Source organism: Crocodylus siamensis, chromosome 5 (assembly GCF_052110815.1).
Source record: "Crocodylus siamensis isolate JL-2025a chromosome 5, ASM5211081v1, whole genome shotgun sequence".
In the NCBI taxonomy this organism is placed as follows: domain Eukaryota; kingdom Metazoa; phylum Chordata; order Crocodylia; family Crocodylidae; genus Crocodylus; species Crocodylus siamensis.
The window spans coordinates 83,199,180-84,352,612 of record NC_143399.1 but is presented as its reverse complement, the minus strand read 5'-3'; the positions used below and the strand labels follow the sequence as shown (position 1 = coordinate 84,352,612).

General features: G+C 43.2%; 3 protein-coding genes, 1 long non-coding RNA gene and 2 pseudogenes across 20 annotated transcripts in view; 3 read left to right on the top strand and 3 right to left on the bottom strand.

Annotated features, from left to right (window-relative positions):
• Positions 1-75,550: 75,550 nt before the first annotated feature.
• LOC149864374 (uncharacterized) lies at positions 75,551-169,125 on the bottom strand. The gene is made up of 3 exons (XR_016442570.1): positions 168,873-169,125; positions 79,844-79,987; positions 75,551-77,154 (listed from the first exon to the last, which is right to left on the bottom strand). It is a non-coding gene; the product is annotated as an uncharacterized LOC149864374 (long non-coding RNA).
• Positions 128,364-128,482, bottom strand: LOC149864375 (5S ribosomal RNA; annotated as a pseudogene).
• A 15,916-nt stretch (positions 169,126-185,041) lies between the features above and the next one.
• Positions 185,042-186,202, top strand: LOC149864373 (uncharacterized; annotated as a pseudogene).
• A 69,534-nt stretch (positions 186,203-255,736) lies between these two features.
• Positions 255,737-898,288, top strand: FHOD3 (formin homology 2 domain containing 3). 11 transcript variants are annotated; one of them, XM_090049602.1, is made up of 28 exons: positions 255,742-256,273; positions 309,198-309,304; positions 353,078-353,142; positions 577,732-577,799; positions 595,896-596,001; positions 658,003-658,097; positions 704,534-704,645; positions 710,205-710,299; positions 721,090-721,233; positions 723,367-723,605; positions 743,622-743,723; positions 747,274-747,648; positions 756,885-757,010; positions 775,150-775,284; positions 778,915-778,965; positions 785,299-785,513; positions 792,864-793,181; positions 797,549-798,444; positions 812,085-812,243; positions 820,464-820,646; positions 826,134-826,253; positions 828,203-828,364; positions 855,433-855,623; positions 857,720-857,912; positions 866,107-866,130; positions 869,423-869,594; positions 873,176-873,337; positions 892,143-898,288. In XM_090049602.1, exons 1-28 carry the CDS (start codon positions 256,109-256,111, stop codon positions 892,223-892,225), a joined length of 4,863 nt encoding a protein of 1,620 aa, XP_089905728.1. In that variant the 5' UTR covers positions 255,742-256,108; the 3' UTR covers positions 892,226-898,288. The 11 variants fall into 11 exon arrangements, with proteins under 11 accessions (XP_089905734.1, XP_089905731.1, XP_089905728.1 ...); XM_090049608.1 differs by lacking the exon at positions 792,864-793,181 and having other exon boundaries at positions 255,737-256,273; XM_090049605.1 differs by lacking the exon at positions 826,134-826,253 and having other exon boundaries at positions 255,737-256,273.
• A 181,935-nt stretch (positions 898,289-1,080,223) lies between these two features.
• RPRD1A (regulation of nuclear pre-mRNA domain containing 1A) lies at positions 1,080,224-1,147,440 on the top strand. Of its 6 annotated transcripts, none has more exons than XR_016442663.1 (8): positions 1,080,224-1,080,439; positions 1,096,312-1,096,441; positions 1,097,222-1,097,328; positions 1,097,421-1,097,515; positions 1,100,842-1,100,968; positions 1,101,068-1,101,243; positions 1,131,722-1,132,597; positions 1,134,640-1,138,282. XR_016442663.1 is itself a non-coding variant. In XM_090049593.1 (8 exons), exons 1-7 carry the CDS (start codon positions 1,080,289-1,080,291, stop codon positions 1,142,477-1,142,479), a joined length of 936 nt encoding a protein of 311 aa, XP_089905719.1. In that variant the 5' UTR covers positions 1,080,224-1,080,288; the 3' UTR covers positions 1,142,480-1,142,528; positions 1,143,138-1,147,440. The 6 variants fall into 6 exon arrangements, 5 of the variants coding, with proteins under 5 accessions (XP_089905719.1, XP_089905720.1, XP_089905721.1 ...); XM_090049593.1 differs by lacking the exons at positions 1,131,722-1,132,597; positions 1,134,640-1,138,282 and adding exons at positions 1,142,330-1,142,528; positions 1,143,138-1,147,440; XM_090049594.1 differs by lacking the exon at positions 1,134,640-1,138,282 and having other exon boundaries at positions 1,131,722-1,134,630.
• Positions 1,147,441-1,148,119: 679 nt separating this feature from the next.
• Positions 1,148,120-1,153,433, bottom strand: part of RMP24 (ribonuclease MRP subunit p24) — an 8,587-nt gene continuing 3,273 nt past the window's right edge. Inside the window, exons 4-5 of one of the 2 annotated variants that reach the window (XM_090049599.1) lie at positions 1,150,560-1,150,765; positions 1,148,120-1,148,520 (exon numbers count right to left, since the gene is read on the bottom strand). In XM_090049599.1, the coding sequence (XP_089905725.1) occupies positions 1,148,367-1,148,520; positions 1,150,560-1,150,765 (360 nt within the window). In that variant the 3' untranslated portion in view covers positions 1,148,120-1,148,366. Of the gene's footprint in view, positions 1,148,521-1,150,444; positions 1,150,766-1,153,433 lie in introns of both variants that reach the window. The other variant, XM_090049600.1, reaches the window with a different exon arrangement.

Genomic DNA, 1,153,433 nt, shown 5'->3' with positions numbered 1-1,153,433 from the left:
TCAAACTGGATATATAAATTCAGGCACCCAAATCAATGTTTAGACACCCTAATAGGAAACCCTTTTATTTTCAGTTATTGAGCACTGCTAGCTTCCACTGAGGTCCACAGAAACTGCAGACATTGAGTATCTTTAAAAATCAGACAATTTAAGACCATTATTTTAGGTGGCAACATTTGAAAAACCTGACTGAGATTGTTTTCTCCCTATTTATTCTCAGGGATACAAAAAATAAAAATAACAGACTATTATTGTTGCCTTAACTGTGCTGATGTATTTTTTCATGTAATGTTGCATTTTTACCCAAAAAGTTAGTACTTGGGAAAATAAGTTAAAGGGACAGTGAAACCAGCATTGCTGGCCTACCCTATGTGGCAGAGGAGACATCTGCCTCATCAGCAGCACTCCCTTGCTACATAGATGAAAGTCTCCCAGTAAATAGGGAAACAATCAAGTCTAGAGAGATGACTGAAGAGGCCAATCCAAGATCTGCATGTTTAACATCAGCTATGGTGTACCATTCCAGAAGGACAGAGTGAATCCTGGTGATATCAAGTCACAGATCTTTCTTTTTGTCTTTCTCATCTATTCGCCACCATTTTGAGGTGAGCGTGCTCAAAATGGATGATGCCTTATTGTACCTCATGGTGCCACTTGGGATGATTCAGTGCTTGAGTCTCCCAGGTACTGATGTTAATATCCCATTTCTTCAGATTGCCTTTCAGCATGTCCTTGAATCTGTTCTTTGCCCCGCCCTCCTTTAGAGTGATGACCATTGATGACTTGAGGGTGTAGGACCTGCTTCAGGAGCTGGTTGTCAGGATTCCTTATGGAATGCCCTGTCCAGCAGAGCCGGTGCCATAGAAATATGACTTAGATGCTGGCGGTAGTTGCTGGAGCCAGAACACTGGCATTAGTTCTTCTGTCCTAATTGATACGCAGGGTTTCCTGAAGATATTGCTGATGGTAACACTGCAAGGCTTTTAAACATTTCTGATATGTTGTCCACATCTCACAGCCATACACTAGGCTAGGAATAACAACAGCCCAGTAGATGAGAAGTTTGATTTGGTTGCTGATGTCATCATCAAAGACATTATTTCAGAAATGTGCAAAGGGAGCACTGAAAGATTTTTTCCCAGAGTTCAAGATCATGATCTGTGTTTACTTTTGGGAAAGGTGACAATGCAGGTAAGGGAAGTGATCAACATTCTCCAAAGACTGCTTTATAATTATAATATGGGGGGGATAGATGGAAAACTTAGTGTGATTTAAGTATCTTGTTTTTTGTGAAATTGACAGCGAGTCCAAGCATTTCATACACTTCACAGAAGCAGGCAAAAGTGACCTCGAACTCTTCAGTTGATTGGGTATACACAACACAGTCTTAGTGTACTCCAGTAATCAGTAACAGAGGTGTTGAGTGTGTTGGATTTAGATGATACTACTGAGATTCCTGTCCATGTTGGATTCACAGAAGTTTAGGGCTGGAAGGAGCCTTGTGAGATTGTCAGGTCCAGCTCTCCTGCTCTGGGCAGGAAAAAGACTGCTGAGGTCAAAAACGCCCAACAAGGTGTGCATCCAGTCACCCTTTGAAGATCTCCATAGTAGGCACCACACCTGAGTTGTCAGGCGTAGAATTTAAACTCATGCCTTCATCAGAAACCAAAACAGCCACAACCAGGAAGAGACCACTCAGCCATCCTGACAGAATTGTGTCTGACCATTCAGCCATCCTGACAGAATTGTATGCACTAGATTGGAAACAAAGAAACAATTTAACACTTTGGAGTAGGGGCAGAAAACCTCTGGCTGCATGGTCTTTGCCCCAGTAAAAGGCCTCATTGAAGCAGAGCTGTCTGTTTGCTGCTTGGAACATCAGGTTGGACCTGTGATCCCCTATGTGATATAAAGTCCCTATCTCTGGAAGTGAGCTCCTTGGGCATTTATACACATACTTTCTCATTTTGCAATGTGCCAGAGATCTGCCATTTAATTGAAACTGCTCCACACACGAGCTGACGTGCACCGAGCTGCACCATATGAAGTTGTAGGAGTGTTGAAATGCGCATCAGCACACAGAAAATGGTGGCGGTGCACTTTCGAACTAAAGCACCTCCAATGTGTTTTACTTCACAAGCACACCACTGTCATTTTCTCAGCAATGACGTGCATTTCACCGCTTACACAACTGCAAACATTGCAGCACTGGGAACTTTTCAAAGCACCCGGCACTGTGGTGCTTGCATGTGTAAAAATGCCCCTTGAATCAGGACCACAGAGAACCGCGGGAGAGTGAGGGAGCAAAAGGCCAGGGTCTCAGAGTGGGAAGGAGTCAAATGCTCTAGAAGCCATCTGGGCTGTTTTCAAGGGGAACTCTCAGAGATCAGGCAAGCTCACACTGTCCTAAGCAAGCAACTTTAGTGGGGAGGGAGGAGGACTCTGTGACATGATTTCATTAGTAGAAGTAGCGACAGTGTACCTAAATGTAGACATAAGCGTGCAGAAGTACTCCAAGCCTTTTTTTGTTCTTTTATGTTAGGGTTGATTAAGTATCAGAAAGTAATGGTTTTATACACCAATCATAGGCATACAGAACAAGTTTGTAAAGTGAGAAGCAACAGAGCCAAAAAAACCCCAAAACAATAAAAACAAACAAAAAAAACCCTTCCATTGTGTAACAGGTGAAATTAGCTCTAGTGCCACAGTTGCAGTCACAGGGCAGCAGTGTCATACATAATTCATATAGGATTATTTTATTGCAAACTTTTGCTAGCATAGCCATCTCAGTCTGGGGCTTGATTTTTTTCTCACCATTGTCCAACAAAGTTATGCTGACAAAAGCCATAGAGCAGGGGCAGGAAAAATACTGCCCATGGGCTGGATCCAGCATGCAGGCACCCACCAATTAATTGTACCCCACCCAGCCCATTTGCCTCACTCCCATCCACGTGCATCGAAAGGCCCAGCTAGCTCTCAGCTTCCAGGCAGTTAACCCTCTCACAGCCACTAAGAAATTGGTAGCAGCTTTTGGGATTCTCAGCTAATAAATACTGCAAATTCCTTAGCAGATGTAAAAAAGTTAACACTGGACTTCATCCTTTCTGCTTGTTGGGCCTACAGAAGACGGAGCCATTCTGGCAGCCATTAGAGAGCAGCATCTCCATGCTTCTATTCCAGCAAAGAAAAATCACCTTAAAACATACCGCTTAAGATGTACTCCAATTTTGGAGGCCTGATTTTTGGATGGAAAGGTACATAAACTATGAAAGCTTCTGATAATTGCTATATACTTAGAACAAATTTTCCTGCCACCTACAGGTTCAAGGTATAAACTGCTATTCATCTAGACAGGGGTGGATGGGATAAATCCTTGTACTTTAGGGCAATCTCGGTTAATTTGGTAGGGCTTTTGACTAAGGATCAAGCAACAGTAGCCAAAAAGCAGAACCACATATAAAAGAAGATGCCCTTTCAAACAAGAATCCAAAAAGAGGACTGAGCATTAGGCGGAAGGAGAGTCTGAGCAGAGGCTGAAAAGAAGGAACTTTAAAAAAACCTAGGGCACCTACACCCGTGCCTGACACCTGCTCTGATGAGTGCTAATTAGTATGCATCAGAACAGAATCTATTCATCAAGTCTGCTGAAACAAGCTAATTAACACACTCCAGCAGCCTTGGCATCACATGTATTCAGTGTCCCTGCACTTCAAAATAGTGGTGGGGGTGCTTTATAAATTCATAGATTGTGAAGCTGGAAGGGACCTCAGGGGATCTTCAGGTCCAGCCCCCTGCACCAGGCAGGAAAGACAACTGCAGTCAGGTGAGCCCAGCAAGATGACCATCCAGTCTTCTCTTGAAGATTTCCAGGGTAGGCAATTGCACCACCTCTAGAGGGAACCTATTCCACACTCTGGACACCCTGATTGTGAAGAAGTTATTCCTAATGTTAAGCCTGAAATGGTCTTCAAGGACTTTGGGAATAACCAGGAGTAATGGCCACAAAGGCACCCTGGTGAACAATTGTTCACCAAGCCCTTTATGTATGCCACTGATGTAGCAGTAAGCCACTATCAAGTCCCCTCTCAGCCTTCTCTTTTTCAGGCTGAAGAGTCCTAGGACCCTCAGCCTTTCCTCACATGGCTTGGCATGCAAGTCTCTGATCATACAGGTGGCTCTTCTCTGTACTCTCTCAAGCTTTACCACATCCTTGTTGAAGAGTGGTGCCCAGTACTGGATGCAGTACTCCAGCTGTGGTCTCACCAGTGCTGAACAGAGAGGAAAAATCACTCCCCTGGTTTTGCTGGAGATGCATCGATTGATGCATGACAGGGTATTATTTGCCCTGTTGGCTACAATGTCATACTGCCAGCTCATATTCATTCTGTGATCTATTATTACCCCCAGGTCTCTTTCATTTGTGGTGCTGGTCAGCTTGACATTGCCAACTCTGTAGATGTGTAGGGGAGGAAGTTGTCCCCAGATGGAGCACTTTACATTTCTTGACATTGAACTTCATCCAATTCTGTTCCACCCAACTTGCTAGGCTATCTAGGTCCACCTGTATCTGCAGCCTATCTTCAAGCCATAACCTGGTGTCATCCACAAACTTGCCCTGTGAGCTCTTCACCCCCCACATCCAAATCATTAATAAAGATGTTGAAAAGCACTGGACCAAGCACTGAGCCTTGAGGGACATCACTGGCCACTTCTTGTCAAGACAACACAGATGTGTTCATTAGAACTCTCTGGGTCCTACCCCACAAACAGCTCTCTACCCACCTAACTGTCTCACGGCTGAGTCCATAGTCCTCCAGTTTACTCACGAGAACATTGTGGGATACCAGATCAAAGGCCTTTTGGAAGTCAAGGTATACAATGTCAACCTCCTCTCCCTTATCCAGGTGATGAGTTACCTGATCATAAAAGGAGATAAGGTTAGTAAGATAAGACCTGCCCATGATGAAGTCATGCTGGCTGTCATTCAGAATCCTACCATTGAAGCCTATCACATATAGACTCCTTGATGAATTTTTCCAGGACCTTTCCCGGGATAGAAGTTAGGCTGATTGGCCTATAGTTACCTGGGTCCCTCCTCCTCCCTTTCTTGAAGATGGGCACAACATTGGTCCTCTTCAAGTCCTCAAGAACCTCTTCAGAGCACCACAAGTTTTGGAAAAGTTTTGCCAGTGGTCCTGCAATGACTTCAGCCAGCACCTTCAGCACTCTTAGATGAAGTTCATCTGGTTCTCCTGATTTAAACATGTCTAATTCTTTCATATGATCACATACCACTTCTACAGTAATACTAGAAAGGCAGTCATTCCTACCCTGCTCATTCTGTACACTATCCAACATGATTTTCCCCTTGGCCCAGTGAAAGACCAAAGCAAAGTAGTCATTCAGGAGTTCAATTTTCTCCTGAGTGCCAGTAATCAGCTGTCCTGAGTTGATGAGCAGTGGCCCCACACACCCATTTGTTTTCATTCTGTTCCCTATGTACCCAAAGAAGCACTTCTTGTTGTCCTCAATTCCTGTTGCTAATTTTAGTTTAGTTGCCGGAACTAGCCTTAGCTCTTCAAGTCTGTTCCCTATAAGTGCAGACCATTGTTGTATAGTCCTCCTTGGGGCATGCCCCAAGTGTCCATTGTTTGTATGCCTCTTTATCTTGGGTTAAGAATTAGGTAGGGCCTAATTCTTACTTAGGATCATGATATCCCTTGTTTAGCCAGGAGGGCTTCCAAGCCCTCTTGTTACCTTTCCTCCTCATGGGAATGGACTTCCTTTGTGCTTTGAGGATTGTGTTTTAAAGGAACAACCACTCTGCATGCACCCCTTTCACCTTAAGCCTCTGGTCCCACAGCCCTTTCCCTACTAGTGTCCCGAGTTGGTTGAAATTTGCATCTCTGAAGTCCAAAACTTCAGTCCTGCTATCTAATTTGCCTGCCTTGCAACAGACAGTGAACATGATGGTTTCATGGTTGCAATCACCCAGGCTACTTTCTATTTTTAAGTTATTCACAAGGTCATCTCCCTTGGCCAGGGCCAAGTCTAGAAGAGCATTACCTTTGGATGGTTCATGCACCTCCTGCATCAGGAAAAGCTTTTCAATGCAGGTCAGGAAGGAATGCAACTGATCTGACTTCGCTGAGTGTTCCTCCCAAGAGATACCTGGATAATTGAAGTCGCCCACGATAGTCATGTCATGTGCTCATTTGTATTCTAAATCAAGTTCCTCCCCCCCTAGTTTGGTGCTCTGTAGTATATAACTACAGTTAGGTTCCTCTTGCCATGCACCTGTCCCCCCCCCGCCCCAGTTTTACCCAGAGGGTTTCAAGCCATCCTTCTTTGGAGCCAATGTCAGCCTCCAAGAAGGTGTACTCCTCCTTCACGTAGAGATCTACACCTCCACCTTTCTTCCCTACTCAGTCCCTTCTATGCAGGGTGTAGCCCTCCATGGCTACACTCCAATCATGTGAGGAGTCTCACCAGGTCCCTATACTCCCTACAAGATCATAATGCCCACTGGAGAGCAGGAGGGCTAACTCCTCCTGCTTGTTCCCCATGCTCCTGGCATTAGTGTACTAGCACCCGAGTCCTCTTTCTGAGGACCTCAACTTCCTATCATGCTGAAGGAGAACTACTCCCTCAGTTCCTACAAGAGTGGCTTTCCTAGTGTCCCTATCTATGGAACCTTCTTGTGTGCATGCTTGAATTAGTGTATCCCCATCCCCAGCAATCTTACTTTAAAACCCTGTCCAGAAGATTGGCCATTCTGGCCAAGAACAGAGATATACCTTCCCATGTGAGGTGGATGCCATCCCTTCCCAGGGGTCCTCTCTCCCCCAAGTGCATGCTGTGGTCAAGGAATCTGAAGTCCTCTTGGTAGCACCACCATCAGAGTCATCAGTTTACTTCCTCGATGCATCCTTCCCTCCTAGGACCGTGGCCTGCAACAGGGAGCACAAAAGAAAAAACTACCTGGGCTTCTGACCCCTTGAGCCCAGCCTCCAGAGCCCTGTAGTCACTCCTAAACCAGTCTGGATTACTCCTGGCCATGTCATTTGTTCCCACATGGATGAGGAGCTCATCGAACAAACTTTAGTTAAAACACTACCACCACCATTTTGAAGCTTAGGATGCTGGACACGTGAGATGCTGCCAGTGTTTTAATTAGAACAGCCCATGAGTGTTGCTCTAATCAAAGTGCTCCTCACCCCAGAGCATGTATAAAGATGCCCCTAATGTCCCAAGAACAAAAAACAACTAAAATTTAGTGGACTAGAGTGTCTGGGAAACCCTCCTAAGGAACTGACCAGACAAACTATTTTGAGTTAAGTCAAAAGACAGACAAACAAAAGGAGAGCCATGCTTGAAACACTGCTTGGAAAGTCAGAAGGCATGGTAAGGTATGGGCATCAACATGCTGGGATGAAACATACTAATTCTGCTTGCTCAGTATGATTGCTGTTTAGTGTCCCTCCTCAAAACATGTTTCTTATTCACAGAATATTACATTCCTGACCCTCAATGGTCCAAAAATAAAATCTCCTAATGTATGTGTTACTTCTGTTTGAACCCCTACAAGCCAATATACCCTCCATGCAAAACTATGCTTTCTTCTGAAACAGACAGTTCTTGAAAAATCTAGGCCAAAATATTACATAATAAATATGATAACACAGCCAAACTTCCCTGAAAAACAAAGAAAGTTTTCCTTCTCATAGCTAATTAATAGAAGTGTGCTACGTATTATACATTCCTGACCACTGAAAAATATAGATGCTCCCTTGGGAATTAGAAGAGCATTGAAACACCATTAGAGAACTCAGTGTGGAATTCAAGCTGATATTTTTCATCCGTGTCCTGCAAGGACATTTTACTTTTCAGTGGTCAGTAACGTGTCCAGTATGTATTGTAGAGACAGAAGGGAAAGGTACAAGTTGAGCCTTTATCCCGAGTAGTCTTTCCAATAAAATATTCATTGCTTTCCTAGCAGAATTTCCCAAGCCAATACAATTTATTTATATGGTCCTATTACAAAAATAATTATTTCATGAAAACTTATGGGCTTTCTTATTTGGAACAATATATTTTCTGTTGCTTTTAAGGTCTCACTTGTGGCAAAAAAAACCTTTCAAGTGAGAGGTTTCCATGTGAGGTTTCCATTTATGGCAGCTGTGCAATATATGCAAACAAAGTTGTGATTTATCCACAGTTTGAAAAGATCACAGCAGCGGATTTTACTTCAACAGTTGGCAGGGAGAGAGGGAGATGAGCCACCAAAAATCTGCACCACTAGAATAATTTCAGAAACTTAAAAGAAGTCTGCTTCATATCAACATTACACTGAGTGCCAAACATTCTGCAATTCTACAGTTTGCCATATCCAAAGGAAGAACTCATAGTAATTGTGGAGCCCAAAGACACATTAAACCATTAAACAAAAGTAAACAAGATGTCAAAATAAGAGACAGAGAAAATAAAAGACAGAGGGAAATGTTAAAAAGATATAAATAAAAGCATAAGAGAAACAGAGTGCACATTTCATTTCTGGCACTTATGAGCCCTAAGGTATTTCATTCACTAGGCGCTGCTTCCAGATGACTGATGCTCTCTTCAGGATTTTTATTCCTGTTGTGATGTAACCCCTTAGATATTAACACTCAGACTGTATGAAAGGAACAGGAGAAAAAGTTCTTACTGAGGTTGTGAGCAGGATGGCAGCATCTGTAAACTTAAGCAGGAACTACATCAAAAAACCATGCAGGTTCCTTTGCATCAACATGAAGAGATAGTGAATATCATAACTATAGTTTATTTTCCTGGATTATTTCTTTCAACAGATAGTATAATGGGGAAATCTGCCCTGAAAGAGGAGATCAGATTCCATCTGATGAGATTAGAATAATTGAGTGAAGCACAAGGGCACAAGGACACTTGGTTGAATTTGGTATTGATTTGTTAAAATATGAATTTGAGCATGTTCAAAGTAAGATTTGCCTTTTTCCATTTCACTACTGCTAGGTTGTCTCTAGATGGTATCGTCTATTGCAGGTTTTTAAACAAAGTTTCATCCAGTTTGCCAGATTTAATGCTCATATTCACCTTGTTATTTCCTAAAGTATACCATGTCTGTGGCTATAAGTCATTGCCACATCAATACATACTCCCTACAGGAAGAATCAGGAGTTTCAAGAATCTTCTTTTTTCTCTTTCCCCTGCTCTCTTCCCCCTCCCCTCCCCTGCTTTACCTTTTGTCTTTCTTATCCCTACCTATTTTACATTTTCACTGACATCCTACTACACTTTTAGCTTCTCTTATTCCTTGGAGTCTCAGACTAGCAGAGACTCCCTATGCCTGATGAAGGGTGACTGCACCCAAAAGGTTGCTAAAAACTTTTTTACAACTACTCAGTTCGTCTAATAAAAGAAATCTCATCTAACCAAAGAACTTTTCCTGCCTTTGTCCTTAGACAAACACAGCTACAACCAAACTTCAAGAACCATATAGAGCAGACAGGATTTGAAGAGAATGTTTGCACCTTTCTGGTTGGACATATACCTTGAATGTAGTTAGGGTCGCTGAAATATTGCTAAGGTATATGTGGCAAAGTGGGGCTCCCCGGCTAGCCACAGTGCTAGGTTCCCCACTTGCCTTTGGGCATGCCCCCCCAACCTGACTCACCTGCCATGCCTTGTTCTTAATTAATGAGGATGTTAATTAGGTGGAAGGCTGCCCATGTTATGCCCTGATGCCAAGGGGCACTATCTGCAGCTCTGTACCTCCCCTACACCACAGCCCATGGCATCCAGATGTTACTGTGCTCCCAGCCTACCACCGAAGCTAGACTAGGCCACACTGTCAGGCCTCAGTCACACACAAATTCATACCGCCTGCCTCTCACTCAGACCTCACACACTCCATCCTCTCTCACAGAGTCCCTTTCATCCATCAGCAACTCATTCTGCCTTGCTCCTTCTTGGAGCGGGCCCCTTAGGCCATAGGTTTGGCTAGTCCATCCCTTGGGTGACAGATGTACCACCTTTTGGGCCTCTCCCATGATCCGCCACAGTACCCTTAACCACAAAAGGAATGGCATCTTTTTTTGTTTGTTTGTTTTTTTGTTTTTTTGTTTTTTTGGGGGGGGGGGGTTAGGGAATCTCACTGTAGGGCTAGCTGTCAGCACAAAAGAAGGCAGCTACATCTAATTGGCTCAAAAAGATGCAGCGTTCAAGTGAATGTCATGGGAAATTACAAATTGGTGCGCTGGCTGGGAAACAGGGGAAAGGTATGACCGTGGAGGCCAACATAGAAATAGAAGTGAATCTGGCATCTCAAGTTGACCTATTAGGCCAGACACTATGTGCTGTCAACAAAGTGTTAAAAGTACAACAGCAGCAGCAACAAGAATGGATGAGACAAAATTGGGCATCTTTTTGGATGCACAAAATGATGAAAGAAGATGACACAGAGGCTTCAAGAGAATGGCAATACAATGGGGCTAGATAGAATTCTGTCGGCTAGTCAGCTGGGATCCCTGTTAGTGAGGAAAGTGCAAGCCACATACTGTGCCCTTCCTAGGGACAACACCTACAATTACAACAAATTGAAAGCCACCATATTGCACCATTTAGAAGTAACATTGAAGCATTACCGATGATTGTTCAGGGCCAGAAAAGGTCCTAAGTCACTAATTCTCAACCACGGTTAACAAGCCAGGCCCAGGCTTGTCCCTCCCTGGAGAATCCTCCACCCCTATATAAGGAAGTAAGCACTGTGCTATATAAATTCGTTTTTTAATTGGGTGCCATTCAAGTCACAAAAGTTATGGAGGGGTGCCTCGAGTCCAGTGAGGAGTTGCTTGAATCCAAAAAAGTCAGCCTTTCCCGTCCTAAGTGTTACATGCTTCTGCCAGTAGATAGACCTCTTGTGTTTGTCTCCTGTTGCTCCCTGCTGTTATGCTTGAAGTGAATTCTGTTAGCCTTTTGTTTCTAGAATAAAGCTCCCTGTCTGATTTTGGACAAATGATCCCATGTAATACACGAAACTGCTCATTAGGACAGCATTTCAGTGAGCAGGATGCTGCAGTGCTTCATCCTGAACTGTACATGCCAAATGCTGCAAGAAAGAAGGAGACCTACACCACCTGGGGAGCCCAGATCAGGGAGTGCCATCCCATGGAGTTCCCTGCAGCTGGGGTTTGGGGTTCATGGTGCTGGGGCTACATGCAAGAGATCAATTTGGCCAGGATATTTTCTTGGGATTCCTATACTGACTGACTCATCTTATACCTGGAAGCCAATCAGATCACTAAAACTAAGCAGAAATGTATCATGCTATTGACTGTCATGACCTCAGAAGCTTTTGACGTTCTTCACTCACCTGTGTTCCCAGCCAAACCCTACTATGAAACAAGATCACTTTGCATGAACTACATCTGAAACAATAAGATGGTTCTGTTTCAACCAGTGCAATCAGCTGCACTACAACACAGACTGTTTGTGAAGGAAAATTTAGCTATAACTAAAGAAACAGAACTTGCTCACAAGACTACAGCCCTCAATTCAAATAAGATCAAGCCATGGTCTGTGAAAATGATATCAACTGTGATTCACTAACTGCCATCCAAAGTGAATTCACCATTACAGTGCAAAAAATAAATAAATTCTTCATCCCAGGGAAACTGCTATAGCTGTGGTGGGAGCTGCAGATGTGATGCATGCTATTTCCATGATATTGAATGCTATCATTGGAAGTGGAAGGGTCACATCAAACAAAAAGTTCAAGCCATCTGAAAAGAAGTCAAACAAACAGGGTATGCTTCTAGCTGTCACAAATACTGTTGCTGATCTAAACTGAATTTCAGCCTGTGAAATGCTCACCAATTTCTACAGTCAGATAGGTCAGTTGTATGGAAACACTGCCCCTGCAGATGAAAACCCAGAGTACAAGGTGTCACATAGACAGGCTCAGGATCTGAGGTAAAAAGAGACATACAAATTGCTATCACCTCAAATCGTCCTCCTATTTTTTTCATGAGAAGCAATACTTGTTGACTACAGTTGCCTTAAAGGGATAATGGTATATCAATTCCCGCTATGGGAAGGATTGAGGGGTCTTCTATCTCATAACTGCCAAAGGACAGTGAGCCAGCATGGTAGGCGCAGAACTGTCTGGGCCACTGGGCATTAAATTAACAGGAGTACACAGCATTGCAACAGACAGCCTTCAAGATGTCCTGAAGGAATTCAGCTGCAATTCAGCAGAGTTCTGAAGAAGGGCTAGTTGTGTACAAAGACAGATGGTTCATTACATTGGATCTAATGATGGCACTGATTTGACCAAAGCCGTGCTGTGTTGCATTCTCCCTCAGTCCAAAGACTGATGCAAAGGTTTATTGCCTTGTGGAACAAGGTGTTCTTGAAACCACAAGGTAAGTGTCATACAAGGCCAAGATACTTCACAGAAGACAAGGTAGACTTGTATCTTATAGACTAAATAAATCAGCAATGTATAGCATAAGCAGAAGGCTTACTTCATCAAAAGGCTGGCAGTCCCTTTACAGCATCTGATGAAGTAAACATCTTTTTGAAAGTACTAAAAGACAGTGCAGTAACAGCCTGTAATGTGATGTGCCAGCCATGCAGTTATTTTTGGCCTCTACTTCACTGTAGTAATGCACAATAATGAGGGAGTATGTTGCTATAGCAATGTAGCAACAGCATCCCAGTTTTTGCCAACAGATGCTATGGAGCCATAGAAACACCCAGTATTATGTATATGCTTTGCATTCTTGCCATTAAGTGGGGATATTCTGTATTGTGTTTAATCTCCAGTTACCACCTGCTATTTTGCCTGAAACCTTTCAGTTAAGCTTTTGCACAATAAAGATGGTTGCTGTTGCCCGCATCCAATCTCACTGGGACAAATGAACCCCTACAGTACATAGAATTTTTAATGAGGCTAAACTGCATTGCAAGTTGGGACTATTTTATACACAATATTTTGAGCTGAAGCAGTGCTTGTAGTTATGTTGAAGGGCTTTAGTCTAGTTTATATATTTAAATGCCACTGAGCATCCACATAAGATGGTGATTTTTCTGTACAGTATCTAAACATAGTTACCCATACCCCTGCCAATACAGGATTTTATAGAAGTAGTTAACTGTGTTAGTCTGAAGTCAGAGGCATATGCTTTTGTAAAATTATTTTTATTACTTCATCAGATAGCATCTTAAGAAAGCTTATGCTTCTCTGAATTAGTCAATGAGGTGCCACTCTGACCTGCCTTCAGTCAATGTAGGATTTGTAATTTACAAGATACAATACAGACAACTGTCTTACATTGTATGGTGCCTATACACTTCTGTCCATAAACTCTCATGAACTGCTTCACCCCATGAAATGTCCCTTTGGATGCCTGCTAGCAGCAGAACCTGATTGACAGCAGCTTGCCAACAAATATTCAAATGAATGGTGAAGGTCCTGTAGTGTGCAAACTATGATTAACACTGCAAGAACTTTTATCACCATCTTGATGATAGTTTGTAATTATTATTCCTTGCTGTGTGCATTTATAGTCATCATCAAAGAGTTAAAACCTGCAATTGCTTTGGCCCAACCAAAATAGGATTCAGTAAGGGGCAAACTGTGTTAACAACAATGATTTATAAATCTGCAAAAAGAACTGTGCCTTAAAAGATTAGTGGTGTTAAATACCATGACTAATTTCACAGCTGATGTATGCAAGTGCATTGGAAAAGATTTAACCTGCCCCTCCCTGGTTTCTCAAAATAAGATGCATTAGATGTGCAGCATGTTTAAACAGAAATAAAAAATAACACTCTATAAAATGTTGTTTTGTACCATGCTGATTAAAGAAAATTATAACTAGCTGTTGAGTAACAAGGTGTCATTAGACTCATTATTAACATTGTGTGGCTTGTTTTATTCACTAAGAAATATATGTAAAACCTTCCTATGAAAGCTAAAGCCTACTGAATGCTCTACTATTCTGCAGATGAGCTATCTGTAATAAACATGTTGCTTCTGAAATTCTGGCTATTTAAAGAATAAAACATTATGAGCAAAAACAGTGCAACCCTCAGTGGGGTAATGTCTCAGGATAAGTGGTATGGAAATAGTCATAGTCATTTCCAAGCCTGCATTAGTACAGCACACTATGTCTGCAGATGTAGTGGAATGGGATGGAATGGATGTCTGGAAGCAGTACCAGAGTAGTTAAGTTTGTAAAACTAGCTGAGGAGTGATAGCCAAGCCATAGTAGCAATGAGTCCCCTAGAACAAGTATTTTAATTTAAATCTGCTCAACCACAGAGAAAGTTTAGAATTTAAGAATTAAGGCAGACATGTTTATTTACCAAGAATACAAATTTAAAATGTGAGAGCTTGAAATAATGCATACATACAAGAGAACCAGAGTTCAGCAATGTCAAAGATTTTATTACATTGAAAGTTCCCACCAGGGCTCCCATTATGGGAGACCCTGTGACCTCCCTTCATGACCCTGTAGTAGGGTCTTGTTACACATAAATCTTGGGTAGATCCTGGAGCTCTTAAGACCTGAATTATCTACACATTAACACCCTTAAGTGTCTTAAAGCACTCGTTATGCAGCTCAAAGTGACAGCATTCCATGGTAGAATCATCTCTGGTCCACACTACTCAGCTCCTGTTCCACTGAAGTGTGGCCACTCCTCACAGATATGCTGCTCAAGTTGAAGTCCTCCAGTACCCCATTTTACCTCTCAGCTCCGTGTTCTTGAGGAACCCTGACACAGGATGCAGCCTGTCTGACTCGCAAAGAATTCCCTGCCCCTCCTCTACCTAAACAAAACTGATTAAGATGCAGTGGGAGACGCACCTAAAACCCTCCAGATAAGGGTGACAAGAGTGAAACAACTGCCCTAGGTCTCATTTGCATCCGAGATGGAACCAGATGACAACTCATTGACATGAGAGATGGAGAACAGAAGGCCCAAAGCAGAGACTGCAGTAAATTCTGGGATCAGAGAAGCAGGGGAGCACTGCAAGATGGGGAATCTGTGCTCCAAATGCTAATCAACCCACATTTACACACACCCAGCTCAGCATTTATCAGACCAGTTTTAATCTGGATTTACAAAGGACTTTCCCCCCACACGCACACGCACACCTTTAAGTTTAATAGGCATCTCGGGCCATACATTCCCAGATCCCACTATGGGAGGCCTATTTAAACTTGATTGACTGAAACTCAGTTGCCGGGTTAGGGAATGCTGAGGCAAAGAGCCTGAGTCAGAGGGGGTATGGGCAACATTTGAACAATGGTAAAGGGTTCATCACAGTGTCCAGCCTGTTGGAGCCCTGACCACAAGTGATGTCATACTTTTCCTGGGACAACTGGTGGAAGTTCTCCCCACAGAAGGTTATAAGCACTCCAATAATTGCCTTAAGTCTGTTAAAAGGCTATAGTAAGATCTGGAAAAGTCATGCTAAGCTGAGGCTTGTTCACAGGTAAAAATCCAAAACCCTGATGATGCAAGCTATCTATTGTTTCTGAAGAAACCATGAGGTATCTCATCAGTATATCTGCTATCCATAGGCATTCCAAGCTGGCTTCTAAGTGTCTGGTTACTCCTTAACCCTATGTTTTCCTAAAAATCAGTCAGTTTCTTGAGATGTTCCAAACCAGAGAACCCCCCGGTCAAGAGAAAAGACAATGATTTATATTATTGAGAATGCTTGAAAGAAGCTGAACTGAGGGTATAAAAATCTGTAAAAAGCAGCAGTGTGTGTGCTTCAAGAGAAATCTCTCACACACCACCTGCTGTTGTTCTTGGGACGCTGGAAGAACAGATCGTCTCCCCTCAAGGACCATGCTGAGAACTTTACCGGAGGATACCTAGGATCGAGCTGTCAGCTTTGCAACCCCTTGGACTGGTGAGATCCCAGCACTCTCTCTCTCTCTCTTCTCTCTCTCGAGGCATAAATTTCTGAACCTGAACTGTATTAGTTAAACTTAAGCTAAGTTTCCCCAAATACTTAGTGAAACCAGGGTAGTATTGTAATTGTTTGTGTTTGTTTTTCCTTTGCATGTCTATTATTATTAGTACCATTATATATTTCATATACTTAGCAATAAATAACTTTTATAGTCAAACTGGTAGTAACTGAGTGTATTTTCCTTCTCTACTCCTTCCCTACTTGCTCTGCAGCAATGCTTCTTTTTCCTAAGCTAAAGATCCCTGTGAAGCCCAAAAATACTGTGGGGTCTGCTCATCAAGAGGGTAAAGATTGGGATGTGCTGAGTTTGAAACACATAAGGGGATCAGCTTGTACAGGCTGATTGACCCAGTTTGGCTCAGACGTGCCCTAATGAACTGAATGCTGGCTCATGAGGGTGTCATCTGGACACCCAGCCAGATTCAGAGGTATTCTGTTTACCTGTGTGCTTGTGTCTGACTGCAGTTATTGTTGCTCTGATGAACTGATTCTTGGCATATGAGGGTGTCAGCCTGTCCATGCTGATCAACCCGGCCAGGTCAGGCGTGTTATGTTAATCTGGGTGTGTTTGTGTGTATGATTGATTTGGGGACTGGAGGAACCCAGCCCCACTGAAACTGAGTCCTGCAGGATAGCTCCACTGGGGGTGAGGACTTGCAGAAGGGAGAGATACAGCTCCGTATAGAAACACAAGTAACACAAGCAGAACATTAATAGAATTACCAAGATCCTAGAAACGTGTCCCTAATAAATGAGCACACCCCAAAGTAATGGGCAAATTTGGTAACACCCAAGATGAGATGGCCCCTCCTCTACCCTCCTATTCTTTGGGCTCTCACACCCCAGCTGCTTAGTGGAGTGGCCAGGGACTAGAGCCACAAATTTTCTATTTCACTCAGCCTCCAGCCCCCCAGTCCAGGAATGACAACCTTTCCCATCAGCATAGAGCCTGTCTGGGCACATGGCCACTGTTGGGCCCTGTGCGCCCTCTTTCCCCACCCTGCCACCAAACTCTGGGGAGCAGAGGAGAGCACGTCCAGCCTCAAGGACACCCCAGACTTTGGCCAGGCTCTGGCAAGCGCCAAGCTCCAACCCTGTGGCTCCAGGGGCCCTGCTTCATGTACCTGATCCACATAACACCCAGCAAAAGCTGACAGCAGCTGCTGTGGTGTGTAGGACGGCATGTGGCTGGGAAAGACACTACTTCAGAGTTGGGTGGCAGTGAGTAGATTCAGGCTGCAGACACACATCTCTACCACTGCCCACGTGGACACAGGAGCTGGCTGCAGGTAGACTCTGCTCCCAGATGTAGATTGAAGCCAACATGCAGGGGAGCTGGCTGCACCCGCTGCTGCCATGGCCACAGGCCCCAGCCCTGTGCCCTCTGCCGTCACCACCACCAGCTATGTGGCTACTGCCTGGGCCTTCCACTTGCTCCGTGCACTGCTGGGCTGTCCCCACCAGACCTGGGAGCACCAGGGAGAGGTGGATGCAAGGCAGAGATGAGTTAGAACAGTCTGAGGGATGTGTCTGGCTAGGAGATGTGCCCAGAGGTGTGACAGTGAGCTTGAAGCATATAGGCACTGGAAGCTGGGAGCTCAACAACCTCCCTGCGGAGCCCAACATGAGGGACCCTGCCACCTCACTCCCCTCCCCACAGTCTAGAATACTGCTGCTGTGGCAGGCAACAGACAGGCAAAACATAGAGAATCACAGAGAAGTAAGGCTGGGAGGGACCTCTCTATGCACCAGGCTTGTGGTGGCAATTCAGAGCTGCACAAGTGGGGACAATCAGAGAAGTTTTCTGGACTGCTAGGTGTGACTGCTCCAAACTCCCAATTATCATTAAGCCAATCAACATTTGTGTGGCTCAAAGTACTATGTGTAACAAGGCCCCTAGTCCAAAGTGGTGTAAAGTTCCTCTTTATTGTGGATAAATGGCAAAGAGGCAGAGAACAGCTTTTGCAACATTGCTGCTACTTTTCACATGCTTTTGGAAGGAAAGCAGGTAATCAATGGCAAAAAATCCAGATGAACTAAGAAGGTAGATTGAGCAGTCTGTGGCAGGTACAGGTTTAGTTAGTTAATCCTCACACCAACTTCTCTGAACTCTGGACCAGACAGTAAAATAGTATACATCTCCTGATCAGCTATGAGCTGTCCTTGTGAACATGTCTGCTTAAAGGCTGGTTAGTCAATACACAGGGCTCCACCAGACTAACTTACTCAATTGACTTATACCTGTCCCTATACTTAAAACAATGCAATTTTCACAGTGCAGTTAATTTTTGTCTTTTTTTTTTTTTTAAAGCACCAGTTCTCAGTCATTCTAGACTTCCTGAGTGCAGGGAGAGACTTGAACAAGCTAACTAGGGGTTCAGAAACCAGGAAAGAGAGGTTCTAGGTCCCACAATATTTAGAGGCCCATCACTTTTTTTTTTTTTTTTTTTTTTTTTTTTTTTTTTTATGTTCAGCATTTACAATACCAGTTCAGCAATACCAAAGGTTAAGTTTATTCCTGTAATTTACCAATTCCTTGCCAGCTTCAGGAGAAATGGCAGGAACAACATAAGCTTCTCTACATGACCTTTTACCTCACAAAAGCTTTCAATGATCAGCTGAGAAGTGCTGTGGAGGATCCTTCTGAAGTATGGATACCCACTAAAATATGTCACCATTCTCTGCCTGCTCCATGATAGTACATATGCAAGCAGTGATTCTCAGCAATGGATCTATCACAGATCCCTTTAAGGTTAAAGCAGGAGTTAAGCATCATCGCTCCAATACTCTTCTCAATATTTCTTGCCACGATGCTACATCTGACCACCAACAAGCTTCTAGCTGCAGGGGACCAAAACTGCAGAATGGATGGTACGTTGTTTAACCTCAGCTGGCTCCAGACCAAAACAAAAACCACCCCAACTTCAATCATTGAGCTCCAGTACACTGATGATGCTGCAGTGTGTGCTCACTTGGAAGCAGACCTTCAGGCAATTGTTGATGTCTTTACCAAGACATACAAGAAAATGGGACTGATGCTTAACATTCTGAAGACCAAGGTTCCTCCGTCAACAAATTCCTAATAAATAGTCTCTGGCTCTGATCATCCAGACCCATGGTAAGACTCTGGAGAACACTGAGTATTTTCCATACCTCAGAAGCTCTCTCTTGCAGAAGGCTGACATCAGCAAAAAAATCCAACACTGTCTGAAATGTGCAAGTGCAGCATTTGGATGCTTGAAGAAACTGGTGTTCAGAGAGCGTGACATCATCTCTGAAACCAGGTTTATGGTTTATCAAGCAGTCATGATCTCCACTTTGCTGTATGGAGCTGAGATACGGATAATATACATGAGACAGCTACAGTTGTTGGCGAAATACCATTAATGCTGCCTGTGGAAGATCTTCTGAATCCAGTAGAAAGAAAAACTCACCAACATTAGCATCCTCCTGCAAGCAAACACCGTAAGTATTGAGGCGATGATCATCCAACATCAACTTCGCTGAGCTGGCCACGCCATCCAGATGTCCAACTCCAGACTCCCAAAGCAAGTTTTATTCTCCCAGCTCAGCCAAGCTGTACACTTAAGAGAAGGGCAAAGAAAGCGTTTCAGAGACATCCTCAAGGCCAACTTAAAAAATGTAAAATCTGCTGTCTCCCAAGACCACTGCAAATGAAGGAAGAGTCTGCTGCAGGGTTCTCAGTATTTTGAAACCTCACTACAACAACAGGAGATGGAAAAGCAAGGAGTGGCAGAAACAACATGTTGTAGACCAAATCAAGAATCCAGTGCCATCCACCCCACACAGAAACACATGTCCAAGCTGCAGTAATGTCTGTCAATCGCAGATAGGCCTCATCAGCCATCTTCAGACATACAGATAGGACAATCATGGAAAACAATCATCCTCAACTGTGAGTGACTGCCAAAGAAGAAGAAAGAAGCCTTCAGATTCACAGAAAATCTGTGGACACACAACATATTTATACTAATATGATCAACTTTTACAGCACTCTAATCATGGCATGGAAACATGATGTGCAGCCCTATACCACTGTTAATCACTCTACTTTCTGGTGTAGTTATTCTTTTTGGAAAGTCATGGGTAACAATGCACCAGCACAAACACTGCATCAATGTAGTCAGTTTCTTTAGCTATTTGTTCAATGCAAACAGGATACTAACCTGTTTCCCTCCCCTTAGCAGTGAAGCATACCTACTGAAAGCAGATACCTTGGAAGAGATGGTCATCTGTCCACTCTGCACATGAGTGGAATTCATATCAATGTATAAATTAAAGTAAAAAAAAACCAACCCAAAACCAGTGTACCTGTATTGTATATCCACACAAACTACTTCTGAATGCCAAGATAATCACGTTACATAGTTCAAGCTATTCTCTAAGTATTATATCCATTCACTTAAGCAGATACCATGAACTGTTCATTTTCTTCAGTAGTTCTATTCAAACATCTTCAAATGAATTCACTTAACGTTCTTGTAAATATTTTTCAGTGCATATTTTATTTTCCTAACTAGGCCTTTTGAAATATATTTATGTATTATCTCTCCAGTACAGTTAGAAAAATGCAGCTAACAAACAATCTGCCTGAAGCTAAGTCATGTCAGAAAACTTTTTTCTTAACTTTCTAATTACCCAAGATTAAGGTCAAACTACATTTCTAACCAAGTTTCCATCAGCATAATCAACAAATATTTTGATGTACTCTGAAAGGAGAGTCCATGAAACAGCAGTACGTTATTTGTTCTTTGCTGCCAAATGCTAAAATGTGCAGTATGAATTCTGCTCTCACCATTTGGGAAAGGCTCAGCTAAGATGTCTCCTCTCACTTGGAAGTAGCTGTTCTTCTTGTTATCAAAATCCTTCCCACCAGCCTGACATCTGGAAAACTCAGCAATTGTAATTTCCACTCAGGTTTTGTATTCCTACCTGGGATATTGATCTCCCAACAACAGAAGGGTGAGTGCACTAAGAACACAAGAGCAATGAGTTATTGATTCCACATGGTAGTTCTAGCAATTTGAGAAATAACACTAAATTTGGAAGGGCTGGGATGGAGGGCACAGACCCTTAGCATTTAGGATTTAAAATGTACTGACTGAAAAAGTCAGTATTCTTTTTTTCCCTTAGATATCCATTTCAGTAGAGACTGAGCTGGCTGTACACCTATGTATTCTGACACCAACTGGTGTTCAAATTTTCACTGCCTAACATTCTATTCAGTGACAGCAAAGCTTGCCAAGCACAAAGGCACCTGCGTGCACAACAGGCTAGAGACAGACATTACATATAAACTGGTTTAAGTGATGAGAAACTGGTTTAAACCTGTAACAAAGCATAACTTCAGTGCACATAAACCAGTTTCAAAATGGCTAAAACTGGTTTACGATAAACCTGGCTGAATGTAGCATCAGACTTAACTGATTTGGATCAAACCAGTATATGCAGTGTCTGTCCCAGACCCCTTAGTAGTTTAATTTAACCAGAGTCCCCCAGCATCCCCAGATGCTTTGTAGCTCTGGGCTGGGCTGGGCTGTCTGCTCCAGAAAACAAAGCTGCGCCCCCTCGCTCCCTAACTAAAGCTCTGACGGACATTACAGGCACAGCAGGGCTTGCCTGGCTTCCCCCTGCCCCAGCCCCCTTCACTTCTCACTGCTTAACCAAGGATCCCTCCCTCTCATGTCCTACAGCATGGACCCCAACCCCACAGACCCTAGGCACCCATAGCTAATGCTGAGAGGTGTCTGTGTTTCTCTCCAATTTCACCAGGACAGGCAAATACAACAGTGTCCACTTAGGGCTTTTTGGAGCTAATCAGTGGGTCAGCTGGTAATGTCTCTCCTTCCTTCCTTGGAAAAAGCTGTTTAAGAAGAGCTTGAACTAATGAGAGAGACTTTTGGTTTGTTTATGGGCTGATAAACACTGTGTTATCAGCTCCCTGCCTTCTCCCTCACCTGTAAGGTTTGCAGACAGTATGAAGAAGCAGGGAGAGGGAGATTGAAAAGCTCAGTATCCCCTGTTTCAAAAATCTAATTTTTACTACTGTAGCAACATGCCAGAAGGGCATCCCATGAGGCTTATGTTACAGTTTGACCTCTACATTCAAAGGAGGATTGTTTAATTCCCTGCCTATGACAGGGATCGCCCTTTTAGATGCTGCAAAATATCCCTGGCTCAGAGATATAACAACAAAGGTCTGCACCTTTAAGCAGCAGCAGTGGGGGTAGGGCCTGGACAGGCAGTGGCAATAGCTCCTGTTCATTCACCACTTCTGAGTGCATGCCTGCGGCTGATGCCCTGGTCACACACTCCTCATTATGTTACTGCCCTGACTCAAAACAACGCTTTTGAAAAAGGCAATTGTTTTTGCTTTATGAACAGACTGAACAGCTTGACAAGCATAGTGCAATAGATTGGGGAAGACTCAGCACAGTCCCTTTGTGAGGACTTCAAGAAGCAAAGCAATGTGAAGCTGAGACACACCAGGTACATCTAGATGAGATGCTTTAGTGTGGAGCTGACTAATTAGCTTCAAAGTAAAGTGTCACCTTCTACACATGTAGTGCTATTAAGCCAGAGTAAACTAATTAACTGCTCCAGCACAAGTACTATTTATGGTGGACATACTACTGCCCAACACAAGTATAATCCTATGGTGGTGTTATTTAATGTGTTGCAACACATGTGTAGATGGAGACCAGGGCTGGTTGGTGCACCAGAGTACTATAATGTACATCTGTTCCACTTCTGGCTCCACTGCCAAGAGCGCAGGGGAGGAGTGGGCGGCTCCCTGCATGCTCCCCGGTGAACCTGGAAGTGGACTGGTAGTGCTTCTGGTCCACTTGCAGGTCTGCTGCTGATCACAAAGGGGAACCCCCACACACTCCCATGGGAGCAGACAGCACAGCCCAACCCAGGGCTGGACAGCATACTGGGGTGCTGGGGCACCGTGATTTGACCTGAACCAGGAAGGGGTCTGGGACAAAAGTTTCATAAACTGGATTGACTCAAATAAGTTAAGTTTGATACTACAGTCAACCAGGTTTATCTTAAACCAGTTTCAGCCATTTTTAAACTGGTTTATATGCACTGAACTTCTGTTCCATTACAGGTTAAAACCAGTTTCTGATCATGTAAACCAATTTGCGTGTAACTTCTATCCCTAGCCTGTAGCAAATCCCCCAGTTTTTCTTTTTTAGTATCATTCATATATATATATATATGCATTCCCTTCCCTTCCCCAATTATTTCTGGCTTTTCTTTCTCTCCCTCTCTATTCCCTATAGACAAGCAAAAGCGAGCTCAGACTTAGGATAAGCTTTAACATTTTTATTTTGGTAGCAAGTTTTTAGTTTTGGATATCCACCTGTATTATTATTAGGTTTGTACTGATTCTTACTGTTGTATATTGTATTATTATCATTTTTGTATTGATTTTTATTGTTTCATATGGATATTGTATGGTTTAGGCCTGTGTTTGTAAGTGAACTAAAGTCATGTCAAATTTCTATTTTCTATGACAAGTCTCTATCTTGTGTTCTCTGCCCCGGCATCCCCTGTGTCGCAACTCTTTGAGTCACATATCTCTCCCATGTAAATTGGTTCCCGGAAGAATGAGTGTGATTGGGAATGATTGAAATACAATGGTAGCAGGCCTCTACTGAACGGCTGTAATGACTGGGCCATCACCTGGCCTTGATTCATCCAGGAACCACAGGCCACACCCAGGAACAGAGACAAGAACACAGCATTTGAAAGACAAAAGACCTTGCAGAACCAGCAACTCTACCATTGTACCCCACCATTACAGACACTCAAAACTGTACATCCCTGCATGGAGCACACATGCTCAGTATGCCAGGGGCTGACCCTTTCCTGGGCATGCCTCGTGTCACTAGGGTCACACAAGATCTGCCCCTATAAAAAGGGGCAGTGAAGACAGACCCAGTGGGATGCCCTCTCCATTTGGACCAGCACCATGCCATACCACCTATCCACCCAGAGGCCCTGCCAGCAACCCCCCTCTGGACAACACCTACTGGACAAGGACCCCTTTCCAGCCTGGATACGTAGCTATCACCCCCACCCCCTCTTCAACCAAGGACTTGGACTCTGCTTCTCTTCCCTACCGTGACTCCAACCCTTCCACTGAGTCTCTTTCTCCTACTGCCATTGTACGTGCATGTGTGTGTGCACGTGTGCATGTGAGAACCAATAACTTAATGGGGCTGTGTAGTCTGTTGTCTGTTTAATAAAACTGTTATTTGGACCCCTAAGTTGGGTTTTACTTTACTCTGGTTCGGCCCTGCTCCAATGTCTGCCCCTCGCCCCTCTAACTTCTGTCTCATTTCTCCCTCTCCTGATTCTGGCTCACTGTCACCTCCAACACCTGTCCTGTGCTCCTCTCTGCATCCAAACCCTGTTTCTTTGACACTGTCTTATCCACACTGCCTTTTCCTTTTTCTCTGAGCAACCAGGTTTCTGCCTCAGTTTCTTTCCTGGCCGTCTCCTCCTTGCTACCACTTATCTGCCCCCCCTCCATATCTCAGCTGTCTGCCTCAGTTTCCAGCCCCAGACTACCTTAAGTAAACCCATGCCTCAGTTCTTCAGCCATCTTCCCTGTAGTCCACGGGTTCTAATCCTGGTTCTGGCAACTTTTACTCCCTACACTTTAACTCTCACTCTCTCTCTCACCTGAACCTTCCCCCAGGTACCCCAAATACACATACACACTGTACCATCCAAGTTAGGAACTTAACTGTGTGTACGTGTAGGTGGGTTGTATGTGTGTGAACTGGTGAGTGTGTGTGTATATATATTGGTGATAGGTATGCATGTGCCTAGGCTGGTTTGGATGTGTATGTGCCTGAGCTGGTAGTGTGTATGTGTGTGTGTATATGCACCGAATTGATTTGTGTGTTTGTATATGTGCAATTGTGTCATACCCTCCTGTCTAACAGCACAATATTGAGATCCTGAGAGATGGCCTGATCCCACAAGGCTACAAGCCTATATCAGTATAATTGCATCCTGACTACTGGACTGGACTGGTAAAACTACATCTGAAGTCCTGTAAGAAACATAGCTGTACTGATACCAAAATTGTACACTTATGCTACACCATAGTATCTGCAAAGGTACCCATGACATTCACTTATAATATAGAAACATTTGCAGTAACACAAGCTGTTGAGTCAGAAATTTAATTCTTTAAATCATGACTGATTCATAAAAAAGGTTCACTCCATTCACTCCCAATATTTCTTTTCTTTACATGGAAAAACTGCAGAATTTATGCCTCAATAATCACCTCTGTCATCAAACATAAATCCTTCTGTTATGCACTGGAGTTAGATTTTCCAAAAAAAGGTTGTCAAAAGTGACATTTCCAGGCTAAACCTTCAAAAGTTGTATTATGGAAGTTACAGCACCAAGATTTTCTATTTTTGAAGCATTTAATGAAAGTAACATATAGATGAAATCTGATAGTCAACACAGGCAAATATTAAACAACATTAAAAAGACACCCCATGGTTTACAGACTTATGTCTCACTATGGTCTGAGAATAATGTAAAGCTGGCCAACTGTCTCTTAACTGTACCAGGGAAAAACTGACACTCAGTTCAGCCATCCTCTCTTCTCTGGAAAAAAGGAATGCATAGCAGTACAAGAAAGCTTGATCCTAAACCTGTCCTCTCCCTGTATTTATATACTCCAATAAGATTTGGAAGTGGTGAAGCTGGGACAAGTCTTTCTATCTTTATAAACAAATGAAGCACATCAGGTTTGCAAAGGTTCAGGTGGTGCCAATTGTGTTATCAGAACCCCATGGTAATCATGGCATAAGAAGCGGGGTGCAGGGGGTAAGGAAGGGACAGGAGATGGAAGTCTGCATCCATGCATGTGTTTATACATTTTATTCTTCCCTGAATAAGATTTATTCTTCTCTTTATGAATTACTCAGTAGCTTGCCATGTGAAGACAGCGGTTTACAACTTTCGTTTTGCAGACTCTGCTATAGAAATCCCTGCTACAAGCCAGTCCTGTGAAAGCAAACAGAGCATTTTCTAGTATACGGTAGGTCCCAAAAGGGATTTAAAGCAAGTATGTACTTGGTACTTGTGAGATCATGCAGCAGTTTTAATGACTTGACCACAGTGTTTGGCATGCTTGCTTTCTTAATTTATTCGTATTGTAATCTAGTACACTCTCCTAGATGCAACAGAAAATTTGCCTGAATAGAGGCAAAATGGAACTCAGAGAGGACTCTCAGATTTGGCTTTATACCTAAACAGTATCCATGTTACAAACACAATGGCATTAACATTCCACATTATTACTGCCCCATATATTCATAGTCAGCACAATTTGCCATATGTTGTCCATGGACTTCTTCATAGGCAACAACACTGCATGAATGTGAGAACTTTATAATGTTACCTGCTAATGGTTCCATTGTTTATATTACCAGCATAACTTCAATTATAGCCTCGACACATTCCTTAGTGGGTGAAGTGATAATTAGGTGAAGACAATTTGAGCTCTAAAAAAAGGTTTTTATGTTTTGCTTTTGTGTGCTGACAAGAAAATAGAAAGTTATTTCTGCTGTATTTCAGTCTCATCTTATCTTCTGTAACCCTGTGAATGAAAACACCAGGTATGAAATCAGATTACCCCCACAGGCGTTGCACAGCTAGCATAAATCCCTTAAGAAATACCAACCTTTTCAATCTTGCATAAAACTCAAGTTATTTAAAATATTTTGCAGCTCCACAGCAATTGAGAAAGCTGACCTAAATTATGCAATGGAATCAGAAGATGAACAAACTAAAGAGATACACTTATTAGTATGGCAATTACCTCTATAATCTACATGCTATATATACAAGGTGAAGTAGTAGTCCCAAGGGAAAGCTAATTCAGTTAACAAAGGTGCATATCAATTCTAAATAGCATAAATGCATTACATCTAAATTGCAGTTAACCTCCATAAATACCTTCATAGAAACGCATTCAAATTTATGAGTAAATATATGTAGCCATAGTTAGACATGCTACTCTTCATGTAAAAATAGCTGTTAGGAGACAAGCTAATTAACAGACATTTATCAAGGAAGACTGATGACATTGTCATACACCTGTCCCCATTTACACACCTTTGCTTTCAGTCTGTGGGGGCTGAGAACATATTAGACTTTCTCCATTATTGTAAGGAAGGAGTTACAGGTAGTGATAGGTTTAGGGCAGCCAATTCATTTTTTTCTTCCCTAAAGCCATAATTTTCAAGTAGACGCGCTTTAATGCATGTGTTCTACTTCTATTTATGGCTTCTATACAAGCAACATAACAAGCTATGTCAATAAAGTTAGAGCTCCAGACTTTTAGTGGTTTGTCACTTAGACATACAACAGCTCAAAATCTCTTAAAGTCAGCCCACATGTATTTAGGCCCTTCAATATGAGAATCAGATACCTGACTTAAGTGTCATTCCTATAATTTGTAGTTGGAGGGCAACATTTTCAAAAGCACTGGAGTAACATAAGAACCTAAAGCTTGTATCATTAAGGTTAGAGCGTCCAAGTCCCTGATACTTTTGAAAGTTGGACATAAAGACTTTTGAACATTTTTACCTGAAACATGTATTTATTTTTTTTTACATGCTTTGGATTTTAAAAGTGTATGAGCACTTACATATTTAATACTGGATATATATTAACATATAGCTAAGAAAAGATACAATTTAAAATACAGTGCTATTGGTTCAAAGAGCACTACTTTAAAAGATTTGGATATTTCTTTAAATAAATTGAAAATCCGGTAGTAGATATAACATAAAATATAGATCAGTCCCTTTAATTTAGAAGGTGACCAAGCCATTTGTCGAGTCACATGTCCAATTACAATCCCAATGACGTTTAGTCATAAACAAGATTGTTTTTTCTCCCCCTCTCCCCAGTTGATTGAAAAACTCCAGCCATTTCCTTTCTAAGCCAGACTCTTGTGAATTACTACCTGCAAAAGTTGGACTACATAAAATGTGGGGTTAAAGATTAAAAGCTATTATAAAATTACCATAGGGTAAAAAGTGGTTGTCCACTTGTGTGATATAGCTCACAAATGCTCCAGGTTTACATTGGTTTCCAGATGGAGTTTCAGGTGCTAGTTTTAATTAATAAAGTCTTAAAAGCTCTAGGAGCTACTTTCCTAAGAGACTGGATTGAGCCCTATATGATACTGCAACAACTGCCATCAGCAGAGGGTGATAAACAAATTTAGCCTTCAAAAAGTAGGAGGTTTTTGGCAAGGTTTGTTTATGAAGGACCTTTAATTTTGGACTTCAGACTGAAGCCTAAAAAGGTAAACCCTCGTCGCTAGCATGGTTTGTGCAGGTTCTAGGGAATGTAGGACACGTATGAGGGACATAGTATCAATCAGAATTTTCAAAGGTGGGAGGAGACGCTGTTGTACACACAGGGCATACAACGTGAAATGAAAACTAGCAGAAGTCTTATCAGGGGATAAGGCACAATGCTGCATTTATTGAAGACAAAAACAAAGAGACAAAATTAACAGGTGTTCTTTCATTCATTCATCCATACACACCCATTCACCCTCACTTACATATACATCCAATCAATCATTTCATACACATAAAGACAAACACATACATAGTCCTGCAAGTATTAAGATGTTACTAGTCCTTAAGTCGCTCAAGTTAGTCTGGTGGCCAGCCAAGCTAACTACAAGATCAGAGCTGGGTTCCATTGGATACATCCAATGCTCCTTCTCTTCTTGCAAGACAGACCCAAAGCCTTCTTTTTCTTCTCCATCTTTATAATGATTGTTCTCTATACAAGTCTATGGGTCTTACTGGGTCACGTCCCCTTGACGATGAAATGATCCTCCTCTTCTTTTGAGAAGTTATGACTGACAAACTCTTCTGGCTTTGTGGTCTGCAATTTCAGAAACTCTTCAGCTACTAGAACAAAACTTGATCTTGTATTTTGTCATTCTTAACTGCCGATTTTGGACGTTGTTGTAACCTTTGGCTGTTAAATCACAGAAGGCTATTTCTATCCTTGTAGTCTGAGGTGCAAGACAGCCTGTCTCAACATATGCATTTCCACACATACTGTTCATTCTTTCATAACCTCTTTTCAAACATTCCAGACATACCACAAGCCTTCCATACACACCACTTCTTTTATACTATATTTAACTTACAAAAATCACAAAACAAATTGACTGTTACATTTATTGTAAGAAATGTAAAAATCAAAATGGAGTCTCAACTAAGGCTAAGTTTTACAATTATTTGAGCAAACTAAAATGGCTATTGATTATGAAATAATAATTGACATAGCAATAAAGCTATTAAAAATGCAATATCAAGAGTATATGAAGGCAAATTAGCTTTAGCTCATGGAATTAATGGAATGGAGTATTCCATTCTCCTGAAATCCACTGTATTTTGCCCTGTGGTTAATAGACGTACAATTTTTAATAATGATCTGTTTTACCATGGTCAAAATTCTCCAAGTGGTTTAACTGTAGGGCAACTACATGGGACAATATGAAATCTGGAATACTGCCTGTGCCTATGCCCCCCCCACCCTGGAGCATGTGTAAAGATGCCCATAGTCACTGTTCTGCCTTATTAATAACATATTTGCTTACATATAATATGCACTAGAATATAATATGCACTTTGTTTTGAAAGGCAGAATGAAGGAAAAAAAGACCTTCCTCTGTAGTAAGTAACTGAGTAGCAGCAGCTAGGAAGCAAAGCCCTGTTCTGCACATCCTTCTGCTCTCTTAGAGTCATGTGAAGATTTTACTTTCACTTTTGCCCATACCTGCCCTTACCATATTTCTTGCACTTTATGTACAATACAATTTCCAGCAGCTGTTTTGTGGGAAGGGGTAGAAGTGCTTGTTGTGTGCAAGAAAATATGGTACAGGGCTACAGGTGATCTGCATCTGACATAGCTTTCTCCTGGAAAAATTGTCATTGTGTAGTTCAGACTCTGTGAAAGAGCTGGTATAGATTAATAAGGTCAATGTAGCTACCCACCTGGCATATATAGGGTACAAGTAACATTTCTCAACTAGCCTGATAGGCAGGCAAGTAAATACTAATTTCCCCATTTTCTGAAGTAAGAAAAATCATTTTGCTGTTTTGGAAAAAAGTATCCCCTATGACTTAACAGAGGAGTAAGAAGGGAGAACAGAGTACCAGCACACAACAGTGCTTTCCTCAGTGCCTGGGCTGCTGTACATCCTTCAGGGGGAAGTACCCTACAGTAAACAAAAAAGTCCAAGCATGACAAGAACTGGATGGCATACTTTCAAATTAAAACTGGTCGAATAGTAAAAGTGAAAATTTTAAAGCCAAAATCATGAAGAAAAGCACCATAGCTGGTTTGCTACATATATGGGCATTTATAGATGCGCTTCGAGAGTATGGGGGAGTGGGGGAAGGCACTCTAATTAAAGTGCCCAGAGAGTCACTTGTACCAGCATCCCCGCACTGAAAAATGGTGGCAGGGGCACTTCAACTAAAGCTCATCAAATGAGCATTAAAGTGCTCCAACTGCCATTTTTCAGCATGGGGATGCTAATGCACATGACATTGGAGTCTGCTGGAGCACAGTAATTACCACGGTAATTAATTGAGTCTGCTCTAACACACTGTAATTACAATGCATCTGAGCAGTCTCCTTGCACAAGTATATACACCCTAAATGTACATATTTGCATAAAATATCTATGCATGGAAATGGGCAACACCTGAAAAGATTCAGCACTCCTTTTTGATTCACCCCCAAATTAATCTAATGCATGTTCTTCTTTCAATGTTTCAGACACCTTGCCAGAGTGCACAACCACTACAGTGACAGCAGATCCTGTGCTACACAAAAACAGTAAGAAAGTAAGCAAGTAGGCACAGGTTCAACATTACATATTGCAACTATTGGCAGAATTATTACAGATAGCAAGCACACTCACTAATCAGAACTACTACATTCACTACCTTCTAGTCAAAAGGAAGAGAAATTCAAACCAAATAATTTAGATTCTTTGCATCTGTATGTGTGTGCATGCATGCATGTGCTGGGGCATACATCTTAAACAGCAGCATTCTTATGGACAAAAGAAACCACCATTCACTAACAGACCAATCAGACAACTTGAAAAGAGAAACAAGAAAGAGGAAACTCTGAGAGAGATCTATTACACAGTCTGGATCCTAAGATTCAGCAGATATTACAAAGCCCATGAAGAGGAGAGACATTTGAGAGCAGAATTTGCCAACCCTAGAAAAAAGGTTGGAAGCCTGACAGATATATTCACAAAACTTCAGAGGAGTACATGAGTATTCTTGTCTGCACAGTGGACTGTTGGTTTACTGTATACTATCAATGGATAAATGTTTCTCTCGTTTTTAAAGTGTTATCTTACTGTTTTGTTTACAACATAATCTTTTGATTTGTTTTAAAGTGTACATCATTATCAAGTATATTCAATACCTTTTTTTTTTTAGTTATTGTTATGTCTTAAGTTTTCATATACTGTAGGTTTTATGGGGTTTTCTTAACTAAAAATGTTATAGTGGGAAACAGGAATTACATGCTTGAAAAACATAACACAAGAATGTTCTGATCTTTTCTATATTTTGGCTGCTTTTAAATCAACTGAAGTGGACTCATTTTAAAAGGCTCCTTTTACAAGTGAAAATTTGCCTTTGGAAAGGGTCCCCAAAATTTCAGCTAGCCACAGAGGGCATGTTTATACATAAAAGCACCCAATGCTGCATCGCTTCCAATTGTATGTGGCAAAATGCACGTCAGTGCTGAGAAAATGGCAGTGGTGCACTTTTGAACTAAAACACATAAGGCATTTTTACACATGTAAGCGCTGCAGTACCAGGCACTTTGTAAACTGCCTGGCACTGCATCGCTTGCAGTTGTATAAGGGGAAGAATGCATGTTAGCCCTGAGAAAATAAAAGTAGCATGCTTTTGAACTAACACACATAGAAGTTGTTTTAGCTCAAAAGCGCACCACTGCCATTTTCTGCATGCTGATGCACATTTCACTGCTTATACAACTGAATGCAGTGCAGCACAGTTCACATCAGCTCGGATGTGGAGCAGTCTTGATTAATTGAGTCTGCTCCGAAGCAGCGGATCTCTGGTGCATTGCAGAGGTATGTGCCTAAATGCCCAGAAACTTTTAGCAAGCAGCCTTGCAAATTTCTGAACTATATAAATGAGATTTAATGATGAAAAATATATATTATTTAATATATTAGCCTCCTTTTAAGTCTTTGCAGCATTACAGCCTCTTATGAAAAAGGAATTTAGCAGGTACAAAAAGCATTCCTATAAAATACTCTTTGGTAAAGACAGGTTTCTGGCCAGTTCCTGAATTGTCCTTTGGTTCTCTGCCTGTCCCTTGCTAACATTTAGCATAAAGAGTGTATTTCTGTACACCAACTATTCACAGCTGTACATGGGTCCTGGAAGTCACAGGCCTCCTCCAAATTACACCAGATACCAATGAACTACCTCAAGAACAAATCAAAGCACAAAGTAACTTAAGACAATGTACTTTTCCTGCAGTAGTTGGAAGAATGCAACGGTTCAGAGATAGTGTAGCATTGGTAGTACACTGACCTGGAAGTGAAAAAAAAAAAAAAAAACAGAACCAGACACTGTTCAACCTGTAAAGGCACTTATAAAGCTTTAAGTCATTTAAATTGTTAAACATATTTCTAATCCACCCAACACAGCACCTACAAAACCTCTAAAACACCTGATTTTCTCTCACATCTCCATCTTAGCCTGAAAAGACCCCTATGTCGCTGAGCTGGGCTACTGAGCGTATTTCTGAAAGGATGTAGAATAGTCATCTAGGCATCTAATTCTGCCTAACTTATATTGGTGTTCACATCTGTCAGAAAAAATAAATGTACTCCCTGAAGTTTCTGAATACGTAATCAGAAAAATGAGGAGAAGGAAGAGGAGAAAGTGGTGGTGGCTGCTGCCACCTTGTTCCCAATAGTCTAGAAATAGAAGACTGGAATTTCAGGCTCCCAGTCTCAGGGACCCTACATGTCTGACCACCCAGGACAATGCCCTCAACCTTTCCTGTTACAGCTGAATCAATGGGCAGGGAAGAGTTAGATTAACGTTTGCCACCACCACAGCCCCCAAAACTGGCCCAAGAAACAGGGGGAAACCCTTAGGTTGTTTTTTATATACTGATCAAGTTACCTTCTAAGGATAAACTAAGATTAAAAATAGTGACTGAATGCTATAGAAAAATTCTGTATTATCCTAATATATAGACGATTTTACAGGTGGGCAGACTATAAAAGTGCATGACTGTCAAATATTTACAAGCTGAGATATTTCATAACTACCATTTTGAATTGTTTTCCTTGACACAGTGATTTCAAAGGCCTCTTCATGAAAAAGGTCTCAAGAATTCAAAGAGGAGGAAGATAATAAGGTTCAATAGAAATTCTAAAGACCCTGAAGTATTTTCATGCTATTGAATACATTGGATCAGCTTAAAATTTCTTCAGAAAATATTGCATACATCATTAAAAATAATATGACTTCTCTATAAAAGCTACTTATGGACTGTTGCAATTTCTGTCAAAGTTACTACATACATTCTTATTTGTAGACCATATAAATATAGAACATCATAATACTGAAGGAAAAAAACAAACAAAGAAACACTTCTACTATCTTTCATATACTTAGTACCTCAACCAAGTCCCTTCTGACTTTTCCAAGCAAAATCCTTCAGCATTTTTCCTTGCATGGAAATTCTGCTATGTATAATCAACTTCCCTTCTGTCTCCTTTTTTCCCCTAGAATCTTTCAAATCAGGGTTATATATTCAAGGTTAAATAAAATCCACATTTGACGAAATGCACCAACTGACATTAAGATATGTGGTATTACTTATTATCCTTATTTTAAATGCATCTGATAATTTTATTTAATATCCTTCTACAGCTATGACTCTTAACTTTTTCAACAACTTCAGGGCCTGCTTAGCAGTTTTGGGGAGCACTTGGGTGGAGAAGGGAGGGTTCTTGACCAATGACTTGCATTTACCCATGTTATTTTGCCAACACTGCTCTTATAATCAGTCAGGCCAGCCACAGAACCCATCTCAGATCTTAAGCATCAGACTATCCCCATTTAGCTTTGATTTTTCCCTCAAAGTTATCATAGTTCTTGTAAACCCAAGATACAGACAGTCTCTTGGAAAACATGGATCAACCTCAAATCCCAAAGAAATTCCATAGAATCATAGAAAATTAGGGCTGGAAGGGAACTCAGGAGGTCATCTAATCCAATCCCTTGCTCAAAGCAGGACCATCCATAATAACTGGAATTATGGACCCCCATCAACCATTTTATTCACCTTCTCAGATCAGGACCATATTGCCTCAGATCTTTACAGAAGTTTCTTGTTTAGCAGCAATACTAGTGAACATTGTCTATAGCATTGATTCTCTAGGTCTGCTGAGTTTTGAAATAATTCCAATAAACTCCAATATCCATCAGAGACCCAACATATTAAGCTAATTGTGCACAGTGTGGGCATACTGAAAGGCTGTGATTAAAAGCAATGCAGCCATTTATTGTACAGCTTTTGTCTCTTTACAAAGTACACTGTTTGAGATATGAATGTTTTCAGAAATCCCCAGGGTTGGTAATTTTGCAGTCTTTGCAAAGTAACTTACAAAAAACAGATACCCCATATTAAAAAGCAGTAACAAACCTAACAGAAAGCAGTATTGATTTCCTAGATCAATACCCACGCTACAGTAAATGCTTTTACAGTTTAAGAATACAACAAATTTTTAGTTCTTGCATGAGCAGGCTTCAAATGTCAGTTGAATTCATTGCTTCAGAATCACTGGAAACTTACAGTGCATTTTCTGTTTTATTATCCAAACAAATCTGAAGCACCATCATGGCACTTTTTTTACAGCCAGAATCTGTCGAGGGAAAAACATCAACTCACTTTCTGATATTACAAAGTAACATAGGACAATGTTTACATTTTGTTTTCTACTTAAAAATTTGAACTATGTTGCTGTAGCTGTAGTGTTCCTGGAAAAAAAGACTGCATAGCCCTTCACTAATATGAACTGAACAAAAAGTTTGCTTTCCAACAATAGGAATGATTGGAATCCTGCACACCTTAAAAGGCAATAGATGTCTTGGAAATGGAATAACTAGACATCAAGCTCTCCAATAATCATGTGTTTATCATAATCAGAGCCCATAAGAGAAAGATAAATTTTACTTCCCTTTTTGGAATATTATTGTTCTTGGAAGTGAGCTCCTGTTGCTCTGTGATTATTACAAATGGGTTATTCCTTCTCATTTCAGAAGCATGAAGGCTCCTTTTAAAAGAAAGGAAGGAACAGCCAACCACTCCAGCTTTACAGTATTATGAAAGATGTTTAGATAATGTTATCATTTATTATAATTCTCCAAGGAAACTCCCCATCTCCCCCAATATAAGAATAAATGTTAAAACACCAAGAAAACTAAACTAAGGGGAATAACAGGTGAAACATGTTTCCCTACCTCTTCAGTCTCCGCCCCACAATATACACACAACCCTTATACCCTTCTGCAAGTGTGAAGTGCCTTAATGGAGGAAAACCAAGCCAGAGTGCACAATCTTTATTCCAGAAGTGATATCAGACTAGGACATCATCTCTATTAAAAAGAGTGAGGTAAAGGAGTACACACTGAAAACCCAATAACCATACAGCAAAATTTATTGAATGAAGTGTTATGGCTAGGAACAGACATTACACATAAACCAGTTTAAGTGATCATAAACTGGTTTAAACCTGTAACAGAAAAGACATTCAGTACACATAAATCAGTGTCAAAATGGCTGAAACCAGTTTGAGAGAAGCCTGGTTGAATGTAATATCAGACTTAACTGATTTGTCTCAAACCAGTTTATGCAATGTCTGTCCCAGACCCCTTGCTGGTTTAACGTAAACCAGAGTCCCCCAGTTTCCCGGCATGCTCTCTGGAATGGACTCTCTGCTCCAGCCCAGCAGGTCTGGCCCCGCCCCTCTGCTCCCCGGCCAGAGCAGGGACAGGGTGTGGCCAGAGAGGGGATTTACTCCCTCCGTCCCTGTCCCACCTGAAGTAACAGCCAAGCAGAATGAACAAGACCCTTCTGCCACAGCTTATGAAAAATAATTCCACTACACCACAGAATTCAAAATAAAATGGAGGGTTAGGCTAGGCCACCCTTGAGAGAGCCTACAGGATAGAGATTAAACAACAGCAGCAAGCTGGTAGTAGCAGCCAAGCCACTTTTCCCACCATCAGAGAAAAACAATTAAAAGAGTTGTAAAAGAGTGGGAAGCTGTTTGACTTGGGAGCTGAAATAGATTGTCTGACTACTTGGCTTGTGATAAAAATATGCATCCTTGTGGTGTTGGGTATATACATCCTGCTGGTGACGGGGTACAAGTTTAGCCTACAAATGATATCAAAGGCTAGCTAGCGCACTTCCTTTAAGAAATGGGATAATAATACTTGAGCACTGTCATAATCTAAATAGCTTCATTAGGTCTGTGGAAAGAGTGAGTCAGAGGGGAAAAAGTAACACAGTAGTCTCTAGGGCTAGATACAGGCAGCCAAAAAGCCTGAGGCTGAATAAATTCAATCTTTGCAGATTAGTCTAAAATGAACAGATTAAATTGAAACAGAAATGAACAGACATTTACCTTTGATTCAGGAAACGCAGCCATATGCTTGCAGTGGCTCAGGCCAGAACCCAGGGAGGGAGGCACTAGAGCAGGGCTGTCTGGCCGTGTGTTCGCTTCCTCTTCCTGCTGCCCGTGTGGTCTCTGGGATTTGCAATCCAGAATTACAAAAACAGGGCTGCTCATCACTTCCTCTTACTGCTTCCAGATGCATGTAGGATTTGTAGTGCACAGCTGTAGCTAGCAGTAAGTTTGAGCCAGGGAAGGAGTGTTTAGCCTCCCTCCCTGGCCCCAGACCCCACTGGGGTTTGCTGGGGGGGGCAGTCCCCCACTGCAGACTGGGCTGCATCTTCAGCCAGGTTTGCCTTCCACCTCTTTGTCAGCCATCCCTCACTACTCCAGATAGAAAACAGAGGAGCAGCGCCAGCACAGCTCTCTGGAGCAGACAGCCCAGCCCAGCCCAGGGCTGCACAGCATGCTGGGATGCTGGAGGACTGTGCTTTAACTTGAACCACAAAGGAGTCTGGGACAGAAGTTTTATAAACCAGTTTGACCCAAATCAGTTAAGTCTGATACTACTATCAACCGTCAACATTTATCTTAAACCAGTTTCAGCCATTTTGAAGCTGGTTTATGTGCATTGAGTTTCTGTTCTGTTACAGGTTTAAACCAGTTTCTGATCACTTAAGTCAGTTTATGTGTAACTTCTGTCCCTAGCCTAGAAGATATCCGTGGACACCTTATGTCACCCCAGTGTCTGAAAAGTTAAATTAAGATAAATTAAAAACCACAATAGCTAGGTATATTTGGCAGTCATTCCCAAAGTATCCGATTGTGCTACTGAATTTTGCCCCAAGCAGCTTAAAAACTGACTTTGTGGGTGAAGGTCCAGAGAGGAGGGGAAGAGCAGAAAGGACAGAAGCACTGCACACCTGATGAGTAAGAGCCTCTTTCATTTTAGCTGGACTTGCTACAATTTTTAAGGGAGGTTATTTTTTAGTTTCCTGTAGCCTCCTGTTCACAGACATCCTCTCTCTGCCAGGGTCCACTGAGAAAATAGAGAAGAAATCAGATAATAGAATGGAAAAAGCAACTACCTGGAGCTAGAGCAAGAAGAAGCCTAGTAGACTCCCCTGCCTCTTTGAGCAGAGGCAAAACACTGGAGAGTTAGGCAATCAGTTCTCTGAAAAGCCTGATTTGCTCTCACCATATCATGAAGCAAGAGAGATTGAAACACGTGCACAAGCTCACTCTCTCTCTCTCCCCTCTTCCCTCTCCATGCTTGGAAAATGAAGAAGAATAACCCAAATGCAACTATCACAGCATATCAGATGCCCATGAGGTCAGACATGATCATTTCTAATTTTTTTAAAAATGTGGACATGTAAAATTGTTTGTTCCATTACTACAAGAAACGTGTTTCTTTAAGGCCAATTTTAAGATAATAAAAATATTTTTCCTGCCCTATAGACTTTAAGGAAGGTATGCAGAGGAGCATCCTTGGACCTGTGCATTCTTGTAAAGTTTCATGTTCTGATTACTTACTAACTATGGTTCTTTCTCAAGTAAACTGACAGATGTCAGAATTCAAAGGCAGGAAAAGAAACTGTTTAATATTGCAAGCATTTAAAAAAGAGTTGCAATACAGCTACTGTGTTTCACAGTGTGCTACCTCCATCTTGTGATGAACTTGGAGGTTGCCTAAAAATCTGTCAATGCCAAGTGGTAATGATTTATACAGATGTTATATAACAGTACACAGATTGCTGCAGTGTAGTTTTTAAAGCTTGGGTTTGGGTTACTGATGAAAAGCTACAAGGACTGGTATTATATCAAGATATAAAAGTACTTCATTTTGTCATGTCCAAACCCAGAATCCTGTGAAAAGTAGAGTTTCTTTTAGCTTGCAGTTTAATTAAACTCAGCTTCAAGGCACAGTGGAGGGTGAAGCTTTCCCATGTATTTGCATTAAGATAATAGAGTAGGTGTGGTCAGCCTACAGCATACATGCCAGAAATGGCACAGGCAGCCTCTGTGTGGTGCATGGCAGGAAGATCAGAGAGGGAGTTGGGAATACAGCAATAGATAAAGCAAGATGCAGAAAGCAGATCAACAGTTCAGGCAGAGAAAGGTGATTGGAGTGGCACTTCAGGGGGATGCAGGACTTACCTTGTGGCCTACCAGCTGAGAAAGAAGTTTGTCCCCCACTGATACAGACAGAGTATCTGTGATGTCTGCCTTTCCCCAGTACAGAAAAAGCAATGTGGCACAAGGGAGTAACAGGGTCCCTGAAACCCTTTTGCTCCAGGATGGAGGGTTGGCCACAAACTGGTCTCATGTGCATTGCAACCTGAGAAAAAAAAATCCTGTCTAACTTAATTGCAGCTTTGCCTGACCAGAATGGTTCAAATTGGCCACTATCTATATTACAATAGACACATCCCCACCAAAATGCAGACAACTTTGGGATATAAAGACAAATATTAGGATGTGCACTGTATAACCAAGAAGGGAAGGCGGTGGTATAAGTAAAAGGTTAAAGAAGGGTTTTGGATGACCTGGATGACTTGAGCACATCAGTCAGCTTAAAACATTTCAGCCTGGGTGCCTGAAGTGAAAGAACATACAATGTACAGTTGCCAGATAAAAATGGACTGATTTGCCAAGGTGCTATTTGGGGAAGTATAGATACAGGTGTCAAATGCAAGGCACTCAGATTGAGAACACTGACTTCAATTCTCTTCAAGCTGTTCACTGGGGGAGGAGGGAGAAACCTCCTCTCTAGGATGTTTTGAGGCTTATTACTTTAATATTCATAAAGCTCGATGAGACACTGAAATACAAGTTTCTATATAAATTAAAAGGATTGGTATTAGTTACTGCATTTTAACTGCTGTATTTAAATGGGTACCAAAATCATCTGATTTTCAGTAAAAAAAAATTCTCAGGTTTTGTGAGCATAAGGAAAAATGAAGCTCTGATAGTTCACTGTGGTATGCTATTCCAAGCCAAGAGTCCTGCATTCTATTGTTGCGCTGAAATGCAATATGCTGCTTTAAGATTGTATGACTGCTATGCCCCCAGGGCCTCCATGAAATTGAAATATGTCTGACATGTCATGATGTTATCCCAATAAATAAAACAAACAGGAGCACTGGAAGAGAGATTCAGTCATATTGCATTCCAGGGAAGTCAGATTCAAGTGCTTTTTCCCATATACAGAATTGTGAGGTTCAGAATAGGACGTGTGTTTATATAGCAGTGTTGACTACACAGCCCCACTATAAATGTGTTTCTCTACATTTTAAAGTCATTTCTTGCATAAAATAAGTCATTTTCTTCTCATGTTAACACTCTCCTTTGATGAATCAGAGTGTTTTGAAAAGTTCTACGTTAGTATAAATTTAGTACATAGCCTCCATCACAGAGAACAATGCCTTTCCTTTGCAACAGCAAAAGCTTCAAAGACATGTTTACATCCTTTGCACATTTTCAGATATAATCATGAACCATTATTTATGATGAAGCAAAATCATCCTAGGACATTTAAAGTTTAAATTCTGATTTTATAGCTATAATAAAATACCATCTGCCTATTCAGACTAGTGAGACTACTAAAGAATGAAGGGGAATATTTTCACATCCAGAGTCACAGAAACATACAGATAAAGGTATGCTTTAATAATATAGAGCAGATTTGGGTTCAGCCCCACAAATACTGACTACTGTGTCCTTTGTTTGCTAACAGGGTTATTCCTAGTAGTGTTTCAATTACAAAAGAATTGTATTCACAAGTTTCCTGTTCTGTAGTCTTTATGCAAGTCAGACTCCAGCATGTGAAACTTTAGAATTGCATATTCACTGTTTATCCTTCAAGGAAAATAAGAAACCCAAGAAATTTTCCTCCAGGTGAGCACACAGTTACGAACTCCTCTTTCTCCTTTACTTATCTGCTAGATTCAATCCAAATGAAGGGAAAGGCAATGAATGCTCTCCTGCAAACTTACATTTTAGCATATTTCTTCAGACCAGCGCTTCCTGCAAATCAGTTAGTACAAGTAGTACGAGTCCAAGCTATCCAAAAGCAGACTGAAATTGGGTAGTGTCTACCAGATTATTTGGCATTATCATGATGTGAAGGAATATCTAGCATGGACAAATTTAAGACACAAACCAAGTCACTTGATCTGTAAGATGTCTGCATGTTATCTACAAATCTGAGGTGAGTGTGTCCCATCAGAATTTTTCTAGATTATCAGGTAAATGAAAACTCTGAAGGACATATACCATCAGCTTCAAAGAGCCTGCCTTTACATACCTCAGGTCAAAATAGCATCTAAAGTTTTAATCTTTGCCAGCAGTTTGAATTAAAGCTTATAAAAAGCCTAAGATTGAACTCAAGATGTTATCCAAGATTAAAAATTAAATTGCATAATTTGTGCTTCTGTTTTCACTCAAGTTAAGACTCTTTTTTGTAGCACAAATACTACATAGCTAAGATTAGCCAGGTGAACCTTTTAGAAAAAGAATAATTTCAGGAAAAATCCAAGTGCTGTTATTCACATACAAGTCACCCCTGGAGGAAAAAAAAGTTTGTGTGTATGGGGGAGGGAGAGGAGGAGGGCTGTAATACTCTTTAGAGTGAAACTATGTGACAGTTTCTAAGCTCTCATTATCCATCCACCAGACTATTTAGACACTTCCATGTATATGTTTCTAAGGTGGCAATACCTATTCTCACATGCATGGCTTGTGTTTTTATTACCCTGGGTCTCTCACTGCATGTCCATATCACAGAATCATAGAAAGAAGGACTGGAAGGGACCTGTAAGATCATTAAGTCCAGTTGCCTGCCATGGGCAAGAGGTAATTGGGCTTGGACAAGCTCAACAAGGTATTTGTCCAGCCTCCTCTTAAAGACTGCCCAACATGGCAACTGCACTACCTTTACTAGAAGTGTGTTCCAGATTCTAGTTACCTGTACAGAAAAGAAGATTTTCCTTATGTGTAACTGAAACTTTTCCTCGACTAGCTTGTGTCCATTGGTCCACGTCTTCGGGCGGAGGGAAGAGGAGGGTTCTGAAAAGTTGTTCACCTAGGTCCTGGTGTTCTCCCTAGACATATTTCTAGGCGGGTATCACATCGCCTTTCAGCCTTCTTTTGCTCAGGCTGAACAGTCTAAGATCCAAAGTCTCTTTTCATAGGGCCTGTCCCCCAGGCCCTTGACCATGCACGTAGCCCTTCTCTACACCATTTTGAGCTTGTCCACATCCTTCTTGAAGTGTGGTGCCCAGAACTGGATGCAGTACTCTAGCTGTGGCCTCACAAATGCCAAATAGAGGGAGAGGAGCACCTCTCTGGACCTGTTGGCAACAAATCTGCTTATGCACACCACAGTTCTATTTGCTCTGTTGCTGACTTGGTCACACTGGTGGCTCATATTCATCTTCTGGTCAATTGTCACCCCTAGGTCCCTTTCAGATGAAGTGCCAGCTAGTGGACCACCACCCATCATATAGATATGGTGAGAGTTCTTTCTACCCAGATGAAGGACCCAGCATTTGTCCCTGTTGAACCTCATCCGGTTTTGTTCAGCCTGTAGGACCAGCCTGTCAAGGTCATCCTGAATCCTTGACCTGTCCTCTGATGAGACTGCTTGTCCCCACAATTTGGTATCATCCACAAACCTAATCATCGCTCTTTTCACTCCTCGTCCAAGTCATTAATAAAGATATTAAAAAGCACAGGCCCTAGCACTGATCCCTGGGGTACACCACTGGACATGACCCTCCAGGATGAGGCCACCCCATCAATCAAGACTCGTTGGGATCAGCTTCTGAGCCAGTTACCAACCCACCTCACTGTAGCCTGGTCTAGGCCAGAACTCTCCAACTTAAGTGAGAGGATTTCATGGGAAACAGTATCAAAGGCCTTGATGAAATCTAGGCAGATGATGTCCACCTCCTGTCCCATGTCCATTTAGTTAGTTACCTGGTCATAAAAGGACACCAGGTTTGTTATGCATGATCTCCCCTCTACAAAGCCATGCTTGATGCTTCTCATTACCCAACCAGATGTGAGCTTGTGGGTGATGTCCTCCTTGGCAATCTTTTCAAAGACCTTGCCCACGACCCAGGTCAGATTGACCAGTCTGTAGTCAGCAGGATCATCCCTCTTTCCCTTCTTAAAGATGGGTATCACATTCGCCTTCTTCCAGTCATTAGGGACAACTCCTGAGTTCCATGATTCCTCGAACAGCCTCACCAGAGGCACCACTATGAGCTTGGCCAGCTCTTTCAGCACTCTCAAGTGAAGGTTGTCTGGCTCAGCTGACTTGAAAGCGTCCAACTGATCTAAGAGTATCTTCATCTGTTCTGGACCGACTTTATGAGGATCACTGTCATTGCAGTATTCTCTGCACCCCTGGTCTGACAACTGGTTCTCGCCTGATTTCAGGAATACCTAATGCAAAGTAATTGTTGAGGAGCTCTGCCTTTTCATGGGGGTCAACTATGGGTTTCCCCTCCGTGTTCTGTAGGGATGCCACAGTGGAGCTTGATTTTTTCTTGCTCCCTATGAGGGATTTTCTTGCTCCCTTGTTCCTATAGAAGGATTTTTTGTTGTCTTTAATTTTGGTTGCCAGCTTGACTTCCATGGATGCTTTGGCTTTCCTTGTCTCATGTCTGCAGATCCTGGCTGCATGAGCATACTTTTCCTACCTTTCAATCGTATTTCCTACCTTTCATTCATAATATCATCTTGGGAGACACTTTTTGTACATATGCATCTGTATGCTACTTTGTTGGTCATAAAACAGTTTGGAAGCCTTAAACAGAATTCTAGATTCAGCTACAGCTCCCAGGAAGTGACACTGTCATCTGCCAGATACTTTATCGCTCTGACAGCAGAACTCTGCAGACCAACTGGCAGTTGTTCAAAAAACACCAGTTGTCCACAGACTACCATTTGAAAACCACTGGTGTAGATACATATCAACAGAGAACATAACAATAATTCTGCCTTTGCTATCACAAAACATATCTGAAAAACTGTGACTTTGATGTTGAGACTCTTTATCCCAAAATAAACAAACAAACAAATGCAAACTCCCTCTACATCCCTTGGACACAATAAAGATATGGTCATTTGTGCATGGCAAATTAGAGCTTTAGTCTGAAGTAAAATCATGGTGTCAACATTTGGTTTGTGTTCCTCAGCTATTATATTAGTTTAAGCAGTGCAATGAAAAGAGATTTCACCTGCTTAGACATTTAGGATATTGTATGAAGATTCATAACTAGAAATAATTTGAAATAAGTACAACACTTAGAATAATCTGTTTTACTATGCTGGAAGGCAATAGCTAAATGAAGATGATACATTATAGGCCAGAACTTCAACCACTGTGAATTTGATTAAGTTAACTGAGCCATTAATTAGATGGGGTGTTGGAATTAAACGTAGTAAGTGAAATCTTGTCTCTACTAGAGTAAGGGGAATTTCAACATGGATTTCAGCTTCACCACAATTTCTCTCTGTTACTTTAGGGCCATTGAAAATGTAAGAATAGGAACAGCATTCTCTTGAAGACACCATGATGTACAGTGAGCGGTAACATCACGAAAGACAGACACTTCATTTAAAAGCATGCTCAAGGAACTTCAGAGTACTAAGTATGCTAAAACATGTATATGTAGATTGAGCAAGTACTTACTGTTAGACAGAAACTCAGATTTAGGAACAGATGCTATAAGAAAGTACTGTGACTGCACTTTGTTTGAACAATTCAAAATGCATCTTTTTCCTTACTACAGGATAGCTGGAATTGGATTGATAATATTCTCATGACATAGAATATACCAGGAATACTGCCATAAAAACAAACAAAACAACAACAATGCAATTGAATTTGATAAGTGAAAAAGGAGCCTACAATAAAGAAATACACAGGAATCTTCATGCTCCAATTGCCCGCAAAATTTTAGAAAGGAAAAACGTTTTTTTTTCCCCCACCCTGGTTTAGACAAACTCCAGGAAGCCTGTGTGCATGAACTCCTTCCCAAAGCTGAGATTTCCACCCTACTAATGCTATTTCCCCTAAAGTTGTTCGTATTTTGTAATTTTTAAACAAAATTATGACAGTGTTGTTCCTGACCAGAAAAAAGAAATATGACTAAGCCATATATATTCAAGGAGGAAAACGTGTCATCTTCACTTTTTTGAAATTTTCAGTAGCCCTCAGTACTCTTCCTTTCAATAGCAGAGCATTAGTATACATTTTCAGGTAACACATCCCTTGCCAACAGGTTTGCCTAGGGTTTCTGTAAGAAGACACTGTCATTTTATTTCTGCTGTAACCTTTCAAAATGTAATAGCATAAAAGCCAACATGAAACAGCCAAATGACTTAATCAAAAGAGAACAAAGATCAAAGTCTGTTCATAGCTAAATAGACAATATGACACTCATTCTTAAAAGAAACAAGTTAATGGAATATTAGCTATAACCTTGTGTAATGCATTAGCGTCAACTCATCTCCTTTCAGAGAAAGAAATGGAACCTCGGATACAATCCAGAATTTTCTTTGCTGAATGTTATACTTCATAGAAGAAGTGCTTGTTTAAAGTATGGATACAGATAGTAAAAATATTGCTTTAGTGTCTGGACTGTAAAATACCTGCTAAAGAGAAAAAAAATCAGAATAACAAGAACTTCAGCGACAATCACTTAGAACTCTAAAAATTTTAGTGATGTGCCCAGGCTTCAGATTTATGATGTGTATATGGGTTCTCTCATTATTTGAGTGGGAGTGGGTTTCACTTAGTTTTTCCAGCTGTGTTTCAATAACTATCCTCCACTAAGTTCCCATTTTAGCAATGCACTTACATACATATTTAATTTTAAGCATGAGAGGGATAGAAGTCTTTTGTTCATTCAAGAAACTTTATATGCACCATCAGTATAAGCCCTCCCCACAACAACTAAGTAAATACTGCACGCATTCTTCACAGAAATCCACAGGAATTTTAACAAAATTTGCTTTTAATATGTTCCTACCCTTCCTGCATCTGCCTTCCACAAACTTTCTTTGAAATAGCAAGCTCTGACTGAATATTGCAGAAGATACTTTATGTAGAAAGCAAATTTCAAAACCACAAACTTAAAGTAGTGACCTGAGAAACTAGATTCTAAGAATAACAGACTGTAAGGGACCAGAAACAGGCCCTGTGATCTAGGTGTCCAAAACAAGTGAAATAAATGTATATTCTAATATTATAAAAGCCTTAGTCTGTCTGTCCGTAATGCTCGAGTTGCACTTTGATTGGTTGTCAGAAACAACCCGAGTGTTCCAACACCATCCTGGGCAGGAGGCAGCAGCAGTAACACAGTGGAGTGCTGCCATGACAGTGGAGATGTAGCAACCAGAGCTGGGGGACAAGGCCAGTGGTGCTTGCCTCCCCCTCCCCCTGGGCCTGCTCCCTGCAGGCAGTGGCGACAGAGCAGCTGGAGTTGGGAGGGAGGTGTGAGGCCAGTGCTGCTCCTGTTGGCAACACCTACCCCAAATCTGCTCACTACAGGCAGCAGTGATGGAGCAGCCAGAGTGGGGGAAGGTGGGGGCAAGGCAAGCAGCACTGGCCTCTCCCCCCACCACCCAGCCTTGCTCCCTGCAGGTGGCAACAAGGGTTGCCAGCCAAGGGAGACAAAGGGAATGGCAGGGCAAGGTTCCCCCTGCACCTGCTCCTGGCAGATGGCAGTGGTGCAGGGTGATGGCTGGTGGCACACCATCCCTGCCCCACCCCCGCCGCCCTGTCATTCCTGATAGGCAATTGGCTAGTATTTATATATCAAAAATGCAAGACAATATTTGCAGCAAACAGCCTACAAACATTTGTCCAAACATTTGTTCAAAGAAGCCAGAGTTTGCAAAGTGTGTTCTATTAATGGATAATTTTCAGGAGGAAAAAAGGGTCAAATTCAGTCTTATTCAAATCCTGTACAGATGCTCCACTAGGATACTAGTGTCAATTGGGGGTAGGAGGACAACAACAAATAGCCCTGTATCTAAGAAAGATTGTTAGTATTTTATCAACAAGTTCAAAACCCGAACATTTTTTTCAGCCTGAATGGGCCTTGAGCAGACAAGTAAAAAGACTGGGGAGTGTCTGAAAAGTACATTTGTAGAGGCTATATTACAAAAGAGCTATATATCTCCCTACCCTGACACCACTGAGAAGAGCATGTATGAACAGAGGTGTAACTAGGTGTTTTGGCATCCTGGGCAAGAGATGTACATAGGACAGAATCAGCACAGCTGCAGCTATTTTTGTACTCCCTGCCAGGGTTGGTGCCCCCATTGCCCTCTCTTCATTACATTATTGATTGAATATAAATATGCCACAATGTACATGAGTATGTAGCCTGGTAAAACCAGTGCACTCATATGGAAGAAGGGAGACCAGGGCTCTGATCCCTGTCCAGGGAATGTTTTCTTTATTTGTTCTAGGTGACCATTAAACGCAAAACACAGGAACGGTCCTGAAGTAGAAATCAAAACCCAAGTGTCCCTCCTCCCACACATGAACCCTAACCTCCAGACTAGAAGGTCAGGCTTATTTTTGTATTCTGTGACCCATTTAATCTTGAATTCTTTCCTCCATGTTGACATGGCTTCTATGGGAGGGGTGAAGAGTGCTCCACCCCGAATTGTCTACAACCTCTGGGTGGAGGCATGCATGGTGGTAATACAAGTTTGGATTTCAGAGGATGGGATTGAACTTCCCACTTATTAGCCAAGTGCTCCAAGTACCTGGCTGTTATATAAAAGGTTGTCGTTCCTCTAGTCATCTTTTTTTTAAAAGCTCTTCCTATTTTTATGATTAACCTAATTCAGTAAACACATAATAGATGGGTCTCCAATTCTTAAAGAGATCATCCCAGAACCACCCATCCTAGCCTTCAAACAGGCACTAAACTTCACTAACCTCATCACCAGAAGCAAACTTCTTACATCCCAAAACACAATGAATGGATCCAGATTATGCCATGACAAGAAATGTAAAACCTGCCAACACATCTCCACCACCCCCGCAATTACTACACCCCACAACAGAACCATCATCATTCCTAGAACTTACAGCTGCACCTCCAGAAATGTAATCTTTCTCATCCAATGCACCGAATGCCCTGATGGAAAATATATAGAAAAGACCAAACAACAACTGCGCAGCAGAATGAATGCATACAGGAAATCTATTAAAGACAAGAATACCCAGTTACCTGTGGGTGTACATTTCTCACAAGAAAACCACTCTCTCTCTCCAATCTCTCAGTTCTAATCCTCAAAGGGAATTTACAAAACACTTTTCACAGACAAACCTATGAACTTCACTTCATCAACTTCCTGGATACAAAAAATCATGGACTAAATATAGACATTGGATTTATTACACATTATAACTGCCTAACATCCAACTCCCCAGGTACCTCTCCACTATTTACCAGTTAAATTCATTCCCTTTCCCCTCCCCTCCATCTCCCCCCACTGGGATGGCCCTGCCTACACCCCTGTAACATAGTTGGAATGTAAAAACTTAATGTGACTTTTAACTGTAATAATTGCTACAGCTCTGACTTCAACTGTCTCTGCAAATGTAAGTATTCCTAAATGAAAGTGGATGGATTACAAATGATTTTGTTTTGGTGCAAAAAAGGTTTCTCATTTTTGGTTGTAATCATGACCTGAATAAAGCTACAGCAATATAAGAGCTCTTCAAAGACATGGGAGCCAAAGTTATTTGCAAGCCACAGCACTTACAGTGGTTTGATCTTACAATTCATATTTTTATGTGAGATGGGAGATGTGCTTCTACAGTGTCATTTTTATGATATCCAAATAAATATAACATTTCCCTCCACTAAGTTCCTCATTAGAAATGAAACTAAATATCAAGGGGATTTTTTCCCTCCTGGAGTAAACAGCATTTCCTGGCTGCCTGAATAGCAAAATCTTCAGCAAAATCTTTGTTTGCAATTATACTCAAAGGAGTATTTTGGCACATCCCTCTTTTTCTGTAGCCTATAAAACTCAGACCTGAAAACATCTAATAAATTATCTGCAGCACTGCACCTGAGATGTGCTCAGGATTTTTTTTCCCCAGCCACAGCAGGAAATATCATGTATGGAGGCACTTAAGTGCTGAAGAATTCATCAACTATGCAACATTAATGAACCATCAAAATCAAAAATCATTTTTCTGCTCCCCAACAGCATTTAACTAGAGCTGGCTTATGCCAGTAGGGTTTTATATTTGCTTTTCTGAAAAAATATAAAACCTTAACAAGTAAGAAAAACACACTGACATTTTTTACTGAAGTATATACAGTTGGCTATGAACGCTAGAAAAACCCTGTACAGCAAAAAGAATGGTGGATAGCAACCTTGATTCGAGCTTTTTGGTTAGCTAGGGAAACATGTCTTCAGAAGCAGAAAGAACATCTGTCCTAAACTGTGTTATCATTGACAAGAGGAAAATTAAGTTTTTACTTTATGTGAAATTCTAATAGAGACTTGGCACCTAGAGTGTTTACCATGACATAGCTAATTAAAGCCAATGTCAGGTAGGGATGCAGTTGACTTTGGCTATGTATATCAATATAAAAACCTGCTTTAAATCTGTCACCTTTCCCAAGATTTTACATCACATACTTACACATTTTTGCTGTGAAAACCTAGCCAAAGAATTGACCATTAACAAATCAAAACTTGATGTTGAGATAAAATGTCTAAGGAAACTGACATCAAAGATACTTTTGGAATGTTGGTTCTGGGAAAAAGGAGGAGAAGAAATTGCCCACAGATGATTAGAAAACCATAGTCGTCACTTGGTACTGTTAGGAGAACACGCGCTACGGCATGTGAGGAAAATGTGATTTTATGCAGAGGGATACCAGAGAGTCAGTGCCAAATAGTTTTTCTAATGATTTTTTTAAATGTAATTTTATAATTTGTTGTGGGGGTGGGAAGAGTGGGTCTTTGCTCCTATTTGTACTTCTCCTTTTTTATAAGTAAGTCAACCAGCTTTCGGTGCTTTTTATTTTTCTCTTCAATGTCTTTGATTCAGGCTGGAGAAAAAGGAGATGTATTATTCCAGCCCAAGAATTGCAAAAATTATATTAGATTTTGACTGGAACCCAAGCAAACCTGGTCCGTACTGTATTCTTTTTGCTCCTACACACACACACACACACACACACACACACACACACACACACACACACACACGTTTGGTGTGATGAAGTGAGAGTGAAGAAGGAAAAATGAGATTCTAGAAAGCTGTAATAGTGAAGGACTTTGGAGCAGAACATCTATAATTTGGAGATATGTTGCCTTGAATGAGGAACAGGGTTTGCAAATCCTTGTAAAATGAGAATGCTCAAATAATCACCTTTAATGTTATATATCTGACTCATTCATCATCACAGTAACTGTTAGATCTTTCTCTGTGAATATTTTTCAATATTTTCTTCTCTTTGGTATGAATAGTTAATGCAACACAGCTAGGAAAATCCCTTCTCAGGATTACAATTAGATTTGGTGTAGATAAGCCTATTTCTTTACATCACTTTTATTTAACAGTTTCAGGAACTGCAGCAAGACTTATTTTTCTCTTTTAACAACCAGAATTAGACTGCTATATTATTTTAAGCTTTGCAAATACAAGAGAGGTAATTATAAAAAGACAGCTTATAAATGTTGGAATTGCATATGTCTCTGGTAAAGATAACGTAGAAATAACCTCAGCATAGATACATCTGATATATTTACGTATTCAGGAATATCTTCCAAGGAACTTATCATGACATAGGAGTGCCACACCAAAGGAGATAGCCACGTTTCTGTCCAATATCTTAAAGTATTTCCTCTGTAAAATTGTTTTTTTCAGGACTCCTTCTCTGAAGTCATTTTTCTCACAGTCATTCTTGCTAATTATTTCAAGTGTTCCAACCATGCCAGTGTGAATGTAGCATTTTGGAGGTGCATTGTTTAAGTTACCCACACAGCATCTTCTCTGAATCCTTTTCACTTATATTTTCAGGACATGCCTAAATACCTAATCTTAAAATGAAAGGCACTTCTTTCTTTCCCCATAGTCTGTCTAGAGGGTTTGGGATTGGGAGTACATATCTCTTATAGAAATAGATGTGGCCTACCCTAGAGACCCTATTTGATATTCAGCTTCAGCAGATTCATCCCCTCTGTACTCAAATGATAGTCACAGAAGACAGATGTACACATTCACAGGACCCAATCTATGATCACACAGCTTACTTTAAGCCACATGATTGTAGATCAGGTCCCCATTTGTGCACATGATTGCTGGTGCTGGAAGCCACACTAGGAACACTTTGATCTCATTCAATCAAAGTGGGGGAGTTGCAGACAGTATCAGGGCAGCCAGCAGGTCCATGAGGGGTTGACAAATCAAGGTGGCTAGTGATCTACAGGATCATGGTGGTTAGCAAGTCTGTGATTCAGGGTGTTGGTGGATCTGCAAGGGGGACTATCTATCCAGGAGTGGGGAAACAGAGGAGTAAGATAGTGGCTAGGGATGGAATTTACACAGAAACTGGTTTAAGTGATGTGTGCTATCAGCAGAAACCTGAAATCATCTCCAATTCAATGGTTAGTGCTAGCTCCTAATATTGCTCCTCCCGACATTCACCACAACGAAGCAACATACAGAGAGGCAGTCTGTATGAATGGCAACCCAGACCTCCATATCGATAGAGATTTAAAGAACGACCCAACTAACTGTTTGGTCTCCCAGAAACCTTTGCGGATATGCGTATAAGCCCTTGTAGAACACAAGCATCTTGGAGGAAAATGTGAAATTAAGCCACCATTCAAAATAAACATCTAATTATTGACTCAACAATAAAGCCTCCTGGTTTTGACTTTCTACAAAAAACATGGAAGGCTCTAAATCAGATATGAACCAGACATGGCCACTGCAGTCACCTGATGCACAAAAGGTGTATTAGGAGTTCTGCAAAACAGGACTATGGCAAACCTGATCAAACTATGGACCACGTAACAACATTCTGCCTTCTCTACAGATTTGACAGTGACTTTGCAAAGATGCATTCCCTTTCCTCAAGTGCATTAGACTGGTTAACCTACCTTAAACTGGACTTATAATTGTTTCTCCAAGCCAGCCATATGAAAGAAGAAGTGGTGATCGGAAACTGGTTTAAACCTCTAACAAAACAGAAGTTCAGTGCACATAAACCACTTTCAAAATGGTCAAAACCAGTTTAAGATAAACTTGGTTGGATGTAGCATCAGACGTACCTAATTAAGGTCAAATGAGTTTATGGAAATTCTGTCCTGGATTCATTCCTGATTCAGATTAACTCACAGCCCCCCAGCATCCCATGATGTTTTGCAGCCCTGGGCTACACTGTCTACTTCAGTGTAGCAGGGACTGCCTCACCCCTCTACTCCTTATCCTGCTTCCTGCCTGTGTCTGTCAGTTCATAGGGACAGGGGATGAGGGGACAGGGGAACAGGCCCCCTAGACCCCACTAGCCAGAGTCTACACAGCACGTGGGGGGGATCCCCTGTGGTATGGGCTTTTTTACCCTTGGCAGCCCCCCCCAGTCGTCCTCCCAGTCAGATGCCTACCCATGGAGCCCAGCATGGGGGCACCAGGGAGCCCCTGACTTGCAGCCCCTGCCTTGCTCCTCTACAGCCAGTTTTGATTCAGCTGCTATGAGTCTGAGGCAAAACTAATTTCAAGGGAGCAGAAGAATTTACCTCTGCTCCCTGAGGCTGCCCAGAGCTATCCCTGAGACTTGCAGGGCTAAGGTTTTCCCAGTCCTGGGGTTGCACTCTGAATGTGTACACGTTTAGTGAGCTAAGTGCACACATTCCCAGAACACAATATATGATCATGCAACTTACTTTAAGCTGAATGATTATAGATTAGGTTCTGCTTGGGTCCATGTTCACCAGTGCTAGGAGCCACACAACTAATTAAGTCAAGAGGGGCAGCTAGCAGGTCCACAAAGGTTGAGGTTAGCAAGATCAGTGGGGCTGGTGACTCTGTGGGAGGTCATCTGTCCAGTGGTAGGGAGAGCTGAAGGTTAAAAATAGCCAGTCAGGGTGGTGGGGTAGGAAAAGGGCAGTCCCAGGGGTAGGGTGAGCAGCTGGACTTTCCCAGCTTTGGGGCTGTGCTCCAAATGTGTATATGTTTGGTAAGTCAGGCTAACCCATGCCTGATCTAACTTGATACACCTCTCAGGTGAACTGAGTTAGATCAGGCAGGCATTTTTTGCCCTTTCTAACCTTTCCAATCCTATGTAGTTTGGCACTTAGATTCACCTAACTCAATTTAGGTCAATCTAAGTGTAACATCTGCAAATACCCTGAGAAAGCAAGACAGCAGTGTCAAGAGCTGAGGCTAGGAAAGTTTAAGTCCTTGTGAAGGTGGGTCAGAAAAGACCAAAAAAACATGAAACAGAAATCCAGGTTTCTGGAATACAAGAACAAGGTTTTATAGTAATATAAACTATTCACCAAAGGAAGAGATTCCTTGTCTGCCTGCAGAAAAACCTTCCCATGTTCCCACTGAGCCAGAAAAATGCACCCATGAAGATCACAGAAAGGTCAGGCTCCAAAAGAAAGTAAAACCCCAGAGCCAACATAAATTGCCAGCTGCAAGAAAAAACCAGGAAAAAATCCAGAGAAAGGCATAAATTAGAATCAAGAGTCTGAGTCTTGATTCCCATGGATTCATATGCAAACATCTTTCAGAAGGCTGATGTGATGATAGACAATTATTGTGGTTGTTATTTCATGCAAATGAAGGCAAGGTGACCAATTAATAAACTATTTGACATCTGCAGTATAAGTGTGGATGGTGTCTCCTTTTCATAGTCCCTCTGGACAGATGAGGAGGTGAACCAGTCAGACAAGCTTTCCTGGCTTTTTCCAGACACATCTGTAATACTTCATCTGGGGGGATGAGGAAGAGGGCGTGAGAAGGGATGTGAAATGCAATATTTTTGTTACCTTGTTAATTCTTCATAGTAGAGGTATTGACTGGCAAACCTAATAACTGGCATACAGGAAACATGATACCTTACACTTAGGACCCTATCTTGAAATCTTTATGTACTCAAGGTTCTTCTTAAAAATCAATGCTGGTTTTAAATGTATGGTGAAAAATAAGGCTGTGCCTTTAATAATAAATATGCTTATACAATAATAAATATTCAATATACAATAACATGCTTTTAAAATGGAGGTGGAGGCAGAAATGGCATGCTATAAAACAGGAAGCTGAAGTGAGACATGAAATGTCTATGATTCTACAGTTCTTAGAAACATTGTTTCTATTTCAAAAATATGAGATGGAATGATTTGTGATCCACAAACTAAACAGGTTCTTGATATTCAAAATTAAACACATATATAAACTGTTCCTTACTGAGAATTAACATTTAAAGCACCATAATATTCACAAAACAGGATAGGCTGCTTTCAAAGTTAGCAGGTTTTGCCTCAGCACTCTTTTCCTTATTAAGCTGCTAGTCTTTTACCATTGTTTCAAATTTTGCAGACTAGTCAGAATTACAAGAGCACATAGATAGCTCTCTAGGAAGAATAAATCTTCATTACATACTTAGTTTTAATAAATATCTATCATCAGGGGAAAAACTCTTAATAGAAGGACATTACAGACTAATCAAGGTGTCCTTGGTTGACTTCCACAGTGGTATTTCATGTAATGAGGACTGTGATAAAGTTTGCGTTCCAAAACATTTTATGTCATTTTAACCTTGCCACTCACTAAGGTTAGTGTTAATCACTCCGGTCCAAAGCCATTAACTTTGAAAAGCTGAGACCTAAACAAGTGCACTTTTGAACTGAGCAAACACCAAGAGTCAACAAGAAGGCACTTTAGCAGAATTCATTAGGGTAATACTGTACAACACTGGCCTCTCAAGATAATGATGCCCTTATAAGGACTTTCACTCTAAAAAGTTTTTCTGCTCTATGAAGCATCCTATTACATAATATGCTGAACATCCATTAAGCCCTTGTAGAACACAAGCAGCTTGGAGGAAAATGTGAAGATGTGAAAAGAAAGAATTTCAAATCTCAGAAGAAAACTTAAATTTTGTAAAGATCCCCGAATGAAATGACTCACAGAATGTGTAAGGACATAAAAATCACAGAGCCGGCTTTTTTATATATTGTGTACATTTTGCAATAAAATGTTTGAGAGCTATTTCTTCTTAATTATTTGCCAAGCCAAAGACACACACCATACTCTACAGATTAAATTAAAGAAAGAGTAGTATTTTGAGATGGGAGCACCAGTCCCACTCCATCCCCTGTTGTTCCATAATAAAAATTACCTAAGTATAGGGAGTATTGAAGTGATGTAGCTGTGATGGTCCAGGCAATATGTGAGAAGAATTGCATTGCATTCAGAATTGAATTGCATTGCATTCAAAAGCTTGTCTACCCAGGCAGCAGGTCCAATAAAAGGTATTACCCACAAGAATCCTTGCTTCTAGCTCTTACAGACTATTTCTCATCATCTTCAATAGATCCCAAAGCACTTGATGAAGGAGATGAATGATACCATGAATGGGAACACTGACATAGAGGAGAAGGAATGGCTTGCCCAAAGCCACACAGCAGCAGGCCCAGAAATGGATCCCAGGCCTATGCCCCCATCTAGTAGTTATCTCACCAGGCCACATTACCTCCCACAAGAACATGTAAAACAGGGATGTCAAAAATAGGGCCCATGAGCTGCATCCAGCCCAAAAAGCCTGCAGCACTGTCTGTGAGTTGTGGACCAGAACACTGCATACACCACCTGCTGGCCTTGGCCCTCACACTGCAAGAGGCATGCAGAGCCCATATGATAGGGGCCACACACAGACTGGCTGGGGCTGGTGCGTGTTGCATGCGGGACCAGTATGGGACATGTGCTGCATGTGCTGAACTGACTGTGCACACTGGATCCAGGGCCAACCTGGACCAGGCCCACAGGATGGTCCCATGTGCTGGAGCCAGCACACAGAGCTAGTCTGGTACAGGCTTCACATGCAGCATACAACCCAGATTGGCCCTGCATGCTGTATGGGGCATGCATGCCAAAGTGGCCCTATGTGCCACAGGCGAGGCCAGGGCTGGTGCATGCTGCATGAGGCGGGCAGGGCTGGAGCTGGTATGCAAACTCCAATCAGTGCATAAGCTGGTTCAGGGTGCACACTGCACATAACACCCACACCAGACCTGTGCACTGGAACTAGTGCATGGAGCCAGTCTGTGGGCCCAATTTGACCTGTGCTACCACATGGCCACCTGCCAAGAACTACTTACAAGCACTGGTGTAGGGAAAAGACTGTTGAGGACAGGCTGAAAGCTTGCGGCAGAGTTTTCAGGCAGGCTTAGACCAGCCCAAAATGAGGAAGGGGCAAGCTGGCTTAGTAACTCACCCTGCATACATAATTAGATGTAGTTATATAAGAGGGCTAGCTAATGTCTCTGTGCCAAACTGTGCCCCAGAGCATTCCCAAAATGGAAACATTTACTTAGGGGAAACATGCTTTCCTAGGATGGGAACAAAGTGATGTTATTTCCTAGCAGGAGAGAGAGACACCAAACAAAATAAATATACTGTGGAAGAAATTAAACTTTGCGTTGTGTTTGGTATTAGAATTTACAGACTTAGTCTGAGTTTATTGGCGACTATACCATACGATCATAGGGAGGAGATCTAACAAAACTCCTCCCCTCTACAAGTTAACATACCTTTTTATACCTAACACTGTTTAAACAAAGCATTCTTGATAAGAAAGTCAGGGTAAATCATAACAGTTGCTTGCTCAGCAGCACGTTTTGTTTTGAAAACTGTTATCACCGTTTTTGTTTTTAGGAAGGGAAGAACATTTGTTCCAAAAGAACTGTACATGGAGTCATAATAAGCAGAAGAGTTTTTCTTATCTTAAAACATTTTAAAATACGAAGCAACACCATTTTTTTCTTCACTCTTTTTCCTTAGTTAAGTTAGAGGCCTGGAGTGATCTATAGTCAGATAGAGGCCTGGATAAATTTACAGTCAAGTTAGAGGGGCCTGGATAAATCTACTTCAACATTCCCTACCTTTTTTTTTGGTATGGAAGGCCCAACATACTAGATATTTATAGCCATTAATTTTTTGACTTTTAACTTTTTTTCTTCTTTACTGTTAGCTATTTCAACATACATGTTATACACTTCTTTTTTTGCTAAAGGTTGACAAGCTATCTTGCATTTGCTTAGCAGCACAATTTAAGCAGCAACATATGAGCATAAGCACTAGGCATATTCCAATAAAAATAACAAACAATATTAACAATCCATGAACAATAGTTGAAGAAAAACATTTTGATGCACCTGACAGGGAGGGAGTGGGTTTTTTTAACCTGTTTTGAAGCATAGTCTGATTTATAAAGTTTTTTTTAGCTGCTGAGTCTTTAAGTTCATATAAGATGATCCAACTGGAAAAACTGAGAATTACCCAAGTCACAACTAACCAACCCTACTTTGGGAACCAGGAACTAGGTAGAGGCCTTTTTCCTGTCCCGAAGGGCATAGTGGTGTCATTGGGGCACATCCTCTTCACTCTGCAGTGGCAAATTTTTTTCACCAGTAGGCACTCAGCTTACTACTGGTCTTCTGCTCTCCTGCTGGCAGGCGCTAGGCTTACTACCAGTCTGTGGAGGCTGATTACAAAATTGAAATGGAGGAGACTCTGGGTGTAACAGGGCTGATTTTTTTTACTGTGTGAAGCGTGAATTCATGTGGGGAGTCCTTAACACTTTATTGCAGTGTTGGTGGTCAAGAGTACCTGGAACGGGCCTTTTCAGCGAGGTTTCAGTGATGATTTTTGTTGATGGACTCTTATATGGACCCACTTTTCAGGCAGGATAGAATGACATGGCTTATTAGGTTCTTTGGGGAGAGCTGCGTGTACCTGTGAATGAAATTTTTAACACACTTTATTAGTGCTTTACAATAGTCCAGAATAGTATCATTAAGTAAATGTACATCACGAAGGTGGGAGGCAGGTAGTGGGGCGGGGAGCCTCATGGGTCTTCCCATTAGGATTTTATGTGGACTAAGCCAAGTCTTTTGGTTGGTGTCACGGCATGGGGTCCTAGAAGCAGCCGTGATCTCTCCTGGCGCCCCCTACCATGCCAAGCTGGTGATCAAGCACCCTCGTTCTCGCCCACCATGTCTTTGATGATCAAAAGTATTATAAGGGAGGCTGCCGTTTTGTCCCCTTGGACACAGTGTTCTTATTTATCCTGGCCCCTGCTCTGTATACCTTGATCTTTCTTGCACTCAGCATTATGGGCTATGTGTGGCTGCTAGCACCTCTTATACCACGCCCCAAACCTCTCAGATGTACCGGACGTTGTTGAGTCAGTTTCTATAGCCTGCGCCCTTGCGGACGTCCTCCAGGGCTAGCCTCTGTACGCTCACCCTCTCTGGGGCTCACCTCTGTATGCTCGCCCTCTCCGGGGTTTCTCTCTGAGCTCACACCCTCTCCGGGGCTTCTATTCAAGCACGCCCTCACTGGGCTTCTATTCTTGTGCACCCCCTGGGCTATTCACCTATGCACCCTCACGGGCACTCCCTAGCTTCTCCCGTGGCTGCTGCCCACCCTGGGCCTTTTCCCTGCGGTCTGTGGATGATTGCCCTCCCTGGGGCTTTTCCTGCACAACACTGCCCCACTGGGCCTTGCTCACGCTCACGCCCGCACTGGGGCCTGTCTCCACGATCACGCCGCCCGCGCTGGGGCCTTGCCACGTGGCTTCTGCAATTGAGGCTCAGGTAGCCGTAGCTGTGCCTGGCCTCCAGACCCCCTTTTCAGGTCCTATGCCCTACAGGGTCTTCTCACAATTGGGCTCACATGGCCTCAGCCTTACCTGGCCCTCAATCCACTGAACCCCCTTCTCAGGGTTAGGGTCAGTGCACCCCCTAACTACTGTGCCCTCTCTGGCACCAGACTGCTGTGGTCTCTCTGGCACCAGGAACCCCCACGCTACTGAGGCACTCCTCTGCGGCCTCCTCCAACCCCTTATAGCCTCACCCGGTCCTCCGGTGCTCGCCTCCTGGCTCAAACGCGACCCCAAACCATCTGGTAGCTTATCCTCTCAAATCCCTACCAGGGTTTCCTCCACCCGGTCTCCTCACATGGGAGCTGATTCAGGCCCTCTGCTTCTATAGGCTGCAATGCTTCAACAGCACTCCTTCACCCTTTAATGTTAACCAGGGAACTACCTGCTTTCACAGAGCTCCTACTCTCTTGGCTGCCAGAGGAGAACTGACTCTGGGCTCAGCCTGGCTGGTTTATATATGCCAGGCCCTGCCCCTGCCTGGTCAGCTGACCCCTGTGGTTGCCCCAGCAAGCAACACCTGTCCTTCTATAGGAGCAGGCACTTCAGTGCTCTGTGACAGTTGGCAGTAAATTTTATACTCATTAGGGCTATGGGAAGTGCATCTGGCCATTTTAGGTGAGTTTAAGCACAAATTTTGGCTAGTTTATTTTTCAGAATGCCATTTTGGCGTTCTACTTGGCCTGAGGCCTGTGGACGGTATAGGCAATGAAAGTTTTGTTGAATTTGCAGGACTTTGCAGACCTTTTTCATTATTTGCCCAGTAAAATGAGTTTCTCTATCGGAGTTTAAGGATAAAGGAATACCAAACCTTGGAATAAAATCTTTGAGCAATCTTTTGCTTACAGTGGTGGTGTCGGCCTTTGCACGTGGGTAGGCTCCTACCCATCCAGAGAACAGACCCACAATAACAAGATTGTATTCATAAGAGCAACATTTTTGCATTTGAATAAAATCTATTTGTAAATTCACAAACAGTCCCCAAGGTGGGGGATGCGCTGCCTGTTTTGTCTTTACAGATTTTCCCACATTATGGGCTTGACAAATTGGGCAGGCATAACAGTACTGCTGAGCTACAGATGGAAAGGTTGAAGCAAACCAATTAAGCTTAACAGCTTCTATTATTCCTTCTTTGCTTACATGTGCCATGCTATGGTGGAGGCAAACGAGGTGGGGAAAGGTGACCATTGGGGCAACCAGGTGGCTGTCCAGGGAGCGCCACAAATGGTCAGGGTGTAACAAACACCCAGCCAGTCTCCATGAACATTTTTTCTGCTTTTGGAGCCTGATCTTAGAGGAGGGCAACGTCGTGAGGACTTGCCAATGGAGACTGGGCAGTTGGAATGGACAAAAACACAGGTGTGGCCTGAGGAATGGAAATAGCTGCAGCTTTGGCAGCAGAGTCTGCCAGAGAATTTCCACATATAACATCATCATAAGGTTTCTGGTGGGCTTGACATTTAATAATAGCAATAGCAGAAGGCAATTGTAATGCATTTAGCAAGGCTTTTACATATGGACCATTACTGATTTTGATACCTCGCGACATGAGGAAGTCTTTTTGCTTTCAAAGTTGGCCATAATTATGTACAATACCAAAAGCATAGCGAGAATTAGTAAAAATATTAACAGAGGCACCAGAGGCTAAGGTACAAGCCCTCGTGACAGCCACAAGCTCAGCAACTTGAGCTGAATGCACATCAGGCAGGGGATGGCTTTCTATGAAATTATATTGGGAACATACTGCATATTCTGCAGCAAGGGAACCTTTTGGGCTTTTGTGATATGATCCATTAACATAGAATACTAGCTCTGGGTTTTGCAAGGGGGTATCTTTTAGATCATTGCGGGTGGTTGTTAAGTGAGCAGTGACAGTAATGCAATTATGAGGTTTACCATCTGAAGGGGTAGGTAACAAAGAAGCGGGATTTAAAACAGGACATCTAGTTAGCATGACATTTTCAGCAGAGAGGAGCAAGATTTTGTATTTAGTCAATTTAGCATTTCAAAGGTGTTGGGTTTTAGTCTTTTACAAAAGGGCTGCCACAGCGTGTGGGAGAGCAACAGTGAGAGGACAGCCTAAACTAGGGTACAGGAAAGTTTAACAGCGATAGCCGCTGCTGCTACAGCATGAAGACAGGGAGGAAAACCAGCGGCAACTGAGTCAAGAGCAGAACTATAATAAGCAATGGGATGATGCTCATTTCCATGACTTCATGTGAGCACAGCAAGTGAAAATCCATTTCTTTCATGACAAAAATGGGAAAAGAGCTTAGTGTAATCAGGAAGGCCTAAGGCACAAGCTTGTGATAAAGCTTGTTTAATAGAAACAAAAGTGGCTTTAGCCTCTGAGGTCCAGGGCAAAGGTTTAGGGTTATTAATACGAGTCAGGTTTTGTAGTTGCTTGACTATAGGAACATAGCCCAGTATCTACTGATGGCAGTAGCCAGCCAAACCTAGAAAGGTACACATTTGGGACACAGGGATTGGCTTAGGGACTTTAAGAATGGCTTCTATTCTGGAGAAAGAAAGCAGTTGCTTTCCAGCAGAAATATCATGACCCAAATGGTGGACACGGGGAAGACAAAGTTGTAGCTTTTTTTAGATGTTGTCACAGAGCACCCGAGTGCTCTGCGCCTAAAAGCAGAATTGGCTCAGAGAGACCCCTAGTGGTGAGAAGGGGGAGGCCCAACTGTCAGTCACCAAGGGCAGCCCAAGTGCTGGTTGCTAGGGCAACAAAGGGAACCAGCTGACAGGAAGGGGCAGGGCTTGGCCCTTCTTAAACCCAGGCATGGGGCCAGGAGGGCAGTTCCCCTCTGGCAGCCAAGGAGGGGGGAGCTCCACCAGGGCAGTGAGAAAGGAGAGGAGCGACTGCATGAACATCCCTGGGTTGCTGCCGTAAGGAGGAGTATTTTTCCCAGTAGGGCTAGAACGTCGGGTTTGACCAGACGGTTTATTTTTATGTTATAGCCTAGGGGCTTTGTCGGTTTTTTGTGTTTACCGTTTTGACCAGAGGACTGGATGAGGCTATAAGGGGTTGGAGGAGGCCTCATAGGAGCTCCACAGTAGCATGGGGGCCCTGGTGTCAGAAAGGGCGCAGTGGTTTGGGGTGGGGTGCATTGACCCCAGCCCCAGAGAGAGAGAGGGGGCAGTGAGGAGCCCCCAGAGCGAGAAGGGGCAGTGAGAAGCCCCAGAGCAAGAGAGGGGGCAGTGATGAGCCCCTAGGGTGAGAAGGGGTGGCGAGAAGCCCCAGAGCAAGAGAGGGGACAGTATGAACCTCCAGAGTGAGAAGGGGGCAGTGAGGAACCCCCAGAGTGAGAAGGGGTGGCGAGAAGCCCCAGAGTGAGAGAGGGGCAGTGAGGAACCTCCAGAACGAGAAGGGAGCGGTGAATAACCCTGGAGTGTGGGGCGGCAGTGAGGGGCCCTGGAAGGAAAGGAGAAAGCCAAAGCATAACAGGGTCTAGGCCAAACCACATCAGTTCCATCTGAGAGGCTTGGGCTGTGGCATAGGGGAGGAAAGGAGCTGCAGGTAGCGCCCCCTGGCACCGGGGCGCATAAAATGATTATACCAATCAATTAATTAATTAAGACCAAGATGTGGCAGACAAGTAAGCAGGCGGTTGACCCGTTACAGGAGGGCAGAGTCACTCTTGAAAGGCTCCGATAATGATACTTCTGTCACAATGGTGCATTGGCCGGGAACCTTTTATACGGCAGCATGCATCATAAGATGTTGGTTTTCCTGTGTAAAGAAGAGAGCCCATGGGCCCATGCGGAAAAAGGAACAAGCAGTGGACCAGTTACATCTTCCGAGCCATGAAGGATGCGCTGTGCCTACAACCGCTTTTGTATACTCCAGACTTTAATAAACCTTTCTTGGTGCAGACCGATGCATCAGAAGTGGCTATTGGATCTGTGTTGGTGCAGCAAGAAGGGGAAGAAGAGCATCCTATAGCCTACATAAGTAGAAAATTACACCCACCAGAGCAAAGTTATGCCACGGCAGAGAAAGAATGTCTAGCAATACAGTGGGCCATTGAAACCCTGTGATATTATTTTCTGGGGCGGCGCTTCACCTTGGTCACCGACCATGTGCCCCTGCGATGGCTGCAGACCATGAAGACGGATAACGCAAGGCTGATGAGATGGGCCCTTAGTCTGCAGCCGTATTGTTTCAAGGTAAAACATTGTCCCAGAGCCCAAAACATGAACGCCGATTTTCTCTCGAGACGATACGAGGAAAAAAGGGGACTGTGGGGGCAGGAGGATATCGGATGAAGAAGAAAAATAGCGGGGTGACAGGGAGGTGGAGCCCCGACAACTACAGTGATGCACCCATTGCATCCATCAGAGAGGTACCCCGTGACCAGAACCGTCCGCCCGAACATGGAGGATGTAGAAAACAGTCCTAAAGGCACCCTACCAAGGTCAGCTAGTGTGGGGGTAACTCCCAACAAATCCCACACGGTGCACCTTGAGTAAAAGGCGAGTAGGAGGCACCTGAAAACCTCCGCCTCTTGAGCCTGAATTACCAGGTGCCAGGGAAAAGGCTGAGAGGAGAGCCCCGGACAGATGGAGTACCAGATGTGGATGAAGACGCGGCTCGGTGAATTGGGACTTAAAAAAAAGGGAGGAAGGTGTGTTGCAGAGCACCCAAGTGCTCTGCACCTAAAAGCAGAATTGGCTCAGAGAAACCCCTAGTGGTGAGAAGGGGTAGGCCCAACTGTCAGTCACCAGGGCAGCCCAGATGCTGGTTGCTAGGGCAACCAAGGGAACCAGCTGACAGGAAGGGGCAGGGCTTGGCCCTTCTTAAACCCAGGCAGGGGGCCAGGAGGGCAGTTCCCCTCTGGCAGCCAAGGAGGGGGGAGCTCCACCAGGGCAGTGAGAAAGGAGAGGAGCGACTGCATGAACATCCCTGGGTTGCTGCCATATGGAGGAGTATTTTTCCCAGTAGGGCTAGAACATCGGGTTGGACCAGATGGTTTATTTTTATGTTATAGCCTAGGGGCTTTGTCGGTTTTTTGTGTTTACCATTTTGATCAGAGGACCGGGTGAAGCTCTAAGGGGTCAGAGAAGGCCTCATCGGAGCTCCACAGTAGGATGGGAGCCCTGGCGTCAGAAAGGGTGCAGTGGTTTGGGGTGGGGTGCATTGACCCCAGCTCCAGAGCAAGAAGGGGATGGTGAGGAACCCCCAGAGTGAGAAGGGTTGGTGAGAAGCCCCAGAGCAAGAGAGGGGGCAGTGATGAACCCCGCAGGGTGAGAAGGGGTGGCGAGAAGCCCCAGAGCGAGAGAAGAGACAGCGTGAACCCCCAGAGTGAGACGGGGGTGGTGAAGAAGCCCCAGAGTGAGAAGGGGCAGCGAGAAGCCCCAGAGTGAGAGAGGGGCAGTGAGGAACCTCCAGAATGAGAAGGGGGCAGTGAGTAACCCTGGAGTGTGGGGCAGTAGTGAGGGTCCCCAGAAAGAAAGGAGAAGGCCAAAGCATAACAGAGGTTAGGCCCAACCACATCAGTTCCATCTGAGAGGCTTGGGCTGCGGTGTAGGGGAGGAAAGGAGCCACAGCTAGCGCCCCCTGGCACCGGGGCACATAAAATGGGCAGCCTCCTGCTGACTACACCAATCAATTAATTAATTAAGACCAAGGCATGGCAGGCGATTAAACAGGTGGTTGGCCCATTACAGGAGGGCAAAGTCACTCTCGAAAGGCTCCAATAATGATACTGCTGTTACAGATGTCTTATGGTCTTTTAGGGCAAGAGAGGTAAGGAAAGCTGTTAAGGAATCAGCTTTACAGGCTTCAAGAGAGGTAGATGCTAAAAGCAAATTATCTACATACTGCACAAGCACAGAACCCCCCTTAAATACCATGTCATCTAAATCAGTCTTTAGTGTTTGAGAAAATAGAGAAGGGAATATTCCATCTTTAGCTTTTGGGCATAAAGGGTATTGAGCAACCTTAGATAAAGGCTTAGCTGAGTTTAATTGGATTCTTATAGGCTGGGCAGTATGGATTTGCCCTACTTCATTAGCGTGCTGAGACCAGAGAGATGGAGGGACAGCCTGTATGATTTTTTTCTTGCAACACAGAAAGATCAGAAAACTTCAGTGCAGGGGGGAGAGTTATCTAAAACAGCGAGCACTGCCAGCTCACTAATACAGGGAACTTCTAGATAAAGCCCGTTAGGAGAACAGTAAATAGTACGGCCAAGTTTACAAAGCAAATATTTTCCTAACAAATTAAAAGGAGAACAGGGACTTAGTAGAAAGGCATGTTGATTTGAAATAGGACCTAGAGAAACCTGTAGGGGTTGGGACACAGCAAGAGGAACTATTTGATTTGAAATTCCTACAGCATTTATAACATCAGAGGATAGGGGAGTTGTAGAAAATTTTTCAGCTTGGAGAGTAGAACGGCTTGCACCTGTGTCTACTAAACATGTTGTAGACATGCCATTTATTACGCAGGAAATGAAGGGGTCTTTTTGTTTAAGCAACAGAAGTGGGGCTGTGATAACATTACTATTTCTTAAGCTGTCCTAACAGGAGGCTCTTTGATTCGGGACAGAGAATTAAGTGGGAGGAGGTGGTGGCAGGTTAACTGTTATCTCCAGCTAGCCAGGCCGATGAGGACAGTGCACCTTCCAGTGTCCTGGTTGAACATAATAGTGACAACTGTCACTAATTTGGGACTGAAACCCTCCTTGTCCCATCCCATGACCACATCCCCTGCCTCTAAATTGTCCCCAAAGGAACCCTCTGCCCCTACTAAAAGTCTGCAATTGTAATGACATTAACTTAGTTTTTGTGATTTTTTTTTTCTTGACAGATTGTACAATCATTTGCAATGGTGACCAGTTCTGCCAGTGTTTTAGTTTGCCAGCCTACAGCAACTGTGCGCAGTTGTTCCTGGACTTTAGGAAGGAGTCTTTGAACAAAAGCAGCAACAACTGCTTCTGGGGCAGTTTCAGCTGCCTTTTCAATACCTGAATGTCTTTCAAATACTAGTTTTAAGCGATCCATGTAATCCGCTGGGGATTCTTCTTTATTTTGCTTGCAATTATTTATTTTTGCCCAGTCAGTTTTTCTAGGGCAAATCTTAAGTATGGCTTTAAGAAGATGTTCTTGGGCACTCACTAAGCGACCATCTCCTCCTGGATCTTGAGCAGGCCATTTAGCATGAACTGTGATGTAGATTTCCCATTTGGACCCTGCCCTGGGAGTTGATGTAAGGGCATTTGAAGAGCCTTTTTAGGTTTTGAAGAAGGGACTGGACCATACTGGGTGCCAGACCTTAAATAAGAGGAGGTCGAGGCTTCAGGAATCAGCTACCTGGATTCTAGTGGGCATGCTCAGGGGGGTGGAGATGATTGTTGGGTGATAGGTTCCTGGGGTGAGCTTTTTCTACTGGAAGAGTCTATTTGGTCACTCTAGATTTCTTTGGATTTAGATTGTGCCTGGGACTAATGAAATCAATTATGTCTTCTACAGATTCATTCTTAGTCAATTGTGGATAAAGTGGTGTTGGTGCTGATGGTACTGTTGTTATTGATGGGGGATTTCCTGTCGGTGCACTTTTTCTGTTTTAATTCTTTTATCTGATATTTCAGTTTGTCTTGGGAATCTTTAAGGCTTTGAACTTGAGATTTTTGGCATCGTTTGGAAGCTTCCTTATACCAATCAAAAATTGAATCCCACTGAGTCTGTGGTGTTTTACTGCCTTTTGACTGAAGGGCTCCACAGAGATGAATGATTTTACTTAAATCAAATGTTCCCTCCAGGGGAAACTGCAAACTAGAGTCATTTTTGGTATACCTATTCCATTTGTTTCAAAACTTACAACTTTTATGGCCATAGTGTGTGTACATATACAATGCTGGAGTTCCTTTTGGCAGAGCCGGTACATCTTTAGATCCTCCACTCCCCATTCCTTTAACTCAATTCACACAGGTCTTTCACACAGGAATGGCTTATTGAGGTGTCCGGTCAGGTTGTGAGATTTGCTAGTGGCACAGAGATGCTGTGGCTAATGTCCAAAGACAAGACTCCACTGCAATAACAGCATACAATGTAGTTACTCATGGTTAGACACGGCTCATTTTTGAGGGTGGGAAAAGGGTAAGCCTGTCCACTGGGTCACAGGGTTCCAGTTGGGCCCCTTTGCATTCAAAACTGCCCTTCCAGATAGCCTTGGGGCAGCTGAACCCAACCTTAGTCTCAGACCTGGTTAGTGGCTTATATTTCTTAATTTATACTCTCAATTCACACAAGGGAATTTTTGCATTGAGGCATGAGGTTCAAGAGCATTTCTCTAGTCCCAGCCTTGGTAAACACTTATCGTGGAAAACACTTACACTCTAAGAGTTTCCACCTTGCACCCTTGCTTTTGAAGAGCACACAGAACAAGTCCAATGTCCTCGGGGCAGCTGCACAAGGTTTCCACTCCTGGCCTTAGAAAGACCTCATAGTTCTTTACAGAACTTAACTCAATTCACACAGGGAAATACATTTACTGACAACAGCAACACAGTCTTTAACCTTAACTCTTTCTACTCACAGTTACTACTTACAGAGTGGGTCTGAAAATTCTGACAGCAAAAAGGTTGGATAGAGTAAGCCTTAAGCAGCAAATCAGGAAGACACAGAGACAGCCTCTCACTAGAGATTTCAAAAGGTTTCTTACCTTGATTTGGCGCCAGGGCTTCAGTGAAGAGATGCCTGAGTCCCCACTGATCACTTCGGCCATCTCTATCCGAGTCACGGCACCATAATTGTGGAAGAAATCAAACTTCGCATTGTGTTTGGTAGTAGAGTTCACAGACTCGGTCTGAGTTTATTCGCGACTATACCATACGATCGTAGGGAGGCGATCTAACAGAACTCCTCCCCTCTACAAGTTAACATACCTTTTTATACCTAAAATTGTTTAAATAAAGCATTCTTGAAAAGAAAGTCAGGGTAAATCATAACAGTTCATAGATTTCATAGATTTCATAGACATTAGGGCTGGAAGGGACCTCGGGAGATCATTGAGTCCAGCCCCCTGCCCAAAGGGCAGGAAGTCAGCTGGCGTCATAGGATCCCAGCAAGATAAGCATCCAATTTACTCTTGAAGGTGTTCAATGTAGGTGCTTGAACCACCTCCAATGGCAGACTGTTCCAGACCTTGGGGCCTCGGACAGTAAAGAAATTCTTCCTTATGTCCAGCCTGAAACGGTCTTGCAGGAGTTTGTGACCATTCGACCTCGTCATCCCTTGGGGCACTCTGGTGAACAAACGTTCCCCCAGATCCTGGTGGTCACCCCTGATAAACTTATAGGTGGCCATCAGATCACCCCTGAGCCTGCACTTTTCCAGGCTAAAGAGTCCCATGGCTCTCAGCCTGTCATCGTAAGATCTGTTTTCCTGACCTCTGATCATGCGCGTGGCTCTCCTCTGGACTCTCTCAAGCTTCTCCACATCCTTTTTGAATTGTGGAGCCCAAAACTGGACGCAGTACTCCAGCTGCGGCCTCACCAAGGCCGAGTACAAGGGGAGAATGGCGTCCTGAGATTTGCTCGAGAAGCATCTATGGATGCAAGCCAGCGTTTTGGTCACTTTACTAGCTGCAGCATCACATTGCAGGCTCATGTTCATCTTGTGGTCAATGATGACCCCCAAGTCTCTTTCTTCTGTAGTGCTATCCAACGTAGCACTGCCGAGCCTATAAGGAAGCTGCAGGTTTTTCCTCCCAAGGTGGAGAACCTTCCATTTTTCGGTGTTAAACACCATCAGGTTCTTGTCCGCCCATTTGCTGAGCTTGTCCAGGTCAGCTTGGATCACTCGCCTATCTTCTGGCGTGGATGCTTTGCCCCAAAGTTTGGTGTCATCAGCGAACTTGGTCAGTCCACTCCTGACTCCAATGTCCACATCATTAATGAAGATGTTGAACAGGATGGATCCCAGAACAGAGCCTTGAGGGACCCCACTGGTCACAGGGCACCACGATGAGTGACTGCCATCAATTGCAACACTCTGGGTCCGACCACGGAGCCAGTTTCCCAGCCAGCGAATCATGGTGGAGCCAAGGCCACAACTGGGCAGTTTGGCCAAGAGGTGATCGTGGGATACCAAATCAAAGGCTTTTTTGAAGTCAAGATATATGACATCAATCCTTCTCCCTTGTCCAGGTGATAGGTCACCTGGTCATAGAAGGAAATGAGATTGGTCAAACAAGACCTACCCACAACAAACCCATGCTGGCTATCCCTTAGAATGTTAGCCTGGGCCAGTCCATCAAGGATGGCCTCCTTAATAAACTTTTCTAAGATCTTCCCCAGGATAGAAGTCAGGCTAATGGGCCTGTATTTAGCCGGATCCACTCTCCTCCCTTTCTTGAAGATCGGCACCACATTGGCCTTCTTCCAGTCTTCAGGCACTACAACAGAGCGCCAGAAGTTTTCAAAGATCTGTGCCAGGGGCTGGGCTATGACGCTCGCCAGCTCCTTGAGTACCCTGGGGTGCAGATTGTCAGGGCCGGCTGACTTGAAGGTATCCAGCTTCTCAAGGTGTTCCTTCACGAGGTCAGCATTTATGGAGAGTAGGGGATCCCCATCACCCAGATCTCCCTGTCCCATAGCAGGCGTGGGCATCCCGTGTGACTGATGAAAGACTGACACAAAGTACCTATTTAATAGGTTGGCTTTTTCCTGGGTGTCAGTTGTCAGTTGCCCCATCTGGTTTAGCAGGGGTCCAACATTGCCCTTGCTTTTCCTCCAGCTGCCCACATATCTGAAAAAGGACTTTGTGTTGTTCTTGATGCTTGAAGCTAGTTGGAGTTCAGTTGCAGCCTTGGCTTTCCTGGTTTGCTCCCTGCAGGACCGGACCAGCGCAGAATAATCCTCCTTGGAGGTGAATCCCGTCCTCCATCCTTTGTAGGCTTTCCTTTTTAGCCGCAGGAGGTCCACTAGGTCCCTAGAGAGCCAGGAGAGCTGCTGTGCCTTCTTGCTGCCTTTCCTCCGCGTTGGAATAGATTTAGCTTGTGCCTTGAGGATTGCTTCCTTGAGAAGCAACCACTCTTCTTGAACTCCCATCTCCCTGGGGTCATGGTCCCTGAGGGCCTGGCCGACAAGCCTCTTGAGCTTGTCAGACTTGGCTTTTCTGAAGTCAGCAACTTCTGTGTTGCTGACTGACTTGCCAGCTTTATGGTGGATGATGAAGGTGATCAGCTCGTGGTCGCTGTCACCCAGCTTCCCATCGATCACTAGGTCACCGATTAGGTCGTGCCCTGTAGCCAGTACCAGGTCGAGCAGCGCTTTGCCTCTTGTTGGCCCATAGACTTCTTGAGTCAGGTAGAGGTCATCCATGCATGAGAGAAAGCTTTGCGACCGCTCAGATTTTGCTGAGTGATCTTCCCAGGAGATGTCCGGGTAATTGAAGTCACCCATGACAACCAAGGTCCCGGAGCAAGCGGCCTCAGTCAGTTCCCGGGTGAACTCCTGGTCAAGCTCAGGACTTTGAGTGGGAGGTCTGTAGTAGACTCCCACTGTTGTGTCCCCTGTGCCATTTTTCCAACGAATTTTTACCCAGAGGGTCTCTAGCTGTCCATGCTGGTCGCCAACATCAGCTTGCAGGGACATGTAGCTTTCCTTCACATAGAGAGCTACACCCCTACCCTTTTTGTTCAACACGATCCCTCCTGTACAGGGTATAGCCCTCTATACCTGTGGTCCAGTCATGGGTGGAGTCCCACCAGGTCTCTGTTATCCCAATGACGTCATAATTCTTTGCACTGAGCAGGAGGACAAGCTCTTCCTGCTTGTTACCCAGGCTCCTGGCATTAGTGTACAGGCAGGCAAGTGTGCCCTTAGGGGCTCTTGCCTTGCCCACAGATTGTGCCAGGGCTGGGGCAGGGGTGGGCTGCCTTAAGTGCCTTGGTCTGCTGGCTTTGCAAGGGTCGCTCAGCGGGCCAGCAGTGGCAGTCATCCCCCCATCCCCCAGAGGGCTTAGTTTAAAGCCTGGTGGAGCAGGTCAGCCAGCCTGGCTGAGAAGAGCCTCCTCCCCAGGGGAGAGAGGTGGAGGCCATCTCTTCCCAGCAGCTCGCTGCCTGTCTCATCAAAGAGCGGGCTGTGGTCATGGAAGCCAAAGCCTTCCCGATGACACCAGCTCCGCAGTCTTTGTTTCACTGCGTGGATCCTCCTCTCCCTCCTCAGCTCATAGCCCAAGACTGGGAGGATCGAAGAAAACACCACCTGAGCTCCCAGACCCCTAAGCCCCGCTCCCAACTCCCTGTAGCACCTCATGACCTGGCTGGGGGTGCTCCGAGCCGTGTCATTGGTGCCCACGTGAATAAGGAGCATGGGGTAGTGGTCTGTGGGCCAGAGGAGCTGCGGGATCCTCTCCGCAATGTCTCGGATGCGGGCCCCCGGGAAGCAGCAGACTTCCCGGGCTAAGGGGTCGAGGCGACAGATTGCTCCTTCAGTGCCCCGCAGGATGGAGTCTCCCACAACAAACACCTTTTGCTTCGATTTGGGGAGAGCAGGGCCAGTAGCTGTGGTTGAGCCTGGGTTGCCTGCGGGAGCTGGCAATTGAGCAGGCTCTGCTGGGGCTGCAAGAGGTGTGAATCTGTTGCTAAGCTCTGGCAAGGGAGGGGCCTTGGTGCGGCGGGCCTTCGGGCCCTTGACCACCTTGGTCCATGCCCCTGACTGGGCAAAGCGGGAGGTCCCAGAGTCCTCCTTAATCATGGAGGGAGACGGTGCTCTCCCCTGTGGCTTCCAGGGAAGAAGGGCCTGGCAGTAGGAGTCTATCTCCTGCTTGGAGTCCCTGATGGCACGCAGTCTCTGGACTGTGGCCTGGAGCTCCTCCAGCTGGCTTGCCAGAGACCCCAGTAGGGAGCAGACCCCGCAAGGGGAGGTGGCCATGCTCCCGGGCCCCAGAGCCTGAAAAAGGGACAGGCAGCCCCCGCAGCCAAGAGCCAGGGGCTCCATCTGTGTGGAGCCCGGAACCATGGGCTCCGTCTGGGTGGCCGTCTCTGAGGTGCCTGATGGGGGGACCGCAGAGCCCGAGGGGACCCTCAGGGTGCGGCGCGTGCCCATCCGTGTCATGCCTCTGGTAGGCTGGCTACAGCTGGGGCTGACTACTCTGGGGGGTCACAGGCAGGGTCTCGTGCCCTCCCACACCCTGCCCTGTGCGAACTCCACACAGTTACTTGCTCAGTAGCATGTTTTGTTTTGAAAACTGTTATCACCATTTTTGTTTTTAGGAAAGGAAGAACATTTCTTCCAAAAGAACTGTACATGGAGTCATAATAAGCAGAAGAGTTTTTCTTATCTTAAAACAATTTAAAATACGAAGCAATGCCATTTTTTTTCTTCACTCTTTTTCCCTTGTTAAGTTAGAGGCTTGGAGTGATCTACAGTTGGATAGAGGCCTGGATAAATTTATAGTCAAGTTATAGGGGCCTAGATAAATCTACTTCAACAATACTGATTGTCCACATCCACACATGAAGGCATGTGCAGTTCTTAGTACCAGAAACCACACGTGTTGCATCTTAAACTGTGCACGGCACTGCTAATTTGCAGAGCAGAGGCAAAATTTGCTACCAGGATTTCCTAGTAGCAAAAAAACCCTGGAGGAAGAAAGCAGAGCAAAGAATGCCAGAATAGCATGGCCAAGACAACATGAAGCCCCCACACTGAGAGACACTGCACTCTAGCCAGTGGGGATGGCGGGAGTCCAGTGTGCCTAAAGATGGGAGAGCAGGCAGCCCGGGGATGTCTTGATCCCCTGTCTCTGCATGCCTCAAGGCTCCACTGCAAAGTCCCCTGTGCTGAGGCATGTGGAGACAGGGAAACAGACAGCATCCCGTCTTCATAGGCCATGGAGGCTCTGCGCTGAGGCACACTGCACCCCAGCCAGCTCTGTGTGTCCATGTGCCACTCCCTGGCTGACTGGGGTAGAGGATGCCTCGTAGTGGGGGCAGTCCAGTTCCCTACCCCACAGCACATGGAGCCCAGTCAAAGCAGCACCCTGGGAGCCTGGAGGAGCTGAGCACAGGGGCTAAGTACAGACAGTTAATTCAGGCTGAATCAATTCAGGCTCTGCAAGTCAGTCTAAGCTGCTGAGGTTGAACTGACAAGCAAGCAAATGGAAATTCACTTTTGCCTCAGGAAATGCAAGTACATGCCTTCAGTGGCTCAAGCCAGAAGCTGCAGGGTGCTAGAGCACACCTCCCAACCTGCCATCTCCAAGGCTTTTCCCCGCTCCCTGTTTCAGCAAAGGGGGATGGCCAGGCCCCAACCCAGAGTAAGCTGGAGGGTCTGGCTGGTGGGGAGCAGGGTAAGGAGACTGTGCCTGCCAGGATGAGGAGGTGGGTGAGGAAAAAGGCAATGGCACTGAATTTATAAAAATTTGAACAAGAATAGTCTCTCTCAGAAGCAAGCATGTTTTGGAACAGAAGGGAACAACCCTGTGGAGTCCTGCTGGCTGTGATCATGGACTACAAATCCCAGAGGCACCTGGAAGCAGAAAGAGGAAGTAATGAGCAACTCTGCAGTGTCCTGCTGCTGTGAACCTAGACTGCAAATCCCAGAAACCTCATAAACAGTATGAAGAGGAAGTAAACACAACGCCTATGCTGGGGGACTGTGATTTAACTTGAACCAGGAAGGGGTCTGGGACAGAAGTTTCATAAACCGTTTGACCCATAGCAGTTAAGTCTAATACTACATTCAACCAGGCTTATCTTAAACCAGTTTAAGTCATTTTGAGACTGGTTTATGTACACTGAGCTTCTGTTCTGTTACAGGTTTAAACCAGTTTCTGAAGACTTAAACCAGTTTGTGTGTAACTTCTGTCCCTAGCTGGGCAGTTTGCCCACAGCAGAAAAATGTAGTGGAAAATTTGTGCTGCTACTATTTGTACCACTGCAAATGCATGCCCCTGCTCACCTAGACATGGGCATTGGTGTCTCTGATCAGTGCAAATGCACTGAAGTGCCTCCATATTGAGATCCATTTTCCATGCCATGAAAAAAAATTGCCAACTATTAAAATAAGAGTCTCGCAAGTCAACCAGTAACTTCACAAAAGTATCAAGCCCACATGAGAGAGTCCCCACAACTCATGTAGGCAACAGATCACCTACAAAATTAAGAGGCCACTAAGGAAACTTCCGAACACAATGTGTCAGATTCCATACCACCTATTAAAAAGTCTCAAAGTCTAAGTGCAATTCTGTTCTATGCTGCTCAAATCCAGGGAAAACAGTTACTACATCTGCCTTTGTTGCCCTGTGGGGTCAGGCCAACTCTCAGGATCTCAATGTTGCATTGTTAGACAGGAGGGTGTAACATAATTGCACATATACAAATACACAAACCAATCAGGTGCGCACACACACATATTACCAGCTCAGGCACATACACATCCAAACCAGCCTAGGCACATGCATACCTATTACCAATTCAAGCACATACACTATACACCCCAGAAGTTAGACACAGATCACTAATGCACACAATGCCATGCACACACACACACACACACACCACTCACACTAGCAACTCAGATACACATACGTTCAAAATAACCAGTTTAGGTTTATGCACACCTATCACCAGTTTAAGCCCATACATGCTACACACACCAAATTTAGACAGAATCAGTTACCAGTTACCAACATCTGCACATTCAATACACGTATGTGGATTACTAATTCATATACCACACACACACACACACACAATGATATCTGTGTATGTATTTATATGTGCATTCACTAATTTACACACATACCACCCACCTACACATACACACAAATGAGTACCTAAGTTGGGTATTGTGATATGTATGTATGTATGTATGTGCTTGGTATACTTGGGATACCTGGGGAAAGGTTAAGGTAAGAAAGTAGAAGTGTAGGGAGTTAAAGTTACCAGGACCGTGATTAGAACCAGTAGACTACAGGGGCCTGGGCTGAAGAACTGAAGCTCGGGGGTAACTTTAGGTTAATTGATCTTAATTGATTAAAAGACAATGCCCAAAGCCTGCAGAACAGGGAAGCATGCCGGCACAGAGTCTGGGACTGGAGCCAGAGCTATGGGGGAGCTGAAAAGGTAGATGGAGAGGCGGGGAAATGGGACTAAGGGAAAGTGTGAATGTTAAAGAGGGGCTCTGGATGTAGGGAGCCAAAGGATGGCTCCAAGGCAGCTAGAGAAGTTGCAGGGAGTGGCAGTAGGTGCTGGGAGCTGGAGAAAGGCTCCAGCTGCTGGAGAAACTACAGGACAGCCACAAGGAGCTGGGAAGCTGTGGGGTGGGGATGACTACAGAAGGTGCCTGGGAAGCCTGAAAACAGCAGAAAATCAAAGGAAAAGCAGCAGGCAGCAGGAAAGCAGAGAAAGGCAGCAGAAAGTCACAGGGAAAAGGCAGTAGGTGCTGGAAGAAAACTGCAGGAAAGCTAAGAGGAGCTGGGAAGCTGCAATGGGGTGGAGGAGGATTACAGAATGTGCGGGAGAAGCCTGAAAACAGAGACATGGACAGCAGAAAATCACAGGAAAAGGAGCTGGTGGCAGGGAAGCAGGAAAGCAGAGAAACGTAGCAGAAAGTCACAGGGAAAAGGCCGTAGGAGGAGGGGAGGCTGAGAGGTGGCAGAAAATGGGAGATGGAATTGGGAGGAGATCAGGAAACTAGCAGAGAGGATGGGGGACTAGAACTGAGAGAGAGAGAGAGAATGAGGCTGGAATTTAAGATAGGGAAGGGACTGGGATTCAGTAAAACGTGACCCAACTTGGGGTTGCAAATGACGGTGGTTTTATTGAACAGGGGAGATGGTGACACAATGTCAAACTGGTTCCCTTGCACCCACCCACACACACGCACACACGCACGCACACAATGGCAGTAGGAGTTAGAAAGGCTTGGTGCAGGGACCCTGATTCAGGCTGGAAAGGGGTCCTTGTCCAGTAGATGTTGTCCAGAGGGGGGTCGCTGGCAGGGCCTCTGGGTGGATAGGTGGTGTGGCATGGTGCTGGTCCAAATGGATAGGGTGTCCCACTAGGTCTGTCTTCACTGACCCTTTTTTATAGGGTCAGACCTTGTGTGACCCTGGTGACAGGAGGCATGCCCAGGCAAGAGTCAGCCCCTGGAGTACTGAGCAAGTGTGCTCCATGCAGGATGTGCAGTTTCAAGTGTCTGTAATGGTGAGAGTTGCTGGTTCTGCAGGGTCTTTTGTCTTTCAAATGCTGGCCTTGTCTCTGTTCCTGGGTGAGGTCTGTGGTTCCTGGATGAATCAATGCAAGGTGATGGCCCAGTCATTACAGGTCATTCAGTATAGGCCTGCTACCATTGTATTTCAGTAATTCCCAATCACACTCATTCATCTGGGATCCAATTTACATGGGAGGGGTACAATGAATCATACTGTTGCAACATGGGATGCCCAGGCAGAGGACAGAAGATGGAGGCTTAACATATAAAATGGAAACTTGACATGACTTTGGTTCACTTATAAACACAGGCCTAAACCATACAATATCCATATGAAACAATAAAAATCAATACAAAAATTATAATAATACAATATACAACAGTAAAATTAATACAAACCTAATAATAGTACAATATGAAACAGTGGATATCCAAAACTAAAAACTTGCTAGCAAAATAAAAATGTTTAAAGCTTATCCTACATCTTAGCTTACTTATACTTATCTCTGGGTATAGAGAGGAAGAGAAAAAGTCAGAAAGGGTTGGGGAAGGGGAGTCAATGCAATAAAAAAAAAAAGCAAGAGAGAAACTGGGGGTTTTGCTACACCTTCATAATACACTTTCACCTTAGCTTTTAGGTTACTGTTCTCATCATAATAGTATTTATTTTCTCCTTCCTAAGTATCCTCCCAACCAGTGCTATCTTTTTATCCATTGCTACATTCTCAATTTTTTCTTCTTTCCGCATATTAAAATCAAAGTACGTGCAGTACCTGAGTCATCCCCACCACCTCCATTTCTCAACTTGAAGCTCTTTCTGACAGTCATACATTTCAATCCCAGATGTGGAGATGGAATCCATTCATCAAGAGCAATCCTTTTCCTACAAATGTCTTCCAATGATCAAGTAGTCCCAAACTGTTTATCTTCATTTTCTTGTCACACTTTTGTCTCCTTTGTAGAGACCCAATGAATTCCACTGAAATCACCTAAATCTTCATTTCTTTAAGCAACTTCTACAGCTTGGCAAAGTCCTCCTTGATCCATTGCAGCTGGTCTGGTGGTGCCAATAAGTCTCAGTGAAAGATCATAGAAAAAATGAACTGGAAGGGACCTCAGAATGTGATCTTGACATTCATACTTGGTGAAGGTGGGAACATCTCTGTCTAAACCATTGCAGATAAATGTTTATCCAACCTGCATTTAAAAGATTGCATTACCCCTCCATAATCTGGTCAGTGCTTAACAACCCTCAGAATTGAGTTTTTCCTAATTTCATAGACATTTGGGCAGGAAGGGACCCTGGAGGATCATCGAGTCCAGCCCCCTGCCCCAGGGGCAGGAAGTCAGCAGGGATCATAGGATCCCAGCAAGATAAGGATCCAAATGTGTCTTGAAGGCATTCAAAGTGGGTGGTTGAATCGCCTCTGGTGGCAGTCTATTCCAAACCATGGGGGCTTGGACAGTGAAGAAGTTCTTTCTTATGTCCAGCCTGAATCAGTCACAGTGGAGTCTGCGACTGTTTGATCTTGTCATCCCATGAGGGGCTCTGGTGAACAGATGTTCCCCCAGATCCTGATGAGCACCCCTGATAAACTTATAGGTGGCCACCAGTTCACCCCTGAGCCTGCGCTTTTCCAGGCTGAAGAGCCTCATGGCCCTCAGCGTCTCATCATAAGGTCTGTTTTCCTGACCTCTGATCATGCATGTGGCTCTCCTCTGCACCCTCTCAAGCTTCTCCACATCCTTTTTGAATTTGGAGCCCAAAACTGGACACAGTACTCCAGCTGCAGTCTCACCAAGGCCAAGTACAGTGGGAGAATGACATCCCGGGATCTGCTTGAGAAGCATCTATAGATGTAAGCTAGCATTTTGCTCACTTTACTAGCTGCGGCATCACACTGAAGGCTCATTTTCATCTTGTGGTCAACCATGACACCCAAGTCCCTTTCATCTGTAGTGCTAACCAGCATAATACTAATGAACCTATAAGCATGCTGCAGGTTTTTCCTCCCAAGGTGGAGAACCTTGCATTTTTCAGTGTTGAACACCATCACATTCTCATCTGTCCATTCATTACTCTGTCCAGATCTGCCTGGATCACCCTCCTATCCTCAGGTGTGGATGCTTTACCCCAGAGTTTGGTGTCATTTACAAACTTGGCCAGTCCGCTTCTGACACCAGTGTCCACATCACTGATGAAAATGTTAAACAGTATAGGCCCTAGGACAGAACCTTGTGGGACCCTGCTGGTCACAGCACACCAAGATGAGGGACAGGATAGGAAAGAGAGGTGGGGGTGTGGCACTCTATATTAAGGAGGAATACACATCCTCATCAATTAGCAACGAGTCAGGGGAGGGGCACTCTGAAGTGCTTTGGGTTAGAGTACACGGTAGTCGAGGGGAAAGAGACTTAACGGTGGGACTCTACTACAGACCTCCCAACCAGGGAGAAGAGCTTGACCAGGAAATCTTGGGTCAGCTCACAGAGGTCGTGAAGGCTAAGGATGTGGTAGTCATGGGGGACCTGAACTTCCCAGACATCTGCTGGAGAGAACAGTCACCCAGGTCTGAACGCTCACGTAGGTTCTTGGCCAGAGTGCAGGACCTCCATCTAACCCAGGAGGTGCACAGCCCCACCAGGGGAGACGCCTTGTTGGACCTAGTGCTGGCCACGGGTGATGACCTGGTGAGGGGGCTGCAGGTGCTCGACCACCTGGGCGACAGCGATCATCACCTGCTGGAATTCACCATCCAGCGCAAGGTGGCAAAGGCATGCAGTAAGGCAGCGGCCCTAGATTTTAGGGGGGCAAACGTCAACGAGATAAGGAGGATAGTTGGAGAAGCGCTGAGGTCCCGGGGGGGTGGGGAGCCAGGTGTCTAAGGAGAGTGGTCGCTTCTTAAGGAGAGAAACCTCCAAGCCCAAAGGAAGGTAATCCCAATGAGGATCAAAGGGAGCAGGAGAGCACACAAGCCTCCATGGCTCACCAAAAGCATCCGGGAATGTCTCCTTGCTAAAAAGGAAACTTACACCCAATGGAAAGAAGGGGTCATCACCAGGGAGGACTATTCTGTCGCCCAGGTGGTCAGGCACTCGCAGCCCCCTCACCAGGTCGTCACCCGTGGCCAGCACTAGGTCCAACAAGGCATCCCCCTGGTGGGGTTGTGCACCTCCTGGGTTAGATGGAGGTCCTGCACTCTGGCCAAGAACCTACGTGAGCGTTCAGACCTGGGTGACTGCTCTTCCCAGCAGATGTCCAGGAAGTTCAGGTCCCCCATGACTACTACATCCCTAGCCTTCACTACCTCTGTGAGCTGACCCAAGAATTCCTGGTCAAGCTCTTCTCCCTGGTTGGGAGGTCTGTAGTAGACTCCCACTGTTAAGTCCCTTTCCCCTCGACTGCCGTGTACTCTAACCCAAAGCACTTCAGAGTGCCCCTCCCCTGGCTCCTTGCTTATTAATGAGGATGTGTATTCCTCCTTAATATAGAGCGCCACGCCCCCACCCCTCTTTCCTATCCTGTCCCTCCTGTACAGCCTATAGCCCTTGACATTTCATAGATTTCATAGATTTCATAGACATTAGGGCTGGAAGGGACCTCGGGAGATCATCGAGTCCAGCCCCCTTCCCAAAGGGCAGGAAGTCAGCTGGGGTCATAGGATCCCAGCAAGATAAGCATCCAATTTACTGCCCAATCATGCATTTCATCCCACCACGTTTCCGTAATCCCCACTATGTCTGGGCTGGTGTCAGCCAGCAGGAGGGTGAGTTCCTCCTGCTTATTGCCCATACTACGAGCATTTGTATAGAGGCATTTGAGGCCTCCTGTGGGTGTGTGTGCTGACCCCCTAGTCCCAGTATTACCCTGGCCCCTCTCTCTTACCTGTTTGATTGCTTCTCTCATCGGTCTGGGCTGGGCTGTAGTTGTGGGTGCTGTTTGGTCTGGCAGTCTGATATATCCTCCACCCTCATCTTCCCCTTCCCCCGACGAGCCTAGTTTAAAGCCCGCCGGAGGAGGTCCGCCAACCTAGAAGAGAACACACGCTTACCTTTAGGGGAAAGGTGGAGCCCATTGATTTTTACCTCTTGGGATAGTTCAACAGTTGAATGTGGAAGAGGTCACATGGCGTGACAGCTTCCATTGAGTGATATTACCTGCTGCTTGATGAAAGTAACATCTGCCAGGGGCCTATCAAATCACCCCCAGCTTTTCTCTTCTCCCAGCTAAAGAATCCTAGTTATTCTCTTCCAACTTCTCAGAAATGGCTCTCCCCTATTCCCATCACAATCTTTTTTAGTCGCAGAGCTATTTCTTGCATCCTTGTTCCTGACAGAGAGCACTCTAGAACTACTCTGGTGACAGAAAGTATTGATTTTTCTTTGGAAGAGACACCAATAGTGTTCTCTCTTCCTGGTGAAAACATGAAAGCTCCCTGAAGTATTATTTCATATTTTTTCTTTAATTCCAATATTTAAATTTGAAAATACATTTGTAACTTGGAATATTACAGGTGAACTTCTGTATAAAATAAAAATTCAGAACAATGTGTTTATCACCGAAAGAAAGCCATAAGCAAGATTAATGGGTTAGAGTTCTCTGCACATTAAGAGTATGAAGCATTGTGCTTGAAATGTTTCTTTTTTAGTAAGTGCATTGAATCACTGCATTACATCATGCCACTAGATATAGGATTAGAGAACAGTACAGATTCAGTATTCTAGGCTGCCCACTGTGTTTGCTCTATACCTACAATGAACAAGTATCTACAAGAAATATAAATAGATCAGTGTTTAGTATCACCAACACAGTGGGTATCTACACAAGATGCTTAATGCTCCTTGGATTAATTCTACTGAGCATTAGCGCAGCTGGCAAAAACCATGCTAATGCACAGTAGATTTAGTCCAATGAGCATTAAGGGACATACAAAATGCCAGGGACTGCAAACAGGGGAAGCAGTTTGCAGTCAGTTTGCAGGCCTGTTCATAGGTAATAGCATAGCCACACAATCGCTCCTGGCCATGGAGGTGACTCACCATACCCACAGGTGTCACGATATCACTGAGACCTCCACCTAGACAGAGCCCATGGCCCCAGACTGTGAGGGCTGCCTGGCATGGCTGCTGGCAACTGGGCATGGGGACACCCCCACTTGTGGGGTGTGCTCCCTGGTGGAGTCTCTGGAGGGCCGGGTGTGGGAGCTCAAGGAAGAGATATGTCAGCTGCACACCATCAGGGCCACAAAGACTTCATCAATGACCCTTCTCCTGAAGAAAGAAAAAGAGAAAGAAATGGGGATGGTAGCCAACATGATAGCTAACCAGGAAGACCCACCTGGAGCAACCTGGAAGACAGTCACCTCACGCTCCAGGAAATGCAGGGCCAGAGCTGCTCCTCCCTTGGTTCTGCACAACAAGTACACTCCCCTCCCCACACATGAGGAGGCTCCAATGGTAACACCAGAAGAGAAGGAAGGTAATCAACTTGCTGCCACCCCTAAGAGCTATACATAAGATCTAACAATATATGAGGTATTTTATTTTCATTTGGGGATTGGAAGCACTAGGGGGACCCTGACTGTCCCTAAAGCACAGAAGAGCTATTAACAATAAAATTCCTGCCATGAAAATTCACAGAAAAAATTGCATTCAGCTACCCAAAGAGGGGATGGAGTTCTTCCCTATCACAACTGTAGGGCAGGGTGAACGTGCCCCGCAGTCCAAGTCTCCCCCTGGCAGGAAGTATCTCTTTAGTGTCCTTCAGTCTTCATTCCACAACTTTGAGGGCTAAGGTTTATTGAAAGTAATCTACACAGGTCTCAAACTTTGATCTGGATCTTGGTGTCTACTATTTCCCAGGTTCTGATCAGCTTCTTCTTTGCCAGGTGCATGGTATGTGGTTTTCTTCTCTCTCCATGAAGAATTTAATCAGTAAAACATGCTATACGTGGACAGTTTTCAACGTAATAAATTATCATTTAGGTTACATGACATCTAGACAGTATCTTCACCAGATTTTCTTTGAAAGGTCTACATCTGAACTGGCACTCTTAGTAGTGGCACAGACACCAGCAAATTTCTAAACTTCCTGAGAGTCCTCTTGAATTCTCACATAACTAAATTGCCTTTTCTTCCCTAACAAGCTATTTCAGGTCAAAATATACTTTAGTCATATTACAGATGGAATAAGAAAATTATTTACAGTTAAAATGTTTCCCTAACATGAAACCAATAAAATCAGCTTTGTTTGGTATTCCCTACACTACATAGCAACCCACCCTTCTTAGGAAAGTTATTGGTGTAAGAGGCTATTTATATTAGCTGTACAAATAAGCAAAGTTCTTACACACAGAGTCTGATACCAGTTACACTTTATCTTTTTTTCCCCTCACATTATCTCACTAAACTTGAATCAAACTTTCCCATTCACTTAGCATTTCAGCTTCTTCTCACAAAAAGGAAGCAGGAGGTAGGGTAGAGGGGAAGAGGGCAACTTTTTGAAGATTTGCCTCAGGCAAGTTTCATAGTCTGCAAATCTCCCCCACTTAATGAGTTTGAATCTAGGGAACAATAACACATTGCAGCTGCATTTAAAAGGCTGTTTAGTATTATTTGCATAATTACAGTAGCAGAGCTAAGGTGGTTTCCAGCATGGAGGACTAGCTCTCTCACCATGCTTCTTTCTATCAGTCTTCATAATCTATATCCTTTGAAGACCAGCTCTATCCATCATTCTCGCTGCAGCCCAGAGATGCTGTGAAAGGGATACTTCTGTGAGGCTGCTGAAAGCATAATGATGACACATTCATTCTCTTCTACACATTTGTTCTGTTTTTGAGCAGTTTTCAATAATTTTCTTTTCTGGTAGGCAGCAGCTACACATTCTACACTGTCAGAATGCACCTAAAAACTATTCTGAGGGTGCTCATCCTTAAATTGGATTTACTTTTGTAAGCTTGATTTACTTTACTTTTGCTGCAGAATGTAACTATTGCCTACTAAAGGTTCACACCCCCCACACAGCCCCTTATTTGCAAGCACCTTTGAGCGATTCATGAAACACTAAACTCATTTTGTACAAGAAGGACTTACTCTCTTAAATTAGCCTTGCTTGGAAGCAGTAAACTAATCCTAGGTCTGTTTGTAGGGGAAGAGATTGCAATGGGGGAAGGAGGAGGGTGGGGGGAGGAATTTCATTACTTCACTAGGGTCAAGTGATGATTAACCTCTCTTGAACTAATTTGTGCTCCCATGCAGCCATCCTCTCATATTCTGCTGTTAGAAGAAACTGGCATGTTGAGAAACCAGAAGATACACTAATGCATCATTTAAGGAAGATTAAGGATTATTTTAATTAATACCTTCTTCATCCATCCTTTTAGCTGTTTTTCTTGCTATGCTTTGCTCTTCCTGTCCCTTGGTACAGAAGTCATGACAACTAAAGGTATGGCTGCATTGTAGCCAAAAGCTATGACTGAAGCTCTTTTAGAAAAACCTGATCTCACTTTAAACTAGCTCATTTGGTAATGATAGCAGGATAGATGCAACAGCTCAGGTTAGCCACCTGATTAAATATTTATTCGTGGTCCAAGCTGGGTTTTGATGTCTGAACCAAACCCCATGCTTCTGTGACCACACTATTATTGTATTCATGCCAGATAGGTTAAACTGAACAGAAGCATGTTGCATCTTTGGATTGCAGGGCAAGCGTCCCATCGGGCTCCCAAAGGTTCAAACTCAGTAACCAGGCCTTGTAGGAAGGGCATGAAGAGTCTTTGGGACCTAGGTATGGCCTTCCTAGGCTGGCAATAGAGTCCTTTAGCCTGCATCCCATTTTCCAGATGGAGAACACAGTCTCAGAGACACATGACAGTGGATGCATCTACACAGGATGCTTTACTGCACATTAGACTAATCTAATCTGCGCAGTAAAGTGTCACTGGCTACACATCCACAGCAATTACTGCACAGCAGATTAGTCTAATGTGCTGTTTTCTAGTACCTGTAGCTACAGGTACTAGAAATTGGTACATTAGTTTAAAAAGTGCTCCCAGTCACTGGAGGCAGCAGGGGGCTACAGAGGGCAGGGAGAGCTACCCTGCCTTGGCAGAACACTGCCTCCCAGCCATGTGGAGATAAGGAACAACCCCCATGCTCCCTGGCTATATGGGGACAGAGTAGGGCAGGAGCAGACCTAAAGTGAACTCTGTAAGGAGCAAATTTGCTCCTGATGGGCAAATGCATTTTTTGCCCCGTGGGGTCAGGTCAACTCTCAGGATCTCAATATTGTGCTGTTAGACAGGAGGCTGTGACACAACTGCACATATACAAACACACAAATCAATTAGGTGCATACCCACACACACACTACCAGCTCAGGCACATACACATCCAAACCAGCCTAGGCACATGCATACCTATCACCAATTCAAGCACATACACTATACACCCCAGAAGTTAGACACAGATCACCAATTCATATATCATGCACACAATGACATATATATATCTATATAGATAAATATATATGCGCACACACACACATTCACCAGTTTATACACATACAACCTACCTACACATACACACAGGTAAGTTCCTAACTTGGATGGTACAGTGTGTATGTGTGTGCTTGGGGTACCTAGGATACTTGGGGGAAGGTTCAGGTGAGAGAGAGAGAGAGTTAGTGTGGGGAGTGAAAGTTGCCAGAAACGGCATTAGAACCGGTGGACTACAGAGAAGCTGGCTGAGGAACTGAGGCTTGGGTTTACTTAAGGTAGACTGGGGCTGGAAACTGAGGAAGACAGCTGAGATATTGGGGCAGAGGGGGTAAGTGATGGCAAGGAGGAGACAGCCAGAAAAAATCTGAGGCAGAAACCTGGTTGCTCAGGGGAAAAGGAAAAGGCAGTGTAGATAAGACAGTGGCAAAGAAACAAGGGGTTTGGAGGCAGAGAGGAGCTCAGGACAGGTGTTGGAGGTGGCAGTGAGCCAGAAGCAGGAGCGGGAGAAATAAGACAGAAGTTAGAGGGATGAGGAGCAGACATTGGAGCAGGGCCAAACCAGAGTAAAGCAAAACCCAACTTAGGGGTCCAAATAACAGTTTTATTAAACAGACAACACACTACATAGCCCCATGAAGTTATTGGTTCACACACACAAGCACTCACAATGGCAGCAGGAGAAAGAGACTCAGTGGAAGGGCTGGAGTCCAGGTAGGGGAAAGAAGCAGGTCTAGGTCCTTGGTTGAAGAGGGGGCGGGGAGGTGATGGCTACCTATCCAGGCTGGAAAGGGGTCCTTGTCCAGTAGGTGTTGTCCGGGGGGGGCACGCCAGCAGGGCCTCTAGGTGGATAGTTGATGTAGCATGGTGCTGGTCCAGATGGAGAGGGCGTCCCAAGGAGTCAGTCTTCACTACCCCTTTTATGGGGCAGACTACTTCTGATCTCCTATGGGGAGGGCCTGACCAGGCAAGGTCAGTCCTGTCTCAGAGGGCTCCAGGTGTTCTTACTGAGCATGTGCAGCCTGGCACAATGGTGGGTTGCCTCATCTTTTGTTTCTTGAATGCTGAGGGTGGTTCCAAGGGCTGGGTCATTGGTCCAGGTACTGGTGTTGATAGTTCGGTCATTCAGAGGGAGCTATTTTTAGACCTACTGCCATGATCTCTCAAGCACCCTCATTCATCCCCATACATTCAGGAACCAAGTTGCATAGGAGGGGTAGGTGTGAGTCATGGGTTGCACAACTGCTCCTGGGGACAGGATGGAGATTTGACAAACAAAATGGAAACTTGACATGACTTATGCTAACTTACATATGTAGGGCTAAATCATATAGTACCAGTAAAACAGCAATAAAGAACAGTTAAAAAAAAAAAAAATCAATATAAACGTAATAATTATACAATATAAAGAAGGAGAAAAAACAAAACAAGTACAACCTGCTACCAAAATAAAATTCTGAAGGTTATCCTATGTCTTAGCTCATTTATACTTATCTATAGGGAATAGAGAGGGAAAGAAAAAGATAGAAATGGTTGGGGAATGGGAGGGAATGCATTTTAAAAGAAAAAAGAAAAAGAAAAACTGGGGGTTTTGCTATAGCATGTGGGGGAGCAGTTTAATGCACCTGAATTTTCTGTGTAGAAAGTTCAGGTTCATTAACTGCATATGTAGATGCACCCAGTGAGTTTTCCTAAGGCTTCTACACAAGCAAGATGCCTCACTCCAATTGCCAACCAGGGGGTGCGGGCAGGAGGGTCCTCCCAACAGCCAATCGCTGACCAGTGGCAAAACCAGAACTGCACTTCCAGTTTTGTGGCTGGCATTTCCAGGTGGTTCATGGTCGATCTCAGGGGGTGCACATAAACCCACATCCACACCCTATGCATTGCCAATGGTCTCAAGGTCCCTAGGAAGTCTGTGTCAGGGCAGGAACTGAACCAGTAAGTCCCAAATTATCATTGAACCATACTTCTTCCTTGAAAGGACAAAAGTATCTTAATTTGTCAACTGTAGCATGTTTGATAGGAACACCTATATGCTGGAGCATGTCTAAAGTGGAAGGCAATAATATATTTTTACACTGCACATCCTTACGTTACTTCCACCTACACAAAAATGCACTACCATGTCTGGCTGGACTAACAGAGATTAATTTAGTTCCCATCCAAGTCAAGGCAAAGCCCTTCACTGATGCAAACTAGAAGTGAATTTGACTCCTAATGAACAGGGAAGAACAAATGAACACAAATAATTGAGCAACCCATCAATCAAAATGTGCATGGATATATGCATGTATGGTATTCAAGCAATTTGTAACAGCTCAGAAAAATTTAAATCAGCATGCACAAGCACTCTAACTTAGGTCTTTTAAAGCATTTCTAAGAAGCAAATGGATGCTACTGAAATTGTGCTTGCCACTGAAAGCTAGATAGAAACTCAATCTCTCCTCTTTTAGCTGCCTGTTCTCTAAACAGTGCTTTCCTGACATAGGACATGTGTAGACAAAACAATATTTCCCATTTATGTCGACACAACCGCACTTGTGTTTGCATGACCCTGGATTTCCCACTGCTCTAGATTCCATTTAGCACCTTAAACTTACACTACTCAGAGATGTGTTAATGTACAGAGCTATCCAGTTACGCTGCTCCAACTGTGGATTTGTTTGTGCAAACAGCCAGAAACTCCAAAGACTTCTAATTAACCCCCTTCACCATGAGGGGCCACTGTGCTCCAGCCTTTAGCCATAGGTGCCACTATGTGCTCTTTTTTGCCCTCCTTCACTCCTCCCTCCTTTCTCACATCACACAGTTCAGGTGAGGATGGCTCTGGTCAGACCAATTATTATTTTAAAATGGGGGAGACAAATAATCCCTTCATTTTCTACCCTCTCAATTCTTCTGCACTCCCTCCCACCACCTATAGTGTATGTCCTCCCTCCCTCCTGTCCTTCTGCCCCCACCCATGTACCCTCTACCTGCAACCTCCACATCCCACACTGTGTGCTGCCACTGCAGTGGACATAGCTCCCATCGACATCTGCAGCATCACCGTAATGGTAAGGTTTTTGCAAGTAGTTTGGAACTTTGTTGGAATGAGTGATTACATGACTTCCTTCAATATTGCAAACCTTCTGAACCATCACATTCTATTTCAGAACCACAACCAAAGGGCAGGGGCAGGATGCAGCCTACCAGACCTGATACCCAGGATATCCAGCATCCCAGGTGATATTTAGTTAATATGTCCCACCAACCTTGTGTATGGGGGGTGGGGCAGATAGGGGACAAAGGCTGTTTTTTTAAACTGTGTGCCAAACCCCCCTCCTCTTCCACTTCTTCCTTTTTCCCCCTTCTGGCAAAAAATGTTCATGGGCAGAACTCACCAGAGGCAGCAACAAGCCCACAGCCCAGTGATGAGGAGAGCAGAGTGAAGGTAGTGTAGAGAAGTAGAGTGGTTGAGCTGGCAACTTGTGAGGTATGCTAGCTGCTTAAGGAGGTCACTGCAAACAAAATTATCTGCCTGGCAAATCCACAGCAAGTCACTGATGGCTTTAAAGAGAAGGGATTGCCGAACTGCGTGGGGGCTTTAGATAGCACTCATATCCCAATGCTGTGCCCTGTGGGGAGGGGGAGGGCTTTCACAAACAGGAAAGGATATGCCTCCATGATCCTGCAAGCTATGGTGGACCACCAGGGCTAGTTCACAAACATTTATAATGGGTGGGCCAGCAGCGCGCATGATGTGCGTGTATTCAGAAACTCCCCTCTGCCTGAGCTCATGAAGAAGCGACACCACACACCCGGTATGGAGGAAACAGTGATCCGCAGTGTTGACATTCCCCTGGTTATATTAGTGGATGCTGCCTACTCCCTAAAGCCCTGGCTCATGAAGCCTTATGGAGGGAACATCACTGACCTGCAAAACCTGGTTTTTAACTAATGTCTGAGCAGTTGCAGGATAGCCATGGAATGTGTGTTTGGCTGACTGAAAGAACGATGGAGGGCACTTATGTGCTGGCTTGAGACGGAGCAAGAAAATACCACGGCCTTTGTAGTGGTAGCCTGCATGCTGCACAATATCAGTGAGAGCCACAGAGAGGTTTTCAAGGAGTCATGGGAAGAAGCAGCATGCCAGGTAGTGGCCAGACAACATAAACTTGTCCAGGCAGCTGCAGCAGCACAGGGACCGAGGATCTATCCTCAGGGAGAGGCTGGGCAGGTGGCCCTTGTGCAAGACTGTCTGGCAGGATATATTGCTGACAACACCACCTAGGAGTGTTTTGTTCTTTCTTTCGGTTATGTTAAAATAAATCCATTTACACTTTAAATCTGAGGTATGCAGTCCCACTAAGGGAAAGGCCTTACTTGACTTGGTGCTGGCCTGAGGGGAGGACTTGGTGGGGGATCTACAGGTACAAGGTAACCTAGGGGATAGTGACCACCAGTTGATAGGATTCAGTATCCAGTGATGGTGGGAAAGACAACTAGTAGGGCAGCAGTGCTATACATACAGAGGGCCAACTTCAACGAGCTCAGGAGATTGGTTAGGGTGGGACTGAGGGGTAATCACAACTGTGAGATGGGAGCCCAAGAAGGGTGGGAGTTCCTCAAGCAACTGATCCTACAGGCACAGTGGGACACAATTCCCAGTACATGTAAAGGGAGGCAAAAGAGCCAAAAAGCCTCCTTGGCTGAGCAGAGAAATGCAGGAGTGCCTCCAGGGAAAAAAAGCAGCCTACAGGCTATGGAAGCAGGGGACAGCCACCAAGGAGGAGTATATCTGCTTGACCCATGCTTGCAGGGAAGCAGTGAGGAAGGCCAAAGCAGATACAGAACTCAAGTTGGCAGCAAAGATTAAGGACAACAAGAAGTCCTTCTTTAAATATATAGGGAGCAGGAAAAAGGCGCAGGGTAACATAGGGCCACTACAGAATGGACAAGGGTAACTCATAACTGATAGGATGGAAAAAAACCAGAGCTCTTTAATAATTTATTTTCTTCTGTTTTCCTGGACATGGATACAAATATACCTCCCAGTGAGTCTTTACTCTGGAGAGAAAGTAATACCAATCCACCAATGGTTAGCACCGATCTAGTGAAGGGGCACTTGGCAGGGCTGGATGTATTCAAGGTTGGCGGGCCCCGACTATCTTCACCCAAGGATACTAAAGGAATTGGCCAATGACATAGTAGAACCACTGGCACAACTGTTTGAGTGCTCATGACACTTGGGACAGGTCCTAGAGGACTGGAAAAGGGACAACATGGTCCCTAGATTCAAGAAGGGGAGGAAGGAGGACCTAGGTAATTATAGGCCAGTTAGCCTCACCTCGATTCATGGCAAAACCTTAGGAAAAAAAATCATAAAGGATAACACTTGCAGGGGGCCAGTGGGTAACACAATGTTAAGGGGCAACCAGCATGGGTTTATAGCAGGCAGATCCTGCCCAACTAACCTGATCTCTTTTTATGACCAGGTCACAAAGTGCTTAGATGGAGGAGTGGAAGTAGATATTATTTACCTGGATTTTAAAAAGGCTTTTGACAGAGTGTCACATCCAATTCTTATGAGCAAACTGAGTAGCTGTGATGTGGATTTTTTCACAGTAAGGTGGGTGAAAAACTGGCTTGTGGGACAAACCCAGAGAGTGGTGGGATAGGTCGGTATCTTCCTGGAGGGATGTGGGCAATAGTGTCCCCCAAGGCTCTGTCCTTGCACCAGTACTGTTTAATATCATCATCAATCTGGATGAAGGGGTTGAAAGTACCTTGTCCAAATTCGCAGATGACACTAAACTATGGGGTATAGTAAATACACTGGAGGGCAGGGAGCAAATCCAGGCAGATCTGGACAGACAGGGGAAGTGGGAGGATCAGAATAGGATGCAATTTAACAAGGACAAATCTGGTGAGAAAGAATCTCCAACACACCTATAGACTGGGGGGTACCATTCCAAGTACCACAACAGTGGAAAGAGATCTCAGAGTCCTGGTTGACACAAAAAGGAACATGAGTTGCCAGTGTGACGAGGTAGCAAGCAAGGCTAGACACACTTTTTTGCATCAGCAGGTGCCTCATGAGCAGGTCTAGGGAAGTGATAATTCCCCTCTATGTGGCATTAGTGAGGCTGCAGAGGGAGTACTGCCTCCAGTTTTGGGCGCCACACTTCAGGAGGGACGTGAACAACCTTGAGAGGGTTTGGAGGAGGGCTACTCATATGATTGAGGTCCTGCAGGTAAGACCCAATGAAGACAGACTGAGGGACCTGAATCTCTTCAGCCTCCGCAAGAGAAGACTGGTAGGCAATCTTGTGGCTGTCTACAAACTCATCAGGGGGGCCAGCAGGGAATAAGGGACACTGTTTACCAGGGTGCCCCTTGGGGTTACTGGAAATAATGGCCACAAGCTGAAGAACACATTTAAATTGGACATAAGGAAGAAATTCATTATGATAGGGAATGCCAAATGGGCTTCCAAGGGAGGTGGTGCTTTCCCATATTTTGGTGTTGTTCAAGAGGAGGTTAGACAAGCATCTGGCTGGGGTTACTTAACCCCAGCACTCTTTCCTGCCTAAAGCAGGGGGGTGGACCCGATGATCTACGAGGTCCCTTCTGATTCTAGAAATCTATGGAATTTATTAAATCTACGTCTGTTTACGCAGATGTGCGGTGTTGCAGATTGGGGGCAGAAGGGAGGACAGTCAGGGGAAAGGGGAGGGAATCTGGGCTAGGTGTTTGCTGCTTCCAGACTGTGAGTAGTTTGGGGGAGCGGAACATTATACACTGTCACCCACATGTGAATGAGCCTCCCCACCCATGGGTGAGAAGGTTAACTATAATAGCTCTTAGCAGGCTAGGTGGGTACAGTACCAAGCTGAACAACAACCCACATTTTCAAAAACATTCATAAAACAATTCACAATACACCTCCAAAAGCCATATGTGACACTACACAAAAAGACTGACGGTGTACCTGGGCAGGGAATGGCAGGGTTCCAATGGGAGCCCCCATTAGAAACTGTATAAAGATCAATGGGTTTAGGAATGCTGGGAAATGTAGTCCAAAAGACAGGGGGGGAAAAAGCCAGAAGAATTTCAAAGCAATTCAGGCCACAATTGGACTACTGCATCCAGTTCTGGGCACCGCACTTTAAGAAAGATGTGGCCAGCCTTGAGAGGGTTCAGAGGAGGGCCACCCGCTTGGTTGGAGGGCAACAGGGCAGGCCCTATGAGGAGAAGCTGAGGGACCTGAACCTGTTCAGCCGCAGCAAGCGGAGGCTGAGGAGGGACCTGGTGGCTGCCTACAAACTCGTTAGGGGAGATCAGCAGCAAACAGGAAGGGCCCTATTCCCCTCAGCAGCACCTGGGGTGATGACGAACAATGGCCAGAAGCTGCTGGAGAATAGGTTCAGGTTAGAGATTAGGAGGCACTATGTCACTGTTAGGGTGGCTAGGATCTGGAACCAACTTCCTAGGGAAGTGGTCCTCGCTCCTACCTTGGGTAAATTCAAAAAGAGGTTGGACAAACACCTGTCTGGGGTCATGTGATCCTAGTGTGTGCTCTGGCCAGTGGTGAGGGGTTAGACTAGATGATCTATTCAGGTCCCTTCTGACCTCAAGCTACTACGGAGTAATACATACAGGCTGGTCTACTACACCGTTGTTAGAGGATGTATCAAATACTCCTGTGCAGGCAAGTTTGTCCTTCTACAAAATCTGTGTAACACCACTGAAGATAACTGGATGCACCCCTACAACATCATGAACTCTTATATGGGACTATGAAACTATGAAATGTAAAGGGTGTCTTGTCAAAATGGCAAGGGGGCATAGTACTAATTTATGTGATTATTATATACAAGCAACCAAAGTCTATAAGACTTGACAACAATGATTATTTGGATTTAAAATAATAAGTGTGACATCCAAATTCTATATTCTCAGACTATAGTTCTTCGGGGTAGGGACTTCCTCTGTTCTGTGTTTGCACAGGGCCTAACCCTCTAAGGTCATGGTCCATGATGAAGGCTCCTAGAAACTACAGGAATATAAGACAACAAATCCAAGGAAATCCCAGTAGCACTCAAGCAATCCTTTTGGCAAGAATAAAACAGACATCCACTGGGGCCCTTTCCCACCATTTCATTACTGTAGGTAAAACAAGATAAAAGCCAACCCTGAGCACAGCAACCTTTTCTGAGACATTTTGCTGAACTCTGTCTCTCTCAATAACTACTTGAAGCCAAGTGGCAACTTCCTAAAAAATGCAAAAGTTGCAGCACACAAATCACCAAAATGTTGGCAAACAATGCTAAGTTAATAGAGTTTCATTGGTTGAAGACAATGGCAGGGGGATGCATTGTTTAGCCACTGATACCTTTCAGTCAGAGATTAATGATGAGGCAGAGTAAGAGATCCAGTTTAATATTCAGGGCCTTGGGGAAGTTTTCAGGGACAGATTTAGTTTTCTTTTTACTTGAAAATTGAACACATTCACTCCAGAGCCAGTCTGATACAATGAACATGGAACCCTGGAATACCATTTTCACAGTTTTCATAGTAAATCCTTACTTAACACCAGCTTGCCATACATAGGCACAAATCCAACAGCTCTCCTCCCAACATCAGCAGGCACAGAGCAAGTGGGTGGTTGCAAAATGTTGCTTCAGAGATCAAAATGTGTCATTTTAGTCTTAAACAACATATGTTTGAGGGCTGAGAGTGTCAAACTTAACCTTAAACTCTTCAGAGTACATGTAAGCAATAGGGATGTGAAAAGTTAAACTTTTAAATGTTTAAACAATAAATATATTTATATTGTAATACATTACCAGTTAATGTTTAGCGTGAAGTGCAGTATGGCAGAGAAGGGAAAGAGTGAGGTGCCTCAGGAACATGAAGGCAGCAGGACAAGGAGAAGCGAGGAGGAGTGGGAAGGAATAGCATCCATAATGTGGGCTCTGTTGTCTGGCAGGGCTTGCCACCACCTCTTCCCCTACCCTGTCAAAGGCCCTGGGAAGTGGCTCCCAGCAGCAGCCATGTCCAAGCTGCCGCATTATCAGTTAACCATTTAAACAATATAATTAGAGGAGGTAAAACAGATTGTTTTTTAAACAATATTTACATCCCTAGTAAATGACTGCCTGCCAGATCCAAAGCCTACTGAAGTCACTTAAGAAACTTCCACTGATTTCATTTGACTTTGAATCAGAAGCTACATATAAGCAAACATGCCTGGTTTTGGGTTCAATAAACTTCTTGGTGATAGAAAATACCAATTTCCATTTATACACCCAGAATCAGTTGATGCTGACAAGAATGCATAGCTCATCCAGTTTGTTTCAAATGTTACTGATGGGAAATGAAAATATTTCAGAAGGCTCTTTTTTCCTCGTTTAATGTGCATATTGTCATGACACTTCCTACCACTATACCATAATACAGAAACTAAACAATTGTGACAAAAGATCAAGCAGAGTGCGTGCTTTCCTTTGCATTTTATATTTGCATGCATGATGAAACAGCCATTTTCACATCAGAAAGTCCTAAATAAAATTATTGACTATAACCCAGAAAGGGAATTGGACAATTTTAAAACCTAAAATCTTATTTCAAAAAATGTATATTCTTAGCCCTTTGCAGGTTTGTTCTAGCCATAAGTAGTTTAGACTGAAAAAAGAAAGGGTGGAAAGAGAATGAGGACAGGGTGAACAGGGAGAGGGAAAGGAGCCTCAAAATTAATTTTATATACTGAAATAAACTGTCCACTCATCTTTCAAAGTAGTTAATTATTGACGGTGGCATCGGTTACTAGTTGCATTCTACTGAAAAGTTATGAAACCTCAATAGATCAGACAAGTGATTATTAATTAATGTTTCAAATGAAATACCACTTTAATCTTCCGTTGTAAAGTTTTCTGCTGAAGAAGAATGCAATGGAGATCAGTATAATTATCCCTGCTATCCAGAATAGAAATGTGAGATATGGAGATGTGAAGGGACTTGTCAAAGGCCATTCAACAGGTCAGTGGAAGAAGGGAAATAGAAGAGATCAGTCTTGAGCCAGTCAACTAGGTCGTTTACACAGTAGCTCACACTGCCTCCCTGAAAATTACTAGAAGAATGCTGAAAATCCCATAGTCCAGTAAGGTTACTGGTGACCTACAGAAAAGCAGATACATCATGAAAGCTGCACTGAAGGATTAAAAATACTCTTTCCTACCAGCTTCCTTATTAAGTATCATTCCTGATTAGCATCTATACCTAGTCAGAACCAGCACATTGCAAAATTACCATTAGAAAACCTGCTAGTCCTAAAGAAAAGCCACATTATCTTTGGTTTATATTAACAAAATAGTAAATCAACAGTTACACATTAATTGTACTGCCCCATTAATTGCCTAAATTACACAATAATGACTTGACTCAATAATGAGATTGTTGTGCTATGAAGTGTGTAATAAATTGTTTAAAAAGGAGAACAGAATAAAGAGATTAAAACGTATGCAAAATATCTAAGGTGTCTGAAGGGAGTTCTTCATGATAGATATATGGTTGCCATTAAGGTGCAATTCATCATTTAGTTTAATTATCCCTAGTAATAATTTGGGGGAAAGCGTAGGCTTCCTCAGGAAAGAACAACTTGCATCTTCTTGAGAGCAAAGTTAGAATCCTGGATAGAAGTGAGTCCTCTCTATACAGCGTTAGTAGAGACAAAAGAAGATGATTATAGTCTTCTCCCCACTGGCTCCCTGCTCTCCAACAGATTTTCAGCTTGCTCTACTTCAAGCCTGAAGCTGAGCTTAGAGATCAAAGATGGTTCATAGCTAGCCATTACCAAACCCTCTTTCTGCATTGCACCAGTACTCAGAGTGATTGACAGGAAATTCTAACGTCTCACAGTAGGAGTGAAACAACCTAATATCTGTTATGTGATAGCTTTCCAGAGTCCCACAGGATTGCTTGCCATTTGCAAGATGTTTTCCTAGGCTAGACTCCCTTGGTTGCTTCACCAGAGAGAAACATCAGGGCTACAAACAGTACAAAAGTTAAAAATGAGATGGAATGTGTTTTCCCCAGAAGACTCCCTTGTACTTTTGCCTGTGTGTTTGTTTCTAAGTTAGCTACCTATTTGATTTTTAAACTACATAAATGGAGATAATATACCTGTTATGTTTTTCTTCAACAATACCTATTATTATATATGCCGACAGAACAATCTTAGTTTTATCATGTGTTGAATGCTTTTACTTACTATTACAGTACCTTCAGAAGAAACTAAGAATGTTCCCCACCTTGAAAAAATTAGGCTTCTTAGTTGATCCTGCTCCATTCTCCATGCATCTCATGCTCTGTGCAGGCAGTAGGGGTATACAAAACGGGCCCTATTCAATTTGGATTCAGCCTGAATCAGGGACAGTTATTCAATTAATTGATTGAGATCACTGTCCCCGATTCGATTCGACTGAATCTGGGTCTGAAGATTCGATGCTGATTCAGAGAATCAGCTATTTGGACATGGCACAGATGCAGCTTTAATTTTTTTTTCTACATACTTTGAGGTACTGGGCACAGCTCATGAACACTGCAATGCTGGGGCAGATGGAGCATCCCACAGGAGCACAGCAGGGACCCCCACATGCTCAGTTGGCTATGGGAGGACCCAGGTGCCCCCCCAGACCCAGAAGGCACCAGTCACTGAGCTAGGAAGGTGCAGAGGGGCCCCCTGCGCGCTCCCCGGCAGACCCAGAAGTGGACCGGAAGTACTTCTGGTCCACTTCTGGGTCTGTTGCCGAGCACACTAGGGAGCCCCCCACACTCCTGTGGGATGCTCCATGTACCCCAGCATCGCAGCATTCATGAGCTGTCTGGTACCTTGAGGTATGTAGAAAAAACCATTTAAAGCTGTGTCTATACCTGAATCACTGAATCTTTCCGAACCTCTCCGAATCAATTCGGAAGGTTCCAATTCAATTCAGATAAATTAAAGGGTCTCTTGATTCAATTTGGATTTGGAGATTCGGCCACTGAATCAGGGCAAATCTCTGCCAAATCAAATCAGGAACCAAAGCTTTGCACAGCCCCAGCAAACAGCTCATCTGCCATCCCTACAGAGTTAGAAACCACACTACATTACTAGGGACACAAAGGTCAAGGGTGCAATTGTTCCACCCACAAAAAGATTTTCTAGTCCACAAATGAACAAGAAAGTCCTCATGTTGTTTTTCAGTGCTTCTTCTGGCTAAATGCAGAAGGAGGAAAAGCATAGGCTGGAGATGGGAAAAAAAAGAAAGAGAGAGAGACATGTTGAGGAGGGCAGGGTGGAAGGATCTGTCTCACTATCACTAATAAAGCATACAAATCAAAAGTAAAGTGTACCCACGGACAGACACAACAGTTCATTCAGAGGAAGACATTTAAATCTTGTTATGCCTGTTCTGCAGACAGATGCTTATAAAACTTCCCTTTTTTAAAAAACTCTAAGCTGGACAAACTCTAAGCAGCAATTTGAGGAGCACAATCTCAGTCAGAGCAAGAACTGAGCCCCAAATTCTGTTTTTTCAGAGGAAAACAAAATTTCAAATGCAGGCCTATCTGACTCAAAAAAAAGAAGGGGAAAAAAAACAAACACTTACCCATTCACTAAGCAGTGTCTACTGTGTGCATTAAATGAAGCAGCAGTCCATGGAAAAAATATCATTAATGTGTGATCATGTGAATAAAAGTATGTATTATACTACATATGCCCAAAGAGGCTAAATTAAGACTACACAGACAATATTAATTTTCACTTTTCTTAACTTTGGAGTCCTTGCTGTGAGAATAAAACATTGTCTCGATTCTTTTTTAATGTATTATATATAGTCCAGTTCACTATGTTGCTATTCAGTTTCCATAGCACTGAAATCAATTGAGTTATACTGGTACATAATTAAAGGAACAGTGGAGAATTGCCTCAGAACCATCCTTCATATTAATTATCTCAAAGTGCAACATTTAGCATTGCCAGGAAGAATATAGGAAAAGGAATCTTAAGCCTGTCCTTTGTAAGATGATATGCTCTTCTGTTATGCCTCATGCCATTTTCTAGTTTAAGGAAACCTGAGATCTTTGTGTTCCAGTTGGCAAGGTTTCCTAGCTACTTGTATTTTCTAAGATCAAAGAGTGTGACCACTGTTGTTCAGGGAGCCCTCTTAGGCAGGTTGGTTAGCCATGAATAGTTCACTACAGCCTCATTTCACATCAACTGGATCATTCTGTACATCAACTTTAATAATCCCTGGAAGCCATTTTTCCTAATGTCAATTAGTCATAACCCTTTCTCTCCCTCCCTACAGTCTGATTTTTTCCTGGCATGTATTTGGGTCCAAAAACTCCACAGCCCTTGGGTTGCCTTTAGATTATTATTTTTTAATAATTATACACTTACTACTTTTTCCAAATCACACAAAAAATAGTGGAAGAAGAAAAAAAACAAACAAACAATACAGGAACAAAGATGGGAAGAATCAAGATCCATTTGCAAGTTCCTACAAGACTCTGTATTTTGCCTTTGTGCTTTTAGTACATCTTTGCTCCTATGGGATTGGTCTGATTGTAGCAACTACCAAAAAGTAAACAGTGAGCCTCTGAATCATGTTCTCTGTTGCCCTCCGAAACATGTTTCACCCTGCTTCTAGGCCCATAAGCCCAAGAGTAGGAGAGAACATTCCATCATGCCCATCCTATTTCATGATCATCACACCAACCACATTGGTAAAGAAGAAATATCCCTTAGATTGCCCATCAGTACTAAGCAACTAACACACAAGTGATTTCACTATGTTCTTTCAATATTTCCTTTTCTGTTGATAATCAGAGATGCTTTCTTTTCAGCAGAAGAGGGAGTTTCCCCAATATCTGAAAAGGAAATGGCATCATTCAAAAGGACTTCATACAAATTCACAATTCACAAATTGCCAGTATATTAAAAACAAAAAGTTTAACATTAAATATGAATAGGAGTAGATATATCAAAGACCAAGAAGAGGAAAGGTTAAGGACTTGTCGGGTCCTTTCTTTGTGTAGTGATAAAAATTATACTTTAAAGACACTCCCTTTAAAAGATTCCAAAAAAAAAATAAAAAAAATCAGGAATTGGGAGATGGTCCCTCAGGGTAGCTAGAAACTGACAAAGGGGTCTGCAGAAGTTGCCTACTGCTCTACAAATAAAGTTAATTGTTGAGTTCTGCTCAATGACATCTGCCCGTTACTGAACCAGGGATCACTACACCCTACTAAATGTGAAACAGCTACATTAGATTTAATGTTTTAAAATCTAACTCTAATAACCCTTGTGTTATTCCTCTCAGCAAAACTGAGCACCACTATTCTTTTTGCCCTGTGTACAGTTACTTCTCCGTCTTAAATTCCACAAGGCCTAAAATAGATCTTTTCACTATATTTCTTGCGTTAATAACAACAGATTATCTCACCCAAATAAAAAGTACTAACAGTAATGTCTGAAATCCTGCAACATTAACTGTACAGTATACTTATAGTAAAACATAATTGGAGTATCTCATCTATTGTGATTTAGTAAATTGATTATTGTAATTGGTAATCTCTGTGGGCATGTCTACACATGCACCTAACTGCACAGTTGTTACTGTACAGTCATTTAGTATTTGCTAAGGGACTGTGCAGTATCCGTTGTTACTGTGCTGTTCCAGTAGTACATGGGTCATTTTCAACCCTAGCTTGCGCTAGCAACAAGCTACTACACAACAAGCACTAGCAACAAGCCACTGCATTTGGCATCACAGTTCACGTCTACCGACACTACGCTGCAATTGCTCATCACCATGTCTCACGTAGATGTGCCCATTATTATTAGCAATAGGTTTGCTCAAAGAAGTCATCCCATACAGCACCCTCTACTGGGTCATAAATAATTTCAACCACTCCAACTTTGGTTTCTGGGCAGAATGCAATGGCTTGGTATCTTGATGACTGTTCTCTGACCCAGTTACACATCTGCCCCTGTAAGAGGGTGGTCTGTGCCCTTTAGAAGGGTCAGCCAGCTGTGTGAAGGACTTTCAGCTGTGGGGCAGTCTCCTAATGAGTGTGTGTTCACTCTAAAAAGCTTCCAGAAAAGAAACCAGAGAGGAGAAAATGTTGCAAGCTATAAGGGAGCAGCTTGCTGCAAGGAGAAGCCAAGTTTCTGTACTGATGAGAAGCCACAGTGAAAAATGGTTCTTCTCCTAGTGTCCAGAAAAAAACCAAAGGATTTTGGTTTGTTTTGCTAGAGACAGAGACTTGTGTTGCAGAGAAAAAAGCTACCTTAAGGACTAATGATGTAGTTACCTCTCCTCCAAAAGGCAGCAGGATAAACAACCCACTTAAAAGTCCCACTGTTTCCAGGGTAACAAGGTCTACTAGCATTCACTAAAGTAAAATGAATGTAGTTCATGCAAATTATTCTGCTTGCTTCTATGCTTGTCCTAAGTCTCATCATTTCATCAGTTCTGCCCTCTTCTTTCAGAGCGCTAAGCTCCAGGATTGACACCCTAGAATCACTCCACAGGTCACTAACTCCTTTCACATAGTTTGCCTCTACCTAGCTTCCATCTGGCTCTCCTACAAAGATAATATTCCAAACCACCCTTTCTTACAAATTCAGATAGCTGTTTTTGTAGGCAAGGCAAATGCTGCTCAGATTCTGGTTTAAGCCCTTCATCGATAACATGGGATCTGTACGCTCCATCCCATGATCTCTTTGAGAAGTACAACCTGGACCAGAATCGTAGTAAAGCAGAATTATATCTGTACTTCTTGCTTTTATGTGCACATTATAATTTATATGGGTACATATCATTCCAGTTTGGAGGAATAAAATACAGTTACGTTAAATCATCTCTTTCTATTTACTGAATTAAACTTGTCTTTAAGATGGCCTAAAGGGGAGGTCACTACCAACCTACAGCCTGCAAAGGTTGGATCCAGCCTTTGAATCTGGCCAATAGTGGAATTCCCCACTCCCTGCAGTGAACTGGGGACTCATGGGGGTAGCACCCAAGTAGCTCTAGTCCTCTCATCAACCTCATGACCCTCCCCATTGGAGACAGTGTTACTGCAGGGGAGGTACCAGCATGACCAGCAAGGGCATTAATGCAGCCACCCCCACACTTCAGTCACTATCTATCTTGCCAAAGTTACCATTACCAATTGTTTCTGCTGACAGGACTTCGTGGTACTCAGCAATAGGGGTGAGCAGCAGCAGCCACAGTAAAGTGGCACCAGAGGGTCCCTACACACACGGGCTGCTGGTCATGCTGAGATCTCTCCCCAGAGCAGCAGAGTTTCTCTTGAGGTTGGAAAGGGGAAGGACAGACAGAGCTCATGAGGCTGACAAAGGGACTCAGGCTACGCCTCTGTCAGTGTACCAATGGAAAAGATAGGGGGGAGGGTGGGAAGGTGGGAACTGGTGGTGTTAAAAAGTGGATGAACCTTAACCTAAATAAAATGTAACTTCTACCACACAAATCTCTTTGATGGGAAGCTAGGACTAGAAGTTACCTTCAGTGTCATCTAGTCCAGTCCCCCATCACCATAAGCCTTTTCACAATCAAGGACCATTTTAAAAGCAGTTAGGTGTTTTCCCCTACTGCAGCCTACAGCTTGAACCTGGTGCATCATAGAAAAAGCATCCAAGGCATCTTACTATGTCTCTGGAAACACATGTGCAAACCTACCCTTGGACTCAGAGTATAAACAGATATATTCTTTGAGGAAGTCCTAATTGACTGGAGTCAAAACGCAAGGCAAAAAAAGAATGACTCAATCCTTTACACAGAGCCCTTTAAAGCTGCATTCTTTTCAGTAGTCAGGGACTGATCTTGGAATGACTGGCAATTAACATGAATGAGCCACTATCAACTAACAGATGTACACTGTTGTCCTAAGAAAAGAGTGTTAGCACATTTTCTCTTGAATACTTCACAGGTCCTTGAAGTAGAACAATAAACCAATATGTCTGTAGGATCCCAAAATAAAAGGCTTTCTCCTGGGAGAGATGCAATGTTTCTTCATATTCATATGACTGTAATTGGCTACCTGGTCATTCAGATGCAGGACTCAAAGGCAACTGGATATGATGCCATATTGTTCATTTGTGTGCCATTTGTTAAAGAAGCACTCATATTTCCACTGCACTGGCCCAATGGGCCATTCAGATCAGGTAGACCACCTCCGATTGGAAGATTGATTCAGAAACTCATACTGTAACAATTCTAAGGCTGACAAATTTTGCAGTAGTCAGTCTCTCTCTCTCTCATAAATTTATATTCATATCCAAATCTGACCCCAGAGATCTATAGCAGACTGCCCTGTACCATCAATCCTCTGGATTATGGTATATGCGTAATAGATCTAGTCAGGTGCCTGATGAATCTGCCTGTACATAGTCTTGCAACTGTCATACTAAAACCTTCAATGCATACACCTATGCAAGAGGGTAGAGGAGTGGTAGCTCTCCAAGACCTACTGTCTCCCCCTTTAGACCACTGAGACAGAATCCAAAAGGCAGACCAAGTCCAGATGTTCAGTGCCTCAATGGTTGTAGCTTCTGCCAGAGAACAACAGATAAGAACTGCTACTGACTGCCTAATGCCTCAGAGAGGGAGGGTGATGTCCCTTAGCCTTTCTCCAACCAAGGAGTACCACAAAGCAGTGGGGGCTAAGGTTTTGAGGTGCCTTATACTCATCTCACTCTGGAGCTTGCAACAGTGTGGTATTTCATAGGAGCTATCCCACCATGAGTAACCCCAACACGTTGCCACCAGGATCTCTAGTCAAATGCAGTTTACAGTTCTATCCAGGACCTGGCTATATGAGCTGGGCAGGTGAAGCCTCATTCCCAGTAGTGTATTGGGGTGAGAGGACGGGGAATGATGCTCAGCCCCCTCAGAGGCTTTCCAGTGACCAGCTGGAAGTGGGGGCAGCGGGGGGGGAAGAATAGGATACCAAAAGTGGTCCCTGGAAGGTACATATTGCTGCCTCTCCCTCCCTATGCCTGTGCTGTTACAGTAGCAGCTACAGTCATAGCACCTGCCACCCAAGTGAGGAGAAACAGGGCAGGTAATACTCTTCTTCCCCATCCCCTGCTCTCCCGTGGTCAGCATAAATTCACGCATTCTCCCACAACTCTGCCCTGGCTCACTATGGCTCTGCAGTCAGCATACCTGTTCCAGGCTATTTGTCATCCCCATAAGAGAAAGTTTCACATCCTACATCAGAATCTTAAGATCCTCCGTTTTGTTTACTAAGCTCCTGGAATTTGTATAAAATATTTCAGTGATTATCATACCTTTTTCAGATTACTAGTCCTTCCACTAACTGTGCCACCTAACTGACTGCCTCTCTCATCAACATTAGCAGTTTCTTTCCGATATCTGTGAATCCTTCTGCCTTTTGTCCTGGTTCCTCCTTAAACTCTGCTCCCCATCTGCCTCCATCTGTTTCCTGTTCTTTCCCTGTGAAAAAAGCAGCTTTTTTCCTATTCTGTGCTACTGTATCTTCTGCTTCTCCTCCTCAGTGTCCAGTGCAAACCTAATGCTCACTTTTTCCTCCATTAATTGGTCTCTTCCTATGCCTTGCCCTCAAGGTCATATGTTGCCTTCCACAGGTCACGCTTTTCTTCTAGAAGTCTGTCTTCAGATTTATCTTCAGCAGATGTCTCCAAATTCTCAATTGAATATAAAGCCTCATCTCTCCTGTCTTGTATCACATCCTCAGAATCCCTCTGAATTCTAGCACTGCCTTCTCCTGCATCTCCAGCTTTGGATCTTTCTCTTCCATGAGTTCCCAGGCAACACTGTACACATATATAATAACTGCAAGCGGGAACCCACTCAAGGTTAACATCTATACCCTAACATATACATTCAGTCATCTTTGTTATCTGTGCTACTCTTCACATCTCCTCCCTTGTCTTAGAGTTTCCATGATCATCTTCCTTCTCCTTGCCAAAAAGCCTAAAGAATATACTAGGCTTCTCCTGGCCACAGGCTGCTTGAATTTTAAAGCTTTTTAAAGCCTAGTGGTGAGATTCAAGTGCATGCACTAATGGGGTTTAACTGTGACTAGAGGCTAGGCCCTGAGCAATAAAGCCTCCATTACACTTACAGTACTACAAGCACACTCCCATACAGATGCCACAAACCATGCAATGCAAGCAAACTGACCGGTAGATACACACACAAGTTCACCAACTGCCAAAGACAGTTTTTCCTTTGCTGGCGACAAGTCCCATACAATTTTTCTTGTCTGCTTCCGTTTGTTGGCCTTGACTCTTGTGACCATTCAGCTTACATCATCTCTTTATAGACCTCATGAAAAGAAGATGAAGCCTACAGAGTCCATAGTGTATATATAGTAGCCTGCTATATGATCAGTGTAAAGTAATATGATGGGCCAGGTTTCCTCATCGTTACCAGCCATATGCCAGTGTAACTTTGTTGAAGTCAGTGAAATAAAACATCTTTTCAAACAAGACAAAACCAATGTAAATCAAAGACTGTTTTCCAAACAAATCCACCATCTATTATTTATGAAGTCCCCAGGAAGATATCAAGACAGACACACAAGTACTTGAAAGAAAGAGCAAAATGGAACTAGAACAAATAAAGATCTTATGCCAGAAACAGGCAATACTCAGAAATGGGCAAATCCTTAGAGTTTGGAAGTGGCCTAAAAACACTTTCATATGAAGAAAAAAATTCCAAACACCAGAAATCAATATAATGAGAAAGAGAGAGACACAAAGAAAGACAGTCCTGATACAGGCAATTATAAACGGATGATAAAGGAACGGAGATCAGGATTTCACATAAGCTGCTCTATAGAAACAAGGGAACAATCAATGAAATTCAAAGTCTGTAACTTCAAAACCAGTAAAAGTTACAATTCCCATACAATCCACAGTTAAACTGGAGTACTCATTCCTACAAAATATCACTGAGGTAAGAACACTTAGCAAGATTTTAAAAGACATTGCAAATTTTTAAGACTATCCAGAACTGTAGCATAAAACAAGTTTAGGAAGGGCTACAGTCCTTCAAGCTTGTGGCACATCCACAGGAAATAGAGACTGCCAAGTCTCCTTCCAGGACCAAGAGGAGCCAATTGGGACTAAGTAAGTAGCTACCCTTAAGTTTTTAAAGATATGTGGAAAAGATTTGTGCACATATTTGTACAAGCACATACATCGGCACTAAAGCATTAACCAGCCACATGCTCATGTCAAAGTGTATTGAACTACAAATGTTTACCTTGTTTGCATCCACCTGATGTTTTGCAGGTATAAAAATGTGCCAGTACAAAACAGAGACATCATTCTTGGATTACATCTTAGATTGTCTGCTTCTGTATGTTAATTAATACAAAGCAGCATTAAAGGGAAAAAAGAACCAAGTTCAATTAACCTATAAAGACCACTTGAGTTAAACCAGAGAAGAATCCAGCCCACATGGTATAGCAGAGAAAGTCAATATCAGAAGTTAGCAAACCTGCTGTAAAACACACAGGCACAACAGTACCCCATATCTTGCTCCTTCATGAAATTCTGCAGTCTTCTTGTAACCGCTGTTTGCAGTAGCTCTGCAGCATTGTATGTACCGTTGTCCAAAAGTCTGTACCAACCACTTCCAGCAGAGGCAAATGACAGGCTAGTGTTTCTCTTACAAATATGATGAAAAGGGAGGGGGAAAAGGCCAATCTATATATTTCCTTTTCTCTTTGTAATCATCAGTCTTTAAATTAAAACCCAGAAGCAAACTACATGGGAACATTGTTGCAGCTCAGTGGAAAACAATAGCTCAAAGGAGTGTTTGTAGAGTCAGGTATTCACTTGCACAGTCAGCTATGAAGCCACCACAGTAGCAGGCTTGCTTCTACCATCTACATTCACAGTGATTTCTTCCTTTGAATTGTGCAGAGATGTAATCCCTCCAGCTCAGCCCTAGTAGTTAGGCCCACATTTCCAACAGTGCAAAATCAAAAACCTCCAAGGTGAAACTTGTGAGGATGTGGCTCAACAATGACTGTGGCAGAAACCCTGCAATCATAGTGCACTGCAGCAACATTTGCTAACTGTAAAGATGTTCCAGTAGGCAGACAAAAAATGGAATATCTTACAAAACACAGGCCATTATGTGAGGGACTATTTTTTGCAGTATATTCTAGCATGGTACTTTCATAACTGGAAAGAGCATTTTTCTTTTTTGACACACTCTACAGGCGCCATTAGCAGTTAACTTGCATTAAAGAAGTTCATTTTAATATTATTTACAAAATAACATACAACTAAAATACTATAGCCAGGAAGTAGTAGGGTGATAACCTTTTCAAGTAAAGGCAGGATACATGCCTGCCTCCCCTGACCCCCTGCAGCAGCACCAAGCAGAGCCTGCGGGGGATGGGGAAGGATTCAAGCTAGCTGCTGTGGACTCAGGAAAGGATTCAGGCTAGCTGCTGTGGACTCAGGGCTTGAGGAGGATGCAAGCTAGCGGCTGCCCTGCTGCCTTCCCCCTGAGAACCCCACACTGGCCATGCTGCCGCCACCCCAGGTGCTGCCAAGCAGGCAGGGGGCATCTCACCACGGCAGCATGGTCAGCGCAAGGCTCCTGGCAGCAGCAGTGGCAGCAGCACCAAGTTTCTCCACCCTTCTGCTTCGGGTCCTGACTACTGAGTCATGGAGACCCTGTGAGGAAGGCAGCAGGATGGGGAGCCCTTAGCCCACAGCAGGCAGCCTGAATCCTACCTCACCTCTTACACAAATCTGGCAGGGGCATGTGCCCTCACTATTGCTCCCTCCCTGGGAGTGCACACAGAGAAGGGAAGCCAGCCCTCTTCCCCCCTCCCCACCCCTGCTTTCCTCCAGACAAGTTGCCCATGCTCTGTCCTGCTCCCAGACTGGGCCACAGCGCCACAACTTGGCCCCTTGTACTGCCCTGGCTGGGCAGCACCTCCAGCCCCAGCCCCTGCCTGACTCCCATAGGGACCTTAATCTGTCCCTTTACCTCCCCCATAGAATTAGCTGGAGGGAGCTACTCTCCACTGCTGTGTGGGGCTGTATTCCCAGCCATATGTATGTGTACACATGCACAGATGAACAAGCACCCCTTGCATCCTGCTTCCTCCAGCCCCAAGCAGCCCCTTACAAGCTGGAACTCTGCCAGCCTACAAAGGGAAAAACCACATTGCCCTGTATTTTTCTGGGGCAAACAGAAAACCCAGGCCCCTGCAGAATACTGGCAATCCAGAACAAATGGTGTCTTGAAGTTATTCAGCCCAGGACTGGGATTTATTGTTCACATTTTAGGACTGTCCTTCCCAATTGGTACCCAAGGGCCTTCTCAGGGCATTTATGCCAAATGCTATATAACCATCTACACTAGCCCCTGTTCCAGAGAGGTTCCACTCTAACTCAGAGTTGATGATCTGACTTTCTGAAGACATTCAGAACCAGAACATTGAACACAGCTTAAGGTCCCCTTTGAACCCCTTACTGTCAGCTGCAAGGATTGCTTCTCAGATATTTCCAAGAATCTGAAATGCAAATCTGGATGCTGTAATTTGCTAAAATGCAAACAAAATATTGATTAAAAATACCCTGCAGATTAAGAGAATATTCCAACAACAGTAACATTTCCCAGAGGTCTAGAAATGCCAAGATCCATTCCCACTTCCAACACTCCCTAAGGGGTATGCTGAAACACAGCATGTATCTGAAGTACTGTAAAGTGCAACTTGGCTAAGGTGCCTTCAGTGCATGCACCTTAATGCAACATAGACAACTGAAACCAGGATGAGGAAGATTCAAAAGTAAACTAGGGTATTCTGGAATTCAGTGGGTGCCTGTACATGTGTGGGATGCCTGTTCTGATGGGCTCCAATAATAGTGCTCAATTAATTGAGTCTGCTAGAACATTCTAATTAGAAAGCTCCAGCAGCCTCACCATCATGTGTATTCAGTGTCCCAGCATTACAAATGGCAGCAGGTGTGCTTTAAATATAGCTCATCAAATGAGCTATAGTTAAAGTCACCCCACTGCCATTTTGAAGCACAGGACACTGAATACACAAGACACTCCAGAGAACTCCTCCAATAACCCCCAACTACCCCAGAGCACATGTACAGACACCCGATGGACATCTTTACATGTGGTCTGCAGTGGAGGAGGTGCTGTAAATTAGAGCGGCTCTAAGCAGCATTCAATGAGCTTTAGTCAAAGTGCCCCCACTGCCATTTTAAAGCAAAAGGGATGCTGAATACATGATGAGGAGGCTGCTGGAGTATGCTAATTAGCATGCTCCAGCGGACTCAATTAATAGAGCCTGCCCTGATGCATGCTAATTAGCATGTGTTACAGCAGATGTCTGGCATGTATGTAAGTGCCCAATGAGACTAAATATATTGTTTTTAAAATATGCCAGATTGCTCCGTGATTTACAGGCTTCAATCTCCAATTTTAACATAACTTCCTTTGAAAGCCAACAGAATTAAGTATGCAGCCTGCATACTGGCATAAATATTCAGGAAGTACTGCATGTGTTAAATCAGATCAGTCAAAGTTCAGCCTAATAGACCACATTAGTCTTGATAAGAAAGAGTCCAGTTCTGTTCCTACCAAGTCAATGGGAGTTTTGCCATTGCTTTTAGTAAAGGAAGGAAGGGCGTGAAATTGTGAAGACTTAGTTTTCCTTCCTATAATCTTAAACGGCCATTGTTGAATTAAAAATAGCATTTACAGTTATTAAACAATTGCTCTAAATAGTTAAAAGTGACAGTTTTTTTAGGTTTTTCTTTAATATTATGTGGAGGGCTTGCCGGGCTTTGCTCAGCTTTCTGGACTTAGCAGACCACAAATGCAATTGCTGGGGAAAAACCCAACAATCACAGGACAGGCAGGGGAGGAGCCAGGAGGAAAGTTTGCTCCTCCTCTACAGGAGTGGACTTAATTGGGAACTACAGTTTCAGACCCCCCTAACTGGCTCATTTTCAAGCTGGGGTTGGAGTCCCAGAGGGGGATATAAGTAGATGCATGCCAAGCACATGGTGCAGTTGGCGAGGGACAAAGAAGAAGGAAGATGTCCCGGGCCAGGAAGAGCTGGCAGAGCTGCCCAGCAGGCATATCTGGCATCCCAGAAGAGCCCAAAAGATTCCACTGCTGGACAGAAGCTGTGGGCATCACTGTACAAAAGGGTCCGCAAGGGACCGGGATCCTGGGAGCTGCAGCAAGGCGGCTCGGGTCTCCCACCCTGGCACAAGGCCAGTCTGCCGTGCATTCATAGCTACACAGAGGGTCTACAAGCAACTGGGATCCTGGGAGCCACAGTGGGGTGGCTCAGGTCTCCAACTGCAGCATAAGGCTGGGCACATGAGCCAGCACTACTGCAAGATGAGTCATTGTGGGGCATAAGGCCCTGGAGAAGGAGTGGCTGGGTGCTCTGGGACCCATTCTCTGAAGTGGGTCTGCAAGGGCCCCAGGAATGAGCATGGGGAGCTGAATTCAGAGAAGCATGGCCCTGGGTATACATGAGGGGCCCAGGCCTTCAATTCCCCCCAAGAAGGATAGAGCCACTGGGATGCATGAGCAAGTCACACTTCTCCCCTGAGGCCTGGACTCCCTCCCTTGGAGAAACATTAGCCAGGCCAGGGAGCTTATGAACACTGCCCCACCCAGCTCCTTGGGACACATGGGTCAGTTGGGCAATGGGTCTCCCACCAGGGAGTGACACTTGGTTAAGGTAGCCTCAATAAAAGATGCAGGAGATCCCCAAGAGATCCCCTAGAAGAGGGAAACTACTAGAGAACTCTTGCATCTCATATTTTGGGGTGTTTGATTGATACATGCTGTACATTTTTTAAGTGTTTATTAACTGTTAACTGTATGCCTTGTATTTTAGAGTGTCATTTATTGTTGTACTCACTTGTTCCTATCGTAACTGTGTATATAGTTATATGTGTTTATAACTGGTAAATAGTCACTTGAGTTCACTACCTTTTCATATAAAGCTATATTAAATGTGTACCTGGTTAAGACATCGCTTTCTGTCCCTCATCTCTTGAGACATGATAGGTGGGAGGGAACTGCGAGTGACTGCAGTTTCCACCCCAGCACATGTGCCCTGCTGGCTTTCCCCTTCTATTGGTGGGGGGGGGGGGGACACTCATTTTTGGGACATTTGGGTTACACTAATTTATTTTGTTTATACTACATTGGACAACTGAAATAGAATGCTCTCTGCTGCCAGGTTTGCTTTCTGCTGCTGCTTTACAAGCAATGAGATTTTTTATATTCATCTTACAAATGTCTAGGACCTTCTAGCACAATGCCTTTTACTTCAATGAGAAGTGTCTCAGATGCTTCCCTACTCTACTAGGCACTATAAAGTAGTAGTTTGCTATAGGACATTTTCATTTTTAATAATTATTTGTATTACTTTAGTACCCACACACCAAGATCAATGCTTCTTTGTCTAATGTTATATACAAATAAAAGCTAAAAAAAAAAATCAAAATAAAAAAAAATATGAGCAAGACAGACAGTGAAAAGTATTCTCATTTTACAGAGGAACTGACACACAGATGTAATAATTCTGTGCCCCAAGTCAGTCCCAAGTTAGCCAGCAAATATATGACAGAGCCAGGAATAAAAGCTCATACATGTGTGGCTGTGCTAAGACCATTCCTTAGCTGTAAAGAAAAGAAAAACATATATTTCTATTATAGTTTTGTTTTTGTTTTTTAATTTACATGCAAATGGTAGAAAGTATATGAAAGAAATGGCTTTGTCTCAGGGCACTGAAGTGCCTGCTCCTAAAGAAGGACAGGTGTGGGTTGCCGGGGCAACCACAGGGGTCAGCTGACTGGAATGGGGCAGGGCCTGGCCTATATAAACAGCTTAGGCTGAGGCCAAGCAGGCAGTTCCTCTTTGGCAGCTGAGGAAAAGAGAGCTCTTCTGAGGTCCCTTCCAGCCCTAATGTCTATGAAATCTGCTGGGATTAGGCAGAGATGAGAAGCCTGAGGACCTGAGCAGATTATGGGTGAGGATACCAGGCAGAGGAGCCCTGGCAGGGATGGAAATAATGGATGAGCCAGGAGGCTAGAGTTTGTGTTACAGCTGATTGGCTTATGGTTTTGGTTATTGTTACACCGGAGGACCAGGTGAAGCTGTAGGGGTTGGAGGAGGCCTCATGGGAGCTCCCCAGTAGTGGGGGGTTCCTGGCACTGGAAAGGATGCTGTGTTTTGGGGTGTCCTGACCCCAGCCCCAGTGTGGGCAGCATTGGGAGGAGCCCAGTGTGGGTGCAGGTGAGAAGCCCCAGTGGGGCATAGGACCCAAGAAAGGGGTCTGGGGGCCAGGCACAGCTATGGCCACTTGAGCAAGGCCCCCAGAGAGGGCGCGAGCGTGAGCAAGGCCCCCAGAGAGGGCGCGAGCGTGAGCAAGGCCCCCAGAGAGGGCCGCTAAGAGAAGACAAAAGACTTAACAATGTCCAGTACACTTGAGAGGCTTGGGGCATGGTATAAACAGTGGTAGGAGCCACACACAGCCCATAGGGCTGGGTGCACTAGATCACCCTACATGGGACAAAGGGCTGGGCTAAATAAGAGCACTATGTCCAAGGGGACAAGTAAAGGCAGCCTCCCTTAGAATACTTTCACCATCAAAGACATGGCGGGTGAGAACGAGGGTGCTTGACGGACAACTTGGCATGGTAGGGTGCGCCAGGAGAGATCACGGCCGCTCCTGGGCCCCTGCCCTGTGACAGGCTTATTTGCCAAAAATATAATTTATTGACACTCGAAACTATTCTGTTACTTCTAGCTTTACAAATATTTGAAATATATACGTTTGTTAGAATAGAGTGGGGGGGGGGAAAAAAAGAGACAGAATCAGCATGATCCATGCACTCAATAGTCCCCTTCGCCAAGACAAATCACCCACATTTTAAGAAAACATGATAAAGTACCTCTTCTGCTTAGATAGAATGTGAACCAACTTGTGCCATGTTCTCCATTTCTGTGACACAAATATTTCCTAAAATCTAACACCGATAATATTAAGTGATCAAGATGTTTTGCTATTATTGTATTATTCTTTAACTGTGGCCAGATCATTCTCTAAGCACAAGAAGACCTCTCAAAAGAACTGGTACTAGGTACAAGGAATCACAGATATTCTGCTTGAAAGAAGTACGTTTGAAATAAACAAAATGAGTTCTATAGAGAAAATGCTTTTCAAACAAGAGGAGCTGCACAAAAATGATAAATTATAGAATAAGGAAGACCACAAGAACCAGGTAGAAGAAATCCAAAGGACCTAGAAGAATCTAAGGATAATGCAACTGAGATGCTGATTAAAATATATATATATATGCTCTCTCTCACTGAGATCAGGGGCTATATCAGAGAACTGATGCCAATAGCAACTTGAACTTAGGCTAGGTACAGCCGTTATACTGATTGCACATTAAGTGTGCAGAAAGCACTCTTTAGATGGAACTGAACAGATGTTTACATAGAGCATTTTAAAAATGGTGGATCCCAGTCTAATTTAACCCTGGATGGATGCGATATCAGAGTAAAGCACTTTAGAGTGCTTTATTGAACTTCTATATACTACATCCCCCCAATCCCAGGGAGTCCTTGCAGGGCAGTGTGCTTGCCCTGGCCATGATCATCTGCTGTGGGCAAGCACCAGCTCATCTTGGCCCCTGGGCTATCACAGAGAGGGGACAGAAAAGTCTCTGTCTCCTCCCTGCATGGCCAGGCAGGGGCAGGGAATGGATCCCCACTGCCACATACCCCTGCCTTCTTTGCCGTCTTGGATCTTGTGGAGGTGGGAGGGGCAAGGCTGGGTCCACGCAGCAAGGGAGCTTTGTTCCCCTGACCTGCTTCAGCCTCCTGACAGCTGCAGCTTGGACCCATGGATGGCTTTTCACTGCATTGGGAACAAGGGGAAGGCAGGTGGTGGAATGGATCCCCTCTGCCATGTGAACCTGGCCCAGACCCAAGCCAGGAAGCTGGGGGCGGGACACAGCAAGGGGACTCCATTACCTCATTGCCCCTAGTTCTCAGTGCAGCAAAAAGCCGCACATAGCTTCAATCTGCAACCATCAGGAAGCTGGGGCAGGTGGGGGGGGGCAATGGAGCTCTGCCTCCTATATGCACCCCTTCCCATCTTGGTGGCTCAGGTCCTTGGGTACTGGGTGAGGTAAGCATGGCAGGGGACTCCACTCCCCACTTCCTCATCCACCACTAGTTCTTTGCATGGCAAAAAAACCATGCTGCAGTCATCAGGAATCTGGTGGGGGCGAGGAATGGATCCCCTTCTGTGCAGCTCTCCCCAGCTTGCTGGCTCAGCCCCTGCTCCATTCACCCACCCCAGCCTCTTGATGGTTGCAGCTCAGAGCCACAAGCCATCTTTTGCTGCACTGGAAATTAGAGGCAGGTGGGTGGGGGAATGGAGCCTTCCTACCATGCACCAGGGGTTGCGAGGGGCAGGCACTTTAATTAGAGCAGTTCTTGAGCTGCTCTAATTAAAAGCACCTGCAGTGTCTCGTGTATTAGTGTACCCACACTTCAAAAGGTGGCAGGGGCATTTTAACTAAAGCTTATTGAATGAGCTTTAATTGAAGTGTCCCCCTACCATTCTGAAGCAGAGACTGATACACAAGATACAGAGGCTGGCTGGAGCACAGTAATTAATCATGTTCCAACAGACTCAAGTAGTTAAGTGCTCTACCACATTGTATCTACAGTGTATCAGAGCAGCCTCCGGGCACATCTACAGGCACCTTTAGATTGGTCTAAAAATGGCCGACTACCTCAGAAGTACGGTTAACTTAGCCAGCTGACCTGATCTAAATTAATCCTATTTCTGAGGTAGTTGGCCATTTTAAAGTCAATCTAAGGGCCTTATTGCACATTGCACTGTGAACAGCACAAGTGTTGATCAACTTAGTGCTAGCTTGCATTCATACCTTCAACTTAAACATCGTATCTGTGGAGAGTGGCCACACCTTAATAGAACAGGCGTTGGGTTATGCAGATCAAGAAGTAATCCTGCCCTGGAAAAGTACAACTTTGAGCTGCATAATGGGTGCTTTGAGCCACTTTAAAGTGTTAATGTGCAAACAATCTAGGGGTTGAGAGCTCCAGGAGCTTCCCAAAATGAACATGCAACAAGGCCCTAACTGTCCTGAACTTCTATACATTCACCCTTAGATCTACCTAACTACCAATAGTCTGCACCAGGGCAAACATAGATCAGGTGACTATTATTAATGTGATCTAACCTCCCTGAATGTCTTTATGCACCCACATATGCACACAAGCAAACAGCACACACATTATTTTTACACACATTTTCTTCTTTCAGGATTTATTAAGAAATAATAACTGGGATTCTGTAAACTATTGTCTTATCCAGGGGAGAATGTCATATCCAGGCTGGGGACTGAGAAAAATGGTTTCCCACAAAAACCCTCTGGCATAAACCTTAAAGTGTTGACTGACTCTGGAGGAAACCATCTCCAATCCTAGGCAGTCAGAAAGAGGATTAATAAAATTAAGTACCTGAGGGAACCACTTTTACACATGAAAAAAATGTATGCATTATAAATACCAGTGTCCAAAATTTTCAGAAGTGATTAGAGATTTTTAATATCTGGGTTTTAAACTGAGGGACTCAAACTCAGACATTTTGGAGAGCTCTGATTATCAGAATATGCTAAACACACAATCCTCAGGAAATCAGGCCTCTTTCAAGGACTCTCTAGCTTCATACTCAAAAAAAATTAAACAACCAAAAATGATTGCTTACTTTTGAAAGATATGGCCATACACTCACATATTTTTAAAAGGTACAGGTATACCTGTGGAGCACTAGCAAATATTAATGATACCAACAAAGGGAAGAATATACAGGAGTGCCTGGTGGTAAGAAACTTAGGTGAAAACTCCCAAACTTTGTAACTTATTCTCTATGGAAGTCTGTCAGTGATTTTCAGCAATGTTTTTATCCCTCTGCTGAGTAATCAGATACTGGGGGGACAGATACTGTTGAAAGAGTCATAAATCTCTTTAAAATCTAAAACACAGCTTTTTGTTAAACTTCCAGGCCAACAGCAAATAGTAACAGAACTATATTTTTTCATTAAACAGAACTATATTTTTCTTACATGCATTATAAGCAAGGATTCTAGTATTTTGTTTACTGCAGAAAAATGTGGTGAAATGCAGATTCTCATTTTAAGGAGAAAAATGAGAATTTTCTCTTAAGGAGAAAACTACAGAATTTCTCTTTTAAAGAAGAAAAAAAAAAAAGACATGAAGTGTTGGGTTTCCCTTTGCAGGCTGGCAGAGTTCCAGCCTACAATGGGCTGGAGGGAGCAGGAAGAGAGGGATCAGGCAGGGATGTGCATGTTCATGTGCACAAATGCTCCCTGCAGGTAAATCTGGGGGTGGGGGAGGGATTGAGGCCCCCAAAGTGAGGGAGGTAGGGAGTTGGGCAGGACTGGGAGCACTGCCCAGCTGAGGTGGTATGGGGCCTGTGGCTTCAGGCCCAGGCTTCGAGTGGAAATATATGGCCACAGTGGGAACTGGGATGGAGCTGCAGGCAGCTTGTCCAAGGAGGTGGCAGGGGTCTGGCCACCATTGCATACACTCCTGAGGGGTGGGGACATTGGGGACATGTACTCCCCAGATTTGTGTATGGGGCAGGGTGGATGCAGGGTGTCCACTGTGAGTTTGGGGCACCCTACCCTGCTGCCCCACCCAGTGAGACCCAGTGTGGCAGGGCGAAGCAGAATAGGGAGGCTTTGTGCCACTACTGGGAGCCCTGCACTGCCATGGCAAAGCACCACCTGCCCACCCAGCAGCATCAAGTATTGTGATGTGGAGTTGTGCCCCCTGCTGCTGCTGGGTGAGCAGGGAGTGCCTCACAATAGTGGCATGGGGCTCCCAGCAGTGGCACCAAGCCTCCTTGCCCCACTCTTCCTTGCTGCACCAGGTTACACCTTCCCCTGGAGGCCCCCAGGGGAAAGGCATCAGGCCAGGGAGCCCTGAGCCCACAGTGGTCAGCGCACACCTGACCTTCTCTATGGGTTCCACTCTGGCTGTGCTGCCCATGGGGGTGGGGGAGCTTGGCTCCATGCTCTGCTCTGGCCACAGCAGCCACTGCTTCCTACAGGTGGCAGCTGGGGCTCGGGTGCACACTGGGGAAAGGGCATGGGATGTGGACCTGGGTCCTTGGCCTTGTAGCCCTGGAAGCTGGGGGGCCCTCTGGTGGGGGGTGCAGGAGGCTGTGGGTGAGGAGTGAGGGGCAATGGCATGGGTAGGGCACTGGCATATCCAGGCTGCTCAGTGCCATAAAGCACTTGGGAAATGAGGGGGTGGAAACAGTCACAGCTGGACCCACATCCTGGAGCACATGTAGACAAAATAGGGACCCTAAATTGAAGTGGTGGGTTTTAAAAAATACTGATCCAATTTAGGACTTCATTAAACCCCCATGTCATGCACACACCCTGCTGACTTACCTGTCTCTGGCAGAGAGAGGAGGGTGAGCTGCTGGCAGGCAGAGCAGTCCCTGTGCTGTGGGGGAGGCTGGTACTTCTCTCCAAGGCAGCAGCAGACCCCCCCCCCCAAGTGGCACCCAGCTCAGGTGATTCTGAGAGGCACTGCAGCATCGGTGAAGCACAGGACCCCCAGAAAGCTCAAGCAGGCAGGCAGGCTCCAAGGGGAGATCAGGCTCACTGCTTTTCATGGGCAGAGTCTATTCTCCTGGGTTGCTGCTCAGCTTCCTGCAGAGCTGTAGAGCTGCACAGAGCCCAGTGCTTCACTCTGCAGCTCTAGGGGCAGCAAACTAAAACTTCTCAAAGGACTTTTAGTTTGCTGTGGCCCAAGTCATTTAAGGCACATTACCTTGCCAAATTTCTTACAGCAGCTGGAATTAATGCGCAATACGCTGCCAAGAAGTGCAAAAACTGATACCATTAAAGTGGTGTGTCACAGGGCGGGGGCCCAGGAACAGCCATGATCTCTCCTGGCGCCCCCTACCGTTGGCGAACTAGCACCCTCATTCTTGCCCGCCGCGTCTTTGATGGTTCAAGTATTCTAAGGGAGGCTGCCTTTATCTGTCCCCTTAGACACAGTGCTCTTACTTTTCCTGGTCCCTGTTCTATACAAATAGATTTTGGTGCACCCAGCCCTAGGAGCTATGCGTGGCTCCTACCACCCCTAATACCATGCCCCAAGCCTCTCAGATGTCCCGGACGTTGTTGAGTCTATTCTTGCCACGTTCGCCCTCTCCAGGGCTTCTATTCATGCGCCCACACCCATGCCCATGCCTGCACTGGGGCCTTGCTTGCGTTCACACAATTGGGGCTTAGGTGGCCGTAGCCATGCCTGGCTCCCAGACCCCCTTCTCGGGTCCTACACCCCACTGGGGCTTCCCACTATCAGGCTCAGGTGGCCTTGGCCTTATTTGGCCCCCAGATCCCTTCTCCAGGTCTTGCACCCCACTGGGGCTTCCCACAATTGGGCTCAGGTGGCCTCGGCCTTACCGGGCCCACAGTCCACCAACTCCCCCCCCCCCCCGGGTTCAGGTCGGTGCCCCTTTTACTACGGTGTCCTCTCTAGCACCAGACTGCTGTGCCCTCTCTGGCACCAGGAACCCCCATGCTACTGGGGAGTTCCTATGAGGCCTCCTCCAACCCCTTATAGCCTCACCCGGTCCTCCGGCATAACAACAAACAAAATCATCAGCCAATCAGCCCTAACTCAAACCCAAGCCTCCTGGCTAAAACTCTAATCCTAAACCCTCTGGCTAATCATCATTTCCATCCCTGCCAGGGGCTCCTCTGCCTGGTTTTCTCACCTATCATCTGCTCATGTCATCAGGCTTCTCAATTCTGCCTACTCCCAGCAGAGCGAGCGAGCAAGCTCACTCTCTTCCTCAGCTGCCTGCTTGGCCTCAGCCTAAGCTGTTTATATAGGTCAGGCCCTTCCCCCTTCCAGTCAGCTGACCTCTGTGGTTGTCCCAGCAACCCACACCTGTCTTTCTTTAGGAGCAGGCACTTCAGTGCCCTGCAACATGGTGCAAAAGCATTTATCCCTCTTGAAAGTGTTGTATACGCATGCCCCTCGTTTTGTCTACACACGGCCCTGGTAACCTAAGGGGGCAGGGGAAGCTCTGATTTTTCCATAGTAAAAAAACCACAAATCAAATGACAAAATTTATAGGTATTTAGAATTTATTGTAGTGATTAAGGCACTGGCTGTTCCACTGATACGTGTGTGTGTGTGTGTGTGTGTGTGTGTGTGTGTGTGTGTGTATCGATATATTATAAAAGCCTTTGTCTGTATGTCTGTCCAAAATGCTTTATTAGCACTCTGACTAGCTGACTAAAACAACTGATCAGAGTGTCCCAAGAGTGTTCAGACAGCAGATGGCATGGCGGAGTGCCACCATGATGGCAGGGACACAGGGAATGGAGCAGGGAGGAGTGGGGGAGCAGGCCCGTTCCCCCCTCCCCCAACTGAACAAGAAGCAAGTGTGGGGCTGAATTAATAAGTTCATTATGAAGCCAGGCAAAGAGCTCATTCAATAGTATCCTATTCCAAGTCAATGCTTCTTGGCCCCTGGCATTGCCCTGTTTTGTTAACTCTGAAATCAAAGCATGTATATATCTTGATGGGAAGTTAGTGTTAGAAATGGAATATTGTTAGAAATGGAGTATTGTTAGAAATCACTTGGAAACTACACACACCATGGAGACCACAGAGTTCAGTACAAGTGGAATGCATGAATAGGACCTTAAAGACTCTACTCACCAAAATCTGTATTGAAACACGCCTTCCTTAAGTGGCCTCAAGCATTGCCGCTAGCTCTTACTTGCATTCGAAACACTCCCCAACGGGGCATTAAATTAACCCCATATGAAATTATGATTGGCAAGCCCCCTCGAGTCTTACCCCCTGGGATGCAAGAAAATGTAACTTTTGAATTAGGTAATAGCGAGCTTCATCTGTACGTTATTGCTTTGCAGTCTGTCTTGTCTTCTCTTCACAGGTATGCAGCCTCCTTTCAGCGTCTGCCTTTAGACATACCAGTACATGACTTCTGCCTGGGAGACTGGGTCTTGGTGCAGCGGTGGAAAAAGGAACCTTTGACTGAGAGGTGGAGTGGCCCTTTCCAGGTACTTCTAACAACCCACACCGCTGTAAAGATTGCTGGCCATGACCGTTGGATACACCATACCCGTGTGAAACGACATCCATGAGCGTCAGAGGACACTAACCCCCAGGACGAACTCACTCCGGAAGCTGAGTCGTCCTCGGAACAAGAAGCCAGCAAGTGGAGCTGTGAACCTACTGGTGATCTCCAAGTGCGCCTGAGACGGCTTAATCAAAGTTCAGAAAATTAGACAAGAAAGTAAAAAGAAAAAGTTTAGGCTGTATTTGATCTCAAGAAAGGGAGAATATGGTGGGACTCTTAATATGCCTTGTTGTTATCTGTGTAGTAAGAGAAGCAGGACTGAGCAGCCCTAGCCGCCAGCCTATATCCCTGCTTCCCCCAATTGCTCCCCCAGGGACAAATTTGTATGTTGACATGATGGAAAAAATTGCAGGTACCTTCAATCTCACCAACTGCTTGGCCTGTGGGGGACTCCGAGAGGCCAGAGAACAGTGGCCTTGGAGGGCTTTTCCTTTGGCCCCAAAATGGTTAGTAAGTGATAAGGCGGATGTTAAGAGTACTGGTCAAGAATGGGATGAGAACCACAGCTGGGATCTTTCCCAAGTGGCATTAGGAGAGTACTGTCACTAGATTGATAACCACCACAGTTGAAGGGATGCAAGTTGCAGCAGTCTCCCTCAAAGCGCAGACTGTAGGAAAAGTCATGGTACTCAGAAAAATTCCTTGTAATTATCTTGATCTGCCTAAATGAAAATGGGGAGCAGAAAGCATCTTGAGGGGGGAATATTGTTAGAAATGGAGTATTGTTAGAAATGCACAGCTTGCATCTTGCACCCGATAAGAAAGAAACACTGCCAAGGACTTTTTTCCTTTCCCAGCCTTGCCACAGCTTTTCTTAAGCTAAATCGCAGACTCTCCCCCAGTTTCTCCCTAGCCTTTCTCATACAGATTACAGAAGCCGGAATGCAACTGACTGTGTCCTTGAAAAGGGGGAGGGGGTTGAACTCTTGGTGACCTATAGTAGTTTCTGAGCATGCTTAATTAGCTGATGCATATTTACCTCTCCGCCCTGCATACTTAAGTAGTTAATTATACTATACATGCGATGTATGTAGTGATGTAACCACATGTATGCTTGTATGAAACGGAAGTGAGCTGTAAGAGTTCCTGTTTCTGCACACGTGCCCAGCAGGAAAAAGATAAATACAGCCTGCAAAATTCCTTTGTTGGTTCAGAGTAATCTGAGTTCTTGACTCTGCTCTGACCCTATTTGCAAATACACCTTTTGTGCCATCTAATGAGTGTGTGTCTGTGATTTTTGTGGCCTCCAGAGAAACGAACCGCTTTATGCATCATTAGTACCCAGATTGGGAACACCTAATTGAGCTAATTAAAGAAACTTCAGATGTTATGTAAGTATGTATTTTCACCATGGGGCCCACACCCTTATTTAGACAAATGATCCTAAGCCTCCTCCAAGGAGCACCAAATGGTTCAGACTCACAGGGCAAACAAATGGGCAATGCCTCCAGTAGGGCAGGGGATGCTTATAAGGAATCTGGGCTGACTGCTTGGTCAAAGCTGTCTACCACGTATAAGGTCAAAATCGTGCAAAAATTACAAATCGCTATAGGCAGCAGTTCCCAATCAGGATAAAGATAATAGCTGACAGCAAAGGGGAACAGATGCAGGCCACTCAAAGGTCACAAAAGTTGCTGCCATTTCAAAGTTGGGAGCAAACAAAACTAAAAAAGGAGCATGGCAATTGGGTCTCTTCTCAGTTAAATGCAAATGTACTCCTGAGGGCCTGATAAAATTTCTTCCTTTACCGACTGTAGAAGAGGCAAGTGGGGAGAAGCTACAATGTAAACTGAGCAGTCTAGTGGGGAGTGTCCTCAGTGTCCCCACCTACTATTATGGAACCTGTATGTTTAGCTACAATCAGAAAAAAAATATGAGAATTCCAGGGCTGCTGGATCCAAATTCACAGATGCTAAAATAACTAAATCATATGAGGAAAATAAATAGACCAGAACCTCCAGGACGGTTGGGATGCACATAGGATTGAAAGGGACCATCTGAGTCAAAGTTGAGTCCCCTGCTGTCATACAAGCATATTCCTAAAAGTTAATAAACTCCATATTGATATCAAGTTAGATAGTAACTCAAATTAGTATCTGCCACATTTTTTCAAAGACAAAAGGAGCGGTTTTACATCAACAGAGAATATATATTGCACAGACTCAAAAAAAAAAAGTGAAAGCCAAAAGGCCTACAGTATTGAAAACATGGGCATTATGACCAGTTATACTGCTGACTTGTGCCTAACAGTATAGTAGTTTATTTATATAAGAAAGAACCCACAACAGGTACTCAGATCACCAAAGGAACATACACCTGATAGCAATATTGTTTTATTTATATTTTACATGAACAAATGCAGCTGTAGTCCTACCAACTGAAGTTTTTCCTTCTTTAAAAGTTATCAAAATTCAGCAATGTACTCACCTAGAAATGTATACCAGCACTACCTGATTGATGGTTTTGCTTAAGTTCCAATAAAAAAGCTCAATGCACAAGTAAGGCTCAACAACTGGCCTTTCATGTAATTTGTTTTGTTAAATTGATATGATCTAAATAGACTCAAAAATATATTGACTAAAATTAAAAGGAAAAAAATGGCATATGCTCATAGAAATATCTTGTTTTTATTAGGCAAAGGCTTTATTTGTTAGTGGAGAAAATTCCCTTTGTTGTTGAACTGCTACAGTAAGAAGCAGATGGCTGTCTAAATCCCAGAATTCCCAGCAGGAGATGTGAACAGATGTCTGTAACCAGGAATAGAATAACCCTTTCTGTAAGACTGTATGCTGGGAACTGAGCAGTTTATGAGATTTATAAAAATCTGTTTGCTTCCAGAAGCCACTGAGCCACTTTGTGTCTCTCCCTCTCCCCTCCCCCAACTCCCCCATCCCTTCTTCCTCCTTTTTAAAAGATTGCACATCTGCAACATGGATGATGCTTCTATCAACCAGAGGGGCAGATCTCATGAGCATAGGAACAGTTCTTGTAATCTGCTTGATGAGACCGCATGCCTGTCTTGACCAACAAGCATTCCTATCTGACAATTTATCTTCTCAATTTGCAGATGTCATCAGTACCCAATGTGTAATTTACATGAGAGCTGTGGATCACAACATGAGCTATAAAACACTGCTAAAGGCCTAACCAAACTGAAGAGGAGGGCTTTTTGGATGGTCAGCTGAGGTTTTGTTAACACAGCTCACATTCCATCTCATCTTTCAGAAGCTGGCTTTCCTTTGTTTTCCAGAACCATGTGCATATGATACACCAAAAGAGAAGAGTGCTGACACTTAATGACATTTTGCCTCTCATAATACATAAAACTTAATGTAAGTGCATGCAGTGAAAGATCTACAACTGCCATAGGCACTGTTAAGTGTCATGGATCTATAACAAAAGTTCATAGTATTGGAAATGAAAAAATCAGACATCTGCTATGACAGTCCTTGGAGACTACAGAATGTGAAAGCAGCTAAGCTGTGGTTCTTGGGTCCATAAGGATACATCTTTGATTTTCTCCTACAGCTGACTTTGAGACCTCTTGAAATGAAAGTTGGTATGTCTGAGCTTACTCACAAAAGTGCTGATGAATAAACCCATTTATTGCTTTATGAACAAGGAGATGTGTACTACAATACAACCTAGCTACACATCTACTGTCCCACAACTGTGCTCTAGAGAAGCTTCATAGTCTAACTCTGTTCCTGTTTTTGAATAGGACTTGCATGTAATAAAGACCCACAAAAAGGTATCACGCACTACACACAAAAAGTAAACCATATTGCAGAAAAATATTTAAGAAATTTACGTTACAAGAGACTCTTCACTGTCATTAGGCCCCAGATTTGACCTACATCGGTTTATCAAGGAAAAGAGAGTCACTCTTTTAATACATTTTTTTCAGACACAATGTTTTCTGACCTTAAATAAAATGTTACCCATTTAGCACAAAAACAATATTAAGGTAGTGTGTGTGTGTGTGTGTGTGTGTGTGTTGGGGTGGTGAAAAGGAGCTAAGTAGGGAAACAATGCTGCATGTTTCCAGAAGGTATGCTATAAATAATTATTCCAGTAGTTACAATAGTTTCTTTAAAACAATGCCAAGGAACAGACTGGAAAAGGCAACATGAAGAAGAAACTAATAAGAAAAAAAGCATGTTTTAAAGTAATATTTTGTACTGTTATTGCCTAGAAACAATTATGACAAATGCAAAAATGTGTGTTATTGTTATGGTGTTCCAACTAAAGACATTAAAATACTTTAAAAATCTGATATTCTGAAGGAAAACACAATTGTAATTTGCAAAGACTCATGCATATATTCAGCAGAATGTCAGATATTTACAATTAATATCAATGCTCATGGTTAATAGAAAGTAAAAATTGTGAATCATACAGAACAAAGTCCCCTTGTTTACTATTTTTTCTGATAGAAATGGAGACAATTGATTATCCTTGAGAAGGCTTTGCACATAAAACCAGCAGAAGTCCATGGTTCAATTCAGTGCAATTTACTGCCTGTGCCTTCTGTCATTAATGCACCCAAAATGGGATGAGGGTACTTTCAGAAGACCAAGGAGAACAACACACCACCACATAGGGCACAGAACAAACAGGGCATGATTGACACTGTTCCCACCACTGCCATAGAACCGGTGTATGACCAATTAAAGAAATTAGATTTATATAAATCAGCAGGACCAGATGAACTCCACCCAAGAGTGCTGCAAGTGCTGACCAAAGTAATTGCAGAACCCCTGACAAAGGTCTTTCAAAAATCATGGGCCTCTGGAGAAATCCTAGAGGACTAGAAGAGGGCCAATGTTGTGCCCATCTTCAAGAAGGGGAAGTGTGAGGACCTGGGAAACTACAGACCAATTAGCTTAACTTCTATTCCAGGGAAAATCATAGAAATGTTTATCAAAGAGGCTATATGTGACAAACTTGCAGATACTGTATGACAGCCAGCATGGCTTTGTCATGGGCAGATCTTGTCTGACCAACTTCATTTGTTTCTATGATCTGGTGGCTCGTCACATGGATGAGAGAAAAGCAGTTGACATCATATACCTCAACTTCCAGAAAGCCTTTGACTTGGTATCCCACAAGGTACTGAAAAACTGGAAGATATCGGGCTCAACTGTGGGATTGTCAAGTGGATGCGAAACTGGTTAGGGGGTAGGGTGCAGAGAGTCTAAATAAATGGATTTGTGTCATCCTGGTGAAATGTGGGCAGTGGCATACCCCAGCGGTTGGTACTTGACCCAGTGCTGTTCAACATCTTTATCAGTGACCTTGATGACAGGGTAAAAAGCCCATTGGCAAAGTGTGCGGACAACACCAAGATATGGGGTCGCACGGACACAACCCAGATGAGGTTCAATGTAGAGAAACACAAAATGCTGCATTTGGGAAGGAAGAAGCCCCAGCACACCTACAGGCTGGACAACACTAACCCAACCAGCACTAAAAATGAAAGGGATCTTGGGGTAACAATAGACCCCAGCATGAATCTGAGTCAGTAATGTGACGCAGTAACCGCTAGGGCCAATAAAACTCTGGCATGCATCAATCAATGCATCTCCAGTAAAACCAAAGAAATGATTCTCTCACTTTACTCAACATTGGTGTGGCTACAGCTGGAGTATTGTGTCCAGTTCTGGGTGCCTCACTTCAACAAGGACATGCTAAAGCTTGCAAGGGTCCAGAGAAGGGACACCTGTATGAATCAGAGACTTGCATAGCAAGCCAAATGAAGAGAGGCTGAGGGATCTCAATCTTTTCAGCCTAAAGAAAAGGCTGAGAGGGAACCTGATTACAGCTTACCACTATATCAGAGGCATACATCAAGGGCTTAATGAACAACAGTTCACCGGGGCACCCTGGGGGAAAATTAGAAACAACAGCCACAAAATCCTAGAAGATAGTTTTAGACTGAACATTAGGAAAAACTTCTTCACATCTAGGGTGTCCAGACTATGGAACAAGCTCTCCCCAGAGGTGGTGCAATCACATACCCTAGAGGTCTTCAAGAGAAGACTGGACGGTGATTCTATGATTCTACTAAAGTGTAAATTACATACTGGAAAATAAGTTATTTACATTTTGATCAGGTGTACTACAGAGGGGCATTTAAATGTACCTGGCTCAGCTGCACTGGTTAGTTATGATCAGTTTACCATACAGGGTCATCTGTTCCACAGGTTTTACTTTTTTTTCTTTTAATCATGCCTTATTTCAGATTGGACCCAATTTTGCTTTGGTAAAGATGCACTCTTTCTTTCCACAGGAGCAGGAATTCTCGCCCTCAACCTTTCTACCCCCTTTGAAATGCCTTCTAGCAGGAAAGCAAACATTGAAATCATTACTAAAATCAACAGTGCCTTGCAACTCCATCCAAAGTTCTCAAAACATTTCACAAAAATCGATCACTTTTGCCCTAACATTACCTCCTGTATGAGTTATACAAGTTGGTACTGAACTATGGACAATAAGATGAATATGAGCCAGCAGTGTGCCTTTGTTGTCAAGAAGGCTAACGGCATACTGAGCTGCATTAGTAGGAGTGTTGTCAGCAGATCAAGGAAAGTGATTCTTCCCCTCAGCATTGCTGAGGATACAACTGGAGTACTGTATCTAATTTTGGGTTCCCCACTATAGAAAGGATGTAGGTAAATTGGAAAGAGTCCAGCAGAAGGCAATGAAAATGGTGAGGGGGCTGGGGAACATAACTTCTGAGGAGAAGCTGAGGGAATTGGGCTTATTTAGTCTGGAGGAAAAATAAAAAACTGACAGGGGATTTAATACCAACCTTCAGTTACCTGAAGGGTAGTTCCAAAGAGGATGGAGCTAGACTGGGCCAGGCAAAATGCAGCCTGCAGACCAGATGCAGCCCACCAGACCATTCTATCTGGCCCGCGGGGCCCCTCAAAATTTAGAAAATTAATATTTATCTGCCCCGGCTGCCTGTCATGCAGCCCTCGTTGGCTTGCCAAAACTCAGTAAGCGGACCTCCACCCTAAATAATTGTCTTCCCTTGAGCTCAACTGTTCTCAGTGGTGGCAGATGACAGAACAAGGAGTAATGATCTCAAGTTGCAGCAAGGGAAGTTCAGGTTAGATATTAGGAAAAACTTTCACTGGGAGGATAGTAAAACACTGGACCAGGTTACCCAGAGAGGTTGTGGAATCTCCATCCTTGGAAGTTTTTAAGACCCAGATAGACAAAGGGTTGGCTAGGATGATCTGGTTGGGGATGGTACTGCTTTGAACAAGGTGTTAGACTAGAAGACCTCCTGAGGCCCCTTCCAACCATAATTTTCTATGATTCTATGATCACTCTCTCCACCATTCAAGCAAGCCATTCTGTAAGAAGATCCAACATTATGTGACACACCCAAATTTAAAATAATCCTTTTAGTGATAAAAGTTAGAATTTAGAGGTGTCCCCTAATTTAGAAGAATAGGAAATTGGGAGATAGCCCCTTAGTTAATTAACTGGGCAGTCTGAAGAACTGCAGAAGCTTGTGTACTGCTCCCAATAAAACTTGTTGTTTATTTCTTTTCATTCATGTCTAGCTGTCTTCATTGAACCCAGCGGTCACCACAATCCTGACCTCATGTGCTACATTATCTCATTTCATCTAAGGCAAAATATTTGCTTACCAACAACAACAAACTCTATTCAGGAAAACCCAGGCTTGCTAATAATGAGAATGATCCAGTCATCTTCAAACATCATGCCATTGTTAAATAAACATGCTAGTTTGTAATGGCTGTCATATTTCTTTGTCACAGAGCTTAACGGCCCCTCTACAGGTCACCTCAAGTCTTACAGATGCATTAACATTCTTCCTGTTGACTCTGTTCCAATCCCTACTGTGACATCAGCTGCAATGTGAGCTCTGCAGCTGAAGATGCGGCAGCCACACAGGTGGGGAGGCTTGCAGCAGGGACAGCATTCTCTCTGCTGCAAGCTGTGACCAGCACAAGCCTTGCAGCTGTGGGGCTGGCAGCAAGTGGTGCAGCCCTGTAGCTGTGAACCCCTCAGTTAATGGGGCTCCCAGCCACAGAGGAGCACCTTGGTCACATGTTCAATTAATGGCATGATCAGAACAAGCTACAAAGTTATTACACATTTTTTGTGGAATGACTTTGTAACTTATTGCTTGTTTTATCATTCCATTAATTGGTTGAATGTGTAAGCTGGGTCAAAAACTTAAGGCATAATTACCTAATTAACCATGCCTTAAATGTAATGTGTAGAGGGAGCCTAAGGCTACAAACAGATGCTTCATTTCTCCTGGGAGAAACCATTTTATCCTGGGATAAAGTGCAACTGTTCAGATAAACCCTAAAGGATTCAAAGGATAAGAAGAGCTAAAAGTTTGTCCCAGGACATCAAGAAGGGCATCTCAATGATTATCCTGTGACTGCATCATTAAAATTAATGGCAGAAAAGCAGCAGTCCATATGGCTGCTCACTTTAACCTCATTGGAAGAGTGACATGTGTATGTGGCAATCCCAGGACTTTTCTGCTCCCAGACAAATGCAATGCCTCATCCTAGCCTAAGTGACCAAAATACCCAATTTCAAGCATCACTTAGAAGAAAAGAATTGTCCTCAGCTTTTGGAACCATTCCAAAATTTGTTACTATGGATAGTGGCTCTCATAATGTGAACTAACTGGTATAAACTAATAATCTTTGGGGTCATTGCAAAGTTCATCAATTCTATGGCATTTGACATTTGAGGGACCAGGGACTTTGCTGTCAAAGTAAAAACTGTTTGAATGGGAAAATGATTTGTGGTAGATTAGCTTAAATAGCTATATTGTTAATTTTTTTTACATTATGTTTGACTGCCTTGAACAAATAAATAATCAATCCTTTCATCTCTTCCACAACACTGAAATAAAATTTACATAACATCAGGCTAACTACATTGTCAGTCCTGGCCAGGATCTTCAAACTTTGGTTAAATATCTGGATTAAAAGGGCCTGGCCTTCAGGAGGTATGGAGCACCCAGAGTGACCTAACTTTCAACAGAGTGTCCGGCCTTCTACCTCTGAAAATTAAGCTTTTTATGTTTAAATTACTCAGTACAGAAGTAGATATGTAACTTTAAGACAATCACATTTGAAAATGTTGGCTTGTGTCCTTAGAACTATACTGCATTATTCACTACCCTACAAAGTTCAGAACAAGAGTAAGTATAGCCTCTCACATTCAAGATTAAATTCAAGATACAGTTTGAATTCATTTTGGCTACAATATCGCAAGATCAGCTTAGCTTACAATATGTCATGAACCTGAACTCTCAACAGTTCTTACTGCATAAACACCATCTTGAAATGAGTTCAAGTTATATCCAGAAAAACATACCTATTTTGGTTTTGGACATGATTATAACTTAAAAACATATAGCCAGTTTCAGATTCAGGAGTGTATATCTCACATTTTGAAGCACCAGTTATCAGTTCTGTGAGCCTATCCGTGTGGGGCTGGAGCCCACTTCTGGGGCTCGGGCAAGCGCAGGGCCAGCCCCCAGCCCGCTCGGGCATGAAAGGGGCAGATGGCCTATGGCACCCGGGATTCCCAGGCAGTCTCCCATCCAGGCACTAGCCAGGTCCAGGACTGCTTAGCTTCCAAGATCGGACGGGATCGGGTGCAATCAGTCCAGTCTGGCCATAGGCAGATGGGGAAGGGAAGGCGGGGGGGCAGGAGGCTTGCCAGGGCAATGTCAACCCATTGCATTCCTATGGGGATTTTCAGGCACAATGTCAACCCTATGTATTCCTATGGGAACCAGTTACCAGTTCAAGGCCATTCCAGATAACAGAGAGGGAGTCTTTTGTATGACTTTTTCCTTCAAGTTGTTAGTATTTGTAGAAAGAAGTTTTAGTTGTGCTAGAAGGTCTAATTAAAAGTCTAGAATCAGAGAAGTTGGAAGGCCTTATGAAATGTGATTTTGCATGCACTTTATTAACCATTTACTTTCATATCTGCTTATTACATGCACAATGGGGATAGCAATTGCTTTCTTCATCAAACTATTTCCACTAAAAAACATCTTTCCATTGTTCTAAATTCTGCTTTTTGGACAACCACTTCTTCACAATGGTGTGATGAGCAATTCTTTCTGTTGTAGGTGAGAAAAATGAGGTTTAGGTTTTTTACTCCAAGGCTTCTTGTTATACAAGAATGTATATGTCAGCTTATATCAGCAACCTGGATATTCCCTTGCATCTTACCCACACTGGCAGACCTTGCCATAGGATGTCTACTGCAGAGCCACGAGTCTCAGAGGTTTGCATTGCTTTTAGAAAACTGGGCCAGTGACACAGAGTGCTTAATTTCTAGAAGTACTGTAATTTTTTGATGCCTGTCTTCCTGTGCTGTTAGTTGTTTTGCCATCTGCTGCTCTGCATGGAAATGTTCACTTTGCTGATTATCTTGTAAAGATTTGTCAAGCTGCCTGCAATTCTTTGGATATGACTAGAACGCAAAATAAAAAACTGTCAAAAGAACATTTAACATATTCCATAAACATAGTACACAGTTATTTTTCAAAAGTTTCTCATGTTTTTAAATATGGCTGTATTGGCATATGCATGACAGGGAAGTGTTCCATCAAGCTATGGATTTAGAGGCTGTGTTCAGCAGTTATGATGGGGCCTTGTTACACATTACTCCTTGGGCTGCTCAAATGTTGATCAGTGTTAGTGCTAGCTTGCGTTTGGAGCAGTCACCTTACAACTGAAACCCTTCCCGGACTGTCCCCACCACCTGCACAGCTGTGACTTCCCACCAGAGGGCTGGTGAGCAGGGGCCTGACCAGCAGCTTGTGAGTTGCCAACACAGGGCTGGTGAGCCAAGACAGGCTTCTATCCCAGCTCTGGACAGGGGGTGGAGGATCAGAGAGAGGGTGGAGAGAACATGAAACTGGGAAGCAGAGAGTTAATAGGATGGGGTGAAAAATTAAAATTGGAGGGAGAAAGTAATGGGGATGGGGAAGGGTGGAAAAATGAAGTCAGCCACTGAAGGATAAAATAAGAAGTAAAAAAATTAAAAAGAAATAAATTAAAGGTTTCATGTTTTAATAAATTGGGATTGGGGTGTGGGAGGTACTGGTTGGGCTTCCCAGGGTGGCTGGGAGGTGGGAGGGGTGATGGAAGGTGCTCTGGGGGGGATACTACCCTTGCCAGTAAGTCTCAGCTTATGGCAACCCAATTCCCTACCTTCCCCACCACCCTTCCCAGACCCAACTCTTGGACGTGCCCATATCCTGCCTAACTGCCATGTGCTCTCCAGGCTGTTTATATGGGGTTGTAGAGGTTTTCTTGGGTTACAACCTCCCCTGTACCTCTTCCAAGCTACACCCGACATTTATGTCATCAGTTGAAATCACAGTCTTATTTTTGGGTTAAAAAATTTTCTTTATTATTCATTTCTCCAGTTTTTGGGATTTTTTTACAGCTACAATCAACCCACAGTTTGACAAATCATTGGTACTCCACACCGGTTTAGGTAAGTCTTAACTTTAACTGTGAAAAGGTTCAGCTAGATTCAACTCTCTAGGAGTGTATAGTTTAGGATAATCATAACTTAAAAGTACAAACAAAGAAACAAGGAATTCTTACTTTGTCCCATCTCTAATTTTTTTTATGTCGTCCTGTTTCCTGGCTTGTTCTTGCCTCCACAGAGCTCTCAAGACACTCTTGTCTGTTTAAGGGTTTGAGCAAGTAGCTGTCGCTCAGCCTCTCTCACCCCGCAACCTCCCTGGAGCCCAATTAGCTCTACTCAAAGTTCAACCCAAAAAACAAAAATGCAACAGAACCAGCTTTCATTGTAACCAGAGTAACAGCCACTTTTATCACCATGCAGCTGTCTCTGCCGTAACGTCCCCATCTCTCGGGTACTGCCTGTAAAAGAATTTTCATTGCTGGTGACTCCTGGCTTAATAGGATCTAGTCAAGCTCTCCTTTCCACTCAGACCTGGTCCTAGGGGTCCTTTTTTCTCTCTACTGCCTTCCCGGGCTTTTTTTTTTCCTGCTGTTTGCTCCCTCGGCAGCCTTCCCTGCCCCTCCCCTCCCCTCCTAGGGCTATTCTACCTTGATGGAGCAGCAGCTCTGGAAGCATAATTTTTCCACTCTCGTCTCTTCTTCCTTCTGTTCTGTCTCATTCCCTGCAATTAGTAGTTGATTTGCAGCCCGTTTCTCTTCACAGCATAGAAAGTTTGTCCACACAGAGCAAGACGGTGGGGGAGGGGAACATATTATCCTAGGATGCTGGAGGACTGCAACTTGGGCAGCTCATCTGTGGGGGGTGGCCACATATTAAATAGAGTACAAGCTGGGTAACACAGATCAGATATAAGCCTGCCCTAGAGTGGAATAACTTTAAGCCACCTAAAGTGTACTTAAAACTAGTTTTAGGTGTTAAGACATAGACAATCCTGAGGTTAAGAGCTCCAGGAGCTACTTAAAATTATTGTATAACAAGGCCCATGGTTACACAAGGATGTTACTCTAAATCAATGCATATATTGATTTTTTTATGGTCTTTATTCCAAGGATCCCCACACCCCAGAAACCCATTAATGGTTCCAACTGTGACCCCTAAACAGAGTGTCTGGCCTTCTATAACTTTGCTGTTTTAAGCCAAGACACATCATCACAGCAACCTCACAAGCCTGGTGTTAAGCATAAGGAGAACTTCCTTGGTTTTAAGTGCTAATCCTGAGGACTGATGTGCATGTCAAAATACACAGGAACACACAAACACAGGATTAAGAGAGATCTCCTAGCTCAGTGGCTCCATGGTAGGCCCTGTGTCATATAATCCTTTTCATAAGCATATCAAGCACCATCTTTAAAAGTAGATTTTTTTTACTCTTACTGCTTGGATTGGAAGGCTAGTCCAGAATACTACTGTGCCAATAGTTAGCAGCAGTCAGATAATTTCAATTCTAAATTTATTCATAACCATTTTTTACATATTTGTTCTTATGCCAGCATTGTCTTTTAACAAACTGTTTCTTTTCCTCTTTGGTAGGTACCTCCTTCCCCTACCCCCTAGTATATTTAGACAGGCACATTCCCTTTCAACCTTTGTTTTGCTAGGCAAAATGAGCCAAGCTCTTCTTTTCTTTTCTCATAATATAGGCTCTCCATTCCCTTGATCATCCTAGTAGGCACCTGTTCCAGCTTGACTTCATCTTTCTTAAACATGGGTGATCAGGACTACTCACAGTATTCCAGATAAGGGCTCACCAGTGCTTGGCACTAGTTGTTTCCCTGTCTCTACTAGAAATACCTCTCTTGACACATTCTTGGATCGATCTGCCTTTTTCCACAGCTGCATCACATTGTTGGCTGATAAGCATCCTATGAACAAGTAGCACATTGAGTCATTTCCAACTGATAAGCTCCCAGTTTACTACAGAAGTTTTTATTATTTATCCTCAGGCTCATGACCTTGCACTTACCATTATTGAATTTTACCCCATTTCTTTGCTCCTGAAGGTCACATAGTTCTTACTCTAGTCTTCTCTGTGTCGATGCTTCCTTGCCTTGTGAAATAAAGTTTCATCAACACTTGTGCTGATGTCATGAATTAAAATACTAAACCTGCTTGATCCAAAGGCAGACTTGTCAAGGAACTCTACAAGCAACCTCATTTCAACTTGATACTTCCTTTCCCCACACTATGCATTGCTGTCACCCCTTTAAAAAGCCCCATACTCTTCTTACAATTTTTTCCCGTCTTTTCAAGCTTCATTAATCATTTATCATGTAGCAATATCTAAAATGTTTTACAGAAGTAAAGATAGACAAAGTTTACTATATTTTCTTTGTCAAGAAAAAAAAAAATCAGATTAGCCAGGCTACCTTTCATAAAACAATGTTATATTTTACCCCATTTACTTCCATGACCTTAATTATTATTGTTCTAGTGTTTCACACTATTGAGATCAGACAACAAGGCCTTCAGTTAGCCAAAACAACTTTTTAAATATAAGTGTTGTGTTTGCTACTCTCCTATTATATTCACCAGTCACCCCCAATACCTTTATTAACAATCCTTGCTACCAGCCGAGCAATTGCAGGTACCAGTTCCTGCTGATCTCTGGAGTGGAATTTATCCAATGCTCAAATTTAAATGGCTTACTCTCTCTATTTTGCTTCCAGCTCACTTGCTATAGTTTCCATACCTTCATTCCTATTCGCTAGGCAGGCGGTGACTCCAGAGGCTGGCCAGAGCATTGTGGCTGGCGCTGCACCCGCTCCCAGAGCAGGGGAGAGCAGCATCCTGCACTGGGCTGGGAAGATCAGTCCCCAGCTGCTCAAAATCAAAAGATTAGAGGGGTGTCTCTCTCACTCGAAGAGAGAAGGACACCAGACAATGGGAGCTCAGCCCTCTGGCACCAGGGGCTGGGGCTCCAGTTGCCTTAACATCCAGGCAATTGACCAGTGCTGAAGCTGATGCCTTACCCCTTAGAAAAGGGGATTATAGGGACCGGCAGAACAACAAAACCAACATCCAAGCAGTTGGCGAGTGGATGGCATGTAGGGAAGGCAGAGCCCCAAGGAACATCACAGCACAAACATGAGTACCCGCATCACTGGGTCACCCGAGAAGAGGAACACCACTGAACCCCTCCTTTTATCTATTAACCACAAGTCATGGCAGACGACTTGAGGGGATTCTCCAGTAAAGGGGGATGGTGCGTTACTCACCATACCCCCTATAGACACCACAGCAGCTGAAAAAGCCTTTTGCTATACGTTTTTTACTACCCTTTCTTAGACGATTCTCAATTAGCAGATTTTGTCATCGCTGTCTTGGTGGTTGATTTCTCTGCTTTCCACCAATCAAACTGGGATGCACAGTGTTTTCACAGATATATTCCAAGCCATTTGCAAATGGCATTGTGTTTCTCTAAAAGACAATTATGCTATCTGCTTGCAACCATGCATTTAATACACGGTTTTGGAAATGTACCAGAAAGGTGCATTTGTTTCATAGATTTCATAGACATTTGGGCTGGAAGGGACCCCAGAAGATCATCGAGTCCAGCCCCCTGCCCCAGGGGCAGGAAGTTAGCAAGGATCACAGGATCCGAGCAAGATAAGCATCCAAATGTGTCTTGAAGGCGTTCAAAGCGGGTGCTTGAACCGCCTCTGGTGGCAGTCTATTCCGGACCTTGGGGGCTCAGACAGTAAAGAAGTTTTTCCTTATATCCAGCCTGAATCAGTTGCGGCGGAGTTTGTGACTGTTCGATCTTGTCATCCCTTGGGGTGCTCTGGTGAAGACGTTTCCCCAGAATCTGATGAGAGCCCCTGATAAACTTACAGGTGGCCATCAGATCACCCCGGGGCCTGTGTTCTTCCAGGCTAAAGAGTCCCATGGCTCTCAGCCTCTCATCATACGGTCTGTTTTCCTGACCTCTGATCATGCACGTGGCTCTCCTCTGCACTCTCTCAAGCTTCTCCACTTCCTTCTTGTTCTTAGCCTTCTAAAAAGATTTTTTTGACATTTTTAAGGTTGAAACATGTTATTAAGCCAATGCTTTTTAAACAGCTTCCTCAACCCACCCTCACTGTTTTCAGACATGTTAGATTCTATCTTTCCTTCTTTTCAAGAAGGTGATTCAAGTCTGAAGAAAGAGGACACAATACTTCATTTACCATATAAACCCCCAGGAAAGGTTTTTCTAATCTTCCCATTTCAGGAGAGTAAGATTCTAGGGAGAAAAAACTGACCCAAACCTTGCCATTCCCTAGGGATGTGCAAATACTAGATGTGCACCTTTGGAGCTAAAAGACCAGGTTTCAAGGCCTGTCTGTCTGTGCTTTTTCTCCAGTTTTGCCTAATGTTTTTTATGTTGTTGCTGGAAGGATCCCTTCAGTAGATTATTCATTTATGGTTCTCATTGCTAGGTTATAATCTCACACACACTCAGCGCTGGGTCTGAAAAAGCACCTGGTTTCAACTAATGTTAAATATGAATTGTCTCTCTGCAAGCTGCGATAAACCCATAACATTGAGCTATCTAGTCCCATTCTGGTATGAATAACTGACCTGAGCATTTTTGAGATCTGAGCTATCACTCCTCCCTGTATATACAAGTTAAGACTAACTGGAATTTTTTTGCTGGCAGCTCTTGGGGTAAAACTCTTTTGGGCCAATTCTAAGGGATAGTACCAATTCTAAGGGATACATAAAAGTAAGAATTACTTACAGTTGGTATTTGGTCACTCATTGAATTTGCATTTGTGCAAAAGAGAAATTTTAACTATCAAAGGCATAAGTATTTAAATTAGAAGTCAGAAAGAAAGGGAAGTACAGATCAATGAAGATGAGGCCAAGCAAACAGATATCCATACCCTTTCTTGTACAACAAATGCCCAAAGGTGGCATACTTTGTGCTGCTCTTTAGCGGCAGGTATCTGTTTATGCTGTGAGTGCAGGCAGCCCAAAACCACCGGCACTCTCCAGCTGCTTTGAACAGGGGCTCTGGGGGCTTGAGGGATCCAACCCTGCACACTGAAGGAATTTCCACACAGATCAGGCCCCTCAAGCCCGTGCCTGGGGAGTTTCCCACTTGTAGAAATGCACCCTCCTACAATCTCTATGGGAAATTTCTGTAAGCAGGGAAACCCTAACTTCCCCACTTAAGAGAGATGCCCAGAGATACTCAGGGGCCCATCTTTAAACAAGGAGGCCAGGCAGATACACCCAGAGCTTTAGGGCTTGGAGGGACTTGATCCTGTGTGGCAACTCCTGAGGTGCGCAGGACTGGGCCCCTCAATTCCCAAGAGAACACATCGCCTATTGTTCATCAATCATCATTCAACATTATAGGTAGGACAGTGGGTGAAGCAGACCGACTGTGCCAGGACTCATCCCAACATGGCTGATCTGCTTCATTTGGTGACAGTTATTTCTAGCTTGAGGTAAACCTTTCAGAATAGACCTGTAAATTTGGGGATCTATATGAATTTGTCATTAAAAAAAAAAAAAAAATCACAGTGTGGTATTGTGCAAGATGCATTATCTGCAAAGGTTATTGAGGAACCTCTTGAATGTGTTGTGGACATATGTCAAGGATAAAAAGTGACAGTAAGAGAAATAAAAGCACGGGATAAAGCAGAAAACATGGTGAACACATGGGTGAACCAGTAAACATGACTGAAAAGAGTTTTGCTGCCAATAAAAACTTGCAGCCAAAAAAAAGAGCGGAGTCAGTGACAGGATGTTTTAGAACACTGTTGTAGCCACGATGTAACAAATTGTGCTGCAAATTAAAAAGGGTGCTGCAGAGGTGCAAAATGCATTTTGCCAAAATGTGCAGCTTGGCGGGGGGGGCAAAGCAAACAGCATATAAGCTTAGAGAAACAGATGAGCGGGGTGGGGGGCAAAGCAAACATATTCTAACCTTAGAGAAACAGATGAGCAGTAACAAGTTCTGTAGCCTAGTGCATTGAAACACAAGCCTTCTAAAGACAAGTAAAAAAAGTTCTGATCACAAAAACAGAAGGTTGTAAAATAGAGAGGCACAAGCCAGTATGATACCTGTAAAGTTATACACACACACACATTATATTTATATTAGAGGATTATGCACTTTACAACTCTAGTAGGTTAACGAAGCTAAGGGGAAAAATGCTGGTATGCTGTAAATGTACAGTAGACCATGTACATCAGAATAATAAAGCATTGCTAGAATTTGATTTGTAGTGAACACTCCAATTTCCATCTGTGACACATTTAAATTTATTGGAGGTTTCATCAGTGTAAGAAAAGAAACAGAGGACAACTTAGACCTATTCTAGAATATCATGATATATATGAAGGCTTAAGTCTCTTGCCAGGTGAACATACACCTTATGGCTAGATTCCCAAGCACCTATAATATTTTCACTTCGTAAAAATTCCATGGCATTATGAGATAAAGAAAGAGAGATAAATGAATCATTTGAAAGAGTTTGCAAGTTGTAACAGAAATGTAAGAACCTACAGACTGGGTTAATCAATAGTATAGTCACTGTAGAAATTTACCAAAAGACCTGCAACTAAACACAAACAAAAAGTGGCTCTGACAGACATTAAATGTTTAGCACATTACCTGTCTAAAGGAGGTCAAAAACCTTCTAACTCTGTAGCCCGACATTAATTTTTCAGCAGGAATTCAGCAAAATGTATATTGAAGACATAAACCAAAGTCCTATGAATAAAAAGCTTAGTTTCAGCAGGTCTCTGCTTAGCTCTGTTGAGTGACTTATTTAGCTCTGAGTAATAAAGCCATAAGTGGTGAACACATGGCTTAGTGGAGTGTGCTTATGCACAGAATGGGGGTATTTTTCAATACCAGAAGTTTGGGGAATGTAAGGGTATTAACCATTGCAAAGTTCTAATTCTATTTCAATCACACTTCCATAGCAGGAGGTAGTTATGATGTAACTGCTAATAAACAAATGGTGTTACAAGTAGATGATCTATAAGGTGTGTACTCTGTAAATTAGGAAAGCGAAGAAATGCAAAAATTAATGATGTTTTGTAGTGTAAAGGCTATAGCTAGGGTATCCTGAGAAGCCAAGTATAGATAAGAGCTCAGGAAACATTTGATATCCTGACCACGCACCTATCTCAGAAGATTTCCAGAAGATGCAGGAGTAGATAATAAAGGAGGCATTGCTCATTATTGCCTTGCTGCCCTTTAGATTGCAATTTGTTGTTCTAATATTTATGCTGGTATTTCCAATAAAGGTCTGCATTCCAGGAGTCCTCAAGGGCTACCTTTGTTTGCAGCTATAAACATAATATTTTTGTAGCAACTGGAGCCTAACCTACTGAAATGCAAGAATCTTGGGTTTAATTCTACATCAGGCTACAACTCAAAAATTGCTGCAGTAACTGAAATGTCCACACAAAACTGTAAGATTCTCAAATTGCAGTCATTCCTCCAAATGGTCACTTACCTGCGTGAATTTATTCTTTTTTGTGTCTGGTCAACAACAGCTCCTTTAAGGGTCAACAGTTTTTTTCCAAGTATAGACTGGTATAGAATCATCGACAATCACAGGATTGAAAAGGACCTTAAAGGTTACTTGGTTCAAGCCCTTGTTTGAATGGGGGAACACTATTTCTAAATCATTCCCACCCAAAGCTTATCTGGCCTTCTCTTATAAATCTCCAATGAAGATTTCACAGCTTTTCTGGGCAGCCCAATCCACTGCCTCTAACATCAAATTTTTCCTTACTGTTCTCAATCTAAATAAAATAATCTAATTTAAATATACTTTGCTGCAGCTTAAAGCCATTTTTTTCCACATCTTACCCTCTGCACCATGGTAAACCAACTGCTTTCCCTCTCCTTTATGGAAGCTCTTCAGGTATTTGAAGGCTGCCTAATTGCCGTTTCTCCAAGCTAGATATATTGGTTACCATCCAGAGGAGTATGCACATGCGTTTCCCTGGGGACAAACAGCAATGAGTCATAGTTGTGCTGCTGCTACTTGTCCCTGGGGAATGCTTGTGCATGTGTGCTCTGGCATACAGCAAGTTACCCTGGGTGAGGCAGGGGAAGTTGGAGCCAACCGCCTTCAGCAGCAGCAATCCAGCACATGGAGTATGGCTCCCACCAATCAGGCTCTGTTTTTGGGTAGCGTGTGCTGCCCCCACATGTGCTGCCCCATCTTTTTCAGGTGTGTGTGTGTGGGGGGGGAGTTTACACCCAGATTTCCCTGTGTCAAAGAAACCCCACTGTGCTGCAAAGTAGCAATGTGGTGAATGCCTATATGTGTGGTATGTGGGGTTTGCAGCACCACAGATGGGTCTGCAGCACTGCATACTGCACATGTGTGCTCATCTGTATGAGCCTATCTAGTTCTCTCAGCCTTTCCTGGCACAGCTTGCCTTTCAGCCTCTTTATCATTTTTGTCACTCAACTCTGAACCCTCTCAAATTCTCCACATCCTTCTTCAAATACAGAGCACAGAAAGGTACAATGTACTCCAGATAAGGCCAGAGAGTGGCACTTTCACTGTCACTTCCAATGTCTTGCATGTAATACTCTTGTTGATTCAGTCCAAATTTATGATAGCTTTTTTTTAGTAACTGAATCATATTTCTGACCAATGTCAAGTGTGGGATAAACCTAAACTCCAAGATCCTTCTCAGCAGTGCTGCCACCCAATTAGTTCTCTCATTTTCTATATTTGTGCTTTTTGATTATTCTTCCCTAGGTGCAATACCTTGCATTTGTCTGCACTGAACTTCATCCTGTTGTCTCGAAACCAGCTTTCCAATCTATCCCAAAGACTTTCTAAATATTATTGCCATTGGCTCTGGTATCATTTCTGCCAGTTCCTTCAGCAGCCTGGGAGAACTGCTTACAGGGTAATTACCGTGTCAGTGGATTAGGAGCCATAGCACATAAAAGGGTTCCAGTTGTTTATACCTCTAATGCTCTGATGACACAACAGAACAATGTCCAAGCAGAAAGAAACAAATGCTAGCATAATCAGTGTTGAATTTACCCCATTTCATCATTAAACGTTAGTAAGCAGAGAGCAGTTGCTTTGAGATAAGCAGCCCAGATATCTGGTTGCCTTCAGGCTTTTCTCTGTGCTAGTGATTTGGGGTAGCTTATTGGTGCTAGAGTGTTTGCTTAGTGCCTGGTGTGGGCGGGTGGGAGTCTTGTTCTTTTTCCCTCCCCATCTCTTTTCTTTTCTTAAGCCTTCTGGAGTGACTGGGTGACAGGGCTTGCTGTGAATGGGGTTGGTTTAGTTAATTGAGGGGTGGAGTTAGCCTAGGCAGACTTATAAAAAGACAGCCACCAGAGAACTGTGGAAGCAGAAGGCAGCAAACAGAGAGGGAGTTTGCCTGAGGAAGAAGCCAGAGAGAAGGACACTGTGCAAGTGTATGAACTTGCCCTGGTGTAGGTGTCTGGTGTGCAGGTTTTTGTGGTGTGTCTTTACTTCTCCTCCCTCCCTCTCTTTTTTTCCCTTATAGTATAGGTGTTCTCCAGGGAGCAAAAGAAGCACAAATGGAGTGTGAGGCAGGTGTTGTTGTTATTAACATGGGATATGCTATCTTCACTGGCTTCTCAGAGGGTCACAAACACTTCATCTGCACCAAGCATAAACCAGTGCCTGCCCTGGAGGAGAAGATTCACAGATTGAAACGCTGCATTGCATCAGGAACCAAAAAGATTACTTGGATGAGAGTTGCAAAAGGCTGGTACCGGAGAGGCCAAAGGGTAATGAGAAGTGGCAGCGTGTGACTACTGGAAGATAAAGGGCCCCCAGGACTGAAGAGCAGTAGATTGAAGTCAACTACCACTTTCAAGCATTCTGAGGTAGATGAGGAAAAGGCAGAGGAAAAGACATCTGCAGGCATAAGGCAGAGGAAGCAGGACCACTGCACCAAGAAGGAAGAAAAAAGTATTGGAGGCTGGTGACACCCGTCTGTGGGCAACACCCACCAATTTGTCATCCAGATTTGGGAGGTGTGCTATCTACCTGGAGCCACTAACAATATGCCTATGAGTCCTTCAGCCACTGCACCATCCTGCACCATCAAGGACTTTTTCCCGTAGTCACAGCAGGAGTTATGGCTCAAAGCAGAGGACTGCAAGCTAGATGTGGTCTGTAGAACTACATCATGTGGCCTGCATAGATTGTAGCGGGACCAGGGCAAGCATGTGCTAGGGCTCTTCACCAAATCCAAAGCAAGCATCCCCATCAGCAATGTGTGTCAGTAGCAGGGGGACCAGCAATGGCTGTGTGAGTTTCTGCTACTACCACATCCAAATCCAACCTGTGAGAAACCCTGTAGCTCAGATCAGGGGAAGGACAGGAAAGGGGGAGGCAAGGAGGGTGCCGCCGAGCTTGAAGCCTCTGGCTTAAAAAGAATTCTTGATCCCAGACAGGAGGCTCTTCAAGTAATACAACAGACATGACCTCTCCCTCCTTCACCTCTGATTGTCAATATCCATTAACTAGATATTCTCCCTTGATGAGGAATAAACACCATGACTATTTTAAAATGCAAAATATTATATTCAGTATTTTGTAATAGGCATGCATGGTATCTTGAAGCAAGCATGCTCTTATATAATTTTATGCACTCCCGGTCTGAGTAACATGCAAGCGTTCAAAGAAACTGAATTAAGACAAAAGCACTTGTCATGTTCAAAATGTTTACATTTTCTTTCCATTAAGTAGTAATAGTAGGGACATAGCATTTAACATGTGTAACAACTGTCCGGCTGTGGAAACAGGAGGCCGGGCAGGGAAGCAATGCTACAGCCTTTGCAGAAAAGGCAGGAAGGGGCTTGCATGCAGGAGATCTGACAAGATGCAAGCCTAAAAAGTATGCATGCAGCTGATTGGATTGCCAGCACAAAGGAGGGGTCTGGTTGGCTGCATCCAGGATATAAATACAGCAGACAGCAGGAAAGAGAGGAGGGAGAGAATTGGGGCAGTCTTCTCCACCCCAGGGTGGGACTGAAAGCCTGCTCTGGAGAGCCAACACACCAGGAAAGATGGACAGCCTGTAGTGCTCATTAAGGAGCTGAGTCCCTTATCTTGGAGAGGAGCTATGCAAACTCAGGACTCAGGTGCCCTGGGAAAGGGGAGGTGGGAGTCTGTGTTTGCGGCTGGGTTGGAGCCATGGGACAGTTTAGGCTGCCGGAGCAGAGGACCTGCCAGTAAAGGGAGGCAGTCTCTATTAAGCAGCCCTAATTTCACAAGGAAAGGGAGCATGGAGAGGCATTCAACTTCATAGTGTTTGTAAGAAGTTTGTTTATAGGGAAGGAATTACCCCGCTGCCATCGCGACAGAGGTTTCTGTTTGAAAGAAACACTGGGACTGTGCACCCTACTCTATGAGATGCCTTAGGAGCCACGCACTGCCATCTGATGACCACTCATAGCAACAGCAGTGTTTCCATTTATTTTTATTAGGAGTGAACTGAATTCCTAGTGAAACTGAGGTTTAGAGTCTATAATCGGTGAATGGACAGATATTGATAGGGCTGTTGTATGTGGGATAGCTTGTTGGATGGACTATTCACTAATGTTGGATTTATAAATAATATATTGGTTATGGGTTTTAATGGGGGTTGTTGAACCTATGTATGTTGAACCTATATTGAACCTATGTATGTTGAACCTATATATGTATATGTATGTATTATATTTGTTATTAATGTTTTCTCTTCTTTTCTGTAAATAGTTATAGCTAAAATAAAGAACCCTATTTGTTACTTGGGCTGGAGTGGAATCTTGGGAAGATAAGAGTGAGAAGCACACCTTTCTTTTTGGTGAGACACCTCAGCCAGCCAAGCTGCCTGAAGGATAGCCCAAAACTACTGACACCCTGAGGATCTTTAATCTGGTATAGCACCTGGCCCTGGTGCTGGGGGAGGGTTCTGCATATTAGACCTGGCAAGACAACCTCAATACCAAACACTCACAGAACTATTCCTGATCATTGGGGATCCTGGTTTTCTCTGATTTAAAAATATCCCCAAGTTTCAGATTAAAAGAAGTAACCCAAAATCCATATTTTCCCATAATTAAAATGAAACACCACTATATATTAGTGGCATTTTATTCTAATCACAGAAAAATGTGGATTTTGGATTACTTTTCTTATTTCAAAAATTGGGGATTTTTTACATCAGAGAAAACCAGGATCCCTGCTGATCATGACCTGCTTATACATATTCTCCATCCAGAAAGATATTAAACGTCATCATAAATGATTTCTTGGGAATTATTATTTAATCTCCAAAAAGTGTTAACACTTATTCTGCAGACACTTCTGTATATAACTTTACTCAGGTGAATAGCCCCACGTACTACTACTGTTTAATAGGACTGCTAACCTGAGCATGCAAAAATGCTTGTACATTTTCAAGATTTGACAGCTAATGCCACCTCTTGCTGAATTTAACCAAAGCAGAAAACAATAAAGTTCACTGGAGGCTTACAGTTAATCCACATGAAGTATGTTTCTGTTTAGGTTTTAGCTTCAAACAGACACTGAGTACAAGTCTTAGCTACATTTCCTCCCATATAGGGTGCGTCTACAGATGCGCCCCACTAACTTTAACAAGTACTAGATGACTGCACAGTACCTGCTGGTACTGCGCAGTCCCAGCAGCGCATGGGTCATTTCCAACCCTACCGCACAGTAGCGGTGGCATCATGGTTAGTGCACACCAACAGAACATTCTCATCTCATGTAGACGTGCACACAGTTTCACAAGCAATAAAGTCACACTAAGCCACACAAGGTATCCCTGGTTTTCCCCAGAGCACTCTGCCGGACTTCTAGGCCAGATACAGACATTGCACTTTTACCCGTGTAAGGGATCAGAAACTGATCTATACCAGTAACAGATGTCCAGCTCACAAAACTGGCTTTGATATGGCAGAACACGGTCTAAGATTTGCCCCGTCACCAAAGGGCAAATGTGTGTTCTGTTCGCTACCAATCTAAACTATGCTACTTAGAGAAAGCTGTATAAAACTTAGGTCAGTTCCACCTCAGGCTTTTTGAATGTCTGTATGTAGCCCTAATGAACACAGTCCCTGTGTGAGTGAGTCACCCCCTCCCTTTAAAGTGTTGGGATTAAATAGCTCAGCTATATCTACTTATTTTCCAGTACACTGAACCTTGGCTGGGAATTATTACTGAAACTACAAGCTATTACCTGATATTGCAGGCTCCCCTAAGGAAATAACTAGAGTCAGCTGTAGACTCCAAAAAGTCAAACTATTCACTTTTATAAATGTAATGCAAGCCCATAAAATCAGCTCTTCAAGCAGCTGTGTATGAATGGACTCCTGTTTGCCTCAAGCCCACAGACTTAAGTTGGGTTGCTGGTAGGCTTTAGGGTCTGCCCTTGTAGAGCTGTGTAAAGAAATCATAGACTTTGTTAGAAAAAATAAATTCAATAAATAATAAAAACTTGAGCAGTTCTAGATGTGTGAGGTTTTCTAGATCTATTCTAAGCTACATAGGGAACAACTGATGAACAATTCTAAAAAAATCACAAGATCTGGTTCTCATGGAGGGCTTTCACTATCAGGACATCAGCTGCAGGAGACACACAGCAGTACACAAGCAGTCCAGCAAATTCTTGGAGTGTATTAGGTATAACTTTTTAATATGGATGGTAAATAAGCCAACTATGGAGGAAGCTTGTCCTGAACTGCTGCTTGCACATAGAGAGGAACTGGTTGGGAATGTGAACATGGAAAGTGATTTGGGTGACAGTGACCATGAAATGATAGAGTTCAAGATCCTAAGAAGAGGAAGGAAGGAGAGCAGCAAAATAAGGACAGTAGACTGTGGAAAAGCAGACTTTAACAAACTCAGGGAACTAGTGGACAGAATCGCTTGAGAAGGAAGTTTGATGGGGGAAAATGAGTCCAGGAGAGCTGGCTGTATTTTAAGGAGACCCTCTTAAGGGCACAGGAAAGCCATCCCAATGCAACAGAAGAATGGCAAGTTCAAGGAGACCAGCCTGGCTAGACGGCACTCTCTCAAAATGAGAAAAATAAAGGTGACAGAGTCTATGGAAGAGGGATTGGGGGAGTGGATGTGATGTACCTTGACTCTAGCAAGGCTTTTCACATGGTCTTGCACTACATTTCTCATTAAGAAGCTAAGGAAACACAGGCTATGTGAAACGATTGTAAGGTGGATAGACAACTCATTGGGTCACCATGCTCAACAAGTAATCTCAATGTCTAGTTGGAAGCAGGTATCGAGTGGGGTTTCCTGGGATCTTGTCCTGGGTTCAGTGTTGTTCAACATCTACAGTAATGTTTTCAGCAACGGGACTGAGTGCACATTTAGCAGATTTGCAGACGATACCAAGCTAAGTCGAATGGCAGACATTCTGGAAAGCAGGGCTAGGATCTAGAATGACTTGATCAACTGGAAAAAATGGTCTACAAACAGCCAGATGAAATTCAACTAGTACAAGCGCCAAGTCCTGCCCTTGGGGCAAAATAATTGCATGCATAAATACAGACTGGGCAATGACTAGTTAGACTGCAGTACTACAGAGAAGGACCTGGGGGTTATAGTAGACTATAAGCTGAATATGAGCCAACAGTGAGCTCTTGTTGCCAAAACAGACCAACGGGGTATGGGGTTGTATTAACAGGAGTGTCATTTGCACATCAAGGGAAGTGATTCTCCCACTCTGTTCAGCCCTAGTGAGGCCTCACCTGGAATACTGTGACCAGTTTTGGGCACCACACTTCAAGAAGGATGAGGACAGCTTGGAGAGATTTAACTGCAGAGTGGCAAAAGTGATCAGGGGCCTGGGAAGCAAGACTTAGGGGGAAGGAATGCAAGATCTAGGTTTAGTTAGTGTGGTGAAGAGAAGAGTGAAGCAGAATTTGACAACAGTCTTCAAATACTTGAAGGGAGATTACAAAGAGAATGGAGATGTCTTTTCTGTGTGGTCATCAGGAACAGGACTAAGAACAACAGCTTCAAGCTCCAGCAAGGGAAATTTAGGCTGCTGATTAGAAGGAACTTTCTGACTGTGAAGGTGGCGGAGCACAGGCTACCTTGAAAGTTGTGGAATCTCCACCCTTGTAAGCTTTCAAGAGCAGGTTGGACAAACACTTGACTGGGGTGCTTTATTTGGAGATGATCCTGCTTTGAGCAGGGGGCTGCACTAGATGATCTCATGATGTCCCTTCCAACCCTACTTTCCTATGATGATCCTATGAATGTACGTCCAATTAGTATTCCATTCTGTCCATCTATATGTTTCCAACAGAAGGAACAACAGGCTTAGTTTTTAAAAAGAATGAAGTATCAACATGTTTGTGGAGAGGAAAATATGTAGGTTATTATTTTTAAAAATTAGAAGAAGGCCTTTTTTGAATAGCTGCTCAATAGGAGATTCCAGTGGTTGAATTGTGAAGAAGCTTCAAAATAATTTACAAGAGTAATTTCCTTGGAACTTTATGGTACATTGCTATTTGTGGTTTACAATATGCAATATTCATTTCATGTTTGGACCTCCCTGTGTTTTGCTCTAAATAACGAGCATCATAATTGGAGGGAAAGCAGATAAGCTCAGTAATGACTTCCTCCCATGTTTCATGAATACAACCAGGCTATTGCTGGCTGCAGCTCAGCGCAGTTAGTATACTGACGGGGATTTAGGAAGCATAGAACAAAGAATAAGGTCATGAACTGGACATGTTTTGGCCTGACCAGTTTTTCCTTTTAGGTCCCTATAGCAAGTTGATGCACTGTTGACCCATTCTCTTTGGCAGCAATGTCCTGGGTCAGGACAATCAAACCCTCTCTTTCATTTTTATTTTCTCCCTTTGGATGACAGCTGTTATGAAAGGATCACCCTCTTGACCTCACCCATCATCTTTCACTGTGGCTCTTCATCCCCGTATCTGCTAATTGAAGCAACAGTGACACAAGAGCACTACTCTCCGTAGTTTAGTCCCTAATCGTCTGAAGTCTCCATCCCAGCGAGGAATTTATGTATACTGATAATTATGACTGACATTGCCTATTAAGGTGGGATATAAAAATCTCATCACAGTGTAGGCTTTATAGCCTTTTTTTAAATGGTCTTGCAACCTCTCTGCATCCGGCTTAATGTTTTTTTTACACAAATAGCTTGACCTTTAGAGAGAAAAAAATGAAGATGTTCTGAGCTTTAAATGATTCCCATTTGTAACTCTGTGAATGGCACATTTGGTCCAATTTCCCATCTCTGGCATTTCTAAGCTGTTATGCTACAAACAGTCAGTGGGCTATAAACTTTCCCCCAGAGGGGAAGAATGAAATCAAGTCAGAACCCCAGCCAGCAAGTCAGCTTTGCAGCATTATCAGAAACCTGGATTCTCAGATTGCATAAGAATTGCCTGAACCCCATGCAAGTCCACTGGCATGGGGTTAGCACAGTGGACCCAGTTCTCCACTGCTTTGCATAGTCTGTTGACATGGAAGCAAAGCAAGTTTAGACTACATAGGAATGCTATGACAAATTGAGATTCTATGACCCCAAACTTAGTGGTGTGCTAATGGAAATAAGCATACCAGATGCAAGAGGTTGGCGGGGAGGGAAGGGCAGGGGGAGGAGTGAGAGGCACAAAGGCAAAAAAAGATCCTCCAAGTAGCATTCCTTTCTGTTGGTTTTTTTTTATTCAAATAAAAATAAAATAAAAATAAAAAAATCAGCATTTGGTGTTTGCTGCATTAAAAAAAAACCACAGAAAAAAGTGAGGATGTTCCCTGAAAAGCTGTTTAAAGAGATGTCATTCTTCAAGAATGGTGGCCAATGAAGTCTTGAGACTAACGTTCAGAAAGGCATACGTTTTAAGGGGTGACAGCCTACTTCACAGCAACTGAGGAAGTAGGCTGTCACCTATAAAAGGTTGTCTTTTGAATAAGTTACTTTCTACAGTGCCACCCTGCCCTGCATTCTGCCTGACTTAAGGCTAACATGGCTCACTCTACTGATATAAATAAGAAAATAAAAGTTTCCTACTCCCTCTGCCCCTAATGTGGGTAGAGGTTGTAAGAGGCAGATATGATACTTTACTAGAGATGTGGAGGCATTGTAAATCCATTCTCTCCTTTTCCTTAAAAGTCTCTTCAAATGGCAGATGCCAAATGCTGAATTACGTTCAGACTGGTATGCAACTCTGTGTTCCCCACTTAACTGCTTGTGCCCTGGCCAGGAAGGCCCCTCACAATCACAGGACACACTATTTACCATGGTTTTTTGCACAACATATATGTTTTCCCCCCAAACCAGCTGGGGAGAAATTGGTATATACATTATATGCAAGAAGTAAGGATCCCCAAGGATCCAGAAATTTGGTGACAGGAAGCAGTGACAATGTGAACTGTCACAGCTTCACAAGTGACTCTGGAAGCCATGGCAATGCTGTCACTGTTCCCCCACCACTGCATCCCCAGATCCCTGGAAAGCTCCCCCACCAGAGGATATTGCCCCATGCAATGGATCAGGCCCCACATCCAGCCTGAGACCCAGTGGTGGCAATAAGCTCAGCTCCCTAGCTGCTGCTACCTTGTACTATGGGTGGGTGAGAACTTTTTCTCTTTCCATGGTGCCTTTCAAGAACACAGTGCATATTATATGCAGAGGCATGCTAGATTTGAAAAACTGTGGTATTTATATTTAAGATGAGGATCCAGAAGGGTACCCTCCTTCACTCTTTTCCAAGTCCTCCACTCCATTCATCTGGCATAACCAGCTGTCCCCCAGGTATGGGAGGCTGCTGGCTGAGAGAAAACTTCTGTGCTCTGGAATTCCTCTGCTTCAGGAATAAAGGACCCTTGGAGTCAGATCCACTGCTGAAGCACCTCAAGGCTCCATAAAGATTTCTACCATGAACTGAAGTACCAATAGCTTGTGGCCAGACCAGCAATTAGAGAGCCATATGCAGTTTATACCAGTAGTGCATACAGCCATTGTGCAATTAGAGAGCCATATGCAGTTTATACCAGTAGTGCATGGGGCATTAGTATTTCATAACCAGCACCCACAGCAAACACTGCAAGCAAGCATGAGGTATGGAGGAAAGAGAAATATATATACACACTATTACATCACATAAAATAATAATTTTATAGACACTCAGTTATGAGCGTGTGCATGCATGTCTCAGTTGTATTGTAGGAGATGCGCTGTGTTGTGTTATAATTATTATATACTATGTACTGTATTATGAGATGCAGACTGTTCTGTTAAATATTAGAATACAATAACAATGGTAAGTGTATAAATGTACATTTATAATATGCACATTTTCAGAGCATCCAATGTTTGTCTATATATAAGATACATATTAATTAGAGACAAAAAGGCTGGGTGCTCCAGAAGCAAGCACCACTACTACTAAAGAAGGTGCACAAAGAAGTAGCCACAGTCAAATGTTATTGCTGTTGCATAAAGGTTATTATGATGCCTAATAATGAAGAAATCATTCCTCTAGTAACAGTTGAAAAACCATTACACAACTTGTACCCTTGACTCTGCACAATGCATGCTCAGCAAATCAGCTCAAATCTAGGTATTATAATCAGCTGTGGTCAATCACATCATTCCTTGGCCAACACAAATATGGCTATGACATACGATCTGGAAAATACACCTTGGACACGTGGTCCTGTGACAGAGCAGCTGATATGTGTGCTTGAAAAGGACAATCAAGTTTGTAAGTTCAGAGTCACTACATACTATTATAATTCACAACCTGGGTGTTCCCTGAATCCCTATGGCACTGGAACACCACTCAACTGCTACTGCTCCATAAAACCAGCACCACAGAAAAGGTAAGCTGACAAGTACCCAGGGTGTAAGGACATACTCTTGTCACAGTATTTGCACAGCAACTTTCAAAATGCTTTTCTGCACCCTCAAAACACTCTGAGATCAATTTAACCTAGCACTATTCACTGCCACAATCTAGCCTTGTTGGTACTAACCTTGCCCAGAGACGCAAGCTGTCTCCTGTTATTTTATTGCTCCTGTGGAAATTTCCAGCATTTTCTGCTTCCTCCTTTTCAAGCAGATTTTGTTGCCAGGGTAGAAGTTAACCAACACATATTTAAAGGCAGAATAATGACTAGGCATTCATGAATTCATTCTAATAAAGCATCGACCTGAAACAGCTAACGTCAGAAAAACATTTATGTTAATTTTTAAGGGTAAAAATCCCACATTTTGCGCACACATTAACATCTGTGTTGTTTCAGCTGAAACCAAAAAGAGTGGCTATTTAAATCCTTTGATTGACATGAGAAAGCAACACTTAAATTTTAAAAAAAATGCTATTAGGACCAGTGAAACCACTCATCCAGCTGCTGGGGAAGATATGTGAGAAGGGGGGAAATGGACAAAAAATAGTTTGAAATACAGAGCACCATTTGACAGAATAGTATAAAATGAATACCCGGTCTTCTCTTTATAGCTCATTTCAGCACTATGTAAGTAATTCTTAATGATAAGAATTAGCCATCATTTTCTTCTTATTTTATCCCTAACTTCTTCTGAAACTGCATAATTCTAATATAATAAAAGCCTAAGTCTGTCTGTCTGTCCATAACACTTTATTTGCACTCTGACTGGCTCATGGAAGCAGCCAATCAGAGTGCTCCAAGCATGGGGGAGTGCTGCCATGATTCCAAAGCCATGCCAAGGACCAGACAGGGGGTGGGAGAGCCAAGGCCAGCAGAGGCAGAACAGTGGCATTAGGTGGCAGCACTCCATCCCAGCCTCTCCCTCCCCCACCATTCTTGATGGGCAATTGACTAGTTTTAGATAAATACCCAGAATCTTTGGTTCTTCTATGAACTGAAACAGTTGTGCTTTCCCCAATACAGGTGAAGCTAAAAAAATTATAAAAGTATATTCTTTTTAAATAGTATGTTCAAATAACCTTTGCACTCACAAGGGTGAAACTGAGAGTTTGAATGCAATAAAACATTACTAGAAGGCTGTATATTTCGAGGGGAAGTAGTAAAGAGACATAAAAGTGGGACACGGGATTAAATCAAATTCCACTCGAGTAAACAGAGTAATTCCATTAAAATCAGTGGTTTTACACTAGTATGAATCTGGTGAGTGAATAGAATTAGCCGCATCACCCCAACCACAAGCGAAAAAGCTAACCACTGTTAAAAAAAGGAAAGCGTGTGGATAAATAGCTGGAATCACATTTTTTAAAAATTAACTGAATTTTTTGAGAAAACAAAGTGCCATTGTTTTGCTTCTATATCTGAAGACAAATAATACTAAAGTAATTACATGGTAACTCCGATGAGCTGGAGGTAATGAATTAAGCAATTCTGCCTCAAGCATCCGAGGGCAAGAAGTGTTTCTAGGAGGCAATGCTTTGTAGTATCTTTTCTTGTCTCATCTCAGGTGACTTCTCTAAAACGTATGGAAAAGGTTTTTGCTTTTCAGTTGATCCCATTAGACTTTATAGCTTCCAATTGGTATCAATTGCTTCTATAAAAGTAGCAGATGAATACCCTACACACACAAAAACACAGCCCTTTGGAAAATATGCCATTCAGCACATTGCTGGCCTAGGTTTATGGGCATGAAGTCAAAAAATTCTACTTTACAAAAGCAGTGTATGTTCAAAACTTACTTCTATAGGGACTGTGCTAGGAAGCCAGCTTTGTTTTATGCTGGCATCAAGAGCCTTGTATAAAAGAATAAGCTTATAATTGAGATGCACTGGGAACATTATCTACAGCAGGTGGCAAAAAGACACTTTTCTTCCAGATGACACAAGATGCTAATTACCTTCAGATTAAAAGTTGAAAACACAGATTTGCATTTACTGTTGTATATTGAAAAGCATTTCTTTTTATCACTAGTTCTCCAGCCAGTGGCTACAGGGCTGAGCATACCATTGCCATATACTGCAGTGTTTGCATTAATAGTAATGGGGTGGAATGTAGCAGTATTACCAGAGCTCAGCCACCACCTGTCCTGGGCCCACGTGGCTTGTGCAATGGAGGAGAGGGCTTGCAGGGTCGGAAGGAAGGGAAATCACAGAGTAGGGAGGGAATGCCCAGAGGAGACCCATGCTGCTTAGAGGGACTGCAAGGGAGCCTCCCCCATACAGCCTATCCCCCCTGCCATATATGCCTCCCCCCTGCCCATCACCATCACCACCACCACTTACCTCCAGGTCTGGCCCCAGTCTGACCCTGATCCAGAGCTGCTGATTTTTCCTGGTTGGGCTGGGCTGGGCTGGGCTGGGCTGGAGCCAGAGCCAGAGGTAGACAATAAGCAGAAGGTAAGCACAGGTGGCAGAGGGCAGCATCTAGGGAGGGCAAAAACTGGGGGTCTGGCCCCTCATCCCCTGCCTGTTTTTACTCCATGGGGGAGGGTGGGAGAGTTAAGATGGCCCTCCAATAATTAGATTCCATACATGGAAAATTATAACAAATTGATACATTTCCATGTATAGAGTCTAATTATTGTGGGGGAAGGGTCAACTTACATTCAATCATTTTGGATTCTGGTAAGTATGATAAAATTGGCCCCAAGGAACAGGGGTTTAATTCCAGCCAAGGCTTTCCTTTCCCTTGCACAGAAGCAATATAGGTGAAGAGCTGTCTGAGAGAACACAAGAAAAATGCCTTCAAACCCACAGAGAAGCCCCACTGTGAAGCATTATGGAAGTATCAAGAGCTGTGTTTACGGAAAGGGAATTAGTCATTTAACAGAATAAAATCACTAGTTTTGAGAACTTTACCAGTCTGGTAGATATTGAACTTAAGATCTATTTGCTATTATTTAAAGGACAGCTACATTTCTGAGAAACAGCTTTAATGTATGCCTTAGAAATAATAGAGTAGAATAGAATAGAAAAGAATAGAATAGAATAACCTTGCAAATCTTCTTAGACTGATTTTGTTCAAGAAGGAAGTACTTGGAATTTGAAAAATTGCTTCTTTTGTAGCTGCATGCATGCAAAAGAAGTTACTAGATGTGGACTTTTTAACTATACCCACTAGACAATGAATGTGTCATCGTCCTATCATTTTGTCACCCGCCAAAAAGGGGACTGGGGGACATAGACAGACAAATGTTAACCCCAAAATCAACAGAAACTGTTGAAAGGTTGGAAAATAAATGCAATAGAGTGAACTGTTCTAAAGCATTTCCTGAAAGTACCTTCTGTGTGCCAAGTTCACTTAGCCAAAAACTTTTGGGAAGTTACTCTTAGTTGTTGCTCCTCAGCTCTGGAAATCCCACCCGCTTGAGGCTTCCAGAGCCCAAAACTGACTGTCTTTTCAAAGCAGTATAAAACTTGATTTTTATTTGGGTGGATGGTTATCAGGTGGGGTAAGTTGCAGGTATTCTTTGGGGTACCATTTTATAGTAAGCCACTTTGAAGAGAGTGACAAAAAATAAACAAACAAGATAAAGTAAATATTAAGCAAAAAGCAAAATTTGTTCACAGGTAGCATATGTTGATAGTCAATCAGAAAGATGTTGATGAATTTGACAGGGGTGCCACACTCCTGCAGCCCCATGGGCTGAATAAATGGTATAGAGCTAATCTGTGGGCCAGAACAGGCCCATGAACCCCCTTCCACATCTTGTTTCCCAGCATACCTGATCCAGCAGCCATTCTAGTCAATCTGGGACCTGGGCTGCATGCAGCACAAATCCTGGAGCATCTGGAATCGGTACTATGTGCAGTGTAATCAAGCTGAAGCAGAGACTATACTTTGTGGCAGCCACCCCAGCAGACTTGGAACTGCGCTACATGGCACTGGCTCCAGCTCATCCAGGACTTGCATTGCACACATGCCCATGAACACCACATGGGTCCCAGACTGGCTGGAACAGGCACTGTATGTGGAACAGTCTCAGAACAGGCATTGCATGCAGTTCAGTCTGCACTGCATGTAGTGCCTATTCTGGCCACTTCAGGATCCATGCTGAATGGTTGCAGCAGCCACTGGTTTATACTGGGGGAGTCTTTGGTCCCAATCCTGCCCATGGACTACTCCATGCCATGGGTGCATGCTGTGCTCTATGTGGTCTTATCAGACTCAGGGACAGCACCAGGGGGACAGATTGCAGGGTTGTTCAGACTGGACCTGGCCCATAGGATGAATTTGACACCCCATATTTAAGAGAATCAGTACTTAACAGGGTGGAGGGGAAAGAACAGGAATAGAGCGCAAGACCTTTTATTTATTTTTTTAATCTTTATTTTTAAAATATTTAAATAAAAAAAGGTGGAAAACATGTGGCACTCCTGGGGGACAAGAAAGAAACACTTCTTGGTAATGCAAACCCACATATCACTAAAGATGAAAACCCCCTTACCCCAGCAAACTTCATGGGATTTCACTTTTCAGATTAGCTGTCTGTCTTCCACCTTGCACTATTTCCCCTTGGCGACTCAGCATGACACAAACTGGTCCACATTTTGTTGCAAGGTGAAATGTCCAAGCAGAAACATAATGTGCACCCAGACCAAGAAACAGAAAATTTGAAGGGTATCAGAGCCAGCCCCTGCAGGTCACCATTTTGGCCTGGTTCAGCAGGAAATTAGCCAGGCAGATCACACTCCCATTAATACAGAAGCAAGAAAATGTCTTTTGTGACAGAGTAAGTCCTTCTGAACCCATGAAGTGTCCATGAAGTATTACTTCCCAGGAGATGGTCAGCAGACACTTCCGGGTGGCAGAACAGAAGCAGGCCAGCCACTGTTATCTGTTACTTTAACTAGTTGTAAGCAATTTCTGTACATGTAAAAAGTTGTTCCACATTAAAAAGCCTCCAGGTATTACAGTACTAATCACTACACTACAGAAACTTCAAAAATAGCTTAAATAAGAATAAAAAGGTTTTTGTCCAGATGCAAGATAATGCAAATTTATCCTTTGTTTGTTTGTTCTAGGTTTGAGATCATTCATTTAACTTTTAACAATGGTTTTACCATTTTTCCTCCTTATTTATCCCTTCACTTCTTGATGTATAGAGAACAAGACATCATCCCGGTAAAATTTTCAGAAGCACCCAGGTGATTTGGGGTCAACCAAGTGACATGGTTAATCTACACTTAAAACTTCTACCACCCTAAGTAGGTCAGTACAGAGTGTAATTAACATTTTTCCCCTGACATAGTGATGCCTATAAAAGCCTTTGCGTAGACTCATTCACACAGTTCTGACAGTGCCTTCAACTTGTTTCATTGCCCATTTGTAATAAGCTGTCCAAATGCAAGCACTTTGTATAATGACATCCACAGTGTGAACGAGGGAAGTGACTATAATGGTACAGGTAAAGTACCAAAATATTTTAAGAATAAACAAGCTCTTAAGCTTTAGCCAAACATACTAGCAATGTGAAAAAAGTGAAAGTTTACCAAAGTTAGCAACTATTCAAAGGAACTGTCACCATTAATTTAGTTAGTTTTTAAAGACAGTAAGAATTATATAGAGGTTTACATTTAAAGAATATATGTAGACATTAAAGTACAAGATAAAGCAAGACCAAAACCTCTCTAAAATCTCAGTGCAACCTTAGGAGGCCCTAAAAGCTTTTTGACTAAAGTCACCCTTTGTCTCAGCAAGGAAAGCACAGACAGGTATTTGTGTTTCATATAGAGCTTTTCTATTGTTTTGATTCTGCTCCAGGACATGTTTGGCCAACATAGCAAATATACTTTCAAACAATATAAAAAAAGGAACAGTGGAATAATACCTAAAAGAATGCTGAAGGATGGGAACAGGAAGGGTTGAATGGAATACGGTTACATTGATTTGAAAACAGAGGAGAGGTTAGCGAAAGAAGAGATTTCTTAAATTTAATGCTAGATCCACAGATGACTTGGGAGGATTTTGCACGTAGATTTTCAAAGACCCATGTCTTCCACACACACCCATCCCACCCATCTTTTTCTCATTTCTGGCCTAGATTTCCAGCCTGATAAGAATTTTAAATAATGCAAGAGAAAGTTTATTTTTGATGTGGGCATTCAGTCAAATCCACAGATAGTAGTTTTGCCCTACTGGCTTCCTTCTCAGCCAAGCACATATATGTAAGACTACCATCTCTCTTCTGTTGAGTATGGTCACTGTTGCATCAAATGTCATCATAATGATTATGAAATCCTCCTATACACCAATATCTATGTTTCAGGCCTTGACTTGAATAATGAGCTCAGGCGCTAGACAACTGTTCATGAGAGAAAGGAATCTGCCTAGTCAGGGCATGTAGCAATTAATGAGCCACTGAACAGAGGTTCTTTTACGCTGAGATACCTGCATGTACCCCAATTCCTGTATACTGGTGCTGCACAGAGACATCATTGAGGTAGGGGGCTTGAGCTTCCTGCCACACAGAACAGAATCGGGGCAGGATGCTGCTGTGAGAGGCATTACTACCAGGGTTCAAATTATAGGAGAGCTTGGGGGGGAGGGGAGGAAGAATGGGGTGTTAAGCCCCCCATAAGAGACAATAGCCCCCTGTAAGTTTGAAAAGCATAACCTGGGGAATCTCCAATTTTATTATGACATAGCAATGGGTAGCCTCCCCCTTTTTTTTTTTTTGCAGACCGTCCCCTTTCCCCTCCCCACCCTAAAAGTCAAAGTGTGATTTGAACCCTGGACACTACAAAGAACCAGGTTAGCCCTTCCCAGGTGCCACAAACACTGCAGTTTTATATACAGAGTGAGGAACCAAAGCTCTGTATCACTGCAGCTGCAGGGTCAAAGAAGGATTAGCCTGGCTCTTGACACCCCTTTCCCACTAACACCTTGTCCCCCCTTTGCTCCATGCAGCCAGAGCCTCAAGTCCCTCTGGCTCCATTATGGTCCTTCCCTTTACCGAACACCCCAGGCTCATACCCCACAGCAGTTTTCTGTGCTACTTGTGGCATGGGTTGGCCATTCCTGCACTAGGACTATACAAAAAAAGTCTTCCCAGCAAAACAGAGGTAGCACATGATTTCCCACCCGGCATATAACCATATTCAGACTGGATTACCACAGGGCAACATCTTGAATCAATCAGTCACAGAACAATCAGGCCTATTTCCAATCTGTACATTATGGAGGTGGAGGGCATGGAAGGAGTGTACCAAATGGCCAAATAATATCCAGCTATTCCCCACAGGTGGTTGTTCAAATAGTTCATCCAAGATCCAATCATCCCAGTGTGAGCACAGCAACCCAACCTGCACAAATAGTTAACTTAAAAGCCTTAGTTATTTTAGCTCCATTGCTCCTGAGCACACACAGACATTATTCATGGCAAAATGCCACTTAATGATTATCTTCAGAAAGATATCTGAAGTGACAGCTCCACACAATTGCCACTGAAAGCTCCCAGGGCAACTTGCCCGCTCTGCACATGAACTATATGTAGCAAACTCTTAATTTCAAGCCTGATGCTTGGTGCATGTCTGCACTAAATGTAGCACATAGTTGGTTTAGTCAAACTTGTCATCTCCTAGAAGTATCCTATGAAAAACTTTTTTTGATTAAGACTGGGGACAGTTCACAAATATTACAAACCAAAGTCACAGAAATACCAACTTTGCACTGAAAAATGAAAGTAGAACAACTGGGAAAAAATACAGATTTGAAACCACCACCACAATGCCTCCTGGATATTGTAGTCTGGCTTATTCATGCTAGTTTTCCTTCTCAGAATACAGGAGATGTCCCCACCAGATCATTTCTTCTTAGCAGTTAATTCCAAGGGTCAAATTAAAGTGACAATACAATAGAGATGTGTTGCTGGTAGGTGTTGTGAGGCTTAAGTCCTTTCTTGCCTGACACTACCTCCTTGCGACATCAGGGTGATATCTGAAGAATGGTATTACCCGCGTGTCCCTTAAGTTGTTTTGTTCTCCTGCCATGTCTTGATGTCCTTCTTGGGAGACGGTACCTGCAGGATCCTCATGAGATCTCACTCCGTTGACTTCTTTGTAGGGCTCCAACCTTCTCCTTTACCCCACCCTTACCACATCCAGGGCCTGACCAGGCGCCATTGTCTTAAGGCTCTCTTTTTGCAGGTGATCTCTTCTCACCTATGCCTCCCACTGCCCAGGAAGAGACACGCTCTCCAGTCATCAGCTATTCCTCAGCCATTAACTGTTTCAGTGCAACATCCTGCAGTGACTAATCTCATTGCAGCATAGCAACAAAAGAGTTCTTTAAATACTAACTTGGGAGAATCAACATAATATTCCAATATTCCCCCTCCGGCAGGATATGCTCATAGATAATGAATTCTTATCCAGCCCAAACTCTAGGACTAGCCTACATATTGCTATCCCCTTTTATTCCAATATGGTCCTCACTCAGGTCCCTTCCCTTCATGGCTGCCGCCAACCCTGGCCTCAATGTTATCTAGGACTTCATGCCCCATCTTGACTACAGGCCTTGATGCTTCACAGGGATTAATCCCTGCTAGCTGACTTGCTTCCCAGCCCTGGACTGCTGCAGAACTGTGGGGTTTCTCCCTGCCAGGGTTCATGTTGCCTCCTGACTCCCATCCCCACTCTTCCCCAAGGGGTGTCTCAGTCCCAATGCTGCCAGTCCTAGCTGAGGTCTGGGTTCCTCCACAGCACCAAATTGGGCTTCTCCATTCTCTGGCTCTCATCGCTCTTTGCTGGTGTGCACAGTGGGCTCAGTTTTACTGGAAAGCCATGGATGACCTCCCAGCCCCACCAGCGGGTCTTCTCTCTGCCATTTGCAGCCTTGTCTGGCTGCATGCCAACTCCTGGCTCTCACCCCACTCTTCCAATGTGAATTTCCAGCCCCGCCCCTCTAGCAAGCCACCCTGAGTCTCCACTCCCCTGTTCATCTCTCTCCGCAGCATTCTCTCACCTCTTCTCAGCTCTTCCTCTCCCAATGCAGTATTGCTCTTCCCATTGCCTGCTGCTTTCTTGGACTTTACCCCCTTCCCTCAATTTGCAGGCTCAGGCAGCTACAGAACTGCTGTCCCAGAACCCATCCTGCCCATGCTGTTTCACCTGTTGGGGGAGGGGAAGTAGGGGAATAACCCAGTTTCTGGTCTCCTCCCCTTCACAGGATGGTTTGTAGGTAAATTGATACATTTAATAGTACCAGTCCCTAGAATCAAACAACATTTATCCAATGCTGAACTCAGATGTGGAACTCTAAAACTGTTGACAACATTTGGTAACCTATTGTTACAAAATAGCCTCTGTGCCAGAAGACTGGTGGGCTGACAACCCATCCTCAACAGAAGCTCCAGTGATGATCTGGGACTTACAGACCAGTGAGTCTCAACATCTCTCTCCAGCAAAATAACAGAATCTATAATAAAGGTAAAAGTAGGAGTCACATGGATATGATATGTTGGGGAAGAGTCAGTATGAGTTTTGAAAACTGACATCTTGTCTCAGTCTCCTAGTATTCTTTGAAAGTGTTAACTAATATATTGACAAGGGGATCCAGTTGAAAAAGTAGATTTGGATTTTCAAAGTTTTTGACATGGTCCCTCACCAAAGGCTCTTAAAAAACAAACTGATTTGTCCATGGATTGAAAGATGGTTAAAAAGATAGGAAACAGTAGGGTTAAAAGGTCATTAGTAAGGTTCCCAGGGGATCTGTACTTGGCCCAGCTTAGTCCAATATTTTCATAAATTACCTGGAAAATAAAATGCATAGTGAAATTGCAAAGTATGCCATCACTACTCAGTTACTGGTATTCTTGGTAGCCCCAAGGTAATAGTGAAGGGCTGAAGAAACAGCTCCCAGAACTGAGTGGGCCATAAAATGGCCAATGAACTTCAACACTGGTAAGTGCAAAGTATAATGAGGAAAATAACCTCAACTATATAAACACATAATGCTGGGCTGTAAACTAGTACTTGTTAACTTGACATGCACCAAATCAATGCTTGGGATCTCAATATCACACTGTTAGGCAGGACAGCATGACAAAATTATACACACACGCACACACTGTACATACAAAACTATGGGTCCATACACATACACACACTCGCACTTTGGTGGTGGCTGTGTGTTGACACTATGGGGCTCTTGAAGACTAGGGGGCACTTGGGGCCCCGGGTGGAAGAGGGAAAGTCCAAGAGGCAGTAAAAGCTGGGGAACCAGAGCTGGGAGAGGGGAGGTCAGAGGTGACAGGGAAAAAATGGAGGGGTTAGAAGCAGTGGAGAGCCAGAATGGGGCCAGAGGCAGCAGGGAGAAAGAAGCAGCAGGGAGACAGAGATGGGACGGAAGTCGGAGAGGGACCAGGGATGGGGCCAGAAGCAGCAGGGAGGGCTGGGACAGAGCCAGAGGTGGCAGGGAGAAGGAAGTGGCAGAGCGCACTGGGATGGAGGTCAGAGAAGGAGCCAGGAAGTGGCAAGAGGTGGCAGTGAAAAAGAAATAGCGGAGAGATGGAGACAGGATGGAGCCAGAGATGGCAGGGAGAAGGAAGCGGCAGAAAGAGATGGATCCAAGAGGCAGGGGGTTAGAGGCATCAGAGAAGGAGCCAGGACGGAGCCAGAAGTGGTAGAGAAATGGGTCAGAGAGGCAAGGGTTAGGAGGCAGTAGAGAGGGAGCTGGGATGGGGCCAGAGGTGGAAGGGAGGACCGGGATGGAGCCAGAGATGGCAGGGAGAAGGAAGCGACAGAGAGTGACAGGTCAGAGAGGCAGGGGTTTGGAGGTGGCAGCAAGGAAGCCAAGACAGGGCCAGAGGTAACGGGGAAAAAGCAGCAGCAGAGAAACAGCCAAGAGGCAGAAGCCAGGGAAAAAAGCTGGCCCAGGTACAGTGGAGGAGAGCCAGAAGACTGCAGGGGTGAGAAAAAGAGAGAGAGAGAGAGCTGAGAGGAGGTAAGTTGGAGGTAGGAGAGGAGCCTGGAGGCAGGTTAGGAGTTAAAAGGGAGCTGGGAGGCAGAAGGCAGAGCATCTGGGGCTAGGTGGCAGAGAGAGAAAGTAGAGAGAGACAGGACGAAGGTCAGAATGACAGGGGGCTGGAGATTGGAGAAAAGCTGGGACCGCAGTAAGACAAAACCAACTCAGGGTTCCAAAATAATGGTTTTATTAGATAGGCAATGCAATGCACACACCACAAAGTTACTGGTTCCCACACACATACACACACTCTCTCCCAGGCACTCATACAATGGTAGCAGGAGAGGAAAAGCTTAATGGAAGGATTGAGGTCAAGGTGTATAGAGACATAACTCAGGTCCCTTGCTTGGGGGAAAAAGGTGGGTGATAGCTACCTATCTGGGCTGAGATTTGATCCTCAATAGCCAGTTGAGGTCTTCTCCAGCAAGGTGTTGTCTAGAGGGGGTTGCCAGCAGGGCCTCTAGGTGCATAGGTGACATGATGTATTGCTGGTCCAGATGGAGAGGGTGTCCCAAGGAGGTCACGCTCTACCACCCTTTTTATAGGGGTGGGCTACCCGGGACTCCATTGGGGAGGACGTGCCCAGGCAAGGGCCAGTCTTGATCAGATAAGGTCGTGCAGTTCCAGGTGTCCTTATTGTCCGGTGGGATACAATGATGGAGTTGCTGGTTTCTATTCTTTTCTTTTTTTTCCCCCCATGTTGCTGGTTTCTTGGAGGGTCTTTAATCATTCAAATATTGGGTTTTGTCTCTAGTCCTGGGAATAGGTCTGTAGTTTCAGGGAAAGTCAATGAAAGATGGTAGTAGGGTAGTTACGTTGATGGTCTGATCATTCAGCAGAAGCTATTTTTAGGCCTGGTACCTTTATGTCTCAAGCATTCTTATTCACTTTCATTCATCCAGGAACCAACTTACATGGGAGGGTAAGTAATTGTGTTACAACTGTAACTCATACAATAGGGTATGCCCAGGCAGGGGACACAAAATGGACACTTGGCATTACTTTAGCTAACTTGCAGAAACAGGCCTAAATCATACAATATCAATATAAAACATTAAAAATCAATACAAACATAAGAAGAATACAATATAAAACAGTAACAATCAATACAAAAATAACAGAACACTATTTACAATATAAAGACGGGCTTCTTACAATAATGGAATACAAGAACTTAGCTCATCTATGACTACTTCTAACAGGGGTGGGCAAAATGTGGCCCACCAGGCCATTCTATCCAGCCCACAGGGCCCCTAAAAAAATTTAGAAAGTTAATATACATCTACCCCTGGCTGCTTGTCATGTGGCCCTCAACGGCTTGCCAAAACTCAGTAAGCGACCCCATGCCCAAAATAATTGCCTGCCCCCAATTTATAAGGAATAGAGGGCAGAGAGAAAAAGTCAGAAACAGTTGGGGAAGGGGAGGAAATGTATTTTTAAATAAAAGAAAAACTCAGAGAAAAGTTATGACTCAGAGAAGAGACCATGGAGTCTTTGTAAATACAGGCAGTCCTTGGACTTAAGACGCGGTTTTCAGGAACCAATTATGTCCTAAGTCAAAACATTGCAACTCAGAACCAATTTTCTCATAAGAAACATGTTATAAATGGGGATTGGTTCCTGACCCAAGGCCCGATACCTTATTTTCACCATAAATACCCCAGAGTTTTGTACTTAATCAATTATAGATGAATAACATTGCTACATTAATGTATTTATGTTGTAAATAGCAATCATATTGATTTGGAAGGACATCTTTGAGGTGACTTTGCTGGACTTTTTGAAGGGTTCTTGGCTGGAGTCTTCTCAGGAGTCTTGACTGAAGGTCTTTCTGGAGTCTTGGCTCCTTTCTTAAAGAAAGTGTCCAAGGAAGTTTGGACAGTTGTTCTCCAAGGAGATGGATGACACAGCAAACTTGTTCGTTGGTGTGGCTTCACATCGGATCAAGCGCTGTAAAGTTGAAACTGATGCCATAAAGTTGAAACGGTGTCAATTTATAAACATTGTAACTGTGAAATGTTGTAACTCGAAATGTTGCAAGTCGAGGACTGCCTGTATTTCTCTAAAAACATTGTTTCAGTGTGCAGTGGTGACTAAAAACCTCAGTAAAATGTTGGGCATCATTACAAAGGGAACTGAAAACATAGGCACTTCACCAGAGAGATGGAGTGCACTTTAAAAGAGCTACCTAGTTACCACGTGACAAATTACTGCAATACAAAAAGAAAATCCCCACAAATTGCACGCCATTAGTTATGACACACCATCCTTCCATGGAACCTCTTTGGAAAATCCTCAAACAACTGCAACCCATACTAGAAGAAAACTCAGTTCTTAAAGAGATCTTCCCAGAACCACCCATCCTAACAAGCACCAAACCTCACCAACCTCATCACCAGAAGCAAGCTTCCTGGCTAGGGACAGACATTACACAAACGAGTTTAAGTGATGAGAAACTGGTTCAAACCTGTAACAGAACAGACATTCAGTGCACATAAACCAGTTTCAAAATGGTCAAAACCAGTTTGAAATAAACCTGGTTAAATGTAGTGTAACCTGGGCAGTACTCTAAGGAGGTACCCCCTCTCCAGTTGAAGGGATCAAAGCAGGTGCACAAACACTGTGGGAGGTGTAAGGACCCTCCTCCCCCTATAGAGCAGAGCCAGACCACCAATGGGGACTTAACCATATACCTTTTAATACTGAGAACATAACAGGCATAAAATCAGAGGGTATAGTGGACACTACAATGCTCCAAGGGGGCAGGATTCAACAAAGGTTAGACACTTACAATCATTGACAAAAAACAGGGTTAACAAAATATAAAACACAAACAGCAGAACAAACAATATGGGTTGGTGAAATATAAAAAAGCACAAAATGCAAAATGTCAAATGACAAGGAAATATAGGGCCTTGGTACCTGGAGGGGGAGAAAGGGGGGAAAACACAATGGCCCTTTCCACTGGCATGGCTCCTGAGGAATAGGGGGCAGGGATGGGGGTTAATTCCCCCCTCTACCCCCACTCCCCCCAGGGGATTGCAGCAGGGTCTTCCCACCCCAACTTCCACCCTCACTCACTCCCTGCTTGGGACAAGCGGGGTAATAACCCCTGGCCCCCCAACCAAGGGCCCCTGCCAGCCATCAGCTGGCCATGCCTGGCCCCACTGCTGCAGCAATAAGGGGACATAGCTCTTGATGGAGGCAGCAACCCCTGTCAGTGTCAGGGAGTACAAGTGCCACTGCAGGGTAAGCAGAGCTGCCACAGACTGTGCATGGCAGCATCAGAGCTCCAAGGGGGCCAGAGCCTCCTGTAGTGCTGCTGCCACAGTCCACAGCATCTTCTCAGCCCACAGTGCACCCGCCCACTGCTCATGCTCAGGGAAACTAAGACAGGGACTGCCCCTGTCACGGTCTGTCCCCACTCACCATTCCAGCAGCCAAGTGGGGGCAAGGCCAGATGCTGGCCAGCAGGACCCCTTAGGCAGAGGCAGGGAGCTGGGTTATTCCCTCCTCTGCCTCCAGGGCACCGAAGCAGGGTCTTCCCACCCCAGCCACCACCGTTTGCTCTGTGCACAGGGCAAGCAGCAGAATAAGTCCCCTTCTGCCCCGCTCTGCCAGATGCCCCAAGTGCAGGGCACCTTAGATGGGGAGCAGGGATAGGGGTTATTCCCCCTCCCTCCAGTGTCTGGCAGAGGGGACAGCAGGAGGCTTATTCTGCTGCTTGCCCCAGAGAGTGAGTAGCGGTGGTTGGGGTTGGCAGACCACCCACCAGATCCAGCTCAGGGCTCTGTCAGTAGGATAGGGAGGGGGGAATTGAGCCCCTTTCAGGTGAGTTCAGTCCAGGTTAATGCCTGAATTGGTCAAGTCCCACCCCCCCGGCACAGCTTCCCTGCACCCAAACATGTGCTCTAGTGTCCCTGGGCTCCTGCCCTGAGCAACTCCAGGCATGTACCTGCATTTCCTCAGTCCACAAGGAATGTTTGTGCTGTTGCAAAAAAATTGGTTCAACCTAGGCAGGCTATACTAACTTGCAAAGATTGAATCAATTCAGGCTCCAGCTTTTTGAATGTCCGTCCCTAACTCCTATGGCCCAAAACACACAAATGGACCCAGACCATACTGGGACAAGAAACGTAAAACCTGCTAATGTATCTCCACCACACCAACTATAGCTACACCCCATAACAGAACCATTACCATTCCTGGATCTTACAGCCTATGAACTTCACTTCATAAAATTTACTGGATACAAAAAATCATGAACTAAACAGAGACATTGGATTTATGGCACATTAGAACCTGCCTGTCATCCAATAACCACAGGTAACCGCTCTACATTACCAGCTACATTCTACTACAAGGCCAACTTTCCCCTGTCCTGGTCCCCGTTTCCCCCATCCCTGTCTCTCGCGTATTTTCTCCCACGGCCTCAGAGCCTCATTGCCACATATTTGCATTTTTACAGACATGCATTTTGCATACTGGCTTCTATTCCATCCAGGAGAACACAAAACAGCAGACTCTCCCTATGCCTGAAAAGGGGTGTTTGTGCCTGAGAGCTTGCATAGAACAAGTTTTCCAACTATTTAGTTGGTCTAATAAAAGATATCACATTTACCCAAAGAACTTTGTCTGTCATGCCACTGTATTAAGTCATGAGGCAAATATTATATATGTAATTTTGTTCCCCCTCCACATCTCAAAAATGGTGTAGTGAAATACAGAAAGAACACAGAAGAGCAACAAAAATGATCAGAAGCATAGAGCAGCTGCCCCACCAGGAATGACTGAAAAAGCTAAGGCTCTTCAGTTTGGCAAGGAGAAGGCTGAGGGAGGGCTATGATAAGAGCCTAGAAAATAATGAAGGGTATGGATAAAAAGGAATAGAAAACTGCTATTTACCAAGTCTCAGAATAGAAAATTAGGAAGTACACATGGAAATCATGAGATATAATGTTATATATCTATCTATATTATTAATTATAGTAATCAAAAATATAATACACACAATGCATAACATGCATACATTATATATAATTATTTTCACATATATAATATATACATTATAATTATGTTGTATATAATTATTAAATACATAACCTAATACTTATATTTACATATCATTTATTATAGTTATTACTGTGATAATTATTATATATTATATAGTATATATACTATTATATATTATTTAATTATTATATGATTATATAATTATTATATATACTATTTTTTTTTCAAACGGTGCATAAACCTGCAGGACTCATTGCCACAGGAAATTATATGAGTGTGAGAAAGAGAAGGAGCCACCATGCTCCAAAGCACCCAGGCTAAACAAAGGCTCAGCGACCCCAGGTCCACAGTCCCAAGGAGCCCGGCAGAAATCTCCCTTACCCAGGGGTTTCTGGAGGGGAGGGGCAGAGAACTCCCACGTGGGTATAAAGAGCCTGGGACAGGAAAGAAGGGGGAGCATAGAACCAGAAGGAGGAGGAGGAGTGAGCCGACACATGCTGCATGGAACTCTGAAAGCAATGTGGAGAGCTGGTAGGAGACTCTTGCAGAGAGTAAGCCCCACAGAGGGGACTTATAGCCAAGACTACTGACCCAGTGGGGCACAGAACTGTTTGTTTACACGCTGGGAGCTGGTGGAGCCTGGCAGAGTTTTGTACTGTAATATCCTTAATAGAGGGGCACCATAGATTTGGCGGTATTGTAAAACATATAAAAGTGGCACAAGCCAAAAAAACAGTATCACAGATGGACCTAATGCACTAAAAGGAATCATGACAACCTCAACAAGTGCTAAAAACAGCAGGAACAATAACCCAGGCCAAGAGTGCCTGTTTTGTTTTCTTGTTTTCCTGTCTTTTGTTTTTTTGGGGTTTTTTTGATTGGAACCAAGATCACATTGCAAGATCAACTGACTGGTCAGAAGGCAAGGGTGTAGGGGTGGCAGAACCCTCAGGAACATAGGACCTTCGCAGGACAATGGTGAGACTACTAATGGGACTACACGTACAGGTAATGAACCAGCTCCTTTAACTTCAAGTCATGGCAGGCGAAACATGGGCATGTAAATCACCAACTAGAAACGGTATCACCCTAGTCAATTGGGAGGCGGTGTCCTACAGGCCTGCAAGTGACTGAAGTACCTGACACTGAGCAAGTAACATAACCAAGTTTAAAAAGGGATTACACCAGTCCATTGACAGCTATTTAACAAAGCAGACAGGAATGCATTCTGTGAAATCTCCAAAGCAATGATGGTTGGTATCAGGGAGGGTACAACAAGGAATGCATTACTATAGACATGCCCAGTTCACAAAGTCTCCCATTAAAGCATCTATGACTTGCCAGTGTTGGAGATGCTGGGTCAGGTTAGTGGTCTATCCAACCCACTATGGCTCTGGTGATCTTCTATTCCATGGACCTGGCTTGCCCAATAGACTACACCTCCCAGAATGCATCATGTTTAGAGACAACTCATTGTGATCACTCAAAAATAAAGATTTAGTACTTTAACAGTCAGGAAAGGCGGTCATTACATAAACCAGCGCTGTCCAACTTTTGTTGTGTGCAGCCCCAGGCTACTCTGATTGCAGGCTCCAAGCCAAACCCTATACGGGTTCCTTGCCACAGACTTCACAGACTCCATGGGCCTCTCCCCAACCTGTGTGTGTAGCCCCTCTGCCATGCAAGCAGCCACTACTATGGGCAACTAGTGCTGCCTTAGTCAGGAGGGGCACCCCCCCACAACCAATCTCACCGATGAGGGTCCCCCACAGCAAAACTTACCAAACAACAAGTAGCTGCACTGTTGCTGAATGCAGCTGTGGCCTACATCCAGCACTTACACTCCCTGGCTGGTGTCCACAGAGGGGGCACTGGTGCTCCCACCTGCCCCCCCTACCCATCACTTCAGTAGGGGGCACAGCCTGACAGGGAGTGCACCGGCACTCTCAGGGGGTGCACGTGCACCCCTGTGCACCCCCTACATGTCACCACTGGCCACTGCTAAAACCACCACATGGGGAAGCCCCGCCTCCTGGGGCACTACCACCCCACCACCATGCAGCCACCCACAGCACAATCCCCCCTACCCAACTTACTGCCACATGAGTAATCTCCCATTTCTGCCATGTGCGTAACAAGAGCCCCCTTCAGCAGAGTCACATGGGCAGAAAACTTGCTGGGCTTCCCAATATGCTCTTCTGCCCCCGAGACCCTGGCTGATGCTGTTGCTGCAGCAGTTAAAGCAATGGGTGGAATAGCAGCCCACAGCCTGCATGTTTACTCCTTCTGGGCCGGATGCAGCCCACAAACCATCGGTGAGATAGCCCTGACACAAACAGCCCTCAGAGCAGGAACTTGAACTTACCCCTTTTCCCTCCGAGAGGCCAGAGCTTAGCCTAACCATATCTAGCAGGCTAGAGGTAATCTCTCTCCCCTCTTCCTCTCCCCCTGCCCCAGATAGCTCTAACCACCAGGCTGAAAGATGTAAATTTGATTCCCGTTAGAAATAATGGAATTAAATCCAGGTCTCTCCCACCCTGGGTGAGTCCTTAGTCAATGATATTAGAAGTCAGAAGGTCACCACTATCTACAATACAGAGCATAACCTTTTTGGGATATGCCAAACATCCCAACACAATCAGATTCTTCACCTAACATTAGGAACACTCAGGTATGTGTCCTTGGCAAACCTGAGGCAGGACTTGCTCAAAACTGTCCAGACTGACATGCTGCTAGGCATGGGTCACTGATGCCTCCTGGGTCTGGGGGTGCACCTGCAGGTGCCACCGGCAGCCCTGGGTCCCTATACACATTGCCTATGCTTCTACAGCCCTGGGTCCCCATACACATTGCCTATGCTTCTAGGAATGTTTGGAGGCAAAACCATGAGGCACCCAAGGCATTTTAATTGTCCAAAACAGAAGTGCCTTCTGGGCTAGGCAGCAACTGAACAGGGGATTTTGAGGACCTGAGACTAATGTCCAATTTGTTTGCTAGGTCAAGCCCGTTTTCTTGGGGAAAAACATTTAGATTTACAAGTCCTTCACAAAATTGCATATTTTCTGAATTGTGCTTAATTGAGGCCAAAGGCTATTCTGAGGGCATGCTATTTCCCTGCATGTAGTAATGCCAGCATTACATTCAATGATACAGAATACAACCCTGTTTTTGGTCTAGTTACACAAAAAGATTTACCTGGTAATGACTTAGGAGTGCCACTTTTGCTCAGGTCAGGTCATGTTACCTACATTTACCCGAGATCAGGGTGTCCTTGGATTGTGTCAAAAACAAGTCAGGACCAAGATTAGGAACCAAAAAGCAAGCCAAATGTAATGAGAACAACTCAGGGACCAGCCAAAAGGTATGGAAATCTGATAGAAGCAACAGTTACAAGCTTCAAAGTTGGCCATGCTAAATGCTATTGCCCAGTGTTCCCAGTTACCTGGGTTGCTGTTTTCAGTACTCATTCCTAAAAGCCATTTTTTTATCCAGTTAGTATTCCATTAGCCCCTGGTAATGCAGACTCCAGCATAGGGGTTCTGACTCTCCAGAAACACAAAGCAAGAGGCTAACCCTGCCCTACAGATTTTACTTACTAAACAAACCAGACAAAAGGCAGCAGGGGACATTCAATTAATCTCCTTACCTGCATTCTGTAGGAACAGAGAGACCTTCTGTGTCCTTGGACAAGTCACCTCAGAAGTCCAGTCTATAAAATAACTAGGAGTTATCCTAGGCCCTCATCCTGAGCTTTTAACTGCTTTACCTTAAAACTTACTAGCCTCTAAAAGAGCTAAAGCTGCAACAGATCAGAAGGAAATGGTTACACCTGATGCCTCTTTCCCACTGTCATCTTGTCCCCACTTTGGCTCCATTATGGTCCTTCCCTTTACCGAACACCCCAGGCTCATACCCCACAGCAGTTTTCTGTGCTACTTGTGGCATGGGTTGGCCGTTCCTGCACTAGGACTATACAAAAAAGTCTTCTCAGCAAAACAGAGGTAGCACATGATTTCCCATCGGGCATATAACCATATTTAAACTGGATTACTACAGGGCAACATCTTGAATCAGTCAGTCACAGAACAGCCAAGCCTATTTCCAATCCAGACATTGTGGAGGGCATGGAAGGAATGCCTGTATTCTTCACTTTGCTTATTGTGTATATTTGGCCAAAAATTTGTCTTGCTCTTTCTGTATCTAGTCAGTTTTGTCTTTTATTTATGTAGCTGCTTCACATTGTAACAAGGAAGACACTTACAAAATGAAAGAGAAGAACAGGTTAACTCATTTCTTAATCAATTGAATAGGCTGCGTGTAGACTGGGCCCTTTACATTTTCTGGTTTTGCTTAGAGACCGTCCAGGTCTAAAAATCCTTTCCCTCTTTGTTTATCATTCCCTTTCTTATGAAAGGTAGGATATAAATGAAGACAATCAAGGTCAGCTCTAAATGTAAAAACTCCCTACAAATCCATAGGATGAGGAGGAAAAAAAGGAGAGAAATTAACCTCAAATGAAAGCTGGTAATAGCCTTGCCTTCTGACTGCAAAATAGGGTTTTCTTATCCTTACCACTCCTTCAGAAAAGGAATTCCCAGACAGAAAGAAAAAAACATGAAATGGAGTTTCTTAGGAAACAGTGCCATCTACAGCTGTTCAAAGACTGCTTTTCCTATTCAACTGGTTGTTTTCATTTCTTGGCACATCAAGAAAATGGTTGTTAAAAAGCAGAGTGATTTTTCATGTTAAAAAAAAGGGGGGGGGGAACCCCACATGACCACACATACACAAGTTATTGTGAATGTACCCTGCTGTAACTGTTTAGTGAAATACAAATGAAATACTAGTTAAATACAAATCCTGATTCAAAATATAATTTTTACCTGGTCCCTTTTCATTACTACAGACCACACAAAGACTCCAGATTTGATTTGACTTCACAACTGGAACACGTTTTCATTTTGGGAAATGTAGCAAGTTTTAGCATTCCCTCAACCTAGAGCTGGCAAATAAACCAAAATATTCATTGGATAAATTAACCATTTTTACTTTTTTTCCCTTGGGGGGCAAGGGGAAAGGGAGGAGGAAGAAAGTAGATAGGGGAACACTGCTTTCTTTGTGGTTGTAAAATTCATATTTAGACCAGGAATAAATAATGTGTAAAATAATGTAATATCCTGTAGTAGGATGCCATCACAAGACACAGCTCTTATAACACAGGATGACCTTGCTTTCATCAACTTCTCAGTTCTCTCCTAAAAACATAAATCCCAGAGCATCCCCCTTCCTGTGGTTTAAGTTTACTTACAAAGTTCAGAAGAGCCCCAAGTCCTTATTTTCACCCATACATAGAATTTTCTCTAGACTTCCTGGGGGAAACTCCTGGAGCTAGCCAGCAGCTAGAACTTAATTATTCTGATCAAGAATTAGTTCTCTGAATCATACTTCATACCCATGTTTCACTTTGCCTGCTGGTCTTTCAAAGGTAATCTTCTGTAAATGAGATCTTCCCATGGAGAAGGGAGGGGTCTAAAATCAAGTTCCTCTGTTCCTTAAAGATTGTAGCCTACTCCATTACACAAATAAATACATTTGCACTAAGGTGACTCTTAATATATCTACAGATATCCATATTAAGTAAAAGCTTCACGAATACCTAAGTCAGGGGTGTCAAACTCATCTGGCACAAAGTTGGTCACTGTATTGGATTAGGCCCATGGACAGCCCTGCCCCCACCCCACCCCTAGCCCCACCCCCACCATGCTTGATCCAGTGCACATGGCACTGCACCTCAGGACACCAGCCCCAGCTCCACCTTCTGGCCCCTATGCATGGGGCCAGCTCAGCACAGCATGTGGGTCAACAGCACAGCACCAGGACTACATTATGCGTCTCTACAAGCAGGATGTGACCCCTGGACCATGTTTAACAACCCCTTACCCAAGTGAATTGGGAGCCTAAGCCTTATGAACTCCAGTGCAGAGTATTTGTGGCACTAAAACTAAGTATATATTTAAGTACTTGCAAAAGCAAAGCCTATGTACCTACATCAAATCTGGAAATGAGACTGAGGTATGTCTAAGCTGAAGTGGGACTTACAGGTATATATACACAAATTTTGGGCATGTACATTATTTACCAGTAGCAAGGTCACAAGTTAATAAGAACTGTTCTTACCATATCTATAGTATACCAGTCAGATGACAAGTAATTTGGCAGAAACTGCAACAAGAATGTTTCCTCCATGGGTTCCACAGCAGGAAACTAAATGACTTGCTCAAGGTCATGCAGGCAGAGACTTGAACCCAAGTCATCCAGGTTCCAGTCCAGCACCTTTAACACAGGCCATTTTCCTTCTTAATTAGGTCCTTATTATAGAAATGTCAGACATTGCTCATGCAAACAAAAGCTTCTGCTTGTTTTCATTCCAACACAGCTCGTTTTTAAAACTCAGGATACCTAGAAGTGTTTGCAGATCAGATGCTCAGACTATATTATTAGCTCCTATTCCTCCTTTACTGTTTGTGTTCCTCTAAGTATTAATCCATTAAGATGTTGTACAAACAAATACACATACGTATATACGCATACACATGCACATGCACAGTGGAGAATTTGGAGGGGGGAAAAAAATAAAACCCAACAACACCTTTTTTCTAGTTTTCAAATAAGTAAAAATAGCTTAAAGTCTGCGAACTCATCTCAGCTATAGCTAGAACCAAGTGGTAGTTCCCATTAATGAGATGAAATTTTCCTTCTCGGAGGCATAAAGCATACTTGGCCCTACAAGGACTTGAAGTATTGTCTTTTAAACTTGTGAAACTTTAAATTTGGAAAATAAGTCTGTCTGATCCAAGACCAAACCTTCATATTTCGAAGCCTCTGGGAGGTATATTTGGAGTTTTAAGAAATTTGAATAATTTGGAAAAAAACAAAGAAAATATTTGTGACTTATCCATACCTTTTGGGATTCAGTAAAGCTAAGCAGAGAGAACCTACAACTTGGAAGTCTTAGAGATACAGTTTCAAAGAAAGTAGTCTTGAGTACACTAGACTAGACCTAGCATAAATGGCTTGGGATGAGTAAATAAGCAAGATATGAATATTGTTGCATTGTTTGGTGGGGATTATGTGCTATAGTGATAAACAAGTAGCCATAAACATTAATAATAGGCAAGTCTGGGGTATGTTAGGAAAAATTTTAGGAATTGAAAAAGGTTAAATTCACAAAAACTAATTACATGGGTGCCATAGTAACCCAGAGCAAATTGAGAGACACGTGCTCGTGTATCAAATGGAAGAATCCCTAATCCTACCTGTTCTGACTAGTTAAACAGTTTCAGAGTTCTTTGTGAAAATTGTGGGTAGTGCTACATACTTGCTTAGTTAGTCCTTAGTTTCTTGTCTCTTCCATCGTTTTTTTTTTAATTTTATTGGCTTTAGTCATAAATTTGTGTGTATGATGTAGTTGTATGATGCAGTTGCCTACTGCTGGTTCTTCCTTATCTATGTAAATCAACCCTAGGCTATAGCTGAAAGTCAGGGGGAACTTAGACAAGCTCCTCATTTATCCATTAGATTGAATGAAAAATTAAGTAGTAGGTAACTCAAGCCACTCTGAGGTCAGGAAGGTTAGATGAAGTTCATAAGATGAACATGTGGATAAAAAACAGGTGAGGAGGTAATAGGTGGTGGATCCATTTATTTACCAGACAGCTTTGCCATTTATTACATTACCTTTTCGTGTTGAGATAATCAGGACAGCTTATACAGTTACATACCATTATTGCATAGATTTGAGTTTCTCAGCACAAAGAATTTGTTCCCTGCTCAAGAGGTCAGGGAATCTCTTGGCAAGAAGGATCATTTGAGCTGGGCCTGACTTTTAGGTACTGAAGTGGGTGTGGTCTGCTGCCTACAGCTTCAGGGAATTAGATGCCCTAAATGCCTCACTCAGCCCAGCTGGGACCAGGGCAAAGCTCTGGGTTTGCTGCAGGAGGCATTTGTTCAGAGGATGACTTGTCCTGATCTCCCGATTGGGACTGGCTGGGCCCAGCATTCCAATCTGGCCTCATTACAGCTTGTCCCTTGAAACAAAGTGTTTTATTATTTGAAACAGCTACCTTAATTCTTTCTATGACCATCATGGTTTGAGCTTTTTAACATCATGCATTGTCATTAATAGTTCTTTTAAACATAAGCACTATAAAGTAGTGGAAAGTAAGTCACAGAGTATCATACCTGAAATGGATCTGCACATATGCTTAAAGTTGTGTTTGGGTGCAGACGGACATAACACTTGAACTGTTCATGAACATCACTTACGAGAAACCAATTCACGATTGTCTTGAGTCAGAGGTTTCCACATGTACACCCAAGGTTCCCAAACAGAATGGGCACCTTTAGGCACTGCAGTGCTGTTGAACTACCACCAGGTGTGCATAGGGCAAGGGCTGCCTGAACCTTTGCTTCTGGGTTCTCAGCAGCTGGGTGCTCCAAAGCTGCCAGAGTTCTTGTAACTTTTAAAGAACACTTTCTCCCAAACTACTCAGTTTACTTCAGTTCCTAGAAGTTGACCAGGGTTTGGTGCCTTGTAGGCTGAGGGTGGATTGGGGCTCTGTTGGTGATTGGGGAGGGGCAAGTGCCAACCAGTGGTCGGCAACCACCCACAGATGCCACAGGCAGTGGCAGCAGTGGTCAGCAGCTATCATGGACCTCCCCCTAGTGGGGGGAAGGCGGGGAAGAAGCCTGCATTGCCTTTGTGCAGGGGATATATTGCCATGCTCAGGTGTGTGCACTCACATACACCCCCTACACCTCACCAATAATGCAGACCCTGTATGCACTGCCCCTGGCTTGGTCTCAGAGAGCAGGGCTGTACCTGTGCCCCTGCACAGGAGCCATGGGTGGTCCCCGCTGCAGACATCCCTTTCCAAGCTCCAGGGGTCTCAGTGCAGCAGGCAGTGGCTCCTCCCCTGCAGTCCCATCAAGAGAGCTGATTCCTACCCTAGCACAGCAGGTAGCAGTTTCCCCTGCCCAGCTCAGCCTCATAGCCCCCAGCAAATGCAGCCCCTTCCAGGGCCCTGCCTGCCCCAGGGCTTCTGGTGGCTGGAGTAGTCTCCTGCCCCCTCTAGCCCAGGGCTCCCTCCAGCATCTGAGCCTACCCCTCCCTGCTACCTTCTCACTCACAGAGAAACCAGGCCAATCACCAGCAGTTTCCCCCTAGCCCTGCATCCCCTTCTCCTGCTGTGCTCCCACAGGGCCTGAAGCAGGGTCTCCTCGCAAACAGCTCTTGTGCCTGCCCTGACAGGACTCCAAGGGGAAGAAGAGGGAGAAAGGATGCACTGTTACTCTCCAGTGCAGTCTCTTGCTGCTACTTCTGCAAAGCTCTGCTACAACCCTTTCCCTAAACCCAACCTATCTCTCCCAGCAGGGAAAACTGCTCCCCCCCCACTTTAAACAAGCCCCTTCAGCCAATCCCAGGCCAGGGCTCTTCCCCTAACTTCCACATTCAAACCCTGCTAGGGTTATATCACTCCTCCCACTTTCAAGATGGCTACCTCCAGAGCAGCTTCACTTGCACTCAGGGCAGATGGTGTCCCCACTGGGACAAACTCTCTTTTCACACTGTCCCTCTGCTGGGCAGCCATTCCTATGCCTTCAGGTAAATACAATTTTAATGCCATTACACGCAGGTATGTACTGTTGCATTTTGTGCAATTTTGCAAATATTGTTTTACAGAATTTGTTTTACAAACACCATTTCTGCACTGAAAATATGGAAAAATACTAATTTAATCCACAGCAAATTCATATTTGCTTAAGAATGAGTAAAATTTCTGAGGAAATTGAGTCAAAAATACAAAAAAGCTTAGTTAATTGATACCACTTGAGGATTTGCTCCTATACTTTTCAAAGTGGTCCTCACAAGAAAGTGATTGAAAATGAATGAATGGTAAGATTCTTCCCTTAGGCTAAAAGCCAGGAGCCACAATTCTGTACCTTTAGGTAATTGGGTGCAGCACCATGTTTTCAGTATTGCTTTTTAGCTGACTAGAAAGGGTAGTCAGAATGTCTACTGAATGTGTAAAGCGAATGTCAGGATTTAAAAGAAAAGGAGTCTGGTGAATTAACAGGGATATTAATAAATCAACTGCAGTGGAAGCTAAGGATGTGGATTGAGATGGATGGCAAAGTGAACAAATTTAGAAACTATAAGGTTTATTAATTCCACTACATGACAAAAATGTATTGAACTTAATTTCTATTATCCTTTGTTTTCTGTTACCATTTAGCTTTTCTTACAGAAGTAGATTTTCCCACCAGAAGGACTCACACTACCCACTTACTTGTCTGCCTCTTTCTTTATCAAGCTGAGCTTGCTGGATTTTGTGCCACAGCATTTATACATCCTACGTTCCTTTGACATGCTAACACTTCAAATATATGACCAGACTCAGAGGCTAGGAGTGGGAAGGATCATTTTAAAATGTCCTTTCATTTCCCCTTGAATAATACAACAAAATGTATTCAGGGAAGTGAGACAAGGCCAAGCAGAATATGTCTATCTAATGGTTGAGTGACAATAGACATTTCAAAATCAGGGCAAAAGGAGCCTTCTTGAACTTAGCAGCTCCAGTTTGTTCTTATAAAATAAAATTCATTTTGAGTCCTTTGGTATTATACTCTCCCTTGAGAAATTTGTCCTACTGACTCCAGCAGCAAATGAATGGTTTTGCTGAAAAGAAGTGAAATAATACATGCATTTATCCCTACAATACCACCTGCTTTCTTTCCTTTGTCCTTGAACAAAGACAAGATACCTGGAAAATTTTAAATGATCTACTCAGGTTGGCAGTAAATATAAAGAAATTGCTTAGAGCAATTTTTAAAGGCCTCATCATAATAATGCAACTTGAACTATTGAAGTTATGTACATTGGCTCCCTCTCTTGCACACAAAGCAATACTGCACATCCTTGCCTAGCTTCAAGAGTCACTCATAGAACAACAGTTGCTCTGTTTATCCACATCATTGATTTTGTATGGGAAGCTGCTGCAGAAGTTTCCTTACTTCACCTTAACAATATGTCTAAATCCTAACTTGAAATACAGAGTCCCATTCTACCTCCACTCCGCTGAAACTCATTTTGCAGTATCTTGGATATGGGCACATGTACACTGAGCATCACAATGAAACCAAAGTTTTTTCTCACTGGTTGTCAAATAGTAATGCTTATTTCAAATCTAACTCAGGCTGCATTTTGAACGGTGAATTTAGTGGATAGCCTAGAAATAAAAAGGTCATGTCTCATTCTAATCTCTTGAGCCACTCACTGTCACAGATGATATATTTAAGAAAACTATTCATTGTATTATACCTCAAAGTGTTTCTTTTTTAAAAAGAACACAACATTCATTTAGGTTTCCTGTACCTGGCCCCCTTTAAATGTCATTGTTTGGGTCCTTTACTAGAAGATTTCCTAATGTAAAATGTAAATACTAGAAATGAAAACTTTGGATACATACTTGGTTCTGGACTTCTCTCAGTTTCAAGAATGTGCAGATACCATTTGTTCTGATCTAGTAAGATGTTTCTACTTCAAAGTTCAGATCCAGTTAAACTCATTAAAATTTGTGAGGTACACAGTTACAATCTGCTGAGCCATCTAGAAATGCTCGAAGACGATGATGATGATAATACTACTACTAATAATAATCCAGTTACAAATTTCACCAAGACTTGGGGATCCAGTGTTCAGGCCCTAATTATATTCTAATTTTCTTTTAAATATGTAATAGTTAAGTTTATAATTATATTTTAGGTTTATGAATTATTTAATTCTATATATTCCTGAAAAATATTTGAAGCACAAAATATTATTCTTTCTTAAATACGTACTATCATTTTTACTTGATTTATTTTGACTGGTGTCTGGTTTCTTAATTATGTCTAGGAACACCATAATAGCAAGCTACTTAGAGCACTTTACTGCACAGTAGACTAATTTACTCCACAGTGAAGTGTCACCATCTGCATGTGTGTGACAATTGTGCCAGTGTAGACTAATTTACAGCGCCATGAGATAGTCCAGCCAGACACAGTGTGGCAGGGACACTGCCATGAAGAGAAACTTACCAGGAGAAGGAGAGGTGCAGAGTTGGTGGGACACCACTGGATACTGGAAGCACAGCCAGAGGAGCACCCCACAATCATATCTAGTTCATTTAATATTTATCCACACACACGATACTTATTCTACATTTGCTGTAGAAGGCGTGCCTTGCATATACTATATTTTCTTCCCTACCCTGTATCTGTGTTGTTTAACAGACTATAAGCATTTTGTGTTGGGTCCATTTGCTACTTTGTGCTTGTACAATATTTACTGCAAAGAGACCCCTTTCCCAATTAATCTTTTTTTTTTTTTAATTATGGTTGAGTCTACAGATTATTAGTCACATTAATAGTTAGCATAAGGAAATAGGGTCTGTTTAACGCTGTCATTCCAGACATGACTCCAGTGGTTTATAAAAGTGTGGCTAATTTAGAATTAGCTGTGTTCACATCATGCCTCTTTTCAATAGACTATTATTGCATAGCAAGTAACTGAGGGTGAAGCAAACTGAAACAAGTTCTGACATGTGCGGTACTAGACTGTTACTAGAGGAAAGTAACTGGAGTGCTGCAGGACTTGCTAGGGAAAGGTGCAACCATGGATCTTGACAATGACTTAAACAATTTATCTGTACCCCAAGACTGAATTACTAATCACTGTTCAGTCTTGCTTTATCCATTAAACTATTGTATTTACTGCAGGCTTTGAAGAAAGTGACAGGAACTCGGAAATTAATTCTAGGAACAATGTCATCATAATCAAAGGTAGAGTCCTAAAAAATCTTCCACTAAAATAAGTTGTATCTAAGCAAGCTTGCAAGTCGGGTATGAAATTTATCATTTACCTAGCAATATCATTTTGTTGATACAAAGATGATACATACAGATAAGAGAGAGATGATGCTAACAGGTGGTAGAAAACATTATCAGCAAGTAGCAGAAGATTGTCTCATGACAGAAGACTGGCTTCCCTCCTCCTGTCAATCAAGTAACTTAATAGAGCAACATCAACAACTGTTTACTTGAAAACTTAGATAAGAAGGTGTTTTGAGGCACTTTCATTCAGTTTAGTGACAGGAAATGAGCAGGGCAACCATCACCATCTGACCTGCTAGTTCTTCACAGACCATCAGCAAACACTCTGTGAATCATGGAAGCGCTATTTCACAATCACACACCTCAGGACAGGGGTAGGCGATTATTTGGCCCCACAAGCTGCACAGGGAGTTTTGCTGAGCTGTTGCAGGTCTGATCAACACTCTCTCCCAGAACAACAGCTCACCAAAAATCCCTATGTGGGATGGGGCCACGAGAGGGAAGGAAGCAGGAGGGGGAGGCGAGTCTGGGATCATGGGGCGGGGTTGCCTGGGGCAGAGCCGCAATATGCTCCCTGTACCTCCCTGCCTGCAGAAGTGGGGCTCTGCCCTGGCCCTGCACTGTCACCACTGTGCAATGCTGGGATCTCTAGGGAGACTGGCCAGGAGCTGCGTGGGCAGGGTGCGTGGCCAGGCAGATGGGATGGGGCTGTAGGCAGGCAAGGAGTTGTGTCCGGGGCTCGCTCTGGGATGTTGGGACAGTGACAGTGCAAGGCCAGGGCCGCAGCCAAAGCCAAGGCCAGGGCCAGTCCAAGATCTGGTCCCTACATGCCCCTGCCCATGGAACCTGTGCCTGTTGCAGGGGCATGTGGGCAGCAGGTTGCAGCTCTGCCCCAGCCCTGGCCCTGCGCTGTCACTGCCTCAAGATCTAATGGTCTCCTTGGTCCCACCAACCGTCTCGCTCCCAAATGCTGTAGCCGTGAGCTCTGCTCACCCAGGTCAGAAGCCACTGGAAATCTGTCATCAAATTTACCTTTAGTAAATTTACCTTTAGTAATCTAAAATGAACATCATGGGCAGGCTTTGAAGCAAGTGACAGGAGCTCAAAAATGAATTCTAGAAACAATGTCATCATGATTTCTTCCCTAAAATACAAAATTCATGAAAAGAATAAATATTGGGCAATGTGCCAGTGATGTACCTACATCATACACCATAATGCTAAACTTATACTAAGGAAATTAATCTCTCTATAACTAAAGAACTGTAACAACAGATATTTCTATTAGAAAAATGAAATAGGACTGTGCATTTATTCCAAAGAAAATAGCTTTAAAGAGTAATGTCAGATTACATTTTTCAGTTTACATCCAGAATGGCAAATACAGAGACAAGTGAACACTGTCATTTGTTTTTTCCTTTATTACCAGTACTGCATGTGATGGATGTTACTAAGGTTAGAAGCTGACAAATTGCATGTAGTACTGCTGCCTCTGCTGCAGGTCCCAGCTGGCTATTAAGTGAGCTACATATGACTTAGTGCCATCTTGTGACCGCTGCAGTTATCTAACAGGAAGCAAGATGGGGAGAGGCTCAAAGATAGTCCAAGTTTTGATTAAGGTACTGATTACAGTTTATTTTGCTGTGTGGTTTATGCAGTTGTTGATCAAAAGCATTTCACAAAGGCCACTACTCCTTGAACATACAACACTCAAGATGCTATCTTACCCATGACCAACCATTAGTCTTAATATTGAAATTTTACAATCTTTGCACTCTCTTATGCCTGAGGAAGCTTGCAAATAAAGAATTTTTTGCAATTATCTCATTGGTCTAATAAAAGATATCATGCCCCCCCGCAAGAGTTCTGATTACTTTTGCCTGCAGACCAACACAGCTACAACCGGTATCCTCGAGTCTTAATACTGAACAAATTTATCTCATTCTGGAGCATGAATGCCATGTGCCCCTGGAGGTGGTTGCGGGGGCGGAACGGCGAGCTCTCACAGGCAGGTGGCAGGAGCATAGTGGCAGCAAACGGGGAGCTACTCAAGGCAGCCACAGAGCCACAGCACTGTCAGCAGGGGGTGGGGGGGATGACCGCAGACCAGCAGTTGGCGACCACCCACAGACATTGCCAGCAGTGAGGGAGGAGGTGGCAAGCGTCAACCACTCGCAGGCACCACCAGCAGTGCCAGCAGTACCTTTTCGCAGGGGGTGCACCACCACACTCAGGGGGTGCATGTGCATTCGCATGCATCCCCTATGTGTCACCAATGGTCTGGAGGTAGCTATTCAAGAGACTTCCACTCCCTTGATATTCCTGCAAAATGTCACTAGATACAAAGCTATTATACCTCTTATAACATTCAAATTCCAAAGACCCAGTAATGTTAAAAAAACTCTAGCATTTGTTCAGTTACAGAATATAATTAATGTGAAGGTACTGACCCTGTTCTAGCAACTAGCTTATCATTTACATTTAAATTTTAGTTTTAGAGGGTTATGGGTCAGACAAATAAAAAATTGTAAATTAATTGTTTACGTCAGTGACAGTGGACCTGCCTTCTCCCATATGAGGAACAGATTTAAGAAGACAAAACAGGAAAGTTAAACAAGAAAAGAAGAATGTGAATTTTTTAAAAATAAGCTTTAAAAAAGTAAAGTATGGATAAAAGAACATTTAGTGCATACCTGGTAGTTTATGACTTGGTAAGGTTCAGCTAATAAACATACCTAAGAAAGATATAACATGAATATAATATTCAATAATATTTAATGTATGGTATACACATTATATTAATAAGTAAACTAAGCTACTAGTATTCTGTAATCACACTTATTTTGCCCAATGGCTTGCATACATTTTCTACAGACTTGTATACTGAGTTCAGTAAATCCAAAAGCTCAATTATTATTGATCAGTAATATGGTATAAGTAATATCTCATTGACATGCTGGAACTTCAGATCCTAAGGGTATATATCTAAGTTGATATTTTAATTCTTAACTTGAGTTAATTCATTACTGCCTAACTTGAATTCATGAACACAATTATAGATACAAATCTAGATACTTAATAAACATTTTTTCCTGGAACCAAACGTTTAGCTGTTACCCTAGGGTTCAGACTGTCTTAGAATAAAAGCTTTGTGGCATGTCTAGACTGGCATTTGCAGTTGAGGTTGTTAACTTGAGTTAACTGGTAATCATTTAACTTGAGGAAAGACAGGCCCACAAGCTCTGTTCTGAGCATATTCATAGTAGTCCTGCAGCAACATCATTAGAATGCTATAGGCTGATTGTGTGGTCCACATCCCTTCCTTTTAAATAAATTATATATTAACATGTGTTCACTGCAAGGAGTCAATAACAGTTCTACATTTGCCTTTAGTGAAATGTGTTTTCTAGGGTGTGTGCAGGCATTCATGACACCAAGTCTCCGTTCGCTTACTTTAAGGCATAGGAATGTAGACTGGGAGTGACCTAGACAGCCATTTGCTGGTGCCAGGAGTAGCATAGGGAATCCAGTGTAAGTAACTCATTGTGGTGGGAGGGGTGGGCAGGATCAGAGAGGGAAGGAGGTCAAGCAGATCCATGGAGGAGGTTGGCAGGATGGAGGGGCTGGGATTGGAGTGGGTGGGGAGGGCTGGAAGGTCTGCTGGGAAATGGGGGGTAGGGGGTGAGTCTGCAGAGAGATTAAAATAATCTGCTCAGGGTCAGGGGGCAGAAAGAGCACAACCCCAGGGCCAGAATGAGCATCTATATTTTCCCAGCACCCGGACTGCATTCTAACATTCAAAAGATTGGGTTAACCCATTCCCAAGGCCTGCCATTTTTGCCTAATTTAATCCCCCAGAACACATGCCATAGATGGGCATTTGATCCATCTAACCCTAATTAGCTTGATGTAATGCTTGGACTTACCCCCAGTAACTATTTCTGCCATTATAATGCTGCCAAATTTAGCACCACTAAGTTATTACGTTTATTTATGTATTTGACATGTGGCTCCCCTCTGCAAAAAACTATCAGAGCAGTTTTAACAGTTCACATCTGCTTCCATTCCAGGTGCCATGCTGCCTGCATTTCTTGCTCTACTCTAACCCACCTTTGTCCCCAGGTTTCCCTGCTTATCTCACTTGCAACATCTTAACCTTATTCAGTATGGAATGCCCTGTACAGAAGGAGAATCTAATTAACAGGAGATGTGGTTTTACTGGACCTCCTGGTATGTTGCATTTTTAGTTGGGACTTTCTTCTGCCTGGTAAATCCTCTGTTTTTCCTTCTGCAGGCCAGTTCCTCCCTACTTAAGTCTTCAGAGTCCTTCCAAACAGCCCCAGCACCAAACTGGCTCTCTTTGCAGCTTATTAGGCCTCCCTTAATTTTCCCCAGCCTTGCCCCAGTTAGTTCCCTTATGACTCTTCTTCTTCTACTCCAGGCAGAGGTCTTTCCTTTTCCTCAGTCACAGTCTTTCTATCCCCCTAGCTTAGGGGTGGGCAAAATATGGCCTGGGGGCCACATCCAGCCCACAAAGTTTTTCTATCCAGCCCATGGGGCCCCTAAAAAATGTAGAAAATTAATATTTCTCTGCCCTTGTTCCTGTCAAAAATGACAGGAACCAAGGGCAGTAGGACCCAGGGGAAGCCCGGCGGGCTCCAACAGTGGGGGACACTGCCTCATAAATGTAACTGATTTAATATATACTGCTTTATATTCTCTTTCAGTGCTTTCATTCTTTTAGAGTTCCCTATGAATCTTTCGTGTAAATCTTCGACTCTTCTTGAGTGTTGCATGACAAAAACAGTTGCTATGATTCACTCTAGAGGTGGTTACATTTCAGCAGCAAAGAAAATTATCCCAGTAAATTTTCTATATAATTGTTTATCTTTACAAAGTTGGTTGTAATCTCAAAGCATAAGTTGTTTTATCTATATAAATACTGTATTTACTCAACTAGAATGCAGTCCTGATTATAAGATGACCCCACAATAATTAGAGTCTATACATAGAAAAATTATTAATGTGTTATCATTTTCCAGGTATAGAATCTAATTATTGGAGGTTTGCCTTGAATTTGTCCCCCTTCGCACTGCTACATCAGGGCAAATAAACCAAGAGTCAGGGGGTGGGGGGCGGTAGGTAGCCCCTTTGCTCTCTGGTTCTCACACAACTATTTCCCCTAGAAGCCCCTTCTCAACCCTCCTTACTGTCAGACATTACTTTTCCTGAACAAATGGAAGTGAGAAGCAAATCTGAAAACAATAACCTTGAAATTAAACATGACTGTACTAATTTGCATATAGTACCTATATACTTGTTCATCCAGAATTGGTGCATGTTACCTTTTTTGATACTGCTTCAAGTTTTAGCACAGGTGCTCCATAAACACACTTTTGAGCAGCACTTTGGCACCTATTTATATGGAGTACAAACTATACATATTAGTTCAATTGGCAAACCATTTGTGCCTCTGCTGCTCCAATACACTGCATAGCATGCTGGAGCAATCAAAAGTGTGGCAGAGCTTGCAGCTGCCTGCTGCTGAGCCTGCCAGCCACCTAGGGCCCACACAGAAACCCAGGGCCAGCTGGGTTGTCATACAGGTTGGCATGTGGGGCAGCCACAGCACTGAGCCAGAGGGTGAGCCACCCAGGCCTCAGCTGCAGGAAGCATGGAGAGGCAAGAGGACCCAGAGTCCGCTGCAGGGACCATGACTGACCACAGTGAGGCAGGTAGGGAGACCCAGATACAGGAGTCTGCCCACGCCAGGCACCAGTGACCCTGCTGGCAGCCCAAGAAGGTGACTGACCCCCTCTGGCCATTTGGGTCCAGGAGGACACATTGCAATAGTTCACCCAGGGATGGCACAATGAGCACATCTACCAGGAGAATGCTACCCACATGGCCAAGCAGGAGCACAATAAAACATGACAGCAGTGTCATACCAAATCAATTTCATGCCATGTATGATGCCAACCTGTGCTCAGCGGTGGGACAATCCACTATGCCCCACTATGAGGAGCTGGCCCACATTCTTGGCCTGAAAGCCACAGCCCCCTCCCCCCAACTACTCCTTCAACACCAGGGAAGGAGTGGAGCCTTTGGCATCCAGCCTGCTGACCTGGCCAGAGTCCCCAAAGGCAAGGTCCTCCTCCAGACCTGCAGCAGCAGCACCACTGCCCAGCTATGCTGGGAGCAACAGAAAGGATAGACACACACCACAGGCAAGACCCACAAGACTGGAGAAGCAGGTCCCCTGGCTCCTGCATGACAGGAATGAGAGTGGGAAGGATCTTGGGGGGCAGGCTGGGGTGTTACACAGGTCAGCAAAGGCCATATCCTGGTGGCCTTGGCACCAGGCCTCACCCCATCAGAGGTCATGTCTGGCTCCAGCTCATCCTGCCCACCAATCAAAGGCCCAGGAATTGCATTCTCCCAGCCAAGGCAGCCACCTGTCACTGAGGCCTGGTAAGTGCCACACAGGGCATGGGGAACTGAGACCCTCTCCCCACTCACCCCTTTCCCTCCCTTCACCCCTGGACTGCTCCTCCTTATACCCTGCATGCACCCTAAACCCATCTCTGCCACCTCCCTCTCCTGACCCCCACACCTCTGCTATGCAGGGGTCCCCTTCCCAACATGGACAGAACAGCCTCCCTCCCTTGCCAGCACTCCCAGCTTGATGGAGCTAGTTCTAACTATGAGGGCAGCTGTGAGGTGGTGGTATTGCCAGCACCATGTCCCTGTTGGGCCACAGCTCTGCATCCTCTGGAGCTGGTGGCTCAGGGCCTGAGTTGTGGGATACCACATCTATCCTGGTAGGCTAGGCTGGCTGTGATGCTTGTCCCTGGGAGGATTCCTCCAGGCAGGGCTCCACAGATGCCACAGGTAAGGGGGGGGCCTTGGCCAACAGGCCACCTGAACACACAGTGGGAGGGGACAGGCAGACCCCAGGATGCCTGTGGTCCTTGTCATGGTGCCAGTCCCACATTGCTCTGGCTTGGGGGACATCTGTCTGGCTCCACAACTGGGACCCTCACCGAGGCCTGTTCTCATCCCGTGCCATGTTGCTGTAGCTGAAGATGACCCTCCACTTGCTCCCTCTATAGACAGCCCACCTGGCAGGGGAGAAGCCATCATCCAGCACCTGGGAGCCACCCACTTACTCTCATGCACTCTGGGGGCCAACCAGATGCGGTGCCTTCACTGGGTGTGATATGCATAGGAGGACCACATCTGGAAGGAGCAGCTTCAGCTGGAGTGGGCACACCACCAGGAGGCCCAGGCCTTCTGCCAGCAGGTCCTGAGCAAACTCCACCACTTCCACCATGACCAGGCCCTTGCTCAGGAGGAGGCGCAGGCTGGGAGTGTGGCCGTGCAGCAGCTAACAGCAGCAATCAAGAAAAAGCAGCAGCTGGACTGAGACAGCTAGCTGGAGCTGGGGCACCTGTAGGCTTTCATTGACACTGCTGTCCAGTAGGAGCACAGGGTCTCGCAGCAGCTCCTGGCCACCATCCCCAGCCTGTCCATTTCTGGTACTGTGCCCCAGCCCATGCCGGCCCCAGAACAAGCACCTGCCCCCCCTTCCCCCGCCAGCCTGTGTCCCCACTACCAGAGGCAGAGCCTATCTGGGAGCATTTTATCTGGTTGCTAGCTCAGTTGGAACCCCAGCAGGACCCATGGGCTCACCGCAGCTGTCAAGAGGCACCACTCCTTCCTCCCTGCTTCCCAGGTCTATCTGCAGCAGTTACCCCTGAGGAGGAGTGTCTACGCTCCTCCCCAGAGCAGCCAGAGCCCTGGCCATGTTGGCCTGGTCCCCACACACAGGGTGTTTGCACACAGAGTCGGGGCCAAGGGGCAACCCCTTATTCCCTCCCCCCTTTGCCTCCTCACCTGGTGTTACCCCTGCCCCTAAGGACTCACTCTCTTCCCCCTGGTGCTCATTTATATAGTTTTTGTGTTTTTCTGGTGTTGAAAGGGTTTGTGGATGGGAAGAACTGGGTGAATGGTGGTGGCATGGTGGAGCATGTGGGGTACTGAGGGAATCTTGTGTTGTTGGGGAAGTTTTGGAGAAAGGAATGGGGAATAAAACTGCTTTTGTTTTTGCTGGAGCCACACTGCCTATGTTGTTGTGGTCCTGATCATAGGCGACTGGTGCCTCCCAAGTATGGGAAGGGTACCCACAGGCATCGCTGTCAGCATGGGTGGCAGGGCCAGATTTGGCGAGCTCCTGCAGGCGCCGCTGTTGCTGGCAGTGGCAGCAGCCCTGTCATGGGGGGAATCTACCCCATGTCCCCCATATGCATTGCCTCCAGTCCTGGTAGTGGGCGGGGATGAAGACCTCTGGCCGGGTAGCCTTGCACAGGTGAGTGAGAAGGCCAGTGCCCTACTCAGGGGACTAGACTGTGATGGCCTCATGCACTCTGGCACCTGTGTACCATTGTTGGAAGGCATGGTTCTCAACTGCAACACTGCTCCTGGCTGGCTGGCTGGCTCTGCTGTGACTGTCACTGGATGCACTGTGGTACACAGCAAGCCTCCTTCATCCACTGGCCCTCAAAGACCTCTACTGGAAACTCACACACAATATGCAGGACACACAGTGTGGTGATGATGGGTATGTGCTGCAGTGCTGCCTCCAGGTGGGTGACAAGGCTCAGCCAGCATCCCTTCAGCCAGCCAAATGCCCATTCAACAGTGCAGCGGCAGCAAGCAAGAGTTCCATTGTAGTGCTGCTGCTGAGCATCCAAGGGCCCTGGGAAGAGGTACATCAGCCAGGGGAGGAATGAGTATGCAGCATATGCCACAATCACTGATGGGATGCCAACATGTCCTGGATCCCTGGGACAAAGGTCCATGCCTCTATCAGTTGGGAGTGGAGAGTGGTGCTGATGTGCAGCCATGGCCCACTGGCAGCTGGCCCAGAGTTTCAGGCAGTTTGGTTGGAGTGCCCATACTACAGCCCAGGTGACCGTGTTGTCCCTATCTGGGTCTTGCAGGCACACAGCCATGGGGTGAAGGTCTGAGGGGGCAGATGCTGTCACATGTGGCAAAGGTCTCAGCCAGGTACCAGTCCCCACTGTCAGACTGTTGCAGTGGGTACAGGATGCAGGGGGCCATTCTACATCAGGGCTACTGCTGCAGTGCAGCTGACACAGAGGGCTAGTGTCCCCAGACACCAATTGGCTAGGACTGAGAAGCTTCTGAGGGCAAGTAGCCCTGAGATAGTAACCAGGGCACTTTTTTATACTGCTGGGGGAAAACAGGTGTGGGCCTCAGCCTCCAGCTCTTCCTGGCTAAAGACCCAGAAGGAGCTGGGCAAAGACAGTTTGTCCAAAGCAACATAATTTGTCCCTCAGCAAAGTGCACCTTCAGGCTCATGCACCCAGGCACAAATCACCAGCATAAATTTGCAAGCATACACCCCTGCATGTGTAGACACGCCCACTGTGTTGACTAGGAATTTAGCCTATTCTCCTGGGAGGCACGAGTTCTGCCATTGAGTTGGTTAAAGAGTAAGGAAGTGTTTGTAGTTAGGTGAATTTATGACTACACTGTCACTCTTTCATCCTTTCTCCCTATGATTTTTATATGATTTTTTTATATGAGTTAAGCCCTCTGAATGCCTGCCTAATTGGACATTTAGATCAGTCTAACTCTGGTTAGGTCAGTCTAAATGTCATGCCTGTACATACCCATAGACAATTCAGGAAAATGTCTGAGTTCACTTTACATTGGATTGGAGAGACTTACACTGCTATAAAGCTATGCAACATGCATCCATTTCATTACCTACTCCAAGAAGGAGGGAGACCAAATCCTATGTACAACCTATAATCTTGTGACATATGAAAAAATATTAGTGTCTCAGGGCTTGTATATATCCATACAGATAGAAGTGATTGTGTCCACACTAAGCAGGGGATAATTAAAGCAATATTGAAAGGTTTTTTGTAGCAGTATGGCTCTTGAAATATAAGAATGGAAATAATTATACAGGTATAAGTCACTTTGGGTTAGACTGATCTAAATGTCCAATTAGACAGGCATTTATATGGCTTAAATCATATTTAAAGAATGGCACCCCGATCTAAGTTAGTTCACCCTAAGAAGTGAAATAACTTAGATTGCGATTGGGCTAACCTGAACTAGGAAAGAGCTTTAGATAAAGCATCCACGCTGCAATTTTGAAGTGCAGGGACAATGATACACAAGACATGGGAAGCTACTGGAGCACTGTGATTGCCATGATAATTACATGATAATTGACTCAATTAATCAAGTCTTCTCAAATGTACTAGAATATCGGAGGAGAAAATGGTTGTCTTGTGAGAAGTGTGCACTCACAGGTAATTGGATATTTTTGTCTTTGATAGATTTTCAGTGTGCATTCAGTCTGGTACACAGGTGTTGTTTGCCTTCTCCAAAAGTTTCTTGTCCCAGCATGGGCCTGGGGCAAATCAGCCTGTGTGGAGCCCTGTTCCTGGATGCACCAGATTCGGCAGTGGTGGTGACAGGGTGCCGACTGGCTGGACGTGAAGCTGGTGGCAGCACAGAGTCACCACAGCCTCTCCACCCAGCTCTGTGGGGACCCCCAAAGCACGGGGCACTGGGTGGTCAACCCAATTCACTCTCCCTCCCCTCCCCACCCCCGGGGACAGCCCTGCATGTAGACATACCCACAGGCAAGAATGCCAGAACAGGCACCAGGGAAGTCACATGGGCAGGAGCTACTCAAAGACTGAAGGGAGTTTGTTGCACAGCAGGGGCCAGGTGCTACAAGAGCACTTTAAAGCAGACCTAGTACCAATCAGTAGGCTAAGGCTAAGCTGGCCCAGTTTAGGGAATTGTGAGTTGCTTGTGGCAGAGCACTTGGGGTGCCTGCCACTTTGAGAGGTCAAGCCCCCTGTGAAGGCACTGGCAGGTCTGAACCAGGGCTAAATGGGAGTCATCTGACCCCAGAAGCTGGCACGTGAGGCTAGGCCTCATAGAGGGAGTCACCTGACTCACAATGAGGGTTGGGCTTAGAGTAGCTATAAGCCCACGCCCTGAGAGAATCCCAGCAGCATGGGTGACTAGTGCCTCCTGTTTCTGGCAGGGGCATAATTTGTGGGTGGGCCCAGGGGCAGGCCAAAAACCTCATATCCACTCCTATACTTGTGTGACAATAAATTAAGTAACAGCAACATATCCAAGCATTCACATAAGTCCTCCTATCTTCATGGGGCAAGATTTCTGTATTGGGCAGGTGAACGCAGGTACAAAATGGCTGCCACTGTGCCTGAAAGCATAACTCTGAGGGAGCTTTTGGGCCATGTGGAGCGGTGGGGAGGCACCAGCCTGCATGACCCAAAAGCTCTCTTAAGGGCCAGAAGGGCCCTGCCCCACATGCCACAGCTTAGTCCCCGCCCTTCAACATGCTGCCAGCCCATATGGCAAAGAAACTGCTTCAGGGCCAGGTGGGAGTGGGGAGCACAGCATACCACTCCCCCCTCTGCTCCCTGGGCCACCCCACTGCCCCTCATAAGAGCCCCAGGCTGACCTTTCTCCCAGCAGCAGGAACAGTATCTCTGCTGGAGGATTGAAGCATTCTCTTTACTGATAAGGAGGGGGAGAGAGGGGCTGCATGGGGGAGGGAGGCAGGGCAGCGCTCTGGTTGGCCAAAGTGTTCTCTGATGCTCTGGCCTCCAGAGCACTGTCAGGGAGGACAGGGCTGGGTAGAGAAGCATGTATGATTGGGCCAGCGGAGATCTGCTCCATGCCTGTCCCTGTCCTGAGAGGTGTTGAGTTGGGATGCATCAACAGGCCCGCAGCACTTTTAGGGCCAATCTTGGGAGCGGGGGCAGGTGCCCCCCCCATGCCTGCCCTACCAGTCACCTGTGCCCAGCAGTAAGATCTGGAGCCTGCTGAGAAAACACCACCTTAGCGGAAGGACTGCATCTCTGGAATACCAGCAAAGAGAGGATAGCTGAAGCTATATGGAGGTTTGGGTAGGAACTAAGGGGCTGGAGGAGGTTCCTAGGGACTCAGGCTAGAGTCTGGGTGAGCCTAGAGCAAGAAGCTCAGTACATAAGACCTGTGGGATCCAGGTGAATCCCAGGGAGTGGGGCTTAATGCAAGATACCTGTAAAGGGGCCTGAGAGAGCGGACCTAGGAGTGAGCCCACGCTCATAGGCTGGAAAACTGACCTCAATAGACTCTCACTGGCCTGTTAACAGGGTCAGGGCCCAAAGAGGGGCCAAAGGCTCCAAACAGCCACAGTGGGAAACTGCCAGAGCCAGAAAGGGACCCAGAGTTTTCAAGTGGCCCAAGGTGGAACCAGGGCCTAGGAGCAAGAGGAAGAAGTCAGAGAAACTGAGGCCCAGATAGAGGATGGTTGGAACAGGGCCACTGGATGCAGGGGAGGGTCTGAGATAGTACTGAGACCACAGGGCCCAGGTGTAGGGCATTCAAGGCCAGAGGAAGCCTGGAGGAAAGAGTGGCCTGAACACAGAAGGGGGTTGAATGAGATCCAGTGACACCAGGGATTGAGAAAGAGAGAGCGAGAGCTGGGGCCAAAGGCACCTGGAGGCCAAGGAGCCTGTAGGCCTGGGAAAGTCAGGGTTGGTAGAAAGGGACAGCATATCCCTGGGGACAGATGTCAGGGCCTAAGCTAGTATAACCAAAAATTGTACCCTACTGGTTTTGGGGTCACTGTGGTTGGACTGCTTGTGGTGGAGCAGCCCCTAGAAAGTGCCAGTAGGGCCAACCCCAGGGAAGGATGAGTCTGGAGTGCCCAAAAACCTAGCCTCTTCTGCCTTGAGGGTTACCCTTTGGTGGGGAAAAGCTAGGAGAGCTGACCCCAAAATAAAAGCAAATGAAGAACCAAATGAGTCCAAAGGCCTCTGGCAGGGACCAAGAAAGAGTAGGACAAGATTGGTTCTGAGGCCCAGATGGGGCTAAGGATGAATGACACCACAAGGGCCCCAAGGCCCAGGCAGGAGCTGAGACAGAGTGACACTAGGGGCATCCCAGGCCCTGAGAGAAACTGAGAGTGGGACCAGGTGGGTCCAGTGACTCAGAATAGGGCCATGAAGAGTGGGAGTGGAAGGGTCTGCAGGCCCAGATAGGGGCCAGGAAGGGGCCATGGGCCCAGAGAGGGGGTGGGAAAAGAAGGGTCAAGGAGGAGACCAAAGGTGTCTGGCAGCCCAGAGATGGGCTGGGTGAGAGACCAAAGGGCCTGGTCACCCAGGGAGGGGATGGACAAGAGACCAAGGGGTCTGAAGGGCCAGAGAGGGACTGGATGAGAGACTCAGAGGTCTGGCAACCTGGAATGGGGCTGTGTGAAGCCAAGGGGTCTGAGGGCCCAGAAAAGAGCTGTGAAAGTGAGAAGAAAGAACATCAATGAGGATTTTGCTTTAAATTATGCTTTGTCGTATGCCTTGTCATACATCACATCACAGTGCCATTGGAAGCAACTCAGTGAGGTGGGTGAGATGGAGCGGTGGTGTGCCTTCTGCCTATGGTAGCCTTGGATTCCTCTGTTGGGGACCCTTTGCTGCCCTGAAATCCCTCCTTTTGTATCCTTTTTCTCCTCTGATGATTCTTCATTCCTGGGCATCGTCGATTGGTTTCATTGTGGTTATCATACTGTCCATGTTCTGTCTTCCTATTTTGGTCTGCTCACCAAAACCAGAAATCCCAAGGGCTCTGCAGTTGGGCACTGTGACTTGGTGAAAATACTGCAGAGTCCCTTATCTCTGGGCACACTATTCATGTTATGGAACAGTGTGGTACATATCTTAAATTTCCCAGCTTGTGTGTCTGCTGAGCCTTGAAGGAAGCTTTGTCACAAGCAGGCTTTTAGAAATCAATTAAACCTTGCCATCCCCCTGGACCATTGTTCTAATGCAATATCTACTTTACCTACAAGCCAATTCCCAAAGCAAACATATAAATATCATTTTCTAGTGATCAGAGCTTTGCAACTGAATAGGCACACATGACACAATTATCAGCATATTGACCATGAGTAATCATAGATTTGAAACATAGCCAGTTGATATTAAAGAGACTTCTGTCCATGCAATACTGGATTCTGACTCAGCACTGAGATATGGAATATCATATCAGAAAGGTTATGCAGGCTTATTCAGACAAGAGCCATTAACTAACTCCAAAACAAAAGGTAAGTGCTGTCAAATGCTAAGCTTTTAAATGTGGCCAGCACTTGGATCTAAAACTACTTCTCTTGTTAGGTGTACAAGAAGATAACACTGATGGGCTTGCTCCTGTAAAAATGTAGAAAAAGCATTACAATGATTTTGCTATGAAAGAATGTTTCTTCCCATTCTGCATCCCTGGGGTGGCACTCAGGGACACTGCTTATTCCATAGCTGGGGGAGGAGGGAGGAGAGGCAGGGAAGGCAAGAGGATCCTGGGGGAGGCCTAACTAGTGAAGGCAAACACAGTTCCTGACAGGCTGAGGCAGGGGATGCATCCCCATGCAATAGAGCTGGCTTTGGAGGGATGCATCCCATGCATTGGAGCTGCCTGGAGGAGGCACAGGCTGGAGTGGGGGGTGCCCCCTACTTTCTCCTGCATCTAGAGGCTCCCTGACCCATGTGCAGCATCACAGCAGGCAACGCCTGTGGGACACATGGCTGAGGGGGGAAACAGGGTATACCCTAGCCTGCACCCCCCAGAAGTCTCCATCACATATGGGTGCATCCCCCCTAAGGTGGCTCTGTTGCAAGAGGTGCATCCCACGGCCCTGCAGAAAATTCAAATGCATTAATTGCACATGTAAATGTGTCTTCTGTGTTACAAAAATGAAGCAGTCATAAAGGTCTTCTGTACAGCATACAGGATTGTGACCATCTTCTGAGACAATCATGGAAAGTTAGGGTTGGAAGGGACCTCAGGAGGTTATCTAGTCCAGCCCCTTCTTCAAAGCAAAATAGTTGGGGATCTGCCATCCCCAACTAGATCATCCCAGCCAAAGGTTTGTCTATCCAAGTTTTGAAAACCTCCAAGGATGGAGCTTCCACAACCTCTCAGGATAACCTGTTCCAGTGTTTTACTACCCTCCTATTGAAAAAATTCATCCTGATATCTACCCTAAACTTCCCTTGCTGCAACTTGAGACCATTGCTCCTTGTTGTCATCAGCAACCACTGAGAACAGTCTAGCTCCATTGTCTTTTGAACCCCCCTCTCAGTCTCCTCTTCTCTAGACTAAATAAGCCCAGTTCCCTCAGTCTTTCTTTATAAGCTATGTTCCCCAGCCCCTTCACCATTTTTGTCACTCTCCACTGGACTCTCTCCAATATCTCTACATCCTTTCTGTAGTGGGGTTCCCAAAACTGGACACAGTACTTCAAATGTGGCCTCACCAATGCTGAATAGAGGGAAATAATAACTTCCCTTGACCTACTGGCAACACATCAACAAATGTAGCCCAGTATGCTGTTAGCCTTCTTGGCAACTAAGGTACAATGATGGCCCATGTTCAACTTATTGTCCACTGTAACCCTCAGGTCCCTTTCTGCAGAGTTGCTGCCCAGCTAGGCAGTCCCTAGCCTATACTGATGTATGGGATTGTTCTGTCCTAAGTGCAGAACTTTGCACTTGTCCTTGTTGAACCTCATGAGATTTCTTTTGGATCAATTCTCCAGCACTGAATCAATGAACACCTCATGGCAGAGGATGCTTCAGAGCCTTGCCACATCCTCCTGTAGTTCTCTTGCCTTTTCCCTGAGAGATACCACCAGGAGGCACCGCTCACATCGCAGGCACTCCCTGACCTGGCCATCACTGGAAGGAACCTGCAAGCCACAGTCTCCACAGCACCAAACCTGGACCTGGGTGGAAGCCTGACGGTGAGCAGTCCTGCCTAGACAGAAACCTCACAGATGCAAACAGAGGCAGTGGCTCTGGGATTGTGACATCCTTGCAGACATTTGTAGACAGTTAGCAGGCAAGCTTTTCTGCTTGGCATGAGGAAGCAGGAAAAAAAGGAATCCTTTAGGACCGATAAGCAGGCCTGTTTCCAGGTGAGTTTGCTAGGGAATGTCTGCTTGGAAGAAGAGCAGTAGGAGAGAGACCTGAGGAATGATCCATAGATGTAGGGTCGGAGGGACCCTGAGCAGATCATCAAGTCCGACCCCCTGCCCTGGGCAGGAATGAATACTGGGCTCATATAACCCCAGTTAGGCAGTTATCAAGCCTCCTTTTAAAGACCCCTAAGGTAGGAGCCAGCACCACTTCCCTTGGAAACTGGTTCCAGATCCTGGCCACCCTGACTGTGAAGCAGTGCTTCCTGAACCTACTCTCAATGAACTTGTGGCCATTATTCCTTATTACTTCAGGAGGCGCTCAGGGGAACAGGGTCTCACCCATTCCCCTCTGGTCCCCCCAGTAAGTTTATAGATGACCACTAGATCCCCTCTCAGCCTTCTCTTGTGAAGTCTGAACAGGTTCAGGTCCCTTAGCCTCTCCTCGTAGGGGCTGCCTTGCTGCCCCCTGATCATGAGAGTGGCCCTCCTCTGAACCCTCTCGATACCGGCCTCATCCCTCCTGAAGTGCAGTGCCCAGAACTGGATGCAGTACTCCAACTGTGGCCTGACCAGCATTGCATAGAGGGGGAAGATCACCTCCTTGGACCTGTTCATGATGTTTATTTTAGAATCGATAATGACTCCAGGATCTCTTTCTGCCACTGTGCTTTTGAGAAGGGAGTTCCCCAGCCTATAGGTATACTGCTGGTTCTTCCTGCCCAAGTGCAGTACTCTGCACTTGTTAGTATTGAATCCCATCCTATTCACATTCGCCCACCCCTGTAACCTGTCCAGGTCCAGTTGTATCCTGTCCCTCCCTTCTAGCATGCCCGCCTCACCCCAAATCTTGGTGTTGTCAGCAAATTTGAACACGGTGTTTTTCATCCCCTCGTGCAAATTGCTGATAAAGAAATTGAACAGTACAGGTGCAAGGACTGAGCCCTGGGGGATTCTACTGACCACGTCCCTCCAGGTCGAATGTGTGTTCTTTCTTAATTGTAAAGGACCTTAGGATAGATTGCTTGCTATGTAAGCAATGGTGTTAACTACGGGTAAATTTGGATAGATAGACTGTTTATTGAATACAATGGATGTCCCAAATTGAGCATAGCAAAACTTTGAGTCTTTAGGCATAGTTTTAAATGCAGTCAACCATAAAAGAGGTTTATTTCTTCTGCCTGGTTTGTAATTTAGAAACTGCTGATTTTAAACAGGCTTTTTTGGGTTGTTTTTTTTTTTACTTTTTAGAAACAGCAGATGGAGCTAGCATATGATAAAGGAATAATTTGGAAATCAGGAAACATACAGTACTCTGGCTCAGAAAATTAATTACTGTATATGCTGTCTAGCTTTTACATCATTAAATGACATTATACACGTAATTAAAATGAGTAATGTGGTTTGATATAATAAAGAGACTAGTGAAGTTACCAAGTTTGTACAAATTCTGATTCCCCTCCCTCCACTTTGGAATATAGTTTGCTCCCAGAAAATCCCCTGAGAAATGTGACTTCAATTAAATTAAGATTGCTCCTCAAGAAAATGTAATAAATATATTTCCTGTTCCGGAACTATAAAACTGTTTTAGGTCTTTCAATTGTACCTAGAAATAATATGATTAGACTGGGGAACCCTAATCCTATTCTTACTGCTAAAACTCAGACAAACTAACCAATTGCACTTGTATCTGAGCATAGAAATGACACTCCCAATATAAAAGCTCCATGTATGAAGAAGAGACTTTTTATAAAATGATAAACCTCTGTATTAAGTGCTGTACATGAAACCATCAAGGGGCCACAAAAAGGAAAAGTGTGTCCTTACTCACTTGTGCCAGCATATTTGTATTAGTGGTCAGCCTTGTAATTTTACGGTTATGTTAATATTTGGTTTATAGTGCATGACATTTTCTCTCTCTCCTGGGTGATTTTTGCATACTCACACATTTTACTATTTCTTTATAATGGAACACACAAGTTAACCGTGAGACAGATAGACGATTAAGGGCACAGACAGAAGTGACATTTGTTGCATGATCAGCCCCTTGAAAGAGTTCTACAGTTATCCCTTAGCAGAAGTGAATGGCTGCAGAGTGCTTTAAAAGTGCCCAATTGTGCGACAAATTAATCCTCATGGAACAAAGGATCAGATGAAGGTGCTCCAAAGTGGAGCACCTTCATTAACTTTTATCTGTCCCTACATGCAATCGGGGCTCGGCTGATGCAGCCCAGACCCACCCCCAGTGCTGCTTACAGGATGGGAGCGGGGAGAAGGGAGAGGAGGGATCTCTGAACTGGGATTTACCTAGCTGGCACTGGAGGAAGGGCAAGTGGATTGGAGACATCCTGCAGACAGCACTGGAGCTGGGAGTGGTGGACAGGGCTAAGGGAAAGAGACTGCATACGTGCAGCTCCTCCTGAATTAGCTTTGAAGTGGAACTTAAGTTCTCCTCCCCACCATGACCCAACAGCAAAGATCTGTTGGGTTGGGGGGCTGCTGTAACTTATGGCATTTTCTGTGCCAAAGAAGGAAATTGCCTGTCAGTACAGTAACATCTAACTCCATATACATCTGTGACCACTACTGCCAAAAGAGAAAATGCATCTCCAGTCAGTAGAATAGCTGCAATATCCACCATCACTCGTTGATGATGCCTAAAGTGCAACTAGTACATGCCAGCTGTAACCAATAACAAAGCCACAAGTGTCAGCACTTGCAGTGTTCTATGACATTGCAGTCAGACGATCCCCCTTCTGCTCCTGAGCTCTTTCTCGGTGTTCCCTAGTCTAGATCTGTGACAGCCTAGCCTAGTTTAATTGCTTCGTGAGCCACACCATGCCTGCCTGGGGCTTTAATTGGCAGCTGTAACCCAGTTAAGAGCTCCAGATGGCCACTGTTTGGTCCTTCAGGTTGGTTGCTGGGAGAGCAGCTTCTCCATTTAATTCCAGCTGTGGCAACAGACTTTAGGCCAGCCAACATTTCTGACTAAGGCCTGCTTTGGTAAGCTTCTGCTCCTGTGTTTTCTGGTTTTCCTGACCCCTTTTTGGCTCTCTTCTCAGACTCCAGCAAACAGATCTTCTCTAGGATCTAGTAAATTGAGCTCCTAGACCCTGACCCTTGCCTTGTTTTGGACTCTGCTTCTGGATTTTCCTTTGGATCTGATAACTTGGTATTAGTCTCCTGAACCTTGACCTGGCCTGTGTTTTGAACTGCACCCCAAGGTTTCCCCCTTGGATCTAGTAACTTGGTTTTCAAACCCTGGCTCAGCCTATATTTTATGCTATGCCCATGGCCCCTGCCTTCCTCAGTAGCCTAAATTTTAGGCTAAACCACCTATAGCCTACTCTCTTACAGGATTTGAAGTGGGTTCCTGATTTCTTTTTTCCTAGTGTGGAGGCTGTAAAGCAGAAAACATTTGGCATGGAGCAGGAGATGAGCCTGGTCACTGGTCTTACATAGGCGTTGTCCTCCACTTCACTGAGCCCTAAGCCAGAAGGAATTCAGTCAGGCCTCTACTAGAGTTAGGCACTAAACAAACAGACCTGCCCCTCATTCCTGAGTTGTAATGGCCATTTAACTGAGGTATAGTAGTGCTCTTCTGGCTGTCTGTTGGATAGTTTAACATTAGTTTGTACAGTAGGGAAGGAGCTATCAGCAAGAAATATCTCTGTTGTACCATCTCAGACCAGCAAGCAGATGGCAGCATTTTGATAGCTGACTTAAAATCAATAAAAACTGTTTCTTTTCAGCAAGAGGGAGGAAAATTCTCATTGCATCTTTCTGAAATATCATCATCACCACAGTTCTTCTGTAGGGTTCCCCGAGAGATAGTGAGATTGCCCCTAAAGAATAGAAGTGTTTGGCTACTTTGTTTTATTTCCTCATTTTAAGTTTGGAAAGAAGAAACGATCACCAGCTGCAAAAGGGATGGTAGAGTTACTTGAACTGGCAGTTTCATTTCTATACACAAATATTCAGAGAAGTTTTTATGAATCCTACCGTACAAACTTTTGTGGCCTTAGTTAAACTATACTGAGAGTGTAAATCACAAGGTGTTACTTCTATAATGTAGAAACAAAACAACTGCTGCAAGTCCCTTGGCTGGTATAAGTCAGCATAGGTGACAGCAACAGACTTCCTATCATATTCACCTGTCACATAGACCAATACTATTGTACCTATTGGGTGTCATGGATAGGAGTCAGACTAGGAGGAAGAGAGAAGATGGGGAGGATCAGGGTTCAGGAGCTGAGCATCAACAATACTGGAAGTCCAGAAGCTGAGGGTTACGGTATCTGGTGTCCATCCAAATGTGAGTGTCATGCAGGTCTGTAGTGCAGGCCAGACTGAAAGTCAGGAGCCAGAAAGCTCAGAACATGATAAAGTAAGCAGGAACAAAGTACTGGAGGAAGCAAAACAGGAACAAAGCACCAGGGTCAACAGCTAGAGTGAGGCATGACAAGAGGATCCCTGGCAGGGCTACAAACACTGTTGCTAGATCAAAGCCCTCAGGGAGTTTTTATAGTCCTCTCAGCAAGGGCTTGTGGCTTCTATTGGTTCCTTTGGGTCACATAATCCACCCCACTGGGAACCTCAATGGAGAGCCCAAGCTGGACTGGCTTTAGCACGTAGCCAGCTGCTTAGCGGCACTGCAACCCAGGCCTTCCTACAAGCCTGGAAGACCTGAGTTTGAACCCCAAGGTCTGGACACTAGGTAAACAGACTCCTAAATACAATTCAATTCCACCCTGTTCCAAGTCCTGAAATCCCTATCTACTTTTGTAACCCATTATCATTTTACTCATAAAACTAAGTCACAAAAAAGCAAGGCAGAGGAAAACCCACACACCTGCTGCATTAATTGGTTCTTAGGGATTCAAGTCGGATAGAATAGGACCATACATAGGTGCTTAAGTCCACTTATGCTTTACTAGGGGCCCCATTGTGTTCACATTTACTTTGTCCAAAGGAAACGAGAGCTCAAGCAACAAACTTTGATGCCAAAAAATAGTCCAGTATAAGTACATAGTCAACAATGCAGGACAGAGTGAAGGAAAAGTGCATACGGGCCCAAAGAGAGTATGATTCCACTCCCATCTGAGATTTCAGCCATGCTCAGCCATTTACCAAAAGGCCAAAACTCAGAATGGCCTCTAGGAGTTCAAGACGTTTTTACTGCTCCCACTGGCAGGGGTATCACTGGATTTTCTTTTTGCTGAAGTATGCAAGCATTTATAGTAGAATTTATGTGCATGCTGATTTACACAAGAGAGGCAATGCAAGCAGTTTCTGTCAGATTATCCAGAAAATTTCAAGTATACAACATGTACCCACTGTATATTGGACAAAATTCAGTGTGCATCTGCTATATTTACATACTGCATGGTAAATTAAAAGCATCAGCCCAGAGAATAGACTTTGGTATTAATAGGACAGCAAAATGAGGTCTCTGCATCAAAAAACAAATGAGTTAAGATGCATTGGAATGTGGTGGAGACAAATACCAAAAATACTGGCATTACATAAATCATGCTTGTTCCCATGTTTGTAATATTATGGCCACTTTTAATAACCCCTGTCCTAAAAATTAATATAATACAACCAGAAGAATGTGATAAATGGGCAAAAATATGAAAAAACTTCTATGTTTATGTTACAGAGAAGACAGACAAACAGGAACATGATAACAGTATTCAAAATAAATACTCTAGAGATAAGGAATTATAGAGTATTTGTAAATTTCTCATAATACATTTAGTAAAAGAAAAGGAAAAACGGGACATTCCAAAGTGATAAGAGGAATTTCTTTTTTGTACACAATGTGTAACTAGCCTATGTGACTCCATGCTATGAGACCTAAGTTTTCATGCTTCTGGCCTTAAGTAGCTTGGAACATAAATATGACTTTTTTCTTTTGGGCAGGTTACCCCATAACTGCTCGCCGCCTCATATTTTTTCATTTCCAGTGAAGCAAGTGCAAGTGGTACTGGCCATTAACAAAATGAGAATAGTGCAGAAGATGTTCCACTGGCTAAGTCAACCTGAAAGAAAATGTGATGCCCCCTGCTGGCCATGTAATTCCTGCCCAGGGCTCTAACTTTAGGAGCCCTCACCTCCTTTACTCAGCTGCCACACCTTTGATGTTATTGTTTGGAAAGGAAGAAGGCTGCCTAAGCAGTTTAGAGTGAACCTGCCATTCTTCCAGTGTCAGGCTTTGGCCTTCTTGGCCTCCGCCCATTTTTTCCAATTGCTGACCCCTCTAGCTCTAGTCCACTGAGCAAACCAAGCTTTGGGGTTTCCAGCTTCTTGTCTGCCTTCCAAGGCATTACCTCTGCCTTCTCTTGGGCTGCTGAGCCTCCCTGGACTTTCTCCATCTCTCTGGTCCTAGGGCTATCTGTTCCAAGACCTTTGTCTATGGCCTCTCTCAGGCTGCTGAACCTCCTTATGAAGCAAAACCACCAGTTTTTCTTCTTTTTTTTTTTTATTGCATTCGCTCCCCTTCCCCAACCATTTCTGACTTTTTCTTTCCCTCTCTATTCCCTATAGATAAATATAAGTAAGCTAAGATGTAGGATAAGCTTTAAACATTTTTATTTTGGTAGCAAGTTTTTGGTTTTGGATATCCACTGTTTTATATTGTATTATTATTAGGTTTGTATTGATTTTTACTGTAGTGTATTATATTATTTTCATTTTTGTATGATTTTTATTGTTTCATATGGATATTGTTTGGTTTAGGCCTGTGTTTGTAAGTGAATCAAAGTCATGTCAAGTTTCCATTTTATATGTCAAGTCTCCATCTTGTGTCCTCTGCCCAGGCATCCCCTGTGTGTTGCAACTGTATGAGTCACATATCCCTCCCATGTAAATTGGTTCCCAGATGAATGAGTGTGATTGGGAATGATTGAAATACAATGGTAGCAGGCCTCTACTGAATGGCCTGTAAGGACTGGGCAATCACCTTGCCTTGATTCATCCAGGAACCACAGACCTCACCCAGGAACAGAGACACGGCCAGCATTCGAAATACAAAAGACCCTGCAGAACCAGGAACTCTCACCATTACAGACACCCAAAACTATACATCCCTGTGTGGAGCACACATGTTCAGTACACCAGGGGCTGACTCTTGCCTGGGCATACCTCCTGTCCCTAGGGTCAAACAAGGTCTGCCCCTATAAAAAGGGGCAGTGAAGATAGACCTAGTGGGACATTCTCTCCATCTGGACCAGCACCATGCCACAACATCTATCGACCCAGAGGCCTTGCCAGTGACCCCCTCTGGACAACATCTACTGGACAAGGCCCCCTTTCCAGCCTGGATAGGTAGATATTACCTGCATACCTCCTCCTACAATTTGGACTCTCTCTCTCTTTCTGTCTCTCTCTCTCTCCTCCTGGACTTCAGTGGACTTCATCCCCTGCACCAAGCCTTTCTAACCCCTGCTGCCATTGTGTGTGTGGGTGGGTGGGTACAAGGGAACCAATAAGACATTGTGTCACCATCTCCCCTGTTTAATAAAATCATTGTCATTTGCAGCCCTGAGTTGGGTCATGTTTTACTGAATCCCAGTCCCTTCCCTATCTTAAATTCCAGGCTTGTTCTCTCTCTCTTTCTCAGCTCCATCCCCCCTCCCGCTGGTTTCCCAATCTCCTCCCAAATCCATCTCCCCTTTTTGCCACCTCTCAGCCTCTCCTTGCTTTCATGCTGTCCCTGCTGCCTTTCATCCTCCTGTGCCATATACTGCCTTTTCCCTGTGACTTTCTGCTGCCTTTTTCTGCTTTCCCACTGCCCTGCAACTTTTCCACCCCTCCTGCCACTTTTCATATGACTTTCTGCTGTTTTCAGGCTTCCCCAGCACCTTCTGTAGTCATTCCCACCCCCCTGCAGCTTCCCAGCTCCTTGTAGGTGTCCTGCAGTTTTCTCCAGCACCTGGAGCCTTTCTCCAGCTCCCGGCACCTACTGCCACTCCCTGAAACTTCTCTAGGTGCCCCGGAGCCATTCTCTGGCTCCCCACATCCAGAGGCCCTCTTTAATACCCACACTTCCCCTTACTCCCATTTTTCCCTCTCCCTACCTACCTTTTCAGCTCCCCCATAGCTCTGACTCCAGTCCCAGGCTCTGTGCCAGCATTATTTCCCTGTTCTGCAGGCTTTGTGTGTTGTATTTTAATCAATTAAGATCAATTAACCTAAAGTTACCCCCGAGCCTCAGTTCTTCAGCCCAGGCCCCTGTAGTCTACCAGTTCTAATCCTGGTCCTGGTAACTTTAACTCCCTACACTTCTACTTTCTTACCTTAACCTTTCCCCAGGTATCCCAAGTACACCAAGCACATACATACATACACATCACAACACCCAACTTATGAACTCACCTGTGTGTATGTGTAGGTGGGTGGTATGTGTATAAATTAGTGAATACACATATATCTACATATATAGCTATCATTGTGGGGGGGTATATAAATTAGTAATCCATGTATGTGTATTGGATGTACAGGTGTTGCTAACTGGTAACTGATTCTGTCTAAATTTGGTGTGTGTAGCATGTATGGGCTTAAACTGGTGATAGGTTTGCATGAACTTAGACTAGTTATTTTGAACGTGTGTATATCTGAGTTGCTAGTGTGAGTGGTGTGTGTGTGTGTGTGTGTGTGTGTGTGTGTGTGTTTATATATATATTATAGGTATATCTATATATAGATATATATAGATATAGATATATATAGAGAGAGATGGCATTGTGTGCATGATATACATACGAATTAGTGATCTGTGTCTAACTTCTGGGGTTTATAGTGTATGTGCTTGAATTGGTAATAGGTATGCATGTGCCTAGGCTAGTTTGAATGTGTATGTGCCTGAGCTGGTAGTATGTGTGTGTATGCACCTAATTGATTTGTGTGTTTGTATATGTGCAATTGTACACCACATCCTCCTGTCTAACAGCACAATATTGAGATCCTGAGCATTGGCCTGACCCCTCAGGGCAACACCTAGGCTCTCTGGGGTTGCCCCTCATGGGTAGGGCCCCCGAGAAAATCATGAATTGCTTGTCAGAAATTCACGGCACATGCATGGGAAAAGTATACTTTTCATGGAACTACGGTTGATCTTGGCAAATGGGTTCCAGTAGTTCTGTGAATATTCTGTGAAAAATTATACTTTACCTGTGCACATACAGCAGGCAGGCATGCATGATAGGCAGAGGAAGGCTGGGGCTAATGGGGCTTAGCCCCCACCAAAGGATGTGGAGAAGCTCAAGAGAGTCCAGAGGAGGGCCACACGCATGATGAGAGACCTGGAGACCAAGAAGCAGGAGGAGAGGCTGAGGGACTTGGGATTGTTCAGCCTGGAGAAGAGAAGACTCAGGGGGAACTTGGTTGCAGCCTGTAGTATATCTCAGGTGTGCATCAGGGTTTGGGGAACATCTCTTCACCAGGCCCCCCCCAGGGGAGGACAAGAAATAAAGGGTACAAGTCAAATGAAAATCACTTCAGGCTAGACATAAGCAAAAACTTCTTTACAAGCCAAGTGCCAAGGGTTTGGAGCAGGCTCCCCCAGAGGTGGTATAGTCCACCCTGGCAATCTTAGAAAATGCCTTGATGCCCACCGTGCTGGGATCATTCGATCCCAGCAGCCTTTCCTGCTGATGTGCGGGGGGATGGACCTGGTGATTAATAAGGTCCCTTCCAGCCCCTAACAACTGTGAAACTATAATTATGAAACACCAGGCAGCACAGAGGATCACAGAGCAGCCCAGGTGTGGGTCCTGGGCAGCTGAATCAGGGGAGGGGGGAGGGACACACACAGACACAAAGCTGCAGGCATGTGGGAAGCAGGGTGTGTGGAGCACTTCCCACCATAGCAGATAAGTTGGGGAAGGGGAAGGGGTGTGGAGGGGGTGACAAATCAAGACTCCCACAGTGAGGGTGGGAGTCTAGCAAAGGCAGGGGCAGGGCAGGAGAGGGGCAGTCCACCCCCCACCCCTGGATATGCTGCCCAGGCTCTGAGCATCCCGTGATCCATCCCAGAGCCCCATTAACCCCAGCCCCTGCCCCACTCCCTCCCTCACTATGAGGGCCTCAAACTGCCCCTCCATGCCCTTCCCCTTCCCTGCTTTACCTGCTGTGGTGGGCAGTGATCTGCACACTGTCTGGCTTCAATCCCCAGCCAACTGCAGGCTCTGTCTGTCTGTGCACACCCTTCCCCCACCCCAGCTGCAGCTGCCTGGAGCCCTTGCGTGGGATGCTCTGCAGCCCTCTGCACTGCCCTGCAATTGCAGGGGTTAAGCCCCATTAGCCCTGGCCTTCCATCACCTATACTCACAACCCTTTAAAAAATTGTGGCCTTGGGTCCACCACGATCTATTGGCTGGGAAACTGGCTCCATGGTCAGACCCAGAGGGTTGTAATTGATGGAAGTCACTCATCATGGTGTCCTGTGACCAGTTGGGTCCCCCAAGGCTCTGTCCTTGACCCATATTGTTCAACATCTTCATTAAGGATGTAGACATTGGAGTCAGAAGTGGACTGGCCAAGTTCACCGATGACACCAAATTTTGGGACAAAGCATCCACACCAGAAGACAGGCAGGTGATCCAGGCTGACCTGGACAGGCTCAGCAAATGGGCAGACAAAAACATGATGGTATTTAACACCAAAAAATGCAAGGTTCTCCACCTTGGGAAGAAAAACCTGCAACATCCTTATAGGCTCGGCAGTGCTACACGTGCTAGCACTACAGAAGAAAGAGACTTGGGGGTTGTCATTGACCACAAGATGAACATGAGCCTGCAATGAGATGCTGCGGCTAGTAAAGTGACCAAAACGCTGGCTTGCATCCATAGATGCTTCTCAAGCAAATCCCAGGACATCATTCTCCCCTCATACTCGACCTTGGCGAGGCCGCAGCTGGAGTACTGCGTCCAGTTTTGGGCTCCACAATTCAAAAAGGATGTGGAGAAGCTTGAGAGAGTCCAGAGAAGAGCCACATGCATAATCAGTGGTCAGGAAAGCAGACCTTATGATGACAGGCTGAGCCATGGGGCTCTTTAGCCTGGAAAAGTGCAGGCTCAGGGGTGATCTGATGGCCACCTATAAGTTTATCAGGGGTGACCACCCGGATATGGGGGAACATTTGTTCACCACAGCACCCCAAGGGATCACTAGGTCAAATGGTCATAAACTACTACAAGACCATTTCAGGCTGGACATAAGGAAGAATTTCTTTACTGTCCGAGCCCCCCAAGGTTTAGAACAGCCTGCCATCGGAGGTGGTTCAAGCAGCTACACTGAACACCTTCAAGAGCAAAATGGATGCTTATCTTGCTGGGATCCTGTGACCCCTGCTGACTTCCTGCTCTTTGGGCAGGGGGCTAGACTCAATGATCTTCCCTTCCAGCCCTAATATCTATGAAATCTATGAAATAGTGCAGTGTGTGGTGAATTTTGCAGTTTCCATGCAGTCCATGAAATCACAATTTTCTCAGGGCCCTACTCATGGGCTCTATGTGATCGGCCCTCTGTGTGTGCTCAGTGCACCCTTCACAAGCACTAAAAGATTGCCCCTCTCAGGCACTATGGGATTGCTGCTCCCCCGCTGCAGGCACAATGTGCCCACCAAACCACTTCTCATGGTCCCCCCAGACCACTGGGTTTTTCACTCAGTATCTAATACATGCTGGTTTCACCCAAGCACCAGACCAAACTGTTGCCGGCACAAGGTGCCCGAGGGAGGCAACAATTGGGTTCGTTGCCCGGTGTGCGTCGCGCCAAATAAACACACTGGGGGAGAAGCAGACAGAGTTTATTTGAGCTCAAGTAAAAGGCACAGGGAGACTGTATTGTCTCAAATCCTGCACACCTAACCCTGCAACAGCGAGATCTTTATACCCCGGTCAGTTTCATTGTCAGTGATTTTCCAGCAGCTGGCCCCCCTCTTTCTCCCCTTTCCCTCCTCCTCTCTCTCTCTGAGTGGTGCCCTTGCATTCGACAGATAACAGTTTTAGCTCGCCTGCTTTCCAGAAGGACAGGAGATTGCAGGCGCCAAAGAAAGGGTTACAAAGGTTGGGCAAGGGGGGGCTTTGGCTCGTCTGAGCCTGGAGCAGAAGGACTTCCTCGACACTCGTGGTCTTCCATCCCTCTGAGTTACCCAGGGTTATGCCCAGTGACACCAACAAAACTGAAACCAAAACACAAACACAAGCCCTTCTGGCTATAGCCAAAACTGCTACCCAAACCTGGGTCCTCTTGATCAGTTACTAACTTTCAGCTTCCCTCTCTGTCTCTGGGCATAGCACACTCACAGGCTGCTTCTAAGTCAAAGACGCCTCTAGAGAGTGTGGACAGGATCTTTTGATAGTCGGGCTTACGCGGATCACGCTTTCTTTAAAGGTCAGGCTTAATTTTATTAATAAGGGTTAAACAAAACAAAATCAACTATGCTGGGTGCACCAGTGAGCACCCACTCACACTGGTGTTGTATCTCCGGGAAGGGTCGCCGGGATCAGGCGGGTCTGGTGTCCTTCCCTCCGGCTGGCCAGGCCGAAGGTCACTCCGTGTCGATTCAATCCGTAGGGTACGTTCCGTCGGGCACGCAAAGACCCCAAAGTTCACAGCACGATGATTTTTATACTCTCTGTGATGCAGGGTGGTCTAATTACATGTGGCGCTTTCTCATTGGCCCAGGGCGGTGACCGTCACATTATTGACAAGCCCTGGACTTCCCCCTGAGAGACCCCGTGCGGAAAATTCCAGCCGCATGCTGCTTCCACGCTGCAGCCCCAGAGTCTCCCATCCACCCAGCACTTGTTACATAAACACCAAACACATACGAACATGGCCACCTATAGCACTTAGCAAGTGCAAAATAATTACAACATGCCCCCCTGGCCATGTGAGCCAAGTGGCTTACAACAAATTGGTAAACGAACCACTACAATAATAAGATAACAAAAGGAACGTCAAACAGCTGTGAACATTGGAGTTGCTTCCGTTACTTAACACACTCTAAACTTTAGAGGGAAAATGGGGCAACGGCCCAAACACTCAAAGCGCAGTTGAACAGGAACCTTAACATGTCTAGTTCAGTTCAAGGTAAGTATTACCATTAAATTTAACTAGTTAAACAGAAATGGAACTAGCTCTATAATGCGCTTCGCCTCATTTCTTGGCGGTTAACATTTGTCTGGGGAAAGTGCTTGTGATGTGCAATAAGCATGACAGATGTAACCTGACGTCAGATACAATGGGCAACTAGGCCAATACAACAAGACCCAACTAAAATCACAGTCAAGATTGTAAACAGGGAGGTTAACGAATTTACTAACCACGGCGAAAGCCGAAGGTTAAATAGTGATTCGAATGTGCTTGTTAACCAATTAAAAGGGGTCTGAACGATCGTGCGTGTGTCTTCTGCTACCTTGCGGATTTGGTTGATAGCTTTGGAGAGGGGTTCTGAGGCATTATAAATGATGAGACAGCAAGTCTCATGTGGTGCAGTGAGGTTCAACGTCGCGCAGAACCCACCCTCTTTAGCTAACATAAAATCCAATACAAGACGATTTTGGAACGCCATTTTAGAGGTATCCTGCAACTGGCGATTAAACACTTCTAAAGCATCTGCTGTACCGTTGGCGAGTCTTGCTAACAATTCTAAAGTCTGTAACTGCTGAATAGCTAAAGCAGAAGCAGAAGCACCAGTGGCTAACATACCACATAAAGTCCATCCGGTAGCAAACTTCCTACGCTCAGTGTGGGTCATATTGGACCAGAATTTTGGTTCTCCCATGACACCTGTGATTTGGTCAGTGGAAACTACGTTGCGGCGTTCCCGAGCGTTATTTGGGAGCGTAAGCTGGGCGGTCCAATGAGTGACATTGGAAAACTGATAAGGGCATAGGGTAACCTGTACCAAGATACAACAAACGTTCAAGTGATATGGAAAATGACTATATAAAATGGCCTGGGTTGAATTTTCATCCTGTTGGCAATAAAACATGGTGTCATGGGGAGCTGGAATTAGCCCCACTAGTGGGGGGGGGTTTTGTGTTGTAAAGGGCTAATAATGACTTGAGATCCGGGCTAAAGTGGTTGGTAAAGGTCTTAAATGCCTTACAGTGAGCAGATAAACCAAAATTACTCCCTATTGTCATAAAAGCTTTTGTAGAAAACAAACGGAATGCCGTAATATCTTCAAAAGCCCTCCTGGACATGGACGTTTTGAAGGTACACGGAATAGTGTGACACCCCGGCCAAAAACACTGGGTGTCAAGGGTAGAAAGTTTAACCTTTACTGTTTGTAAAACGGCTTGAGGAAGTGACGGGATAGAAAGAGTGACATTATTGGGGTCGGGCACGATGGAGTGCGGTGCTCCCCAGGGTGGCCCATGGGTAAGATTAAAGCAACCCTGTGGCACATCTTGGACCATGCAATTAATCGGGTGGGTACCATTCCACTTCCATGCATAAGTAAGGGTTTTAACGGAACAAGTCGTTCTACATGCTAAATAGTGGATAGTTTCGTTACCGGAAGAATTACGTATAAAACTCAAAAATAATTCCGTGTAATTAACAGGGATAACAGCTATACGAAAAGGGCTATCTGCAGCTGAAGTGGGTGCGTGGGCACAAACCGAGCCTGAGGTGTGTCCAGTAAGTAACATCCACTCCCGTGAGGTGTGGAGGAATAAGTTATCTGCAACGGGTAATGGGGATAAATCTAAACTCCGCTTCGTGCGTTTTGTAAAGGAAAGCATTACAATGACATTAGTTAACAGCAAGAAATAGATCAAAAACAGTAACCATAGCTTCTGACGTCGACATGGGGTTACACTCGGTCCCGATGTGGGGGCAGTTGCTCCCGATCCCCTTGGTCTCCCCACAAGTCTCACCCATAGCCCCACAAATGACAGGGGCAGTGCCCGTGGGTCTCGCGGTGGCAGCATGATGGATGGGCAGATGAGAGGTTTGGTATTGGCCTCCTCGTCCTGCCGACGGGCGGACATCGCGAGGGGTTACCTGACTTAGAAAACAAACAGTTGTTAGCTTAACAAAACACTGTGAGGCTTTAGCCAGTTGAAATGTACTAACACGATCACGGTCTCTGGTGGTTCGCTCGGTGATAATGTTGCCGTCGTTGTCCTGGCGGGTTTTCACAATCTCAATAGGATGAACCTGAAGAGGAGGGGTTGGCATGGAGTTGGGCGCTGACAAAGGAGGCGCTGGAGGAGGAGGCTCTGGAGGAGGACGAGTCTTGCCCCGCCCTTCAAGGAGTGGTGGATATAGCGGCGTCACCGGTGGAGGTGGTGCCTTGTCTCCCAAATATGGTGGTGGGGCAGAAGGTGGAGCAGGGGGCGGGGGCTCTGGCTTGTCTCCGCCGCTCGGCCGTTGTTGAAGGGCGCCATCTTTGCTGGCGCGGCTCATGGTAACGACCGCCACTTCATAATCATTCAAACGGTTAAGGGTGGATACGAGGGTTTCAAAACAAGCACGCAAGCATGCGACTTTCTTTCCCTTCTTTTTCCCTTCTTTTAACACCCCGAGATCTTCAGCTAGGGCGTGCAGCCGCCGGTGACTGATGCCGCCGGGGATCATGGACGGAGAGGGGGGAGCGATTCCTTGCAAGCACCCCTTGTCACCTGCAAGCACCGCGATCGCCTCCACACAACTGCCCCACTCTTGGGAGGGGGTGGCATCCCATTCGGGAGGGGGGAACTCGCTGGCTGCGGCGACCTGCTCCCCTTGGGCCGACGGGATAGAGAAAGTGACTGTGGGATCTCTTAATATGCAGCCGAGAGCGCGGCCTGTAAGACGGGCTTCCCAAGGTCTCCTGGGGTCTTCCCCAAGCCACACACAAAATACTTGGGTCCCGTCATTATCAGTGTGGCTGGGAGCCTGATGAAATTGCAGATGGCGCCAAAGTTCATCAGCGTCCACAAGCTGCCTGCAGCCGGATGCCCAAGGACATGCCTGACAGCGGGACTGATCATCCCTGTCATGATCTGCAGCCTGTTCGTGACGCCATGTGGACAGGATCTTTTATAATGGCCGGACTTACGCAGATCACACTCGATTTACAGGGTCAGGCTTAATTTATTAATAAGGGTTAAACAAAACAAAATCAACTATGCTGGGTGCACCAGTGAGCACCCACTCACACTGGTGTTGTATCTCTGGGAAGAGTCGCCGGGATCAGGCGGGTCTGGCGTCCTTCCCTCCGGCTGGCCAGGCCGAAGGTCGCTCCGTGTCGATGCAATCCATAGGGTACGTTCCGTCGGGTGCGCAAAGACCCCAAAGTTCACAGCACGATGATTTTTATACTCTCTGTGATGCAGGGTGGTCTAATTACATGTGGCGCTTTCTCATTGGCCCAGGGCGGTGACCATCACATTATTGACAAGCCCTGGACTTCCCCCTGAGAGACCCCGTGCGGAAAATTCCAGCCGCATGCTGCTTCCACGCTGCAGCCCCAGAGTCTCCCATCCACCCAGCACTTGTTACACAAACACCAAACACATGCGAACATGGCCACCTATAGCACTTAGCAAGTGCAAAATAATTACAACAGAGAGCTCTTCCCTGCTCAGTATCCAAGGCCAGGCCGCCTGCCCTGGCTCTGGTCCTTCCTTATCTCTCTCCCAGGGCCCGAGCCCTTCCAGTTAGGTGACTCCCCTGGGTTGCCTGCAGGTGCCTGCTCATTAATCTCCTTTGCTAGTCTCTGTAGCAACCCAGTTCCAGCTACAACCTGCTTGTCCTGCAGTGCTCTGCCTGGGCTGCTTCCCTCCTAAAGTGACAAGCCTAAAGATTAGGCTGCTTCCCTCCTAAAGCCTCAGGCTCTCTGTCACATACTGAATTACCTAGAGTTATTTAACAATTTTATAATAGCTAGACACTCCTTTAAAATTAAAATTAGTTGTTCTTCATTTTAGTCTGGAATAAGCAACATGTTAGAATTGCCCATGATAGCTTTGAGAAAACACATTAAGTACTTTGCAGCAATTGGCAGCCAGTTAACTCACGCTACATACATCTACTGATAAAGACAAGAACAAAAAAGAGATAGAAACTTATTCAGTTCTAACAAAATAAGGTTATTAAAGTAAGTGCTCGGTCCTGGTTCTTCCACTCCCTCCAACAAGTATTTCCCAGTTTTAAAATGTTTACTTTAACTTGCATATTTTCAAGCCCAATTTCTGCATGGATATAATGCATAATACAAAATGGAAATCAATTATTACATTTTAAGCTGTTTATCTTCCTTGAAGTTCAGTTTAAAACATGGTACTAAGGAAAGTTTATGTATTATTATGGTTGTCAAGGAAATAATGTTATGTGATAGCAAGGTTTATTAATGCAGTAAATTAGTTTTGAAGATAAAATATGAATTACAGAGAATTTCAGATACTTAAATTTCAAGCCAACTGGCTAATTATTACAAAAGAAGTCTATTTTGCTTATCGTAAAATTCACTTTAAAAGCAAAGTTTGGCATTAAACAATTCCAGAACTTCTTAAATATACAGCATAGAAGCAAATTTATTAAAGTCCTCCTTGCTTTGTACAATTTGGCTTCTTTTTCTTCTCCTGTTTGAACAGATAAAATCAAAAGGAAACTTCCGTTAAAGCATTTTTCATGCTGTTTTATTTGTATTTTTTTCACCATGCTTTGTTGTTCAATATTTAATGATAGCAACTGTCTGCATAAAATAGTGTGAATAATTAGTCCTTTGATTTAGAAAAAAATATCTTAAATGAAGTTAAAACAGTGGAAGGCTAAACAGTCTTTCAAAAAATAGTTAAGGAAGCATCAGTTACAAGCTCGTAACTGGTGGGGAATTAAGCAACCAGTAGGGTTTTGTTGCGGGTAGGACATACCTAACAAATCTGATGTCCTTTTATGACCAGTTAACTAACCAGATGGACAAGGAACATGAGGTTGACATCATTTTTTTTTTACTTAGACTTCAGAAAAGCCTTTCATTCTGTTTCCTATCAGTTTTTCTCCATTAAACTGGAGGGTACTAGCCTACACCAGTCTCCAGTGAGGTCGATAGACAACTGTCTCAGGGGCCGATCCCAGAAAGTTGCGATTGATGAGATGGCCTCATCCTGTAGGGCTGTCTGCAGTGGTGTCCCCCAGGGATCAGTGCTTGGGCCTGTGCTCTTTAACATCTTTCTTAATGACTTGGATGAGTGGGTGGAAAGCGCAATGACTAAGTTTGAGGATGACACCAAGCTGTAGGGAAATGCGGGCACATCTGATAATTGGGTAAGGATCTAGGATGACCTTGATAGACTGCTCCTATAGGCTGAATAGAATCAGATGAGGCCCAATAGGGAAAAGTGCCAGATCCTTCATCTGGGTAGGAGGAACCTTCGCCATAACTATACAATGGGTGTTGGTCCACTGGCTGGCATTGCATCTGAACGGGATCTGGGTGTAACAATCAACCAGAAGATGAATATGAGCCAACAGTGCGATGAAGTCTCCAGCAAGGGAAACAGAACTCTGGTGTGCATCAGCCGATGTGTTGCGAATAGATCCAGAGAGGTGTTCCTCCCCCTCTATTTAGTGTTGGTGAGGCCACAGCTGGAGTACTTGTCCAGTTCTGGGCACCACACTTCAGAAAGGATGCAGATAAGCTCAAGAGGGTAAAGAGAATGGCCACCCATATGATTAGGGGCCTAGAGGACAGGCCCTACGAGGAGATACTCCAGGAACTGGGTCTGTTCAGTCTGTGTAAGAAAAGGCTGAGAAGTGACTTGATTGCTGCCTGCAAGTATGTCAGGGATGAACACCAAGATCTAGGGGAGCAACTCTTCACGAAGGCACCCCTTGGGAGGATGAGGACCAATGGGCACAAGTTAATTGAGGAAAAAATTAGGCTGGGCATAAGGAAAAACTTCTTTTCCATAGGGGTAACTAGAATCTGGAACACTCCCAACAGAAGTGGTAGTCGCCAGCCTTGGAGGTTTCATATTCATAGACACTAGGGCTGGAAGGGACCTTGGAAGATCATTGAGTCCAGCCCCCTACCCCAGGGGAAGGAAGTCAGCAGGGATCATAGGACACCAACAAAATAAACATCCAAATATCTCTTGAAGGCATTCAAAGTAGGTGCTAGAACCACCTCCAGCGACAGTCTATTCCAAACCTTGAGGGCTCAGACAGTAAAGAAGTTCTTCCGTATGTCCAGCCTGAAATGGTCATGGAGGAATTTGTGACCATTCGACCTTGTCATCCCTTGGGGCGTTATGATGAACAGACATTCCCCCAGATCCTGGTGAGCACCCCAATAAACTTATAGGTGGCCACCAGATCACCCCTGAGCCTGGGTTTTTCCAGGCAGAAGTGTCCCATGGCTCTCAGCCTCTCATCATAAGGTCTGTTTTACTGTCCTCTGATCATGCACGTGGCTCTCCTCTGCACTCTCTCGAGATTCTCCACATCCTTTTTGAATTATGGAGACCAAAATTGGACGCAGTACTCCAGCTGCAGCCTCATTAAGTACAATGACAGAATGACATCCTGGGATTTCCTTGAGAAGCACGTATGGATGCAAGCCAGTGTTTTCCTCACTTTACTAGCTGCAGCATCGCTTGCAGGCTCATGTTCATCTTGTGGTCAATCATGACCCCCAAGTCCCTTGCATCCATAGTGCTAACCAATGTAGCACTGCTAAGCCTATAAGCATGTTGCAGGTTTTTCCTCCCAAGGTGGAGAACCTTGCATTTTTCAGTGTTAACCACCATCAAGTTCTTGTCCGCCCATTTCCTGAACCTCTCAAGGTCTGCCTGGATCACCCTTCTGTCCTCAGGTGTGGATGCTTTACCCCAGAGTTCGGTGTCATTGGCAAACTCATCCAGTCCACTTCTGACACCAGTGTCTACATCATTAATGAAGATGTTAAATAGTATAGGCTCAAGGACAGAGCCTTGAGGGACCCCATTGGTCACAGTGCACCACAATGAATGACTTCCATCAACCACCACCCTCTGGGTCCTACCACAGAGCCAATTCCCCAGCCAGCGGATCATGGTGGGGTCAAGGCCACAGGTAGCCAGTTTTGCCAAGAGGTGATCATGGGATACCAGATTGAAGGCTTTTTTTAAGTCAAGATATATGACATCAATCTCTTCCCCCTTGTCCAGGTGATAGGTCACCTGGTCATAAAAGGAAGACTGGTCAAGAAGAAGCTACCCGCAACAAACCCATGCTGGCTATCCTTCAGGATGTTGCCATCAGCCAGTCTGTTAAGGATGGCCTCTTTGATAATATTTTCCAAGACCTTACCCAGGATAAAGGTCAGGCTGATGGGCCTGTAGTTTGCTGGATCCCCTTTCCTCACTTTCTTGAAGATCGGCACCACATTGGCCTTCTTCTAATTTTTGGGCACTTCACCAGAGCACCAGGAGTTCTCAAAGATCTATGCCAGGGGCTGGGCTATGATGTTTGCCAGCTCCTTGAGTACCCTTGCATGTAAACTGCCAGAGCCAGCTGACTTGAAGGTATCCAGCCTCTCAAGGTGTTCCTTTATGAGGTCAGCATTGATGGAGGGGAAGGAATCTCCCTCACCAAGGCCTCCCTGTCCCATAGTGGGCAGGGGCATCCCACAGGACAGGTGAAAAACTGATGCAAAGTACCCATTTAGCAAGTTTTCTTTTTCCTGGGTAACAGTTGTCAGTTGTCCCATGTGGTTTAGCAGGGGTGCAACATTGCCCTTCCTTTTCCTCTGGCTCCCCACATATCTAAACAAGGACTTTTTATTGTCCTTGATATTTGTAGCTAGCTAGAGTTCCGTTGCAGCCTTGGCTTTCCTGGTTTGCTCTCTGCAAGTCCGGACCAGTGCAGAGTATTCCTCCTTGGTGGTGGATCCAGTTCTCTGTCCTTTGTAGGTCTTTCTTTTAAGACACAGGAGGTCCGCTAGTTCCCCGGAGAGCCAAGGGGGCTGCTGTGCCCTTTTACTGCCTTTCCTCTGAGACAGGATGGACTTTCGCTCATGAATCCAGGATGTCTCCCTTGAGGAGCAACCACTCATCCTAGACTCCCATCCCCTTTGGGTTGTGGCCTTTTAGGGCCTCACTGACAAGCCTCCTTAGCTTGTTGAAGTCAGCTTTCCTGAAGTCAAGGACTTCTGTATTACTGACTGACTTGCCAGCTTTACAGCAGATTGTGAAGGTGATCAGCTCATGGTCACTGTCAGCCAGCTTCCCTTTAATCATTAGGTCACTGATTAGCAGGGATCCTGGTTTTCTCCGATAAAAGAGAAATCCCCAATTTTTGGATCTAAAAAATAATACAAAATCCACATTTTTCTGGGATAAAAATGAATGCCACCAATATACAGATATATATATATTGAAGTTTTGTTTTAATCACAGAAAAATATAGATTTTGGGTTACTTTTTTTAATCTGAAAATTGAAGATTTTTTTTATCAGAGAAAATCAGGATCCCTGCTGATTAGGCCATCCCCAGTTGCCAGTACCAGGTTGAGCAGCGCTTTACCTCTCATTGGCCCATAGACTTCTTGTGTCAGATAGAGCTTGTCCATGCACAAGAAAAAGCTTTACAACCACTGGGATTTGACCAAGAGCTCTTCCCATGAGATTTCTGGGTAGCTGAGGTCTCCTATGACAGCCATGCACTGGGAGCATGCAGCCTCAGCAAACTCCTGGTCAAGGTCTGGATCCTGGGTAGGGCATCTATAGTAGACTCCCACCATAGTGTCCCCTGTGCCATGTTCCCCACGGATTTTAACCCAAAAGGTCTCAAATTGTACACCCTGGGTGCCAGTGTTGGCTTGCAGGGATGTGTAGCTTTCCTCGACATAGAGAGCTATACCTCTGCCCCTTTGGTCAAGAACAGGCTGGACAAGCACCTTGTTCAGCTTGTTTGAGCCCAATAAGCTCCTGCCCATGGCAGGGGACTTGATGATCTTACAGGTCCCTTCCAGTCCATTGATTCTATGTTTCTGTAAGTTCTCTTGAAAAATATTATTTAGTTGCGTAATATAGTGAGTTTTGATAATGCTCTGTCCACCTCAGAATACATACATCACAATTAGCACTCTCTTCCCATTATCTAGGAAAGACTGAAAATGGCTGAGTTCCCATAGTGATGACTCATGTTAAGAAGCTTTAATTACCTTTTACAAACAGTCTGTACTGTATGTACTGTTGTATGTTATGTAATATCAAGCTGTCGTGAGCAAAATGCAGATGTCAACATAAAAGTGCATCATTTCCTCACTTCACAAAATCAGCCATATACATGGGAGGACTGGAGAAGTCTTGCCACATAGCGTTTCATAGTTTTGAAAAAGAATTTGTTATGTTATACGCCCCACTAAGCCTGAAGTTTTATGCTCTGCTCTTAAGGCTACATATTCAACCTTGATTCTGCTTTCAGCCAACTGTTGGTACTGATCTTGAGTACAAGTATATGTATGTTACAGCTATGGTGCCTGTGAAGCTCTCACTGCTGAGTACAGCCCCACACACCAAGTTCCATTCACATACACCGAACACAGGAAATGCAACAGTGAAAATGCTCCAAAGACCCTCCCTTCCCCACCCCCTCCCCCCATCTGGCTTGCTCAAGAGTGGTGGCATTGCTACATTTCCACTTTTGTGGAAGTGAGTAGGGGCAGGTAAGCAGAGCTGAACTTGTTGATTATAGCTTCAAGAACACTGGGAACAGCATAGACATAACATAAGACATTTGAGTCATCACAGGACTTGACAGAAATCAGATAATTAGTCCTTCATAATTGTCACATTGCTCCTAAAAATAGCTAATACCTGATGTTGCAATTGAACGTAAAACACCCACAAACCACATGCATGACCTCCTACAATGATGTATAGTGTAGGGTGCAGAATAGGGAGGGAAAGGAGGATACATTCCTTTCTTTCAGCTGTAATAAATTGAAAGTGCAGCTCTGCTTATTTTGAGTTTCTACATATATTGTTTCTTCATGATCTTTTGATCAAACACTCTTGGTTTATAACTAAAGGGCTTTTTTAATGGCCAGCTCTACAGAGTCAAACTTTGTTCTAAGGATTCATCGTACATATCATTGAATAATAAACAATTCTTCGGGCTAAAATGGGGCCTGATTGATGCCTAGAGAACCCTTTTGTCTCAGAATGATGCTCTCCAAGTTACTAATTGGAGCTGAATAAAAACCAATTTGTCTTGATTCTGCAGCGTTAAATGCATTAGAAGTTTTAAGCATCCAGAATGGCTTTTAATATCATATTCCTTCAAATAGAGTGACACCTCAAAAATAAACAAAAAACAAATAAAAAAACCAAATATTTCTTCAAAAACTGGTCTGCAACATTAATTCAGTAAAAAAAAATGGGGCAAAGCTCTTATATACACTCAGAGCCATAGCCAGGCTTCTGTCCCATGCAAGTCATATGCAGAGTACTGCCCTATGTGCTAACATATAATTACTTCCATTTAATTTGGTGCCCTCTGTGTTAAGGCTTTTGGTGCCAGTGCCTGTCTGGCACTACCCTTGCTACAGTACTGTATGCCTTACAGAGGTTTTTACTTTATGAAAGTGTCTTTACTTGAGGTTTTGTTTTCTTAAGCTGAGTATCAGAAAATATAGGCATGTCTTGAATTTAAGGCCACTTTATATTTGAAAGAATATGGTATAAATATGTGCTTCTGCCTGATAGCGATTGTTTTCAAAGTAAAACCTCACTCTAAAACATAACAAATAAAATTTACATGTTACTTTTGTGTTCCAGAAGAAAAGCTCTAGGAAGAACATTATATTCTATTTACAGCTTTATAAGCTTAGTATCAGAGGTAGCAGCTGATACTACTATGAAGGTATTTAAGTAAAGGGATTTCCGCTATTTAGTGTCCTTATGGAACCTGAGGGAGAAAATTCTTGCTGTACAAAACATTCTAGACTGCAAAATATGCTATCAGTCACAAAATCAGCATTCAAATCATAGAAAGTTAGAGCTGGAAGGGACCTCAAAAGGTCATCTAGCCCAACCCCCTGCTCAAAGCAGGATCATCCCCAATTAGATCATGCCAGCCGAGCTTTGGTCTATCTGGGTCTTCAAAATCTCCAAGGATAGAGAGTCCACAACTTCTCTGGGTAACCTGTTCTGGTGTTTTACTACCCTTCTAGTGATAAAATTCTTCCTAATATCTAACCTAAACTTCTCTTGCTGTAACTTGAGACTGTTGCTCCTTGTTCTGTCATCTGACGCCATTATCATCTTTTCAACCCCGGTTCAGGTACTTGAAGGCTGTTATTCAATCACCTCCTAATCCTCTCTTCTCCCAGTTCCTTCAGTGTCTCCTCAGAAGTCATGTGCCCCAGTCTACTCACCACTTTTGTTTCCATCCTCTGGACTCTCTCCAGTTTGTCCACATCCTTTCTGTAGTGGGGGGCCCAAAAATGGACACTGTACTCCAGATGTGGCCTCACCAGTGCTGAAAAGAGGGGAATGATCACTTCCCTTGCCGTCCTGGCAACACTACTACCGATGCAGCCCATTATACCATTAGCCTTCTTGGCAACAAGAGCACACTGTTGGCTCATATTCAGCTTATTAACCCCCAGGTCCTTTTCTACAGACCTGATGTCCAGGGACTCAGTCCCCAGGCTGTAGTGCTACATGGGATAGTTCTGTCCTAAGTGCAGGACTTTTCACTTGTCCTTATTGAACCTCATGAGATTTCTTTTGGCCCAATTCTCCAATTTGGCTATGTCACTCTGAATCCTAGCCCTACTCTCCAGCATATCTACTACGCCCTTCCCCCCAGCTTCATGTCATCTGTAGACTCGCTGAGGGAGCATTCTATGATATCTTCCAGGTCGTTGATGAAGACATTGAACAAAACTGGTCTCAGAACTAACCCCTGGGGAACTCCAATTGGGACTGGCTGCCAACTAGATATCAAGCCACTGATTACTATACTGTGAGCCCGATGCTCCAGCCAGTTTTCTATCGACCTTACAGTCCATTCATCCTACCCATACTTCCTTAGCTTGCCTGCAAAAATATTGTGGAAGACCATATCAAAAGCTTTGCTAAAAATCAAGGTATATCACATCCAGTGGTCTCCCTGCATGCACAGAGTCAGTCATCTCATCGGAGAAAGCAATCACGTTGGTCAGGCATGGCTTGCTCCTGGTGAATCCATGCTGACTATTTCTAATCACCTTCTTCTCCTAGTGCTTAGCACTGGATTCCTTGAGGATCTGCCCCATGATTTTTCCAGGGACAGAGGTGAGGCTAACTGATCTGTAGTTCCTTGGATCCTACTTTTTCCATTTCTTAAATATGGTCATTATGTTGCCCTTTTCCAGTCATCTGTGACCTCTTCCAATAGCCATGAGTTTTCAAAGATGCTGGCCACTGGGTCTGCAATCACATCAGCCAACTCCCTCAGGTGCATCTTATCTGGCCCCATGGACTTGTATGTATCCAGCTTTTCTAAATAGTCCCTATCCTGTTCTTTCACCATAGTTAGCTGCTCACCTCCTTCCCAAACTCTTGCCAGGTGCAGTAGTCTGGGAGCTGGCCTCGCCTGTGAAGACTGAGGTAAAAAAGGCATTGAGCCTTTTCTGCATCCTCTGTCACTAGGTTGCCTCCCACATTCAGTAATGGACCCACCCTTTCCCTGATCTTCCTCATATGTTACTGACATACTTGTAGAAACCCTTCTTGTTACCCTTCATATTCCTTGCTAGCTGCAACTCCAAGTGTGCTTTTCCTGATTTCACCTCTGCATGCCTGAGCAATACTTTTATATTCCTCCCTAGGTTTTTTTCAAGTTTCCAAGTTTCCACTTCTTTATAAGCTACCTTTTTTGTGTTTTAGTTTACTGAAGAGTTCCCTGCTAAGCCATGCTGGTCTTCTGCAATACTTGCTAGTCTTCCTATGCATTAAAATGGTTTGTTCCTGCAGGCAGCTCTCCTGGACTCCTCTCCCCATCAGACAGTCTTCCCAGGGGATCCTGACCATGAGTTCCCCGAGTGAGTTGAAGTCTGCTTTTCTGAAGGCCAGGGTCCTTACTCTGCTGCTCTTCATCCTTCCTTTCCTCAGGATCTAGAACTCAATCATCTTGTGATCGCTGCTGCCCAAGTTGCTATCTACTAGTACATTCCCCACCAATTCTTCCCTGTTTGGGAGCAGTGGTGTGACCAAGTCATCTTCAACTCCCTTCTCTTTAAAGATGTCTCAGTGGTAATACATAGTCAAGTCTTCACAACACAGTCACTGTCTGCCCATCAGAAGGTTAGGGCATCCCGGTCCACGCTATCTTGCCCGCTACATCTTTGGTATAATACAAATTAGGGCGGTGATGATTCATCTCAGGATTATCCCATCTTCTTAAGAGGGGAGGACTACTGTCTATGCCCGATTTGGGCCTCCACCCCACTGGGGCTCTTCCCAGTTGGGGTTTCCAACTGGGGCCTGTCCCAGTAATGCCCATGCTGGGCTGGGGTTGGGACCCCCCACTGCTTAGACCCACCTTCCTGGGCCCGCGCCCTACTGGGCTTCTGCCTCTACTGGACTCTTCCCAAAGTCGCCCTAATGGGCTGGGGTCAGGACAACCCCACAACGCGGCACCCTCCGTGGTGCCAGGAACTCCCCCACCTTACTGGGGAGATCCCTTGAGGCCTCCTCCACCCCTACAGACTCGCCCAGTCCTCCAGTGTAATAATCACAACACCCCAAACAGAAACACAAGGCCCCTAGGCCATAATACGAATCTTTAAGACAACCTGGTTATCCTTCTCTCATCCCTGTCAAGGTCCTCTCCACCCTGCATCCGCATGCTGCTGCACAACACCGCCCTGCTCACTCTAGCAGAGCTCTCGCTTCTTGAGCTGCCAGAGGGGAACTACCTCTGGCCTCAGCCTTCCCTGCTTATGAAGGCCAAGCCTCACATCCCTGGCGGTCAGCTAATCCAATTAGTTCCCATGTCAACTGCCACCTGCTGCCCTAATGAATGGCAGCTGAATCCATTTCCTATTATCAGTAGCAGGCACCCTAGTGCCCTGCTACAGGCACCTTCTTGGTTGGCGCCTTCCTCCCCAGTGACATCAGGGTGGGACCACACCCTAGGGCCACCTAGATGGTTCTGAGGCACTGCCGCTACTCTTCTGCCATGACTTTCATGTTGATGGATGGGGAGGCAGTTCTTGTTGGTGGGCCCAGGGGGGTCATTGACCCGGATCTTTCTTTGTGCAGCTCCAAACCTCCCCTTTACCCCACCCTTACCACATCCATGGCCTGGAGGGTCCAGACTCCTTGGACCTTTTCCCCAGGGTGATCCCTTTTCATCCCTCCCTCCCCCCTCACCCCCCCCCCCCGAGGCCTGCCCTGAGCGGGGTAGGGTGTCCGGTCCTCAAAATCTCCATGGGGCTGGTCCTTAATTTTCAGGCCAGCCCACAGACCAACTAAACATGCCCCAGTCAAGGGTAACAATAATTTCACAAGGCCCTTCACTCCCTGTGAAGGCACCAGTTGTCTGTCATCAAAATATAGGGGACTCTGGTTTCCCAGACCCTTCTGCTTCCCTGAGGAGTAGGGAAGACTCAACGTAGAATTCCTCTGCTTACTCTCTTCAAAAGGGGTAGGGGGGGAGCTACTAACTTTGGGAGCTAATCACTCCTGCACCCACCACTGCGTGGTAGTCATGCCTTCCCTGCCATGTGCTAGACCAGCTGCCTCTTGGCTCTCTTTCCTTGTTCAGTTGCCTGCCAAGCATCACTCACTGCCCTTCCCCACTAGGGTTCCTGGCTGCTCCTGCAGGGCTTGACCTTCTCCCACGACAGTGGGGACCACCTCCATCTCCCTACCATGCCTACTGTGCCTCCATTCCCACACCCTGTTTTCTGAGGAAGAATGGGAACACCTCTCTTGTTGCCCCCTCCTACTTGCCCTTCCTCCAGGTCACCCACTTTGTCTCTTTCCTCAGTGCTTTGGTCTCCATCCCCTGGTGAACCTAGTTTAAAGCCACTAACTAGGTTCCCCCTGGTGAACCTAGTTTAAAGCCCTCCTCACTAGATTAGCAAGCCTGTCTGTGAAGATGCTCTCCCCTTTCTTTGTCAAGTGGATCCCAGCAATCCTTTTTCTTGGAAGAACACGCCATGGTCAAAGAAGCCAAAGCCTTGAGGGCAACCACCACCTATGCAGCCAGATGTTGATCTGCAAGATACACCTGCTCCTGCCCAAGCTCTTTCCCATTATCGAAAGGATCAACAAGTACACAACCTGAACCCCAGACCCCCTCACCCTAAGCCCTAAGCCCTGTAGTCACTTTTGATATGCTCCAGCTCACCTTTTACCTAAGGAAGCAACCTATGAGATTTCACAGGAGCTACCTCACCACAGGTAGTCCCCTCACTTTTAGCTAACCTCAGTACTGTGTTATTCAAGGCCTTGTCCCGGACCAGTCAAGATGTTGTCTCAAAATCTACAGGTGTCCTGGTTCAAAACCTGGTAATCCCATTATCTCACAGATCTTTTCTTGGCCTTTCCCCTTGAATCTGGACCACTGAGACTCTTTTAAGAGTTTGGTCTCCTGATCTCTCTCACTCCCTTGTCCTTGTTCCAGGGTTTCCCTTCCCCCTATAGGACTTCTTCCAGATTCCCTCTTGGATTTGGCCAGTACTTCCACTCTGTCAGCAGAGACTTTCTCTTTCTCCCCAATCCAATTGTATCAGGTAGTTGTATATCCCTGCTTTCCTGGATGCTCACCTGTGACTTCTTGCCTGCCTATGCCCTTCTACAAGATCAACAACTTTCCCCCAAGTAGTGTAGCTTTTGCATCAATCAGTGCTACTCACTGTACTTATGGGGAGAAGCAAGCAGCATTCTTTTTCAAGTGACATTTTGCAGCCACTAGTTACGCATTACCATGAACCTCGTCACCATTCTCTCAGACTTTTGGTTTCCCAATTCCTAACCTTCCTAGGGTGTTGAGTGTCAAGAAACTGTCTACTTGCTGCCCAGACAAGCCTCATCGGGCCCTTATACCTTCAGTGGGACTGGCCAAACCATGGGAGTACATATAAACACTAGTCCTTGCAGCACTTTGTAGACTTTCATCAAGCTAGCCTTCCCTTTGTCTTTCCCCAGTGTTCCTGATTCCTGGTCTCTTCCATGATCCTTGGTTCCCTGTTTTCCCTGGTTGTATCTGCCTGAACCATTTCCCAGCCTGCTTCCTCGGTCTTCTTTCTGCCTGCTTCCTCTGCCTTGAACCTTCATCTCTAGACTAATTTGTGACCCCTCAGCTTTGGACTCCCAGCTTGGGACCCTTCATCTTTGGACTCCTGCTTTGTTATCATGTATAGCACTGTGCTTCCAACCCCTCTCCAGCCCGCTTTTCCAGGTTGCATTCATGACACTGAGTATCCTGGATAAAGTGGCCAGACTACATCCATCATACACAGGGGTGCAGAAGGCTGACAGCTTCACAGGTGTGTTTTACACTGGGAGTGTTTAGGCTTGAAGTGTTTTCTACCACATAAATGATCCAGAAGATTGGAACATGCATACTACCATATTAAGAGTTACAGGGCCAGTAGTGTTACTTTGGTTTGTTAACAAGGAAGCTTTCCATTTCCTACTGTAAGATGTTGTTTTCAGATGCCTAAAAGTTGTACAACTTTAACCATTTGGCATAAATGGTTCAAAGGAAAAATGTTAACTGAGGCAAGAAGTCTAAAGAGACAGGAGCTGGACAAGGATGTTGCACTGGGTTAGATGGACAGCAAATTTGGACTGCTTGGGCAAGAAGACTGACTAAGTACCACGTAATAGTAACTATTATTGTTTCATAGTTTCATAGTTTCACAGTTTCTAGGGTTGGAAGGGACCTGAGCAGATCATCTAGTCCAACCCCCTGCCATGGCAGGAAAGAGTACTGGGGTCAAACAACCCCAGCAAGGTGTTCATCTAGCCTCCTCTTAAAGACCCCCAGGGTAGGAGCCAGCACCACTTCTCTTGGAAGTTGGTTCCAGATCCTAGCCACCCTTACCATGACGTAGCGCCTCCTGATATCTAGCCTAAATCTACCCTCTGCCAGCTTGTGACCGTTATTCCTGGTCACTCCTGGCAGTGCTCAGGGGAACAGGGATTCCCCCAGTACTTACTGGTGCCACCTGACTAGTTTGTAACAGGCCACTAGATCCCCCCTCAGCCTTCTCTTTGGAGGCTGAACAGGTTCAAGTCCCATAGCCTCTCCTCATAAGGCCTTCCCTGCTTCCCCCCCTGATCATGCGAGTGGCCCTCCTCTGGACCCTCTCCATGCCGTCTACATCCCTCTTGAAGTGCGGCGCCCAGAACTGGATGCAGTACTCCAGCTGCGGCCTGACCAGTGCCGCATAGAGGGGGAGGATCACCTCCTTGAACCTGCTTGAGATGCATCTGTGGATGCATGACAAGGTACGTTTAGCCTTCCTGACTGCCTCCCCACACTGCCGGCCCATGTTCATCTTGGAGTCAATAATGACTCTAAGATCCTTTTCCGCCTCTGTACTGACAAGAATAGAGTTCCCCAGCCTGTAAGTATGGTGCCAATTGTTCTTCCCCAGGAGCATCACTTTGCACTTGTTGGTGTTGAATCCCATCCTAGTCTCATCCGCCCACCCCTGTAACCTGTCTAGGTCCGATTGTAGCCTATTCCTCCCTTCTAGCATGCCCACATCCCCCCACATCTTAGCGTCATCAGAAAATTTGAACAGGGTGCTTTTTACCTCCTCGTCCAAGTCACTGATGAAGATGTTGAACAGTGCGGGCCCGAGGACCAAGCCCTGCGGAACCCCACTGCCCACAACCCTCCAGGTCGAAAATGACCCATCCAGTAACACTCTCTGGGTGCGGCCCTCCAGCCAGTTGGCAACCCAATTGACTTTGTGGGTGTCGACAACACAGTCCCCCAGTTTCTTAATGAGAACAGGGTGAGAGACAGTGTCAAAGGCCTCCCGAAAGTCCAGGAAGACTATGTCCACTGCTACCCCTACAATGATTTGGTGATCTGATCATAGAAGGCGACCAGGTTGGTCTGTCAGGACCTGCCACTAATGAACCCATGTTGGTTGCCCCTAAGCATCATCTGCCCTGCTGGCCCCTCGTGGATATGCACCAGAATAATTTTCTCAAAAAGCTTGCCTAGGATTGAGGTAAGACTAACTGCCCTATAGTTTCCCAGGTCCTCCTTCTTCCCCTTTTTGAAGATGGGAACCATGTTGGCCCTCTTCCAGTCCTCTGACACCACACCAGAGCACCATGAGTGCTCGTAAAGCGATGTCAGGGGTCCTGAAATGACCTTAGCCAACTCTAGGTTGGAGATCATCCAGACCAGCTGACTTGAATACAACCAGTCCCTCCAGAAATTCCCTAACTACTTCCTCACTAACCCTTGGCCTAGGTGTGCTTCCCCTGGGGCCCAGTGGCGGGGTGACTGTTCCGGTCCCTGCTTAGGAAAATGGAGGCAAAGAAATCGTTAAATAAGTTGGCTTTGTCGTCTGTTGTGACAACCAAATTTCCTAACGTGTCATGCAGGAGCCCCACGTTACCTGGAACCTTCTTTTTGCCCCCTATGTATTTAAAAAAGGACTTCTTATTGTCCTTAATCAGGGAAGCTAGTCCTAATTCCATCTCTGCCTTGGCCTTCCTGACTGCCCCCCTACATCCCCTAGCAACTGCAGTATAGTCATCCCTCCTGGTGGCCCCTCCTTTCCATTGGGTGTACGCCTCCTTTTTAGCTAGGGAGACATTCCCAGATGCTTTTGGTGAACCATGGGGGCTTGTGTGTCCTCCTGCTCCCTTTGATCTGTGTTGGGATTACCTTCCTTTGGGCTTGGAGGATTGCCTCCTTAAGGAGCGACCACTCTCCTTGGACATCTGGCTCCCCTCCCCTCTGGGACCTCAGTGCTTCCCCAACTATCCTCCTTAGCTCGTTGAAGTTTTTCCTCCTAAAGTCTAGGGCTGCTGCCTTACTGCATGCCTTTGCAACCTTCCGCTGGATGGTAAATTCCAGCAGGTGATGATTGCTGTCGCCCAGGTGGTCAAGCACCCACAGCCCCCTCACCAGGTTATCACCCGTGGCCAGCACTAGGTCCAACAAGGCATCCCCCCTGGTGGGACTGTGCACCTCCTGGGTTAGATGGAGGTCCTGCATTCTGGCTAAGAATCTACGTGAGCAGTCAGATCTGGCTGACTGCTCTTCCCAGCAGATGTCCGGGAAGTTCACGTCCCCCATGACGACCATATCCTGACTTCACTACCTCCATGAGCTGACCTAAGAATTCCTGGTCGAGCTCTTGCCCTTGGTTGGGAGGTCTGTAGTAGACCCCCACTGTTAAGTCTCTTTCCCCTCAACTGCCTTGTATTCTAACCCAAAACTCTTCAGAGTGCCCTTCCTCTGATTCTTTGTTAATTGATGAGGATGGGTATTCCTCCTTAATGTAGACTGCCATGCCCCCAGCTTTCCTTCCTATCCTGTCCCTCCTGTACACCCTATAGCCCTTGACATTCACTGCCCAGTCATGTGTTGAGTCCCACCACATTTCAGTGATCCCCACTATGTCCAGGTTGGTGTCAGCTAGCAGGAGGGTGAGTTCCTCCTGCTTGTTTCCCATACTATGAGCATTTATGTAGAGGCATTTGAGGCCTCCTGTGGATGTGTGTACTGGCCCCCTACTTTCAGCATTACTCTGGCCTCTGTCGCTTACTTGTGAGTATGTTTCGCTTGTCGGTCTAGGCTGGGCTGTACTTGTGGATGTTGCTTGGTCTGGCAGTCCGATGATTCCTCCACCCTCATCTTCCCCTTCCCCCAGCAAGTCTAGTTTAAAGCCCGCAGGAGGAGGTCTGCCAACGTAGAAGAAAACACACGCTTACCTTTAAGGGAAAGGTGGAGGCCATCCCATCCGACCATGTCTCTTGTCATGATGTGTGATAATCTAAAGCTACCCTTGTTAAATTTGAGGTTGAACCTATACCACCCAGTCCTCTACTTGATCGCCTTCGTACTCTTCTGCCACACCTTTGATGTTAAGAAAAAATAACAGAAGAGAAAGTAAATATTGGAAGGTGTGATCTTTCCCACTCTGAACCAGGCAGTGACTTCCAATCTCTTCACAGGGCTCTTCCACCCCCACACCCTGCCCATACCACACAGATGCTTATTGGTGAAATACTTAACAGCCTTCCCCCTTGTGAGGGATGGGGTGGACTACCTGGGTTGGTCCCCCGTATCCCCTAGATGGCCCCTGGAGAAGAGGGAGGAATCTGCCGTCCGTACCGCGCTTCTGCCGATCTCTCCTGCCACGACTTGATGGAATTTGGGGGGGTTCACCCGTCTGGGGAAGCGGGCCATCCAGACGCGGTTCCTCGGCTCTAAAGTCCAGGGATCCTGAGGGCTCCTCCTCCCCCACACCCTCACCCGGTCCTCCGGGAATTAGCCGCCCTCTGGGGGGGCTTCCTACAGGGTGCTAGCCCCTGTGGTAGGTAACAGTGCCAAAAGGAACAAAGTAATGTAATGTCAACCCAAACATATGCACCCGCTTCTCTGGGGCGGAGGGTATCTCACTCCCACAATGGCCTTCGGCCCCAGTCAGGCGAGGACCTTTGGCCCCCTAGTCTGTCCACCTGTCCCGCAGTGGGGTTTCGTCCTCCCCCTGCAGGACCCTATAAGAGTCCTTACAGTACCCAGTTTGGGATGGGTGCCGCTGCCTTCTGCGGCCCTGGGGTCGGTGTACCCCTACCGCCTGACGCTCGCGCCCCGTGGGCGCGTTGGGGCTTACCTCCACCCCCGTGGGTCCTGCCAAGTGGCCAGACAGCTTGCAGCTGCCTGAGGAGGGTCTTTCCGTTGGTGCTTCTCTTACCAGGACCCTCCGACTCCGCTGCCGTTGGCTCCGCCGCCTCCGGCTCCGCTGCCGCTGGCTCTGCTGCCACTGGCTCTGCTGCAACCGGCGCCACTGCCACCGGTGCCATTGCTGTTGGCACCGGCCCCGTTGCCGTCAGCCCCGCTGCTGCCAGCTCCGCCACTGCCGGCTCCGCCGCTGCCAGCTCTGCTGCCAACGCCTCCGCCGCTGCCGGTGCCACTGCTGTCAGCGCTGGCTCCACTGCCATCGGCTCCGCCGCCTCCGGTTCCGCTGCCGCCGGCTCCGCCGCCACCGGCTCCGCTGCCACCGGTGTTGGCTCCCGCCGGAGCCTCTCCCTTCTCCTGTCTGGGGTTGGGGGGCTCCTTTTATCCCTCCGGGCCAGTCCCGACCCGGATCTGTCCGGGTTCCGGAAAGAGGAAGGCTCCCGAGCCCACTTCCAGGTTCGCACCCGGAAGTTAGGCTGGACTCCTCCGTTTTCTGCCGGGCCCTGGCCCCCCGGGTCCTTGACCCCTTCACACCCCTCCTTACCCCAGTGTGCCTATATACCTTCCAAAAGGGATTTCCAGTTTGACCAGTTTCCAGTTTGACCATTTGACTGGTCATAGAGACATTAATTGCAGATCTGGTTTGAGTAAAATATCACAATCTCCCATACTCATGCCCCTATGCCTGGTAAGTCAGTATTTAGCTTTCGAGCTTAACAGTCCAATCCCTGCATAGGATCTTTGCCACATCTCCTTCCTGCAGCCATTACCCAGCTAAGAGTCTTTGTTTATTAATCCACTACTAATAATGTCTATTTCTATCCAAGACAGTGGGAAGCGTTGCCAATTTTAAAAGAGTCCCTCGGCTCAGTTCCCTGTCTGCTCAACATTGATAGAAATTGCCCACACCAAATTATCTCTACTAGGGCTTATATGATTCTCCTCCCTTGAGGTAATTAACTGGCAGCTGCCACACTCACTGGGATGTCACATTCCCTCCATGTTCAGTGCTTCTGTGCTGAATCTTCTCTCAAGGTAAGTTTCTCCTCTCTTCCTTTTCCATTTAGGTCCAGCTAATTCCCAGCCTAGGAACACAAGCCTGAGCTCCTGTGTATGTCCATTTTTCAGGGCAACTGACCCTTTAGATTCTCTTGGGTTTTAACTTCCAGTTCTCCAGCTGGCACCAATAGGGACAGGCTCCATCCCTATGCAGGCTTCTGCCACTGTTGACTTGACAAGCAAGACCAATGCTCAGGATCAGCAATATCAGGTTTATTATAAGATATAACTATGCAAACATAAAACAAATACAAAAAACTAAAACAGGTACAAGAATCTGTTGGTCCATACACACACACTGACACACACACACACACACACACACACACACACACACACACGGGTAATTGAGAAACTGAAATTAGTGGTGTGCAGTCCTAGGGGAAGAAGGGGAGAGAGATATGAAGGCACAGACTTCTGCAGAACACAGCTGTCTGTCAGGGGAGGAGACAGACAGACAGACAGACAGACTTCTGCAACACACAGCTGTAGTGCCCATTGGGAATTAGGGGGAGAGAGAGGCACAGACTTTTGTAGCACAAAGCTGTCTATCAGGGGAGACAGACAGACAGACAGACAGACTTCTGCAGCACACAGGTGTAGTACCTGTTGGGAGTGAGGGCGAGAGAGAGAGACACAGACTTCTGCAACACACAGCTTGTGCGTCAGGGGAAAGAGGGAGACAGGCTGAAGGGAGAGGCTGGGAAGCATGGAGATGATATTTACCTATCCAGGCACCATGGGTTGATGATTGATGGCCAGTCGATGTTGTCCTGAGGCTGGAGTCCAGAAGGGGGTCCTCTGGTGGATGGTTGGTGCAGGTTACATGTTGGGGTGCTGGTCTGCATAGGTGAGGCATACACCAGGGTCTTTTTATCAGGCAATTCCCTTGTGATCCCTGTGGGTTCGAAGCCCAGATGGAAGAGGGGCTAACAGCTGTCATTTTCTCATTGATGAGAGTCCCACCTGGTGGGATGTGCAGTTTCAAAGTGTCCTTTCTTCTGTTTTGGATGGGGGGCTTCTTCACGGAATTCACAATGAGGGTGGTGCTGGGTTACTGGAAGTCCATACTGTTCCTAATTGCTTCCTGGAATCTTATTTCCCATTGAATGCAGGGCTGTTCTTGTGTATCGTTGTGTTGATGGATCCGTCGTTTCCACCTTTGTCACTATCATACACACACACTCACAGTTTCCATTCACTCGGGGACCAACTTTTCATATAGGCACAACTGACATTACAATGGGGTTATAACATGTCTTGACGAGCAAGGGAAGAAGAAGGTTACAACATAACAAAATGGAATCTTGACATTACAAAATGGGGCTTGACGTTACTTTGATTAACTATGAAAGCAGCCCTGATGTATAGAAACCCAGTGTAAAAATAGCACAAAATAGCAAAAATTTGAATATAAAACAATACAAGATAGCAAAATTAGTGCTACCTAACCTAAAAGAGGCATATATATATATATATATATATATATATATATATATATATATAGTAACCCATTGCAATGCACAGACTCATTTCCTTAGCTTAACTCACAAAGGATTTATCCTAGACTTTATTTCATAAAGGAAGGCGGGGGGGTGGGGAGTGGTGGAGAGGGGGAAGGAAAAGATAGAAATGGATAAATGGATGGGGGAAGGGAAGGAAGTGTGGGGTCTTTCTGCTACACCACAAACGTCTGGCATCACTTAAATGACAATTGGCTAGATCATCTGCACTACTTTTGTTTAATGTCTCAACCTGGCACAGGTATTTTCCCGCTCCTCAACAACAGCCCATACAAGCTCTTTATAGTACAGCAGGGCTTAACAGGCAACCTATGTTGTTATGTATTATGTTCGAAGATCTTCCCTCAAGAAAGGGAGGAAAGGATCTGGCTAACTATAGGCCCATTAGCCTGACTTCTATCCTGGGGAAGATCTTAGAAAAGTTTATTAAAGAGGCCATCCTTAATGGACTGGCTGAGGCCAACATCCTAAGGGATAGCCAGCATGGGTTTGTTGTGGGTAGGTCTTGCTTGACCAATGTCATTTCCTTCTACAACTAGGTGACATATCACCTGGATAAGGGAGATGAGATTGATGTCATATATCTTGACTTCAAAAAAGCCTTTGATCTGGTATCTCATGATCACCCCTTGGCAAAACTAGCCAACTGTGGCCTTGGGTCCACCATGATCCACTGGCTGGGAAACTGGCTCCGTGGTTGGACCCAGAGGGTAGTAATTGATGGAAGTCACTCATCATGGTGTCCTGTGACCAGTGGAGTCCCTCAAGGCTCTGTCCTTGACCCATATTGTTCAACATCTTCATTAATGATGGGGACACTGGAGTCAGAAGCGGACTGGCCAAGTTCACCGATGACACCAAACTTTGGGGTAAAGCATTCACGCCAGGTGAAAGGTGAGTGATCCAGGCTGATCAGGACAGGCTCAGCGAATTGGTGGACGAGAACCTGATGGTGTTTAACAACAAAAAATGCAAGGTTCTCCACCTTGGGAAGAAAAACCTGCAGCATCCTTATAGGCTTGGCAGTATTACGCTAGCTAGCACTACGGAAGAAAGAGACTTGGGGGTCATCATTGACCACAAGATGAACATGAACCTTCAGTGCGATGCTGCAGCTACTGAAGCAACAAAAATGCTGGCTTGCATCCATAGATGCTTCTCAAGCAAATCCCAGGACATCATTCTCCCCTTGTACTCGACCTTGGTGAGGCTGCAGCTGGAGTACTGCGTCCAGTTTTGGGCCCCACAATTCAAAAATGATGTGGAGAAGCTTGAGAGAATCGAAACAAGATCCACGCACATGATCAGAGGTCAGGAAAGCAGACCTTCGAATGACAGGCTGAGAGCTACGAGGCTCTTTAGCCTGGAAACGTGCAGACTCAGGGGTGATCTGGTGGCCACCTATAAATTTATCAGGTGTGACCACCAGGATCTGGGGGAACGTTTGTTCACCAGAGTGCCCCAAGGGATGATGAGGTCGAACAGTCATAAACTACTACAAGACCATTTCAGGCTGGACATAAGGAAGAATTTCTTTACTGTCCGAGCCCCCAAGGTCTGGAACAGTTTGCCATCGGAGGTGGTTCAAGCACCTACTCTGAACACCTTCAAGAGAAAATTGGATGCTTATCTTGCTGGGATCCTACGACCCCTGCTGACTTCCTGCCCTTTGGGTGGGGGGCTGGACTCGATGATCTTCTGAGGTCCCTTCCAGCCCTAATGTCTATAAAATCTATATGTGTTATGTATGTCTGCCAGTAGGTGGTGCCATTCTCTGTTGCTGTTTTGCTTGGAAGCCTTCATTAAAGCCTTCTACTCATACAATAAAAATTGGCTTCCCCTGTTCCTCCCTGTCTGATCTCACTGGCACAAACCAACCCTTTTACTACACTAAATTGATGACAAAGACATGTTCCCTGTGAGCAGAAAATGCTGCCAGTTCTTTGTTCTGAACTACAACAGCATGAAACTGCGTGAGACCAGCTGGCGGCTACAGGAATGGTGCTTCAAGACGGGCTTTGGCTTCCTCAGCCATGACGGGCACGTCATGATGAGAGACATGCTTGGATGGGATGGGCTCCACTTTTCCCCTAAATGTAAGCATGTGTTCTCTTCTAGGGTGGCAGACCTCCTCTGGTGGGCTTTAAACTAGGCTCGTCAGGGGAAGGGGAAGATGAGGGCGGAGGAGACATCAGACTGCCAAACCAAACAACACCCACAACTATAGCCCAGCCCAGACCAACGAGCGAAACGAGTGAAAAGGTAAGCAATGGAGGCCAGAGCAGTACACATATCCACAGGAGGCCTCAAATGCCTCTACACAAATGCTCATAGCATGGGAAACAAGCAGGAGGAACTCACCCTCCTGATGGCTGACACCAACCTGGACATAGTGGGGATCACGGAAACGTGATGGGACTCTAAGCATGACTGGGCAGTAAATGTCAAGGGCTACAGGTTGTACAGGAGGGACAGGAAAGGAAGGAGAGCTGGGGGTGTGGCACTCTATATCAAGGAGGAATACCCATCCTTGTCAATTAGCAAGGAGTCAGAGGAGGGGCACTCTGAGGTGCTTTGTGTTAGACTACAAGGCAGTCGAGGGGAGAGAGACTTAACGGTGAGGGTCTACTACAGACCTCCCAACCAGGGGGAAGAGCTTGACCAGGAATTCTTAGGTCAGCTCACAGAGGTAGTGAAGGCTAAAGATGTGGTAGTCATGGGGGACGTGAACTTCCCAGATATCTGCTGGGAGGAGCAGTCAGCCAGGTCGAACCGCTTATGTAGGTTCTTAGACAGAGTGCAGGACCTCCATCTAACCCAGGAGGTGCACAGTCCCACCAGGGGGGATGCCTTGTTGGACCTAGTGCTGGCCACGGGTGATGACCTGGTGAGGGGGCTGTGGGTGCTCGACCACCTGGGCGACAGCAGTCATCACCTGCTGGAATTTACCATCCAGCGGAAGGTTGCAAAGGCATGCAGTAAGGCAGCAGCCCTAGACTTTAGGAGGAAAAACTTCAACGAGCTAAGGAAGATAGTTGGGGATGCGCTGAGGTCCCAGAGGGGAGGGGAGCCAGATGTCCAAGGAGAGTGGCTGCTCCTTAAGGAGGCAATCCTCCAAGCCCAAAGGAAGGTAATCCCAATGAGGATCAAAGGGAGCAGGAGAGCACACAAGCCTCCATGGCTCACTAAAAGCATCTGGGAATGTCTCCTTGCTAAAAAGGAGGTGTATACCCAATGGAAAGCAGGGGTCATTACCAGGGATGACTATTCTGCAGTCGCTCAGGGTTGTAGGGGGGCAGTTAGGAAGGCCAAGGCAAAGATGGAATTAGGACTAGCTTCTCAGATTAAGGACAATAAGAAGTCCTTTTTTAAATACATAGGGGGCAAAAAGAAGGTTCCGGGTAACGTGGGGCCCTTGCAGGACGCGTTGGGAAATTTGGTCATCACACCAGACAACAAAGCTAACATGTTTAACGATTTCTTTGCCTCTGTCTTCCTAAGTAAGGACCAGAACAGCCACCTCCCTGCTGGGCCCCCCTCGGGCCCCAGGGGAGGCACACCTGGGCCAAAGGTTAGCATGGAACTAGTTAGGGAGCTTCTGGAGGGGTTGGACGTGTTCAGGTCAGCCGGCCCAGACAATCTCCACCCTAGAGTCCTAAAGGAATTGGCCGAGGTCATTGCAGGACCGCTGGCACAGCTTTATGAGCACTCATGGTGCTCTGGTGTGGTCCCAGAAGACTGGAAGAGGGCCAACGTGGTTCCCATCTTCAAAAAGGGCAGGAAGGAGGACCCAGAAAACTATAGGCCAGTTAGTCTTACCTCGATCCTAGGCAAGCTGTTTGAGAAAATTATGCTGGCACACATCCATGAGGGGCCAGTGGGGGACTTCATGCTTAGGAGCAACAAACACGGGTTCATCAGTGGCAGGTCCTGTCAGACCAACGTGGTGGCTTTCTATGATCAGATTACCAGATCGTTAGATGCAGGGATAGCAGTGGACATAATCTTCCTGGACTTCCGGAAGGCATTCAACACCGTCTCTCACCCCATTCTCATTAAGAAACTGGGGGACTGTGGTGTCGATGCCCACACAGTCAATTGGGTTGCCAACTGGCTGGAGGGCTGCACCCAGAGGGTGGTAGTGGATGGGTCCTTCTCAACCTGGAAGGACGTGGGCAGTGGGGTTCCGCAGGGCTCGGTCCTTGGGCCCGCACTGTTCAACATCTTCATCAGTGATTTGGATGAGGGGGTAAAAAGCACCCTGTTCAAATTTGCTGATGACACTAAGATGTGGGGGGATGTTGGCACACCAGAAGGAAGCATTAGGCTTCAATCAGACCTAGACAGGCTACAAGGGTGGGTGGATGTGAATAGGATGGGATTCAACACAGACAAGTGCGAGGTGATGCACCTGGGGAGGAACAACTGGCACCATACCTACAGGTTGGGGAACTCCCCTCTTGTCAGCACGGAAGCGGAAAAGGCTCTTGGAGTCATCATTGACTCCAAGATGAACATGGGCCGGCAGTGTGGGGATGCAGTCAGGAAGGCCAGCCGCACCTTGTCATGCATCCACAGATGCATCTCGAGCAGGCCCAAAGAGGTGATCCTCCCCCTCTATGCGGCACTGGTCAGGACGCAGCTGAAGTACTGCGTCCAGTTCTGGGCACTGCACTTCAAGAGGGATGTGGACAGCATCGAGAGGGTCCAGAGGAGGGCCACTTGCATCATCAGGGGACAGCAGTGCAGGCCCTATGAGGAGAGGCTACGGGACCTGAACCTGTTCAGCCTCCAAAAGAGAAGGCTGAGGGGGGTCTAGTGGCCTGTTATAAATTAGTCAGGGGGGATCAGCAGGCATTGGGGAAATCACTATTCCCCCGTGCACTGCCAGGAGTGACCAGGAATAACCGTCACAAGCTGGCAGAGGGCAGGTTTAGGTTAGATATCAGGAAGCACTACTTCACAGTCAGGGCAGCTAGGGTCTGGAACCAACTTCCAAGAGAAGTGGTGCTGGCTCCTACACTGGGGGTTTTTAGGAAGAGGTTGGATGAACATCTTGCTGGGGTCGTTTGACCTCAGTATTATTTCCTGCCATGGCGGGGGGTCGGACTAGGTGATCTACTCAGGTCCCTTCCGACTCTAGAAACTATGAAACTATTAAACAAGTGCCAAGTGTTGCAAGGGAGCTGAGGAACCTGTGCTAACTGGGAAAGCCAGGGGTTCCCTCCTGTTCATGGAGTGTTCCATGCATCCATATGGAATACCTGCACTACAATGATGATGCTGCAAGGTGTTCCATGTTTTACAGAGGTAAATTCAGAATACCAGTTTGGCTTAATTTCTGCAAGGTTTATGAATTGCTATGGCCTCAAAACCATTTGTCTATTGTCCCATGTGGAACAAGACCTACTGATTACAATAAACAAACAGAAGGAAAATGTTATGTCAACTGCCATCACAGAAAAACTTGAAGGGCCTTCCTTATTATTGCCGAAGACAGCAAGCCATCTTGCTAGATGGAGAATGCTTCAAGGTATGGAGCATCAAGTTAAGACCACAGAGTGTTTCAACACCAGAATTCAAGGAATCCTACACAATTTCAGATAAGTTGCTAAGGACAGGCTAGGTGTAAAGACCCACCTGTTTCATTTATGCTGGAGCTGACCATGGCACCAATTTGAAGAAAACATCAGTGTATTACATTTGCCCATCATCCAAAAACTGATGCAGAAATTAATCAGGTTGTAGAACAAGGTATAGAAGCAGTAGTAAATCTGTCATCATCTGCTCTCATTACAGAAGCTGAATATGTGCTGACTATGTATATGTTGTGTTTTGAGTGTCTGTATGTTCTGCACTCTAACAGCAGAGGGCACTGCACAAACTGCATTATCTTTTGTTGCCATGTGCTGTTCAAGGAGTTTTTAGTTGTTATTAATAAAAGATGGTTCCCCTGTTCTTCTTTGCATCATCTCTGCAGGACAAGAAATCCATATATATACAACCCCATAACAAGTCATACCATGAGACACTTGAATTGCTAAAAACAAAATTACTTTGCACCAACCCCATCCAAAATCATTCACCTGTTCCATTTCAACCGCTGAAATTAATTACCAAAGGAATTGCTACATGCATGGCAGACTTGTGTTGATTGTCTGAGAAATGTAATTTTAGCAACAGTCTTGAGTCTCTTCTTAGCAAATTGTCTTCTGTCTAGGGCTAGAGATAACACCTACAACACAGCCTTCTTGCAAAGCATAAATTAACATTTGCCATGGCTGAAGAAGAAGCCCTTGCATATGACATTGCTTCACTCCTTTCAAGGGAAATCCAAGTGTCCTCACCAAAACTGACATCAGCTGAGACATATAAAGTGCATTCAATGGAGAAATCTCCAAGGAAGCCACTGTCCATTCACAAGAATACAACTCCTTCCCAAGGAAGCTGCTATAGCTGTGGGGGAATTATAGATGCGCTATGTGCCAGTTCAACTGCCACCAATGCCAGCACAAGAGTCACACTGAACATGTGTGTCATCAGAAGTCCAAGACATCTGGGAAGAAAGGGAATGCACCTCCAGTTACCACCAATACTATTGCTGATTTGAATGAAATTTCAGCATGTGAATTGTTCCTGATGCCTACACCACTGCATTTGTTAGAACACCATAGAAGAAGACCTATATAATAGTGTTTCTCCAAGGTGCTCCCTGTGCCATGGAGGTTGATTCAGGATCCAAGTTTACCATAATTTCAGAAGAACATTCAGTTCACTATGGCCTAGAAATCATCCACCTATTATTGTGCAATGCAAAGCTAAGTTTGTAGATTATAACAAACAAACAATAGGCTTGAAGGGTGAATGTTACATTGAAGTCCATTATGGGCATGACCAAGATGTCCTCTGCCTAATAAATGCCAAGGGTCAGAAAGCAAACTTACTAGGAGGAAAATGGTTCAAGCCAATGAGTATCAAATTAACAGGAGTGCACAGCGTCATGAGAGACACCTTATAAAATGTCCTAAGGAAATTCAGTGAGTTCTTTGATGAACAGGTTGGTCCCCATAATGGTCAGCCTGTGTTGTTTTACACTGGGTCCAACTGTGTCTCCAATTCGAATGAAGTCTCATCATGTTGCCTTCATCCTTTATTCAAAAATTGATGCAGAGATTGATGGTCTTGGGGAACAAGGTGCCCTAGAAGGAAATGTAAATCCAACATGGGCCACTCCAATCGTATTCATCAAGAAGCCAAAGGAAGATATTTGATTATGTGTTGACTACAAGTGTACCATTAATAAAGCATTACAGAAATACCTATACCAGATTTTAGCTGCAAACCAGCTCCTTGCCCCTCTTGCTGAAGGGAAGGTTTTTGCTAAAGTATACTTGGCCCAACTGTGGTGGCTTGCTGGCAGCAGCCTGTCTTACCAGCTCAGAAAGGCTGGGAGCGATTGGTGGGGTGTTTCCACCAATCAGGCATGGCAGGGCAGAGGCTTGCCCTGCCCCTACCCAGGGGTGAGGCAAAGAACCAGACTTCAGATGGGACTAATCCCCCTCTCTTTTGATTGGTCCATTTCCAATCTGGGGCAGAGCCCCAGAAGAGAGTAAAAGGGCAGCATTCCTGGCACGCAGGGGGCTGCATTAAGGGACAGAGAAGAGGGCTGAGAAAAGCTGGCAGAGCTAGCCAGTGGAGTGGAGCTGTTGCCCCAGAAGGGCCCTCAGCCTCCTCTTCAGGTAGGGAGCAGCGAAGAGACCACATCCCCCAGCCCCAGTGTGAGGGAGCGTGGCAAGCCATGCACAGCTGATGCATGAAGGGTCCAAGAGGGACCGAGTCTCTGGAAGCTGCATGAGGTGGCTTGGGTCTCCAACCCCTGGCATGAGTCCAGGCAGTCAGTGCACAGCCAGTGCTTGGAGGGTCAAGAAGGACCAAGACCCTGGGAGCTGCAAGAGGTGGCTCAGGTCTCCAACCCCTGGCACATGGCCAGGCATTTGGTGCACAGCTGGTGCACGGAAGGTCTGGGAGCAGACCAGGATCCATGAGCTGCTCCAGGCAGCTTGGGTCTCTAATCCCCAGCATGAGGCCAGGAACACAGTGCACAGGTGGTACATGGAGAGCCCAGGAGCAGACTGAGACCCCGGCACTGCACAAGGTTGCTTGTGTCTCCAACCCCTGACACAAGGCTGGACACATGCCATAGAAGTGCCGTCGGTGCACAGGATGGTGTACTGGGCCTAGAGAGAGCCCAGGATGGAGAGACCATGAGCAGCTGGGGACTTCCCTGCTAAGAGAGGCAATGCCTGGCCTGTGGAAATGAGCGTGGCTTCATCAGGCCTGGAGAGTTGTGAGTTGCCTTGGGAAGGGGGATTGCCAAAGGGGAGATGGGATTTCCCCCCATCAGTTGGGACTAGTATCCTGAGGGAAGTCCCTGGAGGGAAAGGGCTCCCAGGAGTCTTGAGTGTTCCCCTGCGTGGACTATTCAAGCTGGGTAGCAGGGAGCCTGGAGGGCCCTGGGGATCTTCTGCTTTTCTTTATCTTTGGGTCATTGCCACTACCCCAAGACAACAAGAGCTGTTTTTTTCTTCCTTTCAGAGATCTAGCTTTTTCATCTGATGTTTCTGTGCCTCATATTTTGTGAGCCCTGCACCTCATATTTTCTGAACTTGCATCTCATGCTTTGTAGACTAGTATTTCACTAGACTATAAGGTTGCATGACATTTATGGAGATCCTTTGTTTTCCAGATCCCTCACCTGCATTTGCATTGAGTTGTATCTATGATCTGGCTCTACTGGGGAGAGGGAAACTGTGTGCAGCCAGGAGTTTCACCTCACAGCGCACCTGCCCTGTCTCTTCAATTGGAGAGGGGAGTATATAATTGGGCACTACCCGGGCTACACAAGCTTATCAGCAAACCTCTGTGGATGATCAAACCTCTGATGCGCAGACAATCTGAGTGAAGCACCTACCATTTGAAGTAAGCATTGAACCAGGAATTTTCCAAAAGGTTATGGATGAGTTACTTGCAGGTCATAAGGGAGTCATGCCATATTTTGATAATGTCTTTACTGAAGCAGGGTCCGTGCCAGAATTAGTTGTCCAACTGTGATAAGTGTTAAGCTACATCTACAATCTTGACTTGAAAGTCAAGAAAAGAGAAGTGATTTGGGGGTCATCAGCATAGAGTTCCTGGGGTTCTAAGTTGATGCCATTGGAATTCATACAATGAATGAAAAGGTAGAAGGTATGCATAAGGCCTCGGCACCTAGGAATAAGCAGGAACTGCAAGCATTCCTGGGTCACTTAATTTCTACCATTCATTCCTAAAAGACAAGGCTACAGTTGCTGATCCTTTGCATTAACTATTGGATAAGGATGCACCTGAATATGGACTAAGCTGTACAACAAAGTATAAAAGCTTGTAAAGACACTTCAGTCTGTAGTCCACCTGAGAGGCTCCCAGGGCTACTGGCACCCTGAGGACCCAAAATTTGGCACCTCACCCAGCCTTAGCATGCTGGCATGGTTTACAAAAGCTTTCAATGATTTGAAGTGATTGTTGTCGTTTGACAACATGGTAGTTCATTATGACATGGAGAAGCCACTTCGGCTTACTTGTGTTGCTTCACTATATGGAATGTGGGCTGTCCTCAGTTACCTTGTTTCTCAAAGTGGCTGAAAGTTTTTTCCATTGCATCAAAGACTTCATGCACTGTAATTTGAGTTTCATGGCAGCTGTTTGCAACTCACGGTCTTCCAGATACCATTGTGCCCAACAATGCTGCACAATTCACTTCTGAAGAATTTAAGAAGTTTATAGGGAGTAATCTTATCCATCACACCACAGTCACACTAGTCCATCTGTCATCAAATGGCCACACCAAGAGGATGGTCCAAACTAATAAGATATATTGAAGTGAATCATTGAAGTTTATTGGAAGCAACAATTAGCTAATTTCTTACTAAAGTGACACAGAACTCCATGCACTGTTACAGGTCACAGTCCTGCAGAACTATTAATGAACTGCCAACTGAAAACTTGTTTGGATTGACTCTACCCAGATATGGTATCTGAATGCCAAAGAAAACAGGAAGTCCAGTTCTCCAAGAAACAGGATGTTTCACATGTAAAAACCTTTGTATCAGATGAACTTGTGTACATCCAAAATTATACAACTGGGCAGTAGTGGAGAGAGGCAGTATCGTATAAGATCCAGACTCCATTCAGAAAGATACTTTGCAGGCACATTGACCAGATGCAAAGTTGAGCCTTGGACAATGTGAGCTCTGCAACACCTAATGGCACCAGTTTTGATGGTTCCCGAAGTTGCTGCAGCTACTCTAGAAGAGCCAAAGGAGCCTACTTTTGTTACCAGGGAAAAGTCTGTTACCTATGAAGTAACAGATGCAAGAGATGAGTCTATGTTATCTAGGTAGGAGATGTGTTGTATATGGAGTGTCTACGTGTATGTTCTGCACTCTTTCAACAGAGGGCACTGCATGAACTGCATTATCTTGTGTTCCTGTTTCACCCAACTAGTAGAAAAGTAGAAGTAACTTTTCTACTAGTTACTGGAGTTCCAATACCCAAGAACAAACAAGAAATTCAAGCATTCCTGAGATTGCTTAATTTCCAGCATTCCTTTTTTAAAAGCTAAAACCACATGCTTTCAATTAAGGCACCTTGTCACACTCCACGTGACAAAGGTGTTACATAGAAATTGACTAAATGTCATGACAAAGCTTTCAAAGATGTGAAGTGATTTTTGCCATCTGGCAGCATGCCAGTTCATCATGACATGAAGAAACCACTTCTACTTACCTGTGATGCTTCACCACATGGCATTGGGGCTCTCCTGAGTCATCTTCAGAACAATGAACATGAAACTCCAATGACCTACTGCTACTGCTGAACTCTTTAGTGTGACTGAGAGGATGTATGCCTGAATCAACAAGGATGTTCTTGTGGTTGTTTCTGGGGTAAAGAAAGTCCGTGATTGTGTACATGGCTGTAAATTCACAGTTGTGACAGACCACATGACACTACTGGCTGTGTTCCCCAAGAATAGACCCATACCCAAAATCATTTCACCACACATGTTCTGTGGGTCCTCACTCCTCACCACATATGATGGTGATATTGAACACCACCCTGGAAAGCTGATAGCTAATCTGGATGCACTGAGCTGACTAATGTTAATCTTTCTTGAATCCACTGTTCCTCCAGTAGCTGATGTTCTAATGCTAGAATTAACATCTGATCCTGCTCTTGAAGCAGAGGACATTGCTCACATGATTAGTGTTGGCTCTATTGTTGAACTGGGCATGGAAGGGGTGGCTTAAGGCAAAGCTAGAAAATGAATTCAGGCCACCCTCTACGTGCCAAGATATAATTTCTGCTTATAAGTGATGTCTCCAATGGGATAACAGTGGTTATCCACAGCAAAGGGGAGTATCTCCATAAGTTCTTGATGCTTTCCATGTTGGACCTCCATGAATCATTTGCTTGAAAGCACTTGCCATAAGCTATTTTTGTTGGCCAAATGTGAGTGCTGACATTGAGCAAACCATAAAGGAATGCAAGCTGCTTGCTATGTGCTACCAAAGGCTCCATTTGACTTGTGAGAGGTGACTAAAGATACCATGTTCACATCTGCATATAGATTTTTTACTGGCCCATTCCAAGGCTAGATATTTTTCATTATTGTTGATTGCTTTTGAAAGTAGTTGGAAGTTGTTTCTTTTGTTTCAATGATGCCATGCACCTTAATATATGCGTTATGAAAACTGTTTGTTCCATATGGTCTTCTAGATATTCATAGACTTTCATAGATATTAGGACTGGAAGGGACCTTGGTAGATCACCGAGTCCAGCCCCCCACATAAGAAATTCTTCCTTATGTCCAGCCTGAAACGGTGTTGCAGTAGTTTATGACCATTCGACCTCGTCATCCTTTGAGGCGCTCTGGTGAACAGATGTTCCCCCAGATACTGGTGGTTACCCCTGATAAACTTATAGGTGGCCATCAGATCACCCCTGAGTCTGTGCTTTTCCAGGCTAAAGAGCCCCATAGCTCTCAGCCTGTCATCATAAGGTCTGTTTTCCTGACCTCTGATCATGTGCATGGCTCTTCTTTGGACTCTCTCAAGCTTCTCCACATCCTTTTTGAATTGTGGGGCCCAAAACTGAATGCAGTACTCCAGCTGTGGCCTCACCAAGGCCAAGTACAAGGATGACATCCCGGGATTTGCTTGAGAAGCATCTATAGATGCAAGCCAGCATTTTGGTCGCTTTACCAGCCACAGCATTGCATTGAAGGCTCATGTTCATCCTGTGGTCAATGAGGACCCCCATTATTATGCCTACAAGGCCATGATTCCAGATGGCAAGACACTTCTAAGACATGTTGATTTGAGATGAAGTGTAATCTACTTATTAAGGAGACATACCTCTTATAGGACCGGTTGTTACAAGCCATCAGTTATTTTACCAGACCCTTCAAAACTTCCAGCTGCAGAAACAACTCACAAAGAGCCAATTCCAACTCTTGAAGTGCATAGCCCAAGTACTTAAGGCTACCTTATTTGGGTGTTGCGGGGAGGTGTCAGGTCTCCCAGCTTCTGGCTTCCCAGTACTTGGATTATGTGCACTTCTTCTGATCCAAGTTGCTCCCCCAGACCCTGGGCGACTCTTAGACCACCCCCACTCTCAACATGACAGAGGGGTGTTATATACTGAATATTTTGTATATACATACTGCCATTAGGTAGTACTAGTCTGCATGGTGTTTACCTGCTGCTTTGCTTGAAACTTTCAGTGAAACCTTTTGTTAATATATTAGAAATGATTGCCCTGTTGCTCCCTGTCTGATCTTACTAGGTCAAACAAGTCCCTTCAGTATACTATATCAGTGAATCTCAACTAGGATACCTAGAGATGCTTTCAAGGATGCTGTGGGGTGCCACACTGTGGTAGCACTGTTAGGTTTGCAAACCTGATTCACAAGATAAACCCAAAGATTTCAAATAGGAATCAATAATGTCAAAAACAGTCTGACCTCCTGTGGTCTTTCTGAGTTCTTTGCATCAGAAGAAAATGCTTAATTTTTTAAGAAAATGAGTGAAAGCTAAGAGCTAGCATCTTATGAGGGGTGCCTTGAATCTGAAAAGGTTGACGCTGCTGTGCTAAGAGAAATAGGGAGTGGGCAGAGCCAAATGGCTGAGGGAGAAACATTTAGGTTGTACAAGGAGCTGAAGCATGGTATTAGAATCAGCTGGGTAAGGTGACTAAATCTAAGGAACAGAGATTTAGATTGGGTGATCAAGGATAATGGGACCAGAAGGAGCCTAGTGCATGGAAAATACAGGACTGAAACAGAGTGGAGATGACACAGATAAGAAACCAAGGTTCAGAGAAACCTGCAGTAAAAATCTATGGAGTTTGGAACAGAACTCAAGGCTGAACTGAAGTCTCAGCATTTCTCTGCTGTCAGCTAATGCCTGTGAAACCCAGTGATAAAATGTGAGTCTCATTCCATTCCAGCCTTCACTCACAGACTTACCTTTGCTAGGAATGACTCCATTAGTTAAAATAAGAAAGGCCCCTGCTTTCAATTAAGGCACCTAAAGCTTTCCCACCTATTGATGAATGATGCCATATGCTAGAATTTCTGATTTTTCCAGTTTGCTTTACTGGTCCACAGAAACCTAGGAAAAGGCACAAAGAACTATGTTAAAGAGATGATATAGATATGTTTTATGAAACTATCTTTAACTACATGATCACATACTAATTTTTGTCTGCAAAATCCCTGCTCCTTTCAGCACACAATATGATCGAGTATGAATCAACGTTGTGCAGTCTTCTTCTCATGTCCTTGTCATAAACTAGATGTTTTTTCCAGAACTGTGCACAAACAGTGGCTCTTTCCATTGCTGCAGTGAGGTCCTTCTTCATATAGGTTTCATCAAGGTGCTGGCAAATGAGCATGTGCTCCAATGTCTGTACTACATGCATATATATTCATGTAATTAGAGTAGCCCCATTTGATCACATTTGCTTTTGATCTTCCAGTTTGCATGCAGTGAAGGAGGTAGTTGTCTGTAGGATCCTTACTATGTCCTCTAACTTCTGAAACAAGTAAATGAATCAGGGAACTGCAAGAACACAAAAGAGTCTCTCATGGTTAAGGTTGTTGAATGCTGCCCTAGAGAATTAAGATTATACCTCTGCCTCCCCCACAGCATTCCTGTGGGATGCTAAGCAAGTTGCATACAGCAGAGTTTTCAGAGGTTTACATTGTGTATTCTTCTCTTTCTGGGTGCCCAGATTAAGTCCCGTTGTGTGATTTGCAGAATTGCTAAGTGCTTCCAAATGCAATCTGAAGTCAATGATAGCTGTGCTTTGATCAGATAAGATGTTATCTAGTACTTAGACATTGAAAACCTTGGTCCTAAGCATCTCAGAATTAATGAGTGCTTTAACTTTGCTTCAGCACTGCACGGGATAATACCACTTCTTCAGTGGTTTTCTGTAGCTAAATTAATTAATGTTTGTTAAGCACTTGGATGCTATAAAGTTGAATACCATAGAAAATTCCTAAAAGAAATTAATCATGCCTTCAAAGTAGGGCTTAACTGGTGTGCAACAGATAAAACTGGGGGCCTTGAACAATGAGAATAAAACAAAATTGTGAATAGGTGCTTGCTTATTGAGTATTGTCTATTCTGCCAAGTGAATAAGGAAGGAGTTCTGAGAAAAATGTTGTAAGAAATCATGTAAATAACTGTATCATAATGCATGACAGAAGGAAACCTTGATTCTGGTATTTAATTACTTTTAGAAGCTTGACTTCTGCAATGTTCTTTACATTTAGTTATTACACTGCAGTATTAAGACTTTATCTCTAGGAAAGACAGGGCTAGCATAAAAAGTAAAAGTGCTCATGCTAACGAAAGGTTGTTGACTACATGTAGCAAATCTGTTTTTCAGCTGTTATTCAGGCAGCCGTGTTTTCTGTAATTGGTCACTCTCTGAAAAGAACGTGCAAGGAAGAAAGGAAACTGTAGGGGTTTTTTTCTTGGGTGGTAGGGGAGGGGGGACAGGAGGAAAGGTGGTTTCCAACAGCTTATTTCCTCAGGGAATGCATCTACAGATTAAATTAATGTGGCTGAATAAACTCCGGAACAGTTGCACACAGGACCCTAGCACTTTTTGCTGGGACAGAGCAGCCCCAGCAGGCATGGGTCCTGGGGGTCAGCCTGTCAGCTCAGGGCTGCTCCAACCCATCTCAATATCACGGCAAGGGGCTGGCTGGAGCACAAGGGTAATACAGTATGGGGCTAGCTGGGAGGCAGCCCTGCACTGTAGAACCCTCATGCCCCAGCCAGCCCCAGTCAGCATCTACACATGACTTGCAGGAGATTAAATAATTCTGCCATAAGATAGTACTTGAATAAAGCAGTACTAACCTACAGCAGAATTAATTAGTCTACTTCAGCCTAATTGCACCACACATGTAGCTGGAGATAATTAGGCAACTCCTCAGTAAGTGTCTCGTATAGATGCAGTCAGGTAGTATGATTTTTGTTTCAAGGAACAAATACAAAGTCTCTCTCCTCACAAGTCTGTAGATTCTTCAGGATCCATGGAGAACTCTAGCAATGTATTGGTATCCAGTTCAAATTTTGATGGTGAATTTGGCATCACTGTTATGTGAAGAACTAGATTAGGACTACAAAATAGCAAACATAATAAACTGACTGATCTGCATAATAAACTGACTGATCACTGAATTGAATCAGGAGCAGAGGTAAAAAGGGCTTTAACTGGACCACTGGCAATCCCCTGAGTCATTTAATATCCTTGCAGGAAGATGGTCATTATTTGGTTAAAGATAAAGTTATGACAGTCAGAAGGGAAGACCTATTCTAATTCTTCCATGCATTTCTGTGAGCAAGTCCAAGTAATACCCACCTCATTCACTACCAAGATCATTGACTCTCACCGAATTTAGGCCCTCAACTGTTCCTTAGTTGGTTGTACATAAAATGGGAATAATCATGCTATACTAATTGATGTTTGCAAGGTGTTAGAGATGACTAAATGGAAAAAGCTAAATGAGTGCAAAATATTATTCTTGACTTTTTGACTGAATGGATTTCATTGATAATTCAGACTTTGAAAAATTGAGTGTTTTATTTATTTGTGCATTGCACATGAATAATAATGATAAATCATTTTCATCACTTTACTTAAAAAAGACTCAGGGCATTTGTACATGTGATGATGTTACCATATATGTGACAAAAATTTCCGTTTGTGTAGCTTAATGGCATCATTCTTTATACATACACAAGTTTTGGGGGTCTTAATTGAGTTTACATTATCACAAACTAAACCACATCCTGATGTAATTCAGTTTGCAATGTTGCAACTTGAAACATTGCAGCCATTAATCTGGCCCTGGCCACAGCCATTAATCTGGCCCTGGCCACAGAAGCAAGCTGACATAAGGTTCCAACAAAAAAAGAATTGTGCCCCTCACTTCTTCTGCCTTCAGCAGGCACCTGTGGCCTCCATGACACCTGGGGCTACCAGGAATGGGCTAGCTTCACCCTGGGGCAGTGTGGGGTGGTGGCAGGAGGGCAGTTGGGTGTGCTGGCAGCCAGAGAAGGCAGTGGGGATGATACACAGGGTATTGAAAGCTTGGGTGGGCTCAAGGAAGAGTTTGATCAGACACCTTCAAGCTGGGGCAGCACCCGGCCTGCTAGCAGCCAGGTGCCACTACTGTGGAGAGAAGGACCGGGGCCACCTGTAGCTCAGAGATTGCTTGGCCCACCTGCAACTTACCCCCCAGCCAGGGGAGAGGTGGGCAGGCTCTGCCAGAAAAAAAAAAGGATTGGGTCCCTCACCAGCCTTCAGCATGTACCTGGGGCTGTCAAGATAATGATGTGTATAGGTGACCCTCACCATTCGTGGGGGATACGTTCTTGAGATCCCTGCAAATAGTGAAATCCACAAATATGGCACTACATTCATAAAGTTCATGAAAGCAGTTCCCCCAGTGGTTGGGGGCACGGGGCATGGCTGCACTGGCGATGGCAGGAGCCCAGCAGTGGCAGCAGGAGCCCGGCAGCAGCAAGTGCGGAGCTCCCAAGAAGCTCCTGTAAGTGTATTTAAGATGCGGGTTCAGCATTTGCAAATATTTGAAACCACGAACGCTGAAGTCATGAATTGTGAGTTTTCTGTATACAGTGACAGAAAAATAAAACCCACCGTTTCAATAAAAACTCACCGTTTCAATTTAGGGGACATAACATATAACCCTGAAGGACTAAACCCCTCTCATGTACAAGCACCCTTGAGTTTTATTTACAGACTAGCAAATTGCCTGTCAAGAATGATGGCAGAGGGCAGGTGGGGACAGAGCACCACCACGCACCATCCTGCACTGCCACCACCTCCCAGGAGCAGGGAGGGGAGAAGCTTGACTTCCCTCTGCCTGAGGTGGCAGCAGTGGCGGCTCCCTCCACCCCACCCTCCTACCCACCTCCGCCTCCTCCCGTGGAGCAGTGAGACTTCCTTCCACCTGAGGAGGCAGTGCTAGCTCTTCCCTCCGTGCCACCCACCTGCCAGGACTTGCTCCCACGGTACAGTGGGGCTTCCCTCCACCTGAGGTGGCGGCGGCTCCCATTCTCCCCACCCACCCACATGCCTCTGCCAACTCCCATGGAGCAGCGGGGCTTCTCTCTGCCTGAGGTGGCAGCGGGAGTGGTAGCTCCCTCCCCCCCATCCACCCACCTGCCTCCGCCTCCTCCCACAGAGCAGCAGGACCTCCCTTCACCTGCAGCACCCTCCCTCCCTGCCCGACCGCCTGCCTCTGTCTCCTCCCAAGGAGCAGAGGTGCTTTCCTCCTCCTGAGGTGGCAGTGGTGGAGGTGGCTCCCTCCCTCCTGCCTGCCTCCCCCTTCTCCCGCAGAGCAGCAGAGGGACTTCCCTCCAGCTGAGGAAGCAGCGGTGGTGGCAGCTCCCTCCCCCCAGTTCACCCGCCATCACCTCTGCCTCCTCCCTCAGAGCAGCAAGACTTCCTCTGCCTGAGGCAGCGCAGTGGCTCCCTGTCCCCGCACCTGCCCGCCTGCCTGCCCACCTCCGCCTCTTCCTGTGGAGTGGTGGGGCTTCACTCCATCTGAGGAGGGGGTGGTAGTGGCGGCAGCTCCCTCCCCCTCTGCCTGCCCACCTACCTCTGCCTCCTTCTGTGGAGCAGTGGAGCTTCTCTCCACCTGAGGTGGTGGCAGCAGCTCCTCCCTCCCCCTGCCCACCCTCCTTCGCCTCTGCCTTCTCCCATGGACCAGTGGGGCTCCTGCTTCCCTGCCTGAAGCAGTGGTGGCTCCCACCCTGACTGAGGAGTCAGAGCCCCTTAGCCAATCACTGCTGGCCCTCTGGGTGGCACACGCGTAGTTGCCCAAAAACTTTATGGACAGACACACAGACAGACAAAGACTTATACTTTTCTCCTTACTATTATAATGTATAGACTAACTCCTTTATATTGCTTTATTTTCAGTGGTTGCTAAACCCATTTTCTTAACAATATTAATGTTAAGTGAATAAATCAGAGAAGTCCTGGGTCACTTTTGTTTTCTTATAGCTAAAATTTGTTTCAAATTGGAAAATGAAATTTTGGATAGCAGTTTGTCTTTAATTTGTCCAATTATTTTGGTATGAATAAAGATGGAGATAAAGACGTTAAAAATTGGCCACTTCACGTGCTTAAACTACTTCAGGAAAACTGGTATTTGACTGATGATGCATTCTAGATATGGATAGATGTGATATACTGGAAAAACTAGTATTTCTATGGAGATGGTCCAATTGCTAAGATACCTAATATCATTTTTATAAAATGCTTAAATACATATTTATGTGGCGTCCGGGTGGTCCTTTGGTTAGAGAATATGCTTTTAATAACTTTCCATCAAACATATATTTTTAATAAAAAAGAGGAAATTAAAGACAAAAAACTCTGTTATTTTAACATTCAGGTTTCAACAATAATGAAAATCAAAGTTAAGCTTGACACACCATCCTAACTTGCCCAATAATGCATTTTTCCCCCAGATGTCCACAATGGGATGAGCCTTAAATAGAAATTCTTAAGTTTCATGACTAAAATATGTGGGATTTTTGTTGCTTTTATTTTTTTTAATAAGAGCTTGGAAGCTTGAAATTGAGAACTGGAATTTTTCTTGATCATGTGAAACGTTTTTTTTTGGCAAGGGGGAAGACTGGGTATTGATTTCATTAGGCTTTCTTAAAAAAAACAGTATCCAGTTTCTCTCTCATTAGATGTGTAGTGCAATCTTAGAATGGTTGGGACAAGAAGGAGTGAGGCAACTTCATTTCTGATTGTGAAGTGGCTTGTGAGGAGTTTTCTACTTGTGTTTCTTGTTGTATAGAATGCAAAACATTATGTTCCACAGTTGCATGTCCTCACTTGAAAAAAACTATTTTAAGAGCTTTGTTCTGTCATATGTCCCAGTCTTCCCTGCAATACCAGGAAGTTTTGTTAGAGTTAGTAGCACATAACACATCATCTCCTTGTCACTGTGACTGCAGTACGTGGGTAGATTTCTTAATGTCAGGTTATGGAGTTACCAAGTGTTGTATTTACCCCTATAATTATATTTTCACATATTAGGAATGGGATGGCAGATATTAACTTTTAGACATAAAACATTGGGTTCTGTATCCTGTTTAATGTAAGGCTCGGCCAATGAGGTGTCTATGACCCTGTGACAAGATACGTAATGTAGTTTGTGAATTTTATTTAATATTGATAGCCTTAATAATCACTTATTAAAAATGAACGTTTGGATTCTGAATATAAAGGGATATTGTCAAGGGAAGGGTTGATTCTGCACATTTTTACTCAAGTGAATAATAATACAATTGATTTAAATGAACGTAGGTAATTGAGTAATAATAAGATGAAGGGCTCAGTTTCACAAAACCTAACCTGGAAATAAAACAAAATAATGAACTAATCCATAGTTTTCAGGATAGATGTTTTCACAATAACAAAAAGTCCATTCACATTATTAAATTACCTGCTTGGCAGTGACTTGCTTATTTTTCACCATATGTGGTGACAGAAATGCACAATGTAAATAAGAGTATAAACAGGAGAAAACAATAAACTGAATTCTGATCATTCTTTTATTGTCAGTGGACTAATTTATCAAACAAAAACAGGTAAAGAAATATGTTCATTTATATCACACAAATTGTGTGTTGACTTTGCTCCTTCTAGAAGAGGGAGTCATGTGGTTTAAGTTTTCAAGCCTAGACTATGTTTAGTTACAGTCTTACATAACTTAACATCATTTAATATTATATTAATAGTTACACAATTTAACTATTAATATGATATTAAATAATCACGTTGTTATGTTAAATAATCATGTTAAGTTACAGGTCAATATTAATAATCATGCTATAATCATATTATATTAATAGTTAAAAAATACAAACAGGATTTGTTTCTATGTAACCACTAACCTGCCAGATTTGAAATAAAAAAATGCAGCAAGTAACATGAAAGTTAGAGTGAAACTGACTAGAACTTGAAGATAAAGTAACTGTCTCTCTTTTCCTTACTGCAGCCAAGTAAGATGCAAGAAATGGACAAAAAGATCCATACAAATGGTGAAATGTTACACTGATCTTTAGAATTTTTCTGACTTGAATAATGTTTTAATCAGATGCTATGTCCCTCAGTGTGTACACATGAGTAAACATGAACTGGTCACGACAATTTATCCACACGAGTCATTGAAAACAAAGTTCTTTTTCTGCCTCAGGATTTCCAGGTATCCCTCATGACAGCATTTACGTAAGGATAGCATGGTATTTAGCTGCCATCCTCTCCTGTGAACATCTTTTTTTAAGCTCAAAACTACTTGCAGCATTACATCACAATGCTTCTCTTCGACTCCCTGAAAAAGGGTAGAAGATTTCAGATGCAGTCATGAAAAAGAGGAGCATGTCTAGGAAGCTGCCTGTGTTGTCAGAAAGACCTTGGAACAGCATGAAAGAGTGGCCAATAACCATGCAACAGGATGTGCCATTTCCTGCTAACGCTACCTCTCCTGGTCATAAGAATGAAGTTTTGCACAAATCTACCCTGACAGGTATGCCAGTGTGTTTTCTTTAGAAAAGGAAAGTATAGGCCTCAACTATTATTATGAAAAAAGTAAGGTGATATGTGAAAGAGCCCTATTGATTTTATTTTTTTTTCTTGGTGATCAAACTGCATTTCTTTATGTTGTTTTCCATTTCTGTGGAGAGAGGTAGTGTTAATCAGAAGCTAGGCAGAAGGCAGGGAAGTGTGGTACTTTATAGATCAGTGATTTTCAACCTCTTCTGTATCAGGACCCATTTGTAAATGTCAGTGGCCAATCACAACCCAGTGCCCTTCACTTCTGACCTGCTGCCCCCTGACCCCAGGCCCCAGCCCCCACTGTGTGGGGCAGACAGTGGGTGTGTGGGGCTGAAGGGTCCCAAGCAGCCCTGTGCAGGCTGGAACTCTGCCAGCCTGCAAGGGAAAATCCACAGTTTTCCACATTTTTCTCCTTTAAAGGAGAATCCATTTTTAAAGTTTGTTCATGACCCTTTCATATATTCTTGTGACCCAGTTTTGGGTTGCGACCCACTAGTTGAGAAATACTGTTATAGACTAAATGATTCAGAGAGGCATGAGTTTCCTAAGCTATAGCCTACTTTGTCAGATGCTATGAATGGACTCCATCTGACAAAGTGGGTTGCAACCTGCAAAATACCAGACCTCTGTGAATGAGTTCGTTTGAGGCTCTCTAATTTGACACATGTGGTGACTGCACACACCACAGGTAGCACGCTGAGGGAGCAGCCCCCTCAGGATGCTCTCCCACCACCTTGTGGGCTCTGCCTGCAGCATCCCCCTGCCCTCTGTTAAGGGCCGGCCTGTCCTGTCCTTGCAGCCACAGGGGGTCCCACAGCCAAGGGGCTGTGCCCTACTCACCCCTCACCACCTGTGCTATGTTTAAAGGGCTCAATGCAGGCAGGGAACCCAGGCATCCCCAGCATGTGCTGCCTCCACCCTGTGCCCCCCGCAGTGCAGCCCACATGCTTGCAGCCCAGCCTCATCTATTTTATTTCAGTGAGTTTATACTGCAATTAACCGCAATTTTAACTTTTTGATGGATCAGGGGCTCCCAAAACCATATCTTGCAGGAGGCCCAAAAATTGTGGGCCAACCCTGCCTCTGCTGAGCAGGCTGCATTGTTGGCACTTGATACCCTTTTCTTCTCTCTTTGTGGGCTGCACTGCCAGCACATTTCTCCCCCAACACCCATGGGTGCTTGCCACTTTAAGGGCTGGAGCAGGCAGCATCCAGGTGTTTGATTGCGGAGGCAGCCATTTGGAGAACCAAGATATATATAGGGTGAAGCAGCAGTGTGCTGCTGGCCACCTCAGCTGGCTGAGTTGAGGTTCACAACATCCTGGAGGTAAGGACAGGAGCTAGGGGGATGGATTGGAGGCTCCTGGCCCTGGGCAAGACCTAAAACTGAACCCTGCTAGGAAAGAGGCCTGGTGGGACTGCCAGTGGCACGGCAGCCCTGCTTAAATACCAGGACCATTCACCTCCCTGGTGAAAGGTGGGTCAGGGTACCTCAATAACCCCTAGCCCCCACACCAACATGGGTACAAGAGGGCCTGGTGTGACTATGACCACATGAGCCCCCACAGAGGAATGAGACCCTATAGGCCCCAGGGAGGGGATAGATGTATAGCCCCAGAGAGGGGGTGGTAGTGAGGGCCCTGATGTGGGTTGAGTAGGGCTGAGGGTCAATCTGAAGGGCAGCACATAGGCCAACCACTGGAAGAATAAGTTGCTGGATATGAGAAGCCCGGTGAGGGGCTACGGTGGAGTTAGCCGTCTGTGTGGTGAATCGGCTGGCCACTACCCAGGCGAAGGTTGCAGGAGAGGCCCAACAGACTGCATGTCACCACCTGAGGTGTGATCCAGATAAAGCCCTGAGGCCTACGGGAGCCACTCCAAGAAGGAGCCGGATGGAACAAGTTCTCGATGCGAGAAAAAGAGACCCTGTGAGAGGGGGTGGAGTGCAAGAGGCCCCAGTAAGGGGGGGCAGTATGCGTGCATGTATGAATGAGGCCTGATGAAGGACTAAGTTGGTCTGGCATTAGGCCAGGAGCATAATGTCATCCTGGATACCATCTGCAAGGCATGGGCTGCAACGTAAGGGAGGTTCGGAGCTGCGGATAGCACTCTCTGGCATTGGGGCATGTAATGGGTAGTCTCCCGCATTTACCATCAGTTATGGGAACAGCAAAGTCATGGCAAGCGAGACTGGGTGGACTGCCCCATAGACAGGTGGGTGAGCCGACTTCAGGCTGGGTCCCGAGCTTGCCTCTTGTTACAACCTGTCTTGTTACAATCTGCAGCATGCAGACCCCATCCACAGAGACTGCATAAGTGGCACACAGACCCCTGGGCCCTCCTGTGTTGCAGGGCAATAGAAGAGGAAGCTGTTGGGGCTCATATGTTGCATGTTAACTGCTTGTGGGCTGTTCCCGGCCTGCAGATGACACATTGGCCCCTTGCAGGCTGCCAGTCAGACAGCCGTGAGTGCCACACTTCTCTGCCTTCTGCCTGTTTCTTTGGAGCAGGTGTTATTTAAGCTAACTTTGCTATTAATAAATACTTGGCTAAAGATTTTATCAGAGAGCCCTAGTCAGCTAAAGCAGCAGGACATTGCTCGGTGGGAATGTGGGTGTTGGGGCTTGTTTTGCAGTAACAGGGCCTATGGCTGGCCTGCTGTGCCCAGGCTGGTGACTGCCTTGTTCTTATACCAGGACATGAGGGGATCAGGGTAAGGCCTTTTGATATGCCATAGGGAAAGTGTGGGCCTAGACCCACCAAGTAAACACTGTTAAGTCCTGCTTGGTGATGGGGGGTCACTAAGGGCATATCACTGATTACTTGGGACAAATACAATCAAAACAGGGTTGGGAGTGAGGCTTATATGTTTACGAGGACTGCACTGAGGGGGGACACTGAGCAGAGCACTCCAGACAGTGCCCACTATCTCTCAAATGAGTCCAAGGAGCCACAGGACACTGCACAGTGAAACTATCCAGAGATGTGAATGGAGGAGGGACAGGAAAGCAGCCCCACAGTCAGCAGGGGTCTTCCTGGCTAGAGCCTCCTTCCTGGTCAGGTAAATTACAAGCTTAGCTTGGGCCAGGAGGAGAGGCTGACCAGGCCTGTTTGTCACCTTAAAGGCCATGGGCTTAGGCCCACCAAGTAACTTATTGGCTTTCTTCAGGTGTGGAGGCTACAGGAAAGGTGACAAGTGATTACTTGGGACAAGTAATAATGAAAACACGGACAGAAGTGGCGCTCAGAAGCTCATGACAAGAGTGTCACAGGGGGACACTGAGCAGAGCACGCCGGACAGCGCCCACTGGCCCTTGAACGAGACCAAGGAACCAACAGATATTGTCCAGTGATGCTCTGCTCCAAAAGCAGCCCTGCAGTCCCTGATGACTAATTAGGCAGGTCCCCGTCATGGTCAGATACTTCGCCAGGGCCAGGAGGAGGTTGACCAGGATGTCCTGGGACATGGTGAGGCGGAAGGTCAGGATCCCTTCGAGTGCCCTGAGGTGTCCTGCCTCCTTTTCCCTGAGGGATGCGGTTGCTCTCGCTTTGGGCTTCCTGCTCTCGAACTAAGTGGCAGCAGCATTGCTCTTTTGGATCGCGGGGTGTGTGTGTATTTGTTAATTTTTGGAGGGAAAGGAGGAATTGTTTCTCTCTCCTCCCTCTGTGGGGGGAGGAGGATCTTCGCCTCCCCCTCCAGTGGGGGGAGTGGTGTCTCCCGGGGAGACTTTAGCTTTGTCTTCTTCCCAGGGAGGGAGGGAGATGGGTGGGTGTGCGTGTGTGTATAGGTAGGTGGGTAGTGTGTGTGTGTGTGTGAGATTCCGCCTCCCGCTCGTGGGCTGGGCATCCTATGCGGCGCGCGCCCGCCGGGGGGCGCCGGCCGCCGTGCTGCAGGCCCGGGCTGTCCGCAGGCCGGAGGGGGCCGCCGCCGCCGCCGGAGCCGGAGCGGGCTGAGCATGGGGGCAGCGGTGCGGCGCTCCGCTCCTCCTCGCGCGGCCTGAGGGGCGGCCGCTGCCGGGTGGGGAAGGCGGCGATGCTCTGCCCGCCCGCCTAGGGCTGGGCGCATCTCGCTGCAGCGGCCGCCGGGGCTGCGCTCCCTTGCTCTCCGCCCGCAGAGCAGCGCGGGGGGCCGCCGACCTGCTGCTCCGGCTGCTGCTGCTCCTCCGTCCGCAGCTGGGCTGCCTGGGGGCCGCCCCCGCCAGCCGCCCGCAGCCGGCGTCTCGTGCATGGCCGCAGCATGGCCACGTTGCTCTGCCGGGTGCAGTTCCTGGACGACACCGACCCCTTCACCAGCACCAGCTTCCCCGAGCCCACTCGCCCGCCGCTGTACGCCTTCCGCGAGGACCTGCCGCTCAGCACCCAGCTGCCCGCCGTGCACCGCCTGCTGCGAGCCCCGCACAAGGTGGGCTGCGGCCGGGGGGACCCTCTGCCGGGGTGGCAGGGCTGGCTCGAGGGTTGTATGTTGTGTGGGAAGGGGCAGGCACGGACATCCATCTCCCCCTGCCTTCTGGAGCAAGGGCTGCTCTTAAAAGCTCAGCCCTGCTGTTTGAGGGTAGAAACTTGGGAGGGGGGCTCCCCAGGAGACATGATGGCATAGCAGGGTTCAGGCGCCCCCGTCTTTACAGCCATTCCCTGCCCCCCCCCCCCGGGTTGCTGAACTCTAGCAAAGGGACAGCTCTGCTGCTGTTGCTACTGCTTGTGAGGGAGGGATGGGGTGCATCCATACCTCAGAGGGGCACAGACTGCCAGGGAGAGGGGTTGGCTGTGGACCATGCAGGAAGAGCTTTGGTAATTGGAAACTTAAAAGATGTAGAAAGAGAAAAATACCAAGCATCTTTCTCCCTCTCTAGTGCATCATTGATGTGCAGAGTAGGGCTGTAAATTGGTAATCACATCTTCCGGCAGGTTTTGCCTTGTGCTGGATTTAGAAAGCATCCCACTTGAGCAGGAGATAACCCAAACCAATGCGCTGCAGCTATCCCGGATGTCTAGGAAGGACACTTGAGAGTAACCATCCTAAACATTCCTTTGTGATTATAGAATTGTAGAAAATGGGGGTTGGAAGGGACCTTGGGAGGTCATCTAGTCCAAACGCCTGCTCAAAGCAGGACCATCCTCAACTAGATCACCTCAGCCAAAGCTTTGTCTAGCCAGCTCTTAAAAATCTCCATCCTTGGAAGCTTATGTGTTGAAATATAGACAGATTTTTCTGGGGTGCAACTGGGATCTAGGAACCTGACCCCTGTGGAAACTCCGTGGGGTTAGATGCCAACCTATCCTTTGAAAATCCCTCGGAACATGAAAGGCCATGTATGCCCAGCCGTTTTTCATTAGTTTTATTCTGCATGGTCTACATAAGGTCACCTCTAAACCTTTCTCAAGAACAGAAGATGTTTGAGAGCCAATGGACTTTGATAGCAGCGTTGTTCTCCCATGAGATTGTGTCAGAGTTTACTCTTAATAAGTAATCCCTTGAGAGAATAAGAGGTCTGTGTAGATTATTGCAGTTCAGTGTGGGTCTCCTGAATAGTGCATGCTTGCGTCTCTGTAGGTCAGTGTGTCTATGAAAGTATGTTAGTGGCTTTATGAATAATTGATTCATGTTACTTTACTCTCATATGTCAGGTTTTACTTGCCAATAACACTGTTAAGGCACAGTCATGTTCGATGCATTTAGTTGTAACCATTGCATTTCTGAAGCATTTAAAGCAGACTAGAAACAAATTTGACACGTTGCCCCCCTCCCTTTCTGGCAACCTCTTCATACTATCATGGTATATAGAAAAAGCATTTATTATTTAGGAAGGTTGGTTAAACTGGGAAGAGCATGTTCATGCAGAGCAGGGTTTTAAGCTATTACTGCTGGAAGGTTTTATGAGCTAAACACAGCAAGGGCTTTGGTAAAAATAGCAGTAAGTCTGCTGTCCTTGAAACAATTGACACTCATTATTCACCGTTGAGAAGAGCTAAGGTATGTTATCAACACAGAGCTTTGTAAAACCTTGCATATTCTTACACATTCATTTTAATGCATTTGCTGATTAATGTAGCCCCCTGCACTTTACATGTGCATTCAGATACGGGTTTCTTTTTAATTGTAAATTTTTCGAAACGATATCACTGTTTGGTATGAGAATAGTTCTCTTTATTCTTTATTGCCTTATTCTCTAACAATGCCTCTGGTTTGTGTATTAACTCAGCAAAGTGGATGGGGGGGTAAGAAAAACAATATAAATGTTTTTCTGAAGAAAACAAAGTAGGAAAAGACCATTTAAGCTACTCTGGCATTGTGTGGGAGGGGGGTGTTCTCTTATCCTCCATTTGTCTCCTAGCATGCACTCAGGAGTTTGTTGGATGATGGCAAAGGCTATGTATGCTCTTAGCTTTAAGGGTGCCCACAGATCAATACAACAACAAAAAAGGAATTCAAAGAGAATCCTTTCAGCACAGGTTTTACATTTGCAGAACATTTTCTTATGTAACAGTTGTCAAGGTTACAGCAACTAGAGTTCTGCATAATGCACAAAATCAAAGGGACTCAGTGTAGTGGTGTTCAAACTTCCTAAAGTCATGGAACCCTTTCATATCCCTTCTGTAGCAGAACATCTCTGCTTGGCTCTGTGGGCCGTGTGAACTGACATGGGCCAGGTGGCCCAGCCCAGCAGTAGCAGTGTGTTGCTTCCTGGTGTACTCCACCATTACCCCCAGTCGCTGCAGAACACCTGATGACCTATTGTGGAACCCCAGGGTTCAACAGAACACAGTTTGAAAAGTTAGCATTGCGTCAAACTTTTTCACAGCATAGGAAGCACATTCTGATACCTTACTCTTGTTGAATACTTTATTTTTCAAGCAATCACATTGCTTTCTGTGGGGCTATTTGTAGAGTAAGGATCTATTCAATGGGAGTAAGATCAGAGTTAGGTCAGTAACATGGGGTGCCTGTACACATGCAGAAAAGCTGCTCCGATGCACTGTAATTTCAGTGTGTTGGAGCAGACTCGATTTAAGCAAGTCTGCTGGCGCATGGTAATTACAGCAGACTCCAGTGTCACATACATCAGCGTCCCTGTGCTGATGAATAGCGGCTGGGGTGTTTTAAAGCTTGTTTCATGAGCTTGAGTTAAAACACCCCTGCTGCCACTTTTGAGCATGGGGATGCTGATACATGTGATGTTCTGGGCACTTCAATTAGGGCAGTTCTTGGAGCCTTTCTAATTGAAGTGTCATGGTTTCATAATTTCATAGTTGGTAGGGTCCAGCCTGAATCTATTCTCCGTCAACTTATGGCCATTATTCCTCATTAGTCCCAGTAGTGCTCCTGTCCCCCCGCCCCAAGCATGTGTATAAATTCCTATGATTACTGGGTTATGTAATTGACTTGACTGTGGCATTGCTTTATGACTTACACAAGATGGCCTAATTTTCAGAAGTGACCGGTAACTTAGGGTGGCTTCATTTTTTGTTTCTTTCTTTGGGAAGCCGGACTTGCGATTCCTTGGATGTGATGCTAGATGTCCCATACTTCTCTAATGACCAGGGACTCCAATCAGACATGTGCTTGCTCAGCACTTCTGAGAATCAGGCCCAGGTTGCTCCATACTTGTTTTACATTTTGTAAAACCCTTAAAATCAGTAGCCACTTCTGAACATTTTTGACTTTCATCCCTGTCTCATATTTTACCCCCTCTTTTTCTAACATGTAAACTATCTCACTGAGGCTTCATAAGAATTTGGAAAAATTAGAAGTTAAGGAGAAAAGCAGTTTGAGAAGTTGAAAACAGAAGTAAAGTTTATCTCAAAGAAGTTTGTTAATGTTTGTAAAACAGATGTGGTGATTTTGGACACAAGATGTTATAAAAGTCCATGGGTGGTAAAGGAAAACACACATTAAAATTCAGCTCCTGTCCCAGAGATTTATAGTGTCAGGACTTCAGCCTGTGAACATTTATGCAGCTGCTATTTTAATTATGTGAGTAGGTCTCATGGACTAAGCAAGGCTAATTACATGCACAGACATACTTGTGTCTTTCCAAAATTATCCAAAGAGTAAAAGTCAGATTAATCTTGTAGTAAAGAGTTGAAAGAGTATCAGGAAATGTAACTGTAAAATATCAGAATCAGGTCCATCCTGCAATTTAGTTATTTCTTCCAGCATGTTTACTACCTCTTCAATTTTGGTGTCAGCAGCATTTAATCATGGTTCAGTGTATTTCTATATACATTTTGGAACCCTGTTGAGCAGTCCTCTCAAAGTTCATGAGCTCATCCTTGTTCACCAAGTAAATAATGTTGAAATATATCATTAAGCTTGCGGCAAAGGCTCAGCTTTAAAAAATGCACAAAATCATGCCATGGAGCCAGCAAGAACCGAAACTTTTCAAAGGGTAGGTGCTACAAGCAGGGCACATGCAAGTAGGCCTTTACCTTTATATCTCATTCTGTGCATCCCTTAGCCCCCCTCTACATGTTGCATCTGTTGTGCAATTACCTGATTAATTGCACAATTAATTTGCACCTGTAGCAAGTATAAATTAATTATGGTGCCTTAAAGGGGCAACCAGCTATAAAGTTACTGCAGGAAAATGTGTAATAACTTTATAGATGGTCTATCCAGTTAATTTGCATGTGTAGTCTGTGCTCCCTGGCTGGGAGACAGCTGCTACTGTGATCTTGCTTGCTAGTGCAGGAGGAGCTTGGGATGGCGCATGCATGGCAGGAGGCCTGATTGGTCCAGTAGGGCAAATAATAATCTGGCATGCGTCAACTGATGCAACTCCAGCAAAACGAAGGAGGTGATTCTTCCACTATACTCAGCACTGGTGAGACTATAGCTGGTGTACTGGGCACCACACTTTAACAAGGACATGGACAAGCTTGAGAGAGTCCAAAAATGGGCCACCCATATGATCAATCTTACACGGCAAGCCATTCAAGGAAAGGCTGAGCGATCTGGGACTCTTCACCCTGAGGAAAAGAAGGCTGAGAGGGGACCTGGTAGCAGTTTACCAGTACACTACGGAAGTACAGCAAGAGCTTGGTGAACAACTGTTCACCAAGGCATCTGAGGGGAAAACCAGGAGTAATTGCCACAAACTCCTGGAAGACTGATTCAGGCTCAACATTAGGAAAAAATTCCTCAGTCAGGATGTACAGATTGTGGAATAAGCTCCCTCTAAGGTGGTGCAATCTCCTATCCTAGAGGAGACTAGATGGTCACCTTGCTGGGGTCACCTGACCCCCCAGTTGTCTTTCGTACTTGGTGCAGGGGGTCAGAGCCAATCTTCCAAGGTCCCTTCTGGCCTTATAATCCATGAATTGTATGGATCATGCATTAGATCCCATGGCATCTTTACCTGCACATGTAGAGGGGGGCTTATAAGTGCATGAAACATTCTCAAATAGTCATTTACTGAATTTTATTACCAATGTTTCTATTTTGTAGTACAACTTTGAATTTAAAATGAATCCATTTGAAAACAAATATGGATTAAGTAGTTTCTGATCCTTTCCCACTTCCTAAATCTCTTTGCCAATTTTTGTGGTTTCAGAATTAAGAGTTATGAACTTCTTAATGAAAAGGTTTTTGCAGTCTCTCCCATTTTCCTGTAAGAGTTGCTCTGTAACAGGCAGGTACTAGATAGCTTGTCTGTTTAGCTGGTCAGATAGTCCTTCTATTTCTGATTAACGCTTCTTGAAATGTTTTCTGTTTTCTTAAAGGGCATTGTTTTTAAAATATTTATAAAATGTTTATAAAAACAAAATTCTGGACCTGGGTTCCACCCTGGTAAAAGAAAAGCAATTCCCCTTACTGGAGAATTTTAGAAGGGCTTAACCAGAATAGGAAATGTGAATTTTAAAAGGAAATTGCATATTTATATGTGAAATTAATATTCATGGTAGTGATTCAGGTATAATCCAGAATATGCCCTAACCTTGATTGGCAACATTTACCTGCATGCTTATCACTTTTATTTGACAATTTTGGCACATTTTATTTGTCTGCTTTTACTTCCGCCTATCAAACCGGTATCTCAACACACTCCATTTAAGCGTGTAGCAGTAGAGATGTCATATAGATTACATGCAGCCTCTACACTGCTCCAATTTTGGAGTCATAACTTTGCTTGGGGTAGGGTTGTTTGTGTGTTTTCAGTGACATAGATTTTGGAAAAAAATTGTTGTTTTTGTGGAAAGACTTTCTCAAACACATATATTGTGTAGTTTGTCTCAAGGACTGGAATCACTTTAATCTCTCCTTGAATGTTTCACTGCTAGATCTCTTTGACTGAAAGGCCTTTTTTTCTGTTCTCCCTCGATCTGTTTTGGGTTGTGTCATCTGTGTAGTCCCAGAGAAATGCAGCTGTCAGAGTGGTTCACAGTTTGAAATTTGATCTTCATGTAGTGGGGGCTACTTCAAATTAATTAACAGCCAGTTAATTAATTTTAAACTTAATGTTCTACCTATTTCAGTATTCTAACAATGAAGGTACAAAATATTTCATATGATAAATCTGAAGGATAAAGGTTTGTAGTCCAAGTAATTTTTTTTATTTAATCGGATTATAGCTGTGACTACAGTTATCGGTCATGTAAATGTCTGAGCCTTTTCTGAAACATTCTGAACTGTTGGTCCTGATGCTCGTCAGTGAGTTGCACAGGCTAATTATGAGTAATTGTTTTGTTTCATCAGTTATAACTTTGTAATCTTTTAATTTGAATGGGTCCCCCCTTGTCCTCTAAAAGGACTGGAGCTCCTGATTGGCTTTCTTCATATAACTTCTTATTTTATGTACCTTTCTATAAATTGCACATTTCCTTATGCTTCTGAATCCAACACTTACAGAGGAGTGGAAGGAATCTCATTGACTACAGGATGGTTGAATTAACTGTTATCGAGAGAAGCTTCCAGTAATAGTATTATGCAGTTGCATTGTAATAGATGTTGGCAACAACTTTCTCTTAACCATTAATCAAAAAGTAGTTTTTATTGACTTGTGATTCAATAGTGCAGGATTTGGTAATAGATTGATATTATTAAAATTACCTCTTTTTTTTTTTTTAACCTACAGATGCTACAGTTTGACTCTAAACCTCAATAACATTCTGGTTGATCTAAATTGTGGAAATAAAAACAGGAACTCTGAGCCAGATTCACAAAGGGACTTAGATGTCCAGTTTCTAAAGAACACGTCACCAGCCTGAGTTGGGCAACTAAATTTCCTATAAAATGCATGGGGAGAATTAGGCAAACAGGCATGGAGTTTTCCCTGTGCTCACTCGGGATTCTTAAGCCACACAGTAGAAAATGCTGAAGAGAGGGGGCATGTCTGATATTGCCTCTGAGACATCTAACTCCTTGTCTTGGTTAAGTGCCTTTGTAAGACTGGGATTCACAGCCTCAACTCTTCTCTTGGACTTATACCCAAAAGGATTATTTAGGTGTGTGGATAACTCTTCCACTTCTAGGAAATGGCTGTTGTAGAGAAGAGGTGATGGTGGTGGTGCTAGGGATCGATAAACTAGGTTTATGATCATGGCACTCCCCAGGAAGTGGAAGTCTTGTGTTCCAGCATTTTCATCTTAAAGAAGTTTAAATTGCGTATCTTTCATCTCAAGGAGGGTGCCCTAACTATCCGTCTTGAGGCACTCTGCACATAAGAGGCACTCTGCACCCCTTCTGTTCAAGGTATGCCCCTGCATAGAAAAGAACTCAAGATATTTAGGCACAGAGAGAGAGAAAGGTAAGACAAGGAAGAGAAACACCTCAGTTTTGGTCTCTTTAGTGACCAATATTTAGAGGCCCAGGGACTCCTAAGGCAAATCTGCACGTTGCCCTACAGCATCATAGTGATGCACTACATTGCTGTATGGCATGCTATGTATCTACTTGTGATCGTCAGCTGTGTTGCCATAGTGGTGTGCTCACCAGATATAGCATGCCAATACCTTGACGTGGTAACAAAATTTAACTGTGTGCTGCGCACAAGGCACAGTAACCACCTATACTGAACCATGCTTTAGTACTTCCAAAATGAAGTATTGAAGCATGGCAGCATGCAGATACACCCCTAGGTTCCTAAGGATTAGGTAGAAGTTTTGTGGATTGATTAATTGGGATGCCTAAACTTTGCTTAAGACTCCTAAGTGGTGGTGGTGATTGTTTTTGTTTTGAGGGTTTGTTTTTTTTGATCTAGCCTTTAGTATTTTTACTCTAAATACCTCTGTATGTAACCTTAATGGATTTTTACATTGCTTTCACCCTCTGATCTGTTAAAAGAAGATGGATTCACTTCATAGCCCTCTTTCATATTTCCTTGACCCTTGGGAAAATTTGTATTTGGATCTAAATTTTGAGTTAGGCCCACCATTAATAGTGTTCCTTGAATCTAACTTGGTTCTGTGGAGTGGTTGGTTTTGAATTGCTTTAAGTCACTGGATACTCTAACTTGCTGACCTCAAGTCATTCAGGAGGGTGGATATATATACACAGCCAGTGTCAGATGGCATACTTTTTTTAGTGGTCTCCCTTACTTATGTGATTACAACATATCACATTTTACCTTTTATTCTTTGTATTTACGATTTATTTTATGTTTCTACAACTTTATTGATTATTATACTGTATGTGTGAAGCTACAGCTTTCTCTTTCAATCAGTTGCTGTCCCTAAATTTAAAAATACGATAGTGATTTGTTTTCTAATAAGGAAAACCCCAGGTGGAGGGGAGGGGGAGCAGGAGGGGCTCAAAGATAAGCTCACTCTCTTTCTTGAGTCAATGTTTAAATTTGTTCTGGGACCTATATCAGTAAGGTAGCACCAGTGTCATTCAAAGAAACTGCTAATTAGGACAAGGACATAAATCAGGTGCTAAACAAAGGGACTACTACATCAGAAAGTACACTCCAACTACTGTACAGATATAAGTACAGCCTCCTCTTTTGGCAGAGGTAAATACTTCTTTCTCTTTGGGCAGTAACTGATTCTTGAGTGCAGTGTGGTGTAGATTTGTAGTGGCTGTACACGCAGGCTACTTACTTCGCCTCTTCTCTAGCACTGAGTTCACTCTGTAAGTTATTTATGTCCCTAGTGCAGCAGCAGCACACGCTCTGTCTTCTGTAGATACAAATCCATTCTATAACATGGAACAACCCTGGTAGTAGGGCTAGCCAGTTGCAACCTGACAGTAGGCCTGGATTTTGCAGCATGATCGCATGTGGGAAAAGAGAAGGGTCACCTTGCAGTATATTGAAGATGGATGCAAAACAAAGGCATATGACACACTGGAAAAAACAGTATATACAGCAACCCATGGGAGAAAGAAAACTATAACGGGTGCAAGTAGCTATTGTAGTACTAAACTAACAGCAATAAAACTGTGCTACTAAAATCTGAGCTGGGCAGATATATTCTCCTGGTTGTTTTTTGTTTTTGTTTTTTAATCCTCTAAAGAGAGAGAGCAGAGCTCATACCTTTTGATGGAGTAACGAGTAACAACTTCCAAACCGATAGCTTCTACTCATAGCGTTGCCACTGCGCTGCTCACTCTTTCAGGGAAGAGAAGATTCTGGTCTCTTTCCCAGTAGCTCCATCCTTCTGGGATGTCTTAAGGAGTGGAAGAGAAGAAATAATCCCTGCTGGTAAAGAGTTTTATCCTGCAGCCAGGGAGAAGGGAATAAATGTGCTGGCAGAACAAACCTGTGTCTTACACTAACTTTCTTTAAGCATCCTCTGTATAGGAAGCTTACCTACATTCTTGTCTGCTTTGTCCTCTACTGAATAAACTGTACCCTCCCCATTCTTCTGGGGCAGCAAGTAGGCTTGCTGCACTACTGGAGCAGCTTGGTACACTGACCTTGTAGGACTCTGCCTCTGCGCAGACTAGGCTGCAGTCTGCACAAAATTTTCCCTCAGCCCACATACATTATGAAACCTCTGCTTAAAGAATCTATGTATTGGGACTGGAAAGAGTGTATTCTTTTGATCCTGCTACTTCTGGATGAGGAGCAAGCAGGACATGGAATCTTTAAAGATACAAGTTTTGGTTTGGTCATTGGGACTCTGTAATAGTCTCCCAAAAAGGAAAGTGAGGCACGGAGTAGCCTATCAAATGCAGAAAATCATTTAGAAGGGAAAGTGGTTACTTTCTTCAGAGGCATCCTTGATAAGGGTAGGGGCAGGACCTACTGAGGGATATGCATCTGGTTTGGGGCTAATGAGGTGCTGGAATCTATATTGCTCTCCTCTATGCAAGAAACTTTCTCCTTCTAAGAGCTTTGGGCTGGGAAGGTAACTAGGCAGAAGTTTTCAAGGTGTTTTGGGTTTCACAAAATAATTCCAGAGGCTAATGGGCTCCAAACTCCAAGAAGTTCACCCATCCCTTACTACAAATAACATGTTATTACTTTTTGCAGTGGCCCTGTTTGTTTGGATTTTGAAGAAAAGCTATTTACATTAAATTGAAGAGCGATATTATGATTTATCAGTTGTCTGTGTCTTTGTGCCACAACCTTTTTTACATATTTAGTAGCTGTGCACACTAAGCTGAAATTGAAAATGCAGTCAGTGGAGTTAGTTGGTCTGGGCTTACCTTGGCACAAACGAGAGCAGAACCTGGCCCTGGATCCAGATTAAAAAATGAGTCACAGCAAGGATCAGCATGAAATGTGCTTTCCAGAAAGTAAATGAAGAGGTCATAAGAGGGACAACTGTCTAAGGGTATTAATTTTAAGGCAGCTGATTAGGTCTTGCAGTACGAGAGTGGCCTTCTAGGTCCCAGCAAGATGGATAAGAAATGGGGAGTGAATTCTGGGACTTCCAGAATGGCTCCCCCAATTGGGAAAGTTGACATCTTTTAAAGTCTGAATCTTCTTGTGCTTTCCTGCCTTATCCCAGCAGATTTGCATTTCACTTGTCTGCCTAATGGATATGTAGGCTATTAATAGGCCTTCTGGCCTTATTTATTAATTTTATTTTTATTTTATACATTTTATATGCTTCCCTTCCCAGCAGAGGCTCAGAGCAGGTTATTTTATAAGAAGACAGGATAACTTGTAAAACAGGAGATGGAAAAAGAGAACAAAACACCTTAACAGGGGAAGAAGGAGCATCAACATGAAGCAGAAACTTCCTGTTGCAGGGCACTAAGGTGTGTCTGCTCCTTTAAGGGCAGAAACTGCCTAGAGAAAGCACCCTAGGAGCCAGGCAGAACCCCCACAGGTGCAGGTTGCTGTGGTAGCAGGCTAATGAGGGAATTAGCCTGGCTGTACCTGGTCAGGTGACCAGAAGGATGCAGGGCCCTGGGCACATATAAGCCCCAGGGCTGAGGCCAGCAGGAGTTAGTTCTCTGGCAGCTGCCAGGGGAAGGATCTCTTGCAGAGAAGAACTGGCGAGATGCTGTGGCTGCCTGATATGCTGCTTACAAGACTAATGGGGCTCCAGGAGCTCCTCAGATACCCTGGGCTGGAAGACACTTAATGCCTGGGGAGAAGTTTGCATCTTTAAAAGAGACAGAGTGCACCCTGTGCTGTTTGTATTATGTTATAGCCCAAGGGCACATATTTTGGTGGTGGTTGTTGGTTTGGTTTGTTGTACTCCAGTGGACCCTGGCCTGAGGCATTGCAGCACACTACCGTGTAGAGCCCCAGTGCTGAAGAGGGCACTGCTACAGGGGGTGCAGAGATCTCAGCGGCAGAGGAAGCAGCTACAAGGGCCCAGGGCCTAGTGACAACAGGAGGCCAAGCTAGATGGAGGCCTCATAAAAAGGGACCATGTTTAATTACCATTTATGGGGCATGGTAAAGGGGAGGTTTTGGAACCATGTCTCTAGCTCATAAGGTTTGGAGTGTCCTGTGAGTCATCTACCAAGAGCAGGGCCTATCAAGGGGTCCAATAACCTGCAGGGTTTAGGGACAGTCCATCAGGACCATGGTGGAGCTGTAACTTGAGGGCATCCTCCCTATTTCTTACTTTTACCAGGAAGACATGGCAAATGAGATTAGAAGGAGCCTGTGGGGTAGGGCCGGCACAGTCACGGAGCCCGAGGGACATCACGGCCCTGGGGACCCCGCATCGTGGCATTCCCTAACCAGTATCCCAGCCTAGTGTTATTTTTTAAATACTTGCCCAAATAGGAAGTCTTATTGTGCTTCTGTAAGATGTTTGAGCTTGGACTCTGGACTTCAGGGCAGTTCCAGAGCTGTGGAGTGACAACTGAGAATGACCTTCCACGTGCTCAGGGGCAACCAGCATGGGTTCATTAGAGGCAGGTCCTGTCAGACCAACCTGATTGCCTTCTATGATCAGGTCACAAAATCCTTGGATGCAGGTGTTGTTGTGGATGTAGTCTTTCTGGACTGCAGGAAGGCCTTTGACACTGTCTCCTACCCCATTCTCATTAAAAAGCTAGGCGACTGTGGCATTGATGCCTACACAGTCAGATGGGTCACAAATTGGCTGAGGGGCTGCACCCAGAGAGTGGTGGTGGACAGGTCATATTTGACCTGGAGGCATGTGGGCAGTGGAGCCCTCCAGGGCTCGGTCCTTGGGCCCACACTGTTCAATTTCTTTATTAGTGACTTGGACAAGGGGGTGAAAAGCATCCTGTTCAAATTTGCTGATGACACCAAGATTTGGGGTGAGGCGGGCATGCTAAAAGGGAGGGACAGGGTACAGCTAGACCTGGACAGGTTACAGGGGTGGGCAAATGAGAATAGGATGGGATTCAATACTGACAAGTGCAGGGTACTGCACTTGGGCAGTAAAAACCAGCAGCATACCTATAGGCTAGGGAACTCCCTTCTTGAAAGTACAGTGGTGGAAAGAGATCTTGGAGTCATTATCAATTCCAAGATGAACATGGGCCGCCAATGTGAGGACGCGGTCAGGAAGGCTAACCACACCTTGTCATGTATCCACAGATGCATCACAAGCAGGGCTAAGGAGGTGATCCTTCCCCCTATGTGACACTGGTCAGGCCACAGTTGGAGTAGTGTGTCCAGTTCTGGGCGCCACACTTTAGGAAGGATGTGGCCAGCATCAAGAGGGTCCAGAGGAGGGTCACTTGCATAATGCAGGGACAGTAGGGTGGAGAGGCTAAGGGACTTCAATCTGTTCAGCCTTCACAAGAGAAGGCTGAGAGGGGACCTGGGGGCTGTCTATAAACTTACCAGGGGGGGACCAATGAGGAATGGAAGAGACCCTGTTCCCTGAGCACCTCCTGGAGTAACAAGGAATAATGGCCATAAGCTGTTTGGGAGTAGGTTCAGGCTGGACATTAAAAGGCACTACTTCACAGTTGGGGTGGCTAGGATCTGGAACCAGCTTCCAAAGGATGTGGTGCTGGCTCCTACCTTGGGGGTCTTTAAGACTAGGCTGGATAGTTACCTAGCTGAGGTCATATGAGCCCAGTATTCTCTCCTGCCCAGGGCAGGGGGTCAGACTTGAAGATCTACTTAGGTCCCTTCCAACCCTACATCTATGAATCTATGTTTTTGCCTAGTGAACCTGATGCATTGATGGTATTTGCAGCAGATTGCCCATGGCTGAATTTAGGAACCACAATGGGGTGTATGGGAAAAGGAGGTCCCTTAGATCGATCTGTCTGTCATTTAGAAGTCTAAACCAACAGCTTGAATTGTACTCAGAAAGCTATTGGGAGCCAGTACAGACTCTGGAGTGATTGGTTATGTGTTCTTTGTGACCCATCCCTGTCAGAAGGTGAGTTGCTGTGTTCTGTATAAGCTGCAGCTTCCAGACAGGCTTCAAGGGCAGCTCTGCATAGAGCACATTACATCAGCTTAGCCCTGAGGTGAGAAAGACATACATGGTGGTAGTCAGATCTAAATCTGAAAGAAAGGGTTGCAGCCTTATCACCAGAGGCAGCTGGTGAAAGGCACTTTTAGCCACTGCAGCCACTGAAGATCCAGGTGCAGCAAAGGATCTAGGAGCACCCTAATGCTGTGAACCTAGTAGCAAGGGAAGGCAACAACCCCATCAATAATGGGTGTTGACCAAGGCCACGAGTGTAATCTGTTATTTCCAGGATTAAAACCAGACTGGCAAGAGCCTAGGAATCTGATGGCATCCAGATGGCTTGGAGTTGATGGGTGACCACTTATTCAATGATTTTCCCTAGAAAGGGGAGGTTGAAGACAGGCAAATCATGCTGGGGAATAAGCATCAAGCGATGGTTTCTTGTACAGGGGCTGGACTGTTGTGGAGTTAGGGACATCTGGCACCATGGTCTTCTGAAGGGAGGCATTGACAACCCCTGCCAGCAGCGGCCCCAGTCTCTCTCAGCTGGTTTTACAAGTCAGGGTGGGCATGAATCCACTTTACAGCTCATCACCCTCATTCTTCCACACACTTTCTGCACCAGTGCGTGACAGAAATTTAAAACTTTTCAATGTAAGTGAAGCAAGACCAAACTTCCCCAACTCCTAACTCTTGACTCTGCAGCAGAAGTGGTGGTCCCCAAGCCACACTTTCAATTTTTTTCTGAACTTGTCCATTTTAGTTTCTTAAAATCTACACTTTCTTTGATGCAGGAAGTTTGATTATCCCTCTCTGTTTCCATCTTGGTATATAAGCTTGAGTAAAGTATCAGGAATAAATTTTCAGTAATTTCCCTTAATATGCAATGTTGTTTTGTCATCTTCTTAGTTTGGCCATTACTTTAACCCTTAATAAATTTTTAGAGTCCTTGAAGAACTTGGCTTTAAGAAGGATGAAAAAGATAGATATATATATATTTAAATAACAGTAAATATTCAAATAGTAGGTACCATGCATGCCACTTATATGTGGCCCTTCAGCTCCTATTGCTATAAATTTGCAACACTATGGAACTAAGGTGGTTATAAAGAAAAAGGATCTGATCCTTGAAGTTATAATTTCTCTCATATACATCTTCTTTCATCCAGACTCCTCTGCAAGTACTTTCTGAATATTATTGAGGGCTCAACTGTAATGTTACAGTCTGCCTTTAGTAACAGATTTTCTCCAGGAGCAAACCAGAGAATCAACTGGGAATTGGAGCATTACTGTTAGGCCTCTTCCATATGTGCAGGAAAAGGTATGATGGGATCCAACATGTGATCCATACATTTGTGCCTCCTGCCATGCCACACACGGTCCCAGTGTGCCTTGTTGCTGGCACGTGGAGAGCCCAACCGTCACTTCCTCCTGCATTGGCAAGAAGGAGATTCCTGTGACTGGGAGCCCTGCCTCTGCTGATGGGGCTCTTGGCTGTGGGGACCACGTGCAGCTGGGGCTGAAAGTCCTGCACCTGACGGGACTCTTGTTTCTGTCTGTGCCACATATCAGATGTAGGACTCTGGGCCCTGTGGTGCATGTGGTGCAGTCAGGACCAAGAGTCCTATCAGCTGCAGGACTGAGCCCCAGCAGCTGTGGAGCACTGCTGCAGTCTTTTAGTCCTGAGGGTATGTGGGGTGCCTCACACCTTGGAGGTCACGGCAGCTGCTGTCTCCCAGTCACAGGGGTGTTTGGAGTACCCTGTGATGGGGAGATTACAATAGCTGGGAGATCACAGCAGCTGCGGACTGTCTACAATGCAAATTAAGCCTGGGTAGAAACCAGCTATAAAGTTATTACACAGGTTTGAGCAATAACTTTATAGCTGGTTTGACCTTCTTAAGGACCCATAGTTAACTTGCACATGTAGCCAGTCTAAATGTATTGTGCAGTTAACAAGGTAATGGCATAATAGATACAGTGTGTAGAGGGGGGCCTTTAATGTCTGCTTTCCCTTTGATTTGGAGAGGGGTACGTTTCCTCAAGCCTTTTACTGGAGCCGCTTTCTCCAGCTCTGTGCCTAGCTAATGAATAGTGATGCATTTGAATTGTAAATTGTTTTCTTTTCCATCCCGTCCTATCCCAGAACAAGGTGATAAGAGATAGCCAGCACAGATGCATCAATAGTAGGTTATACTTAAGCAACGCCGTGTCCTTCTATGACAAGGTGATGGCCTTTGTGAATGACTAGGGTATGGATGTGATGCACCTGCACTTTGGTAAAGCTTGTGATACCATCTCATTCTGATATTTTCATAGGTAAGGTTAGGAAATCTAGGTTAGATGAAGTTATATGAGGTAGTCATTTATTTTGTTGTATTATTGTAGATAAGAGTAGTTGTCAATGACTCTCATATTTTTCTGTAATTCCATGATCCTCTCCTACTTGCTTGCAAGGAGGAACCTCAGGAGAACAGGTTCTTCCTTCTACTTTATCATCAGTCAAAATCTGTCCAGGGCTGATCAAGAGAACTCTGGATGCCTTTTTCCTGGCAAACTCCTACACAGCCAAAAGACTGATTTCATTGTGCAGTAGAATGGCAAGCAGCCACATGACATGGGGCTAGCTGCTGTGCAGTTATGAGCAGGTATACTTGATTGGTAACTCTGCAGTGTAACTGTTGCAGGCACGTGGTCTATAGTGATCCAGGGATAGCAAAGCCCTTCCAACTTTAATTCTGACCACTCTGGGTAATATTTAGCACATTGTTATCACTCGAGCATAAAGAGGTAACAGTTTAAGCATAACAACTGGTGTGCACTCCTGATTGGTAGCTCCCTTTCCCCTTTATGAAGCAGTTAAAATTACCTCTGTCCCTATCCAGTAATTGTATTTTAAAGTACTTTGTTGACTTCTAAGGACTTTTAGGGACGTTTTTTTTCCCCCAGGCTGTTGCAAATAGATACATTTCTTCCTCAAAAAAGGAGAAAGCATTCTTTACATAGGTTTGAGAGAATGAAAGAAACTGTAGTGAAGAAGTAACATGTCATTGATTGGAGTGCAGTTGTTCATTTTATGCACCCCTCTACCCACCAGTAATCTGCTTGAACCTCTGTGCAGCATTTGTACAAAGGTCCAGACAAACAATAAAAAGCCTCTCATGATGCATTTGAAACTACGTGGAGAAACTCTGGTCAGCAGCCTGTAATTACATATGCTGGAAGATAGCAATGTCAACTTGCCTTGGCCACTTTTAAAATGTACCATGAGATTTTTAGTAACCATTTATTTGAAAAACAGCACCACAATAGTTCCTAATGCTGCCCTAAGATATTAGTTTATGACTTACTGGGTGGAAAGAGTGCCACCTACTGAATCACGATCATATCCTGCCACACCTGATTGTATTATACTGACATGAACCTTGTTCCTGTGTTACAATTATTAATAAACATGGGTAGGAATGCTATTGAATATTCTTAGTGGAGGAATAGGTGTGGACAAAAGTAGCAGTAAGTTCTTTAAAGGGTGCTCAGCTACTCAAAAACATCTGCAAATATCTGGCTCGAGATCTTATTAAAGTGAGGATGAATGAGACTTAAAGTTCAACTTTGTTCATGTCATCACCATAACGCATTTTATAGAGTCAAAAATACATTTTAGTTTCCAGTTGTAGCTATCAAAAATGATAGAATTGAAAAGTGCTTTTAGAACTGCTTTGGTCTACATCCTCAACTTACTTGACTGTTGTACCAGCCACTGACCCTCAGACTGTGCTTAGTGGGGTATTTATTTCAATTACAAAGTCTTGAGCAACAGCTGATTTTGATCCTCAGTGTCTGGTTGTCATTGCTAAACCGGGGCAATGCCATAATACTAAAGTAAATCACTTGGTCACATCAGTCACCATCATGTCACATATGACTGAGATCGGCAAAGAGTAGATGGCTGAACAAGTAATTTGATCTGTTCATGGTCAGACTTTTTGAAGTATTTTCTGCACTATCTTAAGGTTGAGCAACTGAATGTTATTTGTTTTGCAAGATGTTGCAATTAAGTTTTTTGCCTCTCAAAGGAAAAGACACACACGTGCACTTCCAAAAATAAATGGGATACACATCTGATACTCAACAGGGAGATGGGCTGGGATTTAATAAAGAGGTCCAAGGACAAAAAGTACAGATTATGTACTGCCTTATAGATAGCATGATTTACATATAACAGTTGTATTGTTTTTACTACCTTTTGTGTACAACTATACCATCTCTTGAATGCACATGATTAGTGTCTGTATAGAATGTGCTTATAGTCATGTTATATATTTTTGCATGGGAAAAGGGAAGAAATTAAACTTGCATAGCTGCTGCTACTTTTGAGTTGTTTCAGTATAACTACATTGGTTTAAAAAAACCCAAACCAAAAAAAAAAAAATCACATCCCTAACTGACATACTTATACCTGCATGTAGACCAGGCTTTAAAATTTGAGATCCCCCTTCTCAAGGGTGTGAAGCCATTAGCTACAGCTTGGTGTCACATGTTGATTGCTGGAGACTGAGGTTTTAAAATGCTGCCCTTAGGAATGGCATTAGGAAGAAAATTGGAGCTTGACTGTAAGTCAGTTTTTAAACTGATGACTAGTCCCATTGCTATGGTGGGAGCGGGGCGGGGTTGGGACTCCAGCTTGTTCAAGGAGTTGCACTGCTGTGAGCCAAGTGAGCACTGACCAATGACTGCCTTCCCTGGTGCATCTATCTGTTCAGCAGTTCCCTGGTGGGGAAAGAAGGATCAGTGTCTCTGGTTGGGGAAGGATCTAAGAGAATGTGGCTTTTTCTTCCTGCACAGGCACCCAGGGGATGGAAAGAAGCAGCTGAGAATTATCAGCCAGTTCCAGCCTCTGAAACCCTGTCTTATCCTGGTGCAGATAACAGTAGCTTGAGTTCCTAGCTAACTGGCATCAACTGGCATAGGTCATCCAAGGAATATATGCCAGCTGAGGATACCTGGAACAGCAGTGAATTCCCCTCCTGGGGTGCTTTTCTGCATTAGTCATTGTGGGAAGCGACATAGGAGCTGACTTCAGTGGTAGTTCACCAACTGGGGGCTTCCTGATGCTAGTGGAATGCTCAGCAGCTGCTTTCCATTCCCTTTGTGCCACAAAGGGAGCAGGACATGGGAGAGAATGTGCTCCAAAGCACTGATTATGGCCACATGACCTTCTAGAATACGTTCCACTGCTGAGCTAAAAAAGCCTGGGCACCACTCGTGTAAAGAGCCTTTTAAGACTAAGAAATTGTTGACATGTCATGCCAAGTTAAAAATTAAAGTAGCCTTAAATATACATCCTTGGTCTATTATCATACTGCAACTGGTGCTCTTGTACCGTGACCTCTGGCTCCATGCAGAAAGGGAGTCTCTTCTCCCTTGCACTTGCAGAAGTGAGAAGGAGCAGGGTAGGCAAAATTCAGTCCTCCGCCCCTTCAATATGAACTCTTGGGACCTACAGAACTTCTAGTTTCCCTCTGACAAACTTTCTTCCTCTCTGTCATGTTCCCTTGAGGGTTTCTTACTGGAGGGTATAATCAAGTCCTTTTTATGGAAGAAGAAAAGATCTGGTAATTATTGTTTTATTGGAAAATTGAAATGTTTTTCAAACTGCATTTTGTGTATTAGAAATAAATGGCAGTGTGGGTAAATATTGAAGGAAACATGCTCACAAAAGAGAGAGAGGGCAAATTAAACTGGTCTTTGTGTTTTACTGCCTCTACTTATGTTATTTCCTTGCTTACATCACATTCACATTCCTGTTCCCCATCAAGTGCAGTATATCATGCTACCAATTAAAGAAGCAGAATCAAATTTCTCTTACAAATGAAAGACCCATAGCTCTCCAGTGACCACAGTTGAGATATGTGGCCTTTATTCTCAAGAGAAAAGCAGGTCATGAGTGAAAGAAAGATGGTGTTACATTTCAACCAGCTATATTTGGGTTAACTTGCTTAAATAATCCAAATGCTACATCAGTCATAACAATACAGTCCATACAGGAGGGAAGGGCCATTTTATTTTATTTTAATTAAAATGTCATTTTTGTTTATAGTACTCAATTTTTTTTTATTATAATATCCAGTTTTGTATTTGTATTAGTATGTTTTTGCACCTTGGGAAAAGTACCCACAACAGCTTACCAAAACTCCCTTAATGGCCTTCTGGCCCAAATAATTGCCAGCCCCTGGCGTACTAGCTGGATTAACCTGACACTCCTAGAGGTAGTCCTTATGGGCAGATTTGTAGTCTGCTGCTGCAGCAGTGTTAAGACATTTATTTTGTTATTGTCTTACGCTGTACCTCTTTGCTGTATAAAAGGAGGATTTCAGCTGACAAGGCTGCCTGTGTGACACCTCTCACAAGCACTAAAGCCACATAGGGAGGAGTAGAAGCAAAACTGCTTTAACATTTTGTTCACCAAGGGTGAGATATGAGGGTTGCACACACTCTTTATTAATAAGTTCATCTGCCAAGAGATGGCTTTTGAAGTGTTTTTCTTCACCATGTGTGCATTGTAAGACAGAAGGATATAATCACATTTTCTCAACATGTTTTAACATGTAATTGCATTGGCTTATATACAACATCTTGGCTGTCTCATCACTTTAATCCTAGCTGTTGTAAGTGTGCTGACTGAATAACAGGATAAAAATAGCCTTCACTCAGACATGTTATGTGGTATCAGTTGCTTGGGAAGATTGTTGGTAATGACATAATTAAAAGTTGACAACGTTAGTAGACAGGATGCCCTTCTGTGACGTTATGCATGTAGAAATAAACGTTATCAGGATTACACTTCAAATCTGTGGCCATCTTTATTCAATTCTTTACTAGTTCTGGTAGTGTAGTAGACAAGTATTCCATGTCTTAAAACAATTCTTTGCCTTAATGTTGCTTCTGGGTGAAAAACTCTGCAGGCCATTGTCAATAATTCCTGAGAATTAAAGGTAATTATTGCTTCATGTTACCTGAGTGACAAAACATAGGGTAAAAATGTTTAATTTAATATAAATAAAGTAGTAAATTTGCTTCCTTCGCATTGTTTTAGTTTACTATTTAGGTTTACTATTCTTGCAAATAAGGTCAAAGTATAGCAGCTCTTCTGTCCTTGCAAAATGCAGCTGAGTACTTGTCAGCTGGCAGTATCCTTAGAAGTCTCAAAGGAGGGAGTAATGTTAATATAAGATGACTTAAAGCCATGGTATCTGTTCTTCATCCAACAAATAAAATCCCTTGAAATGGAAACAGTAGTCTAAATCTCTAATTTGTACTGTGATAAATATGTGCTTAATAGTCTCTTAACTATATTTTCTTTTCATTTAAACCTTTGAGAAAAGCTTTTCTACAGTGACTGATGCTGAAAGAAGTGGCACAACATGTGAACTATCATCTAGTTAGGATTTGTCTTTGCTAGATTTCAAGGAATGGAAAGTGAATTCCAAAGGATAATTAATGTAAAAAGATCACTGTTTGAGGCAGCAGGTATATCTTATGTAAATTTAAAGCAAAATGATAACTACTTAGGCTTTCCCTCATTACTTTTTTATAACCACTTCTTCCAAATGACCCAAGTCAGTATTGAAATTTACCCCCTTGACAAATCATGTAAGATTAACATTGGAATCAAAGTTGTTCCTGCGTGTTATGTTTTAACAGACTGTGAGTTTAACTCTTTCTCTCCTTAAAAAAATAGTAACTAATTGAAACCTGCCTTTCTCTGAGGTAATTAGTAATGGAGCAGTATTTAGTTTGTGTTTCTGGTGCAGCTAAGATTCCTGAATAGAACTGAGGGTCAGCTGGACTTGGGGTGAAATGTAGGGGAGGAACAAAGGGGAATGGCCTATAACATTTTATTGGCATGGAAAATGGGAATATAGTCATAAGCTGATTGTTAGCCAAGTTCAGCAGCACTGAAGCCTGCAGTTTATCAGCCCTGACTTCATGAATAGGTGTCAATGGGAATTTACATCAAGACATTCAGTTCATGGGGGAATCTGTTCTGGCAAGCAAAAACCTTACTATATTTGCAAATATCTCTTCTAAATATTACTGTGATTTGTCTTGAGAGATTTTAATTGGCTGTTGGGGAAATGTGCATCTTTGCCAGCTCACTTGCACTCAGTACAGCTAATAACAGCCAAACAGTATAACCTTGTGCTCTTGTTATCAGAATATTTGTTTTAACCTGGCGCACACTCTGCAGTGGGACTAAAGCACTCTGGATTAGATTGTGTGGCCATTACTCATACTGTCAAATCATTACTCACTCAAGTAGCACTCCCACAGATGCTGGTGTGAGAAAGGGCTCTGCAAGCTGGCCCTTGGTTTGCAACTTCAGTGTAAAACCATGTATTTATTCAAGCAACAATTAAACTAATTACTTAGTTTATTTTTTGTTTGTTTGTTTAGGAGAGCATAGGGGAATAGAAATCTCCAGCCACTGGGTGTTTACTCAACACATCAAGGAGCCCAGGCAGCAATTGAGGGCTTGGTTTTGGTAGCAGAACAGTGTTCATGTCAGTTTGATTTTCATCTGTTTTTTATATTGTAACATACAGTAGAGCAGAAGAATCCAGCTCAAGTTACAAGTGAAGCTAGTTAGTTGGGCAGCTGATGTCAGTCTCCTCCAGGAAATAGATGGATTTTGCCATTAATGATACCTATGTGAACAGTTATTGCTGACCCATGAACTCACAGTGATGGATACTGGTTGCAGTGGGACATAAATCTCTGGTAAACAATGCCAGTCACTCTGTGGTCACAGTAGGTAATTGCGTAGGAAAATTAGCCTGGAAAGATGTTACTTTTGCAAGCAAGAAAACACTCTTGAGCCAGGGAGAAGGATCAGGTTAACATCTGGAAATAGTAGGGCTCTACAATTCTTTGTTCACGTGTGCTATCTGTAGAAGCATGACTGGACAGCTCTTCAGCATTGCCAGCCCTGGGCTAGTGAAACAGCAGATATTTTGCTAAAGAGCTTAGTAAAATGTAATATTAATTGCTGGCTTTAGGCATTGTGTTCTATGCTTAATGCTAAAGAACAGTTAATGCAGGGACAGATGTCCTTGCCAGGGAGCACATAGTGCTAGTTGTGGAAGTGGGGTAGGTGGATTGTGAAACCTCTCCCCTGATTGTGGTGGACTAGTGTCTACAGAGGGCCACAATTGTAGTTTGCCAAAACTGAACCTCTGTAGTCTTTTTGCACTTTTTGCAGCTTGGTGATGTGTATACACTATTGCAGGAAACACAAGTAGACAAGGCCTGACTTGCTCCAAGTTATACGGGTAAATTGGAGAGAGCAGAATTAATCTTCCGTCTCCCAGTTCATTTGCATTAACCACCAGACAGTAGTTTATCCAGTAGTAGTTTATTTTGATGGGGATATCAGAAGTTTTGGGAGGTGAGTAGTGGAAAGTTGAGGCTTTTAGTCCTTTAGGAGGAGTTTGGAGTTCTGGGATAAGTGATGCATAAATGGATCTTTCTTCTATAGCAAAATATATTTCACCTTTAAATAACAGCCTTGCTTACTGTCATAAGGTCTGAGTAAACATTGCATTTTACTTTACACTACTTGTGCTGGCATCTGAGAGCGTTCTAGAAGCAAATTAAACTGTATACTCCCGTTTGTAATACGCGGTGTAATAAACTCTAATCATCTTCAGTCCTTTCCCAGGGGTAAAAATAGTTTTGTAGTTGGTCTTTTGATTGGTTCATTTTACATATTTGTTTGGAACTACAGCCTGCGTAAATACTGGCCAGCCTGAAGAAGCATACTTTGAAACTGACCTGGCAAGTTGTGAGACGTCAGTAAAACAATGTTATTTTTAACATGTATCGTATTGAAATCCTAAACTAATAAAAAGTCATGTTTTTAACTTGTTTACATTGTCTAGCTAACATGTTGCAAGTGGATCTGGGTAAAATGTTTTTCAATGAATTGCATATTTGTCAAAAATTGTGGTGTTGGTTGTCTCAAGACTAGTCAATTAATTCAGTTTGATATCAACAAATAGATTTTGTAGGAATGCACCCCCCCAACATTATTTAGGTTAAGATTCATAAAACTGCTATTGGTGGTTCATTTTAAGTGATCACTTTGCAGTTAGAGAACTTACTTCAGCTGTGGTAGATGCAAGTTAATTTTCATTCTGTGCTTAAGAAGAGTACTGTAAACATCAAACTATAAGATATTCTTACTTGATGGCACAGGTGAGGCTGGTGGGTGCCTCAGTCCATTTTTTTTTAATGCTATTCTGGCCTTTTATATGAGAAAATATTCAATGGAGCATGGACTGCAACCTTGGCATCCTACCTCTAAGATGAAATTTTAATCACATGCCAAGAAAATCATTCTTATTTAATATTTAATTACTTTTTACAAAAAGGAGCCATTCAAACTGGAACTCTAAACTTGTATTTACATCCTTAAATGTAAGTTTTTCACAAATAGCTTACATACACATCTTATTAATGACAACTAGTTTGTAGTCTGAGGGTGCATATATTGGCTGAAGCATTTTTAGTTTTCTGTTTTGGGAATTAGAAGGTGACAGTGGGAAGCCCAGTGTGTCAGTGGCATTGTCTGGGAAGCTGGATTTGAGGTGTCTGAACAAGGATGGATCCTTTCAATTAGTCTGAATTTGAGCTTGCAGGAAAATTGAGGATTCAAGAGCCAATAGAACGAGTCTCTGTCCCCATCTGAAATAGGTTCAAGGCCAGCCTTGATGGCTTTAAGTTCTGAGATTTCAGAACTATGGGAGGAGAATCTGGGAGAAGAGTATGGTCTCCTTGGACTTTAAGGTGCCACAGTGTACTACTGTTGCCTCAATGAAAGTGTATTTCATTGTTTTTCTGAGCAAAATGTAGAGATCCACAAGATCTGTCAAAACTAGTGAGTCAAAAACAGACAACATGAGTTGTTGGACCTGAGAAGGCCCAAAACCAAATGAGAAAACAGACTTCAGAGAGCAAAGGAATCTTTGTTCCACTCTGTGACAACCAGAAAATTAATACTGTGCCAAGTGAGTGAACATTGAATGAACATAAAACGGAAGAAGCATGTAGCTTGATATATGAGCTAATGTTTACATTTGTTTCAGAGTGCAAACTCTTAATTTTGAGACTGCATATTTGATGTCTGTTTAAATGCTTGTTAGTAGCAGTCACAACGAAGATAAAAGAGGGCACCGCTGAAATATTACAGTAGAGAATATATCTTTAATTTTTTCATAGGTAGAAGTTATTCACATTTGCTTTCCTTGCAACTACTGTTGAATTCCTGATGATGATGGCAAAGGCTGAAATTGTTTGTTGTTTGAAAATATGCCTTTTTGAAAAAATTATGGAAAATATTTTCTATTTTTTCATGCTTGCTAGAGATGAATGAGGAATATTGATAATAAATAAACTAGTTGAAAGGAGTGACTTGAACTGTAGATGTTGGGTTCTAGTTCCCAACTGGGGCAGTGGCTTTTCTTTAATTAAGTGATGCTGTCGTATGTTTGGCATTGATGTTTAGGTACAGATTTTTTTTTTTTTGCTTTTTAATTCTTGATGTGTTGTGAGTGCTTTATCAGTACCTACAGAAATACAAACAGAATTGCAGATTGTGAGAACATGTTTGCTGATGGTAGTTCTTTCAATTGCATTTGATGGTCGTTTCAGCTGTTATTCAATTATTCTTACACAGACTGGTAGTAATACCCACCACCAATATTATGGATGCATACTAGAAGGTGCAAATGTTATCTACAGGAGAAAGCAGTGGAGATAAGATTTATAGCAGCTCAACACCATCTTTGGCAGTTTAGATAGCAGCTAAAGATTACTTTTGGCAGTGTTTATAACACTTAAATGACCAAAAGAAGCTATAGTAGCAAAGGAAACTTTTTTGGTGGTATAATCGTGCCTACATTTATAACACTCTGTCAACACAATTTTTGTTTGTGTAATTATGTTGAGTTAGAGGTATCTGACATTACTCTGCCAACAAAATGTTTAAGAGACCAGCATCACACAAAAGTCTGTAGATATTGTAGCTTGTGCTGGGTTTCTTTGTTCTGTTTTGTTGTCTGCTGCTTGTTATTTGTGGTGTGCAATTGATCTGGCTGCCAAAGAAACTTCCTGACTAATTTTAATAACTTAATGTTTGTTTTCCATTGCTCTGCTCTATCTGAAAACTGTTATACTTTCAACACTTACTAGAAAGTACATCTTTACTTCGTACTGAAACAGTTGTTTTGCAAGGAGCCATAATTTAGTGTTGGGCTGTACTGCTGCCAGCCAATAACCACTAAAGGCTTTAAACTGGGCTTGTTGTATATTTCATATTGTTCTAGGCTTTTCAGGCAACAGACCTGCTGTTCCCTGTGAGATGTCAGAAGTTACTAGAGGTTATGTGGCTGAGCGAAGCTAAGGCTTTCAAGAGTAACTCAGCAAAATGTTTTTGTAAACCAGACATATTCCCAACACAGGTTTGAACACATCCAGTAATGAATATAGATTCCTTCCGCTCATCAGCCTTTTCGTGTTTCAACATCTTCTCTTGTTTTCATAGTGAAAGCATAGATCAGTTTCCAGTCCTCAGAGCCTTTTCTTGCCTTGTTTAGCTGGTGAGGCTATACCTTCAGAACTGGAAATAACTTAATTATTTTAAGATCCTAGTTTGGATGATAGAGACCTTTGAGACATGATGTGAATGAACTGGGAAAGGAACCTCTGGGGGCAAGGGCTCTGAATTGTACAGGATTCTATTAACTTTTTAAAAAAATCTGTGGCAAAGCCCTGGTATTTGGAGACTCGCATGCAAGCCCCTGTCTGAGCTTCTGAACTTTATATGTTTTGGAAGCCTTTTTATATGTAATTGCAAAACTGTCAAGCTGTTATTGGACAAATTACACTACCTTTTATCAGAGGCCTGAGGCAGGGTATTGTGATACCTGAAAGCTTGCCAGTGGCAATATCAGCCATATAGTTGATCTAATAAAAGACAGCACTCACAGTAACTGTTGCCTCTTGCACTACCTTTTAGAGAAAGCATCTCATTAAATTCAGTAATTAAGCTTGATTATGGCTTTCTTCATTTTATGGTTCTGCTCCCTTCAGTTGTGGGTTTACACAGGAGTTTGATACACGGATATGTCTAAACAACTGGGCCTTGCTCCTGAATTAGTATCACAGATGTTAATAGGACTTCAAAGAGTAAGATGCTGTCCAGTAAGTGAAATCCTACCTCCACTGAGGTCAATGTCAAAATTTTCACTGACTCCACTCCAGTCTAGACTTCATTCTTTATAAATGAGAGTGGCATAATCTGGCCTATAAGTGTGTAATGTTATCCACTAGCTTTTGTATCTGCTGTATTGCTCTGTAATTCTTATGGAGCACATGAAGGTTTTAACTGAAGCTAAAAGAAAAGGTGGGTATTATGTGAAGGTGGGCATTATGTGGGCAACAGATATGGTATAATCTCCCAGCTAGTTTCTGGGGCAGCAGTTGTTTTTGTTTCCCTATAGTAGCTAAGCATCAGAGTAAAGGAAATCAAAGACTACTACAGCTAACAGAGAGCCTCAAGTTAATGTTAAGAAATACTGATTACATGCAAGCAGGAGAAGATTTATTTTTAGAAGCTATTCCTATTGTATTATTCTCAGGTGCATTAGGCATAGCTGCTTTTTTGTATGCAGCAGTAATTTCCACCCCACTCCCCTGCAAGTGTTAACAGTAAATATAAAACTTAATTAAAAATAGAGAAAGCATTGATCAGGCATCTACACTTTTTACTTTTTGTACTTTAATAATGCCTGGGGAAAGAAGTAAAAATATGGATTAGCAACCAATAATTTAGGAGGGCATTTGGGACAAAGAGACTGTATTGATTTTGTTTGTTTGTTTGGCTTTTGCACATATAAATCCAATTACATGCTAATTGACTTTTTAAAACTACAAACAGCACTCATTCTTTAATAATATACCATTAATGACAGTAAATGTAATAGCAGAACAAAAACCAAAAGCCATCAAAACACAACTCCGCCTTCCTAAAATTAGCTCATAGATGTTAATTGTTTTAATGTTACAAGCATTGAGCATTATATGCCGCTCATATATACATGTAGCAGCATATAATACATATATGGGGTGTGTATATATGTGAAAGATATGCCACGTTGCCAGAGAGGTAGGCACTCAACTCCTATGAAAGATGCTAAGATTTTGCAGCGCATATATATCTCCACGCACACGTGTATATGTTTATGTGCATGTTCTGTCTTCCCCCTCCCCTTCTCTCTCCCCCTGATATCTATATATCTGTATATCTATAAATAAGACTATAGAAGGTGTTTTTTTAATGCAGTGTTCAGGCCAAATCCAGTAAAATTAATAATAGTAGTAGTAGTTAAAACTTTCCGTAGAGAATAAGATTAGGTATAATAGATGACCACATAGTACTGCCTGAAAGTGTGGGAGCTAATAGGACAGAGAACAAACTTTTGAAACAAGCAGAATAGAATGCTACAAGCAAATCATCCTGTGTTAGATTATTAGGGGCCCCATTATTCTTTCTGAGACATCTAAGCAATTTCTGTTTCAAACCAGATTGTTTGTGTAGGTCTAAGGATAGTATTGGGCTGTTGAGTTATTTTTTTTCTCCTTCTCAGTCAGAAGTGTTCAGTTTATCTTGTCACATTCCTCTTGCCCTCCCTCAGCTATCCTTCCAGTTTGAGAAACATAAATGCAGAAACCTGGCTAGCCCTGCAGACATGCGTGCAAACTTATAATATCTTTCATAGGAGTTGAGTGCTTTCATCTCTAGCAGGGCCACCCTGATTGGAACATAAATGTGCTAAATAAATTTGTGGACTCTTGTCAAGTCTTAAAGCGAGCCAATAGACTTCATTTCCATTTAAAAACAATTGGTATTGATTTCACTGTCCAGTGTTGCCCCGTTAGTTTTCTTACTGGTATCTGAAGAGTTTTCTTTCAAAGTAGGGACTTGTGGGTTTTGCTTGTATTAAAATACCGGTCCTTGTTTCTAGCTATTGCATTCATTGCACATATGGTATCATATAATTCTGAATAAAATGTCCCTACCTTCCATACTTTAACTAGTAATGTCCTTAAAAAATGCATTGATGACTAACAGAGGCAGTTATTACCTTCTCTGTTCAGTGATCACAAATCTAGCTCAAGCAGTTTATGCCCATAAACCATATTACACTTATAGGACTTTATATGCAATATACCAAAAGGATAAAGTGAAGTGTTTGTTGTGATTATGAAAGAGATGTAAACTGGGAGTAAAGTATATGAAAAGACATCTGGTAGGTCAATGACTGTCTTGGTGAAAGCATTCGCATCAAAACAGCTGGAACTGTTTATTCCTCTGTTTAATACCAAATAATCTTAAACTGTTTGATGCATGCATTCAAACATATTTAAAAGCTAAAGGGGTGTTAGCTGTGGTAATGTTAGTAATGCCAGTGAAGAGTGCAGGTGAGAGTATTTAAATGTTTGTACTAAAAGGAAAAAAGAAAAGACTTTGTGAAGCCCCTGCCAGCACCTATATTCAGTGTATGCAACGTTCTAAGGGACATTCTAAGTGATTTCTCATTTGAATTGTAGCCATCTGCAGTGCAATATTTTTTTTTCTATATTTTTGTTTAGGAAAATGACTTCCCACAAAGTCCATCCCCTCACAACTTGTGCCTTTTAAGTGCATGATTAGCAGTGGTCCTGGTTTTCTCTGAATTTAAAAAAATCCCCAATGTTTGGTTTAAAGAAAAGTAACCCCAAATGCACATTTTTTTGTGATTTAAATGAAATGTCACTAATACATATATAATGGTGTTTCATTTAATCATAGAAAAATTTGAATTTGGGGTTCCTTTTTTAACCAAAAACAGGATTTTTTAAAATTGGAGAGAACTAGGATCACCGATGATTAGAAGGGTACATCCTGTTATCCTGTTCCCTTTTATGTGTTTATAGGTTGCTTCCTGAGTTGGCCATTCATGTTGATCAGGTCAGATCTTCCTTGTCTGGCTGGGGCAAACCACCTTTTTTTTAATTTATTTACTAAACCAGAAAAAGGCTTTCCAGCCCCCAGAAAATGTCCCACTGTTTGAATTATCCCAGATTCCCAAAACACTTTTCACACTTGTTAATTTTGGCTGCTATTTAAGCTCTCACTGTTTTTCTGCTTTTTGTTATTGGAACTACAAGCTTGACTAAAGCAGTGAGAGGCATCCCAAGTGCTTGTCTCCATGGTTACAGAAGTGCTTCCTTATGCCCACAGTTGGCATGGTTATAATGTATCACGCAAATGCAACAGGCAAGTCCCTGGGGAGAACTGGAAAACTTTCTTGTTAGTGATGTTCTTTTGAGTGCAACCCCAATATTCGTCCTTCTTTCTTTTAAAAATAAAGAGACTTTTTTTTATCAACAAGAGGGTCAGAGCTCTGTGAACAAAAGGAAAGCTTTGGGACTTACTGTAGATTCAAAAGTCCTGATTCTTATTTCATTTGAACTCCACTGAAAATAGTTGATGTTATCCCAGTGGATTCAATGAAGTTCTGCCAGTAAAGGGATGGTGTCAGAAAAAAAAACAGGCACAGATAGATAGGTGCTTGGCAGGCAGATTTGTTTACTGTTTCTAAATATTTACCCTGAATCTATCATTTTGTTTAACATTGTATATCTATATTTGTATATGCACAAACAGATAGAAATGTCTGGCTAGACTTCTAAAATTTTTTCTAAATTAATTATTATTCAGAATATATTGTAAAACTGGGTTTTCAGTTTTTGGTATAGTTATAATTATATCCAGAAATTCTTATCAGATGTAGCACTAGAGTAGGCTCCTTTCCCACTTTGATGTGTTGTTATTTTCAACCCTGTCCCTTAATACTGTGATGTAACTTGGTAAAGTAAGAATGGGAAGTGATGGGTAAAGGTAGCCATATATCTAGCTATCTCTTTCCTGTTTCCCACTTACAAAACATAGAATACTTTGTATTGTATTAGTGTGTAAAAACTTGCATGATGTAAAAACTTGCATGATGGGTCTGACCAGTGGCCCATATACCCCAATATACTGTCTCCCACATTGGCAAGTAGGGGATAATTTACATCAGAAGTGTCAAATGTAAAGCCAACAGGCAATATCTGGTCTGAGAAACCATATTGTCTGGCTTATTGGGCTCCCAGAGGGTCTGGAAATTTTGAAATTGGGCCCACGACCAAAATCTGAGGTACAGAGCCTGGCTGGGGCCTCGTATCACAGGTGGAAGCTGCCACTACAACTCACCATGCTGCTGCATAGAGATCTGTCTCTGAGGAGCAGGCGAGTTTGACACCTCTCCTTTACAGGAAGAGGTTAAGAAAAAAGTGTGCATGTAGACTGATGCATTCCCCATCAGACCTTCTTAGTATCTCTTCAGGGATACTCGGAGCCTATTTTACATCCCTGATTCTTGTGTCTAATAGCCCCTAATTACCTAGCTTCTATTAATTGGTCTAAGACCTTTTTGAGTTGTGTTATGCTGTTGGCTTCGCCAGCATCCTGTGGCAATGAGTTCCATGTCTCAATTATGCATTGTGTCAATGTATAATTCCTTTTATTTGTTTAAATCAGTCTCCTGGTAACTTCATCATGCCTCTTAGTTCTTGTACAATGAGACAGTAAATAACATTTCTTTCTTCATTTTTTCCATGTTCTTCATGGTTTTATAGACCTTTATCATATCCTTCCTCAGTCACCTTGTTCCAGTTATGTTTTAAAGATATTTTTATTTAAACATACACTGCTATAAAAATATGATTAGGTGGTCTTCAGATTTGCTTTGTAAGATTATAAACCTATTTAATGTAAAGGATGGGTGCCCTTGTTTTATAAGCATAAAATGCATCAGAACATATTTATTTCCAATTTACTAATGAAAGGAAGCAGACGTTATTTCGTTTCTAGGTTTTTATCTTTAAGAATACAGTATGTACCTAGTGGACTACTTTTAAAGGTAGATGAAATTATAAGATACTGGTCTAGGACACTGGCCAACTGGGTTCTGTTCCTGGATGTGCCCAAGGCATGCTGTATGTCTGTAGGTAGGTAATTTTGGCCTTCATCTTGAACTCAGTGAGATTACCCCTAGCTTAAGTTAGTAGTCGCACTGCAAAAATTAACTCCAGGCTTGAATAACTTGCTGCTTTGGCATCAGAATTATCTGTGCAAGACCAAGCCCTTCATTTTTCGGTGTCTTTGTTCCCTGCCTTTATACTGTAAGATGAAGTGATCTTTGTAATACTAACAGTCCATCCCCATTACAAATATGACCATGTTCTTGCAGACACTCCATAACGCTCTCATCTGGCTCAGTTTTAAGTCCACTTGAATGATGTTTTTACAGCAGCATATCTTAAATCATGGCCATATATCAACTACGTCTGAAGGTTTCCAGGTACTGCACTGCATAACTGTGTTATTTCTGTACCTTCTGGGAATATCTGAGAAATTATTCCATATGGCCCCTGCAGAAGGATGTGTACATGGAGCAAAACCATCTAGAACAGGATTTCCCAAAGTTTTTATGCCGCAACCCAGCAAACCACGGCCCAGCAGTCACAGCCAACCACGGCTGGTTTGTGGGGGGAAGGCGAGCGGTGGGCCAAATCCTGTGCTGCCATGGGCCTTGCAGAAGGAGCTGTGGCCTCTCTGCCTGGCTCTGGGGGGGCTGCAGTTTGCCAGTCCGTGACCACTTTGATCCAGCAGCCAACCGTGCTGCAGCCTAATACTGGGCTGTGGCCTAGGGATTGAGAACCCCTTCTCTAGAATGCCTTGCTGCACGACAGTTGGGAAGGAGGGAGACCCAGCTATACCTTTAACAGGAACAGTTAAAGGTTCTCATCTAGCACAAAAATATTCTAGCAGGCAGGCTGAGGACTACATGCAAACTCTGCTGGCAATGCGAGTACATAATGTCACAGTTAGTAATTGCCCATTGGCTACATGGCATGGGAACAAACAATGGAAGAAGGGCAGGCACTGTTTCTGACTGGTGACAGACTTGTTTAAAATACTGTGTAGCAGGTGTTTAGTTCCCAGTTATAGTGATACAAATGCAGTGTCCGTGCTCCAAGCTCTGCATTCTGTATGGCTTCAGCACTTGAATGTCTGTACATGCAGTTGTGAGTGCAGGTATACCTTGGAGATATCACGGGTTCGGTTCCAGACCACCGCAATAAAGCGAATATCGCAATAAAGGGAGTCGCACGAATTTTTTGGTTTCCCAGTGCATATAAAAGTTATGTTTACACTATACTGTAGTCTGTTAAGTGTGCAATAGCATTATGTCTAAAAAAACAATGTACATACCTTAATTAAAAAATACTTTATTGCTAAAAAATGCTAACCATCATCTGAGCCTTCAGCGAGTTGTAATCTTTTTGCTGATGGAGGGTCTTGCCTTGATATTGATGGCTGCTGACTGATCAGAGTGGTGGTTGCTGAAGGCTGGGGTGGCTGTGGCAATTTCTTGAAATAAGACAACAATGAAGTTTGCCGCATCGATTGACTCTTCCTTTCACGAAAGATTTCTCTGTAGCATGCAGTGCTGTTTGATAGCATTTTACCCACGGTAGAACTTCTTTCAAAATTGGAGTCAATCCTCTCAAACCCTGCCACTGCTTCATCAACTAAGTTTATGTAATATTCTAAATCCTTTGTTGTCATTTCAACAATGTTCACAGCATCTTCACCAGGAGTAGATTCCATCTCAAGAAACCACTTTCTTTGCTCATCCATAAGAAGCAACTCCTCATCCATTAAAGTTTTATCATGAGATTGCAGCAATTCAGTCACATCTTCAGGCTCCATTTCTAATTCTAGGTCTCTTGCTATTTCCACCACATCTGCAGTTACTTCCTCCACTGAAGTCTTGAACCCCTCAAAGTCATCCATGAGGGTTGGAATCAACTTCTTCCAAACTCCTGTTAATGTTGATATTTTGACCTCCTCCCATGAATCACGAATGTTCTTAATGGCATCTAGAATGGTGAATCCTTTCCAGAAGGTTTTCAATTTACTTTGCCCAGATCCATCAGAGGAATCACTATCTATGGCAGCTATAGCCTTACGAAATGTATTTCTTAAATAATAAGACTTGAAAGTCGAAATTACTCCTTGATCCATGGGCTGCAGAATGGATGTTGTGTTAGCAGGCATGAAAACAACATTAATCTCGTTGTACATCTCCATCAGAGCTCTTGGGTGACCAGGTGCATTGTCAGTGAGCGGTAATATTTCGAAAGGAATCTTTTTTTCTGAGCAGTAGGTCTCAACAGTGGGCTTAAAATATTCAGTAAACCATGTTGTAAACAGATGTGCTGTCATCCAGGCTTTGTTGTTCCATTTATAGAGCACAGGCAGAGTAGATTTAGCATAATTCTTAAGGGCCCTAGGATTTTTGGAATGGTAAATGAGCAACTTAAAGTCACCAGCTGCATTAGCCCCTAACAAGAGAGTCAGCCTGTCCTTTGAAGCCAGGCATTGACTTCTCCTCTCTAGCTATGAAAGTCCTAGATGGCATCTTCTTCCAATATAAGGCTGTTTCATCTACATTGAAAATCTGTTGTTTAGTGTAGCCACCTTCATCAATTATCTTAGCTAGATCTTCTGGATAACTTGCTGCAGCTTCTACATCAGCACTTGCTGCTTCACCTTGCACTTTTATGTTATGGAGACGGCTTTCCTTAAACCTCATGAACCAACCTCTGCTAGCTTCAAACTTTTCTTCTGCAACTTCCTCACCTCTCTCAGCCTTCATAGAATTGAAGAGAGTTAGGGCCTTGCTCTGGATTAGGTTTTGGCTTAAGGGAATGTTGTGGCTGGTTTGATCTTCTATCCAGACCACTAAAACTTTCTCCATATCAGCAATAAGGCTGTTTCGCTTTCTTATCATTCGTGTGTTCACTGGAGTAGCACTTTTAATTTCCTTCAAGAACTTTTCCTTTGCATTCACAACTTGGCTGTTTGGCGCAAGAGGCCTAACTTTCGGCCTATGTCGGCTTTTGACATGCCTTCCTCACTAAGCTTAATCATTTCTAGCTTTTGATTTTAAGTGAGAGATGTGCGACTCTTCCTTTCACTTGAACACTTAGAGGCCATTGTAGGGTTATTAATTGGCCTAATTTCAATATTGTTGTGTCTCAGGGAATAGAGAGGCATGAGGAGAGGGAGAGAGACGGGGGAACGGCCAGTTGGTGGAGCAGTCAGAACACATACAACATTTATCGATTAAGTTCGCTGTCTTATATGGGTGCAGTTTGTGGCTCCCCAAAACAATTACAATAGTAACATCAAAGATCACAGATCACCATAACAAATATAATAATAATGAAAAAGTTTGAAATATCGTGAGAATTACCAAAATGTGACACAGAGACACGAAGTGAGCAAATGCTGTTGGAAAAATGGCGCCAATAGACTTGCTCGACGCAGGGTTGCCACAAACCTTCAATTTGTAAAAAAACCCGCAATATCTGTGAAGCGCAATAAAGCGAAGCGCAATAAAATGAGGTATGCCTGTCTGTTTCTCTACCTGGAGAACAGACCTGCAAGAATTCTCTTACATGATTTGAATGTATGTACATGTGTGCACATAGTCACACTCATTCAAAGGGCTTGGTGTTTGAGGACTGCCCTTAACTATGTTACTCCAAGGTGGGGAGAGTTTCTGATGCACTAACTTGAGCTCCAGGCTAGACGTGGAAACAGAATTCCCTGGGTACCCAGTATACAGAAGCTGTTATCAGATGCCCCAGAAAAAGCTATAATAAATCCCACAGTGGGCAGTTATGAATAAGAGAAGTACTTGGTTGATGTCCTAAGCATGAGTGTTTATGTTCAGTGTTTATGTTCTTTTTTTAATTTAAAAATAAAAACTGCTGAATAGGATGATGCATTTCTCATTATCCATATAAATGCCTATTTTTTTTTTCTTGTTCCTTCCAAGCTTTTGATCTTAACAGTGAACTTTACATGTTAATTTATACACTGTGTGAAAATAATTCCTGGTTTCATATTTGCTTCTTTTCAATTTTATTTAATGTTTTCTTGTTTTATGTTATAACAGAGACCAAACAGAACATGAATTACCTTCCCTATAGCATTTAGTTTTTAAAATGCCATCAGTCTAGCCCTCTTATTCATCTGGTTCCTAAACTATCATAGGCTTTTTATTCTCTCTTATGGCCTCATCTGCTCTCTGCTGAAATTAATTATAGCCTGTCTACTTCAGAGGGGAAGGGCTCATGTCCAAGATATGGACTTTTTTCATGTCTCCAGCTATATTTTGTCCAATTACTGGAGTTGCTTAGGATAAAACATAATTGCTCATATAAATACTATTCTAATATTTATCCCTTCTTTTAGGTATTGTAGTTGCATGATGTAGCTCATAATCAACTCGGCAAAGAACAACAGAGTAGACTTGGAGTATAGATGAGGCCGTGAGGACACAGAGGTTCTCTCTGCTATTCTAGTGCAGATACCTTTTTTAAAGATGCACATGGCCTTACTCACTATTTTATCTGAGGTAGCTGTAAATTAGTGGTATGTTGTCTGGCTCTTTAGAATTCTTTTTAAAAAATGTTTGTGGCAGTACATCAGAAATTGACCATAAAATAAATTCAGACACCATAACTTATACATTTTCTGAATATCTTTTGTACTTTTAACTGCTCAAATGGAGTGACAGCTTGAAGGTGTTGCCTGTTAAGGGAAATATGAGACTGAGGAATATGCGCGGAGAAGGAAAGGTTGCAAATTATCAATTTGTTCCACATCACTTCAGAAAACATTTCTAAATGAAAACACCTTATGGTTACCATAAATTGAAAAATAAACTAGGAAGAACCTCCACTTGGAATAATATTTCCAAACCTAATGTAATTTTCATTTTCCTGAGTTTTGTATGAGCTTTAAAACACAATTATATGTTCTATGCCAGTGATTTTCCTGCATTAAAAAACTAAGAAGTTGAGAACAGAAGATTCCTCAGCTGATAAACTCCACTGAACCTAATCCTTCCTTCCCATCTGCTTTCTTTGGCCTGTCTCCTTAGAGAACACAGCTTCTACTGCCTTAGATACCTTCACAGTAATTCCTACAAATGGTAATGAGAGCATGTCAGCTGTAGGCATTCTTTGTGCATCAGCCAGGACGCTAGATATAACTTCAGATAAAGGTTTCAGTTTTTATAGCCATCTTCCTATCTGATCAACTCAAAGATGTATGTGTGTCTAAGTCCAATTTTTAGTAAAGAAAAACTAGATGGATGTGAGAAATGTACATGTTATAGTGAGCAAGTAGAAAAAAATGTGCAAGCAGGTACTACTTGCCTTCTCATCCTTTTAAAGTGCTGAAAATGTATGCAGTGATTAGTATTAGGAGACTGGAGAACACATCTGTTTCACCTGGTAGGGTGTTTGAATTTTGACCTGCATGATTTGAGCTGCCTGGACTTAGTCTGAGGGGTTGCAATAAAACCCTCAAATCAAAACTATTAGGTTTTTTTTCTGTCCCATGTTAAAACCATGAGGGACTCCACCCCACCAACAGTTAGTGGTGACCCAGTGAAGGGGCATTTGCAGGGGCTGGAGGTTTTTAAGTCAGCAGGCCCTAATGATCTTTATCCAAGAGTGCTAAAGGAATTGGCCAATGTCATAGAACCACTAGTGCAGTTGTTTGAGTACTCATAGTGCTCAGGACGGGTCCCAGAGGACTGGAAAAGGACTAGTGTGGTCCCTGTTGTCAAGAAGGGAAGAAAGGATGATCTGGGTAACTATAGGTTGGTTTGCCTCACCTCTATCCTTGGGAAAACTTTTGAAAAAATCATTAAGGATCACATTTGTGGGAATCCTGTAGGAAAAATAACGCTGAAGGGCAACCAGCATGGCTTCATAGCAGGTACATCCTGCCTAACTAGCCTTGGGTTTTTTTTAACAACCAGGTCACAAAATGCTTAGATTCAGGAGTTGAGGTAGATGACACCTACTTGGATTTTAAAAATGCCTTTGATACAGTGTAACATCCTATTCTTACAAATAAATTAAGTGGTTGTGACTTAGATTATTACACGGTCAGGTGGGTGGAGAATTGGCTTACGGGATGCACTGAGACAGTGGTGGTGGATGGTGGTTTTTGACCTGGAAAAATGTGGGCAATAGAGTTCCCCAAGGTTCAGTCCTTAGACCACTGCTGTTCAATATCTTCATCAGTGACTTGGATGCGGGTGTGGAAAAACACTCTGTCTAAATTCGCAGATGATGCCAAATTATGGGGCAAAGTAAGCACACTGGAGGGCAGGGAGTGGATTCAGGTGGATTTGGACTGAGTGGATTAGGAAAGTGGGCAGAACAAAATAGGATGCAGTCTAACAAAGATAAATGTGAAGTGCTGCATCTAGGGAGAAAGAATCATCAACACACCTACAGCCTGGGAGGTGACTTTCTAAGCAGCACTGAAGAAGAAAGGGATCTCATCATCATAGTCAACTTCAAAATGAACATGAGTCATCGGTGTAACAAAGTAATAAGTAACACCAACCCCACACTTTTCATGATTAGAAGGTACATTACGAACAGATCTAAGGAGGTGATAATTCACCTCTATGCGACATTGGTAAGACTGCAGCTGGAGTACTGTGTCCAGGTCTGGGCACTGCACTTCAAAAGGGATGTGGATAATCTTGAGAGGGTCCAGAGGAGGGCTACTGGAATGGTTAGGGGCCTGCAGGTAAAATCCTACAAGGAGAGATTGAGGGACCTGAATCTCTTCAGCCTTGGCACAAGAAGACTGAGGGGATCTTGTGGCCCTCGACAAATTCATCGGGTAGGGGGTGTGAGCAGCAAGGAATAGGGGATACTCTGTTTAGCTGGGTGCTTCTTGGGGTTACTAGAAACAACAGCCATAAACTGATGGAGAACAGATTTAGATTACACATTAGGAAAACTTTCTTTATGGTGGAGGTTGCCAAAATCTGGAATGGGCTTCCAAGGGAGGTGGTGCTCTCCCTTACCTTGGGGGTCTTTAAGAGGAAATTAGGCAAGCACCTAACTGGGGTTATCTGTCCCCAGCACTCTTTCCTGCCCAGGGCAGGGGGTCAGACTCGATGATCTACTGAGGTCCCTTCCAGCCCTAAAAATTGATGAAAACTATATGAAACAAGCCATTTTGCATAGTTTTGTTGCAAAATTCAAATTGTCCCGTAAAAGCCCCGGATCACGTAAGCTTTTTAGATTACTTATATTCTGTCTCATTTCCATTCTTCAGAATATACTCATAGTCATAAATGCTTTTGTGAATGCTACTGAAAATCCTGAGAAAAATACTCCTATAGATAAATCCTAAACTGCAGTTGGTAGCACATTTGATCTGTGGAAGAAACTTTTAGACAAACATACTGAAGTGTTGCAGAAAGTGGTGATTTGGGCATTTTATCAGAAAGGGGTCCTTCACACAGTGGTCTAGGAAACTGCAGTCCTGGACAATCATTAAGCTACTCCATTGAGTCTAAGAATTATAGCAGACACATTTTGCATATCCTTAATTGTTATTTAATATCTGGAGATTTTGGAGATTCCTGAAATAGCAAGATTCAACAAAGAATAGCAAGGTTTGACAATTTTTTATTTCAATGACAGTAAATTAATTGCATATTTTTACTGGCATTGTATTGTGCCAATGATACTTGTGGAATTAACATCATATTAGTGTTATGATTTATACTGTCATGGTGATTCATTTTATAGTGTCTAGGACCTAGGGTTGTTGTCTGAGATTGGAGTTTGGGATCTACTGGGCATGTAGAGCTGTGTTCAGAATGCAGCCCCCTTCTCATGATAGCAGCATGTTCACTTAATTTAACTACTTATGTTCCAGTCCCTTAGACCCAGTCCTTCATATAGTTTAGTTTATACTTAACTTTACATTACTTCTGTAATTCCAGAGACATCAGTGGAACTGTTCACAATGTATAAAGTTAGCCTATAAGCAAGCTGAAGGCTTTGATCCTACAAAGTATTTAAAGCACTTTGAGAATAACAGCAGCTATATACATGCTAACCATTTGCAATAAAATCCGTTAGCATTAGGTGCTAATAATATTTACTCGTAAAATATTTAGTAGCCAGCTGCTGATGTGTAGTTAAAGTATGAAAGAAGCTATTGTGCCTGCTCTGTTGTTATTTTTCATAATTTCTTGGCCCAGCCACTCAGATTCCTCCCATTCTTGGAGTGTAGGATCCTTTTTTCTCTAAATGTAGACTCTGATTGTACATTGAGGATTGTGAGGATGGAGGGCTGTATTCAGTGGTGCTGTGTGGGCACAGGTACTCATTCATTTGGAGCCCATTTCTGGATCCAGGCCATCATTTTGAACCTTGTAGTAACATTCTTTCTTAAATGTGCTTTAAAAACAAAACCAAAAAGCTCTAAAGATTCCAAGTTAAAAGTGCATATTTAAAAAGAAAAAAAAGTGATTTTTGAAATATATTCTTGTTCAAAGAAAATAAGTTAAAATCAAACACCTTAACTTCTCAGTTGCTTAGTCAGTGGCATGCTGTGTTATGCTGTGGAAATGGGGTTGCTGTCAGGCCCACAAATTACAGAGATTCTTAAGGAATGCAGAATCTTTGGCAGTAGTATTTGATCTGAGTGCATATTTTCTTCTAGCTGGCATATTTACAACAGTAATAATAATCTCTTGCGTGTGTGAAAAGCCAAGTCGCAAACAACTGTAGAACACCTGAAGAATTATAAAAATGTTTCACAAAGCTTATTTATAAACACAGTATTTTCTGAACACAGCACAGAATAACTTGTCAGTAGTGTGTTCTATCCCTTTCATGATGACCATGTTGACCTTAGGAGTTCATGATGGCTACCTGATATAGAAAGTAACTTGCACTATGGGTCACCTGTTTTCAGTTTGCAGAATGCTTGTATACATGTGAACTCAAAGTTGTTGGATTTTACTGTGTTGTCCCTCCAATTTCTCCTCAAATAATGGATTTAGTGTAAAAAAAAATTAAAAAAAATAAAGAGAAAAGGTGGCTTTTTACAGAACCCAGTAACAGGATTGTCATTCCACAGCAGAGAACAGCTGAAGCAGAAAGAGGCATGTTTAGAAACTTTGTAGTGGGAGTGTGCAAATGTGACAGGCTTGTAACGTATATAATGAAACAAGGCTTTTGACTTTTATAGGAAGACCCAGTAATAAAGCAATTTAGCTTAGCCTGTGTTAGTCAACTGCTTTCCCTGCTGTGAAAACCACTCTTTAGATGAATAAAATGTGCATCATAATTAATGTCAGTAATTACCACCAAATCATGGTTTAAATTAGGGATGAGCAGAGACATTAGAATAAGATAGGGCTTGCTTGGACCTTTGCCAAAAACTAGAATTTAGTATGAGCTAAACATTTTCAGAAGCTGGGAAGTATCAGGTAACTTCAAAAAAAATCCTATCTTCCCAGCTGCTTCAACATTTTTGTTCTTTTCAGGTTCCTCTGAGAGTGGAAATTAAAAAGTACAGCAAGCGTCATTGCCCTAACAGTTGTTCTAGGAAGAAATGTTAGAACTGGAATGAGAGACTTGATTGTGCTATTTTCACCTCTGTTTTGCAGATGTCAAATAATTTTATAAACAAATTTATCCCTGTCATAATTTTCTAAACACTAGTAGACTAACACGTAATTTGAACTTGAATTCTGGGCCTTCTGTGATTATCTGAACTGAATCTTTGGTTGTTGTTCAACACTAGCCGAGATGGAAGGTAGAAGGTTGAAAAGGATCGGAAATGGTTCTATCCGTCTGTTCTTCCACTGGCCATCAGCTTGCATTTGACTTTGGAGTGTGAAGGATAGTCATTGGAGATGCAAAGAATCTAAAATAGGCCTCCAGTGAAAAATCATTGCTTAGATTGTTTATTGCACTATACCACCTCCAGTTTTTTCCGTGGGTGAAGAATAAAAAAAAAAAAGAGGGGTAGCAGAGGAAAAAACGAGTGAGTGCAAGAGGCTTTTGTAATACTTTAGGGCTCTAGTCTACTAAAAACAAATAAAGAGGAACCTCCTGGAATATAGCCCCTTGCCTTTTGCCAAGCCATTTGTACCCTTGGAAGAGAAGCCATAACAAACCAAGGAAAGTCCACTTCAGACCTGGGCTTTATAACCTCGCAAAACCTTCTGGAGGAAAAAGAAAACAGCCTCCTAAAGTTTCTGTTGGCACTGTTGTAAGTGTGTTGGCATGGCAATAAGCATGTTGCTTTTATGTTGATTTACTTACCCTTTAGGCTTTTGGAGTAAGGAGATTGGTGTGTCTGCCTGTGGGGGAGGGGCAGGGCGTGCTCCCCAGTGTTTGGCTTGCAAACATGTGGCTAACATGTGTTGGAAAGGCAAGTGCTCTGACCTGCACCCAGCACTTCTTTCCTGGCTATTGCTCTTGGACAGTAAGGAGCTAAAAAGAGTAATAGCAAAAAACAACTGAGCTAAGACTTAAGTTTTATACAAAGCAGGCAAAAAGTTCACATTGTGAGGGTAGTGGGCATTTAATTGTCTCCAGGTAGTTTTCCTGCTTTCTTTCCTATTATAAATTTTACCCTCTTGCTCCTTGTTTCTTTCAGTTCTGCTTTTAGAAAGAGCTGCAAATTTAAGGAAACTCAAAGCTTTCATGTTGCTTAGCAACGCGACGTTCACAGCGAGGAGAAATGGGGCATAGCTCGCCTGTTTTTTTGTTTTTGTTTTTGTTTTTAAAACTGATAGAGAAATCCTTGCTGCCTTTGTGCTGATGTAAAACCCTGTTGATGGGTCCTGTTGAGCTCAACATCATTGCAGGAAGAATCATTTTAGCACTACAAGTTGGAAAACCACCAAAAACTCATTATGATTGCAAACGGCTGCAAAGGAAACTCAGATGTTGGGATTCTATCCCACTTCCTTTGTTTCTTTGTAATCAGTTAAGAAGACTCAGAAGGATTTGTTTTTGTGTTTTATTATCTGCCCCATTTTTTTCATTCAAAATTCAAGTCTGGTCTATATGCTGGTAGCTGGAGAACTAGGGAAGAGATGGCATCAAGAGACATCATGATTCCTGAGCAGCTTGGCTCAAACATGGCAGATTGTTCCTTTAGTTTACATTTGAGCCAAAGCTATCTTTGCCTTTCCAGGGCAACCATGGGTTGAGTAACAAAGATGTTAAAAAGCATTCAAAATTATATTTTAGAACAGTGGGGGCCAACCATTATGGCAGGCATGCCATAAATTAGCCCTGCACCCTCCCCAAGTGCCACTCCAATCCCTTTCCCCTGCTTGATGTGCTGCCCTGCTTTCTTTTTCCAGCTCTGTGCTCCCTATCTGATTTGCTGATTTGTTTTCTGCTCCTTGCCCTATCTGCCATTGTGCATCCTGTCCCTTCCCAGATCTGTTGTGTGCCTATGCCACAGGTTGACCACTCCTGTTTTAAAAATACTGCTACTTTTATTTTAACTGACTAGATTAAGTTCTGTTAGTTCCCATGATCTTCTTCTTCTTCTGTTTGTTCAAATGTGAAAAATCCTAATGTAATTTATGGAGATAACCATGCTGGATTTTTAAATGCTTTTCTTACTCTTTCTTTTTTCTTTCTTTGTCTGAAGTGATAATTGTTAGGCCTGTGCAAAGTGGCTAATATTCACTTCAGATTCGGACAGTTTTGGGGGACGGTGATTCCATTTTGTGATTTGAATCACTGTCCTGAATCCATTTGGCTGCTGCCAAATCAGCTGAATCTCCAAATCAAATAGGCCCCATCCCCCACCCACTCTGCTAGCCCCATCAATGGCTGCCCCATGAGGGCCCAACTTCCCAACTCTTCACAAAAAAACCACCAAAAAAAACCCCACATACTCAGCATCTCCTGCCCGGGGGGGGGGGAGACACAGGGTTGGTGATCCTCACTGACCCCCACTGCCTCTTGTGCTGCATGGGGGGGCTCTGCCACAAGCCCCCAGAAGCCCCAACAGCTGCTGTTACAGGCAGTGAGTGCAGGGCTTTTTTTTTTAAGAGCCAGGATGCTGGGTTGGGGCAGGGCAGCCATTATGGGGCTGGGAGAGCAATTGGGGTATGCTCAGGGGGGCTGGAGGAGCAGGAAGGGGTGGGGCCTGGCAGGGGTCCCCCCTGATCCCCTCCCTGCCCCCTACTTAATCCAGCTTCCTGTGGCAACGAGTGGGGGCTGCCTGAATCGCCAAATATTTCTCCAAATCTTTTTCCAAATTTGGAGGCTTCAAATCGATTCGGACCTTTTTATTGGTCTCCCGATTTGATTTGGATTTGAAGAGTCGGCCACTGAATTGGGCCAAATCTCCTTCAAATCAAGTCAGCACTGGAAGCTTCACACAGCCTTAATAATTATGTGAGGAATATCATGTTTGGAGAGAGTTTAGATGAAGTCCTGTCATTTCTGGTAGTGTTCTATGGACCTAAAGCCCGGGTGTCAAAGATGAGACTGAATCCAGCCCAAAGTGTCCCTTCACCTGACCCTGGGGATCCTAAAAGGGCAGGGAAGTGGGAGGTGGGGTGAGTAAGGGCAAGGGACACTGCACTTTTTGTGGGTATGGAGCCTCATTGGGGATGTGCATTGGCGACAAGGGGGCATAGAGAAAGCATTGTTGTTTTAACTTCTGTTTCACCACTAAGCCTGCTGATGCAAGATCTGGATCTAGCCCAAGGCTCCTTGTGGTCTGGATCCAGCTCGTGAGGAGCTTTGCAATCCATGTCTGGCCCAGGTGGCTGCTTGAGGTAATTATCCCTGACCTAATGCAGTGTTAGTGGAATGACTGGTTTTCTTATATTTGGATTATGAATTTTTTTTTATGGTAAGATCCACAGTTCTAACAGATCCAACTTTCGATCAATATAATTATTATACTCTTAATTCTTGAACAGCATCTGTTGACTGTGGAGACACTATTTGCGTGTCATTGGTCATTACCGTGTGATGACAGTTCTGGAGTCATGATCCAGTGATCACATTCTTGGTCAAGTATGATGCATTGTTCTGTATCCAACTTGTAGAGCAAAGGTAACTCTGTCACAAGACCCAATACTGTCAATATTTGGTACTTAATTAGTATGCTTATTGAGTGGAGACTTGTAGTTGGAAAGTAAATGATTAAGTAGGCGAGGAGTCTCTGGTTAGAGTAGATGGCAAGGCATAAATAAAGGTCTAAATAAAGAATGTCAGTTGCTAGAGCTCTCCCTTTGGCAATTTTCACAACTGATTTAAATAACTTTAAAAAAAGATATTTGTGGAGACCAGAAACTAGTGATTTTTGGGTGAGAGAAAGAGGAGGAGGAGGGACACAGATTGGGAGTTGGGGTGGGATGAACCTGGAATTGAATGGTCAAGGAGGCTAGAACTGAAATGAAAGCCCTGAGGAATGAGGGCTGGGACTAGGAACAGAAGCCAAGGTGGAGAAGAGACAGAATTGGGAGAAGAACTTGGAAGAGGGTCCAGGCAGAAGAAGTGATGTATGCACCAATAGGAAAAGAATCAGTACACAGTAGAGCACGCTCTTCTCCAGAGTATGTATTGGAAATCAGAAATCCTGAGTCCCACCATTCCCGTGTGTCGCAGGGCACTAAGGTGCCTGCTCCTATTAGAGGATAGGTTGCCTGGGAAGGGACCAGGCAGTTTAGTTCCCTGCCAGCAGCTGAAGGGGAAGGAGCCTTCAGGAAGGAAGGGCTCAGAGATGCAACAGCCATTGGATACGCTACCCTTAGGGCTAATGGGGTACCAGGAGCCAATAAGGTACCCTTGCCTACAGGCACCCAGTATTAGAGAAGGAGTTTTACTCTTTTAAAGGGGCAGAGCATGCTTTGCACTTTGTTACGTTATAGCCCAGGGGCTTGTGTTTGATTGCTGTTGCTTGTTTGCTGTCTGATAACACCGGTGGTTTGGGTGAGACTATTTGGGGAAGAAGGAGGACTCATTGGGGGCCCACTGCAGCGTGGGGACCCAGGCGCCAGAGAGGGCGCAGCATTTGGGGGGCACAGAGCCCAGCATCAAGGGGCACAGAGACAAGGGCTGCGGAGATCCTGGTGCTGAGGGGCACAGACAAAGATAGAGGGTACCTGTAGGGCAAGACTGGCACAGTTACGGAGCCTAGGGGTAACATGGCCACTCCTAGGGACCCCACCCTGCTACACTGTGATAAAAGCAAGTACCTATGGAACCTGCGGGGAAAGTGTCTCATCCATCTCTAGTGCTAGTCCACACAGAGGATAACAATCTGATACTGCTGTGTGTTACTCTGTATGATGGCTCTCAAGATTATGACCTTGCTGATGACCCTTACGCATGTGAATATCAATATAATGTCATTATTGAATTTCTGTTGGTTCAGATTTCCTGTTATCACAAACCAAGAAGCTTACCCACAAAAAATGTTTAAAGAATAATATTTAGGCTGCAATGTCAAACACTCAGAATTTAGGTTATTCCAAAAATTAGTGTTCTTGTGCAATTTTAATTTGTCCTGCTTGTGTATATGCATTAAGATCCTGTCATTAGGTATATATTGTTTACCCCATTGAGTATACAGGGTCAATCTGCTCTGAAGATATCAAGAATGAGCAATGATGGAGACCCTTGTCCACAGGACCCCTGCCTCAAGTTGCAGGTGTTGGAAACTGTAGCCAATGAAGAGGGGATTTCAGGAAAGGAAAAGACCTGTTCAGGGTGTCTGAATGATGGGAACTGGGTTCTAATTGTGGGCCTGCCACATAGTTGGTATGTGATGTTTGTAAGCCTCAGAGATCATCCTTTAGGTGGTCACTAATTATGGGATACTTCTGAGCCTGGGGTGTGATTTTTGAATTGCTGAACTATCACAGCAACCATTCAAATCAGTGCAAGCTGTATTTTGAATAGAATATTATAATGATAAGATCTCTTAAAACTGAGGTCTTAAGTGTCTCAAATTGGTCAGCCAACAACAGTGGATCATTTTTACCTTAATCATCTTTCACTTTAGCTCACTCTCTGTAAAATACCCTCCCTCCCTCACAACCAGATACAGGCAAGGACTGCCTGTATTGACTTGCAATGTTTTGAGTTAAAGCGTTTCACACTTACAATGTTTATAAATTCACACTGTGCGTGACTGACTGGTGCCTCCTGAATCTGGGGGGGGGGCACCCGCAGAAGCCACTGACCTTGTCGGGGGGGCACCAGCCCTACCAACAGCATCAGTGTTGGCCATCAGGGGGCACCAGCCCCATCAGGGGGGCACATGCAGCTCCATGCACCTCCTACCAGTCGCCTGTGACACCCTTTTCAACTTTCTGACATCAGTTTCAACTTTACAATGCTTGATCCAACACCGTGCCACTCCAGTGAACAAGTTCGCTGTTGCCCATCTCTCTGGAGAACACCTGTCCAAACTTCCTTGGACACTTTCTTTAAGAAAGCCTGCAAGACTCCAGAGAAACCTGCGGCAAAGACTCTCCTGAGAAGACTCCAGCCAAGAGCCCTTCAAAAAAGTTGGGCAAAGTCACCTCAAAGAACTCCTTCCAAATCAATATGATTACTATTTACAGTATCAATACATCAGTGTAGCTATATGACTCATCTATAATTGATTGAGTACAAAATTCTGGGTTATTTTTGGTGAAAATAGGGTATCAGGCTTTGGTTCAGGAATCAATCTCCCATTTGTAACATTTTCCTATGGGAAAATCGGTTCCAAGTTAGTGTTTTGACTGAAGATGTGGTTTTCAGGAACCAGTTATGTTGTAAGTCTGAACACCCCAGTAGATAAATGAATTAATATTTCTGCTAACATCATAGTAATGGGTGTCATAGGAAAAGCTCACAAGGAGATGTATTATCTTTTGCAAAAGGGAGATGAAATAGAACATACTGTTATTATGCCTCCCTCTTCTTTAGCCTATATAATCCTTTATTTTGTACTTTTATATAGGTTTACCCCTCATGTAGATGAAAGAGTAGGGGAAATATCAGTGTGGATTTCAAAAATACAGATCCACTGTAGATTTATTATTTTCAATCATAAGTTGTATGATAAAAGATGAGAATATTTTCCAAATATACATAGTTTTCAAAGATTTTAAGAAAACATGGTAATATATTGCAAGATGGTCTTTGGGTTGCAATGAAAGAATTTGAAATCCATAATAAAATTATTCAGATGGCACAATTTTTGTGTTTCTAAAGTAGAGTATGAATAAAAAGTAAAATGTGCCCTATTTGACATCGGTATGCAATTAGCAGAGGGAGATATGACATCTCCAGTACTCTTTCATATGGCTAAGGAAAACATGATATTAATGTGAAAGTCTCAGAATATGGTGAATTGAAATAGCCTGCACCAACTCTTAAGGTATCCTAAGTGAAACAGAAGATATGACACACAGTTTGGTTATGAATTTTGAGTGCATGCCAAGAAAAATGGGGAGTCTGATGTGAGAAAGTCTTGAAAAATCATACCTAGCAGTTGGTGATATCAGCAGATTCAGAAGTGTGAAAATGTGGAACCATTAATTGCTTATAACACTTTGGTGGCAGGAAATTAAGGCTTAGTTAGAGCAGGCATGCCTACTCTTTGTCTGCAGAAAGGTTTTTGTGCCAAAGAACTACTGAGATTTGTTTCAGATGCATATGACTATTATAATAGATATTAACCTAAGGATTAATCTCATTTTTGGGTCAGTAAGAGAGAATGAGACGGGTTCTGTTCCACCTGTTGCATGACTAAGTGGACTTGCCTAAATGCAATTCTATTTCACCCTGTTCAGGTCCCTGAAAAACAATGCATCCATTAATGCATCTACTTTCACTTGGTAACACACTGTCATCTTACCTTGTAAGATTAAGTCATAAAAAGTCCATGAAGAGAAGGACCAATGTTTGCCCGAACCTCTTCTCAGGACCTATCTACGTGTTACACTTAAGACATGATTAAGCAGTTAATCATGGTTTAAGTTGTCACTCGGGCACACGTTCAATCAATTAATGGCATGATAAGCCATAAAGTTATTTCACAAAATATGTATAATAACTTTGGCTTGTTCCTGTTATTCCATTAATTGAATGTATGGCCAGGGGCACCGTGGCTGGAAGCCCACATAAGTTGTGGTCTCCCAGCCACAGGGATGCCTGGAGCACCCCTGTGGCTGGGAACTCGTGTCAACTGTGGGCTCTCAGCTGTGGGGACCCCTTGTGATTCTAGGCTCCCTCTGCATCAGCAATAAAGTATGATGGGATCTGGTTCATTACATGTGGATGGCAGGAGGCGTGATTGTGCAGATCATGCATCAAATCCCATCACACCTTACCTTAATGCTAGAGGAGACCTTAGGGACTTGACTAGGCATAGATGCCTGGAATGGATAGTGGCCATATGAAGAAGATCTAGTTAGAAGATCTCTAAAGAGAAGTCTCCTGGAAGACTATCTTTATGGGATTCAATTGAGCAAGATTTATGGACTCTTGACGTGAATTATCAGCAATAGGAATACTATGTCTTTGATAAAATGGTGTAGAAGCAAATTGTGAAGGTGTACACAGTCAGCAATAGTATTTGTCAGAGCCATATTCAAAGAGTCTGCCATGAGCCTGTTGTAATAGGGAGCCAGCGATTCCAGAGGAAGTAGGCTTTTAGAACGACCCCTGTGTGGGTTAACAGACAGTTAGGACAAAGACTACAGGCTGTAGATTAGGCAGCCTTGGGAGCGGGGCAACCCATCGACTCAAAAGGCAAACAACTGAGGCTGGGAAATAATAGCTGGAGCTAGATAAGAGCATGTGCTGAGGCAGGAGAGCAGAGAGGAATTAGAGATTGGCAAGAAGATCAGCAGCTCACTGGGGAATCCCAGCAGTGTAGCTGGACTCTTGGAAGCAGGGCAGTGAGGCTAGGGATGGACAGAGCCTGAATTGATTTAATTTTTGCAGGTTAGTCTAACTTGGCTAGGCTGAACCAGTTTGTACTGGTGCCAGCACCAGTTTGTGCTGCACCTCACTGACATCCCCTCTGGACTGAGGAAATGCAGGCACGTGCCTGCAGTGGCTCAGACTAGAAGCTGGGGAGTGCTAGAGCAGTCCTCACTCCTTTCCATAGTGCTGAGCTGGGGGAGAGGGTGTGGCCAGGCCCTGGCAGGACATTTTGATTAGGGAGGGGTGTCCCCCCCACTTATTGATAACAGAGCATAGCTTTGTTACCAATGTACATCATCCCATCAGAAAACAAAAGCCTCTCATTAGTTCCAACTCTTCTTAAATTACTTTTCCCAAGGAAGGAATGGAGGGACATTACTGGATACCTGTTGATCAGCTCCAAAAAGCCCTAAGTAGACAGACACTGTCCTGTCTGTCTACATAGACACCTCTCAGCATTAGCTAGCATACCACATACTGGGGGGGGGGGCAGGGAAATCCCTGCTTGAGCAGGGATGGCGATGTGGCACAGGTGAAGCCAGGGAGATGCTCAGATGCTGCTGTGCCTACTCTCTCTGCTGGCACTCCAGCTAAGGAGCAGAGGGGTGGGGCCGCCCTGTTTCTGGTGCAGAAAGCCCCACCTAGAGTTGCAAAGCATCTGGGATGCTGGGGGACCCTGGATTAAGTTAAACCAGGAAAGGGTCTGGGACAGAAGTTCCAGAAATCGGTTTGACCCAAATCAGTTCAGTCTGATACTACATTCAACCAGGTTTATCTCGAACCAGTTTCAGTCATTTTCAGACTGGTTTATGTGCACTGAATGTCTGTTCTGTTACAGGCTGAAACCAGTTTCTGATCACTTTAAATTGGTTTACGTGTAATGTCTGTCCCTAGGCTGAGGGATCCCAGAGTGGGGCTGCCCAGAAGAAGGTTAATTTACTCCAATGGGGGAACATAGCTGGGTTAAAGTGAAAGCATGGTTTCTTTCAGTTGTGTGATTGCCCGAGCCAGACTGCTTACGTTGAAGTGACAGAGTACTTATTTTTGTCATATAGCATTCAAGAGCTGAGGGCGGGTGTATGTTTAGGTTGAGGCATGAGTCTGATTAGTTGCTTTTGTGATTGGTGGTTTGGGTTTTGGACTATCAGGGAGGGGGAAGTCCCAGTAGAGCCCTGGAAGGGGCAGAGTGCAGGCCCAGAGCAGGGCAGAGAGCCAGAGAAAATGAGAAAAGGGCTGGAGCTTCTCGGCCTCTTGAAGGCTCAGACCGAGCGAAAACATTTATTCTTTTAGGTTTATCATGGTAGACTGGGGCTAGAAGGCCCTGCTAGAGAAGAGGGGCAGAGGCCAGGGGGCTAAGGCCCCAACAATAGCATATAGAGGCCTGAGGAAGCCTGATATTGGACTAGTGTTAGGTGCCCACTGAAACAATTAAATGGTAACACCTGTGAGACATGGGCATAGCTACAGGGGAGGTTGGAGGCTGTGAATGAAACATTAAGGCACAGGAGTCTTGAAAGTCCCTGGACACTGCCTGTAAGGCACTTAAGACTGGGTCTAGCCAAGAGAGAGGGGTATAGAGGTGGAATAAGTGGTTCTCCGGGATCCTGGGCAGCCTCTTGGCAATTATTTTCTCTCAAGAAACATTGAAAGCATGGCAGGTAAAGGAAAGATGAGAGCCCAGGAACTGGTTAGATGGGACTAGTCCAAAGGTCACCAGGGAGCTCTGCTATGCATCGTGACCGCAGCCTGCTAAAGCTGTGTACTGAGGAGAGAGGAGAAAAACAAAATCTGCAGTGAGCACCTCCCAATTTGTGGGGTTAAAAATTACATGTGGGGTAATTTCTGTCCCCATATTTTGGCCTATGAAAAAGGTTGTTTGCGAAAGGAGGAGGGGTCACCTTCATGAGGAAGATCTATCTAATTTTTTTCATAAGGTAGTCTATCGCTGTATTATTTGAGCAGCTGGCCTATTACAGAGGAATTATTTCCCCTCATCTCCCCACTCCCCCCGTCTTTAAAAAGATCCAGCTTTTTTTGGTAAAATGCATTAGAGTTAACATATTGATCCAAAGATGATCCCTACTACCACAGTCTCAATTCTTAGATACTTTGTACAATGCTTTAGGACACGAAAGAATAATACTACATTCAACTGAAACTATGGAGATGAAATAAGAATAGGCAGAATGTACCATTTTCCTTTATCTTGCACATCAGGCATTTCCTGTTTTCATCATAGCCTTTTATAGACTAAAGTCATCAGATGTTAGTAAAGCAAAGTTCCTTTTCCCTAATTATGCAATATAATTGGAAATTGTGGGCCAGTCTCCATAGTGACAAGAGAACATTTATCTAATTAGCAGTTTGCCTTTTGGTATTGCTTTGAATAAATTAGCATTTAATTTGATATGTTGGACTAGTGGGAAAAAGTTTCCCAGAGTAGTGCTTAGCCTCATGTCTCTTTTTTTCTCTGAAGAACATAATTTCAAATTTATATAGGTTGATATTCCTTCTTAGTCGTAAAGATTCAAGCTTTAATGTTATAGCACATACAGCTTGTTGTACTTAATGTAGCTTTTTTATCCCTAAGAATTGGGAATAAAAAAGTGCTAATGTGCATCTTTCCATTTAAATGTCTTCTCCCCAGAAGAAAGGAGAGAAAGGACTTTGGTTCGTGAAAAACTTGGTTTTTTCCCCTCAAAGAAAAATGAACAGGAATTAACTTTTCTTCCAATCCATTTATATGTTAGTTCAGTTGAACAGTTTACAATTTCAATTACTTTGAAAAAATCAAAAGTTACTTAATGTAAGTTGATGAAGTTGCAACATCGCTTTTGTTTCTTGATTCAGATGGTTACCCTAACCTAAGTTGAAAACATGGGTCTCTGAGGGCTTTAGTTGCAAGTATGAGAGTCTATGACAGTGAAGGTGTAAATAGACTCAACATTTCTCCTGAAAGAAAACCTTTTGTCCTGAATCCTACTGAAGTACCAGTCCATTGTCCTGCCTATCTAGTATACTTGTAAAGTATACAAGATAAAATGTGCTAACAGTTTTTTTGGGATAATGCTGCATATGTCTAAGTTAATCACAGCTCATTCAAGTTAATCACCAGTCATTCCAGGGTCAGGCTGTGGGCTTTCCCTAGCCACCGACTGGCTAAGGATTAGCAGTGCATCTTGGAAGAGCTCCACATGTAAAGGGCTCTGCTGCTTCTCTTTTGGCCAAGCTTTTGAGCCATAGGTGTTCCATGGTAAGGTGGAAAATGTCATCTCTTAAGTGACTCCTGCAGGAAATTATGTATTGATATTGGTCTTCAAGTCAGAGTGACTCTTTATTCTGCTTTGTTGAAAGGATAGTGGGTGTACTGTGAAGCCCGGTGTTTGATGGAGAAGTTAAAAATAAGTGATTAACTAAGACCATGTTTCTTCCTCTTCTGGTTTAAAAACATGGGAAATAATGTGAAGGAAAGGCAGCATCTTGGAGCTTATGATCACAAAGAATGTCATGTTTTGAATTTTGTTTTACAGCTTGATGACTGCACTCTTCAATTGTCCCATAATGGTACCTATCTGGATTTAGAATCCACTTTAACAGAACAAAGGGATGAATTGGAAGGCTTCCAAGAAGATGCTGGGTAAGTAAAATATTTTCAAATTTCAGTAGGCAAGCACACTTATCACATAATATTGAGATGATAGAGATGTGGATACGTAGTCTAGTGCTCTGAGACAAGATCTGAAATGCAGAAAAGACTAAAAGCTGTCTTTCCCCTTTATTTATTTATAAAGTACTCAAAAGCATCTGCCTCCAAATCCCTTTCCAAGGTTAATAAGTTTGTTTGTTCTCTATCATTGGTAACATTTGTATCTTTAGAAAGTGCTTAGGTGTTTGAAATGTTTCAGGAGTAATATTTAAAAAAAAAAAAAGGCATTTCTGTACTTTGTTGGAACTCTATGGTGGGGTCATGGAATGTGTAATTCAGCATTATCGGTACTCCCTTTGGGAGACAACCTTGGTTACAACATTGTCTACCATCATAACTGCTATATACCTATTACCAATTCTTTACAGTTTGAGAACACAGAATCTTAGCTATAATCAGCTATAGTAATGCATCAATAAATACATAAAGTTTGGTATCAAATTGATTGTCACTGGGCCTTTGGGTAATTGTTTAACATAGCTTTCATTAGGGCTTTTTTCTCCCCAGTATTATAATGAACAATCCATGCCAAATATTTTCTTTCTGTACTGCATTTGTGCATCCCTGTTAACTTATTGGATTGGATGTTTGCCACGAAAGGCAGTTTTTTATCTTAATGTGGTACTGTCGATGATAGATGTTACCTTTTTTGCCTACTATTTGTTACTCAGATAAATGAACTGACTACAAACTGGTCTAACCTTTCTTGACCATACAAAAAACAGCAAAGGTTAGTTGAAGACTGGAGGTCTTCAATAAACATGGAAGCATTCTAATCAGTATAATGTGGGATATTTGATGATCTCGTAAGCTGTGAAATTGCGACCGTATGGGAGTAACAGAAAGAACATTTAGACAGACATGGAAGTGCATATAAAAACGGATATAAAAAAGGAATTGGCCGAGGTCATTGCAGGACCCCTGGCACAGCTTTACGAGCACTCGTGGTGCTCTGGTGTGGTGTCAGAGGACTGGAAGAGGGCCAGCGTGGTTCCCATCTTCAAAAAGAGGAAGAAGGAGGACCCAGGAAACTATAGGCCAGTTAGTCTTACCTCGATCCTAGGCAAGCTGTTTGAGAAAATTATTCTGGCACACATCCACGAGGGGCCAGCAGGGGACTGCATGCTTAGGGGCAACCGACACGGGTTCATCAGTGGCAGGTCCTGTCAGACCAACCGGGTGGCCTTTTACGATCAGATCACCAAATCATTAGATGCAGAGGTAGCAGTGGACATAGTCTTCCTGGACTTCCAGAAGGCTTTTGACACTGTCTCTCACCCCGTTCTCATTAAGAAACTGGGGGACTGTGGTGTTGACACCCACACAGTCAAATGGGTCGCCAACTGACTGGAGGGCCGCACCCAGAGGGTGGTAGTGAATGGGTCCTTCTCAACCTGGAAGGACGTGGGCAGTGGGGTTCCGCAGGGCTCGGTTGTTGGGCCCGCACCGTTCAACATCTTCATCAGTGACTTGGACGAGGGGGTAAAAAGCACCCTGTTCAAATTTGCTGATGACACTAAGATGTGGGGGGATGTGGGCACACTGAAAGGATGCAATAGGCTATAATCGGACCTAGACAGGTTACAAGGGTGGGCGAAAGAGAATAGGATGGGATTCAACACAGACAAGTGCAAAGTGATGCATCTGGGGAGGAACAACCGTCACCCTACCTACAGGCTGGGGAACTCCCCTGTTGTCAGCACAGAGGCGGAAAAGGATGTTGGAGTCATCATTGACTCCAAGATAAACGTGGGCCGGCAGTGTGGGGATGCAGTCAGGAAGGCCAACCACACCTTGTCATGCATCCACAGACGCATCTCGAGCAGGTCTAAAGAGGTGATCCTCCCCCTCTGTGTGGCATTGGTCAGGCTGCAGCTGGAGTACTGCGTCCAGTTCTGGGCACCCCACTTCAAGAGGGATGTGGATAGCATGGAGAGGGTCCAGAGGAGGGCCACTCACATGATCAGGGGACAGCAGGGCAGGCCCTACGAGGAGAGGCTACGGGACCTGAACCTGTTCAGCCTCCAGAAGAGAAGGCTGAAGGGGGATCTCGTGGCCTGTTATAAACTAGTCAGGGGGGATCAGCAGGCATTGGGGGAGTCCCTGTTCCTGCGAGGACCACCAGGAGTGACCAGGAATAACGGTCACAAGCTGGCAGAGGGTAGATTTAGGCTAGACATCAGGAGGCGCTACTTCACGGTCAGGGTGGCTAGGATCTGGAACCAACATTCAAGAGAAGTGGTGCAGGCTCCTACCCTGGGGGTTTTTAAGAGGAGGTTAGATGAACACCTTGTTGAGGTCGTTTGACCCCAGTACTCTTTCCTGCCATGGCGGGGTGTTGGACTAGATGATGTACTCAGGTCCCTTCCAGCCCTAGAAACTATGAAACTATGATATGTATTAAAAATGCCAGGCCATTTTTGAAAGATAAATAATTATTAGAAATGAAACAAATTCAGTCATATAGCCATATCTTTAAACAAACAGGTTCCCTTTATCATTTTGAGAAAGTAGTCTTATTTTACTTTGATACAGTGTCCTACTATACAAAATGTTCTGTTCTTTTCTACTCTGAATTTCTGTTTCTGTGAAAAAATCAAAAGTCACTTAGTTGATGAAGTTGCCAGCATCACCCATATCTTTTGTTGCCAGCATCACCCATATCTTTTGTTTCTTGATTAATTAAAATAAGTAATGTACTTTTGGATGGTATGCCCACTCAACAGTTTTAGAGAAATGTCTGTCTCTGTGCAAATGACCAGTAACAATTTAATTTGAAACTAATTTGGTCTCATTAAGCAGTTCCTTTGGCACTGTTCAAATAATAATGTAAGACAAATCTGAATGATAAATGTGTCCTACTGAAATATAGTGAGCACTAAAAATCATATTGAATTTCTTGTGTGACTGAAAGATATGAGAAAATTAATTTGCTGTTCAAAATCAGGCAAATTTCTTTCTTAGCCTCGTTGTACTTTATCCTGCGATGATAACTGCCTAAATGAAAGGGTTGTAGTTCTACTGCATGTTGGAATTTAATTAAAAAACTCAACCCCGCCCTCTTCCTGTTTAAGGAAGAGCATGACATTTTCAGGGTCTCGCTGTAATTGTCATACATTTGTGTGAGTTGTGAGGTCAAATTTTCCCAGCTTTCTGTCCTTAATGTTGACTTCTGTTTTGCACACTTTTAACTCCATTGCTGTTGTTATCTGGCACCAATTTTAGCAGGTTGGCAGTTACAAGGCCTCATAATTGCCTTTTATGCCAAATTTGGGATTGAAAAATAACCTCTTTTTCATTTTGCTTCTCACTCCTTTTGGGCCAATTAAAACAATGCAATAAATTCCTACTGCATTATGATTTTATTTCTCACAGAAGTGTCTGTATTGGGGGAAACATTCTGAAAAAGAAGTCCACTAAAGACATATGTCTACTATGAACTAGAAATGTAGTTGTATTGCAGTAGCTTGTGTTACATAGCTAAATTGTCTATCAATTGCTAGGCACTAGAAAGCATCCACTTAACATTCTATTCTCTGTGTGCTGTACTCCACAACTTCTGATAGGCATTGGCCTTTTATTACTACTTTCCTTGCTTAGAAAAAGAGAGAAAACGCATCTCCCTCAAAGGAGTATAGAGACTAAATGAATTTGTCTGTGTAAAGCATATTCATGTCCTTGGACAGAAGGCACCATCTGCATACAAAGTATTATTTGTTAGCATTTTAAAGTAAACATTATGGGAATATCCTGCATTTCAGTGAGACTGTGAAAGTGATTCATTTTTTAGGCTATGTTACAGTGGACCAAATGTACAGTTGGTTTCAGTGAAGCTATGCTAATTTACACCACCTGAAGCTTGTTTCATAGACTTCAAAGATCATACTCCAGATCTACAGTGGTGTAAACAGGAATAGAATTTGACTGACTGGGACTATGCAAGTGATTTTCAGCTCATGTCAGCTCCTGTGAGTGAGTTCATCAGGGAGACTGTGATGTGAGAGACAGTTATATCACAGGAGTCTGACTTTGCCCCAAAGGCAGAATTCTGTTTCACCTAAAGTTCAGCTTGCAACTGATTCTGAGTTATCCAACTAATGTGTAGGCGCAATTCTGTTACTACTTGTGGGCACCTACATGCCACCATCACAGGAATTGGGAGATATCATCTGTGAATCTCTAAGGGTGATCCTGTGGAATCAGTTAAAGACCTATTTGTATACTTTTACTTGGGACTGAATTCAAAGTTCTATCTTCTAGGGTGAATTATAGTAATTTACTAGTGCAGTTGAGTTCTTCACATTTTTCTAATGATATTTACTCTAATATACATTTTTTTTCTCAATTTCTGTGCAGTTGTAGTCACCTCCATTTTCTATATTAGTCACCTCCATTTTCTATATTAGTCACCTCTATTTTCTATATTATTCTTTGCTATTGAATTACTTACTTGTCAGGTCCTGGCATGTGATTGTATTTTAATGTTATACTACTAAATCAGATCAGACCCCAAATAACATTCCTTGTTTGTTCAATATTCTCCTGCAGTTGTGGGTTACACATTAGGTGTTTGTGAAAGAAAGTGAGAAGTATGAATATGTATTTTCGGTGGAAAGCACTCATTGCTTGTGGAAAAGCACACTCCTCTTGTTCTTGCATTGTCAGCTTTTGTGGTCAGCATGGATCCTGATCAGGTATGGAGTTAGCCCTTTGTTATTATGGGTGGGGGGACTGGTTACAGTTGAATTTGGTACTTGAAGCAGACCCCTACTTGTTTGTGAGTTACTGTCATCGTTAAATATGTGCTTGTGTGGAGAAAAGAATGGAAAGTCGTTCAAGCACAACTGCATGGTCCATCAGAGAAAATCATCACTCTGAAACATGGTAACATAGCAAAAATGGCACAATGCCTTAGGATAGGAGTCGGCAACCTACGTCCAACCTGCAGAGGCATTTGTTCCAGCTGGTGGAAATGGGGTTTCAGTGGCATACGATAGCATTCACTTCCATGGGGAGAAGTGGTAATGAGTAGGTACTTTCCCAAGCACAAAGCCATTAAACAGTATCCTAGCCTAATTTTTTTTTCTTTAAATGCCTGTCCAAATAGGAAGGTTTTGCAGTGCTTCCAAAAGATGTTCAGGCTCTGGCAGATCTTAAGAGGAGGAGAGCTCCAGAGTTAGAGATTGACAATTGAGAAAAACCTCCCAAGTGTTCTTGCCAAGTGGACTCGGTGCTTCGGTAACACTTGCAAGAGGTTGTCTTTGGCTGTTCCAAGGGGTGAAAGGCAGAAGGAGGTCTCTTAGATAGAAAGGGCCCAGGCTGTTTAGAGGTTTATAGGTGAAAACCAGCACCTTGAATTGTTCCCAGAAAAGCTATTGGGAGTGAAGACCCTGGAGCAGTGGAGTTATATGCTCCTGGCAGCCCATCCCTGTCAGAAGGTGAGCTGCTGCATTCTGCATGATCTACAGCTTCTGCACACTCTTCAAAGGCAGCCCCATATAGACCATGCTGCAGTAGTTTAGCCTTGAGGCGACAAAGGCATAGATGATGGTGGCCAGGTCTAAATCTGAAAGTAAGGGTCTCAGCCTTGTCTGTCACCAGAGGGAGTTGGGGAAAGGCACTCTTAGCCACTGCTGCCACCTGATGATCCAGGTGCGGCAAGGGATCCAAGAGCACCCTAAGGCTGTGAATCTGAGTAATAAGGAAGATAAAATCCCATAAATAATAAGTGTTCTAATCCCCCTTTTCCAGGTCACACAGTCTGCACACCACCATCACTTCTCTTTTGTTTGGATTCAGGTTCAGCATAGGCGACTGGTAGGGGGTGCACGTGTTCCCCCTGACGGGGCCGGTCCCCCTCCCAACAGGGAACACTGATGCTATCGGTAGGGCTGGTGCCCTCTGACTTAGTTCACCTTCAAACAGTCCCCAACTGTAGCCAGGTACTTGGAAAGGACTGAGACTGTGGTGACAGGTCAGATGAGGAAGAGCGGTAGAGCTAGGTATTATCATAGTGATGGCAGCTCACTCCATATTTCCACAGTCTCACCCAGTAGTCTCATATACACTTTGAGCAAGTGGGGTGACAGGTGAGAGCCCTGGAGGACCCCACAGAAAAAGTCACAAGGGAAAGATAAGCACTTGCCAGTCTCCACCCTCTGGAACTTCCTTGCTAGAAAAGAGCAGAACCCGTAGTCCTTTAATTACCTACCAGGTCACATTAATTGTTAAAACAGTCCTCTAAATACCAACCAGGTTATGTAAACACTTCTTCACAGCATCTCACAGTCAACTGTATCAAAGGCTACTGAAAGATGTAGTAAACTCAGTAGGACACAGTTTCTCATGTCAGCCTTGAGGCAAAGATCATTGACCATGGTCATGATTGCAGGCTGTGTCCAGGATGGAAGTGAGACTGACAAGGGTCCAGGAATCCAGTGGCATCCAGATATGCCTGGAGCTGTTGGGCAATCTAAGTGCTATGCGGCAGGCTGGTTAATACATGAGCTAAATCCCCTAGTCTCTCCTCGGTCTTGAGCACAATGTAGATGCACCCCATGTTGGGCAGGTTTGGCAATGGTTAACTTCTGTAACTTTTTCTCAAAGGCCATAGCCACTGTGCCCTCATGAGCTCCAGTCCTAGGCTGATGCAACACCAAGTATCCATCTGGAACCACCTGGGAAAACACCATCCTGGAGGCCTTATTCAGCGAGTTCTCAGTGATGCATGCAAGGTTGACAACTGCATCCTGAATAATATTGAAGATGACTGCAGTTTTACTAGTCACCAGTCTAGTATTAGTAGTAGTAGTGATAGCTTAGGGTTTCCACTGACTGCAACTCCTAATGAGACAGAGGATGGGAAAGAGAGCAACAGGGACCAAGTTGCCATCTTTTGTGCCTCTCAGAGTATTTTTTTTCCCTTCTGCCTTTCATGTGGTCCCAGTAGGTACAGTTGCCATCCCACCGGTTCCTTCCCAGACCTCACTACTTTCCTGTAACTCAGGGATGTCAAACATACCAACAGGCCGTGGGAAGTCGGGGGGCATGACTGTGGGAATGGCCTGCTGCAGAATCCAGGACCCTTGGGTCCCAGTGTTCATGGCAATCAGCAGCAGGAGGTGAATGAAGCTTGATGTAGCCTTTGGCCACTTCACCTGTTGCCATTGCTGTGTCTCTGTCTCCCCAGCACAGGGCATGTGGCATCAACAGGTCATGCTCTGCTGCCGGTGCCACTGTATGCTCCAGGTTGGAGCTGGTGCTGTTGTCACTGCTGCCACTACTGCATGCTTTGCTGTTGTTGCTGCCACCATTGTGTACTCCAGATTGAAGCCCTGGTTGCAGTGCTGCTGTTTCCTTGTGCCCTAGGCTGGATCTGGCTGTCAAGGAGCCCTACAGTCTAGATCCAGGCCAGGGCACAAGCTGAGTTGGACACCCTTGTGCTAACTTAGTGTGGATTCTACCAGGCTGATAATACATGATTGCTTTGCTGTAAAGAGCTGACAGTTTGACCAATTGACTTCCTGTTGCCTCTGAGGCTTTTAATATGTTGGTTGAATTCCACTTTGGAATCCAAGTCCCATCCTTTTGAAGCACAGTCATATATGTAATCAGGTTTCTTGGAAACTGCACCTTAAACTTGAAAAAGCAAAACTTGAGACACTTGCCAGCAGCAGAAGCCTCCTGTCATCTGGCTCCCAGATCTGGGGGCCCACAACCCTGGGAGGGCTGTGGGGCTGTGCTGGACTCCTCCCAGGGGTGTGGGCCCCTGGATCTGCACCGGATGACAGGAGGCTGCTGCCGTGACCTGGGACAGGCACTGGGCGCAGCCCTCACCCAGCACTGGGGAAGACGTGCTGCTGCTGGCCCCAGGCAGCAGCAGCAGCCTCCTGTTATGTGGTCCAGTGGTAGGAGACAGGAGAGCCAGTGCTGCGCTCCGAGCAGCTCCACAGCCCCACAGAGCTCAGCCAGTTGGTGGGAGGCAGAGCACAGCCCAGGCTCTCTGCCTCCTGTCACCAGGCTGAGCTTCATGCGGCTGATGGAGCTGCTCGGAGTGCAGCCCTGGCTCTCCGTGCCTCCCACTGCCAGCCTGGCGCCGGGCTGAGCTCCATGGGGCTGCAAAGCCACTTCGAGCACAACCCTGGCTCTCCCCTGCCTCCCACCGCTGGGGTGCTTTGAAACTTGAAACATTTTGAGTGCCCTCATTTTGTTTCAAAGCTTTTTGTTACATTTCGATTTTGCTGCTTTTAGTTCTAAATGCGTCAAAACAGCTTCGAAACACTCTGCAAAATTTTGCACAGCCGTACCATCTACCACCCTGATTTTTTGTTTGTTTGTTTGTTTTGCTTCGTTTAGGAACTGGGTGTACAGGACATTCTTGATGTGAGCCTCTGAGCTATGACCTCCTTACTGATTATGAACCAGGCTGCTTATCTTCCAAGCTTTGTGCAAAACCACAAAGCAGCTTTTTTCACCACAGTCAAACTTCCACGAAAAACAAACAAACAAAAATCTTAGAGCTGATGAGAGTGATGACTAGAGGGGATTATAAAGGTGAGAAAGTAAAGTCTAGTTTTGCAGTTCAGTTTTATGGATTTCTTACTTTGCTTTACTTCAGTTCAGCACATGGCACTGATTTGGGCTTTCGAAAAAAATTATGTGGGGGTACAGAAAATGGAAAGGCTTATTACTTTTTCCTGAGGAAAAAAATGGTAATGAACTTATATTTAATTTGCTAGTGAACTGTGAAGATTTTAATCCATAGTCAACAGTATTTTTTAAATAAATCGTGAAAATGCATACTTAGTGTTTGATAATAAACCACTTGAATGCACTGAACATAGTAAAAGTCTTTCCTGGGTAAGTGCCATCAATTGCTGCACAATCTAACTTTAATTTAAAGGAATGATTGTCTTGGGCTGTGAAGAAACCTGTGAACCTGTGCAGTATTGTCTTTCAGATTCTGCAAATTTTGCTGCTGCTGTAGCTGCTGGTCAGTCTTTTTTGCATAAGGGTAAATTAAACTGGAATTAGGCATTTTTCAATGCGTTTCTTCTTGAAATAGTTGTAGTGTAGAACTAGGCACTGGGTCCACCTACTGAAGCAAAGGATCCAAAAGTGGACACTTGTTTAATATATTGTAACCTAAAGACCCGGGTTGTGTCCAGACAGGTGAGCACGTGCTGCAGGTCCAAGGGGGCAGATGCTGTCACAGGTGGCAGCAGGTCACAGGCAAGCAGCAGTCCTCACTGCCAGACTGCTACAGTGGGTAGAGGGTGCAGGGGCTACTCAGGGTTAGGGTTGCTTCAGCAGTCCAGCTGGGACAAGGGGCTAGCATCCCCAGATTTCAACTGGCTGGGTCTCAGAAGCTCCTGAGGGGAAGTAGCTCTGAGCTGCCTGCAAGGGCAGCTTTTTATATTTCTGGGACCAGCACAGGTGTCAAATGATTTATTGATATATTTACAATTTTAAAGGAAGGTGAAGCCTATGAGTGCCTCTGTCATCATAATAAAATAAATTCTAAATATCTATACACTTTGGTGTTTGATTTTTTTTTTTTTTAAATCAGAAAAATCAGAGCTGACTCCGCCCCCATTGTTCACCAGGATGTGGGGCACTGAGCAGCATTGGGATGCCAGTGCCCCTCACTCCTGATCTGCAACCCCTGCCTGCCCCCACTAATTCCCTTCTGTCACCAGCTCTGTTCCAGCACCAGGACATGAGTCCAGCTGCAGCTGTCCCACCCCCACCCGCTGCTTTGTGGCTCTGAGCAGTGCCAGCCTTTGTTGTGCCCAGGCCCCAGCGATCCCTGTGCTGTTGCTGGGAAGCCCTCGACTGGGCTGGGCAAGCCCCTTCCTTTCCAAGCTGGCCTCCCCCTGCACAGGCTGCTCTAGGGGATGGGGAGGAGGCTTTAAGCCCAGTTCTGGTGGCCTCTTCTATCTGGAATGCTCCCCTATCCCTGACCCCCATCTGTCTCTTCCTCACATACACCCCTGCTGCCACATCCACCTGTTCCCCCAGCCCATCACACCTCAAGTGATTCCTGGGACTGGGGCCACATGTCTCAGTTCTGGTGCAGGCATGGGGCAGGGCTGCAGTGTGGTAGTTGCCCCTGCAGCTGTGGCTCTTGCCAGCAGGTCTAATTCTGACTGGAGGCTTGGTGCACTGGATGTGAGATTTGGGGGCGAGGTGTGCCTGGGGTTTGTGGGGGAAGGCAATTTGGGGCTTTTGTGGGTAGGTATGGGGGTGGGTGTGGGATTTGTCTGGGTGAAGTTTGTAGGGGCTTGTGTAGGGGTGTGGGGGCTTGTGGGTGTGGAGTATATAGGTGGAGTGGGGGGTTGTAGGTGGACTGTAGGAGGGTTTCTTGGTGTGGGGGGACTGGGTGTCATGGGACTGTGTGAGAGGGCTGCGGGTGCCCTCACGAGCTCCACCTGTGTGGGAGTCTTGAGTGACAGCAGGAACCGCCTGGATTCTGCTTAAAGCTATGCATCAATGGCCCAGGCTCAGGTTTTGGGTGGCACCACACACTGCTGGGGGGCTCTGCTAGCAGCGGGCCACAGATGCCCCAATGGGCCGTTGCTGGCTGCTGCTGGAGCAGGGCAAGGGCTGTGCACTGTGCCTACCCCTCCCACACAGTTCTCCTTCCCACCCCCACGTCCCTGCTTACGTGGGACAAAGCCTGAATCCAGGCCACTGCTGTCAGTCTCGCACTGCTTCTATTTTCTCCAGCATGCTGAGGCAGTGTGTTGGAGCAACAGGGGCACATGGCAGCCATAGAGATGCTCTGGCTTGGTGCTAGAGCATCTCTTTGGAGAACCTAGGCTTTGTTTGCTTCAGGACATTTTTGAGGAGTGCGCCCTGCACCACTTCCAGTGTGTCTTTTTTTTTTTTTTGATACTGAGATTTCCTGTTATCAAACTTAGAGTCCATGCTGCAAATATGCAGTATGGGAAACACTTTTTTGTTCATGGCATTGAACAAACTGCTTTGAGATGCTGCAACAGGCATATGCTCGCTTGTGTGGATGTGGCCATGTAGCCCAGCTGCACGAGGAGTCTGGCTCAGCTAGAGAGAGTGGTTGTAGTGGACAGGTTGTCTTTGCCTGAACCTGCTCCTGGGCTGGTAGGGAACACTCGGGGGACTGGATATTGAGGTAGAATGTTCCTGCTGCTGTTCATGACTGAGCGTGGCTTTGCACAATGCCCATTTGGAGAGGGCAGAAGCAGCTGTAGAGGTCTCTCTGCCCCCTGGACAACTATCGACAGTCACCATGGGCGGGGGGGGCATGTCACTGAGCATGGACAAGAATGGATGGAAGAATTTGTTTTTGCTTTGGGGACTTAAAGTTCCCAGCTGCTGCTTCTGCACTGTGGTTGACCGAAAAGGAGATGGGCCTGTGCTACTGTGCTTCTGCCTCTGTCTCTTTCCCTACCCCCTATCCCTGCATCTGTTTCTTTACGTGTGTGTGTGAATCATATGTATGAACAAGAGGAGATGCAAGGTGATATTGAGAGTGAAAAACTAAAGAGACAGAAAACAAAGGAGGAAAAGATTCAACATAATCTGTTTTAGAGAAGAAAAAAGAAAAAGCCTGGCACTGCAGATAGGGTAGGTTTAGCCATTCAAACAAAGGCCAGAGAAACACAATATGTTACATTTCTGAAAATGTTTTGAGACCGCTATATGTTAGAGGTAAATAATTAGTGCCCCTCTTATTTCATCACACCTCAAGGAATATGGCTTTGAGGAGAACAAATTTGATGACTCACCTATTCTTTCGCTTGGCTGATAGGTTTAGTCTTTGACCTTTTGAGTGTCAAATACACTTTCTCAAGAGTACTTGTGTGCACACATCTTTTTTTCCATTTCTAAAAGGGGATATTTATGGTCCATGTCTAGCCCGTTCCTCTTGCAAGGATATGCATGACAGATAATGATATTTATCCTTTGGTTTGCAAGGAGTCTAAAGGAGTTTATGTATTTAAATTACCATATTGTGCTCCAAGTTCTTTTTCTGGACATGTCTCAACAAACTCTAATGATAGCATGCAAGGTACATGCTACACCACAGAATACAAAAGTTTCTTCCAATAGTAGTATAAAGATAGTGAAGCATCCCTCAAAGAACAGATTTTTAAAAATTTAATTGAAACCAAAATTGAATTTAGGCATTTGATAAATCAAGGGTCAAAATTTTTGTATCATACTGAATTCTTGCGACCAAATTGTACTCTCAGTTGAAATACATTCAAGCTGAAAATATATGGAGCTCAGCTTCTTTATTTTAATCAGTGTGAACCTGATCCAAAGTCTCTGATAAGGTAAGGGAATCTTGTAGGAGCTGTTGATATCCTTCGATTGCTTTTGGTCCATGATTGCATCCAGATTTTCTTTGTGATTGCTTTAGTCAAAATGAAAACATGAACTTCTTTTCTACTTTCATGCATTGATGCATGCATCTTTTTAGGCTTATTAGATGGGTATTTTATTTTTCCCCTTAGCATTCAGTGTTGGCCATTTTTGGAAGCAGCATTTCAAATTAGGGGGACTGTTGGTCTGATGCTATGTACTCTAGATCAGGTATACTTGTATTATTTCAGTGATTGAAACATCTCTGGGAATTGCTCTCCAGTTTTGATTGTAAAGGTATTTTCTGTCCATCTAAGCATGCGCAAATTTTGCAGGCAATTTATGAGTGATTTTTTGTTCAGTGTAGCAGCAGCAAGAGTAAAATGAAAGGTCAGTGGTGCATGTTTGCAAGGGCAGGAGATGATTACAGATTATTTTAATTTACTAACCTTCTAGATGGTATATTCTTTCACACTAGCCCTCTGATCTCACTTAAAATTATTTTTCTAAACAACTTCAAGATTGGCAGAAGCAGTGGATCGGGGTGGGCAAAACACTGCCTGTGGGCTAGATTTGTCCCATCAGGCCATTCTATCCAGCCTGCAGGCACCCTAAAAAATTCAGAAAATTAATATTTATTTGCCCCTGGTTCCTATCAAAGATAACAGGAGACAGAGGCAGTAGCACCTAGGGGAAGCCCTGGTAGTCTCCTGCCACAGCAGGGCCTCCCTGGCCCTGTCCCCTTCCCCACCTCCAGCTGGAAGCCTCTACCTAACAGTGGCTTCTGACCTGGGTCTGTGCAGCTGTTTGTGGCTGCGCCAGCGCAGGCAATTCAGGTAAGAAGGGGGCGGGAGGGAAGCAGGGGAGGACCACAGGGCTCACCCCAGTTTTCTGGGCTGGGCCAGCTTCTGCTGAGCCCCATGGTTTGACCATGCAGCCAGGAGCCAACGGGATGGCAGGAAAGCAACGGCGGGGGCAGGGAGGAGTGGAAGCAAGCAGGAGTGTAGGGCCCTGGGGCCAGCACCAGCAGGGCCTGGAGCAAGGCAGTAGGAGCGTGGGGTATGGGCTGGCAGGGGTCTCTGGAGCCAGGCTGGACTGTACCAGCAGGGAGAGCAGGGAGCTGACCTGGCTCCATAGAGCCTCTGTCAGCCAGGACCCTATGCTCCTGCTGCCCTCCTCTGGGCCCCGCTGGTGCTGGCTTCAGGACACAGGCTCAGGCCCTGTGCTCTTGCCCAGCTGCTACTGGCTCCTGGAAGCAGCTGTAGGACAGGGCACTGGCCACTGGGGGCGGGGGGCCGCTTTTTCCTCATGATGAGCACCAGCTCGTTCCCCGCAGGCAAGTGCAGGGTCAGGGCTGTGCACTGCTCCCTGCTTGTACCGCAGGGCTGGGGCAGGGTCACTGGGACTGAATGGGCATGTGGGAGCCAAAGGCAGCCAGGCAGGAGCAGTGGGGTCCAGTGCTGGTGGGGCCCAGAGCAGGGCAGCTGTAGCGTGGGGTCCCAGTTAGCAGGGGCTCTATGGAGTTGGGCCAGCTCCCCCTTTTTCCTGCTGGTGCAACCCAGCCTGGTTCCACAGATCCCTGCCAGTGCACAACCCCACGCTCCTACCACCCCACTCTGGGCCCTGCCAGTGCTGTCTCTGGGACATTGATGCAGGCCCCATGCTCCCATTTGTTTCCATTTTCCCCTCCTCCCCCCGCCACTTTCCCAACTTTCCTGCCTGCCCACTCCGTACTACATGGATCCCACACACAAACACACACACCTCCCTATGTGCAATCACTTCTGCATGTATACCACAAACACAAATCAGGACAAAAATATATTTTTAAATTAAATTAAAATATATTATTATGGGAGTTTGATTTTTAGTATGTAATTTGTTCCCCTCCCTCCCCCCTAAGATGGCAGATCCTTTTCCTAAAAGGAGTGCTTCCAGAGGCATGGGGAGGGGCTTCCAGTGGCAAAGGTCAAATGTTAGACGCAGGACTTCCAGTCCCAAGATGGTGACCAGGGGGTGGAGCACCTGTCGGCGGGTGGGGGCTGCCCATGTGGCCCTCGACAGCTTGCCAAAACTCATTAAGTGGCCCTCCACCCAAAATAATTCCCTGTCCTTGCATAAGGTGAACCATGTTTGGTGCTTCTCACTTGCAACATACTTTCTGAGCATTCACACTGCTTCTGAACTGTCTCTGAACCATTTAGAACATCCTTGTTGAGCACATTATTTAATGATGCTTTTATTTCAGTATCTGAGGGGAGAAAACTGAGCCAAGTATCCCATAGTTTCTTAGCAATGGAATAGAGAGCCAAGAGGACATGCACCAGAAACACATGGGGCAATTTATTTTGTGAAGTCTGACAACACAAATTTCTGGCCACACAAGTTATCTAAGATTTTTTGCCAGTTCAGTGGCTTCCATGTTGAACAAAAGGCATATTTACTGCCTCTTGCCAAATCAGCCTTGTGATCAGATACCTCAGTGTTGTGGCTGGAAGAGAGCATTAGCACCGAGGCATTCAAGTTAAGGATGTCACACGTACGTTTCCTTTATCTGTAGATGATAGATCAGTTGGTTTTATTGAGGTTGGTTGCTATATTTGTGATTATGAAGGGATCCTAAACCACTTTCTCCTTAATGAGAGTCCTGAGATGCCTTTAGAAACACTTCTTATTTTTTGGGTTTGCTGTGTACGGCAGGGTAGGCACGTCATTTCCCGCTGGACAGCTGTGGGGTATACTTGTAGGTATCACTATGGTGGATGTGTCAATGCCTTTAGAATAATGGTGTTGCCATCTCTTGTAATTTTTTTTTTGTCAGTGACAGGACTTGGCCAATGTGGAGATGTGAAAATGTCCCGTATGCCTCAGTTAATTTTAACCTTTTATTGGTTAACTACCTTATTACCAGAGATCCTGGTTTTCTTTGCTTAAAAAAGGCAACTTCTCTGTTAAAAAAAGTCCAAAAAATCTCTGATTAAAAATCCTAAAAATACACACACATGCACTCATGTATGTATGTGCGCACACACACACACACACACACACACACTATAATTATCAGTTAAACATGATGTTTTATTGATATATTTAGAATTTTAAAGCAATTTGGAAGCCTACCAGTGCCTCAGTCATTATAATAAAGTATAAATATCTATATATTTTGGTATTTGATTTTGTTTTTATATCATAGAAAATCAGAGTTCTCCCTGCCCCCTTCACTCACTGTGTACTGCTGGAGGCTGGGGGAAGCAGGACACAGGGATTGCCACATGCATGGGAGGCGGGAGAGCCAGTAGGACTGGGGGAGACAGGGGGCTGTGTATTGCAAGTGAGAGGCACCAGCAGCGTTGGGGGGGTGGGCGGCTGTGGCTTGGGAGTAATGGGCAGGATCATGGCACTAAAATATCGGTGCTCATCAGAGCCACAAAGCAGTGGGGAGGGGGGCAACCATAGTTGGACCCAAATCCTGGTGAGTGAAGGGGACAGGGAGAACTCTGATTTTTCTATGATAGAAAAAACTGACAACTGACGCCCAGGAAAAAGCCAACCTATTAAATAGGTACTTTGCGTCAGTCTTTCATCAGTCCCATGGGATGCCCATGCCTGCTATGGGACAGGGAGATCGGGGTGATGGGGATCCCCTACCCTCCATAAATGCTGACCTCGTGAAGGAACATCTTGAGAAGCTGGAAACCTTCAAGTCAGCCGGCCCTGACAATCTGCACCCCAGGGTACTCAAGGAGCTGGCAAGCGTCATAGCCCAGCCCCTGGCACGGATCTTTGAAAACTCCTGGCGCTCTGGTGTAGTGCCAGAAGACTGGAAGAAGGCCAATGTGGTGCCGATCTTCAAGAAAGGGAGGAGAGTGGATCCGGCTAACTACAGGCCCATTAGCCTGATTTCTATCCTGGGGAAGATCTTAGAAAAGTTTATTAAGGAGGCCATCCTTGATCGACTGGCCCAGGCTAACATCCTAAGGGATAGTCAGCATGGGTTTGTTGCGGGTAGGTCTTGTTTGACCAATCTCATTTCCTTCTATGACCAGGTGACCTATCACCTGGACCAGGGAGAAGAGATTGATGTCATATATCTTGACTTCAGAAAAGCTTTCAATCTGGTATCCCATGATCACCTCTTGGCCAAACTGGCCAGTTGTGGCCTTGGCTCCACCACGATCCACTGGCTGGGAAATTGGCTCCGTGGTCAGACCCAGAGGGTTGTAATTGATGGCAGTCACTCATCGTGGTGCCCTGTGACCAGTGGGGTCCCTCAAGGCTCTCTCCTTGGACCCATACTGTTTTAACATCTTCATTAATGATGTGGACATTGGAGTCAGGAGTGGACTGGCCAAGTTCGCCGATGACACCAAACTTTGGGGCAAAGCATCCACACCAGAAGATAGGCGGGTGATCCAGGCTGACCTGGACAAACTCAGCAAATGGGCAGACGAGAACCTGATGGTGTTTAACACCGAAAAATACAAGGTTCTCCACCTTGGGAGGAAAAACCTGCAGCATCCTTATAGGCTCGGCAGTATTACGTTGGACAGCACTACAGAAGAAAGAGACTTGGGGGTCATCATTGACCACAAGATGAACATGAGCCTGCAATGCGATGCTGCAGCTAATAAAGCGACCTAAACACTGGCTTGCTTCCATAGATGCTTCTCGAGCAAATCCCGAGACGTCATTCTCCCCTTGTACTCAGCCTTGGTGAGGCCGCAGCTGGAGTACTGCGTCCAAGTTTTGGGCTCCACAATTCAAAAAGGATGTGGAGAAGCTTGAGAGAGTCCAGAGGAGAGCCACGTGCATGATCAGAGGTCAGGAAAACAGATCTTACGATGATAGGCTGAGAGACATGGGACTCTTTAGCCTGGAAAAGCGTAGGCTCAGGCGTGATCTGATGGCCACTTATAAATTTATCAGGGGTGACCACCAGGATCTGGGGGAACGTTTGTTCACCAGAGCGCCCCAAGGGATGACGAGGTCGAACGGTCACAAACTCCTGCAAGACCGTTTCAGGCTGGACATAAGGAAGAATTTCTTTACTGTCCGAGCCCCCAAGGTCTGGAACAGTCTGCCATTGGAGGTGGTTCAAACACCTACATTGAACACCTTGAAGAGTAAATTGGATGCTTATCTTGCTGGGATCCTATGACCCCAGCTGACTTCCTGCCCTTTGGGCAGGGGGCTGGACTCATTGATCTCCCGAGGTCCCTTCCGGCCCTGATATCTATGAAACAAAATCAAATGCCAAAATATACAGGTATTTAGAATTTATTTGATTAGAATGACTGAGTTACATATAGTTATCAGTTGAACATGATGTTTTATTGATATATTTACATTTTTAAAGCAGTTTGGAAGCCTACCAGTGCCTTAGTTATTATAATAAAATGGGACTCTGCCAGCCTGCAAGAGGAACCTGCAGTTTCCCTTATTTTTCTCCTTTAAAGAAGAAAATCCTTATTTTTCCATGGTGAATGGAAAACCTGGATCCCTGCTTATTACCCCTAGGGTAGGACTAGCTATTCTTTCCTCCTCTTTTTCTTGTGAACAGCAGAGACAAGTTTGTGCTTCTCTCCTCATGTAGACATCTGCTGAAAAGTCTAGCTTGAAAGGCGGGGGGGTACCCAGCTGCAGGTGCCCCTCCCTCCTGTTCTGGGAGTAGGGATGTAGACCCCCTGGAAGAGCAGAGGTGAGGCTGAGGGGGAAGAAGTGCTGGGCTCAGACAGGAGAGTTGTTTGGGAGCTAGGAATCACAGGGCAGTTGTGTAGGCCTGGGGTCTGCACAGCACTTGTGTGCAGAGCAGGGCTGACGTAGAGGCTGGGAGATGGGTGTGATCAAGAAGCTGGTAGTAGGGTTGTGCAAAGTGGGCCCTACTGGATTCGGATTTGGCCCGAATTGGGAACAGTGATTTGATTAGTTGATTCAGATCACTGTTCCTGATTCGATTCAGCTGAATCCGAATCTGAAAATTCGATGTTGATTCAGAGAATTAGGAATTCAGACATAGACACAGCTTTAAAAGTTATTTTTACATGCCTTGAGGTAGCAGGGATGGCTCGTGATTGTTGCAATGCTCTCACAGGAGCATGTCACAGGAGTGTGGGGGAGCCCTGCACGTGCTTGGTGGTGAACCTGGCAGTGAACCAGAAGTACTTCTAGTCCACTTCTGGGTCTGCTGGGGACCATGCTGGGGGGCCCTCTGCACCTCACTGGCTGGCAATGAGCTGTGGGGGGACCCTGGGTGTCCCCCCCCAGACCCAGGAGGCACCAGTCGCTGAGCTGGGAAGGTGTGTGGGGGGGCCAGTATGCTCCTTGGTGGACCCGGAAGTGGACTGGAAATGCTTCTGGTCCACTTCCGTGTCTGCTGCCGAGTGCACTAGGGAGCCCCCCATGCTCCATGCACCCCAGCATTGCAGCATTCACGAGCCCCCGCTACCTAGAGGTATGTAGAAAAAACATTTAAAGCTGTCTTGATGTCTGAATCTCCAAATCTTTTCCAAATTGATTTTGGAGGGTTCTGATTTGATTTGGAGAGATTAAAGGGTCATCTGATTTGATTTGGATTTGGAGATTTAGCCACTGAATTGGACCAAATCTCTGCCAAATTGAATCGGGGACCAAAGCTTCATACAGCCCTAACTGGTAGGGATTGAACTGCTGAAGAGGGGTAGACAGATAGGGGAGAGGGGGAGAACTCTGAAATGCTAAAGGGACAAAACACCCTTTCACAACACATTGGAGAATATGGGCAGCACTAGCTGTCCCCTACTAACATGGGAATGAGCAGGAGAGGGAGAGAAACCCAATGTGTACTTCCACCTTTATAAAACTCATGCTTTTTGATCTCATAAGGTAGGCAACACTGTACTAACTGGTTTTTCCTGTCATAAAAAATATAGTACAAAATCTCATTAATCTGGTCAGAAAAACTAACATGTTGAACAGCTTTCTTTCTTTTTTTTCATTGCTACTTTTCCTGTTTAATGATTGCCAATAGCAGATTAGTTTCCCCTCTTAACTGTACTTTCCACTAATGTCTGTCAAATAATTGGCTTTTATTCAGTATGTTTTGCATTGCAAAAGAGTCTGAAAAAATATGACTGTACTTAGGAATTTCTCTCCCAGCATATTACACAGTGTAAAACATCGCCAACCCAGAAATGTGAGACTAACGCTATCAGTTTTCTCTGATTTTTTTTTTTTGAGTGAAGTCTAATTTGGCATTCTGATTTATGTGAGAAAATAGTTTAAAGGCCCTCTATTTAAGGGTGGAGAGTAAAAAATAATTTATATGTTTTTAAAAGGAACTGGATTCTCTGCCAGATACCTTACTTTAAGTTTGATAAAATGCTACCAATAGAGAAAGGAATAATGGCTGTGTTCCTACCATATCCTCCTTCCCTGTTGAAGAAACTTTTAATTTTGTATGTTTGAGTAAACAGCTCCTGATCACTAGAAGCATGTTTCTAAATCCAATTTATGAAAACAGATCTGTTCCTTTTTGCATGGAAAAAATAATCTGCTGGGCTTCAGACAGGGCCATCTAGAATGTTTGGGAAGATCCTGTGTGATGTCAGGGTAAGCTTGGATTGTGTTATGATGTATAAATATCAATTCAATTTCAAGAATCCAGGCTTCGTACCCAGGCTGATGACTACATACAAGTTGCACTAGTGTAACTCTGGGTATAGACAGATGCTCACTTGGAGCAGTTTCAAGGGGAGAGGGGAGAGTTGCTGCTCTGTACCATACAGATGTTATATTTTAGCTGCTACATGTGCATGAGCCTTTAGGAATGCAAGTGAGCTAAAAGGGTGTTTATACATTCTGGCAGGTGGCAGGGGAAGGGTGCTTTAATTAGAGCGGCTCTCCGGAGCTTTGGATGTATCGGTGTGCCTGTGTTGAAAAATGGCAGCGGGGGTGCATTAACTGAAGTATTCACTCTAGCTGCTGGCCAGAGCATCTCCTCTCCTCTACTTGTCCCCTGGCTCCTCCAGCACGGCAGAAGCCAGGAGGAGCATTTTCCTGAAGTGGAGCATTTTGCCCTGCATGAAAACATGTGCAGGGGTATTCACAGCAGCAAAAAGCAGTGGCACAGCTGGCATTTTTTTTTGCTGTGGCAAATGCGTGCCCCTGCTGTGGGGATGCACCCAGCATAGCAAAAGTAGAGGCATCTTTAAAGATGATGATGGAAGAAAACTCCCTACAAAAAACTCAAGAAGCAAAAGAGCACACAGCAAAAACCTAGCGTCTCCCCAAAAGGATATTGACAGGTGCGTGGGACAGTTTTTATAGGACATGGCAATTTTGTTTAATTTAAATTTATAGCATTTTTGCTAGAGGTACAATAGGACAGAACTAGGTGTTCTGGTTTAGGCTAGTTAAACTGATAATGTTTTTTGTAAGAAAGTAATTGGTTAATTAAACCAATAAGATCCTGTATAAAATACACTGTCTGAAACGTTGGGGAATTTCTAATTTTCAACTTATTGCCTATAATATTGTCTGCATAATTGAAAATTACAAAGCTGGATGTTTCCCTTATGTTTTACAGTAAGATTTCTAGTAGGTAGGAAAAATCTATGAATTATTTTTTTCATCCTAGTCAACTCAGTGTTCTGGTCATTCAGTGGTGAAAATGCTGCAGCACCAAGAGGCCTAGGTTAAAATGTTAAGCATGGAACCTTTGTTTTCATAGTCAGCAGCTGAGGCTACTTTTGAAAGTGTCCCTTTGTCACTGCTTGGTGACTCCAGTGAAAGGTAAGCACTTTACCTGACATTGCTGCAGTTGTAACTATTGAGTCAAGGACATGCATTGTGTAGTGTGCAGAACTAGGCAGTTTTCTTTCCCCATGAATTTTGTACCTGGAGAGATGGAAGTATGATGTTGTTAAATGGTGCTCTGGGTATAGCTGAAGATACTAGGGTAGAAGTTTACTTATTTTACTCTTCTAGTTTTTCCTGGGTAACATGGTACCCAATGTGACCTGCAGGCAGAAGTAATTTTCTGGGAATCAAGCAATTGGTTCAGGGCACCAGGAGAAACTTCAAGGAACTTCATAATGGAAATCTGCATGTACTGTAAACTCTGTAATGTTGACTACTGGATAATGCCTAAGCCATATGATCAGTACTTGTATAGGCTGTAGGTAGCCATACTTCATCATGGCTGTTGACTGTAATCAGAAAAGTATAATGCCTGAGATTAGGAAACTTTAAATTAAAACATTTGATTATATATGCTGAAGAAGAACATCAAATTTGTCTAACCCTGTAATAAGTGATGAAGCAAGCTTTTCATTTCCTTTATTTTCTTAAGGGCAAAATAGGTTACTCAAAATAAGACCTTTAAAACTCAAGGAGTTTAAACACCTTTTAAACTCAAGGCCTCAAAGTTGTCTTATACACAATTCTCAAAATTTTCTGTTTTCTAAACTGCCAAAACCTAGGTTTTTATTTTACATGTTAAAATTATGATTATTATTACTTTTAATTAACAGTTGCATGATATGGCAGCAAAACCTTTTTTCAGGAAACAAGAGCTTTCTCTTGCCTTTGCTTATGAAAAGTACAACTTTTGAAAACCAATCACTGAGTGACTGTGAAGGCAATCGCCAACCCTTAAAAATATTCTAGAGGCCTTGAGAAGGCCATTATTTAATGTGGGGAAACTGTGCTATGAACAATATAGGAATAGACAGCATGGTGATTCAGAAAGCAGGGGGATGGGGTTAATTTTATCCCAAATTTCTGTGGATCGTGAAAGAAGTTATAAAGATTGATCAGTTACTGCATGTAAAGAACTTGTGACATTATTCAAAATGCATGGCAAAAAAGTGACTTAATATCTTTTGGCAAAAAATCACCAGTTTGTGGTGAAACTTGAGAGAGACTCTTCCTTGAACTCCTTTATTTAATATTCACCAGAAGTACTTCCTTTATTCTTTCCTTTGCAATATATCATTTATACCTACAGTCTGCTGATTCTCCCTGAGTTATTTACTGCTTCTCTTCCTAACTATCCTGTTACTTTATTCATGTTCCACACATTTCCAGGGAAGTCATCTTTTTTTTTCTCTCCTGCTCTTGCCTGATGGTTACTGATCTAGCAGATGTGTTTGATCTAACAATGTTATGTTAAATGACTGCTGGATGAGATTGAGATTTAGATGCATTTAAATTTTTTTTATAGTAGGCTTTTTTATAGATGGAGTTTAGGTAAGGAATGAAAGCCTCATTAAAATCATTAAAAAAATGAGGGTATGTTTTTGGTACAGGCTAGGAGCTGAAGACAGAAAGGGTAGTTGATGCTGAATAGCATCAGCTTGTAACATATTGTGTCTTGGAGGTGAATCTTGGCATTTCATAAACTTTTCAAGGTCCTTTGTTTTGTTACTGAACAAAAATGCAAGGAACAAGAAAGAGACAGCTGGATTGAGAGAGAAGCTGTAAAGAGCTTCAAAAAGGTTACTTGTTTTGATAAGACTTTCCAGGATGTTTCAGAAAGATATTTAATTCTCCCTCCACCCCCTCCTAAAGGCCTGGCTTTCATATAACAATTTTCTATTAAACATCAGAAGTATTATCACATCTCTTGGATCCAGAATTGAGCAGAGAAATGTTATCATGAAACTTCAGTCAAACCCATGCTTTAACAGCTTCAAAATCAAAGGCTAGGATTATGCTGCCTGATTAATGGCAGGTTAAGGTATGCTTTCTTTTTCTCCTGTGTGCTGGCTTTCAGTTCTCTTGGAGGAAAACTTGATAGCCTTAAGCACTTGAACTCTGGCAGAAATTCCTATACCTTTTAGATCAACCCAGAATCATTAGTTTTCTCTTGGAGTACCCAAGAGCATGGAGATAATCTGATCCTGAGTGGCTTCATTTTTAGAATGCAGTATTTTCACTTTAGAAAGTGAAGTGCAGTTGAGGAGTGAAGAAAGACTTCTGGATGTAAAGACTGTGATTTTCTAATTAACCCATACATGCTGCTCCAGAAATTAAATGACATGAAAGAATGTAGTATAAAGCAAGCATCCTTCTTTCAGTGCACTTTTACAGCTGTAAAGTTGGGGTGTGTGTGGGGGGGAAATGTTTCAAATAGTATCTTGTAGTTCATGTTTCTTGCAGAGTGAAATGCTCCCCCTGGGAGCCTGGGTTTCCTTCTGCAGCCTGGGGTTCACCAGTAAATGCTGTTTCATTAAGCTCTTTTCATTCAAAACAATAAACATTGTCACAAGAGACGGGCAATGTATACTAAGAAACCTGAGCACTCTGAAAGGCTCCCATAACAATGTGAAGCACACGTTCTGCATGTGTACTCTGAAAGCTTTTTCCTGAGTGTAGAGTCTGTTTTAGATAGGTTTCCATAGCACTTAGATTGTCACACCAGATAATGGTGAATGTTGAATTGTGTCGTGAGATGTGTTGTCAGACTAAATTGACTATGCATACTGGCCTGCAGTAAAAATGTTTTCTCTGCATACCATATAAGCTATTTAATTTTTAAAAGCTCTCTTTCTAACTGCCCCCTCCTTTGAAGTCTTGGCTGTGGCCAGTTTATCCCGAAGGACAGCTTGATTCAGAATCCCATCATGTTTCCTTTAGCAGTGGCTGTGAAGTATGATGGCAATACTTGATTTTCCCAGTGAAAGTTTAGTCAAACTAAGCTGATACCTGGCCAATCTGATACCATTCCCTGGTTCATAGCCACCCTGGCTAGGGACAGAAGTTGCACTGGTTTAAGTGCCCAGAAACTGGTTTAAACTTCCAAAGCTCAGTGCATATAAAGTAGTTTCAAAATGGCTGAAATTGGTTTAAGATAAACCTGGTTGAATGTAGTATGAGACTTAACTGATTTGTGTCAAATCAGTTTATGAAACTTTCTGGTTCAAGTTAAATTACAGTCCCTCAGCCTCCCAGCATGCTTTGCAGCCCTGAGCTGGGCTGGGCAGTGCTGTGCTGCCTGCACCACGGAGTAGGTCTGGCACACTCCTCTACTCCCTAGCTGGAGCAGTGAGGCCTGTCTGACGAGGAGGTGGGGGGCAAGTCCATGTGGGGATGCAGCCCAGCCTACGGGGGGGGGGAGGCAACTCCCCCCCCCAAAAAAACCCTGGCTGAGACTTGGGGTTAGGGAGGGCGGTTAAACACCCATTCCCCTGCTCAAACTTACTGCTGGCTGCAACTGTGGACTACAAATCCAAGAGGCACCTGGAAGCAAGAAGAAGAAGTGATGAGCAACCCTGCAGAGTCCTGCTGCTGTAATTTTGGACAGCAAATTCCAGAGACCTTTTTGGCAGCAGGAAGAGGAAGTGAACGCACAGCCAGAGAGCTGTGCTCTAGTGCCCCTCCCCCGCCCCGCCCCCCAGCTTCTGGCCTGAGTGAGTGCAGGCATGGAGCTGCATTTCCTGAATCAAAGGTAAATGTCTATTCAATTCTGTTTCAATTTAATCTGTGCATTTTAGACTAACCTGTAAAGGCTGAATCAGTTCAGCCTCGGGCTTTTTGACTGACTGTACTTAGCACCTGAGAGCATAGATTTAATAGATTTCATAGACGTTAGGGCTGGAAGGGACCTTGTGAGATCAAAGAGTCCAGCCCCCTGCCCAAAGGAATGGCCCTGAATCACTAGAACAGTGGGGGCCAATCTTTTTTAGCAGAAGTGACACAAAGTAGCCCAGCTTCCCTCTGGATACTACTGTGATTCCTTTCCAATGCTCAATCTGCTGCCTTGGTTTTCGCTCCCTGCCCTGTGCTCCCTTCCCAATTTGCTGATCTGCTTTCTGCTTCTTCTCTTGTGGTCACTGTTGATCTGCTGCTTGGATTTTTGCTTCCTGCCCTATCTGCTGCTGTGTTGCCTGCCCCCTCCCTGATCTACTGTGTGGTACTGTCACAGAGCACTCAGGTGCCCTGTGCCTGAGAGCAGAAACAGCTCGGGAGAGACCCCTAGGGGCAAGAAGAGGAAGGCCCAACTGCCAGTTACCAGGGCAGCCAGAGTCATAGGTACTGGTTGCTAGGACAACAGCTAGGGAGCCAGCTGACAGGAAGGGGCAGAGCCTGGCCCATATAAGCCCAGGCATGTGGCCAGGAGGGCAGTTCCTCTCTGGCGGCCAAGGGAGGAGGAGTTCAGCTAGTACAGAAAGAGGGGAGAGCCCTGACTGCATGAGCAGCCCCTGATTGCTGCTATGGGTTGAAGTATTTGGTAGGGATTGAATGTTGGTAGGGATTGAATGTTGTTTGGCCGGACGGTTTAGCTTTTTATGTTATAGCCCAGGGTTTTTGTGTTTTTGTGTTTGCTGCTTTAACCGGAGGACTGGGTAAGGCTATTGGGGGTTAGAGGAGGCCTCATAGGGGCTCCACAATAGTGTAGGGACCCTGGTGCCAGAGAAGGTGCAGCATTTGGGGTGCATTGACCCCAGCCCCAAAGCAAAGGGGGGGGCAGTGAGAAACCCCAGAGCAAAGTGGGGGGCAGTGGGAAGCCCCTGAGAGAAGGCAAGGAGAGGGCCAGATCATAGCAGGGCCCAGGTCGAAACCATGTCAGAACCATCTGCAAGGCTTGGGCTGCAGTGTAGGGGAGGAAAAGGAACTGCAGATAGCGTCCCCTGGCACCAGAGTGCGTAAAGTGGGCAGCCTCCCGCTAATTACATCAATCAATTAAGATCAAGGCATGGCAAGCGAGTAAGCAGGCGGTTGGCCCATAACAGGAGGGCAGAGTCACCAATAGAAAGGCTTCAGTAACAATACTCCTGTCACAGCTACACACACAGGTTTCCCATACATCTTATGGCATATGCACTGTTGTTGGCCACCACTGGATTAGTCAATCCCAAGCCTAACCAAAACAATAACAGCAGTGACAGAGACTGAACAGAGGGGGGAAAAGCAGTGACAGAGATGGTGATAATGACTTAAACTAACAAAAGGCAGAAGTATTGAAGGAGGCTTGCCAATTGTTAAACCTTACCATCTTGGTTGACTTGTAGAGAAATTTGGACTATTATAAACCCTGATTTAACACCAGCAATAATCTTTGGTTTTGTCTAACACCTCACATGTAACAGGCACCCTACATATATTGGCTAATTGTTCTTCACAATACCTCTGCAAGGACAGTGATTGAGGATTTAGCCTCATTTTATAGACAGGGAAAAAAAAAGGGGGAGGTATCTGTGATTTGCACCTGGCACAACCAAGATTAGATTGCCCAGGGCCCCCTAACTTAATGCTTCAGGTATATTTGCTGCTTTTTTAGTATAAATCAATTTGTGTGATCTATTTTTCTTTATAAATCCAGGCAATTTTACAAGAGTCTGTTGGAACCCTGAGGAGCCACTTCCACCTTTGAAAACCCCTCCTTTCTCAAATCCCTGCATCATCATCCTTCCTTGGCAATGGGAGAGCTACACAGTTCCTTCTAGAGCCAGTTGAAGTTGTTTCATGGTTAGCAAACTATGTTGCTCTTAATTTATATACAGCATGCCTTAGCAGGAACAGGGACCATGCTCATTAGTGATCTTAAGCCCCTGCTTTCTAGGGAAGTGGAAAACTGTAAGTCATTAGGATGCCACTGCTGAGTATCACTGTGAAGTTGTGCTTGGCATGATTTTATAAGTGCATTACTTTTAAATATTGAAAAGGAAAAGGAAAGAATGGACACCAAGATATTCCAGTGACCTAATTACAGTAAAAGAGCTATTAACATATAAAAGCCTTGTTTGGGGGTTTTCCTTTTAAGAGTGCAGTTTTATGAATGTATGCAGGGTTGCTAATTGTCCATAAATTTATGGGCAGTCTGTCGGGGGGGAAAAAAGGGGGAGGAGGGTGGGGCAAAAAATGCCTGTCTGTGAAGTGCATAAAAAACTTCTGGAGCCATCCAGAAAAACTAAGCAACATTGAAATTGATGGACAGATGGAGCAGAGCACTGCAATGCCACGTATTATCTGAGTCATGCATGGGCGACTGGTGCCGCTTTAGTCAAGGGGGGCATGTGCTCCCCCAGTGAGCAGTCAATGGCTAATCTCACTGATGGGGGTAGGGGAATCCCCCCACGGCCAGTCCCACTGACCAGGGAGGCCCTGATCATGCTGACTGGGGGGAGGGGGGTCTCTTGCAGCCAATCTTGCCAACCCAGGGGGTGGGTGTCCTCCCGCAGCCAATTGTGAGATGGCCAATCGTTGCGGCCAATCACTGTGGCCACTTCAGGGAGTGCCACAGCACTCCACTCCCCAGCTGGTGCTTGCAGGGAGGGCACCGGCACTTCCGCCTGCGCATTGCCTAAGTGGTGAGCACAGCCAGTAAGGTGGTGCACCAGTGCTCTCGGGGTGCACATGCACCCCCGTGCACTCCCTACACATTGTCACTGAGTTGAAGTACAACAACCTACAGAGAGAGCTTGTCAGTGTTTCGTGTCTCATTGGAGCCTGTGTGGCTCCCTCCCCCCTGCACAGTTGGCCTTCCATAACCTCCTACCACAGGGGCGGGCAATTATTTTTGGATGGAGAGCCGCTTAAGTTTTGGTGAGCTGTTGAGAGCTGTAAGGGTAGGCCTGCCCCTTGACGGGTGCCCCGTCCCTTGGTTACGTTCTTGGGACTGGAAGTCTCACTTCTAACCCCTGACCTTTGCCAACGGAAATACTTTTGGGAGGGAGGGTGCTGCTATTTTGAAACCAAAAAAACCCCAAACAAATCATATACTGAAAAATAAAACATCCACTACAACTTGTTTTAATTTTATTTAAAAATATTTTTGTCCTGATTTGTGTGCTTGCACAGTGTATCTAGAGGCAATTGCATAATATCTCAAGATACAGTCCTACTCTTATATATTGTGTGTGGGCAGTAAGGTGGGTAATGTGGAGGGGTGTGGTTGAGGAGTGGGTGTATGTGTGGGGTAGGGTATGGGTGTGGAGGGGTGTGGGGTATGTGGTTGGGCTGGGGCCTGTGGAAAGGTGTGGAGTTATGGTGGGTAGGGTGGGAGAGAGAGAGAGAGAGATGGAGCTGGATTGCCGGCTCCATTACGTATGGATCTCGTGCTGTATGGACAATCCTCATGCAATGCAGCCACGTGGATGCTGTGGCTAGGCTCTACGCTCTTGCCTACCACTGCCACCACTCCCACACTGCTTCCCTGCTTTCCCTCCCACATGCCTGCTCACTATTGCTGCCGCCACTTCCCAGCTGCTGCTGCCCCTGCCCCTGCCCACCACCACTTCCTGCCATTCTACCGCTTGCCACTCCCCATGCCCGTCGTTGCTTTCCACTGCTCCACCCACCTGCCAGCAGTTCCCGCCTCTCTCCCTGCCTGCTGCTGCCGCTTCCAGATTGCCTGCCACCCACTATGGCTCCAGTCTTGCCCCAGCCAGCACTAGGCGGTTCCCGGCTTGCATGGGCTGATTGCAGAGGTTTCCCCCCTCCCTCCGTCCAATCTTATCTGACTTTCCACTTGGGCAAAGGGAAGGTGGGGAACAGCCAAAGGGTCACCAGGCTACAAGCTGCAGAGGCTTCCGGTTGGGGGCTGGGTGTGTGTGGGGCCTGGGGTTGGGGCAAAGCTGGGTGGGCCTTGATGCTCAGCCACTGGTTCCTGCCACTGGCTCTCTCTGGGTCCTGCTGCCACCGGCGCCTTGTCATCTTTGACAAGCAGGCACGTGCAGATAATTAATTTTCTCTGCCAGATGAATGACCTGGTAGCGTGCAGTGGCAGGCAGCAGTGCGGCGCCAGCACCACCCTTCCTCCTGCCCGCAATTGACCAGCTGCCAGGGAACCCTTTCTGCTTGTCAGCTGGTTGCTGGGGGCCCCCCTCCTGCTTTTCCCAGGGGTACGGTCCAGGAGGGGTACCCACAAGGAGGGGTATACTCATTAAAAAAGGTTGAAAACCCCTGCCTTATGTTATGAATACAAGTCAGGTGGTGTTGTCATTCATAGTGACCTTTTCATGATCTGCCTACCTGTCGTGGAGAATTTTTGGGGAGGCAGTTGAATAAAAGTATTCCGCTTGTCATGTAGAAGTAGGGCTGGAAGGGACCTCAAGAGGGCATCTAGTCCAACGTCCTGCCTGAGGCAGGATCATCTCTTCAAACCTTCCCATACAAACCATAATCTAAACTCTACATAAGGCTGCCATCAATCCTGACACAACAGAAACCTAACACTCTAGCCTGCCACATTTAAAGCAGGGGAACCACATCAACCAACTTCTTCTATAAAATGTTGTCAATACACGCTCAACAGGTCCAGAGTAGAGGGCCATGCCCCTCCCTACAGAAGAAAAGCAAAACCCCTCATAGTCCATACCAGTCCAACCATGTGGTAAACTTCCTTCCTAACCCCAAATATGACAGTCAGTCTGACCCTAAGCAGAAGGGCAAGAACTTCTAGCCAGGAACCTCTTGCTTTGGTCCCAGGGGAGCATTGTCTGGTAAAGGACTTTACTTCTTGAATATTTGACTGGAACTTTACAGCTTTCCTTGGATTAGATTGGTGTTTTGCTTTCTTTTATCACCTTTGTTGCCAAATTGTTGGGTTATTTATTTGCGTTAGTTGCTGTGCATTCACAGCTAAGCCGGTAGAGAGGACACGAGATGTTTTATTTTTGCTGACAAGGGACTCAGTTTTCTAAAATTTGAGATATGCTTTTGGAAATGTAAATGACAGTCTTCTAATATTGTTGCAGTGGTGACTTTCCTCACTGTGGGTTGGTAATAACAAGAAATGTTCTTCATCACTATTTGTAGTGTGTCTGGCAAATGCCCAATGCTGCAGTAAATCAATAAATGAGATTAGTGGTCCATCAGTCCACCTCTATTATCAAAGAATTGCATAGAAGTAGACAGAGAGAGCAGGACAGAGGGTGGCTTTGCTGGAACTGACACCAAGTACAGAATTTTTTTTTTTTTTTGAAGAAGCCCACTCATTCCTGCCTATTCTTGGCTGCTAAAAAGCTAGTGGTTACCCTCCCTTTGTAAAGGACTCTAGCGCGGTCATGTGCTCTGTTCAGTTCACCCAAGTGACAGTCTGACAGCTTAACGGTTGCCTGGAGCTTTCTGTGTAGCAGGAATGAAGGTAACTGGAGTCTTGTTAATTTGCTGCTGTTGCTGCTGCTTTGGAAAGCTGAGGGAAATAGCAGTGGAGCTAGAGTTTCTCTGCATACTCAGAAAGAACTCAGCGCCTGCCTACATCTGGATTCCTCCCACATTTGGAAAGTCAGCTAGGCAACATTAAGAGCTAGCAATGCCACTTCTGATTAAATATGAAAAGTTAAATGCTGCAGAAATCAGCATTATCAAAAACCTATTCTTATTAGAGAAAAATGCATACTTACCCCACATATGAATGGGTTTTTAATTTCCAGTTTAGCAGGTTTTCATTCCCGTTAGTTTTAATGAGAACTGTGCTACCAAAGTCCATTTAATGGTTTGAAAAGTTAGCCCTGGTTAATTTTATTATTGTTATAATAATATTTAATATTACTACTGTAATAAATTCTATACAATTTGAATCAGTTTTATACTGGTAGAGTGTAAAGGCTGTACAGGATGAAGTCCCTATGAGTTAGGTGCTGTACAAACACAATAAAAAGATGGTCTCTGTCCTGAACAGCTAACAGGCTATTTAAAAGACAGGTGGGCATAGCAAATAAGAAGAAGGGTGAGAGAGTGAAGAAAAAGGAATACACTATTTTACACAACACGTGCATAATATGAAAGGTGTAACTTTTTTTGTGTTGTAAATCAGTGGCAGATATTTCTGGATAAAGGTGTTGTCTATGCCAGTAAAGTTAAAATATCTCCTTGCCTCACTGACGGCAAATGTTATCATTGTTAATAATGTATCTGTTATTGATTGGCCCAGTTGTGAACAGCTGGCAAAGGACTAGGGGTGCATTGATTTTTTTTCGGCTGAAACCAGTAGCTGATTTTAAATAAGCCATATCGGCCAATGTCAGTCCAATTCCCATATGCAGCTCCACAGCATGGTGATCGGTGTCAGGCTGGTAAGTCTGTGGGGGAAGAAGTGAGGGGGGAGGAAAGGGCATGGGGGATGCAGATTGAGGCCTTGCGGTGAGGGAGGGAGTGGGGCTGGTTCCAGGGCAGGGGCTGGGGCAGGCGTTGCCCAGCTGGGTGGGGCAGGGCACGGGACAGAGCTGCAGCTTATCAATGGGATGTGGTGGGGGGGTGGCTCCCACTGCTGTGCACACCTTGGGAGGGCATGGGGGGGTGTATGCCCCTGCATCTGTGTGCAGAGTGAGAGTGGGGTGCGCCAGGCTCTTCCTGGTTGAGGGGGCTGGGCTGGGGCTGCACTTGGGGCAAGCAACATGACGGTGGTGCTGGGAGTGGGGACTGCGGTGAATTTTGGGGTGGCTGCAGCCCCCCAAGCCACCTCCCAATGCTGTTGTCACATGCCCCAAGTGCAGCCTGGCCCAGCTCCCACTGGGAAGAGCCCGGTGCTGCCCCAGCCCTAGCCTGCAACGGTAGTCCACCCCTCCCCATGCACAGATCAGGAGCACATGCCCCCAAGTCCTCCTGAGGTGTGCATAGCAGCGGGAGCCACTGCCTCCTGCCCCTTGCGCTCCGCAGATGAGCTGTGGCTTTATCCTGTGCCCCATCCCACCCCAGCTGTGCAGCACCTGCCCCAGCTCCAGCCCCACTCCATCCCCCACCACAGGGCCTTGATCTGCGCCCCCCCACAACTTTTCCATCCCCTCCTTGCCCTTCCCTCAAAACAAACTTACCAGTCAGACCCAGCTGCTCTCCATGCTGCCAGGCTATGCTCCTGGCTGGCTGTAGCTATGTCCATGCATGAGGCATTTATCAGCCACATTATTGGCTACATCAGACAAAAAAAGCTGATGGCCCATACTCTCAATTTTCCTCATTGTAGGTGCCAATCCAATATGGGACCAAGTATTGGTGCACCTCTACAAAGGACAAATACATTCTGCATGAACATGCACAAAATTATATGTTAAGCCAAATGGTAAAGGTGGTGGTATTTATGTGATTCTTCATGCATGGAAGCAGCCCAGAGGGAAGGGTTATTTAAAATTTCAACTTTAAACCATGACAGTGAAATCACAGTCTTTTAGTTTGGGGCAGTGACCCTTAAATTCTGCCAGTGTAGAGCTATTCATCAGCATGCAGGGTGGGAGGTTTTATGTAACTGATCCATCTCGAACTGAAACAAAGCACATGTATTTATAAATCATGTTATGTTTAAAAAAAAAAAAAGATGCAACAGTCATACTGGTCAGAGGTGAAAAATGACTGAGCATTACACATCTTGTGCCTTTTGCTTTAAAAGAAAAAAACTATTATTTTGGTCTTTCAACAAGGAGGGGGTATAAAGAAAATATGTTTTTAATTTGAGGTTTGTTCCCTCCTTCCACCCCAAGATGTACTTTTGAAAACCAGTCAAGCCAGTAATACAAAGCTAGTTCTTTTCTGTTACACAGATTACTAGCTAGAAACAACTGGGCAGATCTCCAGTTCCTTGGTACTTTCAGAACAGCATTAAAATTAGAATTAACCTCTAAAAACGGCCCGTGATATTCAGGCCCCAGTTCAGGAAGTTACTGAAGCACATGCCTTGCTGAATTGGGACTCTTACCACAGCTTGGTGGCTTCCATAATTCCGTGAATAGAGAATTTACCACATAATCTACCTCTTGCCAAAGCGTTGTGCTCCAGTGATTCAGTTATTTTATTAAATGTTTCTAATCCTCATGGACATGAAGATAATTTTAAAAATATGATCTGAATATAAATCAGTGCAGTAATTTTCTCCTTTCAGACAGCAAACAGCTAGACACAGTCTGGACATTCTTATTCATCACAACAACATGTTTGAAGCGTAAGCATGGCAGTTTCGTTGTCAATATTTTACTGGGCACATTCAGCTAATGCACTTTTTCTGCCATCCTACTCTTTTTTTTTTTCCCTAACTCTTTCTATCACTCTTTACTCATGTGCTACAAGTTCTCTGTTTCCTGAATTCAGCTGCCAGAACCTCCAGCTTCTCTTCCAAACTCTGTGATGCAGCTGTGTTGTCAACAGCACATTTTTTGATGTCTGAAATTATAGGGACAGTATGTGGCAGTACTTGCTAGACTCCTGTTGTTTCATACACAATTAATTAAAAGTCTTGTTTCAGTTCAAGTAGCTGCAGGATATGCCGGTTACAGCATCAGGGTGCTGCGTCCTTATAGAACCTGGCAACAACATTTAGGTCGAACTGATTGTAGTGCATGAGGCCTTGCTCCTAATACCAGCAGATGCTCTTCTTAGTGGGTGTGTCTATACATGCAGTTAATGCAGCACAATAAACTCTGGCACAGTTCACTTCAGGGTAAACTGCTCCTGGGTGCAGTATTTACATGTGCTCCCAGGACAGCAGCAATTTGAGCTGTGGTGGAGCAGGCCTCCGGCAGTTTATGCTCCTGGTCAGCATCTGCACATGAGTCTCAGTACATAAAGTACTCCTCCATAAGTTCGTACTGTCCCCAACAGTACTGTCTTATGGCGGAGTTTATTATTTACTGCAGCTTTAATACCAGGCTTTACTGTGGAGCTAATTAGTCTACTCCACAGTAAAGTGAACATGTAGGTGCACTTTTGGCTATATTTGCTTTGTTCTCTGAAACTTCACATACTCGAGAAAAAGCAGAGGCACAGAGTTATTTCACAGCTTTTTTAGATAATAGAACATGTCACTACTTGTAGACTGGAGGTCAAATGTACTCTAAGCCATCTGCTCTGAACTCTTCCCCTCCTTTACCCTCACCCATACTGTTCGGCACTCGTTTTATCCAACCCCAGAGAGCCAGATGAAACATCATTTCAGGCCCTTTGGGATCCAAAGCAAGGTCCTTTAATGTCAGAGGTCTAATGCTGGGCCCATTGAGCTATCGCAGCCTTTTAATTTCCTTTGTTTTGCCTCAGCATAAATTTCAGAAGCCCAGCACCCAGACTTTTGAACTCTGATCCTCCTGATGGTTGCAAACCCTCTGAGACTAGTAAAAGCAGAAAAGGGAGGAATAAGAAACTGGTTTTGAGGCGCATGTACCAGAGCAGCCCTCTGTGGTGGGTGACAATGGCTTGCCCAGAGCTTGGGCCAGCTGCAGCAGGCAGCCGGGAGTCTGCAAGCAGCTATGTCAGGGCCTGTGGAGCCCAAGCTTAGCTCGTTGTTGGCAGTGGGTGCACGTGCACCTTGGGATGGATGGCAGGGAAGTGGCTGGAGCTCTGCTGCCACAACAAGGATTGGGCCACTTGTGGATCTCCCACCATCCGTGAATAGCACGCCAGTATCTTACAAACTGAGAAAAAACTCCTGTAACCTCCATCTGCTGGAAAATATTGTCGACCCCTGCCCTAGAATCTCTTTTGTTGTCTAATTCTTCTTGTGACCTATCTGTTTCTAGAGATCTGCTAGAAGAGATTACAGCAGGTCATGCTAAATTGCCAGAAAGCCAGTGCATGATGGTACTGCCCTATGAAATAAATGATGAAGGGCTGATAAAATAAATGCCTTTCTCTCTGTGGCTGAATATATGAACTGGGTGAAAGTTCATATGGCCTTTTAGAATGAAATAAAATGCATGTCTGCATTTTGGCTGGAATGGGGTTGTAAACCTGTTTAACCATTGTGTATTATTGTATTGGAAATGGGATGTATGAATTAATGCCAATAAGACTAAAATCCAAATACACTTACATACTTTCCCCTGATCTTTCTCCTGAGAATCATGTTCTAGGCTCACTGAAATCAGTTGAAGTTGTTGCCCATGAGCACAGCTCAGTAAAAAAATTTCCAGAAAACCCACATCTCTGCTTGATAAACACTGAGTTAAAGGTGATAAACATTCCCTGCTGGACAGCTTGGTGGGGGTGAGGAATAATCAGAGCATCCATCCGGGGCCTGGCCACCCCACTCAGCTCTGCCCAGTGAACGGGAAGGGAGGGCTGCTTTAGTGCCCACCGTCTTCTAGCCTGAGCCACTGCAGGCATGTCTGTCTGGGTTACAAACTAATTTAGCCTGCAAAGATCAAATCAATTCAGGCTTAGGTTTTTTGAATGTCGGTCCCTAGCCTGTATGCTTAGGATGAGCAAAGTCATCACAAGTGTTAGAATTGGCCTCTGACTCCAGCAGGCACCATCATGTGTACTCCTTGATCAGGATTTTGCACTGAGCCCACCTAGATGGTATCAAACTCTTGTTTTATTCTTTCTGCCTGTGCTCTGATTAGCTCAGTTCTCACATTCTGAATAATTATGATTCTGCACCCGTAATGGAAGCTTATTCTGTAGCTCATGGCAAAATAACTATATGCTCAATAACTGTCAACTTCAAGAATCATTATAGCAAGAAATTCTCAACAGCAAAGTTTTAATACAGTAGCAGGCAGTGCAGAAGCGGAAGCACTTACTCCATCTCATTTTCTTGCCAATATTCCTAACGCAAAGTACCATGATAGATGCTTAATTGGTGAAGAGGACAATGGGCATCTTGTAATCTCTCATCAGTCATGACAATCATAATATATTTCTGGGCTACAGGTGAACCATTCAAGCAGTACATGTTTGCTGAGGATGTTTTAAAGAAAGTAGCACCACTGAACTGGTGTAAGTCACTAATAAAGCACCTGGAACCAGAGTTTGTTGAAGTGCTAAACCAGTTTTTAACAGCAGTGGCCTTTTCTGCAGACCTGTACAGTCTAGGTGAAAAGAAGAAAGAAAGAAAGAAAGACTGTCTTATTTTAAAGAGAATTAGCCATGTAGGAACTTAAGCTGAAATACTTTTCACTTAGACATAATAGACCGTTTTTCCCCAGGGGTGACCTGAAATAATTGGTTTAATTCACTAACTGCATTTCATACTTCTAATATTATAACAGTTAATATTAGTGATTTATAAATTAGTTGTGAAGGTGCATCATGATTTGATTAAAAAAAACAACCTGTATCCAGAACATTAAAGTTGTGCTTAATAAGCTTGAGGTGCTGGTTCTGTGTGTTTAATTAAATTCAAGTTGCCTTCTTATTGCAGCTTGATACAAGCAAAAAGTTAATCATCAAATGAATAAGAAATATATATTTCACTATTTTATAACATACTAAGATGTAGGATTTCTAACAATCCAAATGTTAAGCTACATATTTAATACATATACACATGCAATCACGCTTTCCCCCCACGTGTGTGTGTGTGTATACACACATATATACGTGTGCATACACAAGACACACGCATATATAGTACAAGACACACACATGCATATATTAATGTGTGCGTATAGTTTATGTTCCTAGGAAACACATTTACCAAATCTGCTGCAAAAACTATTTGGCTGTAAATTTAAATGTTTTAATTGTTATATCAACCAATGAATATAGTGGAAAATAGAACTGGATTGGTAATTTTAAGGCACCACTGGAAGACATTAAAAAATATAATGATGAAAGTAGTATAAGAACTTTTAGAAAACATAGTAACATTTTAAGTGGGAAAGGCCATTCAGAATTCTGTGTGCACACACTGGGCTTATTAGATCCAAGGAAGATAGTATCTGAAAGTATACAAATTCTCCAAACTGAATTAAGACCTGCTTTTTAGAATGAACGTTTAATTAGAAAAACATCTTGATATATCAACCATAGTTCAGGATTCTAAAATATTTACTGTGGGCTTTCTCAGAAGACCTTGCTTTTTACTGGGAATGAATGCCTAATAAAATTCAAGCTTTGAAAATTCTAAACACCCAGTTAAAGTCTTAAGACTTCATTTCATATGTAAACATTCAAATATAATTCATCGAAGAGGTGGAGGGGACTTTATTCATTCTTCTGTGATTTGGCTCAAACTGGTTTATGCAATGTCTGTCCCAGACCCCTTCCTGGTTTAAGATAAACCAGACTCCCCCAGTAGCCCAGCATGCTCACTGAGCTGGGAGGGGCTGGCCCCTCCCCCCTCTATTTTCTACCCTGAGCTGGGGTGGGGCATGGCCAGAGTTAGCCTGGTATAGTCTCTGAGGCAAAAGGGCAGAAGGGGGGCATTAATTCCTTCCTCCGTCCCCTCGGACCACAACTGAGGTTTGATAGCCTGGTTGCACCTTTATGGTTTGCCTACAGCCAGGCAAGAAGGGAGTTAATTCCTCCCTCTGTGCCCCCCCCAGCCCCACCCCCACCTCCAGGGTGTGGCCTGTCTCCCTGGCTTGCTGGCAGTCAGGCAGTGAGAGGGTTAATTCCACAGTGGGTCCAGGGAGGGGAGGGGGGCGAGGGACACTGGCAAGGGCTGCTTTGCCCTACCCAGACCCTGGTTGCAGTCCCTGCTGGTGAGACAGGAAAGGGAAGGGAGAATAACGCCCCCTCACTGCTTGCACTCCTGAGGCACCCTGTCCCATAGGTGGATAAACCAAAATAAATAAATAAATAAATAAAGTCTTTTTTGCAAAAATCTAGCTGGTCTAATAAAAGACATCACCTCTACCCCAAGCCATGATTCCTTTTGGCTATAAGGAAATTCCTCTTAGCTGTAAGGAGACACTCTGCCCTCAGGAGTACGTAAGATTCATGCAAAGCATTCTCGTCTTCCTGCTTTACATTTTAAGTTAGACCAAGTTGTGTATGCCGTGTTTTACTGAGCTGTATTTTAGCCTAGACAAAGATTTTTGATAGTTCCCTGATGTATGCTTGAGGCTGCAGCTTCCTGTGTTCAATACATGCTTGTTTCAGAGAAAGGACTTTTTCCCCACCTCAACTCCTGCCCCCTGCTAGTCCCCAGTGGTGCCTGGCCATGCTCCCTCTATTCCAGAAGGGAGGTGTGAGAGCCTTGGAGGGCATCTCTCTTCCCTGCCCCTTGGCAGTGGCTGGCAGACATGCTCTAGCACCTGCCGTGGCTCAAGCCAGAAACTGGGGGGCACGTGCCAAACATCTAGCCACTTGCAAACTGATTTAATGGTGAGAAAAGCACAAACATTATATTTGGATAAGGAACCACATCGCCTGATGGGATTTCATTTTCCATGTGTGTAAGTTGTTTTTTCTGGATGAAGTCTCTTCATTTCACAGGCAGGTGCTAGTTTATGTTAGGGAGAAAACATACATTTTAAATGATTCCTTTTTAATTGCGGTAAGTTCAAGATTTTATGGTATTATACTAAGGGCACCAGAGAACACACATTCCCACAACACCAACACAGGAAAAAGGCCTGTAGTAACTTTAAGTGACCAGAGTACCCCTGTGGTACTGGACAGTTCCAGGGCCTGTCTGTTCCTCACTTACACAGATGTCTCAATTATATCACACTCTGGGAGCTGGACTAGTAGCTGGAGCACTGCCTTGAATCTGTAGGACTGGATGCAATGGCATTCTGCTATCATGGCTTCCCACACTTAGGAAGACCAGGGCTTGCAAGGGGATCCTTGGATGATGGCCTTAGGGCTGTCTACATTTGTTAGGAAATCCACCCTAAGCTTTTAGGGCCCTTTTTACTTAGCATAAAGGGGTTGAAACTGATTGGAATCTTATCCCTGGTCTATTTTGCACTGTTTGGCTCAGGATTCACCTTAACCCTGCAACCTCTTCCCCTTTTATCCCAGATTGTGTTAATTTTGTGACCTGTCACTTGCCCATTGGTCATTCATTACATACCCCATCTTCTAATTTCATTTGTCTTTTGCCACTAGCAGTGTAAAAATTATACCAGAGGATGGGATGCCATTACCATGCTGAAACATGTTCTCTGAAGGTTATGTTTTATATAGGTGTGGTTTTTTTTGTTTTGTTTTTTTTACAGTTTAGTACCTCTGAGGCAAATAGTTTGTGTCTGCATTAGACTTTCCTAGCAAAGTTGCCTATTGTCCAAATAACTGATTATAATGTTGCTTTTGTTATTACACTAGTCTTATAAACACCCTTGATCGAGGCAGATCATCCTTTCATGCTAAGACCCAGATCCAGCAAAAAGCTGAAGTGCATATAGGTCTAAGAATGCTGATAGGGCTAGACCCATCGAAGTCCATTACATTATTCATGTACCTAATGTTATGGACATGCTGACAATTGTACATACTTAAATGTACCTTTTCTTTTGATGACAAGGTGTTTAGGATCTAACAGCCCTGAACTGATACTGTTCTATTCACTATTATAGGAAAGGGTTAACAGTTCTGTTGAATACTTATAGTGTTATTTTTCTCTTCCTCAGACCCATGCCTTGCACTGAAAGGGTAATAATACTGTTCATACAAGGTTTGCCCATAAGTCTCAAACCTGAAGAATTTTTCAGTATCTTTTTCCCTCCTATGGATTCCAGTCGGTGTTGGCTGTGAACTGAAGGACTCAGGAGGTCAAAAAGTCTTTAATTATGCAGTTGGTCACGGAACAGTGTAGGAAGATCATCCATTATATTTCTTGGCTTCAGATCATGAATACATATTGGATACAATGCTGCTTTTGTTATTACACTAGTAGCACGTGTCAATTAAAAATCAACACCTCAATTATGTTGTTCCTAAAAAAGGATCATACTATTTAATTTGAATTGACCCCAATGTGTAAATGAGGGTTAAATGAAACCCCTTTCATGTGTAATTATGACATATTCAGTATGCACTAGGGTTAATGGAGTAAAGTTTCTCATTGGTGCACATTTGAAAGAAAACATTTATGGGAAAAGGAGTTTGGTTTGCTTGTAGTTTTCTGCTTACCTTTTACTGTTTTTGTAATATACATATACCAAAATATATTTGTTTGTCCTGGATAAAGCCCTTATTTCACCTTCTGCTGGGCATTGCAATATAGTCACTGTCCAATGTTTATGCAGTTGCTTTTCTGGGGACGTGGTTGATATTTCAGAACTGAGTTTAATTTTTCCACTGCAAGATCCTAGTAGAAGTAAAAAAAGGTTATGGAGAAATATTCTTTATTTGAATTTGATCATTAATTAGCAAAAGGGTTAAGGAATACTGTCGCACAGAGCAGGCAAATGGATATAATTATATATTAGACAATTCTGACATTGTGTTAAATTTTTCTTACTGAGATAAAATCAGTTAGATTTTCTCCATGCCACAGCATTATCTTATAACTCTGCTATCATTATTTTCATGAGTACATCTTGAAATTCTTCAGCAAGGTAAATGTCATCAATGAACTGTGGTATTTACTTTGTTGTATTTCAGAAGAATGAAGACACAATACAGTTCATCAGATCATGATCCATTGACTGAATTATCTAATTAGCACCAGCTACTTGTTGTAAATGGGGTTATAACTTGAAGTGTAAGTCTTTTAAAAAATGACTTCGGGCATTCTCTCTTTTTTTTGTCTCAGTGACAAACACTCCCCTATTCCTCCCTTCTCCACTTCCCCCCACCCCCCCGCCCCACCAAAAAAAAAAATGATGGCATTGTAATCCTATAACCAGATCTGAAAATCAGGCAGCATTCTATCTGCCTCATGCATTAACACCTTAATAAAGATTCTGTAAGTTATCTTTGCAAACCAAACTAGACTCCATTCATTCTTATGTCACTGACTTTGTGGATGTAGTGCTGCACGTTTACATTCACGTTCATCATTAAATACGTCTCTTTAATAAGATCCCTTTGTTGCATCCTCCCTTTCCTTTAATACCATTATGCTCATATTTGTTAAATAGTTGATCCTCCTAGGTAGGTAGGAAAGATGTTGAATAAGTACAGTCTGAGGAGAGCGGAATTGACTGGGAATTGATATCAAGCGATTAATCAGAACTGAGAGGAAAATGATCAGCTGGTATGCGAGTGGACTGTTTGTGCGTAGGCAAAAAGTGCCTTTCTTATTTCTAATTATGATGTCCACTATTAGTGGAATGAAGAATGGAATTATTGTTTCCTGTTGAAACAGCAGAAAGCAAATAGCTTTATCTGTGCTGCTGTCACCAATGTGGCTGGCAGCAGTTAAATTAACCTGACGACCCATTTCTTCTCACTGCCATTGTATGGCTTGCAGGATAAGGCAACCAGGATAGCCTATGCATTCCTTTCCATAGCAATTTACTTTTTTTTTTTTTTTGATCTTTCTCTTATGCGTTAATAATCTCTATTTAAATAGAACATTTTATTTTAAAAATTATTGTCAGCTTTATGGCCACTGGTTGCCACATTTCAACCTCTATATATTGTTTGGGATTGTGTGTTCTGGCAGTGAAAGATACTAAATTTTAGAGTGGACCTTTTTTTAAACAGTATATTTCCTAGAAAGAAAAGATACCACTTACAGTATAATAATGTTCGTAAACCACTTAAATGTTTATCTGAATTTACTGTTTGTTTGTTTTTACTGCCCTTTCTGTTTTAGATTCTTACCTACCACCCATTACATTTTCTGAGTGGCTTGCAATCTTTATCCTCACGAGACCAGGTGGTATGGACAGAGAACATGCTTTTATGCCCTTCAGATGGAAAATCTGAGACACGGCAATATTGATCTCATGTCCTCAAAGATATTTAGACTTAAGTACCTTTGTCGATCTGACAGTAGGTGACGTGTCCAAGGTAACACAGGACATCTCTGATAGGGAGGAAGCAAAATTAGGTCCTTCTAGTCCCAAGCAAGCACCCTAAACACTGAACCATCTTAGTATCTTTTTTTTGAGGGTTAGTTCTCTCCCACTCCTCTCACCCCTGTTTTGTCAGTGATAGCAATGCAAAAAATGGAGCTTAGAAGGTGAGTTTTTAAATTTCTAAGATCCATAATCCAAGTATATGCTATAAGAAGAGCATAGCACAGTGATATGAATAAAACATGCCAATAAATGTTACTAATTTAACCATTTATTTGCCACCTTTAATTTCCAACTGTGCTGAAGAATTTTGCAAATTAGATATTCTGTGAGAGTTATTTTGCCTCTGTGGTAGAAAGGGATGGCTGTACATAATTTACAGGAGACAAAGTGCTGAAGGTTATTGTGTTCACTGGGAACTGCAGGAGAAATTTAGGTAGGCAGATAGTACTGAAATTGGAACGTCTCCAGAAAAAATGGGCTTAAATTTTTGCTATACAGAATAGATGTGGGTGAATAGTATGTGAATAGCTTGGCATTTCAAAAGACCTGCAGAGCAAAAGCAGTCTTAGACAAGTTTTTCTACATTGTAAAATTTCATTGTATGCCACTGTAAAATGTGCATATGATGGGCAATGGAATATAAAGGTTTGATTTAAATCTATGAGAAATCCTATTACAATAGTGGCAGTGTACCTTAGCTATGAGTATATAAACAACTCCATTCTAACCCGTCTTCTCAGTCACCTGTATATTTCTGACTTTTCCTAGGCCTAATGATTTCAGGTCTGTGTCTGTCTATCTCTCTCTATATATGCATATATAGCCTGTTAAATATATGTATATATATTTACCAGGCAATACTGTGATTCTTTTCTTCGATACAGGCTACCACCATACCTTGTACCAGTTTTTTTTTTTTTAATCACAGTTCTTTCAGAAAAAAGGAACTTCTGCTTATTTTTATAACAAGGAAGGAATTACTCTCTTAGAAAGTTTGCCAGGAAAAATATTATATATATAATATGTATATGCATGTATACATGCACACACGTGTGTGTGTGTGTGTGTTTTTCCTGGCAGACTTTCTAGGAGAGCGATTTCTTCCTTGTTATTAAAAATAAACAAAACTTGCTCTTTTTCTGAAATAACTGTGGATAAAAAAGGGTGATATAAGGTATGGTAGTAGCCTGTGTCAAAGAGAAGAATCACAGTATTCCCTAGTGAAACATGGTTTTGATCCGGATAAAGTCACAATCCATTGCAAATTGCCCTGTGTTTATATGTAGGCAACTAGAGATAGAAATAGCTCCCTGAGGTCTAGATCCCATTCTTTCTCTTAGATGTCTGAGTGGCACTTTTAGGTACCTATGTCACTAACCACAACCCTGTTCCATTCTGCTCAATAATCACAAAAGGACTAAGACATCCAGACACATTATGGTTCTTCATTTTGACGTGGAATAATACCTAGATGAAATGGGCTTTAGCTTGTGGGGAAAAAAGATGCATTGTATTGATATGGGAATAGTAACTGGCCGTATAATTAAGTACTTATCAAAATGGGTATGAGAAAGCATGTGGACAGAATTAAGATAATTTAACGTTATCTTTTCCTGAAATGCTTAACAATGAAAGGAATAGTTATGAAATATTGTTATGAAGGTTGAAACACTTTACTGCTTGTAATCTCACATCATTAATGTGAGATTCTTGCATAATCATGTTAAATGACCTTGAGCGTTAAGGGTCTACTCTTCACTGTTTTGAATGCTTGGCATGAATATTTTCCATTTTTTTTTTTCCCTAGGAGGGGTAAGAAGCACAGTATAATTCTGAGAACCCAGCTCTCCGTGAGAGTCCATGCCTGCATTGGTAAGTGACGTTCCACACACTTACCAGGATGGATGACCAATAAAAGAGAGAGTAGTCTAGGAAATGAGTTTTACCAGAATATTAATTAAGCTTGTTTTGTTGAAAGGTGGGATAAAGGATCATATCATTGTCACCTGTCTTCATGAATTCGGTAGAATCTTGCAAATTAAACAAAATTTGGCCTTTTTTAGGGATGGGAAAGTGACAAATGTTGGTATTTTCTTCTTTTTCTGTTATGTCAATTTTCATAATTTATTTATTAAGAAACATAATGAAGCTTTTGGTATGTGTCACTGTAAGCTGGGAGTGATGTTAATTATGTGGTGTGAAGACACTTAAAGCAAATGATGTATGCTGAGTCGAGACAGACCAGAGAAATTGCTAGTGACAGCAATTCCTGTGTTTTAATAGCACATAATATTTAATGCTCAGAATCTTGCAAATCTTGGTCATGCACATTGTCATTATTATGTCATTGATTTGAAAGAAATTCTGATTAGAATATTGCTTCTGTGAGAAAAGCTAAACGGAACTAATATTAAAATGTAGTTCAGGTGTACCTAAGCGATCTCATGGTGCCAGAATTGCATAAGGGGTGGTTCCTTTGCCATTGCATGTGTGGCAGAGTAGGTGCATAGCAGTGAAGATTTCTATCCAGCTCACTGTATAGCAACTCACTTAGGATCATAGAAATGTAGGTCTGGAAGGAACCTTACAAGGCCATCTAGTCTAGCCCTCTGCTCAAGGCAACCCCTACCAAGTGTGTATCCAACCTGCTTTTGAAGGAGATTCCACAATTTCTGTACATATCCTGTTCCAATACTTGACCACCCTCATAGTCCAAAAGTTCCTTCTAATTTTGAATGTCAGTTTCCCCTGCTGCAGTTGGAGGTCATTGCTCCTAATCCTGTCCCCAGTGGCCAAAGAGAAAAGCCCCATCTCCATTCTCCCTGTAATTTTTTTCAGGTATTTGAAGACTGTTATGAAATCCCTCCTCAGTCTTCTCTTCTCCAGACTATATGACTCTAGTTCTATCAGCCTTTCCTCATAAGTATTACTTCCCAGGCCCTGAAAGTATGTTTGTTGCCCTGTGCTAGACTTGCTTCAATCTGTCCACATCCTTCTTGAAGTCTGAGGCCCAAACTAAACACAGTACTCCAAGTGAGGCCTCACCAGTGCTGAATAGAGCAGAATAATTGTTTCTTTTGATTTGCAAGTGACACTCCTGTTAATAGAACCTAATATGCTGTTGGCTTTTTATCACTAACTGCACACTATTGGCTTATACTCATCTTATGGCTTATTGTACTCCCAAGTTACAAACCCGAGTGGTAGAAGCTACTACAAATGGCTGGAATGTCCTGGTGGTGTCATGTGCAAAGACAGTAAAGATGGTGTGAGCCCATAAAAAGAATATACTCCCTAGCTATTTTTTTTCTCCTTTAGTTTATCTCTTCAGTATTGGGTAATTTTGGCACTTTAATGTTTGTGCTAGGGTTGATTTGGGGGACAGCAGAACTAGGGACATGTGTGGTTTAAAGGTCCTCCTTTTTAAAGGTGAATGCTGAGTACAGATTCATTTTCTTTTTGAGATTTTTAATGTCAGAGTTCATGAAGTCAGATTTTGAATACTGCTAAACTTTTTTCTTAATCTCAGGTCACATTTTGAAATAGCTTTTCTGAGAATCTGAACAGCGCATAAACAACCTACAGAATTCCTTAAATGCCTCCTCTTGAGATCTGTCTCGAGGCTGCATGATGCAGAAACAGATTCCCCTAGACTAGTTGACTGAAGAACTACAGTAGACCATTATTAAGCTTATGTGCTTTGCCATTAGAGAAGAAGTAAGGATGCCAAGTCTAGGATGATTGTATAAATATGAATTAAATTAAAAACACTTTGGAGACAGGCTTGTTCTGGTTAGGTATGGGAATTTTTTCAACAGAGCAGACCATTTGCACAAGAGAATATTTCATATGTTTCTTGGAGTCGCATTTTAAAAATATTTTTCATGTAAGGGTTTTAATTTGGCTGGAAAGCACTGGTTTAGGAATTAAAGCATCAGGTTCTGGGCTAGCTTATGCAATTACCTCATTTGCATCTGCTTGCATTTACAGTTGATTGACATATACAAATGCCCCTTGTTTGTGTGCATTTAATTATGTACTTGTTAACTGTTTCTATTTGAAAATGTGTCCTAAAGCAGTGGTCGTAATGTTCATTTATAAATCATGAATTTAATTTTAAACAAAAATGGATCCAGGTTGCAAAATTTAGATCCAGATTTCCAACTTCTATGTTTGGAGGTGTTTGAGTATGCATTTTTGGATTAGTTTGTAATAGGCATGAGAGCCAACTGCAACATTTCAATCAGATTTCAGATCCAACCCCCTGTAAAAGTTTGGATTTTTTAGATCTCAGATGTTGATTCAGTCTGTGTCTGATTGTATTGTTGATTTAATAAACTTTTTTGAGACAATGGTGGGAATTTGAAGGCTTTGAGTGTAAGGATCACTCAGGAATGATGTGCGTCAGTGTACAGATGTCACTGAAGTGAAGGGGTGTTTCACTGTCCATGGTTATTATTTTTCATCTTGTGTATACATCCACATCATCTTCATGTTATGCCTTGTTTCAAAATATAAGCATTAGGTTTTACGGTTGAAAGATGTATTACTTTTTCAGGGTAGAGGCCAGGGACTAAGCAAACTGAGATGGTGTTTCATAGAATAAGAAACTTCTTTCCTCAGCTATTTTCTTTGGGTCCCACCCACCTATGTGCTATAATTACAATTGTCTTTCCTCACAATATGCTTGGGAAAGTTTGCGGTTAGAATGCAACTGGCTGTTCAAAGTCAACACTAGCACGCTATGGATGTTTATCAGAGAGCATTGTGTACTCTTTAACACTGTTGCCACATAGCTGTGATCAAGATTCCACATCTAGTCATCATTTCCGTTAAAGGTGACAGCAAAGAAATTGCTTTCTTCATAGAAGATACCCCGTGCATAAATTGGGCCAACATTTTTCCTCTCTGTGAAGCTGTTATTTTTCTTTTCCATTTTTGGACATAGATGGTCAAAATGTCTAAATATATATATATTATTATGTCTAAATATATATTTCCTGTATTAGGTGATTGTAGTCTCTTAGGAATTCATTGGGCTTTATTGTGAAAGGACTTAGTGGCTGCAAGCTAATCTATTGTGAGTTTTACAGAGACACATTCTAGGCGTGTCTGCACATACATTGATGTGCTTTTCCTAATTCACATTACATTTAGTACTTCTAGTATGAGGTACTAAATAAATGTGTATTAGGCTGTAGCACAAGCCTAATGTTTTTAGGTGATGCTTATGTGCAGTAGCTTATTCTGCTGTGCATTAACATATTATCTTGGTTTTTTACGTGTCCTCTATGTCCCAACTAGTCACTAAAGCAACTATTTAAAAGGGAGGTAGAAAGAGGTTATGTATGGTGGAATGCTTTTTATTATTTTAATCACTGAAATTGTCAGCAAATATAAGATACCAGGTATGTAATTTCAACATCCTGTCCTCCTCTTTTCTAATTTAACACCTAATTATTTTTCTTTGATTTTGGGGTCTTATTACATTGTATATCAAGCTCAAATTAAGGGCTTGCTGGAAGAAAGAACAAATAACTTTTTGCCACTACAACTCTTCTGTTGTTTGTCATGTTTTATATAACTCTGGTTCAGGTCTGTCAAAACAATGTTTAAGCAAGCTAAAAAGTTTCTAGGCAAGTTGTGATCTTTCCAATAAGTTTTTCTATCTAAAGACCTTTTTATTTAAAACATTTTTTGTTAAAAAAGCATAATTACAATCAGAATTGTGGACTCAGTCTTTCAGCCATCAAAGTTGATGTCAAGATTAGCATTGACATGAGTGGTGCAGGATCAGTCCTTAATGTACCTAGTTTTAGAGCCATTTTTCCTACAAAATCGGTCAAATTTTAGAGCTGGGTTTATGTAATGACATTTACAGTGAGTTATGGCTCTCTAGGCTAAATCTTACTGATTTGTACCTTAATAGAATTTTATTGTGGGCATGCATATGTTTAAATTTTAGGAGGATTATTTGAGGCCTTTATACATTCCTCTGTAAATAAGGATATGACTTTAAAGAGGAAACATAAACACTGTTAGGAATCCTGTTAAGAAGATTAAGTTCCCAATATTTCTTGGACTAAATTGTAGGCCAGTTTACTTTCCCTAGCAACACCGCTGACCTTAGTGTCGGTGAGATATTAATCAAGTACTCACTGACCAAAATAGGGGAAGAGTTCTATTTTCCTTGAAAGTTTTCTGTAATGATAATGGCAAGGCAATTAGTATGTTATGTCTTCTGCTGATTTCATTATAGTAATGATCTCACTATTACTTTGCGATTCCCACATTTGTTTGTTGTACATATTAATTATTTCACAATGTATACTGAGATGTTAAGCTATTTGGTGCATTTTCATTATATGAGCATATTTTAATATAGTACCTAGCATGATTGTGTGCCAGGCTTTGACTACAGCCTCTAGATGCTAACACGCATACTATAATCATGAAGTAATAGGTTTATGCCCATTTAGATATCTGAATGTGTGTATCAACTTATGATGTTCAATCAAGCTGTGGTAGTTTTGAAGGACCACAAATCTGTGACTGAAGCAGTGCTAATTCACTAAAGATATTTTAAAGCAATGCTCCAGTTACAGGTTGATATTGTATACCTAGACTTCCAAAAGGCCTTTGATCTGATAACTCAAGATGTTCTCACGAGAAAATTGGAGGATTGTGTGCTTAACTCTGAGACAGTCAGGTAGCTGAGAGACTGGCTGTGCAGGATGGGACCCGGAGAGTCATAGTGAATTGATCTGTGTCATCCTGGCAAGAAGTGGGCAGCAGTGTCTCACAGGGGTCTGTCTGTGCTTGGTCTGATAATTTTCAACATCCTTATTAACGATTTGGATGTGGTGGTGAAGAGCTCACTGGCCAAGTTCATGGACGACACCAAGTTATGGGGAAGCATGGTCACACTTGAAGATAGGCTACAGATACAGGCGGACCTAGACAGGCTAGCAAGTTGGGTGGACCGGAATCTGATGAAGTTCAACATCAAGAAATGTAAAGTGCTCCACCTTGGGATGAGCAACCCCAACACACCTATAGGCTGGGAGAGGACCTGGTAGTAGCTTACTGCTACACTAGGGGAGTACATCAAGGGATCGGTGAGCCAGGGCACCCAAAGGGAAAACCAGGAGTAATGGTTCCTCACAGTCAGGGTGCCCAGACTGTGGAATAAGCTCCCTCTGGAGTTGATGTAACCACTTATCCTGGAAATCTTCAAGAGAAGACTAGACAGTCACTTTGCTGGGGTCACCTGACCCCCAGTTATCTTTCATGCTTGGTGCAGGGGGCTGGACGCAAGAATCTTCCTAGGTCCCCTCTGGCCTTAAGATCTATGTATGTATGAAAATGTGAAAAAGCTTAAAATTAATGCAGATTCTTTTGTACAAATATAGAGTTCCTTTCTTCTTTTGAAATAATCACTTTCAATTATATTAAAGTATTGCTTTTCTTTGCTTATGGAATAAATATAATCATTCTTTATGTTTATTTGGAACTTTATAAACATTATAATTTAATGTCAGAGCACCCCTTTAGGTCAGGGAATATGTTGTAGCAGGAGTAGCAGAAAGTCCATGACAATTTCCATTTTGTAAATCATTCAGTTTTCTGAAAATTCAGTTGTCCAGACTTTTGCCACCACTGTGCCATATAAGCCATTTACTTCCAATCACCCCCTTACTCCTAAAACCACATTCAAATTTTCTATGCGGCTTATTCTTACTCATGGTTTATCCTCCTCTAGATAGGTCCGTAAATCCCTCTATGACACACATCTGTATCATGATGCCTGTGGGGAAACGCTAAATGATTAGAGGTTTATGGAGGGTACTGAGCTATAGCATTGCTAATTATTTTTGTGAAAATGGTTCAGAACCTTGGAGAATTGTCCCTGAAATTCCGAGGCCATAAGGCCTTCCCAGTTCTGCTCAAGTATTAGGATAAAACTGAGCCCCAGGTCCATAATGATATTTGGTACCATCTAACAAAGAAATTACTGTAGATAAACAATAGTGAAAAAGTTGTTACATGAAATTAACACAAGTATATAAAAGTATGAAAATGTAGTGTGAGAGCATGTAATATAAAAATGGATCTCCCACAGGGATGAATTAAGGTCCTGCATGAAATTATACTGTTAGTATTTCTTTTCTTCTGCATGGTTATCCTTGCTGGCTTAAAATTCTCTAACTGTTGGTGTGTTTGGCATTTATCAGTTTACACTGCACTGACAGTTGATCTAAAGTAGCAGTTGCAGACTCAATGAAGCACTTCCTGCTGATGTTCAGAAACTGTTCTCTAAATTGTTTCTTAGTTTAGTAAATGATATTCAGAGAAACTACAACTTGTATTAATTGTAATAGAACCTCCCAAATATGCAGAAAAGCATGAATGTCATAATAAGCCTCTTATTTAGGTCTGTAAATTGTGACTTACTGACCCAATGAAGGTCTCAAAGCAAAGAGGTTCTTTGGGTTCTTTGAGGGACATTTTACAGATTTCTGTTCAGTGTTAGACGTATCTAATAGAAAACATTTTGAGTTTGAAAGGCAGAACATGTGGAGAGCATTAGCAGCTCAGTAAAACGTGCAACCAATTCGGATTTAATTTAAAGGGAACAAAAGAGGTGCCTTGAGAATTTGTCGGAAGTGCTGTGGTTTAAGTTCATATGCTGATGGTAACAGAACAGCAAGAGAGGTGAGCTGAGAATGCTTTATTAAATACCTTCTCAACCTAGTGGGAAGGGAAAAGATGACAAATTCCAGTCTTAATTTGTTGCAATCATGATGCAGAGGGGCATTGCCCATTATTGCTTTGCAGTCATGATATACGCCATGGTTCCTGCCATATCTTAGCAAAAGGCATGGTTTAAATGAAGATAATAAACTACATGTTTATTAGATGTAAACTGAGATCATACAGAAGGAAAGATGAGAGAGGAATGCCAGGGTCTGAGGAGCTCTTCAGCCATTTCTTTTAAATCGCGTAATTTGAGTACTAGTTAGCACAGCACACGCAGTATCTTGGGGCTGTTTCCAGATGTGATTGGAGATATCTGATTCAGCTCCTTTTTAATTTGTGCAAAACATGAAATGGTTACAAAGAGCTACAAGAAAAATACCTTTTTGAGCTTTTCAGGATTGTTTAAATTTACTTTACCCAGGCTGTGAAACACAGATGCTCCAAATCCAGTGGTTTCTAGATTAGATTCTGCAGAATATAAATCAGTGTAAGTGACTAATGATTTTACTTTAAAACAATATCTCCTTTTCTTTCTGCTGTTTGATTTTTCCAGTTCAGTTGGACGAGAGATCCTTGGTGCAAATTTGCAGGCAACCTACTTATCTGGATTAACCACAGCGCTTTCTCATAATCTGTTGTTACTCACCAAAGGAACAATGCAGTATGGAGTACCATTTTTGACCGACTCCACCTCTCCCCAGAACCTCTGTTGAGAATAATCCTTCTGATTTAAAATTCTCAAGATTTTTCTCAAGGCAGATTTATATTAGTTTAGGGAGACTCTTCAAAAAAAAATGGTGAAATCTCCAGTAGTTACCTTGGGAAATACAATAAAAATCATAATCTTTGTAATGCCCCAAGATTTCAACAGCAGTAAAGTAATAAGAAGTCATGAATCAGAGAAATCAAAGCCTTGATTAGCAGTGGCCTGTGCTATATATATCCTGTTTCAAGAGGTCTTGTTCCAGTTTTGAGAGGACATCTGTAGAGAGTACTGGGCTGAAACTTTGAGCATTTGAAAGTTTACCCTAGTTCTCTTGTGAAAATACAACAGAAGTCAACAGGAATCCTCTGAATCAGGTTATCAGTATTCTGACTCTTTTTGGTTTTATCTTTTTGCTAATTCTGGATTTCTAGACTGATTTCTTTTTCTCTTGTTACAATTTATAATTGTGGGTTAAAAAAAAAAAAAGGCTCCTTCAACAATTTTAGCAAATGTGATTGAACTCTAAACAAAGTTTATAGCTGTGTTTATAGCCAGTTTTCTTTTGCTGTCCTGACAAAATTAAATGTTAAAGTAGAGAAATGGGTATTACAACGCTGGATTTTCCCTAGTGTTAAACCTGTTCTAGCTATTTTTTCATGTTGTGTAAGACACTAATATGGAATTTAAAAAAAAAAAAAAGATTCCCACTAAAGATTGGTTGGTATTATTTTTGTGGTGTGTGTAATTACACATTAGCCTCTTTGGAGCTTAAAATACAAAACAAAACACACAAAGAAGTGTTAATGTTACACTTTTATACTACCTTCCATCTTGTTTTTTCAAACTTTAATGAATGAAATTTCATATCAGCCTTGAGAGGGCAGGTAAATATTAATTCAGAATGTTTTGTGCTTTCAGTAATTGTGATGTCACATCTGAACAACTGGCATCCCAATTCTGATGTCATTTTAAACTTCGCAATCTGCAAGCTGGATGACAATTATTTTAAAACTGAGTAGTCATATATATACTGCTTATAACAGGTAAGCGAGTGTCTGCTCCTGTAAATATTTACTAATGAGCTATAGTGTTTACCCCTGTGGATAGATTATATCCCTCTTCGTATAAAAACAATGTATTATTCCTATTAACTGTATAAATATTCAAAAACAAATATTAGTTTTTAATTACCTGTTTAAAAAGTATTTACTTATAACTAAAACCAGGGTAGAAACTGTCATTTTGTAAGTGTTGTCTTTTCCTAGGATGAGCTATCATTAATGGCCCTAAAGTCTTACTGTCGTGGAGATTGATGGAGTCCTTTCCTTGGCTTTTACAGGCTTATGTCTGATTATTAAGTTAGAATGCACTTTGAATGTGCAGCATATTAGTTTGTGGTCTGAGAGGAGTTGTGACTCAAGCAAGCTGAGTGGTCAGATTTTCAGCTGTTGGAAAGCAGGAGAGCTCCACTGACTACAAAGGAGTAGACTAATGTAGGCCAGTCAAAGAATGTAGGCCACTGCTACATTCTTGAAGTTCATGGCACTGGTTCACAGCCTTTTATGTATCACAGCCCCTTTGGTCATCCATAATATTAAGCTGGCAGAGATGGTTCCAGGAAGGTGCACCACTCTTCCACGGCTGCTGATGTTCCCAGCTGACCTGGGCTCAGGGGAGGTCCTAAAACTGCTCCTATCTCAAGGAGAACCAGGTTTGGCAGGAGACTGATGTGCAGTGGATGGTTTCTTTTTCCTGCACTTGCTGCCTCCTGCTCCCCTATGTTCTCCACTGGCCAGGAGTAAACACTGGAAATAGGAACCCATCCCACACTGTTGCTGCTGTTTGTCCCCAGCTAATGCAGGCAAGGGGTAGGAGGGTCCCAGAGCTGTTCCTTCCCCACTCCAGCTGTGGACTACAGGAAACAGGTGAGCAAGGTGTCAGGCTTGGCCAGGGCTATGGCATCAGTGGCACACAGGTTCTTTCTTTTAGCATCTGCTCTTGGTCAGCAGGAGACACTTGGGTGGGGATGCCAGCTAGGGGGAGCAGGTGCTAGAAAAAAGAACCAATTTGCTGTCAGTGCCATCCCTGGCTGAGCCTGGCTCACTGCACAGTTGCTTCCTACAGGTCCTGACTGGAGCAGAACTGGATCAGCTTTTGGGTTTGCCTCCATGTCCGGCCCAGCTCAGGGCAACAGTAATGTCTTCTCCCTTTCTGGCTCCCCTGTGTCCACCAACCCAGGGGTTCTAGCTACACCTTGCCTCCATTCCCCCCATGGTCTGAGGGGAGCTGTGCTGCACACACCTTCAATACATCTGGGATCTGCCCATGCAAACTGGGAATTGACTTGAGGTGCCTCAGCAGTATGGGTAGGGAAACAGCAGAACCCCTTTGTTGGATGGCGGGGGGCTGTAATCTCTGTGATTTAAAAACCAGGCTGTACAGAGGTTTGATGCATGTATCCAAATTGATTTGTGCCCTGCAGACTATCTGTGATGACACTGCATTTCATTTCTCATAAAACTACATTTATTTTTTTATAATAAATGAGATGTAAGCTCTTCAGAAACTGGTAGGCGACTGCAGAAGTGTCGGTGGATAATAATGACCTCTATAAAAACCATTACAGTACTTGGCCATGCAGTAAATATGACTAAGTAGCTCCATTTTAGTTCATATTTACACTTTGAGAAATTTACAAAAAGGCATCATAGATTTAATTAAATATATAAATTCTTGCACTCTAAAAAAAAAAAAAAAAAAAAAAAATAAAAATTACAACTTTTCATAACCTTCTCTTTTTGCCAATAACTGAACTATACTTCATATAAATTCCTTTTTAATTCTTTCCACTTACAAAGCGGAGTTTCTGTTGCCAAAAGAAAAGTCAATTTGTGGCTTCTGGGATTAGATGAAGACCAACAAACTCATTTTACTTTACAGTTAACCAGAACTCTACCAAGTCCTAGATGGTAAATGAAAAGGTTATAATTATTTTAAATACCCTCAAATGAATTAGCATTATGTTTAGAATACAGCTGAGTGTCCAGTCTCTTGCCTGGGTCTGAACAAGTTCCAGATGCAGAATACATACTACAATGAATGTATATGATTCGGATTTGTTTACTGAAACCTTACAGCCAGGACTATTTTAAACTCTGCTCTGCCCAACTTGTTAGGTTAAATCAGCAAAACAATGATAAGCACCTAGGAGATGCTGTGAAACAGACACTGTGAAAGAGGTTGGTGTGTCATTGGTGTTCAATACCTTGTCACTTACATCCTTTGTTACATAAGGAAAATCGAGGCACATTCGTGTAATTTCTCAGTCTGAGCTATGGCAAGCAGAATTGGCAAGAAATGAAACAACAGCTGCTCACCAGAATGAACGCACACCAAAAATCTATCCAAGACAAGAATACCCAATTACCTGTAGGGGCACATTTCTCACAAGAAAACCACTTTCTCCCCAGTCTCACAGTTCTAATCCTCAAAAGGAATTTACAAAATACCTTTCACAGACAAGCCTTTGAACTTCACTTCATCAATCTACTGGATACAAAAAATCATGGACTAAATATAGACATTGGATTTATGACACATTAGAACCTGCCTAACATCTGACTCCCCAGGTAAACCCTCCACTTTTTACCAGCTACTCTTATTCCCTTCCCCACCACCCTTCTGTGTCTCATCCTTTGACTACAGCTACATTCATTCCCCCTTGCCACCCCCACCTACCTGTCTCTCACCTACTGACCACCTCAATTTACATTTTAACTGACTGCATTTCTTGCATACATACTGGCCTCTGGCTGCTTTATGACTGCATCCAGGAAGAGCACAGACCACCTGCAGATCCTTCCTCAGCCTGATGAAGGGTGTTTGTGCCTGAAAGCTTGCTAAGAAGAATTTTCCAATTATTTGAATTGGTCTAATAAAAGATATTGGATTTACCCACAGAATCTTCTCTGGCTAAATACAGTGGTATTTGTTTTTTTCTACACTTCTCTTGCAGTTGCTTGACTGAAAATATCATATAGTGGTGGAGCACCTTGAGTGAAAACTGCACTGACTTTCAGGGTAGGTTCCTTCACTAAGAGTGTGGCCTAGGAAGCATGATATGAGTTAGTTTTTTTCATGGTGTTCAACAGGGAAATACCACTGTAGTTGTCAGAGTCTCTTTTGTACAACTTCTTCATTGAATTGTCTGCATTTTTCTATGTCTTTAGGTTAGCTGATGTTTATCTGAGGACAATTGGAAGTTTTCTACAGTGGATATTTTTGACATTTGATTCTGACTCTGCAGCAGACTGTGTCAGTGTCACAGTCAGCGCTGTAGTAAGATCTCATATGAAGGATTTCTTTCAGGTGGTTATGCCTGGTCAGTACTAGATCTAATTGGTGTCAGTGCCCTGATCTTGGAAGTTTCCGCAATGTCTTGTGTCTTGTGATTTTCTCAGTGAAGTAGGTGTTGGTAACAGATTTTGATCTGCACAAAGTTCTAACACTCACTGGGCACTTTCATTCATATTAGCAATTCCACGTTGGCTCAGGATACCAGGTCAGTTCTTAAAACTACATCCAGCTCTTGCATTGAAGTTGCCAGATAGTATAATGGTCTAATTTCTCCTTTCCTTAAGTTGTTGGTAAAAAAAATATTCTTGTCTTTGTCACTAGCTTGAAGGGTAGGTCCTAAACGAAGTCACGCTAAACAGCATGATGAAGCCGTTCTGTGTATGAACACTGAGCATGATGAGTTGAATAGTTACAACAGTGTGGCTTTCAGAGAAAGAAATAGTAAGCTGTTTCTAATAGCAAAGCCTAGTCCCTGCTCTCTTCTGTCTCCTGCTGGCTTCCCTGTGCCAGAATATTGTGTTATCATTCTCGTGGATACAGCCTGTATCTGAGAGCTGAGTTTCTGATAATGCAGCAATGTCGATTCTGAGTCAATCAATTCATAGTGGTGTTGTTTCTGTAAGTTTGGTAAATGCAATACTAGAAAAACATGTCAGGGAAATTTGAATTCCAGTTTCTTTTATGTTTGTTACATTTTTCAAAGGAATTATGGTCTTTAAAACCCAAATACCCCAAAATTCAGCTGTCTGAAAACATTTTGTCTTTATTTTCCAGTCTAGTATTTCTACTTGTGTTGGTGTATGATTGACTCTTGCTACTGCTTTGGAGTTGTGAGTTTGAGTCTTGTTTTGGATGCATGCTTAGGGTTGTACCCAGTCAATCCAGATACCAGTGGTAAACTAGGATAGGGTGTGAGAGGTGGCCAAACATGATTGCTAGCTACGTCTCTCCTTTGGATGTCATTGGCTGTAGAAACTGGTGTGCCTTAACCACACTGGCCCGATGGGCTTTTAGGTTACAGTGAACTTTTGACTTTACTACTTCTATATATGGCATTATACTAGCATTAGATTACACACTGCTAAAATGTTCATCGCCGGTGTGATCACAGGCATTGGTAGTCCCTTTTTCTTCTTTCCATCCTCTCTCATGTCTGGCATTTGTAGTTGTGGAACACATGACATGCTAACAATAGTATCACTCAAGTCTTTGTACTTTGATGTAAGTTGCACTCCGTGTGGAATGGAGAGAGGACCAGCTTATCCACAGTAACGATTGCAGTAGTCATTACTACAATGTCTTGCCTTGCCATTATGTGCCTGGGGAGCTGGTAATAGGCTGTTTGAATTGAGCAACCCTAGGATGTGTACAGACACACAAGACCTAAACCAGGTTAATTCGTACTAGTGTAGTTTTCCCCATGGTTTTTTGCATGGGTAATTCTACAGCAGATTCAAGTTACAGTGGTATAAGCATTTGTCCATTTCTTTCTTTTCATTGCTATAAGCAGGATAAACAAATGTGACCATGTTGTGTGTCCAGGCCCACAGTCTCACACATATATGGACTGTGTGTGTATGTAGGTGGGTGTATGATCAAAGAAGTGCACAAAAAGACAAATTAGCCATATTTAGAAATGATGGTGTCATATTATAAGAGAGATTTAGCATTTAAATAATTAAATTTAGTCCAGGGGAAACTTGCACTGTAGAACAATTCTCCCCCCAAGTCAAACAAACAAAAACTAATGGCAATCTCAACAGTGGCAAGGCGGAATAACTTCTCAGATGTACAGAATATATGTAATCACATCAACCCATCTGACTGTTAAGAGAGTACCTGGGAGTGCCCATTCAAGTTTTGCACTAGAGCGTGAGTTTGATGAAGCTGAAACATGTATTGCTGGATGCATCTGTTGGAAGTTCAAGTGGAAGATGTATCGAATATTGGAATGTGTTATCAGTGATGTTCTAAGCAGCACAAGGGATAAGGGAAACTTCCCTTCACTTAATATTTCCCTGCTTTTGAGATTTTTAGTTGGTATTTGACTATACCATTTTTTGTGCATTTAGACATTGGTTTAGATACTGTTGTTAAAACTAAGACTGTCCCTTTTACCTTTAAACTTAATAAATCTAATAAAAAAAATTAGTAGCTGATAAAACACCTCTTAAAACTAAACTCAAGCAGAAGCTACTGAGATAAGCTGTGGATTAGTGGTGTGATCCCTTGTGTGCAAAGGAAGCTGGAACTTATAAACCACATCAGTTTATGTAGTGTTTCTTAAGACTTTAGGTTTAATGTGGTACATGTAAAAGCCCTTATCCAAGTTACTTTAAGACACTAAATATTGTCACTGGCGTTGACTGTTAGAACCTGTAGATACATTTTTGCTTGCAAACTATGCTTCCCACTCATTCCCACCCTACTCTGTTGACAAGAAGTATGGTATACTTCAACAGTAAAAGTGCATTGTAATTTTGTCTGGTCTAAAACAGGCATATCAAATTAAGTTGATGATACATTGGGAAGGAAAGGGTACATACTGGATAATTTCCTTGTTCCTTCCTAAATTTAGGCTCATTGTAAAGCCTGCTTAGCATCAAGAACTGTTTTTGTGAAACTTGGTCAGTTCAGAGCATAGAAGGCTTCTGGTCTGGTCAGGTGCAGGAGAAATCTGAAAGGTCAGTCTCATTGCTGCCCTGTGCCTAGGTTTATCTCAGTCCTTCTGTGACAAGCAGAGCTTATTTTACCAGGGTATGAGGGACAGTTGAGCTGTTTAAGAAGATGAGGATGATGATGATCCCAGTAAGATGACAGCCAGCTGTCATTGCTTTTCCACATCTCTTTTTCTCTCTTGTGACTTATAATGTGGTAGCTGTATCAGATATACAGAGAAGGTCTTGTAACTCTTCCTTGGGTGTTGGGCTAATGCGCATGATGCAGAATTCAAGAAACACAACAAACTAAAGTAAATATGGTCAAATATATGCCTGAAGAGAGCTGCTCCAAAATGCCTTGATTAAAACACTTAATAGAAGGATTTGTTTCAGAGACTGTTCACTGGAATGTTTATTAATTTCCAGATTATTAAAACTCTTTTAGAGCTCACGAGTACCTCTTCACTTCCTCCTCCAAGGGGCAGGTACATTTTCAGTCCCTTCATCCCTGAGTCCTTTGTATCGTAGCCATCTCTGGAATAGAGTCATAGATTGTAAGGGCTGGAAGGGACCTTGCAAGATCATCGTGTCCCGCCCCCTGCACTAAACAGGAAAGACAACTGGGGTCAGTTAGCCCCAGGGAGGTGACCGTCCTTTCTTTTGAAGATTTCCAGGGTAGGTGATTGCACTAACTCTGGAGGGAGCCTGTTCCATGGTATGGACACCCTAACTGTGAAGAAGTTTTTCCTAGTGTTAAGCCTAAAATGGTCTTCCAGGAGTCTGTGGCCATTACTCCTGGTTTTCCCCAAGGGTGCCCTGGTGAACAGTTGCCAAGCCCCTGATGTATTTCCCTGAGGTAGTGGTAAGCTGCTACTAAGTCCCCTCTCAGCCTTTCTTCGTATGGCTTGTCATACAAGTCTCTGATCATACGTGTGGCTCTCTCTGGACTCTCTCAAGCTTTACCATGTCCTTGTTGAAGTGTGGCGCCCAGAACTGGACACAGTACTTTAGCTGCAGTCTCAGCAATGCTGAGTAAAGTGGAAGAATAACTTCCTTGGTTTTGCTTGAGATGCATTGATTAATGCATGCCAGAGTAGTATTTGCCCTGCTGGCTACAGCGTTCCACTGCAACTCATATCCATACTGCTGTCTATTATTACCCCTAGGTCCCTTTCAGTCATGGTGCTGGTCAGTTTGGCACTGCCGAGCCTGTAGGTATGTTGGGGATTGTTCGTCCCCAGCACTTTACATTTCTAAATGTTGAACTTCATCTAGTTCCGATCTGCCCAACTTGCTAGCCTGTCTAGGTCTGCCTATATCTGCAGCCTATCTTCAAGAGTGACCATGCTTCCCTATAACTTGGTGTCATCCGTGAACTTGGCCAGTGAACTCTTCACCCCCATATACAAATCATTGATAAAGACGTTGAAAAGAACTGGACCAAGCACTGACCCCTAAGGGACGCCACTGGCCGCTTATCATCAGGATGAGATGGATCTGTTCATTAGAACTCTCTGGGCCCTACCTTGTAGTCAACTTCCTACCTACCTGACTGTCGAGCAGTTAAGTCCACAGTCTTCAAATTTTCTCGTGAGAACATCATGGGATACCAGATCAAAGGCCTTTTGGAAGTCAAGGTATACAATGTCAACCTCCTCTCCCTTATCCAGGTGGTGAGTTACTTGACCATAAAAGGGGATGAGGTTGGTAAGATGCGTACTGCCTGCAACGAAGCCATGCTGGCTGTCATTCAGAATCCTACCTTCTGCAAGTGTATTACACGTAGACTCCTTAATGAATTTTTCCAGGATTTTCTCTGAGATAGAAGTTAGGCTAATTGGCCTATAGTTACCCGGGTCCTCTCTCCTCCCCTTCTTGAAGGTGGGCATGCCATTGGCTCTCTTCTAGTCCTCAGGCACCTTTCTGGAGTGCCACGAGTTTTAGAAGAGTTTTGCCAGGGGTTCTGTGATGACTACAGCCAGCTCTTTCAGCATCCTCTGATGAAGTTCACCTGGTCCTGCTGACTTATATATGTCTAATTTTTTTAATTGATCATGCACCAGTTCAACGTCAATAGTAGGAAGGTGGTCATTTCCACCATGCCCATTCTCTGCCCTGTCTGGCATGATTTTTCCCTTGGCCTGGTGGAATACCGAAGCAAAGTAGTCATTCAGGAGTTTGCAGTTTCCCCCCTGCAGTTTGACCCAGAGGGTTTCAAGGTGTTGTTCTTTGGAGCCAATGTTCCTGGTTAGCTAAGAATGAGGAAGGAAAAAGTGCCGGGGCCACTACTGAATTATTTAGTAAAGGTGACCACGTCTAGATGGCAGCACACTTGATTCTGCTGAGAGCTGTGATTTGAAAACCTTTCCTCAAACATACCCATGTTGGAACATCCCACACCTCATGCCATGAAGCAAACTGAGGAGCTTATTCAGTGATTTGTAACTTGTTGGAGTCGAGGCACCCCTCATTAGAAGCGAGATACCCCTCCATAACTTTGCAAAGTGAGTGGCACCCAATTAAAAAAAACTAGGTTATATATTACAATGCTTACCTCCTTGCAGAGGGGCTGGGCAGTACTGGTGGAGGGTTGTTCAGGCAGGTATGAGCCTGAGCCTTGCTTATCTGCTTATATCTTTATAGCTCACACCTTGTGGCACTCTTGAAAGGATCTGGCAGCACCCCAGTGATCAGAGAATCACTGATCTATTCACTGTACCTTCCAGAATTCCCCTTAGAGTGGTGCATTGCCAGGTGCCATCTGCATGAGTCTGTGCCTTTCCATTTTGCCCTGTGTTGCTATTATTACATTTGTCATATGACTGTTTTATTACTTGATTTTCATGTACCCAATCCACAGCTGCTTAATCTCAATATTTATTTGGTCAATAGTAGAAGAGACTTTAGTGGGAATTTTCTGTGGTAAGAACTATAGGATTTAATCCTGTGTTTTTATGTAAGGACTGCTATCTCCATCAGAGTTGGCATGTCCTTTTGAGCAGCTGTTAGTACCTTGTGGTGCAAGGCATTATAACAAACAGGCACGAGGAGTAATAATCATGGAGCCTGACCTCCCCTTAAGCCTCAGGAGAGTACGTAAACAATCTAAACACAAAAGACATACAAGCAATTTTTGTAGGAATGTCCCGCCTAAGCCTCTTCCTGGGGAATGAACAAACTGGAAAAATGCATAGTACGTACAAGAATGTAGTTGTCTAATTACATTTGTTTTAATGTCTGGGATTTGTTGTTTGCTGTACAGAATACAAAAAAGGAAAAATATTTAGGTTTTGTAACTCCTTAATTTTTTGCAGTCTAATAGGGAAAAACAGGGGGGGAAAAAGGGGACGACTCAGTGGTAGTTTGGGGTGGGAGATCATGACCTTTTCTCATGTGAGCATAAAGTTTAAAGCAGTGGTCCTGATTCTTTTTTCTCATAGGCTGTTTATTACTGGGGTAACTCCACCGTCTTCACCTTGGTCTTTTTTGATTGACCCCAGTATCTTGCTGAGCAGAACTGAGTCCCTGGGCCTCGGTGATACTGCCCATGTGAGGAAAGATTGCAGAATGTGTGTCCTAAATTATAGCATTCTAATTAGTGTCTTTTACTTTCACCTTTATCTTTGTGTACCTGTGATCCAGGATGCCAGTTTGTGTTGGCAGCAGGTTTACAGAAGGAATCCCATTCTTTGCCAGGCTCTGAGAGTGGTTATTCTGCAACAAACCTGGTTTGGGAATTTTTTTTCTTCCAGTGATATTTATATAGGGAGGGTTAGTTTCTGTAATGATGAGATTGCTACATTAAACAGTGATTCCAAAAAGGCCTACATATTGTAACTCATTTCACTTAAAAGAAAATACAGCATGAAATAAAGGTCTTTTACCTGTCCTTTTGTTTCCCTCTCAAGTTTTCTGTGCCTGATACCCATGCTGTGTTACATCTATCATGGACAGATGGGACTAGTAGGATCCTAGATGACAGGTGTGTGGTCCAAAAGGTTTTTGCAATCCCAGACTTCCCCGATGAAATTATTATCTTTTTGAGAACATTACCCAAGTTAACAAAGCCATCACAATAGACTCTCAGTGTATTGCATTACTCTTTTACCAACATTTTCAACTGGGAGAATTCCTGAATGTGATACTGCCACTTTAAGAGTCAAAGGCATTTGCCTGTAGTGGAGTTAGGGAACTTTTAAGTTTTTCTGCTTAGAAAGCCTTGTTTCTCTTGGTTTTGTTGCTAACTTATTCTCTATTCAGGGTCAAATCACCATCACGAATCTTCTCAGTTTGGAAATATGCTGTTCTTTATGGCAGCCATCTTGTTCAAGTTATCTGAAGTAATGTTTATATGGTAGAAACCAGAAAATGGGCAGAAAATTACCAGTCTGAATGCTTGTTTCACTTTTGGTCTATTTAATAAGAAATATGTCTGTATGTATTTCTGACCTGGCACCTTACAGTATCATGGAATCATAGAAAATTAGGATTGAGAGGGACCTCAGGAGGTCATCTAGTTCAGCCCTAATATCTTATAGTTTCTAGGGTTGGAAGGGACCTGAGCAGATCATTGAGTCTGAGCCCCTGCCATGGCAGGAAAGAGTACTGGGGTTAAATGACCCCAGCAAGGTGTACATCTAGCCTCCTCTTAAAGACCCCCAGGGTAGGAGCCAGCACCACTTCTCTTGGAAGTTGGTTCCAGATCCTAGCTGCCCTGACAGTGAAGTAGCGCCTCCTGATGTCTAGTCTGAATTTACCTTCTGCCAGCTTGTGACCGTTATTCCTGGTCACTCCTGGTCGTGCACGGGGGAATCTTATGTGAGGAAGTGTTCACTTCATTATTTTCTTAGAGGGTGTATTGCTCGTATAAAACACGGCAGCTTCTTAGAGGTTTGGCATGTTAACTGATTAAGTTGCTGTGGTATAACTAACAGGTTATAGCTTGTATGGTGTAACTGCACTATGGTAACTTACCAACAGGGATCCTGGTTTTTGCTAATAAAAAAATAAAAATCCCCAATTTTCAGGTTAAAAAAGGTAACCCAGATTCCACATTTTTCCATGATCAAAATAAAATATCATTATATAGCTAGCTGAATAGAAAGGAAAGATCTATCTATAGTGTGTTTCATTTTAATAACAGAAAAATAAGGATTTGGGGTTACTTTTTTTAACCCAAAAATTGGGGATTTTTTTTTTATCAGAGAAAACCAGGATACCTGCTTACCAACATTGTTCTACCAGTGTATGCAGGCTGGGTCTATCCATTCAGTATTGTGGTAATGAGTTACTTATGGACTGTATCTCAAAGCTATGTATTTCTGTCCTTCATTCAGTGTAGAGGGAAATGTAACATATGTCTGAAAAGGTTGTTCTCCAATATACCATTCCACATTATGGTCTAGTGACCATCAGCTCCTTTCTTCCAGATACCTACCACTCTTGGCATCAATTAAGAAAGGTGAGTGGCGAGCCAAAGCCGAGGAGGAGTCAGAATTAGGGAACAGCTATTCTGCATAACGTGTTCCCCTTTCATACCAGTGCACAAAATGTCAATGTCATGAATAGCTTTGGAAACTAATGCTGAGTGGAACATAATTTGTTTTACTTGTTCATTCAATGATCTCCTTATTGAATGGAGTTGAGGAATCTTTTCTTTCTTGAGCAAGTCTTGCTGCAGGTGTGAATTGTGTAGCCAGTGGGAGGTATGCTGTTGGTCTAAGTTGTTCTAACAATTCAGAATGATAACACTTCACACCCTGTTTGCACTGCTGTAAACGAATAAACAAAACAGTAGTACAGGGGTGTTAAACGTGTTGTCCACAGGATGGAACTGCCCATGGAGCCATATGCTCCAACTTGTGAGTCTCTGGGTTGATCTTGCACTCTTTGCTGTAGGCATGAGCCATACTGCTGCACACAGCACAGTGGGTAGATGCAGGACATGTGCTGCATACGGTATCCACACCAGACCAACTCTGCACACTGGTTCTGGGGCTGGTCTGGACTGCACTGTTGTGGAGCCACTGCACACAGCCAGTGTGGTGGGGTGCTGCTTGCAGCCTTGCGTGTTCTATGCTGACTCCCTGTGCTGCGTGCAGCACTTGTTGCATGCGGTGCACATGCTGGACCAATGCCGCAGAGCCTGCCTGCTACACAGGTTCAGTCCTGATCTGGTCCACAGACCGGCTGAGTGATTTTCATCTGGCATGTGGAGCTGGTTGAGTTTGACACCTCTACAAGGCACAACTGGAGGGGACAGTGATGAATGGGCTACTGAAATGGTCTTTCAGGTTTTTAGCTTTGCCTTCAAGGTAAGTGAATTATAGTGGCAGAACAATAGCTTCCCAGTATATTATCCATATATTTCTTGCTGATGTGTACAATCCTTCTGCATATTATTTTGGTACATGATGTACTTTTCTTTCAGTTTCTTTTTTTGTTCTACTTCACTTCCATTGTATTAAGTCCAGCCTGAGTATTTATTATAAGAGAAAACTTGTTCTGTCTAGGAGGGAATACAATTTTGTGGTTTGGACTAAAACACCATTCTGTTCCTGTTTCTTTCATTGGCTTGTTAAGTGACCTTGAGCAGTCACTTAAGGCCAGGTTTTAAAATTGTATGCAGGCATAATTGTGCATTTACTCTTATGTGCACGGAATAATTGACATACATGCACTAACTGAGCTTTTTTGTACGTAGGCAGTTAGGTGCCTGAGATGAAAAGGTAGGTTTTATTTCATTTTATCTGCCTAAATATATGTAGTATGTAACTGAAGTTTTTGTGGCGGATGCCTTGGCGGCATTTATGTATCATTTCAGATTCTGTATATATCTTTTGAAAAAAATTTTCCCCAGAGATCTGTCTTAGTCCAGTAGCCTAGCAATAAGGCCATTTGCCTAGGGAGCAGGAGAGTCAGATTATAGTCCTCCCTAGGGTTTGAACTGGCATCTCCTGCTTCTTAAACACCATCCCATTGCTTAAGCACTATCTAGACTTCCCTCTAATGCTTCTCCTGAAGCTGGCCCTCTGGACAGCTAGGAAGAAGCAAGTAAGCTAGCATATGTGTGGCTCATTAAGATGGCTGTTGCCCTGGATGGGAAAGAGCCCTACGTTCTAGCTTGAATCCTGGTTCCCAGTGCAGTAGAAACGTCCCCACTGCTCCCTATCCATCTTATGTATTGACTGTTAAGTGCAAGGGGCCGATTTCAAAGAGTGCTGGAGAAGTGCTTGGGTAATGCCTTTAGGCTGTTTGTTAAAGCATTTTTTCTGGGAAGCAAGATACACAGGTTTAAGCTACCACTAGGGTGGGCCTACTGCTTGAGCAAGTGCCTAGCTACCAGGCTATTAGTCTAAAAGATAGGAGGTTATTCTTCTCCAGTGCTCATGGCCTGCTGATATTTTTTTTTTTAGTAAAATTTCAGGACTAACCTGGCCTTATGTGCATACCTTGGCGATTCTAGCTGAGTGGGCAACTGCTTGGTCTGAGTTTAGAACTGGGAGCCTGCTCAGGGTCATATGCACACTTGCATGTAGAGAGCTGAATCCTAGAACACGTGTAAATGCCCCAAACTGCAATTAGTTATATGGTTGTATGTGTGCCTTTTAAGTGTATAAGCTGTAGAAGGGTTTAGCTTGTTATGCCTACTCCAGTGTAATTGTATTATACAAAAGTAGTGGATCATGCAAACCTATACTAAGGTAACTGCTGTCTGGCGGAGAATAACCCTTCAAAGAATTATGAATAACATTCTGTTGGTGTAAGTTACACTGATTTAGATTTTGTCTGTCTGAATCCAACTTGGGTTAGCTGTTTGCTAAAGGCAAGCGACTTATTACCTCCTTCCCCACTGTGTAGTGCTGAGGTGGTGTAACAGCTGTCTGCTGTGATCTAACCTGATTACAGGTATGAGTACTTTTATCCATGTCCCAACTAGTTTTTGTGGGGGTATAATGCTTGTCTCCTGGGGAGACCCCCAGAGACCCAGGTAAGGCTTCTGGGGTCAGCACAGCTAGCTGGCCTTATCATGCCCTACCCCACTCAGGTCAGTTTACCACATGTCAGAGTGTGCATGCCGGGGATTGGAAATGCACTGTGTCATTCTGATGTGCATATGAAACACCATGAGATTGTTGTAAAAAAACATGCATTAGGAGAATAAAAATGTTAGTCACTGTTTATTAGCTTTTCTTTTTTTTGCCTTGCTTTTTCAAACTTTGCATTAACTGCTTCTCTTTTTGCTTAATTAGCATTATAGTCCCCTGGTTCATGTCACATTCATAAGACCAGGAAAACAAGAATCATTGAAGAAGATATAGAAAGTTGCTCATTCCCACAATCTCATAGTGTCCCATACCCACCTCTTTGAAGCCAGGAGGTGCATATGAGTGCCATGAGTACTATTTATATAAGCATCAACTCTTCAAAGGCAGGGTACTTGCCAGGCACTATTTATTTATGAGTCCATCAAGCAGTGTCTACTAATGCTTGCTGCTGACACTGTTGATGAGAAGGTGGGACATTGCTCCTAGCAGTCAGACCATGAAGCTCTTGGGAATGTGGTTCATGGCAGGCAAGTTAGCTGGCTTACGCCCTTCCTTAGTGTAAGGGGGCCACGCATAAAAATAAAAGGTAGAAAAATTAAATGTAGATTTGTATCCATTCACCAGTAATAAGGCAAAGAAAAACCATTAAAAGGTACTCCAATTTCTTGGAGGCTGAAACCACTTCCTAATCCCTAATAGCCATATAAAAAAAATGTTAGTTTGGTTTATTTGGCAGTGTGGGTTTGTGGATGTGGAAAAATAAACAGTTAATAATTTGATAGGAAATAACTCCATTTTAGTGCCTTGAGCAAGTACGTTGTCAGAAAGTGTGGCTAAGTTGCCTTGTGATTGTGCTGTAATGAAATACAGAAGAGTGAACACATATGGCCAGCAGGTGTACAGCAATTAAGTAGAGTTTACGTTATCTTTCATGATCAAAAGAAAAGAGCAAGGTGATTGCTTGATTTTTGTTTTTTTTTTTGGAGGTTCCCCCCCCCCTTTAAATAGTGCTTAAAAATTTCCTAGGATATGAATAATGAATGAATAGTACCATCTGCCTTTCAAAGAGTAGGCATGTATGGAAATCTATGTTGAGATGTCAGGAAAATTAGCTAAATTTTGAACTTAATGTGCATTAATCTAAGCCAGGTGTAACTTCATTGATTCCAATAGATTTGCTTCAGACTTATGATGAAATAGATACTGAGATACGAATCTGGCCTTCATTGTCTAATGACTTCTTTGAAATAAATGTAAATATTTAACTATTTCAAAGAAAGCATGTTTGTTTTGGGGTTTTTTTTGCTCCTTCAGATATTGTACTACCCTGAACTAATATTGTTGCATTCATCGTAGAAGTGTAGGCTTGTCAGAATTTGGATGTTGTTAATCATCAACCCTCTGTTTTCCATTCTTATTCAAATGTAGCCATTACCTGTGTCTGGTCATTCATTTTGCTTGATAGTTTTTAGATTTGCTAGATTTGTAGTAAATGGCTGAGGGAAAACAGTCTAGTCTGTAATTTGAACCTCATATCCTCTTCCAATAATGTGACCTTTTTGGTGAAACGTAAGAGTCTTTATTGTTCTTAATATAGCTGACTAAAGAGAAACCACAAGAATAATTTTAAAATTGTGTCATTAATACAACAACGATTAGTAAACTTCCATGAATAAGTATAGTAGAAAAGTTTCAAGAGGAGGAAGTAAGAATGCCCTCAGCCCATTGCACCCTCCAGCTTTGAGACACTGTCCAGGGTGGCGGAAAACGTGAGTTTGAATCTGCTCAGGCAAAAGAGAGAATTAGATCTCTTAACCATGGGGAACTGCTTTGAGTGTTGAACTCTTTTATAAAAAGGCCTCCCTGCCTGTGCTTTTTCTGCTGGCCAGAAGAAGCCTGTGAGAAGCCTGATATGGAGCTTCTAGACTGAGTTTTTCATCAGTGTCAAGACTGAAGTGCTTCTGGGCATGCTTAGAAGCAGAAATTGAGGCATCTGAGGAACTTACAAGTTGACTTTAGGAGCTTTCTGGCTTAGGCAGCAGTTGATTACAACTGTTGAGAATCATAGTTTTGTACTAAGGTACCTTAAGTGGGGATTAGGGAGAACCAAGATGCCTAAGTCTTTCTATTTAGGCCCAGATGACTTTCCTAGCACCATACAAACGGTCTGTAGCAGAGTTGAAGGACCCAGGAGTTGCCCTGTACATAGTTAAGGAACTACATTAAAATCTCCCACTCTTTCTACACTCTTACTTCTTGGATGCTATCCACAGATTTTCCCAGGTTTTGATTTCCAAAGTTCATGTTAATTTCTGTTGGAGTTGTGGCTGAGGATCCTCAGACTTTCCCACATGTTCATATTTGAAAGGTAAATATTTCTGTTCAGTGATTTATTTTGACCTCAGTCAAAATGAATCCCTGCTTGTGCCATAGGTGCACGTGTCAAGATTCTTTCTAACCGTGATAAGTCTACCTGTTATGCTTTGTGCAATTTTTACCTCATTATTCCCTGGACTCTCTGAAACAAAAAGAGTTTGTTTCTGTATGAAAAGCTTGCACTAATGTACGTGTGTGTGTAAATTTGTTCTGTGGTCAATTTGCCATGGAAGCCAGCAATCCCCTGCCCCCCCCCCACACTAAATTTGCTTTATTGTTCAGAATTAGGAAGCTAAACCATATGTATAGGTATAGGCAAATAGACAGTGGGGTATAAAGATGGTCTAAATTAATCCAGAAACTTGTTTTTATATGTTCATCAGAACTGTAGTTGAAATGTGCTATAAATAAAATGTGCTTTTGGGAAAGTGATATTATATGGTACTGTTCTTTATTAAAGTCAGACAGTGCGTATATTACATCATCACTAGTAAAATAAGAACAACAACAACTGTTATTGTTTCCCCATTAAGTCTTTACCTGATAAACACCATGATAGAAAAAACCCCTATTATAGGAGTAAGGAAATATTTGCACATTTCCAAAGGGAGAACCTTATGGGGACACCCAAGTGTAGATAATATAATTCCTCCTGTACATTAGCTGGGTAATTCAGAGTTGATTACAAGCTATACTTTGGTCATACACTACGATTCTGCCCTTTGTGTATATCACTTTTTGCTTTATACCGTTCACAGTTGATTGCAGAAACTGGTATGTTGAATTTTGTTTAATATGTTAGCTATCTTTTCTAGGTTTGGATTGAAAGTAGTGACAAACGTATATATTGTGTTTGAAAAAAAAGAATCTACTAAACAGTAGTGTATTCATAATATAACAGGCAAGAGCTGAGGGATAATTGGACCAGCTGGTCAAAATTCAGACCACATACTTATTCACCAAATTTCTTAATGGGGGTCCTTCAAAATTTGTTTCAAGTTGGATATCTATTCATCATATAGTTGAGTTTTTTTTAAAGGCCTCATATGTAGTAGATGCTACTTGAATGTTGGTCCTTTAAAATATATCCAGGACTTTCTGAGAAAAAACATAACAAAATGGCTTGCTTAGCCTGAGAGAGTTTCTTGATGAGTCTGTGTCATTTATCTTTGACAGGATTATGATAGAAGGGTTTGCAACCAAGCCATACTGTATCAAAGACCCTGCGAGTTTCTGAAGAGACAGCTATAAAGGCAGTTAAATTCAGCAAAGACCCTCAGTGTTTGTTACAGTAGAATGTTTGGCATGGAGTGTGAAACGTGAGGATTTGGGAATATATTTCAGGGTCCAAGCTACTATACTGGGTTGGGACACTATTTAGGCTGGTGGGCTGCTTAACAAGTTTTGGTGAGCTGTCGAGGGTTGCACTCAAAAAATGTTTCAGTAAATCTAATTTTAACAAATTATAGATTAAAAAAACAAATATATTAAAAATCAAGCATCTACTGTAGTGTATTTTAATGTTTTTTCAAAAAATAATTTTTGTCCTGATTTATGTTTTTTGAGTAGTGTATATAGAGGTAATTGCATAATAGCTCAAAATGAAGTCTTACTCTTTTTATATTTTGGGAAGAGTGTGTGGGATATGTATGGGGGGATGTCCACTTGTGTGTAGGGGGCTGTCCATGCGCTAGGTCCTGGCTGGGGTGGGGAGTGCAGGGGGCAGATGCAGCTGAGCTTGCCTGGGCAGTGCAGTACAAGTGCAGGTGTAGGTGTGGTCTGCTCTATGCCACAGCCGCCCCCATGGGGCTCTGCATGGGTCCAAGCCCCATCTGTTCTCACCTGGGGCAGCCTGCACTGCGCTCCCCTCCGTGCCTGCTGATGGCCTCAGCCCTGGCCCCATCTAGCACCCGTAGCTTCCTGGCAGAACTGCCTTCCACCCACTTGGCCACCTATAGGTGGCTACTCATTGTGCTGGGTGGTGGAGTGGGTGGAAGGTGGCCTGGAGTTGGAGCTCTGTGCACTAGGGCAGGAGTCTCCCAGCTGTAGCTTCCCTCTGCCTGGCTGGTCATGTAGTGCCCAGCATACATTCCCACAGCCACCACCACTTCCCTGTGCTATCTGCTGCCTGGAGTGGGCAGCAGGGGTAGAAGGAGCCACTGGAGGTGTGGGGTGGGGGTGGAGAAGCAGCCCTGCCAGGAAGCTATGTGTACTGGTCAGGGCTAGTGCAGTGCTATTAGTGGATGCAGTCTGAAGTGCAGTGCACAGTGCCCCAGGTGGGGCTTAGCCCCATGCAGAGTGCCATGGGGGTAGCTGTGAGCCAGATACGATCAATTGGCAAATTAGATCTCGCCCTGCAAGCTGTATTTTGCCCACCCCTATACTAGGCTAACAAAAAGAAAAAACTAAGAACTCTGCAAAGATGATACATTTTGCATTTTAACGGAAGGAGCATTACTCATAATCCTGAAGGGAATTCCTGCTGTCTGAGAAACACACATGCAGATGTGAATACACATTGGAGGGGTCTTGATGTCTGTCACATCTTCATTTAAGTTGTACATCTTTTCTGTGTTGGATTCAGAAAGGTTTGACTATATAACCAGGGAGATAGGTTAATGTCTTCTTAGCCATGATGGGCATGACTAAAAACAGACCGATGATTCATTGGATTAAATGAACTTGATACACTAATTCATTATAAACTCAGTATTCAAAGAAGTAGGCCTGCTGAATAAAGGTAGAAAGACTCATGCACCCCTCATTGAGTTGCTCCGATAATTGTTAAAAGTGGGCTGAACATTAATCTACTCAGTAAAACAAGCATATATTATCAAACGATACTTCTGAATGATAGCCAGCATGGCTTTGTCACAGGTAGGTCTTGTTTTTACCAATCTTATCTCTTTCTACGACCAGGTCTCTTGCCACCTGGGCATGGGAGATGAGGTAGACGTTATATACCTAGACTTCCAAAAGGCTTTTGGTCCCATGATATCCTTGTGGGAAAACTGGAAGATTGTGGGCTCAGCTGCTTGATGGTTCAGTGAGTGGGGAACTGGCTACAGGGTAGTACCCAGAGAGTTCTCATGAACGGATCTGTGTTGTCTTGGTGAGAAGTGGCCAGTGGTGTCCCTCAGGGGTCCGTGCTTACACTAGTGCTTTTCAACATCTTTATCAATAATTTGGATGAGGGAGTGAAAAGCTTGCTGGCCAAGTTCACGGATGATACCAAGTTATGGGGCAGTGTGGTCATGTCAGAAGCTAGGTTGCAGATGAAGGCAGACCTGGACAGGCTTGGGAGTTGGGCAGACTAGAACCAGATGAAGTTTAACACTCCCAAGTGTAAGGTGCTTCATCTGGGGGCAAACAACCTTCAACATACATACAGGCTCGGTGGTGACAGCTTGACTTGCACCACAGCCAAAAGGGACCTAGGGGTAAGGATTGACCATTGCATGAATATGAGCTGTCAGTGCAAGGCAGTGGTCAGCAGGGCAAATAACACACTGGCATGCATCAACCGATGCATCTCGTGTAAACTAAGGAAGTGATACTCCTGCTGTAATCAGCACTGGTGAGACCGCAGTTGGAGTACTGCGTCCAGTTCTGCGTCCACTTCAATAAGGACGTGGAAAAACTTCAGAGGGTCCAGAGAAGAGCCACCCATATGATCAGGGACATGCAAGGCAAGCCCTACAAGGAAAGGCTGAGGGACCTGAGCCTCTTCAGCCTAAAAAAGAGAAGGTTGAAAGGGGACTTGATAGCATTTTACTGCTATGGCAGAGGAGTGCATCAGGAGCTCGGTGAATAATTGTTCATTAGGGCATCCCCGGGGAAGGCCAGGACCAATGGATACAAATTCCTGGAAGGCTGATTCAGGCTTAATACCAGCAAAAACTCTTTCACAGTCAAGGTGTCCAGAATATGGAACAAACTCCCTCCAGAGATGGTGCAGTCACTGACCCTGGATGTTTACAAGAGGAGACTGGGCAGTCACCTCGCTGGGGTCACTTGACCCCAGCTGTCTTGCTGCCTAAAGTGGGGGGTGGGGACTGGAACTGATGATCTGTGAGGTCCCTTCCAGTCCGTAACAATCTATAAATCTATGAAAACCACATTAATAAAGATACAGTCAGTAGTGGATTGCTGCAGCAGTTTAAAGGAAAGCGTGGAAGAGTAAAATAAAGTATCATTTGCTGCAGAGATATATTTGAACTTGTCTTTAAACTCAGGTTGAAGGCTGGCTGCCCCTGTCATCTTAGCTGTAACCTTGTACCTGATTGTTCAGTCTGGACTTACATGAGTCACACCCTGGATTTTCTTGGCTACCAAATCAGGCTTTAACCATGAGAGCCTGATGAACCTTCTAGTCTCAGGAGGACCACAGTTAACTTTATGTTATGGCTATTTTCTGACTATTTATTTATTATACACTGTAAGTTAGGGACTTTCTAGGCACTCATGAATGATAGTCTCTGCTCCAAAGAGCTCTCAGTGTAAGGAGAGAAAAGTAGACAAAAGTTGGAGAGAGGAATTACAATAGCCAAGTGTATATATACAGAATAACACACAGAGTGTGTTGAAAGAATATTAAGGTTGGAAAATCAAACCTCAAATGTTCGGAAATTTCAGAATTAAGATTGTGTAGGCAACCCCTTTCACATGCATTATGATAGCCTATAATTAAATGGTTGCATGTGCTTTTTATACATTGTTTTGCATAATTCCCTGATTAAAAAAAATAAAGGCAAAAAAAAATTGGCAGAAATTCTATAGTGTACAACCACATTGACCCACAACATGAATCATCCTCTGGGTAAGAACTAGTTACCAATCTACAGCACAGACTTCTGCTACTTGAACTAAGAGTAACGTAGCAGTAACAAGTTGTGTTCCTCTCCATGGATGCACACTTTTTTTGTGGAGTTACACAGCTATTTGCCAGCAGCAAAGGAATGTTGAAATAAAGTAAGAGTTCATTTCAGGTAGTGGAGTGGACTTTGCCGTAGCACTTTCAGACCTTTTCACACAGATGGAAGCATTAGGGAAATTTGCCTGCATGCTTTTGTTTCAAGGGCTAAAGCATGGTTAAATCAAGTTGTTTTCCTCAAATAAACAACAGAAGGCAAAAAGAATACATCACCAGGCTGTTAGATTTCAAGTCCCTGTTCTAAAATGTTGAGTTACTAGAACTTGCTAAATTAGTGATAGGAATGGTTTTTTCCTACCCTTAATCTCCGAAACAGCTAAACCAGTGTGCTTAAATTGTCCCTTAACTAAAAAGAGAGGAAAGGAAAAAGCAGGCAAAGCAAAGCAAAAATTGAAAAACAATGTGAGGTGGGCATCCAACTCCTCTAATATATAATCCAAATTCTTAAAGTTTAGCAAAGTTCTAGACATGTAAAAAGAAAGGTTTTGTCATGGAAAGTGTTAGCTGAACAATAGGTAATGCTACAAGATCCTCGTGTAGCACCAGTAGCTGACTGACTGATTCACTTTTGGATCAGAAAAGAATCCTTCAATTTGCCAGTAGTGTAGATTATAAGTTAATCACCCCATCTGTGTTTCTTCATTCAGCATATAGATGTGTCCAAATATAACCAATTTAATTTTCCATTTTTCATTTGCCTTCCATGATTTTTAAGAATAGCTGCTTTGCCAACCAGAGGAATGATTTCTACTCATAGCCGATTTACTTAAATAGGAAAATTGGTATTACCTAGGGCACCTGTTTTGATGTGAAATTCTAAACCTACCTACAAGGCAAAATTAGATTGCTCAAAGAGCAGCGGTGAGCAGTTATTTCAGCTGGAGGGCCACTTAATGAGTTTTGGCGAGCTGTTGAGAGCTGCACGTTCATTTACACTCGCTCTCATACACTCTGTCTGGCTCTCACACACAGACACACACACTCTGACACACCTCTCACACATGCTTACTTACCCACTCTGACAAAGGTGCACACACATGCATGCATGGATGTATGCACGCTCCCTGCAGTGAGGTTGAGGCTAGTGTCAGAGCAGGAGCAGGAATGTGAGTCCGCCCAGGGCTGTAGCATTTTATCTCTGCTTCCTCCTCTGTTCCTCCCCACACTGCCAAGCTTGGCTGATCTGGTAGCCAGGACAGGAATGGGGCTGAGTCATCCTGTACCCGAAGTGAGGCTGTGGTGTTCATGGCTACACGGAGCTGGGCCCTTGCCTCTTGGCAGGCCAGATATGGCTGATGGTTATATTTTGCTCACCCCTGCCCTAAAATAAGGCCAGGACCAATAACATTTCAAGTACATATGTTGTGGTATCATGGAATTGTCAGGACTTCTAGCAGGCATTTTATTGCAGGAGTTCCATTCTGTTAAATGGGATATGTGCCTACTCCAAAAACCTGATTTAGAATTGCATGGCATCATTGTATTTCTTAAAGCGCCTTTCCAGTTTACCTGGGATGAATAGATTTCTGCATTTTTTCCCACAGTATTTCAGACTTGAGTCAAAATCCAGATAATTATTTAAGAGTTTTTTCTTCTTTGATGAATACCTCAGATTAAATATTCTAGAGATCAATAATAAACTCCTTCATTTTGTTATGTTGTTAATGACAAGCATACATTTTCAATATTAATATTAATGATCATTTATGCATTTCTAAAGCACCATACTTAATGAATCAGAACTGTTATGGGAGGGGTAGCCAAAAATGATGAATATTTTACTGCGGTCAAATGGTTGCAAGGATTAGTGACACTCTGTAACTTTAATTCAGCTTTTTACCCTTGCACTCTGCCTGAATCTTGACAAAATCAAATTCCACAGCTGAGGCCTTTCCCCACTACAAATGCCCTTCTACAAGCTTCTTCATGTTCAAACCTGGACTCAGTCATAATGTTCCTTTTAGAATACAGCCAGAGAGAATGATGGCCTTTTCTCAGTGCTTACCTCTAGCCCAATGTAGAATTTAAAGGTAGGGGTGATGACTTTGAAATGCTGCTACAATCATATGGGCATCTAGCATATATTGCAGTTATAAGTGTAGATTTGTGCTGTTTAACAGATGAGCTGTTATATGTTGAACCATCTGTGTGCTTTCTGAGACCAGCCAAAGTAGACTTTGTGCTGTAATCTGTAAGTGTGCACTGTGGTAATTGGATCTCTGTCTGAGAGTATAGTCCTGTGGGATCAGGCCAACTCTCAGGATCTCAATATTGTGCTGTTAGATGGGAGGGTGTGACACAATTGCACATATACAAACACACAAATCAATTAGGTGCATACACACACACACTACCAGCTCAGGCACATACACATTCAAACCAGCCTAGACACATGCATGCCTATCACCAATTCAAACACATGCACTATACACTCCAGAAGTTGGACACAGTTCACTAATTCATCTATCATGCACACAATGCCACATATATATATATACACATACACACACACACTCACCAGTTCACACACATACAACCCACCTACACATACACCCAGGTAGGCTCCTAACTTGGATGGTACAGCGTGTATGTGTGTGCTTGGGGTACCTGGGATACTTGGGGGAAGGTTAAGGTGAGAGAGGGAGTTAAAGTGTAGGGAGTGAAAGTTGCCAGAAACAAGATTAGAACCAGTGGACTAGAGAGAAGCTGGCTGAGGAACTGAGGCTTGGGTAGACTGGGGCTGGAAACTGAGGCAGACAGCTGAGATATTGGGAGGGAGAGCAGATAAGTGGTGGCAAGAAGGAGACAGCCAGGAAAAATCTGAGGCCAAAACCTGGATGCTCAGGAGAAAAGGAAAAGGCAGTGTGGATAAGACAGTGGCAAAGAAATAGGGGGTTTGGAGGCAGAGAGGAGCTCAGGACAGGTGTTGGAGGTGGCAGTGAGCCAGAAGCAGGAGCGGGAAAAATAAGACAGAAGTTAGAGGGGCGAGGAGTAGACATTGGAGCAGGGCCAAACCATAATAAAGCAAAACCCAACTTAGGGGTCCAAATAACAGTTTTATTAAACAAACAACACACTACACAGCCCCATATTGGTTGACACGCACATGCACACACACAATGGCAGCATGAGAAAGAGACTCAGTGGAAGGGTTGGAGTCCAGGTAGGGAAGAGAAGCAGAGTCCAAGTCCTTGGTTGAAGAGGGGGTAGCGGGTGTGTGTGTGTGGGGGTGATAGCTACGTATCCAGGCTGGAAAGGGGTCCTTGTCCAGTAGATGTTGTCCAGAGGGGGGTCACTGGCAGGGCCTCTGGGTGGATGGGTGGTATGGCATGGTGCTGGTCCAGATGGAGAGGGCATCCCACTGGGTCTGTCTTCACTACCCTTTTTTATAGGAGCAGACCTTGTGTGACCCTAGTGACAGGAGGCATGCCCAGGCAAGGGTCAGCCCCTGGCGTACTGAGCATGTGTGCTCCATGCAGGGATGTGCAGTTTCGGGTGTCTGTTATGGTGGGATACAATGGTAGAGTTGCTGGTTCTGCAGGGCCTTTTGTCTTTCAAAAGCTGGGTTCTTGTCTCTGTTCCTGCGTAAGGTCTGTGGTTCCTGGATGAATCAATGTGAGGTGATGGCCCAGTCATTACAGGCCATTCAGTAGAGGCCTGCTACCATTCATTGTATGTCAGTCATTCCCAATCATTCTCATTCATCCAGGAACCAATTTACATGGGAGAGTTACATGACTCATACAGTCATGGCAGAAGACACAAGACGGAGACTTGACATACACAATGGAAACTTGGCATGACTTTGGTTCACTTACAAACACAGGCCTAAACCATACAATATCCATATGAAACAATAAAAATCAATACAAAAATGATAATAATACAATATACAACAGTAAGAATCAATACAAACCTAATAATAATACAATTTAAAACAGTGGATATCCAAAACCAAAAACTTGCTACCAAAATAAAAATATTAAAGTTTATCCTAAGTCTGAGCTCGCTTATGCTTGTTTATAGGGAATAGAGAGGGAGAGAAAAAAAAGCCAGAAATAACTGGGGAAGGGAATGCATATCTATCATATATATGTGTGTGTGTATTAAAAAAGAAAAACGGGGTTTTGCTACAAGAGTAAGGGAGATTCTGTACCCTCCTGCTCAGCTGGGGACACTGCAGGTCTTTGCTGCTATCCTGATATCAATGGCTAGTCAAAAACCAGTGAAGAGTTTGGGGTTATCTTGATAGTCTGAGGAAAGACTCTAAGGTTGAAGTTAAGTTTTTTTTTATGTGCCTCCTACTATAAGGATTTTGTGAATGTGTATTAACCTCCCCCCAATAGGAAATACCCCTCTGAGCTTAAACAGTGCCTGAGTACTTACTTAAAAGAGTAAGTATTCTTTAAACAAGAACCACATAGTGCATCTAAATAAGCTTCTTTAATGTATCTGTATACAAGAAAACTGCTTCTCAGATTCCTGTGATTAAATTTAGAACAAATCGGAAATAGTAGGTGCAGCCTTTTCTTTCCTCACCTTAATTGTAGTTGATCATTAGTCAGTAGCCTTTTTTCCCACATGATCCCCAAAGAAAAGAATCCTATAAATCCCCACTGGTTTTTGTTTTTAGCTGTACTACATCACTGTTCAGAAATTGACCCTCAAACATAGCATTTGAAACCATCTGGCCATTCTTTCATACAAAAACATTTTTAAGAAACTCAACAGTGTGGCCAAGACTGTCATTTGACATGAAAGATTAAAAGGAAAGCAAGGAATATTATGCTGTTTCATTCAATAACCTGAAAGGCATTTATTACATGTGTAAAGCAGTCAGCAGATATTTGAATAGAATGAACGGTATTGTAACCTTCCAAAGTTTCTCTTTTAGCCACCATAGCTAAAACGTATATTCATAGATCATTTCAAGCATGCACAAAAGTAAAATACAGAGGGTTTTTTTCTGTATACAGGCAGCCCTTGGGCTTGTGACACAACTGGTTCCTGAAAACCGCATCTTATGTCAAAACCTTGTAACAAGGAACCAATTTTCTCGTAAGAAACAAACAATGTTATAAATGGGGGGTTTGTTCCTGATCCAAGGCCTGAAACCCTATTTTCATCAGAAATGGCCCAGAATTTTGTACTCGATCAATTATATATGAGTAATATAGCTACATTAATGTATTTATATTTTAAATAGCAATCATATTGATTTGGAAGGACTTCTTTGAGGTGACTTTGCTGGACTTTTTGAAAGGCTCTTGGTTGGACTTTTTGAAGGGTTCTTGGCTGGAGTCTTCTCAGGAGTCCTGGCTACAGGTTTTTCTGGAGTCTTGTCTGCTCTCTTAAAGAAAGCATCCAAGGAAGTTTGGACAGATGTTCTCCAGGGAGATGAGAGACGCAGCAAACTTTTTTGCTGGCATAGCGTCGCATCAGATCAAGCGTTATGCAGTCAAAACTGATATCATAAAGTTGAAACGGTGTCAATTTATAAATGTAAGTGTGAAACATAACTTGAAATGTAAGTTGAGGACTGCCTGTATTTAAGAAAAGCCCCAGGTACTTGTTATGTAAACCTTGGAATTAATGTTATTGGTCATCCCATATGAATATGATTTGCACAGCTAAGAAATATTTGCTTTGCAGTGTCACAAGTTAGAAAATGCTGTATGTATCCTGAATGGTACTTGAGTCCTTTCATGTGATCAGAAATCTATTCCTCATGTATTTTTTATTCCTTTAAGATTGTATGTTATTAGATTGGCACAATATCAGTCCTTAGGCAAAGGGGGGAGTGCTAATGAACATTTTTTAAAAGGCATTAGTATTTTAAAATTGCTGCGTTGGGATTTGCATGAAGGCTGCTTATTTCACTTCTGACTGACAACTGAAAACACCCAGTTAAGAGCTGAAGCCAACATTGCCAAGTGGAACCATTCATTTCTATATTGCGTTTCAGGTTATGAAAGAAATCACAATAAAAGCAGATGAGTTGATCTTGCATACAGCAAAGTACCTGTTTAATGTAATTGAAACAGCTTGGCTGGTTTAATGTGTTTTGAGGACTTGAAACTGGTTGAAGTTAAATACATGAACAATTTAGATTTATGCAGTGCTGTTAAATTCAAAGATTCCCACAGCACTTAGTGGCTGTTTGTTGGACAGCCTTCATAAACTACAGCCACCTCTGGCAGAAATGGGTGGCTGCCATCTGCACATGGGGGCTAAGTACAGACAGTCAAAAAGCCCGAGGCTGAATCTATTCAGTCTTTGCAGGTTAGTCTAAGATGCACAGATTAAATTGAAACAGAAGTGAACAGACATTTACCTTTGGTTCTGGAAATGCAGCCACATGCCTGCTGTGGTTCAGGCCAGAAGTGGGGGTGTGCTAGAGCATGGCTCCCTGGCTGTGTGTTCACTTCCTATTCCTGCTGACCCCGAGGAGTTCTCTAGGATTTATAGTCCAGAATTACAACTGCAGCATCCAGCAATAAGTTTGAGTGCAGGACGGGGTGTTTAGCCCCCTACCCACCCAGACCCGGACTGGACCCCAGCCAGGGTTTGCCTGGGGAGGGGCAGTCTCTCCCCTGTAGACTGGGCTGCATCCCCAGCTGAGCTTGCCCCCTCATCCCCTTGTCAGTCAGCCCTCACTGCTCCAGCTAGGGAGCAGGGGGGTTGGGGCCAGCCCTGTTCTCTGGAGCAGACAGCCCAGCGCAGCCTAGGGCTGCAAAGCATTCTGGGATGCTGAGGGACCATGATTTAACTTGAACCAGGAAGGGAATAAGACAGAAGTTTCATAAACTGGTTTGACCCAAATCAGTTAAGTCTGATGCTACACTCAACCAGCATCTTAAACCAGTTTCAGCAATTCTGAAACTGGTTTGTGTGCACTGAGCCTCTGTTCTATTACAGGTTTAAATCAGTTTCTAATCACTTAGGGCATTTTTACATATACAGTGCTGCAGTGCCAGGTGCTTTGAAAAATGCCCGGTGCTGTGATGCTTGCAGTTGTATAAGCGGTGAATGAGCATCAGCACGAAGAACATGGTGGTGGTGCACCTTTGAACTAAAACACATCAGAGGTGCTTTAGTTCAAAAGTGCACCACTGCCATTTTCTCTGTCCTGGCACGCATTTCATCACTTATACAACTGGAAGTGGCACAGCATGGTATGTGTCAGCTCCTGCGCAGAGCAGACTTAATTAGTCGAGTCTGCTCCAAAGTGGCAGATCCCCATCATGTCCAAGAACTAAAAGATGTGTGTATAAATGCCCTTAAACCTGTTTACGTGTAACTTCTGTCTCCAGCTGGGATGCCTGTCCAACAGGAAGGAGAGGGGAAGTTTTGTCTCAGGACACTGGGATTTCTCTTCATTCTTATGGATTTTGCCTAGAAACCTTTGTGTCACCACAAATCTAACCTGGGTTTTAAGTTCTTGCCCAATACCATCACAACCTTTTCCACAAGATTAAATTCAGTTTGCCTGCTTCAGAAGGATCTAAGATAAAGTAGCATCCATAATGTCTTGCCTGCTATACAGCATACTTTCTAATATTTTGTGGTTAATTTACTTGGTAGATTAAAGGATAGGCATTTTACATATATTTGAATCTTTAATGTATTTCATATGTGTATATCTGTAGCAATAAATATGTGGCAATTGTAATTGATAACATTTCAGTAATTATTGAGATAATTGCTAATTCCTTTTACAATGTCATAAAGCTTCTATATATTCATAGAATAACAGCACTGCCAGTATTCTAGGCAGGTCATTTTTCCCTGGGTATGGCAGTGAGGTTAATTATGACTTGGAGTTAATGGGGTAGTTTCTGCCCTCCTTTTATCAATTCATGAGTAATCTGCTAAATTACAGTCCCTGAATCAGAGGTGGACTAAATCACAGTCCTTCCCCAGTTTGTGCTCAGGTACAGAGGTGAAGTAGGTTAGCAATAGTAGTGGATGTGGTACTAGCAAATGACCTTTAGAATTTTAAAATCTGACTGATATTAGTAAACATTGAGGCAAGCAGTTTCCTGGTCCATTCCATTTGGGAATGCCATTTCCTTGGAATGCAGATAAATAAAGCACTACCATTTTTTTAGCCTTTATGTTCTGGAAAGAGGCATGTGGGAGGATAGGACTTGCTGGTACAGTAATGACCTGTTATTATTTGCTGGAGCCATATCCATAGTATCATTTACTGAACATTTATACCATCTGTCTAGTAACAAAAAAGCTCCTTTACTTTTCTGGATTAATCCCCATCTCAGTCCTCTGGCAAATGGAGCACCCTTTAATGGCAGACCATTATTTCCAGTGTTGTGGGAGCAGGTCCGGCTTTCTGGTTAGACAACATGATTCAAAATGTGAATGTAGGAAATGACTTGCTGTACATAAGAATACGCTTTTCGTTCATGGCTAACGTGACATGATGAAGGATCCAGAGTACATGTCAGTGCACAAACCCTCCTCAAACCCTTCTCAAGTGAATAACGTAGGCCAGCAAGCATTATAGGATCAAACAGGATTTAAATCAATTGCACACAATCTATTGTATTAGATTGTAGATGAAAACACTGGTCTAATTTGTGGTGTAATGTATGATAGCATTAAGCACTCTGCTGCAGCTGCCTTCAATTTTAGAAGTGATTAAGAGCAGTAATGTTAACTAGCTGCTTTTAGCAACAGTGAAACAGTTTATTCAAGGAATGTGTTCTCTTCAATGAATTAGCTTGTCATCTGGTTAATTTTGGCTTTGCCATGAAAGATTCTTGTTTAAGCATGGAATTAAAGTCACCACCTGTTTTAGTTTATTTCATCATGTCTGTTGCTATTCCATTCAACCCTTGATTGCAAAACCTTTTTTTTTGGTCCATATTCTCTACATTCTAAGTCACATGAAATTAACTGTGCCTCATACTTTTTCAAAAAAAGTTTACATTTACTCAATGTCCACTCTGCAAGAAATAATGATAAATGCCATTTCTAGGCCAGGAATTTAGAAATGTGTTCCCATGGTTTTCTTTCACATGCATACATTTCCCATATCTTACCCTATTGATTTGATCTTGTACCTCAAGACGAAACTCTCAGTGGAAAAGGGAAACTATCACTATGTCCTTTACACTATCAACACCATTATTGGAAGATTACAAATATTGTCGGGGGGGAAATATTTTCTTTTATTTTTGTATCAGAAAATAGGACCTCATACATGCTAATAATGGTCAATTGAATTGAAGAATAATGCATGTGCTATAAAAATTAGATGGAATTTTGCTATTTTATACATCAGTCAAATATTGCAAATCATCTTCATTGTTGTCACAGTCCAAAAAAAAAAAAAATGAAACAAGTGCTTAGCTTTGAGTTACATGTGCGTAATTCCATTGACTTTAATGGGGCTAATGCATGCACTCAAATGTGCATGAGTATATCCCTGGATCAGGACCTAAGAAAAGTATGATGATAAAGTGGACTATATTGGGTATTATATATTAAATGCAGTTAATGCCTTCCAGGAGATATGCACATTTTTGTAACCTGTCCATTTGCAACATAATACTAGCACATTTTCTTGCATACTTCATGCTTCCCCCTTTCGCCCTCCTCCCCCAACACAAACCTCATTTTTGGAAGGCAGAGTATAAGGGAAAAAACATTTTTCCATAGTCATGGCCAATTATGTGACATACGGTAAGTCCTCTTGGGAACACAGAGCATCTAGAAAGTATGCCAGGTGCCTCACCTAGAGTGTCTCCTAAGACAGTGGTCTCCAAAGTGGGGTGCGCAAGACAATCCATTGAGGTGCGGGAAGAAAATATTGCAACTTCCATTTATATGTATATTTATATAAATATACATATATTGGGGGTGCGTGCTCAAATTTTTTTTACTGATAGGGGTGCACTATCAAAAAAGTTTGGAGACCACTGTCCTAGGATACTACACTTCCTCAACACACTGTTTCCAGGAGGACTTACTTTATCTACTCTTACTCTATAGGCTCTAAACCTTTGCAAGTACTTAGCAAGACCTCGTACTTCAAAGTAGTTCTTTATAGAAGTCTCTGTAAATATGTATATGGCCTCTAAATATCTCCATGGTTCCTTCTTTTCCAACAATGAAAACAGCTTCCTTGTTTAAAACATGAACCCTAATTTTTAGGGGGTGTGATTGGGGGGGGGTATGTGAGAAAATATGGTATTAAAGTTGTCAACTTCCCCTGATATATGGATTGCAGTAGAATCAGATCATTGTGTTCTATAGTTAGATGCAGAGGGAAGAAATGGAAAATAACACAATATAATACATGTACAAGGCTCTGCAGAATTCTACTTTGTGTGGTGTTCAGTATTAAAAACAAGATATTTGTGGGTTTACTACATTAAGAACTTAATGTAACTGAAAATTGACAGGGTTACTGTATGATCAAGTTTTTTTGCTAAGACAAAACTTTCTAGATAGTTCCCAACATATTTTGTTTGCTGCTGCTGACTGTGATGCTAGTATTTTAAATATATTTCAATGTGTAATTTTTAGGTTGTCTTAGTTTGCATTGGATTATATCTAACATACACAATCACAAATTGTATTAAAGTAAAATCAAAGTTATGGCTAAGCTGACCAAGCCCAGTGAGTGAGGAGGCTTTAGTACTAAATGACTGCACTGTACCAGCGGTACATGCGTCATTTCTGACCCTACTGTCATTGTTAGTGCCCGTTGACGCTACGGCAAAGTAGCATTTCATGTAGATGTGCCCACTCTATGGTTAAACTCCTACCAGAAACATCTTGCGCTCATAAACGGAAACCGCTTATGAAGTTGGTTAAATGCAGCCAACACTGAGTGTGACTGTAAAACGCATGGCCCGCACTGGGCAAACATATTGATGGGACCTTTTTTTTGGGTGGCATACTATGTGTAAACCTTAGGCTGGGAAGCCTTGGAATTCAGATGTCCCCTAGTCTTCCTTGATCTTAGCCAGAATGCCAAGTAGTTGCTAGGAGAAAAGCTCAAAAGCAGTCTCCCAGTATCTCAGAACTGATGGAAACCTATCACAAGGGTAAGTTAATGCATCCTAGCTGAATAAGACTTGTATTAGTGCCCATTGTCTGCAGTCGCCCTCAGCACTGACTTTTTTTTTTCAAGTCACGGTGAACAGCTACATTGAATACATATCAACTTCCTCTTCACTTCTATAGCTGAGGTGCATCTTTCTTTCCCACTTCCAATGATTCCTGTTTATTCATATGCTTAAGTGTCTGGCAACCATCACCAAAAGGTGTTCCAAAAAGTTCATTCAGAATCCCTCTGTCACCCGCTCAGCCTGTCACATATGATTATAGTTTCATAGTTTGTAGGGTCGGAAGGGACCTGAGCAGATCATCTAGTCCGACCCCCTGCCATGGCAGGAAAGAGTACTGGGGTCAAACGACCCCAGCAAGATGTTCATCTAACCTCCTCTTAAACACCCCCAGGGTAGGAGCCTGCACCACTTCTCTTGGAAGCTGGTTCCAGACCCTAGCCTCCCTGACTGTGAAGTAGCGCCTCCTGATATCTAACCTAAACCTACCCTCTGCCAGCTTGTGACTGTTATTCCTGGTCACTCCTGGCGGTGCTCGGGGAAACAGTGACTTCCCCAATGCCTGCTGATCCCTGCCATGTATGATTAATGTGGCCCCACCATGTATGAGGTGGCCAGACCAGATTGCCCTGCACCTTACCTGCATATAAATTTTTGGCGGATCCCAGGACTTTTGACAAGAACACCAGGTTCCAATCATAGCAGGGAGGGGAGTGTGATTGACATCAGCTGAATAATTGACCCCTACTTCACAGAATTTTAACAAATGAGAGTGACTTAGCTGTGAATGAGTTAATCAAATTACACTGCAGCAGATTGTTGGGAGTTGCTTGGCAGTAGAAGCAGAAACAAAGGAGAAAATCTTGTTTTGGTAATTTACTTGGTACACTTAGATTTTGAAAGCAAATAAATGTACTGCTTCCTGTGGCCAGAAGGAAATGTGCTTTCTCATTGGAGCAGGTGCTTATGGCCCCTCTAGACATGCAGGTAAAGGTACAATGGAATTTTATGTACAATCCACACAATTGCACTTCTTGCCATATTACACATGCATGGAAGGAGGCATGGTTGTGGCATCACAAATTAGATCCCATCACACCTTATTGCCTGTGCAGGAGAAGCCTAGGAACATGATCCTGGGCTCCCCAACTTCAAGCATCCTGGTGGCTGGGAGATGGCAGCTGGAAGATGCATCAGCTGTGATCTCCCAGCTGCCAGGCCATATTGTATTCTAAGCTAATGAAAGTTTCTTGAAAGATCAGGCTGACATTCAAAACCCTATAAATATTGTTCAGAAAAAATGTTTAGTTTAGTGTAGAGGTGCACTGATATGTAAGTCCCATATCAGATTGGCACAGGTATAAGGAAAATTGACTGCATCAGCAATTGCCTTCTTTTGGCTGATGTGGCTGATAATGCCACTGATAAATGCCTTGTGCATGTGTGCAACTGCAGTTCAGCATGCAGGCAGCCAGGAGCACAGCCTGGCAGTGTGGAGAGCAGCCAGGTCCGGCTGGTAAGTCTGTGGTGAGGGAAGGGGTGAGGGGAGGGCAGATGGAGGCCCCCATGGAGAGGGAAGGAGTGGGGCTGGGGCTGGGGCAGGGGCAGGAGATGGAACCGTGAGTGGCTCATCCAGGGGGAATGTGGGGTGAGGCAGGTCCTGCTGCTACATGCACCCTGGGAGGGCATGGGGGGCGTTTGCCTCTAGATCTACATGTGGGGCAGGGCACATTGAATCCTGGTAGTGCTGGGCTCTTTCCAGCTGGGAGGCTGGGCTGGGACTGCACTCAGGGCAGGTAGCGGTGCTGGGAGGGGAGGTTGAGGGGAGCTACAGCTAATTTGGGGGGGGCTTCAGCCCCCCCATGGCACCCTCCCAGCACTGTTTCCCCCTGGCCTGAGCGCAGCTCTGGCCTAACACCCTGCCAGGAAGAGCCCAGAGCTGCCTTAGCCTGCACTAGCAACCTGCACGCAGATCCAGGGGCACCCCCCAATGCCCTCCCGGGGTGTGCGCAGCAGCAGGAGCCACCCACCCAGGCCCCCCTGGATAAGCCACTCACAGCTCTGTCTCCTGCTCTGCCCCAGCTGTGCAGCACCTGCCCCTGCCCCACTCCCTCATCGCAGGGGCTTCCATCTGCCCCCCACATGCTCCTTCCCTTCCCCCACAACAGACTTACTAGCTGGATGCTGCTCTCCATGCTGCCTGGCTATCCATCCAATTAGTATAGGCCAACATGGCTCGTTAAAAATTGGCCATGGGTATTGGCCCCAAAATTCTCTATCAGTGCATGTCTAGTTTAGTGCGTATTTGTGAATGCCAATGGCAGGAGGGAGGGGGAAGTAGAGGTGGGGGAATAATTTTTAGCCATTTTTTTCAGCAGTAGTTCCTTTCCGGGGAAAGTCATCTGACAAAAAATATCTACTTACAGCAGAATGAATGGTGGCTTTTGACACTTGTCCATGGGTAAGGCGGAAGATACCTGAAGTCCTAGTTCTATTGAAGTAAATCGCAAAACTCCCACTGAATTCACTAAGTCCAGGATTTTACCTCAAGGTCTTCTAATGTCCATGGAGAGATGGCTCATGTAGACCAGAAAGAAAATGTTACATGTAACAAATGAAAATTCATTCAAGAAATACTACTGAAACAACCCTTCAGCACTCTCATGCCTATTTGAAAAGAGAGGCACCAGAAGCTCAACTGGAATGTATGTCTTTATATTCCTCTCATAATACAAGGTAAAGAATCTCTAATGGATGTGACAGCCCTCATGACTTACAGCCAAGTTATGGAAGAAAGCATTTATACAGTACTGCATTTTTAGTTCTTGGAAGGACTTTGTTAGTTCAGATATTACTATTATGTTTCTTCATTTAATCTGTAATTTAAAAAAAAATCGCTTGAGTTCTTTGGAAGGCTTTTTACAGAGAGATTGAAACGTTTGGGATCTAAACCTTTGATGTCTATTTGTCCTTGTCAAGTTTTCTTGTCAGTCAGTGCAGGAGGAGGTATGGCCCATTAACCCTGGCTGCTTCTGCTTCTCTGATTTATCAAACTTTATAAGTAATGTTTTCTTTTCTAATTCTGCCACCTGGAAGATGAGCAGAAGCAGAGGAAGGTGCAAGATAGTAAGCGATATATCAGAATAAGTCACTTGTTTTGCATTGGAAATGGCCCAGCAGCACTCCCTGGCTTACAGGGAAACTGTCATTCTTGGATTTCACACTGGCTCATGTAGTGTCCTTGAACAGTTGACCTTTAGGTTTCTCTGTCTATACATCTTGTCCACATATGAGCCCAAGTTCTAATGAAGAGCTTGACAGTTGAACGCTTCTACGTGGAAAAGTATAACCTACAACTGTCCATTTGATTTCACGCTTTGTTTCACTTACTTTAGCATGTCATTGAGTAAATCTGAGTTTTAACTACCGGGTAAATTGAGACATTTGTGACCTTCAATTTCTACCCTTAGAAAACAAATTGTAATTTAAAGAATAATAGAAATGAAGTCTACAAACGTTTTGGCCTTTTCTTTCTGTTTGGAAGGTCTCTTCTTCTTTTCTTTTCTTTTGTGCATGCAGGGTACTTTGTCCTTTTCCTCTTTACTAAAAAAACCCTCAGAACTGAAAAAAAAGAACAGGTAGCCTAGGGAAGAGATATAATGCATCTGAGAAGAGGTTGATTATGTTGCTATGTGCATAGCATTTTGCAAGACACTATCCCCCTCTTCTTCCTAAAGAATTTCTTGAGTTTCTTTTACCATTGAAACTTGGCTTGACTGTTACTGGTAATTGGCAGTTATATTTCTAGTAAAGGAAAATAATGAATAATAAGTAATTCATTATAATTACAGAGAAAAAATGTTTTGGAAATTAAAAAAAAATCTAGCACCATTTATGAAGCTCTGTACTTGGCAGCCTGGAACTGTAGACTGGATCTAATTACTTAAATTAAATTTCTAATAAGAATGATCAATCAGGCATTTGTGTTGCATATCTACAGAAAATATCTTGGATATGTACTTTGTTTGGTTGTCTGGATTCTCCAGGGCTGCATATCTTATTTTTTCTTCTTTCTATAGCTGTTTCCACTTTAGCTACTTAGAGCTTCTTGGCTTCTCGCTTTGTTTCCAAGGTGATTTCTCAATTTTTTTCCCCATGTACTCAGTTACTCTTTATTTTCTTTAACTTGCAGAGATTACCTTTATCTAGTTTGTTAACAATGTATTACCCTCACCTAATAGACTCACCTGCTTTTTCTTATTATTTGGCAGTGATACTACTTTCAATATTTAACCATATGACGGAAATCCTAATTCCATTACTGATTACATGCTATTTTCCTGCTTTTTTGCCCTTTCTTGTAGTATGTTCAATCATTCAACATATTTGCTAGTTTTATTAATTAACCAGTCTCTCTCTTTTAATTTAAGATAGAAGTTGTACATGCTCAGGAATGAAACTGAGGAGATTTGATTCAGTTATGAAGAATGTCAAGCTCAGTCTGTCACAGGTGGGTAGGGACCTACTGAATTCATGGTAGAAGTGGGCTGTGTGGCAGCTCCTTTAATTGTGCAGGTTTCCCCACTTGTGCCCCTGTCTTGCTGAGGGGCCACAGTGGCTCTGCTGCTTGCTGCTGACCAGCCAGGAGGCAAAAACAGTGCTATAATTAAAACTGCCATTTTCACCTCCCTGCTGATCAGGAGTAAGTGGCAGGGACTCTCTGCCAATCAGTTGTGGGGAAGGCATGAGGGAACCTGCAAATTAAAGGAGCTGCTGCACAGCTCCATGAATTCAGTAGGTCCATACAGATGGGCAATGCTGATAAGGATTCGGATGGCTAGTAATAGCTGTGGCATTCACAAAATAGGATACTTTCTGTGTCTCAACAAATTGATTATTGTAGTGAAACTATTTTATCACACATTTAATATAAGTACTATGATGTTAAGTACCTAGAAAACAGATGTAATCATCAATGATAATAAGTAATGATTTGTAATTACCTATAATAATAATAACAACAATAGTAATAATAACAACCAGGGATCTGGGTTTTCCGTTTGCCACAGAAAAACATGGTAAAACCCATGATAGTCTCATTTTAAGGAGAAAAAACGGAATTTTCTCATTTTGAGGACAAAAACCTGGATTTTCTCCTTTAAAGGAGAAAAACACAGGAAATTCTGGATTTCCCCATGTAGGCTAGCAGAGTTACAGCCTCAGAGGGGCTGCGAGGAGGAAGGTGGTCAGGCAGGAGCACTGTGTACATATGTGACTGTACACACATGCACATGGCAGCTAGGCAACCTGGAGAGCAACTTCCCTGGAGGTAAGTCTAGCAGGGTGGGGGATTGAGGCTCCTGGAGGGATGAGGGTTGAGGGAGTTGGGCAGGGCTGGAGCTGGGGTTACTGCTCCACTTAGGCAGTGCATGGAGCTTTGTGCCCCTTTACGTTGATATTCACTATGTCATATCAAAGACTCTTGTCTTGGTGGTGGGAATGAACGCTATTGGTCCAAGCCTTCTCTTTTTTTATATTGCTGTATGGGAATGGACAGGTATCACAGTGTCATCTTGGTACAGTAATGGGCATAAAAGGAGTCACAGTCTGGCTGGAGGGAGCATTATAAAATGGATATATAGTGCATAGTGTAACATAAGTATCTGGAAAGGTGCTGTTTTTCTTAATTACCATATTGAAATCCAAAAACAAGTTTTTATTTCCCTGTTCAATATAGGGAAAAGAAACTCAATCCAAAAATGAGGCTATCATAGTACTTCATCTTGGAACTGTGGGGGACAGCTGTGCAGAGAGCACAACATGGGCAGGAGCAGCAGCACGCAGGTTCCTCTTTATTGTCTGCTGCCTGTGAAGGAGTAAGACAGGTTTGAGGTGGGATGGGAAGGGGAGCCAGTCAGGGAGTATAGGGTCGGACTCCCACCTGCTGCAGGCAAAGGTGGGGAGCTCCTGTCTTGGGCTAGAAGTAGCCAGCTGTGCAAGTACCCAGCTCAGCTGGGGACAGCAGCGACAGTTCACAGGTTCTTCTTTCCCGCCTCTGTTCCGTGCCAGTCAGGAAGATGAGGGAGGGCAGCTAGACAAGAATCAGACATCAGAAGGAGCAACCTGTACATATGCTGTTCAGCCCAGCTGGGTTGCTCACACAGCTGCTCCTTGCAGCATAAGGCCAGAAGCATGTCAGGACCACCTCCTGTTCCAGGATGAGCCAGAGACGGCTCACATAATTATAAGTGAATTTACTTCATATGATATTCCCTCCATATATAGACCTCTAAGTCATTTTCAAATGTGTGGAGCAGGTACATTGCCTGTTGACTTTTCTGATGTTTGTAGCTGTTCTGAAAATCAGACCATTTGTAGATATAGATCTAAGATCCTGTGGTCTCAAAATATAAAAGTGTTGGCTTCAAACTGTCCTGCTAATTTGGAGAATGTTTGTTATCAGAGGGAACACTGGATTGTAAAATCTGCCTAGGAGGTAGAAAGTATAGGTTCGATTGGTAAATGTGATGTGACACTCCAGCTTTACAAGGGGCCCATACCACCTAATCTCTAGGAGTTGCTCTAGCATATGACTGGAGTGACACAGTGCTGAATCAAGTCGTGTAATTAAAAAGTGACATTTAGTGTCACTCTTGAGCCCCAGCTAAGAGGGATATATCAGTCTTCTTTTGGGTATTTTCTTATACTTTATGTAGTTCATTTCATGAGGATTTTGTAGTTTTTTTGGACTTTTTACAAGAATGACATACATTTTGATTTTACAAAACATGTTCAAGGAAAAGCAATGACTATAGCCTTTCCCTCCCTTTCTCTAGCACTCCCACCAGCATTTTATTTTTTCTAAAGTCTTTCAAATAATCCCCCAGCCCATTTTGTGTAGAGATCTCCACATCCTAAAGAGATTAGAGATGTTTTCTGGGAGTAAAATTCCACTGCCAGGCCAGTGAGCCAAGCCTTTTTATTTTCCATCCTTGAGGTGTGATTGAAAGATCTTTGATGTCATTTACATGTAAAACAAGGGCTCAGAGTTCTGAAGCCATAGTGTGAAAGGCCTTTGCCACCACTGTCATAGGGGGTTGTGGGAAAGCAGCAATAGTGGCTGTGTCTTTGTGCTGCTCCCTTTGTTAATCCAAGAGTCACATCAGTGGTGACCTAACTGTACTAGAAATGAAAAGATATCAACTCAAGAACAATTGCATTGAGATAAGTGTGTAGACCTTCTTTTTCTTTCTTTTTTTTTCACTGAAGTTAAACTGTCAGTCAAAGCGAAAGGTAATATAAAACTAGTTGAAATAAGTTGTATTACTAAATGCTTATCTGCATTTGGTTGTAGGCCAGGATTTAAATTTGGCATCACTTCAGAAATGTATTTAAAAATTGCTTAACAGTATTTTTTTAAATGTTGTAGGGGAAAAGTTTATTTATAATTAAATTTTGCTATGAAAATACAATGAAGCATGTGCATAGTTTCAGAAGATTATGATTTTTTTTGAGTCTCAATTTTTTTTGAAAAAGTGCCACTGATCTTCTTCACCCTAACTGTTGGATATTTGACTAGCAAATCTACCTGTAAACATTTACAATGAAGGTGTTTTTAAGATTTGCCCAATAAAGCGCTGATTTCTATGTCAGAAATTAAATGTGCGTGATTTATACTTGTTTCTCTGGGAAGCTGCCTTGCCTGTCATTGACTTATTTCCAGTGAAGATGAAGACATCTGAGTTGACTACAGTTTACAGCAGGAGCTGTTCCTCTTTGATGCTTCCCAGGTCTAAACATTCTGCCATATATTTTTAATTCGGGCTTAAGATACTTTACCTGGCATGCTAAGATGAGCTTTTTAAAATTCACTTTTGTGTTACTGGCATTTAAATCAATTCACTTGCACTGTCAAGGTTGTATTGATCAAGGTGCAGTAGGACCAGGATTGTTTTAAACTCTTGTCTAGGGTCCAGAATAACTCAGTTACATTTAGTATGTAAGTGTAATGCGGAAAAACAAGTGTGACAGATTTACCTGGTGGAGCGCCAGTGTGTCCTGGGGCTCGATAATTCTCACTTCTGATTGGTGGGGCCAATCCACCAATCAGAAACAAGCTGGGGAAAGCAAATGCCACCCTTTTTTCCATGGAGGTGGGGAGAGGAGGTTCCCAACCTGGTTGTGAACTGCAGCACAGCAGGTCCGCTGGACATCAGGGATGGAGTCCCTGAAGTCTATAAAAGAAGAGCTACTTGGCACGCTGGGGAAATGTGATGAAGGACTCTGGAAAAGCAGAGCCGAGAAAAACTGGGAAGAGCTGCCCCAGTGGGGAATAGTCCTAGGCTCCTGAAGGCACCGCTGGAGCTTTGGCCCTGGGAGCAGGGAGAGCCTGCTGGGGCTCCACTTGGTGCACAGAGTGATGCATGGGGCCATCCAGCCCTCCAGAGTCACCCATGGCGGCTTGGGTAGGTCAATCTCAGCGTGTGGCCGAGAACACCAGTGCACGCAGCAGCGCACGATGTCCCAAACCCTGTGAGAGGTGCCAGGCTGCTTGGGTTTGCAACCCCTTCCCCGGTGTGAAATGGGCACCTGAGAGGCAGCGGCAGGATGCGGCAGGAGTATAGGGGTCTGGGTTTCAGGACCCACACAAGACGGCCTGAGCGCCAACAGAAGGCAGAAGGCAAAAGCTGGGCCATAGGAACTTCAAAAGGCGGTCTAAGCCCTGACGGAGGACAAAAAGCAGGGTCCAAGGCAGCACAACAAGGCACCTGCAACTTCGGGAGACCCCTCCCCACCAGATCTGTAGATTCGTGAGTACCTGGGGAACAAGTCCCTTTCCCCCAGCTGCAGGAAGAGGGTAGGTGCCAGGTTCTTCATCCTAAGGGAATGCTGAAGGGTTCCTGCCAATAGAGTGTGTGGGGAAAAGGGATGGAAGACTTGTGCCTCCCATGTGGTAAACAGTTATATTTTATTCTCTCTCTCTCACACGCATGCACGCGTGTGCGTTGTTGTATTGTCTGGCTTTTGCCTTCTGTTGGGGCTCAGGCTGTCTTGTGTGGGTCCTGAAACCTGTACCCTTATATCATGCTGTTATGATGTTAATGTGATTTGGGTTGTATTATCCAGTTGATGTGTAAATTTATTTGTACATGTCTGTTTGATTGTCTAAGTATATTTATCTGTGGCTGTTGTGTATATTTATTCATTTATGACCTCTACAGATTTGTAAATATTCTTATTGAATTTTATATTAATAGTTATTCTTTTATTTAAGGATTTGGGTAAACAATAATGAATTTGTATACAGTTAAGTGTTTTGTCTTGGCCTGGCTCTAGAGAGAAAAGAGAATTGCTCTCCAATGGCATACCCCTCTCACAGCACTCGCCTGACCACCTGATTCCTTCCAGCTATGGACAGGGCACACCCCTGGGTGTACCTGGGCTACACAAGATATCACTTCCTGTCTTTCTCTCTCTCTAATTTATGCAGCAAACCAACCCCCATGTACTCTACAATTTCTACAAAGCAGCTTCTCATGTTGAAGATGGTGTATGCTATACTATTTTCCATTCTGAAAATTGTTATTTAGCAGGAATAATTTTAGGTGAGTTACTATAAGCTCAAAAAAGAACCTTTTTGAGATTAATTAAATTGGTACGCTAAAGCATCTCCAAAGTAATGAGGATTACCCTCCATTAACTCAGAATTGTATTAAATATCTTAGAACAGTTATATCTTATCCCAAACTGTCTAAACTGTATGTAAATAAATCCCAGAGGTTTTAGTTCTGCTTTCTACCCCACTATATTCTTTATTCCTGTGTCAGTTCAGATTTTATTTTGTATTCATTGTTCTTATGGAACTGTCTGGTCATATCTAATAAAGAATGCAATGGCCTCTGCATTCAAGGTCAAAACCATGTCACTCATAAGTGACACATTGTTATAGTTATAGCCACAGTAAGATTTCCTAGTATTGTATTTTTGGGTTAGCCATTACTTGGACTTTAAAAGGTTCTGTTACTAAATAGGGAATATAAAGAGAGGATAGCTCTGATACTGGCTCTTTCCCAATGAAAATCAAGGTGATAAAATATTATTTGTGATTACAGTCCCTGATGATGGTGTGTTTAATGTGTTTTTGCACAAACATTTCACTTATATTTATGTATTAATTAAAAGGTCTTATTTGCAGTTTTGCATAAAAAGGTTGCTACTTCATAGAGCAAATCCTAGTCTTGTCTTGACATCTGGCCTTGGAGTTAAGTTGAATTTGTCCCTTGCCATTTTAACGAGAATCTTTTCACACTGTAGATAAAATAGTCCTTTTCAAGACTCTTCCAGAAATCAAGGGCAATTTAAATCAATTCTTAACACTGTGTGTGGATTTTATTAAGAAATTCATTTCTAAAGAATTGCTTCTGCTTATATGATACCAAACACTGAAAATACTTCTCAAGAAGATAGAGAGGAAAGTAACAGCAATTACTTGTTTACGTTTTTAAATATTATCCTCTTTATGTATCAAGAGATCACCCTTTTACAGATTAATTTTGATTTTAGGGACAGCAAATGTTTTAGCCATTAATACATGTTAAAAAGTGCTTAGGTTAATCTTTAAGGGGTTGTGGATAGTTAAACAGAGAGCAAGGATTTGTAGGAGAGGAAAAGAAAAAGCTTCTATCAATCTCATACAAATATTGTAAAAATGCCATCTTTGTCTTTCTGCCTATAGAAGTTTCTGTCTATTTATATGGAATTAAAAAAACAAGAGAGAAGCATGATTTAGACTGGGTCTATAGTTACATTTTAGGGTTTCTCATTACACAGATCATTGACATTCCCCTCTCATCGCAGCTTCCCAATGGTTTATATAGCTACACTTTTTTTAAATGAGGGAAAATATTATCCAATTGTTTTTGCATTCTTCACATTTAGTCCAAGACTTGATTTAATTTACTTCATTAGGCCTGTGATGAGGCCCTATAATTGTAATTTTAAGAATGATTGATAGAGTTGAAACAGAGTTTTTGCATATGAGGGGTTAAATTTTTAAGCTACAATGGTAAGATTGGCAAGGAGACCTCAGTATCATAGAAGAAAACCACATCATGGTTTTCTACTATGATGTTGGCTGAAATTCACTTACGTGCAGAGGGCTCCCATAAGGCTCATGTACCACTCCAGGCCTATAGAAGCCCTAGCATTCATGTTATGATTGTAGCATATTAGCAGGCCATAGATCTGTGAAAGCTCTCTACACAGGGACCAGCTTCAGTTATCAGATGAATTTAGAAGTGGGATACCCTGAAGCATGAAGTGCAGATCCTGCTTTAACGCTGGTATAAAACGAGACCAACTCATTTGAAGCTCATGAAGTTGCATGCATGTAACACTGAGAACAGGACTGAGCCTGGAGTACTGAAGCTTTTCTGATGTAGTTGGAAGGAGGTTAGTTTCAATATTGTCAATGTCAGTGGTGCTATAATCATGAGTCAAAGCCTCCAAATCAAGAAGGTGGCTTGAAAATTATTTTTGACTTGGAGAGAAAATGACCTTCATATTTGCTTTTTGGTTTCTAAGCTTTCTGGAATACAAGCTTTTCTCTGCATCTCTCAGACTGAGAATATATGTGCATTTTTTTTTTTTAATGAAAACTGGGATCCATATATGTGATTTGGGGAGCTGGGTCTTTTAAGAAGAACACTAAATACTATGGTGCTCTCTCAAACCTTGGCAACATGAGACTTACAATTTTAATACTTAAGTCTAACATTAAATTGTAATTACAGACACCTACAGCTTCACTCCTGGCTTTGATAATTCTGTATGCTCTGTTTCAGCTAATCTGCTTTTTCATCATCCACATCTACTTGGGCTGATTTTAAGACACATGTCACAGGGGAAAGGTGTTTGTTTGAATAAGGCTTGCTCAAGAGAGAACCATGGCCTATATTCCAGGTTAGGCTTAAAGTGTTTGTTGGATGATCTTGAAATGCTGTTGAACCAAAAAAAGAAGCACATGTCTTCCTGTTGTTCCTAAGTTTGCATTCTTGTTAATGTTAAGAAGCTCCCGGTGTATTACTGTCACAGAATTTCTCAGAAAAGCAGTAGTGGAAATACCCTGAATGCTGCCATATACTGAGTATTTTAAGGAGAATCCATCCATTTGGCAATTTCACAATCTCATGCGAAGGGAAATTCCATGCCCCATTTATCCAAAGATTAAGGGCAAGCCCAAACATTAGTCACTATAGTTAGTGACCTCAGCTTGTATATACATATCTGAGTTAACTAAGCTTTTTAGCTCAGGTACTGGTTTCAGTGTAGTCATGATAGCAGAGAGCTCAGTATGACCCAGATACCCAACAGTTTACTTTAGGTTTCTGTAGGGGGGTTGCAGCATGCATTGAGCTCTGCATGGCTGCAGCCGTATTGCTACCAATATCCAAGTTAGCTAGTTTTAAAATACCATGATTTTGTTTATGTGAGCTGTAGTTAGATATACTTTCTGATTGCTCCAGTTTCACTATGGAGATGCCAGACAATCCAAAGTACTTCTTGCTCTCTTACTTGCTCTGTGAAGTTTTGAGAGGAAGACACATGAAGCAGAAGTTGAGTATTTCAAGTTACTGAATGATAGAATAAATGAATAGGAGGAAAAAAGAGGTAGTCCAAATACTGGTATATTAGACATCTCTGAATTTCTGATTAACATCTTTTTCATGAGAATACATGAAAGAGTAAAGAGAAAAATGTTAGAAATCCCTCAGCATGTCTGAAAGATATCAGCAAGTAGCTCCAAGAGGGCCTAAACCTCTTTAAGAAACTATTGTTAAAACTTTTTGTAGGAACAGAGTTGGCTAAGGTTTCATGATTATTTAATTTAATTTAAATTTAGCTTCTAACAAAAGAAGATACATTTAAAACAAACATTAGCCCATTAAGTGAGAGTCTGGCTGCATTTGTAAGAACTAAAGCATATTGAAAATGTTATGATAACAATGATTGACTATATAAGAGCACATTCCCCAAGTATTGTCTGTCAGAACAATAAAAGAAGGAAATGACAGAGCTAGTGAAAACAGGCTCTCTTCTCTGCCTTCAAATGTTTAAAATCTAACAACTTTAAAGAAAAGTGCATTGCTGACCACAGCTATTGATCCGATGTATGGAAGCAGAAGAAGTTTCCCAGGTAGCAAGTATCCAAACTGTGCAGAGCATTGTAGTCCAGTAGCAACACCTTGTATTACTTGGAGAAGCAGGCTTAAAAGTTATTGCTGATGTGTCTCCCTTGTATATCAAACAGATTTTGTCTTTAATATGCACATAATTCAACTTCTCTGGTTTGTTTTGTACCAGGTTTAACAGGAGCCCAAATAGGGTGCTCAAAGCACATGCAGACACTTCCCAAGTGACCTAGGTGTCCAAAATTCTGTGAATCAGATAGTTTCAAATGACCTTTGTGGAAGCTCTGGGCCCTGGTATTTGATATCTGGTTTTGGATTTCGGTGTCTAACTTTAGGGTCGTGTTTTTTCAAGACAGAGTTATACCTAACAATAAAACCGTGTGTACCATTTAGAATTCTGTGAGGTTGTGCAATAATATTAATTCTTTCTTGATTGGTGTGAAGGTGAAGTGTCTCTTCACAAATGAGTATTGTATAGTCTGCATTGCTGTCTAAATTGCTTGATTTTATTGGAGTGCTGTACTTTAAGTTGAGGCCATTAGATAATTACCCTAAGAGCTTGCTTCCACGTTCTCCATTTAATTTTAGCAGCCTGCTTGCATGTTCAGTTATGCCAGGCATGATACTGAAGAGTGGGTATTATCTTTGGAAATTGTTGACATGACAAAAACATACGGGGTGGGGGTTGTTCTGTAGGCTGATGCTGTCAACAGTTGAAGTCAACCTTAGAAAAAATGTTCCATCTGTTCCTTGAGTAATTATTTCATTGATAAGTCTTCTGTAGTTATGATAGATTTGGAAAGCAAAACAGGCAAATGATTCCATTATTTCTTTTCTTGTTTCCATCTATCATAATATTCAACTATAACCAGAATTTATGGGGAGTCAAGTTACAGTAGTTTGTAAGTTACAGTCCTGGAATGTGACATGCTACTAATAATTTCTTAATCCCTTCCTCAGTTTGACTGTACAGAGATTCCTTGAATTGCAGGAAAGTGAAAACTGGACAAAAAATTCTCTGCCTGAAGAAAGGTATGAAAGGTCAAAAAGATTGATAGCTTGATATTTAAGCAAAAATGCTAAAAAAAAGATTTGTGGCAAGCAACAGTAAAATAACCCTAACAACAGATTTAAATCTGCACAAGGATGCTAGAAGCAGAACAATTTTAAGGAGAGAGGACCCATCTTTCAAAAGGACAATAGTACTGACAATAAAAAGCCACCATGAATTATTCTGACAGGATCTATGATTTCATTGAAATAAGTGTGTTTTTTTCCATTGTAAAACTGATGTTAGTTACATCAGAAATTGGACTGATTTGGTTAAGTAGTAATGGGTTTTATTTCACAATCTAAAGGGTACTATACTGCTTTGGTAGTTTTTAGGTCCTTTCAAAGCTCCTTTATTTAAGTTATTTAAATAGAATATGCATGCAGTAAGAAGTCTTTTATTTTATTTTTTAGCAGGCAAGTTGGAGCTTAGAAGGATTAAATACACAGTTCAGTGTGGTGCTGAAAGAAGAAACCTCTGTTAGAAATACAACACCAAATGGGATTTAGAAATACCTTTCTTGCCAAAAACTGGATTGAATTTCATTTTATTCTTCTCCTATTTCAGAGGAAAGGATTTCTTCTTACACCTTTGGGAATGGTCACACTTTGAAGTTCAACAGACACTCCTTAAACAAGACCTCTCCTTGGGTATATCACTCTGTAGAACTTGCACGTAGTGAAGCCAGTTTAGTAAAAATCTGGATGCCGTTCATAGTGTTGTATTTCTGCAGGAAGTCCAGAGACAGGGCTCCAGTGGAGACACAAGACTGGTGATTAGGTCTTAAATAGGTGTTTGCTTTTTTTGAAGCAAAAATCTCCTAGGCCAAGTACAGACAGTTAGAAAGCCTGAGGCTGAATTGATTCGATTTAGGCAGCTTCCGCTAAGCTGTGTAGGTTGAAGCGATAACCAGTTGAACTGACATTCAGTTTTCAGTTGGGAAAGGCAGGAGGAGGCCTGCACTGGCCCAGGCCAGTAGGCGGGGGGGCACTAGAGCACATCTCCCAGTCTACTGACCATTGCCAGCCCAGCCAAGTGTCCTTGAACCCCTGCTGTCACCCTGCGGGAGGTTAAGATGCTCCCATCCAGGTGCCGCGCTGCCTGTAGGCTGGCCCAGATTGGCCCCATGGCCCCAGGCCCAGCCTCAGCCTCAGCCCCACGTGAGACAGGCAGATGGTGGGGCCATACCCCCACCCTTGCTGCTGTAGCAGTAAGGGGGGCATTACCTTGACAGAGACTGCTCTGCCTGTCCAGGCAGACCCCAGCTGCAGTCCCTGGGGGGAGAGGGATGGGAGGGGGAATAAACCCCTGCCCTGCTCCCTTAGCCTTGGGGGGGCCATGCTGGGCTGGCATTTGGCCACACCCCTGCCCCTGCTCTGGGTAGAAAGAAGAGGGGCAGGCCCAGGGCCAGCCTTGCTGTTTGCAGCTAACAGCGAAGCATACTGGAATGCTGGGGGATTCTGGTTTAACTTAAACCAGGAAGGGGTCTTGGACAGAAGTCCCATAAACTGGTTTGACCCAAATCAGTTATGTATGATAGTACATTCAACCAGGCTTATCTTAAACCAGCTTGGGCCATTTTATGTGCACTGAACTTATGTTCTTTTATAGGTTTAAACCAGTTTCTGATCACTTAAACTGGTTTATGAGTAACTTCTGTCCCTAGCCACAGAGTTTCTGGCATAACACTACTTTAGTACTGATATGCATTTTTCCATTAGCCCCAGTACTTATATTTCTTTTGTAAATAAGGAGTCACTCCTTCATTCAGAGGTAAATTCTTGTGAAAGGTCTCTCACAATAAGCTACTGAGCTAGTATATATATTTTCTAAAATGTATTCAGAGTGCCTATTAGAGTATAATTTAACTGGTGGAACCAAGGTCCTTATACAGACATTCATTTTCTCCTGGCAGAGTCACTGCTCTCCCAGCAGAAACTACAGGTGTACAGATGTTCAAGTTTTTTCTTGCAGAGTAAAAATGGTTTCATCAGGAGAAGAATAATCTGGGAACAATCAGGGTTAAATTACTCCTAGGAGAGTTTCTCCTGGGATAGCACATGTCTGCACATGCTGTAAGGTGAATATTGTATTGCAATTTCTCTTTGAATTGTGAAACTTTTTTTTTCTGGCCCAGTACCATGGTTAGTACACTTCATATGTCTGTTTTTGTTTTCCTACCATTTCCCCTATTGTTCATCATCTCTAGTTAAAATAGAACTTGGAATTTTGCATTTGAAAATGCAAATTGGTTTTCTAAACATGGGTTTGAAAAGGCTCTGCAGGAAGAAGAGTGTAGAACTACTAAGGTGAGGTTTGGTTGCTGCCAGCTGACTTTGTTAATCCATGAATCAACCTGAAGGGCTGCATCTTCTTTTTCTGTCTCAACATTTACACGAGTTAGCTCTGGTGACAGCCATTGGGCTGATTTTGTACTTGGTTTTGGGTAAATTTGGGGATATGTGACTTCTTTTAGTTTTGCTTTGCAAATAGCAGTTCCTATTAAGCAGTGGGTTTTGCTTTTGGTTCAGAATTAAAGATGTGTACTCTGAAAAATAGTGACTGAAGGGATTCCAAGCAATCTATTCTATAGTTTAATGGTTCTCAGGGGAGCTGCACTTCCAAGGTGCTCCTATTGTAGCATTCTGTTATTGTGAATTTTATAACCCACATATATATGGCTCCTGCCAGCATGATTCTTAGGATCTGAAATCTTAACTTGATGAAGGAAAAGCCTTTTTAAGTAAAGTTTAAAAAGCTCCATACATCCATTTTCTGGAGAAAGGAATGAAGTCAGTCAGTCATTCAGAGGAGCCAACCCTTGCATTTTTATTGCATTGTAATACAAAAGAAGTGTTTTTCTGTGTGTTGCTCATCGTTGTTTTGAAACAAAATGTTACAGTACACTAGTTTAAAGTATGTAGTAGTGGCTTTAACAGTTAAGCATAAAATGAAATTTTAAACAGATTTTTTTTTTGGTTTAGCAAGTGGTTTGTTTGAAATAGCTAATTTCGCATCCTTTTATCTGCATAAAGCATTTTAGCAGCATCAACCTTAAATAAGAACAGGATGAAGGGTTTTTTAAAAAAGGAAGTAATTGACACCTTGGAATTTTTTTAGACTACGATTAATATATACCAGTGCTGCTTACAAAATGGTAAGACTTTCCATTAAAGCAGCATAAGATTCCTGTCTCTCTTATTCTGTACATCCTCACTTGCATTTTATTTTTAATGAGTCTGAGAGAAAAAGCTCATGTTTACCACTTTCTTGGAGAAGGAGGGACTTTTTTTTCACTGGCTTCTATTTTGGTGCCAGTGACAAAATGCCCTATGGCAGCCTCTTGCTTCACTTTCCAGTGTTTGGATTGGTCTGAATGGATAACATTCATATTTTGAAATGTAAATAAAGGGGAATCAGGGGACAGTGGTAAAAAGTTGGGAACTTATTAGGAATGGATAAGAGATTTATTTTTATGTATTATATACACTATTACAATCTTTTTTTTTATCTGTAAGCAGCGTGCACTAATATGGTCCCATACATGGGATACAAGTGTGCCTCTGTGTGCAGTGTCAGAAGGTGGCCTGGCTAACCCTGGTAAAACTGCCTCCCCTAGACACTCTGCAGGCTTCCACGTTTGTTTTGCTTTCAAACAACCTTGCATCTGATTAGATTTTAGTACTACCTCGTTCCTTCATTTTCCTGGCACACATTAAGCGCGCAGGCTCCCTTGCGTGCATTCTGGGTTTCAGTTTACTTCCATAGGTACATGGGACAGTGGAAGCATATGATGCTCACATTTTGCAAAGATTTCCAACACCTCTTTACTTTTGGTAGCCCAGGAAATAAGACAAGGCATATAACACTTGTATGGTCTTTCCTGCTCACTGCCATGAAGTATTCTTTGGGTGCTGTCAGAGTCACCTAAGAAGGTGATACTTGGTCTCCATCAGTCCTCATACACATTGGTTGTTTCCTGGAATATGGAGTCTCTCTTCTCTTTCACTCTGTGTCCTGTCCAAGCACTGCTGACAGACTCTCTTTAACCCTCCAGCCCTCAGTTCTAAAGCTCACAAAGGTTACAACCAGTCAGCCTTATCAGTTAATACGTCCTTCACCAGCTGATATATTTTTGAGTTGCCTTCACTCTGGATTTTAGCCTTGAAATACTGGATTTCCTGGGTGTGAGATGTACCATTTTTATGGAAAATAATTAGGGATTAATGATGCCTCATCATTAGCCATGTGCCAGGGAGATAAAATTTCCCTCACCACTTACTGTAGGGTTCCCCCCCCCTTTTTGAGACAAGAGACAGCAGAGAAGGAAAACGCAATCAAACTGGAGTTTGCAGTGCGGCATAGATAGGGAGTCCCCTGTATCAAACAGAATTCATAAGCTGTATTGAGATTGCACAAATCGTCCTAGTCAGTGATTCCATCACAACTCAAAAAGAGTTTTGTTTTGTCCTACTCTTGTTACTGTTATATTGCCTTTACTGCTTATGGGCCTGATCACACAGAAATATTTGTAAGTCTCTATTAACATGGTGGGCATGTTTGTATGGCTTCCTGCCCAATGCCAGGTCTGCCACTTACAAAATAAACTCCACCAGCTTGCTATTGCTGGGAACCCTAGAGACCATCAACTTGGCAGAGTAGATTCTTCAGGAACATCATTGAACAGCTTGGAAAAGATCTGAATAAAGCTACCCCCAAGGCCTCTATGACTAATCACTGTCACTGTTATGGCCAGCAGCAGCAGCAACAGGGATTATTTTCTGTGTTAGACCTTGTAGACATGCCACAAGAGTCTGAATGCGCACAAAGTGACAGTGATTGGACATGATGTATTATTAACACAGGCTCCTCCTTAGAGGTTTTGATTCAATTGATGTGTGCAGACGAGCATGGACGTGCAGGTATGTGGCTCCGCAGACCTGTCTAATTTGTAGCTTGGGGGTGGGGAAGGGGGAAAACTGGGGTAACCCCCCCCAACTAAAAAAGTGGGGTGGTGCATGTTGCAGCAGTGTGCACCATGCAAAACTGAAGCCTGGCTGGCCGGAGGCACAGCCTGGCTGCTAGCCACGTTCCTTGCTGCAGGATTGCCACAGCTACAGTTCCTTGAGGCCCCCAGGACACAGCACAATTGCTGGCCGCAGCCTCCCTTACCCCACCCGGGGCAATGTGCCATGTGCCAGAGCACGCCTGACATGGGTGGGTATTTCCCAGGGGATATGCATGTTCTCACTCTTGGGGATGAGCCCCTAGCATCACTGTAGATTATGTGCTTTTCCTGTGAAATGTATTTTTTGATGACATTATTCATATTTTACAAGGACTAACTCTAAGAAATGATCGGTACCTTATACAAAACTTATATATATATATCATATGCTAGCTAGCAAAGCATGTTAATTGGTTCTGTTTGCAATATATTTGTACAAATAAACTCAGATAGAAGGAGAGGAGTTTTCTGTAGGTATATCTGCATGTGTTTGTGCAAATGAGTCATAAATAGAAATATAGTTCTGCAGTTCCAAAGAGGGCAAAACCCACAAGGTCTCTATGTAGGTCTAAGTATGAGTTACTTGTGACAAGAATAGGACAATATCAAAGAAGGAATTTAGATTCTGAGAGAAACGTTTGAGGATGGGGCAGAGTAGGGTTGGTAAGGTGTTCTCTGCTGCTGTGGAGTTAATGCTACCTACTGCATAGTACAATATTGCAACTCCTCTTCATTTATGACACTGAAAATTATACGGGAAACAATGTTAATATTTACTGGTACTTTCTTTTTAACTGTTTCCAGAAGTTTCCTATTATGCTTCTTTATATATAGTTATATGGAGTATACCTCTAAGATTTGGCATGGGAAGCCATAGCCTGGCCCCTCAGACAGTTCAGTAAAACAGTTTAGAACTAGTGTAATACCATAGCTGAGCTGCTAGGGTCATACTTAATCCTCAGAGCGTGGATCAGTTACCAGGATTTTGTATTAAGTAGGGGAAGCAGCTTTTCTTCCTCCTTGCCGTTCGACACAAACATTTGTTACACACTAAACTGTAACTTATTTTGATAATTTAAAAAACCCAATACCTGTCTTTGAGGTAATATGATTCAGATTTCCTATGCACGGCTTGTGTCTGTTCTTGGTGTTCAGTGGATAAATTTGTGTAGTGTTGACACAATTAAACTGCAAGTAATAAACATCTCATGTCTTTGTTCTCTTATAAGACTGCAAGCAATTTTTCCCATTGCCAGGGGTGAGCAAAATATAGCCTGCCAAGGGATTTTATCCAGCCACAACTGAGCTGTCCCTCAGCCCCAGCTGGCTCAGATGCAAGGGGCAGCCTGAGCTGTGGTACATGCACCGCTGCTCCTGGGCATGCAGTGGGGCTGGGGCAGTCTGGCGGTCAGACTTCATGTTCCAGTGACAGTGGCTCCTTCCACCTGCCACTGCTAGTGTTGTCACTGCCAGACCTGGTCCTGCTATACAGGCACCTCAGTCCATAGTTTTATATTTGGTAGGGTCAGAAGGGACCCGAGCAGATCATCAAGTCCGACCCCTTGCCATGGCAGGAAAGAGTACTGGGGTCAAACGACCCCAGCAAGGTGTTCATCCAGCCTCCTCTTAAAGACCGCCAGGGTAGGAGCCAGCACCACTTTGCTTGGAAGTTGGTTCCAGATCCTAGCCACCCTGACTGTATTGAAGTAGTGCCTTTGGATGTCTAGTCTAAACCTACTCTCTAACAACTTGTGGCCATTATTCCTTGTCACTTCTGGTAGTGCTCGGGGTAACAGGGACTCCCCCAATGCCTGACGGTCCCCTAGTTTGTAAATGACCACTAGATCCACCCTCAGCCTTCTCTTGTGAAGGCTGAACAGGTTCAGGTCCTGTAGCCTCTCCTCGTAGGGCCTGCCCTGCTGCCCCCGATCATGCAAGTAGCCCTTCGCTGGACCCTCTCCATGTTGTCCACATCCCTCCTGAAGTGCAGCACCCAGAACTGGACGCAGTACTCCAATTGCGACCTGACCAGTGTCACATAGAGGAGTAGGATCACCTCCTTGGACCTGCTTGAGATGCATCTGTGGATGCATGACAAGGTGCAGTTGGCCTTCCTGACCCCCACACTGTCAACCCATGTTCATTTTGGCATCAATAATGACTTCAAGGTCCTTTTCTGCCTCTACACTGATAAGAAAGGAGTTCCCTAGCCTGTAGGTATGCTGCTCTAGTTCTTCCTCCCCAAGGTGTGGATCACCTTGCACTTGTCGGTGTTGAATCCCATCCTGTTCTCATCCGCACATCCCTGTAACCTGTCTAGGTCCGATTGCAGCCTATTCCTCCCTTCTAGTGTGCCCACATTCCCCCACACCTTAGTGTCATCTGCGAATTTGAATGGTGCTTTTTACCCCCTCATCCAAGTTGCTGATGAAGATGTTGAACAGTGTGGGCCCGAGGACCGAGCCCTGGGGGACCCCACTGCCCACATCCCTCCAGGTCAAGAATGACCCATCCACTACCACTCTCTGGGTGTGGCCCTCCAGCCAGTTAGTAACTGTGTAGGCGTCGACACCACAGTCCCCTAGTTTTTTAGTGAAAATGGGGTCCATCTGCCCTACACCCACCACTGGGTGTGCTGCACAGAGCAGGTGAGTGGGGAGTGGCGTCTGGGAGTAGGACAGCTAGGGTTGGGATTTTGGGGCGATAACAGCATGAGGGCCTGGCTTGGCTCTGCCCTGTGCTCGAGCCCCATGTGTCACTGCCCCAAAATCCTGTCCCTGCCCATTCAACTCCCTGCCCACCACCGGCTCCATCCCATCCACCTGGCTGAGCACTCCCTGTGCTTGGGTCCCGGATCAGTCAACATGGAGATCCCAGGGCTGGGATTCCTGGGTGGTGATAGTGTGTGGCTGGGCCCCCCGGGCAGAACCACTTGGGAAGTTTTGGTGAGCTGTTGCAGGGGCAGGGTGCTGACCTGGCGCAGTGAAGTGGGGGGGGGGGGGCGGGGGCAGGGGCAGGGGGAGCGCAATGCTGACCCAGCCCACAACAGTGCATCAAAACTCCCTAAGTGGCCTTTCAGTTAAGTAATTTTGTAACCCTGCATTACATTGTCTCTACAAACATAATTATTTGTTAGTGTAAGTTTTTTGTATTTATGTAACTTGGCTTTTCTTTATTCTTCTTTTCTTGGTACCAGTCATATGTCAATATCTTTATTTTACACATACTTTTTTACCAATGCCAATTTTGTACTACTTTTTCTCTTGCATTAAATTACCGTACGTATTAAGAAGTGGTCTGAATATAGAAAAGTGGGTAATAAGTAGGCTCATGTATAAATGCTGGGAGCTTATTCCTTTTTGTTCAGGAGGAAAAATAGAAATGGAATAAGTGATGAACAAATACTCAAGAAGGGAGTGTTGAATGAATAAGGTTTAATTTGGAAATGACAAGTTAATGATATTTCAGAAAAAAAACAAATTATTTGTATTGGCTTCTGCAATAGATATGGACTAGGGCTTGAGTCAAAACCTATTGCTATTAGCTGTGGATAGTTTCAAAACCTGTTAATATCAGCTGAACAACTTCCATAAATAAGCTATGGATCAGGCACTAGTAAGTTCTTGAAATATGTCTGAGCGCGGTTTTTATTTCCTTTCTTGAATCGAGTATGGAGCTGAGAAAGTAAAAAAAAAAATAAAAAAATGAGGCATTAATTTAATCTGTGATGAAATTCCAGTGGAGTTGTTGTGAAGATGAGTTTGTTTATATCAACATTTAGCTAACTATACTTATTATTTATTAAAGATAAGAGTCCTAGTCCATGGTAAGGACATCCACATAATCTGGGGAAAAAAGAGTGGGGGCGGGAAAGGGAGAGGGTGGAGAGAGAGAGATGACTTGCGTTTTATTGGTGGCTAGTTTTCATTCTTGTGAACTGCAGGCATGAACTATGAACTGAATATGAAGATGTTTAAAAAATTCAAAGTAAACTTGCTGTTTTTATTTGTAAATAACATGGATGTAAGTTAGATACATAATCAAGCCTCCACTGCTGGATGTAATTTTATCCAGCTGGCCAATGGACTTTGCTCTGATCACTTGCATCTGTCATGGTAGCATTTTGAAAGGGGAGTTGGAATGATTCATATGCCATAGTCAGCTTTGCATTTCCATGAGAAATTTTCAGTTTTTTGCTTTGTTCAACACTATTGCTCTGTATCCTCTAATGAAATGTTCTGTGACTGGTAAATGTTACTTTTCAGTGACACTGACTGATAAAGTAACCACTGACGTAAAAAGCTGGCTACTCTACTCCTACTATTAGGACAACAGCAGATCTTCAGCATGCCTCATCACTTTTTTTAAAGAATCATTGAACCTCCACAAATGCCTTTCAAGTTGGTCTGAAGTGCAGGTGCTCAGCACATTTAAAAACCTTCCTTTTATTGTGGTACTTATGTGGGGATTTAAGCAGCTAACATTAGGCATCTGCTTTTTTTGCCTCTTCATTGTTCCCACAATACCAGCAACTCTTAAATACATTTCATCTTTTTTGCCTAAGGGACAGGTCACTTCATTAAAGTCCATTTGTAAGATGTGGGGAGAGGAGAGGTAGTGAAATCCCAAACCTTCCCAGACGTTGGAAGTCAATCAGTAGGTCTTGGCATCTTTATGACAAAAGCATATGGTACAGAGAGTGATTTCTTCATATAAGAGCACTAGATATTGTAGGTAAGGTTGTAGATTCCTGTACCAGCTGCTGCCGATCAAAAGCCCTTTTCAGTCACCAGAAACAAACTTATGTTTTAATTGTCCATATTGCAGCACAAGAAAGAGGCAATATGAAAAACAAGGATGAGAAACAGAGGTCATCAAAAATGTCTGTCTCTGTTTTTATGAAGGACATGCATGCCAGACGCATACAAAGCACTGGTTGTTTTATAAAATAAAGCCCCAGCTAAATTTGGAACGGTGATATTAAAAGGTTAGAACAGAAGTAGCAAGTCCATTTGTGAAGCCATCCTATAGAAAAAATACATCTGCATTAGTTCTGAATTATCCATATGATAAACTATATCATCGTGATTGAACCTTTAAAAGTTTGGTGAATGAGTTAAGTTCAAAAGCTTATTTGAAGTATATCAGAGGTATTCAAGCATCTTCAATATTTTTATCAGAAAGCTTACAAGACCTTGTTATAAGATTTCATGTGTCTTAAAGCTGTTTGTTTTTCAGTGTGTTGGCATTCCCATACAGAACTGGGAAATGCAAAAGTAAATAAAAAAGAATAATGAGAAATGAGAGCAAGTTAAATAGTCCTGATTGTCCGAAAAAGTCTGGACTCTGTTTTCAGGTTGAGAGGGGGAACCTTGCAGTGAGAGGTTATATCTTCCTCATTCTGAGGGTCATCATTGATTCCTTTTATCAAAAAGGCAGAAAGAGAAATGAAGGGAGTTGAAGAGCAGCTGGCTATATTGTATGAGTTTCAAAGAAAGTAAAGACTGGCTGAATCAATGTGGGTGTTCCTAGAACTCTCTGATGCTCAGTTATTGGATACAAAATACATGGGTTGACAGTGGTTGAGAATAGCATGCCCTGTGCTAATCACTACAGCTGGACTATGAGGTAGAAGAGCTGGAGCTTCAGCTGTATAATGATAATAGAATAGCAAAAAGTGTCCCAAATACAAATAATCTCTTTTAGGGGGTTACCCTTTCCAGAAAAGGAGCAGATATTTTTGGAAGAAAAGGATTCAGCCTTTGAATGAACAAGTCAATTTTTTAATAAAACATGGCTAGGAACTGTTGAATATGGATATTTTCATCAGTTTACCAAATGTACTGATAAGGGAGGCCTGCAAAGAATGTTTAAAAGTTGAGCTTGACCCTTGTGTTATGCTTTGTGTAAGCTATTGGGAGCCTGAACATATTTTAAAAAGTATTTCCTTCAGTTTTATTACTGAAGTAGTTGAAAAAACAAATTATCTTGGCTCCCTTGGGGGTTACTATCTCCATTATAGTCTGTGCATTGTGCTTGTGCATTATCTTAACTGAAGAAGAGATGAGGGTGCTGAATTTTGAGCAAAAATGTATTTTGTCTAAAATGTTCATTATACGTTAGAGTTAGTGTTAAGAAGGAATAGATTTTTGACCAGCTAGTTAAAATAATTATTTGTTCAAATCACACATGGTGCATTGTATGCAAGACCTGCATTTCTGCTGAAAAAGAGAGTAGTAAAAACCTATCCCCATCTCTTACATTATTTTGGGGGCAGTGCTTTGTCAGGATTTTCACACTCTATCTATCTATAATTCAAAAGAAATAAAGAAGACAGAGGCACACTTTTCCCACATTGTTAGTCACATTTATCAAGCTAATTTTTCTTTCAAAGGAGGAGACATTTAATTTTAGATTAATGAGAGAGAGTTTGGGCAGCCTGGTCATACAAAACACATAGTCTGAGTTACAGTGGCTTGGAAGATGTTCCTCCAGTTCTTCCTACAGTGCCAGAAACTGGGTGGCTGAATAACTGCTTAGTTAGCTGGCTGGCACCATTCTATCAACAATGGCCTGATGTGAAAAAAAAATACCCGGTGTTAAATGGTCAGTCAGTTGTCCACTGGTTATTTTAAATTATAGTCTTTATTCTTGTATTGGAAAATGTTAGTTCTGCTTTTTATTAAAAAAAACACACAAAAAAAAAACCACCCCAAAAAACAAAACAAAAACCCTGAACAAATCCCCAATAAGATAAAAAATAAACAAGGGTTGAATGTTATGTTTTAAAGCAAACTTGTTAAAACAGAAAATTTATGAACATGCCATATCTCAGGGATTTGATACATAATGAATGACTTACATCTTGTTTAGTTTTTTCTTATGCAGTGCATTCATTTACTCTGTTGTAAGGAACAATTGACCAATATTGTTAGAAAGGGTGAGCATACCATGTTTGAAACAATAATCACAGCAAGGACATTATGAAGAGCTAAGACAGAGCAGAGAGGGGAGGATTCAGAAAGAGAATTCAGGACATATTGTTCCTCCACAGGGAGGATGTTGGATAGACCTATGAACATCTATACTTTTAGGAAGGATAGTATATATTAAAATGCCATTAACACTGCAACTGTTATTACAACAGGAGACCCAGTTTATTGATGCAGTTAAAATCCGCTGTCCAAGTCGGTAGTGTTCCTTTGGTAAGTAAAACTGAATGTATCCAAAATGAACCTTTGGTTTATTTTTTATGACACATTTACGAGCATAAAAAGTAAAGTTTCTGGATAAACATGCTACATTTCAGGTGCGTATGAAGGACTATATTTTATATCGAAAAAAGAGATGTATATGAGGGAAGTTGTGCCCAATTTACACACGTCACTGTGTAACTAGATAATGCAGTAGTTAGTGATCTTCTTCTGTGAATTCAGTGGTTGTCAGTTCACTGTTGGCATTTCAGTACTCAGTGCCGATGCTGCATGGAAATGACCTTTTTTTCTTCCACTCTTGCTCTATGGGGTATATTCTCAAGTGGGAAGGACAGTGCCATAGTTGCACTTGTTGCTAAATATCTGTTCTAAAAATGGCTAAGCAGCTAGACACTAGCAACTATTCAGTTCATCTTTGTGCTCATGTGAGTGTGTGGAAATGTTTCCATAAATGATCTCATCATCTTTGAAAGAACATCAGCATGTTCTGGGTTGCGTTGGCTTAGAAATGTATTTCAAGGTTTGCTTTTTGGGAATTGGCTTATATATGCAGTAGGAGGGTTTAAGATGGACAGCAGGGGTTAATTGATTTTTAAGAAGCCTGGGTATCACACACACAGAGTTCCATATAGCCTTCAAAGCAGACAGTCTGTCTAACACAATAAGGCCAACAAGGACACACAGCCTGGGAAAGAGGGAGATATGTATTACATTGCCCATAACATAAGATAAAATGACACCAGGTAACAAGGCTCTAGAGCAGGGAGCCTTAATCCCAGTTTTGGGGGAACACACCAAATTAGGAGAAGGCCTGGAAACACCACATTAATAGGTGTGCATGTGATGGACTTAAAATATGTTGACGTGGATGTGTGACCACAAAGAGACAACCAACCAGAGATAGCCATGGATCAAGAGTCATAGTCATTAGGAGGGAAGGCGAATACAAAAGCAGAGACTTGAGAGTAACAAAGGGTCCCTCCTGGTCCTTCCCTTTGTCTTATCCCTCCCCATCCTACCCAAGTCCCTCCCTCCTCTCCATCTTCTTTCCTGAGAGGATCCCTGTTCCTGTCCCCATCCCCTGGGATAGGTCCCCGAGGCCACCATGGACAAAGGGCACACAACTATCCTCTCATCCACCCCACTGGAGGGGGGGAGTGGGCCTCGGCATCCCAACTTCAGGCTGATGACATCTGACCCCTAGAAAGAGCCTGAGTAGAGACCTGCATCCTGGCCAGGTGTACTTTGCCCCCTCCCCCCCCGGAACAAGGTCTCTGGGTCCTAAAACCAGAACCAACAGGTTGGACACGGTGCTTTGGAGGAGAACTTCCCAGCTACAACCGGTCATGTATTTCAGCATGAAAAATGTCCACACCCAGTCACTTTCATGCTTTACAATTTTTTCTGAACTCCAAGGAACACTATATGCATGATCCAAAAGGAAAATATCCCCTTTTACCTTAGGTGAATGTCACAGGACACTACAGTGCCTGCTCCTTTAAGAGCAGAAACTGCCTAGGGAGAGGGCCCTAGAAGCCAGGGAGAAATGCCACAGGTGTAGGTTGCTATGGCAGCAGGCTAATGAGGAAATTAGCCTGCACCTGCAACTGGTCAGCTGACCAGAAGAAGACAGGGCTCTGGGCATAGATAAACCCCAGGGCTGAGGCCAGCAGGAGCTAGTTCTCTGGCACCCAAGGGAATGAGCCTCCAGAGAAGAATGGCTCAGAGACACTGTGGCCACCTGATATGCTGCCTGTAGGAGTAATGGAGCTCTAGGAAGTCACCAGGTACCCTGGGCTGCAAGGCTCTTAATGCTGGGGGGGGTTGACTCTTTTAAAGGGACAGAGCGCACCCTAAACTGGTTGTATTATGTTACAGCCCAGGGGCTCATATTTTGTTGTTTATAAACCGGTGTTGTTTATAAACCGGTGGACTGGACTAAAGCTGTTGGGGAGGAGGAGACCTCACTGAGGGCACACTACAGCGGGGAGACCCCAGTGCCAGGAGGCCGAGCACCAGTGTGGGCACAGTGACAGGGCCGCGGAGAGCCCAGTGACGAAGCAGAGGCTGAGGTATAGCAAGGCCTCAGAGGGACAACATTTAAATACCATCTGCGAAGCTTGGGATGTGGTAAAGGGGCGGTTTTAGAGCCATGCATCTAGCCCGTAAGGCTGAAGATGTCCTGTGAGGCATCCATGTTGAGTGGGACCCAAAAGGGGTCCAAGAACCCACAGGGCTCAGTGGGGTCCATCGGGACCATGTCCAAACACAAACTCAAGAGCAGCCTCCCTATTTATTATAATTACCAGCAAGACATGGCAGGAAAGGAAAAGTGTGCCCATTGGGTGAGATTGGCATGGTCACGGAGCCCTAGGGGCATCATGGCCATCCCTGGGGACCCCAACACTGTGACAGTGAAGAAGATGACCTAAGACCTACGTGAAGAAGACCTAACTATTCGTTCTCATTGCATTCTGGAATGTTATTTGGAATATATGAGTGTAATTCACTATAACACTTGTCCCTTGTCCTTTAATTTATGCCCCTTCCTCTAACACAAATGTGCTGGTTGGGAATATGATTTTTGATCTATATAAAACGTGGTGTTCTCAGTGTAAAGACAGCAGGTGGATAACATTTTTGCCTATCTCACTGAGATTACCTTAAGAAGTAGTTGGTTTTTTTTGGCATGGTGCCTCTTCTGAATGGAGATTTATTTAACTTAAACGTGTTACAGTCTTCTCTTGGCTTGGTTGCGTTCTCAGGAGAAACTACACATTTTTTCTTTCCCTGACCACATTTCCTCTTTTCTGCTCACTTTAATGAACATGAGCAGAGTTCATTTTGGTAAGCCATGTAGTGGTTCCCTAGCTGCTGCTACAGTTAACAGTTGTTAATTTGCAGGAATAAATATATGCACATGTCCGTGTGCACACACGCGCGTACACACACACACACACACACACACACACACATTCATATTTAGACATGTTTGCTTTTGATTCAGCCCTCATCTTTCAAGCACTGACACTGTAGCTTGCATGGGTTACAATATTCAGTTACATGGAAATAGTAATGTTTCAGACGATCAATTTTTTTTATTTAACTTTAGCTGCCCTCTAAAAATGCTGCCTTTATTACTGTGAATTATATAGCATTTTATATGTCTTTATTGTTTGCTTAGTATTTTATAATTTTCCATAGCTTTTCTTCTTTTTTATTTTATTAAAAAAGGAAAATCAAAACCAAAATATTTAAAATCTAACATTCCTAGAAAAGGCACCCTGAATTGAGTTTGAAATTATATTGAAGAACCACTGTAATATGTTTGGAGCCAGGTGCTCATGCTCACTTACATTACACATTATTCCAAAGATGGCTCCTTTGAATCCTCTCAATGGGAACATATATTGAATAAGTTGCCACTTAGCATGTTGGGATCTGGCATTTAGACATATGCTACATAGTACGGGCTCTGTTTTTTCTTACTTTAACTAATGTTTGCCGCAGTGATTCTCAGAGAAAATGTTAATAGCCCCTGCATTGTATTTAAATTCTCCCCATCCAAGGGAAAAATATCCCTACCCTGTTGGCAAGGAATTAGAAAACAAGCAATGTTTATGTATAACCTTCAGTTCCTTGTGCCTTGCCATTGCATGCAAAACTGAGGGAGAGCAAGTTTCAAAGAAACCTCAGGCCTGGAAAGCTATGCTGTCATTGTGTTGGTGTTACTAGTGCAATAAACAAGGGAAAGAAGAGAACAGCATGTTAATTTATAACAGAAACTCCAATGGAAAATAATAAAAGGATTGCTTTTGTGAGGAATGACATTTTATTTTTGAGGTTTCAAAAGCATATTCAAGCAGTTTTAAAAAATGCAACTGTAAATAGTACCCAATTCCTTTCTTCAGTGGAACGTAACCATTCAGGACAATTTAAGGCCTCTGATTTTGAAAACTACCCTGTATAGGTTGCCCAAAACTGACTGCAGGGTAAGAGACTAAGAGTTTCAGTTGGGTATGAGACTATGTAAACTGCAACAAAAATTATGGTGGATCCAGACACACAACACATTTATTGTAAAATAATCTGGTTTTACTGCGTAGTAAACATGTAGTGGATACATGGCACACAGTCTTATACCAGTGGAAGTCACTCCACTCCCCCTGTAATTATCCACTGGTATAATTTAAAATATACACAGGATGTATGTCTGCCAATCTCTCAGTTTCACCTCAGGGTAACTGTTTTCTTAATGCAAAGTGACTGCTCCAGGGCTAGTTTCCTGTGGTGTGGCAGTGGGTCTCATCACCAAGAAGCCCAAGGACCTTCTGACAACCCAGGCCCACTGATGCACTCTAGACCCAAAAGTTCACCAGTATGGCTGCTCTGGGCTTGTCCTCAGTGGCTGCTCAGGCACACCAGAAACTGAGGCCTCGAGCAGGTACAGAAGGACAAGCCAAGAACACTCTCACTGTTATGCTGGGCTTAGGGACAGACATTCAAAAGGTTGAACTTGAATTGATTCAGTCTTTACAGGTTAGTCTAACTTGCAGAGCTTGAACTGATTTGCAAGTGAATAGACATTCACTTTTGAATCAAGAAATGGAGGCACATGGCTACAGTGGCTCAGGACAGAAACCGAGGGGCACTAGAGCAGCCCTCCCTTCCCTTCCTCAGCACTGAGCTGAGGTGGGGGCATGGCCAGGCGCCAGCAGAATGCTTTGATTAGGGAGGGGTTTGTGACCCCTGATTAGGGAGGGGTTTGAATAACCACCCTTCGCTCTATGGGTAGGTATCAAACACCTCCCGGGATCGTGTCTGTGCCGGAGTAGCTCTCTTCTTCCCGTGTCACCGACCCCGTTCTCACCTGCCACGACTTGCTGTTCTTCATTAGGAGGGGTCAGTTGATGGGATACCCGGTGGCCTAGGATTCACCTGATGGTCACTCACGGGGCTCTTACACCCTGGCCTCACGCCACCTTCGATGCGTCACCCATCCGTTGGTCCTGCTCCCCACTGTGGGGTAACACCTCCTGGCTAGCCTTTAAGGGACCGCAGCCGCTAGCCCCTGTGACCGCTGTAAGGGCCTTCCTAACTGCCCTCCTCACCTTCACCCCTTCTTTCAGGGGGAAATCATACAAAAAAAAGTAAATTTACAAAGGCTTCTCTTCAGCCTTGGCCCCCAGGGTACACGCTCCTTTCTCTCTACCCCTTTGTCTGGGGTGCCTAAATAAAGCAAATAAATACAGAGCTCCAGTTCACTCCCTACACTCTTACTTGCCTACCCCGAACACTTCCTGGGGTTCCTTCTTGTCCACCCTGGACCAGTCACCTCCAGCACTCTTCTCTTCTGCCCGTCACTCCATCTGGGACTGGCGGCGATGCCCGCCCTGACTGTACCCCCTCAAGGCTCTCCCAGGGTCTTCCCTCCCTGGTGTGGCTTTCTCTGTGCCCTGTCATCCCAGCACCCCACCTGTGGGTTGTGTTGCTCCTGGATGCCACTCCAGCCACTTCAGGTATTGTGTCTGCAGCTCCCACGTTGTCTGGCGTGGGCACCTGTCAGGATGTTTTGTCTCACACTGCCCGCGTCCCTGCTGGCTTTCCTAGCTCCATGGGTCCTGTGGCAAAGATTCCTTATGTTGGCAGCGGCAGCTGCAGCTCCTTGCTCGTGCTGTCTGCCCCCTCTGTGGCAGCGGCCGCCGTTCTTATTTCTGCTGGCCGGTGTCCGACACTGACATCATCAGCCGGCTGTAATTGAACAAAAAGGCGGCTAATGAGCCGTGCAGGTTCCTCCTTCTGCCCCGTGCATGTCCCGTCCCAAGCTGCTGGTGAGTGCCGTGTGTTATTTTGACTCCTGGGACAGGGTTTAAACCCCAACCCTGCCTGAACAGTCCCTAGCAGGGGTGTGCCTGGAGGGGGAGGGGGAAGCAGCCCTCACCAGGTTTTTCCTTGGTCACTGCTCAAGGGTAGTGTTTCCAGACCCTGGCCCCTGGCTAGTACTATGAGGCAAGGTGGGGGGAAGGGGTGTGGTGGTGAGGGAGGGAGGACTGGAGCTGAAAACACAATGTTTATCAGCCCATCAAGAAAATGAAAGCCTCTCTCATTAGTTCAAGCTCTTCTTAAACAGCTTTTTCCAAAGAAAAGCAAGCTGGGCTGTCTGCTTCAGAGAGCAGGGCTGGCCTGACCGCTCTTCTACCTAGTCAGAGCTCCAGCTGGCTGAAAAGCAGGGTGGGAGACTTCAGGCACAGCAGCGTCCTCCTGGCTCCTCCCCGTCACTGCTCAAGCAGGAATCTGCCCCTGCCTCCTTCCCTTCTCCCACAGCACAAACCCCAACTGCACAGACTCTGTTGATTAGCTCCAAAAAGCCCTAAGCATCCACTATTCTGTCTGCCTTTGTCCCAGTAAAATTGGAGATACACACGCACATGCATGCATACACACACCTCTCAGAATTATCTAGCATGGGGATGGCGTGACCATGATCAGATGCTGGCTAGGGTCTGTGCAGCTGGGGTTTGTGCTGTGGGAAAAGAGGAGGGAGGGAGGGGTGGATCCCTATTTGCTTTATTTAGCAGTGAGTGGGGGAGAGGGAGCCAGGCAGATGCTGCAGTCCCCTGCCAACCTTCTCAGCCAGCTGGAGCTCTGGCTAGGGAGGAGAGGGGTCAGGCTAGCCCTGCTCTCTGAAGCAGATAGCTGAGTCCAGGGCTGAAAAGCGTTCTGGGATGCTGGGGGATTCTGATTTAACTTAAACCAGCAACGGGTCTGGGACAGAAGTGCATACATACACTGGTTTGACCCAAATCAGTGAAGTCTGGTGCTACATTCAACCAGGTTTATCTTAAACCAGTTTCAGCCATTTTCAAACTAGTTTATGTGCACTGAACTTCTGTTCAGTTACAGGTCTAAACCACTTCCTGATCACTTAAACTGGTCTTTGTGTAACTTCTGTCCCTAGCCTTTCTGGCCAGGCACTTTAAAAGCACCTGCTGTGCCAGTTTGGGAGGGTTAGTGGGGTCTCTACTTAGTATAAAATCTGGGGTAAATTACTCTGTAGTAGTTGAGTCATGGTTGGTAGGTGTTTTTATAAATGAATCCTGTAGTAACAACTCAGGACTTCTTTGTTTTTGTCTTTATGGCATGAATGAAGACTATTAGATGGCTTTAATTTGTCACTTCTGGGATTATTTATTCTAACACACACTGTCCCTGAAGCCAGTTGAGGTCCTGAGTCGATTCTGGTAACTTCAAGAGACCTGAATTGAAAATCTTTCCTTTTTGACACAGTTATGTTCTCTAAAAATAGGCAAAGAGTTTGCGTCCATTGTGTGCGGATTGAAAACAAAATGTGCAAGTTCTTGCAAAATAGAATGGCTTTTCTCTATACAGTTCTAATTCTAATATTATCTGAATATGCATTTTGGTTCATCTCCTTTGTATAAAAGCAAAATGGAATAATTAATGGCATGTAGTCTGATTTTTGTTTGTACTCATGCTATATAAATAGGGCCCTGAGAATATTGTGGATTTCTTGTTGAAAATTTGTGGTACGTGCATGGGTAAAATATCCTTTGTCATGGAATATTCCTGGAACTACTGCTGATCTTCGGAGTCATGGTAATTCTGTGAATATACCATGAAAAATTATATGTTACCTGTCCACGTGCGGCAGGCAGGCACACAGTGGAAGGTCAGGGCTAATGAGGTTTAGTCCCCTCAAAAGCGGGGTAGGGCATACAGCTGCAGGGCAGCCTGAGTGTGGGCTCTGGGCAGCTGCAGTGAGGGGGAAGGGGCTTGTATAGACATAGACACAGAGCCTGCATGCAGCCAGGATTGCAGCCAAACGGCTTATGGAACACTGCCCACCACATCAGGTAAGTTGGGGAAGGGGAAGGAGTGTGAAAGTGGGCAGAGCAAGGCTCCCACAGTGAAGGAGAGAGTGGGGCAGGGGCAGGGCTAGGGAAGTGGTGGGTCATGGGATGCTTGGAGCCTGGGCAGCATGTCCATGGTCACGGGGTGGTTCCTGCTGCTGCACACACCCCAAGGGTGTGCAGAGCAGAGGCGGACTGGGCTGTGCGCCCCATTGCTGCTGCTGCCACCCCAGGAGGTGGCTGCTGTGTGTGAAGCCATGTGCCTTCTGATGCCAGCTCCTTGGGCAGCAGCGCTCAGAAACTAGACTGCAGCAGTAGCCCACCTCCATCCCATGCACAGAACTGGGGACATGTGCTCCCTGGGCATCTCCTTAGGTATACACAGTGGCAGGAGCTCCCTTTCACCCCTGGATTAGCCACTTGGGCTCCAAGCATCCCATGACCTACCCCAGGGCTCCACTCACCCCTGTCCCTGCCCCATTTCCTCCCTTGCTTTGAGGGCCTTGATCTGCACCCCCCCTTCCCCTTCCCTGATTTACCTGCTACGATGGGCAGTGCTCCACATGCCATCTGGCTGCAATCCCAACTGTGTGTAGACTCTGTGTGTGTCTGTGAGCACCCTTCTCCCGCCACTGCAGCCCCCCAGAGCCCATGCCTAGGCTGCCCTGCGGCCCTCTGCACTGCCCTGTTTTTGAGGGAGCTAAGCCCTGTTAGCCCCAACCTTCTGCCACCTATGTGTGGCAACCCTTAAAAATTGTGGTGCGGAGTGAATTTTGTGGTTTCTGTGCAGTCTGCAAAATTGTGATTTTCTCAGGGCCCTGTGTGTGTGTGTCTATCTGCCATGCTAATTATTAATTCACAAGAATTGTGAACATGGCAAAAATCTGTATATTAGGAAATCTCAACAACAGTATTTATCCTACTAGAGGTTTCCCTATCTTTATGCTGTACATGTGTTCCTAGAAAATGGCGCATAACTCGAATTCACATAAAGGGAACCCACTTTACAATGTAACAAATTGGGATGTGTTTCAAGACCTTGATACTGACCCCCAGACCAATTTCTGTCGCTTATACAAGACAATTTTGGTACTCACCAACAGCAGACAGTGCACACAAGCACAGGGTATTATCATAATGGGGATGGCAACTACAGAAACACATGTCATAGACATCAGGTGAGGAGCACAGATCCACACAGGAGATTGTATTTTGGTGTGCATCACTGACACAATGCACTGCACAAAGCAGTTGACTGAGGGCTTCCACCACACTGACCACATAAGAATAAATTTACCTCGCATATAATGAATTTTTGGTATAAAAAGGGTCATCACATAAGAGCGAATTCGCACATACGGAACCCACATAAAGCAAGGGAAACCTGTACTTAGGGTAATTAAGATCCATGTTTATCAAAGACACATTTGCAACTTGGTCTGGGATACTGAAGTATGAGTTAAACCTTTGCAATTTTGCAAATAAAATGCCAGTTATGGCAATTTTTGCATATACCCCCCTCCTTCCCCTTCCCCTCAGATATATAACATTGGAATTTATTATATTAAAAAAGAGAGAGGTCACATACTCAAATGTTACTAAGTTCTGTATCTCACTCTTAGGTCACCCGACGTACGTTCATTTAATGTAGTACTGAAGATCTAAAAGGAAGGACTTCTGATTTGCAATTTCCAGTGTGCTATTGTGTTTCCAAGTCAGACAATTAATAATAGATGGAAAAAGAAGCCAAAATAATGAACACCAGAAAAGTCCTAAAGATTTGGCCAAAGGCATTGGACTTAGCTTTGTATTGTCAATTTTGATTTTTGTATTAGCAATTTCACACTCTACTCCCATCCACCATCATGTATAATGAACAGCCTTCTGTGTAATTCCTTGGCTTGTGACAGTGCATCTTCTAGATCCACCTGTGCTTGTGCATCTGCTAAGATATGTTGAACAGCACAAGAAATGAGGAGTTAAAATTGTAAAATTTTAATTTGCTAAGTCTGATCCTATTTTTTTTCCCAAAGAAGTTAAGTTGGAGTATGCATGTATGGATCAATTTCCTGGATGGACTGCTAATTTAGAGCTCTGTTATTTTACATTGTGAGAAATATGGAATGCTAAATTTTAACTATATAAAGTATTGTAAAAGGTTTAACAAGCATAGAATGTGGAATTAATATGTTTTACTTTATAGCTTTAAACATTTCAGATACTTAGGGGCATTGTGTGCATTTCTCTCTTGAATCTTTACCTTATTTTTACATACATATTTTGGAGAAGAGATTATACTTGGGTTTTGTCCTTCTTTGAATGAGAGGTTTTTGGTACATGCTTGCAAAGAAAATGGACTCACTATATAATACAGACAGTAATAACACTTGTTACAATTTTCCTCTAAACATTTTTAAATACTTTTTTTAGTTACTTATAATCATTACATAATGTATGAGGATATGTGCAAGCCAGTTATATTGGAATCCAGTACTAGTTGTAGATTTAAATAAAATGTCCCTTCTTTGTTTTATAGTGCGATTAAAATGTAAACATTGTTATTGATCTTTGGAAAAAAGACAATTATCTTACTTGTGCTTATTTATATGTTACTAGAGGTTGCTACATGCAAATTTAAATATAAAAAATGAAACTCCAAAACAGCTAATTCTGGAGCAAAATTAAATTATGAAAAAAGTATGTGAAATTGTTTTAAGAATAAATATGTTTAATATTTTTGTTCTATATTTCTTCAGGAAGTGATGTTGTGAAATACAAAGGCACATCTGGATGACTTTTTGTTTCCTTTTCCAGTAAAATGTTCACATTTAGTTCTTATGAATGGGACTGCCTGGTGAAAAACTGGGGTGGGGGTGGGGGTAGAGACAGGTAATTATTTGAAGTTGATCCTCAGTTTACCCCTTAAACTAGAAATAATCTTTGAAGCCTCCTGGTCTTTGTACAATTCATGGTTTGTGGCTTTCAGCCAACTCTATGACTCTATCCAGAACATGCAAATTTTTATTTAAGATTGCCAGAAACTGTATGCTAAAATGTATGTTTGAGTCCAGCATAGAAGGATATATTTCATTAAGGGAAAATAAAGGAATTTACATATAGTTTGCAGAAAATGTAAACCAACATTTTTCAGAAACCAACATTTTTCAGAAAGTATGCCTACATGTATTAAATTGCAACTCAATATGGTACTAACTATGCGTTACTGAACAATGACTTTGAGGGATGTTGGGGTCTCATAAACAGTATGCAGTTATTGAGAATAGTATTTGCTTTTCTGTACACTGGGAAGAAAGTTGCCTGAGAGTTTAAAGCTTATGGCTTTACCTACGTGGGTACATTTTTTTTTTACCTTGATGAAAGTTGCACTGGTTTAACTTAAGTTGGATTTTAAAATGATTTACTTAAACTGATGCCTTTACCTATGTGAACACTTGGTTTTGGTCAAGGGAACTTGTATCAAGTTTAGTATAAGTGAGTTCCCAATTTAGCGTAAGCTACATTGAAAGAAACCATACTTACACCAAACTAAGTGTGCTGAAACAGTCGTTAATGTTTACTTAAATTAGGGCTTCTCTTTCTGTAGACAAGTCTTTGTTGAGGTGGACTGAAACACAGAGGTGTTAGTACTACAGTGTAGGAGCTGTGTGTAGTAATATTGGGTCCCTAAAAATATGCTAGTAGCATTCCACTTACCTTTCTGTTCTCATTATCTAGGATAGCCAGTGTGTCTCCTAAAGTAATATTGAAAAAAAGCATAAAATGTAATGGTAATTTAGACTAAGAATTTATTATACTCTCTTACTGCCTTCCTGGCCCAGGTATTTGATGCAAAAGCAGTGAACCTTCTAATTATATGATTACTTTGCATTACAGCTGCTATATGCCTCTTTAACCCAAATTACTGGGGTAGGACAGCAAAGGGATCTGAAAAGCCAACAACTATCAATACAAGGCTGCAAAGAAAGATACTACTCATTCCTCAAAATAAAAAAGACAGAAACGCCCCCCGAAACTTATAACCATGACTGCCCTGGACCATGGCTGCAGTCTTTTCAGAGTTGTGTTGTATGTGTGTTTGACACAAAGAAATATATTTTTTTCCTAGTGGCTTTGAGAGTTGATAAGATTCCCTACTGAAAATAATGGTAATAGGTCCCCTGGATAATAGAGATGTCAGGTGTGGTATTAAAATATTCTAGGAAGCCTACAAGCTTAAACTGATGCTCATTTGAAAAAGCACCTGTGTACTATTGTGTGGTGGATGATGATTTTCATCCCTGAAGACTGAGTTTAGCTTTTTATCCACAGATCAGGCACATAATGCTCCATTGTGGCCCACTCTGCCAAGACAGAGTATTCTGTCTTTAAGAGGTCACCTTTACAGGATGAAGAACCTACCCTTTGGTTAATTTCTTGGCATCCTCACTGGATCTCCCAACCATGGGAGCTGCTGTGTGGGGTTTGTGATACTGCATCTGATGTAAACTGGTCTGACAATAGTATGTGCACAGGCTGCAATATATGGGAGTAAGACATGTCCTAAAATCCTCTGTAATGTTACGTCTTTTTGCCATTCTGTCTGGTCTTGGATGACAGGATTTTTCTATAATAAGCAGCTTGCACTATAAAATGAGTCTGCTCAGTCATCATGTGCCTCTACTTTAACCCAAGATCCCAGAAGATTGGAGAGACCAACAACTCCTGCCCAAGCTGCTAAATAGTTATGAGAAAACATGTTTTGTTTGTTGCTTTCCTCGGTGAATTTAAAACAATGACCTGAGAGTAGCTCAAGTCTTTTGGGTTATACAGAAGTTTCAGTTGCAAATATTATGCCTTACATTCAGAAACTAAAACAAAATGTACAAAATCCCTTGTACCACATGGATTGGGTTGCTTGTGATCCAGTGTTAAGCCAGTTTAACAAGTCTTTTGATTCCAAACCATTGCTGCTTTGAATGACATGACATGACATTGGTCATTGCATTTACTTAGGGAAGGGAACCAGGTGTATGCAGACTAACTGCATAAAGCCAACTCAAATTTCTAGAAAGAAGTAAATTCCTTGTGTTCGGAGAACTATTATCTTCCCCTGTGCAAGTGATACACTGTAAGGCAATGGAATTTAACATGAATAAAAATGGCAGGGTGACGATGAAAATGTAGAAATAGCTCTAAGGAGGGGTACATACATTGCTAAATGAATTTTGCATAAATCAAACAGTGGTTCAGTACCTCTAATGCCATCATATCAGTGATGAAGCAGCAGCAACAGTGTGGTATTTTCTTAATACAGAAGAAGAGAAGATTGAGTCCATGAGTATAAGAAACAAGTACACAAGCACAAGAAGCATTAATGCATTCATCAATCACAGCAATTTTAGTAAAATTGGGTTAAAATATAATGTATTCATCAATTTGTCAGTATAGTTTAATGGGTAAAGTCAATGGATGGCTATCTCAGTTCTAGTCATCTTGTCACAAACAACAAACTAGTGCTCCATGACCTACCATTTGTAAATCACTTTTCTAGGATATATGCACTTAAGAAGTGAGAATCTAAGGTACACCATATCAAAAAGCAGTACTTATTTTCTTTTCTTCCCATGGTTAGCAGTTTTATGTAATCAGATAAGTAGGTTTCTGGTATAAGGCTGAACTGGATTTTTCCTAGTTTCATCCATTTTCTCCTTCATCAAGTTAGTGGGCAATATAATTGATTCAAAGGACATGGCTTTTAAAATGACTAATAATCATAAGGGCTTTAAAAACAAGTCCCCAATATGTGAAACCTTAAATGTCTGGTTTTCAGAATCAAAGAAAATCAGATCCCCTTATAGGTGTGTGTGTCAGTGGGTGGGTAGTATGGACACCCAAAATCTGAGGTTTCATTGCTACATTTATTGGGCAATAATTCTCTTCCTTATGGATCTGTTTATTCAAGCCATAAGTAAAATTCCACCCATTTTGCACACATGAAATTAACTGTTGCACTGCTTTTTCTTCCCTTCCCCACTCCTTTTTTATATTTAAGGAAATATCTCAGACACTTTTAGTTAATGTGGGGCAGACCTTGCATATTAGGAGCAAAGGAATGTAGAACTATGAGGGACCTTACAAGGTCATCTAGATCATATGAACACTAGGTCTGGGTCAAGAGCACTTTTTTCCAAGTTTAGTGTAAATTCCTAATTTAACATAAGCTACGCTAAAAGAAACCATACTTAAACCAAATTAAATGTGCTGAAACAGAGGTTAATGTCTACTTAAATTAGGGGCACTCCCTAGTCCACTCCCTTGCTCCGGATAGGAGCATCCCTGACTAAAACATTCCAGCCAAGTGTCTGTCCAACCTCCTCTTGAAACCTTTCAAGGATGGAGATTCCACAGCTTCTCTAGGTAGCCTGTTCCACTGCTAGACCACCCTTGCTCCTAGTCCTGTTCCCTACAGTCTAACTGTAAAGTCCATTTCCATCCTCTCTGTAATTGCCCTTCAACTATTTGAAGACTTTGTTATCATATCTCTCCTGAAACAAAAATATACTGTTGGCTCCTATTCAGTTTATGGTCTACTAGAACCCCTAGGTCTTCTTCTGTGATACTTCAGCCTAGCAATTGTTTTCCCGTCTGTTTGTGCATATAATTATTCTGTCCCAAATGCAAATAATTGTGTGCATTTCTATTTGTTGAATATCATCTGAGTAATTGTGACCCATTTCTCCAGCTTACTCATGTCATTCTTAGCCCTACCCTCTGAGTATCTCCAGCTCCACCCAACTTGTTGTCATCCACAAATTTGCTAAGCATGTCCTCAATCCCATCATCCGAATCATTAATGAAGATAAACAATACTGAACCCAGGATAGACCCTGGGGAACCCTACTAGATACCTCCTCCCAACTAGTTATTAAGCCATTGATGATTACTCACTGAGCTCAATGATCCAACCAGTTATTTAGCCCCTTAAATTACTTTAGTCTCTGTTTCCTTAGCTTCTTAATGACAGTGTTATGAAAAAGTGTCAAAAGCTTTGTTAAAGTCAAGGTATAGCACATCCACTGCTCTCCCCTCATCTATAGAGCCTGTCAACATCACAACAGGAAATCAGTTTGGTCAGGCATGACTTGACCTTGGTGAATCCATGTTGGCAGTTCCTGAGATCATTGTCCCCCTCTAGGTGCTTCATAAGGGATTCCTTGAGGACCTACTCCACAATCTTTCCAAGTATCAAATTCAGGTTGACTAATTTGTAGTTTTCCAGATCCTCCTCCTTGCCTTTTTTAAAGTTGGGCACTGTATTTGCTCTTTTCTAATCATCCAGGGCCTCACCTCGCTTCCATGAGTTCTGAAAGAGCCAATGACACTGAAATTACCTGAGCCAATTCCGTCATTCCCGCAGCACCATCTATGCAGCCACATACTGATCTCCAAGATGTGTCTACTCCTACCTGGGCTTTTACCCTTGACTGAAAATCATGTGGTTTTTGCCAGCTGCTGACTGTCAAGAAAACCTTGCATAATCCTATTAAGATAATAGGTGAAGCTGCTGTTCTGAATGAGCCAGAATTACTTTTTTCCTCATATTGCTACTATTGTCTGCGATGAAGAAGCCACATGTAAAATGCTGTGGGGTGATCCAAATATTAACCAGATGTTGCAGCTGGTTTTGAATAGTCTTAGCCCATGTGTGTTTGCAGGAACTGCACAACTTGGAAGTCAGCCCCATTTCATAGCATACTCTTCTGCTGCTGTCTTTGCTTAAGAACAGAAGAATGCTGATGCCATGTTCAGGAGCTCTGTCTCTTTTGCTACTTGCACATTTCTGCTGAAAGGTCCAGTGTTTCCTTCCACTTCAAATTTCTGCTTTACTTTAATGAATAAGCTATCATAAATCATAATAGTGAAAGATTGTCATCGTGGGGAGGAAAAGCAGTGTTCAAAATGTCCTTACTGAACAGTCAATCTTACTCTGTAGAGTATGGCTGTAGATCAAAGACTATTGTTTCTGCTGTTCTCCTGTTTAAAAATACTTAAGTGCATGATTTCCCCTTGAATTTCAGAGGAATTTATGAAATGCGTTCTGAAAAATCTTGAATAGATGCAGTTATCTTTTATTAGATCTTGGGGCACCCCTGGATGGCTGTTGAGGGCCACTGAGAAAGTTATCTCAAAGAAAAACTGGTGATATTAATGATTCCAATGTAGTGGCATAATACAAATGTGTTAGATACTGTTGAACTGTAACGTATCCCCTTGCATCCCTCTTATTACCCAACTTTTCCAAAATCCAGTGTTCTGTAAGATGGTGAAGTACAGCATGAGTTCAAAGGTGTTTGAAGAACTGATATTTATTTCAAGAGTTCACTCTGGGATCACTTCTGGTGAATGTTTGGGAGAATTTTTTTTGGTAATATTTACGGGAATAAAATGAATTTGTTCCAGCTGTGTTGGTGCTCTTTTTGGATAGATCTGGTGGACATGTTAGCTGGTAGGGAAGTTTGAAGTGGTGCCTTTTAAGCAAAACTTTGAGAATGTTAGTTAAAGGATAAATTTGTATTCATTGAAAACATGTAATTCTGTGTATTATGCCTATCCAGCCAGAGAACTGGTCACAGCCGCATCTGACTTATCGGTTTTGAACAACATAGGGATTTGAAAAAATAACCCTTCAATAATAATATCACAATTAGTAGGATACACAGTGGCCGCGTCTGTGTAAGTGGCAGACTGCAGGTATTTAAGTATGCAAGTACTAAATGACTGTGCAGTAACCAGCATTACTGTGCAGTAGCGTCCCCACACAGTTTTCTTCATATGTTACTGCCCTATAGCGTCTCATGTAGACTTACCCGGGTATTACTTATGAGGAAAAAAATATTTATAGGCAGAAGAACAGGAGGAGGTAGTGTCTTCTGAATTTTTCTTTCTGAAATGCTAAACTTTGGTTGAAGTAATGAAACAGTGAAAGATGGAGATCTGGTGTTACAGCAAAATCAAATAAGAATGATTAATTAAATGTTTCATAGACTTATTATCAAAGTAAAGTGAAAAATGTACTGTAGTGCTACATGATGATTATGGGCATTGCACTGATAATATTAATCTGCCATTTAATGGGATTCTATAAGTTTCAGTGGGAATTTCGCCTGTGCAAATGGTGTAAGGACTAGTCATCATATACCTTTTGAAGCACTATTGAAACAAAGGGAAGGCAGATTTTGGTTCAAGGACATTAGGGAGAAAAATCCTACTTTTCTCTAGGCATACTTTAAGTGTTTTGTTCTGTTTATCTGTTGCAATTGAGGGAAATTGCTACAAGGCTTATCTTGGATTTAGCTAACTGTGATATTATTGTGTTGAGTGCTGCAATCATTTACTGTACAAGAACAGTAATAATAGTATAAGCACTTTTTTTTTACCAGTATAAATGTATCCATTGTTGGACTGATAGAATTTAAAGGAATATTTTGTGTAGAAAAACCTTTAGAAAAGGACCCGTGAGAACCTCCCACGAGAGCAGACAAAGCCTGTATTAGAATAGGACTTGAGTAGTATCTCTCAACTGCAACTGATGCAACTGATTGCACTGTATGTGCAGCTCAGTGTGTCTGTCCTTATAAAATCTGAATTCCATGGTTCAAGGAATTATTTAGACACTACCTCACTACCTCCTCAAACTCATTAAAAATTGCATTAAAAATATTTGCAATTGATCTGAGAAACTGCAGTTGAAACAGGTCTTAGAATATTACTTTGAAGACCATTTGACTTCTCTGCATGGTAGAAAGGTGGGAGAACACATTACATTATATTATCTCTTTAAGAATATTTTTTCATGTCAGAATTACACATTTGTTTTCATGCTGTTTTATATCACTGAAGCTATTTCAAGATTTTCTCACATGAGCTGCCAAAGATTAGTCATTAGTCCAGTGATGTCAGGGCAGCCCTTTTGCTCCCAAGGGCTACAGCTTCCATTCCCATTATATTGTGGTGGTTGTTTGGGTCAGTGCGTTTGTTGTGGCTATCTGGAGATGCTTTCCCAGATTTTGGCTGCTGTTTGTAGGAATATGATATAAAAAGATCCTCAGAGTTCCTGTTGTTGCAAGATAGCAGAAACATCTGCTGAAGGGATGAGGATAATGCTAACCAAGCACATTAAGCAGGGAGCTCACAGTTCCTTCTCCTTCTTTCTCACTTGTACCTTGCAAACTGGCTGCAGTGAAGGGGCTCATATGACAGCAGCGGTGTTCCAGAGGGATATAGATCTCCAGCCATGGACCCAAGCAGAAAATGCTCAAACAAAAAATATTAAAATAGGCATTTGAAATATTTTTGGTGGATAAATTGACTTCTGCTGACCCGTTTTCAATTTTTAAGTAGGAAAAGTATGTGCTCCACTCCAAAGATGAAATACTTGTGCAAGCTGCTATCTTCCAGTGTGATCTGAAAGCAAGAGATTTCAAGACTGAGGGGTGAAAAATCTGAAAGTGAAATCTACTTCAAGCATCCTGATGGTAAATTGAGTGTTGATTTAATTTAAGAAAAGGGAGAAAGAATAAAGACAACAAGTGGGAGTTTCAGAAAACGAAGAAAAAGTAACCAACCCCCGTAGAGTCTGGATTGCACCCTGTAACCAGTACCAGTGGAAACTTTCTTTTTTGTTGCAGTTGGGTCTCTGCAGAGGATTCTTTCCTGACTGGCTCCAGGGATAGGATGGGGATGCAACTTCTGTACATGGTGTGTGCAGAAGGCTTAGTAATCCTTATCAGGGCTTGTGGCAGAGGTGATATCTTTTCTTAGACCAACAAGATTTTTGCAAAAAAAATTCTTTAATTGCAAGCTTTCAGGCACAAACACCCTTCATCAGGTGTCAGAGAAAAGATTGTAAAAGTTCTCCTGGGTAGAAATAAAATTTCTAATTTCACAGGATTTTTCAGAGGAGTCAGTAGATGGAATACTTCTCTGAGCAGGCAGTTCTTTGCATGTAAGGAGTCTCTCAGCTCTCTTGTGAGGCTGTGTGATGGTGCAAATTATAAAGATTTCATTTAAAAAATTGGCTGCAATTCAATATCTTCCATGTGTCAGGTATCCAGGTTGTAGCCATATTGGTTTAGAAGAAAGCTTATTGAATTTTAGCTGATTTTTAAAAATAAAATCTTCATAATTTCCCAAGGAGGAAGCAACTTTGACCACCTGAAACCTGAGATACTGCTCCTGCCTTTGTTCAAGGTAAGCTGCATCATCACAGAGCCTCACAAGAGAGCTGAGAGACTCCTTACCAGCTAAAAACTGCCTGCCCAGAGTAGTATTCCATCTACTGACTCCTCTGTGAAAGCCTATGAAATATGAACTTTCATTTCTACCCAAGATTGCACAAATCTTGTTGGTCTAATAAAAGATATCATCTCTACCATGAGCCCTAATTGCTTTTTCCTTTAGATCAATATGGCTACAACCTGGATACCTAGTAATCCGTATGGAAGTCAGATCCTGATTAAATTAATGATTATTTACTATTCTTTATTATTGCCAGAAGGCAGGGATTATTTGGGTTGGGGTTTTGTTTTGCTTCATGACAAATATAGAAGGATAGGGATTTTTTTCTTCATGAGAAATGTAGAAAGATCCCAATCTTCTAAGTGCAGAGCCAGAACTGCATATAAGAACAAAACAAATATATGTAAGATTAGAAATACTGTAAACAAATACTGGATGCTCTTATTGAGGAGATGAAAAAATTAAGTGAAAGTTTTACATTCCCAGCATCCAACTTAAAGGTCAAATTTTTGGCCTTCCAAGCGTCACCACTTCCTTTCAGCTTGCTGATTTGGTAAGTGTTTATTTTTCAGGACCAAAAGCTGAAAATCTGGGAAAAGCCACAGCAGAAACCTAACAGTTGATTTGCATCCTAAGATTGAAGTTGTCCACATTTAACTATGCCTCAGACTCCACTCCACAGAAGCAGTGCGTCTTTAAAGAAAGAGATCCACTGGCCTGTACCTTGGCCAAGCCATCTTAACTGCATGCATGTTTTTAGAAGGCCTTTGTAAAGCTAAGGTCCATACTACAGCAAGGATTATCTAGCCTCCCTCGTTCTTGCCTTTCTCCATTCAGTCATTCAAGAGAACCTACCCTATTTCTATTTTATACCGCCCATAAAGAAAAGGGAAGAATACTTTTATAAATATGCCTTACTAATTACTTTAATACTGTAAAATATGCTGTGCTTCACTATGAACTCAGCTTTGGTTTCTTGGAAAGTCACTGAAGGTGTACTATCAGCTAAGGAAGTGGTTATGTTCTAACTACTTGCATGATGAATCAAGAGATTATGTTGTCTTTGTACAAACTGCTCCACAACACACCGTCCTGAACCTGTCCTCCCCACCCCTCCTTTGAAATGGTAGTTATTGTAGCTATAGATTTAACTATAGATATAACTGTATGAATGGGAAAACTTTTTGGACGATCAGTGTTTTAGGCTTACAATTTGAAAAATGAAACAAAATTGGAAATTGCGGTCCAATTGTCTTATTCTAGAAGTGACGCACATTTTGATTTATTGCAGGCATGATGCCTTTTCTAAGAAATAATTTTGGGGCATAAATTAAGGATCAGTTGATGGCTTGCGGTTTGTTTTTTTTTGGTCTTTCGGATCAGACTCAAAACTGGTTTAAAGTCTGCCTTTTCATGCGAGTTTTAGCATGATACAATCTCATTTTTCTAGTAAACTTTCTTCTTGGGGCAGTGAGTTCTGTTGTTCATGCTCCTTAAGGAGAAACGGTTTGTTACAGATGAAGAAAATTTCAGGGACAGTATATGTAGAACAGCCTTCCTAATTGTCTGCTGGAAACCTGCTGTAGCTGGAATAAAGGCTTAGAGTGAGACTTTTTTGGCCAGGGCAGTTTCTTTTTGACCATTTTGGCAGCAGTTTTCCTATACAGTCTCTCCACTCCTTTTCCCCATTCAGTTTTTTTTAAGTGTCAGGTTTTCTGATTATTGTCTCCACCTATGGTTTCATTTTTGTGTTGGAACTTTCAGTTGTCTTAGATACCTTAGTTAGTGTGAACATTTAGAACACTTAAACAGATGTATTTTGCTATGGTGTTCATATATTATAGTAATAATAGAACAAACAATGGTCTGTGGCAAAAAACAATATCATCAACAAAAATAATTTACCCTCACCCATTAAACCATATACTTTAGAACCTTTAACTAACATTCTGTTTATGGCCAGGTACTGGAGAGTATGGAAGATTAATGGATACAATTTATTGTTCCCTTGCTTAACTTTATATAACCCTTGGTACCCCTATATTTCTACCTGGTTGGCCCACTTATTGTGTTCCAATATATTCATTGCCTTTTCTTCCCAGATGTTGCACTATGGGAAGCTTCTGCATATGCCTATGTGGGAGAGTGGTCAATTCTCATGATTTCATTTCAAGTCACATCATGGGCAGTTGTTGCCTCCTAATCCCGGGGGGCACCGGTGACTGATCGCTGACCGGGGTGGGGGGTGTCCCCCAGCAGCCAATTGCCGGTGCTTCTCTCAGTACCTCCACATTCTTTGGGGGGAGGTTGTTGCTGCCCTCCACTCCTCAGCCAGCGAGGTCCAATCTCAGGGTGGGGCCCTCTATGTGTTGCCTATGAGTTGCGTGATATTTGAGGGTTATTCCTAAAGACCCAGCTCCTGGAGTCAAGTGATTAAACAAAAATTTTGCCTTTTTCAGAAAAGGTAGTGTCTAGCCCTCTTTTTTATTTTTAAAAATCAGGAAATGTGAATTAGTTGAACTCTAGAGTCTCATGGCAAATATTAAGAAACCAAATGTATTATTTAAATGAATATGGTAATTTTTGTACAATATAATTTGGAGCCCAAGCTTAATTTTTGTTTTTTTTTTATCATTTAGGGTTGCCCTTTGGCCTTATCCATGAAAATAAATAAGCTGACTCAAAATTTGTTGCAGTGTGATGATTAGATACCCAGCTGACTTGCTGGATTTTAAGATGATTTTTGCACTTTCTACCTCCTCCCTGAGTTATTCAGTAATGCATCTCCCAGAGCCTTATAAATAAAGGAAACGATTACCATGTTGTAGGATACAAACTGAAAACTTACATACAAACTCTAGATAGCTCAGAAATGCTAAGTTGTAAAATAATGTTGCTAGAGTGCCTACTGTCCTTGAATCTATTTTTTATTTACATTTTGCAGCATTTTGGCATTGCGGCAATGGGACAATACATATGTTCCAAATGATTTCTACTCTACCTCCCGGGATGCAAGCAGCATCAGGAGCTGCCTCTCCTCCTCCCCTCCCTCCCCCCCAAGCTGCAGCTATGGACCTGCCCTGCCTGTGCAGCCCCTGCCCCCTCCCTCACCACGGGGGGCATTGATCTGCCCCCCCATACACACCCCTTCCCTCCCTTCTCCCATTCCACCACACTGGACTTACAAGCTGGAGACAGCTGTATCGGAAATAGCATTAGTATTGGTCGATATGCCTCCTTCAATATCAGCTGTCTGTATTGGCCCCAAAAATCTCTATTGGTGCACCCCAACTTCTCTGAGTGGGAAACTGCACTTAATGCTTTCTTGGTTTTATTTCTCTGAGACTGTCATGTGTTTAGTGGTCAGGTCTCTAAAACCCCATAGAGCATTAGTACTCTGACATGTGGAACAGATTTTAGCTATGCCTCAGAGGACGTCTCAGCTTTTGACACAGATATCCTTAGTCACCAGAACACCAGGTGGTGGACAAATATAGAGAGTACTAGATCACTTCAGTGTAATGCCAGGCTTTTTCATTTTCTCATTTCAGCAGTTTTTCTTTGGTATCAGTGTTCAAATAGACAAACAAACAAACAAAAAAAACCCATGAGCCAAGTCATGTATAATAAGCAGGTTAAATTGAAACCTGGCTCGTGCTTATCAATGTACTTTATAGTGAGCAACACTTTGGTTCAGTAACCAGGATTTTCTGTTAACAAAGCCTTCAGGGTCTCATCGGGCAACATCAGAGCGTACAACTTTCATCTACTCTGTCCTTACTTCTCCTACTGTGAGAGAGGATGACAGCTCATTTTGCCTGCCTCATGAACAAATACAAAAGCTGGCTTTTTTCACAGCTAGATGTGCGCTCTTTTATGGAGAGACACTGATTAATTCCAGCTGCTTTGTTTGAAACTAGGGATAGGTGCAAAGCAAAATGCTGGATCTGAGCTGCACTGAACTTAACTGGGGAATGGCAAATGGTACTTGAACCCAGGTCTGAATTTTGCAGCTTCCCTATATCTTTTTAACGGACCAATCCAAACTCAGCATTTAAACCCATGAGTTTAGAGATGTGGGCAATCCAGAAATGAGTTTTGTCTGTGGCTGAAGCCTTTATCTAATGTATACTAGTGTCTGTATACAGTCTGGGGTGTATATCTAATTTGCATAGCATGAGTTGACTGTTGTAACTTCTTTCATGACCATTCTGTTTGCTACTGGGTTGGAAAAGAGAACTGATATATATCAGTCAAAGTTCCAGGCACCAGATGAGTGCTGAACATGCCGTTAAGATTATACTGTCGATACAAGAGTTGCATTGTAGATCAGAGTGGAGAGCTCTCCCCCCACCCCCAATTCCATCCAAAATACACCGGGGCAGGGAGAAAGGCCTTGTATGTGTTGCATTGATGTATCTAAATACAGCAGTGGGAGAGATTAAAAAGAGCCATTATGGAAAGGGCAGCTCTCCAGACAAACCTGAATAGGTTTATATATCCTCTCCCAAAAGGAAGGAGAAAATGGCTTTAAAGAGTTACTAAAATAGGTTCTGTGAACCCAATACTATTCAAAGGGGGTAGGGGTGGAGGGAAGAGGATTAAATGTTCAATAAACATTTAGATAACGTAAAGCATATCTGCAAATCTAACCTGAAACTGAATGGGGTGTGTGGACTTTACTGTGTTTTTTCACATAATCTGTATTCCAGATACTTTGCACTAAATAAATATATTACTTTGAGCGTGAAATTCTTTCTCTCAGCTTTGCTGACAGGTAGTTGTTGATGCTTGTATGGCATGCTGCCAACCAGCCCACATACCTTAGATGGAAAGTTCCAAATCCATGCCTTGTTTAATTTACACCATGGATTCATTTGGCCCAAAGAATTTGACTCAGTGCAATAAGATCCTGTTGCTCCTAAACTAAAACATACAATATAGTGGTTGCCCTCTTTGCTGTTACTCTGCGTTCTACATTTTTTGTGTATTCAGATATAACTTTTTTATACTTTTAATAGTTGAAATGATCCCGTTTCAAAAAAAAAATTTCATATTAATGTCTGAATCAAGTTAATGGAAGGGACTGAGGTGGTCCATTCATTTGCATGTTAGGTTACTCATTCCGAATTGTTTCCTCCAGAGAACTATTTACTTCTCCTCAAAGATAAATCCATGGTAGGAATTGATAAATCAAAATCAGTTAACATTTACCTTCACCTTTAAAAGTGATACAACTTTGGCTAATTCTGTAGGTCCAGTCATCTCCCTTTGAGATGAAATTCAGCACTGAAAAAAGTAGAAGTGAATAAACACATTTCTGTAATGTTAACATTGATGTGTAATATATTTTAGATTCGACAAACCAATATTTCTCTCCACAATTATACTTATTTTCTTTGGTGATCTCTTTTCTCCCGTTTCCGTTTTGCAGTGATGATAGTGCAGGCTTCACAGAAAAGCTATGTATTTTTTAAAGAAACGTGTTTTGCAATATAGTAATTACAGCTGGCGTGGAAGGCTCATAGAATTATTGGTTTTATGGACAGCCTGGTTGGTTTGATGTTCCTCATTCTTTTTCTTTTTTTTTCCAGTGAGGGCCCTGATTACTCTTTATTTTTGCCCATGATGTTTTAGTCTAATCTGTAATTTCAGTCCTCTGGATAGTGGGCCAGCTGGATTCATCTTTTAAAGCAATTTGGTCTCTTCTCTTTCTAAACTAATTTTCTGTTTCCCCTGTGTATCTTTGTTGTTGAAGCTAGTGGGACTGCCCACTCCATTTCCCCACCAAATCACTGAAACGTTATGATTTTGAAATAACTAATTTAAATTCATTGTAACTCTTTATATTCTTTGAGATGCTCCAGACACACTCCTCATTGATATACTCTATATCTGTACAGAGTCTTCAATTGTAGTGTGCCAGGATTTATAAAGGAGTATCTCATTGGACAGCCTAACACACATAACTAACTTATGTTTTTCTACGCGTCTTTTCATCTGTAGCCCTTTCTACTGTGCTTCATTAAGTTTTACCTTGGCTGTCTAGAGCTTGTATATCAGGTTATGTGCTGACTTCACTCTTAGTATTTCCACCAACATCAGTGAGAGCTTTACCACAGAGACCAGTATGTGGCTTGCTGGATGGTACAGAGTAATGTGGGAGAGCTCTAGAAAGACAGGAGGGGAGCATACATACCACAGTGAAGAGTTCTGTATAAAGGGCCTTAAATAAGTAATCCCTCTATAAAAATGACTAAGAAAGGAAAAGAGATTTAAGTATTTTAAGAGTTTCACCTCAGAAGGAAAAACATGGTTCTGATGAATCCACTGAAGTGGGCAGCTGAAGAAACCAGAGAAAGCTGAAAGAGGTTCTCCCCATTGCATTATTGGCCAGCATTAAGGACAGTTAATTCCAAGGAGAGTCCCATTTGCCCTTATTTGGTCAGCAGGTATGTTGTTTTAACTCATAGTCTTTTGGGGATGAAAAATCAGAGCATCTGTGGTCAGTTGTAAAGCAGGACTTTGTCCCTTACAGCTAGAGGCATTTAGAGCCTTGCAAACTTCATCCTAAAGAACAAGGAGATAGGTAAGTGACTGTATCTAACGGAGGGAAAGGCAGCCAAGAAAAAGGCCAAGGGAATAGAAGAAAGCATGTCCAATAGTTAGGGAACCTGCAGAACTAGGATTCATGTCTTTATTCTGCCATCAGCTTCCTGTTTTGACCTAGGGCTCATCACTGAGCATCTCTGTAATTCATTTCCTGTCTGTAGAATGGTAAAAGTAGTGCATCCATACCTCTAGGATGTGTTCTGAAGCGAATCCCTCAAAAATTTTCCAATGCTCAGGTGCCTTAGCAAGACACAAAACAAGAAGGAATTTTCTCCGATCTGAATAGGAAAATGAAGATTGGTTTGAGCTGGATTTACCCGAAAGGATTTCTGCTTCACAATTGGGACTCTTAGGCCACTAATTTGATATTAGTAATGGAAACAAAAGGGAAAACCACATCAACTAAACAAATCCCAAGAAACAGAGGAGATGAGTGAATAAAAGCAGAATTGGGAAAGAATACAAAGAAAGAAAAAAGGCAAGACAGAGCAGTTATGTTAGTGAAATGCCACGTATTAACATGTCAATGGCTGGTCTTTTTCTTTTCAGTAAAATCAAATCTGTTGGTGAAATGAAAACTTCAGTCAAGAATAACCAGACAATAATAGCTATCATCTTCTGTTTTGTGAGACATATATGAAGTACAATAAAGAGGTGGGGGGAGAGGGAAGAGGAGGAGTCTTTTTTAATTAACGTTTAGTTGAAATAATGTGTTTCTGTAAATAGTCTTCCTGGGAGGGGAATGAGATGCATATTGCAGTAAATACATCTGGAATTGTCACATTAACACAAGAGCAAATTTATTCAGAGGTGGCATGGTCATAAAATCATATATGCAAATAGGAACTTGGTCTGATCCTGCAGACTAATTCAGGAGACACTGGGCATGTCTACATGAGGTGCTACTGTGCAGTGGATACTGCACATTTATTTAGTACTTAATTATACAAGTAGTAAATAAATCTGCAGTAACCAGAGTTAGTGCACAGCCATGCTAGTGAATGCCTTTTTAATGACACTACTGTACAGTAGTGCATTAGCATTGTTTGTGCTGTGATGCACTACTGTGCAGTATTATTTGGCTAGTGTGCAGTTAGCATTTTGCGTAGATGCTACTGTAACTGTAAACATGGCACTAAAACTAACCCTAGCTTGGACCCAATAAATGGCAGTTCTTATGTCCTTAAAAGAAGTATATGTATATACTAATCTTATACTAAGATAAGTATATCTTAGGGGTGTACCAGTAAAGATTCTTTTGGCCAATACTGATGGCTGATTATTAACCAGCAATAGCCAACATACAGCCTAGTAGCATGGAGAGCAGCAATTGGCCAGTAAGTCTGTGGGGGAGGGGGAGGGGGAAGGGGCATGGGCATGGGTGGGGGAGATCAAGGCCCCCACAGTGAGGGAGAGAATGGGGCAGGCACTACCCAGCTTGGGTGGGGTGGGATGTGGGATGGAACTGCAGGTGACTCATCGGGGGGGGGGGAAGAGGTGGGGAAGGGGGCATTTCCCTGCCAATGCACACACTGCTGGGGGAAGATGCTAGCACAGCACCTGGCCCTGAGCCCATAGCGGGCAGCCTGCCTTCACCCTGCACACAAATCGGGGTGGGGGAGGGGCAGGCACATGCCCCTCATGCCTTTCTTGATGGTGCATGCAGCGGCAAGGAGCTGACCCCTCACCCCGAGCCTCCTGGGTGAGCTGCCTGTGTCTCCGTCCTCTGCCCTGCCCTGCCCCAGCTGGGCAATGCCTGCTCCTGCCCCAACCCCACTCCCTCTCTCACTGCTGGGGGCCTTGTTCTGCCCTCCCCCCATGCCCCTTCCTCTCCCTACCCCCCAAACCTATTGGCTGGATGCTGCTCTCCAAGCTGCTGGGCTGCATTCCTGACTGCAGTGAATGCTGTGGCTGCACTCATGCACATGGCATTTTTTGGTAGTATTATTGGTTACACCTATGCTACCACCTTGGTGCCAAAAAAAGCCAATTGCCAGTAATGTCAATTTTCTTTTTATAAGTGCCAATATGATATGGACCGATGTATCAGTGCACCTCTAGTATATCTACACGTGTGATTTGCTGCAGAATTGACTAAATAGTTCCACAGTAAAGCATCACTGTCTATACGTATGCTAGCATTAGGGCTCAGTAAATTAACTAACTCTGCTGTAAGATAATTCTATTGGGGATAGTACTGTCTAATAATGGAGTCATTTACTGTGCAGAAAGCACATGCCCAGTAGGTAGTGACTGGGACTGCAGCAGTTTGAGCTAGGGCGGAGCAGCCCTGGGCTGCCAGAAGGCTTGGGGGGTGGGGGGGTCAGCCACATGGCTCCACACTTTGAGCACTCTCATGCCCGAGCCAGGCCCTCTGCTTCCTGATGCCGCCACCAGGCCTGGGGTTGACCCCCTGCTGAGCCTACTGCCTGTCCGGGAATGCTGTGCCCCGGCTCAAATTGCTATGGTTTTGGGTACATGTGAAGCAGCTGACCCTGGTACGAACTGCACTGGAGTTTATTGAGGTGCACTAATTGTAAGTGTAGATGTGTCCTGTATCTTTTAAAGGAGGCCCTGAGAGAGATCATAACTTCCCTAATGCTTGGAGCATTTGGAAGGATGGGAGAATGAATAGAAGAAAATAAAAATAAGTATTTTGCTTCAGGGTCTTTGTTTATATCTAGAAGTGAAGATTTCTCAATTAAAATAACCCAGTATTCCAGTGGCAGTTTAATGTGGTGCAACAGGAAATAACATTTTGAGTTCTGAGCTGTTTCTATCATCTTGTGAGAAGAAAATGTTAGGATCCCTCTGAAGGCAGAAAGCTCAGCTCCTGACAGTTCTCCCCATTGCATTATTGGCCAGCATTAAGGACAGTTAATTCCAAGGAGAGTCCCATTTGCCCTTATTTGGTCAGCAGGTATGTTGTTTTAACTCATAGTCTTTTGGGGATGAAAAATCAGAGCATCTGTGGTCAGTTGTAAAGCAGGACTTTGTCCCTTACAGCTAGAGGCATTTAGAGCCTTGCAAACTTCATCCCTTTGGAGTAGTCCCAGCTATTAGTCCCTACTGCCTAGTCAGTCCAAAGTTGCTGCCAGTCAAAATAGTTCTGGCAAAGAGTCAATGAACACTGTGTTTTATTTCCTTCATGCTTGGCCATTCTTTAATAAAGTCACTATGTTAGCGGGGGTAGAAGGAATGCCATTCTTCACCACAATAATCTAAATGGAGGCTACGTTCAAAGTTTCCATCAAGCTTTTCCTAAAATAAGGAAGGTAATTGTCTCGGCAAATGTCAATATGAAATGAAACTTTGAACTGTTGAATAAATAAAGGCACCAGGCATGTGCTCTGGGAAGTTTTGTAGAAACCACTGTGAAGTAATCAAAATTGCTATGTCTTCAGGAAATTTGCATTTAACTTTTTTCCCCAGGCAAATTATGCAAATAATCAGGGTATGCTAAGAAACAGAAAGTGGAGGATGTAATGAACTAACTAAATTAATGCATACACACATATATGCATACATGAAAATATAAATAAATATTTTTAAAACTGGAGGGGAGTAACATAACCCCTGATCATAACATGGTATTGTACTTTAGGTTGCTTCATAATTTTCTCACCAGCTCTTAAAGACCTGCTGCAAAATAAATTGAAAATTGGGATTATTTGCTGTTTAATCGCATCTTATTCTGGCCTTACACTTCACCATGTACAGGTGAGTAACCAAAAGAAAATTCCTCCATTAACAAACTAGTTCTCTCCTAGATCTGCTGCTAAATGAGTGATCTAATATGGTCAATATAATGGTTAATGACAGGAAACGTGTAAAGTGAAACAGGCTTAGTTTAAAACAACCAAAGGCCTTACATAATCATTCTTCAGGTTACAAATGTGTTTCATAATTTGAAATGTTATGATAAATTGTGTATTGCAAGCAGAAATCTTTTGCCACACACAGCTCAGTTTTTGCATTATTCCATTAATGTACTCTTGTCTATTGTTTTTTAGTTTTACCTTATATGACAAACCAAAGTATGCTACAATATGACATGCAAATAACCAGGTGACATTTAATTGAATAGATTATTTGAATTTAATTGAATAGTACTATAGGAAAGTATGCAAATAACCAGTAAATGTGCATAAAGTGGAATTCTGCTGTATTCGTATACTGTATTTACTTAATTCTAAGATGACCCCATTTCACCCCATTTAACATGGGGGGACCCATTGTCTTAGAATTGAGTATGAGAGTTGGGGGGAGGAGGGTAGCAGCTGCTGTGACTCAGCTTCCAGCCCTTACTTGGGGTCTGGTAATAACTGCAGTTGCTGCCGGACCCCTCCATCTGCCGCCTCTGCAGTCTGCCATTTCCCCCTTACAGCCTCTTCCCCACATCTCTCCCCCTGTCTGTCTCAGCTTCCTCACCAGCCCCTCTCCCTCACCCCTATCCTTGCTCTGTGCTGGCAGCTGTTGTCCTCACTGCAGTCTGGGGCACTGAGCACAGACCTAGCCCAGCCCCGTAGCAGCAGTGCACAGCTCCCACAGGATCTATGGGGGCTAGGCTGGAGCTCTTCTCATTCTCATTAGAATGGGGGTGGAGTCTGCTGATCTGAAGCAAGGATAAGTGGGGTAGGGAGAAGAGGGAGGTGGTAGCAGAGGCTTGGGTGGGGGTGGCCCAAGGCTTCAGGGGCAGAGATGGCAGGGGACCAGGCATAAGCAGAGAGCAAGCTACTTCATCACCCTGTAACACCTGTCTCCCCACTGCCTGCTCCAGCTGCAATGGTGAGGAGGGGGGTGAATTAAAGATAACCCTCTAATAATTAGATTCTATACATGGACCATTATAACGTATATAAATTTTCCAGGTATAAAATCTACTTATTAGGAGATTGCCTTAGATTCAAGCCAACATGGTAAATATGACTGTATAAAATTAAGTAAGTGGTTAATCTCCATTTTGTGATGATACACCATCTATGTAGAAAATATTTTTATGCACACTTTTTGGACAAATCAATGAGACTCCTGCTCCGTAGCTAGCACTATACGTCTCTACAGATGGCCTTCCTGGTCACAAGCTCTTTGTTTCATTTTTTCTTGTGTGTCTGTGTATGCATATTGTGACTAGGGTTCATAAACAGCATCTACAATATCATTAAGTACATATTATATCACATAAGTCTCTGGCAAATGAGGAAAACAATTTTATCACTTTACATAAATCAAGAGGGAAATAAAGGACAGAGTTTTGCATAGCTAATGTACAAATTGCCAACTATTGCAAGCCAAAGCCTTAGACTTTTGGAAACCATAATTTATGTGACTTTAATTTATACTCCTCTGATATTTTTTCATTTGGCATCCACTATTTGCAAAAGTACTGTCTGGATTCTAACTAGAGAATAAGTTATTACAGACTCAATATGTGCATCAGGGATATGTCTATATCTGTCTCATCTATGATGGAAATCAATAATGTCATTTTTTTTTTGCTTAGTGCTTAAAGCTAGATATCTGAATAAGGGTGTGCGAAAGGGGGCCTGAAATTGAAGTGGAGGGTTTTAAAAAACACTGCTTCAATTTAGGGCCCTTTAAACCCCTGTGTTGTGCACATACCCGCATACACTTACCTGCCTTTCTGCCAGTGGGGAGGGGAGGGTGAGATGCCAACAGGCAGAGCAGTCCCTGGGCTGTGGGGGAGCTGGTGTTTCCTTGTGTGGCAGCGGTGGCCCCCATCCCCGGGCAGCACCTGGCTCGAGCAATCCTGGGGGGCACCACAGCTGCAGAGGGAAGCAACAGACCTCTGCACAGCTCAGGCAAGCAGTCAGGCTCTGAGGGAGAGGGGGTAGATCAGGCTCACTGCTTTTCTTGCGTGGAGCCTGCCTTCCCGGGTTGCTGCCAGGTTGACTGCTGGCCTTCCTGAAGAGCCCCTGAGCTGCACGGAGCCCAGTGCTTCACTCTGCAGAGGCAGCAAACTGAAACTCCTTGGCATAATGCACTGTAAAGGATCAAGTATATTTGTACAGTCTCTTTTCTGAGCCAGAAACATATATGCAATGCAAGTATGTGTATGACCCAAAGCAGTGAGAGGAGAAACGTAAATAAGAAGCTGTTGAAGATGTTTCTTCTACCCTGATCTATGAGAGTTTTCTTCAAAATTAATTGGAAGACTTTTGATGCATATATGTATTCTCTGTCTCGATTCTATCTCTGTCAATAGCCTGCTTGGATTTCAAGATGTAATGCAGTGTAATCAGTAACCCAGTGACTCTCAAAACATTGTTCCAATTTAGTATTTGTCATGGGATGCTTTGTGTTTTCTTTTCAAAGTCCTTTTGCGTTCAAATAAGTAACTTTGGTTCTTTTGGTGCACCACATGTTCCAGGGAAAGCTACCGACAAACAACTGCACTGTATATTTTTCTTTAGCCTCCTTAATTATATACATTGCTGTGAGAGTGCCATAATTTGCTATCACACTGAGTGAGGGCTATCTTCCCCCCCAGAAAAAACATTCACAAAATGGAGTTTTACAGTGACACGTTGTACACTGGGAAAAATGAAGATGCACAAGAAAGAAGATCTAAGCTAGGATATACTGAAGTAAGAGATCTGAAACTATACCAGATCTCTTGCTGTATAGTATGTAAAAAGGGGAAGGCAAGACATAGGCCTGTTGACAGAGCAAGAGCACAACTACTTTTTACTCTCTAGCTGTAAATAGCCTCAAAATATGTAGAAGATCAGGTGGACCACCAGGCTTTTTTTTTTTTAGGTCTCTCCTTTGTTCATGTGGTCTTTTAAGTAGACCTATAGACCTCAGATTGTACCTAGGTATTTAGATAAGGTGGCCACACATCCCATTTTTTCTAGGACAGTCTCATTTTAAACATGTGTCCTGATGTCCAGTCAGTTTCTTCAAGTGTATGCTTATAAAAGCATTCATTTGAAGAAATTGGTGAGATGCCTGGAATGGATGTCTTGCTCTCCCACCCCCCACCCAGCCACCAGTATACTTCACTCCCCTCTGCTTCTAGCACACTTCTCTTTGTCCCTACCTACCTGATCAACCAATTCACTCTGCTGAGCCCAGAGTTTGGAAACAGGTGAGTATCTTAGAGAGAGATGGAAAAGGGGGGCCTTCCTATTTTTAGATTCAAGAAATATGATCACACTATATTTATTTATATTTAGATCAAAGAAATAACCCCAAATTGTCGCATCTTCTCTCCAAAACATCCCCAAAAACTCTTTTATAAAAAAAAAAAAACTCTCTCTCATATCTCTTCCTCAATCACGTCAAGTTCTTGACTACTTTGGAAAGTTAACAACAATAATCTGACTGTTAAAATTATATGGTAGTATAAAAATATGAAAGAGGATTTATGATAAATATAAATTTTGTATCTGTCTTTGTGTAATTGTTTGTGATCCAGCTAGACCAAACCAAATCTTTCTCATATTTATGTGCTAACTCTTAAGACTTTTCCCTTCTATAGTAAAACCAATAAGTTGGATGAACAAACAGAATTGTTTCCTTAAGAGTGTTCTATCTGCATTTAAATCAGTGTAAGTTATGTGAAGGGTGCTTTAATGGGGTGACAATTTGAGCAAAGTAGGCCAAAATAGAACAGGTTATGCAGAGTTAAGTGCATTTATGACAACTTAGGAATTCCAACTTAGTATATTGGTTCAGATTGTGACTTTTCTCAGATGAAAGGTATTACGTAAGAGCAAAATATTAATATTAGAAATAAAAGTTGTCTACAAACGAATTAATTAAAAACATGAAACAATGTAATAGACACATTTTTCAGGAGTTTGGTAGTAATCGTTTTCTCAAGTCATGTGAAGGCTGGTGGCTAACTCGTTTGTTTTACAGATATACAGTTAGGTTTTTATTATTATTATTGGCACAATATTTACTAGCAAGTGATTTCAGTTATGTTTCCCATCAGTCACAAATAATACAACTCTAAATCTGTTTCACTCTTCCTTTTCCCCTTAATTTTATGTTTAAATTTTGCCTCTGGTATTTAACAAATTCATATTATGTTCATAGCTTCTATCTGACTGAAGGTTTCTTTAGAGCTCGGTCTGCAGAAGAACAAACATGACAACACAATATGGGTGGGTTCAGGATTTGAATGGATGAAGTGACTGGTGCCTCAGGGGTATAGCCCCCCCGAGCCATCACCTCCCCCTCTGGAGTGGGCAGACCATGCTGTGAGCGCAGCAGCTGCAGACTTTCAGTCATTGAATCAGATAAGCATCCCTACCCCCACTCTCTTAACACCATGCCCCTTCCCCTTCATGATCAGTGACACCTCCCCTCCCATTTGCCCCCTCATCTACCCACCACTGCTGCTGTCCTCAGCTGACCCAGGAGCACAGTGGGCTCCAGAGCTGCTCCTGCCACATTCCAGCTGGGTTGGGCAGGGGGCTGGGCTCAAATGGGGACAGCAGAATGACATTGGCAGCAGACAGGCTTCTCTTCCCTGAGTTTGCTTCTGAGCTGGAGGGAAACACCTGGGGGGACAAGTTCCAGAGGAGGAACCCACTTGCTGCTCCTACCACCCCCATCACTGTCCCAGCTGAATCTGGCACAGCCTGATTGAAGTGGGGGCAGGAGTACTTCTTGATTGACTTCAGAGCTGCACTTCCTTCTCCTTCTCCTCCCCATCCCCACATTAGCCAGAAACAGTGACAACTGTTGACAGTGGAGGAGACATGCCTCTGAGCATGGAGGAAAAGAGAGGGGCATGGGATTTAAAAGAGAGGTGTAACTGTATCATTGTACCCTCTCTGGATCCTCTCCAGGGACACAGCTGTTTTTTTGGTAGCCAGTGGGACATTTAAAGAGAACCCAAACACCTAGGATGCTTCTCTGTAGACCTTTGTGAACCCAATACCTAGGGATTAAGAATACTAAATACATATTGGAAAATGATGCCACACAACATACAGTGAAAGTCACATTTTGCTACTTTTGCTATTGTTGGACAATTCTATATAGGTGAATTAAATCTTTCTTTTTTCAGATACTGACTGATGTAATCATGCAGTCTTTGTTCATAAGCAATTTGTGCCTTTTTTTCTATGCAGAGCTTTTATGTATTGATTTACTTAGTTGATACTACCTGCCTTCTGGCTTGTGCTATTCAGTTTAATCCCTCATCTTTATTCCATTTTGCCAGTCACTACAGCATAATTACTGGCAAATGTATTAACGCATTTGTGTAAACAGAGGTGTTAAAAGCTGGCATTAAGTAGGATGAATGGATTAAGACCTTTAAAGCCAGATTCAGATCTATTTTCTGTGAGCATATATGAGGAATAATAATTCCAATCATGTGAAAAATTTACTCCAGGTGTACAATGGTGTGAACATGATTGGAATCTGAGTCTTATTTTGTTGGTCTGTAACTATTTCCTAGGGTTTACGCAAAGTTAGGCTAATAACTATCTCATTAGAATTTTGCTTAGATTGTATTTGTATAAACTGTAAAAAAACCCAGAAAAATAAGTTCATCTCTAATACTTAACTGATAACCAGGGTCTGGTTCTGGATTTATAATGTACCAAGTCCGTGAAAGCCAGGGTGAAATCATGGCTGCATTCAAGGCAATGGCAAAATGCCCACTCATTTCATGATGGCTTGGATTATACCTTCTATTCCAGGAGTTGTTCCCTGTGGACAGGTGAAAATAAGATCTTTATTCTTGATAAACAGAGTGCTGTGACTTTATATGTACCACTTCTGTGCCTGGCAAACATTGCTACTCAGCATCGCTACTCATTCTTTTGTATCTAAGAGGCATAATACACTGTTCTGTCCTACACTGAGAGAAGCACTTTATGCTGTAGACAATTCCCTGGTGTCTTAGCAACTAAAAATATGCTGAAAAGTACTTAGCATAATGTGTGGAAATAATACTTTTGTCAGAAACAGCCAAAATTCACTTGGCACTTCTTGCTTTTCCATTTTTATTCCCACTCTGTTCTCCCTCCCACTCTCCTCTGTTGTCCTCTATGGAGGAAGCATGTTCCTAAAACTGGAGGAAAAGATGCTGCAGTGTTGCAGAAAGCTTCAAATCTCGGTACTAGTGATATTGGAAGACTGAAACATTCTCCCATTCCTCCCTCACTTCCTGACCGCCTCAATTTACATTTTAACTGACTGGCTTTCTTGCATAGGTACTGGCCTGTGGCTGCTTTACTACTCCATCCAGGAAGAGCCCAGACCATCTGCAGATGCTTCCTCAGCCTGACAAAGGGTATTTGTACCCAAAAGCTTGCAAAGAAGAAAATTTCCAACTATTTCAGTTGGTCTAATAAAAGATATCTGATTTAGCTAAAAAACCTTGTCTGCCTATGTCCTTAGAACAACATGGCTACAACCTACACCTCAGAAAAGGGGCTGGATATTTATATGGTTACCAGGAATAGGCAGAGCTATATTAATTAATAGTAGCAGGTTTTGGAGTGGATATGAAACCACATACACAATGGTTTAAATTTCTGACTCATCAAGCCCAGCATGACACCTGTATGGGAGGCAGGTTTTGCCACACCTGTTCTTGGCAAAGTTCTCATATCTTCCCCTGGAGGTATTGGTGATGGCCATTATAAGAGGCAGGCCTGTTAGTTACAGGACATAGGACTAGATGGTCTTCAAGGCTGATCCAATATAGCAAACCAAACAGGAGCTGGTAAATGTTGCCTGCTGTTGTCAACGCTCAATTTTATTGACAATCTTTTAATATATGGGGTTAAAACCCCAGCTTCTGGAGAGCTTTCATTTTTTAAAAAAAGAGCTGCACTTAAATACATGCTGTACTGTCTTCTAAAGACTGAAAGACTCAAAGTAAATAAAAACATATTATTTTTAAAGTCTCATAACTTTTAGGATAATATCTTGACATTTGGAGATCTGAATCATAAATTTTGAATGACTGGCACTGACACTATTGAGTGACTGGCTTCAAAGATGGTGGTTACCTTCTCCATTGACTTTAATTTAAATATTTGTCCTGGACTCTTCTGTTCATCTCACTCATATCAGAATTTAAACTATGACAAAAAAGATGGAATTTAAAAAGGATGATTATTGCAATACATTCTGGTATGGCATTTCCAAATAATTGCAGTGCCAGGTATAGACAGGCGGTATGAATATGTGATGAATCCTGCGCTTTTCAAGTGCTGTGAGATGTTTAGTAGGAGATTGGGGGGCAGGGGGCCCTGAGGCCATTCCTGCCTAAGAAGTGGTCTGCATTTGTTGCCTTGGAGGAAGGTGATAGAAAGGGAACAAAGATACCAGGTGCTGGTCACATCCAAATCTGTTACTATAGTTTCAGCATAAGTTGTTTATTTCCAAAAGAAGCGTAATTTTTCCAGTTGAGAGGTGGCTAAAAGTTCGTGAGAAGAACTGATGTAGCATGATTCTTACCACTTAAGGTTTGCCATGGGATTTTAGTTATGTCAAGCCAAAACCTCAACCTGATTTGGCTTTGCTTCCCATCTGGAGATTAGATCTAATCTTGATCTAATCACTAGCTTGTCACACCAGTATCTTTTGTTTTATTTCCAAATATGAGCTACAGTCAAGTTCTTGCTAACTTACCTTGATCACTAGATCTTTCTTTGCTCCTAAGAGTATTTGCAAAGTAGGTAGAAAGTAATTTCAGTTTTTGAAGGCAGTTCATGAAAATTGCCCTCTGTGCAGGGTGTTTCAGTAATTGGGAAACCGTATTGTGTTGACTGGCTAACTTTAGTTACTTGATATAAGGAATTGTGACAGTGGAGATACTGCTGCTTCCGTTTCCCTTTTTGGAAGATATTTAAATAACAAAATATTATTTAAATGGTAAGTGTTTTTTTTCTGTTGAAAAATAAAGCAGGCTGAAGTGAAATCTAAAATAAATGCAACAAATGTTAAGGCCTAGACTTATTATAATGTCTTGAAATATTGAAATGAAATATTCTGAATTGTTGACCAGGAACAGATGTGCAGGGGTACATGCTTGCAGCGGCAAAAATAGTAGTGGCACAAATTTTTGCCGGTACTTTTTGCCATAGCACTTGACCCTGTACTTGCACTTTGTTGAGGGTCAAATTGTCCTGCTTCTGGGAAACTGCCCTTACCCACCTCCTCCTGGCTCCCAGACTGCAAGAGGAGCTGAGGCACAACTGAAGAAGTAGAGATGCTCTGGCCGGCAGCCAGAGCATTTCCCTACAGAACTAACCATCCCTGTTTGCTGGTGTACGCTTCTGTTGTGTGTACCATGCTGCATTTTTTCCTAGTGCTTTTTTTAGCTACTGGGATTTCCTGGTAGCAAATTTTCACCCCGTGCTACAAATTTGCAGCATGGGGCACATTTTAATGTTCCTTGCGTGCTGTTAGTGGCACTGCAGGCAGGTTCATGGTGCCACAAACTGTACACCCCATCTCATCTGGACACAGCCCTTGAGTCTTTCCAAAAACATTGAGTTACAAACTGAGTGGTTTTTTTGTATAAAGGAAAAAGCAGGTGATAGCATCTAACCTGTGAGGCCAAGCTTTCATAATAGGACTTCTGGGTGAGAAAAACTGTGTGATCTCAGGCTTTTGGACCTAGTACCTGACCAGAGGAGAGATACTATCATGTATCTCAGAAGGATTACATTTCAGATAGTATCCTAATAGAGCTCTTTTGAGACCAATCCAAAGCAAAAAGTTTATCATCTAATAAGTAATATATCATTTACCATTTTAGCATGCTAAAAATAACAGCTGTATAAACCAATGAGAAGGTGACATTAGAAAATAACTGGAGTATGCATTGAAAACTTGATTAAAATATGTTATTTTAATTGAGGCTTTCTATTCGGGGATCAAAATCAATTCACTTAGTTATAAACTACTGCAAGACCATTTCAGGCTGGTCATAAGAATTTCTTTACTGTCCGAGCCCCCAAGGTCTGGAACATCCTGCCATTGGAGGTGGTTCAAGCACCTACATTGAACACCTTCAGGAGCAAATTGGATGCTTATCTTGCTGGGATCCTATGACGCCAGCTGACTTCCTGCCCTTTGGGCGGGGGCTGGACTTGATGATCTTTGAGTGGGTAGTAGGGTGCCACAGGGCTCAGTCCTTGGACCGATACTCTTCAATGTCTTCATCAATGACTTGGACAAGGGAGTGAAGTGTACGCTGTACAAGTATGCAGATGATACAAAACTGTGGGGAGAGGTGGATGCACCTGAGGGCAGGGAACAACTACAGGCAGACCTGGACAGGTTGGACAAATGGGCAGAAAACAATAGAATGCAATTTAACAAGGAGAAATGCAAAGTGATGCACCTAGGGAGGAAGAATGTCCAGCACACCTACTGCCTAGGAAATGACCTGCTCGGTAGCACGGAATCGGAAAGGGATCTCGGAGTCCTAGTGGACTCCAAGATGAACATGAGTCGTCATTGTTATGAAGTCATCAGAAGAGCTAACTGCACTTTACCGTGCATCAGCAGATGCATGACAAACAGAACCAAGGAGGTGATACTTCCCCTCTATCAGGTGCTGGTCAGACCACAGTTGGAATACTGCATCCAGTTCTGGGTGCCACACTTTAACAGGGATGTGGATAACCTGAGAGGGTCCAGAGAATGGCCACTCGTATGGTTAAGGGCTTGCAGGGCAAACCCTATGAGGAGAGACTAGGGCACCTGGACCTCTTTAGCCTCCACAACAGAAGGTTGGGAGGCGACCTTGTGGCTGCCTATAAATTCATCATGGGGGCGCAGACGGGAATTAGTGAGGCTCTACTCATCAAGGCGCCCCTGGGGGTCACAAGAAATAATGGCCATAAACTAGCACAGAGTAGATTTAGACTGGAGATTAGGAGGAACTTCTTCACAGTTAGAGTGGCCCAGGTCTGGAATGGGTGGCCAAGGGAAGTGGTGCTCTCCCCTACCCTGGGGGTCTTCAAGAGGAGGTTGGATGGGCATCTGGCTGGGGTCGTCTGAACCCAGCACTCTTTCCTGTCTATGCAGGGGATTGGACTCGATCTATTGAGGTCCCTTCTGACCCTAACATCTATGAATCTATGAATCGTCTGAGGTCCCTTCTAGCCCTAACATCTATGAAATCTATGAAAGCACTCTAGCAAATAATTAACAATGGATAAACTGTTTTTTGTTGGTGTTGCCTAAAACAGTATGAAATAGCAAATGGTAAAGTTTTAATCAAAAGCTTTGACCAAACCTAATGTTGCAAATCTGCTGTTCGTGGGGGTATGCCAGCAGCTCGGGCCAGGCAGTGGAGCACTGCTGCTGGTGGGGGAGGGAATGCTGGTGCCCTGCCAGGTACTGGTGTGCTGCTGCTTTGGCGGGGGGAGGTGGCCACCAAGGGAGGAAACCTTGGTGCCCTTTACCTGCAGCAGCCCCAGCCAGACTGCTGTGCACTGCTGCCTGCCTGGAGATGCTGTGGGTTGGGGTGGAGGAGAAGAGACCCTGGAGCCCTTCCTCTGCAGCCTGCCCTCTCCACCCCCCAGCCAAGAAGTAGCATACTGCAGCCCAGCCAGTGGCTGCCAGGAAAGGAACCTTGGATTCCTTGTCCCACAGCTGCCACCCTCCCCACCAGGCTGCAGCGCACTGCAGGGCTGGGGTGTGGACAGAAACCACACTTCCCCACTGCCTTGCTGCATGCAGGGTTGGGATCAGAGGTTAAAATACATCCAGGGTTAACCTAGAGTGGGATCTGTCATTTTAAAGTTCTTTATATGCCATGAACATCTGTTCTGTTGCAGTTGTAAAGCACTTTCTCTGTGCTTAAAGCAAATTAAGTGTAACATCCCACCCCATGGGATAAAAGCTGCTAGGACTTCTGTACAAATATTGAGCTTATAAGAAATCCAGGTAAGCAATATGAGAAGACTGCAGATTTAGAGGGTACTGCAAAGCTAGGAACCTTGAGGAGTTTGGAATGGGCCCATGGGCAGATCAAGATTTCAGCAAAGGGATGCAGCCATGCCCCCTTCAGCAATGTGGTTCATGTGCATTAAAAAGAGGTTGCTGTGCATGCATCACTGAGCCAAAGAGCCACACACCTCTCACCAGGATCCTGGATGCCAATGAGCTTCCTGAGCTCACCAGCATATCAGTGCAGCTCCTGCTTGGAGCTCTGATGTGTCTTGAGCTTCATGATCCCACCAGCTGGTCACTGCAGGGTCTGCCAGGAATTTCTGCTTTCAAGCATCTCAGGAGCCCAGGGAGCATCTCTGGAGTGCTGCTACTGCTCACATCTATCCCTGTCTTCCCACCTCCCACTGAATTCAGTGGCAGGGAAAAGAGGAGAGTTTGCAAACGGTGGTGCCCAGCCCCTGCTTTCATATAGCTCCCTACCTCACAGGCTGATTCTCGTAACTGCTGCTTTCCTCCTTTTCCCAAGGATTTAGGAGGGGCAATGCAGGCAGCAGTGCTTTCCCACTGGGCTGCAAAGCTCTATGAAAGCAGGGACTCTGGACAGACTCTGCACTGACCAGCCATTAAGCTCAGAAGTAACAAAACACACAGAGCTCTGCCACTGACATGTTGGTGAGCTCAGAGAGCTAAATATGCCTATGGCACAGTCAAAGAAAGGGCAGGAGGGGCATTGTAATGCCCTACCCTCCCTAGATCCACTCTTGCATGGGCCAAGAGACAGAAGGCTGAAGGAAACACTAGAAATCTGTGATGTCAGGGAAGCACGAGAAAGTTCTCAGATTTTGTAAATCAATCTGATCCCGGGCAAAATCTAAGATTTTTGGTTAAAGGCCGAATCTGAAGATAAAGACCTGAACACAGGCTGGATGGCAGCTGCTATTTTCTTCTGCTTATGTACAGATGACATATTTCAGCCATTTTATTAATGATTTCCATGTTTAATCCCCAGGAATGAATTATATAAGTTTCTTAAATTATTATCAAATACTGTAAAGAACTAATAAACTCACAATATGCAACATACAGGCACAACAGGCATAAATATAATGTATGTTGTTACTGAGGGACATATGAAAAGCCAGCTCCAAGTTTTCAGATATGCTACCATTAGCAAAAGTAATACTTTTATCCATAATAGATACATCTACAAAAATTAAGTTTTTCTGTTTGGTTACGTCTATACAATTTCATTGACATCTGCGGCTTTAATGAGATCACAGGTTCATAGGAAATCAGGACTGGAAAGGTCCTCATGAGATCATCTAGTCCAGCCATCTGCTCAGGACAGGATCAACCCTGGCTAAACCATCCCGATCAAGTGTCTGTCTAACTGCTCTTGAAAATTTTCAGGAACTGTTATTCCACAGCTTCTCTACATAGCTTGTTTTAGTGTTAACCATCTGTGTAATCAGAAAGTTCTTTCTAATCTACAACCTAAATTTCCCCTGCTGCAATTTGAGAACATTCTTCCTAGTCCTGTTCTTTCATCCTTTTTATATTGCTCTCCAGGTATTTAAAGTCTGTTATCAAATCTCCAGTTCCATTCTCCAGACTGAAAAGTATTAGCTCTTCCATCCTTTCCTAGTAAGTCATGTTTCTCAGGCCTCTGATAATTTTTGCCACTTTCCACTGACATTTTTCCATTTTGTCCACATCTTTCATGGAGTGTGAGGCCCTGAACTGGACACAGTACTACTCCAGGGAAGGCCTCACCTATACCAAATAGAGTGGAAGAATCACTTCACTTGATTTTATAAGAGACACTCCTGTTAATACAACCCAGTATGCTGTTGGCTTGTTTTGCAACAAAAGCACACAGCTGGCTCATATTCAGCTTATTATTAGGAAAGTTAAAAAGCAATTGCCTGCAACTGGCAAAACATAAGCATAAAGCCCAGAGAAGATTTTTTTATTACGGTGTTTGGATAGTTGGAAGCATGCTAGTTCTTTATGTCTTATGAGGTTGTTGGATGCAGAGGCTCTAAAATTGAAACTGGAAGCATTTGAGACTTGCCAATATACTCTAAATTGTAAGATCAATTTTGTGCTATAGTCTCTCCAGCTAGGATTCCTAGGAAACTCAAGCTGGAGGCTATTTTTTATTTATTCATGTAATCAGAACAACAAACAATGTGCTTTCCCAGTGTTTTCAACAATGCTGTACTTAATGTAAAATTGAATTCTTATCTATAATTGCTTTAATCCACATTCCTGAGTTTTGTCTGCCCACTTACTGTGTCTGCAGTAACACACACAGATTTACTGAGGAACATACCTGTATTGGCTAGTTTTTCTCCAGTTTTTTGCTGTTGCTTTTTAGTGATTTTATGTTTAGACTTCACTTTTATTCATTTCAGCACAGAACCTCTGAAGTTCCGTAGAAAATAATGTTAACCTTGAGATGTGCAAAACTAATCTTTTAAAGGACATACTGTTAACCTATTTAAAATCCTGCCTTAAAACTCAGATTAGCTAGAGAACAACCTCTGAAAATAGCACACTTATTATTTAAAATTGTGTAATTAAGAAACAAGCAAAACAAAATATGACCATCTATATTTGATTGCCCATCACTAGTTAACTGACATACCCTAGTGCTAAATAATTTTGACAACAGGAGAATACTGAAATACAAGCAATAAAACAAACAAATATATACATATGCTGATGCACACTCCCTCTGTCACAACATATAAACAAACTGTTAAGCTCTGCTAGATATACAAACATTAAATTATGGATAAAATTCATCATTGGTGTTAATACATAGCACCATCAAAGAATTTGTTTCAGTAATTAGTAAGAGACAAAATTGTCAGGGAAATAATTTGGGAAAAAAAAGGGTGTGTAGAGAGTGTTCTGTACACATTTTACAACTCTGTAGTTTAGAGTACTTTTTATAGCACTATAAAGTTACAGCGCTCTTAAGCATGACAGAAATGCAGTGTTAGCTCTCAGCCTCCTTACACTTTCCATGCTAGGTGGGGTGGGGAGGGGAGGGGAGGGCTCCACAGCCTCCTGGGACTTTACCACTGGTAAGAAATTTGACCAGCGTACAGAAGGTATTTAAAGCGTTGTAGGTTGCTAAAGTGCTGTAAAATACAGTGCTTCAAATTTAATACCTCCCTTAGCAAGGATTAATTTAAAGTGCTGTATCTATTTCAAAGTGGTGTAAAGCCATGCACTTCATTACATCATGGCAATAAAGTGAAAAACAACTGGTGGAAAAACAACTTCATAAATAGCAGAAAGTTGAAATAAATATATCACTAAAGATAATCCTCTGGTTTTCAGTACATAGTAATGTTAGGCAGACCTTGCATTTATAGCAACCTGGGCAGACCAGATCAATTCCATTAATCACATATTATCCATTTAAATTCCTCCTAAAAAATCTATTCATATATAGTTGTTATTTTCTATAGTACCTTGCTACTGATTTCTAATGTAGAGTGACATAAGTCTCCAGTGGCAACTGAAAAGTTTTAATACTGAATGCGTGGTGTTACAAGTTCATTTGAGGGTGAAGTTACCTGTTACACTTAGATCATACTAAGTCTATGGAATATTAAGCGGTGTGTGGGGGAGCACAGTTGGGGTGCTTAGCTCTTCGTGTGGGCTTCAGCAGGCTGGATAAGTGCCTGCAAGCAGGGCCGCCAGGAGACACCCCTGAATAGACATTTTAAGGGGAACGGGTGTGGTGGAACACCAGTGGGGGGGCTCGCCACTTAAGAGCTGTTGCAGGCTGTGAGGGAGCCTGCTTTGTGAGCAGCAGGGAAAGCCTCCCCCAGGAACCATTTTAAGGAGGAATTTTAAGGAGGTGTCCACTACTTTAAGGAGGAGAGCAGGCAGCAGACAGGTGCAGGCCATCCCTGGTGAGGTGGCCAATTTAAGATCCTGGCTTTCAGGGCTGGGGCAGCCGTTTGCTGCCAGCAGCTGAGGGAGCAACAGCACACAACTGCACTGCTGCTATGGGAATGGCAGGGGGCCCCTGGTCCTGAGCATGACCGGAAACTGGACCCTGCCGGGGAAGGGTGGTATGGCAGGACTGTCCATGGTGGGACTGTCCCCAAGAAATGTCAGGCCAGTTACCTTCTTGGTGAAAGGCGGGTAGGGGTGGCTGAACTCCCAGCTCCCACCGTTTGGTGTGTTAACAACATCGGAGGGGAGTAGGGCCGGGCACCCCCAGGAAGGGGCGCCTGAGCCCAGACTGGGTAGTGAGGCCAGGCACACCCATGGATGGCACCTCAGTCTGTAGGGCTGTAAGACCCCAGGGAGCAGGGGGGCCAGCTACACCCATGAGAGTGGTACCTGAGCCTGTAGGGGTTTAAGACTCTGGAGAGTAGTGGGGCCAGGCACACCCATGAGAGGCACCTGAGCGTGTGGGGGCTGCAAGACCCTGGAGCCCCAGAGAAGGGGGTGGATCTGTGGAGCCCCAGTAAGAGGGGGAGAATGTGCTGAGACCCAGTGAGGGGGGTGAGTGTGTTGAGCCCCCAGGGAGGGGGCCAGGGAGTTCAGGCCCTGTGAGGAAGGGGCAGAGAGGCCCACATAAGCCTTCAGGTGCCGGAAGTGTCTGAGTGAAATGGCATAGGGAGAGCCAATTAGGAGACCAGCAAGCTGGGCTACCCAGTAAGGGGCCAGGGGCGGAGTTAACCTTGTGTTTGAGTAATTGCCCAGCCACCGTGCAGATGAAGGTCATGGGAGAGGCCCAAAAGGCTGCGTCAGGGCTGGCTAAGGAGTACAGAGACAAGCCTGATGGCATATGTGGTCGCTTAAGAGAGCAGGGCAGAGTGAATGTGGCCCAGTAAGGAGCATGAGTGATAGAGGCCTGGTGAGAGTAGGCAGAGTGGTAGAGGCCCCAGTGACAGGGGCGCAGTATGTGTGAGGCCCTGAACAGGGTAGTGTGAGAGAGGCCTAACACTGTGCTGAGTTGGGCCCAGCCTCAGGCTGGAGTGTATCACAGCTCACAAAAACATCTGTGAGGCATGGGACACGATAAGGGAAGGTCAGAGCCATGTGTATACTTCCTGTGAGCAGCAGGGCTCTTGAAGGGCAGCCTCCCACATAATTAACATTCTAATTATTTTACAAGGCCTGGTAGGTGAGTAAGGCAGGCAGTTTGTCCAAAGACAGGTGGGTGCGCCAGCACTGTGACCAGGCCTGAGAGTTTGCCCCCTGTCACACGATGTTAAAGCTAGAATGTAACATGTAACTTTGCCCTGAGTTTCAGTTAATTGACATACGGATTTTGTTTTAGTAACTGTTATAGGTCAGAGAATGCTGCAATGTATCATCCTATTTGGCAGACATACTGTAATGAAAAATCTTGTAGACAGTAACAAATTCTATAAATTATAGTCCACTACAGTTTTGTTCAGAAAGAAAACAATAGCTTTTTCTATTGAAATTACAGAGGTGGTGTTTTGAGTACTCATCTGAAGTACCATATATACAGTATAAACTCATAAATCTGGATATAAAAAAATCTCCCCACCATTCTGGGACTGCTTGCTGCTCCCCCCCCAGCCTCCCAGACACAGAGGTGGAAGCTTGCATGCAGCAGCTCCTGCCACTATTCACCACCCCGCATTGCCGCTCCATGTGTGGCTGCTGCTCCGGGACTGGCTTCCGCTACCCCTCCTCCCTCACTCTATGACTGGCCTCCGCACAAGCTTGAAAAATCTAGCATTTTCAAATTTCAGGCAAGTGCTCGGTCCAGAGTATCCTTGATTTATGAGGTTATAGTATATACTCAAAATATCTCCTGGATGGATTTTTTATCTGATATTAGCTCCAATCCAAGAACCAAAAGCAAATATTCATTTTTTTAATTTTTTTTTAAAATTTATTTATTTTTTTTACTCATGCTTACTTTTGGGCTCTTTACACTTGTTAAAGAAATAACACTGCCCAATACTTAGAATATAGGTGAACTGTAATTACACCTGTATCATTGACTTCCAATATGCACTTGACTTCCTAAACCATTCTGCCTATATTCCCTATTTGTAAAATGAAAAGAGTGATTCTTGACTATGTGACCAGTGCTTGATTCTTGGATTATATATATTATATAAATCCGAAACATTGTTTTCCTTTTAAAAAAAGGGTAGGCATGCATGTGTAGGTAGCAGGACTTTTAAGTTTATTCCATTGTCTTGGGGACCACAGAGCTTCATTGTTGTTGCCACAATTTTCTCTTATGCTAAGCAAAAAGATCTATAGCTACAAAAGGATTTGCTGAGTAAGACACTTGGGCTTCTTTATTGTTTAGTAATATGATCCTGTATTTTCAGAGTTACAGGAGCAATTGCAAAACCAGCTCCTAGGATAATTGACTGACAAACTGAGTTAAGTCCTGCCTGAAGTCTCCCCAGGGCAGTGAACTTAGCTTCTTGTTGGAACTGGGGCTGAGTAGCAACCATCACGGTGATGGGAAAGCTGGATTAAGAGTTTGTCCATGTCTTCAATGTCTGCAATGGAAGACAGATGAGGAGAAGGAGAAAGGAGATCCTCTGAGGAAGACACCAAACCAGACATTCTGACTGATCAGAATGAGAAAGGCAGAAATAACAGAAGTGAATTGTATAAAATTAGCCAAGTGCCTGTATGTTGATGTCTTTCAGTTACTGATCCACTTGACTATCATGATTAGTTACACCAATAGATAAAGCAGTCAGACAGGAAATCTCTTTGCTTAAGAACTCTGAAAACTGCCAGGCTCTGCACCTTGGGAGGAAAAACTTGCAGCATCCTTATAGGCTTGGCAGTGCTATGCTGGCTAGCACTACAGATGAAAGGGAAGTGGGGGGTCATGACTGACCACAAGATGAACATTGAGCCTTCAATGTGATGCTGCGGCTAGTAAAGCAAGCAAAATGCTGGCTTGCCTCCATAGATGCTTCTCAAGCAAATCCCAGGATGTCATTCTCCTGTTGTACTCAGCCTTGGTGAGGCCACAGCTGGACTACTGCATCCAGTTTTGGGCTCCACAATTCAAAAATGATGTGGAGAAGCTTGAGAGGGTGCAGAGAAGAGGTCAGGAAAACAGACCTTATGACGACAGGCTGAGAACTATGGGACTCTTCAGCCTGGAAAAGCACAGGTTCAGGGGCAATCTGATGGCCACCTATAAGTTTATAAGGGGTATCCACCAGGATCTGGGGGAATGTTTGTTCACCAGACTGCCCCAAGGGACAAAAAGTTCTAATGGTTATAAACTTCTGCAAGACCATTTCAGACTGCACATATGGAAGAATTTCTTTACTGTCCGAGCCCCCAAGGTTTGGAATAGACTGCCGCTGGAGGTGGTTCAGGCACCTACTTTGAACGCCTTCAAGAGAAAATTGGATGTTTATCTTGCTGGGATCCTGTGACCCCAGCTGAATTCCTGCCCCTAGGGCAGGGGGCTGGACTCGATGATCTTCCGTGGTCCCTTCCAGCCCTAATGTCTATGAAATCTATGAAACTCAGCATTTCTGTGTTTGAAATGAAATGGCAAGTCTGAGTGGAAATTTCCTAAAGATAAAAATATAGTTACATCTCAGGGAAGTATTAGATCAACATATTGACATACAAATACTGTGAACTGTTGTAGTCATGTGTTTGTTACCCAGGGCAAATGAAAATCCAAGCATGTGACAGGTTAGTTCCAGCATTAGAATTGATCACAGGGTTAGAAAAGAAGGGTACCAATACAGTTAGTTACAGTTAGTTAGCCCTCCATTTCTCCCCCCCAGGACAGGGGGAGGCTCTGTTCCATGCTAGGAGAAACTCTTCCCTCTCTTCCTCCCCACAGTGGGGCAGCGGGAGCATGGAGCTCTGCTGGGCAGGGTGTGGGAGTGGGGGGAGTAGGGATCCTGATGCTCTTCCCCCATGGCAACAACAGCAGATGAGGAGGGTCAGGGTGTACATGTCTGGTGCAAGTGCGGCTCCAGCCAGTGTTGTGTGGGGGAGTGAGTGGAGCCTGCCTTATCCCCGGGAACAAGTGATCAGAAACTAATTTCACCTGTAACAGAACAGACATTCAGTGTACATAAACCAGTTTGAAAATGGCCAAAACCGGTTTGACATAAACCTGGTTGAATATAGTATCAGACTTAACTGATTTAGCCGGCACTGGTTTATGCAATGTCTGTCCCAGACCCCTTGCTTGTTTAAAATGCATCAGATATCCCCAGCATCCCAGCATGGTCTCTGGGCTGGGGCAGGGCTCTTTGTTCCAGCTGCAGGGCTGACTCCACCCCTCTGCTCTCTAGCCAGACCAGGGACTGGCCCTAGCAGAGACACCAGCTGGCATGGCCCCATTAAGGCAAAGTGGGCAGGGGGTAGTTAATTCTTCCCTCCTTCCCCTCTTCCCCCACCACAGCTGAGGTCAGTCTGCTCCTCTTCAGTTCTGTGGTTCTTCCTTCTTTAAGTAGTTGTGTTTTATAGCACAACTGAGAGTCAATGTGGGTGGTGTGTTGGGGTGCCACACAATGTTAACATTGTTAGGTATACAGACTTAATTCATAGGATAAACCGAGATTTTAAATAAGAACCAATAGTGTTAAAAACATTCTGACCTGGTATAATCTTTTTGAGTTAATTGCAACAGAAAAATTGCTCTATCATTTTTCTCTTCTCAAAATACAGGTAAAAACTAAGCTGGCATTTTCCAAAGGGTGCCTTGAGTCTAAAAAGTTGAAAACCACTGCATATAACATAAACTTCTTATTTAAAAGGCAAGGTTATTGCCTTGTTGCTGAATCCCTAACCTGAAGATCTGTGGACTGTTTTTTATCTGGACCATACACTTTGACTGGTTGGGCATGGGTGGTCCTACCCAAAGTTAACATTCACACTGTTTGTCAAAGCCCTCCAGGTCACTAGAACACACCAGTTCTCCTACCAAGCTACACTCCGCAACAATTTGCCATATAGATTTAATGGCCTTTTTCAGGTCTCTAATTCTTTAGCCTGACCACATTGCATCCCTAGGAGGTTTGGAAAAACCTATAACAAAGAGTGAGGTATTTTTCCCTTTGGGTCTAATCCAGCATACACTGACTTTTATGGAAGGACCTGCATTGATTTCAGTTGGAACTGAATTAGACCCATAGGGCAGACCGGGACAGTTTGCTTCCCAAATTAAACTAACTACAGCTGGTAATTTTTAATTGTATCATCAGCTTTATAAAGGAGAAATCAAAGAGAGAAATAAAATTGGTTAATTGTTAGTCACAGTGTAGGAGTCTCAGAAGATCCAGCTGAGGAACTAGATAAAATTACATGAAGAATGTGCACCAGATTACAGTAGAAATTTTGTTTCTATAAATCTTGTTTCTTGTAATCCTGTGGCTGTTTTCTTTTGGATACCTGGCTGATTTATTTATTTACCTTAAACGATTAAGGAAATATTTTTGTAAAACGAAAAAAAGGAAAATGGAAATTGAGCAAAACTCTGTGTTTCTAAACAAAAGTCTCCCAGAGCCTTTCTTTGCACTCCAGTATAAATTTATTAACAGGCCAAATGTTTAGTTACCAAATGGGAAGAGCACCATCATAAACTTTCATAAATATATAGATTTAGAAAGGAACTTTTATGTTTTCTGACTTTGTGTTTTGGTTAGCATCCTGATCAAAACCCAGTGGAACCATAGATCTATTAGTGATTGACTCATTTTATCTCAAGAAAGATCAAAGTCAGCTTGGGACTATACATATGAAATATACTTTGGACTATACATGTGAAACCAAATAATTAGTTGTGATAGAGATAATATATCTGTACTTGGTCACTGATAGTGGTAATTTTTCATGTCAGAACACAGATAAGAGTGTTTTCACAATTGATAAATAAGGGGTTTGAATTACAACTGTGCTTTATAGCAATGGAAAATATGGGAATTGTACCAGTCATGTTTAATATAATGAATGTATTTAATATAGAGCTCCAGCTAGCACTCTGATTACAAATGGTATGCAGCTTTGCAATGGAAAAAAATCATTCTCTGAACCCACAGCTAAAGGTCCTCCTCATTGACATAAAGTATTTCAATATTAAATCACGCTAAGTCCTTCTTCTTGGTCCCCGACATGTCAGTGGCTTATCTGAACTCCTCAGTCCCCTGCCCTGGTCAATTCCTTGCTGACCTCCAATATGAAACAGAGGTACTTAAAGGAGATTGACTAACCAAAACATTCTAATTGCACTATATAGACCTATGGTCCAACATCCAATGGAATGCAGTGTTGCAGTACAGCAGAATGTGTTTTGCAGAATTAGAGGGAGTTAGAGAAAGGAGTGGAAAATGATTAAGGGAACTCTCTCAGATGGAGAGATTGGCAAGGCTGCATTATTTACCTTTGAAACAAGGCAAATATATAGGGGACATGATAGAAATACATAAGGTGATGAAAGATTCAGAGCTAATAGAACATGGATTTTTTTCCTTATAACACAAGAATGGATTTGATTAAAAGGTGTCAAAGTTAAATCTGATGGATGGAAATACTAGTTCACAAAACACATCATTAGAGTATGGAACTCAATGCCATTGAACACAAGAACTCAGGAGGATTCAAAAGGGAACTGAACTTTTAGATGCATAGCATGAGTATTTGGATAGATCACAATTAATACTAAGAACAAAATTCAGAAAGGATAGTAAACCAGAATCTTAAGACAGTCTCTTATAATCTGGGATGAGGATGAGAAGTAATGTGAAATCATATTGTTCCACATTTGCCTATTGAAAGATTGTTACACCTTTGTCTGGATTGAATACATCACTTCCAACATCCTTTTATTCTTGTATTGCCTTCCATTAGGAAGTAATTATTATATAATCAGACAATGATGGGTGAAGCCAAGTATAAAATATTTATATATATATTTCTAGTGCAGACAGATTGGGAAGCCTAATATGGTAGATATGATATTAAAAAAATCAAGGCATTAACATGATAGAACAATAGCTTGCTACTGGGCAAATTTTAAGATGCATGGTAATTCATGTCTTTGCACTGTCTATTACAAAAGTTCTGGGGGGCACCAGGGAGTTAGTTAAATTGAGGGAGGGAAGAGAGCACTGTGAAGCTGCAGGTTTTAGCCAGGCAAGGATACTGATGTCAAAATTGGCACTGAATCCATAACAGCTTTTTGTTTTGTTTTGATTTGTTTTGGTGAATGTGGCTCAATCCAAAAATACAACTGTACGCAGTTGAAAGCATGCCTGTGTTTGATGGAAAGCAGAGCATCTTACAAGAGACTGTATCCGATTTACAAGCTGGAATGAAGAAAGCAACATGGAAGGGAATACAAGTAGATAGGGTAGTCCTAACTTATTCCTGCCACACATTGAAGACAAGCCTCCGGTTAATTAAAGCAGTTAACAAGGATTTTGGAACCAGCAGGTTTATGTTCAGTTCAGTAAGAAAAAAAACAACCCAAAACTGTGTTATTAAACAAGGATATGAGCTACACAGATGTTTGTAGCTCCTTCGTGATAACCTTGCTCACAATGAGCACATCTACACATGTAATTAATTCAAAGAAATAAACTCCAGTGCGTATTGCTCCTGAGTGTACCACTTCAACATGTGCTTGGGACTGCAGCACACTCCGCCAGGTTGGAGCTGCCTGGGCTGGCAAGGAGCCTGAGGGGTCAGCCTGCCATCCCAGGGCTACTCTGACCCGGCGCAGTGTCCTATGGAGAGGCTGGCTGGGGCATGTGGGTGCTGCAGTGTGGGTCTAGCTGGCAGGCAGCCCCTGCACTGAAGCACTCTCATGCCCCAGCCAGCTGTGTTGGCGTGTACATGTGCAGTGTTGTGGAGTAAAAAACTCTGCAGCAGGTTAGCATTTGTATTTATAAGTACTACCTTGTTGCAGAGTTTATTAGTTTACTTCGACCTAATAGCCCTACACATATAGATGAGACATTTACCTCAGAGCTAATTGGTCTACTCCATAGTAAATTTCTCATGTAGACGAGCCAAATGAATAGCACTGTACTCCACAAAACTCCACTGAACTCACTTGGTCTGCTTAAGTTGTATGTATATCACAGAAACCAGTGTTTGGCCTGTGATTGGAATAGGGGCTGGTGGCTACCCTAATCCTTTCTCCTCCATTAAGAAAATTTATGAGCTGTATGAGGAAAACTGGTGCATTTTGTTCATCCTCAAGTATAGGCAGACTACAATCATGTTTTAGGGCTGTGAAATAAGATCAGTTTTTGCAAATCTCATCCTGATAAAATGAGAATAATGAATTACAGCTTTTTGACTCATCATGTTTCACTTGTCGCTATTGATATGTGACAAGGCAACAATAATCTTGTGACTCATCTCTCAACCAGCAGCAAGAAAACTAAAGAAAATCAAAGGCTGCAAGGAAAGCACTGAAAAAGATAGTTCAGGTCAAGTTTAGCATACAAATCCAGCCAAGGATTAAGTTAAAATATTATCATTCAGCTACAGAGACTGGATGTTGAGCAGCAGTTTTGGCCATACAGACCACACAATGAACTCATCAATTTTTAGACCTACCAGCTTGAGTGAGGGGGGGAGAAACAACCCCTTGTTAAGACAAATTCTTTGAAGAACAGTTGATATTCTTCAGGTGGCACTATTGGTTTGGAGGATTTTTCACAGTTCTGCATGAATAAACAATCTTGATAAAGAAAAGTATAACAAAGCCAAGGTGATGCTGTAATATAGGAAGCCACACTTCTGAATCCTACTTAGGGGAGAAATTGGCCAGGGTCCGTTTTAAAATTCCTTAAACCAAATTTATCCATGCTGCAATTCCTTTGAAGTTAGTGAGATTACACACCGAAATAATTTGGCCCTTTGGCTCTGGGATTTCTCTGTGCTTTGGAAGAGCTCTAAATAAAGGCCTTGCTTGCTGTTTTATAAGTGTATCATTCCAGGATGTTTTATTTCAGTGAAATTCCCAAGATGATAGTATTGGAAAGAAGGAATTCTTATTTTCTCCTTTTTCTTCTCATTAGTTTCTTACCTTCTCTCTATACAGATATTAAATAATGATTTGTTAAACTGTTACATATTGTCAGCTTAATTTGTGAATTTTTAAAGTATGCATGGAGAGAACTATATTCGGTAACTTGCAGAGAGTCTATAAAACATCAAAACTATATGTGGCCTTGCTATAGGATAGCATCGAAGTTAAAATTAAGCCTGTGTTTTTGCAAGTACATATTGTGGACATACTCAAAGCCTTGCAGTGGTGTGTTATAGAGGAAAACTGGGTGAATAATATATATTTTTCTGTACAGAAGCTAACCCAGATCTTTCACCATGAGGAGAAAACTCAAACTGGTAAGCTACAGCTGTTCTGGGACAATCATCCTGTGAAGTGGTACCACGCTGAATAAAAGAATTAAAAATGTATTGGGCGCAAGAGTGGGAATATGGTTCTATAGTCTGTTGGTCAGGGTACTCTGAAACTCATCCAGACTTTACATTTTATATTAAACAGTCATTGAATAAAACAGAGTCTTTGGAGCAGGGTGCAGAATCTAGGACTCTCCTCTTTCACATAAGTGCGGTTACCACGAAGCTACACTGTCATGCTCCTTCTCTTTGGCCCACTGAATACAGAATTCTTTAATTCCCTAGTATTGCTTCAGCAGGAGGGCTGAGAGTGTGTCCACTCCAGAACAGCTGGTAGCCTGGTGCTTAGGCTCCAGAGACATCTGGATTTGAAACTCCTCAAGCTGAGAGGAATATCAGGGTTGCTCCAGCCACTGAAATACTGGACAGAATGCAGCGATTCCCAATGCCTCCTCCTTTGGCTCTCCTTTTGAATTTAATTAGCTGGGGTTGTGGTGTTTTGTGTGAAGCCAGCTTCTGTTGGTGTATTTAGATATGATCTGAGTGCACTGACCAGATGGGTGCCTGAGGGGAGATAAGCAACATACCACTGTGTGAGGATCCCAAATGGGCTGAGATGTAAAAAGTGGGTGACATCCCCATCCTGGAGCACTTGTATAAATGCCCCTAAATTGTGTCCTTTTGGCTTTTGGGGTGTGGTATCAGAACAATTAAGGCATCTTGCTATAGCTCAAGAAATATAATAAATTCCAATGTTATATATCGGGGGGGGGGGTTGAGAGGAGGAAAGATGGGAGTATATGTAAATACTCCTATAACTGGCATTTTATTTGCAAAATTGCAAAGGTTTAACACATACTTTAATATCCCAAACCAACTTGCAAATGTGTCTTGATAGACATAGATCTTAATTACCTTAAGTACAGGTTTCCCTTGCTTTATGCAGGTTCTGTATATGTGAATTCGCTTTTATGTGACGACTCTTATTACCAAAAATTCATTATATGCGAAGTAAATTCACTCTTATGCAATCAGTGTGATGGAAGCCCACATTCAGCTGCTTTGTGAGGTGCATTGTGGGAGTGACGCACACCAAAATATAGTCTCTTGTGTGGATCTGTGCGCCTTGCTCATTGTCTACAACACATGTTTTTGTAGCTGCCATCCCCACTACGGTAACATTCACCACCACCCTGTGCTTGTGTGTACTGTCTGCTGTTGGCGAGTACCAAAATTGTCTTGTAAAAGTGATAGAAATGGGTCTGAGGGTCAGTACAGTCGAGGCCTTGGAATGTATCCCTATTCGTTACATTATAAAGTGGGTTCCCTTTATGTGAATTGGAGTTATGTGCCGTTTTCCAGGAATGCATATACAGCATAAAGTGAGGGAAATCTGTATTTGAGCCTAGCTTTGGAATACTGCCAAACTTCAGCCCAGGTCAACCCAGCTGGAAGTGGTATTTGGTCATTCAGGCTAGAGAGCCAAAGGTGGTCGAATGTGATGGAAGTTGCATCACTCCCTTTTGCTGGTTACAGAAATTGGGTGTGCCTCAACTGCATTAACCCAGGGATGTTAGGCTTAGGTGAAGCTTCCTCCACCTTTTGGCCTTGCTGTAATGCATAGTTCCTTTGACATCAGTGACTCTTCTCAGTATTGGAGTAGGAGCCAACAGATGTTGTTTTGTTTACTGAATTGAGCCTCAGTGCCTCATTAATTCATGTAAGCACAGCACTTGGGTCTAATATAATTCTTGGTCACAGATATGTGAAATATCTTTCATTAGCATATGCAGTGCATTTGCACACTTCAGGGTTTTTTATACATGTGCAGCACTAAGTTGAAACAAACTGATGTGAACTGGAAAAAATATTGGTACCGTTGAATTTCCATTATCAATTACTACTGAAATTCTCTAACTAAAGTTCTACATACACAAAATTATTGAATAGCAGCAGATCTTGGTTTCCTTCTAAATGTTATTTACAAGCCAAAAATAATGGGGCAGGGAAGGATAAAAAGGATTTCTCAGGTAGTGTTACAGTTTCATTTTTCACTATTGCAAGTATGATTTTTCATGAAACCAAGCAATTCATTGATAATAATTGGTACACCTTTCTGGAAGGAATAAAAACCCTCAACTATCAAGTCTAAAGGACTGATTGCCCCAGATGCACCTCACTTGTCAAGTTATGACCTGATTGAGGCTTTCCAGAACCGGAGCCTAACTCCCTCCTTTCCCTATCCCACCAGTCCTTTAGTACCGGTATTCAGATGATTAAAATTAACTGTGTGTTTACAGAATTGGGATCCCACTAACTTGTTGGTAGTCACAATGCAGTAATTTCATCCCTTGGGCTAGGGACAGAAGTTAGACATAAACCGATTTAAGGGATCAGAAACTGGTTTAAACCTGTAACAGGACAGAAGCTCAGTGCACTTAAACTGCTTTCAAAATGGCTGAAACTGTTTTAAGATAAATCTGGTTGGATATAGTATCAGGCTTAACTGATTTAGGTTAAATCAGTTTATGGAACTTCTGTTCCAGAACCTCTGCCAATTCAAGTTAACTCACAGTCTGCCAGGATCCCAAGATGCTTTGCAGCTGTGGGCTATGCTGTCTGCTTCAGCAGAGCAGGGTCTGCCTTGCCCCTCTTCTCCCTAGCCAGAGCACTGTCACTGCTCAGGCTGGCCGAGAGAGGGCTGGAGGGGAACTCCCCCCCATGCTCACACTGGACTCCATAGCCAGGTACTACCTGCCAGGGTGGGGAGGCAGTCCACAGCAGTGGCTTTCTTCCCTCCCCCTACCTGCTTGTAGCCAGGAGCTGGGTGAGTCCCCTAGTCATGCTCCATCTTCAGCCCCTATCAGGCTGAGGAGGGGGTATGGGGAGAAACCCACCTGGCACTTGATGTCAAGCTCAGGTCTCTCCAGTGTGGGAAGAAGAGTGGAGGAAGCTGGGGACTTCCCCAGCTGGGGATCTGGTGCCACATTGGTTGAGGATTTCATCCTGTGCCCCCTCCTCAGCTTGCTAGGAGCTGAGGAGGGGGCATGGTTAGGACTCGCCCTGCTCCCAGCTCTGGGCAGGAAGGGAGGCGAGAGGGAGAAGCACTCTGCTGGGGGCTTCTCCTCTTTTCCCTTTTCCCTCTCCCACGCTGGGGTGACCCTGAGGCTGAGGAGGGGACATGGCTTGGGGAATTGCCGGATTCCCAGCCCTGTGCAGTGGCTGGGAGGCATGCTCTAGTGCCCCAGCTACTGATATGGGCCACTGCAAGGATCTGGCTGCCTTTCCAGTTTGAAAAGTGAACCTGAGTTCACTTGCTTATCCGTTTGATCTATGCAGTTTAGAGAACCCTGCAAAGATTGAATCAATTCAAGTTTGGGCTTTTTGACTGTCTGTACTTAGCCTTGAGGAACAGGAATTACTAACTACCCTGCAAGTTAGAGTTTGTAGTTTATGTAAAGGAAGAATATTTTAAAGCAGGGTAGATTCATACTGAAGTATTATTTTTCAAAGTAATCTTTATGGTACTTTAGTTGCTTTGATCAGCGGACAGTTTGCTGGATTGCAAGCGTGCTTGTTTTGCCAGGTTTCTCAAGGAGCCTGTATTTCTTCAGTTGTGGGAATGGGCTTTTTCTTTGTGACTCACATTGCATTAGGTCCTTCACAGCATTAAGAGCTTAAGGCAAAAGAATAATTGTGAAGGTATACATGAAATGGGTAGGCACTCTCAGTCAACTTAGAAAGTAGTTTTCCCATGAAATGTAAAAAGGGTGAGGAGAGAGGAAAGATAAAGCAGAAATTTAAAATGATAGCATAGTCCCAGTACATAGGCCTAAATACTGAAGATACCATCTGGATTTTGAAAGGGAAAAAAGTGCTTTCCAGGCACATATTTAGATGGTGTAAATTTAATTTCAGTTTACGGTCTTTGCCAAGCTGGGTCTGCTCTTCTATCTGCTTTTCCCATGCCCCTTCCCCACTTTTTAACATGGCATTCAAAATATGTTATTAAAGTAAAACTGATGAAAAGTTAATGGTTAAGACTTATTCGATCAAAGCTTCTCATCTGTAATATAAGCTTAAAGAGTTTTGCATCTCATCTGTCCAGAAACTGCATACTGAATCTTCATGTGTTTGCTCTGTTTTAAAAACATTGTTTTCTTCTTATTTTTATGCAGCTCAAGATCCTGTCTTATTCATTTGAATTCCTTCTGTACCTTTTCATATTTACATTGTAGTCCCTTTTTTAGTTAATTTGCAGAAAAAGAAAGATCCAGGGATATAGTGAATGGGAGCCATTACTATTGTACTACTTGATTTACCACTCCTGAAGTATTTTAGATAGCTGACTTTTAAAAAACCTTTCAATGCAAAACATTGTTGAGTAAAAATGAAGCACAACTGTGGGATTTCTGCACAATTCAAAATAGGGCAAATAATATAAAGGAAATTATTCTGGCAGTTTATGAATTAAGCCATATATAGAAAAATGAGTTATGATATGATAGGGAAACCAGAACTGGTGTTTTTCTATTCCAAATATAGTCTGACCAATCTATTATACAGTGATGGAATAACTTCCTTTAGTGCATTATGTCCAATATTCTTACAGTGTAGTTTGGGCCCCCATAATTACTTCCTTTCTTTCCTCTATACAGTTTTATTGCAGTAATGATACAAATAAATGCATACAGCTAACACATTTCTTTGTTGCTAGAGAAAAAATATTTTGCGTAAGTTATCACATGTAGCATGGAATGCAAGTTGATAGTTCAGCTTTTCTTATAACAGGTAAGCTAATAACAAGAAAGAAGAAAGATAAAGATAAGACAAACCAGACATATACATGGGAGAGAAGAAACAAAGGGATTAAAGTACCCAGAAATAATACAATATCAAAACTCAAGCATATTCTATGTACTTTTGTGTGGGGTTGTTGTTGTCATTATTTTTAACAATTATTTAAATCCTGTTTTTACAGTCTTACACAGATGTTTAGCCTTATGCACATGATGGGACTAATCTCAGGCATACATTCATGTATGGTAATCATTGCAGAATTAGGGGTTCAAAGTAATAAGGCATAGACTCTGTAGCCTGAGAGGAGACCCATTGATATCATATTTATCCAGCTTATCCCTGGTGCTGCAGCTTTCCCCAATCCAGTGGAAAAGGGACACCCTCAATTCAAAGTCTAATCTAGAAATAATAAGAATGAATCCTTGCCTCCCTTTAATCATTATAATATTAGGATTATTGCAGACTAAATGAGTTCCCGCCTCTTGCCAATTAGGGAGGGTTTAGAGCCAGGCTTTCCTAGCTGAAAAAATGTTGTACTTCTCCCCACCCAGACCTCACAACGGTCACTTAATAGTTAATAAAATGTGTCTGGCTTCCTCCACATGGTGTTGGTTTTAGCTGTTATGCTTCTGAAGGATGAGGAGTTGAATTATCCCTAGGGGGTGTTGGTCAGCTATGCTGTGAGAGGTCTGCTGGTTAAAGTTTGTTTTGCTTATCTGGGCCTTTTCAGTGTTTGTCAGACCCCCTGCTGAGTGAGAGGTGTTTATATGAGTGCTCCCTTATGGCTCAAGTCTCCTGGGACTGGCTTGCTCTGGTCAGTGGACAGTGACACAAAGTGTAACTCTTAGGCTGCTGGTGGCTTTTAATTAATTTAGGGGCCTCAGGGCTGGGTCCTTCAGCTGTAGGTAGATTTTCAGCAGAGGTTGACCTTTGGGGATGCACGGATGACTAACTGACTTTTGATACTGATTGGAAGAAGTGGACCCTTTTCTAACAAATGAAAAGATTTTTCCTAGGGCTCTGAGAATCTGTGTCTTAGGCTTCAAGCTTAGTGATCACACAGAGTCAGCATTTGCAGGTGGTCCATTCTTTTTCTTGCTTGGACTGCCTAGGATGCTGTGTTTGTTCTGCTTTTACTTTCCTTTGACTTCCTTTACCATGAGGTAAAGGCATTTTTAAATGCAAAATGCAAGGCGATGTTAGTCAAGGGGAAGAGTAATCTCGATTCTTGGAAAAGCATTAATAACACTCTGGTATTGGACCTCAAGGAAACACCAGTAATCTGTAATCTCTCAAATCTGAGGAGGTGGAGAAGGGCAAATACAATGCGCTTTGTTTAAGTGAGTAGTCTGGGGACTGAAAAAGTTTGTGCACTTAGTGGTTAGGGACAAAAATTACTCAAACTAGTATAAGTGATTGGAAGCGAGTTCAAATCTGTAACACAACAGAAATTCAGTGCGCATAAACTGCTTTCAAAATTGCTGAAACTGGTTTAAGATAAACCTGGTTGGATGTAATATCAAACTTAACTGATTTAGGTTCAATTGATCCAGATCCCTTCCAGATTCAAGTTAACTCACAAGCCCCCGGTGTCCCAGGATGCTTTGCAGGTTGGGTGAGCTACCCTTGGCCCAAGCTGCCTGCTCCAGCTGAGCAGGGAGGTATGCTCTAGTGTTCCCTGGATTCTGGCCTGTGCCAGTGCAGTCGTGTAGCTGTATTTCCACAATCAAAAGCAAATGCCTGATGACTTGCTTATTGGTTCAATCTATGCAGCTTAGACTCATTTACAAGAATTGACTCGATTCAGCCTTGGGTTTCTTGACCATCTGTACTTAGTCTGTGTGAACAAGGCTCGATAGTTAGAGAAACTGTTGAGCTAAGCTTTCTGTACCTCTTTTTCAGGCTCTTTCACATTGTCTCCTAGAGTACCCTATGTCTAATAGCAGCCTTGAAATTGAGAGAGGCTAGTTAATTCAGGACTGCATTAGAATTGATGGTGCTAGTTTAGTTTTGTAAATGACATTTATATTTATAAGTTTGATTGTGTAGCCACAGATAACTAGTGTAGGGTGCAGATAACCAATGTTATAATACGAGCAATGGGGAAAAAATTGTGATGCTGGGGTGGATGGAGTGTCCGACGGGAGCGTAGGGGGCTCCCCAGTATGCTCAGTAGTAGACCTGGAAGTGGACCAGAAGCATTTCTGGGTTTGCCACCAAGTGTGCAGGGGCCCCCTCTGCACTCCTCTGGGACGCTCCGTCCACCGCAGCATCGCAGCGTTCACGAGCCATGCCTGGTACCTTGAGAAAAACCATTTAAAGCTGTGTTTATGGCTGAATCAATATCAAATATTCAGATTCAGATTTGACTGAATCAAATCAGGGACAGTGATCTGAATCCACTAAATGAATCACTGTCCCTGATTTGAGCTGAATCTGAATCGAATACTGCCCGTTACACATACCCCTAATAAGCAGCCTATTTAGACCCAAATTTGGATGTATGTGTGAAAGTGGCAAATTTTAAAAAGAGAAATCACTACCTTCCTGGCGCCCTTGTGCAGTATGATTCTGTTCCACTTAACTGTTGGGTTCAAACTTACTCAGCTCCTGTTGAGACACCAAACCGGGTGGAGTGGTTGTCAAAAGAGATGAGGTTTTTTGAAAACTAATTCCAATTGGATGCTGAACACACAAAAATGTGGCCCACAGTGACTAAACTAGGAATTATATGCATTGTGCCTCTTTGGGTCAGACCTGAGTTCTGAGCTCTTTGTTTTCCCTTAAGGGCTGGTATCATCACTGACACAAACTATGCAGAGAGCTGAATTCCTAACATTACATGAGGCATTCGTGACCTCACTAAGGGCTTCAGGATAAATATGAAGTGCTGACCTCAAGTCTTGGCAGGTAAAAAATCCCTGAGCTCATCATTACAAATGCCTTAATTATATTAGTTACTAATATAATTACATTAGTAATACCATCCCTTTTTGCATTCAGTTAATAATAGAATCTGAAGTACTTCTATCTGAAAAATCATGGCTACAACATTACTCGAAAGCTACTTTAAAATGATGTATTCACCTTCAAAATGTGACAGAATGAGAATTTTCCTTCATATTTCTGCAAGACTGTCAGTGAAAAGACAGAGAAATCTAGTTGATTTCTCAGTCTTCAAGGTTATTTATATTTTAAAAAATTGGTTTCCATGCCTCAGTGAACTTTGGATACATAAATAAGCATGCAGAAATGAATGGATCGCTAGAGCAGCATAATGTAAGAGTGCAACCTTTGCTCTCTTCTCAGACCCAAAGGCATAGGAATAAAGCTTAGAGGGAATTAATGGGAGGGATCTTACTAAATCAAGCCCAGGAGTGGGGGCCTGGGACCTATCACATCTGGGCTGTACTGCCAGCTCAGCTTCTAAACTGATCTTGTGAAAAACAGTTTCCCTTTGTGTGTCTCTATTTTGTCATCTTTAAAATGGGAACAGTGAAACTGGCCTTCCTTGCAGAGAGCTTTGATATCTACTGATGGGAAATGTGAAATCAGAATTGGATATTATTTTACTACTTGCTGAGTGAATTAGAATTTGGGCTTCTAAAGAGAATAGTCAGGACTATACAGATGAGTTTACTAATGGTTTACAGAAGCAATCAGTTTGTTAGCTCTATGTTAAAGGGCTCTTCTGTGTCTAGGGTTGCAGAGAGAAATTACACTTGTCACAGGATCAGCTCCTTGAAAGCTCTCTAGCCTTTCTCTAACAGAAGAGCATGGCTGCAGAGCCCTTAGATCATGTGACAAATTAACCCTCATTATATGAGGGTTCAAATGAAGGAACTCCAAAGCCAAGCACCTTCATTAACTTCTTTCTGCTTGGGCAGCTCAACCCAGCCCCACAACATGCTGCGCCCTCCTTCCCCCGCAATGCTGTCTGCACAATGGGGGGCGGGGGGAGCGAGGGGGAGGGGAAGGAAAGGGAGGAAGCTTGGGCTGGGGTTTATCCAGCCTGTGCTGGAGTAGGAGTAGATTGGAGCCCTCCTGAGGCAGGGGGGCTCCAATCCACCTATCCCCTTCCAGTGCAGGCAGAGCATGCCACTGCCCAAGCTCCATCCCTCCCTTCTTCCCCCTTCACATCATGTAGGTGGTACTGGAAGTGGGATGGAGGGGATGGGGCTAAAGGAGAGAAAATGCTGGTCTGTAGTTCCTTGGCTGGATCACCTCCAAATTGGAACTTAATCCCCCATTCTCCTGACCCAACAGAAAATGTCTGTTGGTCTGGGGGTTAGGGGAAGGTCTAACTCATGGTGCTTTCTGTGAAGTGCCATGAGTTAGGCCGGGGCATGCCTGTCAGTGCCTTAGGTGCCAGCTGTCTCTTGTAATACAATATCAGGATAAATTAAAATTAGATTTCTTCAGATATACTTATTTAATCCAATACAAGCAGTATCTTGATCTTGCTAGCTTGGTATGAAACATTATTTAGTTAGTAAGATCCTTCTCTAAAAGATCTTCATGTCTGATATGATTAAAAAATATTTGGGGCTGTTTCTCTGTTTCTGTCATGTTCCCATATATAGATTGTTAGCATCTATATGCTAGGTGGAAATCTCAGAGTATATTTTGGAAATAACCAAAAAAGGAATGGCTGCTTATCTTTTTGGAACTGATTTGCTGTTCTGTAGCTTTGTTCATATTTTTGGAGAAGCCATTAATCTTCTGATTGCATATTTTTTATTTTGTATATGTGCATAATGGTTTACTATGGGCCCAGTTCATCCTTCAGCTGCCAGCATTCAATTCTTGTTGATTTTGTTGTATATTATGTAAGTGAGAAAAGGGGCATTGAACCATAGAGTGACTTTTATTTATTTATATGATCTTCCTCCTCATTTGTATTGTGTTTTATTGTATATCCACCTTCTTCAGTTTCCTACATCAGTTATTACTGATGTGCTGGTCCCTAATAATTTAAACTGCAAGATGCATGGGGCCAGAGAGGATGCACAAACAAATGGGAATATAGCTCTGTTACAGAAGTGTTGCGTAAACTGCCCACACTATCCTTGGAGCAGGGACCCACGCATATCTTCTCTTCCCTCTTCCTCCTCTCCAACATCTTTTGAGTGCTCTCAACTCTCAAAAGAGTTATGTATGAATGCTGTCTTCCTCTAATCTGGTAGTTAGGGCACTGTCTTGGGAGAGTTACCAGTTTCAGCCCCATACCATACTCTCCTCAAGCAGAAGATTTCATCACTAAGGCTAGGGACAGAAGTTACACACAAGCCAGTTTAAGCAATCAAAGACTGGTTTAAACCTATAACAAAACAGAAGCTCAGTGGACATAAACCAGTTTCAAAATGGCTGAAACTGGTTTACTATAAACCTAGCTGTATGTAGTTGTAACAGGGTGAAAGACAACCCTGTACTAGAGGGGGTAAACCCAGGGGTGGGGCAGAGAGTGAGGTCAGGACAGGGGCGAGATTAATTAAAAAATGAGTCGCTGCTGATCTGCACACTGAGGAAGAGTTAAATGGCAAGCGGCAAGCTGGAAGGATAAAAGCAGAGGCATGTGAAGGGGATGTTGCCCTCAGGGCATTTGGAGACTGAACACGCATGGTGACTGGAAACCTCACTCCAACAACTGATTACATGGGTGAGGAAACCCATGGCAAGGGATCAGGAGAAGAAAAGGTGAGGAGAAAAAGTTACTTACCTTCAGGTTCCAATGAAAGCGGGATCGTGGTAAGTGGATGGATGCCTGCTACATCTGAAAGATAAAGGAAGTGGAGGGGAGGTCAGATCAGAGGGGAAAATGCCTCTGCTTTGCTATTAAGCAAAGCAAGAGACAAGGAGGGGGTGGAGTAAAGTGTAGGAGCGTCACAAACTGTGGTGATTATAAACACTCGTGGGGAGCACAATAAAACAAAATGTCATGTATCTTATGACTCACATGATTAACTACACTATCTCTTGGGGATAATTAATTTTCTTATTCTCCCAACATCTTAAGGTGTGGCAAGAGAGTCCCTGTGAGAAAGTATTCGGTATTCACCCTTACACCAGCCATAGTAGTATCAGAATTAACTGATTTGGGTCAAACCAGTTTATGAAATTTCTATCCCAGACCCCTTCCTGGTTCAAGTTAAATCACAGTCCCCTAGCATCCCAGCATGCTTTCCAGCCCTGGACTGGGATGTGCTGTCTGCTGGGGCAGTGAGAGCTGGCTGATGAGAGGGTAGGGGTGGCAAGCCTGGATGGGGATGCAGCCCAGTCTGTGGGGGTGTGGGGGGCTGCCCCCACAGGCAAACCCTGGCTGGGGTCTGGGGCCAGGGAGGGGGTTTAAACCCCCCTTCCCCTGCTCAAACTTACTGTTGGCTGTGACTGGACTACAAAACACAGAGGCACCTGGAAGCAGGAGGAGGAAGTCTAAAATGCATAAATCAAATTTAAACAGAAGTGAACAGCCATTTACCTTGGATTCAGGAAATGCAGCCACATGCCTGCAGTGGGTCAGGCCAGAAGCCAGGGGGCACCCTGCAGAGTAACCCTGCAGAGTCCTTCTGCTGTAATTCTGTACTGCAAATCCCAGAGAGTTCAGGGGCAGCAGGAAAAGAAAGTGACCACACAGACAGAGAACCATGCTCTAGTGCCCCCTGGCTTCTGGCCTGAGCCACTGAAGGCATGTGGCTGCATTTCCTGAATCCAAGGTAAATGTCTGTTCACTTCTGTTTAAATTTGATCTATGGATTTTAGACTAACTTGCAAAGACTGAATCGATTCAGCCTTGGGCTTTTTGACTGTCTACACTTAGCCTAGGATTCTATATGGAGGTGGGCAGTGGCAAACCACCACCAGCTGTGTTTCTGAATGAAATGGATCTGTGTCTGCTATGTTTTGGACAGATTGGTTCTGTCAGTGTATTTTGGTGTGTTCTGAGCACAGCCACAAAATCAGCCCTTTTAGAGGACTCACACCAGGGCATCTCATTTATGGAACTGGAATGCAGTTGAGTGCCAAACTGTTCAGCTTTGTGCAGGAGCAGCACTCTAAAGTACCTTTAGAAGCTGACTGGTGAAAACCTTTATATGAGCACCCAAGTACACCTGTGCATTTGACGTTAAAGTTTCTGTGCTTGAATCAGAACTTCCTAGACCTTAAGTGCTGGAGACTTCAAGTGAGAAAGGAACAGTAGAAAAAACCCTGATCATACCCTGTTCACTCTCCTTTTCTGTATCCACTGTGTGCAATTGTGTGATACAGGATGCTGGGAAATGGACCTATGGTCTGGCCCAATAAATGCCAGTTCTTATATTCTTTCTCTGCTTTAAAAAATTGGAGGGGAAAACAGCTCTTCCTATATTCCACCCTGTACCTGGTTTATATTTTTACACTGTGAACTTCATGATTAAGTGGCAGTTTTGGGGGATCAGAGTATGTATCTGAACAATGCTGCAACCCCAAAGACACTACAGGAATAGTTAATATATATTAACGATAGACTCACTTCTCACCCCCATTGTATTATGTGGCAGACTGCTCCAAGCCACTTCACCCTTTCAGTAACAGAATGAGTTGGCTGAGTAGTGTACTGTTGTGCCCCTCCCACACTTTGTCTGTGTAGTATGGGTGGAGTTTTGCCCTATATGTACATGGTCTTAGTATACAGGTTCATTGAAACAAGGTCATAGATCATGATGAATAAACAGGTAAGTTGGAATGAGCGGGGGGAAGTACCCCAGCTTGGGAACCTACAACAGATATTCTCATCTATACTTTCAGTTCCCTCTGAAATAAAATACACAGAATGTAATATACAGAATGCAATACAATATACAAAACAGCTTCAGTGACTGAAGTAGATTGTTTTTAACACTATGGATTTCTATTTGAAATCTCTGGGTTTATTTTTTGAATCATGTTAACGTGTTAACAGTGCTAACATCGTGTGCTACCCTTGAAAGGATCAGAAAGCACCTCAAGGTTGAGAATCACTGAGTTAACCAACCCAGAGGCAAAACTGGACACTTGAATGCCCTGGGGAGCAGAGGTACACAGGGAAATGTCAGTGACTGTGCTACCCGCTACAGCAGGACTGGTTGGGTCTGCCACACAGCTGCTGCTATTTTCGTACCCCCACAAGGTCAGCAGTCAGGGCTGATGTCTCTGGACACCCCTTGTTCTTGACACCACTTCACTACTGCAAACACACTGTGTGCTCACCACAATATGGAATTCTCTCTGCCTCATCTCTTGGATACATTTCTCCTGGCCAGTTATTTCCACATTTCCAGGGACAGTCTATCGAATGGCAATGTGTGTGGGAGCTGACAGACTTTCACAGTGCAGCTTAAGGATTGAGAAGCTATGGAAGCCATTGTTCATCTGAGGTGTGGGACAGCATTAGAACCCAGAATCCCAATAGGCCTGAGCTGTGAGGTGGTGGAGGTTGCTAAGCTCTGGTGACCCTGCCTGGAATTATTGCTAAGATATCCTGTAGGATGTGTCGTCATGTTCATATGCTTTCCTTTTGTTTTTGCTTTGATCTTGTCTCTGCGGAGAGTTATGTTGCTTACAAGGAAAGACCCATCTTGAGCTAAGAAGGATGAAAAGCAGATCAGCTCTCTTCACACATCTGGCTGCAGAGCCTTTGGCCCTTGTAACTAAAACTCTGAAGTTCAGAGTCCCTAAAGGCTTTCAGTGGTGCTAAAACCTTGTGTGCTTTACAAGAGGTATCTCAGGCGCACACACCCCCCTTCAGGAAATATTCCCTCTTAAAGTTTGCACAAAGATGCAGAACTTGACATGTCAGACCTAATTAGCTGGATCCAGTCCATTGGTCTGCATGCCAGTTTGTCTTATTAGGTGTTTGTGCATTTAAGAAAATTCCTTCCTTTTACTAACCTTGTCTAAATGTTCAGGCAGGACAAGCAGTAAATTAGACCAAGGAGCCATTATTGACTAGTGAGATAAGGGTTAGATTTCCTGTACTTGAGAATGTGTAAAGTATGATTCAGCCAGAGATGTGAAAGCCTCCCACTGATGTAAAATGTAGCTTCTGCTAACAGCAACAGAACAATCAGGGGGAGATGCAATTAAAAATGGGTAGGTTTGGGTTTATAAAGGTTTCCTTCTATTGAACTGAAGTAAATTGGGATTGGAACAGATCTCTGTGCTTGGAAAGTGGCAGTTTAGAGATTGGAAATTGCTAGTTATGTTAATCAGAGCAGAAATAAGAGAAAGTACTGTTTCTAGGAATTTACCTAGTAGTCACTGGTAGGCTGGTGTTATCCTCTGGAGATGAGCTGTGAGTTGCCATTATGTTGGACTATATTATCCAGTATTCCTGCTCTCTATGAAAATATCACCCCCACAGTGTCGGTTTGTGGTCTTTGGACTTGTCTGGATTGTACTGTGAAAACTGTAGAGTTCCATTCTCCCAGAATTGCCTGAATGTACCTTGTGTTCAGGTAAACACTTGAACAATTAAAATAAACGGCATCAGCATTTCTCCTCCCTGCCCTATCATGTACATATCAATGGTTGGAGATACCAGTTGGTGTAGAATTTATTTTTACATTTATTCATCATGATCTTTGATGTTGTTTCAGTGAACCTGTACAGTTTACTTCTCCTTGAACCCATATACATATAGGCCAAAAACCCATGGTTACTACATAGGCCGTGGTACACTAACTGACAAGACTCATTCTGGTACCCCTCTCTTTCCTCACCCAGGGCAGGAATACAGCCCAGGTGTCCTAGCTTCTAGACACCCCCTTACTCACCAGCCATCTAGTGGCAAATCAGAGCTGTGTAAGCAAGACAAAAGTATTAACCCTTAATGTACACTGTCTCACAGCACGTTCTAACTGTTACATCTAACATTTTGTATGGTCTAAGTGTAACATGTAACTTCTATCTAAATCAGGGATGTCAAAATTAAGGTCTGGATCAGGCTGGGCAGAACTTCCACTGCTCCTCTGCTGCCAAGTAGTCCAGCTGGCTAACCCAGACTGTGAGGCTCTTCATAGGCTGGATAAGCCCCACCTCCAAAGCTGGGGTGAACAGCATCATCATTAAGCCCTGTAGGCACCTGAACTTCTGAGCTTAACATTGACTTCACTTGCCCTGCCACCTCCCAAAGGAGTCTGCAATAGGACACCATAACCCAGAATTAGATGGTACACTATGTGATGGTGGTGTTAACCCCTGGGGATGCCTAAATCACTGTGTCAGCTCAGGAAGCCATGGGAATTAATACTGCCATGCTCACCCAGCCCCCTTCAGGATTCTTGTAGACATGATGATATGCTTCATGCCTGTGGATTGTATGTGTGTTGTTTAACCCCTGCTCCAAGTCAGTGGTGCCTAACCTTTTCACCTTGCAGGTCAGATGAGAAATGCCAGATGTATTTGCAGGCCAAATCTGACCAGCGGGCATGATCCAGCACGCAGGAGCAACACAACAGGGGCCTGATCCTGCCATGGTGGGGTGTGCAGCCTGACCTGATCTGGTTGCCTAGGGGGGCAGGTGGGCCAGTTGTGATCTGGACACAGGAGGTGAGGAGCAGCCCAACCCTGATTCACGGGGAGAGGAGGTGAAGCCACCCTGATCTGGATGTGTTGGCAGCAGTGGGGAGCAGCACTGCCCTGATCCAGACACAAGGTAGAGGATGGAAGAGAGAACAGCCTGGCCTAATCTGAATGGGCAGGGGGTAGGCCAAGCCCTCATCCCACTGCATAGCAGTGGCCTGTGTGAGGCTGGATCTGCAAGGGCAGATCTTCCACTGCTCCTCTGCTGTCGAATTTCCTCTCTTGGGATCCCCACTGACTGGATGGCATAGTGCTAGGGACTGGTTTTGTTTGGCATCTGGGTTGGGGGTTGAGCACCCCTACTCTAAGTGAATATCAAGTTAAGTAAGTCCTGAGGCCTCTGTAACCGTTGGGGCACCTTGGATGCTATAATAACTCTCTTTTACTCCACGTGAGATTAGTTGAGTTGCTTTGCATCATTGGTGTTTCTTCGGGTAGAATGACTTGGTGGAGCCCATGTCCTCTTCAGGTATGGATGACCATTGGCTCAGAGGGAGCTCATCCATCTTTGACAGGTCTTGCTTTTAGTCCTTCTGTGTGTCTGCATACACTCCTCACCCAGGCAAACTCAGGTGGAGGCACTAGTTTACTTGCTATCAACCCAATCATGGAACACGCTGAACGGGTTTACATGGTACCAGATAGCTGAACTGGTTTACATGGTACCAGAGAGAGGCCAGGCCCGACAATCTAGAGTGAATATAATGATGTGCATATTTGTCATATTTGAAGTTGAGTTAGGTTCTGTGTTTTTATAGAACTGTAAGTGAAAGAAGTTTTCCAAGGTTTGTTACTATTTTTGTAGTATACCTGTAGTATACAGTAAATACTGAACAACAACAAAAAAACACATATATCTGATGTTTTATTAGAAAGAGCTGATTTTATTATTGGTCCTTAATGATTAAAGTTTCAGTTTATGTAGAGGCTGATTCTGACAGATGCACTGAGTTGTAGATACCAAGCATTCAATGGACCTGATATTAGAATCTAGCCCAGGGTTTGAAAAAATATGGCCCATGGGCCATATCTGGCCTGCCAGTTAATACTGTCCAGAATGCTAGCTGCTACCGAGAGCCTGAGGAGGGAGGGCTGCACCACACACCACTTCACCACAGCCAAGGCTGGGCCAGGCTAGGCCATGTAGCACTCAGACTCCTCTGCTCCCCTGCATCTGTTCTCCCACGGCTTCCTGTTGGTACTGCATAGTCTTGGCACCGTGGGTGCTGGCAGCTGGGTCCACACAGGACAGGGCATAATACAGCAGGCCGAGTAGCAGTCCTGCTTGCCCCCCTTCCCCCCCCCCCCGCCCGCCATCATAAGCCACTGCCACTCAGCTGGCAGGCTGGATAGAATGAATTGGCATCATCCTGCCCTCTTGTCCTCCTTTGCCCCCAGCCCTCAACAGCTCACTAAAACTTCTTGAATGGCCCTCCAGTCCAAATAATTGCCCATCTGTGATTTAGCCAGACATTTTAAAATAGAGCTTTAATGCAACTTTTCAGTTTCTCCTATGTTTGTTGTTAATAACATACTACAGTGGCGGAGGAGGGTGTTCCTCTCCTGTGCCAGGCATCACAACCTTCTAGTGAATAGAGCATCACACTCAACACTTTGTGGGGTAGATATTGTGACAAGTTACCATACTGAAATCTAGAAGTTAATCATGTTGCCCTCTCTAGTGTTTGTAGCCTGCAGTGGTTATAAGCCCTTGCTACTATTACTCAGTGTGAATATTACACTTTTTATTTTAGCCTGTATTTTTAGGTCTCTGTAATAAATTGGTCAAGTCTACGTAGTGATATTAGTAGGCTGTGTTTGCAAGGTGCTAATAGGGGGAACAATAGTATATTTCAAAGGCTAGTGACTTAATATGAGTCACTTGTGATTTTTGGAAAAAAGGTATCCCAAAAGGTTATCTGTCACTTGAAAAAATGTTTTGAATGCTTTAGAACCATGTTTAAAAAACATCTGAAAATAAATCTGGGGTTCTTGTAGACTTGATCTGTATAGCTCTGCTTTCAAGCTCTGTGTCTGTGATTCACCCTGAGACCATTTTGCAAAGTTGCTCTTTCTTTCCAATCAGTTCTGGTAACTTGTCTCCCATTTTTTTACAAATGTTGGCTGGATTAGTTGTTCAGCTTTTTTAATGAAAGCAAGATGGGACGCAAATATCACCCAGCTATGTGAGATACTGTATTTACTTCAATAGAGGAGGGTTTTCCCCCAAATTGGTCTGTTAGAAAAAAGCCCCTTGTCTTATATTTGCATGCAGGGAATCCTCCTTAAATGCACTGTCTGTCAATACATTGCTGTAAAAAGCAGCATATACTCAGTGGTGAAGTTGATTAAATGCAGCCAACACTGAATACTACTAAAAATCACATGATCCATGGGATGCATCCCTACGAGTGCACATGTGTGATTTTCAGCACCTCACAGCAGTTTGAGTTGCCCCTAACTGCCCATGGCGCATGTGCAAGCATTTAGCACAGCGGGGGTTTTTGACACAGGGAGATCCTGGTGTAAAAAAAACAAACAAACCAGCCACTGAAAAAAGTGTGGTGCATGCGGCAGTGGTGTGAGCTGTCAGACAGGGAGTCTGGGAATCCAGAGCTACTTTCTGGCTTCCAGGCAGGCTCTGAGCAGCTGTCTTGGCACTGTTGCTGCCTTGGGGGGCCCACAGGACCTCAGGTAAAGCTACTGGCGCTGGCACAGGTGCTGGCCTCGGCCTCCTCCTCCATGCCTGGATCACTTTACCACTATTTGTCCCATGGAAAAAGTGCATTCCTGCTTGTGTGTATTTGCAGAGAGGCATCCATGTTGGGCAAATAAACAAGCTGATGGGAATCTTTTTTTTTTTGTCTGTGTGGCCCTTAAAAAAAAAAAGGGGCAGTTGTTCCTCTAGGAGGCTACAAGTACTGGGCCTGGAGGTATTGCAATATCAGGCAAATATTCAGAGGCTGGAGCCAGCTCTGACACCCTCTGCTGGTGCCAGAAATGCTGAGGGGAATGTACCACAAGGATAGCTTAGTGCAGTCATCTGACTAAGATATATGGTAGTGCCCATTGACCGCAGTCCCCATTAGTGCCAACTCTTTTCAAGTCATGGTGAGCCACTGCACTGAATATATTTCTACTTCCTCTTCACTCCCATAGCTGATCTGTGCCTCTCTTTCCCATTTCCAATGATTCCTGTTTATTTACTGGCCTTAAATGTCTGGCAAATATTATGAACTGGGGCCCCAAACAGTTCACCCAGTTCACCTCTGTCACCCAGTTCACCTGTCACTCCTTCTCTCAGCTTATCACATATCATTAGTGTAGCCCTGTACTTCATGAAGTAGAGCCAGATAAGCTTGCTCTGTACCTCAATTTATATAAATTTTGGAGGATTCCAGGACACGTGACAAGAACACTTGGTTCCAGTCATGAGTGGGGGGTGCTAATTAGTATATGAATCTTTTATATAGGGTATCTGGAGTACACACACATGCTGAGGAGTACTGAGCTGTGGGGTCACACTGGGTTAAAAATATGTTGGCTCTGTTTGGGCCCAGCCCAATGGAATATTTGGTAAATCATAAGCCTCTTGGTTCTAGACTAATATCATGCATAGTTTGTACTATATTTAAGTAGATACAAACAAATGTGCTGCTTAAAAGTGTTTATGGAGTACCTGGGCTAAAACTTGCAGCAGTTTCAAAAAATGTAAAATGTACCAGTTCTAAATGAATTAAATTTTATGGGTACCATTTGCAAATTACTACAGGTATGTGTATTTCAAGGCCACTGTTTTCAAATTTGTGTCTTATTTTTATGGGCTCAGGAGAATATGGTCTAACTATAAGAGGTGGGGATGTAGCTGTAGGGGAAAGAAGTTGGGGAGCGGTAGAGGGCAAAGGGACTACATTATGCTCCATATTTACCTTCCTTGTTGTAACTGTGGGAGGGGAACAAATGCAAGGCATACCTCCAATGATTAGATTCTGTATCTGATAAATACAGTATTAGATATTTGCTTTGGCACAGTATTGCATCTTAGTTCAGGAACTAAAAGCTTAAATAAATTATGTACACAGGAGCTTAACAAGATTCTATGTGCCTGCTGGTTTGTAAAGCTGGGCTTAAAAATAGTTTGCTTTGTCATCTGGTAGCACCTGTGGACTAGTCTGGTTTTTGTCTGCTGAGCAGTGGAGAGTTGCTGAGTGAGAAATGTGCTAGCTCCTAAACTGGTTGGATTGCTGTTTTACATGCTTTATGTTGTAAAGGTATGTGCATTTGGCTCTGGAGTTCCAAGCTGGTACTTTGAGTTTTTTCAGGTATCAGTATGATAAATGATTTCCAGGTTGCTTGCTGGACAGAATGGCACCCAGTGTAAAAGTGGTAAGAAGGGAAAAAAATGAATATCTTAATACTAGAGGTGCCAATATAAAGAAAATTGACTATATCAGAAATCAGCACGATGGCCAATAAATTGGCCGATAAATGCCCGTGCATGCACACAGTCGCAGCGCTGCATGCAGGCAGTGAGGTGCACAGCCCGACAGCTTGGAGAGCTGTGTGCACTTGGTAAGTGTGTTGTGGTGGAAGGGGAGGGGGCAGGGAAAGGAAAGGGCGGGCAGATCAATGCCCCCTGCAATGAGGGAGGGAGTGGGGCTAGGGTAGGCACTGGAACCACCCCAAATTTCACCATAACCCCCCTCCCAGCACTGCCAGTGCCTGACCCAAGCGCAATGTGCCCAGCCCCTCCTCCTCCAGGAAGAGCCTGGTGTGGCCCCTGGCTGCAACCCGCAGCTGCAGCCCACCTTGCACAGATCTGGACACACACACACCCCTCCATGCCCTCCCAGGGTGTGCGCAGCGGTGGGAGCTGCTCCCCCTCCCCACGCACTCTGGACGAGCCACGGCTCCATCCTGCACTCTGCCCCACCCCGGCAGGGCAATGCCTACCCCAGTTCCTGCCCCACTCCCTTCTTCACTGTGGGGGGCGTTGATCTGCCCCCCCCACACACCTTCCCTCCCCACTCCCCATCTTACACTTACCAGCTGGACCAAACTGCATTGGAAATCGGATTGGTATTGGCTGATATGCCTTCTTAAAAATCAGCTATCGGTTTCGGCCCCCAAAATCTCTTATTAGTGCACCCCTACTCAGTACAAATTTAATGGGGAAAATTAAGTTCTTGCTGTAAGGATGCAAGTTCTTACTGTGGGCTCTCTTTGCTTATGACATATTTGCTGACTTACCTTGGCATTAGGAAATTTTGCAATTAGTCACCATTGTTTTGTTTGAAACAATGTTAATGTACACATTTGGACAGCTTCATTCATAAATTTTAGCTTGCAGTTCAGTATATCGGTACCTAACTAGCTGCATCACATGAGAAATATGTTGAGAGTTGTCTGTCTGTCTTTGTTTCTCTTCCCCCATGCCCCGGGTTTTTTTTTTTTTTTTTACTTACTTCCTTATTATCTAATAGGAAAGGTGCAGCCTTTTCTGCTCTTCCAAAAATTGAATTTTTTTAGATCTAGGTTCTTTTTCACCTATTATGTGTTTAAACGAGTTCCTGTTCTGCCCTGCTAGGGTCTGAAAAAGCATTAATGCAAAGATGATGGGTTCTCCCCACTTTCACCATTTTTAATAAGTTAATCTTAAAGCTAAGATGAAGATATATTGTACTAGTAAATGTTTTCAAGAGTTATCTAGGACTCAGACAGGGTAAAATAAGGTCACATATAGACACGTAAATGGCACAGAGCATAATAGTACCAGATCCTGTTTGTTCTACCTTGATGTACACAAACGACCAGTACTTTGGTTTTATGTGTTTTTTGAAGAGCAGTAAGGAGTTAGAACCAGACTGTGGTATTACTTCAGTTCTGTCCCATTCATTAAAATAGTGGTTCTTGTCTAAATGTGTCTTAGATTTCCCCCATGTAACACCAGCCCAGTCAGTCTAAAACAGATGATCTATAAGGTTCACAACACAAGGTTTTATAGGTTGCAAGGGCTTGGTGGGGTAGAATATAAGCCAAACAAAAATATAAAGAGTCTGTTGTGTTCTAAGTGCACATATATGGCTTTTTCTAGGACTGTTTTGCCTCAAGGCTGTTTGGATAAATCCAGAATGCCACAGATTAAATTGTGCCTTGTGGGAAATAGTGGCTAAGCCTCTGGGAATGTAATTTTATGGCACCTGCTACCATTTTTCAGGTTGCAGTTATGTTGCAAAAGTGGTCCAGGTGCCTTTCTCTTTACTGATGAAGGCTTGCCTACAGACTGCTTTACATGGGTGTGTGCGCACAACCCCTGGTCTACCAGCAGTGATATTTTTGTCTTCCCAGGCTGTGACTTTTTTCTTTGTGCAAAGCATTGCTGGAAACTTCACACTAGATAAATGGAGTGTAATAGAAAAAGGAAGCTGGATGCTTTCCAGGATGAATAGTATTGGAAGTGCTGAATTTCTGACTTAAATGATACTGAGAGTGTGCTTTGTAAAAAGAAGTTTTTGGTTGAAATATTTATGTATTGCCATTACAGTGCCTACAGTAAACGGGAAAGTCCTTTATTTGCTTGTGGGGAAAAATTAGTGGGTGTTCTAGTATGGAGGAATTTTTTCAGTTGTCACCTTGATAGCGATGTAGCCTTAGGGTAATGAGTTAACAGAGGTTATTTGGAGAATGGAAAACAGTGGAAAAAAATATCAGTAAAGGAAGTTTTATTGATCAACTTCATACTGTTGAGTGATGAGATGGGGGAAATGAGATGGCAGTGCAGGGGGGAGACCCAGATTCCAGAACTCTATTCATTTCATTTGTATCACCAAAACTAATTCCTGTGTACAAGTCAGCAGACACTATAGGGTGCAGGGGCTGGGCCTGGGGCAGTGCGGGTGCTAAGGTGCACAGTTGATTGCCACTCGCAGCACAGCCCTGTCAGATTCCAACAAACCTGGAAAGTCTGCTAAATAACTTGTCACACAAGCATGAAAAAGGAAGGCAGACACGGGAGAAGCCATATTAGCCTATGTTGCATCTGAAACAGTAGAAGGAAAAGCAAAGTTAATGAAATGTAAAGGTGCAGAAAACATGTTTAATTTCAAGATAAGGAAATGTTGCAAGCTTGAGGATGTCATTTAAAATTGACAGTATTAAAACATACATATATGTGTATATATATATATTCAGCATTTATCCCACAAAGACACAGGAATCTGAGCTAGAGAGATGGATATGTTACAGGACTGCTTCATTTCTGACCTACTATACCCCAGCAAAAGAAAAATTGCTGAATATCTTAGTCAAGAATTGAGGCCACATTCTAACTTCACTCTGTTTCCACTCTCAAGTGCAGTTCCTGCAGCAGTGTGCCTGCAAGTACAGAAATAGGTAGCTCCTGATTCACAGCAGTGAATCTGTGCATCAAGCTTGCAGTCTGATCTTGAACGGCTTGGGGTTTGTCCTTCTTTGACCATTACTTGGATACATTTAAATAGGTTGTACTATATTTCAGCTGTTTGTGTGAATGTGACAAAACTCCATCCCTGCTGCCTGCATACTGATCTTTTCGTTCAAGGTAATTAAAGCTTTCTGCCTGTCTTGAAGTAAGTAATTTTTGACTGATATTCACTCAGTTTTAGTCAACGTAAATTTTGCAGGTTTACATGATACCAGATAGCAGACTGAGAGAGGCCAGGCCTGACAATCTAAGTGAATATAATGATGTGCATATTTGTCATATTTGAAGTTGAGTTAGGTTCTGTGTTTTTATGGAACTGTAAGCGAAAGAAGTTTTCCAAGGTTTGTTACCATTTTTGTAGTATACCTGTAGTATACGGTAAATACTGAACAACAACAAAAAAACACATATATCTGATGTCTTATTAGAAAGAGCTGACTTTATTATTGGTCCTTAATGATTAAAGTTTCAGTTTATGTAGAGGCTGATTCTGACAGATGCACTGAGTTGTAGATACCAAGCATTCAATGGACCTGATATTAGAATCTAGCCCAGGGTTTGGAAAAATATGGCCCATGGGCCATATCTGGTCTGCCAATTGATACTATCCAGCATGCCAACTGCTACCAAGAGCGTGAGGAGGGAAGGCTGAACCCCACATTACTCTGCCAGAGTCAAGGCTGGGCCAGGCTGGGCCAGGTAGCACTCAGTCTCCTCTGCTTCCTTGTATCTATTCCCCTGGCTTCCTGTTGGCACTGCGCAGTCCTGGTACCGTGGGTGCTGGCAGCTGGGTCCACACAGGACGGGGCATAATACAGCAGGCCGAGTAGCAGTCCTGTCTGCCCCTCTGCCATGATAAGCCACTGCTACTCATCTGGCGGGCAGGACAGAATGAATTGGCATTTTCTTGCCCTCTTGTCCCCGTTAGCCCCCAGCCCTCAACAGCTCACCAAAACATCTTAAATGGCCCTCCAGTCCAAATAGTTGCCCACTCCTGATTTAGCCACATATTTTAAAACAGAGATTTAATACAACTTTTCAGTTTCTTCTATTATTTTTGTTATTATTAATAAAATACTATGACAGGGTGGTTTCCTTTTATGTGCCAGACAAAAAGGGGTTTTCTGGCTACAGTCATCACAGTCTGTTTCTACCAAATCTAGTTGAGTCACAATAGGAAAGAAGAAAGTGTGCACTACCTGCTCTAACAAACTGACACTTCCATGAAGAATTTGAAGTGGACAATCTAGGATCATGACTAGAGATTTTTTTTTTTCAGTTGAGACAATAATCAGCAAGGTGGGGTTTTTTTGCTGCAACTTCATTTAAAATATTATTTTTAAGGTACTGCATCAGGAAAAATGCACAGCATTACCAATAGCCTCACAATATAAAATAACAGGCTGGCATTGTTTGACATTGGAAGTTCATTTATAACTATTGTCCAGCTTGATTTCTGAGGAATGATTTAATTATTTCATAAATATTTGGATATTTTTGAGGTTTTCTAATTGAAAACTTTAGTACTGAAGCTCACTAGCAAATGAGGCTGGGCTATAAAACAATAATGGACTTCGTGTAACTGAGGTTTAGAGATAAACCAGAATAATAGATTGTGAGCACAGACTGATCATTACAACAAATAATAATATTCATCTGAGGTCTGTGGTTTGCAGTACATTTAGGATTACATTTCAGATTGTTGTGGTAATATAATTCATTCTATCATTTGAGGATAAAACATTGATTGATCTTTCACTTTGGAGGTTGTAGCAATGCAGTCCCCAAAACATGCGTTTTGCTAGCAATCAAGGAAATGCTGGTATTGTGAGGGTTAAAACTTATGGAAAAAATCTGTAGGTAGTTTAAATCTTTACTTTTGGTAGAAATTTAAGTTCAAAAGTGTCTTCCTCTTTATTTTGTCTGAGGGTATAACTTGGATACATGAAGGAGGTTGTCTGGTCACTTTGTAAAAGATAGTTTGTGGGGGCTGTCATTAAGATTTCCATGAAGAATATGAACACTATACCAGGAGAGAAACACCTTATTCCAAAAGTTATGTCTGATGTTTCAGGACCCCACAGTATGCCAAACTTTTTATGGCCCACCTAGAAGAAGACTTCCTCGAGAAACGTACCATCAAACCTTTACTATGCCTGAGATACATAGATGACATCTTCATCACCTTCTTCACCTTCAAGTCAGCCAGCCCTGACAGTTTACACCCCAGGGTACTCAAGGAGCTGGCTAGCATCATAGCTCAGCTTCTGGCACGGATCTTCAAAAACTCCTGGCGCTCAGGTGAAGTGCCCAAAGATTGGAAGAAGGCCAACGTGGTGCCTGTCTTCAAGAAAGGGAGAAAAGTGGATGTGGCAAACTACAGGCCCATTAGCCTGACTTCTATCCCGGGGAAGGTCTTAGAAAAGATTATCAAAGAGGCCATCCTTAACAGACTGGCTGATGGCAACATCCTGAGGGATAGCCAGCATGGGTTTGTTGCGGTTAACTTCTTCTTGACCAGTCGTATTTCCTTTTATGACCAGGTGACCTATCACCTGGACAAGGGAAAAGAGATTGATATCATATATCTTGACTTTAAAAAAGCCTTCTATCTGGTGTCCCATGATCACCTCTTAGCAAAACTGGCTAGCTGTGGCCTTGGCCTCAACACGATCCACTGGCTGGGGAATTGGCTCCATGGTAGAACCCAGAAGGTGGTGGTTGATGGAAGTCAATCATCATGGTGCCTTGTGACCAGTGGGGTCCTTCAAGGCTCTGTCCTTGGGCCTGCACTGTTCAACATCTTCTTCCACACCTGAGGACAGGAGGGTGATCCAAGCTGACCTTGACAGGCTAAGGAAATGGGCAGAGGAGAACCTGATGGTGTTTAACACCAAAAAATGCAAGGTTCTCCATCTTGGGAAGAAAAACCTGCAGCATCCTTATAGGCTTGGCAGTGCTACACTGGTTAGCACTATGGGCGAAAGGGACTTGGGGGCATGATTGACCACAAGATGAATATAAGACTTCAATGTGATGCTGCAGCTAGTAAAGCAAGCAACATGCTGGCTTGCATCCATAGATGCTTCTCAAGCAAATCCCAGGACGTCATTCTCCCATTGTACTCAGCCTTGGTGAAGGCACAGCTGGAGAACTGCATCCAGTTTTGGGCTCCACAATTCAAAAATGATGTGGAGAGGCTTGAGAGAGTGCAGAGGAGAGCCACACACATGATCAAGGGTGAGGAAAACAGATGTTATGATGAGAGGCTGAGAGCCATGGGACTCTTCAGCCTGGAAAAAGGCAGGCTCAGGGGTGATCTGGTGGCCAACTGTACGTTTATCAGAGGTGCTCACCAGGATCTGGAGGAATATCTCTTCACCAGAGTGCCCCAAGGGATGACAAGGTCAAACGGTCCTCCAAGACCGTTTCAAGGTGGACATAAGGAAGAACTTCTTTACTGTCCGAGCCCCCAAGGTTTGGAATAGACTGCTGCCAGAGGTAGTTCAAGCACCTACTTTGAACGCCTTCAAGAGACAATTGGATGTTTATCTTGCTAGGATCCTGTGATCCCTGCTGACTTCCTGCCCCTGGGGCAGGGGACTGGACTCGATCTGCCAAGGTCCCTTCCAGCCCTAATGACTATGAAATTTATTAAATCATTTGGACCGAAACCCTGCACTCTCTTACTAATTTCCATCAAAAATTCAATAATCATCACCCCTCCATCGGACTATTGCTTGAATACTCTAACACCAGCATTTCTTTTTTGAATACCATGATCAGTATCCAAGATGGTAAATTCAAATGCCCATAGATAAGAAACCAACATACAGATCTATACAGAGCCAGCAATCACCCTAAACACACCATGAAAGCTATAATTTACAGCCAAGCTCTCAGATATCACTGAATTTGTAGTGAGACGAATACCCATGATTGCCACCTCAAATCCCAAAAGGGTCTTCAGGCAACAAGGACGCTCCTCCAGAGAGATAGATTGCACTTTTGAAAGAGCCATTTTGATACCATGTGAAAATCTGCTTCAGTACCAAAAGAAAACCCCCACAAATTGCACACCATTAGTTATGACATACTACCCTTCCTTGGAACCTACATGGAAAATCCTCAAACAATTGTAACCCATACTAGAGGAAGACCCCATTCTTAATGATATCTTTCCAGAACCACCCATCCTAACCTTTAAACAACACTGAACCTTGCTAACCTCATCACCATAAACAAACACTGTATGACCCAAGCCACACTCAATGGATCTAAGCCATGCCAGGTAGGCGATGCAGAACCTGCCAACACATCTACACCTCCCCCACAATAACAACACCCCACAACAGAACTATCACCATTTCTGGATCTTACACCCGCACTGCCAGAAACATTCTGCATCTCATCCAGTGCACCAAATGCCCAACGGAAAATATGTAGGAGAAACAAAACAACAACTGTGTACCAGAATGAGCACACAATGAAAATCTATCAAAGACAAGAATACCCAACTACATGTGGGGGCGCACTTCTCACAGGACAATCACTCTTTATTCAATCTCTCAGTTCTAATCCTCGTAATCCTCGTAGGTAATTTACAAAACACCTTTCATAGACATGCCTGTGAACTTCACTTCTTAAATCTACTGGATACAAAAAATCATGGACTCAATATAGACACTGGATTTATGACACATTACAACATGCCTGATATCTGATTCATCAGGTATCTGCCTGACCTCTTACATTCTTCTTTTCCCCCACCTTTTTTCTCCTTCCCTCCCCTACTTTTCTGCCTTTTTGTTTTCCTGATTTCCAACTATTTCCTTTTTTATTGAGAGCCTCTTTTTTACCTTGAATTATTATTGCTGAAGTGTTTCCCTTTGGCCTTTCCCTCCTGCTTTCTTCACCCTCCTTTCCCTGTTTTACCTTTTGTTTTTCTAAGTGCTACTTATATTTTCACTGACATACTGTCACACTTTTAGCTTCTCTCATTCCTGTTTCCTGATCTCTTAACTATTTCCTTTTTCACAGACAGCCTCTTTTCTACCTTGTATTATATCACTGTTTTCTCCCTTTGGCCTTTTTTCCCCTGCTGTCTTCTCCCTCCCTTACCTGCTTTACCTTTTGTCTTTGTAATTTCTGCGTATTTACATTTTCACTGACATCCTGCCACACTTTTAGCTTCTCTCATTCTTTGGAGTCTGAAGAAGGGTGACTGTACCCAAAAGCTAGTGTAGAACTTTTTTCCAAGTACTCAGTAGGTCTAAGAAAAGATATCACATCGACTCAATGAACCTTGCCTGCCAATATTTTATTGATATATTTCTAATTTTAAAGCAATTTGGAAGTCTACCAGTGCTTCAGTCATTATAATGAAATGAATCTTAAATATTTATACATTTTAGCATTTGATTTTTTGATTTTTTTTTAACCATGGAAAATCAGAACTCTCCCTGCCCTCTGCAGCTAAACCCACACATTCTGGAGAACGAAGTTGTCCCCCTTCCTACTTTGTGGCACTGAGCAGCCCTGATATGCTGTTGCCCCTTACTCCCAGGCCACATCCCCCTGTACCCTGCTGGTGCCACTCACTCTCAACACACAGCCCATGCCCCTCACTCTTGACCCACATCCACCCTCCCCCAGACCCACAGTGTGAGGAAGGGGGTGGTTGTGTGGGGGAGATGGGGAGAGGACTGGTGACATGGGAGGGTGGGGGGCATGTGCCCCCAGATTTCTGCACCCACAATGGGGCTCAGGCTGTTGGGCAGTAGTGGTGGTACAGAATTGTGTCCCCTGCTGGTTCTGGATGGGTGGGGGGGTGCCTCATCTTGGTGGCCATGGTGGCATGGCACTCCCTTCCATGTTTGGTCCCACTTGCCTGGCTGCAGAGGCAGCTCCTACCCAGCCTGACCGCAGCCCCATGCTTCAGTCCCCACTGTGGGCACAGAAATCTGGGGAGCATATGCTTCACAAGCTAAAATTTTTAAACCAAGATCCAGAAAGAGCTGCTTTTAAAATCAAATCCCTTCTTAGTCTCAAAGTTTTTCTGGCAGACTATTGTAGAATATTTTGAAATCTGATACTATACATATTATATAGGTTTATTCAATATTTAACATTTGAAAAATGGGAGAAAATTGTTACTCTGAAGTATTTACCAAGATGTGCCCTGGAAACTACTTTTCAAACTGGCTCTAATTATTCACTGGTTTAGAACATTGTATGCATTTATACAAGACAGCAAAACAAACAAACAAACCCATTTCAGGATTTGCCATACAAAGTTAAAGGTTAAAAAGGCTGTAAGTGCTGTCCTGAACAAAACTTAGTTAGGGATATAATTGTTTCATATGACTGCTTTGTTGTATGAATGGTTTTCTAGAGGTAACGTAGAAAACTTTAGAGTGACAGTATTTCCTGAGAGTAACATTTTGTATTTAGCTGCAGTTCTAAGGCTAGCCGTGGATGACAAAGTCTGACTCCTGTACAAAAAGGCCGTGTTCCAGATCTGGTTTAAGTGATCAGAAAGTGGTTTAGATCTGTGACAGAACAGACATTCAGTGCATGTAAACCTGTTTGAAAATGGCCAAAACCGTTTTGAGATAAACCTGGTTGAATGTAGTATCAGCCGTAACTGATTTGACTTGAGATGGTTTATACAGTGTCTGTCTTGCTGCTTTGAATTAAATCAGAGACCCCCAGCATCCCAGTATGCTGTCTGGGATGGGCTTTACTCTGCTACCCCACCCACCCCACTGGCAAACCCTGAAGATTGCAGCTGGGTTTTGCCAGCCCCAGTCATACCTCCATGGCTTTCCTGCAGTCAGACAGAGATGGAGTTAGTTCTTCCTTCTGTCCAGTTTGCCTACAGCCAGGGAGGGGATTAATTTCACAGCGAGTCCCAGAGCTGTATCTTAGCATAGGTGAAGATTTTTGGGAGTTCCCTGTTGTATGTTTTGCAAATTGCTGTGTTCAGTACATACTTGCTTCAGAGAAAGGACTTTTCCCCCATCCCTACTCCTCAATCTGGCAGCAGCTCCCTCCCCCGCCAGGCTGGTGACTAGCGTCCTGTGTGTCATGCTAGCCGAGGCTGGGGCCTGGCCATGCCCCTCCGCTCCAGCGGGGGGGGTGAGAGCCCTGGAAGGCATCTCTCTTTCCTCCTCTTTGGCAGTGGCTGGCAGGCATGCTCTAGCACCCTGGCTCGAGCCACTGCAGGCACGTGCCTGAATTTCCTGATTGAACAGAGAATGTCTGTCCAGTTATTAATCAGTTTAAGATCTGCAGTTTAAACTAACCTGCAAAGATTTAATCACTTCAGGCTCGGTCTTTTTTAATGTCTGCCTTTAGCCTGGCTGAGCTGCATCTGGTTCCAAACAGCTAGATTTTTTTTTGCTGGAGAATGGATACATTGTGGTAAAAACCACACAGCCGGTTAGGGTAGGAGAAGTAGGATGTGTCAGGTTTTGGAATTCAGTTTCCTCTGACTCAATCTTTTGAGGTTAATAAGCACTCATGCTGATTTCTGTGGAAGAGTTTTCTAATGCTTTATACTCTATTTGTTGACCACAGGAAACCATTGCCTGGAAATAATAGAAGAAAGAATTTGATTCTGGTTAATTATAAAGTTACAATGTAGCAAAAGATACAGTACATGGTCACACTGATTATATTTTCATATTTTAACAGCTATTTTTTCATTATTGTTTTGTTTATGAAAGAATGATATCAAACAGTCCAGGATTCCTTTTTATTACCGTGGTCTTCTTTTGACAAATAGGAAAAGTCTGGAGACTTAGGCTAGAGACAGACATTACACATAAACCAGTTTAAGTGATCAGAAACTGGTTTAAACCTGTAACAGAACAGATATTCAGTGCATATAAACCAGTTTGAAAATTGCTGAAACAGGTTTGAGGTAAACCTGGTTGAATGTAGTATATCCTACGTAACTGTTTTGGCCCAAAGTGGTTTATGCAATGTCTGTCCCAGACTCCTTGCTGGTTTAAGATAAGCCAGAGACCCCCAGCATTCCAGCATGTTCTGTGGGCTGGGCAGGGCTCTCTGGTCCCTCCCAGCCCAAGCAGGGACAGGGAGTGTAGCCATGAGGCAGGCAGACCCAGCTGTCAGTGGGGATAGAGGAGAGACTAACCCTCCTCTTTACCGCCCTCTGCCTCAGGCTATGGTGCCCCATTGCTGCAGCAGGAGGCAGGGGGGGAGGTGGCCCTGGCAGACCTAGCTTGGGTCACTGCCAGTGGGATACAGAAGGGAAATTAAACCTCTCCCTGCCCAGTGAAGCTGGGACTGGCTATGCCTCCCCTTCTCCACCCCCAGCCCAGCTTCCCTGCAGCCAAGGGCAGCCCCTGGCCTGGGAAACAGCAAGCATGTGCCCACGTGTTTGCTCTCTTACAAACTGGTTCAGCCTAGCCAGGTTAAACTAACCTGCAAAGGTTGAATCAATTCAGGTTCTGGCTTTTTGAATATCTGTCCCTAGCCTTACATTTTGCACACTCACAAAATGTATCCGTAGAAAGAGGTAAGCACAGCACATTAATGCAATGTATGGGTAATTAACCATTTAAACATGGTTGAAAACTGGGGGCAATTTCCAAGCCAACGGCAGCTCTCAGCTCTCTGAAATTTAAGTCATTGGTACAGATTCACAGAAGTTTAGGGCTGGAAGGGACCTGCTGAGTCTAACCCACTGCTAATGCAACTGCCTTGGCCTCTTTTTACATGTGCTCATCTTAACCATTTCTGTAATTGACCCTGTGATCAATTCTTCTGCTTCTTATGCCATGGGAGATTTGTAAGTGCACCTGTCGGGCTTCGATCATTTGGTCCCATGCCACCTGGCTTTGGATATGTATGGCTGTTCTTCGATCCGTCCCTCTGGTCTTAGTGAATAGATGTTCCTCCCCGGGGTAGTCTCTTCCCCAGTCCCCCCTACCATGACTTTGGTGATTCTTTCAGTGGTGGGGTCCAACCACTGGGGCTCATCTACATTCAGGACCTCTGGCAGAAGTCTCCTGCAGGGCTCCAACCTCCCCTGTACCTCACCCTGAGCCCAGCCACGGTGGGTTGTTGATATCTTTCTTGGCCTGACCCTCACTTGCAGGTATTCTAGTTTCTCCCGAGAATACGGATTAGGTTTCACACTATTACCCAAATCAGAGCCACGCTTTATTGGTCTGCCCGGTCATTTCAATCCTTTATATGGCAGAGATCTTTTTTCTAATGGGTTAGCACTAGGGTTCTATGTCACCAACCTCCCGACCCCTCCAAAGGTGGGAAACCAAAACCATAAAAGAAAGAATATTCACAGTACCCATGACCTTCTGACTGCACCCAAAATCAGTCAGCTTAGCCCGAGAGTTCCCTAACTAGACCTGACCTATGCCTGCCCACACCTGGGTGCCACCCTCTTCCTTTTCTTGTGGTGGGTAATCTGCGAGCTAATTAGACCCTTGACGTCCTCTCCAGCTCCGGCTATTTAATATTCCCCATTGGGCAGCTTTATGCCATGGGGCTTGTTTCCGTCAGCCCCTGTTGCTGCTTAACTTAAGCCCTCCGCCTCCCACTTAAGGCTGTCTCTGGAGCCTGGCCGACTTGTATCGATCCCTCTTGACTTGGCGCCTCAGATCCCGTTACTCTCCTGTTTTCTCTGGGATCCCCCCTGGTTACCTCACTCACCTTTCTGATGCCCTGGACTCTCTCCCAGGGGTCCTCCATCAGGATGCGGTGTGTGCGCTTCTTCTCTCCTTGGTCTGCCGCTGGCATCTTCTTCCTGAAGGACTCGGAGGCAGCCTTCTGCCCCGTGGGAGGCAATCCTGTCTCTTCTAGCTTTGGGAAGGGTTCCCAGGAGTACTTCCTCTGTCGACTCGCTTCCTGCTCTCCTCCTCTCCGTCTCGCTCGTGATCCCTTTTATCTCCCTGTACTGGCTCTTCCTCTCCCTCTCTCCAGCTGGCTGCAGTTTTAAAAAGACGCGGCTAACGAGCCGCACGGGTCCCGCCGCCACGGCTCCGGCTGCAGGTAAGGGAGTTTCCCTCACTCTCTCTTCTCCTTGTCTTTTCTGGGGTGTTCTGGCCCCCAAGGGTCCCCCTTGACCGCTCGGGGTCCATCCCTTGTGTCCTCCCTGTGACAGTAAGTATAGTTGTTCCAGTAATTTTATGGTGATCTATTTAATTTAGGGTCAGACACCACAAGATAAAATTGAGCAGCTTGATAATGTTTTCTAAAGACAGACTTTAAGTGAATTCTGGGTGCAAATGAAGAGTAGTAGATTGTGAACTGTAAGCCTTTAGAGAAGACAGAAGGATTTTTTTTTAATTATGTAAGGAACAGCTAAGTCTGCTGTATTATTTTTATAAACCACTAAGAAATAGCAACTGACTGTCATGTTGAAGTTTCAGTTTGAGATTTGGCTGGCTACTGTTTGGGATGGTGGGAGAATGACTGTTTTTATACAGTGAGTTCAAGTTAGTCTACTAAAGGCTTTGTAATGGTCATTTGAACTGAGCAAAATATTCTTCCCCTGAAGCTCTTATCCTAATAACAGTCTGCTAACATATCCTGGTTTCTAAAACATGGAAAGCACACAACTGAAGTGAGTGCTACAATAAAATGTATTATTTACCTTTTGGGGAGTCAAAATAGCCATTAGATACAGAGTGACCATATTACTTTAATTTTTTTTCTTATGCCTGTTCCTTATTTAGATATGGATTTGCTGTTGGAGTCTGCTTTCCCTGGCTCCTGTTTGCTGGTGGTGATGTGTATTAAGTTGTTAAAAATTCCTTTTTCCCTTTTCCCCTATCTCCTCCAAAACTGTGCATGGAATGGCACAGACGTGGTAATGGGTTTTGTCAGTCTGGTGAGCTCTTCAACCTGTGATCGCTTTTGTATTGCAAGCTGTATCTGGCATTGACTCCAGAATGCTTTTTAAATGTTTTTTTTTCCTCTACTCATGTGTGGGCAGTTGTTTTGATCTAATTCTGATCTCACAGCTTTTTAGATGCACCCACATAAACCTTCAGATGATGTTCTAGGGTGGCTTATTTGATATACAACACAGTTGGCTTAAGAGGAGCTTTAAAGGAGTTATTCAAGGTCAAGCCAGTTTTCATAGTGCAAAATATTGTAGGTTCAAAATGTAAGCTTCTCAGAGAAATGCATTTTATAAAGCAATAAGCACCTTCAAGTTTATGCATTGCTTCACTTCCAATTTATCATTGTTATATCACCACTTATTGCTTCCCCATTGTCTTCCTGATTTAGTTAAAAGTGCTTGATTTCCACAATCCTAATTCTATGACAAATGACTGCTCTCTAAGAATAGCATTGCTACACAGAGAGCCCAAGCATTTCCAAAGTGTAGCCTAGGGCTCAGCCTGACATTCAGTTTTGACTTGTGGCCCTCAAAAATTATAGTTTCCAGCAAGAAATGCTTCATCTTGATCTAAGTCTCCAGCTAATCAGAAGAAAATTAGAGTGAACTGCATCATGGAACTCTGTGACCTCTGACCTGTCTTATTCAATTAATGTTGATTTATAATCTGTGCCAATTCATGTGTGGTAGGGTCTTAACTCCTAGGTAGTTGCTAATATGGCTCTTTTTTGGGTTAAGTTGGTTTTGTTCCTGAGTTATACTTCCCCAGATTCTTAAAGGATCTTAAAAGAGCTTTTGTTCCAAGAGGCATCTGAAGTAATGGGTAGCTAGTAATATGAAAGTCATCTGCTTAAATCACTGCAGAAGTTTAGACAAGTTTTATCATAAAATACATATTTGTATGGAAATCACTTATGGCAGCACAAAAAAGAAGCTTCTCAATTGCTCGTTGATAATTAATGAAGAGGTACTAAACTGGTGTAACATGTTTTTAATGCTACAAATAACTGAACAAAAGAAAGTTATTTCTGAACTGCATAACTATGTTTTAGTAGGCAAATTTGTATTTAGCTCAGTAAAAAAAAAAACACCAAAAACCAAAAACAAAGGAAACAATTAGAATTAATCTTATTGTTTTCCTTTTTTTTCTGACTTGCAGGTTATCTTCAAAACTACTAGAGGCTCAGGAGCCATTGGTGAGCCAGGGGCAATAGATTGTCAGTTTTTCTCTGTTGTACTTTGCAGCACAAATAAAAACAAAACAGAAATCTGTTTGGTTTTTTTTAATGAGATTACTCAAGTTTTCATGCCTTTTATTAAAGTATTGTTTTCACTTGAATATTCAAATACCAGAAAATTACTATAGTTTAATAATAGCTAAAATTCAATTAGAAAATATACAGACATGATGTTCCTTTCATTCTTTTCTTCCTTTTGTAGTCTTCATAGAACATCTGTACTTTAACTCTACATGGATTTTTTTTCTTTATTAGCTGTATTGCTGAAGTCCAAGACCGTCAAATGAGGATTTTCACTAAGAAGCATAGAGCTCGTTAATACCTTGTCCCATATTTTTTCTGTAAACTTTTTGTTGACATTTACATTTGGCCAAGATCTGTCTTCCACAGTATAATTCCTAGTTACATTTGATCTTGAAGTATTAAAATCCTTTTATCACATTCTTCTCTGCTATGTTTGAGCACCTGAGTAATAATGCTGTTAGTAACATAACAGTATTGCTTTGTATACAGTATTGCACACCAACCTGCAAAATCAGAGGTGCAGAGGAGAACATGAGAACTGAAGAATGAGTGGTGGATTCAGAAATCAAAATAAATCCAACATTTTGTTGACATTCGTGACACTTGTGTCTTCTTCAGTGCTACCCACACTCTCTACGGCCCTAGCACTCAAGGCCTTAATCCTTTAAGATCAAAGGATGGAACAACACTCCTGAAAGACAGCGAATCCATCAATGCTCACTGGAAAGAACATCTCCAAGACCTTCTGAATTGTGACTCAACTGTCAATGAAAATAAGATCAACAACTTTCTGCAAAAAGCAATCGGAGAAGACCTTGATTTGCCTCCTACCCTGGCAGAGGTCGGGAGTGCCATCAGGAAAATGAAGAATAAAAAGGCAGCTGGTGTTGACCAAATACCTGCAGAGATTTTCAAAGGAGGAGGAGAACAATTTACATGTCAGATTCATGTTCTCATCCTTAAAATCTGGAACAAGGAAGAAATCCCAGCCAACCTAAGGGATGCCTTGATTGTTACCATTTTCAAGAAGGGGGACAAAGCTGATTGCAGAAACTACTGAGGCATCCTTGTTGGCCACTACTGAGAAAGTCATCACCTGTATCCTTGCTAACTGCCTTCTCCCATTTGCGGAAGAATCTCAAAATGGCTTCAAACTGTCTCAAGGACCTGCAGACATAATCTTTACAGCACTTCAGATCCAGAAGTGTCAGGAGCAAAATCAACCTATTTGGCCTTCATCAACCTCTCTAAAGCCTTCAGTTCCGTAAACTGCGAAGCCCTATGGAAAATCCTGTCCAAAATTGACTGCCCAAATATGTTCATCAGTGTTCTGAGACCTCCACAACAACAAGTCAGTAAGAGTTCTCAGCAACAGGAATCCAATAGAAACATTTGAGGTGAAACTGGAGTGAAGCAAGGTTGCATCATTGCTTCAATTTTGTTTTCCATCTTCATCTCCACCATAATACACCTCATCAAAAGAAAGGTCCCACCTGGAATTGAAATTGTGTATAGAATGAATCAAAGATTCTTCAACCTCAACAAACTCAAGTCCAAAACAAAAACCATAACAACATCCATAATGGAGCTCCAGTATGCGGATGACAATGCTGTTGTTGCTCAATCTGAAATGGATCTCCAAACCATTCTTAATGTATTCTTGGAAGTCTACAAGAGTATTGACCTAGCTCTAAACATCAGGAAAATTCAAGTCCTTCACCAACCTGCTCCAAATGTAGAAACGAACCCTGCCTCCGTTCAAATTAACAGGATTGCTGGAGAACATGGATTACTTTGCTTATCTTTGAAACTATCTTTCATCAAAGGCAGCCATCCATGAACAACCCCTGGTGGCTGGGGGGGCATGGTGGTGGCAGTAAGTGGGGGAGCTCCTGTAGATGCCACTGGCACTGTCAGCAGTGGGAGGGAAGCGCTGACCAGGCAGCCACCCACAAATACCACTGGCAGTGTTGGTGATGGTCAGCAGGGATTGCGGACCACCCGCAGACACCATTGGCGGTGGGGTGGTGAGCGGTGACTGCCCACAGGCTCTGCCCACAGTGTCAGCGGCGCCTTTGTGTAGGGGTGCATGTGCACCCCCTACGTGTTGCCCCTGCAGACATTGACATGGAAATACAACACCGCTTCAGTTGTGTGAGCGCAGCCTTTGGACATCCGAGTGAGCGAGAGTCTTCTTAAATCATGACATCCTTGCTGGAACAAAGCTCTTGGTTTATTGAGCCATTGTCATTCCACCTCTGCTGTATGGCTTGGAAACTTGGATCACATACAGAAGACATCTCAAGAGCTTGGAAAAGTACCACCAACGGTGGCTTCACAAGAGCCTTCTGATTAGCTGGGAGGATCAACACACAAACGTCAGAATCTTGGCCAAAGCAAATTCCAGTAGCGTTGAGGCCATTGTCATCCAAAACCAACTTCATTGGACAGGTCATGTTCACATGCCTGACTCCTGCCTTCCAAAGAGTATCTTTTTCTCACAGCTGAAAGGTCAGCGAAGTAGCAGAGGGCAAAGAAAGTGCTTCAAAGACACCTTGAAGGCAAACAGGAAGAGGTGTAACATTGGGGAAATCCTTTCTCAGGACTGACCAAAATGGAAGAAGGCTCTTTGGGAGGGACCTCAACACTTTGAAACAGCTTGCTGATAGGCAGAAGAGGGAAAGAGGACCATTCAAAAAGAACATCCGGACATCCAACGTAACAACACAGTGCCCATCCCTCCTGGAAACACCTGTCCTCACTGCAACAAGACATGTGGATTTAGAATTGGGCTATGGAGCCATCTGCAGACTCACTATTGAGATTCTTGGAAGACAATCTTACTCATTTGTGAGTGATCGTCCATCATCACTATTGCTTTATGGAAACTAAGCTGAGGCAACAGGTCAGCCTTATAGGTGTTACTTTAAGTTTCTCTCTGCTCTAATATAGACTAGATTGCTTGTAAGTCCATCAAATAGACTGGAGCCCAAAGTCATTGGTGCCATTCCCATTACCAAAGGAAGTGCTTATTAGGCAGAGGAAAGGTTAAGCACCTGGGGGAAGGGTGTAGTCAGGATAAAGGGTCTGTGACTTCCAGGATTCTTGATCGCTTTTAATTTTTCTAAAGTCCCTTGACCATCAAAGGATAGCTTATACTTAAGATTGTTATCTTGGATTTTTGGAGTTGTTTCAGGCACAACTCTTTGTGTCTTAAATGCTTTATTTTTCTTTTTTCTTTTTGTTTTCAATGTGTGCAGTAACTAAACAAAATCTAAATCTTCTAGGCCAATCTGTATTTTCTTGTCTTCTGGGGACACTGACTATTCTGCTATTACCGGTACTCTTGTGCAGTACATCATTGGACTGGCATCTAACACATTAATCCTTGCCCTATTATATGTTCATGGTGATTTATTACTTATTTTCTAAGTTTCAGCTTAAATGGATTATGATTGTTGCCTGCAGGATGTAGGGGAAAAGACTCCTTTTTAAGATTCTCTGAAGTGGTAGAAAGTGAATATAGGTACTTGAAAGGACACCAACCAAATCCTCCAAAATGTTCAAGAATAGCAAATATACAAAGTCAGGGAATGGTATATATGTACTTTTACAGAAAAGGAGCTGGGGGTGATAGTGGACAATAAGCTGAATATGAGTCAACAGTGTGCCCTTGTTGCCAAAAATGCTAATAGTATATACTGGACTGAATTAGTAGGAGTGTTGCCGGTAGGTCGAGGGAAGTGATTCGTCCCTTCTATTTGGCACTGGTGAAGCCATATGTAGAGTACTGTGTCCAGTTTTGAACCCCCCACTAAAGAAAGGATGTGGACAATTTGGAGAGAGTCCAGCAGAGGAAAACAAAAATGGTTAGGGGGCCGGGGCACATGACTTCTGAACAGAGGCTGAGGGAATTGGGTTTATTTAGTCTGCAAAAGGGAAGACTGAAGGGATTTAATAGCAGGCTGTAACTACCTGAAGGGGGGTTCCAAAGAGGACGGAGCTAGACCAGGCTTGTCCAACATATGGCCTGTGGGCCACCATGCAGCCTGCCGAGCCATTTTCTGTGGCCCACAGTGCTGCGACAGGAACCCCTTGTCCCTCCCCCAGCCCCTCAGCAGCTTTCTAATGACTGCTGAAGGGCTGAGGAAGGGACAAGGTTCCCACATGCACCACATCAGCTTGATGTTGCTGACGCAGTGCGTCTCCTCCCCTCCCCTTCATTTCACTGTGTCCCTTCCTCGACCAACCTTTCCCTTCCTCATTTGCATGCCAGCTCCTCCCCTCTCTCACATTGCAGGCTTCCGTTCCTAGTCCCTCCCCTCCCTTCTTCATTTGCATGCCGGCCCCGCCCTGTGCCAGTCCCCAGCAGCCACATGGGCTGAAATAGGTCACAGTGCAGCGGGCAGGCGGGCGCGCGCAGGGGGTATGGATGCCAGCGTGGAGGGATGCTGCAGCCAGGCCCATGGGAGATGCTGCTGCTGCTGCGGCTGTTGGGGCAGGAAGCCGGTGCCGCTCCCGCTTCCCCACATCTCCCCGCACCTGCAGACATCACACTGAGGGTGGTGAGTAATGGGCCCCGAGGAGGAAGGGACCCGTGCTGCTTGGTCTCAGGCTGTCCTGGGGGAGAATGGAGCAGGGGGGTGTCCCTGCACATCCCACACCCCCCTGTAGAGTTCCCACATGTCCCCCTGGCTGCTGAGCCCAGGTGTGCAGGTATGGGAACATCCTCGAGGCTGCTCAGGTGGCAGGGAGGACACAGTGGGGTCAGGCGGCACCCCTTGACCCCTGCGCCCCCAGGCTGCGGCTGGACTGAACAGGCTGCACGAGCACCTGCTCCTGGGTGATAAAAAGTTCATGATCTGGCCCCACATTCAAAAAGGTTGGACACCCCTGAGCTACACTGTTGTCAGTGGTGACAGATGACAGAACAGTGGTCTCAAGAAGCAGCAATGGGAGCTTAGGTCAGATATTAGGAAAAATGTTCTTATTAGGAGGGTGGTGAAGCACTGGAATTAGGTTACCCAGAGAGGGGATGGAACTTCCATCCTTGGAGGTTTTAAAGACCCAGCTCAACAAAGTGCTGGCTGGAATGATCAAGTTGGAGATGGTCCTGCTTTAATCAGGGGGTTGGACTAGATGTCTTCCTGATGTCCCTTCCAACCCTATTTTTCTATGAGTCTATGATTTTATGTAGATTTGTGTATCTTCTGTGCTATCTGAAATAAAGAGCAGTTACCTTAGAAGGTATTATTCCTTCAATTGTTGCATGCCCCTGAAGGGATGAATTAGATAGAAACCTAAGGGCATTTTTACACATGCTCTGGGAGATGCGCAGGGGTGCTTTAATTAGTGAGCGCTTTTAATTAAAAGTCCTGAGTGTCATGTGCATCTGCATCCCCCACTCTGAAAACTGGTGGCCGGGTGCTTTGAACTATAGCTCATCAGACTAACTTTAATTTAATGCACCTGGCCCCCCTTTTTTGGCATGGGGGCACTAATACACGTGATGCCAGAGTTTGCTGATGCATGTTCATTTCCAGTTAATAGAGTCTGCTCTGATGTGCTGGATTCCCAGCACATCAGAGCTGGCCCCCTGCACCTGTATAGGAGCCTGAAGTGCCTGTAGGAATGGAACATGGAAACAGCGCACTTAAGATACTGGGTTTGAGGTTCAGGCTAACTGGACCACGGGGTCCTAGTTCCAGAAGCAACAAAGAACAGAGAGTCTTTAACCAGAAAACATCCAGAGCGAGTGAAACCAGAAGCCATTCTAGAGCCTTCCCAAGCCAAGAGAATTGCAGAAAGTGCACAGAGCCGGTATGTGGGAACAAACATATTGATCCGCTGAGCAGAGAAATAATAAGCTCCTTCAGTGCCCTGGGCAGAGGTGGAAGGTGGTTGTGGAAGAACAGGGATATTATGCCAACCATGAGAAAGTGAGAGGCAGAGTCTTACCTGCCACAGTCTTACCAGGCTCTCTGTACTCTGATGGTAGCTGCTACCTCTGCTGCTTGCAAACAGGGTCTCTTGACACTGGCTGCAGCAGCAGCCCTGCAGTATCAGCTTCTAAGAGGCCACCGGTCTGGTATTCCTTCTAAACTGGCACTGTGACTGGTGCCCTGCTGCTCATAAACTGCTGATGAGCAGGGATCCTGGCTTTCTCTGATAAAACAAACAAACAATCCAATTTTCAGATTAAAAAGTAACCCAAATCCACATTTATATAAAGTGGCGTTTCATTTTAATCATGGAAAAATGTGGATTTGGGGTTACTTTTTTTAATCCAAAAATTGGGAATTTTTTTATTAGAGAAAACCAGGATCCCTGCTGATCAGTGCCTTGCAGGGAGAACTTGACTAAAGCCATGGCAATAACTTTCTCTTCTCTGTCGTGTTTTGCTGCTGCATGAACTAGAATGCTAGTTCTATATTTTTGTCAATAGGTTGGGCTTACAATTTGTACATCTATTTTAACAGAAGGAAAATTTTGTCTAGGAAAAGGATGTATCTGTATTTTTTATATAACAACTGAGCTAGAGGTGTTTACAGTGAACTACTGAAGTTAGCTTAAAATCATGTAGCAGGAAAAAAAGCCTTAATTAGTTAAAATTATGAAGGTGAATCATCTAGTGCTCTTGAGTGCTAGATGTGGTACACAGGGTCTTGAAGAAAGCAGAGCAAATTTTTGCTTTTTGATATTTTTTGTATGTCTGAAACATTTCACATAGCTCTTCAATTTCATCAGAAACGATTCAATACAAGTAAAACTTTTAAATCTATGTAAATGATTAAGGATTCATGATTTAAAATGAGACTCAGGCATCTGTCACTGTTTTGATAATCAGGCTCAAGTTACTTAAGTGCTTTTGGTAGTATTGGAGTGATGCTGTAGCTGTGATGCTCCAGGAAATATGGGAGAGGCAAGGATTTATGTGAATGATATCTTGTATTGGACCCACTGTGTGGTTGGGATAGATTTGGACAAGTTTTCAAATGCAAAGCTTCCTTTAAGCATTCTTGAAAATTTTGAACAAAGTCTACACTAGCATTATAATATCATATAATATCATTACAGTATTGGCATCTGGTAGTTCCTGGCATTTGCAAATCAACTGTCAAAGTTTGGTCTTTGATAAGTATAGGAACAAGCGTCAGTTTTCCAGAAGTTTCATCTGTAGTATAAGAGAGGTTATCTTACAGTGTAGATAACGTACAGATTTAATGCTGTTCGGTTTTTTGCTGAAATATTAGGTCACTGAAGTATTCAAGTGGAGCCACACTTGACCTGAGTTGTAGGGAATATGCGCTCAAGGCCTAGGACAAAGTGGGAAGAAAAAATGACAAACTTTAATTCTGAAGCTTCCCATTCTCCTTAAGTTGTTGATTGTTGTCTCATTCTTTTTTTCCATTTTGCTGACACTGAAAAATCAATTTTGTTAGTTTCATTATGGAAGGGAGGGGGATTTTTTTCCCTCCAGAACATAGAAAATCCCTTAAAGGAGATGGAAGAACCTAAGAAAATATATTGCAGCACACATTCACATGTTGTATTGACACCGTCTCTTTTATTTTGGCACCTTAGAATGCAGGAGTATGTTTAAAATGCATTCCAGCATGCATTTTTATTTTGTGGATTTTATTGATAGATTTTTTTGTTTTATTACATTTCGGTGATGGTCACAGGGCAGAATCCTTAGAAGAGCTAACGTATCACAACGCACGTATTTTTCCAGACTCGCTTTCGTGGAATGTGTTCATGCTGCTTTGTTCTGTGAGCTGTGGAGAGGACAAAAATAGTGTGTAATTGAGAGCTTGAAGGAGCAGGTCAGAGCTAGAGAGGTCATTGGTTGCTCTCATTAATGTTTTGTGGTTGGGCAGTTTCCAGTAGCACAGGCAGCTTGTTATCAATGAGTCCATTTCCTGCACTTATATGGCATCCTGCAAGTGTCTATGTACTCATTTTGAAACTTATTAAAGATACTGTGACTTAAGAGAAGGCCACTGTAGACAAGTAGACCTGAGAACCGAATGGAAACAGCTCTCTGAGTCTAGCTGTGATGAGAGCAATTTCCATTCTTAGCAGCGGTATGGAGCTGCCTGAATATTGAGAAATGCCAGATTACATACTATCCCTGTTTTTGATGCGTTGTTGTTGTATTGATTCTTTTTGAGATTGTAGTTAACACTGGGTCAGATGATATTGACCTGGTCACCTGTAGCATTCCAAAGGGTATCTGTAAATGAAGCACAGCCTAGTTACTTGTATGAAGAAGTCTGTTTTATGTTTTAAAATAGTTTCTTATGAAACAGATAAAGCACGTGAGCTAGCTGTTGTTCTTCATGTAATGCTAATTTCAGTTACTGTATATATAACCAGTACAAAAAATAGCTGAGCTGTATCACTGGGCAGCCAGAAAAAGGCACATGATAGCCACAAAAATGTGTAAGTAGAAACCCATGTTTGAGCTTGATCCGTGTTAGCAGAAGTTCAGACATGGAAACCACACCCACAATCACTCAGATCAGCAGAAATGAAAGGGCAAAATACAGTATACATCTTGCTGCTCTAGTCAAGTTCAGGATCAACTGTAGTTCTCTGGTGTCACTCAGCTCTTCGGAGAGGCAAAACAGCCCTGTGACTGCATAATTCCTATGGTACAGTTAATTCCACATTAATGTTAACATGAAAAAAAAAACCAAAATTATTGAGGAAAAACTGACTTTCACACTGGAAAAGTCACTTTGAAATATTATGTTATTAACCTGAAATAGGGGTCAGCAATTTATGGGCCACAGGCTGGCTCCAGGATGATGCAGGACAGCAGGGCACTTAGTGGCAGGGGGACTCTGCTGTATACAGTAGTGGGAGGAAGTAGCAGCAATCAGTGACAGCAGCAGTCAGTTCACAAGTGGTGACTTGTCTTTGGGCCAGCCTGCATTAATGCAGCCCACCATTGCTAAAAGGTTGCCAATCCCTACTCTGAAACATGTGGAATTTGCAGATTCAGATTTTTCCAAATGTAATTTACAGATGTGCCTGTGTACTTGTGCCATTTGTATTACTGGAGAACAATAAAGGTGTTCAACATGCTTAAATGGTTAAATTTAGAAAGCATTTTTTATTCTAAGCAGCAAAACCAAAGACATCTGTAGTCATACAGTTTTCCATTGGATCAAAAAGGAAAATAACAGTAAAAATCTGATACATAAATATTTGTTAGTTTCAAAGCCTGTGAAATTTTAACCCTGATTTCAATTGCCTGTCAAAAGCAGACTTGGAGCCAAATCTACATGGAGTGATTTGAAAGTTTAGAGTTAGAGTTTTGACAAACAGTTGCAAGTAAACCCTGATTAACCAACTGTGTCTTGGAACACTTAATCTGTTCTAAATACAGGAAATTCTCCCTCTATAGATTTCCGATTCACAAGACATACCAGAATTATAGAAACCAGAATTTATGTAAATAAAGTTAGGATAATGAAGTTGGGGTTGACCTGCAGTTATGTAAGATTTCAAGTAAACCACTGGAGTATACAACAGGTTTCTATTTAGTTAAAGGGCTTCCTTGTAAATAAGTTACTTGTAATAGTTTATGGAATTAAATCCAACTGCTTAAATCATTAATCCTTATAATGATGATAAGTCATGGTAATTAAATGGCTCCAAAACTGGGTATTTTATTACTATGTATGACTACCATTAGCATAGGCTGACTATTGAAACAGTTTTTCAACTAATAATGTTTATATACAGTTATTAAAAGGAAAACAAAATGATACTTGGGGAATTTTTGCCTTAGATGTTGAAATCCTCTCTTTGTGCTGCAACCAGTGAAATAACATCCTTGTTTCCTAGAGAAATGTGGTAGTTGCACAATGGGAATAATGGTTACATATAAATCTCTGGATTCAATAGTCATATGGTTTTTTTTTCTCCTTCCAAACTACAATTGCAGTGGTAGGGATTTGATCTTGTACTCTAATGCCCTGAGGAAACCTTTAAGAAACTGGCATCCTAAATGCACTGCATTTTAAACTGCTGTATTCGATTTGGTGCCTAATTATGGATGAATTCAGCATTTTACCGAAGGTGTTAACACAGCAGTCTTTACTAGTACTGTATTTTGCTGGATTTATAAGATGATCTCTTTGACTCTATTTCATGCTCTGTATCTGTGCGATGATATTTTTGGTTTGTTGGCTGCTGTGTTTTGTAGTTTTAAATCAAAGTGGTAAAAGTCAAATTCCTGCAGGGAGTTCTACAATGGAGTATTATTGGTTTCATATCCTAAATATGCTGCTCCAGAACCCTTCAGTGTCACTGGCCACTACAGCAGTAGCAATGTTAGTGTATAGATAGTGGATATCTGACTTTGTATATATCAGAAACAGCATCTCTCATCCTGTTTCGAATCAGAGTGTCTGCAGTGACAGGATTTTTCTAAGTAAGAACCTGCAGACCTTTCGATGCTGTTAGAATGCACAGTGTAAGGAAAAGTTAGAAGCTATATCAAGAAGCTACCTGGCACCATAAGAACAGAGAATCTGCGATTACTGTAATTATATGGTACATTTGAAGTCTTGTTAGGATATTGTAAGGTGTCTGATTCAGGGAGGTCACAAGGACTGTTTCTATATTAAGCAGAGGTATAACTTACTGTATTTCCATAGCTGTTTTGTGATCTAAGGAAGAGTGAAATAAATATGCTGAACAGCCAAGCCAAGCATTTCTTTCAGATTCATAGATCCATATCTAGAGAGGTGAAATTAGATATGTAGGCGTAAATAGTGCCCCCTTAAACTAATAGGAACTTTGCTAGGTTCTGATACCTTGTACTTTAGCTGTTCCTTTATGCTTGATTTAAAAGACCAGAAGCATTAAGAAATTTATTCTGTAATTAATATTGCTTTGAGCTATTGAGCTTCTGATTTTGAGATGACAGCATAAACAATAATGGCTGTTGACAGATGTGACCCTCCTCTCCACCAAAAGATGCTTTACTTCAAGCTTGGCGGGCTCCTGCACCAAGCAGAGTGCATATCCAGAATAGGTATTACATTAGTTGGACTGGCCTCACCCATAGATTGGGCACTTCAGCAGTGTTTTTTGGTGCTTTTATCCAATAGGTGATTGAATCAGTTTTAGATACAACCACTGAAAAGCCCTGTTGAAGCTCCCAATCTATACAGATGCTGCAGAGCTAGGTTGAATTAACATGCTGTGTCTTCCAGTAAAATATTTGGGAGGGAGCGGGGTTGTTTTTTCTCTTGTCTGTCAGTGTCCAATGTTCCTTTCCCTTGAAGCCCTTATGAAAAGCTGTCATCCTAATAGCACAATTCATGCAGTCAATATATTTGAACACACTGGGCTGCGGAGGTGAAGGGGAACAAATGCTAGTCATTTATCACCAAGAGAATCAACATGTACTAATATTGTGTCCATTAATATGTTTTAAAGGTTAGGAATGAAGAATGTTCCATTACCACTCATTTGCTCTGTCCACACACCTCTCCTTTTCTTGTGACTGTGGGCATTCATTTTAGTACATTAGTTGGCTGCAATCATTTCCAGGTCAGGGTTAACAATAGAATGTAAAATTCTTTGCCCCTCATATATTCTAAACAATAACTGGGGGGGGGGGAGAGGAGGAATCCATCGTATGCCTCTAACGACATAGCTTGATGGGTAAGACTGAGCCAGTTTAAAAGCTGTAGACTCTTTTTGGCTGCGGGTATAATAAAGTGTCAGCTCTCAGTAATATTTTCGTCCCAGGACTCCATCCTACTAGAACTCTGTTGGAGGAAAGAGGGAATCAGTGCTTTCCAATGGGACAATTGATAGCCAGTTACTCTATCAACATGAAGCTTAATATTAAATAAGATGTACTTTTCCATTTCTGGACCCTCTCCAAGTTGAGTATCTTGTTGTTGTAGTAATTCAGCTGCTTCATGTTATGCAGATGATTTGCATATACTACCTATAGCTAGGATGAGGGTCTAGATGCAGTAGATCTGTGCAGGTACTTACAAAGAACAGTCACTGTCTCATGCAGGCATACCCGTGACATTAAATTAAATTAGCTGAGTTGTTAAAAGAGAGCTGGGTGAGTAGCCCACAGTGAGCTCTTTGTTGCAAGCAGCACCTCAGTTAGTTAGTTTAAAGCTACCTGCGGATGGCAATATAAGCTGCTGTATAGGCATACCCTATGTTGTATTAGAGTGTTTTTCATATTTTTATTTCTTCTTTATATTATAGTATATACCAATATGTTAATATGTACTGGAAACTGTTGTCCACAGATCTGTCAACAGAGCATTGGGATCAGCATCTGTCATTTAGCCTGCAGTAGTCTTAGACCTCAACCTTGAACCTGTGGCCTTAGCTTTACCAGCACAGCTGCTCATCCCAGCCTCCCTCCCTTCAGCTGTTCGCCCAGGCTAGTCAAAGTTGTCCTGAAGCCTCCAGCAGGGCCTAGCCTCCGCTCACTCATTAGCACTGGAGTGGCTGGCCAGGGTTGGCTCACCCTCTTTCCCTTTATATACACCCTAGACCCAGAAGAGGAAGTATTTGGACAACAGGGCTCATTCTGATCCCAGCCTGCCATGCTTTTCCTGCTGGCTTCTGTTGCACATCTGCTTTCAGCTTGATCACCTGGCTTGCTCCCTGACAACGTGGTCTGTCATGCTCTGGCTTCCTGACTTGGGTTGTTCCTAGATCTGCTGGCTTCCTGATTGGGCCTGTACCTGGATTTCTCTCATTGCTCTTGACCCAGGTTGGCACCTTGTTCCCCAAGAGACTCCCCCCTGACCTAGCCTGACTAGTAGGCTGAAACCAGGGACTGGGATACTCTTTTGGAATAGGCCCATTATTATCAAGAGTAGTATGGTCTACAGCAAATATCCTTACCCCTGTTGTTGATGTTCGGATACCTACATGCTGCACGCTATAGAGGAACCTGGATAACAGAACTGAGATTAAGATGTTCTGAGAAGGATGGGGCCCCAAATCCCTTGAATAATTGAAACAGTCAGCTGAAGTTTTCACTCACGGCCTGAACGTATAACCTAATATTTCTAATATTAAGCCTACCAACTACATGTGATGTTAATATACATTTTTCAGTGTAAAAGAGAAATTTTAAAAAAAATCCTCTTGGAATTTAATGGAATAAGTGTTTTATAAAAAATGACTTTCCAGGAAACTGAGAAACACTGATTAACTACTTCAAGTTGGGGAAAATACCCATCAGAGAGTAAGTCCCATGCGCTCCAGAAACGGCACAGAAACCTGATATGCTGTTTCAAGAGTATTTCCCAGCATGATCTTACTCTAAGAAGCTGACAGTGCGGGAAACTTGTCATTGGACAGCATAGTGCCGAAGAAGTAGTGAGCGGTGGTGGTCTTTGAATGAGCTGGCTTTTCAATCACATGCAGTATTTTAGACTGATGTGTGCCAGACCTGCCACTCGTACATAAATCCCATGGATTTAAATGAGAGTTCTACATCTGGAACAGTTGTGGAATCACTACTCCAATGCAATAATACAGGAACTACCACTTCAGTCTGGTGCAGAAACCAAAATAATTTTCCACATCAGAAATGGTGTTTAAGAAGTCCATGTTCTTAGTTAATCTCACTGAGAGTTAAATGCCTCAGTGTTCTGAAAATCCTACTAGATATCTGTCTACATATTTGGGCATCTGAATGCCTTTGAACATCTGTCCATAACTATCTGATAGGAAAACCGGGTAGCAAAAAGCTCTGCTTGAATCTGAAAGCCCACCTTCTATGACTAGGAAAGGTAATGAAAAGACCTAGGATAATCATCTTCCCTTTGGTGTTTTAATTCCTTGTAACTCTGATATGCTTCATATTGTAAATGCTGTGCTCCTTTGTCTTTTGAAAAAATTCTGTTCCAAGTTTTAGGAAGTACAGTTTTGAGGATTGGGGAAACATGACGGTGTGTGGCTGTGGGCGGGTGGATAGGTCTGCTAAAGCACTTAACATATTTTCTTAGCTTCTGTGGAAGTGAGGTGGTTATTCATTCCTGATTGAGCCTATAATATGAAAAAGGAGTTAACTTGAAGAATAATGATTCTTTTAATGTATGCATTGTTTACAGCTTTTATGTAGGAATTAGCAGGTGAAATTCAAAGGCACGTGTTACATGGGAGATCAGACTGGAGGATCACAGTGGTCCATTCTGACCTCAGATTCCCTTTATTTATTGCTGGTTGTTGGGATGATACCCATAATGTGGTAGTTCTCTGTCCATTAAAATGTGCAAACAGTCCAGTCTCAGAAATGCTCATAGTCTAAGGTGGCAGGCTGTGGAAGAAGGGTAGAGGAAAGGTATTAAACTATTCAGTCAAAGTTTATTATTCAAAATGCAATTTTGAGCATAACCCTGGATGATATTAGTGGTGCAGGAGGGGTACAATGAAGTTGTATTCTTAAACTAGAAATATGAAAAGTCTCTTGAAGAATTTCTATCAAAATGGACTCAAGATGAAAAGTATGTGTCAGGACTGGTTCAGGTTTGGACTGTTTATGAATAAAAACCAGCCACATAGTTCATATTCCCATTTTCCATTGTTTGGGAGCGTTTAGATCTCTGTGGTTGTGGACATCCTATAGTTTCCATATATATGTCGTCAGAGAAGGGCTTATTTCATCAAGTTACTATTTGTAATTTGCCATATTGAAGTTACATGGAAATCTTACTTTTTCAAAAATAAACTGAAATTCCAGGATCCAGAACACAGATTGTGGAAATACCTTGCCTTTTTTCCTCTTGTGCTTTAAACTTGCATTGATACCTGCTGAGTAATGAAGTAGCGGGTGGCTCAGTTTTGAATACTCTCTGCATGGGTGTCAAGAAAACTGCCATCCCTGAAGCTTTCTTACTGAAGTGAATTTGTAATATGCTTTAATTGGGCTTGATTCAGTGAAATAACTGTGTAGCTCATTTTATATATGTAAGGAGCCCTACTGGGCTTAGATTAGAGTGCTCACATGCTTAAAACTAAATGGGTCTTTTATAATTTGTTAGATCTGGACCCACGTGCTTTGCCCAAAGTCGCATAGATAAGCTGGGTAAGACCAGGAGTTAAATTCAGTTGTCTGAGTATTAAGCTAATTAAATCTCCACATCATGAAAATCTTGACTTTTTCCTGAAATGAGGATTTGAAAAGAGAACCTGACAGCCTCTTGCTCAAGAGTGAACCTTTTAGCTGGAGGGAGGACAGGGTGTGAGGAAAACTATAGCAGAGATAGCTCCAAAACTTTGCCTCTTGAAATTTAAAAGAATTAAACAGAGCCTGCAGAAGTGATTAGCAGGCACCTGGGAAAATATCTCGCTTGCCACAGCCAAGTAAGCTGCTGTTGCTGCTGCTGTTGTTATTATAGGCCTTTAATAAAACTGAAGTTTACCCATACCAATATATTTAGAAGTGTTCCCTGCTGGATTCACAGCCTTATCTGTGGCATTTTTTTTTTTGTCTGAGAAAGCATGAATAGATGGGCAATAGGAAATCTTCAGTTTCTAAGTTTTCAGGTTTTTTATTTCCCCTCTGATGTCACTTAGAACCCACATCAAGTCTAGATTGACAGACATACAAAAAGCCTGAGCATGTAATGATTCAATCTTCACAGGTTATTCTAACCTGGTTAGACTAAATCAGTTTGTAACTGAACAGGCATCCAAGACATGCAGGCCCATGCCTACAGTGGTTTAGGCTAAGAAGCTGGGGCCGCTAGAGCAGCATTTCCTTCCATTCTACAGCACTGAGCTGGGGGGAGGGGCATGGCCAGGCCCCCACAGGACACTGATTAGCCCAGCAGAGAATTAATAGCAGCATTTATCAGCCCTAACTTGGTGTTGATCATCCCATTAAGAAAACAGTAGAGGGATATTACCAGCTACCTGTTGATTCTGCCTTTGTCCCGTCTGCCACAGCATGGACTGCAGCCAGCATGTGGTCTACTAAATAATATACAGACACCTCTCAGCAAGGCAGAGGGGAGATGGGAATTCCTGCTTAGCAGGGAATGATGAGGAAGGTGGGGAAAGCAGCCTGCAGTCTCTGCTGAGCTCTAGCAAGGGAAAAGAGTAGAGGGGCCATCTCTGTTGTGGCACAGAGAGCCCCACACAGCCCAGAGAGCATGCTGGGATGCTGGGGATGTCTGGTTTAACTTAAACCAGCAAGGGGTCTGGGACAAAGTGTAATGTTTGTCCCTAGCCCAAGAGACATCTGGTTAAATTTAGCAGCAGGAATAAAGTATTTGCTACCTTCTGTGTTACAGGCAAACAGCTGTGGTTAGTGATCCCGATAATTTTTCTTATATAAAGCTAATGTGGGGAGCAAATCTTTATCTTTAAAACTATAAGATTGCCTCTCAGGTTGGTTTAATGGCTCTCCATTTCACTAGTGAACAGTGGAACTCCACATATTTATGTCAGTGTTCTGAATCTTAAATATAACAAGATGAGGCTGAAATGAAGTAGAACTTTTTGGATCTTAAATACAGCCTGGAGAAGTAGATAAGTTATTTCTAAGAGCGTCTGCTGGAGGGGGAAACCATTATTGTCTATTTTTCTTTGCAAATATCTCACTTTCATCAGTGGAAAACAAGACACTATTCTTCATCTAAACATCACATAGGGCATGTCCACACATGCAAGCATGTGCACTCGCAGCAGCTCAAATAGAAGGAGTGCAAATTTGAGGCAGGGTTTTTTTGCCTCAGCATGTGCTCAGACATGCACTTTGTTGTGGAGCAAATTGTGCCACTTGGGGCACAATAACCCTGCCTGGCTCCTCCCATATCTTCAGCCAGGGGGAGCTAGAGCCCATGGCCAGCACCTGTGCTGTCCCCAGCAGTATAAAATCTGCCCTGTCCTGGCCCCAGCAATATAAAAAGCCATCCTGGCAAGTAGCTCAGGCCTACTAGGTCTCAGGAGCTTCTGGGGCCCAGCCAATTGGTACCTGGGGATGCTACCCCTTGTGCCAGCTGGACTGCGGAAGCAGCACTGAGAGTTCCCTGTACCCACTGCAGCAGTCTGGCAGTGGGGGCTGCTGCCTGGCTGTGACCAGCCAGACTCGGATGTGGACTGCTGAGCCAATAGAGGCATCTGCCTCTTTGGGCTAGCTGCTAGTGGGCTGTGGTTTCAGGGCTGGCCTTTGTGTGGCACTACTGCCATGTGTGCCCCTGCCCAGCCATCTGTGCAGCTATCACCTGAAAGATGTTCCGGGTGTGGTGGCCTGCTTTGAACTGGCCCCATTTGTCCAGCAGGTCAGCCACAGCCAGATGGGTCCAAGGTGCCAGCTCTGAGCAGGCAGAGTCCTGCCACTGACCTCCCTAGTTGGAATGCTGGTGTTCCCTATTGGAAAACTGAAAAATCCCTGATTAAAAAAATCCCAAAGTCACTCTCTAAAATACCACCAAATCCATATTCCTCCACAAGTGAAGCAAAAGACCACTATAAAGAGAGAGAGAGAGTGAGACAGAGATGAGTTGGACAGTGTTTTATTGCTATATCTTACAGTGTTAAAGCAAGTCTCTTATCATAATAATAAAGTGAATTCTAGACACAGGTTTCATGAATTCATGAATAGATATTTTTCTGCCCTTCCACAGGGGATGGCCCCCACACAAGGGCTATCACCCCCCAAAAGGTGGTTCAGCCTGCACACAAGTGCTATGCCCACTGAACAGGGGGGTTGCCCCCACACAGTGTTTGCCCTCCCCCAAAAAGGGGTTCAGATCCCCAACAGGGGGTTTTGTCTCCCACACAAGGGATACAGACCCATCACCTGCTCCCCCAGAACTCCGTATGGCTGCCCCACCCAGCCCCACCCCCCAACTTGCACCCCCAGGGCTACCCCCACAACCCCAGGCACCATCACTTAAAAACCGCCCCCAGAAAAAGAACAGAAAAAAGAATGGAAAAAAAGATTCTCTGCTTACCTTAGAAGGAAGGGGGGGGGGGGGCTCCAGGGCTTCCTGGCAGAGCCCCCTATGCAGCACAGGACAGCAGAGGGGTAGGAGGACCCATGCTGGGGCTATCAGCCTTTCCTGCACTGTGTGGGCATGGCCCTAGGCAGCCAGATGGCAGCTTCAACTGCCAGTAAGTGCCAGAGTTATTTTTTGTTGTTGTTTTTTTAAGCTATAGGATGTGGGGGCAGGGATGGGGGAGATTGGAGGGATGGGGCTGGCCAGGTTGGGGGTTTCGGGGGGTTGGTGGGGGGAGGGGCTGGCCCCGGCAGGGGTTGGGGGTCTCGGGGGGGGAGGGGCTGGTGGGGGAAGGGGTCAGCCCCAGCAGGAGACAGGGGCCTTGGGAAGGGGGGGCTGGCAGGGGAGGAGCCAGCTGCATCAGTGGTTGGAGGCCTGGGGGGGCTAGGGGATTGGACAGGGCTGGTGGAGGTCCCCCCACAGTCCCCTCCTCCAGCTCTCCAATCCCTTACTCACTGGCACCGGAGCCCTGGTGCTGGAATATGCACCCTGGCCAGCTGCATGTTTCAGTACCAGGGCTAGGGGCCAACCATAGAGACGCTCTGGCAGCCAGAGCGCCTCTATGGAGGACCCAGCTTCCTGTTGCCTCCTGTTCCTCCTATTGCCTCAGGGCATGATCAGGGACCATGCTCTGCCCCACTTTTTTATACTTTGCTTTTTTTAGACCCCTGGATATCCAGGGGTCAGATTTTCTCCCCATGCTGCAAGTTTGCAGTGCGGGGAACATTTTTTTGTTCCCACACATGCCTGTTGCCCCGCCTCAAAGGGGTTTGAGGCGGGGCAAGAGGCACATGCGCGCTCGTGTGGACACACCCATAGAGTCCATACAGCTACATGGGATATAGCCAAAGCAATACTACTACCAAAATCTATGCTCAGTTTTCTTCAGACTGCAGCATCTTGAGTGGGAGCCATGCCAATGCCTTCACTGCAGCATTATGTAAGTGCTAACTACAGATTGAGCAGGTAGGGTTCCGCTTTCCTGATATCTCTATCTCAGCTTGGATCAGGATGAATAATGTCAGGGAAAATAGCTGGTTTTATGACCTTAAGTGTACAGTGCAGTCTAGTGATTTGTTTGCTTTTGTTTAATGACGGTTCTATTCCTGCTGGCATTGTGGATTTAAGAGATGCTTTATTTGCTGTTTGTTTTTAGTGACTGTTTTTTTAACACACTTTTTGTTAAGATGGTGCTCTGAAACCTGAGTAATTTACAGCCAAATAATTTATTTTAGTGTATTTTGCTGTATACCCTGAGGGACACATTGCTAAGGATCAGCCTAACAATTGCAAGAAGCAGCTCTAGACAAGTCAATTGACTCATCTGGCATTTTGTTTTTTCCATCTGTAGTAACACTTATCTACATCACAGGGGTTTTGGGAGGATTAATAAACAGATATTTGTAAAACACTGTCCATTAATCCATTTAACGTAGGGATTTATTCTAACTTCCTTAATAGCTTTAGTTAGCCCCTGTTCTTATAAATCAGTCTCCTAGAGAAATGTTTCCAGGCATTGTACCTGAGCTGTAAAAGTGCACAGTCAACAGTGCCTGACAGAATTGGCTGGATAAAATACATCCTATTAAATGGCTCTAACCTGTCTCTCCCATCAGCCAGTCTCACTCAGAGGCTCAGCTCTTATTGTGAAAGGTCATAACACACACACACGTCCAAATATAGATTTATTATAGGTGCCTAATGACATCAGAGGTTAATAATGTTGAACTTAGTGTGTAATTTGTTGCTTAAATGTATTTAAATGTCATGATTAAGTACTATTCAGAATAGTACTTAAATAGTAATGTATGCTTTAAGTGGTTTATCAACATTATTAATAGTAGCAATATTTAATTGTAGTCATGCCCAGCTGAGGCTTAGGTCCCTGTTGTGCTTAGACACTGGAAACAATGAAGATAGTCACTGTTCTTGAGAATTTATAACCTATACACTAGATGGGATACAATAAATGGATAAAATGGACAAACAAGTTGATGTTATTTTGGGGAATGTGGTTGTAGCAGGGCACTAGGGTGCCTTCTACTGAATAGTAGTAAATGGGCTCAGCTGCCACTCACCAGGGCAGCAGGTGGGAGTTGCTATGGCAACAGAGTGGGTCAGCTGACCGCCAGGGGGCAGGGCCTGGCCTTTATAAACAGAGACGGCTAAGGCCAGAGTCAGTTCCCCTGCTGGCAGCCTAAGAGGAAGAGGGAGCTCTGTTAGAGCAGAGCAGAGTAGAACATAATATAGAAGCCTGATGGCTGGAGAGCACTGGCTTGACAGTACTGGGTGGAGGAAACCCTGATGAGGAGATGTGAGAGGGAGCCAGGTTTGCTTGGAGTTTATGTTGGAATCCCGGAGGGGGAGATTTCTGTTGTGCTTGGGAGTTATGTTGTAACCCAGGAAGGGGAGATTTTGGATTTGTGTTATTGTTACAACCAGAGGACCGGGCGAGGCTGTAGGGGTGGAGGAGGCCTCATTAGGAGCTCCCCAGTAAAGTGGGGGTGTTCCTGGCACCACAGGGGGTGCCGCGTTTTGGGGGTGTCCTGACCCCAGCCCATGGGGGCAGCTTCGGGAAGAGCTCGGTGTAGGCAGAAGCCCCAGTGGGGCATAGGCCCGAAGAGGCGGGTCTGGGGGGCCAGGTGAGGCTAAGGCCGCCTGAGCACCAATCCTGAGAAGCCCGAGTCGGGCATAGAGGGGCCCCAGTGCGGGTGGGCGTGAGAAGTGCGGGCGGGCCCCGATGCGGGCAGGGGAGTGCGTGAGGCGCGAGTATCTTGAAGCAGGCCACAGAAGATAGGCCCCGGTGTGGCAAGGGCCGCGGGAGAAATGAGGGAGCACCCGTGAGGGCGCAGCTCTGGTACAGTAAGACCCCGTGCCAAGGAGGGCAGGAAGGCAGCCTCCCATTAATGATATACCAACAAGACGTGGCGGGTGAGATAGAGGGTGCTTTCAAGACCCAATTTGGCATGGTAGCCAGGGGGCGCTAGGGGAGGTCACGGTGCCCCTAGAGAGCGTCCTGTGACAGTGGTAAAATTAAAGGGCAGAAACCTGCAAGTCAGAGGTTACCACTTGCAGAACTAGTATCAAATGGAAGAGAACTGAAGACATCACAGGGAGTTATTAAAGTGGGACTGGAAATAAAATAGGCTGTTCCTCCCCCCAGCACCTCTGTTTTTCTGCTCATATTGTCCATTATGCCCAGCAGGTGCTCCCTGACAAGTAAGGTAGCCATACAAATCAGATGGACCTTTCATAGTTCCTGGCTGCATTTTCCTTAGTGTTCATTCAGAAACATCCAAAATGACAACAAGTGTTTCTGCTTAGAGTAACATAATTTCTCTCTGTGTGAGTGATGGTCTCACCCCATACTAATACAAATAATTCTTTTTACCTGGGTTAAGTCCAGACGGTCAAAAAGCCTGAGGCTGAATCAATTCAATCTTCACAGGTTAGTCTAAGCAGTATAGATTGAACCAATAAACAAGTGAACAGACATTCACTTTTGATTCTGGAAATGCAGCCACATACCTACCATGGTTTAGGCCAGAAGCCAGAGGGTTCTAGAGCACGCTTCCCTTCTCAGCTGGAGCAGACAGCTTGGGCCAACGCTAGCTCACCCACCATGTGAGACGGGTTTATGGGGGAGGTGCAAAACGTCCTAGGATGCTGGAGTTAACTTGAATCTGGAGGGGAAGCCTGAGAGTTAAATTGAAACCTGAGAGTTAACTTTAATCTGGAGGGGATCTGGGACCAGAAGTTCAATAAACCAATTTAACTTAAATTAGTTAAGTCTGATACTACATCCATCCAGTTTTATCTTAAATCAGTTTTGGCTACTTTGAAAGTGGTTTATGTACACTGAACTTCTGTTGTGTTATATATGTAAATTGGTTCCTGATTAGTTATACTAATTTATGTGTAATTTCTGCCCATAGCCTTCTGTCCTTAGTTGGTTCCCACAGAAATCCTTTGATTGTAGGGAGTAAGGCAACATTTGAAAGTGATTCTTCAAAGCTAACTAAGGTTTTAAGCTAACTGTGTACAACATCTAGTGTTAAAAACAAGTTTAAAGTGACTTTTAATGATTGGCCTGATTCAAGCTCTCTGATGTCAATGTAATTTAAAATGCCTTCTAACCAGTGTAATGCATATGGTGTATGTCATGGAATGACTAATGCATTATAATGTAGTAGCCACTGTATACAAAGAAACATCCCACATATGGCCATAAACATCTGCTTTTACTATTGAAGCATCTCCAGCCATAATAATTGGCAAAGAGAAGAAATGCTGGTAAAGAAAGATCATTAACATACTTGGGGGCTCCAAAAGCATATGTGGGGAATATGCTGTGGGCAATAAAAGTGTAAGCAGTCTTTGACACTCTGGCAAATAAAAAGCAGTGCTGCACTTTCCTAATTTTCTAAGGGAAAAAAATGTCATGTCCTAGTATAAGTATATTGATATGTATAAATACATTGGCAACTCTAGTCAAAATTGGTGTATGGGGCAGGGAAGGTGCTTATAACACACCTAGGACTGTTCTTACTGAGTTGCTGCCCAACTCTCTTAGAATATTCTCAAAGACAGAAGATGTTCAGTTCTCCAAATCAAAAAAGCAGAATCATCGACTTCATTCAGAAGAGAATCCATTTTGGGTGCAAATTAATTAAATAACAAGGGACAAGTTTATTTTCAGTATGCCACTGTCTGACAGCAATGCATTGGACAGCTGCTGTCCTGTTTCCATTGCTGTTCCCTATTGTATGTCAGGAAAGCACATTCAGAGTCACTACTGAACTGTTCTCAGGTCTGCATGCCACACCTCTTTAAACATTGAGCAAAGTCATATTTGATGACTAACAACATCCCATCATCAAGCCCAATTTGTTATCTGCTGGTATTTAGTTACCTTTCCTGCCCCCTGACTCCATCTATTGGTTGGCTCTTGCCCTCCCACAGTGGGCTAGGCACCACTAAGCTAGGCATCTACACCTGGTCCTTGCATTTAGTAAATGTTGGACATTGGAAGGAAAAGCTCTCCTCGGACAGGGAACAGACAAGCATCAAACCAGAGATGCCTTTATGTATTTGTCCAGTGTATGAGAAATCCAGACACAAATCTAGAATTCATAGATCATGAAAGAATGTGAGTACTTTTAAGAGAACTTGAGGTCTAGAAAATAATAGTTAAGTTACATCAGCTCACAGCTGTAGTTGTTCATCTGTGGCAGACATAACTCTGAGACTGCTAACAATTTTAGAATCAGATTATTCCATGTAGAATAAAGAACGTAACAATTATGGTATGTTACATATCCATATTGCTATCACAGTGTGTTATGTTTTGGCATATCAACATATAATCACTATTCTGTATGAAAGTGCTTGCTGTTTCAAATTGGATGAAATAGTAACCAGCTCTTAACGTCTCAGAAAAGCAAATATAGACTATAATAAAGCAAAGCTACAGATTAAATCACTTGATAATGAACTTCATTTGCAAAATCTGCTGTTTACCCTGAGAACAAGTGTCTTAGTAGTTGTGGTCCCTGCCAAAAATTGTAATGTGCTGTTTATGGCTATGGAATTGGGATTTCTCCCATTTTGATCATTATGATGCACATTGACAAGAATTGTGTGTTAGATATTTTTTTTAATACATTCATATTTTCTCATTACGTAACCAACAAAACCACTCAGAATAAATAACTATGAAAACGGCATAAGGAAGACATGGTCTCAATTTTCCCCACATCATCAACACTTTTTTACTACAGAGGTGGTCTCTGCTATATGTAGTTGATTCATTGACATGAGAAACATGTAATTCATTTTTCTGCCCTGTAATGTTTCTCTCCATTACATGCTCAGTTGTCTACATCCAAATGATGATTTTTTTGAAGGCTGCAGCAATGGTATCCAGAAGCACCTTAAAGAAATTCTTCATATCGTCAGCAACAAAGATTGCTGGGCACAGCATTCTGAAACATCATGGGTACGGCAATATCAACCCCTTTGGTACATCCTCCCCTTCTTGTCTTCATTCTTACTGGACATTTATTTTTTCCCCTAGGGTAAGTCCTGTGAACTGTTTGATAGATAGGGTCTTTGTTTTAAGACAGTGGTGATAATGGGCCCACCCACGCTGTGCTGTCTCCATTGCTTTGAAGCTAAGACTGCAGACATGAAATAGCAGTCAAGTGTCTTTGCTTCAGGACTGCTGTTTGGGAATGGTATGAAAAAACTTCATTTATTTTGATCTGTTATCTAACTTTTAAGACATTTGTATCAGATAGTAAAGAAAGAGAGAACAACCTACATGGGGTGACTATGCAGATTGTGCCTCCATTTGTTATTGGCTTTATTATGCTTGAATGAAAAGATGTGGTTCAGGGTTTTTTCACCTTTAGGGTTTTTTAGATGGGTCCTCATTTAAAATATATGAAATCCCAAAGCACTGGAAATGAGTTCAGGAACACAGTAGATCAATCAGTGTGAAATTCACCCCTGGGCAGAGATGGGTGGTTAAGTGACATGCAGCCCTTTGCTGGCTCCTCAGGCATGAGTATACCCAGAGTGAAGTCACTTGGTTCTAAAAAACAAAACAAAGCTAAAATTTTAATTCTAAATTTACACAATTCTGCAGACTAATTCTATACCTGCGTATGGAATTCAAGCTTTTAAGACCTAGACAAGTTCCCACTGAAGCCAATGAAAAGCTTTCAGGGCTTCCCTTCTTCTCAATGGGCCCTCATCCTGCCATCAGAACATATATACGTGGAGAGATGGAGGTACAGTGACCCAGAGGTACAGTAGCAACTGTAGAGCAGCTGAGCAGGAGAATCTATCCATTTGCATAATTCCTCTGTTTAGGATTGACATGAGACGAATTTCAAATAAATTGAGATAACTCTGCACTACAGGGACTAAATTTGTTAAGTGAGCTAAGTGCTTTCAGCAATATCAGTGGTAACCAGATTATCACTTCAGAAGCTTGGAGACTCCTTGATGCTCATAGCCTGATCACAAAGTTCTGACTTGTATAAGATTTTTTGTGTGCAACAAGGCTTCAGTTTTATAGACAGTAGAGAAAGGGGAGGTAACTACAAGATTCATATCCTAATTTCTCCCAGTTTTGGAGTGAAAGAAGAAATCAAGTCTGCTGGTCTGGTTCAGCCCCATCACCAATAGGAACTCTTACTTTTGTTAAATTTATGTTTAAATTTAGTTTAGTTTAGTTTTAGGGAGAGAGTTAATGAAGGGGGATGTTGAAGCTACCTGATTTCCTAAAAGTATATTACACTCTTGTTAGATTCATTCAAAGTAGGTAACACTCTTGGGCCTATTTTGTGGTCACAGTATGCTAATCAAATCCAATGTAAATTCCACTGGGGTAGGTGAATGTCTATCCACACTCTTTGTCCTTTTTCTACTTTTTAATATGTCACCAGGCCCATATTTCTATATTGATGTACCAAAATATCTTTGTGAATTTATGATTTTACCTTTAAAAAATCAATATTTAAATGACAGAAAGCCCTGGGAAAAGTGTAATAGGGACCAGCACAGAACTGCATCTTAACTTGAGAAGTAACTTTTAAAATTACATTTCTAGAGTTTCATGCCATCCTTCTTGATTGACTTCCAGATCTTAATGTTTCCAATTACAAGTAAAAGGTGGTATGTTTGTTTTTTCTGCCAGTAACAAGCTTCCTCGATGCTTACTGAGGTCAGTCAGTGCAAGCTGAACATACTTGTGATTTTATCAGTTATTGAATAGGCAGGGCTATTAGAAATCGTCTGGGGGGAAGCCAGTCTCTCACCCTCACTTTCTCTTCCCATCCCCCTTTCCTGTCAACAAGTTCCTCATATTTCCTACAGAAGAAAAGCATAGGGTTGAATGAGGATAATATAGAAATTCCGTCTTTCCATAACATTAGTTTATGTCCTTTTTTTTGGTTAATTTTTTATTTTATGTAAAATGTATCATTATTCCATGTCACTGACAGGCATCAACGAATATACCTGAACTTCTGAAATCTGTTCTGGGTTTCTTGCATTTTTATTTTTTATTTCCACAGTTGAGATGCATTTTAAAGAAAGAGAGAAAACAACTCTATCATGGAAACAAGAAGATCTATGAGTGGAGGATGGTTTATTTAAACTGGTAGGCAAACCAGCTGCGTCTGCACTCTGCCTTGGTCAGTGTTTGAACCTTTTCAATGACCAGATGAGGAAGGCTTCTGTGGCCTGTATTTATGTGTACATATATGCATATCTCACATTTAAAATGCCAAGATGCTGGTGAGATGTCATGTCCAAAGTCTTGGATCTTGCCCAGCCACCTTTTTAGACCAGCATCTGGCATAGACTTGGATATCTCTGTGGATGGACAGTTTCCAGTAGACAGTGGGCAAGTATTCTTTATCCAATACTATGCCATACTACATAACAGTACTGTTACAGACTAACACCGCTGGAGCTGCCAGCTGCACAGTAGATTATGAATTTAGCCAACTAGTCTTGGAGATCTGGCAGTGGTCAGTGTAAATCCTTTTAGTTGGCTCCATTTTTCCCGTCATACTGATCTCAAAGATTGGGCAGTTGTACTTCATCCATCAGAGATCCCATATATAAATACCCACAAAGCATCCCATATAATTTATTATTTAACTGTATGGTGTGTGTAAGTTTGCTCACTCTAGGAAAGATAATGAGACAAAACAAATTGCTATCTGTTAGTTGGTGGTCAACTCCACAATGGTCCCCACAAACCCAAAAATTTGGCAGCGGGGGAATGCAACAAAATTTCCAGACCTGTGGCGATAGTGGCCCTGTCCACTATCAAGTGTGCAGGGCCAGATATAGGTGTACGAGACTGGGCAAAGGCAGTGCAGGGCTGATCCAGGCACACATGGACTGGGCAGAGGTGGCATGAGGCTCTCTTAAGAGCACTTAAAGATCAGTCTTCAGGGGTAGCATTAGTTCTCTGCTTCTTAAAATGGTACACGGACTCACCACCTTCTTTGTTTCTTTATTAAAAATTACAACTGTTTGCAACATCTATTCTCATTACTAGCTAGCCAGAGCTTGCTTTTCCTCTTGATGATGTGAACATCACCACTGTGACCTCTTCATTTACAAGCACTGGGGTTAATCACTGTAGTGCACCTTTCCTGGGAATGAAAGAGGTGGCCTCAAAGGTCCAGTTGGGCCAAGGTTCAATAGCTTAAAAAAGCAATTCAGGTTAATGAGAATCTGTCATCCTGTACCTTTCCCCTGCATTTACATTTGGGGTTTGGATTGGCTTTGATTGTCAAGGGTTTCACCAAGCAAATGATGAGGACTCTAACTACAAACCCTTGGGAGTAGGAGAGAGAGACAGTATTCTTGCTAGCTTTTTGTAACTTTCATAAAATGCTCAGGTTAGCATGGTATAAAAAGCATGGCAATTCTTTATCCAATACTATGCCATACTACATAACAGTACTGTAAAATCAAATGAAGGTCAGGCTGTGTTCCTGTACTCTTGGGAAACACAGCATAGCAACTATTGGTGTCATCCCTGTTTTATTATACTGTGCAAAATCTGCTCGTGTCCTGTGTGTGTGTTTTGTGACCATTAAATGTATGAATGTGGGAATAGCTTACTGAAGGGAATATCTTTGGCAAGCTAATCCTTTTAGCTGTAACTTTGCATGCTGATTCTATTCTGAGTGAATTGTTTTTGCCAAATTGTACTGGACTTTTGGTTCATTCTTTTTTGATATAATAGAATAAGAAAATAAATTTCTTACTTTGACACTATTTCCTCTCCTCTGTGACATTCTTACATCGTGACAATCCAATTTTAATTATGGTTGGTGTGGGGGAGGGTTCTTTTTCAGTCAACAGAAATATGAATTGTGCAGTGTACATAGAGGGAGGGCCCCTAACATATTGGAATAGGTTGCTGCTATGTTTACAAATGCTAATATGTTGGCTTAGAGTTGTTTTATTTAGTTTATTTAGTGATGTTAACATAAGCTGTCCTACAAAGTGAGTAAAGTGTTTTGAATAAATAACAAAGTTATTCCCCTGCATTTCTTACATTCAAACTTTAAAAAGGGTCTCAACACTTTTATTGATTTCAACCTTTTTAGATTCAAAATCCTGCTTGGAAAATGATAGCTCTTAGCTCTCATTTGTTTCTTGACTACAGAAAAAATACAGCAATTATTCTGTTGCAAAGAATTCAGAAAGACCACAACAGCTCAGAATATTTTTGACAATGTGGCATTCTATTTGAAATCTCTGGGTTTATCCTGTGATTCATGTGTATGTGTATGCATATGTAACACTACTAATGTTGCACAATATGTTTTAAAGCAGGGATGGTCAAAACACAACCTGCGGTCTTAATTCAGCCTGCCAACTGACTGGATCCGGCCCATGGGTGGGCACCTGTCAGTTCATTCTGTCTGGCCCGTAACTGCCCCAACCTGAGCCCCTTCCCCTCCCATTCCTGCCAGGGGTAGCCTATGCTGCAGTCCCACCTGCTGCCATTGATGTCCCCAACCCTGCCCAGCACACAGCTTCCTTGTGTGGCTGTTCCCAGTGCAGCTGCAACTGCAACTGCCTGGGTACTGTTCAGCTCCCCTCCCCACATCCAGCATCTCCTGCTTCTCTTCCTCCTGCCCTTGTCGCACTGTTCCAGGCAGCAGGTAGCACGGGGAAGTGGTGGTGGCCATGGGGACACGTGCCAGGCAGGGGGGAAGCTGCAACTGGGCAGCTCCTGCCCTAGTGCACGGGCCTCCAACTCCAGCTCCAGTTCCAGTTCCCAGCCACCTTCCACCCACTCAGTTGCTGGCAGGTGGCTACTCATCACCCTCCTACACTGGCACAACACCCCCCAAAATACAACATGCAAGAACAAGACTTTATTTTGAGCTATTATGTAATCACCTCTATATCCACTACTCAAAAAAGCATGAATGAGGATAAAAATTATTTGTTGAAATAAAATTATAATCAGTTATATTAATGTTTGATTTTTAGAATTGATTTTTAGAATATGCTTTGTTTTTTATCCATAATTTGTTAAAGTGATAGCTTCTGAAAGTTTTTAAGTGTGCAGTCCTTGACACCTCACCACAATTTAAGTGGCTCACTGGCTGAAATAATTGCCCACCTCTGCTTTAAAGAATCTCACAGCACCCCAGGGTGACACCCTGTTTGACAATCACTGGAGTAAATGTATTAGTATGGGAATCATTCGCAGCTTCAGTTAAAGCAGTGGCGTTGTTATCCCTGCTTTTGCCATTATCTCTTAGTCACAGTAACATAACTGAGAGGGGATGGGAGGGTATCGCCTTTGGGTGGTGGGGGAGGACACAAAAATAGCTCACTGTTCTGACTGGCACAGTAGTATCCAGTCATGCCTGTGGCAATGTGCAGCTGTCCCCAGTGCAGAGCTACCGGGCTACGCTTCTTCTTCGCTGTAAAGCCAAGGGCAGCACAGAATCACTGAGCAGAGTGCAGGAATGCTCAACATTGTAAGAAGGCTTTCTGAGGCTTGTGTAGTATGCAGATAGGGGGACAGAGGGGGTCAATGAATGTTAAGGAGCTAGGTCCAAGTCTTAAGAACAGAGGGCACGCTAAGTCAGCAATGAAAAAATGGGAGGAATTTACCACTACTTCAATATTCAGGAGGCGGATGCAGCATACACTCACCTAGTATGTTGAAGTAATCTGTATACAGTTCTCTCAGGTAGTCGCATCATTAAGCAGAGTTGGTGCTAATTAGATCTGTGGGTGCCAAGCTGTATATTCAAATCCATCCTTAATGAGGTTGGTGCTTTAGCACATACTTGTGTAAGTCATACAGTGTTGCTTTTTTTCTCTGGAGTGCTGTAACAGTTACATAAATTATTTGTAACACTCCAATTGATGTTTTGCTAGATTGAGCTAAATTAATCCTGGCAGGGTTTAGGTGAAGTAGGAAAGTGAGTAGGACTCTCCAAATTTTGCAGATGAAGAAACTGAGGCAGGGAGAGGGTGATGTGCACATGGTAGTTTCACATAGCCTCCATTGCTCAGGAGGATTGTGCTGCTAACTTCCTCTGTAATTATCGGAATGAGCCTGAATAAACTAAAGGGCTTTATGGGCTGAAAGTTGTCTGAACTCTTTGACAGCATCAGCCAAAGTATTTCATCATATAAAGCATCTTATTTATGGGAGTTGAAAGGTAGGAAGCAAAGAATCCATGAAGTTCTCTTTGATTCTTGGTTTTTGTCAGGTGTTTCTGCAGCATGGAGTGAGGTTATTGCCTCCAAAAGAAGCAGGCAGTCTCCTCATGTGATTTATGGCATTGAATTAGCTGTTGTCTCCATTAATTAAAACCAACTGTGAAATATTCCAAAGGGAAAGCTGTGTAGTAATTATAGGGGGCTTATGGGTCTTTGCAGGAGTATAAGAGGCAGACTAGAGAAACAGACCTCTGTCTTCTACTGAATTATACTATATGAAAGAATAGAAAGAGGGCTGTAAATATCAGATATGCCTTCTAGAAGCAGCATTTGTAGAGCAAGCCAAGGTTCCCTCCCTTATTTTTCTTCTTATTGAATTGTTTTCTGGGAAATTACGAAAAGGGCTTGAATTGTTTTATTTCTTATTAGGTATGTCTTGAAGGTTGTAAAAACTTGAGCTAGTGTTATTGTACAGGGTCTCATTTAACTGCCAAAACCTTAAAGCCTGTCATAGGAACAGAAGGCATTGCATTTGAGTTCATTTTTGAAACAATTGTGAATAACTTAGTGTATTTTAGAAACAAATTGATAAACATATTGAATTGAGGCATTAATGGCTATTTAGTCCTGCAGGTTTCAAGCTGACTCTTGGCATTATATATTTTAATGAACAAATTCAGTAGTACCTTTTGAATTTTGAGGAAAAGCGTGTCACAATGTGAGCATGAAAGGTCAGAGGAAAAGCATTCATTGTTCTTTTCAGAGGCAAGTTCTTTTCTCTCACCTAGCATGGTCACTGGTTTAGCATAGCTTACCTAAAATTTTAGATCCCTGTGAGGCAAGAAGGAAGAGAGTTGGATTTAATTCAGCAGCTTTCATAGTACGGCCAAATGTATTCACTTTGTTAACTTGGTGGACAAATGTGTAATAGCGGAGTCCATAAGGATTCTTATAGAAGAATTCTTCCAGTTGGTGAGAAAAGTCACAGAAGATTATCCTTGCTTGAACCTAGTTTATATTATAGAGAAAAAGGAACAGCTGAACTTCTCTTTTCTTACTGCCTGAGTACTATGTTGATTACAAAAAACATTTGTACCTATGCATTCTGTAACAACACTCTTATCTTTTTTATGAGTCTATCAGTGAGTTAAAGTGTTTGGGCTTTGTGTTCAGATGGCATGGTGCCTGATTCTCTTTAAGATTAGCTGGTAAAAGATTTCTGGGCATCTTGCCATCTGGCACTTCTTAGAAAGGGGCTGCTAATAAAATACCGGAAAAAAAATAAAATTGTTCCAGACATGCAAAGGGAGGGAAGGCGAAGTGATGGGATTTTCACACACATGGCACAACATTCTGGGGCACCACTTTAAAACTGTTCTCTAAGGAAATACCATCCCAGCTTTTTTGCAGAAAAGTGCAGTTGATGGAAATGCATGAGGGTACAAAATGTGACCTGATTGTTTATTTTCTCCCCTTAGACATTTCAGCCATGTAAGTCCTGTATTGTGGGAAGCTTTGATTCCAGTTAAGGTTCCCAAAGTTTCCAAGGCTTTCTGTCTTCCTGAAGAACCCTGATGTCCTCCCCAGCAGCACTTTGTCCGGTGATTCCACTCCAGTGCAGCAGAAGGTGATGTCCTACCAAGAAATGTGGTCTAAGACTTGGGGTTCGGTGCTCCCCCGGTCCTGACTGCAGAACACATCTACCAGGTATCCAGGCATGGATTCCTCTCTGGCCATTTCCAAGGCAGGATTCCGAAAGTGCATCAAACTTCATGTTTCAAAGTGAACATTTTGGACTCAGGGCAGCAGGGAATAGGAGATTTTTACTAGGACACCCCCTGGAGTAACTAGGAGCAATGACCACAAATTGACGGAGACCAGATTTAGGTTGGACATTAGGAAGAATTTATTCACAGTCAGGGTTTCCAGAATCTGGAATGGGCTTCCAAGGGAGGTGGTGCTCTCCCCTCCCTTGAGGTCTTCAAAAGGAGACCAGACAGGCACTTAGCTGGGGTCATCTGACCCCAACGCTGTTTTCTGCTCAGGGCAGGGGGTTGGATTCGATGGCCTACTGAGGTCCCTTCCGACACTAACATCTATGGAACTATGACTCTCTGAATTGGCATTTTCTGGAAAAACTCTGTTTTGTCCAAACCTTTCCAACCAGCTCTACACTTAAATGGCTTTTTATAGGTCTAGACTATATATTTTAAAATCAGTCCAGAAACTATCAGGCTGCCAGTGCAAACCATAAGTTACATGGATATGTGAATTAAAATAAATGCTGGTAGCTGCAATGGGAGAGGAACAGGGGGTAGAACATATTAGACATGCCCTGTTTACCCTCCCCTTCAACACCTGCACTGCCACTGTGTGATATAGGACACTAGGCTAAAATGGACCTGTGGTCTGACCCAGCAAATGGCAGTTCTATTAAAAGCCAGTTAAGAAACAGGTTGCCAAAACCTGCTTCAGCTTAAGTTTCTGAACAGATTCAAAAGTTAGCCCAGTTTAGAGTGCGCGCCCATGGTCTTTAAGCAATGTAGTTTACAAATTATGGCTAAACTCAATAAACAAGTAATTTCAATTTTAAGAGTTCTCAGATCCAAGAATTAGGAATTTCCTAAGATGCATTGTCTCCTCTTCACTTCACTTTCTTTCGTGGGTCATGGATGGCATTGTAGTTCATTGGGTTTTTGTAGCATGCCATTCAGACAACTTTGAACAATTGGCTATTCTTGAAAGATGAGATAGAAGACAGTACTAAGATCTTTAGTAGCACTTGCAAGAAACCAGCCTCTGCACACAGAGTGCAATTAAATCTGTTCTCTTCTGGTCAGAGCCTCTTGGGTACCTGGTACTAATTATCTTTGTTTTGAAATGTCTCTATGTAGATATTCTACACACAGAGAAAAATATATCCATATTTGTTCTCATAGTGCAAAATTTTGGTCCCACTACAATAAAATGACAAAACTCATACTGATTTTAGTGAGTCCAAAATTTTACCCTTAATGTCTTATCACCATATCTTTTATTTGGAGATCAGTCCATCTCTGAAAACACCGTTTTATGTTTTCAGTTTGTTTTATTTTAGGAATTCTTTCATTTTATTCCACTTATTTCTAGATTGCTGGCTCTCAGACAAATAAAATGTCATCATTTAAATTGTTACAGTAGAAAAGCAAAAAGAAGAAAAGGAATTATTCTTGCCAGATAAAGGGACTTTAAAGGAATCAAGTCTGAGTAACTCATTCTCCAGAGTACATAGTTAAATTTGCAGTCCTGCAAGAAGTCCCTAAAACTGGCATGATTCTACTTGGGTATGATTCCTGGTGACAATGAATTTGGTGGCTTTCAGCACTTACTTGATATTTATGCCCAACTGCAGGAGTAATTTAAAATTATGATGAGCACTATAAATTCAGTTTCTGGATGCAGATTCAAACTGATCAGCAGGGATCTATTTTTCTGTTTGCCATGGAAAACTGCAGTAAAACATGAATTTTCTCATTTGCAGGAGAAAAACACAGATTTTCCCCTTTAAAGGTGAAAAACATGGGAAATGGCCAGTTTTCCCTTTGGGGGTGGTGGAAAGGATTGAGGCCCCCGTAGTGAGGGAGGGAGTTGGGCAGAGCTGGGGCGGAAGCACTGCCCACCCAGAGCAATGCGTGGGGCTTGGGGTCCGTGGCTGGGGTGGGAATATGCGGCCACAGGGCCCAGCTGAGGAGTGGGATGGAGCCACAGGTGGCTAATCTGGGGGGTGGCTGGCTCTGCCACTGCACCCACTCCTGGGAGGGCATGGGGAACATGTGCCTCCCAGATTTGTGCACAGGACAGGAGTAAATGTGGGATGCCCTTGGCTTGGGGCTGTCCATCCTGCTGCCCTCTCCCCAACAGACCTCTGCAGCCCAGTGGGTGGGACCCAGTGCAGCAGGGCAGAAAAGCTCTGTGCCTCAGCTGATAGCCCTGCGCCACCATGGCGAGGCACCCCCTGCCTACCTGGCAGGAGTGTAGGAGTAAAACCCCATCCTGCCACCATTGCTGCTGCCACGCAGGCAGGGAGCAACTCAACATGGCAGTGTTGGGCTCCCAGCAGTGGCACCAAGCCTCCCCACCTTGCCCTACTCTGCTCTGCCATGGGAGGAGGGCAGCAGGGCAGGAAGCCTTGAGCTCCATTGGGGCTGCAGCAGCTGCCACTTCCTGGGATGGCAGCCGGGGCTTATGGGCTGTGGACCCAGGCCTCTGGCCCATAGCCCTAGCACCTGGGAACCCCTTCTGGCAGGGAAGGGGGCTGTGGGTCTGGAGTGAGGGGCGCTGAGGGACTGTGGGTTCTGAGTGAGGGACACTACCAGGCCCAGGGTGCTGTGGGTCGGGAGTGAGGGGTGCTGGGAGTTGGGAGTGAGGGGCAATGGGATGGGCAGGGACAGGGGCAAGGCATCAGTATATCAGGGCTACTTAGCACCACAAAGCAGCCACAGCTGGACTCGCATGCTGGTGAGCAAAGGGGGCAGGAAGAGCTCTGATTTTCCATGATAAAAACCCCAAAATCAAACGCCAACATTTTTAGGTGTTTAGAATTTATTTTATTGAAGTACTGGTAGACTTTCAAATTGCTTTAAAATTGTAAACGTTTCAGTAAAAGTTTGTGTTCAACTATATATATAGTGGGATTTCATTTTAATCACAGAAAAACATGGATTTGGGGGGTTTTAATCAAAGAATTTGCATTTTTTTTAAATCAGAGTATTTGTGGTTCTTAAATAGAGAAAACCAGGATCCCTGCTGATCAGTATCCCTGGAAGTGTTTTAAGGATTATAAGGCAGCTCCTGTCAAAAGAAAATGACTCGTATTGTAATAAGGGAAAGTTGATATGGAGAACAGTAAGGCAGTGATTAGATAGTGAGTGCTGAGCAATTTGACAGGTTCTTGGGGGAAAGGGGAAAGAGCAAATTCTTTGCTAAGACTGTAGGGTGTGATGGGAGGGGCAAAAGTAGTCCTCTAAGGGTTTCTAAATATATCTGCATGTGCTTGTCCACCTGTCTCTCTCTTGTTCAGTGAGAACTTGGGTATTTCTGGAGGCATTTGGCAAACTTCTGCAGAGTATGTGAGAGGAAGGAATGCCAAAGCAGAAGGGAAAGGAGAGACAGAAATGGAGAAAAAGGAAAAAAGAAAAAATAATGAAAAACTGGTGTAATGCTATCTCTTTAGGTTGTTGGCTAGTTTCTAATACAGTTGAAATATCACAAAATGTTATCTCTTTGTTATCCTTAACACAAAATCAGAGGAGTACTCAGCAGTATAAGAAACTAAATAAGGGGTATGCAACCCAAAAAGAGTTTAAGAACTGTTGCTCTGATGTCCAGTATTGCTGCGAGTTCCATAGTTATTTAGCTGAAAAATACACATTAAAATGAAAATAGTACTGGTCAGCACCTCTTCCCTGCCCACAATCAGAGGGCAGGGGGCGGGTGGGTGAGAGGTGGTTGTCCTTTTGAGATCTGCATTTATCAAGTTGAGCTGTAAACTGATATTCTCTTCTAGTCTATAGTATTGTTTTCTAGCACTGCTTAAGATGAAAGAAAACAACAGTGTATATTTATAGAATTGTATATAACAGTTTGGATTTAATTGGAGAGGGCCTTAAATGCATAGATGCACCATGTGTATGTGTGCATTTTTAAAAGATATTTAAGGATGCTGACAGATGCTTATGCTTGTATTTGTAATGCTTTCTGGATTTAAGTTCCACCTTAAATTTTGACTTGCATGCAAAACAGGGCTGCTATTTCATAAAGAGTGAAAAGGAGATCTGTAGTTATTCATCAGAATATGCTCCTGCAGACTGCTTTCTCTCTCATGTTCTGGCAGCAAATTATGAATGTCACTTTAGCTTTAGATCTCCCCTACTTTCATGATAAGTGTAACAGTGTAATAATCATAATAGAATCCTTGTATTTAAAATAAATGCTTGGCTACTTTCAGTGGTTAAAAGTAGTTTATTCTGGTACAGTTAAAGTGACTGAATTTGGAACACCCAGTTACAGTAGAAAAATCACCACAGACCCATTCATGATAGCTGTAGCATAGTCAGAGACAGAGATGAGCTCTAGAACCAACATTTATTGTTTTGTGCAAGTTTTGAAGATATAAATAGCTGCATGATGCATGTTTTTTCCCTTCAAAAAACCCTGAAACCTGAAATGACTTTAAATTCTGCAGAAATACTGAGCAGCAAACTTTATCACTTGTTTGAAGAACAGGTTTCACTTGAATTGGTTGGCATACTAGGAAATGATTTGCAAAAACCAAATATTTACATTTAAAAATTTACCAGGTGGAAAGTCATTTCCCCAGTAGCTTCTGAGGGTTTGGAAAATTGATGCTGCAAAATGAGATACAGATTGCTAGAACCAGGAAATATAAGAAGAATATGCAGGGAATTAAATGGAAATGTAAGAAGAGCGGGAACTTTTACATGTGCTCTAACATGTTCTTATTACATCTAATTAATAGAATCTGCTGGAGTGTTTTAATCAGAGCACTCCAGCGTGCTGTGGCATCTCATGTGTTCAGTGTTCTTGTCTTTAAAAATGGTGGCACTTGAACTAAAACGTGTTGAGCAAGCTTCAGTTAAAGCACCGCCACTGTCATTTTGAAACGCAGAACGCTGAATACATGACATACTGTTGGCTTTGTAATTAAAACAGTTCCTGAAAGCTGCTCTAATTAAAATGCCTCCCCCCCTGCATACAGATACCCAGTATGTGCATGTAAATATAAGACAGAATATGCAGGGAATTAAAAAAAAAAAACTCAAACAAACAAAGTAGAGGGAGAGTGGCCAAGAGTGTGTGTAGCTAAAAGTGAGGGAATGATAATGAAAAAAAGAAAATAGAGGTTAAATGTCAGGAAAACTTCCCTAGCAGTGGGCTAGATTAGTCTGTGGAATAGTTTACCAAGAAAAATAGAGGGAGTCTCATCATTTTCTGCTGTGCAAGACTGCACAAAATGGTATATGACCCCTTTGAATTGTAAATGTGGGTATTCACTTACTTCTAATTGATTATATTAATCTTTTGCAGACCCTTTATACCAGGTATAGGCAACTCCTGGCACAAGTGCCAGAGCATGGCACATACAAGTACTTTGCTTGGTGCACATGTGCCTCAGGACAGACTGAAGGGAAGGAGCTGGGGCTGCACAGCCACAACAAGTATCAAGCTCCTCACAGTTCCCCTGCCATCCACCTCTGGCATGCCAACATCTTACAAGTCACGTTTGTGGGTGTTGTTGGCATTTTGCCCAAAAATATTGCCAACCTCTGTCTTAGACAGAGTCTGTGGGCTCCCAGGGGCCCACAACCACACGTTGAATACCACCAAAATAACGCCTTCCCACTTCTGATCAAGACACCACATTTGTTTGATGTACCTGATCTGGAAGGATTTTTGGAGCACCTGTTAGCCACAAGTTTGGGTTTTTTTTGCTTGTTTGGGTTTTTCTCCAGTTCTCTCTGAACCTTCCTGTTGTAATTTATTGCATATTACAAGTGTAACTGGCAGCCTGTGAAACCCTGAGGATGCAGGTATCATGGAGAACTTGCATGTTAAGGGCTTAGTCCTGCTTCTTTTAAATTAATAGCAAAACTTCCACTTCAGTAGGAGTGATATAAGGCCTTAAACTGGTGTTTTAAGTGACAAAGTGGATTTTAATTTTGGAAACTTGAGCTCAAACTCTTAGCTATGTAAGAAATGGTAGAAGATTTGGGGCATTGGCCTTGTCCCTTTCATATTTCTGTGCTTTCCAAAACTGCTGTTAAATAAGGTGTTGTTGTCCTCTTTGTACAGGTCCAGTACTGGGATAGCTATGATTTGCCAAGTCAGGAATGAATTGGAGTGGATTGGAACAGCTCTATTGAAAACCTCTGCTGTTCCTTCCTACACTGAGCCTGGCCCTAGGTAGAGAATGGTGACTTGGTTCACATTTCCTTCAGCTTTGTCTTGCATTTTTCTGTCTAACACACGTTACTGCCAGTTGTTGTTCATCTTGAGAAGTTAAATAGGAAGATAAGCAAAACATGCAAAATGTCTCTCAAAATCCTTCTCAGTGAGCAGGTGGAGGAACATTAACTGTGTAGGAGTGAATGGGTATAATGTTTTTATAACATCAGGAGGAGAGTTAAGGACTCTCCATATGAATCATTTGCTATTCATTTCAATGGCGTTAACTTTTATGAAATATTCTAGCCTGTTGTAGCTACCCCAGTTATAATGGAAAAGGGCATTTTAGCAGTTACCTCAAGGACCATGTGGGTTTGTTTCTTCAATTTTTTTAATTGACCTCAATTGAAATACTATGACCTTTAAGGCAAATACTTTTTTTCTACTAAATACTTCATGAGAATGAAATACAGGGAGTATTTATTGTATAATAAAATACACAACTGATTAATCATTCAAGAGTTTGGCCTATGGAGTTGGATAGTCTGCCATAACTCAATTCATGTAGAGTGGGAGAGAAGCCAAACCTTCTAGAGATTGCATGAGTCCCTCTGGCAAGGTAGAAAAGCAGTGGGAGGAATATGGTACATGACTAGGCAGTACACACTGAGGTCTATAAGCTGTACAGAAAGGATAGATTAGGGAGGAGAGGGAGAGGGGTTGCGCTCTATGTCAAGGAGCATTATACACTGACACTTATCAAAATGGAATCAGAGGAGGAGAAAGTAGAAGGACTATGGGTTAGGATACATGGAGGTCAAGGGGAAAGGGATTTGGTGGTAGGGGTCTGCTACAGACCCCCACACCAAGGGGAAGAACTAGATTTGGAACTCCTGAGGCAGCTTTTGGAGAACATAAAGACTAGAGAAGCAGTAGTCATGGTGGACCTAAACTACCCTGACATCTGCTGGGAGATGCAGACAGCAAATTCCCACCGTTCACGCAGGTTCCTATCCTGTGTACAGGACCTCTGCCTGACACAGGAGGTACATGGTCCCACTAGGGGAAATGCCATACTGGACCTGGTATCGGCAATGGGAGATGACATAATAGTGGACCATACAGATCAGTGGTCACCTGGGGGACAGTGACCACCAAATAATAGAATTCACCATAAGGCGTAGTATGGGAAAGGTAACTAGTAGGGTGGAAGTGCTAGACTTTAGGAAGGCTGACTTCAGCATTTAGTCAATGATGCACTGCAGAATAAGAGATTTGGTGAGATGGGAGCCCAGGAAGGGTGGCTGTGCCTTAAGGAAGCGATTCTTCAGGCACAGAGGGAGACGATCCCAATGCGGGGGGAAAGGGGCCAAGAGGTTTCCTTGGCTGACCAGAGAAATCCAGAGCAGCCTAAGGGCAAAAAGGGGGGCATATAAGCAGTGGCAACAGGGAGAAATTACTAAAGCGGAGTATACAATCACTTTGCTGGGGTCGTTTGACCCCAGTACTCTTTCCTGCCATGGCAGGGGGATGGACTTGATGATCTGCTAAGGTCCCTTCTGACCCTACTAACTATGAAACTATGAAATGCTTCCTCAGCTTGCAGTTGTAGGGAGGCAGTTAGAAAGGCCACGCTACCATGGAGCTAAGGATGGCATCCCAAGTTAAGGATAACAAAAAATTGTTTTTCAGATATATAGGGAGTAAAAGGAAGGCCCAGGGCGGTATAGGACCACTGGTGAATGGGCAAAAGCGATTGGTGAGAGACAGGGGGGACAAGGCTGAACTCCTCAATGAGTTCTTTGCCTCAGTGTTCCTAAATGAGGGGCAAAACAAGTCTCGCAATGGGATCGTAGAGAGACAAATGCTGGGCACCAGGCTACCAAGCGACCCTGAGATGATACAGAGTCACTTGGAAGGACTGGATGCATTTAAGTATCCAGACAAGCGCCATCCGAAAGTACTGGAGGCACTGGCTGATGTCATTGCACAGCCACTGGCAAGAATATTTGAACACTCGTGGCACATGGGCCAGGTCCCGGAGGACTGGAAAAGGGCCAGTATGGTCCCGATTTTCAAGAAGGGGAGGAAGGACGATCCAGGCAACTACAGGCCAGTCAGTTTCACCTCCATCCTTCGTAAAGTCTTTGAAAAGATTATTAAGGCTCATAAATGTGAGCCCAGCAGGAAAAATTATGCTGAAGGGAAACCAGAACAGGTTTGTAGCAGGTAGATCATGCCTGACTAATCTAGTGTCTTTTTATGAGTAGGTTACAAAGCACCTGGATGCAGGAGTAGGGGTAGATATCTTTTACTTAGATTTCAGGAAGGCCTTCAATACGGTATGGCACCCCATACTGGTGAACAAATTAAGAGGCTGTGACTTGGATGATTACACAGTCCAGTGGGTGGCAAATTGGCTGGAGGGTCGTACACAGAGAGTGGTGGTGGATGGGTCAGTATTGACCTGGAGGGACGTAGGCAGTGGGGTCCCGCAGGGCTTGGTCCTTGGACAGATACTCTTCAATGTCTTCATCAATGACTTGGACGAGGGAGTGAAGTGTACCCTGTCCAAGTTTGCGGATGATACAAAACTGTGGGGAGAAGTGGACAGGTTGGACGAATGGGCAGAAAACAATAGAATGCAATTTAATAAGGAGAAATGCAAAGTGCTGCACCTAGGGAGGAAAAATGTCCAGCACACCTACTGCCTGGGAAATGACCTGCTCGGTAGCACGGAATCAGAAAGGGATCTCAGACTCCTAGTGGGCTCCAAGATGAACACGAGTCACAGTGTGACGAAGTCATCAGCAAAGTTAACGGCACTTTATCGTGCATCAGCAGATGCATGACAAACAGAACCAAGGAGGTGATACCGTAGTTGTAATACTGCATCCAGTTTTGGACGTCACACTTTAAGAGGCATGTGGATAACCTGGAGAGGGTCCAGAGAAGGGCCACTCATATGGTTAAGGGCTTGCAGGCCAGGCCCTACGACGAGAGACTAGGGCACCTGGACCTCTTCAGCGTCCTCAAGAGAAAGTTGGGAGGTGACCTTGTGGCTGTCTATAAATTCATCATGGGGGCGCAGAAGGGAATTGGTGAGGCTCTACTCATCAAGGCGCCCCTGGGGGTTACAAGAAATAATGGCTATAAGCTAGCAGAGAGCAGATTTAGACTGAACATTAGGAGAAACTTCTTCACAGTTAGGGTGGCCAGAATCTGGAATGGGCTCCCAAGGGAGGTGGTGCTCTCCCCTACCCTGGGGGTCTTCAAGAGGAGGTTAGATAGGCATCTGGCTGGGGTCACCTGAACCCAGCACACTTTCTTGCCTATGCAGGGTGTCAGACTCGATGATCTATTGAGGTCCCTTCTAACCTTAACATCTATGAATCCCAGTCAATACCCTTTCATAGCTCTTTAATGCAATTGATGCTACAGCAGAGAATATGGACCTCTGTGGTTGTAGACATCACTCTTGTGCTGCCATAAAAACAATTATGGTTGCACAAGTTGCAAATGAACAGACAGCCCTGCCCTCTGTTGTGCTCCAGTTTCACAAAAAATGTTTATGTGATCAAATCCTGTCACAGTTTGTAATGCCTTACAGGGTAGGGTGCCTGTTGACTTGTTGTGCATGTCTGTGCCCTGATCCTGCGGAGGTTCCTCTGATTGCATAGGAATCCTCAGGTGCATGTTCCATGCTGTCATGCCCCAACCCTGCAAGGGGATTCCCAGGGCATGCATCAGCAAGCAGAGGAACCCTCATGGGTTTTCATGGGTGTGTCCTGGATTGAGAGAGAATGGTATAAAACATGAGCTGTGGGTTTGGGGTGTGGCATATGGAGCCATTGTCCCATAGGATCGGGCTCCAGAAGCCCCAGAAATGGCAGGGGCCCCGTGGCCCTGGTGATTTCTGTTTCTTTTGATTAAACAGATCAACTATGCTGGGACACATCCAGCACAACTGATACCACAACAGATGCAATGCTTATTTGTAACCTGCCCTTCTGTGTGCCAGGATAAAGTAAGATCACTTGTTGGAGTGGTTCAAGCATGAATTGTGAACTTGTGACCTCATAGAATCATAAGATTAGGGACCTCAAGAGTCATTTTGTCCAACCCCCTACACAAATGTAAGTATGGGTTATACCTATATTATCCCAGACTGATGACTATCCAGCCTCTTAGAAATCCCCCATGAAGGAAATTCTGCAACTTCCCTGTGCAGGCTATTTTACTTTCCAACTGTTCCGGCAATTGAGACATTTTTCGTTTTTGTTTTTTTCTTTAAAAAATCTTAAAACTAACTCTGCCTCTGTAATTAACATTGAATTACTTGATCTAGCCACGTATGGTAGGATTAACAATCCCTTCTACTGGACAGAATTAGTATGATCTGGCCATAAAGAATCCTTGAGCAAACTGCTTTTTTTTTTGTCTTGTGAACTTGGTAGATTGTCAGTGAAGCTTGACTGACTTATTTCTTGGGCAGGTGAACATGGAAATTTGAGAATAGGTCCGACAAACTATTCTAGCAATTAACCTTTTGTATTACTACTTACAGGATTTATCCTTTCCCTACATCTGTTCAGGTTATACATATGGTCCTTACGTCTCCTTTCAGTTGGTATTGCAGTGTATGTTGTGCATTCTTGCCATCATATCCTGATTACATATCATATCCTGATTACTATCCTAATTATGGTATCTTTCGAGTATAATTGTATAGTAATTCTTTGAGTAATGAAGCTTCTAGAAGGCAGGTCTTAAGTTGCAGTAAAAAAAACTTCACTGAAAACACAGTATGACTTCAAATAGTTATAGCTATTAACCTATAGTAGGGTAGATGAAAATTATTCAGTCTCTATAAGTGGGGTTCCGCATGGCTCAGTCCTTGGGCCCGCACTGTTCAACATCTTCATCAGTGACTTGGACAAGGGGGTGAAAAGCACCCTGTTCAAAGTTGCTGATGACACTAAGATGTGGGGGATGTGGGCACACTAGAAGGAAGCAACAGACTACAATAGGACCTAGACAGGGTACAAGGGTGGGCAGACGAGAATAGGTTGAGATTCAACACAGACAAGTGCGAAGTGATGCAGCTGGGGAGGAACAACTGGCACCATACCTACAGGTTGGGGAACTCCCCTCTTGTCAGCATGGAGGCAGAAAAGGATCTTGGAGTCATAATTGACTCCAAGGTGAACATGGGCCGGCAGTGTGGGCAGGCAGTCAGGAAGGCTAACCGTACCTTGTCATGCATCCACAGATGCATCTCGAGCAGGTCCAGAGAGGTGATCCTCCCCCTCTATGCGGCGCTGGTCAGGCCGCAGCTGGAGTACCGCACCTAGTTCTGGGCTCTGCACTTCAAGAGGGATGTGGACAGCATGTCCAGAGGAGGGCCACTCACATGATCAGGGGACAGCAGGGCAGGCCCTACAAGGAGAGGCTGAGGGACCTGAACCTGTTCAGCCTCCAAAAGAGAAGGCTGAGGGGGGATCTAGTGGCCTGTTATAAACTAGTCAGGGGGGATCAGCAGGCATTGGGAGAGTCCCTGTTCCCCCGAGCACTGCCAGGAGTGACAAGGAATAACGGTCACAAGCTGGCGGAGGGTAGATTTAGGCTGGATATCAGGAGGCGCTACTTCACAGTCAGGGTGGCTAGGATCTGGAACCAACTTCCAAGAGAAGTGGTGCTGGCTCCTACTCTGGGGGTTTTTAAGAGGCTAGATGAACACCTTGCTGGGGTCGTTTGACCCCCAGTACTCTTTCCTGCTATGGCAGGGGGTCGGACTAGATGATCTACTCAGGTCCCTTCCGAGCCTAGAAACTGTGAAACTATAAATTGGACTGAATGACTGACACTTGCCTGGCCATACACCTTTTATCTTTACTTGTTGCTTTCCAAGGCAAATAATATATATATTCATCAAGACCACTCCACAAATGGGGTAGAATAATAGCAGGTGAATAATAGCAAGTCAGTTGAATTGCCGATCTAATGCAATCACCTGATATGATGATATAATTCCAAAAGGAATAATTATGCCTTGTCAGCAATCTGAGGGAACACATAATGAGAGAACAAATAATGAGAAAAACATTGACTTATCGAAGACCTAGATATAAATATTTTGTAGACTGATTTCATAATGGACTTCACAGCCAAGCCCAAATCATCACGTCAGGTCTTTGAGAACCCAGATGGTTTGACAATGGAAATTACTTAAGCTGCACCACTGAGTTAGCAACTCTGAATGACAGAAGAAAAGAAAAATTTATGAGGAGTTAATTGTAGGTTTTACTTTTTTAAATATATTTTATAAAGATTTTGTAAATCTGATATGAGCCTGGGTTCAGTTGTTTTGGAAGCATTAACTCCTGTGTTTCTTATGACCAAAGTGCAGTATGGAATAAAAATGACAATCTGGACAAATAGCAATGAGTTAAAAAAGACCCTCTTGGGGAGAATCTGGAAACCTGTAGTCAGGTATCCAGTCAGTCAGCTTTACATTGATTATGGTTTTGTTGTGAAGTTTTGAGCTCTGAAATAGCAATCAATATTGAAACATTTGATATCACAATATGAAACCTAAAGAAGGTGGGTGGGAGAAGCACAGCATTTTATTGAACTATTAAATTAGTTTTAAGTTTCCATTAGAAATCCCAATGCTGAGAGAGAGACCTAAAAAAAGGCCCATAAAGTTCCTAATGACCTTAAAACTAGAAACATCTGCTGTAGTTAGGAGTTGCTTCTAAGTCCAGCTGAGGATGTTGCTAGCTTTGTGACTGCTGAAATTCACCCTAATAGATCATTTCAGAGGGATGTGCACAGGAAGACTAACCTGAAAAATGTCAAACTAAGTGCCTTTTTTAATTAAATAAACTAAATGCTGTGCTTGTCGATTCTTAGAAATAAGAATGCCAACCTTAAGTATTTTTTACACACTTACTGAGGCATCTTCTTGGAGACTCTTATTTGTTTTAGCATGGTTAGGTTTAGAAGTCTCGTGACTGCAGACGGCATGTCCCTTGCACATGGAAACCTCCAGGTCAACAGCAATGTGCGTGGAAGACAAGAATGGAGCAGAAGAAAAACAGAGCATGGGTACAGCAATATATATTTGGGATCTAGACATTTGTTTCTTAATACTGTATTATTCCCTGTAATCTTCCAAGCTTGTCTATTAATGTGCATCTCCCTTTAGCCCATATGGGCACATCTACACATGCAGGCACGTGTGCTTGCCACAGCATAAATAGCAGTGGCACAAATTTGTGCTGGAGATTTGTGCTTCAGCCTGAACATGCACTTTAGTGTGGGAGAAGTTGTGCCACTTGGGGCAAACTGACTCTGCCCAGCTCCTCCCGGATCTACAGCCAGGGGGAGCTATAAGCTGGGGCCAGCACCTGTGCTGGCTCCAGCAGTATAAACCTACCCTACCAAGCAGGTCAGGACTACTTACCTTCAGGAGCTTCTGAGGTCCAGCTAGTTGGACTGCTGAAGCAGCCCTAATCTAGAGTCTACCCACTGTAATAGTCTGGCCATGGGGGCTGCTGCCACCTGTGGCAGCATGCAGCCCTTTGGACCCGTGGACCCATGGCTGAACGCCTGCCAGACCCAAGTGGGGACTGCATGGCTGTCTGGGCTGTAGTATGGGCCAGCTGCCAGTGGGCTGTGGCTGTACAGTTGGCTTTTGGGTGGTACAGCTGTCATGTCTTCTGATGTCCTGCTCTGTCGTCTGAGCAGCTATTGCCCAAAAGATGTGCTCCTTGTGGTGGCTCACTTTGAACTGTTGAAGTATTTCCACCTGGTCCCCAGTGGCCAGTAGGTCAACCACCTCATCCAGCTGGGTCCCTGGTGCTGGGCTGGGCTAAGCAAGCCCTTTTCTTTCCAGGTTGACTTCTCCCTGAACAGGCTGCTTTAGGGAGGACAGGGGAGCTCTAAGCCCAGCTCTGGCAGATGATCCTACCTGGAGCTCTCCCATCCCTTACCCCCATCTCTCGCTCTCTTACACACACCCCTGCTGCCACCTCCAACCCTCCCCCTAGCCCATCACACACCCAAATGGTTCCCTGGACCAGGAGCACCCCCACCCCAGGCTGGAGCTGCATGTCCCAGCACTGGTGTGGGCATGGAACAGGGCTTCAGTGTGGCAGTTGCCCCTGCATCTGTGGCTCTGTACTATCAAGTCCTGTCCCATCCCATCTGGTGATTGTGAAAACAGGTTGTGAAATTTGTGGGAGGGATGTGGGTTTTGCAGGGAAGTTGTGTGTGGGGTTGTTGGGTAGGTGTAGGAATGGGTGTAGGCTTTGTGAGGATGAGGTTTTGAGGGCATGGGGCTTGTGTAAGGGCTTGGGGGTGTGGGGTTTATGGGTGGATTGTGGGGGAGTTTGTGGGTGTGGGAGACTGTGTGGCTATGGGGGAACTGCTTAGGAGGGGCAAGTCTCCTGCCTGACCCCCACATGACACGCAGCCCCCCACTAGCAGCAGCAGCTGTTGAGCTGCTCATGGTCAGCTCCTAGCAGAGACCCTTAGCAGTGCAGGACTGCCTCAGACCCAGGGGCTGTACATGGTGCAGGCCCGGCCGTCTGGCTCTTGCCTTTGGGCAGAACCAGGACAGCTCTTCCTGTCACCTTCAGCTCCCTGCACCTCACACAGAAGCCACGCATTACTGGGCCAGCTCCTGCCTCCATGTGTCCCATGCACCATCTGGCGTGGCTGGCTCCTGCATGAAGAGCTGGAACCCTGAGTGACAGCAGGAGTGGCTTAGTTATGCCCAAGGGTGTGTGCCAGTGGACTGGGCTTGTGCCATGTGTAGCCTCTAGGTCTATAGTCCCCCTCACCTCCATGTCCCTACTTGCATGGGTCTGAGCCTCTGCTACAGCCTTGTCCCACTCCTATTTGCCAGCAGGGGCACAGGACAGCCACAGATACTCTGACTGGGTACCAGAGCATCTTCCTGGAGGACCCAGCCTCCAGTTGCTTCAGGGTGTGCCCTGTGCTGCTTTTTTTCCAATGTGTTAATTTTTGATACCGGGATTTCCTTGTATTAAATTTAGAGTCTGCACTGCAAATATGCAGCATGGGGAGCAGTTTTTCATTCCCAGCGTGCCTCTTGCAGCATCTTGAACTGCTTTGAGGTGCTTGCTCATCTGGACACGGCCTATATGTCTTACCTACTTTAATGCCTTTTCCTAGCCAGTTCCCATCCTGTAACTGTAGCTCTGCTGCCTCTCAGGCTTCATAGTCTTTTCATCCTTCTAGATCTACTAGGTACCTCCATTCTTCTCCTTTCCATAAATCTATCACCTTCTTTTTACCTACTTCTCTTGTGTCCTGCCAGTCAGGGCCACCCCTAGGGGGGCACGAGTCAGGGCGACTGCCCTAGCCCCCGCAGTTTTTGGGGCCCCATGGAACTGGGCAGAGCGGAGCAGTGCGGCAGCTCCGTGCTGCCACTGGCTTCATGTCCAGCTGCTTGGCCACTCCCCCTCCTCTTCCCCTCAAATCTGCTGCTGGCTTCGTCAGGTCCAGGGGCGGGGCCTCAGACACGCTGATTTGCCCCAGGCCCTGCACCCTGCTTGGATCATCTCTGCTGCCAGTGATACCACCCAGGTTTACTCAAGCCCACTTGCAGGGTATTTTCTATAGAGAGTTCCAGTTATTGCAAGTCTGTAAGTTTATTGCCTTCCACAGTGCTGCATGAAAGCTCGCTACAGCTTTCATTACTTTTTCTCTGTCCTTCCTGTGGGCCTAGCCCATACTCTGCACAGAACTGCTTCTAGCATGAGTTGGTTCTTAGCATCCAGCCACAGTAAGAGTTTCTCTGCTTTCCCCCAGACTGTTTTGGTGAATTGACACTCCAACATCACATGTCATATGCTTTCTTCCCTACAACATGTATGTCTGGGGCATTTGGCTGTTCTACATAGTCTCTAGCTGGAGCACCCATACCTGTATAATCTGATGTGCTAGCAGCCAACAGACATCCCAATGCAGCTTCCATAAGCTTTTTTCCAGCACCCCCTTCCAGTTTGTCCATGCTTTTTCTCCTATGAACTTCCCGACTGAGGATACAGTCACCTTTTCCTTGACATAGGCCTTGATTTTTTTTATGGTTCACCAATTTTGTTGCAACTGTTGTTTGCATGCTGTACTGATTCACAAATTTAACAATTTTCTCGTACATTGGCTCATTATCCAAGCTCAAGGCCATGAGAGTGACCTTTTATATACATTATATTTGCATAATAATGTCCCTGCACAGTACCAGACAAATCTACCCAGTTGGTACTCTCTTTTATCCCTTCTGTGCAAACATACTTTGTGTAAGCAAACAGAAATACATTTGGGAAACCCCATCTTCCATTCAATTCATCATTGTATAGTGTTGTTCTAAGATTTTTTTTTTCCTTTTGGCTTTCCAGGTTCCCACTGAATCCTGCAAGTGGTAGTCCATAACTGAGGGAACACCATGCCTGCATATAGTATGATTGGGAGTACCAACACCTTAAATACATTTCCATGTATTTCATGCCCTCAGTAGCTTATAGTTGTACAAGCTCCCTAGTTTTTGTTTCATCTTCCTTTTTACCTTCTTCCAGGCTGCTTTGCTTGCCAGTCACATGTCCACCTCCATTCCCAATATCTTGATTTGGTCCATTGTGACCTGTGACCCTAATTTTCCCATTTCTTTCATCTTCCCCACCACCAACAATGTATCTTTTTGGACATTTAATTTTGCCCCAATGCCTTTTTGTATTCATCATTTGTATGTCTTATTGCCTATTCTATGGACACACTGTCTCTTGCTAAAATATTAAATTTGTCCATGTACAACATACATTCTGCTTGTGTGCCCTTTCCTCTGGAGATCGGCATGCTCTTGATCATGCACTCTATCCTCATCCTCTGCACCAGTGGTTTGATGGCACAGATAAATAGGAGTGGCAACAGGTCCAGGCTTAGTATATCCCCAAAAATCTTGTAAAATTATGTTGGGAGCCCATCATTCCCTAGGGGCTATCCTGTTGTAAAGGTTTAGGTTCCCTCCCATAGTTCTTCCCATACCCATGCCTTCTCCAGCTGATGCCTCTCACTTTCTTCCAAGCTTGCCTCTAATCCTTCCAAAAAGGAATCAAGGGCTTCCTGATGTAACAGTCCACTGGAGTATAAATTTCAGTATCTCTTCTGTTTTTGTCAGCTGTACTCCCTGCTCATCCTGTGCTGCCAATACTTTTTTCCCTCTCCTTTGGGCAAAGAGGACCATTCTTCTCCTTTCTCTATCCAGGCAGCCTTTGCAAAGAAGGCCTCTTCTACTTCTCCCATGCTCTTCTTTTCCCCTCATTCTGAAAAAAAGCTGTTGTTTTTAAGATCTTCCCAATGTCTCACTCTGCTTGTATATATATTCATTGATCCCCTTTCATTGATCCCCATTCTTTATAGTGGCTCATATACAGTCTGCACACTTGTTCGTTTTCCACTAGTCTCATATTCAGCTTCCACTGCCTGATATTCCTTTCTCCCTCACTTCCAATGCTATCCTTAATAACAGGTGGTTGAAGAAGACTGATACTTCTCAGGATGGGGAAGGAGCCATTGCCAGGCCCAGCCCTGCCAAGATGCCAGGCACAAGTCAGGCCAGGGCAGTTCCCAGAGTAGGGGCAGTCCTGGGACAATCAGGGAGGCCTCACAGGCTCCCTACAACACCAAGCACCCCTTCCCTAGCCCCTTACAGAGCCACTGTAATAGGCTCTGTAAGGCTGGAGGCATTGGGTGTTTCCCAGGGGTACTGGGTGCTGGCTGCAGCCAGGCTGCAGATGGGGACTGGACTTGGCCATGCCAATGCTCCTGCTGGCACTGGTCCTGCAGGGTCTTGGCTGGAGCGTCTTGTTCCTCTGCTTAGGGTCAGACCAGTGCTGCCTTGTGGGTAGGAAAGGATTTTACCTCCTGCTTAGATTGATGCAGACTAGGGTGGGACTTTGCCTTCCTCTGCAGTGGGCCATGGCTTCTGCCTTGTGTCTCTTGAGCATCTATTCTCCACCTTTGCAGCAGCAGGACAATGGCTGTCTTAGTCCCCCTGCTTTACGTGCCAGGGATGATGCCTACTTCTGTGTCGGGGTGACAGTGTAGTTTCCAGACATGGGGTTTGTCTAGGATGGTTTGCACAGGGCTGATCCTGCTGCAGGCAGGGTTTGGGCTAGGTCCTTGCCAGCCCCCTGGCTCTAGGATGCAATGGTTTTATGCCAGGCCGTTTGTCTCCCAGGCAGGTAAAACATGGGTGCCCTCACTGGGAGGAAGGTGTGGCACTGGTGGCTGCCTCAGCCAGGGCACGGTAACATCCTGTTAACATTGGGATTTAGCACCGGCAAACGCTGTCTGTGCCCTGGACTCCCTGCCTACCTTCCCTCCCCCTCCCCTGTACCAGCAGTGGTATGCCACATCTGAAAATTTGTAACAGGTGTGCCATGGAAAATTGTTCTTAATGTAAATGTGCCTTGGCTGCAAAAGGTTGTGAAATACTGCCTTACTGAATGGGAAAGGCAGCCTAGTGATAGATGATAAGGAAAAGGCTGAAGTACTTGATGTCTTTTTTAACTGGTGTTCACAAGTGAGGTTAGCTCTCAGACTGCTGCACTGGGTAGCATAGTTTTGGGAGGAGGTGAGTAGCCCTCAGTGGTGAAAGAACAGTTTAGGAACTATTTAGAAAAACTGGACATGTACAAGTCCATGGAGCTGGATATGTGATGTCTCTAAGGGTGCTGAGGGAGTTGGCTGATGTGATTGCAGAGCTGCTTGCCATTATCTTTGAAAATTTGTGGTGATCAGGGTAGATCCCAGATGATTGGAAAAGGGCAAATATAGTGCCCATCTTTAAGAAAGGGAAGCAGGCAGATCCAGGGAACTAGAGACTGGCCAGCCTCACCTCAGTTCCTGGAAAAATCATGAAGCAGGTCCTCAAGAAATCCATTTCTAATTGGAGGAGAAGATGATTAGGAACAGTCAATGTGGATTCACCAAGGGCCATCCTGTTCAAGTTGTGCTCTGTTGCAGTAGTCCCTTTGCTTTCTGCTTCCCCTCAAGCTTCTCCCCTGGCAGCCCCTCTCCCTTCTGTCTTTACTGCCAGACCCTGCTGTCCCTGAGCACATGGAAATGAACAGCAAATTTGAAAACAATAATCTTGAAAATAAACATGGCTGTAGTAATTTGCATATAGTACATTTGCACTTAGTTTATCCCGAATTAATGCATGATACCTTTTTGGAGACTGGTACAAGTTTTAGCACAGATGCTCCATAAACACACTTTTGAGAAGCACTTTGGCACCTACTTATAGTACTGTGAGCAGTTGTGCCAGTACACGCTGTGCTGTAAGGCGTGCACTGTGCCCTAGGGATGCTGACTCTTGGGGCCAGACGGTTTGACCTGTAACAGGTCTCACTCGCATGTTTCATCCCTCACTTCGTCTGCCATGCCTTTATCTTCAGAATTAATGGGAGGGTCTTTGGTCATATGTGCAAACCCAAGTGAGCCGCATATGTGGATGATGTTCGTGGCTCTTTCTCCCCTTTCACCCCATCAGCTCACCAACCAGATCTTAACTGGGTCCGTACTATGGCCCGTAGGGCAAGGTGTTCCCAGCATTTAACTCAATGAACGAATGAATCGGTCCATTCAGACCTAGCTGAAGTTCATTAAGTCCTTCCCTCAATAAGCCACATCAATTCCTCTGAGGAACAAATAGATCAGATCAATTCAGAAGCAAATTAATCAGTTCAGTCCAGCCTGGTAGCAATTAAGTCCTCTAATCAAAAATCAAATCAATTCTTCCAAGGAATAAATAGTTCAAACCAACTCATAAGCAAATTAATCAGATTGATCCGGCATGGTAGCAATTCATTAAGTCCTCTATTCAATACACAAATCAATCCTTCTAAGGAATAAATAGTTCATGTAATCTGAAATCAATTCACAAGCAATTTAATCAGTTCAATCCAAACCCCAAAATGCCTTTGTGTCACTTGTACACTTCAGAACTTGCATACAGCTACCTCCACTCCCAGGTCCACTGAGCAGAGTGGATGCAGTCCTTTGCTCCTGCCTGGCCCTCCACATCATCCAAGCCTCATGGCTCATGCATCCCCTTTTAGGAGACTGGACCCCTAATGCTGAAGGCCCCTCTGAGGCCTCAATCTGTAGAGCTGTTCCTTTCACCTGCTTGGGAAGTGCCAGCTGAAATCTTGTCACTGCAGGGTTCTGTAGGCCATTCACATGCTCCCCAGTCTCTCTTACTTGCTGGTGCTGGTGCCTGAATATGATGTCAGCCTGGCACACCTGCCTATGCAAAGCAAGCAAGAACTTACAAAGCAGGGCTGCTGCTGCTCCTGCTGCTCTGCTGCTACTGCTGTCATCCATGCAGGTCGGTGGAAACTGTCTCCAGCCCATGCCGGGCTAACATTCACTCTCCTCGTGACTCCCAAGAAGCCTCCTGGGGTCCTAATTCTCCAGTACTGGTCTGCTGAGTATCTCTTGTTACCACAAGTGCTAACTCTGGGTTTTCTTTTTTATCTCTTTCAAGGCCAGATAAATTACAAATTCATTTTTGCAAAGCCCAATTGTCACGTTCCAATATTTGATTGAGCAGAATGCTCAGTTGTCTGTGTGGCTCTACCACCAGACAAATACCCTCCTTCCCAGACCTGCTGGTTTAGGGCTTTGGATACTCCCCAAATCCAGGAAGGACTCCTATGTGCAAGCTCCCAGCCTGGAGGCCTTGGGGTTCAGATGCCCCCTATCTTGGTTGATCTTAACTGATTCCCTGATTAAATTCAGTTTGTTTTCTCTATAAGTTGTGTTCTTCTATCAAATATAAGTTTACAGACAGCTCATTCCAGCTCATGATTTTTTTAACATGGACTTCAGTTCTGGGCTGGGTCAGGTCAACGTAGATACATGAATCCCCACAATGAGGTGTTTACAGCAAAAGCTGGCAAGTGCAAACAGCTCTTTAAGGCAAAAAATAATGAAAAATCTACAGAGAGATTCAATTCAAATGAAGCTTTATATATTTCAAAGTTTCATAGTTTGTAGGGTTGGAAGGGACCTGAGTAGATCATTAAGTCTGACCCCTGCCATGGCAGGAAAGAGTACTGGGGTCAAACAACCCTGGAAAGGTGTTCATCCAGCCTCCTCTTAAAGACCCCCAGGGTAGGAGCCAGCACCACTTCTCTTGGAAGTTGGTTCGAGATCCTAGCCACCCTGACTGTGAAGTAGCGCCTCCTGATATCTAGCCTAAATCTACCCTCTGCCAGCTTGTGACCATTATTCCTTGTCACTCCTGGTAGTGCTTGGGGGAACAGGGACTCCCTCAATGCCTGCTGGTCCTCTCTGACTAGTTTGTAACAGGCCACTAGATTCCCCCTCAGCCTTCTCTTGTGAAGGCTGAACAGGTTCAGGTCCCGCAGCCTCTCCTCATAGGGCCTGCCCTGCTGCCGCCTGATCATGTGAGTGACTCTCTTCTGGACCCTCTCCATGTTGTCTACATCCCTCCTGAAGTGCGGTGCCCAGAACTGGATGCAGTACTCTAGCTGTGGCCTGACCAGTGTCGGATAGAGGGGGAGGATCACCTCCTTGGACCTGCTTAAGATGCATCTGTGGATGCATGGCAAGGTGCAGTTGGCCTTCCTGACTGCATCCCCACACTGCCGGCCCATGTTCATCTTGGCACCAATGATGACTCCAAAATCCTTTTCTGCCTCTGTGCTGATGAGAAGGGAGTTCCCCAGCCTGTAGGTCTGCTGCTGGTTCTTCCTCCCCAGGTGCATCACCTTGCACTTGTCAGCGTGGAACCCCATCCTGTTCTCATCCACCCACCCCTGTAACCTGTGTAGGTCTGATTGCAGCCTATTCCTCCCTTCTAGTGTGCCCACTTCCCCCCACATCTTAGTGTTGTGTGTATTTCCACAGCGTATATGGAGGTTAAGGAAGGAAGAGATGATATAAAAGCAACATTCTGGGTAAACTGTTTGGGGACCTGTTTGATAATGTCTGCCAGACATTTAAGGTTGGTGAAGAAACAGGAATATTTGGAAATGTGAAAAAAAGGCACAGTTCAGCTGTGGGAGTGAGAAGGAAGTCAAAATGTATTCAGTGTAGTGGTTCACTGTGACTCGCAAAAGGGTCAGCACTGAAGGGGGCTAAGCGCAATGGGCATTGCGTATATCTTATTTACAAGGGTTGCATTAACTTATCCTTGTGGTAGGTTCCCATCAGTAGATTGTTTCTTAGCCTGTGGGCCCAGATCTGGATAATGGCCTGCTCTGGCTGTAAGGCTTAGGAGGGATCAGCGGTGGCTGGAGTAGCACTGGCAGAGATGGCAGCAGTAATGGAATCATAGAAAATAGGGTTGGAAGGGTCCTCAGGAGGTCATCTAGTCCAACCCCCTGCTCAAAGCTGAACTGTCTCCACCGAAATTATCCCAGGCAAGGCTTTGTCTAGCTGGGTCCATAAACCTCTAAGGATGGAGATTCCACCACTTCTCTGAGTAACCTGTTCCAGTGCTTTACTACCTTCCTAGTGAGAAAATTCTTTCTAATATCTAACCTAAACTTTCCTTGCTGCAACTTGAGATCTTGTTCTGCCATCTGCCACCACTGAGAACAGTCTAGCTCCATCCTCTTCGGAACCACCCCTCAGGTAGTTGAAGGTGGCTATTAAACCCCGCCCCCCTCAGTCTTCTCTTCTCCAAACTAAATAAACCCAGTTCCCCCAGGCTTTCCTCAGAAGTCATGTGCCCTAGCTACCTAACCATTTTTGTTGTTCTCTGCTGCACTCTCTCCAATTTGTATACATCCTTTCTGGGGGAGTGGGAAACCAAAACTGGGCATAATACTCCAGATGTAGCCTCACCACTGCTGAATAGAGAGGAAGAATCACTTCCCTTGATCTGCTGGCAACACTCCTACTAATGCAGCCCAGTATGCCATTACGCTTCTTTGCAACAAGGGCAAATTGTTGGCTCTCATTTGGATTGTTATCCACTGTAACCCCCACATCCTTTTCTGCAGAGCTGCTGCTTAGCCACTTGGCCACCATCCTGTACTCGCGCAGTGTCTTGAACAACTCATCTATTCACATCTCTCTCTAACTTAAAATTTGTGGTTTCTATGTAACCTTGCCCTCCCTGCCCAAATACATTTCTCTTGTTCTATGTTGTATATGATTTCTTTAAAGCAGAATGGCACTTTTAATAATGAAGCAAATACTGAATGCTGTGAGAATTCTTCAGAAGTATGTGAGGTAGCTGTTATCCTAATAAAATGCACGCTGAGACACTGAGGAGAGATGCCTTCTTTTTCCAGCTGCTTAGTGAACTCCCTATTTCACTTATTTCAATTTTAAGGTCAGCACTGGCTTTTTGTTATGAGTTTGTACACCGCGTAACAAAAAAGAGTCCTAGTTATGGGCCTTGATTTTTTTGACAATAAACATAGCTAATAATACTTCTTTACTATTACAGTGCTTCTCCATAGCAGATACATGTACTGTTACACTTGGTTTGGGGATTAATACTTCTGCATTGACCTTTAATGCTTAAGAAAATTATAAGCAAGACCTTGAAAAATTAGACTGGTTGAAAAATCAGTGGATATCCAAAAGGCAGCACCGTTCTCACTCTGTCATGTGTGTGTGTGAAAAATCATTAGCTATAAAAGAGCAGCACAGTTTTCTCTCTCTCTCTCTCCTGTATGTGTTTTCTTGGATGTTAAAGTTCTGCATGAGGTTCAGGTGGGTTCCTGGTACCTGCCACCCAGATGTCTTCTAATGAATTGAATGCTCTGATCCTGGATGTCTGAATTTGGAGCAGCTGATAGTGTGAGTGCATTGGAGCACATCCAGCCAACTAGGAGGTGATTGATTCTGAGAAGTTCAGTCTGGTGTAGTGGTATATTGCTTGAAAAAGAATGGGAGCTTCCTTAGCCTTGGACATAAACTTATTTCTGATGTCCTTTGGCACAACTTATGCAGCAGTAATGCTTCATTTCAGCCTGATTCCAAGAAAAATGTCCAAGTTCTTCCACAAATCCTGAGATCTCTATGCACTCAGGTATTTTACCTCTTGGTAAGCACAGGTAAAAAGATTGTGACTAAGTCCAGCTGATAGGTGATTTGATTGGTTTGTGTTTTCTTTATGGTAACCTGCTAAAGCCAGCTATCCCAATTAGCATAACAATATTAATTGGTTTAAATGAAACCAGTAGTATGTTGGCCGGTGAGATAAGACACTGGAGGGGGCAGAAGAGAAAGGGATGAAATTATTAAATTCTCATGACCCAACAAACATTGACGTATTTTCATCTTACATGTACCAGTTGAGCAATTCAAGGACTAAGTAATAAATTGAAACAAATGTTAAAGATTTGCCTTGACTTACATATTTTTTTAGATAATTATATTTTTAACCACAAATTGGTAACAATAATCTCTAAAGGGAACAATGAGCACTTCTGTATCATTTTCTTTTCTAGCAATTTTCTTTGGCTCCATTCTCTTGAATTATATAACACATGTTTTAGGATAACAACCACCTTCTTACTATATTATTCCCTAGGGAATAATTTTGCATTAGTAGAGGGATGAAGACGATAACCTCCAAACTCCTTTCCATCACCACTTTCTATAATGCGATGCTACAATATATGTTCTGGTTACTTGAACTACACACCGCCTCTTCTCCTCTCAAAATGTTTCTTCAACATTTTTTGAAGAATCATTGTAACATTTCCGTATATTTAAAAGAAAAATCCTACTTTTAAATTACCAAACAAATGAATCAAGGGCCCTTTGAAAATTTTAAGGGAATAATAGTGAGTGGAGTGGGGCTGGAGGAATAGGACACTGCAGAAAGTGTTCCTATCATATGACTAGATCCATTCTGGGACTGATCCCTTTAAACAACAGGGCTTCTTCAGTTATTTGTAAATGAATAGCTTGTTTTCTAATAGCAGCATCCTTTTTCAAGAGCTCTTCTGGCATTTCTTTCTAATGCTGCTTTCTGTTCTGATTCCCATGGGGACAATTTTCTAACCAGAAATTCACTATGCCGTTTCTTTTTGCCAATGTATTAGATTGCTTATTACTGCTAAACAACAAGACTTCCCTACCAAGATTCACCAAACCCATCCAGCCCCGTACTTGAAAGTAGTCATTTATGGCTGATAAGAACCTTGTGTTCTAACTTGCATGGTTGCAAAGAGAAAGTGGATAGCGAAAGGAGAAGAAAGATTGGCAATGCAATCAGAATGTGTTGAAGCAGTAAAATTAGAACAAGAATTATTCTCCCTGCTGTTTCTTATTCAGTTTTGCAAAGAAAGTCTCTGGTTTTGGCTTTGGCCTTCCAATAACTTCTGAAAGTTTCAGTCTAGTAAAACCAATTCCATGAAGCTTTTGATCAACAAACAATCCCTGCAGTCTGGTTCTCTTAAGAGACATGGGCACTCCTAACCAGCATTCCTTACAGCTAAAATAGCTGAGTCACCTAAGCATCTCCAAGCTGTTGCTGCTGCTGTCTATAATGTCAGTACAACACCCTGTTTTAGTAAATTGACTTTAACATTCTGTCCAATTCTAGTTACCTACCCAGTTGAATGCAAATCCTGTTGTTGTAGTATCTTGTGTTTGGTCCATTTCCCACCTCTGGTCCTGCCTCCTAGCAATAGCAGGAGTAAATTGAAATGGGCAGCTACAGTATGGAGTACACACACAGTTTATAGGCAAATACAAAGCCTGGGCTGCTGTAGGAATGCTTTATTTGGGCCACTCTTGCCTTGTTCTCAGCAATTCTATCAGTTTACATTCCCTTCTTGCTGTTTCCTTTTAGTAGGTAGGCCCTCAGTATGCCAAGGTGAATGACACGGGGCGTGGGGAGGGAGATGGTGAAAGGGAGTTATTACACCGTCAGTTTTGCAAAATTATCCATTATTCACAGCATGGTAGAGGAATAACGTGTGAAGAGTCCCGGGGTTCCATGTCCTTAACTCCAACATGCCCCATATGGAAGAGAAAGGTTTCTTATTACATTTAAGTATAGAAACATTTACTATGTTTCATCACATCCCTTTCCTGTGAACCTGTAAATCACTAGCATTTATTTGCTTTGGTGTTTAGGGACAGTATGATAAATGGTTTTCTCCATTAGTTCAACATGCATATAGTGGAGAGGTGTGTGGGAGGGAGGGGAGTTGTTTAACAAGCTTTGTGAAGAGGGAGCTTTTGTTAATGATTTAGCCCTGACAAATTTAAGCTTGCATAAAGTCAGACAAGGTAAGCCAGAATTGAGTAGAAATAAGAAAGAGAAGGGGTTGGTTTGGATTCCCCTTAACCTTCAGTATGGGGAGATGATGAAGACAGGACAACCTCGCTTTGGAATTTTGGGAATCTAGGTGACCTCCAACACGCCCCTGCGAAGTTTCTTCCTTCTTTTCTTTCCCGCTTTGGATAGAATGATTTACCTCTTCCATTAGTCCTTTTGTATTTTATATCCCCAAATTCACTTGCTGAGACAGTCACCTCTTGTTGGTGATTAACATAGTTTTCTGAAGGCATGTATCTCTCTCTCATCCTTTGTTTCTCTTGCTTGATGGCACTCTCATTTAACTTCTGTACTGTTAATTTTCTGCAGCCTGAGAGATCTGCTTCTCCTTGTATTCTGGCTTTCTTCCTTCCATTACTTCCTCTCCTTCTTTCTAATTTTCCAGTCTTCTTTCCCAGATCATTGAATCCCTGCTCATTCCCTTCACATAGTTTTCTATATTTGGGTGGGAAAGTGATTAGGTGGTGACCAAGTCTCCCAGAAGGATGATGTGCTTTTTGTTGAATTGCAAGTTTCTTTTTACTATGTCTCACGGCTTACAGTATCAGAAATAATAGTCCTATTGGACATTGTAAACCTATCCACTAACTAGCAGAAGAAAGAATGCAAAAGCTGGGCTTCTAATAAGCATTCCTTACTCTTGGACCAATGGAGGTTATTGCAAGGTATTTAGGGAACCATTCTACTTTTCCAAATAGGATCTCTTTATCTGTAGTCTATCCTTTGCAAGTATCCCAAATGGGTGTGCTCAGCCAGAGGACAGCATATCTGTTCTTCTGTTTCCCAAGACAGGAGACTCCTTGAGATTAGATGCATTGTATGGAAGATGTCTCTTCTCCCCTGCAGTTCATGCTGTGGAACGTGCTGGAGTTCCCATTGCTAAATTCACAGATTTGTAGATACACTCCTGCCACCGCCAAATTCAGCTCCTTTTTGTAATGGGCACAAGGGACTTGGGGATAAAGTTCAGCATACATTTACTCAGAAGTGTTCTGTGGACTTCCAGTTGGGGTGGAGAAAGTATCTTATGCTACTTTGGTGGCTGCCTTACCTCCCAACTCTTTTTTGACCTGTGGGAGGTGTCTTGCACAGATGGTCTTCTGCAGGATAGTATAGAAGTGCCTCCAGACAGCGTTATTACCCACTGTGAATGAATATCTTTTGCCTCCCTGCCATCTTTCCCTTTGGAGGAGACACTGGGCACATGTACATGAAATGCTTACTGCATGGTAGCCTAATAACTCTGTGCAATAGTGTGCCTTTCAAAAACCATGCTAGTAAGCTACTGCACAGTGTTATTAGGCTACTGTGCAGTAACTGTCATGAAAAAACCATGCACCATGCTACTGGTAAATCTAATTACTGCGCATTTGGTTAGTATTTCATTAAGGAAGTACTAAACTAAATGTGCAGTAACTACTGCGCATTAATGAATGTGTAGACATGCCACTGTGTCTCAGATGAATAACACTAACAGCTGCTTTTTGCATCTGAAAATGAAGTAGGTTTTATTCTAATTGTTAGACTGTGTTCCTTGTTTTGTGAAACTGTCTGGAAATCCTTTGGACTCAATTGGTGCTAACAGTAACATGGGGTTGATGTTTCACTGCCAAACTTAGTGTAACATATTTTTGGGCTGTTGCTTTTCATCAGACCATGCTTCATTGTCAAAAAATACTTTTCCTTATAAATGCTAATCATTGCACCCCTGGATTAGAGAGGGAATATAAAGTATAAATTATTGAGCTACACATATTGCAGTAATGAATATGTAATAAACTATTTATATTTACAGAGAGAAAGAAATAGAAAGAGTAGCTTAAAAAATATAAGACTAATTATATGCAAAACGGTGTAATCTCAGGAAAACAGCAATTGTGTTAATGTAATAGTGGGCAATGTGCCCTTGAATGAATCTCACCCTTGAACCGATGTATTTTGTAGGGGTCTGGGAGTAAAAGGAAAGAACATTGTCTTGCCAACGGATTTATTACTGACTTCTGTGGATAACAACAAAACTAAAATGAAAGCCCCTTTTGGCATCACCCCAGGTCCCTTCTTAGAGCACCACATTAATTTGTTTGGCGTGTTATCAAAGATTGGTACGCTGTGCTAATTAGTTCTACACACAGTAATTTTTTTAATCAGGGGCTCTATGTGGACCTAGGGCCCAATCCAGAAATCAGTTGAAGTCTGTTGAAGTTTTACTTCAGAATTGAACTCAGGAGCCTGATTCATTGTTGAATTACTCCAGTTTTATACTAGTGTAAATCTGTTGATTGAAATGGAATCCCAACAGCTTAAAACAGGAGTAGCAGAGATGAATTGGACGCTGTACTTGACTCTGTAGCAGAAGCAAGAATAAAGGTTTCTCTTGCTTGGAAAAAAAAAATTCTGTGCATTCCCCACTTGCTGGTGGAAAAAATCAATTTTTTTCTGTCTATTTTTTAATTCTAGTCATAATTTTACTTTCTGCCTGCATTTGTGATGAATGCATTTTGTGGGGGAAGGAGGGAATCAAGTTTCTCATTGCTTTGGGTTGAAAAATATGATCTTTAGTTTCCAAGTGCTAGCCAGATTTTTGGTGTTTATTAGAAACCAGAGGATACTGCTTCTCAGAGCGTATGTGGACATTTTACAGAGGAATACCAGGAGATTTTTCAAATGTCCTTTAATTGAGTCAACACTGTGTGCCCTGTAATGGGATAGAATACAGAGTGTAATGTGCTGCTTGTATTTTTATAAGGAAAGACTCTGCATCTTGAAATCAGAGTTTGGAGTAGAGGGGAATGGATGTGAAACATGGGGGTTATTCAGGCAGCAGCAAGTGAAGGAGAGTAACTCACATTTGTGCTCTGCCAGATGTTAGCTTGCCTTTGCCAATAACACAAAAGTCTGATGCTACATAAATTGCTATATCCCAGGGACTAATTCAGCTGGTGTAATGGAAAAGGGTGAGATGTAAGGGGTGCCCTTGTGGTCAGAGGTCAAGCATTATGCTTGAGACTCAATCAGCCTTTATTCAGTCCAGATATACATATATGCATCTGTATTTCTAAATTGTAAATCGAATGTGTAATCTTTCCCTCTGCCCCTCATATACTGCCTCCTCTCCCACCTGTATGCAAAAGAAAAGTCACGATCTTATTAAAGGCAGGGAGGCAAATCATTATTTGCTAGTTCCTTTATTTTTCCCATAACAGCAAAAGGAAGAAAAATATTAAACAATGAAACCCTTTCATGCTGCATCAAGCCTTTGAAGGGCATACATGAAAATACGTAGGATCCTCCCGAACTATCCAAGTCTCGTAAAATGAAGGAATGAAACAGGCTACTTTCTCAGTAACTGTAAAATATGCCAGTTACAGCCTAGTTCACCAGAGAAAATTCCACTTGCCCTGATACAGTGATGCATTTGGAAGAAATCCCTATTCATTGGTTTGGTTTTGATGTAGGGGAGTTGTTTGTAAGAGGACATGTTTTAGGGAGACAATGGTTGACAATTAATAGTTGGCTTCTGTGGTATGCAGCCCCTTAACACAGGGCACTGAAGATGAGGAAACCAATACCTTTTTAGAGTTGCAGTTATTACAAGTCTTGCAATATTTAATATTCTTCTTACTGCTCCAGTAGTACAGCTAGTTGCACAGCTATAAAAAGTAAGGTTTTTGCCCCTGATGGCTGGAAAAAAACATAAATATGGTACTCAAGTGCATCCTAGATGTGGGATTAAAAGAAACATATAAAAAGAATTCCAAATTTTATTTTTTAAAAATCTTGTAGTGTTGAGGGGCTTGGCTTACGATTTTGAACATTTAGGGTTGGCATTGAAGCTTTGTGGTCTCTTTACTGTTGTTTGGTATCTCTCTGTGACATAGAATCTGTTAGAGAAACTTTGGATTCCCAGGTCACCAATGTAGCAGATTAGCATCTGTTCTGTACCTCACTCTGTACCCATTATTAGTAGGAGGAAACTATAGTGAATGAGACAGTGTTCCTTGTCTCCCTTAGAAACAATAACTGATGCCCTCTAGTGGTAATAGTTGATTAAAACAAATCACTACAGAATGACATCTTGAAACTTTGGCCTTCTTAACCTACACAAGCTACCTTCTTTCCTCTCTCTTTTTTACAGAGGAAATAAGATATTTTACATATTTTTACTATATACACATAAAAATACAATCTTAGCATTTAAGTGGGTTCAGGCCTCTGACCATCTCTTCATGCACAAGGGTGTTTCAGATAGTAATGGTAATTTAGAAATAAAATCATTTTATTTACAGTGAGTGGGGAAACTACACAGCTGTGGGGAATACTGCTGGTGGCAGTGCCAAATATACTTATGTTTAAGACTGTGATCCAATAAATCTGCACTGCACAGAAAATCTATTTTCTATTTGACACCCTCATGTTTTGGTGTCATTAGGGTAGCAGAGTATAACAATTTCTTATTCCGTGTTGTGTCTCAGTCATGCACAAGTTTGTAACAAGCACAATTATAGCTGCTTGACTCCTTAACTCAAAGTGTAGCAGCTCTTGATTTTAGCTCTGAAGGTCATTAGTTCAGTCTTGGTTGTCAGCAAAAATTTAGCCCTCACAGAACCACTCACATTTTCCTGTATAAACATATAAAATCACTTAATGTTGCCAACCAGCATTGTCTTGTGCTCATTCTCAACTCTCTGCATTCTTTTAAGGCAGTAGTTCTCAATCAACCTTTGTAGACTCAAGGCACCCCTGGATAGACTCATGGCACTCCTCTGAATGTGCCAGATCTTAGGCCCCAGGCAGACATGTAGCTAAAGGCACTGAGATCTGATGCTTGATCCCACAATCATGCCTCTTGCCATGTACACTGCCCTTCACATCATATTGCTGGTGCAGGGAGAGCCCAGGTTCCTGATCAGCCCCGTCATCTGATCGGGGCTCCCAGCCATGGGAGCTTGCTACCAGCTGTTGCCAGGGAGCCCAGGATCTCTCTGCATCAAGTAGTAAGCTCCTGCAGCTGGGAACTCCCTCGGCTGATTGGGACTACCAGACCTGGGCACACACCAAGTGCTGCCAGAGCTGGGAGTGGCCGCCTGATCTGGGCTCCCAGCTGTGGGGGTGTACCATGCGTCCCAGATCAGCTGAGGGCTTCCAGTAGAGCCCTTGACTCAAAGTGTGCCCCAGAAGCTGGGAGGCCAGATCTGCTGTTGCTCCCAGCCCCAGAGGCCTGTTGGAGTCAAGGGCTCTCATGTGCCCATGTGTTTGGGGGCAGCAATCAACTGATTGGCGTGCTCAGCCTCAGGAGCCTACAGGAATCAAGAACTCCCAATCAGCCTGGTCACACATTCAAATAGGAACCAGCAATAAAGTTATTACATATTTTTTGTGTAGTAACTTTGTGGCTTGTTCCTTGTTTTATCACACCATTAATTGCATTAATGCATTAAGGTGTGTCCACATAACTACTTAAGATATGATTAACTGATTAATGCCGCCTTAAGTGTACCATGTGCCAGGAGTCTTAGTTTTTACTCTTTTTTTCACTACAGAAAAATAGTTGAGCAGTTTTTCTGTTGCAAAGCGCTATGGCAGAGAACTTCATAGTTGTATTCTTCCTGTTTGAAATCTCTGTGCTTATCTTGTACATCATCTTTGTAAACCTAACATTGTATGGCATCACAGGGCACCCTTAAAAGAATCTCAAGGCACCCCAGGGTGCTGTGGAATACTGTTTGGTATTGGCAGAGTGGATTCCATGAAAAATGTTGCCTTCTCCTCTTTTGTTCTTAGTTGCTATTTTTCTAGAGCAGTGATTTTCAACCAGGGTGTTGCAGCACGCTGGGGTGCCTTGCAATCTTTTCAAGGGTGTTGTTGGATGCCACAAAGTGTTAGCACTTTTAGGTGTGCAAACATGATTCATAAAATAAACCCAGAGATTTTAAAATTCTGTCCCGTTGTGGTCTTCCTGAGTTCTTTTCAACAGAAGAAATGCTTTGTTATTTTTCTGTAGGAAAAAACAAAAAAAGAAAATTAAAAGCTGGCATTTTCCAAGGAGTGCCTGGAGTCTAAAAATGTTGAGAACAATTGCTATGGGGAGTGGTTTATATTACAGTAAATCATTTACCTTAGAGCAGCCACTGTGACCTCTCAGAAAGTCATAGCAGTAGCAGAAATAGAAAATCCTGTTGGCTAGTTTTGTATTGTGTCGCTCCAGATACAAGGCTTTTAGAATAAGCACTGAAACATACCCTTGTTGAACTTGCATTCCTTTGACATTAATGGGATTTCTGTTACCCACTGAAGACTTCTTGTATCCTTAATTGTTTATTTTGTAGATACTTTTTTGGACAGCATTTAAGAGAAGTAAAAAACCTCACAAAAAACCAGAATGAAAATAAAAGCTTCATAAAGTGATCTATGGAGTACTTTACCTTATACGGGGTCCGCTGCTTAGGGTGAATTCTGCCCGTGTTTCAAGTAGAAGCTCAGCCAAAGCATTTGCTAATGCAGCATAACTTTTTTAAGAGAGGAGTATTTTACTTACCTTCCAGATTATGGTCTGTAAAGTTTCAGATGTTTCCTAGCACTATAAGAAATGGTGCCAGGTATAAAAGAGGCTGCTGGTATATTGCCAACATGTAAAGAGATTACTTAGAATCAACTGTAATGGTTTGAATTCTGTACTTCTGACTCCACTTGCCAGCTTCTTTGAATGTGCAAACAGACCTGTGAACATGAATTAGCCTCTTTTGCTCCAGTTTGCTGCATGTTGTTAGTGTTAACTAGCATCTCATGTATCTTGTTGCCCGCTGCTAGATGAAGCTAGACCTGCCCAATTGTTTGTGATTATGCTTCTCTCTGGCAGCTGGATGCTGAGACTGTAAGACTTAATACTAATAGTGGTAGCTAGTGATAATCTTTAACTCAAGTGATTTCTTTTGGAACTGTAGTTACAGGCTTCTGTCCCTGTTGCGAATAAGAGAGCTGCCTCTGCTCATATGCAGGGATGATGTTACACCATGTGTATGAAAAATACACAAGGAAAAAATGTTTGACTTGGTTCTTTTCAGAGAATTCTCAAAAGAGCTGCATGGTCTAATGAAAATAACTAGTGTTATAGTACGATAACAGTATTTCACAATTACTTTGCTGCAGGCAGGGATGATCATTCCTCTCATGTAAGAAAAGGACCCACAGATGGCATTTGTTAAAAAGTTGATATTTATGTGCAACTTTGTGCCTCTCTTCATTCAAATGATACTGTGCAGCCTTGTTTGGAGTGGCTCTATTTAAAATGATGCCAGTGACTTACATGAATGGAGGGAAATTAGTTGTAACAAATGCCAGATGGAGATTTCTTTCACAGAAAAGTAGTTGCGTGCTGTAGCACGTGAAGTCAACAAACCAGGTCTTAATACTCCTCCTACCTCATTATTCTTTAAGCTTTCCTGACAAGACTCCTCTTTATCCAGCCAAGAGATGTGCTTGCATGCGCCAGTACATTTTTTTAAGGTGGAGTAATTAAATAGTGCATCTCAGTGTATGGTTTTAAGTGAAACCCTGTCCTCCTGTGCTCTGTTAGGAATTCATAAACTGTACAAGGACGAGAACCAAGAGTAATAGTCAAGCCAGATCTACACGTTCTGTCTTTGAAAACAAAGCCTGTTAGAGAGGAACAAAATTACTAGTTTTACTTTCTGATTGGATGAGACTATTGGGGAAAAGTGCTTAATCCTGTTAAAAATGTAAATACTCAAATGCCCATTGTCTTTCTCCTTCTGACAGCGCTAAAAAAAAATGATTTATTTTTGTACAATACTTACGGTACAAAAATAGGTAAGGGAAGTGGGGGGAAAGGTTTATTTCTGCACATCACAACAGCTGATAGTATGTTGATTCGTCATGTGGGAACATTCACGTGCTACAGTCACTCTAGCCTCAAACATGTCATCTGACAAGTATCCTCTCCACCCATCCTTTGCAGGCTGGTCCCCTTGGGGCTGCTAATGGGTGAGGCTCTGGGATCACAATGGGCCACTGCGTTGAGCACTGTTTGGTCTTCTTCATTTGCCTTCAGAATACATTCAGTACTCATAAACCCTTATAACATTTTCTAACTTTTTATTGTTTTCTACAACTATACATTATTGGGAGAATAAACTACATAATATATAGTAAGACTAGTTGGTGAAAATAATGTTTCTCCTAAATTTCTTAGAAAGAGACTAAAATACATTTTCCTGAGAGTAAAACCTTGTTTTGACATATGCTGAGAACAAACTGTCTGGCTGCTTCTGGCATTGACAGTCATCACATGCACTGCAGTTAGAGAAAGGAATTGCCAAGAAAATAGCAAGCAGGAGATTGAGTGGCCAAGGACTGATAATGGACACTTTTTTTCTTTCCGTTTCTTTTTAATTACTTCACTGGCAGACTGGGATTGGTAGTGAACTCAACTTGTTACTTTTTCAGTAATTTTTGGAAATGAGATATCTAGGTGAGGTATTTTAATTATCTCCACACTGAAGGTTTCATATATAATATATGTAAACAGTAAGCACTACCTCGGTACACTTATTGCCCATTGCGGAACAGTGGTAAAAGGGTGAATAGGTATGAAAACTATTGTCCATTCTAACTCGTAAAAATAATCCTTCCGGACTAGGATGAAGGATCGTTAATGAAGCAGTGTAGGGAAACTAAGAGTGTAGGTACCGTGGAGTCTTTCCTGAGTGGACAAACATGGCATGTCCATATGTGAATTGATATGCTTTTCCTAATATGCATTAAATTCAGTACCTCCAATGTGAGACACTAAAAGTGTGCATTAGGTTGCCTTAACATGCAGTAATGAATACACACTGTTTTCAAGTAATGCTTAATGCTCAGTAGCCTACTGTAATTGTGCAGTAGTATAATGTCATGGTTTCTTATGTGATGCTTTAATGCGCAGTAAAATAGGCTACTGCACATTAAAGCACACCTATAGATGCACCCACAGAGGACTTGAGCCTACATTCTTGTTAATTCAGTACTATCCAAGAAAACTAAATTTTTTTTGAAATAGGAAAGGAAGTTAGAGATTCCTCAGTTGCACCTGAAAGGTACTCATAATCTTACTTTTCTTCCAACCTTTCCTGAAGTTAAAGTAACTCATCATTGGAAATTTCACTCAGGTCATGGGCAACTAACTATCTGTCTTGTTTGTGCGGTTGATGGGCAAGTGCTGTATGAAGGAAGGAAAGGTCAGGTTGACGGAAATCTCAGGTTGAATGAAATCTTTTGAAAGTTTTCTTTAGAAAATGGACGTTGCTACCCTGCCTCTTAAATTTATCACTCATTAGTCATGCTGGCAGTTCCATTAATATTATTTGTTTGCTGTTCTTTATTTCAGAAAAACTCTATAACTCCAATGGACGGGAGCTGAGACGCGCACTTTTCTCTTTGAAACAAATATTTCAGGTAAATGACTACATTACCAACACATCCCCATGCCATTTATTGCTGTGTTATTTTTCCTGACTCAGTATTAGGGGTAAAATGTCAGTGTGTTACAAAAGTAGATGTATTAATGGATTTTTGGGGACTTGAACAGTTTGGAAGAGAATCACACTTAGGCATGTAAGTCCATTTATGCACCTAATAGGTAGAGTAGAATCTGACATCAGGTGCCCCAGGACTAAAGTAGTTCAGTCATTTTTGAGAATGTTTTGTTCATGTTATATAAATAAAAATTGGTGGCACTTTCTTTTAAAAGTTCTCGGCATGTGTAAGCTGTAATTTTGAAATTTGGGAACAAGCTGGTATTTGTTTTAGGGATACACATTCTTTTGCTGCCTCTATAAAAATTGACCTTGGTCAAAAAATAAACTTTTGAAAAAATGTAGTTTGTACATGCTCAGTATATGCTTCTTAATCTGAGATGGTCCAGGCTGCTCCCAGATGTTAAAATGGGCTAGAGGCAGGGAAGGACAATGCCTTTTCAAGTTCCAGCTGCAGAACCCACCACCACAGGAGATTGGCTAATGGAGTAAGACGTTTTCATTGGGAAGAAGGAATACCACTCCCTAATATTAAAAGGGGGCCGGTTGACAGAGAATTGAGTTTTATTGGAGGAAGTGGTTATCTCTCTAAAACCGAGAGGGAATTTTATTGAGAACATGTTGGTGACTGGGGGATGGTCAGTGGGGAAGGGACCAGACAAGACATTGTTGAAATATGAGGGCCAATCTACATGAAGTGCTGACTGCACAGTAACTTGACTTACTGCACAGACAAATACCTTGTTTGTGATACTGCTGCTCAGTAGTCTAATACTCAGTAGGCTAATACTGCATAGTAGCATCACGTCACAGTTGTTGCCACTTGGCGCTACTATGCAGTAGTATCGGGCTACTGTGCAGTTTGTGTTTCATGTAGATGCAGCTGAGGAGTGTGTTTAGTGTGCAAAAATAGAGATCAGCTTGAAGGAGTTCAGAGTGGTTATGAAAGATTTGATCCAGAGACCACCTGGACTGAACTAAGTAATTCATCCCCTCATTCAGCCATATCAGGATGGATGGTTCAGGAAGTAGAACTGGGGAAACTGGCTAGAAGAGTCTGTGACCATAAGGATACATTCATGCCTAGAGCTTGAAATGGACCCCAAGATAACAAATCTAATTTCAACTAGCAGCTAACTGTGTGGAGGTCAACATGTGGACAAAGCTCAATGAAAGCTTGTTGTTGTTTGGTTGGTTTTCTATTACTTAGGGCCCCTCTAGATGTTCAGGTAAAGGTGTAATAGGATCTAAAGCATGATCAACACAATCGCGCCTCCTATCATGCCATTGCTATCCTGGGCTCCCCTTGTACCAGCAACTAAAAAGCTGCTGCAGCCAAAAGTCCTTTAACTGACAGGACTTGTAATTATTGCAGCACCCCAAGGTGCCAGGACCAAGAATCCCTCAGATGTGAGACTCTGTCTCAGTGGTGGTGGCACCCCACATGGGGTTGCTGCTATGATGGAGCTGCAGGATTCCCAGCCCTGGCTGTGCTGGGAGCCTGCAGACCCTGCTACACATGCAAATTAAACCTGGTTAGCAACTAGCTATAAAATTAATACACACTTTTGAGGTTTAACTTTATAATTGGTTGGGCCTTTTAATGGCATAATAGGTACTTTACACATGTAGCTGGTCTTAGTTAAGTCCACAATTAACTAGCTAATTGTGGAATACCTGTAAAACGTAGAGGGTGTCGTAGAAATTTACCAAAAAATCAAAACAACATCCTTAAAGCTTCAAAGTTATGCCCTCCCAAGTGAAAACATGGCTTCTGGCTATAGAACTGGGTGGAGAAAGAGATTCCATTTCACGAAGGATTTTTACTTTTTGTTCAGATTTACGACAAAACCTCCAAGGCTTACCAAAAGCATCTCGGAAGGTCTCCTAGCTAAAAGGGAGGCATACACCCAATGGAAGGGAGGGGCCATCACCAGGGAGGACTATACCTCTGTTGCTCAGACGACATAGCTAACCTATTTAACAGTTTCTTTGCCTCCGTTTTCCTAAGCAGGGACTGGATCATCCCCCCCGCACCAGTCCCCCTTCAGGCCACAGGGGAGGCGCACCCAGGCCAAGGGTCAGTGGGGATCTAGTAAGGGAACTTCTGGAGGGACTGGATGTATTTAAATCAGGTGGTCTGGATGATCTCCACCCCAGAGTGCTGAGGGAATTAGCTGAGGTCATTGCGGGACCTGTGGCACAGCTTTATGAGCACTTGTGGTGCTCTGGTGTGGTGCCAGATGACTGGAAGAGGGCCAATGTGGTTCCATTTTCAAAAAAGGGAGGAAGGAGGACCCGGGAAACTATAGGCCAGTTAGTCTTACCTCTGTCCTGGGTAAGCTTTTTGAGAGAATTATCCTGGCGCATGTCCACAAGGGGCCAGCGGGGAAGGTTTTGCTTAGGGGCAACCAACACAGGCTCATTTGAGGCAGGTCCTGTCAAACCAACCTGGTGGCCTTCTATGACCAGGTCACAAAATTCTTAGATGCAGGGGTAGCAGTGGATGTAGTCTTTCTGAACTTTAGGAAAGCCTTCGACACTGCCTCTTACCCCATTCTCATTAAAAAACTAGGGGACTGTGGTGTCAACACCTACACAATCAAACGGGTTGCTAACTGACTGGAGGGCCGCACCCAGAGAGTGGTGGTGGATGGGTCATTTTCGGCCTGCAGGGATGTGGGCAGTGGGGTCCCCCAGGGCTCAGTCCTCAGGTCCGCACTGTTCAACATCTTCATCAGTGACTTGGACGAGGGGGTAAAAAGCACCATGTTCAAATTTGCTGATGACAGTAAGATGTGGGGGATGTGGGCATGCTAGAAGGGAGGAATAGGCTGCAATCGGACCTACACAGGTTACAGGGGTGGGCAGATGAGAACAGGATGGGTTTCAACACTGACAAGTGCAAGGTGCTGCACCTGGGGAGGAAGAACCTGCAGCATACCTACAGGCTGGGGAACTCCCTTCTCATCAATGCAGAGGCAGAAAATGATCTTGGAATCACTATTGATGCCAGGATGAACATGGGCCGGCAGTGTGGGGATGCAGTCAGGAAGGCCAACTGCACCTTGTCATGCATCCATAGATGCATCTTAAGCAGGTCCAAGGAGGTGATCCTCCCCCTCTATGCAACACTGGTTAGGCTGCAGTTGGAGTACTGCGTCCAGTTCTGGGCGCTGCACTTCAAGAGGGATGTGGACAACATGGAGAGGGTCCACAGGAGGGCCACTTGCATGATCAGGTGACAGCAAGGCAGGCCCTATGAGGAGAGGCTAAGGAACTTGAACCTGTTCAGCCTCTGCAAGAGAAGGCTGAGGGGGGATCTAGTGGCCTGTTACAAACTAGTCAGAGAGGACCAGCAGGCATTGAGGGAGTCCCTGTTCCCCCAAGCACTACCAGGAGTGACCAGGAATAACGGTCAGAAGCTAGCAGGGGGTAGATTCGGACTAGACATCAGGAGGCGCTACTTCACTGTCAGGGCAGCTAGGATCTGGAACCAACTTCCAAGAGAAGTGGTGCTGGCTCCTACCCTGGGGGTCTTTAGGAGGAGGCTAGACGAACACCTTGCTGGGGTCGTTTGACCCCAGTACTTTTTCCTGCCATGGCAGGGGGTCGGACTTGATGATCTGCTCAGGTCCCTTCCGACCCTACAAACTATGAACTATGAAGTGGAATGGAGGTGCAGTTCTGGGGCAGTCTGCCTGGCTGAGTGGCTGTTTCAGAGCCAAAGCTGAGCTAATTTATTTGTCCCCTGGTTGTCGTTCCAAGTGCTTGTCTGCCTCGAACCTACAACCCTAGAAGGCAGTGTTCTGCATGAGCCTGCCAAATGGGATGCTGCAGAGTCAGGTGGAGAGCTGAAAGGAAATGAAGGAGGTTCTCAATTGTACCACTGTGAAACCATGACTCCGTGAAATATTATGATTTTCACTTATCTGCAAATTCTTTGAAAATATATTTTACTTGGAATTTTTCCAACAAGATGACCTGTGCAACCCCTAATTTAGAGCTGGCAGACCTATGTACTAGTAAATGGTCATCACTTTTGCAGATTGGACCCTGACATCTCAACATGAACACCCAGAGTGACTTCTTGCTAAAAAGTTTGTTTTTAAGCAACTTGCCAAGCAAAAACAGAATCTGGCAGAAGACGGGCACAACTCTTGTTCTCCAGGATGGTTTTGTTGTCCATCATGTTACCTACTGTTCACTTCTTTAATTCCCCTACTCCATCTTCCAACTTCAACAATAAAGAAAACAGGGCTCCCATAGACTCCTTTATATAATCCCTGATTCATCCCGAAATATTTGGTATCTATGTTTTATATACTGAATGTGGCAGGTGGAAAAGCTAGTGATTATCAAGACTTTGTTATGGTCTTTAGGTCTAGGGGCTCAGATACAGGTTACAGAAGTTGTTTTAATACTGGTGATTTCCCTTGCAATGAATGAAAACAATGATTTATCCAAGAGCGTCCGTAGAATGTTTTGAGAAGAGGCAAAACATTTTAGTGAGGTATTAAAGCTCAAGAGCATTGGTGAAAAGGGGGTCCAGGAAGAGTGGTTGTTCCTCAAGGGAGCGATCCTATGGGCACAGAAGAAGACAATCCCATGTGCATAAAAGGGGGCAGAGGGGCCAAGAAGCCATCTTGGCTGAACAGGGAAATCCAAGAAAGCCTGAGGGCAAAGAAAGAGGGGTGCAAAGAATCGTGAGAGAGTTCAGAGGAAGGCCACTCGTATGGTCAGAGGTCTGCAGGCAAAGCCCTATGAGGAGAGTCTGAGGGACCTAAATCTCTTCAGTGTTTGCAAGAGAAGTCTAAGAGGTGATCTTGTGGCTGCCTATAAATTCATCAGGGGAGGGCAGCAGGGAATAGGAGATGCTCTATTTACTAGGGCACCCCCTGGAGTAACTAGGAGCAATGGCCACAGATTGACGGAGAGCGGATTTAGGTTGGACATTAGAAAGAACTTCTTCACAGTAAGGGTTGCCAGAATCTGGAATGGGCTTCCAAGGGAGGTGGTGCTCTCCCGTACCCTTGGGGAGTCTTCAGGAGGGGACTAGACAAGCACCTAGCTGGCATCATCTGACCCAGCACTTTTTCCTGCCTAGGTCAGGAGGTTGGATTCGATGACCTACTGAGGTCCCTTCCAACCCTAACATCTGTGAATCTATAAGAACTAACAAATAGAGGATGTAAGATGTTTTCCTCAACTTCTGTTAAAAAAGAGGAAATGTCTATTTTTAATGAAGAAAAATATGTAAATTAAAATAATTGTATAGAAAAGTTAAGCCCAAATAGAACTGGAAGATTTTATAGAAACATAATTTTAGTCATAGAAGTCTTTTTGATATTAGTATAGCTCTGTAAAGAGATTGAGAGAGGATCTTCAGCATAAAGTCTTCATTTCAGGATCTTTTTATCTTGTTGAATGTAGTAATAAATGATAGGCTGGGTTCATGAAAAGGATTTAGGAGCAGAGGAGTTATGTTTCTAAAATAATAATATTTATTATTCTTTTTCCTCTAAAAACGTTGTTGTTGTTTACAATCCACAAACAAAATCATGATTGGACTACTGTAATTATGATTTATTAGCTCCTTATTTTACAAGTATAGTTGTGTGGTAAGTAAAAGTAGTATTCAACAAGAGTAAGAATATGAGAATTTGGCTCTAAATTAATGGATGATTAATGTAGGTGTAGAAAATAAAATAATAGGTCTAATCTTGACGTACTTGATTTATGTACATATCGACTCTTCTGTGACTCCTGAGAAGCACTAATGGATTTCATTCATACCCCAGTGACAAAATGTCCACATATTTAAAGATGAGTAGAATCTGGCCTACTAGGTCATTTACCACATAGCAACAAGATGATTTACAACTATAATTTGAAATTGGAAGAAAAAGTATTCCATTTAAAATACTGGATTTTTTAAAAATTATGTGTGCACATGTGTGTATATATGTATGTACATATTATATATAGTTCTCTCTTTCTCTCTGAAAGACAGAAACAATGTATACAATGATACCTATGTTGCCTGGTATTAAAGGGATTTTTTAAATTTCCAAAACTACTATCAAAAAGAAAATATACATATAATTTAAGAACTAATAAACAAATATGTTTTAGAACCACCAAATTAAAAATGTATTTGGTGGTTAGACTGCTGTTTAATATGATACTAATTGCATTATTTCAAAATGTAAATACATCCGACAAAAAGAAAAGAAGAAAATTAAAACAGACACATTTTTTAAATCTCAGTGTGTCATTTCTCTAGGGAACCAGCAGCTTTTCCCATCCTCTTATGTGCTTTAATCTTATTAAAAGGGAAAGGAGAAGGTACCTTTGTATGACGTATTAATATGGAATAATCTTTTCCAATAAAAACTGGCCCGCTGCAATGCCATTCTGCAAATCTGGGAGATGCCATACTATCATGCTTTGGGTAATATAGATAATTATTTGATTATGTGATCACAAAATGGGGCAACATAATAAATGGCGAGTTAAAAATCTGCTTTTGTATTTTTTCCTGGTGTCACAAGTTCATTAATCATATTACAATGGAGCTTTGTTTAAAATGTTAAAAAAAAAAAAAAGATATCACAGACTCCTGAAAACATTAACTAGAAGGTGTTCAGAGGCACACAGCCTTATCAGTGAATGAAATAAAGTGTCACACACTTGAGCCTGGAAGGAGTCATCAATCATTGTTAGAAGAGTGGAAGGAGTATTCTCTGTTTGCTTCATTGATCTGAGGAAAGAGGTGTGTCAAAGAGACTACTCCTTCTACTCTTCTCAGAATGATTGATGACTTCTTAGGGACTGAAGTGTGTGACATTTGATTTAGGAGTCTCTGTCATGGCATGCAGCTCATACTGCCAGCTCTTCCTTTTAAGAACTAAAATACTTAGTAGGGCTCCTGATTCAACCATGGCTTCCTAACCTCATAGACCAGAGTTTGTATATTCATCTTCAGCAAACTGGGAGAGGCAGGTTTCATTTTTCCATTCAGATGTTGCCATTGACTTACAAGTTGTATCAGCCCAAGTTTTAGCTAAGTTTAAATCTAGTGTCTGTCTTATGGTTATCGACTGATAGTGATGCCTAGGAAGATCCACCAGATCTCACACTGTAAACATTTTTCAAATAAGTGGAGCACTTTCTTTCCAACTAATACAAAAACACTGGGGGTAGCACATACCCCCTACAAGCCACCGTTCCTTCTTTGTCTGATGTTTGTAAGTCTTGGAATTGAAACTGTGGCATAGGATGTCTATTTTTGTAGGCCATCTACTGAGTTTATATTGCATCTTTTTGGACAGTAATGTGACTCTTTGAAATACTGTGTGGTTTGCTGTACCAGGAATGAGCATTCCTTACCAACCCATGTTTTAAGGGATTCTTTTTTTTTTTTAATGAAATTATTTTGTAGCAACTGTCAGTTTGACAGAAGGAAGAAGTAGGAGTTACAACATAAAGCCAATTGTCCATTCATTTTAGAATACAAGGAGTGGGTCCACTGAAATCAATAAAAAGCCTATTAATTTCAGTGGAGTTGTTCTACAAAAGGAATCAAGTATTGCTCTTAGCGTACATGTGTTATGGGAATTGTGGTGAACTGCATGTTTGATTTGGCTCACTTTACAAGGCGTATACACACACTTACCTGTTGTAAGAGCAGGTCACTGGAAAACTCCATTTGAGAAGCTGAAACACCTGGCTACAATGAATAGATGCTAATCTGTGATCAGTATTAGATATCTTGATTGCTTTCTTCCATTTTAAGAATTGCTGATTCAAGCCTGCGTTCTTTCCCAATGTTTTCATGACTTTTTCATGACATTCGTGAAAAAAAAATCACTACATTTGCCTCAATTGACAGCTATTAATGTATGGCTCCTTTTCAGAATATACAAATGAACAAGAATTGTATTTAGTTCTGCATTTAGTTGACAGGAGATAACTACAGTGTTTTATATTTGCTTAAGTGGTATTTCTGTAATGCCATTCAAAAATAGCCCCTGAAACAAGAAACTGTTGTATGTATTCTATATTCTAAAGGGGGGAACAGATATAGGGGATTAATGGCTATAAATCAAATATTTAACTTTTCAGCAAATTTCAGTGCCCTCTCCCTTATGCTAAGATATACATAATTAGCCATAGTTTGGTTTAGCTGAAATGCTGTGACTTGGCAATAAAAGATCTGGTCTTTTTTTACTTTAATGTCAGAGTGTATCACTAGCTGGCATTAGAAATACTCTAAAGATGCTTGAAAGCCTGAGAGAGAAAATTGTTGGCATTACATGTTTTATACCTAGCCAGATTGACTCATTGCAGTGACGTGCAAGGGGATTGATGCTGTTGGGTAAGCTTTTTCTAAATGATTGCTAAGAATGTGGAACACAGCTCCCGTTACAGCTGGCTTACCTCTTCTACAAATATAGCACCTGTTGACTTACAAAGGAAGACACTGGAGGTAAATTATGTAGATCAAAATTCTCTTTGTCTGCTGCAGCTTCATAGACAAATAAGAAAAAGGGAATGTCATATAAAAAGAAAGTGGCAATCATTAACGTGTCATGTTTTAATATTGTATATATTATAAGATGAGGAGGAAGGAGAGAAGTGAAGATAAATTAATAGACTTATGAAATAAGAAGAGATAGTAAATGGGTAGGAGGACATGGAATGCCAACACCAGTAGCGTGACGTATTGAGGCTTGCAGTAAGTTATGAGCAGCTGGTCACTTATCAGCAGGGAGAGAATGTCAGCATGGGCCTAGAAATATTCTGTCTCTCAACCTACTACTTCTATCTCCATGCCAGTGCCCTTCAGAACCTGACTGAAGTTTAGGCTTGAAGTCTGGTTGTTTTAGCCTTGGTCTTCCTGTAGGGCGAGCTGCTGTGATGGGTCCTATGCGCTGGCAGGCCAGGCAGCCACAGGGGCTAGGGACAGACATTACACATAACCCAGTTTAAGTGATCAGAAATTGGTTTAAACGTGTAACAGAACACATAAGCACACATCAGTGCACATAAACCAGTTTCAGAATGGCTGAATCCAGTTTGAGATAAACTTGGTTGAATATAGTATTGGACTTAACTGGTTTGGCTTAAACCGTTTTTTGCAATGTCTGTCCTAGACACCTTCCTAGTTTAACTTAAACCAGTCCCCCAGCATCCCAGTTTGCTCTCTGTGCTGGGCTGTCTGCTCCAGCCAAGCAAGGCTGGCCCTGCACCTCTACTCCCCAGCTGAAGCAGGGATAGGCAGGGGTCCAGCCAGAGAAGGGTTTCATTTCCTCCTCTCTGGCCCATCAGCAGGGGTCTGCTGGGCACTCTCCCCTCGCTGCTGCAGCAGCGGGCCTCCATAGTCCCTGAAACGGAGAGGGACTATGGAAGGTTATTTTCCCCTCTACCCCAGGGGACCACAGCTGGGTCTGCCCACCACAACCCCCATGCCTTGCTGTCACTGCTTCCCTGCAGCTGAAAGCATGCTCTGGCACTCCCTGGTGCCTGGCCTGAGTGACTACAGGCATGTACCCACAGCTCCTCAGTCCAGAGGGAATGTCTGTGCTTTTACAAACTAGTTCAATCTACACAGGTTAGATTAACCTGCAAAGATTTAATCAGTTCAGGCTCCAGCTTTTTGCATGTCTGTCCCTATCCAGGGTAAGCAGGGCTGTGTCTGCACAGCCTTCACTTGCCTTCTTGCCACCAATGCCTACCTCCTAGAACGTTAAAGAATTCTCAGTAGAAGTATTTGTTCTCAGTGATGTGGCTCAAAAAGCTACCCAAAACAAAATAAACCAAACACTGATTGCTTAAGTAAACAGCATGGAGTATTTCTGGAATAGCACTTAAATATTTTTAATTACACAAATAATTTTACAATCCAAAGACTGTATCTGCAATTTAAAGCAAGCATAAATAACTATAAATTATAAATTGGTGGTCAATATGTATACTCCTTCAGTCATGTCCTGATCAGACTTTGCTCATTTAGACAGCCAAAATGTGATTTTCTAATTATTATTAGCTTGTAACAATCGTAATCTAAAAAAAATGCAGCCTGGCACATATCTGTTTAAAAAAAGAAAGAGGGCTCAGAAATTAGCTGGAATTTCTATCTATAACATGTGATACATAGTAGAGCACAATATATATTTCTCTACTTCTTTACTGCTGTGGCAAAGTTGATGGGAGTAATTGTTTTGTTATCAAATTTAGCAGGTTTAGTACAAAGTGCTTTGGGACCACATATGACCCTTTACAAAGAATCTGCCTGTGCAGACAGTTCTGTCATATATCTTAAAGGTTCATGGGCACCATTCTTATCTGTACAGTTGAGAGGTAGGCCAAGGAAATTATTGCCAATTCCCTAATGTCCTTGGCTTAAATCAGAGCAGCATAGAGGTTGTTCTAAACTGTGCTGTTTGTCTATGTACTCAAAGGAGGTCTTCCCCAGCATTTTGGTCATATCTCCTCCTTTGGCTTTCCAAACAGGAGGTCATACAAGAGTCACCAGTGCCAGTTCTATAGCACTGGAGTTCCCCAAAGCCAGAAGTCGCCAGAATGGGAGATCCATATGTTTTCTGCTCCCTTTGTGCCACCAAAAGTGGAAAAGGGAGGCAAAACGGAGCAGAAAATTTGGCCCTATATTATTAGACTAGATCCTGCCAATGTGTCTTTATTTGTATGCTGCTACAGGAGTCTTTTCCCAATAAAATGGACAGTGATACCTTGTTTTGCTTCAGTATTTCAGTTCTCACATTGAAAATGACAAGAGGCTAGGTACCAAATATTCCTTACTTATCTCTGTGAAGAAAATGTTATTCTTGTAAAAGCCTTAATTTATACTATTTTGTGTACTGTGCTTTCTGGGTTGTGTTTTTTCCCCTTCTGTCGTCTCAGAACTGACATTCCATAATAAGAAATTCATAACCCTCAACACTTAATTATCCTAAATCTAGCACAATTTCCTGATCGTAGCATGCCTTTGCAGGGCAGGTAGCAAGGAAAACCCATTTTTTTTTACCTAGATGCTGATAAATTTTGACCTAAGTGTAACTCATGGAGCACAGACGTGATCTCAGGAAGACCTTTAGGAGGTAACCTTTCAGAGTAGAATCACACTTGGAGAGGCCCATCTATGATTTTTAACTACTCAATATATATATATTGGGCTAGTGCCAACATCCCTCTGCTGGTCATCTTTTGGCCATCTGTCCCTGACTGCAGTTTACCACCATGAAGGAAAGTCTAGACAACAGGATTTTATGCTGGGATTTCTCACAGGCTTCAGTGAACAGCCTACCTAATCCAGCAGATGTCTGATGGGCACCTACAAAACTAGTTCTGATTAACAAGTAAAGTGATTATTTTGCACCTTCCCTCAAAAATGGCAGTTGCTGGAGAGTACTGCCTGAAGGCCATTGCTTCGGTATATTGATGCATCACAGAAGGTTTGCAGTAAACATTTTTGCACTGACCTACGTCAGTGAGTCTCTCTCTTGTCCCCAGATTGTATCAGGTCATATCATGTAACATTGTAGGAGGAATGTTAAGACAATGTGATATTTTGTTAAGGAATAGTGGGGATGTGTATGACATTCAAACATAAATGAAGGAATTGAAAATTTTCATCCTGTAAAAAAGAGAGGGGGAAGGAAGATTAAAAATCTTAATCCTGATCTGTGTTTTACAGTCATATTCAGGCATTGCACACAGTCACAGGAAGGGAAAAGCATGGATCTCTTCCCACAGAGATCACATCAGCAGTTCTCTCATCAGATGTGCTTTCATCAGCAGAAAGCACATCACATCAGAAATCCATCAGCAGTTAAGGTTTGGGCTACAAATAGAGGTCTGTCCTGTAAAAACTAGTCAAAACTCTGCCCCTGTCGTCCCACTCTAGTTAGTGGTAGGCAAGGAGGTTGCTATCTTTTCTTTCAAATACTGACCACCACACAGATGCCCATGCCTCTGTCACTTCCAGAATAAATGGTTGCAATATATTCTAGTTGAGTGCTGCCTCCTTATTTAATGTCACATGAAGTACAGGCTGACTGCCCTATGGTTCCTAGTTTACATAATCCAGCCTTATGCAAATGATGAGACGCGTAACTTTGTAATACAATGAGATAAAATGCTTATAAATATAGAAATCTTTAAGATGATAATAGGATTATGGAAGATACCCCAACATAAAGAAAAGTATGAAAATCAGTTTCAGTCAGGACAACTCTCAGACAATCATCTTGTAAACTCCCATAAGAAAGCAGCATCTAATACACTGCTGTTAGCCATGTAAAGAAAAACTATGTATGTATGTACAGATTCGAATATGTATAGTATATAACTAAGTCTCTGTCCCCAAATACTCAGAATACTGCTCTTGGTGCTTACTAAAGCCACTTTAAAAATTTACTATTTTAAAAGCATTTTATTTTTCTGGGAGATAGTTTCAAAGAAAAAAATCTACCCTTGAATCTAGACCTTTTCTAGGCTGAAATAAAATTATAGTTTTTTAAAAACATAGAAATACCAGGCTTTGGAAAGGTTTAAGTGTAACAGCTTGTAAATATTTGTATTTTGCATTTTGCCGGCCACTGACTTACTAAGCAAAGTTTTAAACTTGTCAGTTTAAATATATGCAAGGTTCTATTTCATAGCTTATTAGAAGTAATGTTTTATTAAGCAAAGTACATACATTTCTTTTCCTGCCCCCTTTCCCTCCCCCTTCCAAATGCCTCCTTCTTCTAGGGCTTATCTTTCCCAAACTCCTTAATGGGTATTTAAAATCCATTTATCTGACAAGGTCACCAGTATCTTTTCATAAAGTCCCTAAGTAGTTGGTCTCTGTGTCACAGCACTATCTTTATGGTGGTAGGAGCTTTAAGAGTGGTTTTATAGAGATTTGACTGCTTTTCTCATCAGTACTTTAATGCCTACTAATTAAGGGGTCATAAATCTTAGCAATATTACTGGAAAACTCCATTTCCTTACCACAAAGCAACCTCCCCTTCCCCCTGTTAGCTGTTATCACACACATGCTGCAGCTACTTGCACACATCATTGTCATGCTTTGGTGGGACTCTATAATCTGTACAATGAGTGTTCTTTTTCAGGAAACCCTGAACCAATTACCAGTGTTAGAATAGCCTTTATTCTTTAGGTCACCAAACTTGGCAAGCCAGTAAGTTAATGGGTCTGAGAAGATTGCCCTAGTACAGAAATGATGTAAACATTCTCCTTTCCATTAGGATATGTGGATTTGGATTCCTTTCATCTTTCTTTTCACATTCCAGATGTTTGCTTATTTCCTCACATCATATACACATGATGAAACAGATAATGTACAGAGTGCAAATTTATGTCTCGGGTATGATGTGTTTATACTCTGCTTCATTGCACCATCTTTCTTCCTTTTATTGGATAAAGGAGTACCTTAAAAGCCTCTGTTAAAAAAAAATCAAGCGTGTTTATTCAGTGCCTTTCAAAGTAGTCAAGTTAAAGTTTCCTCATCCCCTTCATTTCCTCTGCAGTTCTAATGTTTTGTATCTCACTTCAGTCAAGGTGAATCTACAATGTAGTCATTTATGAATGCAGCTCTTTAGATAATGTTTGGGGGGAAGGGGGACACTTTCTTAATTGGATTTTACAGGGGCTTCTTTTAAGAAAAAGCATGCCAAACTATGTTGAAAATGAAAGATTTGTATAGTTTTGCTGTTCTACCATAGCACTGTTTACAAACAATCATGAAACAACAAGTGTGTGTCCACTCTGTTAAAGATTTAGAGTGGGAATAGTAAGTGTAGGAGTAGTATTTAATTGTCCAGCTGCCACTGAAAGCCAATAGGAGATAGGCTACTAAATGCCTTTTGGGCTACTGAAACTCTTCTCTTCACTTTTGGGGGGCCTGAACTTGGGCTTAATGAATTCACAGGAGGAATCCCACTGTTTTCAGTACTTTTTGTATCAGATGTTTTGGCATCTCTTGTGTCCTAGCTCTTCCCAAAAAAAGGGTATTTCAGGTCTTTTAATTATAAAGACAGTCTAGAGACAGTGCATCACAGTTATTCTATTTTTTCAATATTTCCAGTTGTGCTCGTCTGTTCATCCAGAATGAATTTTCTGTCAACCCAAAGTTACTGAAAAATCATACTGTTTAAGAAAACCTCACTCTAATCAATATTTCTATAAAGGTGTGCACAAAATAATGTTTTAAGCAAAATCTATTGATTAATGGAAAAAACAATTACTAGCCAATTTTACTGACTCCAGTTGTAATTCTGGTTAGCAGTAAAAACTGGTTACTCTGTTCTTTGTATCTATGAGGTCTTTCTTGCATTAAATTATAGATCCAAGAAATTGCCATTAAAAAGTCAATTTTTACAAAGAGTTGTTATAAAGTAGCACTTCATATCCTAAGTATTAGCATCATCCTGCCCTGTAAGGAGAATGTTATCTTCAAGATATCTTTGTAACATACCTTGTAGGACAAGTAAGATGATTGTTTTAAAAATTTGGTAGCGTTAGTTTCATAGTCACCTTTCATAAATTATATAAAGCAAAGTTAATAGCACTAAATCAACACCTACTGATAAATTGGGCTGCTTTTATTTCACTACCCAGATGTGGATTTATGTCATTGGAATACATTGTATCTTGTGTCCTTTTTTTCAGACGATATAAAAGTACATGGATTATGGCAGATTTATTTTGGTAGTGTAACAGCTGGTATAAAATTTTAGGCGGGCTTTTTTTGGAAATTTGTCCTGGGATGCAGATTTTAGTAATGCCTGTTGTGGCAGGAGTATCTCACTAGAGTCTTTCTGTTGGTGGCTCCGCCTTCCTGTCTTGGCCTAACCGCCTGCTTACTTTCCTGCCATGCCTTGATCTTAATTGATTGAGTGACGTAATTAGCGGGAGGCTGCCCACTTCATATGCCCGGTGTCAGGAGTGTTATCTGTGGCTCCTTTTCCTCCCCTACACTGCAGCCCAAGCCTCGCAGATGGTACCTGACATGGTTTGCCCTATGCCTTGGCCCTCTTCTTTACTTCTGGGGCTCCCCAATGCCCCCCCAGACGCTACACCCTCTATGGCGCCAGGGTCCCCACGCTACTGTGGCACTCCTATGAGGCCTCCTCCAACCCCTAATAGCCTCACCCGGTCCTCTGGTAAAACAGTAAACACAGCCCCTGGACTATAACATAAAACTAACTCGTCCAGTCAAAACCACGTCCTACTGGGAAAATACTCCAACTCATAGCCACAACCAGGGGATGCTCACGCAGTCTAGCTTCTCCTTTCTCTCTGCACTGGCCAAGCTCCCCTCCTCCTTGGCCACCGGAGAGGAACAGCTCTCCTGGCCTCACGCTTGGGCTTAAGAAGGGGCCAAGCCCTGCCCCTTCCTGTCAGCTGATTCCTTGGTTCCCCTAGCAACCAGCACCTGTACTGCCCTGGTGACTGGCAGTTGAGCCTCCCCCTTCTCACCACTAGGGGTCTCTCCTGAGCCATTTCTGCTTTTAGGTGCAGGGCACCCAAGTGCTCTGCAACACCTGTTTAAAACACTGATGTGAAACATTTGCTGTAGAATTAACAAGCTCAGGCTTCTTAGGCTAAGTTTCGAATGGCTTCCAAAGGCCCATGACACTAGCTGGGAATTGACAGGCTCTCGCACGCTTTATCCTTGTGCTCCCAAAAACATCTGGAGGTTCTTCCTTTGTAGGGGTCTGGCCATAGCTATAGAAGTCCTGGTGCATGGCCTTTGTGTCAGGCAAAGATTTCCCCATGCTTGGGAAATCCTCAGTCACTCTGTTCAGACAATTTTGAGTCCTCTTTTCATTTCTGGAATGGCACAAGGAGAGTTTAATGTGAACCAATATCTCATCTGGCCCAAAAAGTGTGTTGAGGTTCTTGTATATATAGGCCTTGATCCACTGAGGCAAATTACATTTTCCACAAGCTGAAAAGTTGCCTCTGAATGTGCTTCTTTAAACTCCGACCTTCAGCATTGTGCAACAGAAGTCAGACTATAGTAAAAGTGTTCAGTATACACACAGTGGTACAGTTTTGTGGCTGGTCCTCACCGTCCTAGTACTATGCAACACTAAACGTAATGCCACAGTGCTACAATTATACTTTATAAAGATAGAATATCATTCATATATTTAAGAAAAGAATACTTGTATGTCCTCTTTCATAAGTCTGGTGCTTATAGCTATAGTTTAATAGTTGAAATTAAGAACCAAATGTAATGGTCTCTGTAGTTTCTGAAATTTAAAATAACACATTTTTCTTACTACAGCTTTTACTGTTTAAGGAAAAAATAAAATACAGTTGTAAGCCGCAGAAAAGTAGAATTTGAAGCCAAAGACATTTTCAATCCATTATTTATTTTACCAAGCCTTTATGGAACGAACTGGGGGATGAGGGTCTGTCTTTTGTTTGCTTCCCCTTTTTATCCTTTTCAATAGGATAAATAATTCTTATCATGTAGTAAAATGTCTTGTTTGATATCTTTCACTTCTTCCTGCACTGCTTAATAACAATTTTTTCCTATTGTTTCCAGCTGCCTCAAGAATAACCATTGTATACATTTTCTCCAAAATATCTTTTCAGCTTGTAGCTATTCTACTTACAATGAACATTTAAAATGTATAGAAGTCTGCAGTCTAGTGCAGTGGTTCATAACCCTTTTAGACTCAAGGCACCCCATATTATATGCCAGGCACACACTGGAAAATGCCAGTTCTTACCTTTCATCCTTTTTGACTACAGACAAAATAATAGAGCAACTGTTTTGTTGCAAAACACTCGCAAAGACCACAACAGATCAGAATGCTTATGGATTCCTATTTGAAATCTCTGGGTTTATTTTGTGAATTGTGTAGGTGTTTGCCCACCTAGGAGTGCTAATTTTGAATCACACCCTTAAAATGATCACATGGATGAGAATCACTGCTCTAGCAAATGTAGAAAATTCAGACTCCTGTAAGTGCCTTGTCAATATAAAAGACACTTCTAAATCTTAGATGGCTTTGCCATTTTTTTAATTAACGTGGACAGTCAATGATGCAACAAATCAGTCCAGACAAAACTACATATCTATTTTGATTTTAGATTTTGGACTGTTTCCCTGAAGGCAACCACATTTGTAAAGATAATGATTGCTATCAGTCATCTGTTACTTTGTGAAAACATATATGGGTATTTCTAATAAATAAATTAATAACCATTGGTAGGTTACGCACCATTGGGCAATACTCATTTGTCATTCATTGAGAAGCAAGGTTCTCATAACAGTTTTACATTTAGTAATGCTCTGCCAGGTAATTGATCTAGTGGTACTCAATTAAGTGTGTAACAGCTTTGGGTATATTTAGGTAAGTAAACTAAAAATTGTCACCGTCTCTTATGTTGTCTATTAAATTCCACATGACTTTTCTATGATGATGTAGGAAAAAAACAGCTACCCCATTGTTAAATTTAACCTTTTAATTTCCCAGTGAAAGGCTAATGAATTCTACAAATATTGTGATATGAGTTTTATGGCACCCAGTGTATGAACTTCAGCTGAAAACATGCCAAGACTTAGGTGGTATATTCTATCTGATATTGCTACAGGGACTTTCGGGATCACAAATGGAGGTCTGTTTATGAGTTTTGATGAGATTGTAGTGTTATGTAGTATGTCTGCAGGCCATTAGAAAGGAAACAAATAACCAAAATTAGAGAGCCATTGTCATAAAATCTCAATCTTCCTTAGTTGGCTCAAAAGTGAATAGCTGCTTTCCCCTGATTTGGAGGAACACATTTCATTCTGATTAAAATGTCCTATGTGATTCTGTATGGAGTATGCTTGCTTAATTCATTTGAAAGAAAGTAAAAGCTTCAGATCGCACATTTTTCCTTATATTTCTATGACATAGTTCATTTTCTCGTCTTTAAGTTGTAATGTTGTATCTCCTTTTCTCCCCCCCTTTTCCTCTTCTGGCAGGATGACAAGGATTTGGTTCATGAGTTTGTTGTGGCTGAGGGCTTGACTTGCTTGATAAAAGTGGGAGCTGAGGCTGACCAGAACTACCAAAACTACATCCTGAGAGGTATAGTAAATACAAAAACTGTTTTTTGCTTCACTCAGTGTCACTGGCAGATCTGCTCTGACTTAACTATAATATGCATTCAGGCTTCTAAAGTTTAGGCATTTATAATGGTCTCCCAGTTAATTGCAAGGGTTTTTTGTGTGTGTGTGTATGTTTGAAGGGGGGTTATTTTAAAGCAGTTGAACATTTTCTATGCACAATGTACTACCAGGAACTTTAAAAAAAGAATGGCCATTTCTCACTGCCTGGAGGAGCTAAAGTGTTTAAATGTTCTCTCCCTTCTTTAACTTTTTCCTATTGTCCTATTGACTACTTCAGTGTTTTATAATGATTTGAAAAAGCTTCAGTTATAACCGTGCATCAGACTACAGCAAAATGGAGCAGACAATATTATTCTTCCTGGGAGTTTGATAGTTAGCGTGGTCTTGAAATAGGTAGATATTGCTGTTGATCGGCCCTTGTCTCTGGGATTTGGTTAAATGGAAAGTCTGCTGCACAGTTTGTTCAAGTAAGCAGGTAATTAGATGTATAAATTCTGTCCTTTGCATTTGCAAAACTGTAAGTGCAAGCCATTGCTGCCAAGAGTTTAAAAATTTAGCCTGTTGAGTCTAGAAAACTTGGGCTTATTTGCTTTGTCATTTCCCCTATCTTGCCCCCAAAAACAGAAAGCTCATGTTGAAAATACTGGCTATTGCTCTGGATTGGTTTTGCTCCATTTGTAGTCCCTGACGAAGGCTATTGGACAAGGACAGCTATTCCTTTCTTCCTACACAGGAGTAGAGGGTGACTAGGAAAACATTTCTTTCACAAGATCTCTACAACGGGAATACTTCCAGCAACATTTCCTCTTAGAGAAAACAAGGAACAGTCATGAGCAGGGAGCCTGGTTTGCCCTGATAAAAAAAAACAACATCGTGAATTCTCTGATAAAACCCCCAAATTCCATGATTAAAGTGAAAGGCCCTGCACTCCTCACCACAACATCCCTAGCCCTGCTTGTGCCCCTCGTTCCCTACCCACAGCCCTGCTGGTGCCCCTCACACTTGCCCACAGCCCCCTACCAACCCCAGCCCTGCCAGAGGGGGCCCCCAGCTGCCAGGGTCCACAGCCCTCTGCTCCCGGCAGGAGGCAGTGGCTGCTGCAATGGAACAGAGCACAGCCCAACCCCCACCTATCTACTGCCGGCTCGGGGGTGGGGGGCAGCTCCCTGCTGCTGCACATACCCCCAGGGGGCAGGAAGGACCCAGACCCCCCAGATTTGTGGGAGGTGGGGATGGCCTTCTCATTGCAGGCTTAGGCTCCTGTCCTGCTGCCTCCACTGGGGCCTTTGCAGCCCAGCAGGTGCAACCTGGTGCTGCAGGGCACAGAGGGGCCATGCAGGGATCTCCTTGCCACTGTGAGCTCCGTGCTGCCCTGGTGATGTCTCCCCTGTGCGCCCGCTGCTGTTGCGCGGATAAGAGTCGCATTGCCAGGGTAGCATGGAGCTTGCAGCGGCAAGGAGATCCCCGTGCAGCCCTGCTGTTCCCTGCAATGCTGGGTCACACCCACTGGGCTGTGGAGGACCTGGGGGAGGGCAGCAGGGCAGGAGTCTGAGCCCGCCGTGGGCAGCCTGTACCCACCCCTGCCTCGCACCAAATCTGGGGGCCTGGATCTCCCCTTCCCCCTGGGAGTGCACACAACTGGCCCCTCCCCCATACCCTGATGATCCACCCAGAGCTCTGTCCTTCTCCTCGCTGGGACCCTGCATCTGTGCATTGTGGCCTCAGCCTCAAACCCCATGCACTGCTTGGCTGGGCAGCAGCGCCAGCGCCAGCCCTGCCCAACTCCATCTCTCCCTATCTCTGCCCGCCACCACTTACCTGTGGGAGCTGCTCTCCAGGCTGCCTGGTGGCCATGTACATATAGATTCACATGAGACTCCCTTCCTAACCACCTTCCTTCCACTCCCTCCCAGGCTGTTGCTGTCTGGAGCTCTTTGCCAAATTGCAAAATCCTGTAAAATGAGAAATCTGCATTTTCTTCTGCTAAAGGGTAAAATCTGTGGTTTTCTCCATTTTTCCATGGGAAACAGAAAACCTGGATGCCTGCTCATGAGCACCTCATTCTTGGTGAATGCACCATTTAAATGCTCTCAGATTGCTGTTCATAGGAGTCTTTTAAAGCATCAGCCTGGTGCTTTGTCATACCTAGAGACCACACTATCCTTCATTGGAGAAGAAAAAGACATCTGCATATACAAACATTGCAGAAGTAACAGGAACTCTTCATCTGCAATTATTTAAGGCATTATATTTGAGTTGAAAGTGACTTTTACTTAAAGTAAGAATGATGTTGTAGCTGGCATGGTTCAGAAATGATGTGAGACACAAGTATTTCTTTAGGTGGTATCTTTTATTGGACCAACTATGTCTTTGGCATAAAGTTAGACAAGTGTTTGAATGCAATACATTCTTCCTCAGGTTTCAGATTACAGGGAACTAGGCACAGGAAAAGGAAGGGAATGAGAGAAAAGTACTTGCAGAAGAAACCATTATAGATCAGGGATGCTAATATTCTTTTTGAGATAAAACAGGAAAAAATATTGTCCTATTTCTGTACCAGAAACAGCACAATATTAGTATTGAGGTTAAGTTCTATATATTTAGGTAATACACTATAAACTGCAGTGAAGTTAGACAAGTGCACAGAAAATTGACACATGAACATGAAATAGGATCTTCTCTTTATAGCTGTGGGAAGTTCTTCAGAAATAATTAGCACTAACTTCAATAGGAGAATTGGAAAAGGAAATAAAAAAATACCTAAAGTCTAGATTAGATCTCAGAAAGAATGCTTAATTAAAACATGTTTGAGGTACACTAAAATGTTTAATTTCTTCATGTGCAGCTTCGTATGTCACGCTGTATGTATTTTTCCATGGACCTCAATGGACTCTGGACCAGCCACTTGATATTGGTATTCACAGCCTGTGTATTTGAAGCTTGCCTTTCATGATTGTGCCAAGAAAATTAATGAACCTGTTCCCCCCTTATCCACAAGGGATCAATTAGTCATGAAAAATAATGCCAAGGTGTATATAGTGTAGATAAAAATATAAGGTATTTATTAGGGCTAGGTGCCATATAAGTCATGTCTTAGACTTGATATTAGTTGATTTTAATACTTTGCTGAGCCATCAAGCTGCTGTTTCTTTCTGGGTATCCTAGTATTATTAGATCTAGTAAGAAAGAATTAACTGTACAGCTTTTAGCATTTTCCCATGTCTCTGTTTTCTTTAGAAATTGAATTTAAGTCCTGATTGACTTTCAGGATGTCTAGAGTTCGTTATTACTCCAAGCCTTTGTCAGCTGTTTTTCGGTTTCAGGAACCAGTGTGTGCTTTCTGAACAGGGCAGTATGTGTAGTGAGATAAAAAGAGGGTTGGAACTACAATGTAGTCAACCCTATCCAGCTAATGAGGAGGCTGATGAGAAGAAACATTGAAGTGTATATCATGTAAGAATAACATATTTCTGACTTCTTATTTTTGGATAGCTGCAGTAAATGATATAAAGCTTTTTTTTTCCTTCTCCACAGTAACTATGTATAAATCCAATATGGTATAAATCTAATACGTATTTTTTTTTAAATACAGCTCTGAAGTGCTGGTTGTGTGTAGTTATTTAGAGTTTTTTAAATTGTGTTATGAGCAGAATTCAAGAAGCTGAGCCAGGTTTGTGTGATTTGAACACACTCGGCAGTTACAGAAATATGACAACAAAGTGATGCCAACGTGTCCTTGTCTCCATTAGCCCAAGTGAAGTATACTTTACTACATTTCATGATCCACAAAAGGATACGATTCCACATAGATTACATAGCCTAAATATATTGTCCTGTAGATTTAACCAAATATACCCTAATTTGTCTTTAATGTCCCTACACATTGTGAAAGGTTGCTAGGTACTGCTGTATCACCTAACTTTTCCACGTTGAAGCATGCGACCTTAACCTATTTATTTTTGAAGAAATAGCATTAGTGTTATTTCTAAGAGATTTATATAGACTTGAATACCATCATCCATATTAAGAGTTAGTTTGCCAAAAGTAAGTGTTAGCAGGGTTGTGTTCAATAATCATACTAATATTATAAGGTTAATGCCAGTATTTGCTTTCAGAAGCTAAAATGTTTTCATAAAGACAGTTTTTGTTTTGTTCCTCCACTTTCCCCAGAAGTCTTATTTGTTGCTTTTCTCTGAAGCTCCCTGCTTATGAACATAGATTTACTTATTGACTTTCAAGATAGAAAATTCTGCCAAAAGAGTGAATAAGTGTGAGTCACAAGTTTCAGTTTTTTTAATTGTCAGACAAATGAGAGATAAATGTGCTCTTAATGTCTGTAGAATAGAAATGAACCAAAGACAACTGTTGTAAAGTGTTACCTTGCTATATCTCTCCTAGTTCACTTAGAAAGCATCACTGTCTGCAAATATTACTTGGAAATTAGGTTTTGTTCTGTTCATTTTTGTCTGCCCCATTGTCAGAAGAGGGAGCAATACAACACAGGACCCTGCCTCATCTTCTGGAGGCCCTGAAACAATAGTAGTTAATGCCTTTTCCTTTAATTTATTTTTGATCTTGTTGGATATTTAGAAAACAGTGGTTATTTCTCCTTATTTAATAGCCATTTTGTCTGCATTTCCTTGACAGCGTTCCTTTAAATGAACTGTAAATAGATGTTCAGGAACAGAGAGATTAATTTTAACCCACATATACTTGATGAAATAAACAGAAAGCTACAGTGGGCTCCAAATGCCATTTGTGTGACAGGTATTATAGAGCTGAAATATGCTCAGAAGTAAGTGACATAAACATTGGCTGAAGGCAGGGCAAGATGGCACCTTAGAGACTGGTTTAGAGAGGCCCTCTTCCTCTGTCCTTTGTATTTAAATTCCCTTCTATTTAGAACCTCTGCTTTCTGCAAACCCATTCATAGCATGTGAAGAAGTAAGCTGTTATCTATGAAAGTGCATGCCTCTTTAAAGTAGTCTTTAAGGTCATACCCAGCCTTGCCTTCTTCCTCATTTTATACTAACATGGCTAACTACCTTTCTCTGACATAAGTACAGAGCAGGTCAAAAGTCTCCTTAAGTCTCCTGAAAGCTTGCTTAATTTTTTCCCCCAACTATTTAAGTTGGTCTAATAAAAGATACCAGATTCACCCAAAGAACATTGTCTCCTTAAGTCTCCAAAAGTCTCCAGTTGGACAATCACTAATAAAGGATGTTTCCCTGGTCTCTACTGAATGCCCCTAGTACATCGACTGTACTGATGAATTTGCAAGGTAGATCCAAACCCAATGTTGTTCCTGCAAAATGTTAATGAAGGACAGCAACAGCAAAGCAAGTGATGTGATAGAGAAATCAGCAATTAATAGGGTTATTTAATTCTGTGAAAAGATAAGTCATCCTAGCCATGGTTTCCCTGGCATTTAAACTTCCAGACTGAAGCTGACCCTTTTTTGGTCTTTTTATGTAAAACTCCTTTTCCTACAGCATTGCAATGGCTTCTTTTTAACAACAAGGAAATAGAGGGAAATATCCATCCTTTATATGGATTAATTGTGCTTTACCCTTCAGTTTTTGGTGTGTTTTGTATTTCCTTGTGGATAATCTTTCTTTTTGTTCTGAAGTACTAGCCAATCAGCTCATAATAGAATTTGAATGCTGTAGCCTTTGTCATTTTCAGTTATGTTGGCCCAATACTTTTGGAGGAAGGAAAGGAAGTCATAACACTGTGCCCTTGCTGTTACTAAAGGTGCAGGTACATGTAAGATGCAATTTGTCACTGTGCCATTAAGCTTAGCAAGTCTTGATAAGTTTTACCTACTGAAGATTGACCTCCGAGTTACAGTGGAGTAAATTTTCACAAGGAAATCTCCCTTTTACCTGGCTTATCTTAGTCCTTGTATCCTTAATTTCCTAATTGTGAATTCAAATCAGTACCTACTGGTGAAGGTGATTTGAGTTGGCATCTGGTCTGTTTGGGTTTTTTTCTCACACAAGTAGACACCTAGGATGCATGCCTACTAGGGGGAATATGTGTTTCACCAGGAAAAAATATCAGTGACATATACTTGTGCCTCTGCTACTTGTCTCCAGGGACCCCCCCTGCACATATGCTCTGACACAAGGCAAGTTACCCCAGATGGAGTAGGGGAGGCTAGGGCCAGCACCTGGACTGGCCCCAGCAGCCTTACGTGGGGGCTTCCTGGGGCTGCAGCAGTGGTGATCCAGGCATGCAGAGCCTGACTGGCAGCTGGAGCATGGTTCTGGCTGGCCAGGCTCTGGTTTTGGACAGCACGTGCTGCCACCATGTGCACCACCCAGCTTTTTTCTAGCACAGTTTTTTTTGACAGTTGGAGATCCTGGTGTCAAAAACCACTGCACTGTAAATTAGCAGTGTGGCAAATGCCTGCATGTGTAGCATGTGTGGGTTGTGCCTCAAACTGCACTTGCATGCTCATGCACTCCCAGATGGGAAGCCAAGTCTCTGATTAACTAAAATATATAATATAGGTGTGAAGACTAATTAACCAAAACTCAACTTTTCTTGTCATATATCTCCAGAATACTTTTAATGAAAGCCTGCCAGAATTCTGGGCCATCATTTTGTGTTCAAAGTCTGGATGAGAGGGTGAGAGAGTGCATGTGGATGAAGTGGGAAGTAGGTTGACGAGTTCACTTACATTTTGAGAAAATACTAAGCTGTTCATGGGACCTTAAAAATACCTTGTTTAAATCTTTTTGTAGGTAAGAGGCAGTGTAGTTCAGTGAATGGGGCACCGGATTAACATTTTAGGGTCCCTTTTTTCTCTCCCCTAGATTCACCCCTGTTTTGCTGTCACTTCTCTACACTTTGTTTCTTCTCCCAGTCTGCTTGCGTTTTCCATTTATTTAGATAGCTCTTCCACGCGATCTTACTCTTACAACATGTTTGTATATTTCCTATAGCCCAGTGAGCTGTTTGGTTGAGACTCTACTATGATGGAAATAATAATAATCATTTATTAGTCCAAATTATCATTCCTGATTTAATATTTTTTTCTATTTGTAGTTGGCAGCAATAAACTTGAAACTTGAAAATGAACTTGCAGCAAGACTATAAGGCTAGGGACAGACATTACACACAAACTGGTTTAAGTGATCAGAAACTGGTTCAAACCTGTAACAGAACAGACATTCAAAGCACATGAACCAGTTTGAAAATGGCCAAAACCGTGTTGAAATAAACCTGTTGAATACAGTATCAGACTTAACTGATTTGGCTCAAACCAGTTTATGCAGTATCTGTCCCAAACCCCTTGCTGTTTTAAGTTAAATCAGAGACCCCCAGCATTCCAGCATGTTTTCTAAGATGGGCTCAGCTCCAATGAGCTGAGTTGGTCCTTCCCCTCTGCTCTTTAGCTGGAGCAGGGGTGGAGCATGGCCAGACACTGGCCTTCCATGGACTCTAAGGCAAATTCCTCCCTCCATCTCTTCTCCCCCTTGCTAGTAAACCCTGCAGACTGCAGCTGGGTTTTGCCAGCCCCAGCCGTATCTCCATGGCTTTCCTGCAGCCAGGCAGAGATGGAGTTAATTCCTCCCTCTGTCCAGCTTGCTGGTAGCCAGGGAGGGGATTAATTCCACAGTGACACAGCGGTCCCAGAGTGGTGGGGGAGGGAAGAGCCAAGCGAGTCCCCTGCACTTGAGCCCAGAGCTAAGACCTGAAGATCAGACTGAGAGGTGGGAAATGTTGGCAGAGACCTGACAATCATCACACATATGTGCTGGAGATGGAGTTAAGGGAAGTTGCAGACAGTGTCTGGCTGGAAGTTGCAGACCAAAGAATGCAGAGAGCTACATTTACATTATAAAGCAGAACCTGTAAAACCTAAACAAAACCTTTCTGAGTGCCTGGCTGTAAGGAGCCACTGCCCTCAGGATTAGCCAGACTTATGCAAGTCTTTCTCTTGTCTTCCTGCTTTACATTTTAAGTTAGACTAAGTTACGTATGCTCTGTTTTACTAAAAGCTGTACCTTAAATTAGGCGAAGATTTTTGGTAGTTCCCTGTTGTAAGTTTTGCAATCTGCTGTGTTCAATACATGCTTGCTTCCGAGAGAGAACTTTTTCCACATCCCCACTCCTCAGTCTGACAGCAGCTCCCCACACCCACAGGCTGGTGGCTGGCATCCTGTGTGTCGTGCTAGCCCTGGCTAGTACCTGGCCATGCCCCCTGTACTCCAGCAGGGAGGGGTGAGAGCCTTGGAAGGTGTCTCTCTTCCCTCCCCTTTGGCAGTGCCTGGCAGGCATGCTTTAGTGCCCCCCATCTTCTGGCTTGAGTAGCATTTCCTGATTTAACAGAGAATGTCTTTCCAATTATTAATCAGTTTAAAGTGCACAGCTTAGACTAGCCTGCAAAGAGTGAATCAATTCAGGCTCAGGCTTTTTGAATGTCTGTCCCTAGCCTAAGAATCATTCTCTAGTGAGGGAGAATGATGTAAGATTGCCCTTGAGTGCAGATCTTGACTGTCATTCCATTGTTGTAAGTAGCCTACAGAGAACTTTTTAGAAACATGGTCAATAAAAAGTACTGGTCCTGTTATCCAAATCTAAAGCTGTCTCACATATGATGTATCAACTCTTCATATCTGATACGGTTATTGAACAGAAGAGCTGGATTGCAGCATATTTTCACTGTGAATTCTGCAAGAGGGACCTACGGCTGATCAAAGTCAATGACTGTTATCTTTTGACTGTACGTGTGCTTTGGTTCAAGCACTAGGACCTCATGATGTACAGGAGATAAGGAACTAAAATCTTCTGACAGGTTAGTTAATAGGATTAGTTTTGAATGAATAGTCTGACTCCCAAAGATAATGAGGCATTTGAAGACTCTGTTACAGTAAATATTAACATGTCCAATTTTTTTATCTTGCTAACTTGGGGTGCATTGAAGGTTCTTACTGAATTAACATGGTTAAATGTCATTATGCTGCTGTGTTTTAGGATTACATCTTATGGTTGTTTCTTTCTTTCTAAAATGAAACAAATCAAAACAAAGCACGATCTAATAAAAACATGTTCTAAGACTTTGTAATTACCTATTTTGCCTTTTTTCTACTGACTTAGAATGAATTCTAAATCAATTTTACCAGATTAAATGGTTTCACAATCACCTGGCATAAGTCTTAATTTGGGGTAAATACTCAAAAGTCTTGCAGTTTGTGGGTGTGAATAACAATAGGCAAGTAGTGTAATCACAGAACTTGTAGTCAAGCCATGAGCAGTTATGCCTATTTATAAAACGGGCGTGTGATACCATCTTGGCACCATCTTTAAAGCATACATCTCTGCTTGGACATTCTACAAAATTAGATTCTTGAAACAGGTAAGGGCTTTGGGCATATTGTAAAATGCTGTGTGACTAATATCTGTCACGAGCACTCAACCTTCCTAAAGGCATAGAGGTAAAGTTAGAGAAAGCAAAGAGCTGTTTGATGTTTTGCAAGCAAAAAACAAAAATGGAAGCAAATGATAAAAACCTTCATGTTCTAGTATCTAGACACTGAGTTGAAGGTGTTTTCTTCTTCAAACCAAGTTGTGCATGAAATGTTTGCTTTTTTAGTGATGCACTCTTTCTAGTTGGAATAGAGGGGGTGGAACAAACAGTGTTAGTGGAACATACTTCATATAAATATAAATTTTCTGATTCAATAAATGAACTAGTAAAGAATTGTAGAGTACATGTAGGTGTGTCTCACTGAGCAGTCGTTATGTGGCTCTGAGTTGACATCACAATGGACAACTGGTGAGTTGTAGTTCAAGTGAAATAGTGAAAGTGGAATTGACTGTCAGTTCATCTGAATACTATTGTATTATTTTCCCCCTTCCATGTAAATGGGCATACTGGAAACTATCCAGCAACTTTAGAATTACCTGCTGAATACCACAATGAAATAGTGTAATGGGAAGTCAGCATGTTATTGGACAGAAGCTTAACTGCAGCTCTCATTTTCCAAGGTCTAACATCAAAACTTGCCACTTCTCCTCTGTCAGCCTGCACTGTTCCACTGTTCCATAATTATGTCGTTTCCGGATATTTCTGTAAGCATTCTGAGTGCCCGTTATGAGAAGTTCTTTGATTTAAATATCATATGAAATCCTCAGTTAATCTCAAAACAAACACAGCATGGGCATGGGCCTTTGTTAGCTACTCTATAAAAAATCAGCAATATGCTTCTAAGACAATCATCTCCAAGACCGAGTTGATAGTTCATTCTCTCTGTACATTCAATATTGGTTGGTGCCTTTGAGTCTGCTAACAAGGATGACAGTGTTTTAGCAATGTAGATACTTGTCCCCTGGGAGATGGACAGCAATATCCCTCTTTCATTTTACACAGCCAACCAAACAGCAGTCCAGTGAAGCCACCATGAAAAGATCTTTTATTTATCATGACTTTAAAGTAATTCAGTGCAATCTTCATCATGAAAGCTACAAGTTAATAAAAATATACTGGTGTAACTGAGTTGCTTCATCATGGATTTAATATACACAAGCTCTCTTGGCAAAAAAACCCCTATTTTCACTCTTGAGCAGGTGTTATAGATGACATTCTTAGTCTGTCTCAAGGCACACTTAGTATGCTTATATGTATGTGGGTGTACCTATACATGCACAAACACATACCCAAATGTGGTAATTGCTTAGGTTGTATCTACAGTTTAATCTATCATGTCTTAAATGCCTTTGCATTACAGTAACTTGAATGGAATAAGCATTGTTTTACAGCTGCATGACCTCATTGAATAAGAGGACAATACTTTAACTACAACCTGATTTTTTTAAGAAAGCGAATAGCTTATATTATCTCTGTGGTTAGTTGCCTGTTCAATGGACTGTATTGGGTCAGTAGCTGGACTGCTATTGCCTCTGAAAGTCTCTTGAAGGCTAGTTGCATTTGTTTATTTGTACAAAAGCGGTCAGAGACCTTGAAAAGCCTACAATTTTAAAGAAGGAAAGCGTCTTCTTCCCCTTTTTTCCATACTTACAGCAAATATTTCCTATCCATAATTCCCGCCTGAATTTTGAAATGACACATTATTAGACTTGTTTATGAAAGTTTTCATGAGCATTTCCTTCAAAAATACACTCTGAAGGTTCCTGTAGTCTGTTACATGATCTCTCCCCATCTCCTTGTCTTGAACGTGATTCTGATCTGTGATCCATCTGCACACAGTCAGATGATTGTAGCCCAGGCTGCACAGAGCACAGGTCCTCCCCATTTGGGATGAGAATTGGCACTAAAAAAAAAAATTAAGTTCAGAAGTTTAACCAGTATATAGTAATTTACACATTTATAAATAAACTGAACTGTTCTTACTCTGCGCTCAGAATGAGATGGCTTTTTATGTTATGACTGCTGATAAAGAGGATATAAAGTTCTCATAGTCTATATGGAATTCAAGAATAACACCACCATAAAATTATGGATTTCCCTTGCTGGAAGGCTTTGGGTTGCTTACTGCCTCGTGAAAATGAATCTTCAGTTTCTGTGTAATTTTTATATGTTGTGAAATTCCCATGAAATATGACACTTCGGGCTATGCAGACCCTGTGAAAAATGAGGAACTGAACTGTGAAAAATGTACATCCTGAACTACTGAGCAAAGCAGAGTTGTCTTGGAAAGTAGTCTCTGGAGTCTTTAAAGCCATATTGGAGGCATGATTTAGCTACTCAGGCTTTATGAACCAGTTTCCCAAAACAATTTGCTGATGCCAACTAGTAAGAGTGTATTAGAAAGTATTTTCTTTTTGAGGTAATGTATACCAAGGTTGATTCAGGAGAGTAGGAATTTCATGAATGAGAAATTGATCTTATGTATGCTCACTCACATACACAACATTCACTTAGTCAGGGGTATGGTAGACGATAAACTTTTAGTACCTTAAACTGTGGACAATTGCAAATTGTGGGGAAAAAGTGAGATAATATAATTTCCCCTCCCCTTTTATCTGCAGACTGACTGCTGCAACACCAGTCACTAATTCTGGTCACTGGAAATTATCAAGGCTATGTCCTAATCACAAGAAAGTAAAAGGGCTTAAAAATTTACAGGACCACCACCCTCCCTCCCTTCTCCCCCCCGCCCAAAAAAAAAAAAAAAAAAAAGAAGAAAAGTTAAAATTAATTCAGGACAGTATGTGGTTGCAAAAAACAAAACGAAACGTTGTTAAAATCAGTTTAATCTAATAAGGTACTCTAAGCACCATTTTGCACTAATTATATGATCACTGCACAACATTACTTAAATACAAGATTTAAAGTTATTTTGGCAATGTGTTTGAATATTTTTAATATTCCTGGTTTCTTTTATCATTAACCTTAGCTCTTGAATATGTGCATATTCATGTGCATAGGGCTTATTGCAGCTGCAGAATTGCAACACTAGATTATAAGAACTTCAGATTCTAGACTTTTGTTTATTAGTTTATTTATTTTCTGTTTTGTTTAATTTCTGTTCGTACAACCCTGCACAGTTGGATGACACCCCTCATAGAGTTGCCTGTTGCTACTCTAAGACAAATATTGCTAAGGGACAATGAAAGCAAGAGCCTCAAATATGGGGAACAAAAGTTAGAAGGTCTTTGTAATTTTATTAAAACAGGTATATTGTATATGCACAGGTATATGCATATACACACACGTGCATATACACACACACAAACACAAATTTGAGTTACTGTCTAGTCCGTTTAATATATCAGCATGTATATGCAAGGCAAGGAGCAACGGTCTTAAATTTAAGTTAGATATTAGGGATTTCTTTCTCACTATAAGGATGGTTAAGCAGTGGAACAAGCAATCTAGAGAAATTGTAGAATCATCATCTTTGGCTGTTTTTAAGATCAGGTTAGACAGACATCTGTCTAGGTAAGTTTAGACAGGGATGATGATGCCTTGAACAGGTAGTTGGACTAGATGACCTCCTGAGTCCTTTCAAGCCCCTCTTTTCCATGGTTCTATGATACCGTATTTTCACTGAGGAAATATGTATGAGACTATTAACTTTCCATTTCCTGAACACGGCACAGTCTTATTCATATATTTTTCACCAAAATACAATCTATTTTTAATTTAGATAACCAACCACATTCCAAATTCCATAAGATCTGCAATGGCTCCAGGGAGGTTTTGAAGTATTACATTCTGTGGAAGAGGAGGGCAGCACTTACACTTTTATGTGTATGCTTTGGGTCAGATACTTGTAAAGCAGACTCATTAAACATATCAGTTGCCCATCAGTGTATGATTACAAGGACTATATGAAAAAATATAGGAAATTTGGGTATATATTTATGGAAATGGAGAGAGCAAGACTGTATTTATGTGCTAGCGTATTCCCCTAGGCAGGCTCCTCATGTTTCAGGAGGGAAAACTCTTCCCATGGTACTGGCTGTATACACACTTCAAGCCAGTGGGTAGCACAGGGGTGAGGATTGGACTGAGCACAACAGACCCAGCATGGAGTGGGGAAATAGTGGCTATTTGGAAAGGCCAGTTTCCTAGAGCAGTGGTTGTCAACCTATGGTACGCAGACCCCTGGGGGTCTGCAGACTATGACTAAAGGTACTGCAAAAGCTAGCTATGATCAGTCAAAAGTATGTGAATACCCACACTTACAATTCAAAGGGGTCTGCACCCACATCTGAAATTTCCAAAGGGGTCTGCAAATTTAGAAGGCTGAAAACCACTGGCCTAGATTTACTTTCCCCATGAAGCAAGAATAGCATAAATAGCAAGTATGGCACTAGCACTGGGCAGTGATTTAGAATGGCCCCAGAATGGCAGCCACTGAGGAGTCCATATTCCTGCCTTCCAGATGTCCTGTGCCAAGACAGCAGTAGCGCCTGTGCAAGGAGGTAAGTGCTCAGCAAACACATAACCCTTACCACACTCTCTTGTGCTCAGCAACCGAACTAGGCTCCCTCCCAGGGTGCCAAAGTTCTTATCTACTGGTACATCACTGCGAGTAAGTGATTAATGAGAATGCTATAGGGGACAGTGTCAGAAGTCTTAGTGAAGTCAAGTTATATCACAAAATATATAGAAGTAGTCCCTAGATGGGGTATAGAAATCTTACACCAGGCCAGAAGGGGTTGGGCTCACTTTGAGCTCAAGTGTATATCAAATTTGTAAGTCATCAAACTTGTAAAAAAACCTACCTTTAGCTTGGCAATGGATAGCATCTTCCTGAAGCATGGGAAGCCTGAGATTATCATTAAAAGGCAGAACCTGAACATAAAGATCAGATCTAACCAAAGACAAGGATGAGTGACCCTTCTGTTTGAGTTTGTGTTGTGTATTCTGGGAACTGTGATGCCCTTGAAAGGGGAAAACCATGAAATATTGTAGCGTGACAGAAGAGACACTTTGGCTCCACCTATACAATGTCCCCCTGATTTATTCTGGATTGGACCCGCCATGACACCATCCCTCACACCCCTGGATTGGAGCCTCCCCCAAACCCCAGATCCCTGCTTACCAGCTCCCTGGCTGCCCGGGCTCACCTGCATCTCCCAGCTCTGTCCCGGCACAGCAAGCAGGGAAGCGAAACCCACCTGCTGCCACCCCCTGACTCTCTGGGCTCGGCTTAGTCCAGAGATCAGTAGCATCTGAGTGCTGGTAGTAGCAGCAGTGGCGAGGGCCAGGCAGGCGAGTTTTCCTTCCCTACATGTTCCTCCAGGACAGCCCCAGGTGAGTTGGGAGGACATGGGGGGCAGTTAGAAGGACCAGGAGGGAGGCAGGGGGGAGCCCCAGGGGCTGAGGGGGGAGCACCAGGGCAGGGACAGGAATGGGGCAAAGGGGCAGGAGAGAAGCTCTGGGGGTGGCAAGAACCGGGGAGAGCTCAGGAGGCTGGGAAGAGCCTAGGTGGGAGGGGAAGAAAGAGAGGCTCAGAACTGTGTCTTCTGGGATGGTGGAGGGCTGCTTCCAACTGGGTTGGGCCCTGTGTAGCAGTCACAAGAGGCTGCAACACAAGCTGCCCAAAACCAGTTAGAGATAATCTTCTGTGGAAGAGGATTATCTCTAAACTGCTTAGAGAGCCCTTAGCACATTTTTCCCTTTCCTGATGTATGGGCACTCCTGTTTTAAGGTCCTTAATATTTAAGTAAATGTGTAACAACATCCTTAATTCCTCCCTTTTAAACATATTCTCCAGGGCTTTAAACAGCCACCTTATTTGGCGTGTTTCTGATTGTCCTGGGTTTTTGATTCAGCTCACAACAGGAACAGCAGAGCCCTTTACACATGTATCCCTTCTAGGTTGCATTGCTGCACCTCTGCCAGTATGTGGCCCAGGTGATCATGCAGTCTGACAGGCTTTTCCCTGGAATAAACCACAAGTAAGTTAAAGGAGCTGCAGTTAACTGAGAGAGGCACATAGATCTCTCTGGGGTTAAGAACTTCACAGGCACTTGAAGTGGTTAAATGCGTGTGAAAGTCTGTTCCATGAGTAATTCAATATCTGTTTACAGCCCAAGTCTCTGTCTGCCCTCACTGAACTCTGTCTGTTCCTCTCCAAATCAAGTCCCACTCTCTTTGCCAACCAATCTTTGACCTGTACTACTTATCTAATCTCCCTTCTGGTCTTCACTTTTCCTCACCACTGGATCTTTATTCCACTTTACTCTTGGTAATCTGTCCATCCAGATGGCTCATCGCCTTTCCATCAGATTTCCTAAGTCCCACATTCCCTTATAGCTTTCAGACCCATTCCTCCCTCTTCAGACTTTTAGGCATAATTTTTCCTCCCTGCCAATCCTCCTGTCACTACACTCCTTTTCCTAATGTGCTCCCTTGCACCTAGACCTGACTTTGCCTCATCTGAGTTGGATCAGATGGAGTTCACCTTCCCCACTGCCTGTGCATCAGCAAGAAAAACACTGAGCACAAAGGAGAGACAGACTTGCTGCTTTTGGTTCTGGTGTCTGGCCCCATGCTGGCCTTGAGCAGCCATAGCAGGGATCCTTCTTGAGTTCCTGTATCCCTGTCTAGAAAGCATATGCTTAGTCTCTGGTGGGGGATGATGCATGTACAATCCTCTCATGAGGACTCTCGAGATGTGGGAGGAAGGAACATGTTCAGTGAGGATATATTCTTCAGAGACTGTAACAATTAAACTTTTGCAAGTTATTACTGAGACTTGCACATGTTTTGAGTATGTGCCAACTGAGCTTCCAGAAATTTATAGCTTGGCAAAATTTGGGCATAGGGATAACCAAAAGCAAATCCTTAACACAAGGCCACACACTCACCAAGCCTGGGGGAATTCGAAATTTCGAATGAAGAAAAAGTTGCTGGAATCTTTTTTAATGGAGGCAAAACAAAATGTTCTTCCGTAGCTTTGTTCTTTATTTTTTAGCTGTTTGCTGAATCATTTTGGCTGAAATTTTTTAAAAGAATGAAAAAAATAACCTGAGGCAGACATCTGGCATGGAAATTTTTGCATCAAATTATCAGTCTTGGGAATTTTTAAACAACTGAACAAGCTCTTTAATGGAAAATGTCAATCTGAATAAGAGGCAGTGCAGTTAGGCCCACCTATAAGGAAGAGTTAATTTTATTTCCATTACTCAAATTTAATAGTGTGAAGAGAATATGTAAAGAATATGATGCTTTACTGGCCAGAAGCAAAAGGTACATTCTGTAGGTGATGGCTCTATTCCAGTTGCTAGCTGTAGTGATATAAATGAATGGAATGACTATTAAATTAATTCCAGCCAAAGAAGACTTCTTAAATCTTGTTATTTTAGAGAAGTAGACTAATTTACGGTGGCCGTAGTAACTTATTTAAAAATGAAACATGCTAGATACTAGCTGTTGTCCTTAATAAATGATCACGTTTATTGGCTTGCAATATTAAGAATCAACCCTTAAAACTTTAATGAATTAGCCTTAGCAGTACAGTACATTGTCCAGTATTTATGCATTAAAAGGTTAACATGAAATATGCGCATTTGTAAATCTGCAGTTTGTTCCAAGCTTACTTGGGAATATGTGTGTCTAATTAATTGTTTAAATCTAATTTGAAAGAGGTCCTTTGTGTTACAGCTTGCATACAGCAAACTATGACTAATGAAGCTTATTCCTTCATTTCTTATGCAGAAACATATGTTCTACTAGGAATTATCAGACTAATTTATATTACAGCCATGCATTACCAACTAATACCTCAGCACATCAGGGCAAGTAAGTTTATGTAAACTAAACTAAATTTGTTGAAACAAAACTTCTCTGAGAATAGATCATTATAGAGCCTACTGTAAGTGCAAGTACAGCTGGTGCGCTAGTTTGGACCTTTGCATAGTGGTGTCCTGCAGAGGTGCACCTCTGACCTTTGTCTCCTGTGATGCACCTGTAACCTGGGCACCTGTGTGAGAAATGACTATCATATTCCCTCAGTTTCTTCTTACTGCCTGTGGCAGTGTGAGGCAGAACACAAATGTCTGATCTCCAAATCCTCTTAGTTACCTTAAAAGCTCTTTTTCAACTGGCTTTGCAGAAAAAGACTCTTTACTTCACCCTCATTTTTGGAAAGGGGTTAAGAAAAAGAAAAAGCATCCAGGAATCCCTATATATACTATTTTTTATAGTATGAAAAGGTGCTTTAGTCAAACTGCCTTATTCATTGTAAACTCCATATCGTCTAGGTTTAAACCCTGCTTGTGATGATTGAGTTCCTCAGCAAGGAACTATATAGAGCAGTGGTCTCTAAACTTTTTTGATCGCGCACCCCTATCAGTTAAAATTTTATGAGCACGCACATCCAATATATGTATATTTATATAAATATAAATAGAAGTGCTAATATTTTCTTCCCGTGCCCCAATGGATCATTTTGCACACCCCACTTTGGAGACCACTGAGATCAAGAACTCTACTTAAGTAGAGTTCTCAAGGGCCAAACCCTAGAAATATCAACTGAAACATCTATTTTCAGGATAGAACACCAAAATACCCACTGTGGAAATTACTGTGATCCTCAGGGAGTCATCCATGATTTGTATCTTCCATTATCCATGCTACTTTGCCAACTAGATAGAAATGTTCTGAGCAACATGACAACCAGTTCAGAGATAGCAACCATCTTTGGCATCTTCCTAGCCCTCATTTGATGTCACCTCAGATGCATGGATTCTAGATGTCACTGCTTAGGTATATCTGTTTAATTTTCCACTTGTTCCATCCCTCAATTATATCATTCTCTAACCATCTTCAGGGCCCTATATCAAGATAAGCCATTACTCCCAATATTCCCTAATCTTGAAGAAGAATGGGAATGTTTGACCTATTCCAGATTTAAGACTGAGGAAATACATGCTGCTTCAGTTTCAGGATGGTTTCATACGTCTTCATCATTCCATCTCTTCAGGTTCAAAGCTGATTTGTGACTGTTGACATGTTAGTATGGGTTGCTTCATATAGCTGTGTGCCTGTAGCCTTGAGATTTACAGTGAAGCCAAATAATTACAAAGATAAAGAATTGCCATGCAAATGTTTACAACACCAAGAGTCTTCAGAAGATGCCTAACAGAAGTAGGGGTCCACATAGGAAACTAAACTATCTATACTTACATGGATAATTAACTCATGAGAAACAGCTCCAAGCAGATTGGTAGCAAGTTTGAAATGGGTGTTATCTCTATTTTCCAGGTTTGGTTTTGTAGTGAATTATGAAAAACAGTCACACACATGGTAGAGTAAATGTGTATTATGATTATCTATAGCTCAGAAAGTCACATTCAAGGATAAATTCCAGCCATTTCAAGCACTTTTACTCCATTTGAGACCAGAGCTGGGTGTGTCTGTACTAATAGGTAGTACTGTACCTCAGGGATGTACACATCACCACTTAGTATACTAAACCCATAGCTTTCAACTCTGGCTCAAGTCCCTGATGAGCAGGGATCTGGGTTTTCCGCTTGCTGTGGAAAGATGTAGAAAAATGGGGATTTTCTCCTTTTAAAGGAGAAAAATGCAGGGAACCATGGGTTTCCCCTTGCAGGCTGGCAGAGTTTCAACCTACAAAGGGCTGCTTTGGGCTGGGGGGAGTGGGACGCAGGGGGCACCATGTGCATGTGTGTGCACACATGCACATGGCCAGCAATATAGCCAGGCAGAAGTGTAGTACAGATCCCCCAGCTCCTTGCAGGTAAGTCTGTGTGGGGGAGCATAGGTGACACATTGTGGAGGCATAGGCAACATGGGTGGGGGACAAATTGAGGTGGCTACAGTGAGGGAGGGAGTGGATCAGGATTGGTGGCTGGGGCTAGGGGCACTGCCCAGCCAGGGTGGGAATGCATGGATGGAGCCACAGCTGGCTCATTTGGGGGTGGCAGGGGAGTCAGCTGCCTGCCACTGCATGTAGTCCCAGGGATGGGGGCATGTCTCCCCCCCTCAGATTTGTATTCAGGGCAGGGGAAGATGCATATAACTCTGTGCCACTCCCCCACCCCCCAGCTGCTGCTCGCTGGGCATGGAGCGTCGTGCTGTGGCAGCGCAGATGGCTTAGGGCTCCCAGCAGTGGTAGTGGCGGCTGTGGCATCGAGCCTCCCTGCCTCACTCCTCCCCACCATGCCAGATCCTGCCCACTGGATTGCAGAGGCCTCCAGAGGAGGGCAGCGGGACGGAGAGCCTCAAACCTGCAGTAGGCAGCCCACATCCTCCCATGCCCCCCCCCCCACAATCTCCACTCAGCTGTGCTCTGGCCGTGCCACCTGTGGGCATGGAGGGGCTCTGGACTCTGCTCTGGCCACACCAGATGCTAGATCCTGTAATTCTGGCAGCTGGGGACCTCCTCTGGCAGGGCTGGGGTGTTCAGGGGACTGCAGGTTGAGAGTGAGGGTCACCGGCATGGTTGGGGGATTGTGAGTTGGGAGTGAGGGGCACTGGCAGGGCCTGGGGACTGTGGATCAGGTGTGAGGGGCACTGGCAGGATCAGCGGGCTGTGGGTTGAGAGTGAGGACACTGGCAGGCCAGGGGACTGTGGGACAAGAGTGAGGGGCACCAGCAGTGCCAAGGAGCTGTGCGTTAGGAGTGAGGGGCACTGACAAGCCCAGGGTGCAGTGGGTTGGAATGCTCCAGTGGGGCTGGGAGGACTGTGAGTCAGGGGTGAGGGGCAAACAGCATGGGCAGGGTTGGGCACCAGCATATCAAAGCTACTCAGTACCACAAAGCAGCAGGAGGGACAGCCACAGCTGGACTTGCATCCTGGTGAGCAAAGGGGGCAGGAGGAGCTCTGATTTTCCATGAAAATAAAAATATAAATGCCAAAATTTATAGGTATTTTAGAATTTATTTTATAATGACAGGCACTGGTAGGCTTTTGAATTGTTTTAAAATTGTAAGTATACCAATAAAACTTTGTGTTCAACTGATACATATATACATAGTGGCATTTCATTTTACTTGTGGGAAAATGCAGATTTGGGGTTTTTAAAGCTGAGAATTTGGGCTTTTTAAACAGAGAAATGAAACATTGGGCAGTTGGGGAATCTTCAATCACTGCAGAATTAATTTGGTAGCTATAGACAGCAAACACCTGAAGAAGAGTAGCTCTTTCAGTCCCACGTCCAACAGAGACTAATTGCAGATTGGACTGGGGAAATAACTTAGACTTGAGCGTTCCACAGCCTTGATCCCTTTGTGTTATGAGATCACATATAAACAACCTGAAATATGGAGCATTTGGGCTGGCCTGTACTCCAGAACTCATGAGGATTGAATTCAGGATATGGTGCCATAAAAACAAGGTGACCCCAGTGGGCCTTCGTCTCCTGGGAATCAGCAGGAACTGAGCAAACTTAATGGTTACTGTAGAAATGAGAAATGCAGCAGAAATGAGGATACACCGTAATAGTCTTGCTGGCGGTTACTGACAACTCTAAATATTAGAATTCTTACTCTAGAGGGGGCTGGAGCTGAATTGAGGCCCCAGCTCTGTCCTCTCTTAATGCCTTTCTGCTGATTCTCAGTGATGACCAAGATTAAAATCACAGATGCTCACGTTACACTGTACTGCCTTAGATGGTTTTGGTAGATTGACCTATTATAGATGTTTGCTCATCCCCTATTCTAACTCTCAGGCCATATGGACTTGCTTTCTCAACATAGGTTGGGATGGAACATCTGACAACAATGTCACTGCACCTGGTGAAATGAATGTTGTTTTAATGAGTGCCATGGACTCAGATGCCCTGTTGGTCCCAGAAATCCTGGCAAAAATCAAAAAATGTCTACCAGGGAAAAGTATTGTTCTAGACAGAAAAGACTCTCAATGGGGACCATCCAATACAGTGTGCAGGTTCCAGTGAGAAACATCATGATGACAGTTGCCCTTAACATAGGCCAGCCTTTGATTTCAGCCCATGAAGATCCTTCTTTTAGCAGCTTCAGTTTGCTTTCCACATGTGCAATTGTGTTTAGTCACCTTTTATTCAGTAATATTGAGATTTCCTAAAGAGTTATTTAGAAAATGTCTCCTTTTCCCTCAGACTTCATTGTGTAATCCTCCAGGAACATAAAAGCCTGTCTCAGAATGCTTCTTGAAAAGAGTCTTTCTGGAGGCTTTCATTTTGATCAGAATAGTGAATGAAGTTCAGGTACTTATAGCCTATCGCTTTTGACAGTCAATATAGATGAGATGCTGATGTGGCAAACTTTGTTTCATTTACCAAGGCTCACACCACCAGAAATATATAAATATAGAAATTTATAAGGTGGGAACCTAGAGTAACCATTGACCTCTGTCAGTCACTGTCTAGAACACAGGTGCCAGGTTAGGAGCTAATTCAAGAGAGTAGACTCTTGATCACTATTCAGTTGATATAATGAAGCTTCTTATTCCCATCATCTTGAGAAGATTCTGCTTGCCAGTCACTGGACCTGTGCACATAATGACATCCAGATTGACACACACTTGAACCATGGTGAAACCGTGGTTCTTCAAGATGCTTTTGGCATTTGCAGTATAAATCTTTATGTTTATAAATCCCACCTTCCATCTCCATGTTTGACTGCTCAACTGCCAAGGCTCTTAATTATAAGGAGGATGGTTGTGGCTAATGGATGGTTGTGGTTCCTTAGTAGACCTTTGAGAAGCTTTGGCACCATTGGATAAGAAGACAGCAAACATGGCTGTCCATGTGGAAACTGAAACTGGAATTTGCTGTGACATAGCCCTTAATGGACCTTTATGCCCTTACATGGGAGCCAGTGGAGGCACAGGGCACATTCAGAGATTACTTTCTGAGCTGATCATCATCATAGCAAGGAAAGAAGAATAAGATAATGTAGGTCTATATACATCGCAGGTCTCTTCTTGTCCTCTGTTAGTAATAAAGCAGTTTTTCCACATTAAACCATGTTATTGTGTAATTGCCTCCCTGCAGTAGGAAATGTAAATTACTGAGATGGTCTCATTCTCATTCTTCTCTCATTTTAAAGTTTGGCTTCCTGTGTAAAATGTAATAAAGGAAAGGAACTCCAGCCATTAAATACCATATTAATGCAGTGAAGCCCTTGTCTTTCTTTACCGCCCTTATATCTTGGATCTCTTCTGGAAAATGTTCATTGGTTCTAGGGATGTTCTGCTTGCACTGATTGTTGAAATGAATTGGTGTGCCATATGGGGCCACCTTACTTTTGGGTTGTATTAGCTTTGTTCACGGCAGTGCAAGACCCCTAGAAATATGAAAGTCTGCCTCAAGTAGAAACATCAGTGACTGAATAACATAATCTCTGGTGTCTGGGGGGGCTCTCAGCCAACTGAGTGATACTGGCTGGGGAAAAGAGTGTTATGGGGTGAATGGAGCCATGCTGGTTCAGAGCTGTTCCTGGGCATCTTCCTTCTGCTTGCCTGTAAGACCAAAGCAAAGCCTTACCTGTCTACAGTTGTTTCAAAATCATGAGACTGACTTTAAAACCAATGAAATCTGAAAAGTCATAAATGTTTGAGATCTCTATTTGCATTTTGATTTCTGAACTTCTAGGGCAGGGGTTCCCAATGTTTATGTGCCCAAGGGCACATTCAAATTTAAAAGAAAAGCAGCAGGCGACAACATGAATATTAAAATTTAGAATTCAGATCAATCCAGTCATCTCATCGATTACTTAAAATTGCATTAGATCCATAAGTTCAAAATGCAGCTTCCCTTTACTTTGTATTCTTTTGAAGTTGTATCCATGGTGCCCGTGGGCACCACATTGGGAACCGTTGCTCTAGGATATATTGGTGCCAGGTTTTCAAGCATTTATTAATTTATTCATTTGTTTATTTTACAGTTTCTAAAACTAGAAATCTATTGTTGTTGTTTTCATGTTAGTTACCTCAAATTTTCAGGTGATTTCCCTGCTCTGTTACTTGATACTGGGTGTAGTGGCTTGGCATCACACCGCTTTTGGACCATGCTGTGGGAGTAGCACCCAGGAAAATTTTTTAATCCCTAAAGTGGGTAACAATCTCCAGTCTTGTCACCTCCTCCTTGCCTCCATGCTCATTGGCACTCTCCCTCCTCTGAGGGGAATTGCAGAGCCACTCCAGCTGGGCTGCACATGGACCTGAGCCAAGCCAGGGACAGTAGAGATGGCAGGTGGGTTCCCCCTTGTGGCCCAGTTCTCTTGGATGTTTCCTGCCAGTCTGGGAACAGGTTCAGGAAGGAGAAACCTGCCCTCTGCCACCTCTGCCCTCAGCTGAGCACAACTCCAGTACAGTCACTCCCCATGGTCCCCATATGGAACGAGGTAATAACAGCCAGGACAGTGGCGGGTGGATCTCCTCCTTCTAAGCCTAGAGGCATAAATAGAAAGGGCTGAGAAGGAAAGCAGGTAAAGGGGAGGTACTGCTGAAGAAAGGATGGGAAAGGATACAGTGCTGAGAACTGGGGGAGATTTTTACCTTACATTTGAGGACTTAAAAAAATCCCTGGCTGCTGCTCTCGCATGGGGTCTTTGCACTGGGGAGTTGAAGAGGACAGGGGGTAGCAAAGTGCAGTTACTCAGAGGTTACTGCTCCTGCACTCCCCATCCTAGATTTGCCTATGATTATATCTCAGTCCAGTTTGTCCACTTTGGCATGATGATCTATATAGAAGTAGATCATCTTCATGAGAGATAATATAAATATAGATGCCAAAATGGGTGAACTTCACCCTATAAATTAGTAATGTCTCGCTTGTAGAAGATGATCGAGTTTTCAGCATCACAGACTTAGAGAGAGTGGGTCTGATTCCCCTCCCACTTTCCCAGTATAATCCTAATGACTGCCGTTGAAATTGCTTTTTACAACCACTGATGTAAACGAGAGGGTCTGGTCCAGAGTGGCGCACACAGATACATGTGGCACATTTCTCCTATTATATATATTATGTTCATTTGTTTCTGTATTTAAAGAGATAATAGGAGAATGCTGTATAAAAAAAAAAAAGCACTTTGTTAATAGTAGTTTATTGTTGGCTTCAAGCAGCATGGTCACCCTCTAGTCTAAAACATCCCCTAGAAATATCCAAAAACTTCTGTAAAAGAAAACTAAATGGTATGGAGCTCTCTCACTGCCTATCTTTAACTGAAGTGCCTATTTTTCAACAATGTGTATTATTGTTTGTTTAAACATTTTTTTTCTGGAAAAATATCATCAGATGAAAACTTTCTTCTTTCTGGGGTATCCTGTAAGAACCTCAAACACTTTGCTGCATGCTGTGAAATGCCATTACACATCCCAATATATACTTTAAGAAGAATATAGTTCTGCGGTTTTTCTAAAAATAGTGCTTGCTTTCTGCGTGCAACACACCCCAAACTACAGCATTCCCTATAAGAACCACACTGTGTTTCTTTTAAGGGCTTTTTATATAGTCTCCTAGCTTGAAAGTACTTTGAATTTTTGGTCTCTTTGATGCTAACAAAGAAGTATTATATTTTCTATAGACCTTTTTTTAGTCAGTCGAACTTGTTGGGAAGATTTAATTCAAAAAGAGGCAATTTCATTTTTTGAACCTCTTCTCTGTTGGGGAACTTTCAACCCCTCGATGCCTCAAAATCTTCTTTATTGCCAAGTGGATTATATTCACCAGAATGGTAAAAGTACCTCCAGATTTACAAAACAGTGATTGCAAAGGGGTCAACTTGTTGCATGTCACTTTTTCAGCAGTCCAGTAGTTGTGGCATGTATGTACAACTAAATTATTTTTCAATATCTTCACCCATGGATAGACATTGTAACGCCGCACAAAAAATCATGTTGTGTCATAAGGAGCTAAGGAGGATAGTTGGAGAAGCGCTGAGGTCCCGGGGGGGGGGGGGGGAGGGGGGTGCCAGGTGTCCAAGGAGGGTGGTCGCTCCTTAAGGAGACGATCCTCCAAGCCCAAAGGAAGGTAATCCCAACCAGGATCAAAGGGAGCAGGAGAGCGCACAAGCCTCCATGGCTCACCAAAAGCATCCGGGAATGTCTCCTTGCTAAAAAGGAAGCTTACACCCAATGGAAAGAAGGGGTCATCACCAGGGAGGACTATTCTGCAGTTGCTCGGGGATGTAGGGGAGTAGTTAGGAAGGCCAAGGCAGAGATGGAACTGGGACTAGCTTCCCAGATTAAAGACAAAAAGAACTCCTTTTTTAAATACATATGGGGTAAAAAGAAGGTCCTGGGTAATGTGGGGCCCTTGCAGGATGCGTTGGGAAATTTGGTCGTCACACCTGACGGCAAAACTAACATGTTTAACAATTTCTTTGCCTCCATCTTCCTAAGTAGGGAAGATAATAGGGCTCAAAGACTGCTCAAAGAGCAGACTGCTACACAGACAGATTGGGAGGTGCGTGCCCCCTGGGCCTGTCCCAGGATGTGCACAGCAGTGGAAGCCACTTCCCACCCCACCCCCCAACATGCCTCTAGATGAGCTGCCCAGGCTCCAGTCATCCTAGCACCCAGCCCAACCAGGCCTCTTTTCACCCCAACTCTTGTCCCTGCCTGTGCTCTGCTCGCTCCCTCACTGTGGGGACCTTGATCTGCCCCCCTGCCCCAGCCTCTTCCCCTTCACAGAACCAACTGGTATTTGCCTGCCGTGCTGGGCAGCCAGTGATCCAGACACCAGTCTGTGATCCTGGCTGCTTGTGCACTCCTCCCCACTCCTGCTGCAGCTGCCCGGAGCCTATGACCAAGCTGCCTTGCAGTCCTACCCACTGCCCTGCGTTTGTGGGGGGCTGAGCTCTGTTAGGCCAGGCCTTCCACCACCTATGCTTTGCCCACTGTTGCCATCTTGGGACTGGAAGTCCTGCCCCTAACCTTGATCTTTTCCACCTGAAGTCCCTCTTCTTGCCCGAGAAGTGCTCCTTGGTGGGGGAGGGGGGGCATGTTGGAACTGGGGGAAAAAAAATTGTATACTAAAAAATCAAACATCTAGTATAGAATATTTTAATTGTATTTCAAAATATATTTTTGTCCTGCTTTATGTGCATTTGCATAGTGTATATAGAGGTGATTGCATACTAGCTCAGAAATATAGCCTTACTCTTGTATATTGTGTGTGGGGAGATAAGAAGGTGTATGCATGTGGTTGGGGTTTGGTGAGTGGGTGAGTATGTGGGGTGTGGACATGGTTGGTGGGGTGTAGGGAAGGGTCAAGGTATGGAGGGGGATGTATGGGGGAAGAGTGTGGGTGTATGTGGGGTTGTTGAGGGGGTGTGGGCCTGGGATATGTGGTTAGTGTGGGAGGGTGTGGATATGGTGGGGGGTGCGGGTATCTGCATGGGTATGGTGGGGGTGGGGGAGTGAGTGGGTGTGTGTGGAGGGGTGGGTCCTTAGAGTACCCAGAGCTGCATGTGGTGGCAGCGAGCAGGGCCAGCCCAACCCAGCCCCACAGCACACAGCTCCTGCACTCCTGTAGCATGCGAGGCCAGACCCTATAGCATGTGGCTCCCTGCACTCCCAGCCTCCTTTCTGTCAGGTGGGCCCATACCTGAATTACCAGTGTCCCAGGGAGGGACTCTCGGCAACAGCCATGGGGTCACCAAGCAAAAGTGTCTGCCAGACAGAAGCTTCTTGTCTCTACTGCCCCCTGTCTTCGGGCAGGGGGCGGGTCAGGCCTAGCTGGGATAAAGGTTAGATGCTTAGCAACTAGACCTGTACTCTCCACAGTTGTCTTTGAGACTACTCCTGAATGACTACTTTGCTTCAGTATTTCACTGGACTAAGGGGATAATCATACTAGATAAGATTCAGAATGGGCATGGTGGGAATGACCACCGACTGTTGATGCTGAGCTGGTGCATGATCAGTTAGGAAAGTTAGACATTTATAAGTCAGCAGGACTGGACAACTTCATTTGAGAATGCTGAAGAAACTGGCTGAAGTCATTGCGGGACCTCTGGAGAAACTCTTCCAAAACTTGTGGTGCTCAGGGGAGGGCCCTGAAGACTGGAAGAGGACCAATGTTGTGCCCATCTTCAATACGGGGAGGAGAGAGGACCTGGGCAACTATAGACCAATTAGCCTAATTTCTGCTCCAGGGAAGATCCTGGAAAAATTAATCAAGGAGTCTATGTGCGATACTCCTGAGAGGAGTCTTGGTAGCAACTTACCACTACATCAGGGGAATATATCAAGGGCTTAGCAAACAACTGTTCACCAGGACACCCTTGGGGAAAACCAGGAGTAGTGGCCACAAACTCCTGGAAGACCGTTTCAGGCTTAACACTAGAAAAAACTTCTTCACAGTTAGGGAGTACAGACTGTGGAATAAGCTCGCTCCAGAGGTGGTGCAATCACCTACCCTGGAAATCTTCAAGAGGAGACTGGATGGTTACATTGCTGGGGTCACCGGACCCCAGTAGTCTTTTCTGCCTAGTGCGGGGGGGGCTGGACCTGATGATCTTGCAAGGTCCCTTCCAGCCCCTTACAATCTATGAATCTATTAAGTAATTCATGATAATTATTGCATACGGTTCAAAATACTGTGACACTACTTAGTACACTACTTGAATGTGTGTCAGTATATTTGATGGTCCTGACCTTTAGTGCAGGCAGTCACTGGAATTTCTTTGCTTTGTTTTTGCTACATTTATCCAAGGTGTGGTCACTACAGAGCCCTCATCTGTTGTTTTAATTAATTTGTGTCCTTGGCCAGAAGCATTTCTGTTTCACGGTGTGAGGGAAAATTTAGCCTAGTTCTTTGGCTGAGATTTTATATGGAAGGAACTGCTTCCTTGAAATGTGTGAAAGTGAAAGTCTGAAGGAGAAAATGTCAGCAAGTTGACAATACTGGGAATCGTCCAAAGGGAAGGGCCCTTCCTTTTTCTCCAGGAAATCTGTTTTCTAATATATTAGAGATTGGCATAATCAACATAAATGGGCTACTTAAATGATCCTGCTGCTATAAATAACTCACTAAAAAAAAAAAACACAGAGAGGAAGTACTTGATTTACCTTATTATCAAAGAGTGACCTCAGCTGGTTTATGCTTTTGATGTTCACTTTATTTCATATTGCTTTTTTAGGACATTCGGACAAAAAAGTGAAGTGTAGTGGGTGTGTATTGGTCCAGTCCTTAATATCAGCCTTTTGAATAATCATTTTAGTTAATCAGACACTAAGCAGCATTGCCTGAAGGGGAAAAAAATCAAAGAACTTAGTGTTTCTAGTATGTAATTCTGCTAAGGCTATCTAATACATAGTGTGCCACCTGCAAAAATACATATCTTTCCATCAGGCCATGACAAGCATTATTATTAATAATGCGTCTTTCTGCTCTTAAAGTATTGCATTCAGGTATCTGACAGCTTTTAAGTTACTTGTCATTGCAAATATCTTATACATCTATAAAAAAAGTTATTTACTTTAAAAATTGTAGATCTCTTCATCTCTGGTTACTTTAGTTTGAGGCAAATTTTTCTAATTAGTCCAGGTGAGGTGGTAGACAATAGTCTCATGTTGTTTCATTTCATGTTACAATCATAATTGCTGTTCTGTGCTTTGAAGACTTGTTTTGTTTTGTTTGATTTTTTTGTAGTGGTTCCTCTTCTAAGACTGAGAAAGTTAATTTTGACTGATTAAAGATATAGGTATTCCATTCCTTTAAAAATTAGGCTGAAAGTGTCTTAAATACCCAAAAAACAAGGCCACCGGAACTGTTGGCCAAATATATTTCAGCCCTCATAGTTACTGTAATCTGAAGCACTTTAATATATTTGATTCTGTTAAATATAGTTACTTCCAGGGGCAGATCCAGCTGGGGGGTTGAAGTGGGGGCAGCACAGTTGCACCCTCTCTGACTATGTGCCACATATTGGTTGGGCTCTCAGAGCTCACTGGCACGTCACATGGGTTCTGACCTCTGTGAGCTCATGAGTCAGTGACCATGGCACCTGTTTGGAGCCCCTACTGTTTGCTCCCTGCCCCTCTCTCCACCTCCCCAAATACAGCGGCAGGGGAAAAGAGGGGATGAATGGCAATGGCAGTGGTGCCCAGGAGCTGTGTACAATTGATCATCTCCTCCTTTCCCTTGCTGCTGAATTCAGGAGGGGAGGGGCAAAGAGGGAAAGAGCAAATAGCAGCAGGCTCTGGAGCTGAAACTTGACTTTAGCAAGGCTTTTGATTCAGTCTCCCTCAACATTTTTGAGAGCAAGCTAAAGAAATCTACGTTGGAAGAATGGATTGTAAGGTGACCAGAAAACTGTCTGGAGCTTTGGCTCAGAGGGTAGTAATCAATGGCTCGATGTCCAGCTGACAGCCGGTCTCGAATGGAGTGTCCCAGGGATTGGTCCTGGTGCCGGTTTTGTTCAATATCTTCATTAACGAATGGGTTATGGTTGCACAAAGCGATGTAACTGTAACGTATTTGTGGAAAGAATAATGAGATTACTACAGTACAATTGGGGTGAAAAAGCAACCTGAAAGGGCCCTGAAGGACCATATGGAGACTCTCTTACTTCTTTTCCTCAGTAATTGACTTACTGTTCAGAATACGTTTTCTTCATGTATTGATCATGGGAATTGTAAATTTTTAACACTTAGGAGTATAAGGATTTTTTTAAATTAATCTATGTGAAGGCAAAAAAAAATCTTCACTTAGTTCTTGACTGACAGTCTGACATATTCAGTCTTGCTTGAACAATAAAAAGGGCTTGATTATGCCTGACCTGTGGGAGCACAAGGTGGGAGAAAATGTAAGAACCAGTCACAATGGCTGCCCTTTATACACAAATGTTGTTCTTGATTATTTATAGCTACTCATTTCTCTGTGTGGCATTGTACCCTCAGCAGTCTTCCCTTTTCCACTTCCCAGTTCCCAAATGCTCTCAGTATTCTCGATAGCAATGTTTTATGGAAGACGGTTTATCGTGCTCTCACAAGATTTTGAAAATCACATTTCTATTGATAAATATAAAGCATAAACTAAGATAAAATGGGCTGAGGTAAATTAAGAGAGACAAGTGAAGCAGATTTAATTAAAATCTATTATTTGAGCTCTTGTAGTTATTAAAAGTTTCATAAGCAGACAGTTTTGGCATATGGTGAATTTGAACCTATGGACATCTCTTTGGGACTGCAGCACATTGCTGTAACTCTGCTTAAAAGTTTACTTTACAAGGCTGCAAAGTGTCATGTAGTTAAAACTTCAGAAGGATGGAAGGTAGCTCTTGGGTGTTAGACGTTTAATCACACTGTTATTTTTCCCTTTTCCCTCACATTGAACTTTCCTGCCTTTAGAATAGGTAAGGAGAAAAACTAAGTGATGTATGTTATTTAATGGCCGGAACTGAGGCGCAGTTATTCTGTGAAAAAAAAAAAATTGAGTAAGGTATTTGGGACAGGTGGTGAAAGACCTCACACTGAAACATTCTCTGTGTTACAGGTGCCACTTCCATGAGGCAACCACTCTCGATGAGGCATGTGTAGTGGGTGGGAAAATCATAGATTTTTTTTTCAGTTGGCTCATTTCCATTAACACTCTTGTACCCCTTCAACTAACGAGAGTTTTATTAAGTGTCTCCTTTGGCATCTCATAAATAAAACACTGTGCATGGGATCATCTTGGAAAGCCAAGATATTCCTAGCAGTTCAAAAAATCCTGACTGTTATTTACTGCTCTTGGGGAAAGCTGGGAAAAGTCCTTTTTGTGTTGCTTTCTATGAAATAAATGAAGCAAACAAATGCTAAAATAAAGTGTCATTGTGTCTGAGGCCTGCCTGTCAAAAAATATCAGTATAAAAAACTTATGGGAAGGGTAATATTAGAAAAAGTAACCTTTGCCAGGCGTTAAAGTTTTCAGCCAGGCCACCTGAGTTTAGATACATGGTATTGAGCACAGTTTTGTCAATTTCAGAGCCTGCCTTTGGAGTAAGGGAAGCCAATTTTTTCAGAGGGAGTAACTGTAACATAGAGTGGCTTTATTGCTGCACTAAGGGAAGATCTGCTAAATCCCACTTCCTTGGTTCTAAGGATAGTTTAGGGTTTTAGGATGATAGTATCTCTTCATAGCCTCCTATCCATAACACAATTGGAAGGGAAAGGAACCCAACTAACCAAAGATTTCAGGGGAAATCAAATACTTTTAGGCCTATCCTTCCAAAGATAATATTGGCAAGAGTTGGAATGTTTCGTGGAATTAAGCCAGGTGACCTTGTTGGGTTCTTTTCACACTTGTCATGAATCCTTTCTGTATAATAATTTTTAGAGGCGATCTATCAGGATGCAAAATAATTGTTTTTGTTCTCTGGTGCCTGCTTGGACAATCTGTTCCCCCTTTGCCCTAAATTTTCTTTGTCCCTGCAGTGACATTCTGTTTTGTGTAAACACAGTTAGTTACATATGAGAGTATTTTTTTTGTATTTTGGTCTATCCTTCCCTTCATTCTTGGAAATAAACTCTAAAGTGATAAAGATGGCAACTATAGCATTTTCCATGACATTTTGTGTATGCCAAGAAGTAATCTGGCAGCTTTTAGTTGCATGTGAATTTGACAAATCAATCTGCAATGGTGTGGGGGGAGGGGCTACTGAATTGTAAGCATTTCACCAAAAAAAAGTATTAAAAACCCCACAGTATCCTGAATACTCAGAGTGCATTCTGAAGGGGTAATACAATATGGTGAGGTTTATTGTAGGGGTGCACCGATAGAGATTTTGGGGCCAATACTGTTGCCGGCACAAGGTGCCCGAGGGAGGCAACAATTGGGTTCGTTGCCCGGTGTGCGTCGCGCCAAATAAACACACGGGGGGGGAGAAGCAGACAGAGTTTATTTGAGCTCAAGTAAAAGGCACAGGGAGACTGTATGGTCTCAAATCCCACGCACTTAACCCTGCAACAGCGGGATTTTATACCCTGGTCAGTTTCACTGGCAGTGATTTTCCACCAGCTGGCCCCCCTCTTCCTCCCCTTTCCCTCCTCCTTTCTCTCTCCGACCGGTGCCCTTGCATTCCACAGATAACAGTTTTAGCTCGCCTGCTTTCCAGAAGGACAGGAGATTGCAGGTGCCATAGAAAGGGTTACAAAGATTGGGCAGGGGGGGGGGTTGGCACGTCTGAGCCTGGAGCAGAAGGACTTCCTCGACACTCGTGGTCTTCCATCTCTCTGAGTTACCCAGGGTTATGCCCAGTGACACCAACAATACCAATACCTGATTTTTAAGGCGGCATATTGGTCAATACTGATCTGATTCTGATACCAGCCCGGGAGCTTGAAAAGCAGTGTCCAGCTAGTAAGTTTGTGGTGGAGTGGAATGGGGGAATGGGAAGGGAAGAGGTGTGGGGGTGGGGAAAGACAGAGGCCCCTGCAGTGAGGGAGGAAGTGGGGCTGGGGCAGGTGCTGACCAGTCAGGACGCAGGAGAAAGCCGTAAGTGGCTCATCTGGGGTGCGTGGGAAGGGGGGTGGCATGTGGGAGCCATGTGCCCTTGGGTCTGCGCATGGCAGAGTGGCTGCTGCTACAGTCTAAACCTGGGGCTGTGCTGGGTTCTTCCGGGCTGGGGCTGGGCTGGGCTGGGCTGGGCTTGGAGCGAGCAACGGCGGCACTGAGATGACTATGGGGGGTGCAGCCTGCAGCCACCCCAAAATTCACCTTAGCCCCCCCAACCCCCCTCCCAGTGCCACTGCCTCCCACGCTGAATGCAGTGAGGCCCAGCCCCCTGCCAGGAAGAGCCACCCCCCCATACCCTCCCAGACTAGCGGTACGAGCAGCAGTGAAAGCGGCTGGATGAGTGCTGGACGAGCCTCCAGACATGCACCAGACAAGCAGTGCACAGTGGTGAAACCCACACCCCCACTCCCTCCACCCCCCGAACAAGCCAAGTGGAAAGTAGAGTTAATGATTTCTGTCCTGTATAACATCTATTTATTTGCTTCTTGAGCATAAAATATATACTATTGACTTTTGAGCTTTTGTTTCTGTCTCATTTTGTGTTACATAAATTGCCCTGGATCAGGTGATGGAACTAAAATTAGCATATTTATGTTTCAATCAGTTTTTGTCTAGTGACAAAAACACATGGAAGCATTTTAGATTTTCTAGTTTTCTCCATGTAAACTCTTCTGGTTTTAGTTATGGGAAAAGAGGAAATTAATCACAAAGAAAAAAGGGACAAAGCACATTCTAGCTTTATTAGCATTTGTGTAACTAACTAGCCGTGTTTCATGTGATAGTCATTATTCTACTAACCAGTTTGCTCAGTGGGGAGATAGTGACCAAAAGGCTTCCAGAGCCAGATAGTTGATGACTAGATCATTTTGCTCAAAATGTAGGCATAGGGATAGCTATCCTAACAGTGAGATCAGAAAAGATTTCTGTTAGCCTACAGGATGTGCATATGGTCCTCCTGGCCATGTGAAAGGCTATAGCAGCACGGTTCTGAAATGGTCAGAAGTCTATGGCCAACTAAAATGTATGCTTATACAGAGCCTCAGTTGGAACTATCTGTTACAAATATTTGTCAAACCCACTGGCAAAGGGCCTATTTCATCTGACTCTAGGGCTGGTCTACACAAAGCATATCAGTTAGATATGCTCCATTAGTTCAAGCAGAGTGTTCTGTATGGTAAGTCAAAAGCAGTAGTTCTCAACCTTTTTAGATGCAGAGTATCCCTCAGAAAATTATAACTCTGAGCTTTCACCAGTTTTTTGACTACAGGAAAACAATGGATCAATATTTTTGTTGCAAAGAACTTAGAAAGACTGCAGCAGGTCAAGATGGTTTTACCACTATGAATCTCGGTGTGCAATTTCTGGGTTTATCATGTGAATTATCCATAGAAGCCTAGAATCATAGAAATTAAGGGGTGGAAGGAACCTTGAAAGATCATTGAGTCCAACCCCCCTGCCAGATGTCTGTCAAGTTTCCTCTTGAAGACTTCCAAAATTGGGGACTGCACCATCTCCCTGGGAAGTCTATTCCAGATTCTGGTCACCCTTACCGTAAAGAAGTTCTTCCTTACATCCAACCTGAAACCATCCTTTAAACAGTTTATGACCATTGCTCCTTGTCCTCCCCTGGGATGCTCTACTGAACAGTTTTTCTCCCGGCTCTCGGTATTCGACCTTTACATACTTATAGATGGCCACCAAGTCCCTCCTCAGACTTCTTTTGCCCAGGCTGAACAGTCCCAGATCCCTTAGTCTTTCCTTATAAGGTTTGTTCTCCAGGCCCTTAATCATTCTTCTCTAGACCCTTTCAAGACTCTCCACATCTTTTTTGAAGTGTGGCATGTAGCACTGGATACATTACTCCAGCTAGAGTCTCACCAGCACCTAGTAGAGAGGAAGTATCACTTCCTTAGCCCTACTCACAGTGCACTGACTAATACATCCCAGTGTGCTATTAGCTCTGTTGACTACAGCGTTGCACTGGCAGCTCATGTTTAACTTGTGATCACCCAAAACCCCAAGGTCCCTTTCAACCATTATGGTGGCCAGGACATCTCCTAGTGTATATTCATGTCATTGGTTACTTCTCCCCAGGTGAAGCACACTGCATTTATCCTTATTGAACTGCATCTGGTTCTGCTCTGGCCACCTTTCCAAGGTGTCCAGGTCTGCTTGGATCCATATCCTATCCCCCTAGCATGACTACTTTGCCCCATAACTTAGTATCGTCTGCAGACTTGGCTAGCATGCTTGCCACATCCTTGTCTAAATTGTTGATAAATATGTTGAACAGCACGAGGCCAAGAACTGAACCCTGTGGGACACCACTGGCCACCTCCCACCAAGATGATACAGACCCATCCACTAACACTCTCTGGGTTTAACCCCTTCGCCAGTTTCCAGCCCACCTGACCATGGACTCTGCCAGCCCACAATCCCTCTGTTTTTTTTAAGAGTATCATGGGAGACCATATCAAAGGCCTTTATCCATACGCATTTGCATAGCTAACACTTTTTATATTGCCTCATGGCACCTTAAAATGATCTCACAACACCCCAGGATGCTTCAGTACCCTGCTTGAGAATCACTTATCAAAAGACTCTAACTGTATTGATGATCCATGTGATGAGTAATATGATGCTACTTGCTGGAAGTCCTGTTTATCAGTTTCCATTTGTACAAAGGAAATAACAGACAGAAGAACTATGTTAAAAGTGTTTACACTGTAAATGCAAGTATTCAAGAATTTGGAAATACTTGAACTAAGGTTGCCTGTACAAGCTTAATTTGGTCCTTGTGTTCTTGTGCATTCTGATAGTGTATTCATTTAAATATACAGTATAGGTACTAAAAAAAAGATACTCACCTACCCAAAGTATGCACTTCTCCAAACTTAATCCTGTTAAGTGCCCGTTAAGTACACAGCGCCATCAGCACTGTAGTATTAGAAGTCCAGAAGGAGACTGCACTATGCTGCATAGGGAAGCAAATTTTGCATTTCTTCATTATGCATATATGTGGAACACACTGGGTAGTTCTTATGGTCACATGTATGATCATATGCTATTCTTTTCCAATGATCATATGCCCTCTTTCAGCACATAGGATGGAGCTGTTCTGGATGTGAGTCAGGATTGTTCAGTGACATTGACTACCTACCTACCTACTTACCCCTCATTTGTTGCAGAAGTTGAGGGAAGGGAGGGGAACATGGTGAAATAGGCCACAAGATTATATGAAGCAAAAGCATGATTTCATAACTGAGGCTATTGAATGTCATCTGGTAGAGTTGGATTCTACCCCTGCCTCTGCCACATAGTTACTTCAAGTAACTTCACCTAAACTTTTTCATAGGTAGGTCACCAACTATGTATTCCCTGTTCTCTGGGCATATGATTTGAAACCGTAATAACTAGTGTGTAGAAGTCAGTCACATCTGAAGTCAGTGAAGGCTTTGCTATGAATCTGTGAAGGCTTACATAATGTTAGATACTCTGAAAATCAAGTCTTAGGCATTGCAAATTAGGTACCCCAAAGTATCAGACCCTTTTGACCCTGCCTCTCTGTGCTTTTAGAAAAAAGGGGATTTGTATTCATGGGAAGCCTCAGTACAATGTGAGTATGTTTAAACAAGAGTAGAAAAGAATAATCAAGGGATTAGAAGAGAATTATGGGTAATTTAGAAGGAATCTATGTTCATTATCTGAGGTGAAAGAGTAGAAAGGCATTTCAGTAAGAATATTCTGGAAAAGTGTGGTATCCCTACTTGAGAAGGATTTGTAACGATGTCTCTTCTTCCCATGAGAAGTATAGTCCAAAAAGGAGACATGAACTTGTGACATAAGCACATTCTTTACTGAGTGATTTGTAATGAGAGCGTATAACCCTAAATTCCACATGGTAGTAGACAGACCTGAAACCAAAAGAGAAATGGTGGGGTGGGGAAAGAGAAGCCTATTGAAAAAAAGTTGTACCATTTTGCATTCTGGTGTTGACTGTGGATTTGGATAATGTGTAAACAATGGCTGCTTTCATTAATGTGCCATAACAAGCATCAGTTCAGCAGATGAAAGTGAATTCTTTGATGACATGTACATTAGTCTAGATGAGGGGTGAAGTTCATGTGAAATGTTAGATGAGCAAAGTAGAACAGTAAAATATGGAAAATCTGTCCATCAGGAATGTCATATTCAGTTTTGTTTTCAGACAGACTTCAGTTATGATTAAGAAAAATGATAAGAAAAGCCAAGAAAAGAATCTAGTAAGTGTATTAATATTATTATTTTTGCTAATGAGTCTTAATTACTTATTAATGATGGATACACTATTCTTACAATTAGAGGTTCACCGATACTTTGGTCCAATATCAGATTGGCATGGATATAAAGAAAATTTACTAAATCAGAAATTGGCCATATCAGGCTAATAATTTGGCCAATAAATGGCCTGTACATGAGCACAGCTGCAGCACAGCACAGGCAGTGAGGAGGACAGCCTGGCAGCTTGGAGAGCTGTCTCCAGCTGGTAAGTCTGGTGTGGTAGAAGGGAAGTTGTGTGGGGGGCAGATCAAGACCCCCACCATGAGGGAAGCATGGGGCAGGGGCTCGGGCAGTAGCTGCCCAACTGGGGCAGGCACAGGATGGTGCCATGGCTCGTCTGGGGGATACAAGGAGTGGGGAGGTGGCTCCTGCCACTGTGTGCCACTTGGCCGGGAGCCGCTGGTCCAGTGGCTCATCCAGTGCTTTCCCACTTTCCTGGCAGCTCCTGCCGCTGCTCCCACTGCTTGTCCAGGGAGGGGGGGCAGGGCAGGCCTGTGCCAAGCTCTTCCCGGCAGGGCAGGGTGGAGCTGTACTAGGAAGGAGCTATGGCAAATTTGTGGCTGCAGCCCCCACCCCTATAGCTCCTTTCCAGCACAACCCTGCCCCACTGGGAAAAGCTTGGCACAGTCCCTGCCCACCCTGCACAGATCCTGGGGCACGAGCCCCCCCACCCTCCTGGACTAGCAGTGGGAGCAGTGGTGGGAGCTACCTGATGAGCAGGCAAACGCTGGATGATGCACTGGACCAGCAGCTCCCGCTGAGTGCCGCACAGTGGTGGGAGACATTCCCCACTCCCCATGCCCCCGGACGAGCCACAACACCATCCCATGCCCGCCCTGCCCCAGCTGGGCAGCACTTGCCCCTGCCTCTGCCCCAGCCGCATGCCTCCCTCACAGCAGGAGTCTCGATCACCAGACTTACCAACAGGAGGCAGCCTTCTACACTGCCAGTCTGCGTATCAGAAATCAGATCAGTATCAGCTGAAATGCCTCCTTAAAAATTGACTGTCAGTATCAGCCACAAAAATCTCTGTCGGCGCACCCCTACTTACAGTAACTCTTTATTGACATGCATTCCACAATTCACAGAACTGAAGACACTTATTCAGTCAGATTTTATGTCTCTGCCATTCTATTCATCCCTCATTAAGTCAACATTCATGGAGGCAAAGAATTTGGGACACTGTTAGCAGGCCTTATGAACCTGTCCTTTGACAAGTTTGTGGTTTTTTAAAAAATGTTAGGGTGTGAATCTAATACAGTAATAAATTGGGTTGCAACAGCATTGCCTGAGTCCAGGTAACATAGAAATTTCTACAAACAGATCAGCTCACTTGCACCTAATCCAAGCAGTCATTGACGTCTTTCTGTCTTTCTGTTGTTTTCTGTACCCGAGCCCTTAGCGAAGATAAGACAAGGTCATAAGGAATTTGAAGCAGACTCATATGCAGATGATTGTGGAAAGTAGCCTTATATTAGAAACAACTTCAGTGTGGTAATCATTTGGCTTCAAAGCGGTAAACAAGAAAGATGCAGTCTAGTTTAATAGCGTAAGATTAAAAGGCAGGTAGCAACTTCTTTACCTGTGTTTATGATGAGTCAAATATTACTAAATCCAAGCAAATTTTATAAATCCAAATACTTCAATTGATTTAAATAACAGAAACTCTCTCAGTTAAGATAATGAAAGCAGATTGACCTGTTTCACATTTATTTCTGTTCATATTTCTGGCTTGTATTGTGATGCCAGCGTTGGTATTTTGACAGCAAACAATGTAGGGTATGTTAAAATTAAAGTTAATTTTAAGAGACTTTAATATTACTTCAAGATATATTTTACTTCTGTTTTGTAAACTTTTCTTTTGTTAGCCACCCCTTTCTCTTGCTTAAAGTACAGTTAAAATACCTCAAGAAGTACATATGTTTGGTTTTTTTTACTCCCACTTTTCTTCCATTGTTTTCCCCAGATGCTGTTTACTTTATCAAACAGGATAAACCATATATTTTGTTTCACACTACCTAACTGCAACTTTTGGCAACTCACCTCTTCCCTTTTCATCTGGAGAATTTTAATGGGGGAAAATTATGAGAGGTATCAACCAGATATCCTTCTTACTTTACCCATCTTCCTACTTATAAAGCAGACAAGCAGAATCCAAGATTTCAACTCAAATATTTCCTCTTACAAACCAGTGCTGGGCAATTACATACAGTCATTCTGAACACATTCTCACTTTCTGCTTCCAGGACATCTTGGGGGGGGGTTTTGTTGAGGAGAATTGTAAATATTGAGCAAATGTGTTCTTAAAAAAAAGAAAAAGAAAAGGAAAATAGTAAAAAAAAAAAAATCTGCCGGCATTTGTTCATCTGAAAGCATTAGGTAACTTGGATACAAGGACATAACCATCCCAGCAAGATAATGCTACCATGAATTTAAAAAATGTTTAATGTATTTTAGATACTTCTTTCTCTCCTTCACCCCTTATTTTATGTGGTGTGACAGTCCACATGTGTGCTAGGATTACAGCAGAGCTATCTTTACTTGTGGTAAAGGGTGGGAGATCCCCTACCCTCCACAAATGCTGACCTCGTGAAGGAACACCTTGAAAAGCTGGACACCTTCAAGTCAGCCGGCCCTGACAATCTGCACCCCAGGGTACTCAAGGAGCTGGCGAGCGTCATAGCCCAGCCCCTGGCACGGATCTTTGAAAACTCCTGGCGCTCTGGTGTAGTGCCCAAAGACTGGAAGGAGGCCAATGTGGTGCTGATCTTCAAGAAAGGGAGGAGAGTGGATCCAGCTAACTACAGGCCCATTAGCCTGACTTCTATCCTGGGGAAGATCTTAGAAAAGTTTATTAAGGAAGCCATCCTTGAGGGACTGGCCCAGGCTAATATCCTAAGGGATAGCCAGCACGGGTTTGTTGCGGGTAGGTTTTGTTTAACCAATCTCATTTCCTTCTATGACCAGGTGACCTATCACCTGGACAAGGGAGAAGAGATTGATGTCATATATCTTGACTTCAAAAAAGCCTTTGATCTGGTATCCCACGATCACCTCTTGGCCAAACTGGCCGGTTGTGGCCTTGGCTCCACCACGATCCACTGGCTGCGAAACTGGCTCCGTGGTCGGACCCAGAGGGTTGTAATAGATGGTAGTCACTCATTGTGGTGCCCTGTGACCAGTGGGGTCCCTCAAGGCTCTGTCCTGGGACCCATCCTGTTCAACATCTTCATTAACGATGTGGACATTGGAGTCAGGAGTGGACTGGCCAAGTTCGCCGATGACACCAAACTTTGGGGCCGAGCATCCACACCAGAAGATAGGCGAGTGATCCAGGCTGACCTGGACAAGCTCAGCAAATGGGCAGACGAGAACCTGATCATGTTTAACACCGAAAAATGCAAGGTTCTCCACCTTGGGAGGAAAAACCTGCAGCACCCTTATAGGCTCGGCAGTGCTACGTTGGATAGCACTAGAGAAGAAAGAGACTTGGGGGTCATCATTGACCACAAGATGAACATGAGCCTCCAATGCGATGCTGCAGCTAGTAAAGCGACCAAAATGCTGGCTTGCATCCATAGATGCTTCTCGAGCAAATCCCGGGATGTCATTCTCCCCTCGTACTCGGCCTTGGTGAGGCCGCAGCTGGAGTACTGAGTCCAGTTTTGGGCTCCACAATTCAAAAAGGATGTGGAGAAGCTTGAGAGAGTCCAGAGGAGAGCCACGCACATGATCAGAGGTCAGGAAAACAGATCTTACGATGACAGGCTGAGAGCCATGGGACTCTTTAGCCTGGAAAAGCGCAGGCTCAGGGGTGATCTGATGGCCACCTATAAGTTTATCAGGGGTGACCACCAGGATCTGGGGAAACGTTTGTTCACCAGACCGCCCCAAGGGATGACGAGGTCGAACAGTCACAAACTCCTGCAAGACCGTTTCAGGCTGGACATAAGGAAGAATTTCTTTACTGTCCGAGCCCCCAAGGTCTGGAACAGTCTGCCATCGGAGGTGGTTCAAGCACCTACATTGAACACCTTCAAGAGTAAATTGGATGCTTATCTTGCTGGGATCCTATGACCCCAGCTGACTTCCTGCCCTTTGGGCAGGGGGCTGGACTCGATGATCTCCCGAGGTCTCTTCCAGTCCTAATGTCTATGAAATCTATGAAAATTTCTTCACTTAACGTATGTGGCCATATAACCCAACATCACTTTTTGTTTTTGTTTTACTACAGTAATTTATGTAGAAGTATCAGAAAGCCATCAGTCAGCTTGTTGTTTGTATATAGCAGGGGTTGTTGACTGTGGGTACTTGAGAAGACCCTAGGGGGTATGTGCAGGTAGATGGGTACAGAGTGCCACCACCCACCATCACATACTGCCGCGCAGGCGCCACTTGCCCAGCCGGACGTGGGGGCAGGGGAAGCTTGCACGCAGCAGCTGCCGGTGCTCGGCATTCGGCTGTGTGCCCCCCCTCCCCAGCTCTGCATCCGGCCACTGTGGGTACGCTGATCCAAAAAGGTTGAAACGCCCCAGTATATAGTAACAAATGGTCTTATTGACGCTTTTGTTTCCTTAGAATTTCTGTGCCCAGATGCAGATACTCACAGAGACTAACTAACAGTCCAGGAAATTTATTGTCCTTGTTGTAACTAGATCTTGATAGATTATTTGTTTTTCCAAATTGCATATCTAGCCTTCCCTATGATGTGTGGGTTGAGCACTACCTTAAATTTGAAGCAAAGGACTTAGCTGGCTGGAATGTCAAGGAGATATTAGAATTCCAAAGTGACATCCTGTACATAATTGATTGTGACTGATAAAAGACAGCTAACACCTGCAGATCCTTTCTTTGTGCAGCATAAACAGCCTTGTAAGGAGGTCACAGTGAGTTATAGAAATTACGTTTTTTCCCTAGCAGTAAGGTTTGGGTTGTGTTCCTCTCTTTGTACTTTCAAAGTCAAGATTAGTGTTGTTTACATGGACTGAGGGCTTATACGGGGAGGGGGAGGCCTTGAAATCCATCACATTCAGCACATCATTGGACATAGGCCTCAGTTGGTTGTTAGCTGAGATCACCTAGGCAATCAGCTCTCCTTCCACCTTTATCCTTGACTTGTTACTTTGGATGATTGCATAGTAAGATGTTATACACCTGCTGGATGGAAGTTGCTACCAGTTAATGTTGGGACTATGGCTGTCTTTCCACTATTCTAATCCTAAATGTGAATTATGTTTGTTTTACTGCTTTCTATCTGTGTTTAATTATTACTTCTGTGATGTAGATGTATTTTCAATTTTCCTGTTGTACTAAAACATTTTAAGATACCTTGGCATGATAAGTCTTTTACAAAAACCTGGATGTGTAATTGCACCATCAGGAGGAATTTTCTGTTTGAAAAGCTTAGCTCAGGTTATAGGGTGTGATGATAATGTGCGACACTGTTAACTCAGATGCTTCAGTATGCCATTTGTGGACCACTTCACATAAATAAGACCCTCTGAAGGATCCACCTGCCTTCCAGACCTTCATTCCTGGTAGACTACCAAGAAAGACTCTGTGAATGACCATTTTAAAACCCTTACTGCCCTTGTACAGCACAAACTGTTTGTGGCCAGAGTGCACCTTGGAACCAGTGCACCTGTTCTATATTCTCTTTATCCTTGAGCACAGTGTTTTTGTTTTTTTCAGCGTCTGAAACATTCGTTTGGATTATATCACATAGAAATTACATCTGAATTGAAGCAGAAAAAGACAGAGAAAAGAAATGGATAAACAACAATATTCATAAGCATAAAGCATTAAAATGCTATTCTTATCTAAGCACAGGGTATAAAAAGCCTAGTTGAAATGATGCAACATTCAGGACCACAATTTCAAAAGTTAGGGCTCTGTGTTTACAATTAGCAAACAATTTGCATTTTTGCACCTGCAGCTGAATTAAGGTGGAGCACAAATTAGTCCCCACTGAGCAGAGCATACATAACTTGGAGTAGGTCTGAAGGAAAAAGAGGTGGCACAAGTGTCATTGAGGTCATAGTTTTGATTTTATACTACGTCAACTGATACAGTTGATGTTCAAGAAGAAAAGAATACAGGGTGAGATTATACATTACAATTAGCACATCCTAACACTAAGGAATATTAGTTGGTGTTTAAGTAAGTACATGCTGTATGTAGTTACACATTACGGATTAATACCTTCGCTAAAATGTATTGCTTTGACATGCTGCTAGAGAGCTGGAAAGCAGGGGCATGACTAGAAGCTGCAAGTCTGCTTCCTGCTTGCCTTGCTCTCAGGTTCTGTAGCTGCAGTATAGGTAGGAGGAGGGGAGAAGCAACCCCCCCCACACCACTTGAATCAACCCTCATCCCTAATCTCCCCTTTCCCCCCGCAATCAACCCTCTGCTCCTTGATATACCCCCTCTGTTCCCATCAGCTCCCAGATTGCCCCACTTCCACTGTGACCCCTCCCCCACTACCCAGATCACGCCCCCACTGCTAGAGCAGCCAGTGAAGGGAAGGTCTGTGCTGGTAGGGCAGGGGAGGGAGGGAAGGGAATACATTTTTTCCCTGCTCACTTACAGGGCCAGCATCTGGTCAGGCCCCCAACTCTGCATGTCCCTGCCCTGGCTGGACAGCAGAGGAGTGGGGCCAGCCCTGCTCAGCTAGAGCAGAAATCCCAGCCCAGAGAGCATGCTGGGATTCTATGGGACTCTGGTTTAACTTGAACCAGAAAGGGATCTGGGACAGAGATTGCATAAACCAGTTTGAGCTCAATCGGTTAAGTCTGATACTGCATTCAGCCAGGTTTATCTCAAACCAGTTTTGGCCATTTTGAAACTGGTTTATGTGCACTGAACATCTGTTCTGTTACAAGTTCAAACCAGTTTCTGATCACTTAAACCGGTCTATGTGTACTGTCTATCCCTAGCCTAAAAGTTTACTTAAGCTAAATAGCACAGCTCAAAGATGATCGTTGCCCAAAGCAGCAAAACTTTAAGAAAACTACAGGACACTTAGAACTTGTTAATGAGCCTTAATATGCAACGGTTCACATTAGAAATGCTTTTAACATCTCATCCACTATTTGACATCATAAGAGTTTAGGAAACAGGTCACATACAGAGTTATCCATTTCCTGTCATACCTTCTCAACTACCAGCAGTCATAGATTAAGGAGTGTCTTGAGCTTGAAGATATATCCCCGCCTGTTTGTTTTTATAGCCTCTGGTAAAACTGTCCCTTGTGCATTTGTCTAATCCCTTTCTGAACCCAGTTTTGCTGTGGGTTTCCATGATATTCTGTGGCAATGAGTTCCACACGTTATTTCATACATTGTTACCAAAGCACTTCCTTTTGTTAATTTCATCTGGTGCCCCTAGTTTTTGTATTACACTCTTGTGCACAAAACAACCAAGTTTTGTGGAGGGCACCAGAAAATTTCCTGATCACTTTATCTCTAGGCCTTTGGATATGGATGCCTTCATGTGCAACACTGAAATCCAGGGTTTCTGGCAAAAAGCTGACACATCCCCAGATAGGGTTTTGCCTGGCTGGTGTACTCAAACAATCCAAATTCAGCCACTTCCAATTTATGGGACTTCATAGGAACACGTTTTTGGCTCAGATCAGGTGTATTTCCAAAGCATTTTGCTTTTGTTTTAGCTTCTGTTATATGCGTTGTACGTGGCTCCAACAAATGTGTCTATATTTGCATGGAAACTGATCATCAAAGGTTGAAGACTTAATTATTTATTATAAAGCATGTCTTTATTGCATAATTCTTTTTAAAGGTAAAGTAATTTTAGCATCTGTTTTCATCAAAGAAGTGTACTTATTTGTTAAATATAGGTAATATTTTAAAGCTTGTTATGATATTATACATAGGGTAGAAAGGATGCTACATAAAATAACAGTATTGGCATCCAAAAGATTTATGATGCTTTTGTGAGATTATTGCTACTTGAGTACATTAACATAAACAAACTTACGCTAAGTTAACTGAGTCTACTGATAGCCTATATTTGTCATGTCTTCTGAAAGCAGGTACAATGTAGGAAATGTGTGTCACTAGGAAAGTATATAGTGGTTGTTGGGATGACTGTTCCTCTGAAGGATTTATTTGTTAATTGCATGGCTTGGCTGTGTGCAGCCACAGGTGGTGCATCATTTGTTACCGTTATTTGTGATTTTTAAAAAAGTGTTTCATTCCAGGTGCTTAGATTTGCTATACTGTTTGATTAGGTTGAAGATACTTTCAGTGACTTTGACTTAGTGGGATGGGACACATTAGATAAAGGAGAATACATAGCAGGGGTATTCCTTGGACTTTCTAACAGCTCAGTTTTTCAGTGTGGTCTGAGTCTCTCCTATGAGGTGATGAATGGCACTAAGGAAGGGGGGCTTTTGTGTGCAAGATGAAATGGTAATTAAAGGTTTTGTAATTACAGAGACAGGTAGGAAGGACAGCTGACGGCCCGGGTACCTTGCTTTAAAAAGAAAAGCAGAACTGTTCATTAAGTTCTCTGCCTACATGGAAGGTCACTAATTTGACTTGCAAGTGTTCTGTGATCCCTGCATCTGATTTATTATTGAGGTTTTATAGCAGGAAGATTTCCTGGGACTGGAAAATATTTGTCATTTTTTGTAAATGGAATACTTCTGGGTATTTGCAGCTCAAATAATTGTATGTGTCAGCAGGGCTTCAAAAGCTTGACACCTTGTTCACAGTCTCTTTGCAGCTTATGCTTCTGTCTGAAGTCTAGAATTGGCAGCCTATTAACCTTCATTTTCATGCAGTAATCAGCAGTGAAAGAGCATTTCTTTGACAGTGGCCCCGTGGGGGATGCCGGGACTGAGGTTATTGTTAAAGGCAGACAATTAGGTGGAACAGAATAAGAATAACATGGACCTGAAGGTCTCTCTTTATTGCCAGGAATGTCAGAATTATAAATCTCCTTTCAGTATTTCCTGTGGGCTTTTGTGGCTGATGGAAACTCTGGCTGGCTGGTCTGTACCATTTTAGAACACAGCATTTAGAATGGAGTTTTAGCAGATTGATTTAAATACATCTCAGCTTACAAATACACTGTCTCTTTAAAAACAAAATAAAACCAAAACGTGGGTTTAGCTATTCGGTAAAGTATATGTATTTAACGGCAACATATGGCATGGTGTTGCTGTACCCTCTAATATAACTATGGAGAGCAATTAAAATTACAGCATCTGAATGTGCAGCCCAGAGATGAATTGTGCTGGTTGAAGAATAGCATGTTTAGCCTTCTGTTTTGTTTGGAATCATGCAGGAGTGACCTCTGGAAAGCAGCTTCATTTCAACCAGTAGTCATGTGGAAAATCTTAGTAGCCAGTTCCAGTTCTTCAACTGTGTAAGGGTTTCCACTCCCCTCCCCCCCACCTTTTATTTGTTCACCAGCTGCCTGCCTACAGGATCCAGCTGTCAGTGTTTTCTTCTTACATCTTTGCATATTTTGCTCTCATGATTAATTGGGAGGATAAGCATTGCATACTGTGCTTAATCTTACACTTTTTCCATATTTTTCTTTATTACAAACAAAATATAAAACTGCAAAGCCCCACAGACCTGACACTGCTTCAGAGTTCAAAGCACAGTTCTTGGTCCAGTGAAAGTGAATGCTAAATCTTTAAAACAAAAATGCCAGATAGTACAAAAATTTCTCATGATCATGATAAAATATAATCTTTATATATAAAGGGCTTAGTCCATCTGTCTGTGTGTCTGTCTGTAATGCTCCTGGGGGGGGTGGCTCCTGGCAGGGCGGGGCTTCAGCCAGAGCCATGTCAAGAATACCCATCAAAAATGACAGGCGGGGACAGAGTGCTGCCACCCACCACCCCGTGCTGCCGCTGCCTCCTGGAAGGGGGGACAGTGGCACAGGACGGGACACAGTTGGTGGGGGAGTGACATGGTGCCAGATGCTGAGCGGGAGGTGCAGGGGAGCAAGGCCAGATGGAGGGGGAGGGGGAGGGGACTGGCGTGGAGCTAGACAAGGGGGGGCGCTGATGCGAGGCCAGATGCAAGAGGTAGAAGGTGGTGCACAGCCAGGTGCAGAGGCAGCAGCACAGGGTGGTGGGTGGCGGCAGCCATCAGGTGAAAGTTTCCTACCCTGCCACCCCTGCTTCTGGGAGGTGGAAGTGGTGGCATGGGATTGGTGGGTGGCAGTGCTGCATCCCCACCTGCCTCTCATCCCCTTCATTCTTGATGGGCAATTCACTTGTATACATACATGGAATAGAACTATCTAAGTAGCTCAAGTATGTTGTTCCCTGGAAAGCTGAAGGCCTGTGTAAAATAACTGCTTAAAAAAAGATTCACCAATAGTAAATCTGTTGGCATTATACGTCCACCCCATTTTACTGAATGGGTCAAATAATCAGACTGAAATAAACAAAGAGATGAAGGTTAAAAAAAGGCTTTAAGCAACAAAATCGCTCATTTCTGGCCTATATTAAATTGGCTTTTAACTTCTTGTATGGTATTGCTAATATCTTTGGCACGGACAAATGATGTGAATATGAGCACAAATAACTGAATTTTTACTGCCAAGAAACCTGACCATATATTTAATAAAAAATTAAAAGAAAATCCTGAAGCTCTGAGCCAGTTCAAATCCTGTAGAATACAGTAAAATCTCTGCTATCTGCCAGTTAACTAACCAGAAATTCCATTCAGCTAACCGGCCGGACATGGAGGGTGGGGCGGGGGGAAGCTTGCACGTGGCAGTGACAGCCGCCACCCTGTGCTGCTGCCACTGCTCTGCGTGCAGCTGCTGCCACCCCCCTCTCCGTGTACAGCCGCCACTGCCACCCACCACCCTGCATTACCACCGCTCTGCAAGTGCCCTGCCAGGGGTTTTCAGATCACCAGAATTTTTTCATAACCAGCAATCCCCTTACCCCAGGGATGCTAGATAACAGATTTACTGTAGTGCATAGAGACTGGCCAACTGTTGCTTTAACACAATCGTTTTTACAAGGGGGAGAATCTGGTTCCAACTTCGTAATTGGTGTATCTGATCTCACTTTTTTAGAGATAAGGAGTTCTTGGATGATTTTTTCAGTTTTTTTACACACAGTCATATGGTACAAGAGCAGTATGGAACAATGTAGTATGTTTCATTTGGAACAAAACCAGTCTGTGTAATTTGGTAATAGGTACTTCAATTAATTCATGTCTGGCTCTAAGTAAATGAGATCAGTGGACTTCTTCTTTTTTAAATATGTTTACCTTATTGAAAGTTTAAGCAATTTATTTTGAAAAAGAAGTGCCCAGTGCTCGTCCATCTAGTAAGCATCTGAATTAATCACATTCTATCTTGCCTGAATCCCTGATAAATTGTTATTCTTGTAACTTGCCTTCATAGTAGCCTTAAGGCTGAGTCACAGAAGGAATAAGGAGGATGAGGCCCCATTCACCTTGCTAGTTAATAGTTTTTGAGAGACTCAGGTTGAAAAATGATTTTTTACTGGACTGGGATTGCATTTAAACATTTAGAACTAATTCTATTTCTGTGCTAAGGTTTACATACAGTCTTCTATCCTGATTAAGTCCCTGAAAAAAACATACCTTTAACATAAACTACAGTTTAAGATGCAAGAAATGTTACGGTGGCTACTCATGCATTCCCAGAATACAGGACATCCCCCTGGTGAGGGACGGAACCACTGCCCCCCTCAGCCAATCAGCAGGAGGGCAGGGCTGCTACCCCCTTGACCAATCAGCAGCAACAGTGGGGCCATCGGGCCCCTTGGCCCATCAGCAACGAGGGGCAGGACCACCACAGAAGGACTAGGAAAATGGCACTGGCCTTGGCTTATTGCGGACTGTTACAATAAAATATAAATTATCTTTTGGGGGTTTTTTTGCTTTTAATGACATTAAATGCAAGCAGTAGCAATTTTGTTCATGAGTACCAAATTAATAAAAAGTAATTATTATAACTAATTTTTATTATTATATTTATTAATTTTCATACTATACCAATAAAATAAACAGAAACAATAAAATATAAACTGAGTAAAATACAATAAGAAAGCAAAACCGTAGCATTACAAATAGATCATTAAACATGCATACTATGAACTTAGTATTGACTAAGACTGTTATAACTAATTTAAATAGAAATTATAATACAACTCAACATAGTAGGCAATATCTTAAAAGCGTTTGTAGTTCTGCCCATCCCAGACCCCTTTCCGAAGTTTTTTGTTCATGAAAAACTCAGATTATATTTCTTTACATTCCCAGGTAAATTTATGCATATCTGGAGGTCTGCTTTCAGACTGTCTACCTCCAGCTTATTCCTTTCATTTTTCCAAGCTGTGATCATCAGAGAGAAAACCCTCTCTGTATGAGCATTGCTGCATGGTATGGAAAAAGATATAAGAGCTTAATTTCTTCAAGGTTCTCCAGTTTCCCTGTACTTTCTTAAAAAATTTAGGTACCTCTCTTCACTTGTCTGGCAATCCTGTAACTCGGGAGAAGATAATAAGCTTTCTGCAATGCCATATTCTTCATGCAGCTCATCCATGTCCATTTCTTTTATACTTCAAGCTTGAACAAATTCACAAAATTCTCCAAATTTTACAGGGTTGCAAGAGCTGACTTGGACACTTTGTTGTGAAGGCTGCCTTCAGAGAAGCCATACCTGTCACTCAGATACTTATTTGCTCTTTCATAAAATATCAAAAAGTCCTTTTCACACCTTTCCGGCATCATCCTGAGTACATTGCTTCTGTTTACAATTTACTGTGTAGCCAAAAAACTTGTCCCTAATCCTCTCCAGTTTCATATTCACTTCATTCATGACCTCATAAACTGAAAGAACACTAATTGGCTTCTAAAGCCTCAATACAGTCCGTGAATAGCTTCAGAGCATTGCTCAGAAAGAGAAAATATACTTTAGCCATGCCACTGAAAGTCCCCTCATCCCCAAAGCATTTCCAAAGTGCTTTTGGGAACTCTTCCTCTCCTATAGCTAGTAAGAGGTTTCCAGCAATCTATTGATTGCTGGCAAAAGAGACATCTACCTGGTAGCCACGTCTCAATAGATTGCACTCTTTTACTTCAACAAAGTCACAAACCTCCTTTAACTGTTCGGTTCCACTCTAGCAGAAATGCTGGAGTGGGAATAAACCCTAAAATACGCTTTCTGCATTGATATAAACCTTTCCTGCACTGTACTTGGTTGTGTTATGAAGAATGTGTGCCCAAAAGTTGGCTGCTATAATGTCTCTTTAGCGCCTTTTAGCTTTTGGTAACTGCTGTTATGCTTTCTGTAATTGACATTGGCATTGTCAGCTGTAAATGCTGACAGCTTCTCCGAACTGAGATCAAAGGCATTAAGCTTTTTCTAATATTTTTGTGACAATGGATTGAGAAGTTTCCTATCACTGTAAAAATCCAAGAGAAAGGACTGAATCCCCATTTCAAAATTAAAATACCTTAGAACTAATGGAAAACAGTTACTAGGCCTGTGCGAATAGGGAACTATTTGATTCAGATTCAGCTGATTCAGATGCCAGAGATTTAATTCAGAGATCCGAATCCGTCTTCCGATTTGATTTGGTCAAATCACTTCAGAAGATTTGGATCTACTTCGGAGCTTATTCAGAGATTCGGCCATAGAGTATAATGGGGAATCAAAGAAATATCTATAACTTTGTTGTCTTTTGGCTAATTAAGACGAAACTTGCAGGGATGGTAGCCTCTGCTAAGAGCTTGACATGTGCCAAGTTTCAAGGTGGTAGGTGAAGGGTTTTCTAGGAAACTGCGCCTCAAATTCCTGAAAGCAAAACTCATGTCATGTGTGTTAAGCCACAGTGGGGTGAAAACAGTAGGGATGGTAGGTCTTGCTGAGGCCACAAAGCCTGCCAGCTGTCAAGGAGATAGGTACAGGGGTTTCTGGGAAACTGGACCTCACACTGCTGATAAGCGAAACTTATGACATAGGTGACACTGTGTGTGTGTTAAGGCACAGTGAGGTGAAAGCAGCAGGGATGGTAGCCCCTGCTGAGGCCACAAAGCCTGCCAGGTTTCAAGGAAATAGGTGCGGGGGATTGGGGGAAACTACCTCAAGCTGCAGACGAGCAAACTCATGACATGGGTGACACTGTGTGTTAAGGCGCAGCAGGGTGACAGCTGCAGGCCTGGTAGCCCCTTCTGAGGCCATGAAGCTTGCCAACTATCAAGGAGATAGGTGTAGGGGCTTCTGGGTTCTGGGGCCCTGCAATTCCAGCTGCTGACAGGCAAAACTCATGACATGGGTGCTTATTGGGGCACAGGGAGGAGGGGAAACTATGGCAGACCTATCTGTTACACCCTGCTGAAGCCTCAAAGCCTGCCAGCTGTCAAGGAGATAGATGCAGGGGAGTTCTGGGGCCCTGCACCCCTAGCTGCTGACAGGCAAAACTCGTGACATGGGTGCTTTGCAACTGACTCTCCCTGTCTTGGGGCAGAAGCAGTTCCAAGCTCTGTATTGATTCTTTCCTCTCCTTAGTTTGTGGTTTTGTAGGTGTTAATCCTTGCTCATTAACTCATTATCCTTGCTAGCTACTATGTATTGAGCTGGTCCCTGAGTGAATCATGACTGATTGGTAACACAGTAGCTTAGCATGCATCAACTTAGCATGCATCATGCTCTCAGTAGAGGCTACCATCCCTGTAAGTTTCATCTGAATCAGCCAAAAGACAACAAAGTTATAGATATTTCATTGATTCCCCATTATACCCTATGGCTGAATCTCCGAATTGCAGAATCTTTTCTGAATTGATTCAGAAAGCCTAAAGCTTCCAGTGATTCAATTTGGATTCATAGATTCAGCATCCAAATCATCTCTGAATCCGAATTGTGATCTGAAGCTTTGCACAGCCCTATTAGTTACCCTCCCTGTTTGAAGCATAAGTTGCCAAAGAGAAATCCAGATCGTTGGACTCAGTATATTCTAAGTGCTTCTTAACTGAATACTGTGCTGAAATATTTTCGCTCAATGCTTTTGCCCTAGTTTTCCTGCAAGTCAAGTCTATAGGCACAGCCAAGTCATGGTAAATTGTTTTATTAACTTTTACACTACAGTCAATGGTTCTGTAAGACTGGTGATGCCTAACAGCATGATACACTTTTCAAAGTTCAACAACGGTCACATTATCATCATGTGTGGACTTGCTAGATTTTAAAAAAGTATTTATGCTGGAAGATGTACTTGCGCTATGGCAGTTCAGCTTCTGCTTTTCAGATGAGATGTGTTGACTCAAATATTGTTTTCCTTGATTGCTGACATCTATATCACATCTACAGAGGCTTCAGAATGTATGGTGCTCTCCTTTTCTACTTGTTGTAACAAAATCATATTCTTTTGACCATTAGGGATTAAATGATGTCTTAAGTTTTGGCATGGTTCCCTGATCAAGTACAACACAAGCTAACCACTTGCTCCTCCTGGTGTTTTGGCAAGTACCTGCTATTTGGTCTATGAACCCCACGCCAACAAATGCATGGGACCCTGTGAAATGAGGGAAAGCATATGCTAGGATCAGCAGCAAATTTGTCAGCCTCTGTAGTTCAGCCAGCAAAGAGCCTTGCCTCACTCCCTCTGCATTGTAGTTTTACATATCCCACAGCTCTGCTGTTCTCTCCAAACAGTCCAGCCCTGAGAGAACGTGGCACTAGCAGGTGTGAGGCTTGAGCACCAATTCCCTGCACTGGGATCCAGTCTCACTCCAGCCCAGCTGCACACTTGGGAGCCAGGAACACACACTGCACAGGGACCTCACCTCTCCACTGTCAGCATTCAGCACAGGCACTGGGCACCCAGGAATCTGCCCTGGCCACATACTGGTCAGAGCTGGGCTGAGTAGGGTTGGTGGGTGTTGGATGCCTGTGGCAGTGCAGCGGCAGGTCTAATTAGCACAGCTCTCTCCAAAGGTGGGTTGCCACCAGAGACATAACTAATAAGATTTGGCCCAGCGACCTCTTTCACCCTTCCTCCTCCAAAGCTACCTACTGCCACCCCTCCCTGCCCTCCCTGCTCTGTGCTGAGGGCTGTTCTCTCTTCCCCACTTCCCTTTACCCTTACCACTAACTGCTGTTGCCATTGACTGCCATCAAGGGCCTTGCTTTCCATACTGGATTATATCCTGTTTTCAGTATCCCCATGTATTTGACATGCCATATTTACCTGAATCCAAGATAAGGTTTTCTTTCCATCTGTCCACGTGGAGGAGCTCATCTTGGATTTGAGTACTGGCCTGGAACAGGCAGAAGCTCAGCTCTTGCTTTGGCCTTGGATTTGGGGTCAAAGCCAGAACTGAGGCCCTGCCTGCCCTGGCACAAAGTGCCTCATTTGATGGGGGGAGGGAGCACATGGCTAGGAGCAGCACAGCAGAGACTGTAGGGTATGGGGAGAGCCTATATCATACCCTACAGCCCCTCCCACACCTTGCCGTCCATGCCTGTGCCTGCTCCATCCACCCCCCTCTCCCTCCTCATCTCCTTCACCCTTTCCCCAGATGCCTCTCCTCCCTTATCTCTGGCTCTGGTTCCTGTACATCCATCCCCAACCTAGCCAGGCCAGAAACAGTGGCTCTTTCTTCTTGACATAGGTGGATTAATGGACAGACCAGCTGGATCCAGGCCCAGGGGCCACTACCAATTCAGGTCCCCTGGATCCTCATCAGGAGGGAAGCAAAAGCCATGGTTGTAAACTGTTTTTGTCTCCCAGCACAGGGACAGAAATGGCACTAAGTTTAAAACTATGGCTTTTGCATTTGCCTCCCTGTGATCTGGGAGCAGGGCCCCTCCACCATTGGGGCTGAGGGGTGTAGGGCTGGAGCCAGGGCCAGGCTGGGCCAGGAGTGCTGTGCTTCTGCAGGCAGGCAGTGGGGGGGAGGCCAGGTTTTAGGGGGCTATGGTCACCCCAGAATTCATCTTAGCCCCTGTCCCCCATAGTGACCTGTCTCACCACTGCTGCCTGCCCGCAGAAGCATGGCACAGTGTTCCTTGCCCTGCCCAGCCCTACACATCTGTACAGCTGCATGGATACACCCGGTCAGCAGCTCTCTGCAGGTAAATCTAATAGGAGCTGGGGCAGGGAGCTCGACAGAGTAACAGGCAGCTCGTGTGGAGGGGGCAGGGAGCTGCCTTAGACTGATCATGAGGAGGTGAGGGGGGCGGCCTGTGAGGGGGAGTGTCTGTGTCTGTAGGTGCCTGTCTGTCTCTCTGTATTTGCCTGTGTGTGTGTGTGTGTGTGAGTGTGCGCGCACGCGTGAATTTGTTCCAGAAACTTCTATTGGCGTAGAGCCTGCTTAGTTAAGGTCTGAATTTGCCCATCAGCCATTTGTTTGTTTTTTAAATAAACATAGTCAGAAGATGTATTAGTCTGATAAACGGTGTTTTGACTCTGAGGAAGTAGGAATAAAATAGCATTGTGCTGACCCCTAGTGCTGCTGTTCTACTGCGTAATTCACTCTGGTGCAAATTTGGAGTGGACAGATGCGGCTGCAGGTCAGAGAAGCTTAACACAGTTGAATGCTATGGGGAGGAAACAGCTTTGAAAAGCTTGAAACTGCAGGTGGGAAATTACTATTTTATTTTACTAAAATAAACTTCAGAAAAACCTGGTGAGGATTCTGTGCCAGCTGTTTCTTCATTGGTCAAGTTAACCCTACTTGCCTCTTGTCCAAAACATCGTGGTGCCAAGATTGGTAGGCTTTTTCAGACTGTGAAACATTTTCATAAATCTGTGGTATTTCAAAATCTGTGCAAATCCTGGCTGATCCATCTTTTCCCATCTTAAGCCTTGCCTAAGAAATCCAATAATATTTCGCTCAAAAGCAAAGGAGCAATGGGTAAATTCATTGACTGTGTTCAAATAAGATTAAGGATTTGACTTACCCTAGCAAAAGCAAAAAAAAATCCAAATTAAGTCTGCCCCTGTTTTTAAACCCTCCTCTCTTCACCCTTTATAGCACAATAACAGATTTTCTTAATGTGAAATGTTGATATACTTCCAAAGGAGAATTCCAGTTAATCCACAGATTAGAGTAAAGAGTTTGAAGCTGTTCTAATAGAATAGCACCCAGGTTAGAGACATATACAAAGTGAGAATTTATATGTGTTGAACCAAATTCAGCCCCAAAGTAACCCCATTGACTTAACAGTCCCTCCCAAGTAAGTCGGTCTCTCTAAAGTGAAACTCTGCCCCAATGCATGTATTTCTACATGCCATAATGCAAATACTCAGATCAGCTCTGAGGGAGCTAGCTAGCTAAGATACTAAAAAGATGTTTTCTCAATATGTGGTAGGGAAATTATTCCCAGAGGGAATGTTGCTGGTTAGTAGCTCTTGCTGTCAACAGGTGTTACTGCAAAAGTGAATTGGCTGTACCAGCAGATCCAGTTAACAGCAGATCCATTAACTGCTTCCCTAGGGTACTGTGTTCTTCCTTTGGCCTTCTCACTCTATTCTTTTCAGGTATTCTCACTTATTCCTCAGCACCACTATGCCATAGTACAGACAGTCAAAAAATGCAACGCTGAATCAATTCAATCTTTGCACATTAATCTAAGCTGCATAGATTGAACCAATAAGCAAGTGAATTTACTTTTGATTCTGGGAATGCAGCCACATGTCTGTGGTGGCTCAGGCCAGAAGCCAGGGGGCACTAGAGAACATCTCCCTGCTCTGTTGGGTTGGAGCAGACAGCTTGAGCCGTCCTACAAGGTGGGGGGTGGCTTCTGGGGGAGGTGCAAAGCATCTTGGAATTCTGGGGAACTGTGAGTTAACTTGAATCTAGAGGGGATCTGGACCAGAAGTTCAATAAACTGATTTAGCCTAAATCAGTCTGACACTATGTCCATCTACGTTTACCTTAAATGAGTTTTGGCCATTTTGAGAGTGGTTTATGTGCACTGAACTTTGGTTGTGTTACAAATTTGAACCAGCTCCTGATCACTTATACTGGTTTATATATAATTTATGTTCCTAGCCATAGTGTTCTTTGGGAATTGATGCAGGACAGTCCAGAGGAAGCAGTGTCATTTCACTTATTTATTTGTTTATTTACTTATTTATATCAGTTTTCAGGTATTTTCTAACTGGGATTTAACATGCAGGTATTTTTTAAACTTTTTTTTTTAAGGCAGCAGCTGTGTATGCCAATCCAAAAGTCCAGTTGAAGCAATACAGATGCTGCCTCTTTTCAGTATTCATCCTCAGGAAAGATCACCCCCATCCTAATTTCTTGCCTTTGTTCCTGTGACTTCCCTGTAGTCAGGAAATAACATGCCCTTCAACAGTTACTGTATGGAGCTTCATTTTAAGGCCTGGCAGCAACTGATAATTTGATGTGTGACAGATAATCTTTGCAATCACAACTTCTATGCAATGTGGCACCACTGAAAGCATACCATTTACCTAAAGTGCTCAGCAAGATTGTGTGTAATATTCTTTATATCCTGTAAAACTTTAGTCTGCAATTGTGGGTTGGTTAAACAGCAACAGAAGGTCTAGTAGCTTTTCTTTCACGTGTTTGTAATTTTCCACCAAGTTCCCAAAGAAATTTCTTATAGCAGAAACAGATACCATCAGATCCTTGGGGCAGCATCCGATAACAAAAGAAGAAAAAAAGAAACTTTGCGGTAGCATATGAAAATTGTCAGGAATCTCTTGAATCTTGTTGCGGCTTTTTGTGGGACCTGTTAATGTGCCCTAAACCAGTGTTTTTATGTCCACTCATATTTAAAAATCTGGTAAGTATTGTAGCACAGATTTCACCTAGACACCCAATCAATTTTGAGCATAAGCAGAAAAGTTGTCTTGCTTTTTGTTTATGCTTTTGTTTTAAAATCAGATTCTTTGCTTTGATTTTTTTTTCTTATTAATTGGGAAAGCATGTGCCAAGAATCAAATTTGTTTTGCATTTGTTTCAGATTCAAATTAAATCCCTTCACCCCAACCAAGGAATTCACTAGAAAGGAATGATCTGGTGACCTTATCATGGGTTTGATCTCATGCTGATCAAAGGCAAAATCTTTTTTTTACCAAAAAGAAGTAAAAACAAGAATTAAGACCGTTCTCTGATTACTTCTGGATAACCGTGTTCCCCCTCTCTCTAATACCCATCAGAAAATGGCGAAAAGGAGCCTGTTATCCATTCTGTGTAATTTTAATCTCTTTTCATTTATTGGACGTATTTATCACTCACCTTCTGAGAGAATTTGAGTTTTAATATATAGATGCTTTATGGTCAGTTACAGCATTTGCAATAGACCAAATAGGAGGTTTACTACAGATAATGGCAGTTAGAAGCCTAAATCTCAGTTCCAATGCAGTTAAGTGCTTGACTCCTGTTGTTGCCACATGGGCATCTCTCTTCAAATAGAATGGTCAGTAGAACAGTATTTTAAATTACGGGATCATTTAAGGCCAGAGATACAGCTGGTAAGGGACATAAAAATACAAGAAAAGGGATTCTACAAGTATGTCGAGGAAAACCTGGGATTCCATAGGTCCCTTATGGAATGCAGAAGGCAATCTAGTTGCAGACAATGCTGAAAGGATTTACTGTCCTTTTACTTCAGTTTTCACAAATAGGGGGAGCTGCCAGCTGTCAAGTATAGTTGGCAGCAACGATAGGGAAGGAGACAAATAAGATAAAGTAATGGCAGAATGAGTTAGGGATTACTTAGTGAAGCTAGATGCTTTCAAGTCAGTTGGGTCAGATGGGATGCATTCGTGGGTACTGAAGGAATTGGCTGAGTTACTTTTGGAGCCATTGGCTATTCTTTTTGAGAACTTCTGGAGTTTGGGTGAGGTCCCAAATGACTGGAAAAAGCAAATATTAGTGCCTATCTTTCAGAAGGGGAAGAAGAAGGTTCCATGTTGACTGTTTCTGATCACCTTATTCTCCCCTAGGTGCTTAAAGGAACTATAGTCCATTCAGCCTGACTACTTACCAGGAAAGATCATGGAGCAGATCCTTAAGGAATCCATTATGAAGCACTTCCATTATTAAGCACCTAGGGGAGAATAAGGTGATCAGAAACAGTCAACATGGATTTACCAAGAGCAAGTCTTGCCTGACCAACCTAATTTCCTTCTATGATAAAATGACAGGCTCTGAGGATGAGGGAAGAGCAATGGATGTGAAATACATTGACTTTAGCAAGGCTTTTGATATTCTCCCACAACATCCCCCATTAGCAAGTTAAAGAGGGTTACAATAGACTACAAACTAAATATAAGCCAACAGTGTACTCTTGTTGCCCAAAAAAGCCAGCAACATCCTGAGTTGTATTAACAGGAATGTCTCTTGCAAATCAAGGGAATTAATTCTTCCTCTCTATTCAGCACTGGTGAGGCCTCAACTGAAGTACTGTGTCCAGTTTTAGGCCTCACACATCAATAAAGATGTGTACAGTTTGGAAGAGTCCTGTAGTGCAGCACAAATTATTAGGGGCCTGGGAGGCAAGACTTATGAGGAAAGGCTGAAAGAGATAGCGTTGTTTAGCATGGAGGAAAGAAGAATGAGGGGGGATTTGATAACAGTCTTCAAATACCTAAAAGGTAATTACAGAGAGGATGGAAATGAGCTTTTCTCCGAGGCTTCAGAAGACAGGACTAGGAGCAAAAGCCTCAAGATGTAGCAGGGGAAATTTAGGCTGGAGATTAAAAGGGACTCTTTGACTGTGAGACTGGTCAGGCATTGGAACAAGCTACCTAGAAAAGCTATGGAATCTCCATGCTTGAAAACTTTCAAAATTGGTTAGAAAGACACTTGCCTGGAATGGTTCAATTGGGGATGATCATGTATTGAGCAGGGGGCTGGACTGTATGACCTTGTGAGGTCCCTTCTATCTCTACTTTCCTGTGATTCTACAATCCTATGCATAATATAATAATTTTATCCACACTCATTTGCAAAAGTGTTCTAATAGCTTTTGAATTTTGTTAACTATAGATTACACTGAATATATTACAGTAGTAGGTTTGGGCCCCAGGGCAGTCATGATGTTCTCTGGTGGACACATAGCTCCTGCCCAACTGTGGCTCTGTGGGTATGGGTACCTTCCCATTTCTCTCTCCTGCCATGTCTTGATGTAATTAGTTAATTTGGAAAAAGAAAGGCTGCCCTAGAGTCCTAGAAAGAGCCCTCATCTGTCCATTGGCCAGAACATCTTTCCTGGCCCCTGCTGGCCCCAGTTCTGCCCCTCAAACATTAGGTTGGCCCTCCTGGCCCAACCCCAAGGCACCTGTTGCCTTAAGAGCTATTTGTGGTCTCTTTCCACCCATACACTTATGCCCATGCCTTGCAGATGTTACCAGTTATACCAGTTATGACTTCAGGCCTCCCCATACCTCCATACCCTTGTTGGGTCTTCTGCCTTCCTGACTTAAGCCCCTTTTGTCTGGCTGGATCCCTCTCAGCCTAAGTCCACTGGGCCAGACCTGACTTCTAGACTTTTGCTCCTTCTTGGGCTGTGGGCCCCTGGTCCTGGTCTCATCTCTCTCAAGCTGTGGCCCCTGGCCCTGATCTCACCCCTCTTAGGCTGTGGGCCCCTGGGCCTGCAGGCTTTGCCTTTCTCTGCTTTCTGCCTGCCTGGTCTTGAGCCCCAGGCCCTGGCACGGCTCTAAAACCACAGATGTCCCTCTGGCACCAAGGTGACCTGGTATAAACCACAGTGCACCCTTCAGATGCCCCTCCATGGATTCTCATCGCCCTTTATAGCTACATCCTGTCCCCTGCTGTAAAGCTTAAACAAACACATAAGCCTACTGGCTATACCCCAACACTGGGTCTTAATCCATGCGAGCTGAAAGCCTCTTACTTGCGGTCCAGAGGGCAGTTCAAGTGCCAGGCAGTCTTTTTCATGTAGGCATTCTGCTCAGGAATTTCTCTCCCTGCTGCCTGCTGGGCCAGACTGACCACTCTTTCTCAGGCCCTAAGTATATGCCTTTCAAACCTTGTCCCTTCCCTGATGCTTCTCCTTTCAAGTAACAGCTGTCTGGCTCCCTGCTACAGTTGCTTTAAATCAGGCTTGTCCAACATACGGCACGTGGCCATCCATGTGACCCACCAAGCCATTTTCTGTGGCCCGCGCTGCTGCAACGGGAAACTAAAGTAAACACTGTTTACTTTCATTCTGACCCCTTGTCCATCCCTCAGCCCGGCAGCAGCTTCCTAATGGCTCCTGAAGGGCTGAGGAAGAGACAAGATTCCCACATGCACCACATCAGCTTGACATTTCCAATGCAGTGCGGCTTCTCCCCTCCCCCTCATTTCACGGTGTCCCTTCCTCATTTGCATGGCAGCTCCTCCCCTCTCCCACATTGCAAGGTTTCTGTTCCTAGCCCCGCCCCTCCCTTCCTCATTTGTATGCTGGCCCTGCCCTGTGCCAGTCCCCGCCGGCCACGTGGGCTGGAGGAGGTCCCAGTGCAGCAGGCGCAGGGGGTGCGGATGCCAGCTTGGAGGGATGCTGTGGCTGGGCCTGTGGGTGATGCTGCTGCCGCTGCTGCTGTGTCTGTTGGGACAGGAAGCTGGCACCGCTCCTGCCTCCCCGCATCCTCCTGCACCCGCATATTTCACGCTGGGGGTGGTGAGTTGCGGGCTTTGGGGAGGGAGGGACCCAAGCTGCTTGGGCTTGGGCTCAGGCTGCCCTGGGGGAGAGGGAGCAGGGAGGTGTCCCTGCACATCCCGCACCCCCCCTGTATAGTCCCCTAATGTCCCCCTGGCTGCTGAGCCCAGGTGCGCAGGTTTGGGAGCATCCTCGAAGGCCACCCAGGTGGCAAGGAGGACACGGCAGGGCCAGGTGGCACCCCTTGACCCCTGTGCCCCCAGGCTGCAGCCGGACTGGATAGGCCGCACAAGCGCCCACTCCTGCCGGCCCACTGGGTGATAAAAAGTTCATGATCTGACCCTGCGTTCAAAAAGGTCGGACACCCCTGCTCTAAATTGTTCTGTTTGAACCAAGCCTGTATGACTCTTCTGTTCCATAGTGAGAGAGTGAGCAGGGAACATTTTGGAGAAGAGTTTTGCTAATCCACTTTTTACCAAGCGTAGCACTTTATAGTCTGTATGAAAAATATCTGACTTTCTTTTTTACTCAACAAATATTTACCAGCTATTTACTATAACAAAATCTCATTAGCGGGACTTTATTAATTTTGCATAGCACAGTGTAGTACAGTGTTTTACTATAATATTATAGAAAATTATCATAAACAGATAAGATAAATAAACAAGAAATACCTTATGATCATTTGTCTTGTTATTTTGTGTTTCTTCACCGGAACTCAACATTTGATAATTCATAAAATGCCACTGTGAAATGGTAACATTCTTCTGGCAAACACAATGGTTTTCCTAAGTCACAAAATATCTTAATCCACCTACATGAATTCCAAACCTAAAACTTCCAATACATTTCTTAACAGTTGCAGACATGAATGCCCCATTGGCTCATTGGTAAGGAGTTGCCTTCTTAAGGTAATGGAACTGATCGTATCAAAGCAGAACTGCAGTGACTCCAAACAAAGTTTGTAGAGCTACTTCAGTTTAACCTCAGCATTATCTGTTGTTCTCTGTCTTTTGCTAATAAAGCTCCATGCACACTTGTGACCTATAGAAACAGTATAATGAATTGCAACATAGCATTGGGATATTAATAAATCTTAACTTGGTCTTATTGTATTTTTTGCCTCTCTTCTTTATTATAGCTTTGGGTCAGATTATGCTGTATGTAGATGGGATGAATGGAGTGATAAATCATAATGAAACCATCCAGTGGCTCTACACTCTCATTGGCTCAAAGGTAAGAAGCTCTCAAGATATCTTGTTTACACATTTTTCAGTATTTTATAAATATATTGTATTTCAGTGCTTGTGCAGTAACTGTTAAATTTGGTGGTAGGATGGGTTCTCTAGTTAAGTGATTTGCACCTTAGTATTGATTGCTTAGGATAGATGTATACAGTTTCTTTTTAAAGAACAAAAGGAATTTAGGAAAAATAACTGTGTCCAGAATTCAGTCCTTCACAACATTTGTGAAACAAAGTAATTAATCAGAAGACTTCAGCATTTAAAATATAGTCCTTTCTGCTATATTTGGTACTTTCATTTTATCTTTTATGGGTCTTGCTCAGCTTCCAGGTTTAATAGATTTGTAAATATTTATGCAAGAAGGAACTTCTTTGGTCATTTAAGATGATCTCCTTTATAATTCAAGCCAAAGATTTCACCCAGTAATTCCTTTGTACAGCCAGCTGTGTTTAGCTGAAAAACTTCTAGTTGAACTAGAGCATATTTTTTACGAAAACATGCAATCCTAACACAAGGACTCCAAGTGAAAGCATCCCTAGTCTAAACTGAAGCAGACTGGAAAATGCAGGTATCTTTCCTGCAACTGCATAACTACAAAAATGCTCAGACACTATATGTCTGCCTCCCTAATTTTGATCATGGTCAGATTCATAAAAGTTTTGGCACTGTCCTAACTAGAAGTAGAATCAGACCCAGGTTGTAGGCAGTGACCCAATGTCTGGAGGAAGGACTGTAGATGTGATGTAAAGTGTTTCAAGTAAGGATGATGCAAAGCCTGCTAGAATCAATTAGAACCCCTCTCTATTGACTTCACCAGATTTTGGGCTAGGCTTCTAAAATCAGTGAAATATCTATTCAGGATTCCAGTGTGTGATATCCCTTGACCTGTGTTTCATAACACAGATAATTACCATGTTTTTAAAGGAAAGGTAACAGATGTTTGCATTTCTTTAGTCAGCCATTTTTTTTCAGGCCCTCAAATTTGCCAGGGTGGTATTTGGAGAGAATTGTTTTTCACAATGTGACAAATCCTGACACTCTCTGTCTAGGGTCTCCTGACCCAGAGGAAATACAGTTCTATGACTTAAGGAGGCAGGAACTAAGGGAGAGAATATTCCCTGCCTATATGTGACCAGATACAAGTCAATGAAAAGACTGTCATTTACTTCAATAGGAAGTGGTTTAAGTGTGTAGTGCAATGCCCTGTGTTGGAAGATCTTCTCATACAAATGGCCAAGTAATGAGTGGAACATAGCCAGACCACTCTGGTGGGCTATAAAATGTATTACTGCTCCCACCTTTCAACCCCTGAGGGAGTCAGGAATGTGTAAGAGCCCTCAGAGGCCCCTGTTAAGCAAGTGTAAAGGATACGGTATTTAAAACAGCACATGTTTATAGGGGATCTGGAAGTTCCTATTGCTGGTGGAGCTATGAACCAGATTGGCAACGATGGGAAATTTCCAAGAATTTTCTTTAGAAGGTGAGCCTACAGGAAAATTTTCCTTTGGAATAACTCTGTAACACAGATGCAAGCACCCATGCATGTGAACATGCATGCACCTTGAGTCCTAGTGGCCTTTTGAGCGTGTAAAGCACTAGCAAAATTATCAAGGGGAAAAACTGTTGTCTGGGTTTTTATAAGGACTGAATCACTTTGGGATGGCAAATAATATCTGTACTTATGGGAAAAAAGATACTAGGTAGGATTGTCAAATATAAGGCTTCATGAAGCCAAGGTATAACAACAGTTCATGGTTGGGTGGAAGATCAGGAAGGAACTCTTCATTCCCTGTATATTTTTCCCCAATTTGCTGCCTATGTTATATAGCCTCTTAGTTCCTTGAAGTATTATATTAGTCACAGCTACAGAGATGATGCCAGAGTATGTGCAAGGTTCAGGTCCTGGTGTCCTATGGAATGCAGGCAGGAAAAAAACAGAAGATACTGCAATGGGGAAAGAGAAATCTTGTTACCTTCTGGATTAAATGAGCTGTCTAGATTTTCTTTGCTATAATGAGCCTGCCTTTAAGATTCTCTTGCTCTCCCTGGAGTCAGACAAAATAATTATCTCCATACCCTGGCTCAGTGCCTGCTCCTAGAAAAATGCAGACAATGTGCATTGAAGAGCTTGGTTTCAGGTAGCATCAAAGATACTTTTTTTCATTATTATTTGACTGCCTTGGAAGAAGTCTAAGACACTGTGTCTGTGCCAAAAGTTAATAGAAAGTATGACAAGTTCACTAGCAGAATGTGTGATGTGACAGCTGCTTTATGTACTTGAATGTGGATTTGACTTTGCGTGAAAAATGAATGCCATAAGCTTCTGCTTTTTCTGTAGCATAGGATTATAAAAAACATCCCACCAAACAGTAAGGCTGGTAGCATTACTAAAGAGGCACTAAAGGTATCAAAACAAAGCAAGGAAATACAAGGTATACAGTGTATTTAGCATAGCATATTAATTGGTGACTGAAGCATACTGTTTCTTGCTTTTAAATACTGCATAAGTCCTTCAGGGGAGATGTGTGAAGTATTATCCTTGGAAATCTTTTCTATCAAATTCCATGTTTTAAATTTATGGTTATTTGTTCAGTCGTATTCATTTGTACTCCTAATCTACGTCCATTACTCACTTTGAGTAAGACAAAGATTTCTTAGGGTGGTATCTTTTATTGGACCAACTGCATCATTGAGATAGAGTTGGACAAACTTTTAAATATAAGACATCCCTCATCATACATGCAAAAGTTTGTCCAACTCTATCTCAATAATGCAGTTGGTCCAATAAAATATATCACCCTAAAAAATCGTTGCCTCTTGCATACTATCCTGGCCCATCAGAGCTACACTATCATTCTAACACTATCATCGCCTTGAGTAATGCAGGGGCTTTTCTACGCTTGTTTTTTATACTAGGTATTTTCTGTCATTGCTAGTAGTATTCCAGTGCCAACTCTCATAGCAAAGGAAACTGGAGCATGTGTTGATGGGTCCCTGCACTGCTAGCATTTTATCACTCCATTGTCTAGACCAATTTTGAACAGAGTTACAGGGCATAAAGGTTAAAATTACCCTAGCCTGTAAGCACTAGCACCTCTACTGGTGACAGGAAATACCGTATTTTTCGGACCATAAGACGCACCTGACCATAAGACGCACCCAGTTTTTATGGCAGGAGAGACTATGTGTGCCGGTGGCCGGCCATTTTTATTGCCGGCTCCCGGCCACCGGCACGGGCGCCGGCTTCCCGTGTAAACAAGCGGCGGATGTCCCACTCGGGCTCCGCCGCCTCCGCAGGCAAGCTCCGCCCCGTCTCCCCGGGACACGGCATAAACAAGCGGCGGGTGTCCCGCTTGGGCTCCGCCGCCTCCGCGGGCAAGCTCTGCCCCGTCTCCCCGGGACACACACCTTCGGACCATAAGACGCACCCTCGTTTTCCCCCCACTTTTGGGGGGAAAAAAGTGCGTCTTATGGTTCGAAAAATACGGTACAATAGGTAGAAAAAGTTAGTGTTAGGAAACCTATACAAGTATAAGGGAATAACAGAAGGTATAGTTAAAGCTGACACTACTTTTTTCTGTGTTTCCTGTCATTTTTGCCTTTTTCCCCCGTCTTATTTTTCTCACGTCTTCCCTGCAGTCTATCCCCCATCATTACACAAGCATGTAAAATAATAGACTTGGAATCTAATAATCTTGCGAACCACTTTAAGTAAGTAAGAAGGAAACTGTCCAAACCAAATGGCCAATCAGACACAAATTCCTACAGTTTTTCAATGGATGTAGTAACCTATCTGGCCTTTATATCTTTTGAAAGTCCCCCTACTTGTTGGTTTAAATGTTCTGGACGTTCTCAGTTCTGTGCCAGCAGCCCAGTATCTTCCGCCTTTATTTGAGTATAATTTCATGCTCTGTGCGGAAATTAAAGGCTTGTACATGTACCCAGCAGCTTTGAAAACAACAGGAACATTGCTGTAATCCTCAAACAGACTCTAGGTTCAACTGGAGTGGAAAAGTTGCTTTGATAGGAACATTGATTTTATTTAGTCTTTTTGAAGAAATTTCAACATAACCTTGTCATGGACAGAATGATGTTGTCAGTTTTTGTCTCCAGTTTTGTGTTATAGTGTAAATTGGTTGTAAAGGGGCATAAAACATACTAGAGATGGAGTAGGATCCCTTTTAGAGCTCTGTGGGGTTTATCACTGAGAAGAGTTCAGTCGGATATTAGATGACATTGGAAACGTGATGCCTATACATGAGTGCAGCGGCTGCTCCAACATGGTATAATTATAGCACATCAGAGCAGACTCAATTAACCAAGTCTGCTAGAGCATAACTGTACCATGCTTCAGAATGGAGGTGGGGACACTTTAAAACTCATTGAATAAGCTTTAGATAAAGCGCCCCTGCAGCCATTTTGAAATGTGGGGATGCTGATACATGAGACACCCTGAGCACTTTAATTAGAGTTGTTCTTGGAGTTGCTCTAATTAAAGTGTGCCTCCTCCACCCCCAAGCATGTGTATAGGCCAGGAGGCTTGGTGTGTTCCATAGCTGGCTAAAAGTTACATATACTAAAGCAGTCATCAGTCCTTGTAATGTGGTTTTTTAATCCTGAAATCAATGCTCACATAAATTGACATATAAAAGAAGCATATAGAGCACTATGGCAACACTTGTTGAAGAAAACTTTACAAAGGTGCCTTTGCTGCGTAAATCCACAATTTGTTTCTGTTCACCTCAGACTTTAGAATTCATCTATAAGACAGTATTAAGAGTTCCCAGAACTGTAGCACAGCTTCACTTTCTTCCCATCTGTGAGTATTCCTGATGATACTAAATTTTTCCCATTTGATGATCCAGGTTTCTCTAATTTCCCCCAGGAGATCTGGAAAAAAACCACTGTTTTTGGCATTGTTTTTAATGGAAAGTAATCCATTTTCAAAGTGATGCTGAGTAACCTCAGAAGACTGAGTGGAATGCTAGGCCTAGGTTGATATAACAAGGTTAATTAAAGATTTATATCTCACATATTGTTTTAATTTTTTTCCAGTTTGCTTCTGTCTGGGTTCAGTATTGTAAGGATAACTATGAATCTTAGCTATTTGGTATTTCCTATGCTTTGTATGAATCTTTTGTTCCATTGATATTAAAAGGCAGCCTTGGTTTGCATTCTGGAGAGATGGTGAGTCTACAAAGTTCCCAAAAGACTTTGGGCAGGACTGATTAAGAAGTATCAGAAGTAGCCTACTGATTTTAGAATGGAAGTGCACATAAGCAGAAGGTACCACTAAGGGGCAAATTCAAAATTATGGAGATTAATGGAAAGACTTAGTTAGATTTGGAGAATGTCCTGAGAGGTCATTTTTTTACTTAGGATCTAGAATATGGAAGGCCAAATATGGTCTGGTTAGAGCAGGAAATCAAGCCTTTGCAGTCCTCTGCTCTACTTTTGACTAAATTTAAATATATGCTCATGTGCTTTTCTGAATAGAAATTGATTTAAGTGCTTAAAAGTAAACTTGATTTTCTCTCTCATACCTTATCCTTTTATGAACATAGGTTTAATATTGTAATAATTACTTCCCCATTTGGGAAGGGGAAGCTTCAATGGAACCATTTTTTGTTGGAAAATTCAGGTTTGTCAAAATTGAAACACTTTGCCGAACTCATGTCAGTTTTTCCAATCTTTGGTTTTGGAAGGAAAAACAAAACAAAGCTCTGGTGACATTGAAATACCCCCTATTTTGGGCATATCTAAAACATATATATTTTTTAAATCCTTTGCAAAGAATGCAGGAGTTTTAAAATTTTGTTCTGATTAAAAAAGAAGCTACATTTTGAAATCTTGAATTCCGTCCTGAAACAGTCGTCAGCTTTTACCATCTCTATTTCAGTTCTAATCCTCTGTACCTACTATATCCAACAGCTGTCATATTCTTTGAGCTGCGTGTCCATGAGCTGCCTCATTATCTGTATCTCCATACATTTAATCACTTGCCATTCGTTACCAGGGATCTGGGTTTTCTGTTTGCCACAGAAAAACGGAGTAAACCATAGATTTTACCTTTTACCAGAGGCAAACGTGGATTTCTCATTTTACCAGAGAAACTTGTGGATCTTGCAGTTTTGCAGTGAGCTCCCTGAAGGCTAGCGGAGTTGGGAGGGAGCGGTGGAGGGTGGTCAGGCGGGGGCACCATGCACATGGCCCCAGGCAGCTGGGAGAGCAGCTCCCATAGGTAAATGGTGTGGCAGGATTGAGGCCTCTGTAAGGAGAGAGGGAGGAAGGGAGCTGGCAGGACTGGGGTTGCTGCCCAGCCAAGCAGTGCATGGACCTTGGGACCTGGGGCCACAAAGCACGGCTTCAGGGCCCTGGCGGGGAGCATGATGAGGGCTCGCGTGGCTCATCTGGGGGAGGGGAAGGGCTGGCTCCCTGCTTCCATGCACTCTCCTGAGGGGCAAGGGGGGACCCACACCCTCCAGATCTGTGTGCAGGGTGGGCACGGGCTGCCCGCTCAGGCTCCCGTGGGGCCTCAGCAGCACAGTGGGCGTGACCCGGTGTGGCAGGTAACAGCAGAGCCTCACAGAGAAGCTGTGAGCTCTACGCTGCCCTTGCAATGTAGCCCCTGTGCGAACCTCTGCTTTCAGAGGCACAACCCCGCACCGCTGCTCTCACTGCAGCCCCACGCACAGGAGGCACATTGCCAGTGCAGCACAGAGCTCACAGTGGCAAGCAGCTTCTTTGTACAGCTCTGTTGTTCCCTGCTATGCCAGGTCACACCTGCTGGACTGCGGAGGCCCCAAGGGAGGGAAGCAGGGTGGGAGCCCAATCCCGCAGCCTGCACCTGCTCCGCATACTGATCTGAGGGGTGCAGGTACCCCCTGCCCCCTGGGAGTGTGCGCAATGGCAGGGAGCCACCCCCGTCCAACCCTGCAGCAGGGGGGAGTGGGGGCAGGGGGCTGCAGACCCAAGTCTGTAGCCCTGGCAGCTGTGGGGAGCAGGAGCTGTGGGTGGGGGGCAAGGGGCACCAGCAAGGCTGTGGGTGCTGTGGGAGGGGGAGTGAGAGGCATGAGCTGTGCCAGAGGGCTATGGCACCAGCAGGGTCAGGGAGGGCTGTGGAGGACCCTTAATTTTAATCACAGATTTTGGGGGTTTTATTAGAGCATTTGTGATTTATTTTTTTTTAATCAGGGAATTTGTGATTTTTTTTATTTATTTTTTTTAATCAGGGAAAACCAGGATCCCACTTACTTCAGTCCTTTTTCACTAATGTCAGTGCGATAAATGATTTTGGATTTTATTCTATACATTATCTTGTCATCTTGAAATCACTGATTTCAGCTCATCCAGGATATTTTCTCTTTGTCAAATAGGTTTTTAAAGACACCTATACAAATGTACACAGAAAATGGTCTGCAGATGTATACCGAACACAGGTTCAAAGTAGTGGAGGAAAGACAGGGAGGAGATGAAATGCAAGGAATAATAAAATTTAAATTAAGTCTGATTCTCAAAAATAATTTGCCACCCAAAATATGATGTACCTTTCTTGTACAGTTTTTAAGAAAGAAACACACTTTGTATCTCAAGTACATACTTAAGTGTGTTGGGTGTAACTAAACTTCAGGTAATGCTCCCTGAGTGTTAGGAAATGCATTATTTTGTGTGAAATGTGAGCCTGACTAATTTTTGGTCACCTGAGATTATCACCCAGAACAATATGCATGAACTCTAATTTAGACATTAAATATTCTGCAGAATCACTTTTGACTCTGCTCCATCCTTATTTGTTTGTATAGTTAAAATTACTGATCTGTGCAGAATAGACAAGTAAGGCAGGGAAAGTAAGCAGATGTCAGAAAACTATTTTCTTTTTTCTCTGTGCATCTGAATATTTTTCTTGACGCATGGGGATTTGCCTTCATTCAGTTTTAGCTTACGTGTTCTTTTAGAGGGACACTCCAGGCTAGTTCTGATGTTTTTTACATGATAGTAAAACTGGGTAACTCTTATTTTATAAGTTACTCAGAATTTGTACCAGAGAAGCTATTGTAAAATGAACTAAGATATTAAATATAAATGCTGTCACTTGTTTTCCAGTTATTTCCTGGGCGGACAGTTATTCTGCATGAAAAATATTTGGGAAGGTTAGCTTAACCCAGGAGTTGGCAATGTATGGCTTGTGGGCCAGATCTGGCTTACAAGATTTTATCCAGCCCTATCAAGTGCAAGAACATGCTATCTAGTGTCCACTTCTGTCTGCTCTGGCTGGAGACAGGAGAGCCAAACCACGGTAATTTGTCCCCCCTTTAGTGAAAGGAGCTCAACCCCTGGCATAAATTTACAAGGTGGACTAAAAAAGTGGACTCTTTTATGTGCAGAATAGCAGTATTCAAATGAGGAGCTGCTGGAGAAATGCTATTCTAGATTTTTTCCCTCTGTGTAAATAAATTCTAAGATGAGAATCTAGTCTCATGTCCTTTATAAAGCATTTAGCACCAGTCAGTGATGATGCTGTTTAAAACAGTTCAGCTTTAGCAAAGTTAGAAAACCTTAAAGCCCTCATCTAGTTGTTGTTTGGTTAGGGAGGTCCAGTATGTATTTGTTTCCTTATCCTCTGTTGGTAAGGGGTGCATCTGGTGGTTGGCCTGTGCAGCAGTAATGTCTCCTAAGTAGATGCTCCTGCTGCTGTTTGTCAGTGAAGGAAGCAGGCGTGACAGGTGGAAGGGCCATGCCTAAGGGATTGACAACTGAACAGCACATCCAAGAGATAGAGCTCAGAACCTGCAGCTCAGGGAAAAGGGGCTGTGATAACTTTAATTTTACTGCAGCAGGTCGGAGTGTTACCCAGTATAAATTAGGCTGCTCTGAGAGCTCTTGTAATTTATTATACACTCTTACTCTTCTCCCCTGCTCACAGCCTGGAGCAACATTAGTTCCATACGGCTTGTACAAGCTATGAAGATGCTCAACTTGTCCCTGGTCTGGGCTCTGATATGCACCCCTTCCCACACCACATACCAGCCAACATTTTCACATTCTGTTTCTGAATTCTCCTTTGGCTGGATCTGGTACTTTCAGACCCCTCTGTCTCCTTTGTGTATCAAAAGAGATTCAGAGCAGTTGTGGGGGCAGGGGGAGGTGTCTTACCTAGAGTTCTAATTTTATAATTTACTGTGTGCAAAAGCTCCTTAGACTTCAATGGAACTATAGTTATCCATGCCGGCGAAGGACCTGACCCCACATAGAATGTAATATACATTTAACCACCAAACTGCTACTAAATTCCAGATGTTTATGCACCCTCTGAACATATTTCTGTCACTGTGGGAACTTTGACTACTACACTTCCTGTCTGTTAAGGGCCTATTGAAGTCAATAGGAGCTTCCTTTTGTCCTTTGCATGAAGCCCTGCATTTGTAATTTTACAGTTATATGAACATAGTTTATTTTGCATTGTATTTAATTAGGGCTTTGAAGATAAGGATCGGGATGTTGCAATAAACTTGGAATTGGAGCAAAGATAGAGTACGTGGTGTGCTCCCATTGGCCTGCCTTACATAGCAGATAAGCAGCATGCTGCTGACTGAACACTGTTGCATTACAGGTGGGCTTCAAAATCAATCCACAGCAGACCACATTGTCAGTCCAGTCCTACACTGATAAATATCACTGTAGTTAAAACTGTTACATTCCTTAGGGGGAGATACAGAATTGAGCTACCCATTGTATCAATAGCTATTTGAAAGGAAAATTAATTGAGAAGATCTGAATTGGGGTGCTTAACCCCTGGCCTGCGAGCCAGATCCAGCCCATGGAGCCATGTCATCCAGCTCATGAGACTCCCCACAAGCCTGAAAATAGGGAGTGGTCATAGCATTATTTTGGCAGCAGGAGGCCACTAACTGCTGGACATGTAGAGGGCCCCCCATGCTGGACAACATGGCCCTCCATGCTAGATCACAGGGTTGGGCCAGCACAGGATCTGTCTGGTGCAGGACCCAATCTGGGTTTGCAGGACTAGAACTGGCTGGTACAAGGCACAATCTGAGCACACAGGGCTGGATATGATTGGCATCAGGCTTCATCTGGCTAGTGTTGGTCCTGATCCGGGTACATGGGGCTGCATCCAGTCAGTGCATAGCCTGGTCCCAGTGTACAAGACTGGGTCTGGCTGGTGTGGATCTGGCTAGTGCACAGTCCTAACATGTGGATCTGGCTAGTGCACAGCTTAATCCAGGGGTGGGCGAAATACAGGCCACGAGCTGGATCCAGCTCCCCAGGTGATTTCATCTGGCCTGCAGGCAGGTGCGTACCAATTCACTGTATCTGGCTTGGCTCTAGGCTGCCCCTGTTGTGCTCGCATGGTGCCAAGCCCTGCTTACTCCCACAGAAGTAGCACACACTGCACTCTCACCCTCACCCACAAGACGGCCCTGATTCCAGCCCCGCAGTTAAAGAAGGAGTGATGGAGGATGGGGGAATGGTGGTGGGTGGGCAGGAAGCAGCAGCAGGTGGGAGCAAGTAGTGGTGGCAGGCAGCAGTGGGTGCAGGGGATAGGCAGAGGGGAGAGCCAGTGGGGCAAAGGGGACAGTGGGTAGGAGCACAGTGACACGTAGGCAGAAGCATGGGCCCATTGCTGGTGCTCCAGGGCCAGGGCCGGTAGAGGCCCAGGGTGGGGCAGCAGGAGCACAGAGCCTGGGCTGGTGGGGGGGCACCTGGCTCCATTGTGCAAGGCTCACATGCAGTTCCCAGGTTCTCCGCCCATGCCACACACCTCTGCAGGGAGCCCCATGGAATGCAGCCGGCTGCCTAGCAGGTCATAGAGAATGACAGGGAGCTTTGTGCTGTAAAGATGAGCAGGTTCCTTCCCTCTCTCTGCCACCCTGCCAAGCCCCATGACCTGTACCCTGGCTTCATCATCCAGTGCTCCCCTTGACGGTGCAGGGCTCATGTGGTGGAGCCAGCAGCCTGGCCACGTACAGTCCTGAGACTCACTGGGACCGTGTGGTGCTGGAGGGTTCCACTGGTTGCTCCTGGAAGGCAGTGACTGTGCACAGTTGGGGGAGGTGTTTGTAGGGGGGTCCCACACATACCCCATACCGTACACATGTACCCAACCCCCCCCACGCACCACCATACACATGCACCTACAGCTCCCATGCTCACCTCACACCCCCTCCACACACTCTACAACCCCCACCACACCCCCACAACCACCCACAAACCCCCACCCACACCCCAACATCCCTGTACATCCACTCATTAAATAGCCCTCAAGCCAAAATAATTGTCCACCCCGGCCTAATCTCAGCACCCGGGGCTAGAGCTGGTTGGTTTGAGACCCAGTCTGGGCTTTGGGGCCAGGCTGTGGACTAACCCCATTCCACTCATCCAGCCCTCGTGGCCAAAAGGTTTGGGCACCACAGTTCTAAATTAAAGTTTGTAAAGTTTATCCTTGTACTGTTTGTTAAAAGAGAAACTTCATGAATACCTGATTACCTTGAGATAACAGATTAAATCTGTAGTTCATCATAGATCTGAGGAAAGAAATTACATTCAGAACAGCCCAGCAGGTTCTAATTATGTGTAGTGTCTCAGAAGTTCATTTGCAGCCTTTCCTTCAGAGTACTCAACATATATACACACACACATACATACACAATACACTCTGTGTGTGTGTGTGAACTTCATATTTAGGTGCGTATGTGTATGTAAACATCATATTAGGAATGAGTGAAACAGGTGCAAATATTTGCCAGAAACTATATCCTGTTAAAAAGAAAGAAAGAGCCACAACTAAATAAATGGTATTTGTAGAAGATTACAGTGAAAAAAAGTTTAAGATCAATATAAGCAAAAACAATCTCTCTCTTTCCTCATTTAAGAAAGTATTTGAACACTGTGTCCTGTATTTCTTGTAGCATGTAGGTTCAGTAAAAAGTATTTCCTAGCTATGTTTTCTGATAAAAATACAGTTTAGTAGCTTTGCATAACAGGGGCCATAGATCCAACTTGTCTGTAAAGTTAGTTTACAGCCACTAAGTCTTCTGGCAGATGTACATTTGGACAGTCAGTAGTTGTGAAACCAATTGCTTGAAAAAGGAAAATTGCAATGGTGCAGATGTATCGGTTTTGGCAGTTGATATGATGCTTGGTAATGGCAGGTAAAATTATTAGAAAAGTTCCAATAGGAAAACTTTTAAGAGAAGTACAAAAATGAACGATCACTGGGTGGGATATTACCAGACTAAAGCACGTGGGATAGATCCTCAGTGGTAGTGAACCGGCCTAGTTCTATTTACTATGGGGAAGTTCTACCATTTTCTTGCTGCAATAAGAATAAGCTGCAAGTTTATATTGTTTAAACAGAGATGCATTTTAACAAGCATGCTCCACATTCCAGCCATGTACTTTCTACTTTTCCCCATTTTTTTCCCTTTACCATCATCCTGCTTATTCTGCCTGATCCGTTCAGTGATGTCACAATCCAATTTTGTGAAATGCTTGTCACTTCCACCTTAGTAGAAACAGGATGTGAACCATGCAGGCAAATATTTCTGTTTGCTCATAACTATGTACAGATTGAGCAGAAGCGTGATCGTTCTGGAATGGAGGCACTAACCAGTCCTCTTGAGTGTTATCATCCATAACCAATGGTTTATACTGCCAAACTTGACAGCTTCTGGTATTGAAAGATGAACAATAAAGGAGCTAGTGAGCATATCATCAGTCATTTTCAGGATGAGATAGCCTAGTGCATTGTCAATGTGGCTGCAGTTAAGTCCAGCTGCTGCTCCAATCAGTGGGACAATTTATTCTAGTATATACAATTATACTCATCATTTGGGGATTAGACAGGCAGCAGAAAACAAAGGTTTGTTGATTTTTGTCTGGACTTATGTCAGTAATGTACCGTATACTCAGTTATTGTCTCTCCATGCCCCCATCTTGCTGACCTCACATGCTCCATTCCCAGCAGCCACTAGTTAGGCAAAGGTTGCTAGTTGTGTCATATGGGCAATTAGTAGTTGGAGTTCTATGAAATTGGAAGCCTTGAATGTCTGAGAAGTGGATTTTTATTTGTCTGGTGCTTTTTTGATTGTTTTCAGAGGAAAGAACACATGGTAGGTCAAAATGGAGATTGAAAAAAGAAAGAAAAAACTCCAAGCTATCTTGTGCAAGAAGTTTTTCTGCAACTTGCTACTTCTTAGTCTAGAGTCTGCACCAACCCAGTTTAACTCAGCTATTAAAGTAATTCTGCCTTCCCTTTCCCTCACGTGGTGAGCCCTGTATTAAAAAAAATATAAAAATAAACTTAATCTGACCTCAAAGCTTAATCATGTGTGGTGACTTTTAAAAAAGAGCTTTTGGCTGTTCCACCAATGGATCTTGCAGGTGTGTCTGACTCTTGCAAGTCACAGGAGGAAGGAAGGCAGTCAGCCCTTGCATTCCTTTCTGTGTAATAAAGGTCTTATTCTTGATAGCTGTTCACAGTTAATTTTGTCTATTCACTCAGGTTTGAAGAATGTGGATAATCTCTTCTCTTGTTCACAAAGTGTTAGAACTGCAGGTTAGCCTTATATTTTACACACAAAGTGCATGAAAAGAGAGGGACAGTGGCAGAGTTGTTCGGTATTCTGCTGAGTCTCCAGAGGCCTGAGCACAAGCCTGGCTCTGGACATAGGCCATAGGCTGCTTCCACTTGACCCAATTGTTATGGGCACCCAGTCATTTGTGCTGGATAGTCCAAGATAGCTTGATATAGTGATTGCCATGTGAATCTGTTGAATGCTGTTGTTTATAGAAATTGGTGGTCCTTAACCACACATGCTCAACGAGCCAGTAGGCTTAGGTGAAACCTTGACTTGACATTAAAAGAGACTGACAACCTAAGTATCTAAGTATTTGATGGGACATAGCAAATGTTCTCCACCAATCACACTACACTGCGATTGGCAGAGCACATTTGCTCATGACTTTCTAGTAACTAGTTGACAGTCTAAAATTCATCTCTGTTGCCATTGTATTTCTCCCTCTCTTGTGTGCCAGTTGCTGTAGGGTTAATTTGGCTGTTGGGAGTAATTCTTTTGGTAAGAAAGCAGTTATTTTGCAAGACTGAAGATAAAACATTGAGCTTACTAACAGATTTTAAGATGAAGGGGAAAAAAATCCCAGCGCAAAATATCAAATCCTGTGTATAAGTAGCTAAAATTAATATTTCAGAAATGTTATACAAATGCAAGGATCCTAAAGCACTTGACAAGTATATATTAATTAGCTATTCGCTAAGTTCATTAACTCGTTCCCACAAGGCACTAATATGCATCTTATCCAAAGCTTTGTTTACTTTCTTCCGGTGCTCTCATTTGCTTCTTAGCAGCAGCAAGCAACATCAACAAGGACTAGTTTACTTCCTGATTGCCTGTATTTCATTCTCTATTTACTCTTTAAAAAACAAGTTCAGTACCTCAGTTGATTTGGAATCATCTGGTTAATCTCTCTCCCCTTGTATTAAATAAATTCCTTTGAAGTTTCCTTTTATCCTTGTTATACTGACAAAACCCTGGAACCCCTTTGACTAATGTTAAGGTATTGCATTTTGCTGCCTTTGTTTTCCTTATAAACTTCAATGGACTTAGTGTATTCTTATGCTTTCTACCATCTCTACCCTTCTACACCATTTTTAGACTCAGCTATTTAAAGCAGTCTCTTTGGAAATAATTTGGACACTTTTTGTCCATTGCCATTTTGTCCATGTACTCTTTTGAGTATAATGGTTGCCAGTAGCACCTTAATTATGCTGGGTTTTATGAAGCTGTGCCTTTCCTCCTGACTTGTCTTTGTAATGCTTCCACAATTGCTTTGTCCTTGCAAGGCCTTAGCTTACATGGGCTCACAATAAACCAAAAGAACAGGACAAGTGGAGGAGAGCTCTGCAAGAATAATTTAGTGGAGTTGCCCTAAAATAATTCTAAGAGACAAGGATTTTTTTTTCTTTATGGATGTACGGTGCTTGTGTACAGGCTGTGTCCATCCATGCTACCTCTGCCTTACCTGACTGTGTAAGTTTAGTGGGCAAAGCCACTGTAGGTTCTACAAATCTTATTTCCTCTCCCTCCCTCTCCCAAAAACTTTGAAGCACTGTTGGTCCCACTACAGGAAGGATTCTCTTTGGAGGTGGAAACAGGGATACGATTTGCAGCCAGATCCATACTGTGCATCTCTAGACATACTACATGGGCACATTGACACATGGCTATATGACACCTTTGTTACTGTGCCAACCTTGAGTACTTCCTTTTGGAAGTACTAAAAGACAGCACAGTAACAGCCCGCATTGCACCATGCCAGCCGATATTTTTGGCCGCTATGTTGCCATAGCAACGTGTTATAACATGGGAGCATGTTGTTACGGCAACGTAGTTGTAGCATCATGGGTTTTGTCAATGGATGCTATGGTGATGTAGTGCATTGCTATGATGCCATAGTACCTTGTGTAGACATGCCCTATATGTATTACTTTTGATCCAGCTTACTTTTGATCCAGCTTTTTGGATTTGTAAAGGTATTTAGTTTGGTTTTCTTGAATTGCAGTGGCCGCCATAGGAAATAGCCCAGAACAGAAATATAACACAGTAAACTGAATGCTGGAATTATCTGGCTACTTCATTTGATACAGATGATGGTAGTCTGTAGGTTTTTATGCCCTGCCCATATCACCCAACCATTTTATGTAGCTAGAATTATATTAATCCTTTCATCTTCTTTAGCTAAACTGAGAAGACAATTGCTGAACAGATGGGCATTAGCAGCATAGCAAATAAAGGCTGTAATATAACCTTACTTTCTTCAGGTTGTTAGCTCAACATATAGTAACTTGGGCAGCTGAATCTCAATTTAATCTAGTAAAGTTGTTTATGAAAGTTTTCCTGCAGATAGCAATCTGTAACATTGTCTTATTCTGTACTAATTTGAAGGGGAATGAAGCCACAAAAGTGTAGTTCTGAGATGCCCGCATTGGGAGGGGCAGCTCCCTGTGGATTTTGCAAGGCAGACAGCAGCCTATCTCATTAGGAAGTATGATGGAGTTCTGTTTTAGTGGAGGGACGGAGAAATATTTCATGTTCCTGTACTTTCAGGGTTTACTTAGGTTTTTATTACTTCCATAGCTCCTGCTGCCTAGCCTGGCAATTTTAAGTTTAGATTCCATTTATTAGAACTATTTTGCTTAGGAAATCCTGTGTTTCCAGAACTGTTGTAGCTCCAAAGGAAAGGAAATATATATATATATGAATTTGAATTCTTTAGAATAGGTGTGTGTACCTCCTATACCCATAAAATATTCTTCTATTCTCTCATACCTGCACACACTTACGTATACACACTTACATGTACACCCTTATTTTCAGTAGCAATTTATGAGAAGCACTCTAATCAAAAGACTGTCGAAGTATGTCTCTACTGAAGGCAGAGCAGTGGAATCACCAGCCAGAGTGGACCAGTGCGTATTTTGTGCCATCAAGAAGCATAGACCTGCAGGTGTTTGCATAAGGAGGGAAAAATTAGCAAATGAAAAAGGAAAATTGTTTCTTTTTTTTCATCTTCTCCATCTCCTCTAGAAAAATTATCCTATAGTGCCACCTAGCAGACAAAATTGAGTGCAGACAGATACAGAAAGCAAAATGAGACTGGACAGCATGTAACACTACAAAAAAGTACACTCTATATGATAACTCTTTTTTTTTTCAGAACTAGTGGTTGCCAAAAGGCATTTGGGTCAGACAGATACAATGTCCTACCTCCCCGTCCCTCTGTGCAATACCTATCCTTTCATGTAAGGCACTTAATCCTTGCTGTACCTTATTCAGTGTTATGCATGTGCAGCTCTGTTACGAGGAATATCTGGCCTTTAGTCTTCATATTTTATTCCCTAAACATCACAGGCCAATCTATGTCAAACAGAATATGGTTTGATGAATTTATTTGCACCTTGCATGTGTTCTCACATTGGCCCAGTGACATGGTCCATATAGCACTAAATGGAAGTTAAAGAATGACACTAAGGAGTCTTGCCAGAGAACACATTTTGAAATGTGTGATGTCCCCACCCATCCTAATGGGGATAGGGTATGCGTTTCGAATGCAGCTGGGCTGCAAGTGTCAGCTGGTTCTGAATTTAAAAGTTATTGTTACACCCACTTGCTTTTCTAGCTCAGAGACTTGAACTCAGTTTCTTTTGCAAGAGTAGATGAGGCCTTTATTTTGTCAAACGTCAATAAATTTTAATTCAGCTGCTTTGCTTTCTTTGCTTTGTTTACCCTCTTCACTTCACAATATAGCATTTCTCCTGGACCAGCAACCTGCCTGTACATTGGTCCAGAAACATACTGACTCCAGGGAGGTTGTCCAGCATCAAAAAATGCTAGGAGTAGTGTCATGTACCATTAAAGACCCCATCCTGGACCATGACCTTTAATCAGATGGGCTGAGCCATGATGTATATTTCCATTCAGATGCAGAGACCCCACCAAGCTTCCTAGAGAATGTGAAATGGAGTGATGCTTTCTCCCCTTGCAAAGGGTGGATTTTGCTTGCTTTCAGGGATGCGGGCTAGTCAGTTCTGTGGTAGGAGAGAGAGAGGGGTCATCGGAAGAACTAGCATCCAACTTTTGGATAACTTGGGGGGAGGTTGAGAGAGGTTATATCTTTCCCATGGGGGAAGGACTTTCTGATATAATACTGACTAAAGCAGAAGGCTGGGCATCAGGATTCCTGATTTCTCTGTATTTTGGGAAAGTCATTTAAATATGTTTTGAAGTCTTGGAAACTAAACAAGTAAAACTATATTTAGTAGGGATGTGCAACGTTTCAGTCGCTGATTTGATTTCTAGGAGATTCGGTGACTGAACCTCCAAATCAAAACAGGAGACCCATTAATTTCTCCCAATCAAATGGGAAGCCTCTGATTCGATTTGACGATTTGGACATAGACACAGCTTTATATGTTTGTTTTTTTTACATACCTCAAAGTACCAGGCAGCTCATGAATGCTGAAATTCTGGTACGGATGGAGCCTCCCATGGGAGCAGAGCAGGGATCCCCAGTGCACTTGGCGGTGGACCCAGAAGTGGACCAGAAGCACTTCCAGTCCACTTGTAGGTCTGTCGTGGACTGCACAGGGAGCTCCACCCCCAGCTCAGCAACTAGTGTTTCCTGGGTTGGGGGGGGCACCTGGGGTCCTCCCACAGCCAATCACTGAGATCACTGAGCCGGGGGGGGTGGGGCAGGGGGCATGTGCACTCAGCGGCAGACCCAGAAGTGGACTGGAAGTACTTTCAATACACTTTCAGGTCTGCCGCCAAGCACACACCTCCCACAGGCTCCATCTGCCTCACCATCGCAGCATTCACAAGCTGCACCTGGTATTTCAAGGTATGTAGAAAAAACATATAAAGCTGTGGCTGTGGCCAAATAGCTGATTCTCCGAATCAGAATCGAATCTTTGGATTCAGCCAAATCAAATCCGAATCAGCAAATTGAATTACTGTCCTCTGAATTGGCCAAATCTGAATTGACTATGACGCGCTTTGCACACCCTTAATATTAAGGCTTCCCAAAGTGGCTTGTCTTTGAGATGTGCTGAACTACTGCAGTATTCATGGGACTCTGTCAGAGATGTGCATATTCAGCATCTTGGAAAAATCAAGCCACCTTTCTCTCTGTATTCTACATGCTTATCACTGTAACACCTATCATAATATTCCTGTAACACTACTTGCCTACTTTATAGGAGTACACTGAGTTTTAGTTAAAATACTTCTATCTCAGCTTTAAGATCCTTGCGTGGAATGTGAGATAAAAGTAGGAAAAAGGAAATTGCACAATAGGTAGGAGTTCTGGCTGTGTTTAATTTATGATGATTTTGTATATTCAGAATGATGACATCCTGAGGTGAAAGGGTCAAAGTCCAGTTAAATAAAGTTTGATAGAGTATATAGTGACCTTTCCTATTAAACATTTTGAAACTCACCCTGTGCTCTTTGGCTTGGCTTTTGGGAGAGAAGTTTCGTTTTCTATAGCAGTTTATTTTATTACTTTCATAAACTGCTGCTCTTCATTAGAGTTTCAGCATATTTACATGGGTTTGGCCTGCAGTTCTTGACTTGAGAAAAAGCAAGAAGTATAGGTAGTCATCTGTTGTGATGTAGCCATCTGTTGTTACATCAGGAACAGGAAAAGATTATCCCCCCCCCGCCTCCCCGCCATTGCTTATACACCACTCCCAAAGAACTGAAACAACAAATCTGGCATGGTCTATGATGTCAGCCAAATCACTACTGATTATGATCTCATGCTTCAGTGCGTTCAGCTTTTCTGAATGACCTCTAGCAATTACTTGGCTAAAAATTATACAGGTCCCAGATGCAAAATAAATCTCAAATAATATATCTCCGGTCTGTTTTGTTCTGACAGTAATGAAATGAAAATGTATGTTGAATAATACTACAATAAAGGTGCACCCAGAAGTGCGGCAAGTGTGTTTAACTTGCAGGTTTGTGATGAGCATGGTCACTGAGAATGAGCAAATGGAGAGGCATCTGGGCTCCAGGACTCTGCTTCTCTAGCAAAGTTTCCCATGTTGTTTACCAGTATAGGACAAGACTTATGTCTTTGTCCTGTGGACTTTTGGAACCCTTTGGATTAATAAAATTGGCACGGTAGCTTTTTACACACACACGCACACTCAGGAATGCACAAGACCCTTTTCATCATACGTGGTCTACCTTTTGAGTAGCATTTTTTCATTACTGCTTTTTTTTGACATGCAAAGTTTGGCAATGGTGAGTTTCTTTGCATTTTAATATTAAGCACCTGCATGTTCAAAGCTTGGTTAAAGCTCCCCCCTCAAATGTAACTCATTAATCTCTCCAACCTCCTGGCAAGCTAGAAAGGAAGCTAAGAATTCTTACCATTGTACACAAAAGGATCTGGAAATTTTTAAGGTTGGCATGGCTGGGACTTGAATGTATTCTTCTGCTTAAACCACTAAACCAATTATACCAGTCTCTCACTCTTCTGTCTGTATAATCAACCTTTGTGTTCAAAGTTAGTGTAATTTTTTGAATAACAAAATTAACTTGAGAAAAGGTAGTAAGCTGAATCCATTTTGTGCTGTGACACATGGCTGTAAACAGCCTGATTCTCAGAAGTTGTAATCATGTGCAGCTTGTATTAGCACAAAGCAGTTCTGAAAGTTAGTGGAGCCCACCAAAATTGATAGATGCAATGGGCATTGATTGATTGATAGGATCATAAGTGACTCTATGTAGATTGGTCTGTTAGTATTCTGTATGCTCTCATGGAAGGGCTGCACTTAAAAGCCTGAAGATTGACACCTCAAATGTAACGCTGCTATTACTCTCACACTTCTAATATATCAGATAATTCTCAAATATGCAAAACTCAGTTCTCCAACCACTTATAAACATTCACCAAAACTACAGCATCATGGCTATTTACTATGAGTGTTTTGTGTGACTTACAGGCAACCGTCCTACCTCAAACAGCATCTCTTAAACAGTAGGCTACCTATCTCCTATTCTCATTGAGGCACCAGACCTTGCAACAATCCAGGTGCAAGGTGTGCTTCATTGTCAATACAGATCACATCGTCACTGGACCAAATAACATAGCTAATAGCATCCAAGGTTCATTCACCTGCACCTTTACCAACATCACATACTCCATCACCTGTTTACCCTCCCCCTCTGCTATATACCTTGGGTAGATGAGGCGATTCTTATATGCAAGAATGACTGGACACCAATCTGACATCAGTTCCACAGAGACACAAGTTTGAGGCAGAACACTTTCATCTCCCTGAACTTTGCATCTTTAATTTCAGAATAGCTGTCTTAGAAAACAAAACTTTAATAATGAACTTGAATGTGAAATTGTGGAACAAGAAATCATCCACACACTGGATTGTGCTAAGTATGGTCTAAACAGGGACTGTGGATTCTTATCCCATTATCAGGATTAGCTTTTGTGATCCATCACTCCCTCTATTTAATAACATGCTCTGTGCATGTCCTTTCACAGCATTTGATGAGGTGAGTTCAGGCTCAGAAAAATGTATGCATCTCTCATTTACTTAGTTTATAAAGGGCATCTCTATCCAACCCTCTGCTTTTTACCTTATTGTGGTGAACTGAAATGAAGGCTTCAGGTATTTGCATAATTCTACTGCTGTAGTATCTGAAGACACACACACGGTTCTAGTCTGTTATACCAGTTATATAGCATCCTAAACTTATACACATAAAAAATGGTAGATCTTACCTCTCCCATGTAGATATTTGTGCATGTGTGACAGAGATAATATGTTGAAGATGATTGACTTGCTCGGAAGGAAAAAAAAGTAGTTTCTCCAGTTTTTATTCCCTCTCTCGATGTAGGCCTGATTGTACATGTTCATTTATTTATTTATAGCATCTCTTTTCTTTCTCTGTTGTGCTGTAGCATCTCATACACTTCAGGATGAAGAAAATAGCTGCATTCTTCTTTGTGACTTGTAATTAGGTAATATAAATTTGCTTTGAGGAGACAGAGGATTCTGATTGCTGGGGTTAGGCACTACAGCCCTCAATGAGAAAAGAGCAAAAGACTATGGTTGACAATGTCTCATTGTGTCCACTGTTTTGAACAATAGCAAGTATTTTGTGTCAGTTAGCTCCCCCAGTCCATGTCTGGGAAGTTGTCACCTGGATAAGTGCTTCATAGAAACATTTTTTCCAGTTTTATTATTGGAACAAGAACTGATGGGTGCTGCTTAACCTGTTTCCCCTGTGTTTGATTTTGAACAAAACATCTGCCTTTCTTGTTTGTTTGCTGCTTTGGTTTACTATGGCAACTGAAAGTGGTTACTGTGGGCCTTGGGGGATGCAAGTTAGCAAGCAGGTGGGTTAGAATAGTAAATTCTATTTTCTCATTCAGAATAGTGATTTAAAACTTTTTCAAAGCCCTTATCTGGGGCTGAGATATAACAGTGCTTTTTGCCTAATAAACAGAATAACAGGGATGACAAAGAAACAAGCTCATGCAAAGATACAGTCCCTTTAGTACTCTGCAGCTCTATATATTACATGCATACATGCCAGTATTTACAAAAGCCAAAAGAAATATTTCTCTCTCTCCATCATAGTTCAGTAGGACATGAACCCTAGCAGGTGCTCAGTGAAGGACAGTGTAATCCTTTAGGGTTTCAAATGGATAAATTAGAATATTTAAATTTTTCTGGTATTACATTATTCTAACAGTCCTGTACTTAAGACATAAAAAACTACTACCATTTACATCAGACTAAAGTCCTATAACTTGAAATATGTTATCGCTTAACTCTGAAACTACAAATGGTAAGTTAGACAATGACTCAAATTAGATTTTTGTTCTCAAACAGGGGTCCTGCTGATTCAAGTGTGTGACCTAAGGTATACTGATGCTATCTCTTACACATCAAGTTGGCAAACCATGTAATAATACCTGGTGTTGTTCAGAAGCCTCTATATTTTCATCAGTTGTTCACAGAATTTGCAGAGCCCTTCATGTTGCCTCCTGCAGTGAAGATGCGTCTTCAGATTTGACTTGCCCTTTTCTTGATGCTGTTGCTGTTACAGGAAGGAGAGGTCAAAGCAATATGTAGGAGGGGAAGGAGAAGGCCAAAGCTGTGCTTTTAAGGTTTCAGTTCTGCCCCTTGAAGCCTTTCCACATCCTTGCTTCCCACATTGTCCCTTCCCCAGATATGCCCAGACTGGTTCTAAGTCAGTTCCTTTCTTGAGCACTGGGTGGGCAGTGAGATGGGAGATGATGCAGGCATGTGCACCAGTGCCTTCTGTACACAGGGCAATCATCAGCAAAAAAACTAAAGGTAATGGAGTGAGGAGCTGGGCTGTGGAATACGGAAGTGATAAGAAACTTGTTAAATAGCAAAGAAATGAACTGCCTAACCATTTCATTAGCCCAGCGCCAAAATCTCCTGCTGGTTCCTCAAGAAGTCCCAGAACACCAAGTTCAGCTCCACTTCAACCTCTGAAAATGTTTTAGAAGAGCATGAGTCACTTCAACTCTGTGTTACACGAGTTTTGGAGCACTCAGTACTGTTGAACAGTCTTTGATATGGTTATCATGTAGTATGTTACAAAACTTAATAAAACAGAGTACATGATCTCAATATCTGAACTATTTTTATGAAATATATACTTTCCTTTCAATGTTCTTAACATGTGTTGCTCCTGTAGGAAAAATAGTTCTGCCTTTTTCACATTCCTGTTTTCTTGCGCCTTTGTAAATTAGCGAACATAATTATCACATTCTATATAATCATCACAATTCATACCTATGAATGTTCCTCTTTAAAATCATGTTTGTCTCAGGATTGATAGGAGATTTACCTAAAGGTATTATACAAAGACCTTCAGGTTTTTTTTAACATTGGGTTTAAAGTCAACTTTGAAGTGCTCTAAGATGATGCACTGTAGAATCTAAGGGTGTGAGGTTGCTCCAATGTGCTATAATTATAGCATGTGGGAGCAGGCTCGACTAATCAAGTCCACTCACGTGTGGTAATTACCATGCTCCAGCAGATTGTAGTGTCTTGTGTTTCAGCATCCCCGTGCTTAAAAATGGTGGCAGCAGCACTTTTTAACTGAAGCTTATTGACGGAGCTTTAGTTAAAGGGACCCTGCCAACATTCTTAAATGCAGGGACACTAATACAATAATACATGGGACGCTCCAGGCGCTTTACTTAAAGTGGCTCCTGGAGCAGGTGTATAAACACCCTAAGGGCATTTATACACATACTTTTTCATGCTGCAACATGCCAGAGATCCACCGTGTTGGAGCAGACACAATTAATTGAGTCTGCTCCAGGCGTGAGCTGACGCACACTGCGCTACGCCGCTTGTAGTTGTATAAGCAGCAAAATGCACATCAGTACAGACAAAATGGCGGTGGTGCACTTTTGAACTAAAATACTTTGAATGTGTTTTAGTTCAAAAGCAAACTGCCACCATTTTCTGCATGCTGATGTGCATTTTGCTGTTTATACAACTGTATGTGTGGCAGCACTGGGCGATGCTGTGGCGCATACATGTGTAAAAATGCCCTATGAAAGTTTGTGCTGTTTCATCAGGCTTTTATTCTCTAGGTTTTGTGTTCAGTCACTATGTGCTCTGTGAATATGGGAGCTAATCTAATGAAGAATGCTTCTCTTCAAAATAAAGAACAATTTTATAAAAAAACTTTCAGCTGCTTTTTTAGGAAGATGTGGAGATGGTTTTTGGGCTAAGTACAGATGTTTAAAATGAATCTAGCATGCTTTACATAAAGCACCGTAAGTTAGCACAGAAACTAACTGAACAGATGTACACCGTTTGGTCAGGGAGCTCTCCTACATGCTTCCCAGGAGGCTGCTTGAAGGAGCCCCTTTCCCAACCCCCCCCCCCCCCCCCCCCATCACCAGCTGACAACTGTCTGCAGCAGCTGGGAGAGAAAGGCGGGGAGGAAAGCCCCATGCCACACAGGAGCTCCCCCCCAGTTGCTGGGTCGAGTTTTGAGGGGGGGCCAGGCTGGGTCCGTGCGGCAGGGTGTCTCTGTCCCCCATCCCCAGTTTCCAGCATTGCCAAAAGCTGGACCAGGCAGTCTTGTGCTGTGGCTGCTTGATGCAGCTGTCAAGAGGCTAGGCTAGGAGAAGCCCCCCTCCTACACAGCTCCTCTCCTCCCCCCAAGATTGGTGGGTTGAGTCTTGGGGGGGGGAGGGGGAAGCCAGATCTGTGCAGCAGGGCTTCCCTTGCCTCACCCCAGCCTTTTGACATCTGCTGCTAGCAGGTGCAGCATGAGACTGCCCACTGGCTTTTGGCTGTGCTGGAAACTGGGGGTGAAGTAATGGAGCCCCCCTGCTGTGTGGTCCCATCCTGCTTGCCTCCCCCCACCAAGACCTGACCCAGCAATCTGAGGGCCTGTGCAGCACAGGGCCTCCATTCGCAGAACCGAGCCTTTTCCGCCTCCTATCTGTGGCTTTTCATGGAGCATTTAAGTGACTAATTTATATTGCCAGTGTGTTCACAGACCATTTCAAATTTCCCTTAAGTATTTTCTATACTTAAAAAATGAAAGTATTTAAAATATACTGAAACATGAATACATTTAAAATATTAACAATGAATAATATACCAATATTAATAACATTTAATTGTGTAATAATAATATTGAATAATGTAATCATATTAAATACTTTCTTTAAAAAGTATTTTTATATTCATTTGCTGACTAAATACCAACATTCGATCATGAGTTAGGTCTATTCCACTGAAATGTACTTCATTTTTGAGAAAAGAGCACCTATTTTAATCTCCAGAAGTACCTGGACTCCACACAAATTTGGTGCCCTCTCACTTTTATTGATGGAAATTCTTTATATTGGAAATGAAAAAGAATCAAGAATCTGAGGGTGTAACTGAAGTAGGGAATCAAGTTGCTTGATATTTTAAGCTTCTTGCATGAATTTGGGGTGTGTCAAGCATTTTGCCTATCACTTGTTTCTTGAGAAATTGATAGGTAAAGTCAATTCTTATCACTTAGAAGATGATACAAGTCTGCAGTTAGCTTACTCAACAGGTTTTTTTGTGTGTGTTTTTTAAAGCAAGGTCAGGATTGCTTAAAGCCTGTATCCTAAAAATACTTCCACCCAGGCTTCACTTAAGGCTTACATAAGATGAAAAGGTAACTAAAAATGCTTGATCCTTTCAAAATTTCTGGATTCATACATAGCTGTTGCTGACCTGTCATTTTGAAGCATAAAGCGAATGCTTCTTTCGGTCCCTTTACCAGGGGTAGGCTTTTTATACGTGGCACTGTGACATTGATAATGTGATTCTTGGACCTGATATAAAGGAACTCTTGGTGAACATTAGGATCATGCTAGGAAATCTGTGATAAATGATTGGTTCCTGGAAAAATTTCCAGCAACCACTTTCAATGGGAATACAAGATCTTCTTGAGCCAGCTTCTTTCATTGACTTCATTTAGCAAGTACTCCAAAGGTAAATAAGAATAGGTCTGTTTTTGCAGTCAAGCTATTGTTGCATGGTTCTTTTGTGATAATGTTCAGGGGTTGAAAGTAGAGGAAAAGTTCCAGTGCATATGTACAGTGAAATGTCATTAGCTTCACTGTTTTGGTAATATGTGGAAAATATATCCTTTCCCCATCTTTCCTTTATTAGTTATTCTTTCAAGAAGGGTTTGTGGTGTTTTTGTTCCATGGTTTTATGCATATGATATTTGTTCTTTCAACAGTTTTATTATTCCAATAGTTCAAACCACCGCTATTTTCCTTTTTAGGGTGCACTGAAAGGTTAACCTCTTAATTATTTGCTTAAGCAAGATCTGCTGCAATAGTGAAAGACATTATGGTTTGGAACCTTAGATCCTACACTACTTTTAACCACTTCCACCCATTTCATATGTTCTGATAGTGTTTTAAAAAGAAGACCTGTTGAAATATGTTGTCTTTGAGACTACACAGTGTCAGGAAAGGCTTGTCAACCAGAGCTTTAAATTTACTTGGATTTTCAGGTAAAGTTATTTAAACTTCAGTAATAATTTTGGTATTCAGTATAAGTACCTTTTAATGGAACTGTTGAAAGAACAAATTTCATATGCATAAAACCACATAGTAATAACAGGATAATTTTCCACTATACTTATGGTCTCAAATAGTTTCTTTCCCCTAGATCACTTGAACACAACCTTGACATTATTTAAATAGGACATTGTCAGGTTGCTAAATCTAAAATAGGACCTATCTTTACTGTTGTTCTTTCTACCTTTGAGTTCTTTTTGAGACCCAGAAGGGAAGGTACTTAGTTTTCTTATTTTTCCCTCCTTTTCTTCCTATTTTGCTGATAAACATGTTACGTTGTTAAATAGCTTGTTTGAATATTTTGCAGAGAAGGAAAAGCAGGACACAGTTAGTCTATACACTGGTCAAAATGGGAGCTTGAGGACATGAGGCACTTCTTCCATGAGAAGTGAAAATGGTCTGCATCCACAGAAAACTTGCTGGTCTCAGAAACAAGAGATTGAGCTTCATCCATTTAGCCCACTATAATGGAGCTCCACCTTATGCAGCTTTTAGATCATTACATGAAAATCAGTATAGAAGACACATGACTAAGTAGAGGGATTTGTTAAAGTGGCACAGTTCAAATGCAAGTCATTGCCAATGGGTTCCAGACACTTCATAAGTGGAATAATTATTTTCTAAGACCATAACTGTGTTTTTCATCTAGCATGTATTAGTGTCACATTTCTTTTTGGGCAGTAAGAACAAGGGAATGGGAAGCAACAATCCTGCTTTTTTAAACTTAGCCATGTCCCTTAAAGCCTCTGTTCTCCAGCCTACTAATCTGCAAAATTAATACAACACTGCCTGCCTCACAGCTCCAAGTGCCTTCTGAGATCCTTAAATGAAAGATGCCCTGTCAGCATGAGTATGCCTCATCCCAGCTTAGTTTCAGGGTTTTCTGTTTGTTTTGTTTATTTGTTTGTTTGTTTTGAGTAACCTAAGTCATGTTGTGTTGTGCTGGGTGCCCTCCAAAAATATATGCAATAATGTGGTACAGAATTTTAGGAAAGGCAGGCAATAGTCTTTCTGTAAAACAGGCCCAGAAACTTCTCTCTCTTCTTTGTTTCTTTTGTGCTTTCTGTTTTACAGCAAAGGAAGTATCAGCCCAATCAAAAAGAATATTCTGAAGCTGCTGTTCTCCTCACACCGCACTTTTTTTACTGTTGCCAAAGGTAAAAACCCAGAAGGCCAACTCAGTGGATTGTCAGGCAGTGTGACACTGGAGTTCAGAGCTGACCTTATATGTCAGCATAGCAGGAAGGGAGACAGTTGTTTATGCAACAGAGCTTTGAAGGACAAAGGGAGTGAAATGCATTCATCCCATCTCTCTTACTTGTGCACTAACTTGTGTATGCAACTGTATTCAGTTAATTCATTTAATTCACCAATTCTGCCATGTATGGAATGTTATATTAAGAGATTCGTATTGTTTTTGATACACTTGTTGGTGATGATTTTTTTAAATCTACACATAAAATTGTGGCTACCAGGTATTTCTTGTATGGTGTGTCACTAGCATGGTGTTGAGTAACCATGAGCCTGTTTGTTTTTTTTATATGAACCTTTGACTGTCCAAAAAGCAGTACTTTATTTGTAGAAGTATAATTTAATCCTGAAGGTTGTTCTCATCTAATAGATATCTTGGGGATACAGGCACTGTAAATATTAAAGATCATCAGCTATCAGACTGTGGCCTCTGGGCCATAGATGGTGAGTCAGGGACTTGAGTGGTCTCTGCAAAGCAGGCTGATGAGATGTCACAGGCTTCTCCTCTATGCGTTTAATTGAATTTAAGCGATATATTTTCCTAATAATCGTTTTTTGTGTGAGCAATTGTTGTAGTTGCCATAAGTGTGTTGTATGATGATAAAAAGGTCTTCCCAAGAACTTTTTTTTTCCTGTGGCGTGATCCATATTGTGAATGTGAGAATTTTTCTGAGATAAATATGCAGTATTGAGAGAGAGAGGATAGAGAAAGATCTTTCTTTTCAAATGTCATTTTGCGGTATGCTCTATAAACACAAGTTCTGGCAGAAATTCTGCCATATTAATATGCCACCCATCAACCTGTTTGCTTTAGTTAGACTTTACCCAAAATAACATAACCACAGTCTTCCCCTTAAAACTGGAGACATGTGTATACATCTTGTTCTCCCTTTGGCTGAAATCTTAGAATACACCAGCCTTTTGAAAGGTTACTGAAAGTATAGATAAATTTCTAAAAATGATTAACTTGCACAGTCTGGAGAGAGGAGAAGAAAGAAATGAAAAACCCACAGAGAATATTTACACTCTGATCCATAGCATCTATACTACAGTCAAAACTGGGAATTAGAGCTGGTTGGGAATTCTTGAATGTTGTCACCCCTCTACCCCCCCCCCCCCGCCATTGGAAATCACAAATTAGTCAAAAACCACAAACTCCAGTAAAAACTGAAATTTGGGCACTCCCTCAGACCCTGCCTCCAATCTGTGGGGTGCCTGATTTCATCTCCAGACTTCAACATTGGTTATCCCATAAATAGCAAATTAATATCTACTGCAGGCCCAGTGATGAATCTGTTATTCAAAGTGGAACAACTCCAATAGGAGAAATTGAGAGAAAAATAGATACTGACTTTGTATTATGTGAGTGTCTCTCTTCTACCCCTCCGTTAAAAATTTTGAAAGGGCTTGGGTTTCCCTATTGGGAAAATGTTTACATTTCAAACATTTGTGTATATTAGGAAAACCATCTACAGCCTATTTCTATTGGCTAGTCACATTTCTTTGGGAAGATCATCATCATGAGCCCAGTGTGACAAGAAAAGCAAAAACAACCTTTCTTCATTCCCAGACTGTTACACTAGCCCTTCATTGTCTACATGATGTAATGATGGATGTGTTTATATCCTGAATAAAAGTAGCATAAAATAGGGCCAAATTTGGCCCTAAAATACTTGTTCACGACTTCTGTTGAAGTTGCACATAAGTATCTGAGGGCCAAATTGGCCTATAATTTGTTTTGATTTGTTGTGTAAATTGCCTGCTTCCATGTACAGATTGCTTCCTCTGTCCCTTGACCATGATTGATGATGGAAATAATCAGTTCCAGGCATGAAGCATTTTATTTTCTGTTGACTACTCACTAATCACTGCTTGCTCATCTTTATGTTCTGGTGGTAAGCCAGATAAATTTCTTTTTAATGTGCCTCTCTTTGCCCATCAGAAAGCTCACCGCAGATAAATGAAAACTGTACGGCACATGTAACTGTGTGCAGACCTTATAGTCTTTGTGCAGGGAATTTGCTAAGTCTGGAAGCATTCAAATTAAAAATGGTAAAATGTATAAATTTCTCTGTCATCCTTTCCATCACAATATTCATGGGGAGCAAAGATGAAAGGGGCATTCTCAGTTTAAAAGCTTTTTCTTAATTAATAATTTTGAAGTCTTTTGCATCTGACAATATCTGTGTTTTCTGATCATTAACAATAAAAGCCCATAACATCCTTTGCCCTTCTCTTGCAAATGGCAACACGGTTTTATTATTCCCACTTCACAGTTGACATTGAGAGAGAAGGTAACATAGCTAAATAGTCACACAGAAAACTTAGCCAGCACTTAGAATCCATTTCATTTGACAGAAATCCATGTGCCTTATTACTTTCACACATGTATAATTTTAAAAGTCTGCAAGGATCCCCATTGAACATAGTGTACATGAAAGCTGTACAAACTCATGCGCTTGTTTTGGAATAAGGACATTAAATACTAAATCATCTACTTTTTGCTGGATTGGTTTAATAAGCTATACAGTCATGCTAGAAAATAGGAACAGAGTAGATGCCAGCAGCCTGTAGTTTAAGTACTTGTTCCTTTGTGGGCTCACATCAAGAGGAAAATTGACCCTATTTTGAGTGTTTTATATATACACACACACACACACCTCCAAGGGGCCCTTTTTTAAATTGTGGAAGAACATGGATTTGGGGATATCTTAGAGTGACGTTTGGTGGGGGTTTTTAAATCAGGGATTTTGCAGTTTCAGTAGGGAACACCAGAATTCCGGCTAGTGAGGCAGGTGGCAGGACCCAGGCAGAGGAAGCTGGTCAGAGCTGGCACCTGGGACCCAACTGGAGGTGGCTGACCTCCTGGCCACTTGGGCCAGGAGGATATGGTTTAACAGTTCAGAGCAGGCCACCACACTGCAAACACCTTCCTGGCACTAGCTGCCCAGATGGCCAGGCAGTGGCACACGTGGCGGTAGAGCCGCACAAAGACCAACTGAGCAGCCACAGCCCGCTGGCAGCTGGCCCAGAGGAGCAGATGCCTCTACTGGCTGTGCAGTCCCCATCCGGGTCTGGCAGGCATGCAGCTTTGGGGCCAAATGCTGTTGCAGGTGGCAGCAGGTCACAGCCAGGCAGCAGCCCCCACTGCCAGACTGCTGCAGTGGGTAGAGGGTGCAGGGAACTCTCAGGGCTGCTTCAGCAGTCCAGCTGCCACAAGGGGTACCAACTGGCTGTGCCCCAGAAGCTCCCAAGAGCAAGCAGCCCTGAGCTACTTGCCAGAGCAGCTTTTTATACTGCTGGCTGGCCCTGAGCTCTAGCTTCCCCTGGCTACAGATCTGGGAGGAGCCAGACAGGGTTATGTTGCCCCAAGTGGCACAATTTGCCCCATAGCAAAGTTCATGTCTGGGTACGTGCACCGAGGCAAAACCTGGCTCAAATTTGCACCGCTTCTATTTGAACTGCTGCAGGCACACATGCCTGCATGTGTAGACGCGCCCCATGAGTGCAGACGTTTATTATTTTGTTGAGAGTGTTGGCAGGTGTCCAGTTGTTTGTTATGTATTTTTGATTTGCGGTATTCACCTGGCACTGATTGGATGATTGACAAATGTAGGCAAATCAGTTCTGACAGGTAATGCTTCATATTTCAGACACATATTCTAAATATTTTAGTTTTTAGTTGTGCTACAATATGTGTATCATTGCCAACACAAGCCTATCCGGTTGTTCAGCTTTTCCCTCTAGAGGAAACTTAAAGATTAGATATTTGACTGAGAACAAGGAAAGGAGTGTTCCAGGTACAATTTTATATTCCATGGAAAGCAAATGAATAAAGAGCTTGACACAATTCTGGGAACTGATATAAAATGTGGACACCTTATGCCAGAGTTCCAGGAAGATAAGATTGCACTGTGCATTGCAGGACAGGATTGGATCACTAGATGCAGACCTTTTTTAATACATGGTGAGCAGTTTTCGTTGCCCATATTCAGTAATGCTGAACGTTAAGCACTGAAGCCTCAAGTGCCCTGTAAGCCAGTCTTACAGAGAAAATATGCAAATTGCAGTGAACTCCAGTTACTTAATCTTCTTTTGCAATGAAAGAAATGGGGAAAGTGATAGTTTTAGAAGAATGCTGGGAAAACTGTAGTGATGCCTCTGATGGTAAATAAACATTCATTTTCATAGCATTCCCTTAATGAAATTAAAGTTACAGAGATAAAACATCCCACCTAGGGCATGTTCAGATGAGTGCAGTTGTGTGGCATTCTCTGCACTGCAAAGGCATGCTGCCCAAGCATGTGCTGCACCAGTTTGTTTTTTTTCTGGGGGGTTTTTGCCCCTGGATAGCAGGGGTCAAAAAAAACTCATCTTAGCACACGCTCGGGTAGCACGCACTGCTGAAAAATAGAACCAGACCTCCCGGAGCTGCTGGCCCCAGCCTCCTGTACCCTACCTGGGGCAACTTGCTGCGTGCCAAAGCCTGCATGGCACAGGTGTTCCCCGGAGACAAGTAGCTGCAACACAAAGTGTGCTGCTGCTAGTTGTCCCCAGGGAACCAAATGTTCACTCACATCTGGACGCACCCTTAGAGTATATGCAACACTTTCAAAATATTGCTGGAAAGCAGCATTACAATATGGTCTCCAGAGGCTATAGACTTTTCTCTGATTTCTGTGCTGAAACAAGTATACCCCTGCTTTGGAAAATACTTGGATGATCATACAGTTTAGAAGATGTAACTGATGCCTAGTTATTCCCCTACACACTAGAACTTATCTGGTCTGCAGAAAATATTTCCAAGACATAAAATACCAAAACAAAACAGATATTTTACAATATAAGCATGCATTTTTAGTGTCTCATGCAGAGGCAGAGCTAAGAAGTTTTGTGCCCTATGTAAAACCCTGCTGAAGCACTGGCCTGGGGGAAATGGTGAGGGTGAAGGGAGCTGGAAAGTATGGGGTGGTCAGTCTTACCTTCCCCAAGAACTAAAAGCCTAGCTGCTGCTGCCTCATTGCCTCATGCTGCTGCCCCACGGTCCCATGTTATACCAACTTTGAGTTTTAAATCCATCCTCTGTAATTTGAGGTTCTCTTAGCTGAAAAAGCAATCTAGGTAATAATATTCTAGGTAAAATCCAGGAAGTTCTCTCTAATTTCTTGCAGGGGGATGAAGTTTGGAGATTGAAAAAAAAATCTCCAAACAGGGGAACAGAAATCGAGATGTAGAGCTGGGTCTTAAAAACCATATTGCCTGAGGGTTTCAGAAAAATTAAAGAGTTCACAAAGTCACAAAAAGCTTGAGCAGTGGTATAGGGGCATACTCTGTCATAACAGAAGGACTGTCTTCAACTGTGAGAGTGCCAGAACAAAAAGGAGACTGGCTGCAAAGTAGAGAGGGACTTCATGATTCTATGGCGAAGTGTTGGAAGGAGACCCTAGACTCCTTACAGCAGGCTAATATGCCTTGAGATGCTTTCAAGGATGACATGGGGTACTACACAATGTTGTCATTGTTTGGTATGCAAGCATGATTCACAAGATAAACTCATAAGGAACATTCTGATGAGCACACGTGTGTGGTTTATGGCATCTCAAACCTGTTTGAGGCCCCACAAGCTGCACACAGTGCATGCATACCCATTTGTCTTGATGTCAAAAAAACTGTGCTAAAAAAAGCAGCACACATGACCAGGCTCTGGCTGCTAGCCAGGCTCCAAGCAGCCAGCTTGGTGACACTGCTGCCCCAGGAGGCCCCCAGGTGAGGTTCCTGGGGACAGCACAGGTGGCCCCATGGGAAATGAGCACCCTTGCATGTGCACGCTAATCTGGATGTGCCCAGAGATTTCAAAGATGAATCTGTAGTGTCAAAAACATTCTAACCTGGTATGGTCTTCCTGAGTTCTTTGCAACAGAAGAATTGTTCTATTGTGTTTCTGTAGTCATAAAAAATGAGTACAAATTAAGAGCTAGCATTTATCAAGCAGTGCCTTGAATCTAACAAGGAACACCTTAAGTCTAACAAGGTTGAGAACTACGACTTTACAGATTGCTCACTTGAGTACTCATGAATCTAGGCCTGAACAAACAGAAGGCTAATGAATAAATGCAAAAATTCTCCCTTGCTTTTGGCTTCTCTCTTTATACCTGCCTTAAGTTTCATCTTCAGTTTTGGTCATAGAGAATGTTTACACAGGTATGGGTCTGCAAACTGCTGTTCTGCAAAGGATGGCAAGGCAAATATTTGTGATATGGCCAGTCACTAATCCATTTTTACATATGTACCCACAAATAGTAAGATCTACCAGTCTCCCTAGAAGGCTAGTGAAACATTACCATTGCTACAAGAAATGTTCACAGTGAAATCAAAGAAGATGAAGGGACAAATATAATTTGACTTAATTGTGAAATTAGCAAGTAATTGTTTTAATGGAAAAAAAAATATTTACCACTACCTACCCTCTTCCAATGATCCATCTATTCGATTTTTAAGACTTTCTTTTATAATAAGCATTTTTCTTGCACTTTTCTCCAAAGCATATAGCCTAAGGCATGAGTGCCCTATAGATAGCAGTCTTCTGACTCTGTTAAGTTGAGCAGACAAGACTGCTTCTAAGCCACTGGGCCCCAAGCATGCAAAACCACACCATGTTCCAAGATATGGCAAGAAGTACTTAATGCTGGTGCTTGAGGTGTTGTCTATCATATGGGCCTGTAATATATTGGTAGATGTCTTTGAAGAACTTGCCAGTAGATACCACCAGCCCAACCTGGCTGCTTTTGTGGTTGCATATCCTAATAAAGGGGTTTCACTGGCATGGTCTATGCTGCTTTCTGGTTCTGCATCTGGTCTCTATCCATTTGTGGTTCTTCTCAGAAGCTCTAACAAAAGCCACAGAATTATGCCTTGCAAAAGAAAACAGTAACCTGAATATCAATTTATTATTTTATTACTTAGTATAATGTACTTTAAATCTGCTGTTTTATATTTTATTGCTGTAATAGCCATTAAATGACAATAATCCTTTCTTCACTGGACCTGTTCCACAAGGAATAAGGAGATATCAAGCAAAAAGGCAGTCCTATAATGGGCACTGCACATTAGCACATAGGTGAACTTCCTCTAGCTTTAACACAAAGGATTGATGCGCTGTTGGGTGCCTGTGCACCTACATATTCCAATGACTGTGTCTACATCTAATCATCTAAAAGACTGTTCCATAGGGCTGTGCGAAATTTCTTTGGGTGTTTTGTTTCAAAGCTGTTTCGATATGTTTCAAGCTGAAAACAGCAAAGTCAAAATGAAACAAAAGGCTTTGAAACGAAACAAGAGCACTCAATGTTTTGAAACAGCCTGCAGCTGAACAGAAACTGAGGAAAGGGAGGGGGATGAGGGGGGAAAGACTGCTCTGACATTGACATCTAGCTCCCTGTTCAATTCCCCAGCTCTTTGATCACTTCCCCCAGCTCAGTGTTTGTTGCTGCAGTCTGGCACAGCCCCACAGCCCTTCTTGAGGGTGCAGGCCCCCATATCTGCGCATCGGATGATAGCATGCTGCCGCTGCCGGCTAGAACAAGCACCATCACACACCCAGCATGCCCAGCTGTCAGACAGGGTAAGAGCTGTGACTGCAGGGGAAGCTGTCCCCACATCCTGGTCAGTGAAGGGGTCGTGGGGGGTTCTAATTTTTCTATGATAAGAAAACCAAAGCAAACATCAAAGCATATAGATATTTAGAATATATATTATTAGGATGACAGATGCACTGGTAGGCTTCCAAATTGCTTTAAATTTGTAAATGTCAATAAAACATTGCCCAACTGATCTAGTGTGCTTGTCTTTTTATTGTACAAACTGCTCTTTGGATGTTAGAGCTATGGATTTAAAATTATTCACAGTTATTTTTAAAAACAGTTATAATTGTATATATATATTTTTTAATAATTTTATAGTATGTTGCGCACTGGCTAAGAGTTGCCTTTACCTGCCCTTACAATGGGCTTACTTTTTACCTATTTCTCACATGGAGCCACACCTTCAAATCTTATAACCTGTTCTCCTTCACAACACGGTTGAATCAATTCTCTCTCCAGCTCCTTCCACCTCTAACCCTGGAGCTAATTATGCAATATCTCAGCAGTTTCTTAATAACCTCAGCCCTCCCGCTCAATCTGGCAATATTCTTATAACTTCTCCAGGTAGAAAGATTTCCAGTGACATCCAGATGGTTTGGACCAGGCCTCAAGTGCTTTTCACTTTACTGAACCCTTTACTAAAATGTGATGACCCAAATTCTTCCTTCAATTACCCTGTTAAGATCCAAAATAACTACTTTGCACTTACATTGCTATTGGGAGGACTCCTAGGGTGCATCCACACATGCAGATATGTGCCCTTGCAGCACCACAAATAGGAGTGGTACAAATTTCTGCCGGGGATTTTTGCTACAGTGAACATGCCTGGACATGCACTTTGGTGTGGGGCAAATTGTGCCGCTTGGGGCAAAATGACCCTTCCCAGCTCCTCCCAGATCTGTGGCCAGGGGGAGCTAGAGCCCCAGGCCAGCACTGTGCTGGCCCCAGCAGAATAAAAAACTATCCTGGTGAGCAGCTTAGAGCTACTTGCTCTCAGGAGCTTCTGGGGCCCAGCCATTTGGTACCTGGGGACATTAGCCACTTGTGGCACCTGGACTACAGAAGCAACTCTGCGAGTTCCCTGCACTCTTTACCCACTGCAGCAGTCTGGCAGTGGGGGCTGCTACCTGTCTGTGACCTGCTGCCACCTGCAACAACACATGGCCCCAAAGCTGCATACCTGCCAGACCTAGATGGGGACTGCATGGCCAGCAGAGACATCTGAACCTCTGGGCCATCTGCCAGTGGGCTGTGATTACAGAGTTGGTCTTTGTGCAGCACTACTGCCCTGTGTGCCACTGCCTAGCCATCTTGAAAGCTATCTCCAGGAAAATGTTCTCAGCACCGTGGCCTGCTTTGAACAGTCAAAGCATGTCCTCCTGGCCCCAAATGGGAAAGCCGTCAGCCACCTTATTTGCCCTCCAGCAAGGTCCTGGGTGCCAGCACTGAGCAGGCTCCTCTGCTTGGGTCTTGCCACTTGCCTCATTAGCAGGAATCTTGGTGTTCCCTATTTAAACATTTCAAATTCTCTGATAAAAAAAAATCCCAAATTCACTCTTTAAAATACCAAAAATCCTGTTCTTCCACAATTAAAACAAAAGACCACTAGATCAGTTGGGCAATGTTTTACTGACATATTTACAAATTTAAAGCAATTTGGAAGCCTACCAGTGCGTCTGTCATCCTAATAATATACATTCTAAATATCTATATGCTTTGATGTTTGCTTTGGTTTTCTTATCATAGAAAAATTAGAACTCCCCTTGACCCCTTCACTGACCAGGATGTGGGGACAGCTTCCCCTGCAGTCACAGCTCTTACCCTGTCTGACAGCTGGGCATGCTGGGTGTGTGATGGGGGTATGTGGGGTTTGCAGGACGGGGGGTGGGAAGGGGTGTTGGGGGATGTGGGGGTGTAACAGGGGGCCTGATCAGGGTCCATCTACTGATGGCCCTGCTCACCTATTATGGGCCAACCAACCACCTTTTCTCCTGCCATGCCTTGTTGTTAATTAATTGTTGTTAATTAAGCAGGAGGCTGCCCATTTTATGCCCTGATGCCAGGAGGCACATCTGCGGCTCCATTCCTCCCCTACACTGCAGCCCAAGCCTTGCAGATGGTTTTGTAAATTCCTCTTTATGTTGGGGTCTCGGCCACTGTGGGCCTATGCCTTCTCTCTCTAGCTAGGCCTTTCAGTCAAAGACCCACTAATCAGGGTTTGACTTCTGGGCTCTAGCTCTCAAAAAAAATAAAATAAAATAAAATAAAATCACTTGGGCTCCTGCACCCTCTCTGGCACTGGGGTCAGCTCACCCCCGGATACTGCGCCCTCTCTGGTGCTGGGGTCCCCACACCGTGGTGAACACCCAATGAGGCCTCCTCCCCTAAACAGCCTCACCCAAAACCACTGGTCTTAACATTCAACAAAGAACATAGGCTTCTATGGCCATATAATGAAAAAATGAAAATACAGAAACATGCCTGCTTACTTTAGATGATCATGAGGATGGCTCACAGCATGGCATAGTCTTCCAACAGAGACTGTAGCCACAGCACCATGGTCATTGGGAGTCCCCCTCCATGCTGCCCCTCTGCCTTCTCCACTTGCCATTTGTAGGATCCTGGCCTCCTCCTTCCTGTCACCTGACCAGCTGGCAGGGCTTGAGCCTTAACCCCTATTTGACTGGCCAGCTGTGACTGACAGGTTCTTGATTTAAAGGGACGACCTTGTCTCTTACTAACAGGGCTAGGGTTCCCTGTTACAGGGGACTGTGTGAGAGTGGGTGGGTATGGGGGTGGTGAGTGTGTAGGTAGGTGTGGATGGGTGTGGGGGTAATATGGGATGTGTGGGTAGGTGTGAGGGGATGTGGAGGGGTGTGTGGCTTGCAGGAAGCGGGTGGGGAGGTGTGGGGGGTGTAGGTGAGGATGTGGGGCTTGAGGGGAGGCCATCACACGCCTGCCCCCCCACCATGGTGCACAGCCCCCAGCACTGGCAGCAGCAGCCTGCCAAGACATGAGGGCCATGGCCCATTTTTGCACAGCCCCATAGCCGCACATCACCACCTCACCTTCATGAAGAATGGGCTGGGCCATCCCACTAGCCTGCACCTTTAGACAGAAGTCACGGGCGGTGGAAAGAACCATCCCAGTCCTGTCCAAAGGCACGCTAGTGGGGTGGGCCAAGCCGGGCCAGTTCTCAGTGCACAGACTGCAGCTGAGACAGCGGTGCAACCAGCAAGGCATGGCTGCTTCTAGCACCAGGTGTTTGGGGTATGGAGGGATGTTGAGTTTGTTGGTGGGTTTTTGGTGGGGCTCGAGTGGGAGCTGCCACACGCTTGCCCTGGCAGCAGCTTCCATGGCACCAGCAGCTGCAGGCACAGTGGCAGCATGGCACTGCCTGATGCAGGCTCTGTACATGCTGAATGGGCGTGGCCCAACCCAGCCTGCCCCACTAGTGCATGGCTTTCCCGCTCCTGTCCAAAGCTGTGCACTAGCGGGCAAGGCCAGGACGGGTCCATTCAGCTTGTACAGACCCCACATCAGGCAATGCCGCACTGCTGCTATGGCTGCAGCTAGGTCACAGCCATGCTGGCTGCTGCTGCCAGCATCATGGGGTATGGTTAGGGGTGCAGGCATCTGGTGACCCCCTCTGGGGGCCTGGCACCACTCACAGGGACTGTGCATCACGCCAGACCAGGTCCTGCTTCCCCTCCCCCCGGCCAGCTCCATGGAGGCAGGACCCAGCCTGGCACAACATGTCCTTGCAAGTGGTGCCAGGCCCCAGGTGACAGCCTAAGTGGCCCAGTTCTGCTTGAAGGTACAAGGCCCTGCACCATGCTGGGCCCGCGACAAGCAGCACAAGCAGCGCCTAGTCTGAGGCGGCCGGGGCACACCGCGCCATGGGGGGCTCTGAATGCCTAATGGCCACTGCTGCTTGGGGGGGCTGTGTGGCCTTCAGGGGACCCATTTCCCTCAATCAGCCCCCCCCATCACCACACAACCCTTCCACTCCCACAGTCCCCCCACACCCCCACAATCCCCCACACACTCCCAGTCCCTACTTGTCAGGGACAGCATATGGGTTATGCCACAGCTTTACACCACTCCTGATTGCTCCCGCACACATGGAGGGAGCTTGCTAGGGCAAAGGAGCACCGTAGAGATGCTCCAGCCCAATGCTAGAGCATCTCTGAAGGACCTAAGTCAGAGCACAGTGCAAGACCGTGCCTTGCCCTGCTTTTTCTGTACAGGGTTATTTTTTATATGTAGATTTCCACGTATCAAATTTTGAGCCCATGCTGCAAATATGACCCTGGAGAGTTTGTCCTGGGAAAGCAAATTTCTGTACATGTTCTCTTCTGAGAGAAACCACAGCAGAAACCTCCATCCAGCATCTAAGGATGCTTTGCTCATGCACCTGCTCCCTTCCCTCTCCAGAGAGACATTTGTTGATTACTGGACTCTGCTGCTTCAGCTGAGCGGGGAGCAGAACACGCCTTTGTCACAGTCCCAACATTGTGCTGCAGGAACACAGACTGACTGATCAGTCTGAATCAGCCAATCAGGGTTTCCCTTTGCACTGCTGCCATTTGTCAAAAGGCAGACTTGGGAGCCTGCAGAGCATGCTGAGATGTGTGCACAGGTTCCCAGTGGTTGAGCAGTATCAGCACTGTAAGCTCTCTAATTTTTAAGGGCTTAGCATTCATATGTCTATTCAGGCATCTCTGGTAAATGTTTCTACCCAGACAACAAACCTATGAGAATTCTCCCAGATTATCTGAATGTATATGCACAGAGTAAGTCCGTTATAGAAAACAAATTTTAATGAACTTTTTATGCCATTTCCAATGGGGCTTCATTATAAAAAATACTACCCCCATAGTTCTTTGATAAATTATTCTGATATTTATTTTGACCAACTTCAGAGCATAGAAAATATTTTTTTTTAAATATAGAAAAAGTCTAGGCAACAACATGATCAAAACATTCATAAAATATCTGTATTCAAGTGCCACACATACAGATATGCAGAGCTCATGCAAACCAGGATACCACTTTTCAGTGACTTGAGAAGAGAGGCAACCAGATATCTTAGGTCCCTAGCAGACGTTATTTTTGTGAAGCAACGACAATATCACTCAATAGAAATTGTCATGCCATAAGCATATCCTCCCTGAGTTGGATACACATTACCTAGAGAGGTGGTAGAATCTCCATCCTTGGAGATTTTTAAGACCCGACTTGACAAAGCCCTGGCTGGAATGATCTAACCTGCTTTGTGCAAGGGATTTGACTAGATGACCTCCTGAGGTACCTTCCAATCCTAATTTTCTATGATTGTATGGCTAGTTCTCAGTGTCCACAGGACCCAGGACAAGAAGTTATGGGAGAACAAGGAAAATGTAGGTTGCATATTAGAAAGAATTGGCTAACTCTGGGGATGGTTAAATACTAACATAAATTACATAGCAAGATTTTGGAAACTATCACTGAAAGGTTTTTACTGCATAATAGAATACACTCACCAGAGATAATTGTGCACTGAACAAGAGGTTGCACTAAATGACCTCCTGAAATCCTGTCCAGTCCTATTTTTAATGACTCTATTAGCTATTAAACACAGCATTCATATTACAGATACTATTTTATAGTTGTCCTTTCCAAATTAGCATGATTAAGAGTTATACTTTAGTAGCCATACCTTGCCAATGCAAAATTCATATAAATACTAAGTATTTGATAGACAGTTTTTAAATTAATATTAAACAACTTTAATGTATTGCTTGGGTTTCACAAAACAAGGCTTGAAAGTAAAAACTGGTGCTTTCTCTCCCCACTTATCTAGGTTAGGAGCTGGAAGTATTACTTTTTTTTATACTGCAGAGATGACCACTAAAATAGCTGAAAAGAAATGCCCTGAACTCTGCAAAAGCTTTTTAAAACCATTTCACTAAGATAAGTAAAAATCTTGCTCATTGGGTGATGACATTTAATAATAAATGGGTGGATATGTGAGTGATAGCTTTGGTATGTTTAAAGTGGGAAAATACTAGGGGTGTACCAAAAGAGATTTTTTGGGCCAATACAAACGGCTGATTTTTAAGGAGCCATGTTGGCTGATACCAATCTGATTCCAATATGCAACCAGGCAGCTTGGAGACCAGCACTGGGCTGCTAAGTCTGGTGTGGGGGAAGGGGGGGAAAGGGTGTGATGGGGGGCAGATTGAGGCCCCCAAGGTGAGGGAGGGAGTGTGGCTGGGACAGGCACTGCTGATCCAAGCAGGGCAAGCAGCTTGTCTGGGGGATGCAGGGGCAGTTGCTACCGCCGTTGCACATACCCCAGGTGGGCTGGCAGGGGGGGGAGTTGTCTCATGATCTGTACGTGGGGTGGGGTGGGGCAGGCTGCTGCTGCAGGCTCGAGCCTGGATTGCACTGGGCTCTTCCCAGCCAGGGGCTGGACCAGACTGTGCTTGGAGTAGGCGGCAGTGGTGGCACTGGGAGGAGGCTACGGGGGGGGGGGGGGGGCTTCAGCCACCCCAAAATTCACCATTGACCCCCTCTCTGTAGCTCCCTCCCAGCACCCCTGCCCACCTCAAGCACAGCCAACCCCAGCTCCCTGCTGCAAAGAGCCCGGCACATCCCTGGGCCTAGCCCACAGTGGCAGCCCACCCCACTCAGATCTGGGAGCATGCTCTCCCCATGCCCTCCCAGGGTGCACACGGCTGCAGCAGCTTCATCCCCCTGCAACCTCCAGACGAGTTGCTCATGGCTCCATCCCACGCCCTGCCCTGGCTGAGCAGCACCTTCCCCAGCCCCATTCCCTCCCTCACCATGGGGCCTCAATCTCCCCCCAGTATTCCCCCACACCAGACTTATCAGCCAGATACTGCTCTCCAAGCTGCCAGGCTGCACTCCTGACCGTGTGCATGCTGCAGCTGTGTGTATGCATGGGGCATTTATCGGCCACATCAGGCAAAAAAAGCCGATTTCCAATAATGTGTCGTTTCCCTATATCGGTGCCGGTTCAATATGGGACCAATGTATCACTGCACCTCTATAAAATACTCTTATTTCTGTCTGAGGTGTCTCCCAGTAATGTAAAGCTGGAATTTTTGCAATGCCTGACTCTTATTTCAAACTTTGGGATATGGGTTCCCTGATGGTCTCAGACCTGTGTAGGTATTGTGCCAAATAAATTAAGGGGTCATCTGGCACTTTTTTGTACTGTGATTTTTATGCTTGTCCTTCCTGAAGCTGTATCACTCAGAAAAAATGAGTGCTTTCAATAATGTCATATGCTATTCATGGTGCGTATCTGACCCACAGCCTCTTTCAGTTCCCTGGAAAATGGTCTTGATAACACCAAGAAAACATAGTAACATAAAAGATGGCATACTGGGTCAGACCACAGGTTCATCTAGCCTGATATCCTGGCCTCTAAAATGACAGTATGTGGATGCTAAGCTTAAAGGGTTTCTGTGCTCTGCATGTCCAGACTGTCCTGTCCCTTACCCCTCTTCCTTTACAGCTTCCAGCATTCAGAGGCCTAGGAACTCCTACTCTAGAGGTTTGCAAGGTTCTTTGGGTAGATGTTATATCTTTAATTAGACCAATTAAATAGTTGGGGGAAAGTTCTTTGCAAGCTTTCAGTCATAAACACCCTTCTTCAAGCATTGGGAGACTGCTGTGGTACCCCTAGCAATCGTGTTTAATAACCACCGATAGACTTATCCTGCATGTATTTGTCCAGTCCTATTATGAATATAGTTAAATTATCAGCCTCTACAACTTTGTATGGCAATCAATTCTACAAGTTAATTGCATGCTTTGCAAAAAGGACTTCCTTTTGTTTGTTTTGGCTAATAATTCCTTTGCAAGTCCCTTGGTTTTAGTATTGTGAGAGATGGTAAATAGTAGTTCCCTATTTACTTTCCTCATGCTATTTATGATTTTATAGATCTCTTTCACATCCCCTTCAATCTTTTATCTCAGCTCAAAAGTCCTAGCCTATGTAGTCTTGCCTCATACAGCAGCATCTCCATGCCCCCAACCATCCTTGTTGTCCTTTTCTTTACCTTTCCTGCTTGTACTGCTGTCTTCTGAGGATGTGGGGGGTCAGAGCTGCATTCTGGTAATGGGAAACAGTCATCAGTGTCTACAAATGTTTTCCATCAAACGGATCACTGACTAGTGGAAAATGAGTTTTGGCCTGTGGTTTCATACATACCTATTTTCCAACTTCTATTAGTTATTGTATTTGTTCTTTTATGCTCTTAGGAGACAGATGAATTCAGGAAAAATGCAATTTAGTTATAGAACTAAATTAGAAGCATCCTCTTACTGCCAAAATAATATGAGGTTATAAGCTGTGTGTCAAAAAGGGATAAAATACCTAGCATGTTCACTTCCTCCAAAACTTGCATCTAGAATGTGCCCACCACATGTCTAGTGGTCTAGCACTTTGTTAAGCACCATGTGTTGGCATCTGCAGAGAGCACTCAGAAAATCAGGCTCTCTAAATCTCAGTAAATCCAAAGGCTAAAATCTTATTATCCTTAAGCAGCCATGCTGGCCTTAGGCCTTTCTGGGATTTGTAGTGTAGCTGATTCAAGTTGAGCAGGAAAATAACTGGGCTTACTAGAGCACTGAGGACAGCCAGGACCAACAGTTGGAATGCAAAGGGATTACAGAATATCCTTCTGTCATTGTGTGGAAAAAAGGATATTTTAAAAGACTAATATCTTAATGGCTATTTGTTCAAAAGAAACTCTGTTGACTCTGCTACCAGGTACTACTACCATATTCAAACAATCAACACTGAAGTGCAACCTTGTTGTAAGATTCTTCTGGATCTTTGATTGCAAGCTTTCCAGAAGTGGGACCCTGTTTAAATGTTTATGTAACGCTTAGCTCAGTAAACCCAGTTTGTAAATGAGAAGTGTAACTCCTTCCAGCATCAATAAAGCAGTAACTAAACGGACTTCAGGGAAGGCTAGCCAACCAAGGAAGAACCAAGGAATTCTAGCAAACTTAATACAGCCCACACTGAAGCCGTTGTTACTATGGCTTCACTACAATCAACATACTAGTGAGATTTGTAGTATGCCAGGATTGCAGTGACTGAAGCTTAGATATTATTAGCAACATGGCCAGTAGTAATCCAGTGTTCAGCTCAGCATGAGTTGCCTGACTTTAAGTTGGGCTTGTACTTAGCTGGTTTGCCCACACTGTCCACTGCACTGTTTGGCTCCACTGCTAAAAGTACCCAAGATAGCTAACTTGGTTAAGGTTACACAATCTGCAGTCACTGCAAGTGAGACATACCCCACAGATAGCTTAGACTTACCTGTAACTACTGCTGCCTCACTTCTGATTGCTGTGTAAATGTTCCCCATCTGTACAGTGGCGCTTCCTTCCCTTGTAGGAGTACTGCCTTGCTACACAGTAAAGATTGTGAGGCCCTCAAAAACTCAGGTAATGCAAAATGGATAAGCATCACCGACAGACAGTCCATATGTCCTTGAAGCAATGGTTTTTGAGACACTACATTAGAATGGGAAAACATTTTAAGATTTGTGGAGCTTTGTTTCCAATACTCTACTGCCTGTCAAATTAATGTGATAGAACAGCAGTGTATGGATTATTTTGAGGGAATCTTACCTCAGTGTGAGACCATCTTGAATATTAAGTAGGTAAAACATTTAATTGGATAAGGAGGAAATGCCAGCCATGCAATAGCTACCTAAGCAGATGTTCTTCAAGATGATAAGTAGCTTTGTTGCAGAAACAGAACACAGATAAACCTAAAAAACTTTTAAATACCTAGTTTTACATAGGGTCAGTTTTCTTACTTTGTATTTCTAAGAGCAACTATGAGTCTGTTGTCCTATATTCAGTTTTATTCCTGCTTTTGGAAAACTGAGACTAGAATAGTTTTGTCTCATGAACAGCCATTTGTTATTGTTCCTTCCACCTAGCATATACTCTGTCTGTTTAAAAGCCTTTCTCCCCTACAAACACCTTTATATATGAAACTCTGCTATTCAGTGGAATTTACCTTGCAGGAAAGGGTTTATTAGTAATCAGGTCTGTACAGGTATATATGTACTTTGAAAAATTATGTGAAAGGCAAAACCTCCTGTCTTACTGTGAAGTCTGTGGATGAAGCCCTAATTCCATTGAAGTCAATTAGAGTTTTGCCATTGGTTTCAGTCAGGTCAGCATCTCTCTGTAAAAGTCAAAGCTCTGTCTTTGCTGAACTCTGGCTCCTGGGAGGACTTACTCTGCCCACAGACAGATAATTTTGTTGTTGTTTTTCTCTGATTAGGAGGTTATAGTGTTCCTGTCCAAAAAATCACAAAGGCCCCCTTTTACGATAACAAACTTTGGGGCCATCAGGAATCATCCCACTTTCTCCATTCTTCATATTTAGTGAATTTCAGTAGGTTTAATGCACATAAATAGAAATATTATAGGGAAAGAAAGTGAAAGTAGGGGAACGTTGTATCATGAAATGGTGGGGAATTTAAATTTTACCCATGCTAAGTACTTGCAATTTATGAAAAAATGTAATTAAATGTCACTTTATAATGCATTCGGAAGCCTTATTTTGGGAGCCAGATGAATGACATATAATTGGTAGAGTACTATTTTACCATGGAACTGCTAGGTTAACTGGATGTGCAGATCGTTTATTTAGGCACATCGTTGCTTAAATTTCTAATGTTATTGCCATCCCTTCCCAAAGAACAAAATAGTTCATACAGTTGCACATAGAACATCTGGGAAGGCTCCTAACAGCTGAGTGATAAGCCTCTTTCTTTTCTTCCAGTTCCGCTTGGTGGTAAAGACAGCTCTGAAGCTACTGCTAGTGTTTGTGGAATACACAGAATCCAACGCGCCACTTTTAATCCAGGCAGTGTCCACAGTGGATGACAAGAGAGGTGAGTACCCTGATCATACAGGGTGAAATAACAGGCCACTAAAACCATGGATTTTTGTGACAACACAATTTTTCCTGTAGCGTGCATCTGTCAGTTTTTGACTCAAAGAAATCAAGATCTGTGATTCCGTCACACACTGATTCTACAAGTCTTCTTGCTTTCTTTGTTAAAAGGTAGATTTTTAGATAGTAATGCAGCACAAAGCTACCATCTTCTGTGAATATAGATTACAGTAAGCACTGTTAGTGGAAGATACTAGGTCTGTGCAAAGCTTAAGTCACAGATTCAATTCGGCAGAGATTTGGCCCAATTCAGCAGCCAAATCTTGGAATCCAAATCAAATCAGGACACCTTTTAATCTCTCCCAATTGAATTGGAACCCTCTGAATTGATTCGGAGAGATGTGATGATTCGAACATAGACACAGCTTTAAATGTTTTTTCTACATACCTCAAGGTAGCAGGCAGCTCATGAATGCTGAGATGCTGGGGCGGTGAGCCTGGTGGGGGGTCCCCAACATGCTCGGCGGTGGACCCAGACGTGGACCAGAACCACTTCCAGTCCACTTCTGGGTCCACCACGGAGCGCACAAGGGATCTGCATCCCCTGGCTCGGTGACTGGTGCCTCCTGGGTCTGGGGGAGAGACCTGGGGTCCCCCCACAGCTGATTGCTGAGAGGGGTGGATGCAAAAGGGGGGTCCACCACTGAGCGCACGGGGGGCCCCCATGCTTCTGTGGGATGCTCCATCCACCCCACCATCTCAGTGTTCACAAGCCATGCCTGGTACCTTGAGGTATGTAGAAAAAACATTTAAAGCTGTGTCTGTGGCCAAATTGCTGATTCTCTGATTCAGCATCGATTCTTCAGATTCGGATTTGGCCGAATTGAATCGAGACAGTGATCCAAATCAACTAATCAAATCACTGTCCCCTGATCTGAGCCAAATCTGAATCCAAATAGAATACACACACATCCCTAGAAGATATTATTCAGTATGAATATGCATACCAAAATCTGGCAGGTAGGTGAAATGTACTTGAAACAAACAAACTGGCAAAACCTATCTTAAATGTAAGCAATATTCTCAAGACTCTAAGGAAAATAAAATAGTGTCAGTTCAGACTGTAAATTAAAAAAAACCACTTCTACCTTGAAATAAATTCTCCAGAAGACCTTATGTGATGAGATCTGTTACTCTTTTTAAAACTAGGCAAAAATAATTGGACAAAAAATTCCCATAAATAAGAATGGAATAAAAGTGTTGGTTTTGTCTTCCTCCCCTCTCCCTTCCTCACACCCCTTTCTTTCCTCTTCCCACAAAAATACTGCTAAACTCCCAAGACATGCTCTTTTGATTTGAAATGTTCCTTTGACTCTGAGTTGGGTATTTGGGACTGCAGAGCCATTGTTGTGGTCTTGAGCACACAGAAGTTTAAGCAAAGGTCTGTGGAATGGTCTCCTTGTGGCCAAACTTCTTAAAACAACTTGATATGACTAAAATAAAACAAATCATTGGGAATGTGGACTTTGGGGGCAGAGTGATGCAGAAGAGGAGGGGAAAGTTACCCTGTTTTGCATTTTTACTATCAGAAGGGGCATGTTAAAAAGGCTAAAAGATCTATAAATCATCTGTAGGAAGGTGGTAAGGCAAAGGACTTTTTAAAAAAAATGGGCCTGTTCAGATGGATTATCTGTTTTGAATTAAACCCCATAAACTTGCTGTACAGCAGAAACATAGTTAGCCTGCTCGCGTAATTGTGAGTTCTGTGATTTATTTTTATAGCCAATCATAGTATTTCCTCAGCCCTCTGAAGTCACTTATATTCTCAATGTGTTTGAATCACTGCCTGTTCACATGCTAGAAAACCTCATTAAATTAAAAAAAGGGGCAAAACATGCTACCATGTGTTGTACATCCCCTTTTATATCCTGTAGGATGGTCTCAAGCCTGCATTTCATCCCAGAAAAAGTAATAAAAAACTTCAAAATCAACATAAAATGTCTGAACAAAAGATGCTTTTGGTTAGATGGATGATTGTTAAAAGCAAAGTGGGGGATTATACTAGTAGGTAGGCAGATTTGCCTTCGGGGCTCTTGAATAACTTATCCTTTAACGCTTTAGCATGCTTTTTCAAAATAAGGCCCCCACAATTACCGTAGAAATTCTTCCAGACTTCAGTAAGAAAGAGGAAGAGAGACAGGTATGCTTTCTTTTCCTATCTCCTTAGTTCCTTTTTAAATCATCTGTAGAAGAGTTTCTTTTTTAGTTGGAATGGTGCTGTCTTTTTATTATATTTACTAATGACCAACTTGAGATAGTGGCAACCCGCTTTAAATGATCCATTTATCAGGTGGAAATAAAAGGGAATGAAATAAATTTTGTGTCTTTTTGGATATTTAATCATAAATCTTGCAGCTAATTAATTAAGTGCAGTGCTGCTTTGCAAAATGTTCAGTATTTCATGCCTCGTGTGAGGTGATGAGTTATGACATAATTCCTTAGCATGTGTACCACACATGATTAACAACTCGACCCCCCCAATAATTCAACCCTGCTTTCAAGTGTTCCCATCTGGTTTCCGTGCTAGAATACATCTATGCGAAAACCAAAACTTCAGAGAAGCTCCTGATTTAATAATGGATACAAGCCGATCAGGCCTTAATATATGTAGAGTATCCTCTTACTTGAGTTTTTCATTTCAGTTTTTTTCTGCCATCTCTTCTTAGCTGGGATGGAATTCATTGCCCTTTCAATTTAAGACCCTTGGAGTGCTATATTAGGAGCTGAAATGTGGTCTCAGAATTCTGCAGCGTCTCCAGGGGCATTTTTATTAGACGCATCTTTTTTAATAAAGGATTTAAGCCTTTGCCTGAACCGGTCATTATATCCTGTTTGTGTGTATTATTTCTGCTGCATTGGCTGCCATTATGTAATTTGTAAATGGCCTGTATTATCAGCCCAGTGCACTTGTTGAAATATTCAAGTATAGAAGTTGCAGAGGTCTTTCCAAAAATAAATGTCAATACTTAGTTCTTTAAGACTGCCAGAGATGTACCTTCTGTATGTGGACAAATCCTCACACAGCTCTACCAGCGGTGCCTCAGCCCTCACCTGTGGTATTAGCCTTCTCCTGGGTTTTACGTAAGCAGAAAATTATTTCCTTGCCCTCATGTTCATTTTTTATTAGATTTGGACAAATTCATACACAAATATTTTAAGGAGAGTTGGAAAAAGAGTCAGTGACTCAAAATAATGTGATATGATATTGTAACGTACGCTATTTTACCACAAGCTCTTCATTTTATCTTGTGATGGAGACCATCCATGGCTACTTTTTTTTTTAAGAGATAAAGCTCAACTCATTCTAAACCCTGGAAAACAAAATAAAACAAAAAAAGCAAAACAAAAACCCCACCAATCAAGGAACCAACCAAACCATAGCACTTCAACTGAAGGGGAATCCATAGCTATTAAGAGAATGCAAAAAGCCACATGCTCAGCTGGTACATCTTATACTAGGTCCATCAAAGTCATGAGCTATGGATCTTATAGAAAACTTCCATTTTGTATGTTAGGTTCAGACATGGCCTTTTGTAGGCAACAGCTGTCTAATGCCATATGAAAAGAAGATGGATTACTGCTGGACTGGCTTACTGATAACTGTGCCAATTAATAGGTTTTCTAGAAATAATAATATAATCATTATAAAAATGTGTTTCCTGGCAGCAGTAAAGAAACATGGGTATGGGTTGGACTTTTGTAGGTAATAGTAGGTGTCATGTTTGTATGAAAACAGAGAAGAGTATGAAAGTCCTCTGCTAGCAGTGAGGAACATAAAGACATCCATGCACAAGAATGTTGTATTTGCATTAAAAAAAATAAACCTTGTTTGTTCCAATCACATGAGATCTGTCTGGCTGCAAATAAAAGGCACTTTGCCCTAGAAGGACTTTCACTGAATCATAAGGCATGGATTAAGTCATTAATATGTCATGTTTTTGGCAATTCATTTTCTTACAAATGGCACTGTTATAGGTCAGGCTCATATAATTGGTCCCGTTTTGTTTCTCCTCTACCCCCTTCTCTCGCATTTTCTTCATTTATTATTTGTCTTTAAACACCACAGGAAAACATTTTTGTAGCTAGGGTATCATTCCTACTGATCATGTGTCATCTTTGAACCAAGTGAATTTGTTCCACATGTCTTTTGAACATATGCTTTCTGCATGATGTCTGCTTATAGAAACTAGTGAACAGAGGACCGATGGAGCTGGAAAAGCTCCATAAAGGGCAGCGTTTTAATTAATATGAAAACATAAGTATACTGGGGGAGAAAAAAGGTGTTGAGCGCACATTGTGCAGTGCTGTGAAAGATGGAAACTTCCTGTTCTGTTTTGCAGCAGCGGGTGTTGGAAAATATTGAGATTGAGAAGCATAGATGAACCGAAAATCAGAAAATCTGCTGCCTAGCTGTTTATTTATAAGAAGCTTTGCACTCTATAATTTCCACGGTTTGAGCTTCCATGTTAGTCAGTGGAAGATGTATGGCAAGATACAAATTAGAGATTTCTCAAAATATTGTGATATACACACATGGTGTATGCGACACTTAGCAAAGGGTTAATTGTTAGGCTACAGCATCTTCTCTCAGGATCCTCAGTGAACCAAGAATTAAAGTTTTGGTGAAGAACAGTTTGATTTTCTTTGTCTGAGTGTTTTACTATACCGTATCCTGCCAAGCATGCTGTGGGGGTGAATTTCTGTTAAGAATAAACTGGGTTTTTTTCTAAGCAGTTGAAAAACTCCTCTAACTTTGCTGTTCCAGTTGAATAAATCTTTCTAACCAAGCAGCTGTTAACTTTCTGATTTGCCTCTGTTTCAATAATCTAAATGATGGTCTTTTATTATGATTTGGTCTTGTTTCTGTGATAGAACTGTATAAACCATTTTTGGGTAAATGCATCTGTCTCAGGCTTATCTGAATAAATGTTATGGTTGTATAAAGTATCTTACATAAAATATGTTAGCTTGAGTTTCCTACCCATTTTCCCAAAGGACTTCCAAATGTTTTTGTTTGGAACAATAGTCCATTAAGCTCTTTGCACAATTGGTAAGTGGATAATCGAAAATAGATGTGATTTTATAACAGTCAGGTTTTGGCCTTGCTGGGCAAAATTGAGAGAAACATCTTTGAAGAGTGGAGGGATGCATGGTAGTGATATTAAAATATTTGAGTAAGCATCAAGACAAAAAATATAACACTTCTCTATTGACTTGGATTTATGTCTTTTATCCAATATGTATAAACTTGGATTCTATACAGTGCTTTTTATTTTATTAAAAAAGATATTTTTCCTAATACATTAGAGATTTCGAATGTTATTAGAAACATGGATATGGATACTGATCCATTGAAACATTAGTGTACATGTTATTTGTTAATAAATCTATAACCATTTGCTGTTCTAAAGCTGTGGTACATACTGCCTCAACCAGTCATTGTTCTTGAATGTATAATGAATTACCCACTTGCCAATGGTTTCTACTTTCCTCTTAGGTGCCAAGCCATGGTCCAACATCATGGAAATCCTGGAGGAAAAGGATGGAGTTGATACTGAGCTGCTGGTCTATGCAATGACCTTAGTTAACAAGGTTGATTGTTTTAATGAAGTAATATCATTATCCATAACAATATAATTAGTCATGTTACTTTTCCATAATGTCCAAGGGTGGCATAGCCATTTTGCAGTCATGTAACAAGGCAAACCTGTGTCCCATAGCACTTGGTGTGCAAACAGTAATAAGTCCACATCAAAGCCAATATGAATTAACCTTAACTAGAGCACACTACTTATAGTCCTAATGCAATGCTACTAGCTGGATTACTACCCTATTTTTTAAATGTATTTTTTTTACAAAAACAGATGCCATAGGAAGAGCGGCACATGATATGTCTTTATTATGTGTAAAATAAATACTCAAATATTGCTTGATGTCAACAAGGAAGGGCCATTACATTCAGATCTGAGAGTTTTCTCCCTCTACCTTTAGCTCTTAGAAAGTTACTATATATCCAGGCTAACTGTCACTTTGAAATTGGTAGAGCATGGTAATAAAAGAGGAACATATCTGATAGTAGCTCAGTGGGGGAGTGAAACTGGGGTATTTATTGAGTAGGAGTTGATTATTATTAAGGTTTGGCTGAGGTGAGTAGTTTGGATCAAGTGAGTTATGACTGGATCAGGAGAGAGCTCAGTCACTGAGAAGAGGGACATTTTTGAAAGCTGAGTTCTGCAGTGATATTAAACTTTGTGAGGGTTTAGGCAGCTTTCAGATAACAAGAGATGGGTATAGAGGTTTGAGGGCATGCAATGGGATGCTTAGTTGAGGGGCCAGGTTGTTATAGGGCTATGGGGAGGTTTATTTCTTAGTTGGGGAATGGGTAGGCTTAATCACTCAGGGAAGGCAGTTTATGGAGTAGTCCACTCATCTGCAGCCTTCTGAAGGATAACTCAGACTATTATGCCAACCTACCAGTGTAAACAAATATAACAGATATTCTTGTCCTTTATTATTTATGTCACGGCAGCACCCAAATAACCACATTCAGGATTAGGACTCACTTTTCTGGGTGTGGTGCAGACAGAGTTCCTGCCTCAAATTCACACCTGACTTTAATGCAAGATTCAACACCTGAAAGTAACAAACCATTTAAGGAAAGAAAGGTGAACGAGTCCTGGTAAAAAGCTTGGTTACAAAGGCTACCTTTGTGAGGAATATGACATTCCAGAACATTTGATTTTTTTTTTCTTATTCCCCAAATGTGATGAATTTAACAGGGCTGACTGCTAATGAGACACTTTCTGTTTTAAAAAAAACGTCAGGGGAAGGTTTTGTGAGTTTTGCTTCCTCATTTGTAGTTCTCCAGGGCTTTTATTACAGTAGTTATTCCACTATAAAATCAAATATTATCTAAAATATGTACATGTGTTTGCAGAAGAATACTTAAAAGCTCATAAAATGAGAAATGAGGTAGGAAAAAATGTCTTTTAAATGCTAAACAAATCAAATGAGTCAGAACTTTAAAACTGACCTTTTTGAAGAACAAAGGAAACCAAGATGTGTTTAGGCACCAAAATAACACTGCTTTACAATTTTACTTAGTAGGTCAGAATGTTAGTCCCAGTCAAACCTGTTAAATTCATTCTATTCATTCAAGGATTCTGAGTTATGGCCATAAATCAGGATCCCAGTTAACTCCTACCATTTACCTCCTTCAAGACTACACTAAATGCTTTTGTGGTGAAACATCTTCCTTATTAATGTTTAATATTGCTCTGACAGGGGCAGTTAATGCTAGATTCCCTTCCCTAGCTCCCTCCCCAGTCATATTATTGATGTCAAGATGGTTCACTTCAAACTAACCCTGGGTCTCGCTGGGTGCATCTATATGTGCACCCGACTGCACAGTTGTTATTGCTCAGTCATTTAATACTTGCTGTAGCAAGTTTGTTTGTTTTATTACTTCATTACTTACTGACTTTTATGCAATATGTGAAAGAGCCTATCATCCCTTCTAACTTTTATTTTTTAGGAAAAGTTACATCTTTATATTTTTTTTAAAAAGAAAAGAGCATTTCATGCTGAAAAGAGCACAGCACATCTGTGCAGAAGAATCAGAGGAGAGGATTCCAAAAATACCTTCCAATAGGAGCAGGGGAAACAAAAGATCTAACTAGTCTGAAGATGTAGCTTTATAAATGTATGAAGACATTATGTGACAGGGGTTTCTACAATATCAAGGGACAATTCAAGTCTTTATTTCTTATGTAAGAAATTGTTGTAGCTGCCTCAGGTGCTCATGAGCAGGCAGGAAGGTGGTCTGTGTATTTGCCAGTGGGCAAGTACATGACATTCATAGTGTTGACCACATCTTAATGAGAAAAGAAGTTGATGGGTTTTTTAAGTCTGATGTTAACCTCCCACTGCTCATGAGTTTGTTGAGAGCACGTATAATCCGTTTTCAGCCTTGACTTTACCTAGGTAAGACAGTCTGTTTGATAGACTCATCTGTTTCATGGGTTCTCCATACCTCGTATGGTCAGTCCATTTTCCAAGTAACCCTTCTCTCACCTGTTTAAATTCCTCTTTGTTGAACAGAAGTCACCAGAACCATGCACTATTTTCTAGAACATTTTTTTCCAGTGTCTAATACTATGGCATTAATCCTTACCTATCTGTACGGCATGTACTTCTGATATATCCAAGCAACTCCTTCCATTTGCCTTTTTTCACAACTGCATCACATTAAAAACCCTTGCTGTATGAATATACGGCTTGGGGGCTCCCTGCTGAGAAGATGTAATGTGTTCTAGCAGATCAGCTACAGGAAAGAGTTTAACACAATGTCACCAGCCCACACCTACGGACCAGCAGCCAATGCTCTATGGATCCAGTTGTCCTAGAAGAATTGCTGCCTTAGTTCAGAGCTTGATACCACTTCCACCCCAGCACATCATTTTCAGGTGCCTGTCAGGCCATGGCCTTGAATCTGGGGCTTCAGCCTGCCTGGCATGGCCACTTATCCTAGCCTGCCACCTCCTCAGCTGAGCATTGGGGCAGACACAGGTGGTCAGAACCCGATATCTGGGCCTAGCCACCCACCCAGTCCCTGCAGCCAGAGGCCAGCCAGGGTCGGATGACTCTTTGCCTGTTTCTGTAAAAGCCCCTGACCCAGAAGAGGAAGCATCTGGGCAACAAGACTCAATTTTGTGTTCAAGATTCCTCACTCTTGGTTAGTGCCTCTACCTGCTCTCTGACAGATTATCTGGCTACCCGACCTGTCTTGCCCATGGATCTTGAGTTTGGCCTGACTCTGGCTCCCTAACCTGACTATGAGTTGGTCTCCTGCATATGCAGTCTAGCTGGCCTCGGGACCTCTTGCTCTGCCCAACCCTCTAGATCTGCAGTCCCCAGACAGATCTTCTGGATTCCCTGTACACAAAATCTGCACATTTGCCTCAGATCTTGGCTGCTTCTTCTGACCCTGGGTGACCCCCAGACCTGGCTGCCCATGACCAGGCATGCCTGTGATACTTTTAGGAACGTAAGAATTACTGTACTGCACCATACTGATCTGTTTAGGCCAACATCCAGTTTCTGACGTTGGCCAACACCAAATGCTTCAGAAATGGCTCACAAGACAAATTTATTTCAAGCTGAAAGCAGTGAAAAGTTAGCTAATGTTCTTAGGCATCTTGACCTACCACTATAATAGATTGGGTAGTACTTCTTCATACAGTTTGTGAGCCATCTAGTGGCTCTCACTGTTTAGACACCAATCCAAGCAGTGTTGAGCGTTGTATATGAAACTAGGCTGTGTGTGTGTGTAAGAATTACACAGACTATGAGGTCTCCAGTCCAGTGTTAACATAGATAGGTAGCTAGATATGCAAAGCCTAGTTTCATATATACAACATTATATATTTGCATATATATATATGTTATATATATATGCAAATATATACTGCATATATGCAGTGTTGTATATATGAAACTAGGCTTTGCATATCTATCTAGTTATCTTTATTAACACTGGACTGGAGACCTCATAGTCTGTGTAGTTCTTCCATGTTATTAATATCTTGTAAATGGCAAAAGACATGACAACAATAAAAATAAAATGAATAATAATAAAAAAATAAGATGCTTATGGTGGCATCCAGGAGTCTGAATAAGAAATTCCCTATCCTAAAGACAACTACCCTTTCAACAAGCAGCTGGGTTGGAATTGGGTCTAATTTTTTTTTTAAAGAACAGATAGCTGAATATATGTAGTGATGTGAATATTACTAATTTTATATATTTATGGTTTAACAAGATCTATCATCTAAAAATGTTGTTTAGAGAGGCTTTTCTTTCTTGAGCTCCAGTGAAACAAGTACATTTTTATTTTGTGTTTGCTTTTACCTTCTTTTCCTTTGGGATTGTTACTATTACACATAGCTCAAACTATAGATGGGACTTGGGGTACAACTATAGGGATATGCCAGGATTTGGAATTGGTCTGAAAGAGTTGTTCTTGATAACAAAACCAGAAATTATGCTAAATGAACTATTCTCAAAATGTTGCCAACATTTTCAGGTGAATGAAACTGCATAGCAGTGTCTTGTGAAATGTCAGCTACACCAAATCACAGGCCCTTCTGCAGGTCTAGACTTATCCCAGAACCATCCTAAGTAGAAGCACAGAAAGTGATCTGTGTGTTTACCTCCAAGGTTCCTTTGTATACCTAAATTTTGAAGAGATTCACCTCAAAATCCTAATTTTGGCCCATATCTAGTGACAGCATAACATAACATAACACATAACCACAAACACATACTCCCAGTATGTTCTTATGAAGTTTTTACAGCCTTATAGACTATAATATAATCTTTCCATGGAACTTTTTTTGTTTTGCATGGAAGCTTGATCTCACTATTATATTTTTGCTAAATACAGAACAGATCTTGAAGTCCATGCTCAGTTTTTGCTCACCTTTAAGTGATGATTGGCAGTTTTTTCATGAGTGGAACCAGGATTTCCTAAAGGGAGGTGCATTACACTGCACCTCAGACCATGGGGTGACAATGAAGGCAAGGTGTGGCTGGAGCCTCTGGGTCAGCAGGGTACACTGGGAAGCCAGGCAGGGAGAAAATGGATGAAGGAGGAGTCCCACCTGCCACTCACTGCTGAGGCTGTCCCCAGCTGACCCAGGTGTTGGGGGAGCCCAAAGCCACTCCAGCAGTGAGCTGTGAGGAGTGCCAGGGCTGTGAGGAGAGCCAGGCACAGCTGGGGGCAGGTTCCTCCTCCTAGCACGGGCTTCCTGCCCAGACACTCTCCACCCAGATCTTTTCCACTGGCTGGGAGCAGGTCCTAGAAGAAGGACCCTATATGCTGCTGCCACTGTGTTCAGTCAAGTCTGTTACCCCATGCCTATGGCTGGAGCAGCACAGGAGCAGCTCTGGGGCTCCCCTGCCCCTCCCCCCCCGCCAATGCCTGCATCAGCCAGGGACAGCAGTTACAGCATGGGGCAGGTTTCTCCTTCCAGCATCTGCTCCTGGCTAGTGGGGAACATGGGGCAGAGCAGCAGAGCACAGATGCAGGAAGAAGCAACCTGTTTGCTGCTGCCACTATCCTCTACCAGGCCTGGTATCCCATTCAGCTGCAACCCACAGCTGGAGTGGGACAGGAGCACTCTTGGGGTTCCCTCTATACTCAAGCTACTAGGCACAGCAGTGATGAAAAGGGGGTGCTAACACACCATCAAACCCCTCTGGATCCTCCCCTTCTTTTCCTGGCTTTGTCCTCTCAAAGGACAGAGTAGGGAAAGATCTAGGATCTTATCTCCTGGGCTTTTGTACATGAACCTGCCGCAGCTGATTGCAAGGCTCACTTCTTGCTCGTATTTTCCCTGGCATGCTAGGATATAGGCACTGCTGATGCCCTCCCACTGTGGTCCATTTATTTAAAATGTCTCTGTTATAGGCAGCGAAGTTCTTCTTTTGCCCTGGTCTGTAACAGCAGAGATTTCATTTCATTTTCCTTTGTTTGCCTTTTGAGATGGATTGAGGAACTTAAGCACAAATACAGCAATGGAAGAATATTTGAAGAGTATAGGAAATCATCATTGTTCACTCTAATCCACTATGCATGAAGTGGTGATTGGATTTCCACTGCTGGTAGGCTTAAACAGACACCTACCAATAAAAGTTTCCTGAAAAGAGTGAGTGGCAAGGATTATATGCAATATCATTTTAGGACATATGCGTAGTTGGGAGAGATGTTAGACAAGCTTTTGGGCTTTTTACAGACCTTCTGAAAGATGTCCAGACTTGGGCTCTGGTGGACCTCAAGAGGGACAAAGTTCCAGCCCTGGGGAGAAACTGGCAAGAATGAACCCCCACATGTTTTTTTCAAAGCAGACTTACCACATTAATAGTACTTCAAGGGGTTTTACTCTCAGCTCACCTGAGGGATCACAAAGGGGTGAAAGGGAGAAGGTAATTTCTTAAGTATGTAGGGCCCAGACTGTTTTAAAGGTACCTCCAAATTCCAATGCAGTGTTTTCATTTCTTGAATCCACAGGAAACTGTCCCTTATTAGGTTCCAGTTCAGAGAAGAACTGATATGTTTATATTGTATATTTTCAGTGATATAAGAAAAACTTACCGTATTTACTGGATTAGAAAATGAAGTTCCCATCCCCGCCTCCATATAACTTACATACCTTAGAGAGGAAAAACCCTCACCTTACAATTGAGCATGAGGAAGCAATGGAGGAGGGGGGAGGAGGGAGGTTGGTGTGGGGGGCTTGCAGCTGCAGCCTCAAGCCAGGGCTGGAGCTGCAGCCACAGCTGTTGCCTGCTCTCCCCTGCCCCCCGCAGACCTGCCATTCCTCCCCCACAACCCCCAGTCTCTCCTCCACCATGCTGCTTCCCCCTGTCTCTCCCCTTCTGCTACGCTCCTCCTTACCTTTCCTGTGCTGGAGCTGGTCACTGGGCCAGGTAGGAGCTAAGCTCTGTGCCCTGGGCTGCAGCAAGGATGGAGCCTGCCAGTGCAGAGCAAAGGTAAGGTGGGTGTTGAGGAGCAGGTGAGGGCAGAGAAACTTTGGGACAGGGAGTGCGGCAAGGCTGGGGTGGTAGAAGTGGCATGGAGAGAGGAGTGGGGAATGTGAAAGGAGAACTGGGAAAACCTGGGGTTGTGGGAGGGAAGCACAATGGGGGGTAAGTTGGGTGGGGGGACAGGCAGCAGGAGGCAAGCTGCCCAATTCTGTCACTGCCTGCCCCTCACCTGCCCTACCACATGCTCCCCAACTGTCTGCCCCATTACTGGCCACCTTATCACGTCTTCCCCTCCACCACCTGCAGTAGTGAGTGAGGCTGAATTTAAGATGATCTTCCAAAAGTTAGATTCCATACATAGAAAATGATAATACATTTGTACATTGTCCATGTGTAGAATTACACATATTAGGGGTTCAGCTTGCATTCAGGGTCATCTTGTATTTGAGTAAATATGATAAGTCACATATGGAAGTCGCATTGTCATTAGTGGGACATAACCCTATGTTTAAGCATTGTTGTGAAGAAGAACACTTTCCTGAATGGGGAGCTTTGTTTTGTAACCGTGACCTTTAAAGCATTTATATTAGAGATGCCCCAATACATTGGTCCAATGTTGGATCAGTACCAATATAAATAAAATTATCTATATTGGGTATCAGCCCAATGAGGCAAATAATTTGGCCAATAAATGCCTGCTAAATGCATAGAGCAGAGCCTGCAGCATGGAGAGCTGCCTCCAGCTGGTAAGTTAGAAGGGGAGGAGGAAGGGAAGGGACATAGTGGGGGCAGATCAACCCCCCTGTGGTGAGGGAGGGAGGGGGCAGGGCCAGGCGCTGTCCAGCTGGGGTGGGGTGAGCGCAGGATGGAGCCACGGCTCGTTGGGTAGTGGGTTGGCTCCTGCCGCTGCAGGAGGCCACAGGACAGGTACGTGCACCCGGATCTGATCAGGGCAGGACGGGCTGCAGCCGGCGCTGCACGGGGCTCTTCTCAGTGGGGGCGAGGCTCGGAGTGGGCACCTGCAGTGCTGGGAAGCGACTGCAGCCACTGCAGATTTTACCACAGCTCCACTCCCAGCCCTGCACCACTGCCCACTGCAGGCCTGGCTTTTCCCAGCATGTGGGTGGAAGCAGAGCATTAAGTGAGGCGGCTGGCGGCGGCACTAGGAGCAGAGCTGCAGCAAAATTTGTGGCTGCAGCCCTCTCCTAGCACCTCCCCTGCTGAGAAGAGCCCCATGCAGCACTGGCTCAAGCCCACAGCTGCAGCCTGCCTGCCCCCCACACCAGGATCTGGGGGCACATGCCCCCCACTGCACCATCCCAGAGTTCAAGCTGCGGTGGGAGCTGCCCCACAAGGAGCCATGGCTTTGTCCCATGGCCCCCCCATCCCGTTGGGCAGCACCTGCCTCTGCACCCTCCCTTCTTCGCCTTGGGGGCATTGATCTACTCCCCTATGCCCCTTCCCTCCCCCCACCCCTTCCACCACACCAGACTTACCAGCTGGAGGCAGCTATATCAAAAACTGGATCAGATTGTCCAATATGCCTCCTTAAATATTGGCTATCGATATCAGCCCCCAAAATCCGTGTCAGTGCTCCCCTAGTTTATATACATGCTGAGCACTCCTAGGATACAGAAGGCTGACTAGACCACACCACAAACATAAGATTAACCCTTGATTATTATCCTGTAATGACTGGAAAAGATATTTCTTTAAGAAAAATAAGCAGTGAGAGAGACTCCACTGTTACTGATTCCACTTCAAGCCTATTTTCTTGTACTGAAAAAAATGTCATTAGCATTGTCTCATTTAAATGACTCAGATACTAATTCTGCCACTCTGAAATTCATCTATATAGCCCAGAATAGCTATTCTTCACTAGCAATTCATGAAATCCCTTTTATGTCCCACTACCCTTTAAAGGTGGGTTGAGCCAAATCACAAAAGGGTACTTATGCTACATGGTGTACTTGTGGTACATAGTGACCAAGTGCAAAATAACTGTTGTGCTTTCAGTTCACACCTCAGCTGATGTCAGGTTAGTGTTTCCATTAACTTGAATTAGTCATGTGTAGCATGATAAGTTGCCCAATACACACAAAAAGGTGCTGCTCAGCATTAGCAAGAGCAACAGAATTAGCCTCTTAATCTACTTGGGCCCAGTTCTCTGTTGTTCTTCCCCTGTTCATGATTAACAGCAATGCAAAGTGGGGTAAAACATTGCAGAATCAAAGAATAGGGTTTTAGCACTTCTCCTTATTTAATGGTTAATGGCTGCGCAAGGTGTTGGGCCACAGAAAGGAAGGGAGTTTGTTCCATTTGTGCTTAAACACGTCTCCCTCTAGCAGCTCATCTTCCTGCATGTGGTCATGTTGTTAGGCCATAGTAGGGGATTGATCACATATTGCCATCCTCTTTACCAGACTGTAGTGGCACAATGCAATACACGGTGCTCTCTGGCTTTGTTGCAGAAGAGCAATATCACATTAATTCTCAGTATGCTGGAAACACCGGCAAAACAACTACAGTGAGAGAAGCTCTCTCTCTCAATATGCCGTAACAATGAAAATGTGAATTTTTCTCCTTAAGGATGAAGAGAAAGGAATCATTAGGGAGACAGCTTTGCTATTTCCTGATTAATCTTTTTTTTCTCTCTGCTTGATATTCTTGTGCCTGGTACCTTAACACAGTGGGGGCCAGCCTTTTTGGCAGGCATGCCACAAAAATTAAAGAATACTGTTACTAAAATATATATTCTAATGGCTGTGAACACCTTTAATCTTATTGGTAAATGTTTGCTCCACAACTAGAAATGCTTTAGATATATTGTAATCCTTCAAAGAAATCACACTAGTCAAGGTAGATAATAATCCTTTTCACAGTAAGATGTAGTTAGCCATGTTATTCTGAAGTCAGGCAGAAGGCAAGGTAGAAATGCAACTTACAGACTGACTGAATCAGAGATCTGATGAAGTAAGCTGTGGCTTATGAAAACTTGAGCACTTCTGATTCAGCTAGTTGATAAGGTGTGCCTCTATGTTACTGTCATCCTTTTAGTAAGACAGAAGGGAAAGGGAAAGGTAACAGCTCTGTAAGAACTGAGCAGCTTGTGCTTTAGCAAAATGAGTTCTACCCAAGGGCTTGAAACAGAAGACAGATATTTCTTGGTGACCTAGCACCAGTCAGCTTCATGCTCCACCTTCTTAAGGATGCCAAGACAGGAATAGTCAGGAAGACACCTTTGCCAATCTTCATTTAATCTTTTTTTCTCTCTGCTGGACATCCTTGGGCCTGATACCTTAACACAGTGGGGGCTAACCCTTTTGGCAGGCATGCCACAAATTAACCCCATGCCCTCCCCAAGTCCCATTCCAATCCCCGTCCCCTGCCTGATCTGCTACTTTGCTTCCTGCTTCCTGCCCTGTAAGCTGCTGCGCTACCTGTCTCCTCCCTGACCTTCTGCATGCCACACGTGCAGAGTGCCTGTGCATAATTCGTTGCTCCATTTATTCTCTTTTCTTTTTTTCTATACTTAAATGAAGCAACAAATTATCCAAGTAGTTTGTCTCAAAGACCTACTTTTTTGGTCTTTGTGTATGGACTGCTAATACTGATTTATGTTGCCAATTATTCAGATATTTACAAATTGTGTGAAGTTGTTTGTTAAAATGTATGCCCCTCTGTGGGGTTTTTTTCCCTTAGCTATATCTCTCCAATCTCACCCTTTGTTTTTTTGTTTAATCAAAAATCCTACACACTGCCACTTACAAAAACATATACCTTTGTTTAATCATTTTAAAACACAGAGATTGAAATGTTTTTCTTTTGCTTCTCAGACACTCTCAGGGTTGCCAGATCAAGACTCTTTCTATGACGTGGTGGACTGTCTGGAAGAGTTAGGCATTGAAACTATTTCACAGAGACACTTGAACAAGAAAGGAACAGACTTGGACTTAGTTGAACAGTTTAACATTTATGAGGTAACATAACATGCCCTGTTTTATGCATCTTACAGCTTGCGCAAACTTCAAAGCTTGGGGGTGGGGGGAACAGCCTAGGTGAAACTTGGTTATCAATTTTATTTTTTTAAAGAAATATCTGGTTGCTGGAAGTGTTTTTCACATTGGTATATGTGACCTACTGCAGTATCTGATTACATACAGGACAGATGCATTTCATACTAGACATGGGTTATTCTGCAAGGTAAAGTGACACATTTACTAGCCTCTTCAGAGGCAATTCTGTCTACAATTAAGACTGTTACTCAGACTGCTAGTTACACATCTAGCTCCCAAAGTCCGTAAAAGTTCTTTCCATATGCAAAAGTATTCAGTATGATAAAAATATTCAGTCTAGATCAATTCCATGAATACAGCTCTCTTCACAATTGATTGCCCAGTGAGTCCTTGTTTACGAGTTTATACTGGATCCATTCCTACCATTTTGTAGGAATTGGGTAATGAATGACTGACTCCACATGCACTGCATAAGTATAAAATAACCACTTGTGAAATATTTATGTGCACAGATAGGATATGTGGTTTCTTAATGATTAGAGCATTTTCAGATGGCTTTTTCTTAAGGCCAAAAATGATACAAAGTGCATGGGAATTCATATTAGGGTGCACTGAAATATAGTTTCTTTCTTTGCCACAATGTTCAGTTTTAGTGGTGGTAGTCCTGATTCTCTTCTTGCTTAACCATATTTACACTAGTACAACTTGATTATGTTAAACAGAGTTGTTCCTGTTATAGTCCAGTGTCAGAAGAGAAGCAGGTAAAAAAGTTGGCAGAAGATGTCCAGCTTCCCACCATTGTTCCACACCCCACTGTAGCCTGTGTGGTTTTGTAGAGAATCCAGCCCAGAAGCACAAGCATTTATTTTAATCCTTTGTGAATCCTGCTGGCAGAACACATTTTCTTGCTTTCATAGATATAAAAACAAATCGAGTGCCAAAAAAACCCAGATAGAGATATTAAAGGATTTAGTCACTAAGGGCTCCTATATATGTGCAGGGAGCCTGCTCAAACACACTGGAAATCCAGCATGTCAGAGCGACTCGATTTATCAAGCCTGCTTGTGCACAGAAACTAATGCACTCCAGCAGACTAACATCACATGCATCAATGTCCCTGTGCTGAAAAATGGTGGGTGGGGTATTTTGAACTAAAGTTCGTTCGATAAGCTTTCATTCAAAGTGCCCCATCACCATTTTTCAGCGTGGGGACACTGATACATGTGATGCTCGGGTGCTTTAATTAGCATGGCTTCCTAATTAAAGTGCCCCCTGTGCCTCCCAGATCACGTGTAAAAATACCCTAAGTGTGGTCCTTTTGTAGCAGCGTTAGTAAAGATCAGAAGTAGTACATGGTATGTAACTTCTCTAATATGCCCTTTATATATCTGTGTGCCAGAGCAGGAAAAATCAAATGGTATGACTGACTGTGAAGAGATGTGGGTTTTGTTCTCAGTTCTCTTACAAATTTCTTATTGAACTTCTGATCAATTACTTTGAGGTTCAATGTTACTGTCTATAAAACGGGTTCCCTATGATTCATATTATAGATGGAAGATGATGATAATACCTTCTTGACTTTGTTGGTGATGTGAACATTAATGTCTCCAGACTGAGGATTTAATCTTGACTCTGTAGAAGTCAATATGAATTTTGTCATTTATTTCTGTAAGGCTGCAATTTCACGCAAAGATTTTCAAAGAATTAGGTTCCCATATCTTATTGAAATATTGGGAGTTAAGCATCTAATTCCCTTAGGCCCCTTTGGAAACCCCAGATGAAACTTTTGCAAAACACTTGTCTAGATGAGAGGGCTCTATATATAATGACAATATTATCACCTAGACAAATATTTAGCAATGAAAGAAGAACAGTTGTTGGAACAGTGATTGTAAGAGGAATATTATGCATGTATATGATCCTGTCATCAACTTTTCATAGCCAAAAGAAACAAGTCATACTTGGAGTGATGAGTGATGATGGTTAGGGATGAGATATGGCTGCAGACTAATTTTTAAAATGCAAGAGTATTTTAAACATGTGAACATATGAAATGTAAAAAGATGTGTGGAAAGCCTCACTCCTTGCTCCTTTCAGATGACGCTGAGGCATGAGGATGGAGATGAGAATGCTGAACCCCCACCCAGTGGCCGCAGGGACAGAAGAAGAGCTAGTGTTGGCTCTAGTGAACGAAGGGGGTTAGAACGGAGAAGAAGCCGGAGACATTCAGTCCAAAATGTCAAGAGCACTTTATCTGCTCCTGCAAGTCCCTGCAGCCAGATGAGTCCAAACTTCATGTTAGGCCATGGTCAACACATTGAAGATCTTAGTGAGAAGTAAGTGGCTTAGGCAGGAAGGTTTTTCAATTGTTATTGCACCTTTCCATTACATTCATTTAACATTATTGACTATGATCATGCTATATTTCTTAATTACATTGCATTTTCTCTGTTCTTTTTTTTTCTGTTTCTGACTTTCTCTTGATAAAATGCCTGTTGAGTTGAAAAGCAAAAAACTACTGGCGATTTAAAAGACAGCTCTGTAGAATACTAGGTGCATTTGTTCGATCCTTATAGTTATATGCATATCCTTCCTGTGAATTCAGGCAAGGAATACGTGTCAGATTTTATTAATCTTCAGAAAAACACAAACTTTCAAAGAAATCTATAAAATGAATACATTCTCAAGCTCTTTATCATCATTTTCCCCAAGAAATAGGTACAAACAGCATCAGAAAGAAACTTCAGAGGGTAGAACCCTTTTTTATAGATTTTGTTGTCCACTGTAATACATGGACAGACTTGTCAGCCTATATATATATATATATATATCCATTTAGTAGAAGATTCCAACTCTATGAGCAGGGAAATTGTAACTTTCAAGATTTCTTTTGTTGTATTGATGCAAACATTTTTTGGTGTGTGTTTTGGAATGAGTTTTGCTGTGACATTTTCTTTTTCCAAGCTATATTCTAAAATGAATATTTTCTTTCAAGGATGAACAGTTGAAACCAATGCCCCTGATATTACATTTAATAATTAATGAAAGTGAAATAATGGCCATCTGGGGAAGGGGTTGGTGGCACAGGGTCAGTCAAAGCTAACTGGTCAGTCCTGCCTAGAAAATGATCTGCACCAATAGTGTTACCCTAGGGTGGGTAAGCGGGGCACAAACTGGGTGCCAAACCAGGTGGGGTGCCAGAATGGTGGCCTTATGGAGAGAATATTCTATGGCAACAATAGCAACATCTGGGCTTAGCATTACTGCAGTCCTGCTATAGGAACAGCAGTGAGAACAGGCAGACTGTGCCACAGCAGCAACAGCCATGGACTTTGAGTCCCAACAGCAGGTAAAACGGGGGCCTGGTGCCCTCCACCCACTTCACTCTGACAGGGTTTTGCCCAGGATATGTGAACACTGCTAGTTATGTCTCTGCTCTGCACTATTTCTTGCTATTGAGATAAAAATGAAAGCCTATGGGTTTATGAATTTCCTTTGCTAAACCATTCTATTTGGTTTGGACAAGGCATTTTCAGGAACGGGGAAGGAACCATTTATCTCACTCTCAGCACCTCTGAAAATGAGGTGCAAGTTGTTTCATGAAGCATGCAAATGAATGCACACATCCAAAAAAGTTCACCTTCTTGCTTGTGGAATTTCAAGTTTTTCTGATCAAAACTACAGTAGATGGTCTTGAAGCTTTAAGGCTAGGGACACACATTCACAAAGCCTGAGCCTGAATTGATTCAATCTTTGCAGGTTAGTCTAACCTGGCTAGGGTGAACCAGTTTGTAACCAGACAGAAATTCTCTCTGGACTGAGGAAATTCAGGCACATGCCTGCAGCGGCTCTGGCTAGAAGCCAAGGGACACTAGAGCAGCCCTTCCATCTCTTGCACAGTGCTGAGCTGAGGGCAGGTGGCATGGTCAGGCCCCGGCAGGACATTCTGATTAGGGAGGTCTGCTTGCACCATCCCAGACTTTTCCCCACTCGCTGTTCAAGGGCTGGGAGTGTTGCCAGACCCCACCCCCATGCTAACACTCTGAGGCCAGGGGAGGAGGGGATGGGAAGTGCATGCATCTGTTGATGATACTGAGCTTTTCAATCTCCCTCCCTGGTTTTTTATACTGTCTGCAGCAAACTGACAGGCAAGCAAGCCAGCAGGTGCCTGATAACAATGTATATCACCGGATCAGAAAAACGATAGCCTCTCTCCATTACTTCAAACTCTTCTTAAATAGCTTACCAGCTGACCTGTTGATTAGCTCCAAACAACCCTAAGCAGTCACTGTTCTGTCTGCCTGTCCCAGTAGAATTAGAGACATACACACTTCTGCACAAGCTAGCATGCCTCGGGTTCATGAGGCTGGGGTCTATGCTGTGGGATATGGGAGAGGGTGAGGAGGGGATTTCCTCCATAAGCATCAAGGGGTGGGGGTAGGGCAGGGGGAAGCCAGGCAGGGGGAGCAGAGGGAAGGGGCCAGCCCTGCTGTGGAGCAGAGAGCCCTGCCCAGTGCAGCCCAGAAAGCATCCTCGTTGCTGGGGGAGTCTGGTTTATCTTAAAGCAGCAAGGAGTCTGAGACAGACATTGCATAAATCGGTTTGAGCCAAATCAGTTACGTCTAATACTACATTCAACCAGGTTTATCTCAAACTGGTTTATGTGCACTGAATATCTGTTCTGTTACAGGTTTCAACCAGTTTCTGATCACTTAAACCAATTTATGTGTAATGTCTGTCCCTAGCCTAGGAGTCCACTCATCCTGTAGGAGCTTCCTACCTACAAGACCTAATGTTGAGTATCTATTCAAAAGATCTCTTCTTCAGAATAGAGGATACTCTCATATCATAGACTGCATCTTGTCACATTCAACATAACAGATGCTCATAATCCTGAGTGCCCATTGGATTTATCCCCATTGCATCATTTCATCTGACATCTCATTCATGCTTGTTTTTTGTTACATTTTATTGGCTGGATCTGTAGAGATTTCAAGCCTGGCAGCCCCCTGGTGTTACAGGCCAATGAACAGGAGGCTGTTTTTAAAGCATCTTTAATGTGAGTACAGTTTGGGACTTCAGCTGCTCTGCATGGAATGTCTTGTGTGGTTCTGGGCTCTATTTTTTTCACTACTGATATGGCCAGAGACCCTTTGTCAAAGCATATGCAGGAGGTGTTAACAGTTCATTAGGGAGATGCATTTTGACTAAATAGAAGAAATAATTTTCATTTTACTGCTTTAACTCTGCAATGATCCTGAATTGAGTCTTCCTGTATGGTTAAAGAAAGACAGACACACTGACGAATTACTTCTGGGGTTGCTACACTTCAGATTTTTCAAACCTTTTTGCATTTGCCCTTTTGTTTTCTATGTTTAATTTCTAGGAACTGGAGAATGCATAACAGCCAAAAGGAAAAATGACATTATCTCACAGTATTCTATCCTGATTCCCAACATGCCGCCTTCTAATGACCTCTGTCTTCATCTCCGTTCTGGCCTGGTTTTACACTACATGCTTGCTTTAGTGTCGGTCTTATAAATACTTTAAACCAGATAGTTCTCCGCACTAGTTCTGGCTGCATTAGTGAGGTGGTCTACTTTCAACTTACCTTCTTAAGAGGATATTTTACCTATACCAATGCTTCATTAATATTATTTCATCTGTTTCTGGATATGCAGAGGGGCTGCCTGGTTAACTGAATGTCAAAATATTTGCCAAAAGACAAATTAACAATTAAATGAGGGTTTGAAATCCACAGGATGCTCCTACACATTGTGTGCTTTGCTCACACCCTGTTTTTTCAAGGTACATTGATGTTCCAAAATGTATAACCTCCACTGCATAATGCCAAAATGACATCTAGACATTCCAGGCCTTTTAGCTTCTAACTTCAGTTTTCCCTGTGAAGGCTGCTTAAGGTACAGACAGATGTAAAAATGTAATGATATCAAAGGATACAAATATAAGCTGTCAGGATGCAGGATTGATACACAATAAGGTATACATAAATTAGATTTTAACAGCTGCTGCATTCTCTAAGCACCATCTTCTCCTTCCTCTTTTAAAGCAGATAAAAAGCATGTTTGTCCATATCCAGGGACTGCCCTACTTTTTCAACTCACATTTTCTGCTTCAACTCTTTGAATGAATTAGTTCAAAGCTGCTCAACCCATGACCCACAGGCCAAATTAGGCCTAAAGAACGACATCCAGCCTGTGGTATGCCCTGCAAGTGAGGAAATTTGGTGGTAGGAGAGTAGTAGCAATTAATACTGCCACCTCTCCCACTGCCAAATTCCCAAGCCATGTGCAGCTGGATTGGAGTAGAGCCACTCCCCCTCCCCCACATGGCCAGATCGGGGCTGGGCCACATGCTGTCCCCCCATGTGGCTAGATTGAGCAGACCATGCCCCCTTCCTCACATGGCTGAATCAGGCTCAAGCCATGCCCCCTTCCTCCAACACAAATAGATTGAGGCCTGGCAGCCCCCACTTACCACCCTGCCCTGCACAGCCAGATTGGATCCCTCTATGCCAGCCAGATTTGGCCCATGAGCAGACAGGACATCATGTATATGGCCTAGCAGGGGGAAAAGATTGAGCACCACTGAAGTAGTTCAAATGAAGAACACATTAGGGCTGTGCAAAATTTTGATGGGTGTTTCATTTTGAATCCTTCTGACTCATTTTGAGCTTGAAAAAGCGAAATTGACATGCAATGAAAGGCTTCAAAGCAGCTTTGAAACAAAATGAGGGCATTTGAAACATTTCAGAAGTTTCAAAGCTGGCCTGCTTGCAGCTAAACAGAAACTAAGGAGAGGGAGGGGGAAGGACTCCTCTGATATTGATATCTAGCTCCTGGTTCGATTCCCCACCTCTCCAATCTTTCCCCCAGCTCTTCCCAGGGGGTGGGTTCCCGGCTGATGCGGGATGATAGCAGGCTGTCACTGCCAGCTGGGGATGGCAGTGGCTCTGGGCTATTTACCCAGATGGCAATAACAGCCTGCTGAAATCCCACATGCAGATCTGGGGGCTGCGCCCCCCAGGAAGAGCTGGGGGATTGATCAGAGAGCTGGAGAATCATAGGTGGAGTTGGCTAAGCTCCCCAGTCCCTGTGCGATGGTGCAGCTGCCGTGCGGATGCCGGGTGGGGGGAATACCCACTGCTCCTGCGCTGCTTGTGCGGGAGCTCTGCCTCAAGCCCTCAGAGGCCCCGATCGCTGCTGCCAAAGCTGGTGAGTGCGTGGCTTTATTTTTTTTTAAAAGCTTCACACTCACAGGCTGCAGAGCATGTGGATGACAGCAGACTGCCACTGCCAGCTGGGGCTAGCATGAACCCCCAAGTCTGACTGGCACAGCCCATGCCAAGCACCAGGAAGAACCCAGCCCTGGCACTGGCCCCAGCTGGCAGCGATAGCTTGTGGATCTGGGGGCCCATGTTCCCTGGGAGGGCTGCGGGGCTGTGCCAGACTACTCCCAGGGGACATGGCCCTAGAATCTGTGTGCAGGCTGACAGCAAGCTGCCGCTGTCAGCAAGTGATAGTAGTTCTGCTTTGAACAATTTGAGGTGCAGTTTCAGAAAAAGTCCTGCACCTATTTCCTTGAAACTCCGCAGACTTCATGCCCACAGACAGGGCTACCATTCCTGCAATTTTCATCCAAATCAGGCATGAAATGACAAAGTTATAGTCATTTTCATGATTCCCCATTATAGCCTATAGGCAAAACATCGAAACATGTCAAAATAGTGAAACAGTTTTGATGAAACAAAACAGAACAGTTCTTTGAAACAGTTAAATGAAATGTTGTCCCTTCAAAATGGCAAAACGGAAGTCAAAATGAAATGCTGCTGTTTCACACAGCGCTAGAAAATATGCTTTTTGCACCTTTTACCTAAACCAAAACCAAAAGTGATTTAGGCAATACTTTTTGCACAGACCAGAAGCTGAAAGTCCTTACTTTTAGAAAAATATAAGTATGTAATACAGTATAGAAGATTGTTTCATTTATAAAGCTTGATTGACCTCAGAAGTTTAAGATGTGTTTCCCATTGATTCTTTATATACAATAGTTTTTTTAAAAGTGTCAGCAACCTTTGTATCGTTAAATGTTGAGAGAGAGGAATTGACAGACGGTGGTTGTTTGCTTGCTTATATGATTTTATTAGATGATATAGTAAGTTTATCCTTTAACTTCAGATATCACAAATTCAAAATTAATATTAAATATCTTTCATTTAAGAGGAAAGGTGGATTTTTTAAATAAGAAAATAACTATAAAACATTAGTTTTCGTCCATGTTTTTTCTGAGTCTATAGTCCCACCTCTGCTCCCCACGCTGAAAAGTACCAGCAGTGTTGTACTAAGGGAGACATGTTACATCTGTAAAAATGTATATCAAAAGCCACGTTTGCATGATGTTTCCAAAATGGAAGCATCAGCTCCTGAACTCTGCAGACGTCATATTTCCAGCCACTACAGCTTGATGGTGACTTCTTTTCCTTCCTGTGTAATTCAACTCATGGAAATTACAGGAGGAAAAGGCCTGTGGGATCAGATCCAGTGCCCAGTGGAAAAACTGCCTTTTGATATTCTTTGACACTGGATCAGGCCAATTATCCATCCCATGACAAATGCAGGATCATTATCTACTGTCTATATTTTGGTGTTCTTCGTCTAGTTTAATTATAAAATACCATGAGCTGTGAGGCTTCCACCTCTTCCCTTGGAGACCCTTCCACAACATTTGCTTCCCCAATAGAACAAATGTTATCAATATTCGGCTCAACTCTCTAAATCTTAACATTACTGTAACTGTCTTGCTGGTAGTTATATGTACCTATGGGGCTTGATTCTGGCGTCTGGTTTTACAGTGGATTAACTCAGTTGAGCTACTTCTGATTTACACTGTTGGGAAATTGGAATCAGACCCACATACTGTACTGTATTTCCTTTTAGGCAATATTCTTCTTGGTTATTTTTGGACTACATTACCAAAATCACTGCAGGCTCCAAGCCCTGAGTTCTCCTTCCCACAGTATTCATGTTTCTTTTCTTTCAAACTCAATCAGATGGTTTGGCAATGACTTTGGCTTTGTTTACCACATCAAATAGGTTGTCCACAGTCATCTGCTTTATGTCAACAGATAAGATTTACTGCAATGGTAAGGAAGTAAGTCTTCCAAAAAAACAAAAAAACTATGGTAGCCATAAAGCAGAAAATACAATAGTGGCCAAATTCTTTTCTCATTTGCAATAGTCTAAATCCAGAAAGCCTGTCTGAAGTCAGTGAAATTACTCTGCTTTAATAAAGAGTGGCCTGGCTTTAAATTCAGGAACAGTTCACTGTAATTTTCAAGGGCAACCAAATGGAGAACTTGCAAATCTTAAAAGGTAAAAGTTTTATTTTTGTGGTCTAAACAAAAATACAGGCTAAAATCTTTTATCTGTTACTGTGATTTTCAAGGAGAACAGAACACAGCTTAAGTATGATTAAGTAAAATTACTGAAAAATTTGAGACTAATGGGGTAGCCAGACACTGCTTCATCTCCAGTTCACAAGTTTCTTTCATAGTAGATGTATCTGCATTATTAGCACAGAAGTGAGATGAACAAAGTTTGGGAACCTTTTATTCCTATTCAAATAAGACATTTATGATAACTGAATGATGCTATCATATGTGTTTTTTCTGCGCTAGTCTCAATTCAGTCTTAAAATCTATTTTATTTTTTAAATAATTAACTGCTTTCCATTGTACGTCTGTGTAATATTTATGAAAGCAGCTTTTTCTAACCACAACAACATGGACTTAAAGAAAAGTTTAAGGAATGGCCTGATTTTACACCATCGTTTCCATTTTCTGTTCTTGTACCAGTTTTTTAGTGGGTTGTGATCATGTGACCTTTAAGAAGAGAAATGGCTATTCCCTGGGTTTGCGTCTCATAATGTCAGTTTTTTAAAGGAGCTAAAGACATATGGTTGGCAATTCTCAATGTGTTTCTCATGCAACAGGTGCTCTTCATGAACCAATGTGTATGCAGCTGTAAATCAGAACAGCCCCTCTTTTCATTTTTCAAATGATCTTGATGATGAGCATCTTCCATAACATGTGACTGTGTGTTTCCTTTTGACTAGTATTACACAAAGAAAATGTTCTACCACAGCAATTTTTACTGCTGAATTCTGTCAGCAAGGCTTAGTAAGAAGCTGCAAGTAGATTTACACGAACAAAATTTATCAGGAGTTGAGCAGAGTCCCATCAATGTTTTATAGGAGACTTATATGTGAACTCTTTTTAAAATAATCTACGTAGGACTTTTAAAGTGAATAATGTAGATGTAGCTATGTTACTGAATTTATTAGACTTCCTTTTTATTTTAAGTTAATTGTTTACTTCTTAGCTGTCATTTTTTAAATTGCCAAAATAGTTATTATGGAAGACACTTAGAGCACAATTATATAAGAAAATAATTTTGCCTTCATTAGGATGTTTTGGTCTATAATGGTACCATATAAGCTGAACAGGCAGACAACAATTAGTTACTTTGGGACACTCTGGGCACATCTACATGAGATGCTATAATAAGTCAACAGTAGTGCCAATGAACACCTTTTAAGTGACACTACTGCTCAGTAGCGAAATAATACTGTGCAGTAGCACATCACAACACCAGCAATGCTAATATTCTACTGCACGGTATTATTAGGCCCTGAGGACTCTGGCTCAAAATCCCTGCTCCCTGTCTCTCTCCAGTGATGTTTGTCTCCTCTCTAGTCAGAGAGGTGTGCTTCCCAGAACAAAGTGCTGTAGTCCCTGCAGGTGTCTGCTAGGTCAAGGAAGGAGGAAAGGAGTTACCACATTAGGTTAGGAACACTTAAAAGATGTTCACTGGCACTACTGTGGACTAACTCCAGTTACTGTGCATTTATTTAGTATTTAATTATACAAGTACTAAATAAATGAGCAGTAACGTCTCATGTAGATGAGCCCTTATCAGAGCTAGAACAGCAGGCTTCTCTCATGACAGAAATATTTTATGCTTTAATGGGATGTCTGCTGCCTAAAGAAGAATACCCGTGTCCTCAGGCGTTTCCCTGTGAACCTTCAGTCTTGTTTCCACATTTTGAAGCTTCCAGGAAGACTGCATCAAAGAGGACAGAAGCAGAGGTTAGAGACCAACGAGAATACAATATGCATGTGATGAGTATAAAATTCTTGTTTCACCTATAGAATGGGGACCTTGTGGACAAGAAACACTTTGCTCTATGAGTGCCCCAGGAGGATTATTTCTGAGTGGGACAGTAATGTAGTTATGGTTCTGGACCAGCTTTTCAACACCCGACTGGGAAGTGCCTTCAATGCTGAGAGTAACTGAGGAAAGTTCGAGGTTTCCTGAATGCATAAAAAAAGCATCACAGTTGATTTGAATTTAAGACAGGGTCTTATCCAGAAGCCAGGGAAAAGATTAATTGTTATCTAGAAATGGGACTAGGAGCTACAGATGCAAAAGCAGCAGCCTGGTTATGTTTTGCATTTGGAATTCAAAGACATTCAGCTGGTGGAAGGGAATATGGCCAGAGACATAGTTCTTGGTTTTACCAGAAAACTATAAATAAAGCTGCAATCCTGAAGACGTTCTGGACTCTGCTAAATAACTGCAGATCCTTAGGAGTTTTTCTCTGCTTCATTCTGGACTGTGCTGAATTTCTGTCTAGCTCGGCTGGAGTATCCCATTAAATATTACTCTCTGCTTCTTGTAGAGGCAGACCTGCAGGAATGGTTTGGTCTAAAATACAGCTGAGAGGTTTTTACAGGGGTGTTTTAATGACCTGATCATAACTATTTTTTAATTTTTCCAAACATTTACCATGTAAGCATTTACAGAGTTCTAGTTCTAGTTACAGTGTTTAGAGATTAGCTGACTTTCCTTTGCAAGATCTGATATTTCGAATGCAGTGGAAGAATATGATTCAAAAATCATATTGGCAGAATTGAAGTTCGAACTGCAGAGGGCTGTGGTTGTTGTTCATAATACTGTGTCTTAGATCTTTTTGGTGTGACTGACCTCAATATGAAAAAAGAGAGAGGGGAGAAAAGTCAAAAAAGGTCATATGTAGTACCCAATTGGGCTGTTCTAACAGAGGAACCATTTTAACATGAATAAATACAGTGTGTGTCATTTAAGAGCTTTGGGACTGAAAAAAAGCTATGAATTTACTTGGCTTGTATACTTACTTTGTCTCAGTATAAACAAATGGTTTTCAACCTTTTTACACCCAAGGAACCCCTTATTAGACTCAAGGCACCCCTTGGAAAATGCCAGTCTTCACTTCTTTTTTGGCTACAAAAAATGGGTGGAGAAATTCTTCTTTTGCAAAGGACTCAGAAAGACCACAACAGTTCTTAATGTTTTTCTAACACTGCGGAGTTCCAACTTGAAATTTCTGGGTTTATCTTATGAATCATGTTTGTGTACATAACAGTGATAATATTGTGTTCTACTTTGTGGCACCCCAAAAAGATCTCAAAGTATCCCAGTGTGCTGTGGCACCCTGGTTGAGAATCACTGATACAGGGTGCGTACACGCATTCAAATCCTTCAGAAGAACTCTCCCAGGTTTGCTTTCCTGACAGGAAATTGACCTGTACAGAAGTTCAAGCAGGAAAGCAAAGAGCCTGTAGTGCTGACATAGGGCACACATTTCAAAGAGCTTCCCAGGCTTCTTTCTCAGCCCAGCAACAGTGACATAAGCAAGGACACAAGTCAGCAGTGATTGGCTTGCCACCCTAAGGGACCAAGCCCTTGAGGACTCTGGCTCAAAATCCCCGCTTCCTGTCTCTCTTCAATGATGCTGTGACAAAGGAGATCCTGAGTTTGTCTCCTCTCTAGTCAGAGAGGTGTGCTTCCCAGAACAAAGTGCTGTAGTCCCTGCAGGTGTCTGCTAGATCAAGGAAGGAGGAAGGGAGTTGCCACATTAGGTGAGGAAGTGGGTGGGTCTGTGCCTCTCCCATGTACAGAGCTCTCCTCCCTAAACTCTTTGCACTGAAGGCACTAACAGATGTGGTGTTTTGTCACACAATCAGGCACCTGTAACACTCAACAGTCATGCACTGACAGAAGTGCATGGCTGTAGAGCACTTTAAAAATGCCTGATCCCATGACAGTCTGAACCCTCAGCAGCCCAGCCCTACCCCCAGTGCTGTCTCCTGAATGGGAGGAGAAGAAGGAAGGAGAGGGAGTTCTGTCTGGGGTTTGCCCAGCTTGTGCTGGAGGGTGGAGTGGAGCTCCCTCCCCCCCCTCCTCACCCCAGTGCCAATCCACCCATCAGCGCAGTTTAGGCAAATGCCAGCCTCAGCTCTCTCCACTCCCTTCCCCCCAGAGCTTGGAAGTGGGAGGGGCAGGGTTAGGGGAGAGTGGCTACAGACATGCAGCTGCTCCAAACTGGAGCTCAATCCCTCAACCCCCCAGACCCAACAGTCAATGTCTGTTGGGTTGGGCAGAATGCTGTAACTTAGCGGTTCCCAAACTCTGGCACATTGTGCACCACCAGTTTAAAACAATGCAACCTTACAGAGCATCAGCAATTTTTTCAGTTCAATCTTAAGAACCACTAGCAAATTTTTGTCATATAAAGTAATTATAATAAATCTGCTAATGTGTACCACTGACAGGTTGTCTGAGTGCCACTGGTGGTATGTGTACCATGGATTGGGAACCGCTGCAGTAACTCATGGTGCTTCCTGTGAAGTGCCATGCATTACAGCAAAGCACTGTACACCTGTCAGCACCGTGTGTTCCAGCCCAGCTGCAAGTGGCCGGGGACCTGCACTTCCCAGCACTTAAATGCTGCCAGGGCTGGAGTTACCCTTATATGTGGGGTAGGGGTTGGGTAGGCTGGTTCCTATCTGTCCCGAGTGGACCCCAAGCCACTGAAAAAGTCTGGAGCAGAACACATCTCCTAAGTGCTTCACACAGGGCTTTTCCAGCCCAAAGCAGTCCCTGTGGGAGGAGGAGGAGGAAAAAAGCAAAGTATTGATTCACAAGCAACTGGTGCCACCTTAGGTGTGGCACCTCAGTGACTGGGAGGGAGGTCTCCTCGTGGCAAAACTCACAGCCATGCTGCTCTCAGAAGCGTCCACGGAGCTACACTTGGCGCTCCCACTCCATGTCCGGTGCTCACTGGGGGGCACCGGCTCTCCTGCCTGCCCCCCCCCCCCCCCCGCCGATCGCCTAAGCAGGAAGCGTGCCTAAAGGGGTGCACCAGTGCTCTCAGAGGATGCATATGCATCCCCTGCGCATCGCCACTGTTGGGATTCCAGCAGATAGCTCTATGTCTGCTGTCTGTAGAGATGTTCTGTTTCCTGAGAGAGAGTCTTCAAGGAGCCGCTTTACTTGGGTTGCTCCCAAAGTATTTGTTTCCCAAAGCAGCCACTTTTACTCTGGAAGAAACATTACAAATGTCTGTATTCTTATGGTTTCTCTTGAGAGAGCTGGGACTCACCCTGGAAAAACTGAACATCTGTCCAAGCCCATAAGCAGTGCTTATTAACTACAAGAATAACCTCTGCATACTTTTCAGGATGCTCAAGGCAAACAAGCCATTACTTGACCTCGCCCTCTAGTGTGAGGCACTGTAAAGTTTGCCTACTTCATATAAGTACCCCTGGATAAATGCACGCCTATCCTTTCCAGATACCAATGGAATTTATATTACTGTTTAAAGTAGTATAAGTTACATGGGGATTTTGTTCCTCTGTGCAGGACCTATCTTTTTTCCTAGCATCATAATTTGATCAGTTGAAGTTTTGGCAATTTTTCATTCCTTATCCTTGCACATAAAGCTAATTGAACCTGTTCCATCAGTGAAGGGCAAGGCCATATTGGAAATCTCTTAAAAGGAGGAAAAGAGAACTCTTTAAAAACTGGAGGTCCTTCCAAGCATTTGTTTGTTTTATAAGGTCTGAAAGCAGTTGACTGTGAACTATAGTGTTTAACTTATGAAAGTGGAATTTGAGTAATAAATTTATGACAATGACAAGCATTCCTGGAAAGAAATAAAATTATACCCACCATGACTTGTAAAGGCCTCTCCTTGATGGAACATTTTTCATTTTCTATTTATTCACCTGTAAGGAGTTCAGGAAAGCAGCTTTCCAAGTACTGTGTGAGAGGGAAAGCAGGACTGATATTTGAAGGGAAAAAATATCTAAAACAAAAGTAAAGTATATGCTTTGAAACCAGCACTAATATTTCATTTTAAAGATAAAGTTGGAATATATAATACCCACAGTTATAATATCTAATGTTAAGGGACATGGCTTGGAGTCACTTCACTGAGATATAATTAACATTTAAATAGAATAATTAAAAAAAAACCTAGAATAAAGAGAACTTGCCTGCTAAATCTTAGGTTTTAAACCTTTGGTTTTTCACAAGAGTTATAACTGTGGATAACACCCTGCAACTTAACTTTGTTTCCCTAGCTTCATCATTCAGTAGTAGACTATGATGTAAGACAGTGAACTTGGTATGACTCCACATTTATTACCATTAATCTAGAGGCTTCATAACTTGGCTCTCAAAATATTTCTTTTCTCAGACCACGTGGCCAACAAGGGTCCATCTTTTAAAACTCAGGCTTAAGGCCTGTTCATTGGATCAAGCACATAGAAATTACAAGAAAAAGAGTTCAACTTAAAGTGTCATTGCTCTTAAATGTTATTGATTTTATTCAGAGCTGAATTACTGCTAAATAAGGGTATAGGCACACTTTTGTAGCCATTTTTAGAAGGGAATGTTTCAAAAGAGCAGAAGCCATTACATTCTAATTACATTCTGGTAGCTTCAGCTTTAACACTAGATGAAGCAATGTGAAAGTTGGATCAGTTTTGGTTCGTTTGTACCAATGGCCCTTTGCGGGGAGCAGTTCATAAACTGTGGGGGGGAGCTGTGCCTGGCGGAGGACAGGGATCCACCCTTCCTGAGCAACTCCCTCATATGCCCTCCCCACACCCACAGTCCCACCACAATCCACCCACAAACCCCACACCCCCAAGTCACCCCCACAAACCCATCACCCACATAACTGGCCCTGTGGTCAGGAGTGAGGGGACTGGGGTGGGAGGCAGGCTGTTGGTCGAGAGTGAGGGGCAAGGGCAGGGGCACTGTCATATCAGTTCTGCTTAGCGCCGAACATCCTGGTGAGCAAAGTGGGTAGGAGTGGCTCTGGTTTTTCCATGACAGAAAATCCAAAAGTCAATGCCAAACTGTTTAGATATTCGGAATTTATTTTATTATGACAATAGTGGCACTGGTAGGCTTCCAAATTGCTTTAAAATAGTAAATATATCAATAAAACATTGTCCAACTGATTTGATCTCTCTAGTGGTCTTTTGTTTTAGTTGTGGAAGAACATGGATTTTGGGGTATTTTAAAGAGTGACTTTGGGATTTTTTTTTATCAGGGATTTTGCAGTTTTTAAATAGGCAACACCAGAATTCCTGCTAGTGAGGCAAGGGGCAGGACCCAGGAAGAGGAGCCTGCTTAGAGCTGGCATCCAGGACCCAACTGGAGGTGGCCCCAAGTGGCCAGGAGTACATGCTTTGACAGTTCAAAGCAGGCTACCACTGTGAGAACATCTTCCAGGCAATAGCTGCCCAGATGGCCAGGCAGTAGTGCTGCACAGAGGCTAACTAGGCTGCCCCAGCTGACTGGCAGCTGGCCCAGAGGAGCAGATGCCTCCAATGTCCATGCAGTCTTCATCCAGGTCTGGCAGGTGTGCAGCTTTGGGGCCACATGCTGTTGCAGGTAGCAGCAGGTCAGAACCAGGCAGCAGCCCCCACTGCCAGACTGCTACAGTGGGTAGAGGGTGCAGGGAACTCTCAGGGCTGCTTCAGCAGTCCAGCTGGCAGAAGGGAGGGGTAGTGTCCCCAGATACCAGTTGGCTGGGCCTCCAGAAGCTCCTGTCTATTTGTAACACTCATGTCATGGGCTCTTAAGCTCACCTGGCTAACTAGTAACCCTGTGTGGAGGTAATGAATGAGTAGTGCAACTAAATTTTTGGGACAAGTAATGAAAAAAACAGGATAGGAGTTTTGTGTGGGTCAAAGGGTCAAAATATAAAAATAAGTGTGCTTGAGGGAGACACCAAACAGAGCCCCCCAGGCTGCACCCACCAGTCTTCAAAGGCATCCAAGGAGCTAGTGGACACTGCCCAGTGGTGCTGTGCCCAGAAACAGGCACAGGCAAGTGATAGGAAAGTAGCCCTGCAGTCCCCGGGCACTTTCCAGAGCCTCCTTCTTGGTCAGGTACAGAGCCTGGAGGAGGTTGACCAGGAGGTCCTGGGACTGGTGGGGCCACAGACGGGGTACCCAAAAATAAGAAGGTGGGGGGTGAAGTTCAACCAAAACCTCAGGTGGAGGTTCTGGAGGTGGAGGTGAAGGGGCTGCAGCCTGGCACACTGGAGGGTCATGTGCGCCAGGGTCTCCTTCTACCTGCAGAAGAGGCAGAAGACAGGGTGTCTGTAAAGCTCACCACATACGCACCCATAGCGATGGCTGTATGGAGGAGCCACCAGCTGAGGCCCCCAGTGGTTCGTGGGATAAGGGTGCAGTACAGGCTCAGCCACTGAGGTGCCCCAGCTGTGCCCCCAGAAGCTCCTGAGAACGAGTACCCCGAGCAGCTTGCCAGGGCATCTTTTTATACTGCTGCAGATCCAGTAGGAGCCAGGCAGGGTTATTTTGCCCCAACTGGCACAATTTGCCCCACATCGAAGTGCATGTTCAGTTATATGCACTGAGGCAAATAGCCCCAGCTCAAATTTGTACCGCTTCTATTTGAGCTGCTGCAAGCTCACGTGCCCATATGTGTGGATGCTCCCAAAAGAGTCAAACCAAATCAAAGTCAGGCCATAAAAATAAAAATCATATTTTGAACAAGGATTGTTAGTGATCATTATTTAATGAGACTTATTTTTAAACTTCTCACACAGTCCAAATGATTTGGTGAGACAGAGTATTATTATAAGAGCACCTTATTGCCAGTTTCTATAGATCAGATTCTGATAGACCAGAGTCCTTACCTTGCTTTGAAAAATTCTGTTGTTATCTAGGAACAGTGAATACTATCCTATGTTGATGATTCTTTTTTGCTGTGGATGTGGGGGAAGGCAGGGAGCATGTGTGTGTGAATGTTTTTAGACTGAAATATTTTCCAAGCTACTTCCTTTAAACTTTTCTTGTGGGGGAAGGGGAGAAAGAGAGAATTTGAGAAGGTCCTGTGTTCCAAACTGCATGTTGGAACATTGTGAGTTTGAGAGATTTATATTTTGACAAGTATAGTTTTTAAATTCTTTACTATAGGAAACAATTTCTTTGTGTTGGTGTGGGGGTGGACTAGGTAACCTAATAAATATTATTCATCTTTGGGCTCTAGGATTTTGTGATATAGTACAGGGTACTGTGGTGCTTCTAACTCTTGAAAAAGAATTACTCACAATTTTTAGAACAATCAAATACCATGCTTTTAAAGCCTTAACCCAGAACTGTTATTTTCTGTCTGTATTAATATTTCTAATAATGACTGGCTATTTGGCAGACTTAGTTTCCAGGTCAATGGAGCTCTCAGAGGTTTTCCTAACCAAATTGTAGTCTATGCAGACATTTGAGTTGGACTGCGCTAATAAATATTTACAGCTTGGACTTAAAAGGGTTGTGTAAGGGAAATGTCAAGAAGTGTGTGTGTGTGTGTGAGAGAGAGAGAGAAAGAGAGAGAGAGAGAGAGAGAGTTATGGCCCTTACTTAGCTCCTTTGTCTTTACCTCCAAATAAAATTGCAGATTGCCCCCCCCCAACTCTTACTTTTTCGTCAGTTTCTTCTATGCTTTTATCTCTTAAATTATATTTATTTGGGCAGTCATGTAATGTCAGCAACAGGAACAATCTGACAGAGTCAGCTTTTTTTGAATTAGAAAAAAGGAAAAGGATAATCTATTATTTTTAAAGCCTCTGCCTAGATTGCTTTTTGATTCCCCTGATGGATTTTGTATAAACTGAACTTTATACCTACATGTACCTTGAAGGGGGGCTGTAAGCACTTTACTGTTTAACTTTGGGTTCTTGTCAAGGAAACCAGTGAGCAACAACTGTGCCCTACTAAGTGACCATTAGTTTCTGTGACCGCTAATAATCTCTTTAAAGTTTTTTTTTCCCCTATTGGTGGATAACAGTAATCCATGTTAAAACTGGAAATGTATGCATAATTTATTCTGGAATTTATTTTTAAAACACTAATTGCCCTCTTTCTAATCTCCCACTTATCATGGAACCTAGGCAACCCAATGATGATATTAGTATTGGTTGAACGTGTCAAGCTAGTCAGTGTTAACTGCAAAAAGCCATAAAGAATAACCATTTGCCTTGAACTGAACTAGATAGCTTATCTAGACTGCTGGTGAAAACTATAGTGACCTTTGCAACTTAATTTCACTTAAAATTTCTACTGAATCATCTTCTTTTATCTAATCATACTGCTGCATTGTCTACACGCACACACACACACACAGATAATGTTGTAATGTAGTATATTATGGCTAGTATCTTAAAAGTGAAGCTATCAATTAAGGAGAAAAGTTTTGACCTCTCAGGCTGTTGCAGATATTTTGGGGGGAAAAAGAAGACAGAGATGACCAATAATCTCATTCTTTCATTCATCCTTCTACCACATAAAATATTGTGCATTTCTGCCCTCTGCTCTCACCCAACCCCCAAGAAATTACTCAAAAACTCCAGGCTCCCCTTTTTTCTCATCCTCTCCTGTTTTGGTGCCTCATAATTTTGGCACATCTCTAGAATGAAATAAGTAAGAAGAGAGATGTGAATGGGATTTTGCAAATCTGTTTTAAGAATGGGATGAAGGGAGGCAAGCTCACTTACAAGAGTTCCTTGGCCCCTCCTGTGCATAGTTCACTGTATTTCACCACCGGTGTGCTGACTGCCTCCAAGGTTAGTTGAGCTATATGCTTGTCTGAGGCTAAAACGAAAATTAAGGAGGATATGGAGAGCATGTGTTTACCATATGCATGTGCTTGCTCCTCTGTCCACCTGGCAATGAGTTTAATTTTCTTTTAATATTGCCCCCATTTTGGATATACAAACTATAGAGTCAGTAACACTGCAGAAGTCTTTGGTTTGGAAAGACAGGCCAACTTCCTACAAAATGTGCACCTCTGGATGAATACCCAGTGCATATGTGTTAATAGCTGATTGTAAACTATAAGAAGGCAAAACAAAGTGAGTTACCACAGGAATTGTCCATGTGTAGATTATTTGAAATGTGATATTTTGAAGCAATAGAAAAATGTCTGCATTATTAGTTACATGCTGGCCAGAGGTATACTGCAAACAGACTTATTAGTTTACAGCACTCCCTGTAGGTGCAAAGAGTGATGACCTTAAGTCCCAGCCAATTATCTGATTTTTAAATGACCTGCCCTGAAGTTGCACAAACTATAGCATGTGAAGAGACTTGCTCTTTACTTTTTCCTACAATACAGTCAAACCACAGTGTCTGAATGAGATGGAACTGAAAGAAGGGCCAGGGTTTTAGACATTGATTAGTGTCTTGTTTTGCATAAATACAGAGCACCCTACAGCTCTCAGGGAACATGAATTAGGATTCAGGGAAGTCGAAGAGGGTTTTCACATTGATTCCTTTGAGAACAGGTTTTCCCTCTTGTTTTGAAATAGTTTGGGAGCCTCGCTTTGGGCAGCTTCTTTTGAAAATCCATGATGTTTGAAACTTATGCATAAAACATAAACTTGGTAGTTAGCATAGTAATGTTTTATTCATGTTTCCTTTATGACGTGGGTGCCTTGGCATTTTCCTCTTGGATGAGGCTTTGGTAAAATCATCTTAGTAAAGCTGATTGGAGTTAACAGTACAGTGATGACCCAGGTTGTATAGCCCATTGCTTTCATAGGATAAGATATTTGATTTTTAGATCTGTAATAGGTAGATATGTGATATTAAAGTGGTTATACCTTGCCTGAACAATGCTGCTAAAAACTTGGTAGTATAAGAGTAATGTTACAGCTGTGATGGTCCAGAAATTGTCATCAGGGACCTAATGAAGAATGCCCTGCATTCAAAAGCTTGTCTAACTTTATCCAAACTGCATAGTTGGTCCAATAAAAGACATCACCTTAAGAAATCCTTTCCTCTCACTTAAAACTTGCTAACATTTATCTTTTATTCAATATTTATTACTTGTCTGACACACAAATATTCTAATTTTAAATGTTGGAAAACCCTTTATCATGTTTGCATTTAAACAAAGAAAAACCCAGCAGCTAAAAAAGTGTGTAGAAGATGAGGACCTTACACATTTTTGTGACATTTGTATGCTGTTTTAGGAAAATGATACTTTCTTGCATATTATGTTCAGTAAATCTTAAGTAAATCAGATGAAGGACTGGATCTACTGTAATTTTTAGGTGACTGTAAAAACACAAAAGAAAATCCTTTTTAAATATTCATTAAATATATTATTTGAGAGAAGTATAATGCAGCTAACAAGTTCTCATTTAACTTACATGGTGCATAGTAAGTCTTATACATGACTCTTAGTTCTTATCTGCCAGCCTGCTAGCTGAGTCAAAGCAGTAAATTTTAGGCAATGCTAGCAGCTATCCACTTTCTGTTGATGGTTAAGTCATTTAACAGCATCTAAAAACTCAAATCTTGCTATGTGCAAATAGTTCTTTAATTTCTTGCAAGTCTGTCTTATTTCTAATTTTGATTGACACCATAATTTTCTGGTAGAGGTCTTAGCTATTAAAAATATTTACATTTTTATATTATGATGTGCAATGCCATTTTGATACCATGTGTATTGTGTTTAATGTCAAAGTGGCATAACTTAGTGCATTATAATTTGCACTTTGGCATCAACAAGGAAAAATGTTTGTGGGTGTAGCACACCAGCAAATGACTTGTTTCCCAACATTGGTCCATACAGTAGCTGCCTAGGAAGCCTGCAGAATCCATTTTAATAATGAATAATAATAATAATAGTAATAATAAATGAAAAAGTCAATGTGAATGTCTTTGTCCTGGTTATTTGAATATCAAACCACTACAAGCAGTGCATATAATTTTCTAAAGATCACATTCCTTAGTAGATTTATTTGGAAGTTGATCATTTTCTGTGTAGTACTGTAGCTATTTCCATCTGCTTTTCCTTCCTTTCCAAACTTTATTGACTTGAGGTTTTTTGTGGCTATCTCATACCATTTTCTCTTCCACCTTCTCTCTTTCCTATCGTTTGCATGCCTCTTTCCTGTGTTGATGTCAGAGAGGAGGAAGAGTATGAAGAAGAGGAAGAGGAACAGCCAGTCACAGAACCTAATACTGAGGATGAGGGTGAGGAAGATGCCAATAGGCAGGTTGAAGACAGGTACCAGGATTCAGTGTTGGTCCCCCCACACCTTAACTCCCAATCTCACCTCAAAGCTCTAGCATTGATTCACCTCACTGATTTATATTATATATAGTACCTCTCCATCCTTTAACATGTGTTCCTATCTCAGGTGGAAACTTTTGCATCCACAGTATCATTGTTGTTATTTAAATGCAGCTAATTATAAAAACTCAATGGACAACATATTAATTACCCCTTGTTCACCTCAAGTCAAAACTATATTAAAAATCACAACTGACCAATGAAAAGATTCAGTAAAGAGCTTAACAAGGTACTAAACTTTGAGCATGTGCTTAAGTTTATCCCTTCCAGCTAAGCAACGGTGGCTATTTTGCTTAGTTGGGGCATCTGTGTTCGCTGCTGCTTTGTTAGTTTTTCCAGTACCCATCATCACAGACAAAAATGTGCTTATTTCACAATTACATTTATTTATCAACATATTTATTGAAACAAATAATAATGCCATTTCTGAATGACTGCCTCCTGGTTATTTTGTAATTTTTATTTAATTTTTTTTAAATGCTCAGGGGCAAACCTGAGAGATGCATATCATTTTATATGTGTGCACATTTGTGTCTGAATGCGTGAATGTATAAACAGCCTAGCTATCAAATATTTTCTCAAATGTAAAATTTTCCATGAATTTCTGCTGTATGTGTGGATTTGGCCATAGCAACCTTGTCCCAATAAATAAATTGGAAAAAAGAAAATATGCTCTCCCTTCTAGACAGCCATTTGATTTAGGTTAAAATGTTTGGCTCTGCATTTCTACAAAATGAGATTGGATTTTTTTCCCCCTCAACCACATTCATACAGACTTCTACAGCATGGAAGAAGAAAAGGAAACAGTTTAATGTGCCAATTCCAAAGAAAATATTGTAAAGTTGTTATTAATGTCTTCCAGTCTGCAAATCTAGCCAGTGGCCACCTGAAAATATAAAATTAAGTGATAATTTCCTCAAAGCCAATTCCTAAAGTTACAACTAGAAAGTGAGTTCCTAGCAAATTACCTGAATCTGTGACAACACCATGTATAGAGAAAGAGTTGAGTTTTATAAAGTTTGTGACATATTTATCTAACTTGTGGGTATATCTACACATGCATTCATGCTGGCTTAAGTTTACTGTGCAATAAGCAGGAATTGGCCAGTGTCTATACATGGAGGCATTAAAGTGCATTAATGCTGTGTGTTCTCTAACTTGGGACTAAAGTTAGACCCAAGTCAGTCCACATACACAGTGTTACTGTGCAGTAAGAAATCTACATGTATTACTATGCAGTAACTAATTGGGCATAAATTTGATACCTGCGTGATGCAGGTATCAAATTTATATTCAAGTCAGTGTAAGTGTCCATATTTACTGCACAGTATGGGTGTGCACATGTAGAAGCACCCTGTATGACCTAAGCAGTGGGAAAGTTGTTTCAAAATATTTTGTCAGGAAAAATGGAACTATATTGGTTTAAGGCTAGGCTTTTCTATTAAGCACAGCATGTGAAGTGGGTGAGGGTTTCCAGCTTACCTAGTGTGCTGCTGTTGTGGAAGCATTGGCCTCAAAAATACTAAAGCTTATTCTTCTAGCCCAGTCAAGTTTGAGTCTTCACTATTAATCAACAGCAGATTTAATGTGAAAGAGAGGGATGATATTAGCAAAGCCTGTTGTCCTCTCATGCAGACTCCTGTAATTTAATGATTAGCCACCACATAAAGAACTTCAGTAGTGTATGTTAGTTGCTTTGTGGTAGGTCTACTCCTCCCACCCACAGCCTGAGTACTCACTCTACATAGTTGGAGCACAAAGGTCTAGGGCAGCTGAAATTAACCTAGTGGTCCTGTATAGGTCATGGTTGCTATTACCATCTACGCCTTCCAGAAACAAAAGCTAGCAGATTGGCATGAATGCAGATACCATGGCTCCTCAAGAGAAGGTCCTGGCCCTTCTCTTTCACAGTAAGGTTGTGGACAGGCATTACATTTGTGGTGCTAGATACATCTGTATAAATGCACTACTAAAACCTAACAGCGTGGCTAAAGTACTACAAAGAAGGTAGATCTGCCACAAAAAAGTTCTTATTTCAAGCAAAAACATCTTTGTGGTGCTACATTTTGTAACCCCACATGTAACACATAAAAATGTCACATTTAGTGCTCCAAAAGGGAGGGAGGGATACCAGCTGGCTCTCTGATAGCTAGTGAAGAGCAGAGCTGCAGCTCTATTTGCTGTGGTAGCTGACACAGCTACAGCTGTGGTGGGGACTCTGCTATCACCACTGTTGCTTCAAGGACTGGTGCCTAAGCAGCTGATGCCTGAAGGAGCAATGTGAAGAGCTCCTGCTCCTGTAGGGTGGCATCAGTAGAGAGGGCAGATCCTTCTGCCACAAGCAGTAACAGCGGTCTAACACAACCCCTGCCACTGCCGTCTCTGCAAGTGCAGCTGTCCTTGTCCCTGCTATCCCTGGGGATGGCAGTGAGGGGCAGGGGTGTCTTTGATAGCTGCTGGGCCCGATCTGAGTTCTAGAGCAGCAGCTGTCAAATATAGACCCCACTGCCTACAGGGGACAGGGCAGGCTGTTTGATCTGGCTTACTGGCAGGCTCCCCTGTTTGACAGTGGGGGAGGAAAAATTAGCCCCCTATTGCCTCCTGGCTGGAGAGCACACTGCTGAATGCCTTCCTAGTAACTTTGTATTGCTCTAGGCAGGAGCCTCTGCATGCATGCCTGCTGCATAGAGCTCTGTTTTTATAGCGCTACAAATGAATGTGTGTCTGCAGCTTAACAATAACCTGGTATGGGTGGGATAGATCAGGTCAATGCAAAGAGCTTTTCTATTCCATTTGTTTTACTGGTATCTCTGCATAGAATAAATTATATAAATGACACCCAAATATAAAAGGAATGAGCACTATGGAAGGACGTAAATAAACAAACAGCTGGATGCGTTATTGCTTTTAATGCCAAAATGGGATTTGATAGACTGCTGAATTGGTTCAGTTATGTCTGCATCTTTAATAAATGTGCTGATATAAGTGATGTCTTATGAGACTACCAGATTATAATGGCATAAGTGGGCATTACAGGGCATACAGAATGAATATTAAATGATCTGCTCTGTGGGCAAGATGCTCCAGTATGGTATGGTTATTTTGTACTTCTCTGGTGCAAAAACCAGCTTCCCTTGCACTTGTGGATAGCACAGAAAACAGTAGTGGAAAACTTGGAAAAGACTAGATTCCTAGCTCTGAATTTCTGTGGATTAAATCCCTTCCCTTCCTCAGCCAAACCCTTCCATTCTCAGTTTTTTCTGATCCCCAGAAAATACTTGGCATTATCCTTCAGGATACAAAGCCCGGTGCTTCTTGGCTTTTTAAAGTGATGGTAAAAGGCTACATTTGAGAAGCTTTTTTTTGGCTTGACTCTTTCAGACTCCCTCCCACCACCACCCCTAACTGTTTGATCTTTTGATGTCCTTTTTACTTGTTTGCTCTGCCTACCCTCTTTTCTTCCTTGCAACACTTTCCCCTGCAGTGAGATTCCAGATGCACAGGAGGTTGCAAGTGAAACCCTTTCACAGAGTTCTGATTCTTCGACTGTCTCAAGTTCTGTTTTCCAAGCCGAGAAGCCTCCCTCACACTCTAAAGCAAAGAGTCCATCCAGCAACTCACCTTCTCTTGCTGATTCATCTGTCTCATACTGTCATTCTATTTGTTCATCACCATCCTCACCTGCATCCGTTTCTTCAAACTACCAAAATTCATCAGCATCCATTACACCAAAGGCATCTCCAACAGTAGAAAAATTGCCTTATGTACCACACAGTCCTTTTCACCTCTTCTCCTATGACTTTGAAGAATCTCCGGCATCTGGGAAAGAAAAGGAAACAGAGGTGATGAGGGAAAACAGGTAGATTTTACACAGCTGATATTAATTTGTAGATAAATTAATAATACCTTTCAAGAGCTTTATAGCACTGTATGCTGTGTTGCGTTGTTTCTAGAACATGCTATATTAGTTTTAGTCATGTAAGCCCATATTTTAACTTGATTGATACTCATTCTTTGGTCTTTATTGCCATTATTTCACCCAGTTCCTCTTCAAGATATGTAATGCATATTCACACATGCAGACACTGACACCCACCCCAGCAGGTAAGTGTTTGTGGTGGGGAAGGGGCAGGGCAGGGTGGGGAAAAGGGAAGGTGCTAGGGGAGTACATCAAGAAGCGGGGGAGTGTGCCCCTGTGCCCACTCCTAGGAGCAGGGACAGGGGGTGAGGACAGGGATGCCACTCTGCCATCCCACAGCCACCTGCACGGCTTTGTGGGCAAGTGGCACTGGGTGCAGCAATGGCAGTGCGGTGGCAACCACCGTATACGAGCCACATACATGCCGCCCAGCTGGAGGGTGAAAGTGGGGGATTGCATGCAGTGGCATGCCCCACAACTGGCTGCATGGCTCCATGGCGGTGCAGGGTGGTGGTGGCAGCATGCAGGATGACGGGGCTTTGCGGGCAAGTGCTGCCAGCGCGGTGCCATGCCCTTCGCCCCTGGATCCTAGAGGTAAGTGGGGTTTGGGGGCTGTGGGGCAGGGCTGGGGAAGATGATTGGGGGCTGAGTGAGTGGGGTTGCTGCTGGCCCCAGGCAGCACATAGCAGCTGGGAGCAGGGCCAGGGGGTGAGGGCAGGGGTGCCTCTCTGTGTGGGGGGCTTTGCAGGTAAGCAATGCGGGGCACAGTGTGGTGGTGCCTGTCATGTGCAGGCTGCACACATGCTGCCCAGCCGCCTGCCCAGGGGAGGGGGAGGCTGACAAGCGGCTGGAGCACAGCGTAGCGCAAGGTGACGGTGGGGATGGCTGTGTGCTGCCCGGCCCCCATGCCACTGCCACCACCGCCCAGCAGCCAGCCGCACAGCTCCAGGCACAGCTCCGCGGCAGCAGCGGGAGGTTTTATATGCAGCGGCTGTCACTGCCATCATGGGCCTCTAGGTAAGCAGCAGCAGCCACTGCATGCAAGCCCAAGCCCCCCCACCCCATCCCATCCCTCGCTGTGGCTGCAGAGCCGGCCATGGAGCTGTTCTCTGTCCACATGCCAGCCTCCCCCTCCCCCTCCCCTGGGCAGGCGGCTGGGCAGTATATGTGTGGCCTGCACATGGTGGGCACTACCACACTGCACCCCACATTGCTTGCCTGCAAAGCCCCTTGCTGGGCCCCCAGCCCCTCAGCCCTAACCATGTTCCCCAGCCCTGCCCCACAGCCCCACTTACCTCTGTACTCCAGGGATGAAGGGCAAATCTGAGCCTGAGCCTGCCCTTGGCTGCCTCAGAGGCTCAGGCCCTGCCCTCCCCGCTCTCCCTCTCCCTCCAGGCAGGGCTGGGGGTTTCTTGCCCTTTTTGCAATTGGCTCTTGCAGGCTGGAGCTGTGCCAGTCTGCAAGAGCTCTTTGAGACTCTGCCAATTTCTCTGCTAAAAAGAGAAATCCATGTTTTCTCCAATAAAAACAAGGAATCTGTGGTTTTCTCTGTTTTTCCATGGAATATGAAAAACACGGATCCCTGCTAATCACACATTAAAAATTGAGGTTCCTTTTGAATGTAAATGTTCCTTCTTTCTATTTTCTACTAGGCCTCCTCTAGTCCTTGATAGTGATCTTCCTTTGCTGATAATGCTTTTGCATAGTAGAAAGAATCAGTGGATTAAAGCAGGTTCCAACATGTCTCCTATTCCTTAATAACTGCAGTGGAGTTTTACCCTGGCCACCTTCATTTTTCAAATCCTTTTCATGGGATCTGGGGCCTAGTTTAAGGTGGGTTGTCTGGTGTCACTTCCTCATAATGAGAGGCTGGACAGTTTTAAGAAGACCTGAGTCTGCCAGACTAAACAAGGAGACTGATTCCTAAAAGTACAGAGGCCAGTGAGACAGGGACAGAGGCATTTGACATTGGTGCACCAAGGAGGAAGGGCCAGTGGAGGTGATGAGCACTTTCGGGGTACATGGGAATGAGTGCCATCTGTTCAGAGGGTGCTAATCAAGTCAGTTAGGTCCATTGATCCCCTCCCCACCCCACCCCCCGTCCCCTACCAGTTCACCTAAATAGCGATCTTTCTGGTATCCACTGCTATTTATTAATGCAAAGTGTGTTCCCAGGCCCTATTGTCACTTCCATCTCTTAATGATACCCCCTTAGCCTTGGCATTCTTTTTCTGAAGAGGAACTCTGCACTGCTGGCTGTTTAAAGGGGAAGAGGAAGGATAAAATAAAAGTACTAATGAGCTGTTAAAAAGCAAATAACACTGTGATGTGTTTATGTATAACCTTGTTGTGCTGGGTTAGCTATGTGAGGATTAATTAGACTGACAGGCAGTGTGAAGACTTAAACCCACAAGCCAGATACTAATTCAAATGAGGTCTCCACTGGAGTGCTGTAAGAACCTGCCAGGGTGCCGCACCGCTCGTGCCTCTGCTGTCAGGAATCAGGTTGGAAAGTGACAAGTGGCCGTGGAAGCTTCTGCTGCAGCTCTTTCTGGTTTGACTCTGACATATGTCCTGAAAGCAAAGGTATGTGGGGCATTCTGCTCCGTGGTGGTGGCAGCTTGGAGATAAATGCTGCTGCCATCAGGTATCACTGCACTGCATGTTTTCAGGAAGCGCATCGGAGCCAAACCAGGAAGAGCGGCAGCAGAAATGGTGTGCCCACCTGCGTACCGTAATGCAGGCAAGCACACCTTGCTACTGCAACCACTAGTCTGAAAGCAGAGGCATGCAGAACAACTCCATCTGCCCTGCATGTCTGCTTCCAGAAGTTTCCAAGCAGGGTTGGACCAGGAGGAGCTATGACAAGAGCACGTACTGTTGCCACAGTCACTTCCCAATCTGACTGTGTAAGCAGTGCACAGCAAAGATCCACCTGGCTGTGGCTGTGGTAACAACGGGGTGAATATAATATTACAATGACCTGACTGGTTGATAACACATGCATTAATAATAGAATTATAAAGTGTGTAATATGTATAATATATTTCAATTAAGGGGGGTTTAATGGAGTTGCCTTAAATTTTGAAAAAAGTTGGAGGGGTGCCTAGAGCCTAAAAAGCTTGAGAACCACTTGGGTAGAGGATTATCTCTAGAGATACTTTCTCTAACCTTCTGGCTTTGACGGATAGCAAATCAGCCATTAACCCAATCAGCAAAAAAGACAAGCAGTTCTTTTCTGCCTCTGGGAAAGGGGCAGACATAAAGAAAACACAAAATACAGTGGGAAAGTTTGATTGTTAATAATGGGAGAATTTTCAAGATTTGCCTGACTCTGCTTCTCTTGAAGTTGGTTGTAAAATTCCTGCTGCATTCTGGGAGTAGAGTCAGGAGTCAACCCAATGCCAAGTGCTTTTGAAAATCTTGCATTTCAGTTTTGAAACTCCTGATTCTCAAAGACTCTTGCTCTTAAACTTTTAGCATGGTGCATAGAATAAAATGCACACCACAAACACAGGCAGAATGGTACAATAGCAGTTCAGTAGAATTTACATCTTAAACACCTTTTAAACCCATCCTTCCTGCCACTGAAGTCTACTTAATGCTGTAAGTGGAACTTCTCATATGCCATCCAAAAGCCACACGTACTGTGACATTAAAGGCCTGGGAGAATATATTTGACTTAAAGTATCTTGTCAACATGTGGCATAACTGTCTGAACTATGGCAATTGAGGTAGGAAACTAAGAGATCTTAAGTGAGAATATTTGCCTTGTGTATTGAGGAATGCCTGTTAGCTTGATTGCCTCAGACTAATGTCTCCGCTATAGTGGAAAATAAAGATATGACTCGTGTCTCTCAGACCCAGATCCTCAGAGGTATTTAAGCAGTAGTTCAGGTGATGGAGAAGTGGTATAGCATGCTGCCTGTGTAAATGCAGCTTCATAGGAAAGCAACCATGTTTTGCATTTACTGCAATTTGACTTTTTTGTCGGTGTAATTCTATGCAGATCACATCACAGCAATCCAATTTCCAGCTGGTAAAGACATGTATAAATCATGGTATGGTTTATATCTACAGAAAACAAAACCATGCACCAAAATTAAGAAACTCTTCTGACAAGCATAATTACCTTGAAGTCTCATAAATGAAAAATATTTGTATTTCTTATAAATACCAGGATTTTTGTGTTATTACCTTGCCTAAAGGCATAACATTAGATCAAAGGAAGTTTTAAAAGAAACCAAGGAGCAAAGGTGAAAAATGACTTAGAAGAACATCCCAATATACACAACAGCCAGGTTTAGAGCTGTGAAAGGCTGAGTCCTCAGACCAAATACTGTTGCCAAGCCTGAGAACTGGGAACTGTTAAAAGATCAGCACTGGGGAGAGTGAGGAGAGGAAGGCCTGCCAGATGCTACAGACCAATACTGACTGACTGAGGGCATGTCTGTACAGCTGTGTCAGGTTGTCCCATGGGCCGGCAACATTAAAAACCCTCTGCTTACCCCAGCAGCAGTCCAGCTGCCTCCAGAAGCTCTCCCAGGTTTCAGGGCCTGAAGTCAAGCCCTACCCTTGCAGCATGTTCAGAATTCATTTTGGATTATAGTCACAAGCACAGGAAGTTTGCCAGCATTAGACTTCCTGCTCTACTGAACTGTAACAGAGCCAAACTGGAGGAGGAGAAGTAGCCAGCAGACTTGGTCCTAGAAGGGCTTGGGTGAAGTTCCTCTACAAATCAGTCTGACCATTCATTTACTCCTCTTTCCTTCTGTGTTCGGTATGCAAGCGCAGTAAAGTGATGTAGATGGGAAGGCATATCATTTTTTTGAGGTGTAAGACAAACTAAGAGTGAGCCTTAGAGTCAGTTCAAACAACAGCGTAGACATACCATGAGAATTGGAGAGAAATGCATGCAGCTCCATGCATTTTTATCCCCTAAAGCCTTACAGGAGGCACTCAAGCTAAATCACATCTATCTGGGGACTTGAGAAGAGAGTACAAATGATCAGTAAGACAGTGTGCATGTAGGTTTGTGGTGCTTTAAATCTGTTTCTCTGATCACTTTTCATCTTTTGGGCTCAGTACAGACAGTCAAAAAGACTGAGATTAAATTGATTCAATTTTCACAGGTTAGTATAAGCTGCATAGATTGAACTAATAAGTAAGTGAACAGGCATTTACTTTTGATTCTGGAGAGGCAGCTACATGCCTGCAGTGGCCCAGGCCAAAAGCTGGGGGTGAGAGGAGGTGCTAGAGCACACCTTCCTGCTCAGCTGGAGCAGGCTGCTTGGGCCACGGCTAGCCTACCCACCCTGTTGGGAGGGAGGGGGAAGAGGGGGTTGCAGGGAAGGTACAAAGCATCCTGGGATGCTGGAGGACTGTGAGTCAACTTGAATCTGGGGGGAATCTGGGACAGAAGTTGAATAAACTGATTTAACCTACATCAGTTAAGTCTGATACTATATCCATCCAGGTTTATTTTAAATTGTTTTTGGCCATTTAAAAGTCTTTTTTGTGGACTGAACTTTTGTTGTGTTACAGATTTGAAGTGGTTTCAGACCACTTATACCAGTTTATGCATCATTTCTGTCCCTAGCCTTGAAGAAGCTGTCTTGTGTCATTGCTTAGGATGATTATCCATAGGCTGCTAAAGTAAAGCATATCCAGCTGCTGAGCATATTGGGCCTGATAAATGTGATAGGCTACATACAGGCATTATGTTTCTGCTGGAGAATCACTGCTTTCCTGATAGAAACTAGGAGCATACAAGCAGTCATTCAGTCTCTCCCAAAGGAAACCTGCCCCCTCTCGGGGAAAAAGCTTCTAGCTTGGCACCTGGAAGATCTGCCTTGAAAGACAAACTGTCTCTGAAGAATGAACGCTTGTACATTTTGATCCAGGACAGGGAGGGGAGCAGCAGGGAATAGAATCTCCTTCATCAAGAGCACAGATGTAATTTCTTCCAGTTGGTATCCCATCATAGGGGTATCATCTTGGCCTCATGTGCATTAAATATAAATATTAAAATATTCTAGAACAAAATGGAAAGAAATTAAAGGGGTTTTTTTGTACTTCAAATGAAAATAACATTTTAAATTATAGCTTTCAACTATAAACTTGAATAAGTTTTCTAAAGTTACTTACATAATCGGATTTATAAAATAATTGCTTATTAATAACACTCAGAGGTTTAACAGCAAATTAGTAGTTATACTGCCCTTATTGCACATGCTAGCATGTCCTCATTGCATGTTTTCGATAGTCATCTGGTAAATATTTTGTATAGAACAAAAATTTATTTTTATTAGTTTTTTAATACAAAATAATGTACTGAATTTTAACACGATAAGCCAAATTTCAACCTGTAATTATTATTTTTAATAAGTAGTTTAATAAGGCTTCTGTAGTTTTGAACCCACACCAATGTCATTTATTGCCAACAGACATAGAAACATTTAAATAACTATTAGTTAGTTATTGTAAGCTATATAACCCTTCAGACACAACTGAGCTATTCCATTGCTCAATACTTGGCCAACATAGAGGATTTCATTTCTCAAAGCCTTTTACAATAATTAATGTATTTTCTCGCATATAGTCCACGGGCTGTATAAGTTTTTACAAACATGATGGATGGATGTGGGCTATACAAGGGTGTGGGCTATGCAGAATCTTTAGAACATTCTTTAATGAAAATTAGATTTAGGCGTGAAAACCCCACCTTGCCGAGGCAGGTGCGGGGGCCACACGGCTGTGGGGCTGGGGACGGAGGACCTGGGTGAAGGACTTCTTGGGGGGGGGGGCCCCAAGGTGGGGGTTGAGGTGCGAAGCAGACCCTACCCACGAGCCCTTGGCTCCACTGCTGCCCACACTGTGCCTGCCCATCCCCGCCTGCGGGCTGATGCCACGGCGGTGGCGAGCCCTGGCGGGACTGGCTTAAGCACGGCTGGCAGCGGCAGGGAGCAGGGCTGCCTTCCCCCTCCCCCCCCCCCGCTTGCAGCTCCTCATCCCTCCCCTCCCCTGCACCAATTAGCAACACTTTTAGCCAGCTCCAGCTTCAGCTCCGGCTCCAGCGGCCATGCCCAGCAGAGCCCCTGCTGCCTCCCTCCCACCACATGCGGGAGCCCCGCACCCAACTGCTGTCCTCCACAGCCATGCAGTGGGGCCCAGTGGGGGCCACCCAGCGCCTGAGCTCTGATGGGGCGGCCGCGCTTGTGGCCATGTCTCAAGGGGTGGCTGCAGGCGGGCAGTGAGAACCCGGTCCCCACACACCAGCATTGAGCACCCGCGACGGGCCAGCACCTCTCGGGCTTAATAGGCTTAAAATCACTCCCGGCACCACACTGTCAAGTGCGGGGAATACATGAGTGCAGTCTATACATGGACTGTTTTCCAAAAATACAGTTTTCCACAGGTTATACATTGGTGCGGGTTATATCAGTGTGCAAGCTATATGCGAGAAAATACGGTAATCCTCATACCGGCCTACAAAGTGTTTTTAACTGTTATCTTCATTTCTGAGTTTGAGAAGGAGAGGTATATAAATTGATTGATTTGTTTCTACCCATACATTAAATCTATGTCAAAGCAAAGACCAATTGCAACTTCATGTCTCTATAACAAAGGAGTCCTGTGCTATGCAGGCCCTTACGGTCTCTGTCCATTTTCCAAGCAGATTCTGGTCTACAGACACTAATAGAAAGTAAATTCCCAGATTTTCGTTTTGTATAGAAAGTCTCCATTCAGTTCCTTCTCTTGATGTCTCCTTCTGTATTCAGAGAAATCATCCTGAAGCCACCTCACAGGCTTGAGGAATGACTTAAAACATGCATGTTGTCACAAAGTAAACAATGTGGGGAAGATGTATTCATGGTAAAATCCCTTCCTCCCTTATCTTTTAAATTTAACTCTAGCCTTAACTCTCATCATGGTGGTCAGTGCTGCAGATTATATTCCAAAGAGTGTTTGGATCTTCATGGGAAGAAAGATTAAATTTAGCTGGAAAAGACACCTAGGTGTTCAAATAAAATGCCTGAATAAAGAGAAGGTACCATGCTGACATTTTAAGAGGGAAGATGAGGGACAAGATAAACAGGGTTGATTTAATGTAATGAGCTGTTAAAACAAAAATGACTTTGTACTTTTCTTGCCTGGACATTTATCATTTTGGTGGGTTGAATTTATGGAATAATCCACCTACCAGATGGGAGAAAATCCTAATAAGAAAGGTGCCTTTCTCTCTAGTGAAAAGTAAAAAGGAATGCTATAACTTTTCCAAATCCAGAGCCTCTTACACATCCTTGACTTGTCATTTAATTATGACAGTGGAGCGGTTAGGAGGCACATAAAAGTAGGGTAGTTGCCTTTTCCACTCAGTAGAAAAGCCAGGAGGAAAACATTGATGCATGGGGCTCTGGGGAGGTGACCATTCCAAGAGTCCTGGAAACAATTTCTCTTTGATCAGTAAGCTCATATTGAAGTTCAACATTTTTTTTAACGGAGTGAATGGATGGCAGAAATTCCTAAAGCCGTACTTCCGGAGACATGCCTTTTTAACCGCGGTGATGATTTTTTACAGGCATCATAAGAAATGATGGGGAAATGACGGGGGGTGGGGAAAGAAAATAGTGTTTTAATTTAAATGAATTTGGATGCTTTTCATTTATAGCATAAACATTAGCAAATCATGTGAGTCTGTGTTCTGATGACACATGGGGAATACTGGTATTTTCCTTTATTTCACGAGGAATGATACTTCTGATATTGATCTTTTTGGTTCCTTTTCTAATGGTTGATTATCAGATTCTGAACTAGGCAGTAAATTTCTGAGTAACTGAGCAGTCAATTACGTATTCCAACTTGCAGCTGTTTCTTTTAAAGTTACATTCTAATCTCTTTTAACCTTCAGACCAGTAACTCCACATGCAATATTTAAAATGCCCTTGATATGGTTTATATTAAATTCTGCTGATAGGCTACCTTTTTCAAAGTTTGGAATTAAAGATGGTACACTTAGAAACTTAAAAGTTGACAAAGTTCTGGAGTATCCTTTGTTCCCCATTTACGAGTAAAGAGGGCTGTCTGCCTCTTGTCCACTTTCTGACTGATTATTTTCTGTCTCTTTTCGCTTTTCTCTCCCTTCTGCCTCCCACCTCTTGTTTTGGCAACTTAAGATACAGTAGCTATGGGAGCAACTTTTATTCTTCTGCCCGACCTCACTCTGGACTAAGTGCACCTACAATGTCTACTTCTTGTTCTGGGGCAGGCCTCTCAACACCACAGGAGACAAAAACTGAAAGGTTTGTAAGAAAGGTCCTCATGATTAAATACGTATTTTGAGTCTGTTCCTGCATACAGAGAAAAAAAAAGGAGATAATGGGAATGATGACATATGTTTTTTCTTATCTGAATTTAAAAAAATAATTCCTAGTCAGGTCTGTACTAATTTTTGGAAAAATAATTTACCAAGATCTAGAAATATTTTCTTTTCTCACTCAATTTAGATGGATTTCTTGTGGTGAAGTTCTTAGATGATACATCTAGTTGCACCCTACCTTGCTTCTTTCATTTGGAACAGTTAAAATAGAACTATTTCCAACTAATACAATTTATTAGGCATTAAAAGCTAATTAAAGCTAATTTTTATTTTGCCCCATTTTAATGTCTTACACACTTCAGCTCTAATACAGACCAAGTTAAATCAAGTTGAACTTCTTCAGAGTATGTGCTAGCTCAGATTTCCCACGGTATAACTTTAGACCTTCATTTTCTTGAAAAAGTGCCATTCATTTCATATTTTTTAAATTGCAAGCCAACTGTTTCCCACCATATTTGAGAGAACCACATAGTAACTTACTAACTAACTCTTTTTAAAAAATGCTCTCTATGAGCAATCAAAATACCGTGATGAATTTATGGTCCACTAAGGCACTTAGAAGAAATACAGAAAGAAAGAATGTTATGGATACATGCAAGAAATTCCATTTGGCGAGAGGTTTTAGACCACCAAAAATTAACCGACTGTTACTGCTTGAAAGTAAATGACAACTCCAAAGGATATCATGCTGGGTTAAAGAGGGAGAGGTAGGAGCTTTTAATTATACTGCTGTCAAGGCTGGTTAACCTTAAATAATTTCCAATAGGGTCTGATGGGCTAAGGTTCACATGTTGCCAAATTGTCCCCTAATTTATCAAAAGCTTTCTGCAAGTTAGCAGCTAATAAGGCCTCCTTTGCCTCAAACCTTAAATTCTAATCTAGGCCATTGACTTGCTTTGTTGTAAGCAAAGCCTCTTGCTCCCTCTGTAAATTGGTTCCTGCTGCCTCTAACCAGTCTACCTATACCAAAGTATGTCCTAGAGTCTTTTGCCACTAAAGTTTAATTACCAAATCATCTTTTAATGAGTTTAATTTTCCTTGGCATTCTTTTCTCAGGATTTTTTAAATTACTTGCTGCATTCAGTCTTTTCCACAGCTGAGTCTTCTGTTTAGGGCAGTTCATGTCAAATTCTTCAATGTGTAAAATGTTTCCAACCACAAGGTATTGATTTAATATAGCTTCAAGTGAGTAATTACATTAAATATACCTGTGGTGAAAGATACCATTTTTCATATGCTCATCTTCCTACACCAACTTGGCTGGATTCATCTTTCCCAATCTGAGTCAAATTATTGTCAAACAAAACCGGAACCAAAGACTCCAAAGCAGCTCCCTGGCTGTCTTGCACCTTAGAAAAAACATGTGGACAGGCATTCCAATTCTTTTGAAGCTCTTAGGTTACTCATCTATAATTATGGTAAAGAAGAACAGTTGTTTCAAGGCTTTTTGTTGTTTGTAGGTGCTTGTAGAATAGAGTTAACAAGACATTCATTCATTTACAAGACATTCATTTAGAAGTTAACACTTCCTTGCATATGTAATAGACATCAACATTAGGACAGTGAGGAACTTCTATGTTAAAATCTGAAAGCCAGGGTGTCTTTACATGTGCTCTGGGGGGAGGGGGTGCTTTACATATAGGAGGGGCACTTTAATTACAGTAGTTCTAAGTAAAGCACCTGCAATCTCCTGTATTTAGCTTGTTTGATGAGCTTTACTTAAAGTGCATGCTTCAGTAGACTTGATTAATCGAGCCTGCTCTGATGCACTGTCATTATAGTGCATTGGAGTAGCTTCTCCACATATCTACAGGAGCCCTTAAATTTTAGAGCTTGTTGGGAAAGTGAATGTGTGTGTTTCTGTAGGGCATGTCAGCAGTGGAAGGATGGAACTAAGCATACCCCAACTCAGCTGAAAGCATACCAATGAGGCTGCTGGGCTGTGACAACGCCTCTGAGGCCTTGTCTTGCCTAGGCAGAGAAGTCCTAGTCCACTTTTGCTTAGATGCCACCTGCTAATTCAGCTTAGCCAAACTTATCCTAGGGAGCTACACTTTCCTAGTGCAGATATAGAGTATTGTCTTCAACTTGATTTTCGTAAGTCAAGTTGTAGCCTAGGTACCAGAGCTGGCCTTATGGATGGGTGATGTGGTTGACCACCTAGGGTGCCATGGTCAGGGGGGCACCATACACACATGAACACATGTGTGGTCCGGGGCTCCCTGGGCACCATTGCTGGTGACACCTGAAGCACTGCAGGGACTACGGGGTTTGAGCCTGGAGTCAAGTTGCTTTTGACCTGTGGGAGGGAGGGAGAGGCTCCCACTGCTGTGCCCCCCACACCTCCAGCTATATGCTCCAGCCCCCTTTCTCCCCACTCTGCCTTGCTCAACAGCAGCACTAGGGTGACTATCACACAGAGCTGAGGAGGACAGGGGGCAGGAGCCAGAAGCACAGTGGGCCCTCTCAGCATGAATCATTCTGTGGCCCCCTCCCTTCCTGGTGCTGCTCTCCTGAGCAGGTTGCTATGCACTATCTCCCTCCTCCTGCCAGCCCCTGAGAAGAGGAAAGGGGAATATGGCTTCCTGCGATGCTGCCACTTCCATGTTACACACGTGGTGCCAGCTCTTTCCCGCTGCCCACAGAGCCCTGCAGCTTCAGGGGTGCTGCTGGTCCAAGTGGGGGCCTGGCACTGAAGGCAGTATCCAGCCAGGCAGGGTTAGGGAATGCAGGGGCAGCCTGGCTTAACCCATGCTGGGCAATGTACACCTGTAAGCACATCGTATGATATGCAGCGAGTTAGAATCAGATTTTAATTTAATGCAGTACATGGTAGTAAATTACTAATCAACTGGATTTAGATGTGATTAGATGAAAACTTTTAACAAGGGGAACATCACATCATTACTATGCTGTGTACTCATCTGTATGTGTATTTTTCTTGTGTGTACTGTCACAATACATGGGATACTATGTAAACTTCCTGAGCTATGAATTTATCGTGGCGATATACTGCAGAAGGGATTCATAGATTTGCAAATCTCTAAACCATGCTCACTGTTAAGCCAGTAGCCATCCAAAAACAAACTTTCATGTCTTGCAGTGTGTCTAATGGTAGGTTCCAAACCAGAACAAGTTCTGTATCCTGATTCATTACCATAAGATTGCATTGATTACCAAATTAGTTATAGAATCATAGAATCAATGAGTCGGAAGGGACCTAGACAGATCATCTAGTCCGACCCCCTGCCATGGGCAGGAGGAGCACTGGGAGTGGGAGGGGTCATAAGACCCCAGCCAGGTGCCTGTCCAGTCTCCTCTTGAAGATTTCCAGGGAAGGTGAGAGCACCACCTCTCTGGGAAGCCTATTCCAGGCTCTGGCCACCACCCTTTTATCTTGAAGTACAATAATTGTTTCTTCTGTTATTATGAAAGCAGTCATATTATTAACTAGTCTGAAATGTGAATTCAATTTTAGATAGAATGAATTTTTAGAGATGGAAATGAAGACTATTATCCATTTAAGTAGATCACCAATTAAAAAAAATACCCATCTGAACAAGGGATTTCTGATCACAGAAATCTTTATGAATATAAGTAATGAAGATTCAGGCCCCTACCACATGTTACATATATTATGCAATTAACTGCTTAATAATGCAATAAATTTAGACCAGCCACATGTGCAATTATCTTTCTTACCAATAATTTTTGGTTACAGTTAGTTGTCAACTGCTCATTTTAATCTTATCTATGTTGTATTTTGGCCTGTCAAAGCACATGGTATTGTTACTGCTTTGTGCTTTGAGATTCATAGTTTCATAGATGTTAGGGATTCCTGAATAGTTTTAGTTTTTCAGGTATCCACACACAAAATAATATGATCCCTGAGGCCCTTGCTGTGCTTTATATGTATTATGCAATCAACTGGGTAATTGCACAATAAATTTAAACCAGCCATATGTGCAAAGTAGTTATCACACCATAAGAATGTCTATCTGGCTATAAAAAGAGGCAACCAGCTACATAGTGCTTGAAAATGTGTAACAACTTTGTAGTTGGTTTCTATCCATCTTTAATTTGAACATGTAGCAGAGTCCTCAGAAATGAAGGACAGGAGCTCAACAAAAAGCTAAAAAAAAAAAAAAAAAAAGGAAATGCATTGAACTCAAAAGGACTATAGTGAAATTACTGTTAACCCAATATGGTGGGGGGGGGAGAGGGAATAGAGAGAGCATATGAAATCCCAAAACACAGGATAGGAATATAGCAAAGATTAAGTGGTTGAGATGAACTGGTCTGCATAGAAAGCGTTTAGGATCTTGGGCCAGTACTTAGGACCAGAGTGCTTTATGGCCTGGGATGATGAAGCCATAGAATTCACAGATACATAGATTCCAGCATCCCAAAGGGACCATTATAGCTATCTCTTCTGACCTGTAACATTTCTCACCAAAGTTGGATTAAAGCATTCCTTTTACAAAGATAACTGACCTTATTTTAAATGATGGCCCATGCTTTCTTATTGTAAGATATTTGAGTATTATCCTTCCTGCTAAGAAACTGCATCAGATTTGAAATTAGACAAGTTTGAAGCTCCAGCCAGTAGATTTTATTGCACCTTTATCTGCAAAATAGGAAGTCCTGACCCCATCCTCAGCCACTGCCAGATTTCTTCTCCATGTGTAATTACCTAAGCACAATGATCAGTTCTCCTTTCAGCATTCTCTTCACTAAGTTTAAAGAATTGAGCTCTTTCAGCCTCAGTGTGTTAGGTTCATTTTCCAGTCTCTTGGCCTTTGTTGGGCCCTCTCGTCCTGATCTGAGCTATCTTCATTACTTGCACATCTTTGTTTTGCAAGAATAGGTGAATGTGATTATCTCAGGTTTCTAGACTTTATATACAATGGGAATTTGTATGTGGTTCAGAGGTGTGTAAATAATAACAGTAGTAATGTTAACAATATTCGTAATAATAACAGTAATGATGTTGTTGTTATCGTCATCATCATCAGCCAGTCTGCGGAAACCCCACACGCAGAACAAGGGCCTGCACCCCCCCAGGAAGAACTGAGGCAATGATCAGAGAGCTGGGGAATTGAACCAGGAGCTAGATGTCAATATCAGAGCAGTCCTTCCCTCCTCTTCCCTCTCCCTCTCCTTAGTTTCTGTTTAGCAACAAGCAAGATAGCTTTGAAACTCAAAACATTTTGAAACTTTCAAAACATTTCAAGTGCCCTCATTTCATTTCAAAGCTGTTTCAAAGGTTTTAAAACTCAAAACAAGTCGAAACAGCTTTGAAACGAAACACCCATCAAAATTTTGCAGAACCCTACAAAGTATTCCCTCCAGACTGTCCAAGTTCCCTCCTTATTGTGTTCTAAAGCTCTCCTGCATGTCATCTCTTTTTCTTGAGGTCAGGCCAGGCAGGATTTTCCTACTTAAGAGACTGCCTCTTAAAACCTCAGATATAACATGGTCCTAATCTGTTTTCTTTCTGGTCACTAGAGACTGAAGCTGGACACAGGTATATTTATAAGAGTTTTTAGTTGCTCTAAATCATAGAGAACTGGGGTATCAAACCACTCTGTCAAATAGAGCTTCTTAGACCTTCCAGTACATTTCAGGGGTGAGTCAGGTTTGTTGGCCCTCTTGAATGTGGTCAGGATCCATATATTCTGCAGTACAGTGGGTACAGAAAAAAGCCCTAAATTCTATCCCTAAGTTTTAATTTAGTCTGTATTTATAATCCATAAATTATGCTTTGTTTCCTTATTGCTACCATGGCAGAGCCATACTTCTATGCCTAACATGAGTCTAACATTAAGTAACAATAATTTGTAATGATTAGATGGGTTTTTTTAATGTTCCTCAGGCATTTATCCCCAAGCAGTCTTAGTCACAATGCTTTCCAGGCTGCCTGTCTCACAACCTTCTCTTCTCCAGCATGCTGGGGAAGGAGAGCTTGGTAGTCAGTTTCATTAGCTGAAGCCCTTTCTAGGAAGTCTAGCTGGTCACCATGTATGTCTGGCTCCAGCTGGTCTGGGACGATGAACTGGGCTCCAGCTCTGGCTTGTCTCCTTGAAGCTCTTCCAAGTCTGCTCCAGTCTTGTCATCTGCAAATTTTCCCACCTTGTTTCTCACTTATTTACCCTAGATCAGTGGTCACCAACCAGTGGATCTCAATCCATGGGTACATCTTGGAGACTCTTGCAGTAGATCTCAGAGCCTCTTGGAGTCAATCTGAGGCTGCGGGTAGGGCTGAGTGCCCATGTCCATGCACGCACGCATGCACCCCAGCCCAGCAGGTTGGTCCGTGGGGGAGGGGAGTGGCTGGGCCCAGATTGAGGCCCCCATGGTGAGGGGCAGTGCCGCAGGGGCAGGAGCAGGGGTAAATTGAGTGGGGCTCTGGCCAGATGAGACTTACCTGCTGGGGAGGTTTGCCCCCAAATAATTTTTTCTCCCTCTGCCTTGATCTGCCCTCCCCGACCCCTTCCTCCTCACAGACTTACCTGCTGGGGCGTGGCGGGGAGTGACGGCAGCACACGGTAGATCTTGGGTTGCTTTTAAATGCCAGAGGTTATCTACTTAAAAAGGTTGGGGACCACTGCCCTAGATAATATAAATAATAATATAAATAAATCTGTTAAACAGGAAATATATTACAATGGAACTTTGGCCAAACTGCTTTTAACCTTTTGCCTTGAGACAAATGGTCTTATTCTTGTTTTTGTTTTTTCTGATCTCTTTCAGTCCTTTGCATTGGCATAGCATATTCTTCCTTTATTCCATGAAAGTACAGTTTTTGTATTATTGTTCAGTTTGGTGTTCTCATTGACTGATACTTTTGATAGCATGCTGGGATTGAAATGTGCTTGCATGTCCAACTTACCATTCAAATATTGTATTTCTCACATAGGTATCCATAAATATATGTAGATATGGTTGGGGGATGGGAGGAGGCAGAAATAATAGTGGGATCTTTCCTTTCTTAATGTTAATAATATTTTAAAGACTGTACCAGAAGCTCCAGCAGAACATGCTACCATAGCTTGTAAATACTTTTACTTGGAGTTCCCCTTCCCTTCCCCAGTAATTGCAAGAGTGATTTTCTGGCAGTCTGAGTGTCCCTTCAGTCCATTTCCATGTCTCTTAGAAAGGCATACTTGAGAACATTAAACAGCTTTTGATTTACCTTTTCTTCTAAAATTAAATGTGTCTGAAATTGACTACACCACCAGGGATGGGCTGCTGCAGGAAGTTTCTTGGCAGGGTCTTAAAACTCACTTCTTTTGACTAGCCTTCTCCCAAATAAACTGTTTTTTGGTGCTATCTATACTCACTCATGTGCTTAAATATTGAGGAAATATAAGAATATGTGAAACAGAACACTTTATGTAACTGGCTTTTCTAATGTTCCCCAAAGCAATCTTTCCTTTCCCTGTTTTACATTCTCTCCCCTTCATCCTTAGTACCTTCCCAGCTCCCCACCATCACTTTGGTCTGCTGCCATCATTCACTGCAAGTGAAACTCAGCCCCTGTGAAGGACATATGCACCATTTAAATCCTTCAAATGAGGCTCATGAGGGTCCTTGGTAGTACATGTAGACCCTTTTCTGGCCTTCCATCCTGTTTTGTGTGTTGAGAACATATGACTAAGTCTTCAGAGCCATGACTGTGGGGTTTTGCTTTTTCCTTATAGAGCATCAGTTAAGCTTTTGTGTACTAAACTGGTTAATTTCTAGATAGAACATGATAGTGGGTCACTGTTGATGGTTTTGCCCTCAACCACTTTCAGTACTAAAGTTTTAATAGTAAAAGGGAAAGTAGGAACTATTTGATGACTTCAGATTTGGAACTAAAATGGCCTCTTTGCTCTTGTCTTTGATCTCCATGGCAGGGCTCTTAAACAGGTATTATGTTCTTATAAAGCACAACTCCCACTGATAGCTTCCTAGTAAGGCAGCATGGTGGTAGTGGTACAGCAGAACAGACTTAAAGTGATTTGCTGTGTTTGCCACAGAGGAGAATTTGGCCCCTATTTGGAAGCAACACAACAGGAAGTTTGGAAACAGCCCATCCCCCAGATAAAGGGGTGAGAGAACTGTTTCTAACCTCAGCACTATAGGGTTAACCAGGGTTCTGTGGAAACCTTTTTGGTTTCTCTTCACAGCCACATGAGTTACATATCAAGTTTCAGATTTTAAAAACACAAAAATTTGAGACATGGCTTCTTACAGTGGTTATTCATTGCCTTTGAAAGCACCTCTCTGTGCTTCCCAGACATAAATTATCACTTATGTCTTACTGATATAATATGAGCTATGCATGCATTGAAAGGCAAATATAGCAATTTAATTAAGTCACACATTTTGCCTTTGTAAATTTTGGGCATCATCTTTAAAGATCAGAAGATCATTCAGTGGGAGGCAACCTTTTGGGCACAAGAACCACAAATAAGCTCTGCATTCTCCCTGGATGCCACTCCAATCCTCTTGCCCTGCCTAATCTGCTGCTCTGCTTTCTGCTCCTGGCTCTATCTGCCACTGTCCTGCCTGTCCCATCCCCAATCTGCCGCATGCCATACATAGGCTGCCCATATACTAGTGACACTCGTGCCAGAGGTTGGACAACCCTGTTTAAAGCCATATGCATTTGCTTTATTTTAAGCACAAGAGAACCCCAATTTGAATTGCATTTAAGCCCATGTGTAAGTCAGGATGGATTGGGATCCAGAGTCTATTTTATATCCCAACATTGCCCTATTTAATTATATCCCAACATGTAAATGCAATTTTAATGGTATAAATGTGCATGTACTTGTATAACTGATAATGTACAATTTACATATCTTGGGGGGGGGGGTGTGTGTGTGTGTGTGTGTGTGTGTGTGTGTGTGTGTGTGTGTATATATATATATATCAGTAAATGCACTGGTAGGAGAATACCTCATTTATTCACATAACACACTCACCTTGTTTCCTAAAATTGGCCATTTAAAATTGGGGTGTGTGTCTTGAATAAGAAAACTGATTCTGAAATGTTTGGTTAAAAGAAAAAATCTTTTTTTCCTTTCATTTTGCCTTCCCCAGATAAGATGTCTGTCTTGTTTCTCTGTGTGTGGTATGTGAGAAAATATGCTAAATAATGATATAAGGTACCTTTATATTGCTGTCACACAGGGAGTGGTAATAGGATAGTTATACTAGTAAAAAAAATCATATAGTTAAACAGACTTAAAACATTCATATAGACCCAGTTTTCATGCTGAAAAGTAATAACATTTTGTGTAAAGGCCTTGCACCACTGGAAACCATTGCCCTGTATACCTGCTGGTTCAGTACTCCTGTACCCCATTTTTGCTTTGGCTTATGTATAGATTTCTAGCTGGCTTGCAAGGTTACCATTAGTCAGTTCTCTTTTTCTCAAAAGAAATATTAATCAGTGGTTTTAACACTCTAATTTTTTCTGTATTTTCAAGAGAACTTTTTTACAGATTCCCCATATAATGTTTAGTCTGTTTGCAAATTGTTATAGCAACATGCTTTTAAATTTGCTCTGTCATGTAAGGAGACATAATACACAAAGAACATCCTTAACTGTGAGAAACAATATGGCTTTTGGCAGCTCAAGCTCCTCTTTTGTCTCTTTCAAGCCCAGGCAGTGGATTTGCTATGTCAGAGCCAAGAGACATTTAGAATTACTTAAGGTCTATTTTAGACTAGTAGCTGTCTGGTATTATTCTCCCCTCATAATATTTGTATGACTGCAGGATCAGGAATGTTTTCAGAAATGGATAATTAGTGCTTACTTATTAGGATTATTGATGATCCTGGCCCCAGTTATGTTAAAGAAAATCCTGAATATTAATTTTTTGATCTAAAAGGATTTCTTCCTCTAAATCCTTCATTATTTTTTTTAACCTTCCATTATGGATATTACATTACAGACATTTACACAATGTATTCTTTGCAAAGGTAAAATGAAATCACAGATTTGGATCTATCTGATTAAATTTTAAAATTCCTGCTTTCCTAGCAATGAAGAAAATGTGTCTATTGAGGCTGAATATTTCAGTGATTAAATCTGCAGTGCTAATCCCCACTTTGCTAATTAACAGTACAGTACTCGGAACAAAAAGCCCTGGCTGGGGCTCCTCCATCTCAAGGCACCCTGCACCCAGCCAGCTGTGACTAGCTGGCTGGGGCACACAGTACCTCAGTGTGGGGTCTCCACAACATGCAGAGATAGGGGAGTGGGCAGCTTTGGGCTGCCTGCTCCCTAATCTCCACATGCCACTCTCCGGCTGGCCAGGGCATAGGGTGCCACCTTCCCCCACCACCACAAAACAGGGAGTGGTAGAGCCCCTGCACTGAGGCACATAGAGATGGGGGAGCAGGCAGCCCTGAACTGGCTGCTTCACTGTCTCAAGGCACAGTGTGCCTCAATAGGGGGGCTCCACATTCCTCAGCACAGGGCTCTGCAGTAGAGCCCCCACACTGAGACATGTAGAGACACCCTGAACCCCAGCCAGTTAGGGAGCAGCTGGCTGGGGCACAGGGTACCTCAGTGCAGGGCTCAGCAGCATGTGTCTCTACATTTTTTCCAGCACATGTCACTTTGGCGTGCTTTGTGCCGCTTTTCTTCGTGGTATTTTTTGGCTACCGGGAAATCCCAGTAGCAAATTTTGCACTGGTGCTGCAAATTAGCAGAGCCATGCATGAATTGATGTGCAACTCTTGTGGTTTGTCGTGGCACAAAAAGTTTTGTAGTGCCACAAACTGCCCATGCTTACACATCTGGCTAAAAAGCATATGTAAGCACATGCTTACACATCTGGCTAAAAAGTTCAAATAAAACCATTTTTTACCATTTTCAAATTCCCCCACTTTTGCAGTGCAGAGTAGAACCATTAGAAGATGAAGTTTAAATAAAGTAGGGGAGCATCTACTCATTAGCATGCATCAGCTGTTCTACAATAGCTGTTACCTCTTCATGAACCTATGGTGATACAAATTAGCTAAACTTTGACTCTGGATGAAGTAAGGTTACACCTGGAGCAGCTTTGCTACTGGTACAGACTCATACAGATGTAACAGTTGCATCATAGCAGGTTAAATAAGTATCCTTTGATACAGTTGTTACATCTGCCTATACCCTGAGACCCCAGTCGGCTTTGAGACTTCAGTGTGTTACTAGAGTGTAGTTAATAACAACACATTGAGATCATTTGTTAACTTCTCTCAGTCATTAACCATGGTCATGTTAGCCTACGTTTGTTTGCTAAATTATGTTAGCAAAAGAGATACTATATTTAGCATCATAGAAAAATGGCATTTTGATGCGAATCTCATTACAGGCAGTCCTCAGACTTACAACACAGTTAGTGCCTGAAAACCGCGTCTGAAGTCAAAACGTTGTAAGTCAGAACCAATTTTCCTATAGGAACACTGTTATAAATGGGAGATTGGTTCCTTTACGCTGCTTAATACAGCTGTGTCCAGCTGGCAAGTCTATTGTGGTGAAAAGGGAGGAGGGAGGGAAGGAGCATGGGGGGCAGATCAGTGCTTCCCTCAGTGAGGGAGGAACTGGGGCTGGGCTGCAGCAAGCACTACCAAGCTGGGGCTGGGCGGGTGCAGGAGTGAGCTGCAACTCATCAGGGGAGCATGGGGAGGGAGGGCAGGGTGGCTTCCACCACTGCACGCTGCTTTTCTAGCAATTCATCTGGCAGCTCCCACTAGTGCTTCTGCCTCTTGTCCAGGAGGGAATGGGTGTGGGGCGGGAATGCACCCCCAGATCTCCACAGGGTACGGCATGCATGGTTGGGGCTGCTCCAGGCTAGTGGTGGTGTTGCTGGGAGCAAGAGCTATGCCCTTTCTGCTGGGGTGGGTTGGGCAAGGGACAGAACCACTGCAGTGCCTCTGGACAAGCAGTGTGCAATGGTGGGAACTGCCCTGACCTCCCTATACCCTGCAGATGAGCCATGGCTTCATCTCGCAGCCTCCCTACCCTGTCTCAGTGAGCAGTGACAGGGCATGGCAGGATGTGTGTGCCCCTGGATCAGGGTGGGGTGGGCAGTGGGGCAGGAGCTATGGGGGGGGGCTGCAGCCACCCAGAAATTTGCTGTAGCCCCCGCTGCCCATCCAGAGTGCAGCCTGATGCAGCCCTAGCCCCTGCCCCAGCCCCACCCCATGCAAATCCAGGGGCACACACCTCCCCTATGCCCTCCCAGACAAACAGCGGGATCAGCAGCACAAACCGCCAGACAAGCCACTAGACAAGCAGTGAACAGCAGCAGGAGTCCCCATCCCCTGCATGAGCTGCAGCTCAGTCCCGCACCCATCTGGCCCTGGCTGGACAGCACTTGCCTCAGCCCCAGGTTCAATCCCTCCCTCATCGCAGGGGCCTTGATCTGCCTCCCCCCTTCTCTTCCCCCTCCCCTTCCACCACAATACACTTACCAGTGGGGCACACCTGTATCAACCGTCATGAAGTCAAAACCCGTGTTGGGGGGCAGCTAAACAGGGTGTCAATTTATAAACGTTGTTAAGTGACATTCGTTGTAACTTGAAAAGTCATTAAGTCAAGGACAGACTGGATGTACATTCCAGATCTTACTGTCTTGTTCTATCTGTTTCTCATGCTGGCTCAGTTCCACGTGCATACCAGCACAAAAGCTATACCTTCATATAATGTTGACATCTACTTTTTCTAAACATCTCTTTGAATGGTACATTTTGTTATACAAGATTGGCTCTGAAACGTCACCAAAATATGTTGCATGGAAGCAGCATGTCAAGGAAGACCAGGGAGCCCTCTTCCAGGTTCCAGACAGATAATGTAGCACAAAACTTACTGCTTATAGTAGAGTTTGATAGAATTGTATAGGTTCTAAACTAAAATATTTTAGAGCCCAGGAGCTGGAACAACCAAACATCCATGAACTAAAGCACTCTACATATATGTGACAGTGGTCAGTAGTGCACACACTCCAGAGAGTGTTTTTTATGTCTTCACAGTAAATGGTAGGGTGATTATTACATCATATCAAGGAAAACCAATTACTGCTCTAAAAGGCTTATGGTTTGAAGCTTGACAGTAGGGCTGTGCGAAGCTTCGGTTGCTGATTCGATTCAGCAGAGATTCAGCCTGATTTGGAGGCCAAATCTCCAAATTCAAATCAAATCATGAGACCCTTTAATTTCTTCAAATCGATTTGGAGAGATTCAATGATTCGGACATAGACACAGCTTCAAATGTTTTTTCTGTATATCTCAAGGTACCAGGTGGCTTGTGAATGCTGAGTTGGTGGGGAGGATGGAGCATCCCAGGGGAGTGTGGTGTGGTCCCCAACCTGCTCAACAGTGGACCCGGAAGTGGACCAGAAGCATTTCTGGCCCAGTTCTAGGTTCGCCATGGAGCGCGCGAAGGACCCTCCCCCCAGCTCGGCAACGAGTGCCTTCTGGGTCTGGGGGGCACCCGAGGTCCCCCCACAATCCCCCACACTTGGTGGTGGACCCGGAAGTGGACTGGAAGTACAAAGTTGTCCACAGTTCAGAGATAGGTGAACTGGTGTGCGTGTGTGTGGTACTGATTTGTGCCACGTGCCAAGCACTTTGGGAAGCAGGCAGGATAAAATAATATTTCTGCAATTGCTACCTTTTTCTTAATCAACCATAAAATAACTGTCAGACAGTGACATTTTGAGTTAAATGTTGTTGACTTGATCAAATCCAAACTGAGCAGCATACTGTATACCGAGTCGTTACATGTTTGACTCATTCTAGGAATTTAGTCAACATTCTTAGATGCTGTTATTATAACTGTAAAATTGAAACAACTGTTGTGGTTATTAAGTTCAAAAGGCTTCTCATACCAATATAAAGCATGTGATGCCACTATTTCCTGGTGGGTACAAGAATATTCAGGACAGACATTAGTAACAGTCCCTTGTGAAGGAATGAGTTCCACATCTTCACAGAAGACCCCTGTTGTTCTTTCGGTAAATGTTATTATTTAACTTCATGGTAATGCCCAAAGGCCATTGTGTAGGGGTCCAATCTGCTGTGTGATGTACAAACATGTAAAAAAAAAAAAACCCACACAAACAACATCTCGTCCTACCCCTCCCCAGAAACTAGATCCTGCTCAAAGAGCTTATAGTTTGCCCTTCTCCCTAGGTTTTCTTCAAATGTTATAAGTCATAGTGCCTAGATTCTGTATCACAGGCATTAAACATACAGCCCACAGGCCAGATCCAGCAGTAGATCTAGGTCATCCAGCCAAAAGCCTTGATGGTGGACCTTCCTGTGGCAGCAGCCAAGCACCTGGGCAAGACCCACAACTCTGGAGCCCCAGCAGCACCACTGGAAGAAGCTCAATATCACCAGTGCTTGACTGCTGCAATGAGAGCAAGCCATGGTGCTTGCTTCTTCCTTCAGAACTTCTGGGACTCCAGCATCACAGCCCTGGCCTAGGTTCTTGGCAGCTAAGCTGGTAAGAGCCACAGAGCTAGATCGCCAGCACCACCATGGCTTATTCCCATGCGGGCAGCCATATAGTCAGGCAGGACCTGCAGTCCAGGAGCCACTGGGTCCCCAGAACTGTCCAGAGCAGGCACTGGCTGGATCTAGTATGAGGGGTGCAGGTTCTGTGGGCATATGGGGCTGGCCCTATACCATCTATCCAGCCCATGGACTGGTCCTGCACCACTCTTCTGGCCCCCAGGGCCAAATTAGTTTGACCCCCTCCCCACTGCTCTAGAAGCTAAGAGGGTGTTAAGCAATTGGATGGAACATACATCAGTGCTAACCTGATAGGAAGCAGCCAATGTTCACAGATTTGACATCTCTCTCATTTCATTTCTAAGTGTTTGCATGGGGACACACTGCCCAGTTTTCCTTTCCTAGAGCAGTCCAGGAGCAATATACTGTGCCCATATTACCACATTAGGTGTCAGAGATCTAGCCTTTTGAATCTTAATATATTGCTGCCAGTATTTCTGCTGACAGCTTTTTCTCTGGCTGTGGATTGGAAGGTCAGAGTTCAAAATCTGTTTAAAATGCGTTCAAGGAAAGATTTACCATGCAGGCGTGACTATGAGGTTAGTCTTTTCATAGTGTTGGGTAATATTGGAGTTTTTTATGGTTTTGACTATGATCCAGCATTGATATTGTAGCTTCAGCAGAGTGCCAAAAACAAGGCTTACAGGATATCAAGTTTTATACCCCCTTATGTAATGTTTATCTGGGTGGGATATGACATATTGAAATTCAATTTATTGAAATTATACTTATGCTGACTCACTGCCAGTGGGGGTGAAACAGCCATCTTCTCTAAGACTCCTGTTTGGATAAACACAGACTTGCAAGAAAGACATCCAGCCACGGGCCTCCACACAGGTCTGGAAATTTGGCATTGAAGGAGCAGTGGCAGCATTAATTGCAGCTCTCCTGCTGTTCAGTTTCTGGACCCTGAAGGCCAGATGACATGGCCCTGTGTAGCAGGCTGCCCCAGCACTCAGTGAAGCCAGTGCATAGGGTCTCTCTGTGGCCAGATCCAGTACATGGGGATGGGTTGTATGCAGGGTCATACTGGCTTGCAGATGGATCTGGCATGCAGGATTGCATCTGCACTTATTCCACATGTGGGATCTGGCCTGTGGACCAGCCCCATGCCTCTCATCCGTCCCATGGAGCCAGTAGGTGGTTCAGTATATGGCCCTTAGAGAGGCATGTATGGTAACTGGAAGAAGAGAACCTGAGTTTATAGAAGCAGTGTTAGTATCTTCTCTGGTGTATTACTAATTTAGTGATTTTCAATAGTTTGGGCAGCTTTTACCTGCTTTTTGGAAAAGGGACATTTATTCTTTAGTGAATGCATCTACACATGCAATTAACACGTAGCAGTAAACTCCAGTGCAGTTTGCCTGGGCAGAGCACATTGAGCTGGGGTGGAGCAGCCCCAGGCTGGCAGGAGGTCCAAGGGGTCAACATGCTGCAGAGGGGCTACCTGGGGCACAAGGGTGCTACAGTGCAGGGCTAGCCACCAGGCAGCCCCCACATCCTAGCAACCCCATGCCCCAACCAGCCCCAATCACAATCTACATGTGCATTTCAGTGCACATACCTACTCTACTGTAGGATAGTGCTTGTCCTGGATAGTACTGTCCTACAGTAGAGTTAGTTAATTTACTGGACCCTAATACAGGTGCATGTGTAGATGGTGACACTGTATTGTGGAACTAATTTGTCAGCTCTACAGTAAATCTCATGTGTAGTTGCACCCAGTGTGTGCTAAATATTTCATTTTAAAGCTCACGATACAATATTTTTAGGAGATAAATAAAGGCTTGTCAGTGTACAAAAGATTAATCTCCTTAACCATACACCTAGTAGAGGTAAAGCAGTACAACCCTACAATGTAGTTTCAGTTATACTTGTATAAAGCGTCTTCATGCTAGTGTAACTTATTCCTTCAGGAGAAGTGGATGAGCCATGCCAGTGCAAAGCACTTTTGTGTACTAATGATTGAGTTCACACTAGAGGGTATTTACATATAATTAAATCTGTAACCAAGGTCATTATACTGAAAAAAAAATTATGTGTAGACCAAACCAAAGACTAGAGAATTCTCATGTGTTTTCAGTGAGGATTACTTGTTTAATGGTATTCACAGACTGTGGTTACTATGCTACTTAGCATCAAAGTCAATATCTGAGAAGCCCTCCAGTGTAGTGACAAACCACTGTTTTTCATTCTTGAGGAAAGGGTTTGTGTTACTGAGCTAGAGACTTGCTCAACTGTGTTTTTAGATTGCATTTTAAAAGATGTGAAGAAAAACTGTTAGAGATATACTACCAATAGCATAGCTTATATCTACTGCATATAGTATACTATCCAGCAGTCAAGTCCTAAATCTGATATGGCAATGTTAAGCCCTTTTTTGCTTTTTAATGAAGTGGTGTTGTAATCAGTAGCATTTTCTCTATGTATTTGACTGATCAATTCCTGCATTTACCAATAAGGGATTCATCCTGCTATTGCAGCAAGTGCTGTTGGGAACGTTTTCAGCTGGTAGGCCAGAATGACTGAGCTGAGCTGTAAGGTGAACTGGCACTAGAACCTGGCTACCACTGCTTTTCCCCACTTCCTGGCTGCAACACTGGTGAAGCACCCATGTGCAGGATAGGAGAAGCTCTCAGACATAGCATGAGCTAAGCATCCCACTACCCAGCCATGTTAGGGGGAAAGCCCTACAGCTCCAGGTCAGATCCAGCCTCTGAGCCATAGGTGGCCAATCCCTGACTAAGACTATGAAATTGTGATCAGTTGATTTAGCAACATTATGGAAGATATTAATAAGCCTCATCCTGAATGGCATTCAGATTCCAACATGCATAGAGATAGTTAGCCATATTAGTCTGAAGATCGGCAGAAGGTAGGGCAGGGTGGCTCCTTAGAGACTTATTGATTCAGAGAAGCATGAGCAGTCCAGTCCATTCCTAACAGCTGACAAAGTATGTTGTTGCTTATGAAAGCTCATGGCTCTGAATCAGATAGTCGCTAAGGTATAAACCTATACAGCCTTCTGCCAGATTCTAAAATACAATTCTGGTATCTTCTTTTAGTTTTACTCCACTGTATAAAGGATTCCTTAGGCATGTCTGATGTATCTGCTTTAAGTATCATTGCATAATATGTATTTGAAAGTGCTAAGAAAGTGTTGCACTTTGTGATTTCAAAATCCAATTTTTCAGGACAAACTTTTGGTTAGATCTATTATGAAATATACGTGGTTGGTGCAATATTTCAGCTGAGATACATTAAAGTGGATTTGACTTGTGCCTCAGAAGTTTAGCAATTAACATAAATTTTATCACAGTTCAAACTAGCATTTAGCAAGGACATATTATGTCAGTATGCTGATATGTCTTTGTGTGAATATTTCCAAGTTCCTCCATTTATCAGAAGTACATTTCTTGCCTTGTGATTGTTAACAGTTTTTGTCAGTGTAATCAATAAAACTGGCACTGTGAAATGTGATCCTCTTTGGTTTTCAGACCAGCATTGGGTGGTCTCCTTACATCATCTTATCGGCAGCACCAAGAGTCCTTGGCAGCAGAGAGAGAGAGACGACGTCAAGAGAGAGAAGAGAGGTTACAAAGGATAGAGCGTGAAGAGAGAAACAAATTCAAGTAGGAGACCATAATACTTGCTATTTATTTGTTGCCTTAATATAACACATTTCAATCAATTGAGAAATTAAATTACAGAATATTTTGTGCATATAAATATATTTTGCCCCTTAGATTTATGTGTTACTGTAAATGTGTTTAAGAATTAATTTATTAAGCAAAGTATTTCTTGGCTAATAAGCTACTGGAATTGCTAGCTATTTGTGTTTCCAGCCAGTTATACTGGCTGGATAGCTGCACAGGCCAAGATTAGCTAGTCAGTCCATTCTCTCTGAAACCCTAAGATCTGTAAAGTTTAGGGTGTGAGGAAGGAGATATCTCTGTGTTTTAATTTTTTGAAAAGTAAAATAATTCACCTTGTGTGAGCGTATGGTACTGTCTGAAATAGTTTACCTCCAGCCCTAGAGTATTCAGATTTACATGAAACAGGTACATCAAAAATACCGTACAAACAAAATATGAAGTCTGATCCAAGTCCCATTGAAATCAAGGGAAATGCTACCATTGATTCTAGTAGGCTGTGTATCAGATGCATAAGTTAAAATGTATATAGATCTCTCCTGAGAGGGATCAGACCATTTCTCAAGTAAATAACGCATACAAATCTGAAATTCAATGTACTTAATAGGGGGTTTTCAGAAGTTATAAAGCGGTTAAATATTTGGGGGTGGGGAGGAGATTTAAAAATTGTGCATGTTAGTTTTCATAGTTCTTTGGCTGATTTAGTCACAACAGAATTTCTTCCCTGTCTCTGGAAATGCTGTATTTTCAAGCTCAGAGAAATAATTTCACATTCACATTCATAATCAACAGTGAGAGGAAAAGATTTTTTTCAGAAGATAGGTTTTCAGACTAAAGAGTAAAAAGAATTGTTCTGTCACCATTTTTTTAAATCCCTAGAATACACTAGATTTGTTTTGAGATGCAGAACTGTGCATATTGTCATCATTTTCATAACTATCCACAGTGAAACTGGAAAAGAAGACAAATTCTAAGTGGTTAGAATGAGAAGATAAATTTAGAAGAAAACAAGGGACAAGAAGGGAGTAGGAGTAGAATACCAGAATAGAATCCTTGGTGGCCAAAAGCTGCCCTAGTTGTCTTGAAACAGAAACAGTCAAGTTCCAGTCTCAATCTGCTTCCAAAATCCCTTGTTCCAGCTGGTATCATATTGCTTCAGTGGAGGAGGGAGGGGGTACGGGCGGCTATCAAAAGTCTGCCAATATCCACTTCCAGAAAGGAAACTCACAGACCCAAAAAAGTCACAACAAAGTACTTGACAGCTTTACCTGCTTGAGTGAGAGATCTGCCACATCATATCAGAAATGTCTAGTGGTAGTTCTGTCCCAGGGAACCATTGTTAAGGTCAGAAAAATGAGAAGTTGGATAAAAAGAACCTGTCCCATTATAATGTGACACATGCCACTGGTCCATTAAAAACACAATTTTATAAGGAGCTGAATGCTTCCATTCCCATTGTATAACAATTCTGTCTTGCAGAGCTGGGATGCCCACCTCCCCTCTTCCCTAAGCTTTGTAGGGCATATTTAAATAAGGGATCCCCAAAGTTATAGACTGAATAGGCAACAACTATGTGTCACTGAACTGTTTGGAAACAAAGCCACCCCAAATGACCAAGGGACAGTTCCATGAGTGTCCTTGCAATCATACCATATTTACTTGACAGCAAGATGAGTTCTACCCCCCCCTCCCAATCAATATGGTAAAAAAGCCCCTCCTCTTGGATTTTACTACAAATCGGGGGGGAGTGGGGAGCAGAGGCTGCAGCTAAGGTAATGTCGTAGTTAATTAAATAAGATTTTTTTCAGTATGTGCAATGCAGGGTTATTTTCCATATTATGTAAGCAGTAGAAGGCAAACCCCATGGACATAGGTGTGGAACAAAGGATTAGCTAGAAGGAATGAACAGGTTTCTCATATGAGTCATATTAATCCAGAATCTTAGCTTTTTCATTGACCTAGTGTCATAGCTGAAAATGTGACTTAAGTGGACCAGTGAAGTGATAGCAGCTTGAGTTTTCAGAGAGTTAGAAACAAATTTATTAAGCATGCATTGCTTCCCTGGGTACTATCTCAGGGTATGGACACTTACAAGTTGCATCATTATCAAAAGATACTCATATAAGCTGTTTATGATGCAACTGACATCTATATGTTTCTGTAGCAATACCAGGGTAGCATTGCAACTTTTATCTTCAGCCTCTGCCACACAGTATACTTAAGTATACTTAAGTTGTAACCTAGCCACACATTAAAACAATTCATGGTGTCATAAAACAAGGAGTAAGTCTCAAAGTTATGCCACAAAAATATGTAATAACTGTGGCTGGTTCCAATCATGCCATTAATTGAAAGCGTGGCCAAGTACGCCCCATGGCTGAGAGCCTGGATCAGCTGACAGGGCTCCCAGCCATGGAAGCTTGCTACTTGCCAGTGTAGGGGGAGCCTGGGATCATGACCCCGGACTCTACCTGCACCAGCTATAAGGTGTGCTGGGATCTGGTGGTTGATCCCACAATCACACCTTATGCCATGCATGTGTGGCATGGCAGGAAGTGTGATGGGGTGGATTCCATCATACCTTTATCTACACATTGGTCATAATCTCAGGGTTAAAGTTCCAGTGATTTAGCTAACTTGTATCACAGTTGACGCACACAAATATAACTGTTACTTTGGAGCAGCTGATGCCCTGGGCAGTTCTTTTCCCACTTTTGAAGTAATTAAAAGGTGCATTTTTCCTTATCCTCAGATGCCAATGATGTTATTTTAAATGTCAATGTTGTTGAAGAATTATTTCATCTGCTATGCAGAGAAATAAAAAAAGTAAAGAAATGGGATCTGTAAATGGAAAATTTCTGGCATTGACTATCCTGGTGGTTGAATAGACTAGAAGTAGTAGTAAAAGTGCCTTTGGTTTTGTCCACTGGACTTGACCAAACATTAAATAGTGTTCTGCAGGAATCAGTTTGCCTTGGCAAGGAGTAGACGGGATGTTCTAATACAACCTCCAACCTCTAGCATTCTGTTCAACTCTGTGAATTAGTCTTGCTGCAAACAATATAAAGAACATTTCACCAGTGCTAAAATTTGTGGGTATGATATCACGCCCAGGGATTACATGATCCAAGCATCAAGGAAAGTTGATTTGACAAAACTAAAAATAAAAAGTTATATGGATCGCTGAGAGAGAGAGAGGAAAACAAACTGGAGGGGAAAGAATAGCAGTAGTCAAGGTATTTGAGAACTTGTATCCAAAACTCAGGGCCAGGAAAAATAATAGTATTCCTGGCATATAATTCTAAAATTTGCCTATTTTGGGCTTTTAACCTGAAATTAAAAAATTGCCAGTTTTATTTCTTTGATTCATTGCACCTTACATGTTTGGTATGATGTATTATATAATTTAACATATTTTGCGCATATCCAGACCTGATGTTCAACACTTATTTAGAAAGCAGAGGCAAATGTCTTCACTGAAGCATAATCCTTCAGTATCTTTAATGTGCCTATTTTGAGAGATTTCTCTTTCTCCTACTGTGTATTTACTTTTGGTGTCATCTGTATTGTTTTGATTACTTCTGCGACTTACTGAAATTTTGTTTCTAGCCGAGATTATTTAGACAAAAGAGAAGAGCTAAGACAAGCAAGAGAAGAGAGGTTTGTACCTGTTGCTTCCTGCTTTCAGTTGCTTTCCACCTAGTACTGTGTCTTTGACTGTGTGGCTGTTGGCTATTTCAGTACACTTTTAACCAGGCATGCCAGAAGCAATTTTGTTAAAAGAAATCTATGAAAAGGAAAACCAAGCCCTGCCATGGATCTAGGAATAAATTGTGCAGAAGCAATACACGCAGGCATAGTACCGACCCATCTTTTATTTATTTGAGTGAGAAATAAGACCAAGTATTATGTCTACCTGAGAAATTTGTCCAAATTGAATATGGCCACAATTCTGTTAAGCCATTATTTCTCAACCAGTAGGTTGCAATTTACTTGCAAGGTCTAAAAAGGAGAGGATTGTGAGGTTGGTCGTGAGATGCTGAACTTTTTGATACAGTCTAGAACACTGAAAATCTTGCCAACCTACTGCCAACACATTAGAGTTGACTAGTTTCTGTCAATCTCTGGAAGCACACACAAATAAATTATGGAAACTGAGCATAGTGATCACCCTTACATGTTTTTTTCAATATTTATTAAGACATAGTGTAAGGGATGTTATGAATCTTTTTTACTTTACTTAGAAAACATTGTATCCAGCCAGTAGGATCCCATGCCTGTGAAACCATTCCAAGAACTCAAACAACAGACTTCACCTTTCAGTTGTTCACCTCCATTTTCAATATTTGTTTTTACATGCAAAATATGCAAGTAACTAATCAAACAGCAGCCAAAAAATCCCAGAAGCTAGTTCTTCTGTGTACATCATATGCTGTTACAGACTGTTAGACAAATCACCCATGGTGTCTTCTAAAAACTAAAATTTCATAATAAAAATGTGAAAAGTGACCCTTCCACATACCCTTTAACTGGCAAATTCTTCTCTGGATACAATCACTTGGTAGATGTTTTTTTCCTTCTACCTTATGAGTTGGACCTACCAGCAATTTTATTGTGGCTGAAGTGGCTGATATTAAAATGATTTTGACAGTTCTAAATTTAAATGGGGGTTGATGTTCTTTCCTCTGGTTTTACAGCCAAAAGATTACAGCCAGTTTAAAGCATCTTGTGAAATGAAACATATCTGACCACATAAACACCAAGCACTCATCTTAGCGGAGTAAAACATTTTGCAGCAATCCCACTGAGCAGCTGGATTTGAAACAAATTAGAAGTGAATGCTCCAGCACTTTCAAGTTGTAATGGAACATACTAAAGTGAGCCTGAGTATTATTTTGGAAATGTTCACCAGCAGGACATCATTGCTATTGCAATCTGAGCCAATTTTACTGGTCATTAGTAATGAGTCTTTATGTCCAGGCCTGTTTTGAAATAAAGAGCTACATTCTAAGTTTCTTCTCATAAAGAGAAAAGAAACATCCCTTCTTGACAGTATGTAAATGTCAGAAAAAACATCTACAGCTAAACCCAAACAATAGCTGTCCATTACACTGGCCTTTTCATTCTCTTCATATAGACTTTTCCATCAGGCAGTATCAGAAAGTAGACTTTTATATGCTTTTTTGCAAGTTAACGTCAGCTGTTATTTCAGGACAATGTCTACAGCAAAAGAAAGTTGCGTGTGGCCAATGTGTTAAACTCCACTGTCCAAATATAATCTGAATATAAATTCTGAAAAAATAAGAAGTATGAGACATGTTATCTTTACAAAGTTTAGATGTTTTTCTACACTCATAGTGATTAGAAAAAAGCAATCAGAGAGAAAACCTCTCGTTAAAACTAATTATATAGAAGCACCTCTATTAAAATGCCCATTATGTCTACATTTTTTCAAATCTCTTGAAGTAATCTATTAATTTCCCATAGTGGATGAGATCCAATATACACTTTAGGATAATTTAGGGCATGGACCAGAGCCCATGGAAGTTCCCCATTGATTTCGGTGGGCTTTTGGATCACGCCCTAATTAAGGAAGGTAACTGGTTTATTCTGTATTTCTTTGGCTTTGAAAGCATCAATTAGTTATTTTAAAAAAAATGTCCATACACATTTTGTGTTTGCTGGGGTTCTGCTTGCTGGCATTTAGTTTGCAATGGCCATTTAAAAATGTTTCTGCAAAGAAATCCATTGAAATCTTTTTCATGATGTTTCCATGCAAATGGGAATATTCCTGATTTCATTCTGAGTTACAGCTGTTGGTGTGTCTGATATCAAAGAGATTATATACAATTCTCAGGTCAGTGATCTTAAAACTAGAGAACTTGGAATTCTGTTTTCATCTTTTTGAAGAGTATAATATTATGTCTAAACTATGCAATGAGGTATCTCTAGCTAAGTACACATATTCAAAAAGCCAATGACAAAAGCGCCCTATCATGTTTTACTTAAAGTGCTTTACCTTAACACATGTTTAAACCAAACAGACACTCATGATTTGTTGGAGGGCTAGCACTGCTTGAGGCTAGCAGGTAGAGGGAGCTCTTGCATGCTTTCCAGCATGTCCCACGGACTCTCCAGGCTGCCAGAGATTCATGAATGCAGCTAATGCACTACAGGGAATAGTGCCCCCACCTGCTATTTTCTCAGTGACAGGAACCAGAGAATCACAAAAAAGCAGGCTGGAGGGAACCTCCAGGCTGGGCCAGAGATAACTGGGGAGCAGGATCCAGATGGGGGAGCCCATCTGATGAGCATTGACGGAGGTAGGCTGGACACTGGCATCCCCCTGGAACCAGGATGAGGGCTGGGATTGCCTGCCACACTGGATCTGCCACAGATCAGGGGAGGGGAAGAGAGGGATGTAAAGCAGGATTGCTCAGAGTGAGGCAGAACACGGACACAGATGTGGACACACACACACAAAAACACCCCCCAAGCCCTGCACCCTGCCCTGGCACACTATGGCCCCACTTGGGCCAGGCTAGAGACCAATGTACACACACACACATGCCCCACCAAATGCCAGTGGCAGCAGCTCCACTTCCTACCCCATTGTGCTATGGCCCCTTTCAGGGCCAGGCTGGAGATCTGCACACACACACACACACACTCAGACATTACATTTACACCCAAGCCCCTCTCCCCACAGCGATCCTGCTGGAGCATCAGACAGGACCATACTGGTTCTTGTTGCACCAGGAACTCTGGTGGGGTGGGGTCAGGGGTGGAAAAGGAGCCCATGTGCTGCAGGGAGTGCCTGGCCTGGCCCCCGCCAAGACCCAATCTGGGAAACTGGGGGTGGGAGGCACCTTCCAGGGGGGCTTTCAGTGACAGCTGAGGTGACACACTGCCTTTCAGTAGGTGCCTGGGATGCTGGCAAATGCAATGTAGCTTAATACCTGATGGGGTGTAGCACAGATATGCAAAAAAGTGATCTAACCTAAAGCTCTTTAGTCTGATAGCACATCAATCAAGGGTTAAGTTAAAGCACGATCTGCCCTTTTAAAAGCACTCTATGAACTGTGAATGTCTCTTCTGTTACGGCTGTAGACTACTTCCTGTGTGCTTATAGCACAATACGTGTAACGTTTGGACCTGGCCTCTGTTATTAAAAGCAGTCTCATCTGGTAGGCTGGAGTTCTATGTAGACTAATCAGTCCTGCCTCTTATTATGTGCTGTACAGTGTAAATGTACCCTGTGTGGGATTTACTGTTCACAAAACTTACCAAACTGACAGCCCAACATCTGCTGGCCTTTATCCTGAAAAGACGTCTGGTATGGGATGCTTGGCTCAGAGGAACATGGCACCATGGACAGCGGGCATGCAGCGAACTGGCACTACATGGGGTGACCATACACCCTGTTTTTCTGTGACAGTCCCATTTTAAACACCTATCCTAGGTGACCCATGGTTTGGTCAAATGAATACTTTTGTCCTAAGTTGACTAAAGTGCTTTAGGTTAGAGTGCTTTTTTGAATATCTGTGCCACATCCCATTGGGCAGTAAGCTAGTGGCACTCAGCAGCCAGGAATTTGATAGGGGTTTCTGGTCCTCTGGCATCCCATGACACCCTCCTGTCCCATTCTCCAATGCATTCAGCTGAGACTAGATCTTGGAGAGACCTGAGCTGGGGGCAGATGGAAGAGGTGGGGGAGTGGAGTGTCCTGTTTTGAGATACAGAATGTATGGTCACCCAGGCACAGAAGGTACTATATGTATAAGAAGAAAGTCAAATTCATTCATTATCCTTATTTAAGCCTGGGTCTTTATCAGACTGCTAATAGAACCACTAATGTTTTAGTGCTGGTGTTACCTGCACCCTAGAAACTGGACTAAAGCCACCAATTTGCTTAATACAATTCACTTGATCAATGTAAAATATTCAAAACTTCAGTTTTAGTCATACCTGTTTGGTACTGGTAAAAAGCTTCATTTAGGTCCTAATAGTGCTCCAAGTTCTCCAGTATCCATGTGAGCCCTAAATCTGAATAGTCTTAGTGTTCTGTATATCATTTGACTCTATACCAAATTTGTAAGATGCCAGGAGATCTGCTCTTCTAGGTTTATCAGTACTTTTTATGCAATATGTTATGGCAAAAGATAAATTTTGAGAACACATATTTTGACAGTCTGCTGTTTTCCTGGTGAATTTAATTGTACAGCAGAAAGCTACAGAAGCTAAAAAGTTAAAGCAGCTGCAAAAGAGCTGAGGACAATAAAAAATTGGAACTCCCCATGTTATAAAGGGATCAGTCTGGATCTCTGCTATAGCATGCTGGCAAATTGCAGAAAACTCCAGTGCAGCCAGCTGTGCTGTACCTGGTTTAGCTAAGCAATCAATTGAATGTCTCTTTATGAGTCCTAAATTCCATCTGCTCAATTTGTGAGGGGGGTAGGAGGGAAGCCATGGTCCCTAACTGACTGCAGTTAGAAGGACCAGTGTTGTTAACCATGTAATGAAAGACCATGATAACGCCTGCAAAGGGTTTTCCCCCTAGTGAAAAAAAATCATCCTTTAGAATTGGCTTCATGCAAGAACTGTAAACAGTTCCTATTTTATAACCATACAAGTATGTAGCTTGTTATATTTTCATCCAAAGTCTGTAGGGGTTCTTTTTCTGCAGAATCTCAGTTCAAAGCCTACTCATACCTCTGGAGGAATAAAAGAAAGCGAGTTTGTTCTTCATTACCGCTGTTTATAATAATAAAAATTGCATAACGAAACACGAGTGCTCTTTTATGATACCTTTGCATGCCACATATTTGTTTTTTGTGAATGTGCATGTGTGTGTATGGGGTTACTGTATGTATGGAGCATGTCTGTTGCCACATATGGCTGACTTCTTTACCCTTACTGAATTTAATATACACTTCTACACTAATTCAGCCTGTCAGTGAGACTGGATGGGGGAGGAGGCATGCTCCTTGTTATGAAGTGTTTACAACAGCGGGTTACTGGAGAATGACCGCATAGTCTTTCAGGGACATAAGCAGTAGTCTTGATTAACCTGTTTAACAGTTCACTTGTGGGTAAGACAAACAGAGTCAAAAGCCGGTTACAGCTGTACTCATGAATTTATTCCTTAGCAAATAATGGTGGATAAAATTAGCAGACATCTGGAAGAGGCACATATTTCAAACTTATTTTGGTCCCAATGTATAAAGCACAGTATGAAGAATATGATTGGTAGCTGGTCTTAATAAACAGTTAGTGAGTTCTGCCTGCCTAAAATGCAAAACAGATGTATCTTTGTTCTTTTAAACTGACTTTGATGAATAAACTATATGTGACGTCAGGTCCAAGCTATTGGATGTCTGAGTCCGGCAGAAAAATTTTTTAGAATAAAAAAAAAGAAAGTTTCCATTGTAGACTCTGGAGAGAACAAAGTGAATTCCAGTGCATTGCTCCTAGAGCAAAGGGAAGCAGGTTCAGAGACTTAGATAGTCTTCAGTCCAAACCTTTATTATTGGCTTTATTTTCAGGGAGATCTGTTTTTGTCTGCTGCACTTGAATCATTTTCCTCTTTCTAAAGCAAGTCTTGGACTTAACTATTTGCATCAGTACTGGGGGCTGAATTTTGGTTTTGGGTTTGTTTTTTTTTTGGAAGACCAGAGGGGTGTGAAGAGAAGGGCAGACGAATGCTTCCAATGGGAGGAAAGCAGGACTCTGCAGACAGGATACAGTAGCCAAGGACTGTTTAATGATACCATTTTGGGGTTTTGTTCTGTCATGGCAGATTTAACATTTTTTTTGGTCCATATTCTTTGCCTTGGTGCACAGTTCTTTGGCAGGCTGACCCTACAGTCTGTTTAGTGCAGAACCCCTTGTGTCAGGAAGTCAGCTCATTCTCTGCAGGTGTTTCATCCATAAACAAGCATCAACCACAGGCTTCTCTTTCTTTACGGAAACCCTTTGGAATTTAACTTTCAGATACAAATACTTGGAGAAGTTGGCAGCCGAGGAGTATGAGAAGGAGCTGAAAAGCCGGAGTATAAACCGAGGCAGAAGTGAGCTGTCCCTGAACCTGGGCTCTCCCTCAGTCCCATCCTCTCCCATTCCCAAGTGCACCAGCCCAGCCTCTCTAGAGTCCCAAGAGGAGCTGAATACTCCTTCTACGCCCCGGGGGACACCTCAGCCCTCTGAAGGTGAGTGCAAAGGAGGATGCATGGAAAGGAGCTAATTTACCCAAGTGTCTTTCTTCAGCTGGAGCTTTTTTATGCATGCGTACAGGACTGAACCCTTTAGAGTTCCACGACTCATTTCCAGGTCCTTACTTGACAGATTTCTCTTTGTCATCTGTCTGCATTTCTCCTTTCTTTTTCAAATACCTCCAAGTATCTCTGAGCTGTTTGTGCTAGGAATATGTGGTTATTAGTTATCACCATTGTTCGTATTAATCTTGCCTGCTTTAACTGCAACGAAATAACTAGAAAATGCTACATACAGAGCATCTTATTTTAGAATTTGTTCCTTGTATATCAGTAGTTACTGAATACTAAAACAATATTACTCCTGCCAGCATATTTTGCTTATGTGGATTCTCTGAAAGAAATACTACAGATGAATGCCAAGATTATAACAACCTTCCAGCACAGCACAGGCTGTCTGGGACAAACCAAAAAGTTACTGAATTTAAGAGAAGGATGCTATGCTGATTATTTTTAACAGTGACCCCCCCAAAAAAAAGTCTTTGAATTGTAGCAAAACTACTAGCAGACTTAAGAGATCACAGGCAATTAGTAAAAAGGAAAATACAACCAGTGCCTGTCTGAGTGATTTGCTGTCATGTAATTTACTGATGTACAAAGCAATATTTGATGTGGGTGCACATTGGTCCATCATTTTCAACATGTACCCCTCCTCCAGCCCTCTGAAAAACCAAACCTATGGCAATTTATCTTCTTCCTATGTGATGTTGCATTAATGGTGGGAGCCTCAGTGCATGTTGAGGATTTATCACCATCATTTACACTGATTTGATTTCCTGCTTCCAGGCTATTGGTGATTAATGCTTCTATAACTTGTGCTAATTGGTTTTATTGGTTGAAGCAGCTTGAAGCATGCTGCAAGTAATGCAACTAAGGAAAATGTTATCTAAAGGCTGACTTTGGGAGTATTTTCTGTCATCATGGTAAATACTTAGGTCAACATTATTTGTGTTTACATACCTATTTAATTACATTTCCAATGTATTTGCATCTGTGATCCTCTGCACATCTCAGTAGAATCATTTTAGCTCAGAAAACAGGACTATTTCCCTTTAACATTTCTCTCAAAACTGCAGGGATCTCAATCTTTGAAACCCAGCATAAGTTTTGCAGCAAATAAGCTAGATTTTTCCACTGTCAGGATTTCAGCATTGAGTAGGGAACAAGTATCTTTTTTAAGTTAATTGTTTTAACATATTTCACCTGGAAGCGTTCTGAAAAACTGCAGCCTAAGATGGAACAGTGCGATACGTGCAGAGACTAAATTTAGAACAGGTGCATGGAGGTGCTCTGCAGATATGAAAAGGCTGCCCATAGACAGCAAACAGGTGGATGGGGCATATCAAGCAAAATACCCAACAAAATCAGGAGGTTTACAGAGGCGTCATCTGGGCTCCTGGCCAGCAGGCAGGCTAGTAGTGATGGTCCCGGGGCAGGTGGACAGGGCAATACCAGACAAAATCCAGCAGAGGGCTATCCTCAGAAATCTAAAACAGTGTCAGACTATGGGCCCTGAAATACGTTTGGTTCAGTGGGAATTTTTACCTGAATAAGGACTGCAGTGCAAGGTTTAGAGAGAGCTAGTGTTCAGAGCAGCAGAAAGTTATCAAGGATTCAGTAAGTGGGGCAAGACAACAAATACCTGAGCATTTTCTGATGATGGGAAAGTTAATCAGGCAGGGAGCAGCTGTGTTGGGCAGCTCCAAATGGGCAGTACATTTTCAATGGCTTTTTGGTCACGTTCTGTAGCATAATGTCATTGGGTTATTGGATTGGGTGCTTCACCATCCTTACACAGTAAGGAAATATTAGCACCATGTTATAGATCAGGAAAATGAGACACTGATTTGCTTAAAGTACACACGCATAAGAAAGCTCAGACTAAGCTAGAAGCAGCATCCAGTCCTAACCTGTTGCTTTGAACATGGGATTCCCTTCTTTCCCAAGCAGGGATACACAAGAAGGAATACTTTTTAATTCTGTGGCCTTTAGTACACAGTTCTTCACAGCTTCAGAGTTATTCATTTATGTGTAATGTTGTCTTGCAACATTCTGAACCTGAATTCTCAAGGGGAATACCTCCCATCAGTAATAAAATAATAGCTAGCTCTAGATTTCTTTTCCAACACTTCTGTTGAAATATCCTATACACATACAATACTGGTTCTGGGCCTGGGAAGCTTTTTTTAGCTTAACCCAACAAAAAAATCTTGAAATGCTGCACTGAGTTCTTTTCTAATGTGTAAGTTGCTCCCACTGAAGTAATTGGCTCCAGTTAGTTTTACTCTTGACTTACTATGTGAACCCATAATCAAGACTACGGGATTCAATTATTTTTCAGAGCTACTGTTTTCAGTTTTGTTAGTTCAGGATAAAATATTTTCTATCAGTATCTCAGACTGCTCTTTCCTAATATCAGACCAAAAGGGATTCAGAGGTATACCCTTTCCTTTGGGAGTACAAACATGCATCTCTGGTGTTTAATACACTGAGCAACATGTGAGTTATGGGCAGTGGGGCAACTTCTAGGCTAATTAGCACACAAGTGAGACTCAAAACTGGGCAGGGATGGATGTCCTAGATGCACCAACACTGTCTAAATATCCACACTAGCAGAAGTAAATTCACATATGGAGAAGTTCCCAGACAAGAAGGTATTGGTGAGAAAATCCTGGCCCCAGCCTTGGATTAAAGCAGGGACAGGAAAAGTCCATCCTGTAGGCCAAATCAGGCCCATGACGGACTCCATTTCCAAGGAGCCCCTGCCTGCGTCACTGAAGCCAGTCTCCATAGACACCAAAGCAGCAACAGGGCTGTGACTGTGCTGGCCCCAGCAGCACTGGCAGGGTGTATGCCTGGGCACGGACTTGCTCCAGGGCCAGGATTTTGCAGTGGTGATAGGGAGCTGGGACAGAGCTGTGGTCCACTGCCCGCATGCCCTAAGCAGGGGTTTGCAGGCAGTGGATTGCAGCTCTGCCCTGCCTCCAGACCAGTCTCACTGCCACAAGATCCTGGCCCTGGCCTCAGCCCCAGGCCCAGAGCAGCTCCCCACCTAGCCACGTCCCCTGCCAGTGCTGCTGGGGCTGGTCTCTATGGAAACCCTGGCCCTGCACTGTCACAGTGCGGCCACTGCTGGGATCTCCAGGGAAACCAGCTACAGTGTTCTGAGCAGGGACTGCTGGGAAATGGAGTCCAGCTGCTGGCTGGATCCACCATTTTGTCCACTCCTGGGTTAAAGGAAATTTTGTGTCAGAAGACAAAGGAGGAACTTAAAAAAATAAACAAGAGAAGATGACTTAGAGCAGAGGTGAGAGCAGCTGGCCTCTAGGCTGATCTGCTTCATGTAAACAGTGTTCATCACAAGAAAAATATTCTTCTTTATTTGGATCATAACTCAGGGAGATTTGGAATCTTGCTGACCTTGCAAAAATCAGGGCTCTTTAAGGGAAACCTTTCCAGGCTCCCACAACTAAAAGGGGAAATGTTTTAAGCAGAGACTAAGGGTCTGCCCAAACATTGGAGCCTGAGTAGAAGTGAGCTTCTGCAGACAGATCATCCATATCCACAGAGACACACGGCCATGATTCCTCAGCCACAATCTCCCAGAAAACAGGAGGGAAAGACTGAATCTAGGCGAGCTTATTGAGTTTGTTGCTTTGTCTAGGGATTAGCAACCAATACTTCTATTCTCTTTTGAGCTACAGGACTGCCTTACAGCTATAGACAAGGAACATGGTGGGAGTGGTGAAATGTCATGCCCTCTGGAAGCCTCAGGGTACCGTGGGGAGGACTGGATCTCAAAAGGATGGGTAGAGAGGGATTCCTGCAGGTGACTGTACCCATGCTCTTTGCCACAATGTAACCAACTGGGGGCCAGATCAGTCAGTAGGTAGCTGCAGCAGCTTCTTCCATGCAAACTTCCCTTTATGAATGGACTAGAGTCACGCAAAAATATAGCAGGGATAGGACCTAATTGAAAAATAACCCATCTGATGAGAAGGTCATTGGGTTTGGGACTCAGCTCTCGTGAGCATGGAATCCTATGGGAAGCCAAACCTGGACTTAAGCTAGAGCTTATTGAATTCTTTGTATCACCATGTTATTTAAAGGCATGAAATGGCTCGTGTGAAACCATTTGATCACTTATATGTCTTCCTGATGCCTTACACTTAAAATGATGTTGCCTTTCCAGTGCTTAGCTGCTATATAGTTTTAACTGGGGTAACTAATGGATATGCCTCAACTCCTAGCTGAAGTTTCTCCCTAAAAAGAATCAGAGTGGGAGTTCATCTCTGTCCTATTTTAGTCTTTGACCTCTCTGTGATGTCTGCCAGCAAGATTGTGATGCTAGTTTTTGTACCATAAAAATTGGTCAAGTAGATGCCAGACTGAAATCAGCAATTCACTTCATATAGGCCACTAAATAGTCACTCATTAGCAATGAGTTTTTTTCCACATCAGCAGATGTTCTTTCTAATATCAACAAGGCTGTTGCATTTATCATGTTTTGCAACTTCAGGTGATTAACGTAGGGTGAGCTCAGTGTTTTGTTTTTAACTATAGCATGTGTTGACATATTTAATATTTTGAGTTGCATGGGTGTTATTAACATGCATTACCTGAGTTTTATTAATCTGATGGGTTTAGTGCAGTGTTTAAATTGTTTTGTAGCTTTGCTTATTTGACATTACAGCAACATTAATTGTCCCAAACCCCAGTTATCCAAATCATTCAGTTAGGCTGCCAAACCCCTACATGGTGTGTGGTGTGTGTGAAAGTAAAAGAAAAAAACTGTTCTAATGATTGAGAAAAAATTAAATAAACTGAATAAAGTGTGTCTATATGTTGTATATCAAATGAACATGTTTATACATAATATATACGTTTCATTAGCTGAACAGATTTTATAAATGGGTTTTGGACCATTCCAGCTGGAAACCCATAACACTTTCTCAAATGCCTGAGTATCTAAAGATGCAAACTCAGTTATTTTTACAGGAATACCACATGTCAGCAGAGGTACCTAACTTGTACTGGAGGCGCTTTCCAATCTTTCTTATTCAGCGTATCTAAACTAGTAGTAATGTAGCTATACGGTTTCCGATCTCTAATCCCCTCTTCCTAGAACAAGCTTTTTTTAAATTAATGTTGTGTTGGTTGGGGAGGGGGTGGATTTATGTGTTTTGAGGGACAGCCACAGACCCTCTGTAAGCTTGGTGGGAAGTTTGGGATAGGGAGAGTGATCTCTCTGTGGTATGAAACAAGGGACTGGGAATAGATGGGCATGGGAGTGGAAAAATATTTCAAGTCTAGATGTGAGTGGGCGTTGGAAAAGTTGGGAAGCACAGTTGGGATGGGATAGAGGACTAAAGGGAGACAGGAGTGGGAGGCCTGGGGCAGTGTTAAAGTTTTGGGGTGTTGTTTTGGAGTATTGTTGCATCTCATATTGTGGCTTGTCTGTCTTTTATTATAAACTGTCCTGATGGGGTGAATTATAAATCCAAATAATATAATAATGGTGATGATTGATCAGTGCTCAGCCATCTGACACAGGCTTACTTTCTAAAGGACACACCATATTGCATTCATGTAGTGCTAAACTCTGTGCTTGTCATGGTGTACAATAATAGCATGGTTCAAAGATGAACTATGGCTCAAATGGTCTACCCAATTAATGAGGCTAGGTCATCTCTATCTAATATATGATGCTGTTCCTTCCTTGGGTAATCCAGTAACTAGGTGAAGTTTTGGCCCTAGTGAAGTAAGTAGCAATAAACATTCTTTACAAGTCCAAAGTTCTTACAGAACAGTGTGAAATAAGAAGGGATTTTACAGTACTAAAATATTCTGAAAGGATATTTAATTACACATTTGGATAACCTTTAGATAACCCTTGTTATGTAGAAAGTTAAAAATAGGCTGAATTAAATGTGCAAGTGTTCAGTCTTAGAAATGGTAACCTGATTTTTGTCTCGGGAGATGAAATAGCCATATACCTGTGAGAGTTTCTTAGATGAATATCTTGCCCCTGACCCTTCTGAGCTTCCAGTTTCTTAGGCTGCATCGATTTATGTACTCTTATATTTTCAGGATGTGCTCCTATAGAACACTCTTTTTTCACAAAGATACAGCTCAATTCTTTTCATTTAATTCTCAAAAAAGCAAACAAACTATCATATGCAATAGTATCCAGAGACTACTTCAGACCCTAAAGTGTATAATACAATATTGCAATGAAAGGTAGGCAAAAATAGGAGGAGAAAAAATCTAATAGTACTAGGGTTATTGTAATTCAGCCATCTTGTAGAAGTTTTAATCTAGGGATGATGTGAGGAATATGCAGAACTAATATGCATGCACATTTTCATCACTTTTGCATGACCTTTTCAATTTTTGGAGAGTTATGGGCTGCTTGATGTGAGTATATATGGATGCTTTCCACTTTCTTCACAGCACACAGAAAATTCTTGCATGTAAAAATCTGCTGGTTTAGCTGAAAACTATAAAGGTAAATGACTGAATTTCACTGTGTCAGTGATAAAGCAAAGAGAAGGAAACCAAGCACACCATCAACAATGTATGCCATCTGCCAACCAATTAAAAGTTAAATTTATGACATATGCCAACCAATTGGAAGCTAAATTTATGCCATATGCCAAGCAGTTGGAAACTCAGTTCAGTTTTGATGTGGCTATTCTGAAGTAAATATGCATGCAAACACACATGCTTTCTGTCAGCCATATGTATGACTGCCGCATCCAGACTGTGGCATTTACCGTGCTAATAATACTAATGTATCTTTCTGTTGAAGCATTCCACATCGGGTGAAAAAGAAGTCACTAAAAAATTCCTCCAGAAAGAAAAGGGAACTCAGCTAAGAGACATAAGCTCCAACATATTTTTTAAAAGTTCCTTCTTTGTGGTTCTCAGTGTTGAGCCTTCATTGTTTGAACCTAGACTGGGAACCATTTTCTGATGAGTTGACTCTTTTTATGACTGCAGTAATCTTACTGCTGAAAAATTTTGAGTAAAAATAATGGATTAGCATCAGATAATAAACAAACATAAATCAAGCCAAGACTTGCTGAGTCACACTCAAGATTAGTGTCCTCTTCACGCAGTGTTCAGCAGTCTCTCGCTCTTAATACTAGACTCACCATGGATAATTAACCAAAAAGTAGTGCTTCATAAGTTTTTCAGATCTCACTTGTTTGGACAGGTGAGTCTTGACAGCTGCGAGAAACTGTTGTTAAGTGAATCTTTTTTCTCCATTGTTCTCTCTACCAGCAAGTGCCAGTGAACTTGAACCAGAACCTGAGCCAGAGACAGAACCAGAACCAGAACCAGAACAGGAGGCTGAGGCAGAGGCCGAGCAGGGAGCGGAAACATCACAGGAAATAGAGGCTTCAGCAGTGGGACCAGAGAGTGAGGTGGAACAAGGACCAGAGAAAGAGCCAGAAGAAAGTGCAATACTCAGTGAAAAAGAGAGGCAGAATGAGGAAGTGAATGAAAAAGACAACTGCTCTGCATCCAGCATATCCTCAGCAAGCAGCACTTTAGAGAGGGAGGAGAGAGAGGACAAGTTAACCAGTGACAATGAAACTGGTAAAGTGAAGCTTTTTTCAATAACAGAGATTTTCCCACAAAGAAAATGTTGTATCAGCAACTTTGTGTAGCGCTAATCAGCAGACAATCCCTTTGAGTCCTGTCCTGCTCTCCTTCATGGCTCCAATCCTATCTGCTCTGTGTATGCAGTATCGCTGACTTCAGTTGGGACTTCGGTGTGCAGAGCAATAATGCAGCCAAGCCTTGGTAAAATGAATTCTCCTGATCAAGACTATTATCTTCCTTCATAATTACTTTACTAGTTATTTAGAGATCAGAAGAACCACCGCTCTGGGGGCTTGGGATGCACTGAATTCAGTTGTTCCATATGGTGAACGATTATGAAGGAAGCCCCAAAATCATTTGCAACAGGATAAAAAGCTCTATACTTAATATGGGAGTGAGAACTAAAGGTGCTTCATTGAGTGCTGCATTTATTTCTTTTCTTTTATCTTCCCTGTGTTGGCCAAATATCAGAAATGCAGAGAGACTACAAAAGTTGCTGAAGGTAGAGGTAGATAGTGATGTTCCCAGACATGGGTAAGAGCAGCATAAGGAACAAATGCATCATTCCAAAAGGAACATTTCCCTATTAGTCAATAATGCTGCCATTTGCAGCTTCCGTTTGGGAGCTGTAACCTCACATGGCCATCTGCCTTTGTCTTTAACAAAATGGCAGGTCTCAGTCCTTTAGAGATTTGGTTTGAGTACAGCAGTTTACTCCTATATGAGTATCTGTAAAGTAAGTGAAATAGATGCTGTAATTTTACTGGCATAGTGCAGTGGAATGCATTGCTCTAAATGATTTAGGGATGTTAGTTTTAGCCATGTTGGTCTAAAAATATAGGCAAACAAAACTCTTGTGGTAGAGGTGATATCTTTTATTAAGCCAGCTAAATAGTAGCAAAAATAATTCTTTCTTTGCAGGCTTTCAGGCCCAAATGCCTGTCCCCAGGCAAAGGAGAATTCAAAGACTGTAAAACCTCTCCCAGGTAGAAATGAAATCTCATTTTGCACAGGGGAGTAAAAAAATGGTAGGGTTCCCCTGGGTCTAACAGTCCACTTTAAAAAGGTTCCTCATGGTGTTAAATTGACAAGTTTCTGTTAATTCATCTTTAAGCCCCATTTTTTTTCCAGAGACATGTTACTTAAATACAACATCTGCTTTACTGCTGAAGGCCATCTTCAGTTCTTCTGTAGAACACAGAAGTCTTGGCTTTATGCCAGTGGGAGCATTGCTGAAGGCTAGAACATAACCCTTGAATACCATTGTACTTGTGAAGGAGGTAGATAGATATACCTGTATGTAAATAATAATAATTATCCAGATGATGAACTAAACAGCAAGAGTTCCAGCAATTCCAGCTGAAAATGGTAAATATGTTTGCAAGGGAATTTAATTGGATTTATTCCCTAGCCCTCAGACCAGTGGCAGTACTTGTTATATGGGACATGATGAAAAGTGGCTTCTGGGTATGAAAGCATTATTAATACTTCCAGTGCTATCACCTGGTGATCTGTGGAGGGAACAACATAGTGAAAAAATGAGAAAAACTCTCTTTCTCTAATAAGTTAAATCTGTCAGTGCCTTCATTTTAGAACAGATGATGAAAAGCTGCATCACCATAGCAACTAGCTATGGCAGTGTTGCATCGGCAGGCACTAATTGTGATGTCCCCGCTACTACGCCGTATAAACAAGCTACTGCACAGTAGCTCATTGCTAATGCACAGTAGGGTCGGAAATGACCCATGCACCTCTAGGACTGCATAGTGCTGGTACTGTGCAGTCATTTAGTACTTGCTTTAGCTCCCTGATCAGATGGAGCAGTAGAGTCCAGCAAGTGACACAGAGTTTTAGCAAGTACTAAATGACTGCACAGTACCAACTATGCAGTGGGATGCACGTGTAGATGCACCCACAGAGCATGAATCAGTTATTAGTTCTGCTTCCAACCTGATAAATCTGGACTTCTTGTTCAGACCAAATCTCTCTCTCATATACCTGTACTGATATTTCAGAATCATAATGTAACCTAATAAAAAGGTTACTTTTCAAATCTGATAAGACTTGGCATTATTGTCTTGAAGTGTACAGATGTGTTAGTGTGAAGTGTTATTTTGGAGACTTGAAGTACTGATATTCAGGATTTTTCTCCCAGAGCAAAATAACCCAGGAACAACCAGGGTTAAATCACTCCCAGGAAAGTTTGTCCTGGGAGAGCAAATTTCTGTACATGTTCTTGTCTGAGAGAAGCCACAGCACAGTCTTTGAGCATCCCAGAGTGCTTTGCTTTCCTGCTCCCCCCCACGCAGGAAAACACTGTGCCAGTTGCTGGACTCTACTGTTCCAGCTGAGCAGGGAGTAGAACATGCCCCCTTCGCAATCCCACATTGTGCTGCATGAAGACACAGGCTGACTTGGAGCAATCTGGGTCAGCCAATCAGGGCTACTCTGTGCACTGCTGCCAGGCATATTGGGGAGCCTGCCAAGCACGCTGAGATGTGTGTCCAGGGCCCACACAGCTATGCAGCATCAGTACTGCAAGGTCACTTGTCTTCAGGGGCTCAACATTCAAATATCTGTTCAGGCTTCTCTGAGTAAGATTTTCAACTGGGAGAACAAACCTGGGAGAATTTTCCCAGATTATCTGAATGTGTGTACATAGCTCAGTTCAGCATGATCTAATTTTAATTTGAGAGATTAGCCTATGTTATGGGTGTAGCTACCAATCTAATCTGGGAAGAAAATTACCGAAGTAGAGGAAGGGGACTTAAAGTTACGGAAAGAAAACTAAATGAACTGATAAAGACATTAAAATTAATATGTCAACTTAAATATCCTGAAACATCAGGTAAAAGGAGAAAAAAATTAAATTCTCATTACAAGAGAAAATGCAACCAGAAGATTAATGTGTGTCTGTGTGCGTGTGTACATACATTTATACACAGATATATATACATACACATGTACACACACACTGACTAGCGGAGATGAGCCGGAAGACAAAAATAAATCATAATGATAAATTAAAAAGCTTGTTTAGAAAAAAAATATGTTGACAAATATAACAAAATAACAAAAGAACAAGATAAAGGAAGAATCAAACCAGTCTGTTTTTTAATCACCTCAGTTGATACCCTTTGGAAAATACATTTCCAAAGTATGTTTCCAGATTGAATCTCAGTTGATTAAATGGTATTAAAATAAGGAAAACTGCATCCTAAAATCTATTTTGCTCATTTAATTTTACATTTCTATGGATATGTGATGCCTGTCCATGCCTGATGAACTCAATAGTAAATTGTATAAACTAGTAAATTCATCATAGTCTAACTTCATCATAGTGTAAAAATAGCAGGGTTTGTATAAACTAAGCATTATTACTGCTGCATGCTGCAAAGTGGGCAGAGGCCACTATTTTTCTAGTTCTATTGCAGCTTACCTACAGGGTGCTAGTTATAGTTAGGGAGTAATGTGTTCAGAAACACCTATGTGACTTTCAATCAGACTGAGGTTTGCAGGCAGCAAAAACATATTTGAAAATGGGAATTAGACGTCTAGGTCACTTAAGTGCTTTGGAAATTTTGCCCGTTGTTCATAAATGAGGCTCCCAGTGACCTAGAAGGCCCCTTTGGTGATTATAGCCAAAACACCATGGAGCTGAGCTAAGAGATTAAAGCTGCCTTACTTTAACCAAAGGTGCTGACAGTGGAGGGAAGTATGGATGCATATTGATGAAAGTCAGGCTGGAAATACAAGTCTTTTTCATGCAAATTTTCCTAAAATAGTTCCTGTGTCCAGTGATGTCATGCATACCACAAGAGCAGCTCTGCCCACAATATTTATTTTAATCCTTTTACCTTTGGTCCTAGCACAAAACAGAAAGCACAGAGACACTGGAAAAGGGCAAAAGACAAGAATCATGTAGGTTTTGGGGGACTTTGGACTGTCCAAGGGTCTGACCATTTTAGTAACTTGTAAAATAACTTGGGAGAGTAGACTGAGACAACCATTATCTGAATGCATCCCCATCCCCACGCCCCTTTTTTATTTTAATAAAAACAAAAGACTTCCTCAGAGAAATGTTTTGGTCTGGCTCCTGACATTCACTGAACTTTTCCTGAGACATACTGAGCATCTGCTACTCTTACGGGCTACTAAGCCATTGTTAAAGAAGTACTCACCAATAGCAGGATGTATCTGTGGCTTTCTTATTTAAAAATTTGTCCATAAAAACTTTTTCCAGCTTCATGCTAATTATGCATGTATCACCAACATTGCTTCCAGTATAATCTTTTGCATTCCTGACATGTTCTTATCGTTCAGTTGATAACGATTTTGTGTGTGTACATGTATGATTTCAGGTCCCTGGTCACAGACCATTCAAGATGCTGGTGTGAATGAGCAGTGCAGCAACATTCTCAACAACAAACGGTTTATGCTGGACATGTTGTATGCCCATAATAAAAAACCCAAAGATGCAGAGGAAAAAGAGCTGGAGGAGAAGGAGGAAAAGACGGAGACGGAGACGGAGGAAAGTGAGGAGTCAATCACCAGCCTAGCCAGTAGGATTTCAATCCTGCAGGCCACCAAGCAGGCCAAAGAGGAAAGTGTCAAAAAGATGGAGATTGAAAGCCTGGACAACCAAGGCAGCGTGAAAGTCTTTGCAGAAAAATTCAACAACGGTGAGCTGGCCAAGGGGACAGACTTGCCTGAGGATGAGCTGAGTGAAAAAGTTTCAGATAAAACACCAGCACAGCCAAAGAAGGAATCTGACTACATCTGGGATCAGTTGATGGCTAATCCTAGAGAACTAAAAATAAAAGACATGGATTTTACAGACTTGGGGGAAGAGGATGATGTAGATGTGTTGGACATGGATATGGGTCCTGGGGACTCCCTAATTCCCCCTCCCCCTCCTCCACCAGCCTTTTTGGGTTTGCCTCCTCCACCGCCTCCCCCCCTGTTTGGCTGTCCACCTCCACCTCCGCCCTCTGGTAATTTATTGGCTCCTCCTCCACTCTTCAGCACTCCTCAGAGTTTAGGGTCACCCCGGGTCTCCAGGGGTCAGCCAACTTTCATAAAGAAGAAGAAAACCATCCGTTTGTTTTGGAACGAGGTACGGCCATTTGAGTGGCAGTGTAAGAACAACAAGCGCTGCAGAGAATTCTTGTGGTCGAAACTGGAACCCATTAAGGTGGACACTTCCAAACTGGAGCACCTCTTTGAGTCTAAATCCAAGGAATTGCCTGTCACAAAGGTATTTCTAACATTTACCTCTATTTTTTTAATTAATTTGAAGTTTATTTTTACACTAATTTATAATTTTTTAACTTATCTTAGTCACACTAGAAATTAATAAACACATTTCTGTCTGCACATATACATTAATTATGGTAGGAAGAAAGATATTCAATGGCCTGAAATGAAGACCCAGATGTAGTACAGTATACCTACTTATCTGTGGGCAATGCTACTGTTTTGCTTCAAGTTTTTGAAAATTTTGGCCCATGCTTAGCAAAACTCATCACATAATAAAGATAGGGGATTTATATGTTTATGTCAAATATTAATACATGACGGCAATGTCATTCATGGAGGGAAAGCAAAACTGAGTTCTAAAGCAGTAGGTAAAATCACTGTTGTATCTTCCCTTTATATGTTCATCTTATATTGACTCATAATTTTTTTCCAAATAATTAAAAACTATGCAGAAAAGGATCATTTTAAATTGTGGTTGTTTTGTGGAAAGTTCTATTGGTTTGACAGGTTCCCTGCTCCTCACTGATTTAAACATCAGATATATTGAGTTAATATCTTACTGTCAAATCCTGCAAACCCTAACCTAGGTTCTAATAATCAGGTTGAGATTTTTTTTTTAAGTATAAATTTTCCACAAAAGAGACTTGAAACAGAAATCTTTTTCGCCTTTACCTTAGACAAAGCAAATGTACAATGTTTGTAATGAAAATTAGGCAGAGATAAAATCTTGGTTTATTCTGTTCCATAAAAACACTGTCATAAAAAAAAGACTGGTGAAATATTCATCTAATATTCAACACAGTAAATTATTGTGAGGTCACTTAAGATAATTTAACAGGACTTGAAAGTTGGTTTTGAAAATGGATAGTTAAAATGTTTGCACTTCATGACTAAGTAGTCTTTGGTATGCTAATGGAAGTGCAGTGACTGACAGTGTTCTTTATTAGTTATTATGTTTGGGGCTGTGGTGGCATTGGGGCAAAGGCCCACAGTTGACAGCCCAGAGGTTGCAAGTTTGAGGCTGCAGCAGAAGCACTTGTAGCCTGTCAGAATCTGCAATTTCTGCTAAGTTCCTTGTTGCTAAATACCTTGTCTCAAAGACATGAAAAAGGAAAGATGTAATACCAATAAGCAGTAGTATAGGGATGAGTGCCTAGGACTAAGTGTAAGTGGAGACTTCTTGTTGCCACTGTGATTGCAAACCTGCAGCAGATGCTTTTTTATTTTGTTTCCTTCCCCCCACCAATTCAGCACCATCCCATGGCCGGTCCCCCCACCCCCAGTATCTCACTGCTAATAAAAGATATTCCACAAGACCACATTGAAAAACTACACGTAGACACTCCGTTTTACATATGCCTAATTTGTCATATTATACATTTTATAAAATCTGAGTGAAATGTATAGTCATTTTAATTGTTCTATATTGTTTCAAATTAGTAAACTAAATGTTCAAAAAATCTGGGAGAGCCAACTAGCCCAGGTTAGTGACTTGCTGTTCTTCATGTCAGTGGGCCCAGATAAACTTCATCTAAGGGTGCTGAAAGAATTAGCCAGTTTAATAGCAGAGCTACTGGCACAGCTGTTTGAGCACTCAAGGTGCTCCAGTCAGATCCCAGAGGACTGGAAAGGGGCCAACGTGGCCCCTATTTTCAAGAAGGGAAGAGGGAGGAACCAGGAAACTATAGGTCAGTTAGTCTCATCTCTATCCTTGGGAAAACTCTGGAATAAATCGTTAAGGATCACATTTCTAGGAGGCCAGCAGGAGTAATAATGCTGAAAGGAAATCAGCACGGATTCATTGCAGGTAGATCCTGCCTGACTAACCTTGGTTCTTTTTATGACCAGGTCAAAAAAAGCTTAGACGCAGGAGTCGAGGTAGATGTCATCTACCCAGACTTTAAGAAGGCCTTTGATACAGTATCTGATTCTGTTCTTGTAATTAAACTGACAGGCTGTGATGTAGATGATTACATGGTCAGATGGGTGGCAAATTGGCTTAGGCATCACACTCAGAGAGTGGTGGTGGATGAGTTGATATGGACCTGGAAAGATGTGGGCAGTGGATTCCCACAAGGCTCTGTCCTTGGACCCATGTTATTCAATGTCTTCATCGGTGACTTGGATGAGGGCATGGAGAGCACCCTGTCCAAGTTCACAGATGATACCAAATTATGGGGGAGAGTTGACACACCAGAGGGTAGGGAATGGATGCAGGTGGACTGGACAGGTTGGAAAAATGTGCAGAACGAAATGGATGCAGTTCAACAAAGATAGTGCAAAGTGCTTCACCTTGGCAAAAAGAACCACCAACACAGTTACAGGCTGGGGGATGACCTTCTCAGCAGCACAGCAGCAGAAAGGGATCTTGGAGTTATAGTTGACTCCAAGATGAACATGAGCTGTCAATGTGACAAAGTGATCAACAAGGCTAACTGCACTTTATCATGCATTAGCAGATGCATGACGAACAGGTCCAAGGAGGTCACCTCTATGCGGCACTGGTCAGGCTGCAGTTGGAGTACTGCATCCAGTTTTGGGTGCCGCACTTCAAGAGGGGTACAGAGAATCTTGAGAGAGTTCAGAGGAGGGCCACTCATATGGTCAGAGACCTGCAGGCAAGGCCCTACAAGGAGAGACTGAGGGACCTGGATCTCTTTGGCTTTTGCAAGAGAAGGCTGAGAGGTGATCTTGTGGCTGCCTATACATTAATCAGGGGAGGGCAGCAGCAAACAGGAGATGCTCTGTTTACTAGGGCACCCACTGAGTAACTAGGAACAATGGCCACAAATTGACAGAGAGCAGATTTAGGTTAGACAGTAGAAGGAACTTCTTCACAGTAAGGGTTGCCAGAATCTGGAATGGGCTTCCAAAGGAGTTGGTGCTCTCCCCTACATTGGGGGTCTTCAAGAAGAGACTGGAGAAGCACCTGTTTGGGATCACATGACCCCAGCACTTTTTCCTGACCAGGGCAGGGAGTTGATGACCTACTGAGGTCCCTTCCAACCCAAACATCTATGAATCTATGTCTAAGTCTTATTTAGTCCAAAATATTGACCCAAGTTGTTGTCTGATGATAGTTTGTTAGCTTTCCTTTGTGTTCTCAGTCAACTAGACATGTCAGGCATCTTTACATATCAGGCTCCAGGGAGGATGCTTAAATTAAAGTGTCTCTGAGAGCCACTCTAATTAAAGTGCCCACAACATTACATGTATTCATCATCCCAATTCTTTTCTACCCTATTCAAGTCCCTGAAAATCCTTTAATGTATCTACTTTTGTAGCACCCTGTCATTTTACTGTAAGAATGAGACACAAAAAAGCAGTGATGAGAAAGAGGATACTCCCACTTTTTGTATTAACTGTTTTTCATGGACTTGAACAAGGCCTGAATAGAATAACAGGAATGTGGTGAAGGGCACTTATGTGCCTAATAGGTGGAATAGAATCCTTGTTGGATGGCTCAGCTGGATAAAATATGTTCTGAGCTAACCATTGGCACACAAAATCTAGAACCACATAGGTTCCACTATCATTATGACTTTAAATTGAATATTCTGTGGAAAATAGTTCAAAGATGTCAGCTGATTATAAAACTGAAATGGGTACATTTAAAAATAAATATAATTGACAGTAATTTCTCTGCTGTTCAGGAAGAACTGCTAATAATGTTGTGGTATATTACTATATATTTGTCCTCTTCTTCCTGCTAATATAAATTTGTAGATGGCTTATTGTGAGTGTGGACTGAGGAGGAAAGAATGAGGTTGTTGTCTAGGATCCATAAAACAATTCCTTGTAGAGCATAGAGTTACGACACATTTCCCTTGTCCAGTGAGTTTGTTGCATTTTATATAATGCCAATGTTTTGGTGAATTAGTCTGATTGACTTTTAACATTTTGTAATTTCCTTAAATCTTGATAAAAGCTTCAGACATTGTAATCAATAGATTCATGATCCAAATTATTAACCAACTAGATTCCTTCACCCCAGCACACATGCACGTACCCATACCTCTTACATTCTCACAGGCTCTTCCTCCTGTTTCCCAAATGAGGTGGTAAGTGCTCTGATGCAATATCTGATCTTTGGCTGGGAAGATGGGAGAGCAAAACTCTTTGAAATCACTGTGCAACTGTGAAGAGTGATTTAGAGCAGCCACTTTACTTTTGGAGACTAGCAGCTCTCTCTGTATGATAAATAACACATTTAACTTCCATTTTGCCCTTTTGGCAAGACATCACTGACATTTCATTTTCTTTTCACTAATGAGAGCATTCCCTTCAGAATCACTGTAGCAATGGCATACTTTGCATAACCTGTGAAATATGTCCATGTTTTGCTCAACAATCCACTATCTTTCAGTTCACTCCATCTGGACCTTTTTAAACTTCCCAATTCATCATTTTAACCCAACTTCTGTGAGAGGCCTGCACTGTTGTCCTGATTTTTGTCTCTTCCCCGGAGTTCACTGTGTTAATTCCTGCTTGAGCTCCTGGTTTAGAATCTGAAATGTCTTTTCGCTGTCCACTTAACCCATCTCCCAACTCAGCTTAAATGGAGAGCTGTATTGATTTCAATGGGAGGTGGTCATATATTATTTTACCACCCACGTACCACTGGTCTTGTTTTTTAAATGATAGCTTTCTGTGTGTCTGTCCCTATTTTCTAAAAGCGGGAGGGTCTCTTCTTTGCCTTTTCTGTCTGTGGTTTTCAAATTGTAAATGTGCTGGTCCGTCTAAAGTCTCAAGTATTGTTGACTTTTGACTTCAGTTCAGGTAAAGGTCTGAGGCTTCCTTATGGATCAGGTGGTATGTCAGCTAATCTTTTAGGCGAGGGACAGAACTTGTATATAAACTGGTTTAAGTGATCAGAAACTGGTTTAAACCTGTAAGAGAACATACATTCAGTGCACATAAACCGATTTCAAAATGGCTAAAACCGGTTTAAGATAAACCTGGTTGAACATAGTATTAGACTTAACTGATTTCATAAACCATTTTATAAAACTTCCATCCTAGACCCCTTCATGTTTCAAGTTAAATCAGAGTCAGCATCCCAGCATGCTTGCATCCCTGGGCAGAGCTACGCTGTCTGCTCCAGAGAGCAGATTTGGCCCTGCCACTCTGCTCCCTAGGCAGAGCAGTTATGGCTGGCTCACTGCCCCCCCCCCTTCCCCTCCTTTACTCAGGCAAACCCTAACTGGGGTTTGAGGCCAGGGAGGGGGATTAAACTCACCTTCCCCTGAGTACAGAGCTGCCCTGCCCTACTAGCTTAATTAGTGCTGGCTGTAACTGTGGATTACAAATCCCAGAGGCACCTGGAAGCAGGAAGAGAAAAAACTATTCTTGTTCTAGCTTGTATTAATTCAATGCCACTACTTCTTCCCACACTCCCCACCAGGGAGAGCATGGATTGTTGGGGCCTGGCCATGCCCCCTCCTCTCCAGCAGGGAGAGAGGGAAAGTCATAGAGGGCTTCTGTCTTCCCTCCCCTTTGGCGGTGGCTGCAGGCATGCTCTAGCACCCCCCAGCTTCTGGCTTGAGCCACTGCAGGAATGTGGCTGTATTTCCTGAATCAAAAAGTAATGTGTTCATTTGCTTATTGGTTCAATCTCTGCAGTTTAAGCTAACCTGCAAAGACTGAATCAATTCAGCCTGAGGCTTTTTGACTGTCTGCACTTAGCCTTAGGAGCAGAACAGATCTTAGACCTAGTAGGCCTGGGAATAATTAACTAGACACATCTAAATCTGTCAGAGACTTGGGTTTGGTTTGAAGTTTACCCTCACATGAGGCCACCTTTTACCTTTTCCAGACTAATTTACTCAATTCCCATCGTACCTTAACTTCTAGCATCCAGTGATTATGAGCAGGTTTGTTCTAGTTTAAGTGCCCATAAGCTCAGCTGGTACAACTAAAAACATGATTATATCAGACACTAAGGACATGTCCACCAGGCAAGCATGCACATGCCTTTTGCAGCATTCCAGACCAGTTTGAGATGCTGCAAGAGGCACACTGGGAACAAAAAAACAAACAAAAAAAGTGCAGCATGGGCTCCAAAATTGATACTGGGAGATCCAGGTATCAAAAAATACCTTAGGGGAAAAAAGCGAGTCAACTGGAGGCTCAGGTCCTCCACAGAGGGGATCTGGTTGCCAACCAGAGTGTCTCTATGGCTGCCCCTTTACTCAATGCTGCACCACGCTGTCTGCCCATGCAGGGCAAACAACAGTGCAAGCTGCTGCAACCTGGACCCAGACTATGTTCCACGTAAGTAAGAGGTGGGGGGGCATTGGAGGAGGCGGGGGACTAGTGAGGGTGCAGGGGACCATGGGAGGGCAGCTTGGGATGGGAAAGGTCCCCCACCTGCCCCCCCACATGGCCCCAGACCCTCAGCCATCCCCCACCTGCTCTACTGCATGGCCCCAGCCCCCCCACCCCCATCCCTGCAGCTCACCAGCAGCAGTAGCAGCAATAGGGGTGATTGGGGCCTCCTGGCACAGCCCCCCTGCCCTGCATGGTGCAGGGCAGTGCAGCTTAGTGCCATCCACCTGACACCCTCACTGCCTTTATTACAGTACGTAGGTGCAGTGCCATGTGCTTTCAGGCAGCTTGGAGCCACTTGGGCTGTCATCCATGGCCCTGTGCTGCTCGTGGATTCCCCCACACCCACATTCTCCCCAATCTCCCCACACCTACCTGCAGTGATACTCGTAGGCTTCAGATTGCTTTAAAATTGTAAATATATCAATAAAATATTGCCCAACTGATCTTTCTCTCTATGTATATATATACATATACATACATACATATATATATAGTGGTCTTTTGTTTTAATTGTGGAAGAACATGAATTTGTGGGGGTATTTTAAAGAGTGACTTTTGGATTTTTTTATCAGAGAATTTGCAGTTTTTAAACAGGAAACACCAGGATTCCTGCTAGTGAGGCAAGTGGCAAGACCCAGGCAGATGAGCCTGCTCAGGACTGGCACCTGGAACCCAGCTGAAGGTGACTGACCTCCTGGCCACTTGGGACCAGGAGGACATGCTTTGACAGTTTAAAGCAGGCCACTACTCTGAGAACATTTTCCGGGTGATAGTTGCCCAGTGCAGCATTACTGCTATGTGGGCAGTGGCACACATAGCATTACTGCTGTACAAAAGACAGCTGTGCAGCCGTAACCCATTGACAGCTGGCCCAGAGGTGCAGATGCCTCTCCTGGCTGTGCAGTCCCCATCCGGGTCTGGCAGGTGCGCAGCCTTGGGGCCACATGCTGTCAGTGGATAGAAGGTACAGGGATCTCTCACGGCTGCTTCAGCAGTCCAGCTGGCCCGAGGGGTAGTGTCCTCAGATACCAATTGCCCAAGTCCTGGAAGCTTCTGAGAGCAAGCAGCCCTGAGCTGCTTGCCAAGGCAACTTTTTATACTGCTGGGGCCAGCACAAGGTAGACTCTAGCTCCCCCCTGACTGCAGATCTGGGTGGAGCTGCACAGTTATTTTGCCCCAGGTGGCACAATTTGCCCTGCACCAATGTGCTTGTCCAGGCACGTGTGCTGAGGCAAAAATCCCTAGCTCAAATTTGTGCTGCTCCTTTTTGAGCTGCTGCAAGCACACATGCCTGCATGTGTGAATGCGCCCTAAAAAAGTTCAACCATCTAGATTTCAAAGCAGGTGCATGTGAGAGGTATAGTGCACAAAGATGAGAGAAAAAACTAAAATTAAGATCAGAAAATTGTTTGGGATGTGGGGTTTTTGGCTCCATCTTGAGTTCCATGTTCCTTGATACAGCTGCAAGCAATTTTACTCCTGTTTTTAATCCTTAACTGTGATTTCCACAGCCCAGAGCTATAAACAGCCGCTTCCTGATGCTGGCTCACAAGAAGTTTTTCATTAAACACAACAGAGTGCAACAAAATACAATTAAAATAAAACTTTGTATAATTCATGTAAAGCCTGGAGATGCTTGTGATTTCTGACTAGAAACCTGTAGTTGTAATGCTTGGTATCAGAACACCCTCTGTTATAAAAAATTTACTTGCTGGACTAGAGAGCAGTGACAGCTTGTTAGCAAGCATGAAGAAAGAGATCACATTTCCTCTTTCAGCCAGATTAGAAATTTCTTCCCTTATTACACTGCCAAGCAATGCAGGTATTTTAGTAAGTTGTTTTTAAATGTTTATTTTCCTGAGGGGAGAGATGAAAAAAGATCACTTCTGCTGTGCTAAGTTATGTTATCATGCAGCCCAGCAGCTCTCTGCTAACTGCTGTGCATAGATTATAAATTAGATTTTCACTGGCTTATCTCCTCCAGGACACAACTGAATTTACTGTTCCTGAAGGCTGAGTAACTGGTAAGAATGAAGATTAAGGGGCATATTTTTCTGTCCATTTACAACCATCCCTCGTACCTGCATGACTTCAGTGAATACTAAAGGAAGTTGTACATGTGAACTGAGGTTAACTGAAGAAGGATGCACAAATCCCAGTCAGAGTCGATGGAAGTTGGGTGCCTAATTCCCTTACATTTCTTTTAAAATACCATGGTTGATCTTTGTTAATTGAGATGGAAAGAGACAGCTGGCCATAATTGTGTTCTCACACTCTGATTTGCTCACAACAACATAACTTCCTCCATATGACTCTTCTGGAAAGGGTATAGTTTGGGAAGGGTCTTTTTTCTCACTTGTATGAGAGTACTGACTTACCTGTGCATGGGAGAAATTGCTTTAAATCTCACTCCTCCTATAATACTCAGAATAAGAAAAGCAAACAAAAACTTAAACCTCTCCTCCCCCTCCCCCCTGGCCCACATCCCATCTTTCTCTAGGTTTCCAAGTTTGACCTGTTGTCTCAGTACTCTTCAAAGAACAGATTATCTTCTGTGCAGACTCCTTCTGTCATTATTACTGTAGTCATACTGAATAATTCCCTTACCGTGCGAGTACTCTGCTGAACCACTTGGCCATGACGAAAGTGGCAGAACTGGCCAGAGATGTCTTGCACAGGGGTGAGCTTGTTAGCACACTCAGAAATAATAAATATGAATAGATTCCCCTTTCCTTACAGGACCTGCTTAATATAGCCTACAGCATTTGAAATAATCTCCTATATATTTATTCCTTAGCATTTGAATCTAATCGGTACCTTCAACTATCTGATCATCTGAAATTTTTCTGCATTAATGAGCTAGTAAAACATGTCCAGAAGCAACACCATGCTAATGTAATGTAACTACCTTCTGTGTGTGTGTGCGCACGCGCGTGTGTGTGCGTGCCTGTGCGCACCTGGTCAGCAACTGTTTTCTATAGGAAAAGCATTTGAGGGTAGACGATACACACATAGATTGATTTGTGCTTTCCCGAGCTTCTAACAATTGGATGGAAAAGGATGATGACGCTCAAATGTAGTCAATTTGTTTGTCTTCAGTTCATAGTTCTGTTCATTTGAGAGATCCCTGTTTAATCTGCTTTCCCAAATTGATCTAAAACCTATTCCTCTTTCAGTTGTTAGATAGTTGTTTAAAGTACTTGCACCCTGCTACACACATAAGATGCTACGGCGCTGTAGTGTCCGTTGGCAAAAACCATGATGCCACTGCTATGTAGCTGTAGCATGCTCCCTCATTATAGTGCATTGCTACAGCAATGTAGTGGCCAAAAATAACTGTGTACTGCCAGCATGGTGCAGTCCAGGCTGTTACTGCACAATGTTTTAGTACTTCTAAAAGGAAGTACTAAATGACAGCACAGTAACAATGGCACCACATGCCCACGTGTAGATGTGCCCACAGAGATATAAAATCCATGTAGATTTTATCTGTCTTTCACAATTTTATTGAAAATAAGGAGAATTTCTACGATTGAAATGATCCCAGTCACTACCTTTCCTTCTCACACTGACATCTGCATTGTCAGGCTCAGTGACTAAAGTGGATATACAGATTGTTTGTGGAAAGCCTAAATTTAACTCGATTTCTTCCAGCCTTTAGCCCTCTTGTAGAAGGTTTTGGGGCTGTGTAATTTTGTACAGTGAAGTATAAGTTCAAAAGTAACCAAGTGTGATTGAGTCTCAAGAGGAAGTGGAAGTGGTCTTTGATTTTTATGTGGTCTTGACCACTAACTGTGGTCCTAGAAAATTGACTAATAGCTCTGCAAGTAAAAATGACTGGTTTAGAGAAACGAATATATTACAGTATCCATAAATCAAATCCTAAATAAAGAAAATACCCTGTTGTGTTGCTGAGGGAAAGATCCAGCATGGTTCAGGGTGCTTTTACAGATGTCAAGAAGAAAGTAAATCCCACAAAAAAGAGCTATAAAATTGAGAGAGAAGTTCACTTTCGGTCACTTAAATACATATTCTAAGTGGTTAAAAAAAATATATTGTAGTTTTGAAGAGCTTGTATACATTTGATCCATAGAACACCTCTAAACTGCCCATCTAAGTAATCTGTCTCATCTAAACACATTTTAAAGTGTTATGATCTCCCTCATAGCAGGCCTACTTAAATTGCTATAAAATTACTTATACCAGTACAGCTATTCCTGTAGAGAAAGAGGAGTAAGCTATCCCAGGAAAAGGCACATATGTATTGATAAAACTGCATCAACCCCAGAGGTTGTCATGCTATAACAATTCCAGTAAAGGAAATAAAATCACATTTATCCAATACAATTATGCTAGTACAGCATCTATGTATAGGTCAGGCTTTAGATAATTTATGGCCCAGTGTTGGCTTTCACACAGTCCCTGAATAAGTAGCAGAGCATAATTGCATTGTTAAGCTGTAAGCCTGGAAACAGGTTGAGACTCAGACATTAAGAATTCCCCTGCCTACCCTTCCTTGACCCACAGGGGAAGTAATGCACCAACACCAGGTTACTCCCCATTCATCATGCCTGTCAGTATTGGTGAGTGGAGCTAAAAATCTCTTCTCAGATTCTGTCCACTTGCAGAAAATAAAGCCCAGCTGAGGCTGCTGCTCCCCCACCTGTGCTGCTAAACATAAGGCAGGTAACAGGGAAAGGAGGGAGGCTACAGTCTCACTCTTAGTGTCTGCACTAGACTTTAAACACATGGTTAAGAACAAGCATAGACTTAAGTGCTTTGTTAAATTAGGGCCTTGTTATACCTTGCACTATGAGCCACACAGAAGTTTATGGGTGCTAGTGCTAGCTTGAGTTTGGGGCAGTCACACTTCAGGCCAGGAGGGGCCTGGAGGACTGAAAGGTAAATGTCCCACCTACTCTCCCATTCCAGGCTTCCTCCCTGCCACCAGGGCTCCCCCAGTTTCCCCTCCTCGCTTACTTGTGGCTGCCTATGCTGTCTATCCTGGAGGGCAAGGAGGGTTAACTCACCTACCTAGGCACTGCTGCTAGTCTGCTGCTCTTCACCAGGCTGAGCCTGCCCTAAGAGCAGCAGCAGCGATGGTGGGGCAGGCAGATTAACCTTTCCCTGCCTGTTCCTAAGGACAGGCAACACAGGCAGCCACAAATAAGCAGGGAGGGGTTGGGGGCAGTGAACCAGGATCCATGGTTCTGGTGCAAGGGGACCTGATCCCAGCGAGTGGGGGAGGGGGTTCAGGTGGGTGTTTATACTAAGGTGCAGTCTAAAGTGGCTATGGGGTAGCTACAAGTTGGGTAACAGGAGTCAGAGATAATCTTACCCAGGAGTAGGATACCATTGATCTGTATAACAAATGCTTAAGGCCAGTTTCAGGTGTTATTGTGGGGATAATCCAGGTGTTAAGAGCTCCAGAACCTGCCCAAAATCACCATGTAACAAGGCCCTTAGTGTTAACTTTTAACCTAAATTCGAGCCAAATTTAGACCCGAAGAACTGCTTCTTAGGCATTCACTGTGTGTTATCAAAGGAGAGAGGACAAAATGAAGCACCCACACACTATAAAAAAGACTGAGGAATAGACTCCACTTTAGATGAGCTGTATTAATTAAACTCAGGCTGGCCATAAAGACACCTTCTAAAGATATGCAATAAAAAAAAAATTAAAAAATAAAAATTAAAGAGCTCAATCCCTCAACTGAGGGCCAAACTTAACTTTTTATGAAGCCCTCAGAATGCTTTGCAAATCAGCTTGCTAAATGAACTTTGCACATGTTCAGTGCTGGATGGAGAGAACTTTTCTTTGCATTGAACCCTTAAGTGAAATCTATAATATTGATCATTGCTAATATTTTGCATGTGCTTACTGTTTGTTTGTGCATATGTTGTTATTTTGTGTGATAATCTCAAAATCTTTGGCAAGTAAGATGACCATCTTATGCCTGATTCCATATGGGAGTTCCCAAAAGGCAAGAGAACAGAGGAGGTAGATTCACACCCTTGCAGGGATCAGTGAAACTACCATGACCTCAAGCAAGGGAAGGAGGTTCTTGCCTCACCAGCCAGAGGACCACCAGGTAGCAACTATGGGCTGCACATTCATAAAAGAGGTATAGAAAGTAGGGCTGTGCAAAGCTTCAGTTGCTGATTCGATTCAGATGAGATTTGGCCCAATTCAGTGGCCAAATTTCCAAATACAAATCGAATCAGGAGACCCATTAATCTCTCTGAATTGAATCAGAAGCCTCTGAATCGATTCAGAGAGATTCGATTATTCGGCCATCGACACTGATTTATATGCTTTTTGTACGTCCCTCAAGGTACCAGGTGTGGCTCGTAAACACTGATATGGTGGGGCAGATGGAGCATCCCACAGGAGTGTGGGGGGATCCCCTGCATGCTCAGCAACAGACCCGGAAGTGGATCAGAAGTACTTTGGATCCACTTCCAGGTTTGCCACGGAATGTGCAGGAGACACCCCCCGCCAGCTTGGTAAGTGGTGCTTCCTAGGTCTGGGGAGGGGTGTCACCCGAGGTCACCCCACAGCCAATTGCTGATCAAATCGAATCACTGTCCCTCAAATCAGGCTGAATCTGAATCGAATACTGTCTGCTTCGTACACCCCTAATAGAAAGCTTCCTCTGAGAGTTATGTTACTAGTGCCAAGGGGGGCATCACATCTGTTTTCTAATATAAGAGCCCCCTGAATCAAGCCATAGAAACCCTGCTTGGTAGGTAGACATTACTGTTTCCATCTCCCAAATGAGCTAGAGATGTTGTGTGGTAAAGCCAGGGTCTGCCAGTCAGTCATCATCAGCTGGGAAGAGATCACGGGTCCCTACTCTGAACACCAGGCAACGCTTCTACAAGCAGTTTCTGTGAACTCCAGCAGTTCCTGCCACCATTTATTTTTTATCAGACGGAGCAAAGTGTCACTTTGTACTGATAATTTTACATTTTTGTTAAACATTGTGACTCAGTCCCAAATGACCTGTATTCCCATAGCAAAAAATACATAAATCAAAATATCTTGCACAATAAGATTGATCTCTCCTTCTGGCTTTAACTTTGACAATGCCTGTTGACATCAGTGTAGATTTGTGGGTGTGAGTTACCTTAGGATTTAGCTTGGGTTTGGCAGTTTCAGACACATAAGAGTAATTTTAATTCCATTGTATTTTATTGCATAATTGTATCAGTGTAAATCATTGAAAAGAAGTGTGCATTTATGCAGTATGGTATAAGAAAATTACTGGGAGAATCATTTTTTTTGTTTTATCTTTATTTACCAAGAAAACTGCTGCAGATGGAAAGCGACAAGAAATTATTGTGTTGGACTCGAAGCGAAGCAATGCTATCAATATTGGCTTGACAGTATTACCCCCTCCACGGACAATTAAGACTGCTATTTTGAACTTTGATGAATATGCCTTAAATAAGGAAGGAATAGAGGTAAGAAAGAATAATCTAATAACTTTGTGCCTGGGTATAATATATAATGCATGCCTGGTTCCCCTTGTGATGGAAAAATGTGCTTTACTTTGATTGTTAAGGCTTGACATTAGTTTTATAGAACTGCCAATTCTTACCTGTAGACCTTGAATACTTAGGACATAAACGTTTTTAAAGTAGGTCCCTAATATTAGTTTTCTAACTCCATGTGAAGGATTTTTAGATGTGCAGGGTACATCTAACTCTCAATGGTACCCAAAGAAAGCTTTAAGAACTCAGCAAAATACAGATTTCAGTGACTAAATTTTAAGTATCTAAGTTTGCAAATGTTGACCTAAATTCCTATTCAGATTGCAATACATCATCATCACTCCATCTCTTTGTATTTCCTCAAAGTTTATTTGCACATTTCTTTCATTGAAATCATTCAAAATCCTAATTATCGATTCAGCTCATTAGTCACTTGTATTAAAAAAACCTGGTAAATAACTATTGACCAGTTATCAAGCCTGAGCAAATTTTTAGTTCTTAGAGCTGATGAAAGCTCCGAGGTTTAATAAAGTTCATGTGTGGTCAGCAATTGGAATTGTTCTAGACAGTAAATCAAATGGAAAACAAATACAGTGCCGAGTTGTCCTCAAAATAGCACCTCTGTGCTACTGTTGTCTGAAGTAAAGCAATGATTCTAAAGATGGCAGATGATGTAATTTTTACCATTACATGTTTGACTTTTCTTATTGAGATCCAAGATGGACTCAGTTTGTTATACTTCTATCAAAATATTTTTTCTCTATAAATCTAAAGCAAAATGGCTGTTACTCTGGTTTGCTTTAATTTTTTAATGTGTTTTGAATAAGCATGTAATGCAGACAGAACAGTCTGCATGCTCCCAAAACTTGTGTAAGAGCTCAGTCCATATTTAACAGAATAGATCATTTACAGGTCATGTTTAGTTCAATATTTCAGTTTTAACGTATCTTGATTTTTTCCCTATGCTCCTCCTCCCCATATTCAAAATAGAAGGAAAACATAAAGGAAAGGCAATACAAAAAGTAAGTTACAAACAGTTCAGTGCAGTAACAAATGAAAATGTAGTATTACATTTTAACCAAAAGGCAGAGCCTGCTTCTTTCCCAGTGGAATGCAAGAACTTCCCAATGATACCTTATTTCTGCAGCTGAAGAATCAGACCTCTAGGAAAGCAATTTTGTAGACTGTGACTCCAGAGCCTAAGTCTTAAAAATTTGTTTTTCATATGACTGTAATATTTTTTGCAATGCTTTAAAAGCTAGCCAGCTTTTGTTGAGTTTACCCTGAAGTGCACTGATTTGGAAAGTTTTCAGGTAGCATGGTGTTTCTATCACAAATTGCAAATGCAAAGAAGAGCATTAGTGCCCATTATCAGAATGCATAATAAAGCTATTCAAAATTGGGCATATCCCTTCTATTTTTAATTGCTAGTTTCTCTTGTGGACTGAAATTCAGCTGCTCTGGACAAAAGTGCCATTTCAGTCCCACCTACAGCGGGGGCTACCCTGGGCCTCTGAAAGCCAGCTTGTACCATCTCACTCAAATGTGGATGTCCTTTGCACTCCCCGAGTTATGCCAGCAACCCATAATCTTATTTTTAAATATATATATTTTAATATTTTAAGTGTGTGTGTGTGTGTGTGTGTGTACAGTAGGGAAGATTTCAAAGTAAAGTGCAATTGGGAAATGACAGATTGTTGCCTTCACAAGCTCAAGGCTTCTATCATATTTGTGGGTACCGTGACACAGCCTTTTTTTACATACTGTTCTTTTCCACTAATTTTCTTCTTCTTTCTTGGTTACTTCTGCAAGATGCTGAGTTGAGTTCTTTGTTCTCACTTCAGCAAAAGCATAGGTATTAGGTACATCCTTAAATTAAGAACATGAGTTCTTCTCTTGACTATGAAACAGGGTGGGTGTCCCTAGGGATGGCTGTGATGCCCCTAGGGCCCCTTTACCATACCAGTCTTTCTTAATAGGCACCCTCTGTCTTGCCCCCCACGTCTTGCTGGTACTATTTATATTGGGAGGCTGTCCTTTGATCTTCTATGTTTGGACACAGTATTGCTGGATCCTACTGGACCCTGGGGTTCATAGACCCCTTGGCATCCTGCTTCATGATATCTCCTAAGACCCTCTCAGCCTTCTGGGCTATATGCATGGCTCCATACCACCCTTTTACTACACCCCAAGCCTCGCAGATGGTACTGGTGCTGTCTCACCTCAGCCTGTCTCTGCCCCTCACTGGCACCTGGGGTCCCCAACGAGGCCTCCTCCTTCCCCAAAAAGCCTCACCCAAAACACCGGTGTTATAAAACAGCAAATGAAAGCATGAGCCCCTGGGCTATAACAGAACACCAAAGTTCAGGGTGTGCTCTGCCCCTTTAAAAGAGTAACACATTTTTTCTGGTACTAAGTGCCTAGTAGGCAGGGTATCTTGTGGGCTCCTGGAGCCCCATTAGCCCTAACGGCAGCATGCCTGGCAGCTGCAGCATCTCTGGTCTGTTCCTCCCTGGAGGCTCCTTCCCCTTTGGCTGCTGGCAGGCGACTGCCCTGCCTAGCCCTAGCCCTAGGGTTTATATGGGCCTAGGGCCCTGCCTCTTCCAGCCAGCTGACCAGGTGCATGTGTGGCCAATTCCTTCCTTAGGTGGTTGTCATGTTAACCTGCACTGGGGCTCTTGTCTGGCTCTTTGGGCTCTCTCCCCAGGCATTCTCTTCTCTTAGAGGAGCAGGAACCTTAGTGCTCTGTGACAGACTACAATGTGAAAATGCATGAACTATACGATTTGTTGTATTAGAGTGCTTTGGACCTCACAGGATGCAGTCATCAACATACAGAATAGGTGACAACTTCAGTGGTAGTTTTCTCTTCATTTAGAAAAAGTAAGGTCACTTCTGGAGGGTTTTTTTTCCATTCCTTCCACCCTCCTGTGCTGAGGCAGAAAGCACCCCTGTGCTTCCAACCTTGATAAACCACTGCATTGTCTACAAACTTGCCAGATCATTAGAAGCCTGGCAGATGGCTAGTTAGCTTTTAAGATATTGCAAAATCCAGTCAGGTGCAAAGTACATTTTTAATACCTGTCTATCTTTAACAAATGATAGATTACCGAGCCCATATGTAATTGTCAGTCTCGCTTCTAGTCAGATTGCAGTTATCTGCCATTCACACTTACTGTGATGAGCTGTTCACAAAAAAGCTTTTAAATGGGTAATACGCATCTCATCCTTCTAACTTTGTTCTCTTTGTAAAAAGCTATATTGCATTGGCTCAATCAAAGTGAAAAAAATAAAATTGCTCCCAGGTTATGAACAAATTGCCAAATTCTGTAAAGAAAAGTAGAAGACTGAAACCATTAAAAGCAACTGAAAATGCCCCTTTGACATGGGCAGAATTGAAAATCTTAACTATCAACATTGATTCATGCTGTGCTGATAATAAAAAGAATTTACTTTCTATTGTGTTAATTTTCAAGGTTATAATGGAAGGCAGATCATTCCATTTGTCCTTTTGTCCATGGTAGACTGCCATAGGCCTGCAGTAAAAGGAGTATTGGGTATGGAGGTGTAACAGGGGGCCTGCTTGGGGCCGATCTCTGTGTGGCCCACCCACCTGTTCCTGGGCTAACCACCCGCCTTCTCAGTTGCCATGCCTTGATATTAATTGAGTAATAGATGTTAGTTAGGCAGGAGGCTGCCCATTTTCTGCCCCGATGCCAGGGGACACTATTTGCAGCTCCTTTCCTCCCCTACGCCTCAGCCCAAGCCTCGCAGATGGCATCTCAATGTTCCTTTAATCACCGGCCCCCCCAGTGGGCCCCAGAATCCTCCTATTGAACCCCACCTGGATTCCTCTTCTTCAGGCAGGCTGTCCCACAGTCATAGCTCCCTGAGCTGGTTCCCCTTCGGGTGTGGTCCCCCCACTGAGACCTTCAACTCATCTAGGCCTGGCCCATCTCCAGGTCAGTCAGGACCCCAGGCCCTCAGCTCTTGGGCATCCCTTGCAGTGGGCCCGTGTCCCTTCCGGTCCTGGCCCCAGCATGGGCCAGTCAAGGGAAACTCAGACAGGCCTGAGTCTATGGCCCTTTTCTCATTCTCTGAGGGTCCACCCTCTGGGCCCTCCAAAACAAGGGCATACCCACCCAGTCATGGGGGCTAGGGGTTAAGGCACCCCGACACACCTTTCACCCAGGTGGTAACTGACCTGGCATTTCCTGGGGGCTTCCGCATCACTGGGAGCCCCACCAGGCCACCCACTCCCAGCAGGATGCAGATTTAGGTCATGCCCAGGACCAGGAGCGTCCTACCATTTCCTACAGCTTCTCCCTTACCTCCAGACAATACTAGCAGCCCTCCAGCCAGGCAATGTTGTTGCCTGCCCTCCAGCAGCAGAGCTGCCTTGTTTATATGGGCAGCCCTGAATCTAAGATGGCTGCCCTTATTAGGCACCTGGCAGCTGTTGGCTCCAGGTCCTTAAAGTGGGGGTATCTTGGAAAAAAAATACAACATGCAATAGTGTGGAGTCCATAGAGGGAGGGGCCTGTGGAAGCTGCTATAGCTTAGACAGACTGCCTGGGTTGTGTTTAAGTTTTGCCAGCGGTCCCCTCTAGCAGGTTAACATGATAGGTCTCAAAAGAGAGCTTTGGCCTCTTCCCTCTGGGTTATGAGTTTTGTGCTCTCCTTTTAAGGGCTTATCTTCACTGTGGCATTAGTACAGCAACTTTGGAGCCTACCTTTAAATTTATATTCCACCAATAAACAAGATGCATTGACAGTGATAGATTGTAACATGACCAGCTGACATAAATATAAACATATCAAGCTATGTCTAAGTTAGGTGTGAAAGGGTGTTTCAAATATTAATCTAAAATAACCCCCCTTTTCACAGTCTAGACAGCCTCTGAGAAGAAAATTTACCTAAGCAGTGTTTTCTTGGCTATGTGTTTGTTTTCAGTGTAGTCACTGCCATAATAAATTTTACATACTATTTTTAAAAAGCATACAAAGAACACCATATTTTTTCTATAGTTTCTCTTAACAACAATTATATGTTCAGGTAATTCAACAGAAAGTTGAAAAAACAAAGCTGCAGTTGGCAGTTATTGATTTATTGATATTATTATAAGGTATTTTGGATGCAATCCCTTCTCTTTGGAAACTGGATGGGGTTCTGAGAGTCCAAATAAAATAAAATTAATTCATGTGTCTCTAGGTTAATATATGGTTCTGGATTTCATATTCATTTTGTTTTAAAACTGTTGCATGTAATATACCTTTTGGAACTCAGTTCTATGAGGTAGTGGCTAAAAGTTCAGAAAATACATATTCAGTTGTAAAATTAATAACTTCATGAAAGGACTGGGCCCATAGTCTTAAAAAGACCTCGGTGCCTAAACTGGGATTGAGATGGAATTTAGGTACCCAAGTCCAAGAGTGCAATACACAAAACAGCTGAGGACCATAGGTACCTAAAGTCTGTAAGTAGCAAAGTTTTCTCTAATAATATTCTTGAGGTGCCAATAGTTTTTAAAGATTTTGAGAGTGCTCAGAACAGGCACTGGCTAGTTAGGGCTGAGCAGCTCAGTTCCTGTCTCATGCCAGAGTTGAGTTAGGATCCTCAAGCTAGATGTTCCTTCCTCCAGGTCTCCTGAGAGGTATGCCTAGAGTATACTTCCCAGACTTAGGACCTTGCTGAAATTCAGATAGAATGCTATGACCATACTCTCTTTCATTCAGAAATGACAGTCAGGCATCACTCCTGTTTTACACAAGTCAACAGCTAGAGCACTGATTTATGACAGACCTGGGTTCACCCTGCGGGGGATCATAGCCTACAGTGCTCGTCTCTCAGGAGTTACCCAACCCAGCAGGGTGAGTGCAAGTTGTGGGGAGGCAATCAGGACTCATAGTAGAGATATCTTTTATTAGACCAACAAGATCTTTGCAAAAACAATTCTTTAATTGCAAGCTTTCGGGCACAAATACCCTTCATCAGGCATTGGAGAAAAGATTGTAAAAGTTCTCCGGGGTAGAAATGAAAGTTCATATTCCATACAATTTCACAGAGGAGTCAATAGATGGAAAACTCCTCTGGGCAGTCAGTTCATAGCTGGTATGGAGCCTGTCACCTTTTTGTTGTGGGGAGGACATTCTGTCCCTCGTGTTGAAGCTGTCCCACCTGGGGAAAAAGAGAATTCAAATTTCAGTGGTCCCCTCCTACCCATAAATCTCAGCAATTGGCAGTGTCCAGAAGAAGGACACTGGGGGGATGGGGGATTCAGTTTTAAAAGCAAAATAATTCGTCTCTATGATCTCATATGAACCAGATTGCCAAAAACAATCTTTTTTATCCATAAAAAGACTACTTTACTGTACAGATTTCTATGAAAATACGCTGTCTGGAGAGGCCAGGGGCATGGAATTATGCAGTTTACACTGCACTGTGACACTCCGGGAGCAGGGTCTGTATGAACCTGGAGACTACTTATAGATGTTGATAAGTTGTTCCTTGCCCGCTGCCTGCTGAATGATGCCTTTCTCAGTGTTAAGAGATAATGATTAAGTTCAAAGCTACTCATGATCTAGTGGTTATGAGTTGTTACAAAGTGCCAGTAACTTCTGGTCAAACTGTATTTTTATTGTCAACGCATGTAAAAAAAAAATAATAATAATAATAAACTGGCCGATGGTAGACTCATCCATCTTCAGCCCTGAATAAATGGTTTAAATAGGTCATCAAGTGAAAAATAAAAATAAGAACACTGTATGGCTTTCTCATGAAGGCACAAAGAAATCACAGGATAAAAATGAATTTGTTAAAATGGTTGAAAGTTTGTCTGAAGAACTACTTGTTGTGGCATTTGTTCTTCCTTGAGTGCAGCTAGCATGAAATCAGCCAGCATGTCGACAGCTGCTCTGATCCTTCCAAGGCAATGTTTCAACAGCAGTCATGATCCTTGACAGCTTGCATAGCAAATTGGGTTGGCCTAGCTTTTTCACATGCTACACTAGTTGTCTTGGTGGCATAGATGTCTTGGACTGAATGCTTTTGTCAGCTGTCGGCCTCTTGTGCTTACATAAAACTCAGGGAGGAGGGGAGTCCCTTGAAAATAAAGTTTACTCTTTCCTTATCAAATCATTAGATACTGTACTATGGCTGGATTTAAATAAATGCTGGTAATGCAAGATGATAATTTGCTGGATTAAACCTGGTCCTTCACATAATGGCATAGGAAGGGAACCCCTCTCTTCCCGTGCTTGTCAGCAGTAAGCTAGATGCATATAGATGGGACAGGGCAGAGAGGTCTTCCTTTGGTTCATTACATCAGTTATTGACCACTGCTAAAACAAGATTTTTGATTGGATCGGTCAATTGTGTGACCTAGTATGGCAGATCTTGTGATTCTTTTGTATCCCTATGAAAACGATTTGGCCATCATGGAAAAACATAACATTCTTTTCAATGAATAAACAGGTCTTGTTGAAAACCTACTATTCAGTTTCAATAGACAATAGGTCCTGAATTATTTGATTAATTTTGCTTTCCTTTTTTGGGTTTAATATTTACTATGTTAAAGACTTATTAAGAAGTAATATTTCAATAGCTTTTTCCTGTGGTTAACTGCCTACAGTTCATCAAAATAAAAAAAAATTTTTTAAATTCTAATTTTAAACAAATGGCACGTGTTCAAGGTTTCCTCATTATAGTTTAGCTTCCTGTACAGTAGTTCATACCTGAATATGCTCGATTCTGGTCACAATTTTATTCTCGCTTGTTTTGAGTCCCTCTATTGATTTCAGCAGAGTTACCCCAGTGTAAAGCCAGAGTAAATAAAGCAGGTACCAAGTGTGTTACTTAATTAACTGAAGAATGCTGTCTGTTTCCAATATATGTTGTATAATAGAGTCATAGATGTTAGGGTCAAAAGGGACCTCAGTAGGTCATCGAATCCAACGCCCTGCCATGCGCAGGAAAGAGCACTGGGGTCAGACAACCCCAGCCAGGTGCTTGTCCAGCCTCCTTTTAAAGACCCCCAAGGTAGGGGATAGCACCACCTCCCTTGGAAGCACATTCCAGATTCTGAACGTGCTAGTTCTCCCTACCCTTCCTCCTTCAGAATTAAAACAAAATTGAAATCTCAGTTCTTGTGCTCTTGACTCAGAGTTCTTGTCCTTTGGCTTTGGTCCTAGAAAATTCTAACCATGATTCCTACAGAGGAGGAGAAGCAGAAAATCCAGGAGGCACAGATGGCAAACCCAGACATTCCCCTGGGCAGCGCAGAACAGTTTCTTCTCACGCTTTCTTCTATCAGCGAACTCTCCGCCAGACTCCAGCTCTGGGCTTTCAAAATGGACTATGAGCTAGTGGAAAAGGTGAGCTTCCTTTGAGTGGAAGGAGGAGACCATTTCAGGTTCTTATTTCAACTTCTTCAGTCCTCCTAGTTGGATATATTGTGAGTACGGCTAATGAATTGCTTTTCATGTTTGCTTTGGTGACCAACTGGAAATGAAACAAAAATTGCCCCTCTATTAGCCTGATTTCTTCCTTCTTTAATTAGGTAGTAATAATTTGGGAACAAGGCATAGGGCTAAATCCATACTGCTGTTTATCCAGTCAAAATATTCACAACAGTCAGGTGGAGTTTTGCTTGCATTAAGACTAATTTAATTTAATATTTTGGCCAATTTTAGAATATGGTATTAGGAAATTCCCGACTGGTAACACACACAAACAAAATGTATCTTGTTTGAATACTTCAAAATCAAAATCATATCCAGTGTAACTACTTTACCTACAATGGAATTACTCCAAGAATAAGTTTAGCCCTTTATGTCAACTTCTGTTAACTCAGTCATTAAAAATCCACATTTTTCTGTATTGGATTTAAGGAGATTATTGTAAAATGAAATGCAATTAAAAAATTACAGAAATGTCTTTCCAAAGACTCTTGCAAATGCCTCCTGAATAGGTATTTTCCTCACTAAACACACTGCTTGCAAAAGATGTTCTTCAGTTGCCTTAACCTCTCCTCAGAGCAGAGTTTAGCATATCCTATTGTCCTGTAATCTGTTTTGGTTAATTTTTTCTGAAATTTTTAAAACCATTTTAAACAAACCAAAATTTTGAAAATTCAGAAATGTCAATACATTCTAATAATATTTCTCAACTTATACGCACAGTTATAGGAATGGATAGACCAGAAAGCCTTTTACTTCAGGCTTTAAAAAAACCACTGAAATGAACATTGTTAAAACATGGTACAAATACTCTGCTTTTGTTACAGTAATCTTTCCATAGCAGTATAATTGACTAATTGCTGGCACCATTGACGTAAGGCCAAGGTCCTGTTGTGGTAGACTTTTATAGAATATCTTGTATCTTTTGCTAAAAGCTCTCCCTTGTCAGAGTATCAGATATGAGCATCATCTCTGATGATTTTGAATAAAACAGGAGTAACTTAAAATGAATAATGTGAAAATGTTCAAGAAAAACATAGCCTCTGTACCATAACATTTTTCTAACAGTAACATTGAGAAAGACAAGTAGGAAAACTTTCTTGAGGGGAAAGATTGAAACCTTGTTTCTTGGATCTTTGAAATTGGATTGTCTGGAGTACCTCAAAAGATACTATAGGCAATGAACTTCCATTAGCAGAACTACAGAGTGCATGAAATAATGTGTGTCTTTAGATTTATGGGAACATATTTGAGTTGCTCTGTTAGGTCCCCTCTACACATCCAGGTAAAGGTGCAATTGGATCTAATGTATGATCCAAACAATTACACCTCCTGCCATGCTACACATTCAAGGCAGGGGGCGTGATTGTGGGATTGTGCATTAGATCCAACTTGCCATATTGCCAATGCAGGGGATACCCAATCCTGCGCACTCCCTGGGCTGGCAAGAAGGAAGCTCCCCTGGCTAGGTGCCCTCTTTGATGAGGGAGCTCCCAGCCACAGGAGCCACACGCAGTCAGGGCCAAGAGTCCCACAATTGACAAGCTCTTGGTCCAGGCTGCACCTTGCAGGAGGTGCATTTGGGGCCAGGAGTCCCATCAGTTGTGGAGTTGCAGGGTCTCTTGGTCCGTGTTGTGGGTAAGGAGCTGGACCAGGAGCCCTGTGGGGGTTGGGGGTTTCATCCCCCTTCCCCACCAGCCTTGGAGATCACAGAAGCTCTGATCCCCAGACCTCAGGGTTTCACACTGGGCAAGGTATACCTTTGCAGCTGAAAGTCCTGTCAGTTAATGGGACTCCCAGGCACAAGGGAGACCCTGCTACACGTGAAAGTTAAAGCTTGATAACAACCAGCTATAAAGTTAGTACATATTTTTAAGGCCTAAATTTATAGCTGGTTGGAGCTTTCTATCATGAGATATCTACTTTGCTTATGTAACTGGTCTTAAGGTAATTGTGCAATTAACCAGTTAATTCTGCAATACCTGCAGTGTGTAGAGGGGGCCTTAGTAACCACTAGAGTTAAAAGTTCAATATGCAACTTTCTAAAAAAGTCCTCCTCCTTCCTCTCAGCCTGGCATTTTATTCTTTATGAAGTTGGAGCAGAAGTGATTCAGCTGTTCTTAACATCTAAAATTATGTTTAAAAACAACAACAATGACAACTTATACAATTCTCCATGTGACCAAATTAAAAAGATGTTTTCGTGTATATAATGGTTTAATATGTCAGCATGTTACCATGCAAATAATACAAAGGTCTTGGAGGAGCAATAATGTTTCCTTATATTTTGAAACACTTACTGATTATTCAGGCATAAGTTAGTAAAAGAATGCTGTTAGTATCTAATAGCTTTTTTAAACTAAACCATATCTTACGGCACAAACACAAGGAGGTGATATTCTGTTTTAAGTATCAACCTTAAATCATCTGTCTCTTTTTTTGGGGGTTTGTTTGCTTTGATTCCTAATGTAAACATTATATGTTAATGCTAGTTCTTTGCTCTGAGGTAGATACAATTCAGATACTGTCAAATTATGTACTCTTATTTTTCTTCCAGGGAGGGGGGAGGGTTGACATCGCAAGATAAGTTTGAAGTTACGACAAAGTGGCATATATTTTTGTTGAGCTAGTTCTCCTTGATCTGAAGATAAAAGCCTTTACACTAAGCTCAGCATGTGCATATTTATCTTTAATGCTGAAAACTATAAGGATCATAAATGAGTGCAAGCAGGTGTACTAACTAGAGGAGTTAAGCTAGAGAAGACAAGGATTGCCATTCATTGCTGAAAATCTCCAAAGACTACAAAGTCTGCACAAACTGGAGACCACATGCTATTGTATATTAAAGAAATATCATACTTGCACATGAAGTCTAATTTTTTTAGAGAAAACATTCTGAAATTGCATCCAAACTTTTTGGAAGCTAGAAAGAATTTGTGGAAGCTGGTCCTAACTTGTTACAATCTTCAGAAAGGAGGGTGTTTAATGCTTGCATCTTAACCAATGCATATACAGCAAATTTTGACTACTTAAACTTCCTTTCTGCTGTATTTTCTCACATATCACATGCCCCTGAATAAGACCTGCACCCTGTTATTAAAAAACAGAAAAATCTTTGCTTGAAAATAAGATATTTTCACATGGGAAAGAAAGCAAAAACCTATGACTACTCTGGCCCCTAGCTGCAAGATACAGCAGGGCCTGCTGGCTGAACCAAACTACCTCTTCTCTTCTCGAATTGACCTGGAGAGTGTAACCAGCAGCACCCACCTGAGTCAGCTGAGAACCCATCCAGCTCTAGAAAAGGGGCCAGCCAATTTGGCTCCAGCAGGATAAGGCCCTTAGCTGACTCAGCAAACGCTACTGGCTGCCTGCTCAGCCTGAGAAGAGGGGCTAGGTGGTTCAGCTCCCACAGAATCAACTCCTCTGTTCCTTTCATTTCCTCATTTAAGAAATACATACCAGTTTCCAGCAGCTATTTTTGGGGGGAGGTGAATGTTGTATTTGAGTAAATGCAATATATTTGAGTTATCCTGCAATATATTGGGGTTATCCTTTATTTCATCTCTTCTTTTGTCAGTCCATTATGCTAACATCCTGCTAGTTAAACTTTACATCGAAAATTCTCTTATTACAAAAAAGCAAGCAAGCAAAAAAAACCACAACCCACCAACTTCCCTTATTCCCACCAGAAAAAAAGGCACTAACATGAGGTTTAAAAGCCACCATGAGGAGCGCTGCAGTGCTATTTCTTACCACGTCTCTCTGTCCACTATTTAGACTGTAAGTTCTTTGACATCATGCTATGTGTCAGACTGTATATACAGTAACAATTACAGGGGGTCCTATTCTTGGCTGGTCACTAGGCACTGCTATAAAATTATATGATGTTGATAACAATAATAAGGAGAAGAAGAATATATCAGAAAATCCGTGTAAGGGGGTCTAAGCTGGAATATTTTGCATGTGAGTGTCTGAATGAAGGTATACAATAAGCTAAAGTATGCTCTACTTATTCCATGCATCACAATCTTACCTGTAAGTTTTTTCTGGTCCTTTTTTCCACTAGTTTTATAAAATGTAAGTAAAACCATTTTAGGACTTGTCTGCATAAGGTTGGTTAGCTAAACCAAAGCAAATGCCTGTGTTTTACAATTTTTTTATATGAATTTGGCTTACCCCAGTAATTTACCTTAAAAAGGACAGCTAAATTAAATAAACTTTTAAATTACTTGAAATGTGTTCATACAGAAGTACCCATTTAACTAAATTATTTTATAAAACAGTTTTAGTTAAACAGGTGTAATGTCCCCATGAAGGCATTTCCCTTTCACTTCTGTTTTGCTGTATAAATTGCCTTGAACTTTCCTTCTTAGTTTCTTCCAAAGTTCCAATTCTTGTCTTTTCTTTCCAACAACATGGTAATGGTAGTAACTAGTAATGCATTGTTCCATGCACATGCTTCTAGTAAAATATCTGCACAATCTGAGAATGACTTTTCATGTTTTCTCTGTGACAGTTCTGACATTATTTTGCCTCTTGGTCTAAAATGCCATCACTTAATTTAGACTCTTCAGTACCTAAACACAGTAATAGTTTGGGGAAAGGATGCTGGTCACACATGGCTAAAATTAAATTTCCTGATAAAGAGAAGTGAGAAGTATGTTCACTTTATTTTATATGCAAAGTAAACAGCTCATGGCCACACAAAAAACATAAGAATAAGCTCATTCATTTAGATTACTCTATCTCTCTCTGCCTTTGAACTACATTGTGTAGTTCACTTCCTGAGATAATGAAGCAGAATTTATGGTTCTAAGCCTATCAGTTCATGTAGCAAATTGCAGGCACATTAAGAGTTTTCAAGTAAAAACATTAAAACCAGAATCCAGTCTTGTAAAGGTAGACACAATGGGGCTTGGGGGTTTTAAAGTGGCATATTAGAGCTTTAAAGTAGCACACAATCCTGTCTGTGACTCAAGGCAGCCATCACTTGGAAAGAATTTAAGTCAGACTTAAAATTTCAAGCCACCAAAAAATAATAGATGTTATTGTCTTTTGAAAGGTCACAAAAAAGAGAGGAAAGAGATTTCATTACTGTGTTCAGTGTAATGTCCTCTTCCACTTGCAAACACATAGCCTCCCCATGACAGGTAATTGCTTACATGCACAGGCAACATTAGGAAAGAATTTAATTTATTACTTTGCTGTCTTTTCATGTGATTTAGTAGCTGGAACAAGGAAGAAAGCCAGCTCCTCTTGACAAGCCAACTCTTTGTAGGAACACAGTTTAGGAATCTTTACAATAATTAATCTAAACCCCAGAATTGAGTCAGAACTCACTGGAAAACAATTTTTTCTCCTTTACTTATTTCTTTTCTTTCTTTTTTTTTTAAATGATAGGAAGTTGCAGAACCACTTTTAGATCTGAAGGAAGGAATGGACCAGCTGGAACATAATAAAACTTTGGGACTTATCCTTTCTACTTTACTAGCCATTGGGAACTTTCTAAATGGAACCAATGTAAGCTTTTGTCACCCTATCATTTTATTGCCATCTACTATTACAGAGTTGCTTTATCAGCTTCTTCGCCTAGTAGTGTGGCTATGGCCTATTATCTATATTCTTAAAATATGCCTGTAATTTGAAGAACAAAACCTATGTTTTATATTTCTCAAGTGCAGGTTTTTGCCTTTAAAAGAATATGAAAGAGGTTTTAGACTTGGCCTAGTTCTCACATCCTTGTAATTTGATTATCTTCAGTGGAGCTGCACTTCATTCATAGTATAAGTAAAATATCCTGTGTCTTTTCAGTACAGGTAGAAGCCAGGTACAAGCCCAGATTCAGTTTCTGCTGGGAGAATTGTAATTCTCCTGGTAGAAACCAAACATGTATGGGGCTTTTCTTCTGAAGCAAAAATGGAAACAACTAGGGTTAAATAGCTCCCAGGAGACTGAACATCTCTACACTTTCCCCCATCTTAACTCCTCCTGGAGATTAGGATGAGTGGAGCCAAGAGAAAGGCTCCCTGCATTCCTGATCATGGGATCACCCCAGTCTTGAGAAAGCACAGGGGGCACCTTCTGCCCCACTCCCATAGACTGGGAGGTGAGGGGAGCATCTCCCAGCCCCCATTCCCTGTTTCTTCCCCAAACTTGGCAGTCCCCAGTTTCGGGAAGAGGCAAGGCACTTTGCCATTTCCCACTGGCCCCCACTGCCCAGCTGTATGGCAGGGTGGTAATCTGGCAGTCAGTGTCTGGGAGCATGGTTTAGGAACCCGCCTCCAGCAGCTTTTAAGTCTCTTTCCTGCTGCTCGGCTGGGCAGCAAATAGAAGCTGGGAGGTAGGGCAGGGAGGCTTTCCATAAACCCTGCACCTGACTGCCATTTTTTAAATTGCTGTCTGCCACTGAACCAGATGTGCAGCAGCAAAGGGGAGCTGGACTGAGGAAAGCCTCTGCACAACCTGGCTTTCAGCTCCTTCAGCTTTTAAATCACTGCTCCCACTGCTCAGCTGGTAAGAGGGAGGTGAGGAACTTAAGAGGAAGCTGAAGGGGGTGGGAGCATGGTGTGTGGAGACTTCTCCTTGCTGCCTGGCTGACTCAGAGCAGTGCAGGATGAGGCAGGTTGCTATGCCAGGAGCCCTGCCACCACAGTGAAATGTCCTTGCCTTGCCCCATACTGCACTGGGTCAGCCCAGAACAGCACAGGGTGAGGCAGGCTGCCATACTCCTGCCTCAAAGCTCTCAGAGCCTTGCCACAGTGTCTGAGTGCTGTGCTTCCCCTCCCTTCTCCCCACATCCCTTGCCCCACATGCCTCTGAGTCATCTCAGTGGAGTGCAAAGAGCAGAGCTATTTTCCTATGGGGGAGAACAGGGAGGGTCCCCACCAAATGGGAATACCCCTCTCCTGCCAATCTAATGATTGATGGATGTGGGGGGCATTCTCCCAGGGTAGGAACCCTCCCCAGCTATCTGTGGTAGCTACTGTTTTGCAGCAGCTGCCAACTACCACTTGACAGCCAGCCCCCTTCTCAGGAATGGACAGGACAGGCTGCCAGTTAATAGCTTCCGTAAGGGTGGACCAGAAAACAGCCCTCTAGTGCTTCCTGGCTGGAGTGCTTTACTGTGAAGCTCTCTAACCACAGGGCTGGAGGAACATCTATGCCTTCCAGCTCCTGGGCTATTTTTCTACTGGAAAAAAAATGTTTTCTGGTAGAAATAAGTATCTGTACACAGTTGTGGTACATTTCTCAGCCTCTTGTGGGCTCAAATCAAGTGTAGTGCCTGTTCTCTTTACAACAGCATATAAAATACTGTATAAATGAGCACTGTATTATTTTATTCTTTTTATTTAAAAAGAGTAATCTCTTTTGTTCATCCTTTCTTACCCATTATTTCTTAATAAATGTTTTCTTTCAAGAACTCTGCAGGATAAATTTACTTGTCTTCGTAATGTCTTTGTTCCTCACAGGCCAAAGCTTTTGAATTGAGCTACCTCGAGAAGGTTCCAGAAGTCAAGGACACAGTGCACAAGCAGTCTCTTCTGCATCATGTCTGCACTATGGTGGTGGAAAAATTCCCAGACAGCACAGATCTTTATTCTGAGATTGGAGCCATTACTAGGTCAGCCAAGGTATGTCTGAGAATGAAGGAAATAAAGGAAAGCTCCTTGGATTTTCTACAGATGTCAGGTCTTTATCAGTTTCCGTGAGAAACTAAACCGTTTTAAATGAAATATTAAAGGTTTGCCGTTATTCCTTCCCTTCACAATGCTACTGTTGAATGTGGATTTGTTATGACATTTGTATGGAATTTTAAAGATACCAAGGCACGTTCCTTCTGGCTGTATCTCTGTCTCTGTCAGATGGTTTTCCCATCAAAGCAGTAGTAGGCAGTCATGCTATTACATATGTCATAAAACTGAAACAAATCCATTGCCTTTGCTTTGAAACAATTACTGTCTTACAAACATTTCATTGTTTGTTTGTTATATACATTTATTAATAGAACTGATGAATGTATTTGTGTGGACTTGTCGTTAGCTATTTTCAGGCCTATTATTTTATTTTATTATCAATATATTCTTATATTCTGGTTTTATATAACATACAGTTTTAGTATAACATAATTTTAAAATTCACTCAAATCTCCTTGGACACCAGAGGGGCTTTGTTTGTTTGTGATCAAGTTGACTCAAGGGCTAGGGACAGAAATTATACACAAGTGATCAGAAACCAGTTCAGATCTGTAACAACAGAAGTTCAGTGCACAAACCATTTTCAAAATGGCCAAAATCAGTGTAAGATAAACCTGGATGTAGTATCAGAGTTAACTGATTTAGCGTAAATTGATTTATTGAACTTCTATCCTAAATCCCCTCTAGATTCAAGTTAACTCACAGTCCTCCAGCATCCCAGGATGCTTTGCACCTCTGCCACAAATTCTCAGAGTGAATGGACCAGCCCTGGCCCAAGCTGTCTGCTCCACTCAAGCAGGGAGGCATGCTTTAGCACGCGCCTGCCCCCAGTTTCTGGCCTGGGCTACTTGCAGCCATGTGACTGCATTTCCAGAATCAAAAATGAATGTCTGTTCACTTGTTTATCGGTTCAATCTACGCAGCTTATGCTAACCTGCAAAGATTGAACTGATGGACTGGCCCAGTCTAACATCCTAAGGGATAGCCAGCACAGGTGTGTTGCGGGTAGGTCTTGTTTGACCAATCTCATTTCCTTCTACAACCAGGTGACCTATCACCTGGACAAGGGAGAAGAGATTGATGTCATATATCTTGACTTCAAAAAAGCTTTTGATCTGGTATCCCATGATCACCTCTTGGCCAAACTAGCCAGTTGTGGCCTTGGCTCCACCACAATCTGCTGGCTGGGAAATTGGCTCCGTGGTCAGACCCAGAGGGTTGTAATTGATGGCAGTCACTCATCGTTGTGCCCTGTGACCAGTGGGGTCCCTCAAGGCTCTGTCCTTGGACCCATCCTGTTCAACATCTTCATTAATGATGTGGAGATTGGAGTCAGGAGTGGACTGGCCAAGTTTGCTGATGACACCAAACTTTGGGGCAAAGCATCCACGCCAGAAGATAGGCGGGTGATCCAGGCTGACCTGGACAAGCTCAGCAAATGGGCAGACGAGAACCTCATGGTGTTTAACACCGAAAAATGCAAGGTTCTCCACCTTGGGAGGAAAAACCTGCAGCATCCTTATAGGCTCGGCAGTGCTATGTTGGATACCACTACAGAAGAAAGAGACTTGGGGGTCATCATTGACCACAAGATGAACACGAGCCTGCAATGCGATGCTACAGCTAATAAAGCGACCAAAACGCTGGCTTGCATCCATAGATGCTTCTCGAGCAAATCCCGGGACGTCATTCTCCCTTTGTACTCGGCCTTAGTGAGGCCGCAGCTGGAGTACTGCATCCAGTTTTGGGCTCCACAATTCAAAAAGGATGTGAAGAAGCTTGAGAGAGTCCAGAGGAGAGCCACGCGCATGATCAGAGGTCAGGAAAACAGATCTTACGATGATAGGCTGAGAGACATGGGTCTCTTTAGCCTGGAAAAGCGTAGGCTCAGGGGTGATCTGATGGCCACCTATAAGTTTATCAGGGGTGACCACCAGGATCTGGGGGAACATTTGTTCACCAGAGCGCCCCAAGGGATGACGAGGTCAAACGGTCACAAACTCCTGCAAGACCGTTTCAGGCTGGACATAAGGAAGAACTTCTTTACTGTCCGAGCCCCCAAGGTCTGGAACAGTCTGCCATCGGAGGTGGTTCAAGCACCTACATTGAACACCTCCAAGAGTAAATTGGATGCTTATCTTGCTGGGATCCTATGACCCCAGCTGACTTCCTGCCCTTTGGGCAGGGGGCTGGACTCGATCTCCCGAGGTCCCTTCCAGCCCTGATGTCTATGAAATCTATGATTCAGAAGTGTCTTCTTCTGTGAGGATGTGTTCGATAAGAGTGACTTTTAGAGCTAAGAGTTCACTTTCTTCCTGGAAATGTGCTAACCATTACAGTCAGCCCCCTAAGTTACTTTTATATAGTAACGCATCTCCTAATTTTTCATATAAAAAAATAAAAGGAGGGTTCAAATTCTGGCTTCTGAATGAAATTTTTTTTTTCTTTACTCTGTGAGAGGGAGACATATCGGGTCAGGGGAATCCCTGGGGAACCAACCCCTGACCCAAGCCCTGTGTCTTCATACTAACCTCAGAGGAAGAAAGGAACAGCCGGCAGTCTCGCATCCGGGGTGCATGCTGGCTCGAGAAGGGGCCACACAGTGTGGGAGGAGGGACTGCCAGCTCAAGCATGGAGAGGAATCCCTTGCTCAGAGCTAGCAAGCAAGAGCCAGACATGGAGGCGTGGGCACACCCCAGAGTCCCTGGTTAGAAGCCAGGAGAGGAGAGCTGGAAGCAGAGGGGCAGGACACACCCAAAAGTCCCCAGTTCAAAGTTGGAGAAGGAAAGCTGGAAGCAGAGGGGTGAGGCATGCTTGAGGTCCCTGGTTGGAAGCTGGGGGAAGAGAGTGAGACACCGAGGGATGGGGCATGACCGGGAGTACCCTGCTCAGAGCCAGGGAGAGAGAGCAGGTTGCTGAGGGTTGGGACACACTCAGAGAGCCCTAGCCCAGAGTTAGGAAGAGTAAGAAAGATGCCAAAGGAAAGAATTAAGAAGTTCTGATGAAGCCACAGTAAAGGCCAGGAGTCGTTTATTCTTATTTTGTTTAACTTTCTTTGAATTCTACATTTTACCCTGAAAGGATTCTCAGGGTTAAGGTGGCATAAGAGAGGTGCATGGGATGGTGGAGCCCCATAGTTATAAATAGCCGTGTGTTGTGGTGCTGTGCTTGAGAGACAAATAGCCGTCACGTTAGCACACGTGCAGTCATGCTAATACAAATTAATACAGTGTGTATCCATTGGCACACAACTTGTTAGTTTGCATTAATGTGTCCACACGTGCGCTAGTGCGACTATGTTATTCATGCCTAAATTTAATGTGCCTTAATGCACATTAGTGAATCCATGTGTAGACATGCATCTAAATTGCCTTAATGTGCCCTAAGTAAAGGTGCATTAAGCTTAGGCGCGCTTAAATACATGTGTAGACATGCCCACTGTCTCTTGCATGGGAGTTTTAGGCAGATCACCCTCTTTATACACACCATTTCCTCTATTGGTTTTTTTCAGGCCTTATTTTAGTGGAACTTAAGTAATTAGACTGCTTTATGCAGGTATCAAATTTAGACTCACATAGTCTTAAATCACCATTTTTAAGGCACCTTAAGGGCTTGCACATGTAGACCTGTGCTCTTAATGTGCCTTAAAACTGGTGATTTTAGTCTAAGCCCACTTAAAAGAGACACATGTAGATGTGACCAGTGTGTAAGAAAGACTCCAAAATAGACACAAAAATAGTAATCATGAAGGTAATTTCTATTCTGTGGGATGCCTGCCTCTGGTGCCCATATTTCTATACCTTCATTTTCATGATTCTTTATTGCTTCTATAAATAATTGTGACAATAAAAGTGAGAGGATATCAAATTAGTGCAGGAACTCTGGGCTTAAGAGTCATGCTACATTCCTTGGAGTGAGGGGCTTTCAAAAATACCTCTTGTCACTGAGCATATAATGCAGAACCATTGGAGCATTGCATAACTTTCACTGAGGGCAAACTTTGGACTGTACAAACCTTTATTAATATTGACAGTATGCCAGATAAAAATGATCCAACTTTCCTCTCAGAACCCAGTTTGAGTTCTCAGGGTTAATATGTATAAACAATATCGATTTTACTTGTGTATGACCAAGTACACTTGATAAAGAATGAATGAGAGAAAATAAACAGAGGAATCCAGACTATAATTTTTCAGTTGCTTTTCACACTTATCCTGAAAAAGGCCAGTAGTCTGTCTGGTACGATATCTTCTCTGACACTGGCAAGTATTTGGCTGCTTCAGACAAAAAAAGTGTCAAGTTGTGATGTGAGGTGAAAAAACTGAACACAGTGTTCCAGATTAAGTACATTTATTATGTGTTTATACAAATCTTTATGTCTGTCCATATTTTCTCCTTCTTTTTCATTGTGTATTGTGGGGGAGGAGGGAAGCAGGTGGCCCCCGAAACCCTATGCCCCATCGTAAAACAGCCCGTGTTACGCCCCTCGGCACAAATTGCCAGGGCGGGAACACTCACCGTCCACAGGTGTGTCCGGAAGAAAGGCCCCGAGGCAGTTCCGTCCACTATAAAGGAGACGCCAAAGGCAGCTGGAGAGGAGGAACCCGAAGCGAGCGGCAGCAGTGCAGACGTTGGCGGGATCACCCAGGCGCAGACAAAGGTAGCCTGGAGGCACGGGAGGACCTTCTGGGGTAAGGGCAAATCCCAACGAGACCCGGGATCCGGGGAGGAACCGCCCCAGCGCAGACACTGACAGTTCTGGGCCAGTGAGCCCGGCTCAGCTCGGCAGAAGCTGGCGAGCTGTATTCCTTCTAATAGGAGGGCACTCGCAGCAGGGAAGGTGCCGCCGCTGCAACAGAGAGGGGCCAGTGGACCCCGCAAGCCCTGGAGCAAGTTGATTACTTAAACAGAAGCCCGAGGAGGAGTGTTAGCCACACAGCGGGCAGGGAAAGACTGGGAAGGCCCGCAAAAAGGTCCAGGCGGCCTCCAGGCTCTGGGGAATGCCTGGCTGTTAGCATTGAGTTGTTTTTGCCTGCGGATCCCAGGCACGATATCCTGACAAGGAGGCTGAGCGGACTGTTGCTCAACCCCATGGAGGTACGGGCGAGGGTGTAGGGGCGGAGGAGCCCACGACACCGTGGGACCCCCTAGGACCCAGGAGTCTCATCTGTGGACTGGCACGCACCGGATTATCAATACTGAACCAGGAGGTCATCAAAGTCATGGCAGGCGGCCCGGAGGCATCCAGCCTGCAGAGGAGTGGCTCCGGGTAAAGTACCCTGAGGACGGTCCCCAAATCAGGGGGGTGGAGACTGCGGCGAGTAGCAGCTTCATCGGACCCACCCCCTGACACCTGGTGCATTGGCCGGGAAACCGACAGTGGCCTCCTAGCGGAGACTTAGGAACCCGGATGGAGCACCAACAGGTAATCACGTTGACTGAGTCATTGCAGCAGGCCATGAACTTAATGGCTCAAGTTATGCAACAGCAACAACAGCAGACTATGAGGCAAATGAGCCTACAAGAACATATGCTCCAACAACAGGTGTGGGCCCAGAGACGGCCATGGGATTTCAGGATGCCGAAGATGTCCAGGGAGGACAACCCGGAGGCATTCCTTGAAACCTTTGAGAGAGCGGCCTTAGCAGCAGGGGTGGAAAGGTCAAAATGGGCCGGCCACATAGGGGTCCTGCTGATCAGACAAGCCCAAGCCGCATGCAGGGCAATGTCCAGAGGAGACGCTCAGGATTATGACAAAATTAAAGTAGAGATCTTGAGATGGCTTGATATTACACCGGAGCAACACTGCCAGGCCTTCCAAAAGGAGAAGCCGGGAGAAGCGAGGGCACCTCGCATCCTATGGCAACACCTGGTGGACGAACTGAACAAGTGGCTTAAACCAGAGTCGGCCTCAAAGGAGATATGTGATCAGATCCTACTGGAACAATTCATATCAGATTTAGACGAAGATACCCAGAAGTGGGTGAAGTGTCATTGCCCCCCCTCATCAAGGGAAGCCCTGCGGTTAGCAGAGCAATTTGATATGGCCCAGGATGACCGCTGAAAAAACAGCGGGACCAAAGGGAAAGTCTCCCTCGTTAGACAAAGCAAGGAAAGCAGGGGAAGCAGGAGGGGCAGCCCCACAAACCTAACATGTTTCCTATGTGGGCAGAAGGGGCATTTCATCAAGAACTGCCCACAGGGACTTCGAGCCAGGCTGGCCAAGGGCACAGAGTGCCTCAATGATTGGAGGGGACTAGAAGAACCGACAGAGACAGAGGCAATGGATTGTGGGGTCGGGGGCCATGGAACTGAAGGAATCCTTACCTGAAATTCGGGTGTGGGTCGGGGGTTGTTGACACAGGTTGCGCCCAGTCCCTGGTACGCCCCTCCCTGGTAGAGTGGCAACAGGCCCGATGATGCCCCGGAGTTCACATGCTCTGTCTTCATAAGCAGAAATCATATGTCGAAAGACAACTGCTGGACATACAAGTAAGAGGCACCAGACGACTAATGCCGGTGGGCCTAGATGAGGGTATTTTGTATCCCATGATCTTAGGCTGAGACTGGCCGGAGATCTATGAAATAATAGCCGTGCTTCAGCAGCCTGAGGACCCAAGAGACGGGTTCGCAGGGACCGAGTCCGAAGGGACAGGCGAGGTGGAAATGGAGGCTCTAACCAACACCAGTCGTTTCCGAGAGGCGCAGGAAGGTGACCCAGAGCTGCTGCCATTCCGGGAGATGGAAGCAGAGTGACTCGCCAAGCAGGTAAGGCCCCCCCCCGAACAGGAAAGGCCAATTCCCAGGGTAGAACTAAGAAGAGGGTTATTGTATAGGATAAAGGCAGGAAGGGCCGAGGGAGAGGAAGTGGCCCAACTCATTATTCCACAGTCCTACCGAAAACCGCTCCTAAGACTAGCACACAACAACCCCCTAGGAGGCCACCTGGGGAAACATAAAACAGAGGCCCACCTGGCGCGATGGTGTTTCTGGCCTCACATGTACGAGGACACTGAAAGATACTGTAGAGCCTGCCAGGCCTGCCAGAGGGTAAGCACCAACAAACCTCCCAAGGCGCCCTTACAGTCAATGTCGGTGATATGGGAACCATTCGTGTGGGTGGCACTAGATGTAGTTGGTCCACTGCCTCGGAGTGCAGGGGGACACCAGTTTGTGCTGGTGTTGATTGATTATGCGACGCGTTTTCCAGAAGCTATCCCACTGAGAACAGTCACAGGGCCCAACGTAGCTGAAGAGCTAATGAAGTGGGTGGCTAGGTTTGGGATACCAAAGGAGATCATAACAGATCAGGGAACCAATATTATGTCATCGGTGTTGGGAGCCTTATGCAAGGTGCTGCAGGTGCGTCACTTAAAAACCGCTGTATACCACCCCCAGACCAATGGCCTGGTAGAGCGCTTTAATGGAACGTTAAAGGGTATGCTGCGGCAGTGCACTCAGGCCGAACCAAAAAAATGGAACTTGATGGTTCTGCCCTTATTATTCGCCATCAGAGATGCGCCCCAGGCCTCGTTAAGATACTCACCTTTTGAGTTGACATTCGGACACCGGCCTTGTAGTCTACTGGATGTAGTAAGGGAAGGGTGGGAGGCCGAACCAGACCTGGGAAAGGGCGCCCCCGCACATGTACAGGAGCGACTACGGGCAGTGACCGAAATGGCCTGGGCTAATTTAGGGCAAGCTCAGGACAAGCAGAAAGAGAGGTATGACAGCCAGGCCAGGCCGAGAGACTTAAGGGTGGGCCAAAAGGTATTGGATTTATTGCCCAGTGTGACCAGTAAGTTCGTAGAAAGCTGGCAAGGACCTTTTACTATCACTAAGAGGGCAGGCCCTGTGGACTATGAGGTATTATGGCCACGGGCTAAAAAAGAGCGACAGATATACCACATTAACCTCTTAAAGGAATGGCATGAGCTGGAGGGCCTGTTAATCTCACATGACCCGAGAAGGTTGGATCCGGGGCACCTACTAGTAGCGATAAAGAAAACGACAAGCCTTGGGATCAAATATCAGTGGGGAGACAGTTGCAAGATAACCAGCGCTCCCAGCTACAGGAGTTAATAGGGGAGTTTAAGGATGTCTTCACCGAGCAGCCCGGAAGGGTGGTCAGAGTCGAACGTAAGATTATTACCAAGGAGGGACAGATAGCCAGGGAGAGATGGTGCCGGATCCCTTATCATAGACTTCAGCCCATAAAAAAGGAACTCAAGAAAATGCTAGAGCAGGGGATTATTGCGCCTTCTCGCAGTCCATGGCGTAGCCCCCTGGTAGCGGTGGAAAAACCAGACGGGAGCTTAAGGCTATGTGTGGATTTCAGGAAACTAAATGCTATGTCCCATTTTGATGCGTTCCCAATGCCTCAGGTCAATGAACTGGTAGAACGCATAGGACAAGCAAAGTTTATTTCGACCCTTGACCTGCCCAAAGGCTATTGGCAAATACCAGTAGGAAAAGAGGATCAACCCAAAACAGCATTTGGCATGCCGTGCGCTTTGTTCAAATTTAAAAGGATACCTTTCGGCCTGAATGGGGCTGCAGCCACATTTCAAAGATTAATGGACTGCGTCCTGGCACCCCGTCAGAGTTACGCCGCAGCCTACGTTGACGATATTGTAATATATACAGAGACTTGGGAGCGGCACTTGAACAGCTCTCCAGGCTATTCTACGCAAATTAAAGCAAGTGGGCTTGACTGCTAACCCAAAGAAATGTGCCGTAGGAAAAAGGGAAACCAAGTACCTGGGGTTCCTGATTGGACAGGGCCGCATAAAACCCCTCATGGACAAAGTAAAAGCCATCCGGGACTATGTAGCGCCCATGACCAAGAAACAAATGCGGGCCATCCTTGGGTTGGCGAGCTATTATCACAGGTTCATCCCTGGGTTTGCCGAGATAGCTAACCCTCTAGTTGAAACCACGAAAGGGCGCAAAACAGGCAGCGTCGAATGGAATGAGAAACGGTTAAAGGCGTTCAGAGACCTAAAAAAAGCCTTGTGCCAGGATGTAGTGCTACATACACCCAACTTTGACCTTCGTTTCACGCTACAGACGGACGCCTCAGCTTACGCCCTGGGAGCGGTGTTATCCCAACAGGTAGAGGGAGCGGAGCGACTGATATCCTATGCCAGCCAGCGGCTCAATGACCACGAAAAGAGGTATTCTACTATCAAAAGGGAATGCTTAGCGATCCGCTGGGGAATAGATTACTTTAGATTCTACCTCCTGGGGCATGAATTCAAATTAGTCACGGATCATGCTCCATTGCGATGGCTGAACACATCCAAGACTGCCAATGCGCGCATCACGCAATGGGCCCTGGCCCACCAACCTTTTCAATTCCGGGTGGCATATAAGCCAGGCAGGGATAATACAGTCGCAGATTTTCTGTCAAGGTGTGGAGAAGAAGTACTGAGGGATAATAAGGAGGAGGGACAAAGACAGGCAGGAGTAACGCCTGGTAGCGTTTTGAGGGGCTGGATATGCAGGGGAAGAGGGAAGCAGGTGGCCCCTGAAACCCCACGCCCCGTCACTAAACAGCCCGTGTTACGCCCCTCGGCACAAAATGCCAGGGCAGGAACAGTCACCGTCCACAGGTGTTTCCGGAAGAAAGGCCCCGAGGCAGTTCCATCCACTATAAAGGAGACACCGAAGGCGACTGGAGAGGAGGAACCGGAAGCGAGCGGCGGCAGTGCAGACGTTGGCGGGAGCACCCAGGCGCAGACAAAGGTAGCCTGGAGGCACGGGAGGACCTTCTGGGGTAAGGGCAAATCCCAACGAGACCCGGGATCCGGGGAGGAACCGCCCCAGCGCAGACACTGACAGTTCTGGGCCAGTGAGCCCGGCTCAGCTCGGCAGAAGCTGGCGAGCTGTATTCCTTCTAATAGGAGGGCACTCGCAGCAGGGAAGGTGCCACCGCTGCAACAGAGAGGGGCCAGTGGACCCCGCAAGCCCTGGAGCAAGTTGATTACTTAAACAGAAGCCCGAGGAGGGGTGTTAGCCACACAGCGGGCAGGGAAAGACTGGGAAGGCCCGCAAAAAGGTCCAGGCGGCCTCCAGGCTCTGGGGAATGCCTGGCTGTTAGCATTGAGTTGTTTTTGCCTGCGGATCCCAGGCACGATATCCTGACAAGGAGGCTGAGCGGACTGTTGCTCAACCCCATGGAGGTACGGGCGAGGGTGTAGGGGCGGAGGAGCCCTCGACACCGTGGGACCCCTAGGACCCAGGAGTCTCATCTGTGGACTGGCACGCACCGGATTATCAACACTGAACCAGGAGGTCATCAAAGTCATGGCAGGCGGCCCGGAGGCGTCCAGCCTGCAGAGGAGTGGCTCCGGGTAAAGTACCCTGAGGACGGTCCCCAAATCAGGGGGGTAGAGACTGTGGCCTCTGTAGCGGCATCATCGGACCCACCCCCTGACATGTATCTTGATTGATTGGAGGCTGCAGCTGTTTGTCCATTTGTTTGTATTTACTGCCTATGCAGTTCTGATAGTAGTTTTTATTAAATGTCCTCAATGATAGCCAGACAACCCAGTAGGATGTATGTGTGGTTTATATTATTTATAAATTCGCATTTTCATTTTGCCTTTTTAAACATTGACTGTTATCTGGTACAATGTTACCCCATCTTCTACATTAACCACTAGGAATTGAAGAGAACTAGGCTTCTAAAATCTGAATAATCTCATCTTTGTCTCATCTACAGTTTTTGCCTTCAGTGCTGTCTCCCTCTTTTCCAAATAAATTATAAATATATACTATAAAATCGTAGGGCATCCCACTCTTAACCAGTGAAAATTACGTGTTTGTCTCTGTCCTTTTTCAGTCTCTGACCCACATAGCCAATTTTTTTTTTAATTGTATTCATAGCTTCCTGTGAGAGGCTCTCTCAAAGGCCCTTTGAAAGTCTAAACTAGTTTTATTTTTCTGTTATTTGCCAATAGTTTTGTTGACATATTCATATATTTCCAATAGACTATTGGGTTGTGTTTTTCTGATACAGTGCCCATGCTGTGTGGAGTTTATGGCTTTGTACAGACGTTCAAAAAGTCCGAGGCAGAATCGATTACATCTACACGGCTTTTTCTATGCTGCGAGCTTGGATCAGGAGCAAACACAACACGCATTTGCCCTTTGCATGGGTGGAGGCATGCAGATGCCTGCACTAGCCAAGACCAGAAGGCAAGGGATGCTGCTGCATATCTCCCAGTATGCCAGAGACTGTGAAAGTTAGCTGAGCATAGCTGAACTGGGGCTCTCCTGAAAACCTAGGGCTGGGCATGGGGGAGTGTCCACAATGACGGCAGTGGGTTGGTGTTGTGTGCATGGCAGCCAATGAGGGCTGTCTCAGTCTTCTGTAGAAGGAATAATCAGGCCCCTTGGAGCTCAGCACCAGTGGCAACCAAGGAGCCTAGTCCTTACTTCTGCAGAGTACCTATGTCCCTGCTGCGCAGCACAAGACTCCCAGGCCATGCTAGGCATGTCTTGCCAGACCTCAGCACCAGAAGTAGCTGGCGGGATGTGCTGATGCAGCCGGCGGCGGGGGAGAGAGAAGGGGGCTTGCACTGGGTAGCAGAGATAGGGGCACTAGAAGGAAGGATTAAGGTTCTTGGAGCTCAGCACCAGAGGCAACCAGCAGGATGCACTGGTGCAGCCCAGGAGACAACAGGGATAGAGGTGTTTCATAGAAGCAAAGATCAGGGCCCTCAGCTGCCACTGGTGCCAACCTCCAAAGGGCACAATCCTTCTACAGAGCACCCCTATCCCCCCGGCCCATTGCAAGACCCTTGCCCCCCTGAGCAGCCAAGCATTTGGTGAGTGCTAGTGTATCTCCATATGAGGAGGGGCTAGTGAAGGGACCTGCAAAGTACCTGGGATGCCATACCTGGGATGCAAAGGGACAGCAACCTAACATGAATTGGTTAGGTTAACATGAATGGGTTCTGGCACAGAAGTTTGATAGACCCATCTAATCTAAAATGATTAAGTCTGATACCTCATCAATCAAGGTCTTAGACTGGGATCTGGCTTTTTAAACTAGTCTACGTGCCCCAAACTTCTATTCTGTTTTAGGTGTAGACTGGTTTTCAGTCGCTGATACTGGTTTATGTGTAATGTCTGTATTTAGCCCATGATTATATGAACTTCCAGATGTTTTCATTGCCATTTTAGCAAGAGATAAGGGATAAATGTACAGCCCTGCAATTCCATGAATTGATCCTTTAACCGTTTTTATGTAAAAGATTAATTATCCTCGGGTATAGTAGTTGATGTTAATGAGAAACAGCATCATTTTGCAAACAATTCAGCCCCTTCATTTTTAAGTACATTCCAAAATCTTGGGTATATGTTATCTGCTCACATGTATTTGTTGAAGTTTTATGTATTGATTCTGTTCTAAAACCTGAAGTTTAGCACTTAAGTTCCTAATAGTACCTCATCTTTATTATCAAAAAGGCACCCTCTCCAAATAGGTATTCTTCCAACATCTCTGTCATGAAGAGTGAAGAAAAAAATAATTTAGCTTCTCAATAATATCTGTTCTTTCCTTATTTTCTCCCTTTAATCCTTGATGACCTAGCAGACCTACATATTTCTCCCCAGAAATTCTCTTTTCTTCAAATAGCTTCTTTTACCACAACATTTAACAATGCTCATTTAATTCTTGCTTTTTGTTTCCTTTATTTGTTTAGAGGTTAAACCACAATTTAAACTGTGGGTTAATCATTAAAAGAATAAAGACTTGTGGAAGGCATGAGAAGAGCTAATCTTCCAAATTTACAGCAGATTTTTATCTATGGGCACTGAAACAAGATCTCCGACCCACAGTTTGAGAAGTTGAAGAACATCTGATTTAAACACCAGCACTTTCTAAAAGTTTCTAGACCCAAGGCAATGTAGAACTGAACCCAGCATTTCACTTTGTGGTTTGCTGATCTCTGAGTCGCTCTGCTAAAAGCAGATAATGTTCCAAAAGGCCAGACAAAGTGACATTAGGAGAAATTATAGCCTTTACCATCCCTGGGATGCCTAAGGCCTTCCTCTTTGGGATAGTCCAGCATATATTGTACCCATGATACATTACTTTTAGAAGCTTCAGTTCCATTTGGTCTTGGCTGCCACAAATCTGAAAGTTAGCATGTGGAAAGTTTCTGAACTGCCCTCTTCTTTGGGATGTTCACTGAGAGTATATAAAACCTTGGATAAGTAAAACTGACATCAATGAAGTATAAATATTTAACTGAGTTTTCCACTGAATTCTGTGCCCTGTTTCATCTGTAAGCATCCTTTAAAACCCTAAAGTTAAATAATTTTTGTCCAGTTGAAAAACAGATTCTCCTTTCCCAGGGACCATTTCTTCTCACTTGGTTTGTAAAAAACAGGCTAGTTCAACCAAAAGGATTTGACAGATGAAATGAATGTATGTACAAAGCATATATATATATACACATATACAGTCTATAAAAGCATAAGTATACAATAATGTATATTCAAAATATTGATTTTAAGAAAAAAATAACATAATTCTTTAGGCACTAATCCCTAAACCAGGGGTGGGCAAAATGGCGGATCCAGTTGGTAGCCAGACTTGATTTCCCAGCAGCCCCTGCTCGCATGGCTGGGACTGGTCTCCCTGGAGACTGCAGCTGCACCTGCCCTGTGATAGTGCAAGGCCGGGGTTGCCATGGAGACCAGTGCCAGCCGTGCTGGCAGGGAGCAGCAGGGCAGGGCAGGGGGCTGCTTCAGAGTCGCTGGGATCTTGTGGCAGGGGCAACTTGGTCTGGGGCCAGGGCAGAGCTGCAGTCTACAGCCTGCATGCTCCAGGCAGGGGCACTCAAGGCAGTGGATCGCAGCTCTGCACCATACACTATCACCACTGCAAGGAGCCAGGGCAGAGCCACGATCCGCTACCTGCCCCAGAGCATGCAGGCTGCAGACCAAAGCTCTGCCCTGGCCCTGGCCCAAGCCTCCCCCACTGCAAGATCCCAGTGGCTCCAGAGCAGCTCCCCTGCTGCACGCCCTGCCAGCGCAGCTGGGGCCAATCTCTGTGGCAACCACTGCTTTATGCTATCACAGCACAGGTGCAGTTGGGGTGTCTATGGAAACCGGCTCCCAGCCTTGTGGGCAGGGGCTGCTGGGAAATGGAGTTCACTGCCAACCCATGGGCTGGACTTTGCCCACCCCTGCCCTAAACCCTTAGAGCCATTGATATACCTTACAACTGGCTTTTGTTCACTGTTTTAAACATAAAAGTTATATGTCTGTTAACAGTGCCACATTATCTTTACATCTAACATAAAGGCAGAACTATAGACCTTTGGATCTGTATGTGCATCAGTGGTGTTTGTAGCATTTCTTCCTCCCAGCTCAAAAAAGAGTTGGGATGTCTGCACTGGTATCTCTTTATCAGTTTAATGATGCCAGTGAAAAAAAAATCCTTATTAAGAGTTCTTTTTTTTCATCCCATGAATGATTTTTCTCATGCATCAAAAGGTCTAGGAGGCCGACACTGGAAGGGTAATGTGTAATTGTCCTGTCCTCCCCTTAAGTCATTCATTTATAAAGCACCAAACTTCCTGGCTGTGTTTAACTCCTGTAGGAAAATCCTTCAGTTAATTACTAATATGAAACAGTGGGGAAGCAAGGAATTTTAAAAAGAAAAGCATGATGAAACAGTAGCAGCACTGACTAGTGAGCATCAGTTGCTGTCAGGAAAGAATTGCTGATCTCACTAACGCATACTCAGGGGAACAGGAAGTCTGCAGCTGGCTGCAGCATGAGCCAGATAACTCAGCTTGGACTTGTGGGGAGAAAGGAAGTGGGAGAAACGCAAATGCTGTTCTCGCATGTTATGGCTTTGTTTTTACTTGACCTTAAGTAGAAGAAGTATTTCCTATAGTGGGGGAAAAATTGAAAGATCATGTTGTGCCCGGCTGTCTTTCTGAATGATTCTCCAACCTTGTCCCAGGGTGAAGTTACGTTACACTTAGACTATACTAAATCTGTGCAATATTAAGTGGTGTTAAAGTTAGAACATGATGTGAGCAGTTGCACGTTAAGGGTTAATACTGTTTCTTGCCTGCACAGCTCTGACTTGCCACTAGAGGGGTGGCAGGTAGGAATGTGACTAGGAGCCAGGACACTTTGGGGAGGAGGGAGTAGAGTTTGGGAGGTTGAAAAGTTTGTCCACGCAACAGGAGTGGTGCATCGTGGGGTGCTGGAGGATTGCATATTGCTCATTTTATATCCATGGAGCAGACTGAAGTTACTTGAACACGAGCGGAGTAGCACAGCCCAGAGTTAACCCTTGCCTAAACAGTGTAACTGAAATGCTTATAGGGCACTTAGCATGAGTTAATGAGCTTTAACATGCAGACATTCACATTTTAAGTGCCATTATTATGGTGTAAGTCCAGGGTTTTCAACCTTTTTAAATAAGTGTAGCTTCAGCATCCCCCTTTTTAATAAGTGTACCCCCATGGGGAGGGAGAGTGACAAGTGGCTGGACACAGGGTGGGGTGGCAATCAGAGGCAGTGAGGCATCTGTGCAGCCCTGCTCTTGCCCCACCCCGGCCCTGCTTCTATGAGGCAGTGGCGTGGGGCGGTGGTGCTTCGTCCCTGCCCACCCCTGCATACCCTCTGGGACCTTTCAAAGTACCACCAGGAGTGCGCATACCTCTGGTTGACAACCCCTGTCTAAGTGCAGCATGTAACTTCACTCACAATGCACTAGAGTTGTTGGTTTGTAATTTCAGTGCCCAATAAAATATATTTTCTATATGTTGTTTAAGTTCAAAAAAAGAGAAAAATTCTCCAAAGGAAATGTGAACCAACTGTGTCTGTGTAGATATAGTGTTAATGTGGCAGTAGTGTCCCTTATGATATGAGTTGCAAGCATATAAACAGGTACTTTGTTTAGCGAAATGGAAAGATAAAGAAAGTTTCCACAACAAAAATTATGTGAGATAGTAAGAGAGAAATGTAGGTGTTTTGACTGCCAGCTAGCAGATTAGAACTCAGTAACATTGCAATAGATACGCAGTGATAGTTTATTGATTCACTGAAGGTACAAGTTAAATGAATACATTATTATTTTCCTTAATTCCCCTTTAAAGCTGGGCTGAACTAGCTTGATGTTCAGTGATAAGAGATTGTTCCTCCTCAGCCTCTGGTCATGGAGGCTTTTGCATAAAGTTTGTGAAGAGATCCTTTGGTTAATTTAGTTTTGAATTTGCAAAGAGAGAACGGAGACAAACACGGTATAAATAAGTAAATGGGCACTGAAGGTCACACACATTATTAATCAGTGACTTGATCCTGGTGTCCAATTTTTCATAATTGACTTCAGGGAGATTCTGCTTTTCACCTTTTATGAGAACTGTCCATATAGAGATGTATTCATCTCTGAAACCTGGGACCCACATCACAGTAATTTCATGACTGCCAGCTGAGTTGACCTTTCCTCTGGATACACTGCTGTGACTCTCACTGAAGAAAGCTGTGTCAGTTTGCCATAGACCTACATTGTCTATTTTTCTACTATACGGCCATACACCCTGGTTATTTTTATGACCATTAGTAACTGTTTATTCATATGCTAGCACTGGGAGCAAAATACTTATTTCACCTTTCCACTAAAACTTAGACCAAGACTTCTGGCTCCCCTCCTGTGTGCCAGTGAAACCTACTAAATGATGATGATTTCTGTTCCTTGTTGTCTTGTACCAGATTATAGCCAGTGGCTTAAGTGAAAATGGCATACCATTCTTGTTATGAAATCCTTGAGTCATCCAACTTTCTCCTTTCCATTGTCTTTAATCTACCAGGGTGTCAGCTCATTCCTTTTCACTCTTTGCTCTGAAACTCAAGTGATATAATTATCCAAACCTGGACTATGGGAATATACAGTGTTATGGTGTCTTTCTTCTGATTTCAGATATTGGTGAAACATTAGATCTAGTCATGCTACATCCATTAAAACCTAACCAGCATTGACTTCATATAGCCAAAAGTTGCTCTTTGTTGCAGAAGTTTTACAGGATATTTTCAAATGCTCATATGGGAATTAGGCATGTAAACCTGAAGGATTTTCAAGAAGACTTTACCCCTTGTGTCCTCAGAAATATTTTCCAAGATTGAATTTGACCAGATTGTGTCCCCAGAAGTTGACGATATATATCTGTCTGCTGTTTTTAGTTGAACCATTAACACGTACCATAATTCAGATCTCTCTGGGGCAATGGACTGTGAGTCTCATGTTACCTTTCTTATCAGTCATAAGTTGTGTCCTACTTTTGGCTGCTCTTACTTACACAGCCATGCCTTTTGGGTAAGGAACTTTAATAATATAGGACATTTTTACATGTGCTGTGGGACATGGCACTGGACACTTTAATTAGCAAGTCACGCTAATTAAAAGTGCCCACACGTCACATGTATTAGTGTCCCCATGCTGAAAAAATGGCAGCGGGGTGTTTTGAACTAAAGCTCATTGAATGTCTTTTATTTCAAAGCACCCTGCCACCATTTTTTCAGCATGGAAATGCACCAGAACACTGATGCACATGACGTGGAAGGTTGCCGGAGCACATTGATTTCTGTGCTCCAGCACAGTCAATTAATCGAGCCTGCTATGATGTGCTGGATTAGCAGCGCATCAGAGCAGGCTCCGCACATGTGTATCGGAGCCCATAGAGTCACAGGTCTCTTTGTCCCTCAAAGGAAAACACAAGCACTTATTCCTTGTAAAAGAAACTTTATTGTTGGAATTAATCAGCTTGTTTTTCTCCCATGTTGTAGGGTTGTTGGTCTAGGGACATTGGCAGGCAAGGTTCTTTGGGTAGATGTGATATCTTTTATTAGACCAACCAAATGGTTGGAAAAAAATTATTTGCAACCTTTCGGGCACAAACACCCTTCTTCAGAACTCAGAATAGAAGCAGAGTCTGCTGGTGCTTGAAGATGGGTGTATCTGCCCAAAAGCTTGCAAAGAACGTTTCCCCAACTACTTAGTTGGTCTAATAAAAGATATCGCATCTATCCAAAGAACCTTGCCTGTTTTTCTCCCTCAATTTTACTGTAGGACTTTTGTTTACATTATTAATAAAGCAGAAATTGCAGGCAAAAGCATTTATTTATGTAGTGGTGCCCCTACCTTTTATTTTAGCAAACATAGTCTAATAACTAACTGTATCTCACCTTCTTCTTTATTTACTCTTAATTATATGTAGTGAATCCTGTGGTGTATTATATGCAGATTCCTAAGCTACAAAATTTAGAAGGCAATGGTGGTATATTTTGCGGAACAGAATCTTCACAGATGGAAACATAAGCAGGAGGGTAGCTAGCAGAAAAATTGGAGGTGCCTATCATGTACTGCAGTGACATGCTTAAATAACATTTGGTATAATAATCTGCTTGCTCTGTGAGAGCATTATAGAGCATCATTTGTGACTCCATCCATTCTCAGAACTCCCTGGGCTCTGAGCCAAAGCAGGACGAAGAGAATTCCATGTTCCACATCAAAACTCATCCCTATAATAATGTGGAATTGACCTGTCTAACCTAAATTATAAACATCTCCAACTGTGATCGCTGTAGAACATAAACTGTCTAAATGAAGAGAAATGCTGTGTGTCTGTTCAACTACATGTTGTTATTATTGCATTATGAAATTAAAATGAAGTATGTCATTTGTACAGGTGCTGATTGTATAGTTAATAACACTGAAAGAAAAAGAGGCAAAATGCAGAGGTTATGGTCTTCTTTAGAAAACGTCTGGAGCCAATATTTTCATTAGTATAACGACAAAGGTTGAAAACCCAGATTGTGGCAATAAATGATAATTGTTAGCTATTGAAAAACTATGTAGGGTTACTGAGAACATATATCAGAAGTTACAGTGACCTACAAAAAAGATGCAGGATGTGATTTTGAAAGCTCTTCAGGTATTTGAAGGCTGTTATCAAATTTCCCCTCAGTCTTCTCTTTTCTGGACTAAATAATCCTAGCTCTTTCAGCCTTTCCTCATAAATCACGTTTTTGAGGGACCCTAATCGTTTTTGTTGTTCTCCACTGGGCCCTTTCCAAACTGCCCACATCTTTCTTAAAGCGTGGGACCCAAAATGTTGATCTCAAGTAAGAAATTGTTCTGATGGCTTGGATTGGACAATAAAATTGAATGTTAGTTGGTCATTGGAGTTTCTGATTTACAGAAGCTGTTGATTAGGGAATTAGGATTTGTGTTAGCTTTGGATTTGTACCAACTGGGATTTATCTTTGAACTCCATTTTGGTGGTGTCCCCTGGCACTGAACTATGGTTAGGAGTGTCTGAGAAGATTCAGTATTGATGTTTGGCTGAAGGTGTGACAAAAATTGTAAGAGAATTAGTCTGAGGTATTATCATTTGCTGTGGATGTGGATGAATCTGGATCAAGATACAAAGTATGCATCAGACCTATATCTGATGTATTGGGTTGTTTCTTTTGTTTTAATTGGTTTACAAATAAAAATAAACGGATATTCCACAATATTCTAATGTGAAATCATCTTATTTTGCTTAACAAGATTTAAAGAGTGTGTTGCTATATTCTTTGGAAAACAGATTCATTTTTAAGCTGGTAGTTTTAGATGATATTAGGTAGTAGCATCCTGACTTTTGCTTTTCATGTGCATATCAGTAAAACTGATGCAAAAAGTAAACTGAACATAAATTTCCATGTTATTCAAAATCACTTTGGCTGACTACCCCATACTTCTTTTTGCTATTCAGGGATAGAATTGTAATGACAATTTAAAATGACCATCTTTCTCATTTCTTTGTTCAGTGCAGCGTAATTATAAAACACTTTTATGTTACAGCAGATGTCTCCGAACCTCCTTTTCCTTAGTTTTGTGGAACCACAATTTAATGAGAAACCTAGTTAAAAGCTTAAATGCTATGTTAGACACTGTGCGGTCTTTCAGCTGGAAGGAGAGATGGTACATGTTTCCCTTTTAAAAAAAAAAAAAAGAAGAAAAAGAAAAGAAAACCAATCCACATTCCCTACCATTATGGAACTCAATTTTTTTTAAAAATGCAATGTTAAAAAAATCCCAAAGTATTTACAAGGAGAAGGACCTTCTAAGCCCCATTTTTCAGTCTTAGGAATCTTGTATACACTGAACTGGTCAAAGGAGGGTAGTATGTTGTATGTTTTTTGCTTTATGTAATATAATAAATAATTCTCGGCTATAATGTCTTCTGTATCCAACTAGTTGAATCTGGTCTTGTTCACTTGGATCCCAAAAAGGTGTATGCACCTTTTTGCCTCCTTTATGTAGTATAAAACCTTGATAACCTCACAAATCAAGCCAATACCAATATTAAAGAAGTATAACAATGCATAGAGCTAATAGAATATATTTGGGCAGAGTAGCCATTGAGTTTCATGTTCAGTAAGTGCCAAGTTGGTTGTAACTCATTCTTTTTCTGACTTAGTATCAATTTATAGATTTCATAGATTTCGTACACATTAGGGCTGGAAGGGACCTCAGAAGATCATTGAGTCCAGCTCCCCAGCCAAAGGCCAGGGAGTCAGCTGGGGTCATAGGATCCCAGCAAGATAAGCATCCAATTTACTCTTGAAGGTGTTCAGTGTAGGTGCTTGAACCGCCTCCGATGGCAGACTGTTCCAGACCTTGGGGCCTCAGACAGTAAAGAAATTCTTCCTTATGTCCAGCCTAGAAACGGTCTTGTAGTAGTTTATAACCGTTTGACCTCGTCATTCCTTGGGGTGCTCTGGTGAACAGACGTTCCCCCAAATACTGGTGGTCACCCCTGATAAACTTATAGGTGGCCATCATTTGTGCCCTCTCTGGCCACATCCACATTAGCATGGATGTTTGTTTCCCAGGGGATAACTAGCAGTAGGACACTTGTGCCATTTGCCCTCTGAAGCATGGCAGGTTACCCTAAGTGGGGCAGGGGAGGCTGGGGCCATCACTGGGCTGGCCCCAGCAGCCTTACCTGTGGTCCTGGGGCCCTCCTGGGGCTGCAGCAACAGTCATCCTGCCGCTTGGAGCGCCTGGCCGGCAGCTGGAGTATGGCTCTGGCTGGCCAGGTTCCAATTTTGGGCAGTGTGTGCTGTCCCTGTGTGTGCTGCCCCACTTTTTTTTTTGTGCAGGGTCTTTTGACCTTAGGATGTCCCAGGGTCAACTCCCCCCCCCCCCCGCCTTTGCTGCTGCATTGCAGCACAGAGAGCACCTGAATGTGTGGTATGTGGCCCCGTAGACATGTCTGCAGGGCCACATACTACACAGCCATGCTTGTCTGGACATGGCCTCTGTGTTTATTTTGCTCTGATATTAATAACTGCACCATGGAAAGAGCACCTGAGAATTTGGCCAGTGACTTAGTAAATCCTAATAATGCTGTCAATAAAGACACAAAATAGCTTCTTTGTGTCACTGACTTATTAAACCACTCAGTTAAGAGGAAAAACCGCTGAGCCATATGAATCCATTTGGATGCCAGTTTTCAGTGGAACCTGCAGTTTATAATTAAGGAAAATTGGGCTCTGGTGAGCTTTACCTCATGCTAAACTTCCCCGCATGTTGAAAGGCCCAAGAAATAAAAGAATTCTCAGGATAGTAATAGGCTTCTTAAGGGTAGAAGAAATACTACATTCCTAGGTAAATAATTATAATTTAGTTACTATGCTTTTGATTGTGAAATTATACATTATATAAATGTTAATGTTTAGAATAGTCAAGGAAGCCCCAATGAATGGCTCAGAATAACCTACTGAGTGGTTTATAGATCCTGGGTTTAGCCCAGGGGTGGGCAAACTCCATCCCATGGGCTCGATGCAGCCTGCCGGGCCATTGTATCCAGCCCTCAGGACCCCTAAAAAATTTAGAAAATGAATATTTATCTGTCCCTGGCTGCCTGTCATGTAGCTCTTGATGGCTTGCCGAACTAAGTAAGCGGGCCTCCACCTGAAATAACTGCCCAACCCTGGTTTAGCTACTCTGTGACCTCCAAGTTAGTTGCTGACTGTCATGAACTCCATTATGTTGTGGGGGCTCTTGGGGTGTCATGAATGGTTTCTTATGCTTATTTCATTGACATGGTGCATGTAGTCGTATGGAAAAGGCAATGTTCTACTGAATCTATTTACATTGCTTTTATCACTATAAATTTGGATCATGGTTTAGCCAAAGGAAAAAGAGAGTAGTCAGCACTGTTAAGTAACTTGCTAAGTAGGGCAAAGACAACTGCCACTTCCAGGCACATGCCGATTATTGGGTTGGGCACCCAAGGCATTGTTTGCCTGCAATGGGGAAATCAACTCCTGTATAGCAAAGCATCTGAGAGAAATGGTACGTCAGGCAGAGAAATGATGGATGTTCCAAGGAAGATCCTAGCTATTCCTGAGCAATTAGAATAATACTTATGGGCAGGGGAGGTTGGCCTGGAGATATTATGAGGGCTGTTTGTAAGCTGGGCAGGGTCTTTGGATTTTTCCCAGGCTGGAGAAGGGTCCAAGGTCCCAGCGGCCGGGGCTAGCAGAATCTGTGGGTAGGCTGAGTGCAGAATTAGTTGGACCATGGGACATGCTTAAGGGAAAGAGGTATTTTACTGTATATCACTTGATGTGTAAAATCATTTTCAGTTAAACCCTTGAGTACTAGGGTCAAGCATCAGACCTACTAAGGAGAGGATTCTGGACATGAGAACTATCTCATTTGGGGCCCAGGAGGTATTCATGTGGGGCCTGTGGACTCCCATCTGGTCACCATTCCCCCCACTACCCCCACAGATGCTGCCAGGGTCTTTGGGCTCCTCTTCCCTCATCTGGCTTCTGCTTCCTGCCCTGAGGAGTACAGTGTAGCCTCACTGTGGGACAGGGAGTTCATGTCTCCTACATGGCAGGAGAGTTCAGGGAGTCTGAACAGCCTACATAGTGGAGGATGGAGTCCTTCCTGGCATGCAGTCTGGGAAGGTCTGCAGCCTGCGCAGCATACAGCATTTGGCCACTGAGAAGCTGGACACCCCAACTGTACGTGAAAGCTCTGCTTATTCCAAGCTTTTACTTGTGCATAAGGGAAACAGTACTTTGAATACAGACTAACACATGCAGTTGTCTCACAGAACATTTCACTCTTATTTGCCCATATTCTACAAATTTTCTATGTGTGTCATCCTAAAGCACCAGCTAAAAATGACCAACCGCTCAAGCCATGTTCTGGCAAGCTATCTGCCATGGGGACCTTATATTTTGTAGAGGTATGTCACACTCCACTAGAAGCTGTCCTTTTTACCTTAGCCTCGGTCATGCACAGAATTTGTAAGCAAGTTGCCCTGGCTTGGCTTTCTGGTCTCTCTGGCTGTCAGTCATCAGTAAGTACACCAAGTGGGGGCACCTGTGCTCCAGTGGAGAGTGATGCCAAGGGAAAGCAGGAGGTATTTTTCACTGCTGTGCTCCTCCTGGGATTCCACGAGAGGTTTTAGCCTTAAACTCTCATCAAGGTGCCAGTGCCTCCTTAACTGAGCTGGCTGTATTTTCTCCCCAGAGAGCACCACTAGTGTTTGTGGCTGCACTGGCTGCTTGTAGGTGTCATTGTAGGAGAAGCCCACAACTCCTTTCTGCTCTTTGTAGCCTTGCTCCCCAGGTGTGTTGTCTTTTGACCTTTACAGGCCGGCTTCTCAGAGTAGCTGAGTGATAACTAATAAATCACAGTGATTTAAATGCAAGTTGTGGTGAGATCAGAGAAGGATTAATGGCAATGCCTGCAGTAATCAGAAGTTCCCATTCCAGGTTGGAAAATTATTTGCTGAACCATAGAAATGCTTGTTCTTGGATCCAGTTTTCTACTCACAATAATGGTATCTTTGTCTGCCATGTGCACTTTACACTGATGGTATGTAGAGAGCAAGGATATGTTTACCACCAACAGTCAAAATACCGACCTGAAAAGGACTTTTAAAAATAATAGGCATTGGCACACTAACAAAAACATAACCACACGCACACAGCTCCCTTGCCCACAGAATAGGTCAAAAGATGCTTTTATTTCCTTGCAAAAAGGAAAAAATCATCACTTTTTGAATCAAGGCAACAATAAATCAAATCACTGCCAGGTTATATCAAGGAGATTTTCAGTAATACATTTCTTATGGCTATCCTCATTTTGTGCAGGTCTTAAGCACTAAGTTCTGGATATGGCTGCGAACGGTATTGCTTATATGAAATACTATAATTGGAACTGGGGTCAAGCATGCATTAAAAACAAGATCTTGGAATGAGACCCATTTACAGTTTTTTCTTGCATGCCATACCTCCTTTCCCTCTCCTCTCCTCACCGCCCCCCTCCCCCATAAGACATGCACCTTCTTTTTTGGACAGCAGAATGAAAAAAAATGATTTTTCCAGTCATGGATGACTGAAGGAAATCCTGACTACTGAAGGAAATCCTGACTACAGCAGCTGTGGCTGTGAGAGGGTTAACAGTGAGGGAGAGATATGGCAGGCATCTTGCAACAGTGTCTTCCCACTTCTAGTCCAGTGAAGAAAAATCAGCTTCCTCCCCTAAGGCATGCACCCTAATTTCAGAAGGTTAATTTGGGGGGGGCGGGGCGCGGAGGAGAGGAGTATGTGAGTAAATGTGCATTAGAGGGACGACTGAGTTTGGAAGGTTCAGATCCTAATCCCAAACTTAAATTGTGTGTGAAAAGGGAGTGTGTATCCAGGACCAGTTTCTTTCGGTTAACTGCAGTAAGCTAATTGCCTTTAGGCTAACAGCAGTATTGTGGTGCTGTACTTTTCCTTCATGACAAAGGCAATTAACAATAAATAATTACACTACCAAGGGATAGATTAGAATAGGAAAAGTTGAAAAGAATACACAACTAGCTGCAGCTTTTTCCTATCCTGCATTCAAAGAGAACTCTCCCCCAACCCTTGTTGAGCTCTGTTTTTCCCTTTTGCAGTGAAAAATGGACCAAAATACCAGACTCTAGCATCCTCAAACTCTGAGGTGTTTGGAATCTGAGTCTAAATCTGTATTTTATGGCTTGGGCTCATTTCTGCTTTGAAGTGGTATTTGCAAATAAATTCCTTTTTCCTGGGGAATGCAAGGAGAATAAGTTGGGCATTTATACATTTTCCATTTGCTGTATGCATGGCTTGTACAGTGCCTGGCCAGTGCTACATACTGCCCTTGTTTTAGTAATGTATCCAAAGTGGCTTTGGTAGACCAGAGCAATTTGAACACCTTTTTTTGGTTTATGAGTAAATGGCAACCTCCCGCTCACCTTCTTGTGGAATTTATTGGCTTCCCTCCTGATAAATATTACTGGAGGATGTCATAATTTATCTTAACTGTATTAACATAGACTTTGAAACCTGTGATGATGATTTTGTTCCCAGCTAATGGTGTTATATAGTATCCCTAGAGATGCAGGTTTGTGCTGGGATAACACTTCCCTAAGATAAAACATACAGCTCTGGCATGTGAACAGACAATTTACTTTAGAACATCACCTTTCAATAAAACCATACATGGAGAAATGGCTATGTCCATGTGCTTTCCAGGTTTGGGAAACTGTTTTATGTAGTATGCACTGTTGACTGCAAACAGGAGACTTTACTACATCCCTTTATAGAAGCTGGGCAGAAATTTAAAATATTTTCCATTCTTTTGATAGTAGAAACCAGATTCTATTCGACCTATTCGGTGTCTAAGTGGATGATTGCACTCTGTTCAAATCCCTGGAAATTGATTAATGCAACAACTTTTGTGATGATAATGTCATCTGCCCCATAAGACTAAGTCACAAAAAGCAGCAAAGAAAACAACCCACCCACCGTTTCTATTGATAGTTTTTCAAGGACTTTAACAGGGTAGAATAGAATTGCACTTAAGTACCTTAGTCTGCTACTTACCAGGTGCATCTACACATGCAATTAATGCAGCTGAATAAACCACGGAGCATTTTGCTCTGCAGTAAACTACTCCTGGGTACAGCATCTATACTTGTGCCCAGGATAGCAGCAAATTGAGCCAAGGCAGAGCATTTTAGGCCAGGGCTGCTCCTACCCTGGTCTGCCCCCTGCAGCAGCTGGAGGAGCTCCAGGCACTGGCTGCAGATGCCCAGGTGCTAGACCCACTCTGTCAAACGTTACCCCATGCTTTGGTCCCCAGCCACATGCTTCTGTGGCCCCGAGCAGTCTGCAGCCTGCTGACACAGGCCTCCAGAATGCTGTTCTAGGAGACTGTGCCTGGCATGTCATGGATGTTCCTTGTGCTCCCCCTCTGACAGTGGTGGCCAGGGGCACCATGTCCACAAGGCGGTCACTGACCACCTCCTCCTCCACCCTCCACAATAGGGTCCCTGGGCAGCCACCCACAGGCCTCAAGCCCACAGTACAACCCCAAGAACCATAGATCCTTCTCCTTCCCTCCCTCCCAACAACAGACCCCCTTCTTTCCTCCAACCTAACAACAGACCCTCCACCCAACCCCAGTGTGCACCACCAATAAAGTGGTCAGCCATGTGGCTCATCAGCAGACAGGAGTGTGGCCCCCTGCTGCCTGAGATAACTGGGCACAGTTGCACCCTGTTCTGCATCTACACATGCAGTGCTGCAAAGTAAAAAATTCCACAGCAGAATAGTACTTCTATTTACAAGTACTAACTTGCTACAGAGTTTATTAGTTTGCTGCAGTCTAATAGCTCTGCACATGTAAATGCACAATGTTTACTCATATAGACATGCCTAGCATGTGGAACAGGATGACTATAGAGTCTGTATAGCAAAAACAAGTACAGTCATTTCTTCTTCACATGCCTACAGGATGGTAGGAAACAGGCTATGTGTTAATAACTAACCAGTACTATCTCAGTCACTTTTTGTATCTTGGCTATACATTTTAGATGCTCAAGGTCAGTGTTGTAAGTTTTGAGGTCAAAATAGTTGAAATTTTCATTTGTTTTCAGGTTGATTTTGAACAACTTCAGGACAACTTATGCCAGATGGAAAGAAGGTGCAAAGCATCATGGGATCATCTCAAGGCCATAGCAAAGCATGAAATGAAGCCAATGCTGAAGCAAAAAATGTCTGAGTTTCTTAAAGACTGTGCGGAAAGAATCATAATTCTCAAGATTGTTCATAGAAGAATAATTAACAGGTACAGCAGTAGGGCATTGATGGGACCATCAGTGATTTATTTAAAACTCTCTGTAAGACACATTCTCACAAGCACATTGACCAAGATATCTGTTATGAAGGCTTGATAAGAGATGCTCATTTGTTCCAAATATTTCCTGAATTCTACCAAATATTGTATTTCTGCTGAGCAAAAGCAACAAACTCAGCAATTATTTTCTCTTTTCTTGATTTCTGGGGCACTTGTAAATGCCTGGCACTGCATTAGGCCAGGATTTCACAAGTGAAAAATGCTGGGAAGATGATTATGTATTTACTACTTTTTAGCAAATACTTTTTGTGGGGGGAGATTGGCTTGCATTCTTATAGACAAGCATAGGAGAAAATACCTTTGGCAAAATACTGAAGTTTCTATGAAGACAAATCTTTTTCATCTTTAATGAGGCATTTGCCATAGAAAAGGATGAATACAGTAGCTATCTTTGGAATAGCTACTGTACATATCTTGTGCAATTAATAATGCACAAAGACCTGTACTTTATACTTAAATAGGTGTCTCAAGCTTGCATTCCAGAAGACAGAATCATGCCTTTTCATTCTTTAAGAATTACTGTTTCATCCCGTTTGAATAATTGGCATTACATTCTAGTTAAAGTACTCTTAACTAGAGATGGCCATGCTAACATAATAATTCAAAATTTAGTTTTATAAGCCTACCAAGATGATACCAACTATATGCAGGCAATGTATTTGTATACTTACTGCATACACGTACAATCTATGGGTTTCAACTCTTCTCTGGAATTTGAACAGTCCTAAACTTGTGAATGAACAAATCAAAGGTGTAGATCCAGCCTATTTTCTTCTTAATGAATTCTCATCCACCCCCAGGTAAATTGTACCCTAGTTGCAGCTAAGGAATGTTGAAATCACAAGTTTTCATTTGGATATATCACATATATTGTAACAGGATAACAGTGGATTCATCCCCATACTTGATATTTTCAATAATATATTTGTAAGTGGGTCACCTCACCTGTGGGCTTCTCCAGGAAGACTCTTGCTCTATCAAGATCTCCTCAGCTAGTTCATGCCAATCAGTAGTCTTCAACCAAACAAGACAAGTAAACAAAAACCTGGTTGTCCTGTCCCGGACACTGGGAGGGTCCCTTTTGGCTCTGGCCCTTGCACAGCAGTGGTTCAGCCCATCTCTCTGTCATATTGTTCTCATGTTATGGTTTGCTGTCCCAGTGCTCTCATCTCTGAGGTTTTTAAGCTCCCAGTGAGCCACTTCTTTCTCAGTAACCTCCCCACAGCCACAGCTACTCACAAGGGCTGGCTGCCCCCTCTTAAGGGGACTGGCCACCCTGTTAAAATATTGTTAGTCCTCTCCAAAATATTTCTTCCATTTCATCACATCTTTCAATTCCATTGTTATAATTATTTTTATTAGCATGTAGGTAGGTACAGTGGATTCATGTAGACCTGAAATTTAATTAGTTGTGAATAATGAAGCACAGAACCAGCAGCAAAGCTGCAAATACTGAAGAAGCAATAGTAAAGCTATGAACTCAGTGTACCCTGAGCTGAAGTATTTGGATGTTACAACATTTCTGGTCATTTTGATGAACTAGAAATACTTTTCTTCCTGTGCTTCTAGTCTGTAAATCTTAATTCGTCTTGTCTAGACTTTCCCCAACATCCTAATAGTCTCTTTGAAGTTGCTTAATACAAACAAGTGGAGTTTAAACATAATAAATATTTTTTTCAATAACTGAAATGAAATTGTTAATTCATATGCCAAATTAGTAACATAAAATGAATAGGATTTTGTAAACATCTTATCTCCTTTATCAGCATGGGAAACTGAGCTGAGATGAAGTTATCATCAACTAGTCTTTTATTTGTGATATGTTTTTAATTATAAACCGTGCCAGTAATATTTTAAGGCATCCATGAAAACTTTTCAGCACGGGGAAACAAATGAGAAGAGCTCATAAAACAATAAGGGGATCAAGTGAAATTGATTGTCATGGAAATGTTAAAAGTTTTTTTATTTCATCATTAGAATCTTTTTTAGGAAGCTTGTTCAAAATTTTGATTCATTTTGCTTTCTAGGTTCCACTCATTTTTATTGTTTATGGGCCACCCTCCCTATGCGATCCGTGAAGTCAACATCAACAAATTCTGTAAAATTATTAGTGAATTCGCTCTGGAATATCGCACCACGAGGGAACGAGTTTTGCAGCAGAAACAGAAACGGGCCAACCACAGGGAAAGAAACAAGACCAGAGGGAAAATGATCACAGATGTAAGTGGCAAACTATATCAACCCCAGCAAGAGTTTGTGAAGCTTTCCTTTTGATAAATGTTAGTTTAGCTGCCATGCTTCATCCACTAACCTTTTATTAAAGAGTCACTCCACTAGGAATAATGTACCGTATCTATTCTCGTGTAAGTGAACATTAACAGCAGACTGGATTTTGTTTTGGTTTTTCAATTGTTTGGTTTGGGGTTTTTTGGGGGTGGGGGGGTGGGGGAAGAGGTTGTCATTGTCTATAAATGCTTCTGAATCCATACCAACTTGCAAACGCAACAAAATTAAGTGTTCATAATGAATTTTTCTACATATTGTGTGGACAAATTCATATACAATATCTCATTTCAGCCAAGAACAGAGAAGGAACTGAGTCAGGTTTCCTGAGAAATATTGTCCAGAATTATTAAATATATAGGCCTGCTGAATTAGGTCATGTTTCAAAATATTGGTCATGCATTGAAGTGCTAATAAATGGAGTTAGGAATATAACATTAGGTTTCTATTTTTGAAAACTCTAACCTGTGCTCTTAAATATTACTCTGTGGGTGCAACTACATATGCAATTAACACAACGCAATAAACTTTGGAGCCGTTTGAGCCAGAGGAAACTTCTGCCAGGTGCAGCATCTACACGTGCACCCAAGGACAGCAGCCATTTGAGCCAGGGTGGAGCAGGCCCAGGCTAGCCGGGGACCAGGCGGGAGTCAGCCCTGAGCTCCAGGTGGCAGCGCTGAGTGTCGGAGGAGCTGGCTGGGGCATGCCGGTGCTGAGAGTATGGAGCTGTGTGGCTAGGCAGTAGGCAGTAGGCAGCCCCTGTGTTTTAGCATTCTTGTACCCCAACCAGCCCTGTCACCATCTACACACGTTTCAGTAAAATTACTTACTCTAATGTAAGATAGTACTGTCCCCAACAGTATTACCTTAGGGCAGACTTAATTAGTTTATTGCACTCTAATACTGGCGTATGTGTGGACCATGATGCTTTACTGTGGAGCTCATTAGTCTACTCTGCAGTAAAGCACACGTGTCTGTAAGAAAATTTACATGAGAATAATGTGAGGCCTCTGTCAGGTTTTAACATAGATTACTAATTTAGGTTCTCAGACAAATTTTGCTGAGTGTGCTCACACTATATTGGTAAAAATATCATTAGTTTTCTCCGAGTGAGCTTTAAAATCCTTCAGATTTTTTTATCTTTTTTTAAGCTGATGCAGTTTCACTCAGTCCAAATAAAGTTTTAAGGAGTGCCAGTACTTAATAAAAGTTTCCAGCTGTCTCAAAATCCAAATCTGGATTCTCGATTAGACATGAGTGGTTCATCACATATGAAGCAACCTCTGATTTGGCCTGGAAAACCCTGAGCTGATTACCATTTTATGGCCAGCTGCTCAGGCAAGTTAGGTCAAGAAAAAAAATATCAGACTCAAATTGGGATTGTATTGAAGTCATTGACTCACAATCATTTGTAGATCTTTCCTGGCAATATCCTTTGAAATTCTGGATATCTGCCTCCCCTGGAGGGAATGTTAGAGTTGTGCAGAATACCAGAGAAAGACATGCTCAATTTCAAACTCTGTGTTAGGGAACTGAGGTCTTATTCTGCAATTATCCTCTGATTTCTTCATAATATTCTGAAACGGATAATCTGTGATACTAGCCAGAGGGACTGACAATTGAATATCTCATCTTACAAGTCGCATCAGTACTTTGTATGTGTTCATTAAGCAGCAAGCACGTAGGAGCTTCTGTTTTCCCAAGACCGGGAGAAATGGCAGCAGTAGCATATAAAGGGCGCATCCCCACAAACGGGAATGTGCATTCCCTGGGGACAACTAGCAGTGGCACATAGAAGCTTCAGAACTTATTATGATTTACAGTTATAAAATGTAACCACTTAAAATATTAGGTAATAGTAGGTAAAGTAGATTCATGTAGACCTGAAATGTAATTAGGTGTGAATAATGAAGCACAGAATCAGCAGCAAAGCTGCAAATACGGAAGAAGCGATAGTAAAGCTATGAACTCAGTGTACCCTGAGCTGAAGTTTGGTTTTGATATTATGGCTCATGGTAAAACCTTAGATAAAGTTGCATCAAAAGACTTGCTACAGCTTTCCTCTAATCTTTGCTTGCCCTTACATAGCTACAGAGAGATGCTCAACCTTTTCAAAGCCAGTGCTGCCCAAAAAGAAAGTCAGGACTTGCGCCTGATGGGAGGTGACTGGATGTGGGAGAGTAGTGAAGCGAGTTTCTTGTAGCTTTCAATTTAGCTTTGTTTGGGTTGCTACTTTTCATTTTAAATTAGATATTTAGATATGTGAAAGACAGAAACAATATATGTCAAGTATTCATTGTGAATATGCATCCAGGTATAGAACATTAACAAAACAAAATTCAGGGCCTTTGGTTTATTTTTTAAAGAAAGTTATTGTAGTCTGATAGAATTCTAATATCTACCAGCAGTGACCTGTCAAAGCTATCAAGCACTGTCAAAAAAGACTGTGTCTAGTTGCTGCCATGAGTTATGGGGATGGAGGTTATGACTTGTATACATCACTCCCTTCCTTGTAATTCTTCCCTACATGTCAGCTGTATGGGTAATAGTGTTCATTTTTTAGCATTTCTTGTACCAGATAAATGATGCATAGCAGGACATTTTCACATTTCCAGACCGAAAAGATATATATTGCATAGCAGCAGCCTACACCAGACGGGACATTTCCAAGTATGCCCGAGCCATCCGCTCCCATTTGCATACTCCAAACCCAGAAATATGCCGCTAGCTGCATGTATTTCAGAGTTTGGAGACTGAGTGTATTTCAGAGTTCAGAGTGTACCTGTGGATACATGGGCAAGGTGTTTTTGGGAACAGCCTGGCCAGGGCATGCTGTTGCCACAATGTAGACAAGCCTTCTATCTCTTTTATAGCCAAGCTCATACAAAACTCTCTCTCTAGCAGCCCTCAGTGAGCATGCTTTTAGTAGCTTCAGAAGCAGCTTACATATGAAGTAGCTCTAGGTCTGAAAAGCAAGCTCTGTTAGGAACATTCCCAATTTTTACACAAACTTTTTCATCTCTAACATCTTCACTTTTATCTTCTTTAGGTAAAAATGTGGTTGGCACTTCCAGTTTAATTCACTTGTATATTGTCTTTATTAGAGACAAATAAAAAATATGAAAGAACAGTATATTGCCATTGTTACTCAGAGAAGCTCGCCTTCAGCAACACTAACATTTACTCAGAAAACCCATACAAGAAAAATAGAAAAGAAATTAAGTTACAGATTTGAGCCTGAGATTTAAAATTAGTTTTAAGACTAGTATGTGATATAAACAGATGTCTCCAAAATGTATGGCACTGCTTTTTACCCCACCTTAATGTTTCTATTCCCAAAAGCTGTGCTGAATTTGAACCAGAGATATTAAGAGCCTTAAAAATCAGCTACCACAGCTGTACAGTCTTGACAGCATCCTCCCAGTACAGTTTAATAATACTGACTTTTGTTAATGTTTGTCCAATTCAAAAGCATTTCTCAGTGCATTAAACATAAATGAAAAAATACGTGTATATGTAGCATTGGAGGAAGAGAATGTCCTTTGATTTATCATAATCACTGGGCTGCATTCTGTCCCAGCCTCTGTCCACTTAAATTACAAGAATTACTTTTACAGCCTTTTCAGACCTCAGATATGGATATATTACAGCCTTTTCAGACCTCAGGTATGGATATGAGATTCTATGTAGCCACCTACTGCACTCCAACTGGTGCAGATAAGATGGACAGTATTTTGAGAGCTGAGCAAATATGCTGGAGCGAGGGGTGGAATTTGCATCAGATATAAGTCAGCATTACTTCTCACTATATTAAGTGGGTAAGCAGGAAGGGACTTGTAGCCATATTTCCTTCTCTGGCAAACTCCTGCTGTTGCATTTTTATAACATACTGTACAATGCATGGGTTGCTGGCTGATTCTGGTGAAAGCACTGAGCAACATCCTCTGCTCTTTTGCCTTTCTTGTGAATGGCCCTCAGATTTTTTTTTTCTGTCTCTTTAATTATCTAACACTTGTATAGGTTACTGGAATATAAGTATGCCCTTGTTTCCCAAATTCCTATAGTTTCCTGTGTCTTATTTATTCCTGAGAAATGTACATTGCTGTTTTTCCCTGTGATAAGGAAATGAAACAGTCTTTCAGAATGCAAATAACAAAGTGAACATACCTGCTGAGGTCCTACTGCAAAATATTTGGCTGCATGTCAGGGCCACTATGTTCAAACAAAAACAAACAGCTCACTCATACCCTTAAAACATACCCTTAAAAAGCCATGTTAATGTTCTTCTCAGCACTATCCCAGCTAATCTTGTTACAGAGATTGTGCTGAAAGCTAAATGAAAGCCAAAACAAATAAAACTTTCATTTTTAATGATGAATGTGTTTGGAACACTAAGTATCAATCCCAGAAAAATAATTATTAAATTGGAGAGATCAGAAATCTCTATTAGTAGCTTGCAGGAGGGAAGTTAGTAGAATGTTATATTTTTACAAACCCACACCCCCAAATATCAAAAAACCTGGGAATTTGGCTGCACATTAAAATATTAATTAATACATTTATAGAAATAGAGTTAAAGGAAACTAAGTAACTCCGTGTTTCATTTTGAGAGTAATTCTTACGGGGTAGGACTTGACTTTAGATGTTTGCTGCCATAGGGAGTATTTCTAATACCTGGTGTCAAGGAATTATGACTCCAATCCCTCAAAAATGTTAAGCCTTTTGGTTATTCATCTACTTCAACTTAAGCATTAACTTGTATGCTTTGTCAAACTAGGGCCTACATTTGGAAGTGGGGAATAAGCAAATGAATAGGTTTTTTTGTTCAAGGATTTACATATCACCTTAAGATCTCTACATGCTCTTTACAGATCAGTGCTTTTAACTTCCTAATGCCACTGTAAAGTGAGGTACTATTGGGAATGGATTTCAGATTGATTAAGAAATGAAGGAACTCCTTGGCAGAGTGAAGCCCAAGATACAGGTCTCCAAAGTGTTGATCCTGTGCAAGAGTCACAATGATGTTGATGCTGCTTCTTTAAAGGGAGAATGAAGTAGGATCTAGTTGCTTAGGTTAAGTAGGTGGCAGGTATATAGTGGCAAAATGGTATTTATGGGCATGTCCAGATGAGCGTGCACAATGTGTGGCACCTCAAAGCTGTTTGAGGTACCACAAAGCGCATGCAGCACACATGCACCTGTTTGCTGCACTGCTAATTTGCAGCACAGTGCCAAAATTTGACACTGGGAGATCCTGCCTGTCCAAAGCCATGCTCTGGCTGCCAGCCAGGCTCTGTGCAGCCAGATCAATGCTGCTGCTGCCCTGGGAGGCCCCCAGGGTCCCAGATAAGGCTGCTGGGGCCAATACAAGTGCTGGCCCCAGCCTCTCCTACCCCACCTGGGACAATTTGCCATGTGTACAAAGGGACATTCCATGGGGCAAAAAGCAGTACAAATAGCTATTTGTGCTGCAGGAAATGCACATCCCTGCATGTATCTCCTCATCTGGATATGTCCTATGTGTATTATGTCAAATATGGCATAGGTAGCTTAGCCTATGCAGACTGAGGTATTAACTTTAAAGATGTGCTGTGTGAAAGCTAACATCTGCCTCAGGTTTTTGGATGGGGAATCAACAGAAGAATAAAAGCGGAGCTCTCTAGGGGAGTTATTAACTGAATTTTTACAATTTCAAATGATACAGGGCTTCCTTGAAGCATGAATTGAAAATTTTCTGGCTTCCAGATATTTGAGTGCACTGAAGGGAAGGAAGAGAACCAAGCACTAAGCAAAAAGACATAGTGGGCCTGTCTACACATGAATTTATGCACGCCTAAACTTAATTCACCTTAGCCAAAGGTGCATTAAGGTGATTTTGGCACGTCTACACATGCATGTCTTAAGATGCCTTAACGTGACCCACTAGTTGAGCAGAGAAAGGCCACCTGGGGGCCGCAGGGTCTGTTAGTGGCATGTGCAGAGCCAGGGCTGCTGGACTGCAGCCAGAGGTGGCTCAGATTCAATCAAGCAGAGGGTGCACCTGAGTCCCCAGGCCATGTCTAGTAACTCGAAGCAGCTGCACCCAGTGCTGGGCCCGGTCACAGGGTACCAAGCTTCCCACTGGTACCCCGAAGCCTGCAGCAGCATAGCTGAGCAGTGTAACCCAGTGTTGGCCAAGGGGGTGGGAGCCTTCAGCCCCCCGGGTGTGATCAGCCTGGTCCTGGCCTGGCCACTGCCCTAACCCCCTCCTGTGTTCCTGCCTCCCCGGTATCAGGTGAGAGTGGGCCAAAGCCAAACCTGCGGGGCTCCACAATACCTCCGGACACTGCCAATAAGAAGGAGCAGCAGGTGCTGCTCTCCAAGGTGCAAATGCTGGAGCTGGAGCAGCAGTTCTGGCAGCAGTGGTACCTGTCAGCATGCCAACTGACTTGAGACTAAGTTGCAAGCCAGACAGGCACTTCTGGGGCTTGGGACGAAGTCCCAAGTTGGTTGGCACACCAACAGGTACCGCTGCTGCTGGAACTGCTGCTCCAGCTCCAGTGTTTACGCCTTGAAGAACAGCACTTGCCACTGCTTCTTCTTGGTGGCGTGTGGTGGTAGCGTGGGGCCACACGGGCTTGGCCTCTGGCCCACTAGTCAACATACACAGTGTTAAGTCACCTTAAGGCATCTACACATCCTGAAAGCACCTTAACTAGTCACACCTAAATTTGATACCTGCTTCAGGCAGGTATCAAATTTAGACATGATTAGCCTAAATCAACATTTTAAGGTGCGTTAGGGATGCGCATGTGTAGACCCATGCCCGTAATGTATATTAAAAATGGCTAAAGCACCTTAAATTGGCACATGTAGGTGCACCTAGCAACATGCAGTTAGAAGTGTGCAGGAAATATAGCCACCAAGAAACCAATTACAATTACAGAAGAGTGTCTGGGCTCCCTCAGCTTCTCTGCCTAATATGAACTAAATAGAAAAATCCTGTAATCTTCGTAAATCATGAAGGAGAAACAGAGCCTCCTTTCCTGTTAGCTGGGAAACAGGGAGAAAGTGAGAAATGCTTCTCTTTCGCTCACAGATGGGCTGAGGCAACAAAAGCCAACCAGGCAAACCTGCCTTTTTCATCATTTGGTACAGTAAGATGGAAATTGATGCTGTTTTTATACTGCTATAACAAATTTTATGGCAGCACAAAGCAAAAGCAACTAGATATTCATACCCTTTGTCATGCCATAAATGCCTAATTTTGTGGCAATGACAGAAGGCTACTGCCTTTTGTAATCATAGTAATAATTCATGCCGCTTTGTTGTAGCAAACATCTGTTTGCTTTATGGCAGGAGAGCATGGGCAGCTTGGAGCTGCCCACAGTCTCAGCTATGTCAGGCAGGTGCCTTTGGGGCTTGAGGGACCCAATCTTGCATACCCCAGAAATTCCTGTGCAGAATCAGGCCCCACAAGCTCGGAAGCACCTGCTTGCAGAGATGCACCCCATGATTGCCAGGGGTGCATCTCCATAAGTAAGGAGCACATTGCCAGTTGTCCCACATGATCAACATGTGGGATGACCTATGATGTGTGTTTCACCCAGTGAAGCAGATCAGCATACCCCGGCCCATCTGACCTGCTACATTTTGCAACTTTTGCTTGTAGAGTAAGGAAGATTTTCACCTGTCTTCGGTCAACCAGGGAGAGAACAACTTTAAGGTTCCATGGGACACCATCATATTACAGTAGGATTTGTTGGAGGGGCAAGATAGCATGCCATCAGTTTCAAATTTATCAGGGAGAAATCAGCAGGGATTCTAGTTTTCTCGATAAAAACATTACAAATTTTCTGATATAAAAAAATAACCCAAAAACCCCATTTTTCCATGATTGAAATGAAACGTGTGTGTGTGTGTGTGTGTGTGTGTGTTAAAACCTCTTTAAGTTAAAACCCTTCCCAGTTCAGGTGCTAGTCATTTGCATTTGGATTTGTACTTCTTTCGCTGCCTTTTTGTTTATCTTTATTCTCAACATTATTTTAACAATACTGTGCTTAATTCTGACTCTGTTACGGTTTAACCATACACTCCTTCCTGAACACTGCTCTTTGTCCTTCTCTGCCCTATCCTTTTTCTCCTCCTGCAGACCGATGAAGAGGAGGATGTTGAGGTATGGTTCTTTGAAAGAGCATGCCATTTCCACATCCCCCATGTGCTGTGACATCTAATTCTAACATGAATAGTTATGGAATGTTTAGCTGGAACTATGTACCATATTTATTTATTCTCATGAATTTTTGGTTCCATCATTAGACTGTATGTTTACGTAGTAGCTTTAACCACATGCTTTCCTAAATATCCTGATTTGGGTCCCTTATTAGCCAAAACATATTTTATTCCCTTCCCTCGTATCTGTTGTCTAAATTGAAAAATCTTTTAACTAGCCTACGCTTCAGTAACCAGAATTGTCAATGGGAACACTGAACATGGCTGGAAAAATAGATTCGCATCACATCTGCATAATCAATGCTTTACGAAGTACAAGTTGCATTATTTTATAAGCAGTTCATACCTCCTGAGATAGGGGCGTTACAGTGACTTTCTCCCCACTCTGTGAATTGTGAATAAGGCATAGTTTGATCCCAGACAGTTTCACTGTAGGATCATTTATGAATTTCCTATAAGTGCTCCTAAAACGTGTCTCTGAAAATGAATAAATAAATGTAGTAATAGAATAAATAAATAATATATTCCTAAATGTAATAGTGGAATAAACAAATAAATATTTTTAATAAATGTACTGAGTAACTTACTTGTTGTATTCACAATTAAACAGTCCCTTATCATGGGCAGCATCTCACTCTGCAGGACATTGTTTTTTCATAATAATCACATTGGTCATATTTGGCTAATCAAGCAATTTGATTGGCTGAATGCTGAGTGTTTTATAATAAGTCATTTGCACAAGTGGCAAACCTGTTGGGGATAATTTACATCTGGGACCTCATCCTTCTAGTGATGATTTAAACCAATTAGATGGAATAGTATATGTCATTATACTAGTGTGTGTGAAGATTTGACTAATGTGTGTATCCCAACTAATAGTTATGTGATGATTATACCTTTTTTGGTGGCATTTTTATCTGTTAACTAGAAACCAATTATTTCAAAATAGTATCTTATAAACTTAAGAATAGCATGCACTGTAGAAGTGTCTCACTAATATTTTTAACCATTTGACCATTTATCATTTTCTTAAATGAGAAATGATGAGAAAGTACATGCACATTTTCTGATTTCAGATGTTTCAGGATGATTTTTTAAAAAAAACAATAGGCATGTTTTTTTAATTCTAGGCATGTGCCATCAGAACTAAATCTCAAATAAGTACATTTAGGCATGTGCCATCAGAAATAAATTATCAAATAAGTATATTTATATCAGTGCCTTGTAAGGATTCTGGTGTTGTTATTCGGTTAATTTGCTATTTCAACTATTCTGAAAGGTCATACTGTTAAAATAGAATCATTTTCTCAGTAAATTCCAACTCAGATGTTTTCATGTAAAAAGTTGCTCTTTTTTCTGGAGCCATACAAACTTAACACTGGTTCTAGGAGTAGATCTAAATTCTTTCTTTATAATGTAGCATACCAAAATATAAATGTGCAGTGGATTTCTCTCCATTTAAATGATTGGCATTGTAATACAATAGTAGTTAACAATCTGTTTTTTGATGCAAAAGAAGGAACGAAATTCAGCATGCTTTTCCATATCTACAGGGCTAACAGATGTTGAAAAGGAAACAAAATAAGTTTAACTGTTGTTTAGACACAACAGCCCCTTATGCAGACATGCAGGGGCATGCAGTTTGTGGCACCGCAGACCTCCTTGTGGTACCACAAACCATACATGGCAAATGTTAAAATGTGTCTCATGCTGCAAATTTGCAGTCCAGGGCCAAAATTTGCTAGCAGGATTTCCCAGTAACAGAACTCCCCCGCCCTCCCCCCGCCCAAAAAAACAAACTAAAAAAAAAAAACCTGACACAAAAAGCAGTGCAATGCATGTACAACTCATGTGTGCCAGCACACACAGAAGCTGGGCTATAAGAGCAATGCCCTGGCTGCTGGCCAAGCCTCAGTGCCGCCTGACCTGTGGCCCTGCTGCTCCGTGCCACCAGATAAGACTGCTGGGGCCATCACCGGTAGTGGCCCCAGCTTCTAGCTCTTCCTGACTGAAAAGCCAAAAGGAGCAGGGCAAAGGCAGCTTGCCCATTACGGGACAGTTTGGCCTGCAGTGAAATGCCTGTGCAGGGATGTGAACTGTAGCAATTTGTGCCGCTGCAAGCACATGCCCCTGCATGTCTGGACATGGCCAATGATTGTAATTATACTGACAGGACAGATCTGTTGAATAATGTTACCATTTCTATGTAGTCACTCTTCAAAACAGAACCATATTTTAAAAATCTTTCTGGCAGTAAGAACAATGAGAGTAAATGGCAGATTGCAACCACAGGCTGAAATAGAAATGGAATGGGATTCTGCTTCTGTCATGCTGTTTTAAGATGTTTTGCTCGGCAAAATTTCTCCTTAGGAATTTGGTCCCGCTAGAAGTCATCCGGCTACTATTGTCAATGGGTTTTTTTGCTTATTAATGACATTTCAGAATACTGTTGTATTAATTGGTGTTGCATATGGGCAGCAAATTTAAAAACTGCTTTTGTTGTGGCTTGGTGACAAAGAAATCATATACAGACAGGGTAAGCAGAGGGCAGGTTCCAAAATCTGTTTAAGGTTTTGTTTATTCTTCTTACTACCGCCTGCAAATGTTATGTTCTACCCATGAAATAATTTGGCTGACAATTTTTTGTTTCAGCACTGTTAATATATTTGAACTGTATTTTACATTGTTTATATTATAGCAACTGGACCATTGTCCATAATTATGCTGGGTGGAAGGACAATGTCTCTTTTTGAAGACAGTGAAAATACTCCTGTTCTACCAAGTTATCATGAGTTGATGCTACAGAATTAGCTTACTTATTTCTCAGTTTTTATCCTGTGGCCTGTGCCATTGTAGTATCAGGGCCCCAAGTGCAGACCCTGCCCCAAAATCACAGATCTTTTGGTTCACACTCAGCATTCTAATATAGAAAATTACAAAAATGATCTATATGTGTGCCTTGTTTTTTCTAGAATTGTTTTGCCCCTGGATATTGCTTTGTCTGTAAACTTTTTTTTGCAGGGTGGGGGGGCAGAGAAGGGTGCCCATTCTTTTGGAGAAATGTCCTATTTTTTGAGAGTACTGTGATTGGGGAAAGGAAAGAAGGATACCTGATTTTCTGTTTACTTTTAAGTGATCTGAAACCCATGGCATACTTGCTTTACTTTTTTCCCATTCTTTTGAATACACAGCCTAGGTCATGTCAATTAAACAACAAATGCACTTTCCTCCTGCAGTCTGGAAAGTTTTCCAGCAACTCCACTACATCTCAGAGCCAGCCACAGGGCCTGGAATATGCTGAAGATGCAGCTGAGCATGAGAACATGAAGGCTGTCCTGAAGACGTCCTCTCTGGGTGGAGAAAGCACCACTGTTCTAGGAGTCCGCACCCGAAGCAGAGCCAGTAGAGGTAAAGAGAGTGCTTTGATTTTCCTCAACCCTCCTCTTCCCTGACCAGTGATTTTGTTTTTGGCTTATTACTTGTTTCATGATAATGCCTAGAGGCCTCAGCCAAGGTCATAGCCCTGCTGAATGGTGTTTACAATCTAGCTAGTCCAGTTAACAAGAAAAACAAAGGTTGTTTATCTGAAGGGGGCACAGGCATGGTAAGTGATTCTCTTGAGCTTACAAGGGTGGTCTAGGGCCAAGGCAGTAGGGAGGCAATGATGAAATAATAACCTCTTCCTAAATAAGCCTGGTTTCCATTTAGATTCCTATTTATATTCCTCTGATAATGCAACCTAAATGGGACCTTCTTAATTGTTTTTTCCCCAAATGGAAGCCTGTTGAATGTACCCACTGGGCCAGGAACTGTTGCTGAAAGAGCATCCAAGCTCCTGGGTCATGGTTGTGGGGGAGGAGAAGAACCGGTCAGAATAAGCCAGAAAAGCTTCTAAGAAATAAGGATGGTTAAATGTATAAACCTCTTTTTATTATTCTAACATATTTTGCTTCAGAGCTGCCTTTCACTGTGGAAATACGAATGTAAATCCTATACACAATCTCTGTTGCCTTTGTAAGATAGATTTTGAAAAATGAAATGGGAAATGAAGTGTCAGTTGTGCTAATTACATGAGTGTGTCCTACTGCTTACCTTAGGAGTCTGTGAGTAAGGCATAATATATACCCATAATTTATATCAGTTCCAGATGCTTGTACATACTGATGTTATTCAGTGGTATATTAAAGACAGGGACATCAGCTGAGTAAAACCAGGCAAGATTTGTAACAGGCCATAAGCTACTAGAGAAATCCCTGGAATTGATTCACCACCTAGCAACTTGCTCTTCTTTGAGGCAAGTAGGGATTTATTGTTGTCAAATATCAGCATTATTGACTTCTGAAAACCAAAACCTAGTGTTGATCTGCGGTGTTAAGATTCAGCATTCTGACACTAGTGTTCACTGACAATAAGATATCTGGATTCCATGTCCAAGTCATAATTCAGAGGGACACTTGTTCTCGAAGGCTGGGGACAGCCATTCAAAAAGCCTAAGCCTGAATTGATTCAATCTTTGCAGGTTAGTCTAACCTGGCTAGGCTAAACTGGTTTGTAACCACGCAGACATCTGCTCTGGACTGAAGAAATACAGGCATGTGCCTGCAGTGGCTCAGGTTAGAAGCTGGGGGGTACTAGAGCAACCCTCCCTTCCCATCCACAGTGCTGAGTTGAGTGGGGTGTGGCCAGGCCCCGACAGGGCACTCAGATTAGGAAGGGTTCCCCACCGCCTCGCTGCTCCTCTGACTAAGGAAGCAGGGAGTTACACAGCATTTACTTACACAGCAGGGAGTTGCACAGTGTTTTTTAGCCCAACAGCAAAACAAAAGGCTCTCTCATTAGTTCAAGCTCTTCTTAAGCAACTTTTTCCAAGGAAGGAATGGAGGGACATTACCAGCTACCTGTTGATTAGCTCCAAAAAGCCCTAAGCTGACACTGTCCTGTCTGCTTTTGTCCTGTCATCAACAGCATGGACCATAGCCAGCATGTGGTGTGCTAGCTAATGCTGAGAGATACCTGTGTAAGGCAGATAGGAGTGGAGAATCCCTGCTTGAGCAGGAGGTGATGAGGGGAGTGGGGGGAGCAGGAGGAAGCCAGGCAGTCTCTGCTGGAGCTGCAGCCAGGGAGCAGAAGGGAGGGGCCAGCCCTACTGGTCTGGACCAGAGCCCTGCCCAGAGTTGCAAAGCAACAGAGGGACCCTGATTTTACTTAAACCAATAAGGAGTCTGGGACAGACATTGCATAAATCAGTTTGACCCAATTTAGTTAAGTCTGATACTACATTCAACAAGGTTTATCTCAAACCAGTTTCAACCATTTCCAAACTGGTTTATGTGCACTGGACATCTGTTCTGTTCCAGGTTTAAACCAATTTCTTAGCACTTAAACTGGTTTATGTGTAATGTCTGTCCCTAGCCTGAATGTCTGTTCTGTTACAGGCTTAAGCCAGTTTATGTGTAATGTCTGTACCTAGCCTAAAAGAGCAGAAGAATAGCTAACAAGCCAATTCTTTGCTTTCTGATCATTTCACAGACACTGGGCTCATTCATTTATTTTCCTTTCATGTTTCTCTTTTTCTTTTTACTTCTGCTTTTTTTTTTCAAGTGATGCTCACAAGTTGTTTATGGAGGACAGGTCATGCACCAGAACTTAAGCTATTCATTCTCTGCTTGTGGAAGAACCTGGCCTATCTGGTATCCCTTTCCCTCATGTATGGGTATCTCGTCCATCCCTGATGTAAATGTAATCACTAATACCACATTTAGAGCCTTTGCTGATAGTAAAACCTTTTCTGGTATTTTACAAAATCTTTGGATGCCTAGTTTAGTCCAATTTGACAGCTTGGAAAGATCCAAATTTAAATGCAAGCTGAATAGCTAAGATACACAGGAGAAATAAACAACTTGTGCTACTCTCCCACAAGCTGAAGAGCTCAAGTAATTAATTAAGTGCTAGAGAGCTGTGTGTCCTGGTAATAAGAATCAGTGCCTGTTGGCTTAAGGAAGAGACACAGAGAGAGAGAGAGAGTGAACCAGACAGAAGCCTGTTAGGAACACTATCATAATAGAACCACAGTTGACAAGAGCCAGGAAAAAAGCAGCAGGACACACTGTTATTTACTGCCATCAAGGAAGTGCCACAGGATGGTCCCATTAATGATTTTCTAGCTGCGTGCATTTCTTGAACCAGCCTGTTTGGAAAGCTTATTTTCCTTTTTTCTGCTTACTAGCTAAAAACCAGCAAGTATACAGTATCTAATGGAAGAACAAAACAGTTGTGTTTATAGCACAGCTCAACGTAACAGGGAGGGTCTGAGCGCTATGGGTCTCCGGGGTTCAGAGGTGTGTGTTCGCTGTTTGTGTTTCTAACCGGAATTGCTTATTTAGCTTTATTTGTTCTGCCAACTACTTCTGCTTTTCCTGCTGGTTACAGAATGTATGTGGTTGTGCCCAGATATGCCCACCCTTTTAAAAGGAAATGCTAGACACCTTGAACTAGACTCTTTTCCCTAGTACATCCCACTTGAGCTATTTTGGTGGCACAAAGGCTTGGAAGCAGACCATTTCTCCCTAGCAAGCACAGTGGTGGCATTTCAGTCTCTGTAGTACCTTTTCTAGCCCTAGTTTAAAGGAGCAGAAAGAATCTGGCCAAAGCAAGCTGCACTTAAAATCCCCAGCTGGTAAACAGATCCTGGGGGACTCTTGCCAGTGACAAAGCCAAGAACAGAACTCTGAGGTTAAAGCCAACGTACAGTTCACCAGTGGTTTTAGGGAGGTATAATTCCCCTCTAGTTCCACTCTTTTTGCTGATGCAGCAGAGAAACTAGGGTAATAATTTTAAATGTTCTATAAAGGGTAAAGGCTTTGACACTGACAATTTTGATACAAGAATCAGAGACATACATTACTCAGCCTTGATTTTGCAGTTGGATATCTGCAGTAGAGGGTAATTTTTTTGTCATTATTTCTAAGAAAATGTTTGTCATTCTCCAGGGCGAATCGGTTCATGGAATGCTGGTAATGATGATTCACCTAACGCTACTGACGATGCAGCTGATGAGATCATGGATCGCATTGTGAAGTCTGCCACCCAAGTGCCAAGTCAGCGAGCGGTGCCTAGAGAAAGGAAACGGTCACGAGCTAACAGGAAGTCATGTGAGTATGCCTAACACACTTGTGGGAATAGAGAAGAAAGCTACCTATCAATCTGTCTCTTTGCATATACCTCTCTCTGCATATATGGGTAAAGTTGTAGGGCCTGTTCCTTATCTGGTATAAATCAACCTACTCTCCAGCAATGTCACTGAAGTCAATCATCTTGCTATTTCTGTCTTTACTGGAAGGGCCCTGTGACTCCCTCTCTATCCATGTGTTGGCATTTCCAGGAAGTTACTAGAAAGATGCAGGAGCAGCAAATGAAAGATCAAGCAGACATAGGTTTTGTGAACATGTACATTAATATCGTGGGTGATTTTGTTTAGGAAGTGCTTGGTTTCTATTAGTTAGCGTAGGCTGAAGGCACAATCACCCCCAGAGTTCCAAGAGGAGGCAGCAATTTCCTGGGAGGATTTAAAAGCAACATCGATATTCTTACTGACTGGGCAAGCCTTACAGCAAAGAAAACAAGTTGATGCCGGATTCTTTCTCTCACTTTCTGTGGCAAAGTAGATTGCAGCTTTTCACAGCAAAATCCCTGCTACCACCTACTTTTTCAATATGTGCTTGTGATCTCTGTATGTGCTTATTGCTGTCAGTGATTTGCATATATCATACAGACCCCCTGTATGTTTGCATAGTTCTGTAGTTTACCCCATGGTAAAGTACTTCCTCTGGTCTTGACCCTTTACACACATGCACACACCCATACACACACGATGTGTGCATATGCACAGAGCATATGTTGTGTTTCTTTGCGAGGCACCTTCATGCTATGGCTAAAAAAAAAGAAGGAATGATAAAAATACCTTATATTTTTCTGTAGAGCCAACTTACATTTGTATTTAGTGAAAAGACCACTGGGGATTAAAAACTTAGTAAATGTTTAGGCTGAGACTGATTTTCAGCATAACTTTTCATGATGGATGCCATCTCTCACTTATTTGCTCTTCAGGGTCTTGGCTAGACTTTTAAGTGGATAAGAGATATTTCAAAATAAACTTCAAGTCCAGTAGTTTGGGGATGAGAGAAAAATATAGTGAACTGAACTTTTTGTAGTAGTAGCTGATATACCTGGATAATGAATGAATAAAATCAGTGGGCTTTAAAAAACACTTAGCTGTACTGATAACAGGGCACCTGAACTTCCTCCCCAAGAAACTCAGCAAGCTCAGCCAATACTAATGCGGAATTACAGATAAGAGAATAGGAGAGGCTGTTCTGAGATCGCCTTTCCTTTTCTGTGTCCTTGTACTTAGCAGAATTTGCTGTAGTCTGACAGGCCACTCAGTAAATGCCTCAGCTTCTGCTGTTGCCTTGAACTTACAGCCTCTGGGCTGTCAACCAAGCAACTTGGCACCTGCACCACCCCAGCCCATTTTAAGCTATGAAAGCAAAGAGTTTGTGGAAAAATAGCACAGACCATGTATGAATATAGTGGAGCGTATGCCTGTTTTCATGGTCTAGCTTTGCTGGGTTCTGAGTCATAGTTGTCTAAGGAGCAAAAAATGCAATAGTTGTGAGTTTTTATCCACCAGTTGTTGACCATACACATCTTTCTGGATTTCAGTGCGACTTTAGTGTCCAGTATAACTCTAATGCCACTGTAGAATTCATTTTAAAAAACCAGCTATCACTGTTTTTTGTCAGAAGCCATGCAGAGCATCTACATAGATTAACTTAAAACTTTGCAGAAGTTTTAGATGAATTTGGATCGAGCTGTGTGTTTTTAGTAAAGTCAGGAGGCCAATGAGCTATGGATGACTATACTGTAAACATTTTACGTGGCTTTACAGGATGCCTTTCACAGGCAAGGATTCTGAGGATAGAAAAATGAGAGGTAAGAAATGAGTAATGTTTAGTAATCTGGAGTCAGGAGAAAAATAAAAATGGACATCTGCAAAAAAAGACAAATCTAGTGATAGAAATATATAGTTTGACATATTTATTGAATTAAAGCATAGTACCTTCTGCAAAATGGAATGAGATGAATTGTTGGGCAGTGTGATCACACCTGGTATGTGGGCATCATGTATTCAAGCAAATGGAATAGTCTGTGAATTTAGAGCCATTAAAAGAATCATTAAACTGTAAGAGAGTACAGGATCATCAAGATCCCAGTAATAAATGAGTGGAAACTACCATGTCTACCATATTACCCTTTAAAACATTGAGTGTTTTTAATAAATGATGGCCTGACTCAGAGTTGCTGAACTTGGAACTAGGAATTTGTTCAGTAAAAACTGAAATGGAGACAGAAGTTGCATAGACTGAGAAAAACTGAATTAAGATGAACTGTAAGTCCATGAGTCTATGTTGAGAAAAACTTTCTGAATTAGTTAGACCCTGATACTGTAGAGGCTTAATAAGATAAAATCTTTATGTTTAGTAATAACAAGAAGTCATTACTACCTGAGGTGTGTTTGATGATCTACATAATATATGTATTAGACTGGGGTACATATAAGAACACAGTGTCAGAATTTGCATTGTCAGTCATCACAGCAAGCTGTAAGTTTGAATGAACTGCCAAAATTGAATTGCTCTGCTGCTCTTACAGGGGTCCTTCCAAGTTAGTGCTGAGGTAAACTTTCATAAGACAGACTCCAGTTTCTAGGACTGTAAGTCCAGTGTGCTTCAACCAGCATCAACTACCACTGGAAATGGGAGAGTGAGAGGGAAGAACTGAAAGGTGTTGTTTCCATGCTCTGAAACTGACAGCAGTTTTTCTGTGTGAAAGGTTTTTATAACATTGCACAGAGCTGTCAACTCAGCAAGGGAATATAAAATATAATAAGGATTGTCTGCTTCTCCCCTAAGGTTGAGATGAACTTCCCAAATGATGCCATAATAAACAATGTCTGTGAAGGAAAATTGGAAAGGGTGAAGTTTTTAAGAGTCACTCTGTTTGATATTTCAGGTTCCAGTGAACAGAGCCTGGTTTGTTAAGGAGGACCACCGATTGCTGGTTTAGCAATTTCTAGTTGTTAAGATATTCAAAAACTTGAAATAGGGGTATTTTTATAGAATTAATTGTATAAAATAGGAACATAAGAAGGAAGATATGTTTGCTCTGTACTGGAAGTCAATGAGGCATTGACATTATGATGATTCAAAGACTGCCTGCTTCAAGTTGAAAACAAGATATAACTATCAAACCATTCACTTGGAATCACTGTTTTCAGATCGAAGAGAGCTTATGGAAACTGGTGGTAAATAGGGATGACATAAAAACTTGTTATCAATGATAGTGAAAAAAAATCACAGTAGAGAAACTGAACTGGAGAGCTGTGAGTCCACACCAGTGTACTGGTGATAGCAAGGAAGCTTAAGCAGAGTGCAAAGGAATTTACAGCACCTCTGCCCTCACCAAATAGAGATTGAACCATGGGGCAGCTAACAAGATTGTCTCATTTGTTATCAATTCCCTTAGCAATAGACTGCATAGACTGCAAATTGGATTTGCAGACTGGAGCATAGACTGCAAATTGGATTTGCAGACTGGAGCATAGACTGCAAATTGGATTTACAAGTACCTCAGTTCTGGATTATTAATAATGGGCACAGTTGGTGATCATACCTGCAAATAAGTTTCTTGGCTTACTGAAAATCAGTGTAGTGGACAAATAACAGGTACCACTGTCATAAGCAAAAATCTCACTGATGTCTGTGCTCTGTGTTGAGGAGCAGCAAGCAACTACAAACAGGGTATGCTGAAGCTCATCTGGTATAAAGATGGGGAAGGCATGAGAGATGTGCCAGGCCTGCTTTTCCAGCTCATCTTTCCCCACAAACGTTCCCAGTTAAAGTAAAAACAATCAGAATGCCATTCAAAGGTTCCTTAAGCATCTTTTGTTGCACAAAATCTTTAAGTGAATATTCACCACTAGGGTAAATCTTTAAAGATAAAGAGGAAAACATATGGCATTTTTAACGCACATCTTTCTCTGTCTCCACTCCAATTCTCAGTTCAGTCCCCCATGATAAGTAGCACCTATCTTTTTGGTAGTTGCATCCACCTGTACTTCACAGGAGTAAGAGCTGCAGAGTCATTACAGTTCACACCCAGTGTTTGCTTTCACTGAATTAAGTCTATAACAAAACTTTTTTTCCCCTATCATAGTATGTGTACATGTGTTTAAATAAAAAATCCTCTATGGATTTAGGACAGGGAAGCCAGTTTGGATCAGAAAAGAAAGAACTCAAATCCAAGCCTAATGTTTAAATCAAACTACTTACCCCAAACTGTTTTTGAGTTTAAAAAATGCTATAAGAATGCCCCTATCATCAGGTTTTAGAGTTATTGAGGTTCTCTCATGATATATTCCACCTGTGACATTGAGTCTGTACCTCTTGTCACTGTCTTATATAACCACATTGTCGCATGGCACAAAGGTGCCCTGCTCCTAGAAGACCAGGAACTGCCTGGGGAGAGCCCAAAGAGCCAGGCAGAAGCCCAGGTGCAGGTTGCCCAGGTAACTAGCTAATGTGGAAATTAGCCTGCACCTGCGCATGATCAGCTGGTAGGAAGGAGCAGGGCCTTGGGCCCATGTAAACCCCAGGCTGAAACTGAGGGAGGCAGTTCTCTGCCAGCAGCCAAGGGGAGGGAGCCCTGTTACAATGAAAAGGGAAAGAGACCTGACTAACCTCTGCTTTGAGTAATGGTAAAGGGGCAGCGTACACCTTTGTGTTAAGTTATAGCCCAGGGGCATATGTTTTGTTTCTAGTTTTATAAGACTGGTGGTTTGGGTGAGGCTATTTGGGGCCCACTACAGAGTGGAGACCCTGGCACCAGAGAGGGCGCATTATTTGGTGGAGCACAGACCCCAGTGCCAGAGGGCGAGGCATTTGGGGGTGAGGCACAGACCCTGGTGCCACAGGGGGTGCAGCATTTGGGGCGTGGAGATCCCGGCTCCAGTGAGGACACAGAGACAGGGCTGCAGAGAGCCCAGTGAGGACAAGGGGCTGAATTATAATGAGGCTGAGGCAAAACAACACCAGTGCCATCTGTGAGGCTTGGGGCATGGTAAAGGGGCATTTGGAGCCATGCATATAGCCCATAAGGGTAGGGTGCCGCGAAACACCCATTCTGAAATGAGACCCACAAGGGGTCTGGAAACCCACAGGGTTCAGTAAGTCCATCAAACCGTGTTCAAGAGGACTTAAAGGCAGCCTCCCTATTTTTATATTTTTTCCATCAAAGACGTGGCAGGCGAGAACTGAGGATGCCCATCGGGCCCAATTGGCATGGTCAAGGGGCCTTAGGAGAACACGGCCATCCTTAAGGACCCCTTCCCATGACATACATCACAAACATCCTTGTGAGACATAAAAAAGTCTTACTCTCTTCATTTTACTGTTAGAGAACTGGAATACCATTCACTGTGCTAGGATCTACCACTCTCTCTGCCCCACAGGCAATACCTCCCAACTTGAAAGCAGAGCACCGTCCTTATTATGGTACTTCAGGCAAGCTATCTAACTCCCAACAAGCCCAAACAGCCAGGCTCAAGGACACGTGAACACCATCACATATATTGCTTTATGTTGGGGAAGGAATGGGCACAGAACAGTGTGGTGCGTTTCAACACAGTTCTGCCTGGCATGGTGAATGAGTGATATGAAGTAGAGATGTGAAATTACTTGCCAGAGCTTGGACAGAAATACTCCAGGTATACCTCATTCAACTCCATCCTGAATATAAATGAAATGGAGAGTATCATAGCTGCCATGTAAATCTAGGATAGGGGAAAGAATTTTGTGGAGGGGCAGGCCTGAAGAGGAGACTTAAAAGATGCCATGCATTATTACTTTGGAATCACAAAGTTGTTAATAAACCCAAATACTGGGTGGTGTGACTCGCTGGCTGTATGGGTGTGTGATTTTTGTTTGGAACTGACACCAGCTTACACTTCAGTTAACTTTTTTTTCATGCATTTCTGTGCTTACTTTTTCTGGCCAGGAACAGATACAGAAATGCCAAAATACCACGAGAGAGAGAGACTGTTCTGGTATTTATGGCATGACTAAAAACAGGAATTAATGGAAATTATGCATTTTTTATAACAAGAAGGAAGTCTGCATAAAATGCTTACAAATCCCAGGCAACTTTGGAAATTGCTATTAAATCCACGGTTATTATGCTCAGTTAGTCAGAAGGGAATTTTGGAGAGGAGAAGACAAACTAATCAGTCAAGCGAATTATTCACACTTGGCAACAATTACAGTAGTTACAGTTAGCATAATTAATGTTTCACAGATGTGACATACTATCAAAGGCTCTCTTTTCTAACACAAAATACTATACATAATACATTCACATATATCAAATTAGTAAAAGCTTAATTACTGAAGGCAAAATACAAACAATACATTTACAGTCTGGAGGACGGAAGAATGTCTTCCACAGATTAATACCTTTCAGAAGTATAATGAAGCCTCATTCACTTCTTATTTTAGACAAGAAACTACCTATACTGAATTTATTCAGCTAGATCTAGGGTACTTCCAGTAATTAACAGGTGAAATACTATGATCTGTGATAAAGCAAGTTAGAACAGAAGATAGGAACATGTGAAATGCCCTTCTGGGTCAGACCAGATACAGTAATTTGTTCTTACAGTGGCCAGTACCAGATGCTTCAGAGGAAACTTGTAATACTCAAAAGTGAAATAACCTCTCTCCTGTACCACTCTTCTCCAAACCTCTGATAGTAAGAAATTGGTTTAAGGATTTAAATATGAAGTGGAATATTCCATTCAAAAAGTTTGCTGCTAATTATGATAACTGGAGATTTTTTTTATCTGTATAAATATTCAGGCTAAAAATATTAGCCTTAAAATCGGTGAATAAGTAGGACAATATTATTTTGAAAGTTTTCCTTTTAAATTTATTCTCAGATTAGCAGGGTAGAATATAAATGAGTTGCCCCCATAGGCATATATTTTACTTAATAACCGATCAGATTTCTGTTGACCGCATATGTGAAATTTTATTTGAAAACAACTGTCCATTATCAGCTCCTACATAAGTGAAATAATTGTCATTTAATTCAATACAGATATTCTTTCCCTTAAAACAAGAGGTTTTCTGAAAGCCTGGCTCTGAAGTCTAGTAAAACTGGTACTGGGGACATTAACTGAAATTACTTTTCTAATCGAGCTTCCGAATATCCCACATCCAGGTACAGTTTAGGTACAGTGAACTTCTTTGATGATGCAAAATGTTTACATTTTCGTGCTTATCTCCATAACTTGAAACATTCAATGTGAAACAGGGTTTTTCTTTTATCCAATTAGTGAGTCAGCTCTGTCTTTACTTCAGGTTTGGCACTGTCCTTTTTTCAGCACTTTCCTGCTCTCTTACATCTGACTCTATGTTGGTATTTAGTGATATTATAGCATCTGATGTTAATTCAAAATTAAACCTCATCGGTTTAATGTAGCAGCTGGAAAAAGCAGTCACTTTCCAAAGCAAAGTCAGGATCTCCAGAAATAACCTATGGCAGCCATCATTGTTACTTTCAGGCCATGGAAAGAAGACAGGGAAGGATTGAACAACACATTCACATTCTCCTGTAGAGCAGATGCCAGCATAGAGGATTATACAGGGAGAGATATTTTCCCAGGAAGTGATTCAGAAATTAGTAGCACCTGTGATCCCAAAATCTCATTGTTTTGGGGATGTTATCATTTAGTATGACCAACTATGATCTGTTGCCCACATACCCCACACCACATTGTCACCATCACAAGATCCCAGCTCTGGTCCCGGAGCAGCTCCCCACCAAACTGCATGGGCTGCAGCACTTCTGGGGCCAGTCTCCATGGAGAACTTGGCCCCGTGTTGTCGTGGCCCTGCCACTGCTGGGGTCTCTGTGGAAACCAGCTTCAGTGACATGGGCAGGGCTGCTGGGAAATGGGATCAAGCTGTGGGCCACATCCACCATTTTGCCTACCCGTGGTCTAGAGAATGCTCTTCAGTGCTGGAACAGGCTATCCTTCTCCCTCAAGAGATTCAGGTTAGCAATAGGTAAAGAACAAATTGAAGATTACATGAGGGGAAATTGGGGTTTGACAAGAGTAAGGTGTACGCTGAATTTTATCTGGACTGGGGTTTGTGAAACCACAGCTCTTTAAACAAATGTAGGGTATGTAATCTATTTAAACTTCTTCTTGGCTGGGAGAGCTTAGACAGGGATGATCCTGTCTTGAGCAGGTGATTGGACTAGATAACATCCTGTATTTTTTCCAGCCCTATTGTTCTTTTATTCTAAGTAGGTTGGCTTCGCCTCTTGTTACAGAATAATGGTTGAAGGAAAGTACCCAATGAGCAATTCATAACAAGAGTTGATTTGACATTATTAAGTTTTCCAAGAGATACAAATAGTTGTATCATTGTTGCCAGTTTTTTTTTCCTCAGAGAGCAAGGCTGAAGTCATTTCACTCATGCTAACCTCCATTTTCTTTTTTTTAGTTTGACATATTTTAAAAGTCTAAAGGTTTTCATTAGCATTCCTGGCACAGGCTTCCAAAAATCCTAATGGATATATCTTTGTATATTTGACAAATAATATATTGTCTGGTTGCACTTACTGGCCTTAAACATGTACAGTACATGTTTGCTTTGGTTTCACTCTATCTTAATGTGGCCTTCAGGCTTACACTAGGTCAGCACTACATTATCACATTCTTCCTTTCTTTATATAAGATGCTTTTCTTCCAGCATCTGAGAAAAATGAGAAGCAGTGTGTTGTTGATTTACAAGCTCAAACTGTTCTTGAGGAAAGGGCTTCATTTGAGAACCAGGAGAGATAAGGAAGTATAATGTTGCTTTTCAGTTTGCCATATGAAAGAAAACATCCAGTAACAAAAATGCACTCTGGCACGACCTTGCAAAAGAGCAAAATGATACCATAGTTGCCAAAGAGAGCCCTCTGCTGCCCTGAAGAAATTTCACATGGCTATTTGTGAGGGTGGGAATTCTGATTATGTTTGTGGTGCTAAGATTGCTTCTGAAGGAGGGACTTGTTTGTAGACACAAAGACAAGTTCTTGCAGCCGTTGCTTTAAAATTTTCTTTGATTCGGAGCAGTGCAGCAGAGAGGAGGAAGGTTAATACTGTTCTTGCAGAGAACTACCTTTTGCCATGGAAGACAAAAATTAAATGGCTCTGAATTCTTTGACACAGAATATGCCTGAAATAACTAGTTACACTATAAAATGTCATTTTAATCTCAACTGACTTAAACTGTTCTTCTTATTTATAGACCTACATTTTAATCTCCTATCTCCTATCCTCTTAAAAAGCATTCCTAGTAGACAAATTCTGTCATTATTGGCTTTAAGATCCAAAGGACTTTTCCAATTTTTTTACTTTAGAGTGTGTTTGCATACCCCTGCCTATACAACAGCCTGCCTTGCTATGGATGCTATCTAAATGCTGAAACCTGTAAAAATTTAGCCAGAGATACAAACCAGTTCTAGTTAGTAAAATTTAAACAACTGAATATTAGGCAGCAACAAATACGCCTCTCCATTATCAAAATTCTCCAAAATAAAGCATATCTTGTTGTTCTGTAGGATGCAATTTAAAGAGCATACACATATTTAGTTTCTCATATAGAGACATATTTGAAACTCTCACATTTCCTGCTTGTATCATAGAACTTCAAATACTACAGTGAGGTTGGCACTTTTTGTTAGAAAATATTGGCTCGGTGTCTGAAATGTTGTTAGGACTCAAGGAAAATCTAAAGGACAATAATACACTTTCTGCACCGCTGGCCCTGACAGAAAGCATATTTCAGTTGGCTGTACATTTTCAGCATGGTATTTGATGAGATCCAGGAATTCACCCATAAATCCTATTAAGAAAACTCTCCACAACATACACGCCACTTTGACAATTTATTCCTATTTGAGCTAAACAATGCTGTCTGTCTCAACTTAATTCAAGACAGCAGACAATGACATGAAAAATATATAATCCAAGAAAACATTGGAAGTGGATGAAAAAGACAGTTTCTGGTTTGAGCTTTCACGTCACTAGACTGCCATAGCTTGACTGACTGGAGCAAAATGACTGAAATGGAAGTACATTCTGCATGGGCTTAACCCAAAAAAAAGAGGTGAGAGTAAGTTAACTGGTGGGGGGGGACACAAAAGATGACAAAAAGAGTGTGATATAAAACAAGGTGTATAGTCCCTTACTTTCTTGTAAACTACCTTTCCTAGTATCATTCCTATCTCACCCGTAGGTAATTGATAGGTCGTTAAACTTGCTTTCAGACCAACTGATGTCACAGTGGAACTTGGCCCAGAAACTTCCATGGGACTTGCATACATTTGCACGAGGTCTGCATCTAGTTTGTGTTGGTTTTTGTCCCTGTTTACTGACTTGCTTCATTTGTGCTATTTGTTGGGAGTTACACTATTCCTGTAATTCTCTTGGAGCTGACAAAATGATCATATGTATGCAAAGGAAACCGCTGCGGTTCAGCTGAGGCTGACACGGAAATGCTGGAAATGCATGTGCCAAAAGCCATCGAAACAAGTACAATATGTGGCGCCAGTCATGATTTTTTACTGTTCCTCACTTGTTTAAAAAAACTGAAATCAGGTCTGCTAGCTGCCCTTTTAAAAACCAACCTCTGGTTAGAGTAAGTATGCACTAAGAGAAGCCTATACTTAGGGGATTCTGCTTGTATTTAAAATGTTCCCAGTTCTTTGAAGCTACATATCTGTTTCATTGTGTTTGACCCAGCATGCTCAGTTGAATTCACCAAGTTCATCATAGGCATGCTGCATTCTGCCAGAATACCGAATTAAGTTCTACATTTCCTGATTAGCAAAGAATATCATACCCTCTGACCTCCTAAAAACAACATTTGGTTTCTTGGTTATGGGATCTCAGCAGGCCTTGCTTGCGACAAGAACAAAAGTTATTTTCCTCTTATGTTATGTTTCTTTAGCAAATGTTTTAAAGATTGCTTAAAGAGTATAAAAGGTCATTAGAAAGCTTTATTTTTATTGTCACTGCCTCCAAAATGCACTCCATAACTTAGTTTAATGTGAACTGCAGCAGGCCAAGCATTTTACAAGCCAAGATACTATGTCTAGTCAAGTTAGAGATATGACATATAGTTCAGGAAAGAGGGAAGAATAAAGATCTAGTCTGAGAAGTGCAGTGCTATACACAGATAATGCATAGCTTGTTAATGGAAGATATACTAGGTCTCCAACCTGTAGTGCAGATATTATTCCGCATCTTTATAGAGTGTAGTTTATGGTCTTCTTTGGACCAGTTCCTTTCCATGAGGCAGTGTAGACAAACCAGGAGGAAGGTAGGCCCAAGCTGTGGCCTCACCTTTCTACCTCACTAAGTATCTAGGGATGTCTAAAGAGACAGCTCTGTGATTCCGTAGGTGCAAAGGCTTTTAAACAAGGTCTCCTTGAACTCCATGGTCCCCACTACACACACACACACACACACACACACAGCAAAAAATGGGCTCAGGTGAATCCATAAATAGAATTTTTAACAGAGAAAAGGATATGATAGCTTACCACAAGGAATCTAAAACAGCGTAAGTCCTCTTCCAGAAATAAATCATGTTCTCCTGCTCAGCAGTAAATCTGCTCAACACTAAACTATCCAACCATCGTAGGCTTGTCAGGCACTAATGCAGAGAAAACCACAGTTTAAATTTAGAGTAAACATACCCAATGAGTTTGGATGTTCCAGTAGATGCTTCAGGGGGCTTCAGGGGGCTGTGGTGGCATAGCCTACGGGCTCTAAGGCACATGGCTGACAGCCCAGAGGCTGCAAATTCAAAGCCATAGCAGAAACGCGTATGGTATGGTCCTCTCAGATTCCACTGGATCTGCAAATTCTGCTAAACACCTTGTTATAAAGGCACAAAAGAAGGAAGAAAGTAGATGCTCCTAGTAAAATTTGTAAATGCTTCAAGGAGTTAGGAATTGCATATAAAATCTGTTACCCATTCATATCCAGCCCAGCTCAGTAGTAACCAAACATGGCTACCCTCAAGAGTAGTAATTTGATGACCTCTACTAGTGCTGACAATCTTGTTTCTAGTAGACAGGTATTGATATCACAAAAAAACATTGTCATAATGGACACTAAATTGATCCCATTTTTAACAGCCTCAAGGACTGAATGGTTTTAGAGAATAACCTGATTTCTCATTCTTAAACACTGTCCTTCCAAAAGGCACAGTGGGATAGTGTGAGAGACTTTGCATTGCTGTTGTCTCTACCCTTCAGCCACGTGGCTGAACAGACATCAGTCCATCTTCAAGGCCACTGTGTCAGTCCTGCAACTTTCATGTACACTAAGGTCATCTTTTAAAACATGGAAAAAGAAAAGTAAGACAAGGATGTTGGCCAAGATTTTCAAGTGTAACTAGTGGTATGGGGCACCTCTGTTTTTGGATGGCAAACTTATGACACCTAAAAGGGGAGTGATTTCCAGGAGTGGATGCTCAGCACTTTATAAAAATAATCACTTTTAAAGATGCTAGAAAATTGGACACCTTAAAGATGAGGCATCTAAAAAGCAGAGCTCTAATACACTGTAGTACTTACAATCATGTGTATAACTCTGAGATAAGAATAATACTACTGAAGTCAAAATTATTTATTTTATTAAGTGCTTTGCTAGACTAGAATGATACTATTGAAAAATACTAATTAAAAGAATGCCCGGGCTCTTTCCATGAGCTGCAACTTCCTTTATAGTTACAGGCCTCACAGCATAAGGGTATTTAAAATACTTTTGTAGGAAATCTGCTAAAAATCCCAACTACAAATGTGTGATATGCAAGAAAGCAAAAGTTTCAACCGCTACTGGAAATTCAGACCAGGTGGCTTAATTCAATTAAGCATTGTCTGGCAGTTGTGGGAGAAGAGTGTTAATGTTATTTCTGTTACTATTGAAAGTGCACTACACGTAATAGTTGTATGACCCTGGGTAACTTCTCCATTGGCTTTATGACCTCCTTCCCCTTCCCCTTTGTTTTAGGGAGGGGGTGGTAGGAAGGGAAAGGAAAGAAGATTTTTCAATTTATTGATTCTTCTGAGCAATTGCAATGAGAAAAAAAGTGCCCAATCACCACAAAACTCGGGATTTTGCCAGAAAAGAAAGTAGGTCAAAATAAGAACATTTAAAATAAAAAGCATGAAGTAGCATTTTCAGTGCTTGCTTACAAGGCTTATCTGTTGAGTCACTCTTTAGGCCTGATTCCATTCCCACCAAAGAGAATAGCAGTGCTTTTCATTAGATTTCCAGATTAGGAAATACACTTTCATTAAGCCTAGCCCATCAGATAAACCTTTTGGCTACGGACAGACATTACACATAAACTGGTTTAAGTAATCAGAAACTGGTTTAAACCTGTAACAGAACAGATGTTCAGTGCACATAAACCAGTCCTCCTCCCTCCCCCCATCTCCTTGCAACAAAATGTGGACCAGTTTATGTTGTGCTGGGCCATCAAGAGGAACTCTGCAAGGTGGAAAATGGGTAGCTAGTCCTAAATTTGTAAATCCTTGAAGGGTGTTGTGGGAAAGCAGATTTCAAGCTCGGTGATGCAGCGGTTTTGTTACTGACATGTCTGTAGGGGGGGTGGGCACATGATTTTACACTTTCACTTTCTGTTTTTAACTTTTTTTATAACAACAGTTTTAAAAGGCAAAAAGGCTCTCACACACATTCATTCAACACTAGTTTTTCCTTTGTACTACTAGTGCAGAGATTTACACACTGAAGTATGAGCAGAGGTACTCCCTTAGGGTACTCAGTCAGGATGGATAGCTTTTATCTTGGAAATAGGCATAGAATGTCTGTGAATTTGGCCCAGATGCTTATCTTCCATTAGGTAAGGGAAAGGGAAGGAAGACCTTTACCATAAGTGACTGGTGGGGGGGCACATGCCCCTCCTGACAGGGCTGTCCCCACTGCCACCACTGCCAATGTCTTCTGCGGGTGCCCACCAGCTCTGTCCCTGCTGCCACCACCAGCTTCTGCAGGTGGCCCCCCAGACTCAGGAAACACCAGTCACCCATGATTTTTACATCTCTTCTTTTTCCACCATTAACCATCTTCTTGATGGAGCACAGGGTCTGCCAAAGCCTTGCTTGATCTGGAGTTGCTTCCTCCTGGTTAGCTGTGAAACTGAAAGTAAACTGAAAGTTCCAGCCATTGGGATGTGTTAAATCTGAGTTATCTTTCTGTACATTCATACAGAGAAGTCCTATAAGAATGTGCAAGGGAGGACTTTTTGCTCACTCAGTTCTTCACCTGTTCAAGCTAAGTGAATGGTGGTGGTAGTTGGTAGAACATTCACGCCTCAGCCAGGACTGGATCCCCATCATGCTCTCTACGTTGGTTTTCACAGTGAAGTCATCTGAATGAAATAGAAGTAGGAGTAGCTTCTGTTTTGTGTTCAATGTAAAAGAAAGGAACATTTTTATTAGATTGCCAGGCCAGGTTCTGTTTTCAGTTCATCAGAAGTATATATGAAAAAGTAAATGTATGGATTTCTGAGGAGTTAATGCAGATTTATATTGCTATAAAGTAGAGCCCAATTTTCTCTTTCAGCAATTTTTATATGAATAAATTCAGCTGTCATTAACATATTAGTGCCTGCTAAGTATTTACAATGATAAATAAGAGTTGTGGTTTTTCTTCCTCATGTATTCCATCTCCTCCACCCTAAACTCCCTTCTGTCTAATTATTCTTTTGTAAAAAATAGCTTACTTTAAAATGTCTCTCTTACATGTGTTTGTAAATATAAATAGATATATTTCTTGTGTATGCCTGTGGTCACACATCTATCTATAGCAGGGGTAGCAATTATTTTGGGCAGAGGGCTGCTTACTGAGTTTTGGCAAGCTGTTGAGGGCCCCATGGCTAGCCCCACCCCTTGACAGGTGCAGGACCCCCCTCGTTGCCATCTTGGGACTGGAAGCCCTGCCTCTAACTTCTGACCTTTGCCACCAGAAGTCCCTTCCATTTGCCCTTAGAAGTACTCCTTTGGGGAAGAGGGTTTGCCATCTTAGAACGGGGAAAAAAACAAATTATATACTAAAAATCAAATACCCATAAAAATATTTTTTAATTTAAGTTTTTTTAAAAATTTTGTCCTGATTTGTGTGTTTTTGTGTTGTATATGTGGAAGTGCTGGCATAATAACTCAAAATGCAGACTTACTCTTGTATAGTGTGTGGGGTGTGCAGGGTGCTGGGGGTATGGGTAGGTGGGTGTGGGTTTTGTGAGGATGTGTATATGTGTATGCGTGTGTGGGTATGGTATTTGTGGGGTGTGTGATTGTGTGTGGGGAAGGGTGTGGCTGTGGGGTTTGTGGGAAGAGTTTGAGGGTATTCCAGGTGTGCATGGGAGCCCCCTGCATGCACCCTTCTGAGTCAGTCAGCACCCACCCCCACCCTGCAACAGCTCAGAGCCCAAGCACCCTGTGGTGCCACCTCACCACTACCAACAGTGCGCAGCTCCAGCGCACCCTGCACCTACTCTGCACCGCCTAGCTGCATGCAGCAGTAGCAGCGGAGACAAACTGCTGCTCAGGATGGGGGAAAAGCGGCCTCTCCCCCTCCCACTGCTGGTGATGGTGACACAGTGGAGACGCAGAACAGCTGTGCGTGGGTTCCAAGAGGTTGCAGCACAAAGCGCTGGCCACGGAGAGGGAGAGGGGCCACTTTTCCCCCACGATGAGCAGCAGTTTGTCCCACGCCACCATTGCTCAGCCCAGATGGGCAAGTGCGGGTCACATGGGGTATGGGCTGCACGCACTGGTCTCCGCCTGTACTGCAGGGCTAGGGTAGGGGGGAGTGGGAGTGAGTGGGCATGTAGAAGCGCAGCGACAGCCAGATGGGAGTACAGGGCCCACACCAGTGCCCTGGGACCAGTGACAGCAGGGTCCACAGTAGGGTGGCAGGAACACGGGTTTCTGACTGGCAGGGGCTCTATGGAGTCAGGCCAGCTCCCCCTCTCTCCCTGCTGGCACAGCCCAGCCTGGCTCCATAGATTCCTGCCAGCCCGTGCCCCACACTCCTGCTGTCCCGCTCTGAGCCCTGTCAGTGATGGCCCCATAGCACTGGTGCAGGCCTTGCATGCCTGTTCGCTTCCACTCTCCCCATCCCCTGCTGCCACTTTCACCATTTTCCTGCTTGCCTGCCAGCTGCTCTACACCACATGGCCCCTGGCTACATGGCCACGATGGCAGGACTCAGCAGGAACTGGCCTGGCCCCAAGGACTGGGCAATCCCCCACTGCCCTTCCCGCCTCCCTGTTCCTCTCTGCCCCCACTTCTTACCTGAATTTCTCACTCCCATGCAGGGAGGCACAAACAGCCCCATGGTCCCAGGCGAGAAGCCTCTGCTAGGCAGGGGCTTCTGGCTGGAGAGGGCAAGGCCAAGCGAGCCTTGCTGTTGCAGGGTTCTGCCGTGGCTTCCCCTGGATCCTACTGCCCTGGCTCCTGTCATCTTTGACAGGCATCCAGGGGCAGATAAATATTAATTTTCTAAATTTTTTAGGGGCTTTGTGGGCTGGCTAAAATGGCCTGGCCGGCCGGATCTGTCCCACAGGCCATATTTTGCCCACCCCTGAATCTTTTGAAGAAACGCTATATTGAAAAAATGTTTGCATTCTGTCCTGAGAGTGATATGCTCTGTGGTTCTTACCTCTGGTGGGAGTTCCACAGTCTAGACACAATTCCTGTGAAAGTTCTGACTTCTATGATTATGCACCTTCTGTGATAATTAACAGTTTCATTGCTTGAGGAGAATACAGCTGTTTTTGGAGTTTGTGGTCCCAGAGAAAAGATGATCTCTTAGGCAGATACTCCAGTCCATTATGGACCCTCAGTGCAGGGGCAAAGACTTTTTAAACTGGAAACTGTATTCAGTAGAGTTGCCACTGGAGAGACCAAAGCAGCACATGATCTGTTGACAGCAACTTAAGCTACCAAGCAGATAGAATTTTGTATCTGTATACAGCTTTTCAACTTGGGTAATCAAGCCTAGAAGTAAAAAATATGGCATTCACAATGACTAGTCTCTTTCTGCTGAGCTGGAATGCAACATTCCTATAGTTCAATAGATGGATGTGAATAGTTTTGTCTCCATGAATATGTGGGTACCTAGTGGTACTGAAAAAATCCAAAAAGACCCTAAAGCTAGGTATGGAGGCTGTAAGGTCCCTAGACAGTGGAGAATTGTCTTTCAAACATTTACCTGGTGGAGAGGTGTGTATTATGCCACACATCACATCCTCCCAATGGTTTTTATTCAGATATCAAATGATATCAGATAGATGCTTGTCTATATAGACATTTGTCTATATGACACACTCCATTCACTTAACTGTTTCAGATTGCTGAGGAGAGAAATGTAAATCACACTTTCCCCATATGTGTGACATAATCTGTGTTCCTTGACATTATTTTCTTATCCCTTGTTTCATTGTTTTCCATAACAATCCATTCGGTACTTTCACTCCTGCTAGACCGTAGTCTGTGACCACCCAGTTTCAGTTACTTGGAGGAAATCTCCAATAAATCAGAGCTCTTAATTATGCTGCATAATAACAATGCTTGAAGCCAAGAAGTTCTTAACCACTTTCCATAATTGGTTTCTTTAGAGGCTGCATGTCTTCTTCTGCCCCCTTTTTTTGCTGTGGAGCTGTGAATAATTTTGCTTAACATAAAGTCGTTGTTTAGATGTTAGATTTGCAATAAATTTGTAAGTGCCCATTCTGCATTTTTGCCAAGTCAAACTACTGGACATCAAATTCATGGAATAAGCAGAGACTCCATGAACTGCCCAGTTTCTGCCCTGAATTCAAGTGCCTTCAACCGCATATCATACTGACAAAAATACTAGGAAAGTAGCACTATTGAATGGAAAAAATAATTTAAAAGACTCTTCTCTGCATGTGTGAAGCAAAAATAAGTTTAAAGTGAAAGTTTTGTGCGTATAACTACAACTACTTTTATTGTTGTTGATATTATGGCAGGAACTGTGTTCAAGGCACTTCATAAAAAACTAATACCCAAGGTCTTAGTCCTATAGTGCTTACAGTGTAAATAGACTTATAACCAAGAGCCTAATTATAGTAGATGATGTGGATATCGGGCAGTAAGAGGACACATGACAAAACCTTGGGAAAAGTAGGTCTGGCCTTAGAGCATTTTTACAAGGATTCTGTTTTTTGTGTGATGCTGTGGTTCAATTAGGTTCTTTTTCCCTTTTCTTATAAATTTATTAAAGTATTTGAAAAATGGCATTGTAAACATTATGTGGAAAAACCACATAGAATTTAACAAGGCCGAAACCAGTAGGGTTCTGTAGAAGCTATAAAGGGTCTTGAAGAAGGTCTCTAAAAACCTAACTAAATTGGGAAAGATAATTCTTTTTTATAGAGTATATACCAATCATTATGGCCTTACTGAGATTTAATTTTCTTAAATATGTAGGATTTATCCTTCAATGATGATTACCTGGAAATTTGTAAGTGTTGAAGCTATGGATACAGAGAGAGACATTATTGGCCTGATTATTCAAAGATGCTGGGTATGCAAAATTCCCACTAATCACTAGATTGAAGTAGTCAGCTGTTCTGAAGCTGGGGCCCCTAGTATAGCTGCTTTGTGTTTGATTTCCACTTTCTCATTAGAATGTATCTTTCAGCTAACAGTCCTGTATATTACTCCTAATTGTTGCTGGTCTTTTTTTCCCCCTTGCCTTTGGATTTTGTGACTGTACAGTAAGAAGAACACTAAAGAGTGGACTGACACCAGAAGAAGCCAAAGCACTGGGCCTGATCAGCACCTCTGAGATGCAGGTATGAAGATGCTGGAGATGACTACAAGCAGAACCACCGGTGGTAACATGTGGGCTGACAACCGTGCAGTGTGTCATTATCTCGCCAGCCTCATCCTGTACTCCTGACATCCTCCGTCCTCTATTAGTTTAATTTTGATAAGATGAAAAAAAGAAGAAAAAAGCAACAAAACCCCCCACAAACAATAAAAAAGTAAGAAAGAAACCACAAAAAGGGCTAAAGGGTGTGTTATAACTCAGCACTAAAACTTGATGGTTCCAAAAAAGAGTGTTTGAGTATGTGTGGGTGAAAGATTATAGTTTGTTTTCTCATGATGCATTGACATGGTTAATAGGGGCTCTCTTTGAGTGATCTTGTATTGTGTGAGCTATGTTTATGTTGGCTTTCCTTGTGGCCTGTTTTAGTAATTATAAAATATGGCATTTTGTCAATACAAGGAATAGTCCTTAAAGAGGCAAAATACCTTCTGTTACACTTACTATGATCTTCCTTAGACAGTTTTTTTGGTCAAACATACACAATCGTACAACCCCATTTTTATCTTGCCACCAAAGAATGTAAAAATGTATGTGCACTTACGGATATGTACAGAATGGATTTGTGTGTGTGTATCTTCGTATACACATATTGTCCTAGGGTGAGTTCCTACCCTATTGAAGCCAGTGGAATGTAGGTTTCACCCTTGAGGCCTTAAAATTCCACCTATTCTACAGGATAGGGTTGTCTTTTTACAGGAACGCAATGTTATCTAATGAAATTCATTGTGGGGCAAGAGGTCATCTTCAGGGCAAGTGGAATGTTTAAAACCCAGGACTGAATATGTATTAATGTGCACACACTGTACACAATACTGCACACACACAGAGATAGCACAGGATACCTCTTTTTGCTGAGCTCTAGGTTGACTGTGTTAGTTAAAATTTCAGATGTCTCTCCCAACTCTTTACATGTTAGACTAGATCGAGAAGTTTTGTTCACCTGCCTGGCCCTTCATGCTGCTTTTCTCTGTTGTGATGTAGCTTGGTGGGGATTTTGTTTCAAACACACTGAACCAAGTACAGAATAGCCTTGCCAAAATCCTCCTATATTTTTCTTTTAGTTGTTATCATTAAAATTAAACGAAGAAAATACCATAGTGAGCTCATTTCTTTCCACACAAGGAAATTGCCTTCATTGTTTGCCCTCGTCATACTAGTTTGTAACTAACTCACGTAAGTCATCCCCAGTGTGTGTGTGAGGTTTTATAATGCCCTGTTGTGGTATGGCCCAGCACAATTTATCACAGTCCATTGTCAGAACTGGACAGGGTACCCTGTAATCAGCTCATTTGTCTTTGTGTAGTACATCTGTTTTAGCGAATTTGAACAGAATGCATTCATCCCTGAGTCTTGCTGAAGCATTTTCATGAGAACTGCATTGTAATGGTGACAGCATAAAAAGGAGTATTTTAACCAAAGCATGTCTGTGATGTAATGGTACAGAAAAAGGCAATGAGAGGCACTAACAGATTAACTTTTTCCGTTATTCTGGGTTGAGAATATGTGTGCACTGCAGTCATACTTGAGGTGCTTTTAAAATAGGTTGCTCAGGAACATCAGCATGGACTGCAAAACCTGCCTGTGAAGCACGAGAAATTAGCCCAGGTTGTTTGACTGGTGTCCCATGGGCCGAACTGGCCTATGATGGGTTAACAGAAAGTAAAAATTTGACTACCAGGTCCCTGAAAATTGCTTAGTGCACAGATACCAAAGATGGAACTTGAATCACATGTAAAACCGTGTTGGCCAGGACATCTGAGTGATTAGAGAGCTAATCAACTGGCAATATTAAAATGGAATATGGTGAAAAATCCCACCTGTGTGATTCTATCAGTCAGATGCTGGATTTCAGTTCTTATTTTGGGGTCTTCATCTCTCTGGTGCAGGGGTAAATGTCCCTGCTATGAGTTCTGGTCCTTTATGAATGTGTTTTTCCTCTGTTTTAGCATCTCATTTTAGTTTAATAAGTGGGTTTTACAAGCAAACAGAAGCTATTCTTTGGTTACCTAGTAAAACAGGCAGCATGCTGAGAAGTTCTGCATAGGAAGGTTTAGAACACTGAAGGAAATGCCATTTATTATTATCATAGTCCATTAAAATGAGATATAAACACTTGTGAGCATCAGGGTGAGTATCTCTAGGTGCTGCTGGGATGGCTATTCAGTATGTTTCCTTAATTTCTTGCTCAAGGTTGTGTAGGATGCATGGACGGAGGTCGTGGGGATTTGTGCAGGTTGTTGAGTTCTGAGTACAAGAATTATGTTGGATTTCTAAGGTATGAAAGGGAAAGGAGAGGCCCAAATGCAGCCTTTATTGCAGTAGGTTGTAGCTGATGCCTGATGACCTGTTTTTTAATGCAACAGGGGAAAACACATTATTTGAGTGAACAACTATTTGAATTAATTAAAAAACTAATTGAATTACACAAACTAAAATGCACTGTACAAACATTGTAATAGACATTGTGGACCACATGCTGACTGGCCACAGGGATGCAGTTCATGTAGACATAGTACATAGGTCTGTGTCTGGCAAATAAAATATTTGGTAAATGATTTTTAAAAATGGAATATAAATATTTGTTCATGGTACAGGAGTAGAGCAAAACTTCAAGATGTTTATTTCTCTACTTGTAAAGAATTAAAATTAAACTTGTGGGTTTTTTAGAACAAGTCCAGATTTTATTCAGATTTCCCAGGGTCTGGCATATTTTGTACTTGTAAATTTTTGCCTTGTAAATTATTTCAACCCTAATATTTCTCACATTTTTTCTGTGCTTCTGCCCAGGCCTCTTCTACAGTGGACTCTTACCATCTTCTAAATTCTCTTTCAAGTTTTTATAAAAGTCCATTCCCAAACAAGTTTTATTGACTTGTTTTCAACTTGGTCAATTGATAACATGCTATTGGTTAGTATAATTCTTTTTGTATTGATTATCTATTGTGGCAAGTTGATACAACACATGAAATATGCAGTTACTATAGAAAATGTTAACATTTAAGTTAATAACAGTAATTGACTATTGTTTAGTATGGTCATGTTTTAAAGAGGCAGCATCTCCCCCGGTATCTCTTGAAGTAGTATTTAATCCTTTTGAAAATGAAATTTGTTTCCCTTTGTCTAATCTGGAGGTTCTAGTTTGATGGGGAAGAGTTGGCTAAATTTTGCATTTGTCTGCATATAATCTAGTCATAGTGCATATGGATTCAGGGTCAGTCCTTCATCAAAATAGGTCTTTATTAGTGTCCAACAGATATTTAAGCTTTATGTGTAAAGTTCTAGTGATAAGTAGAAAGATACATGGGGGGAACTGAGTTAGTAATATATTGCCTTCTCCCCTCTTTGGATCCCATAAGCACTGTTTCCAAATATGTCCAGCCATAACAGCCTTCTCTACTGAGCTTTTCATAGTAAGGCATAAGCCAGTTTCTGTCAGCTAAGGATCTTACCCCAAGAGTTTAAAATCTCCAGTAAGCTCCCAGGATCACTGATGGTGGTCATTTCAGGAACCACTGCTGTCTGTAATTGGGACACTTGCATACCAGCATAATGCCATCCTCATTTTTAATGCTGCTGTGAACTTCAGCATTTCAAATTACTGCCAAAAGGAGGATTATCCCAATCTCCTTTTCTATTCTCTGATCCTTAACTGTGGAATACATACAAACAGCTCACAAAAGATCCCTGGATGAAAAAAAAAATGTTTTTCATTCATCATCTCTTTGGAACTCTGTTCACCAGAATTACAAATTCCAAGTGTTTTGGCACTCAGTGCATTTCCCCAAAGATTTCTCCCTGCAGGGTTTTTTTTATAAACTCTGCCCTAGTAAAATCAACAATTTGTAGCCCAGCCTTCCGCAAAGGTGCCTATTTTATTCTGACAGGTATTGAAAAAAGAATTAAAAGCACTTTTTTTCATTTGAACTCCTTATTTTAAATCTTTGCACTTTCTACTGGACAGTGCATTGGCAAAAGCTGGAAGCTAGTGATTTTTTTCCCCCTTTTTTAAAAAGCTGCATGGTTCAACTTTATTTTATATTTTTGGAAAAAAAAACCTGTGGTAAATAGTGATAAGCAGGAGGTGTCGAGTATGGCACTGTGGCTAAGTATACATCAGAGTCCATATTATGGCTAGCAGGAGCTCAGAGTCTGAGTCCTGGCCTGACAGGGAGGACTTTCTGCAAGGTGCCCTTCTCCTCCTATTTAAAGCATCTGACACTTGACAGGGTTGAGCCTTAAGCTCACAGGATGCCATACTGTAAATTTACCCCAAGAATTTATAAATACAGAGGGAGGAAAGCAACAACACAGAGAGTCAGAAAGTGCTGCTTGTGGCAGCTATACCACACTGATATCTTTTCCGTGTCATTAAATCCAGTCTGTCTCAACGAACCTGCATATCCAAATCCTTTAGAACATCCTATTAATGTGAATTTGGAAATCAGGGCCAGGAAGATGAGTCACTTGGCAAAGTGTCAGGCACAATTAAAATTAGCTTAGGCTGGGCAATCGGGGTGAGAGAAGATAGCAGTTTACCAATTTTACGTCCCCCATCCCTATACATGTAGACATTCCTTTAACTTCAAAGTGGCTTTTGGTTTAGAAGTCCAAGATTTACCAATCTATTAGTCCATCATTTAGAACCCTTTCTTTTTGTTCTGGTTTTAAATTGTAGACTCTTTGGTAACGGGACTAAGAAAGCATGATAAGAAGCAGCACTCCAAAGGGCAGTTCCTGATCTCTTACACATACCCCCAGCTCCCACTGATATCTTTAAGGTGAATGGTAGGTGGATAGACAAGGATTGATCCTAACCTTGCTTAACATTCAGATTATTCTGACTTCCAGGATCTGGAGTCAAGAAGTATTCTCTAAACTGCAAGGGCTATGAATATTGAAGTTTCTCTAGAAGGAAAACTGCCAGGGACACAGAGGGTGGGGCAGGGGTAAGGAAGAAAACCTGCAGTAGTTTCCTAACAAAGAGATTTTGTTAGGAAACATTAAAACTAATTTGAAAACAAATAAATCCATATAAAAGCCTGTTTTCTTTTCGTGCTTGGTGCAACCTGTGATTGAACTGGTATTTTAGATGCAATGGAAAGAGGTTTCTGACAAGCAGCTTGAGAGTTCAAAGAGCAAGCCCTTCAAAGGAGCTTTGGCAGGGTCTTATAGTTTTATGTTTTTTAAAAAAATAATTTGTTTTAAAATATTTCTGTACACTTCTTACTCTATAGTTTCACAATGAGTGGCAAATAGAGGTATACTGTGTCTAACCTTTATCTAACCCGGAAGCTCCTTTGAAAGAAAAGTCTATTTGTAGCATATGCTGCATTTCTCCCTTTTAAAGACTGTCTTTGCTCATATGTCTTCTTATTTTTTGTGAGCTGGGAATTGTAAAAAAAATGTAAAGTAGAAAAGGACATGTGTCTTAGGTGAAGGACAAATACTGTAAAATTGTGTAAATGTTACTACTCATTTTTTTTGTGTTGTGTGTAGCATAGTGTAAAATAGGCTTTTCAGCAGTGTTATTCTGTGAATTGTAATTTAAAAAAAGCCACGCATGGTCAAAAATATTATCTACAGGTCCTCCTCTGTTTGGGGGTTTTTTTGTTGTTGTCATTTTTTCTCATTTTAGATAAAGATGTTTTGTTTATGATAAATTTAATTGTCTACAAACCTGCTCTTTATTTCTCAGTTTTACTACATAAAGAACTTGAATTCCTGTTTAAAAAATTACTACACACAAGCACACTTACAATTTGTGCCCATCCTTAGGAGGCTTTGTCACTACATTAAGTATAACCCTCATTAACAAACCCTCCTTCTGGCCCTCCAATTTCTTCCCCATCTCACTGTCTAGAAAAATACAGTCTTTCTTTTGTGTGTGTGTGTGTGTGCCATGCAGGGTCAACATGGAAAACCAACCACAGACCTGTGTCCAAAATTTCTTGATATGAGTAGTTACAAAGCTCACCTCTACAGCATTATGTAAACACATCTTGCAATAAAGCTTTACAAAGCACTGTCTGAATTGACTACTGATTTTGTTGATTATTCTAATCACTGGGAGTCTTGGGGTGGGTGTGCATTTGGTTGTTTTGGGGTGGGTGAGTGCATAGGGTTTGTCGGTGCATTTTAATTTCATTTTCTCTATGTATTGATGAAGCCATCAGCCAGGCAGTGAGTTCGTCATCTTAAAAGAGGTGGATGGTCTAATAATGAAACACTAGTTTTTACCCTTATTTTCATAAGGGAAACCTGATGCTTGATCCGGAGTGAAGTCAATGTAAGTATATCTCTGTTCAGTTCTCAGGGATTGTAGCAGTCTCACACTGAACATGATGTGGTGCTCTGTGCTGCCACTGGTTGGCCGTTGATCTCTGCCTTTAAACTATTCTGTACAGCCAAAGGCCTCTGCAAATGTTGTGGAGCTTAGAAATACAGATGATGAAATAATGAATAAGTGCTTGTGCCCAAGGGAAAATTCAGAATTGTTATGAATTATGGAATTCCTGAAACTTCTGTCAGGTTTTTTTAGCCATTAAGGTGAACATCATGGGAGTACAACAGGAACCCATGCTTTAAGTAAAGGAAATATCTTTAATGCATCACCAGTGAATTTAATTTTTAACTGAATAGTGAGCCTAAGAGAATGGCATTCTCACAGCTCATCCAATTCACGGTGGTTTCAGTCTATAATGCAGGAACAGAATATTTTGGAGGGGCTGTGTTAAAAAAAAGTGTGGTATATTTGTCTCTATTAAACAGGGAGAGCAGTCTCACTGCTTCTATAAGTGCTGTCCTCGGGTGAGGTCAGAGGATGTCATAGAAACATGAAAAAATATAGCTGGAAGGAACCTCAAGAGATCATGTACTCCAGTCTCCTGCTCTAACAGGACTATGTTTTATTTATCTAATCAGCACTTAAAACTTACAAAGGCTGAGACTCCACAACCTCTCTAGGAAACCTGTTCCAGTCCTTAATGATCCTCAGAGTGAGACAGTTATTCCACCCACCTAATGTAAATTTCTCATGTTGAAATTTAAGGAAGTTACTTCTTGTCCTGTTCCCTCCAGACACAGACAACAATAAATTGTCTCTTTATGCAACCTTTTAAGTAACTGAAGGCTGTTGTCAAATCCTGCCTCAATCCTATTTTCTCTTGATTAGATAATCCCAGTTCTCCTATCCTTTACTCACATATTTTATAGAGCTCAACCACTTTCTTGAAATTGGATGCCTAAGCCTGGATTCTATACATGAGGCTTTGGCAATGCTAAAAAAAAGTGAAAGAATCACTTCCAATTGCTTGCATAAGACACTCTATGGCTAATGCCATACTGGCCACTATAACCCGCAGGTCTTATACTGCATTCTAGCCTGATGTTGTATTTTACATTTGATTATTTTGCCTTCAGCACAGTACTTTGCACTTCCCTCATTGAATTTCATCTTTTTTTAGGACCATTTTTCCAATTGATTAAAGTCATTTTGAATCCCAATCATGTCTGCTGCAGATTTACAAGGTATACATTCAATTCCATCCTCCAGATTATTAATGAAGATATTGAACAAAATCAGACCAGTAGAACCCCTGGGGAACGCTCCTTGACACCAAACCCCAATTTGACATTGAGTTATTGAAGACTGCTGTTTGAGCACAATGATCCAAACAATCATTCACACATCAATGGTATTTTCATTTAGAGATATTGCTACGTTTTCTTGTAGGTAATTTAGTATGCAAAAACTTGAACATGTTTCATTTCCTGGGCTATTAGTATAACCTCCAAATATTTATCCACTGTCAGTGCATGGTATGGTGAGCTCAGATTATGGAGTTCAAAGATTTTCATGGAGGCACCCTAGATTAGTAGACGCGCTGACCATGAGTTTAATAGCTGTTTTTCAAACATCACCATACCCTTTGGGATGACAGGAACCAGTAGAAGTTACCAGCTACAAAACTTCCCCAAGGGAAACAGCAAAGTGCTCCTTATTAACTTTTTTTTAAATTATTTAAAATAAAGAGGTACTTTGTTTCATATATATATATATATATCTTTTTCTCTCTTAAAGAGTTACTTCACATTCCAATTGCACTGAGTTAAAATCTAGAGGGTGAGAAGGCCACTAGCCAGAAATGTGGTAATGCTTTTTTAAATAAATATATAAAACAAATTTATTGGCCAGACACTTTTTCTTTTCTATCGAAGTATGTCCATTAGCCATTTGAAATTCCAGATGTGCAGTGGCAATGCACACATTTTTCAGATTCTAATATCAAGTCAAAATGCATTTTTTGTCGTAGGGAAGTGAGATTAAATGAGCCTACAGATTACCCACTGCACAGCTGTTAACTCTAGTTTATAACCTGCTCCATAATAGTTCAACCCTGAAAGTGCACCAAAAAAGAAAGGAAAAAATTCATTCTTCCCTCCCCCCATGAAACATGTCCAAGATTTCTGATGGGAATGTACTTTAGAAAAGACAGCTTTTTCAGTTCTTAAAAACCTTTACCTCTTGTGAATTTTTTCAGAGGAAATGAAGAATGACAGCTATATCATATTGCACTGTACTGTGATGAGACAAACCTCTGTGGGGAAATCCTTCATGGAACAAGTACACCAGAAGTGTTGTGCCAAGGAAGACCTCTGCTCCCAGCTTTTCCAAAACGGTGGCAGGACAGACGCATAGTCTATTTGCAGAAGAATATATTACTGCTTTGTGAAGATAACTACCTTACTTCAGCATTCTCATGGGGATCCTTTTTTCCTCCTTGGCATCCAAGTATCGTTCCCCCCATGCTATTCTTGTTAAGATGAGATTTTCTCCTTTATTTACTCTTTTTGGTACTCAACTTTGAACCAATTTACAATTTTTGGAGGATGGGCACTAGCATTTTTGATGGTTGAACCATTCAGGTTTCTCAAGTTGAACATCCAGAATCACCAGTCACTTTTTACACCATTGTCTCAGAGAGCCTTTAGTAACTAGAAATGCTTTAAGATCACATTACGACACTTTATGACAGCCAAATTGATGAAAGTTCAGATCTCCATTCCTAGGTAGTAGAGAGAATTACTCATCTACTTTTTGATATTTATAAATACAATTTCTTCATACCCTTTATGTCAAGTTTCATAGTTTCATAGTTTGTAGGGTCGGAAGGGGCCTGAGCAGATCATCTAGTCCGACCCCCTGCCATGGCAGGAAAGAGTACTGGGGTCAAATGACCCCAGCAAGATGTTCATCTAACCTCCTCTTAAACACCCCCAGGGTAGGAGCCAGCACCACTTCTCTTGGAAGCTGGTTCCAGACCCTAGCTGCCCTGACTGTGAAGTAGCGCCTCCTGATATTTAACCTAAATCTACCCTCTGCCAGCTTGTGACCGTTATTCCTGGTCACTCCTGGCAGTGCTCAGGGAAACAGTGACTTCCCTAATGCCTGCTGATCCCTCCTGACTAGTTTATAACAGGCCACAAGATCCCCCCTCAGCCTCCTCTTTTGGAGGCTGAACAGGTTCAGGTCCCGTAGCCTCTCCTCATAGGGCCTGCCCTGCTGTCCCCTGATCATATGAGTGGCCCTCCTCTGGACCCTCTCCATGCTGTCCACATCCCTCTTGAAGCGCAGCACCCAGAATTGGATGCAGTACTCCAGCTGCGGCCTGACCAGTGCCGCATAGAGGGGGAGGATCACCTCTTTGGACCTGCTCGAGATGCATCTGTGGATGCATGCCAAGGTGCTTTTGGCCTTCCTGACTGCCTCTCCACACTGCCAGCCCATGTTCATCTTGGAGTCAATGATGACCCCCAGATCCCTTTCCGCCTCCGTGCTGACAAGAGGGGAGTTCCCCAACCTGTAGGTATGGTGCCGGTTGTTCCTCCCGAGGTGCATCACCTTGCACTTGTCTGTGTTGAAACCCATCCTATTCTCGTCTGCCCACCCTTGTAATCTGTCGAGGTCTGATTGTAGCCTGTTGCAAAGTGATCCAAATTTAGGGTAATAGAAGCAGAATAGTTACAAAGATTTTTCTTTCAGTCTAAAATCTGAAAACGGGTGGGCAGAAAATGAAAGCAAAAGTGAGTTCAGAACTATTTCTTAGCACAACGTAATATTATATAGTATCTGACTTAAACTACAGTAAGCAAAACTAGTCCTGCCTGTCCTTAAAGGCCTCTGCTACTTCTGTTTAATGTTAATTGCTTGAAAACTAATGATTTTGATGTTTTGAAATAGTCCCAGGAGAGAGTGATCAGTGGGCAGCACGAAGACCCTGAAGTTAACAGTATAAAGTTTAATGTTATCCCATTGTTCTAGATTTGATTCCTCAAAGCAAGAGGGATTTATTCTACAGTTATCATAACTGCATATCAGCTATAAGTTAAAACCTGTAGTAAACTGTGAAAACAGATCATATGCAAGCATCCAAAAACTACCTCAGGTTGAAAATTCTCTTTTTAAATAAAAAATAAAGCATTCAATGTGATTTCTAAATGAGACCTCCAAAAACAAAATCCTCCCATGCCTGTCCAGCCTTCCTATAACTGTGCAATGAGAGGCTTAAATAATCTTGGCAAAATACTGCAAAGGAAAATGATTGTTAAAATGAGGCCCTGGATATCGTTTCAACAAGCTTTTTCCCCACATAAAATTGTGGAAAAATATTGACCTCATAGCACAGTCAAAAAGAAAAAAAGGAAAAAGAAGAAGAACTATTCTTGTTAAATTCCAAGGTATTGTATCAACAATTGACTAGAAACTAGACTGTCCTTGCATGGTATTTAAAGTCTGTTTGTCTGGAATACTTCAAGTGAGCTGTATTAAGTACAGGGGTAATACAGTTATTCAAGATAATAAGTAAAAATGTATATGAATAAGCTGTTAACTGTAGTGATCTATATGTATTTAGCTGCATGTAGAATTGATAAGGGAGGTGCAGCAAGTATGATGCAAGCGCAGTGGAAGCCACACTAGAAAGGACCTCATGGACCAGGCATTGCTAGCAATGGAAAGTCCTCCCACTGGTTTCCATTGCTGTTGGATCGAGTGACAAGATAACTTCTATTCTCGGCTATGACAAAATTAACTTGATGATGAATTGGAAAGATTTCCCTAACTGACCGTTCAGTCAGGTTTTAAATTCCATTGATTTCAGTGGGGAGGTTCTTCTTAAGAAATGGATGGCCCCTAAAACCACCACCGAAACCTTGGTCCTAAACAAACCAACTGCTAAAAAAAAGAGGTTAGATGAAAAGTGCATTTAATGAATTTCTGCCAACACCCTAAAAATTATTGTACTGTATGTAAATTCTGCACCTTTAAAAAAAACCCAAGTATTAGAAAGTCCATGAACAAAAACAATTATGGAACACCATTGTTATACAATCTTTCGTAATACACAGCTAGGCATTTCAACTCATGTTGTTCACCCAACCTTAACTCTGTTCTCTTGTTTGGTCATATGATGTAAATGTGTTGTTGGCTGTATTTGATTAATTAATCCATTTGATTTATTAATACATAACACATTTGCAAAGGCAAGCCTATGTTTTATGCAGGTTTGTTCTATATTTTTTTAGACCATGTGAAGTACCGGTGGAGTAAGAAAATTGGAGTTGGGAGAATTGATTAATTTGATGGTATGAAATATTTGATTACTTTGTGGAGTACTTTATGGCACTGCATGTATATGCTGGCAGTTTGTATTTTTAATATTTTACATAGCTACTAAGGTAAGCTATCTGTGGTAACTATAGCTGTAATGTTTCAGTGTTGCAATGCGTTAGAAATGGATCCTCTAAATAAGGAAGTAGGTTTTATAGTTGCCTAGTAATGTGTTATTTTGACTTTTGTATTTATTTTTACAGATTGTTAGGGCAAAGTTGAAATCATGTGAGTGGTAATATTCAGGTGATGTGATTATGAGCAAAGGAAACTTAGAGACAAAAAGAATACTTTATTTGTTCCCTGGAGTGTTTACTTTCTAAAAGACAAAAAACAGATGAGAGGCAGAGCCTAGGTATGGAATACACAAGGAAATTAATCCAGTGAAAAATTGGCATGGATTTACTTTTGTGTTAGGTTTTCTTGCTTTTTGGAATAGAGGTGGGATAAGGAAGAATGATAGAAATAAAGAAGTCAGAGTAAAGGAGGAAGAGGAACAGTCACAAGTCATCATCACTCATCTACCCATGATCACTTTGATGATTTTTGTAGGCGTCTTGGCAGAGGTAAGTTATAGGGAGGAAGCTGAAGGAGAATAAAGAAGTAGTAGCTCTGATTTGATTAGAGAGATTTTTTCCATGCTGAAAAGGCAGCATAGGAGAAGAAAGTAGCTGCTTAGTGAGTGGCTCAGGCTGGGAATTCTAGTTACATAGAGAAGGGAGTTACCCAGAGATTACTAAATTAGCTTGGGTACAGAAAAACCTTAGTGGTAAGGAAAATCAGTGCACATTTATGTGGAGGTGATGGACAAACCCAAGGAAAAAAGAAGGAAGTTACTGTCATAGGTCACAGCAATGAGCATGGGATACTATTTTAGCAGCAAAATTTTGAATGGATTTGAGTGGAGCAAAGCTGCAGTAATGGAGGAGGTGCCTTTCCATATTCAGAATGATTATGGCTTGCAGGAGGTCTGTAACGACATACAAAGTGAAGAGGCAGGCTGGATCTGAGACATGGTGGAATAAAAAGCAGCAAGATTTGGACTTGGCCCTAGAACATGGGTCTACAGAGAGGATTAAAAGCAACATAACAGCTTACGCCTGAGTGATGTTGTTCAGAATGATAGGGAAATGGACACCAAAAACATAGATAAGTATCCAAGGGTGTGGGTGGGTTTCTTCAGCCTTTAGCTTAGTGCACAGGAGGAAGTGTGCTTGTGTATGTTAGAGGGACTTGCCTAGGTTGGGATAAAAGGCTCAAGGAAATGACCTAGAATAGAGTACATTAGCACAGCTGCTATGTAGGGACTGAGCCTGTCATCCTTTCAGCCAAAGTTGATGGGGTTTTTTTACCTCTGTGGTAAATTAATCTCTGGGTGGATTTGGGACAATTCATCTTCCTGACCTGAACAGGGTACTCCTGGGCTCTTGTTTCTCCTGCTCCTGATACTTTTATAAAGGGGAGACACACACACACACACCCACCCCCTGATGTCTGGTCGCTGTATAACCAGTACTCCTCCTGCTGGGTGGTTGCAGCAAAAATAATGCCCGTCCAAATAAATGCAGCGTTTTATACCTAACAGGCAGAAAATCTGCTACCACTGACCTTCTGTGTAGCATTGATAGGAAAAGAAAAGGCCAATAAAACAAGACAAAAATTATTAGAAAAGGTTCCACTGTGCCCAATGGCCTCAAAATACTGTAACCTGAGCAAAGCGTTTGAGGAGATCATACAGGGGAGGGAAGCTACCCAAGATCTCATTTTGTACAGGGCTCCAGAACAAGTAGTCACTGCAATCCTGGCTTGTACCAATTTTGAGTGCCTTTTCGATGGAGATGCCGTAAAATTACACAGACTCAAATGGGAACTGCAGGCAGTTATTGATACCATATGAACTGAATGACTACAAGAGAAAGTTGGTTATTCCCCTTGTGTAAGGGAACTTCACAACAAAGCTGGTTTACACATGGGATCTCTTTCTGATTTGTAAGTCATTCCTTGCCTCCACTGGTCAAAATAATCTGTGTTAATGAACTGTTTGGTACAGCAAAAGTAGTCTAAGCCTAATACAGTTCTTCAACTACCAGAGCATACCAGGATGGTAGGAAGATGGGAATCAATTCATTGTGTAGTCTCAACAATCGCACTATCAGCAGATTGGTTTTCTCCTTACTAATGAAAAGGGTACAGAGAGGAAACTGTTCATTACAAGGCAGAGATTAACCAGGACTTTATTTTTCCCCTCATACACTGTCTGATCAGAAGTCACAATATTCATGAGGGCTTTAAAGATGCTGGCCAAGCTTTGAATTATACTAAGCTCTTGATCTCAATCAAATCTTGAGTTCCACTGGTTCCATCATGCATTGCAAAATATTTATACCCCTTTACCCGCTCTGGTAACTGAGAACTATCACTAAGATTCCATTTAAAAGTTACCCCAAAGCAGTCACCATTATAAGCTCTGCATTTCCTAACCGGTAGTACCTGAGATAATAAGATTCCTTTGTGACTAAGAAATAGCTACGGTATATAAATGACCATTTTGCTAGAAATGTTGACTTTGTAGTGGTGAACACTATGATGAGGAAAATGTTCAAACTACTTGAGAAAAAATTCTCCTTTCCTTCCCCTCCATACTTAGTGGCATGCTCTTTCCCCTACCCTTCCCTCCTTCTTCCCTCCTTTCACCTTGCTGCTATGGTGCCAGTCATGCTGGGGGTGCAGGTGGGAGAGCTACAGAGCCACTTATGTCTGCTTCAGCCTGGAACTTGTGCATGCAACTGGGTGTGCAGAGACAATGGCAGTGGCAGGCAGGTCCCCCTGGTGTCCCCTGACAGCCTGGGAGCAGGTGCTCAGAAAGGGTGTCTGCTACCATCACTGTCCCTGGCTGAGCCCAGCTCTTCATGCAGCTGAACTGGAGGTGGCAAGAGCAGCTCTGGAAGTCTCCCCCATCCAGCTGAGAGCGGCAGCAGCAATGGACAGGATAAGGAAGAATGGGAAGAGAGGGGAGGGAAAGAAATGTGCTGCCAAGCACAGAAGGGAAGGGAATGAGGCAGGGAGCGAGGGGAGAATGACCTGCAGTATGGTCTGACTGCTGATACTGGGGGAGGAAGCCTGGGAGCTGGGATGCAGCCAGCCCCACAGTACAGGTCACTGCTCCTGCACCCCCTCTTCCAAAATCCTGAATTTGCCCGTGAATATCTTAGCATGGGGGATTTGGGCTTGAGCCATCACCCAGAAACCTGGGAAAATTTCACCTTTGCTGGGGGCCCTCAAAGAATAACTTCCCCACTTGCAAGCAGTGTATTGACAGTACATAAAAGTTTATTCAATGGGAAAAAGAGAATAATTGAACTTAATCAAACATAAAAATTATAAAATGCCCCCACTACTAAATACCCCCAAAATGCCAAATAACACCCCAAACAACAGAAGGAAACCCTCAAATAAACTCCAGCCTGGGTTTTTTGGTAGCACTTTCTTTCTGGGAGCTTCCCCCACCTGGGGAGGCGGGGTTTGCTACCTTGCCCAGCAAAAAAGGGAGAAGAAAAGTCTCTCTTCAGTTCATTGGGGAAGGTCTCAACCCACCAGCTTCTGCTTGCAATCACTGCTTCTGGAGCTGGCACTGAAGCATACTGGGGTAAGCTAGGGGTGTGCCACCTCTCCTGCCAGGAGTATCTGCCAGGAGAATCTGAAGTAGACTGCCTGCCACCTTTTGAAGTCCCTATTCTGCTGCTTTTTGATGCCAGGTTAACTGCTGCCCCATCTGTCAGCACTTCTGAAGTTGGTTGAGATGGGCTACCTGCCACTCAGGGTTGCTGCTGAAGGAATCTTGGATTCCAGTGTGGAGTTTTCCTAGTGAGACAGCTCTATCTCTCACCAGAATAGGTTTACCAGCCCCTGCAAGAACCATGTGGGTTCTTGCACATCTTGTACGAAGTGAGGACTCGCAAACTCCATGCATCTCTCCTGAGGCTCTGATCACACCAGCATCATCACTAACAGGGCTCATGAGTCACTGGAGAAAGGCTTCCCCTTGGTCCCTTCTGAGGCCAGAAGCATGGAGCCAGACCAAACAGGAGAGATGGAATAGCTCATCCTAGTGCACAAGCCGCAGCTCCTGGGGAGGGGAAGGCTGCAGGCTCCATGCTACAGTGAAGCCACTGGGAGCTCTCCGCCTCAGCCGGGTCTGTAAGAATCATCCCCTTCCTGCCACCCAAGCCTAGATTTCATAGATTTCATAGACATTAGGGCTGAAAGGGACCTTGGAAGATCATCAAGTCCAGCCCCCTCCCCCAGAGGCAGGAAGTCAGCTGGTGTCACAGGATCCCAGCAAGATAAACATCCAATTTTCTCTTGAAGGTGTTCAGAGTAGGTGCTTGAACCAGCTCCGATGGCAGGCCATTCCAGACCTAGGGGCCTCAGACAGCAAAGAAATTTTTCCTTATGTCCAGCCTGAAATGGTGTTGCAGGAGTTTATAACCGTTCAACCTTGTCATCCCTTGGGAGGCTCTGGTGAACAATCGTTCCCCCAGATCCTGGTGAATACCCCAATAAACTTATAGTTGGCCATCAGATTGCCCCTGAGCCTGCGCTTTCCCAGGCTGAAGAGTCCCATAGCTCTCAGCCTGTCATTGTAAGGTCTGTTTTCCTGACCTCTGATCATATGTGTGGCTCTCCTCTGGACTCTCTCAAGCTTCTCCACATCCTTTTTGAATTGTGGAGCCCAAAATTGGATGCAGTACTCCAGTTGCGGCCTCACCAAGGCCAAGTACAAGGGGAGAATGACATCCTGGGATTTGCTTGAGAAGCATCTATGGATGCAAGCCAGTGTTTTGCTCACTTTACTAGCCGCAGCATCACATTGAAGGCTCATGTTCATCTTGTGGTCAATCATGACCCCCAAGTCTCTTTCATCCATAGTGCTAGTCAGTGTAGCACTGCTGAGCTTATAAGGATGCTGCAGGTTTTTCCTCCCAAGGTGGAGAACCTTGCATTTTTAAGTGTTATAAACACCATCAAGTTCTCATCCGCCCATTTCCTGTGCCTGTCAAGGTCTCCCTGGATCACCTTTCTGTCCTCAGGTGTGGATGCTTTACCCCAAAGTTTGGTATCATTAGTGAATTTGGCCAGTCCACTTCTGACTCCAATGTCCACATCATTAATGAAAATGTTGAACAATATAGGCCTGAGGACAGAGCCTTGGGGAACCCCACTGGTCACAGGGCACCACAATGATTGACTACCGTCAACCACCACCCTCTGGGTCCAACCACAGAGCCAATTCCCCAGCCAGCAGCTCGTGGTAGACCCGAGACTGTAGCTGGCCAGTTTTGGCAAGAGATGATCATATGATACTAGATCAAAGCCTTTTTTGAAGTCAAGATATACAACATCAATCTCCTCTCCCTTGTCCAGGTGATAGGTCACCTGCTCATTAAAGGAAATGAGATAGGCCTTGCTTGACCAATCCGCAACAAACCTGTGTTGGCTATCCCTCAGGATAGCCTCTTTGATGATTTTTTCTAAGACCTTCCCCAGGATAGAGGTCAGGCTGATGGGCTTGTAGTTTGCTGGATCCACTTTCCTCCCTTTTTTGAAGATAGGCACCACATTGGCCTTCTTCCAATCTTTGGCACTTCACCAGAGCACCAGGAGTTCTCAAAGATCCGTGCCAGGGGCTGAGCTATGATGCTATCCAGCTTCTTGAGTACCCTGGGGTGTAAACCATCAGAGCTGGCTGACTTGAAGGTGTCCAGCCTCTCAAGGTGTTCCTTCACAAGGTCAGCATTTATGGAGGGCAGGGGATCTCCCTCACCCAGGCCTCCCTGACCCGTAATGGGCAGGGGCGTCCTGTGAGATTGCTGAAAGACCAACGCAAAGTACCCATTTAGTAGGTTGGCTTTTTCCTGGGCGTCAATTGTCAGTTGTCCCTTCTGATTTAGCAGGGGTCCAATGTTGCCCTTGCTTTTCCTCTGTCTCCCCACACATCTAAAAAAGGACTTTTTATTATTCTTGGTATTTGTAGCTAGTTGGAGTTCAGTCACAGCCTTGGCTTTCCTTGTTCACTCCCTGCAGGTCTGGACCATTGTGGAATATTCCTCCTTGGAGGTGGAACCTATCCTCCATCCTTTGTAGGTCTTTCTTTTTAGCCGCAGGAGGTCTGCTAGTTCCCTGGAGAGCCAAGCGTGCTGCTGTACCCTTTTGCTGCCTTTCCTCTGAGACAGAATAGCATTAGCTTGTGCATCGAGGATTGCTCCCTTGAGGAACAACCAGTCTTCCAGAACTCCCCTCCCCTTTGGGTTGTGGTCCCTTAGGGCCTCACTGACAAGCCTCCTGAGCTCGTCAAAGTCAGCTTTCCTGAAGTTGAGGACTTCTGTATTGCAGACTGTCTCTTGCCAGCTATACTGCAGATGTTGCAGGTGATCAGTTCATGGTCGCTGTCACCCAGCTTCCCATCAATTGTTAGGTCACTGATTAGGTCGTCCCCGGTTGCCAGTACCAGGTCGAGCAGTGCTTTACCTCTCATTGGCCCATAGACTTCTTGTGTCAGATAGTTTGCAACTGCTTGGATTTAGCCAAACACTCTGCCCCCACGAGATGTCTGGGTAGTTGAAGTCTCCCATGACAACCATGGACCAGGAGCATGCAGCCTCAGCCAATTCCCTGGGAAACTCCTGGTCAAGCTCCTGACTTGGGGTGAAAATCTGCCAGCAGGGAGATCACAGAGCCTGGCTAGCGTGGGACCAGCAAAAGCAGCTGTGGGGCATCTCTGTCTGTTCACTGCTTCCAGGCAGAAGCGTCCTCACTGTACCATGCCCCTAGACAGCTCTGGCCCCTGCCCTTGCAGCCAAGGCAGGGAGCTATAAGCAACACCTCTGTAGCATGGAGCCCACAGTCTTCCCTTCCCTGGGAAGAGGGGCTTGTGCACTAGACCAAGCTACCCCACCTCTGCCATCCCAGCCTAGCTCCAAACTCCTGGCCTCAGGAGGGACTGAAGCAAAGTCCAGTGACTCCCAAGCTCCACCCAAAATGGTGCTGGTGCAGTTGGAACCTTGGGAAAGATGTGCAGGGCTGGCAGGTCACCACACAGCACTGCCCTCCCCCCCTTCCCCGTGTGTCCTATCCTCCTCTGCCAGTGGGGAGATGTGGATCCCCCCTGGTCACAGTGCTGCTCAGCTTCTGCCTCCCTCCAGCACTGGGCAGGAGCCAGGACATGGGCTGGAGGAATCCCAGCTCATTGCTGTCCCGCTCCAGCAGATTTCCTTAGAAGGCAGAGTAACCCTGAGGCACAGAGGCCCCAAGCTGTTCCCACTGAGCCAGGCTGTGTTCAGGATCTCTGCATGGCTGGGAGTTGTTCCTTGCTCCAGACAGCTCCACCAGCTCCATGGAGCTCAGCAGCTGTGGCCCCCTGCTGGCTGGGCTGACCGGGACCAAATTGCTCCTGGTCAGCATCTACACATGCACTATAGCACATTAAACTAATGCACCTTATGTAGTACTTGTCTCTGTCAGTACTAGCAAATGGCACATTAGACTTATTTAATGCACAGTAAGTGCTGTGCATGTGTAGATGCTGATGCTTTTCTGTGCATTAAATTAGTCAAATGCACAGTAAAGCATCTCCTACAGATGCACACATAGTGGCAGAGAGTGGATGCTGAAAGGGAGAGTGAACTGGGTGTGACCAGAGTTTTTACTACTGTTCCTCTCTCACTTGCAGCCTCCAGCATTTACGTCTAGAATTGGATCTTTATTTCTTTATAAACTTTACTTTTAGAAAAATGTAAAAGAACAAAATTAGGATTTTTCCACTAGTGAATCTAGCTGATGAATTAGAAGTGGAAAGATGTGATTAAAGGTAGTTGGGAATTTCATAATGACATATCTTTTAACTGAAAAATATCAGTTTATCAGACTGAATTTTTTAACTAAATAAGGCCAACTTCAATTAGTCTCCTTCTAGGGGATTACTTTAGGGAAAAAATATTTTAGGGAAAAAGACAAGGAAACCATTAATTAACAAATGACCCATTTCAACATTTTAAAACCAGAAGTATTCAGTTTTCCAGAGTTAGCAAAAGTGTTAGGATTTTGACTTGGTGTCCCACTAAGGACCTGAAAGCTTTTTATCATGTTGAAAATTTTCATGCAGCAGAGACTCATGTCTTACATAGCTCTAGATGTGACCAGTGGAAAACAAGCATAAAACATCCACGGGTAAGGATACAGAGCCACTGGAGTATAAAGAAAAACAAAAAGCAATATTGCAAGACTGGTTGCATGCTCACATCTACATTTTACTATGTCTACAGTTAAAGTTCAACCGTAGCTCTATCCCTGAAAAAAATGGACTTTTATATAAGATCATCTTAACAAATTGCTCTGACTGCCCTTTGGTAGCTAGCAAATGGATGTCTAATGGATGTGTTTTTTGAAAATGGAGACAGCTAACTACATCTATTAAGCCTCACTGACTTCAAAGTGAGGTGACCAAATTTGGGCAGTAAATCTCTATTCCATTATTCTGACATGGTGATATTTTCTTACAGTCTCATGAACTACAGGATGAAATTTAAATTCAACCTGGCACCAGAAAGTAAGAGAGAAGAGGATTCTTTTCTACTGATTTGAGTTATGTTAGACCATTTGCCAATTTCTGTTTTGGAACGAACATGTTACCATCAGATGCATAAATGTTTATATAAGGCTTAGTCATAGTAATGTATGTAGAGCCTGACCCTGAGTCAGCCTCAAGGCTAGGGCACAGGGACAACATGTAAAAATGTGACCACATGACAATGAGTGCTTCTCTGGGATGAGTGCAGACTTGTGAAGACTTTTGACTTGCCTAGAGTAGACATTAAGATAAGAATTTGTTGTGAAATCTCATGATGAATGTCTCTTTTAAAATATTTGATGCTTAAGAATCGTTCTGTCAACATTTCAAACTTTGCAGTCTAGAAGTTCCAGTCTGCTGACTGGGAGCACTGTGGCTATAGGATAACTGCCTTGTGGCATAAGTTTTCAAAGTCTTTACTTACACTTGGCAGCAACATCACCATCCATCGCTTCAGAATGAACTTTTGGCAATAGTTTCTGGCTATGAAAACCTCATGAATATATTTATGCCCAGAGGGCAATTGAAATTGAAATAAGACTATAAACCTTTGAAGACTTTTTGTTGTTTATTTTTATTTTAAAGAATCTTTTGTATTCATCACCTCCATGTGGCAAAGTTTATGTATGGGCTTGCAAAATTTCACTACAAATTATATTTGCTGCTGGTTAAATATGGGGTTAGTAAATGATAATGGACTGATTATTGCTGATCTTTTACTTGGAGTTGTCACGCCTAATATTATTTTTCCTTTGAGTGAGAACAAGATTTTTTTTATTTTAATTTTATGCCAACTGCATTACAATATACCGACAAATGGGGATGACATGAAGCAAGCAACACTATCTCACAGCAACATGTGCAAATAAAAGTGGCCAGAAAGAAATTCTCTCATTACAGATGATATCATGCCACAGTATTGCCACACGCATGATTATCTGTATATGCAGACAGTGTGATTTACATTACAGAAAAATTATCACAACCTTCATCAGTATCAGATGATCTTAAATGATTTGCAATGATCACCTCAATAAAGCACCCTGAAGAAACTGCATTGAGCAAAACTGTAGGCTGATGTAAAAGCCTTCATTGAAAGAATGGTTATGCCAGTTTATTCCAGCCAAGAATCTGTCCCCAGGATCTTCTGCCCAGATGCAGGCAGGTGGCTGAACTCTGCCTTCCAGTGCACGTTAGCAGTTTCTCAATGGAAACAGACTACGTGAGCCTCCAGGGAATTTGACTCATGGCCTTTGAACGCGATGAGGGCAATATAATTCATATTGTGTTAAAAAGTTCCTTATTCCTAAAGAACTGGACTATCCTTGGTTCATTTACAGTAAGAGCTGATCTTCTGCAGTACTAGGTGATAAGGATTTATTTCAATATAATTGTTATTTAGGAAATTAACATGTTGGAAATGGATTTCCATTAAAATAGTGAATTAAAATAGTCCTTTTTGCCTATTTGCATCCTAAGGCCTGACGGATGATGACTTATTTATATTAGTGCCCCTGTGAGGCATCATAATCAAGGATTAAGGCTGCATTGGGCTTGGCACAGTTTAGATGAGTAAAGCACAGACTGCTACTGCCCAAATAACCTCACAAATGTTGAGTTGTGTCATAAGGCATACTGCCAAAAACAAGAAGTCACTTTAACTGCTCAAAATGTGCCCTAATGGCCTAGGAATGAAGTGCTTAGACTACTTTCTTGTTGTTGTGAAAGAAAATTTAGGCGTGACATCATAGAAAGCAAATTAACAAAGAAAGGCAGGCCAGTAATTGAATTCAGTGATTCAATGCCTTATTCCAGCTGGAGGCTCTGGCTGTGTCCTCATTTATCACAGCAGGGAATATCAAAAAGGCCATGAATATAGTGGGTGCATCTACCTGGGACTTTTACAGCAGAGCTGCCTAATTACTTCTGCAGTAAATATCTCAGTGTCTACGTGTGCTGCCCTATTAGGTTGCAGTAAACTACTAAACTCCGCCACAGGTTAGTAGTTGTAAAGTCAAGAGTTTTTTAGTGCACAGCAGCACATGTGTAGATGCTGACGGGGCTGGCTGGGGCACAAAGGCATAGGCACTGACTTGTTTTTGCCAGGGGGCTGGAGGCAAGAGCACTAAGATGATGAACATGTGGAAAGTTTTACATATTTCAGGTGACAGCCCTCTTTGTAAGGGTTGCCAGGGCCCTCAGGCTCCCACATACTCAGCACCTAGGCCCAAGGGTGTTTCAGTGCAGGGGCTGCCTCCTGGCAAGCCCCACACTGGAGCACCCTCATGCCTCAACCAGCCCCTCTGCAGCCCACTGAGTCATGTTGGAGCAGCCCCAGGCCCTCTGGGGCCCCTGCCAGCTGGGGCTACTCTGACCTGGCTCAACATGCTGCAGTTCTGGGCACACATTCAAACGCAGCACCCGGGAACAATTAACTGTGACATGATATGTGCTATAGTTTATTGGTGCGCATTAATAGCACATGTAGATATGGCCAATGACTAGAATAATGAATTCTGCATAAATAATGAATCCTGCATAAATCACAGGGGCAGCTAGTTGCCCCACTAGTTACTGATTTATTTTTCTGTTAGACCTGTGCGTCTCCTCTCAGCAGCCACTCAGACTTCCTATCCCCATATAAGCAAGATTAAGCTCCATAACCCATGTGTAGTTGAAACAACTGTCTGTTACACCAGACATAGACAGCACTTACTCTATTTAACTCGTGGTTTATTAATATTGTGTAGTATCAAAGTTTTAACCAGAAAGTTGTGTGGTCAAATATCTTACAAAATTCTAATGATGGATTTTCTGAACATCATTCAGTTATCCAAATGCAGGACATGCCACCAACCTGCTTAATGTGTAGTACAAGTGAGAGAGATGGTGACTAAAAGAGAAATATCAGAAGCTGTTATAAAAATTGTAGGGGGGGAGGGATGAAATAAAAAGCAAACTGAAATGAGGCAAATCTGTGCCCAAATTTGCCTTGGAGAAGGCACCGGAGTATATTCGCTTAATATATGTTTCATGAATCAAACAATCTGATTCATGAGCAGGTTTTGGTCTCAGTTAGTTCAAATAATGCTCGGGGTTGTTTGACGAAGCGTACATTCCATGCTGAATGTCATTAGTTATATTACTATACTTAATGTTTGATCAGTTGAACAGCCGCTGAATGGCCCTTGCAAAGCCAGCGGACCAAGGCACTTAAGGGGGCACTTAAGGGAGCCTGCCCCAGCCCTGGCACAATCTGTGGGCAAGGCAAGAGCCCCCAAGGGCACACTTGCCTGGCTGTACACTAATGCCAGGAGCCTGGGCAACAAGCAGGACGAGCTCATCCTCCTGCTCAGTGCAAAGAAATATGATGTCATTGGGATAACGGAGACCTGGTGGGACTCCACCCATGACTGGACCACGGGTATAGAGGGCTATACCCTATACAGGAGGGATCGTGTTGACAAAAGGGGCGGGGGTGTAGCTCTCTATGTGAAGAAAAGCTACATGTCCCTGCAAGCTGATGTTGGTGACCGGCATGGACAGCTAGAGACCCTCTGGGTAAAAATTCGTGGGGAATTCGGCACAGGGGACACAATGGTGGGCGTCTACTACAGACCTCCCACTCAAAGTCCCGAGCTTGACCAGGAGTTCGCCCGGGAACTGACTGAGGCCGCTTGCTCCAGGACCTTGGTTGTCATGGGTGACTTCAATTACCCGGACATCTCCTGGGAAGATCACTCAGCTAAATCTGAGCGGGCGCAAAGCTTTCTCTCGTGCGTGGATGACCTCTACCTGACTCAAGAAGTCTATGGGCCAATGAGAGGCAAAGCGCTGCTTGACCTGGTACTGGCTACGGGGGATGACCTAATCGGCGACCTAGTGATTGATGGGAAGTTGGGTGACAGCGACCATGAGCTGATCACCTTCACCATCCGCCGTAAAGCTGGCAAGTCAGTCAGCAACACAGAAGTCCTTGACTTCAGAAAAGCCGACTTTGACAAGCTCAAGAGGCTAGTCAGTCAGGCCCTCAGGGACCATGACCCCAGGGAGATGGGAGTTCAAGAAGAGTGGTTGCTTCTCAAGGAAGCGATCCTCAGTGCACAAGCTAAATCTATTCCAACACGGAGGAAAGGCAGCAAGAAGGCACAGCAGCCCCCCTGGCTCTCCAGAGACCTAGCGGACCTACTGTGGCTAAAAAGGAAAGCCTACAAAGAATGGAGGACGGGATTCACCTCCAAGGAGGATTACTCTGTGCTGGTCCGGTTCTGCAGGGACCAAACCAGGAAAGCCAAGGCTGCAACTGAACTCCAACTAGCTTCAGGCATCAAGGACAACAAAAAGTCCTTTTTCAGATATGTGGGGAGCCGGAGGAAAAGCAAGGGCAATGTTGGACCCTTGCTAAACCAGATGGGGCAACTGACAACTGACGCCCAGGAAAAAGCCAACCCATTAAATAGGTACTTTGCATCAGTCTTTCATCAGTCACACGGGATGCCCATGCCTGCTATGGGACAGGGAAATCTGGGTGAGGGGGATCCCCTACCCTCCATCAATGCTGACCTCGTGAAGGAACACCTTGAGAAGCTGGATACCTTCAAGTCAGCCAGCCATGATAATCTGCACCCCAGGGTACTCAAGGAGCTGGCCAGCGTCATAGCCCAGCCCCTGGCATGGATCTTTGAAAACTCCTGGTGCTCTGATGTAGTGCCCGAAGACTGAAAGAAGGCCAATGTGGTGCCGATCTTCAAGAAAGGGAGGAGAGTGGATCTGGCTAACTACAGGCCCATTAGCCTGACTTCTATCCTGGGGAAGATCTTAGAAAAGTTTATTAAGGAGGCCATCCTTGAGGGACTGGCCCAGGCTAACATCCTAAGGGATAGCCAGCACGGGTTTGTTGCGGGTAGGTCTTGTTTGACCAATCTCATTTCCTTCTATGACCAGCTGACCTATCACCTGGACGAGGGAGAAGAGATTGATGTCATATATCTTGACTTCAAAAAAGCTTTTGATCTGGTATCCCATGATCACCCCTTGGCCAAACTGCCCAGTTGTGGCCTTGGCTCCACCACGATCCGCTGGCTGGGAAATTGGCTTTGTGGTCGGACCCAGAGGGTTGTGATTGATGGCAGTCACTCATCATGGTGCCCTGTGACCAGTGGGGTCCCTCAAGGCTCTGTCCTGGGACCCATACTGTTCAACAGCTTCATTAATGATGTGGACATTGGAGTCAGGAGTGGACTGGCCAAGTTCGCTGATGACACCAAACTTTGGGGCAAAGCATCCACACCAGAAGATAGGCAGGTGATCCAGGCTGACCTGGACAAGCTCAGCAAATGGGCGGACGAGAACCTCATGGTGTTTAACACCGATAAATGCAAGGTTCTCCACCTTGGGAGGAAAAACCTGCAGCATCCTTATAGGCTCGGCAGTGCTATGTTGGTTAGCACTACAGAAGAAAAAGACTTGGGGGTCATCATTGACCACAAGATGAACATGAGCCTGCAATGCGATGCTGCGGCTAGTAAAGCGACCAAAATGCTGGCGTGCATCCATAGATGCTTCTCGAGCAAATCCCGAGACGTCATTCTCCCCTTGTACTCGGCCTTGGTGAGGCCGCAGCTGGAGTACTGCGTCCAGTTTTGGGCTCCACAATTCAAAAAGGATGTGGAGAAGCTTGAGAGAGTCCAGAGGAGAGCCACGTGCATGATCAGAGGTCAGGAAAAAAGATCTTACGATGACAGGCTGAGAGCCATGGGACTCTTCAGCCTGGAAAAGCGCAGGCTCAGGGGCGATCTGATGGCCACCTATAAGTTTATCAGGGGTGACCACCAGGATCTGAGGGAACGTCTGTTCACCAGAGCGCCCCAAGGGATGACGAGGTCAAACGGTCACAAACTCCTGCAAGACCGTTTCAGACTGGACATAAGGAAGAATTTCTTTACTGTCCGAGCCCCCAAGGTCTGGAACAGTCTGCCAGCGGAGGTGGTTCAAGCACCTGCATTGAACACCTTCAAGAGCAAATTGGATGCTTATCTTGCTGGGATCCTATGACCCCAGCTGACTTCCTGCCCTTTGGGCGGGGGGCTGAACTCGATGATCTCCCGAGGTCCCTTCCAGCCCTAATGTCTATGAAATCTATGAATGCTAAGGACATTTTTCCATTATTTTGCCTGGTAATGGTGTCAAGCTAATCACCTATAGTCATCCTGTTCGCTCTTTTAAAATTCCTTTTAACAGTTACAATCTTCTGCTATTTCCCTGGTTTTCTAAGGTTTATCCAGAGTTAAAATTATTGAGCCAAACATCTCCTCAGACAACCCTATTTTAGGATTCTTGGCTGCAAATTATTTAGGCCTGATGATTTAATAATGGTTGTCCTTACTGAATGTTGCTTTATGTCCTTGGTCGTCACTGGACTGGAAAGCATTTTATTATCCTCCTAGTGATATGAGTACCTCATCCTGCTCCTTTCCAAATATGGAACATTTTTTTTACTTTGCATTTTCTGCATCATTTTTTTTCTGATAAGCGATTATCATAAAGTCATGGGCCTATCCCATTGCTAGAATTTTTTTTTTTCCTAATATATGTGGATTTCTTTTTGTTGCTTTTAGCCTAGTGAATACAGGTGTTTCTCTATCAATTTTATACACTTGGTAATTTTAGTTTATATCTGTTGCTAATGAGTTCCCTTTTTCCAATGATTATATATTGCATGTTTGTTTCATATTTGGTTGGCGCCTTCAATTTGGTGCTACCCAGGATACAGTTGTTCTTTTTTCTAACTGTGAAATTATGATATTTTGGTCAGTTAATAGATTCTTTTTAAAAAATCTTTGATTTAATTACATATTTACTGTCTAAAGACTTCCTCCCAGTTATATGTGGACCAAGTATGCATATTCATTTGTACACATACAAATGTGTTGCCCATACTGTGGAGAATCAGGTTACAATCTTATAGGTATATAGGCAACCACTAATTTCCAGTCCAGTGATCTTTGTCTGTCATATGGAAGTCCCAAATAAAGTTATTTCATATTCTTTTCATCCCTTTTAGGTTGTTAAATTTTAGGCAGAAATAGGAATTGATGTACTGTGATCACCAGTTAAAACATTAAAGTTCACATATATAAATCATGATCGTGACTATTCTATATGAGGAAATACCTGTGTTAATTTGATAGGTCCATCCTAGGCAGCAAGATTAAATCAGGCAGATTCCCATTGGTGTCAGGAGCAAATGACACTAGGAACTGAGTAACAAGCATTTAGTGAAATTTCTACCTGAGAGAGAAGACGAAGGCTTGCTTGCTTCAGAAAAGGTTTTATTACTTGTGAGTGGGTGGGTCTGCTTGGTTTAAACTTTACTGTGTGGGGTTTGCTGCTATCTTGCAGCATTGTTTGTAACAATACCATGTTCACAGCTGCTGGGCTCTCTGGAGAAACAAGGCTCAGCCAGTCAGACTCCCAGAAATACCAGGAACTGATACCTGGAAGGATTCTGGAGCATATCATCAAAAAAACTATTTCTAAGGACAATGAGAATAACAAAGTGATAAGTAACAGCAACACAGATTTGTCAAGTCAAAAGCTTATTTCCTTCTATGGCAAGGTAATAGGCTTTGTGGATGGGGGAAAAGCAGTGGATATGATATGTCTTAAGTTGATCAAGGCTTTTGACATTGATTCCCATAGCATTCTCATTAATAAGAGATGATACCGTCTAGATGGAAGTTCTTTATGGTGAACACACAAATGGATGAAAAATGCCTGAAGAGTGGTCATCAGTAGCTCAATGTTAACTGGCAGGAGGTATCAAATGGTAACTCCCAGTGGTCTGTCTTGTGTTCAATACTGTTTCATCTTCATTAATACCTGATAAGGTGAACTTGCAGTGTCACCAAGCTGGGTGGGGTAAAAGGCACTTTAGAAAAAAGGACTAGGATTCAAAATGTTCCCGATCAATTGGAAAGCTAATGCTCTGAAATAAGAAGTATGAAATGCAACGAGGGCAAGTGCAAAGTGCAACACTTATGAAGGAACAACCAGATATACAAAAATAACATGGGAAATGACTGGATAACCTGCAGAAAGGATTTGGTGTCACAGGGGACCAAAGACTCCTGTTACTTAAAGTGGAAGGGACAGCAGGCTAGCCTTGCTGTCTAGACAAGCAGCTCAGCCAAGGCTAGCTGCACTGTGGTGAGCCAGATGAATGATACAGATTTACAGGCAGCCAAAAGATAAAAGCTTCAACCAGTTGGGATAAGCTGCAGCAGAGAGAGGCAGACTGTCCATTAGGTAAAGGGAGAAACCTCTGTGCTTGACTAGGGAGTCACCTGACCAAAAGGGGCAGGGCCCCAGGGCATACAAACCCAGTGCCTGGAGGGCAGTCCTCCCCAATGGATCTGGCCCAGAGCTCCTGGGAGAGAGGGGCTGCAGGAAACATCCTGACAGGCCCCAAACAACCCTGAGAGCTGACAGCTCTAAGGGAAGAAGAGCTGGCAAGATGTCTTTTACTCAGAGTGGGGGAGGTTTTTGTTCTAAAGTGGTTGCTTGTACCTTTTGTTGCAGTTAGGTTTACTACCAGAGGACTGAGTTATAGCTATGGGGGAGGTGTGAAGACCACAGAGTGGTGCCTGGTAGGGTGCTCAGCCTGGTTCAGGGACCCTGAGGGCTGGCCCAGAGCCATGAGAGAAGGGCCCAGAGTGCAAAAGAGCAGGATGACACTGGGACTGAGGGGCCAAGCCAGTGCATATAGGACCAGGTTTAGGATTCTGGAGCTAGAGTAACTGGAGAGCCAAGGCCAAGAGGGCCAAAGCCTATACAAGCCAGTATAAGAAAATCTGGAGCGACATCTATGAGGCATAGGTATGTCTAAGGGGATGGACAGAGATCATAAACATCCAGTGCACTATAAGGTCACTATATGACACCAATAGGGCCAGAAGGGCCACAACTGATTATCCAAGTGGCAAGTTTGCTGTGAACTAGTAGGCAAAAGCCATAACATATTTACTTGAACACAGGATGAGATTTCTTTCTCCAGTTGGCATAGGGGAAACAAGTCCCTTATCTTACAATTGCATACAGGGAAATCTCACTATAAACATTGTCTTTCATTAAACTGATGTTGAAAGCAACTTGTGCTCAGCAATGGAAACCAACTATGAAGCTGATTAAATGCAACCAACACTGAGCACAGAACAGTGGCCCACATTGGGCAAACATGCTGATAGGAACCTACCATAAGCCTAGATTAGTTTAGTCCAGCTGAATAAAATATATGGCGGTTTTCATCAAGCACAGTCCTCTCCTCACTGCCAACTCTTTTTCAGGTCATGGTGAGCCACTACATTTCACTTTCTTTCTTTTTACTCCCACAGATGAGCTATTCTTTCCTTTCCCATTTCTAATGATTCCTGTTTCTTCACCAGCCTTAAATGTCTGGCAAATATCACAAAACAGTGTCCCAAGCAATTCACCCAGAATCCCTCTGTCACCCCTTCTCTCAGCCTGGCACATACGATTAGTGTGGTCTCATCCTCCATGAAGTGAAGCCAGATCAGGACTTCTCAGGTTTAAAACATCCCAGGACTTGTGACAAGAACGTCCAGTTCCAGTCACGAGTGGTGGGTGAGGAGTAATTAGCACATGGATCCTTTGTAGGATCATCTTCTATGTGAGTAAATATAGTAATTGTAATAAGTTTAATTGTGACCACTGTATATTTTTCTGAATATGTCCCTTAATATCTAAAGTATATAAGACCTGGCCTAACTATCCCTTTTTCAGCTTATTCAACTCACCCATTAGGAGCAAAACCACACCCATATTTACATCTTCTGTGATTCCATTGACTTAATGAGGATTCATAGAGTGTAACTGAATGCAGAATTTGGGCCTAATGCTCAAAAGATACATAAAACAAGAATCCTTAATCCATGGACAAATTTATTAAGGTGGAATTTGGTTTTAATTATTATCACTAGTTGTCACTAATTACCACTATCATTAATTACCATATTCTGTCACATATAATACACCTCCAAATATAACATGCACCTTGTTTTTGAAAGGCAGTTCTTTCCCCAGACTTATGGCTGCAGAGGACAAGAACAGAGCCTAATATTCAATTGACTCTGCCTCCCTTTTCTGTATAACTAAATGCTGAAGACTGGTTAGACCTCTCATCTTGAAAAGAGCTAAAGAGTTGTGAAATTGAAGAAGACACCAGAAGCTCTAACAGACAGCAAAATTCCCCCAAAGATGGATTAATGTTATTATTGGAATGTCAAAACCACTAAAAAAGAGAAATGACTTCAACACCTGTGAAGTGAAGAACAAAGGGCCATGGACTCCCTCAGCTGCCTAAAGAGTAACACCAGAGCTGTTACACTCTGCAGCAGGGATCAAAGCAGGGTGCTTCTATCTTGGGCAAAGAATCAGCTTCCTTGCTTAATACGTGCACCCTGATTTTTTTTTGGGGGGGGGCTGATTTTGGGGGGAAAGTTGTGTGCTGTATGCAAGAAAATATGGTATCATTAGCTATATTGTTTAAAATCTTACCTAGCAAAAGCCAGTGGCCATTTGCGATAAAGTACTTGCAATTGCTCTTGCTGAGTAGAGCTACATTATGCATGTATTATATTCATCAGTAAGCCATCTACAATGACTTTTACAATATTCATAGCAACAAATAGTTGAGTGCTTAGCTGAAAGTCCAGGGTTGAAAATGTTTTCTCTGATTTTCTTTGATGTTTTAAAAGCCTGGAAGGAATTTCACAACTTTTTGACTGCAGTTGGCTGTAGGTAAAGAATTTAAAAGCTTGTTGAAGTGCCAATTAGAACCAATTATAATTTGACTCACTTGCTTTGGCAGGAAAACGCCATAATATGGCTATCCAGATCTTTTTTTTATTTAAGAAAGCTCACGGTCTCAGCATAGGTCATCTGGTAATTCATCACTTCATATTTTACTTCAATATTAATATAAAAAAAACCAGTTAAACAAGCACTAAATTGTAGGAAGTTCCTGATCTAAAACCTTCTAAGTCATCTCCAGTTCTCCCACCTTTCACTTGATAGCTCAGGGAATGTTTGAATCCTGAGGCCTTAGTTCTGTCATAGAATCTGGGTCATGGTTTAGTCAAACATCTCCCCCAGATGTATGGAAACCTCTATGTCTAGGCCTAAATGGGTTTTGTGTTTATCCATTGGCTGATAACAGCAACCTAACAGTATTGTTTGGCAATATTACCTTATTTGTAGCAGCATATTACTTCCTCCTCTATAAAAGGAACAAAACCTTAAATGTTTTCTTTACACAGTTCAGAACAGAATTTTATTATCAGTATATTAATTGACAAGTGACAGTTTGCCACCTCCTTTCCAAACAAAATTCCTTGTATCCAGAACAGCTTGGAGACCACCAGTTTGGCTGCAGGGTCCATGTTCAGGGCTGGGGAAGATCAGTTGTGTCCAGTTCATGCAAATCGCTTTTTGTTGTTGTCATGCAGAGAATGTGTTTAGGGAGATATGGGAGACCAGTTGTGAACTGGATCCATGTAAAAGCCAGCTGACGGAGACTGTGGCAATTATTGATGGGGGTTGTCAGTGTTTCTTTTCTGTAGGGCCAGGTGCCAGATGTTCTTAAATCTACAATTGTCCAGTCCCTACTCAGAAAACTCTCTCTTGATGCTGAGTCCCCAGCCAGCTACCACCCTGCCTCCAACTTTTGCTTTTTGGGGAAAGTCCTTGAACACGTGGTTGTCTGGCAGCTCCAGACACCTCTGGATACTATCATTTTCCTGGACCCCTGTCAGTCTGGCTTTCATCTTTGGTATAGATGGGACTTGTAACCTTAGTCAATAATCTTCATTTGGAGATTAACAAGGGAAATTGTACCTTATTGATGATATTGGTTCTTTCAGCAACGTTTGATACAGTTGACCATGAGATGTTCATAACACATTTGTGGAACCGCTCTTAATTGGTTGCTATCTTTCTTAGCAAGATGATACAAGAGTATGGTGATGGGTGAGTGCTTATCATCCCCTTGGGCACTTTTTTATGAGGTTCCTCAGGGTTTCATCTTGCCACTGGGCTAGGGTTACTGTATGTCTGGGTTTTCCCAGACATGCCCTCTTTTTGGGTCATCCTATCTCTGTGCGGGCGATTTTTTTTTTTACTATATGAACAAATATCCAGGATTTTGTCTCTGCCTCTGCTCAGCATCGAAGTTTTTCCCAGCACTTTCTTCCTTGTCTTAGCAAGGAGCTACTTAGGGCTGGGGGGAGCAGAAGGAAAGTGATTGGAGGCAGGGGGAAATCACCTGAATCTGCATATGCACGTGCATATGGCTGGCAGGCAGGCAGGGTGGTGGGAGCAGCCCCAGTCTATGAGAGGCAGAGGTTGGAGGGGCCAGGGCTTAGGGAATGTCTGGGGGGACTGTGTATGTGGGTGGGGCAGGGTGTGTGGAGGGGATGGGTGTGTGAGGGGGATGGGTATCTGCTGGGACTGGGGGAAGCTGTCTGTGTGTTGGGGCTGCAGCAAGGCCAGGGAGGCACTTGACCCTCCAGTGAGGGAAGAGGGAGGGGGGGCTCTTTGAGAGCAGAAGGGAGCTACATGGCCAGACTGGCAGCACCAGGGCCAGTGCCTGTGCTCACAGTGGAGGGCAGCTGGGAGACACTGCAGGGCTGTTGGGAGCAGAGGGTTGTGGGTCAGGAATAAGGGGCACCAGCAGGGTTAAGGGGGCTGTGGCTTGGAAGTGAGGGGCACTGAAGGGGAGGGGGACTGTGTTGGGAGTGTGGGGCACAGGCAGTGCCAGGGGGGCTGAAGGGTATCAGGAGGGATGGGATTGAGGGGCTGTGGGTTGCGGGTGAGGGGCATCAGCATGATCTGAGTGGGGTGGACTACTCTGGGCTGGGAGTGAGGGGTAGCAGCAGGCATGGAGGAGCTTTTGGTTTTGGGAGTGAGGGGCAGGACAGGGGCCTGCCTCCACAATATCACTGCCCCTTCCACAGTGATATTACCCCTCCCCCTCCCTGAAAGGTATCCTCTTGTTTGAAACTGGAGATATGGCGACCCCACACTGGACAAGATTGTGCAGGGATTTGCAGTGAGGTGCCTTCAGTATTCTGATAACATCAAGCTTTCTCTTTCTCATCAGACCTGGGTCCCACATTGTTGATCCTTATCCAGTGTCTGGCTACATTCGCAGATTAAATGCAGGTGAAACAATTGAAACTGAATCCAGACAAGACAGAAGTGATAGCAGTAGGCAGACCTTATGAATTTAAAACTGAGCAGAATAGGGACCCTTATTATTAATGGGGATCAGCATCCCCTTGTCTCTCAGGTCCACAGCCTTGGGCTACTCCTGGATCCTTTGCCACATTTGGATTTTCAGGTTGCAGCAGTAGCTAGGAGTGCCTTGCACTGACTCTACCTGGTGAGAAGGTTGTGGCCCTTTCTTTCAGATTCAGATCTGGCCATCATCATCCACGCCTTAGGCTAGACTCCTGTGATGCATTTTATATGAGGATGCCCTTGAGGACTGTCCACAAGCTAAAGCTGGTGAAGACACAGCAGAGTGCTTTTGAAGGGGGTGGGTCACCTTGAGTATATTTCTTCAGTGTTGAACTGGCTTCCAGTAACCTTCTGAATGCATTTCAAATGCTGATTTTGACCTATAAAGTTGTAAATGGCCTGGCCCAACATATCAAAGGAATAATCTCCTCCCTTGTGTTCCATCATGTACCCCAAGGTAAGATGAGAGCAACCATGCATGTACCATCCGTGTGCCAGCTCCATTTGGTGAAAACATGTGGGAGGTCATTCTTGGTAGTCATGCCTCAGCTCTGGAATTTCCTTATAGCCCATCAGAGCTTGAGCATGGGCACCTGTAGAAAACACTGTAAGACCTTTTAATATGGACAGGCTTTTAGCAGAAGGAGCTACATTTTGGGCTGGAGGAATTTGTTGTTTATTACATACTATTCTATTTTACTATTTTTTCTGTTTTTACAGTTTACCCTGTTTTTTTATGGCAAGCCTTCTCTAGGGAAAGTGGCACATAAACCTAATAAATACATGTATAAATAGGCTATCTTAAAATAATATATAAAATGACTTTGTTTCTCTAGCAACTGAAAGCTTAATAGACTAATGACCTAATGCCAGTGGCTTCATAGAACGCTTAGTGAAGACTATAGAATCAGGAATGCCTCGGCAATGTAAAACTGTGGTGAGGAAATCCTTCCACAGCAGATGGCTCTTGATTACTGCTGTAGCTACAAACTTTGCTAACAAGATTCCCTCCTTTCTTCAATTAAATGCAAATCAGACAGGGCTTCATGCTTCAAAAGCCCCAAACAAGTAGTTTGAATCTGGACCTGCATGCCTCAGTTGAGCTATAGCTTTGGAGAACAGCAGGCTCACACACTAGCAGCCAGAATACATTGAAGTCACTATGCTTTCCAAAGGCATATCTTTCATTATCTAAGTTAACCCAAATTTCTCCTCCACATGATCTATTCCTATTTCCCTCATATGGCCCTTATTCTTTCCTTTCACTTGGCAGATGTTGCTGATGTTTTTTTGCCTTCAACTGGAACAAAAAAAGCAGCTTCTTCCAGCACTGATGTCAGTACAACAGGTGGGAAGCATATAGAGGAACCCAGCCAACTCACACACGCACTGCTCCTGAGGGGTTAAGGAAGGGGGAATGAGGGAAGGATTGGAATTTATTAAGGTTCCTGTTGGTCCATGAGCTACCTCTTGACAGTCCTGGCTAGATAGATTTGCAAGTTCCCCAAGTTGTGGTACAGTGGCAGGCCTTCTGGCTTCCAAGGCTCTAGGTTCAGGGTACTCTTTGGCCTTGGCTATATCTCAAGTCTAGCCAGCAATAGCTTTGTAGTTTTTAATTTATTTTTTCTTGTTTCCATAAGCAATACCCATTATGGAGTCCATGGAAAGGGCTCATGACATCAGGCCCCAGCTTAGGCCCCCATGTTGCTTAGGCCCTCAGCTATGGGCCTGCTAGCAGGAAGTTGTGAATATGCTGGCACTAGGATGAAAGGTTTGCCCTCCTGCTTCTACCGTTTTGCTTATGTTATAGCCCAGGGGCTTATGTTATGTTACAGTTTTTCCTAGTGGATCAGGATGAGGCTGTAAGGGGAAGAGGAGGCCTCATTAGTGCCCAGTGAGGGCACAGCATCAGAGGGATCAGGGGCCAGGTGCCAGTGAGGGTGCAGCCACAGAAGGGCCAGGGGCCCAGCAACTGGAAGGGACAAGTGAAGCTAGTGCCTCCAAGCCAGGTCCAATTCAGTGGACCTAGGCTAGAAGGCCTAGCTAGATTAAAGGGGAAGAAGCCAAGGAGGCTGGAGCCCCAACAAAGGGAAAACATATTGGTAACACCTGCAAGGCACGGTAGGTGATAAAGTGAGGGGTGGGGTTTGGAGCTATACAATTAGCCCATAAGGTTCTGGGTGCCCAGCTGGGCACACTTGATTACAGAGGCCTAGCCACAACCCTGGCACCACTGGTACTGAGGCCCAGTGAAGGTCCCTGGGCAGTCTCCCTATTTTATTTCCATCAAGGCCAGCCAGGCGGGACAGAGGGGGCACCCTAGATGCGGAGCAGGGCACAGTTGTAGAGCCACCAGGGGGCATCACGCCCACTCCTGGGACTCTGATGTGTTACAGACTCCTTGAGGAAAACCAGATTTCTCACCTTTCTAATACAGCATGCTGTATGGCCATGTTTGGCAATCCAGGCTGCTTCTAACTTTGGGTGAGGGATGGATAGACCACCTCCTTTATTCTAATACTTTTGTACTTTTATTACTAATAATTACATCCCCAAGAAGAAACCTAATGGAAAATAAATATCTCTTTTCAACAGTGGGCCAGGGATCCTACTGCCATAAACTTTACCCATAACAACTTCCCAAAATTTATTCAGCTTTCCCAAGCTGAGAGCAAAAGGCAGGGTAGATTTGCGCCTTATAGATAGGGATATATAGAGTGAGCTATAGCTCACTTTATCAGATGCTATGAAAGGTGCTGAGACATGCATAGAGCAGTGCATAGAATAAAGGGGAGGGGAGGGGAAGGAGGGAAAACTGGGAGGCATACAGGCAAAGAACCCATAGGAACAAAGGGGTCACAAAAGCTAATCCAGGTAATGGGATAAAAATCCCTAGCCCCACTTTAAATCACACTTAATACAATCCAGTCTATGGATGATTTCTTGATCCACTGTTTCACATTCAAATCCGTTTTTAACAGTTTGCTGCCTAAGAAAAGCTACCCTGAGGTCAGCAGTGGCGTTTCCAGGGAAGTTAAAGTGTTCTGCCACCCAGAGCTGACCTTAGGGGTGGGCAGAGTGGTCAAGAGGGCATCACACACACGCATGCATGCACAGTCCAGGGCTCCCTGGGCCCAATCTATGGTGACACCTACAGCTGTGTAGGGAGAGCGAGGTGTGAGCCCACAGTTCAGTTGCTTTTGACTTAGTGGGGGGGAAGGGGGAGAGCCCTTTTATTCCACAAATTATTCAATGGTGCCTCTCCCTTCCTGGCACTGTTTTCCTGGGAAGGTCTGCGTGTGCTGTCTCCCTTCTCCTACCAGCCCTTAAGGGGAGGAGAGGAGAAGAGAAAGGGACTGTGGCTTCTGGTGCTGCCGCCAGCTCCATGCCAGCTGGCTATTTCCCATTACCCACAGTCCTGCAGCTGTGGGGATGCCATTGGTTTGGGGGGATCCTGATGCTGAAGGAAGCCTCTGGCCAAGTGGGGCCAGGGCACACAGGTAGCAGGGCAGCACGATGCAAGGCTTAGCCCATGCTAGGAACTGCCTGCCTGGCCCTCTGGGTGCAGCCCAGCTGTGGGACAAGGCTGGGCCCACAGGGATGTGGAATGAGACTCAAACTGCCAAGAAACTGCTGCAGTGTTATGGCATGGGTTGGTGCTCTGCAGATAGCTGTCTCATGAAGATCCCCACTGCTAGGGAGTGAAGCAGGTGCAGCTGCTGGAGAAATGCACCTCGCTGCCAGCAGCAGCCCCAAGGCAAGGGAGAAAGTCCCTGCATGAGTCCAGGACCTGCATAAAGGGGCAGGAGCAGGGATCTCTCAGAGGGGTGCAAAGACCCCTGCACTGTGCGAGCATCAGCAGGGGGAGGTACCAAAATACAAGTTTGCCAAGAGCACCGCTTTTCTTAAGGTCAGCTCTGCTGCCACCAGCCTTTGTTTCTTTCTGGAGCTGATGTCAGATCAGTCTTAATTCATTCTTTCACAGAAAGATTACCTCATCTGTACAATGTAGGCAGCAGAGGGACATTGTAAGCAGGTGATGGCATATGTGATATTGATAAAGTTGCAGATGAATGAACCTCATATATTATAATCATGTTATCTGGTCCAGTGATTGACATGGGGACACAGCAGGCATCTGGGTCCATTGCGAGGTCTAGTGCCTTGGGACAAATGGAAGATAGGTAGCTTGTTTCTTTAGAGACCAGTGACATTTTTCCTTCTTCTCTGCATACATGTTCAGAGCAGAAGATAAGTGGCCGCCTGGTGGTGCCAGCCAGTGGTGACATAAGCCCATTTTCTTAGGTATATCTATTGATAGCAGGCTGCTACACACCTCTGGGCTTCTACAGCATTCTGAAGTGGAAAGGTCATCTACTTCTGCCTTTGTGGGCACTTTGTGCATCTTTACATGTGCTCCAAGGTGGAGAGGGGAGAAGGAGTACTTTAACTAGAGTGGTTTTTGGAAGCTGCTGTAATTAAAATGCCTGTAACTTCAATATCCTGCATTTCAAAATGGCAGCAGAGGCACTTTAACTAAATGCTTTAACTAATCATTTTGAGGCACAGGGATGTTGAATACATAAGACACCAAGGCTACTGGAGTGGGCTAATTGCCACACTAGCAAACTCAGTGAATTAGCATTTTGTGCTAATTAGCATGCATTGGAGCGGTCATCAGGCACATGTATAGGTGCCCATAAACACTGGTGCCTCAAAGCCTACTGGGTTGGGAAAATTTAATTCTTGCACAGAAAAGAAGAAACACACCACAGGCATGTGTCATCTCAGTATCAAACATACACCTGGATAGAGAAAAATATGCATGAAAAGGAGATGGAAAGGTTAGCTGGATTTCTGCCAGCTGAAATTGAATAATATGTTTCTGGGTGGAGTGAGAGAGTGACTGATTAGGTAGGCTGCTCCTACCTACCCCTGACTATGACAGCCTCATAACTTCTTAATTTCCTGAGCTGAACATTACCTGGGTATTATGCAGCTAATTCCACTTGAGATTTGTGTGATTTAATGTATTTATTGATGATTTGCCTGCCCCTTAGTTTGGACAGTCTGCATTTATGGGTCCTTCCTTGTTTACACTAGAAGAAGCTGGTAAGACAAGCTGTGGGTATTCTGATGTGACTACTTGTTATATTAAAATTGTACCTCAGACATTGCCACTGATCTGCCATTTATAACTTTACATTATTAACTGGATTAAGGAGACTTCATAATCCTCACTTTTCTCTTCTCATTCAAATATTACCTGTTTGATGGCCCACTTATGAAGCATGTATGTAAGGACGCCCAAGCCTATGTGGTCTCTTGGGACTGAACATAGGGTCTTCAGCTAAGCCTCTATTGCCAGACTTGTTCCGTTGCTTGAAGGCAGTCAAAGGCCCATCAAAGCCAAGTGCTCCCTGGGCATTTGTGGTTAAGGCATAGCAGTCTTTGTAGTCAATGGCGTACGAAGTAATGATGTTGCTGGTATCACATCCACCTTTTTTTGACTCCTCACCTGGAATGACAAGGTATCCACATACACCTGGGTTAATGGGACAGCTGTTGGCATAAGTCTAGAACGGGGCTTGAACTCATACTGCCAGAGTTCTAGCAGGACACCTGAGCTTGAAAGCACTAGCAGGTTCAAAAATCTCTATTAGCTGTCTAATTACTAAAAGGGAAAAAAAGAGTAACCCAACAACCCTGTATTGTAGGTTATTGGGTTACACGCAAGTAATAAATCTATATGTATTTTGTATACAAATGTAGTGTTTCACAAAATTCAAAAAAAGCAGATTTCATGAATGAACCGAAAAACTTGCAATAAAACCACCATCTACAAAGTAGTTCCAAGTACCTCTAAAAGGTGTTCTCCCTGCTCCTTTTTTCACTTCACTGATGTCTTTTTTTTCAGGGTAAATGTCACCCTTCCAGATCCCTGATGAAAAAGGAGCTATTTTGGGAAGAGACAGCATCCACCTCATGTCAAAGGGGAATAAGCTTTTCTTGACCAGAATGGCAGAACCTCCTGGACAGAGTTTTAAACTGAGATTGCCAGGGGATGGGCCATCAACTGCCAACATAAGCCAGAGAAATGGCAACCTTGAAATCAGCATCCCAGAGTACAATAGGAAGCTTTCTCTGACACCAACCAATGGACATGTTATTCCGGAAAGCCTAGGGCCTCCATTGGCAAGCTTAGTTGCCTGTACACTAATGCCAGAAGCATGGGAAACAAGCAGAAGGAACTGACCCTCATACTAACCAACAAGCAATACGATCTTATAGGGATCACAGAAACTTGGTGGAACTCCACCGATGACTGTGGACCATAGGCATAGGGGGATACACCCTGTATAGGAGGGATCATATTGGGAAGGAGGGTGGAGGAGTTGCTCTCTATGTAAAGGAATGTTACACCTCCTTTGATGTGAAGATTGAATACAAAGGGCAACTTGAGACCTTCTGGGTCAAGATATGGAGAGAACACAGGGAAGGGAATTTGACCAGAGGAGTCTACTACAGACCTCCAAACCAAGAGGAACGGCTCGACCAAGAATTCTGTAGAGAACTGGCAGACGCTGCACACTTGTGGAGCATGGTCATCATAGGTGACTTCAACTACAGAGACATCTCATGGGATGAGCACTCAGCTAGATCTGATTGCTCACAAAGCTTCCTCACTTGCATCCAGGAGCAATATCTAACTCGGGAAGTCTGCGAGCCAATCACGGGGAAGGTGCTCCTGGACTTGGTTCTGGCCAAAAGGGATGATGTAGTGAGCAACCTGTGGATTGAAGAGGAACTGGGTGACAGTGATCATGGGATGATCACTTCCTCCATCTACTGCAAGTCAAGGAAATCAGCTAGTTGGGTTGAAATCCCTGATTTTAGGAAAGCTGATCTCCACAAACTCTGGAGGTTGGTTGGTGAGGACCTTCAGGACCACGGTCCGATGAGGAAGGGAGTACAAGAAGAGTGGTCATTGCTCAAGAAAACAATCCTAAAAGCTCAAAGAAAGTCCATTCCCTTTCACAAGAAAGTCAGAAAAAGAGCTGGAAGACCCCCTTGGCTCAACAGGGAAGTCATGGGCTTCCTGAAATTGAAGTGAGAAGCCTACAAGAGATGGATGCCAGGAACAACTACCAAAAAGGAGTACTCAGCCGCAGCCCACACCTGTAGGGAGCAAATCAGGACAACAGAAGCACTAACTGAACATAAATTGGCAACAGGAATCAAGGACAACAACAATTCCTTCTTTAGATATGTGGGAAATCAGAAAAGGAACAAGGGAAGCATAGGGCCCCTGATAAATTAAATTGGACCTGCTGTTAACCGACACTCAAGACAAAACTGAACTCCTGAATGAATACTTTACATTGGTATTCCACCAGTCCAAAGGTATTAGCCTGCTTGACAGCCAGGCTATAAAGACAGGCTGGCAATACAGGCTGACCTGGACAGGTTTGTGAAGTGGGCATACCTTAACCTGATGTTGTTTAATACAGAGAAATGTAAAGTGCTCCATCTGGGGAGAAATAATCCACAACACACTTACAGGCTCAGTAGTGCTATGCTTCCAAGCACCACAACTGAACAAGACCTGGGTCACACGACTGAAAACAAAATGAACATGAGCCACCAATGCAATATTGTAGCTGGCAGAGCTTATCAAACACTAGCATGCATCCACCGAAGCACCTTGAGCAAGGCAAAGGATATCATCCTCCTGCTCTATTCAGCTTTGGTGAGACTACAACTGGAGTACTGCCTCCAGTTCTGTCTCCACACTTCAAGAAGGATGTGGAGAAGTTTGAGGGAGTCCAGAGGAGGGCCACATGCATGATTAGGCCTGGAGACCAAGGCATATGAGGAGAGGCTGAAGGACTTGGGATTGCTCAGACTGGAGAAGAGAAGACTCAGGGGGGACTTGGTGGCAGCCTATAACTTTACCAGAAGCATAAATCAGGGCTTGGGGGAGCATCTGTTCACCAAGGCTCCCCAGGGGAGGACAAGAAATAATGGGCACAAACTGATTGAAGATTGCTTCAGGCTAGACATAAGGAAAAACTTCTTTACAAGCTGAGTGCTGAGGGTTTGGAACAGGCTCCCCCCCAGAGGTGGTACGGTCATCCATCCTGACACCCATCTTGCTGGGCTCATTTGATCCCAGCAGTCTTTCCTGCCCATGTGCAGGGGGGCTAAACCCGATCATCTGTAAGGTTCCTTCCAGCCCCTAACAACTATGAAATTATGAAACGGTGAGGTCATTGGCAAGAGCATGGGATCAAAAAAGTGGGATACAAGAGCCTATTTTAAAGTTGGTTTTTTTTGTCTTGGTTGTCTTTGTTATATTACAGATGTGCTGCGAGAAATACCTGATCACATTTTCCAGCTCTAACTCTGAAATTAATAATTTAAGGTTCCTTTCTAAAATATATGCTCTAGCTCTGGGTTTGTCAACTGGGGGTCAACATACCCATTGAGGGTACTTTGAAGGGTTCCAGGAGGTACACAGGGGCAGGGACAGAGCACCACCACCCTGCACCACTGCCTCACAGGAGCAGGTGCACAGACACTGCATTGCCACTGCTCCACCACTCGCCAGGCCTCCTGCTCAGTGTCTGGCCCCTCGCCAACCCCCTCCCCACTCTGCATCTGGCTGCTCACTACTCCCCCCTGGGCAACACTTACTAAAAAGGGGGCCACCAAGGGTACACTTATTTTAAAAGGTTAAAAACCCCTGCTCTTAACTCCTTCAAGAAGATATGAACCTGTTGTAAGAATTATGTGGTTGAGATTCTATGGCTTGTAGTATGATGGAGGTCAGAATCAGTGATCTTTGGGAACAAAGGTGGATGCAATGACATATAGGTATCATATGCTGATCTGTGTACCGGGAGCTTTTTTCAATATATCAGTTTACCAGTAGTTCAATAAAAGGCCGCAAGGAAATGGAAGTAGGAAGCAAACAATGATGCAAGACAATCCACCTTCTCTAAGTACTTGAGGGTTGTTGCAGACCACTAAAAGAGCAATTGGCTCTAAGCAATCTGGTATGACCTCCTGCTGAGATTGTTATATTGGATAGTTTTCTCGAAAAGGAGAAAAACTCAGGGACTGACAAAATCAAAGGACACCATATATACAGTAGTGTTTGCATATATTTTCAAACATGATGGAGTGGAAGGTCTGGTAAATAAATGTATCCTTTTATATGCAATAAGAAGTCAAATTTATTATTTCTTATTCATATAAAAATAATAAAAACAGTCAAAAGAAAATGAAATAATCCTCCCAACAAAACCAATATTCTTTCTTGAGAGGCTGTTATGAGATGTCATTGCTTAGTTTTCATATAACCAACTGTAACTATTGAAGTGTTCTGTAAAGGAATTTAATTTTACTCATCCAAGAATTTTATGTTGTCTGACTGGGCACTCATTATGCCATGCCACCAAAAACTATAAAATGTATCCCCTTTATAAAAACTGCAGTAATAGTCAATGATTCTAGTAAGCTCAGAAACAGAAGAAAACCATTTAGGGCAGGAGCAGGCAATTATTTTGGGCAGAGGGCCACTTACTGAGTTTTGGCAAGCCATCGGGGCCACATGACAGGCAGCCAGGGGCAGATAAATATTAATTTTCTAATTTTTTTAGGGGCCCCCTGGGCTGGATAGAATGGTCTGGTGGGACGCATCTGGCCTGCAGGCTGCATTTTGCACACCCCCAATTTAGGGTCTGATTCTGACTTTTAGATAAAAATGAGCCCTGCACAGTAAACATTAAGTTTATCCACTTGCATCAACAGTAAAAGACTTTAAACATTTTTTGCCAAATTCAAAGCTGCACCATAAATGGAGGAAAAAATTCTTTCTTTCTTTTTTTCTTTCTCACTTTTATTAGATTCTTTCCAAGTTAGAAGAGCAAATAGCTCTAGGTCCAAGCAGATGCAGCTGCTCATATGCCAGTATCTCTCACCTCACAAGTTGTTTGCAGAGCCTCAGAGAACCTGTAGTTTCTCCTGTGAGTAATACAATACAAAGGAAATTGTCAGGCTGCAAGTCTGATGTGACCATCAGAAGTTATATGTTTGGTGTCTGAGGAGAAAAAGAATGTTTAGTTAAGGACAAAAACCTAACTGAAATGTATATTTTTCTGTACTCTGAGAATTAGCTTTAAAATCCCGATTTTATTCATTTTAAAGGAAGACAAAAGAAAAAGAGAAAATAATAAAATCTGGAAGTGGCCATCTGCACATTCCTTTCACTGACAGGTGTACACCTCAATAGCTAACCAGGCACTTAGCTTGTTTAATGTCTGAATTGTCCATCTGTGTTTAGGTTCACACCAGTACAGTCAGGAACATATCTAATATGAATACACGGTATGCCATGTTCAAATGGATGTATTATCATTTAATAAAAACTATTTTTCCTGAATCAAGCAAAGGTAAAGTTAATTACATTATATGTGCATGAATTTTCAAGTTTCCAGTCTTTTTTTTTCTTTTTCCTCTTAAAACCTTGTGTAGAGTTCTCTAAAATAGAAAGTGGCTTTTGTTTTCTGTTTAATATTTTGCTTTCTCTGAATTCTCTGAGGGAATGGCTCTGAACCATTTCCTCCACACCTCAAAATATTCACTTTTGGCCCAGATGAAGTATGGCTATTTTCATCTCAAAGGGTGAATGCTTCTGAAAGTCTTTTGTGGCTTTAACCAGAGGAGGCTCTTTCAAGCACCTGCAATAATAAATTAAATAATGAGATCAGATACCAGCTCTGTTAAAAGTAAAGAAACTGGTTAAGGATCACTTAAAAGAAAATAAAGAGGCCAGATTTAGCCTGTTAATCTCCCACGCTGCCATCCAGGTCATTGCCAACAATCTAAGAGTCGAAAAGAATGTAATTCAGAGAGGTATGAAAATGCATCTGACCGCAGAGCTTTTCACAAAACATCTCTTGGCTTCTATTAGATGTAAAGAAGAGCCTTAGCCTCAAAATGAGTAATCACATGCAATGCATTCTCTTTCAGTTGACTTACTGGATCAGTTCCAAAGTAGAGATGTTTCTATAACCCATTATGAAGTCCAGACATGAATGACAGGTTTGCAATATGCATATATCAAAACCTGTGGTGTTTGGATATAGTGTTTTGATTTTGGCTCCAGTCTGTTTATATACTTGATGCATAATTTATTTTGAAAGATGTTTTTTGGTAGTGGTAGTAGACAAAATCAGAAGATCCTAGTTGGCCTCTTGGACTACAGAGAACTGTAAAAATTAGGCCTGTGTGAAGTGGCTAGTATTTGGATTTGGCCAATTTGAGGACAGTGATTTGATTTGGTGATTCAAATCATTGTCCCAAATCAATTCAGCCGAATCTGATTTGGAGATTTGGCCGCTGCCAAATCAGCTGAATCTCTGAATCAAGCAGACCCCATCCTGAACCCACTCTCCCAGCCCTGTCCATGGCTGCCCCGCCTGGCCCCAGCATACCAGCTCTTAAAAAAAAGAAAGAAAAAAATAGCCCCACATTCACCAATTGAAAAGCTCCTTTTGGCTTTGATGGGCTCATCTACACATCGCCTTACAGAGACATAGTGACATGCTATGTAGCGGTACAGCATGCTATGGCAATGTAACAATCACATAGTCTGCACATGATTGACAGCTATATTGCTGTAGAGGTGCTCTCCTGTGGTATAGTGTACCGCTAGGGCAACATAGTAGCAAAATCTAACCATGCGCACAGTGCAAGAGTGCATTAACCACCCATACTGAACTGTGTAAATTTGCCCAATAGCAGCCAAAGCTGGGTGTGGAAATGAAATAGGCAAAAGACACATAGGAGGCATGTCAACAGTCATGAGGACTCTTCTAATAATGAAATAGAGGTTCTTGAGTATAATATACCTTTTGGGGGACACATCAAATGACTACAAAGGTATAGGGTATATTGCCTAGCCTGACCTTGATGGTTAGTTTGCTATAATTTATCCTACATTTTTTTACCATCACTACCAACAGTTAATTTTCATCAAACTTCACTCTTTCTTCTCTAGTGCTACTGATTAAAGTTAGTTGGAAGGAGTTACATGTTCAGGAAACAAAAGTCAGTGCACATGTCAGTGCACAAAATCAGTGAACATGCACTTTAACATCCCTCTTTTTAAACAGTTGTTTTGGTAAATGTTCATCAGGCATGCACACACAGTGCCCCGTCCACTGCAGCTGATATTGAATAATTAATACTTCCATAGTGGTGGTGTTAGCATTGATGAGGACACTGACATTTGTGTGATGATCCTCCTACTTCATGCCAAGGATCTTCTGGAGGTAGCATTGGTGTTGGTGTTCCAGGCTTTTCAGGTGGTCCCTGTAGGTCATCCAAGCTTCACAGCCATAGAGAAGAGTTGGAATTACTACAGCCTTATATAGTAGGTGCCTTGTTTGAGTCCTGATATCATGACTGTTGAACACACAATTATTCAGTCCTCCAAAGGCAGAGCTGGCACATTGGATCCTATACTGGATCTCCTCATAGATGTTGACTTTCTTTGAGAGATGGCTGCCGAGATATACAAAGCTCAACAGCTCCCATTAATCAATGAGAAGATTTGCCTGGAGAAGGCTGGTGAAGCACCTTTGCTTTTCCGATGTTAAGGGTCCATCCCAAGAGAAGCAGTTAGTAGGGATGTGCGAAATTTCACCACCAGTTTTGTTTTGACGCTGTTTTGACCTGTTTCAAGGTTGAAACAGCAAAATTGAAACGAAACAGATATGGTTGAAACAACCTAGAAATATTTCACCGTTTCACTGCAAGTTTCAAGGTTTCACTGCAAGTTTCATCCAAAGCTGGCCAGAAAAGACAAAATTATAGCCTGTTTTGACCTTCCCCATTATATCCTATGGGCAAAACATCGAAACAGCCTTGAAACGGCAAAATGTTTTGACGGAATGAAATGAAACAGCCATTTCGACTCAAAACAGAAGTCAAAATGAAACACTGTTCTGTCGAAACGCTGGTTGAAATGAAACACTGCCATTTCCCTGAGCCCTAGCAATTAACGGTTATTTGTAGGTCCTCCTGTGTACGTGCAGTTACAGTACAATCATTGGCATACTGTAGTTCCACAATCAAGGCAGAAGTAATTTTGGTTTTGGTGTGGAAGTAGGAAAGATTGAAAAGGTTCCTGTCCATCTTGTACCTAATGCTGATGCCAAGTGGCAGACAGTGATGGATGAGCATCATCATGACCAGAAGAAAGATGGAAAACAGAATTGGTACAATCATTCAGCCATGCTTGTGCCAGCTTGAATGGTAAAGCCACTGCATAGTAGAGCCACTGCATAGGATGGAAGCAATCACCTCGTCATGACGGAGTCCTAGACTGGTGATGTTTCCCTGGGCAGCCGAATTTTGATAAGATCTTCCATAGAGCCTCATGGTTAACAGAGGCCAAATCAATAAAGGCCACATGAAGTTCCTAGTGGGGTTGTTAGCATTCTTCCTGGATTTGTTGGGCCATAAAAATCATGTCCATAGTGCTTCTTGGTGGTCTGAAGCTGCATTGAGACTCAGGAAGGATTTCCTCAGCAAAATGGAGCAGTCAGTTCTGTAGAATTTGAGTGAGGATCTTTCCAGTGATGGAGACGAGGTCAATACCTTGATAGTTTTTACAGTCAGCCTTATCTCCCTTTTTAAAAATGGTGACATTACTGACATTCCTTAGGTCAGTGGGAATGTCCTTAGTGTTCCAGATTTTGAGAAACAGTGAGTGGAGCTTATTGGTCATAGTTTCTCTACTAACTTTGAAGATCTCAGCTGGTGTGAGGTCAAGGCCATCCAGATGCTTTATTGTTCGTCATCTGTCCTATTGCCTGGTGGACTTCTTCAAAGGTTGTTAGACTGGCAATTGCTTCCCTTACTGGATGTATTTTTTCAATATCTTGGCATTAGCTCCTGGGGAATGTATCATTGTATATAGGATTGTACACATGAACATGCTTTGAAAAATGGTCTCAAAATGTCTCACTGAGGATGGAACCTCCCTGTGTAACATATCCAGTGGGTAAACAGAAGAGTTTCCTCCTCATCAGAGAAGCAAGGGTTTTTTGTTGCTTATATTGAATCAATGGTATGGTTGGGCATTTGCTGCCCAAAAGCTTGTCTAACATCTCTCTAACTATACAGTTGGTCTAATAAAAGATATCACCAAAAAAACCTCCTTTGCTTTTCTCATATTTCCTAGACCACCCCAGCTACAACAATATTCCTCCTAGTTTTGCAGATATACCCTGGTTTTCTGAAATGGAATTCCCTGTATTAAACCACAACTACCTACTCTGACAATGTATGGTGTTACATTGACTTCGTCATCAACCAGGATCACTCACCAATTTTTCTGGATATGATGGAAACTAATGACCAAATTCTGCTTGCATTTATGCCAATACAGCCCCATTGGCTGCAGTAGCATCACTAGAGAGTGGGTTGCAAGCTGCATTAGAGATTTGAGGTATGATTCAGTGCAGCATACCTAGGATAATACATGGAGATGCAGAGCTTTGAGGTAATTCACCCTGATGCAAGATGAGGCAATAATCAATACTTCACATAAACTCTGTTCATTATTATTTTTTATTCAGGTGACACACAACTTTCAGAAAAATGGGAAAATCCTGAAATTTTCAAGTTCATATGCTATCTCGATTGGCATAAAATGCACCTGTGTACAAAATAAGATGCTAATATAAAAATGAGCTGGTTTTGCCCACATCACGGTCTACATGGTCTTTTAAGTTTGGTTCATGATTTTCTCTTGCTTTTTATAGTTACTTTAATCCAGATTAAATTTTCTTTTGGGTGGTAAAAAACCCCCAGTTATGATATGTTATTTCCTAGTGCACATTATTTCCTTGACAAGACTACAGGCACCTATACATGAGCAGTGAGGCTGCTCTGACATGCTATAATTACAGTGCATTGGAGCAGCCTTGATTAATTGAGTCTGTTGGAGCGCGGTAATTACCGCACTACAGCAGACTCCAGTGTATCATGTATCATCATCCCCATGCTGAAAAATGGTGATGGGGGCACTTTAACTTATAGTTTCATAGTTTCTAGGGTCAGAAGGGACCTGAGGAGATCATCTAGTCCGACCCCCCGCCATGGCAGGAAACAATGCTGGGGTCAAACAACCCCAGCAAGATGTTCATCCAACCTCCTCTTAAAAACCCCCAGGGTACGAGCCAGGACCACCTCTCTTGGAAGTTGGTTTCAGATCCTAGCCATCCTGACCGTGAAGTAGCGCTTCCTGATATCTAGCCTAAACCTGCCCTCTGCCAGCTTGTGACTGTTATTCCTGGTCACTCCTGGCAGTGCTCGGGGGAACAGGGACTCCCCCAATGCCAGCTGATCCCCCCTGACTAGCTTATAACAGGCCACTAGATCCCCCCTCAGCCTTCTCTTTTGGAGGCTGAACAGGTTCAGGTCCCATAGCCTCTCCTCATAGGCCCTGATCATGCAAGTGGCCCTCCTCTGGACCCTCTCCATGCTGTCGACATCCTTCTTGAAGTGCGGTGCCCAGAACTGGACACAGTACTCCAGTTGTGGCCTGACCAGTGCCGCATACAGAGGGAGGATCACCTCTTTGGACCTGCTTGAGATGCATCTGTGGATGCATGACAAGGTACGGTTGGCCTTCCTGACTGCCTCCCCACACTGCTGGCCCATGTTCATCTTGGAGTCAATTATGACTCCAAGATCCTTTTCCGCCTCCGTGCTGACAAGAGGGGAGTTCCCCAACCTGTAGGTATGGAGCCGGTTGTTCCCCCCCAGGTGCATCACCTTGCACTTGTCTGTGTTGAAACCCATCCTATTCACATCCACCCACCCTTGTAGCCTGTCTAGGTCTGATTGAAGCCTGATGCTACCTTCTAGTGTGCCCACATCCCTCCACATCTTAGTGTCATCAGCAAATTTGAACAGGGTGCTTTTTACCCTCATCTAAATCACTGATGAAGATGTTGAACGGTGCAGGCCTGAGGACTGAGCCCTGCGGAACCCCACTGCCCACGTCCTTCCGGGTTGAGAAGGACCCATCCACTACCACCCTCTGGGTGCAGCCCTCCAGAGGCCCTCCAGCCAGTTGGTGACTAAAGCTTATTCAATGAGTTTTAGTTAAAGTGTCCCCACTGCCATTTTCCAGCGCAGGGACGTGGCACGAGATGCTCTCGTTGCTTTAATTAGAGCGGCTCTTGGAGCCACTCTAATTAAAGCTGCTCCCCAGCATGACTCCTGAAGTACATGTATAAATACTCTATATGTCCAATATGCTTTTCCTGTCTCATTTTCAACATCCAGCTCTGGTGTTGTAAGCAGGGAGCGGCCTGTTAGGTTCCTGCTGAAACAAGAAAAGTTAAGTGCATGCACATCCACATACACACATGCGTGCATAAAAGTACTTTCCAAGTACATGTCAGTGCAATCAATTGTTGACCCAGCAGCATTCCAGTGGAATGAATATTACAGTTTTGTGCTGCCAGGCTTCCTCCTCATTGCTGCCATGAGCAAATCTGGCCTTATGTCTGTCAATCTAACATAGATTTTTATATAGTACCTATAACTATGGTCAGGGTTGGTCTGCTCCTTCTTCCTAAAATATTCAAAAGAAAACCTAAAGCCTCATGTATGTGCCCCTGATAACATCTGCCTTCCAATAGTTCTTTGAGGCACTTATCCTGTGGCCAAGCACAAGCCTTCACCTCCCTACCACTTTCTTTTTTTCTTTCTTTAGATTTATAACAATCTAAAAAACTGCCTGCCCTAGGTTGTGCTTAATTAATTTTCACAGTGAAATGCAAATTGGCTGATCATCCCACCTAATTAATATTCATTAAACATAATAGAATAGAACCCATAGTCTTTACAGGGAGCACATCTACATGATACTTTTACTGCGGAGTTGCTTAATTAGCTCTGCGATAAAGTCTCAGCAACTACACAAGGGACTCTATTAGGCCACAGTAAACTAATAAATGCCACTGCAGGTTAGTACTTGTAAACATAAGTACTATTCTGTGGCGGCTTTATTTAGTGTGCTGCAATGCAGATGTAGATGTTGATGGGGTTGGCTAAGGCACAAAGGTGCTTCAGTGCAGGGGATGCCTGCCAGCTAGCCCCACACTGAAGCACCTTTGTGCTGCAGCCAACCCCTCCGCAGTACATTAAAATGGGTCAGAGCAGCTCTGGGCTGGCAGGCTGGGCCCCCAGGCTGACCTGGATCAATGTGCTGCAGTCCCAGGTGTGCATGTAAATCCAGCAATAAACTCTGGTGCAAACTGCGCCTGAGTTTATTCAGTCAAATTAATTGCACTTGTAGATATGCCCAAGATTAGGATCCTTACCTCCTACCCAACCCACTTCCTCCCACCCTGGGTGGAGGAACACAGTTTGCAATTAGCCAGAGCTGGGAATGCTTCTCTCATACCACCCCTTTACAAAATCCTGTATCTGCCCATGCTTGCTATAGTTTCCCTTATATATAATAAGGGGACTTCTGCTCATATGCTCTGCTGTTCTCAACCACTAGAGTGCAAGACATGGAGATGGACTCTCCAGTAACTGTCTTAAAGCTGTGTAGGATAGATAGCCTCTACTTGGGAGAGAGGTTTGGTTTACAACCAGCGCTTCCAGGAGTCTGCCACAGATTTAAATTCTCTGAGCTTTTAGGCTATCCATGTCAAGGATTCCTCTTATAATGTAAAACTTAAGGGGTAGCATGCAGCACAATATTTCCATATTTCTTTCTGGACACTTTAGAAGTTTAAAATTCAACCATCTGGCAGCCATGATTAACCATGCCCTACGACAGTGGTCTCTGACCCAGAAAAAAAGTCCAAAAGAAAGGTACAACTGATATAGTAGAACTATCAGACTTTGTGAAGTAAGACTTTTTTCATTCCTTGAGGAATCATGTTTTTCACTGACAAGTCAATCTTTTAGAAATTTCCAGAAGGTCCATAATATGACCATGACCAGTACCATGTTATCACCAGTCTAGGCCCTGTTTGTTCTTTGGCATCTCCTCTTGTATTTGCTACCCTTATATCATAGTTCACTGATGCAGGATACCCTTGTCTAAACCCCTTAACTAAGCTGGAGAGGGAAGGGAAACTTCCAGAAACTTTTCAGCTTTTAGCACCTCTCCTGAGATGTAACAAGGGTCTCACTTCACTGGGGATGTCTGTAAAAAATTATTCATGTAAGTTTAATCTTAACAAAACAAGATTTATTAAAAATTGAGTAAAAAACTGTTTATCCATCAAATCTAAATATGCCCTTCTCATAAACTGAACTTAAAAAGTCTCTTTTAGGTCCAGAGAAAGAAAGAAATAGTAAATAGCTTCGTTTTCTGGAAATCATCTCTCTGACCACTTTCCTTAGCCTCTCATTTTTCTTTGGTGGGTATACTTACTGGTCACTATACCAAAAAATGGGCAGGGGGGCAGGAAAAGAGAATCCTTTACTTACTTATAGACCAAAATGAACTAAATATGCCAATATAGAACATTTTCCATTACCCACAAGAAAAGACATTTTAGGAGAGGCAGATGATACCAAATATTTTTCAGTGGTTGCTATGTCAGCAAGATTCTTAGAAAAATTCTATGTCAGCAGGTGCAGTTTGAAAATGAAATATGCATTTTTGATCATTTATAACTCCTTGTGGGAGAAGCTGTTGCCATGGACTGCCATTTGGGTTATACTTAGCACCTGTGACATTTCATATACAACAGATTTTCGGTGCCATAGGGTCCCTACAGCTGTTCACTACACCTAGTCCATATTCACATGGCTTACTTTTAATTTTATGAACAGAGACCAGAAGCAGCATGTATAGCCATTTGCTGGTGCCAGGAGCTGAGCAGGGAACCCAGTAACTTTGAGTGAGGGGAGAGGTGGGAAGTATTGGGGGGGCTACTAGGTCTGCGGGTAGGGTAGTGGGTGCACAGGAGGGGTTGTCCATCTGGGGACTGGGGACCAGGGGGGCTAAAAATAGCCCAGTCAAGGTCAGGGTGATAGGAAGAGTGCAGTTCTGGGGCTGTGGGGAGTCCCCAGCCATGGGGCTGTGCTCCAAACATTTATAGGCATTTGATATATGGCATTAAGCCATTCCCAGTTTAAGTTAGTTCTAGATCTTCAAGTGAACTTAGATCAGGCCTGGTAGTTTTCCCCAGTTTAACTCCTCTGAACACCTCACAGATGGGCATTAACATTAGCCTAACCAACATTAGGTCAATCTAACTGCTGTATGCACCCATTGAGGCTACTAAAGTCTACAAGGATGACATTTTGATCTCAGTCTAAAGGGTACAAGATCAAAGCCACAAGGTCTGAACAGCTTTAGAAAGAGACAAAGCTAAGCCAGAAATGTAACCATAAATGTAAATTATGTGTAAAATATGAAAAGTATATAAATAAAATACCTGGGATAAAAATAGGGTACAGGTAAACCACAATAATACCAAATCCAACACCAACCTGCCTGTCATAGATTTATAGAAAATCAGTATTGGAAGGAGGGACCTCAGGAGGTCATCTAGTCCACCCCCCTGTTCAAAGCAGGACCATCCCCAACTATATCATCCCAGCCAAGGCTTTAAAAAACCTCCAACGGTGAAGATTTCACAACCTCTCTGACTACAACCTGTTTCAGTGCTTTACTACCCCACTAGTAAAAAAGGGTTTCCTAGTATCTAACCTAAACTCCCCTTGCTGCAGCCTTAGACCATTGCTCCTTATTCTATTATTTGCCACCACTGAGAATAATCTAGCTCCATCTCCTTTGCAACCACGCTTCATGTAATTGAAGTTTGCTATTAAATCACCTTTTAGTCTTCTTTTCTCCAAACTAAATACGCTCAGCTCCTTCCACCTCTTCTCATAAGGCATGTTCTCTAGATCCCTAATCATTTTAGTTGCCCTCCAGTAGATTTTCTCCAATTTGTACACATCCTTTCTGTAGTGGGAGCCCAAAACTGGACACAATACTCCAGATGTAGCCTAACCAGAGCTGAATAGAGGGAAAGATCTGCTGCCAATGTCCTACTAATACAGCCCAGTATACCATTAGGCTTCTTCTCAACAAGGGCCACTGTTGGCTCATATTCAGTTTATGGTAACCCCCAGGTCCTTTTCTGCAGAGCTGTTGCTTAGCTAGTTGGTCCCCAGCCTACACTGGTGAATGGGATTTTTCTGTCCTAACTGCAGGATTTTGCACTTGTCCTTATTGAACCTCAGATGATTTATTTTGGTCCAATCCTCCAGTGTGTTAAAGTCTCTCAGATTCCTAGCCTTATCCTCCAGCATATTTACTTTTTTCCCCAGCTTGGTGTCAACTGCAAACTTGCTGCAGGTACATTCCATCCCATCTTCCAGGTTGTTGATGAAGATATTGAACAAAACTTGCTTCAGGACCTAGCCCTGAGGCACTCCACCAGCAGCCAACAGACATTGAGCCATTGATTACTACTCTTTAAGCCAGTTTTCTATCCACCTTACAGTCCATTCATCCAACCTTGTACTGTCTTAGCTTGCAAGAATGTTGTGGGAGACCATATCAAAAGCCTTACTAAAATCTAGGTATATTATGTTCACTGCCCTCACCATATCCACAGAACCAGTCATCTCATCATAGAAGGCAACCAGGTTGGTCAGACATGACTTGCCCTTGGTGAATCCATGCTGACTGTTCCTAATCACCATCTGCTCTTCTAAGTGCTTAGAAATGGATTCCTTGAGAATCTGCTCCATGATTTTTCCAGAGACTAAGGTGAAGCTTACTGGTATGTAGTTCCCTGGATCCTCCTTCTTCCTTTTTTTAAAGATGAGCACTATGTTTCACCTATTCCAATCATCTAGGACCTCCCCTGAATGCTATGAGTTTTCAGAGATAATAGGCAGCAGCTCTGCAATCACATCACTCAGCTCCCTCAGTACCCTTGGGTGCATTGCATCCAACCCATGGACTTATGCATGTCCAGCTTGTTTAAATTGTCCCTGAGCTGCTCTTTCACCACTGTTGGCTGCTCACCTTCTCTCCAAACAGTGCTGCCAGGTGCAGTAGGTAGCGTGGGAGCTGAGCTCGCCTGTGAAATCTGAGGTAAAAAAATGCATTGAGTACTTCAGCCTTGTCCTGACAGCCACAAAGTTTATTTAGAATGATTATTTTAGATAGTGTTGGAGTGATGTTGTAGCCATGATGGTCCAGCAATTATTCAAGAGGCAAGGGTTTTTGTGGGCAATATCTTTTATTAGACCAATTGCATCTGTGGGCTAAATTAGACAACCTCTTGAATACAAGGCATTCTTCATCAGGTCTGGGGGAGGAAGCAACTACAGCAGTCATTAAGGACAGTGGGTAGAGCTATGAAATTGGAGCGGGGAGAAATTTCCAGGGCTAACAGGCAAACAATTAGCAGAAGAAAGAATGGCACCTGATGAAGAATGCTGTATATTCAAAAGTTTGCCTTACTTTATCCTAAACATGCAGTTGGTTCAATAAAAATATCACTGGATAAAATCTTGGCTTGCCTTATTTAGGGAAATTTTTACCTAATATACCTGATTAAACCAGTAACCTGAAAGTGAGGCTGTGAAAAGATACCCAATGGACAAGCTGCAAATCTTAATAAGGTTTAAAAAGAGGAAGCCTTTAAATAAAAAGACCCCATACAACAATGTGGAGAGTAGTACCCAATGTGTCATGAAGGTTAATAAAAACTAGATTTCTGTAGGAGGTTTTGCCCTTTATTCATGGTGGGGGGACATATTTTTATTTATGGGAGGACAATGATATTTGAAGCTTACCATAAAACACGTATTAGTGTGACCAAAAGAGACCTGGTAATAGTGAGGTTTTTTTTATCAGCTGCAAATATATGATTATGAAATTGAAAAAAAACCTGGGAGAACAGACCTTCTCTCAGGAATATTTACTAATAGTGCAGTGGAAAAAATTCCATCCCTAAATTATACTCTTGTCAATATGATTTAAAGCATTGTGTTGCTCATAAAAAATATAGACTGCAATTGCCAGAGTTACTGCTAAGGATTCGATCCTTCAAAACATCAATTAAATCTTTTAGGCTGGCATAATTAGTACAGCTTCTATGATTCATTTAAAGGATGGGGAGAGAGGGGCTTAAATGGGATTTTGTTTAAAGGAAGCAGGACATTGATTCCTTATAGTGCTGTAGAAAAATATATTAAGAAGGAATACATGAAAGTATTAAGAGATTGAAAAATCTGAGAGACAAACCAGGGATCTTTTATAGATGAACAGAAAAAGCTGTTAACACTTATTGCACATGCCAAAAATATAAACAACTTAAGCAAAAGAACTGGTAGTGCATAAAAAACTGGTCCTTGGAACAGAATAGTCTTGGATTTGTTTATACTGGAGGGAAGAATTGGTATATTTGTCCTAAATAATTATTCTCATTGGCATGAAACAATCTTACAAGAACATGCAGGTTAACATGATCATGCATATCATATATATATCAAATCTGTTTTGCTAGATATAGCAACTCTGACATACTAATGTCTAGCTGTGGTTTAAGTGGGCATGAGTTTAAGTGATTTTCAATTAAATAAGGATTCAGAAGTGTAACCACTAGTCCCCGTTATCTTCAATCCAAAAAACTGATGGAAAATGATGTCAAAATAGTGAGGGGGGACATGTAGTCCTAACTTCCTTTATGCTAGCAAGGATTATATGTTCTCAAGCATGTTTCTTGACTAATTGGGTTGGTCAGATTTTTGTCAGTGGAAAATTGGGAAGGGAATGTTGATTGAAACAAAAATTATCAACAGTCTGTTCTATCTGAAATTTTTCCATTTTTCCTTTACAACATTTTTTCCAGTTTAAGGCCATTTTTATATTTTTGCATCTTTGGTGCAAATCTTTTTTTCCCTTTTATTTATGCTAAGTCAATTTTTTCACTGAAAATATGAATAATTTTTTTATTGTAATATTATGTAAAAATAAAAAGCCAACAATTATTAACCAGTTTTACACATCAGTTCAATTTCCACATAGACTGGTCAGAAAAGTCCATTAGCAATGCTGCAGAAATATCTCTCTACTCTGTACATTATGACCTTTACAAAGGAACTTTCCCTAAATGAGACATTGAAATGAATTAATATTTTATTCCTCCTATTCAGTTAGAAGGTGGCCAGGATCTCCCAACACATGTGTGTGTAAGAGGCTCAGAAAAGCAAACAGTAAACTCAGGATAAACTGGACTATTAATTTTTAATGAAAACACAATGAAGACTTGCTTCTATGCATGCAGTTACTGTGACTCCATATGTGGATTTGTTATTGTAGGCATGTGCATAGATGGTAAGTTATGTATCTGACAGGCTATTTGCCTACAAAAATACCTGATTTGTATATATGATCTTGGTAATGACATGAGCAAATTAGGTGTGTAATTATAGCCAAATTTCCACAGGTTTGATAAATCAGATCCCAAATTTGGCATTTGTAATGGACAAAGAAGTCTGGGGGAAGGCAAACTGTCTTATTGTACAACAACACAAAAGGTTTAATACAGATGATAAGCTGGTAAATTAAATACCCAGTAAATAAAGCACTTCAAAGTAGTTCCTCCTTTACAAGTGCAAAGTTTTATAACTGAAGAAGGTCATCTGGCTGGAAATATAAAACAGATAAGTGAGTGCCAAGTCTTCCAGTCCAGAGCTCATAATATACTAACTAGATAGCTATCTGTTGTATACAAGTAAAACACTGTCAATAACAGCAAAACAACTGTGTTGTAAAGGGAAGAGATTTCCTGAAGAAAGCAAATTGGAGGAGGAAGCAGGAAAAATATATAAAAAGAGGCAATAACAACGACAGAATGACTAGATAGATTCAGATCATAGGGCAGAGACATTTTGTATGGGATTTAGGGTTGAGACTTAAACGCTGGGAGACCTTGAAACAAGAAAAGGGCTAAATAGCCTCTTAATTTGGCAGAAGGTGAACCCAAAGCACTACTTATCCTCCAAAATACAACTCATGCCCCTTGCAGATGTGCAAATAAAGGTGCCGTGGGATGCGATGCACAATTCCCACAATCTCACTTTCTGCCATGTCACGCATGCATGGCAGGAACTGTGATTGTGGGATCAAGCATCAGATCTCATCATGCCTTATTGCCAGTGCAGGAAGTAGAAAGTAGACTGGGAACACTGTCAGCTGATTCATGAGTATTCCTTGTGTTGGAACTCAGCACAGGGATCTGTTTCACTCACATAAAACTGCAGGAATACTTCTTTGGCAATCCCTTGCAGTCAAAGATGATTGTCTTCCATGATTGTTTTATCTGTGTGTCTGAAGATGGCTGATGAAGCCTGAAGATAGCTGATGAGGCCTATCTGGGATTGACAGACTTTACTACAGCTCTGACATGTGTTTCCATGTGGAGCAGGTGGTGCTAGATTTTTTATTTGGTCCATGACACACTGTTTCTGCCACTCCTGCTTTTCCATCTCCTGTCGCTGTCATGAGGTTTCAAAGAACTGACACCGCTGTGGCAGACTCTTCTTCCACTTGGGGTAGTACTGGGTGATAGTCTCCCATCAGTTGACATTGATGTTGCATTTTTTTTAAGTTGGCCTTGAGGACATCCCTGAAGTGCTTTCTCTGCCCTCCTCTTGAGCATACACCTTGACTGAGCTGGGAGTATAACATTTTCTTTGGGAGTCTGGAGTCAGGCATCCAGATGACATGGCTGGTCCAACAAAGTTAATGTTGGATGATCATTGCCTCAATACTTCTGGTGGTTGCTTACAGGAGGACACTAATGTTGGTTTGTGTCTCTTCCCACTGGATTCAGAGGATCTTCCACAGGCAGAATTGATGGTACTTCTCCAACAACTTTAGATGTCTCCTGTACTTATCCAGATCTCAGCTCCATACAGCAAGGTAGAGATCATGACTGAAAGATAAACCATGAGCTTGGTTTTGGATCTGATGTTGCAGTCTTTGAACACCCATTTATTCAGGCATCCAAAGGCGTCACTTGCACATTTGAGGCGATGTTGGATTTCTTTGTTGATGTCAGCCTTCTGCGAGAGATGGCTTCTGATGTATGGGAAATATTCACTGTTCTCCAGAACATTACTGTGGATCTGGAGCTGTTCATTAGGAGCTTGTTGGTGGAGGACCTTAGTTTTCTGAATGTTAAGTGTCAATCCTATTTTTGTGCATGCCTTGGTAAAGACATTGCCAGTTGCCTGAAGATATGTTTCTGAAGGAGTACACACTATAGCATTATCAGTGTACTGGAGCTCAATGATTATGGTTGGGGTGGTCTTGGTTTTGGTTCAGAGTCAGTTGAGATTAAACAGTTTACCATCCATTCAATAGTTTAGCTCTGCTCAGGTTGACAGCTTGTTGGTGGTCAGATGTAACATTGCTGCAAGGAATATTGAGAAGGATGCTGAAGCGATGATGCAACCTTGCTTAACTCCCTTTTTAACCTCAAAGGGATCTGCGATAGATCCATTACTATAAACCACCACTCACCATGGAGCAAGCAGAGAATGGTGACAAATTCTGATGGGCATCCATACTTCAGGGGGATCCCCCATAACACTTCTCAGCTGACAGAGTTGAAAGCTTTTTTGAGGTCAAAGAAGGCCATGTAGAGAGACTTGTGTTGTTCCCAACATTTCTCGTGCAGCTCAGCTGGTGAGCTGGAAGATCACGTCAGTTGTGCCTCTTGGTGCTATAAATCCACACTGTGATTCCAGGAGGAGCCCTTCAGCAAGTGGAAGGAGATGGATCAGAATGGTTCTCGCAATGATCTTTCCTGTGGTGGACAGCAAGGCAAACCCTCTGTAGTTTCCACCATCAGGCTTGTCGCCTTTCTTGAAGATTGTCACAATCACGACATCCCTGAAGTCATCTGGGATTTTTTCATCATTCCAGATCCTTAAGATGAGGTCATGAAGTTGTGATGTGAGCGCCTCTCCTCTCACTTTTAAGAATTCAAAGGGGATTCCATCCACCTGAGAGTCCTTGTTGTTCTTCATTTTTTTGGTGGTTTTCCTCACCTTATCAAGGTTTGAAGAGATTTCAGGATAATCTCTGGCTGGGTGTTGCAGCAGAGTCTTGACTGAAAAGGTCTTCTACATGCTCCTTCCAATAGGCATTGATGGCTCCCCTTTCCTTGATCATGCCTCTGCATCCTTAGGTCTCAAGGGGTTTGGTCCCTGAGTGCTTGAACTGTAGATGGCTTTGCTGGGACTGAAGAAGCCATGCATGTCATTGATGTCAGCTAGATGTAGGCTTTTCTTCCCACCATTTGGAGGAATAGCTCTTCACATAAAGGAACAACCTTGAAGGAATCTAGTTTTGCAAGCATAATGTTTTGCTTTTTGCCAACCCAGTCTATCAACCAACAGGCATCTGGACTACGGTATGGCTAGAGGAAGAGGGAAGCACAAAGATCCACACAGGGTTTGGGTGCTTCAGTTCTGAGAATTGCAGCTCCTAACACTAAGGTGTATTGTGACCTAATGGAACTTCAGGCTTCAGGAAGATGCTTCCTTTGACTATGGCTTCACAGCCCTGAGTGCTCTCCTTCAAGTTGATGCCTAAATCAGGTCCTTTATACAAAATACAGCTTGAAGAGGTGTCATTTTACCAAATTCCTACTGGTTATGTGTGTCCCTGGGATATGTTAGACCCAGGTTCAATATTCTCTTTGTAAAAGGACTTCAAGCCACAGCTCACACTTCCAGGAGAAAACTCTAAACCAACCTTACAGTGTATCTTATGGTAATGTTGTTCCCGTCCCTCATGCTGAAGGGATTCCACTTTTCAAAATCTAATTATTTATTAGGGTCAGACACCAGGGCAGAAAACAGGCTAACTAGCCCTAGCTGGTCACACTTAACTGTATGGGCATGGCTGCCTGCATATTAACAGGAGCCCTGTTAGTACTTCAGAGGATACTCAACTGCACAGATGCTCCCTCTCCCTTCCTCTCCCACCTCTCCTTCCCGCAGGTAGCTGTTGTGTATCTAGCCATACTCCAGTCCAGGATTCCTGTGTTCTGACTCTTGGATCCTTGGCTTGTAACTACTTAGTGTCAGGCCCTGACTACCCAGATCCTTGTTGTACCCCTGACAGTAACTGTGGAGGGAGTAAAAAAGAATGAGAATCGCTCTTTGTCTCACAAACAAAAAAAATCCTGCTCAGCTCTTTTCACTTCTTACTGGTAAAGATGCTTTGTTACCTATCAAACTTGAAAAAAAGCCACTTGTCAAATTGAATGGACACTACTAGGCAATGGTATTTTCACTTTGGGTTCAATGAGCAGTGTCAGGCCAGTTCTGGGTAATTTTACCCCCTCTTCCCATAAAATGAAAATCTATCTCAACACCAATTCAGTTCCAAATATCCCAGAGAGGGCACTAATTCATGTGCAGGAACACTGAAATAACAGAATAGACCTATTCTGAAAGTCCAAATGTCAGGAGTAGACCTGTGGGGGAGCTCTAGTATGAACTTTGTAGACCAGATCCATCTCTAAATGAAAATGAACTTGATCGCTAGGACAGCTTGCTATGACTGAACATAGTTTCTTCATTAATGTTTTTGGAAAGCTTGATGACTTTCTGGAATCTGTAGAAAGTTACAAATAATCCATGAAGTGAGAGGAATATTCCTGGCCAGCATACTCAGAGGGCACATCCAGATGAGCACACATGTGCCTCTTACAGCGTCTCAAAGCCCTTTGAGATGCTGCAAGAGGCACATGCAGGAGCAAAAAATGTTCAACGCAGGGGCAAAATTAAACCCCTCGATATCCAGGGGTCAAAAAATACCCTGGGCAAAAAAAGCAGGGCAGAGCAGCTGGAGACTCAGGCCCTCCTTAGAGACGCTCCGGTAGCCAGCCAGGGCATCTCTATGGTTGGCGCTTACCCCGGTGCTGAAGCATGCTGCCTACCTGTGCAGGGCAAGCAGTGATGCAGGCTGCAGGGAGCTGGACCCAGCTTCATGCCAGGTAAGTAAGGGGTGAGGGGGGCTGGAGGAGTGGGGAGCAGACCATAGTGAGCCAGCCCCCACTCACCCCCTTCCCAGTCCTCACTCCTTAATTGCCCCCATCCACCCAGTCCTGGCTCCCCAATCACCCTGCCACCTGGCCCCCACTCCCCAAATGCCACTTCCCACCTGGCCCTGCCCAGCCCTTGCTCCCTGATCACCCCCTTGCCCAGCCCCTGCTCCTTGATTGCCCCCCTGCCTGGACTTACCCCAGTTGCCCCTCACCCTGATTGACCTACCCCAATCCCCCTCACCTCACCCAGCTCCAGCAGTCCTAAACTAAAAAAACCAAACAAAAACAAACCCTGAACTCATCAGCAGTAGCAGCAGCTGACGGGTCCACTGGGGCCTCCTGGCAGAACTCCCCCACATAGCACAGGGCAGCGGGGGGGCAGTGGGGACTGGCCTCATCTGCTTGGCACCTGTGCTGCCACTGCTCCATTGCATGGGTGCAGCCTGGGTTGGCAGGGAATTGCTTTGTCAAACAGCTGGGACCACTTGGCCCAGGCCTCACTGCCCCCCACTGCCTGTGCTGGGGGATGTTCAGGGGTGGGGCCAGGTAAGGAGGGCAATTGGGGAGCAGCAACTGTATGTGGAGGGGCTCTGCCAGGAGGCCCCAGTGGCCCCAACACCCACTGGTACAGCTGGTGAGTGCAGGGCTTTTGGAGGGGGTTGTGACCCGTGCTGAAGGAGATGGGCGCACCGGTGGTTTTCTTTTCTATCCTGCCAGTGAGTGGCAGATGGCATGAAATGTGCATTGTGGAGACCAACTGGCGGCTGCAGGAATGGTGCTTCGAGGAGGGCTATGGGTTCCTCAGCCACGACTGGCACATCACAACGAGAGACATGCTAGGATGGGATGGGCTCCACCTTTCCCCTAAAGGTAAGCATGTGTTCTCTTCTAGGTTGGCAGACCTCCTCCGGTGGGCTTTAAACTAGGCTCGTCGGGGGAAGGGGAAGATGAGGGCGGAGGAAACATCAGACTGCCAGACCAAACAGCACCCACAACTACAGCCCAGCCCAGACCAATGAGTGAAGCGAAGTGAATAAACAAGTAAGAGATAGGGGCCAGGGTAACGCTGGGACTAGGGGGTCAGTACACACATCCACAGGAGGCTTCAAATGTCTCTACACAAATGCTCATAGTATGGGTAACAAGCAGGAGGAACTCACCCTCCTGCTGGCTGATACCAGCCCGGACATAGTGGGGATTACGGAAACGTGGTGGGACACAGCGCATGATTGGGCAGTGAATGTCAAGGGCTATAGGCTTTACAGGAGGGACAGGATAGGAAAGAGAGGTGGGGGCGTGGCACTCTATATTAAGGAGGAATACACATCTTCGTCAATTAGCAAGGAGTCAGGGGAGGGGCACTCTGAAGTGCTTTGGGTTAGAGTACAAGGCAGTTGAGGGGAAAGAGATTTAACGGTGGGAGTCTACTACAGACCTCCCAACCAGGGAGAAGAGCTTGACCAGGAAATCTTGGGTCAGCTCACAGAGGTCGTGAAGGTTAAGGATGTGGTAGTCATGGGGGACCTGAACTTCCTGGACATCTGCTGGGAAGAACAGTCAGCCAGGTCTGAACGCTCACGTAGGTTCTTGGCCAGAGTACAGGACCTCCATCTAACCCAGGAGGTGCACAGCCCCACCAGGGGAGATGCCTTGTTGGACCTAGTGCTGGCCATGGGTGATGATCTGGTGAGGGGGCTGTAGGTGCTCGACCACCTGGGCGACAGCGATCATTGCCTGCTGGAATTCACCATCCAGCGCAAGGTGGCAAAGGCATGCAGTAAGGCAGTGGCCCTAGATTTTAGGGGGGCAGACTTCAATGAACTAAGGAGGATAGTTGGAGAAGTGCTGAGGTCCCAGAGGGGAGGGGAGCCAGGTGTCCAAGGAGAGTGGTTGCTTCTTAAGGAGACAATTCTCCAAGCCCAAAGGAGGGTAATCCCAACGAGGAACAAAGGGAACAGGAGAGCACACAAGCCTCCATGGCTCACCAAAAGCATCCAGGAATGTCTTCTTGCTAAAAAAGAGGCTTACACCCAATGGAAAGAAAGGGTCATCACCAGGGAGGACTATTCTGTAGTTGCTCAGGGATGTAGGGGGGTAGTTAGGAAGGCCAAGGCAGAGATGGAACTGGGACTAGCTTCCCAGATTAAGGACAATAAGAATTCCTTTTTTAAATACATAGGGGGTAAAAAGAAGGTCCCAGGTAATGTGGGGCCCTTGCAGGATGCATTGGGAAATTTGATCGTCACACCAGATGGCAAAGCTAACACGTTTAACGATTTCTTTGCCTCCGTCTTCCTAAGTAGTGACCAGAACAGCCACCTCCCTGCTGGGCTCCCCTCGGGCCCTGGGGGAGGCACACCTGGGCCATGGATTAGCGAGGATTTAGTTAGGGAGCTTCTGGAGGGGTTGGATGTACTCAAGTCAGCCAGTCCGGATGATCTCCACCCTAGAGTTCTAAAAGAACTGGCCGAGGTCATTGCAAGTCCCCTGGCACGGCTTTACAAGCACTCATGGTGTTCTGGTGAGGTACCAGAGGACTGGAAGAGGGCCAACATGGTTCCCATCTTCAAAAAAGGCAGGAAGGAGGACCCGGGAAACTATAGGCCAGTTAGTCTTACCTCGATCCTAGGCAAGCTGTTTGAGAAAATTAGGTCAAATAGGTCGCCAACTAGCTGGAGGACCGCACCCAGAGGGTGGTAGTGGATGGGTCCTTCTCAACCTGGAAGGACGTGGGCAGTGGAGTTCCGCAGGGCTCTGTTCTCGGGCCCGCACTGTTCAACATCTTCATCAGTGATTTGGACGAGGGGGTAAAAAGAACCCTGTTCAAATTTGCTGATGACACTAAGATGTGGGGGGACGTGGGCACACTGGAAGGATGTTGTAGCAACAGGCTACAATCAGACCTAGACAGGTTACAAGGGTGGGCGGACGAGAATAGGATGGGTTTCAACACAGACAAGTGCAAGGTGATGAACCTCGGGAGGAACAACTGGCACCATACCTACAGGTTAGGGAACTCCCCTCTTGTCAGCACGGAGGCGGAAAAGGATCTTGGGGTCATCATTGAGTCCAAGATGAACATGGGCCGGCAGTGTGGGAAGGCAGTTAGGAAGGCCAACTGCACCTTGTCATGCATCTACAGATGCATCTCGAGCAGGTCCAAAGAGGTGATCCTCCCCCTCTATGCGGCACTGGTCAGGCCACAGTTGGAGTACTGCATCCAGTTCTGGGCACCACACTTCAAGAGGTATGTCAACAGCATGGAGAGGGTCCAGAGGAGGGCCACTCGTATGATCAGGGGACAACGGGGCAGGCCCTATGAGGAGAGGCTACGGGACCTGAACCTGTTCAGCCTCCACAAGAGAAGGCTGAGGGGGGATCTTGTGGCCTGTTATAAACTAGTCAGGGGGGATCATCAGGCATTGGGGGAGTCACTGTTCCCCCGAGCACCGCCAGGAGTGACCAGGAATAATGGTTACAAGCTGGCAGAGGGTAGGTTTAGGTTAGATATCAGGAGGTGCTACTTCACGGTCAGGATGGCTAGGGTCTGGAACCAACTTCCAAGCGAAGTGGTGCAGGCTCCTACCCTGGGGGTTTTTAAGAGGAGGTTAGATGAACACCTTGCTGGGGTCGTTTGACCGCAGTATTCTTTCCTGCCATGGCAGGGGGTCGGACTAGATGATCTGCTCAGGTCCCTTCCAACCCTAGAAACTATGAAACTATGAAACTATGACCCTGTGGGTGGGCTGTATCTGTAGTCCATGTAGGGGGGCTGTGGTCCCTGTTGGGGGGCCTGTACCCCAGTTGTGGGGGCTGTGGCACCATGGGGAGGCTGTATCTCTTGTGGGGGGCATGTGGACCCTGTGGGGGGTGGTACCCCTGTGGGGTGGCTGTGGCCCATGGGGGCTGTAGCCCCTCTTGGGGGGGCCTGTAGCCCATTTGGGGGGGTTGTGGCCCTGTGGGGGGGCTGTAGCCCATGAGAGGGGCTAGTCGCACCTGTGGGGGTGGTAATCCCTGTTGAGGGGGGCTGTAGTCCATGTGGGGGGAGCTTTAGCCCCTGTTGGAGTGCTGTAGCCCCTGTTGGGGGCCTGTAACCCTGTTGGGTACTGTGGCTCCTGTGGGGGGTCGTAGCCCCTGTGGGGTGGTTGTAGCCCATGTGGGGGTGACCCTGTTGGGGGCTGTAGTCCTTGTGGGAGGCTTTAGCTCCTGTTGGGGGGGGTGACCCCTGTAGGGGTGGTAGCCCCTGTGTGGGGGCTGTGGCCCTGTGGGAGAGCAGTCCATGAGCTGTGCAGCAGGACTGCACCCTGCAGGGGAGCAGGGGACTCATCCCCCCTGAGCAGCCCTCCATGATCCACCCACACTTACCCACACACCCCATGGTCCCCCACATCCCTCCCCACCCAACCACAACCCCCAACCCCCCTTCCTACCTCCGTCCTGCAAACCCCACATCACGTCAGCACAAAACCTGTGTGCCCAGCTACCAGATGGGATGAGACCTGTTAGCAGGAGTTGTAGCTGCAGGGGCAGTTGTCCCCATGTCCTGGTTAGTGAAGGGGTTAGGGGGAGCTCTAACTGCTCTATGATAAGAAAACCAAAGGCAAACAGTAAAACATACAGATATTTAGAATTCATTTTATTATTATGATAGAGACACTGGTAGTCTTCGAAATTACTTTAACACTGTAGATATATCAATAAAACATTGTCCAGCTGATTGCACATGCTTTCTCTCTCCCTCCCTTCCTCCTTCCCTCCCTCACTTGAGCCTGCTCAGAGCTGGCACCTGGGATCCAGCTGGAGGTGGCTGACCTCCTGGCCACTTGCGGCCAGAAGGACATGCTTTGAAAGTTCAAAGCAGGCCACCACACTGAGAACATCTTCTGGGTGATAGCTGCCCAGATGGCTAGGCAGGGGCACACATGGCACACCTGGCAGTAGTGCCACACAAAAGCCAACTCTGCAGCCATACCCCACTAGTAGCTGGCTCACAGGGGCAGATATCTCTAATGGCCATGAAGTCCCCACCCGGATCTGGCAGGTGTGCAGCCCTGGGGCTACATGCTGTCACAGGTGGCAGCAGGTCACAGCCAGGCAGCAGCCCTCACTGCCCCCCTCCTGGGTTGCATGTGAAACCGGACAAAGGGAGAGAGAGAGATTGAAGCAAACTGTTCTGGTACATAAAGCTTTTGCAAATTAATAAATAGAATTCTAGAAAATCTATTATCTGATTTAGGTCCCTTTCAGTACCCTACCTCATAAACAAGACCTTTCTTGTTTCATTCCCAGAGACATGGGCTTGTCTACCACTTGGAAATGTACTGAGATCTAGAATAATTATTCTGGATTAGCATTTTTTTTAGTTTAAGTACATATGTGAACATACTTACACTTGAAAAAATTAACATTATAAGATAATGTGGAGATTTTAGGCCTTACTCCTTTAAATGTGGTTTGGTGAAACGTCTTTTTCCCCTAACTTGCCAATACTAATCTAAGGGCAGATCTTAATTCTTCTGGCAAGAAGCAAATCTCTACTTCATCTGGGATGATTCATCCTTTTTCTTGTACCTCTTTCTAGGGGGTAGCATAACATTAAGCAATATATGCTATTTTATAAGCAAGGATTCAAATTCTCCATTTGCTGTGAAAAAGCATTGACCTTCTCCTTTAAAGAGAAAAGCAAGGATTTTCTCCTTTACTGGAGATAATCATGGATTTCTCCTTTAAAGGATAAAAGCATTGAAAACTGTGGGTTTCCCTGTGCAGGCTGGCAGAGTGCCTGTCTGCAAAGGACTGCTTGGGGATGTGGAAATCAGGGGTGCCACATGCATGTGTTCATGTGCACATAGGCACATGGCAGCCAGGCAGCAGTGGACAGCATCTCCTGCTGCTCTCTCCAGGTAAATCTATGAGCGGGGTGAGGGGGATATGCCCCCCCCCCCAATGTTCTGTAAACCAGATCAGGGCACGGGTCTGCAGCCTGGGTGGACCAACTCCAGGCATGATCTGCCTCCACAGCCCATCAGGCAGGACCTGACATGGGAGAGAGCACCAAGCTGCTATGGCCAAGACGAGGCACTGCCTGCTCTCCTAGCAGTAGCGGGTACACAACTTGTCGCCACCACTGCTGCAACTCACCTTGGCAGCCATGGTAGTGTGGCACTCCCTTCCACTGGAGGATCTACCTGCTGAGCCATGGAGGCAGCTCCTGCCCAGAGCTGGTCCAACCAGGCTGCAGCCCTGCACACCGCATCCTGCTGTGGGCACAGAAATCTGGGGGGAACACATGTCCCTCCCTTGCATCACCTGTGCCCCCCACCACCTGCACATGTTGCCTGTGCCCACAACCCCATTTCCCCAGAAACCCACCCCCTTCCTCACATTCTGGGTGGCTGAGGCCTGAGGGGCAGTGGGTCTGGAGTGAGGGCTGTTAGGGCTATGTGTTGGGAGTGATGGGCACTTGCAGGGCCAGGGGGCTGTGGGCCCAGGTTGAGGGGCACCAGCTGAACCAGGGGGATGTGGGTTGGTTTGGGTTTTTTAAACAGAGAATTTGGGGTTTTTTTATCAGAAAACTAGTGAATTGTATATCAAGAATGATGCAGGAGGAAGTGGGGTGCTGCCACCCACCATCCTGCACTGCCGCCTCCTCCCAAGGAGGGGTGGAGCTTGCCTCCTGTCCCCTCAGTCCCCCTCTACCAGCAACCTGTGCTGCCACCGCCTCCAGCACTGCTGGCCTCAGCCCTTCCCCACCCCCCCAACCCTGCTTCTCAGAGGCCATGGAGCACAGCCATGATGCTGGGGATGGAGGCGGGGGGCAAAGCCAGAGCCACTGGCCTTGTCCTTCTGCTCTGTCCCCGCCATCATGGTGGCGCTCCACACTCTGATTGGTTGTTTCACTAACCAATCACAGTGCTCCAAGAACATTGTGGACAGACAGATGGACTGAGCCATCTATTATATAACAATTTGGGATTTTTAAATGGGAGAAAACCAGGATCCCCAATGATAAAGTTTATCTCTACAAGCTACCACTGTCACCTTACTATTGGTTTGTTATAGGAAGGAAGGAAGGTAGGCTGTCAGGCAGGCAGGCAAGCAGAGTTAGGTGTCTGAGCCTTTCCAAGCCTATCAGAACATTGCTGAACTATTTATTGCATACTCAGTGTTAATAAATAGATAATATTCTTTAAAAAATAACTTAATTGGGAATTTAGAAATACCCCTAAATGAGCATTTTTTAATAAATCAAATTTTATCTTGGAGCATAAAAATTCTAAAACTGCAACTGGCAAGATCAGATTAAAAGCAGAAACTATTTTACGGTGGTATATCTTTAGGAAGGTACAGCTGGACCCCTCAAACATACACCATGATATTAAAAGTTATTTTACATAACAGTTTGTTATTTTAATGCAAATAGAAATACACTAAAATTAGCATTTTGGCTGGAGATGGAAATACAGAGAGCACACCTGGAATATGTCACCACTGAATCATACCACCTTGGTCTGGCAGCTTTCAAAGGAGTTTGTTTTCAAGGAATATATTCAGGCTCTGGCAAACATCTATTGTCTTTACAAGTCAACATTACATCAGAAGCTAAGTAACACTTCATATCAAATGTTCATATAGGGCCTCATTCAAAACCCATTGAAATGGATGGAAAAACTTAGAGCAGATTACCTCACCCTGTTGTATACCTCCATAGATATCCTGCTTGATTTGAATCCAGTCCTTGCCTGGGCTCACCTGTGACCAGTTTATGCTACTGCTACTATTCAGCTTTTTAAGTTACAGGCATGAGTAGTAGCACCACCTGTTTATACAATTGCCTGATACTTTCCATTATGAAGGCTTTATACTTGCTTATAACTTTGCCAAACTTTTAACAGGATGGAATTTTTTCATGCTAGGGATCTGCTTCAGGCTGAATATTTCAAGAAAGGCTCAGCCATTTCTAAGAATGAGGCAGAGAAAAATCCTTTGAGAAAAATTCAAACGTCCTATTTGCTAAGAGATTTTAATGCTTTTGAACAATGTCTTGAAATCTGCTGGGGAGCTGCGCCTGCATCAGGGATGTTTCTTCTGCCATTCCTGTGGCAATCCCCCGACATTTGATCAAATTCTTTTAACTCTTTGGGACGTTTCAGTTTGTACATGTTCATTAGAGGCTTCAGAAAGAGTTGCAGCTTAATTCTTTAAAGAATTAGTGAACACTGCATGCTCCACAAGCCAGACTTTCTCTAATATTGTTCCTTCTAGCTCCAGTGGGCTGGAGTAACCCTTGGCTGAGAACTGAGGACTGACAGACTGTCTGAGCTCTATCCTACCTGACAGGTGCTTGGTATCCAGGCAGTAGAAAGGAAGCTGTTTAATTTGAATGATGAGTTAAGACTGATCACTAAAGTGTTGTACATAAGGTAGAGTCAGGCTGTACATACAAGTAGGATTTTTACCACAGATTTGCTTAACACTCTTATAGCTTTCCATTAATAAATAATATTAGTAATATTTGCCTGTTTGCTAACATGGTATGGCATGACGGCTACTCACAGACAGTACCAAGGGACAGGTGACAATGTACCACACTTCAGTATGATGCCAGCATACTCAAAACTAATAGGAGGGACATCCATGTGTTCTAAACAGTTCTGACCAAAGTCTGCAGAGTTATCCAGTAGTTTGTGAAAGAAACTGAATTTCAAAAAGTCCCTCCTTGCTCTCTCAAAATACCTACTAGTAAAAACCAGGGGGAAAGGTGCCCCACTGAAACATTTACCTTTGCTTCATTTTACTGTATGGTCTCTGGGAACTTCCTGGCCAGGCAAACCTGAAAGCACTGAAGATATGTATAGATGTCAATCTGTCCAATAAAGTTGTCCTTTATAATCTTCAACTATAAAGATCCAATACTGGATCTTATATATTTTCACACCCAGCTACCACCAAACTCAGCCAGCTATTACCCACTCTGGAACTTGCCACCTGCCCAACCAAGAAAGATGAGGAGTGAGACCTCCTAACTAACCTACTAAAAAACTAGGAGGTACAAAACTAACAATCTGATTTGTTAAAACTGCTTTAATCTTCTGTCTCCCAAACCAGTCTCATGATTTTTACTGCCTGAAGGCTTGGAGTTGGGAATATTAAACTCAGTGGATTCTGTTTCATGCACAAAATTCAGTAATGGGACAAGTATAGAGAAAATCAAAATATGACGTTCTGAGGATTGTTAATCTTTTTTTTCATTTTAGCCTTCTTAGGATAAGGAGGGTATTAAAACCTGCATAATGTGGGAGAGTGGTATTCTGCTAAAAATTTAAGGATTTAACACTAGTGGTGTTGGTAAATTAGGCAGTGCATTCTCTGTCACTGTAGCTTTCAGACTATAGTTCTCATTCCCTCTGGGTTATCTACATGTGCCATTAAGGTGATGTGATAAACTCCAGCACAGTTTCCGCCAGAATCTTCTGCCCCCAGGCACAGCCCAAGCTTTTTAGCACCCTCATATACCAGCCAGCCCCAATCACTGTCTATATGTGTATCCCTGACAGTACTAATCCTACTGCAGAGTTATTTAATTTACTGTGCCCTAGTATGGGTGCACATGTAGACAGTGATACTTTACTGTGGAGCTAATTAGTCAACTCTGCAGTAAAGTGCACATGTAGATGCACGCCCTTTGTTTTACCAGTACCGTCAGGAATGTATACTTGCTCTGTTAACCCTACCTAAAATGATCAACGCAAAGGGAACAATATAACTTTTTAAAATATTCTGGGTTTGGGCTTAGGCCTGTACTGTTGACAATCATGGGGAGCTTTGTTATTGAGATAACTGGACAAGGTGAAGTCTACTGTTTATCCCTAAATGGGGTAGTCATTTAAGGTTTAAATGTCAATAACTTTTCTAAACAATTGCAGTTGTCTTATAGAATTTAGTGGGAAATTTTATCCATTATATAGAATTCAATAGGCATGATTAAAAAAATCTATAGACAACACATAAATTTCCATTGCATTCTTAGATTTTATAGTAATGTCCATAGAGCCCTCTTGGATTTGTTACCACTAAATCCCTTCTATAAGGGTTTTCCTTAAGGGGTGAATATTCTCCTTTTCCACAAAAATAGATGGAATTTAATCATGTCAATGAAAAATGTGTCAGCTGAGATGTGCATAAAACATGCTACCATTGCAAAGCTATACTAATACAAAAAACATAATTCTGCTTTTCATTGATAGAAAAGACCAGTTTTCAAATGCCATGGCATATAAAATTCAGTGTATCATCTATGACAACATTTTTTATGATTGGTAATAAGTTGTCATAAATCTGCTTTAAGTCAGTCCACATTCTGGTATGCAGATGACCTATATGTCTGCAGTATTTTCCACTTAGTTTTAGTAATAAAATATGCTTCATATTAAAAATACACATACATATTTTTTTTTTCATGCAGATTTTATTTTTGAATGTTCTAGTCAGAAATTGGTGGAATCACAGGATAATTTCCATACATTATGTTTCAAATTTCATGGTTATAATATAACATGCAAGGAGCATCATAATATTTATTTGAAAATAGTAAACATATACAACACATATATGAGTGTTTTCACATGTGTGTTTATACGTACACATGTATTTTTCCATAAAACATTTTTTTTAACATATGAGAAGTTATAATAAAAATTATATCATTTAAATAGTTCTCAGACTGGTAGCACATTTTCTTCTTTTTTTGGTGGCTGGAAATGAAGAAATATAACTACCTATAAAATATGTATAGCTGAAGAACATCTGGTGAACAGCTGCATTCACAAGACCCCAGTTATTAAAATAATCTCCACCGAATAGTTTTACTGGCTGGCTAGCAACAAACGGGAGAATTGACCTCAGAGTGGTCTATCTTTACTTAGAACAAACACACCCAAAAATGGAGGGATTTTAAGGGATTTCACCAGCCTTCTCATCATAATCATTTATAAACCTTATGCCTAGCAAAAATTTCTCATAAATATTTGCAAAATCACTTTTCATTAAGGGCAGTTGTGACAGGGAGCCAGAGGCTCCTGTTACTTTAAGTAGAGAGTGCAGCAGGCCAATCCTGTTGTGTGGGGTTGCAGCAGAGGAGCACAAGCTGGCCATTAGGCAAAGGGGGAACCCCTGTAACTGGCTGGAGAGCCACATGACCAGAAGGGGTGGGGTTTAAAGGTATATATACCCAGGGCCTGAGGCTATGGGGATAGTCTGTCCCTTCAGACTGCAGGGGGAAGAGCTCCTGGAGAAGATGGCTGCAGGAGACAGACTGTCAGGTACCCAGGTTGTCCTCTAATGTTAAAAGGAGGAAACTAAGATGGACTTATAGCATGTGCTGAGGCAATGACCCAGAGAAGGGTGGATTTCTGTTGTGAAGTAGCTCACTTGCATTTACATTGTGATTAAGTTGGGTATTGGAGGGCCAGATTGTAGCTGTAGGGGGGAGGAGGCCACTGAGAAGGGTATCTTGGGCATCCTGGGTCCTGAACCCTTCAAAATCAGGTAGGCACCATAAGTAGGCTAATGCTGAGCATGCCAAAGTCCAGCAACGAGCCTTGAAAAGCTTGGAGGCCACAATCAGTGCCTGGGGGTAGTGCTGTTATTGATTGAAGTACTGTAGCATACAGCAGAAAAGTCCAGAGCCTGCAAGTGGCAAGACCAGGGCTGAGGGACCCAGAGCCTGCAAAGGGTGAGGGTGGAGCTGGGTTCTAAGAGTCTAGGGTCCTGGGACAGTGGACCTCAGGTGGGGGAGCCCAGCCAAATTAAAGTGGGCCATGGCCAGGGAGGCACAGCTCAGACAAAGATCTAGGACCTGAAGCAAAACCACCTGACCTCTAGGGGCAGCCTCCCAGTCCAATTCTAACACCAAAGCATGGCAGATGAGACAACAGGGTGAGGCCCTTAATGTCCAGAAGGAAGAGAGTAAGGTGAGGTCTAGGTGGCCACTAGGGGGTGACTTGGCTGCCCCAAGGCCTGACTTTTTAGAGCAGTATATTCTCTTTGGTAACTTCCCATGAGGAGACAGCAGAAGGGCACAAGTTATGGATAAAATGGTAGAAGCCTGCCGGCAAATTTAATTAATGCTCCCATGGCCTGGAGCCAGTAGTCCCTAGAATCCTGCTAGGCACCTGCACACCATACCTCCAGCAATTCCCAGGAAAAACATGACTGTGCTCAGATGCATAGTTTTTCCTCTCAAAGTGGCATCTTAAGATACAACTGATTGAAATTTCCAGATAGGAGCATTAGTACAGGAACATGGTTCTGCCTGGGTCATCAAGTTCAGTTCTTTGAACTCTTAGCTAATTATGTTATATATATATGAAGTCCAAAAAGTTCCATAAGAATACCCACTTTTGTTCTATGTACAAACTACAAATCCCAAGCTACCCCCTAAGAATGTAACCAACTTTAGTACAAAGTACAAAGACCCTGAAGGGCCTTGTGCTAACGGGATCTTTAGCACAAAGACCCTGAAGGGCCTCAAAAGCTATAATAGACCTCAGGAAGACACAAGGGGCATCACTAATACTCTGGGTCCTTACAGTGGCAAAAAAATTGTTAGGTATGTTACAAAACATTTCTGTCTTCACGGACAATGGACTCCTATAGACATGTGGGGAGCCTGCTCTGCTGTGCTGGAAATCCAGCATGTCTGGGCAGACTCAATTAATCAAATCTGCTGGAGCACAGAAATTGACACACTGTGGCAGCCTTCCATGTCATGTATATTGGCATCTCTGTGCTGAAAAAAGGGTGATAGGGTGTTTTGAAATAAAACACATTTGATAAGTTTCAGTTCAAAGCACCCTGCTGCAACATTTTCAGTGCAGGAAGTACAGGTATGATGATGCACGTGACACACAGGTGCTTTTAATTAGCATGGTTCGCTAATTAAAGTGCTGGCACCACATCCCAGAGCACGTAAAAATATGCAATGTGTTTGTTATAGGTAAGTATGGGCTTGAAGGTCTTTCTTCTAAATCTTGAGGCCTAGTAGCTATCTTTGTTTGTCTACTCTTCTGCCACTCCTTGATGGGAGAGTATGAAAATAATCAAACAAAGAAGATTGTAAATCATATAGCTAAGTTTATATTTTTCCTTCAATGTCTCCTGAGGAAAATACTCAATGTGGTTACATACAAGGAACCATAAACAGTAAGGTCTATTTAAATATTACATAGTCTTTACAGCAGGTGGACTGCTATCAGCCTGTCTCACCTTAAAATTTATCTTTCTTTTGCTTTCTTCCCTTAGGGTATGGCTCATGGTTTCCGGAATTCCAGCCTCTGCTTTTACCAGAGTGGTCTCACCTTTCTCTATCTCAGGTAAATTGCCTCAGTTTTCTGGGAAAGCCACTCCATGTCTCACAAACTACTGCTACTGAGATCCTGAGCCTCCATGCAGGCTGCCACAACCTTCCTTGGTTGCTTTTTCTCTCACTCTGGACCCTTCTGAGGACTGAAATATGCTGGCATCAGTTTTTTTAATGTTTCCATCTAATTCCTATTCCAGCCTGTAATCAGAGTCTCTCTCTTCAGATGTGGGATGCTCTCACCATGGGATGCAGCCAGGTGACATCACAGCCCTGCCCTCCATGGCTCTGGCTCTTGGTAAGTTTACACAAAACATCCCCTGTAACAGGTCCGAACTTGCCTCCCTGTTACATACCCCCACCTTTTACTTCCCTCCAGGTGTTATTTACATTCCTACCTTTAACTCATCTTCTAATCAAAAAAGAAAAAAAGAAAGAAAAAGATACTTTGCTTGGCTTAAATCTCACATTTCCATCAATGTTGTCTCCTCTTACAGCGAATGGGACAGGAAGTCGGCAATTATATTCCTCCTCCTAGGACGATGTTCTACCAAGAAATGAAAAGGTTGTAGGGCCAACAACCACCTCATGATATGTGCATTATCAGTTTTTGCTGCTTGCAACCACCTTAATAGGGCATGATCTGTAATTAATATGATTTGTCTTCCTAGTAAATAATATCTAAAAAGTTCAATTCCCCAGAAGATAGCCAGACATTCTCGTTCTATTGTGGAATATCTAGTTCTAATCCAGAGAGTTTCTTACTTGCGTAAGCTATTGGTCACTCTTCTCCTTGAACCCTCTGGAACAACACTGCCCCCTAAAGCCACTCCTAAGGCATCGTTTGCAGGAAAAACATTTCTTGGAAGTTAGGGGTGTACAGCACTGGTTTCTCACAGAGAGCTTTCTTAACTCTATCAAAAACCTCTTTTGCTGGCCTAGACCACTGAAGTTGACTTGATCTTCCCCCATATCGTGTCAATTAATGGGGCTACTAACTCAGAAAACCCTGGGATAAACCCCCAATAATAATTTGTGAATTCTGAAAAGGATTGAAGTTGCTTACAGTTTTTAGGTAGTCTATAGTCTTGTATAGCAGCAACTTTGTCCCCTACTGGTTGGATGTGGCCCTGGCCTACTTGGAACCCTAAATACTGGGTCTCCTCTTAGACCAGTGCACATTTCTTCGGGTTCACCATCAAGTCTGTAGTTCTCAGTTCTTGTAATACAGCTCACCAATGTTGTTGATGTTGCATCTGCTTCTCAGAGAAAATAATAATATTATTGTGACAAAACACTTTTGGTGCCTGTTACTTTAAGGGTTGGAGCATGGAGCTGCCAGGTGACTGATTTCAAACTTAGGCCAGAAAGGCAGCAGTCTGGGTTGAGCAGCCAAGGAGGCAACATCAGGCTGAGCTGCTCCTGGAACACCGTGGAGGTAAGGTACTATGGGGGACAGTTTGGAGGCTCCTGGTCCTGGGTATGACTTGAAAGTACACCCTGCTGGGGAAGGGTGGCCTGGTGGGGCTCCTAGTGGTGTAGGAGCCCCTAGAAAATGCCAGGCTAGTTACCTCCTCAGTGAAAGGCGGGTAGGGGCGCTTTAAAACCTCAGCCCCTGCTATATAGGAGAGAAGATACAAACTATGGGGCCAGGCATACTGAAGGAAAGGCACCTGAGCCCCTGGGGGGGTATAAGACCCCCAGCCCATGAAGCGGCATAGAGTTGGCCCCAGGGAGAGGGCAGTGTGGAGCCCCAGAGAAAGGGCAGTGTGGTGCCCAGGGGGAGCATAAAGATGACCCCAAGAAGGTGTAGAGAGTGGCCCCAAGAGGGGGCAGAAAGAGCTGAATGCCTGGGAAGGGGCCAGTGGCTAGATTCACCTTAGGTTTAGGCATTTACCATCACTCATGAGCCGGGTTGTAAGAGGCACCCAGGGGGATGCGGGATTGATCACCTGGAGTAAATGCAAATAAGCCTGATGGCCTGAAGGTCCCTCTTGGGGAGCAGGGCAGAGTGGAAGAGGCCCAGAAGAGGGGCAGAATGAAAGAGGCCTTGTGAGAAGGGGAGGAGTGAGTGAGGCCTGGTGAGAGGGGGCAGTATGAATGACAGTGTGGAAGAAGCCCAATGTAGGGAAGAGTTTGGCTTGGCTTCTGGCCGGAGCATTTATAATCATGGATGCTATCTGTGAGGCATGGATGGCAGTGTAGGGAAGGTTTGGAGCTGCAGATATCCCTAGACATAAGGGGTTCAAAATGGGCAGCCTCTCATCTAATTACCCTCTTTATTATTTACCAACGAGGCATGGCAGAAGAGCTAAGTGGGCAGCGTGCCCATAGACAGGCAGGCCGGTACTAGCACTGGGCCTGGTAGCATACTGTGTTACAATCATCAACGTATGCTGCCACATAATTTTGGTGTGAAACTAAGATTTTATCCAATTGCTGAAATGAAGTGGCTGCTCCATGCAAACCAAAGGGCATCTTCTTAAATTGAAATAAGTCCCAAGGACTCCTGAAAGCTGTTTTCTCCTTATCCTGTGGGGCCATAGGAATCATCCAATACCCCTTTAAGTCAAGCGTAGAAATGTACTTTGCTTGACCTATCCTCTCTATCATATTATCAACTTGCGACATCGGAAAGGCATCAAAAGTTGCCACTTCATTCACCCTTCTATAGTCCACACAGATTCTCATAGAGTCATCTGTTTTGGGCCCTATTACTAATGGGCTCCTCCAAGGGCTGTGGGACTCCTGTATACCTCCTAACTGCTTCATTTGGCTAATCTTTTTTTTTACTGACCGCCATAGATGCTGAGGTAAGTATCTCCAGTGATTTCTTACTATACGACTGGTAAGTGTTTTTTTCTGGTTCTCCACTCCCTTGGCTTCCCCCAGTCTATCACAGAACATGACTCTAAATTCTTTGACTAGTTGCTCAAGTTCCTGATGCTGACTAGCTGACAAATTCTTCCCCACTCTGGTACCTCCTTCCTTTGGTCCTGACAAAACCGGCCCCTCAATAAAATCTAAATCTTGTGACGTGAACCCCACCCCCGCTTGTAGGAGCCAGCCCTTCTCTTCATACCATTTCTTCAACAAATTAGCATGATAGATTTGCTGTCTCCTGACTGGTTCAGTCCACTGAACCTCATAGTTCACTGGACCCATCCTATGTGTGACTTGAAATGGCTCTTGCCAATGAGATAACTTGTGGTTGTTATCTGGTAGCATTACCAACACTCAATCCTTTCCATTAAATTCTCTATCTTTCACATGCTTATCGTAATTTTGCTTCTGTCTTATTTGATTTCTGCCTAGATTCTCTTGAGCCAGATTTCTTACTCGCTCTAATCTTTCTTGAAATTCATGTACAAAACAAAGTAGTTGCTCAACTGCTGGGTTTTTTTCTAACCAGCCCTCACAAATTATATCTAGTAGCCCCCAAGGTCTGTGTCCATAAACCAGTTCAAATAGAGAGTGCTTCTGTCTTGTTTCTTCCCAGGTGCCTCCCCGTGGGAAGCGTATGTGCTGCCCACAACATTATTGGTGAGGAACTAGAATTTGAAGTATCTCCTCTCCCCCTTTACCTCATTCCACCTGATAAAGTTTGCCTTCTCTTACCTCAAACCTGGGAAGTGTCTCAGCCAACCTGGGATTCACAACTTCACCTTCTCACTTTGGCAGGCCCTCTTCATAAATACATTGAAACATTGGCTCCTGTTGTTGCCTCTCCCTAAGCTGTCCATCCCCTATAACTTCTTCAAGGTCTAATTCGGCATTTAAGTCTCTAGACCTACAGAGTTTGGGCCTGACTCTAGAAAGAGCTTACACTACACCTGTAGGTCCAAATAATCCCAAATTCAGGGATGGCTGTTTTCATGATCACAGAAAAATTTTGTTTGTAACTCCAACCTGGGAGCCAGCAGGCATGTAGGCAGGACAGACCTCTCTCCAAGTTCACATGCAGTATGGGCCCAAGGGTTCACAGTGGTCCAAAATTTTTTTTTTAAATGACTAGACCTAAGAGGGACCCCTGCCCTGCTAAAAGTCTGGCAGTCCTGAACTTATGCTAGTCACCTCCAAGGTGCAATGCCCAGATCTGGAGCAAGCAAGCACACAGGCTGGGCAGCTTTTTCTCTCTGAGTCTATATGTAATATAGGTTGAGGGGTCTCAGCTGCCCCCAAATTAAAAAGACAAAGTAATTGGATTCATGGCTGAGAGGGCCCTGGGCAAGGCAGCCTGGAGTTCTGAACCCTGGAGCTAGGGTTTGGAAAGTTAACCACCAGATCAGGCATGTCTCTTTTCTTCGTGTCCCCTCCCTTGTTAGCCTGGCAGCCTTGCAGGGAAAGGGGACAGAATCTCAGGTGGTTCTCAGTGTCATGGTCACATTTTGGCTGAGCCATCCTCATAGATACTTCCAGTGCTTGGAGTGAAGCACAAGCCAGAATCAGGGACTCAGCACACTGGACCGAAGGGGTTTCAGCTTGGCATGCTGAGCTTTGTTCCCTGGAGCCCTGCCACTACTCAGTTGGGCTCAGGGGACTGCGGGAAAGAAAAACCAAACAGACAACCCTGCCTCCCCCACCTCACCCCACCCCCCTAAAAAAAAAACTTTGCTCACCTGACAGTGGGTATTTATTCCCAGACAGACCACTGGCAAACCTCATCACCCACCTTTCTATTTTCCAGGCACAACTCTCAGCCCAGGAACCAGCTTGAATGCAGGCTGGGCAACCCTCTCTGTCCGAGTCTGTATGTGGTATGGACCAAGTGATCAGGGTAACCAAAAATTTAAAAAATAAATTGGGACATACCCAATTTTTTAATCCTTGTTACAATCATTTACCCCAGTCACTTGGCATAAATCTGAGCAGCTCCATTGCCTTCAATGGTGAGAACCGTCTTACACTGATTAAATACTGCTTTCTGAAATTTGCAGTTTACATGGCTTTAACAATTTCTTGAAGCATATGTGCAAATATAAATGGGGAACATTGTCAACTATAGACAAGTGTTTAGCTTAGCCCTGGCCTGGGCTGAGAAACATATATTCAGTCCTGTGAGGTGATCTGGACTGTGCCTGAATTTGAGGTGTTTTGTGCGGATTCCTGTGGTCTGTTCATAATCATTTATGTCCTGTGTGACACCAGAACAAGTGTCCAGATTGGAATCTTTCAGGCTGGACCTCCAAATGTGCAAGTCCTTGAGTTGTATTAATATGATTAATACTATTGTAATCAATTAACCTACTCACAATTACTATTATGCACTTACAGAAGAATATGCAGGATGAAAGGCTTAATTTGGAAGAGCTATGGTATTACTTTAGTCATATTTCGGCATAAGGATATGCGTATTTGTTTATTTAATGGTTTTGGATTAGAGGAATGTTCCAACAGTGTGAAGAAAAGCAATAGTGGGGAAGAGAGAGAAATAGAGAGATGATAGCACTGTTCCTGAAAGTAAAATAGAATAGGGGTGAAGGGAAAATACTCTGCTGCTATCTTTTTATTTCTTAATTTTCTTGGGAGAAAAAATATTATGGTTAGAACACGAAACTTATCCCATGACATTTTTATAGTGTTTTGAAAGCCATAAACTCCAGTGGCAAAGAATTTCTCATTCCTTTGTAAGCAAAATAAATGGGAATGAAAAATGTAAGACAACAAAAAACAGAATAAACAGTGCTGAGAAAGATATATCTGCTTTAGAGAAAAAAGGAGGTTTATTTTGTTCATGTGCATATTAATATATAGATAGCATTTACATAAAGAAGCAAGTTGGAATTATAGTTTTTAAAATTTTTTTACTTTCAACATCAGACTACCACATTCATTTTCATCCTGACAAGATGAAAGTTGTAAACAAATGATTATCCTTATGAAGAAAATTCTATTTTGTGTTGTTGAGTTTGCAACATTGTCAAGCCTAGGCTATTCAAATGCTTTCCTCCCTCTGTATGTACAGCAGAAGAGGAAGATGCCAGATATTTCCAGTCATCCCCTTTCATCAGAAATGTCTTCTGCAGTAGAAGTTCTATACATGTATATAATTTACATCAAAGTTGATATGAGCTATTTGCATTCATCCAGAGGTAAACATAACCTTCAGATAATTTTAAGTGTAGTTGTACTTTATTGGCCTTCTTTTATGTTCTATGCTACTAAAGTTGTATGCCTCACAGGTTTTATTTGTACAGCCTGTTCAAGGTGCCTGAGAGCGTCATGCTGACCCCCACCTCACCTGCTAACCACTCACAGCACTCACTCACTACTTCCCAAAGTCACTAAGTCAAAGTAGGGAGGCAGCACTAACTTAAATTCAGGAAGCAACTCATATGGAGCAAGGATATGTTTCAGTACAGGGACATACTAGGATGTGATAGACCCACCACTTTGGGTCTCCCCAAAACACCTATGAGGCAGGGAAGTATTCAAAAAGCAAGATGGCATAAATTCAGGTGCAGCTAGTGAACTCAGACTGGTGGGGTGGTGGAGCATCCCATGGGAGCAGGTGGGGGGTGTTGCAGCAAGCTGGCAGTGGCGGAGAGAGGCGGGTTTGTAGCAGGCTGAGAGCAGGGGGCTTTGCAGGATCCCCACTGCTGGCCAGAGTGCCCAGTTGGCTGCAAACCCCACTTTACCCTCCACCACCCCTGGCCCCAGGATGCTTCATCACCCCACCGGTCTGAGTTCACCAGCCACACCTGGATAAATTGACTTAATGTCACACATCCATGGCATGTTTGGACTTTCACTGTCACAGAAGAAACCCAGAGAAGTTACCCTCCCAGGAGAAACAATGCCTGTACAAGGCCTAAGACCATGTACAGACATTAAGCTTCTCCTAGGAGAGTTGCTACTCTCCCAGGAGAAACCATGAGCATACAGAAGTTCAGAATTTTTCTCACAGAGCAAAAATAGCTCTTCTACTAAAAGTCGTCTTCTACTAAAAGTTGTCTTCTACATGTTCTCTTCTGAGAGAAGTCACATCATGATTGTAGCAGGGCACCAGGGTGCCTGCTACTAGCAGTAGGAATAGGGCTGCTGAAGCTCCCTGAAGCAGCACAGATGTGGGTTGCTGGGGCAACCAGGCTGGTCCCATGACCAAAAGGGGCAGGGCCAGGCCCTTATAAACAGCTAGGCTAAAGCCTAGCTAGCAGTTCCCCTCTGGCAGGAGCAGGAGCAGGAGCAGGAGCAGGAGCAGGAGCAGGAGCAGGAGCAGGAGCTCTGCGGGCGAGCGAGCGAGCTGAGCAGGCCAGGTGGAGGGTTGCTGCCTGACCACGCAGACTGGCTGCAATGATGCAGGGGAGAGAACGCTAGAAGAGGCCATGACTAAAGAGCCTAGTGAGTGCAAGCTTTGAGTTATAAGCTGGAAGACTTCTTGTTTATGTTGCAGCCGCTTGGCTCATGGTTTTTGTTATGGTTAAACCTGAGGACCGGGTGAGGCTGTAGGGGTGTGAGGAGGCCTCACCGGAGCTCCCCAATAATCTGGGGGTTCCTGGTGCCCAGCAGGGCACAGCTAGCGGTGCCAGGCGGGCACAGCTGTTTGCGCCAGTGGCGCGCATATTGATGGGTCAGTGGGCCCCACCCTGTGGGGCAAGACTAGAGAGAAGCCCTATCAGGGCAAAGGACTGAGACGGTGGTCCTGGGGGCAGGCATGGCTGCGGCCACCTGAGCCCCAACCAGGGTAGGACCTGGAGAGCTCCACAGTGCTGGGGACTCTAGTGCCACAGTGGGCACGGCGAGCGAGTGCCGTAGAGGCGCTCGGCATATAGGGGTTGAGACCCCAGCCTGTGAGGGCGGTATTTTGCCCAGCGGGGCTAGCGACCCAGGAAAGGGTCAAGGGGCCAGGCACGGCTGCGGCCACCTGAGCCCAAGCACGGGAAATGCGTGAGTGAGGCACGGGAGACACGGCATAGGCCCCAGAAGGGGCAACGTGTGCAGGAAGCGCGGCAAAGGCCCTAGAGGGGGCGAGAAGCACGGGAAGCGCGGCAAAGGCCCTAGAGGGGGTGAGAAGCACGGGAAGCGCGGCAAAGGCCCTAGAGGGGGCGAGAGGCTCCAGAGAGGGCAAGGAAGGCCCAGAGGGGTGAGGCCTGGGCACGGCAAGCCCCAGAGGCGCCGGTAGCGGGGTGCAGGTTGCAGCAGTGGCCCAGGGGTGCCGGTATCAGGGTGCAGGTTGTCTAACTGGCCCAGGGATGCTGGTAAAGGGGTGACAGGTGTGTGACTGACCCAGGGGCACCGGTAAGGGGCTGCCAGTTGGCGGGATAGGCCCAGGAAGATTGGAGAGGGGCGCTGGGGCGTGACAAGCCCCAGGGGGCGCCAGGTGGGTGACGGGCACCAGGGCAGGACGAGCCCAAGGGGCACCAGAGAAGACGCCGGAGGGCAAGGACAGAGCAACGTCCAGGAACAGCTGCAAGGCTTGTGGCATGCTAAAGGGGAGGTAGGAGGCACGCATTGCCCATAAGGCTGAGGGGGTGTTGGAGCACCCCACTTGGAACAGAGGTAATACCAGTGCTGTGCCAAGGTGGAAGTAGGCAGCCTCCCTTACTGAACTTCATAAGATCAAAGACGTGGCGGGTGAGAAGAGGGTGCTGGATCACTTTAATTGACACAGCAGGGGGCGCTAGTGAGCTCACGACCCCGTGACAATGATCTATCCCAGGATGCTTTGTTCCTGCCCCTCCCTTCTCCCCAGAGAGACATTGTATTGCCAGATGGACTCTACTGGTCCAGTTGAGTGGAGAGCAGAACATGGTGACTGACTCTGAACAACCTGGGTCAGCCAATCAGAGCTGCTCTGTACATTGCTGTCATCTGTCACTAGGCACACTGAAAGAGCCTGGAGAGTAAGCTGAGATGTGTGTCCAGGGGACTCCTGGCTATACAGCATTAGCGCTACAAGCTCTGCTCTTCTGGGGCTTCTATTGCCTGTTCAGGTAAGTTGGTGGTTTTGTTGTTGTTTTTGGTTTTTTTGTTTTTGTTTTTGTTTTTTTTTACCAGAACAAACCTGGGACAATTCTTGTACATCAGTTGAATGCATCTATGCAGCCTATGTCTGATAAAGCCAAGCTTTGAGCCCCAACATCCTGGTCCAGTACTTAAACTACAAGGGCATTGTCACTTTTTGTCAAAACAGGTGGGTGAGTGGGGCACTAGCCTTGGGAAACAACTTGGGGTACGATATTAGTCATAACTGCTGTTGCCCACCTGCTGCGACTGGCCAGAGTGCAAAAGCTACATGCTATGCCTCTGAGTCCTGTAAAACTATTATTGTCTCTGTGGGATCAGCAGGAGTTAAGAGTAATAAAAGCCTATTGCATTTGGTAAAGTAAACAGATATTAGTCAGTATTGGTGGAGAGGAGATCACACAAAATTATAAAGTGCAGCTTAGGCACAGTGTGACAAAGTCAGTTCCTAGAAGCGGCTGTGACATTCCCTAAGGGCTCTGCAATTGCCAACTCCACAACTTTCCATCTCACCTGACATGCCTTGATGGTAAATATGATAATAGGGAGGCTACCCACAACCCTTTGTGTGGTCCGGTTCCACTGAACCCCCAGTTAGCCTCTACCTGTGCCCAGGTCCCTCGCTGGGCCTCATTCCATAACTGTGACCCTGGATAACCTCTAGCCTTAAGGGTAAATTGCATGGCTCCAAATCCACCATGCCCCAAGCCTCACATATAACATCCTTGCAAATGTTCTGCCAGTCACTAATGCAGCTTCTCTCTAGGCCTTCTGACCCCTTGGCCCCTTTCAGCCCCACTCTGGCCCTCAGACCACTCGGTCTCTCTCTTGGCCCTTCTCCAGTTGCCAGACACCTAGGTCTCTCCTCTAGCCCCTCTCTGGGCCCTCAGACCCCTCATTCTCTCAGGGATCTCCTTGCCCCTCAATAGGCCCAGACATTCAGCCCCCATCTCAGGGCTCTGGATCCCATACTGGATCCCCAGGAACCTCTCCATCTCTTTAGTTCCTACACAAACCCCCAGATGTCACTTTCCTACCTGGGAATCAGGAGCTGAATCCATTCTGCTAGACACAGGTGACTGGTAGGGGGGCACATGCTCCCCTGAGACTGGCCCCTGGCTCAGCACTCCTGAGGATGGCAAACCGTGGCTCCTCCCTCAGGGCTAACAGCAGCCAGGGTGGAGGTAGCTTTCCCTGTATTCTGGCCGGTGGTCCACAGCTTGCCAGGCTGGCTGCTTCTGCTCCTTCCCAAGACCGAGGAGGCACTAGTCACCCCTGCTGCTGGATGATGTTCCTCTACCAGCTCCCACGATGTTACCACCCTGCTTTCAGCTGATTCAGCATTTAGCCCTGACCTTCACCTGCCAGCAGCTTAACAGGCTGCCTGGCCTCTTAAAGTGGCAGGTACATCCAGTGCCCTGCCACACACAGCCACTCTTTTGACATCAAGCTCATGCAACCCATTTTGTTTCCATACTAGAGGAGAAGATTTAATTACCTGACTGTTATCCTGTTTAAAGTGTACAACTACAACTATGATGAGTGAGCAGGATTTGATTTCTTGCTTTCACAGGGCATGAAAAAAATGAAAAATAATTAAATCCAGGATATTGCCCTTTTAAAACAAATTGAATAATGATGCTTTAAAATATGCATATAGAGAAAATTAGATCCACTTCCATTATTGTTAGTGGTCTACCAAGCTCAAGGTGGCTGCTGGCCAATTTTGTGAACAGATCCCAGGGTTAGCGGCCATTTTTGCACCACCCCTCTTCCCCCCCCCCATACCACTCCCTGCAAATTGCCAGATGGCTCCAAATTGCTGCATAGATTGTAAGGCATCAACTAATAGCTTCTGCGGGCTAATCTCCTGATTAAGGCCATGAAAGCCATTAATTAATGAATTATTAAGCAATCTAAGAGGCCATTAATTGTTTCTTCAAGCTTAATTTCCTGATGATAATGGCAATTAATGGTGGATTAAGCCTATGGAAGCCATTAATTGGCATCTCTTAACTAATACCATCTAAGCATTTAATTAAACTCTAAAATGAAATATTTTATGAAAACAAAGCTATGAATGGGGAGCAGGGGAATGAACAGAGAGCTGGGGGAACCAACAGGGGTTGGGGTGGGGAGAATGAGCCTTCTGCTGATTCTCCTATTCTCTCCAGTCTCTTGCTTGTTCTCCTGCTCCTCTCCAGTCTCTAGAGGCTGGAGAAGAACAGGGGAATGAGCAGGGGGCTGGAGACCAGCAGGGAGGCTGGGAGGGAGCTGTAGCCCCTGGTAGGGGCCTGGGACCCTGCAGGCAGGGTAGTCCATGTGCTGTGGAAGGGCCTCTGCCCTGTGGGGGGCAGGGGACCATTGGCAGTGTATAGGCAGTGCACGCAGGTGCCTGTGCACCCCCGAGCATGGCAGTCCACCCCCTCAGAAAAGGTACCGCCAACACTATCGGCAGTGCCTGTGGGCAATCACCACTTGCCGCCACCACCACCCCCCTGCCACCAGTGGCATCTGTGGGCAGTCAGCAATCACTGTTGGCCACTGCTGTCACTGCCAGCAGTGTCTGTGGGTGGTTGCTGTCCCCTGGTTGGTGCCACCCCTCCCCCTGCTGGCGATGTCAGCATCTGAGGGAGCTCCCTGCTTACCTCTGCCTCCATACTCCTGCTGCCACCAGCACTACCATGCCCTGCCAGCTGCTGGGAGCATGCAGCATTCATGCAGGGGACCCACCCCTCCTAAGCAGCCCCCATACCCAACTACACACTGACACACATCCCTCTACACCAACTCATCCCCCTTCCCACCTGCAAACCCCCCATCCCCCCATCACACACCCACCATGTGATAAGGAAACTGAAAGCAAACATTAAAACATATAGATATTTAGGATTTATTTTATTATGATGCTAGAGACACTGGTAGGCTTCCAAATTTCTTTAACATTGTAAATAGAGCAATAAAACATTACCCATCTGACCAATCCCCCTTTCTCTCTCTCTTTTGTTCTAATTGTGGAAGAATGTGGATTTGGGGGTATTTTAAAAAGTGAATTTGGGATGCTGCTTCAGCAGTCTAGCTGACACAAGGGGCTAGAGTCCCCAGATACCAAATGGCTGGGCCTCAAAAGCTCCTGAGGGCAAGTTGCCCTGAGCTGCTGGCCAGGGCAGGTTTTTATATTGCTGGGGCCAGCACAGGTGCTGGCCTCAGGCTCTGGCTCCCCCTGGGTACAGATTCAGGAGGAACCAGGAAGGGTTATTTTGCCCTAAGTGGCACAATTGGCTCCACAACAAAGTGCATGTCCGAGCACATGTGCTGAGACAAAAAGCCCTGGCTCAAATTTGCACTGCTTCTATTTGAGCTGCTGCAAGGGCACGTGCTTGCTTGCATGCATGGATGCACTCCATGAGGAAAAATGTTGCCTCTGGCCTTGCCAAGCTGTTTTCTGTGGTCCTTTTATATGGGGGGGAGCATGGTCACTTAATTCTTGCTCTGACCTTCAGCCTATGCAACAACTTTCTGCTTCATGTGTGCCTTGGACTGTAATGATGATCTATGCTGCTTTTCCTGGACACATCCAGAGTTACATTGCAGGAGCTACAGGAGAGTCTACCTCCATCTGGTCCCTCCAAGATACTGTCTTTTATGGTCCAGCATTAAAATGTATTTGACCATCTTAGAAGATTTCTTCTGTGTATACTTCCCTGATCTTCTTCAGGCAAGAGCATGCATGCTGCAGCAGCACACCTGTGGGTGCTTGAAAAACTCGTGCCAAAACCCTCCCACTTCCTTGCCTGGCCCTGGACTGGCTCCTGGACTGCGCCAGAGGCTCAGCGTCTGATTTCCTCCCTCTTCCTCCCCTCCCTCTCTGCTTCAGGATATCAGGGCTTCCCACCCTTTTCTCTCCTTGCAGCTTTTTTTTTTTACTCTTTCCCCTTCCTCTTCCCCTTCCCCTTCCCCTTCCCCAGTGAGCCTAAGCTTTTTCATGGAGACTGCCTGAAATCGTGGTTTCTGCAAATATCACATAATCATGGTTTTGGTAGGTTCCTGATTATTGTACAGTGACTTGTTTGATGTTTTATGCTGTTCGACACAAAAACATCATGAGAATAACCTGGCTGCAAGAAGGGCTGTCATCTTGAACTTTCACCTCAGATCTAAAGCTGATTATCTTTTCTCCTATTAATACTTGATCTTAATCTGAAACTCCCTGAATTCCCTGCCAAACTGAATATTCCCCCATCACTTTAGAGCACTTTGCTGATTCACAACCTAAACCTAAATTCACCTTCCTTCTACCAAAATCCAGAGGTAAAAGAGTGGTCAAAGAAAATGTGCCCTCAGGTTGTAAAGGCTATAAAAGATGCACATTTTCAATGTGGACAGGGAAGAAAGTTACTACAAATTATTCACACTAGTGACATTAATGTGATAGTGGCCAACTCCTCCATTCATAAATGAGATAACCTACCTACCCCATATGCCTCATATTTGCTAACAGTTACCATTCAGAGTTATCTGGCATGCTACAATTTGTCTTTTGGTGACAAAATACCTTGAGGTTGGCCGTGCAAATCCCTGAAAGTGCCAGCTGCAAAACTGGAAGTGCCAGCAGAAGTGCACTTCTGCTTTCACCACTGGTGGTTCCAGGCTCAGCAATCCCCCCGTTAGCGATCTGGTGCCCACCTCAGACTCAGGAGGCACCAGTTGCCCATGAACTTGTCCTTACACTTGGACTACAAAATAATTGGGAATAATCAAAATAGTTTAAATAGTGGTGGTAAATGGTACATTTTTAATTGAGACAACTCTGTTTGCATACAAAGATTCTGAAAATTCTATATTTCATGGCCATACACTGGTACTCTGGAGTGGAAAGAGGACACATGAAGCCGTCCTTTTGTCCCCTACTCTTCCTATATAGGAGAATATCCTACTGTTGTTGTAAACACGGAAAGAGGAAAAGATCAGCACGGTATAAAGCTTGTCTAACACAGTACAACAGAAAGTGTACTTTGGCAGCCATGATGGGTACCAATCAGCTCTCGCTGCTAGGGCAGCACTGGGGAAAGCTCTGACTCCTGCACATGTGCTATCGGTCAGCACTGTCCTTCCAGAATCCTTGGAAAGAACCTGCCATCCCCTGCCTAACAGTTTAAATCCACCGTTCTGTAACTCAGCTAAGATTGCAGAAGTGAAAATAAAGCCGGCCTCAGCCACATTCTTCACAGTCCCCAGCATGCTCCTATCAAATCTAGTTTTCAGTGGATAAATCTAGATTACTTAATACTACAGGACACAATAACAGTGCCAGCACTGGAAATTTTTATTAATGGTTTTTCCAGTTAGTTTCACCATAACTTGATATAAACACAAGTAGTACTGCACATTTCTTTTCATTAACCATTTCCTAGGTAAAAATGAACATTGTGTACTTTCTTCTAAAGGCATATACAAAAGCATTGGCATGTCTCTGTAAGATTACCAGAACCAAGGAACTATTTCAAACTGGCTTTATACTTCAGTTCAAACCCAATTTTAGGACTTTGGCACTGTCTTTTTACAACACCTGTCTAAACGATCCCTTGAGCTAATTAGTTCCTCTGACTTATGCTTACAAACATGGCCTCTCCCTCACATATTTGGCTCTGGACCATATTAGAGTGTTATAAAAACCATTCTGAAGATTTTGGTCAATTCTGGGGTAATATCTCTGAATAATTCTGGAAAAAGGCACATAAAGAGTTTGGAAATACTAGACTTTCTCAATGAAATGAATTAAAGTTACTTGGGGGGTGATCCTCTGTATCACTTATCAGAGTTATGCCGCATAATAAAGACATTTTTCTTGCTATTGTAAATAAAAAGTTAGAAACCTGTACCATTTTTACATGCATAAAAAATTATTTGGTAGACTACCTATTAATGTGTAAGCAGTTCACTTGCAACTGCAGGCTTGCGTGAAGTGAATTCCAGGCTTCAGATCTTTTAGCAGGATTCCATCACATTTTAAACTTGAACAATTTTTCACCAGGGAAAGAGAATACTTGGCAGGGCCTTCATCATCCACAAGCTTCCAAACATGCCTCTCTCTTCCTCATCAACAGCCTTTGATGCCAATGTTTGCAGAGCAAAAACTCAGACCTTGACCTCTCACTTTACTGAGGTGAGACCTAACACCTTTAGGAAGATCCAGCAATTCACATAGGGACATTGGAAGTCAATATTACTTGCCTGGTACACACCATGTTTACAGTCAGCCAAGTAAGTACACATAAGGGAATTGTTACTTTCTGGTTTTATATCAACCCTAAAGACTTCTTTAACTATCTGCCAGGAAAATGTCACAATGGGAAACTACACCAGGGAAAGTCAGGAGGAACTGTTTTAAAAAAAAAAAGTGGTCTCAAAATTGAGACAGCCCTCAGGCATATTTTTATGACCAAGTAAAAGGGCCCACTTCAAACTGAAAATATATTGTATTTAGACTCCTATGGGTGCGTCTACACATTTATTAATGTGCCTTAGATACTGCACATTTATTTAATAGATTTCATAAACATTAGGGCTGGAAGGGACCTCGAAGATCATCAAGTCCAGCCCCATGCCCCAGGGGCAGAAAATCAGCTAGGGTTAAATGACCCCAGCAAGATAAGCATCCAAGCATTTCTTGAATAAGTCCAGAGTAGGTACCTGCACCACTTCTGGAGGGTGTCTATTCCAGGTCTTGGGGACTTGAAGAGTAAAGAAATGTTTTCTTATGTCCAGTCTAAAACAGTCTTGTAGGAGTTTATGACCATTGGTCCTTGTTTTTCCTTGGGGCACAGACATTCTTCCAGATTCTGATGAACACCCCCTGTGTACTTATAGGCAGCCACCAGGTCCCCTCTGAGCCTGCACTTTTCCAGACTGAAGAGTCCATGGGTCTCAGCCTCTCTTCATAGGGCCTATTCTCTTGCGTGGCTCTCCTCTGGACTTTCTCAAGCTTCTCAACAGCCTTCTTGAATTGCGGAGCCCAGAATTGGGTGTGGTACTCCAGCTGCGGAGTACTTAATACGGTACTAACTAAATGTGCAGTACTTATAGTTACTGTGCAGTAGTGCTGACATATGGTTATTTAGTGGCATTTACTGCATATTAACTTAATAACATTGCACAGTAGGGTATTAGCACAGTTTTTGCTGTGACACATGGAAAAGTTCTTTTCTGTTTTATTTAGTTTTTACAGAAAATCTCAAAGAAAATTAAATTTTTTAATGAATTTTTCCACGAAAATTTTGACTTTTTAGTAAAAATAAATGTGGTTAGCCAAATCCTAAATGTTTGTGGCCACAACATTGGAGCCAAAAAGTAAAATTTTGATATGACTGTATTGCCACTGTGCCTCATGGGACTTATAACTTGGGTGCCTTATGTTCACATTTTTCTTTAGGTGCTAGGCATCCAGCTTGGTATGCCTCACCCATATCAGACCATAGTCTGAGCCCTGGCTAAGCTACTGTAGTACAATTAAGTGAGCCCTTGGTTCAGTCTTTACTACAAGCCCTTTGATCTCTGTCCCCTTTATCCCCACTTTCTGATTTCTGCTTCTTTTACTGTTTCATATACATCTGTATTTTATTCTCTGTGTATCATCCTGATTCACACCAAAACTACACATTCCCTCTTTCCAAAACAGTGTACCTTCAGACATTGGCAATGTGTAGGGGGTATATGCAGGTACATGTGCACCCCCTGAGATCGGCTGTGCATCTCCTGGAAACCCAGCTGTGAAACTGGAATTGCCAGCTGCTGTCTTGGTGATCAGCTGCTGGGGGACCTCCCCCCACCCTGTTGGTGATCTGGCATCCCCCCAGACTCAGGAGGCATCAGTTGCCCATGCCCTCAGACTTAGGCTTGACTGTATCCTCATAGTTGTCAATAAGAACCACACACCAAGTTAATCCAAAACATAATCTGGATAACATTTCTGTCTGTTGAATATGGCTCAATTTCAACTCAGTCAGGTTTGGTTCATGTATCTATGCTCTCTCAACTATGGAGCAGCTCCACTGTCTGTCTCTTGGTCTGAAGGGTATCAAGAATCCTGGTTTATCAAGTTATGGCATGTAAGACAAATTGTTGGTTCTGCCTTTCCTCCAGTCCCAGGGAAAGGGAATACAGGTTATTCAAACACAGTTTATTTAGTTAGGCACAAGAGAGTCCATTCTAATCTATCCTTTCTCTGAAATTAATGATTTTGGAAGGAGATGGAAGCAGGAGTGCTGAAATACTGCAAAAGGAGGTTGTACTTATTTTATTATTGGCATAGGCAGAAGTTGGAAAAATCTATATTGCCAGCCAAAACTTGCAGATTCCATAGGGCTGGATGTTATGCTAAATTTGAGGAGCTTGTCCCAAATGAACCATGGAATCTGTAGGGGAAGAGGAGTTCGTCCCTAACTACTAGAAAATCCACATTCCATCCCCACATCTCCCATGGGTGACTGGTGCCTCCCAAGTCTGGGGGGGCACCAGCAGAGCGCGACCTGAGTGGAATCCCCCACCAGCTGGTTGGTGACTGGGGGGTTGGGGGGCCCCCTAGCAGCTGGTTGCTGAGTGCATCAGCGGCATGGAGGCAACAGAAGTGCCAGCACAGTGCCAGAAGTGCTGGTGGAGCTAATTTAAGTGGGGGGCCCAAGCGTTCTCCATGCCTTACTACCAGCCAGAGCACTCACTGTCGGGGGGACACCAGTGCTCTCAGGGCATCCCCCTACACATTGCCTACATCTCCTCCTTCAAATCTGTTAATGTCTTTTGCAATAGAAACATGTATCAGTTTTCATGGGGGGGATACATAAATGGAAAATATGGCTAAAATATTTAAACATAAAGGGTCTGATTCCTTGCTATACTGTTACACTGTTACTGTTACACTTCCACCTCTGTTACACTGTTGGAAGTCCATTGCAATCTATTTTGTTACCACCATAAAGGTGAGGTTGGAATAAAATAATGATGAATTAGGTCCCAACTGTTAATGAATGTTTTGGTAAATGAATGTAACGATGAATAGTTTGTATTGAAGGTGATACAAACTTTTTGAAAATATGACCTGTGAAGTAGCTATGGGGGAGAGATTGTCTTTGATCCTGTCATCTAGAGGTGCACCGACATGTCAGTCTGATATTGAATTAGTACCAATATAAAGAAAATTGGCTGTATCAGAAATTGGCCCCATGGGGCTGATAACTTGGCCAACAAATGCTCAAGCTGTGTGCAGCTGTAGTACAGCACTCAGGCAGCGAGGAGCAGAGCCAGCAGCATGGAGAGCTGTCTCCAGCTGGTACGTTTGTTGTGGTTGAAGGGAAGGGGCATGAGGGTGGCAGATCAATACCCCCTAGGGTGAGGGGGGGGACAGAGGCAGGCATAGCCCAGCTGGAGCGGGGTGGGTGTGGGATGAAGCTGTGGCTGATGTCGGGGTGGTTCCAGGGGACACGGGGGGGGGGCATGTGCCCCTGGATCTGTGTGGGGTAGGGCAGGCAGGCTGCAGCTGCTGTCTGAAGCCAGAGCTGCACGGGGCTATTTTTGCCGGGGGCTGTGCTCGGAGTGGGCACTGGTGGCTCTGGGAGGTTGCTGCAGCCACCCCAAATTTTGCCTCAGCTCCACTCCCAGTGCTGCTGTCACCAGCCTCCTGTTGCAGCCCCAGCTCAAGTGCACCCATGCACTGGGAAGAGCCAGGGCTGCAGGGTGCACTTGGTGGCAGTGGTGGCACTGGGAGTGGAGCTATGGCAAAATATGGGGTGGCTGAAGCCCCCTCCCAGCGCTGCCGGTGCCCACTCTGAGCCCAGCCACTGGCAAGAAGAGTCTCGTGCAGCTCCAGCTGCAGCCTGCAGCTGCAGCCTGCCTGCTCTGGCCCACCCCTTGTAGATCCAGGGGCACGTGCCCCCCCCGTACCCTCCTGGGGTGCAAGCAGTGGTGGAGGCCACCCCGCCAGGAGCCATGGCTCCGTCCCAGGCCTGACCCGCCCCAGCAGGGCAGCAACTGCTCCTGCTCCCTCCCTCACCACAGGGGGGCGTTGATCTTCCCCCCACATCCCTTCCCTCCCTCCTCCCCTTCCACCATGCAGACTTATCAGCTGGAGGCAGCTGTATCAGAAATCAAATTGGTATCAGCCAATATATCTCCTTAAATATCAGGTATCAGTATTGGCCCCCAAAATCTCTATCAGTGTACCCCTACTGCCATCATTTCAGTGGGATATGAGATCCATATCCTCTATAGATCGAGTACAAAGTAAGCCTGCTAACCAGCTTAAACTCAGCATATTAGGGGACACATTACTTACAATAACTAGTAGGTTATCTTTACAGGGCTCATATGAAAAAAATAATCAACTTTTTACCTGTAAATGGTAAGGATTTAATCTGGAAGTAGCTGATGGGCAATAACCATGGGATCCCATAATGGCTTCCTATAGGTACTACTTTCACAGTAGATCTATGCTAGCAGTTCTGCAGGTTTCTTCCAACTGTATTTCTTTCATGAAGGCTGATAGAAAGAGATTTAATCTGACCTCTTTTTATTATAGGAACAGCTATAAATGGTTAAAGAGGGAAACATCCTTCTGCTCTCTGGCAGTGAAAAAACAATTATATGCATATAATAACTGATGATATGCATCATCAGTTCCTCTTGAAGTCAGATGAGCCTGTTGCCTGCAAAACAATATTCTGGTGGCCACCAGCAGGAGCATGTCTCATGTTACTGATGCAGAAGTTGTTGTCACAGGTGGCCACATCTCTCTGATTGACAGGATTTATTTTTTGCAAGCTTACAGCCTCTTAAGGGTATGTTTACAGCTCAGGGTACAGGAACTCATACCTGCAGCTCCTGATATTATTAACAGTGATTTGGCATCTAATTCCCCCTCTACTCTTTTGACAATTTACTACTTATTGTTTCAAGTTGACAATGTACTTGTAGCAATTAAAACTTTGAAGGGGTCAATGTTGAGCAGTTTGCACAACGATTTCATCACAGAACTCTGGTGATCTTTAATTCAAGTCACATGGCTGACAACCCTGCAAATCTCATTGCAATTTTTCCCCAGAGTTTGTAAATAGTTGTTAATGGCTGTATCTGTTGCACAATACTGGTAAATTGTTTCCTTTGTGCAGACAGATTTTCCAGTAAAAATAACTCTTTCCTCTTTTACAGGGTCTTTAAAAATGTCTTTTTTTACAAAAGGCAGGCAAGGTTCTTTGGGTAGATGTAATATCTTTTATTAGACCAACTGAGTAGTTGGAAAAAAGTTCTTAGCAAGCTTTCGGGCACAGTCACCCTTCGTCAGGCATAGGGAGTCTCTACTGTTCTGAGATTCCAAGAAATAAGAGAAGCTAAATGTGTGGCAGGACGTCAGTGAGAATATAAATAGGTAGAAATTAGAAAGACAAAAAGTAAAGCAGAGAGGGGAGAGGGAAGAGAGCAGGGGGGGAAAGGCTAAAGGGAGGCATTACAGTGATAGAATACAAGGTGGAAAAGAGGCTGCCAGTGAAAAAAGAAAATAGCTGGAAATCAGGAAAACAGGGATGAAAGAAGCTCAAAGTGTGAGAGAATTAAAAGGTAAAACAGAGGAGGGAAGGGAAAGAAAACAGGGAGAAAACGCCAAAGGGAAATTTTAAGGAGGTAATAATACAGAGTAAGAAAGAGGCTCTCAATAAAGAAGGAAATAGTAGGAAATCAGCAATACAAAGGACAGAAAAGTAGGGGAGGGGAGGAAAGGTGGAGGGAAAGAAGAAAGTAAGAGGTCAGGTCAGGCAGGTACCTGTTGAATGAGATGTCAGGCAGGTTGTAATGTGTCATAAAATCAATGTCTATACTGAATCCGTGATTTTTTGTATCCTGCAGATTTATGAAGTGATAATCATAGGCTTGTCCACAGAAGGTGTTTTATAAATTCCCTTTGAGGATTAAAACTGAGAGATCGGAGAGGGAGTGATTGTCCTGTGAGAAGTGGGCACTCACAGGTAGTTGAGTATTCTTGTCTTTGATAGATTTTTAGTGTGTGTTCCTTCTGGTGCACAGTTGTTGTTTGGTTTTTACAAAATGCAGATATCATATGTGAGCCCAGTAGATATTTCTTGTTTGAAAACTTTCTTGAGGACTCTCAGAAGTCTCTTCTGATATTAAACAGCTCCACTATGGATATAAAGTTTCTGTCTCACATGTTGATATTTAATGCACTGTGTTTTGCTAAGTATTCTTGCACTCTAAAAGCTCTGCCAGAACCTTGAACGTAGTTACTGTTGTCCATAAAAGACCCTGAAATTACATTAAATGGCCTAGGCAGGTATGGTTTTAATACGTTTGTACACGTTTTTATTATGCCATCATTAGAGTATTTTATTTTCTTAGCTATAAGGGAAACATCACTGTATACACCTACAAGTCATACGCAACAAAAACGTGCACAGGTACCAAAGGAAAGATAAGATATAGTACAGGGGTCGCTCCTGGCACAAAGCTGTTGACTGGGCTCTGGAGCTCAGCACAGTTGTTTGTAGCCAGCCTAGGCTCTGGGCAGCTGCAGCCAGCAGCAGCCGGGATGCAAATAGCTGTGCCAGGCTCCTCAGCTCCATGTGCATGCAGTCAAATGGTGTTCCCTATTTGAAAACTGAAAAATCCCTGATAGAAAAAATCCCAAAGGCACTCTGTAAAATACCACAAAATCCATGTTCCTCCATAACTAAAACAGAAGACCACAATATGTATTGATTGCTCTCGCTCTCTCTCTCTCTCTCTCCAGATATATATATATATATATATCTATATCTATCTATATATCTGTCTCAATTGGGCAATGTTTTATTGATATAGCTACAGTGTTAAAGCAATTTGGAAGCCTACCAGTTACTCTATCATTATAATAAAGTGAATTCTAAATACCTATATGTTTTGCTTTCCCCCACAGGGGCCACAGACCTCCCACAGGGGTTATAGCCCCCCCCGAAGGGCCCACATGTCCCACCCCCACTTGCTCCCCCAGCATCCCAGATTGCTGCCTTGCTTGGCCCCATCCCCTGCTGGCTCCTGCAGCCCCCCCAATGGTTGTCCCACTCTCTGCACACTTCCCCAGACCCTCCCAATGGCTGCCTTGCCCAGCCCCATCCCCTGCTTGCATCCCCAGCCCCCACAATGGCAGCCCCCCCAACCCAGCCTCCAGATTAAAAAAAAAAAAGAAAAAACCCTCTACTCACCGGCAGTAGCAGTGGAGCAGTGGGGGGCAGTGAGGCCTTGGCTGATGCCGCTGTGGCTGTCACCCAGTCCCGCACTGTATGTGTGTGGGGGGCAGTGGCCCTGATGGCAGCTGCTAGTGCCGGTGAGCGTGGGGTTTTTTGTTGTTGTTTCTTTTTTAATTATTGGGATGCTGGGGCCCTGAGGGGCAGTGATGTGGGGTCTGAGGGAATGGGGCCAGGTGGGGCAGGGATTGGGGGGGTCAGGGGTCAGGTGGGGGTGGGCCTGGGCAGGTCAAGGATCTGGAGGGGCTGGGGAGTGGGTGGGGCTGATGGGGTCCCCCCCCCATGGTCCCCTCCTCCCTCTTCTAGCTCCCTCTACCCCCTACTTACTGGCACTATAGCCTGGGTACAGTTCCCTGCAGCTGGCACATTGCCTGCCCTGCACAGGCAGGCAGCCCACTTCAGCACCAGGGTAAGGGTTAGCCACAGAGACACTCTGGCTGCTACCAGAGCATCTCTGTGGAGGACCCAGCTTCTGGTTGCCTCAGGGCACAGTCTGGGACCATGCCTTCCCCCGTGTTTTTTCTCTGCATTTTTTTTGACCCCTTGATATCCAGGGGTCATCTGGATGTGCTTTTAGAAGCTGCCATCACTATTACCTGTTCTGGTCCTATCTGTTCCAGCCACCCATGGAGGGAGGGTTTGGGATTGAGAGAGTGGTTGGGATAAAAGGTAAGAAAGGTTTATTGATCTAACAAACACGCAACTATGCGAAGCATAAAAATACAACAATGGCAGACAGTAAAATTTCGAGTCGGCAACTTATCGTCAGTCCCCTTTGATGCCTGGTGTACGACAAGCCTCTCAAGATCCAGTGAAGTAAGGTGTCCCCAATCTATGCTGTCCAAGGAGGTACTAGCAAGGACCCTGGTATTCAGTCTTTGGGCTCCTTAAAATCCACTGGCCCACAGAATTACAATTTTCATATTGCAAACTTTCCTTATCTGATTAACCAATAGCAGTACAAGTCTTTGCATTTTTCTTATATGATTAATTTTAGCTGAGCCATTGCTAACAAAGCTGGCCTTAACTAGTTTTTAACTTTAATTAAACTCTTAGCTATGGTACACATTTTATAATGCATCAACAAATTACAGGAAACGCCTGGTCTAAATATCACACTAAAGCAAACACTTTACCACGAACAGTTCCCAACTAAACTTCTTAGCTGTAAGCAACAGAAACCTGGTTCAACCATCACAGGACATTTTAGCAAGCATTTCTTTCATGCAAGCACAACTCTTCACTGCCAAGAGACACAACCAGGTCACTACCACACCTGTCTCTTCTCACAAATCTTCTATCAAATTGCTCCCTCTCTATTTGGCTCTGTGGAGAGGAACTGGGTAAAAATCCTCTTACTGCAGGGAACAAGAAGAGAAGAGAAGACAGGGAGAGAGCACCATTTTCAGAACAGCTACTTGATAAAAAAAAAGCAGTCCCAGGAGGGGAGGGGTGACACGCTGAAAGAGAGAGGAACGGATAACTACTCAGCAAGAGAAAAAACAAGAGAAGGCTGCTGGGGGCGAGAGAACCCTAAAGACCAGTCCTGATTGAAAGAGAGAGCTTGACCGGACCCTGTTAAGCTGGGAGTTGCCAGCAAAGAGGGTTCGTCTTCAGAAGAAAATAAATAAATAAATACTCTGAACAGTGCAGGAATGTTGGTCGAGACAGTGGCAAGGAAAGAAAACTGGCTGTTTTTCAGGTTATAGCAAAAGCTGTGTTTATTGTTTCTTTGATTGTGTTTGGACATTTTAGTGGAGCCAGTTGGAGTCTAGAGGGCTTAATGGGAGAAAGAGCCTGAGGGACGGCTACTCCCTCACACTTAAAGAAGTGGGAGTACATAGGGAGATCTGGAGAGAGAAGATCTCACCCAGAGATGGGGCAAACTGTTTGATAAAGAAACAATTCTAAAAGAAAAGTTATATATAAATAAAAAAATCCTTGTTTAGTTTAAACTGTTGAATTATAATTATCCTAAACTTTATATTATCTGAGAATGGAGTGAGCAAGCCTAATATGTCCAAAGTTAAAATTAAGAGTTACCCGCATGGCATAGAATAACCATAGTCTTTCTAGCTGTGGGTTTGTTATAGATGTAAAAATAAATCACAAAAAAATAAAGAAAATTGTTTAACCCAAATAAGACTGTGATTCCACTGATGACTTAAAGTTTGGGTGTCATCTGGAAGAGATACAGGAGAGGCTGTGACCCCAGTTAATTCCCATGTAGATTGCCTGTGTCCGACTGCACTATAAAAGAAATAACACCGCCCAACTAATAACTTCATAAAATAATCAAGACATGGCTGGCGAGAATCAGACTGTACTGCAGGGGCCCAAGCCTGGGCAATTGCAGAAAAAAAGAGACAACGAACATAAGTGGTACCACCACAGGCTCTCTCGCTTTTCTCAGGTCACCTTTTACCCTGATACCTCTGATGCTTAAAACATTTGTTGTCATGTAGTAGTCATTTGTTCCCTCCTTTTGAAATCACTCCTTTCAGTGCATTTCTTCAATAAAAGCCCTACAATAAGGATCTGGGCAAGATCTGTATTTAAACTACAGACACACAAACAGACAAAACCTGTTTTAATATGTCCTAAACACATGGAACTTTTGAGTATCGACTATTTGAGATTTTAGGTTTCCTAATTTGGTTTTCTCTATGTAGGTGAAGATCTCATTTTTTTAAAAATTCTGTGAAGTTCCTCATTTCAAGATAATACTCAACACAACAAAGCTATCTACAAAATAAAGGCTTCATTCTTTTTGATTTTAGTGATTTTAAAAGGAGGTTTCTTACTAATGCCTATGGATAAAAACAATAAACTTGAAAGACCAAGTCTTGCTATTATATATACACAGATTTTCTATGGAGTATAGGTTGTAACTATATATATATATGAGCATAATCAAGCCCAATTATTTAATTTTGGGGGGACAAAAATTTAACTTGAGGGTGACATTTCCTATGAGAAAACACTTTGAACTATTGAATTAATCACATTCTAAGGGAGTCAGAATCAATGGTGCCATTTCTGTAGCATCTGTATTGTAAAGAAATGTTCAGCACTTTAAAAGCTTAAATGCATCCATATGCATGCAGCTTACATGCACATATGTGATTTAAAGGATTCTTGATCTTTTTTTCTGGTAAAATTCTAAACCTCCAAACTCTGTGAGTTGCTGTAGTGAAAACCAAACGTGATAGAAAATGTCATATAACTTGCCTGGACCATATTGTACCAGTGAAAAGATAGCTAGGGACTATTTTAGGTCACATAAGGTAAAAGTGAGCCAACAGTGAAGTCTAGTCAGCTTTCCTGCAAGTATTTTGACTACAGCAGAGAGTGCCTGGGAAAATCTGTATGGTGAACAAGAAAGATATTTTAACAAATCAATCATGCCAGGCTTATGAGCTCAGAGACAGAGCAACATCTCCAGAGAAAGCAGCAGTGGGGATAACACTTCATTAGAAAGGGGAGGAGACAAAGCAATGAAGGAAATGAAAGTAATGCTCTTTCGCAGAACTATGGGCATTTTCTTCATAGATATTCCTTCCAGCCAGGCCCAAGAAAAGGAATTGACAGATCAAGGCCATGCTTCAAAGGTAGATATTCAGTGGCCTGTATATTAATATGTCCATTGGGTAGGAAAGAATCTGATTCTAGTTCCCCAGAAAGAGAAAGATTTCCAGAAGATCTCCCCAGCACTGCTACTCAGAGAGACTGTAGACTGAGAATAAAGCTCTTCACAGCATATTCAATTTCTGTTCCTGAATACCTCTTTCCTGTTCCTCACAGAGTCAGTATCAGATTCCTAGGGTTTTTCCCCAATTAAGAGATACAAATAGATTAAAGTAAATGGGGAAGGCATTGCCCTTATCTTCTGTGCACTGAAAAATATAGGCAAGTCCAGAATCTTTGTTATACCACATATAATTCATTACATCCTGACCCCAGACACAGTTATTCACATTACTGTGAAATCAGTGGCACTTCATATGGTACCTCACTAAACCACTTCCCTCAATTACATTTCCCACCCCTGGCTCCATCTCCCCTATGGAAAGATCCCAGCTGCACAGCTTCAGTTCTTCCTGTCCAGCACAGGACTTCAATTCTCTCTTTTCCCCCAAATTCTACCCAGAGTCAACACAGTGCAATGGTTAGGTTTTATTCTTCCCTCTCTATATATGATGTTCTATTTTAACATGCACTTCCTTAAAATGGAATTCTCAAAGGATATGCTTCTTTGGTAAAAAGCTGTGCTGTGCTGAAATACACTATGCTAGCTCCCAAACCAGAAGCACTATAGCTGCATGAGTGTGAGGCTGTTGGTTAAAAAGTTGCTTAATAAGCTCAGGCTACAAACAGACTGCATTTGTCCCAGGAGGAAGCATTTTCTCCTGGGCAAAGTGCCATCAGTGTCCATGTCCATTGTCCTGGGACACACACTAAAAAGGTTCACAGGAAGGAAAAGCTAACATTTGGTCCTGGGACAAAAACTGCGTGTGAACAGTAGTCATGGGATTCCATCATGGAATCCATATGGAAGAAAAGCAGCAGCACATTCACCTGTTCGCTGATTGGAAGGGACATGTCAATCCCAGGTCTCACATGTTCTGGGACAAATGCAGGCACAACAGTTCCTGGGACAAATGCAACATCTATTCCTAGCCTCAGCATCTCTCAGCTGAGCTGGGAAGTAGCATCCATAGAGCTAGCATAGCATGTCAGTGCTATCTTGTGCCATTTAAATACACAATGAGTTCTTACACAAGGGGGTGTGATGGCAGAGGAGGGAAGGTGTTTCACTACAGCTCGCTACAGGTTTGAGTTCAACTCCTGCCAAGGCTGCCTCTATTTGATTCAATTGTAAATTGGCCCTTGGTCATTCAGGCGGGGGATTAGAAAGTGGCTGGATGTGATACTAGTCACATTCCTTGCATGCTGCTGGCTAAAGAAACATTTATGCCTTAACTCCACAGGTCCCAGTGGATCTTTAACTTGACCTAAATTCTTAGACATAATCCAATTATAGAGGTCCCTGTTGGGAATCCATATATTTTAACATTCTTTGCATTACACTGTTTTGGTGTTGCACAAACAGCGGTTCGTTCCCTGGAGGCGCACAGAGATCACAGACACACAGACATCAGTCGGCACTTAAGGGTCTATTTGCTTGCAAGCAAAGGTCAGAGCAGAGCTAGATGCTCAAATTAACTCTGACCCCTGACAGTGTTTGCAAACGGCATTTACCTTCTCAAATCTCCTGGGCGCGTGTGCAGACACAGAAGTTCTTGCAGCTTACTTCCGTTTCATACAAACATACATGTAACTACATCATCACATACATCGCATGTATAGTATAATTAGTCATTTGAGTAGGGAGAGCAGAGAGGTAAATATGCAACAGCTAATTAAGCATGCTCAATGCCACAAGGGTTCATCAACAGTTCGTTCCCCAAGGCTTTGCAGTTAAATTCCAGTTTCTGTAATCAGCATGAGAAAGACTAAGGAGGAGAGGGAGAAACCTTGGGCAGCATTCTTTTCTTATCAAGAGCAAGATGCAAGCTGTGTAATTCTAACAATATTCCCCCCTCAAGATGCTTTCTGCTTTCCATTCTTGACTAGTACTCTTAACATCTGCCTTACTACTCACCAACCACTTTGGGGCCAAAGGAAAAGCCCTCTAAGGCCACCGTCCTCTGACCTCTTGGAGTCCCCCACAGGCCCAGCAGTTGGTGAGATTGAAAGTACCTGTAATTCTTTCCATCATGACAACATACAAATTTGCTTCTGGGGGAGCAATTGGGGGGAACGGGGATATAGGGTGGCGGCTAGGACTGCTCAATCCTGCCTCCTTTACTACATAGATAACAACAAGGCATATTAAGACTCCCACCATATCCTCCCTCTCTTGAGATTGAATACAGCCTAAACTTTTCCTTTGTTACTTCCTTATCTGATTTTCTGGACTCTGACTAAGCCGCCTCAGACGCACTTGGAGATCACCAGTAGGTTCACAGCTCCACCTGCTGGCTTCTTGTTCCGAGGATGGCTCAGCCTCCGGAGTGAGCTTGTCCTGGGAGCTGGTGTCCTCTGACACTCGTGGATGTCGTTTCACACGGGTATGGTGTATCCAACGGTCATGGCTGGCAATCTTTACAGCGGTGTGGGTTGTTAAAAGTACCTCGAAAGGGCCACTCCACCGCTCAGTCAAAGGTTCCTTTTTCCACTGCTGCACCAAGACCCAGTCTCCCAGGAGGAATTCATGTACCAGAACGTCTAAAGGCAGATGTTGAAAGGAGGCTGCATACCTGTGAAGAGAAGACAAGACAGACTGCAAAGCAATAACATACATGTGAAGCTCGCTATTACCTAATTCAAAAGTTACATTTTCTCGCATCCCAGGAGGTAAGACCCGAGGAGGCATGCCAAACATAATTTCATATGGGGTTAATTTGATGCCTCGTCGGGGAGTGTTTTGAATGGAAGTAAGAGCTAGTGGTAATGCCTGAGGCCACTTAAGGTGTGCTTCAATACAGATCTTAGTGAGTAGAGTTTTTAAGGTCCTATTCATGCGTTCCACTTGTCCTGAACTCTGTGGTCTCCATGGTGTGTGTAGTTTCCAAGTGATCTTGAGGGCTTGTGCAACTTCTTGAACTACCTTTCCCACAAAGTGTTGTCCTTGATGTTGACTCGATGGATTCGGGCAGAGAATACTGGGGAATGATCTCCTGCAACAGATACTTCACTACTGTAGCCGCAGTGGCAGTCCTGGTGGGCCATGCTTCGACCCAACCGGAGAGCTGGTCTACCATGACAAGTAAAAACCTATGATGTCCGGATCGTGGGAGCTCGGCAAAATCAATCTGCCATGCTTGTCCAGGGTATGCTGCCCAGGGTCTACCTCCCATTGGCACAGGGGGTTTCCTTCGAGGGTTTACTTTCTGGCATGTGATGCACCTGGTAGCAATACGCTGAGCTTCTACATATAGCCCTGGGGCTACTGCTTGGCGGATCACTAGATCACCCATAGCCAAGCCTCCCATATGGGTACTTGCATGGAGCTGGTGCAGCACCTCCCGAAGCAATGGCCTGGGTATCATGACTTTCCCTCCTGGTACTATCCACCACCCATGGGAGTTCTTTTCTGTGCAAGCCTCCTGTGCAAATTTATCTTCTTCAGGGGAATACTGCGGGACTAGATCCCGGATGTATGACCATATGGCATGGGACAAGGCCTGCCTGGATAATTCCTCTACCTCTCCACCAATAAATGCGGCTTCCTTCACTGCCGCATTAGCCCTTGCGTTTCATGCGCATGAACCGTAGAAAAAGCATAGCGAGAATACATTAACCCGCCGGCCTGTCCCCAACTGTAATGCTCGGGTGAGTGCAGTGAGTTCTGCAGCCTGTGCCGACCATGAGCTCGGCAATGACTCCCTCCATACTACCTCATCCAAGGTTACCACTGCACATCCTGTTCGTCTTTTTCCATCGATGACAGAGCTGGAGCCGTCTACGAAGTATTCAGCATCTGGGTTTTCAGTTGGGTCCTCAACAAGATCAGGATGCACCTGTGTGGTTTGATTCAGGACCTCAAGACAGTCATGCGTCGGTTTCCCTGGCTCTGGCAGCAAGGTTGCAGGGTTTAAGGCTGTAGTATGTTTGAAAGTAAGTCCTGGATTAGAGAGCAAAAATATCTCATACCGTGATTGTCTGGAGGGGTTGAGAAACTTTCCTCCCTCAGTCCCTAGAATCTGGGGAACTCCATGTGGGGTGTGTATTTCCATGTCCGCACCCATGACTATCTTCTGGGCTTCTTCGACAACCACTGCTGTGGCTGCCACAGCCCGAAGACAGGCTGGGCACTCGAGTGCAACTGGATCTAGAACCTTTGAGTAATATCCCATCGGTCTCCAAGTTGGGCCGGATGGTTGTGTCAGCACCCCTGATGCAACCCCTCGATTCTCATGAACATACCGTCGATATGGCTTTTTATCATTTGGGATGGCCAGGCAGGGGGCTGGGTTAATGCTGCCTTAAGCAGATCAAAGGCGTGCTGCATTTCTTTAGTCCACTTCCATTCAGTGAGACTCTCCTTAGTCAGGGAGTCATACAGTGGTCTAGCCTTTCCACCATAATCTGGTATCCATAGTCGACAGAACCCAGTTAGCCCTAGGAATGCCCACAGCTCGTTGGGTGACTTAGGTGAGGTTAGACCTTGGATTACCTGTATGCGGTCCGCACTCAGGGCTCTGACTCCCTTTGAGAGCTTATATCCCAGAAATGTAACTTGAGGCTGACATATTTGGGCTTTCTCTCTAGAGACCTTATATCCTTTTCCCCCTAGAGTGTTTAGCAGTGACCTGGTGGCTTCCTCGCAGAGTTGCAAATTTGGGCTTGCAACCAGCAGGTCATCCACATACTGGAGGAGAGTCACTGTGGGGTGTGATCCCTTCCACTCCTCCAAGTCCTTCTGAAGGGCAAGTCCGAAAATATGGGGGGCTGCTATGAATCCTTGTGGGAGAACCGTCCACATGAGCTGGGCTTTATGGAAAGTATCTGGGTCCTCCCATTCAAAAGCAAACAATTTTTGACTCTCTCAGTGAAGGGGAATGGAGAAGAAAGCATCTTTCAAATCTAGCACTGAAAATATTTCGGCTTCCCCCCATACTTGTGTCAAAATCGTGTGTGGGTTCAGGACTACAGGGTGGTCTGAAAGAACCTTCTTATTTACTGCTCACAGGTCTTGGACCCGTCTATATGAGACCCCATCTGCCTTCAGCACTCCAAGAATGGGGGTATTATATGGTGAGGACCCTTCCACTAGCCATCCGTACTTCTTGTACTTCTTTATTAACGGCTTGAGTCCAACCCTGGCCGCTCGGCTGAGTGGATACTGCTTTACTCGAACGGGCCCCTTCCCATCCTTGAGTATGATCCTTACTGGGGAGACCGACTTAGCTCGCGCAGGGGTTCCATCAGCCCATACTGAAGGGTCTACTCCAGTCATGTGATCTTCAGAACTTACTACAGGGCGTCGGTCCTCCAGGAGAGCCATCTGATAGTTCGAGCTCTGCTTGGCAGGTAACTGGACCACCATCTGGTCGTCTCTGAAAAATATCTCAGCTTGCAGTTTTGTGAGTAGGTCTCGCCCAAGTAGCGCAACTGGGCAACTTGGAGAATATACAAAGTTGCTCAAAGGAGTGCTCAAGCAAATGGTCCCCCACTTTGGTGAGGAGTGGCTTACAAACGGGGAGTTGGGATTGCGTTCCCTCAATCCCTTCCACAAGAACATGCTGTTCGCTAGTTCCTGAACGGGGGGTGGTTTTCTGGAATCATTGAAAATGTAGCCCCAGTATCAACCAAGGCTTTAAAGTCTCTGCCACCAACCCTAATAGTTACCATGGGATCTTCTCGGGCTCCAACCCGAAGGGTAGTGGTCTTAGATCCCCGTCCCCTTCATTCTGTGTCCTCACCCTTTTCCTCTGCCCACATGAGGTGACCCCTTGGTTCACCCTCTCTTTTCTCCTTCAACTTTGGGCATTCCCTCTTCCAGTGTCCTTTCTCCCTACAGTAAGCACAAACGTCTGCTCCCACTCTTCCTCCTTTCCCTTTCTGTATCCCAGTCTTTCCAGGGTTACCTCCAGTTATAGCAGCCGCCAGCGCTGCCATCTGTTGCTGAGCCTTTTTATCCTCCTTGCACTCCTGCGCTTGCTCACGATTCCCATATACCTTATATGCGATTTCCAGCAACGCTGAAATCGGTTTCCCGGGACCTCCCTCAGTTTTCTGTAGCTTCCTATGAATATCAGCAGCGGATTGACCAATAAACATAAGATTTACCATGCGTTGATTATCTAGGGCTCCTGGATCTAGGTCCGAAAACTTGCGGAACGCCTCGTACAGCCTCCCGAGGAAGGCTGAGGGATCCTCTTCTTTTCCCTGTCTCACTTCATACAATTTAGACAAATTAGTCTAAATCTGTCTAATTAGACAGATTAACCTAGGGCACTGCCTTCCCCATTGCTTCCACTATAATCCCCAGATACTGTGCACTCAGCTCTCTTCCTGCTGCGGTATGATTATCCCATCCCGGTTCCTCAACAGGGCAGGTATCACGCAAGGTACGACCAGCGGTTCCCTCCGCTTCTACCCTGGCTGCTGCAATGTGTTCTGCCGTCCCCAATACTAATCTCGTCTCCTCAGGGGTCAGGGGTCTGGACATCAGCCCAAGTCGGTCGATGGGTTTGCCCAAAGGATCGAAATAAGTCCCTCATCTTTTCAGGGTCTTCACGAAAAAAGGGGCTCTGATTCTTCCAGTTGAATAGATCTGAAGTACTAAATGGGGCGTAGACAAAAGTTGCATTGCCCCCCTCTCCGATAACCTCTTGCATCGGGCAGTTCAGTACTGGCCGTGATTTTACAATATTGCGCAAATTATAGCTCTTATTCCCCAATTCAGATGGGGCACTTGGCTGAGGCACTCGATCTGAATCATTAGGTATATTTTGATACGCCGGTGGTGGTTTCCCTGAGGGAGGGAGCAGTGGTGCAGAAGGACTGGGTCCTGGGGAGGTGTCTGATTCATCCTCACTACCTGTCAGGGTGACCGGAGAACGAGCCCGATACTCGGCTAATTCAGGATCCCACCTCCCCATTAGATTCGGGGAGTACAGGCGGTCACCCTCGGGTCTTTCCTTTAACAACCATCACGTGAGATTTTACTAAGCATTTCTTAATCCAGGGTGGCTAATCTTGGGCCACTCCTAACCAACAGTCTATGTAAGGGAATTGATCCCAGTGTCCATCCTGCATAACTACCTCATGGACAGCTGTCACTTCTTTTACTACAAAGGATCCTTTCGGGGTCCAGTGGACCCCGAATGTTGGCCACTCGAGTTGACAAAACTTAATTAAATCACCTTTTTCATCTTTTACCCCATAATCCGCCTGCTTTGTAAATTTGCTAAAGTTCCGTAAAACACAACCCAGAGGAGTACTTGAGTTTTCTACACGGGAGCTACCCGCACCCATTTTAATGCCCACAAGAGTGCGTCCAACGCACACCAAATACCAGAAAGCATGCACCAAAAGATCCAAGTCAAAGACTGTCCGCAAAAGTGCGTCCAACGCACCCCAAACTCCGGGCCAAAAGAATCCCCGGAACAAAACTAAATCGAACAAGTCTCTTTGTCCCCAGATCCAAAAACCAAATTGGGCAAGGGGATTCATATACTCACTCAGGTATCCTAGAGATCTCGATCGGAATGCTGGATTGTGTGTCTGGCGTCCTCAGAAACCAAGAATTTTACACAGGTAGCCTTTAACCTCCCGGGTACCCCGACTCACGTCTCAAACCCCCTGGGCGAGCCCAAAAAGGCGGCTCGGTGTGCACTTCCCATGGCAGCAGGGACGATCTTGTCACTGGGTCCCGGGGTGGTCCAGGAGGCTCCTGCCTGGCTCGCCAAATTGTTGCACAAACAGCGGTTCATTCCCTGAAGGCGCACAGAGATCACAGACACACAGACATCAGTCGGCACTTAAGGGTCTATTTGCTTGCAAGCAAAGGTCAGAGCAGAGCTAGATGCTCAAATTAACTCTGACCCCTGATTGTGTTTGCAAACGGCATTTATCTTCTCAAATCTCCTGGGCGCGTGCGCAGACACAAGTTCTTGCAGCTTACTTCCATTTCATACAAACATACACGTAACTACATCATCACATACATCGCATGTATAGTATAATTAGTCATTTGAGTAGGGAGGGTGGAGAGGTAAATATGCAACAGCTAATTAAGCATGCTCAATGCCACAAGGGTTCATCAACAGGCTATGCAGTTAAATCCCCAAGGCTATGCAGTTAAATTCCAGTTTCTGTAATCAGCATGAGAAAGACTAAGGAGGAGAGGGAGAAATCTTGGGCAGCATTCTTTTCTTATCAAGAGCAAGATGCAAGCTGTGTAATTCTAACATTGGGATGGCAGAATTAAAAATGACTACCATAATCAGTTTGCAAAATTAATGAATGCTATATAACTTTATATAGTATTTATTTATCATATAACATATATATTATATACTTTTAGAATCTGTATCCTGTGCGCGCGCACGCGCGTGTGTGTGCATGTGTGTGTGTGTGTGTGTATAAACAAGTCATACCAAGTCTTTAATAAGGCAAATCTCTCAGTTTTCTTGGCAACAAAGACTAGTTCTTCTGAGTCTGGGAAGGTTATTATTTCACACCTTGCTATTTTACAGCATTTTGAGTAGGTCTTACAGAAGATTTGATGTTAGAGCAAGTACAAGTTTTCCTTGGAGGACAGGAGGCTGCTTCATACTTGCTTCTTCCATATGCTATACTAGGAATGGTGTTTTGAGACGTTCTTATTTGCTTATGGTTCTACATTCCTTCTATATCCTGGTAATCAGCTCTCAGTGGATGGTAGCATTCACTATCTTTCTTGTGTGTGTTTTCATCTTATGTTTGTAACAGGGATATGTTTCAGTGAAATGTATGTGTAATAGGGAGCCAGAGATTCCCCGTTACTTCAAAGGGTAAGCAGCAGCAGAGAGTTTTCCAGATGGAGGGAAACACTACCCTTGATGAACTGGCTGCAGGGGAATAGGTAGCTGGGGGCCAGAGGCTATGAGTGCCTATTGTAGTGCTAGCAGCTCTTCAGTAGGACAATAGGACAGAGCTCTGCTTGGGTAGCAGTGTCACTGGTAAAGGAGTCAGAGCAGCAGTTGTGTGAGCTGCTTTGGAGCTACCTGTAATTATAAACCCCTGCGGGTGGCTGAAGAATCCCCTGACCAGAAGGGGTAGGGCTTGGGAGGCGTATAGCTCAGTGCCTGTGCCTGGACAGGCAGTCTGGCCTTTCAAGCTGCAGGAAAGCTTCAGCAGCATGCCTGGATGATTCCTGAGCTTCCCTGGGAATGTAAGTAAGGTGCTAAAGACTTGTAGGGGAATATAACCAGGGTTGGAGGGAAGTTTGATTATACAGCCAGTGGGCTAAGAGCTTTAGTTATAATCATTGTGCTTAAGCATTTTTTGAGTTTATAATGGTGGCTTTAGTTGGGACTATTTGATGTTGATAGTTACTAGCAGTGCCCAAGCAGGGCAAAGACAAGGCCAGGGGTCCTGGTGCCTGAGAAGGGTAGAGACACTGGGGCCAAGGACCCAGAGCCAAAGCAGGCAGGACAGAACTACTGGGTCTAGGCTAAAGGACCTATCTAGAGAAAAGCCAAAGCCCCACCAAGGGTGAGGAGGCCTGATATTGGCTTGGGGCCAAGTGCCCCTAAGATCACGGAATCATAGAAAATTAGGGTTGCAAAGGACCACAGGAGGTTAGTCCAACCACTGCTCAAATCAGGACCATCTCCAACTAGATCGTCCCAACCAAGGCTTTGTCTAGCCAGGTCTTAAAAACCTCCAGGAATGAAGACTCCACAACTTTTCTGGATAACCTGTTCCCATGCTTTACTACCCTTTTAGTGAGAAGGTTTTTTCTAAAATCTAACTTAAACTTCCTTTGATGCAACTTGAAACTATTGCTCCTTGTTCTGCCATCTGCCACCACTGAGAAAAGTTTAGCTCCATCTTCTTTGGAACCAACCTTCAGGCAGTTGAAGGCTGCTGTTAAATCCCGCCTCAATCTTCCCTTCTCCAGACTAACTAAACCCAGTTCCCTCAGCCTCCCTTCATTAAGTCATGTTTCCCAGTCCCCTAATCATTTTTGTTGCCCTCCACTGGACTGTCTCCAATTGGTCTAATATGATTAATTGGTAACAACTAGGAGGCATGAACATAGCTGTAGAGGAAATTAGAGGCCACAATTAGCTTGAGGTGATAGGTGCCTTGGGGGCACAGAAAGGCCAAGAAGGCCCACTTAGCAAGAGGGACAGGATTGGGAACGCTGGGGTCTGAGAGATCAGCTGTCCAAGAGATGGAACAGGGGCTCAATCTGGGACCAGAGGGCAGCCTCCCTTCGAACCCATCAACTAATTAAATCAAGGTGTGGTAGGCAAGAGAAAAGGGAAAGGTTCGAGGGACCCAGAGTAGAACAGGAGCCACATGGTCGGCAGGGGGCTTCATGGCCGCATCTGGGGCACGGTACTGTTACAATATGTCTATCCACTGTTATGTTAAGTGATCAAGGAGTTACTCTTTAAGACCTGTCATTTCCTAAACATAGAAATGTTAGTGGCTGGTTCAGTTTTGCCATTTGTTTTATTATGGTGTAGTGATGATATGATATAATTAAATACCCATTTCCGGGGTATACAAGTAATTTTCCAAGTAAATTGTATGAACTCACTGCAAATATATTGAAGTCCATAGTACGGGATACAAGACCTGCTGAAATGCCTCATTGTTTTTTCTTTGATGATCACTGCAGTAGTGTCAGACTGATGTCTGACTACATGGTTTTTCTAGTTCTCAGAAGTATAACTATATGGTTTAAAGCAAAAAGGTACATTCTTACATTGCTCTCTCTTTCTTCTATTTAGCATACATGACAGCAAATCATGAGGCCTTTAATACCCTTGATCATGTTTGGAAAGCACATGGCATATCTGGCTTTCCAAAGACCTTCTTACATTTCAGATTGGCTTTGATGCATTCTTGAATGTATTCTATTCAATGTTATGGATAGGGACCTACCGAAATTGTGATTTTGCAATTTCTGCAGAAACAGATTTTGCGAGGGGGCTGCAAAAAAGTACAGGTTCTGTGCTTTTGGTGGGCTCCCTGAAAAACACAACAAACAAACAAAATAAAATGGCTGCTGTGGCTTGGCTACACAGCCCACTGGGAAAGGGAAGTGGGGCTGCCAGCATGGCAAGATGGCTGCTGCCCCATCCCTCACTGCAGATTGGCTGCAAGGGCTGTCCATCATATGGTCCCGCCCCCTCTGCCAATTGGCGGCAAAAGGTGGGGCCACATGACAGACGGCCCTTGCAGCTAATCAGTAGTGAAAGGCAGGGTCACTGGGGCACCTCAGCCAATCAGAAGCATGGAGGGGTCAGTTTGTGCTCTTCCCATGAAAAAAGCTGCTTATGAAATTGGCTGACAGCCACCTCAAGCTTGGAAGACCCCTAGTTCTAGATATTGTGACTCATCTCTTTTTACATACAAAGCTATGATGGGTTTGTGTCTGTAGTACCAGCGTTCCAAGGAGGGAGGTATGGCCATTCCTCTGATGGCTGGCTGTCCTGACAAAAGGATGAATGGGACCAAAGATACATAAATATATTTGCTTTGTGTAGTTTAATCTGTCAGTCTGTCAACCAACTGCATGGATTTTGGTTTGTAACTGGCTTGAGAGATGCTTTCTGTGTTTTATTGCGGGTACTGTATTTCTATTTGACTGGTTACCAGTACTTAAACATTCTGGTCAGTACTTTCATGTGCAAAGACTATTTTTCCAAGGCACTTCTTTTTCACATAGGCCTATGGGCAATAGTAACTTTCATAAAAATAAATAAATAAATAAAGTGAGCTATTCCTTTTGTAGCCCAAGCCCTGCCTGATTAGTATCTTATTGTGTAGTTTGCCTCTTCCCTGTTATCATACAAATTCAGGATGGAGTAGTTAATGTGTGATAGCTGTTATCATGTTGAGGTAATCAGGTCCAAAATGTATCTTTTTCCACGATTCACATGTACTGACAGAGGTGGATAGTTTACTAATTTTAATAGCATCTGAACATTTAATGTTTTTAGTTGTGTGTGTGTAATACTGTTTTGCTTTTAGCTTTTCAGGGTGAGAGTGGCCTCCTCTACAGGTTACAGGTACTACACAATTATCTGGTTAATTGTGCAATTAAGTTAGACTGGCTACTTCTGCAAATTAACCATGGTTCCTTAAAAAGATATAATGAGCTATAAAGTTATTGCTGAAAAATGTGTCAAAACTTTTAGCTGGTTGCTATTTGGCTTTAATTTGCACGTTTAGCCTGTGCCCCTATGGCTGAGAGCCCTGTCAGCTGAAAAGAGCCCCAGCTGTGGAGGCCCATGTGCATTCCCAAGCCTGGTAGCTCCCAGCTGATGCATGTAACCCATCAACTGCTGGGCATATCCCACATCTGGAAGACTGTAGCTACCTGCAGTATTCCAGCCACAGGGTCAAACCATGGGTCATATCCCTGTGGCTGGAAAACCACAGTTGCTCTAGTCTCCCAGCTTTTGGGGATGTGTGGTGTGCCCCCACAACTGGGAGAGCACTGCAGCTGGTTTCCCAGCTACAGAGATAGTTTCATAGTTTCTAGGGTTGGAAGGGACCTGAGCAGATAGATCATCTAGTCCGACCCCCTGCCATGGCAGGAAAGAATACTGGGGTCAAATGACCCCAGCAAGATGTTCATCTAACCTCCTCTTAAAAACCCCCAGGGTAGGAGCCTGCACCACTTCTCTTGGAAGTTGGTTCCAGACCTAGCCACCCTGACCGTGAAGTAGCGCCTCCTGATAACTAACCTAAACCTACCCTCTGCCAGCTTGTGACCGTTATTCCTGGTCACTCCTGGCAGTGCACAGGGGAACAGTGACTCCCCCAATGCCTGCTGATCCCCCCTAACTAGTTTATAACAGGCCACTAGATCCCCCCTCAGCCTTCTCTTTTGGAGGCTGAACACGTTCAGGTCCCGTAGCCTCTCCTCATAGGGCCTGCCCTGCTGTCCCCTGATCATAGGAGTGGCCCGCCTCTGGACCCTCTCCATGCTGTCGACATCCCTCTTGAAGTGTGGCGCCCAGAACTGGACGCAGTACTCCAGCTGCGGCCTGACCAGTGCCGCATAGAGGGGGAGGATCACCTCCCTGGACCTGCTCGAGATGCATCTGTGGATGCATGCCAAGGTGCGGTTGGCCTTCCTGACTGCCTCTCCACACTGCTGGCCCATGTTCATCTTGGAGTCAATGATGAACCCAAGATCCTTTTCCACCTCCATGCTGACAAGAGGGGAGTTCCCTAACCTGTAGGTATGGTGCCGGTTGTTCCTCCCGAGGTGCATCACCTTGCACTTGTAACCTGTCTAGGTCTGATTGTAGCCTGTTACATCCTTCCAGTGTGCCCACATCCCCCCACATCTTAGTGTCATCAGCAAATTTGAACAGGGTGCTTTTTACCCCCTCGTCCAAATCACTGATGAAGATGTTGAACAGTGCAGGCCCGAGGACAGAGCCCTGCGGAACCCCACTGCCCACGTCCTTCCAGGTTGAGAAGGACCCATCCACTACCACCCTCTGGGTGCGGCCCTCCAGCCAGTTGGCGACTGATTGGGGTGTTAAGAGCAAGAGATCTTTTAGAACTCAAATGCCATAGGACTCTTATCTTAGAGAAAAACCATTCATGTAAGAAAGTCTGAATCATTCAAATCCTGTCTGATTTAAGGCTTTCCCTCAAAGTCCTTGGCCTCAGACAGAGATAGCATTATAGAAGGTAATATTGCAGAGAAATTGCATTTTTTGGATGATTGCTTTCATGGCAAGAATTACTACGTCCATGCCTGAAGCTAGTGTGATTTTCAGCATAGTTTGTCTTTTTTTTTCTTACTAATTGGATAATTAGCTATCTTGTGATTTTTGGCAACTGTTTCAGATTTTTTTTTTCATAATCTATGAGAATGGTATGAACTTCTGAGCTTGGGAGAGTTTGCTTGTCAAGGATGGGATGTAGGGCTTGCAGTCTCAGTCAAGCAGTAAGTTTTTTGATGTTATGTAAACCTCGTTGCGTAGTTTCCATTGATGACATGATATCAGTAAACGTTTTCCATCTGCCCAGACAAAAAAAATACCCCATGTTTCTTAATTGCCAAACACAGCTAAAGTGCAATTTAAGAATTATTGCAGGGCCAAGTTTTCAGTCAGCATTATCAATGCATGAGGTGTCCTCATGTCTGGGAGCCCCATCATCTGAGGAGGCTTCCAGCCATGGGAACTTGCTTCCTGCCAGTGCAGGGAGAGCCCAGAATCACATTGCTCCTGTCCTGGCAGTAAGGTATGATGAGATGTGATTCACAATCGCAAACTTACTCCTCCTGCCAGGCATATGTGGCATGGCAGGAGGTGCAATTCTGTGGGTTGTGTATTAGATCCCATTGCACCTTTACCTGTACATGCTGAGTGGCCCAGCATCTCTCAGATATGATCCTTTTGTCTACTGTAACTCTATCTTGCTTTTTATTTATGTTTAGATGACCTTTATTGGCTATTTAAACAGATAGAAAAGGTGATGGTTATCTGCTACAGGATTTTTTATGCTGTTTCTAGAGGGCACAGCTACACATGTGCTTCAATGATTATTAGCATATTTTAATACACATTAAAGTGCTATGTAAAAAACAGTGCTTTTTACTTAATGCACATTAAAATAGGCTAATGCACTTTAAGCATCACTTTAAAAACATGCATTTTAGTTCATGCGCATTAAGTCAGGCTAATGTGCATTGTCCTAGTACTTCACAATGGAGGTTGCCTATACATGAGCAGCAAGGCTGCTCTGACATGCTGGAATTCCTGTGTCAAACTAGACTCGATTAGTCAAGTCTGCTGCGCTGTGGCAATTCCTGCGCTCCAGCAGCTTCCCGAATATCATGTATCAGCATCTCTGCACTGAAAAATGTTTAGTTCAGGTGCTCCCACTGCCATTTTGAAATGTGGGGGTGCTGATACATGAGACCTGGTGGCACTTTAATTAGAGCGGGTTTCAGAGTTCCTAGAAGTACTAGATTTAATGTGCATTAACAGAAGCACACTAATGCACATGTAGGTGCACCCTGTGTAATGAGGGTCATGAATTTATTCAGTTTGGCTTAAAAAAATGTGGCTTCTCTCTAGTCTTTATTAATGGAAAGTTTAGTTGTATACTTTTCCTTGGTATTCTGTTTACAATCGATATTGTCCTAGTGCAGTGTCCTGCCAGTCTGATCTGAGCCATGTTATCCAGACCATGGCGCTCCCCACAGGCACAGAAATTTTGCAGCCATGAACCAAAGGCAGCATTAATTGCTGCTTCCCTGCCATTAAATTTCTGGACCCATGAGTGGGTTGGCACACAGGGTCATTCCTTGGCCAGATCTGATGTGCAGGGGTGAGCAGCCATATTGCTGGATCTGGCTTATGGAATTGGGCCAGCTGCAGGACACTACCTATGGTCAGACTGACCTTTTCCACAGGGTTGTAAGGCTGGGCACCGCTATCCTAGCAGTCTTATGATCATATCATGATTTTAAATTTGACTTTGCTTGGTTGCAGTTTCATTCCTTTCACAGAATTCCAAGGAAGTCTTTGTAACCTAGCACATTCACGGATACTCCCCTCTCTGTTTGGCATTCAGTCTTGTTTGATTCTACATTGCTGCCTTGTCTTTAGGTTTGGTGCTAATCTGAGGTTTTGTACACCATTTATTTTTGCTCCTTTGCACTGCATTAATGTCATGCATGTGCATTAACATCTCATCGTCTGAGTCACTGCTTATTTCCTCAACAATGTTTCTTTGGTTTTCATGTCGGCAAGCCTTAGCCAAATGATTTGTCTTGCAACAGTAACTGCACATCAGGCATTTTCCATTATCATGTTTTTCTCCACTGTTCCCAAAGGTTGTCTTTGCATTTTATTTCCTCTATTTTGTTGTTGTGCATTTGCTTTTGGCTGTATTTTGATGTGGTTTTTTTTCCTTGCAGTTTCATTCTTTCCCTGTTCTACTTGAATTCTCACTGCATCTGCTCCACATATGCTTAGAATTTAGATCACTGGTCAAAATATTACTGAGAAACATAGCGCAAGATAGAGGCAACTAAAAATAGTTTCATTGCTGCAGTTGTGTTTACAGGTACCAGGTATTTCTGATTGAGGTGTTAAGAGCAAGAGATCTTTTAGAACTCAAATGCCATAGGACTCTTATCTTAGAGAAAAACCATTCATGTAAGAAAGTCTGAATCATTCAAATGCTGTCTGATTTACAGCTTTCCCTCAAAGTCCTTGGCCTCAGACAGAGATAGCATTACAGAAGGTAATATTGCAAAGAAATTGCATTTTTTGGATGATTGCTTTCATGGCAAGAATTACTACATCCATGCCTGGAGCTAGTGTGATTTTCAGCATAGTTTGTCTTTTTTTCTTCTTACTAATTGGATAATTAGCTATCCTGTGATTTTTGGCAACTGTTTCAGATTTTTTTTTCATAAACTACGAGAATGGTATGAGCTTGGGAGAGTTTGCTTGTCAGGGATGGGATGTAGGGTTTGCAGTCTCAGTCAAGTTTTTTGATGTTATGTAAACCTTCATAGATTTCATAGACATCAGGGCTGGAAGGGACCTCGGGAGATCATCGAGTCCAGCCCCCTGCCAAAAGGGCAGCTGGAAGTCATAGGAAGTCAGCTGGGGTCATAGGATCCCAGCAAGATAAGCATCCAATTTACTCTTGAAGGTGTTCAATGTAGGTGCTTGAACCACCTCCGCTGGCAGACTGTTCCAGACCTTGGGGGCTCGGACAGTAAAGAAATTCTTCCTTATGTCCAGCCTGAAATGGTCTTGCAGGAGTTTGTGACCGTTCGACCTAGTCATCCCTTGGGGCGTTCTGGTGAACAAACGTTCCCCCAGATCCTGGTGGTCACCCTTGATAAACTTATAGGTGGCCATCAGATCACCCCTGAGCCTACGCTTTTCCAGGCTAAAGAGTCCCATGTCTCTCAGCCTATCATCGTAAGATCTGTTTTCCTGACCTCTGATCATGCACGTGGCTCTCCTCTGGACTCTCTCAAGCTTCTCCACATCCTTTTTGAATTGTGGAGCCCAAAACTGGATGCAGTACTCCAGCTGCGGCCTCACCAAAGCCGAGTACAAGGGGAGAATGACGTCCCGGGATTTGCTCGAGAAGCATCTATGGATGCAAACCAGCGTTTTGGTCGCTTTATTAGCCGCAGCATCGCATTGCAGGCTCATGTTCATCTTGTGGCCAATGATGACCCCCAAGTCTCTTTCTTCTGTAGTGCTATCCAACGTAGCACTGCCGAGCCTATAAGGATGCTGCAGGTTTTTCCTCCCAAGGTGGAGAACCTTGCATTTTTCGGTGTTAAACACCATCAGGTTCTCATCCGCCCATTTGCTGAGCTTGTCCAGGTCAGCCTGGATCACCCGCCTATCTTCTGGTGTGGATGCTTTGCCCCAAAGTTTGGTGTCATCGGCAAACTTGGCCAGTCCACTCCTGACTCCAATGTCCACATCATTAATGAAGATGTTGAACAGTATGGGTCCCAGGACAGAGCCTTGAGGGACCCCACTGGTCACAGGGCACCACGATGAGTGACTGCCATCAATGACAACCCTCTGGGTCCAATCACGGAGCCAATTTCCCAGCCAGCAGATCGTGGTGGAGCCAAGGCCGCAACTGGCCAGTTTGGCCAAGAGGTGATTATGGGATACCAGATCAAAAGCTTTTTTGAAGTCAAGCTATATGACATCAATCTCTTCTCCCTCGTCCAGGTGATAGGTCACTACCTTGTTGCGTAGTTTCCACTGATGGCATGATATCAGTAAATGTTTTCCAACTGCCCAGACAAAAAAAATACCCCATGTTTCTTAATTGCCAAACAAAGCTACAGTGCAATTTAAGAATTATTGCAGGGCCAAGTTTTCAGTCAGCATTATCAATGCAAGTCATTAGAATTAGTGGAGGCATACTGATGTACTGCATGGAGTATGCAGCCAATGGGTACGTGCTGAAATTAAGTAGGCATTCCAATAAATGATGCTACTTTGAGTTACTAGTTCAGTACTTTTTTAAAAAACATTTATCCCTACTTCAGCGTCTCTCATTTTCCTACCATGGGGCATGCTAGCCCCATTGCTGACCGTGCCAAAGGTTGAAGAGTTGTTTAGTCTCTTTATGATAGGCCTTGATCAATAAATTGTTAATCTACTGTGGATGACAGAATGCAAAACATACAGATGATTCGCTGCAAAAAGTAACCCTTCCTGTTAAAATTACTAATATAATTCTTCCTTCAAAAAAAGAAATTAACCTGTTTTTTTAATAACAGGTGCTGTCAAACTGGTCAATCTATATATTTTAGAAAGTAAAGCTGACCAATACATTTAGGTCTAGATCTGAATCAGAACTCAATTAAAGCTCATGGATATTCAGATCCTTACTTGAGGCCCCTGTTTTTACAGAAGTGTAATGATAAAAAAGTGGGGTAGGCATATAATACAAATAGTGTTTAAAATATATATAGGAAATAGTGCATAAAATAATGAATGGTATAGAGAAATTGAACTGGGTATTCCTTATTTTTATATCATGTGGTGATAAAAATACAAAAGAACGTCAATAAAACTGAAAGCAGCAAACATAAAGTTAGTAAAATAGTTTTCTTTATGTTTCTGAATAATCCATGGAACACTTTTGCTAGTGTGCACTGAATTTAGTACTTCTAATGTGAGGTAATAATTAAATGCACATCATGCATTTAATGTGTAGTACTAATGTACTAATGACTAATGTACTAATGTGCAGTAGCAAAAGCACACACTTTTTTAGTGACACAATGTGCAGTAGTCTAATTTTACTGCACATTTGCATGTTAGCACATTGTTACCATAACACACTAATGTGCCGTAAAATATGGTACTGAGCATTAATGCACATGTGTAGATACACCCATTGCGGCACAATGCATATCAGGATTCAAAAACAGAACTAGGTGCGTCTATATTAGGACAAAAATCCTTCATGCTTCATAATCTGGCTACTTTAACTCTGTTTCTGGTGGCTGGAAAGAAACTTCTCCTTTGGACACAATTCAGTAGCTATCCATTATTTTTGCCTATTCCTCTGAATCATACAACATGGTCTGTTTTGCCAAAATGTTGCCATACTTATGGACCATTGAGCTGATCTGGCATGATGCTTCCTATATTCCTATGATTCCAAATATGTTTAAAAATACAGTACAGGCATACCTCGTTTTACTGCGCTTCGCTTTATTGCGCTCCGCAGATATTGAGTTTTTTACAAATTGAAGGTTTGTGGCAACCCTGTGTCGAGCAAGTCTATTGGCGCCATTTTTCCAACAGCATTTGCTCACTTTGTGTCTCTGTGTCACATTTTGGTAATTCTCGCAATATTTCAAACTTTTTCATTATTATTATATTTGTTATGGCAATCTGTGATCTTTGATGTTACTATTGTAATTGTTTTGGGGCGCCACGAACCGCACCCATATAAGACAGCGAACTTAATCGATAAATGTGTGTGTTCTGATTGCTCCACCGACCAGCCGTTCCCTCGTCTCTCTCCCTCTCCTCGGGCCTCCCTATTCCCTGAGACACAACAATATTGAAATTAGGCCAATTAATAACCCTACAATGGCCTCTAAGTGTTCAAGTGAAAGGAATAGTCTCACGTCTCTCACTTTAAATCAAAAGCTAGAAATGATTAAGCTTAGTGAGGAAGGCATGTCGAAAGCCGAGATAGGCTGAAAGCTAGGCCTCTTGCACCAAACAGCCAAGTTGTGAATGCAAAGGAAAAGTTCTTGAAGGAAATTAAAAGTGCTGCTCCAGTGAACACACGAATGATAAGAAAGCAAAACAACCTTATTGCTGATATGGAGAAAGTTTTAGTGGTCTGGATAGATCAAACCAGCCACAACATTCTCTTAAGCCAAAGCCTAATCCAGAGCAAGGCCCTAACTCTCTTCAATTTTATGAAGGCTGAGAGAGGTGAGGAAGTTGCAGAAGAAAAGTTTGAAGCTAGCAGAGGTTGGTTCATGAGGTTTAAGGAAAGAAGCTGTCTCCATAACATAAAAGTGCAAGGTGAGGCAGCAAGTGCTGATGTAGAAGCTGCAGCAAGTTACCCAGAATATCTAGCTAAGATAATTGATGAAGGTGGCTACACTAAACAACAGATTTTCAATGTAGACGAAACAGCCTTATATTGGAAGAAGATGCCATCTAGGACTTTCGTAGCTAGAGAGGAGAAGTCAATGCCTGGCTTCAAAGCTTCAAAGGACAGGCTGACTCTCTTGTTTGGGGCTAATGCAGCTGGTGACTTTAAGTTGAAGCCAATGCTCATTTACCATTCCAAAAATCCTAGGGCCCTTAAGAATTATGCTAAATCTACTCTGCCTGTGCTCTGTAAATGGAACAACAAAGCCTGGATGACAGCACATCTGTTTACAACATGGTTTACTGAATATTTTAAGCCCACTGTTGAGACCTACTGCTCAGAAAAAAAGATTCCTTTCGAAATATTACTGCTCATTGACAATGCACCTGGTCACCCAAGAGCTCTGATGGAGATGTACAACGAGATTAATGTTGTTTTCATGCCTGCTAACACAACATCCATTCTGCAGCCCATGGATCAAGGAGTAATTTCGACTTTCAAGTCTTATTATTTAAGAAATACATTTCGTAAGGCTATAGCTGCCATAGATAGTGATTCCTCTGATGGATCTGGGCAAAGTAAATTGAAAACCTTCTGGAAAGGATTCACCATTCTAGATGCCATTAAGAACATTTGTGATTCATGGGAGGAGGTCAAAATATCAACATTAACAGGAGTTTGGAAGAAGTTAATTCCAACCCTCATGGATGACTTTGAGGGGTTCAAGACTTCAGTGGAGGAAGTAACTGCAGATGTGGTAGAAATAGCAAGAGAACTAGAATTAGAAGTGGAGCCTGAAGATGTGACTGAATTGCTGCAATCTCATAATAAAACTTTAACGGATGAGGAGTTGCTTCTTATGGATGAGCAAAGAAAGTGGTTTCTTGAGATGGAATCTACTCCTGGTGAAGATGCTGTGAACATTGTTGAAATGACAACAAAGGATTTAGAATATTACATAAACTTAGTTGATGAAGCAGCAGCAGGGTTTGAGAGGATTGACTCCAATTTTGAAAGAAGTTCTACCGTGGGTAAAATGCTATCAAACAGCATCGCATGCTACAGAGAAATCTTTCGTGATAGGAAGAGTCAATTGATGCAGCAAACTTCATTGTTGTCTTATTTCAAGAAATTGCCGCAACCACCACCCTGATCAGTCAGCAGCCATCAACATTGAGGCAAGACCCTCCACCAGCAAAAAGATTACGATTTGCTGAAGGCTCAAATGATGGTTAGCATTTTTTAGCAATAAAGTATTTTTTAATTAAGGTATGTACATTGTTTTTTTAGACATAATGCTATTGCACACTTAATAGACTACAGTATAGTGTAAACATAACTTTTATATGCACTGGGAAACCAAAAAATTCATGCAACTCGCTTTATTGCGATATTCGCTTTATTGCGGTGATCTGGAACCGAACCCGCAATATCTCCAAGGTATGCCTGTATAGATATCTTTTCTATTTTTCTACCGTCTCCTGTATTCAAATAATAATTATTTTTTTACCCATACATAACTTTTACCCTTTTTTGTAAATAATTTGATTATTACCCTCATCTTACAGATGCATAAAGTAAGTATTTGATTGTTTAGTATTGCATAGCAGTTAATAGCCAAGCTCACAATCCAGTGGCATATTTTTTCTTTGTTGTAAAACTGGAGAAGTTAACTTGAAAAAGTCAGCTATAGTTGTAAACAGCCACGTAGACCTAGACTGGGTTTGTGAATGCTTGTTCACACTTGTGTGTGGGAACCAATTCTTAGAGGCCAAAATCAGGGACTTTTTCACTTCAGAAGTGCCTTGCTCCAATGCAGTCTTCCTATGTTGTTGGCTACAAAGGACTAACTCACAGGATCATCATAAAATTCTAGTTTTTTAGATGGATGCAAAAGTCAGATCATAAATCTTGGGGCTGATCCCCTCCAACATGAACACATTCACACACACACACACACACACACACACACACACACACACACACACACACACTTACAGTAGCTAGCTATGAACACTAAGCACAGATGTCAAGATATACCTATCCCCAAGTGCTAGAGTCCACCGTCCATGGCCAGTCGAGGCTTCTTTCAGTGCGATGTTGCTTCAGAAGGGGATCACCAGCTGGTCCTCCTGGCTGGGCAGGCAGAGTGCTGGTCAGGTCAGAGAGGGCACTATTGGCGGTCATTCTTCACTGCCTTTTATCCCTCTCTGGCAGACTTTGGTGACTCCCCAATTTTTAGGCTTACCCAATCCAGGGGTCATTGACCTCATGGGACATCCCCCTTGGAGGTTGCTGGATGGCAGCTGTCAGCTCCAGCGGTCATGTCAACAAGTACATGCACTCTTGGAAGTCCATTGATAAAGTCTGATGAATTCACTGCTGTCAATTGGCTAGTCTCAGGATTTGGCTTATAAAGAGCACCCAGGAGCTTAGTCACTTCAGTGGACCTACTTCAGTGGACTTCAGTGGACCTATGGTTTCACTCTTACAATATAATCCAGACAGATGCGACCATCCCACAAGGTTTTGACTCTGATCATTCTAAACTCCTATTAGCTCATGAGAGTTAGCAGCATCTTGATGGCTGAAGCTGAAAATGGTTCAAAAGGAAAATACATAGTAGGCCCGACCCTACTTCTCTCAGTGTCACTAGGAATTTTGCCATAGTTATAAGTAGGAGGGGAAAAGAATCATCATCAGCAAATTCATAAAGACATCCCCAGCCTGGCCCTGGGGTGCTTACTTCTGAGCCCCTGACTTGCTCTTTCACATGAACCCGGAAAGGTGTGGTCATGGGTAGATCTAGGATTTAGTAAATCACAAATGGTGTGAGACATCATCACATAATTCAACAAACATCTTCCTCCAATTAAAGGGAAAATAGGTGCTTTATTAATATGCTGTAGGTCTAGCAGTATATTATTCAGTCTAAGACCAAAGCAAAAACAAATCTAATTATTAATCGTATCAATAATTTGCTAAATCTCTGTATAAAGTTTGAAAGAAAAAACACAAAGCAAAAAAGAGTCAAAGATAATGCATTACTAGGCCTATAGCCATTATAGTTAAATGTACATCTCTTATTCAGATTCATAAAACAAAATGTAGCTTTTTTGACTGCTTTGACAGTGCCAATACTTCACTGTCAATCATTTCTACAATTGAGACAATATTACCACACTTGAGTTAAAGTTTTTAGCTAGAGCTAAAAACAGTCTGCAGGGCTTTGAGACAGAAAAGAGACCATTAGCAGAAATGGATAACAAATCAAAATTGCAGAAGGGAGGAGAGTTTGAATAGTGGAACGTCAGGAACATTAAAAAGGATAAAGGATCATTAACACCTGAGTGTAGAGAGACTGGCAGCAATAAGGGAGATGACAGCAAGCCATAAAGTCAACTGACTCTTTCCGCATTGCCTGAAAAGAAATACCATTGTCCCTCTTTGGCAATTGGTTTTCAGTTTGGGTGGAACAGGAATCAAAGGGTGGGTGCAACTGCATCACTTCATTCCCCCCTGGATCCACCGTGGGTGTGGTGAAGTCACTCTATATGGCTCTCCCTGCAACCATTTGTTGCTCTTCGTGTTTACTTTGCTCAAAAACAGCTTTGGGGCATACTCCAGAGCAGCTCCACCACTGTGTTTTCAGGAGCAAAGGTGGGAGCAGGACCCAGGTGCATGGTGTGCATATGAGAGCAGGTTCCTCTGAACCACCAGGGTCACAGCATGGACATCCCCTCACAAAGCAGAGTGAAAATGTTATGGACATTTTATTTAAGGGAGAATGGGAAAAATATATGTATCCAGGTTCAAATCCACTGATGGACCCTATTGATTTCATTGGGCATATATATGCACATGCATAGCTAAAACCCAGAGGAACAAGATCACATCCTAATTTTGCATCAAATTGCTCTTTATGCTGTAGCATTGTGGGCTGACTAACTCTCAGATAACAGTATAAGGGAGGACAGAGAGAAAAGGTTATTTATCAGGTTTATAAAACCTGGATGAACGGATCAATAACTCCAGTGCTAGAGAAATCCAGCAGCTCTGGAAACAATAAATATTTAGTAGGTGGGAGAAACAATTAGAATTACTATCTTTGAAGTGTGACCCTTTAAATCAATGAAAAGCAATCAATGACTCAGTCCTGTCAGCTTAGAAAGTTCAAACAAATCTCCAGGCTATGCTGAAGAGACCAAACAGCGCCAGAAATAAATAATTCAGTCTTGGCAGAATTTTGCTATAAACAGTTTAGCCTCAGCTATTGTTTGACATTTTGAAGACACAAAAGTAAAATAGCAACTGTTCTTTAAGAGGAAGCAAAAGAATAATAAATGTGTGTTATTGTTCAGCATGAAGTTGGAAACGGTTTCATCCTTAATTAAGATGCATCTCAAGGAAATATTATAGATAAAAGGCATAGAATAAAACTGAATTTAATACTTATAATATTACAAAAACCCATTCAGTTACTGGTTGCAGAAAAGAAGTCACCTGTGAAAACAAAATGAAACTTATTAGATATGACCAATAATAATAACAACAACTCTGTTATGGTAGTTTTCTTTTGGGGATCTCTAGGTGTTTTATAAATATTAATTAATTTATTTCACAACATGCTTATAAGCTAGGGAGGCGTTGTTGTTGTTAGTTGTGTCGTTGTTGTTATTATCATCATCTTATAACTGCTGGGTAAACTCAGGCACAACCCAGCTCTGTCAGTTCTTCATACTTTCTCTTAGCAACCATGCTGTCCCTCAGACATGGAGGCTCAGGAGGAATATTTCTGTTGGTCCCCTTTTGTGAAATATTGGCAGCACATCACTGATTTGAGGGGGGTTATTCAATGTCTATCAGAAACCCTGAGTTGGTCTGTGGTATGCAAGCTAATATTGCCTTTCCTAATCTCATTTGGCTTCAGCATGAGACACTAAAGCCAACAGCTAATCTTTTCTGTCAAGAAGCGATCGATCAGAATGACAAATTGCAAATTAAGTTTACAGATTTTTCCTTTAAAACAGGACCAAGAAGAGTGCTTTGCTGAGATTTTTCCTTTGATCTGTTGGAATTCTTACTGGAAAGAAAAAACTGAACATGTTGCATGAAATTTCTATAACAATGCATATATTGGCAAAACTATTTTGTTTCTGAAAAAAAAACCCCATTGTTCGAGGAGTGGAATAATGACAATTTATGTTTATATTTTATTTTATAGAAGCTTGATTTGCCAGCAACTACACTCCAGCAATAAAGGCCTCGGTAAGCGAAATTTCAGGCTTGGATTCACTTAGTGGCTTCTCCTAGCCTCCAGAGGCCATTTTAGTGCCTTTTCCCACCTCACATTTGTACTCCTGAGTAATGTCTAGGAATAGTTAGCGATCAATCTTTGTGAATTGTGTCAGCCATAAAAAGGGAAGATGGGGTATTCACACAGGGCAAGATGAATATAGAAAGCTGCTACATTTACTAAGCACATTTTTGCCAATGCTTCAGCTTCTGAGCTGGTTCTTTTGTCATCTTGGAGACAGTTGACTAGTTTTGAACCTGTGAGTGACTGAAACCAAACTAACTAGATGACAGTAAAGCAGGTGAGAGTTAGATGTGTCTGTTATAAAAATCATACATGGAAAGGTAGAGAGCTTAGATTCAAGTAGCAGAATGAGGTCTGAATTAAAGCCAGTCCTGCCTGGACATGGCTGCAGCATTTGGAAAAGAAATGCAACGTGTACGTTTACAGAGAGTCCCTATTCCTGTTGGAAGGAAGGAAGGAAGATGTGGAAGTAGGAAGCCTGGGGGTAAAGTGGCAGCAAGTAGTAGCTGCCCAGGTGAACTGAGCCAGGGGCTAGAAAAGATCTAGCAATTAGGGCACTTTTACATGTGCTCTGAAGGTGGGGGGCAGCACTTCAATTAGAACAGCTCCGAGAGCTGTTCTAATTAAAGCGCCATAGCATCTCATGTATCAGCATCCCTGTACTTCAAAATGGCAGTGGGGGCACTTGAACTAAATCTCGACAAGCTTTCGATGTGCAGGGGCAAGAGGCTGGAGGCTGATGGAGCATGGTAATTATCATGCTCCGGCAGACTCCATTAATTGGGTTTGCTCCACTGCGCTGTAATTCCAGGGCGTTGGAGAAACCTCTGTGCTCATGTACAAACACTCTTAATGGTGGAATTAACAACACTTTGGCCTGAGGTTCAGGAGTTACAGACTAGACTAGGGCTGGGCTTGAGGCATATAAACCTAGCCTCCACCCACAGAGGGGGCAATCTGGCTCTGGTTGTTGCAAGACACAGAGCTCTCACTAGAGCTGCCTGGAGACTGGAGTTTGGAGTCAAGTCATCCCAGGATAGGTACTCAGAGACCTGAAGGGGTTCGTGTTTGTGTTGGGACCAGTTAGGTTGGGGTTTTTTCATTTGAGTTGAGCTGGAGGACTGGATTGTAGGGGAGAAGAAAGAGGCTATAGGAGGGGTGCCTGGGAGGCACTCCCTAGCATCACCCTAGTTTGGGTCTATCCCTATCCAACCTGACAGGGCTAGACCCAAACTAAAGAGACTGTGGTTGGCAGAGTGAAACTGGAGCCCCAGAAAGGGCTACAGCCAAGTCGAGGCTGATGTCTGGGAAGTGAGGTCACGGACAGCAGACTAAGGCTGAGGGTTTGGTCAGAGAAAAAGGGGGCCAGGGCTGGGACAGCTGAAGCCCTGACAGGTGCTTGGAGGAAGAAAACTTCTAGTTGTTTCCACCTCAAAGCTAGCAAACGATTCACTGTCATCTACCTTAAAGTGTACTTTGGTTAGCACATTATGCTAGAAACCATTGCCACTAGATGAGAGCATATTAAGGCTACAATGAACCATGAGAATTAGGTATCACTTTTTCCATTTGTAATGCAGGATTTTCCAAGTCGCTGTCTGGAATTCAAACCCAAATATGTCTGAATCTCAGATGTGACTTTTATCTGGAGGAAACGTTCTAGCACAAAACGAGACCCTGAGTTTGGAGGGGACAAGATGTGAGGCTCAGGAATGATTTGTCTTTATTCCCATGTCTGTACTAGGCACAAAAGGACCTAAAAAACCACAGTTTGTATTGCAAACAAAGAAAAAAAGGTAAGAATTCTGGAAGTTGCACACACACTATTTTTTTCATATAAATGCCTTTTAGACACTCCCTTAAAAGAAGAATTATGAAGAAATAAAGCAGAACTGAAGAACCAGAATTATATTATCATATTTATTTTAAAAGGCTTAATGCCACTGGCACTGTATAGATTCAGTGCTTGACAGAGTATTGTCTCTGTGGTGCTTTTGTATTTAGAATGTAAACTGCAAAACGGATTTTCAAAATATTGACAAGTGTGCTGGATGCTGTGGTACCCAGGGCCTATGAGTTGCAGCCAAGGGAATTTGTGTAAAATTGTTAGGTACAGAGAAAACTCTGGATTCCTTGCTTCACTGAATTTTATTTAGGGAGGTGACTGCAAGGATATGTTGGAGAACTGACCAAATCTAGTGTTCCACTGAGCTTTTACATCTGTAGTCAGGCTCAACAACTCTCCTTTCCTATCCATGAAACAGGGTTTGCACTAGAGCAGCATTCCTACATGAAAAGAAATCTCTCTTCTCAGCAAAGTTGTCAGATAGATCTGGGAAGAGTGCAGCAGACAGACTGTAGGAAAGTCCAAGCTCACAGGAGACACTTGGCTGAGAGAAATTAGAATGAGTTGAAAACTAAAGCAATAAGTCTTGGTAGAATCAACAGCTATAAATCACATTAAGTTCCCTCAGACCCCATGTTCTTTCAATGCAATGGAGGCTACAAGTAAGATTCTTGGATAAAGGCGAGGTCAATGGAGTAAGCCCCTCACACTTCCCACCCTGTGAGAATAACAGGGTCTGTTATCTCACTGCAGCAAGTGGCTGTGCTGATTTTAGACAAGGTTCATCATCTGCTGACTGTCCACTCTGTACTAATGGTCAGCTTTAAGAGGGGAAGAGGATATAATCCCCTGGGGGTGGTGGGGGAATAAACAGAGCATCTCATCATTCACAGCATGCAGTAGGAAGAGGGGCGGTGCAGTGTCCTATGAAGGAACTAGCCCACTATGTCTGGGTCACAGCAAAAGTTAGTTCTCTCTCTTGAAGGCTAGAAATAGATGTCATGAATGAAGGGGATCTGCTGTGCTGGGATGTCACAGCACAGCTGATTTGCTTCACAGGGTGAAATGCACTTTGGCCCTTCCCCTGCCCTCTATGGCCATGTCCACACAAGCAGGGGCATGCCTTTGCAGCAGCACAAATAATAGTGGCCATAGGTGGTGGAAGGCCGGGGCTAATGGGGCGTAGCCCCCACAGAGTAATTTTGCGGTGGCCAGTGACAGCAACACTACCATGGTGCTACCATCCCGCGGTGCGTGGCACCACTTGGTGTACAGCCAGGCCAGTGCCCCATGAATGCTCAGCTCCACGTGGCTCCACTGCTCCAGCACCACTGCCATGCCCCACTGACGCAGCACTGTGCCCTGCACCGCCCCCACCCTGCACCACCTCCTACCCCCCACACGTAAAAGCAGCACTGTAGAAGTATCGTTTAAGTTGTACTCAGCCCCCCAAATAATATTTTCTCCTGCCACCTATGGTAGTGGCACAAATTTGTGCAGCTACCTTGTGCTGCAGTGCACACCCTGGCTTTGTGCTTTGCTGCAGGACATGTCCTGCTGCTCTGTGTCCTGCATGGGGGTGCTGGCTGGGGTACAGAGTGCCTCAGCACGGGCTAGCCATCTCTGCGAGCTACAGAGCCCCCATGCTGAGACACCCTGCTCCCCAGGTGGCTGGGCACACTTTACCTCGAGAAGGTGGAGCAAGCAGCCTTAAGTTGGCTGCTCCCCTGTCTCCTTGTCCCTCAGTGTGGGGGCTCCACTGCATAGCCCCTGCGCTGAGGCATGTGGAGCCCCTGTGCTGAGGCACACTGAGTCCCAGTCAACCCTGTGCTGCCTGCTCCCTCATCTCTGCATTTGCCCTGGCAGCTGCCACTTCAGTGTGGTTTGTGCTACTTTTTTCCCAGGGTTTTGTTTTGGTTTGGCTTTTTTTTTGCTACTGGGAAATCCCGGTAGCAAATTTTGCAAGCTGCAAATTAGCAGTGATGTGCACTGATTAAGGTGCAACTCATGAGGCTGGGACACTGCAAAGATATTTGCAGCACCAGAAACTACATATGCCTGCACGTCTGGATCCAACCCATGGTGCAGGACAAGGAGTAATGTGATCACCCTGCTTTCCCCACCCAGCCAGACTAGGGAAACAGATCTGGCTGGGCAGGAAAAGCAGGACTTTTCCTTGATCAGCCAGACCTACTTCTCTGTGAAGTTTTCCTGGACGTGTCCTCTTCTTTGACCCCCTGACCTCATTGTCCAAGGCGGACAAGCACAAGGTCTCCCTTGACAGTGTGGAGCTGGCTGCATCTGCCACCACTGCCACGTGGCACTCACTTCATGGCCCCAGACCTGACCTGCCATCCCTGGGCTGCCAGGCACCAAGCTGGGTATGCCTTGCTTACTCTTCCCCTACCCAGCGGGAGTGACAGTGCAGCACAGCCCCATGATATCATATATTTGGACTTTAAAAAAGCCTTTGACCTTGTGTCCCTTGATGTCCTCATGGAAAAATTGGGCAGCTGCGGCCTCAACTACACTACAGTTGGATGACTGGGGAACTGGCTCAGAGGTTGAACCCAGAGAGTGGTAGCTGATGGACCTGAAGCAACATGGCACTCAGTGACCAGTGGTGTCTCCCAAGGCTCTGTTCTGGGGCCTGTACTCCTCAATGTCTTTATAAATGATCTGGACTCTGGCGTCACAAGCGGACTGGCCAAGTTCACTGATGACACCAAACCTTGGGGAAGAGTATCCACACTTGAGGATAAGCTGGTGATCCAGGCCTACCTCAATAGGCTTGCAAGGTAGGCAGATGAAAACCTGATGGCATTCAATATGGAGAAATGCAAGGTGCTCCACCTCAGGGAGGGGGGAAACCCACATCACACTTATAGGCTTGGCAGTGCTACCCTTGCTAGCATTGTGACCAAAAGAAACTTGGGGTCATGACTGACCACAAGATAAACATGAGCCACCAATGCGATACCGCAGCTGGAAAAGTGAACAAAACTCTGGCTTGCATCTACCAATACATCTCAAGCAAGACCCAGGATGTCATCCTCCCACTATACTCTGCTTTGGTGAGGCTGCAGCTGGAGTACTGCATCCAATTCTGGGCTCCACAATTCAGAAAGGATGTGGAGAAGCTTGAAAGAGTCCAGAGGAGAGCTGCGTGCATGATCAGAGGGCAAGTAAACAGGCCTTATGAAGAGAGGCTGAAAGCCACAGGCCTTATGAAGAGCCCCATGGCTTTCAGCATGGAGAAGCACAGGCTGGGGGGTGACTTGGTGGCAGCTTATAAGTACATAAGGGGCCTTCATCAAGATCTGGGGGAATGCCTATTCACCAGAGCACCCCAAGGGATGACAAGTTCCAGGGGTCACAAACTCCTGCAAGACTGTTTTAGGTTGGACTTATGGAAATACTTCTTTACTGCTTGAGCCCCCAAGGCCTGGAATAGACTTCCCCCAGTGATGGTGCAAGCAACTACTCTGGACACTTTTAAGAAACATTTGGATGTTTATCTTGCTGGGATCCTTTGACTCTAGCTGACTTCCTGCCCTTTGGGCAGTGGGCTGGACCTGGTGATATTACAAGGTCCCTTCCAGCCCTAATGTCTATGAAATCTGTGTACCAGGCACCAAGTATGGGGTGCTACTTCTATAGCTTCTCTGCCACCACCATCAGGGGAACCCACCCAGGCTTTAATGGTAAGTGCTGCCCATGCTGACTGTACTGCCGAACTGTGGTTGGCCACCGCGTGGGCAAATGGCAGCAGTGGCAGGGAAGCCATAGGGGCTGTGCTGCACCACCACTGCTGCCTGGTAGGGAAAGAGCAAGCAGGGCATGCCCAACTTGCTGCTTGGTGGCCCCAGGGAAGGCAGATTTGGACTGAGGCCATCCAGCAATTGCCGCGCAGCAGCAGGCACAGCCAGCTCCTTCTCACCTCCCGGGGAGCCTTTGTGCCTATTTGGAGCCCACATCGGGTGTGCTGCCACAGGAGCCAGGGCTGGGGCTGGGGTTGGTCCTGGTACCACTTTCCAGTGGGTAGAAGTGGCTGCTGCTCCCTTAGCTGCATGCTCAGCTTGGCTTAGCTCAGCTCTGCCCCAGCTTAGCACAAACATGCACTCCAGTCCCTTCCCAGCCTGGGTCCCTCTGCTGGGGTGGGCTCATGTCCAGGATGGAGCTGCTACTGCTGCAATCACTCTGTGCATGTCCCCACTTGGCCTTGGGGCTTGTTTTGCTCCCCTTCTTTCTCCCAATCTGGCCTTTGCTCCTGGGCTGCCTCAAGCAAAACCCCCACCCTGGCATCTGAGAAGGCATAGTGGGATCACAGTATTGCCATCCTCACCATGCCAAATTCATGAGATAGGCACATAAATCATGAGATGGAAGTGTGTGTGTGTGGGGGGAGGGGAGGGTGAGTTGTATGTCAAGGCGTTGGGGGCTATGGGTGTGTGTAGGGGGTTTGGAGTCTAGAGGGGGGTTCCCCACACACCCTGGAAGGATGTGGGGTACTGTGGGTCAGGAGTGACAAGCAGCAGCAGGACTGGGCAGGCTGTGGCTTGGGAGTAAGGAGCAGATAGACAGAGACACAAACACACAGAGAAACTGACAGACACACAGACAGTGCCCAGCTGGTAAGTGGAAGGAAAGGGGCAGTGGGGAGAGGGAAGGAGAATGGAGGGAAGATCAAGGCCCCTGTGGTGAGGGAGGGAGTGGGGCAGGTCATCCAGAGGTATGGGGGAGGGGCATGGGCCCACAGAACAGTGCATATCCCCAGGGGAGGCATGGGGGTTCATGCCCTTCATGGGGCAAGAGGCAGGCTGGCTGCTATGGGCCGAGGCTCTGTGCTCCACTGCCTTGCCCCAGGAGCTCAGGTGTGCAATGCTATTGCCACCCACCAGGCAGGCAGGGCACATGGGGTGTGCTGTTTCCTGTGGCGCATCCTCTGCCTGCCCAGCAGCAGGAGGCTTAGCTGAGCTCCTGGAGCAAGGCAGCAGGGCGCAGAGCCCCAGCCCAAAGCAGCCAGATTGCCTCGCCCCTCCCATGCACCTCTGGATAATCCACCCCAGTCCCAGGGCCCCATTCACTCCAGCCCCTGCTCCTGCCCCACTCCCTCCCTCACTGCAGGGGGCCTCAATCTCTCCCCACACCCCTTCCCTCTCCCCCATCCCTTCCCCTCCACTTACCAGGTAGGAAAATCCAGAGCTCTGAGGGTTGGATTGGGAGATCATGAGTGGGAGTTATTTTGACTTTGAAAGCTCTATGGTTTTGCGACATTTGGCATTACTGGAATCACCCCCTGGCTGGGAGGGTGCAGCTTGGCTAGTGAATAACTACACGAGTACCCTGAGCAGGGCCCTTCCCCAACTTTCCTGCCATGTCTTGATGATACTTCAAAAGAAGGGGCTCAGTGATATATATGGTGGGGCCCCATAGGGGTACTCATGGTACAGCCATGGTAGACTCAGGGCTCTGCCTCCCTTACATCCTGTCCACTTGCCAACCATGGATGTTGGTATTTTGCTGGCTGCAGTTCCTGCTTCCATTCTCTGGCCTGGTCTGTTCCACATTTGCTGAATCTCCGCCATCCAGCCCTATGCTAGGCAGCTTCTGAATGCAGCATCAGTGTGCCTGGCATCTTCTCTGGTGCCTGCCTGTAGTTTCTATCCCTAGACTAAAGGCTCTGGGCCTTCTTCTGGGAAGTGGACCTTCCTACTTGACCCAATGGATCTCAAAAAAAACAAAGAGCAAAAATAATAATAAGAAGAAATCCAAAAAAACCCCAAAATCCCCCAGCAACAAAAAGATTCTTAAAGAAAAGCAGCTGGAACAAGCCCCAGGAGGCTACTTCCCTTCCTGGTCTCCCCTCCAGAAAGAAGAAAGGGAGTGAGAGAGAACCCTGCCTTCTCCTGTCCCTATCCCAGTGAGGCCTTAGTTGCCTCAGAACAGTGCCCCACTGTTCTGACACCCCTTGGCATGTCCTGCACCCAGGCTCACTCTACACAGTGCCGGCTTCCTGGCACTATCTGTGACTTTTAAACTTCCTGCAGCAGCATGCACGGCTGATGTCATCAGCTGGGCGCTGCCCAACCAGATGGAAAGTGTGCTCAAAAAGCATTGCTGCGGCATCACACACTTTACCAGTCCAGGCTCACTCTCCTTTGCCAGTAAGTCTTTGTGGTCCTGTGGCATTCACCCCTCATTTTTCTTTGTGGGCCCAACAGGGCTCTTGGGGGTTTGGGTTAATGTGTGGAGTCCTCGCTACTACAGCTTGCTTATCAGTTCAATCTGTGCAGTTTAGTTTAACCGCCAAAGATTTAATTGATTCAGCCTCAGGGTTTTTGGACTGCCTGTACTTAGCCTTAGAGAGCTACACTTAGACATCTTTATTCCAGAATAAAGAGAGCACTTTCCCACTTACACTGGGGCGGGCAGTTATTTTGGGTGGAGGGCCACTTACCATGTTTGGGCAAGCTGTTTTCCCTTCTCCCCATCAACATTTCCCAAAGGGAAACAATGGTGTGTGTGTGTGGGGGGGGTTGTTTGTTTTTTTAACCAGCTATAGCTATAATATCTTGATCATTTGCATGTAGAAGATTGCCCATGTGATCACTTGCTTTTACTTGGTCTTTTGACAGCAGAGTCTAAATAGAACCTTCTGCTTTATTAGCAATATATGAATATTAATGTAACCAGAATGGCTGATAGGATCTTATGCTTACCCTCCAACTGTATGGTACAATTCATCCCAATCTTATCTGGACTGATATTAGGCCACCTTTTATTCTCAGTACATGCCAATCTCACTTGTGTACTAAAACATTTGACCGGGGCAGATCCCAGGGAGGTGCAGTGAAGTGATTGCACTCCCCTTCCACAGTGAAGGCCATCTGCTGGTGGATCCATTTCCTCATGGCCCTGGACACCTGGGTGCCCTGTTATGTGAGAAGATCAGGTGAAGAAAGGAGGACCTGCCTGCTGCTTTCCCCAGCTAACCCAAGTGTGGGGGAAGCCCCAGGACCACTCCTGCCCCACTCTATCTGGAGGCTATTATCAGTGACTGCACTAGGTCCCTGCTCCCTCCCTTCCATCATTTTACCCCTACTGGCCTGAGAGTTCCAGCTACAGGGAGCATCCCTGCCCTCCAGGACTGGGTAGGGCTGGGGATGGAAGTGTCAATTTTTTTTTCTCCCTCTCACCTTACCTCCACCCCCTTCCAGCACCTTCTCTCAGATTACAGAGGACAGCCCAGGGACCAATGGAGCAGGAGAGCCTGGAGGGTGGGAAGAACACCCACTGAAGCCACCACCCTGAGCCTTGCCTGACCCTTGGCACAGCTGCTCCTATCAGCTGGATCTTTCAGGCCACATGGACATGCAGTGGAGAGGAAGGAAGGAAGACCTAGCACCCCATGCAGTGGTTCCTGCAACCCCTAGCTGGATAAGGGCATGATCAGTCCTAGAGCTTTCTCTACTCCTGGGTCAGCTGGAGACTGAAGTGATAGCAGGTTTCCAGGCACTCCTGCTCCCTGCCTGACCCCTGGGGGCAGGCGCTGGAAGGAGGGACTTGCCTGCTGCTGCCACTGTCTCCAGCCAGGACAGGCACCCCATTCTGCTGTTTCCCCATGTCCCTGCCTGGAGCAAGGCAGTAAAAGCCCTGGGATCCCCTGCCCCTGGGTTAGCCACAGACAGCAGCGACAGGTCCTCACTTCTTCCATCTAAAGGCAACCCCAGCTGGAGAGACTGGAGGGGAAGGGACACTGATCTATTGGGAGAGGAGCCTACCTGCTCCAGGGACTTGAAAAAAAGTCTCCAGCAGGTGCTGCCATGGCCTGCTCCATCTGTGGGGAGTTGCAGGAGCAGGGAGAAAGGGGGCATCTTCTGTGCCTCCCTTTTCAAATTCCTCAATCTGCCCATGCATTTGAGCACTGTGGCTTAGGCAAAATGAAGTGCACTGATATTGATGTTTGCAGAGTACTTTGAACACTTCCATGCAGTATGAAAAGGAAGTTTTGTTTCATAGATTTCATAGACATCAGGGCTGGAAGGGACCTCGGGAGATCATCGAGTCCAGCCCCCTGCCCAAAGGGCAGGAAGTCAGCTGGGGTCATAGGATCCCAGCAAGATAAGCATCCAATTTACTCTTGAAGGTGATCAATGTAGGTGCTTGAACCACCTCCGATGGCAGACTGTTCCAGACCTTGGGGGCTCGGACAGTAAAGAAATCCTTCCTTATGTCCTCTTGTTGTTAATATGTGAACCATAGCATCAGTAAATAGCATGACAACCAGGGAAAATGTTTGCATAATCTCGATAGCAGGTGTTTTAAACCTTTTTTTTAAGTAAGTATACTCCTGGTGGCCTCCTTTTTAATAAGTGTACTCCTGGGTGTGGGGGGTGGTGAGTGGCCAGACACCAAGAGGTGGTGTAGGGTAGCAAGCAGCCAGATGCTGAGTGGGGGGCAGAGAAGATGGCAAGCAGCTGGATGCCGAGCAGGAGGAGGGGTAGAGAGCAGCAGCAGTGCAGCATCTTGTGTAGCCCTGTTCTCGCCCTGGCCCTGCTACTGTGAGGCAGTGATGCAGGGTGGTGGCACTCTGTTCCCGCCTGGGCATGTATACCCCATGGGACCTTTCAAAGTTCCCCAGGAGTGCACATACCCATGGTTGATACCCCCTGCTCCAATGAATATAGTTTCATTGCTTAATTGTGCATGGCTGCCTGCCATAAACAACTTTTACATCAATAAAGGGGTTGTTAGAGGACAGTTGAGACAATGAGGTAGGTACCTGGCTTCCAAAGGGCTAAGATAATAGTGGTTCAACCATCAGCTGGGGGGAAGGCTACCTGGCTTGGTCCATCCTGCCTAAAATTTGAGGAAGCCTTAAAACTGAGAAGATCCCCTAGGTTATATCAGTAAAAGAAGCTGAAGCAGAAAGATTGGGTATAGTCCCCCAGAGGTGAGGGCTGCAAGCAGTGCAAGCTGTTCTCCTACCTCAAAGGGAGGAAATAAGCCACTATAGTTATGTGTAGACAGGGTAAGCATAGGTTTAAGATATGATGAATGTAAGGTCTCTTTGTTATAAAGCCACATAATATATTTTGGCAACATAAGTCATGTTGTGTTTGGAAAAAAGTCATTTCTGTGTCAGTGCAAACATATGCATCACAGACTCGTGGATGAAAGTGTTGTCAGGATTTTACCCCAGTTGATATTGCAGAATTAGTCATGGGTGATTGTAGCAGGCTGGCCTTTCAGGGCCGGGTCTTATTGCCAACTGCCCACCTGTTCTGGGCTGAACCCCTGCCTCACTTTTCTGCCACGCCTTGATTTAAATAATATGAATACTATTTCTAAGGCGGAAGGCTGCCCAATGTTCATCCTCCTGATAACCACGGCTTAAGTACACGCTCCAACCTTCCCTTAAACAAACACCTGTGAGGCATGGGACATGTGTATGTGACATCCACTATTTCTATATTATCCTATCTGCTATATCTGTTTTCCTAAGTCAGTGGCTCAGCCCCTCACTGGACCACCTCACTCTTGCTCGGCCCTTCACTGGACCGCTGGAGTCTTTCACCCAGTGGGGCTCAGGTGGCTGCCACTGTGCCTTGCCCCTACACTGGGCTCAGGCATCCCTGACACCAGGATTGCCTGGCCGTACTCCCTTCCAATGTTGGTAACCCACCCATAGGCAGGGGATGAGGTTATAAAGCACCCCTCCTTGCTTTTCTCTGGGGAGGTAACTGGCCTGGCATTTCCTGGGGGCTCCCGCACCACTGGCAGTCCCACCAGACCACCCTCCCCTGGCAGGGTGTAGTTTTAGGTCATACCCAGGGCCAAGAGCCTCCAAACCATCCTCGTAACTCCTGCCCTTACCTCCAAGATGTTCCAGGAGAAGCTCAGCCTGATGTTGCCTTCTGACCTACTCTGGTCAAACTGCTGCTTTTCTTTCTGAGGGTCTGGGTTAAAATGCAGGCTGCTCCACCCCCTCAACCAATCCCAGGGTCCTCATAGCATCATGTGCTGGCCTTGATGAGGCTAGTACCCACCTGCAGGATGCTCCACTGCCAACTAGATACCTTAAAGGGGCAGGCACTGCAGGTGCCCTGCCACAGTGATGCTAAAGGGACTGTAACCAAGGCCTGGTTTAAAGGTGAGTGAACTGCAGGACTCAACCCCAGATGGTGGTAAAGTGAGCCCAACAGGCAGGACAAATAGTGCCCGAAAAACTCTTAAACACAGAGCCAGATGGTTCTTTCTGTAGTGAACCACTACTAAAACAAACAGGGCTATTGAACTCCCAAACCTTGGATTGCATCTTCACTAAATGCTACTGGTTTTCTGTAGCCAGTGGGATCAGTTTTCCTGCGTGATTAACTCCTCCCTCCCAAGTCCTTCAATTCCATTGTAAGTCAAGCATGTTGAAATTTTGCTGAAGTTTGTGCTGGTATGTCTCTTCTGTTAGATTTCATTCACATGCATGGCAGTGACAAGGCTTTTGGAATGTCTGTCCCCAGCCATAATAACAATTGTATGGACGTTCCATTTCTCACATCAACATTTTGGTCTGTTTTATAAGACTTCACCCTAAAAATCTTAATTCTTAAACTGGTGCAACTGTTTTATGTACTGTATTGTAACAGATGTGGGATGGTGTAAAAGTTACTATTTGCATCTCTCACACACGCAGGTGGAAATGGAACCTCCATTTCACAGCTCCAGGAATCTTTCTACTAGCTGAGCTAAGAGGGGCTACAATAGCAGGCAATAGAGTGCTCACAGACACGTGCAGAAAGCAAACTTATGCCAGTGCCATGAAGCAGGCAAAGAGTGCCTATCTGTCGTTTGCTGTTGAGGAGCAAAGTTATGGTCCTGCAGAATGTTTCAGTACTGAAAATCTCAGCTTGCCTTCAGTACTAAATTTGTTTTTGTGCCACTTCTGAGAGATTACAGGGTGACTAGAAACATCTGAAATGTTTCATATGCATCATGTCAAACTAAACCATATGATGGTTCCTTATCAGGCATATGATCTTCTACTTCCAGAACCGTCATCTGCAACTTCACAAGACTTAGTCCTCTCCCCAAAACTATTCAGTGTTCATATGCAAATGTTGGCACAGCTTAGATGCACATACAGTCTGAAGTACAATCACAGTAGAGATTGCTGGTTCTATATCCCCTTGACTTCAGACATAAGCTACTATATCTCTCAGCCTTCTCTGTACCTTGCCGCATTCAGTGTTTGGATGAAGAGCAGGCAAAGCTGAGGTGATACTGATAAGAAGATGGAAGTACTTCAAAGAACTTGTCTCCTGTACAAAATCCTCTGCTATACAAAATCCTCTGCTATGCAAGGCATCTGCCCTCAGATTGCTAAGTATGTTCACAGACTTCTAGCTCTGTTAGAATCATTTAACTATTAGAAGCCCAAGAATCCAGGATGAGGAATAAGCCATATTTTCTCACATATAATACACTCCCTTTCCCCAAAAATCAACTGCTGGAAGTTGTAATATATATTATATGTGGAAAATATGGTAAAAGCAGTTTCTGTCTTACCAGGCAAAAGGGACATTAAAATCTGTTTATGATTCACAGGAAGGAGAACAATGAGCAGGTTTAGCTCTCTACCTGCTGCTACTTAGGTACTTACTATAATGAAAGATCTTTTTTCCATTCTGTCTGTCAAATGAAGGTGTGTATTTATTTTGAGATGTGTTATATACAAGAAGATACAGTAATTATTCATTCCACCTGTAAGAAGGCCTTCCTAATGTGGGCTTATTTCTAGCCATAGAAATCCAATTACTTATGCTGTCCAGGTTCAATAACTGCAAATTGTTATTTTTAGGAATGAAGGTAGACACACTCTGGAAATGGTTTGGCTATCATGAAACATGGTTTAGTAGCATCAGTGACTTTGAGCACAACATCTTGGTGTTCTTGAGGACATGCTTGTGGCAGGCCAGTAGGGGGCGCTCCTGCGTTGAGCTGCCCACCTCCCTGTGCCCGACCACCTTCTAGGCTCCAAATGCTTCCCTAGGGGCACCTTATGCTCAGCCGACCCCTCTCCCGGAGCACACTCGCTAGTCTGGGGGTAATGTAGCCACCACCACCCCGAGAAGGGACTGTCTCGGCCCTGTGTCCTCGGGGAAACACAGGTCTAATAGTCCGACAGGTACTCGACCCGGTACAGGCACTTGGGGCACTTCCCCAAGTCAGGGGGCAAAAAGTAAAGTCTCCCTTAGTCCGCAGACCTAAGGGGTCTCCTAGGCACAATTTAGACCCACCCCCCAATAAGTCTCCCACACCAGTCAAAAAGGAGAACTTTATTGGTTACAAGGGGTAGGGTAAACTAGGGTACAGGATTGAGCAATATCTTAGAAATCCTAAAGAGCAAACAGCGTGGCAGAGGTAGCCTTTTGATTATGCATCTGTGTTACTGCCAGCTAAATATCTAATCAGATCTCAAGTAGCTTACTCAAGCATCTTCCAGAGGCTGGTGAAATTCCCCTCTGTACGCAGGCGGTTTTTAGCTCGTGAGTTTGGGGGAGAGAGCCAACTTTAGATGGTAAAGCTCCTCTGTGTCCCCCCGCATGGCTGCTGCTTCACCTCATGGCCGAAGACAGAGACCCTCCTTCCCACCCCCCTTAACTTATATAGCCCCTGTGACCTCATTCACCTGGTCCAGTGGAGGTCAGCCCCAGTTGGCTATCAGCCAACCAGTTTGTAATACATCACCTGTTACCAGGCAGATTCCAGCTTCCCAGGTAGAAATCCCTTACCCAGGTAATTGATGCAAGTCCCGTAGGCAGAGGGAGCAGGTTTCCCCCCTCCCTCAGGAATGCAGCCAGCTCAGGTTACCTAAAGAGACAGGCTGAGGTGTGACTCCTCTGTGCTGGCCCATCTAATCACATTGTCACAGGGCAGAGATTTTGGGGAGAAACCAAGGTGGCTTTCTGCCACACTTCCCACTGTGTAGAGCCCTACTGAAGATCTTTGTCGGTATACTCAGATTCCTCCACTGAATCGGTCTTAAATGCTTTTGAGATTAACTTCATGGTATCATAGTATCATAGTGCTCAGGGTCAGAAGGGACCTAAACAGATCATCAGGTCCTACCCCCTACCCTGGGCAGGAACAGGTGCCGGGGTCATATCACCCCAGGCAAATATCTGTTGAGCCTCCTCTTGAAGACCCCCAAGGTAGGAGAAAGCACCACCTCACTTGGGAGCCCTAAAGTAATGTCTCCTGATATTCAGCCTGAACCTTCTCTCTAAGAAGTGGTCAGCACTTGTAATGAGAGAGCTACATTCTTATAGAGTAAGGGAGCTCAAGCCAAATCCATCCCACAGAGCCACGTCCTCTGGCGCACAAACAGTGGTGGTTACCCTGCTGCCAAATTTCTGGACCTGTGGGGAGCCCCATGAGCTGGATAATGTGGCTGTATGTGCTTGATTGGATGTGTGGCACCTGATCCGAGCATACGGGGCCTGATACATGTGCACAGAGCAGGGCGGACACAGTACAGGCCCTATTAAGGCATACATGAGCTGTGCAGAGGCAGCATGGGGCCCAGTCTGGGGCCTGATCCAGTGCATGGAGTGGCTTGACATCACTCAAGCAGCTCACGGGCCCCAAAGGTTGGTGCCACTCATCCAGCTCATGGGCACAAAGGTTAAGCATCAGTGATGTAGGATCCCAGTTGGCTTGTAAGTTCAAGGAGTGAACTTTCACAGGTGCTGGCTTAAACTCCTGAAACTTACTTCCTCAGGAGGTAAAAGTGATAACAGACTTCAGTATATTCAGAAACTAATACAGAACTTAACTTCTCCCTATAAGGCTTCAAACATAATGTGTCATTGTGTAAGGAACATATGATATCAAGATCAGAACCTTTCTGGATTCACTATATACATACGTACACACACACAGCCCAGCAGCACCTCATGTGGGATACTTGATATTAAATTTTCCTCGGTGATTAATAAAGAAAAAAAATTCTCCAGAATTACCTTTTTACTACAAGAACAAAATATTAAACTTCACAATAGATATACATTATACTTCGCTTGGACACCTCCACTCTGTTTTGGTTTTTAATGCTCTTTCCTTAATATCCACACCTGAAACCCCACCTTGTACATGATTCATAGGTGATGCATAGAGGGCACATGCCCCCCTAAAATAGCTCTCACTGGCTGGGGAGATTTGATAAGGATCTCCCAGTCCCCGCTCCTTGATCATGAAGTGGGGGGCTAGGACCTCCCTACTGGGGAGCATCTTCCCCACCCATCTCTGTGATTGTGGAGCTGGGTAGGGAACAAGCTCTCCAGCCTCTTTCTTCTTTCCCAGCACATTAGATACCTGCCTGGAAGCAGTCACTTGTGAATAAACTGCTTCCAAATCTAATGCATGTGTAGACACACCTCACTGTGTCATAGTTAGATACCCTTAGCAGCTTCCACTGAGGTGGCATGACACCTGACTGTTCTGATGTATGTCTATGCATTACAGGTCAGAAGCAGTCCTTTGTCACAGGACTAATATCATGTGACCACCCTCCCTTTCTTTAGCTTCCCATAATACTGCCCACAAATCATAAAAATAGGACGGATAGAATGCCCCTGGAAAACTTTCTTGAGGTATGATGTATCCAAAAAGAGTTTAATAAAAAGATAAATCTTTGAGCCAGCCTTTCTGTACTTCCCCCCCCCCCCGGAATTGACAGTGTTTGATATACACTACTACAAAGAGCAGCACTGCCATGCCAAATACAAACTCTTTCTGAGCAGTGTCTGGCCTCCATATGTTAAAATCAGCATCTTACTTTTAGTCTGCTAGACAGTTCTTTACTAGAAAATAATAACACCATATATAAACTATAAATTTGCTAGATAGAGTAAAAAGTGTCCATCCTATGTACTATTGCAATGAAAATAAATACCAGTAATCAGAATGTAAATTTAAATGTTAGCATTGTACTTCAGGATTGTAACATACAGATTTTCCTTTCCCAGAACACATGCTCAGCAGGACTCAGTCTTTTTTTAAATAACAGCATGAACCAAATAAATTATAACAGACTCTGCAATGCTGTTTGATTACTAGCTTGGCTTTGCCTCCTTTTACAGAAATGGTGATGAATTTGATTCTTTTGACATCTATCTCTATTAATTTGTACATCAGCAATAACACATTTCCCAAAATGACATGTATTTGGCAAATGTAGAACTCCTGCCCTGTTTTGAATTTTATTTCTTAAGGACTGGCATCTGGCAATATTATTTGCTTGTTTTACTGTTGTTTGCAAGTCAACTTAATAACTTTTTGGCTGGCATCATGCTTTTGCAAAGGCAATTTCATTTATGATGCCAGCTCCTGGGTTCAGCTGTAAAGGATATGAATGATATGAACTTTGCAACTCAGGCCCATCTCTGTGAAATATATATATAAAGCAGCTTTCCATGCTAAACCTTCCCAAGGCAGCCATCTTTGGACCTGGATCTTACTGTCACTGGGGCCAATGAGAATTTTGTTCCTGCTTTTTGGGAAAGCAGAATCATACACTTACTGGGCATATCTACAAGAGACGTTTACTGCTGAGTACACTAATTACCTCTGCAGTAAGCATCTCGGCATATAGACATGTAGAGCTATTAGGTTGGAGTACTTACAAGTACTATACCCTGCTGTGGAGTTTTTTTACTTTGCAGCATTGTACATGTGGACACCAACCCAGCTGGCTGGAGCATGAGGGTGCTTCAGTGCGGGGGCTGCCTGCCAGCTAGCCCCACACCAAAGAACTCTCATGCCCCAGCCAGCCCCTCCGCAGCATGTGGAGCTGGGTTGGCGCAGCCCTGGACTGGCAGGCTGATCCCAGACCCTGTGCCAGCTGGGGCTGCTCTGACCCAGGTCTACATGCCTTGGAGTTTATTGCATCGCATTAATATGCATGTGTAGACATGTCCATTGAAGACAAAGGATGGCTCTGATTTTCAAAAGGGAATGCTGTAGTGAATTTGAATGCCTGACTTGGGTGCAGACAGAGAGAACTGATTGTTTCAGCACAGCTGCTCAATCGTACAAATTAAGTGACAACCCAATCAATGCCAAAGAACAGAACAGACCTCAGGGATCCTTTGTAGTGAACAGAATTCAGGAATGAACAGAATTCAACGATTCACTGCAGTTCCTTGCTCAAAGTCCAAGTACAATTTAATGCTCTCAGACATCTAGCTTTGGAGTCTGAGGTGAAAGAATGTTTTTAGCAGGTGTTTGCATGATGTGATAAGACTTAGTGAGCTAAATTAATCCTTGGTGTCATACCCTCAAAGCTAGTTACAAAAGGTATGAACTTGTCTTCTTTGATCAAGAATAAGTGTACTGTTGCCTGATGTATTTTATCCTGTATTATATGCTTTGGTATGTAAACTTTGGTATTATTCCTTGACATCCCTGTGCCCCTCTGGATTCTGGTGAAACTGTTATAAAATGGGTCTGAGATTTAATTAAGCATGTGACTTTAAGAGACAGTTTACGAAAACTGATGAGAACCCTAAAGTCCCCTGGATATCAGCAGAGCTATTGGTGTTATCCTTAGATACGTGCTTAAGCACCTAGCTAAATTATTGCATTAAACTGCTATAATCAATTATATATGTTTATTCCTCTATTAATAAATTAAGCGATGTAAAGCACATCTGTGACAGTTTCCATTATAACTACTTCAAAAAGCAATTTAGTAACTGGAATATTATGCACTTGTCCTTTTGTTAATAAGTTCATCCAGCTGGTATGATAGCTGATGCATTTCTCAGTACTAACTCCACTGCTGCTGAATTAATCCTATAAATCATTCTGCGCTACCAGTTAGTTGTCCTACATTGTCCAAAAGATAAATGAAATCAATTCTGAAATGCTCTTTTAAAGTAGGCAGGAGAAACTGAATATTTTCATTATATCCAGGTGGCTGTGTAAAAAAAATTACATCCAGGGACACCTAGAAAGAAATTATACACAGAGGTATGGGGAATGATTAATATAAACATTGTAATACCTTACCTTTCTCTTGCAAATAAAACTAGCAGCTGTATATAACTCAGAGGGCGTGTCTACATGAGATGCTTTATGTGCAGTAGACTGATTGTGTATTACAGTGTCACAGTAAAACCATGCTTTTACTCTAATGTGCAGTAGCATTGGTCTACTGCACGTTAAACATCAGGAAAAAAGGCGTGTAATCGTGCTAATGAGCAGTAGGGCAGCCGTACTGCTTATTTATTTAGTACTTCATTTTGCAAGTACTACATTTAATGTGCAATAGACACTGCATTCATGAACATGTAAACACACCCACAGGGTGTCATTTTCGTGTATACCACAGGAGATGTTTCATGTGTCTCTGGGTTCCATGCAGCCTGAACTAGTGTGCTCTGGAGCTTCCTTCAGATTTGTTTGGGGCTTCCCAAAGAGAGAATAGCTCTGGAATGAGATCAGCCTCTGAACTCGGGCATAAAATATAGAGGTGTCAAATGGACTCTAGCAGCATAATAGGCTTTAGCCTAAACTGTGGGATTGGGTTTTGTATTTTCCTTTGGGTCTTTGTGTTTTCAGATTTTTCTTCTTTCTTCTTTTTTCTTTATGACCTTGATTGTAATAGACAGAACAATGTCTTGAACATTTCCATGCTTTAGGGTTGTTGGTTGTAGTCTCACACATATTGTCTCCCATTCCCTCTGATCTTCACTGCCATGTATTTGCATTTTCACAGACCTGCAATTTGCATATTGGCTTCCATTCCACCCCTAGACCCCACTCTTCCTATGCCTGAAGAAGGGTGTTTGTGCCCCAAAGTTCGCAAAGAACAATTTTTCCAGCTATTTAGTGGGTCTAATAAAATATATCTCATTTACCCAAAGAACCTTGTCTGCCTTGAGTTTTTCCCCACTTATTATTTTCTTCCCTCCTTTCTCATCCTGTAACTTCAACACTTATTTAACTTTGGACACGTACCTGAGTGACAGCCTGGCCACCTGCTCTGGAAATTTTTCAAAGTTGCAGAGTAGCAAGGGGGGAAATGAATAATTATAAAATGACCAACTGACTTTGAACACTGTTCATTTTATTGTAGTCAGCAGAAAAAATAAATAAATATTGTTGTAAAACATATTTTATAAAAAAACCCCCAAAGTTCCCATTTTTAAAGCCTTTGGAATGGAAGCACTTTCCAAATATTTTACAGAATTGTTTTTCCATATCTAACAAGCTCTGCCCTTCACACTTAAGCTTGAGCTTCAGGTGATGTCAGCATTTGCAATGGTATATAATGGGTATATAGCTATGGTCTAAGCCACATACAGATTTCTACTGAGCAACGCACAGAGAAGTAAATAGGAAGGGAAGTCAATCATCAGTGAATAACCATAGTACAGTATATATTGAAAGGTAGTTCCACAGACAATACATTTTAATAATATAGTCTAGAATTCAGAAAAGAGTGGCTGAATTATTTTAGCCTCTACATGAAAAATGTTGCATATTAATGAAAATATTACAGAATAAGTTTGATCTCAAAATGTACATGATGTTATATGGTTCAAAACAAAACAAAACAAACCCTTAACTTAGCATGGGCCAGCATCAAAATCTGGATCCAAGCTTCCCTACCCTAGATTTCAAGACATTAGGGCTGGAAGGGACCTCATGAGATCATTGGGTCCAGCCTCCTGCCCAAGGGGCAGGACATCAGCTGGGGTTAGATGACTCTGGCAAGATAAGCATCTAAATGCAACTTGAATGTGTCCATAGTAGGTGCTTGAACCACTTTTGAGGGGAGTCTGTTCCAGACTCTGGAGACTAGGACAGTAAAGAAGTTTTTCCTTATGTCCAGTCTAAAACGGTCTTCCAGCAGTTTGTGACCTCCAATCATGCACGTAGCTCTCCTCTGGACTCTCTCTAGCTTCTCCATGTCCCTTTTAAAGTGTGGAGCCCAGAATAGGGTGCAGTACTTCAGCTGTGGTCTCACCAAGGCTGAGTAAAATGGGAGAATGACATCTTGGGTCTTCTTTGAGATGCATTGGTAGATGCAAGCCAGGGTTTTATTTGCTTTGCTGGCTGTGGCTTTGCATTGGTGGCTCATATTCATCTTGTGGTCAGTCATGACCCTCAAGTCTTTTTTGGATGTAGTGCTAGTGAGTGAAGCACTGTCAAACCAATATGGTGTGGGTTCTTTCTCCTGAGGTGGAGCACCTTGTATTTCTCTATATTGAAGGTCATCAGGTTTTTGTCTCCCCACTTTGCAAGTCTGTCTAAGTCGGCTTAAATCTTCAACCTATCCTACAGTGTAAGCGCACTTCCCCACAGTGTGGTGTCATCTGCAAACTTAGTCAGTCTGCTTCTGACACCTTAACAAGATAGTTAATAAATATATTAAAGAGTACTGGTCCGAGTACTAAACCCTGAGGGATGCCACTGGTCACCATGTGCCATGTTGACTTGGTTCCATTGACTATTACTCTTTGGGTCCAACCATGGAGCCAGTCCCTCAGCCATCGGACTGAGAGGTTGTCAAGGTTGCAGGTCCCCAGTTTTGCCATGAGGACATCGTGGGAGACCAAGTCAAATCCTTTTTAAAATCCAGGTATATGACGTCAACCTCCCCCCTCTCCCCTCTGCCCACCACCATCCAGGTGATGTGTTACGTGGTCATACAAGGAGAGGAGGTTAGTCAGTCATGACCTATGCATAACAATGCCTTGCTGGCAGTCTCTCAGGATGGCGCCTTCTGTCAGCCTGCTATTGATGGATTCTTTGATAATTTTCTTGAAGATCTTTCCAGGGATTGAGGTCAAGATGATTGACCTGTAGTTCCCTGGATCTTCCTTTCTTCCTTTCTTGAAGATAGGTACCACATTGGCCCTCTTCCAGTCTTCAGAAACCTCACCTGACTGCCATGAGTTTTTGAATATCTGTGCCAATGGCCAAGCTAAGATGTCAGCCAACTCTTTTAGCACTCTTGGGTGCATTTCACCAGGGCTCGCTGACTTATAGATGTCCAGCCTCTCAAGGTGCTCTCTCACAATGTCTTTACCAAATGTAGGCATATGGTCACCAGTACCTTTATAGTCCTGTGTCCTGTCAGGTAGGGTGATCCTTTTGGGCTGGTGGAACTGATGCAAAGTAATCATTGAGGAGATTAGCTTTTTTCTGGGAGTCAGTTGTCAGCTGCCCCAGTTGATTCAGCAGGGGTCCAGTGTTGCCCTTATTTTTCTTTTGACTTCCTATGTATCTGAAAAAGGGCTTTTTATTGTCCTTGATTCCCGTAGCCAGCCTGAGTTTGGTTTCAGCCTTGGCTTTTCTGGTCCATTCCCTACGGGTGCGGGCCAGTGATGCATAATCCTCCTTAGAGGTATTACCTATCTTCCAACCCTTATAGGCTTGTCTTTTAAGATTAAGGAGGTCCATGAGTTCCCTATTTAACCAAGGGGCCCCAGCCCTTTTACTCCCTTTCCTGCCTTGAGCTATTAGGATCACATCCTTAACAAGCAACCACTCATCTTGGACTCCCCTCCTTGTCAGATCATGATCTTTCAAGGCCTCAACAGCCAACCTTCTGAGCTTCTGAAAGTCAGCTTTCCTGAAGTTGAGGATTTTTGCATTGCAGACTGATTTGCCAGCTTTGTGATGGATAAGGAAGGTGATAAACTTGCAATCACTATTTCTAAGCTTCCCTTCCATCCTCAAGTCACTCACTAGGTCTTCCCCTTTGATCCGAACCAGATCTAGCAGCGCCTCACCTCTTGTTGGCCCGTGGACTTCTTGAGTCAGATAGAGCTCGTCAGTGCAGGTGAGAAAGCTATGCAACTGAATATATTTGCTATCTGGTTCCAGGTTAGAATTACATGGCTTAAGCTTAGAGCTGATAAAAAGCAGGGGTGAAATCCTGTTCCCAATTAAATAAATGACTGTGAAATCATTCGCTTTGTTACTGACTTCAGTGGGGCCAGGATTTCACTTGATGAAGTAGGCCTGGAATCAGACATACTTGTCATATTAAAATTAAAGGCAAATATAATTTGGGTGACTGTGACTTGTTCCATATTTCTGAGAAATGGATGGGGAGTAACAGGCTCTATGAATATTGTCATGAAAGTTCAAAGAAAATCTGCATGTATCTGTTGCACCCAGGCATTGCTACATGAATGAATGCAACAAGTAAATCAGGCTACATTTCATAAATTTTTGCAAATACATGACAGTAGGAATGTCTCTAATCATGCATTATGTTTGCTGAAAGGGCTTGGAAACTTTTAAGTTGCAAAAGGATCATCAGGCAACATCCCACAGGGAGATAGAGGGGGAAAAACTTCATGTAATGCAGTTGTAAGTATCACTATGCACACTATTTAGCAGTACTCCTGTGTGGAATTCACAGTACAAGTGTATTTTGATATCTAACACAAAAATCCATTCCTAATCTCTGAACAAACAGTTCTTTGAAATCAAGCAAACAGGAGTCAGGGTTTTGAGGCAAACAGCATCATCTCTGATCATAATTTTTAGTAACAGGTTTATTTTTAATACCGGTAACTTAAAGATGCCTCTTGATATACAGCTGTAACAGAAACAATGTATGATTTCAGCAAGACTTGATAATATTCTGTCAAATCATTGATTAGACCCAAATACTGGAAATATTTGGCTTAGTGCCAAAAGCTAAATCATGCCAAGGCATGAAAATCATTTAATTCTTTAAAAAGATGTGATTTAATATCTCCTACTTTGGATTTATTAGCCAGATTCCTGTAATAAATCATCCAAAATAAATTATAATACTTAGAAGCTGTTTGAAGGCAGACAAGCTGAAAGCATGTTTATTTCCAGGTAATATACTGCCTGAAAATATTATACATTGGTTTACTTATTTTATACATTTCTGTTTCTTATTTGAGGTTGCTTCCTTTGCTAATTAACTCATTGTAATCTGGTCTATCTATCTAGGTGCTTATGTAGCTTCTGATTTTTTCAGAAATCACTCAGAACCTAGGAGTCTGACAGTTTTGCTTCTTTGTGTGTCTGAGCATAGGTGGCAGAAGGCTGGGGTTTGGGGGCTTAGCCTCCCCAAAACTAATTTTAAGGTGGCTGATGGCAGCAGCAGCACCATGGGGCCATTCAGCATGCAGCCAGGCCAGCACCCCACATGTGCTCAGCTCCGTGCAGCTGAGGAAGGAGAGGTTAACCATTCATACGTCGCACATTGCATGATGGGAGGTATAGTTCTTGTGCCAACACATGAACTCAGCCCCCCCACAATCCTATTTTCTCCTTCTATGTGTCTGAGTTCTAAGTAGTCAGTATTGTGTAACATAAACCTCAGCAAAACATGATAATTGGTTCTAACTGGCTCATGCCAAGGACTCCTACCAGAACAGTTTTCCATATATTCCTTAACCTGCCAAGCATAATAATTAACAGTCAAATCTAACATGACATTGAATTTGGTTAGTTTCTGAAGTCCCTAGCATGCTTGTGGGGACCTGGAGTGGCAACACTCAGTGTCAGGTAGGAAAAAGGCTAAGAGTTCTGGTTGTAGCCTTTCCTGAGTTTCAGCTGAGGGCCTTGCAGCGCATCAATTTTAGGTGGCTCAGAGGGGTCTTGATCCCTGGACTGTCCACATATTAAGACATGTAAACTAGTTTTAAGCACCCTTTAGGTGACTTAAAGTTATGCCACTCCAGGGCAGGTTTATCTCTGATCTGTGTTACTCAGCTTCTGTTCCATGAATGTATGGCCACTCTCCAGAGATAAGTCACATAAATTTAAGTCCTCCAGCATCCTAGATTGCAGTGTCCTCTTCCCCCCCAACCCCATCTTCCTGTTCTGTGTGGACAATTTATAGCTGTAGCTCCTAGTAAAGCTCATTCTTGCCAACCCCAGTGGCAAGTCCCAGCTGTGCATGCTGGGGACAGTCAGATTAAGTTTTTAGCTTGAATACGTAACTACTCAACTCAACCTAACACTAACACCAGTCAACATCTGAGAAGCTTTAAATGTCACATGTAACAAGGCCCCTACTGCCTTAACTTGCTTATGTGAGATCTTTTCAGACCAAACAGCTGAATCAGTCCTTTTCTCCTTCTGGGGTAACAATCTCATACAACTTCAAGACTCTCTCTTCTGACATAGAGCTGTTTGTAACCATTTTCTCCCTTCATTGATGTGTTCAGCAAAATCTGTATGCAGTGATGGCAGCTACTGGGACCACAAATCACAGAGTATATTTTATTTTACCTCATTTTGTCTCTTTATGCATCTGGAAGTGCCTGTAATGCTTGCATCCGTTTCTAACAATATTGGTATTCTTGATTTTCATTTTCTATGAAAAAATGTCATCTGTTGAGAACCCATGCTTCATTCATAGCTTTCTGTAATTTAACAGTACTAAATACAGATCAGTACTGTCTGCCTCTACAACCTTTTTTAATAGGTGCTTTATTATTTAACATTATTTTCATTAATCTATGATTTTCATTAAACTATAATTAATAGGTGCTTTATTATTTAACATTATTTTCCATCAGCACATTGGATGGAGGGATAATGGAGACTAGATGGTACGTGCAGCATCTTCAGTTAAGGCTATTTTAGGGAGATTGGAAGAATCATCTAGGATTAGATATATTTTTTCCAGCCATTGTTAATAAATCTATGCCTCATTTCCTTCAGGAAAGGGAGGAGGAGTGGGGGAAGGGAGGGACAGGCAGTTTTCTTGTGCCACCAAACCGGGTGCTTTCACTTGTCTTGGCTTGTATTTTTGGGATATGCAACAAGGCTTAACAGCTTCCTCAGTGCCACTGTTCTCTTGAGGAAGTAGAAAATATATCAGCCGTTCTCCTACCTTGTTTCATTCGTATATACCTTTAAGCTTTTTAAAATATTTTTTTCCTGTAATGCCTAGGAATAATCCTTAGTAGAGAATTGTTTACCTGGCTCCTTTCAGGAATGGAAATAAATAATTTCTGCCCAGTTTCAACTAATGCTGGCATTACATAAATAGAAACACAAACATGTTTATATCAGTAAACTAAGGTAAAAGCCTTCTTTCCTTTCTGGGTATACTGACAATAAGCTTTTGTTAGCATCCGTGACATAGCTATCTGTTTCCAGTTTTGATCATGCTATTGAATACGGGCTAATACCCAACTTAGTAGCATCCATGGACAACTTTGGGTAGGAGCAGTCTGCTGTTTACTATAGGGCAAAAGGATTTGAGGATGAAAGAGGAAAAGGTAGTTTTAATCTGGCATGGGGTAAGAGCAGGTGTGGATCCATAGCAGGGCAGTGGCATGGCTGCACACATCCATTTCATTTCCTCTCTTCCTCTTCCCTCCGTGCCCCGCCTGCTGCTGCTGCTTTCCCTGCTGTCCAGGGGCAAGGGAAGCTTCAAAGTTGCCTGCTTCAGCCAGACTGCATGGGGGCTGGGCTTAGCTGGGAACAGCAGCAGCAATGATGGCTGGGTGAGGAGAGGGAGGGGGCAGGTGACCCAGCTGTCTGACAGCTATTACAGCCAAATCCTATTTAACTTTCACACACCTAAAGGATGCATAGGTAGCATCCAAACTGCAACTATTGGCACTACTGGAGTTTGGGATTCTGTTTTGCCCTGTGGTGGCATTGTTTTGTGCATATGACTGCCAGCAACAAAGGGCCAACAATATTTCAGCCCTTGTCCAAAAAGCAGAAGACCCAGATCCCTGCCTCCCATCCCCCAGTCAGGGGGAACGCAGTTTCCTAGCCAATTTGTGTAAGCATTGCTGAAAGTGTCTTTCAGTCCTCCCCTTGAAGACAGTCCACTGCACCTTGCATTGACCAGTCACTGGATAACGGAAACAGTTTGCCCCAGTGGGAGCAAGAGCTGAGGCTAAACCCTAGGGCTCCTTCCTTGTTTGGGGAGGATAGAGCTGTCTCAGAGACAAACTCACCCTGCCTTACTCTCTCATATCTCCCTGCCTTGGTGCCTTGCTGGCCAGTTTCAAGTCCCCACCATGTAGGCTTATGTAAGGGAAATAGGACCAGGCACCTAGTCTCTCAAGCCTCAGAGGTGGAGGCAGCTGGATGTGACTCTGAGTGCTCCAAGTGTGTGGGACCGCCACCATTATTCCAAAGCTGCGCTGAGGACTGGACAGAGGGTGGGGGAGCTGAGGCCAGCAGCTCTGAAAAGCTGAACCTGTGTCTTTAAATCATGACAGAATTTATGAATATTGGCACTATATCATGGTAGTTACCATGTACCATCCATGATGAGGTGGGAATTTCCTTGCACTCTGGGGCAGAGGGACAAGGCATCTCCTGGCCGTGGGGTTTGGTGCCTTTAGGAACATGTGAATCCAGATCTCATTTTGATGGCTCATCTCTGGAAGGGGATAGGAGTGATGGGCAAGAAGGGGATTGTGGGAAGGATGCTGGCCAACCCCATGGGAAACCTGAGAGAATTGAATAAAGCTTATTCGCCTTTAATGGAAAGCCTGGGTGGTTCACAGAGAGCACAGACCATCCACCAAATTAGGGAAGGCCCTTGTGGAAATGTCAGCAGGCAGCTAGGGGAAGGAAGATTTTCTCCATTCTGGGGTGCTGACTCTGAGCCCCAGAGCAGGGCAGCAATACTGCAGGATGAACCTCTGAATGAATCCCTGACATCTTGAAAGCAGAGAAGGGAATCTTGCTCCAGGTGTCTGATGCCTGGACCCTGGAGAAAAGACAAGGAAATCCTTTTATGGGGTTGAGGAAGTCCCAAAAGCTTCTCTAACATCTCTCCAAGCACTGGAGTTGGTCCAATAAACCATATTGACACACAAATCCTGCTTCTCTTGGTTTCTGAGGCATTGGTGGGGTTTACTCCGACTTCCTGTTTCTTCAAAAAGGTTCAGGAGACCAAAATGAACAGGTTTTGAGTAGAAAATGAGAAGCTGAAATCCCAGGGTCTCCTGTGGTGCCAGAGCTATTCTCAGAGAGCAAGTGAAATCTTATGTGTTAAGGATTTATTTACACCTCCCTTGTCTGCAACAACCACACCACCACATAGTCCAGACAGTTGTTAACATCTCTCCAGTCATTCCTCCCCCACAACTTGCTCATTTCATTTTAAACAAAGCATTAGTGAAGCTCAGCAGGCTTAAAGTCATCACCTAGTAACAAGGCTCTGGTGCAGAGCACATGCTGCCATCAGCCTTTACTTCTGAATCCCCAGTACACTTCTAACAAGCCCCTGGAGGAGGGTGGTTTTGATGTGCTGTGTTCATAATGCTGCAGAAGTACAAACACCTTTACTCTAGGTCAGCTTTTCCCAACCTTCTTCGCCCCACGGCACAGTTACCTAAATAAAAAAACACCACAGCACACCGGACACAGAGTGGGACTGGGGAGGCCCAACACCGATGGGCTGGGGGTGGCACATGGTCAGTCGGATGTCATTTGGGGCTGGAGCCACACTCCCCGTCTGTCTGTGTCTGCAGCAGCAGCAGGCCAAGCCTGGGGTGTGGCTCCAGCCCAAAATGCCATGGCACACCTGGACGTGCCTAATGGCATGCCAGTATACTGCAGCACACCAGTTGGGAACCGCTGCCTTAAATGACACTCCTTAGCAGGGTCTGGGCAGTGCTGAAAGAATCTACTGCAATGTCTGAAAAGCCTTGCAGACCAGGAAGTTTCATATCTGGAGGACATGGAACAAGGGACAGGGCCCACAGTCTAACCCAGAGGCCTATACGGGGACTTCATAGACATTTGGGCTGGAAGGGACCCTGGAGGATCATCGAGTCCAGCCCCCTGCCCCATGGGCAGGAAGTCACCAGGGATCATAGGATCCCAGCAAATAAGCATCCAAATGTGTCTTGAAGGCTTTCAAAGTGAGTGTTTGAGTTGCCTCTGGTGGCAGTCTATTCCAAACCTTGGGGGCTCAGGCAAGAAAGAAGTTCTTCCTTATGCCCAGCCTGAATTGGTTGTGGTAGAGTTTGTGACTGTTCGATCTTGTCATCCCTTGGGGTGCTCTGGTGAACAGATGTTCTGCCAGATCCTGATGAGCACCCCTGATAAACTAACAGGTGGCGACCAGATCACCCCTGAACCTGTGCTTTTCTAGGCTGAAGAGTCCTATGGCTCTCAGCCTCTCATCATAAGGTCTGTTTTCCTGACCTCTGATCATGCGTGTGGCTCTCCTCTGCACTCTCTCAAGCTTTTCCACATCCTTTTTGAATTGTGGAACCCAAAACCGGACTCAGTACTCCTGCTGTAGGGAGAATGATGTCCCGGAATTTGCTTGAGAAGCATCTATGGCTGCAAGCCAGCGTTTTGCTCGCTTTACTAGCCGCAGCATCACATTGAAGGCTCATGTTCATCTTGTGGTCAATCATGACCCCCAAATCTCTTTCATCTGTAATGCTAACCAGCATAGCACTGCTGAGCCTATAAGCATGGCGCAGGTTTTTCCTCCCAAGGTGGAGAACCTTGCATTTTTTGGTGTTAAGCACCATCAGATTCTTATCCGCCCATTTCATGAGCCTGTCAAGATCTGTCTGGATCACCCTCCTGTCCTCAGGTGTGGATTCTTTACCCCAGAGTTTGTTTGTCATCAGCAAACTTGGCCAGTCCACTTCCAACACCAATGTCCACATCATTGGAACCAGGCTTATACATGGGTTCCAGGTTAATTAGCATGTGTTCGGATAAATTCATAACTGTAAATATGTGTGTATGTGTGTGTATAGGTTGTAAACTCTTTTATAATATTAAATCTGTATGTAGTTAAGACTAGCTGAGTGTCCTGGCTCTCTGCTCTGTAGGAAGAGGAGGGGAGCTGCAAACAGCTAGGCAGCCACACCTCCCACAGCATACGTGCACCCACTGACATTCCTTCATTTGAAGAGGGGGTACCTCTCTGCCTACCACCCGGGTTACAAGTCCATAAGATGAAATAGTCAAGGAAGTACTTTAGCCATGATTTTCCTCTATAAAGCTCTTTGGTTGAAACTACCGTTGTTCATGAGGAGGAAATAATCCCAGTTTGGGTGAAAGCAGGTCAGTCATTGAGAGGTGCAACTGGACAGCCAGTATACCATATGGCTGGGTTGTCAAAGCTATGGCCTAAGGGTGGGTTCTGATCCATAGAACCCTGTCATCTGTCCCCTGGGGCTGGCAGCAGAGCAAACGGGAGCAATGTTAATTGATGTAGCTACCACTTGTCTTGCTTACAGATATCTCACTTATGGGTTGCATTACATGGTTCTGCACTCCAGGTCCAGTCCACAGGGTGGCCCCACACTACTCATCCAGCCCACAGGCTGCCTGTGTTTTACACCCGTGCTTTAAATGTAAAGATGTCACTTCTGCAAGGTACAGCTGAAAGGGCAATGCCATCTTATGGGCAGGTGTTATGTTTTCCAGAGAGAGCCTCTGTCTCTCATAGAGATTTTAAGAACCAATGTTTTATTCTTGTTTTTAACTCAAGCTGAAAAAAAATTCATACAGGTGAGAGAGACATATTTTGTTCTTTGTGTAGGGAAAAACACAACAGACTAAATACTATTTAACTTGTTCATTGAACTCATTGAAATCCATTAGAGAACTCACCCAGCCCTCAAAACTTTCATATGTGAGTATAAGTTATCCTTTCTACCACATGAATCTGTATCAAATATTCTGTACTGACTCCACATAAGGGCTTCCTGCTGACACAGGGGAAATTCCATATGCTGAACGAATGCAGAATATGCAGTAGAAAGCTGCCCAGAAATGCAAAAACTAGAGCTAGATACTCCTAGTGAAAACAGCTGAGAATAGAATAGTCTTCTAATCACCATTTAAAAATATGCAAAAGGGTTTGTTGCTGCCGTGATGTCTCAATGTTGCATCTAGAGACACAATCCAGTGCCTAGGTGCTTGGCTACTATGATTACTGAACACATGGTTACCAAATGATAACAACTCAAAAGCAGTCTTTTCAGAATGTGTATACCAACAAAGAAATGGTTTCCCTAGTGATGATAATCATGCAAAAGCTCTCCCAACCTCTTTGTGTCATGTCATTTAGCAATTCAGGTATGTACAGATCCAGAATCTGGGACAAAGTACCCTTTCAAATTTATTTGTCTGAAGTGGAATTAATATTACAAAAGTACGCTATGTCCCTTCAAATTTCAGACAGACAGAACAATTTTGTAGCATGTTTCATTCCAACCGGGAGTGCTAGCAGGATCAAACATAGCAGGAAGTGCTTCTAACTAAAACGAGACAATTCAACAATTATTTGCATGAGAATGCACTGAGACTGGATTGCACTGGGATTGGATATCATCTACATAGTATAGGCCAGTGATCAGTGGCATCATAACAATATGGAGTAATTAATTATTAAAAGAAATAAAGTTACTTCTGATTTTTTGATAATGTAAATGATATTAGAATGGGGTGTCACTACTTTATGCTAGTAAGCATTTGTTCTAATTTGAGTTGGCATCCCATGAAGAAAACTTGTAGCAAATCCACATAGAAAGGGTAGACTGATGTTCCTAGCAGTTCCTTGGATTAAGTGGGGTTTGCAAACTTAACATTTGGTTTAAACTTTAGACCTCTGTTTCTTTCTCCCCTTCCAGCTAAGTACAGACAGTTACAAAGCCTGAGCTGAATCGATTAAATCTTCACAGGTTAGTCTAAGCTGCATAGACTGTACACATAAGCAAGTGAACAGGCATACATTTTGGTTTGGAAATGCAGACATATGCCTGTAGTGGCTCAGGCCAGAAGCCAGGTGGTACTAGAGCACACCTCCCTGCTTGGCTGGAGCAGACAGCTTCGGCCAAGGCTAGCTCACTAACCATGCAAGGTGGTGGGCTGCAGGGAGATGCAAAGCACCCTGGGATGCTGGGGGACTGTGAGTTAACTTGGATCTAGAGGGAATCTGGGACAGAAGTTCAATAAACTGATTTTACCTATATCAGTTAAGTCTGATTCTATATCCATCCAGATTTATCTTAAACTAGTTTTGGCCATTTTGAATGTGGTATATGTGCATTGAACTTCTGTTGTGTTACAGGTATGAACTGGTTTCTGATCACTTATACTGGTTTATGTGTAACTTTTGTCCCTAGCAATCGTGTTTTCTTTTTATGTTGGCATTTTTTTCATTGATCGTTCAGTTTATAAGTATAACCACATGGGTGTCTTGTTTATGTATTTTCTTACAAGAAGAACTTAATTTTGACAAATATTTTCACACTGAAAAATTGGAGTTTCTTCAAAATCAAATTTTTCAGAGGAAAATATTTTCCTTTCTTAAAAAAGTTCTGTGGGACTGTTGAAACAATATTATGTTTTGAAACATTTTCTTCTGTTTAATTTTAATTAAAACATATCTAATTTCAGATTTTCAAAACTGATTGATTTCTTTTTAATTTCTGATATTTTTCCTCTCTTCCTTTATTTCCTTTTTGCCACTACATGTAAAAGAAATGTGTCTTTTTCTGGTTTTACCCATGTTTTTCTTTCCTACTTTTTCTGTCTCCTTGTGACAACTTTTCAAAATTACTCCAACTTTGCTAAATGGGAAAAAGAAAAGAATGGAACTCTGGAACTCTGCCATTTGATGACTCTTCCAGATTTGGATAGTTTTGAAAAATTAGGACAGAACAGAGGAAAGGGAAAGAAAAAGGGAGGAGGGACTTTTTATTATTACTATTACATGGAGCTGGCAAAGAGGAAAGGCAGATAGAGGGGAAAAGAATGACAATCTGAAGATTCTCATCTTCATACCAAGTGTGTCCTCTTTACCAGGAATTGCCAAAGGGAGCAGAGACCTGTTTTATGTGTTGAATGGGACACCTTCCCCAGCCTCTTGCTTTGAGCCTATGCATGCTGCTGGGATAGTATAGAGAGGACTAACGTGATGGACAGAATCCATCTCCAGATTCTAAGGGTCGGATTCTATTCTATCCTGCATAAATTCCTGAAAAATATTTAATGTAACAGGTGAATGAGTTGTCCTTCTCCTTACTGCTTGTTGTGACTCAGTTTTAAGCATCATATGATGATGGTACGTTACAAAAGTAGATGCATTGCATTAATGGATTTTCAGGACTTGAACAGGGTGGAATAGAATTGTACTTACATACCTAAGTCCACTCCTTTTTAAATATTTTAAAATTCAGCTTCTGTTTAGATCCGAGGTTTCTTGCCTATCTCTGCTTGAAGTTATTACATACCATGGAAAGTAGGAAAATAGGAAGTGGGAAAATAAATACTTTTTAAAAAAGGAAAAGAATTGCTTTAAGAACATAAAAAGGAATGGAATATGTCTTATTGATTTCTTAGTCCAGTTGTTAGAATACATAATTCAACAGAACATAAAGAAAAATCTTTATGCTGTATCAAAAATTAATGTCCAAAAGGGAAAATATTACTTGATTAATACCTGAAATTCAATAAGCCAAATAATACCTACAATTCAATAAGCCAAAGACATACAGCTTATTCATGTGATATAGCTTGTTCAGGTTTGGGAAATATGTTTATGTATAATTTAGTAATTTTGGCTTTTATGAACTCACTATAATATTTAACTCTCGGTGTGTATGTGGATCTAGCTCTTTGCTATTAAGGCAGGTATCACATAACTGCTAGCCCAGGAACAAATAGAGAGTCAGTAATCTGTGTCATCATCCACTTCCCATACAAGAGCATCCAGGGACAAGAAGATAGCTGCAGTGTAAGGAAAACTGTTCTCCATAGTTTGATTGCAGGCAGTGGGTTTGAGGATAAGGAAAATCATCAGCATAAGAAAAGAGCAAAGATACTAGATGGTCTATCTGGCTTTTAAAATCTGAACCTCTTGAAAGTTTGCGGCACACAAAGGGCGGTCAGCCCTGCAGCCCTGGTGCTCAAGGGAAATGGTATCCAACTTTTTAGCCCCATGGGTTGAATGAGTGGTGTGGAGTTAGTCTGCAGGCTGGATCTGGTCTGTGGGTCTTTCTGGCATATAGCTTGATCTGGTGTGTGAGGCCAGCCCAATGCATGGGGTGGTGTGTGGCCCCAGACCTGGGTGCTGGATCAGGCCTCAGCTCCAGACCCAGCCCTATACCAGATTGTACCTGTGGCCCCAGTTCCCACACACAGGACCATGGCATCTGGCTTGCAGGGTGTGGGAATTTGTGGGTGGCAGTGTTAATTGGCACTACTTGCCCCATCACCAAATTTCTAGCCCCATAAACCAGATGACATGGCTCCATGAGCTGGATGTGGCTTATGGGCCAGAGGTTGAGCACACCTTGCTAACTTGCCTCTGCTCACATGGGCCAAACCCAGTCTGGAGGCATCCCCTGAAGTCACTGTTGAACACACACTGGAGGCCGAGGTCTGGAAAGCAGCTATGACCCCAGACAATCTTCACTGTCATATCTCTCTTTTGTGTATGCATGGGAGTGGGTATCTGGCCTTGTTGGGTGCCTCCCTCCCTGAGAGCACTGGGGATGCAGCTTAGATACACCCAATGGGTATGTCTAGCTGAGCACGCATGTGTGGTATGTGGCACCACAGACACATCTGTGGCACGGCACCACACACGCCACACATGTAGGTATTCCCCACACTGCTGATGTGCAGTGTGTGATCCCAGGGTCAAAAAAAACCCACGCCTAAGAGAAGCAGGGTGGTGCATGTGGTAGCAGCATACACCACCCAAAACTGGAGCCTGGCTATGGTCAGGCCTCCCAGCAAATAAAGCAGACTCCCCAGTGTGCAGTAGGTACATCACTAGAATACCCCTATTTAGGATACACACACACACACACACACACACACACACACACAATTTGGATAATAGGTCTGGAAAAGGCCACGTCAGCCAGAAAGCAAGCAATTTTCTTTCAATGATGAACAGCTGATTTGCTTTATTCGAGCTGATTGTTAAATAAAATCTCCAAAGACAGTAAATTGTGGAGTTTCCTTTTAATGAAGAAAAGATTTCATACAGTGAGTCAAGGATTGTCAATGATTTTCTCTCCTCTGTACTGATACATTAATCACTGTACAATGTTTGTTGGCAAGCCAATGGCAAAAGAGATCCAGATCCAGTCCTGCCAGTTCTGTGTAGCTCAGCTAGTGAGGCTTCATTTGGTAGTGCAGATTGTGAGCTGCACAGAATTAAGACTCTTCAAGTGAGAGAGGTCAGGCCATAATTCTCTCCTGGCTCCCAGCCCCATGCATTTTCTTCTAAGTTAATGGAAGGATTCAGCCAACATGTGGACAGGCAGTCAGGAGTGGTGGGTTTCCTAAGGCTAGGGGCAGACATTAAACACAAACCTGTTTAAGTGTTCAGAAACTGGTTTAAACCTGTAACAGAACAGACACTCAGTGCACATAAACTAGTTTCAAAATGACTGAAACCGGTTTGAGATAAACCTGGTTGAAAGTAGTATCTGACTTAACTGACTTCACTCAAACCAGGTATATGCAATGTCTGTCCCAAGACCCTTCCTGGTATAACTTAAACCAGAGTCCCCCAGCATCCCAGCATGTTCTCTGGGCTAAACTCTCTGTTCCAGCCCAAGCAGGGCTGGCCCCGCCCCAACCCCCTGCTCCCCAGCTGGATCAGGGACAGGCAGGGGATGGGGTCTGCCCAGAGAGGTGTTTCATTCTCCACTCCCTGTCCCACCAGCAGGGACCCAAGCCCAGTCTGCTGGGCACTCCCTGCTTGCTGCTGTAGCAGCAGCTGCCATGGCCCCTGAGGCAGAGGAGGCAGGGAGTGGGGTATTCCCCCCTCTATCCCCACTGCCCCAGGGGACAGCAGCCAGGTCTACCCACCCTGACTGTCACCGCTGCCGCTGCACTTGTTCCCTGCATGGGGCAAGCTGTAGGATAAGCCCCTCCTGTCCCCTCCACTGGATGCTGGAGGGAGGGGGAATAACCCCCATCCCTGCCCCCCCCCCAAGAGGCTCTGCCAGCTGGTGTCTATCTGCACCCCTGCCCAGCTGCTGCAAGGGCCCTTGATGGGGGCAGGAGGCCCTGTCATAGTGTCGGGGAGTGCAAGCCCCTTCCCAGTGGTGGGGGCCCACTGCGGGGCAGGCAGAGCTGCAGTGGACTGTGTGCAGCAGCACTGGGGTCTGGAGGGGGCCAGAGCCCTCCAAGCCCTCCCAGCACCGCTGTCTGTAGCAGCATTCCCCGCCCTGCAGCATGGCTCCCTGCTACCAGGAAAGGGCTTGTGCTCTGGGAACCTGTGAGGAGGCATCGGCATGCGCAGCTCTGGGTGGGGTGGCCAGGAAGCTTCCACCCCACAGCTTCTGCCCCATGTGTGGAGCTCTGGCTCCAGCTCCTGGATGCCTTGGAAGGCAGAAGGCGCCTGGGTGGAAGGTGTCCAGGGGCTGCAGCTGGAGCTCCACATGCAGGGCAGAAGCTACTGGGCTGAAGCCCCTCTCCCCCACCACTTCCCAGAGTGGTGCAGGAGCAGCAGGAATGGGAGGGGGATTTCATAGACATCCGGGCTGGAAGGAACCTTGTAAGATCATTGGGGTTCAGCCCCCTGCCCAAGGGGCAGGAAGTCAACTAGGGTCAAAGAAACCCAGCAAGTTAAGCATCCAAATGTTTCTTAAAGGTGTCCAAAGTTGTTACTTGCACCACCTCCGGGGGGAGTCTGTTCTAGGCTTTGGGGGCTTGGACAGTAAATAAGTTTTTCCTTATGTCCAGCCTAAAATGGTCTTGCAGGAGTTTGTGACTGTTGGACCTTGTCATTCCTTAGGGTGATCTAGTGAACAGTCATTTCCCCAGATCCTGATGCACACCCCTTATGTATTTATAAGCTGCCACCAAATCACCCCGAGCCTGTGCTTCTCCAGGCTGAAGAGCCCCATAGCTCACAGCCTCTTCATAAGGCCTGTTCTCTTGCCCTTTGATCATGTGCATGGCTCTGCTCTAGACTCTTTCAAGCTTTTCCACATCCTTCTTGAATTGTAGAGCCCAGAATTGGATGCAGTACTCCAGCTGCAGCCTTACCAAGGCCAAGTAGAGCGGGAGGATGACATCCTGGGTCTTGCTCGAGATGCATCGGTAGATGCAAGCCAGCATTTTGTTCACTTTGCCAGCTGCGGTATTCCACTGGTGGCTCATGTTCATTTTATGGTCAATCAAGATGATTGAAGCAGCCAGGCTGAAAGAAGCTCCCCCAGCCCCGAGCGACGCTGCACAGTGTGGCAGGAGCTGCAGCTGGGGGGAGGGGAGAAAAACAGCCTTGATGGGCCAAGCCAGCTTCCCCTGACCTCCAACAGTTACTCTCCCTCTCATTCCTGCTGCTTCTGTGTCACTCTGGGGACAGTGGGGGGCCAGCTTCAGACCAGTGGCTTCTGCCCCATGCATGGAGCTTTGGCTGCAGCCCCCAGACACCTTCCACCCAGACACTTTCCGCCTTCCAAGGCATCTGGGATCTGGAGCCAGAGCTCCATGCATGGGGCAGAAGCCACAGAGCAGAAGCCGTGGTGCTGAAGCTTCCTGCTCCCCTACTCAGAACAGCACACCATGGCCATGGCAGTGGCAGCTGGAGGCAAGGGGGACGGAACAGCCTGTGCCCCAGCTAGCCCACAGCTCTTTGTGCAGCTGCAGCACAGGGCAGGGGACACAGCGGTGACTGCTGCTGGGCTTGGGGCCCACCAGTACCTTGGAGCTGGCCCGGGAAGCCCACTCCCCAGCCAGCCCTCACCTGGCGGGGCCAGAGGCTGCCAGCAGGGCCTCTTGATGGGGGCAGGGAATGGCTTTATTCCCACTTCTGCCCCTGAGGAATTGCAGCAGGGTCTACCCACCCTGGCCCCTGCTACCTGTGTGCCCAGGGTAAGTGGCAGAATAAGCCCCTCCACTGGACACCAGAGGGAGGGGGGCAGGAGGGGGCTTATTCTGGCACTTGTCCCAAGCAGGAAGTGAGCGGTGGTGGCGGTCGGGGTGGAGAGACCTGGCAGAGGTCCCTCAGGGGCAGTAGGGGTAGAGGAAAGACTAACCCTGCTCCCTGTCCCCTCTGCCTCAGGGCCCATGCTGACCCACCACTGCAGCAGTGAGGGGGGAGCACCTGGCAGACCTGGTGGGTCCCTGCCAGTGGGACAGAGAGAGAAGAATTAAATCGCTTTCTGGCCAGGTCAGCCCAAAGTGGCCATGCGATCCCAGCACAGCTTCCCTGCAGCCAAGGGCATGCTCTAGCACCTCTGGCTCCTGGCCTGACCAATTACAGGCATGTGCCCACATTTTCTCAGTCCAGAGGGACTGTCTCTACTGTTACAAACTGGTTCAACCTAGGCAGGTTAGACTAACCTGCAAAGGTTGAATCTATTCAGGCTCTGATTTTTTGAATGTCGGTCCCTACCCTAAACGTTTAAGTGCTGTTTGGCAATTTTACAAACAATAATTCATTTAAAGCCCAAATTTAATTTTATCATATAAATTTGTAAAAATGTAACAAAACATAACTTCCCAGCCTGGGAAGAAACAACAGCTTTTAGATGTATTTGAACATAATTTTAAAAATATTTCCCTTTAGGTCTAAATTTTTTATTTCAAAGCAACTTTGGAATAAATGATCCTTTAAAAAAAGTTTTAAGTGCTTAGCAATTTTAGATCTGTGTGAAGTAGAAAGCACTATTTTGATTGCTATTCTAAGCACTATTTCTTCAAATAATCAACTCAAATGATCACACTGTTGAAGTTCACATTTTGCATAGGTTTAGCCTTCTCTGACACAGGTCCAGAATGAAGGTGATATTCCTAAGAGAGTTAGATTCCTCTTGTTTCCTAAGAGGGTTGGGCATCTACATACCTTTGGAGGATCTGATACAAAGGATATTGTAACACTTTGATACAATCTCAACATCAGTTCTGGTTTAATAAATTTGCCCCTTAGAAAATGTTTTCTGGATCATAAGAAATGTAGAGGGAAAATCACCAAAACATACCAGGGCATGTGTAAAAGGCTTGTTCAGGCTGCCTTTGAAGCTTATAGGATTTCATGTTGACTCCCACAAGTGGAAAAACAGGACCACACCACACTTCAGAGTGCATCTGATCACAAAACACACATATCTTCAATAGGTCCAAATCCTGTTTTGTATAAATATTTCTAATGTAATGATGTCAAACTCACCAGTGAGGAAGGCTGAATTCCAGTTTTACTTGGGGCAGATAGGACCGCCTATCTATTTTGTAGTGGTAAGCCATGGATGCTACTAGCAGTGCTACTTCAGTATAAGTAGCAAGAGAATTGGGCCCATTGTGTACATTTAATTGGGAAACCACAGTTTTTCATTCTAACATATAGTCTGGAATACCTCCATCACAGACTGAAAGCTCTTATGATTGTTTCCCGAGGAGTTAGAAATGTAACAACTTAGAAATATAAAATCAGTTGGTTCCCCACTGGTAGGAGGGAGGGAAGTAACCTGGAAGAAAATGAGAAAGAACCCAGACCTCAATAAAGCCTGGGAAGCACAAAGTGGATTAAAATTTCCCTGACAAACCACCCTTTCCCCACTCTTGCACAGAGCTGGTGGCTGCTTATTGGCAAATGTTGTTTTCAGTGGTTTACCAACCACAAAATACCATGACTGAAGTGTTTGGAAAACCTTGGATATATATCTAAACATGGTGGAAACTTGCAAAACTCATAATTTGTCCACTGTTAATTAAATCCCTATGGGTCATGGTGAAAATAGTTCTGACGTTTATATCTTACTGCCAGAGTGATTCCCCCTCCATATACAGAATACAGCCAGGCTTGGTTATTTTCAGTTGTGAAATAAAAGGTCATCCTTTGGGGAAGAGAGGGTGGTATCTGCTTTCAGAATTTCTGGTGTATTTCAAACTGAGTGGGGATGGCTTGGAAGGATTTTTAACACATATTTTCTGTCAGGACCTTGGAGCTTCATTCTTGCAGAAGTGTCAGTTTGCAGTGGACAGACAGGAGGAGAGTGGTAAGCAGTAATACCATGATGACAGATAATGAAGGCAGACTCATCAAAATGAAGACATTTAGCAACCATGCACTGGATTCAGAGGGGTATTATACGGTAAAACAAGACACTTATCATATGCATTCATGAGGTGTAAGCTGAGGACAATTGTGCAGTGCGGCTACCCTCAATATACTCAGCAAGCTTTGGGTTTGAAAAATGAGTGCAACTATTGGAGGGAGTGGGGAGAATTTCAGACCATTTTCAGTACAAGTCACATGGGAACTAAGAAAAAAACCAAAGAAACATTGACTGCTTGGGTTGAGATCAGGGCCTTGATGATATTACATGAAGGCTGCTGGCATGATTTTCTACCTTAGAACAGAGGAGCTGATACATCACAAAGCTGCTGGAGCTCATCACTTGTTAAACAAGCAATACAGGCAGTTCTGGCAATGAGTACCTCACTCCTTTGCCAGGTTCTTTTGACGCCACTCCATATTCATAATACCCAGATGACTTTCACAAGCTGTTTGGAGTATCCAACCCTGGAGAGGATGCCGAAATTACAATCTGTTAACTGTGAGGAATTAAAGATTTGTCCTAACAAAGGAAAATTGGATACCTGAGGTAATGATGGCTGAATTTTGAGAACCACACCAATTAAAAAAAATGTTTTGCTTTATTCCGATACGTATCCAGGTCATCTCTACTGAGAATCTGATTTACTTATGAGTTATGCTTTGCTTTGGAAGATTATATTCAAAAGGAATGCTGATCAACCCTCTGTAGAATTCCCTGAATGAAATGTAAATACCTAAAGCAGTGGTCACCAACTGGTCAATCTTGATCAACTGGGCAGTCGTGGAGCCTTTGACAGTTGATCTCAGTCTGTCAGTCTCCATGATTGGGAGCAGGAGGATGGACATGGCTGGGAGACAACAGCAGATACAATCTCCCAGTCACGAGTGCTCCAGGTGTTCCTGCAGCTGAGAGACTGCAGTTGATGTAGGCTTCCAGCTGCGGGGACATGGGAGGCATCCCTGTGGATGGGAGACTACAGCTGATGCAATCTTCTAGCTGTGGGGGTGCTCCAGGAACATGACATGGCAGGAAGTGTGACTGTATGGATCACACATCAGATCCTATCACACCTTTACCTGCACATTCAGCTTTATACAAGTGGCAATATTTCCAAACAGGAAAATGTGGCCATAGGTGTTATACCATTCTGAATCTTTAATACAGTCCCCTTTCTAGGTCATAGACGATAACTTTCCACCCAAAACTAATATGGCTGCTTCACAATTGCATCACACTGATTTTATAAGGTGTATTTTAGAAGGTTCTATGAATCCCATGTTTAATACATGTTGAAACACAAATTGACCTCTACATTTTGAAAATGTTGTAGGAGACCTCAGTTCGTGGTATCTAAGAGCAATAAAGCTATGCACTAAGGCACTGTCCTGCGTTCGGAAAAATTTCATTCACTTTTTTCCTTCAAAATGAATGTTTTGGATGTATGTTTGTACAATGACAGCATACTATGTGACATTCATTAGTCACAGAAATATAACACTCTAATCCTAGTCCCATGTAGCAAATTGATTGTACTGCATAGTAATTGTGGAGATGATACATGATGTACAACCCTACTACATAGTAAATCACTCTAATGTAGGGTGAAATGACTCCTTGAAAAATATGTAGCAATTTTACTACACAGAGATATTACTTACCTGGAACTGTTCTGTGTCTTCATCTTTGGTCAGTTTCATCCCAGGCTAGATCTTTCATCCCCTGGGTGCAAACCCCACTTCTATGCAGTGGCCAAGCACCCACTGCAGGCAGACAACTTAGGAGAGCTGGCCATGTATCTGTTCCTTACAGCTCTGAAGTCTGAGACCCCAGAAGTCAAATTAAAAAAAGGTAAAATTTATTTTTTAAAATGCCATAATTTTAAAGCCATGCCCATAGTTTTGTGGGACTAATTTGTGATATCTGAATGGCTAGGGCTGGCAATAGTTCAGTATATGCCACTTACCGCAAGTGAAGGAGGTAGTCCCAGAAGTATTCCAAGCTGAGATAGAGGCATTTGAGCTGCTACTTACACTGTTGACTTAAAATGTAGAACCAGATCTATTTACACAGGAAAATGTTTTCATAAACTTTAACTAAAAATCCCATCTATGTACATATATTTCCTTAGCACAATATAAATGAATACATGCAAGATGAACTCATCTTCTGGGTTCTGATTTGGAGAATTGCATCCTTCCCTAGTAACAGTGAAAAAGACAGTAGAACCATAACAGATGATGATGAACTAAACATGGGTTTGCACTGCCAATGTGATCCTTGCCTCTATAAACAGCAGACTATCAAGGACATTTTATTACATTAATAAGATCAGTACCAGAGAATTGTGTTCAATTTATGTCCGTATTTTTTAAAGTATGTTGAAAAGGGTTTAGAAAAGAGATGCACAAAAATGCTTCAAATAAGCCAGATAATGTGCGAGTGGAATTACTCCATCACTTCAGTTTGTGAAGTTGGCTTTTAGAAGATTAAAGGATGACTTAATTTCAGTTCATAGGGTCCTGGAATGGAGAGCTATTATACCATAGATCCCATTAATTTAACAAACAAAATCAAACCAAGCTCCAATAACTAGAAACCCAAGTGAGAAAAAAATGTAATGGTATATCAGATTCCTATTTTTAGAATGGAAAAGCTTGCCAAGGGCTGTTATGGATTCTCCATCAATTGAAATCTTTCAGAACAGATATTTAAAATATATCCTATCATTCAAAAAAAGAATAGTCATTCACGAGAAATAAGGCTCAAAGTAGGATTTGTTTCAGGAAATGGTATGGCCTATAACGCCATTCAGGAAAAGACTATCAGGACTGCACCTTCTAGTTTTAAAATCTAGTCACAGATATAAAAAGGATAAATTAGTATTTAAATCTAAGGGCATGCTTTTCCTGTTAATTTCACTGTGCATTATGCCTGCCTATCTAAGGCCAGAATTTGACTCAGTAAGAATGGCAGTGTGTGCTTTTCTAACCAGGAGCCAGGGACTCCCGTTACTTTGAGAGAGAGACTGCAGCAGAAAGAACCCCAGGAAGCTGAACAGGGGTTAGCTGCAGGAGGGAAGGCAGCAAGGAAGTAACTGAAGCCTAGGCAGTGAGCTGCCCATTAGGGTGAAGGGAAACACCTGCAGCCAGGCAAGAGCACACCTGAATGGAAGGGGAGAAGCCAGGGGATATAAGCCTGGGTCCCTGAGGCAGAGGGGCAGTGTAGCCCTGTACTGTGCAGAGAGAGGTGATCTTGCTAGCTGAGGCTGGTGGGGAGAAGGAGCTGCAGGCCATGGCAGGTACTCCCAGGGCAGAGAAAGCCAGACAGTGGGAAGGTAGCTCAGCAGTGATATGATGCCCCAGAGGGGAGACTTTTAAAGCAGTTGCTTGAGTTTTTTGTTCTCACTTTATGCCGGAGGACTGGATGTGGCTGTAAGGAGTGGAAAGAAGGGAACACAAGGGTACCTGGGGGGGGGCACACTGTTTGAGCCCTGCCAAGGGTAGGGGTGTGAGACAGAAGCAGCCTGAGGCTGAGAAGACCGGAGCATGAGCCCAGGGGGGATGACAGAGGTGGCCAGGGGCCAACAAGAGGCAGAGACTGAAAAGGCCAGGCCAGAGCCAGTGGGCCCAGGCTACTAGTCAACAGCCAGAGTAACCTGTAGACAAAGCTTAAGAAGGCCAAAGCCTATACAAAAAGACAAACAGTGATGAAAGTATATTTGTAAGGCTTTGTTTTGGCTATGGGGGCTGAACGAAGCCACAAGTAAAAGCCCTGATGCTTAAATAAGGGCCATTCTTGCCTTAGGTGGTGACCACCAGCTCACAGTGCCAGCCAGGCACCAGTAGGTCATCCAGGATGCAACAGACACCCGTGGAGAACTGTCTTAATGGCAAGAGGGGCCAGTGTCATGAGCAGTGAGTCAGGTTAGGCAAAGCACCAGGATTCAGGGTCAACCTCCCTATTAATATCAAAGAAACATCAAGTTATGGCAGGAAGGATAAACAAGGCGGGTTATATAGAGGACCTAGAGCATAGGAAGGATTAGGGTGTGCCATGGCTTCCCCAGCATGTGTTCTACTACAGCAATGTTTGGAAAATCTCCTCTCTGATGAAAAATAATAGATGGTAATGCCACGTTCTAAACTCTTTCAGTGGAATTGCTTTGAGTTTAGCCTATGTAATTTAGGTTAGAGTCTGACAGAGGATACTACTAAATGCTGCACAGATCTCTAGCTAATACTAATGTAAGCCAAGAAGGTCCAGTCAGAAAAATATGGTTGGTATTTTTTTGTTTTGTTTTTGTATTTTTTATGAATCATAGAAAATTAGGGTTGGCAGGGACCTCAGGAAGTCATCTCATCTTACCTCCTGCTGTTCTCCTCCCTTTCCTCAGGATCTTGAACCCAATCAACTTGCGGTTGCTGCTGCCCAAGTTGCCATCCCCTACTACATTCCTCACCAATTCTTTGCTGTTTGTGAACAGCAGGTCAAGAAGAGCATGGCCCCAAGTTGGCCACTCCAGCACTTGCACGAGGAAGTTATCCTCAACAATCTCCAGAAACTTCCGGACTACTGTATTGCCCTCCCAGCAGATGTCAGGGTGATTGAAGTCCCCCATGAGAACCAATGCCTGCGACCCAGAAACTTCCACTAGTTGTTTGAAGAAAGCCTCATTTACAACATCCTTCTGGTCTGGTGGTCTATAGCATACACTCACCATGACATCACCCTTGTTGCTTTCTCCTCTGACCCTAACCCAGAGACTTTTGACAGGCCTATCTCCAATTTCATACTGGAGTTGTGAGCAATCATGGGTCTCTTACATGAAGTGCAACTCTTCCTCTTTGCCCCTGCTGGTCCTTCTTGAACAGTTTGTACCCATCCATGACAGTGCTGCAGTCACGTGAGCTATTCCACCCAGTCTCTGTTATTCTAATCATGTCATAGTTCTGTGACTATGTGAGGACTTCCAGTTCTTCCTGCTTGTTTCCCAGGCTCTGTGCATTCATGTACAGGTACCTAAAGTAACTAGCTGATTGCCCTGATTTCTCAGGAAGAATGAGATTGCCTCCCCTGTTGCCCACTTCTCCCTGCTCTTCCTCCAGGTAACCCACCTTTCCACTTACCTCAGAACTTTGGTCTCCATCCCCTGGCAAACCTAGTTTAAAGGCCTCCTCACTAGATTAGTGAGCCTATCTGTGAAGATGCTCTTCCCTCTTTTTCAGGTGGATCCTATCTCTTCCTAGCAGTCCTTCTTCTTGGAACATCACCCCATGGTCAAAGCCAAAGCCCTGTTGGTGACATCACCTGCACAAGCGTGCATTGATCTGCAGCATGTGCCTGCTCCTGCTGGGCCCTCTTCCTTGACCAGAAAGATTGAGAAGAATACAACCTGAGCCCTTGTCCCCTTCACCCTTGCACTCAGAGATCTGTAGTCACTTTTGATCTGCTCAGGGTCTTCCCTGGTAGTATCATTGGTGCCCACATGAATGAGCAGCATGGGGTTAGTAGTCATAGGGCTGAATGAGTCTTGGTAATCTAGCCATGACACCTTGGATCTGGGCTCTGGATCTGGTCTGGCCTGTTCTCCTCCATCAATGGAACATGCTTCTCCCTGTCTGTTGCTAAGGCTCCATATCTGTTCTCCAGGCCAACTGCTGCAGGTAGAGATAAAAAGATTTCTGTTTAATGCCAGAGATCACAAGTTTCCACCTTCGTCAGAGTCCACACCCTCTTCCTTCTTTAGCGCTGTCTTTAGCAGTCCTTTCTCCACAGTCCTGGAGGTCTCCTCCAGCACTGAATCAATGAATTCCTCATGGTGGAAGATGCTTTGGAGACTCACCATCTCCACCTGTAGCTCTCTTGCCTGCTCCCTGAGGGACACCACTAGGAGGCACTGCTCAGATAGTAGGCAGCCCCCCACCTAGCCATCACTAGAAGGAACCTACAAGTCAGTGTCCACAGCACCAACGGATCTGGGTGGAAGCCTTGATGGTGAGCAATCCTGCCTGGACAGACAACTCACAGGTGCAAGCAGTGGCAGTAGCTCTGGCATTGCAATGTCCTCCAGCCATTTCTCTAGGTCTCTTAATCTATTTCTTCTTTCTTACTGCCCTTCTTCCAAGCACAACTTCCCCAGCAAACTCGGCTGTAAACTGGTCTGTTTACTGTTCGTTGGCCCTGAGAAGTTCCTTTTCCACTGCTTTCCCTCACCAAACTTAAAGGCTCCCCTGAAAAGGGGACGGGGGGTGCAAACTGACTTGCAAGTTGCCTTGCTAACTGCCTGCAAACTGCTGCCCCTGTTTGGGCCTGGCCTGGCTCCGCCCCCTTGTTAGGACTTTGAAGTTGTGAAATATTAATAGGTCTTTGATGCCAGCACCATAATCTCTTATGTTCCCTAGAAAACCTGAAACGTGGAGAAAGAGAAGGACCATGAAAATTAGACACTAACCCCCTATTTTAATTAATGGTGGGACTGGTACTTAACTTTCATTATGGTTGCCTTACAACACTTCCTATTTTGAAACCCTGTTTTTGTTTACTTATAATTTTGCCAAAGTCTGACTTTGAGCTGAAAATCTTATATGTACTATAGGTAAGATATTTTCTGGAAATTTTTAGCCAAAATGGTTCAGATCCATCGTAAAATGAAGGTAAAAGACATAGCATTGCCCATGTTAACAAGTTCTTGCAGTCTTTTCTTTGGGAAGCTTGTGTTCCCCTGCATTTTGGAGAAGGGATCTGAAATGTGGCAGGGGGTGACTTGTGTCAGGGATTTATATTTGGCTCATGAAAATCTGTCCAAATGTGACCTAGCAATAAGCCATTGTGAAATGATCAGTTTGTACTCAATGGACATGTATACACAAGATGTTTAACTGTGCAGTAACATATTTTACTGCAAAGTAAGCATGTGCATCTGCACATGCACATGCTTACTAGGCAATAAACTTCATTAATCACAAGTAAATTGCCTACCTGCAAATGAAAAATAGTACTCATGTAGGTGACAAATCTGTTCCCGGTCAGTCTTCCCCACCTTGTTCCCCACCCAGCTCTCCACTTGTGAAGCTGAGCAGGGAACAGGCTCTCTAGCTTGTTCCACACCCAGCTCCACACTTCTGGAGCTGAGTGGGTAACAAGCTCCCTAGCTTCCACCCTGCTTGTGGGCTGGGTGCTGGGAACTGTCCTGGTCAGGGGAAGGTCCCAGCCCTGTGGCCCAATCAGGTAATCAAGGTATGGGGCTTGGAAAGAGCTGCAGGGATGGGGTAGATCCCTGCCTTGATCTTTTGGTGAGGCACTTAGCAGCAAGCTAGCTGCTAGCTGCCCCACCAGTGAATTGGGGAAAGGAGGTGGGACCTGCCCCTCCCCTGATTGGGGATCCAGGACCAGGAGTTCCTTGCTGCTGGGGCAGCGGGACATGGTTCCCACCCCAGCAGCAGGCAGCCCCCAGGGGCAGGGTGTAATGTCCCAGCCCCAGACATCTGTCCCTTGGCCCGATGCTCCCTGCCAGGCTCTGGGCTAGCACCCAGGAGGAACCTAGAGTTCCCCCTGCTGGTGACAGGGGCCATTGCAGGGCCTCAGGAAGAGGCAGCAGTTTGCTGCCATTAGCAGCAAATTTGCTTCCACTTCCCTCCATGTGTAGGCACCTGCCTGGGAGCATTTGCTCATAAGTAGTTTACTTGTGGGTAGTTTACTCATGAATAAACTGGTCGCAAATCAAATGCATGTGTAAATGCACCCATTCAGTAGAGATTTGGTAGTGTAGGATAGCTTGAGGCAGGGAAGGGCATGAGAACTGTGTCCAATCCTCCAATATAAAGAAGAATGTAGGTGACAATATGATACTACATAATGGATTTTTTTCTATTCACTTTTTTGAAAACACATACACACCCCCCCCCATAGTAAATGTCATACACAAATTCTGTGGTAAAAGAACATTATTAAAGTTGCAAAGTTGGTAAAAGAACACTATTCAAGTTTCAAAGTCAACCACTCAAAAGTTAGGAAACAGCAGAATTTAGGCTCCCTTTAACCTCAATTCAGCTTTATTGTGCAAATGCATTACAATACTGTCTTTAATTACATGAGTTCAGGTGTAATTACCTGTGTCTGTATTGAATGGATGCCATTTAGGGTTCAAAGATGCTCGTGGAAATATAATACCTTTTCAGCCCGCGGTTCTAACAAGAAGAGAGAGACAAATTCCACTTTCAATTCAATTTATATTAATCAGTGCAGATGCTCTCGATTTACATCATTGAAACTGAAAGCAAAATTTGGCCTAAGATGTTTAAAAATGACTTCCATACCTCAAATCTGCAGGATTTTCCTTGTATACTGCACTAAATGAGTGACTAGATGTACAACAAGAAACAACGAATGAAACTACTGCTGCCATTTCTAAATCACTAGTGACACCTAGTTTCAACCAAAATGCAGACATATATGCTTTTTCCAGCCTTTATATCTTTGGCACAGTTCTATGCAATGAACTTACAACATACACGAGGATTGTTGGTAAACGTTAAAGCTAGGATTTGGCATGGCTTTTGCTGACTTGACGGCGTAACATAGAGCACAATACCACTGGCTAAAGTGCTTTTAATTTCTGTTCTCCTAGGGGCGTCCAGCCTGTTTTAGTGTGGTCTCTCAAGTGCATGGCCCAGGTGGCTAAGTCATTCGAGAGATGTCTGGATCCCTTTTTCAGGATATTTTCTCCAGTGCCCTAATTCCAGAAAGTTAAATCTGATAGAGGCCATAGGATGGATAGTCAATGAAAACACCTTCCTGCTGGTGAATATTCCCAAAGATACAATGGCCTTTGCTGGAGCAGGGAAATAAGCTGGCCTATTTACTGTTATTTTAAGTCAAATATAAATTCATTTTCCAAAATTCCAGGGTAGGATCTTTTCTTGGTGCTTATAGATTTTTATTCTCTTCTTTAAAAAAGATAACGTGATTCACTAGTAGAATTTCAATGCATGAATTTATTTCATGCTATGGATAAAAGTTGTACATAGGCTGAAGCATATATTAATGGCTCATTAATATACTGCTTAGACGGTTCAGAAATGATCCAGTCTAAAGCTTCATGCCTCTCCACAGACCTCAGTTAATATACACTCTGAAGTGCCTTGTTTCTAGTCACAGCACTACGTTCGCTGGGGAAAACTGGAACTTGATCCCATCCATATATCAATCATAGCACATGTTTACACAGTATGACCTCAGTTAATAGTGTGATGATGAGGGGGCCAGATGAAGGTGTGTAGCTACACTGTATTGGTATCAGGGTCTTAGGGGAAAAGGAAGTTTTTATTCACCCATAAGTACAGAAAACAGGCTCTGAAATGTAGCTTCTGAATTCAAGAAATGGTGATTCATCTAAGCTAGTTTTTAAAAAGAGTTAAATTCCATTTGTTGCTGAATTCAGAGATAGCATATCCTAGAGAGAAGAAAACTGTGAAAATGTGACCCTGAATCAGTGTATTAAGCCCTGAGAACAGAGAATTAAAAATAAAAAATGGAAGGCTAAACCCACATTCAAACCATTTATCTAAGTGGCATGCTGCAACTAAATGCTTAGGCAAATATTGTGATTCTTTTCTTAATAAATTGTTGCCTGCAGGCCTTTTAATTTAAATAAGTAAATATGGAAATAATTTGCTGCTTTTCAGATTATCAGTAGTTCTTATGGAGCCATGGAGGTTGTCACAACAAAGGTCATGCATGTTCAAAGTGAAAAGAAGGATCTCTCAATCTAGACACCATTTGCTCCCATTTAGTCTTTTTCATGATTTCTTTAACCCCATTGCATCCGGATGCATGATACATTTTTAAAAAAAGCTGTAGTAGCTTTAAGTGTTAGGTGAAATCCTGGCAACGCTGAGGGGATAATTAATGCAAATTGTCAGGCAGGTAAACAAGTCTAAGGAAGCCTCACTCTCGGGAAGCAGTTCTTATCCTGGCTTTAACTGGTTGAGGAAAGTTACTGAAGAAAGATTTAAGAATTGTATACAGTGACTAGTGGAGTAGGGAACTGGTGAGGGTCACTAGTCTTCTGTGCAAAAGGCAACAGGAATCTATGACCAGGCACCACAGCACAAAACAAAGAACTGATCAAATTGTATCCAGACCTTTTAGATTTCCATATGGCTGATGGTTAATACCTGGTGAGACAGTATGTGTGGCTTACTTATTGACAACCACAGGGAGATTACTCTTAAAAATCTAGTTTTAAGAGCAATTTTGTTCCCATCAATAAGAGAGAAATGACTGAAAGCCTGACAAGTCTACGGAGGGACCAAGTTGTAGTTGACCCTCAAACAGTGACACAAACATGTGACAAACACTGAAATGGAATATTTGGGCCCTGTAAAGTTTGTGGTATTGGTGATTAGCATGGTATCCATTCCCTAAATATTAACACATGAACCAAACAGGGCCTAACTTCTGTGCAGATATATAATAGGCAAGGCCTGAAACCATGTGGGGGGAGGACTGTAACCACCTTTGGAAGAAATGTATAAGCCCAGTTTTAACCAGGTGGAGGGTAGGAAGATGAACTAGGAAGCATTAAAATCTTGACCCAAGAGTGTGGGGTGGCTAGGTACAGCCTTTCAGATAAGAGTGGAAAGTGCTCTAGCTGCAGAATCAGAATGAGAAATAGAGCCTGCATGAGCTGTCTGCCTCGACTATGTTTTGTAAGCCTATTTACAATTGGCAAGGAAAGAGCAAATTGTACAGAGATAATACATGGTTAAGCTTTTGCTATTGTTTCTCTACCTGGGATAATCCCAGGGATAAAGAAATCATACTTGTTTTGAAAAAGCTTTCCTAAATCTCTGCAGTTTCATACTGGTCTCAATCTGCAGGAGAGGATTGTAGAGTAAAAGCCAGACACAGTTGACTGTCCATATCCTGGTGATGCAGTCCAAACATGAGATGAACTGCAGGTGCCTGCCCTGAGGGTATCACAGGTGTGGGTCTGTGCCTATGGGAGGGACAGGGAACAGCACACATGTGGAACCTTGAGAGGCCTCAAGGACTGAGTCTTCTTTTTAAAGTGTGGATGATAGAAGTATGAGGACATGCTGTTAGATCAAGATTAAATGTCAGTCTTTTTATGCATTGCTGGGCTTTTAAAAATCTTTCTTTTCCAGTAAGGTAATATGAAGTTCAAGGTTAAATCATCCTATCTTATGGTAAAATAACTCCTGTTACCCAAGGTAATAATGCCTTGGCCTTTGTCATCCAGGCCACATACTACATGGAACTATCTACTGTTTGGTACCTCTGTCTAGAGCTTGACTTCTTAAGGTTTCTCCATGGGGTCCTTGGTAAGGGTGACAGTGCCACTGGGGCTGCTGATGTCCTTCTGTGGAGCGAGGGTGATAGCTGCATAAGGAGAAACCTCCTTAATATATAGAACTGGACCTAGGTACTGGTCAGGTGAAATCCCCAAATGGGGGCACACAAGCGGCATACTGTACAGTTGTTACTGCACAGTACTGTCTCCACATTTTTCTTCCAACGCTACTGTGCAGTAGCAATGAGCTACTGCGCAGTAACTTGTTACTACTGTGCAGTAGCATCACACCACAGTTAGTGCTGGGCAATGCTATTGCATGGTAGCAATGAGCTACTTCACAGTAGCATCTCGTGTAGACTCACCCACAGTGTTCTGTGTAGGGGACAGAGAACATAAGATCTACCAACAGAAATGAACAGGCTCTGCAGATGCCACATGAGCTTTACTGCTACTGCTACTAAAGCTTGCAAGCTGCAATATCGTCTCCCAATGTCACAAGGTTTCCTGGCCATAGGCATGATGTAAATGGTGATTTAATTTGTCTCTTGCCTGCCTCTAGTGATTTTAGGGTGTTTATACAAGTAACATTTTTCACGTGATCAGGCCCCTGAAAGCACTCTACAGCTGTAAAATTGCACACGTGCACTGCTGCAGAGTGCTTTTAAAATGGCCAATCACGTGAAAAATTAATCCTGGTCAAATCATAGAATCAATCAGTCAGAAGAGACCTAGACAGATCATCTAGTCCGACCCCCTGCCATGGGCAGGAAGGAGCACTGGGAGTGGGAGGGGTCAAAAGACCCCAGCCAGGTGCCTATCCAGTCTCCTCTTGAAGATTTCCAGGGAAGGTGAGAGCACCACCTCTCTGGGAAGCCTATTCCAGGCTCTGGCCACCCTTACCGTGAAGTAGTTCTTCCTAATATCTAACCTAAACCTATACTCCCTCAGCTTGTGGCCATTGTTCCTGGTAACTCCAAGGGTGGGCCTGGTGAACAGTAATAGATTAAGGTGCTCTAAAGCAGAGCACCTTAGGGAACTTGTGTTCTCTCCAGGGTTAATTTTTTATGCAGGGATGGAGCTGGGCTGGTGCTCAAGCTAGCAAGCTCCAGTTCAGCCCTAGCCTGGGGGCTGTCAGTGGGGAAGGGAGGGGAAAGGGGAGGGAGCAGCCAGCACAGAGCTGAAAGGCAAGAGCTGAGGGAGCCTCCCCTCACCTTGCAGGAGGACCCCTAGCCTCGCAGACCCACCTCCTTCAGGTAGTACCAGGGCTGGGGGTGGGGGCTAGGGAGAGGCTGTTTTGCAGCCTCATCAGAGGTTGATGGAGCACTCCTGCCTGTTGCTCAGGGCCAGTACAGGCAAACTCCAGCCCTTCCCCACACCTTCCTAATCCAACAGATGAATATCTGTTGGGTTGTGGGGGGGGCTCTAACTCATGACATTTTATGCAAAGCACCATGGGTTAGAGCAGGGCCCTAAATGTCTGTAGGCACTTTTGTTCACAGTGGCCTTGGGTTTATTTACAGCTCTATCCTAGCAGAGCCAGAGGAATAATTAAAAATGAATAATATATACTGGAAAAATGTATTATTTTTATTGTATTTAATGTATTATTTAGACTAAACTTTACAAAGCTAGCCAGCAGATAAATAGTCTATTCAGAATATTTTATATTTGAGATTCAGTGTGCTTGAGTAAGTATATTCCCATACAGCCTGAATGACATTGCTTTTAGAATTAGGATACAAAAAAAAATACTTGTGATTTCCAATTTGAAATTTACTATAAAGTCTTATGGGGGAAAATCCTGATTTTGCTGTAGAATTTGAAATAAATTACTTAATCTGTGCGCTTCAATTTTTTCATTAGAAAATATCCATTTCTCTGGACTAACTCTTGTTTGGAAAGTGTTTTGAGATTCAAGGAGGAAGGATATGAGGAAAACACCAAGTATTATGAATTATTACTAGGATTATCTGCCCACTGGTTGTTACTTCTCCCTATAAATATCCAGGTTTTCTTGTCTTCTATAAATTTCATTTAGTTAGTTGTCCATGAGTTGCTGACAGCCCTTAACTTCTAATTCCCTCTTCTATTGAGTCTTATGAAAAAGAAATTCTTTTTTCTTTATTTTCATCAGCCTCAACTTCAAAATTGTCACAGTCTGCCAGGCTGGCAAGCCTGGTGGGTAGGGCCAGATGTAGAGATGGCAGTTGCAGGGTAAGGAGGAGAAGCCACAAGTCTGGAGCAAGAATGCCAAGCCAGGGTCAAGAGCCAGGAATCAGAAATCTAAGTATGAAATGTGAAGGAAATCCACAGGACAGAGTCCAAGAGTAAGCAAACCAGAGTCAGGAGCCAGGAAATAGATTTGCAGAAAAAATATATAGGCTGAAATCCAGGAGCAATCTGAAGGCAGGGTGTGGGAGCGCACCTCCCATACTCCAGTAGAATAAACTGCTGGACTCCTAGAAGAAAGTGGAGGGCCTGGAAAGGCCCATGAGAGCTGCTCGCTGGCTGGAGGATGCTACAGCAGCATTAGAAGAACAGCAGATGAGTTCTGTGTAGCCTTCAGCATGCTTTAAAAGAGTGTGCTGGCTGCATGCGGGGGAGCAATGAGCTGCTTCCAGTTTGGCCGGAAGCAGTGATTTGGCTTTAGAAGAAAGCTGGCAAACAGCTGGAGGCAGGCAAGCTGGGAACACTAGTGAGGGTAGCCATGCCTGCATGCTGGGGAAGACTGGCACCAGGGCAAGTTGGGGAAGGCTGGGGAAGACCAGCACCAGAGTAGACAAGCTGGGGAAGACTAGCTGTGGAAGTCATGTCTGCACGCTGGCAAGGGAAGTCACAAGCTTAGGAGCCAAAATGAGGAAAGTGGCTAGGCAAGGGACCAAGATTAGCCTGGCATAGGCAGCCTACCCCAGAGCACCATTCACATGGGGTCAGGAACCAGGGAAGCCAGAAATGTTGCTGGGACAGTGATTGATCAGAGACTGAAGGCCAGTGTGTTACACAGCAAGGCTCAAGTGCTAGATGTGTTCCTTAACTGAAGCTCCAAAACCAATTAGGGACATGGCTAGAGGGTCAGCTGGCCTTGATTAGTAGTAACTGGGTCAGTGCACATAACAAGGGTTATAGGGTGGAGTTTGCTTGAGCCTTATAAACCTAATCCAGTCTGCAGTGCAGGAGCCTTACAGGAATAACTGCCTGCAAGGTAACATTGGATGAGAGACAAATGCTAAATACTGTTTGTCTTTTGCTCTCTTTCATCCATCTTGTATCTGTCTGTTTTAGTTCAGTTTAATTTCAGTTGTTGCTTCTGTATAATGCCAATAGTGGCCTCTGCTGTCCATAAAAGAAATGACAACATGTAAATTAGGTTCTTACTTCAGTCATCCTAATTCAAAATGAAATGAATCTGCAGTGTTGGAGAGTTTCCTTGGGAGTTCATTGGGGCTTTTTATCTTAAGTTCTGCTATCAAAATGCAGAAAACATTGGGGATGGTGTCTTGGATATCTATGGAGTCCTTAAAATAAATAATAAGATAAATGATTCTTGCTAAAGAAGACTTGTTGTTGGAGTTCACAAAAATATATTTAAAAAAACGTTTTGCCTTCAAAAGAGGCCAGATTACACTAAATAAGTGGTATTAGAAAAAATTACTAATACCACTTACTTAGTGTACTATAGCCAGATTGTCCTTCAGGCACTTTCTCTGAAAGTGCCCACGTCCCTTGTTCCAAGCGAAATTAGGATTGGACATGGGGAGAACATTTTTTGAGAATCCTTTAAAAACCTTACTCATGAGATTCGTTCCAAAGTTATGGCTAAGAGCTGATAATATGCCAATTCCTGATTAATAGCTGGTTAGGAAAACAGACTATTTTAAGACTGTGTAATTAACAGTTGTCCAGGAGCACCTTTAGCAGGGGATAGACATAGCCTTTTATGCAATATGTGTATAGAATTAAAGTAGTAGTAAGTGAAAAGCCCAGTTATCCAGGGCATCAGGTTTCTTTACAGAGGCTAAGGTTCCAAATTTCCCCAGAATTGATTTTCTCACTTGAATGATCTCAAGCAGTTTAAAAATAGTATCAATATCACAAATACTCCGTGATTTTACATGCTGAGTCTCCATTTTATCCTACTTCCTGAAAATCCCAGCTGACCTAGAGAAGGGCAATTATTTTTTTAATAGCACTTAAGTGTTATTCAGTGTAGTTTGCCTGGTGGAGTAGGTGTATAAGACAGGTGGATTTTTAGGATCCTGTATCTTTAAAGGGACATTAAAACAGATTTCTGTCTTTGCAGTCCTAACCTGTTCTTACATCTGGAGAAACTCTGGGGTCCTTAGCTGTCTGTGAGTTTCAGTTCTCCTCCTGGTATGTCTCATCCTCCACTAAAATTACCCCTATGCCAGAACTAGGGATGCTGTCCTCAGAAGAAGAACCCAATAGTGCCTATGTTGGTCAAATTCTTCCCTGGCTGGAATGGAATCAGGTGTTTCCTTGTTTATTAGATTTATGATGCCTCCTCCTCCCCTATCCTTCCCACCCCTTCACCCTACTGTTAAAAAAAAAAAAAAAAAAAGATTGAAAGAGGGGCTTATAATTAAAATAGAGAAAATATAAAAACACATAAAATATAAAGTAGACTAATACATAATAAGCAACAAATGCCCTAAGCAGTGCCCCAAACTTAACCCCACCTACCCAAAGCCTGTCCAAATAAAAAAGGTGTTACAAAGCTTTTTAGAACTCCTTAACATTACTCTATTTCTTTAACCAGGGGCATGGAAGCTGGATCAGGGCTAAGGATTTCATGTGAAAACTGCAAAATTTATAGCAGAGAAGTGAATGACATTGCAGAACTGGCAATGCCATATCACCACTAAAAAGGATTAATGGGCTATAAATTTTAATTCAGTAATAGACTGACTCATTGCAAGAAATGTAACTAGACCATTAATTTATAAGATGAGATCTTATTCAGTTGTGTTCTCTTACAGATGGTATCCCGAAAAATTAACATAAATAATAGCCCAATGTCCATAAACAAATACTGTACAATAAATTACATTTCTGTGTGTTATTAGTAACACTTATATGAATGTGAATTACATATTGCATTAATAATAAATTTAAACAAAATCTTTGAATGACTGCTTTTCACTTGTTTGCAGTTTTCCCCGCTGTACAAATATGGTTTATGGACTTACACCAAAATTTTCAAGCTTAGTTGCCTTAGTTGTGTATAGATGCCTTGCTTTTCTCTAGATTTGCTGGGACTTTTAGGAAGTAGTATATACTTTGCATGGTGTTATGATGTCTGATATTATTTTTAAATTGCTTGACAGCATCTGCATGTGAAAAACTTAGTTATATATTTAGATACCTAAATAAATGTAATATGACTCTTAGATATATTTAGTGTCAATAATTCATATTAAAGTCAGTCCACATATGTAGGGGATGTTAGAGCTCAACAAAATAATCTACCTGCTGAGTTCATTTGGACACCACAATCTACACATGCCGATTTAAGGTGCTTTAGCCTGATTTAAAGTGCATTAAGGGCATGCATCCACGTGTGCACTCCCTTAATGTGCCTTAAAATGGCAATTTTAGGCCATTCACACTTAAATTTGATACCTACAAACCACTGAAATCAAATTTATGTGTGAATAGCTACAGTACCTTAACACATTTCAGTTTAGGGTCGATTAAGCCCCCCTACTCTGCACACACCCTGCTGATTTACCTGCCTCTCTGGCAGGTAGGGAATGGTGAGCTGCCAGGAGGCGAAGCAGTCCCTGGGCTGTGGGGGCAGCTGGTGCTTCCCTCTATGGCAGTGGCAGCCTGTCCCAGGTGGAACCTGCCTGCAGGCACCCAGCTCAGGCAGTCTTGGGGAGCACCACAGCCACCCACACAGCTCAGGCAGGCAGGCCTTGAGGGCGTGGGAAAGATCAGGCTCCACTGCTTTTGAGGCACTTTATGCTGCTGAATTTCTGACAGCAGCACATTATTAATGTGTAATATGCCACTGAGGCATGCAACCACTGACACCATTGAAGTGGTGCAAAAGCATTTGGCCCACTTTAAAGTGTCGTACACATATGCCCCTCATTTTGTCTACACATGGCCTAAGGTGCATTAATGCTGTGTATGTTGACTGTCTTGGTACTAACTTTAATCCCAAGTTGGTTTGCACACTGCATTAATGCGCCTTAGTGTGTGCACATGTAGATGCACGCCTAAATTGCTTTAATGCATGTTAGGCAAATGCATATTAAGTTTAGGCGTGCATAAAATCATGCATAGACATGTCCTTTGGGTACTAGTTGCATACATGGTACATACAAGCATTCTTTCTGCAATGTAAACCGTGCCATTCATAAAAATATTGATTTGCTGCAGGTAAAGTGTGATATGTAGCTGCTTAGCTCTTCTTTGAAGCCTTTCCTTCTCTGTGTCCCTGTGACAAGGTATTTATTAAAATTTGCAGTTTCATTGGACTCTAACAGGGCTGCACTATAAGCCCTTCAGCTATGGCCTTGAGCTTGCAACTTCTGGCCTATTAACTGTGAACATCAGCACCTACACCACTGTGCAGCTTCCTCTTCTTTGGATAGAATAGATATTCCGTTCCTTTTTTTTCCTGCTGTATTACAAGACCCCTCCCCCTCCAAACTAAGAATGTGGTTAATGAGAATGTATGCAGGTAGTCATACAATCCTTATGATCAACACTGCACCCGACTGTCTTAATTTCCTGCCATATTTGATGTCCAAAAGAGCAAACCCTCACATTCTTCTATGCATGGTGAAGGAAAGGTAAAGAACAGCTGAGGAACCACAGTCAAAATGCAGGGAAACAATGTTTGCCTACCCCAGGTTCTAACAGGTCTGTTTCAGCAGTGCTGTTCCCCTCTGGTAAGTCATGCAGGAAAAAAGCTGGCTGGCTGTGCTTGTAACCTTAATTATGCCTCTACTTTTCATAATATTGTTCCAAAGCACCTGTAGTAGAGTGCAGACCTTTTGTGAATAGTTTTTCTCTCTGCTGCAGTCAGCCAAGAAAAATCAAAGCTCCGGTTTGCCAAGAAACAGGGCTATTACCACATTTATAATGTGAGCAGTACTGCCATACCTGTTCTATATAAACCCCTCAGTTGGCTGCTGATCAGAACTACTGCTCAGAGGGGCTTTGCCTCATGTAAAATAGATCATTTAAGGGGTAAAAAATGAAAGTGTTATACAGCTGTTAGCTTGTGTGATGGTTTTTTTTTGGGGGGGGGACTCCACTCCCTTTCTTTCACTTTATGACTACACTCACACCAGCTCCTGGAAACAATTCAGGAACTTGCCCCTGGTCCGAGTTAAAAAGACTGGGTCCTGTGCCAATACTACAGAAAAAAGGTTCTGTAATATCTCTACCTGATTTGCAAGGAGGAAAAAAAAAAGAAAGAAAAGCTCCCTGTAAAATTCAGAGCCTGCAGCTAGAGAAATATGTGAAAAGATGTGGAAAACCTATAGGGATTTGGGAAAAAATGGCTGGAGAAAACACCTTAGGCTTCTTAAGCATTTTTTTTCCTCCAGTCTTAAGTGCTCAAGAAAAAAGGAAGAAATTAAAAGCAAAATAAAATCTAATTCCAAAAAAATTACATGATACAAAATGAAATGCAGATTAAAATATATTTATATTCATTGGGAATATATAACTTCTGAAGAACCTGTTGTGCTGTAATGCCTCAATTCAGCTAGGTGTATATGAATGTTAGTATTTGGGTTATTCACAGGCTTCAAAGTTACATACCTATGTAACTTGTGTAAGTAGTTTGCTCAGTTAAGAGCTAAATATCCTTCTCCCAAGCTAAAGCTACTTTGTCCTCTAATGATGACTCAGATTTCTCTACAAACTAAACAAATAATACAAGGTCACCTATTGTAGTCTTTTATTGAAGAGGTAGAAAATGAAAATGACCCCTACATCGTTCATAGCTCCAGCCAATTCTGCTACAGGTTGAAGTGCAAGGGTAGGAGGAACTGGAAAGCAGACATTGTGAGAACAAATAGTTTTTTGCATACATTTGTGGTGGGTTTGCTGGTAACAGCTCAGCTTGCTGATTTGGAAAGGCTCTGAGTGATAGGGCAAGGTGAAGAGCAGGACAGAAGTGAGGGCCAACCCCCCCCCCCTTATTCCGATTGGTCCATTTTCAATCTGGGGGTGGAGTCCCTGGAGGGAATTAAAAGGGAGCGTCCAGCACACCGCAGCTGCACTGGGGGATGAAGAGGGCTGAAGAAGAGCTGGCCAGCGGGGCAGAGTTGTTGCCCCTAAAGAGCCTGAAGACTCTTCGTTGAACGGGGAGTGGCAAACAGCCACGTCCCCCAGCCCTGCCACGCGGGAGTGTGGCAAGCAGTGCACAACCGGCATACAAAGGATTTGAGAGGGACCAAGACCCTTGGAGCTGCATGAGGCGGCTCAGGTCACCAACCCCCTGGCATGAGGCCAGGCAGTCAGTCCACAGGTGGTGCATGGATAGTCTGAGAGTGAGTGATAGTTGCCAGTGAGTGAGAACTGGGTCATCAAAGTTGAAGCATTTCTTTCTTTTAAAGCAAGCAACCATGAAGAAGTGCTGACTGCAAACTTCTTTTTGGTCTCTTGAAGGCTCAGATCTAGCGTAGTCTGCATGTGTGCGGTAAGGGAAACACTGTGACCTCTAGGGCTGTCTTCCTAGCTGCACCAGAGAAGACTGCTTTCCTGACTTGGGGATATCACCTGCCAAGGTAATGTATAGTAAACCTCCCACTTAGCTGTTGGAGTAGGAAGGCCTTGGCTTTAAGCGCACTTTATGGAAATGGGATTTTTCCCTGGCTTGGTCCTGGGGTCTTACAGCTGAGGGCAAGCAAAACTCAGAGGCATCCAAACCCCAAGCCTCTGGGTTTGAGCCTGAAAGAAGGATGGCCGCCAAAGATTTTGGGAACATCTGAAGCCCCATTTGGGGGTGGAGGGTATTTGCCAGTAATAGGGCCCCATATGGTTGCGAACTCTTGGATTTGGAATCGGTATTGGCTAATTTGGCCTGGGATACACACAATTAAAAAAAAAAAAAAAAAGCTAAGTCTCCCTGAGAGTGACTTGGGTTTTGCATATGCTAGGTCAATAAATTATCATACATTGTGAATTTTTACTATTATTGATTGTACAAGGGTTGAAATTATTGTACAAATATGGTCATTACCATAAGCCTGGTAACACTGGCATGGGGTGTCAGGAGGAAGCGGGAGGCTTCATCTTCAAGGGTTGGCCACTGGCACTGTGAGTGTGGTGGGGCTGGGTGGGAGGATGCTGGTGCCTGCACTCCTGCCCATGCCAGGAGCAAGGGGGAGTCCAACACTCTCTAAGAGGCAGGGCAAGATATGCCATGCCTGGCACCTCCCTGGTCTGCTCACCACTGGCTAGGCCCAGGCTCATGATTTGCAATAGTGTTGCCAGGTGCTAAATATGAAATGTTGTTATGGGAAGGTCAAAATTACCTTATTTGCTGAACAACTATGGTCCACAGAGAAATATGCAAAAAAGCATGCACATGCATATGTAAATAAGTCTTATTTACTTTATATTGCCCACTGTAAGTCACCAGTGAGCAAATGGGAACTGGGTCATCAAAGTTGAAGTATTGCCAACTCATGATTTTCAGCATTGTTCTTAATGTGTTTGCTTCAGGGGTGTGTGTGTGTGTGTGTGTGTGTGTCTGTCTAAACTACATTCTTCACATTCCTGATGGACAGACTTTAAAAACACCAAAAATCATGGAAGTTGGCAATACTGACATTGAAACATTTATTTATTTTGAAGCGAGCTGTGATAGGAAAGTACTGACAGCAAACCCCAAAGTCAGTTAAGACTGCCTGAGAATGACTTGGGTTTTGCATAGGCTGCCTCAAAAATGCTCCGACTTATGGCACAACTACGCTAAATGGCGTACTGCTTCAGATTCTTGACGGTTGTGGCACTTGAAGGAGGAGAGAGTTACCTCCTCTGGCCCCGCCCCTCCACCTTGAGGCTTCCCTCACAGGGAGGGGCGGGGCTCTCGCTTTCCCGGATATGCGGAATGGGCGGGGCGGCTCCTTTCCTTTCTCCCTCGCGTGGGGCCCATCCCGGAAGTGACGTAAGGCCTGCCTCCGCTGTAGCCCCCAGTGCCGCCGCCATTTTGTTCGCGTCGGGCCGGGGGCTGCGGGCGGGATGTCGGCCTTCTCGGAGGCGGCGCTGGAGCGGAAGCTGTCGGAGCTGAGCAACTCGCAACAGAGCGTGCAAACGCTGAGCCTCTGGCTCATCCACCACCGCAAGCACTCGACGCTCATCGTCAGCGTCTGGGAGCGCGAACTGCGCAAAGGTGAGGCCGCCCCCTCGCCTCCCTTCCCCTCCCCTCCTTCCTCGGGCCCCGCCAGCGCAGGGAGGCCGGGAGCTGGCAGGCGGGCCCCGCAGCCGCCTCTCGCCTGCAGTCCGTGGGCCGCGGGCAGGTGTTTAAAGCGGGATTGAAACCAGCGCAGCCACCGCGTCTGCTCCTTTCCTTTTTTGGGGGGAGTGGGGAGGCATTGGTACAAATTAGCAAAGATGAGCGTAGTGGCCGCCCTCCTCCTCTTTTTACTTACGACATCTTTACTGGTGTTTCTTGTCGTGTAAACTAACTTTTAAACAGAGCAAATAGAAGCACATAACTGGGAAAATTGGGCAGGGCCCGGTGTGGGTGAGCAGAGCTTTGCCTGCTTGGTTTGGACCCTGACCTGACACAGTCGGTCATTACTTTATTTGCTTGGCAGTAGGGAATGGGGTGCTGGCAGCCTCCTGGAAGATTGGGAATTGGCCCCTTTGAGAAGCTGCCTCCATAGTGGCAGAGAAGACTGTAGCTTTGATGGCTTTTCCCACACCAGGGAGAGATTTGGGGACTTGAAGGGGAACCATTGAGGGGGATGGCTTTGTTGGTAAGGAGGAAAAGAGATGGCAAAGCTGTTAGATCTATGAGAGAGACTGTCAAAGGTAGCGGGGCTCACAAGACTTAGGCAGTGGGCAGACTTAGAATCCTTGTGTAGGGCCATGTTGATGGGGCACATCTGTGGATCATTGCCTTTTTTGGTCAACATGGCAAAAGCCATTCTGTTTCTATGAAGCTAAGTTTTAAGGGAAAGGGAAAAGGAGAGCTTTAGGAATGGTCACTTAAAGTATTTTGGTCTCCTGGAAACAGCAGAGAAAGTCTTACCACTTAACTAAACTTCTGTTTATTCTGTGCCTGGGTGTCAAAGATGTAGCCTGTGGAGCCCTACCATCCAGGCTGTGGTGTTGCCTGTGGGTTTTGGACTGACCCTGTGCACTGCATGTGACTTGCGAAGCTGCTCTGGCTTGCCCTGCATACCATGTGGGACTAGATTGGGCCCACAGACCAGCCCTTTCTGCTGAATCCAGTGGCTAGGGCCAGTGCAGGGTGGGTGCTGCAGGCAGTGCCTGCTTTGGATCAGTCCTGCGCACTCTGGCTCCAGAGTGCAGGGCCAGTATGTTGGCCGTATCCAGTCTGATATCCCTGCTCTTGACTAAAGGCGTTCACAACTTTTATTTAGAATACATTTTAAATTATTTCTTGCATGACATGGTTATATCTTTCAAATCTTTGGGGATACTAAAATTAGCCCTACTCTTTTTCAAAAAGAAAAGCCTTGTGCATTCTGGGCTTCCGTAAGAACTGTGGGATGCCAGAATGTGTGACTTGAGTAAATTGTCTCTTTTTCCTGAAAATGCATAGGTGTAATCAGCTTATCCAGGTCATCTTTACTAAATACAAGTGGCTTCACCTCAATGTCCTGATACAGTGGGTATGTCTACACGTGATGCTACATCGCCATTGCACCTTTAGGCAAAAACCACAATGCCACAGCTACATAGCTATAGCGATGCATTCCCTCCGTATTGTGCATCACTACAGCAAAGTAGCAGCTAAATATAATGGTGTGCACAGTGTAGTATGGGCTGTTACTGTGCCATCATTTAGTACCTCCAGAAGGAAGTACTAAATGACGGTGCCGTAACAACAGCGCCATAAGTGTATGTGTTGATGCACCCAGTGTTTCTTATTCTAAACAAATAAGAACAAAAGTAAATTTGTTGTTTTTAGTCATAGCAGAAGATTACAGTGAGCAATTACACTAGGAATTGCTAAACTGGTCATTTCATTGTTTGTCTTGATCAACATATCCATGAAACTACTTGGAGAAGCAGTTGATGTCAGTTATTGCTGACACATGGCTGTTGAACTTGTAAAATTTAGATGGTTTTTGTTGCCCTGCATTAATGAGGTAAGAGTATAGCTAGAAAACATATGGTTGAAATTCTGTCTATATAAATAGAGATGGTCTTGGTTAGCAGGATAAAGTCTTCTGAAGCAAGGGGTTGGTAATGTTTAGCTATGGGGTGTGTGGTGGGGGTGCTGCTCCTAAAAAGTGCAGGCCACAATCATGGATGAAAAACCCCTGGCTCCACAGGCTGCATAAATGATTCCTCTGCAACTCTTGGCTGCCAATCCCTGTTGTAAAGAATTAACAGGAATGCTTGGATCGCCGGATAGCATTTGCCCCTCAGTTTCAAGCCTGTGATCTGGTTTTGGGGGTCCTGAGAAATGGTTGCTAAAAACTCATTTCCAGCTACTTGGTGACTTGGCGGAGGCTGAATCTCTGATTACATCAGAGTTAGATGTTGCATTGGCTTCTGGTTGGTTGCTAAAGAAGGCTAAAGGCAGTTGTAATAAAACCCAAATGGTACCCCAAACCCTTAAAACTGCACCCTGCACCAACCACTCTTGCTTCTGTCATCCAGAGAGCATCCTTCTTCTTTTCCCCCTTCTCCTTCCTAAATTTAGCTGGGTTATTTGCAGGCAGAAACCCTCTTCCCATATGGGTTTCCTCCCATCTCCCTCATTTACAATCACCAATATTGTAGTACTCAGAAAGGAGTCTCTGAAATAGTGCTGTCAATCCAAGTGTAAAGTGCAGGCACTCTTCGTATTTTCTAATTATATAGTTTTCATTACATTATATACCCTTTTAGTCTCACTTTTATTTAGGCAGTGTAAGGTAAAACTTTAAGGGGAGAAAATTGTTTGTAACTTGCTGCATTTTATTTTACTGCATTAATCACTGGTAAATAAAATCATGTTACCTGGAACAGAAGCAAATCTTGGTCTTATAACTGCTATAGGAGTCCATGGGTTACTCTTATAAACAGAATAAGTACATCAGCAAAACAGATTACACCAAAAATCACAATTAAATATTTACTGCTGGTTCTGTAGTTTCTTATTTCTACAGAAGTTTTCCAGAAACAGGTGCAACCTTTAGGGCTTCCTGGAAAATCCAGTGATTGAGACCTGGGGCAAAGCAGCTCCTGTGTAAGAACATACCAAATAGTACCATCATCTTGGGTACATCTATTTTCATCTTGGGTACATCTATTTTAAGCTTTAGATGGTTTCCTTTTGTTCCACATCCCACCTTTTACCTGTATTTGAGTGTGCTGTGGATAAAAAAAAAAAAAATGAAACAAACAAGCCTGAATTCTATCATACCATTGTATCATTATGATTAAATTGTGTAATAGGACTTGAATGCCATATTGACATAATGAGGAGGCAGCCCTAGGTCTATTAAATGTGCATCATTTGGATAAAAAAAATTTCCATTATCAAATGAACCATACTTGATAGACTCAGCTCTTCCTTTAAGTTATGTTCACATTACTGATCATGTATATCTAGCTTTTTACAAAATTGAATTTCTATTGATGGTTAGTGGATTGTTTGCTTCCAAAAAAAAAGAGGCAAAATCCAGAAATACAAAGTTTTGGAATGGGAAAAGTTGTATTAATCTTTTTTCTTTAAACATCTTAAGAATTATCAGGGCACAGAAAACTAGTATTTTTGTTTCTGAAAAATTTACTTTGAAGTCATACAAAGACCAAAACAGAGATTTCTTTCTAGTGACCCTTAATTTTTATTTGTTGTAGTTTATCCTATTTTTCCTTCTTTCAGACTACTTATTTATGATGATCTAGTTTAGGGGTTGTCAGCTGGGGGTTTTTGTGTACCTCCGGGGGTACTTGAGAAGGCCCTAGGGGATATGTGCAGGCAAGGATGGAGTGCCGTCATGTACCATCCCACGAGGCACTCCCCGCCCAGCCAGATGTAGGGTGCAAGGGAAGCTTGCACATGCTGGCTGCTGCCACTCCATGTTTGGCTGTACACCAAACACCACCACTGCTGGGGCTGCTCTGATCCAAAAAGGTTGAAAATCCCTGATCTAGGTATCTACCAAAGAGCAGGCGAGGTACATAATGATGATTACTCATAGTATCAGAATCTGCTTAGTTGCTTTTTCAAAACTGCTTCTTCCGGCAACTGTTTTCTTTGCCCTCTCTCCTCCTTTTTTGATACTGAACGACACTGTAGATTATGCATTTAAGAGCACAAAAACAAATGGCATCTAAAACATTCACAAGATGAGGAAATTGCTGTTCAAACTGAAATGATTGTAATTTTGAAATAATTCTGAAATTGGTTCACATTTGTGATTGTTTTGGCAAAGCATTCTTTGGGCAGAAATTTTTGACTTAAAATTACAGGTGCACCGATATATTGGTTACATATCACACCAGCATCATTTAAAAGGAAAATTAACTTTACTACTTATTGGCTTCTTTTGGCTGGTGTAGCCGATAATGTCACTGATAAAAACAGTAGGCCTTCTGGCTCATGCCCCTGGATGCTGCATGCAGGCTCGCAGTCACACATGCAGGTGGCTAGAAATGCAGCTGGGCAGTATGGAGAGCAGCACCCTGCATGTAAGTATGTAAAGGGGAAGGGGTATGGCAGTGGGGAAGCCCCATAGTGAAGGAGGGAGAGGGGCTGGGATGCGGGATGCCACCCTGTCAGGAGGCTCAATGGAAGCCGAGGCAGGGAGCAGAACAGAGCTATGGTTAGCTTGTCGTGGGGGGCTCCCAGCTGCTGTGCATATCCCGGGGGGAAACATGGCGGGGGGAGGTCATATGCCATGTGCTTCCCAAGATTTGTGTGCAGGGCAGCTGCAGGTCTGCTCGCTTAGGGCTCTCTGCTCTGCTGCATTTCCCTTCGAAGCCCCATGCTGGCTACACGTCCCCTCCCTGCCCGGCAGCAGTGGGGGTGGCAAGTTGTGCCTTCTGCTGCTGGACAGGCAGCGAGTGTATGGCTGGCTTGGGGCTCCCAAGGAAAAAGCAACAGAGCGGAGAGCCCTGAGCCCACAGCGGGCAGCTTGCATCCACCTTCACCCTGCTCAGCCCCATTCCAGTTAAGAGCATCCCTGTGCTTAAAAATGGTGGTGGCAGCACTTGAGCTAAAGTTTATTTGGCAAGCTTTAATTCAAGTGCCCCCCCCCCCACCGCCATTTTTAAGCATGGACATGCTGCTGTAGACAAGCTGCCTGCAGCTGTCTTGCTCCTGGGTCTGGGCCCCATTCACTGCCCTGGTTGGGCAGCACTCCAGCCCCTTTCCCTATTCCACTACACTCCCTCCCCCTCCAAATCTGCATTCCCCATACCCTTTTCCTTCCCCTCTACAGACTTACTTGCAGGGAGCTGCTCTCCATGCTGCCCAACTTCATTCCAGTGAATTGGTTATTGGATTGGTATGGGCCAGTATGGCTGGTTAATACTTGGCTATCGGTATTGGCCAAGAAAATATTTATCGGCTCACCCCTACTTAAAATAAAATGCATATCTTTTCAATGAATCCTGTGATGTCTAGAGCACTACATATTCTGAGGGAAAATATGTTGAATGCAATTTGAGTTCTCTGTATTAAATAGATTCAAGAATTTTAATCCTTTTTATGAGGTTTCAAGGTAGGTCACTGAATTTGCAGTCTTACTGTATCTGACAAGATTTGCAATGTTACCTACTTTTTACCAGCAACAGTATATAACATCGGTGAATTTGTGTTGTCTTTGAAAATGGTCTGGATATATTGTGAACATGCACAGTTTCATAACATTTGATATGTTATCTTTGTAAGAAATTCGGCATTTCTTAGGCCCTTCTTCTCAGACTCATCAGAAACTTCAATTCTTTTCTCTAAAGAAAGCATTAAATGTGTTTTAGAATGTATTATGCTGTGAAATTGCTGTTATCTGACAGAGTGATATAGTGTGAGTTACCTTAATCAAATGAGTCATCAGAAACGAGATTTTTCCTGAATGGTTGGTTAGAACCTACATGGTGACTACCCCCTGGCTGTTTCTGCATGTTTGTGTTACTCCTTTTTAATTTTTTCAGCTAACCTTTAATGTGATGAGAGAATGAACTCTCTATAAGGTGTTCTGCCATACTTCATGATTTAGTGATTCAGTCAATGCTTTGATTCTGTACTGTTAGTGCATTATTATTTCTAGATAGTAGTTTTTGGGGAGGCTATAGTATTCTTCAGGTTATTTTATTGATAAGTGGAACTGACTAGAGTCTAACTAATTTTAATAGTACTATACTGTTGTATTACAGTTGAGATGTTATTCCTACAGAATAGAAATTACTACTTTCATGCATGCTCAGCAGATGTTGGGTGCTTGATGTGACATTGTTATAGTACTTTATAATGCCTCCATGTGTAATAGTGTGCAACTTATTTAGTGTAGGCAAACTGTTTTCTGTGATCTTCAAAATCCTCTGCAAAGGCAGTGTGTAAGATGGTGAGGTGGCAAAATATTTAGAAATCAAAAGGGAGGAAAAAATAGAATTCCAATTTTTGTACAATTCTGTAATGGTGAATTTTCATAATCTGGTTCTTGTGTTTAATCAGCAGTGATATAATTAAATACTACTTCTAATTTGTACTTTGATTTAACTTACTAAGATGAATGTAGCAATTCACGAATTTATATAGGTACTTGGTGCATTTTTCAGTGCTTGACTAGCACTTCAATGTTCTGATAATTGCCAACATTTGGCCTGACAGTCTTTGCTGCCTTGCTTCGGTTTGAACACTGCTCTTTCCTCACCCTCCAACTGTAGTCGCTGCTGTTTTTCCTGTAGTTTCCTGAGCTAGCTAGGCTAACTTCAGACATCTGCACTAGAGCTGCCCTACTTGCTGAATCATTTCAGAAATATTGTGAGATAACATATTTGACCCATGTGGAACTGATCTTAAACTATTTCTCATAAGCACCCGTTTCTGCTGCTGGAAACCATCAGGATAGATGGCATTTGTGCAGCGGGCTGGGACCATCAGCAGGTAGCAGTGAGTCTTAGTGTGGAGATCATGCAGACATCTTCAAGTTGAGACAGCTGATGCAGATTGTAATGCCTCTGGATTACCCCTTTGCTGAACAGCAGTTCTGCAGCTGGGTCACAAGTGCAGAAAAATGGAACTGTATTGTCATGCAAACCAGGAATTACTTCATTAAAAGTTTTGGATTACACTTCCATTTTAGTGATGCTTTACATTACAAAATGTGTGCTTAAAATCCAAAGATGTTTTGCCACTGCTTTCTACAGTTGTGCATCACCAGTACATCTGTCTGTAGCTGCATTTGGACTAGAGAGCAGGATTCAAGTACCTATGCATTCTTTTATTTTAGGGACTTGTTACCACCGTAAAATTAAATGACTGCAGAATGGCAATGCAGTGCACATACTGGGTACTCTTTTTCTGGCCACCAGGCTAAGCAGCTTTTTGAGCCTTCCCTGTGTGTTGTGTTGGTTTTTAGGGTTGTTTTTTTTGAGACAGTGAGGCACTTCACTGCTAGCCTGGCCTCCCTGTTCTGTTCCAGCAGTTGCCTCTGGAATTCTTGCTTATCTGACCTGTGACCTTCATTTTGCATATCTTGCAGCAAGTTATCCTTGAACCTTTCTTTTCCCTTGCTGACATATAAGGTTCCTTTACCCCAAGGAGCTTGGGTGCCTACCTTAGTGTGGTAGAAGTAGAACACGCTGAAAAGGCAATGAAAATAATTACATTCATGTTTTAGGGGGAAGAGAACTTTTTTTTCTGTTCTGCATCATAATGAAGCTGCAAGTTGATTAATTCTAACTCAGTGGTTCTCAACTGTTTTTAGACTGGGCAACCCTCAGAAAATGCCAGCTCTTAATTTTCACTTGTTTTCTGATTACAGAATAACAACAGAGCATCTCTTCTGTTACAGAGAACTCGGAAAAAACAAAAAGTCAGAATGTTTTCAACAATGGGAATCCTTATTTGAAATATCTTGGTTTATCTTGTGATTCATGTTTGCACACCTAACTGCTAATGTGTGGCAACCTTGAAAGCATCTCAAGGCACCCCAGGGTGCTGCACACCATGGTTGAAAATTGCTGCTCTACTTTGTATAATTTTTATATTTCATTCTCCACATTTGTTTATTCAGAAACAGCTGCATCTTGGGTCAGTAGCTTTCCATCATAATGGAAAACACTTGCTTTTGTTTTAAAAGGACAAATATAATTTCATAGTTTGTAGGGTCGGAAGGGACCTGAGCAGATCATCTAGTCCGACCCCCTGCCATGGCAGGAAAGAATACTGGGGTCAAATGATCCCAGCAAGATGTTCATCTAATCTCCTTTTAAACACCCCCAGGGTAGGAGCCTGCACCACTTCTCTTGGAAGCTGGTTCCAGACCCTAGCCACCCTGACCGTGAAGTAGCACCTCTTGATATCTAACCTAAACCTACCCTCTGCCAGCTTGTGACCGTTATTCCTGGTCACTCCTGGCGGTGCTCGGGGAAACAGTGACTCCTCCAATGCCTGCTGATCCCCCCTGACTAGTTTATAACAGGCTACAAGATCCCCTCTCAGCCTTCTCTTTTGGAGGTTGAACGGGTTCAGGTCCCGTAGCCTCTCCTCATAGGGCCTGCCCTGCTGTCCCCTGATCATGCGAGTGGCCCTCCTCTGGACCCTCTCCATGGTTGTTCCTCCCGAGGTGCATCACCTTGCACTTGTCTGTGTTGAAACCCATCCTATTTTCGTCCGCCCACCCTTGTAACCTGTCTAGGTCTGATTGTAGCCTGTTGCATCCTTCCAATGTGCCCACGTCCCCCCACATCTTAGTGTCATCAGCAAATTTGAACAGGGTGCTTTTTACCCCCTCATCCAAATCGCTGATGAAGATGTTGAACAGTGCGGGCCCGAGGACCGAGCCCTGCAGAACCCCACTGTCCACGTCCTTCCGGGTTGAGAAGGACCCATCCACTACCACCCTCTGGGTGTGGCCCACCAGCCAGTTGGCGACCCAACATTATGTGTATTTTGAGCTGGCTCAGTTGCCTATTAACTCTGGGACTTCTTACTGTACACGGTTTTAAAACTATTGTAGGTGTTGATGACATCGGAGGCTTGAGAATTGAGATTGGAAGAAGGAACAACTTTGCCAACATCTGTTAGAAAATTGTCTGTATGTGGAGGTGGTTGCTTGTATACAGTTCAGCAGAACAGTGACTATGAATGTAGTCTGTGGGAAGCTTGTCTTGTCCTGGGATCTCACGAACTGCTCTGAGTTTCTTCTCTGAGGAAGGTTTGCAAGCAGAATGAGCCACCGGTAAACAAATTCCTGTACTATGTGAACATAACTAAGATGCTGACTGGGACTTAGAATCTTGCTTACAACATAATATGTCTTTTCCACCCCATTTGCCCTCAGACAGAGGGCTTGCAGCCCAGGAGTCTTTGATTTATACACCCATAGGTCATATAGTGGGGATACATACTCAAGGCTTTCTCTGACCATACTTCAGTGCTAGTACTAGTCTGGGAAAAGTGTCTGTGTGGGTGTCTGCATGTGTTTATAGTGCCGTGTAGCTGCAAGCAATGTTAGTTTTTTTGCCATCTCAATTCTAGACGTATTGGTTAATAGCAAAATCTCAGCCAGAATAAATACAATTTTTTTTTTTCTCCTGTAGGAAAATTCATTTTGGTTGTGTATGATGGGGGGTGGGCTAATACCAAGCTATTTCTTTTTGCTGTCAGCTGAGGCAGATTCTGTAACAGTAATTATTCTGACAATTGCACAACTATTTTTTTTTTTTATGAGTCAAGGCGCACCTCTCAAAAAAATACCAGCTGTTAGCTTTCACTGGTTTTTTAACTCTTGAAAAATTATAGTGCTGTTCTTCTGTTACAGAGAATAAAATAATAGGGTAGAATGTTTTTGTTGCCCATTAGACTCCCATTAGACGTATCTGAGTTTCTCTTGTGAATTGCATGTAGGTGTTTATTTGCACACCTAACAGTGCTAATGCTGTGGCACCTTTAAGGATCTCAGCACCCCAATTAAGAATTCGTGTGTGGGAATCTCTTCTACTTCACTGCAGTTAAAAAAACAAAACAAAAAACCAAAAATAAAACCTGTGACTTCTCTCCCATCCTAAATTCCTGCTTTTTTGTCTGGTGGTACATGTTTTTTAGGTTTTTATTCCTGTCTGGATTGTTGTCTGATTTGGCTTCTCTGACAGTCTTGTTGAGGTTCTTTTGTAGAGTTGCTGATATCAGGTCTATCTTCCAAAACTTTATCAAACTTGCACGGGGGTTCACCTGAACTTTTGTGTGCTCCAACTTTTCATAAGTGCAGAAATGGATCTTTCAGGCTCCATCTCTGCTTTGGCACTGTTTTTATTATATAGAAACAACAAAGGCTGTATTTAAAAAGGAGTTCAAAACTTGACCCAGGTATGTTTAAACTGGTATGTGACTTCTGGTGCAGAGAAAGAAAGTGAAGAAATGTCTCTTTTTAGGAGGCTATGTGAAAGTTCTGAGGTAAGTTCAGGTGCTTACCACTGCAGAATACCTTGGCTTTACTTTTTATAGAAAAAAACATCACTCTAATGTATACCTTTTGTGCATGGTAAGCTAGGTTGGCTTCATAGTGTATATAGACATCAGTAAAAGTTGGGGAGGAAAGGAAGAGTTGCGTTAAAACCTGGGTAAGGGGGCATGTCTTTGTTACCGAGTTAGCCAAGACTAACATGGGTGATGCCCTTTTTGGTGGGAGAATGGATTAGAGTCTAAGCTGTACTCTTAATTGGACAGGTAGTCCACTCTTTTTTTCTTCCGGGGAAGGGGTGGTGCAAATTAAATTGTGTGAGTGCTAAAAGTCTTTATCTAGAGTTCCTCCTATGTACCCAGGACAGAGGTTCTCCCAAAAATCTCTGCGGAAGGCATTAGAGAAGGGTTCTGTTCATAACTGCACAGGAACCAAGTAATGTTTTAGGGGGTGAAAGGGGTACAGCTGCTGTCATGATACAGTAATTTCATTAGGGTTTTGCAGTGTGGTTGCTTAGACCTGAGCCAGGCTGACCTGGGTGTGAGACATGAGAGTTGATTGCCAAAGCTATTCGGAAGTGCAGATGATGTTCTGCTGTTTGATCACAGGAGGCATCTTCCAGATGGCAAAAGTGTCTTTCACCAGGAATGCTATCTTTTGAAGCATAAAGGTCAGGTTGCTTAAGTGCCTGAAGTGGAGAGAGTTTGTAAATGTAGTGACAGAGCAATAAGAATATACTGCTCAGTGAACTCTCAGAAGACCAGGACTGGGCATGGTGGTTCACCAGGTTCATATTTGTACCAGACACTAAATCCCTTATTCTTGAACCCTGTCTAAAAGTGGAGAACCTTGCTGTGCCATTCACCATGTGGTTCTACCTAGTGGAAAGGTAAACTGCTGTGTATATTTGCAGATTCTCCAAATACCATATACTTTATAGGTGAAGCTTTCTTTTAGTACATACACAAATGCTGTCATCTAGCCCTGGCTTAGTGTCAGGGTGGATAATCCATAGAAAGGTTTAGAATGAAATGGCTTGGATAACAGGACTACTCTGTAAGTATATGGGTAGCCTTTTGAATGGTGCAGAATGCATTGTTTCTGTAAATTTTTTGTTAGTAAAAAAATTAGAAAGCAAAGACATTTTAACTTTTAAGAGTTTAAAATGCCATTATAGTGTGGAAAGAAGGTGTAATATAATTATTCAGAACATGGATCAGTTGCATAGATCAAGGCTTGTAGGAAGAAACTAGATATTATTAGCAGTGTATTGTTTCAGCATAACAGTTACTGCATGTTAGCTACTTTTGTGTACCTTGCAATGTCAGTAGGCACTTTTAGTCATGGAGAGAGACAAGATCTCTCTAAAAAAAAATAATCTTGGCAGTCCTATAAATTTAGCATGCAACAGTGCAAATTTAACGGCTCTACCAAATGCCAAGGGAACTTTTCTGTTTTCTGTTTTCTGTTTCCTTGATATCATGGAATTGCTTAAATGAAAGACACTTTCAGCATCCCTTCCATTTCTTAAAACTGATCAATGTCATTGGACAAACATGCTATAAATATGCAGATGAGTCTGCAAAAGGACCCTAGCCTGGGTTTTAGTTCTCACTAGTCGCAAGAATTTTTGTAGCTAGTAAAATTACTCAGCTATAACAATAGATTCTTCCTCTCTTTTTTTTTTTGAAAAATTTTATGCTGATGGATATTATTTCCCATCCGCAAAGGAATCTTTTTGATTAAACATTTACAAAATGGAACCATAATTAAACAACTCAGTCGGGCTGTGGGTGGTATTCTTTTAAAGATGTTATATAAACTGCTTCATCAGTTTTCAGCTTTTAGGTGAAATGATGCTATGTTTTTTTTACCAGCAGATGGTTAAAAGAAAATTACTGGCTTTGCCAGACACATCAGGATAAGGCAGAGTATGGTTAGTGGGAAGTCTGACTAGCACAGTGAAAATCTCAACTTTTTTGGACTCAAGGCACCCTTTGGAAAATGGGAGGTTTTAACTTTTGCTTGTTTTTTTTTTTTAACCAGGGAAAACTAATAAAGCAATTCATCTGTTGTAAATAAATTTGAAAGACTGCAACAGGCCAGATACCATGCATTCGTCTTTGATATCTCTGGGTTTATCTTGCAAATTATGTGTAGAGGTGTTTGTGTACCCAACAGTGCTAATATTACATGACGTCCTTAAAAAGATTTCATGGCACCCTGGTTGAGAATCACTAGACTAGATGTACTGTTGATTGTTCCTTCATCTTCTAACCGTTGACAAAGCCGTTTTGAATTGGCTTTTTTTAAGAGAGGAAAAGAACTTTCTCTCTTGGGTCTGTAAAAGCCTTCATCTTAAAATGCAAGGCTTTTTTACTTCTGTTCAGCAACGATAATATAATCTGAGGACATAGTAATTGTTTAACATCTTACCTTATTTTTTCCTTTCTTCCTTTGAAAGTCAACCAGTATCCCAGGGCTTACTGTAGAGACAGTCACTATCAGTTTTTCTCCCTGGATGATAGTCATGAATACCTAGTCGCATGTTCGGGGTAATGCATGTTAGTCAGGGCTCAGTTGGTCAGAGCCAGTAGTGGGCTCTGGATCAAGGTTGGCCAACCTGTGGCGGATGGTAGACTGGGGAGAGAGCAGAAAGCTGAGCAATAGATTAAGTAAGGGAAAGTGATTAGAGTGGCACTTAAGGAGGGTATGGGACTAATTTGGGGAACATCTACCAGAGAGAGAGGCCCCCACTCCTCTATATGGTGGATGCTAGAAAATAGTGCCATCAGTCCTTACGTTGTGTGCTTTTCCTTCCTGATATGTCTTTAGAAGTATCCCCAGGCAAATGACCTTAGATTTAACATTATTACCTGATTTGAAGTTTGATTATTTTATTCTTTCCTTTGTGCTTAATATTCTTTTCCTGATGTTCCATGCTTTCTTTCATTTAGACATCTTTGCGTGGCTCTTCTATGTTCACCTTCTGAGCATGAATATTTTTTTAAATTGAATAACTTGCTGAAATAATTTCTGTAATGTATGCTATGCACTTCCAGGGTCTTTTCATCCTGGTGCTTGGACATCAGAACATCTAAATGTTAATCATGTTCTGCGCTCTGTCCGTGATGGCCATGTGAGTCTTGAGCTGTAGAACGTGTAGATAGGTACCAGCTGCTGTACTGGGGGGGGCTCTTTCACTTTTGGTGGTTAGTCCTCTGAAGAAAGTCAATTCTGTTAAGCTCCTGAAGTGGTTTTCTGGTCTTAACAGCATTGGTATCTTAACCCTGATTCCTAGCCTCTTTGAGCCTTGTGGTATATGTGCTGTAGGTTGGCAACTCCACTCTGAAAAGATGGTCCCTGCCTCTTCTTTTCTAAATAGAGAAAGGAGGCAAAGGATGAGAGTGTGAGAGAGAATGCAGCTTGGCAGAAACCTAGATTTGCAGTAAAGGTGACTAATAGGGGGCCAAACTTTTCGGTAGGTGTATGCCACAAGTTAGCGCCACACCCTTCCAGAGTGTCACACTAATAATATCCTTGCCCAGTCTGTTCCCTGCCCTATCTGGCAGTATGCTACCTGTCTTCTCCCTGATGTGTGGTGTGTGACAAACAAGAGGTTGCCTGTGCCACTTGTGGTACTCGTGCCACAAGGATGGCAAGCCTATATTCATAATTTCATAGTTTGTAGGGTTGGAAGGGACCTGAGCAGATCATCTAGTCCGACCCCCTGCCATGGCAGGAAAGAATACTGGGGTCAAATGACCCCAGCAAGATGTTCATCTAACCTCCTCTTAAACACCCCCAGGGTAGGAGCCTGCACCACTTCTCTTGGAAGCTGGTTCCAGACCCTAGCCGCCCTGACTGTGAAGTAGTGCCTCCTGATATCTAACCTAAACCTACCCTCTGCCAGCTTGTGACCATTATTCCTGCTCACTTCTGGCAGTGCTCGGGGAAACAGTGACTTCCCCAATGCCTGCTGATCCCCCCTGACTAGTTTATAACAGGCCACAAGAGAAGAACAGGCCACTATATTGAAGAAGGACATGAGCTCTTATGTGACTTGTGGCTTAATGAGTGAAGAGTTCTGTATAAAGTGGCTTTTTGGTCCCTGGCGAAGCAAATACCAGAATTCCTGTGCAGGTAGTCACATGGGAAATGCACTGATGTAATTCTAAATTTGCCGCTTTAGTGAGAAGTTTTCCTTGCTGATAGTTTGTATGCGTGAAAGCATGTTGGTTTATTCAGTTAGAGGATTCTGTATAGCATCATAGTCTTGTTTACTCACACTTTTCTGATGTTGACATGTTTTCATTTTTCATTTCTTCTTGATATTTGGACTAGCATAGTAGAGGATTTGGAGACATGGTTTACAAGAAGGTTCTAACTAAACTTCAAGAATGGTGTATTGGTGGCTGATTGTATTTCAGTGTCACTTGTTTTGCTGATGTCTTATGGAAAGCTGTTTTCTAAGGCAAGGCAGCAGTATGTTCTGGGGCTGGGTGTATGGTGAGTTATTCAAACTTTGAAAAAAGCATAATCTGTCTTTGAGATGTGTGGAAGATTTAAGGTCTCAGTGGATTCATTTGCAATATAGCTGAAATATTTAATGTAAACCAGTAGTTTTCAACGTGTGATCCCTGGATTCCTGGAGGTCAATAGACTGTCTAAGGGATCCACAAAAGATATCTATGATCAGTCAAAAGTATGTGACTATCCACACGTATAATTTAAACATGTCCACACGACCATTCAGATTTTTTTAGGAGTCTGCAAATGGAAAAAAAATGTTGAAAACCACTGATGTGTAAACTATTGATTGCATATTATAGTGTGTGAAATATTAGGACATACCCCCCCAACACCTCCTGTATAAAAGCAAAGCAGTTGCTTCCCTGAGGAGCATAATTTAGTAAAGATTGTGGTAAATGACAGTCTAGCAATGGGTACTCCTAAACTTAACCTAACATAGCTTAGGTTTAGGAGTTGAAGCCTTATTTTAATGGGAATAAGTCACTTAAGTTGCTTAGTAGTTCTAGGTCTCTTATGGTAACACAGGGCAAACATTCCTAAGGTTACAAGTTCATTGATATGCTTTGAGTCGCAATGTTGTGATTTTGAAAAACTTCATTCTGCCTCTAAATTTGAAGCCTAATAGGGATGCTGGGGATGGATAGAATTGAAGGAACAATTTAAAGGAAAATGGAGATTTGTTGCTACAGGAGATAAGGACGTGTGTGATGTATTTGATTTATTATAATGATATAGTTTTCCTCTGCAACTGTATTATTTGTATATATTTTTTCCGTTGGTAATCAATACTAGGCAACTTTTTATTTTTAGATAGGTCCTTTACAGCATTATTCTGCAGAAATAGTTTTATATCAGTAACTGCTTTGTATTACTGTATTGGTTTATTCTTTTATTTATTTTTTTTTCTTTTTATCAGCAAAGTCAAACAGGAAGCTTACTTTCCTATACCTGGCCAATGATGTAATTCAGAACAGCAAAAGGAAAGGACCAGAATTTACAAAAGACTTTGCACCGGTTATAGTGGAGGCTTTTAAGCATGTTTCCAGGTATGGGGAAAAATTATATTGTTTGCAGTGTTGGTAAGGATTTTTAAATAGTGAATACATCTAGGAAGGAGAAAGCCCTGAAAACATTTATTAGCAAGTTAACCTCTCATCTATCTAGTGACCTTCATATGTGTTGATTAAATAACCATTAATTTGGATCTTCATTATACTTTTTAAAGTTTCCTGTTATGCATTAGTTTAGTTAAAAAAAAAAAAAAAAAAAAAAAAAAAATCATTTGGCTAGTGAATACGTGGTTATTATATTTTGATGTCTTCAATATACATGTTCGTTTACATGCAGATAATCTTTTTTTTTTATTTTGAAAAGCTGTAAGCCATCTTTGTTTTACATATTAGAATGAAGGTAAACCTTTGTATTTACTTATGCTCATACCAAACTTCTGGATCTGTGGGGAATCCTGGCCCATGTGTGCTGAATCAGATGCACTGGCCTTCAGGGCCTAAAGGTTGAGCACCAGTGCTGTAAATAAATCATGTTTTCTCATGCATTCTTCAGTAGTGAAATTAGAGTTGTGGGCCAAGAGACTTGTACTTTAGCGTAACATACTTGCTGCATGGTATTGGACAGATTACTTCTTGTGACTTGGCTTTCTTCATGTAGAACAAGGATTTTTCTTACAGGCATGTCAGAAGTTAGATTTATTTTTACGTTTGTAAAGCCAGTTTATTGGATAAAAGACATCATAAGGCTGCATTGTTTGATACTGGGTATATTACAATTTTTTATTAGCGGTGATTTACTTTTCTTCCTTGTAACAGTGAGTCTGATGAGAGTTGTAAGAAGCACCTTGGCCGAGTACTCTCTATCTGGGAAGAGAGGTCTGTTTATGAAAACGATGTATTAGAACAACTTAGACAAGCATTGTGTAAGTATATTGTGAACACAAGGGTGTTGATTTCTCTCGTTTTAATAAATGGTTCCTTGAACTGACCTTTGGATCTGTCCTTTAATTTCTAGATGGTGACAAGAAAGGTAAGAAGCGCACATATGACCAGATTCAAGTTGAAGACAACAACTGTTCAGCCCGAAGTTCTCCAACTGACCCTCCACAGGTAGATGTAAATGTACAACTTTAAATATTTCATAAGGTTTGGGATACAGTTACAATGACTGGAAGTTTATAGTACTCACTCTGCACTATAAGGCTTCCTTTTAAGATCTCGGTCATCGCTTGACATAGCTAGTAGATAAGTAAAAGTGCTTCTGTCACCTTTGTTTCCTCAGTTCTTGGACTGATTAGAATAAAACAAATGCTAGTGTAACTCAGGGCAGCACTTGTGCTCTCAGCTGTGCAGACAGTATTGATCCCAGAAGTACCAGCTGCTATACATGCCATTATATTGGAGGGGAGGGGAAGGGAGAGGAGATGGGTATCACTGTTAGATTCATTAGCTTTGCTAATAAGTTCCTCATTCATTCTTTCACAGTAATTATAAGTTCTGGGGTGGTGCTCTTAAGGTTGTAAAGGAACACTGATAGGCCAGAGGAAATGACCTTTAAAGTTTTGTCTCGTTAAGTTCCAAATACTGTAGGAAGATTAAATTGAACGCTGAAAAATATAGGTTTGTTTTTCTTAAACAACTCTGTTGTACATTATTCAGTCCACCAAAATCTACTATGTACTTTTTGGGCTTCCTGAAATATGTATCTTTTAAATCTTGGTTCTGACACATTAATATCGAGGTATCTTATAATTTCAGCAAATTTGACACAATACATGTGCATATTAGTTTTTCTATAGAACTTTAAAATGACAAATGCTTGCCTTCTCAATAAAATAAGGAATATATTAAACTAGGATTATTGTAAGTTTGTCAACAATGTTTCTATTTGAAGAATGATTCCACAGTAGCTAAGGTAAATTTTGTTGCATACATATGTCCCAGAATATAGTATGCAATGAAGAAAAAAAGGGTTATTTCTTGAGTTTAAGGCTGCATAGAGCAGGATCAGAGCTTACTCTTCAGCTGACTCCCCCTCCCTTTCCTCCTTAACTAAAGTTGAGGGCCTAGCTGCTGCTGACGACTGATCTGCATGTGCATGTCCAATACCTGTGCTGGCCCCAGCAGTATAAAAAGCTGCCCTGGCAAACAGCTCAGGGCTACTCGCTCTCAGGAGCTTCTGAGGCCCGGCCGCTTTAATATCTGGGGACACTACCCCTTATGGCAGCTGTACTGCTGAAGCAGCATCCAAAACTCACTATTTAAAATACCCCAAAGTCCATGTTCTTCCAGTTAGAACAAAAGACCTCTTCAAGCAACCCCTGCTTAGCGCTCTTAATTGGTCCCTGAAAAGGCGAATGTTAAGCAAAACAAGTGTTAAGCAAAAATGAAAATATTTGACAACTCAAGATGACAATCGCAATTGTTTTTAATGACCCAAGATGGTGACCGCTAGCATTATAATGAAACTCACTGAGTGCTAAGTGAAATCGGGTATCAATTTAAAATGAGCTTTATAGCGAAATAGCGTGAAGTGGAACAGTGTTAAGGGGGTGGTTTGCCTGTGTGTGTGTGTAGAGGGGAGAGAGATCAGTTGGGCCATGTTTTATTGCAATATTTACAATGTTAGAGCAATTTGGAAGTGTACAAGTGTCACTATCATCATAATAAAATACATTTTAAATACCTATATGTTTTAATGTTGCTTTTGATTTTCTTATCACATAATGGGTGTGTGATGGGGGATGTAGGATTTGCAGGAGAGGGGTGGGAAGGGTTGTGGGGGAACTGTGTGGGGGAGCTGCTTAGGAGGGGCGAGTCCTCTGCCCCCCCAGAGGGCACAGCTGCCCCACACAGCACATGGACTGCCCTCCTGCAAGGTCCAAGGGAGAAGCTGGGGAAGCGATTGGGGAGCTGTGGGAATGAGGGTGAAGCTGGGGGAGCAGTTGGGAAGCTGGTGGAAGGAGGGGGAAGCTGAGGAGAGATCTGGGAACTGGAATAAGCTGGGGAGAGACTGGGGAGCTGGAGAAATGAGGGGGAAGCTAGGGACAGATCAGGGAGCTGGGGGAATGAGGAGGAAGCTAGGGACAGATCAGGGAGTTGGGGGAATGAGGAGGAAGCTGGGGAGAGATTGGGGAGCTGGGGGAATGAGAGGGAAATTGAGGAGATCAGGGAGCTGGGAAAGCGAGCCAGGGGCTGGGCCTGGGCAGAGGCCTCCCCATGGTCCACTCCCCTCTTTTCCATGGCCCCCTCCCATTGCCTACTTACCTGGAACAGAGCCCGATCCCTGCAGCCTGCCCTGCTGCTTGCCCCACACAGGTAGGTGGCGTGCTTCAGCACTGAGGCAAAGCCAGCCATAGAGATGCTCTGGCTGGCTACTAGAGCATCCCTGTGGAAGACAGAGCCTCCAGCTGCCTCAGGGCAGAATCCAGGACTGTGCCCCGGCCTGCTTTTTTCCCCTGGGGTATTTTTTTTTTGATACCTGGTTCTCCAGGTACCAAATTTTGAGCAAATTTATCATATTTGCAGCAGTAAAGATTGCAATTTGAGACACTGCAAGAGGCATGTTCACACTTGTTTGGACGTGCCTCATGAGTGGATCTATCATTTTAATTTTGGAAAGAACTAGAGATTATAAAATAGGAGGCGAGAGAAACTAGGAGCAACTAGCAAATAGGAAAATTGTCTTTAAAGGTTAGCTTGATTAGTGGAACATCAGAACCATTAAAAATGAGAGACAATAGTTAGCAACTGGCGGAGTGAAGGACAATGAGCTAGTAAGGCAATCAACTCGCTCAGTTGCCTGAATAGTAATGCCACAGCTGTTGCACTATGGAACAGGAATTGATGTGGGGGGCTTCTATCCCATGCAGAAAATAATTTCCCCTGCTTAATATGTGTACCCCAATTTGGGGAGAGCTGATTTTTGGGGAAAATGTGCTGTATTTAAGAAAATATAGTCACTTCATTGTCATCCTAATTCTTACTTTTTAGTTATGGTAATTCATCTTGCCAGAAGTTTTTAAGGCAGCTAGGGGAATATCAGGCCAAAAGAGTATTAGAGGTAATGACTTGGTAAATCTTGTTGCACCACCATTTTTGTTACTAACTTCTTCACTGTAACAAATATACATCTCTTGAGACTGACTGACTCTTTTTTTTTTTTATTGTTTTACTGCTGCACAAATTAAAAATGTAAACTGAAGCCCTTTTTAACGGGACATGATTTGAAATGGGGAATGCTAATACTCATCTGTATGGAATTAATATATGTTTGCTTCACCAATGGGGAGAGAACATTATTTTTTTTTAAGGCTGCCTTGGGCAAACTGCTCTTGGGCTGATGCATTCTGTAAATTTGTGAAATGGCTGACAATTTGTATCATGATTTGTTGACTGAATCTCATTTAATAATGTGAGGGGGGGTTCTTTTTCAGACTACAGATCTCATTAGAGCATTACAAGAACTAGAGAATGCTGCCTCAGGAGATGCAGCTGTTCATCAGCGGATAGCTTCATTGCCTGTGGAAGTCCAAGATGTGTCCTTGCTAGATAGAATAACGGGTAAGACCTGAGATCCAGTAATTGAAGTATTAGTGTTGGAACTTCACAGGAGTTTTTGTAATGCGGTGCTGTACTTTTTTTTTTCTTTTTTTTCTTTAGATAAAGAATCTGGAGAACAACTTTCCAAAATGGTAGATGATGCATGTATGTTGCTGGCGGATTACAATGGCAGGTTGGCGGCTGAAATAGATGATAGAAAACAACTAACTCGAATGTTGTCAGACTTTCTCCGATGTCAAAAAGAATTCCTTGCAGAGAAAGAGCATAAGTTGGAAGTGCGTAAAATTTTTGTTAGTATATGTTCTTCACTAAACATAGTATTAAATGTTTAGTTTGTTTAAAATTTTTCCTAAGGGTAAATATTAGATCATCACTCCTCAGTCTTTACTTCCAGTGTGTGACTAGCAGGAATTCTTTTGTTCTAAAATTACAAAAAACAATTTTTTTTTTCCTGCCCTAAGGGGGGTGTTGTTTTTCTTGTTGTGTGCCTCCAACAGCTTGTTTTCTGTTGAATTGCACAACTTCTCCAGATACAAACCTTAACCTGTATTGAAGGGGACAGTATTGAGTACTGTGGAAATAGGCGGTCTTCAGTAATATTAAAATCTCAATTTGCTCAGTGTATTAAGTTCTAACAGGTTTATTTGACCTTACAGGAAATTCTGAAGATAAACTACTTGACCTAATTTGGTCCATCTTGTGTGAAACAGTTATTTTGAGAGTCCTGATGTCCAGCTCTGCTTTTGAAACTATTTATATAAATTTCCTGGGTTTAACTGAAGCTTAATTGGTCAGTCTAGCAAGGATTTCTAGGACCAGATTATTTGCAGCAGTATTTTAGATGTAGGTCAGAGTTGGCCTGCTTGTGCTCAATCCTTAAACAAACAAAAATCTTAAATAGCATTTATGTCTGTCTAGGTTATATACCTTTACCTGAAGCTATTCTTTTATAAAAATCTGGTAAAAAACTTCACTGTTGGAAAAAAATGGATATATTTGTCTCTCCTTCAGAGAGGTGTTTTAAAGTTTATACTTCTGGTTTGCAAAAAAAATAGTTTTATAAATAGAGCAGTAGTGTCTGCTGATGTAGTTTAGTAGCACTGGAATAGAAACTGCCAGGAATTCTTGCTAGTCATTTACTGGATCTATAGGCCTATATTGGGACATCTTAAGAAAAGAATTATAGGTAAGTAATATTGTCTCATTGCAGAACAATATCTGTGTGTACCTTTTCTATATAAGAGGATTTGTACCGGGTACATTTCAGTTAACTTTTACTTGATTATTCCCATTAAATTCAAGGTACTGTATGCATTGAATTAGCTTGATAGATGGATTTTAACAGCTGGTAAAGTATGTTTGCATCAAAAGCTAACCTTGCAGCTTACTAGATGACTTAAATACCATGGTGGGTAAGTAGTGTCATGTTACCATCTTTCAGTATGATTACTTTAACATCTATCTAGCTTCTGTTGCAGGTGGTGGACATGGACGTATCTTCTAATGATGTCACCATCCATTAGTACACACATCCTGCTAAAAATAAATATCAAACTCAAAATCCTGTATTGTCTCTTGTTTTTGAAAATGGAAGAAAGGAGAAATGCAATAACTACTCATTTTAGAATGGGTTTACTTTTCATTGATACCTCCCATATTTTTCACAAACACACCTCTTAAGACTAAAGGAGATGATAAATGTTGATGTAGTGTTTTCTTCCTGGAGGTTAGTTAACAAAAGTTTTAATCTGCTGGAGTAAAATTTGCACCTTTTTATGGGACTAAGGTTCAGACATTTCCAGTAGATTTAAAGTCTGTCAGTCCTTTGACTTCTAAAGTCACAAGCTGAGAAAATCACAAGCTAAGAAAGCAAGGTATTTGTGTTCTGAAGGTACATCAAGTTGCAGTATTATGTTATATCAGTGTCAGAAATTAGGAATTTCCAGCTTTTGTCAATACTAGCACAATAAGAATTTCAGCGTTTTTCTTAAACTTGATGACCATATCTTTGTTTGTGCTTTGTCATAGCCATGTCCCTTCCCCCTTTTAGAAACCATACACATTTGCTTTTGGATTTTCTTTTAAATAGCCTATTCCCTCTGCTCTTAGAGAAACATGTTCAACACAATATAGTAATTTGGTTTATGAAAAGTACAAAGGATTAATATGTATCTGACAGTATATGGGCAATAGAGGAAATATTTCAGAAGGCTGTGCTATTGCCAGTCAAAGCTATTTAAGCAGAATTTATACTATTATATTGAACAAGAGAATAACAAATTAGACACATCAGAAATATCATGCTCTGGTTTTAGAATATTTGTGAAATATTTATCAAATAGAGTGAGGTGTCCTCTGTAAGCAAGTTTGTCGAGACTGTGAGTGAGTTACCTTTGCAGAATTTTTCTCCTCATGGAACTACCAAAAGCCAATCTGTTGTATTGAATGTGATAGACAGTTAAGGTGTTATTAGATTCCAAATGAAAAAACAATTGGAATAACAGAGGCTACCAGGTCCAAACTAAAGTGACTTCTTTCATACACTTAAATAATACTTCTTTCCTAAATCCTTACTCTAAGATGCTTTTGACTATCCTGTACTTTGAGGCAAGGACATGCATTAGCAAGAAACTTTGCTATGCAGTTGTATTGCTAATACTTGTGTAGTGAATGACCCAGATTCACCAACTCAGAATAGCATCAGTAATTTGCCTCTCCAGATCTAGGGAGGAAACAGACATGTCTTACAATCTGTTGATATTCCTAGATAGAAGTTGAGCTTGAAAAATTACTTGAGCAATACTCTAGCAGCCCTTTTAAGTCAATCACATATTAAGTTTTTTGTGCCTTCCCTCCAGCCAAATGGAAACAGAAACTGCTAAAAGATTGCATTAAATGAGAATTTCATCAGAGAGCCATGTAAAAGGAACCTGACTAAAGATTACACTGAACATACAAGCTGTGGAAACATCATTCTCTATTTGGATCATTTTTTGCATAAGCAGAACCGGTTGTATCATGAGGCAGTACTGGGCTGGTTGTTACTTGTTTGTTTATTTTAACCCTTTCAGATAGCAGATGAGATGAATGATATGACATTAGTGTTCATACCTCCTCTGAACACCCTTAGAATCTGAACTGCTATCAACTTTTGGTGCTGGCTGATAGGCAGTGCCTTGGAAACTTGCTTTCAAGAATTGCTTATGAACTGGCTTGGGGCATACTTTGGGCTTTTAGACAGCTGCCTTTACCTCTGGCAGCAGAATTTCTCCACCGTCCACTTAGTTTTCCTTTTTATTGACAAACTTGTGTGTAAGCTGACATCATATCAAACACTTTAGAGGGGCTGATTTAAGATTCAGTCCAGTTTCTCATTTGTATATACTGTGCTACTTGCAAACAGAAGACACTTGGTATAAGGTCCCGTTTCCATGACTTCAGGTTCTTACCTCTGGATGAGTATTTTAAAATGTGGGACAGTGTTATTTGGATGTCTTGTGTGGTGCAAGGCCAGGAGACAATTTGCCCTTGTCTGAGACATCAAAATTGTGTATCACAACTTTACATTTTTTGTTTGTTTGGTTTTTTTACCTTACCACCACTCCCTGAGAATGAAATGTTAAAATTCCTTTAATCAGTCAGTCCCTTAAATAATTAGTTTTATATTTCAATCAAAATGTTCATAGGTTAGATTAAACCAGGTTTGTCAAATGTACAACCCGTGGCCAGATCCATCTCGTAGGGGGAGAGGGAGGGTTGACCTAGGGGACTTGTCACTGCAGCTGTCAGTAGTGAAGGAGTTGTCTGTTACTTGAACTCCTGCATCCCTGCTGAGGCAACTGCTGTGGTTGAGCAGCAGCAGCTCTAGCTTCTGTGGCAAGAAGCCTCACCTCTACCCAAACCAGATCTGGAAGTGGGTCATTTTGCAATGAGCCAAATTAATTGAATCTCCACTCCTATCCCCAAGTTTAAGCAAATTACTAGCATTGAGAGCTTAGTTATACATTTTTCTCTCCATAATACCTGTTTATAATCTTCATCTTTTTCAGGAACATGGGGACCATTTCATGATTATTTTTGGGTGATCTTTAGTTCTTGTATTAAAAATAATTTTTCCTGTCACAAAATGACAATTGTGCACCTTTATGAGGTGGCATACATGACCCTGATAATTGTTCTTGCCTGCAGCCCTCTTCTGCCTCTCCAGGAACATCTAGTTGAAGTTCTGGCTGCACTTTTCCCAGGATGTTTTACTTCACATCCCATCTGTAGCCCCACAAAGTACTGGAACATTCTGGTAAATCTGGCCCTGATGAAATTGTCTACTGAATAAGGAAGGAGATGCCAGTTCAAGGGAATCTGAGTGACTGGGAGGCTGTCTTCCTTTCCCTTGTCAGTACATATCTCCAAACTCCTCCAAGACCGTTTTAGGCTGGACATAAGGAAAAACTTCTTTATTGTCCGAGTCCCCAAGGCCTGGAATAGACTGCCTCCAGAGGTGGTGCAAACACCTACACTGGACTCTTTTAAGAAACATTTGAATGTCTATCTTGCTGGGATCCTTTGACCCCAGCTGACTTCCTGCCCCTGGGGCAGGGGGCTGGACTCTGATCTTCTGAGGTCCCTTCCAGCCCTAATGTCTATGAAAGAAGAGTTCTAGCAGGCACTAACTGGCGTTATCAAATGTTTGCTGCCTTGCCTTGACATGCTAGTTATTAATATAGGTGTACTTCTGTTCCTGTTTTCTCATGATTTGTCTCATGGAATTAGTTTACACTTAGAGGCCTCTGTTTAGCCAGGGGGAAGAATAGGGGCTTGTGTAACGAAGAGACCTGTATTGGTAACTAATAGCTTTAATGCCCAAATACTGCATTCTTATGTGTGTGTTTTGTTTTTTTTATGTAGAGAAGGAAAGTTTATCTTAGTTATTGAAATCAAGGCCCAATTAAAAAAAGTGCAAATCATAAAAGCACTGCTTTTGGGGGGCCACTTTAGTGGTGTCAGTATTGATCACTGAGCATTAGACATGACTATTCTCACATTATTCGGACAGTATATCAGCATACTTTCTTTTTTAAAGTTTCTTGAAGCTTTCAGGTTTTTGTCTTGTCAACTTGTTTGGAAATACGTCTTGTTTTCCCTTGTAGATATTGTGCGGTGATAGCAAAGCTTCCAAAAGCACTTACAGGCATCAGTTCAGAAGTCAGCCATTAGTTCCCCCCCCCATGTACTAATCGGTCTGTTTCTAGTTCAGAGCTCCAAATTGCATAGGTTTAAAATAGAGCTACAAATATTGAGTATCTTTAAGTTGACAAGAAGCCTGTGTCTAGACTAGGGGTCAGCCACATTTTTGGGTAGAGTGCCAAAACCACCTGCAGCCTCGACTTGTAAGATGTTGTCCCGCTGGGGCAGCTAGCAGGAGAGTCGCAAGGGGTCTGATCCTTGTGGCAGCACAGCCTGAGCCCCTTCCCCATCATCTGTCCCAAGGCACACATGCCAAGCAAAATGCCTTCACATGCCACGCTCTGGCACCTGTGCCAAGGGGTTGCCTATCCCTGGTCTAGACCATATCTTTTAATCGAAATATTTTTTTTCTGAAAGTGAGCACCATGTTATACCTACTCTCCATTATTTATCCAAGTCCAAGACTGCTCTTAATTTAGGGTAGCCCCCTCCAGTAATTAGGTTCTATAGAAAAAAATTAACTTCGTTATAATTCAGTTCATCCTCACCACCACCATAGCATGTAAAGCAGCGGTAGGGAGGGAGGCGGGGTGGAGATAGTGCAATGTGGTAGGCAGTTTTACCGCCTGTTGCCTGGCCCTCAGCCTTGCGGGGGAGGCCCATTCTTCCCTTGGAGTCACAGTAGCTGCCACCATTCTCCTCCCCCACAGTGCCACTTTGTACTGGTTTCCAAGATAAGGGCCTTTGTACTGGTTTCCAAGATGAGGGCCTCTTTTCTCAAGTGTTAAACAGGAAAAAGAATCTCATCTTGAAATTTGAGTAAATTTGGTAAGTCAGTAAATTGAAGAACAGGATTGTTTTTACAGTTCTTATGCAGCACTTAGTTATACATGAGATGTGCTTGGAACTGGGCTACACTCACTAAACTTACTTATGGACAGATTGGTGACCTATTTGTTAAATGTAATCTCTCTTCCCTCCCTATCCCGCAATTTTTTCTTAAGGTCTTTTTGAGTTGGTAGGGTTGGAAGGGACCTAAACAGATCATCAAGTCCGACCCCTTGCTATGGGCAGGAAAGGATGCTGGGGTCAAATGACCGTGGCTAGGTGATTGTCTAGCCTCCTTTTGAAGACCCCCAGGCTAGGGGAAAGCACCACTTCCCTTGGAAGTTGGTTCCAGATCCTAGCCACCCTGACTGTGAAGTAGTGCCTCCTAATGTCTAGCCTGAATCTACTCTGTCAACTTATGGCCGTTATTCCTTGTTACTCCCAGTAGTGCTGTTCCCGGGAACAGGGATTCTCCCATTGTCTGCTGGTCTCCCTTGGCAAGTTTAGAGGTGGCCACCTGATCCCCTCTTAGCCTTCTTTTGTGCAGGCTGAATAGGTTCAGGTCCTGTAGCCTCTCATCATAGGGCCTACTCTGCTGCCCTTTGATCATGCAAGTGGCTCTCCTCTAGACCCTCTTGCTGCTATTCACATCCCTCCTGAAGTGCAGTGCCCAGAACTGGATGCAGTACTCCAACAGGCCTGACCAATGTTGCACAGAGGGGGAGGGTCACTTCCCTGGACCTGCTCCTGATGCATCTATGGATGCACGACAAGGTGCGGTTAGCCTTCCTAATGGCGTCCCCATATCGGTGGCCCATGTTCATCTTGGAATCAATAGTGACTCCAAGATCCTTTTCTGCCTCTGTGCTGATGAGAAGGGAGTTTCCCAACCTGTAGGTATGCTGCTGGTTCTTCCTCCCCAGGTGCTAGACTTGTCTGTATTGAAAACTATTCTATTCTCATCTGTCCACCTCTGTAACCTATCCAGATCTAGTAGCCTGTCCCTCTCTTCTAGCGTGCTCACCTCCCCACAATTCAGTGTCAACTGTGAACTTGAACAAGGTGCTTTTCACCCCCTCATCGAAGTCACCGATGTAGATATTGAACAGTACGGTCCCAAGGACCAAGTTCTGGGGAACCCCACTGCCCACAGTCCTCCAGGTCGAATAAGACCCGTCCACCACAACTCTCTGGGTGTGGCCCTCCAGCCAATTTGTGACCCATCTGACTCTGTAGGCGTCAGCACCACAGTCGCCTATTTTTTTTTTTTTTTTTAATGAGGATGGGATGAGAGACAGTGTCGAAGGCCTTCCTAAAGTTCAGAAAGACTAGGACATGACACCTGTGTCCAAGGCTTTTGTGACCTGGTCGTAGAAGGCAACCAGGTTGGTCTGACAGGACCTGCCTCTAATGAACCCATGTTGATTGCCCCTAAGCATAATCTCCTATGCTGGTCCCTTGTGGATGTGCTCCTGGATAATTTTCTCAAAGAGCTTGCTTCATGTAATTTAAGGAGAAAAGAACTGTTGTCACTGGAAAGATCAGGTTGTGACTTGCCACCTCTAGCTTGGAAGACTTTAGTAATGTTTTGAAATGTTGGGCCTAAGGTAGAGCTGCAGTCCTGTACATGCTGGCAAAGGATGGTCCCACCAGTCAGTGCATTGCACAGGCTTCTGGGCTTCTCAGTGTGCAAAATAAGTACAGTACCTCCTACTTGGCTGTAAGAATAAGTAGGTAAGGTGCTAATAAGTAATTCAACAATAGGTTTACTCCTGCTTAAACAAACTAACATATCTGTAATATGTTTATGAAGTTTTGTTAATACATTACAAGATCCTTAATATTAAAGCGTGTCCCATAAATGTTAAACAGCTTAGCTGATTATTCAAAGCATATTAGATCAGGTTTCAGGCTTTTGTTACTCTACCATTCCAGACTTTCAACAAAAACCAGGGTATTGTATTTCATGCACATAGAAAATAAAATGAAGCCAGTTGTAGTAATGGCATGTTGTCTGAAATACAAGCTTTAACGTTTGAAGACCCGAGTTGAAAGCCTGGTTATTGGTACCACCATCCATTAAATAAGTCTAACAAGTCACGCTTTCTGAGTCTGTCTTCCCATCTTAAAATAATAATTCCAGGTCTTAATTTGTTATAGTTGGGTAAAGCATTAGAATCTTTAGGTAGAAGATGAAGAACACCACCAGAAAGGAGTGGTAATAGGCAAAAACGTCATAATATAATTTCTGAGTTTATAATTTAAAAAACTTTAGCTGGCTCTGTGACTGCTGAGTCGCATTTTTGACTTTATTCTGTAGCTTCCTCTGTAATGTCTACTAAAAATTCTGAAATAATATGTTAAATAGATAGATTTTTCTCCACTAGATTGTGGGTGCCTTTATTTTGAAGGTTATTTACTATGAGCTAAATGAAGGCATTGGTTTGTTGATATATCTGAGATCAGCTACGATTGTGTTATAAGGCTTTTAAACAGCTTATTCCTGGCTTTTTCAAGCCAGAAGCTTGAGAGAGCCTTAAACCAAGGTGAGCGAAGATACCTCAAACATCTTCATGCGAGCAATCATTCCAGGTATGTAAAGGATTAATTTTTGTGTGCGCTTTACAAACTGAGGTGACTTACATGGCAAACTTCAGTGGCAACAGTTGTGCTTATGTATTTCAGTTTGTTCCGGGAAACTTCTGAGCATTGAAAAGAAACAGTATAAGAATATAATATAAAATTTCTGGATTGGAGGGGAAAATGAGAATTTGCAATTTAATACAGCAGTCTAAAGAGCATGCAGTTTATTATTTAAATAAAATAGTTCTGCTTCCAAAGAACTTGTCTTCCAGATTCTAGCATGAATAAATATCTCATGTCACATATTAATATAATCAAGTTTAAAAAGATGCCTACATCTAGAACTACTTAAAATTCTTGTAGTCTGGAAAGTGAATTGGAAAGTCATGCCTCTGGTAGACCTGCTTTGTCTCTTGGTCACATCTACTAATTATAAAACCCTCTTGACTTCAAACTTCTTGGAACCCTAGTGATGTCAATGGGGACCTCTGTGGTCATTACTTGCAATCAAGGCAACCCCTTTTCAGAAGTTCGGTCACCTATGTGGAGATGTTACTGTGCTTGTTGAGTAAATTTAAATTATTTTTCTCTTCACTGGATTTCCCCCCCCCCCCGGGTCCACATCAGTAGTTAACCAAGTTCCATTTTTATGATTATTTTTGCAACTTTATGCCAGTTTGAAGTTTTAACTTTAAATTTCAAATTCTGTTCACATTATTACTTACTAAAGACCTCTGTGCTTGTCTGTTTCATCAATACACCTGAATAAGCCCAAGGTAGACTGCAGTTACATAGATGCTTGTATTGTGGGAGAGGAGAGGGGGCATAGCTTAAGACTTAGACACAAAATTACCCTGGACTAAATGCTGCCTTACCTTCATGGTACTACATGAGCTGAGAGAAACAATTGAGGCCTAGTTCATCTGAGCAGGACCCAAACAACATATTTTTTTAAATTTTCTTAAAATCTGCAAAAAAATCAAGCTTGGACATTATCATTGGAAAATATAAAGGTCACTACATGAACACTTGAAATGACTGGCACTTTCACAGTAATGGTTTTGTATGCTTCTGTTAACAGAAAAAATACTGGTTTTGGTTTGAAATGTTCTGTCCTATTAATGTTCTTTAGTTGAAAATCAAAGGTTACACTCAGAAGGCTTACTTTCTGCAGTCATGAAGTAGAAACGTACTGAATTTCTGCATAATTTAAATGTTTGGACTGCCACACAGAACACAAGATATTTCTAATATGTGGCAACTGAGCCTGATATATACAAATAATTAGACTATTTTGATGTACCAGAAAACACTGTTTGGCAGTAGACCAGTTCTGGGGTGGCAAAGAAGGTTCCCAGGCTGAATCCAGCCCTATGGCTCCTGGAGGGGCTAGTTATTTGGAGGTAGGGTGAGTGGAGTCAGGGCCCCCTGCTGAATTCTGGCATATAGAGACAGGTCAGCAGTGGAGGGCTGAACAGCAGGTGTTGATTCCTACAGCAGTTAACTCTTCAAGGCCAGAGACCAGGCCCATGAGGCACTAGCCCAGATGAACTGGGTAGGGGAGGGGGCAAGGAAGCTTCCCATCCTTGGACTAGTTGGTTGGAAGGGCTTGGTGGAGAGGCTGACGTACTGGGTGTGTTCCTAGTGATAGATTAAATTTGAAGGAAGGAGGGGTACGGCAACAACTTCTTCACTTATCTCTCTAAAGCTTTACACTGGTGGTGAAAGATGTGAAGGAAACTTGACGTTTCTGCTTCAGTCAGTCATTTCAGATGTTTGATCTTAAATCACTTGTTAGACTGCTAAAGCCTCCTTTTTGTGACACTGTTCTGCATTCATTTTTCCAATGACCCTCAGTTCCTGGAACCTTTAAGTTTATAACACATTGAATAACTTTTGACTGTTATGATGGTCATAACCCCCCCCCCCCCCCATACACACACCTTTTAAGATTTACTAAGCTTGACAACTGTCAAGTGAAACTGAAAATTCTGTGAGACTCAATATATATGTAATGCAGGATAGCAAAGGAGTATTTTAAGAATATACATTGTGCTCTGAATTTGCCTCCATAATTTGGTGTGCTCAATGTGTTTTAAAATGTAACTTTTTTGTTGTGTTTTTTTACACCTATATTAACACATGTAAGGAACTATTTCAGCTCCTGCTCTAACAAATGATTTTGGAAGACAACATCATCCTTGGAATTTAGTTAATCAAAGGTTGCATTCTCCCCTAGTCTGGCATTGTTTTAAGCTACTCCTTTTGCGCTAGTTCAGAGTTTAAGTGAGGGAGGTAAATCTCCAAAAGGTCAATTTAGTGTTGGAACCTTATGTAGCCAGGCCAGAGCAGTTACTGAATTTTAACGGTAGCTTTTTCTTGAGTCCTGTTTCCAGTAGAATTAAAAATTAGAAACTTTTTAGTCTGCTACTGAAACTTTTCCTTGTGGTGTTTAGTTCTTTAATTCTAGATTGCATTGATATTCTGTAATGCCATTACAAAAGGGAATAAGCAAGGAAGTGTTTTGGTCATGCAGTAAATTCAGGGAGTAAGTTAATTGATTTCATATCAAAACATTATTCCTAAAATAATCTCACTTGCCTCCCTCTTGCTTCAGAAACCAAATTTTAAAATAACTTTGTTGAATTAGGCTGTAGCGTATAATGTGCCTCACCAGTATGCGTCACCAAAAATATAAGCAAACTGGGTCATCAGTTGAAGAACATCAGCAAATATCGTCTCTAGTAAAAGTATTTCAAGGAACAGAAGTATAGTAAGCTGATCAACATGGCACATTTGTGGAGAAAAGGGCCAGAAGCTCCAGTTGTAAGAAAATTGAGGTTTGCCCCTTTACTATAGAAAATTTGTTTTGGAGGCTGCAAAGAGATACTGCTTTTGTGCTGCCATTAACAATTCCATGGCAACACAAACATCAAGTACTGGTGCTAAAAACGTTGCACTGTTATTTTGCAGTGGATGTTTGTTTGCTTTATGAGGGGAAATGGGCCCCTGATGCCCAGGCAGTGCCTGCCTAGGTTCCTATATTTGCATAGGTAAGCATTCAGGAATCTAAATTGAGGCATGTCTGCAAACGGAAACTCAGGTTCCCCCTTTCTGTTCCTCAGGGAATCTGATTTGCAACATGTTTTCACAAATAGGGAAACCCCAGGTTTCCCCTATTGACAGATGTGTGCCTGCCTACCTGTTGTCCCGCAGTGTTGGGCCCTGGCTGCTCCTGGGTTCCATACAAAACAACTGGCCTTTCTTCCTTGCTAAAGGGAGCAAACAAAACCCCCATTTGTTTGAGGAATGCTTCCTTCTAGCTTATTGGTATAAATTCTGTGGTAGCACTGTTTTTCATAAATAGGTCAGCAGAACAAAATAATCTTTTTTCAATGGGAAGGTAGTATACAAGCATGTCACTTCCATATTGAGATGTGTTATGTTCCTCTCCAGTCTCTATATTCTCACACCAGCAAAAGGATCTGCAACCCTACAAAAGGAGGCAAAATTCTTGTCTCAGAGCTACTCCTGGTGGATGGTTTTTTATGGTGTAGGGGTATTGAGGCAAATCCAGGGGGTATGGTGGGACAGGCATACTTCCTGTGCATCCCCCACCCCCAATTCATCTTCCACTCTGACAATCTGCAGAAACAGAAGGCCTGAACCTGATGGAACTGGGCTGCCCAGCTCCTGTCAACCTAGGTTGGCAGTCAGTGGTGCCTGCTGCTGAGCACTGGCCTTGAAGACCAAGGGCCTGATCCTACCTGCAGGCCCCTTGTCAAAAGCCTTGATCTGCTGTTGTAGACTTGCAGTGTTAGAGTACCTACTTATATATACTGCTGGTGTCATGACCCATAACTGAGTAATCAATTACTGTCTGAGTCATCAACAGCTGTCTAGACAGGCCATTCGAATGTTGTCTTTCTAGAAGAAAATTGGTCATGTAGACTGTATTCAACATTCAGGCCTAAATCCATACTGGATGGGATTGAAACAATGGTGGGACAGTGACACAACTGCCATAGAACAATGTTCTCATACTTCCTTGTCCTCACCCCTGTTTCCCATCCCCTGCAACAATTAAAACTTTGATTATGTTTAAAGCAAAGCTGTATATTGACCCAAACTTACTTTTTATCAGTTTTTACCAAGAAGATCCAGTTGCTTTTATTTCATGCTTGGCATCACCAACTAGATGCAACGAATATTCCCCCACCAGATGCAGAACCTCTAGGAACTCAATTCTGCTGAAAGTCACCAAAGATTTTGTATTTATTCTTCTACTAAAGGAACAGCCAATTCATTCTAAATGCAGGATCACTTTGCACAGTCCTTGTTGGTTATGACTCTGGAAGTTGCAACTGAAATGAAACAGGCATGGCTGAAGTAGATGTAAAAACAGCAGGAGATGTGATTCTTTTCTATTAATTGTTGTTAATGAACTTTCCCATTGTTTCTTTCAAGTCTGACATGGCAAGGTGATGTAGGGGAATAATGGAAGAGCAGGTGTTTATAAAGAGCTGGTGTAGTGACTGCTAGGGAGAAAACGTGGGTTCTGTGGAAAACTTGGGATTGGCCAATGAAAGACATCTTTTGTCACAAAGAAGAGCACTGACCTTGCATAGCAGTCACTGGCAAGATAAGGTGTAGACTTGTCTTTGCTTTCCAGTCTCCAAAATTGTCCAGGCTAAAAGTAAGAGCCAGACAATATTCATCTGTATCTGTCCAGTTAGAAACCATTATAGATGGCCCTTTAATTCTGGTAGCAATTAAAACCTGGCTAGGCTTACTTTGAGAGGTGGTTGGCATGGAAGATTGTCACCTATAACATCTGGGTAATTAACACTTTGGAAAATGAGTTCAGTCAACTCACTAAGAAGGAGAACTGCTATATTGGGGGGATTTGTGTTTATTAGGTGAACTAAATATGTTTATATTTTTTTAATGTTAGCCTGTTTATTTCATTTTGGCAATATACATCCATGATAACATCTTTATCTGTCCAATTGAGATGCTCCTTTATGGAAGAAAAATCAGTACTCACTTTCCCTCTCCCTTTCATCCCCAGTTAACAAACAAACAAACAACCCCTAAAGTATTTAAAGGCTGGATTCCTTTAGAGCTATGGGGCTGAAATCTTAAAGCATAATAGTTGTCTGAATACTAAGCATGTATTTATATTGGCAGATTTAGGTACTATCCTGCTGGTGATGGGGATTGAAATGATGTTGTAGAAAACTTAAAAGCATTTTGATGTGTGCTCTCTAATCTTGCAGAAGAAGGTTCTAGGTAAAGTATCGATTATCTTTACTGCTAGCAGCTCCTATTCCTACTAGCAGTTCTATAACTATGCCTGTGCAAGATTTCCCTAAAAATCTAGGAAGTCTAACATTAAGCTGTGCTCTCAGTCTCTTGCTGTTTGCATTGTTTCTTCAGTTTTGACACCTCTCTGAATCTTTTTTGGGTTAACCAGGGTATTCTACCCAAACCCTTTGCCATTTAATTTCTGGTTTGTGAAGTTGACATCACACCAGGCCCCCCTGTAAACATTCATCAGTGTTTAGTCTATTTGAAATCACGAGTGCATTCCTAAATAACCTAAAACTTAATGGCGCTATTGTCAGTTTTACAAAACAATTAGACATACAGTCGCATCAAAAACAAATTGGTTAGCAAAGCTGTGGTATACAGGATTAGAATCTTGGAATACTGTGCATGATCTAATGCAAAAAGAATATTACTGTGTATAACTTCTACTTTTAGCACCCCAGTAGAGGTCTGTATTGTTGTGGCAGTCAATTTGCAGTATATAATACTTGGGCGTGGAGTGCAAGATGTGCTGAGTATACTAGTTCTATTGAATCAGTGGCTTAAAGCAGGGTTCCCAGGATATAATATTAGTGACACCGCCCTCTGATCAGTTTGCATCTTTTGTCCAATTCTGTCAGCAAGATCAAGCTCTCCTGCTTGATAGCTGGAGTGATTGTTGCTGTTTTTTACTGTCTTGGAGGTGGTTGTTTTTCCTGTATTTTGGACATTGGGTTAAAGCTTTAAACTTGCCTGGTTTGAAAAGAAGATCTTAATAGATTGTTTTTCACATTATTTTCAATTAAGCTTCTGAAGATGAAGAATCAGTAGGACAGATCTCTGGGGAAAGGAAATACTACAGTACTTTATTCTTGTAAGAATGTGTAATGGTGGGAAGGGGGGCGGGGAATTGCAGGTTATCATAAGCAGCAAGCTTAGCAAAGACTATAAACCCATAGTTGGGTACGCTTTGCAGGGAGTCCACTTCTATAGCTAGTGGCTAAATTTAGGTTTTGTGAAAAAGAAGATGGTCTCTTGTCTATGGATGATTATTACAATTGATGCCAGGTAAATACCCTGAAATCACCAATTGCTACTCTCAGCAATATGACTGCCTTTGTATGTGTCTGCATGAGAGAGAATTTAATCCCGGGCCCAAGTCTCCATCCGTTTGTGATAGCTGGGCTTGCCTGCTGCTTTGCTGAAATGAGTGCTTTTTATCTTTCTTTAAAACTGGAGCTAAACTTAGATTGGGAGAATTACTGCTGGAACTATGGACTGTTTACAACAAGTATTAGCCCCAAAGTATATATGAGGCTAGTTCAACTATACCTAGATCAGACCAAGTCCCTAGTAAACAGGACTTGAGAGTAAGTTTCATCTATCAGCCTGCCCCCGTCCTTAGGGATACTCCCCTCCTATGGTTTCCCTGTGTTAGGATTTCTTGAGGTCTTACACTTTGATATTAAGCTGCATAATTGTAGGAAAATAGCTAAAATATTTGATAGTTGCTGCACCCAAGGTATGTGGTTTGGAAACCTAATGGGTATATTATTTTCTTTAGATGGCAAGTACATTTTAAAAAACCACTTAAAACTTGATAGTAACCAGTTCAACATCCAACCTCTAAATTAGCTGTAAATAGCTGCGGCTTAATGGCCCCCCACCCCCGCTTTTGCCAAAACACCGCTGGCCTGTGCAGCAAAAAACTGCCCTGTCCTGATTGGTGCTGAGTCGGGGCCAATCTTGGGGGGGATTGGGGGGTGGCATGTGCCCCCCTCCCCCGGTGTCCCTCCCTGCCAGTCGCCTGTGCGTCTAGGTATTGTGCCCGGTAAGCCAGTCTCCTTTTAACAATCCACTGTAGGAAAGCAATGGATTTTAGACAGTGGCAGACTAAAAGCTGCTGCTAAAAGCAAGCTGCTTAAATACAGAAGTTCACTCTGGAGGACATAGTTATAGCGGTTGGCATTAGCATTGTTAATAGTTTTCTGAGATCTCATCTTTGCTAGGCTGATTGTGTAGTCAACTATACCATCCTTCAAGTCAGTTAATTCCCTGTGCTGTTCTGCAGTACTTGGGGTGGATTAAGCAATACTCGTTGGCTGTCATTTCTGAGAGAGCACCAAATGCCAAGCATTTACCTCAGAATCCAAGACCTGAGAGGCTTCCCCCAGCACTCTGCATTGTCTGGTGCAGCAATGGAAGGTTGATAGTGATGATACATTTCTGTCATTGAGGAAACCCGTTACTCCAAGGAAGGATATCTGTGAAATAAGGCAGAGGCAGATAGTGTTAAGGATTAAATTGCCCCAAAATAGATCTTGCACTTAAATGGTCTGTCTTGGACAGAAGGGTTTGACACTGGGAAACCTCAACCATAGTACTACATCTGGATGCATTCTCACTACATTTTGCTGCTGGATATGTAGTCATCTCTTGAATTGTTTTGTCCCCCCCACAACTTCTCCAGTGAAAGGTATTCTTCTTCTCTGTATACCATTTTTGAATGTACTGGTATCATCTAATACTCTTCAAAAAAGTTTTGCTGCTGTCCATGTTAACTCTATTGTTTTGGGGTTAGGGATTGTTTTTTGTCTTCTAGATAGTCCATCCTTATCTCAACAACACTGTCAATCTAGCTGGCTTCCTGTATCTAACTTAGATACTGTGGACTGATTGGATAATGCCCCACAATGCTGTGTGATAGCAGCTGTGAGCTGTCCCATTTGCTGTACTGTGCAGTCTCCAGAGCTTATCTCGCCTGCTGGCTCACAGCAGACAAGATGCCAGTGGGATTGCTAGTTTCAGTATGTGCTTGTTTTATATTGAACTGCTTGCAAAAGAGAGAACCTTTTATAATTGTTTCTTTAGCCATTATTTTCAACATCTCTGTTAAGAAAGTAAGAATGCTGCAACTAAGATGTTTCTTTTGACCAATCAGTGTCTTCTGCTTTGTACTGAGAAGAAACAGCAAACCTTTTGTACATGGCAAAGAAGAGGCATTTTTCTATACCTCCAGCCATTTTTTTGCTGCTATTCATAACTTTTAGTTGAACCACAGGCCTATGGTCCTGAAGGAATATTTCTTTATTATTTGGTTACCCAGGGCCAATGGAAACTCCTCTGAAGGCTCCTGCTTAGTGTGAGCGTGAGAGAATGTACAGCACTCCAAAACACTAATGGAAGCATTTAAAGGTAGGCGAGTATGGAAGCAATCGCTCTGTAAAACTGCAATGCTTCTCTACTGACCAGAAACACCTTAGAAAACTTTTTTCCTGATCGGTCTGTCTCATGCATGGGCAGGCAAGGAAAAAGCATGGCAAATATGCTTGTCAAATCTCTGTGAAGGTGTTAAGAAAGCACAAATTAGCTGGCATTGATTAAATGTTTTTTCAGACATTAATTAGCAGCCAAAATGTTTTGAGTAATTGTGGACAGATCCTGCATCCCCATTCACCCAGTGAAGCCATAGCAATCTCCTTAAATTCTCAGAAATTCTTTACCCTGGAATCCAGAACTACTTTGTACTTGAATTGTATATAACTCTAGGATGAAATAGGTCAAGTTTGAAGCCTTGGTTATCCAAACTAACTCATTCTATTTGATATTTAGGTTATTAGCGTACCTTATTTTCCAAGCTGTAGTGGTTGAAAGATTTAAAAAAGAAGAAAAAGCAAAAGAAAATGGATGTTAATGTAGAGTAGGGACTAATCTGGGATTACTAAAATCTTTTAGTTCAGGTCTGGATTATCCGTCTCTAGTTACACAATTGGGAAGCACAAAGAATGACAACAAAAATTGTAGGATGTAATATTTATAGCGATATTAGAAAGTCTTACCTGCATTTAAAGGCTAGGAAAAATAATTTATTACCTGGACTGGAACCAGGAGGTAAATGTTAACAAGTACCTATCTCTTGAATAAATTTAAAAATACCTGATAAAAAGCAAGCCATCATTGATAAAGTAATTGAGGAAGAGAGGACAGTCTGAATATCCCTGGTGGGTGGAAGGTATCCATTATATGCTGATAGAAAAAGGGAGTTCAGGACTGCATCTATAATTTTAAACCAACTTCCTCATAAGACACATTCATGGTATTCTTAAATTATGACCAAAATCTAATACTCGGTAGAAAGATGCTTTTGTTTGTTCATTAAAACATGCTCATAATCTTTTCATAATAGGTTATTTTGAGTTCAACAATGTGTTCTATATTCTGCTGTTGCTTCCAATGTATCAGAGTGTAGCCTTATTTTTTATAATCAGGATACTTTTAATGTCATAGTACAGCAGCTTCACTGCAAGCTTAATTTTGAGAGCAAACTTATTTAATATGCAGTTTACTCTGAAAAATGTAAAAATAGCGGTTTCTTACTTCTACCTGTCATTGATTAACTTTGTCAAAGACAAGGTTTTACTTATTCTGTTTAGTTGTGCAGTGGTTGTGCAGAAGTGGGGGAGGTGGATTCTATTCCTTCATGTGCACCATTAGCAAAATTAATTTCAGCATTTTAATTAGAGACCTAAAAAGTTATGTCCTCATGAGCATATTGAAGTTGCACAGGTGTCAGTGAGTACCTAACTGGTGATTTGTGGGCAAGAAGGAAAGACCTCCACCCTCTTTGACTTTTGCAAATTTTGAATTCAGCTTGCTGGGCATCCAGTTGAAGATTCATCTTTTTGCCTTGTCAGTAGGAGCATTGTAAATCTGTTGGTGTTTTTAGAGTCACTTTTTTGGTGAAAATTATACTGTACACTTGAGGCAGATTTTCTGTTTTATATAAATCATGATAGGGTTACTTAATTTAGTGTCACCTACTTTATTGCAGGTTTCTTTCCTCTCTTGTGGATAAAATGTTACTTTCTCTGTGGTGGAGTGGCACAGATGAGTGAAAGGAATGTCCAAGGCACTTATCTGATATCAGAGCCATGGCACAGGGCACGTTACCTTGGGACAGGTGGAGAGAGAGACATTGTTGAGCGCACTTTAATTTTTTCTTTTGAAAGAAGCTACCTCTTCCCTTCTTTGTACCTCCACTACCCCAGTATAATGTGAGTTGTGTGCTGTAGATTGTAGGGTTTGTGCTGTTGACTGTGAGGGTTGCCATACCTTGCAGCTGAATATTGCACACTTGTTGGTAGGGAAGCTAAACCTCCCTTCAGAACATCAAGCAAATTTGCTGGCCTGCTGTTTTTGACAGAGATGGATGTAGAAGTTTGATGCATCCTTGGTCTAGGATAGAACCAGTTTGATTTTTCCCACTTTCCCCCCTGTGTCTTATGTCTTATCTGACCAAAAGAAGAGCCTAAATATAGGGTGAACAAGTAACTCAGATCCCATTCAGGTTTTTATTGTGGTTTTTTTTTTTTTTTTTCCCCCCCCAGGTGAAAAATCCAAGTAGTATTCTAATGGAATTTGACAACTATCATCAACTCAGAAAGTATGGGGTGGGGAAAGTGGAGATAAGGATAATGACTTTCAGTTAGTAGTTGCATGGGTTGAATATGAAATAAGTACTTGCATAAGAGGATAAAGAATCTGTAGTTCCCATCACTGTGGTATCTTAAGAGCTTTGCAATCTTCTTGACACATTTATTCTCCTAGAACCTTCATAACAGTGTTGTGTCCACCCAATATAAAATGAGGCTTAGGAACTGAGGTTTTCTTCACAGCAGAGTTTGTTCAAGTGAGAACAAACATGCTGTAATGCCCTAACACCAGGTATGCCATCATTGGTAGCACTAGAATTTCTGGGGGGTTTCCCCATTGCTCTTTGTGCTGCAGTAAGCCAAGATGTTTTTATACGTCTTAGTGAACTGTGGGAAAACTTGTCTGCCTTTCTGAGCACACACAGGGTGAATTTTGAGAAGGTACTAGAAGATTGTCAGGCCACAAGTGATCTTAGTTTCCGTCTTCACAGTGAAAGCATGTGTATTATCAGCCTACTGAAAGTGGAACCCTGGCTGTAACCCAATATCCCATCCAAACTAGCAAGGCTGAGTTTAAAACACTGACAGATTTAAAGTGAATTGTATTTTATTTGTGGATTAGGGTGGGGAGCAGAAGGGCGTAGAAGCAAAATACAAATGAAAACCCAGAATAACTGCAGTGAAAACAAACTTGAATGACTCGCAGAAGGCTATGGAAATAAGCACATGCACAGCTGGGAATTGACAGTTATTATTAATCTACCTGCTGTTGCCTTTTAGTTTTATTTTTAGTAGCCTCTGAGTCTAACAGTATTATAATAGGATACATAACTAAGACTGACAAGAAAAAAAAAACCTTGGACTTCATCACATTTGAATGACTTTTCAGAGCAATCACATAATTATTTTATGAATCTGTCCTATCTGCTTGTTAGGAACCTTTTCTTTTCAATACTTTATTTCACACAGAAGTTTTATTGTTGTTGTTTACATTTTTCTTTCTTGTTCAGAGTAATTTATTTTTTAACACTGAAAAAGAAAACATTGAAAACTTTCCTTATTATTGGCCTGCTTTTTAGCTTTGAAATAATACACTTTTTCTACATGCAGATGTGGACATCATAAAAAATATACCTATTTTTAACAGCATCTATGGTGCTGCATTAATAGCCTGGTCTTCAAAGGTCGGCTTATTTCAAGTGTGAGTGTAACTTCAAATCTACAGCCAAAGAAACTGTAAAGTGAAGCCACAGGGAAGTCTATTAAATTGGGAAGTTTATTGTAAAGGCCTTTAAACAAAGCAAATGTGGCAGGTCATCTATTACTGATGGAGGAGCATATAATTTAAACTCTGTAGCTGCAGCACTCTTGTATATTGAAGTATTCCCTGATAGTATTCAGACTTTGTAAACTTTAGGCAATATCCATTGCTGGATATTTTCATCGGAGGTTACCCCATTTTGTTACTGGTGAATCTGATTTATTTGTATGTGTATGTGTACCCTTCAGAGACCTTGTTTCTGGCCTGCCAAAACTTAAATCAGCAGCATTAGGTGATCTAAACATTCTAATGATGACTAGATACCCTTTGTAAAATGAACACTGGCCTGTGAAATGCAACTTGTTTAATGTAGTAGTGGAAAAAATTAGGCTGTTGTTGTGTAGCCCAGGTGTGCTTTGTGGGAAAATGATTTATAGTAAAAAGATGGGGGTGGGGAATTGTGTGGAAAAGTTATACATTTTTTCTTTTTAGTTTGGCCATATTTACTGCATTCTTCCTCCAACCCTTCTCCCTTCTTAAGTTTCCCTGCACTTGTTAGAATTCTGTCTCTCTTATATCTGCAGTTGCAGTTCTAAATATACTTTGACTCAACAGCCACTTATTCTTTTTTATTGTCAAAAAGAAATTCAGTCTACTAAACAACTCTGTTTAATGTTTCCAGTGAAAAATGAGTTAAGTCACTGGCTATGCTCAAACTACTGGTGAAAAGTTGATGTGGCTGAGAGGGAGAGAGAAATTTGAACCTAGCACTTGTCCCCTCCAAAGCTTTTTTTATTTTTTCTTTCTGAATTCTGTAGGTGCCTCTCATCACTCCTACCAGCTACATCTCTCATATCCTTGTCTATTAACACACAGGATTGTGCACTTTTTTTTTTAAGGGAAGGAAGATCCTTTTTTCAAGGTGAGAGTTCAGGGGCAAGATTTGTATGTTTTAGTGGCCAGTGAATTGGTGCAATGATTCCCAAAAGATGCAAAAAGGACGTATATGCCAATACATGAAGCTAAGCTCTCATAGCCCATGCATGGGAGAGAAGGAGCAGGTTCAAGCGTTAGTTCTTTGCCCCTCAACCTTCTCTTTCAAGCTCCCGTTACTTCAGTCATTGTGCTAAGGTAACTTCTTCAGAGTAGTTCTGCATGTGGTGCTCTGTAGCCAAGAGAAAGACATATTTTCTCCAACCCTTACACATCCAGCTAATCAGAAAATATCTGCCTTTCTCTAATACAGCTCTGAAAAGCTGAAGAAAATTATTCCAGAGTCCCTAAAGGAATTGGTTTTTGCTCATGGATGGGGAAAGCGGGTAGTAATGAAAAAAGTGTCCCCAAAACCCGCTTGCCATAAACACACAAACTGGCTTGTTATTTAAATCAGTGGTGCCCAACCTTTTTGCTTTGGGGGCTGCATGGCCCCTATCAGGCACATGGGGCAAGGGCCCAATTTGGCTGCATGGGGGTTGTGGCCAGGTCCTGATCCAGCTACCCAGGGTTTGAGAATTTGACAATGAGGGATGGGTGCAGTATTGTCACTGTCTCCTGCTACCAAATTTTCTGACCCACAGGCTGGATGCCATGTGTTAAATCATTCATGGCCTGGTTTTTGAGAGATTTCATAGATTTCATAGACATTAGGGCTGGAAGGGACCTTGGAAGATCATTGAGTCCAGCCCCCTGCCCCAGGGGCAGGAAGTCATGCTGAGCACCTGCGACTACCATAGCAATAAATGGGAGCTGTGAATGATTTATCACCTTTGAAAGTCAGGCTGTATTTAATCAGGCTGCCCCAGGATCCCTATATGTAAAATGGAGATGATACTAACTTTCCTTGTATAAAGTCATGATATATTTAGTTAACATTTGTGATATAAAGTGATAAAATTAATCAGAATGCCTGTACAATACTCTAGTGGCACCTAGGCACATATGTAATTTTAGAATTGTCTTTTGAATGTCTTTTCAAGCTCTTGATAGTTGAGGACAACATAAGCTTAAGCTGGCTCCTTTTTTTTCATTGAACTAAAGGCACAACATTTTCACACTCACCGTTTTTAAATATATGACTTGATTAAATTTAATTTTCTTCCTGGGATCCAGTTGCTGTGGTCATGTATTATGGTGTATTCAAAATAGATAGGAATTGTTTATGATTTGGGGTAAGAGGAGAACAGGGGTGGCTGGTGCCTCCTGAGTCAGGGTGGGGCAGGCCACAATCTGTGGGTGAGCCCAAAGCCCCATATCCACTCCTATACTTGTGTATAGTATTGTCTGAGGCTTAACTCCCCCCCCAACAAGCCGCCAGCCTGCACGGCAAAAAAACTGTCCTGTCTTGAGCGTGCTGAGTCGGGGACCAATCTCAGGGGGCAAATGTCTACCAGTCACCTGTGGAGGAGGAGGAGCAAAATTTGTTTTGAAAGGTCTGCTCAAAAATACCAGCAGGCCTTTCCAAACAGGCCTTTCAAAGCTGATTCCAGCTCGCTATAACTACTTGTGTAAATAAGTGGAACTGGATTGTGCACATAGTAGACTACTAGGCTCTCCTTTAAGAAGATAAGTGTAATCAGCTAAATAGATTTTAGTTTAATACACAACCAGTATCTATTTTATAACATTTCATCTCTTCCTCATGACTACAGCATAAGCATAGATGTATTCTGATGTGCTGTGCTCTCTGTGCTACTACAGCTGGACTACTACGCATACACGAGCTAACTAGTTTAAACCAGCTAGGGTATCTCTACACTATTGCACTCATTTCTGTAACTGCAGTGTAGTCAAATCTTAGAAGAAAAAAAATCTCAGTAGTTCCTTTCATGAGCCTGTCTTTAGATTCCTCTGACCCAAAGTAGTACTTCTTGTGAACTTTTCCCTCCAAACAGCTAAGTACAGTCTGAGGTCTGCATAATTTTCTTACTTTCAGCGGTATAGTTGTCTCTATTAAATATGCAATTTTCAGTCACTGTGGCCAGATTTTACACTTGAGCATGCAGCACAACATCTGTTAAAGTCCAAGTGAGTTTTATGTACACAGATCTGAGAGAAGAAATCAGTGCATCATGAGAATCTGCAGGCAAGGGCTGTATGAAATGAAATGTACATCTCTGACAAGTGCAATTTTTAAGATTTAGCCGGTGGGTACAGTAAACTTTAATTTGGGGATTTCACACAGCTGCTCTTAAGTGAACTTCCTGCAGCTCCGATTTTTTTTATAATATGGATAAACAGAAAAATCTCTTTTAATACAGAATCTGTCCTTGAGGTGAACCCTCTTAATTTTCAGAGATTTAAAAAAAATAGATCTTACATTAATAGATAAAACTTTCTGAAGCAATTTCAAGGCTTGAGATCAGTTTCTTGGCAGTGTTCTCAATTCAAAAACTTGGTAAACTTGTACTTATATTATACATGAGCCATTTTAATCCATTTTAATACTCTATTCCACCAGAATTACTAAGAACTTCTGCCATCCCTGATTTCCCTGTTAATGGTGCTTCAGAGCTTTCTGACTTTTTGGCAAGAGATCTAAACCAGATTATTTAGGAAAATTTTAAAATACCTTCTAGGAGTCTGTTTTGGGTTTTGGGCTAAATGACTAAATTCATGACCAGCAAAGATTCTTCAAGATTCAGATAGTAAAAATAGAAAAAGACAAAATCCAACCTGAAGCAGATAACAAAATAAATGTCTAATTGGGATCATAATTCACATGACTTCACCTCTGTGTTCCTGCCCTACTACTTGGATGTTTTTCATTTCCTCTTAAGTTATTTTTGTAATTACAGTTAATGCCTGAATAGTTCAAAAATTTGGCAGCTAATCAGATTCCTTTGGCATAAAAATCCATTTTCTAAATTAACATGGCATTATGGAGCTAGCATGGTTCAGCTGTGGAAAATGCAAAATTATTGGTAGGTCTGCTAACATGGCCTTTAATTAAGGCTATCCAGTATTTCCCATTATAAGACACTGTTTTCAGTTGTATACAGTCTTGCCAAGTTTGGGTTTTTTCTTTCTATGCTACAGTTCTATCTCAAGCTCATTTTGTTGCAACTTTCTAAAAAAAAATACAATTCACCTACTCATGAGATTGAAGATAAGAGAAAATATTCAGTCATTAAAAAAATTCCAATGACTTTTTATTTTCTGAGAAGCTTTTGCTAAATACCTTGGAGCAGGAATTTGAAAAAACTGTGGGGAAATGGGAGGGTCCTTATCGGTTACACTGCATACTCAGTATTGGTGTAAGTTACATGTATCCAAGTGAAAACCTGCCAATTTATTTGTGAGGATTTCATGCAGTTGTGCAGTCACAGGCTTTTGTAAAATATGTTTGTACATACTTGGTGGAGTCTCTGTGGCCCTCAGCAGCATAAATCCTTAAAGATTCCATCTAAACCAAGCATGCTGTAGTGTGGAACTGAGCTTTCCCTGAAGTTGCAGGTGTGGGCTTGTGCCAAGTATGAACTCATGCATTGACCTGAGAGCAGGGTGCCTGTCTTTCCTGTGGTTTCAAGAAATAGTCTTTTGAATAAGAAGTATGTAGGGGTAGAGCTAAAGAGCACAGGACAAAAGGGGTCATATTTTCAGGGAACAGGCCGAAGTGCCAATTAGGGCAAACTCCTATGGATCTTGGAACAGCAGCAAAGATTTCTGATTTCCACCATTATTCCAGTGTAAGCAAATGCCTGTGTCAAATCCCTGGCAAGTTAGATTGCTGATCCACACTGAGGATAACAAACTGTTTTTGTTAGTTATTCCATTAACTCAATGGCAGAGGTCTTGGACCTAAAGCAGTGGTTCTCAGCCTTTTAAGTCTCAAGACACCCCTTGATATATTCAAGGCAGCCATTGGAAAATGGCAGCTCAGATTTTTTGACTACGCAAAAATTAATAGACCAATTTTTCTGTTGCAAATTCATAAAGACCATAACAGGTCAAAAGATTTTTAACAGTATGTATTCCTATTTAAAATCTCTAGCTGCATCCAGATGACCGCAGCCATGCAGTACATGGTGCCATGTACACATCTGTGGCACCACATGCTGCATGTTCAACTGTTCTCCATGCTGCAAGAGAGCACTGCAGGGGGGGCGGGGTGGGATTAGACCCTGAGAGATCCTGAAGGGGGGAAAAAAAGCAGAGTGGTGTACACAGGGCAGCATGCGCCACCCAGAACAGGAGCCTGACTGGCTGGAGACATGCTCCAACTGTCAGCCAGGCTCTGAGTGGCAGGATTCCCAATGCTGATGCCCTGGGAGCTGATGCCCTGGGCCAGGTGTTCCCAGCCTCCCCTACCCCACCTGGGGTAACCTGCCATGTGCCAGGGGGCACATGACACAGGTGTTCCCTGGGGACTACCAGCAGCAGTGCAAGGTCTGTCTCTGCTAGTTGTCCCGAGGGAACCAAACGTCCATGCTCTTTTGGACTCGGCCTCTGGGTTTATCTTCTGAATCGGGTTTGCACACCCAACAGTGCAAACATTGTGTGCCACCATGCAGCACCCCTGAAGTATGTTCTCAATGCCCCCTAACATTCATGGTCCCAAAGATTCCAAACCTGCTGATTATTCATAAATGGCAATGTTATGACCCAGGATGAAATTTATATTTATTTTCAGGTGACTTTTAGAAAAAAGTGTATATGTACACACACTTATGTGTCTATACACACAAAGCTGTCAAAGATATCTTAAGATTGCAGTGTTAAGTTCTGAGAAATAGAGCTGTGTAAAGAATTTTTGAGGGTTTTTTTTGGTTGTGGAGTTTGCAACCAGTCCAAGAACAATTATGCTAAATCCAATTTTGGTCCAATGCAACTTTTTCCCCCCACCAAAACAAAAAAGAATAATATTTTGGGTTTGTAAAAAGTTTTTAAACTGATTTCAATTTTAATAAATAGATGTATTGACCTGTATAATAAAAACCCTTTATTTTGAATTTGTTGAAATGAAAGAGATGGCTGTTTAAAAACAAACAAAAAAATGTGTACCCTAATACCCTAGCTCCCTCATCTCCCTCTGCCCCCCAATTTTCTTTCTTGGCTGGAACAATTTAATGGATTTCACACAGATTTACAAATTACTTTGATCTAAATATGCATGTTATAATACAGTCAATATGTAATCACCAAACTTGTATTTTCTCGCATACAATATGCACTCTTCCCCACCCCCAATTAGCTACCGGAACTGGATGCGCATAATAAGCAAGGAACTACGGTAACAGCAATTTCTGCTGCTTAAACCTGTCGAGCACCTGTTGGTGCTGTACAGCAGGGGTGTCAAACTCATGTGGTCCCTCAGGCCAGATGTCTGGTACAGGGCTGGTTCATGGGCTGAGTGAATTGTGCATGGCAGGCCCCGTATGCTAGATGGGAACTGTGGAACCCCCTCTCTACCCCTTGTCAAATGTTGGATTCACACACTCAGTGCTTGCTCCGGCTGATCTGGGAGTGTGCTGCATGTGCTGCCCAGGCAGACTATAGGATGAGTGTTGCATGTGGTGCCCACTTCAGCCAGTCTGGGACCCACTCTGCATGTGGTGCCCACATTGGAGTGGCCGGGGCCACCACATGCAGTGCGAGTCCTGGACAGTCCAGCGTGGGTGTCACATGAGGCGCATGTTCTGGACCAAAGGCATCATGTGCAGTGCAGGTCCCAGGTCCTGTGTATGGAAGGGGCCAGCCTGGCACTTGCCATGTGTCCTTTGAGTCAATTCTGGACCCAGGGGCAGTACCAGGAGCCAGATGATCAGGTTCCATGGACCAGATCCAGCCCACAGGCTATATTTTTTTTCTTTGACACTCCTGTTCTATGATGAGAAAAATAACAAGCTGGGTTTACTTGCTGCTGCTGCTACTCATAGTTTCATAGGTTCATAGTTAGTAGGGTCGGAAGGGACCTGAGCAGATCATCAAGTCCGACCCCTGCCATGGCAGGAAAGAGTACTGGGGTCAAACAACCCCAGCAAGGTGATTGTCAAGCCTTGTCTTAAAGACCCCCAGGGTAGGAGCCAGCACCACTTCGCTTAGAAGTTGGTTCCAGATCCTAGCTGCCCTGACAGTGAAGTAGTGCCCCCTGATGTCTAATCTGAATTTACCCTCTTCTAGCTCGTGACTGTTATTTCTAGTCGCTCCTGGTAGTGCTCAGGGGAACAGGGACTCTCCCAATGCCTGCTGGTCCCCTCTGACTAGTTTGTAACAGGCCACTAGATTCCCCCCCCCTCAGCCTTCTATTATGGAGGCTGAACAGGTTCAGGTCCCGTAGCCTGTCCTCATAGGGCCTGCCCTGCTGCCCCCGATCATGTTAGTGGCCCTCCTCTGCACCCTCTCCATGTTGCCCATATCCCTTCTGAAGTGTGGCACCCAGAACTGGATGCAGTACTCCAGCTGTGGCCTGACCAGTGCTGCATAGAGGGGGAGGATCACCTCCTTGGACCTGCTTGAGATGCATCTATGGATGCATAACAAGTTGTGGTTGGCATTTCTGACTGCATCCCCACACTGCCGGCCCATGTTCATCTTGGCATCAATGGTGACTCCAAGATCCTTTTCTGCCTCTGCACTGACAAGAAGGGAGTTCCCCAGCCTGTAGGTATGGTGCTGGTTCTTCCTCCCCAGGTGCATCACCTTGCACTTGTCAGTGTTGAATCCTATCCTGTTCTCATCCACCGACCCGTGTAACCTGTCTAGGTCTGATTGTAGCCTATTGCTTCTTTCTAACGTGCCCACATCCCCCCACATCTTAGTGTCATCAGCAAATTTGAACAGGGTGCTTTTTACCCCTCATCCAAGTCATTGATGAAGGTGTTGAACAGTGCAGGCCTGAGGACCGAGCCCTGGGGGACCCCACTGCTCACATCCCTCCAGGTCGAAAATGACCATCCACCACCACTCTCTGGGTGCAGCCCTCCAGCCAGTTGGCGACCCATTTGACTGTGTAGGTGTTAACACCACAGTCCCCCAGTTTGTTAATGAGAACAGGGTGAGAGAGTGTCGAAGGCCTTCAGAAAGTCTAGAAAGACTATGTCCCTGCATCTAAATAACTGCACTCAGTTATTTATTATGAGGAAAGATCCCTTCCCTTGCCCCCTCCCCTGCTTCCTTCTGCCTTTCAAAAACACAGTGTATATCTTATTCAGGGGTGTATTGTATTTGAGCAGATGCAGTATTTTTCTTTGAGCCCCCTGCTTCATTTAGTTCATGGCAAGGCCCTGCTCTGAGGGTAATGGGTTCAGTCAGAGAATATTCCGCTTGGACTCTTTGCTTCGGAAGAACAGCAGTGAATGAGGCAAGGGAAGGGATTGCAGGAAGAGAGCAACAGGTTTAAGACTTCTTACGGATGCCTTGAAGAACTGGATTCTACAGCATGCCTTTGTGACCACCTGTGTATTCCTTTTCTATTAGGTGCTCAACTTAAAAACCTGACCTCGTTAATTTGGGATACCCAATTTGAGATCATCTCTCTGTACCTCTGCTCCCCCCTGTGAAATGAGGTTATATAATTCAAATACTTTATGGGGGTTTCATGAAAGTTTTTTTTATTAGTTCGTGAAGTGGTCGGAGTACTGTAGTGATGAGCACCATAGAAGAACCATCAAAGAAATGTAGTGTCTCTTTAGCTGAAATTTTGAATAATGTGTAGTGAATAAGGCCCTGGGGCCACATACTAAACATCAAGGAGTGAATAAATTGAGCACAGTCCATTCTCTCCAGTAAATATTTCTCATATTTACCTTGTGGGAAAACATAATATCATACAGAGAGGCCATATTAAGGTTAAAAAAGCCAACCTTAAATTGGCATTTCCTTATTTTTTAGTTTGATTTTTTTTAAAAAACTTTTTTGCATCCTTTATTATAGTCTTGTAATATAGACTTGGTCTATATAGTTTTGTAATGTACATTATAATAAAAAAGCCTACATCAGTAACATGCATGTCTAAATTGAATGGATTAAATGTTAAACTACTTGGAGGGTTTTTTTTAATGGATCTTGTCAATTTTTTTAAAACAATTTGAGATTTATTTCTGTGCATATTTTCCTAAGGGATGGTCTCCTGCCTTCTGTAACCCTACATGTGATTTTTTTTTCCCCTACAAAAACCTGCACTGAGAAGATAAAGATTGTGGACTCAGAAAAAAAGTGCAGTTTACCAATAAATGTTCTGTTCCATTTCTGAACTTGAAAGTGTGTACAGCAAGGTTCTGCACTCTACTACCCTTCATATGAAAGAGGAAAGACTTGTGGCATTTTGTGGGGCACTGTTAGGAATGTGGAAAATTCTGCAGCTAACTAAATTCTGCACTTAACTAAAAAAACAAAACTGAATTTAATGGGCTTCAGGAGTCAGAGGTTCCAGTTTTCAATTAGGCATCCAAATCCGTATTTGGATTAACTAAGCACTCGGATAAATAACTGTAATCTTTAAAATTGGATGACAAAATCTATATTTTATCTTGAAGGAGTGTGGATTTTCTCTCATATATGATATAAAGCTAAAGAAAGATCCAAGTGAAATATTAAGGCTTTCTTTTGAATTTTTTATTCTGAAAAACATCACAAATGCTATTTTATTCCATTGTTTTTCTTGATGGAGTCTTATACATGCAATATGCTGCAATCAGAATACAGCTGAGTTTTGGTATATGCTGTCTCCCTGCAGCAAGATGTATTAGCAATAGGCAGGTAGTTTCTTCTTCTAGACTGTCTTCTGGTAAAAGGAAGATGCATCTTCTGAGCCTTATCACTCAGGATATAGACTGTCATAAGTCATGATATTTGTAGTTTTCTTTAAAGAGCTATGTAAAACAGACACATGACAGAAAACACTGAAGTGTTGTAAATTAGCCGGAATTGTATCAAATATGACCCTTAATAAAACGGGCACCAAAATACTTTACTGTGAGGAGGAACCTTCCACTGCTTCCCTGTGAGAATGGACTCTAGAGAGAAAAATGGAATCAAATGGTGACCAAGCATACCATGTTACATTTCTACCCTCCAGCTAAGTATGGTTAGTCTGCTGACATCCCACAGTGCTTTGCTTCCTACTATCCCGAAGTGGCCCTTTTGTGACTCGCTCAATTCCAGTGCTCTAGGGTCACAGGGCCTGTCCGGTATCTAACCTTACTTTTTTAAAACTAGGTGTTGAGAGACAGAGCAGTATGTTTCCTGGACTGCCACCTCAGGAACTTGGTTTCTCGAGTGTGATGCACTCTCAAGTATGTGTTCACTTGCTACACTGCGCCATCTGCACGCAAGAAAATGCCTGTGTCCCTGAAGCACTCCACTGAGTAGAAGCAAGTGGAAATCATAGACTTTTTCCCCTTTTGGGTGGGAAGAGAATGCCCTCAGGAAGACCACATCATGGATGTATTAATATATCACAATGGATGTGGTAGCTCATGGCCACAAATAGGAATAGCATCAGTACTTGATCAAGGAGAAGGTCCTGAAGACATCATACAAGAAAGCGTGCGGTGCCAGCTGGGTTGGAGATGCATGGATGGCAACATACTTGCTATAAGGGGCTGTCACTCATACTGAACAGAGGTGCCTTCATTGAGTCCTCACTGATTTGAGTGAATCCAGAGCTATCCAGTGAGAGTGGTGATGTGTACCTGGAGGACCATGAGGAGACACTTGTCCTCCCAGGCGCAGTTCCAGCAGGGGCAGAAGGATACTGGGGAGTCGTGCCTCTTCCTGTCTAGGACTGCTGAGAAATATGTACCAGCCCTCAGGACAGGACAGCTTGGATGGCATCAGCATCAGGGAGGACCAGCTGACCACCATGCCAGCATATTGTCTATCCATTCCACCCTCATCATAACCAGCTGTCCTGCCATCATCCCACAACACCATCGTGCTGTTGTCCCACATGTTCCTTCTGCTACCCTCTCTCCTGACAGCCCTGGCCCTTACCACTTCCTTTCAGCACCTTTAGGGCCAGTTGCTTGGAGGAAATGCTAAGGCATGATGGCTCAGAGGGAATGCCTGAATAGCTGGACACCAACCTGACTGGTGAGTACTTAGAATGTGGTGGCATCACTTGCTCCTCACCCTCCTCCCCAAACTGACTAGAACCACCAAGATCTGGGTTATGGATGACCAGTGTCAACTGCCGAGTCACTGAGAAGTGGTAGGGAAAAACTTTGGAAATGAGGACTCCATAGCAGCTTCAAAAGAAGGCAGAAATAGCCCTAGGAATCTTGTTGTAGGTTTGTTGTGGGGCAAGCACCTATCTAGCACCTCCATGCACAGATAACAGTATCTGAGCACTCCCTGCCTGTCCCTTGTCCATAGCAACTATCCAAACTGAGGTCTCCCACTGCCTGGTGTTGGGGATCACCCATACATGGTAGGAGACATCTACTGTGCCTTTTATGCAGTGCTTCTTGCTCCTCTGCTTGTCCTACTCAGCCTTTGGCCTGCAGGACTGATCCATCCTTTTCCCAACTGCTGTTACCTGTCAGCAAAATCCCATCCCCATCCACACACCCTCCCTGATGTTCCTTTTGCCAGCTTCTCCTTAATAGGCCCCCTCTCCCCTTCCCTAGGATCCTTCCTGTTCATTACATGACCACATGTTCCAGGCTATAGGAATGAAAGAAAAACACCTTGATTTTAACCTGTCTCTGTATGACGAATGCAGCAAACTGCTGAAACCCTACTGCCCTTGTCTGTGGTAGCCATTCCTTTCCCCACTGCATTGACCATAGGAACACTTGTACATGTCTCTTACCAGCTGGCTGGTTCTCCTGGCCCTGCAGCCCAAGACCTCTGGAAAGTTTCAAAAAGTCCTCACAAAAAGAACTAAGAAAGGGGAAAAATAGATCTTTTAGATGCAATAATCGTTTGTATTTGCTTATGCAGAGAAGCATAAGCAAAGCAGCTACTTTTTGAAGTGCTCACTTGAGGCCATAAATATCCTTACTGATTCTCCTTCACTCCATCAGTCAGATTTCCCTGCAATACATCTTCTTCCAGAAATGTAAATTACAGAAGAAATCACAAACAACCAAATGAAAAGACCACCAGAGAAAGACCACCTCCTCCCCTCCCAGCTAGTTCCCACTGAGAGTTGTAGCCTGCTTCCAGGCAGTGCAGCAATGGACATGGGGGCATGGGTTTACAGTTCACAACTGGAAACAAGTGGCCTGTCCCTTTAGTCACAGAGTCCTTGGTACACCATTGAAAATCCTGGGGAAAGTTTGTAGGCTGTAGCTTGAGCAGGAATGCATCCAGGTAGGGCTGGAGATCTCTAGGAGATTCCCTGACAGCGGCATGGAAGCTTTGTGTTGTATCTCTGATTCAAATGCTGTTATTTCCATGGGGTCCGTGATCAAAACTGTCCATAGATCAGCTAAGACACTAAGGTTTGGTAGAAAGAACTTTTGTGGGGAAGGGGCTTGGCATTTTGGCCAGCAGTTGTCTGAAACCAGAAAACCATCCTTGGGAAAAACTGGTCAAAGGTAAATAGCCAGCCCTTTGGCTTTGAGCTTGTTTTTCTTGAATGAGTCAATAGAACACCATACTGTGACCCAAGCTTTTGGAGAGTACTTGCATTTGGTGTTGGGCAACCTTGCTCTGACGTTGAAAGGCAGACTATCTGTCTCTCCAGAGTGTGAGGTAGAATCATCTGCAGGATTAGATAGGGTGCACAATTTTTGGCAGACTCCTTGTATATTTCCTTCTGTCTGATGCTGAAGCCATGGAGGAGAGTCCCACCAGCATAAATCAGAGGCTTGCAGGGTTAGGGAGAACACTAAGAACATCAGGCTTCAGAGGACAACCTTGACCTTCCTCCTCCTTTCAAGGTCCTATCCCCATGCTAATTATAGGCAGAATTGTCTGAGTGAGGAGTGCCTTACACAAGTTGATCCTTTGCCTGCAAGATCAATGAAGGCAGTCTATGTGGAATACTACGGACTGGTGTACTTACTATTGCAGGAGTCTGAAGAAAATGTAAATAAGTTACTGAGAAGGCATGCAAAATATGTGGGAATTTATAACTTACTATTAAGCCATGTATGTTTAATGACAACTCTTTATTGTCATTGCAGGGTCCAAACCTGCAGCCATGACGGTCCAACAAGTGCTGATAGAGGTTTGAAGGACACAAGCTGACACTGCAGCTTAGAGGGGAGCAAAGATGAAGAAAAGTGGGGGGGAAGCAAAAAGCAAAGACTTGGTAGCATCCCCAGAGAAGAGAACTATGGGATCAGAAGATTAGCATTTTTGGATGGAAAACCATAGCGACCATTGTGCTGACCTGGTTAGAAGCAGTGTTTCCTAGACCGCGTGTACTGTTTTGTTTCAGGCACAGCAAAATGCTGAAGCCACCACTGAGGAAGCTGGCCTGGAAAAGCAGACCATGGACATGCTGGTACAGAGCCTACATACAGAGATGCATGTCAGTCTCTCATAGACACTTTCAACTAGCAGATAGAGAGCACTTAACCCATTCTCCATTTTACCCACAATGGTTAGACCTATCCCTGCTGATCCATAGGCACTGGACTTTGTGCTCCTTCCTCTGCACCAGCACTTTCCACCTGACTTCTAAATAACCCCTCCAGCTCCATGCCTTCCCCAATGGATAAACCTTTGTGCCTTAGACAGGGCCCCCTAGCCCTTGCACCCATGCCTTCTAATCCCACACCTCTACTCCATGCCCTTAATTACACATCCCCTACTGAGAAGAAGACCAAGCCTTTGTGTCCAAGTATGTTCTCTTCCCCTTCCCTCTCTCCCCATGCCTCTCTTTTATCCAGCCCTTTCAAACAACCTAGCCAGCCACTATACTATGAGGCCCCAGCACCCCTACTCCAGCACTGGATGGAGCTCCAGAATGCTGTCACCCCCGGAAGATTTGGACACACGGGGGCAAAAACAGAAGTCTTTGACCTTGTGGGGTTTTACACGTTTCATCACAGAGGAAAATTGTGGTGTGGGACTAATCCCTTTGATCCCTTCAACTAAGTGGGTTAGCATGCTGTTCTGTCACTCTCCTCTCCTCGAAGACTTAGTGAGCCATTGTTGGCAAGGCTTGTGGGCCATTTTCAGGGAGCATTCTTTTCCCCTTCCTTTCCTTCAGTTCACCTAACAGTCCCCACATACCTCATTCCTCCTTCCAGTTTGCAAAACACTTTCTTTATTTCAAGAGCACAGTACACAGTATTTAAATGTTTTAAAATGTTTAATAAAATGTTCTTTGGGTCTAAACACAAACTAATTGTATTTTGCATTTGGCTCTGCATCACACAGCAATGCCTGCTTCCCACTCAGTTTGGTACTGCTGAAAGAAGTTCACCAGGACTTCCCTCAGGGGAGGATCCTAATAGCTGCTGTCCTTGAGAGGCTTAGTCTCTAGGCCTGGCACTTGCTGGCAAAGCTCTGGGTCTCCACTTCCCTGGCCTTGCATATATTATGGAGGATGTAAGCCAAAATGATCATCCAGGTACCACTTGTTATCATCCAAGCACCCCTGTGGACCTCTCCACTGTGTCTTGAGGTGCCCAAAGGCACATTCCAATGTCTTCTGTCTGGTGTTCAGGCAGTTATTGAAAGGCTCTTTCCTGACTTCCAAATATCTGGTACTTAGCTTCCTAACCCATGGGAGAAGTGGATAAGCTAACCGTAAGAGTAGCAGAGGGAGGGGGTTGTCACTCCTCCAGCTCTTTGCTGGGAAAGCCATGAACAAACACTCCTGGCATCATCAGAGACACAAGGCTAGAGTTCCTGAAGACTCTAGTTTTATGGATCTTGTCCAAGCAGTGTCTATGATGCAGTACAACCCTTTACAGTTGATGTACTCAAAGCAGCAGTGCACCCCAGGCACTGAATGTAGATATGGTTGGAAATGTAGTTGCCATCAGTGGTTTCAGTGCAGTTTGGAAAGCCATCCAGACAAATCCAGCCGTGACCTGAAACGGGTGAGGCAGTAGAAGCTTCATACCAGCACCTTCTGGATGTCACAACACACTTCCTGGACATCTGATTCAGTTGTGGATATTTTTATACCAAGGTGTTTGGTGATAGATCAGGTCCTCTTGAGTTGGTGACTTGCCTCTGGCACAACAGGGCCAGCTCAGCACATATCTTAGGCGCTTCAAGACTATTTGCTTGTCTTGTGTGTCTGTCTGAAATGATGCTTGTATGTCTTATGCCTGAATGTGGTCCTAAGGGAGGCCACCTTTCTTAGTATCTCTTAACTGCTGCTTCTGGCATAAAGCTTCTGGATGGACAGAGCATGGAGATGCCTTTCACATGCTAGGGGCACAGAGCTTAGGCCTTCCAGCAGGCAGATGTGCTGGAAGAATATGGAAAGCATAGCCAAGTATGTGATGATTCTTCAAGGGAGCAGAGCTAGTACATGAAATTGGAAGGAGAGGAGACAGTAGGACTCCATTCCTTGTTCCCACTGGGAATGCACATGAAACTGACCAACTCTGAAGTGGCAGGAAAACTGAATAGAAGCCTGGGGGTTCAAATATCCATAAGGTTCTGCTGTTGTTCCTTGGCTGTTTTCAGACTACTACTTACTAGCCACCCAGCTGTGGTGCTGTATGGCAGGATGGAGAGCTGGACTATGGAGCTCTGTGGGCCAGATCCAGGCTGTGTATTTGGCACCCCCAGTTTGTATGGTACCAATGTGCTTTAAATTAGAAGCAGCTAAAATGAATGAGGAATTGAAGTGTTTCATGTCTATGTCTGTCAGTAACCTTACGTTCCAAGTTTCATTAGACGTGGCATATTCCATGAACTAATTATAGAAGCTCAATATCAAGAGATGTTCCTACTTAGATAGGAGGCATATATTTAAGACTTTACTTGAACATAGTTCAGTCCTTTGCTAACCTATGTGTTGAGAATAAGTGTAGTACCTAATTACAAAGTTGTTGGCCCTTTTTGCTGGCAAATATTTGTCCTGTGAAAATGGTCTGGATGGGAAAGAAGTATACTATTACCATTACTTCCATAAAAATACTCTCTTCTTTTTAAGCTAGCACAGTAACTGAAGTGTTCAAAAGTGTTTTTGACTACCAAAACAAGTTTTTTGTTAGGGCAATCAGCTAAGCCCATCTCTATTGATTACTGGAAATACTCAAAATGATTGTCTAAAGATCATTTCATACAAAAGGGCAAACAAAAAAGAGTAATGTAACTCAATACAGCAGTTGGGCATATGCCTGAAAGGGCAAAATTCTTTATAGGTATCAAGAGATGTAAAGTCCTTTCCAGTAATGGTGTGTCTTGAATGAGGTATATGACTATGTTCTAATCCAGGGGCGGGCAATTATTATGGGCAGAAGGCCGTTTACCAAGTTTGGGCAAAATGTCTAGGGCTGCATGGGTAGCCCCGCCCCTTGACAGGTGCCCTGCCTCCTGGTCATCATCTTGTGTCTGGAAGTCCCACCCACTAACCCCTGACCTTTGCCACCAGAAGTCCTTCCCTTTGCCCCTGGAAGTACTCCTTTCAGCAATGGGTTTCCCCATCTCGGAACCAGAAAAATACCAAATTATATTCTAAAAGAAAACATTTACAATATTCATTAATTTGATTTCAAAAAATATTTTTGTCCCGATTTACATGTGTTTGTGTAGTGTACATGGAAGTGATTGCACAATAGCTTAAAATGAAGTCTTACTCTTGTATTTCTGGGGTGTGGGTATAGGCTTGTGGGGGGCTGTGGGTGTGTGGTGTGTGGGGAAGGACATGGGTGTGTCTCGGGTGGATAGGTGTGGGGTGAGGGAGCATGTGTGTGTGTGTGTGGATTTGTGGGGTGTGGGTGGGTATGGGATTTGTGGGAGGGTGTGGGTTGGAGGAGGGTGGCTGGGCTGGGTGGGGGGAAGGATGTGGGGGTCTGTGTATGGCAGTGCAAGGTGGGGTGTGGGTGCATGTGTATGGTGAGGTGTGCGTGTGTGACTTACCCTACGAACACAGACACACGCTCTCCATTTTTGCCTGCACACATACGCACACCCTTTGCCCCTGCCTATACATGTACACACACACACACCCCCTCTGTCCCTGCCTAAACACATGCCCCTCCCACTCCCGTCCTTGGGGTGCTGGTGTGGCTCACGTTCCCCAGTCTGATGATGCAGCATGGGTCCACGTGGTGCTGGAGTAGTGTGGGGGCAGGAAGGCAGGGAAATGGCTGGGAGTGGAGCTGCTTGGTCTAATAAAAATTAGCAATTTCCCAGTTGGTCTAATAAAAGGTATCATTTTGGAACTAAGAGTTCATGTTTTTTGTATGCCTTCTGTGCTGTAGTAGGCATTTCATTTCATGACTGAGGTATGTGTCATGCCTTTTAGCTGGATGTCAGCTATTTGAAATCTGGTCACTAGTATTTCACCTGTAGCTATCTGTGTTCTGAAAGTGGTGACCTGCTGCATCAAAATACTAACCTCATTCCAAAATTGTTTATCCTTCTGAATCATGTATTCTTAGTTTCTCCTTTACATATAAAATCCCTTGCCAAATATTCTTCAGGAGACTATTAATGCATGCTGTATTAGAAAGGAACAGAAAGGAAAGCATAAGATTATTAAGATTTTTAGATTGAAAGATTGTTATGACAAAGGACCAGCTCTCTGTTTATTCAAAGTCAGGATCACTAGAATCTTTGGATACTACAGATGCACAATATTAAACAGTTTTTGGTTTGTTTTGCAGGGGGGTCTAAACGCCTCAATCAGGATTAACTTCTCCCTCTCCAGAGTCACTTCTTAAAGGTGCTTGCACCAGAGAAGAGGATCAGTGCAAATTTAACTTAATAATTTTTGTTTTCCTTTCAAGAAGTGACACATAACTCCATAGAACTTTTTAAATGGTTTGTAAAGTAGTATCATGATAATTTGAATACAGCTCTATTCTTTCTACAGACAGCAAATATTTGAAGCTTAACTATGGATTATTTATTATTTATACTGTATTACTCTGTCATAGGACTCTGATTAAATAGCACAGGACACCTGAATTTCATGGTTTTAATAATGATGACAATAAGATCTGTATTTGTTTTCTGGCCCTCTCCAGTTATGTGAGCTTGATATTTCATTTTGAATGGGTGAGATTTATGGATCAGTGGTTACAGAGATGGTGGAGGGTTTGTTGGTTGGGACTAAGAGCCAGTATTTATTATTATAAATTTGGGAGTTCTGCTTGACTCTGTATTATTTTTAGTCACTCATATTATTATATTAACAAGGGTACATCTATGCTGGGGATTTAAATTCTATAAATACCAGGAGGTGTTGTGATTTAGTAGCCAAAACCTAGGCCCATGACCTCCTACCCTACCCCCACATCCATGGTCATAGTCCAGCACGGACATTAACCTGGTGTTGGTAATTGCAATTTCAGCCTTTAAATCTTGACTATAAATGAAGCATTTTGTTGATATTTCCAGGAAGATTTCTTCAAAATATATGGAGCAATGTGGTAATAAGATACTTGGCTGAAAATGGAAGATACAATTCCTATTTAAACATTCATCCTTGCATAGGCACCAAGTGCTTGGGGGCCCAGTAAGAGGACTGTCGGCCCAAGCCTGAGGAAAATTATGGAATATTTCTTAGGCACAATGACCGAGGCCAGGGATCTGAGTTTTCCATTCACAGGAAAAATGCAGATTTTCTCTTTTAATGGTGAAAAGCTTAGGAAACGGCATGTTTCCCTTCGCATGCTGGCAGAGCTCCATCCTAGAAGGGGCTGCTTGGGGCTGGCGGGGAGCAGGGAGGGTAATCGGAGGCAGGGGGCACCACATGCACATACATGTGGCAGCCAAGCATTGGTGGAGAATAGCTCCTGCAGCTCCCTCCAGGTAAGTCTATGGGAATGAGGGGAGGGGACCCAGGCAGTGCAGCCAGAGTGTATAGGCGATGCAGCGGAGAACGGCAGGGGGTCCAAGGCGACATGGGGGGCACATGCCCCCCAAGATTTCTGCACCCACAACAGGGCACAGGGCTGCAGCTGCATTGGACCAGCTCTGACCAGGAGCTGCCTCCGCAGCCCAGCTGGTGGGACCTAGTGTAGGCAGGAGCACCACACTGACTTGGCTACCAAGGTCAAGCATAGTGGCAGTGCGGAGTTGTGCCCTTGCTGCTGCTGGGTGGGCAGGGAGCACCTCAGCTTGGCAGTATGATGCCCCCTCCTGTGCCAGGTCTCACTTGCTGGGCCGTGGAGGCGGCTCCTGCCTGGAGCTGGTCCAGCCTGGCTGTAGCCCCGCACGCTGCTATGGATGCAGAAATCTTGGGGAGGCATGTGGTCCACCACCCCTCCATGTGTCATCTGTGCCCCGCCACTCTTCCTTGTGTCATCACCCACCTTCCCTACACACCCATCCCATTCCCCACATGCTGGGTGGTGGGGGGGGCACATGTCCATCGTAGCCCCTCCCAGAGCAAAAGTAAAAGTAATAATAAAAATGTCACACAAGTCGTTTTTCCAATAATATAGAAACAGGATATAATTTCTAAAGAAATTGACAAATTATATGTGCTGAAAACATTTATGAACAGTCTATTTTAACGTAGACATTTGCTTACAGTTAAAAATTGATGCCAAAATCAAAAGAAGCCAGGAGTATCCTGCAGCAATCCTTGTCTTGTGAAATGTGATAAGCTTTCAGTGTTTATATCACGTAGTGAGTCAGTTTCTGCTTCTGCTTTAATTCTTTGTGGCACTCTGGGCAAGTCATAGTGCTTCATTGTGCTTCAGTGAAGCTGATAATTTTTATATTCACATAATAATGTGTGACATACAGGGTTGTTGCAGGTCTTTTTAAGGCTGAATTAACTTTTCCAAAGCAGTTTGAAAGCCCCCAAATTAAGGTCCCAATCACGTGTACACATAGGGTAAAATCCTGCCACACTGATATCAATAAAAGTTGTGGCATTAGTTTTATGCATCCTGTGATTAGTACATTGACTCAAAGATGGCCAGCCTACCTCAGAATTTTCAGTGTGTTGAGTTGGAGGCACTGGACTTGCTTCAGATCTCTCTCTGGTATAAATCATAAGTAACCTCACTGAAATCAGTAGAGTTATAAGACACAAGTAAGAGCAGAAACAGTTTCAAGAAACTTTAGTATAGTATCTCAGGATAATTGCATGCTATCAGAAATTTGTACCACTAAATAGACATCTGCCTCTTCATTTAGTTTTTCCTATCACAGTAAAAGAAAAAAATGAGAGTTGTAACATATAAGTAAATCTCTTGAGAAGTGTTGTGATTGGTTTCTGGAAATCAGATGTTTTCATTAGCCATCAAATGTTTTTGTTAGCCATAAACCTTTTGCAAAATATCTATTTCTCTAAGGATACGGACAGATGGAAACATTAAGATGGCTTAAAAACTGGTCGGTGGGGTATGACACCACATATCAGTTTCTCCACAGTAATTGTTTAATGTATCTATTCCTGTCCCACACTAAGTGGAAGCCAACATGCTTACTCCTGAATGAAACAGGACAATGTTATTGTAATTTAGCATCCACTTACTGTGGGATAGGAGTGGACATAATTATTTAGTGTGGAGCAGCTGATGTGGTTAGACCCCCTACCTTTCATCTTGGCATAATTTATTTGTCCATTCCTATAAAATTACATTTGGTTGTCTCAGGTATTTAAGAAATTATTTTTTATACAATTTCAATTAAATAATATGGGTGATATTTTGAAATCCTAGCCTATAGCAGCGGTGTCTGGAAAAGAACCTCATGGTGAATCATTTTGTATTTCAGGAATACAAATGCAAGCTAGCCAGAGTATCCCAGGTCCGAAAAGAACTCAGGTCACGCATCCAGAATCTTCCTGACCTGTCCCGACTCCCAAATGTTACAGGCAGCCATGTACACCTACCATTTGCAGGAGATATCTACAGTGATGATTGATAATAAGAACATCTCTTTCCATTGCCTCTACTTTTCTGTGGAATGAGGGGTAGGTCAGACTGGTTGATATTCCTGTAGTATTATTTTTGTATATTGTTGTTGGAGAATGGTGGTATAAATATTCCAGATAATTTATAAGAATTGTTTAATATTGATTTGTTTACAATTTTATTGGTAAGTGAGCATATAGTTACATTTCTAAAAGGTGGCATCTGTGTATTATTATGTTAAAAATAGGTAATTACCTTAAATATACTTATCTTTTATACAGACTTCGATCAGGTGCCCTTTAAGAAACTGATTGGTTTCTGCTTTATGATTTTTCTTATGTACCCTCTCTACTCCATGTAGTTTCAACATATAATCAAAGTATACATTTAAATTGCTACATTTCAATGACTAGTGAGGCACTAGAAATCACGCTTTTGGAAAATCACATTTTTATGTTGATAGAACGTTATTGCAATTTATTTTTAAGTTGAAAGTGATCTTACTGGCTATTATTAATGGACTTGTTCCCAAAGTAAAACAAAACTAAGTTATTAATCAATTTTGAAAATGGAAGATATTAATCATGTTAAATTCAGTATGTCTTTAATTGACTTGCTTTTCAATTTATACTACCGTAGTAACTTTTCTTTCTCTTAAAACTTCACAGTTTCAAAATTGAGGGACCACTGGCTTGTACAGCAACCCATTTCTGGCACATCCATCTCCATTAAAAAGCTGATCCCAAAAATGTGAAGCAGTTCCACAGCTTTAATTATAGTGTGAGTTAGTTGTGTAGGACCAGATCTACCGTTGAATGCCCATGATTAAGATTTGAATGTGCTTAAGTACCATTTTACACATGCAGCGCAATACTACAAGTAGAATGCTGTAGCAAATGTAGAATTTGGGCCAAATCATTCTCTCCCATGGAGACATCCATCCAGAAAGGCCAATAAGAGCCAAAGCCCCCATGCCTCCAAGTCCCTAGCAAACATCATCTAAATTTATGTCACTTTTCTCACAGAAAGAGGGAAAATTCTTAGGTTATTGTATACAGTAAAACGTGGGAAAATGTTGCTGAATATTTGGGTTTTTTTGTTTTTAACTCCAATATGATACAAATACAGCATTTGTACATGGGTAGATAAACTTGGGGAAATATAATTGTTTACCATTTTTTCTTGTATACACGTAAAGGGCCAGGTTTAAGGGTATTCAAGAGTCTAAATATACAAATAGATGTCTACTGAGACTTTCAGAACTGTTGAGCCCTCACTCCTTTTGAAATCGGTGCAAGTTAGGCACTTTTGAATCCCTCCCTAAATATCTGTGTCTTTATAAATACTCTTAAAAACCTGGCTCAAAGGTTTGCAGAGGATGTATTAAGAATTTTCTGTTAATTGTTTTTCTTAGTTCCATTTCACTGTAAACTTTCATACCAATCTTAGCAAATACTCACCATTACTTATCATGCCTAGTTTTGCAAATTAAAATATTGTACGTCAGCAAAATGAAAACAGAAATAAAGTTTACAACAAATTAACACTTTCTTAATGATACAATTTTAAACACAATTGCTTTGGAAGTAAAAATACACTGTACTTTTCTTTGTAATCCTGGTGTGAAATCTTGGCTTTATTGAAGTCAATAGACCTTTTTGCCATGAATGCTATTAGGGACAGGCCCTGGAATACTTTTTCATTGTGAACAGGAGACAAAATATTTATTTTTCAAAATATGCATATTTAGACACAAGCCCTGTGTTTGATTATCCTCCCTCACACAAAGTGCCACAAACAGATCATAGTTAAGGGTGAAACCAAAAATCCTTTCTCTCAAGTATGGTTTTGACAGCTCACATGTCACAGAGAGCTTAGTTCCCCACCCAAGTATATTTCTCTGTACATCTCAAGGTAAAAAAGAGAGTATTTTTAAAGAGAATCTAGACTCTTCAGGATAGTCTCTGGGACTGTGCCTGTCCTCCCTAGCTATATCATATCATTATAAGTGTGGTTGCTATGGCCTTTCAACCATGCTTGGCAATAGAGCACTCTAATACTCTCTTGGGTGTATATTCATGAAGTAGGAACCCACAGGAACTAAAACCAAGAGGATAAACGTTCATTTACACACATTTCCCCCCTGAGACTTGCAATGGGATGATAACACACAAAAGTATCTGGCAGACCCCATTCAAAAATCAGATTAGGAAATGAGACTATTGATGCTGGTTAACCTGAGGTCATCTGGTTGATGGCAGTTCAGGTTTATGACTCCATACCAAAATCAGAGGGTGGAAGCGGGGCATACTTAGCTCCAAGGAAACAAAGTAGGTTTTCTTTAGCAGAGATAGGCATGTACAAAGACAAATCTGTGGTTATCTTTAAAGAGAATGTTAAAGTATGACTGGAAATTCAGACCTAGATTGAACTTCATGTTTAAATGTGTTCTAATCCATTAAACTACAGCTGTATAAATGTGTGTTTAGGCATATACATGACTCAAAGCAGTTATCTCATGAACGAACCAGAAAAGCACAGAACAAAACAATAGTCTCAACAAAACACATATTCCAAAGCAGGAAGATCATTATAACCATGCAGAGCCCCCATTTGATTCATGCAGGCTCTGTGATTTCTAAGTTTTTCTTGCAGATGATCCTTGTAGAATCCAGAACCAGGATTTGCAAAACATTTTGTTGCAGAGAGAATGTATATACTTGTACTTTCTCCTCTTGCCTTTTAGAGAAAAAAGTTAACTTAATGTGTTAAAGTTGAGATAAAATCAGCTTTCGCAAGCTCAAGAACAGAGAAGATAGACACTAACTTTACTATGTCTATTTTGTTCTTCCAAAATTTTAGTATTGTAATACTGTTGCATCTCTATAGATAAATGAGTGGTTAAATAAAAAAATAGGAAGAATCTTTTCCTCATCATAAAAAAAATACACTAATCTCAAAGAAAAGTTAAGTGGGAAGTTTGAGAACTATCCATGCTGCTTTTTCTGGATAAAATTTTCTCTATTTTAGTACTAAAATCTTTACCTCATAGAACCCTTGGTTTTTGAAATAGCCATTAATAAGCTGAAATTTAGGGGAGATAAACGTCCCTGGTTTGTCACTACAAGAATCCCATGCCAATCAATGAATGATGAGCTGGATTTCATATTATTTTACAGTATCAACCAAATTAGAAGTTTTAGTGCTGTGACAATAAATGCACCAAAGGAGATGATCCATTAAGATACAGCAACAGCCATTATATTGATATCCTTAAATTCTTAGGTACAAACCTTAGCATACCTTCTTGTAACATCTCAAGAGTAAGCGTGGGGAGCTCAGAACCTGAAAACAAAAGTTTGGAGACTAAATGACAGAAAATAATTGACTAGGAAATAGTAAATGAAACAAATGTCTGTCTTAACAGAAATAGTCTTCTCTGTATATTAGTCATATCCATAATGAAGAGGTAGTTTTGTAAGTACTTTGGATACAGATTTGTTGTTTTTCTTTGGTAATGTGGTCTGCTCTTACTGAAATACCAAACTCCCCTTACTTACCCCACAACTAAAATACCAAACCAATATACTTTTTGAGTTTGAAAATGTTACACCCCTATGCAAAGATAGATTTTTCCATGGAAAGATGTAGACAATATATTCATTATTTGCCCTTTCTCCTTGGAAAAAAAATGGAGCTAAGCCTGCAGCCCTTAATCACATAATCACTACTTATTCAGTGGTCATTTTTCTGCAACCAGTGGGACCTGCTCACAGGTATAAGGCCTTGGGTCAAGGCTCAGATTTCATAGTTGTACAATTCTATGTCAGTTCTCCCTGTTCTGTGGTTTTTCAAACAAATGTAACATCCTTGGTTACAACACTTCAGGTATTTTAAAAATAATTTGTCAGCTTTGTTGAAAATTAACCTGTAGTTTAGAGTGACATTCACTTGCTTGCTTTACATTCAGCTACTGTTCAGGTTTTCACATATGGTGCACATACCCTTCATTATTCTCTCAACACAATCTATATATTTTAAAATGTTGTATAAAGTAACTTAGCAAGGTATCTGGCTGAGAAACTTCATTTTGATTTGATAACAGTACATGCCTGTTTTTCTAAAACTAGTCAGTAGATTAGGAACAAACTGACCTTGCTTCTATGAGTCAGTGGCAAAACTCATATGAAGGTTAGTGATTCCAGAAGGGTCCTCCAGTGGTTACAAAATGTATGCATTTAGCATGAAATTCACCTCAGTGCCAAGGACCAGCATGAGGCCCGTAGAAGTCCTTGTCAGAGTGAATTTGTACATTACAGAATGTAAGTACATAGATTCAGCATTGTTGTGGATAGATTATGAATTGGATGCAGTGGCAGGATTTCTGAAGGGTTGATTTTCTGTGGGTATAAACATTTGGGACCAGTTCCACACATTTTATTCATGCAAAAGTTCATACTATTTCTGTGATTTAAGCAAGTAGATTTGGCTCTTAGTGACTCACTTTTAGAAAATTAGCTTAAAATCTTAATAGGTATATGTTACTTTTTCATAAAATTGATATCCACTTCTGTCTGAGACCCTATCTCCTGTGTGCTAAGTTATCTTGATTGATAAGTAGATCTTCTCCATCTTATTTAGAACTCTAATTCCAGTTTTATCTTTACTACATTAAAGATGCTTAGTAAGCATGATCTTTTTGTGGGGTTTGCAAAAATGCAATAACGGCACTTTGTAATTTGTTTGCAACAAAAACAACTTATTTGTTAAAAGTGACAAAGGTTACGAAAGGTGACAGGGAAGAAAACAAGATGTTTGAAATGTAAAGGTGTTTCATTATTGTGCTCTGCTCACAGAATGTGTAATACTTGTGTAATTTATGTTCTAAGTAAAACCTCTGTATGTTTTCATATTTAAAATAAATTGTTGTAAAAACATTCTGTTTATAAATAATATTATTTAATACTTGTAGAGCTGTGTTTTAGTAACTGTTTTTTTATACTGACCCTATGAACCACAACACTTTGGGGGAGTGACATCGTGGATTGTGGACATTAAGGATGACATTGTGCTTAGTATTTAAAAATGGTAAAATGAATCGACACTTTTAAAGAAAAGTTCAAGACTTTCTTGTGCTATCTTAAAGTGGAGAAATTTGTTTGAAAACCTTTGCAGAGTTTGGAAACCTTTGTATATTTTAACTATAATGTGTTCTTGGAAAGATACACTGCACATTACAGCATCTGTAAGGTTACAGCTCTGGGAAAACATATGTTTAAACCACTAGAGAGTCTGCGAGAACAGGCATTATTAGGGGCCTGGACAGTTAGATCAAAGGATATCAGCTCTCACAAAACAGTATAGACAGAGGATCTGCCTTCCTAAAACTTGTCTGAAGGCCCAATTAGAAGCAGCCCCTAAACTGTGTTCAGACTCTAAAAACCTAAAAGCAAAAACATCTAGCATGAGAAACCCACATGGGAAAACCAAATGTAGCTTTGTGAGTTTTCAGCTTTACCAGGGCTGGCATGTGGGGATAAGTAGGGATGAGCACTGTGTTTAAATGCTTGCAGGGTACAGGATCCTATTTGAAAAAAAATCCCTATACAGATAGATTTGTTTTTAATTCCTGAGCCATTAAAATTCAAGCTTGAGACATGGCATATTAATTTTATTATTCCAGCAATACACACTGATGGACACCCCATTTGGAAACAATCTTTGTATTTTTATGTGATGTACTCAAATTTCCCCCTGTATTACAAAAAATAAAAAACTTGGCAAAGAAAGATATTAAATAGTATCTGGGTCTGTTGTAAAGATATATTTATTTATGGACCTAATCTTAACCATCGCTTTGGTATCCTTTATCAAGATTACTGTAGTCATTCAGTATTTTAAAGTGAAGACAAGAAGTTTTTTAAGCCCCCCTTCTGACTCTTTTCTTTTTCTCCTTGGTCGAGCAGCCATTTTAAATGACAGAAGTGAAATTTTGTGTTCCTGGGAGTCCTGGGAGAAGAATTGGGTGTTGACTTTCCAGACTTACATGTCCTGAAAAGGAAAGGAAAAAAGCAATTGATTTGTAAAAAAAGTGAGACTGGTATAAATAATAACACTGTAATTTTATGGCCAGATTTTTAAAATGTTCAATGAATACAATTTTAATTGCAAATATAAAATGTATTTGAAAGTGAAAGTGAGCAGGTATAAGCATAATTGCCTGTCTCCGAATGCATCTACACGAGAGATTTACTGTAAAATGTCATCATCTACACATGTGGTACTATTAGGATAGAGTAAACTACTCAGCTCTGTCACAGTGCATGTACACTGACAGGGCTGGCTGCAGCATGAGGGTGCTTTGGTGCAGGGGCTACCTGCCAGCTAGTCCTGCACTGAAGCACCCTCATGCCCCAACCAGTCCATCTGCAGCGTTCTGAACTGGGGGAGAGAAGCCCTGGGCTGGCAGACTGACCCCCAGGGCACTCTGCCAGCCAGGGCTGCTCTGCCCCAGCTCAAAGTGCTGCAGTCCTGGGTGCATGTGCAAACAGTGCGCCTGGGAGCAATAAATTCTGGTGCTAACTGTACCAGAGTTTAGTCAATCGCCTTAATAGCATGTATAGATGTGCTCTGTGTATAAAAAGACTGAGCTATGCACACAGCTGCAACTGTGCTTAGAAAAAAACAATCCCTAAAAGAACATTTGATACTAAAGGACAAAGATGACTTGAATGTATGCTTATAGCTATAGACTTTAAGTTTCTTTTCTATGCATACTCGCTCTATACAACAAACCTTTTGACCCCTGTGACTAAACATTTAAATCACTGGTCAGGAAGCCTCAATTAATCATTGTTTTCTACAAAAAGTGAATGCTTGTTGTTTGATATAACCATAATACATATTATTCATAACTCAGAGATAATGTAGGTTTCATTTTTAGAAGGTACACACTATACATTTTAAAGCAGTGACTTATTTTGATATTTTTTCAGATTAATTTTGTAGCTACATCAGAAAACTGAATGATTTGGTTATTTTATTTACGAATTCACGCAGGTACTTGTGAAGTCACTAGGAGGTGAACTATCTCCAATTCACTATATTCATCTTTTATATTTTGGGTACGTTTGCGACGCTATACTAGGAGGACATCAAATGAGTGCTGCAGCCATAAGTTATTAGCTTGGGGCTTTCTTCACTTTCTTCTAGATTTCTTCTCATCTTTGATTTCTTCTCTTCTTTATGGCCTGACAAGCCTGCTGCCATGATAGGCTTTCCTTCTAGTATAACATTCCCTTATTAAATCTCAAATCAATGGAGAGGCTATACTCAGAAACTTATCCCTCAAGACTTCTGGAATATTCTGCTCAAAATGTTTGTCTTTTGTTTCTACTGCCCCTCCCTCCTTGCATTTATCAGCAGACTCCTCCCTCCTTGCCCCCAACAATTCTCTATTCATTTAACTTCTTGAAATCTGCACTTTTAGAGAGTGGTAATGGCCTGACTGCACAGATACTTGCAGAGAAACAATAAGGCTGATGGGTAGGTCATCAGGTCTGTCAGTTTGAGAACTGACACTAAACATCACAGAGATGCTTAACTGGATCTTCTAGACTGAGCACTAAGTCCCATTGGGTAGAGTGATTTTCTCTAATCTCTACTAATCTATAGATGAGCCTCTGGGAACCCGATAAGACTGGACCCCTAATATAGTCCATGACCTGTTGTGACATATTTATAAAACTTTTCTAGAAAGGTTACATGAACATATTGTCTCAAATAGTATATAATTACCTCAGTAGTATATAAATACCTATTCCATGATGATATCTTTGAGCTTTAACGTACCTTAAATTAAAACTATCTTTATAAAGGTTTACTTTTTTAAAGTATCTTAACAAAAAAATTTTAAAAAATACCATTAAATCAAAAAACAACTGATTTAAATAAAAAAAATAAAATTTTTATCTACCTTGAAACTAATTATTATTAAATGACATCTGATATCATAGTAAGTCAGTGGGAGATAAGACTGTGCCCTGTTCATAAAGGTATGTTGCCCTTTTACGTAAAATGGAAATATGTACTTAGAAATGGAAGCTGGACTTCTGCCTTTAGACCCAGAGTTACTGTAACTTGAGGTTGTCTTATTTGCAGGTAGTTTGTTCAGGATGGGCGTTTCCATGATGGATTTATTCCTTGGAGTACCAGAACGGCTAGCTACCGTTGCCAAAAAGTCCCTTCTTTCACCATAATGTCTTGTTGTTTTGTTGCACAAGTTACATGTAACCAACTATAAGGAGAGAGTGAGAGAGAAGGAAATATTAGCTCTTTTGACAGTTATTCCCCATTTTATTTATAAGGTTGTTGTGAGACTCACCAGAATTTTATTTTAAATTCAAGAGATTAAAACTGTTTAAAACTACTTGCTTGCATGAAGCAGGGAAACACAAAAAGCTACGTTAAATTCACAATTCCATTTTTTCTTTAAGCCACTCAAGACAACAAATTCCCAGAGGCATATGGAGATGACACCACTGCCCTTGAAATGAATGTCAGGAGATCCTTGAATAGCAAATGCATAACATACTGAAATATGGAAAACAAAGGAAAAGGAACAAGGAAAAGATTAGACAACATTAAGACTTACTCCGACTGTACAGCACTTATCACCACCAGGTGGTGGAAGCTCCATTTTTGGAGGTTTTCAAAACCCCACTAGACCAAGCTTTGGTTGGGATGATCTAAATGGGGATGGTCCTGCTTTGAGAAGGGGGTTGGACTAGATGACCTCCTGAGTTCCCTTCCAACCCTAACTTTCTATGATTCTATGAATGTACCTCAGTGGATTTACATTTTACTACAAATATACCAAATGTTCAAAATACGTTTAAAAATGTGCACAGAACTGTATTTGTGCTTCAAAAGCAAAACCAGTCCCTAAAAAGATACTTTACACTAAAGGGCAAAAATAACTTTGTTTATAGCTGCAGGTACTTTGAGGTTTTTTTATGCACATTGCTGTATTCATTACAAGCTGTTTGATGTTTGCAATTGAAATAATTATAATTACTTTCTTTTCAGAAAGTTTAAATCACACTTTTTGTGTGGAAACTCACCAAGGTATAATACAAATCTCCAGCATTCAAAAATAAGGGTATGTGGATGTTGAATATCTCACTAAGTGTAGCTTTTATTACTGAGGCAAGATTGCTCACTGAATCATGGAGAAGGGGAACGCAACAGAGGAAGCAGAGCCATCATTTCATAATATTTTAGCTACCTAAAGTTAAAAAGAAAACCCCCAAAATGTTTTATTTCAAATGAAATATTTTGTTTAAGAAAGATGCTACATATTTTTCTGTTTTGTGGGTTTGACCAAACTCAATTCTTCACATGGCTCTAGCACTTAATATATTTTTAGCTCTGTTGCAGGACACCAAGGTGTTGCCTGCACCTTTAAAGGCAAAAGCCGCCTAACAAGGAGCCCAGCAGACAACAAAGAGCTCCACAGCTGCAGGTTGCCCAAGTAACAGGCTAACAAGGTAATTAGCCAGCACCTGCAAGCAGTCAGCTGACCAGAAGTTAGAGCCCAGGGAACATATAAGCTCAGGGCTGGGGTCACTCTCTAGCAACTGCAGGCAGAAAGAGCTTCTGCACAGGATTACTGCTTAATACAGCTGACTGCTTGCTTGGCTACCTCTTAATCCAGTAAGACTTTAGGAGCTCACAAGGTACCCAGGGCTAAGGGGTACACTATCCTAAAGGTGGGAATTTGCTTTCTTAAAGGGGCAGTGTGCTGTCTTTATTGTTAGTGTTATGTTATAGCTCAGGGGTTTAGGTTTGTTATTGTTTGAACTGGTGGACCAGGATGAGGCTAATAGGGGAGGATGAGGCCTCATTAGTATACACAGAGCACATCTGTACATGCTATTAAGGCGATTGACTAAACTCTGGTACAGTTAGCCTCATTAGTGCCCAGAGGAGCACTGGTGTTTTTTTTTTTTTTTACCAAACCAGGCTGAATCTCTTCTGAATCAAACTGGCTACCGAAGCTTTGTGCAGTCCTACTTACTAGGACATTCTCTTCGTTTATTAAGGCATCTGTCTGATCTTTTTTTAAATCTATTTTAATAGTACTGTATACCCCCACCATGCTACATTAAAGGTGTAATATTGTTCTCTGTACATCTTCAGTACTAGAAGATTCTTCCATTTTATTTCCTCCAGAACATAAAGATCATGCAGTAAAGCATAACTTATATTTAGTATTGCCTCTGCTTCATTTTAATAGGCATCTTCCAACTCATTTTTGTGACTGTTCTCAGACTTCAACAAAATACCTCTACACTGATATATCGGTATAAACAATAGCAGATATTAGTCTGAAAAGCACTCTCAGCCCTCCTAAAGCTGCCTTTTTATGCAATTCTGGAGCAAAGAGTTTTTTTATTAGGAATGAAGCACTGCATATTTAGCTGAAAAGTTGTCTTTTAATCTCTAGACAAAAGAAGTCTCTTGCTCACTTTTTTTAGTTTTTGCCCAGTCATCTTCACTTTGTATTCAGATAGCAAGTATTCATTTATTCAGTACTCACTCCTGAACAATGATTCAGGAATTCTCAAGCTTAAAGAACAAAATGATGAAGGCAACAAAGAAAAGCAAGACTGCTTAACCAATTTCCCCTATGGCCTCTGCTACATGTCACCACAACTAACTAGTTAATCACACAATAAAATTAGACTGGCCACATGTGCAAAGTAACTTTTGCACTCCATAAAAATGTCTATCCAGCTATGAGAAGAGCCAACCAGCTATAAAGTTAGTGCTTGAAAATAGATAACAACTTTATAGCTAACTTCTGTGCAGCTTTTAATTTGAACACTTATCAGGGCCCTAGCTAGAAGAGGTCATAGCTCACCCAAAGAGTTGGTAGGGAACAGGACAAATATATATTTTTT

Bases quoted from the DNA above. Each gene is read 5' to 3' on its own strand.
- RPRD1A (XM_090049593.1), top strand. From the start codon at position 1,080,289: ATGTCGGCCTTCTCGGAGGCGGCGCTGGAGCGGAAGCTGTCGGAGCTG. The intron at 1,097,516-1,100,841 runs GTAGATGTAAAT...GTTCTTTTTCAG, and splicing joins CTCCAACTGACCCTCCACAG to ACTACAGATCTCATTAGAGC. The intron at 1,101,244-1,142,329 runs GTGCGTAAAATT...TTTGTATTTCAG, and splicing joins AGAAAGAGCATAAGTTGGAA to GAATACAAATGCAAGCTAGC.
- FHOD3 (XM_090049602.1), top strand. From the start codon at position 256,109: ATGGCCACGTTGCTCTGCCGGGTGCAGTTCCTGGACGACACCGACCCC. The intron at 309,305-353,077 runs GTAAGTAAAATA...TTTTTTCCCTAG, and splicing joins GGCTTCCAAGAAGATGCTGG to GAGGGGTAAGAAGCACAGTA. The intron at 658,098-704,533 runs GTAAGAAGCTCT...CTTTTCTTCCAG, and splicing joins ACACTCTCATTGGCTCAAAG to TTCCGCTTGGTGGTAAAGAC.